Raw genomic sequence first — 1,063,599 nt, forward strand, 5'->3', positions numbered from 1 at the left:
CTTCAGCCCTTCCCTCAACTCCTCTCCATGCAACCATTGCTCTGTTTTCTTTCACTATAGGTGGATGCATTTTCTAGGGCTCTATACACATGCAGTCGTATAGAAAGTCCTTTCTTTGGTCTGGCTTCTCTCATCTAGCGTAATTATTGTGCGATTCATCTGTGTTGCTGTGTGTATAGATAGTCATTCTTTTTCATTGCTGAGTAGCTTTCTGTTGTATGATGTTATATAATTTATTCACTTGTTGTTGGAAACTTGGGTTGTTTCCAGATTTTGTTTTTATAAGTGCAGCTGCCATGAACTTTCATGTATAAGCCTTTCATTTTCTTAGGTGTAAATACCTAGGAATGGAATGTCTAGTTTATACAGTAGGTGTATATTCAACTTCTCCCAACCATTCCCTAAGGTAGGTGTGACTATTGATCTTATTTTGCAGTTGGAAAAAAGATCCAGAGAAGTTAAGTGATTACATTGCCTATTGTGAGATGTTTACCCTACTCTTTATTGTGGTACCTCAGTGATGACAAAATTTTCACATGTTCTTGGTTATTTACATTATAGCCATTATTACAATTGGGGGCCCACAGCTGGCATCTCAGCCAGACATGACTCAAACCCTGTGATCCAAGGAGGGTCCTTACATATTCAGCAAGCTCCTTTTCCCTCTGGCCAGGGAACTAGCAGATGTTGCTGACTGCACTCAAATCCCACTGTGACCCACTATCTGGTCAAAGCCCATAGCCATATACCACTTTATGAGCTAACCATGTTCTATATCTGTAGTGTATTTGTGAAGAATGCAGGCATTTCCTGGCTCTTGCCTTTGTCTAGCATGTAACTCATATCTTAGCACAAGGACTTTATTCAACCTATAATTACTAATAATTACCTGCTGAACAGTTACTCAACCTCACATGTCTGTCTCACTTCAGTTAATTTGCTGTAGTCCTGAACTTGAGTCCATAAAAGAACTCTGTCTTACTGTGTCATATATATATATATATATAATATTATTATATTACTATTATATATATATAATAGTACTATATATATAATAATTATATATTATTATATATATAAAAAAATAAAACTACTATATATATAATAATTATATATTATTATATATATATATAATAATATATATATAATACTATTAATTTAACAAGTTTATTATGTTCTCTTAGATACATAAACCACAATAGGAATGAAATATGTATAAGTTACAAAGCATAATGAACATTGACAGACCCACTACTAATCTAATGGCTAGAATCTTACTAATCCTCTTGCATCTCTTAGTTCCTCTCTCTCCTGCCTGCCCTCACCAGAGGTAGATAGTATTAAAATTTTGTATTTATTATTATCTTGCTTTAAAAATGTAAGTTTTTACTTCATGAATATGCTTCTCTATGCATATTAGTTTAACTGTTTATGGATTTTAAAAGTGGCACAGTATAGTCATCATCTGGAAATTGCTTTTCTCATTCAAGAGTATATTTCTAAGGCTTAATCTCGCTGCTGTGCATAACTTTAATTCATCTATTTTTCATTGCTCTAGAATGTTCCTTTTATGACAATTGATGCTGCTATGAATATTCTTGTACAGTTCTCCTGTTGCACTGAACAAGAGATTTGGGGATGTGCTTTGGAATCTGATTGATGGTAGCAGGATATGTGAATGTTCAACTTTACAAGATTATTGCCACTATGTTTTCCAAAGGGGTGTAACCAGCTTACATTCCCACCAGCACTGTGCACAAGTTGTCTTTTCTAAATCTTTAGCAACATCTGATGTTGCCAGCTTGATGACTATAAAATTGAATATCAGTGTGATCTTACTTTATATTGCTTTGGTTAGAAATTAGTCTGGACAATATTTTATGTTTTTAATCACTATGTTCCCTCTTTTGAAAAGTTTCAAGTCTTACACATATTTAAAATATTGTATTGTCTTTTTCTTATTGCTGTCTTGGAGTTCTTTATCTTGGTATTGATCCTTTGTTGTATGTATGCACTACAGATACTCTTTCCCATTGTGGCTTGCATGTGTGTGTGTGTATGTGTGTATGTGTGTATGTGTTTTAACTTGTTGGTAGTTTTGAGGAATAGAAGTTCTTATTTTCAGTGTAGTTAAATTTTTGACTTTTTGAAATGAGTAGTGTTTCTTGCTTTGTGTTTAAGAAATTCTTTTCTACCTAAAGTAATAAGGGTATTCTCATATATTTTACTTTTATATTATCTTCAAGACATTGGGAATTGAATTTTGTGAATGATGTGAGGTAGTCATTCAGGTTCCGTTTTTGCCTTATGGATAACCAATTGACTAGGCACTGTATCATATATCAAATTTCCATAGATATGCATAGGTCTTTTTCTGGAATTTCTATATCCTTTATTTTGCCCTTTTTTCTATGATTCTTTCTTGCCTTTAAAAAATTATTTGAGGTTTTTATTTGCTTGTTTGGTTTTTCAAATTTGATTTTTCTTCTTACTGTTTTAGAAGTTATATGCTTTGTTTCTATTGTTTTTGTGGTTACTTCTGAAATTTTATCATGTGCATTTAACCTAATAAAATATATAATTCCTATCTGGATCATTCTTCTAAATATTACAAGAATATCAGAGACTTTACTCTCATCAGGTTATTATCCAGTATTTAATTCTATTAAAAAACACCTTGTAAAGAAATACTGTTTTTTTTAAACAACCATGTTTGTTTAAATATACCTACATACTTTCTAATTTCTTTGCTCACTATTCTTCTGTCACAGGCTTTCCTTCTAGGAATCATATGCTTCCTTCTTGAAGTTTCTTTGGCTAACATCTGTTGGCTGTAAATGCATTTTTTTTGTTCATCCAACTACTTAAGAATAGTTTTTTGGGTTATAGAATTCTAGGTCAGCTATTACTTTTTATCAGCACACTGAAAATATTTTTTTGGCTTCCATCACAGCTGTTGGGAAGTCTGCTGTTAGGCAAATGGTCACGCTTCATAGAAGATCTCTGTAACAGTCAGCCACTGCTGTGTAATAAGCTAAAAGCTCAAACCTAGAAGTTTTGATTTCTTCCTACATTCCATGAGTTCACTGGGAGTCAGATGGTCCAGGCTGAACTTGGCTGGATAACTGCTTCCAGCTGTAGGTCTGTCTGAACTTGGCTTTTTCACTGTGTGCTGGGCTCAGGTCAGCTCCATTGTCTTCATCTTGGAGCCAAATATTAGTTATTTTCTATTACAATCGTGCTTCATGAGAAAAACTGGCATGCTGAATTTTCTAGAATGAAATTGCCAAGTACAGGATAGATTTACTAGAGTGGTGGAATAGAGATTGCATTAAGGAGGGATAGAGACAGAAGAACACAGGTACATTTTTTAAAATTTAGAAATGCACTTTATTATTACTATTGTTATGCAGACTATTTTGAGACACCTTAACTGTATGTTTTCGTTATTTCTTACAGAATTTTAAGTTTGATTTAATCTAATTCCACAAGAGAGATTTCATAAAGTAGTTAACATTCCTTTTTTTAAATTAAAGTATCATTGATAAACAATCATGCTGGTTTCAATTCTGCAGCACAGTGAGAACACAGATAAATTTTTTACAAGTAGGATACCTTTAACAGACATCACAGTTATTTTTCACCATCCAATTTGTGAAGAGGCTGACATGTTCACTTAAGAAATATTGGAGAAATTAGGGGTCAAATGATTCCATTTAGCACATCAAATTGCACCTAGAAGACTGCGTTCACTCTGCTGCTTGAGAAAAGCCGGAAAAACAACCTTGAAAGCTTATAAAGGATGCTTGTCAAGTTGTAAACTCTAATCTGCCAGTTCACTTAAGGTTTGACTTCTAACAGACTAGTGATCTAGCAGTATGAGAAGAAGGTAAGCATTGTGGATTGCAATGAATTTGCTGGCAGAATGTGCAAGGCACAAATCCAGATGGCTTTGAATACGATCATCAAGTTGATGATAACACAGTGGAAATGGATTAATGATTGTCAGATGAAAGCTCTATGTGATTTTTAAATGATAATAGCATTGTTACTCTGAGATAGTTCCATTAGCTACAAATGCTCTAAATGTTATTTGAGTAAATCAGCCTTTGACTGGAGTAACATTTCACCTTTTCCTTTTCAGTGTTTGTGTCTCTATTTGGGAGCAAACAAATGTTTTTCTCACTCATTTTACCTAAATGCCAAATGAAAATAACAACATAATTTGTATAAACATTGAGATCTTGGTAGGGTGTCCCAGTCTGTTAATTCGAATTTCACAAATTCATTGTCCTGTCAAAACAGGTGGGATGGAATCACTTGGATAGCACAAAATAGGACCAAACCCTTACTATCATTGGAACTAATTTTATGTGGAATCATGCAAATGAAACATAGGTGTTCATCCCTAAGGAAGAAATGCTTTTGGAGGTAGGCAGAATATTAGTAAATGATCTGTACTTGCCAACAATGGAAAGGGTGATACTCTGACCAGGAACATTGCTGTTTCTGGACTTTTTAAAAAATATACAGATGCTCTATACTTACAGGCTTAAAAATGAGTCATTTAGATTTTTTTAGTTTGTGAAACATTCAACCCTTACATTCGTATTAATGCCATAACTCTAGCTGGAATACAGAATTTGTAGAAGCTGAAGTTCCAATTAAACATTTTAAATACAAGTCCCTAAGACTAATGTTGCTTTAACTTCGCTCTCTGACATGCTATTTAGAAGAGAAAGAGGTCTTTTTACTTATATCATTGGTTCTCTAATTTGAATGATAGTAAGTATATCTAGGGAAGCTTATTAAAACTTTAGATTCCTGGGACCCACCCCAAAGTTTGTGATTCAGTATGTCTTGGATGAGACTGAAAATCAGCATTTTGAATTTACACCACCAGGGATTCTTTTAAAAGCGGGCATGAGCCTATGCTTTGATATACACTTCATTAGACCTTTGTGATAAGAGGGGCTCTGTCTCACAGAGATAAGGGCTGACATGTCTTAACATCTTGGCATCTAAATGTATCCCCTATCACCTCTTCTATTTTATTACACAAAAGCCTTGAAATAGAAGTGGCTTGAGAGAAACACAAATTTAAAAATAACATAAAGAAATAATAAAAAACAAGGAAGACTTAAAAACACAATTTCAGTGAGAAACTAAGATAAGAGAACATAGTATAAGTTCAGGCTATAAACTCTCAATTATTTGTTAAAAGTAAACTCTCCTGGTAGCTGAAATATTGGGAAGATACAGTCAATTCTACAGTGAGTGTTTTGTTCCCAAAACAAGGGGGAAATATCTGGACCTTAGCAAAGCTTCCACATTGCTCTGGCGTAGAAGGGCACTGAGGGCTGGGGCAGGCCGTGTCCTCAGCTGGTTTCTTCACTGGCAGGATCCCCCACTTCACTGTTATCTCTCTCTCTTCGTGCAGGACGAGGTATGTGTTAATGTAGTATGAACACAGGAGGCATCCAGCTGGGCCCAAATGCCCAGATCTTCTGTTTATTTCCTGTCGAAGCTGAAGATCAGTATCCATGGTATCCTTCTCTAACCCTCATGCCTGTCTTTACTCCTTCCATTACTGGTAGTGGACACTTAGAATAGTCTGCTCTCCTGCCATGGGATCATGTTCCTCCAGGAGTCAGAGCCCTGCGCGTGTGCTGCCTTCTCCAGGAGACCCTCCAGCCAGATGCTGGTGGCTCGCTGAATTATCCTACTCCATCCAAGGGAGGATGCGGTATGCAGTCTGTGCAGTTGAAAACATGACACCGGATGGAATCTTATCACCTTGCCCATCAATCTCAGATCCCACTCAGCTTTTAGGTCTGCATAGGGCAGAACAGGACTGACATGGATTTCTGTTTCTTGCTGCTGACTTTAGTAGAATGGGAAAAAAATCTTGTAAGCTGCCTTAGATCTTGTCTGGGAAGCCTGCCTGCATCTTGGAACCGTTGCTAGTCTTTTGTGGAGATGAAATTAGTAGTCATCTAGATGGTGTGAGTTAATGAGCTAAAACAAAGCCTCACACTAAAAAATATCTCCACAAGTATTATGTAGTTTAGGTTTGAAATTTCATCATTACCAATTCATTCCTTTGTGTTCAAAGCTTTCAATTTTGCATAGTTCTATCCTAAAATTCACAGAATAATTCAACAAGCATGCATTTATCAGCTCATTCTTCTTTGTGGCAGAAGGACCAGTATTTATTGAGAACCCTGAGATCTTAGGGGCAGAGGGAACATGGGTGTGGAAGCATAGCTGGAATTAATGATATTTATCTATCTCATAATTTTTACTTAGGGTTATTCTTATTTACCACACTTGGGTAGAATGAAATGAAATTGTTTTTATTTTCTCTGTGAGGTGGCACGTGATCTGCTCTTATTAGTTATAAGAGAAGAAATCTAGAAACAAAACTGTTTAATACTAAGAATGCTTTTGGTAAAAGACACACATGCAGTGCAGACATATTTAATAGGGGCCAGAGGAGCTCATAATGAACAACTGAAGCATGAAGAGAAGAGTGTAGGTCTGTAGGCAGCAGCTTATCCCCATGAGAGCCTCGAGTGAATTCTTTCCCCGTATGACCCTTTTATTACTTGTGCATAGCAAGGCCTTATTCCACGGGGAGAACTCACAGAACTGGAGTGCATTTTTTTCCAGAACATAAGGAAGAGGTCATTATGATGGCCTCCAGGTCACTGGTCCCTGGTTAATATGGCAAATACTGCTTTATGACTGCTGGTAGACTCAGTGCCTAATATTCTGGCAAAACCTGGGTCAAATGGAAATGTTATTCAATTTGAAAATGGACATTCACCATAGCCTCTTTGTTTAATAAATACATCTCAAAAGAATAGTGAGGTGTAATTTTCATGGCACATGGAAATAAGCCAAGCTTTCTTAAGATTAACCTGAGGAAATGGTCCTAACTGTAAAAGGAAATTGTCCAATGAAGAGCTGGTCTTGAGAGCATTTCAATTATGCATCAGAAAGGAAAATTACATGAAGGGAAAATGAGAGGAAATAATTTTCTTTTACTTGTTTTTCAAATACAAACCAATGGCATATTTTTAGAAGCTGTTTTGAAAGAATCTAGAAGATCATTGTGCTTACACAAACATCTTTAAAACCTATTTGTAGGCTAAAGTCCAATTTTCTTTATGAATTAAAAAATATATCCTATTATTTAATCAATGTCCATTCTTTCAGTCCTCATTGATTTTTCACTTTAATATCAAAGATGGTTTAGAACTATGAACAACTCTACCTATAGGCGAAATGATGGAAGTGGCAGTTAGGCTCATCAGATATGCTGCAACCCACACCGTAGCCCAGAGCACATCAATCCTGACCTCCCTGTTCCATGTCTTTGGGTCTCTGTATTACACAGAGACTAGAACTTTCCATCCTGACTCCCCTTGGGCTGGAGGTTCATTATCTCATGGCCTTCTATTCCTTGCTGTGTAAGTGTTCCTACAGAGAATAGGGGCATCGTGACGTGGAGTTGAGGTTGGAGGGGTGAGTAAAAGGTCCTAGACCCCATGAACAGAAGATTCTGAGGTCAGACTTGGGAAGGGTTCTATTGTCCCTGGACTAGGATCACTGTGGGTCATTCACAACTCTCATGCCTTTAACATGGGGTCTACCTGTCCTTCATTTTTAACCATTATCTTTGAGTGGAAAAAAATTGTTAGATCTTTCATATTGCCCCTGAAGTCAACCAACAAAGTTGGTTTTCAATATTTTCTTTTAGTGGCTCATCGATTAGGAGAAAAGAATTGGTTCAAAGTGATTTCTGAATATTATCTTCCCTTTAGAAGCATGACTCATAGTCAGCAGCAACTGGATGTTACAGATAAGAGGAAGTGTAATTAGTAACAAGGCAAGAAGTACATCGTTGCATAGGAAATCAGTCTCCTTCCGGGTCCATCTGTATGGATCCCTTCTTTTTTCAGAAATGCTGTGGAGTGTATGAAGTGCCAGCTGTTGGAATTGTGGAACACAAATACGGAATTTTGGAAACATTATTATGACGACCAAATAAATAGCCTTTATCAAGTACACATTAATAATATTGGAGTTGTCCTTGTAACAAAAAAGCCATAAAGTCTCAGTTTCTTGAAAAGACAAAGCTGTTCATGGAGGAAATCAGTAAATAGACGCACAAAAGCTAGAGAATGATCTAGCCCAAGATGTCAACAGTGCTGGGGTTGAGGAACCTGTTTGGCACTTACAATAACAAATCTTGGAGTGTTCTGCATTAAGTAAACAGAGTATACAGAAATCTAGATTTAAAGACAAAATGTTTTTTTTTTTTGACAAGCAAATGTTTTATAAAGGATTTACCAAAGGGCTTTATAATTGGAAATATATTTTAATGTGAAAATCTTATGTAAGTTTCAATCAACATCAAAAGACGTATGTCAAGGTCACACGTACTAGAAAAAAGACTGATACTCAATATGAACAAAACACGAACACAAGTGAGACACATGGGAATATTGTTATTCCTATACTTCCTATAGACTATAATAAGGCCATTTCCCAGGACTTTTCTCACTATTAGTCTTGCAACTGCCAACTGAAGAAAGAAGCGGAAGCATTCCTGTAAATATGAAAGCTGAAGCTCACAGAGCTCGGAAGGTTTACTCCCCCAGGAAGCATTAGCGCGGGCACCCAAACCCAGGATTCCTGTCTCCAGCAGCAGTGTTTTCTCTGCATTTATATGTTGTCTCTACAACATGTTGGTATTTATATGTGTATCTTTGAAGAAGCCAAAGTCTAGAACATGTGAAAGTTCTTACGTCTTGTGTGTTTTCAAAGACTGTGCAGAGAAATCCAGTCTTGCTTTATTTTTTACTGGGAACCAGAAGTGAGAATTGTACACATATTTTTATGGGAACTTCTCTGCCTGAAGGCAGATTATTTTTAAAAGTCACAAATTGTCGACAGCCTCTCTTCTTTGGGTTGTTGGGCCTGTGTTGAGATTAGGTGGAGAAAGCCGTGACCAGAATCCAGGTGGGGGGGGCCAGGTAAATGTCAAAGCTGATGTTCTCGGCTAATTTTCTCATGTACTTTTTACATGGTTTCTTTGCTCCCTGACTTCAGTGGAGTTACGGGCACAGAGTGAAGGTGACAGAACTTAAATTATGATCTGCTGGAGTCAAAAGGCCACTGTCGTCAAGAGTGTCAACTCTGTTACTTTGGAACTAAATGTTTATCTTTCACTTTGTCGTTCAGTCTGGGTTTCTGTCCTTTCTCCTTTTGAAAGATTTCAAAGCATCTGCAAGTGAATGTTTCAGTAATCTGACACTTGATATAATGGGGAAGCTCTGGCAGATTCTAGATTTTGCTGAATTGTTTTCAACTCACAAGAGAATGGTTTCCTCTGCTTTAAGGAATTGATAATCTGAAACTTTTTTATTTGAACGTCTGAACACAGGTATTTTTAATACCGTGTAAATGTTATCAAGTCAATATTATACCGATTTGTAGACCAAGAACAAAAATGAAAACAGATTTTTTTATAGGTGCAGTTTTCTAATCTTATTTTAAAGTAGCTTAGATCTTTCTCCATTATAAAACAAATCAGAAAATGGAAAAACTAAGAAAACATTTAAACACCCACAGTCTCAACTTTTGTAGGCAACCACTGTTAACCCCTTCAGATACTTCCTATATATATGTGTTTTTTTCTTAGAAAACTGGAATTCCAACACACATATTCTGTGATGTTCTTAAGATCTGCAAAATATTCCTAGCTGTGGATGTTCCACATCCATACAAAATTGCTTACCATTTTTTTTTCTTTCTTTAGACAGCCCTGAAATAAATGTTTCCTGCAGCTACATTTTTACTTGTTATTTCTTCTTTTACTGAGGAGAAGTGGTTTGACTGTCAGGTTTGGGGCTTGCACGTTACTGAGGCTTTGATATGTGCTTCTAAGTTACCTCCAAATAAATTTTCAGCCATTTACATTTCAGGAGTGCCTGGGAGTTCCTGTTTCTCCATACCCACCCCAGCTCTTCATAGTCTAACTTACTTAATCATTGTTAATTCTATGGACCAAAAGTATCACATGAAAGAAGTGTTATAATTGCTAGTGAGGTTGTGTATTTTCTCTCAGATCATTGATTCACAGAAAACAGGAGATTTTTATGGGAATCCATCTTTATATTATTTTCTTTGACTTTCCATAGCCAAATTCCTATATGCTGTTTCTCATGGGCCTCCAAGGTTGAGTCATTCTTAAGCCTTCCCCTCCCCATCTTTTTAGTCTTTTAATTTCTCTCATGGCAGAATGAAGGCAGTGTTTTTCCTACCTTCACTTCCTCCCAGATCTGTTTCCATTTCGTACCTAACACTGAAGGTGAAGGAAGTTGCTTTTTTGAAAGTAACATTTTCCTGACCATTCTAGGGAAGAAGACATTCATCCTGACCAGTCCTTGGCATCCCGTGGCTCAAAGGCAGGATTGGCTTTGGTCTGGAGCCAGCTCTCATAGAATGTTTTGAGCTTTCTAAATCATTTCGTATTTCTGTCTACTGTCTTCTTTTAGGAAGGCTGGCTGTGGAAGAGCACAGCAGCAGGGCAGGGGGGCTCAGGAGAAAGCAAGAGTTCCTGGAGGCCCTGTGGGTGGCTGTCATGAGTCAGGACAGGACTGTTAGAAGTTGCAAGAAAATACTCAACTATTTCAAGATATTGTCCTGGGAAGACTCTACCTATGGCAAGAAATTCAGTTGCCAGTATTCCATTTGTTCCTCATTTCATTCATATATGCTTTTTATTAAAATTAATTTTTTACTGGTGGCATTGATATACAATCTTATATTGGTTTCAAACATTCAACAGTTATTCATTCATATATTCTTAATTCATTTATTTAGTCAGCTGTTTAATCAGACACTTATTACTAATTGTGGATGATTCCCAGCCCCACATTTTCAGGAAATTAGATGCCCAGCACTCTCAGGAAAGAATCTGCTTGTACATGAATTGTGCCCATGACACGAATTCTCCAAGAGAAGGGTGGGGCTATGTTGTTATTTCTTTTAGCACTTGTGAAAAGTACTGGAATTGGGACATCTTACTTAGGTTTGCTGTTTGGGAAAGCATAGTCATGTGCATGCGCGCACACATACACAGACACACAGACACACACACACACAGACTCCAGAGAGACTGATGGAATCATGACTTGGAGAAATGTTGACATACAAAGACATAGATGTTATATATAACATAGGAATTATGACTCTGAAATACAGAGGCTGATTTCATAGTCAATCATGAAATTTATTCTTATCTCTTTAGAGTTGTGAACGACTTTGCACAGAAATATGCTGCAAAGGCAGGAAGTGTCAGAATCTAAGAGTAAAGAAGTTGGGCAAAAAGGGATATGTCTAAAAATTCCAGGGGTGAATGAAGTTAATGTATATTTGAGGATCAAGGGTAATATTTTGTGGAATTAATATTTTTATAAGCTATTTTAAAATGAGAGATAGTATTTTTACCTCTGCATGTTATGTCTAAAAATAGAGAAACAGATATGAAAGAGTAAAAAAACTCATGTCCAAATTCGCCTAATTCTCTATCTTATTGAAGAAATAAACTAAACACCAATCTTTTCTTCAGCAAAAGTGATTTGTCTATCATAACATAAATAAGATGGATCAGAAGGCATTAATACCTGAAAGAAGTAGCTGAATAAATAAAAAGAGGAGAACTTGAGGAAGATTTATTTTTGTGAGTTTTGCCGGCTGATATTAGATCTGGGCAGCTCTGTGTTGGAGAGATACAGGGTGGTGTGGTGTTTGTAGCTTCAGATCTTTCCAACAGAGCCATCTTTGTATTTATTAAGAGTGTGGAATGTGGGATGGGAAAATAAAACCCCAAATTCATCACAGCAAGCCTCAACAGGGGAAAAATTCATATGTAAGAAGCATCAGGAGAAGTCCATTTAGCAACAGGAAGCTAATTGCTTCAATTTTATTCCACAGCAAAATCAAAGCCAGGTGGCTGGCAGGCAGCTGCCACGTGAAGATGTTCTTAGAGCACCTCAGACATGGGCCATGGATGCTGACGGAGGAAGTCAGAAGGCTTAAAGCAGCCATCTGGTGGCCGGTCACATTGTTGGGCTTAGTGGCCGTGGCTCCAACATGGAGCTTTCCATCTAGATCAGCTCCTGGCGGTCTGTACATCTTTTATTGAGAATCACTAGAGCCATGAACATTAGCAGACAGAAACTCAAGGTTGAGACTCCATTCTTATAAATGTAGAACTCATTAGCCAGTGTTTTGTAGACTTTAGCCTGCATCAGGATCCCTGGAGGGTTTGTCAGAACAGGGTGCTGGGTCTCACCCGAGTGTCTGATCCCGTGGGTCTGGGGTCCGAGAATCTGCTTTTCTCACAAGTACCCAGGTGATGCTTCTGGTCTGGGCCACTATCATCAAGAGAGCCATTTATTGTATTAGGTATAAATAAAACAAGAAGAGAGCTTTATGTATTTTTCTTCCTTGACGTTTGACTCAAATTTTCTGAGATCTTATTTCTGACAAAATTATAAGGCAGAGATGCCTGTATTGACCTTTCATATAAATTCCTCTTGATCATTGCTTCTAGGGGATATACCATCCCCACCCTCTCACCCTGGGAAGAGCAAATAAATTAATGTTCCTATTTAGAATGACTCACCGTTTGGCAGAAAGCAAATCCACATCTACTGAGGGCTGACCTGACCTGCAGGCTGGTTGGTAAAAAAAAAAAAAAAAAAAATCAAATCAAGTCAATTGTGCTTTCACACTAACAAGCATTTAATAAGAAGTAAGGTTTCTTTTTCTTTGCTTCTCTTCCCGGAGAACTATGTTGGCTTATACTTGGTGTTCTGTGTAATGAACATTTTCCAGACATGGTAATGACAGAAAAAGGTAGAGAGCAGAGGTGGGCTGCAGGGCGATGGAGAGGTTAAAACAGGTGCTTTACAATCCACCTGCAGTTGAATGTTATCTCTTTTTATTAAAATGATAAAGACAGGGTCTGCATATACAACTTCAGCCGAATTGGCTAAAATAGAAGTCAGTTATTTGTATCAAAAAAAAGAAAAACATTTTTTTGTAATATAAATCCTGAAAAAGAGAACATATAATTAATCAGCATAGGCCAAAGGAGACGGGATGGCTCAGAAGCGGTGCTGCGTTTTTCGGTTTGGTGATTTAATGAGTCTTGCCAGTGGCCACAGCAGTTTCCTTCTTCCTTTCCATTTTCTTCTCCCCTTTCTTTCCCTTCCCTTCTCTTTCCTTTCCACAATTCACTAGATTTCTGTTTGGCCCTAATATGTATAAACAAACAATATTCAAGATTGTAGGGGGAGAAGTTCCTGTCCCTAAGCAAGTACGGGTTGAAAGTCTCACAGTTGAAATCCATGTGTGTGCAAATTATAATAATTTCACCCCAGATCCTTAATATACATTTGTATTTTGATAGATTTCTTTAGGGAAAGACGCAGCTGCCCCCTGCTCTCCGTCCTATTTTGCTCGCCCTGGAAATTCCATCTCATCATGGATGATGCCTCTCTAGCCGCCCGTCCTTTCATTTGATTGGGTGTTTTCGCTTAGTAGGTTTAAATATGGCAGCTTAACAATGGACGGGACCAGGTGTTCAACACTTAAGGGAACTGGGCATTGAGGAGGAAGGACGTGTTCCCTTCCAGTTGTTGAACCACAGTATGTACCCCGAGACTGGCGGCGTGACAGAGGTCTGTCAGTGGGAGCAGTTGTTACATCCATCCAGCTAGCTATGGCTTATACTAAGTTACACTGGTTCATTCAATGCTTTAATGTGTGATCCCCAAACTAAATGATTTGCATTGTGGGCATGTTTGGTGATTGTTTTATTGACCTGAGAGTCCTGGAGAGCAGAGCGTGGTCACTGCTGGGGTGAGCCTGTCTGGGGGGCATGCTGAGACCTTGAGAGCGCTGAAGGTAGGGTAGGGAAGAAACTGGCGAGAGGGCAGGACCAGGGGCAGGCCTTGGCTCCTGACTGTGGTGGCTGCTGATGAGGAGCAGCAGAAGTGCCATGTATAGGCAAACATAACCTGTAGTTTTCACAAAAAAATGGCATCTGAGGAGTCAGGACCAGCTCTACTGTCCACTGCCTGCGTGAACCTGCTGAGCTAAAATTCCCAAGGATAATATGGGAACATTAGTAATAACAGTGTCATAAAAATGGCATAGGACTGTCATTTTCAGCAAGAAAGTGGTGCTCAAAGCTGGTGAGTGATAGTAGGGTGGTTCCTGGGGACTGGCAGGTGGAGCAGAGGCTTCCAGCCATTAGCCTAAGGGACTGGGATGGAGTCCACCCTTCCAGGAAAGGAGGCTGGTAAGAGATAGGAGGGATGGCGGGCTCTGCTTTATCCTTCCTTTCCCCATCCCAGCCCAGCCAACCGGCACTGAGGACAGGGTTCTCATCCCTTCAGGGAGTGGGAATGCTAATCATAATAGAATTCCACCATACACTGGGGTAAGCTAAGCAGAAGGTAAGGGAAACCTGTACCTGTGTGTCATGTTGGTAACCAGGGTTCCCTTCCTGGGAATCAAACCTACCCCTGATCAGGTATGAATAGGCTCTGCAATTCAGTTGGAACTGATGCTGAAGATAAAATGTCTTCATTCTTCCAGCTGAACAGAGCTCTACAAGGTGGACTGAGATGCCAATTATATTAACTTGAACTCTTTGGCAAAGTCTAATCAGTTTCAGTTCAAAATACCTCTGATCCTGCATTCTGTAGACCTGTTGTTCTGTGCTCTGGGCTGACAGATTCACAGGCGTCATGGAAAAATACTTTCTACCTTGTTTTAGCATTTTCTTTTTGAGGCCAGCAACAGGCTACGGCCACGCTGTCTGTGTCTGGTGGCAGCTGCGTGAAGCCCCTGGGACTGCCCACTTCTCTGCAAGTTGTCTGAGGGCCCTGGGCTAGAAATCAGAAATGTGCGCCTGGGTTGGGGGATCACCTGGGCTGCAGGTGATGCTTTCCACAGGGTTCCTTGTGGAATCCCCGTGGGAGGAAATCATGCAACGATACTACAACTGCAGGTTCCTCTGAGAAATCATGTGGCCTTGCCTCCTGCAGAGAGTCCAGGACAGACAGAGAAAACAAGGGAAAGGGGAAAAAAAAAGCCATCCCTGACTTTCTTCCCTCTTGCTGACACACTGTTTGATTCTGGGGCTTCCTCCACATATCAGCAGAGGAAGTTAGGACCAGGGAGCCTGCTGAGGTTCCTTCCTGCCCGCCATCATTTGAGCTTCACAGTAAGGTACTGAACAGTTTGGAAATACTGGCCTTAGTCTGGAAGATATGGATTGAAATCGAGTCTCACCTCTATGATTATAAGTAAAATCAAGTTGAACTGGTGTGTGTCACCTTGTTAGTAAATAGAAATCCAAACCTGAAAATATGGATGGGTTCAACACATATTTATTAAGCCCCATTTATTAACTATTCATTAGGGTTCTTCTTAAATATCAAATGCAAAAATCACCTGAAAGGCTTATTTAAAGTGGTTCCATGACCCCTAGGATTTCTAATTTGTTGGGTGAGGAAGGAGCCCCAGACATCTGTATTTTTAGCAATTATCCCCAAGTGATGCTAATGCTTGTGCCCTACAAAGCATACACTGAGTAACACTGTTTGGAGAAAAGGACAAATATTTGTGAGCAGTCACTATGTTCTGCCCCTAGGCTAAAACTTCCTGCCAGCAGAAACTCTGAATTTTCATTTACTACCAGATCACTCAGCCTAATGGCTTTAAATGCCATTAATCCCTTAACATGCCCAGAACTTCAAATCTATGTCTTCAGCCCAGACAACAATCCTAACTCCAAACTCATATACCCACTCAGCACCTCCATTCGGATGCCTAACAGACATCTCAAACTTAACACATGGAAACTGAACTGCTAATCTTCCCTTAGACCTATTCTGCTTTCAGTATTCCCATCTCAACTGATGGCCAACACACCCAATTGTTCAAATGAGAAATCTTGGGGCCATCTTTGACCCCTTTCTTTATCTCATACCCCTTATCCAGGTCTGTTCGAAATCTTGTCACCTGTGCCTATACACTATATCCATAATCAGGCCATCTCCACTCTTACCACCCTGATTCAACACACTGTATTTAATCTCTCAGGAGGGCAGCCAGTTGTCTCTTGAATCATCTCCATGCTTCCCCACCTGCCCAACCCCAGCCCCTACAGTCTGTTTTCAACATAGCAGCCAGAGAGATCCTGCTAAAATACAAATCAGGTGCTGTGACTCCTTGATTCCACTCTTCCTGTGTCTCCGCATGTTACTCGGAATAAAAGCCAGAGTACTTACGCTGGACTGCAACACTCGGCAAGAAGTGACTTCTCACTGCGTCTCTGGCCTCATGTGCTGTCACTCTCCTTGCTTCTCCTCATCCATGTCATCTCCGGTTCTCCCTGCAGTACACTTGGCCTTCATATTGGCTGCTCGCTTTCCCTGGGGCACTGTCTCCCAATGCAGCCACATAGCTCACTCCCTCACCTTCTTCATGTCTTTGAGTTTTTGCTCAAATGTGTCTTTGTTACCTTCTCAGGGAGGGCTGTCTTGGCTGCCCTATTTAATACTGTAATGACTCCACCTCCCATCCACCCCTCGCATTTCTGAACTCCTCCTTCCCCCCCCCCCCCACTACTACTTTTTTTCTATAGCACTTATCACCATATTACATACTATGAAATGTATTTAGTTATTATGTTTATTGTCTCTTTTCCACCACTAGAATGTAAGCTTCACAAGAGTGGGAGGCTTTGTCTGCTTTGTTCCCTGATATAGCCCAGGCACCTAGAACAGGGCCTGTCACATGGTAGGTCTCCGTTAATATTTGTTGAATAAATTAATGCTTGACACCTAGTAAATTATCAGTATTTATTGAATGAGAAAACATTGAGAAATGTTAAACTTCATTTAACTCAGAGCAGCCCTTTGATCCCTATTTTACAAATGAGAAAACCAAGCCTGACAGATAAAAGTAACACGATCAAGATCAAACATCCAAATTTGCCTTTACTTTCTCCTCTCTCACTATGTACACAGTGCCCCAGGCACTATACCAGGTATTTTGAGGATACAAAATGAAAGAGGCATGGTTCCCTCTCCAAGGGGCTCATCTGTCAGAGAAGACAGGCATACAGAAAAAAATAACTATCTTGGATGGAACTTGGAGTCAACTGCTAAGGCAAACATATAGACCGCGAGGCTACACTGCAAAGCAGAAAGTGGCATATAATATTAGAAATGCACTAAGTGGCACAGGAGAGAAAACAAGCCCCCGTGTGAACTGACAAGAGACTGAGTTTGTGGAAGGAAATAATACTCATTGAAAATGTGAATAGTCCACATTTTAGTTACTGAATGATGGGTAGGATTTAACAGGTAGAGATGCTAAGGACCTGCATTTCAGCATGGGCAAAGGAAATAAGCAGGAAAGTGAAGATTAGGTGTGGAGAGCATGGTATTTTCTAGAAAACAGTGTATGAAGTAACATAAAGGCAGTAGCTTGGGTAAATCTGTTGGATCTTTATTCTGAATCTATTGAAAGCATTGGTTAATGGTAAAGCTATACTTTGGGAGAGCCATTCTGGCAGGCATGTGTCCATTTATGTAACAATATTTATCAAGTCCTGCTGTGTGTTTGATGAAGGAGTTAACATGGAAGCAGAGATGAAGAATGCTTCTATCTTTAGAGTTTGCAGTCTGGTAGAGATGGCAGCTAACTGAACAAGCCACCACAACCCAGTGAAAGATATGCAATGAAAGGAGACATAGATCCCTGGCAAGGGAGAATAACCTAGTCTGGGAAAGGGTCAGAGAATATTTTCTAGAGGAAGTTGTATTTCAGCTGAGACTTGAGGGTTGTGTAGGTGTTCCCAGGGCAAACGGGAGGTGAACAGTGTTCCAGGCGAGGGAGGGACATGTATGGAGAACCAGAAGTGACCAACACCTTTCTCTGAGCCCTCCAGACCCAGGAGAAAGTTCAGTGTATCTGGGTATAGAATGGAAAAGAGAGGGTAGAAAGGAGAGATGTGGGAGGAGTGAGCAGAAGTCAGGGCATGAAGCATTTTTTATGCATGGCAAGAGTTTAAACTTTATCACAAGGGCAAAGGGGTGCCATTGTGGGTTTCAGGAAGGGAAATGTTATGATCAGATGTACATTTTAGAAGCCTTAATCTTGCTTCAGTGAGCGGAATGGATTGGAATGGAACAAAAATGGAAGGGAAGAGATCTCTTCAGGGGCTGTTGTAATAATCCAGTTGCAGGTAGGGGTGAGTGCATTAAAGTATGTTGATGAGATTGTCAGGACTTGGAGATTGATAGGATGTGTGGGGTAGAGAAAAGGGAGGGGTCAGAAATGATTTGCAGCTTTCTAAATTGTGCCCATGAGTCATGGGGATAGAAGAAGTTACTGAAACATGACTGGGGAGAAAGTACGCAGTGCCTGGGTGTGTACATACCTATGTGTAGTGTCATTATCAGTTAGGGAGGTATTACAACAGACCAGACCAGAGACTTGTCAATGGTCACAATAGAATGGAAATCAGGAAATTAATCTTTCATCAAATTTATGGATATTTTAAGGTTATCTGTAAGAATCCATATAGATTTAGAAAATAAAGAGAAAACAATTTTTATAATCCATTTGTAGTTTTCTAGATCATTATTTGACAACCTATATGCATACTGAGTTATTCAGCCAATGCCTCATTTATTTAGCCAATGTTTACATAAGAGAAGATTTAAAAACCATTTCATAAGATCAAAATTTGTTATTTAAAAAAAACCTTAAAAACGATACAGCACTCTCACTTTATCATTTCATATCTCTGAAATAAAGAATGGGTGCACTATTTAAATAAAGTACTAATTTATTAGTGACAGTACAGTAGGAGTTACTACCTATACCTAAGAATTCTTTTTTGTAACAAACACAGTAATTTGGAAATTGTTCAACTGTAAAGTCTTAAACAGAATATAGTGGCAAGGAAAAGCCATGTATGGCTCATATACATGAAGGATAGGTGGAACTTCAACTTAGCATGGTTTTTCAGGAAGGGTTTTTTTTTCACTTAGCTGAATTCACATGTAATATTCATCCAAGGAGCTCGTTGCATTTGCAGCCCAATTCTGGACTTGTAAATATTACAATGTTTACCATTATTTTTGCAAAGCACCAGTATAGAAAATGAGACTTCCAGATGTTCATTCAGGGCAGTAATCAATACACTGGCATGCTTCCCTGAGCTAAGATTGATGGGCGACCAGTGCTGAGAGGCTACCTCTGCTCACCCTCAGGGTGGGATAGTAGGAAAAGATCTAGCCTATGGGAAAATAAGCCTCATCAACCAAATGGTAAGATACTTCTCCCTTCTACCGTCTTGAGTAAACAGATGGGCTGTGTTCAGATAATTCTCAGAGGGGTGTGGTATGCTTTTATTACATACCCCTCCTTTTTGGAAAGTACATAAAGAATTCTAACCCTCCAACTAGCCACTATGCTAGGTGCTGGGGATCAAGATACAGGTTCTGGCCTTACGAAGTTTATAGTCTGTCAGTGGGGGCATTCTCTTCATGCCATTCCTAGTAACTGAGCAACTAGCATGGTGACCTGCTTATAGGAGGTATTCAATCAATAAATAAATCAAATAATAAATAAAAAACAATTTATAATCCATACTGCCTGACTTGACTTCTCTGGTTTCCTGTAGCAACCTCTGCACTTGGGAATCAATTTCCCTATGCAAAAGGGAATACTTTGGGTAAGAAATTTTATATGGATAGTTCATGTAAAACCTGTAAATTTGCCAGTATAGATTATTCTCTATAACCACGGCTATTACTCCAGTGAAGTTCTAATACCAAAATTATTCCTTGCTAAATTATTTGCCAAAGAGTAACACATTTCTGACCTAACTTAATAAAAAATTCAGAAATTGGATATGCACAACTGAATGGAAGACAATTTTCTCATTTGGTCACAGATGGAGGAGGATGATCAGTAAATGTATGGTGACTTGACGGGCCTTCAGTTTATCTTATCTTTGTCTTCTCCCAGCTGTACCTTCTTCTCTGGGTCTCTAATGCCATTCACTTTTCAAAATGTGCTCTCAGGACAGCATCTGCAACTTTATAGAAAATCTTAAAAAATACATTATTCTCCCAGTGGCTCTTAAATTTTAAGGCTTAATTCTTATTGTGAAAGAAAATATTCTGTAACCTAATAAAGATATTATGTATCTTAGGGTTCAGGTCAGGGTCCTGAGAGAAAGGGTAGGAGATCCTCCTCAGTATCTCTGTAGTCAGACCACATAATGCCTTCGGTGTTCACAAGAGTGGGTCACTCTGAATCAACTTTTATAATAAATTAATTTATTAATTTATTCCTTCAACAATTGAATGGTCAATAAGATTTATAAAGTTCTTGAAATGTATGAAGCAAGGTGGAGTTAGGAAGTAACAGAAAAGATATACGTTATATACCTATTAAAAGGTACATAGTAAATAAAATAGAAATGATGGAATCAGTAGATAAGAGAGATGACTGGAACTGACTCACAGAAACATAGACACTTTCAGGAAGAATAGCTGGTCTCCGATGTCCTGAAAGGGCTGAGATCCAGGCTATACTTGATGCTCATGCCTTTGTAAAAATATAGTGGAAAACATTAAAAAATTCTAAAAGGAGTGGAAGTGGGAAATTAGGAGCCAAGGACATGTTAAGCCCATATATTCTTTCCTTCTGTGAAGGTGTTGTTCTCCCTCTAAGACCAGCTCTCCTTCTTCCCCTCATGGGGGAAAGCATAAAATATTATTTTATCTATTTTTTATAGATATCTCTTCGTCATGATATCTCAGTTCTGGCCCATCTTCAGATGACTTCATTTGTTCCTCATTTCAAGAATACGAATTCCATGACAGTAAGGTAGACCCCACTCAGCTGTTCACAGTGGATTGACTATATTGATGTCTAGTGCCTATATCCCAGTTAAATCCGTTATCCATTAATGGCTGCACAAATCTGGGGCCATGGTTGTTCCTTTTAGAAGGGATTTGAGACACTGCAGGCATGAAGACTGAAAAATCTAGAACAACAGTGAGTTGTTAGAATATAAATAGAGGTAACTTTTTTGAGTATTTTCCATATGCTGCATACTGCTCTATACATTTGAAATGTACCTAACCCTAATAGCCATCCTTCAGGCAGGTAACATCACACTCACTTTATATATGAGAAAACTGGCACAGCAATATTCAGTAACTTGCCCATGTTTATTCAGACAGCAGGGACAGAGTAGAGATTTGGGACCCTGGCTCCCAAACCCATGCACACAACCACTGTGTTCTACTGTCTAGGTTTAAATTCCATTTTCTCACTATTAGGTGTGTGCTTCTAGGCAAGTGATGCAACTTCTTTCACCTCCAATTTTTCCATCCATCCAAATGAAGATTAATACTTGCCTACATGCCATATACCACATAAGAGTGTTCTAAGTATTGGGTAAGCACATATTTGAAAATTCTTTTTTAACTGTAAAGCAAGGTATTACAATAAAAAAAGCCCCAACATTATCAGTAACAGTATGAGTAATACAAGTACAGATACTTTTTTTTGAGTAGTTAACTTTCTGATAACTCCTTTAAAAATTAACATGTTCTTTGCCCTCAAGTTCTCATTGTAAAATAGATAAAATAATATTTTATGCTTTAACATGACAATATTTTGGGGATTTTTTTTTCTTGAGGCTGATCAGATTATTGCTTTATCATCCAAGAAATGATAATGTTATTGAAAAAGGGCAAATGTCCATAATCTACATCTATTTTTCTCTTTATTTCTCCTCCCACCCGTGATTATTTGTGGGGTAGATAAATTTGTAACATGCTTTAAAAGCTTCAGATGAAAGGTGTTATAATCAATTTAATAACAGTATGTTCTCTTACATTGTTTTTGTTTTTATTTCTGGAGATATTAAACAACAAATTGCACAACAGAGAGTTCTTTTAACTAACTCCTTATCTCTTTAGTATATATATGTTTTATTTTATTATCACGTTCAGATTTGCAAAGCATAGATTTAAATAAAGCTCTAAAAAAGAAATTTCTTCATTTTTTTCTCATCTATGTTCCTTTCTTTAAATACAGTTTTGTAGAACAGGTAGGAAAAACAATGTGTTTAAAAGAGAATAGTTGGGAATGGAGGCAGGTTTCTTTTTCTCCTTCCAGGTTTCTCTATTTAAGTAGCAAGCACATTAAATACCAAAATAGCATTAGCCCCAAGAACATATTAGCTTGCTATGGGATACTTAGGACTCCATGGTAACAATTATTTGTAGAACTCACAAGATACATTTTTGGAATTAAAAGATGCATATCTCACTTTAGGAAAAATCACATGCATAGATGAAGGGAAAAAAAGGAAGATTTAAACCAGGCTATTTTTTCCAAAAACTGACTTTATCCATAATCCGTTCCTGTAGCAGCATTTATGTTCTTTCACTTTCCCTTGTTATATTTCTCTTCATTCACACTGAAAAGGGTAGGTTTGTGCTTGCAGTCTACTGGGGATTGTGTATGGTTATGAGGTTGGGAAGATATTACATTTCACCTCATAAAGTTGATTATATCCTCAGAGTATGTATAAAAATGAAATTTCCTTTATTTGTTCTTGGACTAAGGTTGTCAAATAAACTACTTGACTTTATTTTAATTAGGTTGATGGCCACATCCTCCTATCTTTCATGTTCTTATATTTTTACCTCTGGGGCCACAACCTGTATTCATAAACACAGAGACAAGAGTCAGGAGCAGTCACCTATAGATAGACATGGTATGCAAGCTCAGACAGTCAGCTATTACCCAGCAGGCCTGGAAGAAATGTTTACAGACATAGATGGAGGGGGTCCTTTGGAGTAGGGAGGGCTTAGAAAACATGAAAGGAATATCACCATCAGTTTTTTTTGGCTATAGCAGCAACGAAAGCAATAGATGCAGAAAAAAGCATTTGACAAAATAAAAACCCTTTTGTGATTAGAAACACTCAACAAACGAGGAATAGATGGGAACTTTCTCAGTATGATAAAGGGCATCTACAAAAAACCCACAGCTTACATCATACTGTGAATGGTGAAAGACTGGTTGCTTTCCCCTTAAGATCAGGAATAATAAAAGGATGTCCACTCTTATTACTGCTATTTATCATTGTTCTGGATGTTCTAACCAGGGCAATTAGGCAAGAAAATGAAATAGAAGTCATTGAAACTGGAAAGGAATGAGTAAAACTATCTCCATTTGCAGATGATATGATGTTGTATGTAGAAAATTATAAGGAATCCAATTAAAAAAATTACTAAAACTGCCAAGTACATATAAACATGGATATGGACTACAAGCTCAATATATAAAATCAGTTGTATTTCTATACATGAGCAGTAAAATTAAGAAAACAATGCCATTTAAAATAACATCAAAAAGAATAAAAATACTTATGAATAAATTTAGCTAAGGACATTCAAAACTTGTATGCTAGGAGATCCTGCAGCCAAGACCATCCAGCATTACCCATCTGACGTCTTCACTGAGGACCACAGTTTGTATCAGGAAAAGAAAGAAACAAAAATTACTTAGATCCCCAGCCTGGTTTGGTTATAACAATGAGACTTTTTATCTCACCAATTTCAAATATTAAAGATTAATCCAAAAATCCAAGAAAATGTAATAAATGTTAAGATAATGTATAAAAAACAACAAAACATGTGTCCACTAGATACTATAAAACACTGTTGAAAGAAATTAAGGAAGACCTAAGTAAATGGAAAGAAATCTCAGGTTTGTGAATTGATAGTTTTATGAGAATATTATCAGTATGATAGCAATATCTCTCAAATTGATCTACAGACTTGATGCAATCTCTGTCAAAATTCTAATGGCCTTATTTCTCAGAACTGCAAAAGCTGATCCTAAAATTCACACAGAATTGCAAGGGGCCCTGAATAGCCAAAACAATCTTGAAAAAAAATTAAGACTGACATGAGAATGGATAAATAGAACAATGGACTAGAATTGAGAATCCAGAAGAAGTAAACCCTCACATAGTTATTAAGAAAATCCAATGTGGGACAGAATCATCTTTTTAACAAATGGGCCTAGGACAACTGCATACCCCCTTGCAAAATAACAAAGTTTGAACCCCTTCATACCACACACAGAAATTATCTCAAACTGTATCATCAACATAATGTACAAGCTTATAATATAGCTCTAAAATAGATGAAAACGTAGGTGTAATCTTCAAGACCATGAATTAGGCAATGTTTTTTTTTTAAGATATGACATCAGAAGCACAAGAAAACAAAGAAAAATAGAGAAATTGGACTTCATCATAATTAAAACTTTTATGCTTTGAAGGGTACCATACAAAAATTGATGACAGCCCACACAATGGGAGAAAATATTTGCAAATCACATATTGGGCAAGAGACCTGTATCTAGAATGCATAAATAACTCTTACATATCAATTATAAAAGACATAAAAATCCATTTAAATTGGGCAAAGGCTTAGAATAGATGTTTCTCCAAAGGAGATATAAAATGGCCAATAACCACATGTGAAAATGCTCAACATCATTAGTCATCAAGGAAATGTAATTGAAGACCATGTTGAGATATCACTTAAGTCCCACTAGGCTGGTTATGATAAAAAAAGATGGATAATAACAAGTAGTTGGCATAGATGTGGAGAAATTGGGACTTTCCTATATTGTTGGTGGGAATGTAAAACATTACAGGTGCTTTAGATAACCATTTGTCAGTTCCTCAAAATGCTAGACATACTTTATGACCCACAAATTCCACTCCAAGTATATACACAAGAGAAATAAAAGCATGCATGGATACAAAAACTTGTTCACAAGTGTTTCTGGCAGCCTTGTTCATACTACATTAAAAAATAGTAGCAAACCAAATGCCCATCAGCTGATGAATGGATAAATAACTTGTTATCCATATCATGGAATATTATTTGGCAGTATGATGAAATGAAGTATGGTATATGCTACAGGAGGGATGAATCCTGAAAGCATTCTCCTGAATAAAGAAAGATAGGCATGAAAGACCACATAGTGTATGATTCTATTTATATGAAATGTTCAGAAAAAACACATCTATAGAAACAAAGTAGATTAATGGTTGCCTGGGTTGGGGGGAAGGGAAACAGTATGGGGAGTGATTGCTAATGGGCCTCGGGTTTCCTTTTGAGGTGATGAAATCATTCTAACATTAGATTGTGATAATATTTGCCCAAGTCTTTGAATATATTTAAAACCTTTGATTTTACACTTTAAGTGAGTGAATTTTATGGTATGTGAATTATATCTCAGTAAAGCTGTTACATTTTCACCAGCACACTTTTCTTAAAAGAATAGCTGGAAGAAGTTTTTGAAAGAGGAAGAATATCTTGGAACATCAGAAAGGGAGAAAGAACAATAGAAAGCCAAAATATGATAAACACACTTTTCCTTTTGAGTTTTCCAAATTATGGTCTAAGCAAAAAGTAAAACATTGTCTGAATGTGGATCTCAAAAGTGTGTAGAGGAACTATTTAAGAAAATTGTATTATAAATGGAGGAATGTAAAGGGACTTAAAGTAAATTTTTGCTCTAATAAAATGTCAACACAAGTAGATTTTTGGAATAATTCCATACTTTGATTCCTGTGGTAGTTAAAGGAATCTACACATGTAATAAAATGGCACAGAATGATACACATACATTTTACCAATATCAGTTTCCTGACTTTGATATTGTTTAGGTACACAAGATGTAGCCACTTGGGGAAATTGGATGAAGGATATGTGGGACCACTCTGTACTATATTTGAAATCCTGTAAATCCACAATTATTTAAAGTTAAGTTAAAAAAAGTAACAATGATGCAATGACTAGAGAAACACTTACTGTATGTGTCTGTGTATGTGTGTGAAAGATGGAGGAGGGTTGGGTGGAGGGGAGGCAAATTTCACCTATTTCCTTGCCTGGCTAATAGAAGCCTTCATATTTCCTATATAGGATATTATCTTCCCACAATTAATTTCTCTTATTTTATCTCACGGTCTTCCAAGAATTCATACACATTAACTTCTAAAGTCATGGTTGTATGGTAAATGGAAACAATTATTTGGATCCTGTTCTGTCTCAAGGACCGCTCCTTCATCCATCCTCTCTGAAAGTCAGGATGTACTAATTCAGTCTTGTAACTTTGTGTCTTTGATGTTGACTAGCATCCTCCATGGTTTTGTCAATTTAGAGACTAAAAAATAAGCATGTGTTTACTTAGTACAACCTATGTGCAAAGTAGAGTGAATTTGGACATTAGAAGATTAAGTAGGATATATGAGAGAATAAAGGAATAAAAGATGTGTCATATTTTAAAACTTTATATGTAGCACTTTTAATCCATTACAAGAGGCTAAACCAGAAATCTAAAATATAATAACCTTACCAAACAGAGGCTAATTATAGTTAAATCAGACAGAAGGTGGGATCTCTTGCTGACAAAAGGAAAAATAAAAGCACTGATTAAGACAGTGGGAAGAGTTAAAACAAAAAAACAAACTCACTTATAAATAAGCAACCTTTCCTTCACAGAAAAGTTGATAGGAAGTTTAAGTTCATTTTTATTTCCACAGAAGAAGGCAGCACATATGAAAAACAATAATTTGTGTATTTCATTATATTCATTAAATATGTACCTGTTACAATGATGACAAATGCTTCCTAGAATTCTGCACCTTTGAGCAAAGTGGCAGATTGATACGTCTGAGGGGGAGCAAGTAGGCGTGAAGATTAAAGGATAGTAAGTGTCATAGATTTGCAGTGCATTACTTTTAATGAGTAGATAAAACTGGGATATGGATGGGAATTGAATATCATAACCAGATTGAGTGGTTTATCTATCAAGAACTCCATGAATATATACAAGAGTTACCTGCTACGTGTTCCCAATTTCAAAAAGATGGCTCATGAAAGAAGCTCTGTTTTACTTCCTTTTGTCAAGGGCAAGCCAAGAGTGTTAGGCTAGATCTTGGAATTTAACCTAACCAGCATATAAGCAATATGTGCTTCAATACACCTTTACCTAGCAAAGGATAATTCTCGGTTTCAGGATATTTGGCACAGAAGGTCATACAATTCAGAGAGCTTGGCATTTGCTAGAGAGATAAAAAACTAGGGCTAATTTATCCCGTACATTTTCCCTTCCCTGGCACTTCGATATCAGACTGTCAAAAAAAATCCAGCTAAAACAAATTTAAAAAATGGAAAGAAGTTGAAAACGAATGATGGTGCCCCACTACATCGGCTTGGTTGTAGAAGAGGCAAGGGAATTGTGGGTTGGAGATATAATAAGAGCCCTCAATTATTTAAAAAAAATAATCTTTGGTGGGTAGAGCTGCCACCTCCCCACCAACTGCCTCCATGACTCATGGCCCATTCTTCATCAGTCCTGGGAGCAGGGACGGGGGTGGCTGGGTGATAGACCTTATGGAGTGTGCAGTTGTGAGCTGAAAAGTTTTGCTAGAAATCGGCTGGTGGGAAGTGTTTCCTGAAGCATTAGAATACTTAATGGCATCATCCAGGATTAGGCCAGAAGCAAACTGTGGAGAAAGTAGTAGAACCTTATGCAAAAAAATATATCATTGTCATTATCATTCATAATCCCCAGCCCCATCACCACCATTGTACTGGAGATCAGAAATCGAGAACTGTGTGGCTTTTCTCTACTAAAGACTGAATAAATTGTCAGCCTTTGCCATTGAGCAGCTTAGAGTTTATTTATATAATTTAATACTATTTGCCTTTACACCCTCACAGGGGTATTCAGACGGTCTAAAATTGGGAAACAATCTAGAAGTGCCAAACATTATTTTAAAATGTGTATTTGTCGTGTTTTCTCCAGTTTGTTCTAAAGAAAATTTATCAGTGATGGTTCTAGTCAAATGGACAGCTCAAATTTTCAGGTGCAAAGAATTTACAACTTTTCCATTCTACACTTAATATAAAAAGATTATCTTATTAAAATAAAAGTTGAGTAAATACTATATGTTGATAAATTAAGAATAGGGATTTTAAAATTAGTTTAATAAAGGAAACCCTCCCTTTTTCCCCCAAAAGGAAAAACAAGCTCCATGTTTATTTTCAGACATAGCAGCATGTCTTACATATTGAATTCGTTCAGCATGGGTTTTTTTGGTGTTGAAATCAGCATCAATAGGTTATGTTGCTATTACTGAGGGTAGCTATGTTAAAAGAATAAAATATTTTCACAAGATGTAGGTTAAATTGTTTAGCTAGGAGGTGATGATTTTTAAATACTTTTACTCTTTAAATAATTATAGATGCTCAGGAAGTTGCAAAGAAGCATACAAGAAAGTCCCTTGTACCCTTTTCGCAGCCTCCCAGTGTTAACATCTTACACAACTAAAGCACAAAATCAAAATCAGTATATTGACATTGGAACAATCCATAGAGCTTATTCAAATGTTATCAGTTATGTCTGAACTCATCTGTGTGTGTGTGTGTGTGTGTGTTTGTAGCTCTATGCAAGTTTATCCCATGTGTAGCTTTGTATAACCACCACCACACTCAAGATTGTCAGCTGGTACCACAAGACTCTGGTGACAAAGGTTTTAATCATAGGTTTTATGTGGTTTGATACTATATAGTTATTTAGGGAAATATATAACATATATGAAAACTGATATAAATGGTAGAATATACCATTTTTCCAGTCTCACTCTTGAAAATTTGTGTAAGTTGAGCTGTCATATTAAAATGATCCTAGGAAAAAAAATGTGTGTGTGTGTGTGTGTGTGTGTGTGTGTGTGTGTGTATGGACATAGAGAGTGACATTCTCCATAACCCTACTGCCAAGTCAGTTGAAAAACAGCAGAGGTAATAAGAATAAAAACAATCATTTATGAAATCCAACTTAGAAAATGGTAAGTGGGATTATTTGTAGGGGGGAGGATCCTTAGGCTTTGCTGGCTATCTCTTCCCCTAACCTCTTTTGCATGTACAAAGAAACAGAAGACATTAAGCAACTCCACAAGACTTTCAAATCACTTCAGTGCACACTCACATTATTTTATTTCAGCAGTACCTCAAAGCAATGCTCCTTATACCCCAATACCATAGAGAATTTACTGAAAAACTCTTTTTGAGGCAACACAATGTTTTATGATACTAATTTGGTTTCACTCTTGTTTCACTTTCAAACAGGAGTCTGAATTTTGATATTTCTTTTCCTTGGGGGAGTTTTGTAGGGTCTAGATCAGGAGCTGCTTGAAGTCAAAGGTAGTTTCTCTTTGTTGAAAGGGCCAAAGCTTATTGAGTAGAAGATTCTAGGTGTCCCACAGTGGGAGGGAAGTTGCGAATTCTTTGGAGGGCAGCAGGAGAGGAGAGTGAATAGAGGGGACAGAAGTCAAGGGCATGGGACTCCAGAACAAGGGGGATCTGAACACCCAATCATAGCAAAGCCCCAGGGAGGTGACAAACTGACAAGGAAAGGGATTGATGAGGGAGTAAGCAAGACTAAGTCCAAGGCCCAGGCTTTCAGTCCTTGGCAAAAAGTAGGGGCTTGGCAGGGAAGCAGCAGAGAACTTCGAGAGACATGATAGTTCTTGGATTGTATTTCAGTCCAAGGAGGTGAAGGAATCCCGACAGAATTTCCTGGTGAGATGTCTGAAGAAGAGTGGACACTTCAAGTTTCCTACTGCACAATGTTGCAATAGTTTTCTTGGGCTTCAGACATTCTCTGTCACATATAATTCCCCTCAAGGTTAAACAGATGGGAGTTTTAGATCCTTTCTTCTGACAGAACCTCAAAAATACAGGTTATTTAACTCCTACTTAAATCCACCAACCTAAACCTGTAATTGTTTTTCTCCCTTACCACACACTGTTGAAATTATGTGACAAACATTATAGTGATTTTCTTTTGCCTTCTAAACTTCATGTTTGTGTTATAGCTCCTTGATGTTTTAGATTTCTATGGTTACTTTTCTAAAAAGGTCTAACTGCCTTTTCTTTTTTCATTAATGGTGTGTGTGTGCGTGTGTGTGTGTGTGTGTGTGTGTGTGTGTGTGTGTGTGTGTGTGTGTGTGTATGTTTGGTGTATCTCCAACTTGTACTATTTCCTTCCTGTTATTTTTGCAGTTACATTGTTGTGATACAAGCAATATAATTGCAAAACCCTTTTGTAGAAGCAGGATACAGAAAGCAGTTTTGTGACTATGAAGTTACTATGACATTTTCACTTAGAAAAAGATGCTTTAGTTCTTAATGTATTCCAGTTCTTTAAATTTTTCAGACCACAAATAAAAAGCAAATACATTCCTTGGTAAAATAATGGAAATATTTTTAAGGGGAAAAGGGTTTGTTTATTCATGGAACAGAAAAGAATAATAGCTATGAAATCATTGAGTCATTCCAAACAATAACAAAAAGTATATATAAACTGTGAAAATAGTGCACCTAGAAGTAATTATTATGAAATTGGGAAATAATATATCATTTAGCTACCTTTTACGTACTAGCATAGTACTTGGTGTTTCATAATTACTAAAACATTCCTGCTAGATGGGTTTTATTATGCCCATATAATACCATGCTGCACATCAAGGAAACTGTGCATTAGATAAATGAAGATATTTGCCCCAAATCACACAGCAGATAGGGCTGTGGTTTGAACCCAGATCGTCTGACCCTCTGATCTTGCTTTTTAGTCTTAATCTTTTTTTCATTTTTTTCCTGGCATAAAGCAATTCCTTTTCAAAGACAAGACCTGATACAAAGGTAAAACTCTTCTTGGCTTCTCTTGAGCATGTTCTTCTTGATAAAAAAAATGTGGTAGCCCATGGAAAGATTGCCTAGGAAAATTTTGTCGTTTCTGAAAGGAAAGCTTACAAAGGAAAACTTGATCAACTGCAGCACCAGTCACTTAGTGCTGTTCTCTTGGTGGGAGTATTTTGCTCAGAAACTTTATGAATTTAAGAGAAGATTTCTAGTATATAATTGTCAACAGAGTTATCATATTTTTTAATGCAAAAATCTGTGCTTCATTGTCTTTTGTAGCTAGAAGAAAAGGCTTTATCATTCCAGGCACTTTGTTTAGGAGAGAAGTAAGAAGTCCATAGGGCACGTCTGCTGTGAGGAGAAGTGGTACACTATTTTATCATCCGGAGAACAGCATTGGGTACCAGTCATGATGGAATCCAGGCGTCCATGGAGCCAGGAATACTCAGGGAAGAGCTCTCCAGACTCCTCTAATCCATCAAAATGGATAACCCTCAAGTTACCACCTTCTCCAAAGACAGGGCAAATTCTTGAGTATCCCCAAGTTTGAGAGCCCAGGCAAGCAAGGGACTCAAAGAAAGCAGAACGTAAAGGTCTCATGATTTCTGAGGTCAGTCCAAAGGAAAGTCCTAGCTGATAGATCTATTCTGGTAAAACACTAGAATGCAATTGAAAAGTTAGGAATTCCTGGAGCTTTTTTGGCTCTGACTTCCTCATGGGTTGTTCTAATCTGTTCTCAAATTGCATTGTTTGTCTTGAAACATAATAAGCCCTTAAGAGAGGAAAGAGGGGCTTGAAAGTGGGTGGGTGTGATGTTTGAGACACCACCCTTAACCAAACTTTTAAATGGTATGTAACATGCATTGCACGTTTTTGGGTTGAGACACACACTCATGCACACACACACACGCACACACACACAAATGCACACATCTCCATATAATTCTTTCTAAAAGTAAAGACTCTCTCTTGTTGAGATCACTGTTATTGTTTTTAGAACTCCATATAAAAGTTCAGCTGTAAACTCCTAGAGCCAGGAGAGAGACATCCTAGGGCCAAGGGAATTAAATACATCTGGAAAAAAATTAAGGGAAATAGTGAAGGAAATGATTGGCTTTTCAAATGTAGATTTTATACTTTTTTTAAAGTAAGCCAAAGACTCCGGTACAGCACAGAGAAGATAAGTAGTGACTCTATAGCATCTTACTACACTGATGGACAGTGACTTCAATGGGGTGTGTGTGAGGGGAATTGATAATATGGGTGAATGTAGTAACCACAATGTTGTTCATGTGAAACCTTCATAAGATTGTATAGCAATGATACCTTAATAAAAAAAAGAAAGCCAAAGACTCTTGCTTTGGGGCTATTTACAAATATTGCAGATAGAAAGAGAAATCTCTTTCTCTCTGACACAATAACACAGGCTTTAATAAACTAAAATATAAAAGAATAGACTGGATGGCTTAAATATTTTTCTTTTTCTCTCCAAAGTAATAAACTTTGTGCCTGAGTTATATGCTCATTAAGTTACTGAAAAATGCATGGCCACAGTTAGTACAAAGTCCTTTGTAAACAGTGACAGTCTCAAAGGTGCCACCACACTTAGAAATAATCATTTATTCTGTCAAATTAATATGAAGTTGATGGAGGGCAGATGCTACTGAGAAAGAACAAGTAACTATTTGAGAGCTAGTTTGACAAATAGAAATAAAGAACACTTTGTGTACCTACCTTTTTAAAACGATAAGCAGAAGCATAAAATATGTGTCCAGAGTATTTTGAATTTTGAGTTATTTCGTTCCAAAAGTGGGGAAGAGAGACACAATATTATAAATGACAAGGAAGAGTGGGAATAGGAGCCCAAAGGAAAAGTCAGATTCTGTGACTCTTTCTTACATAAGACATACACTGAACCAAACATTTGGATGCCTAATTAAATCAGTTCAGGTCATTTATGAATATTGCTGATAGAATTTAGAATACTTTAAGGTTAAATGTCAGACTGTAGGCCCTTATGCCTCAAGTAAAAGAGTAATAAAATAGGATGGCCCATCTGTTTTCAGAGGATGTTGGTGTGGAGATAATGACTCTTTAAGAAATGTAGAAGAATGTTTTACCTGTGGTTTGCCCTCTTGGCTTGATATAGAACTTTAGGTAGGAAAGTCCCCAGTTTTCTTGTGCTGCCTTGTAATTTCTCTTTCAGGGACACCTGCAGGTCTCTGTGGTGAGAACCTTTTAGGTTAGCAAAGCTGGATGAATTCCACACAGCCAACTGGATACAAGAATGAGCTCCCAGGGACAGCAGACCACAACTGCCCCTTACCCAAGTGACGTGGTGCAAAGCCGGGAGTTACCTCAGAGGATGTGGGCCGATTCCTCCTTCTTAACTTTCTAGAGTTGATTCAATCTTGAGTTCTCTCTCAAACAAATCCCTTAAGAGAGGATTCTTTAGGCTGGGGTCATGGACGTTCTGATCTTGTATGCAGATGTCTGGGCGTGTGTATAGCTATGCTTCTCTTCTGGGGAGAGGACATAGAACCTCCCAGGGGTTTTGAACTATTAACTAAATCCCCTACCCCAAACACTACCATGCTTAAAACCACCTGTGTGTGTGTGTGTGTGTGTGTGTGTGTGTGTGTGTGTGTGTGTATTTGAATTGTGCACTTTATTTTTTTACTTCATATGAAAAAACAATGTGGTTACTACATTTACCCATATTATCAAGTCCCCACCCAGACCCCAATGCAGTCACTGTCCGTCAGTGTAGTAAAGATGCCACAGATCCACTATGTGCCTTCTCTCTGCTACACTGTTCTCCCCATGATTCCCCACACCACATGTACTAACCATAGTACCCCTCAGTCCCCTTCTCCCTCCCTCCCCACCCACCCTCTCACACCCCTCCCCTTTGGTAACCACTAGTTCATTCTTGGGCTCTCTGAGTGTGCTGCCATGTTGTTCCTTCAGTTTTGCTTCATTGTTATACTCCACAAATGATAGAAATCATTTGGCGTTTGTCTTTCTCTGCCTGGCTTATTTCACTGAGCATAATGTCCTCCAGCTCCATCCATGTTGTTGCAAATGGTAGGATTTGTTTCTTTCTTATGGCTGAATAGTATTCCATTGTGTATATGTACCACATCTTCTTTATCCACTCATCTACTGATGGACATTTAGGTTGCTTCCATACCTTGGCTATTGTAAAATGTGCTGCAGTAAACATAGGGGTGCATATGTCTTTTTGAATCTGAGAACTTGTTTTCTTTGGGTAAATTCCAAGGAGTGGGATTCCCAAGTCAAATGGTATTTCTAGTTTTAGTTTTTTGAGGAACCTCCATACTGCTTTCCACAATGGTTGAACTAGCTTACATTTCCACCAGCAGTGTAGGAGGGTTTCCCTTTCTCCACATCCTCACCAGCATTTGTTGTTCTTAGTCTTTTCGATGCTGGCCATCCTTACTTGTGTGAGGTGATATCTCATTGTGGTTTTAATTTACATTTCCCTGATGATTTCTTCTTTGGAGAACTGTCTCTTCATATCTTCTGCCCATTTGTTAATCAGTTTATTTGCTTTTTGTGTGTTGAGGCATGTAAGGTCTTTATATATTTTGGATGTTAACCCCTTGTCAGATCTGTCATTTACAAATATATTCTCCCATGCCATAGGATGCCTTTTTGTTCTGTTGATGATGCCCTTTGCTGTACAAAAATTTTTTAGTTTGATGTAGTCCCATGAGTTCATTTTTGCTTTTGTTTCTGTTTCTCAAGGAGATGCATTCAGGAAGAAGTTGCTCATGCTTATATTCAGGAGATGTTTGCCTGTGTTGTCTTCTAAGAGTTTTATGGTTTCATGACTTACATTCAACTCTTTAATACATTTTGAGTTTACTTTTGTGTATGGGGTTAAACAATAATTCAGTTTCATTCTCTTACATGTAGCTGTCCAGTTTTGCCAACACCAGCTGTTGAAGAGACTGTCATTTCCCCATTGTATGTCCATGGCTCCTTTATCATATATTAATTGACCATATATGGTTGGGTTTACATCAGGGCTCTCTAGTCTGTTCCATTGGTCTGTGGTCTGTTCTTGTGCCAGTACCAAATTGTCTTGATTACTGTGGCTTTGTAGTAGAGCTTGAAGTTGGGGAGCATAATTCCCCCTGCTTTATTCTTCCTTCTCAGGATTGCTTTGGCTATTCGAGGTCTTTTGTGTTTCCATATGAATTTTAGGATGATTTTCTCTAGTTCATTGAAGAATGCTGTTGGTATTTTGATAGGAATTGCATTGAATCTATAGACTGCTTTAGGCAGGATGACCATTTTGACAATATTGATTCTTCCTATCCATGAGCACGGAATGTGTTTCCATTTATTGGTATCTTCTTTAATTTCTCTCATGAGTGTCTTGTAGTTTGCAGAGTATAGGTTTTTCACTTCCTTGGTTAGGTTTATTCCTAGGTATTTTATTCTTTTTGATGCAATTGTGAATGGAATTGTTTTCCTGATTTCTCTCTCTGCTAGTTCATTGTTAGTGTATAGGAATGCCAGATTTCCATGTATTTATTTTGTATCCCACTTTACTGAATTCAGATATTAGGTCTAGTAGTTTTGGAGTGGATTCTTTGGGGTTTTTATGTGCAGTATCATGTCATCTGCAAACAGGGACAGTTTAACTTCCTCCTTGCCAATCTGGATGCCTTTTATTTCTTTGTGTTGTCTCCTTGCCGTGGCTAGGACCTCCAGTTCTATGTTGAATAGGAGTGGGGAAAGTGGGCATCCTTGTTTGGTTCCTGATCTTAAAGGAAAAGCTTTCAGGTTCTCGCTGTTATGCGTAATATTGGCTGTGCATTTGTCATATACGGCCTTTATTATTTTGAAGTACTTGCCCTCTATACCCATTTTGTTGAAAGAATGGATGTTGAATTTTGTCAAATGCTTTTTCAGCATCTATGGAGATGATCATGTGGTTTTTGTCCTTCTTTTTGTTTATGTGGTGTATGATGTTGATGGATTTTCGAATGTTGTACCATCCTTGCATCCTTGGTATAAATCCTACTTGATCATGATGGATGATCTTTTTGATGTATTTTTGACTTTGGTTTGCTAATATTTTGTTGAGTATTTTTGCATCTGTGTTCATCATGGATATTGGTCTGTAATTTTCTTTTTTTGTGGTGTCTTTGCCTGGTTTTGGTATTAGAGTGATGCTGGCTTCATAGAATGAGTTTGGGAGTATTCCCTCCTCTTGTATTTTTTGGAAAACTTTAAGGAGAATAGGTATTAAGTCTTCACTAAATGTTTGATAAAATTCAGTGGTGAAGCTGTCTGGTTCAGGAGTTTTGTTCTTAGGTGGGTTTTTGTTACCAGTTCAATTTCGTTGCTGGTAATTGGTCTGTTCAGATTTTCTGTTTCTTCCTTGGTTAGCCTTGGAAGATTGTATTTTTCTAGAAAGTTGTCCATTTCTTCTAGGTTATCCAGTTTGTTAGCATATAATTTTTCATGGTATTCTCTAATAATTCTTTGTATTTCTGTGGTGTCCATAGTGATTTTTCCTTTCTCATTTCTGATTCTGTTTATGTGAGTAGACTCTCTTTTTTTCTTGATAAGTCTGGCTAGAGGTTTATCTATTTTGTTTATTTTCTTGAAGAACCAGCTCTTGCTTTCATTGATTCTTTCTATTATTTTATTCTTCTCAATTTTATTTATTTCTGCTCTAATCTTTATTATGTCCCTCCTTCCACTGACTTTGGGCCTCATTTGTTGTTCTTTTTCTAGTTTTATTAATTGTGAGTTTAGACTGCTTATATGGGATTGTTCTTCTTTCTTGAGGTAGGCCTGTATTGCAATATACTTTCCTCTTAGCATGGCCTTAGCTGTGTCCCACAGATTTTGCGGTGTTGAATTATTGTTGTCATTTGTCTCCATATATTGCTTGATCTCTGTTTTTATTTGGTCATTGATCCATTGGTTATTTAGTATGTGTATATTTTTACTGGGTGGTTTTTGAAGTCCTTCACAATTATTGAGATGGTATTTTATGGGGTGTATAAATCTAGAACTGTGTTGTCCAATAGTTCATGTGCCTATTGAGCACTCAAAACATGGCTTATCTTCACTGAGTTATGCTGTAAACATAAATGCTCTCTGGTTTTCAAAGACTTAGTACAAAAAAAGTGAAATTTTTGTATTGACCACATATTGAATGATAGTATTTTGGATATGATACATTAAATAAAATACATTATTAAAAATAATATCACCTGTGAATACTAGAAAATTTCATGTTACTTGTGAGATTTGAATTATATTTCTTTAGGATAGTGCTGGCCCAGAATTTGTAAGTTCACATATTACAGAGGTACAGAAAAAATAAATTTTCAGCAATTTCTGGAAGTCACTTGTCTTGAGCAGGAGAGAAAGGAACTAAGAATGTGCCAGGCACTGAGCAAAATGCTTTACTCATTTTAATTCACTGGATTTCCACAACTCCGCTGTGAGAGAGAACATACTGGCTAAGAGAATTCCTAAGAAAACAGAGAACCTCATAACCATTTCCTCTGACTTAAATTCCTTAACCAACACTGACAGCCCATTATCTTAATAGCAACAGTTATGTTTCTTCAAAGTGAAATTAAATTAGTCATATAATGATTAAAATGGTGGAATATACTAAAAATACGGTGCCATACTTATGTACCTAGGCTCAAGAGTCAGACAGAATTGTAATCAGGATCCCATCAACTATAGCCTGTACATCCTGGGAAGGTTGCTTAGGTTGCCTAAACTGCAGGTTTTTCATCTTCAATACAGCTGAGAGGATGAACTGAGATAAGTATGTGCTTAGCACTGCTCTGTGATGGGCTTGGTTACATTCATTATTTACTTAATGAATATTACTTCTTAATGACTCTATAGCATCTTACTATGCTGATAGTGACTGCAATAGGGGAACGAGGACTTGATAATATGGGTGAATGTTGAAACCACAATGTTGTTCCTGTGAAACCTTCATAAGATTGTATATCAATGATATGTTAATAAAAAATACTAATTACTTGTTGATTATTGTTGCTGATACTGTGGAGAGGTCAGGCAGACTGGAAGTTCATCACAATGCTGCAACTTAAAGGTTGAATAATTGGGTTATATTACGATCCTGTGTGAGTCCCTGTTTTTTTATCTGCAAAATGAGGGTATTTCTACTTCACAGAGATTCTGAGAAGATTGTTGCTCTCATTCAGGACACTTAGCACAGTGCTTGGCACAAAGGAGACAATCCCTATCAGGCAGTTATTATAAGTGTTTCTTCCTTTTTGTGCTTTCCTGCACATACTGACATAATGGCGAAGTGCATGTGCTCTTGAGCCAGAGTCCTTGGGTTGAAGTCTAAGGTCTGCTGCTTTCTAGCTGTAGAATCTTAAGCAATTTACTTAGTCTTTTTTGTCTGTTTCCTCATCTGTAAAATGGAATTATTGTAAGAATTAAGTGAATTAATGCATGTAGAGAAATCATGCCTGGCTTATAGTCAGTGCTTAATAAGTGTTAACCATTTCAATACTATTGTTATTAGTTTTGAGTTTCTTCAAGTCTACTTTCCCTTTTGTTCTTTCACTGTTTTTCTTTTTTCATTTATTCTCAACATATCCATTGGACTTCCAGGTACACTTATGAGTACTATGTGAATAAATTGGTAACACTTAGAACTATTTTTACAAATCAAAGTATATTTGATATATAGTATTATATCAGTTTCAGGCGTACAAGATAGTGATTCAACAATTATATACATTGCAAAATGCTCACAACAGTAAGTATAATTACCATCTGTCACAATATAAAGTTAATACAATATTATTGACTATATTACCTATGCTGTACTTTTCATCCCTGAGACTTATTAATTTTATAGTTGGAAGATTGTACATCTTTATCCCCTTCACCTATTTTGCCTGTTTCCTCACCTTTTTCCCCTATATCAACCACCAGTTTTTTCTCTGTATTTATGAGTCTATTTTTGTTTACATTTTTAGATTCCACATATAAGTGAAATAATATGGTATTTGGTTCTTATCTGACTTACTTCACTTAGCATAGTACTTTCTAGATCCATCCATGATGTCGCAAATAGCAAGATTTCATTCTTTTATGGCTGAGTAATATTCTGTTGCACATATCTTCTTTATGAAGTCAGACAGGGACAGGGGACAAGCATCATGATTAACTTTTCCTGCCTATGATGAGAAATGCCAAGATATAAACAGTATAGTAAGAACAGGAGGGATCCCATCTTAAACTTAAGATTCCATTAAAAAAACCCAGGGAATTAAGAGGTAGGATAACTTACATATTTTTTAATAATCAGCCAACAATTTTCTTAAGCAGGACAGGCAGTCACAGTTCTTGAGGGGAACCACTATCTTGGAGAAGAACAGGATCAACAAATTCCTTGCATTAAGTTTATCTTACAGAATTATCTACAGGACTGACTGTAGATAGTGATATGATGTCTCTCACTGGAGAGGGACATCATGAGAGTGTAAGTCAAGCCTATGACCAACAACCCAGACCTCATGCTGCCCTTTGCCTTAAAAGACAGAATCCTAAGTCCTTAAGTGTGCCTCTTCTCCGAGGTTGCCTGCATTCTCTTTCTTTGAGTGTATACTTTTTAAATAAAGCCTTCTCACTGCTCAACTTACTGCATTTTGTCTCTGTGCTCTTCCAGTGATGAGTGTCTTTGTTACTTTGGTATTTCATTCTATTTTTTAGACTTAAGCACAAGTCTTCACTCTCTCTGTCCTACTTCAGACAAGTAGGGATGGGCTGCTGAGATCTCTGACTTGGGCTTGCAAGTTCCCATCACCTGGGTACTTGTATGATCCTGTAGCTGTATGATCATGTTCTTTAGCAGCCTGCCCCCAAATCTCCTTTCTTTGGGAAGTTCTCAGAATATAATCTCACTCCATCCAGTGCTCTGTGGTTCCCCCAAATCCTGGGATGGTAGGGGCTTAGTTCCCATCCCATCCAGATTCAAGTGGACACTGGATGCCAGGTGACTCTGGCTTCAGGAGTTGGCAAGGGATCTGCCCTATGCCAAGAAGGAGTTCAGTGAGCTTCCCTTTTCCTTCCTCTCTTCTTCCTTGCTCTCTGCTGCCTGCAAGGAAGCCTTCATTTCCTGCTACTCTTGCTTTAATGAATTCCTTCCTTCCCTACACTCATCCAACCTGTTCGGGAATTCTTTCTTGTTCAGAGTCAAGAACCCTACCCCATCCAGGTTGAGGTTTCTCCTAGTGCTTCCCCTCATGTGCAGGGAGAGACCTCCCCAGACACAGCTGCCCGGCAACATTTATTTATTCATCTATTGATGGACACTTTAAGTTGCTTCCGTATCTTGTCTGTTGTAAATAATGGTGTCGTAAACACAGGGGTGCATGTATCTTTACAAATTAGTGATCTTGTTTTCTTCAGGTAAATTCCCAGAAGTGGAATTATGAGTTGTATGGTATTTCAATTTTTAATTTTTTTGAGGAACTTCCACAGTCTTGATGAGTGTGTTTAATTTACACAATAAAGCAATTTAGAGAGAAAGTAATCATGACAATCACATAGAGTTTTTACATTATTGTCTTCAAGTTTCACACCAGTTCAAGAAGTTGAGATCCTGAGTATATTAAAAAAAAAAATCAGACATTTGTAACACTGGAAACCCAGCTGGCCAAGGCACATTATTGTTGAAGAGAGAAACTTTCAATCAACTTGCAAAGTTATACACTCAGGTGAACAGTGTGTAGAATCTTTAATCAATGGTTGTAATGGATGAAATGAACAAGACCACTTCATGTGTTTGTCATGGCTCTATGTTAGGTCTGGTTGAAGAATACTGGTAGAAGGTAAGAAGTGAAGCTAACTAACCAATCTACAAATACTGAAGTATTGTGTGGGTAGGAATCTTAAAAATCACTTAATTTTCCACCTTTAGGTAAAAGAAATGTTTATCTTGTCTTCTAGAAAGGAAGAATTTAGAAGGACTATAGCTTTCCCATTTGCCTTTCTGGTTTTGGTTGTTTTTATTTTAACCTATTTGGCATTGCTTTACATTTCATGTTTTCAACATCCTGTTGAGTTTGCTTGCCATAACACCAACCTGATTATACAACTTTGCTAAACTCCTTTATTGTTTTAGCATAGACCATGTATTTCAGCAAGTCAGATCAACTTTCTTTTCAACTATATAATTGTAATAACTCTACATAATCCAGTACAAGGCATTTCCTGCAAAATTGAATTAATACACACCATCTTTTAATCCTAGTATCAAAGTAGGCATTGAAACTGCAGTTGAACGTTTCAAGACCCCATTTATCAGACAAAGGTAATTTCAATGGAATACATCATGTTAATGACAATAGCTTGTTTCATTTGTAGCATATTATTGGCTTTGTTTCTGTGTGGAAGTCAAAGGAGACATGTGAAGAACTTGAGAGTTTTAGTTAGTTCATTGAGTCTCTGCCTTCAGATTCTTTTCAAGCTCCATTAATGATTTTGTGTGAGTTGGGGGAAATGAATTTTGAAAGTCTGTCAAAGTGGAAAAGGTAACTAAGCTGTTACTTCTTGTTTAACTAATTGCTTTCACTTTATTCACCTTTGTATCTTGGAAGGTAAAAATGCACAAATTTGTTCTGTTTTGAGCAGTGAAAAATGCTTAATAGGATTATAATTGATAAGCTCAGATTCAAAATTGCACTTAATTCTATTCCAGCATGAAAAGAAATCATGACTCTAAAAAATATGGGAAATTTGCATGTCACATCCATGTTCCCTTTGCGCTGTGCTTGTAATGGACTAGACAACATTACCATTGTCCTTCTGCACATGACAAAGTTGCAAAAAATTGTCAAATAGTTTAAAATTTTAGATTCATAAGGCCATTTAATGCACTTACATTTAGGGGACTAAATATGTCTAAGTGCTGGGCCTAACTGTTCAGGACACTACTGAACATTTTTCTTGACCTATGTGATAATTTAAGAAATTCATACTTTCCTAAAAAGAAAAAAGAAAAATAGTAATGACTTCCCCTAATGACTAGACTCTGCTTGTAAGACTGTGTGTTCCTTTTCAAGATGACTTCGAATGTTTTCCTGCCATTTATATTGGACAAGCAGAAATAATTGGAATAATTTAACTTTTGAAATGCCCAGGTACTGGATCCTGCACTACTCTTCACTACAGCTGAGTTGTGTATCCTCCTTTACCAATTTCCTAGAGTTATTCTGCACATCTACAAAATTCTGACCTCAGAACGTGGTAATGAGTCATAAAATTTAAAAGATTGTAGAAAGAGTTGCATTTTTATCTTTTTAATTAAAAAAATATTTTGTTATTAGAAGAAAGTGCTGCTCACGCACTTTTTAACAGTTCTTATTTTGAGATACATACAATAAAATGCACAAATCTTATATGGCTTGATGAATTTTGGCATGTTTATACTCTCATGTATTTATATCACCCACATCAAAATATTTAATATTCTAATTTTCTCCCTTCATTGATTTCACTCATTCCTCACTCCCTCCCCTATGGCAACTGCCAGTCTGTTCTTTGTGTCTGAGTCTCTTTCAGTTTTGTTTGTTCATTTGTTTTGTTTTTTAGAATCTGCATATAAGTGAAATCTCATGGTATTTGTCTTTATCTGACTTATTTCATTTAGCGTAGTTTCCTTTAGGTCCATCCATATTTTGCAAATGGCAAGATTTCATTCTTTTTTAGGGCTGAGTATTATTCCACTGCAAACATGTGTCACATCTATTTTATCTCTTCATCTATTAATGGACATTTAAGTTGTTTCCATATTTTGGCTATTGTAATTTTAAGAAGTGAAAGTAATTAAATTGTAATGGTAGAAATTCAGGAACCTATGATATCAGAAAAACAGTTTGAGGAAAACTTAACTCTTTTAGATGGGTAGCAACCAATTTCTTTGACTATTAACAAGACCAGTTCCTCTTTGGGATAGGTGAAGCTTTTACCAGTTTAAAAATTGGTTAAGCTTAAACATCTTATTTTAACTTAAAGCAGATTATATTTATTTAATGTTTTTTGACATAAGTATAAAGGTTTTTCTTCGAGATGTTACTAATAATTGAACCATTGGTTCACCTTTTTGTATAACCTACATGCATCATGTAGGATCTAATTTCCAGTTTTGTATCTTTAAATTAGAGATCTTAGTAACTGCAGAGCAATCTTGGGGAAGTCAAATTCTATATTTTTCTATTTTATTGTTCTTTTTATAAAAAAATGTTATCTTGTCCACACCATATATTGTTGTTGCATCAACCATGGTTTGGCATGTAATAGTGGTTATTCATTCTCATTGATGAATAGCATACCACTGTTTTGATACACTATAATTTACTTATTCATTTTGCTGTTGATGGACATTTGTGTGGTTTCTGCTTTGGGCCTTCCCTCATAGTGCTGCTATGAATATTCTTGCAGTGTTTCATTGATCATATACATACATTTCTGTTGGGCATATACCTTGGAGGAGAATTGCAGGGGAATACTATCCATGTCATCAGCATTACTAGGTAGTTTTCTGAAGTGGTTGTACCAATGTTCTCCCACCAGTGGTGTATGAGAGTTCCAGTTGCTCTACATCCTTGGCAACACTTGGTATTTTTTTGTCTGCTTAAAATTTCTGTCTACAGAATTTTAGCTGTTCTTATGGGGATGTTACATGAATATACCTTTATTCTTCTATTTTAGACATTATTTTTTATACTGTCTAATTTAGGTGGGAATTTAGTTCACTTACTCTCTTTCTTCCCTCTTCTGTTCTCTGTCCTTTCTCTGTCCAATTCTAATTGTTGTATTATTTTTAATTCTATTATTTACCTTCATAATTCCTCTACCATTTACTTTAACCATTATTTATTAATCTTAAAATAAAATTTCAGAAAGCTATCTACATATTGGTTCAGAAAGAGGGAACATGTTTTATATACTTACAAATTTATGCAAATGTATAAATAAAAAAATAGAGTTTATACTAAAAAGACCTGTAAATAATAATAGTGTTTAAAGAATAAAGTCTGGATAATTGGAAGATTTTATTTGTTCTGTGTTGAGGAAATGGTCTACAGAAAAATTAAAAATAGGAAAGGAGGGAGGAAGGGAAGAAGGAAGGGAAAAAGAGAGAGGGAGGGAGAGAGAGCAAAAGAGAGAGAGAAGAAACAGTGCAGGTATATAGTTAGGTTCTCTGTCCTGCAGTGGCTTCTGCAGAGAGGACTTGATGGCATATGTAACCAGGAAGGCGTATCAGCAGGTATTTCAGAGAAGATATGAGATCATTTTTCACTAAGAAGGAAGATAATTTTTCAGGAAGCTATCACCCAGAGAATTTCATCCACATAGGTGGCCAATTTGCATAAACCAGTATAACCCTACTGCTCCTTTTCTTGATTAAAAGTCGTGGGCTTTGGGAGATTTTTTTGCTCAAGTTACAAGAATAATTGTTTCAACTCATGCTGTTTGGCTTCTGTAAGACTCGACCCTCATGTCTACTGAAGAGAATCTAATCATGACTAAACACAAATTCTACATCCTGTCTCCTGCTTCATAGGTATTGACTAATCCCATTTTTCTGTGTCTAGTCATAGTGATTAAGCTTTTAGTGAATTCACAAAACAGTTGACCCAAAATTCACTTAATACTCACCATTGGAAAATTTCTCTTAATATGCAGGAGTGCTCATTGTGACTTTGCTCCCCCATAGGTGTAAGGACATGATGGAAGGAATTAGACATTATTTAGCTTAAGAGGAGAGACATTTTAGGAGTCTTGTAAAGGCCTTCTTCAAATACTTGATGAAAGTCACAAGAAAGAGAACATGTTACATATGTGTGACTCCAGAATTTAAAATAAAGGCAGAAGGCATGGACTTCAGCTTAGTGTGTAAGGATGGGCTTCCTGATACTTAAAACTCTTTAATCAGGAAATATCTCGCTTATGAGAAAGAATATATCTAACGTTGAAGACCAAATGTTTAGGCAGAGGGTGAAGTGATAGTTTGTTGGGTTTCTAAGGTCAGACCTCTAAGCGTCTATCTCACCATATGACTCCTTGATTCAGTATAACATATTATACTGAATCTGAGACACCATGTCCTTACACCTATGGGGGAGCAAAGTCACAATGAGCACTCTTGCATATTGAGAGAAATTTTCCAATGGTGAGTATTAAGTGAATTTTGGGCCAACTGTTTTGTGAATTCAGTAAAAGCTTAATCACTATGACTAGACACAGAAAAATGGGATTAGTCAATACCTATGAAGCAGAAGACAGGATGTAGAATCTATTATAAAAGGCATCCTAATCTGAGAGAGTTTAAAACATAACAAATTGAGGGAGTTAAAACTGATGAAATATGGTTCATATTCTCTTTTTTTGTGAGGAGAATGTTTGGATCAGATGCGGCTTTGTAGTTTCCATCACTTTCTCTATGTTTACAATCCCCTGTTGTACTTTGCTGGATCTCGTTTGTCCCTGGATATGCCCATGGTTTTACATGTTCTGGAAATAAGCAAAGGAAAATATATTCCTTATTAACTCTCTTGCAATAAAGTGCATAACCATGTGAACTAGAGTAAATGTGGTTTGGATGGTTTCTTCTGATTGTAGACTCTTAATATACTCAATAGGTTGGCAGGACCACGTAAGATTCATAGAGTGCATTGGGTTACGAGAGGACTGTTGGTGTTTTATATTTTCTTAAGAAATTTTTTGGAATTCGATTTGAAGTTCACATTCTAGGACACTTCACAATGCTCTATTTTAATTGATTCAGACATATTTTTATATTTAAATTTTATTTAAACATAATATCTATTATTTAACAATATAAGTAATTTTCACCTTAATTTTGTTCTACTAATATGCACTTTCTTCAATGCCATGAAAACATGGAGAAAAAAATGAATGGTGTATGTCATACTTCCTATGTGCCCTTTTGATGCATAAACATCAACCTTTGTAATGGCGGGGACTCTTCCAGTAAAGTTAAGTTGCATCAGAAATGACTTCTAACCCTGATTCCAGAATTTCAGTGCTGGTAATTTTAAGTGTTATTAGAGTTGCTACTGCCATCCTCTGCTAACTTTGTAAGAAAAGTGATAGACTTTCAACCTGATTTTCCATTTCCTGGCTATTAGGAAATTTGGAAAAAGACCAATGAACATCAGAAGAGGAAAGGTTCAATTTTCTGCTTGACTATAATCACATCTAATTTAGCCTCTTGTACAGTTCCCAGACATTTTTGGTGTTTGTCAAGTGCAAAAATGAAAGGCAGAGATAATCTTCAAACAAGGCTTTAAAAACACTGCTCTAAGATAATGGGAATTGAAAGCTCAGGCCAAACAGCCAAAAAAAAAAAAAAAGACATATGCAATCACTACTAATCATTAATGTCTAAAACGTCTTAAAAATATGTCTAAATATGTCTAAAAAATGCATCAGTTGCTCTGAGTGCTCACGGGCATGCTGGTATCATCATTAATGAGAGGTACCTTTGGTAGCAGGGTCACTTCCCCCTCAGTGGACCGAGGTGGGTGAACCAGGGTTTTGTGACTGCGAAGTGAGTGTTCTTGGGTTATGTACCTTGACACTTCTGTGAAAGCCCCCCTCAACTCCTTTACAGGGATTTTACCATTATAACCTGAAGAATGAACTTTCAAGGCACCCAGGTTAGCGCACCAGCTTTTCATCTCCTAGGGAGTTTTCACCTGCTTTTTCCTTTGTTCGCAACTAAAGGATAATGCAAATATTTACTTTAAGTCGTAATTTGCTGACTTTTTGTTTTCCTCCCTAATTATTATTTAGTTTTCATACCTGTCTAATTGCTAAATTATGTATAATCATTTTATTTTTGTGAGGGGGAGGAATCTGGACTGAATTATTCTATTTCCATGAAATGTCACTAATAATTTCAAATCCATGAACTTAGATAGGGAGTGGAAAAAATGCAAAACAGAACCTGTGGTTTTTCTCATTAAATGTCATTGCGTATTACAAACATTGTTTAGCGTTTCATTTTGTTTAATATGGGTGTGTGATTTCTGAACACAGAGGGTTGTTTAAAAAGATAGGAAGTATGTTCTGTGAGTCCCTTTGCTTAAAACGACAGGATTAATATTAATGTGGCACTGTACCCAGGTACAGCTGTGGGGTTTTAGAGCTCTGTATTTCATTCTTGAAACTAGTCAAATCCCAAACCTCCTCTTAATCAGATTGACTGCTGTCAACTCAGATTATGATTTCCACAACTGGTACCTCACCACCAATTTCCCCACAGTGTTTTTCACCCTCTCTCCTTCCCTTTTAAGCCCTTCTCACCTTCTCCTCCTGGGAAGACCTGGTGCTATTCAAATAGGAGGGAGAATGCTTTATTTCAGAAAGGAATGAAAACACATCTGTTGACGTTGCAACAGACAAGCAGCCAGACAGCCCTTTTCAACTAGCAGCGATTTTAGGCCTGTCCCTTTAATAATGACTAAGGTCATTGTTTCAGCTTTTGTAAATTTGAGACGCTCCCCCATGGTCCTTTCTCATCTGATCAAGGACATTCCTTAACAGGAGGACAGCTCAGTCTGGTAAAATTCCTGACACAATCTGATGAGAACCTGTGGGTTTTCCTTCTAATGAGCAGAAGGCCATACATGAACCGAGGACGAGCTGGAGATGTCAAGGAATGTACAAAATACAGCTCACATTTCATCCTCACTGCTTTACTGTTGAACCACCCTTGCCCAGGAGTGAAAGGGTAAACTGAATGCCCCATTCCCACCTTAGAGAGAACCATGCGTTGATTTAAGAAGTATCAACTCTTTCTTCCCTTGCAGGGACCCTCCTCCTGCCCTGTCCCCATAGTACATGTCTTTGAAGGTGCTTAAACTGCAGTTACAGCAGCAAGAATCATCTGGGGAGATTTTAACTATTCCGGTTCCCAGGCTACAACCTGGCCAATTAAATAGACTCTGATGCGTATCATCATTAAAAAAGAAAGAAAGAAAACTAGTAACTCCAGTGTGCAGCCAAGTTTGAGAACCAGTGGGCCAGGCTGAACAAGCGCGAGGAGGAATTAGCGTGGCATCCGTTAGGAGAGGAAGCTGTACTCTCAAGGATACTTAGGAGGCAGTTGTTATTGCAAAGAGGAGACAGGGAAGAAAGAGAAGAGAAAGACAAAGTTGCATGCTTCCTGTCTTTCTCCAAGTCAGCTGGGGTCTCCACCCACCCAGTGTGGGTAACCCAGGCTTGCACCTGCAACTCGGGGCGGGTGAGGTTGGGCCCCAGGCCTGGGGCGGGTCGGGTGCGGTGACTGGCGGAAGCTCCCCGGCGTATCAATAGCTTTAGGCGTGGGCCGTGCGCCCCACCAGGAAGGCGGCGGCTGCGGGGCGGAGATCAATTTGGGGGCGCAAAAGGAAGCTGGCTCGGGCGCAGGTGGCGCTCGCAGCCCAGCCCACTGTGCAGCCTCTCGCGGGCGCAAGCGCAGCCTGGTGGCGGCGGTAACCTAGCGCAGGGCTCTGGCAGGAGTCGGTGGAGGCAAAGGCGGCGCCCGCAGTGAACTGCGCGCAGGCTGGAGTGAGAGCCGGCGGCGAGAGGTGTCGCCCGGCCGGGCCAGGCGAACTTAGCATGGGGAAGAAGTGGAGGGACGCGGCGGAAGTGGAGCGGGGCTGTCCGGATCGCGAGGACGGCGCGGAAAGCCGCCGGCGCAGCCGGAGCGCCAGCCGGGGGAGGTTCGCCGAGTCGTGGAAAAGGTTAAGTTCCAAGCAGGGATCCACCAAGCGCTCGGGACTCCCGTCGCAGCAGACGCCGGTGAGTGGCCAGGAGCGAGCCCTTTGGTTTTTCTCCCTCCGCGCGCGACTCGAGCCCTTTCCATGGTGCTGAACTTGCCTCCTATGGGGCTCGAGCCACGGAACTTGTGGAGTCGCTTCTAATCAAAGTGTTGGGGGCAGGGAGGAGGGGCAAGAAAGAAAGACGTCCCTTTCTTCGGCTAGAGGAGGGTCTTCTGACGACTCTGGTGTTTCTGCAAAAACGGAAGACATGTTCGAGAGGCGAGGGGCTCACTGTCAGATCATGAGGGTTTTGCAATTAACAGTGCGAGGTGTTGTCGAATGTATTGTGATTCCTGTACGTCCCGAGGGTCTGTCTGTGCAGCGTGTTCGAAGGTACTCGGTATCCGCTGAATGAGGGCGGAATAGGAAGGGCATGTCATATTTTTACTCTCTTAGCACTTGCTCTTTTCTCTCCCACCTACCCCCGATGTTAATAGGTGCGTTTGATTGTTTGCAGAATATCATTTGCATGCAGAGAATAGCAAGAATATCCCAGGTCCACTGTTAACATAAACAGCGTTCACATAACAGTTTTCCCTTGTGTCAGCTCCTCTTGAATGTCTAATTAGTGCAATAAAAGCACGTAAGTTAAATTAATATAGGCATCATATGTGTGTAGAGAAGTACAGTTGATAAAAACTTTAGCTGCATTTGCATTTTTAGTATCTAAGGTTTATCTCTTTTCCTTCAGCCTATATGGAGATAACTCTGTTCCAGAAAGTGCAGAGCCCTCCTGTTGCTCTAGGGAAAGAAGGGCGCACCACTTTAATCAGAACATTAGCGTGTGTGTGTGTGTGTGTGTGTGTGTGTGTGCGCGCGCAAGCGCTTGTTTTACATATACAGGAGTTGACAGCAGGTATTGTACAGTGACGAGAAATTGAATTGATTTTTTAAAAAGGATGTCACATAGCATTGTATCTCACAGCATGAATAATTTTACTACCCTGTTTTGGTTTTGAGGTACCATCATTGAAGGAAAAAAATCCCTAGAAAGCAGGATGTTTAAAATATTACTTCAACAGAATGAAATGTAAACTCGTAAAATTTTTGGTGTGTATGCTTGTTCACAAAAACTACTATCAGAAACTGTTACTAAATTTGAACTATTTTCTCTAATATTTAATGTGTTTTGTGGGTAGGTTTTCAATTTAAATATGGATATAGTACACTTAAAGCACAATTAATTTTATTTCAGGCATTGAACTCTTTGTTTAGAAATGTAGGCTTGAAAATGTTTTTAAAAAGAGAATATCATTCTGAAGGTAGATTTTTTCTAAAATAAATTATGTAGTGAATATAAAATTAATGATTTGGGGTTTCTATCAATCATTTGAACTAAGAATTTTACCCTCTTATTAATAGAAAGCCTAAGTTTTATTCTAAGTAACTTCTTATGCTGCTTATTTGATTCTGTTCAACAGGTGTGTGCAGAGTCTATATCAGGAATGTACACAATCTTCCTACAACTAGATGTTAGGTTAAACAGCTTGCAGGTTATCTAGAATAAAAATGCTAGAGACGAGGACATAATAGGATACCATGACAACCAAAAGACATCTGGAAAGTGTGTCTTCTGTTTACTAAGGGATATGATGGTGCTGTATTTCTCTTTAATACTTGTTAATTAAAACATTAGTAATTCAGTTAAAAACCAGTTATGGCAAAAGCCTGTGCTAATTCTCACATTGCATGGCAAGGTTGATAACTATTTTGTTCTAAGAAAATCTAGAAAGTGTTCTTAGTTAATGATCAGAATTTTCTGATACAAAGGCCATGAGGTTTTGCACATCTTAGAGCTGGGATGGTGGTTTTTATCCAAGAAGTGGTTTCATTAGTTGTTAACAGAGACTTTCTACTTCATCTGTGAGACACCCAGCATGATCATGCTAACGGGAGGGAGGGAATGCTATTGCCTGAAGCAGATATGCTTATAAAAGTTTTTATCTTCAAGGCAAGATTTTTTTCTTTCCTCTTAAGGTGAGCTGGTACTATTTTCTACTTTCATTGTATTTCCAGAAGAAAAATATAGCTCAAACTACAGAGCTTAAAGGAAGGGATTAAGTAATATAATTTATGCTGCTTCTTGTGAATAAATAAGATACTCTGATGTGGCTTTGGATAGTACTCATTTTGTGTTGTATTCAGAAATACTGTGGGATCTATCCTGATAAAAATCATATGAGGATTTTATTCTTTTCTTTGAAGACTAAACAGATAAATGTGGAAAAATTTAGTTCATAATAAAACATGGGAGCATTCTTACATCTTGTTTTTTCTTTCTTTTGAGAATGTAAAATGATTATATAGTTGTTTTATTAATGTGGCCTTTGTTATACTCTTCTTCAGTCAGAGTCTTGAAATCACTTCCAGTTAAAGTTATTCCCAGGGAATGATACAGTCCACGACTCTGTCTCCAATGGGAATGGTTGCATTATTTTTCATTTTCACTAAGAATAAAGTATGAATACTTCATGGATAATGGGGGAGATTTCCTTTAGCAAGGAGAGGGCTGCCACATTCTTGGTTAATCCAGGAATACTTTTCTTCTGCGATCTGAGTCATGGTGTTTTGGTGTGTGAAACATAGGGGAGGTCTGTTTGAATCAACCTTGGTAATTAGATTTCCTACCTACTTATCACTAAATCTGTTGGTGTTTTCTTAGAAATATCTTAGAGGTTGGGCTGGCTCCATGATTTTAATGCCACTATTAACAATAAAAAAGTTGCATTTCTGGCAAGCTCTGTGGCACTCAGAAAACAGTCTCCTGACGTTTTTCATGGAGTATGGCAGGCCCACAAGAGTGCATGCTGCCCTGCCCCAGCTCTCCGGGGTCTGCTCCTGTTCTGACACCAGGCAGATGCAGTGCTCCTCTGTACAAAAGCTAGAGCCTGGGCAGCTGATCTGAGTCCTAACAGTGGCATTTAAAGGGCGTGTTTTCAAGTTCTGGGCCACAGTTGTGGGTGTGTCTAACAAATCAATCCTTGCTAATTTGAAAATATTTTTTTTTTCTTTTTGCTAATTCAAGAGTTGCTCTCCCCTGTCTTCTTATGTTTAGGCTTCATCGTTGACAATGCAAGTTTTAATCCCAATACTCAAATTATACCCCAAATCATCATACAATTCTGATAGAGTCAAGTGGGACTGAATTATACTCATTCCTTGGAATTTGTTCTTCTGAGAGTGGGTCATAGATTATTTTTCAAATCTTAAAAATGTTGTTTAGTAAATGTAAAGGCACTTTACATCAGTTTTATAGTAATATTAGTGAAAGTTATCTATTTGAATTTTGGATATCAAATCAAGTTTCTGGATATTATTTTATATAATGTCTCTGTTGAATTGGTCAACAGGTATAAAAGCACTTTAAAACTTCTTTGTCTCCATTCTCTCCAATCTGAATTTCATATTTTTTCTAGAAGCACTGTTCTTGTTATATCTTTTACTTGTTTTAATTGCATGAATCTATTGAAATGCATGAAAATCTATTGAAAGGCAATCCAGCAAGTGCCGTCTGGTGTTACAAATATCAAAGTTCACTTTGGCATGTAATATTTTTATGTTGGTAAGGTGATTTCCTCCTCTGGTCCCACAACTATTTAAAAGCTTATTTTCAAATAGATGCAGATTTAATTTAATATTTGAGTAAGCTCTGCGTAAAAGGAAAAAAAAAACAGTTCTGAGGGAGTAAAATGATGGAGTTGTAATTAGAGTTGTTTTTCGACCTTAGGTGGCATACTCGCTTCCACTAATGCTGTAATTACCCTTATCAGCAGGTGCCCACCACAGCACATCACGCCTCGTGCAGATAAGTGGACAACTGAGAGTGTATAGAAATAGCAGCACTGAAAAGTAGACAAGTCCAGTTGCTGTGGCGACCAAATTCACTCTTCCCACAGCTGTTGGAGGTGCTGTGTGTGTGCAGGGGAGAATGCCATCAAACACCGTGGTTCTGCTTCTGAGGCTGACTTGCTGCTTTTGGGCCTAATAGGTGCCTTCCAGTTGTTGCTGCCAAAAGCTGGATTCTTCAGTGTCTTCAAGTAAATGGGGAAAGGCTGAGCCAAAGGCAGGGCTCGAGTCAGAGAAACTTATATCCCTACGAGTTGCTCATTTGAGGACCAGGTGGATGGTAGATCCCACGATGGCTATGGTAGAGACAACTGCAAGTTGGTGAAAAGAATCCTCGTTCCCTTTTCCAGTGTCTCATATGGTATTGCAGTGTCATTGAACCTTTAATAGTTTGTTCTTGTTACACAAAGAGCTCTTCTGGTGAAAGCAGAATGGATCCCCTGCAGTGCTGGTCCATTACTGAATAAGCCATTTCTTGACAGGTTGATGTTTGTCTATTGCATTTTACTCACTGTTTTAAAAAAAAAATTGAAAAAGGGACAGTGGTACTCTCAGGAATCCAGATGTATTCTCTCATTATTGTGAGTTTTTTGATGGGAAAAAAGCCATTTTCTGATAATGATCCATTTCATTTACGTATTTCTGAAATGTTACTTTTTTTCTAGTAATTAATATAACAACTCAAGCTTTTTCTCATTGATTATAGTGAATTAAAAATTTAATTTAGTTTCATCTTTCATTCGAGGGCTGTGAATCTATTAGGTGGGAGGCGAGTGGTTCAAATATTTTAAGTTTTGAAGAGAAAGATATCCTTGTATGGTGATGGTTTTAAATGTTTTGAGTTATTCCAAAGTATATTAGAACAGTTCCTCCTGCCATTATTTATTGTGATCTTGAAAAATAATTCAATCATTGGAAACCATTTATAAATAGTAGCAAAACATTATATTCATTTGTTCTGACCAGCTGTGATGGTCTGTGCATTGAATTTACTTTTTGTTTCTTAATTTGCAAAGCTAAAGGAGGGCTAGTAGAATAAAAATGAAAGGATTATAGAGAACAACATTTAAGGAAACATGTATTTATCTACCAATCATTGCATGCCTCTGGAGTTTTAGGCACCATCGTAGGTACTAGACAGATGCCCTAAGATAACTGATTGTTTAACACAAGAGCAAGACATAGATGTACAGCTTCACTTTATAGTCAGAATACAATACAGCAAAAGCTAAAGTAGTCAGTGCTTCTTAAGGAATGACAATGGAAATTCAGAAAAAAAGATTCCTAGGCTTGGTGTCTGATCCTGAAAAGATGAGAAAGAGAAAGAGTTGCTTGGATTTGGCGATTTGGAAAGAAGTCAACAATAAATACCTTTCTCGGTCATTTTAACTGACTCATGAGGGTAGATGCCTGAGTGCCATGAATGGAAGGGAAGGCAGATGAGACAGAGAAATAACAAGAGTGTGCCAGGCACTCTTGTAAGCACATCACATACTGTATTGTCTATTGCCTGACTTCAGCTAGAATGTAAGCTTCACAAAGGTAGGAATCTTTGGTTTGTTCACTGATTTATCCAAATGCCTTGAACAGTACCTGGTACACAGTAAACACTCAAATATTCAGGGAATGAATTGAGCAGTTAATAAATACATGAACAAAAATAGTACTTTCTAATTAATATGCGATAGTGTTTAGGTTCTTGGCTAAGAAGAGAAAAAAAGTAGAAGCAGAAGATTTTTTCTTTCCTTCTTTTTCATTTTTGGAAGATGGGAGGTAATACAATATGTTTATCTGCTAGAGGAAGAACTTGCTCAAGAAAGGGGATTTAAATAAGTAGGAAGAGAGAATAGTCATCAAACTAGTCCACAGATTTGGAAAAATTGGGATTTCTTTCATGGGAGAGTTGAATACCTAGTTTTCCTTGTGTTCAATCCTGGCCCTACCTTCACTTTATCTTATGAACTTGCCTGGTAGAAATTGGATCTGATTCTTTTGCAGGTTTTATTTAGCACATATTTGGTCTATAATAGTGGTGAATTAATTCACAAGTTACTATGCAAATATATGTGCACATATGGAAACTCTTGTTTATTAGTAATTCAGTGATCGCTGAAATGTTACTTTGTATCTCTTTGACCTCTTGGAATACCTCAAGGGTTGTGGGAGAATTCTCAGAAAGATTTAGAAAATGTGGGAATTATTACTGCCCTGAGATGGTTATTTAAGTTCAGAGTTGACATGGCAAACTGCCAATCCATATGTTCAATGTCTTGAGATTATATATACGTTAAAAATGCCTCTCTGGAATACCACAAAATAGTTTCACAGAAGGGAACACATGCATAATAGCCAGATAGGTTTTTGTCCTTGAAGATTGGTTTTTCTAGGACTTCCTTGAGAATGAACTTTATAATGCTGAGATGGGGAGAGAGGGCTTTATGGGATAAGTGTTCGGAAGAGGTTCAGTTTGAATGCAGCTCACCTGTGCTTTGGGAGTACCATGGAAAATCTGAACTGATTTTAGAGAACAGTATGGTGGCTTTGGACAAATCCTGGCTCTGTCAGTTATTAGCTGTGTGGCCTTGGGCAAATTATAATTCTATACCTCTTTTTTCCCCTAATTCTACCAGGAAAATTCCTTCTTCCTTTCTCACTGAGTTTAAGATTCACTCAAGTGTTCTTTTTAAAAAAATATACATAAAGAAGAAGTATTTATTGTATTTATTTTTATTTAAAATTGAAATTATTTCAAACATACAAAAATAATTAAAAAATCTTATGAAAAGAATCCATGTACTCGTAACACATATTATACCATGGTTAACCATTTGCCATATTTTTTACATATCTTTTTATGTAAAGAAGTAAAATGTTACAGATACAAATAAAATATCTCCTACCATCCTCCTGATTCCTTCTGCTAAGGTCAGAAATATTCTGAACTTGAGGTTCACTCATCTCATATAGGTTTTTTTTTAATGCCGCCATTATGTGTTTATGTACTCAAAAAAGATGTATAAATATTATGGTTCTGTGTGTTTAATTTTTTTACATGAATTGTGTTGTGCAGTGTATGTTCTTTTGCATTTTGCTTTTATGACCCAATATTAAATTTTTTGAGGTATAGCCAAGTGATACATGTAGATGGTGCATATTAATTTTATATATATTTGTACCACAAGTAATTTATTTCTGTACTGGCAAAAATTTAGTTTCTTTTCTTTTTATTTCTTTGTTTATTACAAACAGTATTCAGTGAACATCTTTGTTCTTGTCTCTTTAGTTCTTAATTTGCAAATGCTTTTGACAGGACAGAAACTCAGGAACGGACCTTGCTTTTTGGGAGACGTAAAGATGAGGGCTTCTTCTCTGGAGTTTTTTTGCACCAGAGGAAGGTCAAGCTTATCCAGATCTTAGCCTTCGAAGAGAGCCAGACTTAGCAAGGGGCTGAAGGAGAGTCGCACTGGACTTCTGCAGACTGTATTGGCATTCAAATCAGACAGGCTTGATTTCCAGTTGGACTCAGGTCAATAACTGGTTTTGCAACTTAATATTTCTCTATCTCAGTGCTTTTATAATAAAATGAGGATGGAATACTTGTCCCCAAAATAAATTGTGAAGGTTAAGTATATCGATGTGCGTAGCTACTTCAGTGTCTGACAAGAGCTACTTGCTAAATGGAAACACTTATCCAACTATCGGTATTAACTAGAGGTGTTACAACAGATAGCAAAAGCAGAAGTTGCCTTTGATGGGGAACTTGTTCCTGCTCTTTAATTCTTCTTAAATTAATATGTTATTGGTTATAGCCAAGATGTCATATAAGGCTAATGATTATACTGGGCTTCTGTTTTTGAAAGAGCTATGGAAAATAAAATCACTTTGTTTTCTCCAAGATGATTGTTTTACACAGTAGATCCTGGTCCATTATCCTGTGTTTTTACTGAAGGTGAATTTTTAAAACATTTTTAGAGATAAAACTGAAATACAGGATTCTCTTTGCTTTTGGTATTTTTATCATTAAGCTCTTTGTTTTGAAATAAATGATGGTTATAAAATTACTCTCCACGAGCCTCAAAATCTTTGGGAAAGAATGCTTTTAAAAATAGTTTTATTAAGGAAAATTCAAACATATACAACAGTAGAGAGAATAGTATAATAACCACAGGTACCCATAATCCAGCCTCAACAATTATCAAATCATGACAAATCTTGTTTCATTTCTCTCCTACTTTTCTATTTCTTCCCCACCTCACAAGATTATTTGCAGACAAATCCTAGATATATAATTTGTTCTAAAAAACATCTGAAAGATAAAGACTCCTTATTAAACAAAACTGTGACACTTTTATGAAATTTAAACAAATTAATAACTTCCTAATACCCACAAAGTTAGGATCACATTTCCTTGATTAGCTCATTATTCTGTTTTTTATCCACAGTTTGTTTTAATTAGAATACAATTACAATAAATTACAACTATTTATTTTTTTTGGTCTACAAGTTTCCCCTCCTGATCTTTTTTTATCAGACAAGAAAAAAATTATTTGCCAAAGAAATTTACTTGCCTGTAGAGTTTCCCACATTCTACAGTTAGCTGAATAAATCTCAGTTGTGTCATCTTACATGTTCTTCTGTCCATTGTATTTCCTATGAATGGGTAGTTTGACTAGGAGCCTTGATCAGTTTTGATTTTTTTTTGACAAGAGTACCGCATAGGTATTCTGGTTGCCTCTCATTTTAGGTATTAGCTACCTTTGATGACCATTGCCTCAAGGACGGGTTGGCGAACATTTTATGCAAATATTTTAAGTTTTGTGTATCATAAGGTCTCTTACAACTACTCAATTCTGCTGTTACAGTACAAAAGCAGCCATAGACATTATAAAAGTAAATGGGCATAGCTGTGTTCTAATGCAATTTTGTTTATAAAACACTGGAATTTGAACTTCATATAATTTTTAACATGTCATGAAATGTTCTTTTGACCTCTTAATAACCAATGAAGAATGAAAAAATTTATTTTTTGCTCACAGGCTGAGAAAAAGAGGCAAGGGACTGGATTAGACCCTTGGCTGGCGTCTTGGGTCCCATGCCAAGATCCATTGCTTCATTAGGGCATTGAAAAATGGTGATATTACAGTCCTGTCTTTCCTTTTTCATTTAATAGCTGAAATATTTTTATAAATAGCAACTCCCCTCATCAGTTGTTTGCTTACTCTGGGTTATAGTTCATATAGTAGAGTCAAAATAAATGCTTGAGAGAGACAGTTTTTAAAAGTTGAACTAATAATAATAGTAGCTATGTGGTGGCATTATTCCTGGGCCTTAGATTTTAATTGGATCATTGTATTCAGTTAACTACCAGGAAATGTTTGGTCTATTTACTGTGAGGCTAATTAAACCATCAATATGAAATAGAATATGTAAAAATGTATTGCCAAACAATTTCTGTCTTAAAGTTTTTGCTTTCAGGATTAAACAAAAATCCTGCAATTGTGTTAGGTTTCTACTGCTGTCATAAGAAATTACCACAGATTCAATGGCTTCAAGCAACATGAAGTTCTGTAGTTCAGAAGTCTGACACGGGTTTCATGAGATTAAAACCCAAGCGTTGGCGGGGCCCTGTTCCTTTCTGTGGTTTCTAGGGGAGAATCCATCTACTTTCCTTTTCCAGCTTGTTCCACTTGGGGGAACAAGCCCCGACCCTGAAAGGCTGAAGGGCTGTGAGACCAAAGAAAGAGACTTGACAAGTCCAGCTTGAATCTAGTAGACATTTTTCAAGGGGGTCTTACCTTCAGAAGCTGGCCCTCAGTGACCGCAAGACACATAGATCTGTGCACTGCTTTGGGTTTAGGGAGGCTAATACATAGAGTCAAGGAGAAAGTGTCTACATGTAGGGTGGCCATCTGGGTGTTTGGTCGAATCAGGGGCTGATGTTTTAATCTTATCTGAGGAACACACCGATGTTTGTTCCATGTGAGATCTTATGTATAGAGGGTTCCCTGTTTGCAGTACATTTGGGAGGAGGTAAGAAGAGTAAGTGGTAGAATAACTGCTCTTTGTGACGGGTTTCTCAAGATGGCATTGCTCTTGCTCACAGACACAACTCAGAAGATACCACATTCCTTGTCTCCTGGCCTCTTCCTCATTCTTCAGAGTCACACAGTTGCATCTCATTGACAGTACTTACATTACGACATTGCTCTCTGGTCCTCACTTCTGTCTCCCTCTGTCGCATTCAAAGTCCTTATGATTACATGGACCCACCTGGAAAATCCAGAACAATCTCTTCATTTTAAGGTCAGATAATTAACAACCTTACTTCTATCTGCAACCTTAATTTCTCTTTGCCATGTGAAGTAACATATTCATAGGTTCTGGTGGTAAGGGTATGGACCTCTTTGGGAGGCCAGTATTTTGCCCACCACAGGCATTTTTGTTTGGTTTGTTAAACCTTTACCAAACAAAGTTGTGAAGATGGTCTTGAAAGATCCTCTCTAAGGTGCCTTTAAACACATGATGAATGCTCACCTCTTTGGAATAAGGTTCGGCTGATGAAAAAGAATAGATGAAGATTCACTGCACTCATTTTTTCCTTTTTTCCTTCCAGCTTTATTGAGCTATAATTAACATAAAAATTGCATATACTTTTGGGGTACAATGGGATGTTTTGATATAATATACATTGTGATATGATTTACAATCAGTTAATTTACATATCACTTCACCTAGTTACTTATTTTGTGTGTAATAAGAACATTTAAGATCTACTTTCTTAGCAAATTTCAAGTATACCACACAGTATTGTTAACTATAGTCACCATGCTGCACATTAGATCTCCAGAACTTATTCATACTGTGTAATGGAAACTTATAATCTTGTTTTCTGAGTGTTGATTTCTTAGTGATGACAGTAGAAGTGGAAATTACCTTTCCTACCATGGGATACTCAGTAGATTTGGGGATATGAATGATTTGTTTTGACATGCATTTTAATGAGCACCCACTCTGTAACAGATAAAATGTCAGATGCTACAGGAAAAAGAAATTTAAATCTGGAAGTTGATAGGAGGGATGAAATTATAATTTGACATATAAGATGATAAAAGCATATTAAGTATATAGTTGGCAATTATAAGTAAATGATATAATGACTGTTATTCATATTGTAAGTATGTTATAATTTCCTTAATTATATTATTAGTCTGCCAAAATCTTCGTAAGACTGGTCAAACGAGTGTGGAAAATCAATTGATTGGATCCATGAACAAACAAATGATAAAATTTTCAGGTTTTCATTCACTGAATTTGAAGCTGTAAAGGTAAAATAATATTTTAGATATTCTTATTTAATGTTTTCTATGTAGATGTTGCAAAATACAACTCTTACTAGTTTGTAAATATTTTATTGGTATTTTTCTTCTTAATGAATGAAATTAACCCTTAACTTGAAATTTTTCATTGTAACTACTCGTTAAATTGGGCTCTTACTGTTTTTTCCTGTTATTTGAGGACATCTGGTTTTTCATATAGGTGCTTTCTTCTTTACTCAATAATCATTATAAAAATGCATAATTATTGTAAATCACTGTTAATAGAAAAGAAAACAGAATGAACAATTAGCACCAAATCAAGACATAGCCTTAGATAGCATCTTCAAAATGTTAAGGTTAAATAAGGTGAGAAGTTGGGTCACTCTTTCTTTTCAAAATTTGTGTCTATTTTTTTATTTTATTGAAATATATTTGACATATGAAACTGTATAAATTTAACATGTTAGTATGTAAATTTAACACATTAATATGATACATCTATATTTTGTAATATGATTGCTGTAAAACAAAACAAATTCTGACCTGAAAATCCAAATTACAGGAAATAAAACAGAAGAAGCATTTATGTCAAAGGAAGTATTTTTTTTTTAAGGTATCATTGATATACACTCTTATGAAGGTTTCACAAGAAAAACAATGTGTTTATGACATTCATCCATATTATGGAGTCCTCCCTATGCCCCACTGCAGTCACTGTCCATCAGTGTAGTAAGATGCCACAGTCACTACTTGTCTTCACTATGCTACACTGTCTTCCGCGTATCCTCCCCCACACCATGTGAACTAATCGTAATACCCCTCAATCCCCTTCTCCCTCCCTCCCCACTCGCCCTCCCCCATCCCTCCCCTTTGGTAACTGCTGGTCCCTTCTTGGAGTCTGTGAGTCTGCTGCTACTTTGTTTCTTCAGTTTTGCTTCATTGTTATACTCCATAAATGAGGGAAATCATTTTGTACTTGTCTTTCTCCACCTGGCTTATTTCACTGAGCATAATATCCTCCAACTCCATCCATGTTGTTGCAAATTGTAGGATTTGTTTCTTTATTATGGCGGGATAATATTCCATTGTGCATATGTACCACATTTTCTTTATCCATTCATCTACTGATGGACACTTAGGTTGCTTCCATATCTTGGCTATTGTAAATAGTGCTGCAATAAACATAGGGGTGCATATATCTTTTTGAATCTGAGAACTTGTTTTCTTTGGGCAAATTCCTAGGAGTGGAATTCCTGGGTCCAATGGTATTTCTAGTTTTAGTTTTTTGAGGAACCTCCATATTGCTTTCAACAATGGTTGAACTAGTTTACATTCCCATTAACAGTGTAGGAGGGTTCCCCTTTCTCTGCATCCTCGCCAGCATTTGTTGTTCCTAGTTTTTTCAATGTTGGCCATCCTAACTGGTGTGAGGTGATATCTCATTGTGGTTTTAATTTGCATTTCCCTGATAATTAGTGATGCGGAGCATCTTTTCATGTGCCTGTTGGCCATCTGAATTTCTTCTTTGGAGAAGTGTCTGTTCATATCCTCCACCCATTTTTTAATCAGGTTATTTGCTTTTTGGATGTTGAAGCATGTGAGTTCTTTATATATTTTGGATGGATCTTAACCCCTTGTTGGATATGTCATTTACAAATATATTCTCCCATACTGTAGGATGCCTTTTTGTTCTACTGATGGTGTCCTTTGCTGTACAGAAGCTTTTTAGTTTGATGTAGTCCCCTTTGTTCATTTTGCTTTTGTTTCCCTTACCTGAGGAGATGCATTCAGGAAAAGAAACTCATGTTTATGTTCAGGAGATTTTTGCCTATGTTTTCTCCTAAGAGTTTCATGACTTACATTCAGGTCTTTGATCCATTTTGAGTTTACTTTTGTGTATGGGGTTAGACAATGATCCAGTTTTATTCTCTTGCATGCAGCTGTCCAGTTTTGCCAACACCAGTTGTTGAAGAGGCTGTCATTTCCCCATTGTATATCTGTGGCTCCTTTATCTTATATTGACCATATATGCTTGGGTTTATATCTGGGCTCTCTATTCAGTTCCATTGGTCTGTGGTTCTCTTCTTGTGCCAGTACCAAATTGTCTTGATTACTGTGGCTTTGCAGGAGGCCTTGAAGTCAGGGAGCATAATCACCCCAGCTTTATTCTTCCTTCTCAGGATTGCTTTGGCTATTTGGGGTCTTTTGTGGTTCCATAGGAATTTTAGAACTATTTTCTCTAGTTTGTTGAAGAATGCTGTTGGTATTTTGATAGGCATTGCTTTGAATCTGTCGATTGCTTTAGGCAGGATGGCCATTTTGACAATATTAATTCTTCCTATCCATGAGCATGGGATGTATTTCCATTTATTTGTGTCTTCTTTAATTTCTCTCACGCGTGTCTTGAAATTTTCAGGGTAAAGGTCTTTCACTTCCTTGATTAGGTTTATTCCTAGGTATTTTATTCTTTTTGATGCAATTGTGAATGGAATTGCTTTCCTGATTTCTCTTTCTGCTAGTTCATCATTATTGTATAGGAAAGCAACAGATTTCTGGGTATTAATTTTTTATCCTGCAACTTTGCTGAATTCAGACATCAGATCTAGTAGTTTTGGAGTGGAGTCTTTAGGGTTTTTTATGTAAGATATCATGTCATCTGCAAACAGTGACAGTTTGACTTCTTACTTACCAGTCTGGATGCCTTTTATTTCTTTGTGTTGTCTGATTGCCATGGCAAGACCTCCAGTACTATGTTGAATAACAGTGGGGAGAGTGGGCATCCCTGTCTTATTCCTGATCTTGAAGGAAAAGCTTTCAGCTTCTCGCTGTTAAGTATAATGTTGACTGTGGGTTTATCATATATGGCCTTTATTATGTTGAGGTACTTGCCCTCTATACCCATTTTGTTGAGAGTTTTTATCATGAGTGGATGTTGAATTTTGTTGAATGCTTTTTCAGCATCTATGGAGATGATCATGTGGTTTTTGTCCTTCTTTTTGTTGATGTGGTGGATGATGTTGATGGATTTTTGAATATTGTACCATCCTTGCATCCCTGGAATAAATCGTACTTGATCATGATGGATAATCTTTTTAATGTATTTTTGAATTAGGTTTGCTGATATTTTGTTGAGTATTTTTGCATGTCTGTTCATCAGGGATATTCATCTGTAGTTTTCTTTTTTTGTGGTGTCTTTGCCTGGTTTTGTTATTAGAGTGATGCTGGCCTCATAGAATGAGTTTGGAAGTATTTCTTCCTCTTCTACTTTTTGGAAAACTTTAAGGAGGATGGGTATTAGGTCTTCACTAAATGTTTGGTAAAACTCAGCAGTTAAACTATATGGTCCAGGAGTTTTGTTCTTAGGTAGTTTTTTGATTACCAGTTCAGTTTCCTTACTGGTAAATGCTCTGTTCAGATTTTCTGTTTCTTCCTTGGTTAGCCTTGGAAATTTGTATTTTTCTAGAAAGTTATGTATTTCTATTAGCTTATCCAGTTTGTTAGCCTATAGTTTTTCATAGTATTCTGTCATAATTGTTTTTATTTCTGTGGTGTCCATAGTGATTTTTCAAAGGAAGTACTATGTCTTTAAAACTATAGTTGATAATAATTTTCTGGAAGATCAGTGTATGATTTTCTAAGCTGCACCAAATTGGGCAATGAACAAGTAAACTAAAATACTTCAGGGAAGCAGGAAGTAGATTGTGTTCTCTAGAACGTCTGTCACAGAGGATGGAAGACATTCTGTGGTAAAATTGGGACATTTCTAAAATGCATGAAGCCTCTAAATTGGGAGGTCAGAGAGCTAGGGAGTCAGAGGCACTCTGGCTTGGAGCTTCTAACTTGTCAAAGTCAAGGAGAGAGAGAGGTTTATGTATTGTGACTATAGCATTTGTAGCTAATATTCTTGGGTTATGTATCTAGAGCCGTCATTGGTACATCTGGAGAATGTTTTAAATGTGAAATTCCAGCACATGTTCAAAACTGGGGAATTATCAACATATGTCTGTGAGTATGCAACTGATGGAGAGAGACCCTATGTGAGTACTTGAAGATGAAACCTCAGAAATTCTGCAGTTCGTTACTAGTAGCTGCAAAAAAAAAAACAAAAACCTGTGGAACATGGGACAGGAAGTAGAGAAAGCTGAAGACTAGGTCTGTAGCAAGGCAAAATGACCAAGGAGAAGAGAAACAAATCTGGACTGTGACTCAAGATAGAGACAATTTCCTTTATCATTCCTGACTAAGGCTTTTACTGTGGTTATAGCTTATGTATTATTAATTATTGTATATTTGATCAAATGTAAGGTAAATGGTGAGTACGCTTTGCTCATTTTATCCCCTCTTTGTTGCCTTTATTTAAAGTATGTCATAAAGTAAGCCCTTCAGGAATTATTGGGGTGAAGCAGTAGACTTGGACCTGAAAGGCTTTGTTGTTACCAGCCCATTGCCCAGAGCAGGTGCCAGTTTCAGAGTAACGTCTATTCCCATTTGTTCTGACTTTATATCACAAAGTCATCCACCCATGTAAAGACAGATTTTGAACCAAAAAATAAAATAAACCAATAACTCCTTTGTTCTGAGTTATTGGCATCCATTGTGTGGGAAATAAATATGAATTTTTAAGCATTTAAAAATATTAGCTACCCCAACACTAAGTGAAATTAATTGTCTTTGTAAGATAAACAATAATGTTTCCAATTACCAGAGCCTAGGACAAAGTGGGAATGATTTGGGTTATAACTGCAAAAAGAGCTCATCGTTTAAAAGATGCATCAAGTTATTGGATGTAACTATAGAACACAGTGGCAACAGTAACTAAAACAAGAGATTAATTCGTGTTTTGAAGATTACATACTCCAAATGAATAGGCTGTGAAAGATGAATGCAGAAGGAACCAGTGGTAAATAATAGCTAAGTACTACTTTGATTTCATTACCCATTAAGCACATTTTGGGGAGGGGCAAGGTTTTTTTTTGTGAGCACACTGCACCTTGTATAACTGGTGCCTTTGGGTCCATTGATGGAGACAGACGACTCGGCTGGTATGATAACATCATGGTTCTGTATTGTTCCGGGCAGTGAGGTAATTCACAGGATATTGTATTACCACATGGTTTGTGAATCATTCACATTCTAAAGCGTTTGGAAGGCTAGGCATTATTTCTTCCTGGGGAAATTGTCTGATGATCAAAGATAACCTTAGATACACCTAAAGTATAATCCAGTCATTTGGTTTGGGATCGCCTTCAGGACAAGGATTGCATGTTATTCACCAGTGTACCCCCAAGTCTTGCTCAGAGCCTGGCATTGTGAAAACTCAGTATTTGCACGTGGAGTAAGTGAAAGCAGAGTGAAAATGCTCTAGACTTGGATGCTCCATACTCTGGACAAAGAAAGGGTGAAGAAGAAGACAAAAATGAGCATTAAATTGGTATTTTTAAATACTAGGCACTTTCAGTGATCTCTTCATAAATTTTCTTGACATCATTTTGGGGTAGGTTTTATTTGGATGCCTGAAGCACAGATGAAGAAACTGAAGTTCAGAGAAGTCAAGTTAGTTTTAACCAGGGTAGCTGGGAAATGGCAGAGAATTCAAATGCCACCATTCTTTGTTTTTCAATGTTCTACTGAGTTGTGGGTTAGCAATAAGATGGTTAAAAGAGCCTATGTACATCTTCTCCCTCAAGGGTGATTTGTTCTTGGAGGTGGCTGAAAGGTCACTATGGATGGTGACACTAAGTCAGGCCAGTACTGAAAATGAAAGCAATGAGACTATATTGTTGGCAGTCCTAAAAAACAAGCTAGGAGTCAGCCATTGAATGGGAAAGAAAAACATGCTAATTTGTTGTTGATGTTACTTCTCTTACTGTTGTTGAGTGAGAATAGGGCAATATAATTGTATTTACGTGACTATAAACTTTATTTCCTTTATTACTTTTAATAGATTGAATCATTTACATATCCCTTCAGATTTTTAAATAAACTGGTTATTTTATTTATGTGATGTCAATCAAAACCAGATCTAGAAAATGTTAAATTTAAGAGTAACTTGAGTATAAAACCCTTGTTAAATAGGTTCTCTTTGCTTTCACAATCTCATGTGTGTGTGTGTGTATCTGTGTGTGTGTGTGTGATCTACTATTAGAAAAATGTGACAAGAGATAAATAAGATCCTTTGAGAGTTTAATTTGAGAGAGTAATTACCTTGGTTTGTCTTGAGGTCAGAATAGGCCAATGTGCTGCATTTTCAATATTTTCAATTACATAAAATGGGAATTGGTGTCCATAACAATGACCTTCAGCCAAGATGTTCTCAGACAGAAAGATGGATTTATGTTCCATGCTTCCTACTTTCTAAGGCAAGAAAGCACATTAAGATCCACAAAAGAGACATATTCAGTAACAATGGGTAAAAGAAATTAAGTTGATGATTAGCTAGAAAAATCACTTAATCAAAACATCCCTTTTCAGAAGCGCTTCTTTTAGTCTTACTGTGTGCACATAAATAAGTATATGGCTATATTTTCACAACCAAGTATATTTAAATCTAATTAGGACATGCTGACATTTGCTGCAATTCTAAATACTGACTATAAGATTGAAGAGCTTTCATTAATTCTTCTCAGGTCTCTGGGACACTGTTTGTTGGGGATGATGGTGGTGGTAGAGGGTTATAAGAGAAGCAAAATGTGCCTACCATCTTCATTTGTTATCATAAGAAAAGGGAGGAAATGAACAGTTGCGGTATGCTTGGCATTTTGTTAGGATGTTTAATATTTATAAACGTTTTATATTTTATATATTATCTCATTCATCTGCACAACAGCCTGCTTAGGTAAGTGTCGTTTTCATTTTGCCAAGTTCCAGCCCTCCTGGAGCCTATATGCTAGTGAGTGCTGACAGAAGATGTATGAGCAAGCAAATAAGTATATAAGACAATGTCTGGTGATTATTAATACTATGAGGAAAATAAAGGCAGGGAGGTAGAGAATGAGAGAGAGCATCGCTTTAGCTAGAGAGACAGCTAAATGGATCGACTGGTGCTATTAGATGTCAGAATGAAGTAGGCAAACAGCCATGGAGGTACCCAGGGGAAGAACATTTCGGACAGAGATCACGAACAAGTGTCCTGAGGCAGAGGAGTGTTGGAGAAACAAGAAGGCAAAAGATGCCGGAGCAGTCAGTCAGGAGGAGAGAGGAAGGAGATGAGGATTTGAACCCAGGTCTGTCTGACTCCAAAGCTGTTGTTTACAGTATTCACTTTATACCCTGAACTGGGAGATGTGTAAAAGCTGGAGAATGTCACAGGAAGTTAAAAACATACCTCTAGGCTTTATAGGATAGACTGTAAGTATTGTAGAAAATAAAAAAAGACAATAAAATGTTTTGTTGGAGGCAGGTGGACATGGGCTCTTGGGCTTAGACTCTGGAATACAGGTAGATGGGATTTGTAGGTTCATACTGCAAGAGGTAATTAAACTGGAAGGAGCAGAGACATGGGAATATTAATAACAGTTACATATACTGAACTCCAGGTTCCAGAAACTGTTCTGTGATGCTTACATATATTGAATCATTTGGTCCTTATAGTAACTTCATTGTACCCATATTGCAGACGAGGGAACCAGGGCATAGAGATAGTAAATTTACCAGTGTCATGGAGTTCAGGTTTGAGATCAGGCTGCCTGGCTCTATAATCTGTACTCTTAAAAGGTGGAAGGAATGGAAGAAAATGAAGAGCAGTTTTTCCTTTATTCTTTTATTTTCTTCACCCATCACTTTCCTGATATATAGAGCAAAGGCTGACAGATGAGCTGTCAGAAAAACAAATGTGCTCTGATCCCTCTGAAGAATATGAAAGGGGGTTTGGGAGGAATGAGCTGGGGAGGATGGTGCAGATGCACATTTAGTCAAAGTGTTTACCCTGCTACAACCCTTCCGGCCTCTGGCTGGGGTGAAAATATGAACCACCAATGAGGTACAGCCCCACACACATATTAGGCCCTCAATGAAGATGATTCAGTCTGCTTCAACATTTTCTTTATATTAAACTAACTCAAAAATCCAATTATTGAAACCTGGGGCAATTTGGTGATTATAATGCACTCAATGTGTGTTCAAGGGGTAAAAGAAGCCATGAGAGAGGTTTTGTTTTGTTTTGTTTTAATTTGTGTTTTGTGTTTTTCACTAAACAAGACTTCTGGTCTGGTTTCACTTGCAAACTGGCTGCTAAAATATGCCAGAAGCATCGGAAGAAGTAGTTTTAGATTAAATTTGACAAACTCTTTAGAGATACGTCAATGAGATTAAAAAAACAAAACACCTCTCCAGGATTCTAAAGGAGCTCAACAATGAATTAGTAAAACCGTTCATCAAAATGTGTAACTGATGTTAAGCAGCAACTGCTTTAGAGAAAGGCTTCCCAAACCTGCTGGCCATCTGATTACTCTGGGAACTGTTCAAAAATACTGGCCACACCTATGGGCTTTCTTTGTGGCATGGCTGGGAAAACTATAATTTGAAAAGATTCCCAGGTGATTTAGATGGTAACCCATATTTGGAGACCACTGTGTTAATAACTTGCATCTTGATGGTGGTTCTCATTGCTAGCATATTTTGGAATCATCTGGAGGGCTTGTTAAACCACCCTCCTGTAGGTCCCACTTTCTCATGTTTCTAAATAAATAGACCTGAGAAGGGGTCTGAGAATTTGCATTTTGACCAAGTTCCTACAAGCTGCTGGCTGCTCCTCCAGACATTGCACTCTGAGAATTTAGCTACAGAATAAGACGTGGGAGTCTCCAGGACAGGTAAGCAATGTCACTTCTGTTAACAGCCTCTGGGAGACTCCATGATACAGGACAGAATCATTGACCACTTAAAGAAAACACAGTTATGGTAAGGCAACACTGGTGCTCTGGGGTACAGTCGGTCGATTGGGTGGTTTGTGGTTCTAGTGAGTTTGTGAATAATGGGCTACCCAGGCCAAACAGGTTATTAGACACAGCTTTTGATTGGGTTCTAGACTAAGAACTTGGAAAATTTAGTTTCATGGGATTGGAAAAGTTGTAGTGGGCAGGTAATCTTTTATTCAAGAATAAGATCAGATTTAATGGTGGAAATCAAAAGGAGATAAGCAGACATTTCTCAAGATAGAGAAAAAGAAATAGTGAATTACCTCTGGGATTAGGTCTAGAAGTTTCTTTTCCTTAACAATAGTAAATGCCTTACAATCATGAGTACAGATGTTAATCACTCTGTGTACTTAGATCCTTAATTCTTCCAAGTGAGAAAATGTCAAATTAGTAGGAATAAATTTAGGAAGCTCTTCACAATAAAACCTGTTGGTCAGTCAGGAGCAGCTGTATAATTTGCAGCTGGGGCCCAGTGTTAAATGAAAATGCAAGCTAGTGTTCATGAAATTATTAGGATTCAGATGGCAACAGGAGAGTGTGTTACTAAACAGGTCTCACACCCCCGAAACCAGCTCTGGGAATAGTCAAAAGGGCTTCAGAAGATTTGGAGTTAGAGCTAGATTTGAATTCATCCCTGACACTGTATCTCCATGAGTGACAGTTTGATACATACAGTTTGCTTAATGATCCTTTGAAAATTTACTGAGAAAAACAAGTTAGGTAATATGTGAAAGTTCCTATGGTAGTAAAAACAAAATCCTAAATAAGAGTTGGCAGAGCTGGAGAGATGATTGATTTCCCCAGTATGGTTGTATCATTTCTCATATTCTTATAAAGCTGACTGCCTCATTTAAAGAAATGTTTAGCAGAAATACTTTTACATACAGAGAGCAAACTGGTAGTTACCATGGGGGAGAGGGCTGTGGGAATGGGCAAAATAGGTGAAGGGGATAAAGAGGTACAAACTTCCAATTATAAAATAAGTCCTGGGGATGAAAACTACAGCATAGAGGACATAGGCAGTAATACCGTAATAACTTTTGTATGGTAACAGATGGTATCTATACCTATTGTGGTGAATTTTTTATAATGTATAAAATTATCGAATCACTGTGCACACCTGAAACTAATATAAACTTGTGTATCAACAATACTTAAATTAAAAAATGTTTGATTGCTTATAAAGTGCTAGGCAATGTCCTAGGTGCTGGTCTCACCCCCATTCCTTGTGCAGGTCAGTCTAGTGGGAGACACAACCAATAAGCAAATAGATGAAAACGTAAATGTAGAATACAAAGTGCAATGGAAGAAGATGATGGGTACAAGGGATATGATCTTGGAGGGAGGTCAGGAAAAGCCTCTCTGAAGAGATGAAATTTAACCTGCTACAGTCTACAGGCAGAAGAAAAAATCTAATCATGGGAAGATCATTTCAGGTGGAGCAAAAAGCACATGCAGAGCCTCCGTAGCAGGAAGACTTGTGTGTGCTTGAACCTGAAAAGCCAGTAGGCTGCAGCCAGAGAATGAGGTACTAGTGCTGGGAGATTACACTGGGGAGGAACGTAGGGCCAGATGTGCAGCCCCTGTGGGTGAATGGAGTCTAGGTTTTATTCTAAGCATGGTGGGAATCCACTGAAGAGTTTTAAGCAGGGGAATGATATGAGCTGATAGATAATGCTGAAATCTCTTTCAGGTGCTTTGTAGAGAATAGTTGGAAGAGAGACAGGAGAGGAAATGAGAGGCTATTGTGGAAAACCCAGTGAGAAACACTGATGGCCTTGATCAGGTTGTTGGCAGTGAAGATGGGAAGAAATCGAGTGACTTTTTGTTTCCCTAATGCATTTTGGTGACAGGAGCAATTAGAATTGTATTTGGGATGTGTGTGAATGTGTAGAAGATGACAGGTACAAGGGATATGATCTTGAAGGGCAGCCAGGAAAAGCCTTTCTGAAGAGGTGGATGAGATGAATCAAGAGTGGATCCCAGGCTTGGGCGACTGAGTGAATGGTAAAATATACAGAAATCATGACAACATAGAGGCCAGCAGGTTTTGAGGGAAAGTCAATAGTCCTGGTTTAAACATGCTGACTTTGAAGTGCTAGAATCAAGTTGACTGTTTGAATATATGTGACTGGAGTATAGAGGAGAGGTCAGAATTAGAGATAATGTGGGTGTTAGCAGTCTGTAGGTGGTATTAAAACCCTGGGAATGCATGATGTCAGTTAGGGTGATGGTGCATAGAGATATGATAAGGGGCCTAGGGAAGAGCTCTGTGGGTCTCCTTAGTTGGGGGACCATGGAGGAAACGAAGAACAGCCAGAGACAAACAGCAAATTCTGTCAAGAGGGGAGGCCCTTCAGGAAAGAAGTGACCAAGAGGGTTGGATTCTGCCAATACAGGTCAAGAAAGATGAGGCTAAAGGTCCCACTGTATCTGGCAGTTTAGATTGTGAATTTGTGAGGAAGAGTTTCCTTACAGTAATGGGGACAGAAGCCAAATTGGAGTAAGCTGAGGAATGACGTTGTGGAGACAATATGTGTCTTTGACAATTCAAGGAGTTTAAGGTCCAAGAGAGCAGAAGACATCAGATGGGCACCTGGGAGGGCGTGAGCAGTCTAGGCATTTTCATTTTCCTTTAAGGTGAACAATACCCAGGCATGTTTGCTGACAGGACTGATGCCATATAGAGGGAGAGAATGATGAAGAGGGGAGATCCTGGTAGACAAGGCTGGAAGGGATAAAACAAAGTGGTGCAAAAAAGCAGAGTGACTCTGACAGTAAGAGGACCCCAGGGTAAACCTAACGATGTCCTGCCTTATGATATTGCTTCCATTTGCACTATTTAGCCTGTCTTGTATATTTATTCTTTGTTTCTGTGGGGAAGTTGGGGTTCCTATGGCCAGGATCCTCACTGAACTTAAACCACCTGATGATGTAACTGGCCTGTTGCTGGGCTGCCGCTTCCACACCTGTAGGCAATAAGCTATTATTGTGCTAAATGGAGAGCTCAGCCCAGTGCTCTGGGCAGAGGCAGAGATGCTAGTGCTGACCTACCACCAGAGAACAAGCAGGGTAACAAACCCTTTCACCCCAAGAACGTTTTGCTGTCGATTTCTTTGGTCACAGTGAATCCATAGCGAACTTGCCTGGGGCTGAAACCCATTGACAAGACATTTCTTTCCTTGGCTTGCCAACTTCCAGGGGAAGAGAATATGTCTAATTCATCTGACACCTAGCACAGTACATTAGCACAAGTGCCATCCAAATGAGTTTCCTGAAATGTTGTAGTGGGGGAAATGGTAACCCAGATCTCTTAAAAGAGTCAATAGGTGGTTTTGCACAAGGTGGCATGGTTCATGAGCGGTCTGGTTCCCATAAAATGGCATTTCTGGAACAGTACATGGACACATATGCAGATCAAAACCTAGGGTTGCTGAATTGGGGCATGAACAGCACAGAAATGAGATTTGTTTTACAGAAGACTGTGTATCCAATTATCTGTAAGGAACCATGTGACACTGTAAAGTTGATGGTAGCCTCTAATGCATCCTTAGGAGTCCAAGTGATTGGAGCTCTGGGTGAAAGCAAAAGGCATCCCTGGGCGATTGGGAAACTCTTGATCTGTGCTCCCCACAGCCGGGAGCACTCAAGATCCAGAAGCTCAGCCAGCCTGATTTCGTTCATTGCCTTTTGTCAACTTGCCCCAGACAAAATGGGAAAATTGCTGGATTTGCAAAAGAAGGCAGGTGAAGGAAGTAGGTTAGCTCCATGACAGCTTGGTTGACATTTGAATAATTGTAGCCTCATTAACAAAATACCGCTTCTCTGGGTTATAAAATTGGGAGCTGAGGCAAAGATTTAGGAAGAAATAAACTCAGAAATAGCAGAGGAATATTAAGTGGATTAGGCAAAACTATCTCCTCTCTGTAATGTTAATGTCCTGGTTCATCCTTTCAGAAGTCTTCAAAATATATATACTACTTCAGTTTCATAGGCCAAAAAGGTATAAGGTACATTTTTTCTTTTTTCTAGGAGAGAGTAACATTTTCTATTCATGGGGTTTCAGAAATGAGCATAAAATATTAAGAGAAAACAAACTGCCTTCATGGTTATGGGCTTTAGTTCTGGAAGACTGTCTTGTAGAGAATGGTGACAATAAATTCCTCTGAGAAAAAAAGACGGTTACTCAGAAAAGGCCAGGTTTCTTCACTGCTTAGGTGGAATGTTTATTTCTCCTGTGTTCTGGTCACATGTCCAGTCTCAAAAGGATGACTCTTGAAAACAAAAATGGCAAATTTTGATTGTTTCTTTTTATTAAACAGTAGTTCATAAAAAAATATGAAGACAAAAATCTTGCTTAAGAATTTTTCTGGCTGTCTTCACTGTATCTTTCCTGTTTATTTCTTATGTTTTCAGTTTAAAGTTATCTGTCAAAAAGTAAAAATTGGCTACAGACACCAGAAGGGAATTTAATGTTAATGAAAGCAACTTGCTCACAGCAGGGAATGGAGTTTTACTCCAGGTTTTTTGCATTGGTGAGCAAGCAATGGTAGACTGAAATGAAAGGGCCAGGAACCGAACAAAACTCTTAATAATCAGCTATGCAGGGGATTGTCATAGAATACATTGGTTCAGTTTACTGGGATGAGATGTAGACAGAGCAGGCTTTGCTTTGTAGACACCGCATCTTGATATGGTAATGAGTGTGTGGGCTGCTTCAAAGGTCACCTACCCTACTGCGGGTGTGTGGTGAGCTGATAAGGGTTTAAAAATTATTCTTAAATCGTCACTGAACAAAAAGGTGTCTCAATTACTATAATATAGAGTTGTCTTGAAGATTCAGAGATACTAGAAAATACCAAATAATGTGTTTTTAGTTATCAGCTGAATAATTTTTGAAAGCTAATTGTTTCTAAGAAACCAAGCATAGCTATGTGACATGGGTTTGGCCAAACGTGTCATTTGGAATCCCTTTTTAATTTCAGTGATCATGGAAATGTTTTGTTTTTTTTTTTTGCTTATTTGGAAGCCTCTGGAGGTATAGTGCTAGAAAAATCTGTCAAATTATGTAATCTGCAGTATATAAGGGGGCAGTGTTTTCTGTTTGTTTTCAATTATATTTTGTGGAACCCCAGGTTTTCATGAAATGTTTATTGGGTTTCCTTGGGAAACTAGGTATGTGGTCAAGGGGACATAGCCTTTTGCCATTAGGACCAGTAGTGAATAATTGGAGGGGTGTCTCAAAGACAGAAGGGTTCCTTGAGTCAAAAGGGTAGAAAGCCACTGCCCTAAGTAATATATGCAGATGGCGTCGCTTGCTGTGAGGGTCTGTTTATGACTATGTGGATGGTCTGCCCTACGGTCCTTCAGTATCTATGGTGCTGACCCCTTTCCTCCTACCTTCCTTTTCAGGATGACATCAAGATAGTCACGGTTCTTTCATAAGCTAGTAGGCATACTGTCAAACCTCTGTGATATTTGCTACATAACTCCTTTCAGAGTGTGTGCTTTACACATTGTATAAACATCCTGAGAGAAGGAGGGGTTTATAGAAGACAAATTTGTTTATAGTCAGGCTCCTTGAGGAAGGAAGTGGTCAAGAGAAGGTCCCTGGAGCATTCCTGTCCTCAGCATTTTTCTTCAGTTACACCAGATTTTCTCGTTTTGCTGTCCCCTCCTTGCCAGACGTCCCACTCACACCACGTACCTCATGGTGTCCCAGATCCTTACTGTTGTCTCCTCCTTAGGAAGAGTAATGCGAGACAGAGTAGGGGAGGCTGATGAAGATGCTCAGTGTGGAAACACTGAGAATTGTTGTTTAAAACAAGGTGTAGCTGAACATTTTAAATGCAGAATGTATAACCAATTGGCCTGTGGTTGGTCAGCTACTAAATAGCATTCCTGATTTGACTTGAATAGTTGTGTTTGATTTCATTAAGTGAACTGCAGGAGTTTTAATGCTCAAGAAGTGTCAGAATTATACCTACAATATGTATATCTGAACCAAGATATGAGCATAATCATCATTATTCTGATCTTTATTATAGAACAGAAATCATTAAGTCTGATTTTTATTATGGGAAAGAAATAAGCCAAATTGAGATTACTTATATCAGAAATTTTTCTAGTTTGTTTCAGCTTTTATTGTGGTAAAATATACATAAAATTTACCATTTCAGCATTTTTAAGTGTCTAGCTCAACAGTGTTATTTACATTTAGATCCTTGTATTAGAACTTTTAAGGAAGTGTGTGACATGCATTTCTGGTTATAAATTTTTATTACAAATTTTTTTTTTGCTATTACATACGCAATTACAGAAAGGAAGAGAGTGAAGATTTATGACCAAAAGAAATGAACTGACTTGATACTTGACTGATTTCTTTTCAGTTCGCTTATGAATAAATTATCGCTGAATTCTATTCGTCAGGCAAAGAGAAGCCTACCAATTTGCAAACAAAAATACTGTTATAAAAGATGGTGTCTTCTACATATTTGAATAAACTTCTCAATCCTGCAACATCTGAACATTTGATTTCTGGGTCCTTTTCGGGGGGTGGGGAGGGCGAATAAGCTTTTTAATGTAAAAAAGGTCTCTTCTGAATAAACATACCTCACATTACTACTATAATTATTGTACTACATTAAATCCTATTAACAAGGTCTGTTCTGTTTACTAGTCCTGAAAGTTATTTTGGAAGAAAAATTTCCCTAGGAAGTAGATGCTGTATGAGGATATGTAAAACTCACGAAGGCTCCAATGTCTTATTTTTTTGATGCCTCTTTGGTTTTATTTTCCGAATGGCATCCACTGCTATGTGTTTTCATACCGAGAGGGTAGGCAGTTAGAGGTTCCCTTTTTGGAATGTGAACCATGAGACTCCTAGGGGTGGCGTTCCATGCCATCTCGACAGGGGTGTGTCTCTATGAGAGTTTCTGCTGGGAGAACTGTGAGCTTTCAGCTTCCTCAATCTAGAATTGTCTTGTTTCCTATCTTTTCCTGGTTCTCAAACCTCCTGGAGATTCTGAGAGTCCCTACTATACCTTGAATTAATTCCCTTTGGAGTTTGCCAAGATCTGTTTCTGTTGCTTGCCAACCCCAAACCGACACATGGCCATTCCCACTGCTGTGTGGAAATCGGTGCTTGGACCCAGGTATTCAGAACTCATTATGTCCCATCATGCTGCCAACAAATACTGATCCTTTAAAAGCATATATTAAAGCTGAATCAAAAGCAATAATTACTCCTTTACAAAGAAATGATTTCCAGTTATTTTATTTGCCCCCTCCCTTTTCCTCCTTTCACTGTGCCCTTCTCAGCAAAGACAGATTTTTCGTCTTTTTAAGAACTAAAAAAAAAAATTAAGTTAAAAATTTTTTTTGCAGGTGGTTTACTAGGGACGGGTCATGATAAAGAGAAATTATTTATCACATACAGGTATATTGTTTGTTTTAAGAGAAAGGAAAATAAATACCATATCTCACAATTGAAGTCTGTCTGTAGTGGTTAAGAAGAGATGGGTGTGGAATGGTTTGGCTTTCATAATAATTTTATCTCTTCCTGTGTTGTTAGGTCATTTTCTTAGAGGACTTCTGGTTTAGAAGTCTGTGTGAGACAGTGAGAGCCCAGCATGCTGTGTTCTTTAACATTCCCTTTTTTTTTTTTTTTTGTGGCACTTTTTAAAAAATACTCTCTTCAGATGTTTCTTACAGATTCTTATTCACTAACTTAGATTAGGACACTAATGTCCTAGGATTATGTGCCAATACTTTGGAATACCCACAGTCATTCAGTCCCTTGACTGCCCATGGGGCAGGCACTGTGTTCATACGGGCATGTCTTTCAACAAAATGGACAGTCACTGTTCTCAAACTTTTGAACAGGGGCTTCACAAGAAAGACTTATAAATGGCCAATAACAACATGAAAAATGCTCAGTACATTTAGTTTATCAGGGAAATGCAAATTAAAACCATATTACATACCAAATAGAATGGCTAAAATGAAGATTGACCATACCCAGTGTTGGCAAGAATGTAGAACAACTGAAGCTACCATATTTTGTTAGACCATAAACAGGTGAAAATACTTCAGAACACTAGAAAAATTTGATAGTGTCTCATAAAATTAAACATATGCTTCTTGTATATCCCTGTGATTCTCACAAAAATAGATCACCAGACACACACTGTTACATCAGTGTTCATGGAGCCCCAGCCTGGAATCATCCTCTATTATGCATTAATAGATGAATGAATAAACAAATTGTGGTCTATCCATACAATGCCAGGAATACCTGGCATTAAAAGGGAATAAACTGATATGTGCAGCTGCATGATTAAATCATAAAAATATGTTGAGGGAAAGAAATCATACACAAAATAATACATATATGATTCCATGTATAAGAAATGCCAAGAGAAACCAATCTAATCTAGAATGACAGCAGATCAATGATTGCCCAGGGCTGGGGTGGGTGTTCAGTGGTCTGGGAAGCTGAGCACAAATACACTTTTGGGGTGGCAGAAATACTGTATATCTTATGGTGGCTTCACAGGTGTATAACTTCTTAAAACTCATTAAAATGTACATTTAAGTTGGGTGTATTTCACTGTATTTAAACTATACTTCAATATAGATGGATATTGTCCTTAAAAGACCTTTTATTTCATAAGCCATATCTGAAATATAGTTATAATTAAAATGGACATATCATAAGGCAGCTAAGTTATATGTTTAATGAATATAGTACTTTTTTGACTACTTTATGAATTCCCATCTGTTTACAATGATATAGGATGAGGAGGGAAACCAAATATATTTTTCTATTGATGATATGGAACAAGAATTAGACAAGCCCTCATTGTGCTATTAGGGGAAAAGTGTTAAAACAGAAAAAAAAGGTCATGAGAAACTATCAACCAATCTAAAATGATAATTTTTAAATATGTAATTTCAATGTTTGATTGTAGATCACAAAATTTATTTGAAAAATGTTTATTTTCTTAAATATCTGCTTTAAATTATATTACTAAATCTTCTCTATTGACTTACAACATTTAAGAGATGCCAAATAAATCCCTAATACTTTGATTCTGTAAGTAAAATGCCTATGTTCTTTATTTTTACTTTGAAATAAGAGCATATCAAAAATTATTGGTGATTCTCAGCCTTACAGTCAACTAATGGAAAAGTAATATCTTACCCAAAAAAGAAAAAAAAGTAATTGGGATATTGTAACAGGATTACTAAAAAATGGGTTTTCCCAAAACCTCAGGTGTAATAGAAATTTAATATTTTTCTACCATCCATTCTTTTGATACAATTTTGGAGTAAGGTTTTAAAAATAATCTTTTCATGATTCTTTCATATTTTTACTTTTCTAATACTATTTAATTTTTAGTGTTTAGAAAACTCTCCCAGTGAGGCAGCAACAGAAAGTTAAACGTTTTGTAAGCTAAAATCAATCAATTTTCACATTGAATTTAATGGCCTTACATAGCAGCTGAGGTTTTAACTTTTTTGTCTGCTTGCAGTTTTAAAAATAATTTTGAAACTTACTTGAGGGTTACCTTCCTTAAATGGGTATCTCAGTAGCTCTCTTCATACTGCTTCTATTTCTAATATATGAAAAAGAGTTTTTCTTACTAGGTTGTTTTTAACAGGTCTAGATAGAAAAATATTAATATATAGTTTAAGAAAAATTTGACAATTTTATTGAAGCAACATGACTGTATTAGTTTCCTGTAGCTAATGTAACAAACACAAACTGAATAGTTGAAGACAAAAGAAAATTATTCTCATGATTCTGGAGGTTAGAAGGTCTGGAATTAGTATCATTTGTGAAATCAAGGTGTCAGTAGGTCCACTCCTTGCAGAGACTTTAGGGGAGCGTCTTGTTCCTTGTCTCTTCCAGCCTCTGGCGGCTACAGGCATTCCTTGGCTTGTAGCCACATCACTCCAATCTCTGTTGCCAGAGTCGTTGTTTCCTTTTTTCTCTCTGAGTTAAGTTCACCTCTGCTTCTCTCTTATAAGGATGCTTGTGATTTCATTTAGGGCCCAAGCAGATAATCCAGGATAATCTTCCTATCTCAAGATTCTTAACTCAGTCACATCTGCATAGGCCCTTTTTCCAAATAAGGTCACATTTATAGGTTCCAGAGATTAAACTTGGGACATGATATCTTTGGGTGCGATTATTCAGGCTACTCCAAAGGCCTAAAGAATGAAGCTTGCTGCTTTAATCATACCATTCTTTTTCCAATCACTTCAACGCACATATGCTCTTTCCTACACATTCTGTAGTTTAAGTATTTACTCAAAAAATGACAGAATATTTCTGTTGAATTAGACACTGCCTGTTGTCATTCATAAAAATCAGAAGAATCTTGGGTTTTCTCTGCTTCATGACTTAGTGTCTTGTCTCTCCAGTGTGATAGTAAAGACTTTGAGCACAAGACCTTTGTGTATATTATGCCATGTATCATGCATCTGAGAATTTTTCCAAAAGTACCAATTTTATATATTCAGTCCTGTTGTTAACCAGTGTATCCATTACATCTTACATTTGATTGAGAAAATGTGATTTCTATATCCTGACCATCTGACAGAGAAGGCCTTTTGAAAGTACCTGTTCAAGAAAATAATGGCATTTCAATTCCAAGCTCGTTCAATATATCCGACTCTGTTTTTTGCTTTGTGAAAGGAAGTAAAAAGGTAATCAGTGAATAAGCTGTGCAGAGAGTGGCCATATCAAGTCTGTTTCACAACATAAAATTGTGACAGCCTGTTATTGCTATGATGAACTGATTCTTGTAATAAAGCATTGATGTAGGAAAAAAACAATCATTAAAATTTCATTTCCGTGGTCTCACTTAGATGTTGGCATCTGCCCTCAAATAGTATCATCTTTTTTTCATCTCAACAGTATCTTTTGGCTTTCTAGACCACAGAACACACAGCTTGTGTGTGAGAGGCTGGAGCTACCCTATGCATTACAGAGAATGGAACTGCAAACAGTGCAGTAATGGGACAAATTAAAATTTTACGTGCCACACTTATAAGGTTATGTGTCAGTTTAGCTTTGTGAATATTACAAAGCAAAGGGTCATTCTTGGGAAGCCTTTTTTTTTTAAGTACCCTTATTTTATTTTTATTGATATACAGTCTTATTTTAGTTTTAAGTATACAACACAGTGGTTCAGAAGTTACCCATATTATTAAACTCTCACCCCCCACTAGTGTGGTTACCATCTGCCAACATAGAAAGATGTTACAGAATCACTGGCTATATTCTCCATGCTGTACTACCATCCCCATGACCAACCTACACTGTGATTGGAATTTTTGCGCCACTTTATCCTGCCCACCTCCCCACCCCCTGCCACACTCACCCCAGCCCTGCTCCTTGGTGACCACCAGTCCCTTCCAGCCTGTAAGTCTGCTGTTTTGGGGAAGCCACCTTCAGAGTAGTGTCTGTCGTAGAGGTGTGGTGAAGTACAGAAGAGTGAAAAAGGAGCACCTGGCATGTGAGCCTGTGAGGAGGGGAACATGGCCTCCAAGCACTGCTCATTCATCCAGGGAACAAATGTAGAGATGGTACAATATGGAGAGACACTTGTTATGGGTGTGGTTTGGGGGTCCTGACCACATGCATGAAATCATACTGTGAGTACTTGCTAATCTTATAGCCTTGAGAAAGGTATTTAATCTCAACTATTGAAGTCTACTTTCTTATCTACAGAAAGGATAATAAAGCTCATAATTTGATGGTTAGATCAGATAAACTGTACAAAGCATTTAGGACTGGCACATACTAAATGTTCAGGAATGTAAGTTATTTTCAGGTTCTAAATGAGATATAAAACCATCTCATTTAGAGGAGGAAACAGCCAGTTTGAATTTAAGCCACATCTCCCCACCCAAATGAATAAATAGGCCCTACTCAACATACCCAAGAAAAGTTTTTCCTTCATTATGTATCAGAGCTTCTTTGGAACCCCCACACTCTTCCTTGAATCCCTCATATCAAACCTAATAATTGCTCTGAATATGTACCTCTAAAGTCTGAGTTCTGACTGGAGACCATTTGTTGTCTTGAATTCAATCCCTGCTCCCTTAACCATCATTTCCATTTTCTAAGAAGACTGAGTAACCCAAAACAAAGTCCCCTAGTCCAACAGAAATTGCTTGTTACAGTTTAAAGGCAGTGACAAAAATGACATGAATCTAACAAAGGTGGCGGGACAAAACAAAACATATTTGGACTGGGTTCATTTCAGGTTACTCAGTCACTAGAGAAATTTGAACCACATTGATTCTCCATCTCCCTCAAGTCCCCACAATGGACAGAATTTCCATTTTCTCTATTTTAAAAAAAAAGACTGACTTGTGCTTACTGTATGTGTGTGTGTGGCCCCTGGTAAACTGATATAAATAGCTTGCTTATGTAGGAAGGCTGGCCATGCCTAAACACTGAGGTTGGCAAAGTTTAACCTTCAGAAATTTTCTTTCCTTGGTAGATTCCTTTTACCAACTATTTTATTCCCTTTATTCCTTGAGGAAACTTTTGGTCAACTTTTCATTTGCCTATTTCTATTTTCTATAGACTGTATCTCTACAAAACTGTATTCCTTATTGCATTGCTCCAAATTCATCTCTTTTTTACTTTCATCCAACAGATGTTTGCTAAGCACTCCCTGCGTCCCCGGCATTGGGATAGGCACTAGGAGCACTACAGTAAACCAAATGGACAGGGTTGGGTCTTTTCATGAAGGGAGCTTTTACCAACTTTTGACTGTTTTAAAAAGTAACACTGTATTCAGTGATAGAAGGCTTTCTCTTTATTTTCTTTCTAATCCTATTACCTTTCGAGTATTTCTATATTTAGATGTGAGGAAATGAAGAGAGGTATGGAGATGTTTTCTCAGCCTTTGGCATCCTTTAAAATATGTTTCATATTGAATATGTATTAGATGTCACTTTCCAACTATTACTGTTCTTTGAAGTAGCCCTAGTAGAAGGAATAAAGACAAATGGAATTGATCGTTTTTCACAGCCCCATGAAAAGAGGACCAGGAGGAGATGAAATTCATAAAATGGCATTTTTGTTATAAAGTAACTATAATTAGATCTCAATGTACCAACAACATTTCAGCAGAACTTGAAGTAATGGTGGTTAAAGTGGTTTAAGCTTACTTTTGTCTTATTTTCTTAAAGGAAAAGACTATACATCACTTCTACAGTATTGATGAAAAGGAAAAAAATCTATTTCTGTGACTGAAATTTAAGGATATTGCTTACATGCAAAGATAACCTACCAATTATCCAGTAGTGTTGAAATACCTTTGAGATTTGGGAGGGTTGGGCAGCTGGTTTGTGTCTCTACCTAACCTAAATCCAACATAATTTGTGCCCTCTTCAAAATTCCTGGAATTTAGCACAGGGGGCAAGATCCTATTTCTTTTTGACTTTTGTATATCCCGTTAGGCACAGAATAGGGCCATACATAGAGTAGGTAAGGAAGTGCTAGATTCTAATAGACTCAAAAGTTGTTTTCATATGATGGTAGAATCTATAAAGGCAGATAGACAAGGAATAATTATCACTTCATTTACCAACTGACAAATATTTACTGGTAATTCATATGAAACAAGAAATACACAAGGTGTTGAGGATGTGAAGTTCAGTGAGACAGAATCCCTGATTCACAGATAACCACTGTTTAGGTGTGACGCATGTAATTATAATACAATATGGGAATATACCAAAATGTAGATATATATATATACAAAGTATCGCGGGACCTGGATGGATCACGGAGTGATACTGCCTGGGTAATTTAGGGCCTTACAAAGCAAGCAGATACACTTGGCTTAGATCCAGAGAGCTTTTCCTGGTGTCAGACAAGACAAGGGCCAGTGAACCTGGTTTGTGGGGAAGTGACAGAAAGTGAGGCAGGGAAGTCAGATGGAGGTCAGGTCGGTGTGGGACTTGTCAGGTATGTGGAATTCACACTTCATTCTCTGTACTGTGGGGAGCCAGTTTGAGGGGGTAAGAAGAGTAGTGACATCCTCTTCAGATACCATCATCCAGGTTCGAGAATGGGCTGGGGAAGAAAATATTTGAGGTAGCAAAAGCAGTCACTAGGAGATGGCATCAGTCTAGTCAAGAGATGATCAGGGTCTACCTGATGTCAGAAGGACAAAATAGAGAAGGAGAGATTTAAAATTTTGTAAGGTAGTTTTGAGAGAAATAGGTGAGTCAATTGTGGGAAAGGGAAAGATGAAAGGTAAGAGAGACACATCTGGAACAATTTCAAATCCTATAAATTTCCCATGCTATACTATGATGTTAAGTCGAAATATATTCTGATTAAGGTTGATGTTAGCTAAATTTATTTCCCAATGAAAATCTGTTAATGCAACAAACAATTGTTGAACACCTGTTTTTATGTGTTGGACACTTTTTCTCCCTAAAACTTCAATGATGGTAACTAGTGTTACTGATCTGCCTCTTGGTGTTAGGCAAGGTACTAAGCACTGAGATGTTTGTATCATCCTCACAGTTACCTCCGGATGTGTATATTACAGCTCTCATTTTATAGATGAGCTTGCCAACGTTGTGAGCAATTGGTTTCCTATGTACCTTGCTGAATTTGTAAGAGGTTTCATTAAGAGGACAAAAACGTTGGACATTTCTGATTCTGAAACTCTGCTCTTTTCACTAGTTTACTCTGTATGTCAGAATTTCATATACTTCACATTTTTAGGATTTTAAAAGGAGAAATACTCCTAGCTGGTTGTTAGGCAGCACCAACTTGTTGACATCTGAATTCCTTTGAGTTTTATTCTTGTGGATCCTTAATTCTCCTTAGGAGAAAGCACATTTTATCTTTACCTTGTACTGGTCTGTGGGGTTCCACAGGTCCTAGCTCTTCTGACAGCATCTCCCAGAGACTTTATGGTGACAGTTGCTTCATTTTGCCTTACACATTGTACAGAGCATAGGAGTCACACTACCTGGGTTCAGACCCCTCCTCTCTTAAATTCCCTAGCTATGTGACCTCACTACAATTCTCTTTGCATCCATTTGCTCACTTATCAAATGAAGGCTGCAGTTTTACTTGATAGGACTGTTGTAAAGCTTAAGTGAGATCAAATGGATAGTATTACCTGATATATAGAAAACATTAAAAAATGATAGTCATTATTAATACATATATATTTTTCAACCACCTTAGCATGAAGTGCTTTGTAATCTCCATGGTTATTTCTGTAGCCATGTTCCTCCCTATGCCCCAAGCTTGCTATATGCTCTAGCCACTAGAAGTCAGTTTCCTGAGAGAATCTTTTTTTTTTTTTCTTTGTTACTTTCCTATCTTTGCTTATCTGGAATGGCTAAACCCTATCTCCAAATCCTCCAGTGCCTCTCCCTAGAATAGGTGTTGGCAAGCATATTTTTCTTTTTTTGCAAAGGGCTAGATACTAACTTTTTTATGCTTTGATGTCCATATGGTATCTGTAGCAATTACTTAAGTCTACCATCGTACCGGGAAGGCAGCCATACGTGAGGCATTAAAAGAATAATTGTGACAGTGTTCCAGTAAAGCTTTTTTACAAACACAAGCATCAGGCTGGATTTGACCTGCAGGCATAGTTTGTCAACACCTTGACAAGTTCTCTTGAAACTCCCAGTCTGAGGTAGATGCCCTTATAGTTAGGCCTTTACCTACTCATTACTTTAACCAAGCACTCTTCATATTCAGGAAATTATTTATGTCTGTCTGTCTGTCTCTCTCACAGGACTCATATTTGGGAAATTATTTATGTCTCTCTCTCTCTCTCTCTCTCTCTCTCATGGGACTGAAGACTTTGAGAGCAGGGATTGCATCTTGTCCTTTCCAATGTCTTATACCTTCCCAAGGGTAGAGAAGGCTCACTAATGTTGCTTGAGTGAATGGATGGATTTCATTAACAGGATGCTGTGTACTGGTTTTGTGATTCGATTGTTCTTTAAAAAATCTGGCCTAAACTCATGAGATTAGTGGAAGGTTCAAATTGAGGTCAAACCTGCATGGATTATAGATAGGAAAGGTGTGGCCTCAGCCTCACAGATAACACGAAATAGGCATGTACCACTTCTTTATGTTTGCTTTAAAATAAGTATTTTCCCTACAAAAGAGTACAATTTTTCAGAGACCACTGAAGTAAAACAACTCAATACAAACTATTTCCTTTCTTAGAAATGTGATGATTTACTTAAGTGCAATTTTAAACTTCGTGATTTGGGAAAAATAATAATTTGGGAAGGGGATGGTGATTAATTGTATGCTTTGGAAATACCTGTCAAATAGATTATTGGTATAGACAGAAGAAATACCATAGACCTTTGCTACATCTGTACAAGACCTTGGTGTATCTTTAACGTAACTCAGTCGGGAAGATACAGGTTATCAAAACTATCAAAGAGGAACTGATGTGGAGGACATGGCGAACCACAAGATAGAAGATCAAATTCAATGTCTCTCCTCCAGTATCAGGACAGTGTGTATACTTCTTGCTTGACAACTAAAGCAGCAAAGTTGTGCTGCATCTTTCGTGTTTTTGTTCATTAAATTGTCTTGACACATAATAATCAGATATCTAGAATACCTTTGGATTTCAACTTATTTGGGCACATGTAAGCAGCAAAGTGCCAGGCTCTGTAGATTTGCAAGCTGATTCTAATTTGTGCAAGGAACTGATGACAATTTGTCTGAATATTCATGTGTCTCTCCGTTATCAGCCTGGCTGGCTGAAAGTTGGCAGCAATAATCCTGTGGTGTAGACCAGCCATCACGTTACTGCATACACACTGATCATGTATGGTGTGCTTTTTACAAACTGTCTTTCCCTTAGTAACCCAAGCGAGTGATCTGAGGGGGTAGTATTAACTTGTAGAATTTCATTTTTTGTCTCTGCCTGAAGGCTGTTCAGCTGGATAAATCCTTTATTTGAAATTATTCCTCAATTATTCAGTTGAGCCTAAGCTTTATTTTGATATAGCTCCAAGAATCTGAGAGACATCTTTCCTTAGAAGTGGCATGCAGGTGCTCTGCCTTCCTCTCCATTCTAGTTAGCACCACTCGAGTTCAGCTCTGGAGCCCCTCAGCTTCCTAGCTCATGTCCCATTCTCTACCTACTTCTCCAACTACCCAGTGTGTTAATTCTGCTTTCAGAATATCATTACCTGTTCAGGATATTCAGTGCATCCTTGCTATGCACATCATCAAAAGAAGACTCGTCAGCTGGCCTCTGTAGAGTTCTGAAATCCAGCTCCATCCTGTCTATCCAACCCTCAGTTTTTCTGTAACTTAACTTAAAGCACTATTTTCATACCTTGGCTGTGATGAATAATGCTGCAGTGGACATGAGAGTACAGGTATCTCTTGTCAAACTCAGGGAGAGTAGAATGGTAGTTGCCAGGGCTGGGGGCAGGGAGAGATAAAATAGATACAAAGTTATGCAAGAAGAATGAGTACTGGAAATGTAATGTACTGCATGGGGACAATAGTTATCAATACTTCATTGTATACTTGAAATTTGCTAAGATTTTAAGTCTACACACACACAGTAGTAACTAGAGGTGGTAAGTTGTTCAGCTTGGTGGTGATCTTTTCACAATGTATGTGTAAATCAAGTTGTACACCTTTAGTATATACAATTTTGATATGTCAAGGATATCTCAAAGTTGTTAAATTTATCTTTTAGGAATAGCTTTTTTTTTTTTTTTTAATTTATTTCCCCTTGGGCTTGCAAAACTGTGTTTCCTGATCTGCATGCCCTGTATTCAGTAGTTCATTTCTCGGAATTCTGGGTGACCTCTGAGACCCTCTAGTTTCCTGAATCCCCTGAGTCCCTCAGCCTGTCCCCTATCTGATTCGCTTCTTAGCTTCCTTCCTTTCCATGTCCACGTGTTTCAGTTAAATAGAACCCCAAGTTCTTTGAAAACAGAGGTCACTGACCACATCATTGATTCTTAACAAATGTTTGTTTGGTTTTCTTAATGAAAATTAGGAGCCCTTTCTCTGAGTATATTTGTATAAAGTTTCTTTATTCTCCAGGGGTTTTAATGACATGGAAAAAAGGTATGGGAGGGAAATGAATCGATCTCCTAATTACCTAAAGATGACTTGTTTTCATTTTGATTTTCTTGAAGTCTTATTAAATATTTTTAATATATAACAAATGACCTATAATCACTGTGACCATATGAAATGCATAGTTTAATGTAGTTTTTTCCATTTAGACTCTATGCGCCACAAAGAAAGGAGTCTGTTTACTTTCCATTCTGCTCCTAGTGTCTTGAAAATTCTCTTATGTATGCTGGGCAGTGACAAGTTATTGATTTACACATTAAATAGTCTTCTAAGTTGTGACGGTTAGTGGCTTCATTATATTACATCTTACAATTAAACTGTTGTTTTAAACACCTCCCTATTTTTGTACATTTAGGTTGTTGCACTATTTTTCTAAAATTGCTGCTATGAAGGTTCTTGAGCACATATTTCTGTACATATTTGATTTTTTAAAAAAAGATAAATGTTATTGACGTAGAATTAGAGGCAAAGGCTTTGGCCAGAACTTCTCTATTTAAAGGCAAATTACAGATATTGTTAATGTCTTTGGTAAATACTGCCAATTTAGAGACACTGTTCTTTTTCTGTTAAATGGATAGAAAAATTTCAAAGTCTGTATTACTCTTACTATTCATAAAATTGAATGCTTCCTAACATTCATGGATTATTTTTATTATCAGTTGCCTGTTCCTACTCGGTGGCATTTATTTATGAGGACTTTCCATATATTTATTGCTTTACATTTGTAGTGACTTACAGATTCAAAGTATACAAAGTTGCAGCTGGGACTGGAATCTGGGTTTTTACTATTATCCTAAAGCTTTTCCCTCAACACTAGTCTACGTTAAAGAAAGCCTTTTCAAAGCAGATATCCTTGAATTTATAAGGTAAAAGAGAAAATTAAACTTACATGAGTGAGTACTGAGTATAATTAAATTTACATACTGTGAAGCTTATCATGAAGCAAGTGATCAGTGCTGGTTTATCAATGCCTATGTCAGTGTCTGACACAGGCAAAGCTCTTATTGCAGGTGGCTGAGTAAGTAATGGACGGAGTCTATACTGGATAAATGAAAAAACTTGCTGGGAGGGTGCATGTTATGGTTGAAAACCCAAACTGTTTGGCTAGGCGTTTCATTGGATAAAGAATCTATTCTGTTTATCAGGCAAGGTTCAGATCTGCATTTGAAAGTGATCATTGCCAATTTACAGTCTCTCTAATGTGGGTTCAGTGAGGTTTGGACTCAATATTCTGAAATATGTCATAAGATTCTCCATCTTTCTCTTTCTTAGTCTTTTCCTTTATGATGTAAAAATGATAATTCTGAATAAATGTAATGTTAGACTCATGAGTTTGCATAATCTTCATCTGAAATTTCATTTCAAGCTCCTCTGATTTAGGTGGCATAGGTGTAATGCCAAAGTTTTAATTCTTTGTCATTCCTTCTGCTTTGGAAAAGAATGTTTCCAAAAATAACCTTGTGGGGGAGGTGGGTTCCAACTTTCTCCCATGAAATTTGCATTCTTTTAGGTTTAATCCAACAAACACTTCACTGTGATGTAATAATCAATAGACCATGGGAGGTCAAGGGTTATAGTTATTGATGTGGTTCATAAGATTGTCTGATTTCAGGAAGACATTCCATTTAGAGTAAAAAAGGAAAAGCAAAGATTGAGATGTGTGATTGTACTTAAAGGTCTCTTTGGAAAAAAAAAAAGAATAGTATTAGGAAATATATGCAGTATCACTAAAACCTACTATCCATGGCCAGTACTCTGCAGATAAAGACTCTACTGTTCTGGCTGTAAAAGCATATAATAGTAGGTTCAGAAATGATCTTTATCTAGAGCTACAGTTCATTGTTGGAGGGGCATAGTTTTATCCTGACTATCATATGTCTATTTTTGAATAGAAATAGCTCATTGTGCTACTTTAATGTTACTCAGTGATCTATGTTGGAAACGTATTTTCTTTGTCACATGAGACTATTTTTACTGCCTAACAAGTTAACATAGGTAGTGATATAAACATTGGCCAAAGAGCTTGTGTATGTTTTCATTCAACTGTATGTCCTTTTTTTTTTCTTCTTGTAGAGGGATTTTGTTCCAAAGATTCTTTATTTTTCCTAGACATGGTTCTTAGAAACATCTTTCTTTTGAGCAGATGCTCCTATAGTTGGGATTTCTCAACTGTTAAGAGTATAATATAATGTGATGACTCATCATATATAAAATTTAGATTCATCACAGTCTGAAACTATGGCCTTCAGATTTTAACGTGTTCTATTTCATAGCAAAAAAAGTATTGCTCTACATGGAAATTAAATCAAAGTTTCTGAAAATTGTGATTCTTTTAAAGTTGTGTAAAATCAAACTGTCACTTTCTGGACTTAAATGTTATTTGTTAAATAAAAATGTGCTTTAATAACCATGACTGTTAATCCATGTATATAACCATGTGCATATAAAGAATATTTTTTCAAATCGTTATTAAAAATAAAGCTTATAAGCTTGAATATAGAAAATGTATACCTGCTAAACCTGTGTTAACTTTTAAATAACATGAACCAGAAGAAAAAAGTTTACAAAATTGTCACCTGCTTGAATTCCTTTTACGGTTTGTAATTGTTTTCCATTTGTCCTGAAATCAAGACCACCAAATTTCCCATATTATTCTTCAAAGTAGTCCTCTTATTTTTATTAACTTTTCCTATTCTCATTTCTTTTCCATTTTAGCTTTTCTAGGTGTTTTTTTTACTGAACATTTCCTTTTGATTTTTTTTTTTTTGTCTCTGCTCCTACCCTTGTTCATGCTCCAAATTCACACCCAACAGAAATTGGGCCCCTGCTTTTAGAAAGTCAATTCCTAAAAAAAACACCTCCATTAATTGTATAACTCTATCTCCTACTAAACCTTTTTTCTTTACTGCTTAAAGGGAGGCAGCCCCCCTGACTTTTCCCAAGCATGTAATTTCTTCATTGTTTCCATCTTTTGCTTCAAGGCTTCTCCTCCTGACCCCCATCATCCTAGACCCCATAAAATTAAATCCTTTAGTTACACACATAGCAAAATTTTACTTGTCTCATTTTTGTTTTTTTGATGGAAAACTACTAAAAGACAAACTTAGGTCAGTTTTAATTGGCACAAAGCTTGCCCAGTACGTGAACCTATAAGTGCTTTTGATCATGTTGATAATGAATGAACTAAGCTAGAGTTTTAAGACCTTAGTCAAGATGTCAAATCAAAATGTTGAAGTAAGATTTCATTAATTTGCTAACTACTAGAAAAGTCTGAAAGGAAAATAATTAACGATGTTTGATCTTCTGCTTTGGTACTGATATTGCCTGAGCATGGTTACTTGGCTGCTGCTGTCAATTACACTAAAGTTAACCATGCAGCTTAACATGAGCTTGTTTCTTAAAAGAAATTGCTCTCCCTAGAAAATCTCAAGTGTTTGCACTATCTTTTTTCTATATAATCAATTCTGATTTATTGAGATAGTGCTTGGCATTTTCCCAAATGATTATACTCAGAATTTTCCTAGATGGCCATGGACTTGGGAGCTCACAGTTCTGAGGAAGACAGCGTTTATATATGAAGCTGTTAAATCCTTATAGGAAACCATATAACTACCAAACTGAGTACAAGAGATGGAAATGCAGAGAAGCGATGCAATGAAATGTTTGGAGGAGGTTTCATAGAGTGGATGGATTTGCACATGAGGCCTGCAGGAGAAGGGGAAAGGATAGAGAGAATAAAGACTCTGTTTCTCAATAGAAATGCTAGTGGCATTTTGGCAGTGTAGCTCTTTATCGTTAGGGATTGCCCTGGTCATTGCAGGATCTTTAGCCTCCCTAACCGTTCAGTACGAAATGACAGTAGTAGCCCCCAGTTACAGCAGTGAATCAAAATACACTGCACGGGTCCAAAACACTAGCTTGGCTGCTGTACTGGTACTGCTCTTCACTGGAACCACTGCGGGAGCATGCCATCCTCATTTGGGTGGTCCTGATTTTGGCCTCCCAGGCACAGAGTTTATGATTCCAAGTAGCAGGAGGTAGCAGTTTATTGCTACCATAGCATATTTTAGGGCAAAATGCAGACATGAGTGCTTTTAAAGGATAGGTTGGATTTTATCTTAATTTCTACATTGGTGTTTTTCAGTTTTCCAGGAGAAATCTCATTGTGGATTAGAGAAAAAAAAATCTGAAATAGGCATGTCAGACATAGTCAAAAAGGCTAGGATATGTGAGGGTAACATAAGCACCAAGAAAATAGAATTTTCTCAGATTGGTGTGTATCCAGAAAAAATCTGAGAATGGGTTATTTTTGGCTGACTGGTATACCCACACAGGGAAAATATCTTCACATGTAATCTTAGAAACCTGCAGGCTCCATGTATCTTTATAAATTATTTTTAATAAACTATGCTATAGCATTACATTCCCATATAAGAAAATTTGGAGAAAAACCAAATATTTCGAAAAAGAAACTGAAAATTGCCCTCTCAATGAGTGACTGTTTCCAAAATACATTTTCTGTGCTTGAAATCATACAATGTATCCAATTTAGTTTCTTGCTTTTTTTCACTTAAAGAGTTTAACTAAAATACTTTCATATTTTTTAAACATGTGACAATAACAGGGTATTTATTATGAGTGCTTGAGTCAATTGTAGTACACTTTAAAAATGATCAGTTCTGTGAAACTTCTCATGTTAAATGAATCTTGGCAAATAGGCATCCTTGGTTTTTCTTATCTTTTAGCAATGGTTCCTAGTTTCTTGCATCTCACATCTCTTTGAGGGTCTAAGGACAGCAGTGGATCTCCTCTCAGAAAACGGCATGTATGCACATACACGGAAAATGTACAGACTACCTGAAGATTACCTGCCGATCCCTGAAAGGAATATAGACCTTGGATTATGAACTCCTATTTCTTAGCATAAGCTTTCTCTCAAATATAGGAAAAGTCTGGGGAAGAATTAATGGTATTGTTGAGATGTCTGTCACTTGGTCTCAGTGGAGCTTCATGGCGTTGAGTGTCTGGTGACTGTCACCAACTGCTCTGCATCCTGAGGCTTCCAGAGTTTGTTTATTCCAGGCTATTGATCAGAACCTGTTTGTTGATGGAACTGGCTGTGTGCAGTTGGAAGGGGTAACTTGGGCAGAACTTTGAAGGCCACATTTTCAAATATTCTAGTGATTCAGTTTCTCTTTCTCTGGGCACTGCTGGCTTGCTGCACAATTGGGACATAGTCAGATTGCCTCTGGTGATTTCCCACTTTTCCTTCAGTGTTTTATCCTTCTGTTTGGTATTGTATCCTTATGTTAAGTTTTACTGCAGCTCTCCCGCACAAGCACCCTCAAGAAACATTTACCAGCATTCCTCTTTTCATTTCTTGCCCCATCACTAGCTCTTCTATTTTAGTCTTTTCAACCCAGGCCAGGTTCTGGGACACGAGAAGGGGAATGGATATTTCTTTCTCAATACGTGGAACATTTCACTCCATGCTACGACATTCAGTATCTGATGACACACCCAGAAAGAGGTTTTCTCTCTCAAGCTTAAGTCTGTGTTTTCCCTGACTGTCTTATTGCCATAGAAACCTGAACAGATGTATGAATTCATTTTTTTTACTCCCTTAACCTGAATTGGTCTCTCCTTTTTATTTATTTATTTTTTTTACTGCTACATTATTCCAATTTCCCCACACTCAGCTGTCCAGTCATCTTTGACATCTTCATCTCACTGGCCTATAGAACCATGGTGTCTTCTAATTCTTCCTAGAAAACAAATCACTCCTTACTTTTAGTTCCCACTTCTACTGCCATGATCCAGGTCAATATTTTGTGACCTGGATTTCTTGTTTCTCTTTTATATTCTATATTCCTACCAAATATCTTTCTAGAACATTACTTTGATTACATTGCACATGTACTCTAAAATATCTAATGGGTTCCCCATTTCCTAAAGGTAAAGTGCTTTCAAGTGAATAATATATTAATTTGTTAAAATGGCCTTCTCTGTACTGTATAGCATACAAATGTGATTTAGGTGTCATTTGGTCTCAGGAAACTTGTTTAGTAGTAAAATCAAGATGTACACAGTTAAATGTAATGCAAGTTAGAAGATGTTATAAATCTGAAGAGGCAGGAAGTTCTGGTGAGTTTGAGAGGAGAGACTGGTGATGTTCCCTCTAACCAAGAGGTAGGGCAGCTTGTTAAAGCCAGATCTCAAGAAATGAATGAGATACGGACAAGGGGAAAAACAGGGCAACAGGCTTTGAGAATAGAATAATATGAATAGAGACTGATGCAAAGGCACATTTGAGGTACTTAAGTTATCCAGTTAGTTTTGCATTGAGAACCTTCTGGACTTCAGTCCAACCTTTTTCTGGGCTTACCTCCTTCCATTTCCTTGTATGCACCCTTTGTCCTAACTGAACCCGTCTATGTGTTCTTGTCTGGTAAGTGCCTTGATCACCCTTTCTCCATGCCTCTGCCTTTTCCTTTAGTAGGGTCTCTTAATTTCCTCCCTCAGTGAAGTTCGCAGACTGTCAGTCTCAGTTCCTGATTCACTTCTGAAGATGTGTTTTGTTTTACAGATACAGTGTTTGTTTTTAAATTAAATTTGAATGCCTGAATGTGGGGCACACATCCTTTAGTTCACCACAGTCCCCCTAATTTCTGTTATCATAGTCCTAAGTGGCTTTTCTTTTTAGTTCCTACCCAGGCCCTTGTCAACATTTGAATTCGTAATCCCAATGAGCTCATTTAAGTACTACTGAACTTTTCTTTAATGATTTCCCAAGTCACTCCAGCCCATGGAAATGACTTCTATCTTTAAATTATCTTCCGTCTCTGAATTTACTGTTTTATGCCCTTCAGTTGGAAATTATGTACTACTTTAAAGTATCCCTGGATTTGATGATGAAATTTGCTTAAATATTGAACTATTCTATCTTTTCTCTTCAGCAAGCTGAAGGTGCTGCAAGTGTTTCATAAGTTCTCCATGCCCACAAGAATCCCTTACCTGTAGCATGAGAACATCAAATATTAGGTTGACTTATATAAATTACTTTTGTTGGACCAAATGGTTGAATATTAACAATTTCAAATGGTTCAGCATAAAATAAAAAATCAAATTTGATTTTTTAATCTGTAAAATTCTGTAACTTCCTAAAATAGACTTTAATTGTATGGGTAGAAGTTCATTTATTTAGCATCCTTTGTGTGGAGAAATGCCAGTAACATCTAATAAAGCTTGGTCATTATATTTATAAATTAGAATTTTAAAAATTAATTTGAATCTGAGTATATGAACAATAACCATTATTAACTTATACTTAAAATAGGAAAAACAACTATTCTTTTTGAGAAAATCTATTAGGAAAATCACTTTATATGTTTTACCAATATTTCTTTCTCCCAGGAATAGAAGTACATAGGTGCAATTGGATATTATTAAGGAATCAGTTATCTGAACTTGATTTCTGGTTCTGGACAAATTACTACACTTTTTTAGCCTCAGAGGAATAATAGTAATGACACAGTTATCATGGGTGTGTTGGGAGGACCAAGTAAAATAATACATGTTAAGAAACCAGGAATAGTGCCTGGTACATAAGAGATGCACATGTTATTTTCCCTCCCTCTGTTCAGGCAGGGATGGCTTTAGAGAGAATGTTGCCCACAACAAATGAAGGTGATTTGTATAATCAAGGCAATGGGGAATGTTTGCTTTTTTATTCATATTTACTCCTTTGGATCTGCCTGATATCTCAGGCCTCAGGGTCAACCTCTTTACTTCATTATTCTACTGTTGTTCCCTTTGCTTCAGCCAACCCCAAGCCTTCTACCCTTTGCTTGAACTATAATCTTCCACATACTCAGGAGGGAACATCTCTCTGTGCCCTGGTAGTGCTCATCACAATGGCAGTGAAAAAGCAATCATATGCTAAAGTGTTTAATATCTAATCCTTTGCTAGATTTAAAACTCCAATATGGTGACCATGTTGGTCTGTTTTGCTGCCTTCACAACAGGGTCAAGCGTGGTACCTGGCCCATCATAGTGTAGTATTTAATGGATATTGGCAGAATCAATGACTGGCTGACTTACAGATCTAATGAATGTCTAGAGCTAGGGTTCTGCACATGAACTATCAGGATGGAGTAAGAATGTTAGGTGGGCATCTCAATGTAATTTTCCAGCTATAAACTCAAAGAGGAACTACTAATTCTTATTTATGGAGTGGGCAGAAAGGAGAATTCTGATTTAGCCAAGCCAAAGACGTGGGCTTTGCATTTAGAATAATCAGAATTTAAAGATTTGCAAGTGGATGACACTGAAATTTGGAAAACTAGAAATGTAAGTGCTGCTCAGACTACAGGAGCCAAATGCATTTGTTGACTCAGATGAAAAAAGTTATTTAAATTTCCCTTGTTTCTGGGCATAGCAAACTTGATGTAGTACATTTCCTTTCTCCCTTTCCTCTCTCCATCTCTGTCCTTTCCTTTCTTCCTTTAAATAAGCGGGTTCCTATAGTTTACCTTCTTCTATGTGCTAGTGAGATCTATCTATCCATCTCATATAAAGAATGTAGGTGAATATATATATATGTGTATGTATGTGTCTATCTGTATATGTATGTATTTTGCCAATGCTGTTTGGTCTAAAATGTTTTATTAAATAAGTTTTCTAGATGGGTTATCTGAATTTTATATGGGGATGAGATTATGTCATTTTTAATCATGTAACATTTTGTTCTTTTCCCCTTTTTTGCCATTGCTTTGCTGTGATTCTTACAGCAGGATCTGATACTTTTCAAGTGGCCAAACCTATTCACATTAGTCTAAGTCCCCAGAATTCTCATTTTGATTTCTCTGAAAAATGTAGACTCTGTTGATCCCTGGGCTCTGGACTGTAAATGTGCATTTCCTCAAACTGTTGAGAGTAATCTCTGCTGGGGCGCTGAACTCACATTAGGGAAATTGAAGACAAAAATTCTTTTTCCTTGAGTTCTAAATGACTTTGCTTTACAATTAAAGTCTCCCTTGGCTGGTATATGCAGAGCTGTTAACAGAATTTAGAGGCTAGTAAAATGTGTGTGAAGGTCCTAATATACTGTGTCAACTACTCTCTAGGCTGAAATAGGTAGGCCTGGCAGGAGCATGGATTAATTTCTGCTTAGCATCAAATGACTTACATGGTTTGTAAGGGATTTTTCCTACCATCATTGGCTTTCTTGCCTGTATTCCATATTAGAAGGCCAAGTTATGCAGCAAATGCTATGCATGTACTCCAAAACTTTAGCTCTGAAATTTTGGGGGAGAGATTTGTGGCAGATTTTTTTTCATTTTTTTCAGTGTTTAGTTTAAGTTTTTGTCATACCTCAGACTTGACTCTCTCAGACAGAATAGCTAGATTTTGTACTCTTTTATTTTTCTTTCTTAAAGATGATGCTCTTTGACCTTTTTATTTTCCCTTAAACTTTATATGCTTATGTGTGTTTCTGTGTGAGATTGTAGAAAGTATGAAAGGACAAACCTGAAGGAAGATTTTTTTCCCTCCTGGATCTTTATAGAACCGGCAGCTCTTCTTTGTCTTGTCTGCTTCTGTAAGATGGGTGCTTTCCATTTTCCAGTCAGCAGAGGAATCTCTAATGAGCCTTTGATTACTGTGGTTTCTTTGAAGACAGGAAAAGAACCTTTCAACTTCTTAGAACTGGAGCTGTCCACAAGTATTATTTGGCAGTGGAAAAGTTACTGGAGACTGTAGATGAATATGTGTTTTTTGATATGGCAACATAATCACAAAATGATTCACAGTATATAACAGGAAAAGCATGTAACAACATAGTGTTACAAATATACACAGAAATATGCATATTTGGAAAATTAAAGTAACTGCTATAAATTAATATTTTGAGTACTTATCCATGGCTTAAAGTACCGGCCAAATATATAATGAGTGATCTAGTATCATATAATGAACAATATTATGTAATACTAATTTTCTAGGGATTACCATTACTAACAGCATGGAAATTAATGAAAATTAGTTATATATACATCCTCCAAGATTCAGTTGCCTATCTGTATGTCAAAATTGCACAGCTACTACAAAGTCAACATTTTAATATTTTTTTCTCATTATTTCTGCTGCCTTAGCCTCTATGAATATATCCTCCTCCTGTATGCTCTGTCTCAGAGAGTAGTCCACCACTCTTTTCTGTCCTTTTCCCCAACAAACCCAGAAATCTCAGTCATTCTTAGTCCTGTTCTTTTTTAACTTCCACATGCTACCAACCACCATTTCTTTTCTTTTTTTTTCTCGCCTATGTCTTCTTAAGCACTTGAAAATTAACAGATGGTCTGTGAATGTCAGTATATCAGTGTAGGTTTTTATTGTAGATAGACTCCATTTGAATGAGTGTCATAGTCTGGTAGTAACATGATTGGAGATGGCAGGGATTGGAGTAAATTGGATGGTGGCTGGATAGAAGTGCAGACTCCATTTTTTCAAATATTCCAGTATTTTAAAAGAAGCTGGAATTCTGAATCTATGTGTGAGCTCCTGATTTTTAAATGCGAGTCACTAATTCAAATCAAGAAAATGATAGGCCAATTAATAAATTCTGTAAATCCAATTTACCTTGTGGGTTGCCAGTTTTAGATCTGTGCCTATAGAGCGTGTTGGGTACCATGTTTCATATACATTTAAGTTTTATTTTTTCTAGTTATTAAATAACTTTTCAGGAAAATTGCTTTTCTAGATTGATATTTTCAGAATACTACTGAAAAATATGGAGACATTATTATATCCTCATATTCTGGAACCATTCTCTGAGACTTCAAGAACAAACTTCTGTAATCTAAATTTAGGACCCCCTGTGTGCTGCTCAAAGTTTTTACGTCTTTTCTTTGTCTTTGCCTTTTATCAAGTGTGGAGTTTAGTTTCATTCTCAAAATGGAATAGAATATACCTGTGTACCCAGTGAGTTATCTCAGGACATTTAACATTTTATAACTTCTTGATTACATTTTGCCAAAAGGGATAGACTTCAGTGTCCATTATATTAGATAACTTACTGTACATTTGATTTTTATTAATTGAATTAATGCCTTTTTGACTGACTTTTCCTAGATGACATAGAAATAATCTTTCAGTTTAGAATCTTGAGAGCTCCTGAATAGTTTTAAGGCACATGTGGGATTCTATTAAAATAAATTATTCCTATTACTGGTTGCATGACATTTGATGACTGAAATAAGTTGTTATATGCAAGATACCAAGAGCTTTTTGTTTTGTTTTCTTTATGGAATTGTCTGACAGCCCTAAGATTGCTGAAGGTTAGGAAAATCATGGCTGAAATTTCAGTGGTATCTATGGGAGCATAGAGGACTAGAAAGGCTAGTGACTGGCAGTTTCCAAGGCAACGATGGAGTTTTTGGGCTAGAAAGACGTGTAGGTTACACCATCAAGTGTGTCAGATATTGGTCTCCATGACGACAGCAATGTGAATGGGGAAATATATGCTCATGAGATTCTGTTTTAAAAGTCTGTTGGGTTAATTTAGAAGAAAATCCTTGCCAAATAACTATATATATATATATATATAGTCAAAATAAGGGGTTCCATTTGTTCCAATATTTTTCAGAAAGTAACATTTGTGAGTATTTGTGTTACAAAAGGGGTTATTGACTTACAAATAACTTCTTTGGCAGCATGTTTGAAATAAAGAACCCAAAGAATGCAGTTTTTCAAATATATTTACTTCTTTCAACATTTATTTCAGGGAGCAGTATCTTCAACTGTGAAAAATAACTATAGAGTTATTTAAATTTCCTGATGTTTCTGAACATAAAACCACCACCAGGATGCATAACGTATTAAAGCTTTATCCTGTTGCGTCAAAGAGACAGGATTTATTACAGCAGTCATAGAATAGAAGAATGCTGAAAAATAATTACTTCTCAAGTTTTTCCTATGCTTTGATTTGTAACAGCTTTTGCTGAGTTTTCCTTATTGCTGTGTTTTGAAATCTAATTTAATGTAAGCACCAGGGAAATGGACTGACTGCGCATTTAGTGTGCTGTGTACATAATTAGGGATGCATATACAAAGTGTTCTGAAGGATTGACTCAACCATAAAAATAAATGCTGGCCTTAGGCCTAAGGTTTAAAACACTTCAAACACATTTTGTTTTTGTTTCATGGGCAGATGCTTGGGTAATCATTTTGAGACCTGCTTGGTAAGATTGATCTGTTTGTGTTAGTAGGGAAATGTAAAATCTACAGAACTATAAACAGGGTTTAGGGAAATCAACAAAGAGATAGTATACTTAGGACTGGTACTAGCTGGGAGCAATTGGGCTAAATGGGGCTACAGAGGAAGGAGGCAATCCCAGAACCTGGACAGAGTGGATGTGGGGGAGGCCACCTGACAGGAGCTGAAGCCTTTTGTAGAGAGACACAGATGGCTAACTTGGAGCCATCTAACAGAGCCAGAGCAGAGGGAGTAAATACCCTGACCACTCTCTCCACCCTTCTCAACCTCCTATTGGTGGCACCCAACAGAAGTCAGGAGACAATGAAGCAAATGGATGAAGTCCCTCCAGGTCAATTTACTAGGGTACAGAATAGGGAGAAGGTGGAAAATGGGTCTTGAGCAAACAGAAGATATCCAGCACCACCAGAAATGACACACATTTCAAAATGTCACGAGTAAAAACTAGCTTGATAAAAATATGGTACACATACATATGTGTATATTAGTTTACATTAGTAGTGATGTAAAAGGTTAGAGAAATAATTCTTTTTATGCTCTATTAAAAACAAATTGAATATTAATGTAGGACACTGACTAAAAACTCTTTTAATATTAAGTTATACTTCATCATTATTGATAATTGTTTATCCAGTATCCATCTACAGTATACAACATTATTTGGAGTTTATATAAAAGAAGTTAAATAATACAATCCCCTTTTCTAAAGATCAGTATCATGGACCTGAAAAGGATTATCAGACATTACGATAATGTTTATATTCTGCTTTCAGCCAAGATATTATATAAACTATCTTGGTGAGTGTTTGATGAATAAAATGCATATGGTAATTTCTGAGTAAAATTGGAAAAGAAGTTTAAAACATGTTTTGGCCTTTCAAGTGTGCATCATTAATTGAGAAAGAAGAATCTACATTTAAAGACAAATGGACGTTCAAAGCAATGAATGATAAAACTATGTAAGAACTATGACTTTATAGATCTAAAAGCACCATTAGCTGTTTTGAAGTTGTTTTATTTTTATTTTTATTTTGTTAAGCTTTCCAAACAAGAAAAATCAGAATATCCCTCATTTGAGGGGCCATCTGGTACCTTTCCTGGGTCTACCAGGTACTTTCTCTTGTCTCTCATATAGCCTTACATGCAGGGGACAGGCTTTGTTTTATTCTGATTGTTTAGATTCAGTTGTAAATACCATTGTACTTAGAACCAAAAAACAAGAATTCAAATATTGGATTTTCTATTTTCTAGTAGTGTGATTTTGATCTTAATATAAGGCCTCAGTTTCCTTATCTGTAAAATGTGAACTTTAAATAAAATAATGAATGGAAAGGCTGGCACACAGTAAATCCTATGAATGAGGTAGATCCTGTTTTTTGTTAAACAGTTTTTATGGAATGTTAGAGAAGTAACCATTTTAAAAGTTTAATTAACTAAAATGCTCATTTCTAGTCTATAACTCACTTTCCCCTAGGTGCAAGAGGTAGTTTGTTTCAAGGACTTAGTTTAATAACTGAATGAATACATTTTTAGCTTCTTGTCAACTTGCACAAGGATTATCATGTCCAAAGTCGTCAGAGACTGATAGTTTCAGCTCTTCATTCTTTCATCCTCTACTCCCTGTGACCCATGGGCAAACTGCATAACTTCTTCCTGATTGAGTTTTAAACAGTTCTTGAGTCAAGATGTGGACTGCTTCAGAGGTCTTCCTGGCCAAAGATAAGTGGACTGCCTTCTCCCTTTCAGGTGCCAAGTCCCTCAACAGGCTTTATTTATGATGTAGTGAGTGAAAGATTTAGAAACTCAAGAGACAAAACTCAGGAAAAATGTTTTGTCTTGTTTTTCCCAGTAAAGCCACTTTCATTTTCTATGTAATATATTATTAAATAAGCAGATATTGGCTGTACTGGTTTCTCAGCTCTGTGCTGGTTAAGTTTCTTTCCCTGAGAACATCCCTCTGCCTTAGGAGAGGTGCACTGGAGAGGCTGATTCGTGGTCAAGCCCTATGGACTTGAGTTGGTTACTCCTTCTCTAGGGTCAAGATGACCTGCCTCCCTCCTAGGCAGTGAAATGATTGACAAAGATGAAATCAAGTGTAAACTTTTCTGTTCTTAATTGGGGCACTGAGAGTTGGACTTCCTCATCCTCTACGTAGGTACTACTGCAAAATCACAAGTACACAAACTTCCTCACAATACAGGACAAGATCTAAAGTGTTTAAAGACCATTTCATATGTTCATTCCTGCTTGTGCCTTGTATGCATTATCTTTCTGGATTGGAATGGCCATGACTAGCTGTATTAAGCTCTGGGAAAATCCATGACATTTAATCAGCCTATCTCTTACTAGAAGGATTTCCCTGGGCAAATAACTGAGAATCCTATTGTACAGTGAAGAAAAACTAGGGTCATTTCTAATACTGGGAATGGGTTGGACACTGCTGTTCTAAATCAATGCATGTACTTCTTGAATCCATACATATTAGTCAGTTGAGTATGTTGAAGGATTGTGAAAGCAGTGGAAATTTATGCTTACACAAAGCTGACCAACCATTTTCTTGTCCCAGAAAAATTGATGTGATTTAATATAGTGTTCCAAGTAATTCTCTTTAATATTTTATATCTGTAAAAGACCTACTTGAACAATGCAGATCCATTCTGTCATGTGCTATAAAGATTTATTTTCTTATAAATGTGCCACTTGATGTTTTACATTTATCTCAAGTTGAAAAAAAGATTAAGCATTACACAATAAACAAACATGGTCTTATTTCCCATCAAGGTAGCTATAGTTATAAATTTCTGATGCAATATTGTACCTAAATGGATTTTAAAAAATAGACTAGTAATGCCCTATTTTCATATTAGCTGCTGTTCATATGGATGTTGGTTATTTTGGTGTATTTAGTAAAAAGACATCAAGTTAATATACTTACAGTCTAGATTTTTCTATGTGTGTATATACATATATACTTATGTCTGTTATGTTTCAATAAAAACTTTACATAAATACAAACTAATCACTCTTAGAATAATGTATCAAAGACAGAAACTCTTTAATAATGCAAATGATGGACATAGTGATTTATTGTAGATCGCCCTTCTGGTAAGGTGTTTCTGGTCAAGGATCATATCAAAATCATGGCTATTGAATACAAACAATACAAACAATTTTTAAAAATTTTGTTATCATTAATCTACAGTTACATGTAGAACATTGTGTTTACTAGGCTCCCCCCTTCACCAAGTCCCCCCGACAATCCCCATTAATATACAAACAATTTTATGGGGCCTATAGTGGTATTTCATATTAAGCTTAAACTTCAGATTTGGTTTACAGAAGCTTAGAATCTTCACATGACTGAGCCATTCTTCTGGTCAAATGACTCATGATTTCCTTTAGATGGTGTTTAATATCTGAGGTTAAAGGATAATTTCCTAGAAAGTTTTAATGCCCATTTTACATTTTTATTATAACTTATTATAATAGTCTGTTACCAAAATATCTTTGGTTCATAGGACTTATTCATGAATGGATAGTATGTTTAAATGTTTTATTCATATGAGTCAGTATAGCATGGTAGAAAATTTAAAAGTGATCTGGCATCTCCAAAAAATGATTTTCTACCATTTATTGCTTGATGCATTTGTATAAATCCCTTAATTTCTGAGCCATTTTTCAGTATGTACTAAGATAGAAATGCTATCATGGCACATAGTAGATAAAAGATAATTTGTAGCTATTATTCAACTTCTGTGGCCTTTGAATTTTAAATTATATTCTTTGAGAGTTTTAATTGCAGTGATATAAATGAAAATGAAAAACACTTTCAAATGTAACTTAAATATTGAATTGAAATGTAAATTTTATTTTAAACCATGCTTCAGCATGCCTTTGTGAACAGAAATGGAATTTCCTTTTTCCCAAAATTTCCAAATTTTTGTATTTCTTAGTATGTTGCTAAATTAGAATTGCATATAAATCATATTTCCTATTTTTGATGACTAAAACCTGGCAGTATGCATTTAATTGGGAGTAAAGGAATTATGTTTCTAATGATCAAGATGATATGATAAAATAGTTAGCAGTTATTGAACCCTGTTATGCATTTCCCTATTCTTACAATGTGGGTAAAATAGAACATTTATATTCCTATTATACTGACTAGGAAAGAGAAAGGTTAAGACATCATTTTAAACATTCTACAAATATAGGACTCTTGGATAATTACTTGAGTTATAATATAGCCATTTACTGATAATTAGGAAACACAGTGTTGTAGATTTTAAATCTTACTCTACTAAAGGGTTCCATGTAAATCACTTGCAGGGAAAAAATCATAAGTTATAAGACCTGGTCTTAATTCTTAAAGCTGTGTTGTATTTTGTCTGATCTCTCTTAATCATAAATGAAAATAATGAGGTGTAAAAGCTCATTTTTCCCCACATTTATTCTTGGTTAATTAAACAGAATTTGGAATATCATGCCTGCCCCCTTACCATATAATACTAGAAATTAAAAGCTGTGAGCCTGGGGAAAGCGATTGTAGCCTTGTCAGAAAGGATCTATACACATAACTTAATTTTTAAGAGAAATAGTTTATTGCAGTATAACATATATGCACAAATCACACAAACTGTAAGTGTAGAAATTGATGAATATTCACCAGGAAACACACCCATGTAGCCATAACCCCAATCAAGAAGTTGACCATCACCAAAAAGTCGGAGATCCCCTTCTATCCTGTTCCCTGTCACTACCCACCTAGATAGAGCATTAGTAGATTGTCTACTTTGTTCAGTTTCAATTATGTTCTGATTTTTTAAAAAGAATGTGTCCTATTTTTATTTTAAGTACATTGGCTTAAAGTTCATAATATCATCTATTTTTTAAATGTATAGAGTACTACCTCTTTTCAAATTCCTGGTATTAGAATTGGTACTTTCTCTGTTTTTGTCCTTGTATCAACATTACTAAGATTGAATTATATTCTTTAACAAAACAAATTTCATTGTTAATTTCTCCTACATTTGTCTTCCATTTCATTCATCTCTGTTCTGTGCTTTTGTTTTTTTCATATTTTTTCCTTGTATTTTTTTTTGAGAGGAGGGTTAATTTGTGGTTCTCTCTCTAAGCTCTTAAAATGGATGGTTTATAATTTAGGTATTGATTTTACCTTTTGCAATATATGTATTAAGACTATATTCCTCAGCATGTTTTGTCTGTATCCTACATGTTTTAGTATGTCCTATTTTTATCATTCAATTTACCAATTTTTAAATTTCCAATTAAAAAAGTGATTCCTTTTTTGACCTATGTGTTTATTTTGGGAATTTTCTATTTGTCAGACATTTCATTTTCACTTGGTATTTTTATTTTGCAAAATTGAGTAGATTGAACTGAAACCATTATCTACTACCAGTTGTCTAGCTTGTTTACTAGTATTTGTCTAGTTGTTTTTTATGGATCAGTTGGAAAACATTTCATTCTTTTGATGAACCAGAGCCCAAATACTTTATCATGTAAGCTTCGATGTGACTCAAAAAATTCAGAATAGTGAATCACTGAAACCATTACATGCAACTGTAATAAGGCTAGAGATGCTATAACAAAATTACTCTAAATAATACTATATATTAAGCATTATCTATTTCGATTTATTGTTTTAAAGCCTTAATACTCATACACATCTGAATGGAAGATTAAGTTCATTTTAGCCTGATATTGAAATTAGTGAATATTTGGAACTCTGCTTACGGTACCAATCAATGACAGTTTATAGGAGAGCAGAAAGGAGTTTCTTCAATGTTTGAGGCTTAGAAAAAGTAGATGAAATTAAAGATATGTAGTCTTAAAGCTGCTATTCAAATTTTACTAATTAAGAGAAACTTTTGGTCCCAAAAGACAAAATGATTAATGTTATATTAAATACTTTAGGAGCAATAATAACAGTAATTGGTGAGTCATGATTTTGTGTTTCTACATATCAGAGGATGGTTAAATAATTTTTAAGAGGCAGTAGAATTAATATGCCATGTTAACATTTAGATAGTAAAAAAAACTTATTTGAGTAACGATAGTCAAATTTTGACTTCATCTGGTATCATGTTTTGACATAAATCACACAGTGCCTAAAAATGAAGATGAACTTCATTGTTTGGCAGAAAAATGAGAAGATGCCTCCAACAGGGTAAAGTGGTAAGACTTTAAAAACAGATATGTGGATATTCTTATAATAGTTGTAGTGCATTTTCCAGTTTTTGGTGAGGAGTTTGTGAATGTTCTCAAAAAACCAGTGTGCTAATTGTATGAGATAATTCAAACTTTTTAAAGTTACCAATTGAGTAAAGGAAATTCCTTTTTGCTCTTAAAAATGTGATTGATGTTTATTTTGCACACAGTACTAAACTGAATCTATCTAGAATTTCTGGTGTACACCTTTTTCTCTTTCCTCAGCTTGAAATAATGAGTGTGCGTTTTTGTTACAAATTGTTAAAGGGACTTACTGGCTTTCCTATGCAGGCTGTGATACATGCCCAGATGGATATTTGAGGAGGGCTCAAGTGTTGAAAAAAAAATTAAAATAATGGGAAACTCCAGTGAAGTAAAAACACTTTAGCTTGGACTTAGCAGGTATGAGGTAAGAGGTTACCTTGTGACTCTTATCCTGTGTTCCCTTTTCCAAAGCACCTGTTTGGTGTGACCAGCAATTATGACTTAATTGTGTTTTATGGTGATTTGGTTTCCACATGATGAAGTGGCTTCAGTTAGTTGAACTCATGATTCTTAAGCTGCTTTTAGCTTTAAATTTTCTTGGAGCTTTAAATTTAAGTTCCTAGAAATTAATGGGTAAAAAAAAAATTCTGTCTGATGACCTTATTTCACTGTTTTAAAGGACAGTGGGATATTGGTCCACACTACCTAAATCTACAAATATGAAATTAAAATGTAAAGACCTTTATATAGAAAAGGATGTTTATAAATATAATATAGATGATCTTTGGCTACCACTGGATCATTTTCAGTGACTAATCAAGCAGGCATTATCTAAACAGCCTATTAACTAGCAAGCTAACATATAAACTAGCAAACTGAGCTATTGAAATAATCTTTTCCTTTTAAAAAGAAAAGGAAAGTGAAGGGAAAGGCAATTCAGTTAAATTGAGAATGTGGTTTAAAGTACATAGGGCCACATGTGTGTTTTGTGGTAGAGGGATTGCTTCAGACCATCGCTGCTGTCTGCAGTGTAAATACACTGCCCACTGTAGTAGGCTACAACAGTATGTGATCTGATAAATGCTATTAAACAGGAAACTCCAGGACCACACAGAACTTACTGGCATATTGGAAGTGTTAGGAAAATCCTCTGAGTTGTTTCTCTAAGCCTTATTGGAACAAACCATTGCATAATAATAAACAAATTCATGTATTCCTGAATTACCCTGGAGTGGATATGGGACTTTAGTCATAAAAACTTCTCTTCCGCCTTTCCTCCCCACCACCCCTTTCTTTTTTTCTAACTCAGTTTATGGACTTTCGGGGGCTGTGCATAGAGTAGAACCTCTCCTTTTATTGCAGGCCTATTCATTCGCTCATTTGTTCAAACAACCATTTTCAGAGCATGTCACTATATGCTAGCCCTTCTGCTCCCTGCTGGGAAAACACGATTCAACCAGACAGAATTCCTTCTCTAAGTGGGCTTTCCATTCACTGGGAGGGGCAGCATATAAAAAAAAAAAAAAGGAAAAATTCAGTGGTGGACATTTTTTTCCTTAAAGGCCTTGGGGTAAAAGCTTCCTTGCTGTTACGAGGATTCACGTAGGAATTGACGCCTAGAGTTTGACCAGCTGCCTGAGGATTTTCAAGTCACTCAGTTGCCAGTAAAAGTTTCCAGGTAGCAGTAGCTCCCCGAGCTAATGGATAAACTCTGCAACTATCAAACAAGTCATCCGAAGATCCAAATCAGCTTCTACAATTGTACTTACAGAGGGAATAGTGCTGGCGGGAGTCTAATCATATTTGGCCAAAGAAAAAAATTTATTTTCATATCACTGTGGTGCATCTGCAAGCTTGGTCCTCTCTTCCATGGTTGCAGGTCTGTCACTGGTTACTGATATTTCTTCGGCCCATGAACCTGACATGTATCTACAGATGCACGTGTGCGTGCACACACACACTTACGAAGATGCTAAAGCAGCAAGTTGAAAGACCAGATATTTAAGACATCTGAAGTAGGAGAAAATTATCAAACAGGAAAAAAGCAACCTCTGAGCATTCTATGACAAATGGGCCATCTGCCAGACCTGGGCAGACACTAACTGCATGTGTTCCCCCAGAGAGGTGCCAACTTCCCCATGCATTTTCTCCCAGTAATTTAGCAACATGGGGAATTTGCTAATTCCTCATGCCTTGTTCTTTCATTAGATGTACTTTTGCCTTTATCCTCTTATTTGGTGGTTTTAGTCAGCCTGGACCTGGACTAGATCTTTTTTAGATCAGAAAACATCTGGGAGAGAGTGGTAAAACTGTAACTCGTGCTCAGATTTTCCTTCTCTGCCTGTCACTATCCTTTTTCAGCCACATGACTTTATTCCTAATCAAAAGAGAACTAAAAAAAAAACAACCAACAACTTCACAAAATGTTACATTTATAAACTTTTACTGTATGAACTGTAGACAGCTGGTGAACTTCAACCAATTTCCATTTCCCTGTGTCCAAAGTGAAAATAATAAGATCTCTCTCATCCAGCTCTACTGAGGATTAATGGTCTTATCTTCAGCATCTGGGACAGAGGCACATACTCCATGAATATCAGCTGTTACCATGCAGGACTTTCCAAAATGCTTTCCTGTGTGTGGAACAATCTCTTGATTGTTCATATACATCCCTCTGAATTGTGCTTTTAGCCAGAGGTAATGTATCACTAATATCACCAGATTTTTTTAACTATTGTTTATGGAGGAAAAATTGCATTGAATATTTTTCTTAGGATCCTTTTGTTTTGTTTATCATCTTGTTAGAACAAGATGGTTCTAAAAAAAAAAATCTAAGAAATTCCTTATTAATTCTATTCATCATATATAAGTTAATGCCCTCTGTCTGCCTGGCACTTTCAAACAGCCAATTAAGTAGGCTCATTTGCCTAGGAAAGTCTTCAACTTCTTTCAATTGGCAGAACTGCATCTATAAGAAATCCATGTGAATTTGTAATGACCTTTTAAATTTCTGAATGTGCAGACTCAGCACTGCCAAATTATCTCTATTAGAGAGCAATCTGCATTGAAATTACTGAATTCATTTTTATAGATTTCTCACATAATGAAAAAACATACTTTAAACATCCAAATAGAAACTCTTCTTACAACCCACTGCTGTATGGAATAAATTATCAGTAGGAGAATGCCTTCTTGGGGATGTTAATGTTTTAAGTTAGCAAGTGAATGCATGTCCTTAAAATACAACTAGAATGGCTCTACAAGGTCAAGTTCTAAGCAAACTGGTCACATGGGTGTGCTTAGGTGTGAGACATTTTCTTCTGTCTTCCCTATACCACCTCAACTTCTTTTTATGCCTGTGCCCTGAGACTTCAGGCTTTCTGCAGGGCTGCTGAGAGCCTAACGTAGCCCTTCTCTTCTTGACCATGGTGTGTCCCAAACCCCATGCATTTCCCTGCTCTCCCCCTGGCGCCATCACAAAGTGTGATGCCTTTTAGGCTCACTCCATTTCTTCTGTTTTCCAAGGAAACAGAGGATAAGGCTGTCCATGGTAAGGTACTGGTAGGCACTCCTAGGCAGGTAATAACACTTTTGCATTTTAGTAAGTTGGGCCTTGATAGAAAAGAAATGAAGTCAACTTTCTGTTATGATACCTACCGTGTCTGAGTGCTTACTAGGTGCTAAGCATTTACTGTATTAGGTCCTTTATTGATCAATTTTTTTATGATGGCCAGTCTTTGAAAAGCTCTTTGAACAGCCTTCACCCTTCATTTTATTCCTGCTTCAGCTGAAGTGTGACTGAAGAGGTCTTCCTCTCTAATGTGTACCCATCCTCATCCCTCTTTATCCCCTTTTTCTATTTCATTTTGTTTCATGTCATTCATCGCATTGGCATTATATCCGGTGTTCGTCCACTCATTATATTCTGTCACATTATCTAATATGGTAGCCCCCTGAGAGCATGAGCTTCATTTTGTTTCCACTGCATACCCCACATTTAAACAATAGGCGCTGTATACATACGTACTTGTAGAATGAAGTTGGGCATTATGTTCATTTCCACAGTTGAGGAAACTAGCTCAGAAAAATAATGAGCTCAAAGTCTTGGCTAGAAAGTAGTGGAAACAGGTCGGAATCCAGGCTTCTTTGGCTCCAAATGCTTCATCTCTCATTACATCCTGTTGCAACTTTGCCCGCTCCCGATATAACAAGGAGGGATCCTAATTAAATGAGTGGCCGAAGCTGTAAGAGCTCCTCGGAGACAATTCTTTGCTAAATCACGCCCTTCAGAATCTCTAAAACCATAATCCATAGTTTGCCATCTATTCTACCCCATACAGCTAGCCCAGTTAGTGTTTATGTCTGGGGAATTTTTAAAATCTAAGATAATGTCTGCAGTAAAATCACGTGAAGAGGAACATTATTCTAGGTTAAGAAAAACAATATGAAGATCAGTCCAATATGTCATCTGGTTATTGGAAAAGAGTGATTTTTGAAAATGGAGAGATCATTCTTATGACCTTTGTGGGGCCTGGGGTTTGCTTAGTGGGAAAACAGAAAACACATAAAAAAATATGATATTATGTGATTTAAATAAAAAAAGCAATTCATTAGAAACTAGTGGGATGCTTGTGAGTAGACTCCATTTGCTCATGTATTCCAGGGAGTCAGGGTCATAGCACAGAGGGGGAGGAAGGGTCCTTGCCTGTTGTCTACATTGTCATGTCTACACTGCCTGCTGCCTGCAATGACCTTCAAGAGACATTCTTAATGAGTTATCTTAAGTCCCTTGCTGGCTTATTTCCCTTCTGAAAACCAGGTCTGTCTTTTTGTCTGTAGGTCCACATTGTTGAAATGAGCAGAATCTAGTGAGAAACAAGATTGAATCTTATTGTTGTATTTCCCTTCTGAAAAATAAATTCTTTTCCCCCCTGGCGAATGTGAGTGGACATTCATGTGATTATTCAGTGAAAAAGAAAAGGGATGTATCCCTGTGTCTAAGTAAATCTTCAGTGATTCACAGTTCTTGGTTTTCTTAATTGTAGACTCTGCTCATCACCTTCAGTGCCCTGAGTCAATAACCAGTAACCCAGGATGATAAAAAATATTTTATTTAATGAGACATACTACTATGAGGCTGTAGGTATAAATTATTCTTTTATTGTCTCATCCCTGGGATCTTTACCACCTCCTGTCTCCTAGTATTTGTCAAGATTTTAGAATCACTTCCTTGTCCCAGTTTAGCTCTGAACCTCACATTAAACTCTTAAGAGGATTTATAATCCTTTATAGTCATTTGGAATAACTAGTTGGGTTCTGCAATAAGCAAACAGAGTAGCTGAACTTAATCTAATGACTCTGCCTTTCTCCCTGACGCTGCAGAAGGCAACTTTGTTAAGGTAATCTCATGCACACATTTTACCCCAACCAATTAGTGGTTGAAAATGTCCAGAAGAATATCCCATTTAATTACACAGAGACAGATGATGACTGCAGGTGTCTCATACTGTCTTTGAATGTTCAAGTTCCTTAAATGGTTCAAAAATTAGTTTTCAGTACTGTTTTGGAATTCATATATATCCTAATATAGTGAAGAGACATAGTAAGGCTATCCCAAGAATGGCAAAGCTCTCTTTGTACATGGGGGTTTAAAGCTTATTTTTTGGTCAAACTCCAGATGCTCTGCTGCTTATTCTTTAAAAAGAAATTTTTTTTCTTTGCATAGAGATGTCTCATCATGCTATTGTGACATAGCCCTGAATCTTTTTCTCAGTTTTATTCTTTTTCCTGGTTGGTATTCACAAATAAGAACAGCTTTCAAAAGACAAATGAAATGCCACAAGTTTAGCATATTATTTCATCCACTTATTTCATAAATATTTTTGTACATTTATTGCATGCTAGGCCTGAGGATACAGTGGAGGTCGAAGCCATGTTCAGGATTTACCCTCACAGAACTTACAGACCAGTGGGGACAGGGTTTCAGCAAGCACTTAAATCTGGTGTGATGTGTTTTCAGAGCACACGGGAGCTATGGGAACATGTCAGGAGCCTTCTGTTTAGGGAGCAGGAAAGAATTCCCAGAGGAAGTACAGTGTAAGCTGGGACATGATGTGTTGAGAATAAGTTGGCTAACTAAAAGGTTTTACAAAGGAAATGTCTACTTTTTGTGCTTATGAGCTTCTGATTCTGGCAAATGTATTTTATGTAGATGATTAGGGCCGGAGGAGTTGTTTCAAACAAAAAGTAACTCACTGAGTTGAAAAAATGAAACTTAATGTATAATTAAACCATGTGGAGAAATATAGTGATATGATGGAAGGACATTGGAATGATGGGGGCTTGGGTTCAAATCCCATCTCTACTATTTTATTGTGTTTCTTATACAATTTTTTTCTTATATATTATTTTTATTTCTCAGAAATCTAGTTTTTTGTTTTGTTTCTGTTCGAAAATTTTAGAGACATATTTGCATTGCAACCATAGAAATGAGATAGCCATTACAAGTTACTTTCACCTGCTCTCTGTCCTAGCCTTAGGTTATTTTATTTAGCAGGTTGATCTAATTTTTTCTTCTTTAACAGTTGTATTTTCAGGCTTTACCGGTTGGATATATGTAGTCAGTGTATAAGTGATGATAGGGGCAACACTTAGTCCCAATCATTCATTTTCCTTATACTCTAACTTTGGGTTGTAATTTATGCTCTCCTTGGGGCTTAAAAATAAGGGAAGACATAAACATCAATGGGATACAAAAACGTAATTTGTTCATTTTCTTTATTCCTCAGGGCCTTTTGATTTCATAGGCTATGGAGGAGTCCCAGCTATGAAATCTGATTCCATCCTAAATATTTTAATCATCCAGATTTGCAGTGGGTAGAGGAGGAGTAGATGGGTCTCAAAGTTTCTATTGTGTTGGGAAAACAAATCTCAATTTCCACATTGTGCCTCGTCTCACACTGCTAAGCTTGGAGATGACAGATTTGATTTCTCTTTTTTTTGGGGTGGGTGAAAGGGTTATACCCAACTTTATTTCCATAGTGTCAGGTCAGTCACTAAAATCTCATTCACTCAGAGTGAGTCTGCATGCAGCAAGCTGGTCTCTGCCTCTGGGGCCTCTCTGCCTGCACAGCTGTCCTCTGGCCCTCTGTCTTCAGTTCTGCCACCATTCCAGCCTCTGCTCTCCAGCAACTGTGCCACCATGTGGCAGAGAGTACTGGGCAGGGCTCTTTACATAGAGTCAATAAAGACGCATTGCCCACACGTGTGTAGTGAGCTAGCCAACCAGGGCCAGGTGAGAATCCTGGCCACAGGAGCCCTCTCTTTATCCACAATGACCATGACCTTCTAAAATAAAAAGCATGGCTGTTTTGCCAATGGGTTTCAGCTCCTGGCAAGTTCACTATGGATTCAGTGAGACCAGGGAATGACAATGGAACATTCTTGGGGTGAAGGGGTTTATTACCCTGCTTGTTCTCCCTGCAATAGGTTGAGCACTAGAATTTTTTTATTTTGGTGTCATTAATCTACAATTACATGAGGAACATTGTTTACTAGACTCCCTCCTTCACCAAGTCCCCCCCTCATACCCCATTAGTCACTGTCCATGAGCGTAGTAAGATGCTGTAAAATCACCACTTGTCTTCTCTGTGTTGCACAGCCCTCCCCGTTCCCCCCCACATTATACATGCTAATTGTAATGCCCCCTTTCTTCTCGCCCCCCTTCTCCCTCCCTTCCCACCCATCCTCCCCAGTCCCTTTCCCTTTGGTAACTGTTAGTCCATTCTTGGGTTCTGTGATTCTGCTGCTGTTTCGTTCCTTCAGTTTTTTCTTTGTTCTTATATTCCACATATGAGTGAAATCATTTGATATTTGTCTTTTTCTGCCTGGCTTATTTCACTGAGCATAATACCCTCTAGCTCCATCCATGTTGTTGCAAATGGTAGGATTTGTTTTATCCTTATGGCTGAATAATATTCCATTGTGTATATGTACCACATCTTCTTTATCCATTCATCTACTCATGGACACTTAGGTTGCTTCCATTTCTTGGCTATTGTAAATAGTGCTGCGATAAACATAGGGGTGCATCTGTCTTTTTCAAATTGGGCTGCTGCATTTTTAGAGTAATTCCTAGAAGTGGAATTCCTGGGTCAAATGGTAAGTCTATTTTGAGCTTTTTGAGGAACCTCCATACTGCTTTCCACAAGGGTTGAACTAATTTACATTTCCACCAGCAGTGTAGGAGGGTTCCCCTTTCTCCACAACCTCGTCAACAACCTTACTGGTGTGAGATGATATCTCATTGTGGTTTTAATTTGCATTTCTCTGATGACAAGCGATATGGAGCATCTTTTCATGTGTCTGTTGGACATCTGAATTTCTTCTTTGGAGAACCGCCTGTTCAGCTCCTCTGCCCATTTTTTAATTGGATTGTTTGCTTTTTGTTTGTTGAGGTGTGTAGGCTCTTTATATATTTTGGATGTCAACCCTTTATCAGATCTGTCATTTATGAATATATTCTCCCATACTGTAGGATATCATTTTGTTCTATTGATGGTGTCCTTTGCTGTACAGAAGCTTTTCAGCTTGATATAGTCCCACTTGTTCATTTTTGCTTTTGTTTCCCTTGCCCAGGGAGATATGTTCATGAAGAAGTTGTTCATGTTTATGTCCAAGAGATTTTTGCCTATGTTTTTTTCTAAGAGTTTTATGGTTTCATGACTTACATTCAGGTCTTTGATCCATTTCGAATTTACTTTTGTGTATGGGTTTAGACAATGATCCAGTTTCATTCTCTTACATGTAGCTGTCCAATTGTGCCAGCACCAGCTGTTGAAGAGGCTGTCATTTCCCCATTGTATGTCCATGGCTCCTTTATCATATAGTAATTGACCATATATGTTTGGGTTAATATCTGGAGACTCTATTCTGTTCCACTGGTCTGTGACTCTGTTCTTGTGCCAGTACCAAATTGTCTTGATTACTGTGGCTTTGTAGTAGAGCTTGAAGTTGGGGAATGAGATCCCCCCCACTTTATTCTTTCTTCTCAGGATTGCTTTGGCTATTCAGGGTCTTTGGTGGTTCCATATGAATTTTAGAACTATTCGTTCCAGTTTGTTGAAGAATGCTGTTGGTAATTTGATAGGGATTGCATTAAATCTGTAGATTGCTTTGGGCAGGATGGCCATTTTGACAATATTAATTCTTCCTAACCAAGAGCATGGGATGAGTTTCCATTTGTTAGTGTCCTCTTTAATTTATCTTAAGAATGTCTTGTAGTTTTTGGGGTATAGGTCTTTCACTTCCTTGGTTAGGTTTATTCCTAGGTATTTTATTCTTTTTGATGCAATTGTGAATGGAATTGTTTTCCTGATTTCTCTTTCTATTAGTTCATTGTTAGTGCATAGGAAAGCCTCAGATTTCTGTGTATTAATTTTGTATCTTGCAACTTTGCTGTATTCCGATATCAGTTTTAGTAGTTTTGGAGTGGAGTCTTTAGGATTTTTTATGTACAATATCATGTCATCTGCAAATAGTGACAGTTTGACTTCTTCCTGTCTTATACATTTTACTTAGAGAAAACTGAAGGTTAAAATAGTTAACTAGGGTTTGGATTGAGGTATAAAGTATCAGGATACTGTAACTCCTGTCTAAGTGGTACTTTGTTAGTAATTCAGGACTCTTGCACAGGATCTGAAAGCCAGCTGTCTCAAACAATTGCAATAGGATGAGCGAGTTAGTGTACCAAAAGGAATTTGAATTGAGGGATGAATTTTTCTCCTGTATTGATGCCATGCATCATTTTTCAAGAGCAAATTATCCCATGCCAGGAAACATAGATGATCATTGCAATTATCTTAAAATTAGTAGCAAATCCAAATGAACTTAGTTTAACAAAGTGAATTTTGTATGTTCATTATAAGAACCTACACCAACATTTTGGAGTATTTCACTACTATGTGATTTTTCCAGAGCATGCCCTTGGAATTCTATGTTTTATTCCTTTTATTTAAAAAAGATGAAAAAAATTTTTTAAATGAATTGATGGCACTAAGAGTATTGCTTTAACCTCTCAATCCAGATTGATAGGAAGAATTTCCATGGCTGGTCACATTCAAGTAGTATGTATGGATGTCTGTGTGGGAGACAGTCATTGTGGAGGTTGGGCATTTCAGAGTTACCCTATGTTGTTAGTTCAGGCTCTGCTACATATTAGCTTGGACAAGTTAATATCACCAAACGTCTATTCCCCCATCTCTACAACAATAACTGTAGTAATTATTAAAATAAATATTGCCACCTGACTTATTTCAGGGTCAATTAAGATCATGAATATAAAGCATGTACTACATGCTTAGAAATATAGCAAGAGCTCAGAGGTAACTAATCTCTCAATTTGGTTTGGAACTTGAAAAAACCACAACCAGTTCTGTTGGCATGTGGACTGCTTATTTGTCTAGTGTTGGGAGGACTTGAGACAAAAACTAGTGAGTTCTGTGGTCACACTGGGAAGTGACGGTAGACTGGTGTTATTAACCTGGGCATAGTACCAGGCATTCTCTTGCTTAACTAGGCGTTTCTCTTCACATACTCTAAACTCTCCAGTAGTAATTTGTTGGGTTCTAGCAGAACCCACATGTGGGAATTTTACCATATGAAAATTTTATCAGAATGGGCCCTCAGGAGTAGTACAGGTGAATAAAATGAATAAAATTAACATTCCTAGTTCTCAGTCTCAGCATTCGCAATGCTTCTTGTTGCCAAAGTATTGCTCTGAAGATGATTTTGCTATTTTTTTAGTTGGTTTGCTTGTTTTAAATGGAAGAATCACTGTTTTTGTTCTTAAATAATCCCAGAGATGTGCTGGTGTGCTTTTCTAAACCCGTGCCTACAAAGCTTAATTCCTAAGATGGTTATGTTATTATCTTTACAAGTTCTGGACTAAATTTCATGGCAATCACTAGTGAGAGCCATAATCTGTGTTTCCCGAGTCACTCTTCTTTAGTAGGTACAGGTACTGTTTAATTTGAAACTTTAGACTAATTCATTATGCTAGAAGAAAATGTATTTAATTACAAGTTAGAAGAATTGTTATCTATTATGTTCAGGAGGTATATACCTGTAGTCATAGAGACAGGCAGTAATACTAAATAGAAAGGATCACTCTGAATGTGGGTGGTTCGAAACTTTAATTTCAATTCTAATATTATTAGAGCATGTGAGTACATGAAATTTGCTTTAGCCAGAGAGGAGTGATGGTGGACTGTCCTCAAGACCAGCCACAAGGGAAATAGCCAAACGGGCAATTTTTCCTCTGATACAGTCACAGCATTTGGTACCATCACTCTCCTTGCTATTTTGAAGAAAACCCTGAAGTAAGCATCTTAGATTCCTATTTACTAGACCCTGCCCTTCCCAAAGCCAGTATCTTTTGTTTGGGGCTGACTGTTAATGGCTACAGATGCATCTCCTCCCAGGGGCATTGTTTTTTGTAACTAATTGTTCCTCTTCTGCACTGAGAAATCTTCAAGTCATGTGAACACACCTAGATGGGGGAATAGAGGACCCAGCCTCTAGAAATTTGTTATCATGCTCTTGTCTCTCAAAACATCACAGGGACACTTAATGTCCTGACATATTTATTAGTTTTTGGAAATGCAAAGGCCATTTCAAAGTTACATGAGAGTTAAGATTTTTCAGTTACCGATATATGTGGTGAGTCCCTATCTGTGAGCATGATTAATGTGACAGAGCCCTAGCTGGGAGTCAGCAGCCTGAGGCCCCATCCCAGTGGGATGATCTTAAAGCCAATCAGTCCCCTAGCTGAGCCTTGGATCTCTTGCCTGCAAAATGAAGAGGCTTCAACTCAAACATTCTGCGATTCTTTAATCTCTTTCATCTTTTTGCTCACTTCCTTCCATTGGACTGCAGGTAAAAAAAAAATGGCAAGGTTTTATTTTTTCAAATATATTTGAAACTGATCAGGAAGAAATGACTAGTCTTCCAACTCTTAATAAATCCAGTTTGAGCCAGCTTTTTGATGAAAACGTAGTGTAGACTTTGAAAAAAATCTAGAGGAATTTCATACAGAATAATTCATAGGCACTAGAAACAATGAAAGCCACTTTCACATGCCAGAAGTTTCTCCATTGCTGTGGTGGTGCCCTGGGGACACTACCAATAGGCATGCGGTCTGGAAATGAGCATGGACACACACACGTGCAGGAAAGAAAGCTTGTGCTCTCTTCCAGCCAGCTTGGCACATGCAAGTGCCTCATATTTGAAACTGCTATAGGTACCACCATCTAAGCAACAGTGGTCACGTCAGTTAAGGGCAGCTTCAAGGACTGTACACAAACCAGCCCCTGCCATAAACACTTTGGCCTCAGGGGTGTAACATTTGTGGATTAATTTTTCTCACCCCTTTTGTTTTATCTGTCTCTCTACCTTGTGCCTTTCATTTTCCTGAAGATCATTGATAGAGAAATTTGTTATCATGCTTTCATCTCTCAAAACCTCATAGGGACATTTAATGTCCTGGTATATTTATTAGCTTTTGGAAATGCAAAGAACCTTTCAAAGTTATATGATATTAAGATTTTTCAGTATCTGAATTTTTAAAAATATGAAAAAACTCTAATATATACAAGAGAGATATAACAAACCCCTACGTATTTATCATCTAACTTCCACAATTTTCAACATTTTGACAATCTTCCTTCTTGATTTTTTTTTTTCTGGAGCACTTTTCTACAAATTCCACTGCTCCAGTCAACAAAAATGATGATATCGCATTGTGCTCTGGCTAGTAAAACTTTTAAATTTGGAAAATTCAGTTGACTGTATAGAAAACTACAAATAGGCAGTCTTATCTGATTTCAAAGAGAGATGATGCTATAATGATATGAAATCAGAGACAGTCTCTAAAAGTTGGGACATGATATGGTTTTATTTAGGAATCGTCTACTAGCATGTAAGCTTGTGAGAGCAGCTTTTTTATTTACTATTTGGACTATGGTTTTCAAGTTAGAGATTATATAACTCAGACTCATTCAATTTCTAAATTTCTTACTTTTTTACACCAAAATATAACACCTAATCCAACACCTTACAGTGAAATATCTGACTTATTTTAAAGCTGATTTCACTGAAATGAATATATTCTTTTGAAATTCTTAATACTTTCATCCATTGCTGGACTTTCTTTGTACTCAAAATGTTAATAACAACTATGATATTTATCATGCCATTCTGTCAGCTCTTTGGTTACCAAAATGGTAGAGACTTGTCTAAGGTCAAATAACTTTGTGGTTGAGTTAGGACTGGACTTCTGACTCTTGGGCCAGGACATTTACTGCTCTCATAATGCTTTCTAAAAACCAATGGAAATTTAGAGATTAGTGCTGTGGTCATGCAACTGGAAATGAAGATTGGAACAACTATAAGAATGGTACTGAAGAAAATAGCAGCAAACAATTATTCTAGCTATGTGCCAGCCCCTTTGCCCCCAGCATTGTTTATTCTTTCTCTGGAATTCCTGCTGAGGTACTGCTCTAGGTGCTGGAATGTAGCAACAAGCAAAGCCCCAGATCTCTGCTATCCTGCATCTTATCTTGTAGTAGTGATGCTCCGTATAGATCATCCTATTATTTGAATTTCACAGCTTTATGGATGCCTCCTCTTCTTATCCCCATTTTATTGTTGAAGCAATTGAGTCAGAGAATTGAAATATTTTAAACACTAAATCACACAGGCAGGATGTGACACTCAGAGTTGGAACACAGATGGTCTTGCTTCAGAAACCACATCCTAAGCTCCATGGTATGCTGTTGCCATATTGAACTCCAAATATTTGTAACCCCTCCTGTACAGCCCCTTTAGTTCTGCATTTCTTACTGACGTTCTTAGCTTTGTCATTAAAAGTGAAACCATGCATGGCTAAACAGGATATAAATCCATACCGTTCAGCCTGGTTTCAGGGACCTTCTGTTTAGGGCAAAGGGATAGTTTTATCTTGCCACTCACTTAGTCATCGGTATAAGCTCCTTAATTTGAGATTGTGATTTTTCTGGTGGAAACACAGAGTACTGCCTTGTTTTGAAATTTGAACAGCTGTTCGTCAGGATCATTTACTGAGCTGCCCCGCAGATACCTTAAGATGGCCAGTGTAAAGTTGGGTTTCGAGGGAAGAAAGACAGGCTCTTTTAATATCACAAACATATTTTAAGCACTTTGATTTTCATTTCTCAAAAATACCTTACCTATGGTAGGAAAAAATAAGAAATACGAAAAAATTCAGCATATTTTTAGTACTAATTGGTCAAGAGTATATCGTAGTGTAAGATATGCAGTAACCCGTTAGCCATAGAAATGAATGAAAAGAGACAGAAATTGACAACTTGGAAATTAAAAACTTGCCTTTAGCAACCAAAGCATCCTTCTTAAAGTGTTCCATAGAAAATAGACCAACTGATGCAATGTTTGAATTTAAAAGTTAAAACAAAGGCATTCAGAATCTAAAGTTAGGTTTGTTTCCCTTTGAAGGTTTCTTATAGAGTAAGTTATAATTTCTCTTCTCAGTGTGAGCTAGTATGTGAGTGCTGAGGATATTAAGTTGGACCTTGAATGCTCCCAAATTCAAAGGCTTCTATGGAGGAAACATCTGTAGAAATAGCTATGAGGAGTTCTGAAATGGATTGACATCATTAAGATATAGGCATTTGTGTTGTGACCGAAGTCAAGGGTGACGCTTAATTACATTTTTTAACAACATTCGTAACTCATCCTGGCATTCTGCTTGGGAGTCAAATACTGGCTGCATGCCCCTACTCTTAGCCTCAGTCCTCAAAATGGTGAAGCTTTTAGCTTAATGTGCAGCTCCAGGAACAGCTTAAAATCTGGGTGCATATATGTGCCCCAGGAGAAAGTAATTAAGAAAACATAGGGAAAAAATTTAAAACATTGGAGTAATAAGAATGGTGGGAGGTTGACCGTAGTATTTGTTACTAGCAATTTAACTGAAAAATTGATGCAGTGTGTTTGAAATTATTTAATTTTTGAATAATAGGCATTTATTAGGCACATTTCAGAATTTTCTGTCCAGATTTTAGTGACTTCCATTCAAGATTTCCTTTCTTCATGGATTCAGCTATACTTGATCACAGATACAGCACCAAAAAAACCAGATGGAATGTGTGAATTCTAACAGATCCATTGCCTCACATGCAAGCTCTATGCCTCTTCTTTCTTCTACATATTGATTGTTTTTTCTTAATTCTTCCCCTGGGGAGAAGAAGTTAATTTCTATAATTAATCCTCTCCTGACCTAAGTTCTTAACACTTAGATGGATGACAACTAGCTTTGGTGTCAAGGCTTGATGAGGCACCATATCATCAAAAGAAGTATGACCAAATTCTTAAACAAAATGGTCAGTAAGGTTTTTGCATTTATTTTGATGCATAAAGGTCATATATTATTTTTAGAAAAATTTAAAAGGCCTTGAGGTGTAATTCCTGCTGGCAAAAAGTTTGGGAATTGTAAGTCATACCGGTTCATCCCTTTGATGATATGTGTTATAGACTCCATCTCCAAATTGACTCGATTTCCATAATGCTTTATCTAGAAATTGTTCACTTAATGATTTGTGCTTTCTAGACCTATTTGAAGAAATCTTTCTGATCCTGAGGTCTCACATATATTTTTCTATATTTTCTGCTAGTTTTTATCTTTTTCTACCCTTCCACATTTATGTCTTTGATACCACATATCATCTTCAAAGGTTAAATCCAATCTAATTTTATGTTCCTCTATATAGGAAACTAATTTTCCCAGTACTATTTACTAAATAAGCATCTGACTTCTCTTTTCACCTTGCCTTGTTTTCTACTCTTTCTTGAGCTTCTCCCTCTCCCCTATTTTCTATTCTTTCCTTTCCAGTACCTTTAAATTTGGGGTTTGAAATTTGAAATATAATTAGATGGGTTGTTTGTAGATTGTAAAGCATTTAGGTTCATGGTCCATTTAATCTAAAGGAGAAAACAGACTTGAGCAAATGGGTATCAAGTTTGAGCCCTTGATTTGAGAGATTATAATCTAACCCACCGTCCCTAGGGTAGACTCTCGGATTGGTGAATTGGTGATGGGTTGTGTTGTATTTCTTACTTAGCCCTGCCTGACAGAGAAAATACATTTTCTAAAAGCTTGTCTAAGGCTTAAGAGTCTCATTTAAAAGTGATGTAGAGTTGACAGATCCATGTGGGGATGGAGCCTGTGACCTAGGCCTCATTAAGCCCTAGGAGTGAGTGAATTCTTTACAGATAAAGCCAAGAGGAAACAGAGAAAATGATGACAAAAACTGTTGGGAATGATAATGTTTGATGACAAAGTAAATTAATGTTCTGGTAGTTACTGAACTTTCAGACTACTTTGCCAAAAGTGTGATTTGAACCCATGCTTATCAAATTTACGGAAGATAAAATTCCTGTTATCTTGTCTCAGTTGAAGATTATATTCTCAAAATACAATAAATATTGTACTTCCAGTATTTTGTTCACTTGTTTCTGCACTTTCCTACTCCCCAAGGCCCTATTGCATTAAGATCTGGGACAGAAATGTAGAGTAAATTATCTAGACCACTGCAGCAAAGTGAACCTTGTTTGCAACAGAGGTTTGCCTTTCCAACTGCTTTTGGAATTAGTTTCCTTCATCACAGATTAGAATTGAATAGTTATTTGACTGTGGATCTCTCTGTATAATTTTTTTTTTAATGCCGATCTTTCGAGGATAGCATACCACTTGAGTAAGCAGCAGTTAGGCCTGCTTTGAGCCAAGTCCTGGTGAACTGAGGCACGGTTTGTAATTCAGAGAAGGCCAGATACTTTGGCATGTGACATCACCACAGACAGTGTTCCCAATTCCAGCAAAACATCTGGCACCTGCATGCTGTTGTTAAAGACTAGACCAGAAAATACTGATGGATGCAAATTCATGCCAAAGTGGAGGTATGGTAGCGCTCTCTTTGTATGTGGTCGAATTGGTATGAATTTCAGAAGAACAGTAAACCCTGTCTGCTTATCCTAGTATTTGGAATTCCTGAGTTTTGGTTTATCATCCAGTTACACATCTCAATGTTTGAGCTAATGTCACTTGCAGAATGTGAACATGCTTTTTAGGAAATATTACCGCTTTGGATGAAAGATAAATGACATGGAATTGAACCCTTACATGTGTCATCTGAGTCTTTAGAAATAACAGTCTGCACAGAAATGTTGGTGCTGTGGCAGAAAGTAGAGCTGCAGTGTTTGAAATGAGTCAAAGAAATCAATTTTAACTGAGTAGTATGTTCATTTTTTAAAAATGATTTTCCCACAGGCCTAACACTGTGGTTACCCTCAGTACCGAAGCTTGCTGGAGGGTGGGTGCTCTGTTCCTTACATCCTCCTGTCCGTTTTCACTGGTTTGTTTTCATGGATGCCATCAATGTCATGTTTTGCTAAGTGCTGCTCTGGGAGAATTTTCTTGTCCCCCATTTGGTCTAATCATATGTTCCTGCTCTTCCACTAGTTTCTCCCCTTGGGGCTCATGTTGGGCTACAGAAGGGAGAAAGAAGGATTCAGAACTAAATATGCATGATAAACAGAAAATGGCAGTAGTCTCTGGGTGTTGCTACTATGTCAAAAAAATTTATATTGTTCAGAGTAACAACCTAATGAAGCTATTATCTCCATTTTATAGCTGTGAAAACTGAGGCCCAGCCAAGTGAAGGAAGGTGCCAATAAAGGTGGGAAGGAACTGAGATTTGAATTCAAGCCCATCTTCCTTATAACCTCCCTATTCTACTATCTTTTTGGTTCAGTGACATTAACCTCTGAGTTTCCTGGGTCACAGACCTCACAAAAAGAGTTCATTTAAAAGTACATGATGCTCGGAGAAGACAAGTAATGGCTCTATAGCATCTTACTACGCTGATGGACAGTGACTGCAATGGGGTGGGGGTGGGGGCTTGATAATATGGGTGAATGTTGAAACCACAATGTTGTTCATGTGAAACCTTCAAAAGATTGTATATCAATGATACCTTAATAAAGAAAAAAAGTAGATGATGCTCTGGGCCCAGGCACTGTGGCAGTTGCATTGGCTGAATGGATAGTCACCTACTTGGCATGATTTCAAGTGTGGTAGAGACACCCACTTGCTGGTTATTGCCTGAAATTTTACAATTAGGAATTCTAGGAATGAAAACGCAGTGAAGCCTAGTCAGCCACTAGCTGATTTTATTTTACCTGAAGGTGTTTTTTTTCTAAGCGTCATGATTTAGATCACTTTGACTTAATGTTGTGTTTCTCCAGTGTATTCTGTTCTTTCAAGGGATATCACTGTTCTAGGCCCTGGAAAAACCAGGATAGGCTGTGTTATACTGTTGTGTTAAAAAAAAAAATCCTAAATATAAGGCTGGAAGCACCAGAGGGAGGGGTGAGCACGTCGGACACTGATGTGCCTTAGGCTAGTCAGTCCTTGCGCCGCTGTAAATCTACACTCTGCCTCCCCCTACCTTCTTTAAAAACTCACTGCCTCCCCTGCTGGGTGTGACTTCTCCAGCCTGTATTTGTGCAGACTGGTGAACCTCGCCTGAGATTGCGCTCAAATAAACTGCCTGGCCTTTTGTTGCCTCTCGTTGCCTGCTTTATTTTGGTTAGAATTTATCTTACACTAAATATCAGAGGGTTGCAACAACAAAGGTTTTGTTCTAGTTCAGGCTGTGTGTCTGTGTCTGTTGTAGGTTATTAGAGACCCAAGCCAGAGGAATAGAGAGTTTGGAAGGTCTCACAACAGCAGTGAATTGCTTTGGCCTGTAAGTAATCCATGTACCCTCTTGTAGCTGGTTGGAGAGAAACAGTCATGTAGCCCTAAATGGCCGCAAGGGGACCATGTTGGTTTGCCAGGCTGCCATACAAACTGCTGCAAACTAGGTGGCTTACAGCAACAGAGATTTATTCTTTCACAGATCTGGGTGAGATCTGTGAGAGAATCTCAGAAGTATGAAATTCAGGTGTTAGGAGCATTGGCCTCTTCTGAAGGTCTGAGTGAGAATCATTTCCATGCTTCTCTCCCAGCTCCTGGTGGTTGCCAATAATCCTTGGCAATTCTTGCTTGTAGACAGATCACTCCAACCTCCGCCTCTGTCTTCCCATGGGGATCGACCCTGTGTGGGTCTGGGACTGTGTCCAAACTTCCATCTTCTAATAAGGGCTGCAGTCGTTGGATTAGTGCCTACTCTAGTCCAGTATGACCTCATCCTGACCAGCTAAGATCTCCTTTCCAAATGAAGTCACATTAACAGGTATCAGGGATTCAGATTTGGACATATCTTTTTGGAGGATGAATTCAACCCACAACAGGGACTGTGAAGTATAGTTAGACATGAAGTTGAGAGGAAGAGACTTGGAAATGTGGCAAAGGGCACTGGTGAAGACTGCATTCCCCTTTGAAACCTGAAACCGAGGAACTTCTCTTCGGAAGTTGTTAAGAATTTAAGAAAGGTTAGCCACACAAGGAGGGAAGACAGATTTGACCCCTGTTGTAAATCAAATAGTCTAACCTGCTAAGAATGTTTGAATAACAGAGATACTATTCGGGAAGTAAGCCACAAGGATACTTAGAGTCTCAGGGGGTTGAGGCCTCTGCATACTTACTTATCTCGGCGATGTCATGGAAGGAAGTGAGTCAGGGGTTTTGTGTACATGGGGACTAAGATATAAACTAAGTCCTTCTACTTGACCATTTTATATAGGACATGAGCAGATTCTTGGTAATTGTGACACAACATAACTTAGAAATAAGATACTTTGGTGCCAGGGTTATCTCAAGGTTGAGGATTTACTACAAAGAGCATAATTTGCTTCAAACAATGATTTTGTGTGCAATGCATGTGTACGTGTGATCCTAGAGGAAGTAACATTCAAGATGTTACTTAAAGGATGAATACCAGGAGAAGGAATTACATAAAGGGGAGTGTTTCTAGCAGAGAAAACAGGTGTGAAGAACAGAGGTAGTTTAAACTTTGGACCTTTGCTGACCTGTCTGCTTGAGATGCTGATTTAGCAGGTTAGGTTGGGATGTGGGCATTAATATCATGGACAAAGTGGTTTGATAGCCAAGCTTGTTTGTGAACCCTGAATTTGAGGTGGTTTTGACTCCTGGAATCCCCCGTGCAGGCATGGTGGTTCTGAGGCCCCACCTGGAGGTTCTAAATCATTTTGGAAGAGGACAAGAAAAGAACCTGGTTAGATGTGAATAATTATAGCCCCCAAGGCAGCCTTCTGCTCTGGGTGGTGGGTGGGTGTTGGATGTGTCTGAGACAAAGGCTGGACCTTTCAGAGGACCGTGTGGGAGTGACTTGGGTGAGCCAGGGCAGGATAAGTTGGAGGAGATGCTGAAGTGACACAACAGGACCTATTTACTTTGTTTGAAAAATTATGTTTTAGGGAGTATTCTCAAAGACTTGTGGCAGAGTTATGTCATGGCATGAGTAGTACTCACTTAAGTAGATGCCCTGTTCTGCATGTGAACCATGTGGCAAGTGTCTGTTATTGTGACAACATTTATAGATATTTTATATTCATGGGCCAAATGCTATAGTAGCATATCCCATTTTTATCACTCAATAACCCTAAGGAAATATAAACTGGATTACTATTTTTGATGGTCTCAGTGACATCTCTATTATATTCTTTCTAGGAAAAAAGTTCCTTGTTTAATCTAGTGAATAAACTAGTTATATTTGAGTTATTTTCAAAGTACTCATGGGAGAAATTCTCATATCAGTTTTCTTTAAAAAAATCATCATTTTTTCTTTTGTCTTATGGAACTCTTCTAATATATAAAAAGGTAAAGAATAATGAACATCTGTATATCCACTATTCACTTAAACTCCCCAATTTCATTTATTTCTTCCTTTCATCATCCACCTCCACCCCATAATGCTGTTTTTGAACTTGGTGTTCAATATAAATGTTTTAAAATGTCCAAATTACATAATTTATGGTTATTCACTTACATAGAGAATGATAATATTTAGGGCATTTAAAATATTTTCTATGTAAGTATAACCCTAAAAATATGTAGTAATTTGGACATTTTAAAACATTATTTAAATCATGGCTTCCTGTACACATCTACAGCTTTCTCCCTCCAACTCTGTATTTTGAAGATCTATCACTTCATTCATTTTCATTGCTTTATAGTATTTTACTGCCTAATAAGACTATGCTTTATTTATTTATTGTCCTATTGACAGACATTTAAACTGGAAACAACCTAAATGTCAAGTTCTTTGACTATCATGCATATAATTTAAATAATTCAGTCTTTGCCATTTATAGCTGCCTCCTTCCATTTTCAGTGATCATATAAAGTATATAACCGTTATTTCAGAAAGGAGATCAAAGAAAAGCAGACAACATTGCAATAACAACTAAATCTGTTTGTGTGAACCCAATTACTGCTTGAACAGTGTGTGTATAAGCTTACAATTGGAACTAATGATGACTTTCTATGTGGACAGTAGTGGGCTAGCCATAATAAATCTGAAACTCTGGTTGTATTTCATAGCCCAATATTTTCTAGTTCCAGTGAGTTTATTAAAGGGGCCAAATAAATTGGTAGCTGTCTATGGGAAAGTATTTGCATACTTATTTCTTCAGGGCAGCCCAGCAGATTTACCTTTAAAAGAACTACTTATTATAAGAAAACTTCACCCAGTCAGATCCTGTCACACTCTTGGCTTTTGCGGTCTTGAATTCTGAATTTACAAAAGCCCTTGTTTTTAACAATGTCTAATTTCTAGGAAGTTTTAGAAACATTTATCTCATGGGCATGGATATCATAGATATGCTATCAATATGGCCTAACCACCAGACTATATATGGAACTATCATCCTTTCCCAAAATATCCCAAAATTGATGTTTTAAAATTCCTCATCAGAAGACACATTTACACCTTTCTGCTGTAAAATTAAAGATATTGCTTATTAAATTGGATGAAAGAAAGCTTGGCAAATGATGTATAACTAAATGGCAGAGCTGGTAATTTCATATACTTGAAGGAGGAATGTAAATCAATGAAATAAAATTGAACAATGATGAATGGAAAAGTTAAAAGAATCAGTGAAAAAATGCTAGTCAAATACATCAAATACAAAAAACACTAGGCAAGATTTCATGTGAATAACATTTAAGGGTTTTAGATTACAGTGATCTCAATGTAAGTCAATGGTTCAATTACCCTATGAAACTAACAATGTGAACTGAAGGTGCATTAACAGAAGTATGATTCCACAAACAAAGCAGGTAATTAGCCTATTCTACTCAGAGACTAGTTAGACAACATTGGAAGACTTATTTGCAGTTCCAGAATCTGCATTTTCATTGTCACATTGATGAACTAGACTTGCAGTAACTGACCAGAGTCATGAAAAGTTTGGAAATTGTGTCATTGAAGAACAGTTTTTGTGAAAACTAGTTGCGTTGTAATTAATATATTGGGGAAGATACTTTGAGACTTTATGAGTATCCTGTTTCTGCTTAAACTTTTCCACTGATTTCAGTGTCCATCAGTGGATTTTTGCCTACAGCAGTTATTACTGTGGTCATTCAATGACCATTTTCACCCTCATTCTTTCTATGTATTTTAACTGAAATCTTTCTGTAAGAAAAGATTGTCCCTTCTCTACATTTTATTCAGTTATTTATATATTCAGTATGGACTTGTGATGGATATTTTTGCAAATATTTATTTTAATCCTCAAGATATTCCAGCTTTGGCCTTGGGCAGCTCTTTCACATTGGCTTTTGTGCCCTTTTGACATAAATGCATTTTTCTGTATGCCTTTTTAAAAAAAAATCACTTACAATATGCTTCTTATGTATTTTTTTTCCTTCTCTACTTTGGAATCACCACTTATACAGGAGTTTTGGTTTCTTTTATTGGAAAATGGTAGTTAGAAGCCAAAATCTGGTTGCTAAGTTTGCTTCTGGCTAGTGAGGTATAACTGCATTTAGTCCCCCTTAATAGATAGAGCTAAGAAATATATGTATCTATATCAGAACATGAATTCCCACATATTTATATCCATCTACTTTTCACAAAACCACAAGTCCATATTTATACAGATCCCTCTGACTGTAGTCCAGCACCCTGGATTTATTCTAGTTTTTGTTCTTTCGTTCTTTGTAATTTCTTCCTCTGAAAATGATAAATCTGACTTTCATTATCTACAATGTATTTACATATTTTTTCAGCTCTAGCACACACATAATTTCAGAAATGCTAAGCCATACCCCTAGAGAAACACACTTATCAACTTGAGTACAGACCACTTTTTTGTCTTTAGCCTTTTAGTAGGCAGAAAAAGCACTGTTTTCAAAGTTACTTAGGTCAGTTTTATTCCCCATTCTCTTCAGTGTGGTTATGTGATTTATCTAAATACATTTAGGTTGTTTGTCACAGTCTGACTTACATCTTTTACCACAACCTGTTGTTTTATTTACATACAGGAAAAATTTCTTGGTGTTGTATAGTTCTATGAGTTTTGTCATAACTCATAGATGTAAGTTATGTCTGAGTTTTGTCTATGTCTATGCATAGAGTCATACATCAACCATCAGTTTCATTAAGAGCAGTTCCATTATCCTGCAACCTCAAATTCTTCCTGCTGCTCCTTTATAGTCAATCCTTCTCCCAATATTCAACCTCTAGCAACCACTGATTTGTTGTATAAACCCGAAAGTTCTGCTTTTTACAGGGTATCATAAAAATGGAATCATACAACATATATCCTTTTGTATTTAGCTTCTTTCACTTAATTCATTTAAGATTCATTTATGTTACTGTGTGCATCAGTAGTTTGTTACTTTATTTGCTGAATAATGCACCATTATATGGATGTACCATGGTTTATCTGTTCAGTGGGTAAAGGACATCTGAGTTGCTTCCAATTTTTGATGATTTTGAATAAAGCAGCTATAAGAAGTTTCATGTACAGATTTTTATGTGACCATACATTTGTATTTTGGAGCGTAAAGACCTAGGGGTGGGATCACTGCATCCTGTGGAAGGTTTATATCATTATAAGAAATGGCTGAACTGTCTTTCAAACTGGCTATGCCATTTTCTATTCCTATCATTAGAGTTCCAGTTCCACACTTTCGCCAGTGCTTGACATTGTAATAGAGGTGTAGTGTCAGCTCTATGCCCATTTAAAAAAGCTGCCTTGTTTGTTTGCTTATTGTTGAATTCTGAGAGTTCTTTTGCAAATTCTAGATATATGCTCTTCATCAGAAATGTGACGTGTAAGTATTTTCTCTCAGTCTGTGGGCAGTCTTCATTCTCTAATTTTTTTTTGCCATGAAAATTGTTTTATTTGCTTGTAGTCAAGGTTACCAATCTATAATTTTATTGATTATGGATGTTGAGTCACAATTGGAGAGCTTTTCCCTACACTCAGGTTATAGAGGAATTCTCTCTTGTTTTTCCTTCTTGTATTTACACTTGCATTTTTTAAATTAAGATCCTCTCGTGCATTTGGCCTTATTCTACTATGTGGTATGAGGAATGGATCCTGTAGATCTCATGTTATCTTTTTCCAAATGGCTCTAAAATTGTTCCAAAACTATTAAGAGTGTGTGTTCCCTAGTGATTTGAGATGTCACCTTTGTTATATGCTCAACTTCTGTAACTTGTAAGGCCTATTTCAGAGCTTTCTACCCTAATCTACTAGTTTACCTGTCTATTCACATCCAGTAGCCACAATTCTTTAATTTTGGAGCCTTTGCAGTATGTTTAAATATCAGGTAGAGCTAGATTTTCACTGTTTCCACTGAGCTCATTATCACTGTCTTCCTAGTTACTCATGTGTATCTATTTTTCCACTTGAAGTGTAGTATCAAATTGTCTAGCTCCAGGAAAAAAGATTTTTATTGAGCAGATTAAATTTATAAATTAGCTTTGAGAAAATATATATCTTGACATTAAGATTTTAAAACCAATAATAAGGGATGTGTTCCACTTACAAAATCCTCCATTTATTTCTTGAGGGTATTTTTATAATTTACTTCATAAAGGTTGTGAAGTTAATTGGCTAAGTTTATTTCACAATATTCATCTTCATTGTTTTTATAAATTGAGTTTTCTCTTCCATTTTATTTTTTAACTTGTTAGATGAAGAATATTGTTTTTCCATGCTAATCTGTATCTGCTTCCTTCTCTAAGTCTTTTATCATTTGAGTTAGTTTTATCATCAATTCTCATGTTTCTTGATATATTATCATGTTATCTGTAAATAGAGGTGATTTTATTTCTTCTTTCTTATGTCTAATTACATTGGCTAATAGTCCAGTAAAATGTTACGGAGTAGTGGAAATAGTGCATATGAGTCCTTAGCTTGTTTTTAACCCTACTAGGAATGTTTGTACTATTTCTACATCATATGAGGTAAAGGGAGTGTGTGGGTGTCCATAAGGAAGTACCTACCCATTCCTCTTTATGAAGAGGTTTATCAGAAATAGGTGTTGAATTTTGCCAAAAATATTTTCACAACTAATTAAATATTAAATTTCAGATATCGTTCCTCCCTCTCCCCCTAGGTCTAGGATTTCTACTGGGTTCTTTTATAGTTCTCATCTCTTCTGAAATCCCCATCTCTTTATTCATAAATCCATCTTTTCTTGTAGCTTAACATTGATCATAGGTTCTTTTTTGTTTAACTCATGTGATAATTCCAAAACTTGCTTTGTCAGTGGATCTGTTTCTACTGATTTCTCTCCACTCGACCATGAATCATATTTTCATGTGTCTTTGCTAGTATACTGGGTGCCGTGCATGACACACTGAGGAGACTGGGTTCTACCATGTCCCTCTGAAGCATGGTGTATGTTGCTTGAGCAGGTACTTAGTTACTGGCAGATTACCTCAGTCTTCTGGAGGCTTGCTTTTGGGTTTTGCTGGAGTGGTCCTGTTAGAGTTTGCCTTTAAGGAACATTGCTGAGTCATGGAATGAGATTTTTAGTTCTCAAATAAACTGAGAGCTTCAATGGAATGACTGAGGTGCTTACCAGTACCCTCTGACTCAGTGTAGTGGGCAGCTGCCCAGTTCTCTAGTCCCCTCTTTGATCCTTCTGTATGTTGTTTCTCCCTGTGCTGTTTGGAGTCTTGCCTTGAACATATGCAGTTAGGAGTCAACCAAATATTTGGAGAGAACATTTTATGCAGATCTTGGGACTCCCTACTGTGTAGCTCCCTTCTCTCAGGGAGTTTCTTCCTTGGTTTGTAGTTTTTCTGGCAATTCCACACTCTGACATCTGACTCCCCAGTCCATTAAGATGACCGTTTTCTGCTGGAGTTCTAGCCGTTGCTCTGGAAAGAATGGATGATCTCAGAGGAACAGCTGTACACATGTGGATCTCATTCAACGTCATTTCCTTCTTTCAAGGGATGGATTCTTTCAGTTCCTATATACTTTTGGTCATTTTCTAATACTTCAAATGCATTTAAAATTTTTGCCTAGAATTTCTTGTTAATGGCAGGATATAATATAGTCTGGTAGAGATGATTGTACTGTTACTTGGATCCAGAAGTCCAGAACCAACACTAATCCCAATAGAATTCACTCTAAAGTAGTTTCATGTTCAATTTTACTACACTGCTCTACCAATCGGATTGGTAATTTTTAGGTATGAGAAATAAGTTTTATTATTTTCTGGGTACTTTTCAAAGTTGGATTGCCAGAAGATATCTGGTGATATGGTAGTAAGCTAACAGTTTGACTTTTTAATGAATTGATTGGTAGTTTGGAGGTGCAACAACTTTGAATAATCTTCTCCTGGATTTATCAGTCTCACTGTTACCATGATGATTTTCCTGGCTTTGATAAACTCATTTGCAGTTTTTTAATGATATTTATATACAGAGTTTGCAACCAAAAAGCATCACATCTTCCCACTTCTAAAAAAGTTAAAGATATATAATATTGTAGCCTAAGACTAGTTGCTAAATGTTATATTCTAATAGATTCTATTTGATATTATTCCTCATGTTTATAAAATTAATTTGAATATTTGGAAAAAATATGGTAAATTCATAAGAAGGAAATCCATTAAAAAAGATTACTTGTTTATTCTTTCAACTAGTGCAGTTTATTGGTCCCAGGGGCAAAATATTTGTGATTTATTTCACATATTATTTCAAATGGAAAAATAGTGAATTTAATTTTGGCATTTGTCTTCAGAATTGTTTCATATCAGTGGTGAGAAGATGCTTTCATATGCAGCTTTATCAAGTTATAAAGTATTTAGTAAGAGTCACATTAGCAGGAAAATTATAAAGGTGTGTTCTAATTTAGGAATACTCAGTATATGAGAATTCAATTACTGGTTAAGTTTATAAATGGCTACTTACTTTATGAAGTATTATGATTATTATTTTTTCCCATGCAAGAGATTTTATTATCTGGCCCCAGAGGGAGGGAGCAGCAGCTCGTGGGTGAGGAAGCGCGTTTTTAAGGAGTAGGGGTAGGGTGTGTTGTGCGTTGGTGATTGGGTCCTAAGGGGTGGGCAACCATCTGGTTAGTGGTGATTGGATCTTACGGAGTGGACGACCATCTCGTTGGTGGGGATTGGATCTTAAGGGGTGGGGGTCTTAGGGCGCCAGAATTTGCCTTCATTCCCATCTTTTTCTTTTCTTAATTGGGCCTCTGGGGAACTGGGCATAGAATCTCATTCTCTAGCTACTTCTCTAGCTACAGATTCTGGGGTTGGCAAGGCCATTGCTGTAGAGTTGGGGAAGTGTGGGCATCCTGAGATGATTTGTGATGTCATCTAGCTGGTTTCGTTATTCTTCATGAGAAGGCCTTGATAGCCCTGGAGGAGTAACAAGTTGAAGGCCAGTGTTGGGCGAGAAGATGAGCAACCGGGGAAATGGACGGTGAGCCCGTGGAGGAGGATCGGGCAGTGAGGGTTCCCAAAGCAGCTCAGATTCCCGGAGGAAGAGCAGTCAGTGGGAGAGCCTCATTCGAGTCACGGCACCAATGAAAGGGTATCTCGCTGCGACCCTCCTTACCCAGAATGACTCAGGAGACATGCACCCACGCAAGAGATTTTCTTATCTGAAAGAGAAAATAGCTGCCCCCAGAGAGAGGGAACAGCCTATTATTTTTTTAATATTGGTTTTATGTAAGTCTTCTGATAACACTGAAGTAAAATGTAATCTAATAGAGTTTGATTTGCCTAACTTCTCCCCAGGATTTCAGAGGGAGGGTCTAGGTTTACTGTAATCTGTAATAACCAATCTTTGCTAAAGAATAAATCTTGCCAAGGAAAAGACCCGACCCCAGTGAGCCATGACTGGGTTTCATGTCTGAAAACTTATTAATATATTTCCAGGTCATTAAAGTTAATTATAGTTGCTTTTATCCATAATTTTTGGTCATCCATAGTCTCCTTCCTAATGTCTCCTAGCTCGTTTCATCCCATTAAGGCAGTTAAAAATTCAGTGACTGCATTTTGTAATGTGGTGCAAAAACCTATCATTATCATTATTAACTGATATTGAGTAATATTTTAAGGAGCTCAGTATTGGTGTATATGTGCAGCATAAATTAACAATGGGTGAATAGTTGGAAAGAGAAAGAGGAATGGAAGAAAATAACATAGTAAATAGACTGTTGATGAGGACTTGAACCACTGTTACTGTTATAAAAATATAAAGAAATGATATTTAAGACAACTAGATTAGATATTGTACAATGACATTTCTTTAATCAGATTTGGTAACTGAATGAAAATGTCTATGATGGAGTGTACGGGGGCAATTTTGGGAGAGAGATGATTGTTGAATAAGAAGTAGGGTAGCCAAAAGAAAATACAATTTGAGATAAAGCACTGTAGTTCAAGATAAGGCAGGGTAGAAATGCATATTTGGGATTCATTCTCCTAAAAGTGTAGATAACATGTTGAGAAGGAGTAAAACGGGATCAGCCACCCTCTGTAATAGAGCAGATGATGTTATGATAATTCTGTGGCACAGATTTATAGAAGTATTTTGTCTTAAAATATTTTAGTATGATTTACATCCCTGAGTAATTTCAGTATTAGAAATTGGCCTCTTTTTCCTAGCAGTTAGCATCTCATATTAACCATAGTATAGGTTTTCAAATTTAAAAAGGAAAATCCCTTGGGTTTACTGTGCTGCTTGCTTATTTCCAGTCTGTAGAAATGCATGAGCAAGATGTTAGCAGATTTAATATTAGAGCTTTGATTCAAGGTCTCTCGCTGGTGGACTGTTGAGTTATTTTTCTCCCCTCTAGTCTTATTACTGATTGTCACACCTGTTTGCAATAGTCACTTCTTTCTTTAAAATTGTATTTACTTAGAAGCATTCAGAATGTTAACAAAACAGCTGCAGCTTTTTTTTTGCAATTACAGAGTGGTATTCAGTTAACAGAACAATTATTTCTTAAAAGCTGCTTCAGAGACAACTGGAGATGAAAAAAGCTACCATCTATAACTAATCTCTCTATGTAAAACCAGTTTGTGCTGTGCACCAACAAGAACCTGCTTAAAATTCCCCACAAGAACCTGCTTTAAACTTAACAACCCCCACCCTGCACCCTGCAAGGAGGTTAGTGGCTGTTGAAAGTACCACTGGGACAGGGCTATGGCCTATCTTGTGTTCGGTAGTGCATTAATAACTATACAGAAAAAGACACTGTACAGTTTAAAAACCAATCATACACAGCCTTCCATTTCAGTTTTTAGGAGTTGTGTACAAGGGGGTTAAATGCTTTATAGACAAGAAAATAAATGCTCTAGAACCAACTTACTCAAATCACCATCTTCATCTTCCTCGTCTTCCTCGTCTTCCTTCTTTTTCTTGCCTTTTTCAGCCTTGCAACTCCCATTTTTGAGGCATCAGGCTTTCCTTCAGCTTGGTATGTAGCAGTATCCTTTCCATATTTTTCCTTCACCTTAGCAGCCTTCTTGCCATGAGGCTGCTGGCCACCTGCACCACCGTTATTCTGCATCTCACAGTTTCTTTGCAATGTCACCAATGGATAGGGTGGGATGTTCTCCTTTGATTTTTGGGCGATACTCAGACCAAAACAAGAAAAAGGCTGAAGGCCTCTTGGGTGTGCTGGGATCCTTGAACTTCCTTTTGTTTCCGCTTAGGAGGGACGCATGCTTTCGTTTCTCTTCCATCATGGGCCTGGTCTGCCTTTGCTGTGTCTTCATATCCTCCTTCCTCTTAAGCAGAGTCTTCCAGCTTTCTGAGCACTCCCGAGAACCCTCTGAGAAGCCGACTGAGGCATTGGGGGCTTCCTCTCTGCTCCTCCCGGCAGGTTTGCGCAATGAATGCAGACGATGACGTTTCACCTCTCAGCCTCTTGGATCCCCTTTGCCGTGTTTAATTATTTTTCCTCAGCGAGGCACAGAGTCACTCCATGCCCTTCAGGCTCTTGCTTGCCACGGCGCTGTCACTTTGGAGCTCAACGTACTGCAAAGGCTGTTGCAGTAGTCACTTCTTACCTTTTAATAGACCGTCTCTGTGGTCTTTTCATACATTATATGTAAAAGAAGAAAATTTATTTTATTATAGAGCACTTTTTCCTTATGGTACGTTTATCAATGTGCATTTACTTTTGGTCATGTCTGGCATTCCCTTGTTGGTGTGTCAGTGGGAAACGGGAAATTTGTAACCCCCTTTAGCCTTCAGATGTGGCTACGCATTTCTGTATTTAATGAGTTGCTTTAAACTTTAAAAAGTTAGGAGATGTCACATACGTGAATCTGGATGTCTAGCTGCTTTGGAAAAAGTGGGAAAATCTGGTGACACTCTGCTTTAGCTATCTATTGTTTAAAGCAGCATTATTTGCTAACCTCCACGTCTGTGGGCCAGGAATGCAGGTGCAGCCTTACTGGGTCCTCTGGTCCTCGAACTATGGTCAGAATGTCCTGCAAAGCTGCTGTCCTGTCCAGACTTGAGCTGTCTGCTGGGACTGCCACCATGGTAGGATTCAACTGGAGAGGTTCTTCCAGCTGTCAAAAGTCAGTGGAAGGATTCATGTCCTCAGGGTGTCCTGGTAAAGGCCTCCCTTGAACTTTTTCGTGTAGGCCTCTCCATAGGGCCATGCATCACATGGCAATTTGTTTCATCAGAACAAAAATGAGGAGAGCTGGAGAGTGCTAGCAGGCTGGAGTCAGAATCTTCCATAATCTAATCTTGGAAATGCCATCCTGATGCTTCTGCTGTGTTCTTCCGTTAAAAGCAAGTCCCTAGGTCCAGTCTACACTTCAGGGGAGGGGATTATCTGAAGGTGCGAGTGCCTTTGGGGCCATTTGAGAATTTACCTGTTGTTCACTGATTCAGAGTCTTCACGGCACAGCCATGCATTACAGCTGAGTTCTGACCGGCTCCTATGAGGAGTTGACCTTGTCTGGTCCCCTTAACCTGTTTCTGTCCCCTAATGGGATTCTGTGTGTGACTGACTTTGTGACCCTTGTTTAATGTCCTTGTTACTGTCTTTTTTTCTAGAAATAATTGGGCCATAGTTCCAAATTCTTTCCTTCTGCACCCTGTGGAGACAGTATAACCACATGGAGTCCCAGTAGTAGACTTGAGAAGGACCAGATTTAATACGATTAGTTAACATATACCTTTGGGTTTCTCAGAAGTTCTTTAGGAATTCTTCAAATTTTGGTTCAAGCTTTATTACAGACTTTACATCATAAACATTTCAATGATTTAAAAACTGGGTAAGAAAACCTAGAAATGTGTTCTGTAAATGTTGTCACACTTAGAAACCAGCAAAGCTTAATTTGTCCTCACAGACAAAGCTTCTGCTTTGTACATATATTTTAAATTCTTCTAATCTAAATATGCTATTAATTAGAATCTTGTGGAATGCACTGGTCTTTTAAAAAAAATTCTAAAAAATTCAACATGAATTCATAGTGGTATGAAGCAAATCCATGAAATTATACACTGAAAGTGAACCCCATGAGTAAATTGGTAATGAAGCAGATATAACACTAAAACTTTATATCGCCTGATTTCACATTTTTTCATTCATCAGAAAAATGATCGACTTTATAATAAGTGAATTTTTAAAAACATGAACTTGCCACTTTTAGCTCTATTGCTGCACTGTATAAGAATTCACTTGAGTAAAGGGTGGGTTTCACTGCTAAAGAGGAAAAATAAGTTAACTTTGAAAACCACTCATGTGGGCTGAATTTTCCTTTGGGTTAGCTAAAGAGACTTTAGCAAGAGATAATTTCAGTAAAAGCTCTGTTATTCCTAACCCAAATCATAAAATATCCAGTTAGAATATAAGCTTGCTTTTCATAATAACTGTAAATATTAAAAATACAAAGTCTGAGGTACAGCAAGATTCTGAAGTTTCTTTTTTGATAATCTAAGACTTGAATATGTATAGTATAGTTTTCATGGCAAAGAGATTACCAGTTATCCAGATGTATTGACTATGTTATTTGACGACCATATTTATCAGGATAGTCTATTCCCTGACTATCCCATGTTACAGAGAGTGTATTTTATAAACACTATGTCTATATAACAACCCATGTAAATTTTTAGTTTTTCTAGTTAAATTTTTGCTATTTTTAGGATAGAACTTAAATGATAAATGGAAAAAGTATGCTTAGTACCTACAGAGACTCTTCTTGTTAGTTTTTTTTTTTCCCCTCTGTGTAGAATTCAGTAGAGAATTGGGACAGCAATATGCAGTAACAATTTTAGCAAACAAAATATTAGTTATATTTATCATAAGTCTACATTACAACCTAGATCAACTTGAGGATATTTGCTACTTAGGAGGCAAAACAAATATGTGGGTAATTTATCTTATCTGAGCATTAATGAAAAGTTTCTCAGTTTCTTGTTTCAGACATGGATATTTTAAGAACTCATGATATGAGTTTCTCTTGTATAATGTTCATTTTTTATATGAAGTTTTATAATTTCATCTGCAATTTTAGCTAATCTAGAATTATTTTGCTTGGGATATAATCAACACTCATTTAGGATTATTTTTGAAATAATCTTCCAAACAATTTATTACTAGTCTGAAAATCAAATTACATGAACTTATACCCATTACTTTGGAGTTCTAATTTGCCCCCTAATTTTTTAGGTGAATAACTGAGGTCCTAGGAGTTTAAGCAACTTGCCAAAGACATATCTCAGCCATTTAAAGATATAGATTTTTTCCGAATTCTGTTTTTTTCTTTAAGAAAATGGAGATGTATGTAGGCCAGGTCTATACCTCTTTCAGTTCTTGCCACACCTGAGGCTACAAGGACCCCGCTGGAAAAGACTGGGTCTCCTCTGTCTGTAGAAAACTTTGTAGGTTTTGCCCACCATCTGTGTGAGTCTTCCTCACCATCACCTGGTATCCGTGGATCTTACTCAGCTGCTGCCTTGTACTCAGATTCCAACCATTTTGTTTAGGACAGACACGTGGCTTCAGAGGCCATGTCCTGCATCCCTCCAGGGAGTCATTCACAAAGACTATATTATGGTGGGGTGCTCTGATAGTGTGCACCCTGCTCCCTTGTCTGGTGGCATCATCCTCTAGTCTGTTGAGATGGGCAGTTGTTGGGCTGGGGTCCTTCCTTCCTTTATGCTTCTGCTGTACATCCTTGTCTCCACTGCAGCATTCAGCAATCACCTTAGCATTAGCCTTGGGATGCCCATCACTTTTGTTCTTGCTTCTCGGAGCTGTAGAAATCAGAAATGTATTCTGTGCTTTTTTTCCCTACACCATACTGAGAACTTACTTCCTCAGTAGTAGAAAATTGGCAGTAATAAATTCTAACCTTTCAGGCATATTGTGATCATTAGTAGGTTAGTACCTGGTAAGTGGTTGGTCAATAAATAATACTCACTATTCTTCTTGTAGTGCAACTAATTAGTATAAGATACTGAATTTTGGCAATGCTGTTTATGTAGGAATTAACACAGTGATGGTGAAAAATGTTTTTCTCCTGAAAGTAGCCCCACAACAGACTGAAAACCTTTTATTAGCTTGTGTTATTGTGTGTGCTTAAAAGTAATTAAACTACATAACATAAAATTCTGCAGTTTAGTTTTTTTTACAAATTCAGACTGCAATTCTGGCTCTGATCAGCCAACATTAGTGAGATGTGCCTGTGTGTGGTCTGACAGACCTGCGAGTTGCCTGCATGAAGGGTGCACTGCACCAGGGCTGTGCATAAAGAGCACGTGTTCTGGGTGCTATGTTGGGAACGATGCTACAGCTCCTACCAGGCTGTGATTTCTGGGGTGGTTAGCTTCTATTGTCTTTCTAAATTTGGGTCCTTTTTTCTCACTCATTTTTTTTCTGGTCTGCCAAGTTACATCCCACAACCCCTTCAAATTAAAACTCAGAATATGAGGCTTTCAAGACATGTTCTATATTTATTTGTACAAAGGTTCATGGGTACTTGTGTTTGAGTTATTGGATGCTCAGCACACAGCAGGTGCTCAGGAATGCTTCTTTAATAGAACTTGAGAGTGCCAAATGTGTTTTTACTGGTTTTGGGAGATGGACCCCCCCAACCCCCAGATTCTGGGGTCATGCATATGTCTTTTCCTCAGAAGAAAGAATGCATGAAGAATATAGAGGAAGACTATGGTAGAATTTAGAGATAATAAGTGGTTTCATACAAGATGCCTAAGGTGCATACAGATTTGTCTTTATGGTTGCATATAATTGAGATTACCCATGGAAATGGTTTTCAGCACCACTTTTAAACTCCCCATTTCCTTTTACCCAACTGCAATTACATTTAGATCTCCAATGTAGAAAAGATACAAAGTAGAGCTCCTGTAGCTGAAGCCACATCTTGGCTGCTTCGAACTTTTTGATGTGTCCCCAAGGCTCTGCTCAGCTATTTGGCTGTGGGCCACTCCATTCCCAACTCTTCTTGACCCAATGAAATACTAAAAAATTGTCATTTAATTAAAACTGTATTTTATTGTCTATGGTATGCTCAGAATCACATTAAATACTGCACACAGTATGAAAAATTATAAGACCTTGCCATGTCTCTCCAGATGCTAATTTAAGAGACAGGGTAAACACATGAATGGGGAGTGATGAAGGCAGTAGATGCAACTACATTGCTTTGCAGGGGTTCTTGCTCCTGATACTCTTCATAGATGCTGCAAAGCCCAAGATAACGAATAGCATCTAACACTTGTTTTTTTAGTATCAGGTGCTTTTCTTGCCTTACCTAGTTTCTTCCATGTCTTATCCAGTTGATTTTACAGATAAGTAAACTGAGGCTCAGAGAGGTTAACTGCCTTGCCCATATGCACCAGATCTGAATTTCAAAACTTGCTAGTCCTTACTACTGAGTGTTAGACTTGGCTGGCATTCCACATATGGCACCCATGTGTAAGCATGGAAAGTTGTAGCTTCTGGGACATGGTGATAGGGATGCATTTCTTTCTGTGACAGCATTGAGAGCTATGCTATAAGGCAAAGCATGAAACATAACAAAAATAGCTCCACTGAATGATGTATATGAAGCTGCTTTCCAAATATAAAACATTATCATAGATACGAGTTTATGACAAGCTATAGTGTTGTAGCAGGTATTGCTGTGCCCACTGGAGAGATGAAGAAATCTACCAAAAGACCTCAAATGATTCACCCTAGGCTACAGGGCTATGGGTAGATAGGGGAATATGAAGCAGTGTCTGAGAATCATTTCCACCACAGTTTTATTCAGAACTGGGAGGCAGAGTAAAAAATGGACATTTGTGTAGGCTGCTTGAATATTTTTATTAACAGCAGTTTTTCAGTCTATATCAATTATCCAGTCCTGTCAAAGAAATGTTGGATGATAATTTACGTTAATTACTTGACTATGGAGACTTGATTCATATCTACTTTTAACTTTTTAGTAGCCTTTCAAATACCCCTGGAATTAAACTTGAACCCCTTGATGATTTGATCATATTTTGCTTCAGTAGCAATTGTGGAGGAGTTCAAATCTGTTTTCACAAAACCTAGTGGCAGTCACTTAAATGGCAGAGTGACAGGCAGTCTTTAGTTTTAGTTCTTGGGTTTTATTAAGTTAAACATTTTCCCAAGAGGCACAAAATTTCACATTCCCCCCTTACCCCCCGCAGCCCCCTCCCTCTGCTTCAGTCACATGTTGAGCTCTGGGCCATTATGCCCCATGACCTGATGGGAAGGGAGAAGGTAAGGAAAGGACCAGGATGAAGTATGAGGCATCCTACTAGGGCACCCTAATGACAGACTGAGCTTCCAGGGATGTCGCAAAGATGAGAGTAAAGTTGGAGAATGTAGCTGGGGTCTAAGGACCCTATGGCTTCTTCACTTTGGTCAGTTGGGTATTTTTTTTACTCAGGAAAACATCTTTCTTTTGGCTAATGCTATCTGAAATTCCCACTCTTTTTGATATCCAGAGGCTCATCATTTCCCAAATGAATCCAGCCCAGCAGAGCTGGGGAGCAGCCAGCATCAGGGCAGGAGAACTGACCGTACGAAGGGCTACATTCTTGTTGTGCTACTTAATGTTAAACAGACCTCGCTGACATGCATGAAACAATTCCCCTGATGTCCTTTTTTGGAAGCAGGCAGTATAATGATTAATACATTATAGCATTTTTGAAACACTGATAGAACCTCTCAGTAAGATGCTGGTATGTGCAGATTGTTTCAGAAGCAAAGCTCACTTTTGAATGGAATTCAGAGGTTGTTGGAGAGAGAAGAGATGGGTTGAGGAACCTATGCACAGTATGTTTTGTTCCAGATACACAGAATTAAACACCAGACTGTTATTTAAACCTTGTGAGACACTGGTTCATTCATTGTATGGTTTGCTTGGAAAGGCGGTAGGTGATTTGTTCTGTGTTGTTCCATCTGGTGGTAGTGTTAATCTTGTAATTCATGTTTATCTCATGCATTTAGTCTCAAAAGCTGTCGGTGTGATTCATATTGCAGATAAAATCCGTCTGTATCTCTGGAAAGCTACCATGTCTCTGCAGGAATGACATTAGCTGGGGAGACAGTGTAGCTGACCAATCAGCCTGTTGAAGCATGCTGGGTTCTTAGGCCTCTCCAGAAGTACTGGCATGGCATGGCTGTCCATTGCTCTCTATAGCTCACTTCTTTTCAAGGATTTTTTGATCCTTATAATTTGAACAAAATCCAAACTTGATTTGTCAAATCTTTAGTATCTCTTTAATAGAAGCTAAGACATTCAGCCTCAAAACCACAAGAAAGCAGATGCTATGGTCCAGGGAAGATGGAGAAGCAGCATAACTCCAAACAGCATGTCCTAATGACCAGTCTAAGTATAAATCCCTGGATCTGGAACTGAGGAGAGTTTCTGTAAGAGCAGCGGCCCCACCAGTAGCACACGTGGTCAGCCATTCCGCGCGGTCCCATCTAGACACACAGGCCTGCTCTCATCATGCTGGGGATTCATGACCAGTATCTGTGCCCCTGGAGTAAGAGAGTGTGGGCAGCTCTTTCTCCCACTGTGTGCGCTCAAGAGCCCTGTTTCTCTTCTGAGTCAGGGGAAGTCGTGAGAGGGGACCCTCATCCATCACCAGGGCTCAGAGTTACTGAGAATAAAGTGGTATTTCTGTGCCAAAGGAGGCTAAAGTTGTCTCTGATCCCTTATTCATCTATCCTGTCACAAAAGAGTATTCTTGGGCTCCTTTGCAAGCCAATCAAGAGCCCCCAATGGAAGTATCAGCCAAGTAAAGATGGCATTAAAGCAGCAATCATCTATTTATCATTCATGCTTGAGAAGTCTGAGTTGCATTTTATGAGTTCCTCACTCATTCAATCAACACTTAGAGCACACTCATGCTGAGCCAGTTGGGTGCCATGAATACAAAGATGAATAAAATACATATTCCCTGCCTTCCAAGAGATCATACTCAGCTAAAGAAGTAATTATAATCTAAAGAGTACTTGGTAAGCATTGATAACCTGCTGGTCACTTGGGAAAACCTTTAGTGTCCTCAGTAATGTGGAAATACTGTATGAAATGGTATCTTGGCTCTTCTCCAGGTCTGATGTTCCATGATTCCTACTGATTTATTAGCAGTAAATTTGTCATGGTTTTTGTCTGATACAACATCACTTTGTTCAGTCACTACACGTGCTCTTGCCCACAGTTATCAAACACTTGACCAACAATTATATGATAGTTATGCTCAATGCCTATATTTTAAGACTTTGAAACCTGAGAAATTAAGATATTTCCTGACATGGGCAAGTAGTATTGAACTGGGGGAAACATATGTCAGATACAATGCACTCCTTATCACATGGCTGAAATCTGTTCTTTAGAGTGGACTTCTATAGTAATATCTTCTGAAATGATAGTCCTAGGTTCTGCCCAGGCTTGCCACAGATATATAAAGTTTCTAGATGAATCCAGCTGTGATTAGCAATTGAAAATACATAGTTCTAAGCAGAAGGAAAGTCCCAGTGGAAAATCACCCTCAAATACCATTTCCATGTAATGAAGTATGTGGCAGCTCCTGTAGCGGTGTTTGCGTGTGTGGGCATGGCCAGCATCTTTGAGAAGAAAGAAGGCGAGTTGTATTTTTGCTTGATTTACTCTTTCTCTCTGCCTAAGGTTCACTAACAAATTTATTTACCTATTATGTGAAAGACAGGTCTTGAGAATATATCCTTTCCTCTCATCTATGGGCAAAGTGATTTGAAGTTACAGGATGGTCCCTTCAATTCTTAGAGTCTTCAAAATTTATAATCTCTGTGACCCTGGACTTGACATTTGGTCTCTCTCAGCCTCAATTTCTTCACCTATGAAATGGAGGAACACTTTCTTCACAGGTTGTTGGGGGCGTTTAACAAACGTGTGGGAAAAAAGGTCACAAATATGCCATCACCCTTCAAAGAAGCTATGTGATATTAAACTGGTGCCTGAAGACAAGCTAGCATGTCTTGACTTGCTTATCACATTGGCTCTGAATGTGGAAATTGGCTGCCGTTGACATTAGTCCTGTTTCAGTCATGTGGAAACCTGTTTTAATATTTTGTGGTAGAGAAAAGTCTAGTTTTTTGGTCGAGGTTGCAGAAAATACTGATAACTTTGGATCACTTACTCAAGAGACATGTGATTTCTAAAACTCTTCATTTTTATAGTTTTCCTAATTATTGTTGCCTAATGAATTATTATATTCACAATTATTTCTCTGTATAACAATCCTATTTATAAATCAAGCAATAATTTCTCTCTCTCTAGAGAGAGAGAATAGGAAGTCATACTGGTAAGCACATAATGATACAGTAAGTATCAAATGACTGAATTCCATTGTGAAGAGAAAATTCACAATTATGGCACAACAGAGAGGACACTGGGATTAAAATCCAGAGCATTAGGATTAAGTTGGGTATCTACCACTGTTGCTTAGCACTTTGGGTCGTGCAGAGCCTTCTCAGGCTAGCTTAAGCAAAGGGATTTATTGTTATTCTCCAGTAGTCAATTTCATTGTCACCCAAGAGCAGGAAGTGCAGCCAGACCTTGGGATCAGAACTAGGAAGGCATGAAATCCCTTTCTTTCTCTTTTAGGCTTTGTTCTTCCTTTCATGTCATCTCTCTAATCTTAGTGTGTCAGCTTCATTTTATTTTCTTAACCTGTTTCTCTCGCTTGCTCATATTGGATATGGCTTAGCAAAGTTGTTTCTTGGATCTTTGGAGTGCAGTATAGGACTCCATTCCCAGTGTGTCTTGGTTCAGATTGTCAAGACAGTTTCATGGTTGTTCTTTGGTTTGGGGTCAAATATCAGAGCCTGATCCACTTAGCAGTTTTGGGTGGGAAGGATGCAGACAAAGAACCATGTCTAGTAAAGCCCTTATTAGTTTAGTAAGCTTGGATAACATTCAGATAAATTTTGCCATCTGAAGAAATGGTACCACTGCTTCCTTCAAAGTATAATGTGAGAATCAAATAAAATATTTCATGTGATATTGTTAGGTTCTACGGCAAGAAAGGACTAGTGGTGTTAATGGTACTGGGTAGTTGAAGTGTTTGGCCACTGTTATTTCTGAACTGCATTAACTCCAGCCCATTTTAAGGACTTTACCCCAATTGTGCTGTAAGATGTGGAGGCTAATTAAGTGGCGCCCCTGAAGAATGAACTGAGACCATATTACGTTTAAATTACTAGGATATGAAACAGGACAAATTAACTTGAGCCATATTGTAGGAAAAGATAGAGCTGTTTGTGTTCCCAAATGTTGAAATATTTAACAGAGCATCTAATCTTAGGATGTATCACCTTTTTTATTACAAAGGACAAAAAGAGACTTAGAAATATTGTAAAAAGGTAAATGAAAGTGGCGGATCTTTTTTGTCAGCAACCACACTTTATTAGCTGAACCTTTAACTTGAAATGGCCATTTTTTAAATCAAGTCAAGGTAGTTAATTTATGGCTTGCCTTAAAAAAAAAACAAATCTAATCTTTTCTTTGGAAATGATGGGATCTGGGGAGAATTACTTAACTGTGCAACTTATATTGAAAATGTATCAGAATTTTGAGATCAGCAAAAACAAAAAAACAACCCAAAATTTAGCTAGTTGAAGTGGTGCTTCTACATGGAATTCTGGGCTATATGTCTATCTCATGTAGTTGATGTTTTTTTTAATCATCTGTATCGACCCCTTAAAATAGAAAAATGCTAACTGACTCATCCATGCTCCCAAAATGTCCATGACATTGTCCTTGTAACCAGCTCAGTCACACAGAACTTGGTAGCACAGTCTAATTCTGCTATAACCTGAGGCAATATGACTGGCTGAGGTGTCATTTCTGGGGTAATATGTCAGGTGGGATAGCTAGTTACATATCTGAAGATGCTTAATAAGTTTTCATTTTAGGGAATTTATTGCAATCTTATGAGATATATTTTGAATAATTATTTTATCCCAACAGCTATGGTATCATCATCTGATTGGATGATTCATTTGATGGTTTGTCCATATGTGAATTATCTATGCAGAATTCCCTGACCAACATTCATTTAACATACCAGTGGGATCTTTTTTGACCTCTTTAGTGGCCTGTGGTCAAATGAATGACAACTGATTTTAGTGATCTAACATATTAGGGAGTTAAGGCCACTATTCAACATATAACAAAATCTGTAACTAGGTTAAGTATTATGGCACACCACTATTCCTTACCATCATCACAAAAAAAACAAGTTATCTATATAACCAAAAATTACTCGATAAAAGTTTCTATAAGTCAAAGCTCCTAGCCCAGCCTATAGGCTACCTCATCTACAACTTCTTATTAAACATTTAGTTCTCCTACTTTGGTTTATTTCCCGTAAAGCTCTCTGGGCCTATTCATCTCTTTTCTCCCTCGCCTCATTTTTTTTTTCTGTTATCATTCTGATGGCATGCTTTTAAATTTTTTCTTATGTATTAATTACATCTCCTCTACTATATTATGAGTCCCTGGAGAGTAAAGAACACTTTCTGCACATGCTAAAAGTTGCTCACCAAATCAATGGGCATATACTAGCTGCTCAATAAACATTTTTCTGAGAAAGACCTTACCTCTTTATAAGTGATAGCCCCAGCAGCTCATAGGCAATTTTAATATTCCATGCCTAGTAGACTGTATTTACCTGGAAGTTCTTTTCCTTGTCATCTGTCAATGAAATATGTATATAGTACACTATACATCTTGTTAACAAATGTATAAAATTTTAACTTTATTTTTGTGTTCCTTGTATCTTACGACATATTCTAGGAATGGGAGGTCTCATACAGGAATGTGTCACATAAGATGAAAGTGATATTTATATATATTCATAGTTTCGTGTTATTGATTTTTCTATTTGTATGATTTTGACTAAGTAGTTAAAGCATAAGAAGGAGAGAATCTTTAGAATAACCGATTTGACTGCACTTATAAAACAGATTAGAGGTAGAGACTGAGGATGGAAAGGCCAGTTTCAAAAAGATTGATACAATCTAGGCAAGAGATAGGATATGTCAGGGTCTAGCTGAGTGCCATTGGGGTTGAAGAAAGGTGGAGAGACTCAAGAGCTATTTAGTAAGTAGAATAAAAATTTTTGGTGATTCAAATTTCAAATATAATGAGCAAGAAGGGATGGTTTGTATTTTGAAAGACCCACCTGGCTACTTTGCAGGAAATGAATAGAGAAGGCTGGAAAGGTATGGGTTGATTGGTAAGGGTGTTACTTGCAGTTGTCCATGATGACTACTTGGACTAGGATGAAATCAGTGGAAATGGATATAAGGAGACCAATTCAAGAGAGATATTGTGTTGAGAGGGTAAAGGCAGTAAGAGTTGATAATGCCTTAGATATAGGAAGGGGATGAGGCAGAGGGAGTCAAGGATGGTTCCTGTGTGGCGGTAGCTGGATGAATCACTCACTGAGATAGGGGAATGTGGAAGAGGATCTGGTTTGGGGAAAAGATCAAAACTTTATTTTTGACATGTTGATTTTGGAATGGCTTTGGAACTTTCAGTAGGATTTTTCAGGTAGGTGAATGAATATGTATGTCTATCACTATGAGGAAAGGTCTGGGCTAGAGATACACAATCTGAGTCATTGTGTATAGGTGACAGTTAAAGGCATGGGGATGGTAGAGATTGTCAGAGAAAAAAGAGGGCCGTTGAGCTGAGAAAAACTTCAGCGATTATGCACTGGGACAAAGGAATGAAACTTGATCAGGGAACACACAAAGAGTAGCAAGGGTTGGATTCTACTGGGCAGAGCAATGAAAAGACAAGTAAATGGTCAAGAATGTGTAAGATACTGATAAAAGAAGATTTTTTCTTCTCTTGTTTTTGACGAACATTGTATTTTCTTATTTTCCCATAGACTCATATTGGTCTGATCCATTTGTGGGGGCTCTTCTAACAAGCAGAAATTCTGTTTTGTGAACAATGACTTAGGGATTAGACCATAGAAAAATACTTCACAAATATGTTTGCAACACCAGAATTGCAGGAAATATAAATCTAGGAATAACTTTAGTATATAGTGCTGCTGTTTTAATAGACCTTTTATACTTTAGGAAAGATAGAGTATCTTCTGAATGGCTGTGGTCGAGAAGACGCCTCTACCCCTTACTCAAATCCCTATCCTTCTAGAAACTTTATTGGAAGTTGTGTTTTAACTGCTTTTTGCTGATAGTTCTAATTGTAGCAGAACAATCCTTAAAATAACATAGTGCATAAAATATAAAGTCTTCTCATGTTGAGATTTTGAAAGTCCTTCTTTTCAGGCATCCTAGGGACCAGCAATGACGGAACAAGGGAGTTTGTGATTTTCCCCTTCTCAAAATTTTCTTTCCATTTCATACAGTAATTTGTGCCAGCCTAGGTGACCCTTACGGACCATTTGCTTGTTGCCTGAGTAGTGGGCTGTGTGAGGTGGAGGTTAACACTTTTTAATAGTAACATTATATTAATTTAATAAGAATATATTGTAAAGTGCATGTAACACTTGGCCAAAATGATAACTATGAATCCCAGCTCCTGTATTGCCATCTGAGGGTTCAATGTATGGACAAAAAATCAACTTAAAGAATACTACTCAGAAATAATAGGGAAAAACAAAGCAGTTCTGTGGTTGCTGGTGTTTAGGGTCTGAGGGGTAGAGATGGGGAGCATAGATGGATCACTACGGGGCAGGAGGAAAGTTTAAGAGGTCACATTCATTATTTTGACTGTGGTGATGGTTTTGTTACAAGGAGGTAGTTGTAGAATTCCTCAGTTCCTGACTTCTCAGAGGAAAGAATTCAGTTGAAAGACCTGAAAGGGAGTTAAAAGCCGCAGAGGGTTTTTACTTAGCACACCTTAATGGCGGGAGTAGCAATCTGAGTTAAGGTTGAGTGTGTTCTCCTTGGTTCTTGTCTCCACTGAAACAAAGAATTGAAAGGCAGAAGCACATTAGCAAAGCAGAGGGAAAGTTTTATTTGAATATACTCTTAGGGAGGGACGGAAGGGCCAGAGTCAAGGTAGTCAAAGGCTCCAGACTTACACGGGAGGGTCTGTTTATCTTGTCCTAGCTGGGAGGTGCCTCTTTGATTGACAGGGTAAGGTCATTTGATTGACAGCTCTAGTTACACACCCATTCCTCTTGGTGTACATGTTTTTTGCCAAAATGCACAGAGAAAAGCACATGGGGAGCAGAACTGCAGTTTTATTTTAATGAGATTATGAGGACTTGTAGTTTGGGTAGTTCTTAGTTCTGTTTGATTGTGCCTGTGTTGGGACCTGGTTGGGACTGGTTTGGCCTCATAAGCAAGGAAGTTATCTTCCTGCAAAGCCTTCATTGTCTTCAAGTGGGAAGCAGTTTTTCCTTGAACCTTATCTTCCCCTTCCCCTGATGCTCATGTCTATTTTTCTACCTAACAGTTTCAAAAGTTTAAACTAATCAAATTGTATACTTGAAAATATAAAGCTTACTCTACTTCAATTATACTTCAGTTGTTTAAGAAAAAGCCTAAGTGCTTCAAGAAGAAAAAAAAATCAATTTTAATGTCCTTTCCAGCTCTCAATTTCCATGATTCTCTAATTTTGGAAGTGAGGGGACTTAAGGCAAAGGACGATGTATCTTATAAAAGTTATTTCTTTGCCTAGCAGTGGGCCTAGTTAGTTATGGTACAGATTGCTACTTCTCAACAACTTTCATTCTAACAGACTATCTTCTCAGAATCTTATCTATTATGAGAAAGATGCTTTGAAACATTAACATACATGTTCATTGAAGGAGAGCTCTGTATATGGTGTAAAAACAGTTACTGAAAAATAAAACACTTACCATTCAGGTGTTCTTTGATTATATGCAATAAAACCTCATTATCAATTAGTCATGGAAGACTTGTGTACATTTATAACAAGTCAAAATTTTAGAATTTTAAAGAAAATTTCATTTTAGTTGTCAAAAACAGCCATATACCAATGGAATATGATTATATTTGGAATTAAGCCTCTATTACATAATGTTTCATTTTAAAGCCTCTGATTTTGCCTACTTTTTAATGACTTGGAAATCAGTAATGATCAAGCACATTTCTGAAGTATCACCAAATCTGTATTAATAGGTTTTACTGGTAAAGCTTCACTTTTTCCCAGTCTATTTTAAATATTGAAGGTAAACATTCTGCATGCAATTTTTCCAAGATACATTTAAAAGATACATTTTTTGTTTGTGTTTCAAACACTTGGTCATAGATGGGTCAATATTTAATGAACATGATTAATGCTGTTTTTGATAACTTCTGAATATTTTCTTAATGAAAGAATTTCATTAGGTGAAAGAATGAATGAGAGTAGTGGTTCAAAAATGTAAATAGAATTAAAATGGTAGGGTTTTTTGCTATGCTATATTTTGAAAAATCTATTTTCTTGACCCTGTAGAAAGCAAAATTTGTTTTTACATATCAATCATCGTGTTTTACTTCATAAGACATTGTTCTCATTCTGGCCAAAATATTTATTTCTTTTCCACTAGAAATAATTGATTAATCTTTTTAATGAATTCAGTTTTATACTCTTTAATCTTGACATTCATGTACATGCCACAATGCAAATGTAATATTGCCACCAGGCAGCTGAGTCTGGGCACCAGGTAAACCTCAACCTGGACAAGGGAAGGGTTCTTGACTCTGAACAAGAAAGAATTCTCAACAGGTTGGATAAGTGTAGGAAAGGAAGGGATTCATTAAAGCAGGAGTAGCAGGGAATGGCAGCTGCCTTGCAGGCAGCAGAGAGCAAGGAAGAGCAGAGGGAGGAAAGGGAAGCTCAGCATAGGACAGATCCCTTGCCAACTCCTAAATCCAGGGTCACTTGGCATCTAATGTCCACTTGAATCTGCATGGCATGGGAACTAAGTCCCTACCACCCCAGGATTTGGGGGAGCTGCAGAGCGCTGGATGGAGTAAGATTATGTTCTGAGAACTTCCCAAAAGCAAAGAAAGGAGATTTTCAGACAGACTACTAAAGAGCATGATCATACAGCTGCAGTCCTGTCTGGGTCACCCAGGTGAAGGGAACTTGCAAGCCCAAATCAGAGATCTCAGTAGCCCTTCTCTACTTTCCTGAAATAGAACAGAGAGAGAAAACTAGTGCATAAGTTTAGAAAATAGAATGAAATAGTGAAGTAACAAAGATGCTTACCACTAGAAGAGCACGGCGACAAAATGCAGTAAGTCGAGCAGTGAGAAGGCTTTATTTAAGGCAAGAAGTACACACGTGAAGAAAGGGAAGTGCAGGTAACCTGAGAGAGGGAGGTGCACTTAAGGGCTTAGGATTCTGTCTTTCAAGGCTTTCAAGAACGGGGCAAAGGGCCGAGAAGAGGGGTGCGTAGCCTTGACATGTTGTCTCATGGTGTCTTTCTCCAATGAGAGACACAATGTCATTATCCCCAGTCAGTCCTCTAGATTTTCTGTAAGATAAACCTAACACAAGGAATTTCTTGATCCTGTTCTTCTCTTCGGTAGTGGTTACCCTCAAGCAGTGGGGAGACATTATTTAGGACTGCTTACCCTGCCTTAAGATAGGGTTGGTTATTGGCTGATTACCATAAAATATGTTAGGAATCTCACCTCCTAACTCCCTGGTTTTTAAAAGGAGTCTTAGCTTTAGGATGAAGTCCCTCCTATTCTTACTGTACTGTTTATATCTTGACATTTTTCATCATAGGCAGGAAAAGTTAATCATGGTGCTTGTCCCCCGTCCCTGCCCTACCTCAGTATGACCATTTGGAATTATATTCTGGCTGTAAGTGTGCATCCTTGAAGTCTTCTGGGGGACAGCAAAGCAGAATGACAGAAACCAAGAAGTAGCACAGGGAATATGGCTTATTTGTAACCTCAAAATCTGCCATGCCTGCAAAACTTGAGGATTTAATATGTATAAATTGTCTTAGAGAAAAACTGCAGAAGTGATACTGTAGAGTTGTGGATGGCATTACTCCTCTGAAAATCTTTGTATTCAGTTGGCCTACAATATATTTTTTCTTTTTAAAATGAGATTAGGTCTTGTGGTTGTTCAGTTTTCTATTGCTGTCATAATGACTTTAGTGGCTTAGAACAATTAAAATGTATCAGTTCAGGGTTCTGTAAGTCAGAAGCCTGATGCAGGTCTCTCTGGGCTAACATCAAGCCTTCAACAAGGCTGTACTTCCTTCTGGAAGCTCTAAGGAGGTGATACATTTCCTTGTCCTTTCCAATTTCTAAAGGTTTGCCCCACATTCCTTGGCTCATATTCTCCTTCTTTTACCTTCAAACATAGCAAGGTTGCATCTCTCTGTGACCTCTCTGACTCTTATCTCAGCCAGAAAGGTTCTTTTAAGGACTCACATGAATAGGTGGGAGCCACCAGCATAATTCCAGGACCCAGCAGGATAATCTTCCTTTCTCAAGGTACTTGTCTTTAATCATAGTTGGAAAGCCCCCTTTGTAATGTAAGCTAACGTAGTCATAGCTTCCAAGATTAGGGCACAAACATCTTTGTGAAGCTATTATTCTGTTTACCATATGCATGAAATATAAAAACAGGGAGAAAAACAAGGGCAGGGGGAGATTGAATTAATGGTGTGTTTTGATGAATGTCTGTCAGTATGATTTTCCTCAGAAGAATCAACAAATTAAGAAGAAAATTATCAACAGAAAGAAGAGTAGGCTTTAGGATAGTACTTTTTAGTTACCAGTTGCTACACTTTGCACATAAAGAATGATTCTTTTTGCTCATTCAATATTTAAATAACTAATTACACAATAGGTCTGTTCTGTCATCTGTTTCTCAATCTGGATAGCAGATGCAACTCCATCATGTAGGTACTTGAAGTTCTATAGCAAACGTCAATGCAAATGAGTTGAAAACTATGGTAAAATAGGTTAATAGTTTTGAGCCTCAAAATTTTTGCTTAGGGTGTATTTAGGATCCATAGAATGGTGACAAGAGCTATAGACCAAATGAACTGGAGACCAAATGTCTTCTTATCAAGATGTGTTTGACTTAAACAGATAAAATTACCACATATGAACAGCAATAGAAGGACAAGATTTAGTTTTTAGCTTTAACATTAGCAAAATAAAATTCCAGTTTTCACAAAACTTAGTTGATAAGGAAAGGCAGATTGTACATTAAAAATCTTATCAAATCATTACTGGATAATCTGTTTTAGTTAATTAAATGCCTTTAATTTCTTTCAGAATCCTTTTAAACGTTTTTGTTACTTAAATTGATTTTAATAAGTGAGCTTGGTAAAATTAATATCCAGGCAGGTGAATCTAACAGACAGCTACAAGTGTAGCTGAATTTGATGGTCTTAAAATTAATTTTGGTTTGAAATTTAGAGCTCAGGCTATAAAATCAGTGACAGGTGTGTAAAGTGGAAATTGAGACAAACGGGAAAATAATGTTGCATTTCCTGGGAAATTCCTCAGTTTCAAATATATAGCATTTGGAAAAAAATTCCCTTCCCCTAACACTGATCTTTATAAAACCAACAAGTGATTTTATAAACAATAAATAGCTGAATTATATAACCAAATTCTTCTTTTTTTTTTAAGTTAACACACATGATTGTAAATTAACACCATATTTATTTATGTAATTCTCTCATTGCACCTTGTGGAGTGGGTTGAACAATCTGGAAAGAATCTAGAGTCCCATTAATCATTAATCTTACTCTTCCTTGAGTTTAGAGGACAAAAGGGAAGGATTGAGGGAAGTAGAGGTGGTCTGAAGGCAGGGAAAGGAATTTATACTTATTTAATACCTATCATGTACCAGGTATGCTGCTGCATACTTTACATACATTGTCACAACTTTTTGAGTTATTATCCAAGAGAGAAAATTGAGACTTAGAGTGCTAAGAATTTTGTGCAAGGTCAAACACACTCTGAGCAAATAGCCTGGCTTGAATTAATGTATATTTGACTCCAAATCTGTGCTCTTCTCATTGTGTCCATGTTGCTTCCTGAACCTTGAGACCCATTTTCCTGTTTCCTCTCCTCAAACAGAAGGCACTGGGCTTCTCACAGGAAAAGTAGGTTAAGTCCCTCAAACCCTCTGACTCTGCCAGGTTTATAGGGTTCCCCAAAGCATTCTGGGGGCCCAAAATCAGAAAAACCTTCAAATCATGGAGGCTTTCTTGTTCTGGTTGTGTGGTCCATTCAGTCCTCTAACCTAAGGCTTCACCCCCAAGTCTTGAATCTCCTCTGGGAGCAGGTGGGCCACGAGGACAGCCATGCTCTCTGCATTTCAGCACAGAGCTTGTCTGTCTTACCAACTTGCATGGAATTTCTGAGGACTTCTGCTACCCTATTTCTCCCTTCCTTGTACTCACCAGGGGTTGACAGGGCAGGATGTGAAGCCAAAATCATTTTTCCTGATTTAAAAAAATGTCTTCAATAATATGGATTGTTGCTGAAACTAGAGAATAAAAGGAGTTTACCCAGGCCTACTGAAAGGGGGAAAAATCTCTTAGGTGATGAAGGAGTAAGATCAGTAGGAATATGTGGGGAAAAATGTTTGATAAAAATGGTATAGATCTGTGTAATATTTTTATATGATAAAGAATAATATAATTATATTCATGGTATCTTTATCACAGGTATACTTGAGTTATCTTTAAGGCCAATATGGTATCATTTAGAAAAGCACCCAAAAAGGTAACTGAAATGTAGGCAGGCTTTACTGTGAAAAGGTGTTCATTACAACATCATAATGCGGGACAATAGGAAAATGGTTAAGTAAAAAAAAACAAGATGGGAAGTTAGGCATATGATATTTTCTTAGTTATGAAAATACATAAAAATTCTAAGCAAAACTGTGAAAATGTTAACAGTGGTTGCCTGGGGAGTTCTGGTTTATTGCTGATGTTTTTTTTTCTGCTTCATTATGTTCTTCCAGTATTTACCACCAGAAAAACAAGTAAGGTTCCATGATAAAAAGGAAAGCAGATTTTGTGAGTATTTTCAAGTGACCAGTGAGGAAATAAAAGATCCTTCTGGCCAGATGGGACTCATAATTTTTACAAGTTAATTGATGGAGTGATCCTTCTGTTTAGATTAAAGCCACTAGCAGTCAGGTAGAGGCTGTATATCTAATATAATTAGAAAGTTAAGCAACACAAATTTCTTGACTGGTAAATCAAGAAGAGGCATGTCAGAAATCACATGGGCACATGTTTAGACACTAAAATATATTTACTTGTGGAAACAATTATGGTACTTATAATTCTGAGGTGAAATATGAAGAGCCTCTTAATGGATCTGCTAAGTTCTACTTTTTGTAATTTCCTTTGATACAAGATTAACTCTGTCTAAAGAACAACACAGGTTATGTAGAAATTAAGGACTAGCCATCAAGTAGCAGATCATCCTTTTTAAAGTTGTTAAAGTACTAGATTTGGGTATCCATATCAGTAAGCAATGACTTCAATTATGCAAATTCATAATGATACTTGTTATAAAAATTTCAGTATCTTATTTCTTTTACATAGACTTTTTAAAGAGCAGTTTCAGTTTCACAGCAAAAAACTGAACAGAAAGTACAGAGGGTCCCCGTATTCCTACATACCTCCCACCCCCACACATGCACAGACTCCCCCTATTATCAACATCTCCCACCAGAGTGGTACATTAGTTACAGTCAATGAATTTACATTGACATAACTATTATCACCCAAAGTCCATGGTTTGCATTTGGGTTCATTCACTCTTGGTGTTGCATATTCCATAGATTTGGGCAGATACATAATGATATGTATCTACCATCACCATATGTGAATATACTGCAGTGTGTTTATCCATTCACCTACTGAAAGTCATCTTGGTTGCTTCCAAGGTTTGGCTATTATGAATAAAGCTGATATAAATGTGTGCAGGTTTTTTGTGGATATAAGTTTTCAATTCCATTGGGTAAATACCAAGGAGCACAATTGCTGGATTGTGGCTCAAGAGTATATTTGTTTTAAAGAAACTGCCAAACTGTCTTCCAAAGTGGCCATACCACTTTGCATCCCCACCAGCAGTGAATGAGATTTCCTGTTGTACCACACCCTCATCAGCATTTGGCATTGTCTGTGTTTGGGATTTTGGCCATTCTAATAGTGTGTATCTCATTGTTTTAATTTGCAATTTGCTGTTGATGTATGATGTGGAACATCTTTTTATATGATTGTTTGTCATCTATACGTGTATCTTTGACAAGGTATCTGTTCAGATCTTTGGCCCATTTTAAAATTGGGTTGATTTCTTGCAGCTGAGTTTTAAGAATTCTTGGTATATTTTAGATAATTGTCCTTTATGAAATATATCTTTTGCAAAATATCATCCAGTCTGTTTTTTGCCTTAATTTCTTGATGGCGTATTTCATATAACAGAAGTTTTTTAGTTTCAATGAAGCCCAGCTAATCAGTCTTTCTTTCATGGATCCTGCCATTGGTATTGCATATAAATGGTCACCACCATACTCAGGGTCATCTAGATTCTATCCTACCTTATTTTCTAGGAGTTTTACAGTTGTGCATTTTAGGTCTGTGATCCATGTTGAATTAATTTTTGTCTAAGATACAAGATCTGTGTCTAGATTAATTTATTTCATGAGGATGTCCATTGATTCGGCACCTTTTATTGATTTGTTGAGAAGACAGTCTTTTTTCCATTGTGCTGCCATTTTCTCCTTTGTCAAAGGTCAGTTAACTATATTTATGCAAATCAATTTCTGGATATTTTATTCTGTTCCACTCATTTGTGTGTCTATTCTTTCATCAGTACCACACTGTTTTGAAGAGATACTACTTTTAAAACTAATAGGAGGTAGTTCTTTCTACCTAAGTGTGATGTATATTTTTCTACAAAATAATTGTGTTCTTGTGGAACCTGTTGCTGTACTGTTAAATGTAGTTTTAATGTCCTAGAGAGCTTAGTGTTAAAAAAGATGAATTTACAGAAAATCATACCTTCTTAGTGACAATTTGGTTTCACTACAACTGTTTTGTACAGGTTTTAAACTATTCATTTCTACAAGAATAGAAGTGAAATAAATTATTAGAATGATACCTATTATATTTTCTTTCTTGTGTATGTGTTTTCCTTAAAGTCATTCTCAATAAAGTACGTAAGGAAAAAGATGAGGAAAGAAAACTAACATGTTTTTTGTTCATCACAATTCTAGAATTATCTTTCTAATAATTTGTAGTAGGAAGCTCTATTCAGGAATAAAAATCAGTTGAGGAACAGGTTGAGAAATTAACAAATCAATATCAGATTAGAAATTTTTAACAATTTCATCCCTTATTTGGCTCTGTGGTAAAGATAAATACATCAAGCGGTGTCAGCTTGAGCCTGCCTTGGCACTTTGATTTTGTTAAAGGGTGTTATTCAGGATATTGTCCTATGCTTGCAACCTCAGAGCATGTCTGGGCAGCTGGAAGTGATCTAACCTAAAAGATTGGTTCTTATTAGCCAAAGTCACAAGAGACTGATTTCTAAGTTGTGATGCCCACTCATTAATTTATAGTGGGAGCTACATTTAGTACAGTAACTGGATCTGTTAACTGTATGAGACACTCCCTTTGGGTGAGTAGATGTACTCTGGTGGCCAAATTACAGTTAGGAAACTTGGAGACTATGAAATTAGAGCAATGGGGATTGAATAATAATAGATATTTCTTTCCAGCTAGGAGAACCTGATAATTTACCCTTTGCCCCTCCAGGGATTTTTTATTATAATAACCAGAGATGTTTCCCAGATATCCCCTTATTTTATTTTATTTTTTTCCCCTACCACTCCTTTCTCTAGATGAGGTTACTGTAACATACTGTCATTGTCATCCTGTATGAAATACTGGTTTCTATTTCCAAGACTATGGTATAGTTCAGATGTGTTTCATTTTACTATGGGTTCATTCTGTTGACTCTTAGTTTATTTTTTAGAGGGAGACTTCTATCTGAAAATAATATGAGGTAGGTTACAATGAATTATAGCTATATTGTATTGATCCTTTCCTCATTGAATTGGAGAGATTGCCACACTTGACTTAGGATTCTTATTCTTTTGGCTGTTGTTTCTTTCCCTGTAACATATTGAACGATAGGTTACCTAAGATCAGAATTTTAATTTTATATTTTATTTTGGTGGTTTACAAATATCAGTAGTTTAGCAGTTTTGCTATTCACCTTAATGTGTACTATACTCTTTCTTTTATGAATGGCAATTTCTTTCTAAAGGTTTATTCTCTACTATGAAATTCTTTAATAAGTCAGTTTATGGACAGAATGATAATAGAAATCATTCAATTTTGAATCCCACAAATCACTCTTAGAAGTAAATTTCTGTAGCATGTTGAGGGCATCTTTCTTCTGCTCTCCTTTTTGTCAATTCTGCCATGATATTCTCATGGTATTTTGATGAAAATGAATGTGTGTGCATTTCAATTATAGACTTACATGTCAACATGTAGTTTGTGGGAAGTATATATTATTCTAAGAATATGGAAACAATGAATTCAGTATTCAAGTTGTTTTTCCCTGGAATGTTTATTAAATAATTTTTAGAATTATACCAAAATTGTAAGATCAAGAACTTTCAGCATTGTAAAAATGCAGTTGTGGATTTTGCCAAGTACACTTTATTTTTGAGTGATATGTAGTTATAGTGATCGTTGGAACCCTTTGTATATGTCTAAGTAATTGAAATAATTTCACCCATAACAATTTGTACTGAGACATGTCCATTGTGATTTCATTAAAGATGTAACTATTACATTTGTATTTTGAAAAAGATATGAGAAATGTTTATTATATTACTTTAGGCCTGTTTATACTAAGAATATCCATGAAAGAAATGGAAATTTTGCCATGGATACAATATAAAAGTGGAATATTTATGAAACTCATAAGTATAGGTCTCTATAATTATTATAGTTGTAAAGAAATGGACAATAGACAAGAATGTTTGATGTGACTTCTGAAAAGGAATAAATTTGGAGAGGCTGCACTCTTCAACGGACATTAAAAGATTAAAAGTAAGTTTCACAGCAGTAGACTCATAGACACTGAGAAGTGACTGGTTGTTACCACGGGGGGAAGGGTTGGGGTGGATGGGTGAAATAGGTGATTAAATAGGGATTAAGAAGCACAAAATCCCAATATAATCATAATATAAATTAACATAGAGAATATAGTCAATAATTCTGTAACCTTTTTCTCTGTTGGTTCATAGTAACTACACTAGTTGGGGTGAGCATTCAATAATGTAGGAAACTGTTGAATCACTATGTTGTGTACTTGAAACCAGTTTAATATTGTATTTCAACTATGCATCAGTAAAAAAGCAGAATAAATGAAGTTAAGTTTCAGATGGTGAGATGTTTGTATCTCCTGCACTAAATCCTGTTTCTTTAGGTGGCTCTCATGATGCTTAGGAATATGTAGCAGTACCTTCAAATATTGACCAGATAAGGGCAGGATCCTACCCTGAGGAAACTTCTGAGAGGGGATTAAGGTCCCATCCAGTTTGATGCTATGATATCATTAAGGGAGGGTGCAATTTAATGCCAGTGCAAGATCCCTGTGCATTAGAACTGGCTTCATAATCTTATGTTCCTAAAGACTGGGAATCATTTTTCATCAGAAGCACCATTGGTCCTTTCAATGAACATTTCTTTGTTTTTTCTGCTTCTGTGGTTTCATGGTCTGCCTTTGAGTTTCGATGACAGAGCACACAGTAGTGTTTATGTCAAAGCCCCCCCATTACTTTGCTTGCTGAAGTGCAAAATAAGTTTCATTCGGATCAGATCAAGAACACATCCTACCAATCCCCAATTGGCCCAGGAAAAGAAAATGATTGGGTTTAAGGGTATTAAATACTACCTTTAGGATAGGCATTTTAATGAAGTGATAACTGATCATTAAATAGTTATGACAACTGCATTCTGCCTGAATTGCTCATAAAACCAAATAAATGTAGTAATCACAAATTGATGTTTAAATTAGATGTGTAAACAACCTTATTAATCTTCCCCTCATTTCTGCTGAATTCATGCTGAGAAAAATCTCAAATAGCCCTCTATACTTAGGCAGTGACAATGTATAAAAACAAGTAATTTTTTATTTCTCAATTATCATAAATACTTTAATATAGGCTATAAGTATTAATTATTTTTATATTTTGTGGGGTAGAGAGAGTATATTGAAACTTACATAAACCTTAAACATTTAGTTACTGAAGTATGAGTGAAAGTCTTAGATAAAAATATTTTTAAGGAGAAATAACATGAAGCATATAAAACTAATGCTAAAATATAATAACTGTCATTTTTGGGGACATAAAAATTTAAAGTAGAAAAGTCAGATTAACTAATATAGTAATAAGCCTGCTCAAACAGCTCAGGTTTATACTAGAATTTATTCAATATTAATAAAGTCATTAATGGAAGAGATCAAAATTGAAAATGGGTGGGAACCGGTAGGGTTATGTTAATAGATGCGAAAAAGGCATTTAATAAACATTAATACAAACTTACAAAGCAACTCAAAATATAGACATAAGGATACTTCCTTGACATAGTTAACATGTATTCCAAAGTAATATGTATTTTTTTGCCTAGCTAAAAATACCTATATAAAATGCATGTGTTTGTCATGATTATTTTAGCATACTTAAATACTTAAATGCTTTTAATGTTTTGGGTGGTTTGACAACAATGTAATATTGACCCCAAAATATCAGTATAATAATAACCAGGAAAATTCACTGTAATTATTTGAAATAATTTTTAATGAAAGGCTCCAGTAAAGTAGATGAATACAAGGTAAATAAATAAAAGCCTTACTTACAAATATTCATTTAGAAATGATAATGAAAAAAATAAATTCATAATAGCAGCAGATATATGAAATAAAATATATGAGCATTTTTAAGGAAAATCTACTGAGAAAATAAAAAGCAAAAGTGGAGAAATAGATGTACTTCTAGTGGGAAAAGAAAATTTATAAATGTCAGTGCCTCCAAAATTGACCTTTATAATGGCACTTACATCCAAGAAAAAATACATTAGTTCTTAGAAAATAGGTAACTACTGATTAAACCTAATTATAATACACATAGCCCCCACCCCCCAACCACCAAAAAAAAAAAGGCAGAGAAAGATGGACTCTTTAAATAAATGGTTTAAAATAAATGGTTGGCACTTTGGGGATCAAATTTATTTAGATGCATATGTTTTACAATTTACCACAGTAATTTCCAAATAATTAAATTACAATAAATATATATGTAGGAGAAAAAAAGGAAAGTAAAATTAAATATTTATAGCTCTTAGATAAAAAATAATCTAAATTTAAAAGTGCTAGAAATCTGAAAGAAAAAAGACCAATAGATTTAATAAATTTTTAAAAATGATAGACACATAAACCAACCAAAATAATTAGGTAATGAAATTCAAAACTTGAAAAACATCAAGAGCAAATATAATTCTTCAAGAGATAATATATGTCCCTTTATATATAAACATTTATGTATTACACATAAATATATATTTACAACTTTATATATTTATATAAAACTTACAAATATGAATAAATATAAAAATATATAAAATAAAAATAGATAAAATGTTTAGCACAGGCAGCATTTTAATAAAGTGGAAGCAGACTAGTGCACAGTACATGCAGTGTTAAATTATGTTTCATAGAAATGTTAAAGGAATATTTTATATACAGTAAAAATGATGCAACAAGGAGAGTATGGAAATATCCTTAACACAGATACTTCAGGTTTTTTTGAATTGTGTATTTGGAAAGAAATATACAGAGGATTTTCAGATATTAGAATAGTGAATTTAGATATGATATACCCTGTTTTCCAAATTTGATTTTTTAACAAAGAATATAAAGAATTTCATGTTTTGTATTTTTAATGTAAAGAATAAACATGAATGTATATATATATATGTCAACATTCATCAAGCTGTACTTTGATTTGTGCATTTTACTGTATGTATCTCAACTTTTAAAAAAAGATTTCAAGAAAGAGTTTGGTTAATTACTCAAATTACCTAGAAAAAAAATGAAACTGGGCTATAAAGGGAAACTTTATATTGACTGTGTGACTATTACTGAGAGAAGAAAATGAAAAAACAACATGTTTATAGGGTTGTTCCTCCTTCAGTTTTGACAGGAATTCTGTGCTGTGCAGTGCCTGTTAAATGGAGGTTCTGGAGGCCAACCCAAGTCATTTGCTGCATGGCTAGCAAGAATTTATGTAAGAGAGGAGAGATGGTCTGGTCTTACCATAGATAAGTTAACACATTTGCAGGGATTTCCTGTTAGGTGCAGAATGTTGCCTGGATTATGATTTCATTTCAGCCAAAATGTTTCTTTCCCACCTTCTAAATTGTAACAAAATAAGCTTATGGTAACAGCAAGTAGCAAAGCAAGGCCATGTCCCCCCTGCATTTGTGCTGGAGAGACTATGCACTTAAAACACTGGGTACGTGCATGGCGGTCAAACATCCTTTTTATTAGTGGCAACCCTACAAGAGGATTAAACTACCAACTGGACGTGTGGACTGTAAACATTTAGTGTATGAGTTGCCTTTCTTAGATGTTCTTGCAGTTAGAGAAGATTGCAGAGAAACATTCAATCAGGAATAAAACATGGAGACATAAAGAAATTTCCAAAAGAAATACTTCTGGTACACATGCAAGGTGAATCTGGGTTACAAGAAGATAAAGCTGTCAACACCAGGCACTGTGACCTAAAGAAAGAGCGAAAGCAGGGCAGCACTAGCTCTTTCAACTGCTAGCAAGAATCTGCGTGCTCACGTGTAATAAATATCCTTCTCATGTATCCTCGTAGAATGATTCTCACCCCTGACTGCGCTTTAGCAGCATCTTAGAGTGCTTAAAAATTCCTCACATCCAGGCCATGATGGTGAACAATTAAAATAGAATCTCTGGGGGTGGATCCAGGCATCAGATCAGTATTTTTACATCTCCTCAAGAGATACCAATATGCAGCCAATGTTGAAATCCAGTGCTGTGATAAAATACAAGTGGTTTAAGAGAGTTATTTCATAAAATAAGGTTTGCATATAAACATATCTATAAGGCCCTGGTAGGTAATGAAATGAGTGATGCTGGCCAGGTTTTTTCATAATAGTGTCTTCAGCATTCTTTCCAGAAAACACTTTGTTTACATAGTAAACATGTAGGAATAGTTTATACTTTGAGAGAAGTTTTCCTGCACCTTAAAATGCATAGCCATTGGGCCTTTCGTTTGCTCACTTTTGATAGGAACTCAGCACAAGAAATAATTCACTTTCTACTTTACTCTGTCTAAATATAGCATTAGGGTAATAATAAGGGATATTTACTATTTGTAGGCACACTAGTGTCACTGCTCCTCCACCTTGGCCTGTTTACCACATGGGAATGCAGACTCAATCACTGTCATATTTTCAGATATTTCAGATGAAGACAGATTCAGATTTGCATGTGAAATCATTAAATATTTAAATACTGACAGTTAATTTGACTTTTTAAAACTCAGTGTACATCAACATTATGAGCCAAAGAAAACATCTGTGGCTTTTTCTGCTCACAGGCTAAATCTGGCTGGCAGAGTGACAGTTCCTATTCTTTGGTGTAAGATAAATTTATTGAGGCCCCATGATCAATTGACCTTACCGTATCATTTGAGAAAGAATTCAGTCACTAGCTGTAAAATAGGGTGGGGATTCAGTTACAAAGAATACCTGGACTCAAAAATAAGGTCAGTGTAGTAGAGTCAGGGCACATGATCAGAGTTAGATTATTGGGCAAAGATTTGATGATGAGTGACCCAATTATTAAAGGGTCCTATTAAGTGACCCTATTAGTTGTAGTAGTATTAAATCTTCTCTTACCAGGGGCGAGTCAGGTTCCATAGACACTGGCAGGGCTTAAAAGGTTAGATGGAACATGACAACTTTTGTAACAAATGAACCCGCATCAGTTGTGTCTGAGGCTTTGGAGCAGATCTTTATATCGTTGACACATATGTGGATTGTTGATGTGGAAACCACGTCTGCCTCCTGTTAGCTTCGTGGCCTAAATAGCTCACTTAATCTGCCTTATGCAGCTTTCCACCAGGTTGGTTTAAAGGGAGAATTTGCAGAGAGAAAAATATGTTCTCATTTGGCTGGGTGGGCAAAAGAGAGTGGTATGTCTAGAGTAGTAGTTCTCAAACTTTGGTGCACATTAGAATTACCTGGAGGATTTGGAACACTGATTGCTGGGCCTACCCCCGGAGCTTCTGATCAGTAGATGTGGAATGGGACCTGAGAACTGGCATTTCTAACCCATTCCTAGGTGGTGCTGCTTTGCAGGTACCACATGACTGACCTTTGGGGCTTAGATCTTTAATTCTCATTTTCCCACTGACCTGTTTTGTACTCTCTGTCTCTTAATTAGTGGGAAATGGTTCTCTTTTAGTGTGTTGGTTAGAGTGCTGCTTAGAATAAAATAAATGCTGAATAAAAATTACAAGGTATTTCTCCATAGGGCCAACACTAATCTTTGGGTTCTATTAATTGGCAATTTTAGGAGCCATGTGAGACCCTTTTCCTGTAAGCTTTCCATGGCAATCAAGGGAAGCTATTCCTGCCCTTGCAAATTTTCTGGCATGTTGGCAGGAATGATGACTGGTAAATCTGAGAGCCCATACCTCATATAGTCCAAACAGATGTGCTTGGATCATCTCATTGAAAGTTTGCCGTCTGTCTTTTGCTTTTGTCTTTATATATCTCATGTGATTTTCTAGGGTAGTTGGATCACGAGGCACACATCCTGAAAGCTGCTTATGATTTCCTGTTGTTATGCTGTTAGTTACTAGAGCTGCTATTTATCAGACGTGGACTCAGTAATTGAACTGTCTGGAGGTCAGAATTACTGAGAGGGAACACATTAGCATATTCAGCCAGATATTTTTTTCTGGGAGGGATACTTCTGTGTATTAGTACCATTTGGAATGAATCTTAAAAGAAACGGGCCAGTGGTTCTCAACTCTTGGCCTGCATCAATATCACCTGGAAAGCTTGTTGGAGATTGCTGTTTCTCACCCCTAGAATTTATGACTAAATTCTAGCCTGGGGATCTAAGAATTTGCATTTCTGTCAAGTTCCCAGGTGATGCTGCTGCTGCTGGTTCTGCGACCGTACTTTGAGGACCACTGTTCTAGGTGATCACAGCGCGTGACTCCAGAGCATGGGTGCTATGACCAGAGGTTGCCTTTTCTCTGAGCTCAGCTGTTAGCTGCTTCATTAGTTCCAGCATCCCTGGCAGGCTAAATAATAGTCCTAAAATCCACTGTGAACCTTTCTTTAAAAACTGAAGTTTTTTTGGGATTTGTGCTTTTAGTTACACTGAAGCCTGCTGGAGTATATGGCAATTTAATTTTGTATAAACAAAGGTATAATATTTGTATCAAAATTTGTCACTTTAGCCACTTCTAGGTACATCGGTCAGCTTCAAAGAGATCAATTGTTGCTGATATTTTTTATTGTATTTTCCTGTAATTTTATTCACCAGACCCTTAAATTAGAAAAATAGCAATCACAGCATGAGCAGGCCCAAAATAAATTAGATCTTCGTGGGCAGTTTTTGGCATTATACTTCCCTGGTATGATGAATTCAGTTGTCATTGTATGAGGCTTACCATTACTGGAAAGGTTATTTTTACCAAAATGTCAAAAGATCATCCTCCAGCTCAGTGAATCTTAAGAATTCACATGTTGGTTCTTGGTCTTCCTGTGGTCCTGTGACTGTACTATAATTATAATTAAGCCTTTTAAAATGTATGTGTACAGTGGCTTTTGCACCGTACCACATGTCATGTCTCCGTTGCCAGTCTGATAAAAAGAGCCAGACCTTTGCAGACACATCTGTATTCTTATCACTAGCTGAGTTGGCTTGGACAAATTATTTATCTCTCCCAGCCTCAGTTTCCCCATCTGTGAAGTGGGGGAATAATCTCTGTCTCACAAGGATACCATAATGATAAGATGAGGTAAGGACGGCCAGGTCCCCAGCATGGGGCCTGCTGAACAGGGCTCTGTTAGTGGGAGCTATTTTTTGTGGTGATGAGGCTGTCTAAGAAGCTGTTAGAATCCTAAAATAGATGATTTTAAATAAAAATAAAGATTTACCCAAGCTAAATGAACCATATTTATTTTTTAAAATATTTATTATATGTATTATATATTTTTATACTTATTATTATATTAAGTATGCCTCAAGAGAATATTGCAAGGCAGATCCCTGCTCTGAAAAATAGCTTGCAGAAGTACAACTGCTGGCCTGATTTCTAGTACTGTATTTCCGTTATGTATGGTGGCATGATATGTCGATTAGGTGCAGTTTTCAGTGTGAAGTCTTGGAAAAACTTCATTTACGCTTAGTTAAAAGTAGAATTTGATTTAATTAAAGGATTACCTTCGTAATAAAAGCTACGTTGGATTTCTTTGAAGTTTGTAAATCTTCAGGCTGATTATCGTCTGTGTGATGTGCTTTGTGAGATTATTTACAGCTTAACTAGTCCTTGTAATACAGACTTCTCATCACACGGAACAAAATCGGTTTGGGAACTTTACCCTCCGTCAAAGCAGATGGGCACACACAGCGGACTGCAGCAGATTTGCAAGGCTGGCACCATTCTGGAAGAAAAAGTCCACGCGAAAAACAAAACCAAAATCAAAACTACCCCTCGGAGCTCTAGTCACTCTTAGCTTGATATGTTAATTTAACAAAGCTACAGTGTATCTGTATAACTATATAATATAATTATATAACTATGTGTATAGGTCCTTAGACAGTTTATTCTAAGTACATGAAGCTCAATTCATTGCATCAGTTTTGCGTATAGTTTCAAGTTAGGAATTTTCTCCGTCAGTCCCAAGATGTGTGTGTCTCAGTGTTCACATGTGTGTTTATACATACATTTTTGAATAGATCTGAAAGCAGTTTTTTTTTAATAATTCAAAGAAACAAACCTGGATTAGTCATTGCAATATAATGAATGTAGAATGTAGTTTATTTTCCTAAGTGTTTCTGTTAAAGTCCCACTTAAAATAGCATAAAAACCTTTATATTCCATCTTTTTTCTTGAGGTTTTGATGATATAATTTAATTTTCTGTATCTGCATAGTTTAATAAGCTAGTGAAACAAGCTAGGCTTTTAGATTTAATTTTGCCTAACTCTAGGTAAGTGCTTAATTTTCTTCTGTAAGGTTGACCCTTCCTCTCCCCTCACCTTCAAGGTGCTCATCTCTTCTCACTGATGAGCTAAAAACTTAAAAACAATGACATACCAAGATATGAATGGGGCTGTGACAGCAGGGACGAGGATGGCCTCTACATCTTTCCCCTAAGTCCACTCGGATATCTTGTCAACTCTCTATTTCTCTGTCTTCAAGTTCTTATTGAGTATTTCTGCTTTTCTACTCTCCAAAAGTTCAATAGTTCACATATAGAAAAACGCTGGAATCTGTTAGAATTTACACTGTAGGATGCAGATAAATTTGACTTTTTGTGTAATTGCACTCATTTTTATTGATGGTGAGGGAAAATAAGCTTTGTCTTAATTTTTCAAAGTAATTCATTTTCTTTATACAATTCAGTCTTTATATAAGGCAGTGAGTGTAGGATCACTTTGTACTGGCCCCCTTTCGCTCTCGGTTTCTTGGGAAAGGGGTGGTGAGGTGGGAGGGACCGAGTGCTCAGCATGTGCGCTGGTCTCTGGCCCGGGTGGATGAGGAAACTGAATTTACTCAGCCTCTGCTAGCTTCTCCAGAGTCGGTGATACCTCAGGTCTCAAAGTTCAGAATCTGCTCACACATCTATTTTGAAATCTTCGCTATGGGCACCAGATAGTCTCCTCCTGTAGTCCCATCTGTGAGCTAGGGTACCAGCACCCTCTACTTTTAGGGTTCTCGTCATCTCTCTGGAGTTTCTCAGTGGTACAAGCAGGAGCCTAATGCTAGACTTCTCCCCGTACAGTCTCTTCAGTCTGCAGTACACTGTGTAGAAGGTTGGGTTTTGTTTTGTTTTTAACCTTGTTTGGTTAAAAAAGAAAAACCCTTTATTCTGCAGCTGACATTGATCAGTCTGTGCCAAGTCTTCTAGGTTTCACTCTCTGGCCCTCACATATCCATCCTCTCGACAGTGCCTGGCTCTTACAAATGAAAGCCTTTGCTCTTACCAGTTTGTCTCTGAAATGGATATTAAGAGTTTATTTTGGAATTCAAAAGTAGAATATTACTCTATTTATTCCCCTACTGGACTCTGCCATTCTCCTGAACCAAGAGCTATCCCAATTTAAAGGAGTATGGACTAAGGATTAGCAAGAATTAAAGAGATGAAATTATGTAAAATAGCATTTCAGAATTATATGATATTATTACTTCAAATAAGTTTATGTGTTCCAGATTCTACATAGTGGTTTTGTCAAATACTGTTCTATAGAATATTTTGGTGGTTTTTGGGCTTTCATATCAATTAGTTAGCCCTACAAATAGTCTGGCCCTTTCAAGTTGATCATAAAGTAGTAGGTTAATGAGAATGCATTAAATATTTACTAATATTTATTGGCAAATTTCTGTGATCCCAGACATAGAGTATCCGCAATGACCTTTATCCTGTGATTTAAATAACTACTGTTTATTTTTTAACTGTGTAGATTTTTACAACTACAGTTACAGAGAGAGCAATTTAAAAACTTACTGTGTAGGAGTTGATTTGTAACATTAAATTGTACATTTTTTTGTTTTGTTTTGTATAGACGTTTGGATTTTGTTACTCCCTAAGCTCTATTATTCCCAAAGATAATTCCCAAATTATCTCTAATGGCTCAGAATAAAGAGAAGAATAAACACAAAAACTATTTCAATAAGGTTCATTCAATGCAGAATTAGTAGGGAGGATAATTGATCATATTTTTCTAGCTATTGAGAAAACCCTTTGAGGACGAATCCATGTTTCCACAGAAACATAAAGGGAATTAATATTTATGAAGCATCTACTCTATGCCAGGTACTACACCAAGAGCTCATATGTATACGATGTTTTATTTCATCCCTCTTAGTTAGGTAATTCTTATAATTATGAAGCAACTGGCATATAGCCAAGCTGGAGTTAAAAAGTAGATTTTTATACCCCCTTGTCAAGCATAAAAATCAACTTTTTATAATGTTTCCATCAGCTAAGCAACAATGACATTTGGATAAGGTACTATTTTTAAGTGATAGTCATTCATAGAAAAAAGTTAGCCATATTATCAGAAAGTGGTAAGGAATGTATTTTTATAATGTTTTGCCATAAAATAAAACATTTAGTCTGACTCATATATTGATTCAGTGTATGACTTTGAAACTGGGTGTAAGTGATTTTGAGAATAGTTGAGCACAATAGTTTGGCACAAATTCAGTGACTCTTGGGATTTGGGAATAACAGTAATCAACATATAAAGCATCAGCTTCCCCTCTTGAAAATTATTTTAGAAATAGAAAGATTTCCCTTCTCATGCTTTGTCCTATCCACAATGTGAAAAATGACTCATAGTACCATTCGGGTCCCCTGAACATTACTGGGGTGCCTGTGGGCAGGATGTTATACTGCTCACTCAGAAGACAAAGATTAATAAGATGTGATCTCTTACATGTAATCAGACGTTAATACTAAATTAAAATGTCTTTGGCACATGTTGCCCTGAGACAGTTTGTGAGAGCACTGTTTTGCTATGTATTTCTTTTGTACTTTAAGATGTTAGATATGTAGGAAATGCCCTGCATATATTCATTTGATGGTGATGGAATGAAAGCATGGTAACATGGATCCTCAGTTTGGTAGCATGGAATCTAACAAATATTATCTATTGGATATGTATTAATCACATTGAATTGAATTTCAAGGTGCTTTTAAATACTTAAGGCTTGACCGGGGCTCTGTCTGGTCCTGAGAATATGATTGAGTAGCAGCTATCATCCTAGAGCTTTGAAACCCCAGACATCTTTTAGAGCATCATGGGTTTACCTTCTTTTTTTTTCTTTTTTTCCCCATTTCTTAAGAAAAAAAATTATCTTTGAACTGTATCATCTAGGAATTAATTACAGATTTTGGAAAATACTGTCAGGACTTTTCTTAGTGAACTTTTTTATGGCAAAGGCTGACTTTGAGTGAAGGATTCTAAATTGGGAAGTGTGAGAAAATTCCTGACTCAGAGTTATATTTAAGATGTTATACCAATATCATCTTTATAAAAAACAAATATACAAAAGCCTTACTATAGTCATCATTCAGGTAGTTGTTTTGACTTACCTGTCCAGTTGAAAAGGGTTGAATGTAAGTTTGGGTTAAGTGTGTAAGTCTTACATTTATACCCTCATTCTACATTTTGACAAAATAGAATCCTTAGGAAGGTACTAAGAGGCCTTATGTCAGCTAGCAAATGCATATGCTTTACAACCGAATGGAGGAAGAACCAATTAAGTAACTGACTAGCCCATTAACAGGCAGGCACCCCAGTTCTCGGCTTCCATGATAGTGCCATTAAAACCAGCTCACAACTTCTTGCATTTTGAAAGTGTGTTTCAACCACCAGTGAGAATATATTTAGATTTTTATGAAGTTACTGTTTAAGTTACTGTTCCTTTGGTTGCCTTATGATTAAAAATATCAGCATTACAGAGTTCCTTTTATCTTTAGGATCCATGAAATGAGGGACAGTATCAGCAATGTCCTGCTTCTTTATAGCTGCCAAGCACAGAGAGGGATTACTTACAATTAGAAGTTCCATTTCCTTATTATATGTGGGAAATAGCACATGGAGGCAAATGAGACAGCTGCCTAGTTAATTTTATTAGACATACCTAGAAAGACTTTTGCTACCAAATCTTTCCCATGTATACGTGCCCTTCTTGTGGATTTTTATCCCATTTTCTCTCTTCCTTACATTGCATTCTGTCTGTGGAGAAAGTGGAAATACCTGGCCAGGATTCCCGCCTGGCCTTAATAGTGCCCATTGTGTGTGTATTACCAGCCCAGAGGACGGGTGAAGAGGAAACACCCATTTTCTCCTCTCCTCAGTTCCTGGTAATTGGTCAGGCGTCCCCCAGTCACCAGAGACCCGTCCGCAGAGTTCCTCCCAGTGCGAGGGGCGGGGAAGTAGAGAGCTTGGAGAGCAGAGAAGGGAGGCCTGGAGGGAGAACTAGGAGAGAACGGTGGCTGGTGGACGGAAGCCGTGGAGCCCGTTTCTAGGCGAGGATTAAGCCCTTGCTGGGGAGCAGAAATGAGCAGCATTGGAGCCAGGAGGGACTGAGGCCGACTGCCCTGAGAATAAACGTGGTGCCCCTTTTAAAACCCTCAACTTCTTGCCCCTGCCTTTATTTGGTCTCACTGAATTCATAGTGAACTTGCTCCAGGCGGGGAACCCCCTCTTCCTAGAACAATGCTGACTATTTAAACTCTGATCATCTTCTCCCCCTTATCTGGAGTTCTTTAGTATTCATATTTTTTCACAAATGTTCCTTTAAGTTTCTGTTTATAAATATATGCAAGACCACTTAGGGGAAAATATGAAGTCTTAGTCACCCAGTGGAAAAATAACATATAGATGCTATTTGTTTGCCAACACCAACTTTCTAGATGGAAAGTGTTCTTTGCTTTTTCTGAGAACTGAGGGTCACATTTCACACTAAACATGATACTTTAGCAATGATGTAGCTGGCAGACTGGAATAGTTTCTCCATTATTTCAGTCTTCCTTCCTTCCTTTTTGTCTTTCTCTCCCTTCTGCCCTCCAATTCCTAATTCTTTTTCCTTCCTCTTCCCTTCCTCTTTCTTTTTATCTTTTTTTACTTTTGTATTTTCTAAGCTTTTATTTTGATGTAATTATAGCCTGGTTGTAAAGATAGTTTAGTTTCCATATACCATTCATCTAGCTTCCCCCAATGGTAACATCTTATACAACAATGATACATTTATTAAAACATTCACTTTTGTATTTTCCATTTACCCCAGCCCTGTTAAGTTCCACTGTGTAACAGGAATGGTTTCTATGAATGAAAATCATGCATATTTCACAAGAATACAGTGACTTAGCCTTAGCCCATGTCCTCTTTTTCCCTCTACCACTTACCCTTATGTATGCTCTGATAATGCATTTTTGTGAGTGAATTTTTTTTTCTGTTTTCCTCTTTTATTAACATCTTATATCAGTTTAGTACATCTATCACAAGGAAGGAACCAATATTGAAAAATTAATACCTAAAGTCCATATTTTATCCAGATTCCCTTCGTTTTTCTTAATGTTTCTTTTCTGTTCTAGGGCCCTATTTTGGATAACATATTACAGTTAGTCAACATCCTTCCTTAGGGTCCTCTTAGCTGTAGTTTCTCAGACTTTCCTTGTTTTTGATGGCCTTGATAGTTTTGAGGAATACTGGCAAGTGACTTTTTTCTTAACATTTATCTCTAATTCATTAAAGAGTCTGTTGTCAGAGCTTTTCAGTGCTAATATCACCCATAGTTTACTCTTGGAATGCTGTAGCCATTTCTGAATTATTTCATTTGCTCTAGTCTTGGGACTTGCCTCCGTTCTCCAACCAGTTACTGGGGTGACTTTTTAGAAAGTACATCTGAACCATGTTCTCCCGCTTCCAGTCATTCTGTGATTCCTCAACTAGAGCTGTGAGCTGTGTGCTAAGGAGTCCAGACAATGTAGTAAACTCACGTGGGTACCATGGGATATTTTAAATGTTTAGGGGAGACAAAAACAACATATCTGTTGATACCCTCTGTTCCAGTTGAGGTAGTTGAGTTTCAACATTAGATTAACTGCAATTCCTTTCAGTGATGCCGTATCTTACAAAGCTGGGGTTCCAATGGTTGCTGTGACTAAAAGCAAGTCACATGAGAAACAATGTAAAACAAGATGGGGAGGTGAAAGTGTTCAATTTGACTCCAAAGTCTAAAGATACACACTACCCAACGACACATGTCCCATTGGTACATAATGTGGCTACTTAAGAATGAAATAAATCTATTAGTTTTTCTTTACACTTATGTATATTATTTTTCAAATGATCGCTAAGATTTTAGGACATAAATACCTCTTGTTTATATATATATATATATATATATATACACACACACACATATAGTTATATACATATAACTACTTAACAAAGAAGACTGTTTAGGGTTTTTTGTTTTTTTGACCTCAGAAAAATATGGAGACTAAGAATGCTATTAGCAAAGAAAGTTTGCAAGTCTCTGGTCTCAAGAATAAAATTCCATTTCCATGGCACCCAAAGTCCTTCAGAATAAGTCATCTTAGAGAATCTTAACATTCATATAAGATTTCTAGGTTTCAATTTCCTCATTTATGAGACTGGGATAATATTAGCACCTAAAGTACATTAAGAGAGTCATTGCTGAAGTGAAATTAGCATACTTCCTGGCACATGATAAGTATTCAATTTTTGGTGAGTAAATACATGAGTTTTGCTCTTAAAATTAACATCAGCTCAGTCAAAACACATACAGACTTAGGATCTGGGAGCCCTAATAGTCTTAACAGTTCTAGTGTTTGTTTACTTAAGGTATTTCAGCTAATTAGTGGCAAAGTGAGAACTTACTTCTTGGGTCTATCTCACCAGCTTTACTCTGTGAGCAAAATCAGTGGTTATCATCATTTGGAAGGTGTGCAATAAGAAGTACTAGTTTTGAGTGGAAAGATTGTTTTCTGTGTTCAAGGAGGACATTAAGAAATCAAATCCAGTAGGGTCTTTTTTATTTGCTACTTTTCTTTGGACAATGATTTATCTGGTATTACATTTATGGAAATGGAAAGAATAAAATACCAAATTGTTTGCCTTATGTTGAAAAGTAGGACAGTGTGGGCTGTAATTTCAATTGGTTCTTTTTCCCATACTGCTCTTTTGAGTCTTTTTTTCCTTAAAAGGGAGGGTTCTATAAAAACACTCAGATTTATTCTGCAGGTGAAAGCACATTTGCCTCATGACGCAAGTACTCTGAAGGAGGCCTGTTTTATGCTGGAGAGAAGTAGAGAGAGACCGTAGAGGTGACAGTAGAATGTCTCTTCCTGTGTAGCCACCTGGAGTTCAGTCTTGGGCCCTAGCCAAACAGTGATGGGGCATCTGTTTAGCCTCTGAATTCCTAATGTTGAGAGAAACAGAACTAAAAGAAAGGATTAGGTGATGGTCTTGGGGTTAAAGTACCATATTAAGCATATACTACAGCTGAGCAAACTTAAAACTATGAATCCTGATTTCATCTAGATAAGCAAAAGAATATTTGATCACATATTTCTAAAGTCATTTCTTGTTCCATGATAATTTGGGGTTCAGATTTTACAATCAATAGAACTTTAAACTCATATGTTACTCCTGGAGCTTAGGCAAGTCACTTATTTCAGTGTATGAGTTTCTCGATCTGTTCAACTGATCCAGCGGGTTTATGAATTATGCTTCCTGATGTCATACAAAACAAACAAGCAGGCAAAAAAGTCTTAGGGATTTCTAGATCAAATATAATCCTGTATTCCTTTTAGGGGTTCATAATATATATTGTTTAAAATAAAGACTCAAGATATTGTTCAATGAAGATCAATTTATTTGACACAGTTTCCTAAAGGAACTTTTTTATGTGTATGTGTGATAAAGTTCATTTATGTAACAAGGATGGACCACTCTGGACTAGTGTGTTTCTAAATGGAAGTTATCAACATTTTGATGCTGTATCTCCAAAAACTTGAAGAGACCAAGGAGTTGGTAGTTCTCTGTCTGCTGAATCCTTTCATCATTTATTATAGATGAGGGTCAGTTGTGTTCTGGGTGTACCAAGTGAACCCTGAAATTGAGTAGTCAAGTGGTCAAAAGTAGAGATAACGGAACCAGACTACCTGGATTCAAAATTCAAACCCTTCTGTCACATACTAGCCTTGGGACCTGGGGCAAGCTAAGAAACTCAGTGCTTCATTTTCTGTCACCAGTATGAAGTGGACATGACGGTAGTACATACATCTCAGGGTTCAGATCAGGAACAAGGCCTGGTACATAGTAAGTTCTTACCAAGTATTTCTACAATCACAGTGACGATGATGATGACGAAGATGACAATGACTGAACAAAGTCCTACACTTCTCTCCCGGAGATGTTGAGAAGAAACGGGAAGATTCTTATCCCATACTCATGGATTGTTCAATTTTCATCTCCTTAAACCTTCTCTCCACAGTTCCCACCTTGGTAAATGGCATTACCCTTCATCCTGTAGTTCAGGCCCCAAATTTAGGAGCCCTATTAGTGAGTTCTTTGTCCTCTACCTTCAAAGTACCCTTCCAAATCTATCTCACAACAAGTTCTTGTGAGAGATTAGTGGCTATCCTCCCCAGGTGAGCCACTGCCATCTCTCCCTTGGTATCTTGTGATAACCATCTAATGGTCTGTGGTCCCCGTGGTGCTGTCGTCGGTAGCACCTGGAGTGCTAACTTAAAGCCTTCATTAAGTGCTAGTTTAAAACCTAGAAAATTTGCCTGGGACCCCAGTGCATTTGAATAAAATCCAAGCATCTAACCATGACCTTCAGTGTCTCCACTTGCTTCCCTCATCTTGTCCACTTCACTCACGGTGTTTCGGTCATCCTGGCCAAGCACACAGAGCTTGTTTACTCCTTGGTCATTTGTGTTCTATGTTCCTTTTCCTGCAATATTCCTTCCCCAGATCTTTATAAGCCTGGTTCCTTCTCTTTATTCTGGTATGAGCCGGATGTTACTTTTTCAGAAAGACAGTTTTCCATCTCCCTGGGTAAAAATAGCCCCCATCTTATGCTATCTGAATTTTTTGTTTATGTGTTCATGTTTCCACCTTCCTACCAAACTTTAAAGCTGCATGTGAATCTTGTTCATAGGCAATTGGATAAATAATATTATTTCCATGTTATTTTTAGTGAATGAATGCACTTTTGGCTAAGGGCCTAATAGTACCCATCTCTCGAGCTTGTTTCAAAGGTTAAAAGAGAAAGTATACCTAAAGCAGCCGAGTTCCAGTGCTTAGCACAGGGAAGCTGCTGAATACGTCTTCAGCATTTCTTTTTATTTTTAATGCCACTTTCATATTTTCTTATGATGATACTTCAGAGATCTTGAGAATAAGTTCAAGAGACTCCCCCAAAATCTGGACTCTACAAAGAAACAGAGTCAGGACTGGAGCCTGGATCTTAGGGTCTTTGGCCCAGAATTTCTCTCATTATATCCACAAATTCAATGGTAGAATTTAGTCAGTTTTTAACTTTTAAGACACATTTGATGTGTTTTCATATATCATAAGAATGAATTATCTTTTCTAAAAAGAAGGAAACAGACTTTGAACTCATGATAGAATTAATTTACTCTTCTGTAATTGTTTAAAATCCCTTTTCTTATAGTTAATCATGTTTTTTTTTCTCCCCACCCCTTCTAAGATTCAACATTTGGTGTGAGTTTTTGTTCTATAGTATTATGCTCAGTCGACTTCAAGTGCCTAATGTAAAATTTAAACTTTTATTTCCAAGCTTTGAAAGTACGGAGCATCCTTATTTCTCATTTTTCATATCTAACACCTGTTCTACCCTTCTGAGCTTCATGTTATTTGCATAATGAATTAGCAAAATTCATATTCAGGTACCTATATTACTGATGCAATTGTGCACATTGAAAAGTCCTAAGAGATGTATCATGCATACAAAAGTGTGTGTCACAGGAATATGTGCAAATTAAAAGAATAACAATTAAATGAACATCTTCATTTTCACCATCCAGGTTATAAGTATAGAATGTGATCAAACCACTGATATTCCCTGTGTGTCCCCCTCCACTTAGAGGCAATTGCATCTGAATTTGATAATAATCATTCCCTTGCTTTTCTTTATATTTTCTTTATTTTCTATGTAAGTTTAGTTTTGTCTGTTTTTCTTCATTTCATGCAAATGGCAACCTACTGCATGTATTGGTTGGTGACTTGCTTTCTCACTTTGTGTTTGAGATTCATCCATGTTGATGAATATAACTGTATTTCAGTCATGCTCACTTTAGTACAGAATGTCATTGTGTGTATAAATAACAATTTATTTCTCCATGATCTTGATGATGGATATTTGAATTGTTTACAGTTTTTTGCTATTATGAACAATGTTGTTATGGACAATTCCTTATGCCTGTTAGTATGCATGTGCAAAGTTTTTTTAAGAATTGGTGTTACTCAGTCCAGGATATTCTCATAATGCAATACCAACTTATTTTCCAAAGTGATTGTATCAGATGACATTTTCCCCCACTGGTACATGAAAATTCATGGGACTTTTTATCCCTCTGAACTTAGGAAGATTGTCAGGCTTTTCAAGTTTCGCCAGTCTGACAGGTGTGAAGTGGTATCACCTTCAAATTTTAATTTGCATTTCTTTGCTTACTAAAGAGAATGAGCATTTTTTCATGTATTTATTTGGCATCCCCATTTTCTTGCTGTTAAAGGATTGTTCACACTTTTTTTTCCTATTGGGTAGTTTGTATTTATCTTATTGATTTATAGGAGTTCTTTTTAAATTCTCTAGATACTATTTTGTCTATTGTATGAACAACAAATATCTTCTGGGTTTCTGGATTGACAATTCATGGTTCCTCTTGATAGAAATTTCATATTTTAATATTCAGTTAACCCTTGAACAACTTGTGGGTTGGGGCATCAACCCCCTACATAGTTGAAAATCCATGTACAGCTTTTGATTCCCTCAAAACTACTTTACCACTAGTAGCTTACTGTTGACTGGAAGCCTCACCAATACCATAAACAGTTGATTGACACATATTTTGTATTTTTATATGTGTGATATGCCATATCCTCAGGATAAAATAAGCTAGATAGAAGAGTTTTCAAATTGTTGCAATACTTCAAAACTTTTCTATTATATTTATTGAAAATGATCCACATGTAATTGGACCCATACAGTCCAAATCTGTGTTGTTTAAGAGTCAATTCTCGTTGAATTTTATCATTATTTTCCTTTTTCTTTGAATTGGTACATAAACCATTCTCCATCTTGATGTCATAAGGATAATCTACGTTTTTCAAAATCCCTTAATGTGTTTAATTCCTCACATTAAAGTTCTTGAATAGATGTTTTTATACATTCCAAGAAAGAAATCAAATTTGTATTGTTTTTCTATGTAGATTTGTAATCATTCTAGCATAATTTCTTGAAAAATCTATCCATTTCCAATATATGTGCAATATCAGCCCTACCATGTATCAAGTCTCCATAGATGCCTGAGTCTTTTCCTGAGCTCTTACTCTCTTGTTTCATTAGCCTATTTGTCTGTCCTTGGGTCAATACCCTAGTTTTTTCAATTGCTCTAGCTTTATAAGTCTTAATAATTGATAGGGCAAATCTTTTAATCTTTTTCTTGACCCTTTACCCCTTCATGAAAATATTTAGAATCACTCTGTCAAATCCTATGAAACATCCCGCTGGAATTTGTATTGAGATTTTATTGAAAGTAGAGATCAGTTTGGGAGAAGGGGTTGATATCTTTACAATATTGGGTATTTCTATCCATGAACACAGTATATCTCTCCATTTATTTAGTTATTTCTTAGGGTCTTTCAATAAAAATTTGTATTTTCTGTATTAAAGATTTGCATGTCTTTATAGTAGCATTATAACTAGGTACCTTATTTTTATTGGATTTGTAAATGAATGATTTTAAAATTGTATTTTCTAGTTTATCCTACTGAAAATCAATGTACTTTTATTTAATAATTTGAAAATGCTGAAGTTTTCTACTGATTATCTATTGCTACCGACAAATAATAGAAGTTTATTTCTTCATTTACAAGCCATTCATGTATTATTTTCTTTTCTCAATTTGTTGCACTGTTTCAACATCAAAGATAGTATTGAATAGAAGTGATAGTAGGCAGTTTTTGGGTGTAAATTCAAAGGGAATGACCTTAATATTTACCACTGAATAAGATGTTAGCTCTAAATTTTTGTAGATACTTTTTTCATGATTAAAAAAAAGTTCTTTGATAACTAGGTTTTAAAAAGATCTTATTGTGAAATGATGCTGAGTTTTATGGAATGCTTTTCCTAAATAAATGGAGATGAATGTATGGATTTTTCTCCCTTTGAACTGTCGATATTATGAGCTACATTTCTAGTTTCTAATGTTCAACATTTTTGAGATAAACACAATGTGGTCATAATGTATTTCTTTTTTGTGCATTGCTGTGTTTGCATGCAATTTTAATTAAATACTTTCGTATATGTGTGTGTGTATATATATATATATATATATATATATATATATATATATATATTTATTTATTTCTTTATAATTAGGATTGGCCTGGTATTTTTCTTTCCTGATACCTGCTTGTCTTGTTTTTGTGTCAAAGATTAGACTTAAAATTATTTAGAGACCGTTTCTCTTGTTTTTTATTCCTTAAGAGTAATAACAACAATGTACTGAGGTTATTGATTCCTTGAGGATTTGTAGAACTTCCAAAATATTCTGGGTGTGATGTTTTCTTGAAAGAAGGTTTTTAAAAACCAATTTTTAAAACTATTACTAGAGTTATTCAAATTTTGTATCTCTTCTTGAATCAATATTAATAATCCACATATTTCCAAGACTTTGTTTTCATATTTAATTTTACACTTTTGTTATATGTAATGTTCTTTTCACTTTTATTCCTAATACTCTATTTGTGCCTTTCCTTTTTTTTTAAATCAGCCTTTTTTAGAGGGATCACTTGATTTTATTACCTATTTAAAACAAAGATGTTGACTGCACTAATCTTCTCAGCTTTTTATTTTACATTTTTTTCTCTTTCTGCTTTTAATTACATTGTTTTCCATTACCAGCTTTTTAAAAAATGATTCTTTTTTTAACCCCCTTAAATTCATTCCTTAGATGATTTTAGCCATGTATGTGCATATGTATATGCATTCCATACTTTTCCTTCCAAATGCACTTTACAGGTTTTGGTGTATTGTATTTTTAATTATACTTTTTTGAGTTTTAATCATTTCTTCTTTATTTTCATTGCATTTTTTCTTGTATATGTGGTACTTGAAGTGTTTCTTTAACTTTTAATTTTTCTTAAAAAAATTTTTTAGGCACATATTTGAATTTTATCTTTGAGTTAAATCTGATTATCTTTGTTTTTAATTGGAGATGGAGAGATTAGTCCATTTACATTGGATATTTCTGGTTATTTGTCCCCATTTCTAACATACTGTGTTTCATGTTTTATTTTTATTTTTTTTGCTTGCCTTTCTTTGAGAATTTTTTCCTCATTTCATTATTCTCCATCATGAGTTTATAGTGTATATATGCTGTGCCTATTCCTTTAGGCCCAATACATTTTAAAATGCCTACTTAATTTAGCACAGTCTAAAGTCAATCCATATTTTACCATCCTCCCAAATAATATAAGGTTCTTCAGAATGATTTAACTTTTATTATTGTCTTCCTGACTTGTATAATTGTACTAGATTTTAGCTATACCTTGATTATTTTAACTACAGAAATAAAATAGGTATTATTTTTGTTCTATATAGTTTCATTAATATGTTTGCTAATTTCCATAGTTCATAGTTTCTTGAGTCTTATATGCTCCTTTTGAGATCATTTTCTTTTTTCTAATGTACATCTATTAAGAAAGACAACTGTAGAGAGTCTCTTGATCCTAAACTCTTGTTTCTATTGATCTGAATATATCTTTGTTCCACCCTTGGTTATGTAATTCTTGGTTAGCTTTCCTCTTTCAGAATTCTGCAAGGATTTTTCCAAATACTGGTTTCCATTTTTGGAAATAAAAATAATCATTTGACATAGTTCTGTTTCATAGATATTTGTTTTTTTACTATTTTTAATATATTTTCTTTGTTTTTGGCATTCTGAAATTTCACCATGATATATTTAAGTATGGATTTCTCTTTGCTCATATCTTGGTATTTCTTAAATGTATAAATGTAACTACAGAGGGAAAAATCCTGGGGTAAAATACCTTTGAAACTGAAATCAATCGAAGGGAGAAATAAAGCGGGAGAAACCTGTTTAATTCTTACAAGCAGTCCACTTCTGCTCTCCCATGTCTCTTGCAACCCAGCTGCAGAAGAAGAGGCCCCACCCAACCTCTCTGGTCCAGATAAACCCTCACCTGCCCTTGTAATTATCCATTGACACAGAGATGGACTACTTCTCTCCACCCCTGGGAAACACCTGTTGCATAGAGATGCACTAGAACCAGGTGAGAGATCCTGGAAATATTGCAATTTTACCCACAATAAACCAGTGTCTTAGAAATATTAAGTCTTTATCTCTTCAAATATTGCCTCTGCCCCATTTTGTCTTTCATCCCTTTTGTGAACTTTGAATAGGTCTGCGTTGCAATTTCTCTAAGCCTTTTAGCCTCTTTTATATTTGTCTCTCCATGCTACAGTAATTTCTTCAGATCTGTCTTTTAAGTTTACACATTTTTTTCTCAGCTGTGCTGTATCTCCTGGTAGACTCATTAAGTTTTGATTTCTACTATAGGTTTTCTGTCTCAAGAGGTTTTATTGCTTTTTTCAAGAATTTGTGGTCATTTTATGATGACCACAAAAAAAGGTCTCTTTTTCCTTTGGCATACACTCAGTATCATCTTTTATTTATTGCATTTTAAAGCATTTATAAATACTAAATATTTGTGGGTTTTGCAGGTCTGCTCCTGCAGTTTGCATTTTCTGCTGACTGTAGCTTACTGTTTCCTTATGTGTTTGGTGAATTTTTTTCTTATGAGTTTATGTGCTTTAGAACTTTACCTGTGGAAATTCTTTTGGACCTAGTCTTACAGTGTGTTCTTAGGATTTCAGTTTGTTTTGTGTGGGACGTTACAGACACAACCCATCCAGTACCTCATTAAAATAAATGTGTACATTACGGATTTCTGAGTCAATTCAGGTTATATAAATTGTTCTCCCAAGACAGAATTGCGCTTGGGGTTAGAAGCCTCAGGAAAAAGTTTTTTTCCCCATTCCCAGCTAGAGTCAAGATCAAGAAGGCATGATGCTCACTGCCCCCCTGCAGGAGGTTTTATTTTTCTAGTTCAAACACTTGAGCGATTCTAGCTTCATATATGTGGGTCTTTTGTCTGACTTCCATCTACTTGGGCCTTAAGCTTTTTTCTCCTATTTCCTGCTCACTCAGTCTTCAAATCACCTCATTCTGGGTAACAATGGATTGGCTGATACTCCAGAGTCAGTGCAGACTTCAGTGCTGGTTTTCTCTCTAGATTCATCCTTTCCTGTTACTTCGGTCCTCCAAGGAGTTCTCTATTTCTCTGCCAGCTTGGCCCTGCACTGCATCATTTTATAAAAATCTATCATTTTTAGTTCTGTGTTACAGGGAGGAGGGGGTGCATGTGTCTGCATATGTATGTATGTTTTTATATTTAAAACTAGTCTGCTATACAATTGGAAGCCAAATGTGCCTAATTTTCACTAGAGAACTTGTCATATTCAGGTGAGCCTTACTTTTGTTGTCTGTGGTTCTCTCTCTGTGTGTCTGTGTACATACATACATGAAGCACCATTTATGCTATGGATAAATAGTATCAGTAAATTTTAAATGTACTAATGAATAATTTTAGCTCTACAGAGTATAGCATATACTTATAGACCACATTATAGATTTAGAAGTTGTTCTTGTATTTCTCATATTCCCAAGGCATCTCCTTTTTTAATGTCATAATTTAAATAAAATATCAGGGAGTTAGAGCAAGGAATAATGGGGGTGGTGCAGTGGGGAATCCTTCACTTTAAGCAAGCAGCAAATGTTATAACATTTCCATCTGCTAACAAGGGAAAAGCCACCTTAACAAACAGGAGTAGAGTCTGTGACAGAAAGGAGACCATTAATGTAGGCCTTCTGTCTTCTAGGAAGTTGAAGTGCAGGGTCACCGGTACCTGCCTTTGGCAGTACCTGTGAAAGTCTGAGCAAACTGGTCAAGGAATTTACACTGCCTGCTTCTAGAGTTCAAAATCCAGCTCTTATTACCCATGTGACCTTGGGTACCTTGCTTAACTACCGTTTCTTATTTATTAAATGGCTTTAATGAAAGTAATAAATGTATCTGTCTCATATAGCTGCTGTGAACAATAGAAGAGCTTATTCAGTTGGATAAACAGTACATGGCTAGAGTAAGGCTGGGTCTTGTTAATGAGTAAATGACAATATGTTCTGTGATCCTGAGATTTTAGCCTTTATGTGCTTTGAAGTTTAGCAGTTGAATTTTGAAGGACTTCCTCCCTGCCCTCCAAACTGGGAACCTACACTTGTTATGTTTCCACTTTTTCTGAAGTTGTCAGCATTTGCAAAAAAAATTCTTGTCTCTTTCCAAAAGCACTTGTAGATTTTTGTACCCAGATTGATTTTTCTATGCCCCACATAAGGTGGAGTTTGTGTGCCAACCCTACAGTGATTGCCAGTATAAAAATCTGTTTGATAGGCAGCCACCAAAGCATGTTGGTATATATTCTACGATTCCTGAGACGCAGGAAGGAAACACAAGTCATTGCTGCCGCGCTCAATGCCTGTAATTCTTCCTCTTGGCATTTGTGCAGTACATCCAGGTGTTATTTTTCTTACACACTGTATTTCTCTAATTAGATGGTAAGCCCCAGAGGATGGGTATCCTTATATGGTTTTCTTACTAATTATTCAATATATATTATTGAGTTTTTAGAATAGTCTTGTCCCTTGTTCGTTCATTCATTCATTTAACAAATATTCTTTGAACACATAAAAAAAATCACCCAAAAGTAAAGTACTAGGCTCTGGTTATGCATATCAGTGAACAAGAGATATAAGGCCCTGCTCTCATGGAATGTACATTGGCTTAAGGGAGATAAGAAGATAAACAAGTAAATGAAGAAGGATTATAAATAGTGGTAAGTGCTGTGGAGCCATGAGAGATGTGTGATGGGAGGGACTGCTGTGGCTGGTGTGGTCATGGAATGTCTCTGTGAGAGGCGATAATTGAGCTTTGAATCAAACAGTGAAGAGAAGCCAGGCACATGAGGTCACAAGAGAACAGTCCCAGTAGGGTAAGGGGGTCGGCGCTCTGAAAACAGGAAGAAGGCCAGTGTAGTCAGGACATAGTATGTTACTAAGCAGTACTAGATGAATCTGAGAGCAGACCAGGGCTGGATCCTTTAATGTGTGGTCTTTATTAGCAATATTCTAGGTGAAATTGAATAGTATTTACCACATTGACTTCCATCTCATTTTGTTTCTTCTCCTGTAAATGTGTTGCTGTTCCTTTTCCTTAAGCTGTGAATGCCCATGGATGTCTCTCTTCCTGTTCCAGTCTTCCACACTCATAGCAACTCCTCTGGGCTCAAATGACCAACAATGCTAGTTTGATTAGAGAGGCATTAAAGTATACATGTATTAATGTGCTGGATTCTCTGGGCAGAGATTTTCCCTCTCTATCAGAAGACAGATTCTGCCAAGTGAGCTTTACACATGAAGGGCAGATCACAGCAAGATTCTGGCTTGTGCAACAAACAGATTGCAAATCTGAATAAATTACATGCCCTCCCTTGGCTTAGCTTAATTTGAGTTACTGTTGTCTAATATGAGTTCCCTGAACTGTTAATCATGATTTATCAACAAGTTGATTGGGGAGCTATCAAACAATTGTCCCTGATCTGATGACCCGGAATTTCAGTGGTTACCATACCTTCTATTCCTATGATCTGAGGGGACATTGTTAAACCTTCTTGGTAACCTTCTCATAGATAGGAGGTCTTTGATCTTGTGGCTCATAGGTCTCTGGAAATATTAGCCGCAGGGCCACTCTTTTCTCAAAGTCACATGGCTTTTTGTCTTAGCAGAAATAAACATTGGAAGAAATAAGGATTTGGAAATATATAAGAAAATATGAACAATCCTGTGCTGCGGCATTATAAATCTGTTTTTGTAACATGGATTTGTTACTGTTTTGAAATTATGGGGCATAATGGGTTAATTTGCCCCATGCAGGGTGATTGTCAAAGTGAGTCTAGGTGACAGTCCTCTGTGAGGCTTGATTTTGAAATTGGGACCAACTCCAGCCAGGAAGTTAGGCTGCAGAAAGCAGCATGAGCCAACAAAATATGTGTGGGAGCTGGTGGTGTTGGCTCTTGTTCTCGGCAAAGAAAGTCTCATATGATGTCTGGGCCCTGGAGTGGCTTGGACTGAACAGCATAGGCATTATTTGATTTTTGTCTGAGTAGCCCTGGGATGAAGTGGCCTTTCATTCAACTTTGTTAAATGTGAGGACATGCTGGGCCTTGTTTCACTCTGAATTTGCCAAGGAAAAGGTTGGCAGCTGTGGAACAGAGCGGGACATTTCTGCCACATCAGCCTCTTGATGGCCTCAGTTGGAGCTAATAGGCAGCTTTTCAACTCTGAGAGTTACACTGTCTGCTCAGTGTTTCCCTGCTTGTCTGGGTATATAAAAAGCAGTACCAAGAGCAAGAGGCACAGAGACTCTCTTTACATAATGTAACTAGGGCCCTCTAGTGGGTGATGATAAGTTTGCAGATAATTTTAACAGTAAGTCTGGAAAAACTGGTTTCTAACCCTCAGTAGGTATGGGCTTAGTGGGGCCTAAAGATTATACAATTGAGGGGCCCTTTTAGGATGCTAGTGCAAAATATCTTACTTGCAATATCAAACTTACATTGCTAATATCAAACATACAAACACAAACTAAGTGTTTCTCCCTTGTCCTACCTGAGCCTCAGGAACTTTGAGGTAGACCCACCTCTGATTTGGTTTACTGATTCTAGGTTTGCTGATTTTAAATGAAACTGAAATTATGGCAAATGTAGTTTAAAAAAATCTTTGGGGAATTACAGTCTTTTAGTCTACAAAAGTTATCTGGGACAAAATTATACTTTTGAAATGCAATACAAAATTCAGACTTAATTCACACTTCTTTCTTTTTTAGGAGTAGTTAGCTAGCTTTAATAGTATTTCCCAGAATGAATATTCTTTTATTACTCAGCTAAACTCAGAACTTCCTGTACTAAGTAACATATAGCAAGCATGTTAGTCTTTAACATACAAAGTCAAGTATGGTGAAGTACAAAGTTAGTGAAGGTTAGGAAATAACTGTTCTCATAACATCAAAAGTATTTTAGGGGTCTGATTATTGAGTTTTACTTATTTATTGGTAACTATAGAAATAGATGAGTCTTATAATTAAAAATGTTGGAATTTGCAAGTTGGCCTGCAGATAGCACCTGCCATGTAGAGTAATGATAGTGCTAACCAGGGTCATCCTGTTGTTACTTAGCTAGCAAGTGGCAGACCAAGGCTCACACCCAGCCAATCTGGCTGCCTGATATATTGCCCACCTACCAGAAGGCCCTGAGGAAACCCATGATGAGTGTGCCTACAACAGATGAATGCATTGAAAAAGAAGTTACATAGACATGATTGTGAAACATAAACATCAGAAGACAATAACTGCTCATGTAGAGTTGGTGTAATAGAAAATGCATTCAGCTTGGAATCTTAATCTTCTGAACAGTGATGGTAATTAAAAGTATAGTAGTAGATATGATTTCCAGGAAAGGAATTATAGCTAAAAGAGGAGGGGTTAGAATGTGGAAGTTGGGGATCAGAGAAGAGGAAAGATAGACTGAAAGTGAAACTGAGAAAGAATGGTCAGTGAGGTGTGAGGCCATCTGGCAGTGCCCATAGGGTGTAGGGACAGGTGTTCTCACAAGTTAGGTAGCTGGGAATACACCCACAGCCTCCCTAGATACGAACACCTGATACTAACCTACAGGTTTCTGATCACATCAGTCATAGTGAGAATCTGGTTATGTTTCACAAAGTAAGGAAATAAGTTACTTCACAGGGGATATTGGGCTAGGGTGGTAATATTACATCAGAACACCCATCAATGGTTAAGTTCTGCTGCTGAGCCTCAAACAAGAAAGAGCATGCTGTTAATTTTGATTTTGGATTCCTATACAGATGGTGCTAACAGATGTTTCCCAACAACAGACTTATAAAAATCACAACTTGACTTGAAGTTTCAAACATAAATATGCACAGACTTTCTAGTGCTTTGGCATATGTCTTGTTTTAAAAATGGTACCACAGTCTCAACCACTTGGGGTGAGTGGACCTCTGTATAATTACCATTTTCACTTCTGCAAGTACTTCAGTGTTGGGAACGTTCTCGTGCTTCAGAGTGTGCTTTCCTCCCAGCCTCTCTGTGGCTTCAGTGTTTCATTGGTCATGTCAGGAAATAGTTATTGAGACCCTATTGTATGTCAGGCAAACACTCCTCACGTGAATCTGCTGAGTGCTAGGAAGGAAGGATATTAAATACAAAAATTGTAAGATAAATGACTTAGGTATAGTGGTCAGGGAATTCCTCCTTGAGAAGGCACCATTTCAGCTGAGATTGGAAGATGGGAAGGAATCAGCCTTTTGACTTCTCAATTTGTATATGTATTTGTGTGAGTGGACGGTTGAATTTCTGGCCATGAGAACACCGTGCGCAGTGACCCTTAGCCAAGGGGAACAGAATCCAGCACCTTCAAAGATCGACAGTATTGTGTTGAAACTGGAGTACTGGACGCCATGAATCTGTTTCTTAAACCAAACCTGATGTTAGCACCTTATCTGACTCCATTTCCCCGCCCCCAACACATCCCTATCTTCAGAACCTGGAGATTATTTCCATCCATGTTGGGTGTTGGTAGTTCTGACAAAGTGTATATCTACGTTGCTTCCCAAATCATTTCTCCCTGTCTACACTGAGCCCCACCACCTCAACCCCCTTCTCCAAAACGAGCACTTCCAACTCTTCCCAACATGTTCTTCTTAGGATGCGAGAGTCCCTATCAGTCCCCCATATTATACCAGACCTCCTCAAGGGCTTGACACCCTTCTGAGATCCTTGCTACAAACAAACATTTGTGGTTAAGAGATACAATTTCAGTTATTTGCACTTAAATAAAAAATGTTTCTTTTTATGTCTAGATTTAGTTTCTCTTTTAAAAATACTTTATTTTTCAAAAGTGCCAGATGGACAAATATTTAATGATACCCTCTATTGCCTTGGTAAACCTCAGTAAGCCAATGTATCTTTGAGCTCTGTTGTGTAACTATATATTTTTTCCATAGTATATTTTTCACCCAGTAGATATCACTCTGGCTGTTGATACTGTCACAGGAAGGGCTTTCGGTCCTTGGCCCCTGTGAACATTTTGGGCTTAGTAGCCAGGCCAAAGAAAATATTTGTAGAAAAAGACAATCTGTTAAAGAAACTAAGTTACTTCTTTTCATTTCCACTATGGGGTATTCTTCAGCAATTTGGAAGAAAATAATGAACATAAATGATCATTGTGTGTGTGTGTGTGCGCGCGCGTGTGTGTGTGTCTAAGCAGGATAAATTCGGTGAAGAGAGAACTTGAGAAATGAATGTAATCATTGCCAATCTGATGACCAAAAAGTAATATTACTTATTTTTACTTATGAAGTATTTATTTTAACTTTATCTTTCATTTATTAGATTATCACTGAGACGGACCTTTTCTGGTTATGCTCCTCGGCCACTGACATTCTCTTTGCTCATTGTTTCTTGTCTCTTACCGTGTCTTTTGAGGCTTGACTTCTTATTGATAGGCAAGACCTCTATATATGTTGTATATGGATTTGTTAATATGTGATCATTAACCCTTTGTCACATATGTTTCCAGGTTCCTACTTCTGGTCAAATCTGTCTGTTTATTCCTTTATATCAGGTTGAGCCATAGGATGTGGCTGCTTCTGCCCATCAAATGTGGTTAAAAAAAAACTTGACAGTTATATATGGTTCACTGTGAACAGTTTATGCCTTTGAGGTCAGACTTAGAGAGTTTGTCCTCATCCCTGATTATATAAAGTTTCATATATACTTTTTCCCTCCTGCCTAACAATCTATACTTGTTCTGTGAAAAGAAAAAAAACCCACTGTATTCTTCATTTATAATATTAAAAAGACTCTAATATGTATCTCATGATTTTCATCTATATTTCCATGATTACTAAAAAGGTTATTGGCATATGCTTTTGGGTCATGTGTTTCCTCTCCTTTATGAAATTCATGTTCCTTCCTTTTTTGCATTTTTCAATCATGTTGTTTGACTTATTCATAGAATTAATTTTTATGTGATACATGGTAACCCCTTGATTGTGTTGCAAAGGTCTATTCCAAATTTATAGGTCATATTTTTAATTCCATGATGGCTTTTGAGGATAGGAATTCTTATTTTTTATGTAATTGCCTTTACCAATTTTTCTTTTCATAATTTGCCCATTTTGTGCATTGTAAAGAAATAATTTTCTATATCCAAGGTTAAAAAGAAAGGACCTATGTTGTTTCTAAAATCTTATCTTCCACACTTCAGGGCTTAATTCATTAGTAATTGATTTATATATATATATGGTTGAGAAGGGGATTTTTTCCACATATATAGTCACATTTTTTCCCACATATGTAGTTGCCCCAGTACAATGTATTGTAAAAAGACCATCTTTTTTCTGTTGATTGGCATTATAAATTCAGTCATATATATTATGACTGTGCAGTTAGGGTTCTATTCCTGGGCTCTTTTGTTTAGTTGCTCCATTTGTCAATCTCATCTTCCATACCTGGCTATCTTTATTAATATGTATAATAAATAAAACCATATTATTTCAGTATATGATAGTCAAGTCCCATGATACTATTCCTCTTTCTCATTAGAATGTTGGCAATTATTGGGACGTTGAAATTCCCTGTGTATTTTAGAATAGTTTGTCAGACATCATATACAAAACACACACATGTAAACACACAACATAGTTGGGCTTTTTACTGGAACTCAATTTATAGGTCAGTTTGTAATCAAATAATATTTTTGCAATATTGAATATTCCAACACAGTGTTTCCACGCATGAAATTATTTAAATTGTCTTGCAATAGAGTATTGTCAACTCACCATAGAGATTTTTCATATGAATTTTACACTGATAGAAATGCTTTTTTTAAGTTTTCAGTTTCTGAATTTTGTTGCCTATGAATAGAAATCCAAATAATTTTTGTGTGCTGATTTTATATCTACTAATCTTGCTAATTTGTTGATAGTCATAATATTTATCAGCAGGTTCCTTTATCTACATTCCTTTAGATGACATGTAGATGTATGTATGCATCTACCAACATAACCATATCATGGTGAATAAAGATAATTTTGTTTTTTCTTTTCTAGTCCTTACACCTTTATTTTTTTCTTGCATTACTGGAACTCCAAAACAAGGATGAATGGAATGGGTAACAGCAGGCATCATATCCATTTTGCAGACTCAAAGGAGGTAATTTCAGGAGGTAATTTCAGTCTTTCAACATTGAGAATCATATGGATCCTCTCTGGACCACATCTTTAATATAAGTATGCTCCTAGGAATTGAGATAAGTCACTGGAGATGAAGGGATGGATGGTACCTTAAAGTTAGGTTTCTGCCATAGAGCATATTAGGAGCTTTAATTAATGACTGATTTCTGTCAGAGAAAAATAAAATATTTCTTGTATACTGAAGTTTGTAGGTGAAAGTGCAGGCTCACCACACAGGGAGTAGATTCAAGAAAATGATCCTTATTCTAGTGCAGGCAACATTGTCAGAGTTTCATGTGAGCATTTTCTAGCTCTCTCATTGGGCAATCTCTTAAGGAATTCCTTTGCAAAAAGTCTCCGCATTAGAGATCAAGGCAGTGGCAAATTAACTAGTCTTTGCAGCATTTCCTGGAGGAAGAAAGGTGACAGGGTGCTTGCAGAGTGCCTTAGGTATTTTGATAAGTGGATGAGGGATCTGCTGTGCTCTTTCACCAGTGTCTTACTGGATAAGCATACTTGATGGGGGGTAAAAATCAGGACAATAGTACTGTCTTGCTGTCTCATTCTAAAAGAAATTGGTGTGTCTTATATTTCTTTCAGTAAAACCACTCAGTCCATCCCAATAAGAACAGAATTATCAGGACTGGTCTAGCGTAAAGAAGGTTTTCTGTCGAGTAGACATGTGTCTTCCTGAAATCCACTTGGGGAGTCAAAACCAAGACCCAAGAAACCTGGGAGTGGCTCAGTCTGGCACACCCTGGTTGCAGTGAAAGTGGGCTGAGCCACTGGAGCAGTCTGGAGAGTGATGGACTAGCACGCAAGGGAGATGACTGACTTGCAGAACTAAGGGGTGGGGGGAGTGAACATCATACAGATACCACTGATAGCAGATGAAGAAATGCATGGACTTTATCCATGGGCACATGTTATTCATATGTTCTAATTCTAACTAACTGCTGAGAGACAAGAGGTGGCATATCCTGTGTTATTTCCAGGCACTGGATAACTGTTGAGAGACAGGTTAACTCAGGAAGGAGAGTCTGAGGAACAGTGTGTAGGATATAACTGGGATATTGTGGTGCTAGTAACACGCAGTTCTGGGTTGTCCTAGAAAACGCATTTCATCAGGCCTAGCAGACATGTAAGGGCAGAGTAAGCCAGGCTTTTCTCAGAAGGATTTTTAGAGATTCACTATCTTCTCCAAGAATTCCACTTTGGGCTACCATGCTTAAATGGCACTTCAGGGAGTATTAACAGTAAATGTTGCAAAGTTCTGAGAATCACATAAAGCCTTCCTTCAGATGTTATGACCTTAACATATAACCTATTGACATCCTAAATGAGAACCCTGATGGAAAAATACAGACCATAATGATACCTTATCAAGTTGTCACTTATTGACCTTATTTTGGTCTGCCAATGCAATCTCCCTGTTCTTATGCCAAGAGAAGACAGGAAAACAAAATTGGTGGTGGAGGTCAGGTGTTGAGGGCTATCTTTTTCTTTCTTGTGACATTACCATGTTTCTTGCGAATACCACAGTGCTGTTACTATGGTTTTGCTCTAGAAATCACTGGAGAAGAACTGTGTCCATGACACTGAACATACCTATGATGGCAAAGGGGATAGAGGACAAGCCAAATTCTGATTTTCCCCTATAACTTCAGGATGCTGGTCATGTGAAATTGTTACAGAAATTGCAATGAAGCATGTTTAATTCCCTATTTTAATTTCATGTGCATTTCTAGATCCTGGCTTCTGATTTGCCTTACTAGAATCATACATCTGAGTTCTCAACATAGAGCATAATTATGAATAAATAATACAACAGTTCAATAAATATATGGTCATACAGAATGATAAAATATATAAAGTGAAAATGTATAAATAATGTATATGATTCCTATTACAAATGGGCTCATTTCACAGCATCAGACTCCATGGGCATGAGAACCTGGTCTGGAGGACGCAGCTGTGTTTTATCTTTGCATCATAGATTGTAAACCTCTGACTATATTTCATCTTTGTCTCTCCCAAACTCCTTAAGTACTTACCAAGTGAATAAATGTAAGAACGAGTGAAGAACTTAATCAATGAGCTAATACATAAGTTCACAAATATATAAATACTTTGAATGTCTCTAGGAAAAGTGCTTAGTACATATTGGCTTATTGGGCTTTCTGTAGTATATTGCCAAATTGACTTTCATTTTTTAAATACCCTTTACATTAATGTATAAATTCTTATTTTTTAATTAACTCGTTTAGAATCTAGCTGTGTGAAATTGTAATCACCTTTTAAAAGTGTCAGTTTCTCTCTATACCACTTCTATTTTCATGATGTCTTAATCACTGGAAATAAAAAAAGATGAGAAGAAAATCACTTTCCTTTCATACCCAGACACTTGAATAGGATGCTCTCTCGAGTGTTTCCTACTTGTAGGTTTCCTTGGACAAGACTCTTTGAAACACAGCTCTTACTTTCCTCAGTTTTGAATTAAAAGGTATTCCCTCTGTTACCCCAGAGTATGTGTCAGACAGTCTGCCTGGCAAAACAGGTCTGGACTAAGTGGTACTGATATGCTCTCCCCAAGAGGAAGGACAAGAGCCACACATTTGTCCCCCCAGAGATGGAGAATGAAGAGATCTTATCTTTTTCTCTCCCTTTATAGTCCTGGTCACCCCTTTCTTTCATGTCTTTTGACTGAAAAGTTGTAAATGCCAGAATGCACTGCAAGTATACAAGGATGGTGGGGGTGTCATGTTGCTTCATTATTGATGGCTGTGATCAAACAGATGCTTTCTGCTGCGGTGACTTTGTACAGATGGACCTAAGCCAGAGGGGCTGAAAGGGCTTTCTGAAATGAAGCCAAGGAAAGATCTGGTTTTCCCCCACTGGATCTTTGCAGGAAAGCGCATGAAAAACAGTTTCATGTCCTTTTATCCCTACTTTTGGTCATGGATTATATATGCTACACCTATATGCTTGTGAAGTCTTAAATCATGTACCTATGTAGAACTTAAAAAATGTATGTTTATTTAACACAAAGTAGCTGGATACTGAGCAGTATTCCCTGCTTTTACTCTTAAAACTGCTTTGGGCAGCTCAGGTGCAAATCTTTGAGATACTCTGCAAGTAACCAACAGATTACCTGTATTGCATTTGAATTATTTTTCTACCTTGTTATGTTTTTCTTTCTCCTTTTTTTCTGGTGATCATCTCTTCTACCTTAGCTCTGATCCTGTAATGTTTTCCCCAGTTGGTTCTTGCTTAAAAAAAAAACAAAAAAAAACAAAAAAAACTTCTCTACCTCATGTGCATTTCCACTAGACCTCCATATTCTCTACCCTTAAATCTTCTCTGAACAGTTGTTATCATTCAAAAAGCAAAACAAAGACAAAAACAAAACTTTACCCTTTCTGCAGTTCCAAACACAAAGTTTTGCCTGAGGGATAACTGAGGCCCCTGGCTCCTCTTCTTTTTTGGGTACAAATGCTTTCTTACTCTTGCATTGAATCTGAAGCTGGTGAGCCACTACATACATTGGGAGAGGGACCTAATCAACCAGCCTTTCTTATGCCTTGGAGAAATAAGTGAAATCAAAATTTTGCAGTGTTAAGTTATTCTTTCAGCTGGTATTTATATTAAGCATTGATTCTAGATGACCCAATTCTGGGCATAAACACTGAAAAATCAGGCAGACAAAGTTACTTCCTTCAAGAAGCTTACATTCTAGTGGGGAGAGACAAGCAATTAACAAAAATAAACAACAACAACAAAAAAAACCAAGATAGAGAACTGTGAATAAGTACGAGAAATAAAAATAAAATAATCTCATAAAATGTGACAGGGATAGGATTGGCTTAGATTGGGTGTCACAGAGACCTATATGAGAAGTATAATAGTTATTGCTGCGTAACAAATTACCCCAAACCTAACAGCTTAAAAAAGAAAAAAAAACCCAAGCATTTATTCTGTCACTTGGTTTTTGTCATGCAGGAATTCCTTAATGGCCTAGTTGAGTCGTTCTAGCTCCTGGTCCCTTTGGGACTGTAGTCATTGGAAAGCTTAACCAGGGCTGCAGAATCTGCTTCCAAGGTGGATCACTCAAACGATTGCTGGCAGGATATCTCAGTTCCTTCTCACATGGATCTTTCCTTAAGGGCTGTATGAGTCTCCTCCTAATGTGTTGGCTGGTTCCTCCAAAGCAAATGATCTAAGAGAGCAAAGTGGAGCAGCTCTTAGCCCTGGGAGTCACATGGTACCACTTCCTTCTATTGTGTTGGCCACACAGATGAATGCTGTGGCCATGTGGGAGGAGACTACCACAGGGCAGTGAGGAGCTTCAGGGGGCATCTTGGAAGCTCACTAACACGGGAAGGGACAGGATAACCATCTGAATAACTGAGGCCCGAATAACTAGAAGGAGTCTGTTAGGTGAACACTCAGAGGCAGGGCACTCCAGGTGGAGCAGTTTGCCTGACACTGAGGCAGGGAAAACTTGTTTTCAGGGAACAGACGTAAAGCTAGATTGAGCAAAAAGGAGTTTTATAGGATGAGTGCAGAGCAAAGGCCAGATCACACAGGGCCTTACACAGGTTTAGAAGATATTCTAGGCATGGGGAAAACCTGTTGGAAGGTTTTAGCAGAGGAGTAACAAAAACTAACTGCATGTTGAATAAAAGTATAATTCTAAGAACTGAACTGGACTTGACAAACTGTGACGTCAAAGAGAATGAGTCAGACCAAGAATCTTGGCTTTTACCCTTGATGGTCATATTGTCAAAATTCATATAAAGATGCACAAATATTTTACTGTGTTGAGTAATAGAACAAAAGTGATCCAAGGATTTTATACATGAAATGTGAGCTGCTCTGAATCAACCCTGGCCTCCTGTTCTGCCATCGTAAAAGAGTCTCTGCTTTTGACTCTGACCATTTGAAGGAATCAAAATCCACAGGGATTTCAGGCAAGAATATACCTAGAAGGTATTTTATAAATGTTTTAAGGGCCAAGTTAGTTTCCTGCTAAGGAAGTTGGGTTTTCTCCCTGATACTTTTCAGATAACATGTCATTCACTCTAACTTCTCCAGTTCCTTTTTCATGCTGTTGAAAGGCAGGCTTTAACTTATTTTTAGAAAATTCACTTCAGACACAAAGAATAAGCATTCTCCTTTTGACTTCATGCCCCACCCTGCCAGCTCACTAGCCAGTGGTGGGTCTTGACCTTTGTAAGGTGGTTCCAACCTCCGGAGAAAATGCAGCCTTTTGTTTCAAATGAGATCATTCCTGCTCTGTCGCTCTGTGCAGGTGCTGAGATTCTGGTCATGGTTTACTTACTTGGAGAAGGAATGTAGGAATGTGTTCAGTTTCTCCCTTAAACATTGACCATACCCCTCAGAACATTTCAGTGGTAATAGAATGTAGTGCATAAAAATGTTCATGGTCTTTGATCCTGATCATGTATGCAAAATTAGCCTTTTTTTCCAGGTTTAATGGTTTGATGTGACATTCTTATCTCTTCACTGCTTGCATTTCTTTCTTTTTACTGAAGACCTGAAATACTTGTGGTGTTTAGAGCCTGGCAGCTCTTTGAATATGAATCTACAAAACTTGGTGTGCCTTCATTATTAATGGTATTTCTAATAATGGAAATATACTTGCATTGTAGAATTCAAAACCCATATCTTGGTTCACTCTCTACCTGTGCCACACCCTATGCTGTTACTCACTAAGTGTACCATACACTTCCCTATCTTTACTCCTTTATACGTGTCATTTGGTCTGCCTGAAATGTCCTCTAACCTTACCTCTCTTGTGGGTTTATATTTCTCTCTCAAAGCTCAGTGCAAATATCCCTTACCCTGAGAAGCCTTCTCTAATCCCTGTAAGCAGTTCCAGCCACCCCACAAACCTATGTTTAATGACATAACTCGATTCATGGTCTGATATATCATAGGCTCAGTGAATGTCTATCTTACTAATCAGCCCCAAACCATTTGAAATAATGAATATTTCATTATTCAAATAATATTAAAATATTTCATTATTTGAAACACTGAAATACTGTCTAGTGAATTGGTGCCTGTGTCATTTGCTCATCAGAATATGCAACAGCTTCAAGATAAGAAGCAACTTCAGGGTGACTGATCTCAAGGGATTGAAAGTAATCCCCGTCTTTTCTCACACACCCTAGAAGCTCTGGTAACAACAATCAGACAGTTGTGAGGTTCATATTATGTATGTGATGATTTGTTCTCATCATTTATCACCCACTGGGAATATTAGCAAAAATGATACAAGCTCACCTTCTGTCATGTCCATTTTAAGACTATATGGCAGCAAACGAACACCCGCTTGCATCTCTGGGCATTCTAAAAGGTAAATACAACTGATAATCACACTGAAAGAGTGAGTCTTGGTAAGTAAAATGCAGCTGGGGCTGCAGAGTTTTAGGTCCTTCGGAGGGGGAATGGCAAAGATTATATAGTGTCTGAGTACAGAGCCTTCCTGGGACTTCCGATCTCTCTGTGGCCTGGGGGTGGGAGGGAACCAGGAAGGAGCTGCAGTACAGAGCCCTTGGGGCAATTACCACCCACTTATTTACCCTTTTACTCATTCCCTTTACTTACTCATTCCACAACCGTCCTGCAGAGTGCTCCCTACGGGTAGCCCGCTGTGCTGGGTGTCAGGGGGACAGCGTGATGAGTGAGACAGAAGCAGCTCTTGCCCTCGTGGTGCTTCCAGTCTAGAATAATCACTTTACCGTGTTTTTGGTACGTGCCATAATGCGATATCATGGGGTGTTAGAGCATATAATGGTGGACGGGGGTATCAACTTAGTTGGAGCTCTTAGAGGGTTTTTCTGAGGAGGTGACGTTTAACTTGAGTCTAAAAGGATAAGGTGGTGGGGCAGAGAGGGCGCATCTGGGGATGGCGGAGGGAGATCTAGCGCTCCAGCTCGACGGGCTAGCTCCTTGGGTGCACTCTGTGAATTTGCTGTAAGTGAATTAAAGGATCAGTTTCTTGTTTTTAAAGTTTGACTCATGAAATTAAAATTAACTTTTATCATTTGGCATGGCTTCTTTTGGTGGAGGGAGAGGATATGGCATTCAAAGGATTAAAATTTTGTTCCTTAATAAAAACATAGAACACACTATTTTTATTTATGCTTTTGTGTTCATTTTGCCACTTATGGAAAGAGTTAGGAAGAGGGAAGAGGAGAGGTAATAGGAGGGAGAGGATTCCCAGAGAGAATTACTAGAGGGACAAAGGCACAGAAAGAAAATAGAAAAGGACATAGAGTGACACATTGTGCGTACCAACTATTAAAACAACATGGTTTTGTGTTTTGCTGGAGCATCAAGACTCACGTGCTATATTTTGTCATTCCCTCATGATATACAAATTATGAGAATAGTCTGTGTTCATAAACCTCAATTTTTTTTACTTTAAAACATTTTCCAGGTTTCAGTGTCCAGAATCCCATAATCTTGAGGGCTGGATAAAATGAGATAAATCGCCCAGACAAGCTTAGGCTCACTAGTGCTGGGCAGTGGAAGAAGGGATGAAGCAGGGATGAAAAACATGAAAATAGCCAGGAGAGAGCAGAAACATTGTAGGATTCTGGTTTGGGCTTCAGTGGACTCCTTGGGTTTGAGAAGTATCCTGGCCTCAGATACTCTTGGTGTTGGAAATGGTGATGGACACCATTCCTTTTCTCTAGGCAGGGCAAGACAAGCACAGCAAGCTGGTTGGCATGCAGTGGAAAGATAGGTTATTCATCCCCCAAGGGAAATCAACATGTGACGTCAGTTGAGAGTAGCTATGACAGTGTTGGATTTCAATTGAGTGGGTCACCTGAATTTAGAGTATGGGAGAAAAAGAGGTAGGTGAGAGAGAGGATAATCAGTCACTGGTGAAGTGAGATGACAGTGGGAGGGATAAACCACACAACAAGAAATGGTCAAATAACCTGGCCAACTGTTGAGTTGGCTGTGTATTCAAAATGTGAATACACAGAAGACGTTGCTTGCTGTTGTTAATAATCAAGAATTGTCCGTCATGCTGGAGCACTTGTAACAGACTTATGAAGAGTTGTAGGCTATATATGCTTGAGTGAAAGCAATTAAAGGAGGCTTGAACATCTTTTGAAAACAGGTATTTGAAAACAGATGTGAGTAAGGAAGCATTGGAAATAAAGTTAGACCAGATTCAAGGATGTCTTGAGCTTTGGTTAACTTGATCTATGTAATCAGATGGGATGATAAAGCAATAGCTACTTAGCACACACATTCATTTACACATCCTAAAATGTAACCCTTTTCAAAGGTTTTTAAAAACCGGTCTTACTAATTAATAGTTTCATCTTTTATCCAAGTGGTTCTTCTAAAGGATGTGAGAGAAAACAAGAGTAATAAGCTACATGAGGAATTTAAATTAATGTCAGAGAGATGACCCAAACAGTCTATCTGACTACTATAGGACATTTCATCATTATGCTCAAAGAAAATTAAAATCCCAAAATAATTTTGGTATTTTAAAAGTGTGTAAGAATTTTTTTGAGGAATATATGACTATGGCTTTATTAACCTTCACATATTTTCTTTGTGTTACAAAAGTTCTGATTCATCTTTTCCCTTAATTCATATTAAAATATTAAAAATCCCCCACTTGGATTTAAGAAAACGGAGTGGGTATTTCATACTTATAAAAATATCTTTCTTTGCTGTCATCCAAATTAAATGTATTTCTTTGTTAAGACACCTTGTGGTAAGATTTAAACATTCTTTTCTCCAGCATTAATGAGAAATGATACACCCACACGTAATCACCATTCTAAGAATTTAAAAAAAAATTTGGCATTGAAAGATTTTCTAAATATACCTTACATGGGACCAAGAAGATGGAAGGTGGAATACTTTTATGTTGTGGGAAGAAAGGAAGGCGGAAATGAAGCTTGCAGAAAGCCATGCAGATGTGAGGAGCGTGTGCAGCTCTGGAGTGTGCCTGACTGAATTTTTACTCAGACTCCGTTCAAGGGCCTCGAGCAAATCAACCAAACTTCCCCACTTGCAGTTTCCTCATCTGAAAATGAGTGATAGTGGTTCCCAACCCGTAGGGGTTTTTAAGGATCAAATAAGCGGATGTGTATAAAGCTTATAGAGACTCTACACGGTGCAGTCTCATGTATTATACACCTGGTCTGTTAATTTCCTCTGAGGAGGCTGTTCCTATGCTGATTTAGGGACTTCCCTGTGTGTCACTTAATGTGATGATGGAAGCATCACTTTTGTTTCCTGGGTATTTCAGGCAGTAGAGGAGGCAGGGGAGGTGGAGCCCTCTCCCATCAGTATGCATTCTCCTCTCCAACTCCTAGAGGCACTCACTATCCCACAATGTGGTTTTCTTCTCAGCTCTGGTCTCTTTTGTCACTTTGGCTTTCTAACTTCTGTGCCATTTCAGAACTTCATGTTTGTGTCAAAATTAATGGCATTAACTGTGTGGGCTAGAACATGGGGTAGGGATGAAGTAGAACACGTGAGAGCATTGTGTATTTGAGGTCTGGGGTGGTTACTTCCTCGCTGGCTTTGTGGCCCTTATTCGTGAGCACCTTATTTCTGGGCTTGCTGTGATTATGGCAAAATCAACACACAGCCTTCATTCTCTATACAGAGCAGTCTAAGAGCTGTGAAGAACAGAGAAGGCAAAGAAGGCAAGGTCACTTAGCCTGAGGAATGTGTCGCTGCAAACATACACAGTGTTAAATGACGGCTCCATAGAGATTTGTGATGAATGCCAAGAATTGAGAGATGGAAGACATTGTCACAGGCCTGGTAGTCTTCACAAGACTCATCTTCCAGGACTTCTCTTTCTTATGGTTTTTGAAGTAAATTTCAAGCAAAATAAACAATCTTTTGATTGTACTGTCTGCCTCTTTATTTTTAAAATTTAATTTGATAGAATTAACCCAAAAGAAAGAAAAAAAATGTATACAACTTTGGTTACTATAACTTCTTAAAAGTGTTTTTAAATTGTGGTCCTTGTGATAGGTCTTTGGAGGAAAGTTTACTAAGTTATAACAATTAAGTGAAATAAGATGTAGCCATTAAAAATGTTAATTTTGGGAATACTAATGAAAAATGTTAAGTAAAATCAAGATTGTAGTAGTTTTTAGAAGGGAAAAAATAATGGTAGTCAGTGTGAATTTGTGGGATACGGTGAATTTTAGTTTTACCCAACTTTCATTAAGGCCATTGAAGTTCTTACACATGCAGTTTAAGAATATAATTGAAGAGGTCAGATACTCAACTATTACTACACCAAGAAATTAAGTTTATAAATCCATCCTGATCCCCAAAATAGTAAGTAGTCTATAATTTTTTAGAGGACAACTCCCAGGATGCTGATACCAGGGAACATTTCTTTATCCCTTCGGATCTCAGATTGCTTATCTGTAAAATATTCTGTGGATGTTGGGAAGATTAAATACAATGATGCATGTAAGGCAATTACCACGGTGCCTGGTGGTCATCACTCACACAGGAAGGTCTTAATTTAATGTGTTGGTATATTTTGAAGTATTGACATATTAATTTAAAAACTCATTACTTTGGGGGATAGGTATTCAAAATGAAAATTTCATACAAGGTAAATACCACTTTATCGTTATCATATAAAACATTTATTTATCTTAGAGTAGGAAAATACTAGATAAGAGGAAACTTATTCTCAGTAATGTACAAAATCCAGATGACGGATAGATTGTGCTCATATAATAAATAGAAGTCACGGGGACAGTGGGAACATGATATGGAAAGGTCACCGTTCTGGTTAAGTACAAGTAAGGTATAACCAGGGGGTCAAGAGCTCAGGCTCCGGAGCCAAGCTGCCTGGGTTCAAGTCCTAACTTTCCACGATTAACTTGGGTACCTTATGTAACTTCGGTTTCCCAATTTATAAAGTGATTTAGTAAGAACACCCACTTCATGCTCTTGTGGTAGGAATTAAATGAGTCAATACATGCAGAGACCTGATAGCAGCTCTTGGTGGATTAAGGATAGTGTGAAGGCCTCACCACCTTCATTATACTAGTCCAGCACTTTCCTGGTTCCCGCTAATCCGTCTGCTAGATTCCTTTAGAAGATGACTCTAAAGCGGCTCTTCTAAAGAGCAGATATAATTACATCACCAGATGTTTCCCATAGTGCTTAGCAAACACTCGTCCTACAGGATGTTAAAAATGTTAAATCTAAGAAATTCTGGGTTAAGTCATGTGTGAATTAAGAGTCTCCATTTTCAGATTTATCAGAACCTTGGTTATCCAAGAGGGTGTTATAATGTGGGATTTTTCCTAAATTTTACTGACCAAACCTTTTTCTTTTTGGAAGAGCACAAACAGACTGGTGTTGTGGAATGTGCCTGGTGAAATACTATTTTATTTGCCTCATCAAACCCTCAAAAATCGTATTAACCTTTAAGGTAGATAAAGCACAAAGTCTTTAACATGCCTTCTAAGAACCTCCGTGGTCAGCCCCTGCTGTCACGCTCGCCTCCCACACGCATCTGTTCTTACACACACACCTTCTGTTCTGTTTCGGTCAGACTGTACTGAGATCTGCCGCCATGTATACTGCCATGCCTTGCGTGTACTGCTCTCTACCTGCAGTGTTTTCCCTTACCTTGACTCCTTGGAAACTCCTCTTCATCCTTCAAAACAGTGTACAAATAACAACACCTTTGTAAATATTTCCCTGATCCAGCCAAGCAGTCAATCTTTTCCTCCTTCTTACTCCCTGGTGCTTACCTGTCTTGTAGTTTTCATCACATTTTGTTTAAAGTAAAATAATTGTATGTGCTCCTCCGTTGGGGTATTTCTTAATGGTCAGTGTTCTTTAGTCCTGTGTTCTGGCACCTGACACATAGTTGGTACTCAGTAAGAAAGGGAATGGTGCTTCTCTAGAGGTAAATGGACATCCTGCTGTCGGAGGAGAGAACCTCAGTGCAGGTCAGTTAGGATTATAATGAAATCACAGAGGCAAGATTGTGTTAAGTAATTAATACATGGCAACTATAAACATGAAAACGTTATCAGCAGAAATACCACCTGCAGTTCAACTTTATTGTCTACCAAAAAAGATGTCCTCAGATTTAATGGTGAGCATTTGTAACTTTGAAGGTTACCTCCAACCTTCTCTCTTTTCTGCTTTTATGGTCACTGTGTCTCTTAGTAAAGGAGAAAAGGAACAGAATGGCCTTCAGAGGGGCTGAAATCATTATTGAATATGTCACATCTTGAAACTTGGAAAGAGATCAAAGGAGAAATAATAAATGGAGTTTTTTTGTCCTTTTGATTTAACTACTCACTCTTGGTTGGCTGTAGATCATTCATTTTTGAAAACAAGATAATTTTGCAACAGCTGTCTGTCTATAAGAAGCAAACAGCAGAGTTGGCTTCATCCCAAGGGAATTGGGAATTCATCCATTCAGTGAATGGATTTGCTCAGAATAACACTGTGGAGTTTTTACAAATAAAAAGGGCATATAGAACCTATAATATTATACATAAGAAGATGGTGCCAGAACAAAATAAAAGACTTTTCCAAGGTCACAAGAATCAAAAGTTTACATTTTGTTGGTTGCAAAGATATGTTTTTACCCTTTTTTAAAAACACAGTTCAAATAAGCCTAGAGAAATAAACCAGAGTAGACTTTAAGATTAGCAGGCAAAATAATATTGTTAAGCTTTTGTCTCTTTCTACTTTCAGTTGGAATATAGCATATGCCATTTAATTTATCTTTACACTAACTGATGTTTTGTGTTGTAGGTTGTTTTTGAAGAGATTCCTGGAGAAGCTAGCAAGGACTGATTTAGGAAGAGGTGGGTGGTGCTTATAAATGTAGTCAGGGCGGGTGAATGCTTGGCCAACCAGTGGGTATGATGGTGGATCACCATCTTGTAAAAGCTTTGCAATGCAATCTAAAGCACTCTTCTGTAATTTTCATTTATTTTTGTTTCTTAGCGCAGGAGAACCCAAAATATTGACTAGCATTCAGCCTTTTCTTGAACATGAGCATTTCAAAAATATTAGTTAAAAAATAACAGAAAACGCCACCATTAATGGAAGCAGGATAGGTTAGACATGAGGCAATGACTTAGAGATGGTCACAGCCCTAGATTCTGGCCGTGTTTGCTTAGAGCAGGCCCAGCAATGGATTGGTGGTGGCTGTAGGGACTTTGGTGCACTACTTTTGTGACTAAGTCTTGCTGGCCCAGGGAAGGGCACAGCTCCAAGGCTACAGAAGTCATCATCCACGTTGGGTGTGGCTTTGCTGGACTGGGGGCTGTCTATGAGAGAGGTAGGGGATTTCTTTTGATATCTGGGAAATTTCAGCCATCCTTATCTTAAGGAGAGGTAAGGAGGGACAGTTTTGTCTCTTCTGGTTCTACCTCCTCTGCACTTGGGAGGCTGCATGAGATTTGATCTTACCATTGTCAAAGTCCAAAATATTTTTTAATTAAAAAATTAAAACCAGATCAGTAAAATAGTGTTCTGTAAGCGTTTACTGTGCACATAGGAAGAGTTCACAATCTGGGAGCTTTCAAACCCAAAACCAGTATGAAGCTCAGAGGCATCACATTACAAAATAGCTTATAAAGTAAAAACAAGAAGGTTGTTTAACCTTTACAGTGATCGGTTATTACAATGGGAGCTTCCAGAAGGGAGGAGATTAGTTAAAAGTGATTACCTTTTGCCATTTTAGGAAGATGACTTAAGGTTCTTTTATGATTGTCAGAGGCATTTACAAAAAATTACCTAAGTTAAATTTTGCTTATGTTGATGAAATAAGCTAGATAAGTTTTGCTTATGTTCATGAAATAAGCTAGATTTGGTTTTGCTTAGCCATATGAGTAAAATAGTTTTGTCTGCTCAGGGAATTTTCAAGTTTGGTCTCCATTTTGTATTTTACTTTAATACCATGTACATATAAAGCTTTTACAAATAGCTAATGATATATAAGGCCAGAATGCTAAAGTGCTTTTGTAGTCAACCGCTTAAAAATACTGTTTCGGTAGTTCATAAGGCTTTGGATAAAACCGAAAAAGTTTCTAGTAGGATAAATTTGGGGACTGCTGTTCTGTTTTAATGGGTGTGAAGAGTAATTGAAACCTTAACCTAATGGTAGATATTTCAACCTTGGCAATTATTGACATTTTGGACCATATATTTGTTATAAGTGGCTGTCCTATTCATTTACATGCTGTTCAGCAACATCTCATAATTTTAATTATGAAATTGCAACATTTTAATAAGGAAGATAGATGTAGGAAATAATCCTTACAATATAGAGTTTGAGTAAAAATCTGTAGCGGTAAGTCCGTGGTGCCATGGGAGCCCAGAGGAGGCAGAATCAAATTTGGCACAAGGAATGCAGGGAAGATGTGTAAGCAAAGGGATCTCTGCATTATTTCAGAGTAGTTTCTCTGGTATGAGGTCCACTCCCTTGGAGATAAGGTCCCTCCTAGTCCTGTTGATGCAGAAAAGCCATTCATTTTAGTTACTAAAACCTGCTCTCTCCACCCCCACTCCCCAAATTGCATAATTTTATGCTGCAGGAAGTTGTTCCTGCTGAGTAACTTTCACAGCACCCCACTGCTGTGATGAGGGGAGGCCCTTGGACAGAGCTGGTTGATATCACACATATTTATCATGTTTAGAAACATGCAGACAAAGTCAACATCAGGTAAACAGGTGTCATAGCTTTAGAGAAAATGAACAGAGCCCAGAATGTCCCTTAAGTACCCAAGAAACCCTAGCTGCCCTAATATACTGTATTCCCCTTGTCTGAATTGCTGAACAGAAGATTTTATGAACAATCATGTATTCTACCTTTATTGGCCATAGTTAGAAGACCTAAAAGAATACATAAGCTCAAGATAAATTAGCTTGGATCTAAATTTTCCTTTGCAGAGGTGAAGATTCTCATTTTGAAAAGTACAATTCTGTGGTATGATGTTAGTATAATATCATAATTCAACTTTTTTTAGTTAAGTGTCTATTGAATACTTGCCAAATTTAAAGCACAGTATTGTGGGATTGCTAATAATGAAGAAGATGCTATTTGTTTTCAAGCAATTATAGTCTTACAGGGAAAATGAACACACAAGAACTGGATTAATTTAGCAGAAGGTAAGATTAGTGCTGTAAAAGGAGAGTTTGGATAAGGAAGTCAAGAATTAAAAGTCATGAATGAGGCAAAATGAGCATCAGTTCTTGCTCTTCCTGATTTCCTGAGCCCAAGAATATATATCAGGACTATTTGCAGGTCCAAAAGTGTTATCTACTAGCATAGATAGTATTTCTATCTACATGATAGAAAGCTGTGGTATGGTTTCAGTAGATTGTCACCAAATTCATCTTTCTCTTTGAAAACAACAGTGAAAGGAAACTTTCTCTAAAAATATGAGAACACCGTGTTTTGTCCTCCCATACTTAACATCCATCTAGCCACCCAACAACATCTATTTGACAAACAGCAGTTGTACTGATATTTTTCAAAACACATCAAGTCATTACTCCTGTGATTCAATTCCTTAATTGGTTTCTCACTGCTCATAAACTAAAAATCAAACTCCTTTCCATGACTTATAATATGCTGCAGTGAGCTGCCCCCTCCTGTCTTTCAGGCCTCAGGTCATATCACTGTCCCCTTTATTCACCATGCTTCAGCTATTTTGCCTTTTCCCTCCATATTAGGACCTTTGCATATGCACCTCAATTCTGTTCCTTCTGCTTTTGCATCTTACCTTTCCCTCTGCCGGCTCCTTCTCACATTTCACATACAGCTTAAATGTCACTTGCCCACAGAAAAGGTCCCTGGTTCCTTTGTTCACTTTCTCCTTTATATCCAAAGCACTTCTTGAGAGTAGAAATCCTTGTCTGTTTTTTTTTCATTAATGTATTCCTGCACAAGGTATAAGAAATAGTGTATAGTCAATACATATATTTTGAATGAATATACAAACACATCTACAAGTGTTTATCACCTGTATCAGATTATATGCTGCTTAAGGGCAGGATGAATGTCTGTTTTGCTCATTATTGTGTAACCATAACCAAAGCTTAGATCAGTGCCAAGATTGACAAAGATTTTCAAGACATATTTTTTTTGAATATAGAAATGAAAGGATTAATCGAGGTCTATTGCAGGTAAAAATCAAAAAAACAAAACAAGAGCAAGAGCAATAATAAAAACTTAGGATCCTATCAGTAGGCTGTCAATAGGTTCGGGAAGAAAAAGTAAAAATTTCGTGAACTGACTTAAAAAAATAATAGCTTCAAGGTGATGTACAGTTGTAAATACCTGCCCAAGTTGAATTTATTTAAAAAAATTCCCTAAACACTTATTAATCCAGATGTAATAACCTTAAACATGTGGTATTTCAGTATTAATATTCTTTATGAATCTGTCGTTATGCTTAGTCACATAATAAAGCTTGTTAATGCGTTTTATTCTGTTAATGGTAATGGAGAATTACCAAGCCTTAAATTAGGGACCACATAAGAAAGACCAATATTCACATTCTATAGTTCTGTCAATCTAAAGTGATACCTAGTATTGGCCACCAGATGGCAATGTCTGAGAGAAACCATTCCCCAATTCAAGAAGAATTCTTTGTTCAGCCACTTGATGGCATCTCTTCATTGATTTCAAGAATTCTTGACCCACTTATCTTGATTTCTTTTGTGCTACTTCTTTGCATCACTATCCTTCTAAGGTTCTTCCCTATCACATAGATTCCAACTTGCAATACCAGTCATGTCTAAGATTTCCTAAAGAGAAGGTCTTTAGAACATTTCTTGGAAGGATATTCAAAGTGAAAAATTATCATCTAATTGTTTAAACTGTACTTTAAAGATTTTCCCTCTGCTTTAAAGGAAACGGAAAGCTGCATAGGATTCTTAAAAAGTTATGAAAAAAAATGATCGTGGAGAAAGTGTGTGTGCTTGTGTGATATTTTTGTTCAAAGGCTTTGTGATTAGCTTGCACAATAGCATCATGTGGTTGCTGGTTGTGATTCCACACAGGGAGCTTCAAACTTTATTCTTTGTGGTAAATATACAATATTTATACCTCCTTTGCTTATTAAAACTCTTCTGATATTTTTCTTAATGTTTAGGATAAAATGTACAATCACATCAAATCTTCAGTGTAATTTAGACTTCGGTTTTATAGTATTTACAGGCAAATGAACCTTTAAAATGTATATATCTTTTTCTTAAGCATTGGTAATTTTTCCTTGGAGTTGGGATATTTCCTCATTAACTTAATTGGTATAGCCATATAACAGAAATTTTGGTTGGCATCTTATAAAACAAAGCTTTGGGGGATCATAATTTCAGGGGTTACTCTTCAAGAGCATTTTAAAGATGCTCCAGATGACTTTGGCTGGTAACAGTTTGTAAATGAAATAAAGCAGGTTTTGCAAGTGCTATTTTTAAGTCTGAGAATATATTCCACATGAAATACTGTTTTCATTGCCTACTGTTTAAAGCACATCATAGCCATCTTAAATCTCATTAGAGATGATTTGCTTTGAAATATATCTATTTTCATATTCTTCCTTCATGAAGATTTTTATCTGTGTATCCTCAAAGGGCTTTTCTTTGTACTTTAGTATAAGGCTCTCTTCTTTTCACAATATGTAGAATTTATATTTATGATCTGGAGGGGTCTTCCAAAAATGTTAAGTGTTCAGGGAGGTTGCCAGCTATAGCTAGTTATGGTAAGCATATAACAGTCATTGGGCATACATTGTAATACTTACACCAGGGCTCTGTAAAAAGGGCAATTGGACAATGAGATAAATTGATAACTAGCTGAGAATAAGGACTTTAACTCTCCTGTGTCCCTCCTTAAATCAGTTAAAATGGGATTTGCTCCAAGTAACAAAAAGCAAACAGTTAAAGTAAAATATAAGAAAAAAATGTGTTATATAAAAAGAAGGTCCGAGGTATGATGTTTGTAAGGTTGGCTAATATAGAGCCTGATACCCTTTGTGTCTTTCCCTTCTACCCCTAGCCAGTCAGCTTTGTTTTCTGGCTTGTATGCTTCTGGTCACAGGATGATTTTATATTTCCAGGAGTGACATTTGAACACCAGGATGTCCAGGGAAAAAAAGTGGAGGGGATAATTTTTTTTTTCAGCTTATGACATTCCTTCCTGACTTTTTTTTAATAAAGGTATCTTTATTGTAATAAAGGTATCTATATTTAATAAAGGTATATCAATAAATTGATATACAATCTTATGAAGCAATCTTATGTGCCTTCCAACTGCTAGTAACTTCTTGGAGTCTGTGAGTCTGCTGCTGTTCTGTTCCTTCATTTTTGGTTGTTTTTTTACTCCACAAATGAGTGAAATAATTTGGTACTTGTCTTTCTCTGTCTTGTTTCACTGAGCATAATACCCTTTAGCTCCATCCATATTGTTGCCAATGATAGGATTTGTTTTCTTCTTATGGCTGAATAATATTGCATTGTGTATATGTACCACCTCTTCTTTATCTATTCATCTACTGATGGACACTTAGGTTGCTTCCATACCTTGGCTATTGTAAATAGTGCTGCTGCAATAAATATCGGGGTATATTATGTCTTTTTGAATCAGGAATCTTGTTTTCTTTGGTTAAATTCCTAGGAGTGGAATTCCCGGGTCAAATGGTATTTCTATTTTTAGTTTTTTGAGGAACCTCCATATTACTTTCCACAACAGTTGAATGAACTTGCATTCCTAATAGTGTAGGAGGGTTCTGGAGGGGAGAATTCTGCATGAAAACACCCAAAACGGTTTAATGGGCTTTGGATAGACAACCAATAATATCTGATGCTGTACCGTTCTCTCAGTTGTTGGAAGTGTGGGAGAGCTTGAACGAATTCAGTAATCAGGTAAGAGTGAGAGTTTGCTTAAAATCTCAGTAGTTTTTCGTGTTCTTGGATTGGTGGCCCTTTGGGGGAAGGATGGTCTGTTAGCCTTTGAAATGGTGCTGTCAGCTTGGGTAAAGCTGGTCTTCTTTTTGTTCCCTCAAGTATTTCACTATTATAGTTCCTTAAAAATCTTCACTCTACCTAGCAAAATGTAGTATTTGTTATAAAATAAAGATCTTGTTTTAAACCCTAGTTTATAGTTGTGGGATCTCGTATTTCTGCCAAGAATGGTAATTCTAGGCCATCGTTGCTCGCTAGGCAGGAGAAAGGAATCTTTTCTGATATCCCCCAGCCCATTTCCCATGACAGCTGTTCCCTCACTCTGAGCTGATTCTCTCATTTCACTGAGAGAATAAAGGCCAGCTCATATGAATGCCATCAACTGATTTTCCCTTGCTCATTCTGAGTCTCTCTTTCCCTCCCATGTTTTCACGTGGAGTGTGTCTCCTCCTATCCACCGGTGTTTTGATTCTTTCCTGACTCCTTGAGCCTTGCCATGCCAGTCCTCCAAGTCACCAGGGCTAGACACTTGGGACTTACAATCGACCCTTCCCGTGACCTCCACATGCAGTTGCCTGTTGGATTCTCCCTCCCAGGAATCACTTTCATCCCTTCCCTCCTGCCGCTGGTGTCTCTTGCTGAAGTAATTGGAGGTTCTTGGAACTCAGTAGACTATGTTCCTTGAATATAGTTGTGCAATTGTCTGGCATTTGAAATAGAGTTTCTATTTTGCTCTTTTTTAGCTTTATTAAGTATTCTGAGAGGTAACCTTTTGGTAATCTATATTTGCTTTGCAGTACATGAGAATTACAGGGTACACACAAACCCTGAAGAGGCTAAAATGGTAGTAAATAACTACCAAGTGCAGAAAGAGCACTCATTAAAGTGTCTTACAACTAAATCTCCTTGATATTAGGGTAGATAAATTAGAACTGTGAATTTACAGAGGCCAATTTTGAGATGGCAAAATAAATCCCATTATTATTCATACCCTGAAAGTAGGTTGATAAGATTGTAGGCGAATGTCAGTTAATTTTGTGAAACTAGTTATTTGTACAAACGGCTATTATATGGGCCAATTCAATTCTTGGTGCTTTTCCTTTAAACGACTGTTTACCTTTCTTCTTTTTTTCTTTTAGTTAAAATCTCAATTAATCCAATTTATATTGTGGCCAGGTTTGAAGGGCTTGGTGAAACATCTCATTTTCTGGAGCTGTATGCTGTAAAGTGTGGAAGGGGAAGCACCTTAAGTAATTTCATGTAGTTTGTATGTAACGCTCTGTTGACTGTTCTACTTTTGTTTGCATGGATTTCATCCATTCACAAATCCAACCTGTGATCAGTCATGATTTCAGGCTCGACAAACATGCCTTTTCTTTTCTAATTGTTTTCTAAAATATAAATACTTTGAAAAATTAAAAAAAATTTTTTAAATTCTACAAACCCTGGAGAAGAACATAAAATGCTCTTGTAAAAGCATGATAGTGTTAGAACTTTGAATTGTTTCTCCACCCATAAATGGATCAAGTAAACGGTATATTGAGCAACAAAAAAGAATCCAAATTATCCAGCAATCCAATTCCCAAACCCTCATCCACACCCCATTATATAATTTTAAGTTTTAAAACAATACTTAAAACTCCAACCATATTCTAATCCCTTCTTTCTCAACTGATGATCTTGGGTTCTGCTTCACTGGGATAAAACAAGCTATTCTTTATTAATTTCATCAAATATCCTCACCACTTCTCTTCTGTAAACCTCTCTCCCATTTCTCCCCTTTCTGGGGCAGCAAGATCTCTTTCCCAACGTAAACTTCAAACCCTATGTACTTGATACCATCTGTGGGTGCTTGCTTTAAAGCCTACCTCCTCTGCACATCCTTTGTACCACTCTTTTATTCTAGGAATTCCTTCAGTTATATGCTTGAAACAATTGGAATTGTGTTACTTCTTGCCTTACACACATTCAGTCAGTGCCTGCCTGTGGTGTAAAGATAAAAATCAGAAGTGTGGGTTAGAAATCAGGCTCTGCAACTCTTTTGAGGCTCAAACTTTTGAGACATGGTTTTACTTTTAGACTCTGGTAAAAGGGGGTCCCTGCTCTGGAAAGCTCTGTTCTTCCTTTGGCCATACCTTTTTTCACAAGATGAAGAGTTCGTGTTTCGAGGGGGATGTGCTTACTTCAGGCCTGTATCCCCTTTTAGAACATGCTTTGAATTCCTGGCACCTTCTGCCCAGATCACCTTGTACCCTCTTCCAGGAGCTGCACAGGCCTCTCCTCAGCCTGTGTTCCTGTGGGTAGAGTACAAGACCAAAGTATCCTCCAGGGATAGCTGTTTGATGGGTATGGACTGAGCTGAGACATGCGAGCCGGGATGTCCACAGACTGCATGCATGCTGTCTCTTGCAGGGTGGGACGTAGCCTCCGGTGGGAGATGATGGAGGTCGGCTGGAGGGCAGGAGGCCGTGACAGTCTTTCCTGTGTGGAATCAGAGGAATTCCAGAATTTTAACGCTCATCTGACATGTTTTTATGAAGTTATATTGCTACAGTAAGAGTAGAGAGTGTATTTTATGTGACAGTTCGTTAGCTTGGTTTATAACTTTTGAGTATTTAGACTCAGAGTGTGTTGGTCTCCATTTATCTTCTTCCCTAAGCCTTGCATGTGTTATTGGCTATAAAACTGAGATAATTAATACTTGTGTCCCTTACAGGCTGATAGTATAGATTAATTATGATAATGTAATCATAGCACTTTGGTTCTTATAGAGTGATCAGTAAACATAAATTCCCATTAATAATAATAATTTATTCCTCCATTCATTTTTCAAAATATTTTTATCAAGTATTTCCAATGGATCAAGCATGATTTTATGTGAAGAAAGGATTCCTGCCCTCATAAAGTTTACATCTTAGACAGCAAAGACTTATACAGAAAAATTGCAAATTATGCCAAAGGCAGTAAAAAGAGATGAAATGATGTGCTGGAGAATGACAGGGTGCAGTGCAGTCAGGAAAACATTCTCTCAAGTGACAGCTGAGCAGTGGTGATGACAAGAAAACTCCCCTCCATATGAAAGCTGGAACATGAGAATTCCACATAGTGGGAACAGCATATGCAAAGGCCCTGGAGTATGCATGAGCTCAGTGAGATGGAGGCTGTGAGGCCCATTGTACAGTGCTTTCCACTGCATCCCAGCTCCACTGGTGTGGCATGAAATAGGCATACAGGGGCAAGGTTATTTAGGTTTAACAGGATAAACAGCTTGCATTTTATTCTGGAGCAAATGGGCCATCATTGGAGGGCCTAAAGCAGAGAAGTGATATGACCTAATTCACACTGTTAAAAGCTCAGTCCGGCTGCAATATGGAAAATGGTGTTAAAAAGTGGCAAAGGCAATAATGCATGATAAGAGAGCAAGAGTAGAAGTAGAGAAAATAGAAGACTGATACAGAACACTGATAGAATGGTCATAGTAATAGGAGTAGAATTGATAATTATAAAAGTAGCATTGGTATAATATCTGTAATAATAGTAATATAGTATTACCTTTGTTAGATTCAAATTTGTGGAAATCAGTTTTCACGAAGCCTACTTAAATTCTTGTATCAAAATCCTAATTTTGTCATTGATGTTGTTCTGTTAACAAAAATCAAACTTAAATAAACAGATTGTTTCCCCATTCAGCCCAGGAAGGACCTAGACTTTGCAGAGCTGTGCTTTGTGGTTGTGGAGGGTGTTCAGCTGCACGGAATCAGGCTTTTCCTGTTACTTGATCACTTCACAGAACCAGCCTCTCGGGGCTGCACATTGTCCTTTGGATCATGCCATCAGTTCCCGTGGAGAGATCACACCTGAGGGCTTTGTGGGCCAAGCCGCAGGGGCCGCAGTGTCTTTGGGGCTGCTGGTCTGTGTTGCAGCCACGCCCTGTGCGTTGCCAGGGACCTTGTGCTGCCGAAGCACATTGGAGGCTTGTGCCAAAAGCATTGCTTACCACATTCACCTGCTACAACGTATTATTTAAAGCTGTTCAGAGGCAGTGATTTCCCAAGTTGACACATATGTAAATGCGGGAGATGATTTTGTCCTAAAGTCTCCTTCCAGAAGCAGTACAGTAGTTCTCCCTTATCTGCGGTTTCGCTCTCCGGGTTGCGGTTACCTGTCAGCCGTAGTCTGGAAGCGCATACCGCATCCTCCGGACATACCATCAGAACGCCAATAGTAACCTAAAACTACATCATTCACCTCACGTCAGAAGGTCAATAGTAGCCTAATGCCACGTCACAATGCCTGTGTCATCACCTTACTTCATCTCGTCACATAGCCATTTTATGATCTCCTATCACAAAAAGGGTGAGTTATGGTACCCTCAAGATATTTTGAGAGAGACCACATTCACAAAATTTTTATTACAGCATGTTGTTATATGACTATTCTATTTTGTGATTAGTTATGGTTATTAATCTCTTACTGTGTCTAATTTATAAATAAAACTACCACAGGTATGTATGGATTAGAAAAAAACAGAGTATATGTAGGGTTCAGTCCTATCTGGTTTCAGGCATCCATCCACTAGGGCTGTGGGAACGTAACTCCTGCGGATGGCTCGGTGGGGGAGGGGAAGACTGTAACAGATCTGAGTCATTCTGATTTTCTGTGCCCACTGGCAGAGTGAGCATAGCTGCTGGATATCTCATTAAATGAATGTCCTGAATAAAGTCACAAGAGAGAGAGATTGCCCCCTAAGAATATTTTAAATCAATGCTATTTTGTACAAGAGCAAAGTCTGTCTCTTCAGCCAGTCTTTCATTTTAAAGTGAGACTGCATAGATCACATTTATTTTTGATTTCTGTTGTGTTGCAAGATGAGTTTATATTTCATAGCATATCAAATCAGTAAACTTATGAGGCATTAATATGTCACCTAATAGAATCCCATTACAGACTCTACAAAATTAGTAAACGAATCCAGATTTCAACCCAGAATTACTCTTACAGTGTTGAACCAATTTGGCTAGATACAGTTAAGGAAAGGCCACCAGAATATAGGTAAAGGAGGCACAAAGAGCATAAGCAGGAAGAGCTCTGGCACCTTTGCCTTCTTTATGCTGAAGATTTCAAATTTAGAGGTGTGAAACAATAAGGGCTGGCGAGTGTGTCATTACCTGAAGTTCAAGGTCTGTTTGAAGGTCTTTGCATTTAGATGAAGTCTTATATTCTGCTGTTACCTTTAAAACCCTACAAAGAAGTGATAATTTTGAGGTATTTTCCTTCATTTGCATTTCTCTGGGAAGCCAAGTATCTCAGACTATTTTAAAAGCTTTTTATGTCATTGGAAAGAAAAAGTAGTTTAAAAAGGACACAGTGTTCATACAAATACTAATTATCACCTATTAATATAAAGCACAATCTACATTGTAAGAAATTTTCAACATAGGAAATTTGGTATTCTTCTAAGGAGCCAAAAAAGTTCAATTAAAATTTTATTCCTGGCATGACCTAGATACCACTCTACGAATTCTTTTTAGTAGACTAATCCTGCAATGGGTAGACTACAGACTTCTGTTTTGTTTTTTTCTTCCCCTAAAAATGTTGTTTTTCTCTCCGTCTCTCCCATTCTCTTTTTTCTTACCTTCTCTCCCTTTTTAAATTTACTTCAAATCCTAAAAATGTTTTTGTAAAAGTTTCAATGAGTTCAAATTCCTATCTTTGCTCCCAGTAAAAAAACCCATACATTTGTTGCTGTTTAATGCTGGGTATTTTTAATGTAAACATTTAAAGTTGTATTGACCCTTTCATAAACTATCTGTATTAGAGTCAATATAGACTTGGATAAAAGATATTAAATTTAGGAGTAAAAGCAGGTAGTTATAATAATGTATCCCCTTGGCTAACAGGCATGGCTAGATTTATAGTATATTTACTCTTTCACTCATTCAAGACAGCACTTCTTTATTGTTTGCTCTGGTAAATGGAACGCCGTGGATAAAAAGATGAGTATGACAAATTCTTGCCCTCCAGGAACTCATATTCTGGCCAATATCTTCTTCTGAAGGTGATTTTGAAGATTATAAAAATAACTTAGAATTTCTTTAAAAGAATAAAAATATTCAGTGTAAATGTAGAATATTATTTTTTAATATTATTGACTGTATTCCCTATGCTTAGTTTGCATTCCCATGACTTATTTATTTTATAACTGAAAGTTTGTACCTTTTTATCCCTTTCACCTATTCTACCACCCTCCTCCTCTATGACAACCACCAGTTTGTTCCCTGTATTTATGTCTATTTCTGCTTTGTTCATTTGTTTATTTTTTTAGATTCCACACATAAGTGAAATCAAATGGTGTTTGTCTTCCTGTATTTGACTTGTTACACTTAGCATAATATCTTCCAAGTCCATCCATGTTGTTAGAAATGGCAAGATTTCATTCTTTTTTTTTTAATGGCTGGGTAATATTCCATTCTATATATGTGCAACATCTTTATGCATTCATTCAGCAGTGGATGCTTAGGCTGCTTCCATATCTTGGCTGATGTAAATGCTGCACTTAACATAGTGGTACATTTGTCTTTTGAAATACTGATTTTATTTTCTTCAGGTAAATTCCCAGAAGTAGAATTACTGGGTTGTATGGTATTTCTGTTTTTAATTTTTTGATGACCCTTCATACTGTTTTATAGTAGCTGAACCAATTTATCTTCCCACCAGCCGTGCACAAGGGTCGCCCTTTCTCCACATCTTCACTAATACTTGTTATTTCTTGTCTTTTGATTAGTAGCCATTCTGACTGGTATGAGGTGATTCCTCATTGTGGTTTTGATTCGCATTTCCCTGATGATTAGTGATGTGGAGCATTTTTCCTGTGCCCTTTGTCTATCTGTATATCATCTTTGGAAAAATGTCTATTCAGGTTGTCTGCCCGTTTTTAAATTGTATTGTTTGTTTTTTTGTTTGTTTTTTGGTGTTGCGTTGTATGAGTTCTTTATATATTTTGGATATTAACCCCTTATTAGATATCATTTGAATTTATCTCCTCCCATTCAGTAGGTTGCCTTTTCATTTTATCGATGGTTTCCTTTGCTGTGCAGAAACTTTTGGACCCACTTGTTTTGCTTGTTTCCCTTGCCTGGTAGACACAGCCAGAAAAAAGTTGTTAATGTCAATGTTTAGGAGTTAACTGCCTGTGTTTTCTAGAAATTTTTTTTTTTTAGTTTACAAAATACATTTTCAGTACAAAATCTGGAACAGTTGCAAAATGTGTTCATCAGTTCCAGCGAGAGATCAACTTTAAGTTTATGTAATGAATTTCAAGATGCACTAAATTATTCCTGAGTTATATTTAGATGCTATAAAATACTTCACTTCAGTTTATCCTTGACAAAAGGATGAAACCTTACAAATGAATGAATTCTTATATAGGAAATGTTGGAGGAAATGTTGGGAATAAATTCAACAGGCTGCTCTTATTAATTCCACTTTCTAAATATAATAAAATCCTTCTTTTAACAAAGATCTAAATAGGTAAAGCTGTCTTTGAAAATTACAGTTCATGGGACTCTATGGTGGTGCTATAATAGTTTCAATGTATACATTTTGTATTTGGTATATTTAAGGACTTGGGGTCCATAAATTATATGAAAATATATTTTCCTCATCTCCATTTAAATGAAAAGAAAAAAGACCATCAGTAAATTACTTATTCTTAGAAATGCATAGTATGTTACCAATCTAAGGAGTGAATAACTATATTATGTTTCTTGTGGAATTATATTCTGAGTTTGTATTAAAGGAAATAGGCAAATATTTCTGTAATCATTATAATCACTGTTCTAATTCATGACTTTTGATGTAGGAAGATGACTTTTTAAAATTATTAAAGTATCATTGATAACCAATCTTATAATGGTTTCAAATACGCAGCACAGTGGTTCAACGTTCACCATACTAATCCTCATCCCCTCCAGTGTGGTCACTGTCCATCAACGTTGTAAGATGTTATAGTCATTAACGGTATTCTCTGTGCTGACTACTGTCCCTGTGACCAACCTATATTGTGACTCCACATTATTGTGCCCCTTAATCCCTTCCCCAAGTGGGCCATCCGCAGGCCGCGTGCTGCAGGAAGGAACCTCGGGGTGTGTGTCAGCGAGGGGGACAGAGTATCTGGGGCTCCCAAGAGTTCCCAACCTGTTGGGCTGAGGGTGGGCTGGAGAGGTATCATCCACCTGTCCTTCCTCCTGAGCAGTGAGCTCCGTCTAACCCTTGCCCCCTGGGGCCCCTCCCCATCTAACCCTTGCCCCCTGGGGCCCCTCCCACCCTTGGGAAGTCTTTCAAACTGCCCACTTTGCTTTTGGCTGTACTCCACAAGCAGCTGGAATCTCAGCCTCCCCGAGTGTTCCGCCTGTCTCTGTTGTCCAGCCCCGCTCATCTCCAGAGCACCGTGCAATGTGGGCTTGTGCTCCCAGAGCAGATCTCCAGGGCCAGGCATTCAGCCATCCTGGGCTCCTACACTCTCCTGCTCTGTTCCTCTTCCTCCCGCCTGTGGGCTGGTGTAGGCAGAAGATTTGGGTCCCGCTGTTGCTGGGCAGCTGCGTCTGGGGAGGTCTCTCCCTGCGCACTAGCTGAAGCACTAGGAGAAACCTCAGCCTGGGCGGGGGAGGGTTCTTGACTCTGGACAAGAAAGAATTCCCGAACAGATTGGACGAGTATAGGTAAGGAAGGAATTCATTAAAACTAGAGTAGTAGGGAATGGTAGCTGCCCTCTAGGCAGCTGAGAACAGGGAGAGATCCAGGACGAGCCCCTGAAAGATGATACCGGGGTTCTTGTTTACAGAGTTGAAGAATGAACTTCGCACACACTCAAGGTAATCAAGCAAGAAAGAGGCTTTTTATTGTTAGAAAGAAGTAAAGATACAGAACTAGACATATACTGGGAGAGGCAAGGCTGCTGTTTACGGGCTTCGGTCTAGGGATTTTATGCCTGTTGCATTGGTGAGGGAGTGAAACTGTTTCTGTAGGTTCCTGTCAATGCCAGCTGTATTTTAGCCAATCATACTAAAGGTCATTTTTATTTTTACCTAGTATGTCTGGGTCAAGCTATATGAGCTACAGTGACTAAATAGTCAATAAAAATGGTTCTTTATAAGGGAGGTTCAGTGAAAACCTTCTTATACATTGTCCCATTGTTTCAGCTGCAAGTCTCTTGGTTTTCACATTCCCAAGGTCCTTAGTAAGCAGCTCCTTTGTCCTTCCCAGGGCCCTTATCTTGTTCTAACTGGACAGGGGCTGCCGCCCTTCCCTTCCCTGTCTCACCGTCAGATCTCAGCTTTGCCACTTTACCCTTTTCTGTAAGGTCTTCTCTTCTTCCCCGGATGTAAGGTAGCCAGGTCTGCAGTCTTCTGGTCGTTTGCAGGTTTAGTTGTATTTGCTGTATTTTTATAGTTTACGTGTTCTGGGGAGGAGGTTTCTGCCTTGCCTTCTTACTCTGTCATCTTTTTCCTTGGGAATCTTGGCAACGAACTTTTGATTTAAGAGCATACAAAGAAGACTTTGAATAGGTCAAGATGATGAATTAGGGCATGTCAAAACCACAGAGCCTAATTGTACCTATTTCCTGTAGAGCTCAGAATCAATCTGTTTCAACATTTAGCAACTTTTACGTAGTGGTTTTTTTTTTTTCTTTTGCACAAAGCTTACTGTAGTGAAAAACATACTGGCATATTGTGAGCAATTTTTGAGCATTCTAGTTAGGTAATTGTTATGTGAAGAGATATATTATCCTGCCTCTGTCCTGAGGGAACTTAATTAAGTTTGTTAGGTTTTTTTTTTGTTCAAAAGCAATCAAGGGTCTTTTTATTCATCAGACCACAGTTAGGATTCTAAGGGAAACCAAAATCGAGTGGAATTATAAATGTGCTAAAAGAAAGTAACTGCCAACCTAGAATTCTACACCCACTGAAATATTTCTCAGGAGAGCTCACAGTATAACTTTACAAATTCAAAATTCAAAAACAACTAAAAATACATAATGCATTGTTTGGCCTTCATGTATATATGTGGATAAAATTTTATTTAAAAATAAGGAAATAATAAACACAAAATTGGGGGGTAGTGGTTACCTCTGAAGTATAGGGGTCAGAGGTAGGGAGGGGTGTATAGAGGAAGGTGAATTAGTTAATCTTCTATTTCTTGGGTTGAATGGGAACAGTCACAGGTGCACAATTTATAAAAACAAATGAATTAGAAAATAAAAGTAGACCATGCACGACCATGTGCTGCAGTAATGATGACTGTTCTTGTGATGTAGGATTATACGTAATCCCATTTGGTACACCTGAGTTTCTGAAGGTAACACCAGGGTGGAAAAAGAACTGAAATCTAGTCTCAGACCAAAGGTCCCTGTGTTGTAATTGGTCCTGCTATGCTGCCTCCCACCCACCTGAAACATACAGTTTCCTCTTTCTGGTCCTTAAAAATCTCATTCAACTTTTGGGTTCTCATTGGTTTAAGAGTATTTACTTTTATTTTATTTATTTATTTATTTTTTTTATTGAAGGGTAGTTGACAACAGTATTACATTACATTAGTATCAGGTGTACAACACAGTGATTCAACATTTATATACATGATAATTCTAGGTACCAGCTATCACCATACCAAGTTGTTACAATATTTTGACTATATTCCTTAAGCTATACATTACATCCCAGTTACTTTTTTATTTTACAATTGGAAGTGTGTTTATATATACATATATATATATATATATTTTTTTGTGAGGGCATCTCTCATATTTATTGATCAAATAGTTGTTAACAACAATAAATTTCTGTATAGGGGGGTCAATACTCAATGCACAATCATTAATCCACCCCAAGCCTAATTTTCGTCAGTCTCCAATCTTCTGATGCATAATGAACAAATTCTTACATGGAGTACAAATTCTTACATAGTGAATAAGTTACATGGTGAACAGTGCAAGGGCAGTCATCACAGAAGCTTTTGGTTTTGTTCATGCATTATGAACTATAAACAGTCAGTTCAAATATGAATATTCATTTGATTTTTAAACTTGATTTATATGTGGATACTACATTTCTCTATTATTATTATTTTTAATAAAATGCTGAAGTGGTAGGTAGATACGAGATAAAGGTAGAAAACAGAGTTTAGTGTTGTAAGAGAGCAAATGTAGATGATCAGGTGTGTGCCTGTAGACTATGTGTTAATCCGAGCTAGACGAGGGCAATAAACACCCTTGTATGCAGAAGATTTCTCTCAGAACATGAGGGGGGAGGTTCTAAGCCTCACCTCTGATGCTCCCCATTTTCTCACCTGATGGCCCCCTGCGACTGTGCCTGTCTTAGGTTGTTCCTCCCTTGAGGAATCTTACCTGTCTCTGGCTAACCAGTCATCTTCCGGGGCCATACAGGGAAATGTTAAGTTGGTAAGTGAGAGAGAAGCCTTATTGTTTGAAAAGGTTAGCTTTTTACTTATTTGCATATTGGAAGAATTATGATACTCGGTAAATTCGACATGTGGCACGAGTTCTATTTAAAGGTTGTGATTAGGTAGGAAGAAGAAAAGCTATAGAAGTAGCAGGCAGAAGAAAACCTGGGAAGATTGATTATTTCTTTGATATATCTTCTTGTAGAGTAACTTCAGCATGGATAGGTTTTAAACTACTAATTAAATTGTGCACACACATTAACATAATAGGAATATAGTTACCTAACCAAAGCATACCTGTAATTACCAGCCATCTCCAGTGAAACCAAGAAAACCAGTTAGGCACCTTAGGCATTTGTGAAAACTTATCTATGATATGGTGGATATTGTCCAACTGAACTTAAATAGTCTGAGAGAATTCAGATAAATTAGAACAACCCATTCCTGGGGACTGTTCATATCCCATATGTTCTTTTAACAATAAATAGTCTGTGGTTGTAAGATTTTGGAGTGCTACAATTTGCACTTCTCCTTATTCTTGGTTGAGTTCCAACAGTATAGATCCAGTCCAATTTGTTGTTTTACTGTATGCACAGGCCAGCTTAGATATCTCCTTCATTCCCATGGCAAGTCCAGGAACTGGTGGGATGAGTGCATCTACAGCTGTAGCAGTGCGTGGATCTTTTTTGGGGTTTTTTTTGCTGATCATCTTCTGGCATGAGTCTTCCCGAGAGTGCTGATGTTGGAAGTTCTTTTTCATATCATATCTTAGTTCATTTTCGGGGTAGCCAAATTAGGCTTTGATCCTCTGTATAAACACAAACAGACCCTTTGCCTACACTTTTATATGCCCTTTATATCATTGTGTAGAACTCATTGGAGGTCACCACATAGGAACTGCTTTTTTTTTTTTTTTAATCATTAATCTACACTTACATGACGAATACTTTGTTTACTAGGTTCTCCCCTATACCAGGTCCACCCCACAAACTCCTTTACAGTCACTGTCCATCAGCGTAGCAAACTGTTGTAGAATCACTACTTGTCTTCTCTGTGTTGTACAGCCCTCCCCTTTCTCCCAACCCGCTATGGATGCTAATCTTAATACCCCTCTTTTTCTGCCCCCCCTTATCCCTCCCTACCCACCCATCCTCCCCAGTCCCTTTCCCTTTGGTACCTGTTAGTCCATTCTTGAGTTCTGTGATTCTGTTGCTGTTTTGTTCCTTCAGTTTTTCCTTTGTTCTTATATTCCACAGATGAGTGGAATCATTTGGTATTTCTCTTTCTCTGCTTGGCTTGTTTCACTGAGCATAATACCCTCCAGCTCCATCCATGTTGCTGCAAATGGTTGGATTTGCCCTTTTCTTATGGCTGAGTAGTATTCCATTGTGTATATGTACCACATCTTCTTTATCCATTCATCTATCGACGGACATTTAGGTTGCTTCCAATTCTTGGCTATTGTAAATAGTGCTGCGATAAACATAGGGGTACATTGGTCTTTCTCATACTTGATTGCTGCATTCTTAGGGTAAATTCCTAGGAGTGCAATTCCTGGGTCAAATGGTATGTCTGTTTTGAGCATTTTGATGTACCTCCATACTGCTTTCCACAATGGTTGAACAAGTTTACATTCCCACCAGCAGTGTAGGAGGGTTCCCCTTTCTCCACAGCCTCGCCAACATTTGTTGTTGTTTGTCTTTTGGATGGCAGCCATCCTTACTGGTGTGAGGTGATACCTCATTGTAGTTTTAATTTGCATTTCTCTGATAATTAGTGATGTGGAACATCTTTTCATGTGTCTGTTGGCCATCTGTATTTCTTTTTTGGAGAACCGTCTGTTCAGTTCCTTTGCCCATTTTTTAATTGGGTTATTTGTTTTTTGTTTGTTGAGGCTCTTTATATATTCTGGACGTCAAGCCTTTATCGGATGTGTCATTTTCAAAGATATTCTCCCATACTGTAGGGTTCCTTTTTGTTCTATTGATGGTGTCTTTTGCTGTACAGAAGCTTTTCAGCTTAATATAGTCCCACTTGTTCATTTTTGCTGTTGTTTTCCTTGCCTGGGAAGATATGTTCAAGAAGAGGTCACTCATGTTTATGTCTAAGAGGTTTTTGCCTATGTTTTCTTCCAAGAGTTTAATGGTTTCCTGACTTTCAGGTCTTTGATCCATTTTGAGTTTACTTTTGTATATGGGGTTAGACAATGGTCCAGTTTCATTCTCCTACATGTAGCTGTCCAGTTTTGCCAGCACCATCTGTTGAAGAGACTGTCATTTCGCCGTTGTATGTCCATGGCTCCTTTATCAAATATTAATTGACCATATATGTCTGGGTTAATGTCTGGATTGTCTAGTCTGTTCCATTGGTCTGCAGCTCTGTTCATGTGGCAGTACCAAATTGTCTTCATTACTATGGCTTTATAATAGAGCTTGAAGTTGGGGAGTGAGATTCCCCCTACTTTATTCTTCTTTCTCAGGATTGCTTTGGCTATTCGGGGTCTTTGATGGTTCCATATGAATTTTTGAATTATTTGTTCCAGTTCATTGAAGAGTGTTGCTGGTAGTTTCATAGGGATTGCATCAAATCTGTATATTGCTTTGGGCAGGATGGCCATTTTGACGATATTAATTCTTCCTAGCCATGAGCATGGGATGCGTTTCCATCTGTTAGTGTCCCCTTTAATTTCTTTTTAAGAGTGACTTGTAGTTTTCAGAATATAAGTCTTTCACTTCTTTGGTTAGGTTTATTCCTAGGTATTTTATTTTTTTTGATGCAATTGTGAATGGAGTTGTTTTCCTGATTTCTCTTTCTGTTGGTTCATTGTTGGTATATAGGAAAGCCACAGATTTCTGTGTGTTGATTTTGTGTCCTGCAACTTTGCTGTATTCCGATATCAGTTCTAGTAGTTCTGGGGTGGAGTCTTTAGGGTTTTTTATGTACAGTATCATGTCATCTGCAAATAGTGACAGTTTAACTTCTTTGCCAATCTGGATTCCTTGTATTTTTTTGTTTTGTCTGATTGCCGTGGCTAGGACCTCCAGTACTATGTTAAATAACAGTGGGGAGAGTGGGCATCCCTGTCTAGTTCCCGATCTCAGGAAAAGCTTTCAGCTTCTTGCTGTTCAATATAGTGTTGGCTGTGGGTTTTTCATAGATGGCCTTTATTATGTTGAGGTACTTGCCCTCTATTCCCATTTTGCTGAGAGTTTTTATCATGAATGGATGTTGAACTTTGTCAAATGCTTTTTCAGCATCTATGGAGATGATCATGTGGTTTTTGTCTTTCTTTTTGTTGATGTGGTGGATGATATTGATGGACTTCCGAATGTTGTGCCATCCTTGCATCCCTGGGATGAATCCCACTTGGTCATGGTGTACGATGGTTTTGATGTGTTTTTGAATTCGGTTTGCTAAAATTTTGTTGAGTATTTTTGCGTCTACGTTCATCAGGGATATTGGTCTGTACTTTTCTTTTTTGGTGGTGTCTTTGCCTGGTTTTGGTATTAGGGTGATGTTAGCTTCATAGAATGAGTTTGGGAGTATCCCCTCCTCTTCTATTTCTTGGAAAACTTTAAGGAGAATGGGTATTATGTCTTCCCTGTATGTCTGATAAAATTCCGAGGTAAATCCATCTGGCCCGGGGGTTTTGTTCTTTGGTAGTTTTTTGATTACCACTTCAATTTCGTTGCTGGTAATTGGTCTATTTAGATTTTCTGTTTCTTTTTGGGTCAGTCTTGGAAGGTTGTATTTTTCTAGGAAGTTGTCCATTTCTCCTAGGTTTCCCAGCTTGTTAGTATATAGGTTTTCATAGTAGTCTCTAATAATTCTTTGTATTTCTGCGGGGTCCGTTGTGATTTTTCCTTTCTTGTTTCTGATACTGTTGATTTGTGTTGACTCTCTTTTCCTCTTAATAAGTCTGGCTAGAGGCTTATCTATTTTGTTTATTTTCTCGAAGAACCAGCTCTTGGTTTCATTGATTTTTGCTATTGTTTTATTCTTCTCAATTTTATTTATTTCTTCTCTGATCTTTATTATGTCCCTCCTTCTGCTGACCTTAGGCCTCATCTGTTCTTCTTTTTCCAATTTCGATAATTGTGACATTAGACCGTTCATTTGGGATTGCTCTTCCTTTTTTAAATATGCTTGGATTGCTATATACTTTCCTCTTAAGACTGCTTTTGCTGTGTCCCACAGAAGTTGGGGCTTAGTGTTGTTGTTGTCATTTGTTTCCATATATTGCTGGATCTCCATTTTGATTTGGTCATTGATCCATTGATTATTTAGGAGCGTGTTGTTTAGCCTCCATGTGTTTGTGAGCCTTTTTGCTTTCTTTGAACAGTTTATTTCTAGTTTAATGCCTTTGTGGTCTGAAAAGTTGGTTGGTAGGGTTTCAATCTTTTGGAATTTACTGAGGCTCTTTTTGTGTCCTAGTATGTGGTCTATTCTGGAGAATGTTCCATGTGCACGAGAAGAATGTGTATCCTGTTGCTTTTGGATGTAGAGTTCTGTAGATGTCTATTAGGTCCATCTGTTCTAGTGTGTTGTTCAGTGCCTCTGTGTCCTTACTTATTTTCTGTCTGGTGGATCTGTCCTTTGGAGTGAGTGGTGTGTTGAAGTCTCCTAGAATGAATGCATTGCATTCTATTTCCTCCTTTAGTTCTGTTAATATTTGTTTCAGGTATGTTGGTGCTCCTGTATTGGGTGCATATATATTTATAATGGTTATATCCTCTTGATGGACTGAGCCCTTTATCATTATGTAATGTCCTTCTTTGTCTTTTGTTACTTTCTTTATTTTGAAGTCTGTTTTGTCTGATACCAGAATTGCAACACCTGCTTTCTTCTCTCTGTTGTTTGCTTGAAATATCTTTTTCCATCCCTTGACTTTAAGTCTGTGCACATCTTTGGGTTTGAGGTGAGTCTCTTGTAAGCAGCATATGGATGGATCTTGCTTTTTTATCCATTCTATTACTCTGTGTCTTTTGATTGGTGCATTCAGTCCATTTACATTTAGGGTGATTATTGAAAGGTATGAATTTATTGCTACTGCAGACTTTAAGTTTGTGGTTACCAAAGGTTTAGGGTTAGCTTCTTTACTATCTTACTGTCTAACTTAACTCGCTTGTTGAGCTATTATAAACACAGTCTGATGATTCTTTATTTCTCTCCCTTCTTATTCCTCCTCCTCCCTTCTTCATATGTTGGGTGTTTTGTTCTGTGCTCTTTTTAGGAGTGCTCCCATCTAGAGCAGTCCCTGTAGGATGCCCTGTAGAGGTGGTTTGTGGGAGGCAAATTCCCTCAACTTTTGCTTGTCTGGGAATTGTTTAATCCCTCCTTCATATTTAAATGATATTCGTGCTGGATACAGTAGTCTTGGTTCGAGGCCCTTCTGTTTCATTGCATTAAGTATATCATGCCATTCTCTTCTGGCCTGTAGGGTTTCTGTTGAGAAGTCTGATGATAGCCTGATGGGTTTTCCTTTGTAGGTAACCTTTTTTTTCTCTCTGGCTGCCTGTAATACTTTGTCCTTGTCTTTGATCTTTGCCATTTTAATTATTATGTGTCTTGGTGTTGCCCTCCTTGGATCCCTTGTCATGGGAGTTCTGTGTACCTCTGTGGTCTGAGAGACCATTCTTCCCCTAGTTTGGGGAAATTTTCAGCAATTATTTCTTCAAAGACATTTTCTATCCCCTTTTCTCTCTCTACTTCTTCTGGAATACCTATGATTCTTATATTGTTCCTTTTCATTTGGTCACTCAGCTCTCTTAAAATTCTTTCATTCCTGGAGATCCTTTTATCTCTCTCTGCATCAGCTTCTCTGTGTTCCTGTTCTCTGTTTTCTAGTCCATTAATGGTCTCTTGCATCTCGTCCAGTCTGTTTTGAAGTCCTTCCAGAGCTTGTTTTATTTCTGAATTCTCCTTCCTTAGTTCTTGCATATTTCTCTGCAAGTCCATCAGCATGGTTATGACTTTTGTTTTGAATTCTTTTTCAGGAAGACTGGCTAAATCTATCTCCCCAGATTCCTTCTCAGGGGAAGATGTAGCAGATGCCGAAGCTGTCTGGGTTAGTCTTGTCTGGATCATATTTTTTTGCCTTTTCATGTTGACAGGTGCTATTGACTGTCAGCTGGGAGGGCCAACATTTTCACTTGCTACTGGCCTTTCTTTACTGGGACAACTGGGTCCCCTAGTGGCTTGTGTTGGGTAATTGCGTGTAGAGTGGGTCTTTGTGTCTTGCCCCTTTCACCAGTCGCTGGGTTCTCGCTGGTGTAGCTGCAGTCTGGCCACTGTCCTGCGTCTTCTGGTCTCTCTTTTAGGGCTAGTTGTGTTTGTTGTATTTTCAAAAGTATATATGTTTTTGGGAGGAGATTCCCACTGTCCTACTCACGCCGCCATGTTGGCTCCGCCCTCCAGATTATTTACTTTTATATCACGTTTTCCAAAGAAAGCTTTTTCAGGTACTTTTTATTTCCACTGTTGAATATGCTCAGTATAGAGGGGAGACAATGAAGTGAAGTAAATGACAGGGCTTTAGAATGAAAAGAAACAATGCATACTGAACCATCACTCCTTGATTTACAGTTTAGGAAACTAATGTCCAGAGAATTTAAATGCCTTACCACATCCATACATATTTGTGAATCTAACATAAGAAATCAGGTGTTCTAAATCCTAGTCAAGAAACACACAATACTAACAAATTTGAGATTGGAAACAGATAATTTATGTACCTTTGGAAGGGTTTTTTTTGTATAGATTATGCCTATTAACTTATTATAAAGCATCTGTAGGCCATAGCAAGCTGTTGAACTGTTTTAACTTTTGTCATACCATGATAGGTTAAAAAGTACAGGCCCAGAAGTTGATTTTCTGGTAAGAAATTAATATGCAACAAAAAAAGGAAGTCATGAAGTATTTTGTAGGCTTGGTCTTTGGCCAGTGTAGTATCTTGTTAGAATAAGGAATTTCTACTTCATGGTTGATTTTGGATAATGTACAAAGCAGTATGCATCAATAAAAAGCCCTTTGCAAACATAGGAACATGACTTGTTGAATATTGGAAATTTCTGGGAAACATATCTAGATTGGCAGCCATCTGTGTGTTTGACTATTCAACATTGCAATGTAATATCAAAATCTCAATCTGACATCTAAGGAAAACATTACTGGCAATTTCCATTATGATTAAAGCAATTTACTGAAATTATATCAAGTAAAAAAATCCTATTACTGGTTGGAAACCCTGAAAGATGGAGGTCATAAAACATAGATACCACTTTACTTCATCTTTTTCTGGCCCATTTATCAGCCAGGCTGCCCAAGTTAACATAACTGGTATAGTTATTCACGTATTCAACAAATAAATATACTGCTTATCTTCTACAATACTATGTAGTAGGCACTGGAAATACATAGTGGGCAAGGTATGTATTTCCTTGCACCTAGGAGAGTGGTGCATAATTTCTTCCCTTTTGAACAATAAACATGAATGTGTATTGTGTGACTTGTTATGACCTGAAGTATAATAGTGTAATTCATCTCTAGAAGATTCTTTGGAGGTTTGGGGACAGCAATTGAGGAGGAATGAATAGTAAGTTACCTTTCTTTTGCTTCTTATTAAGTGAAATAAGATTATTTAGTTTTTTTTTTGTTCAAAAGCAATCAAGGGTCTTTTTATTCATCAGACCACAGTTATCAGGAATCTCATAGTCTAGTGTGGGAGATAGACAATGAAGAATTAGAAATATATAATTTCATGGAGTGATCTTTTCTAGGATAAAAAATTGGAGTAAAAGTTTGGAGGGTTACTGGGGAGGAAGGGAGAAAAGTTAAATAGAATAGGTGGTCAGGGAAACTTTCTCTGAAAAGCAGCCATTTGAGCAGAGCCCTGGGTAAGTGAGTGAGTAAACAGGCCATGTAACGACATAGTGGAAGAATATTCCAAAGAGAAAATCGCATGAGCAAAGGTCCTGCATGGCAATGAGCCTGGCCTATTGGAGGATAGGAGGCTGGTGTGGAGTGAACAGGCAAAATGCTATGAAATTAGGTTGAGAGGTAGCCAGGGGCCGGATCAGATGGGGAGAGCACAGATCACAGCAAGCATTTGAAGTCAGTCCCCATCTTTTCGAGCTTTCTCGTTGAAATCCTATGGCATCTGTAGATAGATATGAAATAGTTATCTATTCACTATTTTGAGTAAGAATTTCTGAGTAAGCACTTTGAATATTTGCTTTTGCAAGTCTGAGGACAAGGGACATCTTTTGTGAGAAAGGTAGGTGACAGGGTGTTACGGGCTGAATTGTGTGTCACCAAAATCCTCCATGGAAGCCTTAACCTCAATACCTCAGAATGTCAGTGTATGTGAAAATGGGGTCTTTAGAGAGGTAATTAAGTTAAAATGAAATTATTAGGATGGGCCCTAATTTGATATGGTTAGGGTCTTTGTAAGAAGTGTTTAGGACACAGACAGGTAAAGAGGGAAGACTATGAAGACACAGGGAGAAGACAGCCACCTATAAGCCAAGGAGAGGGGTCTCAGAAGAAACTGACCTCATCAACACCTTGATCTCAAACTTCTAGTCTATGGAGCTGTGAGAAAATAAGCTCTCCTTGGAGCCACCCAGTGTGTTAGTTATGGTAGCCCTAGAAAACTGATGCATCTGGGGTCTTCAGAATTTTATGGTTGTGGTAGTCAGCCCCCACAGTGGCCCCCAGTAGCCCCTGCCTCCTGGAATTCCCACCTTTGTGTGATTCATGTAACTCACAGAAAATGGTGACTCCCAAGGCTAGGGCGTAAGTAATATTGTGGCTTCCATCTTGCTTTCTCTGGGCTCATTCACTCTGGAAAAAGCCAGCTGCCATGTTACAAGACACAGCAGCCATCCTATAAAGAGGTACACTCAGCGAGGAACTGAGGCCTCCTGACAACAGCCAGGCACGTGACTGAGGAGCCTGAGAAGCAGACACGGCAGCTCTGGCTGACATCCTGATGGCAACCTCACGAGAGCTCTTTGGCCAGAACCACGCAGCCAAGCTGCGCCCCCACTTCTTGACCCAGAGATGGTTTAATAATAAATGTATATTGTTGTAAACTGCTCAGCCTGGGGTAATCTGTTACACTGCAATAGATTAAGTACTACAATAATTAAAGAGAAAGGAACTGAGCAAAATAAATACATTCTTTCTTGTGAATCCGAAAGTAGGTCACTGGAATTTCATTCAGTCTGAATTAAAGGAAAAGATTTGAGCTTCACTGCAAAGAGAAATCCCGAGCCTAAAATGACACTCAAAGGGCCTGACTGAATTGTTGGGTAGGGTCTTTGAAAGTTGGGCCTCTTGAGAATTCTGTAAGCGTTTCTAATATTAATAATAACACCTACAGTTTATTTAACTGTAATTTTAAACACATAATCACATGTGTTTAATTTAATATGTAAGGGGGCAATTCTTCAGTTTTCTAGAATTTTTATAGTTTTCTAAAACTGCCAGGCTGTTCCCCGTGGAATGAGGTCAAAGGAGATTTTTTTTTTTAACGGTGTAGATGATGCCTTGGCAAAGTAAAATAAGCCCCTCTCCCATCTTAACATGGCTTTTAATTTTGATTAAACTACTTATACCAATAAATGAGCAATTGAAAGTGTCTGCATATAATTAAAGCAGATATGTTGACTGCAATATGAGTATTTGGTACTGAAACCCTACCTTAATTACCAAATTGTAATTTGAGACAAATGAGATGTCTGTTGGCTATAAGTGATTATAGCTTTTACAAAATGCAAATGAAGTGTAGCCATTGATAAGGTTAATTTGGATTTGTCATTCTCCTTTTGAATTTTAAAAGAAATGAAGTTTATTTGATTTCAAAGCAGCATTATCTCTTGTCATTACTAGGTTCATTAATTCAGTTGTCTTATGCTATTTTAGGTGAGGATAATGTACATGGTGGGATGGTAAAGCAGGATAGTAAAATGAAGGTGTTTGCTGTTTTAGCTGCATATGGCACTTTTAAATGTAGCCCCAGCAGTCTGGGCTGGGAGTGGGTCAGTCCTGGATGGAGGCTGAGGACAAACAGCAGAGCCCAGCATAAACTAGAAGGAAGGTGAGCTCTGCATTGCTCCAGCACCAAGGTGTGATGATGGAGGCTGGCGGGTCAGCTCATCGAAGCACAGGAGCAAACGAACGCAAAGTAGGGAGATGAGACACAAAGGTAAGTGTGAGCCGGGAAGGGAGAAAGGCACAAGTTAAAGAACAGGTACCATGACACCGAATCCAATTTATAAATGCATTATTACATGAATCAAAGAGTGGACAGAGTAAGGAAAATGACAGACAGTATTTTTGTAGCAGATATGTGTGAGGTGGGATTGCGAATTGAGAGCATTCACATCAGCTTTGGTTTAACTTCTGGTTCTACTGTTTACTAATCAATAGTGTGATCTTGGCTGACTGTTATATGTGACATGATACCTAGCACTAGATTCATGTGTAAGAGTTGCCATTGGTGCTCTTCCTACTACATTTCCGGGTTAGAAGCTCAGATTCTCTATTGACTACATCTTTTTCCTTTTTGGAATTTGCCCCATTTGGTATCAACATTTGCTTGAAATCTGGTTCTCTAAGACCGGTTTCATTTATAGTATATAGAAGATGATACTCACAGCTAGCAGGTATCTTTATGTCTCCAAAGGAATATAATGCCCTTACAATACTTTGAGTTCAGTTACTTAAAAGGACTCATATAAAGGAGACATTTAAATAATAACCTGATTTTTAAATCTATTTTCCAAGTATAACCATATGTGTGTACGTAACGTACGTTTATTAGTTTCCTATTGCTGCTGTAACGAAGACTGCCAGCTTAGTGACGTTCAAAGGCACAAATATATTCCCTTGCAGTTCTGGAGGCCAAAAATCCTAAAGTGGGTTGGCAGGGTCCTGTTCCTTCTGCAGGCTCTAGAGGAGAACCTGTTGCTTTGCCTTTTCTAGTTTTTAGCAGCTGCCTGGTTTCCTTGGCTTCCAGCTCTGCCCTCCACCTTCAAGCCCAGTAGCGCAGCATCTTCCAGTCGTTCTCTCCCACTCACTCTGCTTCTGTTGTCACCATTCCCCTGACTCTGACCTGCCTGCTTTCCTCTTATAAGGACCCTGGTAATTACACTGCTCCCGCCTGGATAGGCTAGCCTAATCGACCCATCTCAAGATCCCTAACTTCACCAATCTGCAAAGTTTCTTTTGCCATGTAGGGTAACATACTTTCAGGTGCTGGGGCTAAGGATGTGGCCATTTATGGGAGCCATTATTCAGCCTGCCACAGCCTACTGACTGCATATAGGCAGGCAGAAGGAATTCTTTTTTGTTGTTGTTGTTCTACTCAAGCCTATTGATTAAAATGTTGATCTGATCCAGAAACAGACCCTCACAGACACACCCCCAGAATGATTTTTGATCAAATGTCTGGGCACCCAGTGGCCTAGTCAAATCGACACATAAACATCATAATTATGAATATAGTTCATATTCCATTACAATATAAACACCACCATAATATATGAATTTAGTTCTTTACTGTCCTGATCCAAATGCCTGCACACTGAGATGTCAAGTGGCTTGCCATATTCCATGGATGAACACTACTGTATTCCTTCTGTCACTGTTGGGGAAATTTAGTGACATGATACTGATTAAATTGTGGCTCTGAAGCCTAGTAAAACTAGAGTAATGAATAGCTGTTTTCTCCCTCTTGTCACAAATACTTTCCTGTGATATGACCAATTTGACATGTACCTTTCAAATGAAGGAAGACAATACAGGAGACAAAGTAGAAAGATGTGCTTTAGAGACAGGAGGCTTGGGAGGTGGCAGTACCGAAGTCTTGGAAGCTTGACTGTAGCCTTAGGTCGTCCTCATTTTATGTCCAATTTTGAATCTCAGTGCCTTGAAAGCCAGGCAGATCAGGGCCCTAATTTGCTCAGAGTAGAAACATGAGCAATCGGAACCAATTTTAATTTGTGAGGTCAAAGCTTTGAGCAGAAATTACCAAGGAGGCCTATTATTAATTTGCTTTGTTAAAATTACGTATGTTAATTATTGGAAAGAATACATATGGGTAACTTGAGAAGATCTCTGTCCCCCCTCTCCACCTCCCAAAGCAAACACAGCCAAATAAATAAGAGGTCACTTTTTCTGTTAACAGAGTAGTGCTTGGTGTTTGTCAATGAAACTTTCTTTCTTTAGCTTTTAGACTTACCCTTACTAAACCCCAGGCATCCTGGGGGGATTGAAACTATTATCAGCCACTAAAAGCTGATTTTTTCTATTTCGAGTCATTCATTCATATAATTGTTTGTTCATTATCCCTTTATAGACTGTCTATTACTTAGTTTCACATTCAACTAATATATTTTAGTCACAGGCTAAGGGTAAAGTGCCAGGGTTGGTACCATGATCCCATACGAAGATGAACGTAACATAGTTTTTGCCTTTTGATAGCTAATGCTCCTTTAAGAATATATAACGAATGTAAGAATTAGTTCAAATCTAAGTGGTAGGGACATTGGCATTTAGTTTTAGTAAATTTCAGGCAACTGTGCATAGACACTAACTTCTTGTGGCTGTGGCTTCATCCTCCCTTCATTCTTTCCCCTGAGGGGCATTCTAATCTTGCTTTTTATCTTACATGGTTTTTCTTCCCTGATTTGTTTTGCATAGGCTCCATAGATCCACTGACTGATGTGGTTCCCAGAAGTCATCTACCTGTGTTGAGATCAGTGACTTGGCCAAGGCCTCATCACACAGCTGCTTCTACCCCCAACGTGCCACTGCCCCACATAGACAGACCACTGTGCAGTGTGGCAGCCACCAGCCGCATGTGGCTTCTGAGCACCGGACATGTGGCTAGTCCAAAGCGACATGTGATGTAAGGGCAAAACATGCACCGGATTTCAAAGACTTAGAATGGGAAAAAGAAAGTAAAATCTCTAATTAGTGATTTTTAAAACTTAAATATATTGGCTTAAAGAAAATATTAAAATGATTGTTTAATTTTTTTAGTATGGCTGCTAGAGAAATTTTACATATGTAATTTACAAAATATATATATTACATGACATTTAAAAGCACATTATAGTTCTGCACAACCCTGCTCTAGGGCAGAGGTCAGTGACTTTTCCAGTAAATGGGAAGATAGCAAATGTTTTCAGCTTATAGTCATAGACCGGCTGTGATGAGTGAGCGTGGCTGTATTTATGAGCTGTACAGGTCAGCGTGGCTGTATTTACGATCTGTACAGGATAGGGATGAGCCAGATTTGGCCTTTAGGTCATAGTTCATGGACACTCAAACTAGAGTTTAAGCCATAGGCCAATATTTCCTCCAAGGATATTGACTTTAATTGGTTTTTGGATCTCTGCCTCTCTGAGTCATGTGCACTAACAAGCATGTGCACCCGTCTCCCTGTGGCCCCAACAATGCTCCTCATTGGCCTGCCTCACATTTTACAACTGTCTTGGATCAAAGGCCTATGTGTGAGGCCCCACAACTGCACCGTGAAAACAACTGATTTTCCAAGTGAGAAAGAATCTAAGTGTTGAAGTGCTGTGGGAGCAAAGAAGGACATGGGTTGGGCACAGGGCGGTGCCAATGTGCGTTAGCTTTATCCCCGAGAGCACTTTCTGATTAGAGAGTAGTCAGATGTTGTTTGCTCAATCCCTGTATCAGACACACGTATTCTCTTATTTACGCTTTTGAAACTGTGAAGTGTTGTTTAAATCCATTTAGTCAGGAGGCTGTGTCTTAGGAAGGCTAAATAATGTGCTCAATAGAACATTGCTTATAAGAGGAAGAGTTGGTATGGAACTGGAGTCTGAGACCAAAGCTCACGTTCTTTTTTGCTAAGTTGTGCTGCTTCTCATGAAAGTCCTGAATGTCTGAAGGTACAAGTTCAAATCTCAGGACAGGGCATGAACTAAGAAAATTTCAGTTGGCCCTTAAGTTAGCTAATAAAGTCTGTTGGGAGCATATGACCTGGGGTCAGCTTTTCTCTCTTAATTTACCTATTTAGGTCAGTTGGTAAACTGAGCACAAAAGAAACTTTTCAAAATTTAAAAAGTGCTATGGGCAGAGGAAGTAATGATACCTACTAACTATTCTAATATTCCCAGGGCAGGATTTTCTAATATCTCATAGTCTAGACGTTGCCTTGGTATATAAGCTGGCTGGTGTCAAATGTGGGATTAGTATTTCCTTTAGACCGTGGTTGACTCTTTTGAGTCCAGTTACTAAAAAAAAATATGTTAGAGCTTTTAAACTTCATGTGCACATTTTGTTGTACAGTCAACCAGGTCTAACTATTCACAATAAACTGAATCCTAAAACAGTGGGGACCTGATATCAACTTTTTTCTCACTAGTGAAAACTCAGCTTAATGGTTTTAAACCTGTTCTTGAAGGGGAGGAGAGAAAGATAATATAAGCCATTCTCAGATTATGATAAAAATCAATCCTAGAAAAATGTAGGTTTGAGTACACACACCCAGTTGTGTATACAATGGTAGGCAGTTTATAGATCTTTGAAGGCCACCCATAGACATTCCTGGGCCTCTCCACTTCTGGTATGTATTCATTGTCCCTTACCTCCTGTTGATCCTTTGCTCTATAATAGACAGTGTGATTTGCCTAAATTTACCCAAGATTCCCTGGTTCCCAACTCCTGGACTAATGTTATTCACACTGTTAGTATCTAAGACAAAGATTCTGAGACTCTAGAAAAATATCTATGTAGCACATACTTCTGTACTTGTGTTAAGCATGGTAGAAAGTTGAGTATTAAAGATTATGCACTTTTTAGTTACCCCTAAATGTAACAGATGACAAAAGTTTCTTTTTCTGAATTCAGGACAATTTTATTGGTTTGTTGGATGGTGGCTACTTTTTCCTGCCAGTATTCTAAATATTTTAACAATGACTAAGCTGGTTAAATCTATCCCTTAAAGACTTAAAGTATAGATTGAAAAGTATAGAGTATCATCAAAACCCCCTCTAGCTAGCCATTAAGAGCATCAGGAATATGTATACTGTTTGATTAAATTAAAGAATACCCTGATGGGTGCTATTTTGTGTGAAGTTGGTGATGCTTACATGGCGTTAAATATTTCAGAGGTGCTTAAATAACAGCAACTGAGACCCACGCAAAAAACAGCAAAACTCCCTCACCAGCCTTTTTTTGAGAGCTTGCTTGGTCTAAATAAATCCACCACAAAGAAACTGTGCAGCTTTTTCTCACTAGAAAATAGAGCCATGGGTGCAAATGCTGGCACTAGTACTTAGTAGCTATGTGACCTTGGGCAAGTTGTGTAACCATACTGTGCTTTAGTTTGCTAATCTGAAAAAGGTTATAAAAGTCTAACTACCTTACACATGGCTTTGGTTATGGTGTTACTTTGATTAAATGAGTCAGTATTTGTAGGATGTCTGACATCTAAGAAGGGCTATGTGAGAGATTGTTGTTATTTTTTTCTCGTATTATGGTGTCTGTGGGTACATATGGGGTGAAGAGAAATGAACAAATTATGGGCCCCATTCCATGTCCCAAAATTCCATGTGCAGGACAGACTGGGATCACGTGGGTGGGGAGAGTTAGATCAGGAACCAGACTGACGTATGTTAAATTACAAGTGACTGTGTATCCCTTCTCTTATTTTGCCTTTCACCAAATCTTGCTGTTAATATATGATGAAAGCAGTTAAGCAAAGCCATATTCTTCTTACTGATAAAATTTACTTACGCATAATTCCAACCGTCTGTGATTTCAAGGAATTCGTTTGCAGTTTGGCAAGGAGATGCTTGGACACACACAGCGATTCCTTCTTTTCCAGGGCCTGGTCACTCCAGGGCCATGAGCTGAATGGCAGGAGAGGCCCCTGAATCATTCCAGACCCCCGGGGCTGCTACCAGGTGGGGCCTAGCAGGAGGGCCCTGGAGGAGACACCATGGGCAGGACGCACTGTTGCTTAAAGCCTTAGGTGTGTGATTCCAAGTTTGCCAGTTTGGTTCCTAGGTGGTCTGTCTGGCTTTATCCAAAGCAGAATGATCTGTCTAAAAGAACATTGGATTTACTCAGGAGAGCTAGATTTCAATCCTGACTTCAAAACCTTGCATTAAGCCTTTATATGTCAAAGGTTTTCCATTTGTCCTTAGCCTGGTATTATATTAAATGGCATTAATCCTACATTTTTATTGTGTACATTTTAAGATTGATACTATACTAAATATCATGGGCAGAAATCCTATCTTTCCAGGGAAGTGATGTAGGTGGCTGGAGAGAAGACTGCTGTGCCTGGCCTTTACTGGATCACAGAGGACAAGCACAGATCACAGAGGACAAGCACAGAACGTCCCTGGGTCCCTCTCCCACCCCCGACACATATGTACCTTAGTGCCTTTGAAAGTAGAGCAAGATGACTGTTGCATGGCATCTTTGTTAACTACATGGCCATGAACTCTGTTACACTGTCTAGAGTCCACAGGAGAGAAAATACTCTAAGAGAGGGCCACTGAATATGCAGGCACAAAGCTGATTTCACAAATTACTGCTAGGATGGTTTCATTGGATATTTTCATGAAGTAAATTTTCTTGGGGTCAGTGTATAAGTATTTCCTCTTTCCCAAGGGATAAGGCTAGAAAACTGGTATTCAATTCAATGCTACAAACATGTATTGAGCACCTAGTATGTGCTGAGTGCCGTTAACATATAGAAAGAAGAAGATAGAAGTCCATCCCTTCTTTAAAGGAATTTACAAGGAGAAGACTCTAATGCCAGCTACTCCGTTGAGTACATTGCAAACATGCCCTTTGCTAAGCTCTTCGCTTTCCTTTCAGCCTTATAGAATAATTAAGAAATTAGCTAGCATTCTTTCCCTGTACATGTCTAAAAGTCATAATGGACCTGTGTACTGAAATGTGAATGCAAGGGCCCAAAGTCACATTCCCAAACCTAATGCCAAAGAAAAGAGCTACATTTCATTATTAGCTTATTATTAGTAGTATGTTAAAGTAGTAATTTGATTAGCCCTTTTAGACAATTGCAATGTGACAGTGAATTATAATCTTCAATTCCTTTACTGTTCACCAAGATCTAGGCAAAGATGAAAGACAAGCATAAATATTTCTGAATCCATTTTAATCTGTTTGACAGGTATCTATGAGTTCAACTCATTCTAAGATGTGTACATATTGGTAGGAAAATTATTAGTACAATTTAATTATTTGTAGCAATTCTCTTTGAATAAAATCATACAAGAATATTTACAGGTTCCCTTTGGGAGCAAAAATCTGTCAGTAATTTTTATACTTCAGTTGCAATCAAGGTATAGGTTCTTGCAAAAAGCCATCAAATGATCAGCTTTCATGACAGACATACACTGGACACTTTTTGCAAATCTCTGCTGGCTCTAGCCTATTAGCTTCTCCATTTTCAGCTAAAGAGACATCTGCCTCTAACCTCCCATCCTTTGAGCCCACTACTAGGGTAAGGCATTCCCACATGTTGTAAATAACTTTGAGGGTCTACCTACTACTTAGTGATATTCATTTCCTTGGTTTGCCCTAAGATGCCTCTTCATCCTGGCATTAAAAATAAAAAAAGCCATGGAAAACTCTTTTAAAAGTAAATAAGAAATGCTTTATGCAATTGAAGCCACCAGGAAAGAAAAATCCTCAGTTCCTTCCCAAAGTGGAACTAGGTACTCTAGAGAGCTCATGCAATTTTATTTCACACTTAAGTAAATCTGCCTCCTGAATTTTCCAATTTCTTAATAGTGGTCTTAACTTTGTCTCCCAAGAATGTCAAGAAAATTAGTGCATCCATTGGTAGTAGTCCAGTAATGACATTTAGTTAAGACGATTTCAAAACAAATTTTTTAAAACTCTGAGTGCCTGTGAAAGGAAACTCTTTGGCTGAAGAAGAAGAGGAGTTAAGGATTTCTGTAATTCCATGGATCCTAACATTAAACTTGTGATCTTGAGCAACAGTGGATTTCAAAGCTAAGCCCCCGGTTTAACTGTGCAGGCCTTCACAGATGAAGCTACAGAGAATGCCTATTGTGATCATATAAACAGATGCCCAGAAACAGTGATCTTTGTCTTCACTGTTTGCTCATTTGCATGCTTTAAAATGAGTGCTGTTCAACGTTTCCTTCATATGCAAGCCAAATTCAATGTCTCATTAAGATACATTAACAAGTAAGATTTTTTTAAAATTGTTCTCTAGGAAAATGTGAGTAGTGTTCAGGGATGATGTTCATTTAACAAATACTTATGAACCACAACTTTTTGTCAAGCATTTGTGGTAAGCATGAATTAGGCATTTTCCCCATCTTGGGCAAGGATGCACAGATATATAACACTAACGTCACTACAGAATTAAAGATGGTAGAATTAGGACAGTTGTGAAGAGATCTCTGGGTACAAAATGACAGGACAATTTACCAGGGAAAGTGGAAGAACGCAGCAAAGGCATTTGACCTTGAAAGATGAGTTTCCAGTTGAATAAGATAGGGACGGGCATTTCAGACAGATGAATCAATAGAAGTAGAGATATGAAATACAAAGTATGTGGAATATTCAGGGATTGGTCATTAATCCCATATCACTATAATGCAGGGTGCATGATACCTGGAGACAATACCTGAAAAGAAATTTTGGTAGTGTACCTCGTTCAATAGTTTGGCCCTTATCCTGCCAGGAATAGGGAGCTCCCAAAAGTTTAAAAGAGAAGTGACATGATATGACAAAAATTTGAGAAAAATGAGTGGAGCTACCATATAGAAAAGATTGGACAGTTTGATAGCTATGTGTTAGAGGACCTAGAGCAGTTTGGGGGCATTTAGGTTTCCAATTTTTTGCTGCTCCAAATCATGCTGCTATGAACATGTGTGTACAAGTCTTTGGATGCACATTTTCATTATTCTTGGATAGCTACCCAAGAGTAGAGTTGCTGGGTTGTATGAAAAATACACTCACCTTTTCAAGAAACTTCTAAACTGCTTTCCCCCTAACATTTCTTGAAATCCTTGTAAGTTCTGATGTATCTGATTGATTAAGCTGTGATCAGGTTCCATTCCTGTAACTGTTGCTCAAACAAAGCTTTCTTCCCAGTTCTGTGTCTCCTCATTCTGAGGATGCTGGCAGGCTGCCTTAGACTTTGTTTATAAAAGTCAAATAAGTTGGAGGCATTTTTCTCCAACAAAGACTGTTACATAATTGTTTCTGTATCATTTAAGAAATTATGAGTTTTGAGACAGCAATTAAGGATGTGGGAAGGAATCTCACATCCCAAGTTAAGATTACTTTTTTTTATTTGAAACCTAGAGGCAGAAAATGAAGCATTTGAAGAACAGATAAAATGATCACAACTGAAGAAGCTTATACTTAAGTTTTCAAAGTGAATACAAATCTGCACCAGGCTCTGCCATGGCAAACAGGTCTTTTAAGTGTGTGGTGTGCCACGGGGAAAAAAAAAGGTGTTCTTGACTTTCACAAAGTCAATGGATGGGATCATTTATTTATAGAAGTTAAAGTAGTTTAAAGACCTAATGGAAAATAGGGACCATGTCTTAGCCTTCTGGTCAGAAATTAAAAATTGAGGATCTTAGTAATATCTTTTGAAAGCACACTCACCTCCTAGTAGCCTTAAGAATTTGTGTCTTCAACCTCTGTCGTATCCCTTCCTTAAAAGGGTGAAGTCAAAAAGACAATACTGTTGTGATTCATGACACTACTTTAAAGCATCTGTAAAAGTGATTTATCCTGACCCAAAACATAATAAACCAAGGAAAGAATAAAATCAGATATCTAGTTTATTGGTTGGTAAGCTTTTCTGTAGAGGCCCAGGTAGGAAATATTTTAGGATTTGTGTACCACACAGTATCTGTCACAGCTACTCAATTCTGCCGTATATAAATGTGAACAAATGTGCGTGGCCGCGCTCCAATAAAACTTTATTGGTGGACACTGGCATGAATTTCATGCTGTTATCATGTGTCATGAAATATTCTTTTAATTCTTTTCAACCATTTTAGAACGCAAAAACTGTTTTTCCTAATAGTCCATACAGAGCAGACAGAGAGCTGGATTCGGCCTGTGGCAGTAGTTTGCATCCCTACCATGGATAGTTCCCTCTCCATCAGCAAGTGCCCTGTGTGTCTCCCTTGAATTCTGTCTGCCAAGCTCCCTGAAGTTCTCTGTGCACCAACAGTATCTGGCAGATGTTAGGAAGGTGGGACTTTTAGACATGTACAGGCAAAGATACAAGTAGGTGGGCCCTACTCCTTGGTGTTATTTTTGCTTAAGGTTACTTTTGAAAGTTTTTTTTTTTTCCAATTGATATGATACTTACGTTAGAAAAGGTAAGAGGTTCTCGACGGAAACAAGTTCTCAAGCTTTCCTTCCCTCCCACCCCAATAGAAAATCCATTTTCTTTGGTTAAATCTTTTAACTCATAAAATGATGTTGTATCTGGCTTCCTTATCTGAGAGAATTTACAAAATAAATTCTCCATATGGAAATGCAAGCATCCACTTCCTAATACTTATAGAAAAATCACAACCTTATTCCTTGAAAAGCAAGCAGTTAGTTTTGGTAATCATGATGCAGAGTAGAAATGAGGCATCAGTTTTTTTTTTTTTACCACTGCATCACCCAGAATTCAGTTTCTAGATATGGCATATTAGTAATTAAAAGGACTGAAGTTTCATGATTTACATTATGTGTAGGTGGGCTAAGATGTCCATATTCACTTAAATTTTTCACAAGTAAAGTTTCATGGACAGCTACTGAAAGTGTTGAGATTTTTGTAACTGGAAATATTTTAGATGTATCAAGGTTTCCAATATATGTAATAAAACTTAATAATTTTTAAGTTGTAGAGGCTTACATTTTTGTTTATATGTCCTGGCCATTTCAATTTTTACCTTGGAAAATGGACAATAAAAGGGAGAATTATAGTGTCTAGTTTAGCAGATATCATAGAAATATTATTTTGACCATGAAGTCTGTTCCTGTGAGTGGTCTTAATTTTGATTAGATAATCTGGAACAATTTCATGTTAATTTCATTTTGTAAGCATTAGTAACATTATTATAAATAGGTACTTAATTTTGATTGACTTCAAAGACCCAAGTAAATTCTTGGTTCTTTTTTGGAACCTGACCTCACCTTAATTAATGCAAACCAAATTAGGCCTTCATACAACAATTTGAACTACTTAATCTTCTAGTCCACCCCGCCAACCCCCAACCGTACCTTCCACTGCAGGAATATTTTCTACTGACTTTTATTCCAAGTTTTTGGGTAAAGGATGAAGTCAACATCTAGCATTTCACCCAATGTTTCAAAGCTTTTTATGTCTAAATTATTGATAATTTTTGTGCATGTTTTGTTAAAAATGAAAATTTTAAACTGCAACAAGAAGCTGTATCTCCACCTGTCCCTTTGCTCCAGCAGTATTTGCACTGTTTTCAGTGGTCAGTTCCTGCTAAGGTGAATGTCAATTATTGATTAGATAGGCATGCCAGATAAAAATAATTCATTTAAAATCCAATAGTGTTCTGTCTGCCCTGTTTTTTTTAGGCAAAACACCTGCACAAAGATCTTTTCAGGATCTCTTTCCTCTTTTTCAGGGCTAGAGATGTAAGAAGAAAATTGAATTAATTCTGGCCCTTACCTGTTTTGTCAACTGTCCTTCCCCATCCTCACCCCTGTATTATAAGATGCATTGCTCCACTGGTTAAGTATAGACCTAAAAAAGGAAGGCTTTGGGAACAAGGAAACAAGCCCATGAAAAATGGATTAGCATAATTTTGTAAGAGTTAAGGAAAAAAGAAAGACTGAATTGGGGAACTGATGAATAAAAGCTTGACATATATCAAGTCTTCAAGTTCTTTAATAATTGATTTTTCAAAAGGGCAATGAAGATCTGTTGAAAAACATCTAAAAAAAACCCATCTGGGTTTAAGTGTCATACTTAAAAATAAAGCCATTCTCATTTTGAACAATAATTCAGAGTTTCAGTGATTACACTATCCATCACTGTATGGAAAATTTATAGCAACAAACTCTAAAGTGCAAAATTTCCCACTAGTGAAGAATTAACCAAAAGTTGTACAGTATCTATTAAAAATATGTGTTGGATATCTGACACTAATCTCTTTATCTTTTTTTAACCACACAGAGATATTACAATATAATTGACTGTATTCCCTGTACTGTACTTTTCATCCCTGTGACTTATTTTATCATTGTTAAATTTGTGCCTCTTTATCCCCTTCACCTTTATTGCCCATGTCTTCAACATCCTCCCACATGGCTCCACCAGTTTGTTCTCTATGTTTATGAGTCTATTTCTGTTTTGTTTGTCATTTATTTTGTTTTTTAGATTCCACATATACATGAAATCTTATGGTATTTGTCTTTCTTTGTCCTTTTACTCTTAGTATGATATGCCCTAGGTCCATCCATGTTGCAAATGGCAAGATTTCTTTATTTCTTATGGTTGAACAATATTTCATTGTATATATCTACCACATCTTCATTCATCCCTCAATGGATACTTAGTTTACTTCCATATCTTGGTTATTGTAAATAATGTGGCAATAAGCCAGAGATGCATGCACCTTTTCAAATTAGTGATTTTGTTTTCTTTAGATAAATACCAAGAAATGGAATGGGTCATATGGTATTTCTAATTTTTTGAGGTTAAGTAATTTTAACATCCATTTTGTCTTACATAGTGGCTGCACCAATTTATATTCCCATCAAGAGTGCACAAGGGCCTTTTCTCACATTCTCACCAATACTTGTTTTTTCTTGTTCTTTTTGATACTAGCCATTCTGACTGGTGTGAGGTGATATCTCATTATGGTTTTGATTTGCATGTCCCAGATGATAAACATGTTGAGCATCCTGTCATGAGTCTGTTGGCCATCTGTATGTCTTCTTTGGAAAAATGTCTATTCAGGTCATCTTTCCATTTTTTACTTGGATTATTTGTTTTTTTGGTGTTGAGTTGTATGAGTTCTTTATATGTTTTGGATATTAACCCCTCACTGAATATATCATTTTTAAATGTCTTTTCTCACTTGTCCAGTTGCCTTTTCATTTTGTTGATGGTTTCCTTGGTGTGCAGAAGCCTTTTAGTTTGATGTAGTCCCACTTTTTCATTTTTTCTTTTGTTTCCCTTGCCTAGGAGACATATTCAATAAAATACTGATAATGCTGACATTCAAGTTTATTACCTATGTTTTCTTTTAAAAGTCTTATGGTTTCAGGTCTTATATTTAGGTTTTTAATCTATTTTGAGTTTTTTTTTTTATGGTAAAAGACAGTGATCCAGTTTGTTTCTTTTGCATGTAGCTGTTCATTTTTCCCAACACCATTTATTGAAAAGGCTGTCTTTCCCCATTGTATATTCTTGCCTTTGTCAAATATTAATTGGTCATATATGTCATTTTTTTTTCTGAACTCAATTCTGTTGCACTGATCGTCATGTCTATTTTTGTGGTGCTAACATACTATTTTGGTTACTACAGCTTTGAAGTATAGTTTGAAATCAGAGAATGTGATATCCCCAGTTTTGTTATTCTTTTTCAAGATTTTTTGGGCTATTAGGATCTTTTGTGTTTCCAAACAAACTTTAGAATTATTTTTTCTAGTTCTATGAAAAATGCCATTGGTGTTTTGATAGAGATTACATTGAATCTGTAGATTGCTTTGGGTAGTATTGCCATTTTAACAGTATTAATTCACCTTATCCATGAGCGTGGAATATCTTTCCATTTATTTATGTCTTCTTCAATTTCTTTCATCAGTGTCTTATAGTTTTCAGTATACAGGTCTTTCACCTTCTTGGTTAAAGTTACCCCTAGGTATTTTATTCTTTTTGATGCAATTGTAAATGGGATTAATTTCTTAATTTTTTTCCTGCTTTTTTTGTTTGTTTATAGAAACACAACAGATTTCTGTATATTGAGTGTGTGTCCTGTGACTTTACTGAACTCATTTATTCTAATAGTTTTCTTGGTGGGGTCCTCAGGGTTTTCTATATATAATCTCATGTCATCTGCAAATAATGACAATTTTATTTCTTCCTTAAAATTTGGATGTCTTTTTTTTTTCTTTTCTTACTGCTGTGACTAGAACTTCCATTACTGTGTTGAATAAAAGTGGTGAGAGTGGTTATCCTTGTTATGCTCCTGATCTTATAGAAAAAGCTTTCTGTTTCTCATTATTGAGTATGATGTCAGCTGTGGGTTTGTTATATATGGTCTTTATTATGTTGAGGCATATTCCCTCTATACATGATTTGTTTTGAATTTTTGCCATAAATGGATGTTGAATTTTGTCAAATGTTTTTCCATTAAATATTGAGGTAGATTGTGTGTTTTTTATCATTCCTTTTGTTAATGTGGTATACCACATTGATTGATTTGCAGATATCGAACCATCCTTGCACACCTGGAATAAATTTCACTTGGTCATGATGAATGATCCTTTCAATGTATTTCTGAAACTGGTTTGCTAATATTTCATTGGGGATTTTTTTGTATCTATGTTTTTCACCAGGAATATTGGCCTGCAGTCAGTGTATTACAGTATATTACAATGTATCTCTTCTGCCAAAAATTGATTTGGAAAATAATGACCAATTGACTTCCTTGGACACACTGTTAAAAAATTTTTTTCACTTAAAAGAGGTAAAATCTATAAGGTATTATTTATCACAGAAATTAAATATTTAATTGCTCTTATTATATTAAATATTTTTATAGTGTCTTAATCCTTTTATTTAAAAAAAAAGAACTTTTAGTAGAAACCAGATCCTTGTTCCATAAAATTTCAAGGAAGAATATTTTTCATTCCTAATCAGTGTCCAGGTGTTTAGTGTGGATTTAAAAGATCAGTACTCGATCTTATACTTGTGGCTTCGTCTTATTCTCCTTGTTTAGCTTCTGTATCTACTCCAAAAGCTGAAAAGATCATCCTAGGAAAGCTGTCAGAAGTAGCTTTGGTTTCATGAATTATTTTTTGAGGTGAGTTAGAGGACCTGTTTAGTACATTATGTATTATTTTGTTCTGTAAAGCATTTTGCAAACACATGTATTTTCTTTATTTGATAAGCTTTCTTTTTACCCCAGCCATCTAGTGTTTTTCATCTTAAAACTCCATTTTCCTTCCAAATTCTGAAGGAGTGTTCTTGGAATGGATGCCAAGACTTCATTTCCTTGTTTTCTTTCCCTGAGGTGACTTCTTCACACTTTCTTTTTTACTGAGATGATAATGTTTAAACGCAGGAATTTTTGTCATTTCTCATGGTAACTACCAGTAGACAGTTCAATCTGTTCACTCTGATGGTAGTCTTAGGCGAGAGACACATTAATTCCTGTGAATGAATCATTTTTTACCACTATTCAATGTGTAAATTTGGGAAGGGTAATTACTTTTTGAGCCGATAACTTTCTGACTATATAGTATATAGTTAAAAATGTATCAGTGTATTTTTTAAGGTGGTGCATAATTAGTAAATGTAGCTTTTATTTTGTCTCTATCCTCAAACAACCCCTAATGTGTTTTAACTTCACATACCATCACATATAATTTTATTTTAAAAATTGTTTGCCCAACAGAATTGGCATGGGCACCACTCCATTTCCTTTAGCCTCTGTCCAGCCCCATCCCTCCCCAACCATTCTGTACCACATTGGGAAAAAGAAGTACACCTACACATGGGCACTTATAAAACTCGAGCAAGTTCATGGAGAACACATTAAATCCATTTTCAGCTCAATGAATAGCTTCTTTTTTTAAAGCTTTGAGAATAAAGACCAGTACCTATTTTCATGGAAGCGATCATTTACTTCCTTTTACACTCAAGTCTTTGAAATGGAATTACTAACAGTTCTATTGCTGTATGTGGCACTGAGTTGGTATTTAAAATGATGATGGTTGATGGCAGCCAAATCTTGTATATAGCTCCTCACACTGTGCTGGACATTGTCCAAAGTACCATAGGTATGTTACCCCATTTAATCCTCAGAACAACCATAAGAGATAAATATAACTATAATTGCAGTTCTGCAGATGAGGAAACAGACACAGAGAGGTCAAGCAAATGCCAAGAATCACACAACTAATCTAGTAAAGCAGAGCTGGGATTTCAACCCAAACAATTTGTCTTCAGGGTTATTCTGTCTTTCTAATATCTTCATATTCAATTTTACGTGGCTCTCACTGAGCCTTCAAGACATAATTTTGGATGAATAAACACACAAGCAGTTAAAAATAGACTGAAACTTATGAAACTTATGTCTATTGTGTTTTGTTTGAAATTAAGCATAGTGTATTTGGCTAGAAGTTACTGAGGTATGTTGAAAGGGGGGTGTGTTGGGGAGAGGTAACAATAATACTGACTATGCATTATGAGCCAACCACAATGGTCCTGTGAGCGGTATATTTCCCAGATTTGAAGATAAGGGAGAATGAAGCTGAGAAAGGTTAATAAATTCACCAGCATGCCATTGTAAGTGGAGAAGCCAGCATTCTAAACAGCTCTCTTGATCCAAAGCTGCTATGCTGCTCTAGATCTGTGCTTTCCTCAGAGAGTATGTGTCAGTCAGTGTCAACTAGAGAAGCAGAACCAGTTATATATTTACGCTGGCCAAATCAAACATGTTTGGGGACCAACCTGCAGGCCACCAGTTTGCAACCTGGCTTTAAATAACTGATACTGTTTTCATACAGTCAGTGCAATGGGCATACCATTGATATCACCAATTTGTGGGTATTCTTACATGAGCAAATTGGATTATTCAGCATTTTTAACATCCTTACTTAGGGAACTTTTTTCTAATACCAGCTATGTATTAAACACTAATTTGAGATATTTACATAATTTCTTGTTTAATCCTCATAACACATCTGCAGGTTTGCTATATAATTAGTTCATCTCACTAATGAGGGTACAAAGGGTAAAGGGCCTTGTAGGGGGCACGGTTGGCATTCAAACCTGAGTGGCATGGTTGCCTGGTTTGAGCTTTTAAAAATGATTCTTCACTGAAGTAAACCAAGAATACTGAAGCTTACTTTTTTTTGACGTACAATTCTGTATTGTTCAGCAGAGTACCTGGGCCCACCAGTCTTCCACATGAGGCTTATATACCTGCCACTCTATACCTGGGATGACCCTCAGAGTAAGAACACAGCAAAAGTCAGAAAGTATTAAAAATGATGACCTGAGATCTCTGTATCTGCCTATGAAGCCAGAGAACTCTACAAAAAGGTCCTGTTAAACTGTAAATAATTGTAAATAATTGCATTCTCTTGTGAGGTACACATAAAGACCTAATTTATAATCCATCTGCTTTATAGCAAAGAGTGCCATGTAGTTGCACCTGTGTGCATAAAGCAGTAGTTTAATTTCCTGTTCATATCTTAGGTTTTGGAAATATATAGAAGTCTTGTAAATATTGCTATATAACATTTAAAGTAAAACTTAGTTGAGCCGATATTTATTTGGGTTCGCAGGAATTTAATTGCCAGCTGTCAGGAAACCAGAGATTGGAAGATGATTGGGGGTGGAGTTTGGGATAAGATGACAGCATCAGGATAGATCAGTCTAGGAGAAAAGGGGGAACTGTGGTAAAATAGATATAACATTTATTAACAGAAAATGTAGACTATATAACTCCATCTGTGATATTATGGTAGAAATGAAAACACTGAATATGTACATGAACAAGGACCAAAGGGTGACATAATTTAAAAATAATGGGATGGGAATGTGGATGGTTTATTTTGGTTTTCTGTTATTTTACTATTACCTGAAATAAGGCATAAGAAGAAAAATAAAATTTAACAGTTGAAATCAAGAAGTTGGAAGCCAAATAAATATATCATGAATAGAGCAAATAAGGGCAAAACATGATTTTGTGATAGTTAAAAAAATAGTCCCTGCCTATTCTAAATTACTCCTTTTTAGTTAATGAAGTGAGAGATGAAGTGTCAATGTGCGTATGTGTAATATTATACATGCCACTGATCCTTAATGAGTTTCCTACACAAATTCACTCAGGGAGATTTTGTGTTATTTTTTTGTTGTGTACATTTTGGCAAAATATCCCTTTTTCAAGTCTAGCTGAACTCTTAGAATGAATTGAAATGAAATGTTTTTTTTCTTCCAAATAACTTCACACTTCCAACAGTAGAGTATATTTTTAATATTATAGTGAGATCGGTTGTATATGGTAAAAATATTTTCTAATGCTTGTATATTAGTTAAGGTAAAGCTTGTTGTTGCAGCGGTTTAACAGTGGTTTCTCTCTCACCTGTGCCAGAGTTCAGTGGCCGTGTCCCTGGTTTGGTGGCTCTCCTATGAGAAGTAATTCAGGGCCAGGCTCTTTCTGTCTTGTAATGTCACTGTCATTAGTCTGTGATGCCTAGGCACACCTTGGGAGGCATATTCCCTCTAAGAGCCAGTCCCTGTGAGAGGTTTACATTGACTGACTGGGTCTGGAAGTAGAAGGCATTCTTTTGCCCCTTCTGTTGGCTAGAATTCAGCGACAGGGCCATAGATAACTAAAGGAAAGTCAGGAAACATAGTGTAGCTGTGTGCCAAGGAAGGAGAGAAACAGGGTGTAGTAACTACATGGTCTCTATCACAGTCAGTCCTCTTGGTCACCACATAACTATTTTAATCTTCATCCCACACATGGGACATTTTTACCACCTTTGCAAGGGAAATCCTGAACTATTAGAGTCAATAAACACTTAATGAAAAATGCCAGTGACCTGTAATTGTAAATTCAGCTTACTAATTTAGTAAAAACAAGGTGGTGGGGGGGAATGCCTGATCAAGCTAACTACCACAATAACCAGTCACAAAAATTGCAAACAGCATTGTCCCTCTTAGCAAGATAAAACAATTTCAATATCACCTATACTTGTGAAATGTTGTTTTATTTTCAAATTTGTGTGCATGTGTGTATAATGATTAATTTTGACTTTAAGTTTGGTGGTACGGTCGTACTGACTGCTTATGAATTGGTCCTTCAACAAGTGCTGAGTGGGACACACAGGACCGTTACAAGGTTCTGCTGATGGTAAAGAAGTGAAACTCCAGTTAGGTCAGGTGACTGCTCAATATTAAATCAGTTATCGGTGGCATATTTTCCATAATCCACACTACCTTTCTGCAGTTTATATTTCTTAATTGAATTACCCAGTGGGTAACACCACCATCCACTGATTTGGGGAATGTAAGAGAATAAAAAGATGTCTGGAGAGTAAAATGAATGATTTTAGTTTTGGACGTAGTTTGAGATGATGATATATTTAGTGGACAGATTTAAGAGATCATTTACATTTCAGTTTTAGAGATTAATGAAATGCTGAGGATTGGAGACGAAAGGGGTAACTAGGAACATTGTGTCGTTTGAAATTAATGGAGGGGAATAGATGTTTCAGGAAGCACTGGTAGAAGAGGAGGAGGATGAGAAATGAGAGATTAGTCATTGACTCCAGTAAAGAAACTCAGCTTGAGAAGAGATCTTGGCTGAATGGGAAGGAGAGGGTGAAGCCATGAGTTAAAAGGATGGACAACAGCATCAACTATTAAGTGGAGTCCGAGAAGGGTACTGGTGACTTTCTCCAGGTATTTTCTGTGGTGTCCAGGAGGTGGAAGACTTTAAACATGGACCGAGAAGCAGAGCAGAGACGGAAAGAAAATTAACAGCCTCATGGGAAAAAAGAAAGGACTATTTGTTACGGTGGAAATAGAGATGAAGGGGGACTTTGGCACAGGTAGTAGCTTCATGATAAAGTCCAAAATAATTTTTTCTCACCTGTGGAGATGGATGTCTAGCGCCATAAGTGGTTATTATTAAATAATCATTCATATTACCTCCTTAAAGGTAACTTAAAGCTAAAGTTACACAGACATACGCACACACACACACATACACACACACCTGTTATAAATTCCTTCAAAGAAATTTCCATTCATTTATTCATGTCCTTAAGCTTGGGCCTTAAATTGCCAAATGTTTTCAGAGAGCACTTCACGCCTTAATTTTCCCCCACTTCCTCAGAAGCCTGGATTTGGAAGAAGAGAACATTAATAATGCTATAAAAAAGGAGAGAATTGCAGTGATACCCTTTGGACTTCTTCAATAATTTGTGCTGTCACTGTATTTACATAAAGATTTAAGGCACTGCCTTCCTTAAGCTTAGAAATAAAGGTTCCTGTATATGAGATACATTTTTCTTTCTTTCTCTTTTTTATTCCAGTGCTGAAAAGGCTATGCAAAAATGTAACAAACCTATTGGAATGTTAGATTCATTTCTGTGTGAGGGAGTGAAGCTGCTAAAGGCAACTTCTTACCAGCACTCCAGGTTAGGAGAAGGAATGTGCCTCACAGATGTAACATTACCCGGAGACTGAGGCTTCCAGAGGCTGAATTCACACTTCAGTTTTCTGATCCTTGGTGGGGTGGGTTCAGAAAAATGCTGTTCAGTTGTTTTGTAAGGAAATAAGTAGAGGTCAAAGTTAAAATAATCATCTGCCCACAATAAAGGAGAACAAATTTTTGTATTTGAAAAGGAAGAGCTCCAAATTATCAACACAGCAATGCTTAGTTTTTGATCTCATAGTTTTGCAGCAAGGATAAAAACAGTGTGGTGCAGCAAATGCCTGGATCAGCTACCGTTGGAGACCAGACATTCAGTAAAGTGTGTAGAGCAATCAGTTTAAGAATTAATGAGACCACATGAATAAAAATGAATTAAAAAATGCTCACAATTACATGTTACAAGGAAGTAGGGCATTAATCGTGGTTTTCTAGTATGGACCATGAGCTGAGAGAGAGAAGTGAGCTGGGAATGCTAGTCATAGAACGCATTATGGAAAGACATGAATTTGAAAAGGGGATTGAAGAAAGAATGGGTGGGCTTCATCAGTAGAGTAAAAAAGCAAGCAAAACCCACAGGATTCTGTTTTGTTTATTTAACAAAAATGTGTTTATTGTGTGACTATTATGTACCCAATACCATGTTGGCCACTGAGGGTAGAGGCAAGGGGTTGAAGTCAGAAATTGCAGACCTGTTCAATAAGCTTCAGGTTTAAGAAGGTGTGGGGACAGCATTCAAATTCTAGCTGCATTATTTTTGAGCTGTGTGGCCTTAGAAAAGTTACATTACCATTTTGGCTTCCTTATTTCTAAATCTAAGACCTAATGGCTCCGTGGCAAGGCACTGTAACGAGTAAATGAGAGAATATGTATCTCAGCTATTAAACACTGTGCCTGGTGTATATGTAGTAAATGCTTAGGAAATGGAAGTTACCCTTCCCTGATTGGAGCTTACATTTAGTGAAATAGGAGATTTAACCAGGGTGCTTGGTTGGGAGACAATCTGAATGGTTTTCAATGGTGATCTGGGAACTGGGCATATTCTGTAAGTCATAGAAAGTCCTTAAAAGTTCCTGCCCAGTAGAGTATTGTGATCACAGTGCTTATAAAACAGGTGGACAAAAGCAGGGGAGGAAGGTAGCCAGTTGGGTAGCTATTAAAGCTTGACATCCTGGAGTAAGTGATATTGTCGTTCTCTGTGCTTAGGTAGGTGTGGAGACTCTATTTCCTAAGGAAATGCATGTCATAAATTTATCTCCAAGAGTTTATAAAGTATCTGAAAAATTAAAAACTCCCTTTGTCCCACCTCTCATTATCCTACCCATCCCTACTTGTACAGTGGTCTCAGCTGTCTGGAAGATTTGTACACTTTCAGATATTTCATAAATCAAAAAAAAAATTACCAAATGTGCAAAGAGGATTGTTGTCTTTGAGCTAATTGTACTAAGTCTCTGTGGCAAGAACTTTCATATTATACCTGGATATGAATGGGGTACTTTAATTGATGAGGATATAAAAGGTCTGGCATCCAAACTCAGATATCTGCTAATATCTGAGTAGTGAGCAGATATTAATTGGATGCTCAATACTCAGGCATTTGTGGAAGTTCTTTAGGGCAGGATGGGCTGAGCTGCTTTGCTCAACATGTTAGGTACTTGTGGATGCCAAAGCAGAAATGTTAGTACCATTGCGGCCTTGTCTATGTTGAGCAGCTGTGCAAAATGACATGAATCGGATATTGCTCATGCCTTGTGTACTAAATTGCAATACAAGCAAGCTCATATACTTTTAATACAAAGGTCAAGGCAAAAGGCAAATGATTTGGTCTTTCAGATCCTTACATCTCTGAAAGCATTGGGGAAATCAATTCATAACTTAAAATATATAAAAATGACACTAAAATCAATTAGGATGAAAAACGAAGTCTTCTAATTTTGCAAATTCTTTTTGAATTACTGTCAGTGCAGATGAATTTTTATAAGAATAGTGCATGTGAGTGGAAACTGTCTATTCATAGGTAAAGTCTTGGAGATAAAGGATTTAAAAAGCACATCATAGGTATATATTCCCATGAGATAGAGAAACTCTATGGAGGAGAGGAGATACACAGATAAGATGTATGTGCAAGAGCTAACTTGAGACATACAGCGTTTTGTAGATGAAGGGAGGGAGAAATGGGCGCAAAGGAATGGAAGAGACATTTGGGCCTTGAAGGATGGCTGGGAGTTTAATAAATGAGTGGCTGGGTGGAGAGGAGAAACTTTTTCTAGGAAGCAGGGGCAGCTTGGTCACAGGTATAGAGACATGAAAAAGTGGGAGCTGTCGGTGAGGCCACGGGAGGCCAGGTAGAGTGCAGCTTGGGAGATGAGATGACAGCAGGAAAGTTGAGATTGTTTCAAAATGCAAATAATCTCATCTTTGGGACTGAGGAATTAGTACATCCAAGAAGTGAATCATACAGACAGCAGTTTTAGGGTTATATATGTGCATGTGCATTAGTAACCACTATGCAACACATAGGTAATTTTGTTTAAAACAACATATACTCAGGTGGACTCAAAGTTACGTTCCTGTCTTGACTGACTACTGTGGCAGGAACAACAAGTTTTCATATGAACTGTTGTTCAAAAATAGTTTTTTCTCTCTTTCTGGGGAGATGGTGATAAAATTTGAGATAACAATAAGCTGTTATTTCTCATTTCTCAAGACAGTTTCTTCTGATGGTACCTAGCTTATGCTGGAGATAGAAATTTTCATAGGAAAAAGAAGGAGATAAATTTTGCTATATAGCAAATAAAGCGAGGATGTTAGTCTTATGGTTTTTATATATACCATATATACTGTTGAAGGAAGAGGCCAGCCCTCCATATCTGAAACAAAAAGTCAAATACATTGCTTATTAAGCACAGGAAAACTATACTTCTAAAGCAGAGTGATGATCTTATATAGGGTTTTAGGAACACTGGTGTGATGTTTGGGGACTGACTGACCTTTATCCCAGAAATCCTGGCCACCAGAGAGACTATCACTACTTGACTTTCAGGAGCATTCATATTGAAATGGCACAGATTGCTTTAAAACCAGTTCTAGGGAAAACATGTTCAAGGCTTAAGGATGAGGATAATCAGTCTCTTCCTTTCTTGAATTAGTGAAATAGGTCCCTTTCTTTCCTTGATGGACATTAGCTCAGAAAAGCACAGTAATATAAAAACATCAATTTTACACACTTGTCGTGTGCCAAGCACTGTGCCTATTATTTGACAGGCATCATTAAATTTTTACAGCAATTTTAAGAGAGAAGTATCATTATCTACATTTTACAGGAGAAAAAGCAAAGCATAGAGACTCTGAGTAACTTGTTCATCAGCACTAGCCTTGGGCTATTACGGTGCGTATGCAGCTGAGGAAGCCCGGGGGCTCCTGGGTCGTGGTGGCAGGTCCTGGAGTGTTTGCGGGAGTGTGCAGAGGTCTGCCCAGAGCAGTTCTGTAGCTGTTGGAGAGACATGGAATTTCTCCCCAGCTCCCAGCCTGCTCTGAAACCCTGTCTCTGAGGGCTCTTCAAACTGTACAACTTAGTGTTTCTCCTGTGCACCATTGATATCATATATATCAGATGGTAGCACTCAGAGGATCATTCAGTAGATTAAACAGAAGGGAAAAATATAAAATTGCTGGTACACTGTGATTACAGTGATAAAAACCCATCTAGGGACATGGTCAGCCTCTGCATGTCAGCTCTTTAAAAGAGCACTGCTGTCGTGTCAATATGATGTTTTTAATTAAACATGTCCCTTTCCTAATGAGAGTGGAAAAGATTAAGATGCTGATGATTCCCAGTGTTGGCAAGGATGCGGGGGACCATGCATTCAGTGCTGTCAGGGGGGTAAACTGGCATAGCCTTTGATGTTTTCCACTAAAATTCAAGTTGTGCAAAATTTTTATTTAGTACTTCTCCTTCTAGAAACATTCTGCATTTGTGTCCAAAGGAAGGTGTACCAGGATGCTTATTACAGTTGTTTCTAAAAGAAAAAATTGAAATAACCTGTGTTCCTTATAAGAGAAATGTTAAATTGTGATATAGAGCTATGATTGAATACTGGTTAACTTTAAAACCTTCAATATATATGTAAATGTGTGTACACATCTTGGTGCTCAAAGAGGAGAGTGTTGTAGAATAACGTGGGAAGTATATTCCTTTTCATGATGTGAAAAGTATGTGCCTGTATATAATCATATGTTCTTGGAAAATGTCTGAAGAAATAACAAAATTCAGAGAAGCCAGCTTTGGGTAGTGGAGAAACAGGGAGAGGAGCTCTTAAATTTTGCTTCATACTTGTCTGTAATGTATCAGAGTTTTATCTTTTATAAAAAAGTACTGTGTTTTTAAAAAATAAGCCTTAGGGTTAAAAAAAATCAATTTTGTTACAGTTTTCTCCCTTAGGTGATTTTGTGTTTCCCAGTTTCATTAATGCTTGTCTCTCCCGAAATTTCTTGGTGGAGTGAGTGGTATAAGGGTCACATGCTTTGGTTAGGACAGCTAAGAGACACATCCTCCCTCAGTCCTTTTCTCTGGCCTTTGCTAGTGTGCGGAGCATCCAGGAGCACGTTGTGGCATAAGCGGTGAGCAAAATTATGTTGACATTCTGACCAGGAATTTCCTGGAGGGGAGAGTAAACTTCAAATGATGTGTTGAAAAATAATTCATTTGGAGCAAGCTATGTAAAGAAAAAAAGCATTTTAATGCCAGCATACAACCTCTTGAATGATAAATTGGGTTAAAGTTTACCTTTATCTGATCTATGAAGAAGAGATTTTTCCAAGTACAACAAAACTGTTATAAAGATAGCCAAAGCCTTGTTTAATCTGCTTTATGGAACTCCTATTAAAGATTTCATGAGCTAATTATTGGTATCAAAATATACCTGTAATTATAAATCAGGATTATCTTTTAATTAAAACTGGGCCAGAATTATGTATGTTCACATGATAAAAGTATTATGTACTATTATAGATGATTTTGAAGAAAAATTTTTACCTGATAAGGGAATATTTAATGAGATATATTTAAAACCATGTGGCATTCAGATTTGCTCATAGGCCCAGTTGAGTAAGAATGAGACAGAGCTGCTAACTTAACTTCATGTACAAGGCATCAGTCTAACAGCAATACGTGTGAGAAAAGTTTATAGATTTTATAAACATTCAAATCTGTTCTTTTAGGGAATGGAATAAAATACTTAACAGCAAATTCTACCTCAACTATATTTCTATCTAGGAATAGTACAATTTTAAAAAATAAAATTCTAACAGATTTTGTCTGTAATCTTGGTTTGAGCTGACCATAGATTGCCACAGTTTATTTATGAACTGTGTCAGACACAGTTCATCACTGGACATAAGTCAATTGCTTTTCCAGAGAATAATTTGCAAGCTAAATGTGCCCTGGAGATAGGAAGTTAAGGTGGACATAGAACTTACCCTTAAAAGGTGTATAGTCTAAAAGCAGAATGGACTAAGGAAATACAGAGACTTGGGTGGCCTTTATAACATGATGCCTTAGATTGTTCTAAATTATAGTTGGAACGTAGTTTCAATTCATTGGATAGTTAATCTCTACAATGTTGTTAATATAGTCCATAACCTAGGCACTAAAATATTTCATTAGAATAATTTCCCCATGAATGGTGTTTCTTATATGCACATGCTCTATTCTCTTCAAAGTGCTCTCGATAATCAATGTCGGTGAGTCCAGGGATGAGTTACCTTAACTCCTCTGCAAGCCTTAGTGTTGCTGTAAAATACTTAGACTATAACCTAACAGCAGGGCTATGCAATAAGACCACACATAAAACATGTAGCACAGAGCCTGACACAAATAGATACTTCATAAATTAATGTGAGTTCTCTTGCATTGCCTCTTTCTGAGTTGTTCAGGCTGAAGTTTACTCCAGGAGAAGCTTTGTCCAAAGTCCATCTTAATTAGTATCTGAGTAAAAAAATCAGGTCTATGTCAGCAGCTGGGTTTATTCCCCACTAGTACCAACAACCATGTAGGAAACAGAGGGTTTATCGTCTTCTAAAACAAGCTTTTTTGATTTTTGTGTTTTTTGTTTTTTGGCCACTCTATGTGGAACAGGTATTTGTGAAATTTCTACAGGTTCATACTTTGCCATAAAGGACAGTATTATGCTTTTCAATGGTGAAACATGGAAAAAAAGGTGGAAATAAAATAGCTGTGGTTTTACTAGGTTTTGTACCCAGGAGTGCTCTGCATTGATTCCTTTCATGTTTATCTCCTTTTATGCACCAGTTACATGCTGGGTTTTTATCGCTGTAGTTCATCGCTTACCTACAGCGACTTTTCTACCTCAGAGTTCCCTTTACTTCATTCGAGAACACAGTATCTGAAAAGTCACTTGGTTTCTCTGAATATGCACTTTGCTCATCAATGCATGTACTTTCATATTGGCTTGTTATCAAAGACCAACAAATCTTAGGCCAGTCCTCCTGCATCTTGATATGTGCTGTTCTAATTTGTGTGTGTTGACAGCCTATTTCATACTTTCCTTTACTTTTTTTTTTATAACAATGAAACAAACCTCTTCATCAACTAGAAACATGACCTTAATGTATGTTCTCTGGAGTTAGCAACACATGTAATTAAATTGGTGAAAATGCAAAAGCTGTTGTCAGATCCTTGTTTAAACACAGGGTCAGAGACTAAAGTAATTATTTTTTTAATGGGTCAGAGAGCAAAAGGAGAAAGAATGGGTCAATAAGACAGAATAAAAAGGCAAAGGTTGAGACTGATTAGTGAAAACTTTTGCCCTCTCAATATTTTGCCCAAGGCTAATAATTCTAGGTTAATACTTTACAATAAGATGTTCTGTGTGCTCAGTGCAACACAGAATCTTCCTAAGTGGCATCATTGCAATAAACAATTTTGGAATGACTTGAGAACTAACAGATTTCAAGAGAGGCCTAGCCCACATACTTTTTTCAGGGCTCCAGTAATTTTAGAAAAAATTGCCAAATCAGTTCACAAAAATTGTAGGGTTTAAATGATTACATTCAACAAGTTAACACTTCTGTGACTTTGACAGAAAGCTGGGAGTCTAGCTTTGAGACCCTTGCTAAGAAAGCACTGGGCGATGTATTCCCCTTGGAGCCCCCATCCCAGGCCCTGGCATGAGCTGATACCATTAATTGTCCTCTAATTCTTTCTTCACAGTATGTTTGAGATATATTATTCTGGGTAACAGTGACACCTCATTGTGGAAGGTGTTCTTAACTTCTTTGACCCCTACATGCTGGTGACATCTGGAAGAGAATCCTCCAAATCTGCTTCTAGAGACAATATTAAAAGCTAGCTGTTATGTAGCTGGAAACTTGTCCTGATTTTGGCTGAACTGATGGTAGGAATTGACATTTCCTGATAAAGATATGAGGGAATATGTGACAAAGCTGAAATACCATTGCTCACTATTTGTCAGTGGGGCCCTGAATGAAAAACTGTTACATTTTCCAGGCTGTGTACAGTAAGGGCATGGGAATGAGGCCTGAAAGCTGTAACTGTATTTTCTGTGCCTTAGCCTGTATTCCCCATGGTAGAAATGTCCTAATACTTTTTATTTCAAATGCCCCTGTAGGTTAAACAGTGATAGACGTGCTTGTTAAAGAACAGAGGACATTAAGAGAATCATACCACTTACATCATTCCTGTTACTAGTGTATTCAGAAAGCAGTGTTATTAACTGCAATAATATGATAGGAACACCAGAAGGGCCGATTTTCTTAGGCAGGTGTCTTTGGATGTGAAAGTGCTCTAAATAATAATAAATATAAATTGTGGAATTTGCATCAAATTAATAAGTAAAGCTTAGAAAAGGACAGATTGAAATATAATAAGTAAAAATATTATGCAATGCAACTGTGCTTGGCTATAACCATTTTCAAGGTGAATTGCAGGAGAAGGAGCTGGTAATTGTGATAAAACAGGAAATTAAAGAACAGAAGAGGAAAGACACTTTCAAAGGGGCTGAATGATAGGGGGAGAAATGCCTCCAGCATCCCCACTCTGAGGAGTACTTCCAAGAGGAAGATCCCATTCAAGAGAGATGTTTTTCTTCCCTGTTCTTCTATTTTCATTATCCTTAGAGAATGTGGTGGAGATTAAGCAGGTGGTGCTGAAAACCAGAAACCGCAGTAAATGCCATGGTCTTGACCTTGCAGGATTCATCGACTGCTGATCTCATAGGGTGCACATTAAGAAGTGGTAGATCACAAACATTTATTTAATTTTAGGTCTTAGCCCAAACGGTGAATGATGGATAATCTTATAAAGTACATTTGTTCAGATACCAAAACCTGTATTACTCCCTTGCCAAGTATAGTTTAACTATATATCATCATGTTAATCAATGTCTTTTTTTTTTTTTTTTTACCCTACTTGGGAAGTGTGTTAAGTTATTCCATACCTTCATGTGCTTTAAAATTTTTCAATAGTCTGTATTTTTGGTCATTTAAGTAAGACTTTATACTACTCTGTGTTTTATTATGTTTAATTCCATCAAGTTAGATATAAAAGTTTAAAAAATATCTTTTAGGACAAATTGGCTCTTATATGTTTTTGATAAATACATAGCAATTGGGACCATTTTCTTCATTGAGGGCTACCTGTCATTTTGAAAAACATAGGAATTATCAAATTTTTCTTGGCCATATAGAATTATTTAAAGATTCAGAGGAACCTGGATTCCTCTCATAGTCTTAGAATCCTGGAAGAACGTTCTTCCTTCTGTGGCATCATTTGAGGAGGGAAATTGAATGGGGCAGGAAGTGTGTGTGCATCTTCAAATGATAGACAGCCTGGGGGATTAGCAGTATTTCACACACACATAGATACACACACACACACCAATAATTGCTCTCTTTCCTACTTTGCTATGACTTCAACTTAAGAAACATCTCTGAAAAGCTGAAATACATAGTACTTAGGAGTAGAAAGACAAATGAACATTTGTTCAACACACACTTGAAGTGCCTAATATATGCTCATGTGGGTCTGGCAAAATACAGTCCATATAAAAATATAAACAAGACAGCTGAATGTGACACACAAAAAAATTTCAAGGCATGAATCATACAGAGGCTATAGTTTTTATCATTCATTGTGCTTAAAAATGGCCTGTGGAGCTTACAAAACACACAGATGCCCTGGCCCTAGTGATTCTGGTTCTGTATTTATAGAGTGCCTCGACAATTTGTATTTTAATCAACACACCAGGTGATTATGCTGCAGATAGTACAGGAAACACTGAGGTGATAATCTTAAATGTGCTTTTGCCTGACCACAGTGAGATAATATTAAATGTGTTACTTGGGGCCAGACATTTGAGCAAAGGTGATATCTACGGGTTACTCACCAGCTAGTTCAGTTATAACAGTTTCATGCGAGTGAGTGTGTATGGTGATACAAGAAAATAGAAATGAAAAATGATCTTTTGTTGCTAAAGAACAATGGTAAATTTGACATCACTTCTGTAAGTTTTGGAAATAAAAACTGATCCCTAGAAATGTAGTAATCATAGTATTTACATCAGAGATAGGATTAAACAAGACTGACTGCAAAATACTTAATATAGTATTTCACATAGTTTCTTATCATGCATTCTTCTTATCATTCTGTTGTTATTTTAGCTATGCATTTCCTGTTCACTGATTTGTTTTTAATAGAGTATGTTGACTTAAGGGCTTGGATTATCATCTTGTGGTTTGAAGAACTAGGGTTTCTCCAAATCAAAAGAACAAAGCAGGCTCTGGCTCCATTTCTCTTTTAAAAAATAAAACAAGTACTTTGATTAAAACAAGTTGGAGTAAAAAGAGATGCACATACTTTTCCAAATAGGGTTCAAAGCTGTAGACAGCTGTGGTAATACAAGATCAGTTTCCCGGCAGTTTAAAAGAGAACCTTAGATAATTGGAGTGGTGAATGACTGGGATAGTTTCTTTGTTCTCAGGAAGATCACAGATCTTTCTTGCTCTCTAAAGTAGGAGTATTAAAAAAGGCATACATAGTTAAATTAATTTTAATGGAAATGAATGGCACATCTGAGGCATCTCAGTTTTCACGTAAGGATGGTCTTGTCTACCTCCTGTGACTAAACTAGATGATGAAAATAAACACTGTAGCGCCTTCCTGAATCTTTTGCTTTTATTCTAACAGTTTAATTCTCAGAGGACTTAAAGTCCAAACCTTTAAATAGTACTTATACTCTATAATTAGAAGATAGTATATGCCAGAATTTTGGGAGGTGGTGAGGTGCCTCTTTTCAATGACTAGTAGTCTTTTATTTACTCTAACTGCCTAATCTTGGAACTTTGAAGTTATAACTGGGGTCAAATTCAAATCTTGTTTTATCTAAGAGAGATATTCCTTATGAGACATCTTTTCTTCTTTTCAGCAAAATTTTTCAGAATTTCTTAGGCAATGGAGAGAGCATGTGGCCTAGGACACTGTCCACATCCCACAAAAACTCACTACTAGTTTTAGTGGGAACTGTATAGTCTCTCTGGCTCCTTTCCTTATATCCAACAGGATGTTTTCAGAAATTACTTTGACCTTAGAACATCTGTTATGGATTCCCATAATACTGCAAGTCACATTTCTCACTAAGTACAGTAATTACAAAGTATAGGTTTTTTTTTTTTCTAGAAACGGGGTCAGGCCATGATGCACACCTTAGGGAATTGTGTTCAAGTTAAACGCCATTTCAGATCAACTGAATTTGAAGTACAGTGGGAAGGATGTCCCTTTCTAAGAAAGATGGCTGCTAAGAATCTCTCCTTTTATTGTGTAATGCCAAATCTATCTATTCTACTGAGAGGGGATGTCCAATGTGGTAGTTGGAAGGCAGCGATTTCCTGCAGTGGTGACACCCACATCACAGACGCGTGAATACCATGTGGGGGGTCCTGCTGCTATTGGCAGGTGAACCACTAGAATTTACTTCCTATTTTGGGAGGCAGATTTAATTAGTAAATCTCATTATGTCTTAAACATTTTGTTTACACAGAATGTTTATGGGAAAATATTCCCCAAATAGAAAATTTCCCCAGTGGGAATATATGTTAGCAATGTTTAATTGGCACATTGAGTGAAGTGCTTCTAGATCACTGCAAAGCACAGCCATCTCCAGTTCTCAACATCCTGCCCCTTCAGAGGAAGCATGGAGTCTGGTTTTCTTATTGCCCTGCCTTGCTCAGGACCATTTTTTAAATAGTTTCAGTACGTACGAAGGAGGCCCCATTTTTTAAAAACATGATTTGTTCAGGATTATCTGAGTTCTGAATGATCTAATTCACCAAAAAATAGTGGTGAATTCTCCCATTTTATTTCACACAATATGCATTTGAATTTGTTTCTTTAGCAAAGCAAAGTCAAGAACAAAGAACAGGACTGTGGAAGACTCTGCCTACAACCTTGGATGTGGGGTAAGCTTTGCTCTTTAGCCAGACAAGCGGAGGTCTGCTGGTGACCGGGAACTCTCTTCAGGATCCCGAGTGGGGCTGCTCTTGCTGTTCCCTGCTGGCTCACTCTCTCAGCTCTTTCAGGCCCAGTCTGACTAGCGTAGCCGAGACTCTTGCACTGCAAGTAACAATGCGTTTTGAGTTGGCCACTGCATTTTGTACTGAACTGTTGTCTGTTTCAGATGCATTAACTCTGTACTGCATTGCCAGCTGCTTGAAAGCTGGGGAAATACTGGGATATAAGGATTGAGGAAAAATCAAGAATCAGTATCTTCTGGAATGGCCCTTCTAATGCATGATATTTCTAATTAATAACAATTTAAACTGTCCTCTTCAAAATGTTTCTAAATGGAAGTTCATTTTTAGAATCTAGGTTCTATGGCAGCTGGAGTGTCACTAAGGGAATAAAACAGATTAATTAACTTGACTTGGTAGAAGTAACTCCTTTGAAGTAAGTAAAGATTCCTGCTTATCAAGGATGTAAGAGTCAGAGTGAAGGAAGCAGGCATTTTTTAACAGCAGTGGAATGAATCTTAAATAAAATTTCTATTTTTCTCTTCATGCATGTTATTCACCTCATACTTTGCCTGTTTTTAGTGGTTCTTTAAATACTGTCTTTTAAATACCAGGACCATAAAGATGATATTCTAAAAGAAATAGTCCTACTGTTTCTGCACACAAAATTCATTGTTTTAAAAATTATTATTTGCAAATAAATATATGTCGTACATTTATTGACTGTTAAAAATCTGATGTGGACAACTCTGAAATCTTATTTGATGGGGTCTTATTGAGTAATAATGTATAATGACCAATTTGAACAAATAATTAAATTGCCTGCAATCTTAACAGAGTGGGAGAAATCGTATTTTGTTTGTACTCCCCCTTTCATTTTATTTTTTCCAGTTCTATTGACATAAAATTGGCACAGAACATTGCGTAAGGTAAAGGTGTATGTACTGACTTGATATATGTATTTGTTGTAAAATGATTACCACTATGTCATTAGTTACCACCTCCATCCTGTCACTCACCTACCATTTCCTTTTAAATTGGGTGTGTAACCTACTCTGCTCAGAAGCTTTCATAGTAAACTACTCTGAGAAACATATTATTAGTTTTATACTACCTAAAACGAAACTTACTAAATTTATGTATCCACTTTCTGTAATAGCCATTCTGTTGTATTTTTAAGTTGCAAATATGTATAGCACATGCATAAGAATTCCTTCTTGAAGTGTGGTCTTGGCAATATAAAGGCAATCACATATTGCAAATCACACATTACCCATTTGCTACATTTGCCACTGCATAGGTTTATGGCACTCTTTCTACAGTGTAGCTGTGTGATTAAAACTCTAATCTAGAGGAAACTAATTTCTAAGAACAACCAGGCTGAATAATGCTTATACTGGTTTAAGATCATATCTTGATTTAGTATAAAACATTTTATGTTAGCAAAGGTAGATTCTTTAGAAGTGTTTTTGTTTTAAACTGTCCTTTCCGTAGTGGTACAAAAAAGCAATCTTCCTGTAACTAAAGGGGAAAGTAAGGCAAAAAGAAAATGAAAATCTCATAAAAGTCAATGTAGGGTAAGCTTATATGGCACTTCCACATAACGAAAAGGAAGCCTTAATGTGCTAGTCCCAAAGAGGAAGTAGGAGCTAAAAAATCTAACAACTCAGTGAAGTTTGGGGTCTGAGTTGAGTAACTTGTAGAATGTTTAGAATATTCGCGGGGTCTTCTTTCAGTTGGGTATTTGAATGTGGGAAAAGCGAGGTTTCCTAATTCATGATGACGTAGAATCCTGTCTATGTGTGTGAAAATTAGGTATTCAATGTATCAGAGAAATATTTCCCAGGGCATGTGGTGAAATCACTGATCGCTCTTCATACCTTCCAATATTTCTCTTCCTGACTTAGATGTTTAATGTCTAGTCTATCCATGTCCTTTACCATTTGATGATTTCAATTTCTGTTTGAAATTGATTTCAAATGATCCATTTCTGCCACCGCCAGGCTTTATGCCTTCTTTGATGGTAAAGCCACTCACTGGCAGCCCAGACACTGAATACAATGAATATCTTCAGAGATCTCTAACCCTCCTCTTTACAACATCGTCACTGCTTGCCACCACTGACACGGGTCACCATTCCAGTCTACCTGTCATATCTACATCACTGGCTGCCTTGCAGCTTATCACACACACACATCTCCCTCTCTCACCTTCTTCATCCCGTCAGAGATTTATTTCTCCCTCCACAGTTCCCTTGCCCCTTGATCTGCCTCACTGTCTCCCATATGCACTGGGAACACAGCTCGTGTTCGCCACTCTTCTCCTCAGCTGCTGGTCTTGATTGGGGAGAAGCATAGAATTATTCAGGCTGAGCTAGAAGAGATAAATGCAAATTAAATCTGGCCATTAAAGTGATTCCACAAGCCATTTACTTGTCTTTTGTGAAACTGCAAACTTACTCTCACAGAGGCTTCTGGAGACTTTACTTCTCTGGCTCCCAGAACTGCCTTCTTTCACTTCCAATCAAAGATCCTTTACAGTCTGACAGGAGCTGCTCCGCATCTTTGGTTGGGTCCCCACGCATCTCTCGCTTCCTGCCGGTCCCCTTCTCCCTACTCCTCCTGTCTCCAGGGAATTCGGCTGGCCTGCCTTCCTGTTCTGACTGCTCCAAGCCCTCGGTCTCACTCACCTCTACGAGCTCCAGCTCCTCTTCTTCTACTTTGAAGCCGATTAGCTCTCAGTACTTGAAGCAGGACAACCAACTGGCTTTTGCTTGGCCTCACTGTCCTCACACGTGGCTCTGTCCCTCCTGTTGAGCTGCTAGAATGTGTGGTCCTCACCTGATGGCCGCGTCGTCTTCAGCCGCAGCATCTCCTTATGGCCTTGGGCTGGGCCTTCTCACCTTGCTGAATCCAAATTCTACCCAACAGTCCTTTTCTGATTCTCTTCCTATTACCTCATGGCTTCTTTTTTTTTTACCCTTCAGACTCTAAATACGAATGTTTTAAAAATGTTTATCCTTGACAGTTTTTCTTCCTGCTTCTCTGCTTGGAATTCCCCAGTTTCAACTGTCAACTGTATTTTTGTGATACCCCAAACTCTGCCTCCACACCAGTCTCTCCAAAATTAAACTCCATTTTCAAAGGACTGCCAGACATTTCAACTTAGTTTTCCTATGATTTTTTCCATTTTCAGTTTTTTTAAAGTTTAATATGTCATCTTTCTTCAAAGCTTTTCACCTTTGATACTTGTTTCCCAAATGCTTTTTCATTTCAAAATTTATTTTATTCAGATAGTTGAGTGAAGAAATATAGCACTAACAGAAACATACTCTTTTGGCTTGGTGCTAAAATAATCATACACCAAGTTGGTTATTATTTACAGATTTTTAAAGTACTTTCCTTCATAGAAAGTACATTGTATTGCAGATAATTCTTGTGGTCTAATTTATCTTGGAGTGCAAGTAATGTGGAATGACTTTATTTTTAGCGATTTATAATGCAAAGCAATGCCTAGATCATGTCAATTATTTGCTAATCAAATTCGTCATCTTTTTACAAGTAAAAGCTCACAAGTAAGAACAGCAATTTCAAGAAATAAATTGGTCGTCTTAGGTACTGCATCTAAAAACAAATTAAAAGTTGTCTCAAGCTGTTCCACAGCCATTTCAATATCGTTCTTACCTTAGATGAAGGTAGAAAAAATCATTTGGACAATTTATAAGGAGCCCATCTCCAAAGCTTTGCTTTACTGGTGGGTAGTGATCCGTCTCTTCCCACAGCACCCCTATGGAATTTTCCATAAGGAACTGAGGCACTGTCATCAATACACAGTCATGAATCTTTCTTTTCCCAGATGCAGGGGCAGCCCTTGCCAACTACATTATAAGGAACAGTACTCTTTGCAAAGTACAACTTCTTTCTTTCATCACCACCAAATAGAAGACATCGGCTAAGTCATACTACCTTCCATATGTGTTTTGTAGGGCAGGAAGAACTCTTCTATCTCTTAGGGTCCCTGGCTAGTTCTGAAAGTTAAACTGTCAATGGCAGATTGCAGGAGGAAAGCATACAAATTTACTTAATATAAGTTTTACATGACACAGGCGCCTTCACGAGGAAATGAAGACCTGTGGAAACAGTTAAACCTGCATATTTTTATGCTAGGTTTGATGAAGAGAGAGCAGCTGTGTAGAATATAATAGGTCGAAGAGTATGAGGTAAGTGTAGTACCTCACCCGAGCATTTGTGACCTGCTTCAGAGCAGAAGGCGGGAGGAAGGGCCAAGTGACCTTCCTGCTTCTGCTGTTTCCTCAGACTCCCTCAGCTTACAATAGTCTATGTGCTCAGGTGCTGCATTTTGGGATGGCTTGTCCCGAGCTTTGTCAGTTCTGTTTACTTCTTTCATTCTTTGTTTCTCTAGCTGTCCTTATTATTCTGTGATTAGGGAAAGTTGATGACTATACTCTACTATAGAAAATGGGTGCTTGGAATGGGAGAGTCCTATTAAGCAGAGACCTTAAGTGCATGTATGGAAATTTGGAGAGTCTGGGGCAAAAGACTGCTGTGTGTCAGAGAGAGGGAGAAGTATTAGAGACACAGAAGGAAAATCGGGGCAGATGGTAAATGATTGCTCCAGTATATTCCTGGAAAATGGGAAATGCTAATAGAAGGCTGGGTGAAGGGAACATGTCCAATGGGGATTTATAAAATGTGCAGTAGGGAGTAAGAAACAGTGACCTTCTCGTGTTTAGGGAAGTCTACTTTGCTCACTCATCCTTTTCAGTGTAAGTGGATTCTTTTGGGGAAATGCAAAGAATCCTGCATCCCAATGGCACTCATAAAGACTGCGTGGTAGCAGCTCCATGTGGTGTTATAACTCACATATCATAAAGCAGTTGGTGAAGCCATAGGTTTCATTCTCATCAACATATATTTACGGCACAGGTTGATACTCAAGACACTGGAAAATGCAGAGTAATAAGACAAAGCGCTAAAAGTCTAGTTATGAAGAGAAAACAAAAAATTAGAAAGGCAAGTAGGCATCACTGGCAAGTGGGTGGTTTGGTCAGAAGGTGTTTGGAGGAGGGGAACCTGGTTTGCCAGAAAAAGCCCTCCTGGCTATCTCTTCCTTCCTGTGTGGATGATGCTTTTCCAGTTTTGTCATGGTGTTTTGTTTGCTTGAATGTATTTACTCACTAGTTACAAAATACCTTTGCCCTCTAGAGATCTCTGTTTGCCATGTGTGGTGATATCCTTGCTATAGTTCACACCATCTTTGTGTTTCTTTCACTGTGCCCTAATTCAATCCATTTTAGTTCAATGGGAAGCAACTATTTAGATATTCTGTATAGGGAATTCCTTTATGCATGCCATGCTTAGTAAATCTGGGCTATGAGAAGTCGTTGACTGTTCTTCTCTGAGACCTCATAATTAAAAATACAACTTGTTCTTTGGCAGCATATGTCCTTTAAGCATGATGATGAAACTATTAGGGACATTTATTCTTTTTTTTTAACAAGTTCCTTGGACTGTAATGAGACCTTCCATAATCTCCTCCTCTCTCCCAATCCAGTTCTGTATGGCTAAATTCTACTGATACTTTCAAGGCTCAGTCTAGGAGTAACTTCCTCCACAAAGCCTTCTCTGACACCAAACTAGTCTCAGTTAGGTAATTGAAACTGCCGTTACTTACTTCCAGTCTGTATGAGTGGTGCCTCCTGGATTCGTGCAGTTCACAGCCTGAGCAGAAGGATACAGCAGGCTTCTCCCATAGCACCTTATGCTTTTCCTCCATTACAGTATTTTTTCTTTCTGTTTATATTTCTGTCCCCTACCACATTGTAAGTATTGTAGAGACAGAAGCTGTGGCTTAATTCCTGGCTCTTAGTAAGTGCAGAGTAAAGGTTTATTTTATTAATGAAAAAAATGAAGTTGAATGGAACCTCTTTGTCAAATTCAGATCTTAATGATGGCGCCAAAGACCGAGGCTTAACTCACAATATTCTACATACCCTGACTCATAGGTTTAGCAGTCCAGGCTTTCTTTTCAGTTCTGACTCTTGATCCAAAACACTGGGGTTTCCATTTCCTAAGAGTCTTGTAGACTTCTGACCGCCCCCCCCCAACCCGCCCTGCTCCCTGTCCCTTTATCTTTGTGTTCTCTGCTGTAACCTTGTTCACGGCCATTATCGCCTTATCCCTGTGACTCATTAACCTTCTTTTTTTTGTCATATTTTTTTCATTGTTTTACTTAGATGTACAACACAGTGATCTGACAATTATATTCATTACTACATGCTCACCATGATAAGTTTAGTTACCATCTGTCAACATACAAAGAATTACAATATTATTAGCTACATTCCCTATGCTATAACTTTATAGAAAGAATACTAGAAAATTTTCAATATTTCCGCCACTCTAACTTCTCCTCCAGGGCTTTTTCTGTCTTATTTCTGTTGTGTATCTCTCAATCTCTCACGATCCTCCTCCACAGTTGCCACCAAAAAATTAGAAATTTGGCAATAAAGGTTGAATTTGGATTTTGATTTCACTCTGTATTTTTCCTTTCCTGCTTTTCCAATGGTGGAAAGAGGTCTGTAGGTTTAATAAAATCAAGAATGAATCAAATCTGTTAATCTAATTGAAACAAAATAACAATTAGATCACTTGCCTCTAAATAGATTTCTTTTTTTCCTATCCAGACATAGTTTTCAGCTGGCTTTCCCAATCTACTCTGTATCTGTATGCATGGTCACATTCTGCACATCATTTGCCTATTGCACATAAATAACATTCACTTGTATAGTCTCTCCTTCTAAATTTCTACAAATCTCTACATTTCTAAATCTCCTCTTGCATATATAAATTTTGGGGATCCTATTTCCAGTCACTTGTGAACATGAAGAGCAAGCCTTGCAGACTGGATGCTTGAAGGTCATATTTGACCTATAGATGTGTTTTATTTGAAATGCACACTACTTGGAAAATTGTTTAGTCAAGATATGTGAATTGGAAGATTTCACATAAATATTCAGCTTACCAGGTTTTCTTTAGCAAAAATCCAGCTGGTGATCCACTTTACAAGATGGTAAAAATCAAGACTTATCAGCAATTAATTCATTTGTACAGATACCCATTCTCTGTAGACCACAGTCCTCAACACTCCCTGTTGTCTCCCTGATATAGAAGCCCAGTGCATGCTACCATTCATTTCTGCACTTTCACCATATTTTCTTATTGTAGAAAAATAGTTCCTTGTATCCATGGCTTTGTCCAGTACAATAAATTGAAAGATGGCTGGAAAGGACAGCTTATTTCAAGCAAAAACTGGAAGTTAGCTTATTTCTTTGTGTCAGTGAAGCAGATTCTTGTATGTTAAATGCAAAAATAAAAAAAGTATGTCTTATGTGTTAACCAGTTACCTCCACTCATTTAAGTTACTTTCTTGTTCTTATAGGCATTTTCATCTGTGATTCTTGAAAAATAAAAAGCATGATGTTATTGTTAAAATCATAACACTCTATGAAGTTACTCATTGCCAGTGGCACAGGGTAATCCATGTAGAAAGAAGGTCAGTGTTAAAGAAAGATCTTGGAGATAATGGAGCTGCATAACGGTGGAGTGGGGCTCTAGCTTAAACTCCTTGCAACTCTAGATCACCATGCAATACCCATTTCTGTCTTATCCTCTCCACCCAAGTGGAAGTGGGGGCTGGATTGGGAGAGGACAGGTGGTATTGGATCTGTCCTAATTAGCTCTCCAAAACCAAGTACAAATGAGTGAAAACTAGACCACAAGGGAAGACAGCAGGTGAGTTGGGTATTCAGAGTCACCATAGTCTGTGTGCCACTTGGAAACAGAATTGTCTGGTGGCTTCCAAGCCAAGCAAACAATACCACTAAATAGGCTACAATGATTGGTGATAGATTTTTATTTGGTTTGCTTTATCCATTAAAGTAACATTTTTGGCAAGCCTTTTATGTATTCTCTGTAAGATGATAATAAACAGTTCTTCCTCTAAATGAAATATGTCATAGCACATTTATTTTCAGCTTCAGCAAAAACAATTTCTTAGCAGTCTATTTGTCATTGTATTACATAGCTGTTGGTAAGATAACTGTGTACCTAATAAAAACTATTGTTTTATTTCCTCTGTTCTCCCACATCCTGCCCTTCATTTACCCCTTCTAATTTCTCCATTTTTCTCTTCTGCATAATGCAACTAGGATACAGTTAGATTTAAAAAAATAATTATGCTGCCATGGTTTCCTGCATAATTGGTTTATTGGGAAAGTCTGAGTAAACCTCTCAAAGCTCAGCAGAGAAAGCATTAAAACAACAACAACAACAAAACTCTGAACTCATGCAAGCAGTAACATTCTAGGGAGGTTTAATTGGAACCTCAGCATGGGACGATGGTTCTGAGAATTCTGGGAACCGCTAACTAGGTTGTAAGTTAACCTTTGCATGGAATGGAGATTATTGAATTTAGGAATATATTGTCACTATGTGGAAAATAGTATCTATAAAGAACCTGAAATGAAATGTGTCATGGGAGAAAGTGTGTGTTTTTTTGTGGGGATGAGGGAGGCAGGAGATATTTGGCTGGTTAGTTTTATGGACAAAATATGCATTATTTGGGTAAGTTCACTCTTGAGTTCTTGAAGTCTTCTAGTATAAAATTTGGGGATTCTAGATAATTTTAGATAAAAGATAGTATCTTTATATCATACCCAATGGTCTTGAGGAAACAAGGGAAATAAGATAAATAAATGAGAAAAACGTCTATTAGGTAGGTCAGGCCAAAATGAATACATCTTTTTCAGAATTATCTGGATATTGTTCTACAGGTTTTAAGCCAACCACTGACTAGCCCCAAAGGTGTCTTCCACTGTAATATATCACATATTTTACTTGACTCAGACTTTTGAAATCTCATCTGTAATGAATTTTGTTTCTCCTTTTCCTTTTCCTGTAACATTTTATTTTATGGACCAACTGTATTTTTGAAATTGACTCCACTCATATTTACTGGGGATAAGAATGGAATACTAAATAGAGTTCTTGATTCCTTCTGCCATTTACCTCATTTTCTAACAAGAATTTGAAACAGTATTGTCAGTACCTGGGATATTTCCATGATACTTTTTATAATGTCTTTAATCAATTCTTAGGGGTTCATACTAATTGTTTCAGGTCATTAGTATGAAATTTCAGTATGTGCCACCCGTTATTTTACTTTGTCACTCTCTTAAATAGTCAGTATCCATAACTATTGGTAATAGTTTGATAATATGGCTAAATTTACTTTTATATCATCGAAAACATACTTACATTTCACTTTTGAGGCTCCATTGATGGCCCATTGGTCCTTTTAATTCTTCTCTTTAATGTACTTTCAAAAGAGTACACAAACACAGAAACATACTTGTCTTGCCAATGGATTTCAGCCCCAGACAAGTTCACTATGAACTCGATGACACTGAAGAAAATGACAGTGGGACGTTCTTGGGGTTAAAGGGTGTATACTCAACTTTATTCCCACGGTGGCAGGTCAGTCACTAGAATCCTGTCCACTCAGAGCGAGTCTGCAGGCAGCAAGCCGGTCTCTGCCTCTGGGCCTCTCTACCCACGCAGCTGTCTCCATGGCTATCCTTGGTGATGCCACCACGCCAGTCTCATCTCTGCTCTCCTGCAGCCTTGCAGCTGTACCACCGTGTTGTGCAGAGTTCTTTATACAGTGTCAACAACACGTATTGCCCACGCATATGTAGTGAGCACTCTGACCAGGGCCAGGTGAGAATCCTGGCCACAGGAACCTTCACTTTCTGCACAGATTTGTTCAGTCACAGCTGTTAACATACTGTGTTGCATTTCCTTCCAGTCCATTGTGGCTAAATGCCATAATTTCTGGTCACTTTGTATTATGATAATTAGCCTAATCCCATTGAAACTCCGATATCATATCAGATTCAAATTTCTCTTCCTTTCCCCCAGGCTATGATCTTGGCAGCTTTGACTTTGGAGATTAGGAGAGTCTACTTTCTTGATCCTCATCCCCTCTTCCTTTTCAAGGCCTCGTCCCTTAGAATAGAAGGACAGTGGAAGCAGAACTCGTCGTAACTGGGTGCTCGACTCCTTCTGGTTCTATCTGTGTGCTGCTGAGGGGGTGGTCTCTGTATACTTTCCATTTTGCTGGGGGTGGCAGAGGGAGAGCTTGGTTCACCCTCCTGGTGACTTCTGTCGCTGACAGCTCTTGCAGAGGACAGCTGGTTTCTCTTGAGCCCTTCCGGAAGGCCACATCCACACTTCCTTCTTGTGGTGGAATTTCCTCCCTTGTCTCTGTCCTTCCTCTGTCCTCCTGGCTCCTTCGTGTGGAGCCACAGGAATCCCAGGACTTCTGTGCCCACTGAAGGCCTCTGGGAATGTACAAGGGGCTGCCCCACTATTTTTCTTAATTTTTTGAAGACCTACTGACATAAGCTACTCTGGAGGCCCTTCTGTCTTCAAATGATTCTAGCCCAGAAGTGGCCACCAGGTTCTGTATTATGTTTATCCCACATTTCAGAGGATGGATATTAATCTCCCTTACAAACTTTCTCACTGTGCTCAACTCCATCTCAGGAATCAACCAACCACATTCCTTCACCAGCTGCTTTAAGCGAGTCTCTTCCTTGCTTGAAATGCTTAGCTTTAGAAACAAACTATTCTTGTCTTTTGGTTATGTTTGGGGCAGGGATGAATAACTTCTCACCACAAAGAGTGCATATCCAAGAAATCTAAGGCTGTCCTTCAGCTCTTTCTTCCATGGACTGGGGGAGTGGAGTGCAGGGGCAAAGGCTGGTGAATGAGGGAGCTGGTTTTGCCATCTCTTAACAAATCCTTTGAGAAGAGGAACACACCTGGTGACTTGTTAGTTCACTTTTGGACCCATCTTTGATATAAAAGGTCCCACTCAACATGCTGACATAGATGCTCTGCCTTTGTGTTTCTACAGCCTCGTATACACACACATCTCTACTTTGGAGCATATCGTACCCTCTGGAATAGTCTATTTACTTTTCTGTCTCTTACACTAAAGTTCAAATCCTCTTCACTGTATCTTCCAAAACCTAATGCAGTACATAGTAGGTGATGAATATGTGGTTAGTAAATGGCTAATATTCATGTGAATGAGTGAAGTAGCATAATAAATAAAAAAATGAAGACACCAGCGGAATTTTACTCAGTTAAAGAACAATTCCATTTATGTAATTTCATGTCTATTTTCAAATTTATTTTGCATGTTTGGAGGACAATTGCATTCTTGCTAATTACATATTTCAGTTAATGTGTAAAGCTATTTATGCCGTATAAACTATGTTAATTTTTATTGAATAAGATATTATACACATATAAAAAATGTCTAAATGACTCTGCAGTGTTTCTCCATCCATTGTCCATTGTCATGACTGTCAATTATTGAACAGTAGATAAGGGATCTGTAGGTTACCAGAAAGTCAGAAGCATTATACTTTATTATGAACTAATCTTACTCTAATCCCTAAAGCGGTGATTTCCTTTTAATAAGATTGTTCTAAAAAATCTAGCATCTGCATATACTCAGGAATATGAATGTAACAAACTTAGAGGTATTTCACTAATCTCAGTGCAGTGTTTTCAATTACTTAGAATCTCCTTTGAAGCAATTTTCCTGAAGTATAATATGTTTCTTAAAGCCAAACCTTTTCCTAGAATAACCCCACTTTTCTCTAGAGTTTGAGTAATCAGTTTCCCCTATTCACATCTTCCTTAACATGGTACTAGATTTTCAGCAGGTCCTCAGTGACTTTATCTTGAGTCTGCATTTTTTAGGCTGTTCTTCCTTTTAGTTTTATCAGATTTTAAGGATTTTCAACCCACCAAGGCCCTTAATATATTCTCTGAAAAGCCAAGGGTATATTCAAGGATATAATACAACAGAGAACAAGAAGTAAAGTGTTTCTTCATCTCCTTGGGATTGTGAGCCTCCTGAGAATCTGATACAGTCTTCTCTCAAGGAAAATGCACATGCTTATATACTCACAAATGTTAACTACAAGAGTTCAGGGGGTAATAGATCTCTAAAAGTATTTTATTGACTCTGCAGAGTCCTTGGGGCTCAGGTTAGCTCTGAAATTAGATTTGGTTATTTCTGGAGTGATGGATATTGTTATGGGACATGGTAGTTGAGGCCAGACCAGAGGAAACCAAGAGATGGAGAAAGGATTAGATTCCATGAAAGCAGTTGGGATTTCCACCTAAGGAAACCTTAAACCTGTGCAACTAAATTGAAGGATATTTACTGAATGAAGACTAATAAGTCAGAGAGGAAATTTTTCATTTATTTGATGGGGAAGTTAATGTTGCCTAAGCTTCAAGGGGAATATTGGCTTTCCAGAGTTATCTCTTAGCTCAGTAAAATGTCACCAAGTAGGAAACCCATCAGACTGAATTGATTTGCACTGAGTTGAGAGTAGTTCAGTACCATTACCTACAAAGTATAAGGTTTATTTATGTCTGATATTTTGTCTAGTAACAATACACACCGCAAAACTGGCAAGTTCAATCTTGTAGGTGTAATTGAGTACCTATAAAGTAACAGACACTATACTAAGCTCTAAGGGGAATATACAGATGATTTAAAAAAGACTATAGCTTCTTAGCTTGAGAAAGACACACACAAATAACTGGTATAAATGCTAGAACTAGGTTCCAGTTATGATGGGGAAGAAGAAAAGAGGATTTGATCCTCCCCAGTGGAATCTGGGAAAACTTTGCAGAGGAGATAGAACTCAAGCAGACTTCAAAGACAGTTGCATTTTGATTAGCAGAAATGAAGTGTGGAGACCATTTTAGTTAAACATGTCTGAGCAAAAACGTGGAGGTTAGAAAGAGTAGGGAGAAGAGTCAGTAGTATCCTTGGGTTGGGCAGAGGTGGTATGATGCAAGGGGAGGAGCTGTCCGGAATGGCAGAACGTGCTCTTCATTCAACATTCAGCCAATAACAAGCACTTACTATGTGTGAGTGGAGAGAGACAAATGATAAACAATGATCATAACAGAATTATACAGGATCTTAGAAGATGATTATGTGCTATGAAATTAAAAGAAATAACAAGACAGAGTAAAGGGGGTTGTATTGCCTTGAAAGATGTAAGCTGACATTTTAAATTGTGTGGTTTAAGCTTAATTCATTGAGAAAGTAATCTTTGAGAAAGTTGAATGGGGACTGGTGTGTCCAGGGAATGCACACCAGTATAACCGGAGCTGAGTGCAGAGAAGCAGAAGACACAAAGGGTTAATCAGTGTGTGGTGCTGGGAATGGGTCCTAAAAATTTAAGGCCTTTCTTGATCCCTCTGTCAATGCTTTCCCCAAACACTCAATAGTTCCATAGTTTTGGAATTTCAAAAATAATTCACAACAAAACACATGGAGGCAATGTTCTGCTACTACTTTCTCCTAAGAGGGATGTGGCACTTCATCTATTCATAGCGCACTGGAAGGAATCAACAGAGTCTCTGTTTTAGAACTTTTTGACTCAACCTCATAGATGTCTAGGATGGGGATGATTTTACTGGATTTCAAATAATAAGGAAACAATATTCAGAATATCACATGTTCCCTGTGATTGGAACAGACTCATGTTGTATTAGACATAACAGGTATGAATTATTTTTTACTGGAAAGGGTTATTACCTTAAAGGTATTCAAAGGAAATTTGTTAGAAAGAAGGCAATTACACTGTAACTTTCCTAAAAGTGAAAGATGAGAAGATAAAATACGTTTGTAGGTTTTATGTTTGTTTGGATTATTTTTTTTAAATGTGTGTTTCTTTGGCTGAACACTAAAGTACGTATATGTGATATATTTGATCAAATTATTGACATTTGCATTTCTTCTTAATTAACACGAATGGTGTATTCAAGCCATTTTTTTTCCATTTGCCTCTATCTACAGCAAGGATATACAAAAACATGTTTATGTGTGCCTGAGTGTATTAATGGCCTTCTATGGCCTATTGTGTTGACTCATGTTTGCACTATGTTTTTTATCCTCACAATGACTCTGTAAGGGATGTTTTCATTCAAAATTTAAACAATAGTTACCTGAACCATTTGCCCAAATTGCACATTTGTGGTGCTATAATATTAGTTAATATTACTTTGACTGCCCCCCCCAATCCTTTGTAATTTCCACATGATTGAATTGTCACCTTTTTAATCTCTTTGAACCACATGTAACTATAATTGGTAGAAGGTATAAATTGTTAACAGGTTGATAGCTGCTGGGTGTTCATTTTTACCTGATAGGGTATCCTAGAATAATTTAGGTATAGGGGTTTATAAAAGTCCTAGGTTTAAGTCCTAGCTTCATCCCTCATGTATGTTATCACTTTGATCAAGCTATTTTACAGTTCTGAACTTTGATTTCCTGATCTATAAAATGAGGATAGTCACATCTACCTTGCAGAGTTGGTGGCAGAATTGAATAAGGGAATATCTTGGACTAAGTAAATTGTCAGTTTTTGTTAGTTGAATATAGTAGGACCTTTTCTTTGTGTGGTTGCAGGTAAGATTGCGTGTAATACAACTCACTGTGTAATATTATAGTTAGGTTTCAGCAAGAAGAGTTCATTACCAGTTTTGTGTGGCAAGTTGTTAACCTCATTTAACCCATTGACATGTTCTGTAGTGCCAAATGCAGACGTTTTTTAACAATCTGTCCTCATAGTTGTTGCATAATTTATTTCAGTTTCAACAATCTGTGTGCTCTTCAGCTTAGATCTCAGACTAAAACTGCTTGATTCTTCTTATCCACAAAAGACAGAGAGCTTATCTTTAACCCAATTCCTTTCATTACCTACCATCTTCACTGAAACTGTCAGTGAAGAGTTAGACCATTATAGATCTATAATTTTTGTTTCCTGTAATACTTAAAAACAATAATGGTGCATTTTAAACATTTGTAGGCTAATTACTGAACTTGATCAGAGTTTTGAGTTTCTGAAAAAAAAATTATTAGAAAATAAGAATGGGTTTGCTCTGACTTGTGGATTTTAACTGATGTCATCTTTGTAGTATAATAAGATTCCTCGGAGAATGCCACTGGTTTACTTTTATCCTGCACTTACTATGAAAAAGGGAAGAATTGGACGCATGATACTGGCTCTATGTTCAGGTGGCAGAAAGGACAGAAAACAGTAGAAACTAATATTTTTTGAAATTGATAGCTAGAGTCTTTAAAACTTTTTGAAATAAGAAGTAATACTTTAAGCAACAGACTCACAGACTTCAAGAAGGGACTAGTGGTTACCAAAGGGGAGAGGTTGGGGAGGGTGGATGGGGAGAGAGGGATAAAGGGATTGAGGGGTATTATGATTAGTACACATGGTGTGTGTGGGGGTCACAGGCAAGACAGTGTAGCACAGAGAAGACAAGTAGTGACTCTGTGGCATCTTACTACACTGATGGACAGTGACTGCAATAGGGGTGAATGTAGTAATCACAGTGTTTTTCATGTGACACCTTCATAAGAGTGTATATCAATGATAACTAAATAAAAATAAAAAGAATAATTTAGAAGATGTTTAGGTAGCATTATAGATACCTTTGTGGTAATTTTCCTCTGATTTTTTTTTTTTAAGTTGTGATACTTTGCTGTTTGTTGAGGCAAAAAATATTCTTTCTTCAGAGCTGGAACATTTGTCAGCTCAGCAAACCAAAATGTTACCTCAGCATTGTGTAGGTGTAATGCTTTTTGTTGATAATGTACTGTTATTCATCTTCTCCTAATGTTTGGAAAATAAACCTGCAGTCTAAAGGGATTACTTGTCCAATGTGGATGACTACAGTTAGGGAAGCCCTCACTCACTTATGTGTGTGGGAAGGAGGCAGAAGTGGAACAATTAAATATTTGATCAGTTGTGCTTTATGGAAATTTTACTGGACTTTGACATTCTTAGGTACAATTCTTGTGGCAACCCCTTTGTTACAGGGGTTATGACTTGAGGCATTTTCGGGTGATTTGGCCTTGGAGAATGTTTGACATGAAGACACCCATTATTATATCAAGCTGTCATCATTTTTCACTCCAAAGCAGTTTGGAACGCATGCAGCAAATGACATCGAGTGTTCTTTCGTAAGGCTTTGCAAATTTTCAAGAGGGTAAAACTTTCCCAATTATGTATTAAAGGTAGATCTACAAGTCTCTTAAGAGTCCTGAAGAATGCTTATAGCAAGTTTCTCTGAGTGTGGTGATGAAATATATTTGGCAACACAAGTACATTATTTTCTTACTCATAATTTGGAAAACATTTAATAAAATAATTATATGGGATTATATGGCTCGCAACCTAACGCCAATCAGTTCTTCTCATTTAAAGCATTAAAAGTTAATCCTGAGAACAAGAAATTAGATGTGCTTTTTAAAAAAGTAGATAAAAAGACTAGGCTGTTTGTTTATTAATAGCTGGTATTTACTGATCAGTTACTATATATCAGTGATGTGCTATGTTATATGTATTAGCTGATGAATGATGATGTAGGTACTGGTGGTAATATACTCATATTCTGTCTTAAGAAATAAAGGTTTAGAGAATTTAATGACCAGTAGAGATTATGAAAGTATTCAAACCAGGAATGGTTTGACTTCAGGACCCATGGCCTTTACCAGCACACTTCATAGCCTTTCTCACACTCCCAACGTACCTGAACTAGCAAAAGTCAACTTAGGGCTGACCATCAGAACAAAGAACCCCAGCGTACAGCCTGTTGCTAAAATAGGGCAATTTCCAGATTGATTTAGAGTGATGGCTTTCAGCTCTCATTTGTATTAGAATTCTCAGGGAAATTTTAAAACATACTGAGATTCTGATACAGCTGGTCTTGGGTGAGGCCTGGGCACCAGTATTTTTTAATTGCTCCGTAATTGGTGTTAATGTGTAGCCAAATTATAGATCCATTTATTTAGAGTAAACTGTGCCTCATAGGACACCAATGCTCAGTGTAAATGCTTCAAGTTAAATTTTTGATACACTTGAACTATTAAATAATTATAATGAAATATACATTCAGATGTATTTGGTACAAAAGTTTAATACCAGAATGAGCCACTCACTTTAGCCTCAGGGTTTTCGCAATTGGCCTTCAATACTTCAAAGTATTGAAGTATTGATGTTCTCTCTTCATTAAGGTTTCTACTCTAATCTTCCATCAGAGACACTGTCTACGAGTGTCCTCCCATCCCCAGATTCTTTATCATTTTTCTTTTAAATTTTTTCTCCAAAACACTTAATTTCCTGAAGTTTTCTTATTTTCTCTTGGCTATTGCTGGTATCTTTGCAAAGTGTGAGCAGAGATCTTGTCTCTCTTGTTTTTTAGCATGTGTGTATTCCCTAGCACAAGGAGTGGAGTTTGGCACATACTAAGCACTCAATAAATGTCTATTGAATGAATGAATGGAAAGCAAAAATTTAGTGACTCTTATTTGAGGTTAAAACTCTGTATCTAGAGAATATTAGTTGTTTTCCAGTAAAGTGACATCTTTAATATGTAGCAAGGCTAAGTTTTTAGACTGTCTAGCCAAAAAACAGTAAGTCTAAGACAATACTTTTTGCATGGATGTGTATCATTAGTAACACTGGATATGATTCTGGAGTTGATACCGTTGTGAAGGAAATGTAAGGTTTTGAATTCAAGACTGTGTTATGCTTATCTTTGGTGACAATTCTTTTCAACCTTGCACAGTATTCTTTGGATAAGATAAAACTGGTTGGGGAAAATTCCTTTTGTAAAGATGGGAAGTCAGATAGTAGGGGATAGTTAAGATATCTTATAGGAGAGGTTCTTGGTCTTTGTCTGCTTATTCAGGATGGCAGTTTCTAGAAACTGCCCAAGCCAGGTACAAATTCCTAGAATAATGTAAAAGGAAAGCTCATCCCTTGAGGAAACTTGCTTATTGTGGGATGAAGACAGTGTCTTCAGTTAGATTATTTCAAAGGAGAGAGAAGGCAGGTTCATCCCATGCAAATATATTTTGATTTACTGCAGTTGAATTTGCCAGCTTATAAAATAACCACACACGGCATCTCTAAGTGCGAAGAAGCTTTACATGTCACTTAGTTCCATCACTTCATTTTACGTCAAGGAAAGGCCCAGAAGGGAGAAGTGGCTCTGGAACTCTGACTTGCCTCGGGCATTGCTGTGTGGCCACATGATCTGCCTCTCCAGCTAAGGTAGTGGGTAGTTTGCTCTGCATCTTGTGTTGTTTATTCTGGGAGAAGTGTTGTGCTTTGTACCTCTAAAACCTGAAAATACATGTTTTAAATAGAATAATATAAACATGGATGTGTATGATAAATTCAGAATCACTGGATAGGAGATCTAAAGCATAAGCAGTTATTTGACATGGCAATTTGAAACGAGCTTTTCTGTAGATATACCTACAATTGAATTGCTTTCATTTGGAGACCTACAGGGTTATAAGCTCCAAAGTTTTTTACTGTTAAAGATTTGAACATTGCCTTGCCTCTTCCTATGGATTTACTCTCTCAGTGCCAAAATAAATGTATTCAGCCTTATACAAAGATGGCTGCATACATCTCAAATTGCAAAACATTAAAGGCATTTGAAAGGAAATACCTTTAATTAAACTATGTGCAAGTAAGTCAGGTTGCTAAGTTACAAGAAGAAATGAAGGTGCTCATTGTACTTGCTGGGTCACCTTTTAGTGCTGTAGAATCCCATTTCCCTGTGGGAGACTTTTTAGTGAAAAAGCATGGCCTTCAGAGTCAGGTCAACCAGGGTGTGAGCCTCACTCTACTGTGTAGGATCCGGGGCCCTAGAACATGTGACAGGACATCCCTGACCCTCCTTTGCCTCAGCTGCAAAATCACCTTGAGATAAAAGTATAGTAGAGTGAGCAGGGGTGTGTCCCAAGGCACCCATGTTAGGGAGTACAAACATTTAAAAAAATGAAATTTTAATGGAGACATTTTAAATAGTTGCAACATTTACATAGTGACAGCATATGCACTGAGCTTAGAACCTAGTTTGCAATAAAGAGTAATTAAAATAGGAAGTTACCATGTGACCAGCATTGTTACTAATACCTACAGGTATCTAGGCATATTGCCAAGATGATCTGATGGTACTGCTTTTCCTGGGCTCCTTCTTGCCGGTGACTGCTCTGATGATGCCAGCTTCACAGGGGTGTCATAAAGATTCCAATGAGATAGCATACACAATGTTGCTATGACTGTGTAAGTGGTATCTTGGTCATTAAGACAGTTAAGGGCTCCTTCTCAGTTTAACATTTATGTTGACTTCACTTACTGACCTGTTATCTCTTCTCCTAGACTTTCTGCAGGGTAATCCCACTGTTGTTTTATTCTTTGTGCCTACCAAGCACAGTCCCTGGTATGGAATAGATTCTCCTTGTTTTTTAATTTAATTCAATTTTTAATTTTTTATGGAGGTATATAAAATAAAATGCACAAATCTTAGTATATGGTTCAATGAACTTTAACATGCATATACACTCCTGTAACCAGTCTATTTCTGTTTTGTTTGGTTTTTAGATTCCACATTAAGTGAGTCATATGGTATACCCTATAGGTCAATCCATGTTGTCACAAATGGCAGGATTTCATTCTTTTTCATGGCTGACTAATATTCCATTGTTTATATGTGCCACATTTTCTTTATCCATTCATCTATGGATGGACCCCCCTTAGGTTGCTTCTGTATCTTGGCTATTATAAATAATGCTGTGACAAACATAGAAGTGCATATATCTTTTTGGATTAGTGATTTTGTTTTCTTCAGGTAAATTCCCAGAAACAGAATTTCTGGGTCTTGTGGTATTTCTATTTTTAGTTTTTTTGAGAAACTCCCATACTGCTTTCCCTAGTGGCTGCACCAATTTACCAGAAAGGTTCTCTTTAAAGAATTGAAATAAATGTACCCAATAATCCAAAAGTTACTTAATTGGGGATCTTGTTATTTTGAGAGCTCGACTCTCTGTCCTGATAGGCTAATGAGCTCATAAAGGAGAGATAAGTACTTATGATACTCCCCTGATGGCCTCAACCTTCCTGGGTAGTGATGAGGCCTGGAGGAGCCAGTCATGGTCATGCCAGAATGAGGATAGACTGTGTCTCTGTATTATATTCCACTGGCTCTCCCCTGTTTTTTTCAGTACATTTGAAATATGAGGGGTTGAAATTCATAAATAAAATTCTCCCTTATTTATATTAGTTTTATTGGATATTACTGACCCAGTAAATGGAAAATAGAACTCTTTTTTTTTTTTGTTAAAGCTGTACTTGGCTCCCCCATTTAAAGATTTTCTTGAGATCCAAGCCTTTTGATAATGATGATTTACTCATATAAGTACAATAATAAGGAAATATGTCAGATCATTAAGTCCTTAGGAGCAAGATACAAGGCAATCAACATTCTGCACCTTTCTTGAGACCATAGAACATATACCCTCTAAAGTGGCTTGATTTTTAGTGCTGGCCTTTACTTGAAAAATAAATCTACAAGCTACTATGCAGTAACTCTCAGAATCATTTCCCATACAGTTTACAGGAGAGAAAGTTGAAGGTGATAAAATTCTTATCCACAAGGAGTTCACAATTTTATGTGTGATTGAGGACATTACTTCTGGTTATTTATAACATGTGTCCAAATTTTTAAAAACCCTCACTATATAAAGTCAGCTATGACATATAAATTGATTGGAAAACAAGCCATAGTTCTTACACCTCTTCTGATAGGAAAGGCCCGTATATCATAGTTCGGTTTTTGTAATATACATTACTCACTTGTTCATGGCAGACAGTTGATATAAAAGTTTTAGAACCTCCATGTGAAAGCCTGGCAGATGTTTTGGCAATAATGGAAAGATGAAATACTCACTGATATACACCTTGATTTTTCAGTTGGAGCTCATTCCATATTAGTACATACAGAATTAGTTTTTTTAAGGACTGCTAAATGTCTTTTATTTGGATCTACGTAATGTAGTGAACCATTTTCCTATGGACGAAAATTTGTTATTTCCAACCTTTTGCTATTATACACAAATGATGTCAAGAATATCTGTGCATGTGTCATGAACTCATGAGCGAGTACCCTTCAGAATAAGTTCCTAGCAGTAAAATTGCTATGTCCTAGGGTCTGTGCATTTTTTATTTTTGAGAGAGAGGGCCAAATTGCCCTTCATAGAAGTTGTATCCATATACACTCCCACCAGGAGTGTGAGAAGATACATAAATCTTCACATATGTATATCAAGCTTTTACATTTTTACCAGCCTGATGGATGAAAAATGTTCCCTGTACACTTTTAATTTACACAGCTTTTGTTACAAAGAGTATTTGGTGTTATTTATATTTCAGTTTCTATGAACTCTGTCTTTTCTGTCCATTTTTATTCTGTATAGTTGGTCTTTTTCTGACTTGTTGAAATTCCATATTGGGAAATGTATACCTTTTTTTATAGGATTTGCAAATATTCATTTCTCTAATTCATTCTTCTTGAGGCATTTTTGTGATATGTTTTGCCATGAAGAAAGTTTAGATTTACTTATCAATTTGTAAATCCTTTATTGTATGACTCATTACACGCACACCAACACCAAAACACTCTCTGTTATTTGTTTCTAGTGGTTTTATCTGGAATTTATTTTGATAAGAGATAGATATCCAAATCAGTTTTTCCCAGATGGCTTCTCAGTTGTCTCAACACCATTTAATCTAGTTCTCCTGCTGGTTCAACGTGCTACCTATATCATAAACTAAAGTTCCATATGTATTTGGATTTATGTTTAGACTCTTCTGTTCCATTGATCTTTTTATAAATGCAAGAGAACTATAATATTTTAATTGCAGTAGACATAATAAAATTAGTTTTCACTCCATCCCTTAATCTTCATCAGAATTCTTTTCTAAAACTCTCCTTTTTATATACATTTTTTTTCCACATTAATTACATAAGCAGCTTGTAGCAGGCCTGAAAAAATATGTTGCATTTAAGGTGTTTGCATTAGTCTTCATAAGTACTATTCATTTGCAGTTTTAGTGGGAGGCTGTTTCATTGGATTTTGGCATCTGTGTCATACTGGCTTCATTTAAATAAATTTGAAAGGTTTTCTTCTTTTTCTGTGCTTTGGAACAGTTTCAATAGTATTGGAAGATCTGAACTTTCAAATTTAATATAGCAGTGGAGCTATTTACTACTTACAGTTTTTTTCACCTGAAAATTACTTGAAACTGCTGCTTTTTCAAAGGAATAAAGGCCCCCTTATGAGGAATCACTCTTTTAATGTTTTTACAATTTTATTTTCACTAACTAGGACATTTATATATTCTGCTTATCTGGGTAGTGTTTTTTTTTTATAAAGACTTTACCTTTTAGAGCAGTTTTGTTTTTACAACAGAATTGAGAGGAAGGTGTAGGATTCCCCATGTAATCTTCTGTTCCTGCACATGCTTAGCTTCCTCTGTGGTTAACATCACTCACCAGATGGTACTTTTTTCCCCCCAAGGATGAACCTACATTGACACACCGTAATCACCCCGAGTGCATTGTGCACCTTAGGGTTTATCCTTGGCAGTGTGCGTTCAGGGGACTTGGACAAATGTCTGACACATAGCCATCATTATAATAGACAGAGTATCTTCACTACTGTGAAAGTCCTCTGAGCCCTGCCTATTCATTTTCCCCGGGATTCCAGCTGAGTTTTTGCAGATTATATTGTCCTGGTCAGCCATATATTTCATGCAGATTTTCAAGGTCATTTTCAAAATTTGCTGAGAAAAATAGCAGTCTCTTATTTTTTTGAATTTCCTCAGTTCTTGAGATTATTTCCTCTTTCACCTTGTGTGTGTGTCTGTGTGCACCTCCCATGTTTCTCTTGGTTGTGTTTGTTGTTTACCTCTTCTGTATTTTTCAAAACTATCTCTTGTATTTTTTCATTAATTCTTCAACATTTCTGTATTACAAATATCTTATTTTCATTTCTCTTTATCATTTCCTTCTTTTTGCATTGCTTCATTTCATTTTGTTCTTTTTCAGATTTCTTGTGTAAGCTTGGGTAATTATCATTCAGGAGTTTTCTTTTTTATTATTATAGAAATATTTAAGACTGAATTTTCTCTTAAACCTTGCTTTAACTATTTCTAACCATTTCTAAGGTAATATTTATTATCTGTAGTTTCTAAGTATTCTATTCTTTTATATTTATTTCCTGTTTAACTCATATGTATCTGTACTAATTATACTTTGGGGATACTTTTTGAGATTTTTCTATATGACCAAATAGTTAACTTTTTTGTGGCTATTTCATCATTACTTCAAAAGAAGTTATTGTCTTGGTTTACAGGTTATAGAAGTTTTTATTGATTAACTGTTAATTTTGTCCTTTTGGTCTCAGATGACTTTATTTCTGATCTACTTGCTCTTTTGTGAACTGGGTAAGAGGAATTAAAATTCCCAATGACTGATGTGATTCTATTTATAGATCGTTATGTTTCCTGTAGTTTTTGCTGTATGAATTTTAATATTATTTTATTCATAGATACTGTAACTATTAAATCTTCATGGTTGAACTCTTAATCATCATTAAATGCCTTCTTTGTTTTTGTTTAATATTATTGGCCCAGAACTGACCTGTTGGATATTAGTACATAACCGTTAAAATCCTTTTTTGTATCTGTTTTGTACTATAGATAGTTGTTTTCCCTTCAAGAATCTTTCTTTCAATGGCTAAAGATATTCTTTTTATATCAATCAGACCCATTTGTGTGGCCTAGTTCTGTCATTATATCCTGTGCTCCTTCTGTTTTTTCTTTTTTTGCCAATATTTATTGGCTCCCCTATCTGTGGGGTGTTCGAATTAGTATCTTTCACTTTCTTTTACTTGCTTTCTCTCCTGTCTTACACTTCATAATTTTGGGTGATTACATTTTGATTGGTCCTGATATTTTTATTTCTATCTTCATATATGCCGCTATTTCTGTTGACTTATCATCTGTATATGATAACTTCTAAATTCCCTGCTTGCGTGTATATGTGTATGTGTATATATATATATACACATACATATATACACATCTCCAGTACCATCTCCTTCCTCATCTGAGTTTTGATAGTTACACTATTTTTACATTATATAATTCTGTAACCATAAGGACCATAGGTTTGGGTGTTTTTCTTTATACCATCATTAGATGGCTTCTATAGCAACTGCCTCTTGCTATTCTTACTCCATATTCCTCTTCTTCAGTTGAAAATTTTCCTTTGACTTTCAAGAAAGTCCAAGGAAGCTTTCTTGGAAATTGTTCTGAGAACTACTGTTCTCTGAGCTCTTATATATTCAGAAATGCTTACTTATGGCCTTTTTATGCAAATGATTGCTTTGTTGCCTATAAAATCTTGGTTCATGTTTTTCCTGAGATCTTCCCAAGCATCACTCTATGTGCTGGTTATTTATTTTTCCCTGGATAATTCTATGAACAGAAGAACAAGAGAGATTTCAAAAATCATAAAAATCTCAAAGCCCCAATAAGTAAAGTATTTCAATACAACATCCAATACACCTCTGTTGTCTATGAAAGCACTATAGTAGCATATCACATAATAATGATGTACATTGCGGTGACCAGGATGTTAAGAAAAATGTAAATTAATTTCAGTTTTATCTATAAAAATTCAGGCAAATGTATAATTTATTTTAGAAATATTCTTCTAGTAGTTAAGGAAATAGTATGATATGTTAAACATTATCTAGTAACTTTAGCTGATGAAAAATGTTTGCTCTATGGAATTTCTTTTTTTCCTAAGGACTCAAGAAAAATGTTACCTCTGCCTATAATAGCTTTTCTCAAATGGGAGAACTATGTCATAATCCTTTAAGAAGATTTTTAAACTCCAGACAATTCTGTTTCACCAGACCCTGTCATCCCCATTTGAGAATCAGTAATTAGGTGCCAAGTGAAAAATGGTAGTGAGAAGACGGCAAGAACATTGTTGGCCAGATTTTTCACGGCAGGCTTGTTGCTGAGGTGACCCTTGAGCTGGTAGATTTTTTTCAAGGCAGAGAGGAGAGGGAGAATATTTCTAGATCCCTGGAAAATGAAATGCTGGCCAGCATGTGCCATTTACGGCACACCCCTTGGGAGAGCCCTATGTCGCTGCTGTTTCCAGCAGGTCTGAGATCTGAATTGTATGTCTACCTTTGCCCAGAGACAGAACTTCCTATCTGTGAGAACTTCAGTCAGCAGGGTTGGCAGCAAATGAAGTTATTTTTTTCCATCTGTTATGTGGTTAGAGCACTTGAAACAGACTGAATTCCAAAATGCTATCTTAACCTGATTTTCATTCAGGCTGGAGATTGGTGTAAAAGAATCACTGAGTACACAATCCAGATCTCTAGAAGATTTCTGTCAAATGTGGGTGAAGGACTTCAGAGAGGCTCTGGGAAAGAGTTCCCTTTTGAGGAAGAACCCTTGAGTTTGGTTTCCATGAACTTTTCCCAACCTGTAAAGTTTTATTGCCTCGGGTGCATGTGTGGGGTGCTGTTTAATGACGGGTGTGTGGGTCTTTTGTTTTAATATTCAAGATAAATAGTTTTCTGGACTATGGCACAGTTACATTTTAGATAGTTCATGTAAGAAATTTCTGTTCTAAAGATGCCAAGACTTATTTTTAACACATTGTAATTTTAAAACAGGAGCAAATTAGCCCACGCCTTTCAATATACTATGAAACCTTACAGTAATTTTTAGACTTTTGATTTCCTGAGATATAACTAGAGGTATGGTACTATTTTCATTATTCTATTCAACAAATATTTGTTGAGTATTGTAAACTGGGGGAACATAGATATGTAAGATAACACCCATAAATTCCAAGAATCCATGGAAGCAGTGGACTACAGAGACCAAATCCATGGGAACTTGAGGAAGTACACAGAAGTAAATGGGAGCTCTGTGGTGTGCTTGACGTTTCCTGGCCTTAGGGTTTCTTAAGCATCCAATTTCCTTTTCTCATAGTCTGTGGTCTCCCTGTGCATATCATTAATAAGTCAGGTCTGGGGCATGTCTTTCCCTCTACCCTTCTTCCTTCTAACCAGTTCTCAGCCCATACAAGAAAAATTACAAGTTCTCATTTATTCTAGATGTAGTTTATGAAATGTTTATAATCTTGGAATTTGTTGACAGAGAGATGAGAGCCCAAGTGCACCTCTGAGCCTTGTTAACTATGTGGTATGAGGCTCTTAATCTGATCTATAAAATGAAAATGATGCCAAGGGTCCTTATGAAGACAGCATGAGTTAATGTAGGTAAGGGACTTAGCAAAGTGCCTGACACATAGTAATTGTCAATAATTATATATACATGGTATATATTCCTTCATAATTGTTTTGAGTAAGTTGTGAACTGCTTAGGCAGAAAGCAAGTCCATTTAATTTTCCTATCTGAAGATTAGAGACAGTGCTTTGCATGAGACGGTAATGTAACAGATGTTTGTTCAATGAGGGAATGTTAATAAATTATGCAAGGCTACCAGCTGCTAAGGTCTTCAGGAGAAAGCATGTTCTTCCATGCTTCCAAGCACATGGTTGTTACTGCTTTTCCTATAACCAACAATGCCATCTAAGGCACAAATGTCAGGTATTGGGTTTGAAAAACCTGGGGTTGGATGTTTATTGTACCATTGTTTAGAATTATAAAAGAAAAAATATCCAAATGTCTGTTAATTGGGTAATGGGTAAGTGTATGATGATATAGCCAACTCAGGGGAGCTATTTAGCATTTAAAAACAGACAGATCAATATATATTGATACTTTAAGGAGCACTACAGCATATTGGAAAGCAAAGGGAACAAGATGCAAATGTATAAAATCATACATAAAATGATTTCATTATTTTAAACCACATATAAAATAACTGTGTCTATTCATTTACCCAGATATCTGCTCATCCATCTATTAGTTTTATACCTACATCCATAGAAGAGGCTATTTAGCTACCCATTCGTTCATTGTTGTATCCATCTCTTTGTAAATATGAAGGAAAAGTAATTCTAAGGATATAAACTAAACTGATAAAAGTGTACATGGTGGGTGTTAAAGTGGGCAAGGGAGATTTTTGCTTTATCTATAACATAATATTTTGCAAGAACCACTCTTTAAGGAATTTCTTGTTTTAAAATTCTATTTAATATTAAGCAAGAAGCCCATGGTGCTGTCTCCATGTTGAAAATATTGTATCCTGTCTCTGTAGGTTGCAAGTGACAAAAGCCCTATTCAAAAGAGCATAAGCAAAAGAGGGAACATTTGGCTCCTAGACTGGGAAGTTCAAGTTAGTGCTACTGGTTTTATATACGCTAGACCCAGAAGCTCAGGAATGTTGTCAAGTTTCTCTCTGTCTCAGTTCTGCTGGCTTGCACTTGACTTCATTCTCTAGACAGAGTTTCTCTTACGGTACACACATACAGTGGAATTTTATTCAGCCATTAAAAAAAAAAAGGAGGCAATCTTGCCATATTATGTGACATCATGGGTAAACCTTGAAGTCTTATGCTAAGAGAAATAAATCAGTCACAGAAGGACAAATACTTGCTAAGACCATATAGATGAGGTATCTAAAATAGTCAAACTCAGAGAATCAGAGTAGAATGATGGTTGCCAAGGGCTAGGGGATGAGAAAAATGGGGAGATGTTGGTCCCAGGGTATAATCTGAGTTATGAGTATTATTATACAATCTCATTGTGGTCATAGTAACAGCATTACAGGTAATAGTGTCACGATGGCTTGTCTGTGTCCAAACTCACCAAACTGCAGTCATCAGGTATGTGCAGTTCCTTGTATGTGAGTTATACCTCAGTGAAGCTATTTTTAACAATAGCAACACAAAAGAATAAGTCCTGGGGACCTAACGTATGGCATGGTGACCATAGCTAACAATACTCCATTGCACACTTGGAAGTCACTGGGAAGATTAGTCTTAAATGTTCTCATCACCACTTAAAAAAGGCAATTATAAAGTGGTGGATGTGCTAACCAGCCTTATTGTGGCAGTTGTTTCACTTTATATACGTATGTCAAATCATCATATACACCTTAAGTTGACACAAAGTTGTATGTCAGTTACATCTCAATAAAGCTGAAAAAAATGAAGGGACATCTGAGTACATATCTCAAAGATAAAACAGGGTTGAGAAACCTTTTCTTCCACTCCCCCAAATACACAAAGATAAGAAATGTTTGTTAGTTCATTTTGTCTTCAAGTTTAGAATGGATCCAAATAGCTCTCCTATTCCTTAAAGAGGAAATGTACACCTAACTTAGAATCAGACTCGCCTTCATATGTCTTCTACAGAACCATGTTGTTAGGCAGACTTTTCTTAGTTCTTCAGAATTTTTCACTAAATTTGCTGAAAAATGTAACTTAGCAATGGGGGAGGAATTGTAAGTTTAGTTTTATACTTTGCAATCCCCATTCATTCTCATATTTTAATCTAACTAGTTTATGAGTTTCCTTTATTAAAAGACAATTTTAGATGCTATTGGAAAACTTTAATTGAAACTGAAATTCCACATATTAAGACCTGTTTCCTTCAGTGATCTTTCTGGTATATTACTCAGGATTAGAATAATATATTCAAAGTAGTATACTTTCCTTTTTGGTTACACAATGCAAACATTAGGATTCTACATGAGAAAACAAACTTTGGAATGCCTTTTTGGTCCATTTTTCATGTTATCTATATTTTCTTTTCCCAGAAATTCCATCTTTTCCTAAAGGGCGGCTCCAGGCTTCCTAACAGTTTACTAGAGCTTTCAGAGGCTCTGAGTAAATACAGTCCAATGATGCGGTATTTGCTGCCCTCTCACTTGCAGAGTATTCCAGAATCCCTTCTCAAAGTCGCATATCTAAAGGAACTTACACCTCTTACTGGAAAAAGGAAGAGTAGCAGGAGCCCTTGCCTGAATGCTCACATCCCTTCTCTCTCCTACTGCTTTTCTGCTCTGCTCTGTATCAGCTCCGGGGAACTTACCCTACCAGACTTCCAAATGGAGTTCCATCTGGTATCTAGGATAGAAGTACATTGTCTCTTATTTTCATATCCTTCTCTGACTTCACAATAGTCTGAAGGGTATGTGATCCTTGACTCTTTGCTCTTCATTATAATTATGATAATAAACAGCTCTTCCAGTTTCTCTAAGAATAATATTCAAACATTTCATAATTAGTGATTTACTATTAGTTTTTTTGTTGGACTATTAGCTAATGGATATTTATGGAAACAAATCACTTATTACCACGTTTTAAATAATTTGCATATTTCTGGTGACATAGCTAGTTGAGACTCAAAAATATAAACCTGGGTTGTCATGGATACATACATGCAGAAGCTTCATCAATTTATTGCAAAACTATTTTTAGTACGTAGTGTAGTTTAACCAAAAATACTGAGGTTCAGATTTGTTTTCACTAAGTTTATTCTATTAAGCATATTGCTCCTTCATTGTTTTTCTTTAAATATTTTTTCTCGAAAGACATTTTATTGCCAAAGGGCACAATTTAAACTGTATGTGTCAAAATGACTGATCAGCAGTCTGGGTTGACTTTTGCTACTTTTCCTTTCTCCTGCTCATATATCAAGTGAGGTTTAAATATAACCTTCAGAATAATAATTATTATAATGTGTTAGACCAACCCACTAGGGAGCTCATACAATCTAATTGACCCAGAGTGAAGAAAAAAGTAAAACTTTAGCTCCCCTAAGAAAATTCCCCAAATCTCACTGTGCTCTGCCTGTTTAAGGGTACAATAACAATTATTAAGAACAAACTAGAAGCAAAAACTAAATTAAGTGATAAGAAAGAAAGGGAAAGACGATGGATGGATGGGTAGGTGGAAACAGATATATCGGTCACATTACCCATGAACAAAGAGTTGAATGAAAGAAATTGGGGAGGTTTTTTTGTTTTGTTTTGTTTTGTTTTGTTTTGTTTTTTGAGTAGGGCAAGATTGGGTAAGACTAAAGTTAAAGTGAACAGATGGGCCTTTTTAAAGTAACTTACTTGGTTAAAATATATTGCTGCTAGGCACACATGATCAAACTTGAGTCGTAAGTTTAAAATCAGGAAACTTATGAAAATTTAGAACTCTTGTTCATTTTTTTTTGTACTTTTTCTTTGCCATAGGGTTGGCCACAAAAGTAAGGGATGTTTTGTTGAATATAACAGAACGTGCATTTGAGAACTGACCAATATGAAATGTAATGAAGGCTGGTCCGAATGGTAATGGGTTATTAGAAGTTATTAGCATTACTGTCACTGAAGTTGATATACAAACCCCCACTGCTAAATTTGACTGGCCTTTAAAAATTAAAAAAAAGAATAAATGTAATGAAATTATTTAGAATATATATATTTTAAAGGCAGCTCTATTAATGAATGGAGTAGCCCATGGGACAAAGTTCTACCAGTGGAAAAATACAAAACTGCTTTGAAGACTGTGTACTATTTATTTAAAGTAACAGAATCTGACTGTGCCTGAAAAATGCATCTTCACATAGGCAGAAGAGACAACTTTAATATAAATTGCTAGACAAGCTTCTTTTTATAAATTATGAGTGAAAAGTAAGTATGAGGATATTACCTTTATTAAAGCTAATGTGCTCAGATTAGCTTGCTTGATATTTTTTAGTAATCTGATTCTAACTTTAAAAATGAAACATTAAATTTAATCTCAAGTTAAATTATATGAACACACATACATAAATTATACAGAATAACAGAAAAGCCTTAGGCATCAGAGCACTTTAAGCATATTAGGTAGATATCCAAATATGTTTGTTGAAACTGTCACTGCTGAATGAATTCTCAAACATCATGGCTCACCAAGGGTTTGGTGGTATGAATTTGATAGCAACACTAAATGTCAGCACAAACTGCTTAACTCTTTTAATGTCTAAATAGTTTAAGAGTCACAGACAGGAATGGCTATTTGGCGGCAGGTACTATAGGAATTTCTGCATGCTCTCTTTCCTTAGAGAAATGAGGTAAGAGACAGCTTGGTGAGTGCCAAATTTTTACAAAATAACTGCAGGCTATTTAACAGCATTGATCAAATAGATGTAGGTGGACTACTAGGCTAGAGATGGAAGGAGCTTGGAGTTGAGTGAGGATACAGGCGTGCAGTGTGATCATTCCCATAACGGAAGGATGCGATACTGCAGAGCTCAGGCCCCACGGGGAGCTGTGCACATATGTGACATTTGAGCTAGTTCATAGTTGAGCATGAGTCTGCCAGGTGGATTGGGACAGGGTACGAGAAGGAGCGGTGTAGCAGATCATCAGTGAGTGCCCTGCCTATGTCCCTTCAGCCTATCACTACACCTTGGCCCAACTCACAACTCCTCGCACCTGCATCTCTTCGTTTGAGAACTTCTCTGACTGCAAGAGCCTGACGTGACCAGCTGGTGAGCAGCACCCTTCCCTCTCAGTACTTCTTACCTAGTGATTGACAGGAGCAGGTGGGCAAATGGCTCTTTGTGCCCTCAGATGAGAATAGATTCTGCATCATGTCCCAAAGCATCCCAGTGATATGAAGCCCCAGGAGCTCACTGTGGCAACTTAATAACAACCTCATTCTCTTTCCCCTCACCAGTCTCAATGCCTACGTTCCTTCTCTGTCTTCTGGGATAACTGACAAACTGCTTGTACTCAAATTCTTGTTTCACTGTTTGCTTTGGGGTGAGCCCAACCTCTGACATTTAAGATGCTAAAGCCATTTCAGAATTAGTGGCCACCAATTGCAAAGGCATTTTGGAGATGCCCTGTCAAGAAATTACCCAGCTCAGACCCCTCTCTTGAGAAATAAGAAACCAGAGGTCCAGTGTCACAAACAGAAGAGAGAATTCTACCCTCTGGACTCAAATTTCAGTGCTCTTGACACTGTTCAACATTTCGATTTGTTTTTCTATCTAACGTGGGTAAAGATTAAGATAGAATTAAGTACAGTTGTGACAAAACCCTTTCTACTTAGTGTTGAAGACATTCAGAGATTATATACTGGTGTTTTTGATGAGACCCTTCATAGACAAGGAGCTTGGCTATATTACAGGCCCAGCAAATGGAATTTCAGGAACAAAGCACAAGTACAGTAACAAAGTATTAAAGATGTTACTGTGGAAGAAGAGACTTTATTTCATGGGAGATCCAAAGACCATGCCAAAGTAATTAGGATTTTGCAATACAGCAACTGAGAGAATTACAAACATGAGTGAAAGTAGCATATAAAAAGTTGGTCAGCCTATGAAATGTAATACAAATTTATTGTAAGTGGAAGTAATATTATTAATTCTGTTGTTCAAGGCCTCAGATATGCCTCAAACATTGTCATGTTTTCCTGTAGATTCAGATAATCAGCTATTGTATATGTCATCTCATTAACTCAGAATACTTCAGGTTTGTGATTGAGATGTTTCTGTGACTTAATAAATAACACATGGAAAAGGAATATCTTATAGCTAAAAGTTGACTTTGAAATCATTAAAAAAAATAGAATCAGAAACAGAGGTCAAGGGGCAGAGTTATATCTGTCCCCTAAATGAAAAACTAAATGTTCACAGCTTGTTACAATCATAATTTCAGTATTTTTGGTGTTTATAGTAAATGCTTATAATATTTGTCAGTTGTGCAAGTATGTCAGAATCCCACTCAACTAAGAAGTTATGTATAAAAATCTCTGAAGCTAAGTGCATTCATAAGCTATAAAACTAATATGACTAATTAAACTATTGGAGGTATCAGTATGAATCAGGAACTTAAGAACATGCTGGCAATCTAGCTTTCTCAGTTTTTTGTGGAAATTGTAGTCTTCTATGCCAAAGTTAAATGTATCATGTTTAACATACTTGATTTTTGTTCTTAGGAATATAAAAAAGGTAAAAATAGGATACACATGATCTTTCCTTTTCAACATGAATGAACACAGGACAAATCTGGACATTGAGGGTCTTATTTCTTTTAGTGTGTATTTTTTATTGAAGTACAGTTGAGATACAATATTGGTTTCAAGTGTACAACACAGTGGTTCAGCAGTTACACACATCATAAAATCCTCACCCCAACTGGTGCAGGTGCTTTCTGTCAACACAGCAAGATGTTACAGAACCATTGGTGATGTTCTCCATGCTGCACTTGCATCGTCATAACCAACTTATTAATGACTGACATTTTTGTGCCTCTTTACCCCCCTCACCCTCCCCACCCACCCACTCCAACCCCTCCCCCAAGGGTCTTATTTGCCTACTTTTGAGTATAGAAACCAATCAAGTTTGAATATGATATAGTCCAGCTGCATCACACCCCATCTGAGCCCCTGAAGTGCTCCCAGAGTCAGTTGCTTTATTCCTCTGCTAGAATCATTGCTCTTTAGCATTTCTATATTTGCACTTTTCACTGTAATGTATTTATACCACACGTTAATATGCAGTAGTGTCCTGTTTAAGTACATATATGACTTCACTCTTAGGCACTGGTCCTGTTTAACTTTACCCTTGTGAGTTATTTCTCTGGGCCTGGCATGTAGCAGAAGCTCAGTAAATGTTTTGATGGATGGATGACTGAAGAAATATATTAACTTAGAGCAGTCATGGAGGAAAGTTATATGTCTGTGAGCTTTAAAGGTACCATGACATTAAAATATTTTCAAACCTTACTCTAAGATGGAATGAAGGACCAAAGTTAAGGGGATGTCAGGATGCCGTAATAGGGAAGGAGAGGAGATAAGAAGGGGTTAATTGGAGCAAATTAGGAGAATGAAGAATGAAAGGGAAGTAACTCTGCCTTCACACACCACGTCATTTCTTTTGGACGATGTGGAGCAGGGATTTAAGACACTGGAGACAAAGTACCTGGCTTGAATTCATGTCTTGGTCACTTCCCAGCTATGACTTTGAGGAAGTTAGCTTTTCTGTCTTTCAGTCTGTTCCTCCATAATTTGCTTTATATGGATGTTGATACCAAAGCATAAAGTGACAAGTAACAGAAAATCTATTGGTAGGTTACATAATAAAGACATCTAATTATCTTGGGTAGCTGGAAATCTTAGAGGTAGTACATTCCAGGTTGGTTCAACAGCTCAGGATATGTGGCTGCTGGCCTGCCATGTCTGTATGTCTTCAGGCCTCTCTCTCGGGGTTTCAAGATGATTACTATAGCTCCAGGCATCCCTTCCTCAAATGACAGCAGTCTGAAGGTAGGGCAAAAGCAGAGGGACAGGAAGTGGCTTGGCAAGGAGGCTGCAAGAGAACTTCCTGCCTGCCTTCTTTTTCGGGGGGGGGGGGATCTTTCCCTTGATCCCCGCATCATTTCTTTCTCTTTTTGACTGGCACTAAAGGTAAGAGAGGCTTAGAAAATGAGCATTTTATCTCAGCCTTTCCAACAGAAGGAAAGTAAGAAGGTTGTTAAGAATGGCTGTTGGGTTGCCAGGCAAGACTATATGTCTTTGTCATTAGAAGGATATTTATTGCTTTGCACCATGCCTGGAACAGATTTGATATTATTATCAAATAGTTATTTGATAAGTATTACTATTACTATAACTCTCTGGACTACATGGAAGAGAAAATTCCAATATAAGTTAAGGTTTTTAATGGCAAAACAGGCTACTTCCTGCCAATCACAAATTTTGTATAAACTTTTACACACTCAGACATTGCTATTATTTTCATTTTAGTATTATCTCTACCCCCACTGTTTCTTTACCCACCCCCACTCTGTATTTGTGCAGTTTGCCAACTAGTTTGTTCCTGCTCTCAGGACTGAAATGTAAACAGTGGTTTTTCTAAAATATCAATTTAGATGAGTGGAAGCTTTTATTTTAATTATTTTTAATATCTCCTCAGGAGTTAAGGTTGAATTTTACCTCAGAGCTTCACAACTTATAGAATTTTCATTGGAGAAAACCTCTTGAGATAATATCATGCCACACAGCCATTTCTATGTGGACTATTTAGCTAATGGGAAAATTCATCTGTGCTGTTCCCATCAATTTAATCTTTGCGGGCATCACTTATTTCATTTACAACGTGAAATGTGGTGAGAGAGGGCAGCATTTGGGGAAGATGAAATAGCATGTATTCAGGGAATCAAGTATGAATGCTGAAGAGGTAAGCCAAACCAAAATGAAAACCTCTAGAAAAGAGAGGATGGAAGTACTAAAATCTACAAGAGATCCCTTTAAATGTACTGATCAGAGGACTTTCTATTATACAAGTTGTGTACTTAGTCTAATATGCAAGGTCAGGAGTCTTGAGCAATAGTATTTTTCATGTTTACAAGTGGAAAAACAAACCACATTTTAATCAATTTTTATATTGGAGCAAGCAGACATATACCTGATTATTTGGAATGTATGTCATCAATATACTGAAGGGATCAGGGGCCAATTAGAGAAAGAGAGACTGTCTTCACTGAAATGTAATGTGGTGCCAAATATATTGTCTGATTGCCTCGTAATAGTTGAAACAGTGGGAAAGTAGGACTAGAATGCAGATCTGTTATTATTTATCTGTCATCTATTTTGTTTTTGAAAGTAGCTTTATTGAGAGATAATTGACATACCATGAAGTTCACCTGTTTAAAGTTTATGATTCAAAGGTTGGCCCTATTATTTTTAAGTGAAGCAAACAAATTTAAAAATAAAGAGAGAAAGTTTAGAAAATGCTGATTTTTTTCAATTAGAAACTTCAGTAAACACTGAAAAATCAGTTGGAGGACAAGTTTGTCATTGAAAACCAGAAAGCAAATTAAAAACATTATTTAGGTACTGCAGTGTTATCTATGTGCTGAGTTCAGGCATCCTTCATATTTGCACAGCATTCCCTACCTGGGAATGGAAAAGCACAAACTTTTCTCCTCAGATACTTGGGAGCAAATATAAACAAAGACAGAGAAGGAAATCTGGGTGGAGAAAGAAGCCAGAGAGAGCTCTGGTGTGGAAGCAGGTGTGTGTGTTTGAGAAAGGTTTTGTGCCATGCTTTATTTTATTTTGTCTTGTTTTCTAATACTTCTTCCTTTCAAAATTCCATTATCTAATTGCAAAAATTTGTTTAACATATATTTTAAACCATTTAAATAATGTTAAAGTGTTACTTTTGTCAAAATAATACTTGAAATATACCACCCAAGCCTGAAGCTTCCTTTTGGACATTCTGCAGAACTCTTGACTCCTTTCACATATGAGTCCTCCTTCACTGACATATCAAAATAAGATGATGAGGATTACTGCTCAGTGTCATGTGCTCTTCCATGTGAAAAACTAAAGAGAAATAAGAGAACCATCTTTTCTCAAGAAAGAAAGGTTAAAATAATTAGAATTGCTCAGCCAATTTACCAAAGTTTATGTTGATGCACTGGCCAAATGTGTTGTCTATAATGAATCTTCAAAGTTCAGTTATCATTTCTTCACATTACTGTGTTATGCTCAGACAAGCTTGTCTTAAGTGTTTACTTAAGTACTTAAGGAAATCTGTTTACTTGAGATTTTTTAGACTATTAGGTTTTTATTTGGTGTTATTTCTCTGTTCAGGGGAGAAGCTCTATCAAATGTAATAGACTTTTGCCTTAGTTTGAAGCCACGAAAATGGTGGCACTTAATCTTTATTTCTTTGAAGTGATATCCTTTTCTTCTTTGTGTCTTTTGTGTGAATTTTAATACTTTTAAAAATTATTTTTAAGGAAAGCCACAACATAAAAAGTAACTTTTGCATTATTAAGCATGTGCTTGGACTGTTTTGTTGACCTCCACTCTGTAAGAAAATTTTACCTTTGGGTCTAGAGGTTAAAAAGAAACTTGGTGTCAGTGACTAAAAAAAAAAAATGAAGAATTAATACTTGTTTTCTATCATGGACAAGGTTTGCTTTCTTTCCCCTAGATTTGCTCCTCTCTGATCCACTTTCTATGCAGATTTTAGAATCATTTTCTAAGACACAGTCCTGATCACATTTACTCCCACACTTCAAAATCTCAAGACCTCCCCCACTGTATCTTTAATGATACAGTTCAAACATCTTACACCAGACTATCACTATCCACCCCCAGCCTGTTCTTTTGCCATACAAAACCACTTCCTGTCTTCAAAAGATACCGTGAGTCCTCTTACTTCCTTGGCTTTACTGGGGTTGCTCTTACCATCTAGACTGCCTTTCTGTCATTTCTGAGGCTAAATCTGTTAAATTCTTGTGCTTCCAGAAGTACCTCAGAAATTGCACGTGTCTCTGTGCTCCAGACTGAGTGGTCACCCCACACCTCCCTCTTTGGTGCTCCCTTTAGCATTTTTGTGCAAATCCCCATTGAGACCTGCTTTAAGATGCAAACCTGGGCACGCCTACCTGCTCCTTGTTCTACAATGGGCACTTGAATTTCTTTAGACATATCAGAATACCACTGGAAGTGTCCTGAGGAGGACATCACATTTATTATAACTCTCAAGGACATGAAGATATGAGGTTGGGGAGAATTGATTGAAAAGTCAGTAGGGTTGAAGAATGAAAATCCCCAGAATGTAGGTTTCAGTCACAGGATGATCTTAGCCCAAACTACCTTCTCAGGTAGATAAGTCTGGGTCATGTGACCCTTGTGTATTACTAGATGGCGTGTCCATGTTTGCTGGCAGAGCTGAATGACTCCTGGCGATAGAGGAGAGGCTGGGCCTAGCAATCTTAAATCCTTCCCCAGATGACACTTAGCTACTCCTCCAAAGTATGGTTGAAAGGATGAACCCTTCTTGAGCCACTAGATAGAGAATTCTTGTTTTTTGTTCATCTAGCAGGCTGTCTGTCCAGTGTTGCCTTCAGTCTGGCACTTACCAGCCTATGTGCACTTGTTGTTTTCTGAAGTGATGTGCTTATGTGTTCCATCATTGTGTAGACTATATTTTAATCTCTTTGTATCCTCAGCACCTGGCATAATGCAGGACACATAGCAGACATGCAGAAGGGGTTGTTACATTAACAAATTTGTCCAGTTCATCCAGTCAGTGTTAATTAAATCACTTTGAAATGTTTTCATAAATTTGCTAAAATCTTAAATTCATGGTCAGGCTGCATGTATGGCATCAAACAAATTCTAGGTTTAGAGAAATATGTTTATGTAATTCCTTAGCAAACAATAAATAATAATTAGACCTTGAAATACAACTCTCTTTCTTTACTGAAAAAATAAAGCAGATCTAAAATTTGCTGAAGTGTTCCTTTTTGCCTGAAATCAGCATATGCTGAGGCATGTATGGCCCAGATGTTTCACAGCTTAAACTTTCCTGTAGGATGCAAAACTCTCCATTTACATCTATGAGCACTCATGGCTCTAGGTGAGTGAGTTCAGGCTCTTTGGCTGTCATTTTACAAGGACCCTGTAGTACTGGGCAATAGTCACTTCCTATTCAAAATAGGTGATGCTTTTTTTGTGGCAATCTAGGAAGGAATTAGTCTTAAAATCTAAAATGTTAGCTCTGGAAAGAACTCATCAGATAATCAACATCATTTTTATTTTATACCATTAGCCTGAGGCCCAGAGGAGTGAGGTGCTCTGGCAAGGTTCACACTGCTACTTAGTGATACAGCATGGAGAGGAGTCCAGGGTCCAGCTGCTTTGGCTTCCGTACTGCTCCCTTCCTATGTAGTCATGTCTCCATGGCTCCTGTTCCTCACCCTCCTTTCTGCCCCCACCCCACCGTTAGAACTGGAGGTACCAGATGGCAGGATTTGTATAAAGAGGGGAATAGGGCGATGGAGGGTGACTTCAAATTTGCTGTCCAGTGTATGGACAAGATGCCAATAGAAGATGACCTACGAATCCAAAAATAAGTTTTGGTTCCAGGTGAATGCTTGAGGAATCACTAACTTAATTCACAGGTGCTGAAAATGATCATAATTAATAATTTCAGAACTTTGGAATTTAGGTGAATATGTTCCTGTAAAGTTGTGTTTATGATGAGTTCCTTTTGCTGACTTTCTTCTTTGTCTCTTTGCATCTTGCCCATCTTTTCTATTTTGAAGGTTTAGTGAGTTTTCAAATTAAATTTTTCCTCAACTAATTTGGTTTCAGGTTTACGGTTTTAGAAACAGGAGTTCTCTGTTTTTTGGCTACCAGTCCAGAGAGCTTAGTTCAAGGTATTGGCTCTGATCTTCAAAGTCTCTAGTGGTTTAGATTCTAGCAAACCCAGAAATTTATGTTACATTTACCCAGTGGCTGGCCAGTAAGATAGCATTCAATTCACTCATTGCTTTTGCCAATCAATTTCTTAGAGAGCACTACCCCCATTGGATGCTCAGGATTGCATCTATCAGAGACTGAGATGACAAAGATTTCAGGGCATTTGGAGTCTTTATGGAGATAGTGTTTGTGAGAAAGAAAAAATCCCCTTAATATTTGAAAATATGAAGCAACAGGCCTCATGAAGAACAGATTGTAGCTTATATTGTGGAACAGAGGATCTCTGTAGTCACAGTTGCTGTTTAAGGAATTTTATCACACCATTTGGATGGGCCTATAATAAAAAAAGAGTAATATAGAATAGCAGTTTGGTGGAAATTGTAGTCAAAATATTTAAAATGCGATGAGAAAGGGAGAGAAATTGAGAGAAGCACATGCACAAACACACACACAGGCTTTTATAGATAGTAGGCAAAATAATGAGGTCATGAAGGGGGAGGTGAATGGAGGAGAAAGAAAATTAAGGACCATTAACAGCTATGACTATATATAAATGGGTGTTTATCTGAGCTTGGGTCAGGGATGGTCTTCCTTTAGCATAACATCTACAGTGGGAGCTACAAGGGAAATGACTGCTAGATTTGAGTGTATGAATGTTACAAATTTCTTATAAGTAACAAAAGGAGCATAAGCAAAGTTGAAAGGAAAGTAGCCAACTGTAAAAAGACTAGCCACTCATAAGACAGTGGGTAAGGGCGTTTGTGTATTAGTAAGAAAAATAAAACTCTACTACAAGAAAAGCAAGTTACTAAAAGAATTACAAATGGCCACAGGAAAAGATGGAGCTTTACAAGTTACCAAATAAGTGCACAGTATATTTAATTTCTGTGATCAGCTTTGCCAAAGTTTAATATAAATTATTGATGTATACAGTTTTTTCAATGATTTAGTAAAAGGTACATTTCTATATATTACTGAGGGGCATGTGAAGTGGTACATTTCTGGATAGCAATTTGGAAATACCTATCAAGACCCTGAAAAAGTATTCATGACTTATGAACCAATTATACTTCATCCTAAATTGTATCATAAGGGAATAGAGATGTACACAAAAGTGTATGATCAAGTATACCCACAGTAGCATTATTTATAACCATAAAAATGGAAGCAGGTTGATTATCTTACAGTGAACCCAATAACACAAAAGAATTCAAGTAGCTATTTGATACTGTATTTTCTAAGAATATTCAGTAATGTGGATATCAATTCATGTTACAGTAATCATCTAAGCTATATATAAAGTATGATTCCTACAATACTTGATGAAATTTCCAAAATCACATCAGTATTTATGGATGATGGAATTGTAAGCATTTCTTTCTTTCTTTCTTTATTCTTTAATGAATTTAAAATTTTTCTATATTGAAAAGATTTTTTTATAATCACAGAAAAATGGTATGTTTTCCCCAGCTTTATTACATATAAAATTTCACTAATTTTGAGTGTATAACTTGATGAATTCCAGAAATTATATACAGCTGAGTAAGTGCCATTGCATCCAAGGTAGAGAACATTTCCATCACCCTAAAAAGTTCCTCATGCCCTTTTGTAGTCAGCACCATCCTCCAAGTAATCCCTGGCAACCACTGATCTGCTTTTTGTAACTATTGTTTTGTCCTCTCTAGAATTTCATATATGATTTTGCAATGTGTCCATACTCCTGTCTGTGCCAATTCTAATGATTATATGTGGAAGGCATACTCAGTATATGGTGCACTTTAAGAATTAACATTGGGGCAAGGAGGCCATGGGTGTAATGGAAATAACAAGAGACCTTGGACAAGTCATCTACATTTTCTGATTCTCAGTTTAATCATTTGTAAAATAGGGCTAATAACACTAGCTTCCTTCCCTGTACTTAAGAATCATTATGAGTAACAAATCAAAATATGCTTGTTAAGCCACTTGGTGAGGCATGAACATGATAACTATCATAGTAAGTAAATACCAAAGGGTTGTGTGTGTGTGTGTGCATGTATGTAGGTATACATAAATACAATTATGGTGATTATTCAAGGTTACTTGACCTTCATATGAAATGTATAAAGCATTTTGGAGAAAATAAAACTATTACCAAACTCTACTACTGACCTGAAAGTATTAAGTTAGAAAACTGAATGGATCAAAAAGAATTTGATTTGTAATAGCTTCTAAATTGGCTAATAAATCAGATTCTAACTGCTGTTATTCTAGACCCAACCAAAGCCACCCACTTTGTGAGGGTGGGTGAAGCCTTCTGTTGCCCTAATGAGTATCCAGAATATTGTCTTTCAGTCATGAATAATGATAGATCATTATTTTATAAGATATTTAGCTAGAGTATATTAAACTAATGCAGTTGGCGTAAGAGTAGATTTTATTTTTATTTATATGTTCTAAAATATACAATATATCAAGACTTTATATTTGAATCAAAACCATGGCTCTGAATGAAGCTCACTGGGTGAACCCGGGCAAGTATTTAAACTTTCTGTGCCTCTGTTTCCTCCTCTAGAAAAGGTAGGTGGGGATTAAAGTAGCATAGTAACAGTGAGAATTAAAAGGAGTTTGTAGATATAAAGAATTGAACCCCCATTTGCAAGAATCATGTGAGTCCTTTAGAAAACATTCATTTTTCTTTAACAAATACCGTGTCCTGAGCGCTGTGTTCTGTATTGGGCATATTAATGGGCGAGGACAAATCTCGGTCTCACCAAGAGAGCGGAGCTACCTGCCCAGGACAGGCTTCCCCAGCTACATGGAACTGGAAAGTAGGGAAGGGGTGTGCACGTCAGCAGCAAAACGTAAAGAAACCCAGAGCCTTGGGAGAGCCATTGGTCCTTCTGTGCTCTGCAGGATTCTGATGTTAAGGTTAGGTCTACGGAGTTACTTTTCCTCTTTTCAGACTGTTAGTGATCAAGTACTGTCTTCCTTTTGGAAAGCCACAGGAGACTTGTATAAATCTTTTTTAAAAAATGTAATTGGCAAGCAGCACATTGTAATGTGTAAGAGCACAGCTTACAGAATCAGAGAGACCTGGATTCAAGTGCATTTACTGCCATGTGACCTTCTTCAGGTTTCTTAACCTCTCTGAGTCTATGGTTCCCTGAGACTATTACCTCATCTGTAGTGGGATAATAATGCTTCAGAATTCATAGGTTTGTAATGAGGACTCAATGAGCTATGCACTTAGGCTTAGCACACTTTCGTGCATGGTAAGTGCTCAAGTTATCAACCATCATCTTAACATTATAATTAGCCATTTTTTTTAAAAGATAAGGATACCTTTAGAGTTGTATGAATCTCCCAATGACCTAAGTTCTCTTGATTTCAAAATCCACATTGTTTGCATTGATTTTGTGTCTCATAAGAAGAACAAAACAAAAAACTGGACCAGCATCTCAGAAAAACTAAAATCATGTAATTCCTGCCTCTACTGCTAATAAAAATAAAAGCAAATGGCTCGTGGTTGTTAAAAATATAATACCAGGATAAACATCAACAGTGATGCATTTTACAGTGACTGACAAAAATAGGTAGTAAGTATGGTTTTCATTTGCTTTCTTCATTAAAGTCCTCTTCTGTGCAGAGCTACTGCTTTGGGGATTTTCCAGATCACAGCAGGTCTCTGTTCCCCAGATGAGCAGACCTTATGGTTCAGCCCCGTGCTAGCCATTAGTGCCAGAAGCCTGGATGCACAACCTGGGGTGTGTGGCTGAGGAGAACTTTCTGCCTCATGGGTGAGGGTCACATGGTGTTTGAGAAGGTATATGTAAGGCTAGAGCCTGAACCTGTGTCTTATCTGAGCATCTGTTGCTCAGAAGACCTGGCTGATGCTGCACTGTTAGCAATGAAGTGCTGAGCTTTCTTCCAATTTACACAATTTATTCAAGCAGTACTTAGAGAGCCACTCCTTATATCCCCTTCTCCAAAGATTCACAAGTACTTTATCAAGTTGGTCTGATTTATGGTTTTCATAATGGAAAATTATCTAAAATATCTATATTCTGTGTGTGTGTGTGCATGTGAGTGTGTGTGGGATCAGAATGCAGAACACCTACAAAATGAATAACATTCCAGGTATTAGAAGAATGCAAATAATAAATGGTTTAGAAATGTACATTTCAGAGTCTTATGTTTTTAACAAGCCTCCATGGACTCATTAAAATTTCAGAATCATGCAAAAAAAGAAAAATCATCCCCCTTGTGAATGGAAGAACAGGTTTCAGAACTTGAATGAGGATGTATTTTAGCTATTGGCCTTTGAGTAGTAGTATGTTTTTGGAGTGTGTGTACATGTAGGATTTCTATTTTTGGTGAGACAGAAGCTGCTTACATATCTTAGCATTTTCCCAAGTGAAACCTTTTATGCACTGAGGTTGTGCCCTCTATCAGTGTCCTCTCTGATCCCCTCTGAGCTGCAGAGAGGAACACAGTAAGCAAAGTCTGGTGTGCTGTTTTTCTGTTCCTCAGATGCTTATCCTCTTACTGGAAGAAGCAAGGAAGAAATAAAGGTGTTTTGTGTTACTTTGTTTTTACTAGAGTAGGAGCTTTGGGAAGGACAGCACGCATAACTTTAAATTAGTAGCTTTAAACTTTAAATTGTATGCTGGTTCACTTTTAAGGGCTCTGCACGTATTAGCTAATTAATTTCACAATGTTCTTTTGACATAGGTAGTATTATCATCACCAATTTGCACATGAAGAAAATTAAGCATGATGAGGTTAAGAAAATTCCCAAAGCAGGATGAGTGGTAAAGCTGGGATTCAAATCCAGGCTGTTGGATGTGTATGATCTGTGGCCTTAAGCACTGTGCCAGGGGTCTCAGTGAGAGAGAGAGCAATCAACATCACTATCATTCCATTTAAATGTGTGTTTCCTATATAGCACTGTGCTTTTACTCTTCATAAAAACCTGGAAATAGTGGAAACTATTATAGACCAAATTTTACAAGGACACTAAGGCTCTGAATGGTTAAGTAACTGGTGGAGGGCTACACAGCTAGCAAAAGGTGGGACTTGAGTTTGAATTTAGTCTGTCTGATGCCAAAGCTAACAGATAAAGGTAGGGAGAAGGAAGCACCCACCTCCAGTCCCTGTCCATTTCTTGGGAGAAGCATGGGCTTCCCATTAGCCAGGGCTTATCACCACCTCTTTTATAAAACAGGATCCAAAGAAAGGAGATTACATGCAATATTTCAGCTTCAAATACAGTGGAGTCCACTTTACAGCAGAGGTTCTCTTTGATACACTCACCTTGAGAGAGAGAGAGAGAAAGAATGTGTGTCAGCTGTTAAACTGTATGTTGAGTAAACTAAATCATGAAGAAAATTTTAAAAGAAGCTGAAGTATTGGTGAGTTTCACCTTGAAGTTCCTTAAAGGAACTTTGTGAGAAGTCATTCAAAGGATCAGACACTATTATAGTTAAAGTGCCCTTCGAACATCACATAAACTATAACCCTGAAGAGCATTCCTAAATAACTACACTCTATCATGTAGACTCAAGCTCCAAGGTGTCCAGTGTGGAGAAGAGGTTTAGGGGGAGTTTGTTGTCTGTCTGTCTACATTTGCAGAAGCATTATCTGGAAGTTAAAGGGATGCGCATTTCCCCTTAGTCTTAGAATGAACTTCCTGTCAACCAGAGCTGTCCATCCATGGAATGGGCAGCCTCAAAAATTCACCTGCTCCCTGTCCCCACAGGTTCATGCAGAGAGTGGACAGCAGGCTGGGAAGTGGGGCAGAGATCCCCATACTGGGGGAAAATGGAGTAGACAAGTGTTCTGACTCTGAGATCTTTTCATTTTACACAGAGTAAAGGCTGTTTAAGCACCTTAACAAAATGAGTCATTTGTTTGAATAGATTTTAATGTGTACTCGAATCTCTTATCTATAAATGATGTCAAAGGGGGCAATACCTCAAGGTAGAAGAAAAGTAATTTCATCTATTTGAAGAACATATATTTGGAAAAAAAGTGTTCTGTATCAGTGGAATCTGTAAAGAGATTTAATATTTTGGAAAATATTGTAGAGGCATCTAAAAGTTTCTTCAAGTTGTACAGCTGTATTTGAGTGTGATTATGGGGAAGAAACAGGTAAAGCATGTTTTTTTTGATAAAAATGATAAATTACTACAGCGTTCACAACAGAAATGATTTTCTGATAAAAATGGTGAATTATCAAACACAACAAAGCTAGTAACTGAGGACAATCAAAAAGCAAGCAGGATGCTAATACTGAGATTACAAAATATTGAGGCGAATTATTAACAAAGGCTTACTTTGTGCTGTTTCTCTTGGATGCTTGAGTGTCATCCTTTTGCATTTTGTATCCTACAAGTCTCTGTTAGACACTGAAAAAAAATCTGTTGAATTCATATCCATGCAATGTTAGAATAAAGGACTGTGAAAAATGACAGTGGAGCAATTTTTGAGTGTTGTGTACAGAAAGCACATTTCAGCAGAAGATTTTGGAATATTCTGAACTCTGCAAACACTGTCATTTCCTTTCTATTTTCTTAGGTTTTCAGGAACCAGCCCCTTTTATATCGAAGGGGTTTAAAGGAAGACAGTGTGTAAGGTGGGGCAATACTACATGGAGGGTGTCGTAGTTTTTTAAGAGAGGAAACATGGTTTTCAAAAGGAAGGAATGCAGAATGTCAGTACTGTGGCTCATTGTCAATACTGAGACAGCTCAACTCTTACCATAATTCTTAAATTTAGCATCATTTACACAGGAAATAAAAACTGAAGCTGATCGCGGGCAGTGAGCTCCGGTAGCCTGGGAGAGCATTATTTCAGAGGCATGCTTTGGGGTGCAGAATTTTGATGTACTGGATTGCTATTTTTTAGGAGGCTGAAAGCGAATATGGTTCTCAGACTTTTAGGCCTGCTAGATTTGTTCTGTAGATTTGCAAACATCCACATTCATAAAATTTGTAAATAGGCATTTTTGGTTTAAGAGATGCTAACTTCCAGGGCTGGGCTTGCTTCTCTTAGCTCTTTCCTCACTAAACTCTCTCAAACCCCGGAATGAAAGGAAAGGAGCTACACACAGCAGCAATTCACCGGAGAATTCCGCTTTATTAGGGAAAGGTGCTGGGTTATATAGGAAGGGGCATGGGGTGATTGTGGTGTCACTTCTGCGGGGCTGGTGGCTATTGGCTAGGTGCTGGGATTAGGGGGGCGAGGGGTGATTGGGCTTCAGGTGGCACCGGCGGGAACTGAGGACCCGGAAGAGAAGCAGGAATTTCGCCATCTTATGAGTGGGGGCCCTTCAGGGAAGGTATCCTTCCATGTATAAATACCATTTCTTGAAAGGAGGCAGGGTCCTGGAAACCTTGTGGTAGACATTTTCTAGCTAACAATTGGCACTAACTATTCAATAATGCAAGAAAAACCCTCTCTGGTGCACTGTCGCCCTTCGATCTCTACATTTCTTGCAGTGGTGTCTCCAAACCAATTCTGAGGAGGTGGTATGCTTCTCTCCACTAATTACCATTAGAGAAGACTGTGAATCCTACTTCCCCTTTCCACAGAGTTCCTAACTATCCTCTTTGACCGAAGTTATTTAGTAAAAATTAAAGGGGCAAGGAGGATCAAAGGCTGGGTGTTTTCAGTACGGCCCTGTTATTTTTGGGGGTTCCTAACTGTGGGGAATAGCGAGGGGGCAGGGGAGAGGCAGCCACAGTGCGTCAGCATTTTAATGGATCAGACTTCTCACAGCTGCAAGGGAAGCACCAAATAACATTTAATAGCTTAGAGATGCTGGGGCTTTGTAGCCTCACTGAAGGCAGCATCTGGCAATCACATAAATACCACTTTTCAGTAGAGTGAGAGGAAACCCATACTTTCTCGGGAATCTGCCTCCCTTTACCCCATTTATTCATCTCACGGTAACTCATAGGAAGCATTCAGGCTTAACTTGTCTTGCTTGACCTCATTACCTGGTACTGTAAGTATGCATACTTGGCGGAAATTATCACGGAGTCCCCAGGTCAGGGTCAGCCCATGCTCCAAGCAGATAGATCATGGTATAACAGACTTAGGACTGCTCCAGGTGCTTCACTGCTATTAGCTCCTTCTGTCTTTGCAACAGCCTTCAGTGTGTGATTTCGTTCTATCTCTGTCTTACAGATGAGGTAAGTAAAATGCCCATGGCCAGGGTCAGAATTAGAATCGAACTGTGCAGCCTGATTGCAGAATTCATGATGTTAATTGCTCTATCAGTGTCATACTAAAGAAATAATCTGAAAGAGATGTTGAGGATTTCTTCTTAAAGATCTTTGAGCTCATTTATTTGTATACATTTCACCAGGAGACTGAGGCAGTGGCTTTTTTGCTGGGGTCCCCTTAATTATGAAAGAAATAGGAGAGAAGAGAAAGCTTGTTTTTGTGGTCTAGTAGACTGATCTCACTCCAAATTCCAGTTTGACTAGTTAATATGATTTAGGTCCATTACTAATTTCTCAAGACCTCAGTTGTTTAATCTGTGAAATGGGGATATGACAATAGCATCTACTCCATGGGGTGGTTGTCGACATGAACTTAAGTAATGCATGGAGAGTGTCTAGCATAGTGCCTGACGTGAATGTTAGCTGCTGTTACTTAAAACCTACCTTTCATCCTTTGTGGAAATTGAATGGTGACAGATAATTAACCAACTGTGTGTGGGGTCTGATAAAGTGATACTGTTTAACAGAAGATAATCAGATACTGAATTTTATTATACAAGGCAAGTCAATGGTCTGGATTCCACCAGTAGATTAGATTTTCTGCAGTAGTGTCCTTAGATCTGTGACACAGGATCGTGATGAGGGACATAGTGTTGCAATGAAATGTGTCAGGTATTTATTACACTCCAGGGAGGGTATGTGTTGTCTCAAATTCTGAACTACAGCAGGTCAAAGTACCTCTGCTCTCACCTCTTCTGATTCTGCTTCAGAAGGCGTGACAGTCATGGAGCTGGGATTGGCTATTCTCTTCTAGTTAATTAGAAATGGAAAAGCTGTACAGTCATAGGGCGGGACATAAAGAGAAAAAATTAGATGACAAAGTTCCAAGAATGTGGGGATTCTCCTGGGTAGCCAGTCAATGGGATGCACCCCCTGGTCTGATGTGGGGGCATAGGGAGTTAAAGTGTGTAACTGACATGAACTCCTTCCTCTTCCCAACCACCCAAACTTCACTATTCGAGGTGAAATTATCCAATTTCTGCCTTCAAACTGAGAAGTTCCTCTTTGTTCTCTTGCACCACAGGAGCCCTAAAGATTAAAATGCCAACACAGCAGCTCGCTCGTAAGACCATCCTTAGAAAATGATGGGGGTGGGTATCCACACTTCAGGAAACTGTGTTTTATAAAATATATCCATGTGGTACCTTAAGGGTTAAAATTTTGTTGCAGAGAAAGACTGTCAAGTGGCTTTCCAGGAGGTATAACCCCCACTTTAGAAAGTGCCATTTCTAAAAGGTAAGCCACGCATACATTCGTTACCACTGCTTTCTACGAAAGGCGTAACTCACCGCTCCTCGTGTCTGTGTTAGTTGGCTTTTCTCTCTGCCGCTGCCTGTCATCTATATCATGTGTATATCACAGTAAAGACCGTCAATCACCGTTAATAGAAACCCCAGAACACGACAGAGATCCTTTTTACTACAGATTCATTTTACAATAGCTCTCAACTTATTGTGTCACATAAATCAAGGGGAAGTGTTTATCTTATCATTCGGAGGCATCCCGCTGTCTCTGTGTCCTAGCCCCTCCCCCTGTGCCAGTTTCCAGCCCCTCAAAGATGCTTTGTGCAAGAAAGTGCAAGTTCCCTGTTCTGGCTTTATTGATGTTCCCTGTTTCTCCCCTCCTGGCTCCCCCCCAAACCAAGTGAGCCGAGCAAATGGCCCGGGTTCTCCCCCAACGCCTGACCTGCGTTTACTGGGCGGAGAGCAGGAGAGGGAGCGCGCATTTGGAGCAGGCTGCTCTGACTCCAACCACAGGCTGTTTCGTGCAGGCTATCCCTCTCCTTCAGAACCGTGCATCCCCTCCCCGAAGCAGCAGGCACTGTGCCTCCATTCAGCCACATTTGGCATGCACGAGCACGGCTGCAGGGAGAGGGGAGGTGGCTTTCTTAAGAAGGTTCAGTGGCTCAGGCAAAAGCCACTTGACGAGTCTCCCAAGTTCGAGGAAGCCTCTGCCCTGATGGAATCTGCAGGTGTGGAGGTGACCATGGGATGCCAGGGCCGTGGGGCATCGTTTATTTTCTAGGCATTGTTCAGGTTTTGCAGTTTTCTGGTTTTCCCGGTGGAATTTGCAAGGGGTCATGAATCAAACTGATGCTCCTCGACCCCTAAACTGGACCATCCGGAAGCTGTGCCACGCAGCCTTTCTCCCGTCTGTCAGACTTCTTAAGGTACTGTAACCTGCTGCTTTGAATGGCTCTCATTGTGCTTTTCAGGTCTAAATACCCAACTGCACACTTGGGCTGGAATGTACCTTTTGAGGAGCACAAATGCTTGTGGTTCTGGCTCTGTTGTCCATGGCTGGAGAGCGGGGTCTCAGCGCCCGCACCTCCGTAGTGTCAGGGAGGAGAGGATGGCCTGAGCCACATTTAGGAATGAGATTATGGTCTCAGAGAAAGGGCTGCCTGCATGCCCCCCCTAAACATCCCTAAAATAGAATTAATTAACTTCTTTGGGAGGGTGGAAACAGTAGTGGGAGGGAAATCTCCTACTCTTGGGTGTGTGGCTCCTGGGTTTTGTTTCCTTCCCTGGGGAAGCCCTTTGACCCACATTCCCTTTAAATGCAGCATGAGAGAACAAAGGATTCTCCTCATTATTTTAAAAGTCCTGTGTCCTTAGGTGGTCGCTCAGGTAAAGACAAAGAATGAGCCTCATCAGATTGTGACTTTTTTAGTATCCTTGTTTTTAAAATAGGCATGGTAATTTTAGTCTCCTAAGTGAAGTCACTAGTGGGAAAGTATTGTTAAATATATAGTGAGCCTATGCCTTGAGCTCTCTTCTGGGTTACACAAAAGAAGGGCACTACACCTGAGCTAGAATTGTTACCTGGTGTCTGCAAACACTCCTCTTTCCCGAAGCAAAGGCATTAAAGATACTGGAAAAAGTCCTCACAATTCCACAATAATTCACCTTCATCATCTGCATTACAGGAAGGGGAATACAAATGAAATGTAAAAGGTGTAGAAAACAAGTATTTTTCCCCAGAAAAGAGAATGTGGTAACACTTACTCGGGAAACGTGTCTATCCCTGGATGTCCCACCTCCCCTGGAAGTTAAAGAGACAAAGTTCTTTATTCTGTTTTCCATATTAATATGATATTGTTGTCTAATGACCCCTGGACATTGAGTCCAGTCAGCCGCAATGGAGGATTAAGGAATTAGTCCCGAATAAATTACTCTAGCAACATTTTTTTTTCCTGAGGCTGTGCTCTGGCTGGGACAAATTTGATGTGGACAGTCGGTTCTGTACAGCTACGTAAGTGGCTCCCCACAGCAGAGTGTTACCCACTGTCTGAGTTTTCTTTATCCTCTTCAACCCAAACTGATACTAACTTTCACAAAGGCTGCCCCACATCCTGTCCAAACCCCCATCAGATTGTTGTCATGGTGATGGCTGCTTCCCTAAAAGAGTCTTGAGGGGGACAAACAGGTTTGGGAACAGGGAATGGAAGACAGGCTTCCTTGGATGTAAGTGGTTTTGCTGTCATGGAACATGGATGATAGGGCATGAAAAAGAATGAGGCCAGGGAACTAACAAATGGATGTAAATTTTCTTCCAGGATCACTACTGAATCAGGGATCTGGGGCAAAGAATGTCTTGGCAAATCTAAGTGTGACTGAGAAAATTGACTCCAGCAATTCCATGAGCAAGGGGAAACATTTTTCAGTCAAATTTATCCATTGGCTTTACTCCCCCAAATGCTTTTTAGCTGACATAATTAACTTTTTAACAGGTGTGTATATACCACCCTCACTATATTTCCATTAATAAAGTTTTTTTTTAATGGAAAATGCTGTTCATCATTTGCTAGTCACAAAACCAGCAGATAAGTACTATTTGAAGTACCTTGCATAATTTTAGAGGAACTGTCATCCTTTTTTTAACTTAAAATACTGTCTGTGCTATATACCAGTAGACATTATCAATATTACACCAATACCACCATTGGCATACAGCTCAATCCTATCATCCTTAATTAACATGGTGCTTTATAACAGTTCATCTAATAAATTGCATTCATGAGCATCCTTCCAATTCTCTCAATATCTGAAAGACAGGATGTATTTTACTAGAGAACTTTCTTTCCAAATGACATCTGTATTTTTGAAAGATCATAGCTGCCCTGGAAGACTTCAGATATTGAGAACATTTCAAACTCATTAAAAAAAAGGGGGGGATACCAAATTCTTTCAGCAATACTTAGAAAGAAGTGAAAGTTAATTTTGTGTATGAGTTATTGTATTATCAACATTCTGGGTATGAATGTCATGTAATTTATTTTCCCCTCTGAATCATTGCCGTCCTATCTTTGTTTGGCTAACCCCTGTGTATTCTTGCCCTGCTTTTATATTTCATGTAAAATGGAAGTTCCTGAATGATAATTTTCATCTTCTGGTTAGTATTCTTCCTGGTTTGGTCTATACACTAAATACCCAGTGACAGTAATGCTTTCCATTAGTTCTTTGCTTTCTGCCCCTTCCCTCCCATCTCCGTCTCTGATTCTACACCCCCACACTACCACCACCAAGTTAATTTGATGGATGGATTCTCTGGGCATCCAGGAGTCTGTTGAAATCATAAGCTAACAAACCCAATTCTCCTATTCAACAGGTAATTTTTATTCCTCTTCCAAGCACTTTGCTGATGTGAGATGCCCTTTCCAGTGCCCTGACTTGTCAGTAAATGCAGTGTAGGGCATGATGGTATGGTTAGAGTTAGCTAAAATCACTCACCATTTCTGACAAACTGAACTTAAGCCAATTTGCCTCTCTGGCCTTTCGTTGAAAATGTGTTTCTTCACTGACTTAGGTCGGCAACATGCTAATGTTTAGAAATGGCTTCGTGATCCTGTTTCCTGTGATTCTCATTTCCTAGTAGAAATAGGATACTGAAGAATTAGAAGGGAAGGCCAGGATCTGAAACATGAATTAAGTCCAGTGGATGTTGGAATATACTTATTATTCCTTCTGAAAACAGCTCACTTGCTGTTTTGTACATCTCAGAGCAAATTTTGAACACGCCGACCAACTTACATTTTCAATTTGTGATTGCATTTGGAAATAACATTTGAAAATGAATTTTTGGACAGGAACATGATGATGATAGCCAAAAGACAGAGGCTGTTTTCAAACGAATCCATTTCAAGTGGGACCCTTTCCAAACTATTTCTTCGTGTTCGTTTGCTTCATTACGTGTTTCAAGATTTCATCTTACTATTAATCACAAGAAGTCAAGTTTATTTTAGTGACAGAATGTTCTTAGTATATTTCATATTCATTATCATGTCTGTCTCTGCTATTGTTTTATTTGGGAGGTTTTATTTTTGGTAATGTCTATTGAATTTGAAAATTATTTTAGGGCTGAGGGCTTTGTATCGAAATCTTGGTGAACTTACAAAAGCAAAGGTTTCTGGAAAATGGGTTGCACTGGGGGAACACGAAGCTCTATTCTTGTGACAGGTTTTGGATGCAAACATTCAAGCCAGCTTGTTGATGCAGACCAAATGATCAGTATCACTTTAGGGTTTTCAAAGTCTTATATGGAGCAGGAGTGTGACTTTGCCTATTTTGAGCCATGTCAGAAAGGGATTAAAGAAATTATATTCTGTACAGGTAGGCCTCAACACAGTGCCTTGATTCCATTGTGTTCCTGACCCACGCCCGTGACTTTGGATAAGTTATTTCTCTTCTCTGTAACTTGGTGTTCTCCTCTTTAAAAATGAAGAGGTTAGGTCTTGACTTGAGTTAGATCCAATACTATGATTCCCTGTGGAAAAGCCTGCCATGTCCTGTAGGCATGGAAGAACATAGTCCATTAAGGCTAAAAATAGTTAAACTGGATTGATTATTGAAATGGAAGGAGGGCTAGAACCACTAGCAGGGTTTATATCCTAGAGGGCCTTGTTTGCTAAGCTAAGGCTTTTGACAATTACCCTGTAAACTAGGGAGTGCTTTCACAGATGACTGCCAAGTTTAGGTATTAAATTGATTTCTCAGGCTGTAGCATCTAGAATGGATGGGAGACGGAGAAATTGGAAGCTGAGAGATTAAATTGGAAGCTGAGAGGCCTGAAGAATTGATGTGGCCCTAGGCCAAGACAACAGTAATGGAGGTAAAATAAACAAGGACCTGTTCAGTTGATTAGCTGTGGTGGAGGGAAGAATTTAGGGTGACATCCGAGTTTGTGTCTTTGCTGCCTGGTCGGATGCTGGTCCTGGTGTCCGAGAATAAAGGTCCCGAGAAGGAAGGACAGGAGTTTTCACTTCATGGTTCCTCTTTGGTGACATAAAAAGTGTCTGCCAGTTACTGATCGATTTTGAGACAAAAGTAAGAAATAAAATTCCATGTCACTTATGAGCATGAACCCCATGAATGCCTGATACTATAACTCTTTGAAGTAAGTAATATACAGTCAGTAACATCACTTCTAACTTTCTTAGATTGTATATTATTTTTTTTGCACACACCCTGCTGCCTTCTAAAACTATGCATAGTAAATTCTAGTTTTTAGAACCCAGTGAAAAAGCTCAGAGTTTTGTTTAATTTTGGTTCTTTGTTCTTTGTTTTATGTTATTATCCAAAGAAAGATTAATGAAAATGAACTGGGTAACACAAGGGAGATAATTGAAAGAGCAGTGATCAAGTTAGGCAACCAGATCAGCATAAACTGTGCCCAAATACCAATGTTTTTTACTTCTCTAGTTCCATGGAATGGTAACCGACGTCCATTATACTGTCCCTGAAGCATAGCAAGATCCTAAGGACAAAATGAATTGGGTCTGTCTTCAGCAGTTGACTCCAGGCATTCCAGAAATTGATTTCCCTTTTGTGTTCTCAAACTGTTACGGGAGGAGAACAAACTCCTCCTCGGTTCTTGTCCCCACTGAAACAAAGAATTCAAAGGCAGAGACACAATAGCAAAGCAGAGGGAAAGTTTTATTTGAATGCACTCCAAGGCAGGAGTGGGCCAGCTCAAGGCAGATAAACAAAGGCCCCAAACTTTTAAGAAAGGATCTAGTGATCATGTCCCAACCAGGAGGCGCCTCCTTCATTGATAGAGTGAGGTCATTTGTTTGACAGTTCTACTTATACACCCTTTCCTCTCTGTGTGCATGTCTTTTCCCAAAATGCACATAGAAAAGCCCAAGGGTGGGGAAAGTAGGTCAGGGGGCAAAACTGCAATTTTATTTGAATGAGATTATGATGAGGGGTGGTTTGGGTGGTTCTTAGTTTTGTCCATCATGCCTGTGTTGGGGACCTGGTTGGGACCAGTGTGGCCTGGTCCTATAGGCAAGGGAGTTATCTTCCTGAAAAGCCTTTGTTGTCTTCACGTGGGACCCCCTAACTGGGCAGTTTTCCCTTGAACCTTATCCTCCCCTTCCCCTGCTGCTCATGTCTGTCTTTCTCCCTTAGAAAACTCTTAGGAAACAATTATGTTGATATTCATTCCAATTTGTGTTTTAAATGTATGACTTTCAAGGTCTCCCTTTCATATCTAAAATTTTGAATCTTTATAGGGCAGTGAAAATAATATCAATAAACCTGAATTTTTGCATAGCCAGGATAGGCATTTCTGTACCACATGTTGGTGAATAGCCATTAAGTTTCCACAGACAGGAAACCTACACCTACTGTATCTAGCTATGTTGGTAAATGGTGGCAAGCAAGGTCAGGGAACTTGCTTTGGACTAGTTCCACTAAGTGCCTTAAGGATGGAAAACTTGAAGAAGAAATGCTTTTAAGAGAACAGTGTATCGTTAGGCAAAATTTTAAGGGCTACTAATAAAGAAACTTCCATCTTTCCATCTCAGCATGCCAGTCTCAGATTTCCTTTAAGAAAATGAGAGAAAGAAAAAGAAAGAAAGAAAGAAAATGTGCTCAAACTAAAACTCAGGAGAGAGAAAATCTGTCTGGTGTGTTTCAAATGGTGGCTTCAGCTCAGGCTGCTGAACAGTGACCATGTGACCTGCTTTTTGTGAAATGTTCCTCGGGCAGCCTGAAGGAAATTCCCGAGGCAACAAAAAACCCTACCCTGTCTCTGAGAGCTCTGCCTTCTGATGCCCTCTATTGTGGAGGAAGAAAATGAAGGTGTGTGGCGGCTGGAGGATGAGGGAGGATGTGGCTGGGATGTCCAGGTACAGGGCCGCCTGGCTCTGGGGTGACTGGTGGAGTCACAGTAACGTGGGGCGACGTCTGTCTCCAGGGAAGGGGTTCTGCCCTCCTGGTAGGGGACCTCTTGCCGGGAAGCAGACCGTTGTCTCTCCGCAGTGGCTTTACATCCTCCCCCTCTCTCCTTCTGGCTCCTCTGGCTCCAAACGCATCTGCAGACACCTGGATCAAATCCTTTCTCCCTTCCATTATCTCACATGAGAAAAAATTAAGAGATGGTGGGTGACAAAAAGTATTTAGTCAATGTGCATTGAAGGATAAACGCAAGAACAAGCTTGAAGGATATAGGAATCCTAAGAGTGCTTAGGAACTACTTGGGGAGCTTGTGAGCAAGGTGGATATTCAAACCCACCCCCAGGGGTGCTGATTTAGTAGGTAGGGGGTGGGCCCAGAAATTTACATTTTAACAAGCTCTCCCAGTGATTCTGATGTGAACAGCTCTTAGAAGGACCGCACATTGAGAAAAGCTGCCACAGATACAGCTGAGCTGGAGGGAAGCTCCATTAAATGCCCTCTCTTATGCTAGCATCTGGGCAGAACAGATTTTGTGTTAGTCAACAGTGGGAGCAAAAGGTTTTAAGTAAACAGTTCATGGGTTTTCAAAATTTAATCAAGAGAGATAATTTACAGATAGAGAAGTAATTAAGTTCAGCTGCACTGTTTGGGTTTGTCGATGATAGACTAATCTGCAGGAATGTTTGTCCCTATTTTTATTTTTTGTTTCTATGACACTTCTCTGTATTGTTTTCATGAATTCTTTTAGTCGTGTGACACACAATTTCAGATGTTTCCATTCTATCTAATTGATATAGATAAGATAGAGATAAGACTGAAGCAGAGCTCCCAAAGATAGTGGCCATCGTCAAGACTGTACAGCATCCAGAATATCTCCCCTGTGTCCTTCCCCTCTAATGGCCCTTGGAACTGTAGTGGCCATTTAAAGGAATGCCTCTTAGATTCCAGTGGTAATGGGATAGTACCAAGTGGGCAGTGGCCAGTATTCTTGGAGACCAAGGCCAAAGCAGGCACAGCAGATGCCCGCATGGTAGAGACCCACTACCCCGCTGCCACACCTGCCCCTGCCTGCCCTACCTTCCAGCCTTCAAAAAACTAAGGAAGGAAGAGGTTTCTGGACAGGCAGGCAGAGGAAGGAAATATCCAGGGCTTTCATTTGAAAAACACATTCAAAATTAAAATTAATTTTATACTTGAAAATTTTAAAAAGTGATGCCTAGTATTGTTTAATATTAAGTGTGAGAAATTGAGCTGAACAAAATTTTCTTGGTTCCTGAGAATATGAGGAAGATATGGTATTATAATTGGGTGGGGGCACGTACCAGAAAATCTCTAGTAGGGGGATGCTTAATTTCTATGTTTATTGTACATAAAATATATGTTTAAAAGCATTTGGGGATTCTCCAACCAGTGGCTCTTCTCTACGTTTGTTTTCAGATGCATGTGCATAAGAACTTCCGGTCAGGGACAGCGCTGATAAATTTGCTGCTTCTTCCCCCGCCCGGAAGTAAAGATTATGGATGGTTGGAGAGACGGATGGATGGATGGATCTGTTACTGGGCCGTTGCTTGTTTCCAAACCCAAGTTCAGTAGCTTGTCATTCAAAAGTCCAAAATTCAAGAGACAAAGGGTTGGTGAAAAGGAAGGGTTGCTTTATTTAGGAAGTTAGCAGCCTGGGAACATGGTAGGCTAGTGTCCCAACACCATCTCCAGGGTGCCATTCAGAGTGAGAGCATTTTAAAGGGGAACTTCACAGAGACAGGAGGAGCCAAGCAGTTAATCAGCGGCTTGCAGGCAGACCTGCTGGCATCAAGGAGGCTGTGTGCTTCAAAACTGACTTGGGAAGGGAATGTCTTTATGTGTTTTCTAGGGGGGTGTTGGGCGGGTGTTGGGCAATATACCTGAAACTCAGAAAGGTCTGGTTAGAGGGCATCATGGAAGGAGAGGTTTACCTTCTTAGTTTGTTTCAAAACGGAGTGAGGTTTTGTCAGAGCCTCTGACAGGTGGACAGATGGATGGATAGATAGATGAAGGAAGGAAAGGATTCTGTTGTTTATAAATCCATTAACAATAACAGTTTATATATTGAATTGCCTTACTTGGAGGGAGATTTATCCATGAAAATGAGCTACTGAAGTAGAGTTTCTCAAAGTGTGGTCCAAGACTGCCTGTTGTAGAATCAGTTTCCCGGGATTCCTCTCAAACCTACGAAGTTAAACCACTAGGAGGACATTAAGAATCTGCATTTTAATAAGCAACCCAGATGAGCCTTATGCCCTGCAGTATTTCTGAAGTGTGACATGTTAGTAAAGAGACATTTGCTCATTAAAATGATAGCCCTGTATCTGATTTTTATTGTTAAAAGTGGAGCACCCAATTTCTCTCTATACATTTGTATAGCCTCATAATATTTCCACACCTTGAAAGCCCCATGACTTTCATAATTGTTTCTTAAGGGATCATGCAGGAAAGCTATTTTAGGTGCTAGGAATGTGTGGTCAGTGGGTGCTCTCCTGGATTAAAAGAAAGATAGCATGTTAACCATCATTTCTTTACTTCAAGAAATGGTGATACACTTACATGGTTGGAGGCAGAAAAACTTTGCAGCAAAGACCACTAAGTCTAAATTTTTGCTCTAATCATTCAGCATGAACTGACCCCTCACATGTGCTTTTCCTCTATACTTTCTCCCAATTGCTAAACCCACCACCCTTTTACCAAGTGGCCCAAACTAGAAAACCTGGGTTTGTGCCTTTAGCTTGGTTTGCTCTCATTCTTACATAATCTGCCAATCAGTTCTGCCAGGTTTCCTTATAAATATGTTTTTGATCCACCCCCTTCTGTCTATTCCTAGTTCCCAAGATCAGTTTCCCTCTTTCTTGGTCCCAAAATACTACAGCCATCCTCTTCAAATTGGTCCTTCCCACAGCCACCAGCATGATCCACTCAAAATGCAAGAAAGACCAGGACGCAAGTTTGACATTTCTTCAGTGGTTCCCCTTCTCCCGTAAAATACAATGTAAGCTCCTTGGTATGTATACAAGACCCTCAGTGATCTGTCCTCTGCTTACTTCTCTGCCTGCATATTTTGTTTTTCTCTTCCTCAAAGCATGGAATTCCTTAGAGATGGCCAAGTTATTCCTACTACCTGCAAAATCTGAACCATACATTCTCCTATCTAACTCCTGCCTATGTTTTAATACTCAACTCTGGTGAGCTGGATGAGTTGAGGAAAAATTTCCCTGACTCCCTAAAAGCCAGATTAGGCTCTCCTTTTATGCATGTCCATCAAAGTCACTGGGTATTTCTGTCTTTGCTTTTAGCATGTTGTAATATTGTTAGCTCTTTACCTCTTTCTGAAGATCTTATTGTTTTAGGGATCATATTTTAGATAATTTGGTGTGTGCATCATTTAGCAAAGATCTTAGGGTATTTTGAGTGGTAGGTGAATTATACTTGAATAGGGAAATGTTGGAGGGAATGAATAAAAATGCTCTTGATGGCAGTGCTCTGAAGTCACTACTTAGAAAAACCAAATGGCATTATAGAGTCTTGGTATTTTTGTCTAATTAAAAAATACTTTGAGCTTGAGTTGATACACTTCATATGTTCCCCAAATTGGAAGATTAGTTAAAGAAATGAACCAATAATTAGTACTCAGTAAAGATGATGCAGAATAAAATAAGTACTCAAAGAAGAAACTTTAAGTAGCACCAGATATCTGCTTTGAAAATATTTACTGAAAGAGAAAGTGAGAGATTTTAATTACCTCATCTCTTGATTTAATTACCTCATCTCTTGAATCCTTACTTTAGTGATCTGAGAAACTTTAATATATTAACTTTAATAGTGTTGTTGGCTGGGTTACACTGTGAATTAGAGAAAGTACTGTTAGAAGGAAAACTATACTGTTAACTTGCTGGGCCATTCTTACTTTTATCCTTTATGACTATGGCAAATGTCTAGAGATAGCTATGTAGATACAATCCTATAAAAACATACTGGCATGTCCATTTAAAGGTAAATTTTACTTAGGATTTATTTTTCTGTTAGCATTAACTTATTTTACTATATCAGGTATCATGGACAGAAGTAAAAAAACAAGTCTTAGTTTATCAGGTTCCTGCTGGGGAAAAAATTTCTTTGGAAAGAGATCAGAATCATTTGAAAGTTATCTCAGTAGCTGTTAGTTATATCAATGGTAGATGTGGCTGGAAAGAAGGTAAATAATTATTTTTTGGCATAGTCTCCATGCATATCTATATCTTTGCTAGAAGAAAGCAGTGAATAACTATTTCAGAATGAGCTGTCATACAGGCTTCCATAACAAAATATTTGCTCAATAGTACTAGTCCATGAATAAATGATGGCTTGGACATTCAGGATCTAGCAGTTTGCAGTTGTTGAATGTTTTGGGCTAGCCTAATGATTTCCCTTTAAAAAAGAATTTCTCAATCTCTGCATTACTGATATTTTGGGCTGGATAAATCTTTGTTGTGAAGGCTATCTGTCCTGTGGATTGTAGGACATTGAGCAGTATCTTTGGACTTTATCCGTAGATATCAGAAGTATCCCCCACCCATCTCCCACTGACACAACCAAAAATGTCTCCAAACATTGCCAAATGTCCTTGGGGGAAACAAAATCACCTTCAGTTGAGAAATACTGCTTTAAATATTTCCCCTGAAGATGACAGTTTAAGGGGTGAGTACGTAATTAATTTCACTGAATACCCAATAGAGACTTCCTAGTGATGTGAAAGGGGTGCTTTAACTTTAGACGCAGTTTCTTTTTCATTTTACAAAAAAACGAAGTTTAGCTTACATTTGGGAAATTAACTGGTCGAGTTCTATTCACTAAACATTGAGAGACTGATTAATTCTTTTCTTATTGTCAATCATCTCTTAAAAGAAAATTGAATGTGGCCAATTTGTCTGAAAGTGTTTGAAGGTTCCATATTATTGCTTTGAATTAAAAGCAGAGCATATTTTCATTTGATTGACATATCAAGTGAAATATTTAATTTTTACCATCATTTTGTTCTTACAATAACTTCTGCTTAGAACTATTTAAGAATAATACAATATGAAAGTCATTTTGGTGAGTGAAGGAAGAAAATATTTTACTTTATCAAGACAAATTTTGTGTATGACATTATTAGCGATCAGAGATTTCAAGATAAATCCAGGATTAACACAAAGAAACTCCATGATTTAAAGATTAGTATGATTAGAGCTAATTTCCAGTAACTAAATTCAGTATCATCAAATGGACATTAAAACTAAATTTTAGCCCTAAGTTTGCATTAACTAGCTGAGTTACCTAGAATAAGTAATTTTATCTTTCAGTGCCTAACTTGTCTTATCTAAAAATGGCAGCATTGGGTTAGATCGGGTTGGAATGCGTTTTCTATAAGAAACCAGATTGTAAATAGCTTTGTGGGTCATACAGTCTCTGTCACAACTATTCAACTCTGCTATTGTAGCTGAGAAATCAGCCATATATAGTAATAAATGAATGTAGCTGTGTTCCAGTAAAGTTTATTTATGAACACTGTGCTATGGTACGAATGTTCATGTGTTGAAAATTCATTTGTTGAAATCCTACCCCTCTGGGTGATGGTACTAGAAGGTGGGGAGTTTGGGAAACTTAAGTCCTGAGGGTGGAAACCTTATGAATGAGATTGGTGCCTTATGAAGGAGGCTCCAGAGAACTCCCTAGCCACTTCCACCATGGAAGGATATAAGGAGAAGTCTCTGACCTAGAAGAGGCCCCTTACCCAACTGTGCAGGCACCCTGATCTTGATCTTCCAGCCTCCAGAGCTGTGAGCAATAATTTCTGCTGTTCCTAAGCTATGCAGTCTGTGGTATTTTGTTACAGCAGCCCAATCAGACTAAGACAGACTGAAATTTGAATTTCAGATTATTGTCATATGTCATGAAATGCTATTCTTATTTTCTTTGTTTTCTACCATTTTTAAATGTAAAAACTATTCTGAGCTCACTGGCTGGATACAGAGGGTAGGTGGCACTTAGTCTGTGGACTGCAGTTTGCCAACCATGAGGTGATTGTTAAGGTCCCTTACAATGCTAATGTTCTTGGATTAAATAGTAGTGATAGAAAGCCATTGCATGCCCCTGTTTGTTTAAAACTACTTTGATATCTGAAAGAGCTGAGAGTAAAGCATTCATTAATTATAATAATGTCATCTAATACTCATTGAGGAGTGGTGTGTGGTGAACTACCACTCACAGCGTAGTTTCACATTTGGTAAATATTTGTAGAGAAATATTTGTTTTCTGTCTCTCTAAAAAAATGAATGTTTCAGTTTTTCAAAAGATGTCATTATTCACAAGCTGTCTGGGGATATACAGAGATTGAAAGTGAAATGGTATTAAAACTTAACATTTAAAAAGTCCTTTCCAGTTTGCGGAGTATTTTGCTTTACACCAAATGAACCGGGCTTTCCAGCAACCCTGCAACATAGTAAACAGTAGTAAACACAGTTACTCCTCTTTCTAGCTGAAACAATTGTGACCCAGGTAGGTTAAGCCATATATTAGTGGACTTTTTTTATTCCAAATGCAGAATTTCCTCCTTGCACTCCTCTGCATCTTACAAATGCCCCCCTTTGCTCTTTCTTTATCTGAGACCCAGCTAGATTATAGTTACCTCATGTATTGATAATACAAACAAATAGATTGTTTGGGTACTAGGCAACAAAAAGAATTAAAAGGTACATTCTTAAAATGATCATTGACAAGCTACAAACCTTCTCTGAATCTTGGTTCCATTAATATAAATTAAATAAAAATACTGCTTTGTGTTCGGAAATTAATGTGTTTGGTGTTAGAAGACAAACAGTTGGTATTCAGTAAATTATGGGATCCTTCCTTTCAATCTAATAAAGCAGAAATGGTGCAGTGCAAATGAACACAATTCAAGATGTCTTGGGAATAGTTGGACTTCAGGAATACCTGCTACTTATGTGCAACTTTGTAGTTATTATAGGTTGTATTATTAGGATTCTCCAGAGAAACAGAACCTAGATAAATAAAAACCAACATAAATATAACATATATGTTTAATTTAAGGGATTGGCTCACCTGAACGTGGAGGAATGGCAAGTTCAAACTCTGATGGCAGAGACCGGCAGGCTGGGAACTCAGAAAAGAGTTTGTAGTTCGAGTCCAAAGGCAGTCTGCGGTAGAACCAGGAATAACTGATGTTGCAGATGAAGTCCAAAGCCAGTCTTCTGGAGAATTCTTTCTTGCCTTGGGGCGGGTCAGGCCTTCAGTTGCTTAGACGATGCCCACCACATTATGGGTGGCTGTTGACTTTACTCGAAGACCACTGAATTAAATGTAAATCTCATCTAAAAACATCCTCACAGAAATATCCAGAATAATGTCCTACCAAATATCTGGACTCTTTGACAAGCTAATGTAAAACAAGCCATCACATAGATTGTTGTTACAGTTATGTTAAAATTATTGTTTTTGATGCAGTTTACTTGCAAATAACAGAAATCCACTCATGCTAACAAATAAAAAATTTCCTCTAAGGCTGATCTCTAGGATATCCAGCAACTGGAATGGAAATACAACCTGCCCAGACTTCTGTGTTATTAGGCCCTAGAGCCTCTTATTTTGGTTTCTTTCGGCCCACCTAATATTTACTTTTTTTTTTGTCAACCAACTTCCCCTATTACTCTTATTTCACCAACAATTGTTGACAGTTCTATATGATCTTGCAGTTACATCCCTTACATCTCTGCAGTTCGTTTCTTCTGCTCTCCTAATGAATCTCATTGACTTAGGTTTGGTCAGATATCCACCCTTGCCTACATAACTGTGGTCAGGGAAACTGAATCACCAGATACAGCTATGGCCACCTCGACCCATTCTTCTGGTAGGTGATGAGGTCTGAAGCAGATTCTCTTAGCAAGGATGTAGGCACAATGCTTCACTAATTCAATTAGGATGAATCCCTTAGATATATAATAGCTTAATGGTTCTGAAAGCCACTCGGGCCTAAAAAATACTGAAAGTAATCCGAAACTAAGATTTCACTCTGCAAGTGAAGGTAAACAATTAGTCTGCAGCTTTTGATAATATGTAATGGGAGAAAATGGATTCCAACTACACAACCTGATTTTAGAGATACTATAAAGACAGTATTTTTGGTGAAGAGGCTTAGAGAGCTTAGAAAAATAGTAGGCTCTTCTCCATCGGAGGAACACATTGAAATAAAAAAGAAATGCTTTGAAGAGTCCCACTACAAGATGGCATGAGGAGGCTGAATGTCCCCTTGAATGCCTCTGTGAGTTTCCCCAGGGTTCATGGTTTTACCGCTGCTGACAAGTCCAATGGAGCTTCTCATGGGGTTTGACAGTGATTCTGGCTGAATGAAATTGCACCATCCCAAATTTTTATCCCTGAGAAAAACAAGCCAACTAGTACATTGTTTAAAAGTAGTAATGTAATAGTAAATAAAATATGAGAAGAGTTTTATGAGTTTTAAAAAATTAACCATGCTTAAGGGAGTTCAGTGTAATAGATTAATGTTCCGATGTTCTTTGGAAGAGGAAAAGTTCATACACATTTAATACTGTCAAATGAGCATCTTTTGTTTTTAAGTGTACAGTAGTTCACAAATCAAAACAGGAATATAAAACTAGTTTTTCTCCCCCATTCATTTATTCATCCTTCACACACTTATTCACTCTACAAACATCTATTGTTATATGTCAGAAACTGTACAAAGTATTAGAACTTCAAAGATGAAAAGTACTAGTCCCTGATTAACGGTACTCATTAGGAGTTTGGAGAGTCAGACAAGCAAAGTGGAAATGACACTATGGCTTGATACCTGTTTTCATATTGGTGAGCATACGTAAGGGGCTCCAAGTAGAGCCTGGGAGTTTCTAGAACATGTAACACCTAAACTGAGTATTGAAGGAGATACCATAAGAAGTTGGTATAGGAAGAATATTCCAGACAAATAGGGTGGCATGTGCATAGGCAAGGAGGCATCCTAGAGAGTATAACTCACTGAGGGAATCCCCATAAGGAAGGCTGAAGTGTGCCGGAAATGTCGTGAGCCCAAAGAGTGACATGAACGTCAGGGGCTGCTTCTGGTGGTGAGTGGGGGTATGTTTATATTGCTCTGGGTATGTTTATATTGCTCTGGCATACAGCTCATAGTCCCTTAAGAGCCTGCGAGTTTAGGCTGCTCAAGTTGAAATGCAACGCTCCACCCCCTCACCCTCTACTGCAAAGCAGCTCTGTGGATAGGACCACAGCGCCCAGCCGCGCAAATGCAGAGGCGAGCTCAGATTCATTAGTCATTAAGTGTAGGAATTGTTCAGCAGCCACAGGGTGCTCTACTAAGAAGGTTACACCGTAGGAGGGGATCTGTGCTTTTCTTTGCCTTTGTTTTTTTATGCCCCTGGCAAACTTGTTTTCCGCATCCAAACAACTTCGCAAACAGCCTCATCATGGAGAAATGTTTTGTCTTGTTTTATACATTTTAAAATGTCTTCTTCCAGAGTGATAATGGCCCTATGATAATTATAGTAAACAAAGCTATGGCACAGAATGTCTTTCTTTCGCTCTGGACAGCTATACGATATTAGGCAAAGGGAATAATGAGCTTCCTCTGTGGAAGCTGATAATGGCATATCACTGCGCATGAGCAGCAGGCAGGTGTGCATTCAGATGTGTCCACATTCAACAAACCAGTGAACTCTAGACATCAAGGCTGTTTAAGCTGACTTCTCTAGGAAGGTCATCCTCCAGTGGCTTGGAAAATACCTTGAGCAGGTGAACTACTCAAACAGATGAATATCATCAAGAAAACTTTTAAAAATTGAGGTAAACTTACATACAATTAAATTCATGAGTTTTAACTATAAGCTCAATAGTTTCCCTTTTAAGTACTATCACTTACGTGACCACCACCCATATCAAGACATAGTAACTTACATTACCCGCAACAGTTCGCTGGTGTTAAGAGCACCACAGGTCCAACCAAGGTAACCACTGTCAGGCTTTGTCACTCTATATTAGTGATGCCTGCTTTAGGACTTTGAATATGTCACTCATACAGTATGTACTCTTGTGTCTGGCTTCTTCTCAACATAATGTTTCTGAGACACTTCAGTTTCATTCTCTCTTATCATTTTGTGTAATATGTTGTATGAATGCATCATAACTGGTTTATCCTTTCTCCTGTTCATGGACATTTGAGTGGCTTCCCATTGTGAGCTCCTACCAATAAAGGTGCTGTAAACATTCCTGTGAACATATGCTTTCATGTGACTTGGAATGGATTTCCTGGGTTATAGGGTAGGCATGCGTTAACCTTAGTAGAACGACCACAGAGTTTTTCAGCACAGTGTTATGTCATTTTATACTGCCTTTATTTTAACACAACATATGAGAGTTTTAGTTGTTGGGTATTCTCACCAAAATTGGCATTGTTTTTATTTTAGTCATTCTGATGGGTGTATAGGTATACCTTACGGTATTATAATTTTCATTTCCCTGATGAATAGTGCAATGTTAAATTTCACTTGCAGAAATATTTTTAAAAAATAATAAAAATAGCAAAAAGTGTAGATAAAGTTGAGGAAAGAGGGGAGGAAAATGAACTTTTTTGAGCTGTTATTGTGGTGAGAAACCAAGATATATGAATTATTTATCATTTAATCTTTAATAATGAGGTATTATGTCTAGTTTTCAGATGAGAAACTTGTGATTGAGAGATGTTAAATAACATAGAGATAGTAATAATATTCATTGCAGTGTAATTGGGAGATACAAATGAGTTACACACATTTATACACGCTGTTTTTTTTACATAAAGTACTGGGAATAGAGCCTGACACATGAGAAGCCCTCAAAATGTTTTTGCTGTCTTGAAATATAATGCTACAAATTGTAAATAAAATCAAATTAGCCTGTGGCTTTTAAGGAAAATTGGCAAGTGGTAGACTATAGATTAACCCAGCTGAAGTTAACATGAGGAAGTTTTACAAAATGTTGGCTTTATCACCAGGGAGGGATGTGTCCAAATTAGTGGTGATGGTCATCTTTGAAGAGCTGCTAGGGATTTTTTCCTCTTCTAGTTATTCCATAGAGCTTGGTTTGGGTGGAGAGTGTCCACATTTCAGGAAAAGGGCATAGCCTGTCAATTGAGTGATGAACTCCCTGCTTCCACCAATCTTTTCAGATGCATCCTCTGCAAGAGCTAATCAAATTGAGTGCTGGAAATATGAGCTTGTTCTGTGATTGTGGTTAGCCTGCATGGAGCTGAAGAGAAGACAAGACCTTCTGAGCATATTCTCTCTCCAACCCATCCCATCTAGTTCCTTAATTAAGTGTACTTAGACCGCAGTAAGAAGACTTACTGACTTCCAGGTCTCAGCTGTTAGCAAGATCTTTCTGTTCGGGGCAGGGTTTTTATTGTTTTTTTTTATCTTTGGGGGGATTACTGTAAGTAAATGTCAGAGATCACAGTGACACAAGTTACTGTGCCAATATTTAATAACTTTTTCCCCTTAACTTTGGCTTCTGAATCTCAGACCTCATGTGGCCAGCTTCTCAAATACATAGTCATATCTTGACTTCAGCGGGTTGAGATAGTTTTCACAGGTTGTTTTAGATGATGAGGGGAGATATTTGTCACACTCTTCTAAGTTTCCTAGTTCACTTTTTCTAATAACTCTTATTTTATAATATGAAAATATAATAGTATTTACTTTGGTTACAATCAGGATTCAGTGGAAAAATAAGTATTTGAGAAAATTATACACAGTGCAATTCATCATTGACTTAATAGGGATAGGTATTTTTAAATGACCAAAAATGTTATTTCTCTACTTATTTACATTTTTCTTATGTCAATGAAGATTTGAGGTAATAGTCTCTTTACTTAAAACTATAACACTACTTCTTTGAATAGTTTAAAAATGTTTACTATTTCTTAGAATTCTATTAAAACACACATATTGGAAGGGGGAAAATTTGGTTTATCAGAAAGGGGCAAAGCATATGTGCTGAACTCAGAGCTAGATATCAATTTAACTAAATAATTACTTTAGAGCATTTCTTATGTTCCAAGCATCATGCCAAGGATTAGCAATACAAAGATGAAAATGACATAATCTACACATTTTAGAATTTGAGCAACTAATGGGAGAAATTGACATGAACAATTAATCATAATGCTTTCTAATTAAAAAATGCAATAGCAAAATGTTCCAGATATTATAAGAGAACATTATGTTCTTTTTTTTTTTTCTTGAGGAAAAAGACACCATAAAATGGGTGACATTTGCAATGTATGAATTTTTAAAGATTTCAACAGGAAGAACTGAGAAAGGACATATCCAGGTGGAGAAAAGAGGATTTGCAAAAGCATCGTGGTGTGAAGCATGGCATGTTGGGTGATTTGAAGTTGCTCAGAGTAGCTGAGTGAAGCAGGCTTGAGGGAAAGGTAGTCAGTGTGGCAGAAGCTTGGGAGGAGATGAGAAGGTCTTGTATAATGTTCAGGAGTTGAGACTTTACATCTTAAGTTGTCTCTAAAATGTTCTTAAGGGAAAATAATATTCAACAAATGTTTACAGAAATAGGTATGTGGTGATGTCTGAACTAGACACTAGGAACACAGTGATGAATAAAAATTCATTTCCACCCCACAGAAACCCCAATTGCAGCTAAACCAACATAGAAACAATGGCAGTTGATTCAAGGACAGGTGGTTCCTTTTTACTTAATAGGAAGGGATTTGGGAGGCTATGGGAGAGGGCTTTGTTTGCTTTACCTTAGAAAGAACTGAGTCCTTTCCATACCAAGATACAAGTGCTCATGTTATGAACCAAAATCTTAATGTCATTATTTATAACATCATTTCTGATTTTGCTTTGGTATGACAGGGATGCTTGAAACATATTTGTAAAGAAAATTTTATGCTAGAACTTCACTTTCATAGATTTGGTGTTCAAAGCACACATATATCCCCCTAAAAGGAGAGCTAGAATAGAGTCTTGATTTAATCGCTTCTTCTGAAAGGCCCAGAAAGCTGTTGGACTTTGCAGACCTTTACCAGTTTTGTTATCAATAATACAAGAGATTGATGCTCAAATGTAGCTTTCTCACAGGGGCATTGCTGTCACAGGAGCCAGTGACCTAAATTGTGTTTGAACATCAAACTTCCTTAAGTGAAGAGGACACATCTGCCCTTTGAATATTAAACTAGTCACTAAACTGGGTCAGAAGGCCTATGAAGAGTGTGTTTATAGTGTTCTCTTCCTCCCAGGAAGTGATGCCCTGGGTTTTCATTACCTTGAGGAAATTAATTGTATTTCCTCTGAAAATGCTTCTGATAGAGATATGTTTTGTTATATTCATCTTTGGTGATATAGCCTTGTGCCAATTTTTTCTATTTCTTTGGGAATTATTCATCCTAGCTTCCATGTGTTCCCCATTTTTCTCCTCTCTGTCTTCAATTACACAGACAATTCGACCGTTCTGTTATTAGAAACAGTCTTGGCAATTGAGATTATTTCAGCAGATTTTCTTATATCAGCTTCTGTGAAAGGGTAAGTCGAAGAGGACTGAGAAACCCTTGGTTTGAGTGGTTTGGGGGATAGGTATTTTTAAATAACCAAAAATGTTATTTTTTTACTTACATTCTTCTTATGTCAATGAAGATTTGAGGTAATAGTATCTTTACTTAAAACTAAAAAACTACTCCTTTCACTTATTTAAAAATCTTTACTGTTTCTTAGAATTCTATTAAAGCACACATTGGGAGGGGGGAAAATATGGTTTATCATATTTGGGGGATGAAGGTGACCAGATGAGCTGTGGCAGGGTGCTCAAGGCACCCACAACCACCTGCAGAGCAGAGATCATACCTTCTTCCCGTTTCATCTCACACCACCTCCACGGGAGTCACAGATGCCTGTGTGTTTCCTGAATGCATGGGCAAATGAGCAAACAGGAAGTGGAGGCAAAGGAAACGCAGTGCGTGGGCTTTAAGTGGTTAAATGGTCCCAGAGGAAAGGTATATTTAGCTGTTAGACACAGAAGAGAAAGCAAGTGGAGAAAAGGAGATTTAAATTTTAAGCATGATTTAAGAAGAAGAAAAGATGAGTTGAAATCAAAAGTGAAGAGTTTTCCTTAGGTAGGAGAAGTCTAAGAGTGGGCAAACGATAAATATTCCATGAATAGGTCGGTGGCTGAGGAATGACACTTCGTCCTCCAAGATGGAAAGATCAACTAAAGGTACAGAGATTGATGACGAAGGAAAGGAAATTGGAGATTCTTATGTTTTAATGTCTTCCAAAATAATTTCAGTAAAAATTGAGGGAATGATTGCTATATGCCAGGTAGCATGCTACATGCTTTACATAGGTTATTTCATTTAGTCCTTACCATAAACCTACAAGGTGAGTGGGGGTCATTTATAATTAAGGGAATTAGCCTTAATCTTATCATGAACTAGACACACAGAATGAGCTGAGTTAGGATTTGACTTTAGAAACACTGCCTCCAGAGGCCACCACCTCCTGATAGTAAGGGAGTGCAGCTGGAGGCTTGAGCATATTTTCCTCCTGATTTTTCAATGGTTTATTATGTTTTCATGCTTATATGTCTATTGCTATATGGATTACATACTCATTAAGAGTGAAGATACTGACTTGTCTTTGAATCTCCTTCCATGGCTAATAAAATGCCTGATTCATTGTAGTCAGCCAAATGTTTGTCAATTGATTTGTTAAACGAGTTCAAATTTAGGATATGAAAATTAGAAATTGAAATTCAGAAGGGAATTAATTTTAACAAAATATGATGAAATATAGAAATAGACCACTCCTTTGATGTTTGGCCAATAAAATTTGAGGCCCTGCTGTATTAGGTAAAACTTCTAAAATAAAACATATTTAACATCTAGTGTTAAAAAATAATGAGACTACAGCACCCTGGCACATAATCTCAATATGCATCAATAAGGATGCGGGATATCATAGGCATGTATATCAAATCTCATCTCAAGCACTGGAAACACTGGGTAAATTACTTAATCTTTTAAGCCTCAGTTTCCTCCTCTGTAAAGGAAATAATAATGACACCTCCTTCCTAGGATTATTAAGAGCAAATAAAGTAACACACAGGTAAGCCACTTACTTAAGGCCCTACACATAGTAAATGCTCAATAAATATTAGCTATTATTATTTGATGTTGAATGAATGGAAGGGAGTTTAGAGTCACAACACAAATGTAGTCTGGATCTCAGGTGGAGTGTGAGATACATTGTCTCCCCTGGCCTGTGTATAGTTGGCATGATGGGTTTGCCCAGGCTTCTTGCGAAAGACCTCATCTTTATGGTCCCACATAAGCTTATTATTAAAAGGGCCGTACACCTGAAAGGAGGGGTGGTGTGGTATACAGAACTGTACTAACCCTGTACACTTTAGGTGACAGGGATTATGAATTAAATACAGTGGGGAGAGGGGTGAGCCCTTTTCCTATAAAGTGCCTGAGACATTGAAAGTGCCAGCTAACATTTCTGTGGCTTTGGCATCACGGTGTGAAGACTAAGGAATGGAGAATAAGAGCTCAGCTCTCCCATGAGCCGGCCAGCCTGGCGCCCACAGCAGCACAGTGCTGATCACTCTGGGAGAGAAGGGAGTAGGGATGTCTAGGGAAGCATAGCATCGCCTCCGGAATGGTGGCCCTGGAGGCAGTGACCCTTGTGAGATGCTGTCACAGGTTCACTGGACACTGAAATCTTCAGGGGACCCTGAGACATCCTTGGACAAGACTTGAGTAGGATTAGAAATCCTCTGGTTAAAGTTAGAGACAGTGAACTATATTACAGTTATATCCCTGCATGTACAGCTTCCAGGCCAGTGTGGTCAGGGGAACAGGAATGATACAGAATTCTACAGCTGAGAAGAAAACAACTGGCCATCTGGTCCAATTTTATCCAGAGAGTCTAAGTGAAGCTCCCAAGACAACCTACAATAAGAATCTATTTAACAACGTTTGAGTGATAGGGGAGCTCTTACCTGTTGGCATTGTGAAAACGTTAATTTGTGACTAAGCTGAAGAGTGTGTGAAAGTGGTTGCATTAAACCAGAAAACACCAGCAGGAACAACCAGGCAGCTTGGTTTGCTTTGTTTCCCCACACATCTGCTCCTTTATCTCTCTTTAAGGGATGCTAGCTAAGTGATGATGAGAAAACAGACTTCCTTAACTCCTACATGCTAAATCCATTAACGTTGAGGTGCAGCTAGGTTCACAGTGAGAATTGATGGTTTCTCCCCCTCATCTTTAGTTGATGCTTTCATTTTCTTTTCCTTACTTTAAAGTTTGGGTTTGTGTGAGTAGAGTGAGGACATCTGGGATGATTCATGGCCTTAATAAAGGGGCTAATAGGAGATAAGAGAAAAGCAAACATATTACATTCCGGGCTGGTTACAGAGCCATCATTACACAGTGAAACCCTCATGCATAGTGTGCATCAAAGAAGCCACACTGGTATTGGGTCACTTTTTGCATCCTCTTCTTCCTGTTTATAGCAGGAAGGATGGTTTTAGGAGCTTTCCAATCTGCATCTTTCCCTTACTGGACTGATTTAATCACATATTCCTTCCTTTCCCCACGTCTCTGACTTCATGCCATCTGTGATCTTTGGCAGCTGCTTGAACTCCTTGGATCCAACTTCTATCTGTTTGTATGAAGCTGGAAATATTCACCTGTTTACAGTGTCTTTCAAAACCGTAACTGCTTATTTTATTACCTATGACACTGGGATAATCACCTCCCTTCTCTATGGCACTGTCCACTGTTGGGCACCTGGATCTCTGTTTATAGCTCTTTTCAGACTCTAAAATGATGAGGCATGTGAACCTGAATAGTGGGACATTTGTTTTTCCTATGGGGTGTAGATTTGCTTCTAGGAGAAATTCAGTGGTGCAAATGAGGATAAGGAGAATACAAAGTTGCAAATGTCAGTTAAGTTCTCTGTGGTGAGCTTTAAGCTCACAAAAGTTTAGAAGAATACCAAAACTAAAAAGTATATATTTACATAGACATACGTTTTGTGTGCATAATATTAAGTGAATATGAAGTGTGTATAAACAGTATACTGACATGTAAGCTACATATACCGATTTACCCATGTGTGTACAGAAAATGTCAGTTGTGTATACATATAGGTATGTATCTGAAAGTGCTAATAATATTACTACATGACAGAATCGCATAATGTATATTTTCTTATGTATTTTCTGAGTGTGTCAAATTTTTTCATTTTTTCAATGAGTATGGAACCCTTTTACAAAAAGGGACAAACAGACATTGTAAAGCAAATCCATGCTTGGCAAGTCTTTTGGACAACAAACATAAAAGCTGCCAGAGTCAGGAAGGACACAGAGATTGCTAATGTTACCAGGGCTCTGGCCAAATAGGTCACAGCAATTGGTTTTTCCCCCCACCTCCTTCTCTAAAGCACCAGCTACTTTGAGCCAACATGACGTGTGATCAATGAAGTAAGTGCTCTGGGATAGCCAAACAGATGATTGTTCTAGAGACAAAGTCTGATTATGTTTGAATTCTAAATTATATTTTTTCTCAAATAGAATAGTTCCAGATAGTTTCTTCCCGCTTGCTCACAGAGATGCAGAAACATAAATTGACCCCCAGCTGATCTGGGAGTTAAAGTTTCATTACAAGGGACTGTTTGTTCATAGATACCGAGGGCAGCACCAGGAAAATCTGCCAGGGCCATGTCAGGTTCCTGTCCTTCCTTGTCCGTGTTATTGAATGGCGTGTGTGCCCATACAGAGGATGGGGCTCCAGCACTCCTGTAAGCTTCTCACCTACTGGGTCCCAGTCTCACGCCAACCACTGGAAGAGTTCCATAGGTTCTTCCCAGAGGTTTTTTCTCAGGTTTCCTGACTCAGGTTATTCTAATGATTTTCAGTTAGAAATGTGACCATGGACATGATTATCTTCTTCCTTTAGATTCTAGCAGGATGGGTATAGCAATTTTTAGTAAAGAGAAAAGCAACTAGATATAAAAATCAATTGTAAGAAGAAGCTACTAAACTCTAGGCTGTTTTGATTCTGGATAGAAGCATAGCATTTATAACATTATTTGGAATTTATATATATTTTTTGGCCACTGACCTAATTTTAGCAGGAGCAAATGAACTTCTGTTTGAAGGATTAATTTCACTTAAAATCAAATTTTGGTCAGCCAGAGCAAGGAGAGCTCATCTAGCAAAGCTACTGTGTTTGAATAAAGACCTTTGCTTAACTCTAACTGGACAAAGCCAAGATGGTCTCCTGGAAAGAAAACTACAGGCCCACTTTGATATTTATGACTGATCTGTCCGGTAATGGAAGAACATAATTGTAACTCCTGGAGAAATTATTCTGAGGAAAATCCCAAATGTCCATTCCGCATCTCTGGTAGTTCTCTAGGTGAGGAGTAGAAATATTCTCAGAACGATTAGAAGAGAATAAACTTAAATAGAAAACTCTCAGATTCCCCTGGCTTGGAAGAGCTAATTTTTTATTCTACCTGTTTTAGTTTGTGGTTAAGAGCTCATAAAAACCAGTTCAAAAGCATGGATAAATGGGTCTCCCTTTGTGCCCCATGCTACCCCCTAATATCACATTCTTTCATGAGCGAAGAACAAGAAGGGGATCTGGAAAATGATTCTAGCTCATATACATGACATGGAGTCGGTGTGACCCCTTCAATTGTCATTTAGTAAGAAAATCTTTTGTTAGTGAAAACAGGAGAGTTTTTGTTCACATAAATTTCAACAGCCAAATGTGATGAGAAATCTAGTTCAAGAAGCAAAAAGGGAAATAGTAATATGTCCTCTGAGTCCTACTTCAGATAAAAGCCAAGGCATTTCCCAGGGCTTGGATTACACTCTTTGTAGATAGTCATCTGTGGAGAAGATATGGTTCCTTTTCTGAATACAAAGTAGCTGTTTTGAATGGAGTGTTCTAAGGGGTCATAAGACCTAAGAGCTGTGTGTACTTCCATAACTGGACACTTAATGGCTGTCCTTGCCCAGGTCCTCCCTGTAAACCCTGACTGTATCCCAGGAGATCAATGTTATATTGCTGAGTTGAATGTCTGTATTTTATTCTGAGGGTGGATTTTTTTCTTTAGTGGTATAAGTGATTAAACCAGAGGCAAAATTTGATTTTTAGAATGTGTCATTGGAATGAATGATAGCCAATGAACCACAGAATACTTATCGTGTGACAGGCAGTGTACTAACTGCCTTTCCTACCTTTATCTCACTCATCTTCTCAGCAGTTCTATCAAGTAAGATTGTCCTTTCTGTAGACAACTTAAAGAACACGAGATGTTACCCTGCTAGGACATGGTAGCTGAGGTTGGAGCCTGGCCTGTGTCCTTAACTCCCAACTGATTTTCTCCTACTGTATTCCTCTTGCTACACTCTTCTATCTCTACTGTGGAATAATAGGGATTCTCTAAAATAATAAAGCACAGCACATAGAAATGGATGAGAAATGGGGGAGCAGTCAAGTTTATAAGATGCGAATATACAGGACTGGAAGAGATTCAATTTTCTAATCCTAAACATCTGTCAGAAATAGTTCTACAAGCACTATTGTCTATTTTTTCCATTCTTGCACCTAGCACAGGGCAAATAGAGGCAACCAAATATTTGTAAATAAATTCACATTTTTATTATACCATCCATACATTTATCACAATACTTAATATAAAGGCTACATTATAATAACAACCAAAGAGCAGAGGATATTGATTTTTTCAATCCAAATGAACACTGCCATATTGGTCTTAAGGATTCAAAAAATGTAAAATCAGCAGAAAGAAATGGAATATTTAATTTTTGTCTTTGTTCTTAAGTCAGGATTGTAGTCTTAAGAAATATAACTGACACAATTTGTGGATGCCTTCCTAATCAGATCCTGAAATTTCAAATTGGGTACATGTAATAATTTATGAAATATAAAGAAGTGAATGCAGAAAAATCTATGCTTGGTAAGTGAAAAAAGTTAGTCTTAGTGCCATTAGGGGAACAAGTTTGTGAGAAGTCACGGGTTAATTTGAATAAATTCATATCTCATGTTTATCATAAAGACAGATATTTTCTCTAGAAAATATATATTTTCTATAATTTATTTTATAGCAACCTTGTTCAGGTTGCTCCACTGCACAACTCCAAAGGGCACTGTTGCCATTGCAGTATGGATCTATGTGCCTGGCACCCTGGGCTTAAGTGGTGCTCTAGTTTCACAGCCATCAACAACCCTACCTTTCTTTCTCTACATACAGACTATTTAGGCCAAGAAATAGATTGGTATTTGCAGAAAATGATTTATCCAAGGATTTTGAAAAATTAATATGATAATTCATTTTCTTTTAGTATTTACCGACAACCTGTTTAAATTCTGAGCTAGAAACTTGCAGGTGCCTAAGACATGATCTCTCAAAGAGATTTACCATCTGTCAATGAAAAATACTAAACTGATGTGACAGTATCTTTACTGTCAGATGTGATTGATGATCCAGTGGTACAGTTACACAGAGGTAGAGATGTATAGCAATATAAATAATACATGCTGTATTTGGATAGCTAGCTAAAAATCAAGGTTAATATGAGATTTTAAATTTGGGGGCATCCACACAAAGTTCTTTATCCCTCATGTACACCCTTATCATTCACAATAGCCAAAACCCCCTCTTTCCCTGGGCCTTCCAATACAAGAAGATATTTGGAAACTAGCCTTTTCTAGGGTTTATATCTTTGATTTTCTTGCGTGATACATGTAACTAGTGATTTCATTTGTATCAGCTGTGGTTCTTTGTGAGCCGAAAATAACAGGAACCTAGTCCCAACCTATTTAAAGCACAAAGCAAATTTACCGGGTCCTGTAACTGGAAACCCCAGGAGTTGTTTGGTTTCAAGTAGACAGTGGTGGTAGTATTTGGTTTCTCTTATTCCATCTTTCTCTGGGTTATTTGCATTATCAGACATTATCTGCTTTTGTGGCTCAAGATGACAACACCTGGTACTTACACTTGTATTTTAAAGGCTCCGATCAAGACCAAACCAACCATTATTGCAAGGGGAATGGGATGCTCCGGCCAGCGTAGGCCTGCACAACACACTCCAGCCCTGAACTGGGATGGGTATTCCAGCTGAAGGACAGGGGCTGGAACAGAGAGGGTGGTTCCTCAAAAGTTTGAGTTTCGATTATGGGAAATGGGCAGTCAGGAATTCTGGGTAGCAGAAACAGTAGGTGTCAGTTACAGAGGCCATAAAGAGAAATCTGACCTTCTTTATCTCCCCTTTATCACAGTCTTCACAACTTTCATAATAAATGCTGTCAACACGCCAAAGAATGACATGTCCTGTCTGGAAGGCAATGGCAAGCCTAGCATTTTCAAGTTTTGATATTTCAGGATGTTCCTTATCAAGCCAGAGTCAATTGGTAGGGTCAGCAGCCATTAAGCAAAACTTAATTTAGAATGTAGAAAATGATGGTAAATGTTTTATGACTTGTTAAAAGAATAAAAGAGTGAGGGGGGTGGAGTAAAAAAAATGTCCCTACTATAGATATGAATTAAGAATCTGAATTTTTATTTGAGTTTTTGCATATGACTGCACTGCTAATAGTACCTAATACTTATTAGACACTTTCTATATGCCTGGCATTATACTAAATACTTTTAATCCTCAATCCCCATGGTAACCCAATGAAGTAGGTAGGTGTTGTCCTCACACTGAGGCTTAGAGAAGTTACCTGACTTGTCTAAGGTCACAGAGTGAGAGAGTGTTAGAGCTATCTTAAACTTTGGTGCAGTTTGAGGGAGAATGACAGCTCTCTTTGAGGTCTATCAGGCTCCTCCATTAATAGAAACTATTCATAGCGAGAAAAGCAGTTGTCCCATTGCTTGGTACTGGTCAGGGCAACTGGGAAGAGCAGTGTAACAGCCTGAGAGGCATGTTTCAGGGGAGACCTTGATAAATGTGATGGGATGGGTGGAGGATGGCCAAGATAGTGGTGAGTCTGGAAGTTGGCAGATAAGAAGGTTCATATCAAGGAAAAGAGACTTGGTGACATCACCTATGCCTCTGCTCAGGCTGTTATAACTAATTACCATTGCGTGGTGGCTTAAATAACAAACATTTATTTGCCACCATGGTGGAGGCTGGAAGTCTGAGATCAGGAGCCAGGAGGATCTGGTGTGAGCCCTCTTCCTGGCTCCCTGTCGGTGGTGGTCTTACTGTGTCCTTGCATGGCAGCAAGCAGACAGAGAAAAGCTCACCTCGTCATTAAAGGACATTAATTCATCATCAGGGCTCCACTCATAACCTAATTACTTCCCAGAAGTTCCAGTCTCCAAATAAATACCATCACATTGGGATTATGGTTTTAACATAGGAATTTTGGAGGAGATATAACATGCAACCCATTGTACTCTACTTGGGAGAACTGGTTTATAGACAAGGAATGATATAAGGAAAGACTTCTTAGCAGTTGCCCTTTGGCACATGCCATTCCTTCTGTCTAGAATACTTCTCCAGTTGCTTTACATGTCTAAATATAACTTGTTCTTGAAACTTGTTCTTGCCACTTATTCTATGAGGTCTTGTTTGATTCCCTTTACTACTGCCATCAAGTGAGGTACCTCCTTCCAGTAACTCCCAGAGCACTAAAACTCAGCATCTCTGCCTTGTGCTGTCATTTATGAATGTGGAGATCTTATCTGTGACTCTAGCCCATAAGCTCTTTAAGGTCTCGTGCTTTGCCAACTTCATCTGTGAACCCCTCCACAGAGCTCCATTCAGCCCTGCACACAGGGCTACAACATCTGCCGAAGTAGCCTGGCTGGTGAGACACTGAGCTCCTTTCCCTGAAGACTGTGGTTATGGTGGGAAATTCCTGCATTAAGTGAAAGGTACATTATACAATTCCAAAAGCCCATTTCATTCTAAGATTCTATGATTTTTGTGGCATAATTTTATGCCTATTTTGTATTTTTTTCACATCATTATTCAAATGCAACTTTATCTATCTGATCAGGAACAAAAATCCTAAATAAATTTCTGGCTCTGAAATATCTAGATGTCTCTAGTAGATAGAAAAACTTTCAGGTGATATAAAGAAAGATACAGATAATATAGATGTAGAGTCTGTTAATGTGTCTTATCTGTCCCTATGTAGATGATCTATACCAGTGTTGTGGGGAGATAAAATTGCTGTACAAAGAAAAACATGTGTTGTATGCATGTAATTATACATATAACCATATATACATACATTACATATGTATATGTACAATGCATGTGTATATATTACCCTCATACACATGCAGTGATTTACAAGCTTGGCTTGATATTTGAGGTTTCCTTTTACACTGGAATGCAGCTAAGATAATACCAGGACCATTTTTCAGAGAGAATGAACAACAGAAAGAGGAGAACAACATATCAGAAGCTGACTCCTTCCCCCTCAAGTCTCCATTACACCTTCTCCCCACCCACCTCTCCACTTGTGGATCTTATTACCTGTTTCATTATACAAGTGCAAATAAGTTTAGAAGGAGTGACCTCCAATATCAAAGAGCTTGAAGGATCTTTCAAAGAGAGGAAAATTGGATGAAGTGGTGCTACAGTATTTTAGAACTACAAAGTTGACAACATCCACACTGCATACCTTGGGCTCCTTAAGAAGGAGGAAATAACCTCATTGTGTCTTTGAAATTCTGCTGCCTATACCTAGAAATGTCAGTTAGCTTTTTGGTTAGCATAGACAACTTTGGACTTCTTAAAATGAAGTAATGGTAGTTAGCTGAAGTCTGGAACCAGAAAGAAACATTGGTGATATCTTTGGAAACATTTTGGTAACCAAGTAGTTACAGTTTAGTTTGTATAATAAACTATCATTAAATTATAGCCATAGATACATTTTTCAAGATAATCAATCTTCAAAACATAATAGATCTTAGCATACATTCAGAATTCCACATACTTCTGTTCCCACTTCCTAGAATGCAGTTACTCCCTTGCCATCTGGAGAAGTCCTACTCAGCCTTCAAACTTTGTCTGAACAGCTTCAATTCTGGAATCCTTTTTCTCTTTTCTGGTATAGGCAAGTGTTGTCCTCTGTATAGTTTGGACTCATAAATGCTTTTCTCTACCAAGCTTTGTCTCAAGTGTCTTCTCATCCACAGTTGGCTTTGGAGTCATTGTACCCTGACTGGTGTACCTGTATCTCTTTGTTGACCAGAGCTCACTGAAGAACAGTTCTTTGTATTTCTAGCACCTAGCCCAATATTAAGCACAATGGAGACACATGGTAAACACTTGATGAAAGAATGAATAACAGTATAAGGGTTAAGGCAGATGGACTGACATAGATGCAATTTCTTCCTGTCAACATTTCAATCCAAAGAACATCAGGTCCACGTTTTCAGAGCTGTCGAGTATTTGAGCTCCAATACTTATTTGCTTTGTTTTCATACAGATTGCAATTTTCAAAATGCAATTACACCATGTACTTACCCTGGAGTCATTTATTAGTTGTGTTTTCCTAGTCTTTGTACCCAGTAGAATTGATCTAAATCTGCAACAGCCTATGTTTAAAATCTACTTGGCTGATTAAAAGAAGGAAATGAGCTTGCACTCGCTAGCTCACTCCCCCCAAAAGCTTATTAATCCAAGTACACTTTACTAAAGAATATACCCGGTCATGCGGTGAGGAGCAAATATACTGAGGGCCTACCATGCGTAATTCACTGCTGGATCCTCTGGGAGCACAGAGACAAATAGAATGGACTCTTCCCTCCAGGCGTCCAAAGGGTAATTACAGAACAAATATAATTGCAAATAATGTTTTTTATAAAGGAGCATTGAGATCTATGCTCCCTCAGTATTGTGCACAAAGAGAGTAATATAACAAGGAAGGAAAAACATTAATTCCTATGGATGGGTTCTGAAAAGGCCTTTCAGAGGAAAGGGCATTTGGAGCTTTGAAAGATCTGATATAAGCGTTTTATAGTATGAACAACACAGGGAAGGGAACTTTCAAGAGGAAGACATGTCTTGGTCAAAAGACAGAAAGGTTAAAACTATTCTTTGGCACATATGAGATGCAGGAGTGGAGACGAGTTCTGAGATAAGGCTGAAGTTAGATTTGGCTCAGAAGTTCCTGGTGAGGAATGAGGACCTTGCTTTGATGTCCTGGGCAGCAGGGCGATAATGACATTTTTGAGGCAGGGAAAGGAAGACACAGGCCATGGTGCTGAGTTTTCAAGTATCAGATGTCAGAGTCCAGTGAATGTCCAGCAAATGTATAACTAGGAAGAAATTTGGTAATTTCATGAGGAAATGAAATGCTCAGACATAACTCTTCTCTTCTCAGATAAAGGTTGAGACTGAGGCAAAGTGTGTGAGGTGCATAGAGTGTAAATTTAAAGGAGGCACTCATTCTTAGGGCCATGAGGGGGATATGCAATGGTATGTCACTCAACTTAGTCCTTGCCCCCTCTAGAATTTTGTCAGCATCACTGTAAAAGATACTTTCTAACATTTCCAATCTCTTCCTATGAGTACTTTCAGAGCGGCCAATTAGATTCTTTCCTAGGGCCACTGTTTTTGATTTGTGTAGGGGAGGAAGGCAAATTTGCATAGAAAATTGCACTGCAATGAGATATTACAGTGAACCACACCAGTAAGAAAAAGAAGACCTTACTCTTTGTGAGCCTGACACTCCCACTTGTCTTGATAGGACATGCACAGTGACCCTTGGGCCTTTGTCACTTTGACCTATTCCAGTTAGATTTCAGTCTAAGGTAAAGAAAGGACACCTCCCATTGATTGGTGATGAACACCTAACTGAGCAATGAATGTGGTCAGTGGTTCATTATGATAATCCAGACTTAGTGCTCATTTTTAAGGTTGCTGAGCAGAGAAAACTGGACTGAATTTCTTTTATTTAAAACCAAACAGTAAGTGTCACAGAACAATTACCCATTCATGTCCAAGATACTTTCATGTTATTACTAATTCATTATTGATTGCCTGTATGAAGCCATGTACAATCACAGATTCTTAGAGCACATTTCATTTTATAAATACACTGTGTGGTCCATTGTTAAAATTAATGTATATTATATATGTCTATCTAATCAAGAATACTCAACTACAATTAGCCAGCCTGTTTCTTATCCATGAGAAATAAAGGAGATATTTAGGAAGCATCTAGACTAACATTGACACATTGTGGGTCCTCAGTCAAATACTGGCTTGTTTTCTTCCCTTTCAAAAATCTCCTTCCTCTGTAGAATTGTTCCCTCTTTCATAGGCTGGGTCCACATCACTTTATTTCAAGATTCCATAATTCTATGATAATTCTTCTAAAGTGTTTGAAAATCCTGTCATTGATTTTAATATATTTTACCACCACTTGGATGGAAAAGTTGGTTAAAAATTATATGTATACTTACGTATAAAAACATATATATAAAACAAATATATATGCATACAATATATACATATAAATACTATATAAGTATATATGTATAGTATATGTAGTATATACCAGTTGATGTATATATGCTATGTTGGTGTGTGTGTGTGTGTGTGTGTGTGTGTATCCTCAGTGTATAGGTCTAACAATTTCAAGAACAAAAAATAATGCATAAAGTAATAGTCATTAAAAAGAAGGGCTACATTTACTCCTTTATACTTTCCCATCTGCTATAGACAGTGCAGTGTGCAGTCAGGGCATTGTGGTGTTTACTATTTTAGAATATGTAACTTTTAAGATTGGCTCACTCAATAAGATACAGAGCGAGGCAAGATGAAGGAGCAAAGAGCGTGAGCTTTGACTCAGTAAGGCTTGGGTTTCAGTTTCCCATCTACCAGCCCTGGGACCCTGATCAGGTTGCTTGCCTTTCTGAACATTTGTTTCAGGTAGTAAATTATCCCCCTGTGATTCTGTAAGCATTAGATGAAATGATACATGTAAATCATCCTGCGTAGTTCCTGAACCTTGGTAGACACTCAATAAATGGTAACTATTCTTAACTGACTGACACTAATTACAATTTTATGAAATTATTTCCATCTCATACAATCACTCAGTCACTTCAATCCCTGTACATTCCAAGAGATTTACATGGAATTCAGACTCTTACCACCTTTAAGTATTCAGTGGATTCTGTGAAATGCAGTACCTGTCATGCTGTATCATCTAAATGAAGGATGTTCCTTGGAACACATGCATAGAGAGATTTGAAAGATTTCTCTATTCAAGACAAGGTAGAAATCTCCATGTAAAATCTCCATGTAAGGACATTCTCAGATTGTCTTCTAAGATGTTATGTGTCCTCTTCCTGCCTTTTCAACTGCTTCTTGCAATCCCAAAGCCTCTGACAGAAGAGGTAAAATTCAGTACCGTATTGTGTTTTTATATGACTCTTCTTGTCTCTACCACTCCAGAGACACTGTTCCTGGTAAAACCATTGTCAAAGGTTACGTTATTAACCTTTAGACTTCCTTTCCCTGATATAGATAATTTTAATTCCACTAGCAACCTGTTCCCTCTTCCTTGATTTCACAGGGGATCAAGCCACCTAAGACCACATAATATTCTAACAATAAACTCATAGATCACTGGAGCTGGAAGGCATTGTATAGAGTATCTAGTTCACTTTGTTCTTTATACAAAGGATGTTCTTTATACAAAAGAAGTTAAGGCATCCTGTGATCTATCATGCAATAGTGTATGTGACTTCTATCTTGAAACCAAACATAGATTTCCTTTATTTACCTAGAATGAAATTAGTACACAGCCTTAACTTATTTTCTGGGCATCCTAATTGTTCCTTATGTTAGTAGGTATTACATGAGAAGACATTGCTGAACAGTGAAATTGTTAATAGATAATATTGCATCAATGTCAGGAAAATTGGCATCATTTGAATAGTTTCCTAACCTTTATTTTCAACATTAGCTATTTGGTCTTTTGTGCATATACTCTTAGGAATGAACACTTGTAATTAAACCCAACCAAATGATCATCAGTAAACACTAGGAATTGCCCTGATACTAAGGATCATGATTCCATGATCCTTGAGATTGGCACTAGAGTTAGTTGAGAGTACACAACTATTAACACACAGTTCATTCACTAAATTGGTATTTTAGGAACCCTCTCTGTTGCATGTAAGCATTCATAGCCAGATAGATGTACTTTTTCTTCATTCTTTCCAATAGGATTTATTTAAAACATTAACTGATTTTACATCTGTGCAGGGATATATGGTACTAGTAGTAGAAAATAAAGAAATTGGTGGACAGGCAGATGTGGCTTTTATCTTATTTGAAATCATCCTAATTGTAACTCCAAAACGTGTGACGGTGTACCTAAGGAAGGAGCCATAATGTAAGACAGATGTTTGCACACTTTCATTAGAACTGCTTAATACCAAATCAAGACTCTGTGAAATTAGAAAAACCAACAATAATCATTTCAGAAATACCTTACAAAGCATGTAGTTAAACTAAGTCTTTGATTCTTAAGTGCTCCCGTGTCTGTGTGTGTGTGTGTTTTCAGAAGACGTAAAGCATTTTTATGTAGATATTCTACCAAAGATCCTTCTTAATTAAAGCTCTTCTATTAAGTTCACAATTGCTTTCTTAGCAATGCTGAACAAATTTTCCATAAAGAAAATTGGCTTGGCACCTTGCAAATTTTGTCCTGATTGCCCTCAGCCCCTCCATAATTTCCCTTTGAATCCTTATATGTAATATTGATTAAAGCCCTTTTATTAAATGCTTGTAGCCATTAATAGGGGAGCCATCCTTATTCTCTTTTAAAGGATGAGAACACTAAAACAGAGAGGTCAGCTTGTCCCAAGGCATGAAACTAGTGTGAGATGAGCAGGGAGTGGAATCCAGGCACAATCTGTGTTGAGAGCCCACCTTCCTGATCACATCCGTAGATTGCCTCACATATTCACCACACTTGATTACCATCCTATTTGACTATATCTTTCCCAGTAGTTTGTTAATACACAGTCATCGTTCCTCTTTATATCCTTAAATGCAGAGTAAATTTTGGTTTAATAAAGAGCAGTTTAGCTTCATATCCAGAAAGCTGAGGGTAGAGCAGGTGGCCTGGACTTGCTGAGGTCAGATCTGAAGGGATAGTCCTGCCTCCAAAAATCGGCATTTGCATTTTCTCCCTCACTTTCTCTTGCTCTTTGGTCTGTCCTTTTCAGGTGCACAACTGACCCTAGAATGTGTGTATAGAAGGGGTTTAGGATGAGCCATCCCTGTGGAATGGGGTATCTTTATGGACTTTCATGCCTACTGTGTAAGTACAAGGCCAGTTACATAATTTGCTAGGCCCAGTGCAAAAAGCAAGAAACATTTATTCTTTTCCTTTGTGGTCTCTCTTTCAACCTGTCATGGTGACTTCTGCCATTTAATGTTGCACTCTCTCAGACATGGGGAAACTCACCAGGCTAATACACCTAGGACCCCTGTAAGAGGGGTAGGCAGTTGCTGGGTGGGGTTGGGGTTGGGGCTAGGGATAGCCAAGAATCTATCCCAAGGAGCAGCGAGAGAGGGGACACAGATGAGACTAGGCTGCAAAACCCCAGAGCATCTCCCATGGTGTCATCAGACCTCACAGAATGCAAATACTAAATAAAATTTCTAAGAATTTCAAGATGGCAAGTGCGGAGTTCTAAACTTCAAGGAAGGTCTTCGTTCTGCAGGGGGCCTGTGCAGGTGCACTAGTTGCAGGTCCATGAACCTGACTCTCATAATTTGTTTGGTTCAACTTAGGGTTCAGAGCTGATGGAGAGAATGGCTACAGCCCTTCTAAGCTACCTCTTGCTCTGCCACTATTGGGGTGGTACTATCCTTTGAGGTGGTGTCTCATATCAAAGACTAGATTGCAAATCTTAGAGTTCAGAGTCTCTTTTATGTCCTTACTCACATTCCAAGGTGACCAGAGGACCACTGGGGGAGTGTGCACAGTGTGGAGAGTCTGTTCCAGGATGGACCAGCCTTCCCAGCCCAACGGGAAGAGTTGCACCACGTTGTGATGGCAGCATCTCCACATCCAGTGGGCTCCCTGGGAACGTTGTTGACAACTCAGCAAGTCGGGGAGGGAACTGGTAGATGAAATTTGCATAACCGAGCACTGCATCCCACTGGGAAGACTCACGTGTATTTTTAATAAAGAACTGTTTCCTTCCCAGCTTATCTCCAAATGGTCCAGCTTTGGGTGTGCAAATTGAAAGACTTCGAAATTATCCCTTCCCACCCCAGCACTTTATCAAAAAGAAAATGAAGCTTGGGGAGGTGCCTTGACTTCCCTAAAGGTATAATCTTCTAGAGATACAATTTTCATTTGGCCTGGTCTTTGCTATAGCACACCTTTCCCTCAGAACTTGGGACAGAAACCAACCTGAGGGAACAGTGCAGAGTGCCACCCTCATAATCATGCCTTCACTCCGAACCCCAGCCTGGCATCCATGTGCACAGGCGATACATGCTTTTTCCTTCCCTAGAAAGCACGTTCTTTTTCCATCTTGTGCATTATTCAGGTGGCTTACACGAGAGCCCGCCTCCAGCTCTGAGTGGGCAGAGTCCAGTATTTCCTCTCCTGTGACTGTTTGGATTGTGCCTGTAGAACCCCAGCCCCAGTACAGAGGCTTCTCCTGCCTCCCCAGGAGTTCAGGCTGGTTACCAGACTATATGGTTTAGGCCCGATACACAAAAACTGGTTCTTATTCTGCTCAGCTGGCAGTGCATTCCTTGAGGACTCTGAAGTTGCATCCAGGCTCAGGGGGAAAGCGGGCCTTGACCCTCGGCAGTGCCTTGCTGGAGTGCCTGGGCAGAGGGGAAGGCGGGTCTACCACCTATTGGCTTTGTACCAGCTGAGGTGCTTACCCTGGATTTCTTCCTGGATTTATTATGCTATAAATTGAAATCTTTTTGGAAGTATTCTCGTTGAAACTCTAGGCTCATAGACTACTTTTATAACAGGCTTCTTCTTTATGCCCTGCCAGCAGAGATCCTTGCAGTTGTGTCTTTAAAAAGGCAAATTGATTAGGGAAAGATATTCTGGTAATCCTTTAACATTGCAAACTCTTATTTAACAAAATGTCAATCCTACACATTTGCATATAAGTCTAAATACTTTAAAACTTTTAAATTATGGTGATTTCTGTTTTTAGAAATGATTAATTAAAGAAGTCATACAGGCCATGGCCAAAATTTTAAACAGTGTAACAAAGCAGTCAATGAAAATATTATGACATCACCAATAATTAATTCCATTTCCTTTCCAAGAGGAAATTACTTTAAAATCTCAAAATTAATTTAAAATAAATTCATATAAAATATAAATATATCTAATATAAAATTATGTGTAATACATAAATTATATAACATATATAGAAATTATAATTTAAAATATAAAAATTTTAAATTTGAAAATTCTGTATCTTTCTAGAAATTTGCCATGGATTAATGAAAGTGTTTATATACATGGAAAGATACTTTACCTATTCTGCATCTTGCTTTTTTTCACATAAAATTATATCAGGCAAGTTACATATCAGCACGAATAGATCTGTCTCATTTTTTAGCATCTACCTATATTGTCATTTTAAAGATCCTCCTTAATTTATGTAACAAATTGTCTAAACAGGATAGTTTCTAGATTTTTGCAATTACAAATAACACTGTAAGAAAAAAATCTCATGAGTACATTTTGCCCACATGTGCACATACATGTATAAGATGATTTTCTAGAGGTGGAGTTATTGGCTCAACAGATATGTACATTTACACATTTTGATAAGAATTTCCAAAGTATAGACCAAAGAGCTTGTATGACTAGTTGATATATGAAAAACTGTGATGGAAAAGGAAAAAAAATATATATATAAGACCAAAACAGATAACTGAATTGAACTGTGTTACAGTATACTGAAAGCATAAAGGTAATAGTAATTTAAATGGACTCTAAAAACAATAGTTAATTCAGTTTATCAATCAGTACCTACTGTGTGCTGAGCACTGTTAGGTGGACTGGAAAGAGCTGGAGGGCATGGGGAGGAAGGTGTACACAGGTGAGCAAGGCCGCATGCTTGTTTTCCCTTCAGGGGTCCTCAGCCCACTAAGTAGGCAGTTGTAGGTGAAAACACAGGTGTTACATAAGAAGTACAGGTGAGAAATTTTAAGATAGGTATTATGTTGGTGGGGAGGGGTTAATGTTCATACTACTCTTTGTACATCAGATATCTTTTTGCTTCAGCATTATAGCACTTACTTACAATTCAGGACAAATTGTAATCCAGGCTGCTCCGTTTTTAACGATGGGTTGAATTCTGAATTTTTTTTTTTCTTAAGTTCATTTGGAGCCTTCCTCACAGAAACATTGCCATAAATTGTTCAATTCCTAAACCATCACATAAAATCTTACCCACAATATAGCTGAAAAATTGTACACCTGTGGTTCAAGAAGGTAACACTATTGTAGTAAAACCAGGTAATTAAGCAAAAGATAAAAACACCTTCAATTAGTGACTTGAACCATCACTTGAAGACTACTAGGTTAAGTTAGAGGAAGATGGTAAGGTCTTAGGAGATTTTGAAGGGCAATGGCTGTTTCTCTGCAAAGTTTGAGGGGCTTTAGGAGTTAACCAATCCTAATTTCTACTTTTCCATCCTTTTACTTCTCTGCCCTTCTTTTGTAATTTGTGGGAAAAGATCAGAGGGAGAGGTTTTCCTGAAGTGCCAAGGAAAGAGTTGGAAAGATGTGTAGAAAGAAAAATGATCTCAGATAGGATATGTTTATCCCTGTGAGAAAGTGGTGGACTGAAATGGAATCGAGGACTGTGCAAGTTGTAGTCAGGTGAGGAGGCTTAGAGTCAGAAGTTCTGCAGACTGCCCGGCAGGTCATGATGTTTATCCCAAAGCCCTCAGCTGGTCTATGGATGTGGGGTGGGCTTTGGTGGCACTTGATTTAAATCAGTGGTTCTGAAACCTGAAAGTTCTTCAGAGTGGTTTGCAAGTTTTGGCAGTGCAGATTCCCGGCACCAACACTGGAGATTTGATACAAGAAGTTGGAGGTGGAGCCCAGGAATTGGTACTTCCCTGTCCAGGTGTGTAAGGTGTCCAGGTAATTCTGATACACAATCAGAGTTGAGAGTCACTACAGGGTTGAAACTGCATAGCCTTGGGTGAGAGGGAGGGAAGACCATATTTAACCTGTAGATGGCATAACAAACATTTGTTTAGACCAAATGTTTGTGATGTGTGGAATGCTTGTTTGCAGCTCTGGAAAGTACATTCTCCTCATTTTCAAAAAAGTGTAGGGTCTGAATCCATTGTTCCTGGGGATAGGATAGTAAACAAGGCAGGTCCCTGTTGTCTTTGAATTTATATTCTGATTTTTGCTCCATCCTGGTAAGTGGTCCTTGATTGAACTGCACCTAAATGCCTAGGCTCCATCCTCAGTGTGATTCCCTGGTTTCAGTGTGGGGCTTAAGCATTGGTATATTTTTAAAGCTCCCCAAGTGATTCTCAAGAGGGGAAGTATTGAGAACCTTGTCTAGATTTGCATGAGGTTGCTGAAGGAGCAATGACCTCTCTCCAGCTGTTCTCCTCACCCAGCTCAGCTCCCCTCTGTTCCTTGGTTTCTGATGCAGGGAAAAGTGCTGCTATTGTCAGACATTTTGAGCCAGGAGAGAGAATGTGTTGCCCATCGCACTGAGAAGCAGAGATGCTGAGAGCAGCAGAACAGTGAACTCAGTGCCTCGCAGAGGCTCCTCCTGTGTGTGCAGCAGCCCTCCCCTTCCTAGCCGGTGGTTGCTGCAGAGAACTCTCCACCCAGTCCAGGAATCTGAGAGCAGATGAAAGCTTTTCTACTCTTCCCAAGGGTGGCTGCTTGACCTAGTAGCAAATCACTCCATTGTTTTTATTGTAACACTCAGTGACATGCTAGCAAATATTAAACAACCAGCTCTGGAAAAAAACAGAATCCCTGATCTGCAGCATTTGCTGATTTCATGGTGCAAATACTCCCCAGTGGCTGATTTCAAGCTGATGAGAGTTTAACACCTGGGTTGCAAGGTCCCTGAAAGCTGAACAAGCACCTTTCCTGAGCAGGTATGAGCCAGCTCCACACCACTATATATATCTTTCCCCCACCTCCATATTCCAATTATTTTTTATTTTTTATAATTTATTTTGCGTAAACACACAGTTGACACTCGATTATCTCAAGTAAAACCTAAAACAAACACCAAAGTGAAGAATCGAGGCTTAGGTTTCATTCCTTTCATCATGACCAGTGGTTTCTCTATCCTGTGTGGTTTTCATTTATAGGGACAACTTGTCTTGTTGCTGGTTAATATGTAGTGTGAGACTCTCCAGTGATATGAATATCATGATCTAACACAGTGTACAGTATTTTTATTCTGTTACAAAACCTATGCCAAAAGAGTTATAGTTTTCCGTCAGGTGGGAAGAAATGTTGTTTTAACTATTACCGACTGTTCCTGGTTTTTATGAAGTATAGCTTGCCTCACGATGTGAAAGCTTTATAGATTTTTAAAGATAAAACAAGCATATTCAAGGTAAATTTATCAAATAGTATAGGAAAGAGGGTATGGCTTTTGGGGTGTTTATTATCCAAATCTTTGTGGGATACCACATCATGCAAATATGATTGACAAAGAAATTGACCACTTATAAAATTAGCCCCCATTCTAACAACCCTCTTCACTTGCCCTCTTGTCTGTTTAAATACTGTACAAAATGCAATGAAAACGGACTTCCAAGTGAAATTGGAAATCCTTTAACATGCAGAATTTTCTTAGAGGCAATGTGAGTGAATGGCTTGAATATTGTGCAAAGCCAAAAGCAATTGATGATCCTGATTGAGTTACCTGAATCAAGAATGAAAGAAGAAATCTGAGTATGAAGATAGGTACTTCAGGAGTGAATTATTCAGTTATCAAAATATTGAGAGATGAATTTGCATAAATTGATAGCTATTTCTGCCAAAATGACTACCTTGATAATGGTGCTGCAAGTTATCATACAGTTTTGTTAAGGGGGTTAGCTATATTCCCATCCACCAGAAACAATACAAAAGAAAACAAAATCAGTAGAGTCATTTGTTCTTAAAACACTAAATGAGTCCTAAGAATAAGCACATATACAATTTAGTTTTTTGGCATTTAAAGGTTATTTTCATACACTGGAAAGCAGTATGGAGTTTCCTCAAAAAAACTAAAAATAGAAATAGCATATAGCCCAGCAATACCACTTCTAGGAATTTACGTGAAGAAAATAAAATCACTGATTTGAAAGGATGTATGCACCCCTATGTTTATTTGTTATTTACAATAGCCAAGTTATAGAAGCAACATAAGTGTCCATCAGTAGATGAATGGATAAAGAAGATGTGGTACAATGGAATATTATTCAGCCATAAAAAGAATGAAATCTTGCCATTTGTGACAACCTGGATTGATATAGAAGATATTATACTAAGTGAAATAAGCCAGGCAGAGAAAGACAAATACCATATGACTTTACTTATACATGAAATCTTCAAAAAATGCAAATTAACAAAATAGAAATAGACTCATGGATACAGAGAAGACTGGAGTTTCCATGGGGGAGTTGGTGGATTGGTTAAATAAAGGGAATAAAACAGCACAAAATCTCAATTATAACACAAGTTAACCCCTGGGATGAAAGTACAACAAAAGAGGAATAGTCAATAATATTGAAACATATCTCTATGTGGACAGATAGTAACAATGCTTATTGGGGTAAGCATTTAATAATGTAGATAACTGTCAAATCACTGTGTTATATAATTGAAACCAATATAATATTGCATATCAATTATACTTCAATAAAAAGTTATGTTCATAATTTGAATTTCATTTTTCCCATATAAAATCCCATTCAACCCTTTCACACACACACCCTTTTTATAATGAAATGCTTTTTCCTTCTTTAAACAGGATCATTTCAAGTTAGCCTTTTCCTGGTAATGGTTATCTGTAAATAACCACAATGATGTCCTTCTATGTGCAATCCAGAATTTACCATGTGTCTGCTTTTTTAGCAGTATTGCAATAATAATTACTGAGAATCTACTATGTTCTGCTAGCAGTGTGCCCTTGTTTGAAGCCCTTTATAAGTGTCATCTCTTTTAATCCTTTCAACAGCCCTACGAGGTAGAAACTTTTATCCTCATTTTAGATACAAAATAACTTAAGCAGGAGGATGGTAAGGAACTTGCTAAGGAGGGGAGGCAGGATTTGGACACAGGTATTCTAATGCTGGAGACTGCTGCCAATGTTTATGGTGATAGAACAGGGCCAAGAAATATCAAAACATTCAACCAATGGTGAAGTGACCAAAAGCCATATTCTCTGCTGACTTAAAACATAAAATAAATATTATATGAGCAAGAGTCAGTATGTATCTATACCAGGAAACTAGTATCTCTCCCTAGTAACTGACTTATTTACATACCAAAGTAGAGAACACCAAGAAACAGCTGCACAGGTTTCTTACCTCATGCACAAAAAAATATTGTACAGTATTTGGGCAACAAGAGCAAACTGTATACAGCTTACCTGTTCTTGTAGTTACTAAAATACACTTAAATGCAGGCTGTGGAGTTATATTGCTAACAGGAATCATGGTGCTGCTGGTCTCTGTTAGACGGGAATAAAGTATGTTGTAGCTCTTAAAGTTATTTATTGTTATAAGAGCCCTGATTTAATAGACTCAAAAGATATATTCTTTACAGAGAACAAAAATTGCCAGCAAAGAAAGTTTAAATTCAAAGAATTCCCATGACAGAAGCATATTCTTTTCTTTAGATTAATGATTTTCTAGTTTTTTAATACCTACTTAGGGAAATAAAATCAAGATAATGATAAGTGCCTTTGTATCACTATAAAATTCAACATTCCCTTTTCAGCATTATCTCAGCAATATTTTTCTGGGTTTAAAAAAATTAAATAATCTTTCATTTGTACATCGTGGAGTTCCTGCCATATGTAAGATGCCAGTTCGAAAAGCAAAGCTCTGTGACTTAATATTATGTGACATAAGAAATAAGATTTTCTAAATAAATTGGTTTATTGTCCATTGATAGTCTGTGGAGTGGAATGGGGAAAGACATTACAGCTTGCCTTAAAATCTTATTCAAGAAAATATATAAATGGGCATATTGAAACATGGGCATTAGTTGAAGCTACATCTCTGACTAGCAAAATTAAAACAATTAGATAGTGTCAGGGGCTAAGCACCAATGAGATCCCTGTACTTTCTCAAGCAAAGAACTGGGAAATTAAATGAAGGGCTGGCAGTACAGCCTAATACAGTATGTTTCTCCTTGAACGCTAGTAGTCTTCCTTTTACCATACAGTGGAAACCATATCCCATATCCTGTTTTCCTTTTTCCTTAACTTCCAAGAAGTTCAGAGGTATGATTTACTCTCAAATTCAAGATATTGGATTAAACTTACATTTGACTCTTCACTCTCTGCTCCCCTCCCCTACTTCATTCTCATACTTGTTACTTGACTTTTGCTTTTTTAGTCTTCTGTTCAAAGTTTTAGTTTTTCTTATTTCTGTGCCTTATGCTAGTTATTGTTTTCGGTTTTGCAAAGTATTTTGCGACCTTGAAGGGACAGAATAACTGTATGGGCTCTGGAGTAAGACTGCCTGGGTCCTGATCTTGACTCTGCCCCTCAAGGGCTGTGTGGTCTTGGGTAAACAACTGAACCCATCCATCATTGATTTTCCTTATCTGTAGAATGGGGAAATAATTGGTCCCTGCCTCCTAGGGTTGTTATAAGGATTAAATGAGTTAATACATGTTAAGTGCTTTAGAAGGGAATCTGGCACATGGTAAGCTCTCAATAAGTATTAGCTATAGAAGAGATGGATGGAGAGACATGCTCTGGGAGGAGGAGACATAGGCAAATATAAGAAATAGGTTTAACTACCTTAGCTTAAAAAGAAAAATTGGTAACCTGAAAGCAAAATGTCGTCCTGATCCTCACCAACTGTAGTAGAAAATAGAGAAATTTCAAACAATGTAAAAGTTGTCATATATGTAGACATTCCAAAAAATGCTGGAAACTGAAATGTTTAGGCTCTCTATAGACAAAAATCAGATAGACATGTGTTTTGTGATTAGTTTCAATTGGTACCTCTCTGAAATGATGTCTTATATTTCTGGGTTTAGTAATCCTAGAATTACTACCTAATTAAGAGATTAATCCTGTCAGGAGATCCAGTACCAAAAATATCAGAATCCCATTTCCTACTCTTTGTTCTTACCTCTTCCTCGTTGGGTTTCCTGGCACTGAGCTGTCTGTGATAGCCCTCAAAGGAGTAGAAGAAAGAGAAATAAACCTGTCATTTGTTGGTTCTCTGTGCATGAACCAGGTCCTCTGCTAGAAGCTCTAACCCACATCCTTATGCTACAGGCAGATGTTTATATCTCTGCTTAGCACTGCAGGTTCAGGGGAGTTAATGAATCTCTCAGCATCTTACATTTAGTAAGTGGCAGAGTTGGATTCAGACCCTGGTCTGTATGGTCCTAAAGCCCACTCTCTTATAGACACGGCCTCCTCTGTACCTCATCAGTCCCCCTCAGAGTCAATGGATGCAGCTATAGCTACAGTGCTTTCATTCTGTCTTGCTTAACTAGGAGTCTGTAGCAATGGGTGTAGAGTCTGGGTTACAATACCACGTTGTAAATTTTTGAAGAGAGATTTTCCTGGGTAGTTTAATATTCATTTGATTTTCATGATTATAGTTCTGTGGCTACAACCTTCTAACAATCATCTTTTTTATTATGACCTTATTCATTCTTGATTACCCCTTGCTAAGCTACTTTTCTGAAACACTCCTATATCAAGCCATCTTTATTAGTCAAGGTATAAACTACGCTTTTATCATGCCAAAAATACAGTGGCTCAGACACAAGAGAAGTTTATTTCACTTTCATGTCATAGTGAAGAATCAGCAAGCAGCTTCTCCATCCTCAAAGCCTGGCTTTGGATGTTGCCCCTTCGATGGGTAGTCGAAGGCAAGGAGGTGACACAGAGAGGACACAGTGTACTGCCACTCACATCTTGTTGGCCTAAACCAACTCATCAGCAAAACTAGCGACAAAACTAGTGAACGTCTAACCAAGTGGCTGTGAGGTTCTGTTGGTACAAGAAAGGAAAACCTTTTCTGTGGCTCAGCCAGCGGTCTGACTCATCACTGTCTAAGGAAGCCCTGAGACTCCCCATCGTCTCTGGTACTGAAGCTGACCTGGATTCCAGCACCCTCTATGATGCCATCTCACCTTGCACACTCAGTGTTTCTCTGGAGACTCACCAACATAGGATTATATCAACTGCAGATCTGAAAAGAAACCTTTTAAAGCAAGAAGACCCGTTACATGAAAGTGTGTACTTTACAAGCCCATCAGCTGAGTCAGAAGGACTCTCCAGCCCATCTCCAGGATTGAGGGTGCTGCATGTGTGATGGAGAAAATAAGATTTCTGCTCATACTAATTATAGGGACAACGATGTACATTTGTATATAAAAGACAATGACTACACTGAAAGATCATTTCAGATGTGCATATCACTTATCCTCTCTCCCTCTCCAAACCTTACCATTTAAAAAAAAAGTGAATATGTTGTTATTTGCATGTGTATCAGTTGACAGTGAATATTCTCAACTTAGAGTCTTGTGAATGTTCTTCCTAAAAGATCTTGCTATGGTTTTGTGTTGTTTTGATATTTTAAAAAAAGAAAATACATCTGAAAAGAAATGTGGCCCAGGAGAATTTAGGGATGAAAGCTTCCAGAAATTGCAGTGGATTTACTCCCCAAGCTGGTGCTGAGCTAAAAGCAAAGAGAAGAAATGTTTCTCCGAGTTGTAATAGTCCTCTCCATTTCAGTCAGCCCTGGCGAGCTGTGTAGAGCAATGCATCCTTCATGACGTGATGGAGCAAAGTGTGTCATAATCATTGCAGAAATCCTGCAGCACAAATAAGGCTGCCAGTAGGTTACAGACTCCTCTCTTGTTTTCTGCTCATCCAGGATATCTTCTCCCAATTCAGCAACAAATTACTGATATATTTTAATAATAACACTTCATCCAGATATGTTCCCCCTTCATTTGCAAGTTGATTTGGGTGATGAGACTTTTGGCAACTGTCAGAGTGAAATATAATCATTTTCATGGTCAATACTCATTAAAATCTAAATTGAGTAGAATGATAACTTGGCAGCTTAAATTTCTAGACTAGCAGCTTTAAATCCACCTTTCTTAGAATAAATGTATGTTAGGGAAAGCGATTCAAAGGCATGCTTTTTTAAAAACTTTAATTTTGAAATACAGGTCCACCGCCTACCTACCTGCCCATCCCCATCATATGACCTCCATTCATAACCATTTTTACTATTTTGTTCATACATTTGCATATAAATACAAGTACATATTCCCTTGCCTTTCTTATATAAAAGGTGAGATATATATAAGGTGCTATATATACTGTTCTAATACTTTCTTTTTTTCACGTAAGATTCTTAGCTTTTGATATGAGTACATAGATAGCTTTCCAGTCTTTTATAGTGCTGCATACTTTTGTGCAAATGTGTCAAGAGTTTACTTAACCAGTCTAAGGGGTACTATTTAGCTAAACCCTCACCTACTCTTAAAGTAGGCATTGTTATCCTGAATTTGCAAAGAAATCCAAAGCTCTGGAAGCTTCTGCAGTGCTTCCATGGTGACCTCTCTTTTCTACGGTTTAGTAGATGGAGTCATATTATATCACCATGGTGGAAACAATAGTATCAGTTCTTAAACACTGAGTATTCTTAAGAAAAGCTCCTTCCTCCATATGCTCAAAAATAAGTTTTTCTGTTTAAGGTTTTTTGAAAATGCTGTTTCTACTCTCCTAAATTCTCACTGGCACGCCCGGGGTTCATTGCTGGAACTCAGCTGTGCCCCGTAGCCTGACTTCATCATGGCCACTCCACATAGAATGGAACATAGAGGGGCCACTGGGTCATCTGCATTTTGAACACACCCCCCAGATGGTTTGGGGACAGCAGTCCCTGGGCCACACTTTAACATATGGATGCAGATGGTCTCTAGAGGCACAGAGTATTTGCACAGAGCATCATGCTGAGTAGTCAGCGGCATTTCCTGACCCCGTTGCCGCCTGGTTCTGTGTGGTGTTTGGGGCCAGGCTTTGTTCTCCAGGCACTTTGCACCCTGCTGTGTACAGGATGCCTTAGACTCCAGTGGGTACAGCAGAGCATGAGGCCAAATATCTTTTGTGCCTTTGGGATTGAGAAACACTACCATTTCTCTGTATCAAATTAGCCTAAAAATAAGTGCTGTGGGAGTCCCAAACCCTAAGCGCACCAGGAATTGAAAGTACACATGAAGGATTTAATAGGAAACATGAAATCTTCAATAATTCAGAGAACTGAGAATTCAGTGAGGAAAAGTTGCTTCCAGAACTTATCTTTCACCCTTTTCTTATCTCCACCACAATCAGGTCAGGAATTGTAAGAATGGGACCACTTCTTTCTTTCTTTCTTTTTCTTTTATTAAAGTATCATTGATATACAATCTTATAATGGTTTCACATTCACAAAACAGTGGTTCAACACTCACCCTATCATCAAGCCCTCACCCCCTCCACTGCAGTCACTGTCTATCACCATAGTAAGATGTTAGAGTCATTAATTGTCCTCTCCATGCCATGCTACCTAGAATGAGACCATTTCGATGGAACTGACCTCCATGGAATATCAGACCTTGAAGAACCATCAAAGATCATATAACATGAGGATTCTTAACCTGGGGACTTTAGAAGGGACCCTTTAACTTCTAGGGGTCAGTGAACCCTCTGAAATCATAAAGTATTATATCAGAGGGTTTTATGATCTCCTCAAAAATGGTTAAGAGCCACCAGTAGAGTCTAGCACCTTCATTTTACTAACAACAAAACAATGATCCAAAGATCTACAATGACTCACCCAGATCACATAATTATCCATGGCAGGTACAGGGCCTGAATATGGGAATCTTAATATCTGATAATTGATTATCTCCAAGACTGACAATAATATTTGAAGGTGAGAGCCCTTGGCAATGAGCATGCATTTCCCATGGAAAATGTTAACTGACAACTTACTTTGTGTGAGCCATTGTTTAAATACTTTCATATTGACACATTTGATTATCATAAGCATCTATAAAGTAAATAGTGGTATTATTATTATTATTACTGTTGTTGTCACCCCATTTTATTCATGAGGAAAGTACAAAGAAAGTAATTTGCCAGGATTTAAACTCCAGCTGTTTGGCTCCACAATTCATATTCTTCATCATTCATTACACTATGCTGTTTCTTTCTATGAAATGATGACTAATGTCAACTGGGAGTATCATGACACAGCTTTTACAAATCCACATTCTCATAAAGCGTGAGAGTAGGTAATCTTGGCTCTGTTCCTGCTAACTTCTGCACTCGGACATGAGCCCTAAAATGAAGAAACACCATGTGAGATGTTTTCAGTGATGAAGACTAGAAGGCTATATGCTAAAATGCCAACAGTGGTTATCTCTGGATTGTCCAATACATGCAATTTTATTTTTGCTGGTGCTTTCTACTTTGCAAATTTCCTACAAAGTACATCTGCTACTTCGGTAGTTGCAAAGAAATGTTATTTTAAAAATACTATACACAGTGTAGGAGACTAGAGGTTCATTGTCTCCTTTTTGTCTGCAATCATTGAATGGGATATTTTTACTTCAGACATTTACTGTCAGGTTTTGAGGCCTCTGGGGTATATTCTTGTTTGTCTTCAAAGTGTTTTTGTATAGTGGGAATTTCAAGAGCTGACAGACCTGCTTAATGCTTTCATGGGTTGAAATATGGCACCATAGCACCAACCTTTATATCAGCTGAAGGAAAGAGGTTTTCTACAAACTTTATTTGTAGAACACTATGAATGGTTGGATTGTAAGAATTAATGTTTGGGTTCAGAGAGATTATCAAAGACTGGACACTGATGAGACTTGATGAAAAGCAGGATGGGGCCAAGAGAGACTGACAGGGGAAACCTTTAGGATAAAACACATAGGAAGAGGGTGTCTGAAGAATAAATTATGTTCAGCCATGACTTCCCATCTTATTAAAAAAATGGGTAACTTAATATGCAACAGCCTTCAGTGCTAGTCAGCAATGATTTATTAGTGTATGTCTATTATGCCCAAAATCAAGAGTTGTTAATGAGACAGCAGCGTGAAATGTGACCCTGTTCCACATATCCACCCATCAGGGGCCCCTCTGGTCCTTGCTGTCACAGAACAGTATTAGCACAACTTAAAGACTGCACCCCATCTGCCAAGACCCCATTACAAAAAAAGCATTTTTAGCTGGGAAGGCCTATGTCATGGACAGTATCTTGGAATGGGCAGTTTTGGGCAATTTTGTGGAATTAATTTCTTAGTACTCTAACTCATTGTATGAGATATAAACCCAACCTCAGTTTCTCAGGGAACATTTCTCAAGTGCCAAGTTGTGTCATAGGCAAGTCTGCTGGTAATTCTAATTATAAAGGTAGTCAAATCTTGACAAGTTAAGTCATTTTTAGATATCACTGTCATCAGGCTATAAAATACTTCAGTGAATTATTTTCAGAAGGCTAAGTTTTTTAACTTTAAGGTATAGAAGTGTATCTTCTCTAACTTTAAACACATGAGTAGGAATGTTTCTCAAATGAGTGATACATATCTGTCCCTTTTGAAATACAGCACCATATTTTGAGTAGCTAGGGGTATGTGCAAATTGACTATTCTTGCAAAGCTTTAATGCATATGCAGCATTTTTCCCCATACACTTAAGTCCCAGCCTGCTGTCCTGGGTCAGTTTGTGCGTCTGTATTTGAATTTGTGATCTGTTGTCTTACTAGCCCCCTTCCAGATATCATTTCTTATTCTTGCAAGTGGGCTAATCTCAGATGTGTCATATGAATGCTGGTGACTTTCCTTGACCTCTTGGGTTTCAGGCAATTTAAGTTATTAGGTGAAATTTTTTTAGATAAATGATATTTTGCTATGAGCATCAATAGATACTTTTAATGTTTTTAAATGAATTCACTTAGTGATACGCCCTCAAGTATTTAGAACATGTTAATGGCCCCATTGTTTGGAAATGTAGGATGAGCTACCAAGTCACAGAATTCTGTTACTGTATTTGATCACATCACTTAGCAAATTAGTAGCAGCCAATTAGTATCAGCACAGATGGTCTCCTAAATCTCCCAGAGTTCCAAGTTCTAACTCATTCATCCATCCATCCATTTATTCACTCACTCATCAGAGTGGTATTTACAAAGAATTAGTTCTGTATTTGTATGCAGAAGTATTTCAAGGATATGGTGACTTAAGAGAGAATGGGCCTTCAAAGAAATATGCTGAAAGAACTTCACACCCGTTAGAAACGTTTTCAGTCTCTGAGCATGACAGGTCACCTTTATTTGGCAATCTGACTTGAACTCGTCTTCTTCATGCATTAGTTTTGAGATTCTTCACTAACTATTTTATAATGCAACTCAGTTTTATGGCATGGTTCATTATTATTAATTAGTTATTAATCCATATATGGATTTGGACAAATGTCACCCACAAAGTGTCATTAAAGATCTGATATACCAATTACTTACAAGCCCTATCACTTAACTATAGTAAAGTGTGTTATAAATAGGCAACCCCTGCTAGACATTTTACCCCTAACTCCCCTTGTATAAAACTAGATTTTCTCATATTTTTTTCTCTATCTTCTCTTTCTAACCAGCCCCTTTATTAATTCCAGTTTTTGAACAAGTGCAGCATGCCTTACCTCAGGTACTTGAGAAACCAATCCCAGCCTGTAAAAGGTTTATGAGCTACAAAAGAATAACAATAAAAAATTACCCAAATAATTATTTTGTTACAATTATGATAAAGGTTATGAATTTGAAGTGCATCATTATACAAGTGTAGTATTAAAACTAACTTCTAAAAATTTCTTTTATGGGAGCTCCATATTGTAAATTTCCGGTGCTGATGAGCTGTTCCCTCATTTGGCCTCTCATATCCATTTCTTCTTTTCCTCTTCCTATGTTTTTAACCTAGGTGGAGCTCTTATCATTTCACTAGGCATGCTGTGCAGCCCTTCCATTCCTGGTTTTCTCCAGATCTCTCTTTCAATGACTTACTGCCTCTTCCACACCTCCCTTCCATTCTATCCTGATATGACTTCCAGAGGGTGCGTCCGCAGATGTCACCTTGAAAGCAGAAGGGCTCTGCTCCACAGATACCTTTGGTGGTCTTGCTGACCTTCTTAGACTGCATTCAGTCTTTTCCTCAGCCTGGCTCAGCCCACCTGTCCAGCCTTATCTAGCATTATTTCCTTAAACACCCTCTCCCCTCAGCCACCTTACTCTACCCATTTCTTTCCTGAATGTGCATTTGTGCAGGCTACCAACTCCATCAGAAACGCTCTCCTTCCAGAGCACTGAATCTCACCAGTCCTCATATTTCAGTGTAGATCCTTCCTGGAAAGACTTTAATATCCACAGAGAGTTCTTTCCTTTCTAACCTCATACTCCTAATCTACATTTCTTACTTAACACAATATTTCTATTATTTTATTCTATTGCAACATGTGATTCTAGGGCAGACAGTTTCTAGATATCAAAGACTATGTCACCTTCAGGGCACAGCACACGCCTTGCATGAAGTAGGTGCCCAGTAGATATTTACTGATTTCGTAAAAGAATTTTAACTACTTAGCAAAGGTGAAGGCATTTTATTGATCCACATCAATGAGAATCTCCATAGGAATACCATACCAGCCTCTGCAGAGATGTCAGGTTTAAAAGCTTTATGACTTCCCACTGGCAGCTTATGGGAGGAGGGAAAGTGCTATGATAGCAACTTAGGCCTGCTTTGATAATGGGACCAGAATGGCTGGGTTCCAGAGGTAGGAGACCAGTTGTGTTGTTTGATTGTTTACTTTAGAGAGCAAGATTGGTCTTCCATGCCAGTTCTTTTATCATCAATATTTTATTGCTGGGTTTCTTTCCTGGGAATATAAAAGTGAGTACATTGAATTTTCCTTTACACAAGGAAAGAAAAGTATTTAGTAAGCAACATCAACAGTTTTAAGTATTGTTTTTTGGGCTGTAGTGAAGTTGGCATATGTTTTACTAAATTTGCTTTGTGTGGTTTTCTAGTATGTTTATATGATAGTTCTTGCAATTAGAATATAAAGTACAAAGAAATGACCAATTTTCCTTGGTCTTGAATAATAAACTGAAACTTCAAAAAAAGGCCATTCAGACTGTAACATTGGCTGGCTAAATATAAAGGTATAAAACCTAAATGCCCTTAAGACCACCCTATTAGACTAATTGGCACATCATGCATTTAATAAAGGGCAGATACATTAAAGCTGTAGGGCATTATGAAATTGACTTTCTGAACTCCTGAAGTAAGATGGCATGTTCCTGGCAAATCCGGGGCACTGGCACCGGGGATTGTAGGTGGTTGTTTAATATTTATTATGACTCTTCAGTGGAAGTTGATGTATATCTTTAAATTTTCATTACCCAGCTGTGGATTACTGCAGACATTTCTAGACTTCAGAGTAGAGGAGCCATTGCAGAGGCTAGAGTTCCCCAGAAGCAGGGAAACCATTCCAGCGCCGCTTTGTAAGCCCTTCTGTAGTCAGAGGGGAGGCTTTGATTCCATGGTCACTGTGGCCTCTTGAGTCAGCAGGGTCACACATCCCGGGTCAGGAGTCCCCAAGGCCATCCCTCCCCTTCTCCCCATCCTGGTTTTGGTGATTCACTAGGAGCGCTCCCCAGACGCACGTAGTCCTGCTCATGGCTAAGATTTATTACAGAGGAAAGACACAAAGCAAAATCAGCAATGAGATAAGATGCATGGGGCAAAGGTGAAGGAAACCAAGTACAAGCTTCCAAGGGTCTTGCCATGGAGTCATGCAGGACGTCCTCAGTCCCTCCAGCAAAGAGCTGTGCAGTGTGTCTGAAACGTTTCTACTGGGAAAGCTCATCAGGCACTTAGTGCCCAGGGTTTTAATCAGGGATCGATCATGTAAGCATCCTCTGCCTAACCTAAACCAAAATTCTAGACTCTTGAAAAGAAAGCAACTCTTCAGCATAAACCATATTGTTTGCCACAACAGTTTATGCACAGTGAGCCACTCTCACCAGGAATGGTGGGAACCTTCTCAATGTCCAAGCTCCTTGACTCCAGCCAAGGGCCAATCTCGCAAACAGGACTTCCTAAGGATGGCAGTCTCGGGTTGGCTGTGGCAACTCTTTCTCTACACAGCTCAAGCCTCATGTACAGTTGTATTTGAGGACTACATGACTGAGATGTCCCAAGCCACCAAATCAGCTCTATCCTTATCATTCACTGAAAAAAGGTGGCATACTCTACATCGCCTGGCATGAAGGGGTCTCTGTCCACCTCTCCAGCCCTATCTGATGGCACTGCCCTCTTTGTTACTAAAAAGCCAGCTGCACTGGCCTGCTTGCATTGTTTCCAGTGCTCAAGTGGTATTCTGTGTCAGGTCTTGTGCCCTGCCCCTGGCCGAGCACCATGCTTCCTTCAACTCTCCACACACTCCACCCGGGAGTCCCTCATTGAGGGGGTTCTTTTACCCTCCAGTCGAGATAAGGACCCACTTGTAATTTTTAAAGTACTCTGTTCTTCTCCTCAGCATTGATGACAACTGTAGTTAAATCCTTAATACATTTTAATGTAATAGTCACCTTACCTGCTGGGTGTACGTTTCTTAATGAGACTGGGACTTGTTGGCAGCTGTATTCCTAGATAACTAGTGTCTGTGGACAACCAGTATTTGTTTAATGAAAAAATATATCTCTTTCACATTCAATGCTTTGACAAATTAGGCACGGCCCCATCAGATAAATTCACCACTTTGGACTGAAGGCAGATAAACAAATGTATGATTAGGGTGCATGTGCTAAGGTTTAATTTAACAGACAGCTTGTGGCTTGTGTTTGTGATTTGGAATCCTACCATCCCAGGGAAGTAGTTTCCACATAGGGTTGCCTTTAGTGCAGTGGCTACAGGGGAGCCTTGAGAGTCAGGCAGGCCTGGGTTTAAAACCTAGTGCTTCTACTTAGTGAATGGCTTTGGACCACTTACCTTCCAACAGCCTTATTTGTCTTGTCTTGAAAGTGAGAGTACTAAGCCCACCTAAGGGGCTGGTAGAATGATGCAGTGAAATCAGATGTATGAAGTGCTGAGCACAGTGTGTGTACATAGGAAGGACTCCATAAATGGCAGCCATGGTCTTGGACCTGTCAAGCAGATAGGAAATTTGAAGTTGTATTCTTTCCTCTCACCTGATCAAGGAGTTCCTTTCCTAATTTCCCTCCACATTTCTGTTAGAAATCCCATTCCTGGGAGCTGATCCACTTCAATGGTTAGCGACGTCTTATTTATGTTGATCCCAAATCTGCCTGCTTTAGCTTCTGACTTTGGGCCAAGATCTCTTTTCTGGGCAACACAAAACAACTCTGATCTCTTTTCCACGTATTGGACCTTCAAATGTACAAAGATAGCTGTCAGATCACACTGAGACCTCCTTCTTCCAGACTTAGTATATGTAGCACCTCCAGCCACTCCTCACACACTGAAGATTCCAGATCCTTGCAGTCTTGGCTGCCTTACTCCACACATGCTCCAGTCATGCAATCACTCAGCCAGGGTTCTCCAGAGAAGCAGAACCAATAGGATATATATGTATCTTTTTTTTATTTTAAATAATTGGCTTTTGCTATTGTCAGGTCTGGCAAATCTCCAAGATCTGTATGTAGGGAGGGCCCCGACAGTCTGGGGACTCAGGCAGGAGTGGATGCTGTAGTCTTGAGGCAGAATTTCTTCTTCCTGGGAAACCTCAGTTTTGTTCTTAAGACCTTCACTTGATTTGCTGTGGCCACCTACATTATCTGTGGTAAACTGCTTAAAGTCAGCTGCTTGTAGATGTGAGCCACATGTATAAAATACCTTCCACCAACACTTAGGTAAGTGTTTGATGAAATAACTGGATACTACAGTCCAGTCAAGCTGCCATAAATTAACTGTCACAGGCAGTGTATGTAAGCTATGGTGTAACAACTAACCACAAAACATTTGCTCTGATTATGGTCCAACTCAGGGAGATGTTGCTTCCTGGATCTGGAAATCACTTTTGTGTTAATCTGCTCTAAGATTTTATTAACTTTTTAAAAATAGCCACACATGCCTACTTGTTTGCATTGAACATATATACTACCCTTGTAAGCAGGGGGCTGGACTGTGCTGGAGAAGCTCCTGGTCCAGGTGGGAGGGTGCTGATAATAAAGCAGACCCCAGGTCCCAAGGAAGGCTAGGGAGGTGGAGGACTCAGTCAGGGAGCCCAGAGGAGGGAAGGAGACGGTTTTCTGTGACACACTCCTACTTTGTTTTCAACATCCTCATCCCCAGGCCAGCTCTCTGCTCACATGTCCCTAACTGCCATCCAGAAGCTACTAGCATAGTACTAGTTAATAATGACTTAGTGTTATATCTGCTACAGGTTATTTATAACCTAATAAATACTCTGAAATTTGAAAGACATGCCAAAGAAATGTACTTATTGCACCAGAACTTCAGACTTCAAAGACAGGCAGGAAGGGAGATATTTTTGGAAACTGGCATGGGATTCATCAGGTGGACCAGCTGTGTCCTACTCTCCATTCCTGAAATCTGTTCACTCTCCCCGTTAAGGGGCTGACCTTTCCAGGAATCACACACCCTCCATTAGCCTGCAGAGCCAGCCCTCCTCATCTAGGCAGCTGTGCTACCTCTGTCCTTGGTTTGGTTACCTAATTCTCATATTACTACCAGCACACATGACTGGTATGTTAATTTCTACTCACAGCTAATGAGTGCTTTGTAAACATGGAATATACTGTATTTTGCTTAGTTTTCTAGGCCCAACTCTCTCCTCAAATATGTTATTTTAATACTCCTTTATGCTTGATTTGAATCATGACTCTGCCACTGGCTACTTGAGTGGCCTTGAATGAGTTTGCCCATCTAGGTCCGAGCCATTCCTGTGTGAAACGGGTTTGATAATTACCTGATAGGCAGCCTAAGGGAGAAACAGGAGATAATGGCTCCAGAGTGCTTTGTGCAATGCCTAGCATATAGCAGGTGCTCAATACCTGATAGGTAAAGCTGTAAGGGTCATTTGTATGCAGGGTATATGGGAAAGAGGATGGGTTCTTAGATGTTGGATTGGGAAGCAGTAAAGGGAAAGGGTGTCCTGCTTCAATTCATGCTCTCCGTCAAGAGCAGAAATGGTTCTGGCTTATTCCCAAATCATTCAAATCAACATTCATTAATGAACTCAGAAGGACACACTCACATTGAACTAGAACAGCCCTAGCACGTGCTCTGTATCTTCAAGGAACTGGAATAAAGATCAGAACTCTTATAACTTGTATCTGCAACATCAATTCCTTCAAGAGAGTCAGCAGTGAGGCTGGAGATCCTACAGTTCATATCAGAGCAAATAGCACAAAGCAGTGAATGACACTGCCTGGACATGTGTACATTTCACTTCTGATGCAGCTGAAGCTGCCCTTTTAGAAAAGTGTTTCACTTGGATACAAGAAAGGATGTGTATTGAATATTTTCCTGCCACTCACAAACCCTGGCTATAAAAACATATCCTACAAAGTAGGAAATTCGAACACCCTGTCTTTACCCTCTTGATTCTATTGTTCTTCCTGAATTCTCTACTAGGCACTGAATTTGAATCACATGTATGATTTCCTGCATTTTATTCTCTATCTCCAGTGGTGTCTGTTTATCCTTAGACTGCCTCCTTGTAATTTGTATAAGCATATGCATTGCCTTTACCTTAAGTTCCCACTTGTGCCAAGATTATTATTTTTATAACTAGTCTTGTCCTCATTTTCTCTCCCCTCCAACCACCCATCTACTTGCTTGACTAGGTTTCTTAAAATGTAACTCTGTTCAACCCACCACTTGAAATAGGGAATGTTTAGTCAGCAGACTGCCTCCCAGATGGTTTAAGCACCACCGAATCTCTGGCTTCAGTGTAACTGAACATGCCTTACCTCCTCACTTATGTTTCAAATGAACTGGAATCTCCAAATCTATTCTCAACTCACTGTTTAAACTACAAATGAAGCTAACATTTATTGGGTGCTTACTAGCTGCCAAGCACTGTGAGGAGTACTTTATATGCATCATCACCTTTTTAAATTATCACAATAACTCTATAAGAAATCATTGTAAGATACTGTTATCATCTTCATTTTATATAATGGAGGTGGGAGAGGAGGAGGTTAAGGTGCCCAAACTAGCAGTGGTGGAGTTGGGCCTACTCCAGAGCCATACTTCTGCGCCAGTCCTTGCTTCTTCCTACCTACCAGTCAGGCCTTTAAGCATCTCTACTAGTAAAATTGTAAGTGACTTTATTTTGGGGACCATGGAAATGCCAACTGTATGTATTTTTTATGGTGCAGAAAACTTAGCAGTGTTAGCCTCACAGTAGGTACTCAGTAAATGCCCAGTGACTGAATGGCTGGAATGGATAATTTCAGATAAAGCATAAAACGGAAGTAAAAAGGAAAGTGGTACCTAGGGCTACTGTGTGGACTTAACATAAACAAAAACTGAGCTAGATTAAATTTCATTTCACTTCACAACTACCTCAGTCTGCCTCAAGAGCAGAATAAGCCGATTTGGTGAACTTTATGAGTTCATACCTATGAAAGAACATTGCTGATGTGTGGCCTCCTGCAGGAGGGAATCAAGTTTCATAGCCCACATCCTGAATAACCAAAGATGCAGAATCCCACCCATGGGAAACACCTCCATCCAGTCAACAAAGCCAGACTGCTGCCCTCCTTGGGACCATTGTTTGCTTAACATCCACGCAAATACTGGGTTGTATTGGGCAAACCACCTCTTTTGATAGATTCCTCATTTCTAATGAGAAGAGGCTGATGGAGATACTAACCTACCATTAGTCAGGTGCCAGGCACCATGCTAAAGGCATATGTACGTCCACTGCATCTAGCACAGTGGTGTGGGGCAGAGGTGGATTTAATCCTGCTAGCTGAATTTAGAGGTTTACCACTATCATTCGAAGGCTCCTTCCAGCTCTAATGTTCAAGGATTCTCGCACAGGTTCTCTGTGGCTCAGAACCTCCTGAGTTGGCTGGAGGCTCTTTGACTTCTGTGTTCTAAAGATCTTTCACCCTGTTTTGTGATGTTTGGCCAATAACATGTATTGGTGATTTTTTGTACTTCCGGCCCTTTGATGCCTGCTGGAGAAATCTCAGCTATCAAGTAGTCTGGTCTGGCTCACATCTGCTGAGGACATGCTGGCTAAGGGCAGGGGTGTGAGGGGGCAGAGCAGAGACCAAAAAGATAATTGTGTTGTCAAGTCTCTGTCACCGAGAGGCAGTTCCATATTTAAATAGAATTTTTCAGTATTTTCAAATTGTCAGTAAACCCCTCTGAACCTCCAGCAGAGCTGAAAAAGAGCACACATTTGTCGAAATTGGACAGTGGCATCGTAGGTGGCAGCTGTGCCTCCCTTATAATCTTGTGTTGCATACACCATGGGGAGGTAGACACTCATCCTCTGCCACCATGACCTTGGGAGAGGACCTTATATTTTCAGGTCCACAAACTGTGCATTTAGCAATGAATCTTTTCACTTCTGGGATACTTTCCCTCAATATCTCTATGAGACTGGAGAGATATAAGAGGCATTTGAATGCATGTGATGGGAAAATGAGATGGATGGCACTGTATACATGAGGATGATGAGGCAGGATGAGATTGCTTGCAAGGCCCGGCATTGCACAGACACCTGCAGAGATCAGTGTGGCTCGGGCTTTGACCACATTCTTCTTCAGCAGGGTGTTGAAACAGATGATCCTGAGGTGGCTTCCAGGTTGTTAATTGCAAGATTCTGAACATCTACTGCTAGATGAGGAGACAACTTCCTTCTCCCTCTACTCAGTTTTTTTTCCCCCAAGGCATATATAGGAGAGGGACATTAGCTGATTATGAAACTCTGTATGCATCATTGTTGCCGAGAGGGTTACAAGATCCACTTAGAGTAGGTATAAATGTCTATTTTATATTTTCATATTAATATAATTTTTTTGGCATGAAAATAAAGCTTCCCATGGTCATTTTAGTCAAAAAGGGAGATAATTATCTTACATGGACTTATGGGAAATTCATTTAATCTGGTGACACTGAGTTGTGCTTTGCTTGTACACTAGAGAAAGCAACTGATGGTACTTTGGTCATTTGCAGCAAACTCCTAAATATGGAGCATTGGAGGGTTTTTAGATGATTACATGGTTTCATTTCAGCTAGTGAATAGCAGCAGAGGAGAGCTTGACTTTCATGGTTAAAAATCACTGTAGACTATTTGTGATGAGCATTAATTATTTTCTGATTTCAATAGGGTAAAGATCATGAAAAATGGAATACTCATGTCCCCTCTGCTGCATGTAAATCCCTTGCAGACATAACTAATCAAACACATCACTATATCCTACTGACTTGGGTCAAGTCCTCAGAATCCTTTCTCAATACAGCAATTCAGGAAGCTGCTGCCAGCTAGTGAGAATTAGTACCCAAAACTCTATTGCTATCCCAAGATTCATCCCTGTGGGCATGAAGTAGATATGGGTTCTGTATAAAACACATTTAATTTTACTTGATTTGGATGAATGAGCTTATATCTCTTTACTGTAACTTAATTTTAACTGCATCTTAAATAACTACTTTGAAACACTATAGTGTGAATCTTTGATCTGCCATTTACTAGCTGTGTGACCTTGGCCAAGTCTCTTACCTAATCTCATTCCTATGGTATAAAATGGGGATAATAATACATACAATGACTATGTTAACATGATTCCTCAACATGAAGCCAAACTGTGCCCTAAATTTTCTCTCTCCCCCATGATACAAAAGCAACCAGCAATGATAACAGAGTGCTGCTTTTGACCTTCTCCATCATCCTCTCTGGCTTTCTTCTCCTTCTGACTTGGTTATTCCAAGTACATTTGTTTAAGAGATGTAGCACAGAAGCAGGTAAGACATGCCAGCCTTGAACACTAATGGGAATGAAATTAAATGATAATTAATTTCTTCCTTCCATCCCCTAGATGATTATGAGACTGAAATGAACACCAAAACTGTGTTCTGCAGTAATCCATGATGACAGAAAAAAGGAAATGGCCAAATAATGTATTAGTCTCAATACTCAGAGCACATTAGGAAGGCAGAGTAAGACTAAACCATCCCCAGTTCCCTGACTCTCCTCTTCTGTACAGGATAGTCTGAGGGGTAGAGTCCCCTGTGTTGGTGAGACAGTGTACTATGGGGGAGGGACTTGGCCTCACAATGCTTGTGCTCATGTGTCGCCTCCATGACTGTCTACCTCTGTATCTTTGGGTACAGGGGTCACTGCAATGAGCCTCAGCTTCCCTGCCTTCAAAATGGAGGAATACGGTAATACTGACCTCATAGCATTGTTGAAATGAGACAGTGAATGTGACTTAGTGCATTTAGTAAACTGTAAAGCTCTTCACCATGCTTTAGTGTCTTAAAAGTGATGCTTAAAGACATGCTGAATGAATGCAAACCAATTCAGTGGAGGCAGAGACCACCAACCTAGTATATTCATCATGTAATTATTTGTTCAAAAAAATCTTACTATTGAAGCCAATAATTAAAACTAATAATAATAATAATAATAATAATAATAATAATAATAATAAAAGCTGCCCAGGTTGAAAAGGAGAAGACCCAAAGCCCAGCCCAATTATATCCCCTTTTATACTTAAAACTTCCTTGGAACCGGTAGAGACAGTTTTCAAAATAACGGCCATGTCCAAATCTCTCATTTGATAGGTAAGGACACTAAAGCCTATGGGTGCGAGGGACTGAATTCTCATGAACCGAAGTCGATATCTTCATGGGTGATTGATTGCTAATCAATGATCACACCAGGCCTTTCCATCCCATTTTATCAGGTGCCCTCACTGTATTATAGATTTATCTGGAACCTCTCCTGTGAGGTGGCACCCAGAGACGGAAGAAGGGAGACCAGCTGAGACATGGACTTTGCGTTCATACTAGTTCATCCCATATGGCGGCTGCCCTATATTCTGTTGGCACAGGCCCATTTGCAGGTGCAGCTGAGTAAAAAATGTCTGAAAAATGAATGTACATCAGACCTATAGATTTAGGTATATAAACAGCAGGGTGTTTTAAGAAAGTGACATTTCTGGTCAAGAAGTAATATATTAAGATACAGTTTTTAAAACTGTAAAATATACATAACATCAATTAAGGTATGATTTTTCTTATTGTTATATATGAATAATTATATTTCAATGATCCAAAAGACATCCTTTGTTTTCTGTGTGTCCCTTTCCCCTATTACTGTGGTTTTCTTGTTTTTCCTGTCTGACGTGACAGAGACTGAAGAACTCATGGGAGAAGCACTTCCATTCCAAGAGCTACATTGTACCATATCCCTGCCCTACTTAAAGATATAAAGTGTTACTTCTCTTTACTTTGTTCCATTTAAGCTTCACAAGAACCTGGGGGAGGGTTTTTGTTGTCTGTGTTTATTGTGATAAGAACACTTAATATGCGATCAACCTTCTTAACAAATTGCTAAGCGTACATTACTGTTGAGTGTAGGCACAATGTTATATAGCAAATCTTTATAGCAGTTGATTATGTACCCCAGGGTCACAGATAAGGGAACCCAGTCCTGGGGAGTGAGGTAGCTTTCCCAGGCTCATGCAGCTGAAAGTGGAGGAAATGGGATTTTAATTTAGATCATTCTGACTCTAGAACCTATACTCTTTTTCATGATGCCATGGTGCCCCAGCTTCCCTCAAACAGTGGCGGCCCAGCAGGGCCAATACACTACACCTGTACAGACAAGGCAGAGTAGAACTGGCTACATGGCAGTCATGTCAAGGACCTTCTCACTTGGCCACTTCTTCCCTTTCTTCCCCCAAATTAGACAACAGATATGCTGCCTTACTGGCCTGGGCTCCTGGAGGCCACCCCTTTCCCCTTTCTCTCATGAACCAGACAAGAGCCAGCTAATTTGGTTTCTGTACAATTATAAAATGATGTTTTAGAAACTAAAGTGCACACTTCAGGCATGGATAATGTCAGAGCATTATTATGCAGTGTTTTTCTATGCCCTGAAAGATGAGTACTTAAGGCCTTGGCCCTGAGCGTTTTGGCTGATGTGGCTGTCCTTGGGTGCATTGGGGAGCTCTGCATCTGGGGAGGATCAAGTAGCTAAGGCAGGTCAGCACAACTTTTGGGCCTAAGGGAGTCAGGGTGTGCCTCATGATAAAAAAAGATAAGTGAGATGGAGTCCCTTGTAATGCCTGTGACACACGAGGAAGAATTGTGCCGGAGACATTAGTGCAGCAACGATGTGCTGAAGAAAGTCAGGATTGTCAGCCTGCTCTTGGGGAAGGCTCATTTGTCTTATTTCCCTGGAAGTGAGGGATCATGGTGAAGCTATTTTATAAGACAGCATTTTAAAAAATGTGAGTTTGAAGGGAATGAATAATTTTCATCTGCTTTCATCTCATAATGGCTCATGCGGGCCAGAATGGAACCATAGTTCAAACTCCTGATGAAAAATCCTATGTCCCTTTTACATTAGCAGTGACTGATTTCCAGTCTCCTCAGTTATTTAATACCACATGGAAATCCATCTTGACATTCTTCTCACATCAGCATCAAAATGAAAGTTTTGCTTTCTGAGGCAGCCTCAAAAATTGGACATTGCTTTTCAGTCACCTGCAGTTTCTGTGCATGGGTGTGATTGTCTGCAGTTGTTCATGCCATTTCCAGTGTAAGGCTCAGATTTTAACCCACGCAGGGAACACAGTATTTGAATGACAGAATCAAATGAGGTGGGTGAGACAAGGTTCTCCCCTCTGGCGAAAGCAATAAACAAAATGCTTAGAGAGGAAGTAGAACCAAATAGGAATTCTGATTTCTGTGTAGATGAGAACTGTAGAATTGTTGCAGAAAGCACACTGCCCAGCATAGCTGCTTGAAGAAGGTTGGGCCCTTCCTGGGTGGCCAGTGAGTGGAGTGTTCCCTAAGACACAAGCATGGGGGGCCAGCTGGCCTGTACCTGAGTGAGGGCCGCCCTTCTGGGAAGTTTAGGTCAGTTACTGAGTTCTTCTGGCATAAAATGAGATAAGTAACCCTATTAACTAAATGCTCTTTAAGATTAAAAAATTTATCCATCTTTTCATTTAACAAATACATTAAACACCTATTTAGAGCTGAACTCCAATCTAGGCTGTGTGTGGTATGGGCGATAAAAATACTTAAAATAAAAAAGTGGCAGTAACATAGTAGATTAAGTATCTATACCAGAGTTGAATGATAATATGACCAATGTAGAAAATATAGAATCACTCATTCATTCAACAAATACTCTTTGAGCACCTACAATGTGCTGGGCATTCTATAGAGCATTGGTGAACCATTGGTGAATGACAGAGTCAAATTCTCTGTCCTTAACATGCTTTTGTGCTAAAGGGATGCAGCTGCAAGCTTGCATTTGGAAGGTAATGATTTTCTCTGGCAATTGCAATTGTATAGTTCTGACTAAGGGGCAGATTTAGCTATTGCTAGCTTTCTCTGATCATGAAGGAATGAGCTCTTGCATACGGTGAGCCAGCAGACCAGGGTGTGTCTCCTCCAGATGCTCTTCAAGTAAAATAGTGAAATGAGCACCATGCTCATCTTATCTAGAGGATGCCAAACTTGCAGGTGTTTGGAGAGCCTCCTTTCTACCACAGAATTTCAGTTGCTGCATAAAACCAACTCTTCAGTGATTTCTTTTCAACTCTATTTCTACCATGCATAGATTCTTATTGATGGATCCTGATTCGGGGGCATTCAAGTAAGATATTTCATAACAATTGCAGAAAAAAACAGCTATTCAAATTATCTTACCTGATGATCAGTTCAGGCTAGAGCATCTGAATGTTCAGAAGAAAACCGACAATAACTGGGATAATGTAAAAAAATTGAAGGTCCGTGAATGATTGAAGAGTGTACTGTATTTACACATCTGTGTAATCAGTATACAGAAGTTCTACTAATTTCTAATGGTCTCAATTTCAAATTCCCAGAAGATATCCCCATATGAGCTCCTTTCTGAGATTAATTTGGGACCCTCTCCATCTACTGGAAAACATTTCATTAACGTGATCTAATATACACACCTCTCTGTCTGTCTCCTTTCACTAAAAGAATAGTCCTGAGGAATTCATCTTCCTAAAGCACTGCAAATACTGTTTGTATTTTGCCTTCAAGATATTACTAGGAGCAGTTCTTAAGGGTTAAAAGGATAAGACTATTTTGGCATATGTGTGAAACTCATATGGTATTTGGTGCTTATTACTTTCAAATATTATTTTGAACATTTCTTAAGTAAATGTCATGGCATTTAGAAAAAACATGGACCACAACTATAAAATACCAAAGACCAGATAGGAAATTAACTCCATTCCCTTCTGATCAGTTTCTTATTCTATGTCCCCAGGCAAATAGCTATTTAATATCTGTTGTTTTAGCAGCACTTTCAAGTTATGGTAAATCCATTTTTACTTAAAGGGCCTAGGAGTTGTGCGTGTAGCTAATTGTCTTTTTCTCACCTTCCTTGGTTGGCTACCAAGGTCCCTCCTGAAAAAAGTGTCTCACGAAGTGATAACAGGGGAAGAGGGGTCATGAGTGGTGGAGGATAGAGCTGGAAACAGGTAACGAATCCTCTTGGGAGTGGGGACTGTGAAGTAGATGCAATATGTGGATGCTTAAAATAGAAATGTCCCTTTTCTTGCCATTTTATGGGTTAGCTAATTTATTTACCTTTTTCATTTCTAAGGTACCTTTCATTTCTTATTTAAAAACTCACAAAATGTCAAGTTGCAGAGAGCCAGTCATACAGTCTTCACCACTGAGGAGAAACCTTATTACCTTAAATCTGTGCTCCAGAAAATTCTAGTCTTTGTTTGAGTCGTAAAATTTCTTGTCTGCTTGCCTCAGTTCCCATCTGTCCTCCACTCTCCATAGGTTGCTCCTCTTATGAGACCCATCCATCCTCTCATAAACAAACTGAAGACAGAATTTATTCAAAGCACAAATATTAAGCATCTGTAATGTGGCAGATTTTGCACTAGATACTCAGGTACTCAGGTGAGAAAACATCAGCTCAGTATCTGTGTTCAAGGAGTTTGCATTTGCAGTCTAGCCAAGCTAAGGCATTGTATCCATAATAACATGTAGATGTGTCACTTTCTATAAGAAAGTTTAAAGGAGGTGAAAATAGGGGAAAGATAATGTCCAGATGGGGGCCATCTAAGAAGGAGACATAGAGAATTGAGATGGTATTCCAGGTTGGATGAAAGCATTAAAAAATAAAATTAGAGAAATAGTGAAAGTAAAATTAAATGAGTAGTAAAAATAATGATCAAGCCCAAGAGACTTTTCAATGGAAAGTGTCCTGCTTGGCTGGAATTTAACAGGGATTGGTAGGAACTAAGCCTGGAGAGAAAGCCATCAAACGGGTAATCTCATGTGGCAAGCTAATGAATGAGGGTATTTTTGAATGAGGGTTTTATGTAGAAAGACACTGGCAAGTATCAGAGAATCACTGAATGTCTTTATAATGATACAATCAAAATGAGAAGATTAAGTTAGTTACAGTTACTAGAATAAGAATCCCAGTGAAACATGACTAGAAGTTGGGTCTACAGGAAAGTTGGTGGAAAAACAATATAAACAGACTCAACGAGACTTGGCAAGTAATCAGTAATGGAGTGAATGAGAATTAAGGTTGAATCTCAGTCTGAGTTTTCTTCTCTGAGAGTCAAGAGAGAGGAATTAGGAGAGCTGAAGAGCAGCTGGTTTCAGGGTAGTGAGGACTGAGTGTTTGGGTTTCGATGTATTTCTTTTAAGAGGCCAGGGAACATAGAGATGGGATTTCTATGCAAGCAGTTGGAAATGCAGACCTGGAGATAAATAGGCTTGAAACAAAAACCAAAACTCTAATAAAAGTTCTGTGACTAAAATGAATAAATGAGATCATAGAGGTGCATGAGATCCGTGTGGGACAAAGTACAAAGTAAAAGGAGGCAAAATTTAACCGGGGAAAACTCCAGAAAATGGGAGAAAAAAAGAGTCCATGAAAGAGATAAAGGAATGGTGTTAGATAAAGAAAAGAATCAGGATAGTATAAAACTACAGAAAACGAGGGAGGAGAAAGTCCCAAGCAGTGATTTGGAATGATACAGAGGTAAAGAAGGTTCGGGTCTGAGGAATGACTCCTACACTTGGTGAATCCAAGGTCATCATTGAACTTAGAGAGGGGGCTTCTGGGAGGGCAGTGGTTCTGACTGTAGTGTGCATTGGAATCCACTGGACGGCTTGTGAAAACACAGACGGTTGGTCAGCTCTCCTCTGCAGCCACCCCCTGCCAAAGATTCTGATTTTGTACATCTGCAGTTGAGGCCAGAAAATTTCCACTTCTGACAGAAGTGGAAATTTCCACATCTTTGTATTGCTAATCCTTAGCATGATGCTTGGAACATAAGAAATGCTCTAAAGTAATTATTTAGTTAAATTGATATCTAGCTCTGAGTTCAGCACATATGCTTTGCCCCTTTCTGATAAACCAAGTTTTCCCCCTTCCAATATGTGTGTTTTAATAGAATTCTAAGAAATAGTAAACATTTTTAAACTAGTCAAAGAAGTAGTGTTATAGTTTTAAGTAAAGAGACTATTACCTCAAATCTTCATTGACATAAGAAAAATGTAAATAAGTAGAGAAATAACATTTTTGGTCATTTAAAAATACCTATCCCTATTAAGTCAATGGTGAATTGCACTGTGTGTAATTTTCTCAAATACTTATTTTTCCACTGAATCCTGATTGTAACCAAGGTAAATACTATTATATTTTCATATTATAAAGTAAGAGTTATTAAAAAAGTGAAGTAGGAAACTTAGAAGAGTGTGACAAATATCTAGTCCAGGAACCATACATTGAGAACCACTCTTACTGACTGATGGAAGATTGTAACAGTACAAGAGAATAACACAATAAACGATATCCAGACATGTGTGCAGCAAATGGAGGGAAGTTCAAGATGCTTGCCTATGAAAAGAAAATGGGAAAAGGCAGTAGTTCTGGGAACTGATTTTTCCCTCCTACAGCACCCAGGTCTGTAGCTGATATATATTATCAGAGACTGTATTCTGAAGATAACCAATAGCCATTTCTTCCTCCTTGCTCTAGTAACTAAGATTTCTTAAATGGAGCCTTAAATGTAGTCACCTCTTCTAAACTCTACCATCTAATCCCAGGAACTGCCCCCAAATCCCATCTTATATCCAAAATACATCAGTTGAGTGACAGTCACCCCCTAACTACCACAGTTGGGGTATAGCAGGATTTGAGGCTCTCTGCAAAGAGTTTAGCTATTAAAGGTTCAGGAGAATATGTCAGACATCACATTAGCCACACAAAATGCAGCAGTGTGTGCACTCTTACGTTTATGTGCTTAAAAGCTCAAGATCTGTTTTGCAAAGATATCAAAATTTCTATGTTTCTCATAAAATTGTGAGAACTTGGCAGAAAGCATCTGCTTTTCACTGAATGCAGTCATGTTCATGTTCAATCCCAGGAAATATGAATTAATACAACTTGTGCAGTTTCCAAAAGTCATTTCAAAGGCTGTATAGTGGTTTTCTTCATGACACGCTGATTTTATTACCTTTAATTTAACACACCACGGTGCTTCCTGATGAACTCTTTATGGCCCTTTCATTTTTCCCGACTGCCAGGTATGTAATGCTTATTTAAATTAAAATTTTCCTCACTCATTCCAGACCTTTTAAGGACTCTGCCCTTTGCAAAATTGACTCTTACCTGGGTAAGAAGAGAATGAAGAGTTACACAAATGTAATCAAAAGCTGTTAGAAGACTGAGCCTTCTATTAATGATTAGAAGTCAGCTTCAGGACCTCCAAAAGCCACTTAGTTTACTTGTAAATATTGGCTTGTATGCAGGAAATTGGAGGAGTGAAATGGCATGGAGAACAGCTAAAGAATACTATAAGAATTAAAGAGACAGTGTAGGGGCTTAGTGTATCTCTGCCAATAATCATTGGATATTTATTGAACACCTACTATGTGCTTAACATATGAAGGAAGTATTAGGTACATTCCATTCCTCAAGTAAATATTATCTACTTGAGTGACAAGACAAAATTACACAAAATAGCAATGAACATTTTTTTAAAATGGTTGTTGAATGGCACGGTACACATTAAGTGGGAAATACTGCATAATGCATATACATTTAAGGGTAGCAACATGAATTAGCACAGTGGAGGCTAAGTTAATTAATTTCATTTAATTCAGTATATCCTAAACATAGTTGACCATGGTGCTCTCCTCTTTTTCCCAAATAACAACCTCAGTATTCTAAGGTACATACTACAGGAAATGAATATGGAAAAGGCAAAACCAGACAACTAAAAACTTGTCTTAACTTTTGATCATCAGGTTCCTGAGCTCTAAAATGGAAACAACAATGGCTATCCCAAGGAGGATCTAAGGATTAGACTAGATTGTGTATGTGTATACATGTGTAGTTGCAGATACAATATATCTTTATCCTTAAATACTTCAATGTATTCCCTCTAAACCAAGGATATTCTCTTTCATAACAACAGTACAATGATCTAACTCAGGGGATTAACACAAATACAAAATTATATAATCTATATACCTTATTCAAATTGTATCAGAATTCCTTCTACCTGCCTCCAGCTTCCCTTGCCTTTCATGACTTTGACACTTATGAATTATACAGGACAGTTATTTTTGTGACTTTCTCAATATTTGAATTTGAGTGGTAGCTCCTCATGATTGCATTCAGGTTATGCATTTTTGCCACAGAAGGGTCAACGTGTGCCTCCCAGGGCAGCGTATCTGGAGGCACCTGATACATGGTTCTCATTGCTGGTGATGCTCATTTCCATCCCTAGGTGGAGGTGGTACCTACTAGGTTTCACCTTTTCTCCTCTGCTTTACTTTGCAATTATGTAAATACCTTGTTCTTAAAGTTCATAATAGCTTTAGCACCATTGATGATTTTTTTCTGAATCAGTTATAACTGGGATGGTTTCTAAATGGTGATTTTTTAATTCCTAAGTCAGAAACAATTTTTAAAAGTTGTGTATTCAGAGAGATGCTGCTTTATGTGAATGACTCTGGTTTATAAAATGCCACCCTGAAATAAAAATGTTTGATATACAGCATGAGAAAACATCCCTCATACCCAGCTGTGACTCTTAATGTCATGGGGACAGCACTGCTGAAAAGGTCTGGGAAGCAATATCGAGCTGATGAACAGCTCGTGCATTTCAAAACTTCTGACATAAAGAAAGCTTTGTCCACTAATGTTTATCTTTGAAAACCTATTGAGAAATATTATGTGTTTTGGGATAAACTATTTTTATGAAGGATTTTAGCCCCAGCCAGTAGGACTTATTTCTGCTTAAAGACGTAAAGAATTTTGTCTTTTGCTTTTACTCAAGCAATATACTTGTTTGTATGTGTCTGAAAGCAGATTAAAAGCCTTGAAAGCTTTGTCTGCAGTAACCCTGGGCTTTCCCGTCCCTGAATCCAGACTCCAGCTCTCTTTTCCTCTTACTGGAAATTTGTGCGAAAAATTAGTTCTCATGACATCTATGAGATGTATTGGATAAAGGAAAAATCTTCACTTTTTTATTATTGCCCTTATAATCAAATGATCAAGTATTAGCATTTCAAACATAATGTTTTGAAATGTGACCTTTGTATACCATGATTAAAAAATAAAACATCTACTTATCGCTTATTATGCCCCAGGTACAGGATACATTAATATAATATTCTACACATCCTTATTTAATTCACAACTGCCCTGTGAGGTATTATCCCCATTTACAAAAGAGAAAACTGAGACAGAAAGGAGTTATTGAGTGTTGTTCATTGCAAGCCCAGTGCTTATAAGTCCCAACTCATGAATGCTGAGCATTAGAACCTGCTTTTGCCTATTTTGTCAGTGAGAATAGTCTTGAGACTGAGTTGACTGTGTCTACAGCTCAAGAGGTTCATCAGTGCTTTCTACCTCCATGGCTAAATGTGGTGTTTCCACACCCAGTGTGGTCTTTTGAAATCATACATGCTTTCATTCCTGGCAGTATCTAACTAGTGAATATAGATTTATATTTCTGTAAAATTAGGATTACTAAAGAGCATCTACTGATATGATTTTAAATGTGTACTTTTAGAATGTTATAAGCCTTTTTAACTACTAACTGAATGTTTCTTGAATACTTAATGTTCTTGGGTCTGTGCTGGGCTCTTTACATATATAACCTTCTGGTTCCATACCTTCTGGGTGGTAGTTTTGAATTCTGATTCCGTATATGAGAAAGTGAAGCTTAGGGATAAATTTGCTCAAGACCAAAGCACCAGACATTAGCACAAATGATTTCCTTTGTCTAGAATGTTATATTCCTTGATTCTGTGCAGGTTATCTCCTACTTTTCCTACAGTTCTCAGGGTAAATGTGACTTCTTCAGAAAGCTTTCCCTAGACTGGACATTTGCCGTACCAGACAGAAGGCCAGGGAGCCATCTAAACCCCTAGTTTCTAATACTGTGCTTGGCACATAATAGATACTCAGTAAATAATTGTTAAATAAATAGATGGATGGATGGATGGATGGATGAAAGAGAAAGAAGGAAATGAAAAAGAAGAAGGGAGAGAAAAGGAAGAAAAGGAATGAGGGATGCTGTTAGAGAGAAAGAGACAGGCAGGGCAGGAGAGGGCGGGAGAAGGGAAGGTAGAGGGGGAGAAAGGAAAACTTCCCAGCCAGTTTATACAATAAACATATGTAATACAAAAAAATTACTGGATGTAAGGACAGTAGAAATGAATTCAGGTGCCCTTTGTTCACTTGTTCTATGACACAAATACATTATTTCCCCCTCTCTGAACCTATTATTTCTTACCAGTAACATTAGGATTTGAACACGAAGACAAGAGACATCCCAGATCTCTTCAAATTCTGTCATTCCCCAGAACAATTGTTAGTGGGTAAGTGTTCTCAAATGCCTGATGTGCACTTCTCCACTTCTCTTCCAACCCCCCCAAAGAATAAAACAACCCGTGGCCTTAAACAATGCAAATCTGAAAACACTTTATACCCTGTCACTCCAGCTTTTATCTCGCTAAGCTGTCTAAGACTGTTGAAAATTCAGTAGGTCATTAAAATCAATTCTCAGACCTCTGTTTCCTGATAATCAGTAAGTACTACTATATTTTGGCTGAAAGAGACAAAAAACAGCATGTAAAAAAGAGCCTTAGCAGCAAGAACTTAGGCTGCATAATTTCTTTGCATAAATGTCATTTTCTAGCAGGACTGATGTTGTTACCCAAATTTTGCTTGATTAGGATTCTCCTGTGGCATCTGTGCTTGATGGGACTGTAGACTTGCTTGTATTATATAACTGGTGGGCTCCTGTACATTGCTGATTAGATGCGATGTGATACATGTCATTGAGAGGCCTCTGTGTGTGCCTGCCCCATCATACCTAGGCTCTGCAGGCTCCTAGCTGAGAAATGCAGGGAACCACACAGTCAGCGACAATGGCAAGACCTGAGTAGAGCAAGAAGTGCAGTATTGTAACTTCATAATGGCAGTTTTGTGCTGAGTGGGTGGGCAAGAGCCCTTTCTCTGCGAGCACGCACACACATATACCTATGTATAAATTTGTCCTATTTGAAGCTGTACAATACATGCACACATATACATACAAATGTTCATGAACACGTGAAATCCCACTGAGTTTTAGGAAATTCCTGGATTACACCCAGTGAAGTTAAATCCAATCAAAACACTGGATTTGTGTTACCTGTTCAAACTTTAAACATGGTGTTTCCCAGGATACCAAGACCTACTCTGAGTAATTTAGGAGGTAGCTACTAACTGATTAAACTAGGCTGGTCTTAATATGAAAGTATCCAAGTGTTGAAACTTTCTTACATTGGAAATAATCATAACAAGAATTGATCACGCTGGATGACCAACATACAGTTGATTCTCAATATTCCGAAGAGGAAAGGAAATAAATGTAGAGCTTATGTGTAATATAGTATACCTTTCCATGTGGGATGCTTTGTGTTATTGCTGATGCTTCTTTTATTGCTACTCCTACTGGCCATGAGCTGTGCAAGTATAACCACTACGCCTGGTACTTCTTGGTATCTCAGCCTTGTCTTCCCGTCATCGTAGATACTTACTAAATACTTGTAATCATGTTGTAGTGGGTTGTCCTAAATTTTGCATAATTTAAACTGACCAATTTGTGTTTGTCCTTGGAATATATGTTTTCACTCGTATTTGAGTGTCTGTTGGTCTTTGGCTCCCACTGAACCACCTCGTGACATCCTCAAGGTACAAAAAATCTGTCTAGTTACCCATTCTGCTATTCTTGCAAGCTGCTTCATAATGGTAGGCAGCTCCTTTTTTTTTTTTTTAAGACTAAAGCAAATTCAGCCTTCTTTCAAAACTTCTCTTAATCTGGGCAAGGGGCCAAAATTTTCTGTTGCAGAGTTCTCCTCAGGCAAAGTGAATTGAGGGAGTTCCTCATGCTTTCACCTCGTACTTCAAAAATATTGTGCCAGCAAATATATAATAAAGGCTTTTCACTGTTAACTTTTCAGTTAATGCCCGGCAGGTGAAAATAAATTATTAAAAGAGGGGGAGTCTGCAACAGAAGGCAGTGTAGACAATATATCCACAAATAAGTGAAATTTGTTGGCACCAAGTTCATATGGTCTTACTAAACACCATGTTAAGTTTCCTGAGATATAAGTGCTTTCTCAAGAAAATTGAAGAGGTGTAATTTACAGATGTAATGACCTGGAGGTCCATGCTTCATGCATCCTAATTAAGTAAAGCAGTCACTGAAATTGATTCTGTCATCTGGATAAGAAGCAATTAGTTACCCTTCTGGTTGCTGGTTTGGTTAGGGAATAAAGTATATCTGGTGGACTCCTCCAATCAACTGAGGGTTAATAAATTAATGTGCATGGTTGTGAAGGTGTAATGTGGCAAAGAGATATCTCTTAACTGCACAGAAGATGGAGACTAAAAATCCAGGCTGAGACCTTCCTGTTTCAGGTCATAAAGCTAGGGTTGGTGATAGTTTTTGTTTTATCTCTTACTATGACTGAAAAAAAAATCCCCAAACTGTTTTTCAAAAAGCCTATATTTGCATCACCAAATAAAGTTTTAACATGGCACACAGTAAATTCAGTTAGAATAGATTTCTTTATAAAACATTCTCTACTTACCTCTATTTACAATATAATTTATGACCTGAACTCCACTAAATGGTGAATTCTTCAGTGGTTGAGAGACTTTTTTCTTTGAGAGATCCTAACTATAACAGGCCCCCATACAGTTTGGTGAAGGAATAAATGTGTATATTACATTTGCAACATATGAATTGAAAAATTTGTGTCTCCTAGTTTCTGCTCTTGAAATACACCGTCTCTGGAAGTGGTTTCCGGACACTGGTGTTAGTGGATTTTTCTAGGAAGATTGCCAAGTTTGCATCCATCAGTCTATTTAGTAGTTGCAACTTTCTCTTCCTGATCAATCTACACTCTATGAATAATTTGTTACTTGATGGGTGAAGTTAGCTGAGTGGTTGGTAACCGAGTTTTTACTTAAGAAAAAGTAACATACTTAAATTGAAAGCTTTAGAAATAATTCACACTAACTACGACAAAAGGATTGGCCTACTAAAGGAAAGAATTGAGCTGGAATTACCAATGGGTTGAGATTAGTCCACTGTTAACCAACTTCCCACTGAAGAAAATGAGTCAGCACAAGAAAACAGTATTGAGAGATTGCAGCCACTGAAATATATATCTAATCTTTTTTTTCAATGCGTGGGTGAATAGAGGATAATTTAAAGTTTGTTAACTTTATAGAAATTACCTTTGGAGAATGTGTGTGCACACACACGTACAGACACACACTGAGTGTTTAAACACACTGTGTTTAACAATACAACTCTGAAAAAAAAAATAATACAAATGCTCTGATTTGTAGAGTTGTTGATTTCCATGGTTAAAGACTCCCACCATGGCTGATTTCAAGCCATGAAGGTGATGTCACTGAGCTCAGAGTTGCAGAGATATGCACAGTCAGCTTACGCTGAAGCAAACCAGATCAAGACCACTGCTGCACATGCTACCCGCATATGCCATTTACCTCTGATATCTGAATTGAATCCTGGGGCACATACCAAGGGGAGTCTACTTAGAGGTGACCCAAAACCCAGTGTAAAGTTATCTAAACTAGTAGAATGAAATATTCACCTTTCTTCTCCCCATCGTTAGTCAACTAAAGAGAACAATGAGGTTTGCCGCTAACTGGGAACAAGTTCATTTTAGTGAAACACATTACTTGTTAAGTGATATCTATAAGTATGAAGCCTTCACCAAACCTTCTATCATTTTGCCAGTGACTCAGACTTACTGACCAAGCTGAGTGCTGACTGGACCTCTGTTCCAAACAGGGCCAGGGCATGGCCACCATGAGAACCAGAAAGTGCAGCTTCAAATCGCTGGCTTTGAAGATACTGAAATCAGATGTACTGCAGGGAAGTTGGTCTCAGCACGACTTAAGTTGTACTTATGAGAATGACTCAGTTTGGCTATTTGACTTGCCGACAGTTTAGGACGCTTCTCTTTATTTCCTATTCTGTCTTGATTCTGAGATTGCAAGCCCCAACCTGCGAGTGGTGGAGGGATGACTCGTCAATGGAATTAGTCAGTGGACTAATCTCAACCCATTGGTAATTCCAGCTCAATTCTTTCCTTCGGTAGGCCAATTCTTTTGTCGTAGTTAGTGTGAATTATTTCTAAAGCTTTCAGTTTAAGTATGTTACTTTTTCTTAAGTAAAAACTTGGTTATCAACCACTCAGCTAACTTCACCCATCAAGTAACAAATTATTCATAGAGTGTAGATTGATCAGGTGCCAAAAGAGTCAGATGCAGCTTGGAGCTGATTGCTTAACTCTGCTTATAATCAATGATTGGTACTAAATAAAGCAGGGAGTTTTAATCAAGGGAAATGGGACTATGATGAATAGATAGCTAAATGGAGCCAAGGAAGTGGTAGAAAATAATCCAAATAAACAGGTTACATTTAATCCAAATATGTAAAGTGTTTCTGAGAGGGAGGAAGGTTACTTCTTTATAGATTCTGGAAATTCAGTTAATGAAGACATAACTGAGAACACTTGATGGTATGAACAGCCATGTACCATACAGTATAACATACCAAAGGGCATGATTCTGGCTCTCTAGAAATTGTCTACCTCTGACCAACAAATATATTTTCCAAAATCTATACAATTAAGTCCTTACTGAAGTCAATTAAAAATGTAGATGTACATTCATCTCTGATGGAATTTTATAATACAAAATGGATGACTAGCAATCTAGTGTGCCTTTCCTTACAAGGAAATTAAACACTCCATTACTTCAAAATACACTGGCAAAATGCTAAAACTAATAATAGTAGGGACCATCATGGAAAAACTGCTATAAAACAGATGTCTCTCACACACACACACACACTCACACACACGTACACACACTCCTCAGTGGTGTGATAGAAAAAAAATGCCTGCATTTTCAGGGTTGAGGTTAAATGGATACAGTTGATTGCTTTTCAACCTATGAGTCCAGATCTTTTCATCATGCATACTTATATATAATCTCAAGTTAATAAAATGTTACTTTATGTAGACATAGAATGACTGTCTTCTTATCCTACCCCTCACTTCTTCAATCTTTCTTTCTTTTGCCTTTTGCAAGCTAAATCTTACAGAAGATTTAATATAGCAGAAGTAAATCTGCAATATTCAGATGTATTTCAGTACGATGTTGAAAGTAATGGGTGGATTTATACTGCTGTTTATTTTTAAAAACCCTGATATTAGTAAATACAGATTAAAAAATAAATCAAGGATGGGTCCCAGTATCTTGCATCGAGGTCAGTAAGTAGGAAGTATCAAATTTCAGTGGTTTCCAAATTGTGGTTCATGAAGTGTTTTTTATGAAAGAATCTGGCCAAACACATTTAAGGTGGGATTCAGCCTGTGTCTCCAGCCTTGACCCTCAAGTTGAGCTTTTTTTACATATGAAAAGGGACTTTGTAAGTCTATGATCTCAGAAATTAGAAATTCTAAGGCCCTGGTGGAGTATAACTTGGCATGATATTTTTTAATGTTACTAAAGATATCAACAGCAATCACAAAGATAATAGCAGAGAGTATGCTTTTTAAACTATCTTCATGCCAGGTATCTAGCTTTCTTAAGTACTGCTGCATGCTGAGCGCTGTATCAGATGTCTTCTATGTACTGCGTCCATTCTTAATAGTAACTTGACAAAGTAACTATCACTATCCTGCTTTAGTAAATGAGGAAATTGAAGCTTAGAAAACTTTAGAGAAATATGAGGTAGAACCAATATTCAAACTCAAATCAAATTAACCATAATGCTGCTCTCTTACTAATATGACCATCTGATTTTAATCTCTGAAAGGGCACAAACCATGATAGCTATACTCATCTTTCTATTTCTAGCTCCTAACAATTTGCTTGACATTCAACATGTATTTGTGAGTTGAAAGATAAGTAAGCATCTCTCCTAAGTTCTTTTTTTTATTGTCAGTAAAATGAGAATTATAGTGTTATAACTTTTTGTTAAAGTTTCAGACATTTAATGAAACCAAAGAACTTAATGTGGCTGCAGCATTTTAATTCCTCAGCACACAGCAGTCAGGAATAACAGGAGTCCTAGATGTGATCCAGGAAGACTACAGAGATGCCAAAATCTGAAAATCCCAGAAGTTCAACAATTCAACATTTGATTCAAATAATTTCATTGGTGACCAACATATGATGATAACTCTGTTCCATCATACTGAATGCAAGAATTCTCTAGGAGAATAGCTTCATATTCATTTGGCCTTTGTAACCCAGGAAAAACTACCAAATAGCATTGACTGCATCCTGGGTGTTGAATTCATTTGCTATTACAACTTAAAATATTTATTCTTTATGTCCAAGGAAGCGTTGCTGCACTAGGTTCCAAAATAAATAATCTTGTCTATACTGAAATAATAGTTTGTGTTCTTAAGATGACAGCCTGATTAGTCAAGAAAAACCTGCAGGTTATTTTAGTAATCTTTAAGCATCATTAAAACTGAGGATTCTGCCATAAGGGAAAAATAGAACTCTTCTTACCAAACAAGGTGTCTGTGTCATCTCTGAAATGAAATGATAGCAAATTATTTTTAAATAATAAGAGGTAGAATAATTTTTTAACATAAGGCTTAATAACTTTTTTTATTAAAGTAACCTATGTTCATTGCATATACTTAATAAAATAAAATAAAAAATAAGAAGTTAAATGTATCTCCTGAGTCTAGGATAACCACAATGAACATTGATTAACACTTGATGTGTGCTGAGAGGCTTTGTGCTGTATTTATAGATGTGTCAGCAGGAAGGGAATGTGAACCAGACATTCTTGTCTTTATAATCTTTGACATGCCTTCTTTGGTGTTTGGACCCCTGGAGTAGTTCCTTTTAGTTAGAGGTCAGTCTATGTCCTCTTACATGATTCAAATGATAAGAGCAGCCCAAAAAAGTGATGCCATGTGCTAATTCTACTCCAATTTTCCTACTCAATATTATTTCTTGAATTCCACTTACCTAACTATTGTTTATTATCAGTATCTATAATATTGGCATTTGAACTCTTATCTACCTAAGGATCTGAAGTGACTTAACATGGTTTCTTGCTGAAGGTTTCTCATAATCCATCATTCCATACCTTGATTCAGAAAGACTTTATAATGCCTGAAAGACTGTTCTCACGAATATATGCATTGAAAAATCTATTGATTTTCTTCTTTCTGTCATAAGCTTAGATCATCTAAACTTTATTATGGTATTGCTCTTTTGTCATATCTTCACATAGTAGTGGAATTTGGAATGGGTAAATCTTCAACTTTCCATTGATATAATATTTACATGTTAATTTGGTGTCATTTTATATTTTGGTGATCTTTCAATATGTAGCTTTTACTCTACTGAATTTTGAATCTCTGACACTTAAAATCTGTGAATACATAGAACATACTAAACAATCCCTCTTATTAATGTTAAGCTGATTTCTATTAGCATTTTATTTTTTACCTTCTCCTTGATGGAAATATTTTGGTCTTGCCAAATAGTAGTTCAGGAGTACTTTGCCTGAAATCTTCAGACCCCCAAAAGGTTCCGGGATTGAATCCATAATGTCTGTGAACTTGGGTAAGAAAGACATATACATCTTCATAGTCACTAATCTCTAGGTGAAATTTAGCAGTTTCTTCAAGTATAAAGGTAGACAGCAAATCACAGTAGTATTAGGAATGTCTATGACTTTGTCACCAATGAAATTCAGATATTCTCATATCATTTACAGTTGTTATAGGTAATTAAAATATTATTGCATTCATCGCTACTTTGAAATTATGGCAGTTATTAGACCTATGGATAGACCTGGATATTTAATATATTAATAAAGTCTCACATATTCTATCACCAATTTCTGGTTTTAATATTTCAGCAACATATTTAGTATTTTAGTATTTCAATATACTAGATTTTCTTTGTGAGTAAAGGTAGTTTTTTATGCATAAAAAACTATTTTGAGAATAGGATTATCCTTCACTGATTTATTTTTGTCCCCCAAAGATTAGGATAATATACCATCACATAACAATAATAATGTCATAGATTAAAACATTAAGAACTTTCTAAGAATAAGTCTAGATGACGTTTGAAATCTAATCCAATGGTTAGATCTTTTTATGTAAGACACATTTTTATATGCGTATTTCAAATAGTACTGATTTCAGCATATTTTTCTCTAGTTTACAGATGGATATTGGTCATATTTCCCACTCAGAAATAACTACTATTATTTGATGCATGTTCTTCTGTTCTTTTTCTTAGGCACATACACTTTTTTTTATTAAGGTATCATTGATACACAATCTTATGCAGGTTTCACATGAGCAACATTGTGTAACCCCCACACCCCACTGCATTCACTGTTTGTCAGCATAGTAAGATGCTATAGAGTCACTACTTGTCATCTCTGTGCTATCCTGCCTTCCCCATGCCCCCCCCCCACATTAGGCACATACACTTTTTAAAATGAGATTATGCCATGCATAGAGTTTAAGAACCTTTTTTTTCTTAATGATATACCAGAAAGGTTGTGCCTTATCATTAAATCTTTTTACACATTATCTTGACTACATAATATTTTTTTGTATACATGTACCATATAGAGCCAATCTTTCTTGATACTTAGAATGCAAAAATATCTTTTGATTAGTTCAGACACTTAAAAAAAAAAGATGACAATAGAAGTTGGAATAATTGGATAGGAAATCAACTTCAAAACAAAAAGGAATGAATAAAAGGTAGATGGAGAAGTGTATACAAGGGTGATCCCTTGTTCTAACAGAGGAAATTTCTAGTCTTACTATTTATAGGTGATACTAATCCCATCCAGGGAATGAGTTCCCAGATAAATAAGGAGCATTTCAAGAAGACCTAGTAAAACACAGCAAATGTGTTTTCCTAAGGAAAGAGGATAAATTTGCAGAAAAGTGTTGTGGAAAGAGGATTGTCAGGTCTAAAGCCCTTTGCCCAGGGTGCAGTGCTCTGTAGCCAGAAGTCCTTCCCTCCTCCCACCCATTCCCACACCTGCAAAGCTGATCATCTTCAGGAAGAGTTTCAGAAAGATAAAAATGAAAATCTTGTTCTGAATACATGTCAGAGATGCATACAGTCTTGCCAGAGATATGTGTCTAGTTCCTGTACCTCCACAAAAACAATAAACAGTGTGGAGGAAGTTCAGCGAGTGGTAACTGAAATGATCAGGGGAGAGTGTATGCCTTGGGTTGAGAAGATGAGGACTGAACAAACCCAAGGCCTGTAAAATTCTAGAGCATCAGTAAGATGGAGATGGCTCTGTTGACCGGATTCTGGAACACAGAACTCAGGAAACGGGTTTGACTTAAGAAATTTGATAAAAATAAATGAAAGAAACACCATACACAGCAAGTAACAAACATTTAGAACTGGTCATTTCCAAAGGTGGTATTTGTCAATATAAACAATAAAAGGGGCAGGAGGGATGCTCAAAAGAGTTACATGTGTGAATGATGGCTTTCTAAGGGGATTTCACCATGACAAAGGAGAATGATAAACCCACATGCCTGAACTCCTGAAGTTACTGATAGAGAGGGCAACCAATGCCTATAATGAAAATCCTTTAGTGGCGTTAACAGGAGGAATCCAACAATAGACTGGATATGGATTTTCCTGTGGTGTGTTTCACGTGTGTGTGTTTCTAGGGCTGCCTGCCGTGTATGGTATGCCAACAGTGATGGCTGCCAAGTCAATGCTTGACCTTACTAAAGAAGAAATGTGCTTGTACTGTGCACATGGTATTTTCCCTAGGAGTGATTGTATTATGGTTCATTAGAAAATATAAGTCTCATATACTCATGCCTGTAAACTCAAGAAATAGTTATTCCTTCTCCACATATCATGTATCCTTGCTAATAAAGCTCAGGTCTCATCCTGTGGCTGTCATTCTGTAGGCTTCAGGGCTACCTCAACAGCTGCCTGGGCACCACTCTGACAAGCAGAACAAGTCTACCTATAGGGGATTTAGAGCCGAAAGTTTCAGTCTACATCATTAGTGTCTGTCAATCTTCATCATTCAAGAGGGTTGCAGAATCAGGAAATTTGTCAGCAGGGCTGAAAATGATGAGTATGGCTTCTCTTGGGGGAATGAGTATTGCATTACCTAGGGTACACTGTGCTTTGGCAAAAGATAAATAGGTTGCTTGTGCTGGTCCATAGCTCCTCGGGGACTTCTGAGGTATAATCTGAAACCATCCCCCATACATGTCAGACAGGACAGACCGAGGAAAGAGGCAGGCCACTCCAGATTGGTAGGGGGCAGGTTTAACAAGCAAAGGAACTTACATAGGAGGCTTGTCTTGGAGGCTGCAAGGTGATTAGAGCTCTGTCCCCATTCAACAATAGAAAAAGTCTATATAGAAGCCTTAGCGGGGCTCAGTTGCATATACATCCATAAGGTCTATTATCTCGGGGCTGTGTCATTGGGGCAGCCTCTGGGAGTGAGACAGGAAAGCAGAACCCACATTCCAAGAATAGGGGAGGGATGAGGAGCCCTTCCAATGGCTGGGGTCCAGCTCATGGGTCAACTGGTGATCAGGTCTTCTTGATAACCTCTCCTAGCATGTTGGTGCTCAGAGGATAAAGAACCTGGACAGTTATCTCTAATTTGTGCTGGCCTTCCAAAACAAAGATATGTTGGAAATCAGAGCCAGGTAAAGGGGGATAGGTTCAAGTGAGACGTGTTAATGAACTAGTTTCCCTCTCCAAGTAAACTTATGTGTGCCTGGATGGGTAAGCAGCCACCTACACTATATTTCTTTGGTCTGCTTTCAAATGGCTTTAGAAATCAGAGATGCTGAAGTATCAATTCCCCTAGACACTGTAGGATGAGCTCAGATATTGGAAGCATCAAAGCATAAAAAATAATAATAAAAAATAGGAAACATAGCTTATATTTGTACATATATAGTAAATGCTCTGGTATCAGGTAGTGATATAATCAGCTAGGCTGACTGAGTGCCAGGCACTTTTCTAAGATTTTTCTATACATTAACTTATTCAGTCCTCATGATAACCTTATGGGATTCATGTGTTAATGAGAAACCTGAGGCAAGAAGTATTTCGGTAACTTGCCCAGGGGTCATACTGCTAATAATTGACACACTTGATATTAGATGTCAGGAAGTCCATTTTAGAGCTTACACTCAAGAACTGCACTCTACTGCATATTTTTGGATGAGGATGTGTTCTGTTCAAGAAGGCACCATAATATCCTTTCCCTGGATTTTAATCGCTGGTTAGGTAGACGCTTGCTACCTCCTATGTAAATGTCACTTACAGTCTTATCCAGTACTTCCACCTCTCTGATTACTGTATCCACTTATTCTTTCTTTTCCAGAACCTGATGATGGCTTAGTTCTTCATACCCTGCCTCTCTGTCCTAATGTATGTGTGTGTGTGTGTGTGTGTGTGTGTGTGTGTGTGTCCTATATGTGTGTGTCTTTCTCAATATATACATAAATATATATATATATACACACATACATATATCTTTGAGTTTATTGAGATGTTTTTGTCTTTATTTAGACATCTCTATTTTGAGATAAATGGAAATTTACATACAGCTGTGAATAAAACCAGAAAGCCCATGTATCCTTTACTCAATTTCCTCCAATAGTAAAACCAGCATATAATATCACAACCAGGATATTTAATATAATGTCAGAACGAAGATATTGACACTGGACAATTCACCAATCTTATTCAGATTTCCCAAGTTTCATTTATACTCATTTGTGTGTGTGTGTTGTGTGTGTGTATTCAGGTCTACATAGTTTTGTCACATGTGTATGTTCCTATGTCCATACCACAGTCAAGATACAGAAAGGTTCCAACCCCACAAGGTCCTTTGTGGCACTTTTTATAAAAAGTTCTTCTCTGTCCCATGTACCTGGCAATAACTCACATGTTCCCCATTTCTAAAATGTTATCTTTCTAAATGTTTAATAGTAGTGAAATCATGTAGTATATAACTTTAGGAGATTGGCTTTTTCCACTCAGCATAATCCCCCTGGAGACTCCTTCACATTGTTGCATGTATCAAAAATGTGTTCCTTTTTATGTTGGATAGTATTCCACAATTGGTTTACTTCACCTACTGAAACACATCTGGGTAGTTTCCACTTTGGGATGGTTATGAATAGCTATAAACATTCACGAAAACAGATTTTCGTGTGAACATAAGTTTTCATTCCTCTAATAAATGCACAAGAGTACAACTGTTGGGTTTTATGGTAGTTGGTATTTATTTCCAAAGGAAACTACCAAAGTGTTTTCCAGAGTGACTGTATCATTTATATTCCCACGAACAATATATGAGTGATCCAGTTTTCCCCGATCCTCACCAGCATTTAGTACTGTCACTACTTTTTATTTCAGCTATTCTGACAGGTGCCTAGCAATAGCTCATTGTGGTTCCATTTGAATCTTTCTGATGTCACTAATGTTGAATGTCTTTTCATGTACCTATTTACCATTTTTATTTCCTTGTCTGTGAAATGTCTGCTCATCTCTTTTGCCAATTTTAGGTTTTTACTGTTGCATTTTGAGAATTCTTACCATATTCTAGGTAATAGTCTTTTGCTGGGTATATGATTTGCAAATATTTTCTCTTCTGTAACTTATCTTTGTATCCTGTTAACATAGTCTTTTGCAGAACAACTTTTTAAAAATTTTAATAAGGTTCAAATGATCACTTTTTCCTTTTATGGATAATACTTTTGGTGTCAAAACTAAGAATTTTTTGCCTAGCCCTAGATTCCAAGATTTTGCTTTGAAAAACAGTTTTTTTCTAATACTTTTTTTTCTAATACTCTGTGATCTGTTTTAATTAATTTTTTGATGATGTATGAGGATTAGGTCAAGGTTCATCTATTTATTTATGTATTTGCCTATGGATTCCAATTCCTGTAGTATCATTTGTTGAGAAAGCTATTTTTCCTAGTGAATTGCTTTTGCACACCTTCCAAGAACCAGCTGGGTATATTTGCATGGATATGTTTCTGGGTTCTCTATTCAGTTCCATTAATCTCTGGGCACTGTCCTCTACAGACGACACACTGTCTTGATTAATGCAGCTATATAATAAGAGTTGATTTTGGGTAAACTGATTGCTCCCACTTCATTATTTTTCAAGTTTGCTTTGATGGTTTTATATTTAGTTTACATGTTAATTTTTAAGGAGCAGCAGTAGCCCATGCTCCACTCCCTCCTTATTCCCAACTCCTGGAGGAAACAACTGTTAACTAGTTGCATTTTAGTTTCTTTTGGTTGTTGACTCTTTATCTCTAAGTAATATGTCTGCATTGCTACCTCTTATCCACTTTTAATGTTATATATTTTTCTGCTGTGATATATAATAAATCCCCACATCTCCCTCTTTTCTTTCCACATTGTTAAGCCACTATTTTTTAGTTTGTTCATTGGTCACCTGTACATCTTCAGTAGACATACTTGACCTTCTTCTCTTGACTCCCCACTTTTTAAGATGAATTCCTGCTCCCCCAACTCTTTACTTTTTTTATTAAAGTATCATTCATATATAATTTTATGATGGTTTCGTATATACAACACAGTGGTTCAACATTCACCCATATTATCGAGACTTCACCCCCTCCATTGCAGTCACTGTCTATCAGCATAATAAGATGTTATAGAGGCATTAATTGTATTCTCCTTGCTGACTACTGTCCCAGTGACCTACCTATATTGTGATCACAAATTATAGTGCCCATTAATCCCCTCCCCAATCGCTCCCCTTTGGTAACTAGTCTCTTCTCGGTACCTGCGTCTACTGCTTTTGCTCTTTCTGTTTTCCTTTATTTTGTACTCCACAAGTGAATGAAGTCATCTGGTATTTGTCTTTCTCTACCTGGCTTATTTCACTGAGGTTAATACCCTCTAGCTCCATCCCTGTTGTTGCAAACAGGAGGATTTCTTTTTATGGCTGAATAATATTCCATTGTGTGTATGTATCACATCTTCTTTATCATTTCATCTATTAGTGGACATTTAGGTTGCTTCTGTATCTTGGCTATTGTAAATAGTGTAGCAGCAAACATAGGGGCGCATACGTCTTTTTGAATCAGGGATCTTGTTTTCTTTGGGCAAATTCCTAGGAGTAGAATTCCTGGGTCAAATGATATTTCTATTTTTAGTTTTTTGAGGAACTTCCATATTGCTTTCCATAATAGTTGAACCAATTTACATCCCCACCAACAGTGTAGGAGGATTCCATTTTCTCCAAATCCTCACCAGCATTTGTTGTTTCTTGTATTTTAGATAGTGGCCATCCTAACTGGCGTGAGTTGATGTCTCATTGTGGTTTTAATTTGCATTTGCCTGATGCTTAGTGATGTGGAGCATCTTTTCATGTGCCCATTGTTCATCTGTATTTCTTCTTTGGAGAGGTGTCTGTTCAGGTCCTCTGCCCATTTCTTAATTGGGTTATTATTATTTTTTGGATGTTGAGGCATATGAGTTCTTTATGTATTTTGAATGTTAACCCTTTTCAGATAAATCATTGATGAATATATTCTCCCATACTGTAGGATGCCTTTTTGTTCTGCTGATGGTATCCCTTTCCTGTACAGAAGCCTTTTAGTTTGATGGAGTTCCTCTTGTTCATTTTGATTTTGTTTCCCTTGCCTGAGATATGTTCAGGAAAAAGTTGCTCATGTTTATATTCAAAAGAATTTTGCCTATGTTTTCTTTATGAGTTTTATGGTTTCATGACTTGTGTTCAGGTCTTTGTTCCATTTTTAGTTTACTTTTGTTTATGCAGTTAGACAATAGGCCAGTTTCATTATCCTACATGTAGCTGTCCAGTTTTGCCAACACCAGTTATTGAAGAAGCTGTCATTTCTCTCTGTATATCCATGGCTCTTTTATCATATATGAATTGGCCATATAGGTGTGAATTCATATCTGGGCTTTCTATTCTGTTCCATTGATTTAAGGGTCTCATTCTTGTGTCAGTACCAAATTGTCTTGATTACTGTGGCTTTGTAGTAGATCTTGAAGTTGGAGAGCATAATCCCCCCAGCTTTATTCTTCCTTCTCAGGATTGCTTTGGCTATTCAGGATCTTTTGTGGTTCCATATGAATTTTAGAACTATTTGTTCTAGTTTGTTGAAGAATGCTGTTGGTATTTTGATAGGGATTGCATTGAATCTGTAGATTGCTTTAGGCAGGATGGCCATTTTGACAATATTCTATCCATAAGCACAGGATAGGTTTCCATTTATTGGTGTCTTTATTAATTTCTCTCATGAGTATGTTATCATTTTCAGAGTATAGGTCTTTCACCTCCTTGGTTAGGTTTATTGCTAGTTATTTTATTCTTTGCAATGCAATTCTAAATGGCGTTGTTTTCCTGATTTCTCTTTCTGCTAATTTGTTGTTAGTATATAGGAATATGACAGATTTATGTGTATTAATTTTGTATCCTGCAACTTTGCTTAATTCAATTAGTTCTAATTGGATCCATTGATTATGTATGAGTCTTTAGGATTTTCTATGTATAATTATCATGTCTTCTTCAAACAGTGACAGCTTAATTCTTCCTTACCAATTTGGATGTGTTTTATCTCTTTGTGTTGTTTGATTGCAGTTGCTAGGAACTCCAGTACTATGTTGAATAGAAGTGGTGAGAGTGGACATTCTTGTCTTGTTCCCAACCTTAGAGGAAAAGCTTTCAGCTTTTGCTTTTAAGTATGATGGTTGAGGGTTTGTCATATATGGCCTTTATTATGTTAAGGGACTTGCACTCTATACCCATTTTGTTGAGAGTTTTATCATGTGTGGTTGTTGAATTTTGTCAAATCCTTTTTCAGCATCTATTGAGATTATCATTTGATTTTGGTCCTTCTTGTTGATGTGGTGTATGATATTGATTAATTAATGAATATTGTAACATCCTTGCATCTCTGGAATAAATCCCACTTGGGAATGATGCATGATCTTCTTGATATATTTTTTAATTCAGTTTGCTAATATTTTGCTCAGTATTTTTGCATCTATGTTCATCAGGGATATTGGTCTGTAATTTTCTTTTTTTGTGGTGTCTTTGTCTGATTTTGGTACTAGAGTGATGCTGGCCTCATAGAATGAGTTTGGGAGTGTTCCCTTTTCTTCTACTTTTTTGGAAAACTTGAAGGAAAATGGGTATTAGGTCTTCTTTAAATGTTTGATAAAATTCAGCAGTGAAGCCATTTGATCCAGGGATTTTCTTCTTAGGTAGTTTTTGTTGTTATTGTTGTCATTAATCTACAATTACATGAAGAAAATTATGTTTACTAGGGTCCCCCTTCACCAAGTCCCCCCCACAAACCCCATCAGTTACTCTCCATCAGCATAGTAAGATGTTGTAGAATCACTACTTGTCTTCTCTGTTGCACAGCACACCCCATGCCCCCCCACACATTATTCATGCCAGTCGTAATACCCCCTTTCTTTTTCTCCACCCTTATCCCTCCCTTCCCTCCCATTCTCCCCAGTCCCTTTCCCTTTGGTAACTGTTAGTCCATTCTTGGGTTCTGTGATTCTGCTGCTGTTTTGTTCCTTCAGTTTTCCTTTGTTCTTATACTCCACATATGATTGAAATCATTTGGTATTTGGCTTTCTCCAACAGGCTGATTTCACTGAGCATAATACCCTCTAGCTCCATCCATGTTATTCCAAATGGGAGGATCTGTTTTTTTCTTATGGCTGAGTAATATTCCATTATGTATATGTACCACATATTCTTTATCCATTCACCTACTGATGGACATTTATGTTGCTTCCATTGCTTGGCTATTGTAATTAGTGCTGCGATAAACATAGGGGTGCACCTGTATTTTTCAAACTGGAGTGCGGCATTCTTAGGGTAAATTCCTAGAAGTGGAATTTCTGGGTCAAATGGTATTTCTATTTTGAGCTTTTTGAGGAACCTCCATACTGTTTTCCACAATGGTTGAACTAATTTACATTCTCACCAGCAGTGTAGGAGGGTTCCCCTTACTCCGCAACCTCACCAACATTGGTTTTTGTTTTGTCTTTTGGGTGGTAGCCATCCTTACTGGTGTGAGGTGATATCTCATTGTGTTTTTAATTTGCATTTCTCTGATGACAAGCAATGTGGAGCATCTTTTCATGTGTCTGTTGGCTATCTGAATTTCTTCTTTGGAGAAGTGTCTGTTCAGCTCCTCTGCCCATTTTTTAATTGGATTATTTGCTTTTTGTTTGTTGAGGTACATGAGTTCTTTATATATTTTGGATGTCATCCCTTTATCAGATCTGTCATTTATGAATATATTCTCCCATACTGTAGGGTACCTTCTTGTTCTACTGCTGGTGTCCTTTGCTGTACAGAAGCTTTTCATCTTGATGTAGTCCCACTTGTTCATTTTTGTTTTTGTTTCCCTTGCCAGGGGAGATACGTTCATGAAGAAGTCGCTCATGTTTATGTCCATGAGATTTTTGCCTATGTTTTTTTCTAAGAGTTTTATGGTTTCATGACTGACATTCAGGTCTTTGATCCATTTTGAATTTACTTTTGTGTATGGGGTTAGACAGTGTTCCAGTTTCATTCTCTTACATGTAGCTGTCCAGTTTTGCCAGCACCATCTGTTGAAGAGACTGTCATTTCCCCATTGTATTTCCATGGCTCCTTTATCGTATATTAATTGACCATATATGTTTGGATTAATGTCTGGAGTCTCTATTCTGTTCCACTGGTCTGTGGCTCAGTTCTTGTGCCAGTATCAAATTGTCTTGATTACTGTGGCTTTGTAGTAGAGCTTGAAGTTGGGGAGTGAGATCCCTCCCACTTTATTCTTCCTTCTCAGGATTGCTTTGACTATTCGGAGTCTTTGGTGTTTCCATATGAATTTTTGAACTATTTGTTCCAGTTCATTGAAGAATGTTGTTGGTAATTTGATAGGGATTGCATCAAATCTATATATTGCTTTGAGCAGGATGGCCATTTTGAGTATATTAATTTTTCCTAGCCAAGAGCATGGGATGAGTTTTCATTTGTTAGTGCCCTCTTTAATTTCTCTTAACAGTAGTGTCTTATAGTTTTCTTGGTATAGGTCTTTCACTTCCTTTGTCAGGTTTATTCCTAGGAATTTTATTCTTTTTGATGCAATTGTGAATGGAATTATTTTCCTGATTTCTCTTTCTATTGGTTCATTGTTAGTGTATAGGAAAGCCACAGATTTCTATGTGTTAATTTTGTATCCTGCAGCTTTGTTGTATTCCGATATCAGTTCTAGTAGTTTTGGAGTGGAGTCTTTAGGGTTTTTTATGTACAATATCATGTCATCTGCAAATAATGACAGTTTAACGTCTTCTTTACCAATCTGGATTCTTTGTATTTCTTTGTTTTGTCTAATTGCTGTGGCTAGGACCTCCAGTACTATGTTGAATAACAGTGGGGAGAGTGGGCATCCCTGTCTTGTTCCTGATCTCAGAGGAAAAGCTTTCAGCCTCTCGATGTTCAGTATGATGTTAGCTGTTGGTTTATCATATATGGCCTGTATTATGTTGAGGTACTTGCCCTCTATACCCATTTTGTTGGGTGTTTTTATCATGAATGGATGTTGAATTTTGTCAAATGCTTTTTCAAAATCTATGGAGATGATCTTGTGTTTTTGTCCTTCTTTTTGTTTATGTGGTGGATGATATTGATGGATTTTCGAATGTTGTACCATCCTTGCATCCCTGGGATGAATCCCACTTGGTCGTGGTGTATGATCCTTTTGATATATTTTTGAATTTGGTTTGCTAATACTTTGTTGAGTATTTTTGCATCTACATTCATCAGGGATATTGGTCTGTAATTTTCTTTTTTGGTGGGGTCTTTGCCTGGTTATGGTATTAGGGTGATGTTGGCTTCATAGAATGAGTTTGGGAGTATTCCCTCCTCTTCTATTTTTTGGAAAACTTTAAGGGGAATGAGTATTGTATCTTCTGTGTGTGTCTGATAAAATTCCAAGGTAAATCCATCTAGCCCGGGGATTTTGTTCTTGGGTAGTTTTTTGATTGCAGCTTCAATTTCTTTGCTTGTAATTGGTTTGTTTAATTTTTGTGTTTCTTCCTTGGTCAGTCTTGGAAGGTTTTATTTTTCTAGGAAGTTGTCCATTTCTTCTATGTTTTCCATCTTGTTAGCATATAGGTTTTCATAGTATTCTCTAATAATTCTTTGTATTTCTGTGGGGTCTGTCATGATTTTTCTTTCTCGTTTGTGATTCTGTTGATGTGTGTAGATTCTCTTTTTCTCTTAATAAGTTGCACTAGAGGCTTATCTATTTTGTTTATTTTCTCAAAGAACCAGCTCTTGGTTTCATTGATTTTTTCTGTTGTTTTATTCTCAATTTTATTTATTTCTTCTCTGATCTTTATTATGTCCCTTCTTCTGCTGACTTCAGGCCTCATTTGTTCTTCTTTTTCCAATTTCAATAATTATTACGTTAGACTATTCATTTGGTATTGTTCTTCCTTCTTTAAGTATGCCTGGATTGCTATATACTTGCCTCTTAAGACTGCTTTCACTGCATCCCACAGAAGTTGGAGCTTTGTGTTGTCATTGTCTTTTATTTCCATGTATTGCTGGATCTCCATTTTAATTTGGTTTTTGATCCATTGACTATTCAGGAGCATGTTGTTAAGCCTCCATGTGTTTGTGAGCCTCTTTGCTTTCTTTGTACAATTTATTTCTAGTTTTATACCTTTGTGGTATGAAAAGTTGGTTGGTAGAATTTCAAAGTTTTTAAATTTACTGAGGCTCTTTTTGTGGGCTAGTATGTGGTCTATTCTGGAGAATGTTCCATGTGCACTTGAGAAGAATGTGTACCCTGTTGCTTTTGGGTGTAGATTCTATAGATGTCTATTACGTACATCTGTTCTAGTATGTTGTTCAGTGCCTCTGTGTCCTTACTTATTTTCTATCTAGTGGATCTGTCCTTTGGAGTGAATAGTGTGTTGAAGTCTCTTAAAATGAATGCATTGCATTCTATTTTCTCCTTTAGTTCTGTTAGTATTTGTTTCACATATGCTGGTGCTCCTGTGTTGGGTGCATATATATTTAAAATGGTTTTATCCTCTTGTTGGACTGAGCCCTTTATCATTATGTAATGTCCTTCTTTATCTCTTGTTACTTTCGTTGTTTTGAAGTCTATTTTGTCTGATACTAGTACTGCAACACCTGCTTTTTTCTCCCTATTGTTTGCATGAAATGTCTTTTTCCATCCCTTGACTTTTAGTCTGTGCATGTCTTTAGGTTTAAGGTGAGTCTCTTGTAAGCAGCATATAGATTGGTCTTGTTTCTTTTATCCATTCAGTGACTCTATGTCTTTTGATTGGTGCGTTCAGTCCATTTACATTTAGGGTGATTATTGATAGGTATGTACTTATTGCCATTTCAGGCTTTAGATTCGTCATTACCAAAGGTTCCAGGTTACTTTCCTTACTATCTAAGAGTAACTTAACTCACTTAGTATGCTGTTAAAAGCACAATCTAAAGATTCTTTTCTATTTCTCCTCCTTTTTCTTCCTCCTTCATTTTTTATATATTAGGTATCAAATTCTGTACTTTTTGTCTATCCATTGATTGACTTTGATGATAGTTAATTTAATTTTGCATTTGCTTCGTAATTAGCTGTTCTACTTTCTTTACTGTAGTTATTACCTCTGGTGACAGCCATTCAACCTTAGGAACACTTCCATCTATAGCAGTCCCTCCAAAATAGACTGCAGAGATGGTTTGTGGGAGGTAAACTCTCTCAGCTTTTGCTTATCTGGAAATTGTTTAATCCCTCCTTCAAATTTAAATATCTTGCTGGATCAAATAATCTTGGTTCCAGACCCTTCTGCTTCATGGCATTTAAAACATCATGCCACTCCCTTCTGGCCTGTAAGGTTTCTGCTGAGAAGTCTGATGTTAGCCTGATGGGCCTTCCTTTGTATGCGATCTTATTTCTGTCTCTGGCTGCTTTTAACCGTCTGTCCTTATCCTTGATCTTTCCCATTTTAATTACTATGTGTCTTGCTGTTGTCTTCTTTGGGTCCCTTGTGTAGGGGGATCTGTGGATCTCCATGGCCTGAGAGACTATGTCCTTCCCCAGATTGGGGAAGTTTTCAGCAACTACCTCCTCAAAGACACTTTCTATCCCTTTCTCTCTCTTCTTCTTCTTCTGGTATCCCTATAATGCGAAAATTGTTCCGCTTGGATTGGTCACACAGTTCTCTCAATATTCTTTCATTGCTTAAGATCCTTTTTTCTCTCTGTACCTCAGCTTCTTTGTATTCCTCTTCTCTAGTTTCTATTTCATTTATTGTCTCCTCCACCATATCCAACCTGCTTTTAATACCCTCCATCATGCTCTTCAACGATTGGATCTCTGACCTGAATTCATTCCTGAGTTCTTGGATGTCTTTCCATACCTCCATTAGAATGTTGATGATTTTTATTTTGAACTCCCTTTCAGAAAAAGTGACAAGGTCCATATCATTTAAATCTTTCTCGGGAGTTGTATTAATAATTTTACTCTGGACAAGGTTCCTTTGGTGTTTCATGTTTGTATATGGTGCCCTCTAGTGTCCAGAAGCTCTATTCTGGAGCTGCTGAGCCCCTGAAGCAATGTTGGGGGTCGCAGGGGAGCAGTACTGGTGCCTGGTGGGAGGAAAGAGCTGTTCCCCGCCTCCCGGCTGCTGTGCCTGTCTCCACTGCCTGAGCCAGTGGGCCAAGCACACAGGTATAAGTTTTAGTCCCAGAGCAGCCGGATATGGATCCCTGCTTTCCACAAGTGGCCAGAATCCCAGTCTCCCAAGGAACTCTGCCTGTATTAAGTTTCCAACCCAGTAGTCATGTGAGTCTCATGAAAGCACCATGAAATGTAGGTTTGTGCTCCCAGAGCAGATCTCCCAAGCTAGGTATTCAGCAGTGCCAGGCCTTCCACTCTGTCCCTGCTCCTTTTCTCTTCCTCCCACCAGTGAGCTGGGGTGGGGGAGGGGCTCACGTCCCTCCAGGCCATGGCTCTGATACGTTTCCCCATTCGGTGAGGTCTGCTCTTTTCTCCAGGTGTGTGCAGTCTGTTGCCATCCTCTTTCCTGTTGCTCTCTCAGGATTAGTTGCGCCAATTAAATTTTCTAATTGTATCCAGTTTTAGGAAGAAGCCTCTGTCTCTCCTTTCACACTGCCCTATTTAATCCAGTTCCTCTTTGCTGTGTTTTTATTTTCGCTGGTGACATCTATTTAGTCTTAGGAGTGCTCCCATCTAGAGCAGTCCCTCTAAAATACCCTGTAGAGGTGGTTTGTGTGAGGCAAATTCCCTCAACTTTTGCTTGTCTGGGAATTGTTTAATCCCTCATTCATTTTTAAATGATAATCGTGCTGGATACAGTATTCTTTGTTCAAGTCCCTTCTGTTTCATTGCATTAAATATATCATGCTATTCTCTTCTGGCCTGTAAGGTTTCTGTTGAGAAGTCTGATGATACCCTGGTGGGTTTTCCTTTGTAGGTGACCTTTTTCCTCTCTCTAGCTGCCTTTAAAACTCTGTCCTTGTCCTTGATCTTTGCCATTTTAATTATTATGTGTCTTGGTGTTGTCCTCCTTTGGTCCCTTCTGTTGGGAGTTCTGTGTACTTCTGTGGTCTGCACAATTATTTTGTACCCCAGTTTGGGGAAGTTTTCAGCAATTATTTCTTCAAATACACATTCTATCCCTTTGCCTCTCTCTTCTTCCTCTGGTACCCCTATAATGCAGATATTGTTCCTTTTGGATTGGTCACACAGTTCCCTTAATATTGTTTCATTCCTGGAGATCCTTTTATCTCTCTCTGCATCAGCTTCTCTATGTTCCTGTTCTCTGATTTCTATTCCATTAACAGCCTCTTGCACCTCATCCAGTCTGCTCTTAAGTCCTTCCAGAGATGTTTCATTTCTGTAATCTCCTTCCAGACTTCATCCCTTAGCTCTTGCATATTTCTCTGAAGATCCATCAGCATGGTTATGACCTTTAGTTTGAATTCTTTTTCAGGGAGATTGGTTAGGTCTATCTCCTTCTCAGGGGTTGTCTCTGTTGGTCTGGTCTGGATCAAATTCTTCTGCCTTTTCATGGCGATAGAGGTAGTTGCAGGGAGCTGATGTGTGTGTTGGCTGGGAGAACATCCCTTCTTGCTGGTTTGTGGCCTTCCTCTCCTGTGAGAACGGCAACCCCTAGCAGCTTGTGCTGGGCAGCTGCACGCAGACAGGGTGTCTGATTCTTGCCCGGCCACTGTGGGAGAAGCTCTGCCCGGTTGCTGTGGGTGTGGCCTCTGCCACTATGGTGGAGTCATGCTCGAGGGGGAATGGGTGGGAAGCTGTTTATCACTGTGAGGGGCCTCCGATCTGCGCTGCTGCCCAGGGGGTTGGGGCGCCCGGAGGTCGCCAGAATTCCCAGTTACTGGGCTGATTGCACCAGGGTGCTTCCCTCCAGCTGTGAGGCCCCTGTCCCTTTAAGATTTTCAAAGGGACCTCACTTTTCTTTTGTCCCAGGGGTGCTGGCTGCAGGGACCCGCTCGCAGGTTTTACTGTCCCGTTCCCCTAGTACCCAGCACTCCATGCACTGTGTGTCTGTGCTCCAGTGCGGATGGCTAGGGCTGGCTATTTACCAGTCCTGGGCTCCCTTTCCCTCCGTGCTCCGACTCCTCTCCTCCTGCCAGGGAGCTGGGGTGAGGGGTGCTCAGGTCCCACTGAGTGGCAGCTTGTATCTTACCCCCTTCGCGAGGCACTGGGTTCTTGCAGGTGTAGATGTAGTCTGTCTGTTTTCCTGTGTCTTCTGGTCTCTCTTTTAGGAATAGTTGTATTTGTTGTATTCTCAAATATATATATAGTTTTGGGAGGAGATTTCCGCTGCTCTACTCATGCCACCATCTTGGCTCCATCTCCTTAGGTAGTTTTTTGATTACCAATTCCATTTCATTGCTGGTAATTGGCCTGTTCAGATTTTCTGTTTCTTCCTGGGTTAGTCTTGCAAGGTTGTATCTTTCTAGAAAGTTGTCCAATTTATTGGCATATAATTTTTTTCATAGTATTTTTGTGGTGTCTTTTGTGATTATTCCTTTTTTGTTTCTGAATCTGTTAATGTGTGTAGACACTCTTTTTTTCTTGATAAGTCTGGCTAGGAGTTTATCTGTTTGGTTTATTTTCTCAAAGAACCAGCTCCTGGTTTCATTGATTCTTTCTATTGTTTTGTTGTTCTATATTTTACTTATTTCTCTTCTGATCTTTGTTACGTCCCCCCTCTACTGACTTTGGGAATCATTTGTTCTTCTTTTTCTAGTTTAATTGTGAGTTTAGACTGTTTATTTGGGATTGTTCTTTTTTCTTAAGGTAAGCCTGTGTTGCTTTGTAGTTTTCTCAAAGAACTGCTTTGCTGCATCCCACAGCTTTTGGGCAATTGAGTTTTTTGTTTTCATTTGTCTCCATATTTTGCTTGATCTCTGTTTTAATTTGGGTATTGATCCATTGATTATTTATGAGCATGTTGTTAAGGCTCCAAGTGTTTGTAGGCTTGTTTTCTTTGTGTAAATTATTGCTAGCTTCATACCATTGTGGTCTGAGAAGCTGATTGGTACAATTTCAATCTTTTTTAATTTATTGAGGCTCTTTTTGTGGTCTAGTATGTGATCTCTTCTGGAAAATGTTCTATGTACACTTGAGAAGAATGTGTATCCTACTGTTTTCGGGTAGAATGTTCTGTAGACATCTATTAGGTCCATCTGTTCTAATGTACTCTTCAGTGCCTTTGTTTCCTTACTTATTTTCTGTCTGGTTGATCTGTCTATTGTTGTGAGTGGTGTGTTAAAGTCTCCTAAAATGACTGTGTTGCTGTCTATTTCCTCCTTTAATTCTGTTAGTGTTTGTTTTACATATATAGGTGTTCCTATGTTGGGTGCATATTTATAATAGTTATATCCTTTGTTGGACTGACCCCTTTATCATTATGTAATGTCCTTCTTTGTCTCTTGTTACTTTCTTTGTTTGAAATCTATTTTGTGTGATATAAGTACTGGTAGTCCTGCTTTCTTCTCCCTATTATTTGCATGAAATATCTTTTTAGTCTGTGTATGTCTTTGGTTCTGAAATGAGTCTCTTATAGGCAACATATAGATGAGTCTTGTTTCTTTTATCCATTCTGCAACTCTGTGTCTATTGATTGGTGTGTTCAGTCCATTTACATTTAAGGTAATTATCAATAGGTATGTACTTATTGCCGTTGTGTGCTTTAGATTTGTGGTTACCAAAGGTTCAAGGATAACTTCCTTACTATCTAACAATCTATCTTAAATTGCTGATTTCAGATACAATCTAAAGGTACTTTTTTTTCCTCCCCTTCTTTTTCCTCTTCCACACTTTATATATAATTAGGTTTCATATTCTGTACTTTTTGTGTATCCCTTGACTGATTTTGTGAGTAGTTGATTTAATTTTGTACTTGTTTGATAATTAATTGGTCTACTCCCTTTACTGTGGGTTCTGGCAACAGCTATTTAAGCTTAGGAATATTTCCATCTAGAGCAGCATCTTTAACATATCTTGTAGGGCTGGCTTAGTGGTGGTGAATTCCTTCAACTTTTGTTTATTTGAAAATTATTTAATCACTGCTTCAAATTTAAATGATAACCTTACCAGGTAGAGTATTCTTGGTTGAAGGCCCTTCTGTTTCATTACACTAAATGTATCATGCTACTCCCTTCTGGCCTGTAAAGTTTCTGCTGAGAAGTCTGCTGACAGCCTGGTGGGGTTTCTTTTATAAGTGATCTTTTCTCTTTCTCTGGTTGCTTTCAATTCTCTCTCCTTGTCCTTGATCTTTGCCATTTTAATTATTATACATCTTGGTGTTCCTTTGTTGAGAGATCTCTGAGCTTACATGACCTGAGTGTCTATTTCCTTCCCCAGATTGGGGACGTTTTCAACAATTATTTCCTTAAAGAGCATTTCTTACCCTTTGTCTCTCCTTCTGGTATGCCTGTAATGCAAATATTGTTTCCGTTTGGATTGGTCACAAAACTCTCTTATTATTCTTTCATTCCTATACATCCTTTTTTCTCTCTGTTTTTCTGGTTCATTCTTTTCTTGCCCCCTAATTTCCAGATCACATTCAAGTTCTTAACCCTGTGTAAGCCTGCTATTGATTCCCTCGATTGTATTTTTCATTTCAGATACTGTGTTCTTCAGCTCTGAGTGACTTTTTTGGAGGTATTCTTTTTCATGAAGTCCTCCCTGGGATGTGGAATATTTTTCTGTAGATCGTTGAGCATGTTTATGACTTTTACTTTGAAGTCTTTATCAAGAAGATTGGTGATTTCATTTTCACTCAGCCCTCTTTCTGGGGCTTTGTCTTACAGTTTTGTTTTGACCAAATTCCTCTAAGTCTTCTTTTTTTTTTTTAGTGTTTCCTATGGAATAAAAGCTTTGCATAGGAGTGCCCTCTAGAGCCAAGAAGCACAGTTTCCTGTGCTGTTGCCCCAGCTGTTGGCATGCGGTGGACGGGGCATCTGTCTGGATTGTAGTGATCTGATTTCAGGTGGGGGCTATGAGTTGGCTGATTGCACAGGGGGTAGACTGCTACTCGGTGCTTTGATGCTGGAGTTGCTGTGGGCAGAACCACTCCCCCCAGGCCTGCAGCAGTGGCGGGGGCCACAGGTGCCTGCTAAGAGGAAGGAGCTCCTGGCATTGGCTCCTGCAGTACTTATGGGGCTGAGCCAAAATAGGGCCGAGAACCTCCATCTGCCTTCCCAGCTGCAATGCCTGCCTCCACTGCCTAGTCAAATGGGCCGCCCACGCCAGGGGGAGCCTTGGTGCTACGCTGCTCTAGCCACCATGGGCAGATCCACTCTCCATCTGACCTGTGGCAATGGTGGGCTGCAGGCTAGCAGGATGGCGCCTGCAGGGATGAAAGAGCTCCTGGGGCTGGCTCCTGCATGCAGTTCCCTGGCTGGCCGGTATAGGGCTGAGCTGGGATGGTCTCCCTCTGCATACCCAGGAACAAAGTCTGATTTCACCCCGCTGGCAGGCCACACACCAAAGAAAGTTGCTTTGGGGCTGCCCTGCCAGTGAGGGGGATGTAGCGTCCGAAGCTCCTGAGGGTTCCTAACCTGCTGGGATGAGGGCAGGCTGGGGAGGTATTGTCCACGGAACTTTTCTCCTAAGCAGAGAGCACTCTGTAACCCTTGCCCCTCTGGTGCCCCTCTATGCTGGGAAGTCTTTCATACTGCCTGTTTTGCTTTTGTCTCAGGGGGCCCCGTAGAGCGTGCCTGTTCTCCACAAGTGGCTGGAATCTCAGCTTCTCTGAGTGTTTGCCTGTCTCTGTTGTCCAGCCCCACTAATCACCAGAGCACCATGTAATGTGGGTTTGTGTTCCTGGAGCATATCTCCAGGGCCAGGCGTTCAGCAGTCCTGGACTTCTAATCCCTCTGGGATCCATTCCTCTTCCTCTGGCCTGTGCACTGGGGTTGGGGGAAGGTTTGGGTCCTGCCAGATTACAGTTTTGCCACTTTATCCTTTTCTGTAGGGTCTTCTTCCCCAAATGTAGGTAGTCAGTTCTGCAGTCTTCAGGTCGTTTTCAGGCTTAGTTGTATTTGCCATATTTTTGCATTTTCTACATGATTTTGGGAGGAGGACTTTGCCTTGGCTTCTAACACTGCCATCGTTTTCCCAGAATTCTCCCCAACTCTTTTACCTCAAATTCTTTTTCTCAAACTTTCCAACATTTGCATTCTGTTTTATAGCAATGGTTGTCTTGTTTGCAGTTGAATTTAAAAAGTGAAAATCAGTTGACATTACTAGCTTTCTAAAACTGTAAATATTTAATTTTAAATTTCTCTACTATGTCAAATAACAACCCATGGGCCATTCTAATACAAATGTTCTTAATACCAAGTTGAAATGGACTGTCCTCACCAACTGCTCGAAATTATGTCGCATTTTAGATTACTTCACATTTGAATGATGGATTTCTTGATTCCTTGAGTTGCATACTGCCAGTCTTTTTGGAATAACTATATAGCCTGACCTTATTTTTTTATAATAAACAGAATATTAGTAGCACCCCCAAAACCTCATATCCACTACTGCATTCACTACTTGTCCTTCCCCCAAACTAACAATTATTCTGACATCAAATATTGTTATTTGTTTTACTTGGTTTTGAATTTTATAAAAATGGAAGGATACAATATATGTCTTTTTCTTCTTTCACTTAACATTAGTTTTATAAGAGGTATGCATATGATTGCATTCAGCAGTAAATCTTTAATTTTTGTTGTTGTAAAATAGTTTGGTATTAAAATGTCACAATGTCTTTATTCTAACTCTGAAGTACATTTGGGTTTTGCTTTTTTTTCCTATGTGGCTGTTGTGAACGTCTTTTACCTGTTGTCAGGTATATACATGCATATAAAATTTCTGTTGGGTATGTTAGGAGTGCAATTACTGTGTTATAGAATATGAGTATTTTTAAGTTTAGGGGATACTGCTAAACAGTATTCCTAAGTTTTGCTATTTTATTGTCTCACCAATATGTATGAGAATTCTACTGGATTATTTTTCCACCACCACTTGGTCTTGACATTTATTTTAACTTTACCAAGTTTCATGAGTAGATTATTTTTTATATCTCATTGTGGTTTTTATTTCACTTGCATTTTTCTGATGACCAAGGAAGTTGAATACATTTTCATACATTTTTTGTTTAGTTCTTTATATATTCTGGATGTGAATCCATTTTTGCTTTTACATATTACAAATAAATTGTCCCATTTTATGACATGTCTTTTTTTAAAACTGGATGAACAGAAATTCTCAATGTTGTCCAGTTTATCAATCTTTTTTTGTTTTTTGTTTAGTTTTTTTTTTCACCCATTTAAGACATATTTGCTTATCCCAAGATTACAGAAATATTGCATAGTACTGTTATCTAGAATTTTTCTTGTTTCCTTTCATATTTATATCAATAGTCCATGTGAAATTACTGTATATGGTGTTAACTAGGTATCTTATTTTTTCCATATAACTATTCAAATAATTTGGTTCCATTTCTTTAAATCACTATCCTTTCCCCAAAGTGTTGCAGTGAAACCTTATACTCATGAATTAAGTGTCCATGTCATGTGATCTGCTTCTGTACCTCCTATTCTGTTACATTGTCTTATTTGTCCATCTTTGCACCAGTACACATGCTAACTCTATACTAATTCTTGAAATTTGGTTGTGGAAGACTTCCAGTTGTGATTGTTTTAAGTATGCTTGGCCTTTTGTATTTCTATATAAATTCTAGAATCAGAGTGCAATTAAAAAAAAAATTCTCCTAAGATTTGGATTGGGATTGCATTAAACCTATAGATCAATTTACAAAGATATGAGATCCCTATAAGAGCAATATTATGACCTATGAATCTGGTATATATCTCTCTAATTATTTATTTATTAAAAAGACCTTTCAATATTTTTTGTAGTTTTGGGGGACTTGTACTTCTTTTATGTCTTTTGTTAAAATTACTACTAAGTATTTGAAGATTTTTGATGTAAAAAGGGACTTTTCAAATTTCCATTTTGTAACTGTCAGTGAGATATTTAAATAAATTGATTTTGTAGTTGGTATTTTAGTCAATGACCTTAATAATTTCATTTGTTCTAAAAACTTGTATTCTTTTACATTTGCTATACTCCTTTTGTATTTTTAGTCATATGACTGACAGCTTTATTTGTTCCTTTACAATATTCTTCATATTTTATTTTCTTGCTGTTGCATTTCCAAACCTCCAATAAAATATTGAACAGAAGTGGTGATAACAAGCAGGTCCGTATTGTTCTATAAGTTTATATAGCGGGAAGCTTTCAGTATTTACCATTAAGAAAAAAGTACCATACGATTTCACTTATTTGTGGAATATAAAAACAAAGCAAAACAGAATGAACAAAACAGCATTAGGCTAAGACACTGAGAAGTGACTAGTGGTTGCCATGGGGGAGGGGTTGGAGTGGGTGGTGGGGAGGTTGAGGAGGATAAAGGACCACAGAAATTCTCATAGTATAGTTGGTCAAGGGGATGGTAGTACAGCATGGAGGATATAGCCAATGATTCTGTAACATCTTCCTATGTTGACAGAGAGGAACTGCACTAGTGGGGGTGAGGATTTAATAATATGGGTAACTGTTGAACCACTGTGTTGTATATTTGAAACCAGTATAAGATTGTATATCAATGATACTTCAATTAAAAAATATATATAATTTTTAAAAAAGAATAATAGGGTATTTTCATAGATATGCTTTGTCATATTAAATTTGCCTTTACTCCTACTTCTTTATATGCATTTTTGAGATTATCATATGAATTTTATCACCCTTGTCACCTTTTTTTAAAATTAATGTGGTGAATTAATCAAATTTTCAGTGTTAAATCATCCTTGCATTCCTGAAATGGAAGTAACGTGGCTGTTATGTAGCATCCTTTTTTTATATATCACTGGGTTTGATTTACTTACCTTTGCTTAGTAGCTTTTAATCTAAGATACTGAAGGCTGTTATTGGCCTGTAATTTCTCTTTCTCACAAGGTTCTTCTCAATATTCAGTAGCAAGTATTTTGGCTTCATAGTAATTTGGAAGACGCCTTCCCTTTTTCTGTCTTCGTGAAGTCTTTTGTTAAGATTGGTGTTTTATTTTCTTTGAATATTTCCAAGAATTTTATCTAAGCCTGGAGTTTCTTTTGTCACAGGGTTTTAGATTATGGCTTTGATTTCTCAAAAAAGAGGTAGGATTTTCATATTTTATAGTTCTCCTTGTGTCAGTTTTGGTGTTTCATTTTTCTAGGAATTTGCCCTTTCCATCTGGATTTTTCAAGTTCGTTGTCACAAACATAATTACAATATTCTTTTTCTTTTTTCCATGTTTATTGACTGTAGGGTAATGATCATTTATAATATTGTTTTTTTGAGAGCCTTCTCTCTCTCTTTTAATCAGTCCTACTAGGGTTTTATCAATTTTATTATTTTTTAAAAACCACATTTTGGCTTTTTTTAAATTCCATTTTATGTTTGTTTATTTCATTAACTTCTGCCCTTTATTATTTCCTCTGTTCTTTTTCATTTGCATTAATTTGATGTTTCAGCTTCTGGAGATAAAAGCTTAGATCAATGATTTCCAGGCTTTTTTTCCCTCTCTAATATATTCAACCAAGGCTATAAATTTTCTAAGTACAGCTTTAAATATATCCTTCAATTATAATATAGCATATTTTCATTATAATTCATATAAAATATTTTATAATTTGCATTTTGATTTTATATTTGACTCATGAGTTATTCAGAAGTGTATTGCTTAGTGTTTAAATGTTGGGGATCATCCAGTTATCTTTATATTATTGAAGTCTATCTTAATTCTACTTTTTAGGCTTGCTTTATGGCCCAGAATATGTACAGTTTTAGCAAACATTCTTTTTGCATTTTGAAATAGTATATTTTCAACAGTTTTGGGATATAGAGTTCTGCATATGTCAGGTCAAATCTGTTTGATATTTTCTATATCCTTGATGGCATTTTTCCCACTTATTAGTCATGAGAAAGTTAATCATTTTCTACTATCACTATGGAATTTCTTTACTGGCCTATCAATGTTTGCTGTATAAATTTTAAGGCTATCTCAGTAAGCATATACACATTAACTTTGTTATGTGACTTGACATTTTGCCATTGTGAATAGCCTTCTTTACCTTTAATAAGGCTTCTTGCCATAAAGCCTGTCCTGATTGTATATCTTTCTTTGCTTCATGTTTCATGGTAAATATATTTTCCACCTTTTTATATTCCTATATCTATGATGTTTCTTATAATCAGCATATAGTTGCTTCTTGGCTGTCTGGGTATTTTTAGGGGGTTTGTTATTTGTTTGCCTGTTACTTTGTTTTCTGACCCAGCATGTCCCTTAATTAAATTGGCACTTTATTTTTCTGTCCATGATATTTTCTATACTTACTTGTATATTTTGGTTCAAATGTACCCTCATACTATTTTTTTGCTGTTTGTCCCATATCTTTTACACTCCTTTTTCTCCCATATCTTCTTTTATTAAGAAGGTTTATCAGTTTGTTTATGGTCAGATAACCTAGCAGAGCAAAGATATGTCATGACTGCCTTATTCAAGTCTCCTCAAACATGTTTGGAAAATTTCTCTGATATACTTGCATAAGAATAGACTAGCTGGGTTTGCTATCTGCAGTATATTTGAAAATATCAGTAAGAGTATATAACACAATATCTGGCACATAGTGGCATAATGTCTGTTCAGTTGGTTGAATACTGAATTTTATATTTATAACTTAATATTATAGTATAAATACATGTAAGCACAAAAAGCATATTCCATAATGAGATACCACTTCATCCCTATTAGGATGACTATTACTTAAAAGCAAAAAAACAACAAAAAAAACCCCAGAAAATGTGTTGTTGAAGAATACAGAGAAATTGGAACCCTTCTGCACCGTTAATAGGAATGTAAAATAGCTGCTATAGAAAACGACATGGTGGTTCCTCAAAAAATTAAAAACAAATTACCGTATGATTCCTCAATCCTACTTCTGGGTGTATACCCAAAAGATTTGAAAACACAGACTTAAACAGGTACTTTTACAGCCACGTTCATAGCAGCAGCATTCATAATAGCCAAAAGTAGAAGTAGCTCAAGTATCCATGGACAAATGAGTAGATTAACAAAATACAATATATGCATACAATGGAATATTATTCAGCGTTAAAAAGGAAGGAAATTCGGACACATGCTACAACATGGATGGACCTTGAAGACATTACACTAAGTGAAATAAGCCAGCACAGAAGGACAAATACTGTATGATTCTGTTTATGTGAGATACCTACAGAGTCAAATTCATAGAGGAAAAAAGTAAAATGGTGATGGTCAGGGCCTGAGGTGGAAAGGGGGGAAACGGGGAGTTGTTGTTGATGGGCACAGGGTTTCAGTTTGGAAAGATGAAAGAGTTCTGGGGATGGATGTGGGTGGTGGTTGTAGAACAGTGTGAGGGTAATTAATGCCACTGAACTGGACACTTAAAAATGTTTAAAAAGATAAATTTTATGTTATGTATATTTTACCAAAATTTTAAAAAGGGCAGTTAATAAGATCTGCAATATATCTGTGTTTGGTAATATCTTTAGAATTTCTTTACCTCTGTTGTGATTTTTTATTACTAGGCTAATGGGAACTCTATCTAGGGAACTGCCCAAAACCTCCTCAGTGTGACAAATGAATATTTCATTTGAACAAAAATATGTCCAAAATCTTTAGTGAATTAAATTAAATAACTCAGGTTCCTTGGCTTTCTTTTTGCTTAGCTTATTTTCAAGATGAAAGCTTTGGGTTTATCAATTGAGAACACAGAACAAATATGAGAGGCCCCAAATGATAAAATTCAAAGTATAATGATAAAAGGGACACTCTTTAGTAATGGCAATGGGTAACACCATGAAACAAAGAAATTTTTTAAATCGTTAAAGCTGCATTGTGTTACTCTATGCAAATAAATTTGAAAATCTAGCTGAAATTGATAATTTCCTGGCTTAATACAATTTACCAAAATTGACCTTAAAATCTAAAAGACCAATTTCCATAGAGTAGAAATGTTTTCAAAGTAGCATCTCACATGAAAGCATTTTTGATATTTTCACAAGCAATTTCTTCCAAACCTTCCAAGGTTTGATTATCCCAAAAGTGCCTAAATTGTTTCACAGCACAGAGGTACAGAAAACAGAAGCTTCCAAACCATTCTTATAAAAAAGTATGGCATTAATTCCCAAACATAATAAAGAAGTACAAAAAGAGAAAAATAGCTTGGTCTCACATACAGATAGAAATATAAAACTTATAAATAAAATTTAACAGCACATTTAAAAAAGTTTATGACCAAGAAAGTTTTTTCCAGAAATTCAAGTATGGTTCGATAATGGGAAATCCATCTATGTATTTTACCATAGTAATAAATCTAAGGAGAAAAATCATATCATTATTCATTAAAAAAACATTTAGTAATCTTTACCATCCATTCCTAACTTAAAAATCAACAAAATAGAAATTAATGGATCCTTCCTTAGTAGGAGTCCCTGTCTGTTTTTCTCTACTCCCTATCTCATATGTACACCATGTGTATGTATGTGTATAGATATTTATGTATATACACATATACATATGTATGTATGTACATGCAGGAATATACATATATGTAAAACCCAGCATCAATAAGGAAACACAGGGTATTCAGATTAGATCAGGAATGGGAAGAAGATAGCCAGTCTCCTACTATTGTTTAATATTGCATTGGATTTATTAGCCAATGAGATGAAATGAGTAAATATTCAGTGTCATAAAGATTTGGAAGGAAATAAAATTGTATTTACTAATAATATCTAACAAAAATATTAGAGACTCAATAATGAAACCAAAACAAATCATTAAAGAATTCAGTAAAATAAAAGAATATAAAAAATATATATATAAATACCGTTACCTTTCATGCATGCAAACAAAAGCAATTAGCAGAAATCATGGAAGAGAAAACTTCATTCAAGTGATATACCAAACACGTATGAGGAAAATGTCAGAGCACTCACAAAAGATACGAAAGTAGAGGTGAACAAGTTAATATGTAAATGTAATACTTCCCTGATAAACACAATGCATTTTGTTCTTCCTGGAGATAAACAAGCTGATTCTAAATTCATATGAAAAAAATAACATGTAATAATGGCTAAGAAAATGCCAAAGAGACAAGCAGTAAGGGAAGGACCGGTCCTACCAGATATTAAAGCAAACTACAAATCTCCTGTAATTAAAATATTGTGGGACAGGCATATCACTAGACAAACCAAAGAATGGAATACGGAATTAGGAAACAAACTCACATATGCTACATATGGAAATGTAGCATATGAAAAAGAGGCATTTCTAATCACTGGGGTAAATACAGTCATTTTAAGAAATAGTATTGGGAAAACATGAGACCTACTTAAAGAACAATAAAATTAAATCCATACCTCACACCATATAGCAGAGATTTCAAATGGATCTCAGATCAGGTGTAATAAATGAAACCATACAAATAATAAAAGAAAACAGGTGAATTCCTGTATGACTCATAGATGAAAAAGCTTTTTTAAAGACTCAAAATCAAGATGCACTTAAAGAAACTTATGTCACTGCATAAAAATAAAAAGTTCTTACATAAAAACATGATTTGAAATTGGAAATCAAATTAAAAATTTTGTGAAAATATCTGCAACTATAACACAGATGAAAGACTAATATTTCTAATATGTAAAGAACTTCTTTAAAATGATAGGAAAAGAAGTACCAAAAACTTGATAATAAATGAGCAAAAGACACAATTGACAGAAAATACAATGCAAATAGTACTTAAAGAGATGTCTAACTTTATTCAAAAGAATAGTGTAAATCAAACTTCAGTGAGATTTTTTCTCATCCATCAGACTGGTAAATATCAAAAGAGTAACACACACACTATCAACTGTATAGGAAACAGTCACTCCCCTACATTGTTGGGAGTGCAAAATGGTACCACACCTGTAGAGGGGAGTTTATTAGTATCTAATAAAAGTAAATACTCATTTACTCTTTGACCCAATAGTTCCAACTCTAATAATTTATCCTGAATTTACACCTTAACTAGTACAAAATATATATGTATGTATATATATATATATATATATATATGTATGTATATATATATATATATATATATATATACACACACACACAGTTATTTATTGTACCAGTATTTGATGTAGTGAAATAATGGAATAACTCAAATGTCCATTCATAGATGAGTATTTTAATCATCTTTGCACAATAAAATGCTACAAACAAAGACACAGCAAGGATGAGGAAAATGTCCTTGAACTGCTGTGGAGTGGTTTCCAGTATATAATGTCAAGTGAAAAAAAGCAAGATTCAAAGGATTCAAAATGTTTAAACTGAATCCTGTCTTGAAGCTATAATCAGACAAATCAGATTGTGGAAAATCATACAAGATATCTGACCTCATGACTCGAGAAATGTCAGTGTAATGAATGACCAGATAAAGATAAATATAAAGGGCAGTGGACCTGTTCAAGATTAAGAGACTAGAAAGACTTGACAACCAAATGCAGTAAATAATCCTTGACTGAGTCCTGAATCCAACAATGACAACAAAAGTTATTAAAGACATTTTTGCAAAACTTGAATCCGAACTGTGTATTAAATCACAGTTTTCAGTGTTAAACTTCTTGATTGTGATATTGGTATTATGGTTGTATAGGAGAATGTTCTTGTTCTTAAGAGATATATGCTGAAGTACTTAAGGATGAAGTATGATATCAGCAACTTGCAAAGGATACATGTATATAGCAGAGCTAGGTGAAGGTACCCAGGTGCTCATTATACTATTATCTCAACTCGAAAGCAGATCTGAAATTATTAAAATAAAAATTTGAAGGATGAAAGATGTGTAGAATAAAATGTAAATTAGAGCTATGCCTTTTATTTTGTAGGGCACCAGAATTTGGACTTATATTTTAATAATGTTTAAATGTAATAAATTGGTTTTCCTAACCAAATAAACATTGAGTGAATGCCTGTTATGTGTGAGGTGTGGTAAGGGACAGATGCATCTACTGGAGAATGGGCATGTATAATGGAAAGAGAAAAAAGTCAAAGGAGAAAAATAATCAACGCATTGGATGAAGTTTTAGTGAAAACATCAGTGTAGAATAATTGTGTGTCTAAACGTTGGTGTTTCATTTCCCGTGAGAGCTCTCACTAAAAAGAAACGTGGTTGCTTGTATTAGATAGTTTCCCGGACACTGACGTTCCCCTTTAAAGATCAAAAGCTAAAACCACTGGCTCCAATTTCAATCTGGAGAAGTATTTCTAGCAGTGGATGATGGATTGTAGCATCTAATGCATAAAATGATCTAGTACATGGAATCAGAGAATGCTTCCTTGACAAAGTGATGTCAAACGTAGAACCGTCGGTGGGTAAGAGTCAGCGAGGCAAATGGGGTGGATGGGAGCATATTCCAAGCTCAGGGAACAGCATGTGTAAAGAGCAGAAACAAAGAAGGAACATCACACATTTGGGAACTGAGAGAAGGCCAGCATGGCTGGAGCACAGAAAGGGAAAAGATGAACAGTAAGAAACAAGGTTGGCACATTAAAAAAAAATTTTTCTGCCATTGCTGGTTCCTCCATCTGTATTGGTATGTCCACCGCAAGGGGGCGCCCAAGACCCAACACCTGGGCTATGGCCTCCCAGCCATCCCAAAGGTCTTTCCTTTGTTCTTCATGGTTATAGTAAACCATCCTGGGCAGCTTCCATGGCAGCCACTTCTGCCCCTGCCAACTGAACAGCGAGGGAAAACAGAAGTGATTCAGTTACAGGTTCCTGCCACCACGTGATCGGTGCCATACGTCTCATACTCTCTCATGCTAGAATCAAAAGAGATGCCTAGACACATGTGTATCATCAGTGCCAGTGCCATCCCCCTTCCATTAGAATGATTTTTTACTAAAAATCATTTGATGTTGGATTCAGCATCAAAAAGGTTAATATTTCAGGGTTAGGGACTTGCTGTTTTTACAGAAGCAAAAAAAAAAAAAAATGTGGTTTTCTTTTTTACAATACTTCTGTTGTTCCTGGCTTTTTTTTTGTTTGTCCTGAGTGGACATTGTACATAGTACTAAGGCACTTAGAAGCAATTCAGCATGCCTGTTCAGAATGTATTTGGATCGGCAGGAAGATCATCACTTCTGATACGGGCACTGTGAGCGAGGAGGTACCAGAAGTCAGGTTTGCTGAGATTCATGAAGCTTAAAATGACCTTAATAGAAAGAAAAAACACGCAAAAACCTGAGGGAAAATGACATGTCTATTTCTTTTCTATATTTCTGTGTTGGTTAGTTATCCCAGCGTTTATAAATGGAATCAGAAGGCACAGGGACTAATGAACTGGTTATGGACACAACCCTGACATTAGGCTCACTTTTGGGGAGGCTCAAGCATTCCAGACTGTGCTGCCTGTCACGGCACGGACACCTGATTCCCAGGACTGAAGTGAGCTGGAACTGGCTTTGGATTCCAGAGGTACTAAGAATCAGAATTCACACAATAACCTATTTACCACCCACCACTCAACTACATTCTATGCCAATCTTGCATTGATTAGAATGGAAGGCCATTAGCTCGCACTGAGGAAATAGAGCAGGCCAAACTATCATTTTGTATCCTGCATGTAATTTGTTGATACCTTTCTAATAGCAAAAAGTGTTTCATTTGTTATCTAGCTGGCCATGTGTTTATAGGAACAAAACTTATTAATTCCTTTTATGGGAGTGACAAGACTATAGATTGGAAGATGGAGGGTTTGCTGTTTACTTTGATTCTCTGAAGATTTTTATTTTTTGCATACTCATGATAAAATTGAAAGAACAGCCCACCTCACTTTCAGGGCATGTTAACCCTATGGACTAAATAGCTGATGTACATTTTTATTGTCAGCTCTTATTAATTATGTGAGGGGTCTTGGTTAATTAAGTAAAGGGCAAGGTCCCTTTCCTTTGTGATGGCAGGATTATGCTATTTAATCAGCAAACTGTGCTTAATTAGCTCTAAAGGTTTAAAAATAGAGATAAATTTGACTATTAACTGCCCAAGTCAAATAGATTAAGAAGCAAAATGTAAATTTCTCTGCATCCCAGCTAGATTGAGAAACATTTCCATCAGTTGTATGTATATACTTTAAAGTTATTTTTCATTTAACACCACACCTTAAGGGGTTATTTTTAGCACCAGGAAAGCCTGGTCATTTTCTGAAATCCAATTTAGCACTTTCTTTATTTTATTTCCAAAACTTAGCAGTACTTTGGAAATGGCTAAACAAAAATAATAACTGAAATGAGATGGAATTCAACACTTCAGTGTTCAGCGAAACAGAATCTTAAAGGCTCTGAATTGTCAACTGACTCCATTTGACTTGATTTTTAGGGTCACACTGAGCCAAAACTAATTTATGTGTCTGGAATTCACTGCTTTGAAATGAAAAGTAAACTGTTTACTTGCTCCCCATGGGAATATATTATGCTGAAAGATCGCTTCCTGTTTGTCCTAGAGGGGTTTCCTTTCCCTGAAAGGAGCCATAATTTGGGTCAGCTGTCTCTACAGGGGCCCTCCCTGACAGCTTTCTCAGGAGAACTGAGATTAGAAAAACACTGGCTGTCAGCAGTCTATGAAATGAGAGTCTTGGTCCAGCCCCTCACTTTGCATAGGGCTTTGACTTTGAAAATGGCCTGAATGCTGAAGTCAAGAGAAAAAGAACACATTTCCCCCCAAGGGACTTCTGCTGAACCTCACTGTGGATTGTTGCACCTGCTCCTGAGAGCCACAGGAGTGCTCCCCAGGGTGATTATTTTAGACGGCCTGTAGGAGGAATGGCCAGAAAGAGTTGCACCTTTTTCAGTGTGACATTGGAAGGTGCTAGAGAATAAAAATAATATTGCATCAACGTATGAGTCAAATGCTGTATTTATCCATTCAGCGGTGAGGCAACAAACTGAAAATGCTACCTTGCCGAAAATAACGTGCAATTAAAGTATGCCGAATCAATGATACTACACATGGTAGCCAAGTATTCCCAAGAATCATCATTATGGAGGCATAATTATACTGGAGTTTCCAGTCTTTCATTTTCCCTGGTGTTACCTACTGAACTCTTTTACTTTTGTATTTGAACATAAGTGAAGTTTCCTTTGTTTTCCTCTTCTGGATTCATCAAGGGCAATATCATCACTTCTGCTTAGTATTTCTGATTATGGTCAGATCAAGGAACTACCATGCCCTGACCTGGTAAATTCTAAGTGTGATGCTGAATCCTGGCATGAGCCATTGCCTGAACAGTCCAAACAAGGAAGCATGTATGGACATCCCTGCCTAGCCCATTCAGACAGCTGGAAAAATCAGTTCAGTTCAAAGCACATTAGCAGTCCACTTCAGGCGTGATGGACAGCACATCGCTAGGTCAGTGCCTTCGTAATTCTTTACAGTGAGGCTCTGTGGGAGATAGGCCAGATATTCTGACTCGTCTTTGCTGAGAGCTTTCATTCAGCATGCTCCCTTCCCTGAAAGGCAACTGGAATTGAAGAAAAGTGGAAAACTCATATTGAGGTGAAAAGGAGCTTAAAGGAAGTTGTGATTGTCAGGCAGAAATAAGGGGCTTTGTTAGAACCATGCCTTGCAAATCTGTCTACCCTCAACCATAGTGCCTATGTCAGCAAATATGGAACAAAAAATGATGGAAAGCATGAAAATGATGAATACCGTGAGTACTGCAGAGGGCAAAAATGGTAGGAGGGAAAAGTTTAAAGAGGATGCAAAAACCATTATTTAAAAATAAATGGGAAAGCAGTTAGTTCTAGGACTTCTAAACCACACCAGTGAAATTGTGTTTCACAGTGCTGTGATCTGAATCAATAATATATCCTCCTAGGAATAATGTAAAGGGGAGGGAAGGAGGAGAGAAACATGTATTAGAAAACAAAAATTAGTGATAGTGATGAAAAGAAATCCAGTAAAATGGGTTACATCAGGATAAGTAAAAATAAAAACTGAGAAATACAATGGGGACATAATATATGGAGTATAAAGAGAATAAAATTAAAAGCAATTTTTCAGCAACAGCCATAACCCAAGAACAATAGGAACAGGCTTGAAGGCATATGGACAATGTATTTCTTGTTACTGTGTGGGCTGTGGGCTGTGGGATGTGGGATGTTCTATTGTGAGGCTTTGAGAGATCTTTTTGAGTACTGTGTAAGTGGCATTCAAGGAGGTGCTGGGACTTGGCAAATTACTATCAATTCAGAGAAGGTAGACATACAAACAGATTAGGAAGGGCACAGCAGTTCATTCAAGAAATGCAAAAGTAGGTGAAATTTCTAGTGGAAATCCACAGGAGATTATAATTAGCATTGATGCCAGGAGATTCTGTCAAATTAACAGTAGGGTGTGTATGTGTTATAAAGACCATCTGGGATTAGACATCCATGATGTGCCCTGCAAAAGAAGCCAGTTTACCTTCATAAGGAGAAGGTAAAAGGGTTTGGAAATTACACAGATTTACCAGACTCCAAAAAAATTGGAAACGATAGTCTGAGAAAGAATGTGGAAAAGTCAGATTTTGAAAAAGTGGAAGGAAACCAAAGAAAACATTAAGATTAATGAGTACAAAAATGTGACACAGAGAGGGGGGAAAAAGAAAAGCAAAAGGAACACACAACTGAGGTTACAAAACAGTTCTGTGATCTGTTGTTGGGGCGCGTGTTGTCCATCGAGCTCTTCTTAGATTCAAAGAACAAACATACTCAGCAGAGCATTAAAGATAATAAAGGCAGAAGAAGCCCTAATAATTATATTAATAATAATAATAGAAGAACCCATATGAGAACAAAACAAGAGTCATAAACCTCTAAGACAGGGATATTCATGGCTGATTAGAAGTTTGCTGTCTTGTGGAAAAGAACAGCATGTCTTCCAAAAACTCTTAAGGCTCCAAAAAGTGTTCTCTACATCTACCTTGTCATAGGCATCAAAGAGCACCAGAAGAAAATTATTTAACATCTCTAGCTCCTTTGAAACACCAGGGAGTAAATGTTACAGCCTTGGAGGAAATTTAGCCAGAAAACTACCAAACCCAACCAAAGACAACTTGAAGTTACTGTTAAAATGGAAAAAAAAAAGAAAAGAAATTCTAAATAAACTATGAAACCAGAGAGTATTCAGTACATTGGAAATGACCCAGTGAGCCAAACCAAAGGGGGGGAATGAGTGTGATTTAATATTGTGATTTGGCCATTGGTTCACTGTTAGCTGCGGTACAACCTGAGTGCCATGGCCGTGGATGTAAGTGCAGTGGGACCATAAATTTACCCCTCGTTTGCTCAGACCTTCCTAAGCCATGATGTTCCTGGGTATCTTGTCCACTTAGTTTGACTGTTAGAATTTGTAGTAGACATAGTAGTAGACATAGATGACCCAAGTCCTTGGTATCGATACAGACCAGGAAACAAGGAGAACATTGCTTTGTCAGATTCCCCATGAGCTCCAACAGTGTTGGACCCTAAGATTCATTTCATCATCACTTACAGCTTCACCCTCTAGGTAGACTGAGAAAAAAAGTGAGTTAATGTCTGTACAGCAAAGCTCTTAAACCCTAAGATGATAGGCAGAATTCTGTTTCTATGGATATGTGACCCATTATTTTAAGGAAAAGATATCCTTGGCCATTCATCTGGAAAGGTTAAGAAAGATCTTTCATCAATTCAACAATAGCTTTGATGTATGATTTGGGTGATTATAAAAGGATAATTGCTATTAAACAGTTTCTGGTCCACTGGGGTAAACAAGCTGCAGCCAATTTTAAAAAGTACATTTTGCATTACAGTAAAGAAACAGATCTAATGGGTCCAGGGAACTACAGAGGAAAAGTGACAGGATTAAAGTTTCTTTCTCAAAGTGTCTGAAATGGTGGCAATTGGAGACCAAAGCTGGGACACCGAGAGAGGACAGTTAGGTAAACAAGTCCAGAAACACATGCATGGGTTTGAATGGGTTTGAATTGGTATAAATGGAAACACAGAGCAGCTGGGTTTTGCAAGGCTTTATGTTGAGCAGTTAAGTTTGAAGAGGCTGGAATACTGAGTTTCTTTGTCATCTTGCTCACACATCTGGGAAGCTGCTAGAACCTCTGACATAGCTAATTAAAACAAATGGCTCTCGTTGTGGCATTAAAATGACTAGGCAAGCGACATCTCTTTTAGTAGGTTCTGTACAGCCTGATGGAAGAATGTCAGAAAGGCATCCTCCAGGTGTCTTTCCTGTTGATAGAAGGACACCTGATGTTCAGGGATGACAAATGCCAAAACCAAAAGAGGCATAAAGGGAAATGGATGGGGGAGCAAGGGTTGGAGATTAAGGTGATGAGAGTTAAAAAAGTAAATCATCTAACAAGCACATTTTAGGAAAGATAAGAGTTAAAGGCAAGTGCTCCATCTCTTTTCTACTGCTCCTCTACCCTGACCTAGAGAGCATGTGCTTGAACTGCTGATTCAAGGGCACTTTTGAATTAATCCTTTTAGGAAACCCTGACGAGGACAGTTCAAAGAGTTAATTAGATGTTCCAACCTTAGAGAATGTTGACTGTTTAAAAAATGGCCAGCACCCATGTGTTTCACCATAAAGACTCAGAGATAAATTCTCAGCCAAGTTTAAGGCAGGAAAGCGCTGATGAGATTAGATTACACACACACACACACACACACACGCACATACACACACACACACACGAGGCAGCTGGTGTCATGGAAATCTACATGCCCTGATTTCTATAGACATGTCCTATATGTGGCTTGGAGGTGGTAGTTCGTTAAGAGTGTCCACATGGATATGAAAAGTCACCTGGGCAAATACAAAGTGAAATGGAGAACGCCCTGTGTAGAAAACAAGGAAAGACTTTTTGGAGACGACCATTCCTGGCTGGCTCCGTGTTTCTAGGTGATCAGCAGGGAAAAATAAATTGTCTGCCATCTCTTTGTTTTCCACATCCTAAGTGGCTGGAGGTTTATTAAGCAGAATGCACATGAAAGCAGAGTCAGCAGGAACGTAGCTGATCCAAGTGTTTGCATGTTGTGAGAAGAGTGGAGCTTGATGCTGCACTGGCGAGGTCTGCATGCTCAGTAAGCTGTTGAGGTTCCCTGGGGAATAAGGTGGGCTGGTGGGAGGACACGCAGAAACAAGGGAGAAAGTTTCCCTGAGCATATATTTGAGAGGGACTGTAACATGTCATACTTGCCTGTCACACAGCAGAAGCACTTTCCAATTTTAAAAAATGAATTAAATTAAAAAATTATTCTTAGGTAGTGTTAGAGAAGTAAACAAGAGAAAGAAGAGGTAGAGCCCAAATCAGGTGGTTCTCAAGCACAGGAGTCATGGATGCGTAGCAAATTCACGGTCTTTGGAGTTGCATACACCTGGCTCAATTTCCTAGGCGTGATGCTCAGTGACCAGTATTCTTAACACTGGCCAACGTATTAACAACTAGCACATTTGGGGCATTTATTTTGTGTATTGGGATTTATGTATTATTTTACTTAATTCTCTCTACAGCTTCATTTTATTGATGAAGTTTGGGAGACATTAAGTATCTTGCTCAAGGTGATGCAGCCAGGAAAGAGTGGAGTCAGGATTTTCACTCAGGTCTGTATGACTATTTGTATGCCAGTTACATTCTCTGTGAAACAGAGATGCTATTATTAATCTTCCAGGGCTTTGGGGTAGATAGGGACAGCTAATAACTGTTGGTTCTTTCTCTCCCTGACTGTACCCATTTCCTCCATGCAATGATCAGAGTGAGCCTCTGTGGTGTGCACCTTGGGTCACTCATGGTCGGGTCCTTTGAATTGGCCCTTTTGGCCCAAGGAGAGAGTGATCCTAACCTGAAGGGAATGAGCGCTGTGTGCAGGTGCTGGTCTGCATGCTCAGTGCTCCTGCACCCTTTCTCTTTCCTGCCTGTGCTCATCCCACGGGTGATCTCATGTAGTCCCTTAGTGTCAAAGGCCATCTCCATGCTGGTAACTCCTAAATCCATATGCCCAGCCCTGACCTTTCTGCAGAAGTCCAGACACAAAATTTTCACTTGGATGTCTAAATAGATATTTTATACTTGGCATATCTAAACCCAAGTTCCTGATTTTTCAGCCCAATCTGCTCTTCCTCCAGATGTCATCCCAGTCGCTGGCCTGATCCATCCAATTGTTGAAGCCCCAAGTCTAAGAGTTGTTCTTGACTTCTCTGTGTCTTAGTCCAGAAAACTTAGTTGACTTCACCTCTAGAATATATACTGCTTCTATTCACCTCACTCTATCTCCATAACCAAAACCACCTCACCCTGGACTACTGTGTTCATCCTGACTAGACTCCTGGTTTCCATTCTGCAATCCATTCTTCATACAGCCTTCAATATAAGCCAAGCTTTATGAAATACAAATAAAATCATGCTTTCCCCTGGCTTAAAACCCTCCGAAAACTTCCCAGTGCACTTGGAAAGAACCCCAAGCTTCCTGCACAGGTCTATAGGTCCCTGCAGTGTGGCATCAGCCTCCTCCAACTTCATGTTACGATGCCTTTATCTATTGCATTCCAGGCACATTGCCCTTTATATCCATCAAATGTACATCTCTTACTGGTTTGGAATTGTTTCTGTTCCCTCTGCCTAGAATTCTCTTCATTTCTTCCTATAGCAGGATCTTTCTTGATATTCAGCTCACTCAGATGTCACCTCCTTGAAGGAACTTCCTCTGATACCCCAGTGACTTTACACTGGCCTCCTTAATTCTTTGCATTGGCATTTCTCAATATTTGAGGCTCTTCTTATTCATTCATTAGGTTGTTTTCTTATTTATTCATATGTTTCTTCACTTACCATTTATACCACACTCTAGAAGTACAGTCAATATGGTGCCCACCACCAACATGGCCTGTTTAAATTAATTAGAATAAAAAATAAAAATTCAGTTTTTTTCTCTTGCTAGCCATGTTTCAAAGATTCAATAACCACATATAGCTGGCAGCTACTGTACTGGACACTGCAAATATATGTCATTTCCATCATCATAGAAAGTTCTGTTGGACAGCCTGCCTTACATTTTAAGCTTCTTGAGAGCAGAGACAGGATTTAACTCATTGACTGCTGAATCCCCCAGACAGTGCCTAGCAGATAGTTGGCTCTCAGAAATGTTTGCTGAGTAAATGAGCAAAAAAAATGGTATATATGAAGAAGAGTCTAATTTTTCAGAAGGAGGAGTCTCAGTAGGAAGGTTCTGAAGATGTAAGTAATCCACCGGGAGGAGAATTCACTAATATTTGGAATTTAACAGCTCTGCTTTTCAAAGAAGTTATTAGCAAAATTAATTAGTTTGTCCTTCCTACTCAGTTGAGAGTCCTACACTGACTGCAAAGGCAGCTTTGGGTCCTACTCGAGGTTTACTTTTTCATGTAACACTTGTAGACAATAGTCAAGCACAAGTGCATAAAAGACCCACAGTGTGCCTACCCAGCTGTGTGTAAAACAAATGGTACAATGAGCTCCTGGACTCACCACCCCTTACCTATAAATACACAACCATTAAGGCCCTGTGTAAAGTGCTATAATGCAGGTAAAGTATGCTAGAGGGGAGAAAAAGGAATGAGAGATTATCCTGAATTTGGAAGTGTTGAAGGGTCTGTGCATCAGGCGAAGTGTCTCAGTAGGGTGAACTTGATCTGGGTCTTGCAGGGTGAGTAGGAGTTTAACAGCAGTCAATCAGGGAGAGACATTTTTATGAGAGAGAACAGTGTGCCTGGAGACAAAGAGAGCTTTGACAGTTCAGTGCATCTAGGAACTTGAAAAAATTTGGAGCAGATGAAGTATGGAGTCCAAGCATCAACGTACAGGCCACAAGGCAGTGAGGGGAGACTTGTAGATCGTGGAAGGCCTCCTGTGAACCACAGAGGATGTGGACACTATAAGGAAGATGACCAGGTGCCACTGAGGAGGTTTAAGTTATGGGAGTAACGTTATGAGAACTTTATTTTAGAAAATCCTTCCAGACCAAAGGTTCTTAATTTGTGTGTATATGTGCCAATACACATAGCAGTCTGCAAAAGCCAGTGGATCCCTTCTCAGAATTAAAAAAAAAAATAGACACACAGAATATCAAAGGAGACCAATGAACATTGAAATACAGTGATCAAAATATTTTTAAAAATTGTGATAGAACAATATATATACTTCATTAAATGCATTAAATAATAAGATCTAGCATCAGGTCTTATGATCATCAGATACTTTTGAATGGTAGTGAGCATACATGATATTTGGGAATATTTCCTGTGGTTATAATGAGATCTGAAAATGTCTGATTTTGTTTGGTGGTGAGGTCATTGCTACCACAAATAATACTGAGATTTCTTATCTCCATTCATAATAGAAGGAAATACTAAATTTTAGTTAGAGACTAGTGAAAATAAAGATTTCTTTTCAACCCTAGTTTATGGACCACTGTTCAGATTAAGTGCTCCTCTATAGGTGATATGGAGAATGAATTTGGGAGTGGGAAAGAATGAGGGTGGGTGTTGTGAGACTAGAGACAGCAAAAGCTGTTAGGAAAGTATTGCCGTAATTCAGGTGATAGATGGGGAAGCCTGGGCTGAGCAGGTCCTTTATAACTGATGTGTCCACTACTATTATTAAATCTTTGTATGGTGGCAGTTGGTAACTACACTTGCCATGGTGAGCATTTCACAGTATATATAATTATTGAATCAGTATGTTGTACACCGGAAACTCATTTAGTGTATATCAACTGTACTTCAATAAAAGAAATATATTTTTTTTTTCAAAAAGAGCTCCAAAACATCAACAGAGGTGAGGCTCAGAACCTCACCCTCCCTGTTTTGAGAGAAATCTTCTGCATCTGTGGATGTTTTGTTGCCCTTGTCTAGCTTGGATTAATACTTAGTCTATAGGCAGAGACCTGATCATCTACATTTGCCCTCTTACAGCACTAAATTATGTTTTCTACCTTTATCTTGCATCTACCTACCACTTCAGCATTTTATTAAATAAATAAATAAGGGAGAAATGTGGGATTCACATATAAATCAAGTATAAAAATCAAATGAATAATCATATCTGACTTGATTGTTTATAGTTCATGATGCATGATCAAAACCTCAAGTTTCTGTGATGACTGCCCTTGCACTGTTCACCATGTAAGAACTTATTCACTATGTAAGAACTTGCTCACCATGTAAGAACTTGTTCGTTATGCTTCAGAAGATTGGAGACTGTTGAGAATTAGGCTTGGGGTTGATTAATGATTGTGCATTGAGTCCCCTATACAGAATTTTATTGTTGTTAACAACCATTTGATCAATAAATATGAGAGATGCCCTCTCAAAAAAAAAGAGCTCCAAAACAAAAAGAGGTGATTTGAAAAAAAAGGGAAGAAATTGGAGAGGAAGGTGATCAGTAGCACTAAATACTGCTGAGAAGTCAGCTAAAGTGAGAACTGAATCGCACTAGGTGTAAGAGACAGAGTCACTGTTAGTTATCTTGACAAAAACCATTTCAGTGGTCTGAGGAGGCTGAATCCAGATTGGAGCTGGAAAGATGGAGGTGGCTTTTGAACAGAGAAGAGAGACAGCTTGTTAGCTCTAGGGAGAAGAAAGTCAGGGGACCTTTATTTTTAGATTCATGTAAAGTGCTTAGCAGTTTGGGGCCATTCAAACACTCAACTAAATCTCTCTTATTGGAAAAATTTAAAAACAAAAACCCTGATGCGGCCCTATTCACTTAAAAAATAGATCCTTTAAAGGATAATTATTTGTATTAAAAATTCATCACAAATCTTCTATAAATAGGAGGCCCCATACCTCATTTAGGATGAAACTTAATTTACAGAATTTGCAGAGACATGGTATTTCCAGAGAGATACAGTTGTGCCAGTTCTGTTTTCAAAGCTCATTTGGAACACAGTGGGAAGAAAATTGAGTAGTTCTGAAATCTGTGCTTCCAGGGCAAAAAATTCTTTTGTGCATTTGATGCCTTTGTTTTATGTCTGTGTGCATGTGTGTGTGTGTTCACACACACACGCACACACACACACACACACACACACACACTTTTTAATACCCTGACATTGTGACAGTAACAAAGAGCCCAGGACCCAGAGAAGTGAATTGTGTCTTCCTTCATTTCAACCACAGGGTGTTTTGGACCCAAGCACATGTTACAAAGGAACAGATATCCAGGGAGTCACCTTTCAAGACCTGTTTATCTTATAACTCGAACTAAAGGCTTCTATCTTCTTAGAAACTCTTACACTGTACTGTCCATTTTATATTGTCTTGTTGACTTTTCTCAGCTCTAGGCTGAAGTTTTAAAGTCGGCTTTCTTACTCTTCATTTTTATTGCCAATAGCAGTCATGAAGGAGAGGGAAGGTTTGGACTCAGTCGCTGGTTTTTAGTTGTTTCCTTGTCTCCTGCTGTGCCTTTTGCCTCTCCAGGCAGATATAACAGGCTTTGACATGAAGTCCTGTGTCTTCTGCTGAGTGCTGCACTTTGCATGCAGTAGATTTATGGACTGAGAGGAATAATACCTCTCATCTCAAAGTAGAATAGGCATTGAATACACAACTCGAGAGCTGGAATTTCTGTTCCCAATGCCTTCACTTATTAGCTATGTCACCTTGGGCCAGTTATTTAAATACTCTGTAGTTTCCTCATTGTGCACAGGCATAAAGTTAGAATTTATGGTATCTTTCTCAGAGAGATATTATGATAGTTAAATTAATAGACTTAAAGAGTCCACAAGAGGGTCTAGCGTACAATTGTTTAATAAATATTATTATGTACATAGGAAATGTACACACACTTCCTATAGAAGTAGAAATTCCTATACATAGTTGCTTTATAAAAAAGGAAAAAGGTTATAAAAAGGGGAAAAGAGATCATTATGCTTCTATTATATTTGACTTTGTTGAGACTAGAGACATGATTTCTTTTATTTGAAACATATCAGAAGATAGAGTTTAGTTGAATGTCTAATTTCTAGTCTAAACAATCCAAAGCAATTGGGATTCAGTCTGAACAACATGTAAAGCTTACTGTTATTATTGAAGTCTCAAGATTAGAAAATTTTGATCTTGGTCCAGGTTATAAGGGCAAAAAGTGTCAACCTCCTCCCCTTAGGCATATAGAAGGACTAAGAAAAGGAAAAGCCAACAGAAGTAAGGGAGAAAGCTCTTCACAGTTGTAAACCTTTGGGGATTGCTGTTTATCCAAGTTCTAAGTTCAGTTGCTGTCACTTCTAGATGCCTAGCTAAGCCTATGGGCAAATTGGAAGGTTATTTCACTGTAGGGCACTTATAACAAACTAAAGGAGATGGAGTGAAAGAGATGTACATTTATGTAATCCTTGGTAATAATGTCAGAATAGTGGATATGCTGTTTTTCCTTCCATTTTTCCCTTAGAAGATGAGAACTGTCACTTTTTATTTATATTACAGATATAAGCATAGGTGTATGGTCGAAAAGGCAAGAGGGGGAATTTGTTCTTTGAGTACTATTACCTTTTAAAAATATAATCATACAATAAAATTCCTTTATATATATATATTTTTTTCTATTGCCATGTAAAAAATTATCACATATTTAGAGACTTAAAACAACATCCAATTATTATCTCACAGTTCTGTAGGTCAGAAGTCTGGTACAGCGTGACTGGGTTTTCTGCTCAGGGTATAACAAAGTTGAAATCAAGATTTCAGGCAGCTGCATCCTCATCTGACCACTTAACTAGGGAAAGATGTCTCTCTAAGCTCCTTCAGGTTGTTGCAGAATTCATTTCCTTGCAGTTATAGGACTGAGACTGACTTTGTCCTGCTGGCTGTCAGCGGGGGACTGATCTCAGCAACTAGAGGCGACCCTCAGGCCCTCACCGTGTGGCGCTATATGCAGTTCACAGCACTGGCTTTCTTCTAGGCCTGTTCGAGTGCATCTCACTGACTTCCTCTTGGGCAACCAGCAAGAGAAAACTGCTTTGAAAGGCACATAAGATTAGGTCAGGTGCATCAGAAAAGTCTCCTATCTTTAGGTCAATTGACTGGGAACTTTAATTACATGAGCAAAATTCCTTCACAGAAGTACTTAGATTTGTGTTTAACTGAATAACCAGTGGCCAGGAGTCTTTGGGGACCATCTTACAATTCTCCCTATTAAAATATACGTATGCAAGGTGTATAGTCGACACTTAACTAGCATAGTAGATACTTAACTAGCAACCGTAGGGGTGTGGCAGAGAACTAATTTCCTGTGTTTCTATTCTAAACCAGGTTTTGTTGAAGACTTTACACTGATTAAATTTTTCATTCTCCTACCGGCCTTCTATTTTACAAATGAGACAATGAAGGCTGAGAAACTTTAAGCATCATAGGTCACCCAGATAGAAAACAAGACAAGATTTCAAACTTCTGAGGATCTGGCTTCAGTGTCTGCACTCTGCACTCCATACTAGTGGTTCTCAAACATTAGGATGTATTTGAATCAGTGGAAAAACTTGTTAAACACGTTTATTTCAAACCCTTCCACCCAAACATTGTAATTCTCTGGGTCATGTCTGGAAATTTCTATTTGAGAAATCTTGCTCCACAGCAGTATTTCCCAGAGGCTAACATGATAAGCTTGCTTACTTTAAGAACAGATATATATATATATTTTTTGTAGGTAATTATTTTTTATTGAAGGGTAGTTGACACACAGTATTACATTACATTAGTTTCAGGTGTACAACACAGTGATTCAACATTTATATACATGATCATTCTAGGTACCAGCTATCACCATACCAAGTTGTTACAATATTTTGACTATATTCCTTATGCTATACATTACATCCCGGTTACTTATTTATTTTACAATTGGAAGTGTATACTTTTTTTTTTTTTTTTTGTGAGGGCATCTCTTATATTTATTGATCAAATGATTGTTAACAACAATAAAATTCTGTATAGGGGAGTCAATGCTCAATGCACAATCATTAATCCACCCCAAGCCTAATTTTCATCAGTCTACAATCTTCTGAAGCATAACAAACAAGTTCTTACATGGAGAACAAATTCTTACATAGTGAATAAGTTACATGGTGAACATTACAGGGGCAGTCATCACAGAAGCTTTCGGTTTTGCTCATGCATTATGAACTATAAACAGTCAGTTCAAATATGAATACTCATTTGATTCTTATACTTGATTTATATGTGGATACCACATTTCTCCCTTTATTATTATTATTTTTAATAAAATGCTGAAGTGGTAGGTAGATACAAGATAAAGGTAGAAAATGTAGTTTAGTGTTGTAAGAGAGCAAATGTAGATGATCAGGTGTGTGCCTGTAGACTATGTGTTAATCCAAGCTAGACAAGGGCAATAAAACAAAGAACAGATGTTTTAACACTAAAAAATTTAGAGGAACATATTTACAAAATAAAATAAATCTTTTATGTCCTTACTTTTTTCGCTTCTCCATGGAATGATAACAAATTTGTAATGGAATGCAGTAATCCCAGGTCTGACATTTGGGAACCTATTTTCTCTACCATAGTTTGAGTATTCTTAATTGGTTATTTATATAACATGCATGACATTAATTATCCATGAAATAACATTTTACTGTAATTTTAAATATGTGAATATTTTAATATATAATTTAGAAAATTTTAGCACTCCAAAGATATTCCAGGACCCAACAGATAATTAATTAATCCTTGTTGTTATATTAGTATGCAGAAGGACTACTTAAAGTGTAAAGTTCCAGCAAATAGATTACTAGATTAACAGTATTTTATTCTCTATGTATAATTATATCCTCAAAGTGATAATAAGGGTAATAATCTCTTCTCTCTTGTTTTTGCATATTGTATTCCTGAAGAATTTTCACTGTTCATAAAACATAACCCCTAACATATGTGGTGTGTTTTTACCCTTACAACCATAAGCATGTGAGTATATATGTTGACTTATTAGTGACATATATACTTGTCTCTGGCATTCAGCTTTCAAAAAAATACCAGAATAAGCCACTGGTACTTTATTCTCTATGGCAATAAAGTGATCATTTCACATCTGACATAATATTGATTCATGAAATATTGGGAAATATAGTAGATGTTTAGAGACTTTAGAAAGTTAAGGACATAAGAAATGGAAAAATGAAGCCAAATTTTCCAAATGTTGACTGTATTTCAATTACTATCTACATTAAATAGGGTACACAGAAGTTGTGTCATAAAGCCTATTTTCAAAATTGAACAGGAAATGCAAAAATTAAATAAAGTAAAAATTATCTTTGAAAAGTAGATAAAGGAATAGAACAGATAATACTTCATTTGGTTAAGCCCAAGTTCAAGTACTTGGCTTAAGGTTAGGGACTGTTTTGTATTTAAAAAATACACATCAGTTCCTGTTTGTCCCTTTTGTTGTTGTATCATTGTATTGATTGCTCTTGTATTGATTTTGCCGAGTCCATATGATTTTGCTTGAGTTTAATGGCTATTGATACAGTTCCACTGTAGGACTTTTTTTTTAAAGCTCTTTGAATTGGATTTCTATCCCTGACTGACTGTGGGATTCACAGAGATGGTGACATTTGAGCTGAATGCAGCTGAATTTGAAAAAGTAGGGAAAAAAAGCAGACAAAGGAAGGAGAGATGAGCTGAGGATTTAAAAATAAAAAGCAAGTGTTCACCTGTGTTCCCACCATTGTTTTAAATAAACATCTTTCAGAAACAGCTTTCATGGAATCTAAAATAGTTTTCATCTTTGTTGATAAAGAAACTGAGTGCTTGGGAATTCTTGCTAGGCTTCTGCCCACAGAGGGTGCGCACCCTTCAGTTGTACTCCTCTTGTTTTTTTCACCCATTTCCCTCGTCGCCCACCACCTCTACCAGCTCCTGGCAGCCACCAATCCGTTCACTGCATCTGTGAGTTCATTTTGTTTTTGTTTTCATTTTTTTAGATTCCACATATAAGTAAAATCATATGATATTTGTCTTTTTCTGTCTGACTTGTTTTACTAAACATAATACCCTCTAGGTCCACCCATGTTGCTACAAATGGCAGGATTGCCTTCCTTTTATGGCTGAATAATTTCTACTGTATATATCCATTCTTCTATTGGTGAAAGCAGTTAATGAGACCTATAATCTATTTCTCTACTGTTCAGTAAGTTTAAATGTAAATGTAAATGAACAAATTTAAATGTAAATGTAAATTAATGAAAAATAAATTAAAAATCCAGTTCCTCACAATGGAATACTATTCAGCCATAAGAAAGAAACAAATCCTACCATTTGCAACAACATGAATGGAGCTGGAGGACATTATGCTCAGTGAAATAAGCCAGGTGGAGAAAGACAAATGCCAAATGATTTCCCTCATTTGTGGAGTATAACAATGAAGCAAAACTGAAGGAACAAAATGGCAGCAGACTCAGACTCCAAGAATGAACTAGTGGTTACCAAAAGGGAGGGGTGTGGGAGGGCAGGTGGGGATGGAGGGAGAAGGGGATTGAGGGGTACTATGTTTAGTACACATGGTGTGGGAGATCACAGGAAAACAGTGTAGCACAGAGAAGGCACAGAGTGAATCAGCAGCATCTTGCTGCACCGATGGACAGTGACTGCACTGGAGTATGGGTGGGGACTTGATAATATGGGTAAATGTAGTAACCACATTGTTTTTTCATGTGAAACCTTCATAAGAGTGTATATCAATCATACCTTAATAAAAAATTTTTAAAAATCCAGTTCCTCAGTCATACTAGTTACATTTCAAGTGCCCGTGAGTCTATGTGGCTAGAGATTACCATACTGGAAAGATACAGCATTTCCATCATTCAGAAAGCTCTTTAGGAAGATAATGGTTCACTATTGGTTAAATGATGCTCCTTGAAGGATAGCTACAAATATGATATGACCTGTGTTTTCTGAGATTTCAAAAAACTTTTTTTCTAACACCAGAGATCTGAAGAGGCTCTGCTAGATTAAATATCTGTTTTGCACACCTGCCGAATTCTACTTGCCTACATTTTTGGGAAATCACAAATGCTAAAGAAAGAGGCAGAGTGATATAGTAGAAGAGAAACATTGCTTCTTCTAAAAATGGCTAATTTACTAATGAATTTAACTATCAAAGGCCAGTCACCACAGGTCTCTGGGTCTCCATTTCTTCATCTGTGAAATGGGACATTAATACTGACCTAACATGGAAATAGTCTGATTTAGATAATTCCAAGGAGAAATGCTTCAAAGCACAAATGAATCATAACAAATATCCTCTTGAAATGAATGTGTAACTTAAGGCCACATGTTTATTAAAGTATATGTAACAAAGATGTACTAGTTTAAAGCAAATATATATATTACTAAAACCCAATAGCAACCAAAGAATTATCAGAACGTAGAGTCAGAAAGTTTTCCTTCCAGACAGAGTGTTTAATCAAAGACATTTAGAATTGCTGGTATGTGATAAAAAGCAAACTGAATTTTTTGTTGGCTTTATTATTGTTTAATCCTCTCCCTCCTTCCTGACTTTGTACACCTGGGTATTCAGTGTACCTGTTTCAACAGTTAATTCCCTCTCCAAACTCTTGCACCTTTGAAATGTTTTAGAAGATTTATTGTATTATGCTTATAATATTGCAAATAGAGTATGCTTCTCTTCCGTGTTAGATTATAAGTTCCTTGAGTACCAGGATCATATCTGGCCCATTTTTAAAACCCCTCAAGGAGTCCAATACAGTACAAAGTCAGGTTCTCAGAAACACTTGACTGTTGGGCTGAGATTACTAGGCAAGTCCTTCATTTGGATTTAGAGTCAAATTTCATTTTTGTAAAAAAGTAGTGTGTTAGTAGTAATCAGGTTTTGACCATGAGTAATAGAATAAATTCTTGACTAAAAATGAGTACAAACATTTTATTGCCTGTATAAAAAGAAGTTTGGAAATGTGCATCCCTAGGGCTCATTCAGAGGCTCAGTGTTTTAAGAGCGCTGAGTTGCCCTCTCTTGGCTTTTCCCTCATGGTCTCAAAATGGCTGCAGCAGTTCCAAATGGTATGTCCTGGCATCAAGCACACCAAGCAGGAAGGGAAGGAAAGAAAGGTCCTTTCTTCACCCATCTCTCTTTAATAACATATTCTTTCCTAAATACCTTCTAGCAGAGGTCTCTTTAAATTAGTCATCCCTGGGTATTAGGGCCACCCCTGACATTTCCAGCCTAAGAACTGTCTGGTGCTGTCCCAGAGAGCCTCTGCCACAATACAACTGTCTCTATAACCCCTATAGATAATAATGTCATAATTAGACTTTTTCTTTCTGTGATCTCATTTTCTCTTTCTTTCTTATTTCTTATCTGTTCCTTTGGCTGTCCATGCCATCTGCTGGGTATTGTTTACATCTTATTTAATTTGAGATAACCCAACAACAGAAAGATGGAATTGAGGACTGAGATGCTAGAAGCACTGCATGACCTCATAATCTATGAGGCAAGTGAGACAGTGCGTGAGATATTGGCTTCCTATCGTTCTGTGACAAATTACCACACATTTATTCTCTTCCAATTCTTACAGTCAGAAGTACAAAAGAAGTCTTAAGCAGTTAAAACCAAAGTGTCAGCAGTGCTGGCTCCTTTCGGAGACCCCAGGGAATCTGTTTCTTGCCTCTTCTAGCTTTTAAAGGCTGGCATTTCTCACCTCCTGGATGCCTCCCTCCAATTTCTTCTTCCTTTGTCATATCACCTTCTTTCCTATTGACCATGGATGCTTGTATTTACGTTGGCCTACCCAGATAATCCAAAATAATCTCCAGGTTTTAAGATTCTTAAAACTGTAAAGTCCCTTTCACCATGTAAGGTTAACAGATTCCCAGGTTCCAGGGATTAGCACATGGGCATCTTGGGTGGGTGGGATGGGAGAGGGGTGGCATCATCTAGCCTCCTGCAGATAGAAAGTTCCCATTGTATACTATCAAAAATATGTGGAAAGTGGGAAATACATGTTCAGGGAAATATGACTTGTCTGAAGTCCTTATTAATTATAAGGCACTAAATAAATGTTGTTTTTGTGGGGTTTTGCCTCTCTAAGCAGCTTGGAGACATGACTTACCTGAATTCACTGTTTTGGAAGCCAGGCCCAAGACCAGATGTCAGAGTCACAGTTTCTAACAAGGATCAGGCAGGAAAATGATCCATCAAATGCACCAGTATATTGATGCTGTTATGCCTGCCGAAGCAGATTATATGTGATAGCACAGGAGCTTGATTTATAGTGTTTTAAGGGGAAGTTGATCTGGAGGGTAGAAAACTGGGAAAACAGAAAAGAAAGCATCTGTTTTCACACTGCATCATGTCTCTTTTCTACTCACTCTCAACATCCTTCTCACTTATTTTTAAGATGTCAGGTGGATATTTTTTTTAAAGTGGCAATGTGGATACCAATAACAGATAAAGTATGATGCCATAGGAGAACAGTTTTTCAACAGGCCACTTTCTGAAGTGTTTTTCTAGTTCCAAAAGAGAATTTCTAAGTCAAGGGCATTTTGAGCATGAGATAAGGTTGTTTTGAGAACTGCCAGTAACCACATAGCCAGTACTGATTATGCACCTAAGGGCTGCAAAGCGTTGTGCCTTGAAAGAGTAGTTAGAGGAATCCCGTGAGAGGGACCCATGAGCTCATGAGTCTGAAACTATGCAGGGGGTTGAACCATGGTTGGAGTTACTTAGAGAAGAAATTGTGAGGGTGGGCCTGGAAATAGAGTTTAAATAGAGGAAGGATGTAATCTGAAAGAGAGGAGGAACCACCATAGTAGCATCTATGAGGTACTCTGTTAGAGCCTCTGCACAAATAATGGCAAACCCGTACAGTCTGTACTGCCTTTATTATATTAAAAAAATGCCATGGCTCAGAGATAGTTCTGCAAGGTCAAAGAGCTGATGGGGGCAGGAGCAATGTTCAAATTGAGATCTACTTAATTCTAAATCCCCTATTCCCTACAATACTATGCAGCCTCTAGGGAGTAAAACAGTCACACCTAGAGTAGTCAAGGAATCTTGCAGGCAATTGACCATCCCCTTCCTTCTGAATATGAAGTGGGGAAGAAGGAATGAGCTGCTGTATATGTATGTCAGAATAGAGAAGAGACCTCCACCTTGTTGAGATAACACTAATGTATAGTAAATATAATGAGTAAAGAAACTTTCTAGGAAAGGACCTAACAAAACTTGATCTGGACAGGGGTTTTTGGAAAGGCTTCCCTGAAGATAAGCATAGGCTAAAGCTTAAATAAGTGTGAACTCAGCCAAGGTTGAGGGGTGATTAGGATTCATGCCAGATGGTGAAGAAAATACACGCAAAGGCCCTGTGGTGGGAAGGAGCAAAGTTGTTTTCAGGAACTGAAACAAGTCAAGCATGGTGGGAATACAAGGAGCAAGGGAACAGAAAATGAGGATGAAGAGTTAAGGAGAGGACAGGCCACGTAAGACTGCTGTGGGCCATGCTAAAGATTTTTATCTTTATCCCAAGGACAAGGCCATTAAGAGTTTTTAGTTGGGTGGAAGTAGAAAGACAGGTTCCCTGTATGATCAGATTAGCAATGACTGTGCTCCTGGGTAGTGCAAAAGAGAGAATATGGTAACCAATAGCAAGGATGGGAGAAAGAGAAAAGATGTCAATGATACTGGGATGATGATGATAGAAGAATTTGGTGACAGGTCGAGAAATAGAGAGGCTAGCATTTATTAAATACTAACTGGGGGAGATGTGTTGATAAGTATCTTTTTTCATAAAAACTAGATGATATAATATATCCATATACTTTTGGCTTCAAGTCACAGAAAAGCCAGCAAAACAGTTTATGATGTTGCAGAATAAAAGTCTGTGAGTAGGGTAGTTTTGAGGTGGGACTGACTCATCAGCTCTAATGTCCTCTGGGACCCTGCTTCATCTGGTGTGTCTGCGCTGTCCTCCTCTGTGTGCCCCATGGTCCCTGGGGTAGTCCCCATCATGGCTGAAGGCTGGCTGTGGCCCCAGTCATCACTGACACAGCTCAGGCCAGAAGGAAAAACCTCCTCATTCCCTACCTTCTACCTTCCTTCCTCTTTGGGAAGCATTTGTTTTAGTTTGGCTGTTATTCTCACGTTGCTTCTTTTTGAAGCAAATATGCAAATAAAATAAAAAGCAAATATGCGGACATATATATCCCCTCTTTTCTTTACAAAGGAAGGCATGCTATACGCATCATTCTACCCATATATTTTTATCACTTAATGATACATCCTGAAGATCATTTATATAAAGAGGTCTTCTTCACTCTTTTTATACTGCTGAACACTCTGTTTATGGCTGTACCGTGATTTATTCAACTAGGTCTTTATTGATAGACATTTGGATATATTCCAGCCTTTTGCTATGACAAATAGTGTTATATTGAATAAACTGTTCATATATGTCAATTCATATTTTTTTCCAGTCTGTCTTCAGAATAGCTTCCCAGAAGAGAGATTGCTCTGTTAAAGGGTAAATACATGTTTAGTTTCAGCAGCAAACACCAAATAGCCTCCACAGCAGTATGCCGTACCTGTTTGCCTTCATTTAAGAACGTGTGTTCTGTGATGGCCTGGCCAGCCATGTGTGGTCAGACTGGGGATTTCCAACAATCTGATGGATGAAAAGTGCAATCACATTATATTTAATTTTCCACTTATCTTATTAGAAGCATGATTGAACATCTTTTCATATGTTTAGGGCTGTTTGTTCTGTGAGCTGTCTGGTCCTATCATTTGCTCATTTTTCTATTTGGTTTTTAGTCTCTTATGAATTTTGAAAAAGCCTTTAGATATTACAGCTTATAACTCCGTGATTTAATTTGCAAGTATTTGTCCTATCTTGTCATTTGGCATTTTATTTTACTGCTGATACTTTTTGTCAGGCAAAATCTTTTATGTACTGAAACTTATCCATTTTTTTCTGGTAATTAATGAAAACACTTGTATAATTTCATTTTTTATATTCGGTTCTCTGATCTATGGGGAATTTATCTTCATGTGCATTGTAAGAAATTCATCCCCTTTTACCTTTTCCCATATTTCTACTCAGTTGTCTCAACTAGATAAAAAGTCTACCATTTCCCTTCAACAAATCACTGATTTGAGAAGCTATCTTTATCATATTTTAAATTTCCATATGTAATTGGTTTTGTTTCTGGATTTTGTATCCTGTTCCATGGATTGTCTCTCTCTTTATAAACCAATACATACCATTTCTTTTAATTTTTTTAAAATTAAGATATCATTGATATACAATCTTATGAAGATTTCACATGAGTAACATTGTGGTTTCAACATTCACCCATATTATCAAGTCCCCACCCCCACCCCTTTGCAGTCACTATCTATCAGCATAGTAGGATACTATAGAGTCATTGATTATCTTCTCCATGCTGTACTGCCTTCCCTATGACCTACCTATATTGTGAGTGCTAATTATAATGCTCCTTAATCCCCTTGTCCCTTCCCAAACCCTCCCTTCAGTAACCACTACTCCCTTCTCAGTGTCTGTGAGTCTATAGCTATTTTGTTCCTTCAGTTTTGCTCCACAAATGAGTGAAGTCATTTGGTATTTGTCTTTCTCCACCTAGCTTATTTCACTGAGCATAATACCCTCTAGATCCATCCATGTTGTTGCAAATGGTAGGATTTCTTTTCTATAATATTTTACTGTGTATATGTACCATGTCTTCTTTATCCATTCATCTACTGATGGACACTTAGGTTGCTTCCATATCCTGGCTATTGTAAATAGTGCTGCAATAAACATAGGAGTGCAGATGTATTTTTGAATCTGGGATCTTGTTTTCTTCAGTTAAATTCCAAGGAGTGGGATTCCTGGGTCAAATGGTATTTCTATTTTTAGTTTTTTGAGGAACTTCTGTATTGTTTTCCACAATGGTTGAACTAATTTACATTCCCACCAAGAGTGTAGGAGGGTTCCCTTTCTCCGCATCCTCGCCAGCATTTGTTGTTCCTTGTCTTTTGGATGTTGACTATCCTAACTGGTGTGAGGTGATATATCATTGTGGTTTTAATTTGCATTCCCTGATGATTAGTGACAATACATACTATTTTAATTTTACAACAATGTATAATATTTAATATCTGTTAGTCCTCCCCTCCTTCTTCCCCAAGTTGATTTTTTTAAGTGTTCTGGGAAATTTTTCTTGCTAATAACTTCTCTTCCAAGTAAACTTTGTCCTGATTTATTTGGTTCCAGAAGAAGAATGAATGGTGTTTTCACTAGAATTGTAGTACATATATAAACTAACTTCTGAGAATTGACATGTTTTCGATATGAGTCTTTCTTTCCAAGAGCATGTTATATCTTTTGTTTGTTCAAGTATACTTTTTTAATGACCTTGTATTTTAAAAGCAATTTTAGGTTCACAGCAAAATTGAAAGGAAGGTACAGAGATTTCATATACCTCTGCCCCCCACACATGCATAACCTTCCCCATTGTCAACATCCCCCACCAGAGCAGTGCACTGGTTACAACTGATGAACCTACATTGCCAATCATGGTCACCCAAAGCATGAGGTTTACATTCAGGATCACTGTTGGTGGTGTACATTCTGCAGGTTTGGACGAATGTATAATGACATGCATCCATCATTATGCTATCATACTGACTATTTTCCTTGCCCTGAAAGTACTCTGTGCTCTGTTTGTTCATCCATCCCCTCCCCTATCCCCTGGCAACCACTACTCTTTTTACTGTCTCCATAGTTTTGCCTTTTCTAGAATGTCAAAAAGTTGAAATTACATGGTATGTGGCCTTTTCAAGTTGGCTTCTTTCACTTAGTAATATGTATTTAAGATTCCTCCATGTCTTTTCATGGCTTGATAGCTCATTTCTTTTTATCATTGAATAATATTCCATTATGTGGACATACCACAATTTAGCCATCACCCACCGAAGGACATCTTGGCTGCTTGCAAGTTTTGATAGTTGTGAATGAAATTGCTGTAAACATCTTTGTGCAGGCTTCTGCATGAACATGTTTTCAACTCCTTTGGGTAAATGCTAAGGAGCATGATTGCTGGATCATATGGTAAGAGTATAGCTAGCTTCATAAGATACTGCCAAACTGTCTTCTAATGTGGCTGTACTGTTTTGCATTCTGACTAGCAATGAATGAGCTTGTTGCCCCACACTCTTGCTGTTTGTCACCTTTACTATTGTCAGTGTTTTGGATTTTGGCTATTCTTTTAATATGGTATTTCACTGTTGTTTTAATTTGCATTTCCCTGATGGCAAATGATATGGGGGCATCTTTCTTATGCTTATTTGCCATTTGTGTATCTTCTTTGGTGAAGTGTCTGTTAAGGTCTTTGGCCCAGTTTAAAATTGGATTCTTTTCTTATTGTCGACTTTTAAGAATTCTTTGTATGTTTTGCATAACATTACTTTATCAGATGTGTCTTTTACAAGTATTTTCTCCCAGTCTGTGATTTGTCCACTCATTCTCTTGATATTGTCTTTCTCAGAGCAGACATTTTTTATTGAATTAAGTCCAGCTTCTCAATTATTTCTTTCGTTGAATTGTGCCTTTGCTGTTGTACCTACAAGCCATCACCATGCCCAAAGTCATTTAAGTTTTCTCCTATGTTATCTTCTAGGAATTTTATAGTTTTATATTTTACATTTAGATCATTGATCCATTTTGAGTTAATCTTCATGAAAGGTGTAAAGTCAATATCAGGATCTTTTTTATTTTCATTTGGATGTCCAGTGATCCAGCACCATTTGTTGAAGAGACTATCTTTGCTCCATTTTGCCTTTGCTTTTGTATTGCCTTTGTTCCTTTGTCAAAAGTCAATTGACTGTATTTATATGGATCTATCTCTTGGTTCTGTATTCTGTTGCATTGATCTGTTTGTCTATCCTTTCACTGATACCACACTGTTTTGATTCCTGTCTCTTTATATTAAGTCTTAGAGTCCAGCAGTGTCAGTCTTCCAACTTTATTCTTCTCCTTCAATATTGTGTTGACAATTCTGGGTTTTTTGCCCCTCCATGTGAACTCTAGGATCAGTTTGCTAATATCCACAAAATAACTTGCTGGGATTTTTATGGGATTACACTGAGTTTATAAATCAAATTGGGAAAAATGGACATCCTGACAATATTGGATCTTCCTTTCCATGAATATCTCTCCATTTATTTAGTTCATCTTTGATTTCCCTCATCAGAGTTTTGTAGTTTTCTTGATATAGCTCTTGTACATATTTTGCTTGATTTATACTTTGGCATTTGATTTTTTGGGGTGCTAATATAGATGGTGTTATGTTTTAAATTTCAAATTTCACTCTTTGCTGGTATATAAGACAGTCATTGATTTTTTTTATATTAACTTTATATCCTATAAGCTTTAGTCTCTATTAGTCTCTATTAGTTCTAGTCATTTTGTTGTTGTTAATTCTGTCAGATGTTCTATAGAGACAATCATGTCATCTTCAAACAAAGGCAGTTTTATTTATTACTTCCCAATCTACATATCTCTTATTTCCCTTGCTTGTCTTATGATATTAGCTAGGGCTTCCAATATGATATTGGAAAGGAGTGATAAGAGGGGACATCCTTGCCTTGTTCCTGATCTTAGTGGAAAATATTTGAGTCTCTCATCAATAAGTATGATGTTAACTTTAGATTTTCTGTAGATTGTTTTGTCAAATTGAGGAAGTCTCCCTCTATTGCTTTTTTTTAAAGATGAGGGAAATATTTCTCTGACTTCTCAGTATATTTCTTATTCTATCTCATTGACCAGCATCACAGCAAATGTTCATTCCTAAACAATTGCTGGCAAGGAAATGCAACTACCAAAATTGGTTCAGACTAAACAAGATTTACACTGGGGCTGAAATGAGACCCAGCTTATGCTAAGTACATGACCAATTTATACATGAACAGAATATTTTATCCAGGAAGAAGCAGTAAGGGAGGGATAGAGAATGACCGTTGAAGTGGCTGCCGGCAGCATCTGCCACAGTCCACTTCTTTGGCTACCCAAGATCCGTTAACATCCATTGCCCCACATACACACTTAAGAAGCATCATACCTACATAAAATGCACTTACCTGCTGTCCTATGAAGAAGATTTTACATCTTAACCCGTTATTTGTCCAGTTGGGGTCCCTGGTGGGAAGCCATTCCCCTGCATCAGGTCTGGATATGACTTTTCATGTCACGCAGAAGACAAGTTTTTCACATAAATCCATCATGTCAAATTACTATGTAAAGAATTAAACTATGACTACAATTAAAACTACTATCCAGAGTGTACGCAATTTAATTAGTAGTTTGTTAAAACCTATACATGCTTATGTTACTCTACAAGAAGTTATGTCAAAGAAATAATCTTCCCATGTTTTCTTCTGTCTGCTACTTCTAAAGCTTTTCTTCTTCCTTCCTAATTACAACCCTTTAGTAGAATTTGTGCCTCATATCGAAAATTACCGAGTATCATAATTCTTCCAAGTGGTAAAGATACCTCAAGAGAAATGCTGGGCATAGAAGCCACAGGGCATAAATATGCAAAGAAGTAAAAAGCTAACCTTTTCAAACAATAAGGCTTCTCTCTCACTTACCAACTTTACATTTCCCTGTACGGCCCCGGAAGATGACTGGTTAGCCAGAGACGGGTAAGATTCCTCAAGGGAGGAACAACCTAAGACAGGCACAGTCGCAGGGGGGCCATCAGGTGAGAAATTGGGGATCAACAGAGGTGAGGCTTAGAACCTCACCCCCCTTGTTTTGAGAGAAATCTTCTGCATCCGTGGATGTTTTGTTGCCCTTGTCTGCTTGGATTAATACTTAGTCTATAGGCACAGACCTGATCGTCTAAATTTGCCCTTTTACAGCACTAAATTATGTTTTCTACCTTTATCTTGCTTCTACCTACCACTTCAGCATTTTATTTAAAAAAAAAAGGGAGAAATGTGGGATTCACATATAAATCAAATATAAAAATCAAATGAATAATCATATCTGACTTGATTGTTTATAGTACATGATGTATGATCAAAACCGAAAGTTTCTGTGATATGACTGCCCTTGCACTGTTCACCATGTAAGAACTTATTCACTATGTAAGAACTTGTTCGTATGCTTCAGAAGATTGGAGACTGTTGAGAATTAGGCTTGGGGTTGATTAATAATTGTGCATTGAGTCCCCTATACAGAATTTTATTGTTGTTAACAACCATTTGATCAATAAATATGAGAGATGCCCTCTCAAAAAACAACTACTATCCAGAAAAGGGAAAAATAAGAAACCACACAGATATTGTAAAGTTGGAGATACCATGTCATACAGGAAAGGTTAGGACTCTCTGCTAGAGGTCAGTCAGTCTGATCATCTCTGGTTCTGCCCTGCAGAAGGATTTTTCTTAACTGTTGTCCTTCAGATATGTATTAAATAGAATATCCTTCTTTTAAGCCATATAGTTTTTGCACTGTACTTCTTGTAGGTATGAATTGCAGAGCCCAAAATTCTTATAGGGGTTGTTTATCGATTATTTTCAGCCAGGCACGTGGTACATTTAGCAATCTCAGAAACAGAAATTATTAGTCTTCCATTCTTTTTTTCCCCAGTCTGCTCCATGTTGTAAAACCAGAGCCAACGATCTTCTTGGGCATAATCCTTGAGAATATCTTTCTAGTCACTGACCTGTTTCCTCTGCTAATTCCAGTAGCTTTGATTATAATGGCTCCAGCTAAAATATGAAGTGGTATCTTTAGTGGAACAGGAAAACACTTTAAGTGTATCTTTGCCTTTAGTCTTTTTCCCTTTGTCAAGCAGAGAATGATTAAGAAAACTTACTTAGAGGATGCAGTGTCCACTATTTTCTCTTGCCTCTCTGTGTTTACACTAATTCAAGGTGAGGACTCTCTTATTCCAAGCCTGCAAAGTTTCAAAATATAGAAGCCCTAGTTAATTTCAATTTTACTCTCTTGGAAAAAACACCTCCTCTTAGCAAGTTTGACCCTTAAAAAACTATACTGAGTTCTACCAGGCTGTATAGTTAACACATTTGAGCAGGCTGGATTTTCCTTATATTCCTATCAGCCTTGTTAGTGAAATTGTCTTTATTTCTAAGGCAATAACCAAACCAAACATATTGACATCAAATGACAAGGCTTATCAACATTCAGCCTAGGAGAGTGGCATTCTTAACACTCTTCATCTCCTTTTTTCCTCCAATCGAATTCTCATTTTAGAGTCTATTATTTATAATATGCCATTCTGGGGCCAAGCACATAGCTGATAGGTAATGCTTTTAACACTTTCAGAAAAGTGTGGATAGCGGCTGTTGGATGCGCAATAACTGTGTCTGCCTTAGATAAGTCTCTCATTGTGCTAATTTTTGGGTAGGTAAATTTAAAACAACATTTAAGTAGCTTGTCCAAAGTTGTATAGTTAATGTCAGTGGACCTATCAAACAAACACGGTGTAATTGGCAAGCTCACATTCTTATCATCATGTTATATTGCCTCCTTTGTTTCTGGTTTACACGATTGGAATGATGGAGCTGAGAGACTGAATATACAAATGGACCATGGCCAGACCGTACATAAAATAGAATTCTGACTCATAATCTGCAGCAACCTGTCCAGGAAGGCAAACAATAATCCCTGTAACAATCAACCCAAAACACCTTGAATAATAACTGACATCTTTCCTAATTTTGGGCCCCATTTCCTATGTAGGACCAACTGGGGGAAGCCAAAAATATGCCTCTAAGCAGTCACATAGGATGCTCACTTCTAGCTAGCCCCCCTACCACCTGAAGGCTTTATTTTTCTACACCATAAAGCATCCCCACTCCTCTGCTAAATGCTAGTGATGATGGCTGACTCTTGCTCTGAATAAATAGTCTTTGCTTGTTCTCATTTGGGTGGTCTTTTTGTTGATTTCCACAGAGGCATCTTTCAATAAGAGAAAATGCTGGAATTAGAGAAAATGTATCTTGGATGGGATGTGTTTGATGCCTTTGATTTTGAAGTACACATGTCATGTGGGCACTTAGGTATATTGGTCCAAAGAGTTTAAGTTGTGAAGGGTGGAGATGGTTGCCTAGGGAAATATACAGAGTGAGAAGATGTGAGGTATCAGAACTGACCCTGAAGAAACTCCTACATCTCATGCTGGAAAAAGCAGTATCAGCCTACAGAGGAATGTGAAGAGATGGCAGAGGATATGAAAAAAACTAGGGCAGTAGAATCATGGCTGCCAAGGGAAGAGAGGTTTTTGAAGATGGAAATGATGGACAGCATCTAATGCCGGTGAGGGTTGAGTGCCTTTAGCAATGCAAAGGTCAGCTGTGCCCAGCACACATGCTACTGGGCAGCATGGATTTCAGACATGGGGAGGTTGGTAGAAAGAGAGATAAGGAAAGGAAGACTGCAAGTTTGGATAACTTTCAGCAAATTTGGCTGTGAAGAGTGGGGATGAAATGTGCAGGGAGCTGGAATAGGATGTGAGGATTAGAAAGGTTACTTGAACATATCTAAGAATTGCACATGTTTCAATGTTGACATGAAGGGATCCATTTGAAAGGGGTTGGTTGATGATATGAGAAAGGAAAATGAATAATCCTATGTCAGGTCCTTGGGGAGACCAAAGGACAGAGACCTAGGACTTGGATAATAGAAGGAACAACTCCACTGATCTAAATAGAGAAGGAGTACAGGACTGTTGTCTGGGTCTGTGAGTTTCTTGTTTTCTGTGGATTCCTTTGGAAGCTTTGATTTTTCTGAGTAATATGAAATAAGACTAGAAATAGTTTCAAATCGTCACTGTGGAAATGAGTTCAGGGAAAGGATGGAAAATATGTTGGGCATAGGGAATGTCCATTTGAGGTTTGTAATCTTGAATTTATTGTTACATCAGTAAATTGATCCAAGAATGTGAGGTTGTACAGTATAAATGACTTGGAGATATAATGTCAGATGGAGGCAGGGCTGGGCTGAGAGGCAAAAGAGAACATTTATGATGGATGAGGTGGAATTAGTTAACGGAGTGGATATAACCCAAAGCTGAGGTTTGGCGAGGTTTAGTTGGTGACATAGCCCCAGTTCTCCAGCGTCTCAGAAAGGACAGGGAGCTTTGCAAGGTGTGCTTGAGTCACACCCGTCGGTCAAGGCATTCAGCATACATCTCCATGGGATTGTTTTATAAATTTCCTAAGAATACTGTTAGTGCTTTATTGGATGGAGTTCAATCTGGGGATAATACAAAGATACTTGCTAAGATTAACATGCTTCTATGCTTTTCCATTACTTTTTTGAAATTTCTATTGTGTGTGCCTTAGAAGCACAAGCTTCAAACTGGAATGGGGAAAAAGATGCTATCATCCTCGCATAATAATAATTATTAGCATTAATTGAGTACTTACAGTGAGCCAGACACTGTGCCAAATGTTTGCCCACATTACCTCATTTCTTACTCCCAAATACCATGTAATTTAGATAGTGTTATTATTTCCATCTTACAAAAAAAAAAAAACGGGGTTTATAGAGGCGAGGTGACTTGCTGGAGGTCCTCCTGCCAGGAAGTGATGGACGGGAGTCCTTTTCAGGGAAAATTCTGGCGTCAGGAAAAGTGGTCTTCAGGAACTTCCCAATTCTTTTGCAACTGCCTCCCTGGAAGCTGTAATTTCTCAGACCCTGCCGGACACTCCCACCTCTTCGAGATGACACATCCATCTCCTTTCCTCCCAAGGCCATAAAAACAATCTTTGCTAATGGGTTGGTCATGTACTCTAAGACACCATATTCATAATTTATTAGGCAGCGTTGTGAAGACAGTGGCCTAAATCAAAGCGATAGTTCTAATGGTGCTATTAGTGTCCCATTTACAAGCCATTCTGTGCCATGCAAATGAGGACGAGGTAACAGTACTGTTTAAATACACTTGATTTTACAAAAATCAAGATTCTGAGACACTGTCCAAATCACATTGTTATCTTTTTCTGTAGAAATGAGCAGGTTTGTGGGTGGGAGAACAGAGAACTACACAGATTCTAGGTGCATCCAAGCTCATGCGGATTAGGAAGCAGCTGCTTTGATTGACTCGAGCTTGCCAGTCACCCAAGAAAAGAGGCATTTTTGTGGGTACAGGCATGTGTATGTGAATGCTCATGTGTGTGTGTGTAATTGCTTTAGTTTTCTTTTTTTTTTTGAATTTCGGCTTTATTAAGTATGTTTGCCAGAATTATAAGACATTTAAAGGGTATATTGTGGTGATTTGATATATATATGCAGAGTGAAAGGGTCCTTCCCCTATTTAGTCAATTAACACATCCATCATCTCACGTACTTTTCCCTTTTTTTCTTTTTGTGAGAGAGAAGACTCTAATGCACTTCCTGGGTGCTAACAGAGGTAAGGATGGCAGAAGGGGAGGCAGCAGGGGGCCTGTCTCTGTGGTGAAACAGTATGTAGCTTAGAGTTCAGGCAAAGAAGGTACAGAGCATGCAAAGACTGGGTTCCCACATTTCAAAAGTACTTTGATCGACTTTTTTTACTCACCTCTGCCCACTTCTTCAGAGAGGAGTTTAAGGTAAGGCAATTGAAGGGGCCGTGGGTTGGCAGGGACCAGGATGCTCCTGAACAAATAAATTGGGGGTGGGAAGAAAAGGAGATTCAGATAAGGTGAGTGCTCACAGAGGGATGAGTAAATCAGTCGGCTCAGCCTGGGCAAACACTGGAGCAAAATAAGAACATGAAGCAGATGCCTTAGAACCCCAGGGAGCGGCCGACAGAAGTGAGCAGAGGGAGTAAGAAAAATGAACACCTACACACAGCTGGTGCTGATGAGCTTCCTACTTCAGAAACACAGAGGAAACTCACTTTAAAACCACTTTAGAAAAACAAAGGGAAAATGTGAAGACTCTCCCAAACTGCCCCTTCATGTATCTTCCTTACATCTAAGTGTGATCTCTCTCGTGGTGCTGCTCCCTCTGGTCTTACTATCCTCTCTGTTAGCACTTAAACCTTTCTTTCTGCCTTCTAAAAGTCCCCAGAAATCCCAGTTCCTCTATAAAGCCTTTCCTGGCTAAATGAAAGGAGCTCAGGCTGACTTCCCCTCTTTGCAGCGGACTCTCAGCCTGTCTCCCTGGACACACCACAAGGCCTGACTCAAGGGTGTCCTCCAGGCAAATTTTGAATGACCCGTGCTCTCACCATAGCATGAGCTCTTGGCCTAGTGCACACTGTGTGTGTGTCTCTGTGTGTGTGTGTGTACACATGTGCACATGCTACGGACTGAACTGTGGCCTCCCACAAATTCATGTGTGGAAGCCCTAACCCCCCCATGTGACTATATTTGGAGATACAGTCTTTAGGAAGTAATCAAAATTAATGAGGTTATATGGGTGGGGCCCTAATACCATAGGACTGTGGCCTTATAAGAAAAGGAAGAGAGAAGTGCCATCCCCCCCCACTCCCACCTGCATCCAGGCTCCGCCCCTTACTCCCTGCCACCAGGTGAGGCCGCAGCAAGAAGGTCAGCCAGCTGTGGGCTGGGGAAAGATCTCTCAATGGAAACTGAACCCTGCCTGAACCTTGAGCTTGGACTTTCCATCCTTCAGAATTGTGCTGTTTATGCACCCAGGCTGTTGCATTGTGTTACGGCAGCTGGCGCAGTCCACGGCAGTGTGTGGGGTAAGGGGTGGTGGCAGTGGTGAAGAGCATTGGTTGGTTTAGGTCATCTATGTTAGGCTAAAACTTCCAAAGGGTGAGGATTGTCACATAAATTATATTTGCAATGAGGAGCACTGTGTTTATGTAAAGCAAGTCCCTAATAAATACCAGTAAACTCTGCTGTTTCTTTTAACATGAAAGTAACACATGTCTTCTGCCTATTTCCCTTTGTTCATCCAGCTGGCTCCCCCTTTACGTTCCCTCTGCCGCCCCTAAGCTTCCATTGACCTTAAACCAGGGCACCAGAGACAGCGACACTGCAAGTTTTAGATCATACAGGACCAGGTTGGAGTAAAGTTAGGTAGCAGCTTGGAGAGTTGAGAGGCTGTGCCAGTTGGGGAGGATATTTCATGCTCTATAGCATTTCTATTAAACTAAAGCTGTAGCCAGCTGTATGCATTTTTAGGTGTAGAGTCAACTCTGATAAACTGTTTCAAGTAAGGACACCTGCCTTAATCAGGATGTAGGTATTCTATGACAGCCTAGGCGAAAGGTGCTTTTTCCACTCCCTTGATAATTGTGTTGAAAAACTGTCTTAGGAGAAGCTTGGAAGTAGTGAGTTGCTGTTAAAAGGGGTGGAAGGACAGTGCTGCCTTCCCCTCCCTGGGCCAGTACACCCACATGGCAGTTCACATCCAGGAATCCTTCCCTGTGACTCAGAAAGAGGGTGGTCCCCGTGGGGCTTCTCCTCACGTGGGGAGTAAATGTGCTCCTACAGACATACCCTCTTTAGCCATTAGATAGGCTGCGCTAGCAGTTAGGACTCCAGAAAGGAATGTTAGGTTGGCCAAAAGCCTGTGTCTGCTCTCTGTAATGCTTCAGAGCCAGCTGGAGAATAAAGTGGCAGTGGCTGGAAGAATAATTCAGGTTCTGTTCCTATATAATGGGGGCTGGGGAGTAGGGTATTGAAATTTTATATTTTATAATAGCTTTTTCCCTACATTATATATCAGCACCCCAAAAGCCTTCCTTGTACTGGATTTTGCATTGTGTATGTCAGTGAGCAAGGCTGATCCCTAACCCTTGCAGGGTGCTGGCCAGTGAGCAGGAGCAGAAGGAAGCCCAGGCTCCAAACCCCACCTACATCCATCTCTACCACTGTCCCAATCCCCATGAAATCTAAAAGGGGCACTGAGGTCAGGAACCAAGACCACAGATCTGCCTCCACACAGCACTACAACTTGTGTGGGATAAGAAGACCTCTGAGGCCCTAAACCCTGAAACCATTACATAACCATTTCTCCCATGTAAGTCAAAACTGTAAACAAGCCTAAATGGAATGGTCCTATAACATCATCCAAACCCCAACATGTGTGAGAGTGAAAAAGAGCCTTTGACAAATGTGAGGACAGCAGATGTAAACCAGGATGTCCTGAGCAAATCAAACGATGTATCACTACCCTAACCTCTGACCATAAAAGAGGTGTAAGGAGGTTCTTTTTCCATGATGACTAATTTAATTCGGAAATATCATATTCTTTCCCAAAATGTCCACTAATATAAACGTAGCTTGTTTTTCTTTTCTGAAGGAGCTGATACATGGTCTGCTCATTTTTCAATGCATTGGTTCTCACCTGTAGCCCCTGGACGGGTATCATCAGATATCACCTAGGAAGATGTAAGAAATACACATTCCCATGTCTACAAAGAGCCACAGAGGGGTGGAGTTTACATTTTAACAAGCCCTGCTGATGACTCTGATACTTGGTGAAGTTTAAGACCCCCTGAGCTTATCAGTCCAGCCCTGAAGGCAGCTCGTTGGGGAGATGCAGCAGGAATTTGCTCAGAGTGATTTCCTCTCCAGTGGGAAAGGAGAATGCCCAGGTAGACCTCACCAGTGCCTGCGGGTCCCTGACATCCCTGCCCCAGTCCCCTCCACCTAAACCTAGCTGTCCATCAGCGTCTTACCCTGTTGATGAGCTGCCTGATTCTGAAGAAGACAGTGTCTGCACCGTTCACACCAAGGGTTTTATAAAAGGCTTTAAGTTCCTTGGGACTGGACCTCAATGTGAAGCATGCACATATACTGTTTTACAGTTAGACCATTGGCTTCTCCAACACACTTGCAGGAATTTGTTCTGTGTGATAGCAGAGGAATGCCTGGACTTCCTGGCTGTGGGACATTGCGCATGCAATCTCTCTGTCTCCCATATACCAATCAGAGTAGCTCAGGTGATGCTGTGCTTTCCCAGAACCCCATACTCTCAGTGGCTTAAGACAACCAAGGCTTACTTCCTGCTTTAAGTCTATCATAGTTTGGTGGGGTGAGAGGGTACAAGCGTCCTGATCATTGGAATAACTCAGAGACCACAGTCGCCATCCACAAGTATCGCTGATACCCATACAGAGGACAAGAGAGTTTCAGAGTGTCTCACATAACAATTAAACGCTCTAACCTGGAGGGAACACATTTCACTTCTGCTTACAACTCATTGGCAAGTACATGGCAGAACCCATGAACATCACATATTAAAACAAAAGACAGTAAGTTATATAGTATGTAAGAGTGATAAGTGGAATGTGCAAAGAAAAGACAGAGCAGGTAGACAGGATCAGGTGTGCTGGGTAAATGAGAAAGGGAGAAAGGGTGTAATTTGACACGGTGGTCAGGTAGACCTCAGGGAGAACGTGACTTTTAGGCAGACTTAATTGAAGGAGTCAGCCATAAATATATGGGGGGAAGAGTGTTCTAGGCAAGGAACGGAGGGAGCAGCTAATGCAACTGCAAATATCCTTTAGGTTGAAGCATGTTCAGGCCAGCAAAGAGGCTGCTGGTAGGACAGAGTGGAATACAGGGGAGGGAGAGGGAGTGGCTGGTAGAGGTGAGGCCAAAGAGGAAAAGGGGCCAGACCTCAGTCTTTGAAGGTCTTCAGCTTTTACTCTGATTGCCATTGTGGTGACTTATTACAGGCATTTGAGAGGAGGACTGACATGATCTGACTTGTATTTTAAACTGATTGTTCTGGCTGCCTTGTTAGGAACAGACTAGGAGGGCAGAGATAGAAGGAGGGAAACTATGTAGGAGGCCACTGTCCTAATCTGGGCATGAGCTGGTAGTTTGGGCCAGGGAGGTAGCAGAGAGGGGCGAGCAGAGATCAGATTCTGGATACGTTTCCAAGGCAGAAACAACTGAACTTTCCTGACAGATGTGAGGTATGAGAGAAAAGTCAGGGACCCCTTTCAAGGTGGTGGCCCAAGGAGTTGGTCAAATGGAGTGGCCATCAACCAGGGTGGGGGAGGCTGAGAGGGGAGCAGGTTTGCAGCAGAAGAGCAAGAGTTCAGATTTAGTTGAGATGTGAGAGAAAGCCTCCTGCCAAAGGGAGGCAGAACCGAAGCGCTGGCAGTCTGTAGACGTCAGAAGTAAGTGGAGAATCCCACACTTCAGCCCAGGCCAGCTTCCCTAATTTCACTGATAGAGTTAGATATAAAAGAGACTGGCACAATTTTGTAAACAAAAAGCTATGATTTTAACAGCTATTACATGTTTCATAGAGATGCCTCAGAATGCAGTAGGATGACTAAAGTTAAAATTAGAAAGCCAATAGTATGTCATATCCACCTCTGTAGTCATCATGAGGAGGAAATCCATGGCCCACAAGCAAATGATAAATATTTGAGAAGTGAGTGAATGAAGTTGCCCCCACATGCACAGCTCCCCAAGCCTGAGCAATAGGAGGACAAATGAAGAGGTGTGACCAGAGATACGGAGAACCAAAGGGCAGACATAGGCTTGGAAAGACAGGTCACTCGGCCCCAAGGGGACTTTTATTTTGGCCTGTCCCTGGTATCAAGAAGCAGTACACAGCCTAACTCAGATGTAATTGTATTAGCTGGAAATTCTTTCCCGCTCTAGAAAAGTGTTCCCTTGAGATGACTCATCTCAAGATTCCTGCCAGGGCAATAACACTCAATATTTGGATTTTTCCTTTCCTTTCCTGGGGAAAGGGGAGAATCTCATTTTAGCTTGTTTCTCTCTGACATTTGTGGAAAAGGTATCAGTGTGGCATTCTGGGACAGTTGTGCTGATTTCCCTAGAATATGGGTGGCATGCAACCTCGATGTTTTGTGCTGATGACACTGGCAGGACACCCAGTGTGCCTATAGCCGTAAGACTAGCTTCCTTGTATAAATTGGAGCCGTCTGCCTCCAACACAGATGTGTTCCTGTTTTGTGCCATTTATATTCATGAAATTGTTTAAATTACGCTGATGACAAATTAACAGTAAGTGAAATGCCTTACCCACAGTGGGAACTACAATATTTCCTTGTCGAGGCAGTGTTTCAGAAGTTTTTATTGCAAACCAAGGTACCAGGAATAACTTGAATGCTGATTCTGAAGCACTCAGAGTGTCTCTGTTGTAGATGCACTGGATAAACAGGATTGTTGCTGAGAAGAGAAAGGACACAAGTTTCGGAAAGGAAGACACTCATAAAGGGATTTTCTGAGTAATGTTGACTGACTGAAAAACAGGGAAATATACTGTATTGAAAGATAGTGGATAGGCACAGGGCTGGTGTTTCTTATACTCAACAGCCTGAATTGTACTGCTTTGGCCACTGGACAGAAATATCTCAGCTGCAGCAGCCCTGAGAAGCGGCCAAGACATTGTTCCTTTTACACGTGCCTTTTAGTCAAAGCTGTACTATAGCTGGCAGTAGCTGGCACAGCCTTTTTCCCAATACACAAGTAGAACGTGGTTTAGATTCCTTGTGTTCATATATACTACTTACATGATTTTTGCCCTTCATACTTGAAGTAATACTGTGTTTTTTTCTTATTCTTCTTAAAAAAAAATCCCTGAACATGGGTGGAGCTAGAGGGTATTATGCTCAGTGAAATAAGCCAAGCGGAGAAGGACAAGTACCAAACGATTTCACTCATATGTGGAGTATAAGAACAAAGGAAAACTGAAGGAACAAAACAGCAGCAGAATCACAGAACCCAAGAATGGACTAATAGTTACCAAAGGGAAAGGGACTGGGCAGGGGGGGTGGGAAGGGAGGGATAAGGGCAAGGAAAAAGAAAGAGGGCATTACGATTAGTATGTATAGTGCATGGGAGACACGGGGAGGGCTGTGCAACACAGAGAAGACAAGTAGTGATTTTACAGCATCTTACTACACAGATGGACAGTGACTGTGAAGGGGTATGTGAGGGGGACTTGGTGAAGGGGGGAACCTAGTAAACATAATGTTCTTTCTGTACTTGTAGATTAATGATACAAAAAAAAAATCCGTGAAATTAAAGAAGAATCACATGGTGATTCACAAATGAGAAAATCATGACTCAAAGGGATCATTTAGAGATGTGCTTGCTGTTAGCAGCAATACCCAGGTCCTTCATTCTCAGGCAAGGCATTTTTATCACTAATAACTATTACATATGTGGCACTCACTAGAGACCAGTATAATAGTGCATTATCTCATTTAATCCTCACGATAATCCAGTAGGGTAGACCCTGTTATTTGTACATTTCTGCAGAAGAGGAAACTAAGGCATAGAGAGGTTAAGTGACTTTCCCAAGGCCACACAGCAGCTGAGGTGAGGAACCAGGCATAACATGCAAACAGCCTAGTCCTCAGATTTCATGACCCTCACAACCGCAGACTGCCTTTTTTGAAGACATTAGCACTTTCAAAGAAATGAGCTTCTTTAGAAGCATGCATAAGCATCTCCAGGAACCCTCCAATTCAATAGGTCTAGGTCGGGGTGCATAAATCATCTTTAGGGTTCAGGTGCCTGTGGCTGGCCCCGTACTTTGAGAACACCTCTGCTGTCCAGACAAGTGGTATCTGAGACAGGCTAGGGTGAATCTCTTGACTTCCACATGAACTTCGGACATTCTGCCTAGTGGTCTGGTGTAGGGAGAACCTTCACCTGTGTGAGGATGTTGGTGAATCCAGTTAAGAGGTCACTAGTGTGTGACTTCTTGGGCAGGAGTTGAGCTTCCCCACTCCACGCTGTCTTTTGCAGTGGACAAATGCTCCACTTCCTGAGGTTCTGGTGCAGGGGATAATGCTCAGTTCACCTTGCTCCTTCTTGACCAGCGTCTCATGCTGAGTTGTTCTGCGCTGGCAGCGCAAGCTTGTCTGTGCTGCCCTGCCTCCTGCTGTCCAGGCAACCTCACCATGGGTGGTCTTCTCTATACTGGGAGGAGACTGATTCTTACTAAGTAACTGTGCGGGAAGTATGTGCTGTAGAGAGTGGAAGGTCTGCCCTGTGTTCTGTCTCAGGCTGGGGAGGGAGATGTGGCTGGGGAGGAAGGATGGAAAGCAGGGAAACTAAGGTATGAGTCTTAGGCTGTGCTTGACCATTTGGGTAAATGATCCTCAAGGAAACAGTTACCCATATTCTTAGAGACGAGGACCCTGGACTCAGAGAAGGTAGGTAACATGCCCCGGGTTGTATAGCTAAAAGATGGCCCACTTGGAATTTCAGCTCTGGCCTATCTGATTCCAAAGAGTATGTTCCTTCCGTAACACTGTCCTGGCTACTGAGAGGAAGGCTGGCTGAGAAAGGCCAGTGGTTAGCCAGAGGAGATTCCTAGGTGACCCTAACACTGCAGAATGTGACATCTTTAACCTTTGAGTTGTAGCTGTCTTCCAGCAAGGACTGAGCTAATAGAGGTCTCCCTGAGGGGTTCCCCAGGCTAAAGGGCTTACATGGCATTTGTCCCCTGCAACTGATTACAGAAGCTGCTTCAGCAACTCTGACTACCCAGTGTTAGATAAGTGTCCATATAAACATCTGTTTTTCACTGACATAAATAAAATCCAGCCTGTCTTAAGGCCCTGAGCAGTAGTATGTGTGCATTCCAAGAAGCACATAGAGGTGTTCATAACATTGTGGATGTTCAAAAGGTTTTTCCACTAGGTATTTCCTAGGAATGAGTACAGTGCAAGTAGCAAGCTCGTTTTCCCTTAAAGAATCTTAAATTCATCTCTGTGTTTTCTATTCTTAAAGATACATTTTGAAATAGGAGCAACATGATACTGTAAAATAGCTCAACAATTCCTGTGCTGAAGTTATCTTTAGCTTCCCAGAGGAACTGATGGTCTCTCATTCTTGAGGAACTGCAATCAAATTGAATTTTTTTCTCTATGTACATTTCTTTACCTTGTCTGAATTTTGCATTTCTCCTGTTCAAAACAAAACAAAACCTTTCTCATTTATATCTGGAAACGATTATATCAATATTAATGAATGTGAAATGCTTTAGTAAATGTGTCATGCTATATTAAGAGAAAGAATTTGCTTTCAAATCATGGTGACTGCATTTTTCAGGATTAGCCTGATTCTTTGGCTATTGCTCAATAGCTTTTCTAAGTGTCATTCCTCCTTGTTTATACTGTGCATATGTGTACTTCACTTTCCATGTGGCCAGAATTGTGTGAATAGTAACCCATTTAACTTATTGAGAATATTCTCCTTTTAGGTATCAACTGCTTTGTAACATTCTCTGTCTGTTGTTGAGCCATTTTAATATGGATTTGAAGTTCTAACCAATATTGTGCTATGTAATCTATAGAACTTTATTTTAAAAATTGTACTCCATGACATCTTTGGTACAATTAGTAGTCCTTTCCAATGACGTTAGCCTGAATCTTTTCTTTCTTTCCAATGGGAGATGGTTGTCACCCAGTGGTGTGTTATAAATGTTTAATAAACAGATGGGTGATGTCTAATAAACAGGTCAGGGGAAGAGAGAAAGATAATAATTTGTATAATTTGCCCATCCCAATGCTATAAGTACTCCCACCATAGGTAATTTGATGCTACCAACGTGATGTCGCAATGTGGAAGTGGGAAGGAAGTTAACAATCAGCCCCTGTGGCTGTAGTCCATTTATTTCTTATCTTAAAGATGCTATGAAATTGAGTTTAATGAGAATGACCTAAATACCTAGATAAGCTCAGAAAAAGTGTCTCATGAAGCGGAGGATATTCGTAGCCTGACAGTTACTAGTTTCCTGTGTGGGTATAGTTGATAAGGTTTGAAATCTCATATAAACTCAAACCAATAGGAGAATATCTAAGGATGAGTACACTTGCATGGGTCACTTTTAATAGAAATTGAATGCATTCACAAATGAATGAGACTTCCTTGGGCTTGAGCTAACTTAACCAAAAGATACAGAGTAAGCAGTGGTCCTGTCAGTAAGATAAGAAGACTAAGAAAAAGAGATCTTGGTAATATTAACCACCCATAACCTGTCACTGATGTGCTGAAGTCATTAATTTAAGTTATGAAATGGTTGTACATTGGACAGTGTAAAGAGGACTCAGCTATGATTCAGCAGGCTCACACTCCAAGGTTGCTTCCTATCTTCGTCACTTAGAATGTTATTTAGGCATTGTTTCATCTTTATATTGGAAATAGAAATAATTATTGAAAGCATAAATGCCAAGGTGCTTCAAAAGCCCAAGGCATTATGCAAATACCATATAAGTATGATAAGACATTAAGAGTATGGTTGCATCTTATGCAGGTGTTATGAGAAGGCAGACATCATGTGTAACCACAATCCATGCTTCCAATCCTTTAGATATCGTGGCTTCCACTGAAAAAAATAATAATAGCAGTCACGCTGGGCACCCAGCCGAATAATGCTTACTAGATGAACCTTGCAAGTGTTATGAGCCAGATATAGTCTAGGGTATCTTTGCTCCTTGAGATGTAGGAGAGAAATCTGCACTGATACAAGTGCAAAGCCGTCTTCAAGGACCTAACAAATTTCTGGAGCACTAATGGTCTTTTTTAATAACAGCTTTGTTGAGATATAATTCACATACCATCAAGTTCACCTTTTAAAGTATACAGTTTATGATGGACAGTGACTGCATTGGGGTAAGGTGGGGACTTGATAATATGGGTAAATGTAGTAACCACATTGTTTTTTCATGTGAAACCGTCAAAAGAGTGTATATCAATAATACCTTAACAAAAAAATTTTTTTAAGTATACAGTTTAGTGAATGTTAGTATATTCACAGAGTCAGGCATCTATCACCACTTTCTAATTCCAGAACATTTTCATTATCCGAAAAAGAAACCCTGTACCAGTTAACTGTCAGTCACCATTTCCCCCTCATCCTAGCCCCTGGCAAGCACTAATCTACTTTATGACTCTAGATTTGCCTTTCTGAATATTTCATATAAATGGAATCATAGTATATGTGGCCTTTTATGTCTGGCTTCTTTTACTTTAACATACATTTTCAAGATTCATTCATGTTGTAGCATGTGTCACAACTTCATTCCTTTTTATAGCTGACTAATACTTCATTGTGAGGTATATCTCATCAATGATAGGCATTTGGATTGTTTCTGTTTTTTGTAATATTGGTATGAAGGTCCATGTACAAATTTTTGTGTGAACGTACATTTTCAATTATCTTGGGCATACATCTAGAAAGTGAACTGCTGGTAACTCTGTTTTAACATTTTGATGAATTGCCTCCAAAGCAGCTGCATGATTTTACTTTCCCATCAGTATTATATGAGGATTCCAGTTTGTCCATGTCCTTATCATCACTTGCTATTGTCTGCCATTTCCATTTAACCATATAATAGGTTAGGGGGTGTGAAGTGGTATCTCCTTGTGTGTTTAACTTGCATTTCCCTAATGACTAGTGATGTTGAGCATCTTTTCATGTGTTTATTGGCCACTCATGTATCTTCTTTGGAGAAATGTCTATTCAAATCCTTTTCCCACTTTTAATCTGAATTGTTTGTCTTTTTATTATTGAGTGGTAAGAGTTCTTTATATATATTATGGATACAAGTTCCTTATCAGATATATGATTTGCACACATTTTCTCCATTCTGTTGGGATTCTTCTCACTATCTTGATGGTGATTTTTGGTGCACAAAAGTTTTTAATTTTGATGAAGTCCCATTTGTCTATTTTTTCTTTTGTCACCTGTGCTTCAGTTAATATATCTAAGAAACCATTGCTTAATCCAAGGTCAAAAAGATTGACTTCCATGTTTTGTTTTTAAGAGTTTTATAGTACATATACATTTATATGTCTTTAGCCCATTTTGAGTTAACTTGTCTATATTCTGTGGCACTGGTGCTTAATGCTGTCTCCACCTTTGGGCTCTTACTTCTGTACATAGTGTGTCTGTTCTCACACAGACACACAGGAAACCAGGCCCTCCTTTGATTCCTACACACACGTAGATATGCACACATATACCCAAACTCCTCTTCCATAAACCATCCATGAGATACTAAACTTTATGAAAGTTTTAGTAACATTTTATATCAGACAACTTCAAATCAAATTTTAGACATCTCTAACTTCCAGTTCTTTTGGCCAAGGGATATTTCACTATTATTTGTCTCCACTACAAACTACCTCCTAAATGGTTCCTTTCCTCCACTCAGTCCTTCTCTCTCTCTCTCTCCCCTGCTCTTTCACCAGATCCTCTCAAGAACCCGTACACAAATTTCTCTTTTTCTCATGTGGCTCAGCTTCACTTCCTCATCTCTTCACTTAAGCTTTTTGTGGTTTCTCACTGCCTCCAGCACAAGAATGTATTTTCCCCCAGAAAGACAGTTTCCTCCCTAACAGGAATTCTGGTGCCATTTTGCACACCGTTATTCCAGACAAGTTTTGTTAGGGTGATGGAGACTGAGCCTCAGAGTGAGCAGAGAGCCCAGGTGCCTGGATAGCATAAAATAAGCTTATCTCGAAGGAATGAAAGAAAGGCACAAAGGCAAGACAGAAAAAGCCTATGACAATGAGCTTGGACTCTTTCTGTGTGCTGCCAACAACTGAAGTGGCAGAAAGGGTCTTACAGGTCAGCTGCCTGTGGTGGGGGATAGAGCTTGGGGACAGATTAGTCTGTAGAAGGAGGAAGAACTCCACTTTTAAATACACAAAGCTGTGGTGTTTTGAGTTTACATATCTACAGTCCTTTGGAGCCAGGTATGTTTCATAACTCAGTATTTTTTCAGATTTTCGAGAAGGGTTACAGTATATGTACTGTGTATTATAAGACACCCTGGTAGGGTCAGAGGCTGCATCCCATAACCAAACACAGCATCTCCAATGTATTTGTAACGATAAGGGGGATGCAATATCTAAACAGCCTTCTGTCGAGTTAGATCTGATTTTGTTGCCAAATGAGTTAGGAAAAAGAAACTTTCTATTTTCAGGTTTGGTTTTTCTTTTTTAAATTCTGGATGTAATTTTGTGAAAAGACAAGATCTGTGGTGCTAAGCCATTTTCAAATATGCTCTTCTGCTGGGACCACTCAGCAAGGCTAGTGATGAGGAGGGTGTTTCCCAAGTGCCAATCCTTTTTGTAGCCGGTGCATCATTTGCCCATGATTTGCCATGCAGATCAGCTTTGCTGCTTAGAAACATTCGCTTTAGCCTCATATCCTCCGAACTTTCTTCTTAGCTTCAGTCCTTTATAGTTGACTGCGGTGAATGTATATGGAACATAAAATGATAAGCAAATGCTGTTCAGGACAATATAATGTGAGCTCAAAATAGTGAAAGAAATCACTGCAGAGAGGAGAGAAGCAGGGAAGACGAGAGTAGACCAAAACAGTGTTAGGAAGTTGCCCCCTCCCCCAAAAAAGGCCCATCAGCTGTACCAATTCTCTTTTTGGAACACCTTGAATGATAACAAATGAACACAGGAATCGAGATGGAGTGACTGGCAGCCCTCATAGACTTAAATGAGGGATTAATCATAATTTGTTTTTGTTTAAATGAATTCTGATGCAGCTTTGATGTAGTGAAAAAGGTTCAGAATTTGAATTCAAGATACTGGGTCTTACCAACCTCTTCCTCACTATTATCCTAAAAGATACTATTTAATTTCATTATTGAAGATGCCCATTTTTTAAGAGTCACCGTGACTTTTACATTGGATCATCTTACATAAATTAGCTCCAATATTCATAACAGCCTTACAGCACAGGTCCTAGCATCCCCATATAATCCATGAGAAAATTGAGGTTTGGAGAGGTTAGCTAACTTTCCTGAGTTGTACAGTAAATGATCCATTCCACTGGGATTAGACACAGCTCTGACTGATGCTAAAGCTCATGCTGTTTCTATTTCTTAGGATATGCCTTTAATTGATGCCCTGGTTTTCTCATTGTCTGCATGATTTTTCTGCATAGTGTAGAGACCCACAGACCTAGTTCAAATCCAAGCTTTATCATATACTAGCTATACAACCTTGGAATAGTAATAATAATAGTGGTAAAAGTTACCATTCACTATGTATCAAGCACTATTTTAAGAAATGATGGAAGGATGGATAGATAGATGGATAGATAAATAGATAGGTAATGGGGATAATGACACCAGCTTGGTTTCTATGGAGTTCATGGGACACAATGTGGATCAGTGTTTTCCATGGTACACTGACACCTGAAATATCCCAAGAGAAGTTTTATGCTAAAATAAATTTGAACAACTCTACGTATATTCCCCTTTTAGAGATTCTCAGTGCACATTCTCATTGTGATGATGCTGAGAAGTATTTAAGGCTAAAAAGAAATGGTTGACCCTTGTTTAACTTGGGGCTTTCCCAAGCATTTGACTTATTCAGGAGTTTATCTGGTAACACTTCCAGGTTTCACGGAACACCTCTGAGAAATGCTAATACACCTAAAATCCTTTGTATGCTTGTATTAAGTGGCTTCATCATTCACAGTATTTTGTGTGACTATAGTGTAAGTTCACAAAGTTAACATAGAATTTCTTTGTGTCAAAAAAATGTGTCTAACTTGAGGTTCTCATTCTACCCATGGGCTTTGCCTTCTTGGATATTGTTTTTAAAAGGAAGCATTTTTAAAGTGGTGTCTTACCATCTAAATTCAACGCACTCAACCCAGTCAAAGTTTCTCTCTTTTATAAAATCTCCCAGCCCTCCCTCGGCTCTTGCCCACAGGGATTCCTCTGTTCTCTGACCTGTCTCAGCACGGACTGTCCCCAAGGAACTAGGGCTCTGGAGTTGTCTCTAAGAAACTAGAATTATGTGGAATTAAAATGTCCCACATTTGATGGAGTTGAATAGGATTAGAATGAAATTTGTGAGAAAACCACAGTTCTGAAAGAAAAAACAGCATTTCCACATTAGCCTTCCAGAAGAATTTCACAAGGGTAAACTGCTTCATTTCTTCCTTTTTTTTCCCTTTATTTTCTTTCCTTTGTTTTGCTTGGTTTTTGACTTTGTGATCCAAGTCTTAGTTCACAATCACAAAAATTTCATTTACCCAAAACAGATACTAAGTTTGAGTCTTCTAAACTTGGACATGGACTTACATCTAAATTTTCATATATCTTTTTGTAAAAGTACGACTGCAAACATGACTGTCCTCCTGTGTGAGCCCTTGATGTTTTTAACTTTCAACACTTCCCAGCTGAATCAAAATCTATGCGTTTCTTTTCAAAAATAAAAAGTGATGAAATGCGACATTCCTAATTGAAATCCAGCACGTTATTTATTACTGGGGGCCCCTACTATTGACGTTGTAACACCGAAGTTTAAAATGTTTTCTCAGTTTGAAATGTCGTAAATATGCTCAGTGCTCATCTTGGAAGTGAGATGCCCTTTGGCCTTCTTAGAAATGCACTATGAAAATGTTATCTGGGCTAAAGAAAAATGCCCATGAACTGCGTCTATGAATTTCAAAAAATAAAGGATAGCTTGAGAGCATGACATGGTAGCTATCTTTGGAGAAGCAAGGAATAGATGGGTATGTTGTGGGAGGAATAGTGAGTTAAAAAGACTATAGAATATAGTACAGCAATGATAGTGAGATTATTGCCTTGGTTTTAGTAATGATCTCCTGTCATTCACCAGAATGCCTTATAGTTTTTAACTCATTATTCTATTTCTTCTCTGTTCATTCATTCATTCATTTAAGCATTCATTCATTCACTCAAAACCTCTTTTTTGAGCCTATTCTCTGTTCTGACTATTGGGTGTACACTCTGCCCTCCTAGGGTTTATGATCTAGCAGGAGAGACAAATAAACAAGAAAAAATATATACATAATCATAATTGGGATAAATAATAAGAATAAGGATGACAAATATCCAGGAGGGGTGGCCCACTTGGAAATGGCAGCTTTAGCTGGACGTAATTTGCACCTCCCTTTGAGAAATCACTGCATTAAATTGATTTGTATTCTCTGATTTGTCAATAAAGCACTGCAAAATTTAAAACTGAGGTTGAAATCCTCTCTAACTCAGAGAGGACACTACCAAAGACAAACACACTTTGCGAGGAAGAAAATATAAAGGTGATAGAATCTTAAATGTCATAATTGTCCATCATTAGTTAAAAAAAAAAGAATCTATCTTAAGAACATTTCTCTCTGACTCCAGACAGAAGTTTTTTAGACCAAAGCATGTAGCCTAATGTTGCAGAAAACTCGTTTTTTATTCACCTTCTTTATAGGCAACAGAGCTTGAGGAAGACTGGGATACCGGTGCCCAGTCTGAGAAACAAAGGCGTAAATCCATACTCTCCCACATGTTTTCCAGGTGAACTTGGACAGCTTATTGAACCCTTCAGAGCCTCATTTTTGTGAGCGTTTAGTTGAAATATAGCACACTTAACAAAAAAAATGTGCAAAATATAAATGTATAGCTCAATGAATTATCACCAAAGGAAATCTGTGTAGCCACCACCCAAACCAGTACATGGACCATTGCCAGGCCATCAGAACCTCGTCTTGGACCAGCACTAGTCACTTCCCCTCTCTCATTGCCAGAGCAGCCTCTCTCTTGACTTAGTTCTAGCACTGCAATTTTGTGTTGTACTCTCTTTTTAAGAGCTTTGTACATGTGGAACCAAATCACATGCATGTATTGTTTGCTATCTAGCTTCCTCTACAGGGGCACATGCCTGTCTGTAAACTGGAGGAAATGATGCCTACCTTATACTGTGCTATGAAAGTAATCTTGGGGCTGTGCAAGGTGCTGGGCTTCCATCCATGTGCCAGAAAAGCAGAGTGCTCTATCCTCAAGCAGTTGCATACACCTATGGAAATACCAGTACCAAGAATGGGATGGGTTTGGAAACCTTTGATAGACCTGACCTTGACTTGACTGAGGTCTGTAGTTAAAACATGGACCTTAATCCTGACAGTTGATTCTTCTCTTCTTTATGCCATTTCCTCCTATGAAGTAGCTGTTCCTCTTCCGTTCTTCTCCAAATAAGCTCGATAGGTTTGTGCCCCAGAATATTACAGAAGTGATCCAAGCAGATTTTCAGATAAAACAATAATTACAAATAATCTTTCATGAAGACTCTTATGTCCTGGGTACTCTGCTGATCATGTATACTTTATCTCTTTTAAACCTCACCACTGCCAGATAAGGAAGCTATTCATATTGTTCCCATTGTAGAGATGTGGTACTGAGGCCAGAAAGACTTGAACATTTACCCAACCACTGAGAGAGAGAGTTAGGATTTCAACATAGTATGTGTGCAAACAAGTCCTGTTGTTTTTACTGCAATTCTTTAGGACAGGTTATATCACTTGTAGCTTTCAGATTATCATTGGAGACGCTTCTGGTAGAAAAAATAATCAGAAAGTCCATTACACTGTCCCCTCTAACCTTATTCAGAAATGTTCTCAACATCTGGCACTGAAAGGAGCCTGGAGCACTCAGGCCACATGAATGCTTCATTAAAAGCCCTAAAATTTAAAGCCTGCATCTATTTGTACTGTGTTACATCTGCACCAGAGCAGGTCATGTTACCTGGGAAAGAGCTTTCAGGGATTTTAGGGCCTTCTCTAAGTCTGCTACCATTTCCTTCTTTTTATCTTTGTGATATTTTTACCTATTTCTTTATTTTCCATTATTGACCTAGTCAGAGTCCTATAAAGTCATTCTGCATTGCTATTTCAGAAGTCTAGAGAGCCTCTGCTGGTTTAATCCTATGAAATTGGTAAGAGGAGCTAGTTGGACATTTTATATAAATCTCCCCACAGCATTATTTAATATGTCTCAGTTTACAGAAACCAAAGGAACAAATACCTATTTACTGCTTTCTTTGTGCCTGCTCTCGTGCTGGAGACTGGGGGTAAAACAAAACAATGTGGCATAAGCCCCATCCTCAGAGTACTTAATTCACCTGGGGAAAAGGATGAAGGTATAATCACAGGAAGTTGACTGCTAGTTCAAAGTAGTGGTAGAAATGTTCTAATATTCCCTCTGAGTAAGGACTTCTAAGGTAGTCTTGCAAAAATGATCAGAGCTGTTGGGAGAAAGCAGGAATCACTTGGTCAGGAAAGAGGTGGGACTGAAGGTGCTCCTGGAGGACCAACAGGCTTCGCAGTCAGACTGTAACCACTCTGGCTGTAACACGTGGCTCCTTGGGTTCAGAGAGATGACGAAAGAGAGGGTGGAAGATGCGTGCATTTGTTTCCTATTCTGCAGTAACATATTAAGACAAACTTGGAGTCAGCTGACATACATATATGACCTAACATTCCTGGAGGTCTGGAGTCCAGAATGGGGTCTCTTGGCTAAAATCAGGGTGTTGGCAGAGCTGCCCTCCTCTGGATGTTCTATGGAAGGATCTGTTTCCTTGGCTTTCCAGTTGGGAAAGGCTACCTGCCCTCCTTGGCACCTTCTTACTTCTTCAGAGCACATGACTCCAACCTCTGCTTCTGTTGTCACATCTCCTTCTCTGGCTCAGACCCTCCCACTTTCCTTTGATAAGGGCCCTATGATTACATTGCACCTACTAGAAAAATCCTACATTTATCTCCTCATCTCTAACTTTATCACATCTGTAAAGTCCCTTTTCCCAGGTAAGATGACATACAGGATCAGGTGACTAGGACCTGGATATTCTATGGGGGACAGTTATTCTGTCAACTATGGTCAGCACCATTTTGGGAAGGTTTTTAAGAAATAGGCTTTGAACTTCATTCTGCATAATACATTTCAGTCTGGATAGTGACGTGAGCAAAGCCCAGAGTCCGAGCAGTGGTTGGAAAAGCATAGAGACAAGGAGACCTATGCAGAGTGTGGAATCTATCACTGGACAGTGTGCGTGTGTGTGTGTCCCTTGCCAACCTGAAAGGCTATCCAGAATGCTGGGGACCACCTCTCCAGACCATCTTCCAGGTTTCCCAAAGGAGTTTCTGATCTTAAGGAGATTTTTTTTTTTTAAGTCTGTGATGGGCAATCACACAAGCTGGAGTGCTCTCCCACCAAGGCGGTGTTCGTGGGTAGTAGGCACTATCATGTTGTGGCAGCCAGAAGAGGTAATTTGATTAACAAGAAGCCTGAGTGGTGCTCAGAGCAGAGCCAAGATGCGGTTCATTATCTCTACTCCTTTTCCCTTTCCTTATTGTCTAGAATTTGAAATAAGTTGCTACACACAGCGAGTTTTGATTCAGGCGCTACCTTACTGGAAGTAGCTATAGCTGTGGCTCCGCACTGCACTGAATTCGAAGACAAAGAACAGAAAACCCAAGAACCACATGAATTCGCAGACCTGCGAGGGCCCTAGAGATTGGGGGGGGGGATTCTCGCTACCATACACGCAGAGGCTGGAGTTGTCTCTCTGCCAAAACAAGTTCAGAGGGTGCAGGGGTGAGCAAGGCCAGTGGTTCATTAACTCATTTGGGGCTCCTGCCACCAGTGTAGCTGCTGATAGGGTAAAGCAGTTAAGACGGGGTCAGAGAGCTATACTCAATGCCTAGTAAGTCTTGATGACGTGGGATTTTTCTGAACAAAAGTATGTGTTTTCAGCAATCGAAGAGAAAATTATAACATTGCTGTTCAGACTTTGAGGAATTACAACACAATCTGAAATGGATGGACGTAATGAAATGAACACGTTCCCCACTTTTCAAGGCAGAATGGTGCAGCCAAGTTATTTTGGTGGTTTTCTCCAACTATTAGATGTTCTGTAGCAAAGAAAGATCCTCTGAATTAAGCCCAGAAGTCTCCGAGAGAAAACATAAATATTCAGCTGTGCTTTTAAAGACGTGGTATTTTCTTTCTTAATTGTGTTTACCTTTTCAACAATAACAAACAGAAGCCAAAAACTTGGCAGAGGGCTGCTTTTTAAGGAGAGTGTCTTCTCAGGCTGCCAAGTGAACATGCCTCTCTTTTTCACTTGGTAATTTTTCTTAAAAAAGAAAAAAAGTGATACTTCCTATTTCCTTCATTCAAGAACATCATGCCACTCAGCCATCAATAGTACTGAGACTTTAGAAAGTGGGGGTCCCAAAGAGGACAAATCAAGGGCTGTGTTTATTATTCTAATCATCATTAGTGTTACATAATTGCACTAAATTATACTAAGCATCCATTAAGATGCAGGGCATGGGGCATTAGAGTTACTCTGGATTGAGAGAAACATGCATAAACAAACAATGACTACACAATATAGTGAGGCATTTGTACTTAAAACTTACTGTGAAAGTATTACTATTATCAAGGAAGATGATCTCTAGTGAATTCATGCACCTGTTTGCCACCTTTAAAGAGTTCCTCACTCCATGTCTACTTATGTGTCTGTACATCTATAGATACAGATATAGATGTGGATTCAGATATAGACATAAATGAGACAGCATGTTATTCCTAATTTTATGGTTGTTAAATCCTATTCCCTATGCCCCCAGAGAACATCCTTGGGGAAGTGGGTTCTGAAGGCAAAGCATGATCTTTTTGACATGGCATCCCTTGGCAGAAGCCACAGTTTGGCAAAGCACTGGAGAGTTAGAGGGCACCTTTTACATTATAGTAGAGGAAAGCCTGTTGCCCAAATGTGAAGAGTTCAGCCTTGTATTACTTTATTTGAGCTATCTTGTATTTATGTGGACACCACAGACCAGGTGCTGGCTGGGGAAGCTGGAGGCCGCTGCAAAAGGGCAGCTGCTGGGCTTGCAGACTTTGGGCAGGGTACTTGGATTAGTGTGAGACTTAGAGAGACTGAGCGGAATGAGTATTTATTGGCCAACTGTGAGCCAGGCACTCTGCTAAATAATTTAAAGACTTATTCCATTTGATATAATCTTCAAAACAGAATATGAGGTTCACAGATGTGAAAAATAAGGATTTGCAAGCAATGACCCAAATACATTATTTGTTCCACAACCACTGAGTGACAAAGCTGGAGTTTGAATTCAGTCCTTTTGACCCTAGGGCATTTTCCACCTCGATGGTAGTGACACCTGGGACAGTGCGTGACCCACAGAAATGCTTCTGAGGTGCTTGCTGAGCTCTAAACAGGTCATGGGTTCTGCTCTGAAGCTGACTTGGCCAGTGCAATTACACACACGTCTAGTTAAAAAACATTTGCTTTAAAAATAATACTACAAAAGTTAAAAGAATGTCTAATATAAGCAGTAAACCATTAACATTTTCATTCATTTACATATATTGTGCATATCGATATATATATATATGTATATATATATATATCGATATATATATATGTATATATATACATCCATATCTTTAATCAGTACTAAGTTCCCAGAAACTGTCAACATCTTTATCTTTGCTTGAGAGGCTTGCTATAACTATTCTATTTGCCTTACCGACATATGGCAGTTTATATATTTTTCCCTTAGTTTTTCCATTTAAAATTTGCTATCCTTAGGTGGAAAATTGAGACATATTTCTTTAAAATGTGCATTTCTCTTAGTAGATTCTTGGCTATATTCATTTGCATGACTAAAAAAAGATGAATCCTAAGGGCCATCAAAATTCTCCATTTATTCATATATTCAGTATAGCCTGTGGTCTGTTACTCTCTACATTGCCTAATTCCTTTATCTTTACTCTGAAGAGCTTATCTTTGAACAAGCAAACATTTATGTCCCTTGGATTCTCCGTTGGTTTCTCTTCAAGTGACATTGCCAAATAGTCCAGTTAGAATCCTGGAAGTTCCTCAAGATAGGAAAACTCATCCGGTAGATACTAGACAACTGACTAATTGGTATTTGCCACTGAAAGGTTGTCAGAAATAATCATACACTGTCACTCCTAGTATTATAGTTTTCCAGTATACCAAATATATTAGATGCCAAATACCAACCCAAGAGATGCCCCCCAGTGAGCTTGCAGTTACCCATTGAGCTTGTTATATTAATTTAAAGAATGGAATTCAAAGCACTGAAAAAGACTTGGATTCTATTCACAGAAAAGAAACATGGTAACTCAGAGTTCTTGGTGTTTATACTATAGGAAATTTTCCCAGATGATGACAGTTGCATGCAGAGAGTTGCCATAACTTGATGAGATAGTAGAATACTGTGAGGCACCCTGTAATTGTAGTAGCCAAAAATCTTGAGTTCTAGTCCTAGCACATTCCCCCATTTTCTATGTGACCTTGAATTAATCACTCTCTGGCTCTCAAATTTTCTACCTGTAAAATAGGAAAATACAAGGCCCTTGCATTCAAGTTAAAGAAGTTGCTGTGAAGATGTAGTGAGATAACATATATAAGCCTGAATTCAAAATTACTGGAAACTAGAGAGATGTTGTTACTGCCCTTACTGTTATACAGCCCTGTGGGATAGTGGAGAGTATCTACACCGGAGCCTGAAGTATAAAAAAACAATAAAAATCATTGCATGAGACGAGGGAACTAAATAAGGCCAAAGAATAGTCCTGAGTCTTGCTGTAATCTTTTCTGTAACACAGAAAACAGCCTCTAAAAAGGCTGTCCCCTAGCTGTTTAAAAAAAATTTTGTTAGCAAAAGGCAAAGGAGTGTTACATAGGAAAAAGAGGAATGTGACTGTCACTTGTTTTCAGCCACTATAAGTACTTCAAGTAAAAAGGAATACAATACAGGGGTTTGCAGGCTGATACAGCTGTTGGAAAGGCCACAGAGCCAAGGTTAGGGGAGAAAATGCTGCTGGTTTTCAGGAACTCTGGAACTGCAGAAAACAACAGAGAAGCTACGCTGATGATTTTAATTGCCTGCAACTCCCAAGTGACTCCCAAGTACTCACCTAAAAAGCTGCTGGCAAATTCTTTCATAAGCATCTTGCAGTGTTCTGGCCCTGGCTGGGAACTGAAGGCTCCTCCTCCTGTCTTCAGATTTCCTGCAAGTGATTCCCACTGGCATAATTCCTATTGAAACCTAGCCGGCAAGGGATCCCAGGAAGTGTAGGTCCCAGGCTATACCGCAAGGGCGAGGAGTGACGCGCATTTGACAGCTGACAAGCTGGCATGCTACTGCCAATCAAAACCACTTGTTTAATAATATTAGCATAGGAAGACTAAAGTTATAAACCAAGGATTTCAAATATTAAATCAGAGTTATTTGAGAGTGGGAAACTAGTGTGTATTCATGTACTCTCATACGTTACACTGTATCCACAATTCTAGGGTTCCATGAGAGTTGTACCATCAATATGGCTTTAAAGCAAAACAACATAAAAGGTACACATCAAATGTAAGACTTCCCTGCAAATCACTGTTGTTAACTGTGTAAAGATTAGTCGTAGGGACAAGGAAATAGTTCCTGCACAGTAGGAGGAAGTCGGAAACCCCTCCTTCTTTCTCACATACCTCTACACATTCTATCTGACCCTTTCACAAAACTGGGTCATGATCAGGGCACTTCACTCCACCACCAAAGGGTCTTGGTGGACATGCTCAAGGGTATCTTACTGGTCACTGAGAGTACGAGTAATGGAGAGAATGGTTCACTGTCCTGAGCAGATAAGACAGTGCAAAGAGGGACTGTCACAGTCTCTCTCTCTACATGCACTTCCTTAGGCTACATTAGAGAGAAGTAGCCAGTTCTCTCTTTGCTTCCCTTCTGCTCCCCTCTGACCTTTGTCCCCATGTGACTAGAATGGAGGTGGTCCGCTTCCTCCTGAAGGAAACCTGGTCTTCTCCATGTACTTCTTTCTGGGATGCTATTTCTTCAGGGATGTTCCTGACACTCTGGCCCCAGAAGACCTACCGAAGTTTCTCTGGATTAAATCTGCAGTAGGCATTGCAAAAAATGGTCCCTTGATCTTCCTCTTTGAGCTCCCAGGCTGACTCTGGATGGGTGCCTTTGCAGAGGAAAGGTCAGAGTTAAGATTTGGGCTTGGGCACAGCAGTCCCGCAGTCTGCTTGGGCCCTTGGTCTTTTCAATCTACCTTGTTTAAGTCCTCTGGATTCTGCCTGGGTCCCCTCCAGGTTCACTGGAGCTTGGAGGGCATTTGTACATTAACTTCCCTTAAGACCTGCAGAACAATGGCCAATGTGTCTAAAACTGCTTTCCAACACTCAGGATTCTCAAAACATACATTTCCTAGCTTCTGAAGAAAGTATGTATCTGCTCATGATGAAACATTTAAAATGCTTGACAGTGACACAGATTTTTCTAGGACTAGTGTTGTGTCCTTATTTAACTGATTTTTTTTTTGAGGCTAGAAGAAAAATATTATCCATAATAATCTTCCCCAGGGATGATTAGTTCATACTGAACTAGGTTTCACTTTGAAAGAACATCTGTGGACACCATGCCCCAATCACCATGTAGTTCCGACTGCAGCCTTCTCATCAGAGCCTCATCTGCTTAGGTGACCCTGAAAAGCAAAATCCCTTAGAAACTGGGTCACCATTATGTGGACTGGTCTCAAGCAAACTCCCCACCAGAGGAAAAGGAAAAAGGTGATAGAAGTTCTGTTGAGTAGCAATGAAGGACAAAGCATTTGGGTCTCAAGACCACCATTCAATATACCTTTTTAGTCAATACAGCCCTTTAACCAGGAAAGAGGCACCTGTTTTTAAGGCTATTTTCATGTTATTTGAGTCAGTAGAGAAACCATTTTTTCAGTACTTGGCATAGTTGCAGAAAAACGCTTTGAATGCTTTACCATTTCTTTGATTAGTCTAATGCAATTTTCTCACTTCCCTTCTTAAAAATCCTTTTTCAGTGGCTCTTCTGTCTTTTCTGGATAAAGTCCAAAATCTTTTCATATGGCTTTACTACGCATTTCAGACCCTGGCTCCTGCTTCCATCACCCAATGATCTCCCACCGGCTTGCTTCATTGCAGCCTCAAAAACCTATTGTCATTTCCACAGCACGCACGCTCACCTGCTAAACTGTCTGTCTGGCTTCAGTTTCCCCCTCCCCCCACTCACTCCCTTATTCAATCTTCCAGGTGAATTTCTACTTAATCTTTAGGACTTTAAGCTTCTTCAAAAATTAGCCATGTCTTATTCATCTCCAATTCCTGGTGCCTATCAGAAAGCCTGAATTATATATACTACATATATAATTGTATCTATCTATAATAATATATATCTAAGATATGTAATATATATTTAGTATATAATTATATATAATATATATGACAGTTCATCTGGATTATATAGCTCTCAAAAGCTCTCGGATCATGGATCCCAGGGAGCATCCTGACCTTGAGCATTTTGGTCTGTCCCGAAGCAGCTATTTTCAGCACAGAGTCAGCCAGAGGTCCACGGGGAAGCTCTGTTCAACGGATCACAAACTCTAGAAGGCTAAAATGCACTGGTACAAGTTATGTCTTCTTGGAATATTTATTCGTTGATTTGTTTAAATTGAATTTCGTCCTCGTTACCAACACTTGTCATAGGTTTAGGAAACAGGAAAAAACAAGCAGGCCTTCCAGAAGGCATCCTTTAGTCTGCAAAATCTGTATATTTCCCTGAAAGTTATGGCAGAGACTCAAGAACAGACTGTAAGAGAAAATATTACCACTGAGTTTCACTGTCCCCAGGCTATGTAAACAACAACACTTAATGTTCTGCCCTGTTTCTCACATTCTAAAAAGATCATAATGGTATAATATGATCTATTACTGATCATATTGCCGCATTTATAGAGTGTGTTCACTGAAAAGAGCTGGCAATATAATAGGATGAAAGTGAATAGAATATGTTAATATATTTTAAAAGATTTAGTTTACCTCTTAATATTATACCTATGTTTTTCTTAATCTTTGACATACATAATACATATTTTGACCTTTATATTAAACTCCTCTAGTCCATAATTTGCTTATTTACAGGCTAATAGAATGCTATCAGTGTACTCCATTTTTTAAAAAAAGAATTACCTTAGTCATTTGGTTTAGAGTTTCTTATATCAAACTGAAAATTACTCAAGAAGTTTTTCATCATTATGTATTGACAATGTATCCACCATGCAAACATAACTATTAAGCACCTACTAAGGATGAATTCTGAGATGCAAGATTTAGCAATGGTTTCCCCCAAGCTAAGTTGATTGAATCAGAATATTTTCCTATAAGAGATCAGGAAACCTTGAAGGCTGAGTAATTGAAAAACAAATTAAATAACACAGCAAGGTGGATATGCTATAAGAAAAGACTTTGATGCAGGCTGGAGAGATTGGATAAGATTAACGGACCTTTTCAGATTCTTAATTTCAGTGAATTCATAGGTCATGATGTCGGCTTTCTCTTCTCTTCATTTTGGTTAACTTCAGTCTGTCTATTAACTGTGGAGTGACCTCCATTATCAGTGCTTTAATTCAAAGAATCCTCTTCCCTGAAAGCATGCATTTTCCAAAAGATTCCCATATAATGTAACACTAGGTAGTCTTGGTTTTATTTGTTCTCAACCACCTTCTTTTTCTTTCTGGGATACTGTCAGGAGCACTCAATTAAAACATTGACCAAATCCTGAAAGTATTTTGGAGGCCTGCCTATCTAGTTTTGATGGATTGAGTCAAACCCATGTTTTAGCCACTTGAAAAATAACACCATGAGCTTGTGACAGCTCTTTTTAGAGCAAACAGAGATTTCTGTAAAAGGTTCTTTGAGGCCACAAATCATGTTACTACTGTGAGTTTAAATGCATCTGTACTGTGGCATGACTTAAAAAGAAAGCCATTTTGCTATATAAGTACTTCTAAATTGTTTAAGGCAGCTTTAGAGGGTTTTGCTAGAAATTACAATACTATACAGACTTTGCCATCTCAATTTAAGAGAATGATCATGACTGTGCAGGGAGCCTTGCAAATCATTTTTTTCAAATCTTAGTAAACAAGGTATGAACATCTCATGAGTTGTGCCAAAGTGAATTGCATTAGCATCCTTCCAAACTGCAGTGTGCCCAATTAGCATTCCAGGTACTTCCAGGTTTCACCCAGACTCTATCAACAGGAACCAGTTTGCCCTGTGGCTTGGGTGCAGAAAGAAAAAGCAGACTTGGCTTGGCCAGGTAGTGACTCCCATGTTTCAGATGAAGGAGATGCTTCCTACCTCTAGAAATGAAAGAATGTTGAATTTCTTCTAGAAACCTGCATCTTAAAAAAAATAATAACTCATATTAAACATACATACATCTGATCATCACTGTATTTCCTAAAATCCTTCATTGGCTCCCCATTTATTGTGTTTGGGATTAAGTCTGAACTCGCTGGCCTGGCAGGGAAATCTTTCCAGGACCTTACCTCCCCCAATCTCTTCAGCTTCACCTCCGCCCTCTGCCTGAGGCTGCAGCCACATGGACATGAAGCCTCTGTGGTCCTCCACATTGACCATGCTGCACCTGCTCAGAACACTGTGCCACCGCCTAAACCATCCCCTTTGTCCCTTCCTATTATTCAACACTCATCTGATGAGTCCCCTCCTCCATGAAAACTTTCAGACATATTGGACCACTCTGGGCACCCATCGGACTTTATGTACCTATTGCTTTTCTGTTAATGTCACTGGGATTATGAACTGTTTATAGGGAGAAATGTCATCATATTTGTCGCTGTGTCCTTAGTGCTCGGAATAGTGCTTAGCGCATTAGGAAGCACTTTTTGACATTGAAGGAGAGAGTGAAGGGGCCATAGCCTTAAACCGAAGTCCTTACTCTGCTGCCACTACGTCACAGATTTTGACAGCAATGTACTTCGACTTCACTTCACTGGAAGGTTTTGTAAACTGAAATACAAAAATGTGTTTTTATAAAAGGGAGCTCACTTTATTAGTTTATCTGATTATAAAAGTAACACAGGCTAATTGTAGAAATGCAATGCAAACAATACAGAAAATTAGAAAAGAAAATTAAAGTCATCATCCAGCTATACCCTCCATTAATATTCTCCATTATGGTCTGTCCTTTTTTATGTAAGAGTATTAAAGAACATGTTAGGCTTATTATTTGTATAGTTGTATAACTTACATTTTAGACTTCCCATGGCCAGCTTTCTCAGTTAATAGATACTTAGTATGCAGACACTTTTCTAATTCCTTTATATATATATATATATATATATAATCTTCATTTTATTATCTTCATTTTACAGGTAACTAAAGCACATACAGGTTATGTAACTTGCCCAAGATCACACAGCTACTGAGTGGCTGAACATCAGTGTGAGCCTACACAGATTTGCTCAAGAATCTATGTTTAGAAGCACTTGACAGTACTATCCATCTCCAATGTTATTTTTAATGGATGAACAATTTTAAATTGTAATCATGAACCTTAATTTATTTGACAGTTCCCTTATTGTTAGACATGTTGCTCTTTTTCCAGTTTCTGAGTATAAGCCATACCATGATAGATAGCTTTGTGCAGTTATCTTTGCACCATTGCCCACTTATCACATGATGATGAATCTGCATTTCAACTTGTTCTTCTCTTCCCTTTGGATGCTACACTCTGGCTACATGTGCCTTTAGTCAGTTCTACAAACTCATAAATTCCTTCCCTGACCATTCTAACTAACTAGATCCCCACCTTTGTTATTCATTATTATCCCATGTAATTTATGTCCTTTAAAGCACTGAGGTTCTAATAAAATGTACATCTGATAGTCCACCTATTTATTGCCACCTCACTTACCCCCAGTGGCCTGTGAGCTCCATGAATGCATAGACTATTATTTTATAGATCACTATTGGGCCAGGGCTTAATTCCATGCTCGGCTGGTACTAGGTATTTAGTTGAATTGAAGGAACGAATAAATTAAGTGTAACTGCTGAGTCAAAGAGATGTCATGAAAATTTCAACTGAGGGCATTATGCATTCTCTCCCTAAAAACACAAAGGAGAGAAAAATTTCAGGATCAGCAAGATAGCCAAAGGAGAGAAAAATTCCAGGATCAGCAAGATAGCAGGCTTGTTTATAGTAAGACAGTATGATCAAACCTTTGAAACAAAAAAATTTAGCATCTTCCTACATTAATTACAACTCTTGGCAAATGGTTTAAGTGGTTCAGGAAAATGCCTGTTAAATGTGACTCCAGGTCCAATGTCATGTGAGTTCCCCAGGAGCAGGGTCTACTTTTGGGGTTGGCCACCTACCATGAATGGTAACCAGAATACCAACAGCTGGCAACAGCGGAAGTTCTGTTCACTGCTTCTCAGTTCCTAATGAGGGCGATGTTTATTTAATAATCTCTACCACCCAAGGCATATTTTTGAAGACGGACTCTGCAGTTGTTAATAGGTCCATTCATCTTGAACCTACACCCAGACTGGTAGTCACAGTCTCAATTCTTTATAGATGTACCCATACCAGAGCCATGTTACACTCCAGAAACCTATTACAGTCATCAAAGGGCTCTTTGTTTTTCTCATAACAGAGAAAGACAAGAAAAGGTCAGAATAGGGCAATGCATACAGTTGGAACCATTAAAGTATATTTTGTTTTCAGCAATGTTCAGATTGACACAGGTGACTGAGAATATATTTCAGTCTTTACTCGACTTTCCTAAGCAAAAAGAAAAAAAATTTTTTTTAATAATTTATATTTGAGAAAGACTCCTGAGAAAGAAGCTTCTCTCAAATCCAAGAGGAGAAAAATTATATATGGTTTGAACATAAGGCGAGATCTGTTCATTTGCTGAAACCCCTTTCTTTTAAGAATGAAAAGCAGTCTAGTGTTCTATATGAAAGGCAAAAAAAAAAAAATTAGCTTTGAAGGTAGGAAAAATGTAAGAGCGGTATCCTGGGTGATACTGTTGTTTATGAAATCATGTTATTCTAAGGAACTGGGTGGTATTCCTGTGTATTTTTATAAAGGTAAAGAAAAGCAGGAACAACTAAAGTGTTTTACAAGTGATGTATCTTATAATAGTAAGTTTCTTTGCCCTGCAAAAGCCTTTGGAGGAAGTGCAGGAAACTTAGGTACACCTGTATGCATTAACAGTGAAAGTAAAACACCCCAAAATTATAGTCATTCAGTGCAATACCAAATACTCCCAGGCTTTCTGGACTATCATTATTCTCACACATACAGCCAACTTTTCTCCCCACTCACGTGCCTGGCTCAGTTGCAGATATAAATGTTGTGAAAGCACCTTGCAGTTACTAAAAATGGTGTCATGGAGCCTCCAGAAGTAGGTCAGCTTCCCTTATTGTCTGCCTCTTCCCCCTCCCCTGAGCTCGGAGCTGGCCTGCATAGCCGAGATAATTTTTAATCCCACTTTGAATAGCAACAAAAAGAAGAGCAAATATGTCTTTTGTGGGAGACCCCATTTCTCCCCTCTATTACCAGAAGGTAATTCTCTAAACTATAAAAGAAGAAAAAGTGAACACAAAATAAAAATAGTAAATACCCTTGGTTTCTAAATTAGGACTTGTAATTCTCTGTAAAGCTTTGGAGGGAGACAGTTGTTTTTGTTTTTTGTTTCTTTTTTAATGGGGATCTAGGGAGAACACAGGGGTTTTTGACCTAGAAAAACCTAAGTTTTCATCTTGGCATTACTTCACAAAAGAAGATACCCAAACTCCAATAAACAGGTGCTCAATTTCATCAGTCATTAAGGACAGGCAAAGAAACCTATACTGAGATACCGCTCGCTCTATACCTTCCAGAATAGCTACAATGAAAAACAAAAAGTGGAATTTCCTGACACCACTGCTGCAAGTATTTATTGTACAATGATTTTTTGTTTTACCATGTATTCCAAAGCTGACCTATCTTTAGACCTTATGAGCCAGAGATTCCACTCATAGGTGTATAACAAATAAACAGCTGTTCCACATGTTCACCAAAGAGTGTTGGTAGGATGTTCATAGCAGTACTATTAGTAATAGCTTAAATCCAGAAACTCCTCAAATGCCTAGCAACAGTAATTGGATATATAAATTGCAGTAAGTTCATAAATGGAATACCCTACAGCAGTGAGATTAAAGGATTTTTATCTACACACAGTGATATGAATGAATCTCATAAATATAATGCTTAGTGAAACGGCCTAACACAAAATGTTACACATTGCCTTACTCCTTTTATGTAAATTACAAAACAGGAAAGACTGTTCTGTGTTGGAAGTCAGACTATTGGTTACCCTGGGGGTGGAGGCATGATGGGACAAGAAGGAATCATGAGGGCAGCTCTTGGATGCTGGTAATACTCTGTTGGTTACATGAATGTGTTCAGTGTGTGAAAATCCATCAAGATATATATAACTTTTAATAGCTTTAAATAGTTCTGGGGTCCTCAATCACTAGCTCTGTACCCTTATATATGATTGGGTGGTATCCACTCCATTCCAGTGTTCTTAGTGCTTTGAAAGAGTAGTGCATTTAATCGTAAAAACCCTAGATGGTCATTTGCAACAGCATGGATGGAGCTAGAGGGTATTATGCTTAGTGAAATAAGCCAGGCAGAGAAAGACAAGTACCAAATGATTTCACTCATCTGTCGAGTATAAGAACAAAGAAAAAACTGAAGGAACAAAACAGCAGCAGAATCACAGAACCCAAGAATAGACTAATAGTTACCAAAGGGAAGGGACTGGGGAGGATGGGTGGCAAGGGAGGGGCAAGGGCAGGGAAAAAGAAATGCGGCCTTACGATTAGCATGTATAATGTGGGGGGGGGCATAGGGAGGGCTGTGCAACACAGAGAAGACAAGTAGTGATTCTACAGCATCTTACTATGCTGATGGACAGTGACTATAAACATAATGTTCTTCATGTAATTGTAGATTAATGATAACAAAATGAATTTTAAAAAAAGATTTAAAAAAAACCCTAGATGATAGTTAAGATTATTTACATCTCTGTTTTCCAGAGAGGGAAACTGATGTGTGGACATGTAAGTAACCTGCCTGAGGTCCCATGGCTGCTGCATATTTGAGCTGGTTTCTAACCATGCCCGCCCCTCCACAGATGCGGGGTCCTTACTGCTGTACTCTTGCTGCTTCCCTAGGAACTTCACAGCTGTGAACTACCTAGAAAAATCTAAGCTGTGAACTACCATTTTCCCTTTTCTAAAACCAGGATAACAATACATCAAGAGTTGTCCTAATTTACCCAAAGAAAACAAGATACCTGATTCGAAAGGACACACACCCCTATGTTTATCACTGAACTATTTACAATAGCCAAGATATGGAAGCAACCTAAATGTCCATCAGTAGGTGAATGGATAAAGAAGACGTGGTACATATACATAATGGAATATTATTCAGCCATAAAAAGAAAAGAAATTCTACCATTTGCAACAACATGGATGGAGCTAGAGGGTATTATACTCAATAAAATAAGCCAGGCGGAGAAAGACATATACCAAATGACTTCACTCATTTGTGGAGTATAACAACAAAGCAAAACTGAAGGAACAAAACAGCAACAGACTTACAAATTCCAAGAAGGGAAGAGTGGTTACCAAAGGGAAGGGGGTGGGGAGGGCAGGTGGGGAGGGAGAAGGGGAATAAGGGGCACTATAATTCGCAGCCACAATATAGGTAGGTCACGGGGAAGGCAGTACAGCACAGAGAAGTAATGACTCTAGCATCTTACTACACTGATAGACAGTGACTGCAATAGAGGGGGTGAGGACTTGATATTTTGGGTGAATGTTGAAACCACAGTGTTGTTTATATGAAACCATTCTAATATTGTGTACCAATGATATTTTAATTTAAAAAAAAAAGACTTGTCCTAAATATTCAATGATAGACTAGCCATCATTTAGCACACAGGAACTTAACGGATGCTGACTAACCATAACTGTTCCACCCTAGATCTTCCCAGGTTGGAAATAGCAAAATTTGTCTCTCAGGTGCTTCTCCTCCCTTTTCTGATCTCCCTGGGACCCAGTGTCCTCAGGATTCCGACTCCTTTCTAATCCTCTCTCTCCCCCTCCAGCCAGTTCTTCCTGCTAGCTAGGGCTGCCCTGCCTGAGTAGTAAAGAATCTCCCTCAATTTTAAATTTCATTCAAAGTTAACTTGTTCTGTATTTTAGCGTTGCTAATGGTTGCTAAATAACAAGAGCTCATCTAATAAATATTATTACACCCAGGTAAGCAATTACATTTTAACAATAGTCAGCAGAAAGCCAAATAAAGGAATGGAATGTTGGAAATCTCAAGCCAGGAGCTATTTGGGGAAACATTTTTGGTTGGATAGCATCTTAGAGTAATAGGAATGACATTTCTTGGCATTTCACATTATCCACATTAGGTTACATGGACATGATTTCATTGAGTCATGACAGCAATGTGTCAGGGTAGGCAATTGTATTGTGCTCCTTTTAAGATGAGAAAGCTGATGTTTAATGGATTTAAATTCATTTATTTGATAATAGAACAACTACCTTGTACCAAATGTAGTTGTCAGCTGAGTGGAGCTTACATTCCTGGGATAGGAGAACAGCTGTACACAAATAACACACAAGTATATAAAAATCACTTCAGTGGTATTTAATGCTATGAGAAAAGTAATAAAACAGAATGATGAGCTAGAAAGGGATCAGTAGGCTGGGGCAGGGGCTCTATTTTGTCCTGAGAAATTCAAGGAAGACTCTCCTGAGCCTTCTCCCTTCCTCGTAAACAATATTTCTTCACTCTGGCTGCACATTAGAATCACCTGGGAGCTTTAAAAACAATGCCTATGCTCTACCCCAAAAAAAGACTTTTTTATTGCAAATGATACCTTTAAAAGCAAAAAACAGTTGTAGGTGGCCCAAAGAATGACAGCACTTGCTTCTTTTAATGCCCTAAGTGTAGTGTAAAAACATGGACACACGTTGATCTCTGATCACTCACCGTTTCAGTGAAGCTTTTATGTGAGGTTTTTGCCCTGTGAGCAGTGTAATCTGTTTCCATGCATTAGGAAAAAGTAAAACCTTCAAAACATAAATGAGTGTAAACATCGCCTTGCAAACTACAGGTGATCACTGTACATTTTTGAAATTCAGGGAACTGTTATCCTTCTGGCCATGTTAAGAAATCTTTGGAAAGATTGAAGGGAAGTCTGAAGTCACGTTGTATATTTTTCTACTAAGTGTCTCTACATCACGTTTGCCTTCTTGGTAGAGCATGGAGGAATTTGAATTGGTGTCACAGGACGTTATCATCCACAGTTAACCCTTATGAGGGGTGTTTGTGGAGGAGAAATGGGGAAGTCTTCACAGGGAGCATCTAGAAAAACTCTTCCCTCAGGACCTCATTCACTGCAGGAAAAAAGAAGATCAGAGAGAAGAGGGGGAGAAAAAGGAAGGGAAAGGAGTGAGAACATCAGAGAAAGCCGTGGGTGTGGAAATGAGGGAGAGGGATGTGGTCTCTGTGGCTTCCAGCAGTTGAGCCCATTCAGAAGTCGGAGAACAAAAAGGAAGACCAGAGAAACACATGCCTTGTTCCAAGGCTCTTTCCCATTCAGGCTGGGAGCTTCCTTTTTGCTGCCTGGAGGTGGGCTGGTGCGAACAGGGTGGCCAGTGTAGATGCCTCTGTGTTTTCTCTGGCTTTCATTCATCCCCCCCCCAGCCACTTCCTTCTTTGTCCTGCCAGCTAGAGCAGAGGCCGCACTGAGCTTGCTTCTCTGATACTTGTATAACCCGACGGAGTCATCTTTTCATGAAAAATCACTTTAAAATCACCATCGTAATCATAATGACTAATGCACAATAAAATTATCGTTCACTGTTAGACATTTTGGAGTCTAACAAAATCTTTTAACCTAATGGTAAGGTTTTTTTTTTTCGGTATTAAAGAGAGAATGGCTTAACTGGAAAGTAGAGTTCAATAACTGTGATCCATGTTGGCAATTAGCTAGGATTTTGGTCATAAGTCAAAAGGATTTGAACATAGTCAATAAATGTAACTTCTAACCCAGTAAAACACAGTATTTCCTCAGTCCTTCGGGGAAGTCAACTCAGGTTATCAAACGGATGTAACAAATGAACAGGGGTTTTAAAGTGAGGGCATTATAGGAACTATGTGGTATGTAATCAAGGCATTTTGTATCAAAAGTTTTACTAAGTCTTGTGGGTAAATGCAGTGGCAGTCATACACTTAATTCTTGCATTCAAGAAATATGTAATCCATCAGAAAAGTTTTCAGAGTTTTCATGGAGTCAAATCCACGTGAGTTTTGTGCCTAGAAGGTCCTAAATAAATAAAAATATCCAAATGTAGGGAGATTCTACTTCACTTAACACCTGTTAATCACCTTCTGTGAGCCACTTTGTCTCATTAAGACCATGACCCCTTGATGTCGGTGTCATTATCCCTATTTAACAAATGAGGACACGTAGGTCACACAAGTTAAGTGACTTCACCAAACTCCCATAGTTAGTAGGCAGTAGAACCCACATAGGAATTTTAGGTATTGGACTCCAAAGGCAGAACACCTTTTCATTTTACAACATAATCCTACTTAAACAATTATAGGTGGTCTAGGGCTTGTTACATTAACTCATCTTTAATCTCCAAAATCAGTGGTTCTCAAACTTTGGTGAGTATCAAGATCACCTGGAGAACTTGATGAACATACAATTGCCCAGAGACCCTGTCTTCCTTTACTAAGCTTGACCTCTGTGTCCTCTATTAGCTCGCCACCAAAACTTGAGAAACACTGGTCAAAATCACTCATATTACAGATGATTTACAGAAGTTAGTAGTTGGAGAGGGCAAAGGCAGTGGTGGGGCCAAGGCTGAACCCAGTCTGAGACCAAAGTCTGTGCTTCTGAACTCTGAGTGCAATGCCAGTGGGAACAGGAGGCATGAAGGGCATATACTGCATAGAAAGTTTTTATTACTGAAGATGAAAGAAACAGCATGATCAGTGATAAAGAGTAAAAGAAGCCCTACCCAGTGAAATTTCCAAACAAGGTTGTGCTCTCCAAGAGCCGAACTGATTTGTAATTACTGATCGTACAATGTGCCAGTGTGGTTATTGATGGCTGGGCTGCTCATCTCTTCTTTCTGAATCTTGCCATCCTTTTCTTTTGCCTCTTCTTTTGGGCTTCCATGCCTTTTTAGTTTAAATGTGTTTCTCCATCACTACTTTTCCTGAGTCTCCTACTGCACCTGAGTGTTTAATCCAACTGTGTGTGTGTGTGTGTGTGTGTGTGTGTGTGTGTGCGCGTGCACATATATACATAACAAGCCCTTTGAGATTCCCAACATTAGCTCCAAAAAGAACATCAAAGGAAATCATCCTGGGGCAGACTATTTTTTTTTTTGTAGATAATTATTTTTTATTGAAGGGTAGTTGACACACAGTCTTACATTAGTTTCAGGTGTACAACACAGTGATTCAACATTTATATACATGATAATTCTAGCTACCAGCTATCACCATACAAAGTTGTTACAATATTTTGACTATATTCCTTATGCTATACATTACATCCTGGTTACTTATTTATTTTACAATTGGAAGTCTGTACTTTTTTTTTTTTTGGTTTTTTTTTTGAGAGGGCATCTCTCATATTTATTGATCAAATGGTTGTTAACAACAATAAAATTCTGTACAGGGGAGTCAATGCTCAATGCACAATCATTAATCCACCCCAAGCCTAATTTTCGTCAGTCTCCAATCTTCTGAAGCATAACGAACAAGTTCTTACATGGTGAACAAATTCTTACATAGTGAATAAGTTACATGGTGAACAGTACAAGGGCAGTCATCACAGAAACTTTCGATTTTGCTCATGCATTATGAACTATAAACAATCAGTTCAAATATGAATTTTCGTTTGATTTTTATACTTGATTTATATGTGGATACCACATTTCTCCCTTTATTATTATTATTTTTAATAAAATGCTGAAGTGGTAGGTAGATGCAAGATGAAGGTAGAAAACATAGTTTAGTGTTGTAAGAGAGCAAATGTAGATGATCAGGTGTGCCTGTAGACTATGTGTTAATCCAAGCTAGACAAGGGCAATAAAACATCCACGGATGCAGAAGATTTCTCTCAAAACAGGGGGGGTGAGGTTCTAAGCCTCACCTCTGTTGATCCCCAATTTCTCACCTGATGGCTCCCCTGCGACTGTGCCTGTCTTAGGTTGTTCCTCCCTTGAGGAATCTTACCCGTCTCTGGCTAATCAGTCATCTTCCGGGGCCATACAGGGAAATGTAAAGTTGGTAAGTGAGAGAGAAGCCTTATTGTTTGAAAAGGTTAGCTTTTTATTTCTTTGCATATTTATGCCCTGTGGCTTCTATGTCCAGCATTTGTCTTGAGGTATCTTTACCACTTGGAAGAATTATGATACTCGGTAAATTCGATATGAGGCACGAATTCTATTTAAGGGTTGTAATTAGGAAGGAAGAAGAAAAGCTATAGAAGTAGCAGGTGGAAGAAAACCTGGGAAGATTGATTATTTCTTTGACATATCTTCTTGTAGAGTAACTTCAGCATGTATAGGTTTTAAGCTACTACTTAAATTGCACACACACATTAACATAATAGGAGTATAGTTACATAACCAAAGCAGACCTATAATTACCAGCCATCTCCAGTGAAACCAAGAAAACCAGTTAGGCACCTTAGACATTTGTGAAAACTTATCTATGATATGGTGGATATTGTCCAACTGAACTTGAACAGTATGAGAGAAATCAGACAAATTAAAACAACCCATTCCTGGGGACTGTTCACATCCCATATGTTCTTTTAACTGTAGATAGTCTGTAGTTGTAAGATTTTGGAGCGCTACAATTTGCACTTCTCCTAATTCTTGGTTGAGTTCCAACAGTATAGATCCAGACAAATTTGTTGTTTTACTGTATGCTCAGGCCAGCTTAGTTATCTCCTTCCTCATTCCCATGGCAAGTCCAGGAACGGGTGGGATGAGTGCATCTACAGCTGTAGCAGTGCGTGGATCTTTGTTGGGGTTTTTTGATGATCATCTTCTGGTATGAGTCTTCCCGAGAGTGCTGATGCTGGAAGTTCTTTTTCATATCATATCTTAGTTCATTTTCTGGGTAGCCAAATTAGGCTTTGATCCTCTGTATAAACACAAACAGACCCTTTGCCTACACTTTTATATGCCCTTTATACCATTGTGTAGAACTCGTTGGAGGTCACCACACAGGAACTATGGGGCAGAGTTTTTGAGAAGAAAAATTGTCTCTACGTTTCAAAGGTCTGTTTCTGGAAAATACCTCAGTTAAAGGGTGGCCTATTGCTCCTGCTAATGCTTGCTAACCTGAGCTTCATGATCCATTTGTCTCACAGAAAAAGGGTAAAATGGCATCCAAAGGGAAGTTGAAAGAGTTTTTAGTAAGAATTCAGAGACAAAAAATCTACAGGTTTAGAAAAAAATGTAAACTTTCCAAGGCTCTCTACTGATTCTTTTTTGGAACTGATAGAGATAGGTTAATTTTTTTTTTCCTGTTTGGGGATGAAAACTACTTTCTGAAATAAGGGGTCAAAATACACAATAATCTTACCTGTTTTCCAAAGAGTCCAATGGTGTCTCAGGAGTTGTCTGAGATTGAAAGGAACACAGTCTCACCTAGATGCTCATTTGGTACAATCCAGACCCTCTGGGTCTTTCACAGTGTGACTAGGAAGCTGACAGTTTGCCTTAATGAAATGCCCCTGTCTTTCTGCATCAGCCTGTCATTGGCATACCTGCAGGCTATGGGAGCACCCCTCAGCCCAAGGCAGATACCCCACTGATGCCCCTCAACTTTCCCTCTACTGCACACAATGATTTTTAAATTCCATCTTTGCAATCTTCATAACAAAACTAATAAAAATCATAAAACGTTCCTCATGTTAAAGAGGAATCTTAAGTAAATACTTCAGCTCCAGTAACATCTAAAAAGAGCCAATTCTGTCCCTATGACAAAACAATGCTGGCTGTCCTTCATTTACTCAAATAGGGACCAGCTCCTTTTCTCCTCAAGCCCTTGCATATATATTCTCTGCACGGAACACTCTCTTCCCTCCACTGTCCATCCCCTTCTCCAAACTTCTCACAGTTGCTAATTCCTCACCCTTCAGTCTTAGGTCCACTGCTACCTCCTCAGAGAAGCTCACCCTGACCACCTTGTGGAAACAGGTCTGTGCCTTGTTCTGTATGCTTCATAATTATTTCTTTAACCCCATTTATATTGTATACCATTATATACTTATATATACATATTTTTAAATTTCCTTTGTTATATATTTCTTTGTTTCCCACCATACTGTAAGCCTAAGGGCAAAGAAAACTCCATCACCTAGCATCACACTTATCATATAGTACATGATCAAAGAATTTTGAATTGGGGGATCAGCAAGAGGAAGAGATTAAGATTGAGCCACTTTCTTGTCTTCATTTCCTACCCATTGCTCTTTAACCATGCTGTCATTATATTCCAGTGTACTCCTAACAAGGTTTCAACGAGACTTGAAGAGATACTCTAGCTCAATGATGAAAAACAAGCTCAAGCCTGAGCTTTGCTGCTTCATAGGCAAACTGGCATATCTTTCTCTAAGTTTCCTCATCTGTAAATTGGAGATAATAATCATATCTAATTCAAAAGGTTGTAATGCATCTTAAATAAGTTAACATATATGCTTTGTCCAACAGTGGCTGGCATGTGAATTCTGGCTATTATTCCTCAGGAAATAGTTTCAAAAGCTTCCAGTATTATAGGAAGGTTGTAGCCACCCCACAGAGAACCAGTGTTGTTTGTTTTAAATACTGATTCCTCACTTTGGCTTTTAAACTTTAACTAGAAAGTAGCTTACTGTAATTATAAAGGAGAATCTTCCTCATCAAGCTGAATTCCAAAGGATTTTAAGCACTGTATTCCCATGCCATCTTAGCACTTCAGGGAACAACATCGTATGTCATTAGCAGGATTAATTAATTTTACCTTAATAGATGGGTACATCAAGGAGAAGGGATGCCCCAGGGCCAGAGAAAGAGTGAATGAAAATGCTTGAGAAAGGTTGTAGCAACTCTGTTTTATAATCCAGCACTAATTCAAAAGATTGAGCTGTCTCTCCTTTAGATTTCCTGTTCTATCTCTCAATATAAATTTTAATTGGATTTATCTTAGGAAATTTCTCTTTCCAATCCTTAACTGGCAAAATCAGCCCTTGTGGGTACATCTGATCACTGTAACCCAATTAGGGAATTGTTGATTTACCTCAAGAAACTGTTTCTTGAAGCTTCAGGTAAATCTCTCTTCTTGCTGTTCAGATCCTGTATTGCTCTAAGCAACTGGGTTGACTAATATTTGCTCTATTGCTGAAATCAGAGTGATAAGTCATTAATCTTACTGAATGATTAACACATGTGAGAAAAAGGGAGGAAGTGCTATTGACATCTGAGAAATTTCAGAAACTGTTGGGTAATTAGCAGCAATTGGAGGAAGAATCTCTTGCTTTGCTAAGTTCTGTCATCAATAAAGACAGTAACTTGTTGAGAAGTTTGATAAAGGGCATCAACTTTAATCAAACAAAGGGTCATTGGTGACCTTAAAGAGAGCAGGCTCAGGGCCCAGTGACCTGAAAAGGGAGTATGGCCTGAGGCATGGAGCCACTCTATCTTTGAATTGATATTTAGAATCTATCCAGATCTCTGTAGTTTTAGAAACATCCCCCAGCAACTCAAAAGTCATGAAGAGGGACATTCTAGCTGTCTCTGCCCCAGACCTGTGTACCCATACTCCCCTGCACCACTGTAGTGATGTAATCCTATCCCTGCAGATTTAAAAGTCCTAAAAGCAGTCCTTCAACTTCTGCTTACTTAAAGGACAAAATACATGGAGGTACAGTAATAGAAGAGGGTTTTTGTAGGAAAGTAGCACACTAGAGAACAAATCCTCAGAAACCAACTAAGAGGTCAATACTCAAAATTTTATTACATTACAAGAGCAGTATTTAGAAGTAGCTGCCCTTCCAAAATGTCACTGGCTTTTAGACTGAGAATCTAGTCAGGGTCTCAGCTGATTTCTGCAGAACCTTTAAGAGTCACAGGGATCACAAACACAATTTCCAGAGTCTTTCTGCCCCAGGACCTTTGAAAGAGGAGTTCACTTTCCACCCAGTGAACATTCCAGTCTCTTTCTCATCATTGCCACATTTTCAGCCAGCCACAGATGAGATTGCTTTTCTGGTGAGATTTCCATACAAAGGAATCAATGAAATGTGCTACTTACCAATACATTTAATTCACTGTAACTTAAGAATAGCAGTCAATTAAAAAATTGGTGTATTTTTTTGTCCACAGGAAAATTTGTATTGTCTACATAACTTGGTACACTTCTGTCTTATAACATATTACAAAATTATGTCAGCAAGGATGAAATTTTAAAATTGCCATGTTTACTGTTTCCCTTGTGGCATCATACAATTAGGTCCTCAGAGGACTGATTTTAGAATCACAAATAAGTCTTCTCATTCAGGGATAGGTGCACAAAAGGTAGCTAAGAGATTTGCTCAAAGATGCTAATATGTGGGCAAGCTGAGAAAGGAAACTATGGAAAAGAATAGAACCTTCATCTAGTTCCAAAATTAGTACCTATTTCTCTGCCTATCCATCTACTTTTAACTAGCTACTTTGGAATATTTATTTATTTTGGAGTGTACAGTTATGAAAAAAAAAGTTATCTCATCAATTCTTGCCATGTAGTGAAGTTGCATCAACGTGTCTAACAAAACAAATTAATTAATTTCCTTCAAGCCATTTTCAGCTCATGACACATTTCCGCATTGTGTTAATATTGAGCATAACTATAAGATAATTGATGGCTCAAGCTGATTCGCTTCTAAAGGTTTTGAAGACAGCGGAGTTTGAAAACTGGTGATAAGCCATGTGTCTTTTGTATTATCAGGGAGCTGAGTGTCTAGAAGATCTTGACAGATATGAGTTACAGCGGATAAATTGTATCTGAATTTCCTTCTGCATGTCAAAGCCTGGAGTCAGCCGAGCTGAGTCCAGATAAGCTGGGTCTTAGTTCACCTCATTTACAGGGACAGCTCTGCTCCTGAGCAGAGAGTGTATCCCACAGAGTCATAAGGAAAATCTATTTACTGAGTCAAGAGAACTTTTAGCATAGGAGGCTTATATGAAACCAAAGCCCCCAGCACCTGAGGGACGAGGGGTAGCTTTCCATTCCTCTGAACCATTACCCAAAACATCCAACAGCCTGGTAGTGATCAAACCATAATGAGTTCTTACTTCCACTCCTCTAGTAATCTATAGTGGTCTCAGAATAAATCAATCGCTTTCCAGCTAAAGTTTCACATTTCCACTGATTCAGCCTGAATTTCTTTATCTGATTCAAAAGAGCTAATAATGAAACATTCTGTCAAGAATTTCAGAACCCATTCTTAGCTGAAGTTTTCCAGAGGATGGAAATAATTCTCTCCCTCCATGAAAAATTCTATGGCTTCAAGATCTTCATATAGAATGTAATTCATGAACTTGGGTAAAGTTTTTGTTTTGTTTTAGAAATCTCTGAAAATTGAATCAAGCAATACTATCGAACACATCTAAAGGCTGGTACATTCAGTCATACATTTACTTACTTATTTACTACACTTATTGAACTTACAGTACACTTATGCCATACAATTAACTTTAAAAGCCTCAGAGGCCACAGACTATAAATTATAAAGTTACTTCAATAGAGCAATTACCCAAAAAGTTCTTTCTTCTGTGTTTTGCAGCCTAAGTTCATTATATTACCAAGACAATGCCAGGCAGGTCTCTTTGGCATTATCAGAAAGCATTTGAAGGAAGGAAAGTGTATAAATGCATGAGCATTTGCAGGCCTTTTGTTCTGTCAGTAACTAGAATGCTAATACTCCTTGTCTGAACCCTTGCAGCTCTGAAGCACACTGGAGCAAATCTGGGATAGGTAACCACTCGGAGTGAAGAACATACCAGACGATATGATGCAGAGCATTTACAATGCTTGAAGCAGAAATCTGTTTTCTCTTTTTAAGAAGTTCACAAATATAAACAAGATCAAGTTTCATACTCAAGAAATACATTTAAATGAATATATGTAGGTGTCTACCTACTCTTGGAATCAGACTGTTATATATAGCTAGTTTGTCAGGGTTCCTGATGTCCAGTGACCCAGAAAAATACATAGTACACACATCGTGGAAGAAAGTGAACAAAGTAGATGCAAAAAGGTAACAGGTAGTATCATGCATTTTCAATATGTACAGATCAAAATTCAGGTATATTTGCAGGCAACCTGTTAAGAGTGAACAACTTCATTTTCTAATAGATATATATGTTAGATAATTGTACAAGTCAGCCTTGATATTTAAAATGCCACAGCATTCATTCCTTACTTGATCCAACATGTGCTGAATGCCATGATACTCTAGCATTGTAGTAGGTAGGCACTGACATCGTTCCAAAAATGAATTGGGTCCTTTTCCACTGAGGTGCTCAAGGTCTGGTGGGGAAAGCAAAGCCATTAACAGATGAATTAAATACAACCCAGTAGGTATTACAGTAGAGATATACTCCAAAGTCTCAGAGTATGATAAGCCTAGAGAATAGAGAAAAACCAACTACCTGGAGAATTTGGGAAGAATCCACAAAAGAGAATATTTCAGCTAGGTGAGTGTGAGTTAATAAGGTGGATAAGAGGAGTGACGGGTGTGGAAAGGGGTGGAATGGAGGCCATGTTGTAGCTGCGAAGTAGGGCAAAGGGAAGTGACGGAATGGGGCTATAAAGGGGGTGCAGCTCTGAGGGTCTTTGTTCGTACTTCCTTCTCTGAAAACGTGATATCATGGAAAAGGCCTTCTAGGCTGCAAGCATCTCCCCTACTGGATTTATATCAGCAGGTGAATAGCTGTTTTTTCTGATCCTTCCATGGCACAATTCCTAAAATCCCAGGTTAAATTTCCCCACAGCTGTTCAGCTGCACACTCTACACTGAAAACACACATGGGTGAAAAAAAAAGGTGGCTTTTATTCTGGGGGTAAAAGGACATTTTATTGTAGTAAGCATCTTATTTACATTATCCTACTGAGTTCTTTTGGCACATCTGTGGCTGTAATGGGAAAACTTCAAGATTTATCATAAAATTCTGATTTTAAAGTTTCTCACTAATCTAAAAAGCATTGGTGAATATACTAAAAGGTTTGTCATCCAGAGAAAATATCATCTTTCTCCAGAGAGCTCATTTTTCTATTTCTGTCTGATCATTCTTCTATGCTGAAAAAAAAATTATAGCTCAGAAAACAGAAAGAGTAACATGGTGATGAATACTGCTTTTCACTTCCTTAAATGAAAGTTTTCTTGCAATTTCATTTTGTTGTTATTTAGAAATTGGTGGGTATACATCTTTGGGTATAGCCCTATTTTCTGAGTTTTGTCTCTAATCAGTTTTAGCCATCGAAAGTTCACATGTATGAAGTCACTCTTATTTCTTAATTATGAACATATTTTCTTAATGCATTTTGAACACACTGTCTTAAAATTATATAATCTTTGTACTTTTGTTTCTTGAATGCACTCAGAAAATTTTTAAAAATTTACTCTCTATTTTTTCCAAATGCAATGAACACACTTCAGATTATTTTGAAAACATATAACTTATGCATGTGTGTACATGCATATACTACAAGGATAATTATCATTTTCCCAGAAACCCTACTGAGCATAAGTTTCTGCAGAGCCTGAACATCATCTCCCCAGGGTTGCATAGTAATCCTTACATAACTCTGAAAGGTGGGGAAAAATTGTACTACAATCAAAACCACAAAAAATCACTTTTTGGAGAAAAGTAAACATTCTGCTCCTTTATCCTCCAGAGCTCAGAGGATATGGTTATTAGAGTCCCGATGTTCAAAATTACCTACATTTTTCAGCTCTGAGTGTTGTATTTGATGCATATGAATACGTGTATTATAGTTTTTCTCAGCTATTTTCCTTTATCCTGCTTGTCCGGCTCTCTCAAGCCCCACTGCTTGACTAAACACACTGGCAAGATGTTTCTTGCTTTCAATCAACAGTTAAAATGAACAGTATTCTGGCCTCTGCCAAGCTGTTTATGGAGACCACTTTTAGTATGTGAGTTAACTGAGTTTAAATCATATTTCACTGTAAGAAAACAGCCATGCAGTCATGTTCCAGGACATCATTGCTCCTCAATAATCCTGCATTTCATTCCATAACAACTCCTAACAAAACATTGATAAGAATATGTGGTGCTCAGTTCTATCCTCTTTACTTATTGTAGGACCAATAGTTAAAATACTGTGGCTTAAATGTTAAAGATTTAAATGATATAGGTCAATAATGTACATATTACATTGTTTAATAATCAAAAAACAATTGTAAGAAAAAGATAATGAAAAGATGCTAAAAGAAAGAATAAAAATTCACCCAGAGAAACAATTTTCATGGCCCTGCTAAATCCTCCCATAGAACCTCATGGAATCGACAGTAAGTGGCAATGTGGACAATTTCTTGAAGGACAATTTTGAAAAAGATGATAATAAATAGCCACAGTGTACTGTGCGCTCCCAGTGTGAGGGGTCATGCTTGGCCTTTTACAAATGTGACTATGTTTCTATGACTTTGGGTTTTACCCAGCCCCACCACCCGAGATGGGTGTGGAAAGCAAAACTATGGCAAGCCCAAGATATTGAATCTCTGTTTGTTCACTGCTGTTAGGATTTTACTTTCTCTTCCTGTTCTCTGAGGCCTCAGTGGCTACATAGGTAAAATGGGACTAAAAATATCTACCCCAGGAAAATTGTTGTGAAGAACAACTATGTATGCCCGGTGGTTCATACTTTAAATTCCACAATTTCTTCCTCTTCTAGCAGACAGACTGTAGATAAGACACTTTCAGAGTTAATTCTATCAGGGAACGGAGGCTACAGTGGAGGGCTGGGAAGGAGGACAGCAAAAGTATCCTAAAAAAAAAAAAAAAAAGCCCAAAACACTCTTTATGTTTGTTCAAGCCCTTAGGGAGGTTCTTGGTTAAGATAAGGGTCCTGTGCCCAACACTGGGAGAAGCAATTTTTCCCTGACCATGTTTAGGATAGATTTCCCAGTTATCAACATCAGCCATAAGGAGACAGCTGGGACCCAGTAGAAGGCGTGATTTTGCAAAGAACTGTCTTGAAGGACTAGCCAGAACATGTGATTTTGTAAAACACAATTTATCACGTGGCCCAGACTCCAGAGACATGAGCAAGTGTGAGGAAGAATGACATTTAAGAGATGAAACAAACAAAAAAAAGACAATGTTTGAAGAGAATTGGAACTTATCAGCCACCAACAAAATAAACCAAGAGACTACTTTCCACCATTTGTGAACATGCTTAGAAAACTCATGAGAAAATAGAATCCTTTCTTCCTGAATATGCACCGAGTCTTTTCTGGACTATGGAGAAAGCCACAGCTGTTGGGCCTGAGCAGGAATGACCATAGGTCTCACATGCCATGCTGTACCTTAACAGGAGCCAGGGGTTTTTCTCAAGGGCAGCCAAACTGCAAACTAAGAAACCCATTCAGGCTAGATGCTGTGGTACATGGTTAATTGTCAGGACAAACTCTTAGATACTCAAGGGCAAGAGGCAAGTCAGCTCTCATGAGGTCACATGACCCCACTCCATCTTCTCTCCACACACTGCTTTGTTTTCCCACCTCCCTCTGAGATCCTATTTCTCAGGGCCCCCTGGTTTCTATCCTCCATGTCACCAGTGGCTCATGTTTGCTGTGACTCCTTCGAGTCCAGCTGAAAATGTTCAGTTGCCAGACACAGTGCAGTGAACAAAGAGTCAGACCCACATGGACAGTCAGTAGCACAGAACTCCAGTGCTCCATATTGTACCAGCTCTATTTGTTGTGTGTTTTTTAGATTAAATTCTCAAGAAAGGCATGGTAATTGGCTGTACTTAATCTGTAGATGGGTTTGCTTCAGATCAGATTTCCACATAGTTCTATCACTTTGGCTGAGGGTCAAGATCACTTGTATCAAATCTAGCTGTGTGTTAGAATCACCCATTTAGCAAGAATTGAAGAAAAAAGGCAATTTTAAAAAGGGCTGTGGTGGCATGGTCTATTCATACAAGTGCAAGGGTCTCTAGTAGAGCTTTAGCCTACAATCCTGCCAATAGCATTATCTGCAGTTCATGGATGAGGAAACCAAGACCCTCAAATATTAAAGCTCCTTCCCAATGGCACGTACCTAGCAAATGACAAAAATTCTATCTCTGGCCCTGCAGCCCATGCTTTTCCCATTTTGCCTTTCTATCTAAATATCTAGAAGACCTGCAAAGATGGCGGGCAATTATTTTGAAGTCATGGAAGTCTGAAAGAATCAAGGTCTCCAAAATAACTTCTGCACTTTAATACAGTGTAAAATCATTGTCTCAGAAATAAGAGATGTCTCAGGAAATAAAAAGCCAGTATTGCCTATAAATGCTATTAGAAACTATTAATTAGTGGAAGGTGAAGAAGCTGCTCCAGAGCTGCAAATAGACAGGAGGCAGCTTATTAGGGAGGAATGGATGATACCAAAAGGAAAAGAGAGGCCTGGTTGATTGCACGTGCTTCATAGTTTTGCCCTAAATCACTCCTGCTGGAAAGGCCTATAAGGTGCTATAATTTTGCTAAATCTCCCTTTTATGTACAACCTGGGGCTCTTGGAATCTGTGCCCTAGCATTAGAGAAACACTGGAAGGAAGAAAACAAGAGAAATATGTTCGGGAAGTCCTTGAGAATAGCAAAGTTCATTAAACCAACCCCTGGAAGCTTGAATGTGAGAAAGTATATAATCAAACATGTTTTTTCTCTCTCTCCATGAGAAAACCTTTATGTACCTTTCTAATTTACAAAACTGGAAGATTTGGATGCCTATAAGTCTTTGCTAGTTGCATTGAAATTCCTTTACTTTTTTTCATCCTGTGAATTTCCTAAAATTTTGTCCATTGATGGTGTGGCTGTCTGACAGGTGCTTTGTGGATGGTATTTACCATTATCAGAGAACATTCAATAGTGTCTTATCTGAAGCCTAATGTATTTTCACCTCCCATATGCAGAACATGAGGGTATGAAAGTAAATCTGAGTTTCCATAAAAATGTAAAGGGACACACTTGCTCTCGACCGTCTGTCTGTCTAAGAGAACTTTTCTTTGACTCTGTCAGCTGACCATGAAAAGAGAACTAGGGTACAATAAATTCAGATACAAAGTGATAATAAACAGGAAAACATTTCAATATGTTGGTAATGATGTATAGTATAAAACCTTGATAAGTAAGACTGAGCCCTCAACCATAAAAGTCATGGAAAATTCTGGAATTCATTTTCATGTAATTTGAACTGGCATTTCTTTAGACATGCTACATTTTCAGGTTAGCACTCAACCTTTAAGCTGGAAATTGTCCTATTAAATCCTATGCCTGCTGTGGGGAGAGCTATCAACACAGGTCTGCTCTGATTGGAAGATTTTGTTGACATGTTCAGCATTGTAGATACTTGTGATTTCAAATCTGCAAGGTTGCAGCCACCTTTGAAAGTTTAATCTCTACAATGCCTTCCCTAATAAGCACAGCCATGACTGAATATACCTACCAGGTGTAGTGTTTTCAGGAGCAACACAGCTAAGTACATGAGGTGAATATGCAGGTAACTAAGTAAACTACAACAAATTTCAAAAGCTGCTTAAAACTAATGATTCACAGAGAAATAGTTCTATTTGTTAATATCTATTATTGAAGCCCCAGGCTGGTACGTGAGTGAGCTAGAAAGTGCCCCTGTGTTTCTACATAAAGAGAAAGTTGTGGCTTTTTTCTGGGTTGTTTTAATATCTGAACAAGTAGTCCTACCTTTGTTATCTGCCTGCCTCTTTTTCAAATGGCCAACACTTCGTTTTGGGAGAACCTACTCTGCATTTTTCGGTAACTCTCTATGGAATCACATGTACTGATTTGATTTTCAAAACAATAGGATTCATACATTAGAATTATATAATCTGAATTATATTATCACAAATTTTTACAAATAAATATGGATAACTTCACAAACAAGTATGTTAGTTTGGGCTACACCTGAAATATATTACAAATGCTACTTTGTCTCACTTTGGTCTTGGGGGCATCTCTCTCTGAAGATCACCTTCAAATTTGTAATTTATTTCCATTTCTTGCCAAATTAACAAATTCGGGAAAGATACCATTTATAGGTCACATACACGTCAGTATCGTCTATTATCAATCTCTTTACCAGTGGCCTGTTGATCATTTTTGGTTGTCTTAACTTTTTTGAATCGATTAGTAATAGTTTGTGTGAGATATACAGACTGCAGGTTAATTTGAAAAACAGCTGGTTTCTATTTTGTTTTCCTTTGTTTTTTTCCAAGCACACCTTTTTTTGCATAATTGTAAGTGGATCATAAGATGCCATAGTGAACCTGAATCCTCACATAAACTGAAGCAATCTTTGAAGAAGTTGGACTGGCCTTTTTCCAGGTTGTAACCAACTTCTGACGCCAGCAAGGGTCTGTTCTCTTCCAAGTCTGAATTGTGGTTAAGGGAAATCCTAACCTGTATTGACACTGAGAAATTTTTCTCCACTGGACTGGTTGAAAGGAGATATTGTGCTTCTTTTTCCATCTTAACATTAAATTATCTTGGAAAATGAGTCGTGCAGATACTTCAGCCATCTAATCCATAGTCTGTCAACATTTGTTCTCTTATGTCTACCAAATAAATAAGATAGAATCTGTATGAATAACTCATATTTTTTTATAACTACCCTGTTTAAGACCCACCCCGGACTCCCACAACCTCCCCAAAATATTTACCTCTTTATCTCCTGGAAGAAGTTCTGTCTTTGTACGTCATCACTGTAGCGTGATGGTTCATCACTTATTTGCCCACAGGACTCTTGGAAACACATCGTTTCCATCAATACTGAGCAGACTGGTTTTGCGTTTCAAATATGCTGTCTCATTTTCAGGTTCAGTTTGGGTCTGTGAGCAATTTCCGTAATACCAATGTGCAAAGTGGACTTCACTGAACACTCTTAAGCAAGCCTGTGCAAATCAATCAAGTCGTAATGTTCTGTGCAGCAAATTTAAATATTGGAAAAAGAGCACCATCTGCTGGAAAGGGATGGGTAGAGAAACACACATTAGCCAAGAGTTGGCGAGCCTGAAGGCCAAAGCCTTGACTAAGTCAAGTCCGTGCATATCCATGCTCAAAGTGTTCAAGTGATTCATGTTATGAAATGGCAGTGGTGTTCCATCAAGGATAATGAGGCTTTATGGTTCAGTGGAAAAAACACAAAGAAAATGGGCTTCCGGTCCTGGGTATGCCTTCTTTATCTTTTATTTGTTTTTTTCAATCTGTGTAGCCTTGAGGAAATCACTTTTTTAACATAAAAGTTCCTTGTATGAGTCTTGGACGTGGGGCTGGTAATAGTGCCTAAACTTCCTACCTCACACAGGGCAGGAGAGAATGGTTGTAAAAGCATTTAGTACCCAGCAGTCATATTAGAGCTATAAGATAAAAGTAATTAGTGTTAGCATGTCAAATTCTAACTCAGCAAGCTGTGGTAGAAACAGTGCAGGTCTACGTACTCTAATACACTGCCCGAGAGACTGTTAATTGGGAAAGTAATTTAGCAGCATTAGTTTGACTCTAATTGTACTTTTAGGAATCCATCCAAAGAAAATCATTAGCAATATGGACATAGATTTATGGTCAAGAATGTTCCTACCAACATTATTTATGATGTTGAAATACTGGAAATACAACTGATGATCACCAGGAATAAATAACTCACATGATAGAAAACTGTACAGCATTAAATGTCATGTTTTAGAGAACAGTGATATGAGGAAATAGTCACAATGTAAGTAAAAAAAAGTACAGGAATGAAAGTGGATGACCAGTGCAATGATCATTTTGGAAGGGAAAAGAAAAGGAATCAAAGAGATACTGATGGGCACACAGCAAAATGTCAATAGCAGCTCTTTGTGAGAGGAGTCAGCACTGACACTTTGGGAAGAATAATCCTTCGTCGTGCCTGGGGGGCATGTTTTGCAGCAGCTATGACCTCTGAGCCCTGGATGCAGCAGCACCAGTGTGACAGCCAAAATGTCTACAGACCATGCCAAATGTCCTTTGGGGGCCAAAATCAGCCTCAGTTGAGAACATTGGTTTAAAGGAATGTGGCTAAAAAAAAAATTATTAAGTCATTCTGTGCTTGTACATTACTGAGCTCAGCTTCATCAGTAAGCTGGTTATAGGAATCAATGGAGAATGTTGAGAGTAACTTACTGACCGTCCAGGGTCTTGCCTAAAGGAAACTCTTGGGAAGTGGATTTGAATTCTGGCAAGAAGAACTTGTAGAGAGTAAGTATCTATGTGCAGATTTAAATTAGATTTTTCTGACATGTGATCTTAGGAATTTAGGCATCCTTTCCTTTGTACTAGCTACATTACAGTCAATTCTTAACAAAAAAGACCCAGTTCTCATCACTGACAGGTGGTAATGAGTGACTTATTTTTTTCTTCTTCTTTGTACTTTCTACATTTTCTGTATTTTTCTACAACTAACAACATGAATTAATTTGTTATCAGAAAAATATTAAATATCTTTTAAGACACCGCTGCTCTAATGCTGGCCAGTGTTGCCCTGATGTTACCCTGATGAGTCTCATCTTCTCTTGGTATCCCTTGTATCATCTTAAAATAGGACAGACCTGCATAATTGCAGTAGTAAACACGAACATGTATTGAAAGGTATGAAATACCATGGAAATGAAAACACAGTTTTCTTTGGTAACATTTACCTTCAGTTTTTCTAGGTTTCTTTTTCATCACCTAGTTGGCTTAAATTTCAAAGAAATTAAGAACCTGAGCAACTTATAGTTAATTAATTGTCCCTGGATAGGTACCATAGTTTATAATAGGCCCAATCATCTACCACTCCATTGAGAAAGTCAAAGTCAGAAACACCAAACACTTTGACTTGGGATGGGCATTATTTTTGGTAAACAGATCAATCGCACCTTTCGAGGAACTCATAGCAGATGAGTTTTTGTGGAACATATTTATAGACTCTTTTTCCTCAGGCCCGAAACATTGCATTCTATTTAACATGCTGGTTACCTGCAAAATCTCCTTTTGAAAAATAACCTCTTTGGAGATCCAAGTTCAATGGGTGGAGAAAAAACAAGCCTGAGACCACTTAGCTGCACAACAATAACTGAAATCAAATAAAATGAGCAGGCCATTTCCCTTTCCAATTTTTTGAAATGAAATTTTCACAGCAGTGGAGTATCAATGTGTAAGGGTTTAGCCACAAGCTATTTTAAAGGAGTTGTAAAAAATTCTGAGAGCGATGATTTAGTAGAGAAAAATGGTAATCAAAGGAAAGTATTATGTATCTTGAAATAGCAGCAGAAAGAGTATCTTCAGAAGATGTGCAGAGATGCAAAAGTGTAAAGACCAACTTTCTATGTAAACTTGTTTTTTTAACAGCTTTATCAAACTGTAATTTATGTAACATTAAATTAATTCATTGTAAGTGTGTTATTCAATAATTTTTAGAAAATTTTTAGAACTGTGCAATCAGCACACCAACTGAACTCCTTTTTGAGGCCTGACTGCCCAGGTCAAACCTTAACATAATGCATGGGGATACATGTGTATGGCTGAGGACAGGATTTGGAGAGGTGGTATTTATTCGGAATTTAATCTCTTTTACAAAGAATTGACTACAGAAAATCTTTTTAAAATCTGCATATAGATATGTATTTTCTATGAGTTGTTCTTGTCAGATGTCAAATCCGCTTCCCAGGATATGCCTTTAGGCAAGACTCTGGAGAGTCAGTGAGTTATTTCCAACTTTCTCCATTTGATTCCTATAACCAAACTAAAGTTGCAAGAAACAAAATTAACACACAAAAATCAATAGTGTTTCTATACACTAACAATGAAGTCTCTGAAAAGAAAGGAATTGATCCTATTTATAATAGTTTCAAAAACAATAAAATACTTAGGAATAAATTTAAGGATGTGAAAGATATTTATGCTGAAAACTACAAGACATTGATGAAAGAAACCAAAGAATATATACATAAATGGAAAAGTATCCCATGTTCATGGGTTGAAAGAACTAATATTGTTAAAATGTCAATTATACTGAAAATCATATACATTCAATGCAATTCCTATCAATATTCCAATAGAATTTTTTACAGAAGTAGGAAAAAAACTCCTAAAATTTATATGGAACCATAAAAGACCCCAAGGAAATCCTGAGAAAGAAGAACAAAGCAGGAGGTATCACACTTCCTGATTCCAAGCTATACTAGAAAGCTATAGTCATCAAAACAGTGTGGTACTGGCATAAAAACAGACAAATAGGCCAATGGCAGAGAATCAAGAACCTAGAAGTAAACCCAAGTATATAAGTTCAAGTAATATTTGACAGAGGATAAAGAATACTCAATGATTTAGAAAAGATATGTTCTTCAATAAAGAGTGCCAGGGTTATTTAATACTCACATATAAAAGAGTGAAACTGGACCTAAATCTTAACCCCTCATAAAAACTAACTCAAAATGAATTGGAGATTTAATTTTAAGACCTGACACCATGAAATTTCTAGAAGAAAACATAAGAACAAGCTCTTTGACATGGATCTTGATAATGATTTGTTGGATATGATACCTAAAGCAGCACAAGCTACAAAGTAAATAAACAAGTGGGATACATCAAACTAAAAAGCTTTTGCACAACAAAAGAAACCATCAACTAAGTAAAAAGACAACCTACAGAATGGGAAAAAATATTTGTAAACCATATATATATGATAACAGGTTAATATCCAAAGCATATAAAGAACTCATACAACTTAATGGCAAAAAGTGAATAACCCAATTAATAAATGGGTAAAGGACATGAATAGACATTTCTCCAAAGAAGATATACAAAATGCCAGCAGGTACATGAAAAAATGTTCAATTAATAGTCATTAGGGAAATAAAAATTAAAACTATAATGAGATATCACCTTATGCCTTTTAAAATGTCCTTCACCAAAAAGACAAGAGATAACAAATGCTGGCATGAATGTAGAAAAATAAGGAACCCTTGTCACTTTTGGTGGGATTATGAATTGGTACAGCTACTATGGAACACAATATGGAGGAATCTTAAAAAATTAAAAATAGAGCTACAGTGTGAACCAGCAATTCCATCTCTGGATGTATATCCAAAGGTAATGAAAACACTCAAAAAGATATCTGCACCCCCATGTTCATAGCAACATTATTTATAATAACCAAGTCATGGAAACAACCTAGGTTTCCACTGAATGGATGAATGGATAAAGAGGTTGTGGTCCACACACACACACACACAAAATAGATTATTCAGCCATAAACATTTGAGGAAATCCCATTATTGGATTAATTTTCCAATACCATGACTAACTTTACTTGTTTTCAAACTTTATATAAATGGAATCATGTATTCTTTTCATTTGACATTTTGATTAACATTGTGTTGCTGAGAATCACCCATGTTGTTGCATGTAGTAGTTGTTTATTACATTTTCACTGCTGTATGGTAGTCCATTGTGTGAGGATGCCACAGTTCATTTATCTATTCTATAATTAATATAAATTTGGGCTCTTTCCAGTTTGGGATATTGTGAATAATGGTACTATTCATCTATACATCTTTTGGTGAATGTATATATGCATTTCTACTGATATTTGCCTACTAGTGGGATTGCTGGATCATAGGATATGTATATATTCAACATTAGCAGAAAAGTCAAAGTAGTTATTTTAATTTACACTCCCAATTATAGCAATTTACACTCTGCCCAGCATTCACGAATTTTGCCATCATCAACACTTCACATTGTCTTTTTACTTTTAGCTATTAGGGTGGGAATATACTGGTATTCATTATAGTTTTAAGCTTCATTTTCCTGCTGACAAATAAGATTGAATACATTTTAGTATGTTTATAGGCCATTTGAATATCCTCAAAGGAATCTCATCAAGTGCTTTGCCAACTTTCCCATTAAATTGTGTATTAGACACAATTTATATCCCTGCCCCAATTAACCCCCACCTTTTGGGCCTGTAGCTACTTACTCAGTGGACAGCCCCAGCTGCCAATGCTATTGCCTTCTTCCTTACATCACAGACTGCCTAGGGCTCCTCCAGAATAAAGGTTAGGCTTTACTTAGCAAGGGCCTCCCTCATGCCTGGCATACTGGAACTGCAATAGCTATGGTTCCCAAGCCAAACCCTGCCAGACCAACAGTGTCTAGCTTTCCCATCACCTCCTCAGAAGATCCTTGGAAAGGGCCAGTGCCTTAATCTAGAAATGTAAAAAAGTGCCCTATTGTAGAGTATTTTGACAACGAGAGACAGGAGAAGGAAACCAGCGTACAAATTCTTCTTCTCTCCTCTCCATAAACTCTTCTGACCTAGGTATCTTTCTATGTCCTGTCTGGAATCTGAGCGATCAGCTATGTTTTCTTGTAAAACTATGAGTATCTAGCTCTTCTTCCCTATTTCTATTATTCTTGCTACCCCAGAACTTTTACCTCCTAATAAAGCCTTATCCCTTTAGCTTTCCCCCAGTGTTGATTTTAGGGAATGTGGACTATTGATTTATAGGAATTTATATATATATTGTATACACAAATTCTTAGTTGATGATACGTATTACAATATCTTCTCTTATTACATAATTTGCCTCCCAATTCTTCTGGTAGATCATCCCTTAGGCATATTTATTAGCTATATAGATGACAAATGGTTATTCATTGCACTTCTAATTTACAAGTATTTATAAAGTATTATTGCTTCTATTTATAGCTGTAATAGAGTCTTGTTGGCCTATTTGTATAGCGGTATGTTACTCTTCAGAATAATTAAATATACTTTACTGAGAGAAAATAATGTAACTAATTATAAAGGCCATTCCCCTCTGTCAGTTTCAATGACACTTAGTGAAAATTCTCACATAGACACTTTGGGATGTTCTGAACAATGCTAACAGTTGCTACTGGTCTCTAAACAAAAGAAATAGGGACTTCTTAATTAGTTTTGTAAATGTTGATTTAAACAAAGTTAAATAGCTTTCTTTACCACAGTATTTATGCTTTTTAATATGTTATTGTGTATTGAGTTATCTCCAGAAGGAGAGTATAGTGTGTTATAATCTCAAACATACTTAACTTCAGAACCCTTTTAAGCAATCCTGCAGGAATAATAGCACAGATTGGGAAATATTACTGTAGAGTATGACCTACATTGTATAAGTAGGCTTAGATATTCTAGTGGAGGAAAACTGATAATTACTGATTGATGGGAGTCATATCTTTTTGTCACTGATGCTCTCAAGATGGCTTTTTAGGATTCTGGCATCTCCCCTGGATATCTTGAAACCTGCCAAAACATTTGAGTTTTTGCTTATGTCCTTCATTAAACCACACTGGGAATGAAGCAGATGTTATGAGATTCAGGGATCATTAGAAGTAAAGTTTCCACAACCATGAGGGAAGTTTAAGCTCTGGAACATAAACAAAAATATTTTTAAAGCTTCTTTCAGATTTTGTTAATATCAAGAAGCCAATGTTCAACAAACAGACTCCTTTTTAAATTCTCTTTAAAAATGTTTCTAAATTAGCCAAACTGCATTTCTACACCTTTGAAAATAAAATATTCTAAATGATCACCCTGTCTCTCACACTGAGTATGTGAAACCAAAGTTAGCTCATCCTTGAGGGCCATGTCATTTTCTGGTATTTTTTGCTGTAAACCAGTGTTGCTCTAGGTCCATTTATATATATTGGCCATTTCCTCCACCCCTAGATCTCCTGAGGTTGCTCTATTTTCTGAAGTTACTTATCTGCCTCTGAGGCCCTTCTTAATGGTCCCTATTCCTTCTTCATATCTTTCCTGGGCTTTTCTAATCTGCTAGACTCTCAGAAACCGCATGAATGCACTTTCGGTATAGGTAGTGAATTAGAGAAAGTGGGCCCAGAATGGGCTAAGTTGCACTTCTTCAATTAGTAGGAATTCTCAAAGAACTTCCTGAGTTTTTTCTTATCAGGCAACTATTCAGTCAGCAAACATTATGACTTGGGGCTGTGTTTTGGATAGTCATGTTTGCCAGAAAAGAGGAACCTTTATACTTGTATTATTAATTTCAAAAATGAGCAAAAAAATCATGACAATTTCATGATGTCAATAAAATATATGACAATTTCAAATACTACATAATTCTATATTTCAGAAACATTTTCTCTATTCTTGAGTATACACAATGGACTCTTAATTAAACAATATTTAAATAAACTTATTTATCACACATCTCTTATATATGGAGAACCCCATCATTTGCAAGCAATACAATCAACACGATGGCAAACTAGATTCTTGTCCTTATTGTCTAGTAGTCCTAGATAATAAAGTTAATATTCTGTAGGTAAAATTTAACTTAAATCACTCTTTGGTGTTTTATATTCAGCATTTTGCTTTTTATTTTTCTTTACAATAAATGCAACAAAAAAGGAAATTATCAGTTCCATTAAGAAAAAGTATGTTGATTCCTGATTGTGATCCCTTTCTTTTTACTCAATTCCTTTTTTTTTTAACAGTACCCCACAAACATTTTTAGCAGAATATTAAAGGGAAATACCCTTTAGGGAGGTGGATGGAAACCTCCAGTCATAATTTAAGAAGTCCAGAATGTTAGGGCTGGGGTGCCGACATGGCATTTCCATACAATGGAGCTAATCCCCACAACCAAACATGTCAGTCATTTCTCTGCATATTAATTCCCAGCTCCTGTTTAAACAGCCAGGACAGCGCAGATCTTTGTTTTAAGTGCAAAGCTCTGCTGATGGGCCAACTTTGTTCAGGCCTCCATCACATTGTCTGTGCTTCATGACCTGGGAAAAAGACCCTTTGTATCTGAAAATGTTAACGTTTCAACACAGGAAAGGACAGTAAGGTACAAACCAACACAGAGTCATCTTTCCTTTGCTGGATTTGGTTTCTGAATTCCTTCCTGGGAAAAGAGTTCTGACTGTAATTTTCCCCTTGCCAGCAACATGGATAACATCTTCACATCCCCCACCCACTTTGCCTTTTCATTTACATTTGCAGCAGAACACATTATGCCTTGTATTATGGAATCGTACGTGTCTGGGGCAACCTTTGCACAAGACTGAAAACTGCAAGCAGAAGCAGGGTTATGTTGCTCTGCCATTTATGACACAACTGTGAGCTCTTCCCAAAGGGTCTGTGAATTAGTGTAATAGGATTCAAGCCAACAATTTTCTCTATCCCTGAAACACTACTATGTGCAAGTCACAGGTCATTCATTCATTAATTCATTCATGCATTCATCAAGGATATATTAGGCTCCAGGCACTGGGACTTACTCATCAGGGATCTGTGAATCCTATTGCAGTGCCTGGGGTGAATATGTCATTCAGAACTGAATCAGTGAGTGAATGGCCCAGAAGAAATAAAAACCAGTTGGCATGATTTTTATTCAAATAATAGGTGAAAGATTGGAAGGAAAATCACAGTGACCCTAACTGGTCTCATAGAGATGCAATAATGAATTTCTGTCTCTTGTGCAAGATCCAAAATCTGTGTCCCTCCCTTATCTCCTCCAAATTAAAATAAGTGGCCTTCGGAGTAACAAAATCTTAACCAGTTCCCACTCAGTCATCAGCATTTATTAGATGTGAACAGTGCCAGGCACAAAGGAAATGATGCATCCCAGATCTGGAGTGAGATAAAGTCAAGCAGAACCACAGCTTTGCTGAGTATGGGGTGTGAACAAAGGAAGGGACTTGCCTGAACTGGAGCCAGAGCCACAACCAGCCTTGCAAGGGAAAAGCTCCTTTGCACCTTGGACTCCTCTAATCCTGCCTTTGCTATGTGTCATTTGCTGGCAGACGTGGTGGATTTAGTTTCTAATCAACCAGACATGTTGGAGAGAAGCAAGCTTGGGAAAGGAGAATCACATAAAAATTTCTGTGGGTTGTTGACTATAGAAACTCGATTTTGACCTTCATGTCCTATGTGACTCTATCCCCAACCACCAAAGGACAAGAATGCCAGTGCATACAATTTGCTTTGGGTGGCTATCAGTGTCTGCCCTTGTTATCTTATCCTAATTGTAGCAATGAGCACAATATACACTTAATAGAAGCATAATGATGATGATGAGTATCATCATCTGGTTTTAAGTTCACAGAGCATTTTCACATATGTGCTCTCATATCAGAAGGCATCCTCAGGAATCATCAACCAATAATTAGTAACTTGGAAACAAGTAAAACTCACCTTCTCTCTATTCTTTTTGTGCTATTAAGTAAAATCAAAACTTTAATGCTTCAAATGCTTTAAATTGTCAAAGTCTGATGATCATTCTTATCTCCACATATTGCTGCTCCTCTTTCATTATAAACTACTAAATTTTTTTTGAAAAATTGCTTAAATTTTATTTGTAATTTATTCACAAATTTATTTGTTGAATGCATTTCTGGATATAAAATAAAATTACTGAGTATATTCTTTCCACCATAAATTTCAAATTCCATAAACTCATTTACTACTATGGACCCAATGTCTATCATGTTGCTAACCATGTTGCTAAATGTAACTAAAGTCATATTTAACCTTCTTTGTTAAGGAAAAAACAAAAAGCCGAATGTTACATCTTGATAATTTACTTACACTTACAAGTTATAAATTAACTTCTAAGTTAGCCATCAGATTAGAAACGTGCCTCCAGAATGTCCCTGCCTTTTTGATTATTTGGCAGTACCTGGACCTGCCTCCCCAAGGCAATTTTCTCTTCAAGGACTGACTCTATAATATCTGGAAATGCTTATGGGGTCATTAATCTACCCTCCGCTGAGCAAAATGATCAAGGATGTTTCCTTTGGTTTCGTGTTTTCACAGCCACAATCGCGTAGGTCGTTAATCTCTGCAAGAAGTCTTTAAACCATTATCCAGGTTTGTATCTTATTCACTTGATTTTCTAGAGATTTATTTCTTGACCTCTAATAAGCTTGACTGTATCTATGTCATTAAAGTTATGATTCTCAGAACCTAACTTTCTTTTTTGAGGAATTTATTCCTAAGGGTCCTCCTGAGATTCTCTGACATGTTTCTTTTGTCAAATAAGAAAAGGATAATGAGACTTTATGCAGTGCTTGTTCCTACATTTTTTACAGATATTTTAAAACAATTCTAATGCTGAAGTAGTACAATTAAAACCAATATCTTCAAGTATAAATTCAGCCAGTGGCATTGATCGATTGGTTTGACTGATTGACCAATTCATTCATTCATTCCTTTTTCAAACATGAGGTGACTTCTGTGGCAAGGATGGTGCCAAGAACTATTTCTACAGAAGAATCAGGGAATGGGAATCAAATATGAGCAGTTTGGAGTCTGGCAAGTGTTTCTGTGGTTCAGGTGTGGGTGGTGAAGTGGAGACGTAGTAAGAGATGAGTAAAGAAAGGGATGGAAAAAGGCTCAGAATGTCACAATAAGTTTCAACACAAAGTCTCAGGCAAGATCTGTTGAAGTATATGATCAGACCATGTTTCAAAAAATAAACAGTAACTGTAAGATTACCTCCACAAACAGCAAGTCCACTTTTAAGGTTATATACCAGGATGTGGTGACAGGCTCACAGTGATGGTAATTTGTATTACATAATGAAATCTCTTTTACTCTTCCAGTTTGCCCTATTCTTTCCATTTCAGTCCCACTGATCTCTCTCAGTCCTTTCGCAGTACCTTCCTGCGCTGCTCCTTTCTCTAAAACATTGCATTTCAGGTTCTTTGAACACTTTACACAGGCCCTGGCCTTGTATTCAGTTCCTTTCGCTGATTGCTCCCTACAGAGAGGTGGTGCATTTATTTATGTTGTCCAAGCTCCACATTGGTAATAATTGCCAAGGAGGCACATGTTTCCCAAAGCCATTTCAACCACCTTCATTCTCAGGAAGGGTCTGAGTTCAAGAGACTTGTGCAGGTCCAAATTCTATCACAAGCTTCTCTTGTCCTCAGGCTGCTTTCAAATTGGTAGAAGTAGACAAAAACCAAGAAAATCTTCAGAAACATTCACTTTGAAACTTACTGTGAGCTGCTTAGTGAGACTTTAGGTTCCTGCAATACCAAAATAAAGACTATTCTATTGAGTTGCTTGCTGTGAAGCACATGTCAGGGTTTATTTTCATAGTATTTCCATGGCTGGCAAAGCTCTAGAAAGTGGAGTTAGTGTTTTATTTTGTTTTGAACTGTTCATTGTCTGTGGTTCAGTGACAACTCTCTGGGCAACTTGAGCCTTGCTGTTATTTTTCAGTTTGATCCGCCTTCACCTTCACAAGAGATGTTATTAAGGGCCAGTGAGCTGGTACCCAGCAATTCAGAGAATTCTCTTCCAGGTTATCAGCATAATTTAGAAGCCATTGTTTGTTTAATTTTCCAAACCATTAACATACTCTGCTTCTTCCCTTAACTAAATGTAATCAGTTCTTTTTCCAGTTGGAGACGTCTACCTACAGGTTGCATCCTTTTCCTAGAGATTTGCCTCTGGAAAAACAATTTCCTCTTCAAAACTCAGCCTAGATCTTTTTGGAGCTTTTTGGAGCAACTGTCCAAAATAGTGAAAGCTCTCCACAAGGAATTATTGAAAAATCAGGGTTTAGTTCCAACCCTCACACTATCTTTTGTGCACCTTGGTTTTTGCACCAATCAAAAGGTTTAGTCAGAAGGTCTATTTGACTAAAGCCAACCATGCTCTGTGCTGTAAGGCATACTCTGTGATGTTAGACAGTTCTTAGCACTACTCTGTCTCAGAGAAAACTAGTGTAAACTAAAGAAATTGGGTTTAATAATACATAAATCTCCTGGTTTGGGCATAAGTCCCTGCAAATCTTACCATTGTTATTTGTTAGTGGTAATCTTTTAATTAAAATCTGTCTAATCCAATCCAAGAGTTGTATGCCATGAACATGTTAGGCTTTTATTAGTAAATGTTAAAATATCTTCGCACGCTATGAACATCAGTTGTGATTAAACAGCTCTCTATTTCTTTTTTCTTTTGTTATTGAAAGTATTCATTGTCTCTATCTGTTCACAAATTGATGAGTACATTTTTGTATAATAATTCATGTACATTTGCTTTTGAATTCTTTTGTCTTCCAGTATCTGGTTCTTTATTTTCTGTGATTGTGTCTCATAAAGAAATTGAAGATACAGCAGTTTTCTGCTTAATGTAATCAATATGTGTGGCTGAAGTAGAAAATTCATTCAGACCCCAATATATTTTGATGGGTTTTAGCCTTTCAGTGATCAATTTAGCTAAGTAAATTTGTAAGATTAAATCACCACTGTCCTCTAGATTGTAGAGCCATACCATGTAGCCAAGGGTTATCTAATACTTCTGTCATCTCTAGTCAGATTTGCTCTCTTCCATTCGTGTTCCTTATGAGATTACCCCTTTAGTTTCTGGGGCATTCTAAGGGTTAGTCTATGGTCTATCTTTTTTTTGTAAATTATAATTATCATTGACTTTGCTGTGGTCCTTTTATATCTGTAAAATATATCCTCAATGCAGTGATTTCAAAATAGCTTGTAGTGCAGTCATTCCTTGAAAATGGTGATTTAAAATCCACTACAAAGTAGAAAATTGTCTAAAGGAATTCTCTTCACTCATAAATACTGGGAATTTTCAGTAATCCATTCATCTTACAAATACTGGGAGTTATCACCAGTCATCTTTAATCGATCTGCTTGTTGTATGACATTAAAATAGATGTGAAGGAAAAGAAAAATTAGGATTCCATCCAAATATTAATTTCATAGTTTCATTTCAAATAGCTTGGGTAGTTAAGTACTCCTCTCGATGTTCAGTGGCATGTAAGCTATTTTGCAGATAGATGTGCCTATTTGGAATGAGCCAGGGGGTCCTGATCAGTTGTAAGAAATAATTAAGAATTTTAAAAACCTTCTGAAAAGTTAACAAGCATTAAAAATAAGAACAATTCAAAATGGTGTGCACTTGAGAATTCCATGAAGAATGGAAGATGTAGCATTGGATCTCTGCAGAGCCCAAGATCCACATGGGTTTGGACTGGTATTTGCAATTTTCATAATGCTACTAATATTTATATAGCAGTTCTGTGCAAAGTGCTTTCTTGGGTAGTATCACATCTGATGTTCAGTACACCTGAGAGCTAGAGACTATTGTCATCTTCCCTGGGTTCCAGAGGAAATAGGGGCTCTGAAAACATAAGGCTCTTCCCATACCTGGGCCCCAGCACCCAGTAGAGCTAGCACTCAAATGCATATTGTCTGACTCCAAAACTTGTGCTCTTCTTCTCATTTCAGATTCACACACTTGGCAGAAGTGCCCAAATATTTCAGTGGGTTGGATTAAAATCAGTGTGGCACTAGGTTGGTTTATAAGCTTCTTGAAGACATAGACCCTCATGAAGGTCTGTTGGAAGAAGTATTGTCATGATATTGCTAACATTTATGTAATAAACTTTCAGGTGCTATGTAAATGTTAGTAATCTTATGACAATTCTGTAAAACCACAGAGATACAGATCTGGGCCCTGGAGAGGCCCAAAGCCCCATTTTCTATTCTTCACAGAATAACCTTGTATGTTGTTCTTAAGTTCAGTGCTCTCTTGGTCAGTAGTGTACAATGAAATGCCTAAAACAGTGCCTGGCATGTGGTAGGAGCTCAAGGAACATTTGTTAAATAAATAAATGGATGAAAAGTGATGACAGTGTTCTTGAATCTTGTGCCAGAGACATAGACCTTGACTTACAGAGAGATGTTCTATGAGATACAAACATTGAATACAGCAAACTGAGTGGTACAGACCCAGAAAACCCAGATGGTTTCCACGGTCCCTCCTGTCCTTGGTGTCCATACACCCATAGCCCAGGACAAACCTCAGCTGTGTCCTAAGCTTGACTCAGCTCCGAGCTGGTAGCGTCACAGGACAAACCCACTGAAAATGTACCGTTTTGCTTATTTTTGTAACAGTTCCCAGAGTGCTTCCACAGATATTGCATTGGAGCCTCAGATAACTGAAAGGAAAGATCCCAGGTCCTGGTACCTTCCCAGGCTCTTTGGTTTCAAAAGTCCTTTTCTATTCTAGTGCTGTGATTCTGAATAATATACTCTTTCCTCACTTGTAAATTAAGAACATACACATATCTGGAATGAAATTACTTTCCAACTTTTAAGCTATTGCAAAGTAAAGTAGATTTTTTTCTATAGTAGTTTTTTGCATATCTTATTTTTAATCTTGTTTTTAGATGATATTCCTGATTGTTTCATGATAAAAGCACCCAGAACCCAGAACCTCCATGTGTGTGTGTGTGTGTTAATACTATGACTATGTATCATAGTTAGATAACCATGTACCTGCAAACATGGACATGTATCTACTGCACTTGTACATAATACCACAGAAGAAAGCTTGAATCTTTGTAGCTTAACGAGATGCACACATTTGTGTTAAAATTTGGTGGGATGGCTTATGAACATTGAATATAGCATTCTGTCTGCTGTCCATGCTCTCCTCTACCTTTTCCAAACAAAGATCCTCAAGTTCCTGGACATCCATGACCCAATTTACCCTCCAATACAGAGCTATTTCCTATATGTGGAATAAAGCCTTAAGCATATTATAACTTACGCTATTTGCCAGTAGAAAAAGATTGTGCTTACCTCGTCATATTTTTCAACTTCTTTAAAAATAACTGAGAAGATTAAAAAGCTTTGCATAAGACTTCTTTCGTGTCCCAGGCCTTCTTTGGGAGAAAGAGAAAGAATTCTTTGATGTAAATCTTTTTTGATGTAATCCTTTTCTAATATTAATCTTATTCACTCTGTGTCAATCTTTAATTACCATCAGTCCTTTAATCTGACCACGTGTGGGATCTGAGGAGGGGGGTGCTTTGCTACCACAATAATGTGATTCTAACTGCATGAATTACAGCTTTTCCTTTCCAAAAAATAAGAATATAAGGCCCTAAGTCTTCCAGGTTTAAGAGGTGTGCTATGAATCCCAAAGTTATCAAGCTATAATTGAAAATTGGCAGTCACCATGGGGCATCTTGATATTTCTGTTATGCTCTTATTATTTGTATTAGAAATCATGTCATTATAGCATATTCCTGTGGTACTCGATCATTTATAACAGAGCTTCCTGTGCAGTAGCCATTCATATTATTTATTCATTTGGACCTAATGAAAGCCCTGTTAAGCAAATCCTTTTTATGGATGAAAAAATTTGGGCTAGAAGCATTGCGATTACTGCCCGAGGTCCCTGGTGACAAGGCCAGCTCTTTGACGCAGGCCCCTGGCACCGTCCATACCATTTCACCAAATACCTCTCCACCATATAGTTATGCAGCCCTTCCAATTTGGAGGACCTATGGGGGGTAGTTTCATTAGCAAATGTGTTATTGCTGTCTCAGACAATATCCATACCTAGATCCTATAATAGCAGTTCAGGGCAGGAGGATATCCTTTGGAGAAACAGATCATCCATGTTGCTTCTTTTTCACAATAGGTTGTATATAGATGGTGCTTTGGGCTTGTTTAAAATGCCACCTCATGGTGCAGCATATTAACAACCTCATAAGTAGTTAAGAGTGGATAGTGTTTTCTCAATTTTATTTATGGGCATATTTGGTCATGTAATTGAGTGACTTTCCTAGACACAGGAACCTATAGTATTCTTTTCTGTTGTGCAAGTTATCTTTCTATTCCATCCCCCCATGGTTGGAATAGCAATTACCCATTTTAACCACTTAACATTGGTATTTAGTAAGAATTAGAATAGGCTCTTTAACTGGAAACCCTTGACCTACATGTAAATATAGATCCCCTTAGAGTTGGTTTTAACCACCCATGAATATGATAGGTTTTCATAAATGCTTACAGACTGGCTAATTTGTTGGTATTTTTTTTTCTTTGTGGTCAAACACAAATACAAAGCTTGAATCTAAAGAAGAAGGAACAAAATACTAATTTGGGATATTTTTTTTTCATTCCAAAAGCATAAAAGATTGAAGTAACCAAAATTGAATGGATTGAACCATAGTACTTCTTTCAAGATAAGTATTTACTAAATAGAAAGTGGCCCAGCCACTTTCTTTAGTAATATTATTATTTTCAGTAATAGGAAAAACTACTCCCTAGAAAATAACCAAATGTCAGAAACTGGCTTTATTTTTAATTTCAAAATTCAAGGTCTGACCCCATTAATGTAAAGGAAGAAAGTGCTGATCTAGAGGAATATTGCCTGTTATCCTGTTTTGGATATTCCCACCAATTTGTAGATGCCTGGTTTAATATTCTTAGCATAATAGGGGTATCTTTCTCTGAAAGACATTGAACATTGTTAACTCTGACCACTGTTGGTAATGCAGACTACCCTGTTGACTAAAAAGGTAAATATTCTACCCCCATGAAAAATTAATTTCTAAATATGTCTTTCAAAATTTCAAAACACAAGATGTTGAATAGTGTGGGCAATACATTCTGAGAATAAAGAATCTTCTCAGATTTTGCTCTCCCTTTTTTCCACCTTTCTTCATAAATTGCCCCAAAAAAGGATTAAAGCTATCATTGAGGTGCCTCTTTTGTTATGGACCTTTAGGAAGGCTAGGAGAAACATGCGGTCCCCAACAACTTTTTGAAATCTAACTTCCTACATAATTAAATGAAACTGTCATATGGTGAAAGCATGGAGCTCAAGGTGAAAGACACTTAAGGCGGGCTCTGTCTTTGCTATGACCCTCTGACCTTGGACAAGCTTTTGAACTCTGAGCCTGAGTTCTCTTATCTGGGATGTGGAGACAAAAATGCCAGTGTCATAAGGTTGTTATTAGAATTAAATGAAATGGTGCATAAGAAACTACTTAATACAATGGCTCAAAATAGATAATATGGGTTTGTTTTCTATAACAACCCAGGAGAAACTGGAAAGATAACTAATGATCCAACCTCTTACTCAGGTTTTGTTCTTGTTAATATTTAATGACATAGTTCCATCATATATCTTAAAAAGTCAAATAATGCTATAAGGCCTCTGATATAAAAACTGGAGTCCTTTACCACCCCCACATTCCTGGTTCCCATCCACTTTCCACTCCTTTACCATCTTTTACTATATTTATCTCTATTTTAGAAATACCACACTTATAATTTGACATCTTTAAACAAATTTTTTCATAGTAGGTATTTTTACCATGAAACATGAGATTCAGCTATTTTACTCTTCTTCTCTAACACACACTTCCTCTTCCCTTTACTCCCATTATAGGTTTAGCAATTTTTTCAATGCATAGTCAGTGTTTTTCATTTTTATGCTACGCAAACTTCGTTCACTGCTAAGCCAAATGATATTACTGCATCTCCTTTCATGAAGGATATTTTAGGTTATTTGTGTTATTGTTATTACTGTTTTCATATGTGTAGCTTTCTTTCCATCACTAGCCAGATTTTCCCACACCCTCAGCAAACTGTGTCTGTGAAGTGTGTCTCAGTCCAGTTTTCCCCGTGCGTCCCTCTGCTCCAGTCTGGAAAGGCTGCTCCTGGGTGTGCCATGTAACTGTTTTTGTCCATCTGGCTCTAGGTTTTCGCATTGTTCTGTGAATTCCCTTTGCCTCTGTCCTGTGCTTGGTTTTCCGTTCTTTACATACCATGTTTTCTCATATTTATGCAACACATTTTCCAGAAGCTTCCTGATAACAGATACATAGCAGGTTCAATTTTGAGATATTTCAGGTCCCAAAGTCCCTTTTTTCTATTCTCACACCTGGTTGAGAACTACTCTCCATCGTAATTTCAAGGTAACCCCCATTGCTTTCTAGATTTCATTGGCTCTTGATCATATTTACGAATCCTGTTTTTCTTTCTAGAGGCTTATTAAATCTTCTTTTTCTCAGTCTTTGGAAATTCTGCAATGTTATACTTTGGTGTAGGTCTGTTTTCAGCCATTGGCCTGAGCACTCAGTGGCTCCTTCAGTTTGGGAATTTTTATTCTGCCCATTCTGGAAACTTACCTTACATTGATTTTTGATGATTTTCTCCTTTCAAGTTCTCTTTTGTCTTTTTTCTGCAACCCTTCACTAATTTTCCTGTAGGTATCTCCTGTATTCTTTGTTCTGTTTTCTAACAGGTAACCTCATCTTTATCCTCCAGTGCTTCTATTTATTTATTTATTTTCATTTTTTTCTTGTCATAACTTGAACTTTCTAATAATCTCTTTTTGTTTTCCAAATGCTCTTGGTGATCATCTCTCTTCTTCCATGCATGGGGCCCCTTTCTCTCTCTGAGGCTATTAGACATTTTCCCCTTGTTCTCGCATTGTTTCCTTTGTTGTTGATTTTGATGGCCTCTGTCTTTCACGTTAGAGAATTTCCTTAAACCTTGGTAACTCTTGGCTGTATTTAAAAATGAGGGACTAAAATGCAAATTGGAAAATCTTTGTCCTGAGGTAGGACTTAGTGTTTGGTGGTCTTTTCAATAGGTACCCAATATTTTTTGGGCAAAGCCCCCAAAGTCAATACCATCATGTCCCTCTTGGGTGCTCGTCAGTCCAGTTGACCCTTGAACAAAGCAGGGGTTTTGGGACACCAACCCCTGTGCTGGCAAAAATATGAATGCAACTTTTGACTCCCCAGATCTTAACTACTAATATCCTACTGTTGACCCAAAGCCTTACTGATAACATAAACAGTCAAGTATCACATATTTTGTATATTATATGTATTATATACTGTGTTTGTATAATAAAGTAAGCTACAGAAAAGAAAATGTTTTTTCAAATTGTCATAAATCTCCAAAAAAATTTTCCAATATATTTACTGAAAAAAAAATATCTGCACATAAGTGGACCCAGGTAGTCCAGACCCGTGTTGTTCAAGGGCCAACTTGTATTTCCAAAAAAATGTCCTCCAATGTCCTGCTTGAAGGTGTGCGCAGGGTTGGGTAGGAGTGAGCAGCAGGGTGTGGGGAGGGTATTCAGCCAAACCACCCAAACTCTCAGTTCTAGCAGCTGGGAGAGGTGAGGAACCTAAGGATCTCACTGGTTCCTTTGTAGACTTGCACCCAATCTTTTGTTTACAGTCTGATGCTTCATGCCTTTTTCCAGCTGTGCCTCAGGACCCAACCCTCTAAGGTGAAACTGTTCCAAAGAACAGACGTCTGGTCTTCTGCCTGGGTAGGATAAGGGCATTTTCCTGGTGGAGTGGAGGGCGAAATCTGGCTGCTACTTTAAAAGACTTGCAACCAATTGTTTCACATGAGCTTGGCCCCACCACCCCACCCACACACCACCAGCCTTCAGAAATACCTGGTGCCTCTATTCCTAAGCTAAGGTTCAGCAGAGTGAGTCAACTTGTTTGTTATTGGCTTATGCTACCCTTTCTAGTCCCTTTGCTTGAAACAGTTCCCAGTCAGCTATTCCAGTTACCACTCAACAACAGCTTTGAAGCTCCCAAAAATGTTGTTGACATCTCATGCATTCCCACCTCCTTATCCATGCTCCTGTCCTCATGGGTTATGCCTTTTTTGTTGGTGGTCCTTTTTTGTCATCCTGGGAGAATATTTGAGAGGAACCAGGATATATAGACATATTCAACTTTCCATGTTTGATCAGAGGTGCTACTGAATGATCCCTTCCCATCCCAAAGCATGCATCATCACCCCTTAACTTAGGCAAAGTTCAGCCTGAAGGGAACCACGTCTCCTTCCTATTCTCATCTAGACCCCAGAGTCAAGTCACTATCTCTTCTGAGCCTAAGTAGACAGGCAGAAATGGTTAGTGAATCATCACTGGCTCAGGAGAAGGGTATGCTACAGCCACCCCTTCCAATTATCATGGAAATTTTAAAAAATGGTATGCAATGTACATTTGCAAAGAAGATAAGACAATAGGCAAATGATGAGGCAAAACATGTATCTGTCGATGGCAAAATTAAAACAGAATCCCCTACTGAATAAGTGATAAACTTTTCTGAGAAAAGTCTTGGAGAATATATACCATCTGATCATTCCCAATTTTACCTTAATTATCCAGAAAATTGTACATCCAAGATTTGATAAGCTACATACACACATACACACCCTAGAAACAAAGGCCAAAAATACTCTTAACTCCTCTTAGCCCAATAAGAAATTTTAAAAAGTGCATATATTGCCATACAAATTCAAATGTTCAGGCAACCACTGTGTGTTAGGTGGTTGCAGCAGTTCATAGTAAAGACTGAAGGTGAACTTCGTTTACTCATATAAAGCCTCATCATCATAATGACTTAGGGTTAGCCAAATCTAGTTAATACGCATTCTTGGTTCTATGGAGCATGCTAGAATCTGTGCTGAATGCAATTAAGGAATGGTCCAAATGGCAATCTGTAGAGCTTTGAAGATACTCGTGGGAAATAGGCTGCTTGGCTGTTCATTACTGTTATAATAAATTAGAAGTGACACTGGTTTAAAAAAAAAACAACAACACATCATTCTGGTCTAGTTGACCCATTAGGGCATTCACACTTGTCATACTGCAGTTGCACAATTGTTGACATTATTTTTCATCATAAGATGGTTATGGGAGGGATACACAGTGATTTATAGGCTCTTGAACTATCTCTGCTTCTGCCCAAATTTAAATATTTATGCATATGAGTGTGTAAATATGTGTGTTTATGTACATAGGTAAAAGTGTATCAAACCAGGATCCAGAAGTGAGGGATAAATGGGTTGATATTTGAAAAACAGATGTTGAAACACAGATAACCAGATATCAAGAAAAAAAGAAATTTGTATGAGCTGCCTTACTCCCCAACCTCTAACATAAATTAGAAGAATCTTAACTACTGGAATAAGAAATGTAGAGTTGCCTACGAGACGTTCATTCTTGTCATTTCAGATATCCAGCGAAACTCTCTTCTGCGGTAATTCATGAAGAGAAGACTTTCACATAAATATCATCGGGTTAAATTATGCCTATTAAATTTGTATCACATATCCATTCCAAATGCTCTGAAAAATAGAAGGCAAAGCATTTTCATATTTATGGTTCTTATACTGTTTTCCACTGTTTTATTAACAGTTTAGGTGAATATTGATATAGGAATTAGGAATCATTTTTGTCAGTAGACAGTTCTTTGAGGATCTTTCCAGACTTTAAATAATCTCCCATTTTCCTTCAGTAATGTCAACACTGAATTTAAGAAGGAACCTACATATAGATGTGACACAATTTGGACTTACAAGACCTGAAACAAGCTAAACTCTATCATCTGAATTTATAACATCAGCCCTCTATCTTTCTAAGCCAGAGCCACAGGTAATATGTTTAAATAAATCCAAAAAACATAGGAGCTAGGTCGTCTATTTTGGTAACCCCTAGGCAGAATGGTATGACAGATTTCCATGTAGAAGAATGACCTTCCTTTAAACTTAGCCTGTGTTTTGGTTTCATTTCCTCGCAAGTATCAGTTATAAATGTTACCACCTTATACATAAAAAGAGAAGCTCTCAAAGGATCTCCAGCACTACCACCATTTCTTCCTCGTAGTCCTCACCTAACCCTCAAGTCTTGTCTCGTCTCCTTCCAAAGTCAAGGTAGTTAAGGTGGTAGAAACAGGTGCCTGGGACCTGGGGCTGAGATTTGATGGTTAGGATCAACTAGATGAATTTGTTATATCAGGTAAAAGGCGCAATAACATGAGGGGAAGGTAGAGACAAGGTAGTTGCTATAAATTACTGTAATTATTAAGCCAATAATAGAGTACTTCTTAAAACCTAGAACTCCTTGCAAGGAGTTCCCTTTGTAACTGTTCCTCCAAAGAGATGCTAATGTAGCACCTACTGAATCTATGCTTCTCAACGACTACTTGAGGTATAATTTGAATCTATTAAAAGAAAGAAAACATACTACAGTGACTCTGGGTCTTGAGCTTGATTTGGGGGAGTGGTTTTGTTTAATAAGGGCTGCTGAGGAGTAGTTTGGGCACTTTTTCTTAACTACTGCTTAACTCTAAGGACTCCATGACAAATGCTCTAAAATGTTGATGTCTTATATCTGGCATTAAGTGTGATACTATAGGACTACAGCACACACGTTTAATTTTATTTTCATTATTCTTTGTTAGTTGGAAAATACGGATTAATAATATTTTTACTCTCTGTGGTATGTCTTAAATGTCAAACTTTTTGTTTACTTGCACAGATATTAAGGGCCAGCTCGCGTGGCTCTTCCTAAGTTAAGTGCTAGTGACTTGGACAGAAGTAAGGTCTGGTCTTTGCAACCCAGGGGAAAAAAGAATGGCAAAAAATTGGTAGCAGAACAAATCTGAACAAATAAGCCCTAGGTAGAGGGAAAAGTAAATGTAATACACAACGGAGTAAAGATACTTAAGAAAGTCAAGAAAAACTTTGGAGAAGATGTGTTAAGCTTTGAAGGAGTCATGTTTTCTTGGAAAAGTGAGCAAAAAAGAAAAGGATACTCAAGGCGTGAGGACAAGCAGAAGCAAAGGTAGAGAGGTGTGACTCTCAATGATTAATTGGAAGAATGGCCTAGTGTGGGAAGAGTGAGGGTTATTAAGTAGTTTAATAGTAGAGAAGGCTAGAAATGTGGTTTGGAAGCAAGCCACAGAGGTACTTGAATGCCGTGTTAAAACATTTGGGTGACAGAAGAAGAGACCAACCCATTCTACCCTAAGGTTTAAAAATATTGGTTTTCAACCAGTTTTGGCGCTGAATGGAAAAGTTTGGGTTCTCACAACTGGGGGAGGGGATCCCACTGGTTTACAGTGGGTAGAGGATGTAGATATTGCCCAACACCCTACAACAACAGGACAGCCCCTCCGCAACCAAGAATCATTCAGCCCCAAATTTCAATAGTGCCAAGGCTGAGAAACTGGTTTAAGGAGGTATTTCTAATGGCACTGTGAAGGATGGAATAGGGAAAGGGAGCCGGGGGCAGAGAGGTCTGTAGAGAATGACAGTAATCGTGTTGGAGTGATATTGCAAGTAAACATAAGTGGCCATCTTTGAGAAACTCAGATCCCAACCAGTGACCAGGAAGAAATGTTCACAGTATATCCGGGGGGTAGTGTACACATTATCTGTACACTGTGGCTTATTTCTATTTGTGGTATATTTATAAATTGAGATGCTAGACACACTCTCACCTACAAATGCAGAATCTGGGAGCAAGGGACATTCATTTTTCACAAATTCCTGGGATAACTTTTAGCAAGAGTTCTGCCTCATACCACTGATTCCTAAACTTGTTTTCTAATGCTTCAGGATGCTTACAGTAACCTTCAAGATTGTCCTGGGTTTCTTAATCACTTAAATTAGTCTTTCAGCAAGGGCATAAATCAAACACATTTAAGATGCTGCATAAACAAAGACATAGCTATGTCTTCTGTATAGAGTAACTATCTTGGGTATTTATATAAAATGCCACGTCTCTCCTATATTAAGGAGCACCTTTGCCATGTGCCACATGCACACTTTGTCCCGTGCTCCCTAGTTCTGTCCGTGGGTGCCTGCTCAGCACATTCTCAGATGAATGGTTAATTCAGTTCTGCATGCTTTCCCCAGGTCACTGCATCCCAGGGAGGAAATCAGATGTTTGCCTTGTGGGCTTCTGGGGTATCCTACACTTTTCTACCAATATCTTATGCCAGTATATTATCAGAGTTCTGTCTAGGTAAGAGTCAGGTTAGAGGTAATATACATTCTTCTTTTTGTGTAACTATTTCCCAAAAGTCCTTCAGTGAATGAGCATAAGTTTTGTAATAAGGAGAGAATATACAAAATAAGTTATAAAAAAGCAACTAGAGTTTGCCTCTGGACAAGGAATCATTGTAAACCACACCCTAATACAAAGAGACACCCTAGGAAGCCCTGCATTATCAAAAGTAGTAAAGGATGGAGACTAAGGGGATGAATCTCAGTATATGCTCCTGTATTTCTTAAGAGCTCTAAAATATGTTTTTCAGTACAGCCCAGAAAACAACTACCCAAATACTGAAAAGCAAGTTCTTTTAGGTGAATCCCGTTAAACGAAATGTTGAAACATCCAAGACACATGGGTGTCAGAACTAACAGTGTAACTATTTCCAAATGCAGAGGAAAACTAGGATCTTGCCCCTGATACAAACGAGAATGTTTCAGCTTCTCTATACTTGTCCTACAAACCAGCTGCTTTCCCGAGATGAAAATACTTTATCTTAGAAGCCAGCCCACTCTGCCTTCCATGTGGAAGGGTGGGATGCGACTGCAGTGTGCAGGCTTCTGGATGAGAAGAGCTGCCTTTCATAGTGGCTTTGCTAGTTGCTAGTGGTGTGACCTTGAGCAAGTCACATCCCTCTCTGAATTTCAGTTTCTTCCACCATAGGGCTCAGGTAGATCAAATGAAATGCTGCGCTTGAGAGTGGGATCTGTGAACTATGAAGAAATATGGTTTGTGGTATCCTTTGACTCATATGATTTTATTGTTACCTGTCCTAGCTATACTAATGTGAATTAACCAAGTCTCTTCAAGGGAGAATAAATCATTGTGAGCCTAGAAATGGACTAGGATTGGGATGGAGGAAAAGGTCAGAAAATAGGGCACTTCCCATCTCTCTCTAGGCTGCCTGACTTCATTCTCAGACACAGCATTTCTGCTTCTCACTGCGTCATTATTACAGAATTCTTGGATAATCCATGTGCTCCCCTCTCTCAGTGTCTGCGTATGCCTACGTGCTGTTCCCTGTTTGGAACTTGCTTTCTGTCAAGACCTCTCTGCCTTAGTTCCCCACAGTTCTTGCCTCATGTTCTCTAAGTTTCTAAGGCTAGATTTCCAAGGAAAGGAATATGATTGATCAGCTTCTCATTGGAAGCCAGTCCTTAAGTCAAAGGTAGTAACAAGCCTATGAAGTTTTGGCTTTGGAGTTAAACTGGTCAGACTGTCGCTGTGGTCTGTTCTGCTATGAGCATGGGGGATAGGAGAGGACATAGCATCATAATGAAATAGCCACATGTGCACAGATGGGCACTGACTGAGATCTCTAGGAAGTAATGTTTGAGTACTTCTCTGTAACTCCTGGCTTTAGCACTCTTAACATAAGTATCCTTTTGAAGTTTATTACTATCCTATTTGTGTTCTAGGGACCATATATGTCTAGGGATGTTGTCTTGGACAATGAGTCCATGGTTTAAAAGGTGCCCATTCTAGAATGAAGTCTGCATTCACTCAAATGGAGGCCCAGAATCAGGCTTCATTCTCCTTTGCTTTTTATGATACTGGGAAGTCCCTGAGAATAGCTGCCACAAACCAAGCCAAGTGTCTTTGCAGAATCACTCAATAGAATCTTTAAGGGAGAACTGTATCAATAATTCAAGGTAGACCTCACCTGCAGCTATATGGCATGGGACACACAAGAGTGAAATTAAGTTTAAAACTAATTTTAGGGAAGGTGATATGTCCCAGGATCCTCAAAATTTCTCGCTAAGCTTGAAGTTTGGGTGTCATTCTGAAAAAAATTAAGCAGGTGAAATGCCAATGAAGAAAGTAGACAGAAAGCAACAGTACTTCCCGAGGCCAGAGCCGCCACCCCTGCAGGTGCTGCTATTCTCATAGCCATGCGTGGAAGAGAAAGAAAACCAAGGTTGACATTAGAAACTCACTTCAGCCATGCCAAACAGCTTTGGTGTTTCCTGATAACAAACGTTATTTATGTCAGCTCTCTGTCACATAGCAATTTTCATTGTTAGGTTTGTGACTGTTAGAAATAAGGCAGGCCTGAGGGTTCCAGAAGAGAAAGGATCCTTTCTGTTCCTCTTGCAGTGATGCCATATGCATGTAACCAAGGTCACTAAAGTAAGGACAGGGTTATGTCAAGACACTAAGTTAATTTATTTAATCAGCTGACTTGGGCTAAATGCTTTGGGTGGCAAAGAATCTATCAGATAATAAGTCATCATTTCACTCATGGATACAGTCTCTTTCATGGGCTGACTCAATCTTTTGGCTAACACAGCAACTTTATACTCTGACTGAGACTGCTTTCGTAGAACTTGAAAACTCGGTGATGTTATTTTTAGAGCATATTTTATGATTATTTAAGATAACTCATTCATATGTTAGCCAACAACCTGGGTGCCTCACTATGCCAGATACTGTACTACTTGCTAAGGAATCAGACAAGAGACAAAGCCCCACCCCAAGGTACTTATAATCTGGACAGAAAATTTTAGGAAACAGGAAAGTTGTGACTGAGGTAGAGCACAGCTTGCTCTAAAGTGAATTTTCCCATTTGTGGCTCACGTTTTATATGATTACATCTTTAAAGTCTAAGTAATGCCATTTACAGGTGATGGGTTTGGTGTCGCTTGAGAGAGATGAGGAAGACTTGAAAGGCAGTAAATGCAGAACGAAACTGCAGAAATGCAGAAATGACCAAAAGCACCATTATGATGTCACCTTGTATGAGTCCACAGAGGAGATATAATTATTCTGTTAAATCTTTGTTTGCTATTTGAGAGCAACAAATTAAACTCCACTAATCTACCTCATTGGATGGTACTTATTGAACCTAAGAGACTTCAATTATCAACAGCTTAATAAACTTACTAATCTGCATTAAATGAAATCCTTTGCAAAATTGCATTGAAACAATGCTTAAGTCATAATCAGCTTGCCTGGTATTTACAGCCTGCTGTGGCTGAGCCCTAGAATGCACTGTGTAATCAAATTCCATGTTACTTAAATCTTGGAAAATTCCTGCAGATTTTTTTTTGGTCACATTAATTCATATAGTGCTTTTCTAATCCAAAGAAAATTGACATTTAGGTATAAGTCAAGTAAGAATGTAATATAAAACTGCTTAAATTCAGCCATTACCACAAAAAGAATGCTTAAGAGAATGTTTTATTCTGCAGACGACAAACCAGCACTCCAGGCTAACAAGTCCTCATATGATACTCAAGAATCCAGGGTTGTTGTCATGTTATCAATCCAGACCACAGTCCCCTGTGAGGTAATAAGAGATGGGCAGTAGTCTTTGCATTTGCAAAAAGGGAAACTGAGGAAATAGGATGCTTTGTTTGGGAACACAAGTAGGCTACCATTTCATCTCTGTCTCTCTGTCTCTCTGTCTCTGTCTCTGTCTCTGTCTCTGTCTCTCTCTCTCTCTCTCTCTCTTTTTCTAGCAGTCCAGGTAAGAGAGGACTGTAAGAGCAGAATCAGCAGCTGAGTGGTTTAGGGTTCACCAAGTTACTTCCAAAAGCTCAAGTTGAGAGTAACAATGTCGTGAGGTACTCATCAACTAGGCCTTCAATGTTAAATAATGAGCAGAGCAGTACAGATGAGGGAAGGATTTGTGCATTTAAGAACACAAGGAAAGCCATAAAATTAAGCTGAACAAAGCATTTCAGGATTTTGTCCTATGCACTAACTAGTCATTGAAACCTGTCCAGGGAACACACAACTACACACACACACATATGCAAATAGCAGCTCAGATCCACCCATTTAGGATTCTGTTGGCACAACTTTATTTTTTAACACAGAAAATGCAGAATTTTCTACTTGGGTTGAACAGAAACTAGCAAGAACAGCCATTTAAAAGCTACATAAGAAATGAAAGTTCTGTTTTTGTCTATTATTTTGAATTATGCTGATTAAAGTTATTTTTTAGATCATCTACATCAGCCTGTATCTTCTAAGCCTTGAAAATGTTTGAGAGAAGGAGATAGAGAATGTGATCTAAATTCAGCGGGAAAACATTGATAAGCAATTATACTATTTAACAAATGGCTGAATTTAAATAATGACATCTCCGGACATCAAAACGAAAGAATTTTCTACCCTCAAAAAAGCATGTGACAATTAACAGCTTTCCTAAGACTTTTTCCTTAGACTATGAAATAGGAATTTGGAAGCCCAGGCATTCAGGAACGACAGTATGACCCATTGTTGTTCAACTGTGCTAATAAGCTATAATGTCGAAAGGAAGGGTGGAGATTTAATACACTTTTATATGTGTCTTCTCTTTTCAGTGCTTTCTAGCATGTTTTTTGTAATGTAGAATTAGTGAACACTGACCTTGGGGTGTGTCTACCAGATCTCAACACACACACACACAATGTGTGGATGTGCATGTGTGCGTGTGCTCAGCATGCATGGACACATGATCAGTATAATCACTCAGTCAACTCAGTGGCAATACTTGAAGCTGACAGTTGCATTTTTACCCAATATTTTAAGACTTGACAGTTCCATTGGTGCAGAACATGTTAGGAAAACTGAAGAGTATGTTCTATTAATGAACATCTTAGAGAATGCTCCATCCAAGTTGAATGATCTATTTTCTTGATAACTGTATGACACTATCCATTACCTTAAAAAATGTTTACTAGGGGCCTATCAGGTACCAGGCACTTGGGGTTAAGGAAGAGGGTGAAAGGGTAAATAGATATGGTCCCAACCTACACAAGCCTCAGGATATAGGATAACTAGACACTGTTAATGAGGTTAGAAAGTATCAACGGGCAGAGAAAGAACAAAGTACTTGGAAGCTCAAGGTAGGAAACAAACACTTTCCACTGTAGAGATGGAAACAAGAGAAGAAAGGAAAATTTAAGCTAAATCTGAAAAAAGTAGGCAGTATGAGAACAGGTAATTAAATTGAAACTATGTCCCTGAAATTATGGAAATAGAGAAGAACAAAAATTTTTTAATTCAGTGAAATGCAACACGAATAATTTAAGGGTCTACTCTATGCTAAGAGCACCAGCGATATGCCAGACCTAGCTCAAATACTTCCTTTGGCCAAAACTGACCCTTCCCTCCTCTGAGCACCCCAGCTCAGTCAATCTCTCCTTCTCTCCTGTCACTTAAGCTATTCTACATCCTGCATTCTGCTTTCTAGCCATGTGACATTGAACAAGAAACTTGATTTCCACTGCCTCAGTGTCCTTACCTGCAAAATGAGCATAATAAAAGCATGCACTTCACAACTTTGTTGTTAAGTTCAAATCAGTTAATATGTGAATATAATTAGACCAGTGTATGCATACTGAAAGGGCTATAAACTTGTTTGTCGTTATTGCCATTATTAAATACTAATGTAGCTTTTCATCCATCGGATCGATTTCCCTCCAGAATGGTGCTTTTATATTGTTAATGTAAAGGAATCACCTGGGGATCTTATTAAAGTGCAGGTACAGATTTAATAGGTCTGAGGTGGTGCCTAAGAATCTGCATTTATAGCAAGTTCGCCGAACCTGCTGGTTCATCACATTGGGTGGTGCCCCCTTGGCCTGTGAACTGTGAATGATGAGAGAAGAGCAAAAACTGATAATAGATGTTTACAAACTTCTCAAGCAATTTGCCACAACATCCAAGTGCATAATCATTTTTATGGCCTTTTACAAAACTATCAGTTTGTAATGGATTGAAAATTATTTTTAAAAATGATCCTTCACCAAACTAATTTGAGAAGCAATCGTCTAGAAGATAGCATAAACTTAAAAGCATATACAAAGTCTTAGTAACATTTTATGCTTCCTCAGCAGCTAAAAGACCTTTGCACAAGATTAGTATTCAACAGATATTCTTGAATGCTGATGTGAATTAATTAAAATATAAGTGAATACAGCTCTGATTACCCATTTTCAAATTCTCCATGTGATGGTAAAGACAGAGTTCCAGGTAGCATCAACTTTAATGAAGTTCAGTTAGTAACCCCACAACTAAGCTTTTGTTTACATTTTATTATTAATGATACTTAAAAACTTATACATTAGAAATATAAGCACAGAATTCTTACCTGGTTCTCTCCTGTGAAATACTGTATTTGTATATGTGTAGAAATGCATGCCCATGTTCATAATAATTCTCTTTCAAATAACACTGGGATCTGAGGTGGAACAGAAAACACAGACACACATGTGTTAATATGAGGAAAAATGTCATATTTCATCATTGTTCTTTACTGTAGCCTCAGGTACAGTCACTATTTAACAGTCACATACACATCACTGTGGCATTTGGTGCTCAAAAAAGTGAAACGGAAAGGAAATACCTGTTCAAACAAAAGAAACATATTACTATATTGGGTGTGTGTGTGTGTGTGTGTGTGTGTGTGTGTGTGTGTGTGTAAGTCAACTAGTACTATGGTGTATTGAATGCCTCCATCTGCAGTGACAGTTTTAACATATGGCCACAAATAATATTCTAATATAAGAGATAGCATCCCAGAGTCAGGAATTTCATGAGAGCTTGTGTGTTTTATGATTTTCCTTTGCAGTTATGTCACCAGCTAGAAACAGTGTTGAGAGCATCAGGAAGAAGTTAGTTTTCTACTAAGCACTGGAGAAAAGATCTGAGATCTCTTACAAATTTGGTTTCCAATTTAAACTGATAGATGAATCAGGATACTTGGTCTCTGCTCCATGATCTCCTAGTGATTAATGACTTTACTAATGATTTCCAAAATAGCTATTCACATATATCCCTCATATGTGAAGAAGGAATCTTAGAATAAATGACATTATCAAATTAAACTTGTGGAGAATTGCTACTTACAAAAATTTACATTTGAGAAACATCACATCATCCAGCACCCCCCAGTCATGTCATGAATATTGTTTGTATCCCCTCAAAATGTAGTTTTCAAATTAAAGACTAACTTACCTCATGACATTTTTACTCTTCTTTCTTTATATTTGGAGTAGTTGTGGATCTGAAAGGAGGTTGGTGTGTCTGGAGGTAGTGAGTTGGCGCAGTTTGGCACAGGAGTTTCGAGATATGATCTGGGATGTGACTCTGCAAGGCTTGTGAGACCTATTAAGGAACCTAGAATTTATTCTGCAAGTAGGAAGTCACTCAATGATTCTGGAGTAAGGAAGATGGATGCCACGAGCAAATTAATCATTTTAAATGATCATCAGTAAAACTATTTCATGTGATACTGCAATGATGGATACATGATATTATGCATTTGGCAAAACCTGTAAAGCTTATAACACAGAGTGAGCCCTGATGTAAACTGTGGCTTTTAGTTAATAAAAATATATCAATATCAGTTCATCAATTGAAACAAATGTAGGTTGCCAATATAAGACATTAAATAATATATGAATCCATGGGGAGAAGTGGAGAAGGGAGTATGTCAGAACTCTCTGTACTCCTGTTCAATTTTTCTTTAAACCTGCAGCTGCTCTAAGAAAGTCTATTAAGAGGGGGGAAGAAAATCACTCTTGTTACTAGATGAGTAATGAATCGGGATCAATTAGTAAACCAGAACAGTACACTTTTTAAAATAGCTTCTTTCTGAAGAATTTTGCTATCAGAATATTGTTTTGGCATCAAAAATTCAAAGATTAGAACTATCTACCTTAGAGTAAGGATGAGGTAGTAAGAAAACAGAGGTATAGAGACTCCAGACATTAATCCAAACATATATGGCCAATTAATATTTGATAAAGGAGCCATGGACATACAATGGCAAAATGACAGTCTCTTCAACAGATGGTGCTGGCAAAACTGGACAGCTACATGTAAGAGAATGAAACTGGATCGCTGTCTAACCCCATACACAAAAGTAAACTCCAACTGGATCAAAGACCTGAATGTAAGTCATGAAACCATAAAACTCTTAGAAAAAAACATAGGCAAAAATCTCATGGACATAAACATGAGTGACTTCTTCATGAACATATCTCCCCAGGCAAGGGAAACAAAGGCAAAAATGAACAAGTGGGACCATGTCAAGCTAAAAAGCTTCTGTACAGCAAAGGACACCATCAATAGAACAAAAAGGTATCCTACAGTATGGGAGAACATATTCATAAATGACAGATCTGATAAAGGATTGACATCCAAAATATATAAAGAGTTCACACGCCTCAACAAACAAAAAGCAAATAATCCAATTAAAAAATGGGCAGAGGAGCTGAAAAGACAGTTCTCTAAAGAAGAAATCCAGATGGCCAACAGGCACATGAAAAGATGCTCCACATCACTAATCATCAGAGAAATGCAAATTAAAACCACAATGAGATATCACCTCACACCAGTAAGGATCACCATCATCAAAAAGACAAACAACAACAAATGTTGGCGAGGTTGTGGAGAAAGGGGAACCCTCCTACACTGCTGGTGGGAATGTAAACTAGTTCAACCATTATGGAAAGCAGTATGGAGGTTCCTCAGAATGCTCAAAATAGAAATACCATTTGACCCAGGAATTCCACTTCTAGGAATTTACCCTAAGAATGCAGCACTCCAGTTTGAAAAAGACAGATGCACACCTATGTTTATTGCTACACTGTTTACAATAGCCAAGATATGGAAGCAACCTAAGTGTCCATCAGTAGATGAATGGATAAAGAAGAGGTGGTACATATACACAATGGAATATTATGCAGCCATAAGAAAAAAACAGATCCTACCATTCGCAACAACATGGATGGAGCTAGAGGGTATTATGCTCAGTGAAATAAGCCAAGCGGAGAAGGACAAGTACCAAATGATTTCACTCATATGTGGAGTATAAGAACAAAGGAAAACTGAAGGAACAAAACAGTAGCAGAATCACAGAACCTAAGAATGGACTAACAGTTACCAAAGGGAAAGGAACTGGGGACGATGGGTGGGAAGGGAGGGATAAGGGTGGGGAAAAAGAAAGAGGGCATTACAATTAGCATGTATAGTGCATGGGGGGCATGGGGAGGGCTGTGCAACACAGAGAAGACAAGTAGTGGTTTTACAGCATCTTACTACGCAGATGGACAGTGACTGTGAAGGGGTATGTGGGGGGGACTTGGTGAAGGGGGGAACCTAGTAAACATAATGTTCTTTCTGTAATTGTAGATTAATGATACCAAAAAATATTTGAAATATGATGTCATGACTGACAAAAGATACTTTGATCAAGGTTAATGTGTAACTGTTGCATGTTGGAACTATTATTTCAGTTTTGCTGTTATATAAGCATAGTTATAATAAGATGGGAAAGTAGGTTAATATGTTGGTGTATAGTTAAGATTTCCTTAGACAAATTAAAAGAAATAAAGTGAATTGAAATATTGGAGGAAAAAAAAAAGAAAACAGAGGCAAAAACCAAATCATGTTGCCATGCAATGGAACATAATTTAGAAACTAAATCTGTGTATCTGAATTACCTACTAACATATTTTACATCTGCTTTTAAATTTGTGTTTGTTTCTATGTATATCAGATTTAAATTAATGTATGTAGAGAAAGTTAATATATATAATAGTATCTTCTAGGACCTAAAATCTTCCAGAGAAGTTTTATAAATATATTCAAAGGTAAGAATAAATAAAAAAGATAGTCTTTGGTAGTGAATGTATAAGGAAAGAAATTCATATTGACAATATTTTGAAGGAAGTTCTAATAACCTTGAACCACCTAAAAGTGGTCACATTAATACCAACATAACCAGAGGCAGAATTTATGTAGATGGCTTTATTTTCTAACCTAACAGTCTAGTAATTTGACAGAGAAATATGACTATCAAACAGAAATACACTGATGTGCTGCATTAACGTAACACCTAATGATTTTTCACTTCCAGAGAGTATTAAGAATAGCTTTCCATTTACATTGCAGGACCTGTCTGCTTATAACTTGCTTCTGATGATGAAAATGGGATTGATTTGGTCTTATTCTTTCCAGTTAAATAATTCTTGACTGTTAAGTTAAAAAAAAATAACTTACAAACTGTGGACAATTTCTGCATATTCTGACCTGAATGATCATCAAGACTTGATTTATCATTTGATGGAGGGTAGGGGCAAAGAACATCAAGTTCTAGTCTTGAAAACTCTCCCAATGGCAGCACTAAAATTGTCAAGTTATTAATCATACTAATGTCTTAATGAATTCTACTGAAACAGAATTAGAACTTCACACGTGTGCCATATTGCCAAATCAGGGGCATTCCTGAGAATGTTTGTAGTCTGGTGAGAATTTTGTCAGGGATTATTCATTCAAATCTCCTTATGAATTTTGTACTTGGTGCAAAACCCTGTGCTTTGCTACACTTTTGTTATCAAAAAAATAATGTTTCCATAAATTTGTAAAAAATAAAAAATACTTGTATTTTCCAAAAGCCTCTATACCTATTTTGTATGCACTAATGAGGGACTAATGACAAAGTTGTTGGGTTCTGATTCCCAGAAACTTCAACTCTGAAACCTGGGGTGACTTGGAAGATCACCAGGATTAAGTCTCTTCCCCAAGGTCACATGTCAACAGGCCCCAGCAAGGCCGTCTTGGGACTCCTAATCAGTCCAGTCATGCTTCCACCCAAGTTCTGCCTTATTACAGCTTTGAATGGATAAAGAAACTCAGGATTTCAGAAATAAAATCTTATAACTGAATTTAAGTCTGTATCTTATGAAGATAAAGAGCTTGACATGAGAATTGGAATCACTTATAGATAAAGATAAATCAGTATTTCTACCCAGAATATTTTAGGATAGTTAGGACTGATAATAAACAAAAAGTAATAATAAATTAAAATTATATATATATATTATATGTGTATTGTACATATGTGTGCGCACATGTATAGATACATAGATAAAAGTATTCTACTTATAATCAAGGATTTGCCATCTGTTTGAATAAAATAACTGTTTCCATATATGCTGGCATAAAAACTTAAAAGCCACCCTCATACTCTTAGGGACTTTACTGCCTTCATTGACCAAAAATCATAACTACAATAGAGCTGGCCCTATAGAACTGGTATACATCTTAAAAAGATAGTAATAGGATGAATTTCACCCAGAGAAGAAGATAGATATATATTTAGAGAGAGAGAGACAGACAGACAGGTTTACCTTAATAAATTAATCCTGATAGGAGAACTTAACTACAAATACAAGTACAGCTATATATATCCATCCCCATCCTCTTATTAGCATTTTCATCCTCCCAGGGCTAAAGAGGGGAACAAAATAGAAATCAGCCTCTACATCTATGACTTTGTCATTAAATTCCATGTTTCTGCATAACATCACCAATTTCACGACTTAGCACGTTTCTTTGGCTCCTGACGCAATCAGAATGGTGTAGACACAAGCAGTGGAAGTGAAGCAGAAGCAGGATGACATCACATCACTCCAGCTCCACCGTTACCTGACAGAAACAAAGCTGGATGCAGCCTCAGTGGACACAGAAAACTTTCCCAGTCACGAGTTATGCATGGACATCATCACGCTGATAATGCTTTCTAACAAATGATCCATCATTATAAACTTCGCGGCTCTTGAAGAGCGTGTCAAACCTCAGTCTCATAGTTTCATTGGTCATAATTTTGTCTTTCATTTCCTCCTCCTTTGTGTGAAATTTATCCTCTTATTATCTTTTAAAAATGTACACCAGTTTTATAGGGCCAGCACTATTTTAGTTGTGTTTTAAGTCAATGAAAGCAGTAAAGTCCCTAAGAGTATGGGGGTAGCTTTTAAGTTTTTATGTCACCATATATGGAAACAGCTATTTTATTCAAACAGATGGCAAATCCTTGATCATAAATAGGATACTTTTGAAATAGAGACCTACATGCTCATTCCAATTTTTTAGCAGTCTTAGACTTGACAAAGTATATGTTTATTAAGATCAGAATGATTACAATGTACTTATTCTACAACAGAGAAGCAAAAGATCTTTCAGCATCCCTAAAATCAGTCAGGGCATAGAGCATGCAGGGTTCTCTGTACCCTGGTGAAAGTACAGGGCTCTGGGTCTGCTGGGCTTAGCCAATGGCTGATGTGTAACTTGGCTTGATACTTCAACTCTGTAAGCCCCATTTTTTTAATCATATAGTGGAATTTTATAATACCTATTTTACAGAGTTATTGTGAATATTGCACCCAATATTTTATGTGAAAACATTCTGTAAACTGTAGACTATGTTATAAATATAATGTATTACTACCAAGCAGTGATTAACTGCTTTATAGTGGAGACACAGTTTTCCAAGGAATCATAGAAGTACACATTTTAATGATTTCTGAAAATGCCGATGAGATGAACATTTTTATATACATATTACTTCTACTTAAAAATTCTGAATCCATTTTAGTATAATTTGTGCAGTGTGACCTATTGGTAAAAGGTAAGTTTCATTTACATATATAAAGTATAACTTATTGACTTTGCCAATATGGTGATCAAAATCTAATTTAATTTTATGTTAAAAAAAATATATATATATATGGTATGTTAAGGCATATGATTAAAAGGTCGGGGCTATAAAGTGAATTTTGGTACAAATAATTTCAATCCATGAAGAATTATTCCCCAAAGGAGATTTATTAGGAATGAGGAATTGGCATGATATTCCCACAGAAATCATGTTAAAAATAAGAAAAGAAAGGAAGTATCTTAAGTGAGGCTACAGAAATCCTAGCTATACAATAATAGACCTGGAGTACTATGTATTTGCAGTAGAAATTGGCAGTGAATAATTATAAATCTTGTTACATCAAAATAAATTATTATTGTATGAGTCTTCCCCTAATGGAGGTGTGAGCGAGGTATGTATGGAAGCAGAACAGTAATTGTGGTGATTCGTTCTGTCTGGTAGTGGCCAGTCAAGCCTCTCAAGAACATAATGTTTTGTGCAGAGTTTGGAAGAACGACGAGGCATTTACTAAGTACAGAGGCAGGATCCTAGCATTCTGGCAAATGGGGCAGCACTTCAAAGGCTGGGGAGTGTAGAGCACCATGGTGCATTAGAGGAACAAGCAGCAATTTAGTTTACTGGAGCATAATGTTGCAGAGGTTTGGAGGGAAACTGAGAGATCTGAATGAAGATACCTCCAGAGTCAGATCCTAAAGACTGTAAATACCGAACCGATCTGATCATGCTGGGGTACGGAGCCACGGAATGATGCTGACCAGTGGATGGCTCCGTCAACCGTTCGAGGAAGACTTTGCTCACAGCAGTGCACTCTCAAGGCAGCTGGCTTTGTCATATCACTCCAGCATTGTTTTACTTTATATGTCAATGGGGAACTCTATTAGAGGACACAATACATTTATTTTCATACATTTAACTAAAAACGAGGAGCCAACGGGCTTACAAGAGGGATTAGTCCTGTGTTCCCCAAACTTCAGTTGTGTTTGTGAGAGCATCATGATTTTTCTTATCTCCAAATCATTTTTACTCTATTAAATATTTTTGATGGACTCATTTTTTTCACAGCTCCTAAAAGGAAAATTTATGTCCTCAAGCAATAATAGTATTGCAGGTTTATAGTATCTAAACTATATACTTTATACTATAGTTTATATACTATAGTAATACTATGTATTACTATAGTAATACTATATAGTAACTATGTATATGATACTATATATATATATATATATATATATATATATATATATATATATACTATAGTAATACTATATATTACTATAAACCCAACTGCCCATCTTAGTATCACCCTTTAAAAAACATGGGTCCATCTGATGCCATCATTTCACAGGTGAGGAATTGATGTGCAAGTAAATCAAATGAAGTGCCTAAGTCCGCTATGTGTGCCTACCATGTACCAAACATAAATACATACATACATACATGCAGTTCTAGGTGCTGGGGCAACAGCAGTGGCAAAACAAAATTCATGTCCTTGAGAACTTATATTCTAGTTGTAAATCCATCCACCCATAGGCAAAACACATAGGGGGCAAGGGCGAGCCAGCAAGCAAGAAAACAAACGAGAATCTTGACCTAAACCTCTCGACCTCCTACATCATGCAAACACCGACTCAAACGGATCCCATGCTTCCCAGTACAAGGCCAAACTAGAACATGCTTGGTGGGAGTGGGCACCATAGGGGAAGGGGAAAAACAGACCCATAAAGACATGGCATAATGCCAGGTGATGTGAAGGGCTGTGAGAAAAACAGAGAGAAGTCCAGAACAGAGAAGAGAGAATGGCACAGTGTGCCTTCAGATAGAGCTGTCAAGGACGGCCCCTCCAGGGTCCTGATGGTTGAGTGAGTTGCAGGATGTCCAAGGAGGGAGCTGTCCAGGTAGAAGAAACAGCAGGGCAAAGGCACCTTTTTGAGGAAAAGCCAAGACAAACTAGTGATGGTGCCATGAAAACCTGGTTCTTAGGACCACCACTCCCTCCCTGCTGCCCTGCCAGACAGACCCCCTTTTTCTATTACAGGGGTTGTCCAGTACGCACCAATTCTGGTCTGGCCGCCTGTTGTACTGGAATGCTGCCACAGAGACCATATGGCCCGCAAAGAGCCTGAATTATTCATCATCTGACCCCTTCCAGAAAATGTTTGCTAACCCCTATGCTGTATCATGCTCTTTTTGGTGGTGGTGCTGTGGACATCACAGAAAGAAATTCTGTGGACATCTTTATGACAATGAAATAGGCATTTTTTTCCATGTCAAAATCTACTTGTAGAAAATTAGATTTCATGTTTTAAAATTGAATGAGGTATCAGTGGAAACTTTTTAGTATATTCTATTAGAGTGTGATTTTTTTTTTCTTTAATGATGAATTGGTAGAATAAGGTAGTCTGCCAACTACATAAAGGTAAGAGGGAAGAATAACCACACTTAGCATTACACTTGTGGTTTGCTCTTGTTGGTATTCAAATAATATTCTCTCTACACTCCATCTGAAACAGGCTGGTGATACATCCTGTCAGGAGGTGCATCATTGGGTGATATGCAAGATTTTAAAAAGATCCATAGGGACAGTGTGGCCCAGAGTTACAAGTCTCTTTGGAACTAATTACTTTCCCAAATCAAAGGGTCCTAAAGATCATCTGTGACGTGTATAAAAGAGTTGCTGTTTTAACCTGGGGCTCCCTTTTCTCTTAAACAAAAGTACTCACAGTTCTGGTGACAGTATTTTTGGTTTTTGTGTGAAGTTCACAGATGGTGCCTCATATCTTGTCCCCATCAAATATTTCTCTCTTGAAAGGAAAATTAAGCCAAAGAAAAACAAAAATGTAAGACTAGAGAGAATAGGGTAAAAAAAAAAAAATACATACATGGGCAATATTTTAAAGTCTCAGTATGGAAGTGATTGAATCAAGATTTAAAGTAAGTCAGATGATGGGTTGAAGTAGGATCTAGTGAAGAAGGAAGTGGAGAAAGCTGAATTTTTAAAATATTCTCATAGTGGAACCAATTTATTTAGTCCCGCAGACGGTCCTGCGCCTCCTAGCTCAGTGTCTCTCTGGTGCACTAGCCTCCTTTCCCCTCCCAGACTCCTCTACTCTCTTTCTGCCCCACCTTCTCTTCTCTGACCCCTTCACTTCCCCTCTCTTGCCTTTAAACCCTGGAAAACGACCCCTGTATTTTATAGAACTTTCTTTTCAAATAGTCCCCCACTGAGCCCTCTCTCTTAACTGAATTCTTCCTAAGTCCCTTCCTGAACCACTGTTCCCCATGATTTCCAGTATCATAACATAGAACTGAACAGTTGGAAAAAAGAAAAGTGTCTGGCAATCTTTTGACCACATGAAATATAGTTTCATGACAAAATACATGGTTATAGGTAAAACTTTGGAAAATATGGAAAAGCAAAAAAAATAAGAATAAGATGGAAAAAATAAATATTATCCACAGTTTCCATGTTAATATATTATCTACTTACCATCTCTGTGTCTATTTAAAATATGTAATTATTCTTAATTCTATTTTATGCCCTGATTTTCTCATATAAGAACATGAAAATACATATTCCTCTATATATTTATAAAGTCTTCTGAAGCCTGATGGCCATCAAATGACATGAACCATAGTTTAATTAGCTTCCCATTGATGAACTTTTAATTTGTTTCCTATGTAGTTTTTCGATATTATAAATAATGCTGCAGTGAACATCTTTGTGGGCTCACATCTCTGTTGAATCCCTAAAAGTAAATGCATAGAAATGTTGCAGCTGCATAGTAGAAAGGTGTGCACTTTATTTGGGCCATCACTATGTAGCCACCACCTGTAAGAGACAGGCAAAGGGACGTCATGCCTGTCAGCTCAGTCTGATGTTTCATTTGCAGCTTGCTTATTGTAATGTCTTCTCAGCTGAAGGTCACTAAGGAGTTCTCTAGGGAGGCCTTGGTCAGTAAGAGACCAGCAGATGTGGGAGTTTGCGGGAGATCATTCCTGGAAAGAGCAGAGAGGCAAGGAAGGCTAAGGATCTAATCCAGGTTTGAAATCAGACATTCAGTTCACGCTGTGACTCTCAGTGGGTGTCCACATAACACAAAGTAGGGCACTTTGAGGGGAGGTTATGGGAAAATGAAGATCAAAGAGGTACTGCCCTCATGGATTTACAGCTTACAGAGTTGATCATGAGCACCACCTCTCAGCTCGGACTTCTGTCTATGGGAAGAGGTAAGCCCTTTGGAAATAGAGCGCTCATGTATTTACTTTTTAAAAAGCATTTTTGCCTTGTTGAAATTTGAGTTCTTTTCTCCCCCAATTTAGTCACTTGTCTAGGTAAGAATTAGCACTATCTAAAAATTTCACTCTTGGATGGTATTTGAAAGAACCCTTTTTGTATGAGCCAGAACCTGACCATTGGTCCACCCAGCTAAACACAGTCACAGTGTCACTGCCCTCAGTCTGCATCATATGCTGGGCTAGTCACAGCTCACATTTTTTAAATAAGCAAACGGGATTACAGGTTTCTAATCATACATTTGCCATTGCGGGGGAGGGGCCACAGGCTGAGCAGTGTGATCAGACAAGTTTTACTTTTATTGACATTTTAGAAGTTGTAGAAGGTCACTGGCAAACTCCAACTTAGTTCTGCTTAGGCTCACGTTCAGGGACCAAACTATTCTTTTGAAACGGCCAGAGTTTTTAGCAGTTCCTCTTTAAAAGAAATGCTATCAGTCCATTCTTTAGGCAGGAATGAACAATGCTGCTTGTGTGTTCAGACCACTCAGAGCATGAATACACTGTTTCTTTAGAAGGATTTGCTTTCTAAAGTTGAACTTTTCAGAACGCAGAACCCCTTATCACAGTTTCACAAGGCTTCTCTCTGAAAATGGAAAAAGGAAAGGGGGAAGAGCCTGTCAGGACTTGTGCCAGTTAAATCCGATCTCTCCGGGGATTTGTTTTTCTTCTGGCGTCAGATTAGATGTTCAAATCCAGCCCTGTTTGCGGGCTGCGAGGGAATGTCCATGGGATTCTAGTGCGGCTAATCCCGAAGCGGCACATTCCAAAGGGCTAATCTGCCCAAGTTCATTGCTTTACTTGAAACGTCTCTTGGGGGAAGAGCCGAGCCGGTGCCTTTTTTTCCAGTGGGCGGTCATAAGAGCATTATTAACGGGATGAGCAGCCCCAGACGCAGCAAAACGAAGGCCACAGAAGCTGCTCGCAGGACTTCCTGTGCCACCCAGAGTCAGTGCTCAGGTAAAAGGATTTCAGTTCCCTTTCCTCTCGGTCAGCTTCCCAATATTGGATCTAGGGACTTACAGGAAGACCAAAGGAATGGCCAGGGAGATGTTGAGGGAGAGCAAATCCAAAAATGAGCAGGCATTCGGTACCTCTGGGTCTTTGGTGTTTTGTCCTGATGGGGACAGAATATACATTTGAACCATGAGAGTCTCACAATGAGGGACGTAGTGAAATGTTGCTCGTCATTTGTTCCTGTAAAGTCAGTGGACTCTTTTTTCTAATCTTGTAATTGTTGGTCTGATTATCCTTCTGTTAAATGGTCCTGCTACAGGGTGGATTGCAATAGCACTTCCCAAGACTTCCTGGAGACAGATTGAATACTTACTGTGTGTGTGTACTTATAAAGCATTCCTGCCTAGAGAAGCTGATTCTGTGGCCAGTGGGGAGGAGATAGTAAGAGATGTCAAAGGAGTTTGGGGGAGTGGAATTTATAGCAGAGTCTTTGTGAAAAAGAGTTGAAACCTGCTTAAATGAAACCAGTTAATTTTGTTTTCTTTGAAAGGCTGTATTTACAGGGCTTTTTGTTTCTATCATTTGGGTGCTTTATTGGCTGTACATTTGACTTTCAAAGTTAGTACTTCTTTTATTCTTTGAAGGTAATTGTTATACTTTGTTCAAAATGTCCATGTTCTCATTTATGTTTTGGATAAGGTGTCCTTTAATTAATAGCCTTTGAAAAATACTTCCCTATTACACATCACACATGACTGATAATGCAGAAAAACAAGAAAGAAAGTAACCCTTCACAAACTCAGCAATGGTGATGGGACTGTTGTACCTTCAGAAAAGAAAGTACAAAAGTGATTTTTCGAAGGGCTGATGGGAGCCAACTCTTCTAAGAGTACATGAGACTTTCAAAGCATATTTAAAGAGAAAAGATTTTAGGACACACTGTCCATTGAAGTGTTTTTGCATTAGAAGAGAATTAAGGGTCAGTGAGAAACATGGCTTGTCAAAACTTTTTTATGCTTTCTAACAATGAGGACAGCCATTCTGAGCTGACTTACTTGGATGGGGAAGCCGTCACAGAGCAGTACAAAGCGTTTGAACAAAAGAAAAGGGAATTTGCTTGGGGAACAAGTTAAACCATGATTATACATCAAACTTGCCCTCTCCAAGAAGATAATTTTTAAAAATCTGATATCTATCCACATTGAATAAAAGCACGATAAAACAAAGCCCACAATAGAGCATAGTATATTATGCATGATATTTTGTAGAACCCCTAATTCATGTATTATACATGCATATTTTTCTATTATGTATTATACTTCTCAAAAAGGAGAGAATCCAATTCAATTTTGAATAATTAAAAGATTTTTTAAAATATTACACTTCTCCTTCCCCACCCAATTTTTTGTGCCTTTGCAAGGGAAAAGGGAAATGGTTAATCTGAATGGTTAATCTGTGAAGAAAAAGAAACTGATTTCAATCCCTTTGTTAACAATGAAGTAGGTTTTCACCTTTCAGAAGGTAATTCAGTTGCTAAACTGCACATAAGTCAAGTTACTTTATACATAATAACTAACAAGTTAGCAGTCCATATGTAATAATTTACACACTAGCTGAGTAAAACTTCCAGGGCCTTCCAAGTTGAAACTGGGATCCGTGAGTGAGAGAAATAATAAAATGGCCTTGAAAAGTCTAATCCATCTGTCATGGTCCCCGACTCTCAAGCTGGGAGTCCTGTAGTGATTACATTTCTTTGTTATAGCCATTATAATGATTCCCCCTTCTTTTACTTCTTTCTCACATGTTGGTATTTTCCTGATGTCCAGCCCCAATCCTTTATCCCAAGGACAGAGGAAGAACAGATAGCAGAGTGTTTATGACTCCATTCGTGGGGACTGGAAGGGAGCAATGAGGGGGCGGAAGGTGCAAGTATGAACTGGTTCTAAGATATGCCTCTAGATGTCCAACTCTGTCCAAATACCAAGGCACTCCCAGGCATGCCCAGATGGCACTACCCGGGAAGGGTGTTTAATGTCAATGAGAGCTAATTTGGAGAGGCAGTTTAGCAGAACGGGTAAGAGTGTGAACTCTGGAGTCAGACTGCTCAAGTTCTGGCTTTAAGACTTAATTGCTGCGTCTCTCTGCCTCAATTTCTACATTGGTAAAATGGATATAATAGCAGTCCTTCCCTTTGGGGCTCTTAGGAGGATCTGTGGAGATATGACATATATGGCACAATTCCAGGCACAGGATTGGCCCTTAATAAATGGCAGGCATTGTCCTGACCTATTGAGCCCCTACTAAGTGCCGAGTGCTTTCCCTGAGTCATCTGCTTTGATTAATGCAACTCTCCAAAGTAGCTAGAATGGTTCTCATGCTACAGAAAAGGCTCAGAGAAATTCAATAACTTTTCTATATACTGTGCTAGTGGGCACTCAGGCCTTCTGCAAGCGAATCATCCACAGGCACACAGTGACTAGGTGAGATCTGCTATGCAGTTTCATAGTACTCTCATCTGAACCTTCATCTGAACTTTTAGTACCAGAACTAATGCAAGTCTCATCCCTCTTCTTAAAGTAAAATGCTGCACCCAAATAATAATGATAACAACTCTGTGTGCCAGGTATTATTGTTCTGCCCATTGTACCAATGAGGAAAACCAAGGACCAAAGAAATGATGTGACTTTTATGCCACCAAGTCCCACTCACGCCGCTTTTTCTAACTGCAGACCTCACGCTCTGCCCTAACAGTGCAATCACTCTAACAGTGATTCTGCTGTGCTTGCCTTCTCTCGGGGAGGATTGACAAGTCCTCCCTGAAATTCCCAGATACCCCCTCAAAAGATCCTTCCAGATGCTAGCCAAAGAAAAAAGCAAAGTGCCCACTCCCTCTCCTCCTCCCTGAGGTGTAGGGAAGGTTGGTTTTAAATGTCCACTGAGGAATATTTTTACCATCTTTCTGCCAAGAGATGTTATCAATGAAAGTATTCAGGGCCCAGGAAAAATCACTGCCTATGAATAGTTTAACTTTCAGGCTTTTTACAAAGATAAAGGCTGGTTATCTACACTGCTAAATTCATTTTCTATTGCAAAGATGTAGCCACTAGCTTTTCCTACGTATTTGAGAAGGAAAATCTTTGGGAATAGACACTGGGGCTTTTTTCATGCCCAGCTGACAAGCAGACCTGCAGATTGTTTTACCTTTGTGGTGTGAGGGTGCAGAGGGCCACCAGGACCGGAGGATCTCTGAGGCAGGGCGGGAGCTCCTTTTCCAGTGGACAGTGCATAAGCATTCAGAAATTCAGTGACCTGACTGTGACCATGACTGAAACAGGGTGCAGTTCCCTTGTACCCCTCAAGCATCCCTCTGTATGCTGCTACTTTTAAAATCTGCTTTTCTGTGAGTATGAGACAACTACTGCCCTCAGCACACATGCTAGTGTAGACTCCATTGTGAGAGAAGAGGGAGATCTGAGATGCAGGGTTTGAGGGCGACCACACTTTAGCACAGATTATACAAACATTTGGGTCCTTGGCAGAGTCAGTATCAATTATGGCCAACAAATGGGGTCTTGTAACAGGTAACAACCAAGCACTGAGACAGGTCAAATAAATAGCTCAGTTGTGTTATGCTATTTAGTCCTGATGCTGAGTTACATGTTGTAACATTACAGGATGCTCTAGCAACTTCCATCTTAAATGCTATGAGAAGGAATCTTCTGAGTAGCTCACCAGATTTCATGGGAGATTCCTCTACTATTTCAATTGCTGGTAAAGAAAAGGGTAAAAGGGATGCAGGATGGGCATTCTGCTTTGAAACAAAGATGGTACCATTTGCTGGAACTGCCTTTATCCTCCTGGGAATCCAATCTCAGTGGCCAGACTTCTGGGTGGACAGTCCCAACAAATGCCTGTTCTAAGAAGCTGTATCTGTTGTGCTTAAAGGCATGTGGGACACACACATGCACACACACACACTCACAAAAGAGGTGCACTCTTCCTTCCTTCCAAAGGCATTACCTGTGAAATTTTGGACTGTGATGAAAACATTAATCTCTCTTATATTTCCATTTCCTTTTTTCCCTCTGTATTTAAGCACTGCTAATTTGGATTTTAGAAAAAGTGTGGTGATGGATTAGAGCTCCTGAGTTACAGAATTCCCTCACCATTTTTCTTTCCTTCTACAGGGAAAAATCTAATTGAAGTGTCAGCCATGAAAATGTTATACTTATTTAAATATATTTCTCACCACCACTGAATGCTTGTTGTCTACAACCTTACAGACATGCTGCACTCCGTTTTTCATTTCCTCTTTATTTAAAGAGCACTATTTAGCACTGTTTTCCTGGCCTTCAAAAATCATTATGGATTTGTATATGGTTCCATTATTAACATTTTTTTTCATTATGGCTATTTCCTTTAACTCTCAATATTATAATAGCAAATAACCTAATCAGCATGTTCTAGGAGTAATAGATTATGTTATATGCAGTGTTTATGTGTAAAGTAACCATGATTTCAGTTCAGTTTGTGAGATACTAGTCAATTATGTGATTATGAAATTTTGCTTCCTAGTAAAAAATTCTTGAAAGTTATGTTTACCTTTCCTTTTTTTTTTTCTTTATTTTTCAGGCTCAGAAATCCTGGATAGAAAGAGCATTTTATAAAAGAGAATGTGTTCACATCATCCCCAGCACCAAAGACCCCCATAGGTAATCTCCTGTTTCTCTAATGCAGTGAGAATATGAAGTAGCAATTAGGGGAACAAAATTACAATAGCAATCACTATCCATTGCAAGGGAGCTAGTATTGAATTAAAGATCTTTTTTTTTCTTTATTGTTGTTGGACATCTTTGAAGCAATCTTATATATATATATACCACATAATAGGTCTTGCCTGCAGTTAATTCTCTAAAACCCTGTACAGAATGACAGATACACTGTCAGGGAAGGAATTAATCTCTGTCTCTAAAAATAGGTCATATGTATTTTTAATATGGTTACTGGTTTTCCCTTTTAAACATTTCATCAAAATGCTGTTTGTACCAGCATGCTCTGCTATAGTAAAAAAGAGATTTTTAAATTTAAAAAACTCCTAGCAGTTCACTAATTAGACCACAGACCTTTGGATTCCTATCCAAGCACATTTTCATATCCTCCCTACTTTCCTGGTCTTACCTTAAGGATCAAGAGTATATAGAAGGTGGGAAGCACTTGGGGTAAAGTAACATACAAATGTCTCAAAATGCCTTTATGAAAAGAAACTATATTAAGGCAGTTTAAAATATAGACCATAGATTCTATATGGACTAGACTATCTAGGGTCATCTGGAGTAGCTGTGTAACCTTGAGCAGACTACCTAACCTTCAAAACTACAACATTTTACCCACAAATGAATGCCCACATTGTTAGTATTTAGTAAGTGATAACTGTGTATCAGTATTATCACTAATAGTCATAATAGTGGTAGGAGTAAAGTATGAAGGACATTTTCATGATGTAAGGAGAGAATTTTGTTTTTGAACACCTTGTGAATAATTATTTCATTGTTTCTTAAAGAGCATGTAAGCTGCAGATTTTTCTTCTCAAAATTAGGTATTTGACAGTGAATGTCAACTGGGGAAAGACAAGTTGGGTTGTGACTCACATATGAGTGAGATTCCTTATTTAAATGTGCACGTTAAAATTCTGCCCTCAAAGCTGTTCAGTGTCCTTCGTGCAAGGTTTGGTGGATGGGGGAGTGAGAAGCAGAAAACTCTCAGGGCTTTTTGTTCTTAGGTCCCAATCCTGAACAATACGCCCATGTGAAAGGCGTGCGTGGGGAACGCCGGGAGGCATGTTATGGCAGATCCAGCCAACAGAGAGGGAGGAGGGGGCAGGGAAGAAACGACAGCTGTGCCGAGTAGCTCCTGAGATCCCCACCTGCCGGGTGCAGCCACACTGTGGACTCCACTTGATGACTGACTGGCTGCCTTGCTCTGGTCTGTGTTCTCCAGCAGGCTGCCCTGCTGTATTCCAACGGTGACTAATTCAGGGGGTTCACTTTGAGCTCTTCTGTTACAGGTGTTGCTGCGGGCGTCTAATAGGCCAGCATGTTGGCCTCACTCCCAGTATCTCCGTTCTTCAGAATGAGAAAAATGAAAGTCGCCTCTTGCGAAATGACCTCCAGTCCGAGAAGTGGTCCATCAGCAAGCACACGCAGCTCAGCCCGACGGATGCTTTTGGGACCCTTGAGTTCCAAGGAGGCGGTCATTCCAACAAAGCCATGGTAATCAGAAACCCATTCTGTGGTTCCCACATTCGGTCTCCAGCTCGGCCAAGGAGTAGGAGAGCTGGACACTTAGTCGTTGGGCCTAATCCCAACTCTGCCAGTTCTTGGCTGGGTGCCCTGCTCAAATTTATTTGCCCCTGTGCATCTCTGCTCTGGCTCTAATAAAATGGGAGAAAGAAAACCTTCCTCCCAGGGTTTTTTAAATAATTACTATGAGATCAGACACAGTAACTATTGTTATTATTAATAATAGCAAGTAGCTTTCTGTAATTAACTACTGTTTACTATATTCCTTTCTGGGTCACATCCATTAAGACATGTTTTTCTAACTCCTTTGGTAAAAAAATATCTTACTTTTGACTCTCTGTTTCATCTGATTGGTAACTAGCATTTCTCCCAGCTCAAGGTAGAAATGATCATCTGAGAATGTTTCCTTTCCTGGCTAACAGAGATCTTGCCATCCAAATTGAATGCTTTTTCTCTAGGTATCTGTGCATCTGTGTCTAATAATGTTCTCAATAGACGAGCTCCATATGAAAAGCAATTTCTGGTTTTTTTTGGAAAGGAGGCTTTAGGAAATATACAAATTTTACTTCTAAGAGTTGTTGCTTCTAAATTTCAGCTTTCATCCTGGACTTCTCCCTACATGGCTGGCAGATTTGGCCAGGAGAAAAGTATACCACATGTTTTGGAAATGCTAGAAATACTGTATTCCAACAAGTTTGCTTCTAAGTGTTAGAAGAGCAACAGAGAGTTAGTTGAGGGTGGAGCGGTTGGAGGTGGCTGTTCTCGGGCATGCCACGAAGTTTTCTGAGTTTGGAGAGGAAGTTTTGCTTAGAGAAGCTAATGAAAAATGAAAGGGAAGTCACTTCACACCACTTACAGTCTAAAAATGTGCAGTGAGCCACCTCTCTCGCCTCTTTCCTCTCTCCTTTCTTCTGCCATCCCCCCACCCAGAGTACTTTCTTCACCAAGAATGGCTGACTGAGCTATTCTCACAGTACTTTCACAGAAAAATCAATTCTGAGCTATATAGTAAATTAAAACCAATTTTGAGCAGTATATTAGAAAGAAAAGAATGCTATGTGCAAAACCTCCAGCAAGGCCTGGAAAAACAAAACACATGTTAGTTAGTCTTGGCCTGTAGAGAACCAAGGGAAATGGGGATCTGATGGCTCCTCATCCATCCTCATTAAGGGATGTACCCGCCCCTTCAAGGTCATTAAGGGTCGGCAGCTCAGCCCAGTTCCCCATTCACAGCATGGGATTGAACCATATACCATGTGGATCCTCTGGCACCATGCATTAATTAAAAGCCATACAAGCTCACCCTCTACTAAAATGTTACAGGGCACCCCGACCCTGACCCTCCCTTTGCCTGCAGATGAAGAAGTGGCCGGTCCACAATAATCAGTAGAGAGGAACACTTAGTGACCTCATGGGCTGCCTGAATGGAGCCCGCGAGCATCCTGCCCTAGTTCACACAGCTAATATGTGATGTATGTACATTATGATATTTAACAGTAGAGAAAAAATTCTGAGCTATATAGTAAATTAAAACCTGAAGAGGCAGATAAAGGTTTCACTCTGCTCCAGAAGACAGAAGAGTGAACACGTGGACATTGAGCTTTGACAGCCCTCCACAGCCCCACAGCCCCACCGCGCTCTATCAAATCCAGAGCCATCTGTGGGAAATCAGGTCAGGCAAGGTCAGCTACGTGATTTGTGGGACACAGTGTGAAATGAAAATGTAGGTCCTTGGCAGGAGCAGGGAAGTCAGTCCCCCTTCCCGTGGCTGACAGCCCCAACTTGCAGTGGACAGACAACCCCCAAGGGACTGCCATCTGCACCCTGGGACATGCTTGGGACCCGGTGTGGATGAGACTTCCCACCAAGTCACCCATGGAACACTCCATGGCACTGCCAGCCCAAAGCAGGGACAGCTACTGCCCTGCTCTGAAATGTTACAGGGCACACACCTGACCCTGGCCCTCCCTCTGCTTGCCCCCATGCCCCAGCCAGGGGTGGAGGGTGATGATGAAATGCAGCCCAGTCACCACCCCAGGCAGGGCTGGGGAAGGGAGGTGAGGCTGACCAGGACACCAGAGAGGGCGAGCAGGGGAGTGGGATCTGATCCTGTCCAGGCAGCAGGAGGTGAGACACAGGGCCGTGGGCCACTTGAGGGCTGTGGCTCCAAGCCCCCTTCATGTGCCCCACTGTCCCTTCAGACTTCACTTTCCAAACACCTTACAAATGTAAGGATAAAGTTGTTAAGAATTTCAGGATGGCAGTGTATTTAGTGCGGGACATTAAACCCTGGGCTCTGCCCTCTGGCGCCATGTGGCCATGCCAGTCGCGTGCCCGTGAATCCAACACCGCCCTCAGGGCTTGCCTGCCATGTGGTCTCAGTGCTTCACTAGGAGGGGAGTCCCTCTTTCCGAGTCTAATCGGCCAAATGGGGACCAGTTTTCCTTTTTATTACAACCGAATATTGAAAAAGTGGGAGTCCCCACACTTCATCCAGACGCCATGAGCCCTTGGTCCACTTTGAATACTTGCCCTCAAAAATTCTGACTCTCCTGTCTAGACAGAGGGGTAGAATTGTCGTAGGCCAGGTGTCTGTTTTATCAGGTGGAATGATCATTCTGGACCAACCTGAGCTTTCTTTACCCCTTGTCCCCTTAACAAACTGGCCCACATTCTGGACAAAGGCAAAAATCAGCAACTTCTGTCTACTAAAAAGTGCCAGTCCTCTGACAGGGAAGGTGTGGTTAAATATTTTCCAGGACTGAAATGAAACAGGTCAACTGACTTAATATGTCTCTGGTCATCAACTCCTGACAAGAATATTTGTAAGTTGAAATAATTTTTGGCAAAGTGATTAAAAAACTCTAGAGGGCAGATTAACTTTGACCTTCATTAATTTTTTTTTAAGTTAGCTGTAACATTAACTTTTCCCTTCAAGACAGTCTGAGATGAAGTGCTTGGGTCTTCCAAATGCCAGTGTGATCTGGACACAATGTGAGGCAGAATCCGCCAGAGTTTGGTAGAAGGTACAATTGAGGAAGAGAATCATTATTAAAATGTGGTGGTGGGCTACATGGGAACCGTATCTGCCCAGGAGCATTTTGTGTCTGTGTAACCAGAGAGACAGTGCAGCATGATGCCACAGACTTTGGTCACCAGAGGCACTTGAGGGTCAGGGTACTGGGTCTCTGTTTGGGGGCTCAGAATACCTAGCGGGGCTACCGCAAAGGCCCATGTCCAGGCATCACTCCCAGAGAACCTTCTCTCCAATAAAGGGGGCTTTTTTGGAAAGGAAAACTTTGTGGCATGCCTGAGAACAGCCACCTCTAACTGCTCCACCCTCAACTAACTCTCTCTTGCTCTTCATCAAGGTAGAAATGATCATCTGAGAGTGTTTCCTTCCCTGGCTAACAGAGATCTTGCCATCCAAATTGAGTGCTTTTCCTCTAGACATCTGTGCATCTGTGTCCAATAATGTTCTCAATAGACGAGCTCCCTATGAAAAGCAATTTCTTTTTTTGTTTGTTTGTTTTTTTTTTTAGAAAGGAGGCTTTAGGAAATATACAAATTTTACTTCTGAGAGTTGTTGCTTCTAAATTTCAGCTTTCATCATGGACTTTAAAAATTAGCCAGGTTAAAAAAAAAAATTAGCCAGGTTATTCTATTGTTCGGCTAGGCTTTTAAAAATCCTAGACAACACCAATCTCTCTACCTTTTTTATAGATGCAGCTACCTGAGCTCAGAAAAGGCACATTATTTTCTGGGTGTCACCCCATTATTTAACATATGGATAGTTCTTGAAACCTGGCTGCTTAGGACTCCCCATCATTCTGTTTCTTCTGTTGCCCGTGCCTGGTACAGACTCTAGTAGATGTTTTGAAAGGAAATGAATTACTATGATGTTTCTAACTTTTCTATAAAGGTTTTGGAAACCTTGTAGTAGAATTTTAAAATCACTGTTATTTGATGAGGTTCATTAAACTCAAAAGCGATGAGCAGGAAGAGGTCTTTGTAAACTTATATCCTAGGTCAGAAGAACCATTTTCTGAGCCCTTTTTAGTACTTTGTGACATTCTGTTCTCACTTCCCATGCTTGATAAACCCCAGTAAATAGCAGTGAAACCAGCATCTCTCTGTACTTGATAGAGAGAAATAGTGACACAGGAAGGAGACATTCAAAGCTGACAAGTGGTGAAGGATTCTCACTTCCTCCTCAGCTATACTAGACCACATCCGAACACATGCATGCCCCCTAGGTGCCACTCCTGGGCTTTCTGAGGACCTGGCAATTCATCCAGATGCCTCACAGAAGTCAGGACATGAGGAGCAAGGTAGAAGATACTGATATTCTAAAGCTCTGGTTTAGACATTGTCTTACCAGACTGCGTTCCAAATAATTTTTAAAATAGACTGAGAAAGCAATAATAATATGGCCCGGCAGTAGATACTAGGGCCTTTCTTAAAGACCCTTCTTTATCTGGGGCTAAGGTTGTAAGTTATTTAGAAAAGGAAACAGTGCTGGGCTTGATGAGACAGAGTCTTATTTACTTCCTAATCATCTCTTCCAATTAATATTGAGCTGACTTGTGAACCAGATAAGTACAACCTAATTAAGAATATGTATGTAAACCTCTCAAGTCACCCACATAATTCTCTTCAGGTTTTTCCCTTGCTATTTATTCTGTTTATTGGATGAGGTTGAGCCCCTTATTACAGTTTTCATATCATTTAGATAATTATTCCTATGCTTCATGTTCACACTTAAAGCTCTCACTGTTGAGTCTGCCAGGATGAAAGAAAGCCTTACTCTCTGAGTGTTACAGGTGTGGGAGTGACAGGGAGTAGGGGGGGTTGAGGGGGAGATGTTGAGGGGGTTGGAAGCTGCCCACAGCATGGCATTTACAACCTTTTACTCTTAAAATGCTTTGGGATTAAATTTGATTTTTTTTTAACTGTCTCTCTTTGCATTATGCAAATTTGATCTGGGAATAATCATTGACTGACACACAGCAAATACAAAATTAAATAAATCCCGCTTTACAGAACAAAATAGCTGATCACTAGACTGTGGCTCACTAAGCAACTTTCCATAAGCATACATTTAAGAGGTTTTGTAATTGCTTCATTGATTTCCATTTGCCACCCGGCGATCTTTAGGCCATTCAATTGGCAGTACTTTTGAAAGGCCATTCTGAAACTGGAAACAAAATTAGAATTTATCCCATAAACCTCAGATCCCAATCGTAGACCTACAAGAAAGGAAGAGCCAACCGTCCTCCAAAAAACTCATCTTGCCTCTAGAAAATTCCCATTTCCTTGCCTTTAGAAAATGTTACACTAAACAATTATGCAGAAAATTCATAGAACTCCCTCTGTGACCTGTTCATGTGCTCAGTGAAGTTTTATATTTGTAAACCTTCAGCTCTGGCTTATCAGAAGCCATCCCCTGGGAGTACCAGGCATTTAACACTGAGGAATCACGAGAACAGTGTGCAGTAAATTGTAATGGCATTTTCACTTCCAGGGTTTTGTGAATCATCAAACGGGGAACCCAAGTGCCTCACATCTGCATTCCAAATATTTTCTTTCTAGGGAACTTCTACATACGTTAAACCATCAGAGGCATAAATCTCTCTGCAAAACAGAAGTTTCCATGGACTTGAAAGCTGGTATCAGCAAAATTGTCTTAGCTGTCCAATGCAACATATTCTCCTTGGCCACAGCTTGAATTAAAAGTACTCATTTAAAATGTGGCTACAAAGATTTAGAAAATGAACTGATGCTTGTCCCATTTCTCAACAGAAAGGGAAATGGGGGCAAATTTCCTAGTATTGGCTGGTAAGAAAGGCATTAAAAATACTGTCCACATTGATTTAGCAATATTAATTCCATTACTCAAAACATTTACTACTTATAAATACCAAGTGATTATTTTCAAGAATTAAAGATGGCTTTGCAGTGGTAGGAAGAGGGTCTGGCATTTACATTTCCAAGAGCATAGCCAGATGTATTGTTCTATGTTTCTTTTACCTTTTCATTTAAAAAGCTGGGCAAAGTTATATGGGTAAAATGTATGGCTAAAGAGGTGACTGACTAATTAGCAGAGCCAGATTGCTCTACAAAAGCTCAAGGTCAGAATACCAAAGGAAGATTTTTATTATTTCTTAATGAAAGAGCCCCAGCCCATTCAGATAGTAATGGCTGCTTCCCCCTTTCCAGCTTTTGCACAGCCTGGGTGTTATAAAGGGGAAAGGATACTTGCTGTCTGGTTTATGACACCCCTTGTGATCTACAAGTTTGGTGCAGAGTAGGGCCATAGGAAGGTTGAACCGTGCTTTGATGAGTAGTAACATTGTTAATGATGAAGCAGTCAGAGTGGCTTTAGAAAAAACTGCAGTCAAGTCACCTGCTTAACAAAAAGACCTTTAGTCCCAGGTAGAACAAAAGCTCACGAATTCTAATTTTGGAAGCCCTCTGCTGTTTGGACAAGGGAAGATCTCTAGTTGTCTATTATAGCTTCACTTACAAAATTTCATTTATAAGTTTGTGGTTTGGAACTCAAAATAGTGTTCCTGTGAAAATCATGCTGTGCACCTGAGAATGAATCAAATAGTACAATTTCAACTCAGACAAACCTCTACTTTATACTATTTTATACTGATATTTTATTCTTGAGATGCTGTTCAGAATGTCATTAGCTCATCACACAGGCTTTCTGCTGCCAGGCACAGGCACTGATGATATGAAGGAGAAGATTGTTCTCTCCATGGGTAACTTACCTGAGCTCCATTTATCTCCAGAAGTCCTAAGTTATGGAGCTAAGGGCATATGGGTGAAGGATGGGTTAGGTACCCCAGAACAGACGTAGCTTTTTACTTCTGGACAGTTACCTTCTCAAAGGTAAATACCAGTCACTCCCCAGATAATTCAGGGCTCAGAAACAAAGTACTGCTTTGAAGGGCACATTATTTAAAGAGCTGAAAGCAAATTATTTGGACCCTGTTATACACAGAAGTCGTTTATAAGGTGTTTGTAACCTTCCTCCAATTTACATGTATCAGTTTTTATGCTATACCAGGCATTTTCCACAGTTTTATCTTCAACAGTATCCTGTGAGGTGGTCAGGATCAGCCCCATTTCACAAGAGTGGGTGCTCAAATTGGCCAGATGTTTTACAGTGCCAGTATCTGATGCTAGAGCATGATGCTACACAGGATTGGGAAATCTGTAAATGGGAGCACATGTCACCACATCAGGGTAATGGCCAGGTGACACAATTTAGTATACAAATCAGGGAGATTTCTTGTTTATAAAGGTGATCTTTTAGCAATTAATGAACTCACAACTGGACAGTCAAAATTGCTTATCTTGACAACCAAAATAGCTCCTAATTTCAAATCATTGACTAATTAGCAGGAAGTGATTAATTGCTCTGGGCACAACCATTTATGACCTTGAAAGTGCTGATTCTGCATATGGGTTAGCTGTTATATTACAGGCACCCAGAAAGCTTACTGACTAACCTGCATTTTCTGGGTAGAAGAATATAATTTAATAATTGAAATCTTCAGATAATCGTAAAGTGTCATTTTATCGCTCAGTTTTATTTATCCCCTTCTTCTCAAAACCATGTACTTGACTTGCTGAGCAATAACAGTGACAAAAAGTAACTGATTCATTGACATATTTACTATGTTTTAAATCTTGCCTTTCATTCTCCAAGGGGAGGGCACAGTAAATAATTGCTGACATGGAAGGACCAAGGACATCCAGTATTTGTGGTGTCTATAAGCTTTTGGAAAATCAGCTAGGCTGTGGTGAATCACATTTACCTTTGTATGTGAATCAGTCCTCATGCAAAGGGGTCAGACACTTGGACTGCCTTGAGTAGTTTGCCAATAACTGCACTTGCTATTGATCATGGCTGAGTAATTCCTCCAGCATTTCCTCCATTCTTCTCTCTGATTTTCATGTAAAATACTGAGGGTTCTTTCTTCTCTTTGGCCCAGTGATGAACACAAGACACACCACGTAGGATCTTTGGTCTTTGGGAAGAGTTGTAATCCTTGCTACTTTTGTGATCTCTGGGGAGCTAGTCAGAAATACAAAACCGAGAGCCGCACCCAGACCTATTGATCAAAACCTGCATTGTTGACAAGGTCCCCTGGGTGAGTCATGCATATTAAAGCTCAAGAAGCACAGCTCAGCCTACAGTTTGCAGTCTAACAGTAGCTTTGATAATGGATTATATGACTGGTTAATTATTGGATAACTAGCTCTGAGGGGTCACAGTCCCTCACCTTCCCTGGGTCTCAGTATCCTCACACAGAAAGCCCAAGAAGTGAAGTTCCCGTGATTGCTAAGATATGCCTAAGCTCCCTTTGATTTCTAAAGTTGTAACTACTTCATAGCCAGTATGACAGGCTTATCAAAAATCATGGTCAGGTTAAACATAGTCCTTCCCCTCAACTGTCTCACAACACAGGGAGATAAAATGGACACTTGCAAGAAACAACCAGAAGGAGAAAAAAATCAGACTGGGTTTGAGTGTTGTATGGCATCAACATGGTTTGCATTCTCAGGAAAAGTGAATCAAAGGCTTTGAAAGATGAGAAAGATTTATGTAAATGGAAGGGAATGAACTGGGTTTTCTGGGAGTGAAGGCACAGCATTAGCCAAATGCAGAGAGAAGTGGGGAAACACCTCTCAAGAGGCAGGGGAAGGACAAATCATGAGGGACCCTGACAGCCAGCGTGAGCATTTACTTGCATGTAGCAATGTGAATTGAGAAATAATGTGATCAGAAAGAAATTGGAGAAAAATGTCTGCCTGTTGATGTCTCACTGAGAGCATGGGGTCAGAGAAGCCATGTGGAGGCTGTTGCCCTAATCCAGACACCCTAGTATAAGGAAAATTTATTCTTAAAATGGCAACTGAAGGACTCAGAGGGAAAGGCCTGGTGGAGGGCACTCTTTTAAGAAAGGATCATTAGGACTTGGAGACTGGTTGTGGATGAAGGAAAAGGAAAAGTAGGGAGAGAGGCGTTTTTATGTTGGAGGTCAAGAGCAAGGACTCCAGCTGAATCTTGTCGTTACAGCTTACTAGCAGTTGCACTTGGGAACCTGATGGATCCTTTCTGTTCCCCAAAAGTAAAATGTGGTTGATACCAACCGCCTCATTACTGAGAGGAATCCATGAAATGATGTGTGTGCTGGGACCATAGGAACTACACGAGGGTTGTGGTTTGGGCTTTGGGCTTTTTTTTTTCTCTCTGTAGAGTTAAGAAACTGAGAGCAGAAGGAAATTGTGAGGAGAGTCCACAAGCAATGTGATCCTACACCAGGCAGACACTGAGTGCCTCCATTTCTTCATCTATAAGGCAGAGAGCTAGGGCTGAGGTGATCTCAGGTCATTCATTCATTCCCTGCTGGAGCACTTGCTAGCTGAGTAATAAACATTCTGTGATCATGAACAAGCTTTTCTTTGTTTCCTAACTAGGAAACAGATCAAGCTAGTTCCAAAGGAATTTCAACATATTTAATTAGATTTATTGGTCTAAAGACCAACTGCAATAGCTCACATGATCAAAAAATTTATTCCTTACTGGTAATTTGTATACTTAACTTTAAAGCTCCAGAGTGAATTACTTGCCAAATGAGGCTTATTCCTAAAAATCCATTTGGATTATTATTACCAGTTAGTTTGAATAATTGAACTCTATGGTATGTCACTTAGCTAGGGTAAGCTCGCTGTATTACTGCATGTTCTGTGCAGTGAATTAGTATGAATTGCAATCTTCTTTCACACTATATGAGTTAATAATGTATGCATATCTGTTCCCAGATACTGTCTGTGGATCTGAATCTTAGATTATTTACCTGACTAAATAAAATGTACAAGTGGGGATGCTTAGTGAGGCATCTTGAAGTTCCAAAAGCCACAATCACAATTACTTCTCTTGTTTTTTTAAGGCATACTTTAAAAAGTTTTTTAAGACATCTCATGAATGCCTTCTCTAAGCACTGGAACTACATTTTTTAAATCCTTCAGAAATGTTAGGAACCACTATCTAGGCTTGCAAGGGGCACATAATTTTAGAAGTATATACTTCAAGTGGTTTTCTATATTTAAAAAACTAATTTATATCTTACCTTAGAGAGTTCTTATTTAACTTTTTATCACTTTAAATTCTTTTTTAAAAGAGTAAGAGAGTGATACACTAAAGTAGGTAAATAAGAGAACAATAACTTGAAAGGCAAGTTCTTACCATCTGTCACACGAAACATTCTTGGTTTGTATAACTTGGAAGCCTTGTGAGTCACAGTCCTAGTTTATTTCATTAAATATCCCTTTCTAGAATTAGTCAAAATGATATAAATTCAATCCAGCAGAGTCACCAAATTTTAACTATTCAAGCATACAGGCACAGGAGACATTTTATTCTTTTATCTTTAGCATTCATTATGTAGATTTTCTTATAGTCACTGATGAAATAATAAATGCAATGATAAAGAGTTAATAAAGAAGCTTTAATTTAAGAAACACTTGTGTTTGCTTCCACTACTTCTATACTCTGTCCAGCTCCAAGGCTCGCATGGCATAAAAGTGCACACTGTTGTTGAAAATTTCTAATGCCAGATAATCTGAAAGTCCTTGGGCACTGCATGAGAGTTTGTGTGCAAAGTAGGCCATTCTCATATGGTCAACTTTAGTTAAGTTATGTTGATATAATGCACTTAGCTAAAACTGTCAATCATTACTCTGAAATTGGTATTTACTAGGTAGATCAAATCAATATAGAACCAGCTGTATTGGATTTCAGCACTTCATTGAGTTTCTGGCATATGTGTATAGGAAACTTAAACTCTTCAGTATTTCTTAACACAGTTTATTTTATCAAGTTGTTTTCATATTGTGTATGCTTTGGCCTCACATTTCAACTAAATACATTTAAAATACAGTTTAACAAAAGAATTGACATGTAATTTTTGAGGTTTTTACAAATATGGGATCTTCACGATCCAAAAACATGACAATAAATTGTCATCTCCTGGATAACCTTATTTACTTACACAGCTAAAAGCATATGTTTGTATGATTACGTGCAGGTCTATTCTATTTTGTGGTTATGCTACTTCAACATTAATATTTTAACAAATTCGAAAGTTAATCAATACCTTTCTTTATTCTCTGACATAACATATAGACTTTAGAAAGCTTTAATTCTGTTACTACCATCTGATTTATCTAATTTATATGTATATTGTCAGGTGTTTTAGCTCTATCCCTTTCCACCATAAACTAGGCATTACTGTCATTTTTTTTATTTTACAATCAATGCTTTTTTAGATTTGCTGTGGTATATTTGCCAATATCTTTTTTAACCATTCTTTCTTGTATCCCATTTCACCCATTAGAGATCGTGTAACTTCTGCTTGCTGTATGTATTCTAAAATCTCCCTCAGTGAAGTCTACTAGAGGTAAAAATCCTCAGTTTTGGCAGCCTGAAAGTATCTATAATTTGCTCTCATCTTTGAAAGATATTTTTGCTAAGCATTGAAGACACTGGCCCCTGGCATCCATTGTTACTCTTGACAGGTACCCCATCAGCCTAATGACTGTTTCTTTTAGGAGATCTGGTTTTATTTTTTTCTAGCTGCTTTTAAAGATTTATCCCTCTCCCTTTGGTGTTCTCTGTGAGGTGTCTATGAGTGGGATTTCTTCTTATTCAATACTGCTTGAGATTTGTGGAAGTTGCCAGATCTGAGAATTGGTATCTTTCAACATTTCTGAGGAATTCCCAGTCAATCTCTGTTCAAGTATTGCCTGTTACCACTATCTCTTTTATTTCTATCTAGAATTCTGATTATCTCACCCCCAGTTTTTCTTGTTTCAGTTATTTTGTCTTTGGAGGATGCACCTGATTTATTTCTCTGAATCTATCATTAGCGTGTCTGATCAGTTTTAACTTGCCCATTGTATTTTTCATTTAAATTATTACATTTTACTTGATAGAAGTTCTATTTTTTATTCTTTTTCAAATGTATGTGGTCATTCCTTAGAGTCCTTTGTTCCCTACTCATGGGACTTACATTTTTAACATATTAAATATGGCTCTTTTGTATGCTGTTTGAGCATTTTAGTGTCTTTGAAAGCCTTACTCTGCTACCTGTTGCTTCTTTTGGTTCTCACCCATGCTGCTTTATCTCCTTGTGTGATCTGTGTGATTTTAGTTTCTTACTATAAATGCTTATTTTCCCATGGGAATTACTTGAGCTCTAGATTGATGACGATTTCCTCTACACAGGATTTGCATTTGCTTCTGCCAGATATTGAGAGCCATAACCCAGCCAGAACAATTTTACATTAAGTATCTGTTTGGTGTTTTGCAAACCACACTGGTCAAGTGAATGTAGACCAGAACTCATATGAAGGCCATTTTTGTTTATAAATAATCAGAGGGGACTTTTTTCCTCATCTACTCAGAATCAAGGTCATGCCAGGCAAGTTTCCTTGGCTATCTTCTTCTGTGCATCAGACTTACTTATTTTTTCTTCTTTACACTTAAGAGTAGAGCCCTTTCAAGTATCCCAGCTCTGTGTGGGGTCCCCCATTAGACGACTCCATGCTGCATAAAGCCATTAAAACAGATATCCAGGGCCTCCCCGGGTTTAGGAATAACTCTCAGAGCCAAAGCCTGCTTTGCTACTTCCATATCTCCTGAGACTCCAGCTTTCCCCCTTGCTGGAATTTGAAGGAACTTGAATGTTCCCTGTACATCCCAACCCAGCAATGCATTTCAAAAGGCTTTCAAACATATTAGCGCAGTATGTCAGTTGTTGATGAAAGTCTTTATATAATTAAACTGAGATCTAAATGGGAAGCTATGTATATGGCTATGTAGATATACAAATGCATTCGTGTATTTATAGCATTTCATTTATATATACTTCTAACTTACCTCCAGTAGCATCTGATAATACCTTGATATCTGCTATACACTTTAATTTTTTCAGTTATTCTACCAGGATAATTAGCATACCTTTTGTTACTTGTCTTCTTTAAAAGATAAAAAATATATATTTGGTAAGTTGCTATTATAGATTTAAAGATAGTTAGCTGTTACCTTAGTTTAGAATTCTTATTATGTTATGCAGAACTGTAGAATTTCTCAAAAACTGTCAAAATAACAGAGTCATAGAAACAGTTATATCTATGTCTAGTTGGTATAAAGGGATTACTTACATTGAAAATGTTAGAAACAGTTTACCTGTTGTGCAAATGTTAAGGTTGGTAAAATATAAAGATGCTTTCCTTTGAACAAATAACTCATTCTGGGAAAAGTTGGGCTTGTTTTGCATTTTAGAAAAATCACATAATTGTAAAGTTTGTAGTAATTCACAATTTCAAAAAAAAAACCCTTAAAAATGGTGACTCCGTTTGTCTAATGAAGACTCTTTTAAAAAATATGATTTCATATGAGATGTTTTCTTCGGGGAACTACACATATGCTGGCAATCAGCGAAGGTAAGCAGCTGTAGCCAGCCCACCCTGCCCTGTCTCCCTAATCAATGGCGTTCTTCTTCCAGTACGTGCGAGTGTCTTTTGATACAAAACCTGACCTCCTCTTACACCTGATGACCAAGGAGTGGCAGTTGGAGCTTCCCAAGCTTCTCATCTCAGTTCATGGGGGCCTACAGAACTTTGAACTCCAGCCAAAACTCAAGCAAGTCTTTGGGAAAGGCCTCATCAAAGCCGCCATGACAACAGGAGCATGGATCTTCACTGGAGGGGTTAACACAGGTAATTTTAAGTGGGACAGAGAAAGGCTACATAAGGCATAAGGATGTTGTAAATAGGGTAATTTTCTCCTAAGGTTGAATATGTATTCACCTGCCTCATTTTCTACCCATGTGCAGCCACACTCTCCAGTTACCTCCTAGCAGGTTCTCTCTCCCTCCTTTATCTAATTGATAGCTGTAGTTATTTCCCCACCAAGAAGAACATTTTACACATAAGAATCAGGCTGGAATATTTAATTCTTCACTACACAGAATTTGTAAACATGACTGATGGAGTTTTCATGGGATGTTTTCAGTACCTCAAGTGACCAAATAAGCATCCAGGAACTTTTTAAATAATAAGTTTTGCTCTAAATCAGAAGATCTGCCTCTGTTCTTTAAATGATTCTGAGTTTGATGCAGATAGCTTTAGTTTTTATAAAATGCCCTTATCATCAGAGACATAAACTATGATGGCGGTTTTTGTATTATGTGTTTATTATTTAAAATATTTCATTCAATCAACTCCCGCACCAATGGAAGACACACCCCATTCTGAATTCCAAACAGTTTTTTCTGTCTGCTAAATGAGTTTCTACTTGCGAGACAGACAGGCTGTCAAATCAGTTCCTATAAACCCACTTCTAGTTTGAAGTGCTGAACTGTGGAACGTTATTAATGTGCACCAGATAATGGAATGGATGCCTTTAAATTGTTTTGACATATTTCTCCAGCCAGAATCAGCAATGCCCATTGAAAGCATACAAGTAATGCTGCAGTAACTTCATTGGAACTTGTTACAAGGCTCCAAGTCTATATATGTGTATAGGTTTGGAGTTATTGCAACAATTTGAACAGAACCCTGGACCAACCAGCTCTAAATACAGTGTTGTCTCAGTGAAGTTTATTTGTTTGCTTGTAGTTGGGAGGTGTTTGAGCGAGCCCCACACTCAGCGTTCCCCTCCATATTAGAATTGGGGAACGTTCAGCCTCTGACTCCATCGGCCCCTCTCAGCAGTGAGCTCTTCAGCCTGTCCATGCTCAGCATTGTTCTGCGAAACCCCGACTCAGCCTCTAAAGTGACGTGATCCTGCTCGGTCAGCTCTTTACTGTTTATTTTGTAGTAATCAAATATCTGCAGAGCAGTTTTCTTTCAGTGGCTGTTCAGGCTTTAGGCTGCAGCTTTCATTGACAGCTCACCAGTGATTATTCAGCTTTTTTGTTTTCCTGGGATAATATGCACCTCATCTAGAGACCAACTCAAGTGTTTCTAAAAGTGCAAAAGAAATTCTTCACAGTCCTCTGTTTTGAAGAACTGGGAACATTGTTCACTGTTTTTCTCCTTTCATGAAATGCATCCAGTACCAAAAGAAGAATTTCCAGCCTAGATCTCTGCCTCACCTCAGGTTTAGGGTTCAGTCCAATACCCAAAGTGAGGTTCTAATGGTGGCACATTCAGGTTAGGTAAGAGGTAATGTAGAATTGTGGCAGATGGAGAGCCATGCCATCAAGTTAAATTTCCTGTCCAGGACTGGCCCTGGAAGGAGTTTTGTATATAAATAGAAAAATATTTACCACTAATATCCACAGCATTATTCTTTTGTTTGTTTCTCTTTGCCAGGACTCTCAATTAGAAGATCCACAGATAAGCCACTAAATGACATTGATGCTCTTCTCAGACATGCAGCCTAGCTCAACATGGATTAATGGCTATTTACGCTCTTGTTATTTGATTTTTTTTTTTAAGGTGGTTCTTTCTGTTTGATGTTATGAATATTTCAAACTTGAGTCATTCACACACGTACGTTCTCTCCCATGATTAAATTGCCTGGTGCGTTCTGCGTGTTAGTTAGTTTGGTGCATGGTTTCTGAGGCCTTACTCAGTGCTGGCAGCTGAGGCACAGCCAGATGGTAAGATTACTGACCCTCCAGCCTTCCCCTCATGGGGTTTTGTTATTAGAGGAGACATCCTCACATGTGATTATAAATCACACAAGAATATGTTATGTGACATACTGAGCTATGCAAGATATGCAAACTGCAATCCTGTTCAAATGGAGAAAAAAATCAAGCCCACCTTAGCATACGTCTAGGAGATGGCACTAGGTGTGACTCTTTTTCTTGAGAAATGAATGGTGGATTTTGATAAGTGGAACCATCTTTTCTTAGAGAATATACTTTATATGTTCCATAGAAATGATCATTTGAGAGGGAGGCTAAAAGATTAGAAATTACATCTTCCTTAAGTGGTTTATAAAAAGATAAGATACAGATTCCTTACCATCTTATAAACTGAATTTTTCACTTTTAACTATGGCAAGGAAGGCCACAATGATGAGGAAAGCCATTATGCCAGAAAAGGAAAATAATTAGAATGATGAAGATTAAAAAGGTGTATTTATATATTTCAAGCATAAATTTTCCACAGAGTATACCCACATTTTCCTTACAAGTAGGGTCTGCACATTTTGTGTCCATAAATAGGAAGGTGAAATCAAGGTTAACAAAACCTGTGCTAAGTAACTACTCTATCTGAATGACCATAACTCATACACAGATTGTGGTGTAGATTTAATACAATATTATATATGGTGCTTTTTACAGGATTTAGTCATGTACTGGTTCCTAGTTATACTGTTATCATTGTGCTTCTAAAACAATAAGATTCCCTACATTTAAAGAATTGGATTTATCCTTTTATTGTTATGATTGCTTTTAAATATTTTTATAGAAAATAGAATTTAAATAGAATAAGAAATGCATTGCTAGAGCTCCCACAAATGTATCTGGCATTAGAGCCACAGGCTTATGTCTCTCCTGAACACATGTAGTTTCTGTCAAAAATGTGTCAAAATGTTATATTCAGTGCATTTAATCTTGCAAGAAACATTTATTGCAATTTCCTTTAGAACAATGGAAAGTAGTTGCTTTAGGAGATAAAAATAATACTTTTCTTTTTCCTCTTAGGTGTTATTCGTCATGTTGGAGACGCCTTGAAGGACCATGCATCTAAGTCTCGAGGAAAGATATGTACCATAGGTATTGCACCCTGGGGAATTGTGGAGAACCAGGAGGACCTGATTGGAAGAGATGTAAGTCCAGGGAACTGACCCTGTGTGTGGCCTATCCTATGGGCATCTCAGAAGAGTAAATTAAATTAGAATTGAAAATAGGTATATTATAGGACCCTTTTAGTCCACACCTTCCAAAAGGAACCTTATGTTAGGAATAGTGTCTTGGGAGAAATCTATCCATATAAACTCCTATGTCAAGTCTTAGAATGAAAGAAGGTCCTTAGTAATACTTATCAACTACCCTGTTGATATTGAATCATATAATGATGATACATTAAATGGGAACCTCCTTACCCCAGTTTCCAGCTTCTTTATTATTTGAGTGCCTCTCACCTAGCTCAGGGGAGCTCCAGAGGAAGATTCTTTCCATTCAAGCTGTGGCTTCCCTGGTTGGCCTTTCTTTTGCAAAATGCTTGGGCAAGGAGTGGGCACAGTTGGGGTCTTTATTTCCCACTCTGGAACTACTCAGAAACTCTTGACCGAATTCAGCAGGGTAACTTCTCTTTCCTGCTCTAGGGTCCAGAGCCACGCACTGACCCATCAATCAATCAACAGTTTTGCCAGAGACGATTTGGACTTATTTTTTTCTGAGTCGTCATATCTGTTTCTTCCAGGGGTCACTCTCTCTCTTTTTTTAAAATCACAACAAATTATTCCTCCTTTAGAGGGTTTTTTCTCCCGCTAACCATCAGACCTTTCTCCCTGTATATCACTTTTCAAAATTCCATTGATAGGAATTGTAGTTCAACTATGTATACAGATTGCTATACTTTGTTTGCTTCATCTTTTCTCAATAATTTTGGCGATTAATTATTTATCATTCCTTCTCTACATGAAATCAATATAGTCCTCCCTTTCCAATCAAGGCCTGCCATAGAGTATGACAAATATGCTAAATAAGTACTTTTGTTCAAGCACAGTAAGGTCTAAGTCAAAAAATTAAAAAAGAAAAAATCAAAGAGGTTGAGAATTAAGCTGCTCTTAAGTTGTTTCTCCTATTGTGTTTCAATACAGTGAAACCATCTTATTGCTAAGCAATACCATCTATGCAATTTTTTAAGTGCAGTGCAAAATATTTTGAATAAAAAATCAAATATGAAATGCCATAAACAAATACTGTTTATATCCTTTACAATCTTTAAGTGATAAGAGGTATCCCTATTTAGCTACCAAGTTACATGTAGAAACACTAATTTATCCAGGATATATAGTATAAGAAATGAGATAGTTTTATCAGTATCAGTGTAATTTTCCCTAAACTCAAAGTTATTGGCTATTTTGTATCATATACAGATAGAAAATCTCAGGGCAGAAATTCCCAAAGTGTTATGTAGACAGAACTTACTGGAAAAATAAGTGTTACTATTCTTTTCAGATATCTGGTACTAGTCTTTGATGGAATATACTAGGGTTAATACTTGCCTTAGACTCAAGGTTGACTTTTAAATGTATGTTGGCTGTGAACTAGAACAAATGTATTTCTTAAAGAATTAGAATATGCTAGAGTGCCCTAACACTGAAAGCATTAAATAATGCATTTTATTAACAAATTAATTAATCATTTAAAATGTGATGATTCAGAAGTCATGTTTAAATGTTCATGGTTTCAGGAGCTCTACTGTAAACCTGTGCTCTTCTTGCTCAGTTTTGTGGGTGGTAAACCCATTTTGGAACTTTCTTATTCAGATGAACTATGCATATGTGGAAGCTGATTATTTCTTGATTCAAGGCAGAGTAACCAAATAATTACCTCAGTTGACTAAGCATTTGTAGAGAATGCTGACCAACTACCTTTTTGTGTCATTTTGTTTCTTCATCTTATAAATCCTATATAAGTGCAGAAACACTAAGCTTATATCACATTTACTTGCCTTGCTGAGTTGGAAGATTCATTTTCCTCCAATTCTAGCTTTTTTTTTCTGATTTTTACCTCTCATGATCCCCTTTTTCAGTTTCCTTTTCTTTCTCCCTGTTTCTTCCCCGTTGAATGCCAATAGGAACTCACGAGTGTCTCTGCTGATGGAACTTACATTGTCTGACTTCCCCATGAAAAAAATAGTCTTGATCCCAGCACAGAGGGCAGAAAAAGCCACTCCTGTGTTCAGTAAAATGTGCATGTTCATTGTCTCTCCTCTAGGGGGCTAATAAAGCAAATAATGGCTCACAAAGATCCAACTGATCCTGCAGAGAGACCATCAAGAAAGGGAAGTGGAACTGTCAGGTTATAGAGAGCACAGGAAAAATAGTTGTATTTCAGTTTGTTAGCAAATCTTTAACTAAGATCTGTTGAATGTCAACTGTTCTGGTACATTTTCCCCTCCAAACTGGAGATCTGCAGTGCGCATAGGATTTTTCAGGCTCTTGTATAGTAATAGAGTTTGTTTCTCAAGTTGTAAATTATTTAACGCAAAGCTGCTGTTTTTTGATGGACAGGCTTTATGATAGTTTGAGGGGAATTTTTCTGTGTTTACTATTTTAACGTGATAATTAAAAAGGAATGTGATGCTAGGTTGTCATAAAAGAGAAATATTTGACTGAAACATTCTTAGTTACTAGTGAAATTCCCCCTAAAAATCATCCAAGGAGAAGTGTTGTCTGATGAGCTTCTCGAGTATTATAACAATTTTCATAGCTAGCTTAATTTAGTGCCTTCTATCCTTTTTCTTCCATTTTATACAATCCAACTCACACATAATAAACACCAAAAATAAACCTTTCAGGATCAGACATCAGGAAAAACTAACACGTTATTAAAAATCTTTAACTCTTCATAATTCTATCAAAATGCAGTCATTTGAAAAAATAGAATTAATGCATTTTGATCAAGTTTGTGTCTGTATCCAGAATAAGGATGTTTACTTGAAATAAATACAAATATAAAGATGAGAGAAAGGCTCTATTTCTTATGCCTCGTATTTTCTTACAGTAGATTTTTTTTCCAAACTAATAGAAAATATAGATTATTTTGTTTCCGTAGGCCTGGCTCTCACATGAGCACTTCCAGAAGCTGAACATTCAAGTACTAGTGAAATTATTTTATTGATGGAAGTGGTAGACACAGCAGTTACTATTCATCTTAGAATTTTCATGTCGCTTTGGAATGGTACTACAAAGGCAAATACTAGTCCCACAAGTAAAGAAAAAAATTATCGTGCCCTTGGGTGTGCTTCTAGGTATTCTGAAGCATTTACCTCCCTTCAAGTCTTATATCTCTTAGCTAGGCTTCAAGTTAGACTTTAGAGGGCATATGTATCCTCAGAGCTCAACTTAGGGCCTCACACATAGTAGGTACTCAATAAATATTGATCAAAATAGATTAGGCTTTATGAAATTCAGGCTACAGAGAAAATAAACATTTAAAAAATATGATGGTAAATCTTACTTAGCTCACAACTTCAACTCTACTCATATTCCTGAGCTTGATCATCCTATAGTGACTATAGTGGGGACATGATTTAATCAAGCATCTGAATATAAAGCTCTCTTCTCATGTAGCAACTCCAGATGGACAGTGGAGCTTCTGCGTGCTGGGCATGAGGGCAAAGAAGTGAGGAATGATAACAGGCCTTTCTCTAACCTTTTGAAAGATTCATGATCCACCCAAGTGAGTGATAGAACTAGCTTTGATTCTTTAAATATCTTCCACTCTGTTTAACCAAACCTTTCAATTAATAGACCAAAACAACAGACTTTGGTGAGGAATGATGTTATGAATACTGAACTGGTGATAATTTTTTTGGCCTGCTATTAGACCTGAAAATGAGTATTGTCCAGCTATTAAGATTAACTCTACCTGTGTGATTTCTCCATATTATTTCTACTGCCCCTTTCTTCAATACAACTCATAACCCTACACTTCAGTCAAACTGAGCTCAAAGCTCATTTCTGCCAAGATGTCTTCCCTAACGTCCCCCATAATGTCATATCCCTGATCATCATTCTCCTCCAACTGCCATCTTCTCCAGTTTAACTAAGAACCCCTCAAAAAAACAGGTATTAAATTGCTTGGTTTCTTATCCACCACTAACATAATACTTTGCATGAACATGAGGCATTAACTGTAACTTAAACTCTATAAGATTTGGTTTCTTCATCTCCAAGTGAACTATCTTTGTACAACTTTGATGAGCATAATCATAATAATAGTAATTATAATTTGTTGAGCTTATTTGAGGAAGTTCTCTCTGATTATGAGATATGCATTGTCACATCAGGAAACTAAATAAGGATTAGAACCAAGATTCATTGTTTCCAAACCCCATACTCTTCAGTAGTAATTTGCCAAGTAAAACATAGGAAAATATTTCATGATACTACATTTTTGTTAGTTGAACTGTTGGCAAATGTCTTATGCCTATGAGTTGAACTCAAAAATAGACTCAATGAGAGTGATCAGGGCCCTTTCCTTTGTCCCTAGAAAATCTCCATCTAGATAGATGATTATGAAAGCATCTCTAGTGTAAAGCCCAGAAAGAACTTCTGATGAATTATAGTTTTCCTATGACTCATTTTACACTTAGATTCCTTACTTTAAAAAACTGTCTGACTAGAATTGTTTCAGGTAATTGAGTCATTTCTGAAGCCTTTATAATTTGTCTTTCCCAGAATCTAGATTAACAAAACACATGCCAAGTTAAAAGTCCAGACATGATCACAAGAAAGAGCACTTTTCATTTTAACTTGAGGATGAAAATTGTGTTTGGGAAGATTTCCAGCACATCATATTATGTGGTTATTAAATTATCTTGACATTCAATGATATCTTCTATTCTCCCTTAACTATAGGTTTATGCTCAGAATTTGATAATATTTTAGAGTTCTTATATTTAATTGGGAAATGTTCTTTTGATGCCATCTTTATATTTCAAGCCAAGAAAAATCAAGTTTAATAACACAACTGATTGGTAATTCCGGTGTGTTTATCAACTTAGTACATTTGTCATTTATTTCTAAGACAAGCCAAATATGACTTCATATTATAAGCTCAGAAAGCTTCCCAGTGGTGATTTTTGCAAGGAATTTATTGGACTTGTATGAGTAGGTTATATAAGATGCATAGAGAAGATGTGGCAAGAAAAGTCAGAGACAAGGAGACCCACCCATGCCTGTTAACAGCTGTACAGGAGCCAGTACTAGCTGCACCTGGACCACACTCAGGTTCTGGGCTCCATTCAGTTACCTTGAAGACAGTGTTGAGTTTGGATTTGGACACGCTGATTTCACAGCTTCTTTGAAATGTCATTGTGAAAATAATGCAGCAGGACAGTGAGTATATGAGGTAGAAGCTCAGGAGCAAGATCTGGCTACACACTTAGATTCGGAAGACATCTAATGTAGATGACAATTACAGCCATTGCAGTGAATGGGATCACCCAGAGGGAATGTGTAGAGTGAGGAAAAGGAGAGCCTCCACCTGGATCCTGACGATACCCAGTATTTAATGGTTGAGCAAGGAAAAGCAACCTGCACAGGAGACCAAAAGCAGGGCCGAGAGGTAGGAGCAAAGTCAGAGAACGTTCTGTAATCCAAGGGAAGCATGTGCTCCAGAAGCATGGTGTAGAGGGCAATGCCAAGTACAACTGGGAGGCTCAGGAAGATGAGCACCTGGAAGTGTTCATCCAGTTTATCAAGACAGACATCGTTGGCATCACTGGTCAAGGCCATTTCCAAAAATGATGGAAGGGCGAGCTGCATTGCAGTGGACTGAGGGAGAAGTGAGGAAGTAGAAATGGCAAGTGGGCAGTACTCTCTCAGAGGTTTGGCTGTGATGAGAAGGGCTGTGAGTAGCCCAAAGGAGCCACAATTTGAGGGACTTTTTTCTTCAAGATGGGAAAGACTTGAGCGTGTTTATATCTTTATTTTAGAAAGGGAGACAGGAATAAACAGGAGAGGATTAATGCAATCAGTCCTGGAAGCGCTGGGGTCTGGAGCTGAGGGGGAGGCTAACTATCGGTACCCTTGTGACTGAAAGAGAAGAAGAAGGGGCATGGGAACATGTATGCAGAGGGCTTGTGGCAGGATGTTGGAGTTTCACCCTGGAGGTTCACCATTTATCACTGAAAGAATAATGATAACAATAATAATAATAATAATATCGACACTTCTGTGGAGCTTAATATATATCAGCAATCATCTAAGCACTGGACGCACTCATTTAATTCTCATAATGGCACTCAGAAGTTGTTATTTTTAGCATCACTATCATCCTTCCTAATTTCCTGATGGTAAAATTAAGCACCAAGAGATTCTAAGTAACTTGTCCAATGTTACATGACTAAAAAATCATGTAGCTGGAATTTAAACCTTAGCCGTCTACTTCCCAAGACCGTATCCTTAACCTATTATGAATACTATATCTCCATAAATAACGTGTCTCCATAGTATCGGCAGCTATCATTGGAGTTTATGTGTGCACTGTTCCATGAGTTCTCTATCTCATTTAATCCTTACAATATCCCAAGGAGGTGGTTAAAATCATTATTAACCTCCATTAATATATGGAGACACTGAGACACAGAGAGAAACTAACCTGCGTAGGGTCACCCAGCTGGCAAGGGTGTAGGCACAGAAGTCAGATCATCCTCCGAAAGAGGAAGGATGGTGACTGGGGTCAGATGTGTAGGGAGAGTGGAAGATGATAGTCACAGCCTCAGTGGAAACAGGTACTAGAACCAATCAGAGCCCAGGGAAGGAACGCCAGGCAGCACAGATGTTGCAGCAGAGCTGGAGATCTTGAAATGATGATGCACCAGGAAATCTAAAATAGAGGTAAGAAAAATATATTTTGAAGTCTCAAAGAAGATGATAATACACTAGTGTGATATCTATCTCTGTGTAACAAATAACCCCAAAACTTAATGACTTAAAACAACATTTACTGTCTCACAGTTTCTGTGGGTTAAGAATTTGATTATTTTTGTGTTAGGAATTTGTGAGTGGCTTATCTGGGTGCTTCTGGTGTGGGTCTCTCTCAAGGTCATAGTCAAGATGTCAATTCGGGCTGCCTCATCTGAAGGACTGAAAGGGGCTACGGTACCCTCCTCCAAGGTGACCTGCTCACATCTGTTGTAGGAGCTCCTTGCCATGTGGACCTCTCCCGAAGGCTGCCTTTTTGTCATGGCAGCTGGCTTCCTCCAGAGTATGTGAGCCAAGAGAGAGCAAAGAACCCTTTTATGACCCACTTTTGGAAGTCACACACCATCATTTCTGTTTTATTCTGTTTCTTAAAAATGAGTCACTGAATCCAGCCTAGACTAAGGGAAGATTTTCAAAGAATATTTTCTTTGAGCATATTTTAAAATCACCCCATGGATGCATGATAATTTCTAAAGCAAGTAACCCCTTGCAGAACTCAAGGGCCTTTTCCCACTGCCAGTAGGTTCTGTGTCTGAATGGTATGTGGCTCCCCTCAGGATAGGGCACAGGGAGGTGAGCCTATTTGGGTGGAAAGGCTGAGATGAGGACAGTGCAGCTCTCCGAAAGCCCATGAATTGACGGACACATTTTCAAAGTGCTATAAAAAGTTAAAACTGCTCCTCCAGTGGATTTCAGTGGGAGCCATGCAGCTGAGGTATGAGGGCCCTCCCTGGGTTTGCTGGTTTCTCATTTGGATCGCTGATCGAAGAAGCAGCATCTGGGTTTCAGTATGACCCTGCTTCATGTCTAGACTTCCATCTGAGCTGCCTGATAGGGAATAACAAGCCAGTGTCCCCACTAGTTCAGGCCTCACTACAATTATGAAGACACACATGCCTGCCTGCCTGCCTGCCTTCCTTCCTGCCTTCCTGCCTTCCTTCCTTCCTTCCTTCCCTCCTTCCCTCCTTCCTTCCTTCCTTCCTTCCCTCCTTTCCTCCTTCCTTCCTTCCTTCCTTCCTTCCCTCCTTCCTTCATTCCTTCCTTCCTTCCTTCCTTCCTTCCTTCCTTCCTTCCTTCCTTCCTTCCTTCCTTCCTTCCTTCCTTCCTTCCTTCCTTCCTTCCTTCCTTCCCTCCCTCCTTCCTTCCTTCCTTTCTTCCTTTTTTCCTTCCTTCCTTCCTTTTTTCCTTCCTTCCTTCCTTCCTTCCTTCCTTCCTTCCTTCCTTCCTTCCTTCCTTCCCTCTCTCCCTCCCTCCTTTCCATCCTTCCATCCTGTCTTTCTCCCCCCCCCATTTCATCCTCTGTCCCCATGTTCCTTTATCTCAGATACAGAGGTTGCTTCCCAGTCCTCAGCAGTATCCCCTCATCCCTCCCAGAAATGCATGCCTGATCCTAAGATAGCCTTGTCACTCCTTTTGTTTCTCTCTCTCCAAAGCACAAACCCCATTTTGCTGCCTGCTGGTGCCTTCCTGACCTCTCCGCACTACACAGTTCTTATTATTTCCTCTGGAAATAATCCAGTCAGCTGTCAGAAGGATCATCATGCTCAGTGGAGCCCCTGGCAAAAATGTCCAATAGCAAAACCAACCAAAATATCCTATATATTTAAAATAAGGCTGATTTCTTTAAATGTTTTTTGGCCTTTGCAGGAATTTAAGATCTACATGTGGTTCAGAGGAAAGAGTGTTAGTGGGGCAAATTTGGCCAAGGTACTTCACTTCTCTGAGGCTCTGTAGTTCTGCCTTTAAATAAGACAGGCACAGTCGCAGGGGGGCCATCAGGTGAGAAATTGGGGATCAACAGAGGTGAGGCTAAGAACCTCACCCCCCCTGTTTTGAGAGAAATCTGCATCCGTGGATGTTTTGTTGCCCTTGTCTAGCTTGGATTAATACTTAGTCTACAGGCACACACCTGATCATCTACATTTGCCCTCTTACAGCACTAAACTGTTTTCTACCTTTATCTTGCATCTACCTACCACTTCAGCATTTTATTAAAAATAATAATAATAATAAGAGAGAAATGTGGGATTCACATATAAATCAAGTATAAAAATCAAACGAATATTCGTATTTGACCTGATTGTTTATAGTTCATAATGCATGATCAAAACCGAAAGTTTCTGTGATGACTGCCCTTGCACTGTTCACCATGTAAGAACTTATTCACTATGTAAGAATTTGTTCACCATGTAAGAACTTGTTCATTATGCTTCAGAAGATTGGAGACTGTTGAGAATTAGGCTTGGGGTTGAATAATGATTGTGCATTGAGTCCCCTATACAGAATTTTATTGTTGTTAACAACCATTTGATCAATAAATATGAGAGATGCCCTCTCAAAAAAAAAAAAAAAAGCATGAAACAGATTAACCCATGTGAAAGTGTCTCTCATTGTGCCTAGCATACAGTAAGGGCCAGTGAATGCTAATTGTCCTTTCCTGCCTAAATTAAATCTTAGTTATTAGGAGGGAAAGAATGACTCTGTGGGTCACGCATTCCCCTGTTACTTGCCTGGGCCTCACCCAGGTAGTAAAGACTGGGATTGCACAAGGCCTGTGATAAATGACTCAGAAAGTTGATTTAACTCAATTCAGTTCTGTTCAGGAGAGGAGTCACAGTGGGCCAACCTGCCCTTGCAGTGTGGAAAGCACCACAAGATGGAAGAGACCCCAGAACATGAGCAAACTACATTTTTGTGGCCAACACACATGGGAGGTCATTGTTCAGTACTAACTTTAACACAGGCTGTCCAGAGGTAGGAATTTAGAGGTTCTACAGGTAGAAAATTTGTATTTTAGAGGTAGAAAAACCTTCAGAAATTACAGTCAAGACCTCTATTTTACAGGTGGGAAAACTGCCATCCAAGAAGTTCCTTTCGCTAAGTATATTTTGAACATTTACTGTGAGCTATCACCTAGAGGCAAAACTATATGTCTCCTCGAAACAGCATAATACGGACCACTTACATTTCCTCAAGGCATTTTTAGTGGGTAATTGAATGAATGAATGAGGTCACAGACTTGCCCAAGATCACGAATTAGTAGCTAGATGAGCTAAAATTAAAAGCCCCATCTTCTGACTTCCCACCAGGTACTCCTGGATGAGACCAGAACATGCATGTAAATAGCTAGGAAAACTCAAGCAGGTGTCTTAGGGCAGCTCCAAAATGATCAATTTAAGCTCATCTAGGGAAAAGAAATGCAGCCTTCTGGCACCAGCACATGAAGGATGTCCGGTTTTTCCGGTGTCTCTCGATCAATCCCCACCTGGCAAAGACAAATAATGATAATGATCATGACAAATACCTTATACAAAGGGCCTTTACCTCCAATAATTCCTTAAACAGCCTCCAGTGCATTGCCTCTTTGTTTCCGAGTCCCGGTGTACAGGATTTTACCAACCAGCCAGGATGGAGTGGTGTGCAGTGGCTTAATGAGTGAGGAATTCTCTCATCCACACTTGAGGGACAATAAAGGGAGGCAAAATGTCTTTCCTTAGAGGTATTCTAGCCCATGACACCCGATCAGTGCTAAGTATCTAAAATCAATTTCTAAGCAAACTTCTCTTCTAAATATAGATACTACTGTGTTTACCAATCACGGATGTTCACTTGATAGGTAGGCCTTTCCGACCCCATCCAGTCTTCCTCAACCCAGATTCCCCATCTGAACCAAGAAACAGGAAATTATTTTTGGAGTGACTTTCTTCTCAGATCTCTCAGAGATGACGCAGAACCTGATCCATCCTATATTCTTAAGAGAGAAGGTGATCAATTGTACACAATAGATACTGCAGGGCATTAGGACTTGACTCTCTCAGGAAACACTGAGTAACTTGCTGCAGTAATCTAATACATCTGTAAATCATGAACATGTTATAAGCATTTTTGGTAGCACACATGCACTCACATATACACATTTTCAAAAAGGTCCCATTATTATGAGCTCTTAACAATGAAAGTGGGTACGTGACCTCCAAAATTTTTGTCAGGAGGAAAAATTCATTTGTATTCATGTGATATAGAGACATTATTTTTTCCTATTTGGAAATATTGCAGGAAGATCAGCAAATCTTTTGTAGATATGCAAATCATAATTCACACAAAAATAGACTGTTGGTTTGTTGGTTACAAAGAATATTAAAAAGATTTGTAGGCAAGTTAGGCCAAAAGGCATTCTTCTGAAGAAGTATGTGGGAAGTTATTTTCTAACTTTGCCATTAATCAACCAAGAGTTTCAGAGCATCGCCCTTTTAAATGGCCTGGGAGGATGTGGCAAAGAAAAGCACCTTGCATATTTTACCAACTGATTGCTATTTTTTTTTCCTTTCATTGATTGATTTAAATCCTTACGGTAAAATAAAAGTCAATGGTTTGTCTCCCATCATTTCATTTTGGTTACTTATTTGCAATTGGAAACTCAGTTTATAGTTGGTAAAATAAAGCAGAACTTGCAAAGGAATTCACATTTATAGATCGCCTGCTAGGAGCCAGGCATGGAAGCAAGTACTTTGCACATATAATCTCATCTAAGCCCCATGAGGTAAGTGGTTTTATTATTTCCCTTTTGCACATTAAAAATGTCAGACTCGAATTCACACAGCCATTGGCAGGAGTAGGGTTCAAACAGATTTCCATAGCTCATACTTTCAGGACTGTTTCGGGATTCAGTATATCTTCCTCCAGTGGTGATTGGAAAATAAATCAAGGCATTTTACTTGATTTACAGGTTTATATCCCCTACTATTTAGCAAAGTCTCTGCCACAATATGACCACATTTAACTTACCTTCACATATGATCAAAAAGAAATGGGGAGCAGTAAGAGGAAGAAATTTAAATTCATGAATGATGCTGTAAACTTGACCCTCTTGCCATGACTGATTCAAATGTACAGTATTTCCAAAGAGCTGGTGTACCGTATATCTCAAGAAAAGGTCAAAACTCAGAAGACTGAAGCACGACTGTCTAAATCATTTGGTGGAGGAAGTAGATACACAGAATATTATAGTCAGATGATTTAATTATGTTCTTGCATTCCCAGATTGTGGTGAATACGTCAGCTTGGCCCAGAATGGTTTTCACTCCTTTATTCATTTGAAAGTGTTACTTTCACTGATGGTCTCTAATTAGGTTCCAGAAATTGGACAACCTGTCCTCATGTCTTGACTAGAACAAGTGTCTGGAATTCACCATCATACATAGTTTAACCTCTAGAAAATCCAGTGTCCTTGCTTCTCATAAAACTGCTTTCTTTGGGTCTTCCTCTACCTTGGCATGGGGCCATGGGGGACTTGCTGTTAGAAAAGAGAAGCGTAACAGAATAATTTTCTTTTGTCCAAAAGCAGTGCAGAGGCCGTTCAAGAATAGGAGAAAGTCTTTTTGCTAAGCCTCTTTCAACAAAGCATTAATATTTATTAGCTTGCACTCTGCTGTAGAATGAATGTTTTATGGTCAAGAATGAGTAACAACAAAATGGGAATTTCAACCGAAAGCAACCCTCTCATCCAGTGATAAAGAATTCAGGATGGGGTTAGCAAAACACTGTCTGTGTATTTGGGGGACTCTCATTCATTCCTCTAGACAAAGGAGTCCTTGAATACTGCTCCATTACTGGAAACAATTCCACCCATTGCTGGAAATGATAATCAATAAGTTATGAACTTCCTTCATCAATAAGAGCCAATTACAATGAAGTTGAGTTAATGGTATACTAATGCTAAATTAACAAATAGGATAACTAGTAAGAGGAATGAAACGTATTTCAAAAGCTCAGAATTGCACATTTTAAATTTAGATAAGCTCAATTCCCAAACAATTCAGAAAAGAAGGTTTGTTTGTTTTTTTTCAATTTGAACAAAAGCAGGTCTGTCTCAAGTTTTGCTGTTCATTCATTCACTATTTATTGAGTAGATTTTGCTTGCCAGGTGCATAGAAATATGGGACTTGAAATCAGTATCATGATCTAAAAAGTAATGACTTTTATGAGATCTTTACTATTGAAGACTGTCCTTATTAAATCACTATGTAATTCCTTTAACAAACTACTCAATCTTACTGCAGCTTTTCACAGTGAGTTATTGCATATTGAAAATGAACCAGAGTATCTCAACTTCATAATTAATGTACACACTGCACAAAGGCACAGAAATAAAAACCCAGTAGCATTCATTTCTGACATGTCAGCTTCTATGATTCAGTACAGGGGTAACTGTACTGGGGACTGGGTAACAGTGAGCTTGTTGAATGTTCCTTTTCATAGTCTTGAGTAAAGTTTCTACCTAAATATTTTAGGGGTAGATTTCCAACACACTGTCATGTTTCTGCTGTGTCTAAGCAGTGCGGGAAAGGGGAATAAGCAAAGGTTTTTTAATCAGGGAGACCTGGGTGTGAAATCTGGTTCTGTGTGTAGTAAACTCTTGGAAAACCTACCTTACTTCCATTTCTGCTTCTTCATCTACACAGTAATCATAAGGTATCCTCCTTGCAGAATTGCTACAAGGAATATAGATAACGCATAGAAAGCAAATAGCTCACAATGGGTTTTTATTTTCTTTTAATATCAAGACTCTGGAAGACCACCCAAAGAATTGTTCTGTTTTAGGTAGTATAAGTCACCATGAAATCAAAATAACACAGCAAAAGGTAAGACAGAGATGAATATTTTGGGCCTGATTTACATTCCTCTCCTGAGACAGTTATTTTACATTAACATTTCCACTTAAAGAAGGTATCTAATAAGCACAGTATTGATTTTTAAGTAACAGACCTTCAGATTACTATATAGGCTTGACCAAAAAGATCACCCCTGTTCTCACGCCACCCATCACCACACTCCAGAATCCTAATACTCTGCTGGGCCTATTAGAGTGTGGGCATGATGGAGGAAAGAAAGTAGCAAAATACCAACATTAGTTTTGGTTCCTCAGCAAATAAATGATAGACTTCAAAATAAAATAGTCACTCACATGCCAGTTTTGAGTCCAGTGCAAGCCCAGATTCTACTTTCTGCGTAAATTCAATAAATAAATAATTACATAATCCTTGAAGTATAATCTTGGTTTGAGTGGAACATTGACTATAAATCTTGCTTCTACCCAAAGCAGTGTTAGGAAGATGCAGACTATATGTTTTCTGTATCAAAGACTTGATTTTTCCTTCTCCCTCTTTCCTCTCTGTCTGGTTCTTCTTGTCATATTTTACTTCCTTTTCTCTGACTTCCTCCTCTTCCTTTTGAAATCCTGCAGGTTGTCCGGCCATATCAGACCATGTCCAATCCCATGAGCAAGCTCACTGTCCTCAACAGCATGCATTCCCACTTCATTCTGGCTGACAATGGGACCACTGGAAAATACGGAGCAGAGGTGAAGCTGAGGAGGCAACTGGAAAAACATATTTCCCTCCAGAAGATAAACACAAGTAAGTAGGCCACTGTTCTCACTGCCATGCACCACAGGAAATAAGTTAAAAGTGAGTAATTTAAGTATACCATGCAGCAATATTATAAAAACTTGAGCAAGTTTCAAACATGGATCATTATTTCTGCTGGGCCAGTGGTTAGAATCAGAGGATGTGACCCAGAGGAGGAGGATTGGAGGCCTAGGAGGTGGTTACCCAGTGAGTGGGCTAAAGCTCACTGATCATGCATGAAAAGTTCACCCCATTTGGAGTTTAAAAATGCAGATAACCGTTCCTTTCCAAACTTTCCCTACGTCCCTTATACAATACTCCAAGGAGGAAAGACACCCTAGAGAAACTGTTTCCATTTATTAAGCTATTTTTGATGGTTAAAAAAAAAAAAGAAGAAGAAAATGGTTTTGATCTTAGCACAGGTCTGGCTGTGTGAAGGCATTTCAAGGGAACTGACATTGTCTAAACTAAAGCATCATCTTGATGAAACTCTAAACTCTGTCTCTTAATTTTATGTATGAATTCATTCATTGCCCACAGATATGTATGTATTTAGTATACATGCATATTTATGTAAACCACATAATACATATCTGATGGTTACACTAAAATCATCTAAGTACTTATGTGTTCTATGCTATACTTAACCGTGCGCACATTTAATTATAAAAAACATTTTATACTGCTTCATATGTTTATAACTATAAAAAGCACTTTGACTATTTAAAAATATTATACAAACAGCAATCCTCCATAAGTCACTAAGTGGCTTGCATTTAAATGTGATAGAGGTATGAAAATAATCTACCGTCACTCCTCACAAGATAAAATTCAATTCATTTTCACAAAGTAACACATGAGACTTCATGGCAGGCTCAAACTTTGTGGTAATCATCTCTTCCATCAGGGAAAGTTGGATCTAATTGACTGAACTTTCAAAGCTGGCAATTCCAAATGTCAAAAGATTCTCTTTGACTAGATAGTTTTAAGTTCAGTGAAATGTGATTCAGCTTGTGCAAATGGCTCTTCCCTTCTCTAGTCTTCCTCTGCGTCTGTCCCAAATGGTTCTTCCTTGCTATAGCCACCTTCCTCCCAGAACTACAACTATCAAACTACAACTTCTCTTTCCTGTACTCTTCTGGTTCCATCTTTTAGGAGCTACTGCTGTTTGAGTAGTCAAGTTTCATACCTTTGTCTTTTTTACCGAGAAATCTGGAAGAAATACATTTTGGTGTAGGCCTAAAGTCGAAATTGTATTAAGAAACTCTTCTATCTGAGACTCAATTGTCTTTGGAAAGAGAAACATAGGATTATCTCCCAGGGTAAACACCTTTTGGAAAAAATGACTAAAAAAGACTAGAAAATCGATCCAGGAACCAGCAGAAATCAAATGTGACAAAGCACTATAACCAATGGGCATAGGTTTTATGATACTGTCATAGAATTTTATTACAATATTTGATAGAAAGGGCAAATGTTACATAATAGTGTTATCTGTTTGGATTTTTACAGGCTATAGCACTACTTTTTTTTTACATCATCGGATTAAGAAAGAGAGATTCAATAGAAGTGACCCGAAAGCAGAAGGACATGAGAGCAGGGCAGACAAAGAGCAAATTCAGGGTCAAATTCAGTGCTTGGTAATGAGATGAAATCTGTCCAGACAAGCAAAGCATGTCCTTGTGGCAGGCCCTGGTGGCAGCTGGGCCCCTTAGTCAGTAGTGTGAGGAGGAAAGCTAGGTGTGTGCTTCTGTGAGTTACACGTTCAACTGAGGCGGTGCCAGTGGGAGTTAAAACCCAGACTGGCTCTGTTTCCCAAGCCCTGTACCTTCCAGGCTGCTCCGAGGAAAGGATGCCTTTTTTCTACTTGGTCACGTCAGAGGGGTAGGTACACTTTTGTAATTGATATGCCTGGAGGGGTACCTTTCTCCAGAGCTGTATGCGTGGATGGCCTTGCGAGAGAGGCTCAGGGGTAGCGGCCTGGCCTCATGTGGAGCAGAGCCCAGCAGCATGGAGGCAAAGAGCAGGCCAAGTACACATAAATGAGGTCCTGATGGTCAGGCCACCAGGGGCGCTGGAGGAGCAGGGGCAAGTGCACATGCTTCATGCCATGCTTAAAGACCTTGGACCCTTGCTGGATCATCAAGGAAGACAGTGCACACAGGCACTTTGATAAGTGGGGACCCAGTCAACTGTGCAGGGTACAAAGTAAGGGAGAGGCACAGACCAAGCTTCCAAACTAGGAGAAGCAGAATTGAGACTCCTGAAATGTTCCAAGCCTACAAACAGAATTAGGCTTAGAGTCTGGGGTAGGGACTGAGCCCCTAGAGTAGGTTAAGTGACAGTAGCTGTAACAGGGTGGGGGCAGAGGGAGGCAGATGGTCATCGGAATCATCATAATTTATAAACAGAATTCTCCTCCTTGCTTGGGGACTATATTTAAGGCTTGACAGAAACCCACAGGTTCCATTTGGCAAAAATAATTAAATGGGAAGAGGAGGGTAAAAATGCCTGGAGGAGATCCCTGACATCACAGGAAGTTAAAATCCTCAGGGTCAGGGAATTTGCCCACATCCTGTAGTGACTGGTGCCATGGTAGCTCTTACACCAGCTCTATCCCTGAACGTAATAGTGGAAGGGTGATCAGTAGGGGAAAGGTGCCTGGGACTTTCTCCGATTTAGCCTTCAAAGTCCCATGTCCCTGGGCCCCCACAGTCCCAGGCAAACCGAGATTGTGGGTCACCCTCCAACATGAATCATAGGTCAACTTGTCTTTTTACTGTATTCACCCCACAAGCCCAGGAAGAGTATCAAGTCCTCTGGGCTTCAGAAGTGGCCTGGGTTCAGGTGAGGGGAGCAGGTAGGAGGCAGAGCAGAGTCTTCATTCAGTTGGCAGTGAAGCGAAGTGCCTGTTGAGAACACAGGAGCCTCCAGAACGGGACGGAGAAAAAGGGGGAAAAGGTGACGTGGTTATAATAGGAAACAGCAGAAATAAGAATACAAATATTTAACGCAGTCCCCCATTGATATTTGAGAGCAGCAACTCTGCTTTCTAGTCTGGGCACTATTTTTTTCTCTATATTGTAATTAGCAGTAATATAGTTTTTCCTACTAAAAATACAATTTTATTCTGTAAGATCATTCTAAAAATCTCATTTACTTTTTCATTTCCTTCAACACTTTAAGAAATCTAAAATAAAACAGTTGGAACTCAATTTCAGGAGGCCCCAGTTGAATCTACTGAAAATTTGACACTATACCACTATTCCACAATAATACTGTTCACCACCGACTACACTTAGGATGACCCTGGGGATGCCTGAATACACTCAGTATTTTCTTCATTTAAGTGCCCCTCCTTATCATCACTTAAAGGTGACCTGCATACAACAGTCACCTTTCAACAAGTCTATTTTCTTGCATAAATGACCTAATCTTCTGAAGAATATTTTCCTTACATATTAAGTGAATCCTGCTCAGATCTTTAAACCCTGTCTCATCAAAATGTCAATTATTCATAATAGCTTATCACAAGCACCAGTGTCTTGGATTTTTGTCAGGACTCTGGCACCTACAATCTCATTTTTCTCTTCCCTCCACTCATCCCTTCTGTCATCAGTCCATTCTGAACAATAGTCACTGGTTACTGAAGGGCTTTGTTTTTTAAAGGAGAATTCTTTCAGATGTGACCAGTTACCTGCTTTAGAACACTTTCTATCTGCAATTTGCTAAACTTCATATATGCAAAGCCTCAAATAATTATGATTGTGCCTTTAATAAACAAATATTTCTTGAATTCCTGTTAGTACCAGTCATGGGTAAAGTCTAGAAGAGCAGCAATAGGCAGTTCATTGGGCTTAAGTCAAGAGAGACCAACAGGGTAGTAAGTAAATATATAAACAAGTGAACATATGATGTCAGAAGTAAAAAGAGCTATTAAGGAAAATAAAGCAGAGGATGGCATACATATGTTGGCATGTGTGCACCTGTCTGCACACATGCATATGTGTGTGTTGGGAGGAGAGTTAGGATCAGGTGATCAGGAATGGCCTCTAGAAGAAGGTGACCTGGAGACAGAGATCTGAAGTCAGGGAGTCAGCCTTGGGGAGAACATTCTGGAGAGAGTGAAAGCAGGGACAAAGGCCTCTGGGGTTTAATGAGAGCAAGGCCTTTGTAAAGAGATGGAATTTATTCTAGAGTTTTGATCCGGCAAATTACAGGATCTCCTGATGGTTTAAACATCACTCTGCTGTTGTGTGCAGAGATCAGGCTGAGGGAGGGGGCAGGGTTAAAAGCAGGGAGATGTTTGAGTAGGCTGCTGCAACAATGCAGGGGAGACAGGACAGCGGTTTGAACTAGGATGGCAGCACTAGAGGTAGTAAAAAGTGGTTGGATTCAAATATATACATACATATTTTCTTAACTGATCTTTTTTAAGAATGTGGTAAGATACATATAACATTAAACTTACCATATTAACCATTTTTAACTATGAAGTTCAGTAGCATTAAGTGCCTTTACAGTGTGTAACCATCAGGGCTCTCTATGGCCAGAACTATCATCATTCCAAACTGACACCCTATACCCAGTAAACACGAGCTCCCCTTGACTCCCACCCTCCAGCCCCTGTGACCACTATTCTACGTGATGTCTTTAAGAATTTGCCTATTCTAGGTACCTCATGTAAGTGGAATCATACAGTAATGGTCCTAAGATACATTTTGAAGGGATAGCTCAAGAGGACTTGCTAATGGGCTGAGTGTTCAGACACACCCCGGATGCTGCATGGCCATCATTAGAGACATCAGTGTATTCTTAAAACCATGGGACTCGTGAGAGCCCTTAAGGAGTAAGTTTTACAGAGAAGTAGGAGTTGAGGATCAATCTTTGGGGAACTGGAACAAAATACTTGAGATGGAGGGAGGAATGAGATTCAGGGCACAAATGAAGATGGGGCCTTAGGACAGAGACAGTTCCACCCTGTATAACATTTTCTCTCTGGGAAGATAAGGTAACATTTTCTTCAGGGAAGATAAGGTAATTTTTCTTGTAGGTAGCTTCTATAGTTATGAAAATACAGGAGGTCATCAGCTGAGAGTGTGGAAAGGAAAAGATGTAGGAAATTAAGGAGAGAAAAAAATACTACTTAGTGTACACACTTGGAGGGTGAAGGGACGAGGGAAATGTAGGATTACCCCACAGCAATCTGCAACTACTTGGTATCGGTGGTCATCAATGTAAAGGGGCAGGAATCACTGGAATAGTGTGTTTTCTTCTCAGCCATGTTCAGCTGGAGCAGTAGAACAGGCATAGAGTTGGTTTGAGTGCCTGTTGGGATGTTTTCCTGGCAAGTAGGAAAAAGCGGGAGAGAGGCAAAATAATGAGGCTACCTGTACAGCCTACCTACCTCCCCAGAGGATTGTCAGTGTCTCCCCAAGAAGGTAATGCTGGGCTGACCACCACGAGAACATGAAATCATTCATCTAAAGGATTAGACTAAGGTGTCAAGAAGTGATCAAGAGAGTTATTAAGTATAGTGCGTGCTGCCGAGCAGGTCCATAATGAACAAGTGCTCATCTCATTGTTATTGCTGATCACATGTTCACTTAGCACATTGCTGGGAACATAGTAACTATTCAATAAGCATGTTAGTGAAAGACTGTATACCAAGGGGCTGCTCCCAAAAGTAGTGTGTAAGTAGCCTAATGAGACTTTCAAATCCCAAGCATATTTTCTGCAGACATTTTTACTGGTAAATGCTTTCAAGAAACAAAATTAGATAATATTATAATAACTTTCTATAATTATCACCCACCCTTTACATTGCTCAACCCAGTAGCCAATCTAGTTTCCTGTCTCTCAGTATATGTACCCAACTTTATTCTCCTCTGGATAATTCTGAAGGAAATCCAGACAGCATATCCTTTCATATACAAATATTTCAATACCAAAGCATTTTTTTAACAAGTGTTGGCCACACATCGGGTAGAGTTTTAAAGTATTCCTTTAACTCAGTAGCAACATGATGGCAAATACTGATCCAAGAATTCTTTAACAATTCTTCCCAAAAATAAAAATTAAGAGCTACATTATTATGTGTTAAAATTCATCTAAAGAAATTGGCAATCATCTTTTTCAGTCCCAAGTTCTATTTGTAGTTGGCCAAAAAAAAAAGCATTCGAAACAAATATTACCTTGTAATTCCTAAAAAAGGAAGATTAGAAAAATCCACAGCAATTTTGACTTTCTTTCCTTTTAAGAGTTTGAATGGAAGAATAGAACTTTGGGAAAAGAGGAAGTCTCTGCCCCTTGCCAGTGGTAGAAGCTGGAAGTGGCAGGTGACCTGGGAGTTCAGACCGCATGGCGCTGTGACCTTCAGCAAATTACCGTATTTCTCTTAGGCTTTGTTTCTGCATTTGTGAACCAAGGATAATAATACCTCATGGTGTTGTGATTAAATGAATCAAGATACAAAAGGATTCTGGCACGTCACACTTCACAAACTTTGGTTCTCTTTCTCCCTTCTCAGTGGTACAGCAGCTCACCAGTGGAAACCGTTTCCTGCGTATATATAGCCTGGCTGCCATAGATTCTGACTTGAGACCCGGTCACTCTCTTTCGAAGCCCATCATAGTCGAGGGCATTCATCAGAGTATCTTTAGAACAAATCGAACCTGGCTCTGCCTGTTAAGGAGAAGCCATGTGTCTCTGTAGTTACAGAAAAGGTTCAAAGGGGAAAAGGAGGCTTCCAAATTACACTCTGGAACATATCATCAAGCCTCTGTTAATATTACTCGTTAAAGAGTAATTTAAAGTCTTAGTCATGACAGTAACAGAAAACTCTTCTGTTTTTTTTATATTGTTGAAAATATATTCTAAACCATAATTGCTTGTCCTGCCTGAGTAAACAGAACATAATGGAGAGAATTTCATTTTTCTTTAGAGGTTCAAGCCATTCCAGTGTCTTGGAATGTCTGGTAGAACTGTTGAATACTCTCTGTGGTGGAGGTGTTAGAACTTGGGCTAAATGTGAACTGGCCCAGAATATATGTTGCAGATTTAGATTTGGGCCAGTATCAGATTTTCTTCTTATAATCTATTTTATTTAAAAAGGAGATTGGAGGAAGAGGACAGAAATCTGGCTATCTTTGGGCTCTATTTGATTAAAGTGTTACTCCTTTGTGTTTAAGTTTTATTTTAGGTTTGGCTGAATGCAAAGTTTTATTCAGATTGCATATCTAATTGTATAGTGAACATCAACTTTGGTGGTAGGAAGCATCATTATAAGGCTAGAATTTTTGACTTTGTCATCTCCAAGCTATAAAGTGAAATCTGTGTCAGTCTAAGGATTCTGTCCCCATTGAAGTTGTCAAAGACACACTTATTTTGTGATATTAGTTAATGAGGGTGTCTGAGTAGGTACAACCAGTATTTTTGCTACTGTCAGAGTTTGCTTGAAAGAGAATTTGACTGAGTAATGATTGACATTTGAGTCCAGCCCCATCCGATGAAGCCACTAAGAGTACTTTTCTCTAAAGTAGCAGATTAAAATGGGCTTGGCATTTCTAAGTAAACAAGTAGCAGAAACGATTGCAGAATTCATAAAACATAATCAAATCTGGCATTTGAGGATATTGCTATTTAGAGTTTTCTGGAAAAAAACATGTTTTATGATGCACTCCCTAAGCCAGCACACCTGTTCATATATGATTGTATGCTTATTCACACAAACTAACAAATATAATAATGATAATGTCTCCAAGTAGTACAGAATGTCATCCCTGATAAATTATGCTTTATTGTGGGCCAAATATTCCTTTTCCACTGAGTTATGTGGTACACGAGCCCCATGAACACACTAATGCTCCAAAAGAGTCAATACTGATAAAGTATGGTTCCAGGAGATTTTATTTTAAAAATAAAATAAAAAGCTCCTCTCTGTGAGGTGACACACACCAATTTAAAGCATTTTGTTTCCATGCAGTTTCCATAATCAGAAATAAGTACTTGTGACTGCATCACTTATATCCCAGCTCTTCACCACCACTTTTTGATGATAAATCTTAAACATGGGCTGAAGCAGTTCACAACTAGGCAACACTGCTAACCCTAGGAAGCATTTAAAAATATCAGGGGAATTTGGGGCTGACACAATTCCTGGGGCTCCTGAACATGGAGGAGGAGGTAGAAATGTTAATATTCTCCTATGTACAGGGCAGTTTCACTTGAAAAATTGCCTGGTGCAAATGCCACTCACACAAGAAACACTACCCTAAGTACGTTTCCTTGAATTTTCTTCTGTTGTTTTTCTAAAATCTTTCCAAGAACCCACACCCATTTCGCAGGGCCGCACCCTTCCGAGATACTCTATCCTAGTTTAAAGACATGTAGGAGAAGCAGCAATGGAGGGCCAGCAGTAAGATTTAAAATCTTCAGCAACCTGTGGAGACATTGGCACCCTAAATCAACAGTGTGGGCGGATGTTAGCTCTAGTATGTCCTTCAGGTCTGGATACTACTTGCTGTTGGGAAGTTCTCCCTCATATCTAACCTCATTTGCTCTGAATCTGTTCTCTCCTGGGTGAAAACCAAAGCCATCCCCTATGTTGGCACTCTCAGCATATTCAAAAACTGTAAATGGACTTGAATTGACCTATCTACCACAGAGGCTGTAAGAAAGGTGTTTTTCATTTGAAGAGACATGCCAACCTGCTCAACAGGCAGAACTGACTCATGAAGTCAGTCAGATGAGCACTTCCAACTCAGCAGTGATGTTCTAGAGCCACTGGTGTGTATGCTTCAGGCTCAGTGACTCCAGAGGTGTGCTCAAGGCTGGGAGCTCTCCTGTCAAGACTCCTTGGGTACCCAGAGAAGCCCTGCAGCCCACAGTCATTTGCTGGTTTGGGGGTAGAGGCAGAGACCCACAAATGTGGTTGTTATATCCATAGGCCCCTGGAGAGCCTATTCACTAGAATTCATTGCCCAGGGAATACTTTAATTAATCAAGTTTCTAGTAGAATAGGATTCGAAATTGAATACAAAGAGAACTCTAATTTTTAACCTATAAATTAACTGAGAATTATTTTGGAAAGAAAGGACAAGAGCAGTAATATAAATCTTGAGTGAATGAATAAATTCATGACAAAATACCACAAAGCAGTGCCTTTTAAAAATTCATATTCTGTTTCTGGTATATGTCTTTCATTTCCCTGGACTGTAGTAGGCCCTTTGTACGTACTAGTATTTTCCTACTAGTAAATTATGAATCCAACTTACCTTGCAAATTTAACACAGAATATCTAAATACATTGAAATCCTTAGATTTATCAACCTCTCTGACACCAAATGAATGTTAATGTTGTACATAGTAAGTGCTCAACAAAGAGTTGCTAGTTTGGCATGAAAGAAGTTTAAGTGATTTGACACAGACATATTATGTGTGAATTTGCAGCTTCAAAATTTGCAAGAAATGTGTGAATTTTCAATTTCAAAAAACTCCAAAAATATTTTAACAATGACAGCATCATTGAAATAAGCATTAAGCTTCTCAGGAGGCCAATTGTCAGGGAGTATAGCCATTTATATGTAAATAAATGATATATCATAAATACTACATATATTATTTATTTCTGTTCTTACTATGATTATGAAGTCAGTCTTACTTCCTTATATTATACCAAATACAGAGAATCCAAGCTTGAAGTGGTCAACAGTAGCACAAAGGATGGCAAATGGCCAAGGGAAGGTGTAAGGTATGATTTACACGAGAGTTTCTTTGGAGAGTTTTCCATTCTGGCATAAGTTGGAGATTGTACAGTAAGAGGTCAGAGTTGGCATGAGACCATTAGTCTCTTTCTTGTGATTGACATTGCCAACCTATTGTGACACCTTTCCCACTGAGCCTTGGTACAGCTCAGAACCATTTTGAATGCATTAGGCCACAGGTTCCATAGCTGCAGCAATGACTCCAAGCAGTGGACCCCTAACTGAAACAGGAGTTTATTCTTTACACATATGTTAGTCTGAACATGAGTCCAGACCTGATGGTAGCCACAACATTGAGGGCTCAGATTCCTTCTTTCTTTTGCTCACCATTTTCAGGGTCATTTTCAGGGTCATTTTCAGGGTCACCATCATAACTACATTCTGAACAGAAGGAAACAGGAGAAAGGAGCGAGGGAAAGTTATAACCTTTCCCTTTAAAGGCACAGTGAGGAAGTCGTGCACACCGTTTTGACATCCTGTGTGCCAGTATTTGGTCATGAGCTCACATCTAGTTAGAAGGGGATTAAAAAAGGTAGTCTTTATCCTGGGCAAACACATAGACAGCTACAATTCTACTACTGTGAAGGAAGGGAAGAAGAGAAGATTTAGGGTACAGCTAGTGGTTTTTTGCCACACCTTTCAACATAGCATTCCAGATGGTTACTAAGAATAGGCTGGAGTTAACACATGAGATGAAACCTTATCTGCCATTTATAAATGTGTCTATATGTTCTGATTGGAGAGGCTTGTCCATAACTAGCTCCTGTTACATAGACTTCGTACCTTCTCCTCCCCCTCCCTGTGAATGTTTTAGTGATATTCAGTGAGAGTCTTGCACTGTCTCTGGAAGCGGTAATTTTGTCTTGAAGTCCAATTGAAACAGGTTTCTAAAATCATATAGATTATTTTAGACCATACTGGTTCAGTGAACTTCTTAAGTTAACTAACACAGATAGATCCCCTTACCCTTGAAGTAATTACGTATGCGTGCTGCACATTATGCATGTGCATTGATAATGGATCCATAGCCACGTGTTTTGTTGCACGTCATTTGGTGACAATTTAAGTTCCAAAATACCAAAAATAACTAGAACAGATTCTGTGTTTCTGTGACACTGTACTACTAATATTAATGTTTCAAAGAGAAATCCTGGAAATTAATCCTCATGTGCCCCACACATGACTGTGATCTTGTTAACAGGCAGTAGAATGTAATTGGTCAGCCTCTCATACCCATCCTGAGGAGGAAAGGTTATAAAAGGGCCTTGGCCCTGTTGGGGAAAAAGGACAAGAGACCTGTCTTAGGGAAACAAGAGCGCCCTCTATCTTTGCCGAGTAAATGTTTGAGGAGAGACATGATGACGGATGGTTGTGAGGGATTTAAAACCTTCTTATATCCCTTAGCCAATTTGACATTCCTACATTGTAATAATCCCTAAGTGATAACGAGTAATCTGGCAAAATACAGCTGAAGGGCTCTTGAAACCTTCTGAATGTCCTTAAATATAAAATTGAGAGTGTTTATTGGCACTGAAAGTTATAAAAATGTTACTCAGTGGAGCTTCTCTTAATAAGTGGTGAATTGGGTCACCGTGCTTTAGAGACCAATACGCGTGTCATTATTGATCCAACCCTAGTTAGTTTTTCTTTTGATTTTAGTTTGTGTTATTCAATAGAACCTCAAAGGTAGAGCTACAGACAGTTGGGCTTTCCCTTCCCTCTTGCTAAGTGAACAAATTCTAGAAGGCGCTATTGCCTTATAGATTTAATAAAACCACAGGCACGAACTTTAAAAAAAACAACTCACCTTTCCTCTCTAGAATTTCTATATGTAGAATAGTTTACTTTGCCTTGTTTCTGTCTTGCCTGGTATCTTTTTCCTTTATCTTTTTATAATAGCAATCTCAGAGAGATTGTGACTTTTCACTCATATAAGCTAAATTGCTATAAAAATAGAGTCAGCATTTAGCAGCCCCATTAGAAAATACTATAAAAAAACTGGAAAAACAAATGGCAAAGCAAAGAAAATATCTGCAATCATGACAAAGGTCTAATTTTCACAATAACAAAGGGTGACCATAAATCCAAAAAAGTCCTATGAGAAAATGGGCAAAATGTATCAATAGAAATATCACCAGGAAAGAAAAACAAATGCTCAACCACACTCAAAATTAAAGAAATAAAATTAAGACAACAATGAAATGTTTTATTAACATATCAGATTGGCAATTAACAGGTGAAAAAATATCTAGTGCCAATAAGTATATTTGGAAATATGTACTGGTATGTAAATATGGTCAATCTTATTTGAATGACAATTTGACTACCCCTATTAAATTGTAAATGTGAATATTCTTTGGTCCTGTAATTCTACTTCTAGGAATTTATTCTATGCATATCTATTGCATATTTCTTATAGAAGTAAAAATGAAAATAACCCAAAGACTCACCAATAAGTGACTAATTATATGTAGGTATATAGTGGAATACTCTGAAGTTATTATGAATAATGCAGTAGCTCTGTTTGTCCTCATATGGAAAAATATCCAAGGGTAATTTTTTTCTTAAAACCCATTGTACAACAGTACAACTGTGTGTTTATGATCACATTTATGTTTTTAGGAAATTATATGTGTGTGTGTGTGTGTGTGTATATGCTTATAAAATATCTGAAAGGATACAGGTTAACAATTATTAGTCACAGCTTATAGGGAGTGAGACAAGGTGAGGGAGATAGGAACTGACACTTTGAACTTATATCTTTAAAAATCTTCTCAATGTAGTTTTTTATCATCAGCAAATATAGCTTTTATAATAGAAAAAATGAAAGAAAGAAAGGGAGGGAGAAAGAAAGGAAAAAATAAAGGAAAGGAAGGAGGAAGGGAAAGAGGAAAGGGAGAAAATGAGAGAGAAGGGATGAGGGGAACCTTTGGAAGTAGTCAGTCTGTCCCTGTAAGGTAGGAGTTCAGCATCTTCCTCCCTTAAGTGTATGTACTTCACCCTTGACCTGTGGGTAAGGAGCCAGCACAGCTGTGTTTCACATACCTTTTTTCTCTTGTTCACTCAGTCTGCTGGCAATCCTCTGCTTCATCTAAGACAAAAAGAAAGAGTCAAGTCAGGAAACCTAAGGGAAGAGGCTGGTTAAGGACACATCACAGAAAATAATACTCTAAAATCATGCATAAAGGATGTGTACAAAGATTATGAGACCAAGGAACAGTTTGGTGCTTACTATTTGATAACAGCTAAAATCAGAACCAAAATTATCTTCTCTGTTTGGAGTGGGTGAATGACAAGACAGCTTTAATTTATTCCCAATCCTTAGCCATAACTAGATATCCTAGTATAATGGGGCTACTGAAAATGACCTACTTTAATATCTCTGCCATGGGTACAGTTTAGCAGAGCTAGAATTGTCAATCTCCCTTTATTGTGCTCCTGGCTCCCCCAAAGCCCAACTCCCCGCTCCCCAGGTCCTAGTCCCTGTGATGGAGCTGGTTCACACAACAGCCATTTCATTTAACAGCTGTTTCATGCTGAGTATTGTCTGTAATGCTCACTGTAGATAAAAGAGCTCCCACTATATTCTTTACTCCACTGTACTTTTAAGATGCTTCATATAAAGCCAAAATGCATGTCAAAAGTTCTCTAGCTATTCCAAATGCAGCAAAAATTAGGACTCAAATATGTGTCATTTAAAATAAATTGTGATTGCTCTCTGTTCTATTTCCCCTTGACAGTACTTCTACAACTCTACCAGTATTTGCTTGTGTGCCTACGATATACAAAACACTGTAGAGGTTGCAAGATAAATAAGGCATAGTTTTGCACTTTAAGAACTTGGTTTTACAAATAAGTTAACAATAACTAGCTGCATTATAAAGCAACAAGTGTTACATGCCCTTTAAGGAAATGAAGTACAAGAGAACTTCAGACAGCATTTTTAGGGGAATGTTCATGGGAGTTAAGTGACAGAGGTATTGTAAGATTTTGATAGGTGGGATGTGGGAAATGGATTGCAAGCCTTGTAGGTGGAAGCTTTCAATATCCTGAAACATAATGCACAACAAATGGTCTAATTAAATTTATTTTACTTCCCTGAATCCTTTCTGCATGAGCACAATTTCAGCTATAAATAGAAGAAAGGTCTACATGTGGACTAGGTATAATTTCTTAGGAAATATGATCATTAAATCATAAAGAAAATATATATTTTGTTGTCTCCCTTTTATTGACTATTCTTAATAAGGTGATATGAAGGTAAACTATAGAATAAGATGGAAGATTATGGTATCTAGATAGGTATAGATATATAGATGGAGGCAGAAGCAGAGCTGGGATATGGGATTTTATATATCTGGATCTGTGTATCTAGAAAGAGATATATGAGAGAAAAATGGGGGAGGGGGTATGCATTTTGCATACATACAGTTTATGCATACATAAAGGAACACTGGTTCCTGAAAGGTGACCAAGGAAATATCAAGACAATCGGGGTCACAATCAACAGTCATCAGATGTCCAGGCATTTCCATTTTTAACTGAGCAAGAAATCTTCAACAAATCTGGTTGATGTTCACTAAGATGTCATTTTAGCTTTTGTTCCTTAGGGTTTGGTACCTAGGGGAAAAAGATAAACTAAAAATACCACAGTGAAAACACTGTACAGCTAAGCCAGTTTTATGCTAGCTCTAAACAAGTGCTTGGGCTAAATTTCCAGGAGGGTTTGTGTTGTCTATTTGAGGCTCTGCTCAGAGTATTTAGCAAGTAGTCTAATTGTTGTACACAGTAGTGGAGCATCCTCCCAAGCTGAATTAATGTTCTCAGGAACATGCTAATTAATAACTTTCTGGAAAATATACAGTAGTTACTGAGGAACCAACCCTCACATTTTGTGCTTGCAGGAATATTGCTTTGTGTTTTCCCCAATGAGTACATTCTTATGAGAAGGCAGTTCTGCCAGGCTGTGGCACTAAGGAATTACCACGCGATGTTCCATGAAAAGTGATGTGAGACCCCATTCCCACTATGCCTCTCGCCAACCAGCTACCCTCTGCCTAAACAATCCGCAAGTTGAAGCTGCTCCAGAAGTCTGGCTAAATCCTAGGAAGCTAGGGCCAGAAGACCTACCCTGAGCATCTGAGGCCTCCACAAATATTGCTTCTGGGGAGGGAACAAAAAGGGAGCTGAAGCAGAGCTGTTCATGCTCACAGGACTCCCCCTGGGGCCTAGATTTGGAGCAAGATACTGCCTGAGTCATCTAAACCAAAGATAGCTTATTTAGTAACTTAACAACTCCAGAGATATGATATTACCATTAAATGTATCTCCCAGTTTGGGATAGAATAGCGAAACTGATAGGAAACCAATTTATAATGAAATGGCTTTGATGACTTCTTTGAAGATAGATAGATACATACATACATACATACATGGAAAAGAGGTAACAAAAATAAATGTGACAGATAGATATCCATATACTCTCCATATACAACTATATCCATCTAATCAGTCCTTTCCTTGGCAAATGAGAGAGGACAGGGCATGTGGGGATCTCTTCAGTAAGTATTATGCCTGTTGAGTGACATGTTGGCATCGGTTTTGATTCTTCTTTAAAATAAAAGAAATTAAGTACATTAGCCTCTGAAAAAGTACTTCTTTTAGGTCAAAAGTATCTAATCATCTGAGAATAGGACACATTGTCTTCAGAATTCAGAAAAATGTTTTAAGAAGGAGGTAGGAGGGGAATCCAGTTCTTGTTCAGTCTTGGAAGACATGGAATTGAAGGATTCATATTTAACTACTATAATTCTTATAACAACAGCTAATATTTCTTGAGCTTTTACTTGGTGCCAAGCATTGTGTAAGCAAGCACCTAACATGGAGTAACTGCTTTAGCCCTTTCACCACCACAGCCATCAGCTAGGCTGAGACAGAATAATGAAGGCTGCTCCCTCCAGTGCAGGGCATGTTGAAATTAAGGACCTGTTCCCGGGAAGGAGTGATGAGACAGAGCTATGGCTTGTCCCGAGGGCTATCTGATCCTTTGATTGAGTCCAAATGTGCAACTTGGGTTGCTGTCCCATGGATGAATTCATAGGTTGGGTGATCAGTCTGCTTTAATAAAATGTGTATCTGACCATTGGGCTGTAGAAATTTCAAAGATTTTATTTTTTGACAGGATGCCTGCCGTTTTTCTCTCTTGACTCCCGCTTGTTTTATTCATTTTGGGGTAGTTGCCAATTAGACCCAATTGGTAAGTATAATTAATGGACAACATGAATTTCCTCTTAAACCCCAACCAAGAAAATTAACCATAGAAACACTCATTTCTTTTAAAAATTCCTAACACTATCCCTCCCTATGACTGCTTTGATCTCTATCTCTTCTAAGATACCCAACTGTGTCAGAGATAAGTCACTCCCTATTATGAACCATCCTAAAATACCACATAAGAAAGGGAAGAGGGAAATGAGCATTTATTGAAGTCCTAGTATGTTCTTGGCACTGTGCTAAGCATTTTCATATAAACTATCTCTTTTAATACTCACAAAAAGCCTTCCAGGTAGGAAGTATTATCTTTCCTTTTTATATTGAAATAGCATCTCAGAGCAATTAAGTCCTTGCTTTAAATCCAGCTAGTGATATAGCCAGTTAAAACCTAGGTTGATATGATTCCAAAAATCTTGCTCTCTTCACTCCACATGAGAAAGCATTATTTCATCTAAAAAGACACTCCTCAACATCTTGCTACCTTGGAGGGCTTTGGGGGGTCATTATTTCACTCAACAACTCTTTGACACAAACTCCATGCCAGACATGGTTGAGCATTGGTTCAGGTGGCATTACTCATCGTCAGAACGTTGGGCAGGGGACGGTGGTTAACAGCAAGATGGTGGAAAACTCACAGGAGCAACATGGGGAGGAAGCAGGGCAGGGCGATGGCATGGCATGGAGGGTGGGAATGAAGGCAGAGGCGCTCCTGGTCGTGTGCCCATGGCTACAGGCTTCCTTCATGTGACTCGTGGACTTCCCTTTGTCATCCTATGCCTGAGAATATATGAAGGAGGCTGGGAAGGCAAAGGGACGTTCAATTGTCATCACTGGCATCTTTTTTGATCATTGTACCATCATCAAATGCATTGGGGTAACCGTGACATGAAATTTTCCATCATTCAGCCCATCACTGTTTCATGAGATAAATAACAATTCTGTAAGTTAAAGGTCATAGCGGAACTTCATCCAGGGAACCCTCAAAGTAGGGAGCAGTGAATTTATATTCTCACAGATTGATAGCGCTGTTTTAAATCATCTGACTTGAAAAAGATGTTGAAATTCCTCTGGGCATGTTATATTGTATATCAGGAATGTCCCATTGCCTTGTGTAGATCCTCCAACCTGTTCAGTTCAATCATTCAGATTTTCTACTACCAGTAAACTCAACCAATCAAATAAAAGACCATCCAAAATACAAATACTAAATTCATTATCAGTTAAATTTGGTCTTGCTGTTTTCCAGATGCTCCCAACTGAACATGTTGTTCAAAGTTTTCTCTGTCTTTTAAAGAAATTTCCCTCTGAAGACTAGGTTGTGTGAAGAAGGCAGTACAGTTTAAACCTCTGTCCTCTCTTCATCTTATGAAATGGCTTGCTACAAGTTTGCTGTGTCACTGAAATGCTTGTCATGCTTGTTAATAAAAAGTCCCTTTGTCAATCATGACAATAATGGAGTCAAAATAATAATGTTGGGGAAATGGAACAATTTTAGTGAAACCTATTTCTTGGTGTTTGCCTATTTGGTTTATATGGCTCATTTTCCAGTTCAAGCTGTGTACTTCCTGTTTTTTAGAAAAGAGCCTTTACCACATTAGAATTACTTGTTCAGGGACTGGGATCATTCCTTTAAACAAATGAGCCTGAACAGGGGACCTGTCCACGATTCTGAAAAGATCTCTAGAGTTCTTTTATATGCAGGGAAGAAGGCTGAGATTTCCTTTCAGATAAGAAAGAGTTTGGGTGGAAGTGTTTCATTGGCATTTTGGTCTCAAAGTCAGCAAGATCTACCGTTGCTGGTCAGATCTAATAGATTCCTTTCATGATAACATAAATTTTCTTGATCGGACCCAGTCTCTTCCTAGTTTCACTGCTAACCGAAAGATCTTCCATATCTTTTCATCTTTTATTCTACTAGCCTTTCCTCCTTCCACAAAACACATGCAATCTTACATTCTACCCATTCCAAGATACTTGCAGTTTTCCTTAAATGACATACCCCAGTTGGATTTGTTTTTGTCCTGTTTTGATGTTTGCTGAAATTCCAGCACCTCTCCAACTTTATTTATTGACAGAACCCTGCACTCTAAGTAGCAGCTTAAAAATCTTCTCCTCTATGAAGCCTTATCAGAAACTACACACACACACACACACACACACACACACAGAGTCCATGATCTTCCAAGGCTCAGTTATTCTCCACATGACCCGTGTTCCCAACAGCACTGTGTAACATGCACTGTGACTTTTGGTAGGGTGGTTATCTGTCCACATGCTTGTCCCTGTCACCTATAGATTGTGAGCTCCTTGTGAGCAGAACCTGAATCTTACTTATTTTTGTCATCCTGCAAACCTAGCACAGTGCCTGGCACATGCAGGTAGATGCTCAATAAATTTTTATTGTAAACACTAATATTTGGTTTTCTGGCCTTATTTTAGCTCTGGTTTCCAGCCTGACATACCAAATGTAGCACAGGAGCTTCGACACTAAAAGCTATAAAGGAAAGATGCATAATAAAACAATAACATGTAGGCACACCCAGGGAGGGTAAACCAAAGGGAACACATCTAGGCAAAAGACCACACTTCAGCATGAAAGCATTTATCCTGGAAATCTGTGTTCTTGTTGAACTGTGATTGTTGTTAAATCATTTCCATCTTATGAATGTGGAGAGTCTAAGGATATGTATTTTTGTAGCAGCCAGTGCCATCCTGGCTTCATTATTTCCATCAACATGGGAAAACAAATCCGTATCAATTTATTTCCCCATTTACTTAAAGTGATAATTGCCTGTGGCTACTTTTCAGCCTAGATTAGGATCAACCAGTTAGTAGAAATGTGCAGCTAACTTTGGAAAGTTACACAAACATAAAAAAATGGGAAAACGTGCTGAGTACTTTTCTGCCATGATCAACAATTTTGCAGTGGGACTTATTTAGAGAAGATAAGGTAGCTCATTCTCTAGGAGTCTTTAAAAAAAAAAAAGTGAGCTGAGACTTTTAATTTGCTTGAGATGAGTGAGGCTGTAAAATTTGTCGCAGGATCATTCAAAGTCAGTCCTTTCTCAGGATTTAAAATATTTTGCCCATCCCTTCAAAATACTACTTGGATCATTTCAAGCCACTGAAACTAATGGATGTAAAAGTGAAGCATATTTTATATGGCCTCAAAAAAGGGCTACAAATAGTGCTCCCAAGATGTCAGTGATAAACTTGCCATAGGTTTTAACAGGAAAAAAAATCTCTTAACCTTGGACCCTCTGCTAAAGATCATTAACTCTTGAGAAAAATAGAGATGTTAATGCTTTAATACTGGCCAAATAAGCGAACAGCTGATTTATTTTTCTTTTTTAGCATCCATCGCTGAAATAAATAAGCAACTCTTCGCCTCACTGAACAGGCTGTCCCTGTTCTGCGAGGAGGCCAGATTTCAAAAGCTGCACAGAGTTCCGCATGTCACAGCCCTGCAGGCAAACACAGAAGTCCTAAATCTCAGCCAGAGGAATCAACAGTTCTTGTTGGCTAATGAGCCTGGGGGGTCTCTGGGTCCACATGCGGTTCTGTGGGCAGTTCCTGCTGGAATGAGGCAGGGTGAGAAACACAGGCGTGCCTTTCCTAAAACAGGACAGTAAGGATTGAAGAGTCAGCTTTTCTGGTCATCAAACAAATCTGAGCTGAACCCTTTCTCATTAGCAGCATTTCTTCCACCTACAGGGAGAACACGGGATGTGAATACCGACTCAGGTGCACATCAGAATGTACGATGAAATCATGGGGGAGATTCTGAAGGAAGTGGCAGTTATGTGTGGCATGACTACATCAGTTTGGGAGATGTCAAAAGTTCACTTCCCCCTTGTCTTTCCATTCTGAGATTCTGTTTCCTTGGCATGCATGTAGCAGTATCTGTTCTGTTGATTTATTTGTTTCCATTATTATTCAAGTACTAAGAACCGTTGTGGTGAGTATGAATTATTGGGCATAAACCTAGGTATGTAGGAAACGTCATATAATAAAAAGTTTCCTCATTTCAAGTAAATCCAATTCCAAGCCCCCTTTCTATCTAGTTTTGATAAAGTCATTTTAATCTCTTTTAGTCTCCCCCCTCCTCCACCTTTCTCTTCTTCCCCCACCACAACTCTTGCCTCTCCTCCATTCCCACCCCACAGCCCCAACCTCCACTTTCTCTCCCTACCCACTCTCTCATGCTTATAGTGTACCTGGGAGATTGGAAGAGGGCCTCCTAACCTCCCTCAGCCAAGGTCACCCCTGCAACAGTAACACCTGCTTGGCCCCTCCCAGGCAAAGGCTCCGGAGCCCTCCTGCTGAGTGACACCAGGGGGACCTTGGCTACAGCCGACTCCGCCACTCCCGGTGCTCGGCAGCCACAGTTCAGCCCCAAAGTGCACTTCTCAGCAGTGCCCCACAAACCAGTGCACAACAAAATTAGCCTGTGCTAATCCCACCCATATGGAGCTTACATTTGGGTAGAAGGAGACAGAAAATAAACAAGTAAAATATATGTTGCGCTACCTTCACATTTGTATTGCAGAGTGATAAGTTCTAGGGAGTGAAATAAAGCAGAGAAGGAACTGCGGTGGGAATGCGGACAGCATGTTTAAAGAACCTCAGGAGGCCCTGTGTGGCCATGTGAAATGAACAACAACAAGAAGAGTAGGAAAGAAAGCCAGAGGGGAAACAAGGGATGGATCCAGTGAGGATTTAAGACCTCTGGCTTTGACATTCAAAATGTGAAATGGGAGCATGCAGTGTTTTGAGCAAAGGAAGGGGTGGTCTTGCATGTTTCAACAGAATCGCTTTACCTACCGAGAGCAGCCTGAAGAGGAAGCAGAGGCACCAGTCAGAGGCCATGATCGTAGTCCAGGCAAAAGCTGGTAGTGGCGTAGACTAGGGGTGGTAGCCGTTGAGGAGGTGAAAAGGAGTTAAATTCAGGCTCTAATATGAAAGTAGGAAAGGTAAATGTTACCATTAAATTAGACATGAGGTGTGAGAGAGAATAGATGACTCAAGGATGACTCTAAGTTTTGGCAGCAGATAAGCTAGAATAGAGTTGCCATTTGTTAGGATGGGAAAGACCATGGGATTGGTGATGGCAGGTATGAGACAACAGCAGGAGCTTAGGTTTGCGCATGTCAAATTTGATACGTCTTGTTGCATGTGTGGAGATAGGTTGAGGGACATGGTTAGGTGAGACTGAAGTTGAGTGGAGCTATTTGGTCTGGGGATACACATGCAGCAGCCATCAGTGTGTAGATGGCCTCACAGAAACCATGTGAGTGGATGCAGTCATCCGGTGGGTGTGTGAGAGGAGAAGATAGGAGAGGACCAAGAACTGAGCTGTGGAAATCCAGGCAGAGGCCAGGGGGATGGTGAGGGACCAGCCAAGGAGATGAAGAAGGAGCAGCTACTGAGGAAGGAGAGAAACCAGGAGAGAGCGCTGTCTGGAAGCCAAGTGAAGAACATATTTCCAAAAGGAAGGAATGGCCAACTGTGTCAAATGCTGTTGACAGTTCAAGGAAGAATAGACTTTGGAAGGACCATCAGGGATGTTGTGAGTCCCTTCTCCTTGTCTTAGGAGTTATGTAGCTTCCACCCGGTTTCATGTATTCCCACCTCTTCCCATGAAAGACGCTTGCCTTTTTCTTCTTCCTCTTCAGAACATTAGTAAATTTAGGTTTCTAACAAAAGCCATCAAGAGAGCTTATCTTCAGTCCAGCAATGCAAACTTCCCCTAAGAAAACACAGCCCAGTGGGCCCTTTTAGAAATAAGAAAGAAAAACAGGTGGAAAATACAATATGAATTAATAACTCAATAAATGTTCCTGCTACACAGAGAAGATATTATTTACTTTTAGGTAAAGTACCAAGTAGAAAATATGAAATATAGGTAAATAATTTCCAGTAGTGCAGTGAAACCCCTATTGCAATAAGATGAAGTGGTAAGCCATTCCTTTTTAGATAGTTGGTTCTTAGGGCTGAATTGCAAGAAAAGTATCTGTCTTCCAATAAGGGCAATTTTATATCAATCATGTGCAAGTTGAAATGGGAGTCAGTGCTTGGTGTACAGTCAGGATTCCAGCTTAGTTACTCATCCATTGTAGGCATACTTGGGCTTGGCAAAATAACAATGTTGCCCTATTTAAATCATTTTTATCAGGTTAGTTTGATCCAAAGGTTGGCCAACTATAGCCCATAGGCCAAATCCAGCAGCCATCTGTCGTTATAAACACAGTTTTACTGGAACACAGCCATGTCCATGCTCATTCTTCTATGTATGGTCTGTGGCTGATTTTGTCTTAGCGGCAGAGTTGAGTACTTGTGACAGAGACTTGTCTACAAAGCTGAAAATATTTACCATCTAGCCTTTTACAGAAAAAGTTTGCTAACTCCTGCTTTAGACATTAAAATAGACTCTTGGAAATTTACCACGGGTGTTTCAGTCCTACTGCATGGCCTTTCATCCTAATTTGCTGCAGGAGGCACATCTTAGAGCGCCCTTCTTTTCACAGGTTGGAGCCTCCTTTCCCTGCAGCTTTGTGCTAGGGCAGTGGTTCTCAAAGTGTGGTCTGTGTACCAGCAGCAACAGTGTGCCCTGGGAACTTGGAGAATACACATTCTCCAGTCCAGTCTAGACCCACTAATCAGAAGCTCTGGAGGTGGGGCCCAGAAGTGTGCAGTTTAACTGCTCCCCCAGGTGATTCTGATGTATGCAAATTGAGAGCCCTTGTGCCAGAGCAGACACTGGTATGATGGCTCTCCCGGCAGCCGGGATGGGCGGCCCGGGCCTGGGCACGGCCCAAGGATGTGCTTAGGAACGTTTCTTGCTTATGAAACCTGTTTTATTACTGACAACTTGAAATGACCGTTTCTATACATAATTGTGATAATTTTGTGGTAATTTCAATGACAAGCTAGTTCTTTGCACATTGGAATCAGGCTTTTAAGAGCATTCCTCAGAGTGCTACCTTGTTATGTATAACGTTAGGATAGCCCACTTTCTGTGATGGTATTAGCACTTACTCTTGCAGTCAAATGACTCTTGGTCACAGCAGTAGGAATAAAGCAAGTGGCTGTTCCACACAAACATGGCAGAGTAAAATAAAGAGTGATTAAGGACCGAAAGGACCCACTGCCTGCCCCTGGGCGATGACTGTCTCCTGATCCCTCCTGAAGGCGCTCCCCTTTGTTTAAGTGATAGAATGTAATGAGGCATTCACTTAAAAGAAAGACAAGTAGAAGGAATTTATTTCTAGCACCATCAAGGATCTGCTAGAACATGAGAAAAACTTTAAATTGGTATTTTCCCCCTGCAGAATTTATGCAGGTGCCACTATATTGTTATTGCTCTTTTCCTTAGCTTAATGACCTAATCCTTCCCTGGGGCTTCATCCTTCCATGTATCTAGAGGAAGGCATATTTCTGATAATGAGCAGCTATGGTTTAGATGGAGCCAGTAATCTGATCCCAGGAAGTCAGGGAGGGACAACAGCTAGTGTTGGCCTTGTTAAGCCAGGAAAAAATGCAACAAAGAACAGTGAACAAACTCAGACCCCTTTCAAAATATCTGAGGTTGGCATCTGTTTTTAAAATCTGCTAGAAATGAGTTTGAGACCCTACGACCTGAGAAAGAGAAAGAGTGACCGTAGATACTGGTTTGTGCAGGACTAAATAGTTTCGCTTTATACCTGTCATCGCAGAGTGATGATTAATGATGACCCCTTCACTTGCAAAAGCATCCTGGTATTTGTATGGTAAATGATACGGTCAAGCTTAGTGAGAAGCAACCCAGCAGAGTGCCAGGAATACAAACTGCATTTCCTAACAAGTCTCTGTTTGAAGCCCAGTTCAGACATGCACTTCACTCCCCACGCCTCAGTTTATTTAACTGTAAAGTGGGGATAATAATACTTCATTCATGGAGTTGAGCAGACTGAGTAAGCATCTGCCAACCCAGCTGGCTGAGTGTCCAGCCTGGTAGGTGCTCAGCAACTGCTGCTCCCCTGAAGGGAAAAAGAAACTGCCTGTGGTCAGCTGGCTGAGTGGGCTTCACTACATGAGGTCATTTCACTGCAACCCTGGAGTTCATAAGCGACCTTGTTTCAGCTCCCTCTATAATGAGCTTTTTAACACATTGCAGTTGCTTTACCCTTCTAAGGAGTTTTATAAGGATATTAAGGAAAAAATTGTCTTGAGATGACTGTATTTGCACTGAAGAATAAGTTCATGTTCAGAAACATGAGCCAGAGGCTCAACTTGTAGATGCTGCTGTGAGGTGAATGTCAGGAACAGACATGACAGCACTGAAATGCATGGTGTTTGGAGCCTCAGGAAGCCCAATAAATTATACCTCATTCTTGACAGGACAGGATTTCAATTGAATGAAAGTTGGATGCTGGGACCAGGCAGATGGAGAGCAATATATTTTTATTAATGATGAAATTCTTAGAGATAATGCCATAATGTGGGAGCCAAATGGGTTTGCCTGCTCGCCAAAGGCCCCAGAGAGTGGACCAGAGGAGAAATTTGGGTTTATAACAAATGCCTTTACTAATATCACTGACTGGCCCTGGTTCATGGAAGAAACAAAAGAAAGAAGCTAAATCCCCCTCACTGCAAAACACTTAGTAGATTAATTCTATCCAGTCAAGAAACTAGACAGACAGTAGTCCCCACCAATCAGGTTACTCAATGCTGTATGAGGAGAGGAGTAAGGGCAGGACAAGGGGCTAGAAGTGTCACACTAACAGAGCTCCCTCCACGTGGAAACTTGAAACTTAAGAGGAAAGAAGTTCCCTATGACATTGTCATCTGTATTTTTCACTGAAGACTTAGTAAATCTGATGAAAGGATTTTATCAGGTTGAACTTGATATGCTATCTTTTGGAAAAGATGCCTAGATGATCAAATACAAATTTATTACTTTTCCCAACTGTTGGTCAGAAATTGGATTCGAGACCATGCCTAGATCCCAAATAATCAGTAACCTTCCCTTGTCTCAGAGATGACAATGGCAGTCAGTTATTTTAATCACCTAGGTGGTAAATGAAGGCCACATCTAGCTACATCATCTTAGGCTAAAACAGAGCAATCACCTCAGAGGGAGCAGATTTAGGTTCCCACTTCAGTCATGTAGTTCCCTATTCATTTCAACTGGGGGCAGTAACACCTTTCATGGACATCCTTCCAGCGAGGAGAAAGTAAACCTCTGTTTACATCTTTCTCCCCAGTGGTTGGGACATGTCACTCCAGCTGGGTCCAATTCTGAGAAATAGCAAGACTTCAGTTGAAAAGTACAAGACAACTGAACCAAAATTGGCTATTGAATCCCTAAGTCTCTAGACTCCTCCTTACTTAATACAGATGGACAAGTGAAATGTAAGCACCCTTCTTAGTTACCCAGCATGTTCTTCTCTAGGTCTCCATCCACTGCTGAGTGCCAGCAGTTAAGGCCTGTGAAAGCACACAGTGGGGCCACTTAAATGGCTGTCATCCCCCTTCAGCAGTATACATCAGTAGTGTGGAGATATAACTCTCAATACCTTTATAGCCACCAGTTTATTCCCATCTCTTCAGCTGTGCTAGTCCTAACATATAGACCCTGGGTATTGTACATTTTAATTTTGTTTTATTTCCCAAGAATTTATTTGAACTGCCTTCCACAAGTGAAGCACTGTAGAAACCAGAATGGTGCCTGAGAATTTGGGGGTGGGGTTCTCCTGTCTCAAGGAGTTTACAATTGAGTGGATAAAACATTCAGTAAAGCAAGGCAGAATAAAATAATTGCCAAAGATCTATTTTTTAAAAAATCAACAATGGGACTACAAAGGAATGAATATTTAATACTGTTTGGGGAGTTAGGAAAGGCCTCAGGAATTAGTAACACTTGAACTGGACTTTGACAATTGAGTTGGGGTCTCTGAAGGCCACAATAAATAGCACCTTTCTTCCTCATCCAAGTGTTAAACCACTTGAGAAATTTTTAAAAAGTACTTGATGGAATTCAGCATATCATTTTAGTTGGCGGACAAGTTGGCAGACATGGCTTTAAGTCTACTGGCCAAGTGGACTCAGTGACTCCCTGAGTTGGGCAGCAGCTCGTGAGGAGCCCTCCCCTCCCCACCCCACCGCACACGCCTTCAGTGAAGGGCCTCGGGCTTCCTGCAGGTGGGCTCATGCCAACAGGACGGAGAGTGAGGCTGAGTGAGCAAAGCCAGTCACACTCTTAAATATACCAAGGAGCCAAGGGAGTGAAAGAGTATAGAAAGCCGAAGGATGTGCTTAGGAACATTTCTTGCCCATGAAACCTGGAGTAGGGAAAGACAGTCCTCCTTGAAAATTTGGATGGCTTAAGGGGAAGTTAAAAAATACCGTCATCCTAGAGAGGATCGTAAACAGACTCAGAATGAACAGAGAGTTCTCAGGGAGCTGAGGCTCCAAATAAAGGTTGAAGCCAGAATATGGGGTGCCTTGTCTATCATGTGAAGGGATTTGAGCTTCTTTTCTATAAGCAATGGGAACCTACAAAGAATTGTTATGGAAACGATTGTATTTACAGGTGATTAGCAGTTGTGTGACAGCTGTTGTGGAGTCAAGTTAATCAGGAAACAATTTCCATTGCCTACGGGAAAATTGTTGATCATAGAAACTGGGCTTTTGGGATAACTCCTGAGTTCATGAAAATTTAACTCAGATCTGAGTACCCTGAATCTCAGGCTAGTTGATAGAGAGAAAATTACTTATATCATAAAACATTTAAAAATGTACATAGAAATAATTACATTGTTTTCATTTAACCTATGAGAAATCAGAATATATTTGATGGTAATTCAGTATCCTGCCTTCCTGCCTTTTTTCTGTTCTCCAAATTTTAGTGAGCAACTACTACATGTAGAGCACTGTATGATATGCTAGGAGTACAGAGTTAAACCAACCTAACAGAGAGAAACAAGACACCCACACCTGTAATTAATGAGCTCAAACTTCAAGAGATGTGTAAGGTACTAGGAGAATGTTTTTCTTGATGTCATAGTAATTGATTGACAAATTTACAGAATATATTCATTGGCATGGGCTTTTAAAAAAAAGTAAATACTATAAGAACACACAAGTGAGAGTGGTTAATTCTGCTTGGTGGGTTGAAGGGGAGGGGTCTGAGGTAGACTTGTCATTTGAACCCGGCAACTACAGGATAAGTATAAATTCCTCACTGACAGTTATATTTCTTAAAGAGAGAATAGAACTTTTTACATTTGGGCAGGGGAAAGTAACTGCAGCCTCCCTCACCCGATGCAAAGAGATTTCTTTTTTTGGAATGGCAAATTAATGCACATAACACCATTTTGCCTCTACCAGCAACATTTCCATCTCTCCTTCTCCAGCCCAGCTCTGCCCTTCACTGTAGGCTGGGTCTTGCCATGTTTTTTCAATCCATAATTCCCCTGGCTGCTCTGCTGTTTACTAATTCTGCCAAAAAGCCCAAGAAACTTGTATGGACTGTGGACCTAGATCCTGGCACATTTACAGGGGAGTGCGAGCAAATTATTATAAAGTAAAATGAGTGACAACCACTCTGATTACCTTACATTTGAGAAGGCAAGAAACGCCTTTTGATGTGGGTTTTGAACAAAGCAGAAACTAAGAAGACTACAGTTTTGTTTAGGCAAGTTTTCTTGCAGTCTTTGATCAATTACATTAAAACATTCAGTCTGCAAACAATGGCCTCCAAGAAAATAATGCTGGTTCTTTCCTTTTATGAAAGTAATACTTGCCTTACAGCCCATGGGACTGGCTGTTCCGTTTCTACTGAAATGATTCACAGGGCCCGTTGCTTGGATATCCTGGCAGTATATAGACATCAATAGCAGAATATTTTCATCAGAGCTGTCTGGCCATAAGGGAATAACTGTTTCCCATTGACTAAGTCAAAAGCTAAGTTAGTTTATTAGCATATAATACACTTGGAGTCATTTTCTGGATTTTGCTATTGGCATTTACATCTTTGTCCAATCCACAGAATTAAGAGACATAACAAGCTGATTGAAGCACTAAAGAGGGGCTCCTGGTAGATGATATTTGCAGAGTGATACAAAAAGTCATCTACCCCCAAACAGAAAGTTTTAGCTTTTTGGATACAATTTAAAGGAATTTGGCTTCCTAAGCATATTATTGTTCTGCATGAGAGAGTATTCAAACTTTAGAAAAGCATGTTTCAAATGATTTCTTTGTCAGAGCATCCTTTTGCTTTAAACATATTAAGTGCATTTATTTTTCTTCCCTGCATCATTTATACATTCAAAGTAGAAATCTTTTATAAGCTTATAAATATAAATAAGAACCTTTGTGTTTGTTTAACCATATAGTTCTTACTTAATGCCAGACTCTAAGTGCTTTATAAATAGTAACTAACTATAAATAATTTCTTTCTCTCACACTCCCTCCCTCCCTCCCTCTCACTCAAGCCACTTGATCTCTCCTCCACGGGCTCTCTGCTCCTTTCTTTGCTTGTTCAGTCACCCCCCACCCCCACCCCCATGGTCCCATCAGAGCCACTGCTGATATAGGCTCCACACCCCATCCATCCCACCTCACTTACTCACTTTAAGCCTAGGGTCTCCACCTCAATTCCAGCAAGGCAAATCTGGCCATCTATAGATCTAGAATCTCCCTCTACTCCAACCAGCTTTGAAAGAAGCCAAATAAAGCTACCGTCCTGGGCTGTGGATGGGTCAGTGCTCTGATAGGGCAGTGTGGATGGGGAAGTCATGAGGGGTCTTTCCAGGACGTACATGCTACAGTGTCCTCCTTGGCTGGCTTACAAGATTTTTCATTCAATCCACTCAGCCACTCTCCCACCCCAGTTCTGTACTTTGCCCTCTGATTGCCAGACAGAAAAGCAAAACAAGACAATGTCCAAAATGAAAGCTAGCTGGTGGGGACTAGTACAGGATTCCTAAGAAAATACCTGTATCATTGATAATATGCAAAATAGATGGATTAGACAGTGTTGAAAACAAATAGGAAAAAAAAGGAGGTTTGACATATTAATTTAGTAGGTTTATATTTTATATTTTCAGTCCCCAGGATAAGAAATGCTATACACCATCAATTTTCAATCTTTTATTACTGCCTGAAAGAGGCATTCCCGTTAATCTAAACTCTGTAACTTCAGTGTCATGACAGCTATCTAACTCAGCCAAATTTGCTGAGATTTTAAGTGCCAAGATAAAATACATATGTATGTTTATTCTGAAATAGTCACATGGACTTTAAATATGGAAAGATTGTACATGGAAGGACACCATTAAGTTAACTATCAGTAAGGGAGTAGCCATAGGGATTGATGATGACAGGAAAAGACATTTAAGAATTTCATATTATTTTTACCCCTGACTAGTCCTAAAGTGCGTTGGAAATTTATGCCTCAGGAAGTCCCCAGCCATCATGCAGGGAGTTTCATTCCCACTAGAAAACCATAAGTATCTAGAAGTGAAGCATCTTGTGTGTGGTTTTATTTTGACTGTGTAATAGGTCTTGTAGTACCTTTCCAGATGCTTTCCTAAGCATCAGTTTAGGTGCAGAATTATAGTGGCAAGAGAGCATAGTAATAATGACATGCAGGATTGATTTGCACTGGGTTTGGCATTCACCAACTGGGTGTGTCGCCAGGATCCACTTAAGGATATTTGAATTTATTACCCATTTCCAAGGAAGTTCAGACACATCCCAGCTGTAGTTCTGTTATCTTGAATAGATAATGTATCCTACCTCCCAAACCTGAAGGCAATATCCAAAACATTTACTTCCATAAAAGACCAAAGAAATATTTTACTTAAAATGAGATGCATTTCTTTGTTCTTTTGTCATCCCTAGGTGTCTTCTTGGGCTCACCCCATTCCTTTTGCAAAGAAAAAGCATATTAAGATATTCTCTTTATGGACAATGGTATTCTATAGTTGTGCCTAAATATTCACGTGCTGGGAATCTTCCTAATCATATGAAGCACCTGAAACTTAATAAACAAGAATAGTTTTGAGTAGTGACAGTTAAGCACAACTGATTACTAGCTTTACGTAACTTTCATAAATCCATCCCCCAATTTCTAGACCACAGAAGAGATGCACTAAATGCCTCATCCTTAGTTAAGGACATCAACAATCTAATTCTGAAACTATTTGTGAAAAGCTGTGGTATTACGCAGACTTCAAATAGACATCAAAACGTATCCATTAAAATGAGGCAAATAGCTTGACTCCTTCTCTTTCCATCACTATTGTAATTGCTAATGTCCCCCAAGTCTGTGTAAGGTTCTGTTTGAAAAATGAAGGTCTTAGGTAGTTACTGAGTTTTTATGGCCCCATGGCATAGTCCAATAAAAAAATAGTGATCAGTGTTCTGTTGGTAGAGTCAATCATTGAATCAAAGACCAGGTTATTCAAGTGCAAAGTTAGATGAAGGGACATGCTCAATGCTTCATAATTTTATGCAAATTTTAATTATGCAAACTTAAAATTGTGCAACATAAAATACACTGATAAAGCCTCACTATATACATAATTTAAAAGCACATGAATTTTCTGCACAAACTTCGAGGTCACTGAGAATCACATAATTCCAGAGCCAGCAAGGCCAGTGAATGAACTGTGTTCATATTATTGCTACGAGGCTTTAGCTGATACACTCAGTCTTGAATTGTTTAAGATCTTCAGGTAGTCATTTCTCCCACAGAGTATGAACCCTCCTTTCTGAATGACCCAAAATATAATAAGCACATGATCGTGGCCTTGATCATTAAGATTTAGCTAATGATCAGTTGTCCATGTTCCATCTCCCTGTAAATATGAACCATTTTCCAATGTCAAATAAATTATTCCTTAGGCCTGTAGGCATTTTAGGTCACATATGGTGATTTTGATGTAAAACCAAAGTATTAGTTTGATCAAAATTCTCAATTATCCAGATATTTCACTACAACACACCAAATGTTCTCACAAGTGCCTGCAATGATCATAAATTAGGGTCTCATGTGAGCACAGAGAGACAGAGAGAAGAAAAAGCCTTTTGGAATTTTATGACATTCTTATATTCTGTGGCCTCCCTTCCTCAAAATAACCAACCCAGTCTTTGTTTAAGCAATTCTGATACTTTTTGCCTTATTGGGAGCCCAGACTAAATTGCACAGTAGTCAGAAGTCAGTACACAATGTGACAAAAATCCAAGAAGTTACCTTCTGCAAAGAACAATTAATTGGGGTTCCATGTATAATCTGAAAGCCCTGGGTCAACCTAGGATGCTAGAAAGTAGCTGCTAAATCTCTTACCTCTCCCATTTTTGTAGGCTATCATGCTTCTAGTTCTAACATTGCAAAAGCTAAAGAGTGTGGCAAGCATCTTGCCTCTTTCTGCTTAGCTCTAAAATTGAATTCTAATGGGAAGTCTCTGAGAACTCCTGCAAGTATTTGGTTATGGTAGAAAATGAAAAATTATTGCAATCAATTAAGGAATTAGCCGACTTTTCCCCCAAACCAAAAGAAGAAGTACTTACAAAAAAAACAAAAATCACTGAGGGCTCTAGGTAAAATGAAGTTTTTTTCTGGAATAATAGAGACTATAGTTTTTAAAACTAAACTCAAACAACTATTTTTTTCTAATGGGCAGTAGGTTTAGCTAAACAAGGCATAAATTTGCAAGGATCTTCAAAGGATTTTGTATTAATTTTTTATGGGTATAAAAAAAATGGTAGCGGGCCATATGAATCCAGCTGGATGGAAATGCCATGGATCCTGCAAAGAAAAATGCTTTCTTTATGTTGTTAATTATAAAATTACCATTCTTGGTATTTTAAAAAGCTTTTTCTTTCCTAATGAAGTCATATACTATAGATTCTAATTTTTAAATTTGTGAATTTCCCTAGAGTTTTTAAAATATCCTATGACCAAAATGTAACTTAGAAAACAAGGTGTGAACAGAAGAAATAAAGAAAAGCAAGGGAGGGAGAGAGGACTGGAGGGGGGGCATATACCTTATAGACAGTGTGTTTCACCCTGGACATTTAGCCAATCAACATAGCTGGGCAGTAATAACATGTATAGTTCCCTTGGGCATACAGGTTTTGTTTGATAACCCATTCTAGAACTTGTCTCAGAGATCTCAGTGAGCTTCATAAAATAACACAAACTGATGCTCTTTGCAGCTATATCATTGTGCTTTATTTAAGGTGGGACTTTTAAGGGGCCCTTAGCAAGTCTTTCATGAATAGACTTCAGGGATTCAGGAACCTCTTGAAATTGCATAGAACCATTTTTGTAACTATCTACATGTACATTTGTTTTTCTGGAGAAAGGGTCTAGCTTTAATCAGATTCACATTCACAAAAGTATTCAAAGATCCTTGTCTCCAAAAAATAAGCTAAAATCTGATACCATTTTCATTTCTTAGAAACAAAAACAGTATGTGCATGTGCATGCATGTGTGTGTATGTGTCCTGACAGAAAAATTTACTGTTACCATATATTAGGTTTAATTTAAACAAAGCATGATAGTTTTAGACATAACCTGATTCTTTACATCCCATAACTAAGAAATCCAAAGGTGCTTTTGTTTTAAACTATAAGGGCTTTTATTGCCTATGGAACAAATTTCCATGTATTATCACTGAAGGAAATGGGAGAGAACTCAGAGGCATAGATATATTCAACACATACGAAAAAGTAGGTGATATTTTGATACTTTGGTCCATCCAATTTATATATATATATATATGTTTTTCGTCATTTTAATAGTTAACAGCTTTACTCCAAATGTAGGAAACCTGATCATCTAATGTACCTTTGTATTTCTAAAGGTTACAACAATTTGATACATTGACAAATAAATTGGCAGAAAATCAATTGATAATTTATTGCTCTTAAGTCATCCTGTGAAAATTTGGTCCTTTGCACTCATGTATCCTTTCAAAGGGAAGAGGTTGCTTGCTTATGGTTGGCTAGATTCTAGATTGCTGGAACATTCCAGAAGGTATGTTCTAGGACTTCTCCCTCAGTGAGAACACTGAGTGGATCATAGTTGATCTGTGTGTTGCAGTAAAGACCCTACTGACTGGACTATAGCTCAAGAGTCAGAATTTGACAAAGGCCTTTCTTAGAAGATCCTAAAATGAGTCTAAATATATCATTTGATGTAAAACAGCATATCGTTCCTTGATATGAATCAATATGGGAGCATGTGTTAGAGCACAGTAAAGGGAAAAATTAAATAGCATAGTACTTTGGGAAATAATTCACAAAGGAACATTCAGCATTTTCCAAGGCCCATTAAAATACAAATGCATATAGGGGTAGGTATTTTTTATGTCAGCAAGTTCTCCTCCAAAAGAAATATGCTGTATTAACATTTCAAGTTAGCCTTAAATCTTCAAAGTGCCTTTCAACAGGAATTTACCTAATCCTCATAATCAGCAGCAATAAGAAAAATGTCTCCTTCACAGATACCCAAAGGGAGTTTTAAAGTGACCTTTTGTCTGAGTCATTAAGGCCTTCTGGGTCAAAGGGGGACAGTATGAACTTACTCTTCCTGCTCCTTGGATTGAAGAAGTAACTCTCAAAACCTCCCCATCCATGGAAAACTCTTATGAGACCGCAGGTCATCTCTCTCAGTTCCTTCTGGGAAACAAAAAGATATCTCAGCATCTGGCCTTGACTGCAATCATCATTTTCTTACCTTTTTAAAACATAGGTTTAAAATGGCACCAATTTTGTGTAACTGGCATTTTGAACCAATTCTTTAAGATGAAAATCAAACCATGAAAAACACCAGCTGAGAAGAGATAAGGCCCTAGGACATTGATTTAAATACACTTTAGTGTAACAGCCACACAAATAAGATAAAAATCTCTTTTTAATGGAGCAAAAAATCAAACCCCAAACTATTATTTCTCACAGGGAAGCATTTTCTTGATATAAGATAAAACCATAGCAGAAGGGGAAAGAGGAAAACTGAGATGACTCTGGGCTTTTTTTAGTTCATATTTACAGAAGTGGTGCAGAATCTTGATTATTTCTTTTTTAAGAAAACTACTTTGTATACCCTGCAAAACCATCTCACATTTATGGCAGTGCTCAGTTCTGAGGTGGTAGAGTGAGAAATACAGTGTGGCACCAAACTGAGTAAAAGGGAGTTATTTAATGAACAATGACACTTGAGATGTCACAAGTGAATTTAATTTCTTTTTCATCATGTTTCTCATGGACATTTATTTTTAATACTTTAATATGTTAGGACGAACTCTATGTAAGTGCAGAGGTTTGCACAGTTTTGACTTGAAGATAGCAATGTCTTATGGCTCAGCATAAATAGCTTAAATACTTCAGGAAGTCTGTGAAATCCCTGAATTCGACTGAATCCAGCAAATGTTTACTGACTACCCAACATGTGCCTGGCACCTTGCTCGGTAGCGGAGGATACAACAATGGCAGATGGCAGAAGCCGTGTCTTCTGGGGACAGCTATCCTGTTAAGGATCAATAACCAAGCTGAGCATTTGTGGTCAGCTATAGATAGCTCCCTAATTTAGCCAGGAATTGATGCACCAAGTTAAAATATGTCGCCGGCTGATTTTGATGGTCTTCAATAAAAAGAACCATTCAGGCATTTTTCTCAGCACTGTCAGCAAGGCAGCGTTTTTACCTTCCCATTTTCATGTAAGAAAGGGAACCCCTGGATACAGATGAGACTTGCTTAAGATCACATTTAGCTTCCAGTCCTTGGGCTGCTGGCCCGGAGCTTCACCCACTAACCCATTTCTTGCTTTCCCTTCCCCCCCCCCCCGCTCACCCACCCCTGGAAAGTAAAGCAGTCAGAGCCTTAACGGACCCTGCGCTCCGGGAGCTGCGGGGAGAGGGCAACAGCATCGGATGGAGTCCGCTGGGAAAATCCTGCGGAAGGATTTTCTGTAGATTTTCATTTTTATCCCTTCATATATTGTTACCTCCCCCAGGCTCAGTAATTTTAGTTTGTGCTTTCTGTTTCTCTTTTTGTTTCTTTGGTTTGCTGGCTTTGTGTTCTTTTCCCTTTTTTTTTTTTTTTTCCTTTTCTTTTCCTTTTTTAATGCAGGAATCGGTCAAGGCGTTCCGGTGGTGGCGCTCATCGTGGAAGGAGGACCGAACGTGATCTCGATTGTCCTGGAGTACCTTCGGGACACCCCTCCCGTGCCGGTTGTGGTCTGTGATGGGAGTGGACGGGCATCTGACATCCTGGCATTTGGGCATAAATATTCAGAAGAAGGCGGGTAGGTAATTTGCCAGGCCCCAAAGACCTATGAGTGCAAAGCCTGTGTTCCAAGCTTGGAAAGGATGGTACTAGTTAAGATTAAGGTGTGTGGCACGGGAGCATGGCAGGAAAAGCAGGGGAAGATATTCTGAATGTCCTGTGAAGCGGGCAAGTAACACTGGCACACACTGATGACAAAGAGGACGAGGGGCAGAGAGGCATAGAATGAGGTCTCCTCTCCCTCTTTTCTTTCTCTCTTTTCCTCCTCCCACTCAGGAGGAGCAGGAATTGGGTTTTAACACTCAAAGCACAGCTAATCTGCACCACATAGTGCAGGTTAGTAACTTGGGAGAAGCAGGATGTGCAGCTTCCAGTCTCAGCCTCCAAACACCAGCCTTGGCAAACTGCTAGATGTTTACAAATGCTAAATATCTCTAAGAACATTCGGTGGCCTGTGCTGCCAATCCCTCTGGGTTGGCTTGGAAAGTGGAATCTTGGCAGTGGTAACCACTGTGGTTCTTTGTATAGTACGCTTCTTGAACTCCTCATGCATTTCCTTGTTCTGGTAACCCCCTGATGCTCTTTTCAAGTCCAAAGCCCCCAAGTCCAAAGCCCCCAACCCCAAGGAGGACTTCCCTTCACAGCCCTCCCCTTCAGTCTGAGGCTCCACTCAGTGAAACATGAAATCCAGGCACTCTTGCATATTATTAGATCAAAATAATTCATCGCAAGGTGTGAATGAGTTTAAGGAGGAAAATCCAGGGAGGTCATTAAAGTTTTCAAATAAAGAATTTCCTGATCTATTCTCTTAACACATGAAACTAGTGGAGAAAGGATCCCCAAAGGAGATGGAGGTCTTTTATTCATCCCTTTTATAAATGTGGCAGGTGTCTACTGGGTGCCATGCATTGAGACATGAAAAAGAATAACATGCTATTCCTACCCTTGAAGAACTCATCGTAAGTCAAGTAAGTAGCCAAGCTTATAATTATAACAATAAAAGTGACAGGGGAGCTTGCCCACTTCAGGCATTCCCTTCTCCCCCGTCTCTCATCTCCTCTGCCTTAGAGCAGCGACTCAGCATGGGCTCTCAGTACCACCCCTTCTCTCCCCTTCCCTTTCCTGGTCTTTTCAAGGAACCCACCCTGCAGGTGAGCCATTAAAACAGCCTTCTGCCCTGGTAAGTGCAGGAACCAAAGGAGGAATAATTAACAAAGGAGGCACAGGGCCTCTGGGTTAACCCCGCAGACACTGACAGTGATTTTAGGCCCTGTTAAAGCTTTTGATATTTAAAGGAAAAAAACCCTAAGTTTTGTAAGCCACGAAGCCCTGAAGCACTCCACAGTTTTGCTTAGTGGCAAATTTAATTAAATTTATCTTAATCTTCTTCTTTGATAGTAAATATTGGCCCATTTTATAACTAATTATATATTCTTTATAAGTTAACCTCTTGCAGCTTGCTCTTTCCAAAAAGAACATTTTCCCAAATGCCTCCATGTCTATTACCAATGAGAATTTAAGATCCTCAACTATGCTTAGCTTTTATTGAAAATTTAGGTGTAGTTCTCAATGATTTAAATACAGCAATTTATTCTTTTTTCAAAAACAGCTAAAGAATTTACACAGTTTTTAGCTTTGGGTTTATTTTGCCTAATGCTTATAATTATGTTTCATATTCCTACAAAGTAAATACAAGTTTGCATCCAGAATGTATGTTTTCTTTTGAGAAAAAATTTGTGAAAGAGAAAGCTGTTCATCTCAACAGTTCAGGTCTAGATTTAATGCCTGGTTTTTTTTGTTTTAATTTTTTTTGTCATTGTCTCGGGTTGTATACCTTGAAAGTTACAATCTTTAATAAGTTGCCCTTACTGATTCTGTTTTAATATTGGAGAAATGTTATACATTTCAGAGCTGGGTGGGAGTCTGTATTACTTAACCCAGAAGACAAACACAGAGAAATTAAGTGCTTTCCCAAGGCCACACAGCTGACAGTCCCAGGGCAGGATTCTCTCTAATGAATTATAAAAATTCACTGAAATATATTTTGCGATGTGTGCCTTCCTGGTTCTCATGTAATACTTCAATGAGACTGTCTTGTAAATATGCATGGCACTTCAGTGGCTTCCTCTTTCATTATAATTTCTTTCTTTATAATTTAACCTCTTGCAGCTTCCTCTTTCCATTACAATTTCTAATTTTTTTTGCATTTGTGTATTCCAAAGAGATAAAATCAATGTATTCCTGGTTGTACACCAGTGTCCCAGCTGATCAGCCGTACATCATTTGGATTCATTTCCTTATATTGAAAGTTAGAAATACTTTCTAGCTTTTAACTTTAGTTGATAATTTTAGTTTTAAAACCAAAGTTCAGTTTTAGTTCTAATTATCTTATGGTCAAATGTGCAAAAGCACAATGTATATAGGCTCTATACCAACATATGAACCATGGATGATTATCAAAGAATATGAAGTCATGAATATAACTAGTGTGGAGACAAAGAATTCAGATAAATTTCATTCTTGGTAATTATTAAAAATTAAAACTTCAACATTTTAAAGAAACATTTGGAAATGGTTAAAAAATAGAAGCTTAAAGAGAAGCTTTGTATTTGCCATTCATCCATATATGTATGTGTGCATGTGTATTGTGTAATAATATGACACACATATTATATATATAGAGAGAGAGAGAGTTAGTGCTATGATAAAAGTATGCTTTTGCTCCAGGAAAGTAATCATAAATTTATCATAATCAAATGAATTCAAGATGTTTCTGTGGGCCATCTGAATAACTGCCAGAATTAATCTTGTTTATTTAGTTTAATAAGAAATTATCTAGCCACACATTTGCAGCCAATTAAAAAAATCATTTCCAAAGAACATTATTTTGCAGTTGTGTGCTTTCTTTATGCTAAAAAAAAGTATTGGCCCACCTAAGACTTCATTCACCAAGAGGAATGCCGTCTTTGATTTCCAATGAAGTCCAACAGTGTTGCAACATGTTTTACTACAATTAAATATAAATACATAACTCATGTTCATATGAAAAATCCCATATAAATACATGTATGTGGTTGTATATATAAAATTGGGTATAGAAAATATATACACCCTATTTATGAAACCTGAATCAGGATTTGAAATCATTGATTTTTACTTTTCAGTTATTTAGTAACTCAAATATGATTTTAAAACTTGTAAGTTCTGACAGATTGTTAATATTGCAGGTCCAAGGACTATAAATGTGTATATTCAGCTATAAAACTTTTCATTTATAATCTTAAAGGAGTAAATGAAATTTATACACCTTATATTTTAGCTTTTGTGAACTTGATATTTGCCTTTAAATTCCTTGTTATTAACCACCTTCCAAGAATATCAATTTGAAAGGGAATCACTTGGGAATTAAATTATAACTGGCAAAACTTGTTAACTCGAGGTAGAAAAAAAGACAGACTGTATCTATCCCAACACAAATGGGTTTGGATAAACTAGGAGATGATTGCAATTAAATTCTTGGTTTTGTTTTTTCTTCCCATGTCTGCTCTATGGCACATAATACCAAAAAGAAATGGTCAAACTTTGGTTTCTTGGTCATACTGGATTTTCTATTCCTAATCTGTAGTAGGAGTCACAAGTCACTTTCCTTACCCAATTTCATTGTTTTAGAAATATTATGAAATTTTATTTTTGAATCATGAATAATTAAGCACTATAAATATAAATAGATTAATGCTACACAAGTGGCATTAGATTCAATTACCTAAGTTTTAAAATACTAAGATTCTACTTCTTGCTGTGTTGACTAAGCAATATGACCAGCATTGCCCTTAGTCAGGAATACTTTTTAGACTGTAGGAGCCTTTAGTTGAAGTCAGATATTATTTTATTTGATAATTGTCAACTGAAGTCTCAGATTGCAGAGAAATGTGGTCTAGCTCCTCCTTTATCAGTCAGTGAACAAATACTTCACAGATGAAAAATACCAGCATGAAAAGGCATCTGAATGAATGTTTGTTCTGAGATGAAGACTCTCATTCATCCAGATTTTATTACTGATACTTATATTTATTTTGGTGTCTTTATCCCACAAATAATTATCTGGATATACCATTTTTAGAAACCCCAGGACAAGAAGCAGAATTTGTGGTAGCAGAACGCCTTTAAGCTTCCAAGTAGTCTGTAAGTTTTGGGAATTTATCAGTAGGACAAACACCAATAGACTGTTCATACTCTTATGTGTCAGTCAGCAGAATTTGAATTAGATATTGTGAAGAAAAAAAAGCAATGACTTGCTTCTTGAGATCAAGGGAATAGATAATGTATTAAAAGTAAAAATCTGATTTTCCTTAATAGGGGTCCCTACATTTTTTTATTAACTGAGACAAAGGCATAAATGGAACACAAAGTGGAGACAAAAAAGGAAAAATATGCTACATGGTTTCAAATTATGTAACTCTATCCTAGCAGAGATGTGACAAAGTTTGTTTCTCTCGAAATACACATCAAAATGACCAAAGACAAGAGAAAGTCACCAGAAAATTGATTATTTTAGAAATCAGGTGTAGTCTGTATTCCCTAGGGGTAAAATTCTCTGCAGTGGGTGCTAACATTTTCTGCTGCTGCTCAGGAGATTTTCTTCTAAAGCTGAAAAATGTCACAGCCCTATCATTTGTCTCTGTAAGTTCTGCTGAAAGAAAGTAATTGATCTCAATGGTTTGTATTCCAGCATGATTTAAACATAATTGGAATGTCAAGTGAGAAAGAAGGAAACAAGTATCAGCCATGTTAACTCAAGTGTCCATTTTAGTTTCTGTTAGTTTCATCTTACCTTACCTTGTCTCTTTTCTAGAATTTTCTATAAGAAAGCATGTCAAAACTTGATTCTGTTTTGTAACTTTCTCAGAAGGGAAGTTAAGGAAAGTTGGAAACATCTTGTACAGACAAAGAGTATCAGTGACTTTTTCTATAAAAAGTGTTTTTGTAAACTGTTTTCTAAGTTAACATTTATTGAGTGCTTACTCTATGCATGGAACTGTTAGATGAACAAGACATAGCCCTGTCAGGGACTTTATAATGGAGACTAAGCCACAGATGTGAACAAAGATAACTAGAGGGTCACATGTGCTATGATAAAACTGAAGGGTCTCAAGAGCATAGACGACAAAGTACTTAGTGTGGTATTTCACACAAAAATCTATGCAGTAGAGCATTATATTAATTACAGCAGTATACTAATAAACAGTATGTTAATTACCCACACAGTGGCAGTATACTGACTCTATTGCTTCTCTTCCCCTTTTCCTTCAAAAACTGTATCCAAACTGAGGGTCAGCCTGGATGACAGAGAAAAAGCTAATATTTGACTATCTCATGTGTAGCTCAACACAGAAAAAAGAATCAATCTGAATAGAATTGAAGGGAAGTTGGTAAACAGAACAATTCTAGAAGATAGTATGGTGGTGTTTTGTGTGATTTTGTGTCATGTTTTATGCATGTATATATATTATTGCATTGAATTTATATATACTCAAATTCAGTTTAATGAAATTGATTTAACTGGCAAATGTAATCTGATAAAAATTAATTTAATCGTATGTCCTTACATATATCTACTGATGCCTGTAATTAGTTTTATATATATGTGTTTATAATTTAAGTGAAAATTTAAAGATAAGACTGATAACATAACTTTTCAAATCAATCACTAGATATTTTTGAATGCCTGTTTTAGGCAAGAAGTGTATCTTTCCTCAAGAGATTTATAATCTCATTTAAACTAATATAATAAATAATTTTCAATTAGATGTTAGTTACTGAGTTCTGAGACAGCAGAAAGATACATAGGTTGGAGTAGAAAAGCTTCATGAAGAGAGTAGTATTGAAATCTTTCTCTCTGTGGAATATATAAAGATATAGCTATATGGATACCAATGCCATTGTATCCACATTCCACAAGGCTAGAGAAGCTTCATTCATTTAGGAAGTGCAAAATAAGATAAATTCTTATGTCTTACAGTTTGGTATTTGATCAGTCATTTTGTGTCAGTATGGGGAGAATGAAGCATTGATTTAAAAACAGTTATTTAGAGTTCATGAAAGAAAGTACTAGTGAGGGTAAAGTTTTATTGATCTGAATTGGCCAATCATTTCTCCACATTGATTAAATTTACTTTAGACTTGCTGAACTCCAGGTTGAGAAAGCGTGTATGTTCACCCAAATAGCAAACATTAGAAAAACACAGAGCTGCATAATTGATTATGACAAAGAAATCTCTTGTAGAGAACTACTGCCCACAACTTTAGATAGCCGGTCAATACCATGTGAAGGTTTCAAAGGATCTTTTAATTATGTTCCTCTGAGATTTGTTTGGCTAATCCTTGGTCACTTGTTATGCAGAAAACATTCAAAATAAAATTCAGTGTGCCAGAGGATCACTAGAAAGTGTTAAGAGACACGGGCTCCCCTCAATATCCTGATTCTGTGCACCTGGACTGGGGTGCCAGAAGCCCACTAGCCCACAGGGCAAGTCCGCATGCCTTTGTCTGGACTCGAGCCCCTCCGCATCCTGGCCCCGGCCTCCCTCTAGGGCATCCCAGCAAACCTTCCTCTCCCTTAGAAACCCAGCTGTCCTCTCGCAGCTGCCACAGGCCTCCAACCTTAGCGTGAGAGATCAATATACATCTTTTTACCCAGCTGATTTCTAGGAAAACTTTTTTTCAAGTTCTGTGACATAGTATCTCTCTCATGAAAAGAGGTAGTGAGGGATTTAAAATCAACAAGTATATTAAGACATACCTGTATGAGGTATAGATAGTAAGATATCCTGGTACTTAATCCTTCTACTTTAGAGGAAATGAATTCTGAAACAACCCAACATTAGAACCCGTAGCTGCTAGAAATGTAGTGGATTAATATCTCATCAAAGGGATCATTAATAATAGATAATGTTTGCAATATTATTAATGGATTTCCCCTAGAGTCCCCATGCAATCTCAGTTGTTGATCATGGACACAGGATTTATGAAAACTAAATACAATGGTGACCACCTACTATAAAAGTTTCTTCAGCCAGAGAGACACTAAAGATGCATTAAAGTAACATTCCAAGGTTAACTTAAGTTTGTACTGCTGTTGTACAGAACAGCCTCCACAATCAGTTTCAATATAGTCTTTTCTGTATTATCCCAATTGTTGGACAACTGTCCTAGAGTTGGTATACACATTTGTTGTGTTTTCTGCACATGCTCAGTGCAAATCAGGTGTCCCTCCATGGGCAGTGAACCCCTAGAGGTCTAAAGTAAGCAGTAAAGAATTGGCTCCTCTAAATTCATTTAAGCCACAGTTCAGTGTCTTGGAGACAGATCTAAAATGTGTAGTTATTTAACCCTATGCTCTCCTTGGTTTTCACCATTTGATAGAGTATTGGAGATTTTATTATCTCTACTGCAAGGATGACTGACTATTTTCATCACGAGTGTCAACGATCGTCAGTTGTTACTGGCTTCCTAGAATAATGTATTAAGAATGATTCTGGGAAGGGGAACCCTCCTACACTGCTGGTGGGAATGTAAGCTAGTTCAACCATTGTGGAAAGCAATATGGAGGTTCCTCAAAAATCTAAAAATAGAAATACCATTTGACCCAGAATCCCACTCCTTGGAATTTACCCAAAGAATACAACTTCTCAGATTCAAAAAGACAGATGCACCCCTATGTTTATCGCAGCACTATTTACAATAGCCAAGATATGGAAGCAACCTAAGTGTCCATCAGTAGATGAATGGATAAAGAAGAGGTGGTACATATACACAATGGAATATTATTCAGCCATAAGAAAGAAACAAATCCTACAATTTGCAGCAACGTGGATGGAGCTGGAGGACACAATGCTCAGTGAAATAAGCCAGGTGGAGAAAGACAAATACCAAATGATTTGTATAATAAAATCTCTAATACTCTATCAAATGGTAAAAACCAAGGAGAGCATAGGGTTAAATAACTACACATATTTAGATCTGTTATACTCCCTCATTTGTGGAATTAACAATGAAGCAAAACTAAGAGAACAAAATAGCAGCATACTCAGAGATTGCAAGAATGAACTAGTGGTTACCAAAAGGAAGGGGTGTGGGAGGTTGGGTGGGGAGGGAGGGAGAAGGGGACTGAGGGGTATTATGTTTAGTACACATGGTGTGGGGGGTCACAGGGAGAACAGTGTAGCAGAGAGAAGGGACATAGTGGATCTGTGGCAACTTGCTGCACTGCTGGACAGTGACTGCATTGGGGTATGGGTGGGGTCTTGATAATATGGATAAATGTAGTAACCACATTGTTTTTTCACATGAAACTTCACAAGAGTGTATATCCATCATACCTTAATAAAAAAAAAAGAATGATTCTGAGGCCACATTTGGGCTAAAGAGGAAGATTACTAAGATAGATTAACAGTGATGCAAAGAAAGAAATGTATAGTCAACATGCCATGGATGTCTACTCTTACTTCAGAATGAAGACAAAATCTTGTAAATAGCCGCATATATCGCTACCAAGCAATCATCAAATAGTATATTGAATGATGAAGCCACGGGAAAAATAAGAAACTTTTCTGCCTAGAAGATACTTAGGAAAAGAATAATTAAAAAAACAAAAACAGATAGGAACTAATCCATCACAGAATACATACAAAAAAAGAGAAAATTATATTTGTCCCAACATCTCATAGAGTAAGATATGGGGTTAGAAGGAATACTTTGACAAATTACTTTGAAAGGGAATTGAGATTTACTCCTCCTTTTCCTCACACCTCTGACCCTCTCCCCAACAGCATATTTGAGGAATTGACATTAATCTTTTTTAAAGCTCTGCATGCAACAGCCTGATCTGAACACTTTATTTCATAAACTCTGTGCGGTAGCTCTGATAATTATCCCTATTTTAGAAATGAGGAAATCGAGGACAGAAAGGTTAGGAAGTTTGCTCAACATCTCGTAGCTAGAGAATGGTCTGCCCTGGCCGACTGGGGCTGGAACCTATGCCTTTAGCAGCGATGCCATATTGCCTGCTAGGAAGATGGAACCCAGGAACTGCAGGAGGTTTGCTTGCTCCAGAGTTGAGTTATTCTGGACAACAGAGGAGGCTGCACCCGGCTTCCATATTCTCTCCCTGTCTCACATGCTGGTTAATTTCCCCTCCAAATAAATGTTGGACCATCATTTAAAGAATGTGGGTTAAAGAGGTGCCAGTGTTTTTGCCTGCCCAAGGAGCCTACACATATAAGTCCCGCTTATTAAGTCCATTCCTGATTCTGTCTTTTACATAGGGCCTAAAACAATGAAAATTTGGCTATACCTTTTGCCTGGCCATGTGCAATAGTTGCTGGTGGGATTTCACTTGGAATGAGCACAGAGGGTGTGTTTTTCCTTAAAATTTTGGCAGCAGAGAAGCTAGCTGACCATGTGGCAGTCCCTGTATCCCTTGGCAACACTTCAATTTCTACTCTTGGGCACATTCACAACCATAACCAAAGGCAAAGGAAACAGGAGGAATTATAGAGACGCAGCCAATACTGTTCAGAATTTTCCACCTAAATGTCCTATCTAAGGTGGAGAGATTGGCAGTTCTGTCTAATAGAACTTTCTGTGATGATGAAAATGTTCTATATCTGTGCTGTCCACTGAGCACTTGAATTGTGGCTAATATGAGTGAGGAAATGCATTTTAAATGTTATTTAATTGTAATTAATTATTGGATAGCATGGCTCTAGCATTTCAGCCATTGAGTTCCACCAGACTGGGAGACCTTGAGTGTCTGACTGATTTTCAATATTATTTGACATTGTTCCCTTCATTTTTAAATTGCATTCTTTCCTCCTACCAGCAATAAGTATTGGGTAATTCAACAAGTACTTTCTAAGCACTAGCAAAAACAGTTCTAAGCACTAGCAAAAACAGACCTGTGAACCGAAGAGACAGAAATTCTTGCAATAGCAGAATTTATATTTTAGCAGGTTTAGGTAGATAATAAGTAACTAATGTAAGTAACACATTGTATAATACTTAAGATGATATGTTTTGGGGAAAGAGAAGGGTGAGGGGGAGGTGGAAAAACCTCTTTTCAGCACCTTGATGAGTACTGAGAGAAGGGAATACATATGTAATATAACGTACAGTCCAAGGAGTTACTGTCTCGTTAGGATTTTCTTAGATTGATCTGCGTTTATGACATGCCATGTCTTTATGAAATAGCAAATCTTGTCTTAGAGTAGTGCTGAGTGCCTCTCTTAAGCCCTCAAACCCTGCCACTTCACCCACCTTCTGTTTCCTTTTGTATGAGGATCTGTGCCTTCTATTTTACCATATCTGGCTCAGGATTCTAGAGTGGGTTAAAAACAGTTTTAAAATTAAAAATAAAAAGAAATACTATGGGTTGTGGTAAATGAAATTTGTTGAACAGACTATACCATCAAGCTGTGTGCATCCTTCCCAATTATAGGCAGCTTCTTTAAGACTGTTCTATCTCACATGCTAGTTAGATAGAACCTTGGGGAAAAGCCTAGGTGGACAACTTTTCTAGAATTGATACTAAAACAAGGTCAGAGGTACTATTTCTCATGGGCCTTAGCAGATAGAGGCCATTTGTATCTAGAGTTGATCCTCATCAAAGAGTTAGGCAAAGTAATTTCCTACCCATCCCATTCCATCTATTGGTCACTTTTCCATGTTCCATTCACATCTTCTCCCACTTTCTATCCAGGTAGTGTTTTCTAAAAACCATCAACATCAGTCAGTTCCAGTTAAGTGTGAGTTTAACATAAAGCCTCACTAATCTCAACAGTTGCTTTTAGGGTTCCTAATAGTTGAACAAAAACTGTTTGACTTTTAGTTCATTAAAAGTAACTTTGGGCATCTGATAGGCTAGAGGAGTAACTGAGAAAGTAGAGGGACGTCAGTGAGCAAGGGTGTTGTAGAACTGTGTTTAATAGTAGCAAATGGTTACATAGGATTCGCTATGCGTCAGGCACTTTTCTAAGCCCTGTACAAAGATAAATTCATTTAATATTCACAAGTCTATGAGATAAATACTCTTGTAATTCTCATTTTACATATGGAAAACATGACATGGGAAAACTAAATGACTTGCACAAGATCACATAGTAGGAAAGCGACAGCTCAACTCCAGAGAGCGTGGCCCAGGTGGCCATGGGGCTTTTATTCACGAAGCCATCCTGCCTGCCCAGGAAGAGTCATGGCATTCGGGAGGAAGGGGTAAATTTTACTGAAGAAGAAGAAAGAGAAGGGGAGCAAAAAGAGAAAACTACCATTTTCTGTGATCTTAGGCGAGACATGTAATCTTTCTATGTCCTTAAAGTTACATTTACTATTTTGCTCTGGTTTTAAGCAAATGATAGAATTGCATTTTTCTTGAGAGCACCAGAGACTCCGTGGGAAATGATGCCTTCTAAGTACTAAATTATGGTATTATTAAACATCTTTTATATTTGCATAAGTAAAATGTTCTCATAGGGTAGCTGAACAAACTAATAGCATCTGTGGAGGGCATGAGAAGGGCTTCTCTCCTCGAAAGCCATTAACCTAAGTTTAGCTATTCAAGTCCCATTGAATTCCAAACGCATTTTCTAAGTTTTAAGTGTAGAAACAAAACTCTGATACTGCAGGTAATTAAACTCATTCTGAGAAAAGTGTGAATATGTGGGTTGTATTGCTAGCATTTGTTGTAGCAGAATACTAATAACAAACTGGGGGAAGTTTTGCTGATTCCTCTGAGCACTGAGGAACGCTGGCCTATTTCAAATAACACTATGACTCACCTTAAAAAGCTCCAGATAACAAATACAGCATTTCAATGGAAAAATAAATGCCAACGTATAGAGATTTTCCTGACTTCAATGACTACACTTCCTAAATCAGAAAACCTTCTAATTTGAGGTGTACCAAAAATAGCATTGGTACATATGGAGCTACAAATGAACAGTTTCCATAAATATCCACTGCTCTGTCAAAGACACAGTTCTAGAACTAAAATTTTACATAATACTATGACCATGTTTTGATGTCAAGAAATTTTCTATCACTGTTCTAATTCCATAAAAAGAAATCTAAAATGGGCTTATTTCTATTTTTGTGGATGGTTAAATATCACAGTAAAGATTTTGAAAGCATAACAGTGTTGGACAGAAAAAAAAAGGGAAAATCTAAGGAAGCAATAATTTCAACAAAGCAGGCTTTCCATTATGGAATTCCCAGAGTGGGATATGGTCACAAAATAAGAGAGGGTCCCTGGTGAAGACAGAGGAAGGCTTTGCACCAAACAGAAAACATCTAGTTCAATGTAGCAAATTCTTGTGAAAAATTACAAGCAAATACAATCTTCAGTGTACTAAATGCACTTCGCCATTGTCCTTATTTACCAGTTTCTGATCTTCTCCAAACTCATCTGATTTCCTTCAGATGTTTCTGTATATAATAAAAAGGGAAGGCAGTTTTCTACAACAAATACACTTAAATTTCTACCTACCATGCAGATGATTAGGAAATTGAAAGACATATTGATAGATTAAACAGGAAAAGCAGCCCAATGGAAGGAAGGCTGAATTCAATAGACTCAGCCCCAGACTGAGATCCTCAAACTATGTGACTTTGCACAAATCATTTAATCTCTTTGGGCCACAGTCTCCTCTTTTACAACATGGAATTAATATCTGCTTCTCTCACAGATTGTTATGAAAATCAAATGAGATTATCCCTGTAGCCCATTGTGTATGATAAACCATTATGCGCTATGAATGCATCAAATGTTATACAGGATCTTTTCTAAAACAATGTTTTTAAACTCTGCAAAAAGCATTGGGACTTAATACCTGTTATTTCTTGCTCAAAAAGGGGAGATTTGCAAATGTCTGTGAGCTGTTAAAAATGAGGAAGTGTTATAAACGATATGTTCCTTTTGATGCATTCAGGAAAATGGGAAAAGAATTAAACCAGGAATAACAGTTATTTAATGTTTATAGAGTGTAACAATGCTTTGGAAGGACCAAATCACTTTTGTTCCATCTAAACCCATCTCTGCTCCATCAGTGACAGGCATCCCATGCTTTAGAAACACCAACTTAGAGAATCCTTGTACTTCTAGAAGTAGAATGCCATGGTTCTGAATAAGAATTTAATGATTTACCCAAAGCCACAACTTCAGTCAGGTGCAAAACAAGGCTACAAGATACAAGAGGCTTAGTGTCTCAGCTCTCCTAGCTGCATGGGTTACCTATCAAGTAGACACATGCCCAGGTATGAGTGCCCATATCTTGACTCTTTGAGAAAATTAATTGGCAACGCAAACGTAATCATATTCTCCAACTTAAATCCTTCAATGTCTTCTCATTGCCTGAGGATTTATAAAATCCAAAATCTCTACCACTATCTCGAAAGTTCCTCACCATCTCGTTCTTGCTCACTCCTTCTGCAGCCCATCTGGTCCCACTCTATCTTTTGTTCTCTGTGCTCCAGCCATGCTGACCTTTTATTTTCTCTGAACTAGGCCTGTTCATGCTGCTTTGTCTGCCAAGAATGCTCTTACCCAACTCAGCCCCACACACACCATACTAATGCTCCTTCCTCCTTCAAGTCTCAGATAAAGCAGCACTTCCTCAGAGAAGTTTTCCCTAAAGCACCTAGATGCGATTATGTTCAATAGTCACAAGCTTCTCCACTTCTTTACCACTGTCAATCACAACTGAATTGCTGGTTCATGTCTTTCTACTCCACTGGTGTAAACTCACTGAAGTCTCATCATCTGCAGTGTATATGTCTCATCTATCCCTGTAGCCCTAGCAGACACCGTAGTGTCTGGCACAAAATAGAAAACACTAAGCAATTTTTGAATGAATGAATGAATGGTTTCAGACAGGTCCACACCTAAGGCCACCAAATCTTCCAGGATAATTTAGCAATATTGAGAGGCTCTGGTATCATTTTTCAACTTGATCTAGACCGTTCTCTTTTTCTAAAAGTGTATGTTCATGATATAGACCTTCCTGTGGGGCAAGAGGGGTCAGAGGCACCGTGGTGTAGTAGAAAGAGTACTGAGCAAGGAATCGGAAGGACTGGGTTCTGACTCCAGCACTTATTTGCTGAGTGAACTTAAGCATCCGGCTCTTTCTGGCTAAAATAGTCTCCCTTTTAAGGTATACAAATTTTTTGCCTATAAGGTTCTAGTAAGCACCACATGAGGTAATAATTATATTGTACTATTTTATATAGGAGTTGCTAGTACTTCAACTGTGGAAAAAATTGTAAACTATAAAATACTAGGCAAATTATGATAATTTAGTCACTGGCCTTTGAAAGCAGTTTTTATCTTCCTGATTTTGAACAGTTATTGTTAATAACAAACAATATTTATTTTATTTCCTGGCACTTGATGGCTAGTAGGGACATCCCAGTTCCCTCCAGGCTAGTGAGAGAGGAGTTAAAAGTTGATTATAATTGGTCCAAATTCAAGAGATAATACAGCATTGATTAGAAATGATGCACCTCCATTGCTTTTATTCATTCTCCTATAGTATGAGAACTATCTTTTAATAACATGCTCAGTATCATTCCTCTTTGTGAGTCAGACTCTTGTTGGCTATTACACAGCAAAAGCTTGGCATAAATAAAGATGACCTGAATCCTAGTCCAGATAAGCTATCACCTACACGGAATGATTTTAGAGGAAACATAAGTCCTTTTTCTCCTCACTGATGCTCAAAAATCCATTACTGAGATACAGCCTTTCCTTCTACAATTAGGGATCAATTGAAATCACTTCAGATAAGTAATACAATAAATGTTAACCAAAATGCTAATGATTAATTAAGGCATTCTTTGATAAACAGCACTTAAGGAAAGAGAATATTAAACACGTGCCATATAAAAGAAAGAAAAAGAGAGACAAAAAAAAGAACTAAGTCTTCTTACTCTTTTAGGTTCTGAGACATTGAAATGGATTTATTTTTAAATGCACTGCTTTTTAAAGTGATTGCCATCAAAATAGCTTTTGTAAGGAAAATACAGGAAGATGTATCTCCTAGCTAAAGTAAATTCTCTTAATGCTTTCTTGTGTTCTATGATATTCTCCGAACAGGCACTGAGCAGGAGCTGGGCTGACCTGTGTTTGACACTGGTTCTAATTGCAGACTCATAAATGAATCTTTGAGGGACCAGCTCTTGGTGACCATCCAGAAGACTTTCACGTACACTCGGACCCAGGCTCAGCACCTGTTTATCATCCTCATGGAGTGCATGAAGAAGAAGGAATTGGTATGTGAGTGGGGTTCCCCCACGGGTGCAGCGCCCTGTCCACGTCTCCTCTCTTGAAGCTTTTTCTTGAATCACCTACCAGCTGCTTTTTATTTCTAGCCAAGCTCCCAGCCTTCCTGGCTCCATGGGCTCCTGTAGTTTGCTTCCCTCAGGAGCTAAGACACTGTTTTCTCTGCCCAGATTTAATGAAGTGTGTGCTGCAGGGTTTTAGCATCGCTTCCTATGGAAGCTCACCCAAATGCTTCTCGTTGCCTCAGCCAAAGGAATTGAGAGGAGAAAACAGGTCTACTCCTGGAAGTGCTTTGGTTGTTCCTTTCTTAGGTTTGGGGATGCCCTTTGCTTGAGAACAGTGAATCACTGATGTGTTTGTTGTCAGATATCTTAATGACACCGGGTCCAGGTGGAAAATGGAGAAACTTCCTTGGGAATGCTGGCAACTTCTGTAGTGTCTGAAGTGTCCTCCAATAGCTACTGAAATATTTCTTACATCTGGGAAAAGTGTCTTAACAAGTGTGGTGTAGTCTTAGGGCCCTTCTGTTTGGGTGAACAGAAATAATATGAGCTAACACTTGAGAAGCACTTGCTGTATGCCAGGCAGGCTGGACAAACTCCTGTAATCTTTGCAGCTGTCCTGTTGAGAGAGGTACGATTATTATCCTTACCTTACAGATGTGTAAAGGCACACTCACTTGACTAGTAAGTAAGGAAGTAGGATTCAAAACGAGTGTTAGTGGTTATTTAATCTCTGGGAAATGTTTCTATTCAGAAATTGTCTCATTGAAGCAAATGTAGTAAATTGCCCACTCTGGGAAGATCCCCAGCAGGCATCTGGGAAGTGAAGACTATTCTCAAAGGTCATTTGAACCAGAGTGCTGACAGGGGAGGTGAAGGAGCAATTTAAACCTGAGCAGTGTCCTCACTCAGGTTTTGGACAATCTCAAATCTGTGTGGACATCCTAGAATGGTTCTCTCTGAGGACATTGGGGGTACATCTGCCTCAGAGGGGCACCAGGGCCACACCCTAAAAGGCTCAGCCCCAAGGGAGGTACATAGTGATGGGAGGACCTGGAGCGATTTGCCTTCAACCAGATCCCCTGTTAGACCGAAAGTTCCTCAAGGCATGGCTTGGAGCCCTCCTGTTCATGGTGGTGTCCCTAAGCCTGGGACAGTGGCTGGCACACACAGGGGGTCCCTGAGACTTCCAGAAAGGAGGGAGGGAGGCAATTTCTGAGTTTGAGAAGCCAAACATTTAGAAAAAGAGGACTTGATTCCAGTAAGCAAGACCCATCTCTGGAAAGCATTCATGCAACCTTTATGAGAAGTCTACAGTAGCTTCCAGGTTTTGGGGGGAAGCAGTGAGGGTGAGGAGACTGGGACACTAATCCCTGAGCATCTGTACCTGCAGGCAGTCCAGTGCTGCAGGTGCGGCTCACAGTCATCACCTCCCAGTGCAGGTGGTGCCCCAGGAGAGCCTCTATCAACCCCAAAAATGCCGCTGGCATTCTCCCATCTCAGATGTGGTTGCTCAAGGCATTTCAGCTCAAAGGCTTCCTCTGCCCGCAAGGAGGCCCGTGAAACCCTGAGCTCCCGCATGCCTGTCACAGTGTGGATTTTCTCTTGAGTCCTAATGATTTTCCAGTGCTTAAGGCCAACGCTGACTGTGAAAATTTACCAGAGCTGTGCATTTCAGCAGTCCTGCAAATTTCCTAGAAAAGCAGTTAGGATTAAATCTGAGGAACCAGTTGGAAGTCGTAAAACCAAATGAGGCTGAATGTGCTTCTCTGAGCGTTTCATAAGGCTGTTCCCTGGGATTCTGCCTGATAACTGACATGTCACATAATCATGGCCCCTACTGAAAAAGTCAGCTGCATTTTAGTGTGAGATATTTATTGCAAGAAATGTGAGGCAGCACTCACTGCAGTCTAAGGCAATGTGATCTTCACAAGAAAGAAACTGTCTTTATCTCCACGTCTGGGCAGGCATTCGTTAGGATTCTTAAAATCATACAAGTAATTAAAATAATTTCATTTTTGAGGGACTGTGTATGAGCATGGACAGTACTAGATGCTTTAAAAAGGAGGAGGAGCTGAAGTGAGCACTGTCTTTCTCCCACCTCACGTAGGAAGGGAGCCGGGAAGGGACAGGCTGGGAGGGGTGCAGAGCCACACAGGCCGCAGGAGAGCCCAGGTGGCATCTGCTCACTGCCTGCTTAGCTGAGCGCACACGCAAGGACGCTCACGGTGGAGTTCCTCCTCACCCACAGGCCTCAAGTTTCTGTCGATCCCCTGAACAAACTAAGTGAGATATAATATTCTGAGGCCAGTCTAAGCCATGCCAGGTTCAGCTGAGGGGTGTGGTTCTAGAGCTCTGACATCTTTCTCATCCCAGCATCCTACTAACTTATGTCATCAGAAACTGCTCTGGGGATGCATGTTTAGCTCATGAAACCTGGGCCATGTGGCCTCATGGAAGATATGCCTTGGTGAGCCATCTGTGTGGATATTCTCTCTCTACTCCCTTCAAGTTGTTCTTGAATGAATCCACTTCTCCTCTGCTTCTTGACTATCGGTCAGAACAACATCTCAAAACCTGTCACCTTCAGAGAACCAACCTGGGAGCTAAGTTCCATTGTGGTCCAGAAAACATAAAAATTAAAGACACCAAAACTGTTCATGGCAGCATATTAATTTAGGGGCCGATGTAAGGGACAGGATGTAGTGCTCCTCCACCCCCTCCTTCCTCCAAAAGGGTCTGATCATAACCAACATCAGGACCAGGAAAAGAGGACCCCAAGGGGCAAAGTGCACTCTGAGGCTGATCATATGTGTAGAAACCACAGAGTCTTTTAGTTCCAGAGCACAGTGTCAGGTCCTGGCCTCTGCTTCCGCCTCACTCAGCTCCTGTCTGCCCGCCAAGCTCCTGCAGAAGCCTTTCCCTGTCACCACTTCCAACCCTTCAGCCCCAGGCCGGCCCAATTCATTTCCGTTTGATTGTAGGGAAGGAGTGTATACTCAGCAGTGTCAGCCCCGTGGTGTGTGTGGCCCTGAACAAGTCACGGCGGAGGGTGGTACCTGCCCAGCTCCTTGTCCACCACCTTCCATTTCCACACTGATGGCTCCTCCAACTTGCTGCCCTCCTCTCCCTGCTGCTGGTCTCACAGGGGCCAGTGCTGTTCACCTTGCCACCTCTTCCCAGATACACCTGATGCCTGTTTGATCTGCTCAAACTGAGACTGCACCAAAGCCCAAGACTTTAAAATCTACTCTGTGCTCCCAAACCAACTGCCTCCACTTCCCCCATCACTTCATTCATCTCAAACTCAACTGCCAAGCTTCTGCATAATTCACTAGTGTGAAATAATCCTCCTGAGATAACCTCTGCAGAAGCTTTTATATTTTGAAGTAGTTTTCTTTGTCCTCCTAGTTAAGAATCCAAGCTATCTATTTCCCTCACCTGGGTCCTCTTACCTACCTGTTCCTCTGTCCTTCTTCTCTATTCCAGTCCCAAAGCCAAGTCACTTGGTTTCTTCATCTCTAGTACATAACCCTTCCTAATCCTTACATTGTTCTAGACTGTTCACATTTTAATCTCCTGACTCTCTGGGGGCTTTCATAACACATTTCACACAGTCTTTATGCTATGGCAAGATGAACTTCCTTCTTACTTTCCTATGTATGGGTCTTGTTGGCATAAAGATTCTAATATCTAGAAGCAAACATTGCAACTAGACTCCTAAGTGTGTCTACCCAGTCCATCAGTTCGGGATGTACAGAATAAAAATAGACTGTTTCCTTAAACCTCATCAGTGAAGAAACTTCCAAGGATGTCTACAGACATAGAGACTTAGAGAAAAGGTAGTTTGGGGAGACTCAGAGGGACCCTGGTATCTACCTTTCTTGGTAAGATGATGGACACCCAGCCTGAGAAGCTAAACATAAAGAATAGGTCATAGTTATGGCCTAGCTGGTGACACCGTAGCATCTCATGTCATCGCATTCTCCACTTGGGGAGGACACCTAAAGGCAAGGAAGAGCCACAGCCATAACAAGTAATGCTAATGCAATAAAAGGAAGCAACGACATTAGGTCATCAGGTTTGCCTCCTTTTCAGTTACTTTTTTATGCCATTTGACACTGTCAACTTCCTCCTTCTTGTTCAAAGTGACTTTCCTATGGATTCTAACGATGATGTTAGACTCTTTAGATTCTTTTTGGATTTCCTTGCCATTTCTCTTACAGTTCATTCACCTTTCCATTGCTAGCTTCTCTTCTTCCTCCCCACTCTATAGATAGGTATTTATCAAAGATAAATTCTTGGCTCTACTCTAACTTCAGTGATCATTTTGAGATAACTCCCAAAGGCACAAATAACTGGCCTTATCCTCCTCCAGGCTCCTGCATTTCCAAACCCCTGCACACCATCACCTGCACCCTTATTCTTCCTCTCCTGCACTATTGTTAGTCCCTCCTCAATTGGTCTCCCCTAGTCCAATCCCCCCAACAATCCATGCTATACACTGCAGGGGGTGGCAAATTCTTCTTTGAAGGAGTCAATGGTCAGTATTTTAGGTTTTGTGTGCAATCTCTGTCACATATTTTTCTTTGTTTGCTTATTTGTTTTTAAATACCCCTAAAATATAAAAACCATTCTCAGCTTCCTGGCCATAGGAAAACAGGTCATGGGGTCAAATTTGATCCAGAAGTGTGGTTTGCTGATCCAGCTACATAGTAATGCCAGATACTTCTTGCTGAAGCACAGAACCAATTACATCATTCCTCTGAATGTAAAGTATTATGTTTTGCTTATAGTTCCAGTCTTAAACTCCATTGCTTTTTTATGGACCCTTCATGTTAACCAAACTGAATTTCTCAGTCATTTTTTAAAAATTTCCTACTTCCCTGCATTTGGTCAAGTTTAGAGCTTTCTCTTTAGCCATAAGCAATTGCCAGACACATGCACATACATGCATATGCATGTACACATGCACACACATACCCCAGAATACACTTCGCTCTTTTACTTATAACTCTCTTATCATTTATACCTTATTTATATATGTCTCTAACTTCCCAAGTAAGATCTTAAGAGCAGAGTCTGTGTCTAATTCATTATTCTGTTTTCCCTGAGCTGACTCATCCCTTATGGTGCCTGGTAGTAGAGCATATACTAGTGGACATTCAATAAATCTTTGTTTAATGGATGAGTAAGTGAAGGAATATATTCAGTTGAATATATATTAGTGGGAAAGATGCATATTCAGTATCCATAAATTGTCTTAAAATCTCCACTAACACAGTGGCACATCTCCTCAGGGAGTCATAGACTTGGTTTATGAACTTCGATTTGATTCAGGCCATCTGCTTAAGTTGCTGGACCTGTGGGAGGTATTCTAATGTGGTGGTTATGAGGAGCAAGCTCTAGAGGCAGGCAGATCTGGGTCCCAGTTCAGCATCATCCATCAAGTCATTTAACCTCCACTAAGTCCCAGGACCCTCAGCTTTAAGAGGGGAGTTATAATCACACCCATGTGTTGTAGAATGGGTGGCTCCCAGGAAGCCCTCAGTAACTTTAGCTGTCGTCACAGTTATTTTACAAGTAACTACAGGTGCTGATCAGAGAATGAGCACAGATAGCATCTCTTACCCTTGGTTTTTCTCCAGTCCTAGCTACAATTGTCAGTGAGGTAGTTTGACCTCAGTGACCTGTCTTCCCTTATTCAGATCCATCTTCCCTCTTTGCCCATCCTAATGGACATAGAATACAGGCAGGAGGAAACATACATGTGCCCTCCAACGTGATAGGAAACGACCAGCGCCTTCCCTGTCTGACCAGCCACCAGACGAGCACAGGGGCCTCCAACGGCCACGAGAGAGAGAAACCCCTCAGAGCTGGAAAAAAGCAGTTTAGGCCAAAGCGCTGAAAGATGTAGAGTCCCGTAGCATGTGTAGAAAACAGTTTTCTCCCACACATTGTTTGGGCAGAAGTAGAACTGCCCTTCAAGATAGATGCTGAATTGTACCTAACTCCTTTTAAGTTCATTTGAATACCATCTTAACATAATTTAAGTCCAAATATTTCAAATGAGATAGTGGAAAGAGGATACAGAAGGATTGCCCCATGAAAAATGTTCTCAACACACAGTTGCAGGATAATTTGGGGAAATCCTGAAACTCTTAGATGATTAGAATACCACTGTTCTAGGAGGAAGACGATGCTGGCTTTAGAGTCAGGTTGCCTGGGTTCAAACCTCAGAGCTGCCATTTAAAACATGGCATTGAGCAAATTATTTAATATTTAGATGCCTTTGTTTTCTCCTCCAGAAAATTGGGATAATAATATTATTTATATTAGATTTATATTATGGAGTTAATTATAAGGATTAAATGAGTTAACATATGCAAATAACATAAGCACTCAATAACTACTTTTATCATGATGATGACAATGATATCTAAATAGCACTTTGTATTTAACAAAAATCATTTTCGTGTCATCTTATTTGATACTACAGTCGACTGTGCTAAGGTCACTATTTCTATATCCATTTTGTAGAGAGAAACAGTGACTCAGAGACTTAAGTGACAGGCCCAGAGTCATGTATCTAGGTAGTGACAACCTCAAAACGTGACCCAAGAGCATCTTTCTACAAGGCCTTGGCTCTTCCCATCATATTTCAACTGATTCCATATTTGAAATATCAGGTATGACCAAGTTAAAAATGACTTTAAAGTAGGAACTCATTTTCTCTCTCATTCCTGGAATAACCTGAATTACTATTTATTAGACTTCAAGATTCCTGCAAAGAAAGGAACATATTGTTGTTTGGTGTTTCTGAAATTCCCTCTCCTCTCATGTAGCAGTCATCATAACCCTACAAGGAAAATGTAAGCCCAGTGTCCAGACCACTCAATACTTCTGTATCCAAGCACACTGAAATTATTCTTTTCTAGCATAATATTTTTAATCAGAATAACTGGAAGCCCAAAACTAGAGATCAACTCATCCTAGTCCTTCTCACAAAATAGACACTGAAATAAAAAAGAAATTTGAAGGAAATGTCATTGACACAATTCCTTGCCAGTAGAGCTAATAATAGTACCACCACCTTCCATCTGATGAGGTATAATATATAATGACACCTTATAATAGACAAAATTCTTGTGGCACTCCTTGGTTTATTTGAGCTGCACAGCTATGGGGCAACAGTTGTGTCTATCTTTCAGCCCACCAGAAAAGTAAAACAAATTTGGAAGACTACAGACATGTACAGAAAATGCCCATTTGATTTTCCACCTCACTTCTCAGGTCTCAGATTCTCTCTCATAACCAAAAAAAAAAAAACTCCCCTGACCTTTTTCAGCCACAATCACCAAAAAATATGAGTGGATTAAAGGCAATAGAAAAACATAAAAAGTGCTCTCATTTATGGAGAAAAATAAATAAAATGTATAATAAAATGTAAATATATAAAACAAATATATTATTATTCTATTATTTTATTCCCTTTAAGAGGTGACTTTCTAAATAATTTGCATGGCAGTTTGAGTTCCAATTCTAAGACAGTCTTCCTATAAACTGGAGTGACTCAGAGACTGTACATTTCACCTTCACTGGTCTCACCACCAGCAGTCTTCTCTGTCCCAATTGACAGCAAGCTGCTGAATGACTCCTTTGAAAGAGCAGCTCCCAGAACATAACCTCCCCCCCATCAGGAAATCCCTGTTACCTCACTAGTGTTTCCCAAAGTGAGGAATGCTATTTGCATATGAGGTCATTGGAATGCAAATAATATTTTTATTTTAAGAGGTATGTTTTTATTTGCATATGTATTACAAATAACTATAATAAAATACAAAACCATGGCTATTAATTGTAAACAAATACAAAATTTAAAGGGAATTAATTTGAAGAGCTAACTGTAGTGTTAGTTTATAGACATGGCAAAAAAGATGAAGATTGTACAAGAATGACTATAAGTCAGAACATATTGGCCTTCAGAATTAAGTTTCAGTTTCTTAGCCTATCATTCAAGACTCTCCATGACCCAGACCTAGTCTACCTTTCCAGCCACGTCTGCTAGTGCTATTATTCTTATCCCGATACTGTAGTCTAACCAAATCTAATTGTCCTTGAGGATGAGGAAAAAGACTCTGTGTCATATATCTTTCTGTATTTTGTGCAACCTCTGGCATCCTCTCTCATGTGTCAAATGCAGTAGGTCCTATAAGCACTGAGATGGGTTAACTACCCCTCCCTACCTTACAGCCAATTCCCAAATAAGAATTTTTCTATTCCAAATAGGAAACACATGGGCCAGTGTTTTCCCCGAATTCATTGGAGTAAAAATTCTTAGCCTAGGGTCCAAGAAAACTAGAAGTCTTTAGGGAGTTCTGCGAATCCCCTGAAAATATATGCAAGATGTTGTGGGTATAGGCACATCAAGGGAAGAATGCATTCACTTCTCAAATTCCCCATTGTCTGAATAACTCCAAAGAGGTAAGAACCACTTCATGAAGAAACCTCTCCATGGCAGCAACTAAGTTAGGAACACAGGTGCCACAGACATCATCTTACATTCCTTCCAGTGCCCAGAGATACCCAATCTGGATAAACATTTAACTTAACTTCTGAGCGATTTTTAAATGCATGAAACTCCACATTTCTCATTAACAGTTTTTGTGCGATTATGTCTTTCACGCTAAACTGTCAATCATGCATTTCAGGAAATCACCAGTTTATAAATGGGCTATGATCCAAAGATCTATTTAGAACCCAGAACCCATTTTCTCACAAAGCAATGTGAATAACTTAACAAAAATATTTTTGCAATAACAACACTGAGAACAAGAAAGCAAGAAATGTAGTAGGAAAGAAGAAAAAGATTGGCATCCCCTGCTTTGCAACAGGATGGGCCCTGGACAATATTGTTCATGTGCTAACATTTTAGTTCCTGTTCCCTCCTCCTCTGCAGTATTGCTCTTAGGGACCCCCAAAGTCCTCTTCAGACACTCTACTAGGATTTCCCCACCTCCTTCCTCCAGCATTAGCCATCTCCTACCTTCTACCATCCCTGTCCTCACGGCAGATGCACCTACCTGGGAGTCTAAAGGCCACCAGCATTATTGAATTCCCATTCATGTATGCAGGACTGATGGCTCTTTGACCTCTGTAACATATTGAACTTCCAAAAAAGGTCACATATTCAATCAAAGGAATTATTGATTATTAGTGGACTTTATGGTAGTGTCACAAGTGAAGGGGAAAATACAGATGAGAGGGGAGGGAGAGGGTGGCTCTCATACAGATTGCTTGACTCTCAGTTGGAAATCTTCTGACATCAACTCTCATATTCAAATCATGTCAAACTACTAATTCCTACAGCTTCTCCACAGTGCGTAGAGGCCAGGAGAACAAGCATGCTGACCATGACAGATGCTGGCCCATCCTTCCTGTGTTTTATATTTATCTTAGTTCTCTAACCTTTTCCCAGGGGCAGTTCATTTGACCAAAAGTCATTGAACTAAAGTCTGAAAATCAGTGTTCCTAAAAGACAGATGTTCCCAATATATTCTCTTCCTCTACTTCTTGTTTCACAAAATTTACTCAAACCTGTAAGTTGTGTTGTGTTTTTGATCCATAGTGTTTACAGGAGGAACAGGAGAGTTTGCGAGGAGAGTTGAGGGAAAATAAACAGGAAAAAGCTGGAGAGGTTATTTATGTGCACAGGTTGTTGTAAACAGGTGTCTGGAATCCAAATACTTTCTGCTTTCTCTTCCATGCTAATCAGTATGTATACATTACCTCCTACCATTTGAACTCGTTCACTCGCACTTCCATCTACAGTAGTATTTATGCTTCTTATTAGACGTGATGCTCAGTAAATGAATACATTCATCAAATTCCAGAGTTTCACCCAGGGCCATTAGCCTGATGTGGATCACATGTTGCCCCAACATCATCCTCCAGTTTATTGTCTGCCTCTGCCAACCCCAAACCTGGCCCTGAAAGAACCGCCCTTGTCAGGGTTGACAAACATACAGAGCACGAGACAGAGCATAATTAAGTGAAACTGGCCCCCCACTGACTTGATTTTAAGTACAGATCTGCCTTGGGGTTAAATCCTAATGAATTCATGGTAAGTTGAAAATATCTTAAGTCTAAAGTGCATTTAAAACCCTTAACTGCACATCCTAGTTTAGCCTGCAAAGTGCTCAGAACACCTCCATTAGCTTGCAGCTGGGCGAAATCATCTAACACAAAGCCTGTTTTACAATAAAATGCTCAATATCTCATGTAGCTCACTGAATACTGTACTGAAAGTGGAAAACAGAATGGTAGCGAGTGTAGTGGCCGCTTATCTTCCTGCTCAGAGTGGCTGACCAGGCGCTGTGGCCACTGCTGCTGCCCAGTATGATGAGGGAGAGTCATACCGCATGTCACATCCTTCTCCAAGCACTTGGCCGTGACTTACAACAGGCAGGGAGAATGTGAGGGATTCCCTGCCACACTGAGGGCTCTCTGCACATGCCAGCGGTGAGCCATTCAGTAAAGACAGACAAGAGGGAAAAGATGTTGCTGACTAGTGGAGGGAAAGGAATAGAAGTGTGGAAGAAGAGAAGGAGGACAGAAAGCATAATTCCATCCCTAACTTGCCAGTTGCTATTTGCAGGGTTATCTTGGAACACCAAGAGACAGATAATATCATCCCTATCTTACTGACAAAAAAAAATGTGCTTGAAGGGACCCAAAGTCACTCAGGTGGTAAGTGGCATGATTAAGCCTCTTCCTACCACTCCGGCCATCACATCATCGTCCCTTCAAAGACTACTGCAGCTATTTTTGAAGGGCAGAGAACATAGACTCTGCAGACACGAGTGGAGTAAAGTTCCCTCGCTACTTCCCAGCACCCTGGTTCCAGGTGGGAGGAAGGGCAGTTCTGCCCACAGGAGGCGGGGATTGCAGCTTTCAGCCCTCTGGGTGAAGGCCGGCTCACTTGGGACCCAAAAAACAAAGTCTGAGTTTTCCTGGCAGCATGTCGGCCTCCACAGAGACCTGAGTCAGGGGAAAAACAGATACGCCACCAGCAGGCCCCAGCAGGTCCCAGCAGGTCCGACAGGAATGCAAAGACCAGAGTGTGAGGCCTTCCTCAGGCTTCCCTGGGGAGGGGCGGAGGGCTTCTGCTATGGAACCAATCTGGGGACAGCCTTGGTTCTCTGGAGAACAGCAGAGCCTTCACAAAAGCCCACCATCCTCTTTAACAACAGTAAGAAACCATCAGCTGCTAATGATTTGAACATAGGGAAACTACTGCACTTTGACGAAATGACATCACTTTGTTTCCCAAACTGTAGAGGATAGATTTGAGGGAGAGATTCACTTACAAGGTCGCATTTTCTTAGTATGTGGAGGACAGCAGGGGGCAATGGCAGACCCTCAAGAGAGATCCCTAGAATGATTTCAAGTACTTTCTAATCGTCTCTCTCCTTCTTGCTCCAGCAATCGTCTCTCATCTCAGCCATTGTGGTCCTCCCTCAATGCCTCAAACACCCCTGAGTCTTTGTTGATCTAAAACCTTTGCTTGCAACCTTCCTTCTGCCCCAAATGCTTTCCCTTCATTCTTTACATGGCTGGATCCTTGCCATTTTTCATTCTCTGCTTGAGCATCTCCTCCTCCAAGAAGCCTTCCCTGATCACTCTGTGTAAAGCAATTTCCCCTTTCATCCCATTATTCATTTTGTAATGGCATTTACCACACTTTGCACTTCTCTCATTTATTTATGTTTGCATGTGTTTTTGACTCTCTGCACCTTTAGCTTCTATGAAGTCACGTCTGTCTTGTCCAGCATGTCACACACTTCTAGATACAACATAGATGCTCAATTTAAATATTTGCTGAATAAATTACTAAATGAAGCTCAGGTCTGCCATATCTGATGCTTTACTTTTTCCTCCTGCTCTTTTTATAACTACTGTATAGGGAGGACTCTATTTCAGACCCTATGGTAAGCACTTTGTACATATATTCCACTTCAGACTCAAAACAACACTATGTGATAAATGTTTTTTATCCAGTTTTATAGGTTAAGAAACTAAGGCTTGAAAAATTAGGTTTCTTGCCTACACCAGCATCATAATGCAACTGCCAGTTTACAGGCACAGGTGTGTCTAATTCCAAAGCTTGTGCTTTTTCCTTTCTGTGACATTTCATCTAAGGAAAAGAGATGAGTACTAGGGAGGGTGGATAATCTTTCCAAGAACTGAACAACAGCACTTCTCATTTATTGTTCCTCCTCTTCTTTTATTTGTTCCATCTCTACATGCTCCCAGGTCACACTGCCAAAACCATGCATGTTCGCTGGCAAGAAACATAGAAAGAGCCCCTGTCAAGAAACAGCTCTTTCTGGAAACACTAAAGACAGAAAGGCACTTTGAATGGCAAGCTCCTTTTCCGTGGCTCTCACGGAAATGTTCTCTCTTAGTCCCTATGTGTCCAGGGCCTCGGTGTACCCATGCCAGTGCACCACACGCAGTCTCTGCCACGGCTGAGTGTGCTGAAAAAGGGCACAAGGCCCCGATAACACACGCACCAGCGTCCCCAAAACTCAGGATTCACAAGAACCAACTTGCAAGTTCCATCTTGGATGAAACCTGGGGGCAGGATGGTGGAGGAGAGGCCCCCACCCTGCCACAGCATTCGAGATTGCCAGAGCTTGTCGCTGGCATTTGTGTGGTTTGAAATGCTGATGTTCCCGTCGGCCTAAGACAGAATGTTTCTTGACAACCCGATTTCTAACCAGACCTCATCCATCTGCCATCCATGTGCTGTAATCTCTTTGTCTTCCTCTTTCACGGGTCCTCTGAAGCTCCCCATCCCCACCGCAGCTGTTTTATCTCCTGTGTGGGTGGATTTTGTCACTCTGCCAGTTTAGCAACACTTGGTGGCTTTCTCAGCTCTGATAGGATAAGCCAGAGGGCTCAGAGAGGAGAATTTTCTAACCCTTTTTATAACATGCAGACAGACTCCCAGACGCCCCGTGGGCAGGGGCACACAGAGGGGCAGGAAGTGGAGCAGATGCCAGGCACAGCACACATCGTACACAAATAAACATGGGCATGTTTTTCTCACGGCAGAAAATCCAAGTAGGAAATACATCTCTTTTTAAAGCCAAATCATCACACGTGCTGTGTGAAGAACTGATTGAACACAAGTCCAGAATGAAGTCAGGGCCTTCTAGTGGCATCCTTCAGGTGAGCCTCAGCCTGGAGCATTCATTTACGTTCCACTTAGGGTCCTCTTCTAAGTCACACAGGGCAAGGTGAGGTCTCTGTGTCGCAACAGCCTTCTGTTCCCCAAACTACTTTTGTAGTCATTCATTCCACAAACATTTCTTGAGCGCTTGCAACATGATAGGCACTATTTCAGGGGCTGAGGATGTGGTGGTCCCTGTCCTCATTCACCCCACCTTCCAGTGGAGAAGAGAAAGTAAAGATATGGTTATATATGGAAAGGAATGTTATGCTAATACATCAAGTACTACAAGGATTGAAAAGTTGTCACCAGATTTAGCAAGGCGGAGTTTGTCAGTGACCTTGAGAAGTGTGGCGTCAATGGTCTTCTGGGAGAAAATCTGGACAGAAGCCCATTCAAGACAGAATGAGACTGATTGCAAGGAGGAGACTCAGTGAGAAGAGAACGTACTTTTGAGGAGTTTTGCAATAAAGAAAAAGAAAAAATGGGAATGAAGTTGAAGGAGAACAAAAATCTAGTGATGATATCACAATAGGTCTTCTCCATAAATAAATAATACCCCACAACCTTAAGTATTTAGCCTATCCACTATTGGAAGACACAGGACAGATCTCAGTAGTTGCCTTCTTTCTCTTCTCAACTCAAGAGAAATGGCATAAAAATACTTCTAGCCTGGGGCCCCTGAGGAATTGGAGACTCTAATGGTAATAACGTTAAGCTGCCATTTATCAGGTGCTTATTAGGAACTAGGCAATTATATATGTATGATTAACATAAGCTTAGAGAGGCTACATAATTTGCCTGAAGGACCCAGAGAGTTAAGAAGCCCCATCAAGATCTGAATACAGACTTCTTTGAATAAAAATCTAGTGTTCTTTTCTCTTCTTTCTTCTAACATAAGAACTGACTTTTACCTCTCCAGCCCTAAAATCTCACCTTCTAATATCCTGATTCGATGGACTCCACAATCTAGATGGTCTCTAGGTCCCATCTAGCACTTCTTTTCTTGGATTCTGTGATTCATTTTCACATTAAGAATTTTCTTTCCTATTTCAAATTTCACATCTCTTGAACTTGAATATTAATGTAGCTTTGATACAATTCATTTTTTCCATTGTGAAAGTAGTATTTGCTGATTAAAACTATGTTTATTAGAGAAAGTTTGGAGACTTCCAAAAAACAAAAGGAGGAAAAATAATCAACTACAGCCCCACAAGCACCAATCACACTTGTTGCATTTTACTTCTAAGGCTTTTTTTCCCTATGTGTAAAGTTTTAGATTTATTTTGTTTTTAACACATTTGTAATCATATAATGTATTCATACAGTGAGATTTTTCATTTAGTGTTAAAACACATTGTTTTATACAGTTCGTAAGCATATATTTTTAAGGTAAAATCATTAATTATGTCCTAGTGGAATTCCCCCACTAAAGACACTAGTTGAGTTTTAACCTGGGAGAAGATACAGATAGAACTCCTAAGCAATCCTAGTCATACTTTTAGAAAAAGTAAGTATCTGATTATATGGCTGCCTGAGTGGGAGCCCATTTCCACCAGGTTCTCAAAACTGCTTTCTGTAAGGGCTGTGCCTTGGCAAGTATAAACTTGGGTGTCATCCGATTATCAATGTTATGACTCTGTTGAGAACACTTGAAAACACTTAGGGTTTAGTAGCCTGTCAATCCCACAGCTGGCTAACAAAACCCTTCCTAACCATTAATGTTGCACATGTATGCTGTTTATCTACTCAGGACTGCATCATATTCCAACATGTGGACAAAGGATAATTATTAAATATTATAATACAGAGATGACCCTTACTACTGGATCCTTTTCATTTGTGAAGTTCATATAACACAATTTTAATAACAGTTTTAATAATTCAGTTAAGGTGCAAACATTTTTTCTTGGGCAGTTTCCCAAGTTGGTGCATGTCTTGGATTCTGAGGCATCATGGAGTTTGACCTTAGTCAAAGCTTACTGGAGAACTTTTGTGCCCTGAATACACAGTCCATGTGAAGGAACTACAGGATAAGAAGAAATTGCATGACAGAAAGAAATATGCAGACCCAGCCTATACCTGAGATCTGTGATGAAAACAGCTTCCCATTGATGTACTCCTCCAAGCCCTACAGTGGCTGAATTTGCATTCGTGTTGTGGCTATAATGCTGGCCCTGCTCAAAATCCCATTGAAAGTCTCCTGTTCCCTGGGTAGATACAACCAGCAAGGTTACTTGCATACTAGCAGTTGACTAACAAAACAGTGACCTATTATTGAATAGTCACTGTACAGTGCATTCTTTACATACAACAAAATCTATGTCAGGGACAATCAGAACCACCACTGGGAACCACCTTTCATTCTTGCTCTCAAACACACTGTTTCTCCTTTTATCTTTTCCTTTTCAATTTTTTTGCAAATGGTATTGACAATAAATCTATGTCTGATCAGAAGGGGTTCATTTTGTAAAATACCATTCAGGTGGAGCTATTGATGAATAGTATTCTTTTCTTTTCTGGAATGTTGTTCTCTAGAAAAACCATTTATTTTAGACTCCTTTCTCTCTCACCAGTATTTTTGTAAATATTCTTTCTATGAATTTGGGGGCAAGAAATACAGACCTTGGATTTTGGTGAAGCCAAAATACTGGGAAATGTAAGGGGAAAAGATGTCTTTTTTAGTAGGGGACATACTCACTAGCTCAAAGCCTACTTTTACACAGTTTACAGCCCCCATGACTAGCATTTATTCTGCATAAGAAGATATTTGAGAAAGAGAGCAACTATTTGGAGAATAAAAGATTTACAGCAGCAGTTGTTAGAACAACTGGCCCTCAGCCTGTCCAAACATTCTCCCAGATTTATAACATAAAATTATCGTATCAGAAGGAGCCTCCAGGGAGCTAGAACAAGCAGTTGACAAGCTGTTCTGCCCCCTGTTAAGACTGAGCTGGGTCTCTCTCCTGGATCCCCAAGTATTCAAAGCTAAGCCAAGTTTTTAAACCCCCAGGGGAAATTACCTGCTTATTATCACTTCATCCTTCTAGCATTGTAAAAGAGCCAACACAGAGAAGTTATTTACATGGAGCAAGACAAAACAGTTATTCTTATGCTCCTGTTTGCTACCATGGATTCTTCATGCCTCAAGGTCAATTTTCATTTGTGTTAAATGCTCACCTGACCCACTCATCTAGGATGTCAGTCACTCCAGAGAAAGTTACAGGACAGGGCAGCAGAAGATCACCAAAAAAAGAAACTATCACTGTAGGGGCAGTTGATATTAAACCCACCCCTTCCGTTTACTAATGAGGAAACTAGAACTTCAAATAACAGTACCAGCAACAGTCTTTACTGAATATTTACATTTTCCAGCTGGCTTAGTTTTTTGAGCCTGTCAGCTTGTTCGACCTCTCCGAGAATATACCAAGGCCTTTTCTGACTGTTTTACACATATTAATTCACTTTTCTGGCAACACCTTATGGAGGTGAGATTGGTAGTGTGTCATTAGTAAAACAGATGACTTGTTCAAGGCCACAGAGCCAGTTAAGTGGCCTAATATATTATGTGGTTATATAGTATCATGTTATATTACCTGTAACATGTTATCTATATGATGATATATAACATTATATAATAATAAAATTATATGTTAATAATAAATATTATATATTGAAACTTATAAAAATTCACTTTTCTAAAAGGTTCTATGCACTGGGAGGGCTATTTCATTCAAGAATATTGTAATAAACCCATCATGAATTGGTAAGGAAAATCAGGATAAAAAAGAAAAAATAACATGCCGTATCCTACATAATAAAGATCCTCTGATTTCACCTGGTAATTGAATTGAAATACCAGCCTTGCTTCTCGAGGAAGTATTCAGAAAATGTCTATTGAATCAAAATCTGAATTTCACTCTTAAGTCAAAAAAGTGGATCATATAAGTCCAGAGACCACATATTCCAAACTAAAATCTAGACTAGATGGCCTTGGATGTGAGCTAACAACTGGACAGAATATTTGCAATAGGGACAGTTCTGGAAAATTCCATTTGTAGAGTCAATGTATGTATTTAATGCGTGTATATAATTTGTGTATTCAGTGTGTGTCAGTGTAAAATATAGCATGCCAGTTTCTAATGTCTTTTGTTTGATACCTAGTTGAACATTTAAAAACATTTAAAACTGGACATTTTAGGAACAGTAGGTAAAAACCAATTAAAATTTGAGTCAGGGAGCAAGAGCATCCAATATTTTTTCACAAGTCAGCATGAGGGAGTTAGCAATGATGAGGAGCATGTCTCCTCCCTGGATTTCATGCCAGTTCCAGAAATACCAGGTTTCCTTGTGCATATCAGAAAGTATAGGATCAGTCACTATAAAAAGGTATGTTTAGGATGCTTGTTTCAGAAAGCTACAAAAACATCCTTTTTGTTTAAGGGACTTCAGAATTCTTTTCCAGCCTTTGCCACATTGGCCTGGGTGGTTCTGTGACTGCAGACTGCTCAGTGAAGCAGTGTTTGGAAGCAATGGAAACCTCAGGTTGACTGGGCCTGTAACAGCAGCCAGTCTACTTGGAATTACAAGCTGGACTCTTGGAAATGAAACCTGTCATGCCCAGCGAAGCTGCTGACTGCCTGTCACATCTGGGAATTCTTGGAGGAATTGAACTAGCCTGACAGATAGACTCAAAAAAACAAGCAACCTGGAAAATGTTCCCAAGCCTCCCCTCCTTCGGAGCGTCGGGGATGTTGGTGGCCATGGGCTGTCTGCCTCATTAGTTTGCAGTGGTTGTGCTTTAGGTAGATTTTTAAAAAGATGATGAGATCCTTGATGAGACAGTGTCTTGAATAACTAAAGGATTTGTCATTCACATGATATTTCTTCTTTTGGGAAAAAAAATTTTCCCATTGCCTGGTTTATTTTAGGGACTGCTCCACTTCCATCAAATCTTAGGTCCATGGAGTTATGGTGTCCGTGAACCTGGCCTTACCTCCTCTTTCAGATTGACGACGTAATTGTGGGTGAAGAGCCACTAATGGGGTCAAACAGACTCTACTATCTAATAAAAACTAGGTTTTCTTGTCTAAAGGGTGAATAAAAATAAAACCTGATTTCAAGGAATTAAGACTGTCCATTGTACCTGATATAAACCCATTAATTTTCTTTTTATTCAGAATTTCAGGGCCCCACTGAGTAGTACATAATTTTGTAACTTTTACCAGGGCTAAATTTAGCTACATTTAGCTGCTAATATATGTTCCACTGTTTCTTATTTTAAACAACTATGGCCAGAAAAAAAAAGTCAGGCATAGTTTTCTCATCTTATAAAAATTATATTTGCTCTTTTAACTAAAAAAATTCCTCTTATGATATAGTTTTTAAGGTTATAAATTTTGAACTGAGGTTCACCTAGCTATAGTTCCATTCCATAGCCAGACATACCTATCTAGAATCACAGTGTCACTAAACTTTAGTTAAGAGTTGATTAAATTTTATCAATTCAGTTACCCAAAAGATGAGATAAAGGGCAAGTTGTTCTATAAACAGGCAAAATACATAAATATAAACTTAAATATAAATATAGATATTATATATAATATGGATATATCCCTAGGTGTGTGAAGGTATGAATATGCATGTGTATGTATATATGTGCACACACATATTAACTAGGAGCCTTTAATAAGTCACTGTCCAACAACTATACTGGCACTTTAAAGGCTCCTAGTTAATATTTTAACTAACGGTACCTAGTTAGTGTGTGATATATATACATATGATATGACTCATATATTTCTAGGTCCTTGCATGATGCCTGGCACTTTAAAGGCTCCTAGTTAATATTTTTGAAAGGAAGGAGCTCTTGTACCCAAAGAGAAGGGAAGGCTGAAAACACAACCAAAAGAAATGCAGGCTTTGTATGAGAGAGGGACTCTGCATTTGAATGTTTATTGAATTTTCCTATGCATCTATCTGTACATAATGTTCAAGCTAAGGGATGTTTTACTGTACTGGACTGATAAGAAAGAGGTTAAAATGGAAAGAAACATCTCCCACTGATGTCCAGAAGTGAATAAAAAAGTGATAGACCAAAAGACACTGCTGGACAGAAAATAATTCATTCTACTTTGTGCCACTATTACACCCCTTAAATGCAGTAGCTTTTTATTTGCTAGCTAAAAATACACACCTTGTGCTATTCTACCATATGCCTATTTTTGGGAATTTGACTTTCTTTAGCAGCTTGCTATATTCTGTGCTAGTTCTATTTCTGAGCATCTAGGGAATTCTTTTTTTAAAAAGCGAAGTCTAAAGGAGCCAACAATCTACAAAAAAATCTGTTGGGATAATCTGACCAATCAGTAGGTGCTCTTGCCAAAGCCGTAAAGAGGAAGTTCAAAACTGGATAGTAATCCTGTCTCTTTCTTTGTAATCAGGTTCTTTTCACCCTGTCCTCTAAGCTGATAGTTTTCCAGGGAATAAGAAGAGCTTTAGAGAGGCAGAGGAAGAATGGCCAACAGTCATGATTCTTTCCTTCTAGTGGGTTTTTTTTTTTCCTTCAAGCCTACTGAGCAGAGAGATGCACTGCACAAAATAAGAGGAAGTGAGGCTGCAGGGCAAAGCGCTTGTCAGCATGGCCTGTGAGCCAGAGGGCCTCTGGGGTGGCCACTGGGGCTCTGCTCCTGCTCCACCCATTCCCTCAGCAGGCGCTTTATTTGCTGAGAAGCAATGGCCATTGACATTGAATCTGGAATACCAGCTCGGACCTCAGTGTGGCTTCCACTCATTCTCCTTCTGTCCTTCCAGAGAATCCAGGAAATGCAGATTCCTGGATGAGCCATCAGCAGAAAGTGGAGGCCATCAGCAGGGTCATGTGTAAGAGCACAGCATGCGAGTCCAGTTATGTGTGGGAATAAGTCGCTGTACCTTCTTAAGCCTCAGGAAAATAGGACTGCTGACACTGAGGCTCATTGGGAAGACTATGTGAGAGTTACACGTGTATATTGTGTGGAGGAGTGCTTGCACACCACAGCTGCTATTATTATTATTGTTATGATTGAAAGTTTACCTATTCCCACCTTCAGCAAATATGCTTATTTTTCTCAACAACCACTCTCCTTAAAGTCTAGATCTCTTCCATTCCTTATTCCCTGGTAGGGATTAGCAGAAAGAGCTAGAAATTTTTCTGCTAAAAATATGATTAATACCTATTTTATCTAAAGATCTGCTATACAGAAACCTCAACTCCAAGCCAGGAAATAAGAAATGTGGGTGGGGGAGGAAACTTATTTGAATGTTGGCACTGATATCAGACAACCTGTGCACTGAATTTCTCAGTCATAGGCACTAAGTGCCACAGAAACCACCACTCTTCTGTTCAGTTTTGGTCTGGTAGTCCTGCCCTTTGCGGTCAGGAAGCAGGAAAGTATAATGAATGAGAGTTCTAAGAATCGCCAGACCATAGAGTCAGGAACCTATAAATAGCAGGTATGTGAACTCTACCTGTGAGCAGTCTGGGCCATTTAGATTCGGGCAAGTATGCCTCCCTTTCTTGACAGTCAATGAGAACATCACTAAGTCACAACCAAAGAAAACAATGGATTTCTATTTATTTAAAATTAAAGTATTTAATTTATTCCCTTATTCTCTTAAGCAAACAAATGTGTCTATTCCATTTTAGAAAAGTTTCCATCCAAGAGAATTAATTTGTTTTTAATTGGCATTAAGAGATCACCCATACTTAACTAGAAAACTCACTTCTATAGAACTCATTAACAACTCTAAATAAAATAGACATCATTGTTTAACTGAACAGTCAGTGTAGTAGGAAGATGTGACAGAAAGGCTAGCATTTGGCTGACAAGATAAATATAAAGTCAAAAGTTTTTCTGAGGGTCCTTTGTAGGAAACACAATGCTGGCTGAAGCGTACATTCTGCCATCAGTGAGAACCACGCTCAAATTTTACAGAGCTGCTTTCTGGGACAGTGGTTACATTGTTTAGCATTGCCCAGTCACATGATTCACAAAAGCTCTGTACATGTGCATGTGTGTGCATGTACACATATCTCCTCATTGCCATGACAGCTGTGTGTGGTTTAAGTGTAAAATCTCCCTCCAGTTTTAGTGAGAAATTCTGTTTTCTTAGACTTGGGGTTCTCCACTTACACACATGTTGCTCCATGGCGGTTATAACCCAAAAAGTTCTTGACAGCCTATAAGTTTTGCCAGATCCTTCCCTTTCCCCACTCTTCAGACGCTCTTCAGGGCTGTGATGTGGCTCTCTTCAAAGCCACTTTTAACAAAGAGCTCATTCTTTTTGCTCACCACTAACAAGGCATCCAGGAGCAGAGGCTCCACTCAGCCTGGTTTCACTGCAGGGCAGAGCACTGTCTGAATCACCCTCTACCTTTCAGGGTGCTGCCCCAGGCCTACGTTCAACTTTTAAGTCAAAAAGGATGGGAGTGATGGATAAACTTATCACCTTCTCTCAGATAGTGGTAGCTTCCCTGTCCATCGCCCATGCTGTCAGCTCAGAGGCTAGAGAGCTAGGAGTTACCTTTGATCCCTCCTTGTCTCTTTCACCCTGAAAGTCAGCCCACTGCATGATTCTTGACATCCTGGCACAGTGCCAACCTCTGTCACCCAGCCACCTCCTAATCCAGGCCCTTGTTATTTCATCCCAGCCTGCTGCAAGAGCCTTGAAACTGGGTCCCACCTCCAGTCCCCACTCCAAGGTTAATTTGTCTCTAACAGTGTTTGACTTTAGTAAGACAGCCTTGGAGAGGCTGTGAGCTTAATTAGCCTTTAGAGTTACACAGATTGGAGATCCAATTCTGACTCTGAAATTTACTAGCTAAGAACTCTTGGGTAATTTATTTAATCCCTGAGCCTCTTTAGGATTGATGTGAGGATTAACAAGCTAATATATAAAGTGTTTGGCACAAGGCCTAGTGCATAGTGAATTATATCCTAATTCCTTAACCCTGAAGATCATTGGCCCCAACTTTCCTTTCTAGCCTTCCTTCATAAATCATCTTCCCTTCACCCAGTGCTCCAGCCAGTTGAATATTTGTGTGTAATGCTTTTAATGTTCCCTTTCCTCTCATTTTCTCTTAACATTTTCTTCTTCCTGCTCCTCTCCACCACCACACTTCCCTAGTGAAATTTGTATCACCCTACAATGTCTGGCTCAAATCCTGGCCTTCTGCATAAGAAGTCTTCTCAGTCACACCAATTAAAAATGACCTTTGTCTCCTTAGCCCTTATATTCTTTCCCTAGTTAGAATTTTCTCATGGCCCTAATCACATCTTCCTGATTTTGATGATCTATGAATCTCTATTTCTCCCCAAATGTTTCTACCTTTGACATAAGTATGGCTGACATGAAACGGTAAAGCAATCCTGAGAAAGACAGAGTGGAAAGAATTGTTCTCTTGAGAGAAAAGCTGTTCCTCCTAAACAGTCACTCTCAAACAAGTCAGTCATCCTGCAACGGTTATGCACAGAGTTTTGATCCTGGAATAGCTGGCAACTATGGCTTGTGCAATGAGCAAATAGACACCCAAACTCAGACACAGACCTTCAGTGGGAGGATACAGGGCTGTGTGTCCATGCGGCCCAAGGAGCAGAGAGCAATTACTTGGGTTTAGAGAGAAACAATACAGATGATAAACTGTATTATTCTTTCCTTGAATCAGTTTCATCTGAGCTTGAAAGAATAGAAAACTTTTCAAAATAAGGATCACTGTTGGCTAGTATAATAGGACAGAAGACGGGCCCTACACCAATACTCTCTTTTACCATTTAACAAATGTTTTCCCATTGTCAGGTCAGAACATGGGGCTTCAGGGGAGAATGTCCATTCTCTCACTGACTTTGTTTTTAATTTCCAAGCTGGTTTAAGGTAAAACCCACCGGGGCTGCTCTTTGTTTCCCATTGAACATCCACGCTTGTTTTTTGACAAAGGAAGCTCTTGCTTCATATTCTTCTTCAGTGGCCCTAGAAAAAAAGCTGTGGAGGAAGCACAAATTGAAATAGAAAACTGCAAAAAGGAAGAGAAAAAAATGCAGCCTCTCCAGGCTTGGCATTGGGCATTGTGTAAATAAACAAGGGTTTTTCTCTGTCTGTGTGACTGACAACCAGACACACAGGAACCAGGACAGGAGAACAGCCCTTGGCCATCATGCAAACTTAAAGGCAGAGGGGGGTCTGAGGAAGGTTTGACTCCCAGGAAATGGTCTTTCTCATTTTCTCTTATTTGCCATTGTTTAAGACATTAATCATCATAGTAAAATATGCATCTCCATTTGCAAATGCTTTCAAATATATTAACTCAAACACACAAAATTCAGGATGGTCTTGGGTCAGACACATAAGCCAGAATGTCCTGGAATTGGTCCAACATGTCATTCAAACATGGCTTTATGCACTCATCCACAAAGCAGCCTGGAATGTTTTCTGTCTTTACTCTGTCTCAGGCTAAGAATTTATTTTAATTCTGGTTTTTATGACCACATGAGGACATTCTTGACAAAATGGCACTATTTTGCTTATGATTAGCCTGCAAGGCTACAAGTGAAGTGAATCCTAACTCTTTAGGATTTGACTACCCTTGGAATATAGTCCTGAACCTGTCCTGTCTTTCCTGGTGTGACTGGGGATGGATATTAGGTGGACACCTGACTGGTCTATGAATGGGAAATAATGCAGAGACACATAGGCACCCAAACTCAGACACCGAGCATCTAAGACCCTAGACCTGCTCTCCTTGAGACCAATTAGGCCAGTTTAATCTCATATATGTTAAAGAAAAAAGTATTCTGACACTGTGTTATAGTCAGTAAGGAAGCCTCTATTCAAGGGACTATTCAATGGGGTTTTGCAGTAGGGGAGAGACATTAGGCTCAACTCTGAACAGAGGGAGGAAAAGTGGGAATATATAGCCAAGCAGTCAGGGGAGGGAGTCAGCAGATGGATGATTCCCAAGAGGGTAAAGGGATTTTTGCTAAAGGAGGGCTGGGATGACCAGCTCTCACCTGGGGGATGGCGGAGGATGAGGAATGTGGTCAGATATTATAGGTGGAAGGTTCTCGATAAACTGACTTAGCAGTACTCTTGCTAAAACTGGGCAGTGTGTGATGCACATGGAAGCCCAAAGGTCAGAGCCTAGTGGAGAAGAGGGTTCAAAGGAGCCCGACAAAACATTGATCAAAGAAAGAGTCTTTGTCACACACAGTCCCCATCTGAGAACTACAGGCCAGATTCAAACTCAGAGTGAAGGATTCACTCTGCAAGTGTTCATCAAGCACCCATGGAGTGCCAGGCACTTTGCTGGGTGATGGGATGGAGAGATGGAGGAAGTGTCTTGCCTTCCAGGAAATCAGAGACCATTGAGGGAAGCAGACAAGCAAATGGGAGACTGTGCCCTCAAGCCAGGCTGGCTGGGTTTCAGTGCACCTCAGCCTTTCCTAACCAGGTGGCCTTCCATGTGGTATCTAAACTTTCTGGCCTCATGGTCACCCTCAGTGAAATAGGAATAATAACAGTCACAAGATGGTAGATTTTTTCGGGATCATCCAAAGTCATGCTAATGAGGAGCTTGCAGAGTCTGGAACACTGCAAATACACCATAAACAACCTCAGTGGTACTTCGGTCATGATGCTGGCATTGTCTGCAGGGTAGTTCAGTACTGTGTGAGAGGTACATTCACCCACGTCAGAGGATGCCTAACCCAGGTGAGGGGTGACTTGAATCAAGATGGGCTTGTGGAAGGTGATGCTTGAACTGTGCCTAGAAGGACAAGGGGCAAAGAGCCAAGCAGAGCTTTAGGGGCAAGACATACCAGCAGAGGGAATAGAACTAGGCCCCCACAGTGGGAGAGAAAGCAGGCCCAGGGAATGTGCCAAGAATAGCAAACGGGAAGGGAATTGACAATTGAACCCACAACAGATTCTAGAAATCTATATGATTGTAAAAGATGATCTCACAAAGCACTTTGCAGTGATCCTAGACAAGGAATAATCCCTGTTTCACACTGGAAGAAACTGAGGCTCACAGAGGTATCTAAGGTTACACATGTAGTCACAGGCATGATTCGCTTCTGCTGTTGGTATCAGCCTGTAAGAACCATCTGTGGGCTCACATACTTCTCTCAATTAGATGTCTAATTATTTTTTTAAGTATTTAAGAGAATGCACATGAATCCAATAATGTCCTTTCTGATGTGGAAAATATCACCTTGGGTCAAATTGAATTTTCACCCAACTGGTTGACTGACAAGATGGTAAATGTCAAATATTCTCGACTCTGCCAGGCAAGGCCATGAGGCATATAAAGAAGCTTCTGGAAGTATTATTGCTGGCCCTGTCGGATCTGTCACACTGGCATCCAGTGGGGTCCCTCACATGGTTATGTAATAAATGAAAGAGGTAATACCAGTTGAGGGGGAAAGAACCGAAAGCAAGAAATAGTAAATGACAGGCTGCCATCTAGTTCAGGCCCCTCAAGATCCCGCTGAAATTTCTCCCGAGAATGAGTAGGTGACGGGCTAAGCCTGCTTTGCCCTCATCAAAGTATCAGCTGGGCTGCTTTTTCCTGTCCTCCCTGCGTGTCACGTTGGGATCACAAAGTGTTCTTTGGACACTGAAGGATGTGTCAGTCATGGATCCAGGGAGCCTTGGTTGAGTTCCTGATCCATATTTCCTTCCTGTGACATGACTTAGGTGCTAAAAAATAATGTATCCACAGCTCATATTTACCAAATGACTTCATTTGCACCAACCAGCGCTGCTGCGCTGGGACGGAGGCAGCATTCAAAGGGCTAGAGTAAAAACCAGTAAAGTGAAACCTGGAGAAAGTGATAAGGTCAGTCTGTTTTTCAAGACTCTTTTTTTCAAAACGTAAGAGCCTAAGCTCATCCTGGGGTTGGCAGTGGTACAAATAGAAAGGGGTCGAGAACTGCTCCTGCTCATAGCTCTTCAGCCTCCAGGTGTGAAGGCTGTGCTGGCAGCCCATGCAGGCACTATGCTGCTCACCACCGCTGGTTGACCAGCTTTATGAGAGCGGCTCCCTCTCTCCAGCACTTTCACTAAAGTGAATGGATGGAAGGCACTATAGCAAAGCTGGTTCAAGGATAACACAAGCTTCCTTTTTCTTCATCTAGCTTTTTATAATGTGTTAAAATACTCATTTCTAGCTATGAAGCAATTTGTGACAAGAGCCCCAAACCTCTGGGAATCTATCCTAAAGACAGAAAGCCAAAAAGAGAAGAGGATTTATGTGCAAAGAGGTTCATCAGATCATTGTTTATGCCAAGCACTTAGACCCAGTGTCAATGTCCAGAAGTGGGAGTGTTAATTAAGTTAGCTATAAACATTCATCAGTCAGAATACCCTGAAGAGAGTGAATATTATGTTTTTGAGGAGTTCCCAGTAATGTAGAAAAATGCTTAGCTGTAATGATAATGGAAAAGAAAATGAGTACACAGAACAGTACTTCACAGATAACCCCTGCACCCCGTACACACACACACGTACATAGTCTGTCAATTGTGTTTGTATTTCCTCTGGTTTCTTCCCCTCCTCCATGTAATTCAGCATGTCCATTTCTAGAAGCCAGTACCCTTGGCAAAATGTTAGCTTTAAGAGTTTTGTAGCCAAAGAGAGTTCCTTTTACAAATGCTGGGAATCAAATAGGAATATGTTTTAAGTGCATAGCATACTCCATCTATGAAAGAAAAAGAAAAAGACTTGAAGGAAATATACCAAAATATCACCCAGTGACTTGAGATTTTGGAAATTTTTGCATTTGTTTTTTTCCTAAACTTTCTACAATTTTTAATGAGAGTCATGCACTGCTTTTATAATAAGAAAACGTTTTAAATTTTAATTTCCTATATTGGAACCAGTGGGCTTCTGGCCTCTGAATTGCTTTTCTTGGAGGAAGCAATAGGCTTTAGTGTTCTTAGATTATTGTGGGAGGAGAAAGAGAAAAGGGAGTCAAGATCAGAGTCAAAAAGTAAAACTCCCTCCGTTCTCTGGCACTGGTCACCACTTGCCAAGTTGTTCATGCATGCAGGTCCCCTGAGAGAATGTGAGGTTGGGTGGTGATGTGGGTGTGCTTTAATCTATGAGACAAGCTATTACTAAAAGTAACCTCTACGGCCATACCACCCTGAACGCGCCCGATCTCGTCTAAAAGTAACCTCAACTGAATTGTCTAATAAGGGTGGAAGGAAGACACCTTCAAAATAAACTGGAAAATCTATGGTATAATAAAAGTCAAATAGTCACTTATTTTACCATACCTGAAAGTCATTTTAAAATAGGACACAGCAGAACTGTACGAAATTCTTCCAGTTTCTGTCTCCATAGCATCAGCTTTTATTCACTCACTTCAGGATAAGACAGTGAGTCTTGGTCAAAAAGATTTCATGGGAAGTCAATAATATAATTTATACAGAACTTGATAACAAATAATTGAACTTGTTTGATATTAATTTTCTGACAAAAGTTTTGCATATCACTTTCCACTGATCTTTGGTTTGCTCATTTCCAGGTGTGTTTGAATTTCCTCTGATTTCTTTCCCTCCTGCATTTAATTCAGCATGTCCACTTCTAGAAATCAGTACCTTAGCCAAATTTTAGCTTTGAGAATTTTGTCAACCAAAAAGAATTCATTTTCACAAATGCTGGAAATCGAATAGGAGTATGTCTTAGGTGCATCGTATTCTACGCATCAAGCTGCATTGTTCTCCCCTAAGCCAAGTGACCTTTGTGTAAAGTGAAAACCTAAGCCAGCATCTACTTCCAGGCCTTTTATTACCAACCAGGATTCCTGTTTAGATCCAATCAGGGGTCTTGTATCATTCTGTATCTTGATGAACATGGATTTTCACATTTCTATTAATCACTCAATTGTTTCAAATTCTTTTGAATATTAATAATTCACTGAGGAAATATTCTCAAACTGGTGATTTTTAAAAGTCATTGAATTGTGGTGATGATTTATTTATGGATTTAGTTCTCTCCCTCTTTCCCTGCTCCTATCTTTGGGAAACATATCTCCATATTTTATTAAGAAATTGAATGAGTAAATGGGAAACATTTTAGAGATGTTTCTTTTAAGGAAGTTCCACATGTAGCGTGTTTTATGTCAAAGCTATTGGTTAACATTATTATAGATGGACTTTTCTAAATCCTGAGGAAATTGTGAGAATTTTTTTTTCTGTTTATGTATTATGTAGCTATGGTAGTTTTCTAAATTCTCAAGACATGTTACAAGTGGTCTGTCAAACTTAGATCTCATGTTTTACACATCTAACACAGCATGAAATGATTACGGAATGTTCCTTCCTATTTTTGATACATTGAACCAAAGAATTCTTGCTGATTATAGATGTTTTTTCAGTTTAATATCATGGTCATTTTCATTTTCAAAAGCTCGCCTCAATCTCTATGTCTGTTTTCACAGATTTATTGGTCACCCTGACATAAATATAAATCACAAATTAAGCTAATTAATAGATGTTTTGAAAGGCAGTCATGTTAATTTTCCCGATATATATTTCTATACCCTCATCTTGTTCAACTACGGGGCCTGCTGGGTCTCAGAAGCAGTTAAGTCCAGGGTTAGTTCAGCTACATATACTCTGTTTTGTTTTTTAGGTGGTGAATATACTTGTTTGCTGCCCAGAAAATGATTCAAACCATCTTCAAACATAAAGTTACTGTTCCCAAATCATTTCCATGCTTTTGGATTTTTTTTTCATTTTTCTGTAATATTTCTGTGCTTTGAATGCTTTTCTATACTCTAGTTAATATACATGGCACCAAAGTTTCAAATATGTTGGTGAAACATACTTCTGGGCTAACTAGTGCTACCTGTATCTCAAAAATGTCACATTCACCCTGAGCCTCAGCAAATAATTTCTAAACACAGCATCCCAGTTACTCTAACATAATGTTTGACTAAGTGCTTAGCAATGACATGTGTAGACTCTTGTTTTAAAATGGACTCTTGAAATACATTCTTGGTCTATAGCCTAATACACCCATTCACTTTAGCTACATTAACCATTCTTGTATGAAATTTACATTGGTGAGATTTGATAGAACCGTACATGCCTATCTCCCTTCTCACCCTTTAAGTGACCAAAAAAAAGTCAAAATGACCAAAAAATATTATTTCCTAAACAAATCTGTAACAGTGCTCAGCATGGAGAGAGAAAAGAAAGGATGTTATATTAGGAGACAATAAATTTTGAGCAATTTGTTTTCTTTTTTTTTTTTAGAGATTAGAATTTCTGAATCATTATAGGAGAAAAATGTATTCTGTAAAGTTGTAAGTTATTTCTTTTACCATACAGGATCAAAATAAACAAAGGCAGGAAATATGTGTGGCCCTGGGAATAGAATCAGGGTAATGAATTAAAGAACTTCTCTCAGAGCAGCTGGGCCAAGAAATTCCCTATCTACAAATTTTATTCCATAGATACATTCAGCTGTGTTCATACAAGGGTATTCCCTGCAGTGTATTTATCAGGACAAAAGACTGGGAACAACCCAAATGTTCATTAGTAGAAGACTGGTTATATAAATCATAGCGCATGCATAGAGTGAAACATGAGGCAGTCAACAAATAAAAATGCTCATCTCTCCATGGCTGACTGTAACAGTCCCCAGGATAGATTGCAGAGTAAAAGAAGCCAAGTGGAGAATGATGCATACACCTTGGTACCACTTGTGTAAAAGGGAGACATGTTGATATATGGGTAGAACATCTCTAAAGCTGTTAATACTGGTTACCTTTGTTTACAGGCCAGAAATTATATGCTTAATTTTTGCTATGTATCTCTTTATACTGCCGGGACTTTTTTTTTTACCATGTGCATGTGTTATCTAGGCAAATATGTGATCTTTTTAAAGGAAAAGAAAGGTGTAGAAGGGAAATGATAAAATCTAGAAAATAGAAAACAAAGTAAGATGGAAGAGATAACACAAAAAAATCAGAAGTCCTATAAACAGAGCTGGTTCTTTTCTGCCTTGAAGAGAAAGAAGTTCTGATTCAGTTTTAGAAAACAAATCTAGCCTTGCCTTTTACAAGACACACACCTAAAACAGAATGACCACAGAAAAGTGACATAGCCACATGGAATACTATGTCAGACAAATCCTAGTTGCCCATAAAAGTATGTGTGGCAGTTACAATCCTCTATAAAATACAATACAAAGCAACAGCATTGAATAGGAAAGGGAGATAGTTTATGTTGATAAAAAGTGCAATCCAAGAACAGATTGTCACAAATCTTTATACATTTATATAATGCCTCAAAACACAAAGCAAAGACTGTTTACTTTCAAGGATTATTGTGAAGTGTATAATCAAATGGATATTTTAACATGGGTTCCAGAAATAATGAATAAATATATAGAGTATTTGAATAAAAAATTAGTAAGTGTAACCTATCTATATATGTTGAACTCTGTACCCAGTAGATAAAGAATATCTTGTTTATCAAACAAGATAGCATGTTTACAAAATGTTACAAATAGATATACATAAATACACATACACCCTAATATTTAAAACAATTTTAAGTGAAAATAAGTTCCATACACTTAAAAAAATGAATGACAATGACATAATGCCTATAAAAACATTTGTGATACATAATTTTTAATGGATTTATTAGAAAACAAGAAGGAATCAAAATTGACCAAGGAGTCAGCTTAAAATTCTAGAAAAAGAAGGGCTGAGGAAGCAACAAGAGAAGAAATGAATGGATAATGATAAAAGCAGAAAATAATAACTTCCAGTTTAAGTAATAATAGTTATCAATAAAATGAAAATCTGATTCTTTGAAATGACCATGCTTTTGATCAAGTGAAAAATAAAAAGGAATGAAAAATTTGCTATATAATTCTAGATTTAAAGGAGATTTTTATAATAATTCTGTGTACAACTGTATGCCAATAAATTTGAAAATCTAGATGAAATGTTTGATTGCATAGGAAAATACATGAGTTTAATACTGAAAATTTAAATTGATCAATAACTGTTGAAAATTTAAGATGATCAGTGATCTACCCCTAAAAATCCTTCCGTGTCAGATAGTCTATAAATGTCCTACCAAATCTGCTAGAAGCCAAAGAATTCTTTTGCTAATGTAAACTGTTCTGGCATAAGTAAATTAAAAAGGCTTCCCAACTCATATTGAGAAGTTAGTGCAACTCTAATACCGAATCCAGGCAAGGTTGGTGACGTGTTCCAACCTCACTTACAAACATATTTGGAAAGATGCTAGATAAAACATTGGCGAATAAAATTCAGTGCTGCTCAACTGATGCACCAAAACCAAGGAATTTTAAATCAACCTATCATTCTTTTATTTTTTCTGCTATTTTTGATTCACATCCCCACCAAGAATATTTAAGAATACTTGATTTTCTGCATCTCTGACAACACTGAGTGGTAAGAGGAGATGACTCTAGGTTTTTTGTTTGACTTTTTTTTTTCCCTGAAGCAAACATCTACACTGTGTAATTAGTATTTTTTTATGTTAATTTCAAATAAAGTTTTGAAGTAGTGATGATGCCATGATACCACAGGTCAGCTCAAGGCAAGATGATGGAATAAACTTCATCTCTGGATCCTCCAGCCTCCCCCCTGGTGGTTCCTTTCCCTCCTGGGGTCTTTGGGTTCTTCAGCCCAAACACACAGGAGAGGGGCAGGGACCGGTAGGCAGCCACCCCCTCCACATGAGTTTTCCCGAAAAACTGTGAAACCCTGGAGTAAAATTCATTTCAGGCTTCTTGACAAACAGCGCCTGTATCTATGTCTCTACCACCCCCACCCCGAAATCCTTTGGAAGCCCTCCACTATATGGCTTCCTTTCCCCTCCCCAAATCTGTTCCTAGTAAAGCCTGATTCTCTTACATTTCAGGGTAAATTAAATGTATCTATTTGCTGCCTTGGAAGAATTTGCATCTGAAATGTGATCACTAACTAGGCAGTGAAATGTAGGCATGTGAGAAACAAGTAGGTCAGACGTTTAAGGAATTCGGTTGGACCTCTAATTCTAAAACAATGAGCCCCGCTGTTACCCAGGTTTTCCTCAGCTCGCTACCAGCTAAGCACCCAATGTACACATCTAACACATCTAACGCAGCATGATGTGTGTTTTGGACCACAGTCATCTCTGGCTTAGAGGTAGCCAAAATGCCAGTTCTGCCCCCCGGATTCTTAATCCAGTGGACCTCAGATTTTCTTCCCAGTTCAGGCACCACTTCCTGAGCTCAGAGCAAAGAAGAGCGGCTTCTCCTCTCCCAGGTGGATTCTGTGGGGACTTTAATAGCCATTTGGGAGAATGTCCCAATGGCACTTTGGCCAAACCGATTGTTGTACGAAAGCAGATTTCAGTGCAAATCTAATGGAGTTGGGCCACACCTCTGCATGATGGTCCTTAGCAGAGATCTCAGCTATGGCCCATGAGCCAAACACAGCACATGGATGGATTTTGTTCTGCTCCCTATATTTTTTACACTTTTGAGCAAACACCTATGAAGGCATTTCAGTTTGCAATTGCTGCCTTACACACATCCCATGCTCTGACCTCAGGACATAAACAGATACAAAGGAATTAGGCAGCTCACAGGCCAGGTACTTGTGCGACCTTCTTCCTTCTCCTCACTTCTTCCAGTGGTTAAGGCACAAGACAAAAGGGGACAGCTATTAAGTTCTGATCACAACTGTCTTTCTCTTTTGGGCCTTAAGCAAGCTACTTTATCTCTGGGTAGTGGACTAGAAGATTTCTAAGGCAGCTGATAGTTCAAAAGTCTGTGATTCTATGAGTCTATGTGTCTATTCTCTCAACCCCATAGTGGCAAAACCTCAGAATTTTATATTAGCAAATTCCATAAAGTTTACTTTCTATGTAGTTGGAAATAGGCAAGTGCTCTTACTTCCCCATTTTACAGATAGAGAAATTTGAAGCCTAGAAGAGTTTAGTATAATAGTAATTTGATATAGATATTCAAATAACCTTTTGACTTCCTTAAGAAGCTTCCTTTTGACTTGAAAAAAATTCTTCATTATTGTGAAACATTATTTTGGGACTTTGTATTAATCCAACATGTATTAATGCTTCATTACTATCTCTTTACTTTCCTCCCCATTATTTGTCCCCAGAGAGTACTTGTCTCCCCTGCATTACCAAAAGAAAAGGCATTATTGTATTGTTTGCTTTCCCCTTTTTTATAACCCAGATGTACTGCTAAGTTATTCTCAAGAGGGTTCAAGGTTATTGAAAGGACTGAAGAATCCAGAGGCTTCAAAATGTTGAAACCCTTGAGTAACTGTTTCTGAGGAGTAAATGCAGTGGTAACTATACTGCACATGTGCATATACACACACATACACACACAGTAGGACCATTTACCAAAAAGCATACTAAGCAGCTGTTCTTAAACCACTTAATTTCTCAACTCATAACTTACATTATGGCTTATGCATTTTTGTAAATCTGGCAAGTTTTCATGTTAAAACTGAAGTGACAGGACATTTTCCTTGGTCTTTGGTTTCTCCTTATTTAACCATAATCAGTGCAGTTATCTAAGGTGGTTTCTGTTAGGCTATTGAGGTATTGCCCACTTAATGAATTGCAGAGCTCTCTAACTGAATTCTTGCTGTGTATGCCTTCTTGTGATTAAGAATCTACCTTATGGATACTAAGATAGCCTGTGGTCAGATATATGGTGTCATTAATCTAATTTCTCTTGGAGGAAAAAGTGCATTGCTAATAGCTATATTGTCTCTCATTGCAGATTACGGTATTTCGGATGGGATCAGAAGGACACCAGGACATCGATTTAGCTATCCTGACAGCTTTGCTCAAAGGTAAGACAGTATCCATGTCCAGAGAGTGCAAAAATAACTTAAATGCATTAAAACCATAATTCTTTGTCTCCTAATAGTGGATATAATCCTAAATGATAGAATTATTGATAATATAAGACCTCTCCTGTAAGACACTGCTGCTGCTATTAAATTCTCTTGTAATAGGGCTGTTTTGGGGTGATTCAATTTCATAAAGTTTAGCTATGCTATAATTTAGTCATGTCCATTGGATCATAAAAATATATAAAATAAAAGGCTAATGTAATATGTAAGACACTGTTACTGAGGTTATTTAATAAAAGATTACCCTGTGTACTCTCAAAAACAATTTAATATGACATAGATGATAGCAGATAGATAGGTATCATAATACATGGAAAATGGAAAATCAAAACCACTGAGAGGAAGGGAGAAAGAAACCAAAATGTTAGGCTACTACACTCATTATACTTGTGCATTAAATATAACTCTAAGTTTCCCTGAAGTTGAGGCAAAAATAGAAATGCCCTGGGTTGTACGATTTTCTGTTGTAAGGTGTTTGTCCTGTTCTCTAGTCCCAATATTATAAAGTGGTCTCGCTGCATGTCCTCATCCTTGGAACCATATCCAAGGGAAGAACAGTTCCTCTTCAGGTCAAATCCCACCCTAAATGTCCCTTGATAAGTTTGTTACATTTGACTAATAATGTTCAGTATTAATATAAACAAAAGGATGTTGTCTCTGTTCAGCACTGAAATGAGAACTGGAACTAAGGTGAAACAAAATCCCAAACTTGCTGCATGTGGTTCTGGGGCAGAGATGTCTCCCCCTGCTCCCTGAGCCCCACAGTAGGCCTGCTGCAGCATTTATCACATGGTGGCCCATTGCCTGTTTGTAAACGTCCTGAGATCATATGTTCTGAGCGCAGAGAATGTGTCCTGCCAGTACTGCTTTCTCAGCACCTCACACAATCCCTGACACCTGGTAGCAGTCAATCAATCTTTGTAAGTAAACAAGGAAATGGATGGATTTCTCCATGATTCAGCGATAGATTCAGTGTTCTACGATTCAAACTCGGACTAGCAACCGTTGTATTCTAATTTCCAGTTTACCTACCCTTCTTCTACTACTAACAGTTTATTGAGTAGTATCCACCATGCAGTGGCTACTAAGCTAAGTGCTAAGTTTTTCACAGATACTGGGAATGTTGATTACTGCAACAGCTATGTCATGTAGGAGCTATTTTTAATCCCCATTTTACAGCAGGGGTAAATGGAGCAGTAAGAAATTGAGTGACTTCCTCAAAGTTACCATGCTAATTAATAAGCCTAGACTTAGATTCAGACATGTCTAACTCTTTACTATACCACGTGTGAACCCGTTGACACTAGAAGCTATTGATCCTCTCCATCCACTTCCCCCATGCATATATGCACATTCATTCAAGATCCTATCACATTTCAGGAAATTCACAGTCCTCTGAAGCATATTGTGTGTCCCAGGTTGAGAACCCCTGCTTTAAAGCATTTCATCCCCAAAAATACATACATGCAGAAGAATTAAGGGACCATATGTGGGCTAAACCACAAAGCATACTCCGAAACCCATTCTCCATTTTTCGAGACAAAATTTAAAGTTTGAGGCAAGTAACTCTATATTTGCTATTCCTACATAAAAATAAGAAAAAGTAATAAAGCTGGTAACTAACACTTACTGAGTCTTGCCAAACACCATGTTATGTATAAATCCATTTGCTCTATGTGTAAATACATTTATTCTTTATAACTATTTGATGACCAGTTCATTACAAGACCCATTTTATAGGTAAGGAAATCAAGGCACAGGGCAATTGAGTAACATGCCCAAGATTAGCTGGCCAGTAAGGAGACTAGACAGCCTGACCCCATGGCCCCCACTTACACATGCCACCACAGCAACCAAATTCCATTATAAAAAGAAGTGGAATGCCACATTTGTCACCTTGAACCAAAACTCATAGCAAATGAACAAGTGGCCCAATTATTCATTAAGAGATATTAGTCATCATAATATCTTCTATTGAAAATATTTTCTTCTTTCACCAATTTGTGAAACTTAAATTGCACTTCACCTTCAGATCAGTCTTAGAATGTATTTGTTGTAATATAGAATAGTTATATGCAGACTGTTTTGTGTATGATGGACCATATGTAATACATTTTATATTATAACCAAGTAGTTATACATATGCATTTAGAAAACTGAAATTAAAGTACATGAAATAATATTTACATTGGCCATATGCAATAAAATTGGATATTTTCGATTCTAATCTATTCTGTTCTCTTTAAAACTGATTATATACCACTAAATTGATTTCATGACCCACTAATGGGCCATAACCTGCAGCTTAAAAAACACTGCCATAGAATATTAAGGAAATTATGACTGCTCTAAGAAATTAACATTTCTAATCATAATAATGAACATTATTTATGCAGCAGTTGATGCTAATGGGAATTTATGCCATTAAAAGATTATGGTGTGTCAACTCTATTTTGCAAGGGCTTCTAAATGCTCTCAGATTTTGACCCAGTTGATTTGTGAAGGATATCAAGTACTGCTTTTCCTGACTTTCTTGGAGCCCAAAAGCATACTTATATCAGTTTCAAATTCATTCGTTTGTTAAATTATTCTTCCTATATATTTTTTAAATCATGCCTGGGCATGTAACATGGTTTAACACTTAATTTTTACAATTATACTTTGTTTTCAAGTATTTAACACATGAGGAATCCTCATACAGCCCAGTTTTTATTCTTTCCATCATCTGAGAAAACCAGAAGTTAGATCAGAGGAGGAGGAGAGGGGCATTAAATGAAGCTCTAGTCCGTCAGTCCAGAGCCCAGACAGAAATGAAAAGGACAGATGGAAACAAGGTGTCTGTGGGGAAAATATACCTTTGCTGCCCCTTGTTTCTGATCCCATGGGGTTTGATTTTCTTCAGTATCTCTATATATCAAAGGATACTGTCTGTATGACACAGCCTTACTGAGCATCTGTTCAGAAATGAAAAGAGAAAGGGGACAAAAAGAACACTGTTGCAGAGACCCGAGAGGCCCATAGTTTCTTCAAATGCTGGCCTGGGCTAGTTTTGAGAATAAGTGATGCCACATTTGTCTTTCACATTAAGGTAACCGCTCTCCGAGTGCAGTGGTCTGAGCCTAGAGACAGTGACACCCTACACCCTTCTTTTTCCATTCGTTCTCCACCCCCACCACACTTATCCAGGGAAACCCAAGGAAATGGCATGGAGGAGTTACCAGAGAAAATATAGGACGTTGCATGTTCAGATAAACAACAAATAAATTTCTAGCATAAGCATGTCCCAAATATTGCATGGGACACACTAATACTAAAAAAGAAAATGTTCATTGTTTATCTGAAATTCAACCCTAAGTGGGAGTCCTGTGTTTTTACTTGCTAAATCAGGCTACCCTACTCAGAGGAGGTGTGATGCCATTAATACTTCCAGAATGCAGAGACCTTGAGAGGTTCTGTGGAAAAGTTACTGAAGAATCTAGAGAGATCACCCAGCCCCTCTGTCTGCCTCCATTTGTCAGCCAAGCCCTGCCTACATTGTAGTGATGTCAAGGTTCTTGTTTGCGAAGTCGAACGAATGAATTTAGTAAACACTCAAGGTAGGAGAGCCAGGGAGAGGCTTTTATTTAGAGATACAGTGAGAGGACAGAGCTCCTGGCTCATGCCAGGAGGGACAAGAGAGCCCAGGGTGATGCATTGTCTTGGGGACTTATAGGTGGTTGAGAGAGGAAGGGCTAGGGATGCACACCTGCCAGATGGTCTCAAAATGTTTATTTTTGAAGAGATACTAAGTTTCTTATCAGTGGGTTCTTCTTCAAAGTTGGATTAACACAAGAAATTTACTGCTTTGATTCTTTTCCAGGATATCAGCTTCTGTCTGGAAGCATATTAATCAAGACTGTCTGCCTTACCTCTAATGTGGGCTGAGCCACTGTCCCTTTGATTAAAATGCAATCTTAGCTTTAAGATACAATTCTTCCTGAATAAGCTGGGCCTTTGAGCAGGTGCTAAAGTAAATCTTACAATGGTATGTTCTAATTGATACAGTAAAAATGTAGGCTATGCTGAGATACTTTTCTTTAACTGGGGAGTATTCAAACTTCTAGGTCAAGTTGCTCTTGGCTTTTTAGTTTTAACTAATCTCACTGAAGAATGCTTATATTCCTAGTTTGATATTTTTACTTTAGAGAATTAACTTGACATTGGCTTTGCTTAATTATTTAACATGGAGTTTTGATAGGGGTCATTTTCCGGAGGCCCTCACCCTACTCTGGCTAAGCCCATGCATGGTCCCTGTCTCAGTAGCAACCAGAAAAGTCTTCCCTGGACTCCAAAGTTGCCTTAATGAACTAACTACCCAGTGCTTACCAACCTGTTCTCTCAGCCGCCTTACCCTAGCCGAATATGCCATGCAGCAGCATAAACTTGCTCCAAGCTCTGGGAAGCCAGAAACATGAGCTCACACCAGAAGTGATTAAAAGGGGTCCCTTGACCCTTTCTATGGATAAAATTACTACCAATTTTTTTTCATCTTTTTTCATATACCTTGGAAGCCGATACATTATGGGAGTGTATACTTTTCATTCCTATATATGCGCTAAAGTGTAATATGTGACGATTCCTGTCCTCCATAAATGAAGAATTCTTTTTCTTTGAGTTTAAACTTCATTGGTAAAGAAGTGCATCCATGGCATGGGGAATGAGTAACCTTTATTCCTTACTTTTTTTTCTGGAAAACATTTTAAAAGAGAATGCAAAACAATAGGTTCCTCTTCAAAATGGTCAAGGTCATCAAAAACAAGGGCAGTCTGAAAAATTGTCACAGCAAAGAGGTGCCTAATGAGACATGACAATTAAATGTAATGTGTTTGCCTGAATAGGGTCCTCAAAGAGGAAAAAAAGGAAGAGCATTAGGTTAAAAATCAAGAAAATGTGAGTAAAGTATGGACTTCAGTATTTTTGAAGTGTTAAGGGAAAAATAAGAAAGCTATGCTAGCATATATTATGAATCTGAGCAGGAGACCTACTGTAGTCAAGAAAACCATACTTCTTTCAGGTCAACATGATAAAAGAATAAAAAAGAGAAAGCATCTACAGAATTAGCTGTAAATGTCAAGTGCATATATGATCAAAGTACTGTAACACAGGCTGACACTATTTATTATAAAGTATCTATGCAGATGGATAATAACGGGTTGCTAATGATCTTAGAAATGATTAGAAATGCCACTGCAAAGTCCTAAGTAAGATATATACAAATGCAGGACTAACAGAAAACAATTTGTATGAAATCAGATTTCCCTGTGGACTCATATGGTCATTTCAGAGAAGATTATCTATTCCTAGCACTTTATCTTACATATTTTGGTTCATCAGACATAATTAATGCTATCAATAATTATTAAGCTAATTAATTACTCATAGATACTTAAGTGGATGAAGACAACTTCTTTTTAAGATATGCATTTATAAGTTTATTCAAACTATAACAGAAAAGTTTGAGATAAAAATTTAAATGCAAGAATAGCCAATATATTCTATCTATATGCTCTAGAACAATTACAAGCATGCCATTAATTAGATTAGATCATAAAAAACATGGAAAATCACTATATTTTGAAATATTTTCCTTTCAAATTTATCTTTCAAAAAACTAAACATGAAATAAAAGTGGATAAAATTAAGTAAAATGTATTTTAATATTTTGAAACTACTTCTGAATGCATGTTCCTCTGTCTCTTAACTACAAATACAGTTATTATCACAAAATAGTACTGATGTCAATAGGCAATTAGTCTTTCTAAATACTCATCTTATTTTAAATGGCTTAATTAATCCCTAGTAAAACAAAAATTCTGGTGTATCTTCTGAAGTAGTTTATGCTAGATAATTCCATACACCAGACTGATCTCATAGCAACTAGCATCCTGGAGTGTTTATTAAGAAGCTACCTTTGCTGAACTTGAATGATTCATGAATAGGTTATATGAAAATTAATTATGACCCTACTTTAAAAATAAAAAAATATTTCTAATTATGTGTTCAATCTTTCCTATCCCTCTTTCCTGTGTGTAGGTAGCTTAATATAACACATGCATGATTGGTTTTCTTTTAATATATATTTTTAAATCTGGAACTGTTTAGGTAGCCTCATTAAGGCCAAAAAAAAGAGACATTCATGTTGACACTTTCATCATTTGTATGATTCCTGGGAGACATGTTCTCTTGGTCACCCCTACCTTCAGGTTTCTGATTACATATGTGTTATTTCTGTTACTCATCATAGAAGTCACAATGTAGACCTCAGACCTTCTACAGTTTCAAAATGAAAAACAGAATTCACTTATACAAAGCATTTAATAGATAGAGTGAACTTTTCTAAAAAATAGAGGTGGTGATGGGAAAGAGATTTAGTTCTCAATAATTTCTAACAACAGCAGGCATCTCCACGTTGACGTCCTCTGACTATTTCACACAGGAATTTCCATGGATCCTTCACCCCTGACAATCCCCAGGGCACAGTGTCATATGGGCTTCCTCCCACCTTCTCCCACTACTCACTTCTTCCTAATGCTTCCCTTAAAAGTAAAACAAACCTATCTTCTACTTTCTGACAAAGCAGTTCATCCTTGTTTTCTGATGTGTTGGCCCCAGCCCTGAAGAGCTCATCTACCCTAAATAGCTTTGCAAGATATTTTTACAAACAAAGACATTCTCCTCCCTAACCAGAGTTCTGGTACCAACTCATAGGAGAGAGTGACTTCTTCAGCTCCTTTCATATAGATAGTAAGTAACTCAAGTCTCTCATCAGAAGATCTGAGTCCAGAATCTTGCTCTGTATCCTGGGCATCTGTGGCAGGACTGGAGATTAAGGACTTGTCCCAGTTTGGGCATGTTTTGAACAATCAATGATGACTCAACTTTCTTGGTGCATAAAAACTATAGATCTTACTATGCTGATGGACAGTGACTGTAATGGGGATAGTGGGGGGGACTTGGTGAACTGGGGAGCCTAGTAAACATAATGTTCTGCATGTAATTGTAGATTAATGATAACAAAATAAAAAAAATAAAAAAACCTATAGACAGACTCCTAGATATAGTCCCCTGAACACATAAGTCTACTATTATTCTCCTCAGAATATCTCTACAATATTAAAGCATTATTTATTATTAAAAAAACACTGGGGCAGAGATAATATTTGGTGCTCACCACACTGATTTCTCTCGTCACATGCTGGAAGACTGGTAGAGAACCAGTATAAACAGGTTGGGACCATATGACTTGGGGGAGAAAACACTGAATACTAAGCTGGTATCAAGCTGACTTACACTTCAGAATGCTCAAAAGGCCCAGATATTGGGGTACCCAGAATCTCAAGAAAGGGGAATGAAGGAAGGCAAATATTTTTTTTTAATGTGTTGAGCCTTTTTAAACAGCAGCCAGAAGGCATATCTTTTCTGCAAAGACCTCTTCAACCAAAAAGTAAAGAGTGAAGAAGGTAAATAGATTCTCTGGATCAGAAGACAACCAGGTGCAAGACGAGAGCTGGGCTATAATCTTGAAAACTGGGGAGGTACCAGGTAAATTACTGCAGAGTAGGTGCTGAGCCCCAGCCCTCTTCCTCCACGGTTCCCAGCATGCTAGTGGCTGGGGTCTTTATTCTCTAGGCAAGAGACTGAAGAGCCTTTCTGTAAAATTTGATCCTCAGGATACAAACATGAATGATTTCCCATCTAAGAAACCTACCTGGCTTATCTTACAATGAAGGTCACAGTTGATAACCTCCACTCATGCACTCAGGGCTTCCAATCAGCACTTCAGTGCCTCACTCTTAAATATGAGCCGATGACCAAGAGCAACCATGTATATAAGAAAGACCTCTAACATAGAAGATAGATATAGAAACCGAGCAATGCAACTTGGAACAAATATAGCCTATGTAGGGAGAGGGATACTTCACCAAAACTATCACTAATATCCTCAGACAAATCAAAGAAAATATTTGTAGCTTAAAAAAAAAGAACAGCACCTTTTATTTAGCTCACAAACTAAAGAGAGTTCTTAGAATTTCAACATGATAGCATCAAGTAAAAAAGTCAATGGAAGAATTAAAAGATAAACTTGAAGAACTCTCCCAAAAAGTACAGAAAGAGACAGAAAGAACAAAAGAAAAAGAACAGAAGGTAGGAAATCATCAATGCCATAATTCCTGAAATGGTCCCAGAACTACAGAACACACATTTCCAGGTTTCCAACACTGTGGGTAAAACAAATCCATACAAGTCCCGTTATCATATTGCAGAGCATGGGAAACCAGGACTCATGATAGTTACATAGATGGATAGATATCTCCTAAGAGCTTCCAAAGAGCAAAACAAAGCACGTGCAAAGGACCAGAAGCCAGAATGCTTTGGACTTCTAAAGAACAATGCAGAAAGCTGTTGTGCAATGCCTTAAAAGTTCCAAAGAACATTTATCTGCAATCTGGAATTCTATATCTAATCTACCAGCCACTTAGGAAGTAGAAAGCCATTGTCAGACATGAATGTCAAAAAATTGACTACCCATGCACTATTTCTTCAGAAACTACTGGAAGGGAAGATATGCTCCACCAAAATGAAAGAGGGAACAAACAAAAAACAAGATGTGGAACACAGGAAGCAGGAGCGCGAACACAGGAGAGAGATGTTGGAGATCCCTGGGTGATGAGGAAGAGAGACTCACGGTGATGCCAGGCATAGGAGGCAAAAGCTTAGGTGCTGCCTGACCTTAAGACTTCAGCCTGGAACTGACATAGTGTCACTTCTGCTGCATTCTGTTGGCGGAAGCCAGTCACAAGACCAGCCCGAAGTCCATGGGAATCCTGGGAGATACAGTTCCTTGGAACCTATCTTGAAGACCAGCTACCACAGAGGACCAAAATAATCAGCTGTGAGAAGGGAAGTTGTTGCCTCTGGGGAAAGAGGCATGGGATGATGAGATCTGTGATTTTTATAACAAATCTTGTAGGAATAGAAGACTCTAAATTCTGTCCATGTATAATCTTAATAAAAATAAAGTACAAAATAGTCCCTGAATTACTTAGCTCTCAAAGAGACACAATGAGTAAAAGAAAAATAAGGAGAACAGAAGGTAGGAAATCATCAAGGCAGTAATTTTAAGAGGTTCCAGAACTCCAGAGCATGCATTTCTATAGCCTGCTAAAAATCACAATATGGAAGATGCAAATATTTCACTTACTGAGCTATGTAAATGAATTCATTCCTGTCATATCAGAAGAAAGCAGAAAAACCCATTAGAATGTTTTTTTCTTTCACTCCCTGTATCTTACACTAATCATGTTTCTCAGTTTTGCATATTGTGCACAATACAGGAACATTTTTATAAAGCTTTTTTAACATGTTAATGGGAGATGTTTGTGAAATATTGGCTTCCTTTATTGCAGGAAGGGCACAATGAACAGGACTCATCCCTGTAGGTAGGTCTGCAAAATGAAGGTCCTTTCTGCTTGCATATGTTATCAGGACATGAGGAAATCCTGGCAATATTTATTTCAGGAACTCTTGGCAAAGAGCATCACACAGATGACCCGATTTTGTGAGGTTTTTATATAGCGTTGGTCCATAAAAGTGTAGCACTCCAGCTCTTAAAATGAAACTAAGAAGTTTTTTCAATGTGGGTGAGATTTTACACAGAAAATGCAGACCCAATAAATAAGAGAAAAACAAAGTTTAATCACCACTTCTGGTCCCCTCTAGCTCCAGAAAGAATAGAGACCCAGGAGAGAAAAAAATCCAGCTCTTCAGGCAGGGCACAGGACTAAGAGGAGGAGTGGCCTTCAGTCCCTCAGGAGCCCTCGGTCACCCCTGAAGGGTCAGGGAAGAAGGTTCAGCCACTCCTCAGCAGGACAAAGCAGGTGCCAAGCACAAGAGCCCTGTCCTGTCACACCAGGCAGCTGTGGAGGGGCCGGAGACACTGTCCTAATTGAGCGTGGTTATATGGCTCTCAAGGAAAACATCCAGTGTCTGTGTCCTGGGCTGCCCAGACATAAATACACCACCAATCCTCTCAATTTACATCCCTACAAAACAATCACATTCTTGTGATTCAAACAGGACTTTTGTATCTAAATTCAGACTCCTCCATTGTAATAAATTTACCTCTTCTTGTTTATATGTTAACACCTCCCAGTTTCAGCTCACTTAGGGGAGTGTCTGAACAGAAAACTTCAATAGAAGGTAGCATTTGATTGACTCCACACACTGTCAGAGAACCACTGGAATGTGCATTAGCAATTCTGACATACACATATAACATGGGTAAGTTACAGACTGTCAGTACTTAATTCTGAGACTTATTGTTTCACTACACAATAAGTATCCCCTTTATGAAAATTCAATAACACCTAATCTTTCAACCAGAGTAGGAACTGTAGTAATAGTCCAGCTGATAATTGTTCTCCATCCAGTAGTGTCTGCATGGCAATGGCATTATTTACCTGATAAATTTTTTAAATTATTATCAATCTGGTAAATTTATTGTTGGGAATATATAAGACACTACAAGTATTTGTACAGTGCTTTCATTTAACAAAACAATTTTTCCACCTGCTTTTCTATTTAATCTAGAAAGCAATCCCTTGAGGGAGAAATTATTGACCTTGCTTTATAAATAAGAAACTAAGTCTTGTAGAGGATAGGTAACTTTCACAAACCCCTGCAGGTAATAACAAAACTCAGTGCCCTTTCTCTTCCACCCAAGGAAGTAGCCACAGCCCCAATATTCACTCAGCACACACCTGCTTTCCAGTAAAGGGTAACCTGACAGGGGTCAGAATCGACCCAGGCAGCGGCCATCTGGCTGGTACTCATTCAGCTCTCCAAGCAGCCAGGGTGTATCAGCCTTAACAACAGGGATAAATCACCCAAGCATCTACTGTATACAAAGCATTGTCTTAAATTCTACAAAGTCTTCAAATTCTTAAAATATGGTAGAAGTACACACCATAATAAAAGTATAAGCCAGATAGGTGCAAATGAAAGAGACTCAGGTTCAGGGGAAATTTTATTATAGAGGCAGCATTTGAAGTACTTCTTTGCAGTAAAGAATGCCAAGCCTGTTATGTCAAATAAATAACCTAGAGAAATACAAAATATACAGTATGCCAATTATTTTTTCAGAGGAACTTAAAATCAAGAAGAAGCTACTTAAAAAAATCCTTTTAATCATGAAAATCAGAGCCTCCATTAAAAAGATAAAAAAATGTCCAAACAGGGTTCATTTCACTCATATAGGTGCACATCATTTTATCCAATCAATAACTTGCTCTAAATATATTGGCAAACTGTCTTTTGAACTGTATCATACTTGAGATGAACTTATAAATCCTTTTTAAGGAAAGAATGAGAAATATTTTTGTAAAAGAGATTCCTTTTGTAAAATAAGTATCACCCAAGTCACTGTTTTGTAAGTATTCATTGTGCAGCATGACTGTTGAAATTGGAGAATTCCTGTTGATGACTGTCAGGGAGGGATGGTAGAGGGGAGTGGATGGAGTCCAATTTGGAACAAATCTTTGCTGTTCCATAGGAAATAAAGAATACTGACTTCATTTTGAGTCACTTCAGAAACTGACATAGACAGATAGCCTTTGAAGAACTCTATCCAAAACAGAGACAGAGACTCACTAATAGAACCTAAGGAGGGCTCAGGAGGAAAAACACCTGTATCTATCATCTGTCTATTATTTATTATCCCTATCATCTATCTATCTATCTATCTTTCTATCTACCTATCTATCTATCTATCTATCTATCTATCTATCTATCTATATCTATCTATATATCTATCAACTATCTATCTATCTATCTATCTATCATCTCTATCATCTATATCTATCATCTGTCTATATCTATCATCTATCTATATCTACCATCTGTCTATCATCTATCTATCTATATCTATCTATCTATCTATCTATCTATCTATATCTATCTATCATCTATCTATCATCTATCTATCTATTTATCTATCATCTCTCATCTATATCTATCATCTATCTATATCTATCTATCTATCTATCTATCTGTCATCATCTTCTATCATCTTTCTATCTATCATCTGTCTGTCATCTATAGAGAAAGAGGTTTTTTATTTTTCTTTGAGAGTAGAAACATTGGTCCAACCTTGTTTCCCTAGTGCCTACCACAAAGGCTGGCAGAGAATTTGAGTTTAACAAAAATCTGTTGAGTAAAAGAAACCATCTGGGGATCCAGCTCTCTTCCCTTAAAGCTAACCCATTCCCTCTTCTCAGTCCCACGAGCAGTAAAATGAAAGCATCAGGAATTTCTGCAGGGGTTGGGGATGGCCAAAGTGAGTGAAAGGGGTCAAAAGATATAAACTTCCAGTTATATGATAAATAAGTCCTGGGATTTACTATACAGCACAGTGACCATAGTTAATAATGCTGTATTGCATATCCAAAAGTTGCTGAGAGTAGATCTTAAAAGATCTTATGCAAAGAAAAAAAAACTGTAGCCATGTGAGGTGACAGATGTTAACTAAACTTATTGTGGTGATCATTTCACAATATATACATATATCAAATCATTATTTTGTACACCTAAAACTAATACAATGGGAATTATATCTCAATAAAACTGGATAAATAATAATAAATAAATATCCAAGCCAAAATGGCTTGCTTGACAAAAAATAAAAAGAACTAAAGGAGCTGATATGTGAATTTTAGGTAACATTTTACCAATTAGGGCCCTAATCGTAAGGCATCAGAGAATATTCTGGCTTCCTTCATGAATGCAACACAGGTTGTTTTGTGAAAGGAGACACAAAAGCCTATTTGCCTGCTCTCCTTTGTGGGTATCATGAGTTCAGCAAAATTTCCTAAGTTTCTATAAACAAACAAACAAAAACAAAATCTAGCTCTGAAACCAAACTGTCTGGGTTTTAATCTCATCTCTGGCACTTACTAGTTACTTCACGTTCAACAGGTTTCTTGTTCAAACAGGTGCCTGTTTCTCATCTGTAAAATGGGGATAATGGCATCTCATGGTTTGTTTTGAGACTTCACTACATTAACACTGAGAAACAGTGCCTAGCACAAGTTAAGCATGAAAGAAATATCAGTTATTGTTATCTTTCTTACTGACTAAAGATAAACCAAGAAAGAAAACTGCCTCCCTGCAAAGGGCTCTTTTACTCAGCTGCCTGTTTTGTCTTTTAAAAGCCAAATCTGAATTTCTTCAGCTAAAGTTAATCCAAGTTTTCCTAATTCCATTTAACTTTCTCCTGGGAGTCCACTTAAAGTTATTTTTACCAAGAGGAGATAGTTATTATTCGGGGCAAGAATATAGAGCAAAGAATAAATTATACTCAGATCTCATCCACTTTTTCATTTGTTTTAAACATTTAATTGGGTTTTTCCTGATGTAGCAGCCACATTCCTAAGAAAGGCCCATCAGGGTAGGTGGTGTCCTGCTCTGGGAGACAATTGAAGGTGTCTCAAGCAACCCAAGTCACATGATGGGGCCTCCAGCTAGTTTCTTCCCACCTTTGTGTTTTCATATAGAGAATCTGATGTCTTTAACTGATGGAGGATGGGCTTCCATTGACTGAGACCAGATTGCATTTAGTTGCAACATTTACAAATAGAGTTAATTGATGAAAATGACAAGATCCTTATGAAGAATATTTAATCCAGACAGAATACTTTAGATAAGAAAAGACCTCCAACAAGAAGAAATGCTTCTCAAGTCACAGGGATGGGTGATACCATCCTATATTTCACAGAATCATGATGCTACAAAGAGCCCTGCAATGTCGGCAAATCCTGGTCCCTCACCCAACCCAGTCCGTCAAGCAGGACCGTACTGAAACCATCCAGATCAGGTGGCACATGTGATTTCTCTTAGAAAGTCTCTGAAACAGAATCCATGGCTCCATTTACAACCCAGTGAAGTGTTTAGTGACCCTCAGTTGGAGATTAAAAACTTCCCACACACTAATGCTCAAGTCCCTATATAAATATTCCTATATAAATATGCCACATGTACCCACTGGTACCAGGATGTATCTGTTATGTCTTACCTCAACTGGGTCCTAACTCTGCTCTGAAAACCCTAATTCTTTAAAGCCTCATCCTCTGACACATTGTCCACATTCCTCCATTCTCTCCAAGTCCTCAGTCCTCTCACTCTCAGCAGATGGTACCCCCTGTACTTATAATATGTAGATCCATCCGAACTCCCTTCTTTGCCACTTAATGAATATAAGTTTCTTTACTCAGCCGCATTGCTTTTCCTCCTCACTGCAAAGACTGTTCTATCCTACAACCAGCCACACTCTGGACTCCCTGCAATAGGACCTCATCCATCACGTACTTGCTCTTTTTATGTTTTCATGTTTCCCTCTCAGGTGGCTCTTTCCCTTCTGCTATAAACACATTCACCTAAAGAAAACCCTAACTCCTCTTCACCAAGACCCTCAAAGAAACATCTTACTTCCTCTTAACCATCAAACTCTGAAAGGTAGTCCGCCTTTCTACCAACATTCTTCACCCTCTACTCACTCTAAATTCTGGACTCACTGACTCACCTTCTCTGCAGATTCTTGCATTCCATACTCTATCCCATCCAGTTTACTCCACAGCTTTCAGTACTCCTGATTATCCCAAATAGTCTTCTAACTCCAATTATCTTCCTGAAACTTCAGCAACTTTTGACAGTGTTATGTACTTACTCCAACTTTTTTTTTTGAGAGGAAGCCCCAGTTTACAAGTTACTCTACTTCTCCGAGCCTCTGTTTTTAATCTGCAAAGATATTCATTGTACAGGTTTTTTGCAAGCATTAAATGAGATAATACATGTAAAGATAATACATGTGATTGGCTGTCAATGCAAGATAGTAATTATATTTATTTTTACCTTTCCATAGTCTCAGAGATATTGAGTATTCTGCCTTTCTTTGTCTCCTTCATCAGATCCTCTTACTTTTTCACTCTGCCTTCTGTCAAATATATAAAGCATGACAGCTTTAAATATCACATCTACATGAACAGCCTCCAGACTTACCTCCGACTCCAGCTTCCCTTCCTACCCTGTTCTAATTACCTACTGGACAACTCCTTTGGGTGTCAATAAGCACCTCAAATTGGATCACATGAATTGTCATATATAAATAGTCTTTCCATAAAAAAGCTGATTGCTACCTGATTTCCCCATTTATGTTCATCCTTGCAGTTTTCCAGGCTCAAAGCTTCCATCCATTTTTTTCTCTGCTTTTGTTCAAGCAAATTCTTACCAATTCTGGGCATTTTCGCTACCATAATATCTTTCATGTCTATCCGTTCTTTTCCTTTCTTGCTCAGCACCATTGGACTTTCAGGACTTTTGACCTGATTTATTGCAATGGCCTCTTACAGGATCTTCCTGTTCTTATTGAGCATGTTCCTATCCATCCCTCTATGTTTCAGTTAGAAGAATATCACTGATGCAAAGATCTAATCAGAACACTCTTCTGTCTACAGAAGCCCTCAGGACTTCCAGTCTTGATATGGTAACATAAATTCATTATTCTCTCCTCCTAGAAAGCTTCAAAAACCAATAATAGAAAGTAAAGGAAAAAACAAGCAAACTCCATTTTTGGTAAAACTAGGAAATATTCCAAAATATGTGTATGTGCAGGAGCTATGTGGGAGGAAAGGGTGAAAGCTGAGGAGAGAGAAGCCAGCAGCAGCAGTCCTTAGAAAGCATTAACAAAAATGTAATTCAAGGAGCACACTAAGGAACATAGCTCTCTCCTTTGTCTGCAAAGCATGTGCAGGAACAAGAGTGAGTTGGATGGTGTCAGGAGACCCTCCCGATCCTGACTTAGCACACAGAAATAGAGTAGGTGGGCGACATGCGGAATTATGCAGATGAGCCATGTTTGCAGGAGAGAGTTTGTCTTTGTGGTAGCTGCGAAGAAAGCCTTCCAGTTGTGAATAATAACTAGCCTGGAATACTTGCCTGGGCCCATTATAACCCAACTCACTAAGTGATAAATAATAAAAAAGGGATTAGCATTTAGATATATTCTAGGAAAAGCATAACAAAAGAGCAAAATGTATTCACAGAAGAATAATACTCTATAAAAATATTTCTGGGGGACAGATGAACATAATGAATAAACTCTTTACCATGAACTTTGAAAAATTTAAATCTCAGTAAAGCACTTATCTATGAACAAATATTTCAAAGTTGGAACACCAAAATTCAGGTAAGAGTAGGTAGGTCAGCAAGAGGAGATAAAATGTGACTAGCACTCTAGTATGAAATGGGTGGGGAGAGGGAATAAAATCACAGAATTACAGATAAATGAGAAATGGTACAAGATCAAATATACATTGTAAAAAACCCACTGCAGGACACAAAGGAAAGAAATAAGGAACATAACAAAAATGAAATGGAAAGAAAGAGTTCATTGAGATTAAAGAGAAATTATATTTATAGAAAATAGAAAATGGAGATCCAACATAAGAATAATTGATGTCTCCAAAGACGAAAACCAGAAGAGTGGATTAGAACAAATACTTCAAAATGTAGTTAAATCTTTTTAAAAAACAATTTAAGAATTTTTATAATTAAAAAAAATTTACCTTTGACCTAGATATTGAAAGGGTCGCCTTATGCTAGGAAGCACTGACTGAGAATCCTCTGACACCCAGACCTGTCCTAATGAAGTGGCTGAACTTCAAAGAAAAATTAAGGAAACTCTGGGCCTTCAGGAAAAATGATCAAGTCTTTTATGGGATGGAAAATCAAGCTGGCCCCAGACTTTCTTACTGCAATATCCAATGCCAGGAGACAACAGAGCAACAGATAGTGTATTGAGCCAATGTCATTCAGCTGTAAAGAACACTTAAAAAAAAAAAAAAGGGAGTTTTTGAACATTCTAGAAATCTGGCAATATAGATCCTATAAGTAACTCTTGAAAAAACTACTAGAAGAAGAATTCGGCCTACTAACCAAGAAATGCTCAGGTACGCTTTGGAAAAATCACTAATTGTGAGCACTGATACTAGAATCTTCATAGACCTAAGATACAAATAAAAATCGGAATTGAAGTTACATAAAGAAATGTAAGTGTTACTTGCTGTAACAAGGTAGAAATAATACAAAAATATTGAGAGGAGAAAAGGATGGAGGAAGTGGTGGTAGACTTTTTTTCCTTTTTATAGTATCTGTACATTTAATCTATTATAAAAGGAATATAATTTAAGACTGACAGTTCAAATATTAGCAATAGAAATGTAAGCATTTTTAATAGCACAGAGTAAAACACTGAAAATATTCTAAAATTAAGCAGTGGAGGAAAGAAAAGCACTGATTTATTTAAGCACTTAAATCTTCCCTGAACTCCTGCAGAAAGAAAAAATAATAAAACCATAATTTTTATGTCTTACACCTTTTTGGAATGCTTTCCTCCCACATCTTCACATTATGGCTATTTCTTTTATCATTTAAGTCTCAAATCAAATGTTACTCTTAGGTAGGTCTCCTGTCTACTCATTCTAATAAAGCAGTTCCACCACCACCCTAGTCACTATCAGTACCACACTTAGACCCTTGCTTTAAAGGGCCTTCTCTCTGCCCACCTGGGATCTGGCACCAGCTAGGGCTATAGTGCCATATGGACGGGATCACCAACCAGGACCTGCATAGATCCTAGGCCCATCAATACTTCAGAGCATTTTCCAAGGCCTATTTGCCACACGTGATCAACCAGATGCCCCAAACATTCCCAGACTTGTGCCTGTGAGGTTATCCAATGATACCATATCCAGCCCTGATTTCAGGAGGGCAGCTTGGCCAGATCATGCCAGCTGACTGGCACAATGTTTTGTCATGGGATCATATGAGACTGGGTAGCTAGAATGGTGTTGCCATGTTGATTTGGAGTGACAAACTGTTTATAAAGACAGAGGTCCCACATATCTTGGGAAGGACACTGCTCCTTCTTAGCACTTAAGCAATTGGAAAGTACACTGTTAGTTTGTTCATTGATGTGTCTTCTGAGTGATGCTCCTCCAGTAATTGAAGTACTAAGCTCTGTGAAAAGAGTGACCTTAGCTATCTTGTTCACGATTGGATGTTTAATGCCAAAACAGGGATTCAGTAAAGACCTGCTGAGCAGATAAATGAATGATTGCATGAATTGGTATATTTAAGTGCAGATCTCTTTCCTTCTCTAGAATGCAGGCTCTCAAGACAAAGGATTCTCATACTAGCACAGTGCCTGCCATGTGACAAGGCATGAAATCAGTATCCGAATGCAGAAGTAAACTAATAAACAAACAGATCAGTGAATGAATGAATGAATGAACATATATCATCTAGACTTGAGGTTCTTATCCTTGTCTTCAGGATTCTAATGTGAAGATAAAGGCCTTTGGTTCTTAAAAGTTCTCGTAATCTCCAGAACCAATTAAACCAAAACCTCTGGGGATACGGCTGGGCATGAGTATATTTCAAACTCTCCAGACAGTTCTGGTGTACAACCATAGTTGAGAGTAGGGTGACTGGCTGTCCAAGTCTGTGCAGGACTAATTCTCCCAGGATGCAGAAATTTTAGTGTTAACACTGAATGTATATGGCAAACCAGAATGGCTGGTCACCCTAGTTGAGAATTCACTGATCCAGACTGTCACCCAGGACTGTTCTTGAGGGATGTATTTTCAATTCTTGAGAAGTCAAGACTCATGGACTTCATTCTTTCCTCTGACACTTACCCAATTATGCTCCGCTGGCTCATGTTGACCTCACTGACTGCTTCCTGCTATCTGTTCTTGTTCAGATTTGAGCTGCTATTATGGACTTGGGTGATGTACAAATCTGTGGCATACAAATGGCAAAGGGAATGATCAAACCATTACAGCAGGTCAGCAGTGACCAGGAGAGCAGCTAAAGAAGCAAAGAAACATGAAGTGTTCCTTTCCCAAATGCAACCCAATGAGCCTTCACTTTTTGTTTTCCTTCTAAATGATGACAGGACATTTTGACACATTCCTATTTATCACTTGTTTATGCCAGTTACTCTGATATGAGTTTGCAGTTTCTGTTGTTATCTGACATGACACTTTTCTTAATGGAAAAATCCCCGTGTAAACTGAATTAATATTTAACATTCCAAACACAATTAATTTATACTGAATCCATCAATGTGTAGACGCCCAAATCAGAAATGTCCTTTGACCTGTGACGGGAACAGCACCACAGCTCTCTAGGACCTTGGTATGCAGAGGGTGGCCCTAGGTCTGCAGGAGCGACGATCACCTGGGAGCTTGTTAGAAATGCAGAACCCCAGGCCCCACCTCCACCGAATCAAAATCTCCAGAGGTGGGGCCCAAGAATCTGTGTTTTGAAAAGCTCTCTAGGTTATTATTCTTATGTATGCTCAAATTTGAGCATTTTGCTCATCTAATTCTTCATCTCAGTATCTCAGAGCCCAGAGAAAAGAGGCAAGAGTAAGCAGGGGAAGGAAGCAGATAGCACAGTGGTCCCCAGACTCTGCTGCACAGAAAACACCTGGAGATCTTTGAGACTGTAGGAGCCTGGTAGTGTGATTTAATCGGTCTGGGGTGCAGCCCAGGCATAGGGATGTTTAAAAGCTTCCCAGCTGCCTCCCCTGTGCAGCAGAATTCGGAAATCACTGATAACAGCTTCATCATCAGCAACCCTATCCCCAGGGCATTGCTGCGGCCTCCCACTGCTGAAGAATCCAAAGGAATGGGCAGTGCCAGCACTGCTAGTCCTCCTTCCTTCACGAACATCCAAATCAGCGGTGATGGAATGAAGGCCAGAGTCCCTGAGTCTGGATCTCACCTCTGGCACGAGGAACACCTGTTCTGTCTGTCCTCTGTCAGTAGCTGTTTGATCTTTTCTCTCTCTGGGTCTCAGTGTCTTCATCTGTCAGATATAATAGACCCAATTCCCGGATTCTTCGGGACATCACATAGGATAACATGTGACAGCGCCTAATTCCTTGCCTACTGCATGTTAGCCATTCAGAAAGTCTGAGTCAGGGAAGAGTGTTGTCTCTATCCTGCTTCTCCGCCGGTGGGACAACCAGCAGCGGGAAGTCAGTTGGGCAAGGATTTAGGGGTGTCTCTTGCTCAAGGGTGTTGATGAATTGCAAAAGCCCTGTTCACTTGTGAATTTATTATATGATATCATTTGACTCTCACATCTCAGCCAGTAAGCAGGGGAATGCTTATTGTCCCCATTTCACAGACAATAAAAGTGTCTTAAAGGTGACCAGTGTCACACGGCTGCAAAATGGCCAGCTCAGGTCCCTGGCTCTAGCCCAGGGTTCTCTCCACCTACCCCTCAGTCCACATCCAGCTGCTTGGCCGACTGCATTTGTGAGCAGTAGAATTTTCTGTGATGATAGAAATGTCCTGTATCTGCACTCTCCAGTTCAAAGGCCACCAGCCACATGAGGCTTGGATACTTGAAATGTGGCTATTGGAAATGAGGGATTGAAGTTTTAACTCTATTAATAGTTTTCATTAATTTAGATGTAAATAGCCACATGGGGACAGTGCAACAGTCAGGAGAGTAATGGGAAACTGAAAATATATTCCAGTGGTTTCTACCCACAGATCCAAGCTAAACCCCTTTTTTGGCTTTTCCTTAAAAGATCTTAACCCATTTTCAGTAGCGCAGGCAAGCCGGCCCACTAGCTGATGAGGGCACAGTCACCATGAAATACACAATTCGAATGATGCCTTAAAGCCAGTGATTGGCCAGCAGAGACAAAAGATGTTGCAGAGCAGCGCTTCTCAGATTTGAACATGCACAGGAATCCTCTGGGATCTCGATGAAGCACAGAGTCTCATGTAGGAGGTGCGGGGGGGGGCCTGAAGCTCTGTGTTTCCGCAAGCGCTGTTTCCCCTCCACGGGCCCTGAGCGAGCAGGGCTGCGGGGCGGTGGTGCCCAATAGGCTGCTCTGTCTCTCATCCCCCAGCTGCACTTGGCGATGTCCAGAGACACGCCTGGTTGTCACTTGGGTGGGGGCGCTGTTGGCACCTACCGGGTTGGGTTCAGGAATGCTGCTAAATATGCTACACAGGACAGCAGAGCCCTCAGTTATCTTGCGCAAAATGGCAGCAGTGCTAAGTTTGAGAAACTGTGCGGCACAGCTGAGTGTACGCTTCAGGGAGGAGGGTGGAGTCGATGGGAGAGCGATGGAGTAGGTCTTCTTGGTATGATAACTGATGATTCTTTTCTCTCTCCCACTCTCTTCTACTTGTTTGCACACAGGAGCCAATGCCTCGGCCCCAGACCAGCTGAGCTTAGCTTTAGCCTGGAACAGAGTCGACATCGCTCGCAGCCAGATCTTTATTTATGGGCAACAGTGGCCGGTAGAGTATACGTTGTCACCCCCGACAAGCCCCCCGGCTATATACGTTGTCACCCCGACAAGCCCCCCGGCTGGCTTGGGCAAGGCCATCTGCTTAAGACGTCTCTGAGAGCGGCTCGGGAAACCGCTGCCTTTTCTCTGGGATGGCAATGTGCCCTCGTCTCATGCTTAAGAAAACACTGCCACCTGGTGGAAGATATGACAAAGCACAACTCCCAGTATTACAAACATTTCCATCTCGGCTGAGTGGCCGCTGGTAGCAATTTTCAGCTGCAAGTGATGCCATTTCTTTTACATGACCAAAAAGATACGTAAGACAAATTGTATTAATTAAAAGTCGGAAGGAGTGGAATTAGCAGTTTGTTTCTGCTGGTCTTTGAAGTTGCTGCTTCCAAGTGGTGGCACCTGTGCTAACGTTCGGCTGGGTTGTGCCTCAGGATGTGGAATTAGCCAGCTTCCTCACGCAGGTGCCATCTGGTCCTGGTTCTCCCTAGTCCCAAAAAACAACCCAGAAGGAACCAAGCTTTATATAACTGTTCTCGGTTTGTTTCCCCCAGTTGGCTCTGCCAAAAATAAAAACTTGGAAAACTGGCCATTGGGTCGTATATGTATGCATCCCCAGAAGGCCGCCAGCAGCCGGAAATTTTATTTCTGTGCCTGGAATTACTGAAGGGCAACCCTGGTATACAGATCTTTTTTAATCTTGCCTTTTCCCCAGAAAGTGTCTGCCTAGGGTCTCAACCCTGTCAACACTGTCACCTGGTGCTGCTAGTGAATTGTTAGTGTGGAAAGATTTGCTAAGGAGTCTGGATGCTGGGAGGCTTTTGTGGAAGGAATTAAATAAGGACACAAATAGTTGCTGGGTCTCTATGTAGAAATAACCATGGTGGAGATAGGTAATAACACTTAACTAAAAAAAAAAAAAAAAAGGAAAGCCTACTTTTTGGTCTGTTCACTGGGGTCCCTCTTCTCAGCCAGCAGTCTGATTCAGAGCTAAGAAAGGAAAATGGAGACAGCAAAGTACCCACTTTGGCACTTCACTGGCATGGCAGAAGTTTGGTCAGAGAACTGGGAGAGGAAAAGCCTTGTAAACCTTTGCACCTTCTCAGGATTCAGAAGAGCAAAGAGAGTCAAGGAAGAAATAGCTTTTAGAACTAAAAACCCTTGAATACTATTTACAAAGACAGGCCCCAAAACACAAAAGAGACCGAGGCTGCCCCCAGAGTGGAGTGGCAACAGTCTTCCCAGCGTGCTCTTTGAGGTGCTGAAGGTTTACCAGATGTCAACTGCATCTATTTCTAAACTGTTCAGGTGACTGCCGTAGTGCTGCCTCCCTGAGCCTGGAGCACACTAACTCAGTGACTTGATTTGCAGGTGGGTTCTCTGGAGCAAGCCATGTTGGATGCCTTAGTTCTGGACAGAGTGGATTTTGTGAAATTACTCATAGAGAATGGAGTAAGCATGCACCGTTTTCTCACCATCTCCAGACTAGAGGAATTGTACAATACGGTAGGACCAAGCTAAGCACTTTTTATTTTCTCTACGTTTTTTTGTTTTACATTCTCCACCCCACCCCACCCCCAACCACCATATGCCTGTAAGTCTCCTCCCTCCTCTCCAAATGCATGGATCATTTTCACAAATGTCCCCTTAGACCTGTGTAGATAACAAACACCAAGTCACCAAAATTCCACTTGTTTTAACTGCTCAGTTGTAAGCATCTAAGGCAGAAAGTTATGGGATTGCCAAAAGCTAATATTCTCAGATTCTTACGCAAAACCGCAAGGCTCTGGAAATTAGAACATAGTTTATTCTGTAAGCCCAGAGGGGGTTTGAAGCAATCAACAGAGGGGGACTGATTTAACTCCAGCATCAAAGGAAACTGATCAGCTATCCTGTACCATCTTGCTATCCTCAGAGCTATGTTCATCCTTTTTCATTTTATTGCAATAAAATGTAAAAGAACTCCTTTTCGAAGTTAGAAAAATAAATTTGGGGGGTAATGATTTGTTAATTCATCCACTAGGGATCCCCCAGAGCAATCATAAGAAAAACTATTTATGAAGTGTTTGACAGTATTCAGCAAGTTAAGTATATTGGCTCTGAGTGGTAATAACTAAACTCCAATGAAGTTTAAAAAGTAGGTACAGTTTTCCCCGACTCTGTAGATGAGAAAACTGAAGTCAAGAAGTGAATTAGTTTATTCCAGGTCACCAAACTCCTAAGTAAAGAAAATAGCCAGTACTGAAACAAAGAAAGCTGCTGTCTCAGAGATTATCCTTCCCCTCACTTGTCACACTATTTCTTTGTCCCACCACCCACCACACTAATGAGATGAAGCTTAAGGACCTGTGCCCAGCCAGTGATAGGTTACCCCATGCCACCCTGGCTGTATCTCATTTCTCACTGCTGGAAGTGCTGAAAAACAGGTTAGCAGAGAAGCTCCAGTTTTCTGTTTTCTCTGCAGATTTTTCTTGGTTCAGCATAGTGAGACTGTGAGTAACAATAATGGAACAAAATGGTGGTGTGATGCCCCACCAGCTTTCATCCCCACAAAAAGATCAGCAATTAGCTATAGAAGAAACTGATAAATTCCTAGAAACATACAACCTACCAAGTATGAATCATGAAGAAACAGAAAATTCCAACAGACCAATAACAAATAAGGAGATTGAATTGGTAATCAAAAATCTCCCCAAAAAGAAAATCCCAGGACCAGGTGGCTTTGCAGGTGAATCCTACCTAACATTTAAAGAATTAACCCAATTCTTTTCCAACTCTTCAAAATAATAGAAGAGGAGGGAATACTTCCAAATTTATTTTAGGAGACAAGCATTATCCTGTCAAAGCTAGATAAGGATAAATTTAACCAAATAGTTAAGAATAAATTTAACCAAAAAGAAATGAAAGGTATATATATATATATATATATACCAAAAACTGTAAGACATTGATGGCAGAAATTGAAGAAGACACAAATAAATAGAAAGGTGTCCTGTGTTCCTGGGTTAGAAGTGTTAATGCTGTTAAAATGTCTGTACCACCCAAAGCTCTCTGCAGACTCAATGCAATCCTTTCAATATCTAATAGCTTTTTTCACAGAAATAGAAAAAACAATCCTCAAATTTGCATGGAACCATGAAAGACCCAGAATAGCCAAAGCAATCTTGAGAAAGAAGAACAAAAGTGAAAGCATCACCCTTGATTTCAAACTGTCTCACAAAGCTAGAGTGATCAAGACAGTATGGCGCTGGCATAAAAACAGCCACATAGACGAAGGGAACAGAATCCAGAGCCCAGTAATAAACTTATGCACATACAGTCGACTAATATTTGACAAGGAAGCCTGATATAAAAAATAGAGTGGAGGTTCCTCAAATAATCTGAGGCTGAGAGGTGGGGGAAAAGGAGAGATGTTAGCCAAAGGGTACAAACTTTCAGTTATGAGTTCCAGGGATCTCATGTGCAGCACGGTGACTATAGATAACGCTACTGTACTGTATTCTTGAAAACGGCTATGAGATTAGAGCTCTAATGTTCTCTTCATAACAACCACAAAATGAAATCAAGGATGTGTTTCCTAGCCTACTTGTAGTAAGCATTTCATAGTATATAAAAGTATCAAGTCATTATCTTGTGCACCTTAAACTTACACAAAGTTATATGTCAGTTATAGTTCAAAAAAAGAATAGGGTTTTCAATAAAATAAGTACATAAAATAAAACAGATTTTAACAACTTGCATACCAGAGAATCAAGGATCTAGAGTGGCTATTCCAATAATTGGAAAGAAATAAGCAGGAAAGTTCCACATTGAGAAAGGCCAGTGGAGTTCATCACTCGGATCAACTGCTGGAGGTTCCCTGGAGCACCCTGTGGGGAAGCGATGGTGAACGGCCTCAGAAATCAAAATAGCTAACATTTACTGAGCTAGTGCTGCTTTTATAACTTCATAAACATTCAATCTTCCCAACAACCCTACCAGTTAGGTGGAATTTCCTCATTTTAGAGATGGTAAGACTGAGTCACAGTTAAGTAGCTTGTGCCCATGGTCACAGCTGGTCAGCAGATCAGATCTGGAGCCAGGCATTCTGACTGCAGAGTCTCCATGTTCAATCCCTACACAGCTCTGCATCCCTCAGTGGAAAAAGGAGTTCTCATGAGTATGTTCACATGAATGGGTAGGGAGTTGAAGTGGTACACAGGGATTGTCCCAATAGTAGAATGTGTTCCAACAGCGCTTAAGGATTTACCATGCCTGCTCAACGTGCTCCAGGAAGTTCACCAGATTTAGTGAAGAACAAATACAGGGGCTCAGTTAAATTTGAATTTCAGATAAACAACACATGATTTTTAGTATAAGGCTGCTTCAAAAACTGCATGGGACATACTTATAGTATGAATTATTCATTGTCTATCTGGAATTCGATTTAACTGGGCATCCTGTATTTTATCTAGAATTTCTACTTCTAAAAGACAACAGGATGGCAAGTCATTTCACTTTGGCTTCTCTTTTTCTTCAAACAGCCTGTGGCTTTTTCTTTAGACCAAACATTAGCAAACTACCACCCATGGGCCAAGTCCAGCCCTCTTTCTGTTTTGTATGGCTTGCAAGAGTGGCTTTTTACGTTTCTTAATGTTTAAAAAGTCAAAAGAATAACAATGTTTTTGACATATTAAAATTATCTGAAACTTGACTCTCTTTTAGTGTCCATAAATAAAGTTTTATTGAAACATAGGCAAGCTCATTTGTTTACATATTGCCTCTGGCTGCTTTTTTGCACAATGGCAGAGTTGAGCAGGTGTGATGAAGTCTGAGCAGGTACAGAAAAAGGGCCTCAACCCTGCTCTAGACAATTTCCCATTCATTCTGGGTAATAAACTGTAACTGGCAATGTGCCAGAGTGAACTTCCAGTGGGGTAAATTGGCCGCTTTTTCTCCCCCTGCTGCAAAACTAGCCCCTTCAATGCTGTTTTGGCCCAGCTGTTAGCAGAGTTGATTGCTTCCTTTATAGAGCTTGAACCTGGAACCTCAGATGCTTTTCCTTCAGAAACCACAACCCAAAAATCTGCCAAAAATGTATTTGTTTAGAAAAGACAGGTGCAACTGAGCAACTAGAACAAGGTCCATCTTGGCAAATCACCCCTCCACCAGCCAGAATCCTTTCCAGACCCTTCTTGCCTTACCAATGAGAGCCCCTGACCAGCAAAGCCATTTGATTCTTCTTTATTGTTTTCAGAGACATGGGCCCTCAAACACATTGTACCACTTGGTCAGGGATGTCAAAAAGGTAAGAACCCTCCCGGCCGCAGGTCGGAGGCTGGGCCTTGACTGCTTCCTGTGTTTAGAAAGCGCCTGTGTTTTGCATGAGCTGCCGGAGTATTCCTGTCCCTGCCAGGTGCCTCATTTCAGGGCACGGTGTGTGTATATGTCTTTTAACTCTGACGTCTCTGCTTACAATGCAGCTGTGGTTTTATTTCCAGGCTCTGTGGTTTTAGATGCTTTCACTGGAGATATTGTTTTTGAATAGTGGAACTCTAGGCTTTCCTCCATGCTGTGTGGATTTATGCCATTGCCTATACTGTTCATATGCCCTTTTACTGTTTGGGGAGCTAGTTTCCATGTTGTCCGACTGACATAAGAGGCAGCCTCATTTGCTAGCTTCCTGGCGCAATGCATCATGGTTGCTTCTGACGTTCAGAGCAGAAAAAGCACAGCTAAAAAAGTCCCAGTGGAACAGAGGCTAAAACACATAAAGGCATTCCTTCTTCCAACACTTTACTTTTTCCAGAATGTACCTATTTACTAGCTGGACCTTTGCTAGTAATGAAAAATACCAAATGAGAGGGGAAAGCCACTAGGTTTGAGTCAAGTAGAATTATTCTCATTTCACAAAAGAGGCTGAAATGCAAGGAGATGAGAACTCAATATTACTAAGTGGTTGGTGACGACCTGGGATTTGACCTCAGATTCTTTGATAATAGTAATAAAATAATAGTGCCTACGCTGCACTGATGAGTAGGTATGTGACTAATCTAAGCTTTCTATGTGCCTGAACTCGTTCCCTCTTCACAAAAATTCTATTAAGTAGAATTATTATTTCATTATTATTACATTATTAGTGTATAGTCTTATTCCCATTTAGAGTTGAGAAGAGGGAGGCACAGGGAGGTAAAGATTACATGTAATCTTAACCACGGCCTGTTCATTTGCCCCATACAGTCTCTTTCAGAGGTAGTTTCAGCTGTGAACACTTGATAGCTTCCCAGGAAGAGGTGTTTTAACTCCAAAGATAAACAGATGGTGGCACTTCCCCCACCCCATACACATGTGAGCACATTCACACGCACACCTGGTCACACGTATACCTACCCACCAGTTTGTAACAGTTCTTCACCAGGGTCCAAAGGATATATGCAGAAAAAGCTACAAAGTAACATCAAAAATAAAGTGTCATTTCTTCATCTCAAAGGAAGTCATCAGATAGAACTGACCCTTAGGTGTTTCATAGCCACTTTTAAATTTTTCCTTCAAAAGGCCAAGCAAAGGCCCTGGGGCTGCTTAGAATGTACCTATTAACCAGCTGGACCTTTGCTAGTAATGAATAAAGGGTACACAAAACCCCTCCTGGCCTTGGGAACTTTCCTCCCATCTCCATGCAACCTTGCTGTTAGATTTTTCGTCTGTGTGAGTGACGCCTGTGGGTCTTTCAAAGTAAGAGAACATACGCTGCATAGTCTGTACATCCAACCCAACAACCATTTTACCAAGATCACTTCTGTCCTTGGTCTGCCCCATTTCAAGCCGTGAGCATATCTGGCCCCAATGAACCCATTTCTCTTTCCCTCCAGCCTTCCAATTTTGTTTAATTTTTTCTAGCTTAAAATTATCTGGAAGCTAAACAGGCAGCGGTATCTTGGAAGATGAAGTGTGTGCATACAACGTGTGTTCTTTGCCAAGATACTTGTTGCTCTTGTTCAATAAAACGTCTTTGATTTTTTTCTAAAATAACAAATACAGATATTCCCCTCACCGTAAGCTAATCTGTATCTCTGGAAGAATTTTGAGGCTTTCTGAGGAGGTAGCTCTGGCTTTGTCCCTCAGTCCAGGCCATCAGCCAATCCCAGCCTTCAAGTAAAGTCACTCAACAACCTCCACCACCCAGCTTCTCAATATATCTTGGCTGAGTGTCAAAGGAACTTTTGCAGTTAGATCTCACTGAGTAGAAATGACCAAAAGCCTTCCTATTAGGTTATCATCCTCATAGAACTCTGTTTCCTAATATCATTTTCTGTTTCCTGAAATCTCATCAGCTGCCTCTTACATTTGTTCATATCCCTTATTAGAAGGCATGTAGAGTATTTTTAAAATACAGTTCTTGTTTTTTAAGTAAACTTCTCAGCTAAAGATATGCCTCAAAAATAATGTAGGTTAACAAGAAAGAATAGGATGGTAAGAATTTGGGAGGAAAGAGTATTAGTTAGGAGCAGTTTTATTTTTAAGTGTTATCCTAATACTGGAGCAAGAATAGTTATGTAAGAATTTATTTACTTACTAATTTAGTAACTGGAAGAAAATTATAACAAATCACCCAGGACAGTACTAAACTGGTTTAGGAACAATTTAGCTTTTTACTTGGGTAAAAGAGGCTGCCAGTAAGGTGGGGAGAAACAAAGTCTTTGTTTCATTTCTTCGCTTGTGAAGAAATAGGAGGAAATGCAGACCCCTCTAATTTATGTGATAAAAGTGAGCAACTGGCTTTTGGGGAGCAGGAAAGCAGCCAAAGGAGATGGAAGTCTCTACATTTTATGCCATGTAGATGAAGGGAGCTGGTAAGGAGGGCTTTTGTTTGTGTTTTCTTAAGAAGTGAATGAGAAGGAAATTAATATTGTACACATCTTCCTCAGATGGTTCCAGAAGACTTCCAGCAATTTAGACCAATAAGATATGCAAAGTCTACAAAAACTAGGTTTTAAAATGCCAAGAAAATCTTGGGCAGTTTGAGCAATTTTCAAAATTAAGGAGGATAGTAATAATTAGCATGTGCTTTGTGCTTTATAACAACTATAGGACTTTATGTATAGTTAATTGATCTATTGGTGACAAAAATTAATAAGTGGTAAACCCTGTTACAAAATGCTGTTCATATGTTACGAACACAGTTTCGGACCTTAAACATGGTGTTTGATAATATGTCTATAAAATTAAATGTAAATAACTCTTGGGAATCCAGGGAATGCATTTAGGAATTATCAGTCCATCATAAATTAACAAGCATGACCTCTCCAGGTTCAACTATCTTTTGAAACCAACAGATCTGAATGGGAGAAATTCTCACAAGCTAGTTTTAAAATCTCAAATTATTTCTATCAAGGGAACAAGCTAGGAGCAGGGAGATAGGGAGCTGCTATTCAGCATCAGTCAGAAATTTGAAATGATGTAAGCTGACCCAGTTCTACGAACTGTTTTCATGCATAAATCCATTGGATGCACCAATGCTGTCATACTAAACCAGAGTGGCCAAGTCTGTCTGCTTTTCCATGAACTCTAACTTGCCATTTTAGTAGCTGCCTGCTCACTTCGTGCCTCTGTATGTTTTAAAGTAGTAGTTTTTCTTTTTAAAACTAAATGTGCTGATAATACTTCAGATGACCTATACTATTCCTCCCCACCAAAGGAGGGTGATACTTGAGTACCGTATAGAAGTAGTGTTGGAACTATGATTGCTGAAAGTTCATTCACATCTAGACTCAGAGCTTTTCAGAATGAAATAAAAAAAGCATTTCAGACACACTTTGGGTAAAGAAAGGGCATTCATCATCCCATCTGCCAAACTCATACAAATTTGCAAAAGCATTCTTATTTTTTAAAAGATTGATTGCCCAGTCTGTTGCCATGCCAAATACCAGAGAATGTCCTCCTCTTCCATAAACTTTCACCAGGATAGTCTTTTCCCCACTCTTCTTTGGTAAGCCCCACAATCAGCAATCATTTCACACCTTACATTCGTCAGGAGGAAACAGTCTTCCTTTGAAGGCTTGTGAAGTTTACAAGAAAAATAAAAATTCCTAACCAGATGAAATCTGATAGCGATATCAGGAGCTGACATTGGAAGGACAGTGCATTTCAAAGAGCAGATCTAATAAATGAATTTAAACTATTCTTTGAATTAAAGGTCATCTCTAGGCAAGGGTTGAAATAAAATAGCTCCAATGTAGTAGTTGATAGCATGAAAAAAGGAGACAACGGTTTGTTGTCAAATTGTACCTACCCATAGACCAAACTTCTCTGATTCTATGAGTCAAATTATTTGAATCGTGTGGCTTACCATGAAATGGGAAATAAGTGTTCAGGCTTTACCAGTTAATTACCAAAAAGGGGAAGGAGGGAGTAACAGAAACAGCAAACAGCGTTTTACTCCACTGTCATTGCTGACTTCCCCAGCAGAGGAAGACTCCTGCAGAAGGTTGCTGGACATTACCTGTGGTCTAGGCTGCTTTTTCCAGAGGAAGTAGATGTGACAAGCTCAGCCCCACCCCTGTCTGTCCCTTTACGATCCCTTGTCTCTGAGTCCCAAGCTCCACTAACAAAACTCCAGGGGATTCTGGAAATACATCAGCTCTGGCTGCTCTGGACTAGGGTCTTTGTGCAATGGCCTGGCAGCATGGAAATAAGAGCAGCCTGCCAGGGAATGGTCAGAAAATGGGACCTTTAGAAATAGATAGGATCTTAGATATTTCTGTGCCCAAACTGCCTGTTTTCAGAGTGTAAATGAGGTACGGAGAAAGGAAGTGATCTGTCCAGGGTAGCATAAGTTAGGGACAAAGAAACAAGACACAGTCCAGCCTAGTGTTACTTCAACTGTCAGGTCATATTGCTGGCTGTTCTCTGCACACCTGTGACACCTGAGGTAGCAGGTGGTCAAGGCCATCACCCAGCACTCAGACATGCACCAATGCTCTCACCCCCTCAGAGTTCACCCAGGACACAGCCATCACAAGAGGCTTAAATTGTACCTGACTTTATTCACTGTATGAAATCCAGGTCTTCTTTCCCAGAAGGCTTCCACTTTTCCTAGGAAAAAAAATGTGCAAATGAACTTCCCTTAATTTCTTTTCTCCCAGAAGCCTCTGAAAAGAAACAGATGCAGTCATATCTTGCAAGCTGAGTTCAAACACAGTATTTGGTAAAATAAGCTTTCCCTCTTCCGGATATCCCCTCAACGAGAATATCTGATCTGTCCTTTTATCCAAATCCTCCAATCTGCTCTGTATTCGTTTACTTCGCCTTATTACACACGTAAAACGAACAGGCGAATAAATCCTGGTGAGGGATGCGCCTCACTGGACTGAGGTAGGTGAACATTGCCCCCTTGTGGTCAAACAGAATGCATGCCGGTTCCTTTCAGGCCTTCACTCAAAGCTGAGAGCCCAGAGCGGTCACCAAATCCTTTCTCCTGCTTCAGACCAATAATCAAGCCTTGTGAGAGAAGTAAAAAATATTCCAGCGCCTACTTTGGCAGTATATAAACCTAACAGCCCTTTACGAATAAATTATTTGCAAAAAATGTTTTACTTGCCCCTTTTAAGTTTTTTATTTTGAATTTTACTATTATCACTCTCTTGACAACCCCCAATCTTTACAGACACTCAGAAGCATAAATATTGCTATTCAATATTTCTCTAGGCAATATTGTGGTCTTGTTCTTAGAATTCAGACTGAGGCTCACACAGAGGTTTCTCCAAAGAAAATACAGAGGTGTGAGGCTCACTATGACCCGTCTTTTAATTTTAGAAAAGTCTTACAAGATTAAAAATAGGAACAAATTCATTGACTTGCTACAGTTGCTTTTCAATAGCCTCACAAAAATCTCTTAGGGATTTTTCTGAAACCTGATACTTGAGCCTTACAGACCACAGAGGCTGCCGTAGGCTCAATCCCTTTTACTGGGAAGAAAACTAAGGTCTTCAGGCAAAGTGGCTGATTCGTGAGGGACAGACAGACACCCAGGGTAGTTGACTCATTGCCTGTGTTCTTTTCCTCCTGGGGCTTTTCTCCTCTTGAAATAACAGAGCCAGACCTACAGAAACTGCAGCCTTGTTAACCTGTCTGAAAATGACGGAGAATAGTGGTTGCATGAGTGATATTTTTTAAGCTAAGTTTAATGTTCATAGAAAGAGCAACACATGAAAAGTGACTGTCTTAAAACTTCCTCTAAATTCTCTTTTTTATATTTTTGCCATGCTTTGCATCAAACAAGTCAGACAATTTGTCTTCTTGATAGTCTGAGGATAGCTTCACTCGGTGATTCAGTTGGACTTGATGAGAATCTTCAAACAAAGGAGATTCCGGAATTGTGAGACAGGTGGGGAGGAGGGGAGGGACCATTCTGGAGGGACAATTCAGCTAAAGAAATGGTTCTCAGACTGGGTTCCAAAGGGCCAACGTCAAAGATGGGAAGCATTTGCCCCTCCAAGTTCTTCTAAGTCAGGTATGATGCCCCTTGCACAGTCCCATTGTGCTCAGTGGGCTTGAATTAGGTCCTCAAGCCTGCTTTGTGCCCCAAAGCAAAGGAGAGATAGACCCCAATGGGCAGGACTAGAAAGTAAGTGTGGGGCAGCAAGGAAGTGTCCAGAGCAGCAGTGGGAACTCTCTCTTCAGCCCGACTCCACTGGGAGTAAGAGGCAGAGAGTACATATTTCAAGTCAGATTTCTGCAGTGAACTGGGACTATCCCAAACTGGGCTGACTCAGGCTGTGGCTAGTTAGTTCTGTTACTGAGAATATAATAATGAAAAACCCCAAACTGAGACTTCATCCCAACCAGGTCAAATTATTTTCAGTGTTTTACACAATCACATTTTCACCACAGAAACTATCTGGATGCCTGCAATACACCAGGTACCATAAAAGGAGCCAGAAACACAAAGATGAATAAAACAATTAAAAGCATAAAGCTACAGATTTGATGGTAAGATAGAGTGGGCCTCCTGTAACCCTGAGTCCCCTGCAAATGGGGTCTGTTAATCACAGGAAAGCTGAGTAAGCACAACTGAAAACCTGCCCTTAGTTTAGCAAAACCACTTAGGCTAATTTTGTAATGACAACAATTATCTTTAAACACTCTGAATTTCTCGATTCTGCTGCATAATCCCACATGAACCTTATTTAATAGACCAGCAGTTGGACAAACTTTGGTGTGAATCCGAATCACCCAGAAACCTAATCAAGGGCCTAGAGGCCCATAAATTGAAGTAGGACAGAGTCCAGGCCTTGCCCTGCCACCACGCTCCCCAGGCAATTCTGACACCACCAGAGTTGGAGAACCACCACTGTTGCCAGGAGCCACTTCTGTGAAGTGGCAGAAATGTCACACAGCATCCTGGGCAGGTCCTCCATTAAGAACAAAAGTAGAGGAAGCTTCATGCCTCTCAAAGGATATCTAAAGACAGGGTGCGCCAGGCTTCCTGCACCGTGTGGTGCCCCTTCCGCTCCTGGTACAGAGCCTGCTCCTGCATCAAGGGACTAAGCCCCAGTTGGTCACACTCACCCTTTGCAATTCACTATGTCCTCGGAATTCCCCATTAATGGAACTAATTCTTCCTTGGCCTAACAGGATTTTCCTTAGACACTACAGAGTGCCCTTTTGAAGTAGAAACCACTAATGAGTAGAAAATAATGAAAAAAATTTTTGGATTTTGTATCCATATAAGCAGCTAAAACTTACACCATAACTCTAGGTCTTTAAGAACACTATTCTGTGTGAAAGAAAATATAAAAAAAACCTCCTTAATTCTGGGAAAATAAATATTCCAGTGATAAGATTTTTTCTCTTATTCCTCTCCCCTTTCTCTTTAAACACAAGAGATGCTAATAAATGTCTTCATTCTGACAGCCATCCTGTTCTCCTTTTATGAAAAAGGCGCCAAATTTTTTTAATTGCTAAGAGATTTTTTTATTACGGGAGATCTGAACTTTGAGCATGTCCAGCCTGGTGCAGTCCCTGGTAATAACAGTCATCTTCTGGAAGGAGTCTTCATTTGGGGGGTGTGGAGAAACCAGCATTCAGCAGCGGGTAGTGACCCAGCTGGTCAGAGGCCGAGCAGCCAGGCGGCCAGGGGAGCACGTGGGGGACCCAGTTCCTAGTGGCTGGGAGCGACAGCATTTGCCATGTCTAGCCTTGTGTTTCTTTCTGCTACACTGGTGTTTTTTTCTCCCCAGCTGAAGACTTGAATAAGTATTTTGATTTTCTGTTATTGCCGACGGTTACTGCATCTTCTTATTTAACTTATGTCTTCTTTCCAAGCGAGAATATCCAGGTTTCGGTTGGATCTATTTTAAGGTGAATTAATTAACCAGCATAATAATATATTCATATGTTTCTTTTTTAATTATTATTATTTTTTTAGTCTAAAATAGTTACAGAGCCCACGGCATAGAAACCCTAGTAAACCGCGCTGTCTTTCGGATTTGTGTGTGTGTGTCGTTCTGCCCTCATAGGGGAACCTGCCCCCTGACTACAGAATCAGCCTGATTGACATCGGCCTGGTGATCGAGTACCTGATGGGAGGTGCTTATCGGTGCAACTACACGCGCAAGCGCTTCCGGACGCTCTACCACAACCTCTTCGGCCCCAAGAGGGTGAGGCTTGCGCACATTGTTTCCAAGGGTGGGACAGATTTAGGATGTGGCTTCATTGTCCCCAACGGGGAGCTCAGCTGAGAAGGCAGCTGCCCTCCCTCTCCTTCCCTCCACTATCAAACCCATTAAAAACAAACAAAAGTAAATATAGGATGTACTGGGTGATCCACTCCTTTCTTTTCAAATCAGAAGCTGGCGCCCAGAGCGAACATTAGTGATCAGAGGGTAGTAATGAAATTCAAATCAAGTTCATTATCTGCCTTGGCAGTTTTCAAGGTGTTTGGTCTTGGGATCTATTTATACCTTTAAAAACTATTGAGACTCCCAAAAGGCTTTTATTTTTGTGAGTTCTAAGAAGATATTTATCATGCTAGAAATTAAAATGGAGACTTTAAAAAATATTTATGAATTCATTTTAAGATAAACGTAGGAAGCCCATTACATGTAACATAAACCATATGTTTATGAAAAGTGTATTTTCAAGAGCAAAAATTCATGATAAGGGTAGCATTGTTTCACATTTTTTGAAAATTCCTGTAATAACTGGTTTAACAGAAAGAAAGGGGGATTCTCGTATGTACTGCACTCAGTCTGTTATAAATGTTTTGGTTGAAATATAAGAAGAAAATTCTGACCTCACACAATATGTGACAAATAGAACAGTATATTCAAAAAAGGAAGGAGTATTTTGCAGATAATTGTAGATACTCTTTTCTGATACTTCATCAAAACTCAAGTGGCAATTTCTTAAAGATTAGTTGCAACGTGGAATCTGAAGCCATGTTAATGAACTTTTTCTTACTCTGCTAAATTAAAATCCACGGGTCTGTCTTCCACTTTGCATGGATCATGTGACATCTTAAACGGGTCCCTGAAAAATTTTGGTTTGTTGAGTTACACAGATCTTCTGAATGTTGACACATTTCATCACATGATTTTAAAAACTCACATTCATTATATCACCTTAAATCTCATCAAAGAAGTCTTTAAGTACTAAAAAACTGTCAAAGCCATGGAGGTGGGGATACACGTTTTCCAAAATTTTATTTTTTTCTAGTTTTTGCTTAGAAAGTTTGAATTTTGTCATTGGCAACAAATACGGGCAGTTGTTTTCCTTAAAATGACACCCCCACGTTATTTATTTCCAGAAAGTTCTGCCAGATATCAATTCTAAATAACCATAGTTTGTCTGCCAGTCATTCCTTCAAGGAGATAGTCCATGAAACAAAGGGGCCATAATCCAGTCCAAACAATGGCATGTGTTTCCTCAGGAGAACCCCTGTGGTTCAGCAGGTGGCACAAGCGCTTTCAGCATACTTCCCATTTCAGCCCTCAAGACAGTAAAAAGACATGTTTTACTATCAAAAGTAGAGGTAATAAAGTTAATAGTTTTTAGGCCTCATCAAGGATGTTCTTAAGTGAAACTGGTTTTGGGGTTTTGTTTTTTTAAACTTCCAATGCAGAACAGAAGAATCTAATGACCACAGGTAAAGCGTGGTCCTGCCACCTCCATTCTTGCTAAGGCACCCCAGTTTTTCTTACTGCCTTTGCATCATCAGTGCAAATGTTAACGCAGTGTCAAAACCAAGTAACAGTGTTATTACAAAAATAGCTTTGACTTCACAGACCCCCCTAAATGGGTCGCACGGTTCCTCAACCACATTCAAGAACCGCTCCATCTGGTAGAGGGCATGATTTTTATTTCTGATAAAGTTCAACTTCTGATTCTGCAAGTATTTTGTGGTCCTAGACAAGAATGTTGAAAACATCAAAAACTATAAATAACAGGGAAAAAAAAACACAAATTTCAAAGTGGTGGTCATTTTAGAAGCTAAGAGAGAGAGAAAAGAAGAGAGTCAAGGTTCAAACTATTCTTCACTTGAATGGTCAAATACAATTTGGAGGAACTGTAAGTGCTCTACCCTTACTATTTACTCACATAACTTTTAAGATAGCCAATCATTCTGTAATACTCAAGATGTAGAGTTGGGATTCCTGACTGCTGAGATGTGATTCTGTATCTCCCTTTGTTAAATATAAATCAAGCTCTGGAATTTGCTGAGTTGCTTTCTCTCTCCTCCGTTTTGGGCTGTGCCCATTTTGCACATTCCTAGCGTGACCGATGCTGTGGCCCTGCAGCTGACACTTTCCATGCCATCGAGCACGTTTTGCTGCCATCAGCACCGGCCCCCCTCACCCTTTCATCTAGGCTGTCCTGGACCACAGCACAGAGAGGTGGCCAGCAGGAAGCATCTAAACATGTATTTCTGAGTAATATCTCAAGTCTCCAGATAATAGAGGTCTTTCAGCGGTTTGAGAAACATCACATGGTTTGACTGAATGTTACGTTGCTCACCCAAGTGCTTGATGTCATGGGTTGGCCAAACAGGGGGTGGTTCTGGGAAGATGGAAGAAATTTTGGTCCACAAAAGAGATTGTAAACTTGCAGGCTCTACTATTGAGCAATCTCTTTGTGTACCTCCAGTTTCCTAATTTTCCATGATTCACAAAAATCACTAAATCCTAAATTCTCTTAGAATTTCTATAAGTAGCCTTCCCTTGCTGTGTCTTATTTAGTGAACTGAATAAATGCATTGTGATACAACAGAGTTGTTCCATTACCTATTTAAGATTTAGTAGGATTCTTTTCTTACATCTATAAAGAAAGATATAACTTTTGCATAACATTTTTTTTTTCAACAGCCCAAAGCCTTGAAACTACTGGGAATGGAGGTAAGTATCTGCTCAAATTATTAGTGTCAATTGTTTGTTCTCTGTATTATACATTTTAAATAAGTTTATAAGCTCATTTTCATAGGAAGACTTATTACATGATTCTAAATAAAATAAGAAAGTGAAATTTTTTCCAGTGTCAAAGGGGCAGGTCTCACTAGCTTTGAAAATTCCCCCATGAGTTGTTAGCATTGCAAACAAGAAAATAAATCCTATTTGAAATGCTAACTTGAAAACCAAGGAAGCATATAAATTCCAGTAAGTGAAATCTATTCATTGGTGTTTACAAATGGCAACAAATCTAGAGGCTAGAAATCTTCACAAATGCATCTGAGAGGTTTGTAGAAACTCAAGATAGATTATCTGTTCCTCATCTTTTACTCACCTGGTTATGGTTGTGTATGCAAATGCAAAAATAGGATGTCCTTGTCCTTTCAGGGAAAAGGGTAGTGCTATTCAGCATGTGGTACAAATAACTCTACCTGCAGAGGAAAGAGAAAAATGGACAAAAGTTAAAAAAAAAAGAAAATGACCCATTCAAAAATACGTTTTAAAGACAAATGCTGGGCATAGAAGCCACAGGGCATAAATCTGCAAAGAAGTAAAAAGCTAACCTTTTCAAACAATATGACTTCTCTCTCACTTACCAACTTTACATTTCCCTGTATGGCCCCGGAAGATGACTGGTTAGCCAGAGACGGATAAGATTCCTCAAGGTAGGAACAACCTAAGGCAGGCACAGTCGCAGGGGGGTCATCAGGTGAGAAATTGGGGATCAACAGAGGTGAGGCTTAGAACCTCACCCCCCCTGTTTTGAGAGAAATCTTCTGCATCCGTGGATGTTTTATTGCCCTTGTCTAGCTTGGATTAACACATAGTCTACAGGCACACACCTGATCATCTACATTTGCTCTCTTACGACACTAAACTATGTTTTCTACCTTTATCTTGCACCTACCTACCACTTCAGCATTTTATTAAAAAAATAATAATAATAATAATAAAGGGAGAAATGTGGGATCCACATATAAATCAAGTATAAAAATCAAATGAATATTCATATTTGACCTGATTGTTTATAGTTCATAATGCATGATCAAAACCGAAAGTTTTTGTGATGACTGCCCTTGTACTGTTCACCATGTAAGAACTTATTCAGTATGTAAGAATTTGTTCTCCATGTAAGAACTTGTTCGTTATGCTTCAGAAGATGGGAGACTGACGAGAATTAGGCTTGGGGTGGATTAATGATTGTGCATTGAGCATTGACCCCCCTATACAGAATTTTATTGTTGTTAACAACCATTTGATCAATAAATATGAGAGATGCCCTCTCAAAAAAAAAACAAAAAAAAACGTTTTAAAATTTAAAAAGTATAACACTGACATATTCCCATAGGACTCTGCTTATGCCTTTATTATAACTTGTTTTGTAGTTAGGCATGTCTGAGCTTGTGAGTTCTGTTGTGATAGCCAGTGGAATAGGGTAGTTCATTGCTCATCTGTCCCACAGCTGTGGCAGTAGGAGGTACACAGTAACTATTTACTGAACTTAATTGGTTAATTTCTAACTCTACCCCTGTTTGTTCCCAAAATTACAGGACGAAGTCCCCTTGCGGCGAGGAAGAAAGACAACCAAGAAGCGTGAAGAAGAGGTGGACATTGATTTGGATGACCCTGAGATCAACCATTTCCCATTCCCTTTCCATGAACTGATGGTGTGGGCCGTCCTGATGAAGCGGCAGAAGATGGCCCTGTTCTTCTGGCAGCATGGCGAGGAGGCCATGGCCAAGGCCCTGGTGGCCTGTAAGCTTTGCAAAGCCATGGCTCATGAGGCTTCTGAGAATGACATGGTCGATGACATCTCCCAGGAGCTGAACCACAACTCCAGGTTGGCCAGCCTAGCAAGTGGGGTGCTCAGGGGAAGAGAAGGAAAGGCAGGCCCCAAATACTACGGGGTCTGAGCTACCAAAACCTTCAAGGAGGCAGTATCTCCCCAGTGGTGCACACAGAGGGTGGGTACAAATTATTAATGTTTATGGTGCACAATACAGGATACAGAGGAACATACAGACACATAGATTTTACTTCATTCTTGCACCTGGCCCAAGAGGTAGGTTCTCTTATTATGCATATTTTACAGCTGAAGAAACTAAGACTCAGAGAATTTAAGTAACTTGTCCAGGATCACACATTTGTGGTTGACAAGGCTCAGGTATGAACTGAGGTCTGTCACGTTTAAGAAGACATACTGCGCTCTACATGTTGATGTTGGTCAGCCTCCCCCATCCACATGCCTTGAACTGGGGGCCTTGAGTGCAGGATCACGCCTTGCTTGGCTTACACCCCCAGTTCTAAGCACGGTGTCTGGTGCCTTAGATGCTTAATGGATGTTGGCTGGATGAATGAATTAATGGACCAGAATGCATGAGAAACAACTAGATGACACCTTTTGTGGCTTGGCAGGTGGGTCCCCACGCTCATCAGCTGAGTCTCCAAGATGGCCAAAAGACAACTCCTCTCGTCCTCTCTTTCAGGGACTTTGGCCAGCTGGCTGTGGAGCTCCTGGACCAGTCCTACAAACAGGATGAGCAGCTGGCAATGAAACTGCTGACGTACGAGCTAAAAAACTGGAGCAATGCCACCTGCCTGCAGCTCGCTGTGGCTGCCAAACACCGTGACTTCATTGCACACACGTGCAGCCAGATGCTGCTCACAGATATGTGGATGGGCCGGCTCCGGATGCGCAAGAACTCAGGCCTCAAGGTCAGCGCGCCCAGAAGGCCCTGTCGGCTATGAGACCAGAGGGCTGGTTGGAATTTTCCAAGCTCAATCAGCAGTGGGGCTAGGCATTCTCTTACTCAGGAGGGTGGTTCTAAGCCCCAGTTGTGCTTCAGAATCTTCTGTGTAGTAGGTATTTTTTTTCATATAGAGACAAGGGCCCACCCCAAGTTCTGCCAAGTCAGAATCTCTAGAGGTGGCATGTCTAGACATTAATATTCTTCAGAAAATGCAAAGGTGATTGTCACACCAGGTACCATAGGAGGTACCATCTGCTTTGGCACAGGCCTTGCTGCACCAGGAGCCCTCACCTGGGCAACCTCTCAGCACTGGGTACCTCTGAACATCTCGGCCCTCCTTTGCACCATGTCATAAAGAGTCATTGGCTCTTACCAGCCTTCCTTGAGAAAGTTTTTAAAAATTAATTTTTAAAAACATCAGGAAAGATACACAGTAAATGGTATATATAGCAGTTATCTCTGGAGTTGAAAGAAGTAGAATAATGTGTGGCTTTCCCTTTTTTATGTTTCATCAATGTTTTACAAGGAAAACATTCAACTGAAAGTAGAAGAAAAAAATGGGAGGGGAAAGATTGAAAGAGTGTTTTAAAATGCTGTGTATCTGTTTGGAGTTTGTGGTTGTCACAGCTGAAGCCAGGCTCCTATCTACCTAGAACTACCTAATCGAGGTAACTCTGAGGTCAGCTCAGAGCAGAGACCACCAGACCGGAGCCATCCCCTGAGGCCGCCCTGGCTGACCCATCCCCGGGCTCCTGGCCCAGAGCCACAGAAGTGTTCATGAAGTGGTCATAGGCTCTCCATGGCCGCACTGCTCGTGACCGCCAAGCACAGCTCTCAGCTCTGAGGACAGGGTGTCACGTTCCCTGAAGCCTGCCAGGGTGCCACTGGAGCTGTCCCAGTCCTGCCGAGCCCCCCCTCGCTCAGGGTCACACGCTCTTCCATTTCCCTCAGCTGCTCCTGAGTCGCTGTGAGCATCTGAGCACAGGTTGTCCCTGCCTTTTCACTGAAGGATCATTTTTACTTGCCTCTCAGTGTCCCTCTTAGCCCCTCACCTTGAAGTAATTTCTGCAGGGAAGTTCATATTCAGAAACCTTGTACACCGGAACCAGCATTTTATGATTGAGTGAAGAGGCAGGAGATTTGGGGAACACACATCAGACGTCAGTATTATCACACAGAAGTGTGCTTGTTCCCTGGCAAACAGAGAATGAGATTGCCCTCTTGTGAGGAAGGCTCACATAGTTGGTGCCGTCACACGTAGATGTAAGCACGTTGTTGGTACACGAGAAAACTACAGTGCTGGACCTCCCGGGGCGTTTGTGCAGGGGAACTCACATGGCAAATAAAGAGCTCACTGGTGTGGGTGTGTGTGAGTGTGTGTGTGTTCCTGTTGTATAGTAGCAAATGCTGGGGGAATGCTCTAAAGTGAATAACATGCTTCCCTGCAGGGACCTCCTCAAGGTCAACTCAGGACAGCACTTTTCACACAGAGATAACCAGATGACACATAATCAACTCCACCTGACACGTTAGCAAATAAAGGCCAGTGGACATATGTATGAATTGATTTCACAAAATCGAGTGCTATCCAACAGCTAACTGGGACTCTGAATTCTTTCCCACTTTGGCTGTGGGAAGGGTCTGTTTTTCCTTAGTTTCCTCTCAGTGTGAAGTGGCTGTTGATTGGGTAAGATGTAATGGGGGACAAGATGCTTTGTTTCTCCAAAACCAGACTGAGCGACTGTGCACGAGTCCCCAGCTGGGCAGGAGTGGCCCTCAGCCCTGTGTGGGTCGTGACTCAGCCACTCACTGCTCACTCAGGGCGCGCACAGCACCGCAGGCCCTCTGTTGCTAAGCAACCACCCTGGTCTTAATCCTTTAAATGTGATTATTATTATTATCATTATTATTACTTTAGGTAATTCTGGGAATTCTACTTCCTCCTTCAATTCTCAGCTTGGAGTTCAAGAACAAAGACGACATGCCCTATATGTCTCAGGCCCAGGAAATCCATCTCCAAGAGAAGGAGCCAGAAGAACCAGAGAAGCCCACCAAGGAAAAAGATGAAGAGGACATGGAACTGACAGTAAGAAAAACGAGGCACTTGTTGTCTGTGGGGAGAATCCCAATTCACATGTCCCATTGCTACAGCTGAAGAGCCAGTAACTCTTGAGGTCACCCTCCCACCAGGTTCTTTCATTTAAGTGTTGAGACCAAGGTATAAAAATGTCCTCTGTGTGCACAAACAGTACAATGACAGGGACTGATTCTGTGAGAAATCCTTCAGCCGGGCTCAGTGGTACAGGACAGTCCAGTGAAATTCAAGAGCAAAGTGCCCTAAATTTTCCCAGCAGGCAGTGCTTCCTAGACAACCAGGTGATGGGGGTCTCGGTTCATGAAGGAGGAAGAGGAGCCCGTAATTTGGGAGCAGCTGGCTTCACTGAGCTTCTGTTGATCAGAAGCTAAGCCTTTTTCTCTCCTCAGGGTCAGGCTCACAAATGCAGGGCTAATTGAATTTTGAGGTTTGTGTGCAGGGCTTTTATTAGCTCATCCTGGTATAATTATAGAGCATGGATGCTTTGTCCTGCAGGGGGAATGGGGCAGCTGGGCATGGGACCGCGTGCCACGGCCCCGCCTGAGCAGCATGACTGCCCCTGGACTGGATCCAGTGTCTAAAAATACCACGTGCTGTTAAAGGGACAAACAAGTCTTCATAGCTTTGGAGACATCAAGTAACAACTCCAAAGGCCTCCCTTGATACCCCTCACCCGCCCTGCCAGCCTGGTGGATGACTGTGAGGGCCCAGGAGGAGCTGCGAGGAGAGAAAACAAAAATTGGTTTTGCTCAGGTGACAAAAGGCCTTTGCATTCCTATCCCAGCGGGACCACCCTGTGAATTGTTTTTCATCCGATAAACGCTGTTTCTTTCCAGTAGGCCCTTCCTAAAGATCTCTTTTCAGGACAGTCTCAGCCCAAGTGCATCACGGCATATACATAGAGTCGCTCTTGATTAACCAATGCCCCACAGCTTGTGGCTCACTGAGTAAAAAGCCAACATTTGTTTTCCATGTCAGAGTTCTTATAAAAATCTGTGGGGGAGTCTGCTTCCCTCTGTGATGGTATCAGATGACTGTCTTCCCTAAAAATCTTACCATAATTTTGGCCTTCGAACCCCTTTCAAGGATAGAAGATGATTGTTTAATCATTAGCAGAAACACCTGGTAGTAGTAATACCGAATCTTTACTGCAGGCTTCGGGAGAGGAGCAAAGAGTGTGCACGCCAGGGCCAGAATCCTGCCCCACCACATACTGTGGGATGTGGGCACAGTTTCTTAAACTCTAACATGAGAATCATAACCTTGTCTAGCCCACAGGTGGTTTTGTGGTTTAACAAGTGTACATGTAAACTATGTATTCTGGTGCCTGGCACACAGCAAGCCTTGGCAAATGTTTGCTAATGTTATTACAGTGTAAAATGTCTTACATGCACTTACTCATGGAATCCTCACTACAGTCCCATGAGGTAGGTACTATTATTATCCCACTTTACAGATGAGGAAGCTAAGACTCGGGTTAAATTGTTCAAGGTTATCCAGCTAATTGTTGCAAAGCTGGATTAGAATCCAGGCATACAGACTCCATTGGCCATATTTTTAGCCTGTGGGCTAAGGGATGCAGACAATTTCTCTCTAGGCTCAATCGTAGGCATTCAGCTGGTATAGCCACATAGCAGAGAGAAACCAAAAGTAATAAATGGATCTCCTATGTCAAATATGACATGGCCTTGAAGGCTCAGGAGGGACCCTAGGAAGGCAGGCAGAAGCTGAATCAGCATTCTTTCTGGCTGGGTCTCAAGGAAGAACACACAGGAGGCAGCTCTCTTCTCCTGCTCAATCTAGAGCTTTGAGGACCTGATCCTTCAAGAAGCCACCTAAAGGATGCATCTCTGCACTGAGAGCAAAGTCTGCTTCTTGGCAAGTAGCCCTGGCCACTGTATATCGAGAGCCCAAGGGGAAGACACAACAGTGTTACTGCCTGAGCTTCTTCCCCAGGGCAGCCGCAGCAGGGAGGAGGAAGGGGCTGTGGGCTGGCAAAGTCAGGGCAGGACAGCATTGTCTCTAAGGGGAGCTTCCTTTCCTCCTGACGACAAATTCTGCTCTGCTGGGGAGGGTTTGGAGAATGCAGCTCATTGACACCTCTGCCCCTTTCATAGGATTGATATTTGAGCTTTGGTGTTAAGCCAATGTATCTTCTCTTGGCATGGGACGTTTTCCTCGGCCTTCCCAAAATTTTACAGAAAATATCATCAGCCTCGATTTGCATCATCTTAGTAGCCTTTAGAAGCTTAGTTCACATCAAAGGATTTTTCCCAGGCTTGCCATCTGTGTCCAGCCAGCAGAGATTCTCAAGCTAGATTGTGTGGTTTTGTCTGTGTTTGACCCTGTTAACATTCTGCTTTAAGGAACGTAGTCAAAGAAATGTTTGACTACTGGGAAAAGAAATAAACACAATCAGTAAGTTAAGCTGCTTAGTCTGGAATTAATGAAATGCCAAAAACACTTTATGTAAACTCATGAAAAAACAAGCCTTTTAAAAATGCATTCATTCTGAATGTATCTGAATAATAGAGGCAAAACACATTGTTGTGTTTCTTTCTTTGTTTTACCCACATTGCCAGATAAGTGTCTTGCACTTTGCCTAGTAAAGTCCCAACATGTCCACAAACCCCACGGCATGGTTTTCACTTGGGAAAGTCACTGTCCCTAGAGGTTGCCCTAAGGTACCACTCTTCAAGATGCCCAAAACCCTCCAAGCTGCCTCACTGCCATCCCACTGTGTCCCCAGATGGTATTGTATTATTGAGCATATAAATAAGCAGAATAGAAGCAGGATAATTATGGTACATAAATTATAAATTATAGAAGGACAAATATCATGTAGCCTCAGAGTTTCCTGAGGTCAATGATGAATATTTATAGAACTCTGTCGCTGTCTAGTGTGCTATATCCATCATGGAGATTGGCTCTGTTCCCTGATCAACATTAAGGCTTAGATAGGCCATGATATGGAATCCTACTCATTCACTAAGTCAGGGTAATTTTCTAGCCAAAGGACCCATAAAGTAATGGAAGTTACCTTTTCCAGAAATTCTATCGTTTACAGGTAAATAAATCACTTGCGATTGTTATCTAAGTAGGTGGACATTTGCAGCAATGATGAAAGCAGCTGAAACTAATATGTGTATATTTTGGGTAAGGTAGTTTGAAACCAGAATTATCTAGTGAGTCTCAACTTTAAGAAAAACTTACATTATTTTCATAATTAGATCTCTCACCTCTAAACCCATATTCCCAGTAATTTTTCTTGTCTCAAATCCTTGTCAGTTTCTGAGCAGTTACAAGGCTGTACCATTTTCACATTTAATAAAAATCTCATTTCCCAGACATTGTAGCACTAACCTTGTCTTAGAACAACATTGAAAGATTTAAAGCCAAGAAATTAGGCTGTAATAGACTCCTAACAATACACTTTTCTTTTTTCTAGTGAGAAATCTCCAGTAGATTTCATTGCAGTCAAGTCTAGAGTACATGGGAAAATCTCAGTTCACTTTAAAGACTAGCTAATATTTAGCTATTAAATATTAATAATAATAATTAAATAAGTGCTGAGCACTTATTAGGTGCCAGGTGCTTACTGCTTGGTAAAGCAACCCTACAGCAGGTGCTGCTATCAGCCCCATTTTACAGATAAAGAAACAAGTCCCAGCAAGGCTAAGACTTGCCCTAGGTGCCGTGGAGTCCAGGCATTGCAGTTAGGACTCAGTCCTCCTTCTGAGTGACCCAAAGCCTGGAGCTCTTCACCAGAAGGATCCTCAGCCATCTTTGGGGCAACCATCCTGTCACTTGCCCTCCAGACAAGTGTGTGTGTTCTGCCTGTTCTCAGATTCTGCCTTTTTTGTGATGTTGAATTGGTGTCATTGCTGCTGTCATCATGCATGAGAAGGAAGTAATTCCATTTTTAAGGAGATCTCCAACAGGATGAGTCCTCTGCAAGCCAGGCCTGACTTCTCCGGGGCCCTGGCTGGCTCACCCATGCAGGGGATAGCAGTGTGGCCAGGAATTGCCATGCAACTAATACCAGCAATAATTCGGGTTTTATGGGGTTTGGGATCAGGGAACCAAAGCATATATCTAAGGACTGGGGAGATGTTCCTGACCTCACTAGGCTCTAGTTCTCACATAACTTAGCCTCTTGAATACTCATAACCTTTGGATAAGCAAGGTATTACTGGTCCAATTTACCTTTGACTTAAGAGTTCATAGCAGGAATAGATACAGAATTCGAATCCAGATCTGCCTGTCTCACCATGTGTATGGAGAGAGGAGGAAAGAGGAAAGACAGAGTCCTGGTCTATATTCATTTTCCTTCTCCGAACTCTGGATATCTTCCATCACCTACATCCTCCAGGGGTTCTGGGTTGAAGGAGAGGAGAATGGTCAAGAAATATCTCTAAGGCTTTCCATCACAGGCAAAATGCCTTTAGTTCTATGTAGAAGGCAAATGCATCCTTAGGGAAGGCACAACCTCTGAATCTCTGGGGGCCTTGGACAAAGGTCTTTGGTTCAAGGAGCATGCTTTCCTCATTTACAAAATGAGCACATAGAACTATGCTCTCCAGAGCCCAGCCATGACAGTATGATTCTCATCTACTGTAGGCAATGTTGGGACGAAATAACGGGGAGTCCTCCAGAAAAAAGGATGAAGAGGAAGTTCAGAGCAGGCACCGGTTGATCCCCCTGGGCAGAAAAATCTATGAATTCTACAATGCACCCATCGTGAAGTTCTGGTTCTACACTGTAAGCATGTTTTCTTTTCTTTTTCCTGATGAATGGGCACAAATGCCCCTGTGTGGTTTCCTCTGCGAGTCATAATATAAGGTCCCACACAGGCAGGAATGAGAGCTCTACCACCTTGTTTTTTCCAGGAGCTTTGAAAGGTTTGTGGAGTTTGTGAGGCAGCTTCCTCAGCTTCTACATTTCTTCTCCTTGCAGAAAATAAAGCAAATGGTAAAAGTGGAAACTAAAAGAAAGAGAGGTGAAATGAGTATGAGTCTAGCCTAGCAGAAAAACAGATGTCGTTTTATAAAACACTTCCACGTTCTGGACTGATGAGGGCTGGATCAGAGCTGCCTGTTTTAGATGCCAGTCCGGGGCTTGGGGGAACACGTGACGGGTAAGGGCTGAGCAGTGTGTTATAAGTAACACTGCTGCAGATCAGTAGCGTAAGTATGTAACGGCTCCCAATCTGAGCATCATCAAACAGCCTTTCTTGCTCTGACACAATGAAACAGCATGCCAACTGAAACAGCAAAAACTACTCAGAGCAGAAACTACCATCACAGCAACTATGGCTTGGTATGCACACCCCGCAAACAATTTTGCCCAGAAGATGAAAGATGGTCCCCCAAATTGCCACCTGATATGGTAGAAATGGCTTAATTATTGCTTTTCCACTTCTGTTTTTCATGGTATTTTAAGCTGAAGGTGAGCTTTGGCCCAGGTCATCTCTGGTTCTGTGCTGGAACTGGACCTGTGCCAGGTGCAGGGTAGCACACTGGTATTTTTGGCCCTTCTCCCAACGAGCTGCATGCACACAGACCCCTGAGTCAGCAGCAGGGCGATTGGAGTCTGAGGCCAAGATGCCTCAAGTGACTTGCTGATGCGGTTTTGTGTGGTCTGCATGCCAGCAGTTAATGCTGGCTTTGAATGAGGCTTTCTTAACTCAACACTAGTGCCATTTGGGGCAGCATAATCCTTAGAGGAAGCCCGTCCTGTGCATGTCGGCACGCTGAGCAGCCTCTCTGGCCCGTGCCTCCCAGGCGCCAGGAGCACTCCCGAGTGCCCGAGTGCCTGTGCACAGCCCAAGCATCTCCACACACTGCCGCAGGTCCCCTTGTGGCTCCAACTGCCACCATTTGAAGACCACTGCTTTCAAGTAGGGTCATGCAAAAGGATAATATATTATCAAAATATAAATGGGAGATGTTTCTAAGTAAAGTAAAAATTCAAATTTATCGATGTTAAAAAAAGCAAAAAAAATTCTCCCCTGAAAAAATAACTCAGACGTGGAAACTCATTGCTGTATATATATTTTATACAGATATATAGTATCTTTATCTTGTGCAAACAACTTAGTGGGGACAAGCATGGACTTTGGAGTAAGGCAGGCTGAGTGAAAGTTCTGACTGTGCCTCTTAGTGTTATTGTACAACCTCAAGAAAGCTACTTGAGCACCCTGTGCCCAGATTCCTTCAGATGAGGATAAGAATAGTACCTACTTTGTAGGGTTTGGTAAAGATTAAATGTGCTAAAATATGTGAAGCACTTAGAACAGTGCTTGGCACACGTAAGCACAATATAAATGTAACTGCTGTTATTCCTGGGCTAGTCACATTGCACAGGAATGGTATTTCTGATTCATTCATGCACTCAGCAATAATGATATCATTATTGAACACCTACTGTGAGGTACTGTTCTGGGTGCTTTACATAAATACATAATAATTTTACTGCATTTTGCACTAAGGTCTGTACTTCTCATTTGAGGCTTCTTCAGTTGTCCCAACCTAGAACAGGTCTCAGCAAATGACAGTCCTTAGGCCAAATCCAGGCCCAAATCCAGGCCCAAATCCTAGACCTATTATTGTGGCCTGTGAGCTAAGAATGGTTTTTACTTCTTTAAAGATTTGAAATAAAGTCAGAGGAAGAATGCATTTGTTATAATACATAAAAGTAATGTTAAATTCACATTTCAGTGTCCACAAATAGTTTTATTGAAACACAACCAAACTCGTTAGGTTACCTGTAATCTGGCTGCTCTCCTGCTACAATGGTTGAGTTGATGACTTGTGACAGAGACCATCTGGCCTTTACAGCCTTAAAAATTAACTCTCTGGCTCTTTATAGAAAAGTTTTGCAGACTTCTGTTCTAGATCATAAAAGAACAAGTAGAAGTAATAGTATCAAGAATCATCCATCACCTTTACGAACAGCTGACTCACTTTTCTTGCTCTTCCAAGACATCTCTCTTTTTGTTCTCCCTTGGTTCCCTTGTGCCCATTCATTCAACTGAGGCAATTTGTTAGCCAAGAATGCTTTTAAATCACAAATGCCCTGGTTTTTGGTCTTAGATACACATTGGAATCACCTGGAGTGCTTTAAAAAACACCTGGGTTCCATTTAATCTGTATCTTTACCCACAAAATAAGATAGCTGGGTTCTATTCTCAGAGATTCTGGCATCACTGGTCTGCGGCACAGCACAGACATAAGGTATTTCAAAGGTGCCAGATGGTTGTAATGAGTAGCCAGAGTTGAGAAGCACTACCCTAGACAGAAGGCTGAATTTTTAGCACAGTATTTCCAAAACTTCCATGATAAGAAGTTTTGTTAGAAATGCAAATTCCTGGCCCCATCACAGACCCACTAAATCAAATCTCCAAGAAGGAGCCTGAGGGGCTGTGTGTTTAATAAGCTTCCCAGATGCATCCTGTGGTTCTGGGAAGCTTGGGGCAACTGCTTTACTTGTATTCTAGGGACAGGTGGTGAAGCTGCCTCTTTGAGGAGTGGGGCTGTGTCTAGCTCCCTTCTGCCTGGCTGACTGGGTTCGACTCAGCAAACCAATCAGACTGGATGCCATGTCATGTTTGATTGGGTTTACACAATGGTTTTCAGAAATCCACATTTATATACTGACAAGGCCCAGGCCTCAAGGAAGTGAACTGAGAGGAGCAATGCCAAGTTTTAAGTCCTCAGAGATCCTTAACAATAACATTCAAAGGTTCCTTCTGATTTTGGTTGTGTTCTTTCCTGTAAGAGTGTTTCCCATTCTGATTTCTAAGTCTCCCGTTCTAGGCCCCCAAGGTTCAGAAAGATAGGACACATCTCATTTCCACATAATTTCCCTTCCTTATCTTAGCCAATTCCCAGAGATGCAGGTTGGATCCTCTTCTGTTCCAAGGCATGGGTGCAACTGGCTTCCAACCCAGTCTGTGATGGGGAGTCTGTTTAAAGCACCCTGCTGGCGAGGATGCCAATCCAAGGTATAAAGGTGGTGCCAGGTTAGAGGGTAGGAAGTGTGCTCTGGGCTTCCTAGCATGGATAGACTTCTGCTCCTAACGCTGTGTGCCCCTCTGCTCTCTAGGGGCAGTAGGAAGAGCCCCAGCAGGGAGTCACAGCAAACTGCAGCAGGCTGTGGTGCTTGCATTTCATAGTTTAGTAGTCATGCATCTTGGTTAATGGAAAGTTTATAAAAAGAATATATAAACAAATAAAATACAATTCTTATAGAATTCCCACTGCCTGAAGAATCGTATGGTTATGTTTCTGCTCAAATCTGATGTTCTACACACAGCTTGTTAAAGCTTACAGAATATGTACATGTGTGTGTTTGTGTATATATACACATGCCATTCAAACATGGTATGTTAAGGTAATCTGAAGCAAGACCCCATAAATGTCAGTGAGTTCCAACATAGGCCACATCCAGATTGTAGCTGATGCTCTGTCATGCCATTTAAACATGTTTAAAGTCCTATTTTCAGAAGCCCATATTTTGAGAGTCGTCCCAAAATATTATACTGTAGCCTGGTTATGGAGAGAAAAGGTCAGTGTAGAATAACTGTGATTTAAAGAACAGGCAGGAGCTGAAAAGGATGATGTGAACTATAATGAGGGCAATTTTTAAAAGGCAGAAAAAGAGGTATGAATAGTTAACGGAGGATCAAAAGGAAGCAAGGACTGAGGTAAGAGGAAACAAAAGGAATGGAGGTTTCTTGAAAAAGAGGTGAATAATAATATTAGCCCCCATTCACTGGGCCTCTACACTGTGTCAGGAGATAGCTTATATTCTCACCCCCAAGCCCCACCCCACAATCCTTCTAAAAGCTCTTTAAGATCAACAGCAATCACCTCCATTTCACAGAATGGAGGCCCAGGCAAGTGAAGTGATTTACACAAAATGATAAAGCTTGGAAGTACTTAAGCTAGGATTTACATGCAGGTTTCATGAACTTTTGCACCTACATTCCTTCCACCAAACAAATACATGAGACCTGAGTTTGGAGGACAGAGGCAGGTTGGAGGAGTTAGTTAAGCCCTAAAAAGTGGAGCTTCTGGAAAACATGTGTGTGCACCTGCACATGCGACTCTGGGCTTATATGTGATACACGAAGATAATGCTTTGGAATGTTTTGCAATAAATTGAGTAAAATGATAAAAACCAGGGCAGTTAACAGGATTCCTTTCACCTAGCAGTAATGGAATTGATCTGATAGATAAGGAAGCCACCAGAAGGAGAGAAGGATTTCAAGTCAGAAGGAGGCTTTAGCCACTGAAGTCCTTTGTGCTTTATAAACAACAGTTTCTCAGGAACTAGAGAGTTGATGCCAGGGTATAATGGCAAACAGGAACCGTATGAGCCAAGTTACATTTTAAAGAGCATTCAACGTGATTTCAAGTAGAAGAAACTCCTATCAGGTGAGGTTTCACAATGTGCTCACGATGCTGAGTAGGAATTGAGGCGCAGATAAAATGAGGGTCCCTGACGTGGTGGGTGCACAGAACAAACCTCTCGGGTGGAGAATGTGGCTGCTGGGCCTCTAGTGTCCACGTGACTACCCTCATGCCTCTATGCACATGCCCACTGAACTCGGACATGTTCACCTTTCAAGAGATGAGAAGTTATACGGTTTTGTCTAAATGTGTTGACATAATAGGGCCTCAGAAAACAACTTTGACCCAAATTAAGAATCTATTCATTAATTATAAAAGACAGGAACAAAAAAAAAACAAAAGAAAGAGGAAAGAAAAAGAGAGAGAAAAAAAGGAGAAAGGAAAAAGAGAAAGAGAAAGAAAAAATAACTAAAAAGAGAACAAGGAAATAAATAAAAAGAAAGAGAAAGAAAAACAGAAGGAAGAAAGGAGGGTGTCCTATCAGTACAGAAAGCAGCATTCTCTCGCTCTGTAGGGCTACCATTTCCACTCTATCTCCCTGCCAGGCTGCATTTTTCTCCTTTTAAGCTGCCTCCAGGGCTCCGGAGTCACACTGTATCTCCAGAATTCTCAACCCTTTCGTCCACACTGTGTCCTATTCCTTGCTATGTGGGCTCCAAAGAGTACAGATGTGAGTAAAGTCACTATTAGCTCCTACTCACAGCCCCCAAGTTCCCTAGAGTGCATTATTCAATTTGAAGCATGCCTAGAAAAAGTTTAGCTTGTATGCCGTTTCCTGAGGGGGAGTTTTTTCTGTGGAAGCCCCTCAGCCCCTCATGCAAGCACCTCACCAGCCCGCCTACACTCCACTCTTCTGGATGTAACTGAACCCTTCAGGGACGGCCACCAAACCCTAACCCTGAGGTTTTTTCCTGGGACACCCAGCAACTCTACCAGTTCCACCTCTGGCGCTAGAGCCTCATGAGGATTAAACCCCACCCCAAGGCCCAGTTGGCACACTACCCGTTCCTTCTTAGACATTGCTTTCTTTTCTCCTATTTTGTTTCAAAGAAGCAAAAGAAAGGAAGATATGTACCAGCCTGGATAGGCAGAAAGGTGGTGCAGTGGAAAATAGGCAAAGCCCCCCCAGGGGCACTACCAAGCCAAGCATATTAAGGTAGGAATAAAAAAAGAAGACGTTAACTCAGAAGATAATTAAAGTGAGGCTTTGAGATAAAGTCTGGGCTATTTTCATGTTGGTTTGACCAGTTTACAAGTATAGCAGGTGTCTTCCTTTCCTTCTTACAGACATATAATCCACCTGGTATTCGTTAGGCAAAAATCCACTGTGTACTTTAGTTCAAGAACCTGAGGTTCACGCATGAGCCAAGAGCAGCCCCTGAAAGAAGAGGCTCCCTTGTTAGCCAGGACGACAGAACTGGGCAATCCGAGCAAAACGATGCACCATGACACATAGGTACAAGAAAGGCATTGGGACCCAGAGATGCAAGAAGATTGCATACCAAATTATTTCAAATATTGCAGTCTTTTTCTAAGTCTTTGGGTAGTTTGGAGCGCTGAAGTTCATTTTGTCGTGACTCCCGAGTCCTGCTTGCTGACCTTGTTCTGTCCTGCTGCACAGTGGCCTTCACAGTTCCTGGGTCGTCACAGCCAGAGAACACTGTATTGTGTTTCCCTACAGCTGGCGTACATCGGATACTTGATGCTGTTCAACTACATCGTGTTAGTAAAGATGGAGCGCTGGCCTTCCACCCAGGAATGGATCGTCATTTCCTATATTTTCACCCTGGGAATAGAAAAGATGAGAGAGGTAATTGCTTTCATAAAAGAGAATATAGGAGAAAGATGGTGGTAGTTACATTTGTGGATGGAGGGGACGGGCGATGCTCAGGATTGAAATTAAGACAGAAACTGTTTTATCTAATGCTGCCACAGAAAGAATGGACTTGGCTTTGAGGGCTACTGACAAATCTGTGGAGGCTTCACAGTGTGTGTTTATAGGGTCTTCACTCTGTATACACACTTAGGATTTAGTCTGTTTCTGTGAACATAGCACTTACCCCAAGAAATCCTCCAGTTGTCTTTGATGCTGTTTACATCTCTTTCCCTCATCCCTATAAATATGACTTCTAAAATTTTTCCACTTCTTAAAAATCCCTAGATTTTCCCACTTTTAACTCCCATTGCAACCCCTTATTCTATGTCTGTTTGGACACAGCTCACCAGTACCTATGGCTCTCCGAATGCACTTCAGCAGCTCTAGGAGGAACAACGTTTTCATTCATTAGTTTATTCTCTGGTTTATTACTTCTCAACATTTATTATGCACCCACTGGGCACTTGCCTCTCCACCAGCCCTCGGCATCACCGAGATGAACTGAGCCTATTTCTCATCCTTCAGGTTGAAGGTGTGACTCTTTCTTTTCTCCCTCCCCACTCCCTTTGCTTAAATGGAACCATCGTAATGCCACCACAATATGATTCACTTGAAATCTAAGTTAGGCACAGGGGCAGTCAGAATCAGAGCCACTAATTCACAGTGTCAAGCAACGTCCACCAGAGGGCTCTGCAACCCTGCTCCACCGGCTGCTGGCAAACTCCTGTTCCCAAGCCTGTGCGGAAGGCAGGCCTGTGCAGTCTGACGATACCTCTCCGTTTCCCCCTGGAACTACACTCAGCAAGAGAGGCCCTTCCTGGAAGAATCCTCCCTGCCAGTCCACTGCACATCAAGAGCTCCAGAACAGTCCTACTCACTGTGAGTGGGATAATTTGGGGGGCTCCACAGAAAAAAAACTATTCCTACAAATCCACAAAGGCACCCTTGCCTTCATTACTTAGGTAAGGCTGGTTCAAGGTCCCTTACTATCTTAGGTTTTAGCCCTAAATGTTCTCCAGAGAAGAAGATGGTTTGAAAAAGATCAGGAGGAAGGAATATGCATTTGGGATCATTAAAAATATATATCCCATGTATATTTAGAGCTCTTCCCTTGGCTTTTTCAGCTCCTTGGGGATATTTAAATTCTGACCAGCATGCCCCCACCCTGAGAGTTTGGAGCTGGTACACTAGTTCCATTTTGTTAGGCACTGGATTTTTTTTTTAACGGATGCCTCGGCTTGTTCCTCTAGTTGTCTACACTTCAGCGTTCCCGTTCAGAGTCCCTTCCACTTCCTGACCAGTGTTGTGGATTTCCCATTTGTAAACTGAAAAATAGTAATAAATTTGCTCTGGTCTTTGTGTAGCTGAGGACCGAGGCCCGCTCCTGCAAAGGGCTCTGGGACTGTGCAGTGCCAGCTCCCTCTCCTGTGTTTTGTCGCCCAGATGCATATTCCTTCTTCATGATAAGCAGAAAGGGAAAGCCTTGAGCAGAGAGATTGGAATCTCTCCAGGGACTAGGCTGCAAGAAGACAGGGAGCAGTCTGTACTCCACGGACTGTTCTGGAAGAGGCTGCCAAGCAGGCGCACTGCCAGGGGCCTCCAGGCCTTCATATCCATTTATCCGGAGGCGGCGTGTAACCGCGGAGAGGGCAGGGCTTTGGGGGCCGGCGTCGGCAGGGATATCAGCCCCCGAGTCCTGGCTGCTGCGCGGCTGTGGGGAGGAGGCAGGAGCCACGTCGGCGGCTGGCCTTTTCCGCTTCGGCCGGGTGAGGGGCTCCCCGCCCCTGCACCCCTGCACCCGTGAGAGACGCTCGGTCGCCACCCGCACACAGGCCAGCGGCTCCCACGCCGGATCCGGGAAAAGGGCGCAGCCGGGGCCGCGCGGCTTCCCGCGCTGCCCTCATTCCCAGCGCCATGTCCTGGGGCGTGCGGTCACCAAACAAGCCCCGGCATTCCGTCAACAGCCACGTGCGCGGCCGGCGGTCTCGGGGCGGGGCCGCGGGGCCCGGCCGCCGGGTGAGGCCCTTCCCTGCAGGTGTGCGGACTAAGCCGCAGGGCCTGGGCGATTGCTGCGGCCCTCGGCGGGGAGGGCGCGCTCGTCCGAACCCGGGTCGCCCCAGGCTCCCTCCCTGGCCCTCCTGCGCGCGCTCCCGGCCTGAGGCCCCGCAGCGCCCCGCACTCCGACGGGAAGGCGGGCGCGGGATCCACTCTTCACCCGCGCTTCGCCTGCGCCGCTCTGCTTTTATCTCTTTATCTCATGTTGAGATCTCACAGAAGTATTTGCACGATTTTTAAAAATCATACTATAAATCTCCGTGTTTAACAGGGTTGGGAGGTGTGGGCAAAGGGTTAGAAAAATGCTAAGGCGCTACCCATTCCTCTGTCCCCGCCCCCACACACGGATTTCTGCCTGATGAAGACGCCGCTGGGGTGGGAAGCCATCAGGACGGCAGGGGCTGCAGGAAGTCCTGAGGGGTAGGACACTGGCTCTTAACCTATGACCACCAAGCTTGACCTAGGAACTTGTAGGGAATGTAAAACTCTGGAGCCCCACACCAGGCATTTGAAGCAGAAATGCTAGGTGGAGGAGCCAGGTGTTTTCTCCAGACCCCCAGGTGATTCTGAAATGTTAGAGTTTAAGAAACCCCGGGCTCCGGTTATGCGGCACTGCAGACAGTGAAGAAAGAGGCTACCAGGTGGCTCCTGGTATGCTGCTCGGCCTTCCAAGCTCTTGTCCTGACTTACTAAGGCCTCCCTTCCTTAGTGTTTCAGGCCAAGGTAAGCCTTTCAAGGGGACATCAGGATTCAAGAGGAGGTCCTGAGTTGGGAAAGCGGTGGGTTCTAGGTCATAGAGATGGAAGTCTCAGGGGTCAACACAAATGATTCACAAGGGTCACCCTGCCACATAGCCTCAGTAGGCTGGCCTCCCTGACTCCTCAGATCCTGGGGTAGGCTGTGGTGTGGATGGGGGTCATTTGCTGCTATGCAGCTGTGTATTTCATAGAACCTATGTGTGGCAGCAAGAAGGCCCTTCTGTTTAAAGTAAATCATTGTCCCTCCCAGCAGTTAAGATATACAGGGACTGGAGAATTGCTGTGATGTGTCTATGCGACAGGCAGTGAGTCAGTATTTACTGACTATCTGTTATATAACCAGTCCTAGGGAACAAAGGGTCTGCCTCAGGTTGTAGGCTAGTGGAGGTGGTAGATGATAGATGGAGAAAGGGATGCATGAATGGATAGATAAATAGACGGACACATATACATATACATATACATGCATAGAAAAGTTAATTTCATAAGGTGATAAAATCTGTGAAAAAATTAGTACTATATTAGAAAATGACTTGGGGATGTGGAGACCACTGCAGTAATAGGGTAGTCAAGGAAGGTCTTCCTAAGGAGAAATTTGAGCAGAGAACTTGAGGATGAGAAGGAGCCAAACACGTAAAAATCTGGGAGAAGAAAATGCCCAACAGAGGGGAGAAATGCAATGTCCTGACCATAGAATGGACTCATTATGCTGTAGAGCAGAGCACTAGGGTGACAGGATGGGGTGGGGAGAATATGGTGAAACGTGAAATGAAGCCATGGTAAAGAATTTGCATCTTTATTTGTAGTGAAGTTGTCAGAAGATTTAAGTATTCAATTATCATAATTTGCTTTAGTTTTTATTGTTGTTTATATATCTCTTGAGTCTCTCTTTAAAAAAAAATTGTGGTGGTGCGATAAAATCAACAACTTGCAAGGCTACATACAGCATGATGAGTTTTTACTTACCCATACAACTGTGTAATCATAGTCTAGATCATGGCTTAAATTTTTTAAAGATCCTTCTGTGTGCTGCTTAGAGGTGGATTGAGATGGTGGGTAGCAATGGCAGACATTAGAAGGCCACTGCCACGATCTGGTTGATGTGATGGGGCTTAGAATAGAGTGGCAGCAGTGGAGGTGGTGAGAAATGGTTGGATCAGGTTGTATTTAGAAACAGAGGGGATGGGACATGTTGATTACAGAGGATGTGGATGTGAAAGATGAATGAATGACTCTTCCCAAGTTAGTGGTCTGAGCAACTCAGTATGGTGGTGCTGCTTTCTGAGATGGAGGAGGATTTCGGAGATTAACAGTGTATTAGGAATCAGTAATTTTATAGCAAAACCCTAATGTGTTTCTTAGAATTGTAAGGCAACCCAAAGGATCAAACCTATTACTGTATATATATGTCTCTGGAATATTTACAGCTGGATGGTCTAAGCTTAATTCAGTTTTACATTCATAACATGCAAGTATTCAAGTAGACACAGGTAAACAAAAGAAGCTATTCATGTCAACTAACAGACAAAGCACTTTTCAACTGTGCTGAAAACATAGACCAAAATCAGACCTAACCCCATTCTCTTTCACCTTTTAGATTCTGATGTCAGAGCCAGGGAAGTTGCTACAGAAAGTGAAGGTTTGGCTGCAGGAGTACTGGAATGTCACAGACCTCATAGCCATCCTTCTGTTCTCTGTGGGAATGATCCTTCGGCTCCAAGACCAGCCATTCAGGAGTGATGGGAGGGTCATCTACTGTGTGAACATCATTTATTGGTACATCCGTCTATTAGACATCTTCGGCGTGAACAAGTATTTGGGCCCATATGTAATGATGATTGGAAAAATGGTAAGCGGGGCCCTCTGATTCCATGCTATAAATTCACAGAGGAAGAGTGGTAATAATAGGAAGAGGGAAATAATTCTTTTTGGGCTGCTATCAAGGACTGAGATGGCCCTGGTAGTGTTTTATACATTTTTAATTCCTTTTGAGGGTTTGGGAGTTTGACCTCATCTAAATACATAACTGGGGAATTAAACATCACTCACCTATTTGCTTACTGAGAAATACATAAAGATAATCTCTTTTGTGCCAAGCACTGAATTAGGAGTTGGGTATATAAAGATGCTCATTTCATGAGATTGAAGATGAGATAAAGAAGTAATTATCATACAATGTGAGAATGCTGTAAGAGCAATGTGTATAAAGTACAATAGAAGCAGAGAAAAGACAATGCAGGTCAGGGAAGCTTCACATGGAGGTTATATTTTAACAGGATCTTGGTGGAGGAGTGGATCTCCACTACAAATTTTTCTCCACTACAGGTTTTTAAGATTTTCAACTTTTTTTTAATAAAGTGCTAGAAAAAATATTTTTCCCTACACAAAGGGAAGAAAAACATAATTAACTGAGTTAAGCTGAGTTTGAATTGAAGATTAAATTCTACCAATATATCATGTATTCTGTCACACTTCTGGAAAATGATGACTTAAAAACTAAATTTCAGAATGATGCCCCTACTTATCTTATACTTTGAAAGAGAATCCCATGGAAAACTCATATGCTTCCCATAAGAGTCTGTGGACTTGTTCCAACACCCCTTGACCACACTAGTTTCCATTCCTTCTCTATAAACACCAAGCCCTAGAAGAACCTGGTCATGAACAAGTAAATCAGATCCCTCTCCAAACTCACTAGAGGAAGAATTAGAGACTGATGTGCAGAAACTAGGTGTTGGTTTTTTTTATGTATATCAGTTCTCCCACTTTTCTAAGTATGTCCTTACTTTACCTTTACAGAACATATGTGGAAAAGCCAAGTACATCTATCCTCCCATAGCAAGCACTTCTTTCTAAAATATCTCAATGCTGATAGCCTCCATTCTACTTCCACTTATGAGCCGTTGAAGCCAACAAGTGGTCAATAGATGTCCTTTATCATTCTTACTCAAGTTTTACTATATATGTCATTGTTAGTGACCTTTCAGTCAGTAAATTAGTATTTATTACTATTATTATTGTTTGTGTGAAAGTAACTCCACTGAAATCAATCTTAAATAACCAAGACTTCCCACAAAAGCACTAACAAATTCAAGCAAAGAGAAGGAGAATTTGAATCCAAAGAAAGGGGTTATGAGACTTTGAGCAATTTATTTAACCTCTTTGAGACTCAGTTTATTCCCATTTCTAAAGTAGTTATAATAAATGCATATCTTGTGAGGTTGTTGTTATGATTAGAAATGACACGTGTTAAATAGTCAATAGGGTTTGGTACATAGTAGGTCATTGATAAATTATATCTGTTATCCTATGTTTGATTATGTTTGCCAAAGTAAGGTGAAAAGGGGGGAAATTGGTGAGCATAGTTACTCTGTTCTATTCCTAACCCTTTTATCCAAAAGTTTGGTATTTATAACACCAGCATTCTCTAGAGAAAACATCACAAACTTCATTCTGGAATTCAGCAAGCTTCAGTTACTTACCCAAAACTGAATCCCAGCTCGATTGGAGATCCTTGACTAGGAAAATAATGTGCATCTTACTCTGTTTCACTGCCTGTTATATAATCTTTGTACTTGAGTGATGAATTTGAGATTGTGCAGAAATTTTCTATGTCTAAATTAGGCAGAGTCTCAACTTAGATTTTGGAGAGAGGATCTGTGGCCCCTCCACCTATTTAATACAAAAATGTGTATACATTTTCTGGACAAGAGAGGACAAGCTTCCGTGAGATTCTCAAAAGTACCCTCAAATGGACACAATGAAAAACTTTAACAGCTACAAAATTAGGCCAAGTTTCCTCAGCCCTGATGCTGCTGATACTTTTGACTAGATATTTCTTCGTCGTGGGAGGCTGTCTTGTGCACCGTAGATGTTTTGCAGCTTTGCTGGCCTCTACCCACTGGATGCCAGTAGTGTGTACACACATGCATGCACACACGCACACAGTTATGACAACAGAAACATCTCCAGACACTGCCATATGTCCCCTGCGGGGAAAATTACCCTCTGTTGAGAACCACTACATTAGGCAATTACATAATCTGATTGTTTTTTTTCTAATTAATTGTTACCTTATTTTGTTTCAATAATTAAAATCTGGAAAGATCCAAACAAAGCAACTCTATCACTTTAAAAAGATTGGGTGGCATTGAAATACTTGAAATAACTAAAGTCACACTAAAGCAGAAAGATTATTTTAAAATCCATGTCTATCTTTTTAATAATGGCATAATTATCCATCCCCCGTTTTGACTAGAATGAAACCTTACTATGGAGTGAGCAAGAGAGGTGTACGACATCTCTTCTACCTTATAACTTATGAATGACTTCATCTGTCAAGAATAAGTAGAAAATGAGTATAGTTGGGGGCTTTGTTCTCTTTCATGGGGATTTTAAGATAATTAGTTCAATAACTGAGTCACTGATTCAGAAGGTAGGTAAAATAGGCCTATAGAATTTATCAGTAAGCCAGATAGACTGCCAGGCTGGAAGCTTAAAAAAATATGCCCAGATGTGATTATACTGGAAGTCCCTTAATGTTAGAGAGTCCTAATTCAGGACTAAATAGCCAAGTAATTCACTATGCCTTGTATTCTAGAGATAGACAGCTGCTAAGATACCTAGACACAATTTTGATCATATATGATTCTAATCGATCTCTAGATCCAGGAATCCTGACCCCTTACCTTCATATTCCACATCCTAATGGAATTTTCTAGGCCTAAGACTAAGCTCACTTACATAATGCAGAATAAAGCAACAATAATAATAGCTATCATTTACTATGACATGTCAGCCATGTCATCATCACTACAACCCCATGAAATAGGTTTTAGTGTCTTCCATTTTGCAACTGAGTGAACTGAAAGTGAGCAAGTGGCAAAGGCAGGACTCTAACTCCTGTCTGTCTAACTCCACAGCCTGACCTCCTTCCAACAGTAATAGTGGTACATTAACATTTACTGAGAACTGCCCACTTAAGTGGTCCACATATTATCTCATTTATTCCTTACAAAAATAATATGCAGTATTGTTGTTAATATTATCCCCCTTTTGAAAATGAAAAAAGCAAGACTAAGCAACTTGCCCAAGACTCTGTAGCTACTTGTACTAGCAGAGCCCAAGGTGGAAACACAGGCAGACTGACACCTGAGAAGATGTGCTTCACCTTGACAGTATATAGCTGTGTGCTCTCCTCTGTAGAACACAGTCAAAGGACATGTTCAGGAATGAGACAGAATCAGCTCGCTTAACCTTGAGTCAACCAGACTATTTAGCTTTAAAAATGGAGGTAGCCAGCCCCAGTTCTCACTAATTTCTATTTCTGCATTCCACTTTGACAAATTTCAGTATTTGAATGGAAGCCAAGACTTCTTTGAAATATATGACACTGAGTGTTTGGGAAGAGTGTTTCTTCTCTCTGATTGTTTTGGCCCTTTGGATAGATGTCACAATCAATCTGAATGAGAACAATTCTGAGAAATGAAATTAGAACAGTTGCTGTATTTACTAGCTGAGTTTTCTTGGATCAAACTAGCTCTTAAATTTCCCTGAATACACAACTTCCTCTCCCCACCCATCTTTTAATCAATCTAAATAAACATAACATGGAGGACCCATTAGAACATTTTGTAAATAAATAATGAAAGAATTTTACACAATAAAAAGTGAATGAGAAACCTATGTTTCCTATAAAACTGTTTCAACACAGCTGACTTGCTCACTCTTAAGAGAGTTCTGAGGTCAGTAAATTGTGAAAGAAATAATTAGCACATATTTTTTTTAAATTAAGGCATCATTGATATACAATCTTTTGAAGGTTTCACATGAGCAGATTGTGGTTTCAATAGTCAACCATATTATCAAGCCCCGCCCACTACTGCACTGCAGTCTCTATCAGCGTACTAAGGTGTTATAGTCATTACTTGTCTTCTCCGTGCTGTACTTAACTAGCATATATTTTTAAGGACAGTGAGCAAATATGAATGAATGTCAAATTTTGAGAGATTCTTATTTTGTTTCAAAGTCAGACAATACTTGAGAGAGGGATTTTGAAGTTGCCTTGAAAATTGAATAATTGAACTAAAATATACTGAGCCCTCAGTGTCCTAAGGCAAACAGGAAGGCTGTAATACTTTAAATAATAGGCACCGTGGAATGTGGTCTTCTAAAATAAAAATGTTTAATTAATTTAAATACTTCATTATCATTGATAAACTTATCATTAGTCTGTCTTTGTGAATGGGCATTCCTTCAGGAAATTTGGTATCCAAAAAAAAAAGTAGTGTCTTGTATTAGATGGTTTGATGCAAGGGTTAGAAACCAATCTCCAACTAACTTAAGCCCAGGAGCAATATATCAACTTACAGCAGGGCATGGTGGAACTGTCCTTAAGGCCACTGTCAGGACATGTGTGTGTCCCACACCCACACTGCCTGCTCTTGTCTGCTCCATTCACTCTAGTCAGTTTCACTAGTGGAGGATTCAGCCTCAGACTCTGCATTCACACAGAGAAAGAAAGGGAGCTGCTCTCTCCTAGCTTCTGTTGAAAAAATCCAAAGGCAGGATTCCGGTTGGCCTGTCTTATGTCACATGTCTACGTCTGTCACTGTTGCCAGAAAGTGAAGTACCATGATTAACCTAGCCTGGAAAAGACACATATCTTTGTGGCCAAAATGGATGGGAACTGTTTCTAAAAAAAGAGGCAATGGGTTCTGGCCAGACAAAATAATAGTTTTTATATCCTCATCTATTTTCAGTGATAAAGGGAAAGTAATTCAGTATGTGAGAAACAAATCCCAGATAGCATATATCATGAAAACAAGCAAAAAAGAAGGAATAAAGAGGAATAAGAGATAACATTGTACTTAAATGCGATCAAGAGAATTTTATAAACGTGTCATGTTGAAAATCCAACATGAAATGAAAACAGCAGGCACAGGAATGAGCCATATGCCTATCTGATTCTAATACCTAGGAAAACACCCTCTACAACTGTTAGAATATACTGCAGGGGAGGTACAGAAAGAGTGGTCCTCTTAGACTGGTTTGTGGCAGAATACCATGCAGAATAAGATGGAATATGATGGGTATTTGGAGTGTCTTAGCTTTGTTTACATATGATTGTTTTCTTGAGCTTTTCAACTTTTCATTAGCCTTCCAGAACTTAGGGAATTTCTAGCATTGCAATGGTTCTTGAAATTGTTCAACTATCCCAATTTCAATGTTGCTAAGAAGAAAGAGACCTAAGGAGGGTACTTGCCTTCCCTTAAGAGCAGAGCAAAAATTAGTACTGGATTCATATAGAGACCAGGCTGCTTTGTTACATGACTCCCATGCCCAGTCTTGACTTGGTACCACAGACTGCAGTGGAAAATGATGGGGCTCCATGGCATGTGTGCCTTTCTTTTCTTTTCTTTTTTTATTTTATTTTTTTATTTTTGAGTTACTGAGAAGATTCTTTGGATACTGGCTTCAACAGACCAAGTATTCTCTTACCTGGACACAGTTCTCTATGTAAACATCATTTACCAGCAGTCTTAAAAATGAACCTCCTTCAAAGGTTTCCATCAATGTCAGTGTCATAAGAACACTCAATCATATGAATTTTCCTTTATTTCTCCCTCTGCTTCCCCACCTTTCCAGATGATAGACATGATGTACTTTGTCATCATTATGCTGGTGGTGCTGATGAGTTTTGGAGTCGCCAGGCAAGCCATTCTCTTTCCCAATGAGGAGCCATCATGGAAACTGGCCAAGAACATCTTCTACATGCCCTACTGGATGATTTATGGGGAAGTGTTTGCAGACCAGATAGACCGTAAGCAAGTTTATGATTCTCATACACCAAAGTCAGGTATTTAACTTCAATTGGGTCATGTCTTTTCCAAGTTCATTTGTTCGTTCTCAATAAATGGCTCAAGATAGAGGACTGATTCCTAGCTTACTATCTTGGAAGAAAAAAAAAAGAAACAATTACAGAAGGTGAATATACAATTTTAGCAAAGTAGTCCTCAGGTGTTTCCACAGGTATGTCCTTTCTGTGACACAAATAGACATCTGGTGTGCCAAATTTTATCAAGAAAAAAATCATTAAAAATTTCTCAGTTCTTCAGGGATTTGAAATCCTAGGGCCTGTGTTGAATATTTTAATGTTAGTAATATATCAGTACTCCCTACCTCTCCCTCAGCCCCCAGCCTGTAAAAAAATTAATTTCCTGAGTTTGACTTCAGAACAAATAAACAATTCTCAATTTCACCATCAGAATTCAAGAGTGAGGGCAAACATCTGCATGGTGTTTTCCTTGCACTGGAAACTATTCTCAGTTCTTTATCCCACTGTCTTGAATTATGTGCTATTGAGAGTCAAAAGAAGCTAGTGTTCATTGCCTGGAAGTATGGAAAATGCCTTAGGTTATAAACTGAGTTGCTTGCTGTAAATGCCAGAGAAAAAAAGAGTATCTATATCATGAAGTGATTCAGTGTGAGCAGCGAGCGCCAACAGGCCCCGATGTTTCATGCCCTAGTAAATGCTTATTCTCTATAATAAACATCCCCTTTGTATAGGCTTTGAAGATAGTTGTATCCTAGGAGTCCGTTCCAGCATTTTATTTGGACCAAATGTCAGGGCACACAGGCATTGGAACATTATTTGGGAAGAAAGCATCAGGAAAGAGATATCTTTCCATATGGAGACATTTGAATCCCAGGAGCAACTATTTCTCATTTTCCCTGAGGAGTTTAGCTCAGAAATAACATCCTTCCAACACTGTTGAATTAACATTTTTCAAACATTTTTTGCTGACAGGCCAGTCATCTGAGTCCTGGACTGTGAACATGGATTAGGGTTACATAACAAGGTGATACAGTTTATTAAGAGCAGAAGCCAAGACTAGTCAGCTTCCCCCTCACACCTACCAACCCCAGGTAGGACCGAGACCCAAAAAAGTAAGAGCAAGGCAGCGAAGAGCGTGCATCCCCCGGGCCTGCAGAGAGCCTGTGTACACTGGCACTAGGACACAGCAGTACCTCATTTTCCCTTCGGTGGTAGATTTTGAGTAAATACCTTTCCCTCTCAAAGCAAGTTATCTGAGGCAAGAAGGCTCTTTGGAACACCTAATTGAAACAAGTATTCATTTCAGGAGGCTTAGCCAAACTCAGTGAGGAAGAATTTCAACTCCGTCTCCCAGTGTAAGGAGTTTGGTTGACAGGGTGCAGCCTTCACCAAGACGGCTTTCCAGGGACTGGGAAAAACTCTTCTGGGATCTTCCTTGCAGATGGTCCCTAAAGGCAAAACAACACTTAGAAAGCCCGCCTATAATCAATTGTCCTCAGAGATTAAATGTACTCCTTTTCCCAAGAAATTGCTTTCCACTTACATTACTTTACCTTTTCTAGTTTCCTTTCTTCTCTCAAATGAGATTCAGCCCCTGTGGGTGTTTCATCAATGCAACATTTTGGGAACAGTGGAGGGAGATGTAGGTGTGTTTTATAAATGGGATTCTGTCTGTCCCTCTACAAGTGGCCATTTATTGATGTTGTACTATGAGCCCAGCCTAGTGCAACAAACACCACCATCTGGCTGAATAAGAGGATTTATTATTGTTATTTTAAAAGAAGGGCTGATTGTAGTTTAGAACTTGAACCCCTCCCCCAGAACCCAAAGATGGAAAAGAGGTGTTTTGTGTGAATGATGTGTGAAAATAGATTTCCCACATTGTTAACTAGATCTGTGGTGCTGTACCTGTGTGAGAATAAATTTCTACCCCGAATCCCATATATAACTGACCCAGTCTTGAGTGGATGCACCAGTCATGACCCCCTTCCCCTACTTCCCTTCCCTTTTGACTTTCTGAAATTGGCTGCAGTAGTAGCCATGTTCTAAGCTAAATCAGCCAGTTTTCTGTCTAGAGTGCCAGAGTATTTGTCCTTTCTCAAATGGGCATAAAAGGCTACCCCCAAATTTGTCATTCCACCTGGCTAAGATGACTGAACATCCCTGTCCTTTAATGGATTTGATTTTCATGGTATGGCAGTAGGTGGGCCCAAGGGGCATTGAGTTACTGGCCCACCTAGCTATTCACAGCTGCCCAGTAGGCCCTGGAACCAAGCTGTTTGAGAAAGGCACAGATCGTTTCTGCTGTCCTACAATGCCTCGCCTCTTTCCTGTGCTGTGTCCAGGTTTGTGAAGCATGTGCTCAGGCTGAGCGGATCTCATAGCCACCTGGACCCACGGCCCTGCCCAGGGTCTACCAATCCCATCCTGTGGCTGTGCCCTGTGTGGGCCTCTCCAAGTGCTGCTCATCCACACACACCTTCCCAGAGAGAGACTCATTCCTAATGTAATACACGTGCTCCATATCTAACTTGTTTTGTTTTTAACTGCAAAACTGCTGAACTCATTTCATGTTTGGGGAAATGACCTTTTCTTAAGCGGGATGAATGCATATGGATGTATGGCAGGGCCTGGGGGAGCAGTTAATTAACATCTGTCTGACACCTCAGAAGGGAGGACAGCTTTAATGCCCTCCCTTCTGGGAGGCAATGTTACCAAATTATAAATTTTTTATATACATGCCATTTTTTTTGATAGTTTGTCCTAAACCCAGATACTATCAATAAGGCCAAAAAAGCTAGAATGAGACTTGTGAGGTTACTTTCCAAATGTACTTACAGACTAAAAGCCAAGAGAGAGAGAAAAAAATAAAGAATGGGAGTCACTGTCCAATCACAAAATCATTTAGGTCCTTTTCATCTCTAAACCAGGTAGAAATGACACAAATGATAGACCCACCTTAAACTCAGTTATCTGTAGAGGCTAACTATGTGCTGCAGTGTCAGGAGCAGAAGTGAGCACAAGAATGTGATTGGCAGCAGCAGATAATGCAACTGAGGAAGGGACGGTGATGGTCTGCTCTGCATGGACACTTTACCTGACACCCTGGTGAACTGGTGGGAATTGAACTTGCTGCTGTCATTTGGTGTTTTTTTTTTTTTGTTTCTGTTTTTTCAGATAGCCCCCAATTGTCTCAGGTGTTTCTGTTATGTATAATACCAGCTCCCTAAAACCCAACCTATGGACTACCATGAGGTGACTTGGGCTCCGAGTTGCTAAATGCATTGCTACCAAGTGGTGGCATCCTTCTGGGTGTCTCATCAAGGCGGCCCATGTTGCACAGCTTCTGAGAACAGGCCGGGTCCCACTGGAGCCTAAGGGGAAAACAGCCACTTGGAGTAAAGGAGCAACAGCAGAAATGGTCAGCACATTCATTCCAAGGCCAGGCCAGAGCTGAAATTAGATGGACTCTCACCAGCTGAGAAATCTGGCTCTGTGTTTTGGTGTGTAAGGTACCTGGAAGTACCCCTTTGTTGGCAGAGAAAATGGGGTGTCTCAGGCTGCCTCAAGCCTCTGAATGAATGAGACTTCCCTTTATTTACACAGCATTCTTGTGTTGCCTGCTGTACACAGATTCCCCGGGCTGTACCAGGGCAGAAGGAAAATGAATCATGCTCTTGAATATATTAAATCAGGATCTAAATTTAGTCCTTCTTTCTGTCTCTCTGAGTATTTTTACAAGTTTGGGCAGTAATGTGAAAGCAGAATATCCAAAATCTACTTTCTACCAGCACAACTTAATATTATTTGGCCATTTCACTTTTCCTAAATCAACTACCCAATCTATTTTAATGCATGGGTAAAAATGTTTTTTCTCTTGCTGTCTCGGGATTTTCCCTCTGAAATTAATAGGGAATATGGAGCAAAAGCATTTTTGTTGTCTGTTTTGGTTTGTTTTGGCTAGTTTATTATTTACTTAATTTAGTACAAAAGTCTTGCTATTAAAAAACCCTTGATTTTTTGTACCCTTATTGTCTGCCGTGTCAACGGGACTTACACTGTTGTTTTTGTCAGGAAACAGAGAGCATGTATGTGCATATAAAGCTAAAATGCCTCAAATTGTTTCTTCCTAACTTCAGGTGTGGAAATTAGGATAGCTGAAGGCTGGTCTCTAAAATTTGTCTGCTTGTGGCATTGCTTAGAACAGTGTGAAGGGAAAAGATGGCTATTGTTGTGCATTTTAGTCATTAGACTCCAGTTCTGGAAGCGCAGGGCTCTGCATCTGCTTGGTATTCAGGAGTGACCTTCTCTGATGGATTCAGAGCACACTAATGCCTAACAGCTCTAGCGTGGGGAGTGTTGCCTGACCAAAGAAAGTATTTTGGAAAAGAAACTTGAGCCAGTGCCAACTTTTGGGAAAGAGGGAATTGTTTTGCTGGGTTTTGATTTTGCAAATCGCTGTGGAAGCCAGCCAATGTGAGGCAGCACCCCTTTTTCCTGCCCCTGAAAGTCAGCTTCCATTCTAGCTTGTTTACTGTTGCAAACTGAGGCTTAACAGGTTTACAAATAGCAGTTGTCTGCAGACAGGCCTTTGAGAAGATTCAGTACACTGTTGTGAACATTTGTTCTACTGTCTTACTATTCATTCAGCCTTTGCTCACAGGTTGGGCCCCATTTTTAATGTGCTCATACTTCATTCGGTGGATGTTTATTTTGTCCCCACTATGAACTAGGTAGACACTGAGGGACAGAGATGCATGTGACAGATCACCTCATGGGAATTTACAGCCCAAGAGAGGCAAGCTAATGTTGACAAAATATATGTGACGTTGGAGCCCAAAAAGAAAGTAGTAATTTCTTCCTGAGGTGAGGGTAGTGGGGCCATAGATGAAGCCTGGCAAAGAATGGGAAGGTTGGACTAAGCCCTAAAATACGAGCAGATATTTACTAGGCAGAATGTAAAGGAGAAGATGGCATTCCATACTGAGACTTAGCATGGAAAGTTCCAGGCACAGCAGGTAGTTTAATATGGCTGGCTCTAGGGTGATAGGCAGAAGCAGGACAGAAGGGTCTAAAGGGGGAGACAGAAGTATAGGTCTTGGAGGACTTATACTCAGTGCTTAGGGTAGTACCATGATCTGCTACATGTTTTAAAGCTATCAAGCATAATTGTAAAGGACCCATAAAAGGGGATAGATTGGGAGCTGAGAGGACATTAGCTAATGAAGTAGCAGTTGGGATGGGGCAGACAGGTGGCAGGAGACTTTAGGAAGGTAAAATCAGAAGGACCTAGGCAGTAGTCACATGGTGCAGGAAGTGAGAGTGGAGGGAGGTAGATGAGGTTTCAAGGTGGCAGAGTTGACGGTCACATCAAGGTCTCAGGCTTAGTCTGAAAGGTAATGTCATTTACTGAGAGAAACCAGGAGGAGGAATTGCAGGAAGGGCATTTGCTCAATTGGGGTTGGACTGAGTTTGAGGTTCCCATGGAGATTTCAGGAAAACCATGCAGAGGGCTAGTTTGTAGCTAGAACTCTAGAGCTAAGTAGAAAGAGCTGGACTGGAGATAACACATTTGGGGCTCAAGAATATAAATACCATGGAAGTGGGTGAGCTTGCCAGGGAGCATGAGTAGAGAGAAGAGAAGGCCAAGGTAGAACCCTGGGTATGGAGGAGTCAGCAGCATCAAAGGCAAGAGAAGAGTCAGTCAGGTTAATGTTCAGAAGAGTCCATCCGGTTAGACTGGTAGGAAGTCTAACTGGTGACTTTGGTCAGAGAATTACAGTTCAGTGGTGAGTAAGAACACCAATTACAGTGATTTAAGAGTAAATGAGCAGCAAGGCGGAGCATTTACTCGAGAAGAGGGAGAGAACAGTTGCATGTGTATGGTAGCGGTGGGTGGGGAGTCAGTGAAGTGGGGCTTTGAGGAAAAGAGTGCTGGTTTGTAATCACCACTGAGGAGAGACACATATGCAGTACACATCAAAGAATTGCTTAGGGCCACCTATTTGCATAGTTAGGTCATCTATTTTCTCAGTCAAGACTCAGCAGCCCAGTCCAAGAAAAACAAATAGTTGGAATAATCTAAGATTGAAGCTGGGCAGAAAGAAAGGGGGCTGTGGTTTTTGAGAGTGCTTACAAGGGTTCTTAATGTTATGTATATGAGGTCTAAGGTGGAGGGAGAAGAAAATAAAGGTATAGTGTTGGTAAGTACCTAGGAGGAAAAAAGAATGATCAAAGGACCAGGGTTTGAGCCTGAGCACCAAGCACACTGAGAACGATAGACCCCAAGAGTAGTGGCGATAAGATGTGGTCAAAGAATGGTAAATGGCAGAATTCATAGGTGGGACAATTTAGGATAATGATAAGGCTTAGAGGTGGTTATCAGAACTGGTTGTAGGATATGCTGAAACTGAGGTCAAGCATCTTGAAGCATCTAGGTTCTTCTGTGTTTGTCAGTACAGATATTGAAGAGTCTGTAATAATGACAGAGAGAGTGGACTGGAAAGCTTTGATAGGGTGACCTGAGACTCAAAGGAGAAAGGGCTTTTTGCATAAAAGTGAAAAACAGCGGTTTGGAAGAGGCAAAGCTTATCAGTGAGAATGCAGACATTACTTATGGGAACCACAATGGTGAACAAACAAGAATGTGCAGCTTCCATTTGAGAAGGTTACAGGGAGGAGTGTTTCCCTGCAAAATGGGTTTTACTTAAGGCAAGCAAAAGCAGAAAGGGCTTACAAAAGTATGAGAAAGCAGAAGAATTTGTAGTCAAGGATAAAGGTGTTCTAGAAGGCTCTGGGGAAAGGGAAAAATGATGGGAAAATTCAGTGGGCAGAAAGCCCAGCATCATATGAGGACAATAGCATATGGGAGGATAGCTGAGCAGAAGAACTTGCACTGCAGGACTAGAGTGTGACAGGTAAGAGAAACAGGGTGGGAATAACTGGCAGAGTTTTGAGGCAGCTGAAATCTGGAGCGCTAGTAGTTTAAGAGACCAGAGGAGGCTAAAGATACCTGGTCTCGTAGGCAGTTTAGAGTAGCTGTTGCTCAGTGTCCTAGATCATGTTGGAGATCCATTGTCCCGGCATTCTAGAAGGGGTGATCTGCAGAGCTTGGGCAGTGATGCAAAACAACCAGATCCTGAAGAGGAACCTCCCCAGATGGCCAGAGAGTCTCCACCTCGAGGAGGCTCCCCTTTTGAAATTAGCAGTGGCCTGTGAGGGCTGAGGAAGCATCATTCATTACCTTTCACAAGAATGAGATTTTATTAGCACCTTGGAATATTTCATTTTTCTTTAACCTTTTCTAGACTTTCTAATACCTTGCCTATAATTAAATGTCATGTTTGGCCCAGCCTGGCCATTGTCAGCCTGTGCTCACTCTGCCTTTAACAGCGCACTTTTGGTTTATCTGGGCATGTACTCCAAAGCCCATGCTTTTTCTACTCGACCATGAATACCCTAAGCAAGTACTACATACCCTGTGGAAAATAAAGCATCAGCAGATGGGATATATTTAAAATTCTTGAAACCTCCTCAAAAAATCTCCAAACCATTTCCCAGAAAGTTGTACTTGGGAGAGAAAAGTTGGCTTCCCATCTAGTTGGTGGGACTATTTTGTCACCCCTGGGGACCTAACTAATCACTGGGGGTAGAGGGGAGAAATACAGAGTTTGTACCTCTCCAAATAGAGGCAAACCAGTAGGTTTTCCTTAAAAACCATGTTGGAACTTGTCATCTTTAGCAAGGGCAAGATTTAGAGAAGAAACCAGAGTCTATGGCAATACTGAATATTAAGATGACAGTGAAGAGCCTCAGAAAGAGTTCATGTGTGTGCCAGCAGAAACACAGCAGATATGGTTCACTCTAAGCATGCTTATGATGCAAATAGTCATTAAAAAGCAATAATACCCCATAGTCTAGCTAGATGCAATTGACTACAGGAAAGGAGAGGTCATTATCACTATAGATTGAATACTAGAGGTACCTACACAGTGTGTAACTCAACGTAAAATGATACTAAACATCATTTAGAATAGAATTAAAACAAAAGGGGCTATCTTTATCTAACTCAAAGTTGTGATACATCTGTGCTGGGAACACAGTATAATCCTGGTCACTGTCCCTTAAGGAAGACATGAACATAGTGAGCTGGAGAAGAGCAGCCAAACTAATCAAGGGAATGAGGGAAAAGCTGCAATTTGAGGGCAAATCAAGAAGATGAGGACTCCTTATTCTGAAAGATGAGAATGAGCATGTCTGAAGTCTGTGAAGTGCCAAAGTGAATCTCTCTGTAGATTAAGTGAACATGACATAGGTTCCCATATTCCAGACTGCTTGAGCCAAGAAGCCCTTGAAGTGTGAAAGTGATAGACTTAGGTCAAATAAAGAAATACTGTTCTAAAGGGCAGGTAGAGAACTTAAGGGTGTTATTTAACCAAGAAGTGTCATGGGAGAAATCATATAGTCTCAAAGAGAATTTTGAATATTTTGTCTTTTTAGTCATAAAAAGGAAGATTCTGAACAAAAAATGGCTTTATTTTTGCCCCTCCCCACACTGATTTTTCTTTGAAGGAAAAGGAAGAGTATGAGGAGAAAGAGGAACTAGATTCTGCTATAGAGTGGAGTTTCCATAGCACAAAAATGGCACAGATGATTCACAATAACATATAGTCCCTAAGCACACATAAATATTGATGAAGAAGACACCCAGTCTGTCACATAGCAAATACCATTAGTTCTCTACCCAAATCCTCTCCATCCCCCTTTACCAAAGTTTTGCACCCGTACTTTGAAGCAAGGGCTTTTAGCTGTGAACTTCAGATAACAGCCTCTGAACTGCTGGAGCTTCTTCATCACCCAGAGTGACAGTAACTCCAGGACCTCCTACTCTGAGGCTGCCTGTTGGGACTGGATGGGTGGAGATAGTAGAAATGCCTAGTTCCCTTGGCTTTTATTTAAGTGGAAAATACTACTACCGTCAGGACTGCAAAATCTCTTCTGCACATGAGTGTAACTCATACTCCAGAGATCCCTGTAGGAGCAGGCTAAGGCTTCGACTTCCTCTGAAATTGCACTTCTTTTTTTTTCCTTGCCATTCCCTACTCTGCTTCCTCTACTTTGTATCCACTTTCTCTTCAGAGCACTGCCTTAGCAAATCACTTCCACTTGGGTCCTTCTCAGAGGGTCACTCCTGGCAGAGCTCCACCTAACACAGACACTCAAGCTCCAAGTCTCCACAGATCCATGGTGTCTCCTCCAAGAGACCCTGGGGATTGGAGCTCAGGACTCTTCTTTGCAGTGCAGAGGAGGAGGCCAAGGGTACCCAGATTATATACCAAGCAAATGGCTCCTCTAGTCGTCTGAGGTAGCAGGGTGATGAGATGAGATTCTCCCTCTCATTACTGATGACAGAGACTTATTTGCACCTTGCTATAATTCAAGGCATTACATTCCCAGGAGTCAATGGAAGAAGTCATCCTTGTAGCAGAAAAGTTCATCCCAGCCTTACAATCTTTTCTTCCATTGTACATCCCAAATCCCTGCTCTGCACCATGCTAGCCCTGTGAGGAAACAGGAAGATGTATAGAAACTGTCCTTGTTTTTTAAGTTTATGATCTTGGCCAGGGGTCAGGAGACTTTTTCTGTAAAGGGTCAGGTGGTATCAGGAACCATACAGTTTCTATTGTAACTCCTTGGTGAGACAAATAGTAAACTAATAGGTATGGCTGTGATCCAATAAAGCTGTATTTACTGAAATAGGAGGCATGTCAGAGTTGGCCCATGGACTATAGTTTGCTAACCCCTCATCTGAATTATCTAGTCATGGGATTGCCCTGGCTTCTTTTCCCTTACTTCAGCTGAGGAATATGTGAAGCCAGAGCTCCAGGATGGAACCGATTTCCTAACTATGTGACATGTTATCCAAATATGTAATGTGACTCTGCTTTGTACATTCATTTCTTCCAGGAAAACTATTGTTCTCCTGATTTAAACAAAGTAGGGCAAAGGAGAAGATTACGCCCATGGTGGCTGAGTTAGTGTGTAAGGAAGCCACACTGCTTGATGGGTGGCTGTGGCTCCCAGACCACAAGTGCAGATGCTGCCAGAAACACAACTTTATTTTTTATTGTAATTCTACTTATTTCTGTTTTGAACACCCATCCTCCTATGCTGGGGGAAATCGTGAGCAGGGCTCACCCCTCTTTACCTTCGGTGAGGTGGGGAAAGGTTGGGGTGGGAGCAGCGTGTAGTTTGGCAGCCATCTGTGCACACAGTTTGCTGCTAAAACGGCCATCATCCCAGTCAGTTTGACCCTTCAAGTCACTAGATCTGTGAGGTCTCCCCCCCAGTCCCAAATCCTAGACACTTTCTCCCTCGGAGACCCGGCTGCCCCCACAGAACTGTCAGGAGAACCACGTCTCAAACGCTTGAAGCATGTGCAAGCTGGCCTTCATGCTCAGACAGCTGTACACGTAGGCACAGACACATTTCTCTTTCTGCCTCCTCCAGTCCTGCTACTCCCAAGACATTTGTATCTACTCCCCAGATCCTCCTTCCTGTTGTCCCTTCTACAAACTCTCAAAGGCCCTGAGAGGTTGTACATTCGGGCCACAGAAGCAGCCAGAAAATCAAAGGCTATTTCTGGGTTCTGCCTGCCATCCCTTCCCCGATACAGAGCCAATACCTGCTTGAAAGACAGGAGGGAAAAACGAGTATTTCAAAATGCTGTTCAGCAACACCGATTCAACCATTTTATAAGTAAACACAGGATGCCCAAAATAAAAATAAACATTGGCTCCAGGCATGCTAGATGTAAGCTCCATGTTTCAGAGGGAGGGTTGTATATGAAGGAATCATGATCTGGTGTTGTAACAAATCATCTCGCAGTATTGCTACAGGGTTTCTTAAGCCCTCAGAAGACTAGGATGTCTAGCCAATTCCTGCAGAATAGCCTTATCCAATAGAACCTTCTGTGACTATAGAGCAAGGCTAGATCTACACTGTCCAATACTGTAGCTGCTCATCCTATGTAGCTAGTGAGGCCTTGATATGTGGCCAGTGTGAATGAGAAAGTGAGTTTTTAATTTTTTTTTATTTTAACTAATTTAAGTTTTAATTTAAATAGTTTCATGTTGCTAGTGGCTACCATATTAGATAGCTCAGTTCTAGAATATAAAAATCCTTGAGAATGCCAGCCCCATGAGAGCAGGGACCACCTCTGCCTTGTTCCCTACTGTAGCTTCAGCACTGCAAACTGTCTACATAGTAGGTGCTTAGAAAATAGTTAGTACATTAAACCCCTTGAAGGAGTAAAAAGAGAATAGGTTATTATCTGCTTTACACAACCAAAAAAAAAAAGGTATCAATGACTATGTATAAAGAAATGAGAAAAACTTCAATGAAGAGGATGAAAAGAAATTTATTATAAAGGAATTAAAAATTTTAAGTTAAATCTAGTGATCATGGATTCATGCTTCATACACAGAGAGAAGGAAGTGTGACATCAAAGAGGATCCTAGAATTGATAAATTCCTGAAGTTCAGGTGAATTTCTATTCAAGAAGAGAATTTCAGTCAGATTCAAGGACTATTCATTAAACAAGTCATCATTTTTGGACTCCATATGCACAGATTAACTGTTGGATAGCTACAGGGAAAGAAAGGAGAGAGAGAGAGGTGGAGAGAGGGAGAGGGAGGGAGGGAAGGAGGCAGGCAGGCAGGCCGGCCCTTGGTTGTGGAAGGCAGCTGAGGAAGGGGGAGAGAGCTGAAGGAGCCCAGCAGTGGGTGGGGGGCGGGGTGCTGAAACCCATGCAGAGGGCCCTACCAGCTCTGAGCCTTGAAGCCCTAGAGGGAGGTGGTTGCTGTGCCTCCTGTAACTATGGGCCTTCCCAAAGGCCCCATGTTCTGCCCAAACACAGTGAGGCACATGGCTGAATTCCACTACAAGCAGGGCAGAGGACACCCCTTCTGATAATATGGCAAGATTCTAACTGATCTGTGTTAACAGCAACCAAAAAATAGACTGATCTCCACACAGGTTAACAATTAACAGATAATCCCAGCTGGGCTCCCACATCAATTATTTTTTCTCAAATGTGACAGAGTCCAAGAAAGCCCACAGCCTCACTATATTGGGGGATGTAAGGTGCTTAAGATAATTTACAAGATACTGTCCAGTGGAGCGAATAGCTTCCTGCAGCTAGATTTCAGACCATGTCAGCCAAGTGATGTTTGAATAGCATGGCTTTCAGCCAAATATCTGGAATATCAGGGCTGAAGTTCAAGATGAGGACATGGTTGGCAGAAGACCCCAATAATTTCAGCTCAGAAACAGAATTCTGAGTCCTTGTCTTAGTGACACACTCGATTCCACTAGATGACATCCACCGATGAGTTAAGAATAAAGAGAGAGCTCTTTCTTGACCTGGGCTGCGGTATGTAGGTTTCCGCTTTACACTGGACATATATGTTTTATGGACTCTTCTGTATATAGATCTCATACTGTAACATACAAAGGAATAAAGCAGGTAGCCTGCCGTCCTGTTTTCTAGATCCTAGTTTGAATAGGTTTGTTCATTCAGTGACATTTCCTGAGCGCTTCTCTGTGGCAGACACTGTGTTGGGTGCTGGGGATTAAAGAGACATACTTCATGCCTCAGCTTTGAAAAAGTGTAATGGAGAAGGTCAACAAGTAAGCAGATCATTGCAAGTCAGCATGATACGCATTTCCTAAAGGCAATGTGTAAGGACTTAAAGAACACACTTTTATTTTGGGGTGGACAAGGAGGGAAATGGCAAAACAGAGGAAAGCAAGAGAGGACAAAGTGTGGTCAGAAAAAGTCTCCTGGAGGTAACAGTGAAGCTGGATCAAGGATATTACGAGTCCTGCGGACAGATAATAAGAGGCATTCAGGCAGAGGGACTGTCGTGTACAAAGCTGGAGAATAGTGACAGGACGTGCCAGGTGTAGACACAGGGAGACAGCAGAGAAGTGAGACTCCCTCTCTGGTCCAGTCAGTCAGGAGCTAGTCCCACCTACAAAGTTCTCCCAAGCCTCGCTTCCCCACCCTGGGCTAACGAACCATATTCTCTTTGGTTTCTTATGTGTATCCCCCAGCGGACTATACACATCTTGGGAGGATGCGGGCCAGGATCTGTGTTCATTTTTTCTCCCACACTGGAGTGAAGGAATGGAGAAGAGGTTAGAAAGTAGATTGTGAAGGGTGTTGTATGCCAGGCTAAAGAATTTGGATCTTTTCTTATGGGAAATGCATAGCTCACTGAGCGTGCGGGGAGCCCCTGACTAAGTGAAGGCCCTAGTCCATGGAACTCATAGGTTGTGATTGCCAAGTGGGGAGATGGTAGCTGGAAAATAAACAACCACAAGGCTTATTTCCAGGAAACTAGGTAAGCGGTAGGAAAGACCTTTGTTCCAAAATGTCCTCTCAGAGAGAAGTTCCCAAGAGTTAGAACTTCTAAGTAGGTTAAACCTACTGACTCTTTCCCCTAGTGTGAAGTATTTGAATTTTAATCTTAACCCCCAAAATAGCTGAAATCAACCTTCAGAGAAGAAGAGTTAAAATGGGGGCAGGTAAGGAAGGAGATGGCTCAGGCTGGGTGAGGCGGACTTGAGCAGCCAGAGGGCAGCGCGGGGCGACTGTGTGCCTGGAGGGCAGGGAAAGTGAGATGAGACATGGGGGAGGTTCAGAAAGAGATGCTGTGGCAAAAACAACTTTGCCTACCCTGCATTTTTGCCAAGGGCCCTGGCAGATGCCCAGCTTGCATCCAAAAGCCATCTTCTATACTGCCTGCAGTAAATGCTGATGCCTGAATTTCAGTATCAGTATTGCTTTCAGTTCTCCAAGCCTCAGGCTCCCCCAGTGCAGTCTGCAGGCACCGGGCTTCCCCACTCCAGCTTCTCTATTCTGCCAGTTCCTCCTCATCTACACCCCTCCATTCTCCTACCAGAAGACTAGCACAAGTGCAAAGGAGAGGAAGGGAGAGAAGGGGAGTTAAGTACATTCAGATACCACCCTCTCTCATCTTTACCTTTAGTTCATCCTTTGCCTATCTGCAGATCTATCAAAAAGCTTTTTCCCAGGAAACTCAAAGGTCTAAAAGCCTCAGGACAGCAAAGAGAAGCTGGAAGGCTCTTAAAGTTTTCTTGTGACCACAAAATCTCCCTCAGCTAAGGTGCACCTCAGTGGTTCTCAACCAGGGGCAATTTTGCTCCAGCCCCTGCTCCCAGGGGGCATTTGGCCCTGCCTAGAACTTTGGAATCTAGTGGTAGAGGCCAGAAATGCTACTACACATCATCTGATGCATAGAGTAGCCCCCCAAACAAAGAATCACCCATATTCAATTTACCAAAAACATCAATAGCACTGAGGTTGAGAAAACCTGGCCAATCAGAACCCAAAATTCAACTTCTTGCTGTTGCTTCTCAAAGAAAAATGGCACAAGGAGTTACCTCCAATATCTATAAGGTCCTGAAGAACCGATCTGAAAAGATCATAGGTCCTCACAACCTGAAGCCAGGAAGAGTGCACCAGGCCCCCTATCTGCAATCCACACGAGTTTCATAGCATCTCTCTCTGCTCCTCTTACTCTGTCTTCGAATCAAAGACCAAGTTAGAATATCATGCAATTATGGTGTCAAAATGGCCAAAGTGATACAGCAAACACCAGTAGGTCCTGTCTTTTGCTCTTGGGTTTTAGATAGAATAAATCCAGCAGCCATTGCAGTGAAGAACCAGGAGAGCCCAGAGGCCTTAGCTTTCATTCAGAATTCACCATATATCTGGCAGATCCAAGTGAAGTCTACCAAACATCAAGTCTTCTCTTCCCATGGTTATATCAGAGAAGCCGGTGATTACTTTTTAGTAGGAAAGCACCATCCCACACTAACAGAAAAAGTGGTTTGAGTGACCTCAGAAGTCCCTTGAAACTGCCCAGTTCAGTCACCCCAGCTCATCATGTGGCTGAAGCGGGAAGGAGAAACATACTCCCCGTGACCAGACTCAATAGTTACAGTTACTGACCAGCTTAACACCACTGACCAAATTCAAAACCATTTTTAAACATTTGCTGGAGCCAGTGACTCTCTCCTGAGTAAACCATGGGGTCCAGCTTTACAGAATCAGAGTCCTTGAAGCAAAGGAATGAAGTCTACGGCGTGCCCTTTTTAATATTCTGAACAAGGGCTTCAGAAGCAAAATGCCACTGCGAACTGAATGGTTACAGTACTGTTCCAGGAAAGCCAGTTGCTGACAGGTACTTCAAAGTCACTGATGCCACCTGAGGAACATAGTGTTCAACTACTGAAGGAACTATATATGGTGCATGCGGTTCTATTATAAGCAAGTAATTGAATATAGAGGGCGAGGTACACCTCTATCAAATAGGTCATGCACTGAAAGACTAGGTTCCCTTCAGTGGATTTAAGTTTATACACCCTATCAGGCATCTGCAGAAGATCATCCAGTGCTTTTTAAAAAAGGTGTGGCAGTTGTTCTTAAGCAGACTGTACTGAGTATAAGGATGCCAGAATTCTTTACTAGCCGTCAGGTGTGTTACCAAGGCTGTGTCATCAGATTCATGGGTTTCTTCTGGCATTTCTAGGAAGCCAGTTGACATTTGTTGAGATCCTATTACAGTGGCTGGCACCAGACCAGGCACATGATATACTGCAGCTTGTTTAGTCTTGATGTGTTGTTGATGTACATAAAGAGCAGAGGTTAAATAATTTGCTTAAAGCACACATCCAGAGCAGCAGAGGCAGAATTGGAACCATGCCTGTCTAATTCCTAAGCCTGTGCTCTTAGTTCTGTGTTATAACAGAAAGCTGCTCCCCTGTGATTCCACAACCCTCCTTTTTCCCTGGCACCTCACTGAGATGACTGGACCAGTCATGCATTTATTTACTTAGCAACTATTTACCAAGTGCCTTGCGCTCAGCACTGAAGAGAAAGTCTGCTAGACTTGTCTTTCCTTTCATGGGAGTTACATTACATGCGGAGCAGGGGGTGGGGTGGGGATAGGCAATTAGTAAACAAATAAGATATTTTTCAGTAGTAATGAATTCCATAAAGAAAATAAATCCAAGTAGTGGGCGAGGTAGTCACTGGGCTGAGGAGCTGGGGGTGCAGTTTTACATAAGATGTTCACAGAAAGGGCTCTAAGAGATAAGGTTGAGTTGAAGAGTCAATGATAAAAACAGGTATGGCAAGAACTGGGGAAAGAACATTCCAGACAGATGGAATAGCAAGGACAAAAGCCATGTGATAGGAATAATCTAGATGCTTCCACTAGGATCAGAAAGAATTACAGCATATATCCAGAGGGTGACTGGAGTTTAAGGTCTAAAGCAGCTTAAGTTGGTATAACACATTATGGTGGAATTCCCAGATCAGATATGTGACTTAATTCTGTATTGAGGACTGAATTTAAGGACAGGATTGACAATTCAGGAAGGAGCACAGCACCGTCTGCTGACAGGAGGGTATGGAATGTTCCAGAAGCCAATGGTTTCCAGAATCAAGAAGGGAGCTGCCCCCACTATTGGAGCCATCCTGTGAGCTCACTGTGGGGTTTCTGTGGTGCTGATGATACTCTGGATATTCTCAGAGGCACCCCTCATGGATGAATTAGACACCCAAGTGAAAAGCACACTTTATCTCCCACTGTCTCTATGAGTGTCAGAAGAGCATCCATCACCAAAACTCTGAACATCCAAATAATGTAAACAAAAATGCAGCATTTGTAAATGCGACGTGGCTCACAGATGGATCAGAACATTACAGATTGGGAAGAGGCAGCTGAGAAGCGTTAGCCCACAGATACCAGCAGCATGCACTGAGTATAATGTGTCAGGGGGAAGAAACCTTACAGAGGAGTTTGCTTCAGGAGTGATCATTAGTCCCATAGCAGTTCACGTGGATGGAGTTCCTGGTGTGGGTGGAGAACTCAGTTAAGGATAGTGTGAGTTAGTGTGACAAGGACAGCTCAGGACAGAACCAGGAGCCAGACACTGAATCCCAGCTCTGTCGCCTCCAGTAACTCTGTGACCTGCGCAAGTCTGTAAGCCTCTGTTCTTCAGTATTCTTAGCAAATTAAGGACAATAAGGAGGTCTGCCTTCCTAAAGGAACACATAAGAAAAAGAGCAGTCCTTTTCAGATGAATATAACAAGCCCACGAAATACAGCAGTTCATGGGTGTTAGTGTTTATGATGAAGCTAAAATCTGTATCAGTGTCGAGGTGTGATGTGTTCCAAGAACAACATTAATAAATAATAGCACTGGTGATGTGCAGATGTGCCGAATCAATGACAGTGAGTTCCCAAAGACTGAAGTTTGGGAAAGAATGAAACAATATTTGCACTATAAAAGGCACATTATGAAGGGCTACTCAGAGTTAAGGTGTAATTGGTAATAATAGGGGAAGGATGAAGTAGAGTTCAGTAGGGTTCAGTCCTATAAAGCCAAAGCTTGAAAAGCTATCACTGGAGCTTCCAGTCCCTTCCAGCAGGGAAGCCAGCTCCAGACAGATCGAAAGCCTTGAGCCAGCCAAACAGCAAGGTGCCTGCCGGCCTCTTCTGTTCCACTGTGTTCTTTTAAAATCAAGTCCATTGAAACAATCCAAAACAAGCCATCTCAAATATCGTGGCTTTCTCTCTTCACAGAACATAGAACCAAGGTTCTACAGCTACTGCTCATCATGAAACTTTACATTGGTACATTACATGGCACATGAAAAGCCAGTTTTGTTTGCACTATTGTGTCTGCCTTTTAACCAACCTGAAAACCATTCTTGGCAGCTAACACATTACTCACCCATTCATGGATTCCCCAAATATTTAGAAGTCACTGTGTTCCAGGTACTATGCTGTGTGCTGGGGATACAGAAATGGGTAAAACCAGTGAAGCTCCTACCACCTGGGGGGCTAACAGCCTATGGAGATATCAGAGATCAGGCCCAGAATCCCATGCTTATTCATAAGCTCTGATAAGTGTAAGCTCAAGAAATACAGGGTGGTATGAGAACATCTAACAAGGAAATTCAGGGAAAGGTTTTTTCTGAGGAAGTGATTAAGCCAAGCTATGCAGAATAAGTAAGAGTTTGCCTGGCAATGAGTAAAAGAAGAGCCCAGGGAAGGGGAATAGTTTGTGCCAAGGCCCTGAGGCAGAAAGAAGGTAATTCTTGCCAGTAACTGAGAGAAGACCAGCATGGTGCAAGCATAATGTGCAGGGGGAAAAAATAGTATGAAAAAAGGCCAAAGGGGCAAATGAGGGTCAAGTTGTGTGGGGCCTTTTAGTCTTATGTAAGGATGAGTTTTACCCTACATTTAACAGAAAATATGTGAAGGTTTGGTGCAGGAATTGAATTGTGGTGATGGTGGTGGTAGTTGTGGTGGGGGATGTGTGCATGCTTATGTGAGGGTGTGTGTATGTGTGACAGAGACACAAGGGACGGTGTGGCGGGAGAGAGGAGCGGGGAAGGGAATTGCATGACTTGGTCAATCAGCATCAACTCCGGGATTACCAACGGGTACTGTTCAGAGGTCAGCAGGCACCAAGATTATGCAGATTTGGAGCTGGCAAACCTGACTTCCAGGTCAAGTTTTGCACTCCTGTGCTGGCTACATGGACCTGAGCCCAGCTCCTAGCTGTGAATTCATGTAATTGGACTAAACAAGACCAGTGGTGGCCTTGACTGGGGCAGCCTGACCCCCATATTTTGGAAATTTTATCTTGAAGTTTGAGGAATGTTTTTGCTTGCCCTCCCTGTCCAGGGGCAGGGGCAGGGGCAGGGAGGGCACCACTGACATTTAGCAGGTGGGGTCCAGGGAGGGTACACATCCTGCATTGTTCAGGACACTCCCACAATCATGCATTGTCCTCTGTCCCACACAGCTTTCCAGCATTCCACAGGCATCATGTTGGTGAAAAGCCTGGTTACAATTATCTGAGTCTAACTCCATTGTACACTTAAAGACACAATATTTTTGCATGTTTGTAGTAATCAGTGAATTTTTCCAGGCATGAAACCACCATGAAAACTGAGGGCAATGGTATTTTGTTTGCTTTGGAACTTTGCCGAGGGTTGCTTGCCCTTTTAGAAAATCAACTCACTAATGACAAAGCCGCTCATTGTCCTTTCGCCCAGTCTGTGTTTGTGTGTCTCATTCTGGGACATTCTTCTCGGAGCTGTAAGCATCTGACCACTTCACTGTGGCTTGTGGAATAGACCTGACCATTTATAGATCAAGCATTTACTATTTTAACATAAATCATTTTGCTTTTATTTCCCCTTTGTATTAAAATTAGGACATGATATTGATTTTTCTGCGATTATGTATACAGGTAAATTATAGCATCTATAAATTTTATTTCAGAATAGTAAATGAGGCAGTAGAAAAGATTTAATATGAAAAAGAGGTAGTGGGTCTAGTAAGGTTGAGAACAATTGAACAAGCCTATTCAGGGATTCAGAATGCTATGATATTAGGGCTCTAGCTACTTGCTATCTTTGGATAGTCTCTTGGTAACTTTCACATGTGGTGAGGTCTCTGTAAAAATTGTACTGAGCTAAATGACCTAAAGAGGTACCAAGGCTGACCAGTGAGAAATCATGCTGGTATCATTTATCCCCAATATGATCTGATGAGAAGGATGCTAGACCTTTGTGGTGCTCCTCTCCAAAATCCATAAGCCCAGTCTAATCATGAAGAAAAAACATCAGATAACTCAAATTGAGTGACATTCTACAAAATGCCTGACCATTACTCCTCAAAACTGTCAAGGTCATGAAAACCAAGGAAGACTGAGAACCTGTCATAAACTAAAGGAGACTTAAGGACACATATGATGTGACACAAATGCAATATAGATCTCAGATGGGATCTTGGAAGAGAAAAAGGATATTCATGGAAAATTGATGAAATGTTGAATCAAGTGTCAAGTTTAGTTAATAGTAATGGACCAATGTAAATTTCTTCATTTGGGCAAATGTACAATGGTTATATAAGATTTTAACCTAGGAGGAGAATGGATAAAGGGTACACAGGAATTCTCTATACTGTCTTTGCAACTTTTCTATGGATCTAAAATTATTCAAGTTATTTTTTTAAGTCTGATTTTTAAAAAACATAGGGATCCCACACTTAAACAGAACTTAAGGGATTTTTCTAAAGCTATAAAATTATCATCACATGAAAAAACACAATTCAAGCAGAATAAGCAGTCATGTCCTCCCTGGACTCTCACATTCCAGGGCCAATATATGAAGATATGAAAGAAGACAGGGGAACCCCTGCCAGCTAACATAAAGCCTCATGTCCTTAGTGAATATCCAGATGCCAAGACATGGTAGAAATGGAGGGAACAGAGTAGGCAGGTCAGTCAGATGAATTTAGAACAAGCTTTTTAAGGAGCAGAAGGGCATCGCAAGCAAGACAGAAAGGCCGACTGACAGAAGAAAAAAGAGGGATCAGTAAGCAGACTCTTCTTGGGAAAAATTTATGTCAAGCAGTAATGAGATGTGAGGTTAATAAAAATAATAGCAAATATGTGGCACACACTGTATATCAGTCATTGTCCCTCATGTTTATGAAAGCTTACTCATTTACTCCTCAAAAGAATCCTGTGACATATGATTATTGGTTCTGTTCTTTTTTTTTTAAGGTATCACTGATATACACTCCTAATGAAGGTTTCACATGAAAAACATTGTGGTTTCTGCATTCACCCATATTATCAAGTCCCCCCCGCCATACCCCATTGAAGTTACTGTCCATCTTTTGCTCCTATTCTTAATGGGTAAGGAAAGAGACACAGAGAATATTATGTATGCATTAGGTTGCAACCTATGAATTTTGCCGTTTTTGTAAGGCAAAAATTTTCTGCTCTCAAAAAGTTCATATGGTTTGACCTAATAAGTAACTTGCCTAAGGCACATGGACTTTGAACACTGGGAGCTGGCTCAGGAGCTTGGGCTGGGAGCCTTCAAGCTAGGGGGCCTTTTACACAAATGGCCAGCATTTACTGAGCGTGCTCAGTGTACCAGGCACGAACTGAAGTCTTACATGTGTCAACAACAACTTATTTGTCTTTGCAACAACACTCTTGAGGTAAGTATGATGATCACCCAATTTATAGTTGAGGATATTGAAGCTCAGAGAGCTTAAAGTGACCCACTTCAAGGGTTACGCAGCTAATAAATGGCGAAGCTGGAATTTGAACCCAGGCTGCTGGCTCCCTGGGTCCATTGCTCTCACCTCTCAGTATTTGTAGGTGGGTGTGGCAGAATTTGGACTGGGACAAGTTTTCACTGCAGTTCCGTAATCTGGAGTGGAGAGACTTTTCCTGTTAAACCTCAAAACTAATGCTAAGAACTTTGCATTGAGTAGGATACACAGGAAGGGGGCATTATATTTTCTGGCCAACTCAAAATGAATAACATTGTTATTCTGATGGAACAGAAAATTGACCTCATAGTCTCTTCAAAAATAAGCAAGGAATTAAAAGAGAGAATAAAAGACAATGGAGCAAAAGGAGAGAAAGAGAATGTGAAAGATTAGAAGATAGATTATAAAAGGTGTTTCAAGTGTTCCTATGCTAAAGGTATTTGGAATCAACTATTTTATTTGAATTGGCTAGCTTCTCCCTACTGTCAAATGACTTGCTGGCCATTCAATGGACAATTGGTGCTTGGATCTGTTTATCCAACAATCAAGTGGTCATGTCATAATGGCCTAATATTCAATCTACTGAATTATATCAGGATTCTCTTAGGCAGAGAATTACAGAATATTTTAAAATCTAATTCCATTTTGTTCACATGTGTTCACTATCTTAAGTTGGGCCAACTATGGATTGCTAGCAAGAAGATTCTACAAAAATAAAGAGTCCCAGAATCTAAAGTAACTCTAGTCTTGAGCAATACGTAATTCAGACTGCCAAATCTACCCAAAGATAGAAACATCCTTAACTTTAGATCTTTAAATCTCAAAATAGAGCAAATTAAGTCCCATGAACCATTGTTTGTGGATCAATAATCTGGGTCAGTTCCTTGGAAATATAACTTAGACTGGAAAAGGGTCTAAGTTATATTTCCTAAGACCTAAACAAGAAATTAATTAAATTCATATGAAAATGTATTTAATTCATTAAATGAAAAGAGTACTACCATGAACATATTACTGGCACCACTCAGTCCATTTGGCCCTGTATACCTGCCGAGCAATGTCCATTCTCTTGGATTTTGAAGCATATCACATGACTGTGAACATCTCTATTGGTCTCAGCTGCTGACACACAGACTTCCACTAGTTGATAAAGCCAAATCCCTCTGTTTGATATTCCTTGACTCAACATCTCTGGTTCCTGTTGTAATCTAGGACCAGTTGGAGCAGTGCATATCCATGGCAACCACCGATATAACCAATTCCTTCACTCACCTAGTAATGTGAAATAATAGGCTATCCCCATGACATTCAGCCAAACAGGATTGGGCCTTGTTCATTGCTTATACATTATTTTAGGCTGGTCCTCACCCTCTTCTCAACACAGATCCTACTGCAAAGCCTGCACTATTATGCTAAATAAGCTATCAGTCACAGTTGGTGCAAATAGCTATGTCTAAGCAAACTCATTATTCTTGGGCCCTTCTACACACTATCATGCAATGGAGAGATCTCTGTTTCTGTGGGATAAAAACAGGCTGTTTATGCAGTTTACTGGGCTAAATGAGACCCGAAGAGGACTTAAGTGGAATCTCAGAGCCTGTGGGATGAAGTACCTTAAGCAACACACTATAAACGATACTTCCTGGCCTGGAATTGTTCATGACCCTCTCAAAGAATATCCGTTCACTAATTTCCAAAGGCACCATCAGACAATAAATAAAGTAAAAACTGGGCTTTTTAATTTCTTTCATTGTATCTGTGGTGATAAATACATCATTGTGTGTTTATCATTGTCAACTTACATTCAATGTATTATCCACATACATGTAGTTCTTAAGTGAGCATGTTGGTCAAAAACCATTTATGGTCGAACTTACTTGCAAGTGTCTTTATAACATGTAATAACTGTGTTACCTATGGACATTGCCTTTTGAGAGCCACTGACCCAGACAAAAGAATGAAATTCAAGGAAAGTCTTTGTGCAGATGTCTGGGCATTCAGGCCATTTTGACTTTAACATAATTGTCAACTCCCTCACCAGCAAGAAATCGCACAGTGTGGCAGTTAAGATGATGTAATCAGGTGTGAATCCAGGCTCTGAGGCTTCTTACTAACTGAGTGTCATTGGGCAAGTTTATTCATCTGTAATATGGGCATCAGAGTACCTACTCATTAGGGACTCAGTTGTTCCCCCCTCAAAATCATATGTTAAGTCCCTAACCCCCAATATGACCATGTTGGAACCTTTGGAGCATAATTCATTTTGATGTGATCATGAGGGTGGGTGCCCTTATAAGACACAGCAGAGAGCTTGCTTTCTCTCTCTCTGCCACAGTGAGAAGGTAGCCCCCTGAGAGCCAGGAATAGGGCACTCACTAGGAATCTCAATCAGCTGACAGCTTGATCTCGGCCTTCCCAGCCTCTAGAATTGTGAGAAATATATGTCTGTTGTGTCAGCCACCCAGTCTATGATAATTTTGTAATTGCAGTTTGAGCTAATTAAGACCTAAGACACTACCTTATTTTTTTTCCTCATTTTCTCAAACATATTTTTTTCTTGGTTTTTTTTTTAGTGTGCTGAAATTTATAAAGCATGCAGTCATTATGACTATCAAATGAACTAATACATGTAAAAACATGGGGCATAGAATCTGACACGCCCATCTGTAAAATGGCTGTAACCTCAACTGTTTGCTGCATAATTATAAATGCCTGCTATACTTGGAGTTTGAAATTTGTTTTCTCAGAGCCATATCAGCTGTTCTTTAAGAAATTATAGAGAAAAACTTGACAATCTGCCTTATGTCTGTCCAAGTTGGCATGTCCTACTGTGGCCCCATGGAAAAATGATATACTCATTCCATTGGACATTGGTTTTACGTTGCCTTAGGTTTAATTGCATTGTATACTGGGATTTGATTGTGGTCAGATCATATGTTAAATGCATGCAGGAGGCTACTCCTGTAAATCTTGTTAGCTAACTTAGCAATCAAGCTGGATTTGACCTGGTAACTTTATTTCAGCTCTCCTCTCCTTCCTCTTCTCTCTCTCCAGGGAGGGGATGGTGGTGTCAAAGCACGTATACATGTCATTGTTGAGCATGCAGCATAGAGCTTGTACCTTAACCATCCTTTTTACTAAATTGTTGTACAAAATACAGAGAAAGAAAGAACATTCAGTTACAAACTCCCCAAATTTGCAACCCATGAGCTGGTCCACCAGAACCCAGAGAATAGCCTTTATTTCACAATTAGGCAAGGGATATAGTAGGAAAAGCCCAGCTTGTTTTCTTTCTGTACAGGACCCAGAAACCAGCAAATTTTACACTGCCTGTGGTCTAGTTTTCAGATTTTCCCACAGGTCTATTCAGACCAATTGGGCCAAAGGAAATGCTACCACATAGTGTTTTTGAGAATGGAGCTGTATGAAGCATAACCTTATTAAAAATGAGATGGCCATATTTTTAAAAAACAAACATAGGCCAGCTTTTACATGTTACTAGTTTGCACTTTGTACAATCACCAAGGGAAGTATCTTCTTTTCAAATATGCCAATCAACATGGTAAACTCAATTGATCATTCATGAAAACAGCAACTTCTTTGGTGTGTGTGTGGTTTGTGTCCAGGTCTAAAAGAAAAATATAGATTTTTATATAAACCATGTAGTTTGTTAAAATAGAAATTACAACGTTCCTTCCCATCTTCATGAAGAAAGGAAATGAAAACCTAAATCCACTTTCTCTTCATCTGCTTGTGATGCCCATGCATATTCTGAGTAAAACTCTAGCAATTTTTTCAGACTAACTCCTGGCTCTAGGTTTTGGTTGGGCTTCCCACCCCTGGAAAGCTTAAGGTATTTCAGGAATGGAGGGATTTACCCGTGCCTAAGCTTACTGTTCCTTGATATTGAAGGTGCAGCAAGCAAAAAAAAAAAGTTTGCAGTCAGCAGCAGCCACTAAGGAGCTTAGTTGCAATGAGAAAAGCTGGGATTGTGTTCTGAAATCGTCAGTAAGAAACTGGTTTCCTCTCCCAAGCCTCATGCTGTAATGGTTTCCTCTCTTTACAAAAATTGGTTTTGCTCAAATCACATTAGAAATCAGCTTTCCCTCAGTGGGCTGCTGGTTAGCCAAGAAAAGCAGGATAGTTGCTGATGTGGGTGGGATGGAAAGAAAGCCTGAGAGAGCCCCTGCACCAGTTTTCATTAGCCCTCCATTTCTTCATGGTGGGTGCAGAAGGGAGGCTGAAAGTTTCCATTACAGACTGCAGAGAACCAAAATTCAACTGACTTCAGTTCTCCTACCTTGGGACAGGGGGTTGACCCCTAGTTCATTCAAGAGTGTTGGTGATCTATTGGGAAAAACAAGCAATAAAGAGAGGGCTTACTTAGAATAAGAAACAATTAGCAAGTGCTAGACGGAATGAAGGGGAATCACTATTTCTTCAGGCAGTAAAGGTAGTAACACCTTGCCGTGATCTGATTGGATCCTGGGAGGTCCTTCCAAAGGCCCATGTGATCATCTGTCTCACTCCACCCATTAGCTCTCTTTCCTCTTCTGCAGCTACTTTCCTCTGCATCACTGTAGACACTTCATCCTTCTTGCCCTGCCTTACTTACTCCTTTATTCCACAGCGCTTATCACCTGCTAACGTGCCACTTAGTTCGCTTATTTATTATGCTCTTGTTTATTTTCTGTCCACCCACCTCCACCACCACCTCTTTCCCAACACGGGCTCTGGAAGGACAGGGAACTCTGATGTTTCATTCACTGGTCTATCCCAAGCACCTCACACAGTGTCTGGCATAGCAGGGGCTCCATAAATACTTGTTGAATGAATGATGAGGGAAGCTAGGCATGTATCATCATCATTATCACTACTGTGAATTTCTATTATTATTTTATCAGGCTTAGACATGAGGAAACTGAGGCTCAGCTACATTAATTGACTGAATACTTCATAAATGGCCAGATATCAGGTCTAGGACTCAAACTGAACCCACCCAAGGTTAGTGCCTTGTGTCTAGTGACTTCAAAGAATGATTAGTAAAATGGATCAGTTATGGAAAGAGCCAAAACAGGAAATGTATGATAATGTGATTATGTAAAATATCCAAACCATAATTAACAGCAAAATGCCTTTCCCACCCTGTCCCTTCTTGCATCCCTCACCCTGCTTCTTCACTTGACTGGCATTGAGTTTCTTATTTTGAACAGATAACTCTTTCAAATGAAAGTGTTTATTTATTTTATTTTAACTGATGTGTGTCAGTTTTGCTCTGGGAAAGAAAAGTTGTTAATCTACTGCATAAAGTGGACATTATTATACAACTATTTTATTATATAATAATGTTTATATTCAGCATGCAGTTGGACTCTATTCATAATGTGACAGCAAGTGATGGGCACTGGAATCTGAGTCTGCCCACAGCAGTTTAGGTTTAATCAGAACATGGACTATGATCCGGATTCTTTGCTGTTTGAAGAGTGTTAGTTGAAGTGTGAAAACACAAATTTTAACAGTAAACAGAGATGTGTAGGCAGCCTGGTCTTAAAGCAAAAAAGAGAGAGGGCAGAAAAAACAGACCTGGGACCTAAGGGCAGCGAGGGAATGAGAGGTACCAGGAGAGAAGTGTGCCAGCAGTTCAGAGCCAGGACCATGAGCTGTGAGTACAAGTAAATTTCTTACATGGTCGCCACCTGGGAATTTGTAAATAATGTCAGTGCAAGCTTGTATTTGCTTATAAATGCATTGCTGAGTATTAGGGGCTGCATTGATTACTTCCCTTGATGTCCTGTAACCCTGGGGTGGCAATCCAATGGGAGTCAGCGGGAGCCATGGATCATTTTTGTGGAGCTGGTGCAGCCTGATGTTCCTGATGTACATCCACACACAGGCATGCACAGAGGTAAGGCTCACTGGACTGATGCTTCTCAGTGCAGAGAGCCCCAAGGGAGGGTTGCTGGTTTCTTTTTATGGAAAACAAAGTTTCTTACTTCTTCAAACATCTTACAGGATAGATGTATGGGTTTCTGAAAAATCATGCAGTTCCTTTTCAAACAAAAACAAGAAGCGTATTCCTTAGCTTATGACATGGCAGCTAAAGTAGTATGGACCCCCAGGGCAGCCTCCCACGGCTAATGCAATGATAATGGAATTGAGCTCCCTGCCCCTGTGATGGAAGGGGTGCTGGTTCCTGCCCACGCAGCTCTGGAAGGCGTATTGTTGCAACATGAGGAGTGGTGATGAGAACATCATAGTCAACAATTACAGTGGAAGTGGCAGGAGCATAAAACTCTGGGAGAGGAAATCATTTACTTGACTTTTTCTCTGATTTTTTTTTTCATTTTTGGTGTAAAAAAGAAAAAAGCTTCTCTCATCTTATTTTGTTTAGGCAAATATCAAAAGGAATGAGGTGAGCCCTCAGTAAATTTGGAAGTTAAACTATGTTTATTTCCGTCCTCCCTTCTGCCCAGCTCCCACCCTAATTGCCACAAGTTCTCGAGCTCCGGATCATTGCCTCCTCTGATGAAACTACTAGGCTGAGAAGCTGATTCTCCCTAACGTGCTAATGACTGTGTCCTCAACAAGAGAAAAATGTTGATTACCAGAAAACAAAACTCACTCAAACTAGATTAAAGAAAGATGGACTATAAACGCATAAGAGGAAATCTCAAAGACACCCAAAGACAGAAAACAAAGCATGATGTGAGCCGACTGGAAATGCAACCGGAAGTGGCTTTTGAGAACCCAAGTCTGAAGGCATGACCACAATCTGCTGCCCTACTTCTCTCCAGTCTCAGTCAGGCATCTCTCTTGGTCTCTCTTCCTCTCCCCAGTTTCTCTCCTCCCTTCCTTCCCCTCTCCCTCTCTCAGATGTTTCGCTTTACTTTTACTGCCTACCATGGCCTGACTCTGTATGACCTTTCAATCAAGTACCTCTCATCATCTACCCAAAACCCCTTCACCTCACTTTAAGGTCAAAGAGAGTCTAATTAGTCACTGGTAATTCAGTAAACTCAGTCCTCCTTGGGCAATGATGGGATCTTGCCTGGATTGAGTGGGGGCAGGGTGAAGAAAGTAGGAAAGGGTTTGTCAGCCTGAAAGACCTCGAGATGCCTCTTCAAGCTGTGAACAGGGCAAAGGAAGTTGATCATTCATATTAGGTATCTGTTGACAGTATCTACTGTCAATAGATGTTGACATTACCTACTGATAATGCTCTAGGACAAACCATCCTAGAAGGCAATAGCTTAAAGCTGTAAATGTTTATAGAGCTCTGGAGGCTGTGGGTAGCTGGATGGCTTCTCTGGTCTTGGCTGGGCTCAATCACCTGTCAGTGCTGGAGTCTGCTGGCTGTCAGCTGTTATAGAACAGCCCCAGCTCAGACAACAGAAGCTACTGGGAGCAGAGGTTCATGTGTTTTATCCCCAGGAGGCTGGCTAAGACATGTTCCTCTGGTGATGACTGAGGTGGAAGAGTGGAAACAGAAACACTCAAGAGTTTTTTTCAAATTTCTGTATAGGTCACATTTGCTAACAACCCATTGGCCAAAGAAATTCACATGGCCAAACTCAGAATCAAAGGGCAAGGACATAGAACCTACTAGTTTAGTGAGAGAAATCACTAAATTGCATGGCACAGGAGCATGGATATAGGGAGAGGAGAGAGATTGGAGCTATTAATGCAATCAATTTGCTGCGCTGTTGGAACAAACCCACGGACATGTGCAACAGACTACTAGAGATGCACAGCCTTTCCCAGCAAGGTTTGCACAGAATCTTTCAGATACTGATTCCTGATTCCAAGTAATGAACATCTGAAGTTGGAATGTGGAAGCTGTCTCAAATAACAGCAAATAAATGGCCATTTTGTCTCTAGGTAAAACCAGATATATAGAATAGTAAGACCCCAGAACCAAGATAGCCAAGAGAGAATTGAATTTTCTCCCCTTCTCCCCCATAATGCATGCCTTCCTTGACCCACAATTCACACACAACATACCTAGGCTTTTGACCTCCTGCTTTCTTATTCACTGGATTTTTTTAATTGAGGCTAATTCAACTGAGTAGTGCTTTCTAAATGGCTCAAAGCTGAGCATGTGTGCAAGTAGCAAGGAGACCAGAAGCCTTTAAGAGTTAGACACTCTGTCGTTGGCCTTCTTTCTTCTCTCTGTGGTGGCTCTCCATATCATATTCCATGTCATGCAGTGGAGGCTAGTCATTTGATTACTTTTTTACCAAAAATGGAAAGAATAAGACTTACACAAATGACCGGCAATTAGCTCCAGGGATAGACAATGCAGTCTGGGGGTTATTCTGGTCTTTTGCTCTTCACAGAATCACAGAGCAATGGAATATCAGGATTAGGTGAAGCTTAGAGATCATGTTATCCAGCACTTCCCAACCATTAGTCACATAAACCATTAGTTGTTTTGTAACATCTGTTCTACTCTTCAATATATTTAGTTCAATTGGCTTATCTTTAAAACCTAAATTAATTTATTTTTTAAAAATTACATCATGGCCTTAACTTGAAAAATCAGTATGATCTGATATAAATAGAAGATAATCATAAAATAAACAGAATGAAAACACCACATTGTTATAAAGTTCTGTCCAGGTGCTTAAGCCTTCAGCCTGCCCAGTCTTTACTAAAAAGGGAGTTTGGCAAATGTGAAAAAGGAAGTATGAACAGAACATTACCCTCAAACTGATGCTTTCTATCTGATGGAATCAGGAAGCTCAGAAGAATCTTCACAAGGTTATCCTTTTCTCACTGTCCAATTCAGTGTTATTTAAGGCCCTGTTTCCTGAGTTGTGTGTGTGTGCCACACTGTCAGGGGTATCAGTAGTCCAAGACTCTTCATTCATAGATGGAGGAACTGAGCCCTCTTTACTCCTTTCTCATGATTGCCTCTGTGCCATGTCACCAATGATTTGTACCTTCCCCAGAAGTTGGGTTAGGAGAAGGGAAAAGAAATGAACCACAAAAGAAGTAAAGGCGGAGCCAGCGGATGGTGCTGTTGACTCCACAAAGTTAGAACTTACCTACTTTCCAATTACCTCTGCCTTTCCTGTCTTCCATTACTAGAGGACATTGGTAGTGACCTACTGAAAGAAATAGCATGTGCCCCCTACTTCCACAAAGAAAACTTCTGCCTGAATCTGCCACTATGTAAGACTTTTAGATGAGGAAACCTCTAGAAAGAGGTAGCCATACAAAGGGAAAAAGGAGGCATCGCCAGTTGTCTTGCCAAGGAAAGCATTGTGTCAGGAAAAGGCCAGAAGGGCAGAGCTATCTCAACGAATTCACCCTTGGACTAAGCCATTAAGAGCTGTGCTAATGGCATTCTTAATCTTCTATAGCAAACTGTATGGACTTTCCAAAGGAGGTGGAGGAATCCTCTTTGTCTTGTAATCTTTGCAAGATGGAGTTTTAGTTGAAAATCCTTTCCTTAAAAAAAAAAAAAAAAAAATAGGGTGGACCCAAGAATTCCACTCCTAGGAATTTACCTGAAGAAAACAAAATCCCTGATTCAAAGATATATGCACCCCAATGTTTATCACCGCACCGTTTGCAGTAGCCAAGATATAGAAGCAACCTAAGTGTCCATCAGTAGAAGAATGGATAAAGAAGACGTCGTACATATACACAATGAAATATTATTCAGCTATAAAAAGAAAAATCCTGCCATTTGCAACAACATGCATGAATCTAGAGGGTATTATGCTCAGTGAAATAAGTCAGGTGGAGAGAGATAAATATCATATGATTTCACTTATTTGTGGAATATAAAAACAAAACAGAAGGAACAAAACAACATTAGACTCAGGCACTGAGAAGTGACTAGTGGTTACCAAGGGGGAGGGGAGGGGGGGGTGGGGAAGAGCAGAGGGGAACTATTGAACCACTGCAATGTACACTTGATAGTAAAAAAATAATAATTAAAAAGTAGGATAAATGTAGTCATATACTCAACTAAGCTCTTTATCCTATTGTCAGTTATTTGGAATAAGCTTTTGAGACTCTTCTTCAGACAGGAGGGGAAGGGACAACCTTCAAGAAATATCCTTCTTTGTCAAGTTTTTACAGAGGATCATAATTATATCAAACATTGGTTCATGTTTTGTTTTAAATATCTCTCTTTAGGAACAAGATATAGTGTACATTAAATAAACATTTATTTTCCCCATGTATTATAGGATGAAATCAAAAGTGCATGTCCTAAAATTTGGTACGTGGGTGCTGACACTTGATACCTACATATGAACTAAATTTCTTTCTCCACAGTCTGAATTTTAGTTCAAAACATTTGTTCCCTCATCTGAACAGCTCAGGCCATTATTCATGTTGATGGAAACAAGAAATATTCAGATACCTATAAACCTGTCCCTACATTAGCTCATAATCAAGAGATTCCTCTGAACCCCATCTTGACTCTGTCTTCAGATGCACAGAGAAGAGTTGTGGTTAAGAAGGCTTGTGTGGACCTGCTGACTCTGTTCTTATTGTCTTTGAGATACTGACAGGAATACTAAAGCTTTCTGAATCTCAGTTCTTCATCTGTAAAATGGGATAATAATATCTGTCATGTGAAAATATTATAAATATTTTAAAAGGTGATATAAGTAAAGCTCGTAACATAGGGAATTACATCTAAGCATGCAGTAGATGTTCACTACTATTATTATGAATGATTACATTGGAAAAGCCATATGAGATAAAGCAGAATACATACACACTTTGGGGTCAGAGAGAAGACAGGACCCATTCCTGCTTCACTCATAATTACATCTCCAGTGAGTGCCAATTCCCACTGGCACATAGCAGGAACTCAGTATTTTTTGAATGACAGAATGAATGGTTCTGGCATTATCACTTATTAAGATAAATGAATTAATGAGTCTGGCATTATCTCTTATTAACTGTGAGATCTTGGATAAGGCATTTCACCCCTTAGCTCATGTTTCCTCAACTGTGACACAGTGATAATACATTTCTTACTGAGCTGCTCAGAAGACTAAATGTAGTGGCTGGTGTGAAGTGCCCAGTAGAAAGGCAGGTGCATACTATGCTTTCCCTGGATGTTTATTACCAGATCTCTACTGCCCTTCACTTTTGAGGATCCCAGATAAAACCTAGGATCAGCATTTTCTGGGTAAGGTGGTAATGAAGACTTTATTCAAGGAGGGCAACTATGGTGGGGTTTCGTAATAGGAGAGAGAGATTTGGCTCAACTCTGAACAGAAAGAAAACTGTAACTTTGTAAGCAGGAGCCAGGTGTGGGTCAGTAGATGGAAAATCACTAAAAGGCAGCATCAGGGTAGGGGAGGATTCTGGCTGAACTGACCTAACAAGATTCTTGCTGAGGGTTGGCCAGGGTGAGCAGACTTCAGCTGAGGGGTGGTGGGAGATAAGAAACCTGATCAGATACTGGCTGTGATTAGATATGGAGGGTGGGGATTCTGGCTAAACAGACTTAGGGTTCTTGCTAAAATTGGACAATGCAGAGATGAACATGGAAGTCCAAAAGTCAAGGCCTAGATGAAAAAGAACTCAGAAGAGCCTGAGGGGAGTTTGGTTAACAGAGAATCTTTGTCATTCCCTATCCCAGTCCTGGCCGGAAAGGGGCAGAAAGTGAGCTGGGGTGGGTTTCAGAAAGCTAAGTGTGCTTTGAAAAGTGAATAAGACTCACCCAGGTGAAGACTGGGAGTGGGAGCAAAGTATCAGAGGGGCCTTTTGGAAACAAAAGAGGCATGGCTCCAAAACAGAAAATAAGAGAAATCATGACATTTCTAGGAACTGCAAGAAACTTTATCCAATTTGTGCTTGGAGGGAGAGGTAGGAAGTGGCAAAAGATGGCACCAGGCCAGCCACCCTCAGACTTTGGACTTCATCCTGGAGCCACTGGGTTTTCCTTCCGAGGGAGTAAATGATCAGGACCTCCTACAGGCTATCTTGAGTAGTTAAGCCACAACTGCCAATAATAAATAGATGCTGGCTCTTTGGAAACACCTGATCACACACAGTCATCTTGCAGCAGATCCAGAGGAAGCACTGTGGTCATCTTTTTCTGGCCATAAAAACAGGGTCTTGGTGTCCTGATGTTATTAAAACCCTCAAAGGCTGAGAAGATGCATTTTGGGCTTGAGAGTGTGTCAAAGATCACAAAGTTTTTCCAGCCTAATTCTAGCTCAGTGGACTCACTTTGGTGGTACTTTAGAATTACCCGAGAAGTTTTAAAAGAAATGCGATGCCTGGGCCACCCTTGGAAATGCTGATTCACTCGCGGAGCCAAGCATCGGCATTTCATAAAGCTGCCGAGGTGATCCCGTGTTCAGCCAGGGCTGAGAACCACTGCAGAGTGAGTGCACAGCCTAGCAACTTCAACCCTTGAGAAGGCAATGAATGCCCCTGGTAGGTGCACCAGCCTAGATTCTAGGTCAGCTTTGCAAACCTTAAAAAGCTGCCTGTGGCAACTACTGAGACTTCTTCCTGCCCCTTTTTATAAATAGACCCTGTTCTAAAGACAACAGAAGGCAGCTGGAGAGGGGGGAGAACCTCATCTATCCCTTGCTCCGATGGCCATCATCTCACTCCCTGGGCCATGGCACCTGTGCAGCGCTAAGAAGCTTTGTCAAGGATTGGTTTTTCCCTTGAATTTACTGAGACATTTCAAACAGGCCTCATTAGCACATTACTCACACTCACGCAGTCCCATATATCACTTTCCCCCTTATCCCCACCTCATCTTTTCTTTTTTCCATTTACCCATTTATTCAGTGCAGCTGGGTTTTGTGCCCTGTGCCCCGAAAAGCACATTTTTGGAATGGAAATCTGCTGAAAGAAAGTGGGTGGCTATGGACTCCAGGGTCTAGTCCATCACCTCTCATTGCCCTTTGGGTGAAATGCCATCCATCAGGAGCAGCAAGCGACAATCCCTCTCAATACTTCCCAGAGCGCTGCCTCATTTTGTTCCTTCCACACCGAGACAGCAAATCATTAGCTCAGAGCCCCTGGTGGCTTTTTGCAGCAATTAGCAGCTGCCCCAGTGTTAATTCCCAATCAATAGCCCCTGGATGCTGCTGCTCCTACATCTGTAGGCTTCTGGCCTCCACAGCACATTTTGAAAGTAACTTGATGGGCAGTGAGACTCCGCCTCTCTGTCGCTCCCCAGGAAAGCCCTCACCAGGCCTCCTAAGGACACCAGGTGCCCTTCACTGAGGGGCAGGGGCAGGAGACAGGGTGAGTCAGCAGGGGCCTCCACCCACCTTTCATGTCATATGATCACCTGGGAGCTAGAACCAACTCCCCTCTGGAGTAGCAGCCCCTTGGGGTATTCATGAAGCTTTCGTTTTTCTATTTTGGCTTTTTTCTGTTTGTTTTGATATGGCTGTATTTTCCCTCCATCTAAAACAAAAAAAGCCTCATTGAAAACCAGTCTTTTTTTGAGCACATCGCCACGGATTCTCATTTCTCGCCTGTGCCGCTCCCTTCAGCTCCCTGTGGACAGAACGAGACCCGAGAGGATGGCAAAATAATCCAGCTGCCTCCCTGCAAGACAGGAGCCTGGATCGTGCCGGCCATCATGGCCTGCTACCTTTTGGTGGCCAACATCCTGCTGGTGAACCTCCTCATCGCCGTCTTTAAGTAAGTGGACCTTCCTTAGAGCACTTGGGATGGAGTTGGTGGGATTCAGAGAGAGACGGGGGACCGATGCTTCCGTAGGAGTTTCTCACCTGATTCTCTTTGGTCTCTATCTCAGCAATACATTTTTCGAGGTAAAATCCATATCCAACCAAGTGTGGAAATTTCAGAGGTACCAGCTCATCATGACTTTCCACGAAAGGCCGGTTCTGCCCCCACCTCTGATCATCTTCAGCCACATGACCATGATAGTCCAGCATCTGTGCTGCCGGTGGAGGAAACACGAGAGCGACCCCGACGAAAGGGACTACGGCTTGAGTAAGGGTCCAGCCACAGCCCCCCGCAACCGCAAAGTGCACACACCACCCGCTTGCGGCCTCAGTCGTGCAGGACCACGTGCCCAGCCGGCTGCACCCGCTGCCTGTGCCCAGCTCTGGAGCCTTGGGAGGGGCAGGAGGGTACGCTCGCCTGCGGAGCAGGGCTGGAAAGAAGAGGCCGAGGCCGAAACTGAGCATTCTTAGCCTCACATCTTTCTTAGTGAGATAAACCCAGTCTCCAGCAGGGGTGTTTTAGTGCCTTCATAGGTTCTAAGTGTCTTACTTTCCAGACGTCCCACCAACAAAATATATCTGCCGTATTAACATGCTCCCAATGCTGCATTATATATACTTTAGGCATAATTACATGAGTTGGGTTGCAGGTGACTGGGTTTGATTTTGGCGTTTTCATTTCTGGACCAATCTTTTTTTTTAGGTGTTAACCATTTCCTAGCCTTGGGGGTTGTGCCTTTATGACTTCATGAAGAAACCATCCCTGTCTTTCTATTATTCCAAGGATAAAACAGAAGACCCTCACCATCTGCCTTTTAGCCAAGTGTTTCTAAAAGGAGGTTCTTTTGGCATTGGGGTGGAATGATTCTTTGGTGTGTAGGAGTGTCCCACACATTGCAGGAGATTCAGCACATCCAGCCTCCACACACTGAGTACCAGTGGTTCCTTTAGATTCCTGAATGTCTTGGGTACCACCTACAGTTAAGAACCACTGGGAATTCAGCCCTATACAAACAAGCTACTGTGGCTTCTCAGTGTGTCAGTAGACCACCTACACCTAATCTAATGAACCAGGTAGGACTGGGGCCCAGAAAGTAGCTCCAGATGATCACTAGCACATCTAAAATTTGAAACCAAAAACACTTAATCAACTGCTTCTCTGAATCTGAAGCTTTAAACAATTTCTTTGACACAGTAATGTCTGACTTCTTTCTAGATATTAAAACTGCAGAGTTGAAGAAGCCAGGAATTCCAAAATTCACTATTTTCACCTGAAACACAAATTTAGGCAAATAGAAAGCTTGGGGAGAAGATAGTTTCAAATTTCCACTGGTCTCTTTCTACAGCTGTATCAGTTATGAATTAGTTTACCTGCTATTAGCAGAAAAACAGATGAACAATTACACAAATGAATAAGCTTTTATTTTTCTTACATAACAAAGAGTGAAGAGGTAAATAGCCCAGAGCTCAACAATGGCTTCACTGAAAGCAAAGAACCCAAGTCCTTCTATTTTTAGATTCATCCATTCTTTATTGCACTTTGTCTCATGGTAGCAGAACAGCTGCTGGACTTTCAGTCATCACATTCATGTTCAAGGCAGGAAGAAAAGGGAAGGTGAAAAAATGTGAAAGAAGTAGCCACATCTCCATAGTTTATCAGGAAAGCAAAAGGTCTTCCCAAAACACTACCTGCAACAGACATATTTTGCTTCATGAGACCCTACAGCAAACTGGGTCACATGGTTGCTACGAACTTCAGAGGAGGCTGCAAATGTGTGTATTTGGCTTTCCAGCATCAGTGGTGTTAAGAGCAAAGTAGTTGCAGAGGACTTTTAGTAAGGCCAGTGAACAATGTTTGTCTGCCACACTCCTCAGCCCAGAAACTGAGCTTTTAAGAAACCTCCATTGTCTACATAGCTTCCCCTCTCTTGATTAAGCTACGTTCTTGGTCTTACAATGCATATAAGTGCAACCAGGCCCTTCAGTAAACCAGATATACTCAAGTGAACTTCATAGAACCATAGTCAATCTAATGCACAGAAGGAAGGCAGTGACACAAGTTACCTGACGGGATTGGATTTAGTCTGAAACTTAGTAAAGAATCTAGACTCCTTTTCTTAACCTTGATTTAGATGAGGAATCTCCTTAGGTCCACAAATCAGATGCCATTGTTTTTACTTCTCCGCCTCATCAATCTCTCTCTCTCTCTTTCTCTTTTTTAACCACAGAACTCTTCATAACTGATGATGAGCTCAAGAAAGTCCATGATTTCGAAGAGCAGTGTATAGAGGAATATTTCAGAGAAAAGGATGATCGATTCAACTCATCCAATGATGAGAGGATACGGGTGACTTCAGAAAGGTGTGTTCTGTGGGCACATCCCTCTTGGGACTGTTTTATGCCATGGTGTGCTCTGTCAATTGATTTTATTTACACAGCCACAAAAAACAGAGACCCCCACACACAGACTTGTGCTTATTTTTATTTGCTTTTATTTTTTGGTATTAATTATACACTTACATGAAAAACATTGTGGTTACTAGATTCCCCCATTATTAAGTCCCCACCACATACCCCATTACAGTCACTGTCCATCAGTGTAGTAAGATGCTATAGAATCACTACTTGTCTTCTCTGTGCTTTATATACTGCCTTTCCCATGCCCCCCCTACATTATGTGTGCTAAACATAATGCCCCTTTTTCCCCTTATTCCTCCCTTCCCACCCATCCTCCCCAGTCCCTTTCCCTTTGGTAACTGTTAGTCCATTCTTGGGTTCTGTGAGTCTGCTGCTGTTTTGTTCCTTCAGTTTTTTCTTTGTTCTTATACTCCACAGATAAGTAAAATCATTTGATACTTGTCTTTCTCCACCTGGCTTATTTCACTGAGCATGATACCCTCTAGTTCCATCCATGTCGTTGCAAATGGTAGGATTTGTTTTCTTCTTATGGCTGAATGATATTCCATTGTGTATATGTACCACATCTTCTTTGTCCATTCATCTACTGATGGACACTTAGGTTGCTTCCATTTCTTGGCAATTGTAAATAGTGCTGCAATAAACATAGAGGTATATATGTCTTTTTCAAACTGGGCTCCTGCATTCTTAGGGTAAATTCCTAGGAGTGGAATTCCTGGGTTAAATGGTATTTCTATTTTGAGCTTTTTGAGGAATATCCATACTTCTTTCCACAAAGGTTGAACTAATTTACATTCCCACCAGCAGTGTAGGAGGGTTCCCCTTTCTCCACATCCTTGCCAGCATTTGTTGTTGTTTTGTCTTTTGGATGTTGGCCATCCTAACTGGTGTGAGGTGATATCTCATTGTGGTTTTAATTTGCATTTCTCTGATGATTAGCAATATGGATCATATTTTCATGTGCCTGTTGGCCATCTGAATTTCTTCTTTGGAGAAGTGTCTGTTCAGATCCTCTGCCCATTTTTTAATTGGGTTATTTGCTTTCTGTTTGTTGAGGTGCATGAGCTCTTTGTATATTTTGGATGTCAACCCCTTATCAGATATGTCATTTATAAATATATTCTCCCATACTGTAGGATGCCTTTTTGTTCTACTTATGGTGTCCTTTGCTGTACAGAAGCTTTTTAGTGTGATATAGTCCCACTTATTCATTTTTGCTTTTGTATCCCTTACCCATAGAGATATATTCATGAAGAATTTGCTCATGTTTATATTCAAAAGAGTTTTGTCTATATTTTATTCTAAGAGTTTTATGGTTTCATGACTTACATTCAGGTCTTTGTTGCATTTTGAGTTTACTTTTGTGTATGGAGTTAGACCATAATCCAATTTAATTCTCTTACATGTAGCTGTCCAGTTTTGCCAACACCAGCTGTTGAAGAGGCTGTCATTTCCCCATTGTATATCCATGGCTCCTTTATTGTATATTAATTGACCATATATGCTTGAGTTAATATCTGGACTCTCTATTCTGTTCCACTGATCTATGGGTCTGTTCTTGTGCCAGTACCAAACTGTCTTGATTACTGTAGGTTTGTAGTAGAGTTTGAAGTCAGGGAGCATACTTCCCCCTGCTTTATTCTTCCTTCTAGGGATTGCTTTGGCTATTTGAGGTCTTTTGTGGTTCCATATGAATTTTAGAACTATTTTTTCCAGTTCATTGAAGAATGCTGTTGGTATTTTGATAGGGATTGTGTTGAATCTATAGATTGCTTTAGGCAGGATGGCCATTTTAACAATATTAATTCCTCCTACCCAAAAGCATGGGATGAATTTCCATTTATTAGTATCCTCTTTAATTTCTCTTAGGAGTGTCTTGTAGTTTTCAGATTATAGGTCTTTCACTTCCTTGGTTAGGTTTATTCCTAGGTATTTTATTATTTTTGATGCAATTGTGAATGGAATTGTTTTCCTGATTTCTCTTTCTGCTAGTTCATCATTAGTATATAGGAATGCAACAAATTTCTGAGTATTAATTTTTGTATCCTGCAACTTTGCTGAATTCAGATATTAGATCTAGTAGTTTTGGAGTGGATCCTTTAGGGTTTTTTATGTACAATATCATGTCATCTGCAAGCAGTGACAGCTTAACTTCTTCCTTACCAATCTGGATGCCTTTTATTTCTTTGTGTTGTCTGATTGCCATGGCTAGGACCTCCAGTATTATGTTGAATAAAAGCGGGGAGAGTGGGCATCCTTGTCTTGTTCCTGATCTTAGAGGAAAAGCTTTCAGCTTCTCACTGTTAAGTATGATGTTGGCTGTGGGTTTCTCATATATGGCCTTTATTATATTGAGGTACTTGTCCTCTATACCCATTTTGTTGAGAGTTTTTATCATGAATGGATGTTGAATTTTGTCAAATGCTTTTTTCAGCATCTATGGAAATGATCATGTGGATTTTGTCCTTCTTTTTGTTGATGTGGTAGATGATGTTGATGGATTTTTTTAATGTTGTACCATCCTTGCATCCCTTGGATGAATCCCCCTTGGTCATGGTGTATGATCCTCTTGATGTATTTTTGAATTTGGTTTGCTAATATTTTGTTGAGTATTTTTGTATCTATGTTCATTAAGGATATTGGTCTATAATTTTATCTTTTTGTGGGGTCTTTTCCTGGTTTTGGTGTTAGAGTGATGCTGGATTCATAGAATGAGTTTGGAAGTATTCCCTCCTCTTCTATTTTTTGGAAAACTTTAAGGAGAATGGGTACTATGTCTTATGTAAATGTCTGATAAAATTCACCTGTGAATCCATCTGGCCTGAGAATTTTGTTCTTGGGTAATTTTTGATTACCAATTCAATTTCATTGCTGATAATTGGTTTGTTTAGATTTTGTTTCTTCCTGGGTCAGTCTTAGAAGGTTGTATTTTTCTAGAAACTTGTCCATTTCTTCTAGGTTATACAGTTTGTTAGCATATAGATTTTCATAGTATTCTCTAATAATTCTTTGTATTTCTGTGGGGTCCATCTTGACTTTTCCTTTCTCATTTCTGATTCTGTTTATGTGTGTAGATTTTCTTTTTTCCTTAATAAGGCTGGCTAGGGGTTTATCTGTTTTGTTTATTTTCTCAAAGAACCAGCTCTTGGTTTCATTAATTTTTTCTATTGTTTTATTCTTCTCAATTTTATTTATTTCTTCTCTGATCTTTACTATGTCCCTCCTTCTGCTGACTTTGGGCCTCATTTGTTTTTCTTTTTCTAGTTTCAATAATTGTGAATTTAGACTATTCATTTGGGATTGTTCTTCCTTCTCTAAATAGGCCTGGATTGCTATACATTTCCCTCTTAGAACTGCCTTCGCTGCATCCCACAGAAGTTGGGGCATTGTGCTGTTGTTTTCATATCTCTCCATATATTGCTTTATCTCTGTTTTAATTTGGTCATTGATACATTGGTTATTTAAGAGCATGTTGTTAAGCCTCCATGTGTTTGTGAGCCTTTTGTTTTCTTTGTACAATGTATTTCTACTTTTATACCCTTGCAATCTGAGAAGTTGGTTGGGACAATTTCAAGTCTTTTGAATTTACTGAGGCTCTTTTTGAGGCCTAGTATTGTTGTCTATTCTGAAAAATATTCTGTGTGCACTTGAAAAGAATGTGTATCCCGCTGCTTTTGGGTGGAGAGTTCTGTAGATGTCTGTTAGGTCCATCTGTTCTAATGTGTTGTTCAATGACTCTGTCTACTTATTTATTTTCTGTCTGGTTGATCTGTCCTTTGGAGTGAGTGGAATGTAGAAGTCTCCTATAATGAATGCATTACAATCTATTTCCCCTTTTAATTCTGTTAGTATTTGTTTTACATATGTAGGTGCTCCTGTGTTGGGTGCATAGATATTTAAATGGTTATATCCTCTTGTTGGACTGACCCCTTTATCATTATGTAATGTCCTTCTTTGTCTCTTGTGACTTTCTTTGTTTTGAAGTCTTATTTTGTCTGATACAAGTACTGCAACCCCTATTAGTTGCATGAAATATCTTTTGTCATCCCTTCACTTTTAGTCTATGTATGTCTTTGAGTTTGAAGTGAGTCTCTTGTAGGCAGCATATAGTTGGTCTTGTTTTTTTGTCCATTCAGTGACTCTGTGTCTTTTGATCAGTGTATTCAGTCTATTTACATTTAGGGTGATTATCGATAGGTATGTACTTATTGCCATTGCAGGCTTTAGATTTGTAGTTACCACAGGTTCAAGGTTAACTTCCTTACCATCTAAGAGTCTAACTTATCTCATTTAGTATGCTATTACAAACATAATCTAAAGGTTCTTTTTTTTCTCTCCCTTTTCTTCCTCCTCCATTCTTTATATATTAGGTACTTTTTGTCTATCCCTTTTTATTACCTCTGGTGACAGCTATTTAACCTTAGAAATACTTCCATCTATAGTAGTCCCTCCAAAATACTGTAGAGATGGTTTGTGGGGGGCTAAATTCTCTCAGCTTTTGCTTACCTGGAAATTGTTTAATCCCTTCTTCAAATTTAAATGGTAATCTTGCCAGATAAAGTATTCTTGGTTCGAGGCCCTTCTGTTTTCATTGCGTTAAATATATCATGCCACTCCTTTCTGGCCTGTAAGGTTTCTGCTGAGAAATCTGATGACATCCTGAAGGGTTTTTCTTTATATGTAATCTTATTTCTCTCACTGGCTGCTTTTAATAGTCTGTCCTTATCCTTGATCTTTGCCATTTTAATTATTATATGTCTTAGTGTTGTCGTCCTTGGGTCCCTTGTGTTGGGAGATCTGTGCACCTCCATGGCCTGAGAGACTATATCCTTCCCCAGATTGAGGAAGTTTTCACCAATTACTTCCTCAAAGACACTTTCTATCTCTTTTTCTCTCTCTTATTCTTCTGGTACCCCTATAGTATGAATATTATTCCATTTGGATTGGTCACAGAGTTCTCTCAGTGTTCTTTCATTCTTAGAGATCTTTTTTTCTCTCCGTGCCTCATCTTCTTTGTATTCCTCTTCCCTAATTTCTATTTCATTTAATGTCCCCTCCACTGTATCTAATATGCTTTTAATACCCTCCATTGTGTTCTTTAATGATTGGATCTCCATCCTAAATTCGTTCCTGAGTTCTTGAATATTTTTCTGTACCTCCATGAGCATGGTAATGAATTTTATTTTGAAATTGCTTTCAGGGAGATTCATGAGGTCAATTTCATTTTAATGTTTCTCAGGGATATTCATAATTTTGCTTTGAACCAGGTTCCTTTGACATTTCATAATTTGTCTGTGGTGTCCTCTAGTGCCCAGAAGCTCTACTGTCTGGAGCTGCTCAGCCCCTGGAGCAATGTCAGTCGTCTCAGGGGAGCCGTGTTGGTGCTTGGGGGGAGGAAAGAGCTGTTTCCTGGTTCCCGGCAGCTATGCCTCTCTCCACTGCCAGAACCAGTGGGCCAAACACACAGGTGTAAGCCTCTATGCTTTGTGTTTGTAGCTGCCATAGATGGGGCTTCCCTCTGGTTGGCTTGACACTAGGGCAGGGGTTGCTGGTTTGCAAGCCTGAGCCAGGTGCAGGCTGGCTGCAAGGAAGACACAGCAGGCTGTGTATCACAGTGAGGAGCCTTGGAGCTGCGTAGCCAGCCAGGGGGATGGAGCACCTGAAGATGGTTTAAGCTCCCAACCTGATGGGCAGAGTGCACCTGGGCAATTTTGTCTATCTGTCCTTTCTCCTCAGCAGTAAGCTCTGTGCATTCCTTGCCCCTTTAGCAGCCCTCTCACTTTTAGGAAGTCTCTCAGACTGCCCACTTTATCAGCCAGATATGAATCCCTGTTTTCCACAAGCAGCTGGAATCTCCGTCTCTCCAGGTATTCTGCCTGTCTTAGCTTTCCAACCCCACTAAATCACCAGAGCACCATACAGTGTAGGTTCATGCTCCCAGGTCTGCTCTTTTCCCCAGGTATATGCAGTCTGGTGCAGCCTTCTTTCCTGTTGCTCTTTCAGGATTAGTTGTATTAATTATATTTTCATATTATATGTGGTTTTAGGAGGAGGTCTCTGTCTCACCTCTCATGCTGTCATCTTTAGTCCAGTCCTCTACCACTTGTACTTATTTTTATTGTCCAAGAAATCTCTGTGCTTATGAGTGAACAGAACGTGGCCTGAAGTGTCTACAAATCAAAACCCCAGACTTACAGATTCTAGTGTTCTCCAGCAGGCTGTAGCAGCCACCCTCCTGGACACTAGAGACTGGGGATTTCAGGACAGAGCAGGAGTCGCTGGCTTGGCCTAGTAGTTGGAAAATTCTGGCCCAGACACAAACCAAGAGACCCAGCCCAACTCAAGGACTTCAGCAGGTTTGTGTTTCATACAGGTCACTGAGAATCTTTTCCAGAGGAGTGGGACCATCCTAGAGTCTGGCTTATATAGGTACTCAAGACCTACTGCATAAATGACAGCAAGAGGCTTGTGAATTATTTAGGATAATGGTTGAGGGTTTTTTCCCAAGTATTATTTTGTTTTTTTCTTCTTATAGAGCAAGGTAAAAGCAAAGAAATAAAATCTGATTCTTTTTTACCCAACAGCTCCATACTTTTAGATATCTGACCACACAGTTTTGTGGACCAGTAAGGCACCAAAAGAAGAGAATCCTTTAAATTTAATAAATCTACCTTTATGCAAATTAATTTACATTTTTAAATTTTTAATAAAAACTTCAGTCTGGGCTGGCACACTAAAAACCCTGTATTTGGGAACCACTATTCTAAAGAACACCGAGTGTTACAAAGCATTGGTGTAGCTTTACATTTTATGCATTTGAGATATAAAGATGACAGAACCAAATTTTAAATAGTGAGAAAGGGTATAATATATTGATAAGTTTAGCTGGTATGATTCAGACTTCTAAGATTTGAGTCAGTCACCTCCAGTTTTCATAAAATGACATTTTGTCTGCTTACCCACTTCATACATTCTCTAGTGACTCTATATGAATTACATAAATGACATTTTTCTGTCCCTGGCCCTTTATTTCTTTAAACAATTCAGTCTAGATAAGTAACTACATACACATTTGCCCCTGATTGTATCCATTGGTACTCAGCCAATATTAATAAAGTTTAAAGCCATGCACAAATTTTATAAACATCTGTCATTGCAAAATAGAGCATTTTATGATATGATGTAAAGCAACTTTCTGGCACATGAAGGAGCTGCAAATCTGAAGATCTCATTCTGAGGCCTTGAAAAAACTATTTACTAATGGACATATAGCCATGTGGTTCCCAGAAAATTGTGCCATGTATACACATTGCCCATTGCCCAGACATATTTCCAAAGCCTATGTCCAGGAGTCTTTGAAATGCATTTTAAACTCAGAAAGCCACAAACAAGGGAGAAAAGAAGGTTGAGGGAAGGTGTGTTTAGATGCAAGGAAGCCTTTGCACCTCTGGAGAACTAGAATGAAAGGTACAGATGCTAGCACCTGCGAACATTTTATAACCATGTCACCTAGTCCTTTAGGATGGAAACGGAAAGGAACTATAGCTCCTGCAGGTGAGCCTATCACCCCACACCTGCAAGCACCTCCAGGAGACTCCTTCCTCAAGGCCTGGATCCTCTCTGGGCAGTTACAGAGCCCCACAAGCAAGGACAGTGACCAGGGTGAGCAGTCCCCAGTGTAGTCGCAGCCCTCCCTGTGTCCTAGTCGTTAGCTGACCCTCTAAACAGCAGGAGCCTGGGCAGCCAGGACAACCCCATGACCAAGCCCAGGTGCCAGAGAAGTGAATCCCAGCCCAGGCCTCATTCCTTCTGTTGCTTCTCTGTGTCTGTTTGGGTTGTGCTTTTTGTGGCGATGGTGGTGGTACTGGTTTGCTTTGCATTTCTAAGTTTGCCAAAAAATAAATCTAAACACTAGAATTTTACTTGGCACAACAGAAACACCAAAGTGCCTGAGGGAACAGGGATCAACCTAGGGAAGAGTGGATCCATATTACCCACTTTGCACATGCTCTAGGGCACAGCCTTTCTGAGTGCAGTGGCAGGTGAACTCATCTGTCCTATTTACATTCAATAGCAAGGTAGAAAGTTAGATAGACATGTATATATACACACTTTTTTTTGTAAACCTAGAGTCTGCAGCCTTTTATTTTCCCTTAAAATATTTAAATACTATTTTTTTTATATTTTTTGACATTTTAAAATTAAAATACAGTGGATATACAGTATTATATTGGTTTCAAATATACAACAGTGATTCAACTGTTATCTATTAAATATTATTAAATGCTCACCCCAACTAGTACAGTTACTATCTGTCAACGCAAGAAGATGTTACAGAACCATTGACTATATTCTCCCTGCTGTGCTTTCATCCCTGTGACTAATTTATATTATGATTGAGATTTTGTGCCTCCTTATCCCCTTCACCTGTTTTACCTACTCACTCTGGCCCCTTTCCCATGACTACCACCCAACACTTCTCAGTGACTATGAGTCTGTTGCTATTTTGTTCATTTGTTCTGTTTTCAGATTCCACATATAAGCAAAACCGTATGGTATTTGACTTTCTCTGCCTGGCTTATTTCACTGAGCATAATGCCCTCTTGCTCCATCCATGTTGTCACTAATAGCAGGATTTCTGTGTCTTCTTATGGCCAAATAATATTCCATTGTATATATGTACCACATCTTCTTTATCCATTTATTTATTGATGGACACTTTGGTTGCTTCCATATCTTGGCTATTGTAAATAGTGTGACAGTAAACACAGGGGTGTGTGTATCTTCTTGAATCAGATTTTGTTTTCTTTGGGTAGATTCCTAGAAGTGAAATTACTGGGTCAAATGGTATTTCTACCTTTAGTTTTTTGAAGAACTTCCTTACTGCTTTCCACAGTGGCTGCACCAATTTACATTCCCACCAACAGTGCAGGAGGGCTGCCTTTCCTCCACATCCTCGCCAGCACTTGCTTTTTCTTGTCTTTTGAATAATGGTCGTTTTGACTGATGTGAGGTGATACCTCATTGTGGTTTTGATTTGCATTTCCCTGATAATGAGCAGTGTGGAGCACCTTTTCATGTGCCTGTTGGCCATCTGTATGTCTTCTTTGGACACATGTCTATTAAAGCCCTCTGCCCATTCTTTAATTGGGTTGTTTGTTTTTTTAGTGTTGAGGCATGTGATTTCTTTATATCCTTTGGATGTTAATCCCTTATCAGAGATATCATTCATGAATATATCCTCCCACACTATAGGTTATCTTTTTGTTTTGTTGATGGTGTCTTTTGCTGTAACAAAACTTTCTAGTATGATGTAATCCCACTTGTTTATTTTTGCTTTTGTTTCCTTGCCTGGGGAGATGTGTCCAGAAAAAAATTTCTCATGCTTAGGTTCAAGAGATTTTTTTGACTATGTTTTCTTCTGAGAGTTTTACGATTTCATGTTTTATATTTAGGTCTTTAATCTATTTTGAGTTTACATTTGTGTATGGTGTTAGACAGTAATCCAGTTTCATTCTTTACATGTAGCTGTCCAGTTTTATACACACATTTCTATACTTATATATGTTTAATATACATAAGTTAACTGTACACATTCTATATGTACACATACAGAATATTGTATAATTCTCCCTTTAGGTTAGACAGCTCCAATACAGAGATGTGAGATCAGAAAACTTAAGAGCTGGCTCTTTGCTATTCTAAAAGACTTGGGAAAAGAGTTTCTTCAGTACTGTGCCTCATGCTGCTCCTCTTGCCACTGCCTTTTTAAAAAAATTGACATAAATTATATTTGCATGAGCCTTTTAGAAATACAAAGATACTTCTATAATTATCAATTTAAATGTATCATTATTAGATCATATTTTTGTACCCAAATGGAATGTAAAATGTGCAATAAATACTTGGGAGATTGCACCTCATAGGAAACTTATTCTGAGAAATCCTTGTTTTTTCCATTTTTTATATAGCAATGACCCTGATGCATCCTGAACCAATACAGTACCTCTACTTTGAGTCAATATCTAGCTAATATCAAAAAAAAAGCTTTTAACCTATTAAACAGCATTGATGATTGGCTTCTTTTCTGATGATTTTTGGACTCCTATCGTTAAATTCTGTTCCATCAAATTCCATGCTCACTGTCCTTTTACAAACTCAGTTCTATTTCAGTATGTGCACCCTGGGCTTTCCTTGTGTACCATGCAGAGAGGCAGATGCTGAGGGCCCACAAGGCAGGGCGCTGTCCTCGAGAAACACTCAGTCTCACTGAGTTCAAACGCACAGCCAACGCAGGAACAGCCAGAAACATCTAACCCAGCGGTTCCTAAACTCTGAGGGCCTCAGAATAATCTGCAGGGCCTGTTACAACACGGGTTGCTGGATATCTCCCTACCCCCAGTTCCTGATTCACTGTGTCTGGGGTGGGGCCTGAGAATTTGTTTCTAGCAAGTTTCCAGATGCTGCTGCTGGTCCACTGACCACACTTTGAGGACTGATGGGACCCAGTGGACAAGCTTCAAAGTCCAATGTTAGGAGAAGATGGTACAGAATTATTCATTGTAGAGCACATAAAATTTAGCACCATAAACTTGAAAAGGGATCCGGAGGTCACTGAGCACACATTACTTGTGCCCAAAGCAGTTGTTTCTCCCACACACCTGACCAGTGGTAATTCAACAAATCTGTTCTGAGCAGCAGGCATGAGTATGGCCTGGGTAGTGGGGATGTAAAATAAGGCTCTGCTTTGAAAGAATGCATTGTCTAGCTACACATAGCCTCTATGTGAACACCTCCTGAAGGAGGAGAAACTGCCTTAGATAACAGCCTAATGAATAAAAACAGAAAAAATACTAAATTATTTTCTCCCTGAGAAAATATTCTACATATGTGAAGATCATTATCATCTCCCCACTTTTATTTTTCCAAACTAAGTACCTCAAAACCCTTTAACTGCTTATGATGCACACAGCACATCAAATATTATCCTGCTCAGTTTCTCAATATGCGCCTTAAATTGTCAATTTCACCCTTTAAAGGTAGTACATAAATGGAACCTAATTCTGTGTTGAAATTAGAGCCTAGATGTAATGCCTTCATTCATTTATCATTTTTGAGCACCTACTATGTGCTGGGCTAATAGTCATAGAATACAAGGACAAGAAGTTATTTCATGTAAAAAAAATAGCACAATATAATGGAAAGATTTTAATATTGATTTACAGTAACTAGCTGTTTGACCTTAAGCAAGTTAGTTAACTGCTCTGAACTTATGTCCCCATCTGTACAATGGAGCATTAATACCTAATGAAGAGTATTAAAAGTTATTGATATAACATATATGAGATATAATGCTTTCAGTAAATGGTAGTTATTATTATTTGGTCTACAGCATTTCATTTGCTGTAAGATTGCATCATAATCATAGCAGCCAAGTCACATCTTTGGTTCACGGTGAGCCTACAATTAATTAAAACCAGAGTTTTTTCACATGAGCTAATTCAAATATCCTCAAACCTCTTATGAAATGTTTGCTTTAATCTAAAATTAGGACTTATTTATTGCTGTGAAACTCAAAAATATTTTTTTCCTTTGTGTTCATTCCAGCACTTCAAGACCTATTGATATCCTGTTTTTATCCAGTATATTAATTTTTCATCTTATTCACTTGATGTAAATTGCTTGATAAGCATACCTACTATACTCCAACATAATTTACCAAAATGCTCACCAGCACAGATCAGGTGAACCAGGACAGACATCGCATGACTCAAAAATTACTTTTCATAACAATGTTGGCCCGCTGCTCTGCCATCTCTCGCTGGCTAATCAGATAGCCAGGTAGCCACATGTTTACAGTCAGCCCAGTGTGTCAGCCTCCCTGCTAAAATCACAATGTACTTCATTACAAATATTGTGCATCTCTGTTACTTTATTGGTCTAGATTATCAAAAAAGAAACTATTAATTTTGCGCCCATGTAGTAACCTGTTAACTGACCCTATCTTTTTAAGGTAGTCAAAAGATACTATCTGCTTAATACCTACTATTAAGCCATCCTGTAATGCTGCTTACAATTTATGTCCAAATCCAATAATTCCTAGAATCCAGGAACTTCTAATGTCAGAAAAAAATTGTCCTATCTCCAGTCTCCTGGCATTTCTTTTTATTTCCTATTGGTTCTTTGTGTGTGTGTGTGTGTGTGTGTGTGAAGTATAGTTGATATACAGTATTATATTAATTTCAGGTGTGAAACATAGTGATTGGACAACTTTATACATTACAAAATGCTCACCACAGTAAGTGTAGTAGCCATATGACACCATACAAAGTTATTACAATATTATTGACTATATCCCTTTGCTGTACTTCTCATCCCTGTGACTTCATTATTTTATAACTGGAACTTTGTACCTCATTATCTCCTTCACATATTTTTCCCACCCCTTCACTCTCATCCCTTATGACAATGACCACTTTGTTCTCTGTATTTATGAGTCAATTTCGGTTTCGTTTTAGTTTTTTAGATTCCACATATAAGTGAAATTATATTTATTTGTATTTCTGTCTGGTTTATTTTACTTAGCATAATACCCTCTAGGTCCAACACATGTTGTTGCAAATGGCAAGATTTCATTCTCTTTTATGACTGGGTAACATTCCATTGCATATATGTAGCACATCTTTATCCATTCATCTATTGATGAACACTTAGGTTGCTTCCATATCTTGGCTATTGTAAATAATGCTATAATAAATACAGGAGTCCATATATTTTTTTGAATTAGTATTTTTGTTTTCTTTGGGAAAATACCCAGAAGTAGAATTAATGGATCATATGATGGTGTTTCTTTTTTAAGTTTTTGAAAGCCTCCATACCATTTTCCATAGTGACTGCTATTTCCCATTGGTTCTTAAGGGTTATATTTTCTGGTAATCACATGGAAGTTCTTTTCTGATTCCTTTAATTTATTTAAAGCAGCATTCACTCATGGGCACCATCTGCCCACATGGGAGCCTACTGCTAGTGCTCTGGGGAATAGTTGAAATTTAGAAGGGGCATGGCCTGCCAGTCCTCTTTCTCTGTTTACCACATTTCTTTTAAGCACATATGAGGTTATCAGAGAAGAAAGTGAATTTATAGAAAATAACAATCCTTAAGTTAAGAAATTACAGTGATTATTAAAATTCATTCTAAGTGCCTTTGGACTGGGTGTGCTCTCTCCGGCCCCAGAATCCCTGCCTCTATCCTCTTATACCTGCTTACTTCACTTCTGCCCCACGCATAGGTATTTAATTCTCAGACCACTGACATAAGGCTTCCAGACCCTCCTCACCATTACCCCACCTGTTGGGCTGACCTTGTCAGAAGTTATACAGTTTGAGTTTTCTCCTCAATGGTAACAATATAAGCTAACTAGGGTATATACTATTTCTAGCATCATCTTTTAATCTAACATTATCTTTCCCAAACCAATGCTTTGTGCCCTCTTTTCACTTCACCTGAATCCAAAAAAGTGATAAGACATAACTATTAATAGTTTGTGCAACTTATACTTTTTCATAATAAAGAAACAGATAAATTAGGATATATGAAATTCATAAATAAGCAAAAAACAGTGTAAGCCAAAAAAGATGAACTTTCCCATCTCCCACCATGTTTTTTCCCAGTGCTGATCTTTTGTATCTCCATTGAGTTGAACTTACACTTTTCTCCCTTTATCATCCCAGAGTTAATGAGAAAGTTAACTGGCCTAAGGGAAGAGTAGGTGACCCTAAAGAGCCTAAATAATTCACAAATTAAGTATCAGTGTGTGGATAAATAAGAGTTATCTTTAGATGTTCTGTGTCATTGCCTTTGATGTGAGAACCTGTGTCCTCTTTCTCTGTTTACCACATTTCTTTTACACACATTTTGAGGTTATCAGAAAAGAAGGTGAATTTATAGAAAATAACAGTCCTTAAGTTAAGAAATTGCATATTGAAGCTGAAATTTAATGTGCCACCAGAATCTTCTTTTGCCCCTTTTCCTCATCACATTGGCTCTTAGAGACTAGTTACCTCCTTAACCAGGGCTGTCGCCAACCTTTCGAGTCCCCTCTGATAGGCTCCTGGCTGTCACTTCCTTATCCACCTCACATCTTTCCAGGACACTGCTGTGTCCCTATTGTGATTGCCTCCTGAGTTATTCTGAAGTAAGCTGTGTGATAAGCCATCACATGGAGATGTGAAAGAGGGTAAGAAAAATAGTGCTCCTTCCAAACAATGTCTTTCTTTCCACAGTCCCTCTATTTTTTTTTCCACTTAGTAACTCCCCAGTCCCTATCTCCTTAAGGATTCCTATTGATCCATGGATGCTTATCATGCTTATCTCTATTTTGTCTCTTACGTGGATTGACCAGAGTCAACTCCTTGACTACAATCATGACCCAGAACTCTAGTTTTGTTTTGTCTCAGACCTATTTATATCTGGGATGTATACCCATTTGTAATTAACATTTTAAGAATTTTTTGTAAAGATTAATGGTGGCATTCTTTTTATGGAGCAAACATATATAGATTTGACCCTTGGAACTTTTATTCTTTTGTAACTCCTCCTTTAAACCTTTATTAGTTACATCCGTGATCTAAATAATTATACTTAACTTAAAAGTTAAGTGGTTAAACACATCCACAATTCTGGAAGAAAATGGATGAAACAATCCATTTTTTGTTTTCTTTAGTTCAAGTCTTACATTCAAAATCAACCCAGAGCCTATGGGAGAGTTAGGATTTGATGAGGAATAGCTGCTTGGCCCTGTTCTTGCAGGTCTCCCTCCCCAAGACCCATTCCCTGCAGCCATGCTTGTTTCTCACCCTTGAGGCTCCCACCTCCTTGCTTTCCCAGAGGACCCTCTTCCTCCCTGTACCTTCTCACGCTTCCTCCCATCCCCTTGGGCTCTTTAGTTTCTGTGTACTCTTTGCCTACAGCCAAGCCTGATCTTCAGTTGCTTCTTGGTGCCTGAGCTCTGCCTCTTACCTGTTAATTTTCTCCTTAGTGTTGGATCCTGGTGCTGAAGGGAGGTAGGGTGCAGGCAGGGAGGTCCCCACAGCGCAGGGAGATATTTCACAGTGCCCAGACCAATGATCATACATGCTGAAAGAGCATCTTTTTCACCTCCATGCCAACCTTGCATACACTGGGCTCCAGGAAAGGAAAGGAGGAGGAAGAAAACTATCCTGCCTTTTGTTACTCTGCCAATGCTAAAAAGCTAGGTGAACGCAGCACTGAGAGAATCCAAAACAAAAAGCCTCATTCTCCAGAAATGCACTGTCTATCCTTCTCCTTTAATGAAGAAGTATTTTATCCACTTACCCAAAACTCATTGTATTGTACAAGATGAAACTGCAGGACTTGCAAAAATCAAATTCCATAGGCTAGATGGTGACAAAGTGAATTGTAAGTCTATAAGACACACAATCTTATTACTGTTAAGTAATTTGTTTCTCAGGCCATGTTTATACCACAAAAATGAAGTGGAAAGGAAAAGTTGTGTTTTCCTTCTGAATGAGCTGTTAGCTGGGTGAATAGCATCAGGTTTGCTAGATGCAGAATCACTCAATTTACAGTCTCTGGGGCTGCAGGTGGGCATGGGGGCCCAGTGTGCCTGGACCCTAGGAGGTGCCAGGTTGGTTGGGGGCCAGCAGGAGGGAGTGAGAGGCAAAAGTGTCTGCAAAGCAGGGCTCTTGAGAGCAATCCAGAGCCTCAGGCTGGGCGAAGGGAGGCCAGAAGGTAAAAGAGCAGAGCGGGTGGTGTGAATGGCAGGGCAGGACGGTGGGGCAGGGTTGTTTCTCAGAGGCCAAAATGTGCCCCAACGCAGGACACACCCACCCACTCCGGCCAGCAGAAGAGGAAAGTTTTTTAAAAAGCCTACTGTGCTGCTATTATTAATACACCCCCATCACCACCACCACCATCACAATTGCTGGGGGGAATGCAGCCCTAATTCCCACCATTGTTTGTGAAGCGTATTCTGGACATGCAGACATGTTGCTTTTATGGGTCAGCTGTCAAATGATGTTACTCTGGGTATGGGAAGCATTTGGAAAGTATCTTTATTCTCTCCCGAAAAGTTGTGTATGGATCTCGTTTACAGTCTCCAAAAAATTTGCCTTTGGGCATTTAAAAATGAAAGCTTGAACTCAACCCAAAACTTGGCTCTGGTTTGTCCTTTCCGTGTTAATTTGAGCAAGTGGAAAATATGACAGAGTTTTACTTTAAATGTGTGGCCTCTATCTTTGTAAAGAAGTGGCCAGGCAGCCCATTAGACAATGGAAATCAAGTTTATAACAGTGACTGACTCAATAAACCTTAATTGACAGCTGGCTGGTATTAGGCAGGCAACCTGGAAGTGAAAACAGGAATATGACACACTTCACACCCTTAAGAACTTCCAAAGGGAAGAGTCAAGACATCCTGACCCCTGTAATGTAGAGCACCTGTGATCAGCTACCCAGAAAGACCCAGAGAGAAAAAGCAGTAGGATAATTTACTTATTGATAGACACTACAGAGTTCACCACAAAATAGTTTATGTTACCTTGGTAAATTGCTTAGTGTTTGTTTTTCCTTTATTAATGAAAGGATCAGATTAGATTACGTCACCTCCAGGTGCCTCAGTAACAAGACCATGTTAATTAATTCCTTTGGAGGCACTAAATTTTACAAAGGTTATTGTGAATAACAACACCAAAAAAAAGTATTATATAAATGCAAAACAAATTCCCAGTTCATGAAATATAAATTTTACATGTACACTGCAGCAAGCATAGCTACATGCTAAAATTCTATTGCAAAACTCTGGATAAAGTCATCGAAGCCCAGCATTCTCATTTAGTTGGTGACCCTGATAAGCCAGCACCCTCCTACTTACTTAGGTCGTTAAACCCTGCCCCAGGCCACAGCTAAAATGTAAAGATGGTAAAAGGGTGGGACTTTGGCCCCACTCCACTTCAGTAAGAACTATTCAACTCTGGTGTTTGTTTGGGGGGATTGTGCATTAAATTCACTAAGGGAAAAGGGAAATTGACAGCTAAATACCACTGGATTAGATCATCTCTGAAGCCTCTTCCAGCTCGAAAAGACAGATTCTCCAGCAGAGGCACCTGCCCTGACTGACCCTGTTTTCTCTTCCTCCAACAGGGTGGAGAACATGTCTATGCGGCTGGAGGAAGTCAACGAGAGAGAGCACTGCATGAAGGCCTCGCTCCAGACGGTGGACATCCGGCTGGCACAGCTTGAGGACCTCATCGGGCGCATGGCCGCGGCCCTGGAGCGCCTGACAGGTCTGGAGCGGGCCGAATCCAACAAAATCCGCTCGCGGACCTCGTCGGACTGCACAGACGCAGCGTACATCGTCCGCCAGAGCAGCTTCAACAGCCAGGAGGGCAACACCTTCAAGCTTCAAGAGAGCATAGACCCTGCAGGTGAGGAGACCATGTCCCCAACTTCTCCAACCCTAGTGCCCCGTATGCGAAGCCATTCTTTCTATTCAGTCAATATGAAAGACAAAGGTGGTATAGAAAAGTTGGAAAGCCTTTTTAAAGAAAGGTCCCTGAGCCTCCACCGGGCTACTAGTTCCCACTCTGTAGCAAAAGAATCCACAGCTCCCATAGCCCCTGCAAACACCTTGGCCATTGTTCCTGATTCCAGAAGACCATCTTCGTGTATAGACATTTATGTCTCTGCCATGGATGAACTCCACTGTGATATAGACCCTCTGGACAATTCCGTGAACATCCTCGGGCTGGGTGAGCCAAGCTTTTCGGCCCCAGGACCCTCCACAGCTCCTTCAAGTAGTGCCTATGCAACTCTTGCACCCACAGACAGACCTCCAAGTCGGAGCATTGATTTCGAGGACATCACCTCGATGGACACCAGATCTTTTTCTTCAGACTATACCCACATCCCAGAATGCCAAAACCCCTGGGACACTGACCCTCCAACGTACCACACCATCGAGCGTTCCAAAAGTAGCCGCTACCTAGCCACCACACCCTTTCTTCTAGAAGAGGCCCCCATAGTGAAATCTCATAGCTTTATGTTTTCTCCTTCGAGGAGCTATTATGCCAACTTTGGGGTGCCCATGAAAACAGCAGAATACACAAGTATTACAGACTGCATTGACACCAGGTGCGTCGGCGCCCCCCAAGCAGTCGCCGACAGGGCCGCCTTCCCTGGCGGTCTCGGAGGCAAAGTGGAGGACTCTGCTTGCTGCCATCCTGAGCGAGAAGCAGAGCTGAGTCACCCCAGCTCTGACAGTGAGGAGAAGGAGGCCAAAGGTCAGAGAGCCACCACCGTGATGCCCTCCCAGGAGGGCGGCGACTCAGACCGAACCTTGTCCAACAGCATCGTGGTTCCCAAGACAGAGCGCGCCAACAGCTACACAGCAGAGGAGCCGAGCGTGCCACACGCGCACACCAGGAAGAGCTTCTCCATCAGCGACAAACTCGACAGGCAGCGGAACACAGCGAGCGTGCGAAATCCCTTCCAGAGGAGTAAGTCCTCCAAGCCGGAGGGCCGAGCGGACAGCCTGTCCATGCGGAGACTGTCCAGAACGTCCGCTTCCCACAGCTTTGAAAGCAAGCACAACTAAACCTTCTGAATAAGTGTTGCAGGAGGCTCGCGCATCCAGCCCTAAAACTCCCCCCGAACTCCACCGGTTCCCCTTCCTTGAAACATACCTGCTTCATTCCTAGCTGAGCAAAGCAAGCAATGCCTTGGGAGGAGTTAACTCAAAGGTGACTTCTGGGCCACAGGTCAAGAAAGCACTTGATCTGGCCCAGTACCAAACACGGGGATTTAAGTCACCTTCACTCTTGATTTGTTGGGAGGGGAAGGCGAGGGAGAAGAAGGGTTGAGGTGAATGTGTACCGCTGGTCACTTCAGAAAGCCATGAGCTCTGGGAATGAAGGGGCTGCAAGCACTTTCCACGCCAGGAGGCATCTTTCCATGTCTGACCATGACCAAGCATTTTAAGATGCAGGGCTAAATTGCAAAATAAAATAAAATAAAAAAGTAGCCAGCATACAAATGAGATATTCTAAACTTCAATTCTGTTTTCTTTTCACATTGGCTCCATCACTGGTGACCGATGAAGAGCATCCTTTTTATTCAGTATAAGCCGGCAGCCAGCACTTCTACCTAACGTCCCACATCCTTCTCATGCCAACACTTCTGTAATTGATCATTATAAAGAAAAAACAAGGTAACAGTCATAGTTCACCTGTCTCTTATTATATATTCACTTCTGGTGCCACAACTGTCTATCTTTTTTGAAGAAAATAAAGGGAAAAGAAATACCTTTTTGTATTGCAATCAAAATGAAAGAATAGATGTTAAAAATAAATGTCAAGTGGTTTATTATATACAGTGGGCATTCAAGTATAGTCAAGCAAGCTCAGGATGAATGCAATTAATTTTATATTTTTAAATTTATTTTCTATCTCACCTATCATCAATGAAGTCACTCACTGAATATGTAATAGTGAACAAAAAATGCTTAGTGAACACAACCCACCTAAAACCGCCAGATGGGACATTGTTATGTTCTTCCCATTCATATTATGTGTTATGTTGCTGTGTGACCTCCATCATTTGCATGACTCCCCTGTGTCTCTGAACATCTCCAAGATGTGACTGCCAATTTTCCACACCATTCATTACATGACCATTTTGTATGTGAATATCTGGTTACATGTGGATATTTTCATATCTAGAGTTTTGCCATTTAATCTGAGCTCAGCATAAATTCAATTGGAGTTTTTCAAGGGCTGGTATCTTTTTTATGGGAATGTTCCAAAGTACTTTTTAAGGAAGTTTCAAAACCATAAATAACCTTAGAACTGACTAGGAGGTTGGTAGCCACCCAAAGCCATCAGTTGCAGGCATACCATGAATGTTTTTCTCATATACAGAGCTATAAAAAAGATACAGTAGGCTAAAATAGAAAGCAAATAAACTACATAAAGAGCTCTATAGTATATACTGCTTATATACATATATATATATGCATTTACTCAGAGAGACATGTTTATGCATAGTATATAAACAGAGCTTTCTTAAGAGGTTTGGACTTTTCTGTCACCTTGAGGTATAACCAGGATATTTTTACTTTCCAAGGAGTTCCATTGAAAGAGTTTATTATATTGGATTTTGACAGATACTAAAATTATGATTTATTAAAATCTGTATGACCTTAACTTTTCCTTCTACCAAACTAGAGTTGCCAAAATGCCTGGCTACCTGCCCTCTGTCCCTTTTTACTCTGGAAGCACTCGCTATGATGACATCTCATTTAGTCTGGTTTCTCCAGCCCAAAATGATTGCAGTCCAAATAGTTATGCAATTCTAAACCTGATAGTAATGAGGACTTTAGAATATAGGCATAGGCTTCTAGGTCTGAATCTGGATTTGAAGTGAGAGAAAGAATTCCTGATCCTCGAATCTTCAAATGTCTATTTGGATCACTGATTTAAAAAAGAATACAATCTTTAAGGAAAATGACTTCATGTTCTGGGCTTCAAATACTGTCTGGTTCTTTTGTTTAGTTGTAGTTAATGAACTCCAAATTTTCTCATAAAGTGAAATCAAGTAAATATGTGGACTAAACCTCTAGCCTTTAAATTTTTTTTTAAAAATGAAAAACCCTCTGCAGAAGCTTTTTGGGTGTAGAAATAGTGGTGAGGCCATATATAAATAATTAAAGGATTTCTTTTTCACTTCTTGATATTTAGGTGAATTAGAAACAAGCAACCAGACTTCCTCATATGTAACTGTTCTAGAAACGCTTACATTTTTATTGGGCTCCACATTGGTTATTTTCCCCTCAGCAAACATGCATGTGGTCTGAGGATAAATCTCTTGCCCTTAAATTTCCTTGAGTCATAAATTTTTTTGAGGATCTAATGAAAGCTCTGGACCCTTCCCCCCACCACACACAAAATGTACATACATGCAATGTTGCAATATAACTTTAAAGGGTTCATGCACCTCTGGTTCCGTATTGATTGACAATGAGGAAGAGGAACTGTATTTATTCATAATTGCTGCAGTTGTAATAGGCACTTTGTATTTTGAGACCATTGCTCTGTGATTCTCAGGAAGGCCAAGTCTCAGCACAAGAGTTTGAACCAAGACTTTGTTACTTTCATTCCTTAGATTAGATTTTGCTAGTTTGATGTACTTATATCCTACCGTTTTGATGGTTTTTTAAATGTGGAGCACACTCACAAAGGAGGAAGGCTCTCTGGGGGAGTCTGTAGAGGAATCCAAGGAGGTGAAACCATTCATCTTTGATCACAGGGCAGGACATCACAGCCCACCAGGACCTCATCCTGGACCAGACTGAAAATGGGGGAAAGAAATGATGAGTGAGCACAGGTTTCCTTTCAGTTTCTGGGGAGAACAGAACAGGACCTGGGAAACAAAGTGCTTAACAGTCCTGACCTTGTGTCTACCTGGTTCTTTTGTTTGCATGAAAATGAAACTCTTGCACCTTTTGTAAAGTGTGTGAAATATATAAGCCAAATCTAAATGACTTTAACACAAGCTATGTAACTTTCATGAGCCATTTCGTTCCTGTGCACATACATGTATGTTATGTTTTGATCCATGTCTCTCCATTTCTGGGTTCTCTGCACACCGATGTGGCATTGATTCCATGGCCTTGTACAGTCAGCTTGTGCGTAACTCATTTATTCCACCATGTCCCTGATCGGGGGGATGTTAATTACCTGTCTCTGTGAATTAAGCAGCTCATGGGCAGCACATTATTGAGGAACATAAATAAAGTCACAGAGAGCTCAAGAAAGTAATAGCTTTGGTTTAATCATCTGGTTCTAAGGTGCCAATTTTTATATACTACCATATGTAATGATTTGCTCTAAATTGCTTGTTCCTTTTGGAAAAAATAAGGGTGTTTTATGAACCTGACCATGGAAATTTCCTGATTAACCAACATACTTTATATTGATAGTTACAAACTCCCTCCTCCATGGAATTAAATGAGGAGCTGGAAAACTTGCTCAGAGATGTCATGACTAGTTTGTATATTTCTCCAAGCTGAAAGGTATATTGCAATCAGAATGCAGCACTTTAAAGAATTTGATTTTTTTTTTAAGTCTAAGCTTCCAGGTCTAGGATATTATTTAGCACTTTGAAAGTTCCCCTTTAAAAAAAAAAATATATATATATATATATATATGTGTGTGTGTGTGTGTGTATATATATATATATGTAAATATATATATTTATACACACACACACATATATATATAAGAATAATCAAATGGGAAAAATGTACTTGTAATGTTTGGACTGTTTAACTTCTTTAATGATAAATATTGTCCAGTCATCCATCATGCTGGGTCTATAGGCTGTACCATTTAACATGCTGGGCAATCCTGTATTATAAAACACACATAAACATATATGTGACTTGTGTTTAACCCAAATAGTTGTAGCATGTGGTCATATTAATGAACGTTACAGGACGGCTTTATAATGATTTGCAAATCTGTGACATTCAATAAAGAAGCACATGTTGCAAGGACTGATTATGTTCCCAATTCCATGTTATTTAGAATCCTCATGAAATGAGCAGTTTTATTCCTGTTCTGCTTTGTGTTTCACTCCCCTGTAGACCCTGTAAGATATTTGTATAAGCTAACATACATTGTCTAACCAGCCCTGTGGGCTGTGGTAACAGGCAAGTTGTGATTTTGTGAAAGAACAACTGGCATGTTATGCAAAAGACTATACGACAAATGAACTTAAAATAACATTTTAAACTACAGTTGAATTAGCTGTTTGTTTACATCTGCTGACCCCATGCAGAAGCAGTGTACAGTATTTTATAAATATGCTCATTTGAGTAACACTATCATGTTTGTTTATAGAAAAAGTGATGCTAGTGTGTAGATGGTTATATACTTGTTCTAGATGTTGCGTTCTAAGTCACTATTCTCTAACAATAACAATGTGACTTAAATGAAGTAATCCCTCTCCAGTCAAGTCTTAATTTTGTGGCAACAAAATGCATGCACTGCTTTATGCATTTCTTTTGACTTTTTAAAGGCACATCACATTTTGCTATTGCTTGCTTGATACTTAAGCCCATTAGAAACTCATTCAGATTGTTGGGTTCCTTCCTATGTTTGGAGATTATGTTCAGGTTTTGAAAACTGAAAACAAAATAGTAGCCACGGGTTTTTTAAAATCTTTTTTAAAGCTCTGAACAAATCATATGAAATGAAGAATTGACCACAGGGTGTATAGCTATGAGACCCAGAGATGGCTAGCCAACACCACTTGGGTTTACCAAGGTCTAGGTGTTAGTGTATCTGTGATATGTGAAAGACACATTTCTGATTCTTTAGGGCCACTGGGTACAAATTGCTAAACCAGTGATGAGAATGAGAAGTCTGCTTGTGACAGTGCAGAAATCCACAGACCATGATGAATGATGGTCCAGTAATACAAATGCCCACCTTCTTACCTGTGGCTTTTATCACCTTGTCTGTGAGCCTGACTTGGAGGAGGGCAAGAGAAGGGGGAGTGGGTGTCTGATCAAGCACTGGGTGACTCTGGTCTTTAAAGAGTTTGCCCTTTAAAGAAATCACCATTTCATCATTAGAAGCCATTCAACGGCTGGAAGAGCAGAACCTATTTGCACTGTCTTATAATTGACTGATCTTCAAATGAATAGAGCAAAGTTTCTCTCAGCCTGCACTGCCTAGGCTTTCTCTTCTTTTTACGTGTCACACATTCTTTTTCCCAGATTGGAGTCAACCACAGGAGGAGTTAGTTCTGATTTAAGGAACACGTGATTCTTTTTTCTTTCTTAATTCATTGGAGAGGGTAGTTGTTATCTTTTCTCTGATGAACTGCTTGTACTGGTGACTGCTAATGAAATGAAGACGTGACAGTTTCTTCATGTCAGTAAAGACATGAGGCTAAGAGAGGGTTTTGGTGGCCAAGTAATCCAGATGGCTGTAAGAATGAGGTGAATTTTCCCTCCTCTAACTTACCTAGTCTACCAGCCCATTTAAGCTTCAGGCCACTGCTATCCGCACAATGTTTGTGTGCTAGAAAGTGAAAGGGACGTGTGGCCAGAAGTCCATAGGCTTTCTGCAGAGTGTCAGTGCCAGCCTTGACCCGGGCCTTCCTCTGGAGCAGGCAGGCAGCTGAGAGCTGTGGGACACAGAGGGAAGTTCAGCCTAGTGCCTGGATCTTCAAATAAATAGAGCAAAGTTTCTCTCAGCCTGCATTGCCTAGGCTTTCTCTTCTTCTTACGTGTCACACATTCTTTTTCACCCCCTTAACTCTCTTCCTTCTCTTAGCCCAGCACAAGATACTTTTTTGCCAGACCGACAGACACTCACTCCTATTACCTCAGTACCCCATGGACCCTGATAGTAAGCTGAAACAGTGACTACTTGGAAAAAGCCAAACATTCAGACTTTTCTGAGCCCTACACTTCCCATTTACTTAGCCCCCTCCCGCTAGCTTTACCCACTGCTCCAAACTCAGCTGGTGTTTGCATCAGCCTCATGCAATTCTTTGCCTGTCTGAATCTGAAAAGGCTCCCTCACACCTTCAACCCAGCTTCCCACATATCATCAGAGCCAGCTAGCTGCAACTCGACTGTGGGGCTGCAAACTAAAACATGTGGAGGGGCTGGATCCAGGACACAAATGTGCCTGTCGGACAGGTGAAAGACAACAGGAAGTAGAGCTTGTAGGGCATGAGAGAACAAGCATCCCGCTGCAAAGACATCCACATTCCAGTTCGCAAACACTGTGCTAGCCAAACAAATGTGTCTGCCAGCAGCATTCAGTCCCAGAGGCAGTAGTTTGGGACCTCTGAGTTAGAGCCAGTCAGGGTCACATTTTTGATTCTTAGTATATATGCGAAATATAATGAGCATTGAGGTGGGGGAGAAAGGAACTTACCCTATTCAGGATTATTCCTGTTCTCCCGAATGAACTATGCATGGATATTTGTGAGCTGCCTCATTCAGGACCAAAATCCAGGATCTTTGTGAGGGAGGTTCAGAAGAAGAGCACCGCAGCATTGTATCAAGGCTTAGCTGCTTCTTGTTGCTACAGCCTCTGACCTGAGTTCATATTGCTGCTCCTGCTGTGCAAAACAGTACATGCAATGTACTGAACTCATAGCTGTTTCATAATATAGAGCTTTAGACTCTCATTTGTAAACGTTCTAACCATAGTTTATAATGGGGGAAATGATTCAAATATCATTTTTAAATGAATTCCTATAAATACAGCAATTTTGAAATTGGTTTTGTTAAATATATACACATCTTTTCCTTCTTTGTGTATGGACAGACACAGTTTGCATATCTATTGACATTATAAATATATATAAATCCTTAGGGGAATTGTTCTTTTTTAAATGTCTATTATTGGATTCACAATGCACTTTGAGCTTGTTCCTTTAGATACATAATTCAAAGCAGAAGTTAGCAGATACAAATGGGAAAAACTTTCTGAAATTTCTGTAACAAATGTTTTACAATAAAAAAACTTAAGTAGTTCAAAACATGACTTGGACTCCCTTGTGCATTCATTTGCCGCCATTTGATCTCCACCATCCTTGTGCCAAAAATTCTTGGGGTACACAGAGATGATTGCCTTGGGCCCCATAATTTACCTGCAGAACAGAAGTTACAAACTGGTAGCCTGTGGGTCATATCTAGCCAGCAGAAAAGCAGTGTTGTTGGCCAGCACAGTGTTTTTTAAAATTTGAAACATTTAAAAATTTACGTACTTTACATCTAATTCTGTATTTCTGGCTTCTCTTGAAAAATCTGAAGATCTAATAATATGAGACCTGTATTTCCATGTAACAGTAATCACCTGAGTCATTTTGCTAGGTCTGCCTTAACAAAATACCAGAAATGAGGTGACATAAACATCTTGGCTGTCCCTTTAAAATGAGCATGTGCTCTCTTACATCAAAGTCTCCACCACTCCTGTCTGTATCTTAAATATCATCCCCTTAACTCACTAACATTACCTGGAAGTCCCTCATACGAACTGGAGTACTGGACCCCTATGGTAAAGGATGTAAAAACCGGGAGGCAGCTCTGTAATTTATATGTAGGAAAGACAAAGACAAGAGTGGCAATTTGGCTGGATGAGAGAGACGTGGGGAACTTGTCTTCACACTAGAAGTGTAGCGGGCATGCTTTCATGATCCATTTTAAAATATGATATTTAATCAGCTTGGCTTTAAGAGAGCTAAAGAATGGGAGAAAGGGTCTCAATCCCACTCCCATGAATAATTCTCATTGTAGCTCTTGCCAAAAATAATAAGTAGTGCTCATTGACCTTTCAAATACTTGAACTTAAAATAGCAGTGGGGAGAGAAATTGCAGAATATATGTGCATGCAACTCTTTATTCAAGAAAATAGTTGCTGAGCATCCATTATGTGCCCAGTGGTGTGCTAAGGTGAATAAAGTAGGGAAAATCCCTCCCCCATGGAGTTTTAAATCTAGCTGTAATAAAATGTGACCATATAAGTCTTGTAATTCACACTGAGTTGCCTAAGGAATAGAGCATGAAAAATAAGAGTCTAGAAGTTCAGAGGAGTAACAATGCTCTGTGGCTCAGGGCAAGGAAGTCTCTGTGGAGGAGCCTGTACTGGAATGTGCCCTGAAGAACAGGGAGGGTTTAGCTAATAAGATAGGGGAGGATACGCTGGATAAGAGGAACATTAATTTGAAAAGCCTTCAAATCTTACAGTGCTTCATCCTGGTTAGAACTCCCAAGAAGCCCCAGTTCATTAGCTGCATCTCCAACATGGAACCCAGATTTGAGAATGAGGCTTTGCTCCAACTAGCATCTCTATCTTTACCTTCCTACTGGCTCTATCTAATCAATTTCTTGAAAATGGAATGACTCACATAGTTTTCTGCAAGGAACTTTTATGTTCCCAAGTATGTACATGTACATAACACACACAGTGTTCAAACACATGCCCTAGGATTTCCTGGAAAATCAGGTCAACCATCTTTTGCTACCAAAATCTCAAATTTAGACCAACACAGGACTTCCCTGAAGAACATAATGCTGTAGGTAGAGGAAGACTAAATTCTCTAGAGCTTGTTTATCATTACCTACTGTTTCCCCTATTTAATTACAAGCCACAACATGGCTTGCCATATAAAGGTCTAGATCACCACATTCTTATTACTGGACAGTTATCAGTAATCATTTCTTCTTCCCCCACCTGTCTTATCTCTGGTTCTTAAATTGGCTTCTGCCCAAACATTCAGCACACTGTTTTCTTACAGTTTGAGCCATTTTCTGGAAGCTTTGGGCTACATCAGTCATTATCTTAAAATATATGGTCAGCATAGACACTATGACATAACATGGTCACCCTAGAAAGGGCTTCACTCACAACCATGAACTATTGTCCTAATAGTCTTTGTCTGAAGCACTAAATATCCTTTTTTTCCCTAAAGACTGCATGTATTTGTTTGTTAGGTCTGCCTTAACAAAATACCAGAAACTAGGTGGCTTAAACAGCAGAAATATACTGTCTCACAGTGCTGGAAGCCACAAGTCCAAGACCAAGGTATTGACAGGGTTGGTTCCTTCTGAGGGCTGTGGGGGAGAATCTGCTCCAGAGCTCTCCCCTCAGTGCTGGTGCTTTGCTAGCAATCTGTGTCATAGCAGCATCACCCCACTCTATGCCTTCATCTTCACATGACATTCCTTTTGTGTGCTGTCTGTATCCAAATTTCCCTTTTTTATAAGGATACCAGTATGGGACCCACCCTACTCCAGTATGATCTCATCTTAATTAGTTACATCTGCAATGACCCTATTCCCTGACTAAGGTCACATTCTGAGGTACAGGGGCTAGGATTTCAACACAGGAATTTGGGGATGGGGGGAATATTTAACCTTTAACACTGGGTGAATTTGTGAGTAGGAGTGTGGTGATCACTTATCTTTTTGATATCTTTTGAGGTAAGAAAATCAAAATTCAAGAATTAGTTGGAAATTATATGTCCTGATCAATAGGAGAAAAAAAATAGATCAATTGTGCCATACCATACAGCCATTAAGAATAATTAAATCTTGGTATATTGATATGAAAAGGTGCCATTGGTACATTATCACATCTTTCTTCCATTTTTTTTATTAAAGTGTCATTGATATACAATCTTATTGTTTCACATACACAACACAGTGGTTCAACATTTTCCCGTATTATCAAGTCCTCACCCCCTCCATTGCGGTCATTGTCTACCAATGCAGGAAGATGTTATAGAATCATTAATTGTATTCTGTGCTATGCTACCTACCATCCCTGTGACCTGCCTATATGGTGATTGTGAGCTGTAGTGCCCCTTAATCCCCTTCTCCCTCCCTCTCTACCCACCCTCCCCAGCCCCTTCCCTTTGGTAACCACTAGTCCCTTCTCGGTGTCTGTTAAATCTACTGCTATTTTCTTCCTTCTGTTTTTGCTTTGTTGTTATACTCCAAAACTGAGTAAAATCATTTGATATTTGTCTTTCTCCACCTGGCTTATTTCACTGAGCATACTGCCCTCTAGATATTATCACATCTTTTTAAAGGGAAATGAAGAGCACCATGTATGGTCTAATCCCAATTTGTAAAAACTAAACCAGGTTTATAGACATAGATACATATATTTATTTAAGAATAGTGAAAAGACTGGAAGAATGCACCAAAAGGGAGAAAAAAGAGTAAAAGTTTTGCAACAGAACTTATTTTTTCTAACAATTCAAATACTGTCTAAGAGTAATCTAAAGTGGCCCAAGAGAAGTTGGTTTCAATAAGTATCAATAGATATAAACCAGGATGGTTTTTCTTTGCCTCTTCCTGTTCAGAGATCTGTTCTAGGCATTGTCACAATAATCACAAACCCTTTAATGGTAAGTCATTGCCTCTGAGGAATGGTAAAGTTGGAAGAAAAAAAAAGAAAAGTGGTAGCAATTGTTTAACTACTAATGTCATGAAATTATAATTTTAGACATAAATACAATCGATGCCTTTTGAGCAGCTACTTTGTTCACCTGAAAGAACTGGAAATTTTATTAAAAAGGCAAGAATGTCATGACTAAAAAGATAATTACATGTTATAGTTATTTAATTAGAGCTGTTAAAAAGCATGGGGATGAGCAGTCCAGGCTTAGCTCCTCAACAGCAGAAGTGTTCAAGTAGAAGCACAATGGCCACAGGGAAGGCACCGTATGGATGGTTTTCCACCTTTGGGTAGGGAATTGGACTACATAACCACAATAAGAACAGACTAGAGATGCTTTTAGAACTAGGAGGAAACAATGAATATTTGTAGCCTTGCAAAGCCTAAAGGAATAGACAGGACTGAAGAAGACAAGAAGTGAGAGTCAAGCATGCTCAAGACTGGAGTCTCAGCAGAAACAAAGATGTAGCCCCGAGAATAATTAAGACATGCTTGGGGACTGTAGGAGGCCAACCTGATCGGGGCAGAGGACTCACACTGGAGACATGTGAGAAAATATAACAGTCCCTCGTATTCACTTAATCTTCTCAACACATCTATTAAATTATTATTCTGTCCCAGCTGGAGAAAAGGTGGGTCATCCTTTTATACATAAATGGCAGGATAGAGTTTGGACTTTATACTGTGATAATAAGAAAGTGACTGAAGAATTCTGGACAAAAGCGTGGCATGTAAAAATATGGCACGGCAGAGGACAGAGAAGTGCAGAGGGACTGATGGCAAGATTCCAGACCAAAGGTGGTAAAACCCCATGCATAAAAAGACTAAAGAAATTTCACAACTCAACTCAAGAAATGTTTTATGGACACCCACTATTTGAAAAACACTGACCAAGGGCTAGTGAATTCTATTTGGAATATTACTTCCTTAATTAATTCCCTGGCAAATTAGTCATCCTAGACAGAGGACTATTTTTAGTGTATGTCCAGTTGTGTATCACTTGAAAAGCCTTTTGCTGGCAGTGATTTTGTACAAGGTAGAAGGAAAAAGGTACAATATGTATCCTTTGCTTACAGCCACAAGTTTGACTACCTCCATAACAAGGGATGACATTGACCCAAGAGTGTCGGTCAGAGCTTTTTCCTTGGGAATGTGGACTAGGCATGGTGTGCAGGGGCAATCTCTGAATAGTGAAACCGTAATTCATAGACTCAGGAATCATTGAACATCATGTTCTTCCATATGACTGAGTTGCATAGGTAGTCAACCTGCTGAGAAAGAGAGAAAGAATGAATATAGACGGACAGGAGCAGATATGAGAAACAGAAAGATTCTAGATCCTTCCTGGGACATGACTGTAGTTCCAACTTTAGACCTTTGAGGTTTAAAAACACATCAGTATCCCTAAAATAAATCCCCCCTGAGGTAGTCTAAGTGATGGACTCCCAAAGATCCCCCAAACCTATGAATGTTATCTTTTATGGCAAGAGAGACTTTGCAGATTTGATTCAGTTAAGGATCTTGAGATAGGGAGATGATGTTGGATTATCCACATAGGGCCCAAAGTAATCACAAGGGTACTTACAAGAGGGAGGCAGGAAAGTCAGAATCCAAGACAACGTTGTGTGACAACAGAAGCAGATTGAAGTGAGGCTCTGAAGATGCAACAAGGGGCTGAGAGCCAAGCTATGCAAGCGGCCTCTAGAAGCTGGGAACGACAAGGAAAGGATCCCTCTCCTAGCGTCCAGAAGGAACTAGACCTGCTCACATGTTGATTCGGGCCCCTAAAGACTCTTTTTTGACTCCTAACCTCCAGAACTGTAAGAGAATAAATCTGTGTTGTTTTGAGCCACTGTGTTTGTGGTAATTTGTCTCAGCAGCAACAGGGAATATACCTCTCCCACACACTTTGGTTTTAAATCAAGTTGGTATCTTTCATGAGCAACTGCAACAGTCTAAGTAGCAAGGGACCCACATTTTTTGGAAATGGGGTGGAGGGACTAGGTGAAGAGGAAAGTGGGTGGAGGGATGGAATTTGTTGACTTTAGTATTTCTCAGGGATTTTTTTTCTCGAAGCTCAAATGTAATGCAAAAAAAACTGAACTGGTCTCCCCTGTGTCACTGGTTTCCAAATACTGCAGGGGTAGCTCCTAAATTATGTTGCTTCCTAGGGATTTCAACCAGACTTGTCTCTGCTATTTGGGGTTTCTATGCTGACAGCAAAAGCTCCCTAGTGACTCTATTTCATTCAACCAATTTTACTGGGCCATTAGCTCAGTCTGCAGTGGCAGAAAACCAGGTCAGTTCTATAAAGTATACAGACATACCAAAAATTTCAATAACTGCTTTTTTCCCCTAATTTTCTCAGTTTCTCTGTCTGTTAATGTGGGGTGTAGGGGTTGGACCCAGATCAGTGACTCTTAAATTTCTTGAGTTATAACCACTTATGAGAATCTGTTAAAATACAGGAACTCTTCCTAGGCAAAAAAGCTTAGATTTGGGAGACTGTTTGAAGGGGTTCATGGAATCCCTGAAATCCATCCACAGTCACCACGGGAAGAATCTCTGACCCCCAGGTTAAGAACCAGGTGTCTCTCCAGCTCCAAAACTTGGAGACTCATGCAGGCCGGCAAAACAAAAAGCACACGCAGTTATTTTGGAACGTCTGTCTGCAGTGGAAACCAGGCTGACAGCTGGATGAGCTATGACGTAAGTGGAAAGCATTCACCTGTCCTCCTCCGCAGCTGCTGAACAGATGCACTGAAGGAGAGACAGTAAGATCCTGAATTCAGTCAGTCAGTCCATTCCCGCTGAAGGCAAGGCAAACAGTCTATCCCCCTTCAAGTCTCCTACAAACCAAAGATTTTCTACAGCCCTCCAACTAGAAGCTCTGCCTGCAGAGGAAGATGAACTAATAGCCTCATCCATTATCTCAGTTTGTCTTGAGCCGGCTTCCTGCCTCCACCTCACGAAGGACTGTCCCCTGATGAGAACACTACCCATATCTAAGCACTTGGTCTTTCCCATCATCATTTTATGGGGTTGACACATAACTACAGTTCCTCTCTCTCACACCGCATATTGTAAGTGAACAGACTTCCTCTGCTTTTTTTTTTTCAAACCAGTACAAGCTGCTCTTCCCTAAACGTGCAGCACCGAGCATTGTTGTGTCTCTTAGTTTTCCCAGGAAGCCTTTGAATCCTTGCATAAGTTAGCTGGAAGTCTAGTATCATTCTTGAGTCTTCCTCTCCCTCTTTTTTCTCCATTTACCTCTTAATTGTGGAAGTTTTCAAACATACAGAAACATTGATGAATAGGACAATGAATAGTCTTATATCCTCTACCTATGTTCAATGATTATTGATATGTTGCTCTGTTTGCTTTCTCTCTGTAAGTATTTTTTCCAGAACTATAGGAAAGTAAGTTGCAATAGTTGAAACACATCACCTCCATATACTTCAAAATTCATCTCCTAAGAATAATATTCTCCTCCATAACTACAATGTCATATCATGCCTAAGAAAATCAGTAATAATCCTTAATGTCATCTAATATCCAGTTCATATTCAAATTTCTCCAACTGTTTCCAAATTTATTTCTGTAGCTAATTTTTGTTTTCCAAATCATCACATCAACTTGACATATCTCTTTAGCTTTTCTGTCTAGAGCAATTTCCCAGCGCACACTTATTTTTCATGATATTGAGTTTTTGAAGAGTCCAAGCTAATTGTCTTGTAGAGAATCCCAGGTTCTGCTTAGTATGACCATTTCCTCTTGTTCCTCATGCTCCTCTGTCCCCTTTATAAGCTGGAAGTTTTGTCTAAAGGCTTCGTCAGTCAGGTTGAACATATTTAGCAGGAATGTTTCACAGGTGTCTTACATACTTTTGCATCACACCTTGGAGGAAACTCATACCAGCTATTTCTAGGAAGAGTGGTGCCAAGTTTGACCACTAGATCTTTCTGATGTAAAGATACAGTTCACCTTTACAATTCATAAATAAATGGTGGGGTGATTCTTGGGAAACACATGGATGTGCTGTTTCCCACAACCTTTCACCTAATGATTTTACTATCCACCGACACCGTCCTTGACTGAATCAATTATTACATCGGGGGTTGCAAAATACACCCCCCTCCCTTCTAGCATTACTCAACTCAAAGACTCGATCCTACTTTCACCCAGACTAGAGGACAGAACTAAAAAGAGTATGGTATTTAAAGGACTACTTTGAGAAAACTCAACAGGGCAAATAGTTCTGGTTAGACTAGGTATGCTCAATTTGTGAGCACAGACTAAAGAGCATTATCATCAGCAGAGTAACCATTTATTAGGCATCTGTTATTATAACACACTCACATACAGTATGTCTAATCTGCAGAACAGTTCTACAAGGTAGATTTATTACCCCTAACCCATAGATAAGAAACTTGAGGCTCAGTATGGTTAAAAGTTATTCCCAAAATCACACACCTAGTAAATATTGGAGCGCCAATTCAAACCCAGCCCTCTCAGACTCCACTCCCTGCCTCTCAGAGGGTGTGCAATCCATGCACCTGGAGTTCTACAGCTCTTTGTGCGCTAAACTGACAGACAGCAGCTTTTCAGTTGGAGCTTATTTGATGGAACCAACCCATGTAACTTGACATCCTGTCAGAACTCTGCCTGCCGTGTTTACTTGTACAAAGCGCTGTAAAATAATGTTTAATTCTACTAGCATTTTCATCTTCTCCAAACACTTTTGTGACAAGGAGGTTGTCTTTTAAAAACCTGAGGGAGGCAAACCTTGTGGTTTAAAATCAGTAAGTAAAACAGACAGACGGGGAGGACTGGGAATCATAACTACCTATTTGTTGAGCTTGTTTTTAAACTAACTGAAAATGTTTAAATGTTTCCCACTTCTACATCACAAAGGGATGACCACAGCATCCCATTACGTACCATTTTGACAACATGTAATCCATCTCATCCAACTCACCTGTTGGAAAGCAAATGGCTCCACTAAACCAGCCTGAAGATGATAAATGGGGAGCACTGTTTTTGCTGGCTGTGGTTCATCTGACATGTTTCCCAGGAAGTGGGACCCTGGGGAGCAGATATGAATGAGGAGACATTCCATGTGGCCCCCAGGAAGCAACATGCCACCCAGATGGCATCTCCAGACCTGCTCAGCTTCAGGACAGAAAATTGTTTCCCCTCCTATTCAGTATCTAAGTGCTCAGACCTCACTTCTCTGGGGCAGCCCTCCCTCTCACTAGAGGCATCTAGAAAGGATAAACCTTTTATATTGTATCTCTGAGTTCTCTATTTGTGCATTTTGAGAAAAGAGAAAGCCAGTGTTTATTGATTGCTGACTATGAGCCAACCAATAGGACATGTTTTCTCACTGACCAGCTACAGCAGCCTAATAAGGTGGGCATTATCACCCTCCTCTTACAGAGAGATTATTTCTCTTTTTCAAAAACACACAATCATCAGGTGACCGAGTTGAGAAATAGTCCCAAGACTATGTGTCTGGACAGTCTAAAAACTCTTGACCCTCCTTCCAAGTAGGTCTCTCCTCTGTTCTCTGAGGACTTGTGTCAACAGAATAGGCACCAAACACTGTTTTAGACCTCTAGAGATTTTGAGCCAAAAGGGAACTTGACTAAGTCAACTAACTACCTTCAACAGTTCTTTGCCTCTCTTCTCTGCTATGGTGACTGTATACCCCCTGGGCCAAGCCATTCTGTGCTAGCAGTAGGTCCATGCAAGAAAACACATCAGAACTCAACTCAGTAGAGTGGCATTATGGTAGGAGATATTGCAAAATCTGCCTTAACTTTTTATTAAGTAAACATTTATAAACTAGTCAATTGTATCTATTTTATCATTAGTTCTGGCTACATGTGTTAATATCTATTATTCTATCATAATCCTGGGTTAAAGTCCTGATCTGGTCCAACCAAAAGCAAAGGAAAGTAAAGCCCAGTAAAGATAAGGGATATTCCCAGATCACACCACTTAGAAGTGGTTTTGCTAACGCAAGTCTTCTGAACTGGGTCTCTGTCCCTACCATTACACCAGAATATCCAACTACCCATCCTGGGTGAAGAGAAGGTCTGTTCCTAGTTCCTCCTGACTCCCCTCTCTGTGTCCTCTCCTCTTGCTGAGGATCTTCCTGCTACTTTCTCATGTCTAAGTCTGCGTCTACGTTGGATGGAGACCGCATTTCTCCCCTCCCTGCTCCCACATGCAGTGCCTCTCTTAGCTGTTGCCTCAGAGGAAAAGGATGTCAACCCACACTCAGATGGACATGGTAGGCACCGTGCTAGCTGGGCCACAGAGCAACGTTTCTCATATGTTTTGATCTTAGGATGCTTTACACTCTTCAAAATTATTGACAACTCCAAAGAGCTCCAAAATAAAAATGTGAGTGAGTAGAATGGCATTGTTCTATGTATTTGAAAACCTCTTTAGTGTCTGGCTTAATAGATGATGGCTGGAGTCCCATATCTGCTTCTGCATTCGATCTGTTGTGATATCACATGTCACATAGCCTCTGGAAAACTCCATCATCTGTTCGTGAGAGAGTGAGAGTAAAAAAAGTAAATGCTGTCTCAGCATTACTAGGAAAATAGTCTTGAAAATAGTGCTTCACAGATCCACTGAAAGGGTCTCCCGGACCTCCAGGTATCCCAGGAAGATGCCTGGAAAACTATCACATCGAGCAATGAACTTGGAGGAGCTCCCATCCTGGTGACCACTTACTAGCTGTGTGACCTTGGGCATGAATTCATGCATAAGAGAGAACCTGGCACAGACAGTAAATGTATTTTTTAAAGCTTTTTCAAAGTTTCTCTCAAATATATTTATATAAAAAGAGATACTGCCTAAGGAACAGCCTGCATACAAAGAAATGACTCTAATAATGGGCTATCAGGCGGGCAAGGAAGCAGAGCTAGAAATGGAACTTTGGAAACTTTTGGTGGCGGTGGGTCTCTCTTGGATGGTCCCTTCCAAAGACCCCTTGGTTCACAACATGCATGTGCCCACTTAATGGAGAAATTCTGGCTCTGGCCGCATGTGCTCTATTTAGTCCAGCAGTGTCTATTGTATCTGAGCCCTTCAGTCCACACTGACTCATCTCAACCCCCTCCACCCACAGCATCGAACAGGAAGTCTTCTGAAAGGCTTCCCAGCAGACATGAGTCCTTGGGATAGGACGACCTATTTGAACCTGCTGTTGGGGCCCTCTTCCTCCTCACCCCAACAGACACCACCTGGGGTGTCCTCGCCCTCCCAGCCCCACCCCGTGCCATCAGCATGGTTGGGGTTTGAGATTCATCCCAATCTATTTTCTCACTAGATAATGAGCAGAAATTCTTGATTAGACTTAGTTCTTTGGGAATTATTGCTATGGGTGTTATAAATAATACAGTGTGGCCTGCATTCAGAATCATAAAAATCATTTTTGGCTGCTGGGTACTCTCTGCTACTCCCTCTCAATCACCTTCCACAGCCGTCTAGGACCGAGAATGAAGGCTAAGACCATATTCCTGCCGCCAAGGCAGTGGGGTTTCAATGACCTTCTGTATGTGATTTTAATGGAATCACACTGTCCAAATCCCAAATAAAACGACCTGAGGAAGAATGGTGGGGCCCCGGCAGCCGCCTGAGTTTCAGTTTGAATATAGTTGGAAACACATGACTAATATGTTTGGAAGGAGGAAAGGGTGCTGGGGGAGAAATGTAAATGCTGTCATCTGCTGCCCTCAACTGGGCATCACCAATCTGATAATCAGGTAGGTAACAAATAAGTGGCTGATCAGGTGGGAACTGTGGTTAGCAGAAGAGCACATGCCCTACCTAAAGGGGGTAACACCTCCCGGGGATCACTACCTACCATGGCATACAAGGGAGCCAGTGGAGCCAAACCCTCTGATTTTTCAAAAAAATCCAGACACCTGGATATTTTTTTTTAAGTATGAAATTTCCCATTACATGTTTATCCCTTTTTAAATAATGCATTTTTTTTCATATTTTTCAATAAAAATTAAACAAAATATTTTTTCCAAAATGATCTCAACAAAAATGTCTCTGGGCTGCAAATTGTGTCCAATGGCCTAAAATCTCATTTCTTACGGTGCAACACTGTTTCTCCCAACCCAAAGCACTGCGGCTTCGGCCTGACATTGCCCAGGGCTTGGTTTTTCTCTGTTTTGGTGTACTACAATGATGAAAATTTGCACTTTACGCTGTCACAAAACACGCAGCACATAACTGATATTTTGCAATTTCAGGAGCCGATTTCATGTACTTTTGACAGATCTGACATGTTCACACAAGAATATCTTCCTTCTGCAAGGTTGCAGAGATCACCAAATACTAACGGCCTTGGAATTCTCTCTTATCTCAACGACCACCGCTGCTTTCACCCTGGTCCCCTACGGCACATTCCTGCTCAGCACGGTCGATATTTTCTTCTGGGTATTTGTTGGCAAGGATGAGTCTAAGTAGAAATATCGATTAGTCAATCAATCAATCAAACCTAAACCATAGAAGAAACCTGAAAGGCAAGGCAGGCAATGATCAGAGAGACAGAAAAACACTGTAGAAACACTTCAATTTCCCAGGTTCGACCCTGTTCCCACCACAGAGAGCTCACAGAAAAGAGACCTCTGTTCATGTTTTAACACGGTTACTGTCTGTTTATGTAGCTATCTACTGTTTTGTAGATTTTAATTTTACATAAATGATGTTGCCATATTCATTTTTACAGTCTGGTTTTTATTTAACAATATGGTTTTGAAACCTATGTTGTTATATATTGATTAATTTCTTTTAATTGCTTATAGCATTCTATCACTCAAATATATCACAACTTAATGTAGCCATTTTCTCTTGGATGGACCTTTAGGTTTTATTGTTTTATTCCCACTATTATGAATAATGTCATATGCCTTCAACATTGAGAGTTGCTTTAGAAAGGACTTGCTGGGATGTAGTGAACACACTTCTATCATTTTCAGATTTTGCCAAATTGCCTTTCAAGGTGGTTGCAACAGTTGACATTTCCACCCACAATATATGAGAGGATCTTCCCACAGGGTCATGTTTTTCCCTGTGTGGCCCTACAGACTGTTAAGATCTGGACAGTGCACGAACAAAGTTAAAAATACACCTTTTTGGGAATTCAGTCTATATATGCTACTCAGGAGTGATTTTCAAAACAGATTGTTAAGTACAAAAGAGGAGAAAAGGTATGCTTGGTATCCTATTGTTTATCTAAGGAGGGAACTATAAGGAGATACATGCACATTTGCTTATGTTTTTAAAATGGAGTAATAAACCATAATTTTTTTTTTTAGTTACCTGTAGATAGAAGAAGAAATAGGTAGAGCCAGGAAATATACCTTGAATATACCTTGTTTTACAGATTTAACTTTGGAATTATTTGATATTTTGCATAATTACAGCAAAGGTAATTTAATACAAAAACAATCCTAAAAATGAGAACTATGAATAAATATTTACTTAAATATTATATAAACAAAATTAAGCAAACCTAACTATGTGTCAGTTGGTGGAATAACCACACAAAGATGAACTCATTGTATGAAAATGGAATCTTAGGGAACATCTCCAGAAACTCCCATGCAGAGGGCTGTGACTTTTTTACAGGGAAAGGATTTCTGATATATTGTAAACAGAATTAAAGGGATGAAAGGATTTCTTTAAAGAAGGACTAAAAAAAGCAAAACAGCTCCCCTGCTTCTCATGGTGTCTCAATCTTTTCCATATTTAGTGAGCAAGAGTCAAAAATATCAAAACTCCTGGGAGATTCTCAGTAAAAGAATTTATTTTTGCTCAGCATAATTTAGTTTGACTTGCAGCTTTATCGTGCAAAGCTCAGGGTCCCTTATTCTTGAAAGAGAGAAAGAGATTGGAAACAGAGATGATCTATGATTGCCATTCAACGGTCCACAGATTCTTTTTCCATTTGGCCATTTTTCTAGCACATGGTTATGAAATTAAAGAAATGGGATTGAAAAGAATATAAGTGTGGTCTTAAATAACAAGCAATCCCTACCTGAAGAATACTAGGTTATGATTTCACCATCATGACGTTGAGTGATGGTAAGAGATCTCACCTCATCAATGGCCAGATAACAAAGGAAGCTATCTCCCCATCTTTTCCTCTCTCCCGCCCTCTCTCTCCTCATGGCACACACCGAGGAAAGGCCACGTGAGAAGGTACCATCGGCAAACCAGGAGGAGGGTCCTCACCAGAAACCAAATTGGCTGGCACCTTGAACCTGGCCTTCTAGCCTCCAGAACTGTGAGAAACAAGTTTCTGTTTAAACCACCCAGCCCGTGTTATTTTATTTCAGCAGCCACAGCAGTCAAAATCGCACTGCTCCATTTAAAATTGCCAGGCAGATGCTTACAGACAAAATCCATCCTGTTCGATGATCTCAAGTTTCTAATATAGTATACAATTATACAATTTGAGAATTTTTCAGTTTAACAGAATTCTAAAAATGTCTAGTCCTGGGATATCTTGCCTCATGTCACTGGTTGCGTGCGTCTGAGACGCTGTGTTGAGCTCGATAGGAAGAACAGAGGGCTTAGGTCAATTAGGGCTGCTCCTGCCACCCCTTGGACCCTGGAGCTTGTGTGCAGGGGCAGCGGGGAATGGTAGGAGACATGTCAGTTACAAGTATCGCAGGTCTGCCACCCCTGCTCAAGTCCAACATGCTTGCTTTCTATCTCCAAATGCTTCTACAAGCTAGTCTAGGCCAGTGACATTAAAAAGCAAAAATAAGTCACCTGGGTTTACTCATCAGCACTCAAATGAGAATAGTATTAAAGATACCTGCTGCCAGGTAGAGAGGCCAGCTGCCAAGATCAAAAAAGATACTGTTTATACAAAGGCTGTGTAAAGCCAAAACTCTATATAAATATTAGTTTAATTTTTTTAAAAAACAACATATCATCCCATATAGATGGCTATTTTTCATTCCTCCAAGTGTAACCACTACTGGCTATAGTCCACACGTGGGTATCCCAATATGATTAAGAAATATAATCAGATGGAACCATTTTAAGCACTGACGGGTTGTTTGTTTTTTAAGGGTATTTTGGAAAGTTTTCATTTATTAATTATATGTATTTATATATTCCTTCTTATCCACCAAGCATTTGAAGTAGCATATAAACTGTGTAAAAGTACATACAGTAAATAATAAAACCAAGAGGAAAGGGCACAAAACTGTCAGACAGGATGGAAATGTGAGATCTGAGCTTCCTGGCAACCAAGGAAAAAAATAAAACAACATAGTTACATAATTTTTATTTTCAGACAGGAGAAAAAAAGTCTTACTTAAGAATTGTAATCAAAAGAGAGTTCTTTGTGCTGAAGATAGCCAATATTTTTCCACTGAGCCCTCCATTGGTCCCTGTAATTGTGGACCCAGTGGACAATTTCTCTCTAGAGAATTCTGAATGTAAGAATCAGCATCCCTGACAGGGAGGATGTACTCTGATTCTTGCAGAATATCACCTTCAGAAGCTTAGGGCCGTGCCCAGGAGGCAGCATGGAACCCTATTAAAAACATGCAACTGAGAATCAAACCCATTCCAGTCCCCAGCTCCCCACCTGTGGGCCGTGTGGCTATGGGCAACTACTTTGATTCTGAGTTCTGGTTCTCTCTCCTATGAGAAGAAATAATCATACCAACCTTGGAAAATTGTGAGAAGGAAAAAAACAAAATCTATTTGGCAGACACCTCATCTATGAAGCACTAACAACTGTTCGTTATTATTTACAGTCCATGAATGTACCTGATGCAGCAATGCCCCGCATGTATTCAATGCATGCTAATACCACAGACTCCTCTGAGAGATTTAGCATGTTCATTGGCATATCGCAGGTCTAAGAAGCCCCACAAATAAAATGTTCTGTTTAGCTTATTTTAACTCAGCATTTCCAGACTAACTTGACTACCACAGACCCCACTCTTTGCCTGACTTCTATGGCAGGAAGAGAATTACCTAACTCCAAATGCCAATAATGCCAAGGTTAAGAGGCCCTAAACTAAGCCCTTCAAAATATTTGTATTTCCAACCTGCCTTAATGGCAGAAATTTAATCTCAGTAAATTGAGGATCCCGGTAGATTCTTGTTTCCTCAGGTCTCCCAGACATCAGGGGAAGGGGTCCCTGGGTACAGGGTTTGTCTGAGGCCCTTCACATACCCTACAATGCACGGCCCTTCCTGGGGCCCACCCCGGACAGGGAGGCGCAGCTCCCCTCTGGCCTATTTCACAAACCTACCTGGAGCGCCACCGTTCCTCCCAGACGTGGCCCAGCGACACGCAGGGCACAGGACGTCCTCAGAGACCCTCATCCCCGTTTTCTCTTCCCTGCTCCGATTTCCACTATAGGAGAGCATCGCCCTTGTTTGCCCATTTTCATTCTACCCACCATATATTCACTATGCCCTGAGACCCGTTAGGAGCCGGGCATTTGAAACTCCAAAACTTAAGCTTTTGAACCTCAAAAGCCTTTCTATTTTTTTCTCCTCCAATTATCATCTCTGCCAGGAGTTTCGAAAGTCTGTTTAGACTCAGCTTTTTCTCGGCGGTTTTGCTGAGTCACTTGCTCACCAAGAGAATATAAGCAGAACGGCTTTAGCCTGAATTCAGGGAAGGGCAAGGGGCACAAGGATATATGGGAAAAACTGGTTAAATCTCAAAATGTAGTTATCTCACAATAGTGAACCCCCACCCCCACCCCCACCCCCGGGCCACTCGTGAGCCCTGTTCAGTGATATGCTCACATCTCCTTATATCCAACTCGACATGGTTTAAAGTTTCACTTACTGGAGTTGCTGGGGGTAGGGCTAACAAATGGATTTCATTTCACTTGCCAAATCTGATTGATTGGCTGGCTGCCTAGAGTGCAGTTGAAAAGGTGTTTTGAGGCCCCAGCTGGGCCTATTAGGCAACAGTGGCCTGGTCACGCATGCCCTGGGTAAGGGAGGGACAATGCGAGGGTAGACTGAGGCAGTGGCCATCACTGTGCACTGTTAGCTGCAAACTTGGAGACTGATCTAGAACCCCCCTTGTGTAGATCACATAAGCAAATATGTTAAAAGGCTTAATGGAAACCCTAGGAAAAGGGGGGGCCCCAAACATGAAGGATGTTTGGCTACGAGGCAATGTCATCCCAGAACAAACACTCCAGTAGCACCCGCTGGCCATGGGAATGGGACAGGGGCAGGCTTTAGGGGCCTTGCATATTGCTCCTCACTCTTCCCAGCTCCCAGGCTTGCCCTCAGGGAGCTTAGGGGATTTATGCCCTCTGGAGTAAGCACAGAAACTTTGATTGGCCAAACTAGTTATTTGTTCCATGGGCAATGAGAGCCACTGATGGTTTATGAGTGGAGGAATGGCAAGGTAAGAGAGGGTCTTTAACAAGATGAATCTAGCAGCCACAGATGCAATGGAGGGGAGAGTTTAGAGGCAAGGAGGCTTGGAGAGTTGCTGCAGTAGTCCAGGTGAGAAGTCGTCATGGATGGGAATGAGTGCAGAGATAATAATAATGCAGAATTAGTGTCCCAGAAGAGGACAGTCTCCCCACCCCCCAAAACCTGAATACAAGGAAAACCTGAATGCAGGCCTTACAGGAAGCTCGAGTGTTACAAACTTTCTTGATAACTCTTGGGCCTGTAGCGTCTGCCTTCATTTTTAGGAGAGCAAGGGAATTTGCAAAAGTCAGAATGCCTTAAAACGGAAGGCTGCCAGCCTGGCCTGACATAGGGAGCCCCAACTGGGGATCCTTAAAGGAAAAAGAGCATGTCTGCCCCTGTGGAGTCAGGAGCAACAGGCCCTGGGCAAGCCCGCTTCCAGGTGCCTGGACAGCCAAGGAAACTTCTGGTCTCAGGGTTGCCAGAGGCTATCCTGAGAAAGGTCAGGCTGCACTGGGGATGTGGCCGTAGCTCTGTCCCTCTGGGCATTTCTCCAGAGCTAGGAATAATTCTTCCAAGGCTCAAGTCAGCCCCTCCCATTGAAACAAACTAAACCAGAAGCACAAAAACAAAGCTGGGCATAGCCCAGAGAGGAGCTTGCCAAGGAGGAAGACACCCTAGGCTGGAGCTGCTTTTGGCCTATTAAGGCAGGCGACTTGAGGGTAATTGAAGGGGGTGGGGAGTGTGGATATCCTGGCGTGGGTGTGGGGAAGGCATAGAAATAGTGGCAGCTACTCGGCAGAGTTTCCTGCCTTCAGCAAGATGAGAGAGATGCTGCTGCTTCTCTTCCAAGGGTCAGGGTCCCTAATCTATTCCCCACCCCTCTCCTCTCCTCCCCCACCTTGACCTGCCCTTTCGATTTCTGTCTCATCTCTCACCCTCACACCTGGCATTTTGCCTCTCTTGCTACCTCACTGCCCTCCTTTCTCTCATCCCTCCACCTAAATGTGGTCACAACAGAATGTATTCCTGGTCAACCCAGAAGAACCCTCCCCACTGAGGAGAACATTTATAACCATCTCTTCTAGACATCCAAGGCTGGCATGCCCCCGGCAGGCGTCCCTAGAAAACAGCTGAGCTATCCGGAGTCACCTCCTTTACCTATTCCCCAAACCGTGATCTCCAAGCAGGAAAAGATGTGGGTTCTGTGGCCCTGGCTCATCCCCTCTGCCTGGCTCTGCTGGCTTCCCTTCCTGGGTCCCCTGGCGTGAGGGGCAGGGGGGTCAGCCTTTGTGCTGGCTGCAGTCAGTCAGCCATTCAGCTACTCACCTGCCCCCAGCACAGAAGGAGACATAAATGTGTGAGGAGGTCACTGACCACACAAGGCAGCAGGCCCCCTGCTCAGTGGGAGCCGACCAGGCTGCAGAGTGCAGAGGGGAGAGGAGGCTGAGAGTCCAGGAAGGTTGAGAGGAGACAATGGAACAGCTTCACAGGCAGGAAGAGAAAGAATGCATTCTGCAAGGGGATGGAAGAGCCAAGGACCCCAGCCCAAACCGAGCAAGGCCCCTCTGAAAGCAGTGTGTGAGCCGGCCAGGCAGAAGGTTGGAGTTGTTCTGTGGGCAGTGAGAAGGAAACCTAGGAAGCTAACTGGAACACATTCGTGGAGGATCTTGAATGCCAAGTCAGGAGTTTGAAATGTACCCATTCATAATAGAGAGACAGGGAAAGTTGTCAAGCGGGGTTAAGAGAGGTGGGAGGTGGAGATCACTATCAAAATGATGTGTAAGAAGCTATCAAATAGGGCCTTTCTTGAGGCAGACCTGGCATTAGAGTCCACAGTGGAAAACAACAGCAGCTACATAACACGTATTGTGAGGAACACAGAGGGGGAATGGGGCCAGACGCCCGCTCCCCCCGGGCCTCTTAATGGTGGTTCCGCCATAATCACCCCCTCCTCAAGCTACAGAAGCACCTCTCTGGGAATGCGGAGAGACTGTGTGGGCAGAGGGGGCTGTCACAGAGAGTCGCCCACAGAGACTGAGGAAGGAGAGGCCGCCGCCAGCTCTCTGCTCCCGCAGCAGGGTGCTGCGTTCCCTCCGAGCCATGCCATGAAAAAGGAAACCGGGGTGACAGCACGTGGAAGCACAGAGGAGGCAGCTGTGGAACATGTGCATGGCCACCACTTGGTACACGACACTGGGGGGCTTCCCGTGGGTCACAGGACACCTCGAAATAGCTGCACTTCAAGACATGGGAGGCCACAGATTGTATGGTTCCATTTATGTGAAATGCCCAGAATAGGCTAATTGACAGGCAGAATGCAGGGCAGGGGTTGCCAGGGTCTGCAGGGAGGGGGAAGTGGGGGTAACTGCTTAATGGGTGCAGGCAATGTTGGTCCTGGGTGGTGATGTCTGCACAACGCTGTGAATGTGATAAATACCGCTGAATTGGGTATTTTAAATGGTTAAATTAGTAAATTTCATGTTAAGTGTATATGACCACAGTAATGTTCTCAAATAAATAGCAGCTGGGCCTCAGCCATCTTGTCAGTTGTCGTCTCAAGGGCTGCCTGCGATGGGTGGATATCCAGCAGGAGGAGACCCTGGTGTGCAACGTGGGGTGTGTGGGGCAGTGGTTCAGACTGCCGTCTGACGTCCCTTGCCAGAGAACTGGGCCGTGCTGAATCTCCTGAAGAGCTCGCCTGTGACCTGTGGTAGTCATCAGTACTGTTCCCAAGTATTTCAGAGCCTCCCCCTCTGGGCTAACGGTAAGATTGTACTTTCAGGCCCCTTTCCAATTGAGTGGGGCCACGTGACAGGTTCTGGCCAATGAAATGCAAATATAAGTCACTCCGGGCTGCAACATTTCAGCCCCGAGGCAGCTCTTCTGCGAGCTCTTTTCTCCTCTGGTCAAGTGTGGTGGTGTTGGATGTAGGAACTATCCCACCAGCCTGGTGCGGTGAGTGGAGCTTCCGCTGACTTGCAGTAGACGTGTAGCGTGAGAAAGAAGTAAGCCTTTGCTGATACTCAAATGCAGGCAGGAGTGGTTTGTCATCAGAGCATAACCTAGCCCATCCTGGAAGAACCAGTGTTTGAACTCTGGCCCCACAGACAGCCCCAATGGGCCCTCAGGATTAGCCAGAAACATTAGCACACACGAGAGGCAAAACTATTTCAGCAGCTCATTAGAAGAGGAGACTGTGTCCCTTTGCTTTGTCCTCTTTTTTCCACAGGAGATGTCTGGTAGCGGGAGCGGAAGCGAAAGCCTGCATCACGCCTTCCTCCTCTGGTCCCTGTCCTTGAGGAGTTGGTAGGGGAGACAAAATTAAATCAGAGATGAGGTTAAATGTCTAACCACACTGGACTGAGCTGCCTTAAACGGTAATGGCCAGAAAGTAACGAGAGCGCCTATGTGACCGAGCAAGAACAGGTACAGACCCTGACTGAAGGCAGGGACTGGGGCCCCACACCAGTCCCAGGGCCCAGCAGGAGCAGGTGGTGCCTCAGATGGATGTACTTTAGGAGAGTTTAATAGGACAGGACTGTTTACAAAGTGGTGGGCGATTAGGACTAGCAGCAGGAGGGCAATGCTATCATCCCCGGGCCTGAAATTGAGCAAGTAGCTGCAGCTGTCTGGGCCGCCTGACAGGCGCTGTGGTCTAGGCAGCACAGGTACCTCTGCCAACCCTCTGCCCCTCTGGGCGGCAGCCCAGGAGAGACATCCCCACCTCTTTGTCCTGCCTCTGGTTTCCTGCCACTGCCTCCTAACTGATTGACCCCAACAGGGAGCCAGTGGCAAGGGAGGCCTCCTCTACGTCCATGCAGCTCCATCTCCAGGGGCTCTGAGCACAGTGGAGAAGCACCTGTCCTGAGTGAGACTCCTCCAGAAATCGGATCCAGGGCTTTGTGGAGGTTACTTTTTATGAGCGATGTTCCAGCTGGGGCAGGATGGAATGGAAGTCAGAGACAACTCCGGTGGACTTGTCAGAGAATGAGCGGCAAGGTGGAAGGAAGGAGGGTGGAATAGCATCCGGGAGACTAGAGGAAGGAGGTGGGTGAAGAGGGAGAAGTGACCTGGGCACCAGAGGCAAAAGAAGAGCCAGGGAGCTGTCTCGGGCACCCAGGTGACTGTCCAGGGCCTCCTGTGCAAGAACGGTGAGGTGAGGCCCACACGGCTTAGCATCCCAGCCAGGAACACATGGACACTCAAAAGGCTGAGCTGAGGAACTTCGTGAAGGGACTCTGTAAGGTGCAGGCAGGGTTAAGGGATCCAGAAACACCTGGAGACTCACAATTGCAGGAAACTGTTTCCATTCTGTGCCTGAGGAAGTGAGAGAGGGGCTGCTGCCACCAGGAGCTGGGGCTGTGAGGGGACACGGCCTCTGCCAGGCCCCTCGTGAGGCTGCGGGGAGGGTCAGAGGCAGCCCACACCTCATCTCACAGCCCTCAATGCCTCCAGTCTGTTGCGTACCTCCCACTGGGCGAACAAAGAAGAAACCCCGGGGGCAAGGGAGCCCAGGAAGGGCAGAGAACGGATCTGTGGGGACAGGGGGACAGACAGAAACCCCACCAACTTGGAGGAAGGAGGAAGCAAAGAGCAAGGAGACAGCAAGGGAATGTCAGCTAAGGCAGCAGACTTGTTTTCTGGGTAAAGAAGAGGGCCGAGGTAAGAACAGTAGAGTTGGAGCAAAGGTGCTTTCTAGGTGAAAGAGACCCAATTTATCTACACCCCACTAGTGTCACGGCAGCAGGTTAATCCTGGCTCACATCATGTTGAAAAGTCTGTATCATTTCAGCTGCCCCAAAAGATACCAAGGATGAAAGGAAAGGGCAACACAGTCACAATTCACCGACCCCACAAGCTCCTATCGGCTCTCACTATCCATCACCACACAGGAGAAGATAGGAAGCCTTTCAGTGGTGGTAACACAAAAGCAATTGTATTGCATCCCCGGCTCCCTGGAGGCCAGCAGGATCTAGTTCAAATAATTTCTTTCCGGAGTTGCTGTTACCAGGAGGATTTAGAACAGCAAACAGTGGTGGCCAGTCTAGGTGAAGCTGTCTGTGCTTTTCAGCCTTCCTCTTGGGCGTTTCCGAGAAATTAGCATCTGACTTCGCAGCAACAGCCAGCTGGGGTCAACCTGCACACGATGCTCATTTTAAAGTGTTAGCTGCCCCCTGTGACATCACTCATCAGGACGGTTAAAAAGGAAGTGTTTCTCTTCCTTACAGTTTCAATGGTACACAGTGACCATCTGAAAAGGCCAGTAGAATTGGGACCGATAGCAGGTAGTTAACTGAAAAAGAGCACAGACTGCTGCCCTCGGCACGAAGGAAAAATGCTCAGCAAAGGGGAGAGTGAGCAGTGGTTTGGGAGGGGTTAGATGAACTTTGCCAGGGAAATGAAGATACGTTTCAGAGTTCAACCTGCTCAATGGTTCATTACCAAGTCAGGGCCAGTGCACAGCTCTGCCACTTGTGCCCTGCACAAAACAGCCCCTTACCCCTGCCCACTTGCCCCGGGCCAGGGGCGCAATGACAGTTGAAATCTGACATGCTTTCCACTCGTGGTCATGCAGACCAGCATGCAGGTGTGTCTACCTAGAGGAAGAAGGGGTGACTTTTTCTTTGCACAAAGATGCTATCCACTTGCTAGGCCATGTTCCCTGAGAACTGCATCACCAGAGGTGGAAGGAGGGGTCTATTTCTGAGTCTCACAAAGATGCTATATATGCTTACAACAACCCTGGCCAAATTCTTTCTAGTTGCTAATGATGTATTTACTCTTCATGTCTTGCCTAACAGAGCACTGCATCATAATCAGAGCATGAGTGGGAGGAATTGAAAAATGATAATAGTAACAACAATCCCTCCTTCGGCTCAGCCCCTAACATTTATACGGGATGTCACTCAAGCTTCCAAACAATGCTGGAGTCAGATTGGGTAAATGAACAATTGTGGAGCTGAGGCTCAGAGATCCAGGACTGAAATGTCAGTTTTCTGATTCCAAATTCTCTGCTCTGTGTACAATATAATGATAAAAATTTATATATTTCTAAATATGTGTAAAAGCTTCTAGATATTGAGTTGGATATCCAGCTTCCATTTGCCTGTCCCCTGGGTAACAGAACAGTAGACTTCCTCGGGATTGGCTGCCATTTTCAGTCTACATTCTTCAGTCCCAGGAGAGACATGCAACTCTGGCCTGGCCGTCCAGAGCACTGCCACAGTGATCGGTTTAGGAAAGGGCATGTGATCTAACCAGAGCCAGTGAGAGGTAAGAAGACACGTGCATCACCTGAGACACCCCTTTTCCATTGTGTTGAGCAGGGGAGAAGGTGTGTCTGGATTTGCTGGCTCCCATCTTGCCCCCACATGGAACATGAGACTAAACAAAGCCAGTGTGGAAGCTGGACAACAAAGCCAAAAAGGAACATCATTTGAGCCTGTAGATTGAGTCATACACCCAAGTGCTTTTCACTTACTTGAGCCAATATGTTTCTTATGTTATTTGGGCAGTTTGAATTGCATCATCACTTGCATCTAAAATATCTTGGCTAGTTCAGGTAGCCTCTCTTCCTCTTCTGTCTCATTAGCCACATACAGATGCAGGCCACGCCGTTCACAGCCCTGGGGGCCAGCATAAGGTTCCGTCGACAATGACTGAGTCACGGAAACTCCCTCAGCACCATTCTATGGCTTCTTGCACGTGCTACTCAGCAGCCTGGAAAAGTTGGAAACATTCCCTTTGCACACATGCCAAGTGGAGTAACCTAGCCTGCTGGAAATTCTGAGGCAAATGTGTGGTGTAATGACAAGTACACTTCGCTGAGTAGAGGTGGCTTGGACCCCTGCGTCAGAGAGACCCCTGATGGAGACAGGATGGCTCCCAAAGGTAATGGAGGCTACGTACTGGAGAAATAAAGTCTTCTCCCCCAGGCATGGGACATAAGTCATTTCCTTCAGTCTGACAGGCCTCTATAGGTCATGTACTCACCAGTGCATCCATAGTAGTTGCCAACAGAATGCCATGTATTGATTAGCTTAGACTAACCAGGATCCACCCTGGAGCAGAAAATGGTGATACATTGGGAATGTCTGAGTCATACTGGTGAGCAATAGATCCCCAAACTGGAATTTTGTTGAGAAGAAAGAGTCTGGGACTAAATGTTGGATGAGATTGAGAATATCATTATGGCTACTACTTGACCATGTGTCCCTGGGAATATCCCTTTAACTCTTTAGGCCTTCGTGTCCTTGTCTGCAAACTGAAGAGGACAGAATCAAAAATATCAGCACTCCATTTCTACTCTAACATGCTATGATTCTATTCAGCTAACACAAAACAAGAAACCCGCATAGATAAGTATGGGGAGGAAGGGGAAATTGATGATGGTGGTAATTGCTCATGTTCAGTCCAAAGTCGCTTCACTTTTCAGGAGAGGTCTTGATAAGACACAGGTGTGTCCTACTTTTAGCAAGCCCAAACTCAGATCCTCAAAACACAAGTACTTAGGTGGGACTACATCTTCTATATTTGCTTTATGAACGGATTTGCAACATATCTCTTTCCTGTTTTCTAATTCTAAATATTGAAATATTATGTCTTAAGTTTGAAGAGATTGCTCTTGCAATCTTTTGATGTTTCTTTGTTTTTTTGGAAGAATTCTGTTTCTCCACACTTGAAAGGCCGTTTCATGCTGTCTTGTACAATGGGTATGGAAGCAACTAAGGAGGCATTCAAAGAAAGTGTGGGAAAACAAGGTTAACATGGCACAGCCCAGCTGAGCATAAATCAGTTTGATATCCTTGTATGTTTTAATAGCTTTCCTTATCACTCTTAGACTCTAAGGGTTTCTCCTTTCTCTGATATTTATTCCTCTTCTTTGGCCTGCTCTAAAGTCATGGGAATGAGGGAGCAGAAAAGCAGAAATATGCACTGGTTCCACACCCAAAATTTCATCTCAAGATCTAGCAACTTCTAAAGCATAAAGACAAATCTAACTCTGCCAGCACCTCCCTCTCCAATGACAAAGCTCCAGTCTCCTCTCAGTTCCCTCCTGACTCTCACCTGAAATACTCTGCCTTGTGCTTCTCTTGGTACCTCTCACAGGACCATAGTGTGCCAGAACTCTGTCAGCACCTGGGTTCATCTGTGACACAACCCCCTCCCTTCTGGCCTCCAGACCCAGCCCACACACCCTGACCCTGGCCAGCTTAGTTCAGAGGTTGGCCGGACCACTCAAAACTACATCAAATAGCAGCTAGGGTTCCTTCCAGCTCAGAACTCTCTCCCCCGGCCTGGCCATCCTCCCCACCTGGCATGTTAACTCCTTAAAGCTTAGGGCACTCCCAACAAATAAACTAACATGTTCTCTAGTGCCTCTGAGGATAAAGAATTCTTCTTCCTCTAGCAAAGCAGCCTTGGAGGACAGAGTCAATGCATAAAACAATGAAAATAAAAATCAATTGTGGAAATAGCTCTGATTTACTTTAAAAAATCAGATTTTAAACAGATTCCCACTTCAGTACAGTTTTAGAGTTCATAAAATGATGATCCCTGGGTTGAGTCCCTAAATGTGCTTTTTGGCAGTCAGTGTTCTTAAAATTGAGAGATTCATACAGATCCTAATATATATCTTCTCCTGAAAAAAAAAAAAAAAACTTTCTGGCAACATTAGCTCCAGATTCATTTGACAACCGTCAGGAGCAACTGGGTCAGTGTTACCCCTTGAGCTCGGACTCCTCCCTCCCTCCAGGCCTACTGCTCCTCCTCCTGAATCCTGCCCATCCCCTCCTGACGCCTACCCCTGCCCAGACAGTGTGCAAGGCTGCACATCCTGGGTCACAGAGCACCGCAGCCCCACCACCACCACCCCTGCCGCATAATCTCATTTGGGATTCACACTGATTCTGTGGAACAGGCACGGCGAAGACGTTAGCTCTCCGCCGTTAAAACCAAAAATGAACGTGAGAGCTTTCCAAACTTCTTTATTAGAAGGTCATATTCTGCAGCATGTAAACAGTAAATTCTAGACAATGATACCCTTTAGAAACAAGGGCTAGATGTAGCCTTTTCTAAAATCCTGGGCCTGGTCAGATCACATGACTGCAGTATGTTATAAATATCTGGGGAGATTTTTATGATCCTGATGCCAGGAGGCACCCCAAACCCATCATTCTGTCTCTCTAGAGGTGGGCCACAGGTATCTGTAGTTTTTAAATCCCAGTGTGACTCTAATGTGCCCCCGAGGCTGAAAACCATTGTGCAGGGGAACCTGGGCTCAAAGTCTGCTCCAAAAACAATGGCTGCCCAACTTCAGAGAAGGAAGAGAAGCAAGTTAAATATCTCCCGGGTGTTGACTATAGGAAATACAAAATTGTTACTGGACCATTAAAGTCAAATGGGATATTTGTGGGGAGGGGAGGTGTTATTCTATCTCAGAAAGGATTCTGAGTTTTATTAATAGGAATTCAGGGAATGGGAAGTCTTACTCCTAACAGGTTCTAATTAAAGCAGACTCTCTTGTAAGATTGCCCTTTTCCCACCATCTCACATGCAGACCCATGGCGAATTTTACTTGTGAAAGTGCCTCTAATGGGAAGTGTTTATCGGACTCTTTAGCAGAAGGTCACTGAAATTATTTTATTATCATTTTATTACAGAAGGATTTAACCAAAAGGGGCCAGAGAAGGCACCTGAAATGTTCCCAATATTTACCAGGCAGAACCAAGAGGGACACCTTCAGCTGGAGAAGATCCAACTTGGGCCTGAATCAAAGGCGTGTCTGCATGTGACCTTAGCCCGGGACTAAATGCCGACTCAGGAAGTCAGCTCAGCTGGCTTGGGGACATTTAAGGTGAGCAGTGACTTAGTTCAAGGCATAACCTGTTCTGTTAAAAGCATTATGAAATGTTCTGTAGCCTCTGCCTTTCGGGACTGACAGTATTCCAAGAATCAGTGGCTAAATGCTGGAGGACAAGAAAGGATTCCTACCCCTAGCTCTTCAATATTTGGTCATTCCTTGACCCAGGAGTGAAGATGAGCCGTGTTTTGGCAACCAAGAATTTGTTCTCTACTTTTTCAGTCATCTCTAAATAATGGCAAGGCTCTAAAGCATTATTAATCACCAAAAGCATTTATTAAGCAGCTACTGGCTTCAGACTGCAGAATGCCTAAAAAGGTTTTGCTTTAATTTCTAGTCACTGCTTATTTAATACATGCCGATTTATTTATTTTTAAGACCGTATCAGAGGACAGATAAAACACAGTCACTAGCCACCACTCATGCATGAGCATCACTAACGTGAAGAGGCCTCCAAATTTCCCTTCACTGTTGTCACCCTGTCACCACCACTTGGAGTTAAAAGCCCACCATAGACCTAGGAACACATTACCATAGCTCTTGTTCAGTGTGAGGATCCTATCTCATTTTGAGAAATCTCTTTCATATCAAATGATAGATCATGTCTATCATTTGCAGAGATGCAAAACCACTGTTTGTACCAGCAGGCCTACATGAACCGGCATAGAAGTTCCAGTGTACACTGAGCAGTCAGAGGATAGCAGCAGCAGGCAAGGTGCTGTGGGAAGGATCTGATGCAGGATAAAAGGCAGAGCTCCTCCATGACAGAGCCGTACCAAGTCCATTGACATACTTAAATTTTTTTTTGGTTTGGTTTTATTTTTTCATTTTTTATTTTTAGTTGAGGTGTAGTTGACATAGTAGTACAACATAGTGAGTCAACATTTATACACATTTCAAAATGCCATAAGTATAGTTACTGTCACTATACATAGGTATTAAAATACTATCAACTAATTTCCCTATGCTATACTTTTCATCCTCATGACTTATTTATTTTATAACTGGAAGTTTGTATCTCTTTATCCCCTTCACCTTTTTTGCCTGTCTCCCCATACCGTTCCCCTCTGGCAACCACCAGTTTCTTCTCTGTATTACTCTGTTTCTGAGTTTGTTCGTTCATTAGTTTTATTTTTTAGATTCCGCATATAAGTGAAATCATAGACATATGGTATTTGTCAGTCTGATTTATTTCACTTAGCATAATACCCTCTAGATTCATCCATGTTGTGGCAAATGGCAAGATTCTGTTCTTTTTTATGGCTGAATAATATTCCACTGTGTATATATACCACATTTTCTTTATCCATTCATCTATCCACAGGAACTTAGATTGCTTCACTATCTTTGCTATTGTAAATAATGCTGCAATGAACATAAGGGTGCATATATATTTTCAAATTAGTGTTTTCATTTTCTTTGGGTAAATAGCTAAAGTGGAATTGCTGGATCATATGGCAGTTCTATTTTTAATTTTTTAACCTCCATGCTGTTTTCCATAGTGGCTGAACCATTTTACATGTCCACTAAAAGTGCATGAAGATTCCCTTTCTCCACATCCTCATCAACACTTACAATTTCTTGTCTTGCTGATATTAGCCATCCTCACTGATGTGAGGTGATATGTCATTGTGGTTTTGATTTGCATTTTGATTTGCATGAGTGATGTTGACCATCTTTTCATGGCCATCTGTATGTCTTTGGGATAATTTCTATTCAGGTCATCTTCCCATTTTTAAATCAGATTGGTCTTTTGGTGCTGAGTTGTATGAGTTCTTTATATATTTTGGATATTAATCTATTGTCAGATTTATCATTTGAAAACATATTTTCCCATTCTGTCGGTTGCCTTTTCATTTTGTTGATGGTTTTCTTTGCTGTGCAAAAGCTTTTTAACTTTGATATAGCTCCACTTGTTTGTTTTTCCTTTGTTACCCTTGCATGAGGAGATATATCCAGAAAAAAACTGCTAAGGCCCATGTTTAAAGAGTATACTGCCTATGTTTTTTTAGGAGTCTTACATTTAGGCCTTCTTTAATCCATTTTGAGTTTATTTTTGCTTATGGTATAATCAAATGGGACAGTTTCATTCTTTTGCATGTATCTGTCCAGTTTTCCCCACAACATTTATTGAAGAGACTGACTTTTCCCCATTGTATATTCTTGCCTCCTTTGTCGTAGATTAATTGACCGTATAAGTGTAGGTTTATTTTAGGGCATTCTATTCTGTTCCATTGATCTATGTGTCAATTGATTCACTTTAATCTGACCCTCAGCACAACTTGAGCTGGAATGGGAATCAGTCTAGGCCAGTTAGGGGAGGAAACAGCTTCAGGCCAGATGCCAGAGGGCTGTTCTTTGAGCTGCTATTCACTTGCAGATAATCACGGAGGTAGATCCTGAAGGAAGCACTGCAATAGTTAGACCCCTTTTAGTTGCAAGTTACAGATTCTCAACAGAAATCAACCTAAACAAAGAATCTGCTGACTTTCAGGTACAGCAGTGGTTGGATCTAAGTGATTAAAAGATGTTATGCAGAATGCCTCCACTCTGGTTTCCTCCACAGTGGCTTCATCTTTAGACAGGCCCTCTGTAAGTGGTGGCAGTAATAATTGCCAGAAACTCCTAGTTCATGTTCCATAAGCTTGGCATCCAGGGATAGAGAGAACCTGCCAGGTTGAGCTTCATGTGGGAAAATGGTGGGTAAGGAATGGGAAAGGTAGGGCGGGGCCAGTTGCAAGTCTGAAGAGTAGTCTCTGTGTGGGGCAGGAAGGGTGAGTTGGCATTGAAGGGAGAGGAGGAGTCCACAGTGTCAGTAGGAAGCAGGAGAGTATTGATGACTGTGCTGTTTTGGAAAGATAAGGCTTGTGGAGATGTGAAGGGTGGATGGACTGTCAGGGGTGAAGATGCAGGCAGGGAGTTAGTCCCACTGCTGTCGTTGGTAAAGGTGATGAGGGCCTGGCTTCCACCCCTCCAGACAGCCTGCTCCAACCCAGCCTCAAAAGCCCATTCATCAACCTATTCCTCCACTGTTTCTGTTCTTTCTATCTCTTGCTGATTTTCCTGCCTCCACTTTCTGAGTGCATGTCAGATATTTTATTATATTCAAGAAACTTTTAAACACATAGAGGCTTCACTAAGAGAAGGAATAAAGAAAACCATGAGAAAAGACCACACCTTGCCAAGAGACACACAGAAGACAGATGGGGGTGATGGAGAGACAAAGGCAGACCGGAGGAGATAGGGCTTGTTGTCACTAACCAATCACCAAGCAGACTGAGCTGGCATCTCAGCTTCACCATTCACTGGCTGTGCGATCACAGGCAAGTTACCTCTCTCAGACTCGGTATTTCTCATCTGTAAAATAGAGATAATAAACTCCCCTCAGGGGCTTATTATGAGAATTATGTTAATAATGTATATAAAGTGCCTGACAATACATGTCATTATTATTATTTGCATCCGGGAACAACATAAGGAGCCCTCTGGTGGAACTCACCTAGATTTCCTCCCAAAGCTGAAAATTCCTACATGAAAAGGAGGCCTTTGGAAATGAAGTTAAGCTCTTCTCCAAGGGTGCTCAGGCTGAGCCGAGCTGAACACACTCTGGTCTCTCCTGAAAGATGCCAACCACTAGAGGGAGAGTGGACTTCCAGAAACCACAGCCTCGTAGTTCCAGCATCCTTCACACTGCAGGTAGCCACACATTTGTGGGTGTGATATCAAGTTGCTGGAACCCAACTGACATCTTTCTCAATGCAATAGAATAAAATAGAAAATAGCATTAAGTGCATAAAGCCCTTTGTTTTAGTCACATGATTATATATTCATGTGTAAAATGTAGTCCTTACTGTGGGTCATGGTAAACCACTGAGAGTTTGAAAACCACTAACTTAAAGGTCATGCAGGAGCAAACTACCTATTTTCTTCAGTTCTCAGACAGACACCAGACAGCTTACATTCAGGCGAGTCATTGTTCTGTATTAAAGAAGAATCGGATACAGGAGTGGAAGATGACATTTAACTCATGGTGCCCCATGTTGTCAGGCATTTGTCTGATTTCCCAGGTGCTCTTCCTCTGCTGTCCACTTCTATAAGCACCTGTCAAGGTCTCCTCGGGCCTTCTTTTTCCGTGGCCTGTAAATGACCTGCACAGCTCTCTTTCTGGTGATGCCATCTACTCCCAATGTTTCCCTGGTTCCTCTCTGTGGCTGAATCCTCAGTTACAACTTCAACTCTTACCTCCAGATATGTATTTCCAAACGATGGCTGCAATTCTCTCCATAGCTGTCCCATAGGCCTCAAATTCAGCCCATCTGAAGCTTAATGTATCATCTTCCCTTTTAAAAAGAAAGGTAAAAAGGTCTTCCTATACCCCTTTGCTTGGCCCCTGTCTTAGTCTGCTCAGGGTGTTATAACAAAATACCACAGACGGGATAAACCACAGAAATACATTTCTCATAGTTCTGGAGGCAAAAAGCCCAAGGTCACCAATATAGTTGGGTGAGGCCCCTTCTAGGTGTCAAGCTTCTGTTGTGTCCTCATTTGGCAGAAGGGGTGAGGGAGCTCTGTGGGGTCTTTTATAAGGCAGTAATCCCAGTCATGAGGTTCCATGCTTGTCCCTAATCACCTCTCAAAGGCCCCACCTCCTAACACCATCAGTTTGGAGAGTTAGGACTTCAGCATATGAATCTTTAGGGGGGACACATTCAGACCAGAGCAGCCCCTCTTGCCTCTCGGGGGCCCAGGTGAGAATCTCAGTTATTGTCATTTCTTCTTTCCCTGTCTGTCATGACCACTTCTACCTCCCCAGTGCCTTAACTGTGCAACCCCCTCTCTCCTTCCCACCCACACTGTACCAGGTGATTTGTGTAGTCTTCTACTGGCCTCTGTTTCCAGGATCTCACCTTCCCCATGCATGCTTCCCATGGCCACTGCCTATCTTACACGAAAAAAGGTTCAGTCATCATTCACTCATATCATCCTGATCCTTTAAAACATGCATTAACTCCCCCCAAAAACAACCAAATAAAATACAAATATGTAGGCATGGGGTTTAAGGCCTAAGCAAGGAAGGACAAACGGTTTTATGTCAAGTGCCAACCCCAACAGATCAGTGGTGACTTTTTGGAGAATTGTGTTGAGAAGGATTCTGAGGCTACATACAAACTCACAAGAAACCTTAGCAATGGGCATAGGCAGGAGACACAGACATCTTGGAGGCTCAATCCATCCATTTGCTGCTTCTTTCCTACTCTAGTACCACCTGCTCAGTCACAAGATTGCTCATTAATACCCAAATATACTACACAATTTTATTAACCACAGAGACCATCTATTTCATGATTCCTTTCTTTTGCTGTCTGGACTGCACCTGACTGAACTTTTCCACCTATTAGAATCCTCATCTTACTCCTCTAATACTCAGCCTTCACAGTTTGTAACTCATCTCTTTGTTGAACATATATCAGCCTCCTTTGTACTGTAAGTATTACATATGTATAGATGTATTATGTGTTTATGTGTGTAGGTATATCTATGTATGGGTGTAATTTGTGCCTCTCACACTGGACAATAAACTCTTCGAAGGCAGTGAATGTATCTTACTCATGGTCCAACCCCTAGATCCCACCCAGTAACTTACACATAGCAAGTGTTCAATTGAAGTCCCTAAAATGAATGAACTATATAGGATGAATGAATTTATGGAATGAAGGAGCATAATGGCATGTTGACTTAAAAAAAAAAAGTCACAGGGAATCTCCAGGAACTAAAATCATCTCAGAAGTAAAGACACTCTTGTAGGACTCTGCCAGTTGCCATCAGTGAGCAAGAGCTACCAGACAGCATCCCCCCAACTATGAATGAGGTGATACAGCTGTGAATTCAAGAGAAGAACCTCTCTCATCCGTGCAGTGTCATAGCATTCGATACTTACAAATGACTCTGCAAGTACACAATACAAGCTTTATGCTCTTTACACCTACTGAGTTTGAGAAGACATGACTTGCCCAAAATCCTATGTGCACCCGTGAGTAGGAGACTCAAACCCATGGCTCGCACTTGATATCCACGGCTCCACGGCTCACACAAAGTTGTGCTCTTGTGCTTCACCACCTAGATTTTAGGGTAAAGAAAGGAATCCACTGCTAAAATAAGTTGGAAAACTATTGCTGCTATCTTTCCTATAAAGTTCATACCATTGGATCCTATAAGTAGACCCCCTATACCTTTTATCTACGTGCCCCTAAACTGGAGACTCAGCCCTATGACTAGGCAAAAATTGTTTTTGAAGAGAAATTTCAAACCACCTTACCAAGCATCGGCAGCTTCTCCAGCTGATGATTTATATGGAGGCCAACCACCCAAAGCCCTCACTACCAATTTTCAGGAATTTCAGCAAATCCGGGAACACTATTTGTAATATCATGATAGCCTGAACAACTGAAAGAGAACTCACAGGCACTGGGGGTCTTCCTTTCTCTACAGGAAAATAGCTTTTGTTGTCTTTTTCCTTTGAATGCGTGACAGGAAAAGAAAAAAATAAAGAGAGAGGGTGACAGACTAGTTAATATCCTAAATCAAAGCCAGAGTCCTGACAGAGAAAGGGCATTACAGGCATTTTGCTCTTTCAAGAACTGTAATGCCTGGGATTTCTAATTTTAAACAGTGAAAATCAAAAGATCTGGGCCAAAACGCGAGAACACAATTTCAACGATTTGAGGGTTATCTTCCCCGTGTTTTCCCCTCTGTGTCTGTGTGATTCCTCAAACAAAGTGGGTTGGAAAAGTTCAAGCTCAGTTCACAGAAGAGAACATTCTGTACTGTGCACAACAGGCTGGGCTGCTCTCTGTAAAACAAAATCAACAGCATGATCTCAGCCGCTGCGGCGGCAGGCACCGCGCCGCCAGCCCACGGCCCCGGCGCTTGCAGAGACCGGCTGTCAAAGGCTCCCTGTGGTCAGTGCGCCCGGGAGGCAGTCGCGCGCACGCGCGCGCGCGGCCCCAGGAATTACTTTGTGTCCCATTGCTACTTCTCCCCAGAGAGTCAAGGAAGTTGTTGGGATATTTCTCTTTGGAGAGTATTTACAGATGAACCATTTCCAAAAAAACACCCCCCTGCATGTTCACCGCAGCTCAGGCATTGATGGGAGCTCTTCGATTTGTTCGGGTGTTACTGTAATCAAACGACGGCATTAGCACTAAATACGGTGTCACTTCCCTGCTTAGTGGGGAGGAGGAGGGAAAGGGGAGGGGCGAGGCTTGCTGCCCCCTCCCCCACCCTCTGAGCTTTTCACTTCTGGATTCCAGTCTTCGGTTCTTTTGTCTAGAATTCAGCACGCGGTTCAATAAATATTTATTGAGCGTGTATTTGGTGCCAGGGACTGTCCGTAGAATAATACCCGTAACAAGATTTTTCTAGTCAAATGAAAACCCAGCCGTGAAGCCGGTCAGAAGAGGAGGAAGAGAAGCTGCGTGTGCCAACACGCGTAAGGCAGAGCAGGAAGGGCGGGTGTCCTCCAGGGCGGCTCGAGCCTAGGAGAAGGCCCAGAACGGGGGGTGGCTGTTCTTAAGTTTGGCAAAGCAGACGTCTGGAAAGGGGCTGCTTCCCCAGCGTTCGTTCCATGCCGAACCCAAGCCTGTTTGCTGAGGGAGGAAATGACAGAAAGAATGCACAGCTTGCTGCAACAGGGCTGTAGAAGTGCTCCCTCTGGCCTCCTTTGAAGTCACTCCTGCCAGTGCTGTTTCAGGGTGCGGAGACCAGCAGGGGAGAGGGGCAGTGCGGAGAAATGGAAGACGGAAACGCAGGGGCACAGGGCAAGTGAGGGCCTTTGAATCCAGGTTTAGTGTCTGGGTGACCCCAGTCCCTATGCCCCCTGGCTATTAATTGGAGAAGGAACTACCTGTTTTGTAGAACTACTGACTATTGTGGAATTTAAGGAAATAATAAATGCCTTTGCTTGGCATAGACTAGGTATTTAATAAATAGTAACCATTGTGGTTATTAATGTAAGTACTGTTCAGAGAAAGCTGTTAACTGGGGTGTCAGTTAAGAACCTCCACCAGTGTGCCCTGTCTAAGGTGTTCTTGCCCACACGTTTCCACCACTTACTGACTTAGTGAATGGCTATTGAGTGCCAGCACTGTGCTCTGTGGGAGGCACTACCTGGAGAAACAGGCTGTGTTCTCAGGAGGCCTCCTCACCTTTCCAAGGAGGGCAGTTCACACTAGGCAAAGGTAGAGCCGTGAGGCTTGATGAATGCTTCCTCACAGCCTGCCTTCTTTGGGGCAAGGCTCCTTTCTTCTTGGTCGGAGCCCATCTCTATGGCTGTCACAGCCATCCCAGAGAGAAGGGGGTGACTGGGGAGCAGGAGTTGTTTGGGAACAGCCCTGATGCAGGACCTTTCTCAGACTGCTCTTCCGCAGTGTGAACACCCTTTCAGGACCAGAGCTCCTGCCAAGATTTTGAAAACAAGTTACACAAGCACCTCTGGGATGGTTGGACATGTCACCTCACAGCTGCTGCTGCGCAGGGAGGTGAGGAGGTGGGTGGGGGAGAGGTGGCCTCAAGGACTCAGTCAGGGACAATACATAAACCTGTGAGCATAACGATCATGGGGCTAGGAGTTCAAGAAAGCACAAGCCCTTGGGCACCATGCCAAGCCCCAGCCTGTGGAAAGAGCCAGTCATTGAAGATAATTCCACAGATTTTCCTGTTGCCATCACTGATATGGTCCCAGGATTCAAAGGGAGGATCATCTGCCATTAAAGCCAGGGCCCAGGCCAAATGGGGCTTCCTTGGAAATGTTCACCATGATATCTTAAATTTTTTCTCCCCCATACAGATCACTTCCCTGCCTATACCCAATTTACCAAGGGACCTGTTTAAAAATTTTTGACAGCAGACAGACTGTCTCAGAAATACTTCCCTCCCATTGGAATCCTTTGCCAAAGGCTACTACCAACCCCAGCCAGTTGCATATGGAATTTCTCAGAAGGCCAGAGTGTGCATGGGACAGTAAAAGAAAAACCCTGATGATCTGAGGTAGAACAAGCTAAATAAATCCCAGGACTAGGCAAGTAACCAAGATCTCAGAGAGAGTAAATGAAGGGAAGTAGTTCCCACAGAATTAAGCAAAAATAATACCAACCCACAAATATTTGATGGGAACAGATGCTGAGTGAGAAGAGTGACATTTCTTGACTATTCATTACTCGTCAGGGTGCTTTACATACATTCTCTAGTTTAATCCCCACAATAAACCCGTATAGTAGGTAGTGATGTTAACCCAGACTCGAAGAGCTCAAATAACTGGCCAGATGTCATGTAGCCAAGTACATGGCAGAACTGGCCCTTGAACCCAGGGCTGTCCAGCTTGAGAGCTCAGGTTCCTTTCATTACACCATTCTGCCTCTCTGCATGCGAAGATCTTATTACAATATTTTTGGAATCATCTTGTACATTCATTTTGGATTTTCAGAGGCTGAAGTCTCAAGTGGAAGTCCTGACACCAAGTCCCACTCTCCAGTCCAATATATTTTGCCTTATCTCAGTATCTGTACCCAGTCAGTAATAGTTATTGAACATCCATGAGGTATTCTCTGGGGGACAGAAAGGTGAGTTGTGCCAAATAACACATTTACTTATTTACTTCTGTTGTTAGTCAAATAACCTCCGAATTTAAATGGTGTAACACAACAAAGATTTACTTCTTGCGCACACCATGTACTCACTGGGAAACAGCTGGGTCCTCAGGGACCTAGACTGAGGGACAAGCCACCAGATAACTCGAATATTGCCAGTCACCATGTCAGAGGGAAAGAGAGCATGATCAGTCACTCACCAGCTCTTAACGCTTCTTCCTCTGAAAGCTTTTTCCCCAAAGGGGCTTGTGTCATTTCTGCTTACATGTCATTGGCCAAGTCAAACTAAGTAGCCACTCATAACTTCAAGGGGTTAGATAAGCACAAGCCCATCACAAGTCTGAAAGTGGGTGAAAACCTGACAAATTTGGTAAAAAGACCTAATAATGACTACATCCTGGGAAGAAGAATGACCTCAAAACCTCCTATCTCAAATACTGTAGTACTGAATGATTAAGGGCCATCTGAGAGGATGCATTCAAGGCTTATGTCCTAAGGATTCAAGACAGAATTATGCCTGACTAGAGACCTTGACAAAGTACCCTGAGGAAGTGAAGGCCTGCATTGGGCCTTGAAGAGTGGGAAGGACTTGGACAGACCAACAAGGCAGGACCAGCTGCATCCACGTTGGCCTTCAGTAGAGTGATGGTAACCCACCACCAGTCACTCTAATGAATGGCATAGGTTATTCCAGGTCTTGAGAGACAACCCAAATGAATGCCTGAAGTCAAGAATGTGCTTCGTGGGCTTCAGGGGAGAGGCCCCATAGCTGGGCAGTGTGCTCCAGCCAAGGAGAATTGGCAGCTGGCCAAAGCATTAGTTGCGAAGATATGAAAGATCTTTGAACAGGAGAAAAATTATGATCACAGTGGAACTTGAGAGACTTTAATCTGTGGCTATTCTGTAGTTTATTTCTTCTTTCATTTTATGAATATTTTAAATACTTTGCATAGATGCAAAGGTGTATAAAGCATGACTCCTACCCTCAAGTTGTTCCAGACTTTAGTGGAAGGAGAAGAAATGGGTTTGAGTTTTCACCCTTGCCTTTTAAGAAGCAGTGATCTCAAAGGGGTACTTTCTTTGGTGAATAGGACCTAAAATTTCAAGGATGCATAGGACTTCAAGGATTTCTCCTTTATGAAAAAGAAAGAGCTAAGTTGTGAAAGAGATGTGGGGTAGTGGTGATGAATCCCAGAGTAGGAGGAGGGCAGAGGAGAGTGGAGAATGCAGGACACAGAGGAGATAAGGCAGCTGGTAATGATAGAAAAGACTTTTGGGGAGATGGAGATTTTTAGTGGGTTTTTTAATGAAGTTTGGCCATATGGAGTATAAGCCTTCCACTTGTCTGTCTTGCAAACATTTCAGTAAAACATATATAAGACAAAATGTTTTGGGAGGTGGCCTGAGAGACCACAAGGGGTCAGGTGGGTAGCAATGAAGTGTTGGATGTGGCCTGACAGCACACAAGGGTGTGAGCAGGGACTTCCCAAGAGAGCCCAGCGCAGTCACATTTGTAGTATGGGATAAAGTGGCAGTTCTAGGATTGGGAAAGTTTGTCAAGAAAAGCTGCATAAAGGAGATTAAAAGTAATGCTGGTACCAGGTGTTGAAATATCAGTGTCCCCAGCCCACACGGATCAATGGAAAGCATTCCAGTGCAGGCACAAAGAGCAGCACATGGAAAGGCACTGGGGTGTGGAACAGTCCAGTTTATTTGAGCTCCTCCAGGAGCACATAGACAGACAGGATTATGAGGGATGAAGTCCAAAGCTCAAGTTCAGTGATCTGATCCAACACTAAGGTCATAGGTTTACCTTCAAAATTATTTATTCAGCATTTACTGACTCTCAAATACATTCCAGCTTTAATATTGTTACAAAAATATTTTGTTTTGATTTGGGAAAAACCTGAGAAACTCATGATTTCCTATTTTCTTACCTATCGGTAAGAAAAATGGTGAGTCCAGAGATGAACTTTTGTAAGGATATCCTGACTTACATTCACTGCTCACATCCAGCATGCCAATATTTAGCTTGCTCCCAGGCACCAGCTCTCCATGTGCAGTGGAGAGAATGTGCCAAGATCCTTCAGGTCCTGTGTCCCAGGAGGCAAAGTATTGCCTGAGACAGCAGCACACAGAAGCAGAAAGCTGGTGACTATTAAAACCCACTTCTGATTTACAGTCACCTGTTAAGTAGGAAAATTTATCCCTGCTGCTCAGAGCAGAAGGTACGCTGAATGTGGGATGTGAGTGTGTGTGTGTGTGTGTGTGTGTGTGCCTGGATATATTTTAACTATCTGCCTGGGAAATCTCTAAATCAGCATTTATTTTCAATAATCTCCTACATCATATGGCACCTTTCTCACAAATGCTTCCAAAATAGTTTGTAAATTTTATATAGCTGGGGAATCATCATTGCTGGAATAGAAGGAAATAAATGCTTATCAGCTTCCTAATGAGAACTTGGGACTAAGTGTAATTTTTTTAAGAAGTATAAGGATCTAAGAATGTGTATTTAATTCAGAATGTGTATGTATTTAAGTAGCATTGTATTTCATTAAAATAGTATTCAAATTTCCTCCTAATAATTCACTCAAATTTTACCCAGCCTTCCAGGCCCACTCTAGATTCAACTCTACATTTGATGCTAAATTTCATCCCCTGGAGCAAAGTACTGTCACCTTGCGCTGGATCTGGCTCTTCCTTAAATACCCAGAAGAGCAGAAGTGGGTGGGAGACCTTGTGTCAGTCTGGGGATGATACATCATTTCTGGCCCCTGCAGAGGCTGAAAAATATTGCAAAGGCCAGTGAGCACCTGTGAGGAAATTTAAGGAACATCAAATCATTCATTCAGTCAGTCAATATTTATTGAGCAATTAGTATGTTCTAGAAACTCTGCAGTGTTGCTGGAGAGACAGGTAAGAACCCAAGAGACAAGACCCCCGACCTGGCCAGCAGTGTAGCAGGGGGTGGGCATCAGTGCAGTGGTCACACAGGTCACTGTGACCTGAGAACTGAGGTGACTGCTACAAAGGGTGGTTCTGACAATAAGCAGGGAACTTCACCCGGCCTGGGAGTCAGGGAAGGCTGCCTGAGAGTGTGAGGTTCGCCTTGTCATCTGAAGGATGTGTAGGAGCCGTCTGGGTGTGTGTGTGTGTGTGTGTGTGTGTGTGTGTGTGTGTGTGTGTGTGTGCCCGCGCGCACGCGCACGGGTGTGGTGGGGGGCAGCTTCAGCTTCCTTGTTTGTAAAATAACTGTAGTAACAGTACCATGTCTAAGTTTGGGGTCCCGAGAAGCAGACCGTAAGGCGAGGATTCATGTGAACATGGTTTATTAGAAAGTGTCCCCAGGGGAAACCGACTGAGAGGCTGAAGGATGGGACTGGGAAGTGAAGAAGGCCAAGCAAGGCTGAGAATCAAACACAATGCCACGGAGGGAGAACTGGGGACAAGAGACGTGACACGGTGAGCTGGGGGGTTGTCCCCTTGCACTATTTAGTTACCAGTAAAGGCACTTCTGCTCTCTGGGCTGGGAAGCAAACTTGTTCCAGTAACCCAAGGACTGTCCCCAAACACAGAGCCACCATGGTGCTGGCTGCTGGGAGCACAAGCACAGAGATAACTGTGAGCAGGAATACGGTAAAGGGATGCGAGAAGATGCAGGTAGAACACTGAAGGCATTTGCTACATAGGACACAGGTACAGTTTCACCAAAACAGCGTCTATAAGGGACAAAGCACAGTGTCTGGCACATAGTAATGCTCAATATTAGCTCCCATTATGATTGAATCAATGTGCCTGGGACAGGCTGCACTTTACCCAGTTCTCTGCCTACTCCAATCCTACAGGAGCCCACTCTGCTCTCTGCCACTCCCTGCTTGGTCTCCTGAGACAAAGTCACATATAAATATAGTAATAAATATTTATGTGTCCCAGGATTGTCACATTTTGCTGAACTCATAACAGAACTGAACAAATAGCCCTGTCATCCTCTGTAATACGTTCTATCATTCACCGATGCTTCCCCACAACCCATCCTGCTGGGCTCTTGGAGCTCAGAAATTCATGTGCCTGGCTGCTTCTTAAATGTGATCTGTACTAACCTGATGCAATTCTCAGGCCTTCATTTCCTGGGCAAGTGATAGGATTTTTAGACCAGAGGGACTTTCTCTCTCTTTGTCCAACTTACTGAATGGTTCAATGAATAGTTGTATATTAATTCAAAAATCAGCATTTTAAATAAAAAGGTATGGACTACAGATACACAAACAACAAGAGTGAATCTCCAAAACATTATCTTGGTTGAAAGAGTCAGACACAGAAGAGTACATACGGTATGATTCCAATATGAAAACAGGCAAAATGAATCCACGGAAACAGAAAGTGGGTCAGTGGTTGCCTGGGGCTGGGGCCGGGCAGGAGTAACTGTAAAAATGCCCAAGGGGCCTTTTGGGAGTTGATAACGTTCCATGTCCTAGTGGTAGAGGTACCTGGTGGTACACCAATATATACATTTGTCAAAACTAATAGAATGATATACTTAAAATGGGTGCATTTTATTGCATGTAAATTATATCTTAATAAAGTTTATCTTTAAATTAAATAAATAGGCGTTTTATTGCCTGACCAAGAGAGCAAAAGTAGATCCAGGACGAATCACAGGGAACTCCATCTGGCCAGACACACAGAATCTTTGTATTGTTCCCCAGCCCCAGCCCCTATATTTTCTTTTGGCACAAAATTGGTCTCTATTATTTGCACTAATGGAGGGAAACAATGGCTCAAAGAATCTAAAAGGGGAGTAATCCATGAGTTATTTACATCTGGTGGCTCTGGAATGTGTTTTGTTGCCTTTCTGGTGCTTGAATAGAGATGTGCCTGCTTAACATCCCAAAAATACACTTCCAGTGAAATACTGAGATTCCTTGTAACCACCTGAATTGTTGGAAGTTTGTAAGAAGCACTTTCCTTTCCCTGCCTGACCCCGCTTTTCCCTTCTCCTTTATCCAAGCAGGAAATGCAATGTTTCATCCAGTCCCAGGCCTCCCTCTGGCAGGCTATCTCAGTTGGTGGGGGCCTATGATGCCGCCTGAGATTTGGTGTCTTGGTGTTAACATGCAGTGTAAATACAGGGAATTGAGATACTCAAGTCATTGATAAAAGGCTTATGAGAAGTCTTGCTTGTGAATTAAGTGGAATCATCCACTTGAAGATAATTGAGAACAGACTGTACAAAAATTGGTTTCCTGTGTTTAGGGTGCAGTTTAGCTGGCTCTGGCTCTGGGAAGCCTCTGCGGGCACACCCCATAGCCCCAAGTCCTGCCACTCCCCCAAGGCCCATACACTGTCCCTGCTGCTTACACCCTACCTCCCACCCCCAACACCCTGGACTTTGTCTTTCACGGCACTTACCAAGCAGAGGGCAAATGCCTTGTTTACGAATCTGTGTCCTGGACCCAACTGAAAGCTCTTTGAAAGCAGAGTCTGCTGAGAGTCTGCTGTGTCGCCAGCTGCTAGATCAGTACCAGGCTCATAGTAGGTGCTTAATAAATAGTTGTTGAGTTATGATTCTGAACACACCACTGCAGAGTGTATTTAAGATTTTGAAAACAACTGCACAAACAGGAAAACTCTGGCACTTCCAAGGGAACTCCACCCAGACAGAACTCCAGCAGGAAATACCAAAAAGTCAGTATCTAACACAGAAATCACTGTGTATGTTTCAGGGCAAACGCTGGTGAGCTGATCTCTGAGAGGCAGTGGAATAGTCTGGAAAATCCAAGGCTTTAGGAACTCTCCATAAGAGTTCCTAAAGGAACTTTCCTGCAAAGTCAGTAACAGCTTCCAAGTGGGGGTAGAATGAATGGAGAAGTGCCTGAATTAGTAGGAACTGGAAAACAGAACACGAAGGACCAAGGTAAATACTTAAGAAAACCAGTTTAAGCCCCTTGAGTCATGTCTTTCTAGCACAGAGTTGTGGTGAGCACAAAAGCTTCTCTAAATATGCCCCTGCCTAACCACAATTCAAACACAATGTTTTGTAGTAGGTGCCGATACATTCAGTAAATATTTATCATGCTTTCCATGGGACAGGCAAGGAGAGAAGACCAAACAGAAATCATATGGTGCTCTCCTCAAGGAATCTGTCTGGTAAATGCTTGATGATTGAAATAGAACATTTTAGATACCAGTTCTAGTTTATCAGATTCCTACACTTCACCTGTTCTACTCTTGGGCAACAGTTCCTCTGGGGCCTGCAGCTCACCTCTCTTGTCAGAGACGACGAGCAGCTGGGCTGGGCCCATGGCTGGACCACCACCGTGGCCCTCATGGCATCCAGTAGAGTGCTAAGCACAGAACATATTCTCTCATTTATTTTTTTCTCTCTCTCTCTCTCCATATATATATATATATATATATATATATACATACACATGTATATATACATACATACTTCCATCTACTCACTTTCCAAAGAGTATAGATCCTGAATTGGAAAAGAGGCTTGATTTAAGAGCTAACCTTGAGGACAGCAGATGTAAGGAAACAGTCCCCTCCTTATCTTTATTGACTTTGAATTTAAAGGCTATTGAGGAAGAGTTGTTCTATTATATGTAGCAAATACATGTGTCCACACACATGTCTTCATGCATATGTGTATCCATCTGTAGTGTTAAATCCTAAGATATATGTGTGTATATATAGCATTGTATATTATATATATATATATACATGTATATATACATATATAGTATATGACATGTATTATAGCATATTTGCATTATATTTATGGGGGCAACTTTTTTTATTAAAGTATCATTGATATACAATCTTACGAAGGTTTCACATGAGCAACATAATGGTTTCAACATTCACCCATATTATCAAGTTCCCCCACCCCACCCCATTGCAGTCACTGTCTATCAGTGTAGTAAGATGCTATAGAATCATTGTTTTCTCTGTGTTGTACTGCTTTCCCTGTGACTTACCTATATTGTGAGTGCTAATTATATTGCCCCTTAATCCCCTTCTCCCTCCCTCCATACCGCCTCCCCTTTGGTAACCACTAGTCCCTTCTTGGAGTCTGTGAGTCTGCTGATGTTTCATTCCTTCAGTTTTGCTTTCTTGTTATACTCCACAAATGAGGGAAATCATTTGGTACTTGTCTTTCTCTTCCTGGCTTATCTCACTGAGCATAATATCCTCCAGCTCCATCCATGTTGTTGCAAATGGTAGGATTTGTTTTCTTTTATAGTTGAATAATATTCCATTGTGTGTATGTACCACACCTTCTTTATCCATTCATGTACTGATGGACACTTAGGTTGCTTCCATATCTTGGCTATTGTAAATAGTGCTGTGATAAACATAGGGGTGCATATATCTTTTTGAATCAGGGATCTTGTTTTTTTTGGGTAAATTCCTGAGTAGCATTCCTGGGTCAAATGATATTTCTATTTTTAGTTTTTTGAGGAACCTCCATATTGCTTTCCACAGTGGTTGAACTAATTTACATTCCCACCAAGAGTGCAAGAGGGTTCCTATGGCGGGGAGGGGAGGCAGCATTAAGAGAGGCCTGTGGCAGTCTTGGATGTAGGCACACAGAGAAAGAAAATGGGATTTGTTCCTTGCAAACTGGTTAAGGGCTGAACTAAAGAAACTATCTGCTCCTTACAAACTGGTTAAGGACTGAAGCAAAGAATCTATCTGCTTCTCCCTGGCCTGATCAAACCCCTACCCTCACCGGCCCCACACACCCCCAACACTAGACCTCAGCTATTGGTATGGGAAGGAGTCCTTTCCTCACCAAGTCTGGAACCAACTGAGAGAAAATCACAGGAGTCAGGCAGATGGAGATGAAAATACCATCCTTATTGCTTGCTATGAACTGAATGTTTGCCCCCCAGATTCACTCATTGAAACCCTGGTGTGATGGTATTTGGAGATGGGACCTTCGGCAGGTAATCAGGTCATGAGTGTGGAGCCCTCATGTTGGCATTAGTGCCCTTGGAAAAAGAGACGAGAGAGAGGTCTCTGCTCTCTGCGATGTGAGGCCCGGGGAGAAGCCCGGCCATCAGCAAACAGGAAAAAGGCCCTCATCAGATCCTAAGTATGCTGGGCCCTATTCTTGGACTTCCCGGCCTCCAGACTGGGAGAAACGACTGTTTATTGGTTAAGCCACCCCGTTATGATAATTTTATAACAGCAGCCCAAACTGACTAAGACTTTACTCATAAAGAATGGGTGGGAAGATGTGTCTTACGTGAGCAACAACAGCGAACTTTGAAACAGGGAATCCCAGAACTAGGCAGGCTTACCCACTGGGTCACAGGCAGCGTTGAATGATGACAGAGGCCCAGGCTGCCTCGCATAGATGACGCCCCAGCAGAAAAGCATTGTGCCAGATACCCAGGAAACCCCTCAGGCTTGGGCCTCCCAACCGGCCCCCTCCACTGCTAAGCAGTGGAAAGGGCTGACTCTGGAGCACCCGAAAGCCTGCTTCCCTCTGAGCAGAGACCTCTTCAGATTTCCCGGGAGGTAGAGGGCTTAGAAAAAAACAAATGGTTGATTTGATTAATTACAATTAAAGATCTCATGGAAGATTGCAAAACTTCCAAGGATGAGTTGATGAGCAATATCCTTAGGTAGGTAAAACCATTCTAAAAAATAATTCCTGGTGGTTTTAAAAATGGCAAAGGAGTGAGAATCTGAATCCTGCCTCTTATGGAAGCATGACTGCTGACCTGACCGTGGCTGTAAGAGAGATGGATTTGTGCGTTTTTAGACATCATTGAAAGATTTCTTTCTGCCTGGGCTTCTTCAGAGCATTGTACACTCTGATAAAATTTTAAAACAACACAGCAGGCAAAAGAGTAAAGGCTTTTCCCTCCTTTAGTCTCAATATAACTGTGTAGGAAGGGCAGAGGGCCAAAAAAAAGTTCACAGCCAGAAATTCAGATGCTATTTGTAGCTCCCTAATGAGCAAAACTTTTCTGGCCATTTACTCATTCATTCATTTGACAGCCACATAGTAGGATGAAGCTAGCCACATAGTAGGTGTTCAATGAGGGCTTATTGAATGAATGGTTGGATGGACGTCCAGAGATCAATCCACAGTCCATCCAGCTTCCCACAAACACAGAGTGACTTTGGGACTGGCCAGCAGTCCCAAAACTATTGTGTTGATACCCCACTACTGCCTGGAAGCAGAGATGTTCTTGTGTGCTGACCCCTAAAAGGAAAGAATTGAACAGAGAAACAGAATGGATTAATTCAAAAAGACTCTGGACCCAAGAAATAGAGAACTAGAGAAATTTGCAACCCAGTCATTCTAAGACCCATCCTCAGGTCATCAAGGACCTCTGCTTAGTAACAAATATTTACTGAGCTTTTACTCTGTTCCAGAAGCTGTGTTGGGGCCTTGGGTACCACGATGAATCAGACCTCATGCTCCTTTTCCTCTGTGTACTTTCCCTAGCAGCACCAGTGTCGACCCAGCGGGCTCACCATTTTGTCTTTGACCAATTGCCCCTTCCTGCCTTCATTTCCCAGTCTATGAGATTAGGGCCCCTAGTCCAGAAGTATGCCAACCACTCCCTTTCACAGGCCTTTAGCCCCCTTGCTCCCTCTCATTCCTGCTGCCTGTTCCTGGCAAACCCTTACCTCTGGATGGGATCTAGAGCCCACCTACTCTGTGCCAGCTCTAAGCATTGACGGAGACAGTCACACAACTGTGCCAATGGATATCATTATAAATACATGACCCAAACCCAACCCTGTCCCAGTTTTCCCATTTCAGCAAATGCCACCACTGCCCACTCAGATACTGAAGCCAGAAATCACTCATGAAATTCCTTTGTTTCTCAAGTCCCATGTCCAAACCATTACCAAGGTGTTGCTACCATGTTCAACAGGAAACTGAAGTCCACCACTTCTTTTCATCTCGGTCCACTACCACCTCATCCAGGTCTCCATCATCTCCCACCGGGACCACTGAAATCACCTCTGAATTGGTCTCCCACTTGCACCCTGGTCTGCTTCTGATATGTTCACTACTGAAAGAACCAGAGGGGAGTATTAACTCCTGAGCTGGACTAGGATTGCAGTAGACACCTCCTGCCATATACCCTGACCCTTACCACCAATATATTCACTGACCTGACTTCCAAACTCCAGAGGTTTTCTCTGGTCCTGAAGCTGTTGTACCCATTCTTGCAGTGCATGCAAAACCATGGTGCCCAATAAGGTGCCCCCTTGCCCCCAGCAGACTTCAACCACAGGCTAGCAAGACTGGGCACATCAATACACCATTTCTCTAGTGGAATAACTTGAGGGACATATTCTACAGTGGATCCCAGAGTTCCACAGAGCAATTAAACTTCACTTGTCCACCCTGATGACTTTGTTTATAAACGCTTCCTTCATTGGATGTCTTCCCTTCTCTGCCTCAACACTCCACTCCTTTAGTGGTACTCTTGAGTCACCTCCCAAATAAAGTACTTGCACTCCAATTCTTGACTCATGGTCTGCTTCTAAGAGAAGCTAGACTAAGGCAATGTGACAGATTCCCTGTCTGCAGTCCTCACCAGGGAGTCCCAGTGCTTTAGGATAAAGTTCAAACTCCTCCTGTCCTGGAGAGTCCTGTATGAATCTCCTACATACCGCTCCAGTCTCACCTTCATCCTGTTCCTCTTCCCCACAACACTGTTTCCATACTATTCCTTCTCTCCTTTCCTTGAACCTTCTACACCCTCTCCCACCTTAGGGCATTTGCACACTCCATTCTCCCAGCCTGAAATAAGCCCTGCCCACATCTCACAGCAATCCCTGGCCCTTTGCTTCCCTGTCCCAGCTCAGCTCAAATGTCCTTCTGCAGACAGAATTTCCTTCCCTACCTGTCCAGGCTAGGGTTTCATCTCACTGTCTCCAAGTGCCCTTTCTTTCCTTCACAGCACTCACTACAATGTGTAAGCCTTTCTGTGTGTTTGCTTGTCTCATGTTGGTCATCCCACCAGACTGGAAGCTGCAAGGAGACAGGTCTTTTTAGCTTTCTTAGCCAGGACATAGCAGAGGATCTAGCATATCAGCCACTAAACTTTGGGGGAATTTTTTTACACAACAAGGATAACTAAAGCAGTTGTGAAAGCTTTGGAAATCCAGTGTAAGGTATAAGTTATTTTGAGCCTAGGGTATAAAATTTCATTAAAATGAGCTTTATCATACAAACCATAACTACTCTCCCTACCAAATTTACTTAAGTGCCGAAAAAGCATAACATTCTGTTTTCCCACATCTCCCCAACCCATTATGAATATTCAGGCCAGGTCCTTCACTTTGTATAAGTCAAAAACCAACAGCTTCCCAGTGGAGAGTAGCCCCTTCCTTTTCTCTTTCTCTCCAAGAAGTGCTCATGATTGTTATGACCAGTATATCACCATTTTACAGAATCACATAAACAAGGAAGTATTAAATTAGAAAGAGCCCAATGGGATTTCTTTGATTATAAGCTTGATAAAGGTAAAAATGGTATGCCCAATTTGAGAGGAGCTCCATAATACCTTCTCCATTCCCTCTCAAAGAAAGCTAACAGAGACAAGAGCACCGAGATCTTTTATTTTTAACTTCACATAATAGAGAAGTAGAGAGAAAAATACTATAAACTGATAACTCTTCTATCCATCTCTCACCTTCAACAATTATCAACTCATGGCCAATTTTATTTCATCTCTCGCCTCCTCTCCCTCCCCATGCACTTGACTCCTACTCTGACTCTGGATTATTGTGACATAAGTTTAGACATCATAGCAGCTCACCCACAAATACTTCAGTACATATCTCTAAAAGACGAGAGATGAGAACTCTTTTCTTTTTAACACAATCCCAATGCCATTCTTATGCCTACAAAGAAAAAACTAATAATATCATCAAATATCCAGTCAGTACCTTATTTCCCCCCATTGGTCTCATGTTTTATTTGTTTGTTTAGCTGTTGCGGTTTTCCCAATTCAGGATCCAAACAAGGTCTACCCATTGCATTCGGTCAGTGTGTGTCTTAAGTCTGTTTTAACTTAGGACTTCTCCTTCCATCTGCCACCACGCCCTGCACTTACATCCTGAGACGGTCTTTCCAAGCTGTAGTGAACACACTGTTTTCTGATTTCCAGTAGTGACTAATCTCTCCTGATAAACATATAACAGTGTACTGGATTCCCCTCTTCAGAATATAACTTTAGGAGGTCTGCTTGAACTCGGGTCCATTTTAAAGTACAAAAATGTATCCAAGAAAGATAGTCTGATTACACACTGTACTGGAGGAGATAGAAGTCAATTTCACACTACACTTGAGATACTGCTTTTGAAAAATGCTACTATTGGGGGATGTTTAATGAAAGTCAATAGCTATTTTGCTCCATTGATGCTGCCCCTGCCACCACTTCTAAAGAACAAATATGAAACAGGAAAATGTCTCAGCAGCAACGCACATACATCCGTTACAGCATGGAGATGGTGGTGGCCGTTCTTCCTAAACCTCCCTAAGTCTTTTCTTATTTTCTCTATATGAAACAGAATAAAATGAAAAGCTTTGCAGGAGAGACCCTCCTGAGCCTCGTCCCACATTTTTCCCAAGCTGAGGGGCATCTGTGGAGAGTTGGCGTGATGTGAAAACACAGGGAGTAACTGACGTCTGTGAATTTATTTGGGTCGCCATGGTGCTATTAACCACAGGGTTGTGACAGGAATGCCGTGCAATCTCCTCCCAGCCTGCTGCCGCTTAGGACCCAGGAGGAAGCACATGCTCGGGGCCTGTTTACTCTTCTAACCGACATGTCCCCCTGGGCTTGCACTTCACCTCTGCACTTAACACCTTACCAGACAGAATCCTGGACCGCAGACTTGGAGGTGTAAGCCTCATTACTGCTTCTCCCCCCGTGCATGCCAGGAATTTGTCCGGCAGTGGAGTGGGCAGGAGTTCAAAGCAGATGGCACCTTTTCATGACTTGAGTCAACTAACAAGGATTCCAAAAGGCCTGGGAGGCCCAGCTGCCCGAAGGACCCTGGAGCAACAGCTGGGATAAAACTAATAAAAACAACTACAGAGCAATTTGTGAAACTGTCAAGGCCAGCACAAACATGTTGACCCTTGTAAACCTTGATTTGAACTCTGAGAGGCTGGCCCAGCCCGCCTTCAGGATGGCAGAGGGGGCGGGGGCTGCTGCCTTCTTGCCAATTTTTGCATCTTTCTAGATGGCCTCATGCCTTGCTCCATTGACCAACCCTCTCCTGATGTGGGTCGCTCTAGAGGATCAATCATCTGGGCCATCAACTCCCTCTTGTAGGTAGATCCTCTCTCCATTCTGCCATGAATGAAGTGTCCCCTGTAGTAGAGGTGGCTGGAGCCTGGGATCCTAAAGGCCGGTTAGAAAAGCAGCAGCTTTAGAAAGAGGGATGGATAAATAGTTCCTCGAGCCTATAAAGACACTCAGAACCTAAATAAGTAAATGTTAAGATTCCATGCTCAACAATTCATCCTATTCTCTTCTCCTCTCTCCCTTTAAATGGTTCAGAGTGTACTCTACACTGTTTACGCAAAAGCAAATGCCTCTCAAGATAAATGGGCCATTCTGTAAACTCACAGCTGTATAAGCTACAGAAAGTTACAGAGGTGATTAATTGATAAAGACCACAGCTTAGCTTATATAGACCCAGAGTAAAGGGCAGCCCAGATCACAATTTTGTTACTACTGCAGGTATTGAGCCAAATGACTATTTCAGGACCCCTAAAGTCAATCAGACTAAGATGAGGAAAAATTAGCCTAATTTGGAAAAGGGAACATAAGGAAGATTTGCTTTTATTTCATATTAATTTGCAAGTGTGTGTGTGTGTGTGTGTGTTTTAAAGTCCTTTCATGAGGATAATGATTATCCTGGCATGAGGAAGGTGGCAGAACAAGAGGATGGTGGCCAAAAGGGGGCATGAGAGGGGCTTCAGAAGTACGGCAGTGCTGGCCCCATTTCCAGCCTGGCATCATGGTCACACCTAGATTTGCTTTGTGATCAATCAGTCACATCAATACATTTCTATTTTGTACGCTTTTCAGTATGAGGGTAATGTTTTGCAATTACATATATTTATTTCTTTCAAGATGAATACAGTCCTAAGAAATACACAGTCCCTTAAAAAGTTCTATGGAAGTTTATTGTTAAGTACTTTCTTCATACGGGCACCTCTAAGAACTCCCATTCCTTAAAGTGTGTCACTTGACCACCTGCTTCCAAGTTATCTGAATGACTGTTCAAAAAGCAAAGAGGGAGACCCCACCCACCCAGCTGACACAGGCTTGGGAGAAGGGCAAGAGCAGGGGGAAGGAGGTAGCTCCGGAGCCCCTCACCCAAGCCAGAAAACCGAGAATCACCCTTTGCTCCTCTCTTTTGTGCACTGGTCATATCCAGGCAACCATCAGATCCATTTTATGACCCAATATATGGTATGACCCTCCCCATCACTGCCTTTCTTCCCTGACCTCCTAACATGGGTCCTGGCTCCGCCCACTGGTTCCTGCCCTCCGCCCACTCATCTTCCACATTGCCTCCAGGACAGTACTTCTAAAACACAAATGTGACTATATAATAAGAGTCCCCCTTTGCTAAAGCCTTAGGCACGCGCGCGCGCGCGCACACACACACACACGGCCCAGCTCTTTGGCTAGGTCTACAGCTGTACTGCCCCAGCCTCCTCTCCCCTGTGTGTACCCAGCTCCCCCACACCTCCCACCTGCTCTCCAGTCCCCAAAGTCACCATGCTCTTCTGAACATTCTTGTCTTGGCTGAGTTTGTCTCTTCAGCCTGGAAGTCCTGTCCACTCCCCTCTCCTAGCGAAGTCCTACTCAGCTGCCACCTCATCAGCCTTCCTCTCCTGCTGCCCCTCCCCTGCTAGTATGGTATACTGTGCCCATCCTCATGGAGAGCATCCCTACCGAGTCGTAAGCACCTAATAAAAGGGACTCTGCCTTGTTTCTCTTTGAAGTTTGAAGGGCTTACACATAGTAGGTGCTCAGTAAATGTTCCCCCACTAAATTCAATGGACTCCAACAAAAGTCCACTATGACCTCTTACTTGGTTCTCAGCCTTGGCTTCGTTATTTGGCTCTTTTCCAATCATGGTGAACACTTGATCATTTCAGGCCCACAAAGATGCTTCTGGTGCAGCCTTTCTTTACTCAGCCACCCCTGGTCCAGCTCAGGCCAGAGCAGCCAGCACTGTTGCCAGCAGCTATAATCATCACAGCCTTCTTCTGCTAACAGCGGCCATGACCCTGGACAAGGTGAGCCTGGTCACTGCAGAGTGCTCAATCTCAGCCAGTTGGTGGTACCTTTCTCTGGTGGCCTGCCAATGTAGCAGGCAGCAGGTAGAACTACCTTCACCTGGAGCAGAGATGTCTGGGAGGGTACATACCTCCCTCCAAACCAAACCATCTTTACTTCCACATGCCTTTGCAATTCAGACTTCAGCCCCCCTTCCCTGGAACTCGCCTACTTGGAGGTTGCTTTTCCAGCCTAAGATGGCAGAGAATCCTCTTGAGATGCTGTGAGTTCTATGTGCAGTTGCGCTGACTCAGTGGCTGCACACAGCATTCCTGCTGCTTGGGGATACCCCTGACAGAAAACAGGTCCTGTGACACAAGCATTGGGTCCATAAAGCATTTTTATATTGAAAAATTAAGATAATGGACAGCATTTAGAATTATAGCATGTTCACATCAAAAAGGGATATTAGGTAAATGTCAAGTGCTGTAGAAGCAACTTAGAGATCAACAAGTCCATACTCCCATTTTACAGAGAGGTAACTGAGGCCCAGAGAGGGGGCATTACTTTCCCTAGATCACACAGCTGGTTAGCCCTGACTTCACTCCAGTCAGGGCTTTTTCCAGCTTCCATACTCCAACTCAAGGACTTAGTGGCAAAAACAGAGCCCAGAGTTTCCCAAGACCTCTGCCCAACCCATCTCCCATCTGCTCAGTTGCTTTTAAGGGGGTTGTGTTTCTGATCTCATGGCCTATTTATTTCAAGTGTATATCTGACTGTCAGCGGCTGTACAGCATGTCCCCTCTCACATGTTCTTGGAGTGGTTCCACTTAAGCCATGGTTTCTAAACCTATACCAGACACCTGGAGTGACTTTTGAGAATATAGAATCCTGGTATTGGTATTTTCCATTTCAGTGGGATGAGGCTCAAGAATCTGTTTTTTTTTTAACTCCTTCACTAATTCCCCTGTAAAGAAAAGTTTCAGGACCACTAGGCTACTGCCGCTTCCATATCCTTGCTAACCTGGAGATTCTGTGCTTTTATATAATATGGAATTCCTCACTTCTGATTCACTGGCAATCCATCATTCCTAATTTAAAAAAAAAAAAAAGAGGGTATAATCAGAAGTAGGGATTTGTTATCCAGACTTCCAGAACAAAAACGAGCACCCAGAGGGAGAATATGAAAGTCACTCAAGGTCACCAACAGACTGCCTCTATCAGCAGCAGAGCCCAGGAATTTTAACTCCCTGACCACGAGATGATGCTGTCCTATAAAATAAAAAGCAAAAAGGAGACCTGTGACCCTGAATGACTCAGCCAGTGCCCTGCAAGGTGAAAGTCAATTAGTGTCTGTGTACCATCTCTTCATCCATGACATAAGAGTCATAATTCTTGCCTCCATTTCAGGTGACAGAGATGCTTATAAAACCCTGAAGGTATAAAAGTGTTAACAGAAGACAGACTATCTTTTTAAAATAACTCAGACATGATATTCCCCCTTAAGTAGCTGTGTCGAATAAAATTTCCATTTAGACCCAGCATGGTAATATGAACTATGAGAGCACTGACATCTTAAACCCCTGTTCATCTAACTTGGGCTGAATGGTGGCCTCACTCAGTGTGGCTACTTCAATGTATAATTTATTAAAATCGGCCTAACACCAGGATACAGCTTTCGCACATGCATTGATTCTCTCAGTCTCCAGTCAATTCCAAAACCTTATTATAAATTCTGCAATATGGAAGGCACCTCCAGGGGAAAAAGCATAAACCTTTTCAACTATAAACACTGGACTCAGGAACTGTAAACTAAGAGATGGTCAAAGAACATCGTTTAGTGATTCAAAGAAAGTTCCTATAACCAATCATTGCAGACCCCTGGGAGAACCTCTGGAATTAGCCTTCTGCACCATCTTTGTACTGACTTCCAATAATATGAGCTGGTGGGGGTAGACTGACTTGTTCAGAAGACTACCTTAGAATCGAAAGCTTAAGAAAGCCTGCAATAAAATTCAACTTAAATGTACAGGGTTCAATGGCTATTCTCTCCTGGGATCTAAGGTCCTGTAATACTGATGCTGTTTTGCAGTTTATTATTTGCTTCTATTGGCCTCTGTGTGATGCTCATCACTGAGCTCACTGTGGTTTTCCCACTGGTCTGTGAGAAAACTCTCACTGTCCTCACACATGTAGTGGGAAGCCACAGAGGAACAAGCAGGCAGAAAGACAGGGGAAAGAGAGAGATCAGAAAAATGGAGCATGAAAACAGAAAGAAAAGTGGATGCACAGAGAAACAATTAAGTCATGTGCAGAAACCAGAGAAGCAAATGCAAAAACAGAAAAGAGAGAAGAGGAAGAAAGGGGAGGAAGGTATACGCCCTATGGATGGTGAAGGTGGGGAGCAGTTCTCCATTCCAGGTGGTTTTGAGCTGAGGCAGGAGGAATAGAAGGGTAACAGTTTTGTTGGCTGTGGGGAAGAGGAAAGGCAGTGTGGCACATGCCAACTGCACCAACACAGCCGGGGCCAGGGGAGCTGCAGCTGCCCAGGCCCAGGCCAGTCAGGCTGACCCGACAGACCGGAACTGACGTGGGAGCCAGGCTGCACATCGAGGCATCTGACATTCTGACTTCCAAGTCCACAGGGTGTATCCACAGAGTGACCTAAGCCATCTTGTGGGAGGAGAGAGAATTTCCAGGGGGCAAAAAACTGAGGGTCTTTCCTCTGAGTGGACTGGAAGCTTGAGGGGCCCCCACCCTCCTGTGTGCAGCCCAGGCCAAACGAAGCCTTCTGGACTGGTGTGCAGAGCAGGTGTCCTCAGGGCTGTCAAATCAGACCTTTTCTCAGGCTTTCTGCAGAGCCTCAGTCTCTGGAGAGGTCAAGGCTTGGGGGAACCCCAGTGTCCTCTTGGGGGACAGACAGCTCAAGATGTCATAACAAAATACTATAAACTGGGTGGCTTAAACAACAGAAATTTATCTGTCACATTCCTGGAAGCTGGGAGGTCCAGGATCAAGATGCCATGCTGGCCAATTTGATTCCTGGTGAGGGTTCTCTTCCTGGTTCCCAGGTGGCTGGGAGGGAGATCCTCTCTTACTGCTCTGCTTATAAAGACACTAATAATCCCACTTGTAAGGGCCCCACCCTTATGAACTAACTGCCTCCCAAAGACCCCCAACTCCAAACACCACTACACTGGGGAGGAAGGCTCCAATTTATGAATTTTGGGGAGATATATTCTGTTCATAGCACCCCTAGTATTTGTTTTCCTCTTTTTTCTTATGAAAAATTTCAAACCACAGAAAAGTATAGCATGAACCATGGTATCCACCATCCAGAATTAACAAATGTTAATACTTTACCACATTTTACCAAAGCTTTTAATCTTTATTTTAAATGTTACATCTATCTGGACCCTTCCCTGATCCTGTTTCCAGAGAATTAAGCATGATCAGGAAATGTGTGTCTGCCCTTTAATCTATCTTTTTGTATTTTTTACTACATATATATGTATCCATGAACTGTATTTGGCATTGTTTGAGGGTATTTGTTTAAATTTGCATAAAGGGTAGTACATACTACCTGAAAGTTGCTTTTTAAAATTTAAACATTATGCTTTTGAGATTCATCCATATTGTGACATAGAGGTCTGATTTATTTTTAATTGTGTCCCTTTCCTGAAAAGGAGTTGCCTTTTGCTGTTCTGTAAATAGTTTGTGCACCAAGAATTATCCATTTCTTAAAATTATCTGGGTTTTGTGTCATTATAGTGAAGATTTTTGAATTACCAAACCAATTATCTTAAATAGTTACTGATAGTTCTTCTTGGTTCACTTTTTGGTGTGTTTTATTTTTCCAGAATATTGTCCATTCCATTGAAATCTTTTAATTTAGTAAAATAAATTTTTTAAGTATCTGTAAATTTTTTAAATCTCTAAGTATCTGTGGTTATGATCCCAATTTTGTTTGTTTATACTTTTGTCTTTTAAGCCTTGATTAATTTTGCCAGAAATTTGATTATTTCAGTAACCTCTTCAAAAAAAACTCAGCTTTTTGCCTTTGTCGAAATTCTCTATTGTTTCTTAGTTTTCTATTTTGACTCATTTTATAATTACTGTTTTCTTCAGTGTGTCTACTTTGGATGTACTCTTCATTATTTTCTTTACCTTCTCCATACAATACTTAACATATTTTCAGTCTTAGCTAGTAGATGTGTCAAATGCCCCGTTTTAAGCAAAAACTTACTTCTTCACTGCTTCTGCCTGGTTCTGGACGGAAGGCTTGCTGCTTCCAGGCTTACTTGCTATTTGTCTTTCTGCTCCATTTCAGATCAACAAACGTTTACGTTGTCATTGAGGATGGCTATGCCATTTTCCTCATTTTATAATTTGTACATTACTGGTATAGTTAAAGTAAAGGTGGTGATTGGAGCATACATTTATAATATGATCTTGACAGAAGTCTGTAGCTAATCCTTGTACCAAGCCTACAAATGCAAAAGCCTTTGTTTATGTGAAAAATGTAGCACTCACGGAGAGGCAAGGAGGTTCCAGATGTTGATTCAAAGTCTGTGTTTGTAGGGCTGCAACTTTCAACTTTGGAGCACATGTTCTCCTGCAGTGTGTGTGTGTTGGAGGGGGGAGCCCTTGTTTAGCCTTGCCACAAATTACATGTCTGACCACAGGAAGTGAGGTGGCCGGTTACCATCACAGCGTTCACCCTAGGTGACCTACCACTTAACAAGCCCTTTGTCTGTGGAATGATCCTCCCCTGAGGTTTCCAGTTTAAAGAAGGGTTTACATACTGTTAGGAACAAGACACAAGTTTCGAATGTTAAAACAAACCTCCAGAGATGGATTTATCCTTGAACTCAGACGGCTGTGCATCCACATGAGGAATATGTGGTAATATACAGAGATGGAGGTGGGAGCTACACATTCAGGCATTGAATAAATACAAAACCCCAGGCTTCCTGGGATGACAAGTTTACCATTAAATCTGGGTGAGGAAAAATATGACTTTATATTAAGGTAGATATATAGATATACAGAATTAAAACAAAATTCACCCGAGTTTTAATAGTAAAATACTAGTCTTGACAAGAAAGTGTTGTTTTCCTTTGAGTCAAGCACTTAGAATCTCAGAGGTTCATTCTTCTGGACTATTAGGATATTTTGGTGGATATGTTGGAGAAGAATCATCATTAAGTGAATAAAGTAAAATACAAGACTAAAAGGTTGAATGAAAATTTCCATTCCTTGCTCATTTATTCACCTCAATCAGATTCCTGTTTTTCTACTTTGTAACCAAGGAGGCCAGAACTCAACTGAGTCAGTGATTAGGATGTTGTTTAAAGCCTGATGGTTTAGTCTTACTGACTTCAAACATTTCTAGTTTATGTAAAAAAAAAAACCAAACTGTTCAAAGTGAAAGTACACCCACAGTAGAATATTCTGCTTAGGAATACCTACTGACAATTGTTCCTTTTCTTTCCTTTCATGAATACTAATATATTATTTGCCCCGCCCCAAGTCTTTGATCACTATGTTTTCTAAAGTATAAAACACATGACCTGACAACAGGACAGAATCTTTGAAATTAAGACTGGCCTAGAAAATACCTGATGTACCTTCACTGAAATTATATGCCGCAGAAAAAGACTGATGATTGAAGGGTAGAAAATAGTACATAGCCTTCTACAAAATGATAAAGCAGAAGAATGAAGTCTCCAGTGCGATAATTGTGTCACTGCATGTATTAGCATGTAGTGAATGGTCTATAAAGGGCAGCCAGAATTCGTCCATACCCTGTTCTCTGCACTTCTCGTTTGCTATCTTTTGGTAATCACCTCCCCCACATTAATGTTCCCCAGTGTTCTCAGGCTTCTTTTGTACAATAAGGGCTCCTATTGACAGAGGGCCTTACCAGTTATCCTTTCATTCATTCATCTATTCTTTATCACCTTCCGTTTGTTTTCCTTTATATATTAGCCACTTTCACCATAGATTTTCACAGCTCTTAAAAAGTTATACCACTTTAATATCAATGATACCTTAATTTTTAAAAAATCCTATGGAGTGGAAAAAAAGTCATACCACTTCATTTGCCTTTTTTTTTTGCTATAACAACTTTTGTAATTAAAAAACTCACTAAATAAATAAGGACAAGAAGTAAAAGTTCTTCACTGAGGTTTCAAACAAACACCTAATCACCAATTTCCTTGACACAACAGTTTATTGTATGGAATACTATTTGGAACACATTTAGATCATAAGCCACATTTGTGTAAACCCAAAATGTTTTATTTTGTGTACATATGCCCCATGAGAGGCCTGATGAAATAGCAGTATCTATGACTCTTGACCTGTTGTGTGCACACACTATATTTTGAAGCACTCTCATGTTTAACTTTTACTTTGCCCTGGAAGTATTATTCTGAGCTATAATTTTATTTGTAACCCAGTGTGACTGCACAAGTCACAAAAAGGTGCAAAAACTGAACAAGGAAAAGTAAAAAAGAATAAGTACAGTAAACTTTAAATGCATTGCCTTTTATGTATAAACTATATTGATTACATTTTCAAATTGTTCTTTATTTACCTAAATTTGTTGTCATTGTTCAATTGATATATTTTTATATCTGTGAAAATTGTTTGGTGTCTTGGGGCATACAACACAATTTTTTCCCATTAAAATGAGCAGAGATTCTTTTCTTCCAGATAACAGCTTTTCACTTAGCAGAATTTTGAGTGCAAATTAAAGTCATTTAGTGGGAGATGAATGTACTATGAATATACTATGTTCAGACATAGACTATGACTACGATGCATAGGAAAACCAAAGATAAATTGAACAGAGACCTGCCTCAAACTCATGATGGGTAAACAGCAGTGAGAAAGAAATCAGTGAGACAAATGCTATATGAAAGATTCAGGGAGTTTGGTGCAATCACAAAGCGGAGGATGAACTGTAGGTGGGCGCATGAATTTGAGGCAGGAGATAGTTCTGGGCTTTGCTTAGTCCTCTCTCCTTCAGCAAAACTACAGTACTTGTAGATTATTCATTAGTACATTGCAAAGTAGGTTATTAATCTGTCAAAAAGTAAGGTGAGGAGCTGGTGGCTAGTAAGTATCCAACTGTCCACTGGACAATTGCACTGGACTGGCCCCCAGACAACTCAAACTCAACACTCCAAACCCAATGCTTCATCCTCCCCAACAAATGTGTGTTTCCCAGTTGTGTGATCCAGAAACCGGGGAGACATCCTGAGCCCTTCTCTACCAAATCTGATTCCCAAGCCTTGTCAATTTTTCATCCTAAATTTTTCCAGAATCTGTCTACTTCCCTCCATCCCTGGGCTACTATCCTATCTCAAGCTGCCTCCACCTCTTCCCTGGCCTCTTAGTTCCCATCCTCTATTCACTTCAATTCATTGTTTAGACTGCAGACAGGGTAGTACTTCTAGAATACAAATTTATGTCTCTTTCTTGGCTAAAGACCTGAATGGCTTGCCATTGCCCTTAGGACAAAGGCCACATGGATATTCCCAGTCCTCAGGATCTGACCCAGGCCTTCCTTCCCAGCCTCAGCTCCCCTACCACCTTCCCATGTGCCCTTCTTTCAGTCCCTTACAGGCCCCGTGATCTCTCACCTGAGGACCTTTGCACTTGCTGTCCTCTTCCTGGAACATTCCTCCACCCATTTCCTCTCCTGCTTGCTTAACTCCTACTCAGCTTAGTTCTCAATCCCTCCCTGATCCTCTGACAAGGTGAGGGACCCCTGCTAGCTTTTCTTTCTCAGGACCCTTTAATCCTTCTGCCCGGCAGTAATCGCACTGGATTGCAATCTGTTGTTTCCTCCCCTTTTAGACTGTAGGACTGGAAAAGCAGGGCTCATGTGTGTCCTCTTCACCACTGTACCCCTAGTGCCAAGTCCAATGGCTGGCATATAGGGGAGGCCCAATCTATTGATGAATGAATGGCTTCCTTTATGAGTTATGTAGAAAATTACCTATCGGCTCCATGCTTTTTAAATCAGGAAATGGTCTGTTAAGAACATTTTAAGACAAGTGCGGCAAGCATGGGGGAGGTATGCCTAAAAATGCTTCATCCTCAAGCAGGCTGTCCTTCGTCCCAAAAGGGCTGGAGTGTTGGTCGGGGCTCCCAGCGAGGCCCCTCTACTTCCTCTCCATATCACCTCCCTACATCCTTCAATGACATGGCCGCCCTCTAGCCCTTCCTATAATGTAATCACTCTGCCAAAACATTCAGACCCTCCTCTGAATTCCTCCCCCTTCCCTTCCTGTTGCTGGGTTACTGGGAGCCAGTGTGAGGAGTAGTATCTTCCTCTAGGAGCCTGACACCTGGGAATCAATCTGTTGCACCTCACAAAACCTCACGTGCTGCTAAGTGTCTGATTCACCATTTTCTCTGTACCTACAAGATACAGAAAGAACAATAAGATAAATGTAATGAGAGACCAGATATATAAAAACAAAGCAATAATATGAATTTTATGAAAACAATTTATTCCCCAGTCAGATCTCATCACTCCTTTAAGGGTCAGGTAGGGAAATTACATATCGGAGACCAGGGAGGGTTTCTAATCTGACTCTGGGTTGGCAAACCAGAGAACCATTCTCTGCCTTTGCTTTTGGATCTGTCTAGACTTCCTAGAAATCTCAGGAACTTGCCTGACAGCACCATAACCGCTTTGTGGTTTCCCAGGCAACTCGCTGCATCTAAGTAGTTCAAATTGATATAAACTTTGTGGAGAGCAGTATGGCCACTCACAGTGGCCCTGGCCTTTTCCTCATTGCTCTCAGCTCCATTCTCGCCCCTCCATGCTCTACTGTGCAGAACCCACTGCATAATTTGCAGGGCCAGTACAAAACAAAAATGCAAGTTACCCTTGTTCAAAAAGTATTAAGAATTTCAAGAGAGTGACAGCACAGGACTCTTCTAAGGATGGGGCTCTGGGCAAATGCACAGACGGAAGGTCTACAAGGCTGGCCTTGCTGGTCTGCATCAGGTGGAGCTGGGCCCTGCAAACCCCTTTTCCAGACCTTGCCGTCTTGCTTCTGATTTGGTTCAGTCAACGGGAGGTTTCTTACAACTACTAATCCAGGGGTTATCTCGCCTTCCCCTTTTTGCCCCTTCAGCCTTTCCAACAGTAGTAATCATTTCTCAAACTAGGTCCCCCGATTGAAACAATTAGCATGGTTTCTATTTCTCTGTTGGGACACTGGCTGACAAAGTAGCTAAATTCTTAAAATGATCTCTACCCATTGACCCAGCTATTCCAACTTCTGCAGATTTATATTAAGGATAAAATCAGGGAGTAGGAAAAGATCTAGCCATAATATTGTTTATTAGAGCATTGTCTGTAAGAGCAGGACACTGGAAATAACCTAATTCCTAAATATTCGACAATGCAATAATAAGATAGGAAAGACAAATATTAATGGAACAGAATGCAATATAAAATTAAGAAATGGGCTCAAATATGTATGGAAATTTAGTATATGGCTCAAGGAGTTATCTCAGGGACATTACAGACCAATACCTCTCATGAACATAATATAAAATTCCTTAACAAAGTATCAGCAAAGAGAATCAAGCAATATATACAAAGGATAATAAATTATGACCAAGTGAGGTTTAATCCCAGAAATGCAAGGTTGATATAACATTCAAAAGTATTAATACAATTCATACATTCACAGAATAAAGGCAAAATGGTTATGATCATCTCCATAGAGAAAGAAAAAGCACTTGTCAAAATTCATGATAAAAACACTCAAAAAACAAGCAATAGAAGGGTACTTTCTTAATTTGATAAAGGATATCTACAACCTACAGCTAACATCATTCTTAATGGTTATGGTATCCTAGGCAACCCCATACATGGCAGAGTAGTTCAAACTGTCATCAACTTTGTGGAGAGTAATCCGGTAATACATGGCCTGCTAGCCATTTTCTGTCTGCTCTCAGGTAAGATCAAGCAAGGCAAAGATGCCCACTCCCCCTGCTTCAGCCAACATTTTACTGGAGGTTTTAGCAAGGACAATGAGGTAAAAAAGTGAAATAAAAGGTATACACTCAGAAAAAAGAAGAAAAACTGTATTCAGAGATGATATGATTATCTATGTAAAAAAAAATACATGGGATTGGAACAATTGGATATCATCTGTAAGAAAATTAAATTGGGTACACATTTCACAAATTATACCAAAAAAATTTTAAATAGATCAATGGAAACGTAAAGGCACTAGAGGAAACCATGGAACAATTATTTTATAATACGAATGTGGAAGGCCTTTCTAGTCATGAAATAACACCTAGAAGTTTAAAAAGTGATAAATATAACAACTATAACAAAAACTGCCACATGGCAAAAACACAATAAGCAAAGTTAAAAAACAAATGACAAATTGGGGAAAATATTTGTGACTCATATCACAGACAAAGGACTAATAACCTAGTATGGAGAGAGTATAGGGAAAAAAACCTACAGTCTGACAGGAAATGGGCAACAGCTGTGGCTAAAAGAGGACAATATCAAAAGTTCTCAAACATGAAAAGATTCTCAACCTTACCCTAATGACAGAATGAAAATTAAAAGCAACCTGAAATAGCATTTTTGGCAATCAGATTGGCAATGGTCAAACACGTTTTCATCCTACACATTGATGAGGAGGTGTGGAAACAGGCACCATTCTGGAAATTGATTCACTAACACATTGCTAGTAGGAGCACATAAATAGGGACAAACTTTGGGGAAAGTGATGTGACATCTATCAAAATTACAAATGCGCATGCCTTTTAACCCAGCATTACATCTCAAGAACTTTATCCTACAGGTACCTTGCCTCAGTGTGAAAGAAGGTTACTTTCACTAATATTTCTTGAAATTCCAAAGACCCAGTGTAACTGAAATGCTGAGCAGCAGGGGACTTGTTAAATAAATTATGGTATATATCAGAATTCTATGACAGCCCTTAAACATGAAGAAATTATATATATTGATCTATAGTGAACCTCAAGATATATTAACTTAATAAGGAAGGTACAGAACTCTGTTAATTGTGTAAAAATATGAGCAAGATACACATATGTGCTTGGATATATAAAAAATATGCTGGGAAGGATTTACCAAAAAAAGAAAAAGATAATATTTAGTTGCTCTTGGGAAGGAGTAGATAGCTAAAGAAGAAGTTGGAAAAGGGATTTTTTCATTACACACCCTTTTATACTTTTGTCATTGAACAATGTGTTTACTTATTCAAAAGATAATTTATTTTTTAAAATAAGGTAGAAGTATGTAAAATAATGTGGAAAACTTCATAGAAAATTATCAGCTGGAAAAGATATATATATATATTTTTTTTCAATATACATATAAAAATATGTAGAGCCAGATCTTTCATTTTTAAGAAATGCATAGATGTGCATAACTGAATCCACTTGTGTCATATTCCCTGGCTGCTTCATGCCTGCCACAAGCATGTCTGATTCATGATCAGCCTGAGATTTGGGAGTTTATGCCCAGAATTTGGGGCCCCTCTTCTTCCTCTCTCTCTCCTCTGGGATTTCTTCCCTTACTTTCCAGTATGTGTGTCAAAACTTATTTGGCACTTCAGGCCAAGAAGACTGTTTGCTTTCTATCAACATTTTAAACATGTCAAATGGCACAGATTAGAGCCTAAAATCCATAATAAGCAGGCAACTCTGAGATGTTTGCAGCCAAGGAAAATTGGCAAATGGAGTAATACCTGAAAGGGATATGGGGCTAAGAGGATATGCACACACATATATTCATAAAAAGACAGGAGGGAGTACACCATGTTTTTTGCTGAAGTGAATGTTTAGAAAGAGAGACAATTGATGAGCCAGGAGATGAGGGAATAATCACAGGAGCAGTCATTAAATAGTCAAGAGGGGACGGGACCATGGTGCCATGTGGAAGGGCTTGCCTCGGAGCAAGAACATACATCCATGTGGCAGGAGGGAAGGCTGAGATGAAAGCCCAGGTAGTGGGAGAATGAGGCCATTCTTGTGAAACTGCTTCTATTTTCTCAGTGAAATAAACCCGGTTTTCATCTCAGAGTGCAGAAAGGGAGAGGTGTTGGATTTTTGAGGATAGAAGGTGCAATGTAGTCATTTCAGAGTGTGAGAGTGTAAGCCGACTGGGGAAAGGCAGAAGGGCAGTGTGGAGAGCCCACTTGAGATTTAGGATGGTAAATTTAGTGACTATGGTTAGCAAGGTTGTTTTTGTCCAGCGTATGAAGCTCAACACAATACGGGGTTTTGCTAGGCAGGTGGTCCCACCAACAAGGAAGTGCAAGGTGAGTGCACAGGAATGATATAGTGATAAACCACAAAATCTAAGCTGGGAAGGAGGGAGGTAAGAATATAAGAGCAATGATGAACAGTGAAAATGTAGATGGAAGTAAAAAAAAAAAAATAGGGCAAAGAATTATCCAAATAGAGTTATTCAAGTAATCTAGAAGGGAAAGAGGTGTCGGTCAGGAAACCGGATGCTGGAAATGAAACATGCTGAGTGGTGGTCTTACTTGGTGATGAAAAGGCCCAGCGGGGGGTGGAAGGGAAAATGATTGCAGTTCAGGGGCTAGGGTTTCAGATGGGTCATTTCATTATTCTACTAGGCTGCCAAATCTAAATGGGTGGGAGTGCTAACAGGCGTGGGGTCGGGGTAGGGGACAGGGAGTCAGGTGCCACCACCTCCAGAGGATGAAGGGGGTGCACAGATGCTGGAGAAGACAGCAGCAAATGGGGTGGTACAATCTGGTGGCAGGTGCTTCAGAGCAGCTGGAGGGGGCCGAGGAGAAAGAGTCTTACTTGAGTAGTAATTGTCCACCCTTGGGTGGACCTGTCCTGTTCTGAATTCTACTCTCTAGTATCTCAAAGAGCTCCTTCCCTTCTCTAGCAGCTGAAAGGCCATCCAGGGTGAGGGATTTATTCAGGGTCCTGGGGTCAGAAGGAAACTAGAAAACAGTGGGACTTTTATTCCTCCTGTGCTACCAAAATACTAAGGCAATGTTTTGGATTTTTAAAAGAACATTTAAAACACCCTTGTTTGTTTCTGCCTCTGTGCAACACTTGTGCCACCCAAGGACAGGGAGCTGGTAACCATGGCAGTGGAGCAGAGAGTGGTGGTGAAGAGGTGGATTTTCAATGGGGTGAACTTCAGGCAGGCTGCACCCAGAGCTCACCCTCACGGCCTCTTCAGAGTTCTTTGTTCATTCAGCTTACTGAGCCAAAGAGGCTGAATTCTTCCCTGCTAAGAAGCAAGCTTTGAAAGGGAAGGTTTTGCCAGACTCCATACGGAGAGGGTATGTCCCTAGGAGCAGGTTCCAGGCTCTGCCTGAAAAACCTTGGTTTACAGAGAACTCTGGGCCCCCTGTCACCAACCGGACAGCCTGGGATGGAAATAAGCCAGCTCTGCAGCATCCTGGATGCCGAGATCCTACACAGTCAGTTCTCTCACTAGCCCTCCCCAGACAGGTGGCCACGCATGGGGGGTGCCCAGAGCCCTGGCCAAAAAGGCAGCCAGGCAGGGCCCCCACAGGATGGTAGATGCTGCCAAAGGGGGAGAGGAAGTGGGAAGGAGGCAGGGAGGCAGCCACCTCTTCTACATTCCTGGATGGGGAGCCCCAAGCGCCTTTCTTTCCAGGACAGAGAAGTGCCCCCCCACACACAGGGCACCGCAGGGCAGGACAGGGCCAGCCCGGGTCACAGCTCGGGTCCAGGGGAAGTCTCATGACTGCAGTGTTCTGCTGCAGGTTTCCCAGCTGCGCCAGGGCGGGAGGCTGCATGGGGCAGCGGGGGCGAGGAGGAGGGAGGGGTAAGAGGAGGGAAGTAAACAGGAGACCACAGAGAGAGCCAGTTCCCTGCGCTCAGAGAACACCAGCCGCCTCCGGTCCCCGGTGGGTGGCTGTATGTGTGGAAATGAAACTGGGAGGGGAAGGGAGAGAGGGAAGGGTAAGCACGCACTGCTCGGCCGCTATCCACCCACCTCGCTTTTCCCGACCCTCCAGCCCACACCCCACCGAGCGGAGAAGTGGGCGGAAGAAGGCTCACCCAGCGCTCCCCACCTCGTACGCCTAGTTGGTTCAGCTGTCGGTGAATCAGACACCATCTCAGCAACTTGTCACCTGCGTTCGGGAGAACAGGGGGCGGCCTTGGGACTTGGGGTGGGGGTGGGGAGGTTGTATAAGTGGAAGACTCAGTACTGGCCTGGGCCTGGGGTGACGCCTGGGGCTGGGAAGAAGGGGTGTCTACCTTGCAACACCACACACATCTCGACCCTGTCCCCGAGACACTGGGGTGGCGGGGGAGGGGCGAGGATGTGGGGGCACAGCCAAAGTGGGAATTAGAAGCAGAGACGTGGCTACGAGGGGGGGTGGGACCGTACTGCGGCGAGAAGGGACGGGGTGCAGGCTGGCGGGGGCCGCGGGGCAGGCTGCTGCTAGCAGCCTGCCCGCGCGGGGTTATGCGAGGTAACAGCGAGCGGAGGGAGGGAGGCGGCGGGGGCCGCGGGCCGGGGTGTCTGGCGCTCGTTGGACAAAGAGATGATGAAACGTGAGCGCTATATTTACCAAGGGGGTGGAGACCGGGCGTGGGGGGGGCGGGGGTAAAAAGGACAAACTGTTCCACAACAACCACAGGAAACACAGCCCATCTGACTCACCGGGAGGGCTGCACGACCCCCTCGCAGGCTTAGCCCGGAGGCCGGGGCCGGGCTGGAAAGCGGGGATGCTCTCCGGACAGACCGAACCTGGGCGCTGTGGCTGGGAAATGGGTTAATTTACATAAATAAAGTCACCTTAGGTCCAAGGGCTGCGTGAGTGTCTTTTGTGGGGCAGGGGAGAGAGCGGAATGCAGGAATGTTTCCTAACCCCGAGGCCCGACCTGCGCGGGAGATAACTTGCCTGCAAACTGAGCACGATTCCTGCAAAGTCATCTCCTCCACAACCCCGCCAGGCGGCCCGCCGGCCTGCCCTGCCCCACCCCGCGGGCGGACAGCAACCCCCACAAACCCCCTCCCGCCCCCCGCTATCCCCAGCTCTGCTCCCAGCGCCGAGAGTTGGGGTGCGGTGCCGGCTATATTTAGAGGCTGATGTCATCCCGACACCCTACTCCGCAGTGTTCCCAGGAGGGACCGCAGGGCAGGTTTTCCTCTTCCTCGCGGGCATGGGGGATGGGGAAGGTGCCTCTCATCGCTCCCAACTCCCCGCAGCTACATACACACGCACACACACGCAAACACACACCTGCATTATCCCTGGAGATTTTAAAATAAAAAATGCAACCTAGCTAGAGTTATGAAACAGGGCGGAGAGGGCGGTACGCACACGCGAAGGGCACAAACCCACGGCCTTGGGACGCTGGGGACCAACAGCCGGCCCCCGCCCACTCCCACCCCTTCCCGCCCGCCCCACCTCCCGCGGCGGGTGGGGTGGGCTAATTTCAAGGTTAGCTCACGTGGGCGCGGGCGCCCGGAGCTCCTTGCACGAGTTTGGGGCGGGTCCCTCACCCCCCAATCTAGGGCAGTTTGTTCAACTGCAGTAAAGAGAGCTTGATGTTCCAGCAGGGAAGGGATTTCTGAGAACTGGGACTGTCCTCAGATGAACTCGCCTCCTCCGGCTGCTGCAGCGGCGGCCGCCTGCGGAAGACTTTTTAAAAGGGCGATGCCGAACCTGGGCGCGCAGTGGCTGCGCCGCCCGGCAGTCTGCAGCCGGCGTCAAGGGCCCGCCCAAGAGCGCGGGCGATTCAGTGAGCTGCGCGGGGCTTCTCGGAGCGCTGGGGGCTGCGAGCTAAACTTATCCTCCTGCATATGCATGAGCGGGTGGCCTTTCTGCTCGGCGAAGGAGAGGCCTGGAGTTTCACGAAGGCCAGGTGGAGCGACAGCAAAGTAGGGCGTCGTGCAAGTTTTCTCGCGGACCGGAGCCCTCCCTCTATAGTTTTTAGGTGTGAACTGTCTGTTTGGCCACGGGCGATTCACCAGATAGGGCTTTACCCGATTGTATTTCAAATCTAGGAACACCGCCAGTGTTGGAAGTCCGATCCCTTTCAGCCCCACCCCCTCAAACACACCACCTTCCCTTAATTCCCCAGCTTTCACTAAACGTACACTGCCTTTCCCCCAATATACCCTAAAAAGGCGTGCGTGAGGCCGCTGAAGCTGTAGGGCCCGGGTCGTGAAAGCAGTCTGAAGCCAGCTCAGAGTGAGGTCGGACACGTGATCCCCAACCCCAACCCCCGGCGGGCCATCTGTTCTCCTTCCTTCCCGCCTGGAGGCTGCCAGCTCTGCCCAGCCCCGTCCTCGCTTCCCAGCAGGAAACAGTGAGGAAAGCCAGAGCTGGCGGAACCCACTACCTATAGAGTGCGATTTTAACCTAAACCTCCCTGGGCCTTGGGTAGGGACGAGACACGGCAGAACGTATTTTAAATTAAGCTCCAGGTGATGAGCTCCACCTGGTGAGTTGGGGCAACTCTGCCCTGAGCTTAGGGAGAGGCCTGGGAATGGCCTGCACGCCTGAAAGACCTCTAGCTAGGGTGGAAAATTTGCCTTGGAAAAGGTAGGGAATTTTTAACCCCCTCCCGACCCCCCAGGCCACTTCCCACAAACTAGCTTGAAAAAAAAAAGTGAGACCATGAAATTAAGAAGAAAGGATTTACGGGATTTGGGAACAAATTTATATTTGTGTCTGCTTGTTGTATTAAATATTGATTTAAAGTAGTCTGGTCTTCACCACCATACAGAGATGTATTTGTGGATGCACAGCAGATGAGGTGTTGTTTAACGAACCCAGGTTTTCCCCCCGATTTTTTTTTATTTTAATAAAAATCTTGCCCAGATATTTCCCCAGGATTATTTTTTTTAATCCCTAGAGTATCTGGAGTTTGGAAAGAACTACATAGCCATATTAATCTAATCCCACTAATCAAAAGATAAAGAAACAGCTCTAAGAGGTCACACAGCTCATCCCAGGCCCAGAAGGCCAGTTGCCTGCCCCATGCCAGTCTAAACAAACGCTGAAAAGATGGGCTCACTGTAGGCAGGCACTCCCTCTTACTGGAGGTGACAATAATGATTATTTTAGGATGCACAGAAAACAAGACTTTTATGTTCTAGCAATGAGCCCATAAGCCTTTGTTCTTGAGAAAGTGGATAATAAAGCTAAGGTTTAAGCAGAATTTGGAGAGGAAAATGGACACTTAGAAACTTGAAGCACAGTTACAGTGCTCCTCCCAGTTGGTTTGTGTGGATTTGAAGTGTGTATTTAAAAAGGCTAACTTGGGGGAAAACAAAGCTCTTCTATATATGTATATAACATAATATATATTTTCCTAGTAAATTATTCATTGTAATTAGGAATGATTTATATTAATGTGGGATAATTTATTGCCAGAATTTTAATGGGACAATTACATGCTGGCAAAACAGCATAAACTGGTTTTAATCATAAAGCTATTATAATACCCATCCCAGCACAGCAAGGAAACCCTGTTGTTGAAAATACAAGAAAAAACCTCTAATGTAGGAATAATGACTTGTTGATAGGAGTTATTATATATATATATATATATATGTGTGTGTGTGTGTGTGTGTGTGTGTGTGTGTGTGTGTGTGTGTGTGTATATACATGTATAGCCCTATATATGTATTTGTTTTTGACATACAGACCTCACTGAGGACAGACTGTCTCTTCATTTCTGTATTCCCCATGCTTAGCTCATTGACAGAAACAAATATCTGGACAATGAATGAATAGAAAAGGTGAAAGCTTTCTACAGTTCTAGAATTGCAGGGTTTAAAAAAGATATTCCAAATCAAGTCAGGCAGCAATTATATTTGTAAATGTATGAGAGAAATACATGTCGATGAAATCTCAGTTTTCTTTTATTACTTTTGTAACTCTGAAATGAATGAGTTGGAAGAGTTCAGGGTTTATGTGTAGTCCAAACAAAATTAAAGGGAATTAAAGAGGACAATAACTAAGGGGAGGAGTTTATATTAAAAAAAAAAACAACTGTGATGATTGAGCTATTTAGGTTCCTAGATTACAATCTTCAGATAAAGATACTTTCCTTCTTTTCTGGAATAACCCCAGTGTTAATTCTAGGACTGTTTGAAAGTGTCTAGTGCAATGCCAGTTTTCAATGCAAGTCCCAGAGGCTATACAGGCCATATCATAGGGACCCTGGACAGATTCTGCTAGTGTATTTGTGCTGGACCTTGAAGAGGCAAGCAAAGGTGCGATTTTCTGAGTGACTGTGTATCCCTGGGGACAGAGTTTGTCCCAGAAAAATCATGAAGTAGGCAAACTCCCCTGGGCTTCAGTGAATTCTTTTCTGAAATTAAGGGGATTGAAATACAAGAAGTCTAAGATGGCTTCACTCTTATACTATGATACATCTACCTTACTCTGATGGGGATAGGGGTGGAAATGATGCTGTTCTTGGTTGACCATCACACCCTTTCTATACTTGCCTTTCCCATGTGGTCACTTACTATAGTATTTTCCTATTCCACTGTAAAAGCAACGTTAAAATAAACTACACTAGCTTTCAAACTGGGAGGGTGAATTTGGGAGCCTTCTTTAGAAACCAGGAAATTGGTGTAATTGTCTCAAAACTTAACAAAGGATAACAGACAATGGGGGTCATGGTTGGACCTCAGTGGGTCTGCATCATATAGCAGCAGGTACCTCTCACACCCAGTGAGGAAAGTCAATGCATTTTTAATCAATTGTGCTGACACTATGCCTTCTGCAAGGGACATTACCCCTAGAATATTTTCTCAGCTATCAAGATGGAAAACAACCTCATCCTTCACTCTGAGGGAGAGGCAAACTGAGTTAATCAGACTCTAGGACTCATGCTAATTGTTGATCAAGTAATGCCACAATTTTCAATGGCTAAGTATCCCTGGCTGGTTCCAGTTCTTAAGAATCTGTTTGGCACAGTTAATATTTCACAAAACCAAAGAGTTCAGTTGTTGTTAAGCCCAAAGAGCTGGGCATCAGGAGGTTTATGGTTTCAGTTGAGTTTTGTCACTATCTACCTGATAAGGTAGACATGTGACTTCTCTGTGTCTCAGTCTCCACATTTGTGAAATGAGGCAGGGAAAAACTCTAACAACAATGCAGGGGTCTGTGGAAAGAAAATGAGCTACGAATGGTGTGTGTGTTTTTTTTTTAAGTTATACGAATGAGGGACTTTATCTCCATTTATTTGAAAGTGGGTTGAAGTAGCTTCAAAGCAAAACTAAAATAGCTTACTTGGAATAAACTTCAGTAGGGAAGGAGAGGAATAGAGAGATATCACAAAAGCAAAGAGGGACTGTTTCAGGGTAAGAATAGCCAGACAAGGAAGACTATGCTTTAGAACAGAACTCTTTGTCGTTCTGCATTTTAAAGATGAATTAGTCATAGTTAATGTACTGGATGGAAGGATTATTTAAAATCTGACCCAAAGTATACTTCATTCCAAAAACTGAACAGATGAATTGGTGCTTTTTCATTTGTGTTTATTCTTCACAACTTGGCCTGACATATGTAGTGTTTGTTGCTTTTTGTTTTAATTATAGACTCGCATTGCATTTATTCATCACCCCTGCCCTCTCATACGTATCTCAATTTTACTACCAGCAACACAAAATACAAGGATGTGTCCAGTTTCACTATTGCTCTCCTCATTTACAAGTGTTGAGCGCTTGCATTTGGAACGCCCTCCTGATTGGTTGAGCCAATGTCAGTGACATCAACCAACTTACTTTTGATTGGAAGGCTGGTTGCTGGGACTGTAGCGTTTGCAGGAAGTCACTTAACTGTTTGCGAGCTGGAAAACCGAACGTGAAGTTCTCTTTTGTCATAAGAACAAGCTCAACCGACAAGGGAAGGTGTGTCCCACAGCTCCGCGAGCTGGAACGTGAGCCAGGAGGGCTGGACCGGCTACCGGACCGAGAGGCACGCCCGAGAATGAGCGGCTGCTCCTTTCCAGCCTCCCGGCTGTTACCCTTTTAAATGTCAGCATTCGAGGCTAGAGGGGAAGCACGAGGCACCGAAACGGAACAGTCGGATTGGCCGCACGCTTCAGTTCTAGACGCACCTCTCCCCCGAAAGGCCGTTCTGACTGGCAGGGGGAGAAAGTAAACAGAGTTGAATCACCCTCCCCACTGGCCAATTGGAGGGGGTTTGGATTGTGACGTGATGGGATTCTGCGAAATTGTTACTGAGCAAGAGAATGCCGGAACGGTGCGGACCGGCAAGAGCTGGGGCTCAGAAGCCGTCTACGGACTGGGGGAAAAGTGCCGCTTAGACCTGGCGCTTGGTCCGGCCCTTGCCACCCGCGTCGCGGTGGTCGGGTGAACGTCCTGGGGCTTTGGCTAGACTGAGAGGCGGCCGGGGGCGTGTACCTCCCCTGCAGTTTCCTCTCCCAGCGCCTCGGGGGCGTTTTCAGTCGAATAAACTTGCGACAGCCACGTGTGGCACCTATCCAAGGGAGCGGGCTTGGAGCGGCCGGCGCGCCCGTCGGGGGGATTGCGCCCGGCGCGGGGCACGGGCGGCGGAGAGCGGCGGCAGCCTGGCGGAGCCCTGGGCCGTGGATGCTGCGTGCGGAGGCGCTGCCGGTTACGTAAAGATGAGGGGCTGAGGTCGCCTCGGTGCTCCCGCGAGTCGCAAGCGCCCCGCGCCCCCGCCCCCTTGGCTGCCGCGCGGCTCCGCGATCGTTGTCCGAGGCCAAGGCAGGGCGAGCCGAACCTCCGCAACCACCGCCAAGTTTGGCCGCGCCGCCGGGACTGCTGTCGCCGGCACCATGTCCGCGGCCGCCTACATGGACTTCGTGGCCGCCCAGTGTCTGGTTTCCATTTCGAACCGCGCTGCGGTGCCGGAGCATGGAGGCGCTCCGGACGCCGATCGGCTGCGACTACCTGAGCGTGAGGTGACCAAGGAGCACGGTGACCCGGGGGACACCTGGAAGGATTACTGCACGCTGGTCACCATCGCCAAGAGCTTGTTGGACCTGAACAAGTACCGACCCATCCAGACCCCCTCGGTGTGCAGCGACAGTCTGGAGAGTCCAGATGAGGATATGGGATCCGACAGCGACGTGACCACCGAATCTGGGTCGAGTCCTTCGCACAGCCCGGAGGAGAGACAGGATCCTGGCAGTGCGCCCAGCCCGCTCTCCCTCCTCCACCCTGGAGTGGCTGCGAAGGGGAAACACGCCTCTGAAAAGAGGCACAAGTGCCCCTACAGTGGCTGTGGGAAAGTCTATGGAAAATCCTCCCATCTCAAAGCCCATTACAGAGTGCATACAGGTTAGCGGCGTCTCCCTCTCCTACAGAGGTCTGGGGTTAGTTAACCTTTGGTCGGGCAGCGTTCCTGGGCGTTGAGGACACCATACTTGGCCTGAATGGTTCAAACATTTTGGATAAATGCTGTTTAACTCTTTAAATAATTGCACCGTGTTCAGACGGAAATCTTACTCTCTCCTTAGTATCCCCAGCCTCTAGAAGCAACGGGGAGCATTCAACTGGCGGGCAGAGTGAGGGCTGAGGGTCGGCCCCCGCGTGGCTGCCGGGGGAGTGGTGCCGTCCCTCCCCTGTCTTGCCCCGCCCCCGGGGCTCCCGCACCCCGCGACGGTGGGGGCCACCCAACCTGGGCTGGTCCTGGGTGGAGGAGGGTATCAAATGGCGTATCTTCTATATGATTCTCTGGTGGTCTTGCAGCGAGGTGGCCAAAATCTGCGGAGAAGCGGCACACTTTACATGGAACCTTTTAGGAATGACTAAGGACTCGTTTAGCTGTATGCTTGCTACTTTTCAGGGCTTGCCAAGGTGGTTTTAAATTTGGCGAAGAGTCCTCAGAGAGGTTTAAAATAACACTGCTTCAGGCAGCAGAGAAGTTTGATCAAGGGCTGGCTGGTGGGTTCACTTCACGGCTAGTTAGCCTTTTTAATGAGATTTCAGAGCTGTTCCACCCCCCACCCCACCCCCAATGTGACTTGGTCCCCCTACTCCACTCTGAACAGATCAGTGAGAGAGGAGGTGTGGTCCTTGCCTGAGGTCAAGGCTGGGTAATGAACCTCCAGACATTTTGGAGGCCTCCTGGAAGAGCGTCTTCCCAGGGAGAGCCAAAGAAAGGCAGGGCTGGCCAAATGAATGTGGCTAGGAAGCCATCGGCAGTAGAAAATGGGCTTTGGAGACTTCCAGGGACCTTGGTCAGCCAGTTGTTGGTTCTGTTTAACACACTCAGAAAAAGTTGGAAAGCATTCACTCTTGGCCATGCTGTCTCACCACCTTCTGTAAGATTTTTTTTTTTTAAGACTACTATTCTGATAAGTACAGGTCTTGGTCCTCATGGAACTCCTTTTTCATCTGAAGTCCTAGGATGCCAGGTTTAAGAGGTGGTTGCTGGGGTAACTTGGAAAAGCATTGTCATTTTTTGGTGTAATGGTTTGTAGGTTTCAGATGAGGCCCTGGGCCTGTGGTTCTAAAATAATTGGTTGGCTTCATTTCGTTTTGCTTTTTTAAAGACAGACCACGTAACTGCATCTCTTATTTTATTTCCTTTGGAAAGTGCTTCTTGTGGAGGTGGCTGCTGGCACAGGAGTAAAACCGAATTTCCTCCAGACTCAATGCAAAATCAGGCTCTGTTTGGGGTTATCCTCTAGGTTGCCATAAAAGAGCACATTGTAAAGTTTGTATCTGTAAGGTTGTTGAAAGATGGTGTCTGAATTGGGGATGTGACCTTTAGCGTGGCTGGTGGGGGGGTAAAGTAGGGGAATATTAACCCGAGGGTGTTACTCACCCACAGCTGTTGGGCGGGCCTGGCTGCGTCAGCCATGTTCCCGGAGTTCAGTTGCTCACAGGGACACCCACTGCCACCTTGAGCAAAGGCACTTTCTCCTTCAGGGAGCTGCCCAGTCTGTGCAGTTGGGGAGGCCTGCAGTGCTTCTATGTGAGCAACCTGAGTATGGCTGACTCAGAAAAAAGGTTCTCAGTGTTCTGGACCATTCAGCTGAGTGATTTTCTCAGGCATTTATAGAAATGGCTGCTTATGTGTGCGTGCATGCGTGATGCTCTTTAATTCTCCATAAGGCAAGTCTGCTCAGCTTTTCTAGGAGAACCTTTTGCACTGCTAAGAGTGGAAAACCAAGTGAAATGTTAATACCATTTTAAATGCTACAGTCAGTCTTTTGAAACTAGTGATACAGTGATTACAGGTGGACAAGAGATAACAGTTGGAATGTGTGCATTCTATGAAGATTTTTAAGAGGCAGAATTCCAGCCACACCCCCCTGCTCAATGTGGCCTAACAGGAATCTCTCCTGCTCCTTGCTCACCTCCTCTTAGATCCTCATACAGCTGCCACTTCGATAGAACCAGTGGCTTTTGAAGTTGCGTCGTTTAAACAAAATTGCATTTCATTCAGTGCAGCTATTTCTATATGGTGTCTTAGAAGAAAAAGTATGCATTTGAGGTAGACTGAGCTGGGTTCTGATTTGTTCTACTATTTTCCCATATGGGGTCTTAAGCAAGTGACTTGAATTCAGAGTTTGCAGCTAGAGGCCTGCTACTGAATTTGTCTTGCAGATTTGTTTGGCTCAACCAGCAAATGGTTAATAAAAATGTAATTAGTTACCAACATCTGACAATCAGAGGATTTTGGCACAAATCAGATTTCAGGCTTCTCTGGAAAAATTGATTGATCTAGCAATACTGGGCCTGAATTTCTGCTTAGCAGTGATTGGCTTGAACTGGTGCTATTTTCTTTACATGGAGCTGTGCCCCATATTTTAATCATTTACATCATCTCTGTTGGCATTTATGTTTGCAGCCTCTTTTTTGAGCCTCAGTTTCTTAATCCACAAAATAGGCTACTATCACTGAACTCACAGGTTCTGCACAAAGATAACATATATAAAGCACCTACTTGGATTCCACACATAATAGGCCCTCAAGAAATGCTGGATCTTACAGTTTGTGTGTAATAGCAGGGTTCCTCAAAAATCAGGAAACAGGATAAACTTATTTTTAAGTAGTAGTGTGTATTTTCTAGTGCTATTATGTTCAGTTTGGTTTTTCTTCAGACTCTAGATCAGATATCTTCTCAGTTGATGTGCTTCTAAAGTTTAAAGACATAGGTCCAAGGTTAATCTGAAAAAATGTACCACAAATACACTATTCCATTTCTAGACTTTTTTGGACACTAGAGTGCATGTATTGTAATGTTTCATGTTAACAAATAGACCCATTGGAGTACTTCCGCTGAAAACATATGGAGCATATTATTTGAAATGCAATTAACTTTAAGTTTATCCTCGCACATGCCCACGACCCCCACCCACATGCTCCTGAGACCTCTGAGCACACACTCCAAACCAGCCTCCACAAACCCCCACTCACTCCCAGAGCCTCTCCCCCCCACACACACACCCTCAGCCCCTCCACAGTACATACACTGAGACACTGAGTATTATGGGGGTGGGACGGCATATCTTGGGGAAGGAAACAACTACATCCAAATTCCAGGAGAGCTGATGTAGTTGACTCATGTCAGGTTGATATCCTAATGAGAAAAACCTTAGGCCTTATTTCCATGCCAGGTGCAATTTTACTCTCTTTTTGAAGGGACTAAAGTTAGCTGTCCCCAAGTAGTGACAATGGGTTGAGCTTGAGGACACTGATTACAGGATTCTGAAAATCAGAAAGCCCTAAATCCCAATCATCACAATACCAAAAATTTGAAAACAACTCCTTTTTAAAAATAGAAGAGAAGGAAGTCCATGTAAAACAAGGAGCAACAAGAGCTGCGACCCCCTCCCCTGAGTGGCTGCTTCTGTGCCTCCTTATCCTGTTTTAACATTTCCCTGGGATACTTAGACTGTCTGGCAGAAGGGACCTGGGTAGCGCCCACTGTGGAAGTTATCCTTCAAAACGGGAAGTAGATTTCCTGGCCTCTCTAGGAATGCCCATCACTGGCCAGCATGAACTCAGGCAGGATGTTCTTTTCTGAGACAAACTTTTACAGTTTTGCTTGTGCAGGTGCCAGGTCTCCTCTGTGCTCTTGTGCTCTTTTCCCTTAATTACTGCAAAGAAGCTTTGAAGAGAGTTTGGCTCAGGAGAGTGTGGTGCTGTCAGAGGTGTGAGAATCACCCACTTCCATGACCTGAAAGGCAGGGGTTCAGGGACAGGGTATGGTCTTGCTTGGGCTCCAGGCCCCAGATGAGGGACCTCAGCTCAGCCCCCACTCAGTCTTCACCACCTTCTCTTCTCTTCCTGAGTAGAAGGGAGGCCCTGTGACCCTGGTCCTTTAGGAGACGTTCCCTGGGCCCCAGTCTTTCTGGAGGGCTCCCCAAAGTGATGCAGAATGTTATTTCATAACCTGACATGCTTCATCCAAGATCTATTTACCAAGCCTGAGTAGGGCTTGCACAGTTAATTGTTTTTCTTTTTTTTTTTTTCCAGTTTACCTCCCCTAAGGAGACTTAAGACTTTCCCCCCAACAGTTGTGCCCCCTCCACAACATTTTAGTACCACAGACACACTGTAGAGTTGTCTTGAGAAGACCACAAACCACTGTAATAGCTAGTTTTTTGCACCTGCCAAAGATCAGATTTTTATCATTTTCCTGTTCCACTCTAGACACAGTCTCATGTGTCCTGTTGGAAAAATAGAACAATCTACATCAGAGAAGAGGGTAAAGGACTGCAAATGGTTTCTAGCTGTAGAGGTTGATGGGTTTCTAAGGATTTGCAAGGATGTCTTATGGGGTTGGCCTTTGGGTCTTAGCTAAAACTCCCTTGATTCCAAGGAAAGATGGCCCAGACCACTGCTCCAGCCCCTGCCCACTGCTGGGCTCTCTCCCCGGGGACTGAGGCCTGTTGGGGACCCAGTGGCTCTTTGAAAGGACCATCTGCCCTTCCTCCTCACTTCCTCCTTGTCCTGCACCCTCCTCCGTCTTACTGCCCTGGCAAAGATGAAGTGGAGCTGCCTTTGAAAAGCTTGTTTCTGGCAGGATTACTGTTTTACATCAGTAAGTACAAGTTAGAGTAGAATTACAGAGTAAAAACATTGTTTCCCTTCACTTTCCTCTCAAATCTGTGAGCAGTGAGAGGAGAGGGGAGAGTACAAGTGGGGCAGGAGGTGCCAGGGCAAAGAGGGGGCCCTTTGGAAGGGGTACCCCATTACCTCCAGACACAAAGATATAACCTGAGGGCAATGAATTCTTAGACTCTGAACACAAAGGTCAGATGTGCATTCCTGTCTCAATTGTTGACGCTTATCCCAAGAACTAGTCATTCTGTGTGTCTGTGGGAAATTCCCAGACTGAACTTCCCAGGGAGAAACAGCATATGACATATTGGGAAAGTGGCTGACAATGGTCTTCCTTAATAAGTTCATTGAAAAGTAAAGTGGGCGGATGGCTTCCCGGTATTCACTCTTTCAGGAGCCCCTAAAACCAGGAGCTCTGGTTAGAGTCAGCTTTCTAGCCCACCAATTTGATTTCTGAATGCCTTATGATAATTATCATTCTTGATTTTAAAATAAAAAGCTCTGTCATTTTGGTTAGTCTTGACTTCCTCTTTTTCTGGGTTTTTCTTTCCTCCCCTTGGCTGTTCTCAGGCTTGGAAAAAAATCTCACAGCATTCCCGGCCTGGCTGCTAGAAGCCTCCCCCACATCCGACCCTCCCACCTTTTCCTAATGTTTCTCCAGCAAGCCCAGCGCCCACTGAAGAACGTGAATTAGTGCCTAGTAATTGGTACAAAGGCACTTTCTGTTTCTATGCAACACACGCAGAAAGGAGGGGCAAAGGGAAGGAAAAAAACCCAGAGATGGTTAAAAAGGGAAAGAAATGGGATCCTCTGCAGTGGTCTTTGAGCAAGCCTGTCTTTAGCTCCACCCCACTTTTTGTTGAGGAGTTAGTCACAGGCCTAAACCTAACTCAGAGCACTTGGGGACAGCAGTTGTTACTCTCAAAAGAATAGAATTTGGAAGTTGGAAGTGACCTTGAGAGGTCATCACATCCATCACTTTGTAAAAGAGCATATGCCCATGCTCACAGATACTGGGATTGTTCTGATTTAGCATTTTGGGGGGCTTGGAGAGTTTGGAAGCGTTCACAGGCTGGCAGGCTGCCTGGATGAGCATGTGACTTTAGGCATAGCATGGGATCTCCGGAGCCTTCTTTTCCTCCACAGCACAGTGAGGGCACCAGGTACTCCGAAGGGCCTTTACGTTGACATGCTAAAGGGCAGCCATCCTGTAGAGATATTCCTTATTGTGAAGTCGGCAAGATTTGAAGATTTGAGTTCTTTTCCCCCCAGGGTTCTCCTGAGGACTTCAGTCTGTGGTTAACATTTTTCTGCCTTGGTCTAAAGAGCTGCTTGGCATTAACCAAATTAACTGAGTGGAAGGACAGAGGTGGAGTCAGCCCTGGGGACCTCTGCCCTTTTATTGTGGTGGGAGCAGCGCTCTGAAACAGTCTACAGCCCAGCCTGTAAGACTTCCTCCTCTGCCCTTCCTGGAGCCCTCCTGAAACTTAAATACCTTTTTGGTGCATTAAAGGCCAAGAGTAAACATTTGTCTTATCCCAGCCTCAAGCAGTCCCCTCAGCAAATAATAGGACTAACATTATTATTCATAGAGAATTCCTTCCCCCACTAAGGGAGTGAGAGGCATCCATTTTTTATGCCAGGGATATTCCAAGGCCTGTTCATTTCCATTTGTGCCTAAAGCCCAGGTTTATGATGGTGCACCAACAGGCTTCCCTGGTAATCTCAGTTTATTGGGAGTTTGTTAGCCTTTGGAATACTGGGATGAGAAATGAAATCTGGATCTGAAATCTAAAGTTTCTAGAGCTGCAAGAACCAGTTAGCTCACTACATAAGTCGAGGGCCAGTGGGCCTTCCTTTTTTAATGAAATTGAGAATATTGAGAATAGAATTCACCTCTGATTGATGCTTTTTTTAAAGTGAGGACATTATTTAAATAGATTAAAATTAAAGAAATGGGCGCCTAAGCCGTAGAAAATTAATGACCGAGGATTTGAAATGCAGGCAGCAGTATTTTGTATTACACAAAGTTTGTACATTTTTTCCAATGCTCGTCTTGGTCGTTTTGGAAGTGAGGACCTCCTGCAGGACCTGACTGAGCCGAAGTGGGAACCAGTGGGGCAGGCAATGGACAAATGCACAAAAATGCTGCTTGAGAATAATGGGCATTTCAGAACCAGGAGGAATCTTACAGATGATCTTTGTTCAGAGTTAGAGGGGGAAAAAAGGTTTCACCATCTGCCCTCCCAGGGAGCCAGTTCTGATGAGAGAGAAACAGATGGAGAGATGTGATAAGACCAGCCCACTCTAAGGAATTTGGATGCCTGAGTTCTCCAGGAGCGGCCTTTCCCTCCAGTGAAAAGGCAGTAGGCAGAGCAGTTCGAGCATGGGCTCCAGGTCCCTCACGCCTGTGTTTGCGTCCTGCCTCTGCCACTCTATAATAACGAGACCTTGCTCAACATCAATTTTCCCATCTATAAAATGGAGTTCAGCAATGATACACTTGGAGTTGTTATAAGACTGAATTCAGATGAGATATTTACAGCATTTAAGACAATGCCCCACATACTATTATAATTAATAATAAGTAATTTTCAGATGTTGCCCAGGAGCCCTAGAATTTTTGTTTACAATGCCAGGTTAACCCAGCAGCAGCTAGGTAGTTTAAATAATATTTATTGAGTGATTGTTACATAGAAAGAACGGGAATAGATGTTGATAGCTGGCACTGTGAATGTTGTGAATAATAGTAATAACAATAAATTATGAATACTAGTAGTAATAATATTAATACTATGAAGATAATGATAACAGTAGTAATAGTAAATTAATATTAGTAATAATAATAGTAATAGTAATAATGATAACATCCAGCATTTATTACATGCGAAGTTTCAAACTGAATCGTTTACATACATCGTCACATTTAAACTCAATGAAGTCCTAGGCAATAGGAAACTACTGTTCTCATTCTTTAGGGAGAATTAGACCTGGAGTGAGGTATCTTGGTCCAAGGTTACTCTGGAATTTTCCTAGTGTGTTTCTCTGTGCTTGCACTTGCGCATGAATGGTTGCTGACCTGGACCCCTTGGGTTTCTGCTGGTTTTGCACGGCTCTCTGGATTTGGCTCCAAAGCCACCTGTCTTTGGTTCTCTGGTCTTGCGTTCTAACTCTAGTTTGTGGTTGGTTTCATGAACCTTGGTTAGGAATAGCCCCAGAAATCTTGAACTCTGACCAAACCTATCCTGTATTTTCCAATAGTTATCCAGAACTTGTTCCTTCCCATTGAGGAAGACCCAGTTATGGGTCCACAGCTATGTTAATGAAGACTAGTGGTTGTACGTAACAGAATCCAAACTTCATAAAAAAGTCCTGGCTTCATAAAAAAAAACAATTTTATTGGTTCAAATTAATGAGACATCTGGGGTAGCTCTAGTTTCAGTTATATCTGGCTATAGGTACTCAGTGTCTGCCTCTCCCCCTGCTCAGCTCTGCTGCCCCTGGGCTTGGTTTGGGTGCAGACTCTCTCTGAGTGGTGGGAAGATAGCTGACAGCAGGGCCAGACTCCCATCCTGCCATTGTGGGAAGGCAGTTCCCCTTGCTAACGATTCCAGCTAACATCCCAGACTTCATAACTCAGAATTTTATGCCTGCCCCTGAACTCAAGCACTGGGTCATATCCAACCTTTGGGTCTGGGGGTGTGGGGTCATCCCTCTATAATTAACTGGACTTAGAGTGGGGAAGGGGTGATTTCTAAAAGGAAATTTAAGGTTTGCCATTTATTACCCAGAAGAGGCAATGGCTGCCAGACAGGCAAAACCAACAGGTCTTCACTCTATCTGCCCATGTAGAACTATAAACAGGATGTTTGAAAGAGCAGAGTTTGACAAAATGAGAGACAGATTCATACGATAACAGTTTTTTTTTCTTTCTATAATTTTCTCTCTGTTGAGAAAGGGCTCTGAACTGTCTCTGGAGTTCAACCTAAAAGATAGGTCAACAGTGCACATATAATAAATGGTCTTTGTAGAGCATAGATTATTTCAACATGTATTTCCTGGGCTCAGGCTCATCCCATAGGAATACTAGCAGCCAGTGTCCAGAGCCTCAGTAGATCAGCAGTGCCATTACTTAGTCTTTATTCCAGTCATCTGTCCATTTTAATGCCAGAGAAGTGGACTGTGTTTACATGAATGTTTGTCACCCCCTGTGCTAGTTGATAAAGGCCTCATCTTTGCAAAGATGAGTTGTTTATATGGCAATTCCCTTTAGGATTCAGAAGTCTATTCACTGTGGTACAATGCCCAGCAAAAACATTATAATAAATCATACAAAGCAGAAATTAGATCTTCAAAATAACTTACAAAACACATAAAAATGACTTAACTCCCTATGCTGCCATAATTCTAAGGTAGTTTTGTACCGTTGCCATTCTTGTGAAAATAAGCAGAACTACAACCAAACAGCTGGCTTTCCACCTTTCATGCTGCAAATCATACCCATGGCCAGCCACAGAACGCTTGTCGGGTGAGCCATATCCCAGCAAGGCAGGGGTTCCCAGCATGAAAGAAACGGGCCATGCCTCTCTAACTGAGTCACTTCTTCTCAATGTCCTGCTTGCTCCCAAATTCTGGAGCACTGCCCAGGAAGAGGGCTGGGGGAGCCAGGTGGGAGCTCTTGGATAAAGGTTGGACAGCTCAGCCCTGCCTTTCAACACTGGCTTTGGTGGCAAACACCAGGCAAATGTGAATTAGTGGCTCACTCTTAAAGCTTGAAAAAACGATTTGATGGTGGCCCACATGGCATGTGTGAGTAGGGTCTGTGGTCTTCACAGCCTTACTCTGGTGAAGGCAGCAGACAGGGGTTGAACCCAAGAGAAAAAGCTGGGAGGATGTGTTGGAGTAGCATCGCTAGCCACCCTGAATCATCCCGAGGGCTGCACCTGGCTGGCAGCTCGCTGAGGCATTTACTAACCACAACAGTCCTGCCTCCTGCCTTTTCCATTTTGGCCCATTGTCTTTTCTGAGCTATGGGCTTCAACATTCTGGATGGCAGTTGCCCCCAGACTGCAAGCTGGAGATGCTACATATAATTTTACCTGAGTACCCAAATAGAGTGGTTATCCATGTGTTGCTAAGGATGCCACAAGTCTCAGTAGCCCTCGTAAAGCAACTGTGTGCACTGGGACCAATTTCCCAGTCACAAACCTGGATGTGCAAAGAGGTGACTGTCCGTACCAGAACTGAGTTCTCAAGCCCCGCTTCTCCCGACCCCTCCACCCCCATCTCTGCTGTTGTGGAAAAACTTTTCTGTTGGCAATTCAGGGTCTCAAAGTCACTTCTGTATTAGATTGTATTCTCCTTTGGGTAAATGTTTGCAAACTCCAAGTCCCCTCTCTCCCTTTACCTTTCTTTCTCCTGGGAGTGATCTGTTATTTGCTCATCTCTTATTTTGGTATCATGGGAAGGCGGTCCACATTGCTTGCCATCCTTTGACCTTGGTAATCTCCCCCAAAGTGTCATGCACCAGCTTGGTGCTCCACATCCTCTGCTGAAGAGGGCCTCTGCACAGTAGCTCCAGGCTTTGGGCCCTTGTACTCTGTGACTTCAGTCCTCCTGTGGCATTCCCCTAGCTGTGTGGCCTTGGGCTCTTTCCCCTTTATGTTTGGGGCAGTGGAAAACTGTGAGTCATGCACTGAGACCCTTCTCTGCAAGCATCTGTCCAGCTGCTCAGGTGCCCTGGCATGTGTGGGGCTGCCCCAGAGGGACACATACAGGCTCTTGGCATGCACAGTGGCTGCTCCTCTGGGACTGGCCAAGCCTGTGGCCTGACTGTAAAAGGAGAGAACAGACCATTGGGCACTTCTTAGAGACCCTGACATCTATTTTCCAAACCCAGCCTCTCCTGTCTCTCTCTATATATAGCTCGGATCTTGGTAGAAAACTATGGCAAATCAAGAAAGTTTAGCTTAAGGATTTTGAGGTCTGCTTTACATATTTGAAACTCTATTTTGAAACTTAAAGCTCAGCAGTATTTACCTGTTTGAAACTGTCCATGTCTGAGGCAGTGCATCTGAAAAGAAGGAGCTGTGAGTAAAATTAGAAAACCACTCGTAAAAGGCTCCATTCACACAGTCAGGACCTTTGCTCTTCTTTCACAGTGGGTCTTGATTTGTGCTCAAACCAAGACTGAGGGAATTTGAAAACCAGTTCTAGTTCAAGGGCAGGTGTTCTGCTCTCTGTGTCAGGTTGATCTGAACCATGACAGGCCCAAGCTGGGTGATCATGACCATGACCCAAAGTGCAGAGACTCAAAGAATCTGTTCTTGGGGTAGCTTTGCCATCAGACCTTTATTATCTTGTTCCATGTTCAGTGCCTCGTAGGTTTATTATTTGTCTTTCCCACAAATAACAGGGCAGAAGCAGCATAGTCTGGGGTGGCAGGAAGAATGTGGCATGGGAATCAGCTAATCTGAGCCTGGACCTAGCTGTGTGGCCGTAGGGAGGTCATTGCACCTCTGCTGATTCAGAGTTGCTGAGAAGCGGGCCATTCTGAGCCATCAAGACATGTTCTCTTGCTGGGTTGAGAGCCTAAACAGCCAAGCATCGTTGTCCACCTCCTTTACTTCTGAGGTCCCGGCACAAGCACCGTCTCACAGATCAGCTGAAGATGGGGATGTGCAAGCAATGTTCAGACATCATGGACACCAGCATGCTCCACGGATGAAGGGCCGTGTGACTGATGCTACAGACACACACCCACTTCCCAGTTCAGAACTGAAGGTGTGGGACAAGCTGCTTTCCACAGATAAACACAGGGGCCAGAGTGACTCTGTTGTATTAACAACTAAAATATAAAAGGAAACCAAATCACAAAAAGGATTCAGAGAGAGAGGCCTAGACTATGGGATAGCATTCAGGCAGTTTTATTCTTCCAAAGCCCATCAATGATTTTTATTTTTTCAGAACATCCACACTTGAACGTAGGTAGGTTGGCAGATGGGAAGCATTTGGTTTCTTCATTTTTTTAGTCCGATATTAATTGGAATAATTTATGTGGGGAGATGTAGAGCTGTCTGTAACCAGAGATGGCCTGTGCACCTCCTCTACCCAACTGCATGGGAGCTTCTGCTCTTGAGGGTAATGAAAATGAAAAACCATGAAGCAAAGGCTCACATTTTGTAGCTTCAACATTGCAAGAACGGATGATAATGGACAGCAAGGCCCGGGGTCAGGGCAGGTCTGAGTGGACATGTGCCCCACAGCCTCACTGTGAGGAAGGCTGTGTGGACTCGGCCTTGTACCCTCTCCATGGTCTCACTCCCCCCGTTCCCGATCAGCACACCCTTTGGAGGGGCAGCTCTGCTGCTCCTGCCTGTGTACCTCTGCTGGTGAGGGGAGATTCCTATCTGTTCCTATAGGGGCCGTTTTCCTTTCACAAATGGAGAAGATGTAAAGGAGTGAGGAAACAGATGTTGTATGTTCCAAGAGTTTCTTTCTCACTTTCTAACATTTTCTTGAGAAGGAAACAATAATTCTTCTTTCTTTGGTCTTGGACACTGGAGTGGTCCAATCATTTCTCAATAGAAGGTAAACCCCATCCCCAACTCCTCCCCGCAGGGAACATATTCTTGATCAACCCATTCATGGAAAAACTTATACTCAGAGGCATCATTATTTCTTTTGTTTAATGTAGGAGTTTTTTTTTTTTTGGCTCTTTCTCATTATAAATTTGTATTTTCTGTTTGAAAAATATCAGAAAATATGGGGGAAATTACAGAAAGAAGAAGTCACTCTTCATTCCCTCACCTGTAGATCACTACTGTTTGTATTTGGAACATGTCCTTCCAGGGTTTTTTCTCTCCATATGTATTCACACATATACAGGGCAGATCACACACTGTTCTCTCTTCACCTAGCAGTGTGTTGCTAACATCTTTCCATTTTATTGTGTAACAGTCTGCCTTTTAAATGGGTATGTATTATTCCACTGTATAGATGCACTCTAATGTATTAGACCAGTGCTTTATTGTTAGACATTTAAGTTATTACCAAGTATTAGCTCTTATAAGCAATGCTGGTATCTCCATATAGTTTTGTGTCCCTATCTATTACCAAAAATAATTCCTAGACTGATATATTGACAGATGGCCCTGGATCAATTATAAGTCCCATCTATACATTAGAGGGTCTATTTCCTCATGCCTCCTCCAATGACAGGTATGTGAACATACTGTTTAACATGTTCACCAGCCTGATCTATATTTTGTTGTTGTCTTAATGGCATGTTTTCATTACTTGTAAGGTTGAATATATTTTCATACATTTTACTGGCCATTAGTATATCTTATTTTATAATTTATTTACTTGTATCTGTGCCCAACTTTATTAAATTGGGCTATTCATTGTGATTTGCAAGTGTCCTTTTTATATTATAGATTTTAACCTCTTGTCATATATTGCAATTTCCTTTATTAGTTCACTGTTTTGGTTCTTTGGGTGTTTTGCCTACATATTATTTTTGCCATGCAGTACTTTCACATTTTTATCTATTTCAAACCTGTCCTTCAAATAGGAGTCTGCCTTTGGTTTCATATTTAGAAAGTCTCTCCCCATTCCAGGAGTCTAAAAATATTCACCTATATTTTCCTTTACCTTTAGGGTTTTATTTTTTACATTTAGGTATATAGCCCACTTGGAATTTATTTAAGTGAAAGGTATAGAGATCCAGATTTTTTTTAACCAGATGTGTATGCCATTTAATTAAACATCCCTTTCTTCCCCGATCTGAAACACCCCCATCTCCATAGTGTCTTGGATTTATTCTCAGACTTGACTCTCCTCCACTGAGTTGTCTTTCCAGTGCTGATATCACACTACCTTAATTATTGTAGCTTTAATCATACATTTTAATAATGGGTATTGCAAGTGCTCACTTATTATGGTTCTGTTGCAAAATTTTCTTTGCAAGTTGAGCATGTTTATTCTTCCAAGTGAACTTTAGAATAATTTTGTCAAATTCAAGAAAAAGGAATTTCTGTGGTGTGTGTTAATTTCAAAGATGAATTTGTATAGAATTGCCATGTTCACACCATTCTTACCACCCAAGAACATGGGAAATACTCCATTTGTTCATCTTCTTTTATATCAGTGTTTCATGACTTTCTTCATGCAGGTCCTGAACTTTCATTGTTGGGCTTCTAACTGGCCACGGTTACCATATAAGAAAACCATTGCCCTTTTGTATACGTACTCCTATGAAGGCATTTTTAATTTATATTAATTTCTCAGTTATTTACCTTAGACTCTCTAAATAGAAAGTTGTTATCAACTGCAAATAATTCTTATTTCACACCCTACTTCCCATGATTTACTTCTTTTTTTTTTGTATCTAATTGCACTCACTAGCATTTCCTGAACAACAGTAAATAGCTGTAATGATGCGGGCAGGTGTCCATTCATGCCTTGAGCTTGACTTTAGTGGGAATACCATCTTTATTACTGACCTTTCTGGGAAAGGGCTCAGAGCTATGTTTTTTTATCCTGTTAAGGAGCTATTCTATTTTATTAAAAGCTTTTTTTAAGGATGGATGTTGAATTTTATCCAATAATATTTTGCATTTACCAAGGCAAGATGTATGTGTGGTTAGGTGTGCATGTATTAGCCTGTTAAACTGGGGAATAATATCAATATGATTTTCTAATATCAAATTATCCTTTTATCTCTAGAATTCTAGTTGCTTTTTCACTATCAAAAAACTGTTTTTCCTCAAGAAGCAGCCTTGATTTTGTACATCTGTGAGACACTATGATCCTTAATTGGTATTTCAGAGTTGTATTCTGAAAAGGAGGTCTGATTCCCTTAGATTTGTTTTACTAGATTGGGTGACTTTTGCTAGAAGCAATGGAAGCTTCAGTTTTTGTATTTTTAACTTTCTTGCCTTGATTAAGGTTAATGCACTTTCAGCCCTTCTACTGAATTGTGGAAGGGAAGGAAAGGTTAGGGAAGAAGAAGAAAGGGGGCTATTGAGAGCATAGGCCTCCCAACCCCATGCCAGGACCTCAGTGGCAGCCTGTCTGAACTCAGGGGAGCGTGGACAGGGTTGGGTTTATCAGGTTTGCAATCCCTACAGTTGGGCCCTTTCTCACTGTCTATGGAAAGCTCACCACCATTCATTTCAAGACTTCACCAAGAAGAATAAGCTTTACTCGGCACTGTTAACTTACCACCTGGTGGAATGGGGGCTCCTTCTTAAAAGCAATGGGCTGACATTTGTGCTAAGTAAGCAGGCTCACAACCAGCAGGCCTCACTCCACTGCTCTTGGACCCACTGCAGGCCCAGGAGATTTTTGGAGGGCTGGCCTGTCTCTGCAGGAAAAGTCTTTTTGTACATTCGGTGCTGTGCTCAGTAGCCATTTTGATCAAGCTTGTTTTATACTCTGAACTGAGTCTGTCAGTGAGAGGTACTTAGCTTATTGCTGAAAGGGGAGGGGAGAGGCATATAAATAATGAGAATGCCGAGACACTTGTGCTGTTAACCGCTCTGCTCCAGTAAAGCAAAGTTTATTGTGTCACTGCCTCTGGGTGTGTTTTCCTGTGAAGCCAGAAATAAAGCACTAGTACACGTCTGCTCTTTTTCCCCCCACGGGAGGATGGTAAAGCTCTCAGTAACACTAAGGATATGTTTAAATATTCTTCATTTGGTAGTTGCTTTGCCATATGATTTATTTGGTATGAAGAAGGATAACCCTTCTTTTTAGGGACTTAGCACTGAGCTGAAAGAAAGGGCCTACCTTGATTTCCCCCTGGTGCAGGATGAAGGACAAGTCACAGCCTCTCTAAGGCCTCTCCTTCCCTCTGCCTATCATCTCTGGTCCCCTTCAGCCCTAAATTCTGCCCTTTCCTACATACGATTTCCCCATTGTGTATTTTCTTAGGTGTGTGCAAAATATTTATCATTTTCTAGAGGGTACCTTATAACGTGTCTATCATTAACTAACATGCTGAAATGTATCCCACAGTAGGTTTTATGCAAACCCCACTGGGTTAAAGAGGTGGAGTATTTCAAAAGGCTGCCAATTTTAAGTCCCCAAGAAGGACCCAGGTCACCACACACACACTGCTCGCCTGGCACAGTGTTCTATAAGGTGCTGACTTTGAGCACATATAAGTGGCCACCACAATCCTTGAGTTAATAGACCTGGCATTTCACCCATTTTTATTATGTGTCTGGCTTCTGAAGAGATTTGGGTTTGGATTCACAAACTCTGGTATACACTAGGTAGAAATTCAGATCTTCAGACTGACATCAGGGTCATCCATCTTCTGTAAAGAACCAGATGGCAAATAGTTCGGGCGTTGTAGGCCCTGTGATATCTACTGCCACTACTCAGCACTGCTGTTGTAGTGAAAGAGCAGCCATAGACAATACATACATGAGTTAGAATGGCTGTATTCCAATAAAATTGTATAGAAGCATGTCTCCTGTCAGAAAAATATTCTTCCTCTTTTGATTTTTTTTGCAACCATTTGGTAAAAACCAAATATGAGAATGTTGTTTATACCATTCTTAGCTCATGGACTTTACCAGGTCAGATTGGGCCTGTGGGCTATAGTTTGCTAACTTCTGATTTAGATCACTGACCAGAAAGCTCCTAACACTTTCCAAAGAATCCCAGAAGAACCAAAAGGGTCCTGAAGCTTTTTACATGAGCAACTCACTTCCAAGTAGATCTTTTTTTAAATGCTTGGAAACTGTAAGCTTGGATTATACAGGCTATTTGAGCCTAACAAAGGCTGCCTTCCGCTCTGATTTGCTCTGGGCTCTGTAGGTGGCTCTGCTCTCTCTAAAACACTCAGGGACGAGGATGCTAGCTAGATCAGTGGCAGCGTCTGGGTTAGAAGCCATGAGAACGGTGACGTGATGACAATGCTGTGATCGTACACATCCTTGCAAAATGTAAATCCCCGAGAAGGCCCCAGGTCCCCTGCACTCACGCTGCTCGGCTGACACAATGCTCAATGAAGGGATGACTTTGAGTGCCTTTAAGTGGCCACCACCACCTTGCTCTAATATCCCTGGCATTTCACCCATTTTTGTTATGTGGCTGGCTCCTGAAGACATTTGAATTGGGTTCATCCAGCTGATTCAGGCTTTATGACAGTTTTCTGGTGACTACTGTCACTTCCATAAAGCCATCATTCTGAGACAGAGGAAGTGGCTCATTTCTTTTCCAGTCCTAGCATACAGCAGAGGGGTCTTCTGATCCACTTCTCCCACAGTGGACACAGATCCATTCCAATAAATTAACCTCCTCCCATGACTCACTTGAAAGAAACATATGCCAGTGAATAAGCCAAACCACATTACCAGTCCTCCAAGAAAACCACCTCCGGCGAGCTTTTGTCCTAACAAGCATTGAGAAAACACTGAGCATTTCCTTTTCATCCCTTTCCTCACCACCAAATCATAAAGCCGTGGAGAGAGGGCTTTGGTGTTTGGTTTGGTTTGGTCTTTACCATTAATCCCCTTATGAGCTCTGACCCTTCATTACATTTTGTAACATAACACGTTTAAAAGAACATTTCTCCCATAGACTTATTTGAAATGACGTCGCTGCTGACTGATTCTGCAAGAGCCCAGAAGTCTTCCCCGGTGATCCGGGAACTTCTGAGCAAACTTTGGTCACGTGACAACCTGGAGAATGCACGGACTCGGTGCACACACCCAACTAAGGCATTTACTAATGGCTCAGGACACAAGTAGCGCAGAAGCCAGACCCGAGGTCCTGGCCCCAGGAGGCCCAACCTTGCTGAGTTGACAACCTGCATTTGGCTTTTTGCTCAAAGTTCTGCTGAACTGAGTATAAATGCTGTTTGGTTCCACAGACGTTGCAGAAGGGTGGTTTTCAACTCTGCATCTTCCCGATTTTCAGAGGGTTCGGTTTGAAGCTCTCATTGTTTGGTCTTTGTCCTTGGCTGTGTTTGGCTGCACCAGAGACTCTGAGCATCCCACTGGCATTGTTCACCCCCAGCGCTGGCTTGTCTACCTCGGGGGCTCAGCCTTCACTGGTTAGCTGCTCACTTGCACTGCCTGTGGTTTTTCAGCCCAGAGCTCGGTGAGGATTTACACCTACATCCGTGTATGGTGAATCCACTTGCACAGATTGATTTTGCCCACGCTGGGTTTCCAAGTAGGTTTTACAGGGCACGATGATCATTGCTCTGCTTAAGAGAACAGCAGATAAAACCTTAGTCGTGTGTAGAGGGACATGAAGGTGACAGCAGCTTTGTTTTGTTAACATTATTTCTACTCCCCTGGCACAGGTTTGGAGAAGCTGAGGGAAAAGAACGAATCATGTTGGATGACTCAGATGTGCCAGGCTGGACAGCTCCCAGCCTTTGGAGTTGCTCCCTGGTTTCCAGGAAGGTGGGGACGGATGTGAGAAAACGTTCCTCACACCTCCTGAGGGAGTGTCTGGCCAGTTCTGTGTAAACCAGGAGTCTGTGTGCCCTGACTCTATAAGGCTGCTGCCTTGGGCTGCGCTTGGAAAGGTGTGAGAAGCAGGCAGGCAGGTGCTCAGGCAGGGAGCAGTCACTCACAGGAGGAGCAGGCAAGATTCTCATCTGAAACGGCTCGTTCTGCCTTTCTGCATGTCTGTGTCCCCACCAAACACGGACAAAGCGCACACCCGACCCCACATGTCAGGGTTCAGGAGGTGCTGGATGCTGGCCTGATCACAGAGGGTGGGGCTTAGTTGCATTTTAAGTAGGCCACGGAGATAATAGCGTGAATCCAAGGAAAACAACCAGCAGAGAAAGGGATGTGGAAACTTGTCAAGTGTTAAGCCTCTGGTTCTCATCCATAGAATGGGCCAGCTCTGCAGAGTGTTCTGTGGGAATTCAATGAGATAATGCATGTGAAGCCCTTAGCTCTATGCCTGCACTTCCTGCTTCCTGCTTTAGACGTGTTAGTTCTTCTTTCGTGAGAAATATGGAAGAAATTGGGATTGTTTAGTCTGCACAAGAGAAATTAGAGAAAGACATGATAGATGTCTTCAAATATTTAAAGGATTAATATGTGGCAGGGGAACAAACTTATTTGTAGTGTTAAGACAATGTGACTTAAACTATGGCCTTCTCAGGAAGGCAGATTTCCCATGAGGAACAAGCAGGCTTTTAGCTGGCTTTCCATCAGGTACAGGGCTCCCTGTCACCAGACTTGCTCAGACAGAGGCTCTTCCATCCCCACCACGCCACATTTAGCAGAGGGCTGTGTTTGGGCTCCTGGGAGAGCTCATGAAACCAGCAACTGCGTAGAATAAAACCGGAAACTATAATTCCCAAGGCTCTTGGGGATCCATTGGGTACAAAACAGCAAGCTCCAAGCTCGTGTGCTCGGAGGTGATTCTCAGCCATCTCCTTGCGGTATTAGTCTGCGGGCGGGGGGCTGCCGTAACAAAGCACCGCGGCTGGGGCGGCTTGAACACAGAAAATGATGGCCGTCCGTTCTGGAGGCCAGAAATGCAAGATTAAGATGCTGGCAGAGTTGCCTTCTTCTGAGGCGTCTCCGCTTGACTGTAGACCCCGTCTCTCCGAGCAGCTTCCCACCCAGCGTTTTCTCTCCCTGACTGCGTGCTAAGCTCTCCTAATAAGGACACCAGTTAGTGCATTATAGCCCAGCCTGCTGACTCATTTTACCTTAATTACCTGTTTAGAGACCCTGCGTCGGAACACATTCACATTCTGAGGGCATGGGGGTTAGGACTTCAACCCGGTTTGGGGGTGGGGGGCGCCCCACCGTCAACCCCTAACCTGTTAACCCTGCCCAGCCTCGGGGACTTGTGTGACGTGTTCTTTAAACGGTTTCCTGCCTTGGTTCCTCCCTTAGGCGAGCGGCCCTTTCCCTGCACGTGGCCAGACTGCCTTAAAAAGTTCTCCCGCTCAGACGAATTGACCCGCCACTACCGGACCCACACGGGGGAGAAGCAGTTCCGCTGCCCGCTGTGCGAGAAGCGCTTCATGAGGAGCGACCACCTGACCAAGCACGCCCGGCGGCACACCGAGTTCCACCCCAGCATGATCAAGAGGTCCAAAAAGGCGCTGGCCGGCCCTCTGTGAGGCGCCGCGCGGCCGCGGGCAGGGGCGGCCCCGGGACAGACGCCCTCCCGGCAGGCGGACAGACGGACGCGCGGAGCCCAGCCCCGGGGGGTGCGCGGCCGGCCCAGCAAGGCGCTGTCCTCATTTTGGTCAATATTCTGGTTTTCCTCTTCCTAAGTTGTTTCTAAAAAGCACACTGTAGCCTAAGATCAGAGTCGACCCTTGGTCCCCTTGCGGAGGTGACTCTGAGCCGTCGCGGCCGGTTGGAGGGAAGGCAGATGCTTTGTTTTTTCTCCTTTATTTTTTTTTTGGGGGGGGGAGGTGATGGGTGGGGGGGAGGGGTGCGGCCAAGGCTGGGGTAGAATTTTAAGGATTCAACACTGGTGTACATATGTCTGACTGGGTGAGTTGACCTGTGGCGCCACACAGTGATTCTGGGCCCTTTCTGCTTGCTGTCTCCGAATTGTTTTCTTTCCCTTTAATGTAATGACGAGTGTGCTTCGGTTTCTTAGCAAAACCACTCTCCTGAACCGCTTTAACTTTGGAGATAAAAATCGCCATAGCACAGCTGTCGTTACGCGAGCAAGAGCACATCTACTCCAGCATGATCTGTCATCTAAAGACTTGCAAACAAAAACGTTACTTGTAGTCAATGAGTAAGCAGTCTGAATTTATACTAATCGAGACAAACCTTTAAAAGGTTACACTAAGGACAGACTTTTAAACCTTGCTTTGTATGAATTGTACTTTTTGAACATAAGCTGCACTTTTATTTTCTAATGCAAAGGATGAATAAGTTGAATACATGCTTTAAGGATAGAAGCAAACATTCTGTTTGGAACCACGTTATAATCTGCTTATTTTACAGTATACACGGTTTCCCTATGAAATCATGACAGAGATGAGAGATGTGAGGGCAGAATATATACAGCAGGTGCTGAAGGAGAAGGAGGGTAGTATTTTCTTTTTTTAAGTTAAGAAGAACAAACAGAATTTTAACTCTATTAACTTTTCCAGATTTTCCAATCCTTTTAGTTAACATCATCTTATTGTACCATAATGCCACAGAACAAGAGGGCTTTGAGTCTGTTGGGTTTTATTTGAATGGGTGCATGGCGGTAACTAGCTCTGGAAAACACCTGTTTTCTTGGGGGAAAAGGTTTGTTGGTCTCCTTTCTGTGTTCCTACAAAACTCCCCTAATAGGTACAAGAGTCATGTAAAAGGAAAAGGGAGCTGAAATGTGAAAAGAAAAATGTAGCCGCGTGAGCAGCGAGTGCCAAGGGGAAATCCCACGATGATATCAGAGGAGCCTACAAATCACCCCTTTTGGAGAACGAAGGCACATGGAATATGTACGAATGAAAACACATCACTGTACCTTTTACATCAGAAGCCTCACCACTATATGTCTTGTATCCAGGTGTCTACAATGGCCTAAACCACTACATCATAATACGACATTTACGCGAAAACTTAATTTGGGCCTTTACGTGGTCAGAAAAAAACGAACTGAGTTTTCACAGTTAAGAAGAAACCTCAAGTAGGGGAGTCAGCAGTGATTGTGGGGGAAATGTTTACATTTATTTTTCTTCAGAAATCCCACTTTCTGACAATTTTATCTGATATTTAAAACAGGGAGCTATGGTGCACTCTAGTTTGTACCTGTGCTATCAAATTTGCTGTGAGGGTGCCCACCTCTCTGTGAACTCATTATGTCACCTGACACATGCTCCTTTCCAGTTCAGAACCAGTGTGGGCTCCTGCAGCAGGCGTGGGTCACAGCTGACTCCGACTTCCAACACTACAGCCATGACTAACCCAGTGGTGGTTTTTTTTTCTTCTTTTTTTTGCTTGTTTAACCAATGTAATTGTAATTGTATTGTAGTTCTATAAAGAGAACTGCTTTTAACATTAGGGACTGAGGGCAGTCCATTGGGATAAAAAGGAAAGTGTTTTCTCACGGGAAAACATGTCAGGAAAAATAAAACACTTTCTACCTCTGTTTCAGATTTTTGAAACGCTTATTTTAAACCAAATTTTAATTTCTGTGTCCAAAATCCGTTTCAAGGACATCTGTTCTTCCATACAAAATAGGTTAGGCTGCCTATTTCTTACTGAACTCATGGAATGGTTCTGCTAGTGATCCTGCACGCTGCCTCTTAGTGAGTGAGAAGTTTGGGGTTGCCTGGCAACCACTGACTTGGACAAACTAATCTTTCCCTCACAGAAAGAAATGAAGGAAAACCAGGCATAGTCAGTGAAAGACAATCTTTGTCATTTCAGGAGTAAATCTATATGTGGCTTTTGTCCAGCACTTAGATGGATATAAATGCAGCAACTTGTTTTAAAAAAAAAATGCAGAATTTAAATCCCAAAAAAAGTTGCTACTTGCCTTTTCAAGTTGTTGAAGAACACACATTTGATATTCTCTTCTATGTTATAGGAACGTATAAACTCAAGGCTTTTTATTCTTTGTGATAAATCCTGTTTTAAAATGTCACAAAACAGGAACCAGCATTCTAATTAGATTTACTACGTCAAGATACAGTTCAAATAGGACTACTAGAGTTCATTGAACACTAAAACTATGACTCAATTACTTTTTATATTAAAAAGACCATGGATTTAACTTCTACAAATCCAAATGCAGGATAGTAATTTTTGTTTACTTTTTTAACCAAACTGAATTTTTTGAAAGACTATTGCAGGTGTTTAACAAGGAAGAAAAGTTGTTTTATCTAATACTGTAAGTAGTTGTCATATTCTGGGAAAATTTAATTGTTTTAGAGTTAAATGACTCCTCTCCTTGGTTAGGAAAGAAGACAGCCCTTCACCACTGTGGAATGATGCCCCGGCTTTACAATCTAGCTCTACATCATGCTTCTTTTGAGAATTATATTTGGTAGTCATAATTACAGAAATTGATTAGTTGTCAGTTTGCAGGTAGATTTAGCACAGTACTCATCACTCTGGATAGATAGAGATGTTCTTTCACAACAGATGAATGATCTGTAACACTGTAAGATACTGATCTTTACAACTGTTTAATCAGTTTTATTTTTGTACAGTATTAGTGACCTAAGTTATTTTGCTGTCCCGTTTTTGTAAATCAAATGAAATTATAAAAGAGGATTCCGACAGTAGGTATTTTGTACATATGTATATATGTTGTCCAAATAAAAATAATAAATGATAAAGATTGAATTGTTCCAGCCATTATGTGTTGTAAAAGGGGTGTATTTTGCCATGATGGGGGTTCCTTCTTTAATCTGTGCTCACAGATTTGATGATGAGAGCGAAGATGATTTATCCTGTGCCTTGTAATGTGTAACATCTGTCTAGACTTGTGTGTATTTACCATTCACAGACCTCTGAGACAGTAGATGGCATGAAGGCTGCTTGAAACCACTGTATTATGCCAGAAGGGAATATTTATATTTTCAGGTAAATTGCTTAAAGAGGTTTATAAAGCCCATAACTATGCTGGGGTGTGCTGAGCACTGGTCAGAGAATGTTAGAGACTCAAGATTATGCTCTTGAGATACCATATCAATCAGAACACACAAGCTGAGTTCTCAAAGGTGGGACTGTAGAGCCACTAAGCCAAGTGAAAATTAACACCAAAGTGTGTGTGTGTGTGTGTGTGTGTGTATCTATGATTTATATAGACATATACTAGCTAGTTATTACTTATTAAGCTCTTAACTGTGTGCTAGTCATGCTGCCAAGTGTTCAGGTCTTTTTTTCTCCTTTAACCTTACAGCAGCTCTCTGCAGCTCCTACTTGATGCTGCTGGTATCCACATATTTCAGATGAGGAAACTGAGGGTCAGATAACTTGCTAGAAGACCCATCTAATAAGTAGCATAGATAGTATTTAAATCTGATCTGCTGGTGCCAACACTCCAGCTTTCTATGCCAGCATCAAAGCGGATGCGAGATTTACTGAATGTCACTTCCACTGAATTCATTTTATTGAGCCCTTGTTATGTTAGTGCCCAGCAAAAGTGACAAAGACAGGTAAGCTCTCTGCATTCAAGGAGTTTATGTTATTGGATGAAAGCACGTAAGCCAGTAAACAGATCCATATAATTTCATATGGCGAGAAGCATAATGAAAATGGAGCTGGCCAGGACACCATCAGCAAGCAGAACAAAAAAGCAACCTACACTGTGGGAGAATATATTCATAAATGATGTATTTGACAAGGGCTTAACATCCAAAATATATAAAGAGCTCATATGTCTCAATACCAGAAAACAACCCAATTAAAAAGTGGGCATTTTTTCAAGGAAGAAATACAGATGGCCAAGAGGTACATGAAAAGATGTTCCACCTCGTTAATCATCAGGGAAATGCAAATCAAAATCACAATGAGATATCACCTCACACCATTCAGAATAGCCACTGTCCAAAAGACAAGAAATCAGAAGTGTTGGTGAGGATGTGGAGAAACTGGAACCCTCTACACTTTAGGGGGAATGTAAATTGGTTCAACCATTGTGGAAAGCAGTATGGAGGTTCCTCAGAAAACTAAACATAGAAACACCATATGACCCAGTAACTCCACCCAAAGAAAAAAAATCTCTGATTCAAAAATATGTATGAACCCCTATGTTTATTGCCACATTATTTACAATAGCCAAGATATGGAAGCAACCAAAGTGTCCATCAATAGATGAATGAATAAAGAAGGTGTGGTATATTTACACAATGGAATATTATTCAGCCATAAAAATGAAAATCTGCCATTTGCAACGACATGGATGGACCTAGAGGGTATTATGCTCGGTGGAATAAGGCAGAAAAAGACAAGTACCATATGATTGCACTTATATGTTGAATCTATAAACAAAACAAAAAATGAACAAAATAGCAGTAGACTCATAACACTGAGAATTGATTGGTGGATCACTTACCATGGGGACAGGGGTGCAGTGGGTGAATGAAAAAGGTGAAGGGGATAAAGGCAAAAAAATCTCAATATAAGTTGGTCATGGGGATGGTAGGGCAGGATAGAGAATATGGTCAATGATTCTGTAACAACCTTCTATGTTGACAGATAGTAACTGCACTAGTGGGGGTGAGAATTTTATAATGTATGTAACTGTTGAATCACTGTGTTGTATACTTGAAACCAATGTAATATTGTTTATCAACTGTACTTCAGGTAATATATATATTTGGAGTCAGGTAGACCTGGTTATAAATCCTGAATATAGCTTTGAGTAGGAGCCTTGCAGTATCTTTCACGATGCTAAGACTACAGTAAACAATCATTACATTTTTGTTGACCAACATTGATTTATTAGCCAGTCAAGTAAATAAAAGAAAGAAAATGGAGTTGGCTATTGCAGAAGGGCTACCTCCGACTAAGCCTTCCTGAAGGAACTTAAACGCTTGAGCTGGGATGTGGGAGATACAGAGGAGCCAGGCCTGCAAAGACGCTGAAGGAGTGTGAGAACCAGCAACAGGAGGTCAGCAGGCATGTGATCTGGATTCTGGGGAAACTCAAGGGAGGCACGGTGGCTGGAACATGAGAAGGGATGGGACACGGGGGGCTGGCACAGCCCAGATCACGGGGGCCTTGTACTGCAGGTTATAACATGGTTTTGATTGTGATTCTCAGGGCAGAGGAATGTTTTAGAAGGTTTAAGGCAGAGGAGTGCTATGATCAGATGTATATTCCAGCATGCTCTTCCTAGGTGCTGGGTGGAAAATGATTTTAGAGGCACCAAGAGTGGAAGCTTGGGGGTCTAGCAAGGAGACTGTTGTGTTTGTCCAGACAAGAGATGATGGTCATTAATACCAGGTCATTAGTAGTGGTGGGGAGAAGCAAATAACTTCCCCAAATACGTCAGAGGCAGAATCATTTGGACTGGTGATGTTAGGTTGTCAGGGGTAAAGGATAAAAATGTCCAGTAATGACCCTCAGGTTATGGCCTGGGCAACAGGTTATCATGAAAGCAGTTTGATGAGATGGAAGGGGCTGGAGTGAAGGAAAAGCCATGCATTCGTGTGTGGACATACTAATGTTGATGTGCCTGTCAGACATCACATGGAAATGTCAAGAGAATGATTCTGTATGTTAGTTTAAAGCTCAAAATAGGGGCCTGGACTAGAGATTTGGAAGTCACCGTCATACGTGATAGTAACTGAAAGCACAGAAGTGGACGAGCTCACCTGAGGTAGGAGAGAGGGAGGGGTTCGAGCCTAGAACAGAGGGCAGGGAGGAGGAAGGGGCCAGAAAGGCAGCTCAAGAAATAACAAGACAGACAAAAATCTAGAAAAGTGCAGGGTCATAGAATAAGGGGCAGTGGGGCAGGCAGAGTGACCAGTTGTGTTGAGGATCACTGGGGTTGCAGTAGAACTAATACTTAATGAAAAGTGTCCACTATACTTAGGAATATGAGGTTATGGGTGGCTTTTTAGAGTCATGGCATTAGAACGTGGAAGCAGACATCTGGTTGGGGAGGGGAGGGGTAATCAGGAAGGGAAAAATACCAAATAGGAAGTACAGTCGGTTCTTGCCCAGTTTGCAGAAAATGAAAACAAAATAAAACAAAAACAGCCTTGATCGATACACAGGTGTGATCAATACACAACTAAACAGGAGAAAGATGGGAGACACAGACACTACCTGGACTACCTTAGTGAAAGTTAGATTATCAATTGGGTGTGTGTGTGGCCGTGCAAGCATTTCGCTACAGGCTCACCTAAAATGAACTGATGAAGGTTAAACAAAGTGACTGGTAAAGGTAAACATGCAGGCGACAGCAAAAATAATTCAGGAGTAGTCATACTGATATCAGAAAAGAATAGAATTTAAGGAAAACAGTAACTGATAGAAGCAATCATAATAGTACATTCAAGACTTTAATAGTGCCTAGTAACATTCCATCACAATATATATAGCAGAGATGCAAAGAACAGCAGTAGAATTTCATGAAAACCACAGTCTTACCCAAAAAAGAGGGAGGATTTTTATAATATGCATATCTGTTTCGAATATCCATGGAGCCTGTACAAAAATGTAGGATATAATAAGACCATAAGCAACACATTATAGACTACATTTCCTGACCACCCACCAGGCAATAAAATGAGAACTCATAGCAAAAGTATAATTGAAAAAAAATACTAAAAATACTAGAAAGTAAAATACTCTAAGTAATTCTTAGATCAAAGAGAAAAATTATAATCAGAGTTTAAAATAATAAAAATGAGAAAACTCTGTATCCAAAATATACACAAAAGCTGTACTTAGATAAAAATTTAGAGCTTTTTATGCTTTTTTTATCCATGAACAAATAAAAATAAATCAAGCAATCAATTCAAGATACTAAGCAATCAATTCAAGAAGCCAGAAAGTGAACCAAATCTAGGAAACGCAGGAGGAAAGAATAAAAACGTGAGATTGAGATGTACACGCAAGAGGTGTATCTTTGAAAAGACCAATAAAATAGGCGCTTTTGACAAGCCGAACAAGAAAAATAATATCTAAATGCATGATATGAATGAAAAGAGGGATTAACCGTAAGAATAATAAGCTAACGATTTTGAACATTTTAATTAAAGGGCTCTTCCAGGAAAAGAACAATTTTGATGGATAATACAGTTCCATAGAGCAAAAACCATAAAGGAAGTTGAAGAATGTCAGTGAATTTCGGTACCCAGATAACTTAATAGGCAAAGTCTTTCAAATCTTTAAGGGACCAATATCTCCTTTAGATTTTAAACTTAGAACACAGAGCATAGAAAACGATGGGAAACAGCTTAATTCACTGTAGGAAGCTAGTTTAACCCTGACTTGCAAGAATACTTAAGAATATTTTGGAAGAGTAATGTAGGCATTATTTGCCCTACCAGGAATTACAGCTTATTCTGAAGACACAAGAGTCAAATATATTTTATAAGAGTGGCATTCCAAATCACTGCGGAAAGCATGAATTATCCATTGTGTTTAGCTAACTGATTATCTGGGAAAAAAATTAAAGTACATCATGCTGTATACCAAAATAAACCCTACAGTCAACTAAATATTTAAATAAAATGGTTAAAGCACTTAAAGAAAATACAGGTCAGGATTTATAAATCATGATTTGGAGAACTCTAATGCCCAAATATAAAGGTAGAAACCAATAACAGAAAGATTGAGGGAGATGAGCACATCATTAGTGGAAATCCAGCTTGGCACATGTTTTCTAGGAAATCATTGGGCCATAGGATTAAAAACAACAAAAATGGAGTCAAGACTTGAAGAAGAAATTTTTGGAAGGAGGTGGATACAAGGCCTCCACGTTTCTTGCATTGTTCTAGTTCGCTCAGACTCCCATCATCTCTCACCCGTACTCCTTGACTAGCCTCCTAACTAGACCAGGTTCCTCATTTTCCTCTTTTAATTTCCTCTTCCATTTTTTAGTGTCAATGATCCTAAATATAAACATGTCCATATTCCTTTGCAAGGGCCTCCTATGTCCCTGTCACCTACAGGACTAAGGCCACTCTTCTTAACTTGGCCTGCAGGGGGGTCTCCATGTTCTGCCCCCTGCCCAGTTCTCTAGGCATACCTTTCCCCCCACTGTTTTGCTGTCCATTGCTAATACCCATCTGCTCATATTTTTACAGATACATCTCTTCTGTTCATATTACTCTTTCCATATAAAATTCAGTCCTGTCCTCCTCTTTCCCTGTCACTCTAACTCTTTGCTATAAAAGCTTCTGAGAAAGCTTTCTATGACTTTCTGGGCTGAGTTAGATACCCCTCCATTTGTTCCCATAGAACACTGTTACCTGCTTACTCCACATTATGTTTGTAAGGCTTATTCATGTTGTTGTGTAAGTAGTTGTAGCTTGTTCATTCACATTCCTGTATTCAATTATAAGACTATACCATAGTTATTATTATTGAATAATTTCTCCTGATTTTGGCTACTATGAGTGGTGTTCCTATTATCATTCTTGTGCATGTATATTGGTGAATGTCTGTGCAGACTTCTGTTGGTATATATCTAGGACCCAACCTGCTCACTCATAGGAGGAGGTAGGCAGAATACTAAAAACAGACCCTGAGATTCCACGTCCTAATGATAGACTACTCAGGTGGGCTTTACAATAGGGAGATACTCAGGTGGGGCTAATCTAATCACACTGGCTGCTTTAAAAGCAGAGAGGTTCTCTCCAACTGGGAGCCAAAGAAGAGTCAGATTTAAAACATAAGGGTTACGTGCTGCATCATTGGTGGCTTATTATGGGGGTCCATATGCAAGGACTGGAGGGTGGCCCCCAGGAGCTGAGGGTGGCTCTCAGTTCACAGCAAGGAAATAGGACTCTTCAACTTCAAGGATTTGAATTTTGCTGACAGTCTGAATGAACTAGAATGTGGATTTCTCCTCAATGCCTCTAGAAGAAGATGCAGTTCTCCCAATATGAGGATTTCGGCCCTGAGCAGCCACACCGTGCCAGACTTCTGATCTATAGAACTGTGAGCTAATAATAGTTTTGTTTTAAGCCACTATGTTTATGGTTATTTGTTGCCCAGCAATAGAACACTAATACCTAGACTTTGCATGTGTTCATTTTTGTAGATGCTGCCAACAGTTTTTCAAAGTACCAACTTAGGTTTTCACCAACAGTGTATGTTCAGTTGCTTCATAAAATTAACACATGTTGCTGTTAGTGTAGTCATAGAATATACAACACCTAGTAGAAAATTGCCTAAGTATTAATTAAATGTCTAAGTATTAATCATGAATGAAATAAAATTAAAAGTGAAGTGCATTGAATTTCTCATGTAAAACAGAAAATATTAATAAATTATAATATCCATTTCTTAAAAAAAACTCTGTAAAAAGAAATCAATGAGTTATCCTTGACAAAGCAATTATTTGTGTCCAAGGAATTGTCATGAATGCATAGATTAAGTTGCAAAAGTGTACGTGGTAGTAGTGTTTATAATAGTGAAAATTTGAAAACAAGTCTCAACTTCAGTTCTCATGGGTCATTTAAGTAGCAATGGAATATTCAGCATTCATTACAAATAATGTAGAACAGCTTTTCACCAGAGATATTCTGTAAATATTAATTTTCCAAATGTGACATTATAGAAGGATCCCGTGATGAAATACGTTGAATACTTTGGCATGGTGAACCAGATTTCTCTACTGGAGCTCTTTTCAGGCTTTTGCTTTAATCTAATAGGCATTGATAGCATCTGAGGGGCTGATAGTGCAGAACTGCACAAACCTATTTGATTATGATTGCTTTTCTTTGTTTTGGGAGCATTGTGCAAATTAGTGTTTAAAAAAATGACATAGAAATATGTTCACATTATAGTTGGTGCAAAAATGAGTATGAATAGCATAGTCCCATTTTAAAACATGTAGGAAAAAGGCTAGAAGGATTTAAAGGATATTACACAAAAATGTTAACTCTGTTTATCTTGATGGACAATATTTAATTTATTCCTTATCTACATTTGTCTAAAGTTTCTACCAAGTGAATACGTATTCCATTTGTAAAAAGGGAAAAAGAGGAAATGCCAGAAGTCAATCTAAATACCATCTCTTCAGACAGCAACACTAAACCCCTAGCTCTCACGCCGGGGTTGCCTTGCTATACAGTCTGGCCTTAATTAAATTAGATTTGTTAAAGTTCTGCTTCTGGAGTGCCGGCGCATGTCAGGCCAACCTGGGCTCAGCCCCTCCGGGTGTTTTGGGTGGACCTGGGGTGGCCTCTGGGGCTGCTGCCCTGGCCCAGCAGCCAGTCCTCGCATGCTCCTATCTGTGCTCCAGATCTCCCGTTCCGCCCGGCACTGTAACTCTGCTTTCTTGAGTTTCATCTCTTCTGAGCACAGCTTCTGCTCTTTCCATCTTCACTATCACCTCAGTTCTTCCCCTGAAGGTTTTCTGAAAAGACCGAGTCGCGTTCAAATCTTAGCGGGCAACCAGGTCTAGGCAAAGCACTTAATTTCTCTCTCAGTTTCCTTCAAGTGTCTTTGGATATGTAATATCCCATGGTATTGTTAGGATTGAATCAATGATTTAACCATAGTACCTGGCCCAGTACTAGGTTTCAACAAATGCTTGTTCTTCCAGTTAACTTCCCCAGAGTTAATAGGGCTTTCAGTTCATAACAAGGGTTACAACTCCGTTTCTCCCTCGTGGGTGGGGCCTGTTTTCTTCATCAGCCTTTCTTTATAGAAAGAGCCCGACATGGGGCAGGGGTGGTTTGCGGGTGGATTGCAGCATCAGCAAGCCAAGGCTGGCCTCTGGTCAGATCTGATCCTCAGTCTGTTTTTATACAGCCAGCAAGTTAAGAATGGTCTCTACACCTTTATAAATGGTTGGAGAAATCAAAAAGAATTTTATTGCAGACACGTGAAAATTGACATGAAATTCAAATCTCAGTGTTCATAGTTTTACTGGAACAAAGCCACTCATTCATTTACCTACTGTCTACGGCTGCTGTCACACAGTGAGAACTGAGTACTTGTGACAGAGATTGTACAGCTTGCAAAGCCTAAAATATTTACTGTTTATCTGGCCCTTTACAGAAAGTTTGCCAGTCTCTGCTCTGGGCTATTTCTTATCTAAGTATTTCTTGAAAGCAAGCTTCAACTATGCAAGGCATTGCTCACTGGATTGTATTTTTTTTTTTAATCAGAATAATTATCTTTTGAAGTTTCCATTTTCATCCCTTTTCTTCAACCCCACGGAAGTCTGTGAGGGTTGGGTTCCCAAGCCTGGCACAGCTGAGGCTCCGTGTTTCCAGAGGCTCTCCTTGTCTGTTGGTTGGAAGCTACCAGGTCAGTGGTCGAGACTAGCTTTTAAGGGTTCAATGTTTAGGTTATGTATCTTTTTTTTTTCCTTTTATTTTTTTAATTAAGGTACACAATCTTATGAAGGTTTCACATGAGCAACATTGTGGTTACTACATTCACCCATATTATCAAGTCCCCCCCGACACACACCCTTGCAGTCACTGTCCATCAGCATAATAAGATGCTACAGAGTCACTACTTGTCTTCTCAGTGCTCTACTGCCTTCCCTGTGACCCCTCCTACCTTATGTGTGCCAATCATAATGCCCTTTAATCCCCTTCTCCCTCCCTCCCTACCCACCCTCCCCATCTACCCTCCCCTTTGGTAACCACTAGTCCCTTCTTGGAGGCTGTGAGTCTGCTGCTGTTTTGTTCCTTCAGTATTGCTTTGTTGTTATACTCCACAAATGAGGGAAATCATTTGGCACTCATCTTTCTCTGCCTGGCTTATTTCACTGAGCATAATACCCTCTAGCTCCATCCATGTTGTTGCAAATGGTAGGATTTGTTTCTTTCTTATGGCTGAATAATATTCCATTCTGTGTATGTACCACCTCTTCTTTATCCATTCATCTACTGATGGACACTTAGGTTGCTTCCATTTCTTGGCTATTGTAAATAGTGCTGCAATAAATATAGAGGTGTATATGCCTTTTTTAATCTGGGATCTTGTTTTCTTTGGGTAAATTCCTAGGAGTAGAATTCCTGGGTTAAATAGTATTTCTATTTTTAGTTTTTTGAGAAACCTCCATACTGCTTTCCACAATAGCTGAACTAATTTACATTCCCACCAGCAGTGTAGGAGGGTTCCCCTTTCTCTGCATCCTCACCAGCATTTGTTGTTCCTTGTCTTTTGGTTTACATATCTTTTAAAATATTATTCCTTCAGATATTTTTTTCACAGGTTCTAATTGATACTTAAATAGCAGTGCCTTAGAGAGCTTCCTTTGTCATGGATTCCCTTGTTATTAGGTTTATAAACAAGCATCTGAGAAGATGCCCTTTAAAGGGGCCTTGTGATCTCCTTGCAATGTGAGGATTTCTGAGCAGTGTGACCACTTTTCATCTTCCTGTTCCTGTGGAGGAGAGATGTTCAGATACTAATGATAAGTATTCTGTTTTATATGGCAAAAGGCAACCCCTCAACAGGGACACAAGAGTATCTTGGATAGAATCTAAACAGAAAGATTTTTTTTTCCTCCTTTCTCCTTGGATAATGGGTGTTTAGGTGGAGAGTGCACCCCACGTGTTTGGGTTGTGTAAGTTAACGGCTTTGCTGGGTGTAAATAATTGGAGGGTGAGTCTAGCACACCATCCATTCCATTATAGTTTTTCTATAAAAGTAAAAATCTTTATTAAGCAAAGCTAACACTAATTCAGGTGGTACACAGGAGAGCAGGATTTAAAGGGCCACAGACCTTTGAAGGATGATAATTATGCCAAACCGAACACGATTTTGCTTCTTCTAAGAGACACCTTCACCTCATTCTCAGGTTCTCTCTGACAGAAATATCATACCCCCAGGGATTCATAGCAGGTAGGCTTTCTTCTGATGCCAGCTCTAAACAACCACATTTACCCAAGCAAGTGCTTTTGCTTTCTGTTAATCCTGGGAAAAACCTTAGGGTCTTATATTTTTGCATTTTTATGCTGCAAACCACCAAATGTTTATAGAATTTCCGCATTTTCCTGAAGCAGCAGGATGCCAGCTCTAGTATACAGCTTCTGTTTCAGTCCCTTCTCGTTCAGGCCTCATCTCTATTGGGGTCTTCCTTTAGCTGCTCTGGCATATTTTAGACCCCTGCCTAGGCTAGACTCTTTACTCTTTTGCATATTTAAACACATACTTGACAGGCCAAAATAGTTCTGAAATAGACAAGGGTCTCCCATAGAGGAAGTGCCAAGTTGTTTATAGCATCTCCAAGCTTTTATTATTTTTTTAGGATGTGATCACTAATTTCATGATAGAGTGTTTATGCTGTCTGAGATTTCAACTAACTTTCCGCATTTTTAAGGGAGTCCTGGATAAGTGTATTTTAAATGACTTGTTTCTCTGTCTTTCTGAGTCGAAGATCAACATTGATATGGAATCTGTTGTTCCTAAGTACCTCTGATAATGGCTAAAATTTGTTTTCCTGTTTTATAGAAATTGAAGTGGCTTTTAAAAACCTACAGTCACCTTCTGTGTTTCTGTGCTGGTCTTAGGTAATCAGCTCTGGGCATCCTAAAAAATAATTTTCTGTTATCCCCACTCATGGAAATGCCAGTTGGCTTGTGAGGAATTCACCTGAATGAGTCAATTGTAATATGTATTTCAGTTACATTTACTTTTATTATCAAGGCTTATCATTTGTATTTTTTTCTCTTCAGACTCCTATAAAGGAATGTCTCAACATTTAAACGTCTACTTTTTAAGTGTCCTTCAATTTAAATATCTGAGATTCTATATGTACTCCATCAAGTGTTTCATAATGAGGCTGCCTGAAGTTCACTTTTGAAACTGGCATTTATTTAGTTTTCCTGTTTCCCAATCCATGCCCCCCAAGCCCCGATACCTTATTTGAAATCTTGATGCATATGGAAACACACTTGAAAAACAAGCTCAACATATTTGGGGGAAGTATACTGATGAGGAAACGTTGCTCATTTAAAGGCTGGAATAAACCTCTTTTTGAGATGAGGGAGCGAGTGGATAAGAGTGAAAGGGGGATAGGAGGCTAAGTAAACTGTAAAGTTTTTCACTAGAAAATGTTACACTTAAGAGAAATGAGATACAAAGGTCAAAGGATTCTGTGCATTACTCAGATGATGTAACATTGGTGTCAATCATGGAAGGCTCAGTTTTAAAACAAAGATTTGGCCACTCATTCTTCTGGGCTCCTGTAGTACACATTATGAAATTATAGCAGTTTGCTTACTCTGTCTTTTTCTACTAGGCTCTTAATTCCTTGGCTGTGTCACTTCTGTTAGTGCAGCATTCCTGCAACCTGTTCTTTGGGGTTCCCATACTTTGTGCCTCCTACCAACATTGGGAAAGAGAAGGGTTTTTGTCTTCTATATTTGCTAAGTTGGGCTATGTGAGTCTGGAACTGCAAAAGACCATCTTTCCTGGCTCTATGAAAAAAGAGCTGTGTGTGCAGGAGGAAGAAAAGCAACATAAGCAGGGGAAGGGCTCAGATGTGGAACCAGATGGAGCCCTGAGGCTATGTGAAACCTTGATACAGCTGTGCCTGAATCCTATCTCATGCCTGTACTTCCCAGTTATAGATGTAAATGAATTTCCTATTTTTTTCAGTTTGTTTGAATTCGGTTTTTACAATGTTGACAATGTTGTAAATAAAGAGGTAAACTGAGGCAAGCTCAGATGATCAAAATGGTTTATTTGGGAATGGGAATAGCAGAAGAATTAGAGTTTTGGAAACACATGCTGCAGAAAACTATAAGCCAGTCCAATGAGGGTTTGGGGTGGGCTGTATTTAAAGGCATGGAGAGCAAAGATGGGGGAGTCCAGTTAGAGTCCAAGTAGCAAGTTCATTGGTTTGAGGAGGGGAGAGATTCATGGCTGATATTCATTGATCAGGAGATAAGTCTCAGTCTTGTGTAAATTTATAGCAAATCAGTCTCTCACTTCTTAAATTCTGTTATGAGGACACATGCATGAGATTGTCCATTTCATATCCTCTGGCTCCATTTTAGACTGAAATCCTTTCACAACATTTTTAAACCAAGAATTTTGCCACAAAGCTGGCAAAGTCTCTACAGAAAGTTGGTGAAAAATGTTTGTCAAATAAGAAAGCAATAAAACGATCCTTCAAATCTCTATCATGTTTTTTTAGACAGTGTTACAGGCATGTATCATGCAGATTTTGAAATTTTGGTTCCAATCCACCACAATAATGTGAATATCACAATAAAGTAAAAATCAATAAAATAAAAAACAAATAAAGTTTCCTAGTGCATATAAGTTATATTTACACTATATTATAGTCTATTGAATGTTCAATGCTATGTTTAGACATAGCATTATGTCTAAACAATGTTCATACCTTAATATAAAGATCCTTTTAATTTTAAAAATGTTCATGTTGATATTTTGACCTCTTCTCATGAATAACAAATGTTCTTCATGGCCTCTAAATGGTGAATCCAAAAGATTTTCCAATGACTTTGCCTGGATCCATCATTATGGCAGCTATAGCCTTACAAAATGATTGACTTAAGGGGGCATTATGATTAGCATGTATAATGTGGCGGGGGGCATGGGGAGGGCTGTGCAACACAGAGAAGACAAGTAGTGATTCTACAGCATCTTTCTATGCTGATGAACAGTGACTGTAATGGGGATTGTGGGGGGGAACTTGGTGAAGGAGGGAGCCTAGTAAACATAATGTTCTGCATGTAATTGTAGATTAATGATAACAAAATTTTAAAAAATGATTGACCTAAATAATAAGACCTGAAAGTCAAAATGACTTCTTGATCCATGGGCTGTAGAATGAATGTTGTGTTAGCAGATGTGAGAACATGAATCTTATACATCTCCATTAGAGTTCTTGGGTGAGCAGGTACATTGTCAATGAGCAGTAATATTTTACAAGAAATATTTTTATCTGAGCAGTAGGTTTCACCAGTAGGCTTAAAATATTCAGTAAAACATGTTGTAAACAAATGTGCTGTTATCCAGACTGCTGTTCCATTTTTAGAGCACAGAGTAGATTTGGCATAATTCTTAATGGCCCTAGCATTTTGGGAATGGTAAATGAATGTTGGTTTCAAATTAAAGTCACCAGCTGTATTAGCCCCTAACAAGAGAGTCAGCCTGTCCTTTGAAGGTTTGAAGCCAGGCATTGACTTCTTCTCTCTAGTTATGAAAATCTTAGATGCCATATTCTTCCAATTGAAGGCTGTTTTGTCTACATTGAACATCTTGTTTAGTACAGCCACCTTCATGAATTATCTCAGCTTGATCTTCTGGGTAACTTGCTGCAGCTTCTACACCAGCACTGGCTGCTTCACCGGCCCTTTCCTGTTATGGAGACGGCTTCTTTCCTTGAACCTCATGAGCCAGCCTCTGCTGCTTCAAACTTTCTGCAGCTCCCTCACCTCTCTTTTCCTTTACAGAATTGAGGAGGGTTAGAGCCTTGCTCTGTATTAGGCTTTGGCTTAAGGGAAAGCTGTGGCTGCTTTGATCTTCTATCCAGACCATGAAAATTTTCTCCATATCAACAATAAGGCTGTTCTGCTTTCTTAGCATTCATGTGTTCACTGGAATAGCCATTTTAATTTCCTTCAAGAACTTTTCCTTTACAGCCACAATTTGGCTTTTTGGTGTAAGAGGCCTACCTTTCAGCCTGTCTCGACTTTCAACATGTCTTCCTCACTAAGCTTAATCATTTCTAGCTTTTGATTTAAAGTGAGAGAAGTGCAACTCTTCCATTCGCTTGAACACTTGGAGGCTGTTGTAAGGGTGTTCACTGGTCTAATTTCAATATTACGTCTCAGAGCATAGGGAGGACTGAGGAGAAGGAAAGAGAGGTGGTCAGTGGAGCAGTCAGAACATTTGTTCATTGATTAAATTCCATATATGCACACAGTTCTTAGCCCCCCAAACCCAACAATAGCATCAAAGATCACTGGTTACAGTTCACCAAAACAAATATAATAACTAAAAAGTTTGAAATATTCCAAGAATTACCAAAATGTGACAGAGAGACAGGAAGTGAGCAAATGCTGTTGGAAAGATGGTGCCTATAGGCTCTCTTGTCACCGGGTTGCCACAAACTTCAGTTCTTAAATTAGTACCTGCAAAGTCAATAAAGTGAAGCACACAAAAATGAGGCATGCCTGTGTATAGTTTATTATGGTAAGTCCAATAAAATTGTGATGTTTCATTGACCAATGGCCCTTTTGGGGGCTGTTTTTGCAGAGTGAGGAGGGGTGGGGGACTTAAGTGATAATTTTAATGAAGGAGGAATCCCTCCCTACCCTTTACTTTTTTGTTCTCAATCTGAAAAATTTGACTTGTTTTAAATTGCCTATACCTATTCTGCTACTTAAGCAGTATTTTCATTGTTTACAATTTTTAATCTCTGATTCCTAGTAAATTGCCCAAGAGCAAACAGGTAAAAACAATGTTTCCTGCATTTAATTCAAAGAGAGATAACATCTGTTCACTCCAAGGAGCTTTTACAAATTTTTTAATGCATTTTTTTAAAGCAGCCACTTTGTTCTCTAAATCACTTAAATTTTTCTTCCATTCAGGGATGCCACTTCACCTTTTGTCAACACCTTCTACGTTATCTACTGAGTATTTCTCTCATACTTAGGCAACTTCAATAGATTTTTTTCAAAAAGAAAAACCAAAAATGTTTAACAGGATAATCAATTTTATGGCATTTTCCCCAAAAAGACCAAAAACTTTTTATAAACATCAGATTGTGAAAGCAATATGTAAAAAGCATTGTCTAGATTATTTCTCATTAATTTAATCTTCTATAGAGAAAAGGATGGAAATTGTCATACACTGCTGGTGGGATCGCAAATTGGTGCAGCCACTATGGAAGGCAATGCGGAAGTTTCTCAAAAAACTCAAAATAGAAATACCATATGAGCCAGCAATTCCACTTCTGGGAATTTACCTGAAGAAGAAAAAAATCTGAAAAGATACATGCACCTCTATGTTTATCACGGCAGTATTCACAAATAGCCAAAATATGGAAACAACCTAAATGTCCATTGTCAGATGAATGGATAAAGAAGAATGGTACATATATACATGATGGAATATTACTCAGCCGTGAAAAAGAATGCAATCTTGCCATTTTCAACAACCTGAGGGTATTATGCTAAATGAAATAAGTCAGACAGAGAAAGACAAATGCCATATGATTTCACTTATAAGTGAAATCTAAAAAAATAAATTAATCACAAAACAGAAATAGACTCTTGGTCACAGAGAACAGACTGGTGTTTGCCATAGTGATGGAAGGGGTTTAGAGGGATTGGCAGAATAGGTGAGGGGAAAAATTTAGAATGTTTGATATCTTAATCTGGACCATTGTTACATGAGTAACATGTACATTTTGCTATTTTTTAAAAATTTTTTATTAAGGTATGATTGATATACACTCTCATGAAAGTTTCACATGAAAAAACAATGTGGTTACTACATTTATCCATATTATCAAGTCCCCACCCATACCTCAATGCAGTCACTGTCCATCAATGCAGCAAGTTGCCAGAGATCCACTATATGCCTTTTCCATGCTACACTGTTCTCCCCGTGATCCCCCACACCACGTGTACTAAACATAATACCCCTCAGTCCCCTTCTCCCTCCCTCCCCACCCGTCCTCCCACACCCCTCCCCTTTGGTAACCACTAGTTCATTCGAGGAGTCTCTGAGTCTGCTGCCATTTTATTCCTTCAGTTTTGCTTCATTGTTATACTCCACAAATGAGGGAAATCATTTGGCATTTGTCTTTCTCCGCCTGGCTTATTTCACTGAGCATAATGTCCTCCAGCTCCATCCATGTTGTTGCAAATGGTAGGATTTGTTTCTTTCTTATGGCCAAATAGTATTTCATTGTGTATATGTACCACATCTTCTTTATCCATTCATCTACAGATGGGCACTTAGGTTGCTTCCATATCTTGGTTATTGTAAAAAATGCTGCAATAAACATAGGGGTGCATATGTCTTTTTGAATCTGAGAAGTTGTATTCTTTGGGTAAATTCCAAGGAGTTGGATTCTGGGGTCAAATGGTATTTCTATTTTTAGTTTTTTGAGGAACCTCCATATTGCTTTTCACAATGGTTGAACTAACTTACATTACCACCAGCAGTGTAGGAGGGTTCCCCTTTCTCCGCATCCTTGCCAGCATTTGTTGTTCTTAGCCTTCTTGATGTTGGCCATCCTTACTGGTATGAGGTGATATCTCATTGTGGTTTTAATTTGCATTTCCCTGATGATTAGTGATGTGGAGCATCTTTTTATGTGTCTGTTGGCCATCTGAATTTCTTCTTTGGAGAACTGTCTCTTCATATCCTCTGCCCATTTGTTAATCAGGTTATTTGCTTTTTGGGTGTTGAGGTGTGTAAGTTCTTTATATATTTTGGATGTTAACCCCTTGCTGGATATGTCATTTACAGATGTATTCTCCCATACTGTAGGATGCCTTTTTGTTTTGTTGATGATGTCCTTTGCTGTACAAAAACTTCTTACTTTGTTGTAGTCCCATGAGTTCATTTTTGCTTTTGTTTCCCTTTCTCAAGGAGATGTGTTGAGGAAGAAGTTGCTCATGCTTAAATTAAGGAGATTTTGCCTATGTTGTCTTCTAAGAGTTTTATGGTTTCACAACTTACATTCAAGTCTTTAATCCATTTCGAGTTTACTTTTGTGTATGGGGTTAAACAATAATCCAGTTTCATTCTCTTGCATGTAGCTGTCCAGTTTTGCCAACATCAGCTGTTGAAGAGGCTGTCATTTCCCCATTGTATGTCCATGGCTCCTTTATCATATATTAAGTGAACATATATGGTTGGGTTTGTATCAGGGCTCTCTAGTCTATTCCATTGGTCTATGGGTGTGTTCTTGTCCCAGAACCAAATTGTCTTGATTACTGTGGCTTTGTAGTAGAGCTTGAAGTTGGGGAGCGTAATTCCCCCTGCTTTATTCTTCCTTCTCAGGATTGCTTTGCTATTCAATAACATGTACATTTTATTGTATGTACCTCAATATGAAAAATGATAGTTAAAAGAAGGAAACAACCTAAATACCCATCATGGAGCTAGAGTTAAATAAATTATGACAAATTTAGAAAATACAATAAAACTTGCTGTTAAAAAGAATGAGGTGAAACCTATGTGTGATGTGGGACACTTCCCAAGGTATGTTTTGTGATGAACAGTATTATTCACTCAGTCAACTACAACTTATTGAGCACTTTCCAAATGCCAGATACTGTCTGATCATTGGGACATGGAACCTAATGCAGATAAGATCTCTGAATCTCATGCCCATATTAATATAGCATATTTCTATTTTTATGGCATTTTTTGCACTTACATAAATGTGTGTGTGTGTATACTTTAAAGTATGTATGTGTTTCTGTGTGTGTGTATGTATACATGTTTGCTTTGCAAATTTCTGAAACTATACCTACTAAAGTGTTTATTACTTTAACTCTGGGGAGAGGGTGGGTGGGTCTGAGGTAAGATAGAGGCTTTCTTGTCTCCTTTTTGTGTACCTCATACATGTATTACTTTTTCAGTTGAAAATATGTTTAAAATGAATATTCCAATAAGTGTAGGCAGTATTTGTAAATTTCACTTTAAATATATAACTATTGTTTGTTAAGATGAAAGAGTCCTTGCTGGCTGAAAAGTCACAAAACCATGCCTTGAAATATTCATTTCCCAGCACATCTGTTTGTGCCTGACATGACTGATGTTCAGTAATTGTCACTGAAAAAAAATACACTATAGAAACATCAACAAATGTTGGTGAGGATGTGGAGAAAGGGGAACCCTCCTACACTGCTGGTGGGAATGTAAATTAGTTCAGCCATTGTGGAAAGCAATGTGGAGGTTCCTCAGAAAACTAAAAATAGAAATACCATTTGACCCAGGAATCCCACTCCTAGGAATTTACCCTAAGAATGCAGGATCCCAGTTTCAAAAAGACATATGCATCCCTATGTTTATCATAGCACTATTTACAATAGCCAAGAAATGGAAGCAACCTAAGTGTCCATCAGTAAATGAATGGATAAAGAAGATGTGGTACGCATACACAATGGAATATTATTCAGCGATAAGAGGAAAACAAATCCTACCATTTGCAACAACATGGATGGAGCTAGAGGGTATTATGCTCAGTGAAATAAGCCAGGCGGAGAAAGACAAGTACCAAATGATTTCACTCATCTGTGGAGTATAAAACAAAGCAAAAACTGAAGGAACAAAACAGCAGTAGACTCACAGAACCCAAGAATGGACTAATGTTACCAAAGGGAAAGGGATTGGGGAGGGTGGGTGGGAAGGGAGGGATAAAGGGAATAATGGGCATTATGATTAGCACACATACATGGGGGCAGCGGGCATGGGGAAGGCTTTACAACACAGAGAAGACAAATAGTGATTCTATAGCATTTTACTATGGTGATGGACAGTGACTGTAATGGGGTATGTGGTGGGGACTTGATAATGGGGGGAGTCTAGTAACCACAATGTTGCTCATGTGATTGTATATTAATGATACCAAAATAAAAAAAAATACACTATAGAAAATGGAGCAATAGGCAACCAAAAATGGAAGAGCAGAAACACAGAAGAAAGGGTAAACTATAATAATATTAATCATATTAAAGAAGTACAAATAAAGGATGGGCTGGTGAGAATTTTTTTTGTCTATACTGAGAAAACAATGAAAACTTAAAAACTGGGAAATGCACTGAGCTTCAGGGAGATTTAGAAGTCAGCGTTAAAACAGTGGTGAGGCAAGTCAAAAAATTTCTGGGCACCATATATTATAAGGTAGCAAACTCATGACAGGATGGAGAGCAGGCTTCCTTCAGTGCAGGGTCTTGCAGACACTCTGCAGGAAAAGAATGGACCCTCTACCCCAAATGTGGTGCACATGTCAAGACTAATGACACCCCACATACACCAAGAGACATGAAGAAGTTTATTATTCACATAACAAGCCTTTCTGGGAAACTCTTTCTCCTAGATTGATCCAGAATGGCTTGCAAAAGCGAAGAGGAGACTCATGTGGGTTTGCATTCCAGTTGGGGGTGAGAGCTCCTGCAGGTGGGCAGGGGCTTTGAAGTTTGAGCCTCCTGCTAATGTCAGAGGAGGAAGCCCTGGAGCCTTCTATCAACTTGCCCACACACAAGGCATAAGGGGAAGAGGCTTAAAATGAAAAGCTTCAGAAGTCGAGCATCAGGAATGGAGTCAGGCTCAATTACAGAAGGCCTGATGAGTGCAGAATCACTTTACATTCTTGCATTTCCATGTGAAGAAGATAGAACTGGAGAGAAAATTCTGACTTCCACTCTCCTGTGTCTCAGACTGGTAAGGAGGGCATACTTCTATTGAGAGCAAAAGATCCCCAAAACAAGTAAAGTGTGAACAAGGCGTGACAGAGATGACAGAATGCATTTAAATGCCAGGCCATCTCAAAGGTGAATTGGGAGTCAGTGGATCTGCAAGCAAGGTTGCTAAATGTCAGAAAATGGCTACAGACTTTGAAGTTTAATACCAAAATGGGAACTTATGTGAAAGGTTTTGTACAAAAAAGGCTTTTAATATCAGTATTTCTTATTCCTATCCATTTTGCTTGGCAAAATGTTTAAGTTGATGAGACCAATATAAAATCAAGTTTAGAAAACATATCTAGAAAAGAACAAGAAGGAAAATATGATCTCTCCGGAGGAAGGATATGGAGGGCAGATACAGGAATTAAACAAGAAGGCAGGCAGCACGCCAAGGGCCCAGGCTCTGAAACACAACAGCAGGTTCACAAATCAGTCCTGCCATTTCCCCCACTGTGCAACTTAGAGTAAATAAGTGACTTACGTCTTAACGTCTGTCTTAGTTACCTCCTCTGTAAGTTGGGGATAATGCCAGGACACAGTGGGTGTATGATTAAATGGGGTGGTGTATATAACCTACTGAATACAGGGCCTGGCAGTGCAAGCAATGCTTGGCAGAAAGGGAGGAGTGGGGCGGCTCTGTTTTGGAGCAATCCTTATCTCAGTCCCCACCCCACCCCTGCAAAGCACTTTACAGATACAGAAACAGAGATGTTACGTCACCAGGCCAAGCGGGGGCACTGGAGCAAGTATCCAAGTACGGGTCTGCATGGCTCCAGAGCCTCTGGGCCATCCTGTACCTGCATGATTTTCTTTGCTACTGGTAATGGGTATCTTTCACGTGGGAGAAGAAAGGGACAATGGATCTCAGAAAAAGAAATAGAAATGTGGACGTCTGTAAATGTGTATGAGTCAGAAGAATGGAAACCAGCATAAAAAATACATTTGAGAATAAAAAGCAAAAGAACAGAAGAGGGGAAAATAATGGCCATATGTATATTATATTTTTTAAAACTATGCAATGTTTATGGCAAATTTATTGGCTATGTAATGCAGGAAACTGTATGTAAATGTGTAAAATGTTAAGATAGCTTTTATAATTAAAACCTGTGAGAAAGAGATATGAAATTTCTTTGGCAAAATAGAAAGTACTTTACCAGTAAGAGAGCATTAGAAATGAGGTGTTCTTTAAGTGCTTTTTGATAATGTTCTCACTAAGGCAGTTTTTATGGCCATAATCTTTTAGCTTTTTTTTTTTTTTTTTTAATAAAGGAGAGATGGGCACAATAAATGCAAACAATGCACCTACACAGGTAACTCCACTTAGCGGCGTCACTTCATTTCTACTTTCTTGTTTCTGTTCATTTTTTCTTTTTTTTGGTGGAGGGCGGTGGGGGACTTCACAGTCACTTCGAATGATTGTTCCAAAACAATCTCAAAGGACGGCATTATTCTCTGGGGACACATACACAGCTTATGCCTGAGGGAACCAATCCTAATACCAGGCTTTCAAGTGTAGAGTATGCTACACACCTCACAGGTAGCCACGGTCTTCTCACTTCAAATTCCTCAAAGCCGAGCTTCTGAGGAGCCATAGCCTTTGGAACTATGAAACAGAAGGAGAATGTGAAGAGACTTGCGCACCCTGGAAACAGTAGTGAGGTACCACGATCCCAGAATAATGTGAAGAATAGTCAAATAGCAAAGTCCAAGAAGCACCCAAGCCTTTGGTATCCTGTCGTCTGTTCCACCTGCCTTCTGTGGGGCTCACTGAGGCGTCGCTGGGCCCGCCCTGTGATCCTCCACTGTGTCTGCCTGGTACCCGAATGCAGCAGCTGCTTGTTCCACGGTGACCCAACCCCTCCGCAAAGGCGTCGTGCATTTGAAAACCACAGCTGAGGCTGGAGGCAGGAGGAGAGACAACGAACGGACTCTCTCCACCCAGGCTCTATGGGGCCTGGCTTGCTTTGGCGACCCGAACCATCCACACAGTGGATTTATATTTCCACATTAGAAAAAAAAAAAAAAAGGAAGAAGAAACAGGCCTCATTGCCCTCAGCAGACACAATGGTAATCAATTCGTTAAGCTGGGCTTTCTACTTCCACGGTGTATGTACTCAGTAATGATTTGTAAGGCTAGACTTTGGTTGTAACTTCATAACAAGCGTGGGTTATAATCAGCTGAGAAGCTGCTCTCCCTCTATAATGATGACAAATGGGTCATTTTGAATTTTAGAGGAGAGGATATTTTCTAGACAGTTTTTGGTTGTCAGTTTTTGCTTAGTCCTTATAGGGATTCACAGGAACTAGTTATCAACCAAAAAGATAAGGTGAAACAATCTACAACAATCCAACAAATAAGCAAGCAAAACTTTGCAAGAAACAGCCTTCATGCTGTGCTTTGCTCTGGAAGTAGAGTCTCTTTAGTATCAAAAGTCTTCCCACCCCCCCATCTGTGAACAGGAATGATCAGATTGATTTTTTTGAGACTTCAATGAACATTTTATCAAATTAATGACTTTAACAACTTCGGTGAGTTACAACTGGCATACAAGAAATTAGACATATTTAAAGTGTGCAATTTAAGTTTTGACATATGTATACACCCATAAAACCATCACAATCAAGATAATGAACCTATCCATCAATCCCAACAGTTTCTCATGCCCCTTTAGAATCACCTCCCATTCCATCCCACTCCCTTCTGCCACCTACCCGGGCAACTCCTGATCTGTTTTCTGTCATTTAAATTAGTTAGCATTTCCTAGAATTTTGTACAAATGGAATAATACAGCATGTTTTACTTGGGGGAGGGGGTATCAGCCTTCTCTTGCTTAGCATAATTACTCTGATGTTTATCCACATAGAATTCCTTTCCATGGATATACACCACAGCTTTCTTATCTGTTCATCTACTGATAGGCATTTGGGTTGTTTCTGGTATGAGGTTATTACAAAGAAAACTTTCATAAACATTGATATAAATCTTTACATGAACAATTCTCCTGGTTAAATACTTAGGAGTTAGTATAGCTATATCATATGGTATCTGTATATTCAGCTTTTTAAGCATCTGGAAAACTGTTTTCCAAAGTGGTTGTACCATTCTACATTCCCATCAGCCTTGCAGGAGAGTTCGGACCCTCCACATCTCTGTCAACACTTGGTACTGAATATCTTTTTAATTTTAGTCATTTTAGTGACCATGTAGTCATATTGTATCATGGTTTTCATTTGCCTTTCCCTAATGACTAGTGATGTTGAGCACTTCTTAATGTGCTTATTTGTCATCTATGTATCTTCTTTGGTGAATTTTCTGTTGAAAAATTTGCCCACTTGAACAATTGGGTTATTTTCTAATGAGTTTTTATAGTATTTTACATTTTCTGGATATGAGTCATTTATCAGATATATGTTCAAATTATCTTCTGCCAGTTTGTGACTTGCATTTTGATTTTTTAGTCCCTTGCCAGTGTCTTCAATGAGCAAAAGTTTTTCATCCTGATGAAGTCTAATTGAGCAGTTTGTTATCTTATGAATTGTGATGTCATATCTAAGAAATCTTTGCATAACCTAAGGTCACAAAAGTTTTCCTGTTTCCTCATAGAACTTTTATAGTTTTTGGATTTTACATTTAGGTCTGTGATCCATGCTGAGTTAACTTTTTAAAAATTGAGGTATATACATAATTCTTAAAATTCATACCAAATACATAATTCTTAGTGTACAACTAGATGACTTTTGACATGTGTATACACTCATGTAACTATCACCCTAATCAAGATACCAAACTTTCTTACTAGTTTTTTTCCTTTTCACCTGTTTAACCCATACTCCTACTCCTCCTTCCCTGTGGTAACCACCAGTCTATTCTCTGTGTTTATAATTCTATTTCAGTTTTGTTTGTTTAGATTCTACATATAAGTGAGGTCATATGGTATTTGTCTTTCTCTACCTGGCTTATTTTACTTAGCTTAATACCCACTAGGTCCATTTATGCTGCTGCAAATAGTAAGATTTCATTCTTTGTCTGGCCCAATAATATTCCATTGTATATATGTACCACTTCTTTTTTATCCATTCATCTGCTGATGGACATTTAGGTTGTTTCCATGGTTTGGCTATTGTAAATAATGCTGTGATACACCTAGGGGTGCATATATCATTTCAGATTAGTGATTTTGTTTTCTTCAGTAAATTCCCAGAAGTTGCATTGTATTTCTATTTTCAGTTTTTTGAGGAACCTACATACTGCTTTCCATAGTAGCTGCACCAACTTACAGTCCTACCAACAGTGTAGGAGGGTTCCTTTTTCTCCACATCCTCACCAACACTTATTACTTCTTGTCTGGTTCTTATTAGCCATTCTGACTGATGTGAGGTGATATCTCACTGTGGTTTTGATTTTCATCTCCTTGATTATTAGCGATGTGGAACATCTTTTCATGTGCCTGTTGGCCATCTGTATTTCTTTTATGGAGAAATGTCTGTTCAGGTCCTCTGCCCATTTTTTAATCAGATTGTTTGTGTGGTTTTGTTGTAGTAGTTGTTGTTTTTGGTGTTAACTTGTATGAGTTCTTTTTATATTTTGGATATTAGCCCATTATAGGATTTATCACTTGCAAATATATTCTCCCATATTGTAAGTTGCTTTTTGTGTTGATGGTTTCCTTTGTTGTAAAAAAGCTTTCTATTTTGATATAGTTGCAATTGTTCATTTTTGCTTTTGTTTCCTTTACCTGGGAGACATATTCAGAAAAAAGTTACTAATACTGTTGTTCAAGAGTTTAGTGCCTATGTGTTTTTCTAGGAGTTGTATGGCTTCAGGTCTTATATTTAGGTCTTTAATCCATTTTGAGCTTGTTTTGTGTATGATATAAGAGAGTGATCCAGTTTTATTCTTTTACCTATAGTTGTCCAGTTTTCCTAACCCCATTTATTGAAGAGACTGTCTTTTCCCCATTGTATATTCTTGCCTCCATTGTCATATGTTAATTGATGATATAGGCATGAGTTTATTTATGGGCTCTTTCTTCTGTTCCACTGATCTATCTATCTGTTCTCATGCCAGTACCATACTGTTTAGATTACTGTAGCTTTGTAGTACCATTTAAAACCAGGAGTGTGATACTTCCAGCTTTGTTCTTCTTTCTCAAAATTGCTTTGGCTATTGCCTTTTGTGATTCCATACAAATTTTAGGATTATTTGCTCTAGTTCAGTGAAAAATGCCATTGGTATTTTGACAGCGGTTGCATTGAATATGTAGATTGCTTTGGGCAATATGGCCATTTTAACTCTATTAATTCTTACTATCCATAGGCACAGAATAGCTTTCCATTTATTTGTGTCTTCTTCAATTTCTTTCATCAAAGTCATATAGTTTTCAGAGTACAGGTCTTTCACCTTCTTGGTTATATTTATTCCTGGGTATTTTAAGATTGACTTCTTAATCTCTCTTTCTGTTCTTTATTTGTGTATAAAAGTGCAACAGATTTCTATATATTGATTTCATATTCTGCAACTTTACTCCATTTATTAGTTCTAAGTTTTTTGGTGGAGTCTTTCAGCTTTTCTATATATGGAATCTTGTCATCTGAAAATAGTGACAGTTTTACTTCTTACTAACCAATTTGGATGACTTTATTTCTTTTTCTTGCCTGATTGCTATGACTAGGACTTTTAGTACTATGTTGAATAAAGTGGTGAGAGTGGGCATTTTAGTCTTGCTTCTTGTCTTTGAGGAAAAGCTTTAGCTTTTCATTATTGAGTGTGATGTTGGCTGTGAGTTTGTCATATATGGCCTTTATTATGTTGAGATATGTTCCCCCTATACTCACTTTGTTGAGAGCTTTTATCATGAATGAATGCTGAATTTTGTCAAATACTTTTTCAGAAGATATTGAAATGACCACATGGTTTTTATGCTTCCTTTTGTTAATGTGTTGTATCACATTGATTTATTTATAGATGTTTAATCTTCCTTACATCCCTGGAATAAATTCCATTTAGTCATGGTGAGTGATCCTTCTATTTTTTAATTTGGTTTGCTTATATTTTATTGAAGAATTTTGTAATATGTTCCTCAGGGATGTTTCATAGTTTCTTTTTTTTTGTAGTATCATTGTCTGGTTTTGGTATAAAGGTGATGCTGGCTTCATAGAAAGAATTTGGAAGCCCTCCTTCCTCTTCAATTTTTTGCAATAGTTAGATTTTTTTTTGCAATAGAAAGATAGGTGTTAACTCTTCTTTAAATGTTTGGTAGAATTCTCCTGTAAAGTCCTGGACTTTGGTTGGGAGTTTTTTTACTGCTTCAATTTTATTACTAGTAATCAGTCTGTTCAGTTTCTATTTCTTCCTGATTCTGTCTTGGGAGATTGTATGTTTTTAGGAATCTATCCACTCCTTTTAGTTGTCCAATTTGTTGGCATATAATTATTCATAGTAACCTCTTATAATTGCAGTTCTGTGGTGTTAGTTATAACTTCTCCTTTATTTCTGATTTTATTTATTTGAGTTCTTTCTCTTTTTTCTTGTTGAATCCAGCTAAAGATTTATCAATTTTGTTTATATTTTTAGAGAACCAGCTCTTATTTTCATTGACCATTTGTATTATTGTTTTAGTCTCTATTTCATTTATTTCTGCTTGGTCTTTATTATTTCCTTCCCTACTAACTTTGGGTTTTGTTTGTTCTTGTAATTCCTTTAGATGTAGGGTTAGATTGTTTATTTGAGATTTGTCTTCTTTCTTGAGATAGGACTGTAATGCTGTAAAATTTCCTCTTAGAACTGCTTTTGCTATATCCCAATGATTTTGGACCATTGTGTTTCTATTTCATTATTCTCCATTTTTTAATCTCCTCTTTAATTTCTTTGTTGACCCATTGATTGTTTAGTAGCATGCTGCTTAAGCTCCATGCCTAAGTGTGTGTGTTTTCTCCAGTTTTTTTCCTGTAATTGATTTCCAGTTTCATACTGTTGTGGTCAGAAAAGATGCTTAGTATGATTTCAATCTTGCTAAATTTATTAAGAGTTGTTTTGTTGCCTAATATGTGATCTATCCTGGAGAATGTTCCATGTGCATTTGAAAAGAATGAATATTCTGCTGTTTGGGAATGTAATGTTCTGTATATATCTATTAGGTCCATTTGGTCTAATGTGTTGTTTGAAACCACTGTTGCCTTATTAATTTTCTATCTAGATGATCTATCCATTGATGTGAGTGGGGTGTTAAAATCCCCTAGTATTATTGTATTACTGTCGATTTCTTTCTTCACGTCTGTTAATATTTGTTCTACATATTTAGATGCTCCTCTCTTGAGTATACAGATAGTTACAATTGTTATATCTTCTTGCTAGATTGAACCCTTGATCATTATATAATGTCCTTCTTTGTCTCTTGTTACAGTCTTTGTTTTAAAGTCTATTTTGTCTGGTATAGGTAGTACTATTCCAGTTTTTTTTCCATTTCTGTGTGCATAGAATATCTTTTTCCATCCCTTCAGTTTCAGACTGCCTGTATCATCAGGTCTGAAGTGAATCTCTTATAGGCAACATATACATAAGTTTTCTTTTTTATCCATTCACTCACCCTATGTCTTTTAATTAGAGCATTTAGTCCATTTATATTTAAATTAATTATTGATAGGTATGTACTCATTGCCATTTTGTCAAACGTTTTCTGGTTGTTTTGTCATTTTTTTTTCTGATTCTTCTTCTCTTGTTCTCTTCCCTTGTGCATGATGACTATTTTTAGCATTATTGTTGGATTCCTTTCTCTCTGTCTTTTGTGTAATTATCATATGCTTTGGCTTATGGTTAACTTGTAGTTTATATATATGATGTCTTACATATGTTGCAGACTATGTTAAGTTGGTGGTCACTTAAGTTCAAATGCAGTCTAACAGCAATACATTTTTAAGTCCTCCTCTTCCATATTTTATGTGTGTTTTCTTTAGCACCATTTATTCAGTGATTCTCTTAACTAATTTTTAGAAGTAGCTGATTTTACTATTTTTGTCTTTTAACCTCATACTAGTTTTTAAGTGATTGGTCTACCTTTGCTGTCTGTTTGCTTTTACCAGTAAAGTTTTTCTTTTCATAACTTCTTGCCTTCTATGACCTTTCCTTTTCTTCTTAAAGAAGTTCCTTTAACATTTTTTGTAAGGGTATCTTAGTGGTGCTGAACTCCTTTAAACTGCATTTATCTAAGAAGGTCGTTATATCTCCTTCAATTCTGAATGATAATCTTGCCGAGTAGAGGATTCTTACTTGTGAGTTTTTTCATCAGCACTTTAAATATCTCATGCCACTTTCTCCTGGCCTGTAGAGTTTCTGCTGAAAAATCAGCTGATAGCTTTATGGAGTTCCCTTTTTAGGTAATGAACTGCTTTTCTTTCACTGCTTTCAAAATTCTTTGTCTTTGATCTTTGATATTTTAATTATTATATGTCTTGGGGTGGACCTCCTTTGGTTCTTCTGTTTGGGGCTCTCTGTGATTCTTGGATCTGGGTATCTGTTTCTTTCCCTAGGTTAGGGAAGTTTTCAACTATTATTTCTTTAAGTTTCCCACCACTTTCTCTTTTGCTTCTCCTTCTGGAACTCCTATAATGTAAGTATTAGGATTTTGGTGTTGCTCCAGAGGTCCCTTAACCCTATCTTCATTTCTTTTTATTCTTTTATCTTTCTGCTGTTCAGTTTGAGTGTTTTCCATTACTCTCTCTTCCAAGTCACTGTTTCATTCTTCTGAATCCTCTAGTCTGCTGTTGATTCCCTCTAGTGTATTTTTAATTTGTTTATTGTTATCTTCATATCTGATTGATTCTTTTTTAGATTTTTTAAATCTGTTGAAATCCTCCCTGAGTGCATCCATTCTACTCTGAAGCCTAGTGAGCATCTTTATAACCCTTGCTTTGAACTCTTTATCAGGTAGATTGGTTAACTCCATTTCATTGTTTTTTTCCTGAAGTTTTGTCTTGTTCCATCATGTGGAGCAGATTCCCCTGCCTCCTCATTTTGTTTGACTTTCTGTGCTTGATCCTATGAATTAGTCTTATGGGCTACCTCTCTCAGTGTTGAATGACTGGCCTTGTGTAGGAAGGAACCCTGGGTAGACTGCATGTACTTGATGGTTTTGGCTGGTTGGAGGCCAAGTGAGAGTGAGATGGGCATGTCATGGTACCAGAAACATGGGCTTGGAGTTTCCTGGGCCAGCCAGGGCCACATTGGTGGGGTTCATAGTGTCAAAGGTGAACAGTGTAGGGAGCTCCCAGATGGGCAGTGGGCCTTTACTGGCAGAGTGACTACAAGTGGAGGGGCACTGTCTTGTGGTCTCCTGGGTGGGCATCAACTGAAGTCATGCTAATGGGGTGGCTGGAGGTGGGTGGGTGCACTCTGGGAGTCTCCTGGGTTGGCATCATTTGGGATGTTTTTCAACTATTATTTCTTTTAAGTTTTTCACCACTTTCTTTTTTGCTTCTTCTGGAACTCCTATAATGTGCATATTATGCAAATGGGGTGGCTGGGGATGGACGGGTTGTGGGCAGTGTAAATCCATGTGAGCATCATGCTAGTATCACCTTGGTGGGACTGGTGGATCCCTGACAGGCATGTTTGGGTGTGTCGGGGCTCAGAGGCTACCGCTATCATGTCTGGAGCTGATGTGCCCACTCTGACCCTGCTCTTGTCCACAGTGTCAATGTGCATGGGGAACATAAACTGTCCCTCACCCTGCTCCCATCCACACTAGGAGTGGAGGGCAACTGCAAACAGTGGCACTCACCAGTTCCTCAGGTCCCTGAGAGAATTCCCTAGTTCCCCTGCCTTTTGGTGTTAGGATTTAAACTCTCCCACTTCATGTTTTTTTTCCTGTGCCCCAGCTCAGGTGGGTTTGCCCTCTGGTATTTCAGTGATATTCTTCCTGTTGCAGGGTCATGATAGCTGTGGAGCTCCCTCTTTTACTCTGTGCCTCTGTCTCTCCTGCCATTTTTCATGTGTTCTTTTTATCCCTTGTTGTGCAGAGATGGTCACTCAGACCTCAGTTCTGCTCCAGGATGAACTGATCTGTGTGTAGGTATAGATCTGGTGTGTATTTTGAGGAGGTGGGTCTAGGCTCTTTCTACACCACTATCTTGGATCTACCTTGGCATATGTCTATCTTGAGTTAACTTTTTATATATAGCAAAATATGGATCAAAGTGAGGTTTTTGTTCAATTTTTTTGTTTTTTTGCATATGATAGCCAGTTATTCCAAATGAAAAGGCTATCATTTCTCCACTAAATTGTCTTGGCAATTTTGTTGAAAATTAGTTGTTCATATATGTGTATATTTATTTCTAGATCCTTTGTTTTGCTCCATTGATCTGTTTATGCCAATAGAACACTATCTTGATTACCTTAGCTTTGTATTAATCCTTGAAATCTGTTTATTTTAGCCCTCAATCTTTGTTTCCTTTTTCAAAGCTGTTTTGAGTATTCTAAGTGTTTTGAATTTCCATATGAAATTTAGAATCAGCTTGTCACTTTTGACAAATACACCTGCTAGGATTTTGACTGAGTTTGTGTTACTCTAGAGATCAGTTTGGGAAAACTGAAAACAATATTGGGTTCCCAACTTATGAACAAAGCATATTTCTATTTACTTAATTCTTTCATTTCTCTCAGCTGTGTTTCATAATTTTCAGTGGGTAAGCCTTTCACATCATTTGTTAGATTTATCCCTAAGAATTTTTGTTTATTGATGTCATTTTTAATTTTTATTCTTCATTACTAGTGTATAGAAATACAATTCTTATATACTGATCTTGTATCTTGCAAATTCACTAAACCCATTGATTCTTTAGGGTTTTTATAGATCTCATTAGATTTTCTACATAGGGATCATATTACTTGTAAAAAAGATGTTTTACTTCTTCTTCCAACATGGGCACTTTTTATTTATTTTATTTTCTCTTGCCTTATTGCAATGCCTAGAATCTTCAGTGTTAAGAGTGGGCATCCCTGTCTTGTTCCTGATCTTAGGGGAAAACCATTCAGCTTTTCACCATTAAATATGATGCTAGTTAGAGGATTTTTAAGTAAATGCCTTTTATCAGGTTGAAGAATTTTCCTTGAATTCCTCATTATCAGAGAGTTTTTATCAGGAATGGATACAAGATTTTCTCAAATGATTTTCTGCATCTATTGAAATAATCATATGTAATTTATATAATTATGAATGTATATTTTTTAGTTTGTTAATACAATGGATTACACTGATGAATTTTCATACTCATCTGTTTCATATTCGTATCCATTGAAACCCTGGCCTATGTTGATGGATTTTGAATTGTTAAAACAATCTTGCATTCTTGAGATAAACTTCACTTGGTCAAAATGTATTATCCTTTTTACATATTTTAGATTCACCTTGCTAAAATTTTGTTTAGGATTTCTGTCCTCTATGTTTATGCCATAAGGATGTTGTCCTGCAATTTCTTTGTAATGTCTGGTTTTAGAATCAGAGTAACTCTGGAGTCATGAAGTGGGAAATAGTCCCTCATTTTCAACTCTATCGAAGGTTTGTGAAGAATTGGTGAATATTTAGCAGCAGTCACCAGTACTGCTGTAAGGGCTTGGAGTTTTCTTTGTGGGAAAGTTTTAAACTACAAATTAAATATCTTCACTAAATATCAGACTATTTAGGTTATATATTTCTTCCACAGTAAGCTTTGATAACTTGTGTCTTTCAAGAAATTTGTCATTTCATCTAAGTTGTCAAATTTATTAGCATACAGTTGTTCACGATATTCCCTTATCATCCTTTTTATTGGCTATAGAATCTCTAGTAATGTCATTCTTCTCATTCCTGATGTTGGTAGCTGATTACATTCTTTCCTAATCAGTCCAACTGGCTTTTAGTTTTATTGATTTTATCTACTGTTTCAGGTTTTTATTTCATTTAAGATTTCTACTCTGATTTTTATTATTTCCCTTCTGCTTACTTTGGGTTTAATTTGTTGTTCTTTCTCTAGCTTCTTAGGGTAGAAGCTGAGGTCATTGGTTTGAGATCTTTTCTAATGTGGCTGTTTATTGCAATACATTTCCCCCTCAGACTAGCTTTATAGGCATCCCCCAGATTTTGATATGTTTTGTTTTTATTTTTACTCGGTTCCAAGTACATTGTAATTTTCCTTTTGATTTTTTTTCCTTAGCACACATATTATTTAAAAGTGTTTTATTGAGCTTCTATGTATTTGGATATTTCCATAGATCTTTCTGTTATTAATTTCTAATTTGCTTCCACTGTGGCTAGAGAAGATACTTGGTATAACATAAGTCTTTAAAAATTTTATTGATTTTTTTTTATAGTGACTATCTTGCTAAATGTTCCATGTGTACTTGTAAAGAACGTGTATTCTGATGTTGGCAGATGAAGTGTTCTACAAATGTCAGAACCAGTCAGGCGGGAACGTCTTCATCAATTTTCTGTTTGTGTTCTGTCAATTATTGAGAGAGGTATATTGAATTCTTTTTAAATTAAGATATAACTGACATATAAAATTTTAGAAACTTCAGGTGTATAACATAATGATTTGAGATATATGTATACATATACATATACATATATACACACACACATACATATATAGTGAAATTATCACCACAATGTCTAGTTAACATCTATCACCACACAGTTACATTTTTTGTGTGTGGTGAAAACTTAAAATCTACTCTTTTAGCAACTTTCAAATATACAGTATGGTGTTATTAACTATAGTCACCATGTTATATATTACATTCCCAGGATTTATTAAATTTGTAACTGGAAGTTTGTAAACTTTTGACCCCCTTCAACCCATTTCACTTACATCCCAACCCCCACTTATTAGCTATAGTTATTTGTTTTGTTATTTTGGTAATTGCCTTAGGGCTTTTAGTATACCTCTGTAACTCATCACAGTTTACCTTCTACTAATATACTACTTCATGGACATTATTAGAACCTTACAATAATGTGATTCCATTTCTCACTTCCAAATCTTTGCGCTAATGTCCTATATTTTACTTTTATGTTGTAAACTCAACACTATACTGTTACTATTATTGCTTAAACGGTCAATATTATTTAAAAGAGATTTAAATAATTTAAACATATATTTACACATGTGGTTACCATTTCCACTGTTTTTCACTACTTTTGTAGATTTATATTTTTGTCTGGTATAATTTTCTGTGTTGGAAGAACTTCCTTTAACATTTATTATAGTGCTGGTGTGCCTGTGATGAATTCTCTTGGCTTTTATATGTCTAAAAAGCTCTTTATTTTGCCTTTGGTTTAGAAAGATATTTTTGTTGTGTACAGAATTCTAGATGATTGACTATTTTTCTTTCAATACTGTAAATATGCGGCTCTACTATTTTCTCACTTGCATTATATATCCAATGAAGAGTCTGCTCTTAACTTTATCTTGTTCCTCTGTATATAATGTGTCATTTTTCCTCTGGCTGCTTTTAAGTTTTTCTCTTTATGATTTGTTTTAAGCAACTTGTTTATGATGCACCTTGGTATAGTTTTCTTCGTGTTCCCTGTGCTTGGAGCTCATTAGACTTCTTAGTTCTGTGGGTTTATAGTTTTCGTAAAATGTGGAAATCTTCAGTTTTTTACTAGTAATACAAATGTTTCCACACTTGTCCATAAAATAGAATTATGTATTTTATGGCACTAGGTATCAGTAACTTAAAAATAAACTAGCAATATGGGTAATTTTTTCACATGTTTTACATGTTACTTAGTATTTGTGACTTATGCATATTTTAGTATCTTCATGACCTTGGATAATTTCAGTCTTGGTTATGTGGCTATTTATCAAATTTTGTAAATAGACTACTAGAAATGAGTTCATATGAGTTAGGATTTTTTAACTGCATACTCCAGAGCACATTGTCAATTTAATAAGTCAGTGAACAACTGAATTTGAGGGAGAAAAGCAAGAGCTTTTGTATTTATTTTTCAAAATAGAAAATATAATCTTGCTGTTTTGCCTTTCACAATAGCAACAATACCAAAGTTGATTAAAGTGTGTAGAAATACACTTGATAAAAATATGCAGTCCTTTTGTAGATAAAACTAAATATCTGTGAAATACAGGATATGTGACTAAATGGAGAGACATATCTTACTCTTGGGTGAGAAAATCAAATATTATATAAATGTCAGTTCTTATATTGAATCAATAAATTAATTCAATACCAAACAAAATCTCACCAGGCTTGTTTTTGGAATGCCAAAATGATTCTAAAGTTTACCTGGAAATGTAAACCATAGGAAAACAGGGGAATTCTGAGGAATAAGAAGAGTGGGCTACTTCTACGAGGGTGAGAATATGTACTATGAATCAACAGTATTTAAAATAACATGGTAATAGTCCAGTGAAACCCAATACAGATTGAAGTTTAGTATGTGATAAAGATGGGATTTCAAACCGGTGGAGAAAAGATGGACTGTTCAATATATGGTATTGGCAAACTGCTTGTTATATGGGTGGGTGGGGTGTGAAGGGTTATCACTGCTTCATTCTTACATCAGGATCAATTACAGACAAAATAAAGTTTAAATGTAAACATAAAACTAAAAATACTGAAGAAAACAGGAGTAAATTATTCATATCATCTGAGAGTGGGAAAAGCCTTTCTGAAAATTATATAAAACACAGATTGAAAAATCTGACTAAAGCAAAATTTAATAAAAAAACACAAAACACATCTTATCTAGAACAAACAAAAAAATGACATCATAAATAGTCAAAAGATGTATTGGAAAAATATTTGCAACTTATACTGTGAGCAAATGGCTAGTTTTATGTGTGTATGTAATATAAAATACACAGCATGAAAGATTTTCTAGTAGAAAATAAAGGGCACAGAACACAAAAGGCAATTCAAAAAAGAAATGCAAATGATTGAGATACATAAATATTGGCTCAGCCTCACTAATATAGTGAAAGTTCAAATTAAAGCAAAAATAAAATAACCACTTTTTTGCCTATCAGATTTATAAAAACTAAAAAGATTTGCAATTTCCAATATAGGGGAGCATGCTAATTATGATAAAGTTGTACTACTATAACAAACCATAAAGTGACTTAACAAAAATACCCATTTCTCGTCAGACTTAATACTCCCTACATGAACGATCCAGGTTGATCTGGAAACTTAGGAAGTGGGGACCTTGCGCTGGGGTCACAGGACTCTTCCTCCTTCCCAGGCTCTGAGCTCTGCATCAGGCCGTCTAGGGGCAGCCTGGCCACCTCCTTTGAAGGCTTTTGAGACCTTTGTTCCACAATGCCAACAGGCCTTTCCAATTTATGTCCTGTCTTGCCTCTCCGATCAATGTGGCTACATTGTGCTCTCCCAGGCTGGTCTGAAGTTATGCCCAATAAAGGACAGACATTTCTTGTGTGAATGGGGCTGCTGTTCTCACTTGGCACATGGGCCCCTTGCTTCTCCTTTTAGCTCCTGGCAGTATGTGGAAGGCAGGAGTGTGGGCACCAGAGAAGGAGAACGTGGTCTAGGATTACAGTGATTATGGGCTAAAGAGCTCAAGAGAAGGCACTGTTGGAAAATACATTATTCTCCACTGATGCTGTAACATTCCAAATGGCAAATTTAACATGACTAGAAAATGAATTAGGGTTGCTATTTTCCTGCATACTCTGGGTAAGAATTGAATACGTCCTCATCAACAATGAAGCACAGTAACAATGTTTCACAGAGTCATGAATGATGCACTCTCAGGAGTAATGATGTCATCAGCATTGAGCAAATGGTACTAGGGGACTGCATAGCCAAGATAACCTATATTGTTTCAATACAAATTCCCGAGAGTGGTGGCTTTTAAAGTAATAGCTCTGCTGCTACTTCTTCTCTGGGTGGAAGTGATATTAGCCAGCAAGAGTGCATTTGACAATAAAGAACAAGAAAACATGGTGCACTTATTGAGTGAAACAAATATTCACGTCCTTCTTACTACTCATTCTTCTAAATCTTTGTCAGTAAATCACTACCTTTCCTGGGCCAATGAATTTTGTAATACAGTTGGAAATTAAATTGTTTACTTTGTGATCAGAGAGAAGTAAGGATTTTTTTTTGAGACTAGGAAGGATTACACCAAAGTTTTACAGTGACTGTGTCTAAGTGTTGGCTATGTCATATGAGACTTTCTTTTGTTTTTTTTTTGTTCTATGTATGTTAGAAAATAACTGGCCATGGTCAAATAGCTCATTAAATAGTAGAAACAAAATCTTTTTGAGTCCAAAGCTCATACTCTTTTCTCTTAAAAATTAAAAAAAAAATCTAAGGTATATAATTCAAAAGATACAGACAGGCATACAGTGAAAAATAAATCTTCCTCCTACTCCTCTTCAGTTATCTAGTTCCCTTCTCCAGAGGCAACAACTGTTAGATTTTGTGTATTGCTCAAGAGACAGACTGTAGCTCTATGTTCGTATTTTTTTCTTTTTAAACACAAATGATTAACACACACACATACCCTTCAGTACTTTGCTGTTTCCACTGATCCAGCCTGTAGACAGGGTCGTATCAGTATATAAAGAGCAGCCTCTTCTGTTTAATAACTGCACAATATTCTATTAACTGAGTGTTTGCATCATAATTTATTAACCAGTTTCAGTCTCTTGTTACTTCAAACAATATTGAAGTTAATATTCTTGCACATGTGCTTAGAAATATAGGTGGGATAAAGTCCTCTGAGTGGATTTGCTAGGTCAAAGGGCTTATTTAGGATGTTGCTCCTTTGCTCTCTGCAGAGGTACCAGGCTCCCACCGTCCCCAGCAACACCCGTGTCTTTCACTGTAAGCTTCGCCTACTTGGTGGGTTTCCCCACTCCCTGAGCGCTTTCCAGTGTAGCCCACGACCTGCCTCTGAGTCCCAATTCTGGCGTTTCACTCTGCGCCTGTGGACAAGTTAATTTAATCTCTCTGAAACTTCTTCCTCAACAAACATAATACTCACTTTCTACAGTTTTTATCAAAATTAAAGGAGATATGTAAAAGACCAAATATTATACAAATAGTAGACAAAATCAGTATTTCTGTAATATTCTACATATAAATAGCACTTATACTTTCCATCTATTTCTCTTCTTCTGGTCTTAGTTCAGCCATTGTTCAGGCTGTATTATTCATCTACCTGCTTTCTGTATCGTCATAAGCCCTGCTCTCCTCCCCCCAATTCTAATGCTCCATGAATCTTAGTGAATTTAAGTTCTAGTTTGTTACTCTCCTGCTTTAAAGAAAAAGAGACCAAAAAACTTATATAACTGAGAGGAAATTCTGTACCTCACTCTCCATTACCCAGTCACACCCTGTCCTTTTAAGTGATTTTTCACTAATACCTTTGGTGGTGGATATATTTACGATTCCTTTTAAGTGTTCTGGCATATTGATATATAGCAGAGGGATGTTATGTGCTAGGTTAAATTGTTAGTGCGGTCAGTTGCTCTAGACGATTTACACTTAGTGTAAACTTTCTGTAAACAGAAAGCTAGAGAGGTAGCTACCAAACATGCATCTATCTACCCATGTATTAATTAATACCAGGCATTTGCTTTGTTAATTAGCACAGTGAACGTCAGAAATGGGTTTTTATTAAATCGCTAGCTTGTAATTAGCATGATAAATGTTAGAAATGGGCTCTGAGAAATTAAATGTAGTCAAGATATGTATTAACAAATTGGCTCAAATATACAGATATTCCATATTACTCCATGAACCGGGTATAAGAATCCAGCTGGTTCTATATGCTTTCCCCTTAGAGGTGGTTCCCTAAGCCTGAACCCCAACAGTCCCATGACCAGACATTGGGTCTAAAGATTTCTGTTGCTTCATGCCCTTTTACAGGAGTATCATCACATACAAAGTAGGATCAAATCACCCTAAGTAACAGAGCTAGAACTTCACCATGCTCATGAAAAAAGTTATGTGCTTGTTTATTATAAATGCTTAACAAATGTCTGAGTGGCACGATTTGATCTAAGACTTGTACTCCAAACAGTGTTACGGGGGAACAGAAAACTCTCAGCCATGAAACTTCATTTTTTACCAACAAACTCCCCAAGAGTTGTGCGTGATGAACTCATCTTGGATCAGCTGGGAATGATTGGATGTATATTTTTAACATGAACATCTTTACATTTCCTATAAAACACCATATGCCAGCTTGCTGCGTGTTCTGTTCCCCCTTCTGGAAGGCCCACTGTGAACACCTAGATGCTGCACCTTCATGAACACTTCCCAGATCTCACACTATATCCCATCCCTCTCAATTCCAACACTATTTAATCTACATTACTCTTACTGCACTTCAAAATTTGTCTTTGTGGTCCACTTCATAGCACTTGGTAGACTGTATTTTTTTTTTAATTCTTATGTTTTACCATTTAACCCCTTTCACCCATTTCTCCAACCCTTCACTCCCCTGCCTCTAGCAACGACCAATCTGTTTTCCATAGCTGTTGGAGTTTTTTCTTTTTTAGATTCCACATATAAAAAGATCATATATCTGCCTTTCTCTGACTTACTCCACTTAACATAATGCCCTTAAGTTCTCTCCGTGTTGTCACAAATGGCAAGATTTAATTCTTTTTATGGCTGAGAAATATTCCATCGTGTGTATGTGTGTGTGTATGTATATATATATGTATATATATATATATATATATATATATGATATATATACCACAATTTCTTTATCAATTCATTGATCAATAGGCATGGGTTGTTTCCCTATCTTGGCTTTTGTAAATAGCAATGAACATAGGGGTGCATATATCTTTTCAAGTTAGTGTTTTCATTTTCTTTGAACAAATACCTAGAAGGGGAATTGCAGGATCATATGGTAATTCCATTTGTAATTTTCTGAAGAACCTCCATACTGTTTTCCATAGTGGCTGCACCAATTTACATCCCCTCCAACAGTGCACAAGGGCTCCCTTTTCTCCACATTGACACTCTCTTTTTGGTGATAGCCATTCTAACAGGTGTGAGGCATTATTTCATTGTGCTTTTCATTTGCATTTGCAGCAGTATTCAATCTACTTTTCATGGAGCACCTTTCCATGTGTCTGTTTTGGCAAAATGTCTGTTCAGATCTTCTGCCCATTTCTTAAAGTTTGTTTTTTGCTATTGAGTTGTATGAGTTCTTTATATATTTTGGGTATCAACCCCTAATCAGATGTACTTGCAAATATTTTCTCATTCAGTAGGCTGCCTTTTCATTTTGTTCATGGTTTTCTTGGCTGTGCAGAAGCTCGTTGATTGGATGTAGTCCTACTTACTTATTTTTGCTTTTGTTGCTTTTGCTTTTGGTGTGAGATTCAAAATATTTTCACCAGACCTATGTCAGAGTTTACAGCCTATGTTTTCTGTAGGGTTTTTATGGTTTCAGGTCTTACATTCAAATCTTTAATCCATTTTGAGTTAATTTTTGTGTATGGTGTGAGACAGTGGACTAATTTCATTCTTTTGCATATGTCTAGTTTTCCCAACACCATGTATTGAAAAGACTGTCTTTTCTCCATTGTATATTCTTGTTTACTTTGTCAATAATTGGCCATTTACGAATTTTTTTTTCTGGGCTATTCTATGCCATTGAACTATGTGTCTGTTTTTATAATACCATACTGGTTTAATTACTATAGCTTTATAATATAGTTTGAAACCAGGGAATGGGATGCCTCCAGATTTCTTCTTTCTCCGGATTGCTTTGGCTGTTCAGGGTTTTGGGTGGTGCCATGCAAACTTTAGGATCGTTTGTTGTAATTCTGTGAAAAATGACATTTGGAATTTTGAATCTGTACATTGCATTGGGTAATATAGGCATTTTAACATTACTTTTTCCTATCTATGAGCATGAAATATTTTTCCATTTATTTGTGGCACCTTCAATTTCTTTCATCAGTGTCTTACAGTTTTCAGAGTACAGGTCTTTTACTTCCTTGGTTAAATTTATTCTTAGGTATTTTATTCTTTTAGATGAAATTATAAGTGGAATTGTTTTCTTAATTTTTTCCTTCTGAATGTTCATTAATAGTGTATAGAAATCCAACAGATTGCTGTGTATTGAGTTTGCATTCCACAACTTTACTGAATTTGTGTAATAGTTCTAAGTTTTTAAATTCAATCTTTTAAGGTTTTCTAGATATGTATCATCTACAAATAGTGAGAATTTAACTTCTTCAGTTTCAATTTGAATGTCACTTGTTTGTTGCTTGCCTATCTAGTTGCTCCAGCTAAGACCTCCAGTACTATATTGATTGAAAGTGTTGAGTGGGCATCCTTGTCTTGTTCCTGATCTTAGAAAAAAAGCTTCAGCTTTTCACCACTACATATGATGTATGGCTGTAGGTTTGTTGTTACACCCTTTATTATGTGGAGGTATGTTTTCTTCATATCCACTTTGTTGAGAGCATTTATTATAAATGAATGTTGAGGTTTTTGTCAGGTGCATTTTCTGCATCTATTCAGATGATCATGATTTTAATTCTTCATTTTGTTCATGTGGTATATCACACTGATTTGTAGATGTTGAAACCTCCTTGCACCCCTGGAATAAAATTCCACTGGAGTATGACCCTTTTAATATATTGTTGAGTTCAGTCTGCTAATATTTTGTTGAGATTTTTTGCATGTTTGTGTTCATTAGGGATATTCGCCTGTAATTTTCTTTTCTTCTGACATCTTTGTCTGGTGTTGGTATCAGGGTAATGCTGGCGATGTGAAATGAGTTTGGAAAAGTCCCCTCCTCTTTTATTTTTTGGAAGTTTGAGAGAGGTATGAGATCTTCTTTGAATGTTTGATAGAATTCACCATTGAAGCTATCTGGTTCTGAACTTTGGCTTGTTGGGAGATTTTTTATTACTACTAATAAAAATTTGTTCAGATTTTCTTTTTTTTTTGTACATAATTATTTTTTATTGAAGGGTAGTTGACACACAGTATTACATTACATTAGTTGCAGGTGTACAACATAGTGATTCAACATTTATATACATAATAATTCTAGGTACCAGCTATCACCATACCAAGCTGTTACAATATTTTGACTATATTCCTTATGCTATACATTACATCCCGGTTACTTATTTATTTTACAATGGGAAATGTGTACATTTTTTTTTTTTGTGAGGGCATCTCTCATATTTATTGATCAAATGGTTGTTAACAACAACAAAATTCTGTATAGGGGAGTCAATGCTCAATGCACAAACATTAATCCACCCCAAGCCTAATTTTCATCAGTCTCCAATCTTCTGAGACATAACAAACAAGTTCTTACATGGAGAACAAATTCTTACATAGTGAATAAGTTACATGGTGAACAGTACAAGGGCAGTCATCACAGAAACTTTCGGTTTTGCTCATGCATTATGAACTATAAACAGTCAGTTCAAATATGAATACTCATTTGATTTTTATACTTGATTTATATGTGGATACCACATTTCTCTATTATTATTATTTTTAATAAAATGCTGAAGTGGTAGGTAGATACAAGATAAAGATAGAAAACATAGTTTAGTGTTGTAAGAGAGCAAATGTAGATGATCAGGTGTGTGCCTGTAGACTATGTGTTAATCCAAGCTAGACAAGGGCAATAAAACATCCACGTATGCAGAAGATTTCTCTCAGAACAGGGGGGGTGAGGTTCTAAGCCTCACCTCTGTTGATCCCCAATTTCTCACCTGATGACCCCCCTGCGACTGTTCCTGTCTTAGGTTGTTCCTCCCTTGAGGAATCTTACCCATTTCTGGCTAACCAGTCATCTTCCGGGGCCATACAGGGAAATGTAAAGTTGGTAAGTGAGAGAGAAGCCTTACTGTTTGAAATGGTTAGCTTTTTACTTCTTTGCATATTTATGCCCTGTAGCTTCTATGCCTACCGTTTGTCTTGAGGTATCTTTACCACTTGGAAGAATTATGATACTCGGTAAATTTGATATGAGGCACGAATTCTATTAAAGGGTTGTAATTAGGAAGGAAGAAGAAAAGCTATAGAAGTAGCAGGCGGAAGAAAAGATGGGAAGATTGATTATTTCTTTGACATATCTTCTTGTAGAATAACTTCAGCATGTATAGGTTTTAAGCTACTACTTAAATTGCGCACACACATTAACATAATAGCAGTATAGTTACATAACCAAAGCATACCTGTAATTACCAGCCATCTCCAGTGAAATCAAGAAAACCAGTTAGGCACCTTAGGCATTTGTGAAAACTTATCTATGATATGGTGGATATTGTCCAACTGAACTTGAACAGGCTGAGAGAGTTCAGACAAATTAAAACAACCCATTCCTGGGGAATGTTCACATCGCTTATGTTCTCTTAACAGTAAATAGTCTGTAGTTGTAAGATTTTGGAGCGCTACAATTTGCACTTCTCCTAATTCTTGGTTGAGATCCAACAGTATAGATCCAGTCAAATTTGTTGTTTTACTGTATGCACAGGCCAGCTTAGATATCTCCTTCTTCATTCCCATGGCAAGTCCAGGAACTGGTGGGATGAGTGCATCTACAGCTGTAGCAGTGCGTGGATCTTTGTTGGGGTTTTTTGATGATCACCTTCTGGCATGAGTCTTCCAGAGAGTGCTGATGTTGGAAGTTCTTTTTCATATCGTATCTTAGTTCATTTTCAGGGTAGCCCTATTAGGCTTTGATCCTCTGTATAAACACAAACAGACCCTTTGCCTACACTTTTATATGCCCTTTATACCCTTGTGTAGAACTCGTTGGAGGTTACCACACAGGAACTGCCTTTTTATTTATTTATTTTTTTTGGTATCACTAATCTACACTTACATGACGAATATTATGTTTACTAGGCTCTCCCCTATACCAGGTCTCCCCTACAAACCCCTTTACAGTCACTGTCCATCAGCATAGCAAAATGTTGTAGAATCACTACTTGCCTTCTCTGTGTTGTACGGCCCTCCCCTTTCTCCCACCCCCTATGCATGCTAATCTTAATAACCCCCTACTTCTCCCCCCCCTTATCCCTCCCTACCCACCCATCCTCCCCAGTCCCTTTCCCTTTGGTACCTGTTAGTCCATTCTTGAGTTCTGTGATTCTGGTGCTGTTTTGTTCCTTCAGTTTTTCCTTTGTTCTTATACTCCACAGATAAGTGAAATCATTTGGTATTTCTCTTTCTCCGCTTGGCTTGTTTCACTGAGCATAATACCCTCCAGCTCCATCCATGTTGCTGCAAATGATTGGATTTGCCCTTTTCTTATGGCTGAGTAGTATTCCATTGTGTATATGTACCACATCTTCTTTATCCATTCATCTATCGATGGACATTTAGGTTGCTTCCAATTCTTGGCTATTGTAAATAGTGCTGCAATAAACATAGGGGTGCATCTGTCTTTCTCAAACTTGATTGCTGCGTTCTTAGGGTAAATTCCTAGGAGTGGAATTCCTGGGTCAAATTGTAAGTCTGTTTTGAGCATTTTGATATACCTCCATACTGCTTTCCACAATGGTTGAACTAACTTACATTCCCACCAGCAGTGTAGGAGGGTTCCCCTTTCTCCACAGCCTCGCCAACATTTGTTGTTGTTTGTCTTTTGGATGGCAGCCATCCTTACTGGTGTGAGGTGATACCTCATTGTAGTTTTAATTTGCATTTCTCTGATAATTAGCGATGTGGAGCATCTTTTCATGTGTCTGTTGGCCATCTGTATTTCTTTTTTGGAGAACTGTCTGTTCAGTTCCTCTGCCCATTTTTTAATTGGGTTATTTGTTTTTTGTTTGTTGGGGCGTGTGAGCTCCTTATATATTCTGGACGTCAAGCCTTTATCGGATGTGTCATTTTCAAATATATTCTCCCATACTGTAGGGATCCTTCTTGTTCTATTGATGGTGTCTTTTGCTGTACAGAAGCTTTTCAGCTTAATATAGTCCCACTTACTCATTTTTGCTGTTGTTTTCCTTGCCCGGGGAGATATGTTCAAGAAGAGGTCACTCATGTTTATGTCTAAGAGGTTTTTGCCTATATTTTCTTCCAAGAGTTTAATGGTTTCATGGCTTACATTCAGGTCTTTGATCCACTTTGAGTTTACTTTTGTATATGGGGTTAGACAATGGTCCAGTTTCATTCTCCTACATGTAGCTGTCCAGTTTTGCCAGCACCACCTGTTGAAGAGACTGTCATTTCGCCATTTTATGTCCATGGCTCCTTTATCAAATATTAATTGACCATATATGTCTGGGTTAATGTCTGGATTCTCTAGTCTGTTCCATTGGTCTGTGGCTCTGCTCTTGTGCCAATACCAAATTGTCTTGATTACTATGGCTTTATAGTAGAGCTTGAAGTTGGGGAGTGAGATCCCCCCTACTTTATTCTTCTTTCTCAGGATTGCTTTGGCTATTTGGGGTCTTTGGTGTTTCCATATGAATTTTTGAATTATTTGTTCCAGTTCATTGAAGAATGTTGCTGGTAGTTTCATAGGGATTGCATCAAATCTGTATATTGCTTTGGGCAGGATGGCCATTTTAACGATATTAATTCTTCCTAGCCACGAGCATGGGATGAGTTTCCATCTGTTAGTGTCCCCTTTAATTTCTCTTAAGAGTGACTTGTAGTTTTCAGAGTATAAGTCTTTCACTTCTTTGGTTAGGTTTATTCCTAGGTATTTTATTTTTTTTGATGCAATTGTGAATGGAGTTGTTTTCCTGATTTCTCTATCTGTTGGTTCATTGTTAGTATATAGGAAAGCCACAGATTTCTGTGTGTTGATTTTGTATCCTGCAACTTTGCTGTATTCCGATATCAGTTCTAGTAGTTTTGGGGTGGAGTCTTTAGGGTTTTTTATGTACAGTATCATGTCATCTGCAAATAGTGACAGTTTAACTTCTTCTTTACCAATCTGGATTCCTTGTATTTCTTTATTTTGTCTGATTGCCGTGGCTAGGACCTCCAGTTCTATGTTAAATAACAGTGGAGAGAGTGGGCATCCCTGTCTAGTTCCCGATCTCAGCGGAAATGCTTTCAGCTTCTCGCTGTTCAATATAATGTTGGCTGTGGGTTTATCATAGATGGCCTTTATTATGTTGAGGTACTTGCCCTCTATTCCCATTTTGCTGAGAGTTTTTAACATGAATGGATGTTGAACTTTGTCAAATGCTTTTTCAGCATCTATGGAGATGATCATGTGGTTTTTGTCTTTCTTTTTGTTGATGTGGTGGATGATGTTGATGGACTTTCGAATGTTGTACCATCCTTGCATCCCTGGGATGAATCCCACTTGGTCATGGTGTATGATCCTTTTGATGTATTTTTGAATTCGGTTTGCTAATATTTTGTTGAGTATTTTTGCATCTACGTTCATCAGGGATATTGGTCTGTGTTTTCTTTTTTGGTGGGGTCTTTGCCTAGTTTTGGTATTAGGGTGATGTTAGCTTCATAGAATGAGTTTGGGAGTATCCCCTCCTCTTCTATTTCTTGGAAAACTTTAAGGAGAATGGGTATTATGTCTTCCCTGTATGTCTGATAAAATTCCGAGGTAAATCCATCTGGCCCGGGGGTTTTGTTCTTTGGTAATTTTTGGATTACCGCTTCAATTTCGTTGCTGATAATTGGTCTGTTTAGATTTTGTTTCTTCCTGGGTCAATCTTGGAAGGTTATATTTTTCTAGGAAGTTGTCCATTTCTCCTAGGTTTCCCAGCTTGTTAGCATATAGGTTTTCATAGTATTCTCCAATAATTCTTTGCATTTCCGTGGGGTCCGTCGTGATTTTTCCTTTCTTGTTTCTGATACTGTTGATTTGTGTTGACTCTCTTTTCTTCTTAATAAGTCTGGCTAGAGGCTTATCTATTTTGTTTATTTTCTCGAAGAACCAGCTCTTGGTTTCATTGATTTTTGCTATTGTTTTATTCTTCTCAATTTTATTTATTTCTTCTCTGATCTTTATTATGTCCCTCCTTCTGCTGACCTTAGGCCTCATCTGTTCTTCTTTTTCCAATTTCGATAATTGTGACATTAGACCATTCATTTGGGATTGCTCTTCCTTTTTTAAATATGCTTGGATTGCTATATACTTTCCTCTTAAGTTTGCTTTTGCTGTGTCCCACAGAAGTTGGGGCTTAGTGTTGTTGTTATTTGTTTCCATATATTGCTGGATCTCCATTTTGATTTGGTCATTGATCCATTGATTATTTAGGAGCGTGTTGTTAAGCCTCCATGTGTTTGTGAGCCTCTTTGCTTTCTTTGTACAGTTTATTTCTAGTTTTATGCCTTTGTGGTCTGAAAAGTTGGTTGGTAGGATTTCAATCTTTTGGAATTTTCTGAGGCTCTTTTTGTGGCCTAGTATGTGGTCTATTCTGGAGAATGTTCCATGTGCACTTGAGAAGAATGTATATCCCGCTGCTTTTGGATGTAGAGTTCTATAGATGTCTATTAGGTCCATCTGCTCTACTGTGTTGTTCAGTGCTTCCGTGTCCTTACTTATTTTCTGCCCAGTGGATCTATCCTTTGGGGTGAGTGGTGTGTTGAAGTCTCCTAGAATGAATGCATTGCAGTCTATATCCCCCTTTAGTTCTGTTAGTATTTCTTTCACATATGCTGGTGCTCCTGTGTTGGGTGCATATATATTTAGAATGGTTATATCCTCTTGTTTGACTGAGCCCTTTATCATTATGTAGTGTCCTTCTTTATCTCGTTACTTTCTTTGTTTTGAAGTGTATTTTGTCTGATATAAGTACTGCAACCCCTGCTTTCTTCTCACTGTTGTTTGCTTGAAATATGTTTTTCCATCCCTTGACTTTTAGTCTGTACATGTCTTTGGGTTTGAGGTGAGTTTCTTGTAAGCAGCATATAGATGGGTCTTGCTTTTTTATCCATTCTGTTACTCTGTGTCTTTTGATTGGTGCATTCAACCCATTAACATTTAGGGTGACTATTGATAGATATGTACTGATTGCCATTGCAGGCTTTAAATTCGTGGTTACCAAAGGTTCAAGGTTAGGCTCTTTAGTATCTTACTGCCTAACTTAGCTCGCTTATTGAGCTGTTATATACACTATCTGGAGATTCTTTTCTTCTCTCCCTTCTTGTTCTTCCTCCTCGATTCTTCATATGTTGGGTGTTTTGTGCTGTGCTCTTTCTAGGAGTGCTCCCATCTAGAGCAGTCCCTGTAAGATGTTCTGTAGAGGTGGTTTGTGGAAAGCAAATTCCCTCAGCTTTTGTTTGTCTGGGAATTGTTTAATCCCACCGTCATATTTGAATGATAGTCGTGCTGGATACAGTATCCTTGGTTCAAGGCCCTTCTGTTTCATTGTATTAAATATATCATGCCATTCTCTTCTGGCCTGTAGGGTTTCTGTTGAGAAATCTGACGTTAGCCTGATGGGTTTCCCTTTATAGGTGACCTTTTTCTCTCTAGCTGCCTTTAACACTCTTTCCTTGTCCTTGATCTTTGCCATTTTAATTATTATGTGTCTTGGTGTTGCCCTTCTTGGATCCTGTTGGGGGTTCTGTGTATTTCCATGGTCTGTTCAATTACTTCCTCCCCCAGTGTGGGGAAGTTTTCAGCAATTATTTCTTCTAAGATACTTTCCATCTCTTTTCCTCTCTCTTCTTCTTCTGGGACCCCTATAATATGGATATTGTTCCTTTTGGATTGGTCACACAGTTCTCTTAATATTGTTTCATTCCTGGAGATCCTTTTGTCTCTCTCTATGTCAGCTTCTATGCGTTCCTGTTCTCTGATTTCAATTCCATCAATGGCCTCTTGCATTCTATCCATTCTGCTTATAAACCCTTCCAGAGTTTGTTTCATTTCTGTAATCTCCTTTCTGGCATCTGTGATCTCCTTCCGGACTTCATCCCATTTCTCTTGCGTATTTCTCTGCATCTATGTCAGCATGTTTATGATTCTTATTTTGAATTCTTTTTCAGGAAGACTGGTTAGGTCTGTCTCCTTCTCTGGTGTTGTCTCTGTGATCTTTGTCTGCCTGTAGCTTTGCCTTTTCATGGTGATAGGAATAGTCTGCAGAACTGGGACGAGTGACGGCTGGAAGGACTTCCTTTCTTGTTGGTTTGTGGCCCTCCTCTCCTGGGAGAACAGCGACCTCTAGTGGCTTGTGCTGCGCAGCTGCGCGCAGACAGGGTTTCTGCTTCCTGCCCGGCTGCTATGGAGTTAATCTCCGCTGTTGCTGTGGGCGTGGCCTAGCTCAGGCAGCTACTCCAAAATGGTGGAGTCGCGTTGGAGCAGGAGCGGCCGGGAGGCTATTTATCTCCGTAAGGGGGCTCCCTGCTCCCTGCAGCCCAGGGGTTAGGGTGCCCAGAGATCCCGGATTCCCTACCTCTGGATTAAGTGACCCGCCCTGCCCCTTTAAGACTTCCAAAAAGCACCCGCCAAAACAAAACAACGCCCACCAAAAAAAAAAAAAAAGAAAAAAAAAATTTTTTTAATTAAAAAAAAAAAAAGTTTTTAATTAAAAAAAAAAGGTGGTCGTTCGTTTTTCTTTATTCTCCGGTGCCAGCCTCAGGCCTCTGCTCACTGGTCTTTCTGCCCTGTTTCCCTAGTATTGGGGGCACTATCCCTTTAAGACTTCCAAAAAGCGCTCGCCAAAACAAAAGAGCAAAAAAGCAAAAAAAAAAAAAATGGTCACGCGCTTTTCTTATGTCCTCTGTCGCCCAGCCTCCAGTGCCTGCTCACTGTTCTTGCTGCCCTGTTTTCCTAGTATCCAGGGCCCTGCACTCTGGCCCGGATGGCTGGGGCTGGGTGCTCGGCAGCCCTGGGCTCCGTCTCCCTCCCGCTCTGCCTGCTCTTCTCCCGCCGGGAGCTGGGGGGAGGGGCGCTCGGCTCCCGTGGGGCCGGGGCTTGTATCTTACCCCCTTCGTGAGGCGCTGGGTTCTCTCAGGTGCAGATGTGGTCTGGATATTGTCCTGTGTCCTCTGGTCTTTATTCTAGGAAGGGTTGTCTTTGTTATATTTTCATAGATATATGTGGTTTTGGGAGGAGATTTCCGCTGCTCTACTCACGCCGCCATCTTCCGCCCCCTATTACTGTGTCTTTTGATTGGTGCATTCAGCCCATCAACATTTAGGGTGACTATTGAAAGATATGTACTTATTGATATTGCAGGCTTTAAATTCGTGGTTACCAAAGGTTTAAGGTTAGCCTCTTTAGTATCTTACTGCCTAACTTAGCTCACTTATTGAGCTGTTATATACACTGTCTGGAGATTCTTTTCTTTTCTCCCTTGTTATTCGTCCTCCTTGATTCTTCATATGTTGGGTGTTTTGTGCTGTGCTCTTTCTAGGAGTGCTCCCATCTAGAGCAATCCCTGTAAGATGTTCTGTAGAGTTGTTTTATGGGAAGCAAATTCCCTCAGCTTTTGTTTGTCTGGGAATTGTTTAATCCCACCATCATATCTGAATGATAGTCGTGCTGGATACAGTATCCTTGGTTCAAGGCCCTTCTGTTTCATTGTATTAAATATATCATGCCATTCTCTTCTGGCCAGTAGGGTTTCTGTCGAGAAGTCTGATGTTAGCCTCATGGGTTTTCCTTTATAGGTGACCTTTTTCTCTCTAGCTACCTTTAAAACTCTTTCCTTGTCCTTGATCTTTGCCATTTTAATTATTATGTGTCTTGGTGTTGTCCTCCTTGGATCCTTTCTGTTGGGGATCCTTTCTGTTTTGTGTATTTCTGTGGTCTGTTCGATTATTTCCTCCCCCAGTTTGGGGAAGTTTTCAGCAATTATTTCTTCTAAGATACTTTCCATCTCTTTTCCTCTCTCTTCTTCTTCTCGGACCCCTATAATACGGATATTGTTCCTTTTGGATTGGTCACACAGTTCTCTTAACATTGTTTCATTCCTGGAGATCCTTTTATCTCTCTCATGTCAGCTTCTATGCCTTCCTGTTCTCTGGTTTCAATTCCATCAATGGCCTCTTGCATCCTATCCATTCTGCTTATAAACCCTTCCAGAGTTTGTTTCATTTCTGTAATCTCCTTTCTGTCATCTGTGATCGCCCTCCGGACTTCATCCCATTTCTCTTGCGTATTTCTCTGCATCTCTGTCAGCATGTTTATGATTCTTATTTTGAATTCTTTTTCAGGAAGACTGGTTAGGTGTGTCTCCTTCTCTGGTGTTGTCTCTGTGATCTTTGTCTGCCTGTAGCTTTGCCTTTTCATGGTGATAGGAATAGTTTGCAGAGCTGGCACGAGTGACGGCTGGAAGGACTTCCTTTCTTGTTGGTTTGTGGCCCTCCTCTCCTGGGAGAACAGCGACCTCTAGTGGCTTGTGCTGGGCAGCTGCGCGCAGACAGGGTTTCTGCTTCCTGCCCGGCTGCTATGGAGTTAATCTCCGCTGTTGCTGTGGGCGTGGCCTGGTTCGGGCCTCTGCTCCAAAGTGGTGGAGTCGCGTTGGAGCAGGAGCTGCTGGGAGGCTATTTATCTCCGTAAGGGGCCTCCCTGCTCCCTGCAGCCCAGGGGTTAGGGTGCCCAGAGATCCCCGGATTCCCTACCTCTGGATTAAGTGTCCCGTCCTGCCCCTTTAAGACTTCCAAAAAGCACCCGCCAAAACAAAACAACCACCACAAAAAAAAAAATTTTTTTTTTAATTAAAAAAAAAAAAAAAAAAAGTGGCTGCTCGTTTTTCTTTATTCTCCGGCACCAGCCTCAGGCATCTGCTCACTGGTCTTGCTGCCCTGTTTCCCTAGTATTGGGGTCCTATCCCTTTAAGACTTGCAAAACGCTCACAAAAAAAAAAAAAAATATGATCGACCGCTTTTCTTATGTTGTCCGGCGCCAGGCCTCCGGTGCTCGCCCACTGTTCTTGCTCCCCTGTTTCCCGAGTATTTGGGTCCCTATCCCTTTACGACTTCCACAAAGCGCTCGCCAAAACAAAACAGGAAAAAAAAAAAATGGTTGCTCGCTTTTCTGGTGTACTCCGGCACCTGGCCTCCGGTGCCCGCTCACTCTTCTTGCTGCCCTGTTTCCCTAGTATTCAGGGCCCCGCACGCATGCACTGTGTTTGCACTCTGGCCTGGATGGCTGGGGCTGGGTGTTCGGCAGTCCTGGGCTCCGTCTCCCTCCCGCTCTGCCTATTCTTCTCCCGCCGGGAGCTGGGGGGAGGGGCGCTCAGGTCCTGCCAGGCCGGGGCTTGTATCTTACCCCCTTCTCGAGGCGCTGGGTTCTCTCAGATGTGGATGTGGTCTGGATATTGTCCTGTGTCCTCTGGTCTTTATTCTAGGAAGAGATGTCTTTGTTATATTTTCATAGATATATGTGGTTTTGGGAGGAGATTTCCGCTGCTCTACTCACACCGCCATCTTGGCTCCAGATTTTCTCTTAATAATTCACTCTTGCAAGGTTGTATGTTTCTAGGACTTTAGCGGTTTTGTCTAGGTTGTCCAATTAGTTGGTGTATTTATATAGCCTCTCATGATACTTTGTTTCTGTAGTATCACTTGTATCTCCTCTTTCATTTCTGATTCTGAGTCCTCTCTTTTCTTGGGAGGTTTGTCAATTTTTTTTATGCTATCAAAGAACCAGTTCTTATTTCCACTGATCCATCATTCTATTGTCTTTTTCCAGGGTGTCCCTTGACAGCAGCTGCAAAAATTAGGGTGCTAGACAAGCATATAATCTTTCTGGGTGATGCCAATTGTTACAATCCCATGGGACCAGGAATGCAAGCTCCCCTGGTCTCCAGAGCCAGGTGATCAAGAGGTGTCCCCTGGGTGACAAGTCTAACATCTAGTATTTGAAGGTAAAGAATGCAACATACCACAATGCGAGCAATCAAGATTTTAAGTAATATGAAAAGAACTTAGTTTATCATTCTACCATAACATTCATTGGACAGTTTGTTCCATCTTTCCTTAAGGCATTCATTCATGCTACAATTACTGAGTGCTTACTATGTACTAACAAGCATTTTTCTAGGCTCTGGGGAGGTAGCAATCAACACCATAAAGTATCTGCCTTTAGAGAATTCATATTCTAGTGAAGACAAGTAACAGAATATGATAGTGATAAATGTCATGAAGGAAACTCCGGGTAAGAGAATAGCAGAGTGGTTCAGGGATGCTATTTCAGATGAGGGTGAATTGGTGAGACAGCAGGAATACTGAAGGCTGTCATAACTGCATTTTTACGTTATGGGAAAATTACTAAATATTTTCTTGGAAAACATAGCCAAGTCTATAGCACAATGGGGTCTCTCTGGAACTGTGGCAGACTCCTTGTCCTGCAACATCCACCCTCCCCTCCTTGAGCAATGGAATGGCTGGAGTGTAACTAGGTACCTAGTCACTAAAGGTGACACGGTCAAGGTCCCTCTTGCAGGCTATGTGACTAGGTTCAGGACAAGTGCAAGAATAATTTGTGCCTCTTGCAAGATCACGCTCTTAAATGGAGTGGTCATGTCTTTCCCGTCCCTTTCATCTTTCTTGAGTGTGTGGATAGATATGATGGCGAAGTGGTCATTTTGGACCATGATAAAGGATCCATAGGTTGAGGATGGCAGCACAACAAAAAAGAAGTTGGGAGACAAGTACCAGACTGCTTACACTCTGTTAGGGCACATATATACATCTGTCTAGTATTAACCTCTCTTTGGGCTTTTGTTACAACAAATGTAACTTGTACGCTAACTCAGGAACACTATCAGAGCAGCAGTATCTTATCCACAAGGATGTTAACTACATAACCAGGACCTGTTTATGGTCATGCTCTAACAATTCAAAAGGCAAGGTATCTTGATAAAAAGGTAGCACAGTATTCTGGAAAATAAATTAAACCAGCTTTTTCCGTCTCACTTCTGCCACTTACCAACAGTAAAAGCTTTCAAAGTAACATTGCTAAGTTCCTGTTTCTCCATCTACAGTACAGGGTTGTTGTGTACAATGTTTTATTAAAACACTTTGAAAGTGTACTACTATAAACACATTATTATAGCTTCTAGTTATCAAATAACTCTATTTAGGCTTACCAGAACTAGCCTTTATCACTCAAATGATTCCTTTTCATGACTTATGATTGTGAAAAAAGATGATGCTCTTAAGCTACTCTGAAGATCCTTTCCAAGTCTAACATCTAGTATTTGAAGGTAAAGAATGCAACATACCAGAGATCACTGGGAGCAATCAAGATTTTAAGTAATATGAAAAGAATTTAAAGTTTATCATTCTACCATAACATTCATTGGACAGTTTGTTCCAAATCTTTCCTTAAACTGTAACAATTTGTTTCAACCCACTTGTTGAGTATTTGGCAGGAAGGACTAAGTGACTCCTTGGCACTCCTATCCCCTCAATCTCCACTCTAAACCCATGGACCTGAATGCCAAGAATGTATTGTAAGCATGCTCCTGAGAGGCAGGATGAGTTTACTAAGTAATGGGTGGTCAGAAAGTTAAAGTCGTATTTGTGGAAGAACATCTTTCATGTTTCCAAGGTGCCTGAAAACAGCCAACCTGTTACAGCCTTTCACATGAAGGCTGGGCTCACAGAGCCAGAAATGTTTTTCATTTTCAGCTTCTTCAATTTCTCTTAACATAGTTCTTAGAATGAAGCTAAGCACATTAGCCCTGCTTTCTCTATGGGGCTAAACAAAGCTGGCTTTACAAAAATACCCAAATTTTTTAGTCAATAACTTACTTTGGATCAATGAATAAACAGTTCTATCTCAATTAAAAAAAAAATCCCTTCCGTCCAACTTCTCCTTTGGAAATAAAAAGCCCAAATTTTCAGTAGAGTCAAGTCTCCCAAATGTGCATCCTGTATTAATTGTAAGTTTCCCAAAAGATACGGTGCGAATATAAAATAATGAGATGGGTTGGTAAAAGTAACTTAGGGAGGCACACCTGGCTAACAGACTCAAACTTCATGGAAGGTAACAAGGTATCCGAGAATGTATCTGTACTGCTAAGGCTCAAAGGGGTGTATATCCTTTGAACAACTGACTCTATCAATAAAATAAAAATCTCTGTATACATTAACTTTACTTACAAGAGAATTCTTAGTCCTTGACATACAAAATAGATTTTTCAAGATTTAAAATATGAGCTCTCAGTAAGACTGAAGAAAAACCTGTAAAGAGAAGGAAATATTTATAATGCATCTACCCTGACACCAGGTCCCTATGGTCCGGGTATCACTGGGTCCCCTCAACAGCTTGTGAATTAGGCATTATCTTCATTTCATCAATGAGGAGACTGAGTGAAGTAATGTGTCTGCAAGCAAATGGTAGTCTAACTCAAAGAATATACTGAAAAAGGTCACTTTGGATAGTTTGTGAGAAGTAGAACAAAATTGGCCATTGGGAGTGTTTTTAGCAAGTCTAGGGTTTTGACCTACGTATGTTTTATACTTGTACCTTGGCTTCTTTATCTTTTCTCACGTGCTTGACGCTCCTATATTAGACTGATTTCCTTGCAGTCAGGCAAGGGACTAAATTTTCTATCCTGTTCAACACAGACTGCCAAACATTGTTCTGTAGATGGTAGGCACGTAACAAACTTGTTTTTCAGTAAACATGAAAAAAAAAATGACTCTTAAGGTTCAAAGAATAAAAAAGAGTTTTCATTTAAAATGACACCCAAAAGAATATGAAAATATGCATTTATTACCAACTAACACTTCCCACAAAAAGGCTTTTTTCAATTACAGATGCATACACTAGCAGGACAAAATTACATTTTTCATATACTAAAGATTCATACTCCAAAGAACATGAGCACACGTCCAAAAGACAATAAGAAAGCAGCAAGGAATCTTTCACTTTGAATACTAAAATCCTTTTAATAAGACTCTTTCCTTAGACAAATCAATGAAGATTTTGTCATTAAGGTTTTAAATATTTTATAAATTTAAATATCAAATCAGACTTTTGCTTGAAGTTCTTACAATTTGTTAGTAATTAAAAGGCAACTTTTGCAGGAAACAAGAACTTTCATGTGGCTGAGAGTATAATGTGCTACTTACTCTTATTAATGTTAAAATGATGCATAATTTATCCTTCACGGCTCAAAGTCTAATGTAAAATCAAATAACTTTGTCTAGTGGAGAAACAGAAAATGCTTAAAACCAGTAGTGAATAACTGTTGCATATGTAAACTGAAATGTAATTGATCATTTATTTTCAAACACCCCTTATCTTCAAGCTTCCTTTCCATACTGATACTAATTTTGCACAAACAAGATGACTGGCACTAAAATTAGACCATAAACAGACTACACGAAGCGCATACTAGTAAAGATATTTTGATGGAAAACAAAGTATTAAACAACAAAAACATTTGATAATAACATCCACTTAATATGTTACCAAGTTTTTCACTGTTTATGTGAGTTGTTCACACTAGTTAAAAATGTTGTTTTAAAATATTTTCATAGTACATGCATTAGACTTAGTTTAAGAGAAGGCTCTTTCAAAATTTCTATAAAGAAAAAATACCTTTTTAAAGAGAAATGTCCACATTAGGACATAAACTTCTGGTTATTTTTTGACCTAATACTATAAATTTTAGCAGTTATTTGAGAATATGCAAAACTCAAACTGAATGCAATTCTTCAATTTATTCAAGCTACCAAGTCAAAAAATAATTTTATATTATCAGAACAGATCCAATCCACTGTTCAAAGCCATGTCCTTGGACTATATCTTACAAGATTTCTTTTTTAAAACAGAATTTGTTTTGGCACTGTTAATTAGTGCAACTTGAAGATAAGCAAGTGATTTTCTCGTCTAGTTCGTTCATGCTGGAAGAAAAACAGTTTAAACTAGATTTTTCAAGATAATATAGTAGAATCAACACTGTAAGGAAGGACCTATAAGCCTAGGTTCTAGAAACATCATGGTTTTAAATCAATGCTTTCCCTCACTCTTTACATAACACTGAGAAATTGCAAATATAAATCGTAGAAACCAGCATATGAAATATCTTAAGAAAAAATCTTACTAAAAATAATTATAAAAATGCTTTTAGAAATTTAAGATGTAAAATACAACTGACTTTAAATTAAAAGAAAAAAACACCAAATGCACATTTTACAGAGTTATTCTTTAAAAACCCTCGTCATTTGATTTTACTCTGTCAATCTCTTGGTTGCATTTTGCATCATCTTGTGGCCACCTTGTGGCATTTCAAAAAAGTCCTGCCACCATTTTTGAACCCTAGTCTTTTTTCCCCTTTTTGATATACCAATGTAATTACAGTATCAAGTTTCATAAAACTTTTTTTAAAGGTCCATAAAATTCTATTTCCTAGTGGAGATAGGTAGTCATTTTTAATAGGAAGAAATGAATAGATTTCTCATAGATTATTACTATACATTAGACTAGACATTTCCATATCAATTTTTAAAATTTAAATATAACACTGGGAGAATACTATGACTTAGGATGTAGAGGCATCTTTAAACTCTAAAAGTAATTAAAGTTACTCTGCAATTAGAGCTCAGGGTTATCATATCAACTAAACTCCTTGTGATGGATAACCCCTTCCACTGTACTTTTGATTTGAAATAGTACATACTTTTTAACATGGGAACCCAATGATTCATGGTCAGTGCTAAGGGCTCAAGTTCAACAAAGACTGAAGACTTAATTTTTGCTACCAGATGATGATCCACAGAAAGAAGTCATTGTGGTCTCCTTTCATCAACTCATTTGTATTAAACAGCAGGTTTCCAAAAATAACTGGTATTTTAGTCTTAATGAATCTCCTTTTACTCAGTTGAGTCATACTTATTAACAGGACTTAACAGAAAAATTCTAAACTTCTGGCCCTTTACTTTTATTGAGAAGGCTGAGTGAACGTAATACGGCGCCGCCGCCTTTGGAAAGCCTTTAAATTCCATCTATTTGGTTCCAGCATATGAGGTCCATTGTAGACAAACAATACTGTCATCTTATCAGAGTAAGGAAGGTTTTGCAGGAGCTGTAAGTGTTAAAACAAACTGTCATATAATGCTTTATATTTTTTATATATATATATAAAATAAACTGTCATATAAATGCTTTATATATATTATATAAAATGCTTTATATTTTATAAAACAAAATGTCATATAAATGCTTTATATGTCTTACAGCCAATAGTAGAGTATTTCATTTCTAATATTAATGAAACTGCTATGAAGTTCTCAGATACCTCAATATATACCCTGCCAGACTGGGATCCTATCCTGAATCAGGATTTTCCTAATCTACATACCTTCCCTCATTTATCCACAAACACTTCTCAGGCCCTGTGATGGACTGGTGGCCTGAAAAGTGTGTAACAGTGAGGTTTGGTTTATAGGCCAGGATGTTTAGTAAATAGGGTATTAACATTCTGGCTAAGCCACAGAGTATCTGCTGGAGTGGAGAAAGAAAACAGATTACACTATTCAAGAAAAATTGGGATTTTAAGATGGGCTCCTCAATGAAATTTTTCATGAATACTTAGTTAAAAAAGGAAAAGAAATCTGATCACATTAATAAATACATTTTTTAGTCCATCAGTTTTATAATTTACTCAGCACTAGATGTAACAAAAGAAAATTTCCCATTGCAATGGTTCTAACTAATGGAAAATTCTCTATAAAGATAATTCTGTTTCTATCAAAGTCATCTGTGAGTAGAAGCTGCTGGAACACTTACATGATTTCCTCTGGGCCAGGGCAGGGCAGTGGTGAATAAAGAAGGGCAGAGTTAGCCAAGACAGGCCCTTCTGGGGAAAGGGTGGGGAGCTGGAGTTCTAGGGTGTGTATTCTCCTGTCTCCTCTTTCAGTACTAAAAGGTACTTCCCTAGAGAAGGAATAGGTATCAAAAGCAGGGAGGAAATCTTGGTTCTACAACATAACGCTATGCCTCCTATGTTTTTCAGCCAATAATGAGGCTTCTGATGAGTATGTCACTGGAACTTGTCCCCTTTAGTAATATATTACTGCAGTCCTCTTAGTTCCCCTTTTTGGGAGTATTCCTGCTCGTCGTACTTTACATATTTGGCCAAAACCTGCTACCTGATTAAGCCACAGGGACTTCTGTACATGAGCACTTTTAGGTTACTTGTGACCTACCTTTGGTGTTATGAAGAAGTACTGAGAGGTGTTTTCCTTACAAGCAGTACTTACAACCATTTCAAACACTCTCCGTTCATTGATTGGGTCCATTCCCTAAATAATGACAATAATGATGATTACGTTTCAATCTATTACAAGACACAGTAACATCCAAATAAAAGAATAAGCACTATACCTGATTGATTTCATCAACTACTCTGAATGGACATCGATTAAGCTCTTGAAGTGCCATCAAGTATAACATGGTAGAAACACTTCTCTCACCGCCACTTTGATGATGAGGTGTTAATTCATGCAACTGAGTACTACTGCGAAATTTGACTCTAATTCGAATTCCATATTTATCATAGTCTTCCTATAGAACATCAAAAAAGTTAAGAGGTAACAATTTTCTCTGGTAATTTTATGCTATCATGAAAACAGATTGAAAAAATTAATTCTAAGAGTAAAGTACTAAAAATTTAGTGCCACTAGGTTTCCATAGATAGATCTGTGGAGATCCCTGACTAAAGCTTGTAGACAGCAACTGGTTCTTTAATACTTACAGTTTCTTTATTTGTAAAATAGGGTCAAGAAAAGTACTTGCTTTATAGAATGAAGGTGAGGATTGAACACGATAACAAACTTCACAGTGCCTGGCACAGAGGAAGGATATTTTAAGTTTGTTACTATAGTATATCCTTTAATTCTACAAGCCCAAAGACTGTGTGAACAACCACTGTGCTAGGGTCTAATATCTTACTGGAACTTAAAAATGAGATGTTTGCTATCCTTATGCCTCAGTTAAGCAGATTATCTGGAGGAGTCATAGGTAAAGTTCTTACTGGGAGAAAAAGGAACTACCTGATTTTATATTCATGTACGAACATACATGCAAAACTGCACACAGTTAAAATGCAAAAATCCCAAATTGTCAAGCTGCGAAGGGAAAAGGGTTTTGTATTATCTTCATTTCTTTCTTCAAAGAAAGATTTATTTGGGAAAATTTCCAGCATATACAGAATTAGAGATAATACTAAAAGAAGCTCAATGTATCATCAACTAGCATTGACTATAATCAATACATGACCAACCTTGTTTTATTTATAATTCCACCTACTCCTCTTTCCCAATTATTCTCAAGAAAATCCCAGCTCATATCTACACTTTTAGTGGTGATTCTATTTCACCTACCTTTGTAAGGCATGAACTTACTGCTCAATAAATTAGTAGCAAATTTCCAATATTTTCATACTGAATCATTAGAAGGAAACCACTGGGTATTACACTCAATTTCAGTGGACACACACACACACACACACACACACACCCTGACCCTAATGGAATCCCACAGGTGGTCTTTTCCTTCCTTTGAGCAATTCTGTAGAAAACAATTTATAACTCTAGAGTAAATAAAAAATTTACATATACTTTTAGTGTACAATTAAAATTACTTGGTAGGAAGATCTCAAATGCAATTTTACCTCATTTTCTGTATGTAGATCAACTTCACCAGCACACTGCATGGAACTAAAAAAATTGCTGAATTTTTCATTAATTTTTTCTACCAGCTCTTTTAAAGGATTAAGCCACCTCTCTTTTACCTGCACATAAAGGCAATATATAAACACAATTTAAGATGAGTGTTATTATATTCTGATATAAAACCTTACATAAAACAAATTTAATACCAATATCAATCTGGTCATGAGAACATACACTGCATTTTTTTCTTAGAAGCATGTAATTTCATTTTGCATTATTCTCCAGTCCCATATGACTAATGGTAAACACATGACAAAAACAGGAGATAAAAATGAAGCAATTACCTGTGAAATGTTTTCCCTGTATTTATCCAGTTCAAATTTCTTTATCTTTAGTTCCTCAGTTATTTGCTCTATCTCTTCTTCTCTTTTTGTGTATTCCTCAACAACCTGGCAGAGAAAAAATATTTCATATAAATCTACCATAGGATCAAATTACAGGAAATTTTGTAACAATTAAAACATTAAAATGAAAAAGCCAATTGTATTGTACTATATGCAGTTTCTGTTCTTATACTGAAAATCCATTTCTTATCCTTTAAAAAATAGACATTGCAGTATTTCAGGTTAGCCCAACTATTCTTTTTATAAAGAAAAGGCACAGAACACTGTGTTCCTTAGGAAGAGTCTATTTAAAATTCTAATAGATTCAGAATCTGGCATTTAAAGCACATTGTTCCTGCTGTCAGGCTTATTATTACCAAGAGCTCTAGTACAGAGTGGGAGGCAAGTACTGGAGGGAAGTGTGTGTGCACGCGTGTGTGTGTGTGTGTTGGGAGGGTGGTGGTGCTTCAGTAGGCAACAGGGAAAGCAGCATACTGTAGGGTTCAGTCCTGTGAAGCAAGAAGCTCTTGATCTTTCTTCAGTTAATAAGGCATCAATTTCATCCAATGTGTTTGGAAGGTCTCGGAAAGCCTAAATGAGAAAAAAATTGTCCACCATTACAGAGAGTACAGTGAAATATGTCCACTGAAATAATTAAAAGGAAAAGAAAAACAGTCTAAGTAAGCACCTACTATGTGTTCAACAGCATGCTAGCACACAACAAGGAATCAAAGGAATTAAAACCAGGTATTTTGCCTTCAAAAAGTTTACATTTTAGACTTGTCTTCTATTAGAATACACTTAACAACACTGGATAACATCTTAAGGCAGTTACTGGTGTTCAGTATTAAAACAAGCAGTACATATCATATAGGCTATGGAATTTAGAGAAAGGAAATCAGTTCATGCTAGGGAGCTATAAGAGAGTTAAGAAAATTCAGAGGCTTAGAATTCATCTCTGGGCCTTAAAGCCAACAGCCAGGGAGAAGCAAGGAAGAGGGGAGACAGGAGCTTGGAAAAAAGAATGAGCGCTGCATACCATGGGGGGTGAGGAGCTGTGTCCATTTGGAATGGTGGGTACTTGCTGAATTGGTAGAATGGGTCCAGAATATGTGGGGCATTGAAAGAGAGCAAGAAGTTAGAACTTGATACTGTACTTATGAAGAACTACAAAAGCACCTGAAGGACCCAATTACTTTGACGGCAGAATTCACCGCAGTACTACACCATCTGAGTCCATGCCACAGAGACAAATTGGAGTAGATACCTTCCTAATGAGGGAGACAAGCAGTACAGTTTTGCCAGCACAACCTGCAAAATTCATACACTACACAGTACAAATTGAATCTTCAACCCCTGACAAAAATTCTGCCACATTACATTCATGTCTTAATCTTATGTCTTTTCTTTTTCACCATTTAGAAAGCAGTTTCACTTCTACAGGCCTTCGGATATTGTGTATTTTGCCGAATTCTGACTTGTCCACTGTGCTTCCAACTCATAGGCCCACCACCTCCTCGGTACCTTCACTTGACTTTCTAAGAGGCATCACATTTAAGACGATGAAAAAAATCTTCAGCTCACTCCTTCCCCACCAATTTGGGCAAACCTTTTCCTCCTTTATCTTTTCTACCTCATTAAGTGGAGAAGTTCAGAGCTTCTCTTACCCTTCACCATTAGTGTGTCCTGCTGCTGTCATGAAAAGATTCCTCAGGTCCGTAAACCTCTCCACCCAGTACTTCGACCCTAACCCACGTCACTGTAATCTCCTGTCTGGTCCAAAGCAATTACCTTCCAGATAGCTTCTTGCTTCCATTTTGAACCCCTACTTTATTCCCCATATAGCAGACGGAGAGCTCTTTTATAAATCAAAGAGAGTCACATCACTCCTATTTAAAATCCTCCAGGGGATTCCACCTCAAAAGACAACCCAAACTCCTACATGATCTGACCCTGCCTGCATTATAATTTTTAGCCCCATTGAGATCCCTTGTATTATGAAAAATGCCTCAGGAGCTTTATAAGAGCTGTTTTCTCTGTCTGAAATACTCTTCACTTAAACATTCACCTGATTTATTTTCTTTATTCATCATGTCCACTGAAATACTCATCAAAAACAGCATCTTCTCAAAGGAGCCTTCCCTGACATTCTGTCCTCTTTACCTTGTTTTTCTTCTTCATACCTCTTGTCATCTGACATTATCTATTTGCTTTTTTGTTGTGTGTGGCCCACTCTCCAAATTAGACTATAAATTTCAGTAGAGAAGGAAGTATTTATGTGTCTTGTTTAAAGCCTGATACATACCAGGTAATCAATACATTTTATTGAACATATGAATTGTCTTCTAATTTTGTTGCTTTCAAAAACTGTATGATTTATCAAGGATATTATTGTGATACTTTCTGAAAGAAAAAATTAGTATAAATATTGTACCAATATTTATTTTATAACATAACGTATTTTGGAGAAGAAGTCCTAGTATGTTTTTAGGAGCAACGGTTCCCCACTTTGTCTTACAATACCTACTAAATCCCTACTATGAATCCAAAAAAGATCCACTCCCTGTGCTGCTGGGTCTGATATTAAAGAGTAAAATCTTTGAGGATTTGAAAATTATAATCCAAATTAGCTTTTTTTTGGTCCTATTAATATTGTTAGTAGACACTTCATTATCTATTGAAATAGATAAAAAAGCCATACAAATACCAGTTATATAAAAGTTCATTCTCTATTCATTTTCTTATTTTATTTTGACATTACTCTGAGAGAGCAGATATGTAAGGCAAGGTATTATTCCTACTTGTCAGATAATGCTTACGGTCCCAGGGCTATGTAATTAATTAATGATGGAACTTAGACCAAAGGACAGCATCTCATTTTATGAACTGAGTGATAAAATATAAAGTCTGAATGTAAAATATAAAGGAAAGAAGGAAAGGCTCTTTTCTCCTTTCCTTACCAACAGCTGTTACCCTAAAGATTCACATTCCATGGAACCCTAAACAAACATCCTAATTTCCAGGAAAAAAATTACATTTTGCCTTTGAATACCACCTCTATTTACTGTTTCGTGTATACCAATTACTGGTATTATTTTTCCATGAAAAATTACACCACACCTCCTGACCCCACCACCCCCTTAAACGCAGCTTGGGGAAAAAAAGGCTATTATTGGAAGAATGAATGCTGTGACTAATTGTTCAAGGTGATACCAGTGTTTAGTAACTTTAGCACTAAGCAAAGACTGGTACCCAAGTTTGAATGATACAAAAACTCCATTAAGCAGAATTACTTTACATACATTACTCAGTTTAAAAATGGGAAAAATCCTCTATTTTTTATGGCACGTCATGTTAGGCCCATTATCATGCCTAACATACTTTAAAGTTAAAAGTAGTATGTTAGATAGATTAGCTTGTAACATCATATACTTTTTATACTTACTGTCTGATACTCTTGAGGAATGGTCTGCTCTGCATCCAGGTTACATACTTGCTTAGCTCTGTCCATAAGTTCCTTGCACTTTTGCAATAGTATCTGTCTACTTTCATCCAACTCAATGAAATGTTGCTATTACAAGAAAAAGAAAGATTTTGAAAATTTGTATGTCACTGTTAATTCAGAGGCCTTATTACACCACCTCACTAGATCAAATGAGTTACTGAATTTCAATTGTGATAAGCAAATCCGAAAACCATCTCAAATCATGAGTGCTTTTATTGTAAAGGTTAAATTTCAACTTAAACTTTAAGATGTATCAGCACATCAATATGGCACTTTTCTAATCCATAAGAGTTTTCAAACTTAACTGCCTTTTTCCGAAACAGGTTAACTTAGCTATAAATACTTGTACTCAAAATTTGAAAAACAGTACATAGGCTTCATATCAGAAAACTCAGCACTCAAATGTAAATAGAATCTCTATAAATAGTGTTGGATAGTTTTCCAAGTGCCTTTCATGTAGTTATCATTTATTCATGGACCTGTTCATTCCTTCACCAAATTACTCAGAACCTATTAAATGTCAGTATTTTATTATGTATGAACATAGAAAGATGAATAAAGAGAAAGATACACAAAATCATCATAATAAAAGAGCTACTAACTGAAGGTTTATGCGCTAGGTGCATCACACACATTATTCCCTTATTTCTCATGATACTGTAATGTCATTCCCATTTTGCACATAAAAAAAAAAGATTGAGAGGAACTAAAGCAACTTGTCCAAGCTCACACATTTAGTTGCAGGCTGTTAGGATTCATATCCAGGCCTGCTTTTAGGACTCATGTTCTCATTACAGCATGATGTCTCTCAGTGGGAGAGAGGAAAGCAGAGAGAATATGTATATGTTGGGGGCAGGGGATGCAGGAAGGTCACAGTGATTACAGAAGCTGCAACAAGTGAATGATCTTAAAAGACAAGTAACAAAGTACTAAACAGAAAGCAACAGAAGGCATTCCCAGGATAGGTGATTACAAATAAGCCATGGAAGCCTCAAAGACCCATTTGTTCAGGGAACAAGAAATCTTAAAACGGTTGGAGGAGAAGTAAGGATGTGAAGGATGAGAGTGGTGAGGCAGGCAAGAGCCAGATGGCAAGTTTCATGTGTAACGAACAAGGAGGCCATCAACAGAAAGGCCTTCTGTGGGGCAAGCACTGTTTAACCGCTATCCTCTATGTTCGTTAGTCTCATACTCATTAGGATCTTAAATGTATTATCTCTTTATTTACATGTGGCTCAGAGATCCTAAGAAACTTGCTAAAGGTTATGGAAACAGCAGGTCAGTAGGTTCTGGAGAAAGGAAACATGCCTAAGTTTGCTCTTAACCATTAAATCTCGAACTTTAGTCTGCACACAAAAATACAAGATGGGTGGGGTGGGGTAAGACTGTTGAAACAGTATTGATTTGGTTGATACTCCAGCCACATAGCAGATCTATTTGAATAAGATCTCCAGGGCCAATACTTGGCATCTGTATTATTAACAAGGTCCTCAGTTGATTTTTATGCACACAATTTTGATAGCATACTAAACTAAGACAAAAGTAAGAATATATACCAGACTGAACTAAAAATATAAGCAAGCTTTATACTGATCATTTAGCATTATGATTATGGCTTCATTGGATTAATTATTCAGTTTCTACACCTGGAGAGAAATAAAAGACAGTGTTAAAAGACTCCCAGTCATTCCTATTCTGCTTTCTAGGGGTGTCACACTCAGGTGAATGTAAAACATGGGACAGCTAGAGAGCGAGGAAACACTCCTGCAGTCTTCCATTCCTGCTTCCTGCTTCTCTGGACTTTGGTAAAATGAAGGATTAGAACATTATGGGAAAGAAACATGCCTGAGTTGCCTGTATGGTGCTCTGGGCTTAGGAGGACAAAACCTAATTCAGTCGTTTGCTTCTGTCTGGTGGCCTATGTCTAACAATACCAGAGAAAATGTTCTTTCTATACATACACATTTGTAACATCCCTTCACAAAGCTCCTGGTCTGCTCACCCCAACCATTCTTGCTGAGGTTTTTTTGGAGGGGGTGGGAGGTGAGGAGGAGAAAGAAAGGCAGTAGATGATGACAGAAGATAAAATGTTGTCAAGTCAGTCTGGTGTAAAAGACTTTATTTACATTTCTGCTTAGAGTCTAGCCTTTAACAGTTAACAGACAAAAGAAATATTTCATCTGCTTGAGACATAGGGAGAAAAAGGAAAATTTAAAAACTATCCCCCACCAACATCTCAGAGATTACTTTGTGGATATATAATCTGAAAGAAATTAATAAGTATTATCTTTCCTCCAAAACTCTTTAAGAAGTTCAATTGTCATGAAAGGTGTACAGAAATACCTTGACATTAAGAAAAGCAGCTGTAAAAGAGGGCCCTCTAGTGGCAAAAATCAGAATTGTACACAGAAATTTCTTACTAAATATTACATTTAACGCAGTAAGTATTCCATTTAACAATTAATTAAAATAATAGTCAAACAAAATGAAGACCATTTTCTGTATGAAAGGAGCTAAGTTCTAGTAATGAACTTTCACTAAAACACTGGTTGTAAATTATAACATTTCTTCAATTTTCCTTTAATACAACCACTAGCATCAAATTTCATTCCAATCTGTTTTCAAATTCAAATGCTAACTATAATGTTTAATACATATCAGACAGGGTACGTGTTTTAGAAATATTAAAAGTATTCTTTAATATCAAATTTGAAATTCAGAAGTCAAGGTTCTTGACTTTTTAATACACAAGATTATAAATTCTGTTCAATTTATCTAACAGTAAACAATACAGTAAAAGCAATAATACTATCCACTTATTATCCCCATAAATATGTATCTTATTTAAATAAAATAACTCCTCTCAAACTGTGTTTTGGTATGGGAGAGAGGTAAGCAGGTAGGTAGAGAGGAATGTTAGATAAAGTACAGAAATCATAAATTTAGTATTAGGATAAATAATTTAAAAACCTCCAGTTCTTACAACTAGTATTAATCCTGCTATAAATTTATACTTTTTAAGGAAGCACGTATTCTAGGCAGCACCCAGCACCCTACATGTCTTGACAAGTATTACTGAATATCACAATATGCCTGCAAGTTAGGTAGGCATCAAAATTCCCCCATGGTTGCAGATGACAAAAAGGCTTTGGAGCGGTTAGTAAACCTGCCCAATGTGAAAAGCAACTAAAAGGTGTACCTTCTGTCCAACCCCACATTGGGATGATTCACATGCAGTCACTCACTAACTTATGCTAAAAATATTCCAAAAGTTAGTGACATAATTACCAAACAGAGGCTCACCAACATTTGCCTGTCTCTGGGGATTCTGTAGGTCTATTTGCCTTGCAATAATCTGAGGAAGCATCAAACGCCAAGATGGTTAGCTACTGCCAAGTCTCCTTGTGGAGACAACCTCAACTCAAGTTGTGTGTCAATCTTTTGTGAACTTGTTTTCATAACTGGGGTAAAGGACAAAAACCAGAAGTGGTAGGAATGACTCCATGGTGCAACCTGCCATTAGTTCAAAGGGACAAGGAGAAAAGAATTCTCCTTGTTTCAAGTGAAGCAGGACAGCAAGAAGACTAGGAAGACATGTATGGCTAAATGAGAGCAAACATGAGAAGCAAAAAGAGCAAACAGAAAGAGAAGTGAACTAGCATTCACCTATTCAACTCTATATTCTTTCACTCATTCTTGACTATTTAAAATGTGTGGTTAGTGACTATGTTCAGTCAGCAGCAAACATTTATCAAATACCCAGTGCAAGAAATAAAAGAACCTTACAAAACAGTTGGTAAAAAAATTTATAAAGAGCATTCAATAATTTTCAGATCAGCATAAGAAAAAGGGAAACAGAATGGTACAAAATATTACTGAGGAAATAAAAAATACAGTCGGGTAGTATCAAGTATGATTAGTGTGGAAAAACCTGTCAAGGGGGTGGTGCTGTGTAGGTGTGTGGCTGAGAACTGAGTGGCTATTATTTCCAGGTAACAAAATCTAGAGGGACAAGCACCTAATCAGAGATTATTTCTCTAGACAGTATAAAGTGGCTGTCCTTATAAAAAATTAATTAGTGACTCAAAGATCGAAACAAAATCTCCTTCTAATAAACTTTCCAACTCTCCAAAGTAGTCTCCAACTCTGCACTAGAAATTTTAATATTTCTGCTATATTAACAAAAAATGGATCATTAAGAGAATAAATACTGTCAGTTTGACCTATTAGCACATCTATGTGAAAAAGGCTGTTGGAAAAGTATATGTCAGGAATGGGTTAAAAGTTTGGGAGAATGCTTACTCCAAAGCCATTATAATTTTATAACACTTTGTAAACATGACACAAATCCATAATTTTAAGCTCCTTAACAGTTAAAACTTCAGGCACCAGTATCAAATATTGTATTGTGTGACTGGATTGAAGGCTCCATATAGTATATGCATGATTGGTCAATTTCTTCATGAAATTCTTCTACCATACCATTTCCTAAACTGAACAACCAGGTTCACAGGCTCAATCAATGAAGAACCTTTAGCATGGGTTCTACATTTATTTACCCAAAAGAACACATGACACTCAGACAACTTCCTCCTATGAAATAAACACTGATGAGGGCTCTCCTATGGCAGCTAGTTCCATATGCTGCCTTCCACCCCGTTGGGGTACTATCATTAGTTTCTTTTTGCCAGATCCCTTCTACATACTCAGGATGACTGCCACTTCTGCTCTGCTGCATTCCTCTCCTCCTGCCACCTTTTTTTTCGCTTGGAAGAGGAGACTTTCCATCTTCCAAGCCTTTGGCCTTTGCTCAAAGTGAACTAACCAATCCTAGCATATCAAACCTGTCAGCTCCCTTTAACTAGGTGTATTAGTGCTTGCCTACTCTAAGATGCTTCTCTGCTATTCTACTCTGATTTAATCTTTCCATTCATCTGCGCAAGCCTATGTCTCTATTTCCTAAAACCCATCATCTAAGGACTCTTTCCACAAAAAGATACTACCACAGTTTACTTTTACACAACACGTATGTTTCTGAGAAGTGTAAAGGTGAATCATTTACAGACCACTGCCAGAGAGCAGTAAACCCTGGGAAAGTAGAATAATTGATGGCAAAGGGTACAAGGGGGCTTCGAGTTTTAAAAATCTGCAACAAGTATGGTAAAGCATTACATTTGCTAAACAAGAAGAGTGGACACATGGATGTTACCAGTATTCTCTACTCTTGTATATGTTCACAATTTCATACTCGAAAATACTGGAAAAAATACTTCATCAAAACAAATGATAAAATTGTAATTTCTTCCTTCAGTTTTTTCAGCTTTGAAGTATAATTGGTGAATAAACAACACATAGTTACAACGTACAACTTGATGAATTTTGACAAATATATACACCAGGGAAACCATCACCAAAATAATAAACTTATCTGTAACGTTGAACAGCTTTGTACCCCTTGTAATCCATCCCCCTGTATCCTTCCCAGGCAACCAAGTTTACTTCTGTCACTAGACATTCTGCATTTTGTAGAATTTCATGTAAATGGAATCATATAGTTTTTGGCCTGGCTTCTTTTCACTCAGCATAACTGAGATTCACCATGTTGTATCAGCAATTCACTCTCTATTTATGGCTGAGTAATGTTCCACTGTATGGATTTACCATGACTTGTTTACTCATTGAGCTGTTGCGGCACATTTGTTTCCAGTTTTTAGTTATTACAAAGAAAGCTGGTACACATTTGTGTACTAATCTTGCTGGTCATATGCTTTCATTTCTTCTGACAAATATTAGGAGAGGAATTGGCTGGATCATTTGGCAGATGTATGTTTAGCATTTAAGAATGTCTCAAATAGTTTTCCAAAGCGGTTATATACTTTAAATTTCAACCGCTAGTGTGAGTTCCAGTTACTTTACCCTTCCACCAGCACTTTGGTATGGTGACATGGAAAATTTTAATTACTCTAGTGGGTCTGTGTTGGTAGCTCATTTTGAATTTAATTCACACTTCTCTGATTAATAAGGTTGGACTTCTTTTCATGGGCCTTTTGTTTTTGCTATCTGTATACTTTCATTAGTTAAGAAATCCTTTTTAAGATCTGCTGCCCATTTTTTACTGGGTTGTCTGTCTTCTTTTTACTGAGTTTTAAGAGTTCTTTTTATAGTATTAGGGGTCAGCAAACCCTTTTCTATCCAGGGCCAGTAAGTAAGTATTTTAGGTTTTGAGGAACACATACAGTGTATCACATATTCTTCTGTTTCATTTATTTTAAAGCCTATAAAAATGTAAAAACTATTCTTAGGTTGCAGAGAACATACATCAACAGACCTTAGGCTTGATTTGGGCCCTTTGTCTTAGTACATGTCCTCTGTCAGGTTTTGTATTTCACAAATATAATCTCCTAGTTTGCAGCCTGCCTCTTTTTAGCAGCATCTACTAAAGAGCCAAAGTTAATTTTGCACAAGTAGGACTCCTGATTCCTTGTCTGTTATAATTTTTGTTCTGCATGCTCAAACTTACCAAAACCAAGTTCACAGAACTTGAAAACATATAAGAGTTTTCTTTCATTCCTAGATGCAGAAAAGTTTTTATCATAAAAGAATGCTGAATTTTGTCAAATGTTTCTTTGTACATATTGAAATGATCATCTGGGTTTTCTTTAATTGTTAAGATGGACTTACACTGATGAATTTCCAAACTTTAAATCAATCCTGTACTTCTAGAATAAATTCACTTGGTTAGGATGTATTACTATTTTATATGTTATTGGATTTGATTTGCTAAATTTTCTTATTCTTTATCCTTTACTCTAACGTTTATTTTTACTTTTTATTTTTTTATTAAGGTATCATTGATATACACTCTTACAAAGGTTTCACAAGAAAAACAATATGGTTATTACATTCACCCTCATTATCGAGGGCACCCCCCATGCCACATTGTAGTCACTGTCCATCAGTGTACTAAGATGCCAGAGTCCCTATTTCTCTTCTCTGAGCTACACTGTCTTCCCCACATGACCCCACACACACCATGTGTACCAATCATGATACCCCACAATCCCCTTCTCCCTCCATCCCCACCCGCTCTTCCCTTTAGTCACTAGTCCCTTTTTGTAGTCTGTGAGTCTGTTGCTGTTTTGTTCCTTCAGTTTTGCTTCGTTGTTATACTCCACAAATGGGGGAAATCATTAGGTATTTGTCTTTCTCTGCCTGGCTTATTTCACTGAGCATAATACCCTCTAGCTCCATCCATGTTGTTGCAAATGGTAGGATTTGTTTCTTTCTTATGGCTGAATAGTATTCCCGTGTGTATATATACCACATCTTCTTTATCCATTCACCTACTGAGGGGACACTTAGGTTATTTCCGTATCTTGGCTATTGTAAATAGTGCTGTGATAAACATAGGGCAACATATGTCTTTTTGAATCTGAGAAGTTGTATTCTTTGGGAAAATTCCTAGGAGTGGAGCTCCTGGGTGAAATGGTATTTCTATTTTTAGTTTGTTGAGGAACTCCCTATTGCTTTCCACAATGGTTGAACTAGCTTACATTCCCACCAGCAGTGTAGGAGGGTTCCCCTTTCTCCGCATCCTCACCAGCATTTCTTGTTCCTAGTCTTGTTGATGATGGCCATCCTAACTGGTGTGAGGTGATATCTCATTGTGGTTTTAATTTACATTTCCCTGATAGTTAGCGATATGGAGCATCTTTTCATGTGTCTGTTGGCCACCTGAATTCCCTCTTTGGAGATGGGTCTGTTCATATCCTCCGCCCATTTTTAAAAAGGGTTATATGCATTTTGGGTGTCGAGGCATGTGAGTTCTTTATATATTTTGGATGTTAACTTCTTGCTGAATATGTCATTTACAAATACATTCTCCCATACTGTAGGATGCCTTTCTGTTCGGCTGGTGGTGTCCTTTGCTGTATAGAAAAGAAGCTTTTTAGCATGATGTAGTCCCATTTGTTCATTTTTTATTTGTTTCCCTTGCCTGGCAAGGTGTGTTCAGAAAAAAGTTGCTCATGTTTATATTCAAGAGATTTTTGCCTATCTTTTTTTCTAAGGGTTTTATGGTTTCATGACTTACACAAAGGCCTTTGATCCATTTTGAGTTTACTTTTGTGTATGGGGTTACACAATAATCCAGTTTCATTCTCTTGCATGTAGCTGTCCAGTTTTGACAACACCAGTTGTTGAGGCTGTCATTTCCCCGTTATATATCCATGGCTCCTTTATCATATATTAATTGACCATATATGCTTGGGTTTATATCTGGGCTCTCCAGTCTGTTCCATTGATCTATGGGTCTGTTCTTGTGCCAGTACCAAAATGTCTTGATTACTGTGGCTTTGTAGTAGAGCTTGAAGTTGGGGAGCATAATACAGCCATTTTTATTCTTCTTTCTCAGGATTGCTTTGGCTATTTGGGGTCTTTTGTGGTTCCATATGAATTTTAGAACTATTTGCTCTAGTTTGTTGAAAAATGCTGTTGGTATCTTCACAGGGATTCAACTGAATCTGTAGATTGCTTTAGGCAAGATGGCCATTTTGACAATATTAATTGTTCCTATCCATGAGCACGGGATTTGTTTCCATTTATTGGTATCTTCTTTAATTTCTCTCATGAGTGTCTTGTAGTTTTCAGAGTATAGGTCTTTCACTTCCTTGGCTAGGTTTATTCCTAGGTATTTTACTCTTTTTTATGCAATTGTGAATGGAATTTTTTTCCTGATTTCTCTTTCTGCTAGTTCATTGTTAGTGTATAGGAAAGCCACAGATTTCTGTGTATTAATTTTGTATCCTTCAACTTTGCTGCATTCAGATATTAGATCTAATAGTTTTGGAGCAGATTCTTTAGGTTTTTTTATGTACAATATCATGTCATCTGCAAAGAGTGACAGTTTAATTTCTTCCTTGCCAATCTGGATGCCTTTTATTTCTTTGTGTTGTCTGATTGCCGTGCCTCGGACCTCCAGAACTACACTGAATAAAAGTGGGGAGAATGGGCATCCCTGTCTTGTTCCCAATCTTAAAGGAAAGGCTTTCGGCTTCTCACTGTTAAGTATCATGTTGGGTGTGGGTTTGTTATATATGGCCTTTATTATGATGAGGTCCTTGCCCTCTATATCCATTTTGTTGAGAGTTTTTATCATGAATGGATGTTAAATTTTGTCAAATGCTTTTTCAGCATGTATGGAGATGATCATGTGGTTTCTGTCCTCCTTTTTATTGATGGATTTTCTAATATTGTACCATCCTTGCATCCCTGGAATAAATCCTTCTTGATCATGATGGATGATCTTTTTGATGTATTTTTTAATTCGGCTTGCTAATATTTTGTTGAGTATTTTTGCATCTATGATCATCAAGGCTATTGGTCTGTAATTTTCTTTTCATGTGGGGTCTTTGCCTGGTTTTGGTATTAGAGTGATGCTGGCCTTGTAGAAAGTGTTTGAGAGTATTCCTTCCTCTTCTCCTTTTTGGAAAACTTTAAGGAGGATGGGTATTAGGTCTTCACTAAATGTTTTGATAAAATTCAGCAGTGAAACCATCTGGTCCAGGAATTTTGTTCTTAGGTAGGGTTTTGATTACCAATTCAATTTCCTTGCTGATAATTAGTCTATTTTGATTTTCTGTATCTTCCTGAGTCATCCTTGGAAGGTTGTATTTTTCTAGAAAGTTGTCCATTTCTTCTAGTTTACCCAGTTTCTTAGCATATAATTTTTCATAGTATTCTCTCGTAATTCTTTGTATTTCTGTGGTGTCTGTAGTGATTTTTTCTTTCTCATTTCTGATTCTGTTTATGTGTGTAGACTCTTTTTTTCTTGATAAGTCTGGCTAGGGGTTTGTCTATTTTGCTTATTTTCTCAAAGAACCAGTTCCTGCTTTCACTGATTCTTTCTATTGTTTAATTATTCTCCATTTTATTTATTTCTGTTCTAATCTTTATTATATCCCTCTTTTTTTGACTTTGGGCCTCGTTTGTTTGTTTTTCTAGTTTCATTAATTGTGAGTTTAGACTGTTCATATAGGATTGTTCTTCTTTCCTGAGGTAGACCTGTATTGGAATGTACTGCCCTCTTAGCACGGCCTTTGTTGCGTCCCACAGATTTTTGTGGTGTGAATCATTGTTGTCATTTCTCTCCATCTATGTTTTTATTTGGTTATTGATCCACTGATTATTTAGGAGCATGCTATTAAGCCTCCATGTGTTTGTGGGCTTTTTCATTTTCTTCATGTAATTTACTTCTAGTTTCATACCTTTGTGGTCTGAGAAGTTGGTTGGTACAATTTCAATCTTTTTGAATTTACTGAGGTTCTTTTTGTGGCCTAGTATATGATCTATTCTTCAAAATGTCCCATGTGCACTTGAGAAGAATGTGTATCCTGCTGTTTTCGGATGGAGCGTTTTGTAGATGTCTGTTAGGTCCATCTGTTCTAGTGTGTTGTTCAGTGCCCCTGAGTCCTTACTTGTTTTCTGTCTGGTTGGTCTGTCCTTTGGAGTGAGTGGTGTGTTGAAGTCTCCTAAAACGGATGCATTGCATTCTATTTCCCGCTTCAATTCTGTTAGTATTTGTTTCACATATGTAGACGATCCTGTATTGGGTGCATAGATATTTACAATTGTTATATTCTCTTGTTGGACTGACCCCTTTCTCATTATGTAATGTCGTTCTTTGTCTCTTGTCACTTTCTTTGTTTTGAAGTCTACTTTATCTGAAACAAGTACTGCAACTCCTGCTTTTTTCTCCCTGTTAGTTGCATGAAATACCTTTCTCCATCCTTTATTTTCAGTCTGTGTATGTCTTTGGGTTTGAAGTGAGTCTCTTGTAGGCAGTGTATAGATGCGTCTTGTTTTTTTATCCATTCAGTGTCTCTGTCTTTTGATTGGTGAATTCAGACCATTTACATTTACGATGATTATTGATAGGTATGTACTTATTGCCATTGCACAGGCTTCAGATTTGTGATCACCAAAGGTTCAAGGATAATTCCCTTACTGTCTAACAGTCTAATATAACTCATTTAGTATGCTATTACTAACACAACCTAAAGGTTCTTTTTTTCCCTTCTTTTTCTTCCTCCTCCATTCTTTATGTATCATGTATCCTATTCTGTACTCTTTCTTTATCCCTTGATTGACTTTGGGGGTAGGTGATGTTTTACATCTGCTTAGTAATTAATTGTTTTACTTTACTGTGGTTTTATTTCCCCTGGTGACAGCTATTTAGCCTTAGAAATACTTACATCTACAGCAGTCCCTCCAAAATGCACTGTAGAGGTGGTTTGTGGGAGGTAAATTCTCTCAGCTTTTGCTTATCTGGAAATTGTTTAATCCTTCCTTCAAATTTAAATGATAATCTTGCTGGATAAAGTAATCTTGGTTCCAGGCCCTTCTGCTTCATCACATTAAATACATCATGCCACTCCCTTCTGGCCTGTAAGGTTTCTGCTGAGAAGTCTGATGATAGCCTGATGGGCTATCCTTTGCATGTGATCTTTTTTCTCTCTCTAGCTGCTTTTAATAGTTTGTCCTTATCCTTGATCTTTGCATTTTAATTATTATATGTCTTAGTGTTGTCTTCCTTGGGTCCCTTGTGTTGGGATATCTGTGCACTTCCATGGCCTGAGATACTATCTCCTCCCCCAGATTGGGGAATTTTTCAGCAATTACCTCCTCAAAGACACTTTCTATCCCTTTTTCCCTCTCTTCTTCTGGTACTCCTATAATGCGAATATTGTTCTGTTTGGATTGGTCACACCGTACTCTAAGTACTTTTTCATTCTTAGAAATCCTTTTTTCTCTCTGTGCCTAAGCTCCTTTGTATTTCTCTTCCCTGATTTCTATTCCATTTACTGTCTCTTCTACTATACCTAATCTGCTTTTAAATCCCTCCACTGTATGTTTCATTTCAGATATGGAATTTCTTAATGATTGAATCTCCATCCTAAATTCATCCCTGAGTGCTTGAATATTTTTCTGTACTTCCATGAGCATGGTATGATTTTTATTTTGAATTCTCTTTCAGGAAGATTGGTGAATTCAGTTTCACTTGGCCCTTTTTCTGGTGTTTGTGAAATTTTGGTGTGAACCAGGTTCCTTTGAGGTTTCATATTTGTATGTGGTGCCCTCTAGTGCCTAGAAGCTCTAATCTCTGGAGCTGCTCAGCCCCTGGAGAAGCGTCAGGGGTCACAGGGGAGTGGCGCTGGTACCTGTGGGGAGGAAAGAGCTCTTTCCTGCTTCCTGGCTGCTGTGCCTATCTCCACTGTCAGAACCAGTGGGCCGAGCACACAAATGTAAGCTTCTGTGCTTTGCGTCTGTAGCTGCCATAGGCGGGTCCTCCCTCTGGCTGCCCTGATTCCAGGTCAGAGACTGCTGGTTTGCAAGCCGGTGCCGGCAGGCCAGGAGGAAGGCACAGCAGGCTGTGTATCACATTGGGGGTCCTCAGAGGTGAGTAGCCAGCCAGGGCGATGGAGTGCCTGAAGTTCCTGAAAGTTTCCAACCTGCTGGGCAGAGTGTGCCTAACCTTGTCCACCCCATCCCTTCTCCTGCACAGCAAGCTCCATGCAAACCCTGCCCCTTGAGCACACCATAGTCAGTGTGATAGTACACCAGTGGAGAAACCTTCAAACTCTGTGATACTTGTTGTCTTGTTATTCTAGTGGCTCCATTTTTGGGAAAGGATCTGGAAGACTAAGAAACTATGCCACTGTCACTGTCACTACCATTTTGTTGCCAGTTCTTTGGGATTTATATTAACTTAGTTCAGCACATTTCTCCTTGTGAGCACTATTTCAATACTTATCACTTCACAGACAGATATTAACACATGGTTTACTCCCCAAGATTCTGTAGCAAGACTTCTCTTAGTGTTGCTTAAAACTTGCAGCTTATGGGATCAACCATAAGTACAAGCTACTAGTTGCTATTTGGTAATGGCAATGACTATATTTACACAGATTAAGAGCACAGGAAACTCTGGTTTTCAGATGACTACATCAGACACTGTAGTATCTCTTTAGATTATCACCACCCTTTGCCCCACAGCACAAAGCGTTTCAAATATTGCTTCCTCATCAGCAAGATGCATTGAATTCATAAACTAAAGAGTACATGACAAACTGCACATTTCAAGTGATGACATATGTATGTTTTCAAACTGGTCTGAGGCTAGAACCCCAAAATGAAAGCAAAAGTCTTACCTCAGTGACACGTAGCTGTGATGAGGCAGCCATATAATCTGATTCCAATTTGTTCTTCTCAGAGATCACTGTAGTATTTTGAAGAATTAAATCTACCTTTTGTATATGCAGAGAAGTACAAATCTAGGAACAAAAACCCCTAAGAATTCAATTTGTTTTACAACTAAGAATAATAATAGTTTTATAAAAACATTATAAACCATGAACAATCTTTCAAGAGAATTGTTTTCTTGTGTATTTAACTGGATAAAATGTGAAATAATTTAGCTTAATAAAGGCTTTTAACTAATTCATTGACCTAAAATGAGAAACATCAGAGCAAGCAAAAATTACTGATAAAAATTTCTTGCTAAGGTTTTACTATCTGCTTTAAAAAATGAGTAATAAGAAAATGCCTTACCTTTAAAAGGTTTGTTAGTTCAGTAACAAGTTTTGCTTTCTGAACATTTATTTCTTTGATTTTGGTACTTGCTTTTCGCTCTTCCTCTTCAAGGTTGCAAGTATCCTGTTCCATCAGCTTTAAACTGTATGAAACACATAATAGTGCAGAAATCAGAGTTAACACAAGGACCGTACCTAAATCCTCAGGTCCCCTCCTGTTCTGTGGGCTACTTGGCAGTGCTACTGCTAGCTTCTTGATTAAACATTTTATACAACCACTCAGGATCAAAAAGTATTTCTCAACACATATTATGTGCTCAGCATAGTCTAGATAATGGTAGCGCTAATGCCATAGGATCTGGATGATGGATTTGAATTTCCTCTTTGTCATGAATGTAAACTGGAAGTGATTAACAGTACTTCAACCAAGGTGTGATGGAATTATTAAAAAGGTAAAATGTAACACACTCAAGTATAGTGCCTGCCCCTCAATGATTGATAAATATTATTTATTATTATTGTCATTAATATTGTTTATAAACACAGTCCCTTCCCTTAAGGAGCTTAACTAGGGAGATTTGATTAATGGGTAAAAAAAAATCAAAGAACAAAAAGACAATAAAACAATCTGAGAATACTTTGTTCTTTAAGATGAAGAAATCAAGGCTCAGAAGTTAATAAGATCACAAGTATTATGTGGTAAGATGTGTCTGATAGCAAATTCTAACTTCTACCATATTGCCTCTGGGGAAAAAGCAAGAACACAGAATAAACATGGTCAGCGGATGCTGGGAAGAGTAGAGTGAATGGCACATGGAGGAGTGCTGTAGATGCTAGGATGTAAGTTGGAATTGGGCAGAGTGAAAAGAGTTATCAAACACCTGAAAGTCAATCTAGGGTAGTGTAGTATTTAATTAAATTTTGGGTAGTAATAGTAGAAAGCTACAACAGATATTCTTGAATGGAGTAGAAACATGAAAAGAAGATAAAGTATTCTGGATGCTTTGAATGGAGAGGGGACTAGTCAGGAAGAGACCACTAACCAGGTCTCTACCACAGTATCCCAAAGCGAGTAACTACAAGTATGAAATAGGCAGGTAATGAGTGCAAAAGGTCATTTCACTACAAAAATTGTTACTTTATGAATAAAAAGTTTAGTTTTAGGTAACAGGGTCATACAGCAGTCAGACAGTACAGGTTAAGTGTCTTGTAGATGACTGAAGATAGGAAAGAACAAAAGATTAAGGTTGAAAAAAATTGCTTGAAGTTGAAAAAAATTCTTTGCAACTAAACAGACTAATAATTGCTAATAATAACTAATATTGCTTTAAGCAAACAGTGTACATTATTCTTTTTAAATAAAAGTTAATGGACAATTGACTTAAAAAAAAAGCAACAGTAAAGAACAGACTTTCTTAATGCATTTCCAAATGTTTTAATTTGAAATGTATCTAGAAATATATACATTAGACCAAGCAAGGTGAACATATACCTCACTCAAGGCAATGAGCAGTTATTTATTAAAGATTATGCCATTAACAGCTATATCTTCACTTTAAAGGAAAGAAGTGTAAAAAGAACAATTATAACAGAAATGTCTGAGCTGTGTTATGGTAGGACATGGGAAAAACCTTGAAACTGGAAGCCATGTTCCTTTCCCCTAGACTGAACACTCCAATAGCTTTACATATTTCAGTTTCGGTAAAATACCAAAATTCAAAATAAAACTTATAATCCATTCTGAGAATGGTTTCCTGGGTGCTCACAGTAAGCTTGCAGTTTTCCTTTAGAAAAAGACTTTTGAGACTATTCACATTTTGCATGGCATTCTGTGGAATATGTGGCCATTAAGGCCAAGATAACATAATCCTAATTGTAACATGGGAGATTTCAACTGAAGGAATGAGATAAACCCTGAGGTCAAACTCTATTACTCTTTCAGAATTGATGAGAAAACAAACTAGTTTGATAATCTCACTGCCTATACCTTCCCCTCCCCTCTCCCAGCATTCCAGAGTCAATGGACCTATTATTCTAGATATTCATCCAGGTCCACGGTTCTCAGTGTGGCCCACAGAAACCATTTCAGGGTGTCCATGAACTATTGTAAGGGTTGTAACAGGCATTTGGTCTTCTTGCTGTGTTGACATTTGCATGGATAGTGCAAGAGCAATGATGAGTACAATGCCACCACCTCTAGAGGAGTCAAGGCAGCAGCATCAAAGTGCACTGTTGACAGACTCTTAATGCACTCAAATTCCCAAAATGCCAAGTCACTTAAGAATGTCCTTGATAACAGTAAAGAGTAATTTTATTAAATCTCAAATACTGAGTGAATGTCTTTTTAAAATTTTTTATTGACATAGAGCATTAGTTTTAGGCGTACAACATGATTCAGTATTCATATAAACTGCAAAATGATTATGACAATAACTCTAATTAAAATTTGTCACCATACACTTAACAATATATTTTTCTTGTAATGAGAACTTTAAAGATCTACTCGCTTGGCAACTTTCAGTTATGCCATACAGTATTATTAACTATAGTCACTAGGCTATACATTACATCCCCATGATTTATTTTGTAATCAGAAGTTTATACCTCCTGATCCCTTTAACCCACCCCACAAACTCCTGTCCCCTGGAAACCAATAGTCTGTTCTCTTTATCTACAAATTTTCTTTTGATTTTTATATTCCACGTATAAGTGAAATCATGCAGTATTTGTCTTTCCCTGTCAGTCTTATTTCACTTAGCATAATGTCCTCAAGTCCTGTCCATATTGTCACTAATGGCAAGATTTCATTCTTTTCATAGCTGAGTAGTATTCTACTGTGTGTGTGTGTGTGTGTGTGTGTGTGTGTGTGTGTGTGTGTACACCACATCTTCTTTATCCATTCACCCATTGATGGACACTTAGGTTGTTTCTATACCTTGCCTATTATAAATAATATGGCCTTGAATATTGGGATATCTTTTTGAATTGGTGTTTTCTCTTTGGAAAAATATCTGGAATGGAATCGCTGGATCATGTGGTAGTTCAATTTTTAATTTTTGAGGAACCTCCATATTGTTTTCCATAGTGGCTGCACCAATTTACATTTCCACCAACACTGCACAAAGGGTTCCCTTTTCTCCACATCCTAACCAATATTTGTTATTCCTTGTCCTTTTGATAACAGCATTCTGACAGGCATGTGGCTGTGATTTGTATTTCCTGATGATTAATCATGTTGAGCATCTTTTCATCTATCCGTTGGTCATGTGTATGTCTACTTTGGAAAAATGACTATTAGGATCCTCTGTCCATTTTTTAATGACATTATTTTTTGCTATTGAGTTGTATGAGTTCTTTATATGTTTTGGATACTAATACCTTATCTGATACATGATTTACAAATATTTTCTCTCATTCAGTAGGTTGCCTTTTCATTTTCTTGATAGTGTCCTTTGCTGTGCAGAAGCTTTTTGGTTTGATATTGTCCCATTTACTTATTTTTTGCTTTTGTGGCATTGCCTTTGGAATCAGACTTTTGAAAAAACTGCAAGATTGATGTCAAGGAATTTACTGCTTGTTTTTTCCCCCTTAGGAGTTGCATGATTTCTGATCTTACATTCAAATCTTTAAACCATTTTAATTTCTGTGCATGATGTACAGTAGTGGTTCAGTTTCATTCTTGTGCATGTGGCTTTCCAGTTTTCCCAACACCATTTATTGAAGAAACTGTCCTTTCCCCATTGTACATTCTTGCTTACTCTGTTCTAAATTAATTGAACATATATGCATGGGTTTATTTCTGGGCTCTCTATTCTGTTTCATTCATCTGTGTGTCTTTTTATGCCAATACCGAACTGTTTTGATTGCTACAGTTTTGTAATATAGTTTGAAATCTGGTGGGAGTGTGATGCTGTAAGCTTTGTTCTTACTTTTCAAGATTACTTTGGCTATCTGGTATCTTTTGTGGTTCTATGCAAACTTTAGAACTTTGCTCTAATTCTGTGAAAAATGCCAATGGAATTTTGATAGAAATTGCATTGAATCTGTAAATTGCTTTGGGTAATTTTGGCATTTTAACAATATTAATTCTTCCAATCCATAAGCATGAAATACCTTTTTAGGTACTTATATCATCTTATTTCTTTCATCAGTGTCTTAGAGTTTTCAGCATATAGGTCTTTTACTTCCTTGGTTACATTTTTTCCTAGATATCTTATTCTTTTTGATGCAATTGCAAATGGAAATGTTTTCTTAAACTCTCTGATAGTTAATTGTTAGTGATTAAAACTGCGACAGGTGTTTGCATATTAATTTTGTTTCTTGCAACCTAACTGAATAAAGATTTTTGGTGGAGTCTTTAGGATTTTCTACATATAAAAGCATGTCCACAAATAGTGGAAGTTTTACCTCTTCCTTTCCAATTCAGATGCCTGTTCTCTTTCCTCCCTAATTCCTCTGGCGAAAGGTATGTTAATAAAAGTAGTGAGTGGATATCCTGATCTTAAGTGAAACAGTTTCAGCTTTTCAGCATCAAGTATGACAGCTATCTGTGGGCTTGTCATATACAGTCTTTAATATATTGAGATATGCTCTTGTCTATACCCATCTTGTTGGAGTGTTTTTTTTTATAAATAGATCTTCAATTTTCTCAAAGGCTTTTTCTGCATCTATATAGATGACCATATGATGGTCATTTTTTCCTTCATTTTGTTAGTATATTATATTACATTGATTGATTTGATGTTGAGCAATTCTTATATAGCTGGAATAAATCATACTGGATCATGGTGTATGATCCTTTCAATGTATTGCTAATATTTTCCTGAAGACTTTTGCATGTATTCATCAGGGATGTTGGCCTGCAATTTGTTTGTAGTGTCCTTGTCTGGTTTTGACATCAAGGTAATTCTGGCCATGTAAAATGATTTTGGGAGTGTTCCTTCCTTTTCAGCTTTTTTAAGAGAAAGATAAGCAACACATCTTCTTTGAATGTTTGATAAAATTCACCAATGAAGCCACGTAGTCCTGAGTTTTTGCTTGTTGGGAGGTTTTTCTTTACTGATTCAATCTCCTTACTATTAATTGGTTTGTTCAGATTTTCTATTCATGATTCATTCTGGGAAAATAGTATGTTTCTAAGAACTTACCCATTTATTTCAGGTTGCTGAATTTTTTGTGGTGTAACTGTTCATAGCAGTCTCTAATAATCCTTTGTATTTCTCTGCTATTTAGCTGTTAAGTTCTCCTCTTAATATGATTTTAATTATTTGAGCTCTGTTCTTAGACTAGCTAAGGCTTCGACAAATTTATCTTTTTGAAGTACAACTCTTACTTTTACTATTTCCTTTGGCCTTTGCTCTTTTTCTAATTCCTTTAGGTACAAGGCTAGATTGTTTGAGATTTTTGTTTATTAAGGCAGACCTGTATCACTGTAAATATCCCTTTTAGAACTACTTTTGTGGTATCCCACAGATTTTTGGTATGTTGTATTTTCATTTGTCTCAGGTTTTTTTTCTCCTTTAATTTCTTCACTGACCCACTGGTTATTCTGTAACATTCTTTTTAATCTCCATGTATTTGTGTCTTTTCCAGTTTTCTACTTGTGGTTAATTTCTAGTTTAATACCATGTGGCCAGGAAAAGATGTTTAAGTCTTCTTTGATTTGCTGAGACTTGCTTTGTGGCCTAACATATGATCTATCCTAAAGAATGTTCCATGTGCACTTGAGAAAAATGTGTATTTTGCTATTTTTGTCATGGAATGTTCTGTGCATCTCTATTAAGTCCATCTGGTCTGTCATTTAGGATAGGTATTTCCTTACTAATTTCCTGTCTGGAAGATCCATCCATTGATGTAAGTGGGGTGCTAAAGTCCTCTACTATTATTATATTGCTGTCAGTTTTTCCTTTTAGTTTAATACTTGGTTTAGGTGCTCCTATGTTTGATGCATAAATATTTTTAAATGTTATATCCCCTTGTTGAACTGACCCTTTTATGTAACACTCATCCTTGTATTTTATTACAGTCTTTGTTTTAAAATCTATTTTATCTGACATAAATACAGCTACCTCAGCTTTCTTTTGGTTTCCATTTGCATGAAGCATCTTTCCCTATCCATTCACTTTTGGTATGTGTGTTTTTTTCCATTTAAAGTGAATCTCTTGGAGGCAGTAAACAGATGGGTATATTTAAAAAATCCATTTAACCACTTCTTGTTGGAGAATTTAGTCCAATTTCATTTAAAATAATTCTTGATAGGTGTGTACTTACTGCCATTTGGTTGCTTTGGGGCTACTTTATAGTTCCTATTTCTTGTTTTCTTTCCTTTTGGTCTGATGACTTTCTATAGTTTTATGTTAAGATTCCTTTCTCATCTTTTGTGTACCTAGTATAGGTTTTTCTTTGTGGATACCATGTAGATGTCACACTTTACAACACCTTATTCTGTGTATCTGTTAACTCATGATTGTAGTTATTCTAACTACTTTTGTTTTTTAACCTTCATACTAGCTTTATAAGTGATTAATTTACTAACTTTACTATATTTACCTCACCAATAAGATTGTAACTCTTGTGTTTTCTTCTTAAAAATTATTTTCCTCTCTCTCCAGAGTAAGTCCCTTTAATATTTCTTGTAGGGTCAGTTAGTGGTGATGAACTCCTTTAGCTTCTGTCTGACTGGAAAGCTGTATGCCTTTCCTTCAATTCAGAATAACAACTTTGCTGGGTAGAATATTCTTGGATGGAAATTTTTTCCTTTCCACACTGTGAATACATCATGTCACTCCCTTTTGACTTACAAAGTTTCTGCTGCTAGCGTTATGGGAGTCCCTTGTAAGCAAAAAGTTTTTTTTCCCTAGCTGTTTTTAAAGATTCTCTAACACTTAACATTTTAATTATAATATATCTTGGCTCTTCTTGTTACTCACTGGGCTTCTTGGATCTGGATGTGTTTTTTCTTCCCTAGGTTAGGGTAAGATCTAAACCACTATTTCTTCAAGAAAAGTCTTCTGTCCCCCTTCCTCTCTCTCCCTTCTGGGACCCCTAAAATGCAACTGTTATTCCTCTTGATATTATCCTATAGGTCAAGCTATAAACTTTTAAAAATCCTTTCATCTTCTTGTTGCTATGGCTGGATGAGTTCCAGCTCTGTCTTCTAGAGTGCTGATCTGTTCTGCTTTATCTCATCTGCTGTTGAACCCCTGTAATGTATTTTTGCTGCAGTTACTGTACTCTTCAGCTCTGTGACTTCTGTTTGGCACTTCCTTATATTTCCTCTCTCTTCTCTGCAGATCTTGCTGTCTTCATTCATTCTCCTAAGTTCAGTGAGCATCTTAATGACCACACTTTGAACTCTTTATCAGGTAAATTACTACTGCCATTTCATTAGGGGTGTTTTTCCCCCTCCCTTGAGGTTTCATCTTGTTCTTTCATCTGGAACATATTCCTGTTTCTTCATTTTGCTTGACTCTATGTAGGTTTCTAAGCAGTAGATGAATGTTGTCAGTTCAGCACATGGTAGCTTTTGGTTGTCTCTCAAACCTTTCTGATTGTCCAAGCAGCCTGCTTTATTCTTGTTAGGTTCCAGTTGTTGAGGAGTGCCAAATTATTTGAATATTCCAGAGGAAGGAATCTCAGTCTGCCCCTAGTTTTAGCTTGACTGGAAGCCAGACCCACAGGCAGCAGCTTTTAAGGTATGCAAATATATACAGTCCTATGAGACCACAATCGTTAAGTCCTGCTGGTCTCCAGAACAGACCATCTGGAAGTGTCCCCTTAGTAAACAACTGCAAAAATCAAGGCTCCAGATCAGTGTAGGGGCTATAGCAAGGCCAAGGAAGAGCACAAATATGGCATCTTCCAGGCTACTTCCCTGAGAGAACTTGTGTGGCCTCTAGCTATGTGGTAATTCTGAAGTGGGGCTGTCAGGCTGCAATCCAAGACAAAGCAAATAAGGCCTTTTGCACAGGACACAGGAAGACTAGGGAGTGTTTCAGTTCCCTGTGCAAAAGGTATGAAACCCTGGGGTGGCAGCCTTCCAAGAACCATCTCTTCATTTGTTACAGAACTGAAGGGCCCAGAAATGCAGTCTTCCCTGACTACCAGAGCCAGGCACTCCCCAAGTGGGCTTGCGTGGGCTCGCTGGCATTGATGGGACTGTGGAGGTGGGACACTTGGCTGCCCAGCTTTGGAGGGGCTGCAGGAATACTGCACATCCACCAGCCTAAGCAGGTTAGAGGGAGAGTGCAAAAATGGCATTTGCCAGCACCTCAGTACCTACAGGGAGCCCCAACAGGCTCCTGCCCCTTGGGCAGATGCTTTAAAAGACTAGCAAATGAATCTCTTTCAGAGATAGTCTAGGTGCTTTTCAACCTTGCTTTTGCACTGCATCCTGGGGCCAGTATATCTTCTCATGAGCCCTTTAAGAGCAGAATCTCTGATCCCCACAGCCCTATGGTTCTCCTGGATCTAAGTCCTGTTGGTTTTCAAAGCCAGATGTTTTGGGGAGTCAACTCTCCAGCACAGGTCCCAAGGCTTGAGGTGCCTGATATGGGGCACAAACCCAGCTCTCCTCAGGAATAAAGTCTGTATTTGTGATATCCCTCTTGATTGTTGTTGCTGGACTGGGGGTAGGGTTTTTGGCAAGACCAGATTTCTTGTCTTTCCCACATGTGTTGATGTGCCCTTTTATCCTTTGCTTTGCAGGAGGTACTCAAATAGTTTTCAGAAAGAACTGTTTTGTTTCATAGGTAGCTGTAGATCTGTTATGTCCATGGGAGGAGGTAAGCTCAAGATCTTCCTATGCTGCTATCTTGAGCTACCTCCCCCAGCAGCTACTGAGTAGTCTTTTTAATATTCAGCGTGATGAAATATAGAGTACTTAAAAAGCACTTCTGCTGCATACAAAGCAGGATGGTAGTCACAAGGAAAGCACTTGTATGACTGAGTTGCGAGCTGGACTAGACACATTTTATGGAATATCATTTTTACTCCAAAGAATCATAGACAAGTTATGGTTATTCAGACTTGAGGTATTTGGCAAGCTTTTTTCCCCCAAAAGTAAATGAAGCAAGGTAATCACTCAAGGAAAATAACTGACAATATTTGTTGCCAATGATAAAATTCAAGCTTGTAAGTGGAAATTCAGATTCTGGAAAATTTTTATCTATCATGGAAAGCCTTGACTGCTTCCTAATTCTTAAAGGCTTTTCTGATAGGATTGCAGACTGGCATGAATTTTTCTAACACAATAAAATGTTATCAATATTTAAAAGATCTACATGACTTGGTGACCAATTATTTTCCAAATTCATGATGTAACAAAACCATTCATGGGTAAATGACCCCTTAAAATACAATGGATTTTAAAATAATGATACTCGCTGATGAGTTCAGATTCCACACTGTAACTAAACTTGAACAAACTACACCTTGGCAAGATTTGATGTAGTATTAAAGAAGAACATACACAATTACCTGAGAAGTCTACTGAAGTACGCCTTCCTTCCCCAACTAGATATTTATCTATGAGAGACCACATTTTCTTCAAACACTTCAGCCAAAACATCTCAAAACAGACTGAATGCAAAAGCAGATATAAAAAAAACAACTAACTTTCTATAAAACAATGCCACTCTTCTTGCTAAATGTATTTTGTTTGGAAAACAGTTTGTTCTTCTTAAGTATTTTAAGCATTCCTAGTTTTAATTTCTAATGTGGCAAATATCAATTTACATTACATACATAACAAAACTTTGCAGGGTTCCTCAATTTTTAAGCATAGGAAGGACTCCAGGGATGAGAACAGCTGATTGGGCAGCAGAAAAACAACACTTGAGATTCACCTCCCTTTGCCCTGTAGACTGACACTTTGTTTGGGATAGTAGGATTAAAGTTTAAGAAATTATTACAAAATGTGCTTGTGGGAATTGTGTTGTCACTATAGGGTATGACTAAAAATACCCTCAAAGCACTTTGTGGCCACACCACTGCCCCCCAATCCCAACCCTGACCCCTCATTAGGTTGAAAGATACCTTCCCAGTTTAGAACTAATTTTTTGTTCCAGTTGCCTTTTCTTGGTTTCCCTTTCAAGAAGCTCCTTCTTCTTTTGTCTAAGTTCATTGTCTTTGTGTTCTAGATGTTTGTTTCTCTCATATAAGGCGATCAATCCTGATTCCACTGCTTGTAATTTTCTATTAATTTCCTATGGAATATTCAAAATCATTAATATTTTTTAAAGTTTCAGTTAAACGTATTATAAATCCAGTTAATATTCTTTTCTAATACTCAAATCAAAATAACCAACCTTTAGCTGTTCCTCTAAGCGTCTTCTTTGCTCTAGGTCCACAGTGACTGTGAGAAACTGAGCTACTTTTAGGGATGTATTACTAGAAATAACCTTATTTGAATAAAGAGAAGTTTTCACCACATACTTTTCTTCTGCTGTATAAATTTGTTTTAATCGGGCTTCTTGTATTACCTACAATGTAAAACAAGTATTAGTGCACACCTGATAATTTTTAAAAGGATTAAAATAGAGATCAAGTGAATTTTAGATCAATGGCACCTCTAAAAAGACAGCTGATACATTTTGATACATTTCAGATGATTATTCTGGAAAACAACACTAAGGAAGAAAGAATTGGGAGAAAACTAAAACAAACAGCAAAGTCAGCTATACTTCACTATACAATCCCTCCCAAGTAAGTGACCTTTCAGAGCTTTGTTAATCTACAGAAGAGATACTGGGAGTCAGCTCCCAGCTGACTGAACGGTGATATCTCAACTAAGCCATTTACTCTCTCCTCCCCTGCTACATTGTTCAAAGATAGATAATCTCTTCTATTTAATTCCTGTATATTTGGGAGAATGAAAACACTTTTCAAGGACTGCAAACATTTTTTTTTTTCATTTTTGGTAAAGAAAGCATTCTAACACAGTAATATTATTAGATCTATTTCTTTATGTTTATAAGGAAAAGGCTGCTGTAATGCAGTTTTTTCCCAATCTCTGAAGGTTCATTACAATACTCTTGTGGCCTGTTTCTCTCCAGAAGTTCATAGGCTAAGTACAGAGAAAGACATATTTAAGCACACTTAGTTCAACAGGGTATAAACCAGCACCGATAAAGGCTGAGCAAGTTGGGAGTGAAGGGAAAGCCTAGATGAAGTTAGACCACCGCAGTTTCATGAAAATGTCTTAAATGGATTTAAACTGACAGAGATGGTGAGGGAAGGGCATTCCTAGCAAAAAGGGCATCACGAGCTACAGAGTTCAGCAATTTAACCAAATAGAAGAGTCTTAGAAAATAATGAGGACAATTCCATAATTAGGATATAATCACTGTCAGAGAACCTAAAATGTTAGAACCAGATAATAAGGCAGAACTTACAATAGAGAATGCATTTTTATTCTAAGGAAGAAATACAGTTGTTGTCATTATCTAGGTATGTTATGCAAGCTATGACAGAAATTGGTTTGGTCTATGCATATAATCTTAACTTACCCTCTTTTCCGAACACCACTAAATTAAAATGAAGAGTTCTACTTGTGATTTCCCCAAATGATCACCATATGATGAAGTAATTTATAATCAAAGACTTGGGCAACTTACTGTAATTAGCCTGTTGTTGCAAAATGAGTTGGTAATTTCATTTCTATGTTCTGTTAATGAAGTATGTAGAACCCCAAAATTACTAATGAATTATCCTAGGCTACTTGTATACCAGTTGTTAAAATTTCTAAAGACATATTCTAATAAATTCAATGTAACAAATAGCAGTTAGGTCTGTAATTAGATTCTAGATGATTAAAAGCAATATTAATACACAACTTGGTGTTATGGAAAAACCTGTTTTAGAAGAGATATCTTCCCTGCTTCTGCCTGTGATAAAAGCAAATGCAGCTTAAGGCTTGGAGATTACTTGTAAGGACAAGAAAACTCCAAGATGCATTAGCAGAATTATATAAACTAAGAGTTTATGTGCTTATCTAGCCAGGAAAATGAGATTGTATGAAGGGTAGTCATTCAAATATGAGATGATATTATGCGTAAGCTTTAAGAAGAGGAATACTTACCAAAACAGTTCTATATCCTAGCCTACCATCCTAAAGTATGATTATCTGAAAGATAATCTAGAACATAAGAATTTAAATGATTAAACCACTAATATAATGTTTAAACATAGGTCTGTCAAGCAAGGGAGAATGAGGTAGGAGCGCCAGGTATCTCATCTCAGGTTTTAACTTAATACAATTATACCTACAAGTATAAAGTATTTATTTACTCTAGGTAACTCCACATCATACTTGTCATAAAGTATTATTCAACAGCTGCTATTCTGTTACGAAGAGAATTTCTGTGTGGGTAAAAACAGAATCACACACTTTAAATTTCCCACAATTTTTGCTTAACTTTAAGCTAACTAGTTTTAGCAAAACTATGTATGCTTTTGGTACTAATTCATTACTTTCTTACCCGTTCAATTCTTTCTCTGGTCTTTTCAGTTCCTACAGGGACTTCATGAATGTGATAGTGGCGACAAAGGTAACTCATGACAGGATCAGGTGCATCAAATAACTCTCGCAAGTAAGAGAAAAATCCATATTGCCTGAAAGGAAAAGCACTTACTGGATTTTAGTAAATTATCAATTTAAAACATTCAATAGCTGACAAATGATAGGAAAACATTATTTAGTGATGGCACAGTAAATCTCTTTTGTGTTTTTAAATCATTTAATATTAAATGATTGATATATGAGATTATAAACTATAATCCACTGCTTTTATATTTAGAATGTCTACTTAACATCCAGAGTTAAGATAGTTACTTAAATTATATTTACTGTTTCTTAACTGCAAATTTTCCACTTTAGTCATTCTAGAAATTATTTTTGCATTATGAAGTGATAGTTTATTATTTTATTTTCCCAGTAACTAACCAACTATTTTAGTTACTAAATTTATTAAAGTTCAATAATGTTACACTGATTTGAAAATTCCTTACATACTAAGTATACTTTGGTCTGTTTTAGGGCCTAGATTTTTCCTTATTTTAGACTTAAGTAGAGATCCTAAAAGGGAATAATACACCATATAACAAATGTAAATGTATGTGACAGAGATAATTAAAATATATGTAGGAGGTAAATACTACTACTCAGTATTCAAAGTAACAGGTTATAGTAATATCTTACTTGAGTTCACTCAGAGATCGTGAAGGTGCTTTGTCTGCATGTGAATTTTTGGGAGCAATAACAGCATTTACTCTTAATTTTTTATTGTCACGAACCTGAATATAAGGGAAAGAAAATGTTATTTGAATTACCATATACTATCAATCAAAATGATTTTTAAAATTACTGTATTCCTACTGGCATTCATGGGATAATCAGAAATTTGAACACTGACTGGATATTCAATGGTCCTTTTAAGAAAAATCTTTAGTGTAATAATGTTATTGTTAGGTGTTTTTATATTGTGGTTATATGTTTTTACAGAAAGAGTACATTTATTATTGTCATTGATAAATTCTATCAAACAGTTAAGTAATTAGTAATACCAAAACTCTTTCATGAAACAGGAAGAAGGAACATTTCCCAAGTCATTTTATGGTTCCAGAATAATTATGGATCCCCAAACCCGACAAAAACACAATATCCCTCATGAACACTTATGCAAAATCCCTAACAAAACACTAGTAAACAGAATCCAGCATTATATGAACACTATATACAACCAAGTAGAGTTTACCCCAAGAATGCAAGATTGGTGTAACATTCAAAAACCAATCTATAAACAGAAAAAAGTATAAAAGCCAAACGATCATCTCAGTAGATGCATTAAAAAACATCTTGACAATATTCAACAGTCATTCATGATAAAGATCTCTGCAAAGTAGGAACAGAAGGAAACTTCCTCAGTCTGACAGAGGCACTTATGATAAATGCACAGCAAAAAAATATTGGTGAAATACAGTAAAAATTGAGTACTTTCCCCCTAACACTGGGAAGAAACAGGGATATCTAATCTTACCACTTCTCTTCAACACTGTCCTGGAGTACTAGCCATTGTAGTGAAGCACAATAAAGAAGTAAAAGATTGAAAAGGAACAAGTGAAAAGATCTATTTGCAAAGATAAGACTTTCTACATAGAAAATACCATGGAATCTACAAAGCAACTACTAGAATGCAGTAAGTGAATTAAACTACTATCACAGGATGTAAGGTCAATGCAAAAAAATCAACTGTATGTCTATGCACTGGCAATGAACAGGAAAATGAATTTCAGAAATAATTTGTAATGTCAAATATTAGGAACACATTTACAGAGGAGATGCAATACTTTTACACTGAAAAAGACAAAACAATGCTGAGAGAAATTAATGGAAGCATGATGGGATAGTGGAATGGAGTGATTTTATGGTGGTACACACTAGCAATTCTGAGACTCCTCTCGCAGCATTCTAGACTTGAACAAGTGAGTGAATACACTGATGGGGGGCTATTTTTCACTGCTGTGGTAGGAAAGTACAAATATACAAAGAAGACAGACTAGAAGGTACCCTGTTGTGTTGGATTACAACTGAAAGGGTGAAATCATGGTGTACTTATACTCCCGCTCTCCAGATAAATACAGAAATAAATATAAGGGTTTGCAAGCAAGGGTTTAGAAGCAATGAGACACTAGCAGCAATGAACACATCTAGTACCCAGACCTTGGTTTCTGTAAGGAACTAAGAGTTCCTTGGGAAAAAGGCTGATTGTAAGGCCCAGGGTAGGTTCAAGATGCATCAACATCTTACTGTGCCAAAAAGCTGAACTTGTGCTCAAAATACAGTGACAAAATGTTAACAGGGCATGGGAGTCAATCTGAAGGTCTCACAGGCCAAATCAGGAACAATTTGAGCATTAAAATAAATGATAGTAATGGATATAATTCCATAAAAAGCTTCTGTGAATCTACAATATAATAAATAGAGTAGAAAAAGTTCTTTCTTCTGATAGTCATTCCTTCTATATATTAGTTGGCATTTTGAGTTAGAATCATTAATGGTTCTTAAACCTACTAGGTAGTTTCATGCGGAGCAGGATATTTTCAAAGTCTCAAAGTAACTCCACATACAAAATTACAAAAAGAAAAACAGTTCTGGTATAATGCTTGTTCTGACACAAATTTGTTTCAAACAATTGATATATGAGGGGACAACTTAAGTGTTATGTGAATTCATATCTGCTTGTATGCAGTTACACGAGGTTTTTCTCTAGTGAATGCAGAAACTAGGAATATACATAATCTGTGCACAGACACATACACCCTCCTCTTAAACATCTACCAGCTATCTCAGTTTACCACATCTGTTATTAGCCACATCCAACCCTATTTGGTATTACAACTTTCCATCCAATTTTGGGTGTTTTTAATTGCTTTACAATTCACAAATAGAACCCTTCCAATGCCTACTTACACATCTTTTTAAAAACAAAGCACCATATTTACTGTATGTGTGTTTCTCAACAATTTAACATGTGTAAATGTGCTACTCTTTCCCTGACACTGGCCCTGTGGGTTTTTACTGCACAATTTTGCACAGCATAGTGATTTTTAGGAATATACATACTGGGTTATAGCAAATCTAATTGGACTTTGTGATAGAGAAATAATAAAGCCAATAGGACAAATGTAAGTAATTAGTGAATCTGGGTAAAAGGCATATAGATATGATATATATGATTTTTGTAACTTTTCTGTAAGTTTGAAGTTGTATCAAATTAAGAATTTCAAAAAAGGGAGAGAAGTGGAGGTAGACATGAAACAATTTTGACCATGAATCAATGTATCAAAAATACTGGTATGAAGGGTTCACTCAAGTTTTTTTTTTTAAAAAAATCTATGGTTTTAGAGGTTACAGTAAATAAAACTGAATTATACAATGGGAAGTAATTTCCTTTTCAATTCCCTTTCGATATTTCTAATCAGACTGAGAAGAAAGTTGCAGGACATGGTCTGCATGTCCATAACTCCTTAGTATCTCCCCTTTAAAAAATCATGTTACTTGGTTTTCACTAAGCAGCAGTATGGGGTCTAGGATTTACTAACATTGTCTTTGTTGTTATGCAAATTATCTTTATCATTTGATAGTAACATTATACTTTTAGAATACTTTGAGCAACAAAAAGTGAAGTGATTTACAGTTAGTACACAGGTATGGCAAAAAACTGTTGATGGTAGTACACGGTAGTATGCACAAATAGCAAAAACTGTGAAGATGGTTTTTAAGTTACTGAAATAAGAAATTGTACTCAAATACAGGAGGAGGTTATATACTATAAATTCAGAATTTAGAATACACACACAAAGTCATGCAATGTTAAGTACTGGTCCTATTGATGAGAAGCTATGGAAAATAGTTATAGCACAAGAAAAAAGTAAGAGATCAAAATTTAAGAACCTACATCAATTATTATTAATATAAATTCTCAGCACAGAAGAAGCATCAGTATTGGAGGAAAATCAAGGTGCTTAGTGTAGGCTAAGCTGGTCATTTGCAAACAGAAATCATCTAATTACACCTGAGTGAACGCCCTTCACAGTGAGCCACATCTCAGACTTGTAATACAAGCAACTCAGTTCTTTAATGAGCTCTGACACCAGATCAGCAACTCGACTGGTTAGGCTTAAATAGTTCTAAAACACACAAATGTTTAGAGTCCACTACATCCAACTTTTTTATCCCATCACCTTACATTCACATTCTCTGCAACTCCCCAACTAGAAGGAGAGCAATAGGGTAAAAGCCAAAGTAAGTAAGGATTCTTTCTAATCACTGTGCTCCAGAGAAATAGGAAATGATTTGAGCTGATTCAGAGCCCTGTCGTTACTTGGACCTACTAGCAAAGGTTTAAACAAAAGAACATCTAAACCACTTTTTAGGGCTTTTAAAGAAGTAGGAGGCATGTGCAAAGGGAAAAAGAAATCTTACAATAACAACATATATAGCTGACAATATATATTATGTAGATATGTAACAATATATAATAGTAATAGCTAACAAGCACTGTTCTAAATACTTTTCATTTATTTATTTAGTCCTCACAACCATCATTTGAAGTAGATAATATTATTTCCATTTTATAGATGAGGAAAGGCACAAAACATTAAGGCAACTTGCCCAAGTTAGTAGGAAAGCCAGATTTCAAATCCTGGCAGCCTATCTGTAGAGTCTATGCTCTTAACTACTAAGCCATGCTACTTTCAGTGGCTTAGATTCTCAGTCAGTGGAATTTTTTATCTAAGTAGATATAGGACTCATTCTTTGTAAAGAGGTTTTATTTATATCAATAAACTATATCATACTGATATCCCTGCCACAGAAAAACTGAGTTCACTGTAATATATTTTCAAAAAGGATGCCCAAGACAAAAGGCCCATCTTTATGTTTCTTTCTCTTAAAACAATGTGATAAAATTACTTTTCATATTAATTCCAAATGATCATTTCAAAATATGTATCGGATAGAATTTGGGGCTTTTTTTCCCTCCTGTAAAACAAATTCATTCCTTAATGGCATAGATAGGAAAGAAATTAGCAAAACATTGACTTTACACAAGAGCTACTGCTGGTAAAATCAGTCATTTCATTTTTTTGTTCTACTTCAGAGTTAAAACTCAAGCACTGGAAGGTAAGTGCCAAGTAAGTGAAAGTATTATGTTGGCTAGTACTTGCCTCTTTGAGGAAAACCTCCATATCTTCTTGATTTTCAAATACAAAAGCTCTCAAGTCATTTGATGGAATATGATTTTCAATATATTTGGCATTTTTATTATCTTTCATATTGATCTATACAAACAAAAAGAAAATGTAAGTTGATTTTCATGAAACCCAAACTACTACAACATTATTATACTTAGATTTACTTAACTAAATTTAATACTTGAGAAAAAGGAAGTAATAAAAGAACTTGGTATTAAAGAGTCAACACTTTAAAACACCTATTACTCAGAAATATCCAAAACATAGTAAAACAAAAGCCAAGACTTGAATAGTACCTGATGCATACTGACTTTGCTACTAAGAAATAACTTGTTTTTTTCTAGTCAACTCACTGAAAACATTTGACTGAAAACATTTGCAATAGGCTTAGATTGTAACCTAAGAGTATAAACATTTCTCATCTGTCTCCAAACTTGTAATATTTTTCTTTATAATCTTCAAAAGGAACTCATACTATACCGGCAATAACTGATCAGGACAAAACCATAAAGAACTGAATAAAACTTTATGAAACTAATGAAAAAACTTGCTAAAGACTAATTGTAACTATTTAGTGCTTTCAAGAGAAATTCTAGGTTTGGCCCTGATCTTGTGTAAGTTGGTCACATAGTCATTCAATTCTTGGATGGATTTCACCTGCTCATTTAGGTAATGAGTCTCAAGGAAGTCATACAATTAAGGTCCTATTTGTCACTGGCCAGTTTGCGCATTTCCAGTAGTGACTGATTCACACCTTTCCCCAAGGGTAATGCACATTCCACTGCATTCACAGTCTGTTTCCCAATATCCTGAAGGAAGATTTAGACACCCTGTTGGTTCTGCAGCTTTATCAGCATGTTCTTTCTTTCACCTCATGAGACTGGTAAAGAAAATATTTGGCAAAGCTCTTCAAAACCACATCTTTCACAAAGTAGTAAGATACAGACAGGTAGATATAGGAGCCTATTGCTCTCCAAGATGATCTGATGTCTGATGGCAGACTCCTGTTTCAATGTTTAAAAATGCAATCTTTCTATACATTCTATTCTGTAATGTGTTTTATAATTCATTAACATGTCATAACCATCCTTTTATATCACTAAATAGAAAACTACAGCAACTTTTAATGGCTTCATAGTATTCTATTATAACAATATAATTTGTGTAACCAATTGTATCTTTGGAAATATTGTTTTTGCCCCATCATTCTATTATAAACACTCCTACTGTGAGGAGTAGACTGTAAATAAATCTTTGCACACTTCTGCAATTCTAGATTGGAATGGTTAGAGGTAACTCGTGGAAATCAATTGCTAACTGACAATTGTATGACTAAAATTTTAAGTTTATGTATTGCTAAATTACCTTTGGAGGTGGTATCATTGCAACTAGATCTCAAAGGGTTGGTGTGTATATTGTAGAGGAGGAGGATATATAGTTGGAAGGAGGTGGTACAAAGAAGATTATTCCAAAAAGGTAAAAAGCAGAGTATGCCAGCTAGTAGCCTGACTTGATGACAGGCTATTACTACAAAGTTCTACAGTACTATTTGGAGGTTGGCATTTTGATAAAAATCTGCTGACAATTATACTTGGATTATCACTTACTATATAAAGATCACAATATTTTTCTTGTACTTTCTTTCAGTCCTTACCAGATTAATCAAAATAATTATGACTGCATCCAAAATAGATATTCCCTTCTTGAGCTGGCAAAAATATTCTAATAATACATACTTGAGCAAGAATATAGTATTATATAATTTTGCTAATATGATGTAAGATATAATAATAAAGTATAACAAATATGAGTTACAGAAAACAGGACTTTTTCAAGAATCCTGCAAGGATCTATACTGCATTCTTTTCTAAAGTGAAAAAATTATTTAACAAAAACAATCCTTAGCGATTACACACCTCAACAAACAAAAAGCAAATAATCCAATTAAAAAATGGGCAGAGGAGCTGAACAGTTCTCCAAAGAAGAAATTCAGATGGCTAACAGACACATGAGAAGATGCTCCACATGGCTTGTCATCAGAGAAATGCAAATTAAAACCACAATGAGATATCACATCACACCAGTAAGGATCGCCACCATCCAAAAGACAAACAACAAATGTTGGCAAGGTTGTGGAGAAAGGGGAACCCTCCTACACTGTTGGTGGGAATGTTAAATTATTTCAACCATTGTGGAAAGCAATATGGAGGTTCCTCAAAAAGCTCAAAATAGAAATACCATTTGACCCAGGAATTCCACTTCTAGGAATTTACCCTAAAAATACACCCAGTTTGAAAAAGACAGATGCACCCCTTTGTTTATCACAGCACTATTTACAATAGCCAAGAAATGGAAGCAAGTATCCATCAGTAGATGAATGGATAAAGAAGATGTGGTACGTATACACAATGGAATATTATTCAGCCATAAGAAGAAAACAAATCCTACCATTTGCAACAACATGGATGGAACTAGAGGGTGTTATGCTCAGTGAAATAAGCCAGGTGTAAAAAGACAAGTACCAAATGATTTCACTCATATGTGGAGTATAAGAACAAAGAAAAACTGAAGGAACAAAACAGCAGCAGAATCACAGAACCCAAGAATGGACTAACAGTTACCAAAGGGAAAGGAACTGGGAAGGATGGGTGGGAAGGGAGGGATAAGGGCGGGAAAAAGAAAGGGGGCATTACAATTAGCATGTATAATGTTGGGGGAGGCACGGAGAGGGCTGTGCAACACAGAGAAGACAAGTAGTGATTCTACAGCATCTTACTACGCTGACGGACAGTGACTGTAATGGGGTTTGTTGGGGGGACTTGGTGAAGGGGGGAGCCTAGTAGTAAACATAATGTTCTTCATGTAATTGTAGATTAATGATAACAAAAAAAATCCTTAGGTCACTTTTGGGTTTTAAGTTTATATCACATATGTATATCTATCTAACATATTATTACCAAAAATGTGATTTTCACTTTTTCACCTCCTTCCATAGCCAAAATTACTATTTTAGATGTTTTAGATGAAATCCTTCCTACCAGATCCATGGCCATAGTTCACTACATGATTTGCTAAATATAGTTTACCCTTTTCTTAATGAAATATAATTATCAATAAGTTATCAAATGTTTATGAGGTCAATAAATTGTTGGTTTCATTCTCAGAATGCTCTACTTTTATAGCAGGTGATTTTCTTGTCCATCTTCTGTCAGGTGCATATCAACATTTTTATTTATGCTTTTTCTACCTCTTTGGCAGCATTTAATTTATTGCCTGTTATATCCTAAGAATAGCAATTGCCAGAAGGAACCAGCTACGCAGGCTAATTTTTATACGTGATTCTTGGTCAGTAAGCTGATAGTTCCATACTTATTTCTAGAAAAAGTCCACAGGTTTATTGAATAAAGGCCCCTTTAAAAGCTCATGTATGGCTTCAACAGTATAGCAGTTGCCACAGGTCTGATAATAGAAAACTAGGGTTTTAATGAGACTAAGAATTCCTAAAACAACAAAAATCTACAATGACTAGAATAATAAAACAGAAGCTACCAAGATGAACAAAATTTCTTACGGTGAGCATTATAGGTTCACAGACTCTGTGCTTAAATTTATCTCTGTTATTTCTTAGCCATAGAACAGCATCATATGTGTCACGGTATCTTTGTCTCAGCTTATCTTCCTTTTGATTCATAAGATTATCAAATCGTACAATATGAGCAGCCACACCTAAAATTGGAAAATAAAACAAACTATTGCTTCTCTGGAAACTGTAGTTAGTGAAATAATCTCTTAACATTACAAAAGAGTATCTCAGATCTAAAAGTTACAAACACCACTCAGCAAGTACACAACATAATGAGAAAGACCCACCCTGGACAAATCATTCTCAAATTTTCAAACACCTGGGATAAAAGATGATCTTTGAGCTATCAAAAATAAATACTATGCCACATACAAAAGAATGAGAAAACAATAGATCTACCAGCAATCACAAGAGGCCTTCTAAACTCTGAGGAAAATTATTTTCAACCTGTAAGGATATATACAACAAAGCTGAGAAAAGGGGATAATGAAATAAAGGTATTTTCAGGGATGCAAAGATTCTCCTTTCAAACATCTTTTAAGAGGCTACCTAAAGATGTACTCTAACAAAACGAGTAATGCCAAGAAAAATGAAGACATGGCATTCAGGAATAGTAGGCTGAAGCCAATGGTGTTTTTACAAAAAAGGTAAATTAAAACTTTAAAAAACATACCAAGTAAAGTAAATTAGATCATAATGCATTACATATATGTGTGTATATATGGTATATATACAAAGCTATACAGTATATACCTGTACCATAATTCTGCAAACAAGTTTCATTACTGTAGTAACATGAATGATACTTAGTATTTCTAGTTTTTAAAATTAACCAATAAATAGAGTACATAAAACTTGACTATGATTCTCAATAAAATATTTTCAGCCTTGAGAAGTATAAAATCCAGAGTACATATTAGAGAATTTAGAATGTCAGAGGGGAAGAAAGTAAAAAGGAAGAATGGGAGTACTAGTATTTTCAACTACAAAGTGCATATTCAAGCAATATTGACACTTGTTATATTATGGTAAATTTTAGTAAATGTTTATGATTAAAAACTAATATTAACAATCTCATTTGAGGACTATAGGGAGGGGAGTTATAAGAACTGAAACACACATCTAAAGTAACAAAATATCAAAAAAAAATGTCTAAAAGTGATTAATCAAGCCACAGTGAAATAGGCATATGATGAAAATATGTGAAGGACTGTCAGAAAAAACTGCTGAAGTAGTTGAGTTACTAATAGTTAATAGTTATTTCTGAGAGTGGGGCTATAGTTATCAAGGCGGTTGGGCCACCTTTCTGTTCTAGATTATTTCTTTTAAATCATACACATACATCTAGTAGTCTGATTTTAAAAAATTTTTTGCTTGTTTAGCATATCTTATGTCATATATACTGAGCAGACAGTATGAGACTTCCTCTGTCTGAATAATGCTATAGATCTATCCACATTGTCTACAGGAATAAAACACAGATGAAATTGGACAGGTTTCAAGGAGCAAAGCTAATGGAAGTTTTACAAAGGCTAGAATGAAGAGCTTAAATTTGATCTGATAAATAATAGTAACTGACTGTAAAGAAAATAAAGGAAGGTATTTTTAGAGATCAAATCAACTATCATGATTTAAGATAATAGTCAGCCAGTGGCAAAACATGATAGATATAAGTAATTAAGGTGTTAACTTGGAAGACACGATCTAAGCTTCCTCAACAAGGAGACTTGAACATTTAAAGACATGGTATCAGGAGAAGAAAGCCCATCAACAGAGATATATCTCCGTTTTATAAACATCTCTTCACCCTACATTTAAGAAAACTTACTCTTTTTCTCCTTCTCTAGAGTTTCCTTCTCTCCTCGCTTATCAATTACCTCGCCTTCACATAATGCCTTTTCATCTTGAACTCTTCTCAGATCATTTGTAATAGCATCAATCTTGGGCTGAAGGTTCTCACAGTTTTCTGTGGTTTTCAGTTCATTTTGTAAATCTTCTATCATTTTCCGGGTATTACTTATTCTCCTCTGTCGGTCATGCTCTTCGTTTTGTTTTACTGTTAAAGCCTGCTGAAGTTCCTCAATCTAGTAAAACAAAAGCAGTTTAGGTACTAGAGATGTTTTTTTTTATCCTGGTTTATAAGGTTTTTACAGTAATATAGTTTTAAAAATGCAAACAGTCTAAGAACACAGGTGTTTTCCTCACTAAATAGTATCCTGCTAGAATTAACAGTGTGATAGGAATAACAGTCTATCTTTTGTTTACTAATATTTTCCAAGTACCTAAAGCAGGTTTGGCATAGTTAGCACTTACTAAATATTTGCTGAACAAAATATTTATAAAGCCAATCAGACTTCTAAATATTTATAGGAAGCAAATGCATACTATGCACCGTAAGATGGAAATTAAAACAGTCATGCAGTATGACAGATTTTCACTAATGTTCAATGATCTTAAAGTAAGGAAGCAGACAAGAAGCTGTAGTGTTAAGCCAGATAACCCATGAAGTCCAAGGCATTCAAGAGAATAAATAGGCATGTCACACAAGGCAGATATAAAATTTAGAATGGCAGAAAAACATGGGGAAGTCAAAGTCCATGAAATAGGGACAAGAATTTTAACAAGCATAACCTTTGTTCTCTCAGCAAAATGGAGAGCACCAACCTACCAGAACTCATGGGGCTACCAAAGTAGTTCGTTCAGAAGGACTTCCGCACTGAGAAACTGAAAGCAGCCCAATGGTCCCTGTCTTTCCACCTAAGTTTCCTGAACTCTAACCTTTAATTCATTTGCCAACTTGACCCAAGAAACTACTATGACTAACCCCATCATATGTGTGTTTGACTCAGGTACAGTGAGTCCAAGCTTCCCAGACCACCCATCTTCACTAGGATACCATCCCCATCCCGCTTTTATCTTCAGTTTCTCTGGCTGTTCTCTCTTCTTGTTCTGACAATTAGCTATTCCTGGAAGACACTTCTCCCTAGACCCTCTCCAGTGGCGACCTTTTCCTGCCATAATTCTTCAGAGTGATTCAGGACTCAGAGGTGAGGGTGGGCTCCTTAATCTCCGCTGTACTACTTCCTCTGCTAACTGAGCCCCACTTCGGTTCCTTTGAAGACCATGGAGTCAGACTCTACCACTCATTATCTTTGTTACTGTGTTAACTATCTCCCTCAAAATCTTTCCTCACCCCTGTGTTCACTGAAGACTTTAGCACCTGACTCTCTATTCAGCTGTCATCACTATGCCTCGTATCATGGGACTTCAACATAAGCAGAGAAAAATCAATCTAATTCTTTGGCCTCTGTGTTCTGATTTCTTCAACTTCAACCATCATTTCATAAACCCCTCCTTAGCCACCATCTCCTACAATATCCTAGATCATGTAAGTCACCAAAAATCATGCCACCTCTGAAAACTGTATTTCTAACAATCCTACTCTTTGATTACTATTTCCTTCCCTTCCATTTTACTGACTACGGTATTCCCATTTCAACTATCCTTTGATCCCACAAGGTCCTGCAACCCATTGACACCACCACCTTTCACAATCTTTCATCCCTTTATTTTCTTAACTGACTAACGTTCCACACCCGACACTAGAACCATTCCCTTGACACTCCACCATGCCAATGTCACACTGGCCAGGAAAAAGCCTTGTCCTTATTAAACCTAACTAGATACCTTACTTCCATTTAATTCTACATAAACAGCTGAACTCTCAAAAACGGGTCCCATTTCAAATTTATGGCCACAAAACTTAAATGGTCACTCAAAACAACCACATAAACCTTTTAAATATCTCTAATAAATGCGTGCTCTCATTCTGAGATGAGTTCCCATCCTTTCCACCTTCCTCAATCCTTTCATTGTTGGAGGCCCTCTACTTGCTCAGCTTGAACTCCATCTCACGCTTCAGTAATACCATGGTTAAAATCAGAGTACTTTTCCTGAAATCCATCACCCTACCTCCTTCTATCTATATTAACTCTGCTTTATCTTATACAATGTAACAAGAGTCCTTGTAGCTACCCAAATCTAACTCCTCCAGGCTACTTCTACTCCAAGCAGTGTTTCTCAAACTATTTATGGTGAAGGACCATAAAACAAAAAATTCCAAGCTATCACAAGTCAACTTTTATCAATTATAACTACCATAAGTTACAACTACTTTTGAAAGCAATTTGTAACTCCTTCAAAAGTTAAATGTACATCTATGATATTCTACTCCTAGGAAATTATCCAAGAGAAATGAAAATATATGTTTATACAAAAATGTTTACAAGAATACCCATGGCAGCTTTATTGGTAATTGCCACAAACCAAAAACAACCTAAATATCCATCAACAGGTAAATAAATAGAGTTTTAAGAAAAGCAGGGGAAGAAAAGCACATTTAACTGAAAAATAAAATTACAACACAAAAATATTTGTGGGACACAACTAAAGTAGTGATGAGGGAAATTTACAGCATTAAACGCATACACAAGAGGAAAAACAGTCTTGAATCAATCAATAATCAGAGCTTACAACTGAAGAAACTAGAAAAAGAGCTAAATAAATCCACATAGAACAGAAGAAAGGAAATTATAATGATAACAACAGACACCAATGAAACTGAAGAGAGAAAAACAAAAGAAAATCAATGAAACAAAGAGCAGGTTCTTTGAAAAAAGCAACAAAATTAAACCTTTAGCAGGACTGACATAAAAAAAGAAGACACAATTACCAATATGAGGAATAAAACAAGGGGATCACTTATCAGTAGAGACCCTACAGACATCAAAAAGATATTAAGAGAATTTATACACACATAAATTTGACACCTTAGACAAAATTAACAAAATCCTCAAAGAATACTACCACAACTTATCAATATGAGAAACTGAATAGCACTGTAACTATTAAGTTGAATTAACAATTTCAACACTCCCCAAAAAAGAAATCTCCAGACCCAGTTACTTGAGAACTATTCAGAATGTTTAAAGAACTACACCAACTGTATACAAACTCTTCCCCAACCCTGCAAAAAAAACCAAAAAACAAAAAAATAGAGACCACTCCACTTTTATATAGAATTATCCTGATAACCAAAGCAGATAGTACAAAAAGACCTAACAGAACAATATTCCTCATGAACACAAACAGTAAAAAAGTAACACTTTAAATACCTAACAAGTAAAAATAAATAACAAGTAAACGTCATGATACTGACATGAAGAGAAGAATAAAAAGCTTGCTAAGATTTTTATCTTAATGGAAAGAATAAAAATAATGATGAATTTTTAAAAGAAAAATGTTACTTAAACTTTAAGAGTAATCAGTAGAATAGGCTTAGAATATATTAGAACATATAACTTTAGGGAAAAAATGGAATAAGAAAACCTTGGTCAACAGCAACGGAAAGTAGGGTTAACAGGAGGAATCAAACAAAAAGGCAGTATATAAAAAACAATGGTGAATGTGAACTAGTTAAACCCTTTTACTATATGAAAAAGTGTTTCACCAAATTGAAAAAAACTTGCAAAACAAAACCCAGTGTATAGTATTTACAGTAGATAAAATGTAGATTTAACAAACAATAAAGCTTTAAAGTTGAGGAAGCAAAAAAGTAATACAAATGTAATGAAAAAGACAAATCTACACTCACAGGAGGGGTCGACACTTTAAAAATGGGTAAATCAGGTAGATTAAAAGAAGAGGAAGTAGAACATATGCATGATATAATTATACTAAGCTTGTTCTAACACACAACTCCATAACTAAGACAGAATACACATGCTTTTCAAATATAGGTAGAACACGCACGTAACCAAATATAAAAGTCCCAAGTGGTCTCAAAAAATTCCAAAAGTCATGAAGTCCACATTTATTAACCATAAAGGAATATAATTAAGACTCTACATAAGAAAAGCTTTAAAATGCTTTCTCCACAGAAATTAAAACAAGACCTCCTATATAATGCTAAAATGAATAAAAACATTTAAATGAAAATTATAAAATTTTAAATTAAAAAGTAAAAGCATGTGTTACAACACATGTGAGATGTAGTCAAATATAACAAGAAAAAATATCTACCCTAAAATGTATTTATTAAAAGTGAAAAGTTAACAACACAGTAGAGCAGATGGACCTAATAGACATCTATAGAACTCTACACCCAAAAGCAACAGGATGTACATTCTTCTCAAGTGCACATGGAACATTCTCCAGAATAGACCACATACTAGGCCACAAAAAGAGCCTCAGAAAATTTCAAAAGATTGAAATCCTACCAACCAACTTTTCAGACCACAAAGGCATAAAACTAGAAATAAACTGTACAAAGAAAGCAAAGAGGCTCACAAACACATGGAGGCTTAACAACACACTCCTAAATAATCAATGGATCAATGACCAAATCAAAATGGAGATCCAGCAATATATGGAAACAAATGACAACAACAACACTAAGCCCCAACTTCTGTGGGACACAGCAAAAGCAGTCTTAAGAGGAAAGTATATAGCAATCCAAGCATATTTAAAAAAGGAAGAGCAATCCCAAATGAATGGTCTAATGTCACAATTATCAAATTGGAAAAAGAAGAACAGATGAGGCCTAAGGTCAGCAGAAGGAGGGACATAATAAAGATCAGAGAAGAAATAAATAAAATTGAGAAGAATGAAACAATAGCAAAAATCAATGAAACCAAGAGCTGGTTCTTTGAGAAAATAAACAAAATAGATAAGCCTCTAGCCAGACTTATTAAGAAGAAAAGAGAGTCAACACAAATCAACAGTATCAGAAACGAGAAAGGAAAAATCACGACGGACCCCACAGAAATACAAAGAATTATTAGAGAATACTATGAAAACCTATATGCTAACAAGCTGGGAAACCTAGGAGAAATGGACAACTTCCTCGAAAAATACAACCTTCCAAGATTGACCCAGAAAGAAACAAAAAATCTAAACAGACCAATTACCAGCAACGAAATTGAAGCGGTAATCAAAAAACTACCAAAGAACAAAACCCCCGGGCCAGATGGATTTACCTCAGAATTTTATCAGACATACAGGGAAGACATAATACCCATTATCCTTAAAGTTTTCCAAAAAATAGAGGAGGAGGGAATACTCCCAAACTCATTCTATGAAGCTAACATCACCCTAATACCAAAACCAGGCAAAGACCCCACCAAAAAAGAAAACTACAGACCAATATCCCTGATGAACGTAGACGCAAAAATACTCAACAAAATATTAGCAAACCGAATACAAAAATACATCAAAAGGATCATACACCATGACCAAGTGGGATTCATCCCAGGGATGCAAGGATGGTACAACATTCGAAAGTCCATCAACATCATCCACCACATCAACAAAAAGAAAGACAAAAACCACATGATCATCTCCATAGATGCTGAAAAAGCATTTGACAAAGTTCAACATCCATTCATGATAAAAACTCTCAGCAAAATGGGAATAGAGAGCAAGTACCTCAACATAATAAAGGCCATCTATGATAAACCCACAGCCAACATTATATTGAACAGCGAGAAGCTGAAAGCATTTCCTCTGAGATCGGGAACTAGACAGGGATGCCCACTCTCTCCACTGTTATTTAACATAGTACTGGAGGTCCTAGCCACGGCACTCAGACAAAACAAAGAAATACAAGGAATCCAGATTGGTAAAGAAGAAGTTAAACTGTCACTATTTGCAGATGACATGATACTGTACATAAAAAACCCGAAAGACTCCACCCCAAAACTACTAGAACTGATATCGGAATACAGCAAAGTTGCAGGATACAAAATCAACACACAGAAATCTGTGGCTTTCCTATATACTAACAACGAACCAAGAGAAAGAGAAATCAGGAAAACAACTCCATTCACAATTGCATCAAAAAAAATAAAATACCTAGGAATAAACCTAACCAAAGAAGTGAAAGACTTATACTCTGAAAACTACAAGTCACTCTTAAGAGAAATTAAAGGGGACACTAACAGATGGAAACTCATCCCATGCTCGTGGTTAGGAAGAATTAATATCGTCAAAATGGCCATCCTGCCCAAAGCAATATACAGATTTGATGCAATCCCTATGAAACTACAAGCAACATTCTTCAATGAACTGGAACAAATAATTCAAAAATTCATATGGAAACACCAAAGACCCCAAATAGCCAAAACAATCCTGAGAAAGAAGAATAAAGTAGGGGGGATCTCACTCCCCAACTTGAAGCTCTACTATAAAGCCATAGTAATCAAGACAATTTGGTACTGGCACATGAGCAGAGCCAGAGACCAATGGAACAGACTAGAGAATCCAGACATTAACCCAGACATATATGGTCAATTAATATTTGATAAAGGAGCCATGGACATACAATGGCAAAATGACAGTCTCTTCAACAGGTGGTGCTGGCAAAACTGGACAGCTACATGTAGGAGAATGAAACTGGACCATTGTCTAACCCCATATACAAAAGTAAACTCAACATGGATCAAAGACCTGAATGTAAGTCATGAAACCATTAAACTCTTGGAAGAAAACATAGGCAAAAACCTCTTAGACATAAACATGAGTGACCTCTTCTTGAACATATCTCCCCGGGCAAGGAAAACAACAGCAAAAATGAGTAAGTGGGACTATATTAAGCTGAAAAGCTTCTGTACAGCAAAAGACACCATCAACAGAACAAAAAGGATCCCTACAGTATGGGAGAATATATTTGAAAATGACATATCCGATAAAGGCTTGACGTCCAGAATATATAAAGAGCTCACACGCCTCAACAAACAAAAAACAAATAACCCAATTAAAAAATGGGCAGAGGAACTGAACAGACAGTTCTACAAAAAAGAAATACAGATGGCCAACAGACACATGAAAAGATGCTCCACATCGCTAATTATCAGAGAAATGCAAATTAAAACTACAATGAGGTCTCACCTCACACCAGTAAGGATGGCTGCCATCCAAAAGACAAACAACAACAAATGTTGGCGAGGCTGTGGAGAAAGGGGAACCCTCCTACACTGCTGGTGGGAATGTAAGTTAGTTCAACCATTGTGGAAAGCAGTATGGAGGTACATCAAAATGCTCAAAACAGACTTACCATTTGACCCAGGAATTGCACTCCTAGGAATTTACCCTAAGAATGCAGCAATCAAGTATGAGAAAGATCAGGGCACCCCTATGTTTATCGCAGCACTATTTACAATAGCCAAGAATTGGAAGCAACCTAAATGTCCATGGATAGATGAATGGATAAAGAAGATGTGGTACATATACACAATGGAATACTACTCAGCCATAAGAAAAGGGCAAATCCAATCATTTGCAGCAACATGGATGGAGCTGGAGGGTATTATGCTCAGTGAAACAAGCCAAGCGGAGAAAGAGAAATACCAAATGATTTCACTTATCTGTGGAATATAAGAACAAAGGAAAAACTGAAGGAACAAAACAGCAGCAGAATCACAGAACTCAAGAATGGACTAACAGGTACCAAAGGGAAAGGGACTGGGGAGGATCGGTGGGTAGGGAGGGATAAGGGGGGAGAAGTAGGGGGGTATTAAGATTAACATGCATGGGGGGTTAGGAGAAAAGGGAGGGCTGTACAACACAGAGAAGGCAAGTAGTGATTCTACAACATTTTGCTATGCTGATGGACAGTGACTGTAAAGGAGTATATAGGGGGGACCTGGTATAGGGGAGAGCCTAGTAAACAAAGTATTCGTCATGTAAGTGTAGATTAATGATTAAAAAAAAAAAAAAATGCAGTTCCTATGTGGTGACCTCTAATGAGTTCTACACAATGATATAAAGGACATATAAAAGTGTAGGCAAAGGGTCTGTTTGTGTTTATACAGAGGATCAAAGCCTAATTGGGCTACCCCGAAAATGAACTAAGAAACGATATGAAAGAGAACTTCCAACATCAGCACTCTCTGGAAGACTCATGACAGAAGATGATCATCAAAAAACCCCAACAAAGATCCACGCACTGCTACAGCTGTAGATGCACTCATCCCACCAGCTCCTGGACTTGCCATAGGAATGAAGGAGATATCTAAGCTGGCCTGTGCATACAGTAAAACAACAAATTTGACTGGATCTATACTGTTGGAACTCAACCAAGAATTAGGAGAAGAGCAAATTGTAGCGCTCCAAAATCTTACAACTACAGACTATTTACTGTTAAAAGAACATAAGGGATGTGAACATTCCCCAGGAATGGGTTGTTTTAATTTGTCTGATTTCTCTCAGACTGTTCAAGTTCAGTTGGACAATATCCACCATATCATAGATAAGTTTTCACAAATGCCTAAGGTGCCTAACTGGTTTTCTTGGTTTCACTGGAGATGGCTGGTAATTACAGATATGCTTTGGTTATGTAACTATACTCCTATTATGTTAATGTGTGTGCGCAATTTAAGTAGTAGCTTAAAACCTATACATGCTGAAGTTACTCTACAAGAAGATATGTCAAAGAAATAATCAATCTTCCCATGTTTTCTTCCGCCTGCTACTTCTATAGCTTTTCTTCTTCCTTCCTAATTACAACCCTTAAATAGAATTCGTGCCTCATATCAAATTTACCAAGTATCATAATTCTTCCAAGTGGTAAAGATACCTCAAGACAAATGCTGGGCATAGAAGCTACAGGGCATAAATATGCAAAGAAATAAAAAGCTAACCATTTCAAACAATAAGGCTTCCCTCTCACTTACCAACTTCACATTTCCCTGTATGGCCCCGGAAGATGACTGGTTAGCCAGAGACGGGTAAGATTCCTCAAGGGAGGAACAACCTAAGACAGGCACAGTCGCAGGGGGGTCATCAGGTGAGAAATTGGGGATCAACAGAGGTGAGGCTTAGAACCTCACCCCCCTGTTCTGAGGGAAATCTTCTGCATACGTGGATGTTTTATTGCCCTTGTCTAGCTTGGATTAACACATAGTCTACAGGCACACACCTGATCATCTACATTTGCTCTCTTACAACACTAAACTATGTTTTCTACCTTTATCTTGTATCTACCTACCACTTCAGCATTTTATTAAAAATAATAATAATAAAGAGAGAAATGTGGTATCCACATATAAATCAAGTATAAAAACCAAATGAGTATTCATATTTGAACTGACTGTTTAGAGTTCATAATGCATGAGCAAAACCGAAAGTTTCTGTGATGACTGCCCTTGTACTGTTCACTATGTAACTTATTCATTATGTAAGAATTTGTTCTCCATGTAAGAACTTGTTTATTATGCCTCAGAAGATTGGAGACTGACGAAAATTAGGCTTGGGGTAGATTAATGATTGTGCATTGAGCATTGACTCCCCTATACAGAATTTTATTGTTGTTAACAACCATTTGATCAATAAAATGAGAGATGCCCTCACAAAAAAAAAAAAAAAAAAAGGACAGACTTCCAATGGTAAAATAAATAAGTAACCGGGATGTAACGTATAGCATAAGGAATATAGTGAAGATATTGTAACAGCTTGGTAGGGTGATAGCTGGAACCTAGAATTATGTATATAAATGTTTTATCACTGTGTTGTACACTTGAAACTAATGTAATGTAATACTGTGCGTCAACTACCCTTCAATAAAAAATAATTATCTAAAAAAAATAAATAAAAAAAAACAAAAAAACTTTACTGACATTGACACACAAAAGAAAAAAAAAAAAAAAGAAAAGAAAAGCCCACAAACACATGGAGGCTTAACAACATGCTCCTAAATAACCAATGGATCAATGACCAAATAAACACACAGATCAAGCAATATATGGAGAGAAATGACAACAATAATTCAACACCAGAAAATCTGTGGGACACAGCGAAGGCTGTGCTAAGAAGGAAGTATATTGCAACACAGGCCTACCTCAGGAAAAAAGAACAATCCCACATGAACAGTCTAAACTCACAATTAATGAAACTAGGAAAGGAGAACAAATGAGGTCCAAAGTCAGTAGAAGGTGGGACATAATAAAGATTAGAGAAAAAATAAGTAAAATCAAGAAGAATAAAACAATAGAATGAATCAATGAAAGCAGGAATTGGTTCTTTGAGAAAACAAACAAAATAGATAAACCCCTAGGCAGACTTACCAAGAAAAAGAGTCTACACACATAAACAGAATAAAAAATGAGTAAGGAAAAATGACTACAGACACCACAGAAATACAAAGAATTATGAGAGAATACTATTAAAAATTATATGGTAACAAACTGGATAACCTAGAAGAATAGACAATTTTCTAGAAAAATATAACCTTCCAAGGCTAACCCAGGAAGAAACAGAAAATCTAAATAGACCAATTACCAGCAAGGAAATTGATTTGGTAATCAAAAAACTACCTAAGAAGGTTTCACTGCTGAATTTTATCAAATATTTAGTGAAGACCTAATACCCATCCTCCTTAAAGTTTTCCAAGGAGTAGAAGAGGAGGGAATACTCCCAAATTCATTTTACAAGGCCAGCATCACTCTAATACCAAAACCAGGCAAAAACACTACAAAAAAAGAAAATTACAGACCAATATCCCTGATGAACATAGATGCAATAACATTCAACAAAATATTAGCAAACCGAATTCAAAAATACACCAAAAAGATCATACATCATGATCAAGTAGGATTTATTCCAGGGATGCAAGGATGGTACAACATTCAAAATTCCATCCACATCATCCACCACATCAACAAAAACGAGGACAAAAACTACATGATCATCTCCATGATGCTGAAAAAGCATTTGACAAAATTCAACATTCATTTATGATAAAAACTCTCAATAAAATGGGTATAGAGGGCAAGAACCTCAACATAATATAAGACAAACTCACAGCCAACATCATACTTAACAGTGAGAAGCTGAAAGCCTTTCCCTTAAGATTGGGAAAAAGACAAAGATGCCCACTCTCTCCACTTATATTCAACATAGTACTGGACGGCAATCAGACAAAACAAAGGAATAAAGGGCATCCAGATTGGCAAGGAAGAAGTTAAACTGTCATCACTCTTTGCAGATGACATGATGTTGTACATAAAATACCCTAAAGAATCCACTCCAAAACTACTAGATCTAATATCTGAATTCAACAAAGTTGAAGGACACAAAATTAATACGCAGAAATCTGTCGCATTCCTATACACTAACAATGAACTAGCAGAAAGAGAAATCATGAAAACAATTCCATTCACAATTGCATCAAAAAGAATAAAATACCCAGGAATAAACCTAACCAAGGAAGCGAAAGACCTATACTCTGAAAACTACAAGACACTCATGAGAGAAATTAAAGAGGATAGCAATAAACAGAAACACATGCCGTGCTCATGGATACAAAGAATTAATATTGTCAAAATGGCCAACCTGCCTAAAGCAATCTACAGATTCAATGCAATCCCTACCAAAATTCCAACAGCATTCTTTAATGAGCTAGAGAAAATAGTTCTAAAATTCATATGGAACCACAAAAGACCCTGAATAGCCAAAGCAATCCTGAGAAGGAAGAATAAAGCTGGGGGGATGGGGGGATTTTGCTCCCTGACTTAAGCTCTACTACAAAGCCACAGTAATCAAGACAATTTGTTACTGGCACAAGAACAGACCCATAGACCAATGGAACAGACTAGAGAACCCAGATATATATCCAACCATATATGGTCGATTAATATATGATAAAGGAGCCATAGATATACAATGGGGAAATGACAGCCTCTTCAACAACTGGAGTTGGCAAAACTGGACAGCTACATAGAAGAGAATGAAACTGAATTATTGTCTATCCCATATACAAAAGTAAACTAGAAATGGATCAAGGACCTGAATGTAAGTCATGAAACCATAAAACTCTTAGAGGATAACATAGGCAAAATTCTCCAGAATATAAACATGAGCAACTTTTTTCTGAATGCTCTCCTCAAGCAAGGGAAACAAAAGCAAAAATGAACAAATGGGAGTACATCAAACTATGAAGCTTCTATATCGCAAGGACACCAACAACAGAACAAAAAGGCATCCTACAGTATGGATATTTGTAAACAACATATCCGACAAGGGGTTAACACCCAAAATATATAAAGAATTCACATGCCTCAACACCCAAAGGGCAAATAACCTGATTAAAAAATGGGCAGAGGATATGAACAGACAATTCTCCAAAGAAGAAATTCAGATGGCCAACAGGCACATGAAAAGATGCTCCACATCACTAATTATCAGGGAAATGCAAATTAAAACCACAATCAGGTATTACCTCACACAGTTAGGATGGCCAACACAGAAAAGACTAGGAAAAACAAATGTTGGAGAAGATGTGGAGAAAGGGGAACCCTCCTACAGTGCTGATGGGAATGTAAGCTAGGTCCAACCATTGTGGAAAGCAATACGAAGGTGTCTCAAAAACTAAAAATAGAAATATCATTTAACCCAGGAATTCCACTTCTAGGAATTTACCCAAAGAATATAATTTCTTAGATGCAAAAAGACATATGCACCCCTATGTTTTCTGCAGCACTATTTACAACAGCCAAGATATGGAAGCAACCTAAGTGTCCATCAGTAGATGAATGGATAAAGAAGAGGTGGTACATATACACAATGGAATACTATTCAGCCATGAGAAAGAAACAAATCCTACAATCTGCAACAGCATGGATGGAGCTGGTGAAATATGCTCAGTGAAACAAGCCAGGTGGAGAAAGACGGGTACCAAATGATTTCCCTCATTTGTGGAGTTTAACAACGAAGCAAAACTGAAAGAACAACACAGCAACAGACTCACAGACTCCAAGAAGGGACTAGCGGTTATCAAAGGAGAGGGGTTGGGGGAGGGTGGGTGGGGAAGGAGGAGAAGGGGATTGTGGGGTATTATGACTGGCATAGATGTTGTGTGTTGGGGGGGAATCATGGGGAAGACAATGTAGCAAAGAGAAAGCAAATAGTGACTCTGTGGCATCTTACTACAGATGGGCAGTGACTGCAATGGGGTATGGTGGGGACATGATAACATGGGTGAATGTAGTAACCACATTGTTTTTTCATGTGAAACCTTCATAAGAGTGTATATCAATAATACCTTAATAAAATAATACAATACAATAAAACAAAAAAAAATGAAAAGTTAAAAACTAAATAGATTACAAAAGTAACAAACCCTGGGAAATAAGGGGAAAAAAGAAAGTATTGGTCCAAGGAGTATTAAACTACTTAAAAAGTCAGCACAACACTGAAAAACCAGGTAAGCATGAAACAAAATAAAAGTCTGGTTCAATCTTACATGGTGTAAAAATTTCTAAATACAAGATTTTCTAGTTTAACCTAGCCAAGTAATAAAATACCAAGTAAGATTTATGACATGAATGCAAGGATGACTCAACACTGGACAGCCAACCAACTTGTTATTCCTGTCCAGGGTTTTTAAAGATGAATCTTTATGCCTTTTCCATAATATTCTAACTAAATAATAGAAATGGAGTACAAATGGCTCAGTCCCACAGGAGAAAGGGAATAAAGGAGGAGACTCCAACAGCTGGAGATTGCAGTACAAATTCTGAAGATGGACAGTAGAGAGGCCAACTAAAACAGCAGCCTATTCCAGGAAAAACAGAGTAACAGGTGCTGAAAGGAAAGGGACGAGGAAAGAGCCAACTCTTCTTAAAAAGTAAAATAAAATCCCAGAAGCTCTTGGAACTAGGAAATGCCAAGTATAAAAGACATCACATGGAACAGAATTGCCCCTACCCTATCTCCTACCAAATGCCCAACCCTGCTCCCCACACCATACCACACCTTGAACACTAACCCTCAGTAAAGCTTCTGCCATGGAAATTTGAAGCTTATTCTCTGGAGAAATTAAACGAGAGAGGCCCAGAACTTAAAGGCACAGAAAAGGGGTTATCCCTAAGATAGGTAATTCAAATGTTAGTTTCTGAGTGGTTCTAGAGAACAGAACCCCACATACATTTTGGGGAACTATTAGCTAAGGAACCCATTTGTTGCCCAATCATCCTAAAATAATTTTGCCATCAAGTTCCATCTATACACACAGAATTTATAATCAGCTTTTTAATGTCCTACTCTTACCAACCAAATAAATCCCTTCTAATCTAACTTCCGCTACGAAGATAATTAAATCCATTTTACTATTACCCTATTAAAAAACCATAGCCACTCAGTTACAAATATCATAATATATATCTGGGAGCAACTTCTTCTAATTCTCCTGTGTAACTGCTATACTTCCAAATCTTAGTTTCCTCCATGGATTAAGGTAAGAAATATAGAATGAGGTGGATCTTAGACTATTCCCAAGTAAGAAATTATCTCACAAGCCAGACCTGAATACAAAAGTTGAGGCAAATTAGCATAATAAAAATTTCAATACAGAATCTTACCTGTTTATCTTTCCTTTCTATAACATCTTGCTTTTGTTTGCATTTTTGAGATGCCTCCTTAATATCTATGGCCTGTAAGATCAAACCAGAAGGGGGAAAATTAGTTAAAAACTTAAGCAACCCAATTATGTAGTCCTGCTGGTCCAAATACTAAGTTGTATATAAGTTCACCCACAATGCTTTTCCATCTCTTTCAAAGCAAATTCATTATCATCACCAAAAATACCAACTTACTTGCAAATCTATAAAAGATTATAAATTTTAAACAGAGCTGCAGCAATCAATATGCATATGCATGTTTCTCTCTTCACATCTATTTTCTCATATGTTATTTCATATGCTCCTAAAAACAGTCCCATAACGTAGCAAGGTCCACAGTTTAAACCATTCTCAAAGTAATCTGACTCCAAAATCTCCCTAAATGTTAAAAACTATGACCATAAAAAATTTTAAGTTATATTTCCAATAGGGAATATTCCATATGCCATTATATATTTATTCTAAGAAACATCAAGTTTTCTCTAATAAATTCACAAAAGAGTTTGTTTCCAAGAGTACTACTCTGAATCCTCCTGTAATTAAAACAATCACATTTCATTCTTCTCTTTATGTATCCTGGAATTTCTATACAGTATCAATCCTCCAACAATGATGATTAAGGCCTTGAAAGTGGCGGGGTGGCAGAACTCTTCTCAAGGACCAGGGAACTGAGCTATGAGTGAATATACACAGTACTTTCAGAGACCTGCAAAGTTAGTATTGGCTAAAGTAAAATATAGGAAATCCAAAACTGAGCCAGAGAAGTACCTTCTCTTTGATCCGAGCCTCCAAATTATGACGCTGCCTTTCAGTTTCTTCAATTCTACGTGTCACAGGAATCTGCCCCTCTTTAAGTTTTCTGACCTCTTCCTTCACTCGGTCACGAGCTAGTTTCACTTCTCTATATTCCTGACGAACATTTTCATATTCCTTGCAATTAATTAAAAAAACAGAAGTTAATACACTACTAGAATAAATGAACACATATACCAACACCAAGGCACAGGCAGCAACCAATCTATGAAAGTCTGTTCTGGTATCTTGTCAGCAGGCCTGTCATCTCCATTACCAAGCTGGACTGACTTCTCTCTCTTCCTGTTTCTAAAACTTATACATGAACAGCTATTAAAATGAGATTCTCTTCTACTCTCTCAAAAAAGAAGAGATGCAAGAATGTACAAAGAAGAAAAAGAAACTTATTAAAAATAAAAGTGAAAAAGAACAAAAGGAAAATGGGTCAAAAGGAAAACAAGCATGCAGTGAAAATACTTGTCATGTCAAAGGAATTAATATTTGCTGAACAAGTAAGTGAAGTGCTGAGAAAGCATATAATTAAGAATGAATGGGATCAAGAATGGTAAGAAAAGACCAGTAGTACATATTAAAGTAAAGCAAATAAAGAAAAAAAATGAAAAAAGATCAAAAACAATTTTAGAAAAGGGTAAGCAAAAGACTTCCAAGGACAAAGTATATGCAGGAGTAATAATGGACACAGGAAAATGTGATCAAAACAAGGTGAAGAAAGGAAAAAGTTTAATAATAATGAAATCATGGGACAGTTAGAGTGAAACAGGGACCAAGAGGAAGAAGGCCATAGTATAGCTGTATGTTTTCCAACCTGGTAACAATTATTTCCATCCTAACTTTGGAACAGACAAAAAACTTTCTTATTTGGTTTTGCCCATTTTAAAGAAATCCATTGAGGGAATTGGCCGTTTAGCCCAAAGTATGGTCTTAAATAATAAAATACACCTTACATAGTGATTAAAAAGGGAACAGTGGCCTCGGTAAATAAATAAAGCATGTGAGTAAAAGATTAGTTTCTTTCAGATACATCTGAAGTTAATATTAATGGCACATTTCAAGTAAATTCTGTAACATGAGGACACTCAAAAATTTAACTTTTACATGTGTAAACATTTCTAGATCATTAATATTTTATAAAGCAAAACTATCTCTTGAGGATTTAAATATGGAAGAATTAAAGAGCAGACTAAACCAACTATTATGTTTTACAATAATAGTTACACAGCATAAAGCTATATAGTAACACAACGAGAAAATTATGACACACAGCAAAAATGAATGAAAGTAATTTGAATACCTAGTAATTAGTGCCTTCTTTATAATTTTGCAGATACTTAAAAAGATCAGCATTTTTCCTCTAATAATTAATAATTAAGACTTACCACCCATGGCCTCTTTGCTTCAAGCATCTCAATCAAATCTAAATGTCGCTTGCGTTCATAGAACCTCTCCACATCTTGTTTATATCTTTCATTCCTTTGAATCATTTTCTCTAGATACTCAGTTTTCTCTTTGCATGAGGTCTAAAATAAATATTTAACAATTAGTTTAACTGAAAAGACAACAGGTCAAAGCATTTAACAATCTAGCAAAATTTCACTATAAAGGATTTTACAGGAGTACTTAAAGAACTTAAAAACTAATGTGCACAACTGAATTCTGGTCTTGCCTCTACAATGTACTAGTCAAGTGACTGTGAGGAAGCCCTGCCATATCTCTGAGCCTGAACTCTTCTTGCCTAAAGAGAGAGATACCTGTCCCATTCACCTGGAGTGTAGGAGCAATTCACTCACTATGATGAAAGCTCAGTAAAAACTGCAATGTAATATACAAATGAAAAGTAACATTACAATTAGTATGTTATAAACACCATGCCTTAAGAACTTAGAAATAAAATGAAGGAAAGCTAAAATTCAGCCTTTATGTTGCAAATTAACAAATGCAAAAATGTAGTCAGAACCTTGCAGAATATATGCTTGTTTTTCTGAGGAATATAAGGTTCAGTGAGTGATTAGATGGGAGTACAGTAGTCGGTCCCCCTTATCCACAGGGGATATGGCCCCAGACTGCCAGTGGGTTCCTGAAATCACAGATAGTACCAAACCCTAGAACATACTAGTTTTTTCTATATATACACATATCTATGATAAAGCTTTATTTATAAATTAGGCACAGTAAGAGACTAACAATAATGAATAGAATTTTTAAAATATACTGTACTAAAAAGTTACGTGAATGCATGTGAACGAGGTCTCTCTCAAAATAGTTTACTTTACTGTAGTCACCTTCTTTTGATGATGTAAGGTAAGATGCCTACATGTTGAGATTACTAAGATGAATGACGTAGGCACTGTGACACAGCATGTCAGGAGGAGGATCACCTGCTTCTGGATCATGGCTGACTGCAGGTAACTGAAACCATGATTAACAAACCTCAAAAAGGGAAACCACGGGTACAGAATGCTACTGTATGACTGGTGCAGGTAAGGGTAAAAAGACCGAGGGAGTATCTGAAGTAGGATAAACTAATTACAACTTCTTTAATCATTCACTCTAAGCATAATAAGAAAAATAATACCAAATGCATATTACCAAGTACAGAGAGTTACAGTTTAAAAGAAAGCATGTATTTACAATATTTCCTATTACAAAAATTTACTGAATCCATTCTAGTTTCTGGGACATGGAAAATGATTAAATAAAACGTTTCAAATGATATGCTATAAAAGGACATTTAATATGTTTATTGAAGGAGAAAATGAAAATACAACAAACTCTTATGAAGTCTACCTTCATATAACTGAAAAAATACAAGAAATGGCTCAACAGAGGTGCTATATTAAAAGCCATATGGTACATGCTACTTACTCAAAGACTTGTACAGTGCCTGACACATGGCAGGGGTTTAATAAATACTGAATGAATAAAAGAATAATACTAAAACTTCCTGAGAGAAAAAAAATTAATACTATTATTTGTTCCTTCAAAAGTCAATAGATAACATGTATTTGATGAAATGTTTGTCAAACTTGTCAAGTTTTACATTATCAAATCCATTTTCGTTTTCTGTCACCTAATTAACGTCAGCAGAACAATCTTAGGTGAAAAAAATCACAAATATATGAATTCACTCAATGAATCAGAACTACTATTCTGACACATTTTGAGACAAGATATTATTAACAAGGGACAATAAAAATGAGTTGTCTATTTATAAATACCTCTAGTTGTTTTTCTTTCTCCCTGAAGTTTTTGAGTTCACAATGGTATGTGTGCATTTCTGGAGGACCAATTGACTTCTCAGTAGCTTCAAGGAGTTCAATTTTACTGAGTTTAGCAAATTCTCCAACTTTATCCTAGAGCATAAAACTTAAATATCAGGAGCTATATCACTTATAAATATCTTCACAAATTGCACTCAATGATCACACCTGTCAAGATGAAACTCAAACCATTTTTAGAGGTGTTATCATAAATCTTGTCCTTTCATATATTATTATTTAAAATAAGAAAGTCTTAGAGTATCAACTGTCATCTTTCTGAGAACCTTTAAAAAATTTCTATGTCAATATTTCCAGGATGAAGTGTTTATATACATATAATAAGCACCCCCGGGACGGAAAGGAGAAATAGTCCCCTAGATAGAAATGTCATTATCTACCTACCACACATCAGTTAGAAGTTAAAAGAATTTTAAATGTCTACTTCTGGTGATAGTCTGTCATTAGCTGATAAATGTTTTCAAGTTTAAAATTTTTATTTAATTTAGACAAAGGTAATCAAATCATTGTTTCTTCAGGAAAAAAATGAACTATAATTCAGTCACTAGACAACATTCAAAGACAAATTTAAAAGGTATCTGACTAACATCTAATGAGCATTTTCAGGATATCTTTACTAAACAAGTTTAAAATCTCAAGGTTTTAGAAGTCAAAACTATTGATCTAAGAGTTTTAATATTTCACATATTTTATACAAAAACACTGATTTAAGAAATTATATAAAAAATTTTAAGAGCCTACAAGTGGAAGCACATAGCTATCCAAGCTACTCTATTTAAAAATAATACAACTTTATTTCCTTTACAATACTTACTCTTTATTAATTGAAATTTTCCTAATTAATACACATTAAAAATATTTTACAGTAAGAGATGAAATGCTACCTTTTACAAAGAACTGTTAACAGGTAAGTATTAAGAGGACTGTGCTTAGTTTAAATAGTAACCATTACAATATCCTTTGAAGGTGTTTACATTTCTTATATGGCATAAAGAGGAAACATTATATACAAAACATTTCAACTTTACATTTATCTTCTCCTACCTGAGGTAGAAACTGGCAAAGATTACCCACTTGAATATTTAAGGCTGCAACTTGCTCTTCTACTATTTTCTGGGTTGTAGATTTTTTGTTGATGAACCAAAAGGACTGATTTTTTGCCACATCAATTTCACGGGTGATTATAAGATTTCCAGAGGTCCTGAACCTAGTTTAAAAATAATTTAGAAATCTTTATATTCAAGATACATACATTGTTTTAGGTGTAAAAAGATTGGCAATAATACATAACTGACCACAGGTAAATTATTATTCAACATCAGAATTATTTAAACTATTAAAATAAAATTAAAACAAATATCAATATTAATTCCCAAACACTGACAGAGATTCACACATCTGGAGTTATTTATCCTTTAATCATTATACTATTTTCCAATCAGATGCTCTGACTACCATTCAAAATGAGTTGGGGTATCAAACCATATAAAAATTAAACCTAGAGACTTCCTCTACTTTAAAATGTATAAATGAAAACCAGCTCTTGCATATGTATTTTCAGATACCAGAACTAGCCTGCCTATACAGATAGCCCACGGCTTTCTTATCTTGTCTGGATGAGAAAGCCATGATATGAGAGCTTAAGAGTACTGTGAATTCACTGTGAACTATATATATCACATGGTCTTACAGGAACATTAAGCAATAGAGAATCTGAAAGAAGGGTATATACTTATTTTTTGCTTTTAGAAGTACTAATTGCTCCATACTTCCCATCTATTCATCCATCTTCTTCAGTGGGAATCAGTAGCATGTGACAGAAAGATAAATTATTGGTATCCAATGGCTAAATGACAGCAGTTTGAAATGTTGTATATATAGATTACACGGTAATCAGAACACTACAAACATTAACATTTCAGGAATAAAAAAAAAAGTAGTTTTAAACTTTCATTTCCAGCAGAATGACTAATAAAGTATTATTTTTGATCCTCTTGCTATAAATAACTGAAAATAGATAAAATAATATCTTCATAAATCCATTTATGAGTAGACATGAAAATAATTCTGGCCAAAATTTTGTGCAGGTGGGAATCCAGAAGTAGAAAAATGAAATTGGCTTTCACCCTGACAGCATTTGCCAACCAGATAACTTTGTGCATTCATTTTCATAACCTCCTGGGAGAAAGCTGCAACAAAGCCCAAAGCTACCAAAAGGTGGAGTTTCTAACAGAAATCATCCACAAAAGGCCATGCTCTCAGTGTAAGTGTAAAACAGAAATACTCCATCATTACCACTACCCCTAGGTACAGCAAAGTAAAGTGCCTGTCTCCAACTATGGTTTGAACTGCAACAAACAAACAATCTTCCCTGAGAGTTACTAACCAGTACAAATCAGTCTCAAACAGATTTGTACCGTAAAGTTAGTTCCTGGCAAAATGCAGATTAAAACCACAATGAGATATCACCTCATTCCAGTTAGGATGGCCAACATCCAAAAGACAAGAAACAACAAATGCTGGCAAGGATGCAGAGAAAGGGAAACCCTCCTACACTGTTGGTAGGAATGTAAATTAGTTCAACAATTGTGGGAAGCAATATAGAGGTCCCTCAAAAAAATAAAAATAGATACACCATTTGACCCAGGAATTCCACTCCTAGGAATTTACCCAAAGAAAACAAGATTCCTGACTCAAAAAGACATATGTACCCCTATGTTTATCACAGCACTATTTACAATAGCCAAGATATGGAAGCAACCTAAGTGTCCTTCAGTAGATGAATGGATAGAGAAGATGTAGTACATATACACAACGGAATATTAGTCAGCCATAAGAAGAAAAAAAATCCTATGATTTGCAACAACATGGATGGAGCTAGATGATATTATGCTCAGTGAAATAAGCCAGGCGGAGAAAGACAAGGATCAAATGATTTCACTCATTTGTGGAATACAACAACAAAGGAAAACTGAAGGGACAAAACAGCAGCAGACTTGCAGACTCACAGACTCCAAAAAGGGACTAGGGGCTGGTTACCAAAGGGAAGCGGCTCAGGAGGGTGGGTGGGGAGGGAGGGAGAAGGGGATTAAGGGGCATTACAATTAGCACTCACAATATAAGATCATGGGGAAGGCAGTACAGCGCAGAGAAGATAAATAATGACTCTATAGCATCTTATTAAGCTGATGAACAGTGATTACAATGGGGGGGGGCTTGATAATATGAGTGAATGTTGAAACCACAATGTTGCTCATGTGAAACCTTCATAAGATTGTATATCAGTAATACCTTAATTAAAAAAAAAAAGTTCCTGGCATACCTAAGGAGGTTCAAAAACCCACAAACTGAGAATTCTGTGTATTGTGATCTTTGATTGAAAAGTATCCAATGACATGACAGAAGTTAATGAAAACTCCCTCTGCAAGAATCTACCTTTATCCTAAAAGAAATAATAGGAAATTCAAAGAGAAAAGAGCAGCAAATTTGGAAATACACACATGAAAAGAAAGCATCAAGAACTAGCAGAAAAAACAGAAAAAAGAGCCACACTGGGATTAATGGACAAGTATAAAATAAGTATGGTTATCATATTTTAAGGAATAAAAGATTGAAAATATAAGTAAACAAGCTGATCTGAAAAAGAACCAAAGAGAAATGGATCTAGAACACAAAAACATAAAAAGATGAGTATGAACACTTTTAAAAAATATGGATGACTGAGTAAGAAAGCTTAACATTTGTCTAAAAAGAGTTCTAGAAGGGAGAGAGAATGGTTCACTGGCAATATATGAAGACACAACATAAGAATTTTCCGTATCATAGTTTAAGCACCTCATTCAATCTCAAGCAACACCTAAATAATAAATAAATCACACCTAAACATATGATGTAAAACTTTAAAACAAGAGATATGATTTTAAAAGCCTCAAGAAAAAGAAAATTACTATCAAGAAACTTAGATTGGCTCCATACCAGAAAACATAATTATACTTTGCATGTGCTGAAAAAAAGACTTCTCAAAGTAGAATTTTATATCCAGCAAATACATCCTTCAGGATTTAAAGCAAAATAACATCATCTTTAGACAAAAACTGTTCCACTTGAATACCCTCATGAAAAGAAACTAAAGGATGTCCTCTTGCAGAAAGAACGCAATCCCAGAGGAAAGAACAAAGGAAAGAATGTAAAGCACGATAAACAGAAGATTCTGTGGGGTAATTCTAGACAAACTGACAGTCTAATAATAGTTATTATGTCTTGAAGAGTCTAATAAACAACATAGATTATAATAGCATATAAATTCAGAGAAGTTATTGAAATAAAAGTACTCTAATACCTTTGGAAGACAAAGATTTAATTAACTCTAGACTAATTACAAGTGTTTGTTAAAAATTTTAACAACCACTAACACAATAGAATAATTTCTAAAACAATTAAGAAAAATTAAACAAAAATCCAACCAAGCCAAGACAGAAAACAAATACTGCAAAATGGGACAAATAAAAATCACAGAGTAAGGCTGTAAAAATTAAGTCCAAACATATAAATAACAAATGTAAATGGACCATATGTCCTATTTAAAAGACTATATAAAAAACACCCAGCTATATATACTACTTTAAATGATATAAAAGAAAACACCTGAAGTAAATGAGTGAAAAAAGAAAACCAGAAAAATACTTAAAAAGCACTTTCCTTAGCAATTAAGGAATCAATGTAACATTTGAAATCATCAAAAATACAGAAGGTTTAACAATATAATAAACTTAACCAATGGACAAATACAGAACACTACACATAATAAAAGTAGAATACTCATTCTTTCAACCAAACAAACAATTACAAATGCTCACTACAGAAAGCTTCAACAAATTTCAAAAGATTGGTAACATAAAGACCATATATGTATTTACTACACTATCATAAAATAGAAATCAATACTAAAACAGAAAAAAATCACATCAGAATTTGAAACTTCTATGAATTCATAAAGAAAATAAAGAAAATACTCAAACATGAAAAACAGGAAAATGCCACATTCCAAAATTTGGGAGAAGCAGTTAAAGCAACACTGAGAAGGAAATTTTTAACCTTAACAGTTTACATTAGGGAAAATATAAGACTGAAAATCAGTACAATAAATATCCATTTCAAGAAATTAGAAGAGGAACAAAGGAAACCAAAAGAATAAAGGTAAGAGTGGAAAATAGTGAAATAGAAAACAATTATATAAAAGAGAATATCAATGCAGAATTTAATTCAATGAAAAAGACTAATAAAACAAACAAATCAATTTTTTCAAATCAAGGACAAAAAGCCAAAGAGGGGAAATACCACAGAAGACACTTAGATAATTTATATGATACAACATAATATAATACAAATATAGCAAAGTTAACCTAAGAAGATACTATTTAGGCTAGAAAAATAAGAACTATGAAAAATGGAAAAAGTTTTAGCTAAGTATAAATTAACACAATTCAAGAAAAGATTGAAAAACTGAAGTCTATTATATTACCACTAAATAAATTAAAGCAATAGTTTAAAAATTATAAAGCAAAAATTCTAGCTCTGTCTCTCTCACTCTGCTGCTCTCTCTCTCTGTCTGTCTCTCTGCTGCTCTCTGTCTCTGTGTCTCTACTGCCCTCTCTCTGTCTCTGTCTCTGTCTCTCTCTCTCTCCCCACCCCCATCTGGGGCAGCCACTCTCTCTTTCAGATAATAAAGTCTCTTGCGTGGGCCCGTGTCTCCTGAGTCATTCTGGGGGTTGATGAAAGTGGAAGATGTGGCGCTGGCCCTCACTTCTGGATGGAAACAGCTGGACTCATCTCAGGTGAACTTCTGCAGAGATGAAAGGCAGGACCTCCATGGCAGCCTGATCTCCCTGGGTGGTGAAATACAGACCGAGATCAGGGAGTTACATCCAGGTGAGGAACATCCAGTACGAGAGTCTGGGGAAATACCGTGCCACTTGGGTGAAGACATTGCCCAGATTCCTACACATGCAGAAGCTGGTGAACAGGAGGGTGGGTTACAAAGCGGAAAAATGACACTGGGAGGAGACGGCACATTTGCCATGAATGTGGAAAGAGTTTTGCTCAGAGTTCAGGCCTGAGTAAGCACCAGCGAATCCACACCGGGGAGAAACCCTATGAATGTGAGGAATGTGGCAAAGCCTTCATTGGGAGCTCTGCCCTCGTCATTCATCAGAGAGTCCACACAGGTGAGAAACCATATGAGTGTGAAGAATGTGGGAAGGCCTTCATTCACAGCTCAGACCTGATCAAACACCAGAGGACTCACACTGGGGAGAAGCTGTACGAGTGTGAAGACTGTGGGAAGACCTTTAGACAGAGCTGCAGCCTCCTTGAACATCATAAAATTCACACTGGGGAGAAGCCATACCACTGTAACATGTGTGGGAAAGCTTTTAGGCAGAGTTCACACCTCCTGAGACATCAGAGGATCCATGGTGATAAAAATGTTCAGAATCTTGAACCTGGAGAGACCTGGGAGAGTCAGGGTAGGATGGAAGGCCAGTGGGAAAATGTTGAGGCTCCCTTATAAATGCAATGAGTGTGAGAGAAGCTTCACTCAGAATACAGGCCTTATAGAACATTAAAAAATCCACACTGGTGAGAAACCCTTCCAATGTGATGCATGTGGAAAAGGCTTCACCCGAACTTCATACCTTGTTCAACATCAGAAAAACCATGTTGGGGAAAAAATTCTGTCACAGTGACCCAAGTCGGACATGCCAGAGTTGCTGCTCATTCCTCACTGAACTGAAGCCACCCTGAAGTCCATCCTGACTGCTTAAACTGTGGGCTGGGGCTTCATTTACAACTACTAGTCATCAGGAGTTTGTTAGAAGATACAGAGTCTGAGATGAATTATCTTCTGCATTCTAGAAGGTGATGGGCAGAAAACTTGTTTGATAGGAGAACTACATGAGTGCTGTCTGTAAGAGACTGAACCTGAAATGGTTTGTTCTCACCTATTGGATTTAAATGGGTTCCAGACAGGCTCATCACCCTCAGCCAGGACTTGATGACGCCTCCTGGGCAGATGGCTGTGATTTGGGGGCTCCTGCTCTGACCATTAATTTTACCTATGGAAGAATCCTCTATTGTGAAGTCTTGTACTTCCCATTATGCCTTGTACACAGGTGCTAATAAGCATTTATTAAATACACCAGTGAGATGACCTTCATAGCTCTGAGAACCTGATATCATCTGGATTTCTGAGTAGTTTCTCAGTGTTTGTGTCTATTTCTGAGGTACTTGGTTCTGAGTTATCTGGCGCATTTTTGCCAAGCACCTAGAGTTGGCAGTTGGGAGGCTGGGGGAAGGTGGTAGGGTGGTGTTATTGTGATAGAACAAATCTAAATTTCTTAACCAGACTAGGAATTCTAATTAAAGATTTTATCATTAAAAAAAAAATTCTAGACCCAGATGATTTACTAGTAAGTTTAACCAAACATTCAAACAAACATTTAACAGAATGCACATTTAAAAATCCTAAGTGAAACATAGGAAAACCAAATCTAGCAATGCGTCAAAAAAGTTATAACCATACTGTAATTATTCTAAGAAAGAAAAACTGGGTGAATATCAGGAAATTCACTAAATTTATCAATTAAAATAATATGATCAATAGATGCTGATAAAATTTATTTGCTATTCAGAATTAAAAGCATACCAAATCAGAAACAGAAGGGAACATCCCCAACCTAAGTAAACAGTATTTTCCAAAATCCTACAACAGATATCTCATTTCATTCCAGGTACACTACCATTTTCTGTTCCTTAGAAACAACAAGCTTAGTCCCACATTAGATCCTTTGCACAAATTATTCCCTGTGCCTGAAGTACTCCACTCCCAGTTGTTAAGGGTGGCTCCTATTTTTATTATTCAGTTCTCATGATCTTTCCAGAACATTCGATGGGAATAAATAAAAATGCCACTGCTCCCAAACTTTGTCAAGGCCAACAATGAGCTAAATCTAGGTTTTCTGGCCTTGATTTTACTTGACCTATCAGCCCCATCAAACAGACTACTCTTTCCCCCTCAAACCATTCAAAGCATTACTTTCCAGGTACTATATTCTTTTGACTTCACTGGCAAGTTTTCTCAGTTTCCTTTCCTAGTCTTTTCCTTTGTTCAACCCCTAATGCTGCACCGCAACACGGTGTAGTTCTTAAGACTTCTTTCCTTCATCTGGTATCCTCTTGCTTGGTGATTTTGTCATCCTCCCTACTGACAACTTCCCAAATATATTATCTTTGCCCCAGACTTCTCCCTTAACAACAGGTTTAATATATTTAACTGCTCATTCAACATTTCTATCTGAATGTCTACTAGCCATCTCAAACTTTCTTTACTCCATGTTTTATTGACTCTGAAAAGCATTTTTGTTTTTTCATATCATAACATTTCTGACATTGGGATGAATATTTCAAACTACCTGTGTCATAATTTAATTGGAGGTGCCATTTTATAAGCGGAGGTATCTTAATTCAATGAAACATGATCTAATCCAAAATGAATTTCTGATCTTACTACAAAACCTCCTTTCATGAGTTTATCTCAGTTATCAGAAACTGCACTCTTAATCAGACACCTGTGGTCAGCCCTCCTTGATGCCTCACTTCCCTGCTCAAATCTTGGTGGTGTCACATCTTCAAAATAAATGGAGAGGCGGAGCCAAGATGGCGGCGTGAGTAGAGCAGCGGAAATATCCTTCCAAAACCACATATATTTTTGAAAATACAACAAATACAACTCTTCCTAAAAGAGAGATCAGAAGACACAGGACAACAGCCAGACCACATCCACACCCGTGAGAAACCAGCGTCTTGCGAAGAGGGTAAGATACAAGCCCCGGCCTCGTGGGACCCAAGTGCCCTTCACCCCAGCTCCCAGTGGAAGGAGAGGAGTCGGAACGGGAGGGAGAGGGAGCCCAGGACTGCTAAATAGCCAGCCCCAGCAATCCGCACTGGAGTGCAGAGACAGTGCATGCGTGAGGTGCTGGAAACTAGGGAAACAGGACAGTAAGAACTGTGAGCGGGTCCCCGCAGCCGGCACCCTGGGGACAAAGAAAAGCGAGTGCGTTTTCAAAGTCTTAAAGGGACAGGGACCCCACAGCTGGACGGAAGGGTCCTGGGACACTTAACCTAGCATATGGGAATCCCAGGCAACTTGGGGCACCCTCACCCCCTGTGCAGCAGGGCGGCTCGGAGGTCCCTCACGAAGATAAATGGCCTCCCGGCCATTTCCCCTCCGATACGGCTCCGCCATATCGGAGCAGCAGCCTGAGGCAGGCCACACCCACAGCAACTGTGGAGCTAAACTCCATAGCGGCGGGGCAAGAATCAGAGGCCCAGTCTGCGTGCAGCTGCCCAGCACAAGCCGCTAGAGGTCGCTATTCTCCAAGGAGAGGAGGGCCACAAACCAACAAGAAGGGACGTTCTCCCAGCCGTCACTTGTTCCAGCTCTGCAATCTATCTCTATCGCCATAAAAAGGCAGAATCTGAGACAGACAAAAATCACAGAGACAACACCTGAGAAGGAGATAGACCTAACCAGTCTTCCTGAAAAAGAATTCAAAATAAAAATCATAAACATGCTGACGGAAATGCAGAGAAATATACAAGAGCTAAGGGATGACGTCCGGAGGGAGAATACAGAAGTCAAACAATCTCTGGAAGCATTTATAAGCAGAATGGATAAGATGCAAGAGGCCATTGATGGAATAGAAACCAGAGAACAGGAATGCATAGAAGCTGATGCAGAGAGAGATAAAAGGATCTCCAGGAATGAAACATTATTAAGAGAACTGTGTGACCAATCCAAAAGGAACAATATCCACATTCTAGGGGTACCAGAAGAAGAAGAAGAGAGAAAAAGGGATAGAAAGTGTCTTTGAAGAAATAATTGCTGAGAACTTCCCCAAACTGGGGGAGGAAATAGTTGCTCAGACTACGGAAGTACAGAGAACTCCCAACAGAAAGGAACCATAGAGGACAACACTAAGACATAATAATTAAAATGGCAAAGATCAAGGACAAGGACAGGGTATTAAAGGCAGCCAGAGAGAAAAAAAAAGGTCACCTACAAAGGAAAACCCATCAGGCTATCATCAGATTTCTCAACAGAAATCTTACAGGCCAGAAGAGAATGGAATGATATATTTAATGCAATGAAACAGAAGGGCCTTGAACCAAGGATACTGTGTCCAGCACGATTATCATTTAAATATAAAGGAGGGATTAAACAATTCCCAGACAAGCAAAAGTTGAGGGAATTTACCTCCCACAAACCACCTCTATAGGGTATTTTAGAGGGACTGCTCTAGATGGGAGCACTCCTAAAAAGAGCACAGAACAAAACACCCAACATATGAAGAATGGAGGAGGAGGAATAAAAAGGGAGAGAAATAATCATCAGGCTGCGTTTATAACAGCTCAATAAGTGAGTTAAGTTAGTAAGGTAGTAAACAAGCTAACCTTGAACCTCTGGTAACCACGAATCTAAAGCCTGCAATGGCAATAAGTACATACCTTTCAATAATCACCCTAAATGTAAATGGACTGAATACACCAATCAAAAGACACAGAGTAATAGAATGGATAAAAAAGCAAGACCCATCTATATGGTGCTTACAAGAGACTCACCTCAAAACCAAAGACATGCACAGATTAAAAGTCAAGGGATGGAAAAAGATATTTCATGCAAACAATAGGGAGAAAAAAGCAGGTGTCACAATACTAGTATCAGACAAAATAGACTTCAAAACAAAGAAACTAACAAGAGATAAAGAAGGACACTAGATAATGATAAAGGGCTCAGTCCAACAAGAGGATATAACCATTATAAACATATATACACTCAATACAGGAGCACCAATATATGTGAAACAAACACTAACAGAATTAAAGGAGGAAATAGAATGCAATGCATTCATTTTGGGAGACTTTAACACACCACTCACTCCAAAGGACAGATCCACCAGACAGAAAATAAGTAAGAACACAGAGGCACTGAACAACACACTAGAACAGAAGGACCTAATAGACATCTATAGAACTCTACATCCAAAAGCAACAGGATACACATTCTTCTCAAGTGCACATGGAACATTCTCCAGAATAGACCACATACTAGGCCACAAAAAGAGCCTCAGTAAATTCCAAAAGATTGAAATCCTATCAACCAACTTTTCAGACCACAAAGGTATAAAACTAGAAATAAATTGTACAAAGTAAGCAAAGAGGCCCACAAACACATGGAGGCTTAAAAACATGCTCCTAAATAATCAATGGATCCAAATTAAAATGGAGATCCAGCAATATATGGAAACAAACAACAACAACAACACAAAGCCCCAACTTCTGTGGGATACAGCAAAAGCAGTCTTAAGAGCAAAGTATATGGCAATCCAGGCATAGTTAAAGAAGGAAGAACAATCCCAAATGAATGGTCTAATGTCACAATTATCGAAATTGGAAAAAGAAGAACAGATGAGGCCTAAGGTCAGCAGACGGAGGGACATAATAAAGATCAGAGAAGAAATAAATAAAATTGAGAAGAATAAAACAATAGCAAAAATCAATGAAACCAAGAGCTGGTTCTTTGAGAAAATAAACAAAAATAGACAAGCCTCTAGCCAGACTTATTAAGAGAAAAAGAGAGTCAACACACATCAACAGAATCAGAAATGAGAAAGGAAAAATCATGACGGACCCCACAGAAATACAAAGAATTATTAGAGAATACTATGAAAACCTATATGCTAACAAGCTGGAAAACCTAGGAGAAATGGACAGCTTCCTAGAAAAATACAACCTTCCAAGACTGACCCAGAAAGAAACAGAAAATCTAAACAGACGAATTACCAGCAACGAAAATGAAGCGGTAATCAAAAAACTACCCAGAACAAAACCCCCAGGGCCAGATGGATATACTTCGGAATTTTATCAGACATACAGAGAAGACATAATACCCATTCTCCTTAAAGTTTTCCAAAAAATGGAAGAGGAGGGAATACTCCCAAACTCATTCTATGAAGCCAACATCACCCTAATACCAAAACCAGGCAAAGACCCCACCAAAAAAGAAAACTACAGACCAATATCCCTGATGAATGTAGATGCAAAAATACTCAACAAAATATTAGCAAACCGAATTCAAAAATATATCAAAAGGATCATACACCATGACCAAGTGGGATTCTTCCCAGGGATGCAAGGATGGTACAACATTCGAAAATCCATCAACATCATCCACCACATCAACAAAAAGAAGGACAAAAACCACATGATCACCTCCATAGATGCTGAAAAAGAATTTGACAAAATTCAACATCCATTCATAATAAAAACTCTCAACAAAGTGGGCATAAAGGGCAAGTACCTCAACATAATAAAGGCCATATATGATAAACCCACAGCTAACATCATACTGAACAGTGAGAGGCTGAAAGCTTTTCCTCTGAGATCGGGAACAAGACAGGGATGCCCACTCTCCCCACTGTTATTCAATGTGGTACTGGAGGTCCTAGCCATGGCAATCAGACAAAACAAAGAAATACAAGGAATCCAGATTGGTAAAGAAGAAGTCAAACTGTCACTATTTGCAGATGACATGATATTGTACATAAAAAACCCTAAAGACTCCACTCTGAAACTACTAAAGCTAATATCGGAATTCAGCAAAGTTGCAGGATACAAAATTAACACACAGAAATCTGTGGTTTTCCTATACACCAACAATGAACTAATAGAAAGAGATATCAGGAAAACAATTCCATTCACAATAGCATCAAAAAGAATAAAATACCTAGGAATAAACCTAACCAAGAAAGTGAAAGACCTATACCCTGAAAACTATAAGACACTCTTAAGAGAAATTAAAGAGGACAGTAACAAATGGAAACTCATCCCATTCTCCTGGCTACGAAGAATTAATATCATCAAAATGGCCATCCTGCACAAAGCAATATGCAGATTCGATGCAATCACTATCAAATTACCAACAGCATTCTTCAATGAACTGGAACAAATAGTTCAAAAATTCAAATGGAACCATTAAAGACCCCAAATAGCCAAAGCAATCCTGAGAAGGAAGAATAAAGTGGGGGGGGGGGATCTCGCTCCCCAACTTCAAGCTCTACTACAAAGCCACAGTAATCAAGACAATTTGGTATTGGCACAAGAACAGAGCCACAGACCAGTGGAACAGAATAGAGACTCCAAACATATATGGCCAATTAATATATGATAAAGGAGCCATGGACATACAATGGGGAAATGACAGTCTCTTCAACAGATGGTGCTGGCAAAACTGGACAGCTACATGTAAGAGAACGAAACTGGATCACTGTCTAACCCCATACACAAAAGTAAATTCGAAACGGCTCAAAGACCTGAATGTAAGTCATGAAACCATAAAACTCTTAGAAAAAAACATAGGCAAAAAATCTCATGGACATAAACATGGGCGACTTCTTCATGAACATATCTCCCCAGGCAAGAGAAACAAAATAAAAAATTAACAAGTGGGACTATATCAAGCTGAAAAGCTTCTGTACAGCAAAGGACACCATCAATAGAACAAAAAGGTATCCTACAGTATGGGAGAATATATTCATAAATGACAGATCCAATAAAGGGCTGATATCCAAAATATATAAAGAGCTCACACACCTCAACAAACAAAAAGCAAATAATCCAATTTAAAAATGGGCAGAGGAGGTGAAAAGACAGTTCTCTAAAGCAACAGACACATGAAAAGATGTTCCACATCACTTGTCATCAGAGAAATGCAATTTAAAACCACAATGAGATATCACCTCACACCAGTAAGGATCGCCATCATCGAAAAGACAATCAACAACAAATGTTGGCGAGGTTGTGGAGAAAGGGGAACCCTCCTGCACTGCTGGTGGGAATGTAAATTAGTTCAACCATTGTGGAAAGCAGTATGGAGGTTCCTCAAAACACTCAAAATAGAAATACCATTTGACCCAGGAATTCCACTCCTAGGAATTTATCCTAAGAATGCAGGAACCCAGTTTCAAAAAGACATATGCACCCCTATGCTTATCACTGCACTATTTACAATAGCCAAGATATGGAAGCAACCTAAATGTCCATCAGTAGATGAATGGATAAAGAAGATGTGGTACATATACACAATGGAATATTACTCAGCCATAAGAAAAAAACAGATCCTACCATTTGCAACAACATGGCTGGAGCTAGTGGGTATTATTCTCAGTGAAATAAGCCAGGCAGAGAAAGACAAGTACCAAATGATTTCACTCATAAGTGGAGTATAAGAACAAAGGAAAACTGAAGGAACAAAAACAGCAGCAGAATCACAGAACCCAAGAATGGACTAATAGTTACCAAAGGGAAAGGGACTGGGAAGGATGGGTGGGAAGGGAGGGACAAGGGCAGGGAAAAAGAAAGGGGGCATTACAATTAGCATGTATAGTGTGTGGGGGGCACGGGGAGGGCTGCACAACACAGAGAAGACAAGTAGTGATTTTACAGCATCTTACTACGCTGATGAACAGTGACTGTGAAGGGGTATGTGGGGGGTACTTCGTGAAGGGGGGAGCCTAGTAAACATAATGTTCGTCATGTAACTGTAGATTAATGATACCAAAAAAATAAAATAAAATAAAGAAATAAATGGAAAGCCCTCACACTGACCAGGAAGACCTATGAGCTGACTCCCTGATATTTTAAGAAATTATCTTTTATTATTCTCTTATTCATTATGATCCAGTCACCTTGGGTACCACCTTCAGAGACTTAGCATCTGCAGATTTCTCAACCCAAAATGCTGTTTTCCCTAAATATCTCTATACTCATCCCCTTATCTCCTTCAAGTCCTTCCTCAAATACTGTATGCTCAGCGAGAACTTTCCTTATCACTCATTTCATTCTGTAAATTCAACTCTAGCAGTCCCTATCTTCCTTTCCTACTTTATTTTCCTTTATAGCACTTATCACCAGCTAATGTATATTTTACCTATTTATTTACCTGCCTTCCTCATGGCCCTAACCGTAAGTCCCAGAATATTTGTGTCACCCAATGTATAGGTACTTGAAAAATTATTACATGACTGCATGCCAGAGTATTCATTCTACCATTCCACTCAATGAGTATGTGATCATTTAATGTATTTGTTCAATAGCAGTAACAATTTCAGTAACTAATGATGAGCCACTGTGAGTCTGGTATTCTCAAGGCCATGCAGACCCAGGCGGAACAAGTAACTACAATGCAATCATGTCAAGTTTGGGGAAAGGGAAACCTTCCCTTGTGGCAGACTTGGTAACAAAATTGGTTAATGGTCACTGGTTAGATTATTACAGCTAGTACCTACTACACAGTAAGAAGTTTACCTCTTTAGATAACTACTAAAACAACTGGGCCTTGGGGATTCTATCCACCCTACAGACATTCAGTGGGAGTAAATAAAAGCACCACCTTTGTAGTGATTCAAAGTAGAAAGGAGTGCTTAAGACCTGTAGCCATCCACAATGGACTTGTAAAATTTAAACACTACTACTCCCTCTGTATTTTATAAATATACCTGGCTCAGGATATTTGCTTCAGTTTCAATATCAATGGCATCAAGGCTATGTATGAATCTTCAGCAATTTTTTTTTTTTTAATTGGTGTAACTTACATACCATGTAATCCCATTTTAAACTACATTTCAGTGCTTTTTAATTATAGTAAAATACACATAAATTTACCAGTTTAACCATTTTTAAGCATACAGTTGAAGGATATGTGTGTCAAGAATGGTTTTTAATATATTCACAACCACCACCACCATCTAATTCCAGAATATTTTCATCACCCCAAAAAAGGAACCTCTGCCTCTTCAGCAGTCACTCCCCATTCTCTCTTCCCCTCGTACTTCAGCAACCATCAATCTGTTTTCTGCCTCTATGGATTTGCCTATTCTGGACATTTCACATGAATGGAAACACAAAATATGCAGACCTTTGTGTCTGGCTTCTTTCACTTAGCATAATATTTTCTGGGTTCATCTGTGATGTAGGATCTATCAGTATTTCATTCCTTTTTATGGCTGAATAATAAGTCATTTCATAGATAGATCACATTTTCTTTAGCAATTTATCAGGTGATGGACATTTAGGGCATCTACAATTTTCCACTATTGAAATTAGGCAAAAGCCAATTCTGTGCTAATGAGTAAATATTTTCTAGAATAGTAACTATGAAAGAGTATTTGTATTGAAAATCTGATAGATACTGCAAATGGGATATAAATGCTTATACTCATGAACAGTAAATGACAGGACCCACTTCCCTATACCTTCATATTACAGAATTAAAAATTTTTTCTAAGCTGAGAGAAAAAAACCAACCCTCATTTTGATTTCTTGATAACTAGTGAGCTTATTTTTACACTTATTGCCCATTTATTTTACTTTATGTTGAATTTCTTTGCTTATTTTCTATTAATTTGTTTATAATTTTTACTGACTTGCATAAGACACTGGTTATTTTAGTAATTTTAAGACATGCACATGTTATTGGTGCTGAAAATATTTTCTCCCACCTGTCACTCATTTTTAACTGCCATTATCTTTAACTGGATTGTTATGCAACCTATTTCCTATTTTTCTTTTTATGGTTATCCAGTATCCTGTTCTGCTTAGAAAGGCCTTTCCCTTCCCTAACATCTAAAAAAAAAATCCTAATTTTTTCTATTATTTTCAAAGTTACATATTTTTCACTCAGCCTTTAACACCTAGACTTAATTTATGTATAGTATGTTTGATAAAGCTCTAAATTAATCAGTTTTAAAAATTAATAACCATTTTAAATTCAATTTGAGTAATTCATATCCCATACATAAAGTTCCTTCTTTATAATAAATGTTCACAAACATTTAGATCTGTCTTATTTTCTCCATTCTTCTCCTCTGACACCATATTATCAACAGCTTTAAAGCAAACTTTAATTTCTAGTACATAAATGTCCTACTCATGATTCTGCATTTTAAGTTATCTTCTTGGGTTTTCTGGCACATTTATTCTTCCAATGAACTTCAGAACCAACTTCTAAACATACCTGTCAAGCCTTTGTTGGAATTGTATCAAATTTATACCTTGCTCTGAAAAGGACTGACCCGTTAATAATGATACTAACTTCGTTTCTAAAACATAATACGCTTCCCCCGATTCATTCAGGCCTTGTTTTTCTGTCCTTCCATAAAATACTATCATTGTATCTTAATAAATGGAGTATAATCTGTTTTCCCTTACTTCTGTGTGTGCCTGTTTCTCATATCTACATAAATAAGTTTTTCCAACAATATTTGAGTAAAAAAAGATTATTTTCTCATATCCTATTATATAATGATAGGGCCATCAGGTAATCTTTGAAAGTTATTTCAATTAAAAAATTCCATGACTTTCTGTAAACACTCCAAAAAACAATCTCAATGTTAAATATATTCATGTATAAAAAACTGGAAGTATATATAACAGGGATGGTCAACTGATTTAATCTTGCATACTAACTCTAATCTATCAGAAATGGCTGCCAAAAGTGATAAATTGAGAACATTTACACTGAAGAGAAAAGGATAACATTACAAGTTATTGATTTCTATCCCAAGGGAGGGAATGGAAAATGGTGACACAAGTGCCATCTATTTGTCATATGTGAGATTAACCAAACTATTGACAATGTTATTTCTAGAAGGAGAATTATGGCAAGGCTTTCATTTTTTTTTAAAACAAAGTGTCTGCATTTTTGTAAAGCAAGTATTACCTTAGAAATAAGCAAAAAATTTTTTTAATTTGTAAAAATTGCTGCAACTTTTTAATGAATACTTATCAGTGATATATTTTTATTTCACCATATCTCATAAACTTATACTTTTCTTAAGAATTTTTCCAAAAGAAATTTCTTACTATCAGATTTTAAAAGACACATAAAAAAAGAACTTGTCTGGGCAAAGTATTCTTTAAACTTTATTTCCAATAATCATGCCATAATACTATATTATCACTTTTTTCTTAAGTCATCAGGAAAGCATGAAAAGAAACTGTAAGAAATTATACAGGAAAAGTGGTTTCAGCACTTTTAACACTTACAATTCAATTTCAACCATGCCTTTGGAACATCCTCTCTTCACAAAAAAGCCAACCTATGACAAAAAAGACAAAGTGACCTGTGTGATGACATTTACAGGGTAACAATCACAGATTTAGCAAAGTCATTACCTGTCAGATCAAGAGTCTTTCAGTAACTACTTTGTATGTACATTTCCATTCACTTTCTGAAATTACCCTTCCCAGATTTGGGCCCCTTCATTGCTTCTACCCACAAGTAACAATAACAACATTAGTTATCATTCACTGTACCTTCTACATGGCAAATAGCTGCTATCTTCTTTTACAAAGTTTGTGATAAGGCCCATAAGTGGTGTAACAGCAAGATTGGAACCCAGGTAATCTGGCTTCAGAGCCAGTGTACTTAGCCACTATACCAAACATACTCAGAGAAGAGAAAAATTCATTGGAAAAATAGGTCCTATAATATGATCAAGAGCTTCACCAAATCTCCTTATTACCACTGTAGACTTAAAAGCATTAAATATTTATAGATTAAATATTAACAACCATTTTAATATTACCCATCGTGTTATTAATCAGGAAATAATTGTTACCAAGCATTTTTTAAAAAAAAACAATGTGCACAGTAAATTCATTTTAAATAAGTATAATTTAGATTGTAAAACAGATATATTTTAGCTAGTTTCTATATGTGTACAAGCATAAACATGAAAACATACCCTGGGCCTAAAAAAATCAGACTGGATCTTAAATCAGGCTATAAGTGGTAATACTAAAACAAGTGGATAATACACCTTGCAAATATTATCTTTTTAATAGTGGTTAATGGCAGTGATAACAATTAAAATCACAACAACTAATATTTATTAAGTATTACTACATGCTATTGTGCTAAGTACTTTATATACTATTTTCTCTTAACACTCATGAGCAACCTTATGAGGTATATCATGCCCATTTTATAGATGATGAACCTGAGGCCCAAAGAGATGGAAGAGCCCATTCTTGTAACTAAAAAGTACTTAATGATTAAGATTAAGATTAATGATTAAGAGTACAGGCTTTAACATATACCATCTAGGTTCAAATCTCGACCCTGCCATATACAAGTTGTTTGACCTTGACCAGGCTACTTAACCTCTGTTTTAGTTTCTTCATATACAGAGAACAATGTTATTTTTCTAGGAGTGCTGTCTGTTCATTAGGCTGCAACAATTAAAATACTTGGTACCATTAAAAAGAAAAAGTCAGGAGGCAGGTCTTATTAGAAAGTATATATGGATAGTACAGAACATTCTCCAGTTAAATTTTTATATTAGCATTTAAATACAAATACAACATGAAAAATATTTTTGTTGAGAACTTGGTCAGCCCCTAAATACATCTGTAGCTCTCCAAAGGTCTACAATCTGTCATCTGATAAACACTGTACTCCATAGCATCCTTAAAAAAAAATTTACCGTTCAAGAACAGATGTATCTTCTTTATGACAAAAGTAAATGGGAAGGTTAGTCACAGCCTAATTTATTCTGACTACATAGCCCTAGAGTAAAATCTAGCAGTGCATTACACAGAGACAAAGATTTAATAAATTCTAACACTGAGAAAACTATACATCAATATTTATAAAAATCTGAGTTGACCCTTGAAAATTATCTACTCCAACCTTCTTATCTTTGAACTAAAGAAAAACTGAGGTCCAGACAATTGACTAACATCACAAGGTTAATTATTAATACGGCAGTATCTTTTCTACTTCATAAATGCCTCCCATACAGCATTAAAAAAATGCATACATACATATTTTGAATAGGTTAATCTGTAATCCCAAGGGGTACATGCTTCAATATTATAACCCTACATTAAGTTTTAAGCCCAGCTAAGAAGCTAATATCATTTTGATAATACCCACAATCATTTTAGAAAAATATAAACAAATATTTCAAATTTTAAAGCTATCTTACAGTGGGGTAACAACTCAACTCTCAGATTTTTTTTCAGCAACATGATTTTATGTGAAATACATAACAAACTATATATAAGTGTTATGTACTTCTAAGAATTAATAAAATGACTGAGTATCTACCACCAATTTAAGAAACAATATTATCACTGCACCTGATAATCCCTTGTGTTTCCTTACCATAATTGCATCCCTCAACAAATGTAATCTTGATTCTAACCAGAAGGTGGCAAGAAGGAAGGTAAAGATAGTGATACAGAAAAAGCCTGAGCCCACTTCCTCCCAGTACACACTGAATGTACATCTACACACAGAACAATTCATCCTGATGAAGAACTGAGGCCTGACTGAACACCTTCTGCACAATGAGGGATAAAAACAACACATAAAAAACAGCAGGAGGGACACAGACCCAGTAATAAAAGGAGCTCCCCTGCTAGCATGGCCCTGCAGTCGGAGAGATACCACTGAGCTACCACAGCACAGACTTGCCTGCCTTGGGGCACAGAAGAAAAGCCACAAATCAGAGAGCGGACCATGACTGTGGTTAAGGAAGCTGATGTTAGAACTCAAGCACCCACCAAATGGCAGGGGAACTGCTTGAACTCTCCAAGACCAGAGGTGCTGGTGAGGGCCACTGGGTGTCCACTCCCTCACCCTGACCCCGCCTTGCCCTGACACTGTTAGTGTGGATAGGAGCAGATGAACACCATTGTTTATATCCCTCCCCACCTGCCACTGGCACTGTTAGTAGGGAAGGAGGCAAGGTGAGCACTACTGTTTACACTTCTCCTGGGGCACGGATAGCACAGTCAGGAACAGGCGAGAGCCTCTGTTTACTTTCCCCACTGATGATGACAGCATGGACAGCAGCAGCGTCAGGGTGAACAGGCAAACTCTAGATGTGATGGAGGCAGCTCCCCAGCACCCCTCACACACAAACATGCCTGTCAGTGTTCCAGTAATCCTATCAAGGCAGCACTAGCATACACTCATGCACATTCACCCTGCCTGTTCCTCTTTGGCCCACAGCCACCTGGTTTGCACACCCCAGCCTGGTGCCACTCTGGGAGACCCCTGGACTACACCTTACCACTCCCAGGAGCCCCATTAGCATGGCCCTGGCTGTTGCCCTCCTGGAAGAACACTCGATCACGCCCCTTTGCCGCCAGTCACACCAGCAAGGCCCTGGCTGTTGCCTACCCAGCAGCTACCCAGACCATGCCCCTTCAACAGTAGCCATCCCACCAGTGTGGCCCTAGCTGGCAACCCAGCCCACGCCCAGGGAGCCTGGCACTAGATCACCCTGGCCCACACCCAGCCAGTCAATCAAACCTCCAGGCATACATAGTCTACCAAGGAAATGCTTTCAAGACTACAAGAGGTAGCCCTTTCACCTAACCTACAGAAACAAACACAGAAAGTCAAGCAAAATGAGGAGATACAGAAATATGCTCGAACAAAAGACAGTGACAGAACCTCAGATAAAGAACTAAATGAAATAGAGTTAAGAAATTTACCTGACAAAGTTAAATTAATGGCTAAAAGATACTCATCAGGTTTGAGAGATGAGTCGATGAACTGAGTGAGAACCACCAGAAAATAAAAAATATGACTAAGAAACAATGAGAGATTAATACAAAATATGAAATGAAAAATATGCCAGAGAGAATTAACATATTAGAGGATGCAAAAAAAAATGGATCGGCAATTTGGCAGACAGAGTCAAGGAGAAACTTAAGATGAAGAGCAGAAAGAAAAAGAATAAGAAGAAATGAAGAGCTCTTTTTGCCACATCTACTGTGAGAATGAAGACCATTCTCAACAACCAGACTGTGACATTTGTCGGAACCACTCTGAAGGGATGTAGTTACTGTGAAGGGCCCCATCATAGGTACCCTGCAGAGGGACTTAACTCACATCAATGTAGAGTTCAATATCCTTGCAAAGAAAAAGAGGCTTCAGGTTGACAGATGGTGGGGAAACAGGAACTAGCTACCATTCGTACTATCTGTAGTCACGAACAGAACAGGACCAGGGTGTTACACTGGACTTCCATTAAAGGATGAGGTCTGTATACACTCACTTCTCTATCAACGTCATTATTCAGGAGAACGGTTCTCTTGTTGAAATCGGAAATTTTTTGGGCGAAAAATACACCCGCAAGGTTTGGATGAGACCACACATTACTTGTTCAGTATCTCAAGCCCAGAAAGATGAGTTGATTCTTGAAGAAAATGACACTGACCTTGTATCAAATTCAGCTCCTTTGATTTAGCAAGTCACGGCAGTTAAAAATACGGATTTCAGAAAATTTTTGGATTGTATCTCTTTCTGAAAAAGCAACAGTTCAGCAGGCTGTTGAATAAGATCTAAATTGTGCAGCTACAGAAACAACAAGATGCTGGATGATTCCTTAGACTTATTGTGGTATTTTAAAAATGCAGTAACTGCCTTATTAAGGGAAAAAAATTAAGATAGGTTAAGGGGCCTTTAGGACACCATCAAATGTCCTAACATTTGCATTACAGAAGTCCCAGAAGAGGAGGAGTGAGAGAAAGGGGTGGAAAACTTATTTAAAGAAATAATAGCTGAAAACTTACCTAACATAGGGAAGGAAACGGACATCTAAATCTAGCAATCAGTGAGCCCCAAATAAGATGAACCAAAGGAGGTCCACATGAAGACACATGACAATAAAAATGTCAAAGGTCAAAGACAGAGAATCTTAAAAGCAACAAGATAAGGGCAATGAGTTACCTACAAGGAAAACCCCATAAGGCTATCAGCTAACTTTTCAGCAGAAACTGTACAGACCAGAAGGAAGTGGCATGATACACTCTAAATGCTGAAAGAGAAAACATCTACAACCAAGAATACTATACACAGCAAAGCTATCACTCAGAATTGAAAGGGAGATAAAGAGCTCCTCTGATAAATACAAGCTGAAGGAGTTTACCACAACTAAACCAGCTTTACAGGAAATGTTGAAGGAACTTCTTTAAGAGGAAAAAGGCCCTACCTAGAAGTAAAAAAATTATAAAAAGAAGAAATTTCATGGGTAAAAGCAGATAGCAAAGGTAGACCAATCACTTAAAAGCTACTATGAGGTTAAAAGACAAAAGTAGTAAAATCAACTACTTCTAAAAATCAGTTAAGGGAATCACTAAATAACTGGTGTTAAAGAAGACAGCATATACATAAAACGTGGAGGAGTTAAAAATGTCATGCTTTTAGAACGTGTTCAAAATTAACTCACCATCAGCTTAACACAGACTGCTATGTACCTAAGATGTCATACATAAACCACATAACCACCAACCTATAATAGATACACAAAAACTAAAAAGATAGGCATCCAACCATAACACTAAAAAAGTCATCACACCCAACAAGAGCTAGAGATGAAAAAAAACAACAAAAACAACCAGAAAATGTTTAACAAAATGGCAGTAAGTACATACTTATGAATTATTACTTTAAATGTAAACAGACTCAATGCTCCAATCAAAAGATATAGGGTGACTGAACAGATAAAAGACAAGACCTAGCTATATGCTGCCTAGAAAAGACTCACTTCAAACCTAAAGACACACAGACTGAAATAGAAGGGATGGTAAAAAATATTCCATGCAAACAGAAATGGAAAGAAAGCTGGAGTAGCAGTACTTATATCAGACAAAACAGACTTAAAAACAAAGCTGTAAGGGTATTATACAATGATAAAGGGCATAATCCAGCAAGAAAATATAACAATTGCAAATATCTATGCACCCAAGAAAGGAACACCTAAATCCACAGAGCAAATATTAACAAACATGAAGGGAGAAGCTGACAGTAATAAAGTAACAGAGGACTTTAAACCCTACTTAAATCAATAGATAGATCATCCAGATAGAAAATCAGCCAAATACAGTGGCTTTGAATGACACAGGAGGTTAAATGGATCTAATAGATAAATGCAGACCATTACATCCAAAACCAAAAGAATATTCATTTTTTTCAAGTACACACAAAACATTCTCCAGAACAGATCACATGTTCAGCCATAAAACACATCTTAATAAATTGAGAAAGACTGAAATCATACCAAGCATCTTTTCTGACTACAACAGTATAAAACTGGAAATCAATGACTGGAATAAAACTGGAAAAAACACAAATATATGGAGGTTAAACCACATGCGACTGAACAACTGATGGGTCAAAGAAGAAATCAAAGAGTAAATTAAAAAATACTTAGAGAATAATGAAAGTAGAAAACAGTACAAAATCTTTGGGATGCAGCAAAAGCAGCTCTAAAGAGGCAAGTTTACAGCAATAGAGGCTTACCTCCAGAAACAAGACAAATCTCAAACATGCTAACCCTACACTTAAAGGAACTAGAAAAGAAAAATAAATGAAGCCCAAAATTAGTAGAAGGCAAGAAATAATAAAGATTAGAACAGAAATAAATGAAACAGACTAAAAAAAAATACAATGGGGTCAATGGAACTAAGAGCCAATTCTTTGAAAAGATAAACAAAATTGATAAACTTTTAGTTATACTCATCAAGAAAAAAAGGAGTCAAAATCAGAAATTAAAGAGGTTACAACCAACACCACAGAAATACAAATAATTCTAAGAGATTACTATGAAAAATTATATGCCAACAAATTGAACAACCTAGAACAAATGGATACATTACTAAACACATACAATCTCCTAAGGCAGAATCAGGAAGAAATAGAAACTCTGAACAGACTGATTACTAGTAATGAAACTGAAGCAGTAATCAAAAACTCCCAACAAACTAAAGTCCATGACTAAATAGCTTCACAGGAGAATTCCACCAAACATTTAGAGTTAATATCTATCTTTCTCCAATTATTTCAAAAAATGAAGAGGGAGGAAAGCACCCACATTCATTCTACAAGACCAGCATCAACCTTTATACAATACCAAAGACACTACAGAAAGATTAGAGACCAGTTATCACTGATGAATATAGATGCAAAATCTTCAACAATTCAAAATATAAATTAAAAGAATCATTCACCATGACTAAGTGTAATTTATTCCAGGAATCCAAGGAGGATTAAACATCTCAAAATCAATCAATGTGAATACACATTAATAAAAGAACAATAAAAAACCTATGGTCATCTCAGTATCTTCTGAAAAAGCAATTGACAAAATTCAGCTTTCATTCATGATAAAAGCTCTCAATAAAGTGGGTATAACAGGGAGCATATCTCAACATAAAAGGCCACATATGACAAACCCACAGCTAACATGATATTCAATAGCGAAATGCTGAAAGCTTTTCCTCTAAGACCAGGAACAAGATAAAGATGCCCACTCTCACCACTTTTATTCAACATAGTATTGGAGGTCCTAGCCACAGTAATCAGGCAAAAAAAAAAAAGGCATCCAAAATTGGTATAAGGAAGAAGGAGTTCACTATTTGCAGATGACAAGATACTATATATGGAAAACCTTAATGACTTCACCAAAAAACTACTAGAATAAATGAATTCAGTAAAGTTACTGGTATAAAAATGAATATAGATTCTGGGATTAAAGATGGTGGCATGAGAGAAGAGACAGAGGCTTCCTCCTAAAACCGCATATAATACGAAAATACAATTAATACAACTGATCCTGAGAGAGCAACAGGAAAGAGGAAGGACTGTGCCAGACTGCATACACCTGGAGAAAAGAGCAGACCTTACGGAAAAGGGTAACATAACAAAGCTGTGGCCCAGCAGGACCCAAGCCCTTCCCCCACCCCAGATCATGGGTAGGAGGAAGAGAAACTGAGCAGGGTGGGGGTGGAGGCCTGGGACTGCTGAATACCTGACTCTGGGGATCTGCTCGGGGAGCACAAACCTACATTTCAAGGTGCTTTCATTATACTCTCATAACTAGGAGATTGGAAAGCTAAGACAGGCAGAATTCCTGGAGAGACTGAGTTTCCAGCAGCTTGTGGAAAGCAGGGATCCATATCCGGCTGCTCTGGGACAAAAGAAAGGTGGGCAATCTGACAGACTTCCTAACAAGGAAGCCCTTAGCAAGAGGGCTGCTAAAGGGGCAAGGATTGCAGAGCTTAATGCTCAGGAGAAAGGACAGGTAGACAAATTTATCTGGATGTACTCTGCCCAGCAGGCTGGGTGGGAGCTTTCACAATTTCCAGGTGCTCCAGCTCCCTGGCTGGCTACACAGCTCCAAGGACCCCTCCGTGATAGGCAGCCTACTGTGCCTTTCTCCTGGCCAACCCCACCTGGCTCGCAAACCGGCAAACCCTACCCTCGTGTTAGGCCAGCCAGAGGGAAGATCTGCCTACAGCAACTACAAACGCAAAGCACAGAGGCTTATACCTGTGTGCTCAGCCCACTGGTTCAGGCAGTGCAGACAGGCATAGCAGCCGGGAAGCAGGAAACAGCTCTTTCCTCCCCCCAGGCACCAATACCACTCCCCTGCAACCCCTGACAGTGCTTCAGGGGCTGAGCAGCTCCAGAGAGGAGAGGTTCTGGACACTAGAGGGCGCCATATACAAATATGAAACGCCAAAGGAACCTGGTTCATAGTAAAATTGATATAACCCCTGAGAAAGATGACATGGACCTCATGAATCTTCCTGAAAGGGAGTTCAAAATAAAAATCATTAACATGCTAATAGAGGTATGGAAAGATATTCAACAACTCAGGAACAAGTTCCAGTAGGAGACTGAATCATTGAAGAGCACAAAGGAGGGTATTAAAAGCAGACTGGATACAGTGGAGAAGACGATAAATGATACAGAAACTAGAGAAGAGGAATACAAAGAAGCTGAGGCACAGAGAGAGAAAAGGATCTCTAAGAATGAAAGAATATTGACAGAACTGTGTGACCAATCCAAATGGAACAATATTTGCATTATAGGGGTACCATAAGAAGAAGAGGGAGAAAAAGGGATAGAAAGTGTCTTTGAGGAAGTAATTGCTGAAAACTTCCCCAGTGCGGGGAAGGAGACAGTCTCTCAGGCCATGGAGGTGCACAGATCTCTCAACACAAGGGACCCAAGGAGGACAACAATAAGACATATAGTAATTAAAATGGCAAACATCAAGGATAAGGACAGACTATTAAAAAGCAGCCAGAGAAATAAGATCACATACAAAGGAAAGCCCATCAGGCTATCATCAGACTTCTCAGCAGAAACCTTACAGGCCAGAAGGGAGTGGCATGATGTATTTAATGTAATGAAGCAGAAACGCCTGGAATCAAGATTACTTTATCTGGCAAGATTATCATTTAAATTTGAAGGAGGTATTCAACAATTTCCAGATAAGCAAAAGCTGACAGAATTTACCTCCCACAAACCATCTCTAAACTCTATTTAGGAGGGACTGCTATAGATGGAAGTGTTCCTAAGGTTTAACAGCTGTCACCAGAAGTAATAAAACCACAGTAAAGAAAGTAGAACACCTAATTACAAAGCAAATGCAAAACTAAATTAACTATCCCCCAAATCAATCAAGGGATAGACAAAGAGTACAGAATATGATACCTAATATAGAAAGAAAGGAGGAGGAAGAAAAAGGAGGAAAAAAAAAGAAGCTTTAGATTGTATTTGTAATAGCATATTAAGTGAGTTAAGTTAGACTCTCAGATAGTAAGGAAGTTAACCTTAAAACTGTGGTAACCACGAATCTAAAGTCTGCAATGGCAATAAGTACATACCTATCAATAATCACCCTAAATGTAAATGGACTGAATGTATCAATCAAAAGACACAGAGTCACTGAATGGATAAAAAAACAAGACCTATCTATATGCTGCCTACAAGAGACTTACTTTAAACCCAGACATACACAGACTAAAAGTGAAGGGATGGAAAAAGATATTTCATGCAACTAAACAGAGAGAAAAAAGCAGGAGATGCAGTACTCATATTAGACAAAATAGACTTCAAAACAAAGAAAGTCACAAGAGACAAAGAAGGACATTACATAATGATAAAGGGGTCAATCCAACAAGAAGATATAACCATTATAAATACCTATGCACCCATCACAGGAGCACCTACATATGTGAAACAAATACTAACAAAATTAAAAGGGGAAATAGAATGCAATGCATTCATTCTAGGAGACTTCAACACTCCACTCACTCTGAAGGACAGATCAACCAAACAAAAGATAGTAAAGAGACAGAGGCACCGAACAACACAATAGAACAGATGGACCTAACAGACATTTACAGAACTCTCCACCCAAAAGCAGCAGAATACACATTCTTCTCAAGTACACATGGAACATTTTCAAGAATAGATCATATACTAGGCCACAAAAAGAGCCTCAGTGAATTCAAAGATTGAAATTGTACCAACCAGTTTCTCAGACAACAAAGGCATGAAACTAGAAAGAAATTACGCAAAGAAAATGAAAAATCCCACAAACACATGGAGGCTTCACAACATTCTCCTAAATAACCAATAGATCAATGACCAAATAAAAACAGAATCAAACAATATATGGAGACAAATGACAACAATAATTCAACACCGCAAAATTTGTGGGACGTAGCCAAGGCCGTGCTAAGAGGAAAGTATATTGCAGTAAAGGCCTACCTCAGGAAAGAACAGACCCATATAAGCAGTCTAAACTCACAATAAATCAAACTAGAAAAAGAAGAACAAATGAGGCCCAAAGTCAGTAAGAGGGACATAATAAAGATTAGAGCAGAATAAATAAAATTGAGAAGCATAAAACAATAGAAAGAATCAATGAAAGCAAGAGCTGGTTCTTCGAGAAAATAAACAAAATAGATAAACCCCTAGCCAGACTTAAAAAGAGAGTCTACACACATATACAGAATCAGAAATGAGAAAGGAAAAATCACTACGGACACCATAGAAATACAAAGAATTATTAGAGAATACTATGAAAAATTATATGCTAACAAAATGGATAACCTAGAAGAAATGGACAACTTTCTAGCAAAATACAACCGTCCAAGGCTGACCAAGGAAGAAACAGAAAATCTGAACAGACCAATTACTAGCAACGAAATTGAACTGGCAATAAAAAAACTACCTAAGAACAAATTTTCTGGACCAGACAGCTTCACTGCTGAATTTTATCAAACATTTAGTGAAGACCTAATACCCATTTTCCTTAGAGTTTTCCAAAAAACTGATGAGGGAGGAATGCTTCCCAACTCATTCTATGAGGCCAGCATCACTCTAATACCAAAACCAGGCAAAGACTCCACCAAAAAAGAAAATTACACACCAATATCCCTGATACAAAAATACTCAACAAAATATTAGCAAACTGAATTCAAAAACATATCAAAAAGATCAAGTAGGATTTACTCCAGGGATGCAAGGACGGTACAACATTCGAAAATCCATCAACATCATCCACCACATCAACAAAAAGAAGGACAAAAACCACATGATCACCTCCATAGATGCTGAAAAAGCATTTGACAAAATTCAACATCCATTCATGATAAAAACTCTCAACAAAATGGGTATAGAGGGCAAGTACCTCAACATAATAAAGGCCATATATGACAAACCTACACCCAACATGATACTTAACAGTGAGAAGTCAAAAGATTTTCCTTTAAGATCAGGAACAAGACAAGGATGCCCACTCTCCCCACTTCTATTCAACATAGTACCGGAGATCCTAGCCACAGCAATCAGACAACACAAAGAAAGAAAAGGCATCCAGATTGGCAAGGAAGAAATTAAACTGTCACTCTTTGCAGATGACATGATATTGTACATAAAAAACCCTAAAGAATCCACTCCCAAACTACCAGAACTAATATCAGAATTCATCAAAGTTGCAGGATACAAAATTAATACACAGAAATCTGTGGCATTCCTATACACTAACAATGAATTATCAGAGAGAAATCAGGAAAACAATTCCATTCACAATTGCATCAAAAAAGAATAAAATACCTAGGAATAAACCTAACCAAGCAGGTGAAAGACCTATACTCTGAAAACTACAAGACACTCATGAGAGAAATTAAAGAAGATACCAATTAATGGAAACACATCCCGTGCTCATGGATAGGAACCATTCATATTTTCATATTGTCAAAATGGCCATCCTCCTAAAGCAATCTATAGATTCATTGCAATTCCTATCAAAATACCAACAGCATTCTTTAACGAACTAGAGAAAATCACCCTAAATTTCATATGGAACCACAAAAGACCCCAAATAGCCAAAGCAATCCTGAGAAGGAAGAATAAAGCAGGGGGAATTACGCTCCCCAACTTCAAGCTCTACTATAAAGCCACAGTAATCAAGACAATTTGGTATTGGCACAAGAACAGACCCATAGACCAATGGAACAGACTAGAGAGCCCTGATATAAACCCAACCATATATGGTCAATTAATATATGATAAAGGAGCCATGACATACAATGGGGAAATGACAGCCTCTTCAACAGCTGGTGCTGGCAAAACTGGACAGCTACATGCAAGAGAACGAAACTGGATTATTGTTTAACAACCATACACAAAAGTAAACTCGAAATGGACTAAAGCCTTGATTGTAAGTCATGAAACCATAAAACTCTTAGAAGACAACATAGGCAAACATCTCCTGAATATAAGCATGAGAAACTTGTTCCTGAACGCATCTCCTCGAGAAAGAGAAACAAAAGCAAAAATGAACAAATGGGACTACATCAAACTAAAAAGTTTTTGTACAGCAAAGGACATCATCAACAGAACAAAAAGATATCCTACAGTATGGGAGAATATATTTGTAAATGACATATCTGACAAGAGATTAACATCCAAAATATATAAAGAACTTACACGCCTCAACATCCAAAAAGCAAATAACCCAATTAACAAATGGGCAGAGGATATGAAGAGACAGTTCTCCAAAGAAGAAATTCAGATGGCCAAAACAGACACATGAAAAGATGCTCCACATCACTAATCATCAGGGAAATGCAAATTAAAACCACAATGATATATCACCTCACACCAGTAAGGATGGCCAGCATTGAAAAGACTAAGAGCAACAAATGCTGGTGAGGACGCGGAGAAAGGGGAACCCTCCTACACTGCTGGTGGGAATGTAAGCTAATTCAACTACTGTGGAAAGCAATATGGAGGTTCCTCAAAAAACTAAAAATAGAAATACCATTTGACCTGGGAACCCCACTCCTTGGAATTTACCCAAAGAATACAACTTCTCAGATTCAAAAAGACATATGCACCCCTATGTTTATTGCAGCACTTTTTACAATAGCCAAGATATGGAAGCAACCTAAGTGCCCATCTGTAGATGAATGGATAAAGAAGATGTGGTAGATATACACAATGGAATACTATTCGGCCATAAGAAAGAAACAAATCCTACCATTTGCAACAACATGGATGGTGCTGGAAGACATTATGCTCAGTGAAATAAGCCAGGCAGAGAAAGACAAATGCCAAATGATTTCCCTCATTTGTGGAGTATAACAATGAAGCAAAACTAAAGGAACAAAATGGCAGCAGACTCAGAGACTCCAAGAGTGAATTAGCGGTTACCAAAGGAGAGAGGTGCGGGAGGGCGGGTGGGGAGGGAGAGAGAAGGGGATTGAGGGGTATTATGTTTAGTACACATCGTGTGGTGTATCACGGGGAGAACACTGTAGCACAGAGAAGGCAGATAGTGAATCTGCAGCATTTTGCTGCACTGATGGACAGTGAGTGCATTGGGGTCTGGGTGGGGACTTGATAATATGGGTAAATGTAGTAACCGCATTGTTTTTTTATGTGAAATCTTAATCACTCATACCTTAATAAAAAGCTAAGAAAAAAAAAGAAGTAAGGAGATGCATTCAGCAGGCTTCAGGGCCCTTTGTACATGTAGAAATTTGGGATTTGAATGGACAACGGACATTTACTAAACACCTATTATGAGTATCAGGCATGGACCAATACCTTTCAAAAACATGGATTCTCCATTTTAATCCTTTTTCATAAATATGCCAGGGCAGATATGTCCCGAGTAGATTATGTCCCTTCTCTAGATCAAATAGTGTTTATTTTACTTTGATATAAATACCAAATATGTCATTACTGTTTTTCTGATAACCACAGTAGTATTATCATTGTAGAAAATAAGTTACTTGTTATCCTAAAAAAAAAAAAATCAATATAGAGAAATCTGTTGTATTACAGTATACAAATGAACTAACAAAGAGAAATTTTAAAAAATCAATCCCATTTACAATTAAGAAGACTAAAATACCTAGGAACAAATCTAACCGAGTAGGTGAAAGACCTGTACTCTGAAAACTCTAAGACATTGATGAAAGACACTGAAGACACAAATACATGGAAAGATATTCAGTGTTCATGGATAAGAAGAATATTGTTAAAATGACCATACTGGCCAAAGCTATCTACAGATTCAAAGCAACCCTGTCAAAATACCAATGGCATTATTCACTGAACTAGAGTAGATAATTCTAAAATTTGTATCTAATCACAAAAGACCCAATAACCCAAGCAATCTTGAGAAAGAAAAACAAAGCTGGGCACACCACACTTCCTGATTTCAAAGTATACTACAAAACTACAGAAATCAGAATAGTATGATACTGGCACAAGAACAGATACATAGACCAAAGGAACAGAATAGAGAGCCCAGAAATAAATTTACACATGTATGTCAATCTATCAGAAAGAAGGAAAGACTATGCAATGGAGTAAAGACAGTTTCTTCAATAAATGTTGTTGGGGAAACTGGACATGCAAAAAGTATGAAAATGGATCACTGTCATACACAAAAATTCAAAAAGGATTAAAGACCTAAAAAAAAACCTGAAAACATAAAACTGCTAGAAGAAAACAGTCAATAAACTCTTGGACATCAGCCTTACTGATTTTTTTTCTGGCTATATCTCCCCAGGCAAAGAAAACAAAGCAAAAATAAATAAGTGGGATTACATCAAACTGAAAAGCTTCTACACAGCAAAGGAAACCAACAACAAAACAAGGCAACCTATGGTATGGGAGAATATATTTGCAAATGGCATATCCTATTAAGAGGTTATCCAAAATATATAAAGAACTCATATGACTCAACACCAAAGAAACAAATAATCCAATTAAAAAATGGTCAAAAGACTAAATAGACATTTTTCCAAAAAGAAACAGGTTGCTAATATACATATGAAAACATGCTCAACATCACTCAACATCAGGAAATGCAAATCAAAACCACAATGAGGTATTACATCACACTAGTCAAAACAGCTAACGTTATCAAGACAAGAAATAAGGAGTGCTGGTGAGGATGTGGAGAAAAGGGAACTCTGGTACATAGCTGGTAGAATTGCTAATTGGTACAGCCATTATGGAAAGCAGTATGGCGGTTTCTCAAAAAACTAAAAAGAAATACTGAAGGACCCAGCAATTCTGAGAATTTACTCAAAGGAAAAAAAATCACTAATTTGAAGATATATGCATGCCTACATTTTTTATAGCATTATTTACAATAGCCAAAATATGTAAGCAACCTTAAATGTCCACTGATAGACAAATGACTAAAGATACAGTACATATATACAATGGAATATTACTCAGCCATAAAAAAGAACGAAATCTTGCCATTTGCAACAACATGAATGGACCTAAAGGATATTATGCTAGGGGAAATAAGTCAGAGAAAGATAAATACCATTATTCCACTTATATATGGAATCTAAAAAACAAACAAAAAATTGAAAAAATTCATGTTGGCTTCCATAGGGAAGGGGAAAGGGGGAAATGGGTGAAACAGGTGAAGGAGGAAAAATAATTAGTGACAATGTTTGGTATCTTGATCTGGTGACAGTTGCATGAATGTATACACATCAAAATTTACCAACCTGCAGAATAAGATTATGCATTTTACTGTATGCACCTCAATATAAACAAATTTCTTTTAAAAAAAGGTAGGCTTCACCTAATTTGGCTACCCCGAAAATGAACTAAGATACGATATGAAAAAGAACTTCCAACATTAGCACTCTCTGGAAGACTCATGCCAGAAGATGATCATCAAAAAACCCCAACAAAGATCCACACACTGCTACAGGTGTAGATGCACTCATCCCACCAGTTCCTGGACTTGCCATGGGAATGAAGAAGGAGATATCTAAGCTGGCCTGTGCAGACAGTAAAACAACAAATTTGACTGGATCTATACTGTTGGAACTCAACCAAGAATTAGGAGAAGTGCAAATTGTAGCGCTCCAAAATCTTACAACTACAGACTATTTACTGTTAAAAGAACATAAGGGATGTGAACATTCCCCAGGAATGGGTTGTTTTAATTTGTCTGATTTCTCTCAGACTGTTCAAGTTCAGCTGGACAATATCCACCGTATCATAGATAAGTTTTCACAAATGCCTAAGGTGCCTAAATGGTTTTCTTGGTTTCATTGGAGATGGCTGGTAATTACAGGTATGCTTTGGTTATGTAACTATATTCCTATTATGTTAATGTGTGTGCGCAATTTTAAAACCTATACATGCTGAAGTTAATCTACAAGAAGATATGTCAAAGAAATAATCAATCTTCCCATGTTTTCTTCCGCCTGCTACTTCTATAGCTTTTCTTCTTCCTTCCTAATTACAACCCTTAAATAGAATTCATGCCTCATATCAAATTTACCGAGTATCATAATTCTTCCAAGTGGTAAAGACACCTCAAGACAAATGCTGGGCATAGAAGCCACAGGGCATAAATATGCAAAGAAGTAAAAAGCTAACCTTTTCAAACAATAAGGCTTCTCTCTCACTTACCAACTTAACATTTCCCCATATGGCCCCAGAAGATGACTGGTTAGCCAGAGACGGGTAAGATTCCTCAAGGGAGGAACAACCTAAGACAGGCACAGTCGCAGGGGGGCCATCAGGTGAGAAATCGGGGATCAACAGAGGTGAGGCTTAGAACCTCATCCCCCCTGTTCTGAGAGAAATCTTCTGCATACATGGATGTTTTATTGCCCTTGTCTAGCTTGGATTAACACATAGTCTACAGGCACACACCTGATCATCTACATTTGCTTTCTTACAACACTAAACCATGTTTTCTACCTTTATCTTGTATCTACCTACCACTTCAGCATTTTATTAAAAATAATAATAATAAAGAGAGAAATGTGGTATCCACATATAAATCAAGTATAAAAATCAAATGAATATTCATATTTGAACTGACTGTTTATAGTTCATAATGCATGAGCAAAACCAAAAGTTTCTGTGATGACTGCTCTTGTACTGTTCACCAAGTAATTTATTCACTATGTAAGAATTTGTTCTCCATGTAAGAACTTGTTCGTTATGCTTCAGAAGATTGTAGACTGACAAAAATTAGGCTTGGGGTGGATTAATGAATGTGCATTGAGCATTGACTCCCGTATACAGAATTTTATTGTTGTTAACAACCATTTGATCAATAAATATGAGAGATGCCCTCACAAAAAAAAAAAAAAAAAAGTACACACTTCCAATTGTAAAATAAATAAGTAACCAGGATGTAATGTATAGCATAAGGAATATAGTCAAAATATTGTAACAACTTGGTATGGTGATAGCTGGTACCTAGAATTATCATGTATATAAATGTTGAATCACTGTGTTGTACACCTGAAACTAATGTAATACTGTGTGTCAACTACCCTTCAATAAAAAATAATTATCTACAAAAGAAAAAAAAAAGTTTGGACTAGCTCCTGTACAATTAAAAAAAACAAAACAAAATGGTAGGCTTCAGTATAAAAAACAAATGTAATCTTGTGATTTGATCATCCTTTTGCTTTTCTTTAGTTTTGCTATATACACATATATCCCTAAACATTAATATATTTTTTGAGCATTCTATAAAGAAATTCACATTACATGTATTTTTCCAAGATGGCATTTTTCCTTATAATTGTGTTTTTGCAATGTAAAATACGCTAGGGTTTATTTTCACTGTCATATAATATTCACTTCTATTTGCCTACACTAGACTCTACTGCAATACTGCTATAAACATTTACATAATTCCATCTAGAATTAACAAGGACTTACTAAGGTAAGTAGGAGTAAAATTTTGAGGGAATAGGTGTACATATCTACGGATTTACTAGGCAATGCCATGACATTTTCCAAGATTATACAAATTTATATTCCCACCAAAAGTGTATGTTTGTACTGTTCCATATCCTCATGAGCATACGACACTGCCATTATTTTTATGAGTCTGACAGATATATACCACACTAGGGTTAATTTGCATTTCTCTGACAATTAATGAAGTTGAGCATCTTTTCATAAATTTACTGGCTGTTTGAGCTGCCTCCTCCATGAGATGTCTGAGCATATCTTCTGCCCACTTTTCTTTTTGGTTATCATTCTGCTTACTGTGTAGTCTAGGTACCAATCTTTGTTATATGTTCTATATACCTCCTTCCAATTTGTGGCTCATCTTTTCTTTATGGTGTCTTGATAACCAGAAGTTTCTCTATTTTATTACAGTTGAATTTATCAATATTTTCCTCTCCAATCAACAGTTTCAAGAATTTTTTCTTTGACCCTAAGTCACAAAGATATTCTTCTCTATTATTAATGTCTTCTAAAAACTTACTGTTCAACCACATGCAGATCTTCAATTCACCTGTATTGTGTGATAATAGGATTCTTTATCCTCTGTACAGATAACCAATTGTCTCAGTAGTATTTATCCATCTTTTCCCCATTCGTCTACAATTTCAGCTGTCATAAATCAAGAGTCTATTAATCATGGCTTTGTATCTGGGCTCTTTATTCTGTCACATCATACTGCTCTACTATACATTCCTACACCAGTACTGCAATGCCTTAATTTCATATTAAGTCTTGATATCTGGTAGAGCAAGTTTTCCCATTGTGTTCTATTTCTTTAGAAATATCTTAGCTATTCTTGGCCCTTTGTTCTTCCATCTAAATTTGAACAAGGTTGTTATTTGGTATAGACAGTACTGGGATTTTGACTGGAATGACACTGAATACATAAATCAATGTGAAGAATGACATTTTTATATTAAGTCTTCCTGCCCATTAATACAGTGAATCTCTCCATTTAACCAAACTTCAACGTTTTAAGAATTTTTAAAACAATTTCTACATGATAGGTCTAACATGTCTTTATGTCTTTTATTAATTTATTGCTATTTAAGTTGAACTTTTGTTGCTACTATAAAGTTATCTATTTTTAATTGTACTTTTTGTTCACTGTTAGTGTATAAAATGTATTGATTTTTATATATGATCTTTTATCTAGTGATCCTGATAAATATCCATGTGAATTCATCAGAAGACTTACCAGAAGGTTCTTCTGTGATTTTCATGTAGACACTCCTATAACCTATGAATGAGTTTTCTTTCTTTCCCACTGTTTTTCTTACCTTATTGTTCTACCTAGAACTTTCAGAACAAAGCTGAATAGCAGCAAGAGTAGATAACCTTGACTTCTTCCTGATAGATCTCTTTATTATATTAAGAAAAGTCCCTTCCATTCCTAATTTGCTAAGAATTTTTAATCATAAATTACTGTGAAATTTAATTGAATGCTTTTTCCTCTACAGAGATAATTGTGTACTTCTCCATCAAACATGATTTTTTTTATAATAATCAATCTCTAATTCCTTAAATAAATTCAATTTGGCCATTATGTATTATGCATTTTATAGATAGATTCAGCATGCTAAAGTTGCTTTTTGTGTGTGGTTTTTGGTACTATATTTTTGAGACTGGCTAATCATTTTCTCATTCTATCCTTGCCCAATTTTGGTACTTAGAGTCACATTCTCTATGTAAAATAGGAAACTGCTGCTGTTAGAACTAATCCATAATTGTTTTTGTCTGGTGTTGTAGACAAAATTTAACAGCTGATGTGTTTTTTCTACCTAGAGTCAGTTTTGATAATTTATATAGTTATAGAAACCTACATATTCACAGCTTTTTAAAAACTTAAACTTTACTAGCATAAAGTTGCTCACACTATTCTATTATGCTTTTAAATATCTGCTTCATTCTGATATGCCCCAGAGGTAGTAGTCATCAGGGCAGTCCATGAATATTCTGATTTTCCTTCAAGCTCATGGTAGGATTGCATTTCCTCATTATCTTGATGTAAATACGCCCTGTGGGCTCCAGCAAGGGTTCAAATCCCAGGTCCATTACTTACTGTGTAACCCTGGCAGATTACTTCACCTCCTGTGCCTTCGTTTCCTTACACATAAAATGAGGATGTTAACAGTAATTTCTAACAACCAATTCCCTTCCCCAAGGTCACAATCATGAAAGTGTGTGTTGAAATGAAGACTCCATCAGCCTAAGTTATTTAAGTGACCACAATGGGCCTACACTGGATAAGTAGGAAAAGCAAGAATTAAACTTTTGTATTTTTAAACCTCTTAAATTTGGGGGTTGTTTGGATCACAACATATCTTATTTTTTCATCCGTCATATTTTTTCTTTATCTATCCCACCCCAATATTATCTTCTCAGAAGTTACTGATTTCATCAATCTTTTTGAAAAGCAATGTTTTGTGGTCCCTACATTATTATTATTACTTTATTAATTCTTGCTCTTATTTTTCCATTTCTGTCAAGATTTCTTCTTTGACTTGCATATAATATACAGAAGTATGTTTTCTATTTCAAACAAACAGGAAAAGCTTAGTTATCGTTTTGTCATTATTTCTATCTAAATAGCACTGTGGTTAGAGAACATGGTCTGTGTGGTACCAGTACTTTTATACTTTTTAATACATGATTTACGGCTCAGTGTATGATTTTAAGAAATGGAACATTTGTGTTTAAAAAGAATGTGTGTTCTCCAATTGGTGAGTGCAGTGTTTATAGCATGTCCACTAGTTCAAGCTTAACAGCTGTTCAAATATATTGTTACTAATTTCTTATCTGATTGATCTATTGATTACTAATAGCTCTCCTGATTATGGATCTGTTAACTTCTCATTAAGAGTTGTTGATTTTGCTTATATGTTTTAGAGCTAGACTATATGAATTCAAATTGAGAACTGAATTAATTTATTGCTGAACTGAGCTTTTCATCAATATTTAATGACCATCTTTACCTCTAAAAGCATTTTTTGCTTTAAAGTCTTCTTTGCCTGGTATTAATTCAGCTATAACTACTTTCTTTAGTATATTTGCCTGGTTTGTATTTTTTCATCCTTCTAATTTCAAATTTTCTGTAGTTTTTTATTTTAGATAATGTTCATTGTAAACAAAACTGAACTTTGTTTTATCTAGCTACTCTAACACACTTCATCATTGAAGAAGAATTTAGAGCATTCATAATGATTGTGGTATTTGGATGTATTTCTACTATCTTATTTTAATGATTCATTTTCTGTTTCTTTTCTACTCCTCCTTTCTCAAGACTTCTTTTGGGTTGTTTGGACAGGAACTGCTTTTTCCTTCCCCTCTCTCATTCTACTTTAATTTTCTTGGGTGGGGGATTTATATAGTACTAATTGTTTACCTTAGAAATTTTAACATGCATATTTAACTTATAATGCATATTTAAGTTATAAACTTTGACATTAATTATCTTCACTCCTCCCAACAATACAAATCCAGAGAATACTTTAACTCTGATTACTTCCCTCCAGTTGTCCAGGAAGGACAACAGTTAGTTCTATCTATCAATAGTTAGTTCACAAATTAGACATTAATATTATTCTATATGGTTTACATGTCATTTCCCTACACATTTACCATTTTTTTGGCACACCATTTCTTTTTACATTTTGGACTTCCTTCTGGGATCATTTTCCTTCTTCCTAAATCATATGCTTTCGTGTTTGGTATTCTGTTAATTCACTACAATGTGTCTTATTGTGCATTTCTTTCATTTATCCTGACTGGGATAGATCAGGCTTCTTAAATCTGAGGACTCCAATTTTTTAACATTTTTGGAAAATTCTTAGTCATTCTTTCTTCAAATATTGCCTCTTCCTTAGTCTATTATCTCCCTTGGAGATACTAACATGCATACTGGATTATCTTCTTTTACCTGTCATGTGTAACCCCAACTTTTTCTCTTTATATTGTACTTTAAAAAAAAATTTCAAACACTTTATTACAAACTCTCTTCTCAAATGTTTCTTTGTTGTTTTACCTGTCCATCAAGTTTCTCTCCTCAATATATTTTTAAGTTATTTTTTATTCTTTTTCAAACTTACCAAATCTTTTTATTATTCCTTTTATGCAATCTTATTTCCTTAAGCAAATTACTAGTTTATATTCTCCATCTATAAGCTCTGTAGGTCTGACTGTGCAGTCCCGTTTTTGTTAGCTCTTATTTTTGGCGAGTCATTCCCCCCATATGATGTTTAGGTTTGATTTATAAATTTCTCAAAAATTCAAATTATTTAGAGATATTTTGCTTCAGAGGATTTGCATTTGCTTCTGCCAGGTGCTTGGAGATACCACTAGTTGGGGCCACTTTAAAATTACAATTTATGATATTTAAGCCACATAGGTGATATGAATTCTGGTCCCAAACATGTGTTAAGGCTTGTGGTTAAAAACTGTTTGGAAGACAGACAAAACAAAACAGACACTCTTACAGAGAACAAACTGATGTTTGCTAGAAAGGAGGGAGGTGGGGGGACGGATGAAATGGGTGACAGGGATTAAGAGATATAATTTTCCGGTTATAAAATAAGACACAGAGATGTAACATACAGCATAGGGAATATAGTCAACAATATTGTAACAATTTTGTATGGTGACAGATGGTAACTAGACTTACTGTAGTGATAATTTTGTAATGTATAAATATTGAATTACTACATTGTACACCTGTAATTATACAATGTTGTATCTCAATTATTCTTCAATAAAAATAGTAAGAATAATTCTTTGGAAGATTTTCTTTTTTACTTCAATGTATTCAAACCTAACAATAAGTAAATAACCCCACTGTCCCATTCTGTGGTGGTGTTTTTTCTGCTAAACACAGCACTTGGCTTCTAGTTTTATCTTCTAGCCCTTCCCTACCTTCAGGGACCCCAATCCTGTGCAACCAATCTAAAGCCAGGCTTTGGGGTACAAAGTAAGCAAATGCCCCTGAGGAAATAACTCCAGAGCTTGCTTAAGTCTTCAGATCCACATTATTTTGCCTCTGCCCTTGGTAAATTTACTTCACCTTCCCACGAGCCCAGCAATATATTTAAAAATATTTTATGCTATTTCTCAGGATTTCAAGTGTTACATACCTAGAGAATTCCCAAGGTATATAGTCCAAAACACTTCTAGAAATGGGTATCTCCCAGCATCTCTACCTGCCAACTTTGTTCTTTATATTGAAGCACTACACATTTGCTATACCCAAGGAACCAAGACGCAGAAATTGATTTGCTACTAAAATCAAGTCATGACTTTGATTTTTTTTTTTAAGTATTAACGTTAACTCACCTTATCTGCCCGTCCCATGAAAGCAGGTTTGCCTGCTAATCCAAGGCAAATGGCACACACAATGCTGGACTTCCCTGTTCCATTAGCTCCAATAATCATATTCAAGTGGGGTCCAGGAGATACTTCACAGATATCGTATGTTCTGAATTACAAAAAAGGAAGTTACTAAGCGGAGATAAAAATTGAAGAATGTCTTCTTTACAAAAATTCTTTTACGTGCTTTACATCATCTAAAGGCTTTCTCAAATTCCTTAAAAGCTAGCTAACCTTAGAAATTAAATGTTACATATAAACTGCAAATAAAATAAAGGGGGAAAAAATCTATCAGTGGAAAAAAATGAAAAAGACTTACTGCATAAAGACTTAATACATAGCTAAATTTTATGAAAATAAAATTTCAGGGCTGTACAACACAGAGAAGACAAGTAGTGATTCTACAACAGGTTGCTACGCTGATGGACAGTGACTGTAAAGGAGTATATAGGGGGGACCTGGTATAGGGGAGAGCCTAGTAAACAAAGTATTCGTCATGTAAGTGTAGATTAATGATTAAAAAAAAAAAAATGCAGTTCCTATGTGGTGACCTCTAATGAGTTCTACACAATGATATAAAGGACATATAAAAGTGTAGGCAAAGGGTCTGTTTGTGTTTATACAGAGGATCAAAGCCTAATTGGGCTACCCCGAAAATGAACTAAGAAACGATATGAAAGAGAACTTCCAACATCAGCACTCTCGGGAAGACTCATGCCAGAAGATGATCATCAAAAAACCCCAACAAAGATCCACGCACTGCTACAGCTGTAGATGCACTCATCCCACCAGCTCCTGGACTTGCCATGGGAATGAAGGAGATATCTAAGCTGGCCTGTGCATACAGTAAAACAACAAATTTGACTGGATCTATACTGTTGGAACTCAACCAAGAATTAGGAGAAGTGCAAATTGTAGCGCTCCAAAATCTTACAACTACAGACTATTTACTGTTAAAAGAACATATGGGATGTGAACAGTGCCCAGGAATGGGTTGTTTTAATTTGTCTGATTTTTCTCAAACTATTCAAATTCAGTTAGATAATAACCATCATATCATTGATAAGTTTTCACAAATGCCTAGGGTGCCTAACTGGTTTTCTTGGTTTCACTGGAGATGGCTGGTAATTACAGGTATGCTTTGGTTATGTAACTATACTCCTATTATGTTAATGTGTGTGCGCAATTTAAGTAGTAGCTTAAAATATATACATGCTGAAGTTACTCTACAAGAAGATATGTCAAAGAAATAATCAATCTTCCCATGTTTTCTCCCGCCTGCTACTTCTATAGCTTTTCTTCTTCCTTCCTAATTACAACGAATTCTTAAATAGAATTCGTGCCTCATATCAAATTTACCGAGTATCATAACTCCTCCAAGTGGTAAAGATACCTCAAGACAAATGCTGGGCATAGAAGCCACAGGGCATAAATATGCAAAGAAATAAAAAGCTAACCATTTCAAACAATAAGGCTTCTCTCTCACTTACCAACTTCACATTTCCCTGTATGGCCCCGGAAGATGACTGGTTAGCCAGAGACGGGTAAGATTCCTCAAGGGAGGAACAACCTAAGACAGGCACAGTCGCAGGGGGGGTCATCAGGTGAGAAATTGGGGATCAACAGAGGTGAGGCTTAGAACCTCACCCCCCCTGTTCTGAGAGAAATCTTCTGCATATGTGGATGTTTTATTGCCCTTGTCTAGCTTGGATTAACACATAGTCTACAGGCACACACCTGATCATCTACATTTGCTCTCTTACAACACTAAACTATGTTTTCTACCTTTATGTTGTATCTACCTACCACTTCAGCATCTTATTAAAAATAATAAAGAGAGAAATGTGGTATCCACATATAAATCAAGTATAAAAATCAAATGCGTATTCATATTTGAACTGACTGTTTCTAGTTCATAATGCATGAGCAAAACCAAAAGTTTCTGTGATGACTGCCCTTGTACTGTTCACCATGTAACTTATTCACTATGTAAGAATTTGTTCTCCATGTAAGAACTTGTTCGTTATGCTTCAGAAGATTGGAGACTGACGAAAATTAGGCTTGGGGTGGATTAATGATTGTGCATTGAGCATTGACTCCCCTATACAGAATTTTATTGTTGTTAACAACCATTTGATCAATAAATATGAGAGATGCCCTAACAACAAAAACCAAGAAAAAGTACACACTTCCAATTGTAAAATAAATAAGCAACCGGGATGTAATGTATAGCATAAGGAATATAGTCAAAATATTGTAACAACTTGGTATGGTGATAGCTGGTACTTAGAATTATCATGTATATAAATGTTGAATCACTGTGTTGTACACCTGAAACTAATGTAATGTAATACTGTGTGTCAACTACCCTTCAATAAAAAATAATTATCTAAAAAAAAAAAAAAAAAAAAAAATTTCATTTACCCTTTTCAAATGTCTGTTGAATAAATCAAAGTTTGATATTATTTATCTTTTTTAAATAATTATAATACATGAGAGTGACTATACAAATATTTTGGCTCATCTTAAATCTGTAGGTTTTATGTTTATATTTCTCTTGAATTAAGATGCTTAACAGCAACTTTTCGTATTTTAATATTTGAAACAATCCAAATTATTTTCATTCTAATTAGAAAACTGAAGTTATATATTAACCCAATGGTTTCATTTGATTAAGAAAAACAAAACAAAAGAACAAAAAAATAATTTCCTTTAACATGCTCTCAGAGATGCACTGAAGGATCTGTTTGTTCTTGTTCAAATAAATTTTACTCCCATGGGAGGAAATAAGAATGCATCATCACCAAGCACTTTTGTTAACACTTCCTCATACCAGAAAGCTGCATGCTGTCCAGCACTCTACCTATCTGCAAGAGTAATATGCAGTCCTTACTAGCCAAGAGGGTCAGCAATGGCAAAATGTGATACAAACTTTGACTCATTCTTCTACCTTGTCTTTCAATACCCTGAATTGGAGCTTATAAAATGGCCTGTTCCCATAGGCTTTCAGCTAGCTGCCAATTAATTTCCCAAGAATGAAACCTTAGCCTGCTGACCTGCTAAGTATAGAAATAATTCAACCAAGCACACTTCAACTTTAATACTCAAAGAAATCAATGTTGAAAGGTCAGGTAGTAATAAAAATAAATGCAGGTGGTAAAGGAGAAGTGTTTTCTGGTGGGTTTCCAACCTCTCATCTCTACACAGCATCAACTTTATGTTTTCAGATCCTTTGTTTTGTTAGCAGCTTTGTTTTAAGGAATCCTTTTTAATGGTTAAAAAGAAACTAGTTTGGGAACTTCAGACATCTGGAAAATTAACTGACTTGGAATTTCTTAATCCCAACACATGAAGCCCATTCTTTGAACACCTGAATTTCCTGCTGTGAAACCTCTGTGCAATGGTTTTACTAAAATAGTGATGCAATTGGTTATTAAGAAAACAAAACAACAGGAAAAACCATGAGTATTTCTGGTCTATAACATACACATAGATACTATGAACAGGACAAGTTACCAAAAATAAAACATGCCTCCACAGTTAAAAAAATTAATTGTTCTGACTCTACAATGTGTTTACTGGGACTCCCCTTTTGGAGAGTTCCCTATTCTCTGAGCTCTCCCTGAAAGACCTATTGCCAACGGCCCACCCTCTTCTCAGTGTATATTCTTTGCCTGGTATCTCATGTAATCTCCACAGCCTCAGGTAGCATCTACAAGCTGAAAGTCAGCCCAGATAACCTACAGATGCAATTACACCCCAATAACTCTATTTGGATGTCTCACAACAGTCACATCAAATTCAACACATTCAAAGCTAAACCCATCATCTATCCCATTCAAAACCACTCTTCTGGTCTCTTGGTGAATGGTATCATCATTCACCCCACTGCCCCAAACAGAAATCTAGGCATTAGTTTTGCATCACCTTTGATTCTACTATCTCCTTCACCTCTCCTGTGTCTTCCCTGAAGCATCCAATCAATTACCAAGTCACGTTGGTAGACATGCATATCTGCCCTCGCTTGTTTTTGTTTTTCCTCAAAAAAGAAATGGTAAAATAGGACCCTTCATAATTTAGCTGTCACTTAATCTTTTTCTACTTTCTATCTCCTTCCCCTATTCTCTAATCGTATCTCCAAATTCTACATATAATAAATTTCTTTGTTTCTTGACTATCTTATGCTTCATTCTTTTTCCAAGCCTTTGCACATACTATTCTTTCTGCCTAGACCTCTCTCTCTCTCCACTCCCAATCGTACTCCACTTGTTTCACTCATAGGAATCCTTCCCTTGGCTATATTCTTCCAGGTCATCTTAGGTTTTCTAAGCCTATTTCTCCTACATCAGTCTTAAAACTCAAAGTCCTCTCATTGTGAAAATACACAAAACCTCCCTAGCTCTGCACTTTCCAGCCACTATTTCTCCAGTCTTTGCTTCCTCACATTCATTCTTTCATAACTGCAAAATTTTCTTTTCCCACTACTTCAAAAAGTCAAAGATTTCCTCACTGCTAAGTGCTGTGAGCTCCTTTCAGTCCTGTTATCTGACTTCAGTGTAGCAGATGATATTTTTGAGACACTCTTTATCCTAGGCTTCTTTGATAATACTCTCCTACCATTCTCCTCTTATCTCCCTGAACAGCTCCTTCTCAGTCTGTGGCACTCTCTTCTGCTCACGTTAAACGTTAGCACTCCTCCAGGACTCTGTACTTGGTCTTCTTTTACTCCTATTTATATTTCCTTTGGGGCAAGCTCAACCATTCTGCAACTTCAATAATCACCCATATGCATGATTCCCAAATTTCTCACCTGTTCTCATGTTCCTATAAGCTCCAGACCCTTGTTAATATGGACTACGGAAGATCTCTTTTACATGTCCCATGAGAAAGTTCAAGTCATGGAATCCAAAAGGTATTATTGTTCTTCCTAAATTGCTCCCTTTTCTGAATAGCACCGTATCTATCAGCCTAGGCAGAGACTTGAGATATTCTTTGTTGCTCCCTGATTCTCATCCTTCACAATCTGTAGCCAGATTCTGTCAAACTCTTTTCTTTCTACTCCTAAATCCCACTGCTACTCCTAGGCTCAAACTCTGATCACCTCTTGCCTTCATATTCTAAGAGTCCTCTTGCTACCATCTTTCAACCTTTCTAAAATCATCCCTCACACTCCTTCCAGAATAACATAAATTACACATCATTCCCTGCCTAAAATGCATCCTGGTTGCCTATAGGATGAAGCCAGAACTCTTTAGCATAAAAAACACAGATCCTCAGTAGCTGCCTACCTCTTCAGTATTAGCTCTGTCCACATACTCATATCCTATGTTCTGGCCACACTAAAATACTGGACGCTTTCTAAATATAACAAACTGTTTCTGGCAGTTGCTTCTGTCTACTTTGCTCTTCCCTTGAGCCTTTCATAATCTCTGGTACAAAGGCCCTTTCTCACAGTTGTGGATGAAATTAATCACTTCACCCTTTGTATTCCCATGACATCCTGATACACTATTAGGTACTTCATTTGGATGTACTTATATTTCCAGTCTGGATTCAAATAGCAATTCAGCTATTTATTAGCAGCTACAAATAAACCTCTGGAGCTTATCTCATCAGTGAGGATAATATAATAAGTTATGATTAAAAAATCAGAGCACTGTGTAAATACGGCACCTTCCTCTACACCTGACAGAAGCACATGATAGGTGCCTGAAAAAAAATGTTGGTATTTTTACTGCAATTCTGTTTACCCGATGCCACTATCCATAACCTTAAAAAACAGACCTTGACGAAATGAACTGGAAAGTGCTAGGCAGATACACGGTGTTTGTGTTAAAACGTGTTTACTGAATTCTAAAATTATTATTCTGATTATTGTCGGAAGGCAGAGGAAAGGAATCGGGGAAGAAAGCTGGATTTGGAGGAGTCAAGGGTCTCCTGGGAGCCCCCAAAATTTAGAGTAAGGCTTGATTTTCTTATACCTTTCAACATTCATGCGGAACAGCCTTCACCATCTTTGTACATCTGGCAACTACCTACTTTTTACTAATCTACCACAGCATCACTGCCACTCTGATATAACTGTTGCTTCCTCTTCAGTTTCCAGGGCCCAGAGTTTCGTGAATTACGGATTTTGTCCTGTCTAGAGGCTGTGACTCGCAGTGAGCAGAGATCTAATTCTTATTACGTCCACTGCCCGCCCGTAAGGCGCCTTCGAGAAACGTTGGCGAATGAATAAAAAGACGCATCACACAAAACACACACCTACCACAGCAACACGTCAATCTCCAGGGCAAGAGCGTAAAAATCCTCACGGTAACCCCAGCGCGAATCTCTGCCAGACCGCGGCCAGGCACACACCCCTCCAGCGCACAACCCCGCTCGCCCCCGGCCACTCACAGGAAGTTCTCCATCACGATGCGGACGATAGAGCCTTCCACGAAAGGCCTGGGCGCCTGAGGAGGCGGCGGCGCCGGCGGGGCCGAGCTCTTCCTTTTGCTCGGGACCTCCGACGAGGGATCTCTCGGGAGAGCTCTCTTCGAGGCCAGGGGGCCGGGGACTGGCGTCTTCCTGCTAGGAGTCGCCATCCCGGCCTCCTCTCCCGCCCGCCGCGGCTTCCGTCCTCCCCGATTTGCGGTACCGGCGCCCCGGCGCCCCTCTCCCGCGAAACTGCCCGGCGCGCTACGCCGCCCGTGAGCCCGCCCCGCGCCTGCGCAGTACACCCGGCGGCGCCAGCCCCGCGTCTCCCCGCCCCCACTCGGCCGGGTCCCGCCCCGCCCGCGCTGCCTGCCGCTGGCCCGGGAAGCGGGAGCCGAGGACTACTAGGGCGTGTTGGGGTGGGGTCCTCGTGGGATGCAGCTACGGCACTTTCTTCTCTGTACAGTTGTGCATTTTTCAGAGTTCTTTTAACTCATAAAAAAGATGTCAACTGCATTTAGTATTTTGAAAGCCCTTTCAGCGCTCCGAAGAAGTGGATCCGCGAGGGGACGGAGGGAGGCTTTTACGGTGGTACCTGGGGCGCCGGGATGGGCCGGGGGCCCGGGGCAGGAGACGCCCAGGGGGTTGTCGTCAGACCTGCCTTGATCGAAATACGGCTGAGTGCCCGCCCGAGTGCACGCATCACCAGTTTGGGGCCCTTCGTCTTATCAGTTTGCTTTTAGTGAGGTACCCGTGTCAAAAAAAAAACAAAAACAAAGAGAAAGGAAAAGAGGACTCTACCAAATAGCTCTATGCCTGTCTCTCCCTTAAAGCATCGTGCCAGGTCTCCAGCGCTCCCCATTTTGTAAAAAAACGCACATTCTCTCCAGGGCCTCTTCACTCCTTCCTTTCCTCCCTCCCACTCCCCTTTTAAGACTTTATCTCTGGAGGTTTCTAGAAATTCAGGAGCTCGAGGGCGCTGGGTGCTTCCGCTTAGGCCTGTTTACATTCATCTAGTTAACCTCATTAAAGAGGAGGTGTACGGAGGCCTACGTGCATCTTCATTCACTCAGCTAATAATGTCTCATCTGCACGTGATCTGCAGCTTCCGCAGTAAAGGAGACAGTCTCGGTTGCGAGTCTCAGAGCTTAACTTCTGGTGCAGGAGACAGAGCAAGAGCAGTGAACTAACACATGTTCAGGTCATGCCAGGCGGTGAAAGGTGCTATGAAGAAAATAAAACTGATTGTGAAATGTGATGGGGGAGACACAAAAGACCTGTCGGAGGAGGTGATGTTTTATCTGAACCCTAAACAAGAGCCAATGGTATAAATGAGAAAGCGTTCTAGGCAAGGACAAAGGCTCGGGTGGGGACAAGTGGGATGCCCCGGGAAGAAAGGGAAGGCTGTGTGTCTGCACTGGAGTGAACAGGGCTGCCTAGCAGGGCTTTGCCCATCATAGCAAAGCTGAATTTTATTTTAAAAGCAGTGGGAAGCCACGAGGTTTTAAGAAGGAGAGGGACATAATCTGATTAAAGTTTTAAAACGACCACTCTGATCTTTGGGGAGAGTCAAACCTGGAAGTAGGGAGGCTACTTAGAAAACTATCGCAGTGGAACCCTGATTCCTAACTCCTGGACCAATGCTCCTTTCCCAGGTCCCTGCTCCTTCCTCTAACACAAATGGAATCTGCGCTAACAGAAAATAGAATGAATAAAATCATAGCTTGTCATGGTTACTAAAAATAAAAAAGTGCATGACAAAATAAAGAATACTTTTAAAACTGTTCAAATGGCAGGAAATAATAAAAATACTCAGTGTTTATATTATAACATTCCCTACACTGACATTCCCTACATTGCTAGTACAAATTTTTGAAAAGTAATTTGGTACTCTGCTTCAAGAGCCTTAGAAGAATCAAATCCTTTGAAGAAATATTATGTTTGGGGAACACTGTCCTATAGGAAAAATAACAGGCAGTAGTAATGGGAGTTAAGGGCAGGGAACCAGTCTGATCATTTTTGTGCCATCATCAGTTCTTTAGTATAGTCCACAGTGACCCTGTACTAGCAATGTACTAGCAATTGTACTAGCAATGTAGGGAATGTCAGACACATGGACTGGGACTCTGCTGAGACCATGCCTGACTGAGACAGTTTATTCCAGTTCTAGTAAGGGCTCTTACAGGTTCGCAGTAATAATATTCTTTGGTTTAGATATCAAGTGAGAAGAAAGACTCCTGTTGCTTTTGGTAAATTTATAAAGTGGAAAAGTGAACCCTCATGACTTGAAAGGGAGGGAAGAAGTCAGATGCTAAAACCTAAGTCCTTGGCACCTAGGAACCCCCCACCCGTCTTCCTGTATTCCTCCTCAGGCTCACTTTCTGATCAGTCTAGTTAAAGAACTGATGGGGAAGATCTAGGTAGGATGAGGGGTTTGGAGAACCAGCACTCTTTTCATAGGGAAAACTAAAACCCCGGACAGCAAGCTTCTGCTAGAGATAAGGATACCTTATCTCTGAGGTTTTTACTTTCTAGACATTTGTTTCTAATATCATAAAAAGGCTTAAAACGGCCAAAATTATCTGCTCCTTCTTACTGTAGTGGTATTGGCACTGGAACTGGTTAGTAATAGCTATAGTAGTAGTAGTAGTAGCTAATACTAACAGCATTAGTTTTAAGTACTATTTCATAATTCGTTTTTATATTCTGGATCAATGTCTCAACAGATTTGTGTCTTTCTCAAACTTCCATTTCTTGGATGCAAAAACCAACAGAAAGATTTTTAAAAATCATTAGGAATTAACATCAGGTTTCCAGTGTTTTTTGTGATGTGTCATGATAGAAAGCCTAGAACTAAAGGGGCCTTCATATCTTGTAAGGATATAAAATGGGAAAACAGTATTAAATTTTTCCAGAAGGAATTTACCTTCAAGTTCAGAAAGACCACAAGGTGCTACAGCACTATGTACAATCTCTTCTCTGCCAGTCCTTGCAAACTGAATTGATAGCCCTCCTTAGCCAGGCAAGGGGTAAAATTGCGCCCAGTTGAGAATCGCTGCTCTTACCCTACCCGCTCTTTCAGGTATAGAAAAGGAAAGAAGCCTTTCCAGCTCCTCTTATAAGTCTAACCTTGTCTGAATCCTCTAATTTCTAAGGAAAATAAAGGAAATGAAAGTTTCCCACCAATCTTACTCATGAACATATACACAAATAGATAGCAATGTTCGAAAAAGTAAATACTCCATGACCTAACTGGATTTGTTACAGAAATCCAAGGTTGATTAAACACTAACAAGCTAAATCAGTTCATGTGATTCTTGATATGAAAAGATTACAGGAGAAAGGTCAAAGCAGAAAAAGTATTCAATTATTTTCAACATTCATGGCTCAAATTCCTAGGAAAGGTTGAGTAGAAGAAAATCTCCTTTAACCAATAAAAGACAGCTCCAAAAACCTTCAGCCAACTCATATTCAAAATGAAGTGTTTAAAAATATTCTCTTAAATTCTGTGACAAGTCAAGGATAATACTATCACTACTACTGAGCTCTATATTGGATATGTTAGCCTGCCAAAGAAATAAAGAAAATAGAGCAGATAGTGGAGTTGAAAAGGAAAATCCAAAACTAGCTTTATTTAGAAATATTATATTGTTTTATTATCTGATGTTGTATTATATATCTGATAAATTTTATCTTATATGATAGCAAAAGAACACTGTGGAAGGCAGAATAGTGGCTCCCCAAAGTGCCCACATCCTAATCCCTGGGCTTGTGAATATGTCACCTCACATGGTAAAAGGGAATTTGGAGATGTGATTAAGTAAAAGATCTTGAAATGGGGTGATTAGCCTGGATCATCCAGCTGGGCCCAATATAATCACAACAGTCCTTATAAGAGGGAGACAGGAAGTCAATGTCAGAGGCTGTGACAATGACAGATGTTAGAGGGATGACAGCGAGAAGAGGGCCATAAGCCAGGGAGTTCAAGAAGCTTCTCCAAGCTGGAAAAGGCAAGAAATAGATTCTCTGCAGAGCCTCCAGAAGGAGCACAGACCTGCCAACACCTTGATTTTAGCCCCATGAGACCCGTTTTCAGAATCCTGACTTCCAGAACTGTAAGTTAATAAATGGGTTGTATTGTGCCACAAAGAGTATGGTCATTCATTATAGCAGCAACAGGAAATGAATGTAAACAGAGTCTATTCTGAGAAGTAATAATGAGCTTGGCAGGTTTGCTGCATATAATTCCAGGTGAATCAAGACTTAAAGGTAATAGGCAAAAATTTAATTTTTTAGAAGAAACCAAACGGTAATATCTTTAAAATACAGGATAGGGAAGAGTTTCTTAAATAAGACAAAAAAAATGTGAACCATAAAGAAAATTAAAGGGTATGAAGTCATACACACACACACACATATATATATATATATATATATATACATATATATATATAACTAAGGCCTTTCATTAATCAAATTCCCCATAATATGACTGGGAAGAGAGGAAGTCACAACTGAAAAAAGATATTTGCAGCACTTACAACAAACAGAAGCTTGGTATCTGGAATATTAGAGAATCTTAGAGTATCTGTAATATTAGAGAATATTAGAGTATCTGTAAGAAAAAATATACATACGTCCATGGAAGAATGGGAAAAACAGGCATTTTGCACAAGCTGAAGCATGAATAGTCATTGAACATAGAAAAAGTGCTCAATTTAATTCATAATTAGAGAGATACAAATTAAAACCTCAGTGAACACAATTTCATAATTATCAGGCTGGCAACAGTTAAAGTCTGACGTTAGCAAGATTGGGCAGCACTCGTTTATACTGGTAAGGGTAGGGTAGAATGGTGTGGTCAGTCAGGAAGAAAGTTTTCATCATTTAGTAAAGTGCACATATTGTACAAACCAGCAACTCTTATGTTAGATATACAACCATAAGAAAATCTTTCACCTGGGTACCCAGGCACTTGTGCAAGAATAGTTTAGCAGCGTTGTCCACAATAGCAAAAAGCTTCATCTCCTTTGTGATTTTGGGGATCCACATCGGTTGTACTAAATGCTTTTACTGAGCATTTGTTTATTTAATCCAGAAATATTTGATGAGTATGCTAGGTGGTGGGGGTACAAAAACGGAATAAGCAACCATTCTTGAGAAGATGGACATAAAATCAAGAATTTAGGTTTAGCATGATAAATTTTGTTAGGGGTTAGGTCTACAGGGAGAGCATCACAGAAGGACCATTAACAGCGGCTGGAGTAGGAAGAGCAAAGGGGCAGGCAGTGCCCAGATGCTGGCTAAAATGAGCCTTGTATGGCTAATAGTAAAAAGAAAATAAAGCACAAGATTATATGGATGCTTTATCCTTAAGATGGCACTCTAAACTCACAATTCCTTTGTTAGAGAAAATACAGAAAAATACCTGTGATTTATACAAAAATCTCACTCAAACCTTATAAACTAAAATGGCTTTTGGGTTAAGTGCTTAAGGTATTATTTTCATTTCACCTTTACAGATACCTTAAGAAGTAGAGACAAGTATTTGCCCCATTTTGCAGACTAGGAAGGAATCAAACAGTGTAAGTGACTTGCCCTCAGTCACAAAGCCTGTAAGTGTCAAAGCCAGGATTTAAACTGAGAGCCTGAATCCACAAACTGTGCACTTAATCACTATGCTGTATCACCTCTTTATAGTCTTTCACATGTTTCAAATGTTGCAACATTAGAATGATGACTTAGAAATGGGAATAAGACATTAAAGAGCCCATATCTTAGCCCTCCGAGAGTGGCAGAAGACATCGAGGTACCCAGAGCCCTGCGTTAGTAGGTCTTTGTTGGTTTTCTCTGCGCTGCCCAGACTGCAGCTAGGAGGCTGGCCCTGCCCTCCCAGGTCAGAAGCCCTGCCCAGGCCCTCCCCCATCACCCTGTGCGTATGACCTCATCATACTTAACACTGAATTGGGCTGACTGATTCAGATTGCTGTTTTCCTCACTAACATGTGAGCATCTTTGTAACCTCCATGCTTGGTGTCATGCCTAGAGCATAGATCTCTCACCAAATCTTTGCTGAACCTTTTCTTCTTCCATATTAAGCCAGACTTTGCATCAGAGGCACTATTTTCTCAGTGTCCTTTCTTCACCTCGTGTGCACAAATAATCTCCAGTCAGACAGCAAATTGTAGGAGAGTGCGCAATCTGCCTGAGAAAGTAGTTTCTATTTTTTAAACACTTGGGTGTTCAAGTGAGAATCAGAATAAGTGCAAACACTGGGTTTAAAATGTTAAGCGCACCTATTAGCAAGGACGTCTTCCCTGAAGGCATTTCTACACCTGAGAAAACTATACTGTGCTCACTGTCCTTTCATATTTTCATCCAG

At 38.9% G+C, this 1,063,599-nt stretch overlaps 3 protein-coding genes, 2 long non-coding RNA genes and 1 pseudogene across 12 annotated transcripts; 4 read left to right on the plus strand and 2 right to left on the minus strand.

The window, feature by feature from the left end:
* The first annotated feature begins 312,803 nt into the window (after window positions 1-312,803).
* Window positions 312,804-794,613, plus strand: TRPM3 (transient receptor potential cation channel subfamily M member 3). Its single transcript, XM_036893415.2, is given in 28 exon segments — window positions 312,804-313,168; window positions 313,171-313,293; window positions 549,341-549,420; window positions 550,773-550,977; window positions 564,597-564,810; window positions 567,756-567,880; window positions 581,961-582,132; window positions 598,069-598,143; window positions 617,284-617,458; window positions 632,634-632,757; window positions 666,839-666,911; window positions 688,296-688,396; window positions 689,770-689,904; window positions 693,635-693,685; window positions 701,701-701,736; window positions 701,895-702,035; window positions 704,739-704,768; window positions 706,370-706,659; window positions 707,306-707,534; window positions 709,488-709,655; window positions 714,285-714,425; window positions 720,762-720,890; window positions 725,367-725,618; window positions 731,417-731,591; window positions 766,291-766,441; window positions 766,557-766,756; window positions 768,717-768,849; window positions 786,087-794,613. Coding segments are annotated over 28 exon segments (5,235 nt in total). The 5' UTR covers window positions 312,804-313,114; the 3' UTR covers window positions 787,540-794,613.
* Window positions 794,614-823,226: 28,613 nt separating this feature from the next.
* Window positions 823,227-836,475, minus strand: LOC118916467 (uncharacterized). Of its 4 annotated transcripts, XR_005026395.2 has the most exons (4): window positions 836,306-836,475; window positions 825,492-825,589; window positions 824,749-824,997; window positions 824,377-824,606 (listed from the first exon to the last, which is right to left on the minus strand). It is a non-coding gene; the product is annotated as an uncharacterized LOC118916467 (long non-coding RNA). The 4 variants fall into 4 exon arrangements; XR_008996507.1 differs by lacking the exons at window positions 825,492-825,589; window positions 836,306-836,475 and adding an exon at window positions 827,566-830,434 and having other exon boundaries at window positions 823,227-824,606; XR_005026394.2 differs by lacking the exon at window positions 836,306-836,475 and having other exon boundaries at window positions 823,229-824,606; window positions 825,492-827,501.
* A 23,950-nt stretch (window positions 836,476-860,425) lies between these two features.
* LOC130682982 (uncharacterized) lies at window positions 860,426-861,054 on the plus strand. Its single transcript, XR_008996508.1, has 2 exons — window positions 860,426-860,717; window positions 860,886-861,054. It is a non-coding gene; the product is annotated as an uncharacterized LOC130682982 (long non-coding RNA).
* Window positions 861,055-865,823: 4,769 nt separating this feature from the next.
* On the plus strand, window positions 865,824-890,584 carry KLF9 (KLF transcription factor 9). The gene is made up of 2 exons (XM_036893406.2): window positions 865,824-867,544; window positions 887,176-890,584. The coding sequence occupies exons 1-2, from the start codon at window positions 867,040-867,042 to the stop codon at window positions 887,403-887,405; spliced, it is 735 nt and encodes a 244-aa protein (XP_036749301.1). The 5' UTR covers window positions 865,824-867,039; the 3' UTR covers window positions 887,406-890,584.
* Window positions 890,585-944,914: 54,330 nt separating this feature from the next.
* SMC5 (structural maintenance of chromosomes 5) lies at window positions 944,915-1,057,510 on the minus strand. Of its 5 annotated transcripts, none has more exons than XM_057498584.1 (26): window positions 1,057,200-1,057,509; window positions 1,050,768-1,050,909; window positions 1,027,355-1,027,407; window positions 1,010,240-1,010,402; window positions 1,009,136-1,009,270; window positions 1,007,297-1,007,437; window positions 1,005,876-1,006,037; window positions 1,005,069-1,005,140; window positions 990,485-990,740; window positions 988,645-988,799; window positions 985,047-985,160; window positions 980,518-980,612; window positions 979,799-979,931; window positions 977,627-977,800; window positions 977,355-977,524; window positions 967,339-967,462; window positions 966,939-967,061; window positions 953,671-953,796; window positions 951,440-951,496; window positions 951,265-951,309; window positions 950,721-950,816; window positions 950,187-950,291; window positions 949,842-949,961; window positions 948,554-948,733; window positions 948,376-948,471; window positions 944,915-947,252 (listed from the first exon to the last, which is right to left on the minus strand). In XM_057498584.1, exons 1-26 carry the CDS (start codon window positions 1,057,385-1,057,387, stop codon window positions 947,109-947,111), a joined length of 3,369 nt encoding a protein of 1,122 aa, XP_057354567.1. In that variant the 5' UTR covers window positions 1,057,388-1,057,509; the 3' UTR covers window positions 944,915-947,108. The 5 variants fall into 5 exon arrangements, with proteins under 5 accessions (XP_057354567.1, XP_057354568.1, XP_036749326.2 ...); XM_057498585.1 differs by lacking the exon at window positions 1,057,200-1,057,509 and adding an exon at window positions 1,031,548-1,031,633 and having other exon boundaries at window positions 1,050,768-1,050,914; XM_036893431.2 differs by lacking the exon at window positions 951,440-951,496 and having other exon boundaries at window positions 1,057,200-1,057,508.
* Window positions 1,031,108-1,031,668, plus strand: LOC118916426 (60S ribosomal protein L9-like; annotated as a pseudogene).
* Window positions 1,057,511-1,063,599: the final 6,089 nt, after the last annotated feature.

Source organism: Manis pentadactyla, chromosome 3 (genome assembly GCF_030020395.1).
Source record: "Manis pentadactyla isolate mManPen7 chromosome 3, mManPen7.hap1, whole genome shotgun sequence".
Taxonomy (NCBI): domain Eukaryota; kingdom Metazoa; phylum Chordata; class Mammalia; order Pholidota; family Manidae; genus Manis; species Manis pentadactyla.

Bases quoted from the DNA above. Each gene is read 5' to 3' on its own strand.
- KLF9 (XM_036893406.2), top strand. From the start codon at position 867,040: ATGTCCGCGGCCGCCTACATGGACTTCGTGGCCGCCCAGTGTCTGGTT. The intron at 867,545-887,175 runs GTTAGCGGCGTC...TTCCTCCCTTAG, and splicing joins CCATTACAGAGTGCATACAG to GCGAGCGGCCCTTTCCCTGC.
- SMC5 (XM_057498584.1), bottom strand. From the start codon at position 1,057,387: ATGGCGACTCCTAGCAGGAAGACGCCAGTCCCCGGCCCCCTGGCCTCG. The intron at 1,027,408-1,050,767 runs GTGAGTTAACGT...TTTTTGTCATAG, and splicing joins TCATGGGACGGGCAGATAAG to GTTGGCTTTTTTGTGAAGAG. The intron at 967,062-967,338 runs GTAAGGCATTTT...TTTTGTTCCTAG, and splicing joins AACTAACAAACCTTTTAAAG to ATTTGTACTTCTCTGCATAT.